This window comes from Cydia fagiglandana, chromosome 3 (assembly GCF_963556715.1).
Source record: "Cydia fagiglandana chromosome 3, ilCydFagi1.1, whole genome shotgun sequence".
Lineage (NCBI taxonomy): Eukaryota > Metazoa > Arthropoda > Insecta > Lepidoptera > Tortricidae > Cydia > Cydia fagiglandana.
Window position 1 is genome coordinate 14,062,518 of NC_085934.1, and position 1,117,683 is coordinate 15,180,200.

General features: G+C 37.7%; 44 protein-coding genes, 3 long non-coding RNA genes and 4 other non-coding genes across 76 annotated transcripts; 23 read left to right on the forward strand and 28 right to left on the reverse strand.

Moving 5' to 3' along the window:
* Positions 1–12,764: 12,764 nt before the first annotated feature.
* Positions 12,765–45,886, forward strand: LOC134680170 (cuticlin-4). The gene is made up of 3 exons (XM_063539245.1): positions 12,765–12,815; positions 33,884–33,957; positions 43,842–45,886. Exons 2-3 carry the CDS (start codon positions 33,910–33,912, stop codon positions 45,546–45,548), a joined length of 1,755 nt encoding a protein of 584 aa, XP_063395315.1. The 5' UTR covers positions 12,765–12,815; positions 33,884–33,909; the 3' UTR covers positions 45,549–45,886.
* Positions 45,887–49,249: 3,363 nt separating this feature from the next.
* On the reverse strand, positions 49,250–50,518 carry LOC134680138 (uncharacterized). Its single transcript, XR_010100431.1, has 3 exons — positions 50,347–50,518; positions 49,888–50,064; positions 49,250–49,478 (listed from the first exon to the last, which is right to left on the reverse strand). It is a non-coding gene; the product is annotated as an uncharacterized LOC134680138 (long non-coding RNA).
* Positions 50,519–50,526: 8 nt separating this feature from the next.
* On the reverse strand, positions 50,527–61,581 carry LOC134680315 (proteoglycan 4-like; the record flags this gene model as incomplete). The annotated part of the gene is made up of 8 exons (XM_063539422.1): positions 61,295–61,581; positions 60,797–60,961; positions 59,712–59,843; positions 58,765–58,905; positions 57,879–57,989; positions 51,816–51,908; positions 50,962–51,075; positions 50,527–50,886 (listed from the first exon to the last, which is right to left on the reverse strand). Coding segments are annotated over exons 1-8 (1,266 nt in total), but the record flags the coding sequence as incomplete, so codon positions are not given.
* A 914-nt stretch (positions 61,582–62,495) lies between these two features.
* Positions 62,496–63,194, forward strand: LOC134680544 (uncharacterized). The gene has a single exon (XM_063539659.1). The coding sequence runs from the start codon at positions 62,557–62,559 to the stop codon at positions 63,190–63,192; it is 636 nt and encodes a 211-aa protein (XP_063395729.1). The 5' UTR covers positions 62,496–62,556; the 3' UTR covers positions 63,193–63,194.
* A 191-nt stretch (positions 63,195–63,385) lies between these two features.
* Positions 63,386–70,209, reverse strand: LOC134680139 (E3 ubiquitin-protein ligase MSL2). The gene is made up of 4 exons (XM_063539188.1): positions 69,321–70,209; positions 68,781–68,990; positions 67,941–68,109; positions 63,386–67,102 (listed from the first exon to the last, which is right to left on the reverse strand). Exons 1-4 carry the CDS (start codon positions 70,050–70,052, stop codon positions 66,912–66,914), a joined length of 1,302 nt encoding a protein of 433 aa, XP_063395258.1. The 5' UTR covers positions 70,053–70,209; the 3' UTR covers positions 63,386–66,911.
* Positions 70,210–70,968: 759 nt separating this feature from the next.
* LOC134680148 (uncharacterized) lies at positions 70,969–99,690 on the forward strand. Its single transcript, XM_063539209.1, has 5 exons — positions 70,969–71,208; positions 91,813–92,011; positions 93,986–94,550; positions 96,611–96,687; positions 97,405–99,690. The coding sequence occupies exons 1-5, from the start codon at positions 71,201–71,203 to the stop codon at positions 97,615–97,617; spliced, it is 1,062 nt and encodes a 353-aa protein (XP_063395279.1). The 5' UTR covers positions 70,969–71,200; the 3' UTR covers positions 97,618–99,690.
* A 305-nt stretch (positions 99,691–99,995) lies between these two features.
* On the reverse strand, positions 99,996–106,405 carry LOC134680140 (regulator of nonsense transcripts 3B). The gene is made up of 6 exons (XM_063539189.1): positions 106,171–106,405; positions 105,858–106,071; positions 105,363–105,551; positions 104,100–104,248; positions 100,768–101,514; positions 99,996–100,423 (listed from the first exon to the last, which is right to left on the reverse strand). The coding sequence occupies exons 1-6, from the start codon at positions 106,276–106,278 to the stop codon at positions 100,298–100,300; spliced, it is 1,533 nt and encodes a 510-aa protein (XP_063395259.1). The 5' UTR covers positions 106,279–106,405; the 3' UTR covers positions 99,996–100,297.
* Positions 106,406–110,439: 4,034 nt separating this feature from the next.
* Positions 110,440–111,524, forward strand: LOC134680143 (small ribosomal subunit protein bS1m). The gene is made up of 2 exons (XM_063539200.1): positions 110,440–110,820; positions 110,908–111,524. Exons 1-2 carry the CDS (start codon positions 110,578–110,580, stop codon positions 111,193–111,195), a joined length of 531 nt encoding a protein of 176 aa, XP_063395270.1. The 5' UTR covers positions 110,440–110,577; the 3' UTR covers positions 111,196–111,524.
* Positions 111,525–111,888: 364 nt separating this feature from the next.
* On the reverse strand, positions 111,889–129,816 carry LOC134680141 (glutaminase liver isoform, mitochondrial). 9 transcript variants are annotated; one of them, XM_063539191.1, is made up of 10 exons: positions 129,583–129,816; positions 118,338–118,390; positions 117,492–117,527; positions 116,114–116,210; positions 115,644–116,004; positions 114,575–114,727; positions 114,191–114,471; positions 113,765–114,073; positions 113,522–113,676; positions 111,889–112,761 (listed from the first exon to the last, which is right to left on the reverse strand). In XM_063539191.1, the coding sequence occupies exons 1-10, from the start codon at positions 129,739–129,741 to the stop codon at positions 112,407–112,409; spliced, it is 1,959 nt and encodes a 652-aa protein (XP_063395261.1). In that variant the 5' UTR covers positions 129,742–129,816; the 3' UTR covers positions 111,889–112,406. The 9 variants fall into 9 exon arrangements, with proteins under 9 accessions (XP_063395261.1, XP_063395260.1, XP_063395267.1 ...); XM_063539190.1 differs by having other exon boundaries at positions 117,492–117,533; positions 129,583–129,815; XM_063539197.1 differs by lacking the exon at positions 129,583–129,816 and adding an exon at positions 118,620–118,955.
* A 2,079-nt stretch (positions 129,817–131,895) lies between these two features.
* LOC134680144 (cytochrome P450 4C1-like) lies at positions 131,896–152,221 on the reverse strand. Its single transcript, XM_063539201.1, has 9 exons — positions 151,979–152,221; positions 151,615–151,724; positions 151,047–151,137; positions 137,254–137,436; positions 136,238–136,632; positions 135,997–136,065; positions 135,299–135,467; positions 134,852–135,034; positions 131,896–132,071 (listed from the first exon to the last, which is right to left on the reverse strand). Exons 1-9 carry the CDS (start codon positions 152,193–152,195, stop codon positions 131,896–131,898), a joined length of 1,593 nt encoding a protein of 530 aa, XP_063395271.1. The 5' UTR covers positions 152,196–152,221.
* A 1,569-nt stretch (positions 152,222–153,790) lies between these two features.
* LOC134680145 (cytochrome P450 4C1-like) lies at positions 153,791–163,236 on the reverse strand. The gene is made up of 9 exons (XM_063539202.1): positions 163,028–163,236; positions 162,823–162,932; positions 162,416–162,506; positions 162,041–162,226; positions 157,896–158,290; positions 157,740–157,808; positions 156,893–157,061; positions 154,421–154,600; positions 153,791–153,971 (listed from the first exon to the last, which is right to left on the reverse strand). The coding sequence occupies exons 1-9, from the start codon at positions 163,170–163,172 to the stop codon at positions 153,808–153,810; spliced, it is 1,509 nt and encodes a 502-aa protein (XP_063395272.1). The 5' UTR covers positions 163,173–163,236; the 3' UTR covers positions 153,791–153,807.
* Positions 163,237–165,959: 2,723 nt separating this feature from the next.
* Positions 165,960–169,642, forward strand: LOC134680149 (uncharacterized). 2 transcript variants are annotated; one of them, XM_063539210.1, is made up of 3 exons: positions 165,960–166,176; positions 168,179–168,393; positions 169,403–169,642. In XM_063539210.1, the coding sequence occupies exons 1-3, from the start codon at positions 166,135–166,137 to the stop codon at positions 169,599–169,601; spliced, it is 456 nt and encodes a 151-aa protein (XP_063395280.1). In that variant the 5' UTR covers positions 165,960–166,134; the 3' UTR covers positions 169,602–169,642. The 2 variants fall into 2 exon arrangements, with proteins under 2 accessions (XP_063395280.1, XP_063395281.1); XM_063539211.1 differs by having other exon boundaries at positions 168,182–168,393.
* Positions 169,643–171,172: 1,530 nt separating this feature from the next.
* LOC134680146 (myrosinase 1-like) lies at positions 171,173–179,735 on the forward strand. Of its 2 annotated transcripts, XM_063539205.1 has the most exons (10): positions 171,173–171,326; positions 172,416–172,504; positions 173,446–173,714; positions 174,002–174,406; positions 175,107–175,409; positions 176,523–176,657; positions 177,028–177,134; positions 177,937–178,072; positions 179,284–179,328; positions 179,437–179,735. In XM_063539205.1, the coding sequence occupies exons 1-9, from the start codon at positions 171,268–171,270 to the stop codon at positions 179,296–179,298; spliced, it is 1,518 nt and encodes a 505-aa protein (XP_063395275.1). In that variant the 5' UTR covers positions 171,173–171,267; the 3' UTR covers positions 179,299–179,328; positions 179,437–179,735. The 2 variants fall into 2 exon arrangements, with proteins under 2 accessions (XP_063395275.1, XP_063395274.1); XM_063539204.1 differs by lacking the exon at positions 179,284–179,328.
* On the reverse strand, positions 179,511–231,307 carry LOC134680147 (transcriptional coactivator yorkie). Of its 3 annotated transcripts, none has more exons than XM_063539207.1 (6): positions 230,698–231,307; positions 189,913–190,055; positions 185,709–185,843; positions 184,705–184,856; positions 184,032–184,322; positions 179,511–182,413 (listed from the first exon to the last, which is right to left on the reverse strand). In XM_063539207.1, exons 1-6 carry the CDS (start codon positions 231,168–231,170, stop codon positions 182,318–182,320), a joined length of 1,290 nt encoding a protein of 429 aa, XP_063395277.1. In that variant the 5' UTR covers positions 231,171–231,307; the 3' UTR covers positions 179,511–182,317. The 3 variants fall into 3 exon arrangements, with proteins under 3 accessions (XP_063395277.1, XP_063395276.1, XP_063395278.1); XM_063539206.1 differs by having other exon boundaries at positions 185,709–185,846; positions 230,698–231,306; XM_063539208.1 differs by lacking the exon at positions 185,709–185,843.
* An 8,435-nt stretch (positions 231,308–239,742) lies between these two features.
* LOC134680150 (zinc finger protein Gfi-1b-like) lies at positions 239,743–248,626 on the forward strand. 2 transcript variants are annotated; one of them, XM_063539213.1, is made up of 7 exons: positions 239,743–240,116; positions 240,758–241,410; positions 243,035–243,230; positions 246,221–246,349; positions 246,719–246,892; positions 247,435–247,583; positions 247,927–248,626. In XM_063539213.1, exons 1-7 carry the CDS (start codon positions 239,976–239,978, stop codon positions 247,934–247,936), a joined length of 1,452 nt encoding a protein of 483 aa, XP_063395283.1. In that variant the 5' UTR covers positions 239,743–239,975; the 3' UTR covers positions 247,937–248,626. The 2 variants fall into 2 exon arrangements, with proteins under 2 accessions (XP_063395283.1, XP_063395282.1); XM_063539212.1 differs by having other exon boundaries at positions 247,435–248,626.
* A 1,969-nt stretch (positions 248,627–250,595) lies between these two features.
* LOC134680169 (nicotinate phosphoribosyltransferase) lies at positions 250,596–267,813 on the forward strand. Of its 3 annotated transcripts, none has more exons than XM_063539240.1 (11): positions 250,601–250,784; positions 251,901–252,071; positions 252,716–252,842; positions 253,368–253,451; positions 257,556–257,683; positions 258,649–259,105; positions 261,368–261,633; positions 262,031–262,149; positions 264,029–264,190; positions 266,360–266,488; positions 266,968–267,692. In XM_063539240.1, exons 1-11 carry the CDS (start codon positions 250,712–250,714, stop codon positions 267,043–267,045), a joined length of 1,794 nt encoding a protein of 597 aa, XP_063395310.1. In that variant the 5' UTR covers positions 250,601–250,711; the 3' UTR covers positions 267,046–267,692. The 3 variants fall into 3 exon arrangements, with proteins under 3 accessions (XP_063395314.1, XP_063395310.1, XP_063395313.1); XM_063539243.1 differs by having other exon boundaries at positions 258,649–258,961; XM_063539244.1 differs by lacking the exon at positions 251,901–252,071 and having other exon boundaries at positions 250,596–250,784; positions 266,968–267,813.
* Positions 267,814–286,363: 18,550 nt separating this feature from the next.
* Positions 286,364–341,534, forward strand: LOC134680180 (adenylyl cyclase-associated protein 1). Its single transcript, XM_063539257.1, has 9 exons — positions 286,364–287,365; positions 302,656–302,894; positions 309,257–309,342; positions 309,563–309,945; positions 329,250–329,393; positions 330,888–331,060; positions 332,704–332,910; positions 338,838–338,981; positions 340,250–341,534. The coding sequence occupies exons 1-9, from the start codon at positions 286,591–286,593 to the stop codon at positions 340,334–340,336; spliced, it is 2,238 nt and encodes a 745-aa protein (XP_063395327.1). The 5' UTR covers positions 286,364–286,590; the 3' UTR covers positions 340,337–341,534.
* On the reverse strand, positions 334,766–338,175 carry LOC134680546 (uncharacterized). Its single transcript, XM_063539660.1, has 5 exons — positions 337,922–338,175; positions 337,205–337,421; positions 336,345–336,589; positions 335,767–335,973; positions 334,766–335,292 (listed from the first exon to the last, which is right to left on the reverse strand). The coding sequence occupies exons 1-5, from the start codon at positions 338,033–338,035 to the stop codon at positions 335,158–335,160; spliced, it is 918 nt and encodes a 305-aa protein (XP_063395730.1). The 5' UTR covers positions 338,036–338,175; the 3' UTR covers positions 334,766–335,157.
* A 63-nt stretch (positions 341,535–341,597) lies between the features above and the next one.
* On the reverse strand, positions 341,598–402,219 carry LOC134680164 (mucin-2-like). The gene is made up of 13 exons (XM_063539235.1): positions 401,986–402,219; positions 389,019–389,188; positions 360,938–361,124; positions 360,391–360,625; positions 357,631–360,299; positions 357,001–357,207; positions 356,450–356,614; positions 355,942–356,077; positions 354,833–355,030; positions 354,245–354,379; positions 353,390–353,673; positions 345,683–345,852; positions 341,598–342,390 (listed from the first exon to the last, which is right to left on the reverse strand). The coding sequence occupies exons 2-13, from the start codon at positions 389,130–389,132 to the stop codon at positions 342,025–342,027; spliced, it is 4,866 nt and encodes a 1,621-aa protein (XP_063395305.1). The 5' UTR covers positions 389,133–389,188; positions 401,986–402,219; the 3' UTR covers positions 341,598–342,024.
* Positions 350,723–350,796, reverse strand: Trnai-aau (transfer RNA isoleucine (anticodon AAU)). The gene has a single exon. It is a non-coding gene; the product is annotated as a tRNA-Ile (tRNA).
* Positions 364,294–364,365, reverse strand: Trnaq-cug (transfer RNA glutamine (anticodon CUG)). The gene has a single exon. It is a non-coding gene; the product is annotated as a tRNA-Gln (tRNA).
* A 5,325-nt stretch (positions 402,220–407,544) lies between the features above and the next one.
* On the reverse strand, positions 407,545–412,067 carry LOC134680547 (uncharacterized). Its single transcript, XM_063539661.1, has 4 exons — positions 411,919–412,067; positions 411,007–411,205; positions 409,239–409,439; positions 407,545–407,790 (listed from the first exon to the last, which is right to left on the reverse strand). Exons 1-4 carry the CDS (start codon positions 412,065–412,067, stop codon positions 407,545–407,547), a joined length of 795 nt encoding a protein of 264 aa, XP_063395731.1.
* Positions 412,068–422,306: 10,239 nt separating this feature from the next.
* Positions 422,307–424,930, reverse strand: LOC134680548 (uncharacterized). Its single transcript, XM_063539662.1, has 2 exons — positions 423,846–424,930; positions 422,307–423,761 (listed from the first exon to the last, which is right to left on the reverse strand). The coding sequence occupies exons 1-2, from the start codon at positions 424,619–424,621 to the stop codon at positions 422,345–422,347; spliced, it is 2,193 nt and encodes a 730-aa protein (XP_063395732.1). The 5' UTR covers positions 424,622–424,930; the 3' UTR covers positions 422,307–422,344.
* A 1,955-nt stretch (positions 424,931–426,885) lies between these two features.
* Positions 426,886–465,193, reverse strand: LOC134680179 (uncharacterized). The gene is made up of 11 exons (XM_063539256.1): positions 464,939–465,193; positions 453,424–453,686; positions 444,866–445,020; positions 441,141–441,340; positions 439,955–440,480; positions 439,131–439,283; positions 435,618–435,814; positions 432,970–433,133; positions 430,004–430,207; positions 428,154–428,321; positions 426,886–427,425 (listed from the first exon to the last, which is right to left on the reverse strand). Exons 2-11 carry the CDS (start codon positions 453,518–453,520, stop codon positions 426,980–426,982), a joined length of 2,310 nt encoding a protein of 769 aa, XP_063395326.1. The 5' UTR covers positions 453,521–453,686; positions 464,939–465,193; the 3' UTR covers positions 426,886–426,979.
* Positions 465,194–470,707: 5,514 nt separating this feature from the next.
* LOC134680152 (nucleoside diphosphate kinase 7) lies at positions 470,708–476,691 on the reverse strand. The gene is made up of 7 exons (XM_063539214.1): positions 476,573–476,691; positions 476,201–476,481; positions 475,942–476,103; positions 474,845–475,043; positions 473,307–473,534; positions 472,349–472,462; positions 470,708–471,640 (listed from the first exon to the last, which is right to left on the reverse strand). Exons 1-7 carry the CDS (start codon positions 476,573–476,575, stop codon positions 471,500–471,502), a joined length of 1,128 nt encoding a protein of 375 aa, XP_063395284.1. The 5' UTR covers positions 476,576–476,691; the 3' UTR covers positions 470,708–471,499.
* Positions 476,692–477,299: 608 nt separating this feature from the next.
* LOC134680154 (nucleoside diphosphate kinase 7-like) lies at positions 477,300–486,882 on the forward strand. The gene is made up of 7 exons (XM_063539217.1): positions 477,300–477,412; positions 479,287–479,564; positions 481,694–481,855; positions 482,352–482,550; positions 483,146–483,391; positions 485,379–485,492; positions 486,667–486,882. Exons 1-7 carry the CDS (start codon positions 477,410–477,412, stop codon positions 486,814–486,816), a joined length of 1,152 nt encoding a protein of 383 aa, XP_063395287.1. The 5' UTR covers positions 477,300–477,409; the 3' UTR covers positions 486,817–486,882.
* A 43-nt stretch (positions 486,883–486,925) lies between these two features.
* LOC134680153 (ARL14 effector protein) lies at positions 486,926–488,105 on the reverse strand. Its single transcript, XM_063539215.1, has 3 exons — positions 487,889–488,105; positions 487,664–487,807; positions 486,926–487,197 (listed from the first exon to the last, which is right to left on the reverse strand). The coding sequence occupies exons 1-3, from the start codon at positions 487,966–487,968 to the stop codon at positions 487,116–487,118; spliced, it is 306 nt and encodes a 101-aa protein (XP_063395285.1). The 5' UTR covers positions 487,969–488,105; the 3' UTR covers positions 486,926–487,115.
* A 2,120-nt stretch (positions 488,106–490,225) lies between these two features.
* Positions 490,226–497,436, forward strand: LOC134680176 (DNA-directed RNA polymerases I, II, and III subunit RPABC4). The gene is made up of 3 exons (XM_063539254.1): positions 490,226–490,380; positions 490,474–490,566; positions 497,344–497,436. Exons 1-3 carry the CDS (start codon positions 490,317–490,319, stop codon positions 497,364–497,366), a joined length of 180 nt encoding a protein of 59 aa, XP_063395324.1. The 5' UTR covers positions 490,226–490,316; the 3' UTR covers positions 497,367–497,436.
* A 716-nt stretch (positions 497,437–498,152) lies between these two features.
* On the reverse strand, positions 498,153–509,235 carry LOC134680161 (uncharacterized). Of its 2 annotated transcripts, none has more exons than XM_063539231.1 (6): positions 508,856–509,235; positions 503,166–506,458; positions 502,905–503,072; positions 502,198–502,337; positions 501,754–501,947; positions 498,153–501,467 (listed from the first exon to the last, which is right to left on the reverse strand). In XM_063539231.1, the coding sequence occupies exons 2-6, from the start codon at positions 506,436–506,438 to the stop codon at positions 499,807–499,809; spliced, it is 5,436 nt and encodes a 1,811-aa protein (XP_063395301.1). In that variant the 5' UTR covers positions 506,439–506,458; positions 508,856–509,235; the 3' UTR covers positions 498,153–499,806. The 2 variants fall into 2 exon arrangements, with proteins under 2 accessions (XP_063395301.1, XP_063395300.1); XM_063539230.1 differs by having other exon boundaries at positions 502,087–502,337.
* Positions 509,236–526,008: 16,773 nt separating this feature from the next.
* LOC134680156 (proteasomal ubiquitin receptor ADRM1) lies at positions 526,009–539,582 on the reverse strand. The gene is made up of 5 exons (XM_063539221.1): positions 539,216–539,582; positions 538,880–539,097; positions 531,194–531,387; positions 530,326–530,567; positions 526,009–526,374 (listed from the first exon to the last, which is right to left on the reverse strand). Exons 1-5 carry the CDS (start codon positions 539,543–539,545, stop codon positions 526,129–526,131), a joined length of 1,230 nt encoding a protein of 409 aa, XP_063395291.1. The 5' UTR covers positions 539,546–539,582; the 3' UTR covers positions 526,009–526,128.
* Positions 539,583–539,932: 350 nt separating this feature from the next.
* On the forward strand, positions 539,933–555,101 carry LOC134680155 (tumor protein D54). 3 transcript variants are annotated; one of them, XM_063539220.1, is made up of 6 exons: positions 539,933–540,268; positions 545,907–546,073; positions 549,866–549,969; positions 550,371–550,430; positions 553,233–553,395; positions 553,728–555,101. In XM_063539220.1, the coding sequence occupies exons 1-6, from the start codon at positions 540,250–540,252 to the stop codon at positions 553,845–553,847; spliced, it is 633 nt and encodes a 210-aa protein (XP_063395290.1). In that variant the 5' UTR covers positions 539,933–540,249; the 3' UTR covers positions 553,848–555,101. The 3 variants fall into 3 exon arrangements, with proteins under 3 accessions (XP_063395290.1, XP_063395288.1, XP_063395289.1); XM_063539218.1 differs by lacking the exon at positions 539,933–540,268 and adding an exon at positions 544,109–544,810; XM_063539219.1 differs by lacking the exons at positions 539,933–540,268; positions 550,371–550,430 and adding an exon at positions 544,185–544,810.
* Positions 555,102–559,205: 4,104 nt separating this feature from the next.
* LOC134680157 (protein argonaute-2) lies at positions 559,206–583,440 on the reverse strand. 2 transcript variants are annotated; one of them, XM_063539223.1, is made up of 15 exons: positions 583,281–583,440; positions 582,783–583,120; positions 582,485–582,685; positions 581,657–581,900; positions 580,920–581,142; positions 580,090–580,335; positions 579,166–579,331; positions 577,961–578,082; positions 577,154–577,338; positions 573,895–574,061; positions 570,262–570,410; positions 569,153–569,330; positions 568,074–568,265; positions 567,510–567,698; positions 559,206–566,823 (listed from the first exon to the last, which is right to left on the reverse strand). In XM_063539223.1, exons 1-15 carry the CDS (start codon positions 583,297–583,299, stop codon positions 566,704–566,706), a joined length of 2,739 nt encoding a protein of 912 aa, XP_063395293.1. In that variant the 5' UTR covers positions 583,300–583,440; the 3' UTR covers positions 559,206–566,703. The 2 variants fall into 2 exon arrangements, with proteins under 2 accessions (XP_063395293.1, XP_063395292.1); XM_063539222.1 differs by having other exon boundaries at positions 570,235–570,410.
* A 382-nt stretch (positions 583,441–583,822) lies between these two features.
* LOC134680158 (large ribosomal subunit protein mL53) lies at positions 583,823–584,970 on the forward strand. Its single transcript, XM_063539224.1, has 3 exons — positions 583,823–584,027; positions 584,356–584,483; positions 584,567–584,970. Exons 1-3 carry the CDS (start codon positions 583,882–583,884, stop codon positions 584,725–584,727), a joined length of 435 nt encoding a protein of 144 aa, XP_063395294.1. The 5' UTR covers positions 583,823–583,881; the 3' UTR covers positions 584,728–584,970.
* A 420-nt stretch (positions 584,971–585,390) lies between these two features.
* On the reverse strand, positions 585,391–597,564 carry LOC134680174 (eukaryotic translation initiation factor 3 subunit E). The gene is made up of 9 exons (XM_063539251.1): positions 597,339–597,564; positions 596,804–596,920; positions 594,214–594,381; positions 593,621–593,743; positions 590,361–590,602; positions 589,668–589,802; positions 586,890–587,084; positions 585,795–586,029; positions 585,391–585,540 (listed from the first exon to the last, which is right to left on the reverse strand). The coding sequence occupies exons 1-9, from the start codon at positions 597,432–597,434 to the stop codon at positions 585,514–585,516; spliced, it is 1,338 nt and encodes a 445-aa protein (XP_063395321.1). The 5' UTR covers positions 597,435–597,564; the 3' UTR covers positions 585,391–585,513.
* On the forward strand, positions 591,081–592,847 carry LOC134680549 (zinc finger protein 473-like). The gene is made up of 3 exons (XM_063539664.1): positions 591,081–592,368; positions 592,451–592,619; positions 592,705–592,847. The coding sequence occupies exons 1-3, from the start codon at positions 591,305–591,307 to the stop codon at positions 592,792–592,794; spliced, it is 1,323 nt and encodes a 440-aa protein (XP_063395734.1). The 5' UTR covers positions 591,081–591,304; the 3' UTR covers positions 592,795–592,847.
* Positions 597,565–597,736: 172 nt separating the features above from the next.
* LOC134680162 (protein piccolo) lies at positions 597,737–617,810 on the forward strand. Its single transcript, XM_063539232.1, has 18 exons — positions 597,737–597,757; positions 597,844–598,178; positions 598,727–598,888; positions 602,353–604,180; positions 604,814–605,009; positions 605,358–605,603; positions 605,697–606,149; positions 606,430–606,765; positions 606,857–607,009; positions 607,096–607,220; positions 607,309–607,803; positions 607,888–608,174; positions 608,419–608,531; positions 609,191–609,399; positions 610,714–610,924; positions 615,077–615,278; positions 616,500–616,663; positions 617,552–617,810. Exons 2-18 carry the CDS (start codon positions 598,046–598,048, stop codon positions 617,750–617,752), a joined length of 5,514 nt encoding a protein of 1,837 aa, XP_063395302.1. The 5' UTR covers positions 597,737–597,757; positions 597,844–598,045; the 3' UTR covers positions 617,753–617,810.
* Positions 617,811–619,822: 2,012 nt separating this feature from the next.
* Positions 619,823–623,205, reverse strand: LOC134680181 (mitochondrial ribonuclease P protein 1 homolog). 2 transcript variants are annotated; one of them, XM_063539260.1, is made up of 5 exons: positions 622,891–623,205; positions 622,515–622,732; positions 621,661–621,809; positions 621,031–621,397; positions 619,823–620,210 (listed from the first exon to the last, which is right to left on the reverse strand). In XM_063539260.1, exons 1-5 carry the CDS (start codon positions 623,024–623,026, stop codon positions 619,845–619,847), a joined length of 1,236 nt encoding a protein of 411 aa, XP_063395330.1. In that variant the 5' UTR covers positions 623,027–623,205; the 3' UTR covers positions 619,823–619,844. The 2 variants fall into 2 exon arrangements, with proteins under 2 accessions (XP_063395330.1, XP_063395329.1); XM_063539259.1 differs by having other exon boundaries at positions 622,515–622,735; positions 622,891–623,204.
* A 1,580-nt stretch (positions 623,206–624,785) lies between these two features.
* LOC134680185 (peptidyl-prolyl cis-trans isomerase-like) lies at positions 624,786–630,100 on the forward strand. Of its 2 annotated transcripts, XM_063539265.1 has the most exons (3): positions 624,786–624,924; positions 625,003–625,568; positions 629,911–630,100. In XM_063539265.1, the coding sequence occupies exons 2-3, from the start codon at positions 625,004–625,006 to the stop codon at positions 629,949–629,951; spliced, it is 606 nt and encodes a 201-aa protein (XP_063395335.1). In that variant the 5' UTR covers positions 624,786–624,924; position 625,003; the 3' UTR covers positions 629,952–630,100. The 2 variants fall into 2 exon arrangements, with proteins under 2 accessions (XP_063395335.1, XP_063395336.1); XM_063539266.1 differs by lacking the exon at positions 629,911–630,100 and having other exon boundaries at positions 624,787–624,924; positions 625,003–625,723.
* LOC134680184 (solute carrier organic anion transporter family member 5A1-like) lies at positions 629,991–704,951 on the reverse strand. Its single transcript, XM_063539264.1, has 19 exons — positions 704,544–704,951; positions 682,127–682,174; positions 667,775–667,900; positions 662,891–663,061; positions 662,394–662,523; positions 661,738–661,954; positions 661,225–661,406; positions 659,435–659,576; positions 651,359–651,466; positions 650,034–650,267; positions 648,501–648,665; positions 639,276–639,477; positions 638,708–638,880; positions 637,553–637,781; positions 636,425–636,616; positions 635,935–636,083; positions 633,981–634,126; positions 633,381–633,602; positions 629,991–632,383 (listed from the first exon to the last, which is right to left on the reverse strand). Exons 3-19 carry the CDS (start codon positions 667,840–667,842, stop codon positions 632,159–632,161), a joined length of 2,955 nt encoding a protein of 984 aa, XP_063395334.1. The 5' UTR covers positions 667,843–667,900; positions 682,127–682,174; positions 704,544–704,951; the 3' UTR covers positions 629,991–632,158.
* Positions 642,319–647,783, forward strand: LOC134680182 (uncharacterized). Its single transcript, XM_063539261.1, has one exon. It carries the CDS (start codon positions 642,402–642,404, stop codon positions 647,640–647,642), a length of 5,241 nt encoding a protein of 1,746 aa, XP_063395331.1. The 5' UTR covers positions 642,319–642,401; the 3' UTR covers positions 647,643–647,783.
* A 432-nt stretch (positions 704,952–705,383) lies between the features above and the next one.
* Positions 705,384–705,455, forward strand: Trnap-ugg (transfer RNA proline (anticodon UGG)). Its single transcript has one exon. It is a non-coding gene; the product is annotated as a tRNA-Pro (tRNA).
* Positions 705,456–722,202: 16,747 nt separating this feature from the next.
* LOC134680183 (uncharacterized) lies at positions 722,203–728,933 on the forward strand. Of its 2 annotated transcripts, XM_063539262.1 has the most exons (4): positions 722,203–722,405; positions 724,015–724,159; positions 725,390–725,422; positions 728,451–728,933. In XM_063539262.1, the coding sequence occupies exons 1-4, from the start codon at positions 722,207–722,209 to the stop codon at positions 728,461–728,463; spliced, it is 390 nt and encodes a 129-aa protein (XP_063395332.1). In that variant the 5' UTR covers positions 722,203–722,206; the 3' UTR covers positions 728,464–728,933. The 2 variants fall into 2 exon arrangements, with proteins under 2 accessions (XP_063395332.1, XP_063395333.1); XM_063539263.1 differs by lacking the exon at positions 725,390–725,422.
* A 5,554-nt stretch (positions 728,934–734,487) lies between these two features.
* LOC134680550 (acanthoscurrin-2-like) lies at positions 734,488–742,473 on the forward strand. Its single transcript, XM_063539665.1, has 4 exons — positions 734,488–734,643; positions 735,789–735,978; positions 741,485–741,722; positions 742,337–742,473. The coding sequence occupies exons 2-4, from the start codon at positions 735,795–735,797 to the stop codon at positions 742,374–742,376; spliced, it is 462 nt and encodes a 153-aa protein (XP_063395735.1). The 5' UTR covers positions 734,488–734,643; positions 735,789–735,794; the 3' UTR covers positions 742,377–742,473.
* Positions 742,474–825,856: 83,383 nt separating this feature from the next.
* On the reverse strand, positions 825,857–830,326 carry LOC134680551 (uncharacterized). The gene is made up of 6 exons (XM_063539666.1): positions 830,111–830,326; positions 829,379–829,510; positions 828,685–828,898; positions 828,324–828,513; positions 827,285–827,410; positions 825,857–826,222 (listed from the first exon to the last, which is right to left on the reverse strand). The coding sequence occupies exons 1-5, from the start codon at positions 830,238–830,240 to the stop codon at positions 827,285–827,287; spliced, it is 792 nt and encodes a 263-aa protein (XP_063395736.1). The 5' UTR covers positions 830,241–830,326; the 3' UTR covers positions 825,857–826,222.
* Positions 830,327–834,902: 4,576 nt separating this feature from the next.
* On the forward strand, positions 834,903–835,466 carry LOC134680552 (uncharacterized). Its single transcript, XR_010100469.1, has 3 exons — positions 834,903–834,995; positions 835,073–835,164; positions 835,251–835,466. It is a non-coding gene; the product is annotated as an uncharacterized LOC134680552 (long non-coding RNA).
* Positions 835,467–871,098: 35,632 nt separating this feature from the next.
* On the forward strand, positions 871,099–871,731 carry LOC134680187 (uncharacterized). Its single transcript, XR_010100434.1, has 2 exons — positions 871,099–871,176; positions 871,314–871,731. It is a non-coding gene; the product is annotated as an uncharacterized LOC134680187 (long non-coding RNA).
* A 47,698-nt stretch (positions 871,732–919,429) lies between these two features.
* Positions 919,430–925,002, reverse strand: LOC134680553 (gamma-glutamylcyclotransferase-like). Its single transcript, XM_063539667.1, has 4 exons — positions 924,863–925,002; positions 921,827–921,960; positions 920,616–920,784; positions 919,430–919,592 (listed from the first exon to the last, which is right to left on the reverse strand). The coding sequence occupies exons 1-4, from the start codon at positions 924,980–924,982 to the stop codon at positions 919,437–919,439; spliced, it is 579 nt and encodes a 192-aa protein (XP_063395737.1). The 5' UTR covers positions 924,983–925,002; the 3' UTR covers positions 919,430–919,436.
* Positions 925,003–943,318: 18,316 nt separating this feature from the next.
* LOC134680188 (uncharacterized) lies at positions 943,319–984,871 on the reverse strand. 2 transcript variants are annotated; one of them, XR_010100435.1, is made up of 17 exons: positions 984,732–984,871; positions 982,275–982,433; positions 979,046–979,229; positions 975,386–975,541; positions 973,272–973,387; positions 971,377–971,551; positions 963,694–963,822; positions 963,396–963,538; positions 960,631–960,862; positions 959,472–959,743; positions 959,048–959,229; positions 958,568–958,750; positions 956,816–956,975; positions 956,212–956,336; positions 955,267–955,433; positions 954,667–954,820; positions 947,201–947,340 (listed from the first exon to the last, which is right to left on the reverse strand). XR_010100435.1 is itself a non-coding variant. In XM_063539267.1 (16 exons), the coding sequence occupies exons 1-16, from the start codon at positions 984,820–984,822 to the stop codon at positions 947,142–947,144; spliced, it is 2,673 nt and encodes an 890-aa protein (XP_063395337.1). In that variant the 5' UTR covers positions 984,823–984,871; the 3' UTR covers positions 943,319–947,141. The 2 variants fall into 2 exon arrangements, 1 of the variants encoding a protein (XP_063395337.1); XM_063539267.1 differs by lacking the exon at positions 954,667–954,820 and having other exon boundaries at positions 943,319–947,340.
* Positions 984,872–984,915: 44 nt separating this feature from the next.
* Positions 984,916–1,032,805, reverse strand: LOC134680189 (uncharacterized). 3 transcript variants are annotated; one of them, XM_063539270.1, is made up of 3 exons: positions 1,007,154–1,007,606; positions 1,003,934–1,004,074; positions 984,916–985,055 (listed from the first exon to the last, which is right to left on the reverse strand). In XM_063539270.1, exons 1-3 carry the CDS (start codon positions 1,007,499–1,007,501, stop codon positions 984,972–984,974), a joined length of 573 nt encoding a protein of 190 aa, XP_063395340.1. In that variant the 5' UTR covers positions 1,007,502–1,007,606; the 3' UTR covers positions 984,916–984,971. The 3 variants fall into 3 exon arrangements, 2 of the variants coding, with proteins under 2 accessions (XP_063395340.1, XP_063395338.1); XM_063539268.1 differs by lacking the exon at positions 984,916–985,055 and adding an exon at positions 988,543–988,714; XR_010100436.1 differs by lacking the exons at positions 984,916–985,055; positions 1,007,154–1,007,606 and adding an exon at positions 1,032,404–1,032,805 and having other exon boundaries at positions 1,003,942–1,004,074.
* Positions 1,021,545–1,021,617, reverse strand: Trnan-auu (transfer RNA asparagine (anticodon AUU)). Its single transcript has one exon. It is a non-coding gene; the product is annotated as a tRNA-Asn (tRNA).
* Positions 1,032,806–1,098,160: 65,355 nt separating the features above from the next.
* Positions 1,098,161–1,108,452, forward strand: LOC134680554 (N-acetylneuraminate lyase-like). Its single transcript, XM_063539668.1, has 7 exons — positions 1,098,161–1,098,217; positions 1,100,164–1,100,293; positions 1,100,478–1,100,623; positions 1,102,420–1,102,588; positions 1,107,172–1,107,317; positions 1,107,903–1,108,074; positions 1,108,235–1,108,452. The coding sequence occupies exons 1-7, from the start codon at positions 1,098,215–1,098,217 to the stop codon at positions 1,108,378–1,108,380; spliced, it is 912 nt and encodes a 303-aa protein (XP_063395738.1). The 5' UTR covers positions 1,098,161–1,098,214; the 3' UTR covers positions 1,108,381–1,108,452.
* Positions 1,108,453–1,117,683: the final 9,231 nt, after the last annotated feature.

A 1,117,683-nucleotide genomic window follows, 5' to 3' on the forward strand; every position in this document is an offset into this window, starting at 1 on the left:
ACCTTAATTGAATAAATATCTAATTCGATTTATTCATAACGAATATCTATATCAGCGTAATTAAATGTCAAACCCGACCGAGCACCGGCGCCCGGTGGTAGAAAGTTGCATAATTTTACTTTCACTTGTACAACCAAAATTATCTTTCGCGCGGATATCGCTGTTTGAAATGCATTTGCATTTACTCACCGTTTTTCACTACTATCGGCTTTTTGCACACATATTTTACGGGAATATGACACTTATTCAGTGGTTGGATAGGATTAGTACTGCTTGCCAGTAAAGGTTTGCCCGAAGACGCGACATGTGGTATAACAGCCGGTGGAAAGTAGGTCAGCCGTCACACACCTCGCATTTTATAGGTTTAGCTGCAGGGGTTACTTTTATTGCTTAGATATGTTTACTTGTGTGTGCTGAAATATTAGTAGTCACTAGCAATTTCTATTTGAATAGGTACCTAGTACTTAGTAGAAAATTATTGTTACTGGCTGTTTTATATGAGCGCGTTAATTATACTTAATATCCTCTCGTCATCATTTCCATATCACTGAGTAAGTGCCATAGAAAACATATCCCCTTATTCATAAACGTGCTACAAGCCTCAATTAGCTAATAATCGTTTGCCTTTATCTGTCATTTGGACTTATGTATTTGTCAGAAAGGGATAAAACATAATTTAACACAATCATGCCCGTAAAGTTTTATGAATAAGGGGGTTAGAGTTTACTAATGTACGTATACGACTAAATGCTTGTTAAATGCAAAGGTGCGGGCGTGTTTCCACCGTCATTTTTTGTGCATCACAAATTCCCCAAAAAGTAATACATACATGGGGTCGTACAGGAAGTCCGGACATCAGTGGGCTTCGGCAGACTTTCTTAACCAGCCACATGCTTCAGTCCAAACTGTCCAAAGTTACATTAAATTTAACTTTTGTTTATCATAAGCACCAGTCATGGCGTCAGATGGCTAGTTATACACATTCATAATAACACTGTACACAAATATTCATACATAAAATGTATATAATACAATATAGGTACATGTAGACTATAAAACGGTATACATGGTGTGTCTGACCATGGGGCTTTAAATCCAGGGCTTGATTTTACTCGCTAAAGTGAGCTACTTTTACTATGGGACCAATTCCCTAAAATCAGGGAAAATTTTTTGGCTTTTTCATAGAAAACGTCGACATCTGGCCCCAATTTCACCAGGGTGACAGGTGCGACAATTGTAAAACATCACTGTTGCTGACGTCACAGGCATCCATGGGCTACGGTTACCGCTTACCATCGGGCGGGCCGTATTCCTGTTTGCCACCATCATTGAATTATTAAAAAAAACTTTATTAAGTATATCGGAAAAAATAGATATTTCTCTTGCTAATTTTATGACAATTGTCACAAGAAACACTACAATTGTAACGAAATTCCGACATATAACTCATTTCCTGTCAAGATTCACCGACATTTCTACAAATATGTCGACTAGAAAAAATCATTCTTGTTTCACAACATAATTGTAATACATACAATTGTAGCAAAATGCCTGTCATGTTTGTAAGTATTTCTATAGAAAATATTTTATAAAATTGTAATATGTCACCTGTCGCTTGACAATTGTCGCTCGACATATGTCACTGACAATTGTATCCGTGGTGAAATTGGAGCCTGATCAGCCAAAATGTATGAAAAAGTAAAAAAATATTTCGGGATTTCGGGGTTGGTGCCATAATAAAAGTAGCTCAGTTTAGCGAGTAGAATCGAGCCCTGGATTAAAAGCCCCATGGTCAGACATACCCTGTATAAGGTACAAATAAACTCAAAACTTCAAGGTAAACGGTTTTACATCTGGTTGAGGTGCAAACGAAGGAGTACTTAAATGATTTTACGTCGAATAACTTTAACTGAGTAGGTAAATAGGTATTGTGTGAGATCTGCAGCATTTTGAAAATTAAGTAAAATCGAAAGCGAACTACAAATAAAAGTGTAGGTAGCTATGTAAGGTAGTGTTTTAGCTTAACCTTATCTTGGGCGGATGTGGTAAGTACAACAGGCGCATGCTATTACTGGAGTGGCGGTGTTGCGAAACCCACGTTCTGGCGGGCTTCCCATTCCATTGTTAGGATGCATTTGGGTTTTGTAAGTGGACGTCACGCACTGCGACCTGCCATCTTGAGGGATTGTTTATGGGTTGTGCAACTTGCAACGCAACGCATCTTGCAAAAGATAACAATTTAATTTCAGTTGAAGTTGCTGGTTGCATGTAATGTCGATTTTGAGTTTATACAAAAAGTTGTCATGCGACTGGTTATCTTCAAGTAGACTGTACTTGTATTGTATTGTACAGTTGCCTCCAGAAACTCGCGAACTAAATTGACATGAGTTTGACAAATAAAATGATACCAGGAATAGCAAAGAAAAAATAGTCAGGGGTATATGTCGATAAAATGATATCGATAAGTAAGATGCACCTACTACCCATGTGATAATTATAAAGGGGTCACAAACGATTTCGATTTGTATGAATGTGACGAGAAAAGTGGTTGATTCGATTGTAAGATTGTGACGTTACCAATCAAATCAAGAGGTGCGGATGTGAAACTAACAAATTTCAATGTTAAGACGAAACAGGACCTGAGTTTTAAATATTTTAGGTAAATATACCCATCTCGCTAACGGAAGCGGCTCCTAAACTAGTGCGATAAGGACAAGGCGAAAAATCCTGCGTAAAAATCTCAAAAATCGAGGTTTCGTACTCGACTGTTTCCTCCAAAACTTAACCAGTCATTACCAAATTTGTAAATCTAAATGATTATGAAATTTTCTGTGCCAAACCGTTTTGCTTTTTTGGCTAATTGATATCAGTTTTGAATACTACGCCTCTCATTGCGGCATAGTCAATGAGCCCATTTTGGCCATTTTTGAAAGGCTCTAGCGCCTTAAAAAAACAAAAATATCAAAAAAGTAAAACGGTCCGATAGATAGATATTGACAATATTAATCTGTGTTGAAAAAATCATTGCTCTAGCATCAAAACCCACGGAGAAAACAGTCGAGTATACGTTTGTATGGAGAGATGACCACTCCTGTTGGCTCTTAATATGCAGGTTTGGGGGCAAGTTGTTTATATCAAGAGCTCGCGGTTGTCACCATAAATCTAAAATTGGTGATTTAATTTTATACAATGTGACCGGTTGATGAGATTGAACGATAATTAAAGTTAGACCAAGAAAAGTCTGCAGCGATTTTGATAGCCCACGCAGTGCAACTGTTATTTATACCTCATAATTTCATAGAATTTTGACGTTTAAAATAATACTTGCACTGCGTGGGCTATTAAAATCGATGCAGACTTTTTTTGGTCTAATTGTATTTAAATTCTGACCTAATTGTCAACTTGAATGTCCAGTTTCCAACGTCCCTAACGTTTTAATTTTTACGTCCACACCACACAAAATAAATGAGAAATCTTATCTTATTTAGCCGTCTGGGCGAATATATAAATAAGGCTATTTGTATTTTGAGCCAAGATCACGGTTTTTATGTTATCACCTACAACTTGTTACTCTAGCTGTAAGTTTTCCTAACAAATGAAATAAAATAAATATAATAAAATATTTATATAATTAACTACAATATGTTTATCCAATATCCTTGTATCTATTACTATAAAATTGGACAATTATCGAAATACCAAGTAACATTTGTAAAATTATTTAAATTACTTAAATATACTTAAAGATACTTTTTAATTGACCGCGCAACAGTAGCGCCGCTAGCGGTGAATTCTCGCGATATTCTCTAATCCAAACTTTTTTGAAAATATCGATATGAACAGCACTGGCCAAACTGTGGTATCATTTGTGCACATTGACCTGTCAATTTAGTTCGCGAGTTTCTGGAGGCAACCTTATTTTGGGCGATTTTCCGCAACTCGACGTCTTGCGCCTATTTTGCGTGATAGGGGGTGGACTAGTCTTGCCAGCCCAGCTCCTCGAGGAATCCTATCAAACCTTTGATGTTGAGTAGGACCTCGGGGAGGTCACTCGGGGATCCGAGATGTTTTGCCCTGTATGGGGCCAATCCGCTGCATTCCAACACCACGTGAGAGGCTGTTTCTTCTTCCTCCATGCATCCACGGCATAGGGGACTGTCTGTGACACCTGTTATAAAAAGATGTTTGTTAAAAAGTCCATGACCTGTTATGACACTGGTTACCATACTCAGTCGAACCTTTCCTAGTTGAAGGAGCGCCCTTGTGAGCTTACCGTTCATGCTAGGCATGGCTTGCTTGGCCTGTCTGCATCCAGTTTGGTTTAGCCAGTGTTCTGTGTGTAGTCTCCCTGTACGTGCCAGCAGCATTGAGCGTACATTACTAAACGGTATCGGGAGGATCGGTTCCGGGCCAATCGCCCCCGCACCCGATCCTTGTCTGGCGAGCTCGTCCGCGGCGTCGTTACCTCGGGATCCACTGTGTCCTTTGATCCATTGTAAGGTGATCTTATTGTTCTGACATACCTCCATTAGTCGTTCGTGGCATTCGTGTATAAGTTTGGATGTGACTATATGGCTTTTTAGGGCCATTAAGACTGCTCTGCTGTCGGAGAGTATGCGGATGGAGGATCCTACTACCTTCCTTGCAGTGATGGCAGCCGCCGCGTTAATGATGCCCATGCACTCAGCCTGGAATACCGAGTTGTGGGCTCCTAGCGGAGTGGTGATTGACATGTTCAGGTCTTCTGAAAAGGTTCCAGAGCCTGATCCGCTGTCTGTTTTGGACCCATCAGGACTGTACTTGAACCAGTACATATATTTTATCGGATGAAACAACACGCAAATATTATACATTATATATCACTCTATGGATACGTGAAAATCGCATGAAAATCCGTTCAGTAGTTTTTGAGTTAGTTTAGTTTTTTCGAGAACATACAGATAGAGGCGACAGCGACTTTGTTTTATAAGGTGTACCTTGTGATATCTAGAACTAACTCAGATCTTAGTTATAAAAGTAATACTGACTTTTTAAATTAGCCAGTTCAAAAAGTGATTTTTTTAGAGTACTAACTTGAAAAAAAAAACATTTTTGTGGGTACCTAGTCCCACAGACCTAAACGTGCCGTTCGGATGACAACTGGAGCTGCATTACCGTTGCAACAATTTCAGCCGCGGCCTTGATGCAGGCGCTGTCACTGGGCCCGATTTGGATTTTGAAATAGACATCTATTAGATATCTTTGAGACATCACCAAGATACGATAACGATATATTTAAGATCTAACCTGTCAAATTTGACATTTGCGCGATTCTGGAGATACTCTTGAACGATTTCCACAGGATCTGACTTAGAGATCCAATTCACTTCTAATAGATTATGCCCGAATTGCGCTGCAAAAGAAAACTAGTTGATATCTAAACTATAACGTATCTAGAATGGATCTAGTACGTGTCGTCTCTTGTCGTTCTAAATATCTTGAAGTTCGAATACGGCAGGTTGTCAAGTGTCAATATATTTGCTGCCTTTATATCTATAGGTACTGCCACGATTAGAACGTTTAATCCATCACTTTTTTTTTCAAGGAAATTGACGGTAATGTAACCTCAGTAGCCATCCGAACTTCACCTTTACTAACGACTTTAAGACGAAACAGGAGCTGCATTTTAAATATTTTAGATAAATATACCTGTCTCGCTAACGGAAGCGGCACCTAAAAGTAGTGCGATAAGGACAAGGCGAAAAATCCTGCGTAAAAATCTCAAAAATCGAAGTTTCGTACTCCTCTGTTTCCTCCTCCAAAACTTAACCAATCGTAACCAATTTTGGAAATCTAAATGACTATGAAATTATCTGTGTCGGACCGTTTTGCTTTTTTGGCTAATTGATATCAGTTTTGAACGCCACGCCTCTCATTGCGGCATAGTCAATTAGGCCATTTTGGCCATTTTTGAAGGGCTCTAGCGCCTTAAAAAACAAAAATATCAAAAAAAGCAAAACGGTCCGACACAGATATTGACAATAGTAATCTGTGTTGAAAAAACCATTGCTCTAGCTCCAAAAACCACGGAGGAAAACGAGGAGTACTGTTTGTATGGAGAAATAATGACCACTCCTGTTGGCTCTTAAAAAAACATATTGAAACGAGGGATGTATAAACACTGTGAACATTATAGTTTGGGTGTACCTCGGAAACTCTCAAAGATCAATGTTATGATAATGCCAAAATGGTAATTCGAGAAGCCGTTGTCGAGAAAGTTAAGGTCATCTCGAAAATTATTTCATTGAGGATTTGCTGAAATGTATCGTGTTGACGCGAAAATAAATTCGCAAATCATTGATTTGTAATTTTATGAGACAGCTACTCGACACGTTAAATCAAACTACGTGAGTAGGGGAGGTAGGGGACCATTGGGCAGTGGGGAGGCTCGGGCACCCCCTTGTAAATCGCCCTGATTAAAAGCATTTGACATCACATAATGTCTAGAAGTATACAATATTGTAAACTCGCGAGACTAAAGCTACTTACATAGGTAGGCGATAATAAGCACCTAAATATTATATTTTTTTCTTTTATGACCTTATGACTGATATTAACATCACAATTCTAAGTCACAAACACCAATTTAAACCAGGATATTTGGTATTTGCATTATGCGAAGATCATTGTAATGTTATACGCAAATTCCATATTGTACATATATTCGCTATATTGATTTAACTAAATTAAGCGAGAAAGTAAACAACGGGATTGAGGTCGAATTTATTTTTATTTAGATAGCGGGTACTTCAAGCCGGCTTGTACGAAAATATTTTTATAGGGTCACTTTTACTCACTCGTTCATTTTAGTTGGTATACGTAATACATTATAACTTATTGATTGTCACTTTCTCTCTTAGCGTGATGCAGCTGATAAACCTGAGGCCTGACAAGCCGTAAAATTACCTTAAAGGTTATCTGAATATGTTATGGGGTTTCTGGTCCGTCGGTTTTTATCTTACTTTTTATCTTTCAATAAAGTTTATACCAAAATCAAAATATGTTGTATTTTGCCAAAGTAATGGAAACTATTTATACAACAAGTACCTTTTACATTTAGGTAGTTATACTTATAGAGCATGTGTTTTTAAAAGAAGGTCTAAATAAGCTTAATTAATTTAATAAGAGTATCTTTAAAAGTGGGTTTCACAACTTATCACAACTTTTGAAATACAATCTATTTGTTTGTTAATTGTAAAAAGTTCGTTTTCCATAGTAAATCTGAAAATATAATCAAAACATTTAATAAATAATATACTCCGCCTTTATTGCTGCTTTATACAATTGTTATATTTACACAACATTCAACTAAATATATGTAGTTTTAATGGTTCATTTCTTATGTATGATTGTTATTATGAATTACAAAAAATTAATGTTAGGCATTGTACCAAAACATTTCTTCACAGTTCACCAGCAACACATCACACGTACGGTTGTAAAGTAGATTGAATGTTTACGAGATATTTTCGAATGTAACGGAAACCCCGCGGTGAAAGCATTAATGAGCATGTCCAGTTTATAATTTCCGCTAAGACGAGTTAAATCTTAAAAAACTCGCACCGCAAATTGGCCGCCTATTATTTTGTTTAATCAAGAAGCGTGTTTTGTTTATAATGGAGATAACATTTTATAGGAAGCCCTTTGAATGGAAGGGCTTTGATTTATAGCTTTATTAGTAGTAAATAATATAGTGAATAAAATACGTTCGATCAGTGAACTGCCTGAGGGCCTAGCCGAGATGTCAATCGTAATAAACACCAAACGAAAAGGAAAAAAATAGAGATGCACCGGTTACTGTCCGGTATCCGGCCTAACGGGCCATTATTTTACTATCCGGCTGGTTACCGGATAGTGGCCTACGTCGTTCCCTCATGACTGAGGATAGTGACCAACAACAGGGCTGCCCTCTGCATATAACCAAATAGATATATTTTTTACATATAACCAAAATAAAGATTAATATTCTTATTATATTCAATAAACAATAATATTCCGGGCAAGCACCACACAATTTAAGCCAGAGGCATCTCCGTCGGCACTGACTCGGCATGATGGGCGCGCCTCGCAGAGGAAAGCGAGTCAGTGTGTCAGCCGAGTAGAGGCGCTCCTTCAATAACACCTTATTAACGCACACCCTCTGCAAATTATCCCATTGTTGTCACTATACCACATGTCATGCTATACCTGTATCTGAATGGCACTTGATTAAGATCTTCCATTGCGTATTTAAATATTTGTTGTTTATTTTTGTTTGTAATAAAACGAAAGACCCGCGGCGTATAACTTTATGGTTACCATGGAGGTCGCAATAATAAATCGTATCATTCGTTTAGCTTAAGAAACTGGATCAGTCTCTCGTATTGAATAAATAAATATCAAGATTATCTTGTATACAGAGTGGCATAGGAAGCGGGTTAGTTAGCACTGGTTCCGTCGCTCCTGTCGACATAAACAGCACTTAATTGAGCCAGCGCATACATTGGAGTGAAAAATATCGCTTTAAGTGAACGACGGACGTATTTACGACCATTGAGTGAAAACAAGTTAATCCTATACCGACAGCCCTGCGAGCGATTCCATTCCACCATTTAGGAGTAGGTGCTTTATAATAATATCAGTAATGATGCTGATCGACTTGATTGTAAGGTGTTGATAGATACCTATTAGGTTGAGAGATATTATTGAAGAGCGCAGTTTTGTCGGCGACTGCTTGGACTTCTTGACCACGGGACTTCGACTAACAGATGTACGGACACATGGTATCTTGTCACGATAAGTCATGATTCTGTCGGTGAGAATTAGATAACTGGATAATCCTAAGGTTTTTATAATGTCCAGATCATGAAATGATGATTTCTTTATTATTACATAATTACAAGATGTAAAAGCAACTTGCTTTCTGTTACAGATTATCGTTTCGCCAATCTTTAACAAAATTAATGTTGGATTTCAGTCTTGCTTAATTACCTGCCATGATTTTCAACATTTCCGTCTTGTAAAAGTAGAGCCATGTTGTATCGGACGCTTGATCTCGCCAAAACGAGCAAGACCAAGTTTTATCTTAATTACTGAGTTGACAATAAGGTGTGAAATGAGTGTTGTCGGAACTATCTGCGATGGCATCGCGGTATTGTCTCGGAGGCACCATTCGGAAGTGGAGCTTTCTTTTCTTTTGCTTGGGAAATAAGTCAAGCAATATTATCTGCTGTGGGTAAACACGGTCAAGTGCGTTGAGGTTCGCTAGATATCATCTGCAATATACAGAAAAATCTACGTGAAATCATATATTGGAAACGGAAGAATCCATTTAAGGAAAATATTGAACTTCATGGCAAATTTTCAGTAGTCATCCGTCAAGTTGAAATTCGAGATAGTAGATGTCGCCTTAAATATAGAAATTGACGTAACATTTTATCAGTGGTCTTATGGAGCATACACGACGGAATGCGGTTGTGCGAAGAACGGTCAACTTTCCACTGATGATTGTTTTGATCAACTCGACATGCCCGCTGGCGCCGTTAAAATGTGTATTTGGCTGTAATCGATTTATCACATAGCCATTAATTTTAACACCGAAATATTAAACTAAATTATGTACTATAATAGTTATAACTTATAAATTAATTTAAGTTTGTATGAAAGTTGTTACTGACCCGGAAAAACAAAAATTGTTTTATGAAGCTGTGGAACCTAGCAAAGCACCTAGGTACGGCATAAATTGATTTTGGTGGGTGTAGTTCCGGTATCTAAATATCTGATCCTTCCATGAGGTGAAATAATTACATAATTAGAATTGTACGTTGAATTAATATTAGTGTATAAATTGAAATCATTAATAGTTCACATTGTTATGTTTCAAGCCCCAGTTTGATGTGGTTTTAATAATGGTATAAAGTACAAGCCCTTAGAATGTCGTTATGTGTCAATCTACTTTTGGTACTTCCTGTTCACTGGCATAACAAGAGAAAGTGTCACTGTATATCACTCTAACTACGTTATTGGCGAGTGATAAAGAGATTGTCGCGTGTAAACAAGCCGCGCCCGCATGCTGCGCCCGCGTTGATTTAGCCGCACAGCTCTCCCAGCTTTGCCGATAGCGCCCTCATCAGCTCCCAATCACGACGCAGTCATCCGGGGAAAATTAACGATTTCACTTTTGTTGCACTCAACTCGTCTATTGGCGACACTTGAAAGCTACACACACGTCGAGAAACGTTTGTGAACTTATTCTCTGTGTGGTTAAGACCAGTCATACGTCAAGCTCGACAGACGCTATCACTCACAAATGTATCCACATTCCGTTCCAAAGATGGCTCTTGTGCGAACTAGGCCGGCCTGCACTAAAGGGAAAAGTGTACACTAAGGCTCTTAAATATATACACGCGAGATTGTAATACTTAAAAGAAATACTTAATCGCATTATGAGTAATATCTTCAAACTCATAATAAGTTATAAGAAACTGAAAGTATTAATTAGTCTAAAATGCATTGTAGACATCATGCGTGTGTACATTTTATGAATATTTTAGCGTCGGATAGGAGAAAGTATCTCAAATTATTGTGATCCAATTATGATGCGAAGTTTGTGTCACGGTGTATGAGTTTACTCCACAGCAGAACGACGAAGTGTAGTAATTATGTTGAGCTGTAAGCACCAGCCGCATAGTAATAAGAACTTAGTTTTTCAATCGTCAAAACGTGAAAAGTTTCAATTATCATAAAAAAAAGAAGGTAAGACGGGGAAGTTTATCATAGTTTATTTTGCTCGGGGCACAACAAACAGTATGGGGATTCCACATAAGTGATAGTCTTTACTTTGCCTAAAAAACTTTATGTCTGTATATATTTTTTTACACGAATGGTTATTTAGTAAATGAGAATGAGTGCCTATGAATTTAATATCAAGATAACGTTTGCTTGTATTACGAGACCAGTTCTCAATATATCTCTCAGTAATTTATAACGAAGTGACAAGTAGTTAAGATATCAGTGATCAACTTTGTAGCTACGTATCTCCACAGAGCTATTCGGCTTTTTATCGGCTCTAGATCGGCCTGAATGGGTATCGCGCCGGTATAACTAGTCAGCGCGACAGACGTAGGGCTTACTAAGCCGAACTAGTGCATTATTTATGGGTACGATTTCTCGCAGATCGTCTCGAGATTTCACCACTTTCATCTTGCATTACGAGTGTACACGAGCTACCGTCCAGGTTTCGAGCAATTCACAATCTTACATCCACCTAATCCGGACTTAATTATCGCTGGTTCGTATAAATACATACTTGATTTACATTTGGAGTTCAACTAGGTCGTCCTACATTTTCATGGTTATAGTTATAGCCCCAGTGCTCGTAATAAAATGCATGCATAATTGAAGAATAATTATGATTGGTTTTTAATCATGCCATTATTAGACTCTGTCATAAATATACCATACTTATGATAAATGTTTGTGTTTGAGCATATAAATAAGATAGTTATAGGCTGTCATGCTATTCGGCACGTTTAATTTCAATAACAAATAATCAAGATCCATGTAGAACGTAAATAAATGAATGTATGTACTTAGAAGAACAAAGTGGTGCTGATGGGTAGTGTAACAAAAGGTTGTATAGAAGCCACCAACATAGAAACAATTATACCATCAACAAAAAATAACGGCCACGTTTTAAAACGTCTCTGTTCTCTAAACACACTTAAAAGATGTTAAGATTAGGCGTCGCTGGCAGTAAAATTTTCATTATCTTAAATAACTTTCACTTGTAGTTTCCGCAATTATGCAGAGCGGCAGCGCGGGGAGGCTTATCAGGAAAACGCATTGTCTGCGGCCCCATTGTTCCAAGGACGATTTCACTATTCTGCGCGACACCTCTGTCGCATTACTACGGTTACTTAATATAACTTATCTATTATGACACATCAACTTGCGAAACAATAGTTGGCATGGGGGACGCGAATCAGGATATATCCGGCTATTTGTATGACTCTACTTATTACCTTGACAATTTGAAAGGTTAACTTTGTAAAGATCTTACACAATAACAGCTATAATTCAAGTAGGAAAATAAAAATAAAAGCCAGGCATTTGTTATCATTCCTTTTTCGCTTCGGTAGAATAAATGCATTACCTACTTGTTGATACAAACAAGTAACTATTTAAACATTTTAATCCGTCAAGATACTCATAAATCATAATTCTATTAAACAATTAGGCAGGTACATGTAGTTTCACTAATATATAATGGTTGACTTGAAGCCAATCGCGTAGGTATATACAGGTAACAAATACATAATTGTATTTAGGCTTATAAAGAGTAGGCACTATGCCAATAAACTGTAGGTAAGTATATGTTATCGATGTCATACTATTGGCGAGTACGTGTCGACAATGCAGAGGCTGTAATGAGGACGATGTTGTTTTGTTTTAATCATGTACCGTAGAAAAGAGGGAGAGTAGGTTACGCGAAGTACCATCACCATGACCAATTGTATTGTGGTGATGTTTTTGTCACTTTAATAATTCTTGTATAGTAATATGACTTATATTATGTTTATTATTAAATGTATGTGATTTGTAAATCATATAAGGCCGAGCCAAGATTAATGTACCGACCGGTTAATTACATAGACATGGACATAGAATTTTTTTAATTAACACTACATTGAAAAATATTTATTATTTAAGATCTGTTAATTAAGATCTGTGTTTCTGTTACAGGTTATAGAGCTCACGGGACATCACAAATATATGCCGCTAAGATAAGCAACTTTGTAAGTACTTATTATTAATGTATTAGTATTTTATTTATTTTATTAGTAATAAATTACTACTCATTGGTGCATAAATAACCTGAGATAAGGGCAATGTGGCTGATTCTGTCATATTCCAATGTGGCTATTCCGTCCACTAGCGTTTTTCTCGAACAACGAACAAAATTGATATTTTCATCGGCAAAGCAACGATTGCTTTTAGTTTCAGCAATCAAATGCAAATAGTTGTTTTTTTACGAATTAAAATCAAAGAAATATACGCTCGTGGATTACGAAAATTTTAACTATGTAAATTGTATTGTATTGTACTTAATTCGTACACATATAAGCGTATGCGCTAACACACTTTCATGCATTAACTTAAATAGAAATGGCTTAATTGTGGTAAGGTAACACAATGGAATCAATTAACACAATAGAACTAATTACAGGTGCTCAACTATGTAAACATTTTTTGCAAGTCACTGGAATAGTTCCTATGACGGAATTAGCCACTGACCTTACTTAGAAAGCAACACCGGTCGCAAATTGGTGAAAATATTATAAGTTAGAATTTTATGAAATTACTTACATAACATTGTCGTTTAGCATGTAACGTTGTGTAAGTGTGGAACGGAAGGCAGCCATTAGATTGATATACCTGGTTTGCTCGGTTAATTATTCTTACCGAAATGTGTATCGGCTTTCTCCGCGATCTGTGGGTTACGCAACGCGGCGGCGGCGCCCGCGCAGCGCGAGTGAAAGTACCGAAGGACCATGACCTTCCCAGCCTCCGCTTTGTTTTTGCTACATGATACATTACATTACATTTTGTACGAGTTTGATACGACTACGACACTTTGTGTAACATTAACATATGTTATTCAAATTTTATCCGTTACCTTTTAGTGTAGTTTGTGTTTAGTGATAAGTAGTTAGTGTTTATCTATATTATAAGACTTTAAATTATTCGCTTTTTAAAATATATTTAATTTCTTATTTTCACAATGATAAGCAGACATCGTAAATTTTATAGCATTTTCGGTGCAGCGGAGTGGTGTTAACGGGATCAACAATTTCAACTCTAATGATTAATTAGCGTTAATTAGGTTAATATTAACCTTAATTTACCATTTCAGTTGGAATTATCTATACCAATTCCGTTAACACCACTCCGCTGCACCAAAAATGCTATAAAATTTACGATGTCTGATGATAAGGTTAGATGAGGATAAGCTTAGGAGGTGTAGGGTGCTCGGCAGAAATTATAAAATTAACCTTTACCATTGAGTAATAGTCATTGGATTAACCCAAATTAAATCTCTTTTTGTCCCTAATTACCAATCTTGGTGCTACAAAAAATGACCCAAATTATCTCTTCCGGAACCCTACGTTAAGTTAAGATAATTAAGATAAAATCTGTCAACCGGCTGAAGCATACTTTAGTTATAATATGTTGTTGGTCGCCGCGATACAGGCCGCGTAGCCAAAATGCCAATCGCTTACGCTCCGTAGCGATCGAAACGCAACTGTCACTGTCGGACTAATATGGAAGAGTGATAGAGAGACACAAAGCGTTTCGTTGTCGAAGCGATAGCGATTGTAACCTTGGCTAGGCCGGCAGGCGTGACTAGTGCGGTTATCAATTTCGAGTGCTTATGCTTAATAAATATTTTTTCATTATTTTATCTAGTAAATATGAACTTTTATTTGGCGTGGAATTTTGTTTTACTCAACCAAACAATTTAATACAACGGAAAATTTGAAAAAAGCTCAATGATCACATAAGTGCATCCTTGAGCCACAAATGTATGGGTCAAACAGATCACTGTGTTACGTTCTTTCCTGTGGACATACACAAAGTTAAGGGCTATAAAGGTTAATTTTCTTATTTAACCCTAACCCACGTAAAAAGGTCCTCCTTTTATTTACAGAACTATGATAAAATCATTACTTACATGCCCACAAGCTGTTAACTATTACCCACAGGGGAGAAAAATGTACAGTTCGCGCGAACACGCTAGTTTTCCCTCCTGTGGGCAATAGTTAACAGCTTGTGGGCATGTAAGTAATGATTTTATCATAGTTCTGTAAATAAAAGGAGGACCTTTTTACGTGGATAAGGGTAAAATAAGAAAATTAATCTTTATAGCTCTTAACTTTGTGTATGTCCACAGGAAAGAACGTAACACAGTGATCTGTTTGACCCGTATGTGTCATTGCAGTCCGATAACCATTTGGTACCATAATAAATAAAAATAGGGTATTGACAAAGAAGGGTACAAGATATTATAACAACAGTAAGAAACATGCTGTCAGTCACGATGCGTAACTACTTCTTGTTTCGTGATCATTCAACTCTGACGCAATTGATGTTCGATTCTCATCATCGTATTTGATGATCAATTGATCAGTTAAAGCGTGAACTCGTGTAGGCATCTCTGGTTTCAATCGGGAAAATTAGAGAGAAAGCCGTGAATAGGCGTTTGATGACTGAATCTTCCTTAAAGACTTCGGCACACCAAAAGCTGGTATACAGTATACCGTATACTACAGCGCCTTTTTGTATAAATCGGTATAATATCCTTGTTATACAGAACTTTGTTTCGTAGGAAATAGATGATACTTTTAGATGGATCTATAAGGGCTTTAAGCATTTCCATACCTTTACTCGTAATGAATCTTTATCGGCATTTTTTTATTTAGTTGTAGTTTCTTCATTTTTCTCAGATAACATTTTTTGTCCCATACCTACCTACATATTTGGATTTCGTGTTTATTCTGACCAGAATGACGAGCTCTTCAAATCTACCAATTTTTATCAAAACCTGTCAAAAATTTGTGAAAGCACAGTTTTTAGTTCCAAGGTTGAACTGTCTAATTTGGATTTAGTCTTTCAACTTCAGCACTTTTTGCCACTCTCTGAATCAAAAAGTTTCCTTATAAGAAGCACATGTCTTGAAAAGCATGAACAATATACGGCTGATATCGTCCGGCGGACTGTTAATCAGTGGGCCCATTGATACGTCAATTAATAGATCTAGTAACTATATGGATTAGATATGTCAGTGTCAAATGTGACGGTTCTTCAAACAAATACTTTTGACACTGACACATCTAATCCATATCGTTTCTAGATCTATTAATTAATGTATCTTAAAGTGCGAATCCGGCAGTAAATCTGAGAATATTTATCGCGTTCAATCCGAGCTGATCGCGTCGGCGCTGCGTCTCAAAAGCGCCGCATCCGTATTTAGTACGCCGATGGCTTAATCGGTATCCGCATTGTAGTCCACGTGGCTTGGCGCATCAATTATCTCACGTTTGTTGCGCAACGAGGGAGCGACGCCCTCGTCCTTGGGACAGTGGGCCGACTTTCTCTTCCGCCGCGAACGCAGCCGCCATGAAGCCTTGGATTCCGGGGGTCATGAACAATAGATCCCGGATTTTGTTAGTTATAGATCGACGAGATAAGGAGGAGCAATTAGTTATGCCGACGGAATTGTAAAAGGAATTGTCAGCTGCTTATTATCAATAAGCAGGCGCTTTAAAAATACCAAGATGTATTAACTTTTCTGGATACCTAATCTTTATTAAATATAAGTATGATAATTTTTAAGAAAAAAAAACCGACTTCCATGGGGGCCGATGAAAGATTATTGTAGATGGTACACTATGTAGAAAAGGAGGTAAAACCACCCACTTTTTTACTAGCATTTCGCTTCTGTATAATGGCTCCTCTACAGGATGGGCCAACGCCGGCCACTCCAAGGGACGCAGCCATGCACTATCACTTGCTCCCTCTAACGCATAAATGCGTCCCTTGGAGTGGCCGGCGTTGGCCCACCGTGAAGAGGAGCCATGAGGGTCGTAGTTCTAGCCTAACCTAACCCCCTCCTCAGTTCGAACCTAATCAAACCCACTTTTCAAGTAGCATTTCGTTTCTGTAAGGCTCGCAGTTCTAACCTAACCTAATCCTTGTTCGGTTCTGTGAGGATCGCAGTTCAAACCTAACCTAACCCACTTAATGGCGCATGCCGTGCGGTGTACGGGGGTTTAAGCGGGAGGGGCTAGTAAGATTGGCATCATCGTACTTTAGACCTACATTAATTTTATGGTAGGTAATCATAGTTGTTTATTTAGTTAAGGTATCATAGTGGTTTTCTGGGTCAAGGTCCGGGTCCGAGTCCGGGTCAGAGTCCGGGTCCGTGTCCGGGTCCGAGACCGGGTCCGAGTCCGGATCCGAGTCCGGGTCCGAGTCCGGTTCCGAGTCCGGGTCCGAATCCGGATCCGAGTCCAGGTCCGGGTCCGAACCGGATCCGGGTATGAGTCCGAGTCCGGGTCCCAGTCCAAGTCAAAATCGAAATTCGTAATCACCAAACGTGTACCATGCGTCATTGAAGAGTTCTGTTCTGGTCATCATCAGCAGTTCCACTTCATCAAATGCGACAGTTTTGAATGTAAATGCTTGATTTTATGATGACAATACAAAAAAATCTATACGTATGCCTTTAATATTTGAGGAGTTCCCTCGATTCCTTATGGATCCCATCATCAGAACTCGAGCTTGACAAAAATGTTGCTTAAAAACTTAACTTGCTTAACGAACATAACGAAAAGGAAAAATCGCCAAACGTGAACTATGCGTCGTTGAAGAGTTCTGTTCTGATCATCATCAGCAGTTCCACTTCATCAAATGCAACAGTTTTTAATGAAAATGCTTGATTTTCTGATGTAAATACAAAAATCTCTATACGCATGCCTTTAAGATTTGAGGAGTTCCCTTGATTCCTCATGGATCCCATCATCAGAACTCGAGCTTGACAAAAATGTGGCTTAAAAACTTAACTTGCTTAACAAACATAACGACGAGGACAAATCGCCAACCGTGAACTATGCGTCGTTGAAGAGTTCTGTTCTGATCATCATCAGCAGTTCCACTTCATCAAATGCAACAGTTTTTAATGAAAATGCTTGATTTTCTGATGTAAATACAAAAATCTCTATACGCATGCCTTTAAGATTTGAGGAGTTCCCTTGATTCCTCATGGATCCCATCATCAGAACTCGAGCTTGACAAAAATGTGGCTTAAAAATTTAACTTGCTTAACAAACATATAGGCCGGTCATATTTGACACAAAAAATTGCTAAATTCGCAAGCTAACGGCTAGTTCTGATTTTTTAATATGCTGTTAGGATCACTGCCAGCATTGTAAATCCAAGTTTGCAGTTTCGAAAGACCTGTGCTAACTTTGCACCACTCGAAAAACCGCGAAATTTTCATACTTTTTTTTCTATTCTCAATATAGCTCCTAAACTATTCATTTTTTATCAAAAACGTCTATGAAGAAACTAAAGTTAACTAAAATTGCTACAATTTAAGACCAGAATCAAATCTGTAACTTCAATACTTACCGAGATACTGCTCTGCAAAAATGGGCAATTTTATTCAGTATAGCGAAATTTTAAGTATTGTTCAATTTTCGACCCCGAAATCAGGGAAAATATTCATTTTATGGGTAAAATAATAAAACGATGTTCTAGAAAATGTAATCACCTTTAATTTAAGCAAAGAACGACATCTCTACACCATACCGTTTATCTTATCTTGTTTTCGGGGGCCCTTGCCTTGTTACCCCCTAGAGAAGATCCGTCAACTACTCAATAGCTTTTCCCACCATATCCATGTGTCGGATGATGGAGCTCATGGGTAGCGTTTTAAAGTCCTTTGGTTCCAGATACCGTTTAATACTCACAAATCATAAAATGGGAAAACTGCTTTTTTCGCATATTTGCTATGTTTAGTTAGCTCCACCCCCCACGGCATTGTTCACAGAAGAGGGTTCATTGTTCTACTCAGCTTTCACTCCGCTACCTCAGAGCATCTCAGTAGGAGCCGACATGTTTGTTGTGGTAGATGGGTGTTTCTTACTGCACAAGGTGATATGGCATCGTAACAACTCCGTGAGGAATATCGTTGCAGGGTACGTCAGCTTCACCTACAATCATTTCAGACGGAACGTTGCTCTGGTCTTTGACAGATATCCTGAGGATGGAGCAGAGAATAACACAAAAACTGCCGAACGCGCAAGGCGCTATGGTTCTCTGCAGTGTAACGAAATCGTCTTTCAAGAGTCAACCATAATAAAAATAGCCCAGGAGAAGTAATTGACTAACGACAGCAACAAGCGGCGACTGATTGCCCTGATATGCTCCGCCCTCCAAAGCCAGGGAATTGAGACAAAGCAGGCAGTCGAGGATGCTGACTGTGGCATCGTCAAGGCGGCACTTGACAAGAGCACCTCTTTTAAATCAGTGCTAATCATTGGCCAGGATGTGTTGTCCTTCTAGATGGGTTCGGTTGTGAAAGAATGTTTATTTCCAGAAAAGTGGCAGTGGTGGCTCTGGCCCCATACAATATTCCTCAACCTCATTTAATCGCGGAGATTTGGAAGTTCCCCCAGGATTCGAGTTGTTTCTCCCCGCCTTCACTGGGTGTGATACTACCTCTGCCCTTTTCTGGCATGTGGAGAACAAACTGTGGAGCGCCATTAAGAAGAACGTTGAGCTTATCATCATAGCTGAAGTATTCCTGCAACCTAATGCAGCCTACCCAGCCATCGCAGATGCCGGAGCAAAATGCCTAGTAACTTTATATGGAGGGGACTACACAAAAGATACGCTCCATGCTCCTTAGCTTACGCTGCAAAAAAAAATATAAAAACAGCCGCCTTCGCTAAGGTTGACTTGGCCCGTTTGCCTCCAACGGAAGATGGTGCAACATTCCATGCTTACCGAACTTACCACCAAATTCAGAAGTGGTTGGGGGTGGAAAACGATGCAACTCAATGGGGATGGGAAAAGACCAAACAGGGGCTCATTCCAATAAAAATTACGAGTGAAGTAGTGGCACCTCCCTTCCTTCTGAAATTTTGCGGGTACAAGAAAGGCTGTAGCGGAGGCGGCTGTATCTGCATAAAAGCAGCAGGCCTTAAATGCTCAGAGTTATGCAAACTTTGCTCCGGTGTCTCTTGTCATAACGTCGCCATGCTTGAAATCGCAGAAGAAATTGAAGACGACGTCGATATGCCTATTTTTCAGACTAAATTATTTCAAAATGAACAGCTGTAACTTAATGTTATTTTTGATAACTTTTAAATATGTTTAATAAATATTTATAATTCAGATTACCCTCAAACCATTGAGAGAACTAAACAGAGCAAATTTGCGAAAAACGCAGTTTTCCCACTTTTTGGATTTTTAAGATTAGTGAGTAAACGGTACAATCAAGATATATCATTGTTTGCTTAATATTAAAGGTAATTACATTTGCTACAACATCGTTTTATTAAATTACCCGTAAAATAAGTATTTTTTTTATGATTTCGGGGTCGAAAACTGCCCGAATGTTAAAATTTCACTATACTGGATAAAATTGCCCATTTTTGTAGAGCGGTATCTCGGTAAGTATTGAACTTACAAAATTGATTTTAGTCTCAAATTGTAGCAATTTTAGTTAACTTTAGTTAGTTCATAGACCTCTTTGATAAAAAATGCATAGTTTAGGACTTATATTGAGAATACCAAAAAAAGTACGAAAATTTCGCGGTTTTTTGAGTGGTGCAAAATTAGCACAGGTCTTTCGAAGCTGCAAACTTGGATTTACAATGCTGGTAGTGATCCTAACAACATATTAAAAAATCAGAACTAGCCGTTAGCTTGCGAATTTAATGTTCGATATGACTGGCCTAATAACGAAGAGGACAAATCGCCAACCGTGAACTATGCGTCATTGAAGAGTTCCGTTCTGATCATCATCAGCAGTTCCACTTCATCAAATGTCACTTTTTTGGATGTATATGCTTGATTCGTTGATAAAAAACCAAAAATCACTATGTGTATGCCTTTAAGATTTGAGGAGTTCCCTCGATTCCTCATGGATCCCATCATCAGAACTGGATTTTGACAAAAACGGGACCAATCTGTATGCATATACATTCAATCAAAAAAAGAATTTTCAAAATCGGTCCAGTAATGACGGAGTTATGGAGTAACAAACATAAAAAAAAATAAAAAAAAAATAAAAAAAATAAAAAAAATAAAAAAAAACATACAACCGAATTGAGAACCTCCTTCTTTGAGATTTGGAAGTCGGTTAAAAATGATCAGTGTTAAGAATCTAAGGATTAATAAAGATAAAAATCTAATGAATTATGCAATTGTAAAAGCTAGTTTAAAACTAATTTTAAATAAATTAAAAAATCAATAAGGCCGTGTTTAAAGTCAAATATCTGGGAGACCGAGCTTCGCTCGGAAAACATGGCCACACTCAATAATGCGTGTTTTCTCAGTAATACAGTAAAATTATACATTTTGCGTTTGCGTCAAATCCGGTAGTTCTGATTTTTTGCAGGCTTGTTTATGATGTTGGCCCAATGAATAATCCAAGTTTGTGACCTCGAGCGCCGAACGCAACTTTGTCAAAAATCGAATAAACCGCAATTTTTTTTAGATTTGGGCGATTGTAACCCTAAAGTACTAGTTTTTGGTAGTAACTTCCTGGTAGTAACTTATTCATTGGGCCAACATTATAAACAATTCTGCAAAAAATCAGAACTACCGGATTTGACGCAAAAGAGCCAGGTTACAAAATTCGACAAATTTACTGGATTACAGAGATAAGACCCAGATTTTTCACCCCCGAAAACCCCCATATATAGCAATTTTTTTCAAATCGTTAGAGGAGTTTCCTAGATCTCTGAAATATAATTATATATAAATAAATATACAAGAATTGCTCGTTTAAAGGCTTAAAGGTACAAGATTACCTACTTATCCATAAAAGTGTAGGCATAGGCAAGTGATTCGCGAAAGCCCGGATAGGTAACGGATTCACACGTCAAGACATTATCCATGCACGGCGGGCCCGACCCGACTCCCGCACTGGGTCACCGGCGCAAGCGCATGGATTCTGGACAGACAAATATTTATGTGCTCATTCCGTTTACTAAGTGGGTTCCGTTTTCCTTTTCAACCTTTGGAGCTTTTCAAGAAGAAAGATCTACTGCGCAATTGATAGAGAATATTAAAGGCTAATAAAGAGAGACTCAAAGATGTATCTATAGAAAAAAATATCATCAATCGATAAATAATTTCCAGCCTGCTGGGAATTAATTCCTGGAAAAAAACAACGGGTTGCACTCCGGGAGTGCCGGCAGAAGTGAAAACTCAATGACATTGTAACAGTTTTTCGATCAGGTCACGTGTCCATCTTACGTCTTACGAATCTTACGGTAACGTGACCTGTCTCGAGTTTATCGTTTTTTCCCCATCACAAAAAGGGCACAGCGCCGCTAAAGAAGTTTTCACTTCAAAAATTTAATTTGACTGGCCTGAATGTAGAGTAAAATCTAACAGCTACCACCACGCGCTGTATGGGAGACAGGCTAGAGTTCACATTTATTTTTATATCGTCTTAATACTTTCTTCTAGTAAAACGCGAATAAACAGGGTACGGTAATTTCTAACATAAATTGTTAATTTAAAATTAATCTAAATATGTTGATGCTGTTGGAATTTCTGTAATAAAGTATCTCTGCTCTGCTTAATTAACTTTAAAATGTAAGAAAGCTTGCAAAGCAAGAATGATTATTGAAATTGCGCGACAGCCCAGCTTAATGATTATCATGTCTAATAAGTGTCGCAGGGCCGAGTTATGCGATACGGGTATCGGTTGCCGAGGAAAGTTACGGAGCCTAGGAAGGTTTTTCTCTGTGGAAGTTCCGGTTGGGAATGGAAGCCCGGAACGCCCACGCTGCGCGAGAGCCTGTGGTGAGAAAATGTCGTAGAATTGCTCTTTTTGCTGCTTTTTTTGAGTATGTGTCTACAGACAAATAATTATGTTTATGACCGGAACTTCTTACGTCCGTCGTATATGGTGGAAATTCGGTACGGTACGGTTCTTAACGAACTGCATTGCAAAACAAAAACCTTCTATTTAATTTGATCACGTATAAACTACTAAAAACGTATCCCGGTGTCTGCAACCTTGCAAATTATATTAGACTCGCTTTCCGGTTTCCGATTAAAGTACTTAGTTGACATTTTGCACGTCTACTTTTCTCCGATGACGCTGCAAATGATATGGTACAATTCAAATGGTCTAAACATCTTTAGATGGCGATGGACTCTGAGGGTGGCCGTACGTACTCTGTAATAAAACAACGCAACCTACTTGTTTTTTAACTTGTTCATTTTGGGTAAGTTAAGTACAGTGCATAGATCCTGCTCGTATTCTTATATCGATAATGAGTGCAGTGCGTATAGCCCTACTTGCCTTTTGATCCACTGCCACAAGTTTATGTAAATGAAGCAATTTTCTCAGAAAACCGGGCCAATTTCTTCGAGATACGGAAGTTTCTCGACTTACACGCATAAAGCTGACATCGGCGCCTGATTGCATCCGAGTTAATTCAACGGCGACCTGCCGGGCGACTCGATGAGTCAATTAGAAATATAAATCGTAGGAATTCTCGAAATTCAGGCCAACATTGACGCGCCGCGTGCCACACATTGAATAAATGAATAGGTAAATTTTGAGAACAATATCTGTTTTGTTAAAATGTGGTACATTCTACGACGGTTACGTAGACGGTATAGTTTTAGGAGCGACAAGGAAATTTATAAAATATATCTACCTAGTAATCATCAAGTTTCATTTGTTTTAATTGTCTTGCATTTTCATGAGATCATGAACTCCTCCTAGTTCTAAGAACTTTGAAGATATCTAATGCTAAATGTTTATAGGTTTATTTATTTCTTTACTTATTTAAACTTTATTGCACAAAAAAAAATTACAAATGGCGGACTTAATGCCCGAAGGCATTCTCTAAATAGGTACCTACCAGTTAACCCTCGGGCCGAACACAGATCAAGCAGTAATAGAGGTTTATACCAAAGGTAGGATCAAACTTATCCATAGGATAAGTCGGAGCTAATTTGGAGTATTTTTCTTCAAAGCCCAAAAGGCGCCTAAGTTATTTTTTTAATCAAGTTCTATGAATGCCGCGACCTACACTAGCTAACGTTTCAAGTATTAAACCAGGCGGCGTAGCACGGTCGCGTTTTTATCCCTTGTCACCATGCCTGTCACGTTCTAACAAGTATGTTAGTGCGAAAGGGACACGCATAGTGATAGTCGATAAAAATGGAACCGTGCTGCGCCCGCAGCACTATCAAATAAAAGTAAAACTCAAAACGATTCGACGCTCTACTTGCGCCGACCGGATTCAACTTCGTCATCAAACGGTCGTATTTATTATCTATGTTTTGATATCATAATTTTTGAATAGTTGGTCAGATCTTTTCAAGTCTATTAAACGGCTACTTTCTCCCTTTTGTTTCTGTGGTATGTTTATTGGAATGTATAATTTAGTTAGATATCAAGTTACCTACCTACGATAAATAAAACACTATCATATCGACGATCATACGGTCTGTTAACTTTATATCACAGAAGAATAAAAATGTTGATTTTATAGGCTTATGCGTTTCTTTTATTGTTAAATACCTATGGTTTCTTATATTTATAGTTGTTGAACGAAATATTATTTTTTGTCAAATGTTGAAACAGGAAAGTGAGACATACAAAACAAAAACAACGAATGTTGTTTTGGGTTCTATAGTCAGTTTCAGGCCACTCTCAGCTTCCTTTCATTCATAATGTGTCCATGAAATATTGGAGCTCACTGTACCTCTCGTATACCTACGGTTCACGCAAAATTTCACGCTACAGCAACATTTTCTTACCTAGGTATTTTATTTAAAGTTTGGTAGTCTAGTTCCTCTTAAGGGCTGATAGACGGCGCGTGAACTCGTATGCGATTTTAGTTACATTGAGGATTATTGGTTGCATCCAATTCAGCCGACCAATCAAACACCGCAATGTAAGGAAACTCGCATGCGAGTTCTCGCACCGTCTTAATCAGCCTTAAGAGAGATATAACGAGGCGTGCGTGACAGCTTCGTGGTTCATTGAGTCTTGAGGCCTGCTGGAGCTGATGTGCGTATCTGGCGCGCACAGATCAAGTACAGGCTGTCTAGCACGAGATGCATTCTCACGCACGACTCCGTACATCAAGCGCGACTTCAAGTATGGACTCGCGCGCAAGAACGTAATACTAGACCGCACAGATCGGCACAGCGATACGCCGGGACTTGACGCGCCAGCAGGTTCATAAGCCAAACAATGCTTGTCATATTCAAATACTTAACCTCGATTGGGGTTAGATATTTAGAAAGGTGTTAAATATTAAAGCCGGCGAAACATAAAATGAATAGCTCCCGTACAATCTCTAATTTTACATGTCGCACAAAAGATTGTTTCTCTCGTAATTTTAAATATCTGGGAGACCGAGCTTTGCTCGGAAAACATATAAAAACTCATTTTCCCAGAGATTGTATTAAAATTGCCTTGAATTGTTTCAATTTAATTCACAAATAACTATGCACTTCTATTACGAGTTAGTACCTATGCAAAATTAAGACTAAGTTAGTAATTATCGTTTAAAATACTCTCGTTTTTGTGTACTGTAGCTATAATCTAGTTAAGATCGCGTCACAGCTTTTTCACCCGGTTACCGCATTGTTAAGTAGTCGGCCAAGAAGGTCAAGTCTCGTGATGCAATAAATGAAATATCGGCTAATTGTAACAAGTCGCCGGCTCGCGCCGATAGTGCCCGTGCCCGCTCAATTGCCTGCACAATTGCGCGGGTAACGAAAGTTTCCGGATTTCGTACGCCTCCAATGCCAAGTGCTGCGAAGAAAGCAAGCTGGCCAGCTTCCTCGACGCACCATCTCAAATACTGTCATCTCCCTCCTCCAAGCTAGGAGGCTGCAAGCGAGAACGAGACTATATATGCTTAAAAGAGAAAGTGGGCCATGTTACGTTTCTCGGTACCATTAACACGGGCATTGAACGTAAACGTCAACGAATAGAATCTCTATGCTAGACTGAAATAAGTCCTATTAGGCAGAATTTGAGTGTATTTTAGTCTATGTCATAGTTTGCCTGCGGGCTAGGATGGCGTCGCGTCGAGGCTCGTTCAGCTGCCATTGATACTGCATGGAGCGGCAGAAATGTGCAGATTTCGGAGAGCAACGAACTGGCGGGCGGGAGGTGAAAGTGTTGCGTGGCGTAACCTTGAGCCCAGGCTGCTCTTCATCGAATCATCTAATAGATATTTACGTCACTACATTGTGCGAATTTACAATATGGGGTATGATGCAGGATTATCCAAATTGGTAGTACGTAGGCAATGACGAAAAGTGAAATGATAAGATTATTGTGCAATTTCCACATACTTCGTATTCCTAATTTAATTACATAAGCCGTTTTTTTGTTTGTAGTTTATGATACCTGTAGATACCAAACAATATTTTACTCGAACCCTAAGATGCATATTTACACCGAAGTAGATATAGAGGAATTTTCTCTAATAGTTTTTTCAATCAAAAAATCAAATCATTTTAAGTACTTAAAACAAAATAATAACTTACATAATATTTCAATATTTGTACAATTATTAACATTTTAAATTCTACTTTATATTCAAACAAAAGAGAAAGAAGTGATTAGCTTACAGTTCATGTATGTGTGTGTGCGTGTGTGTGTGTGTGTGTGTGTGTGTGTGTGTGTGTTTGTGTGTGTGTGTGAGTGTGTGTGTATTGTCAGTTACTATCGTACTCATCATCCTAATAGAATTTCTGTTTCGTCGTATTTTTTAGCCAATTTATTAGGGCTATTTTACATTCATACCAAGGTAAACAGTAGATACCTATTAATTTTTTCGTTTATCATATTATAAAGGTGTATTGATAATGCCTGATATTGTCTTCTTTCAAATTTAGATTTACAGATCACTGGAGGGATAACATTTTGATTTTGATTTGATTTGACCTGTAAATTAGTACTTACATGAGAACGTGAACATTGACCCAATAAGTGAAAACGATTTGTTTCTGTGAATTGAATAAACGCACAATGAAACACAATAACAAAAGAACCATCAATAGATACTTGATAGTCTTTTTCTTTGACATCGAAAGCTAGTCAACTACAATGTAAATAGCATTACATAGATAGCTTGTTTTACTTGCACATATAATTACACTATATGTAGGTAGTTATCTTTTTTCATGACATTTCTGACTAGCAAAAAAGCTTACAATATAATACAAAACTGTTGTATTACCTTCCAATAATTTGACAAGATAATCACCTCGAGCTTCATTAGTGAAGTCATTAATGCAAAGCTCAATTTCTATCATACTGTTTGCCAAAATACTCACGTCAACGAGTTAAATCTCCTACAATGTTAATATTTATTTACTAATCGTTACGCTATATTGCGCGCTTGGCAGTGCTGGGTTATTTAATGGGAGCATAATTACCGAGTGTTTAGACTTGCATCTGCCAAGTCACTTTCGGCTCTGATTAACGACTCGGGTACTCGACTGCTGGGACTTTTAATTGGCTGGTAACGAGCTGAAAGTTTTTCTAAATTAATGTATGGGAATGCCAGAGAAGGTTTTCTCATTTATTCTTTCGACGGTCGTTAGAAAGTGAGCGTGATGCGAATGTACACAAAACGTGGTTTCTTTGCGAATCTGCGTGCCCTTCATTGCATAGATTAGGATCTTAGACATGTGCGCAATTAGTAGTAGAAAACGGTATATCTTCATGTAATCAAGGACTGATGTTTTATTGTGCTAGTAGATTTATTAAACAAAAGGATAGAGTTAGATCGAATTAGAGACTAGTTATTTATAGGCATGGGGATCAAAATAAGGAAGATTACCTACTTATCAAGTTTTATTAAAAAGTACGGAACGATGATAATTTAAGTACTTATATACTTGTAGTTCTATTGGTTACGTGGGTGCTATAATAATCATAATCAGTTACCTCTCTCGGCTATGCTAAAGTAATTATTTACGAACGGAAGCATTTGAAATACCTTATAATATAATTGGTCTTAAGCTACTTCATTTGATAAAATAAGTTATATACGTTTTTCTTAAGCCTGTCATTTAAATATAAAACATCAATATATTCCATTCGTCACAAAACTTTGCGTGGGTCTAAAATTAACTGACACACCCATAGTAATAATTGAGATTTCAATGAACGGATGTATTACGTAAGATCATTCATTACAGGCAGGCCGTAATGTAGACGTCGTGGTTCCTTTTTTGGGTACTAATGGCAGAGACCATTAATAATAGTGAGTAAAATTCGTCACACGGCAATATTTCCTCTTTTAAGCACGCATGCATCAATGTACCGTGAGATTTATGTGAATCTTTCATTCTTCGGAATTATAAAATTATGTCACTTTGTCCACGGGATTCATTTAGGGTTAGGGTATAAAAAAGTTGTACTGTAGGTAACTACATTAAATTTAATTTAAATTTTGTCCATCTTATACATATTATGTTCATAATGTAACCTACCTATGGAAAAATATTGACAAGGTCAACCCGAATAAAAATTAAATTTGATCATCGAATTTAAGCGAAACAATCACACTTTTTCCTATTTTTAAAAGGTTTAATTCTTTACAGTCGTGATCACACACCTTACTAATGAGGTTTAACCCTCTTTAACTATAACATCACTTGGATTATGAAGAAAGTAAATTGTCATAGGTACTTGAGCAAACTACTTGAGTGAGATAGATACTACTTATTTTTCAAACGTAACCAGATTCTGATGAGATTTAATTTGACACTTGACGAAATGTTCTAATTGTGGGGTGACCATGTCGTAAATAACTTAAATTTTTCAACATTTAAAAACGTTTATCAGTTTTATCCCACTAATAATGCTACCAAGCAGTGGCTTATCATCATCTACTAAATGTGTAGGGGTTGGTGGTTGATCTTGCTCCCGTCACCTAAATAACTCTGTAATCTGAATTAAGCTGTTTTAATGGGTCCAACGAAATTTTAACTTATTAGCAAGTAGGTATGGCTATTTGTTGCGCTTGTAACACGCCATATACGAGTACAATCATATGTATAAAACATATTTTATATAGAAATGGTGCACTTCACTACTCTGCGGCGGATGCACATTGCTTGCTACAGTCGCTACCACTACTATTTTCTTAGGAATCTGCAAATTTGTTAATTATACGGGTAGTAGCCGTAGCAAGAGAAATGCCGTTGGAGTCCAGCTATTTCTGTATAACCGGTACTCTGATAAGTCGGACGGAACATATCTACATCGGAACTGATGACGCAGATGATAACACGCACCATGTGTACCAATAATGGGTAATTTTAAAACTGGACATCAGATAAAAACACTAATTTCTCGCGATGTTTGCGAATACATAATGAAAACTTGGTCCAGATTTCAGATCGACAGACCAAGATAAATGCAACCACTGTAGAATAACTAAACGTAAGGAGTTTAGCAGCATTGTTTCGAGCAGGGAACTTATCAAATCTTACAAGTTCACATATACAGTATAACTATTTATGTATTTTTATCAACAATTCAATTAGGTATTTCTATTAAAAAAGGTGGCATTTGATGCAAGCTAGAACGATACTCCTCAATGACTTTTGTTTCATTTACAAGTAAAGCATAATGAAAAGCAAATGGAATACCTCTTCAACAAATATTTTACTTCATAAGTAATTGCAATTGTTTGGGCAACGCGCACAGTATAAGTACATCTGCTCCTTCCATGTCCAAGGAAGGAGCAGATGTATACTGTGCGCTTTGACCTAAACCTAAAAAAGACGGCACGGTCTGGCCTCATCGTTTACCGAATTACCGGTGACCCACCGGATCGCGGGTATATATGGGTGGAACCTGTCGGAACTACGCGGGGTTGTGGCGGGGTGTAGATGATAAGATACGCGGAGCGTGCCGCGGTTGCACGCGTAATTGCTTTACGTGACTTGGCTTTCTCGCCCACTTCGTTATGCTGTTAGACGCTTTTGGACATCGCATCGTCTTAAATGCAATGGAGCATCATAAATAAAATATGATCTTTAGAAACGTGATTCATTTAGTTCCATTGAGGCGCGTAGGAAAAAGGCGTGTCTAAAGTGTAACAATGTACCACTTTCAAGGTCTTAATTTTAGGTTAAAGGTACCTAATACCCATGCCCATAGTACCTAAATGAAATCTTTACTTTTCAAGACCTACAAATTTGATTTACTGTTATTGTTTTACATTCAAAATGTCAAACAGGCTATTAAATATTTTTTATTAGACCTAGTGAGTCTTATGATATGAGAAGTAAATAACTAGCGAAGATATGGCAAGATGAAATGGCGCAATAAATGTCAGAATGCCATGCAGTATGGCTATGTGATTAAATATTTTATAGACTGTCACAGTTAACGGTGAGTAATTGCAGCGTGGCAAATATATCATTTAATTGAAATTATTGCAAAAACCGCATCATGCATGATGTTGACGTTGTCGTTAGCATAAAATTGCAGATAACCGTTAATAGAAAACGAAAGTGACTAACAAAGTTTCGATTCACGTCAGTTTTTGTCGATCATCTCGTGTGAAACCTGCACACTGGTTTACCTATGTCTAGTCTAGGTGTGTTTAGCACTGCTAAGATTTCATTCTAGCACAGTTCAAATTTAATTTTCAATGTATAACTGACGGCCGGTTTTTGATTTTGACTTGACTGAAACCTTTGATTTATTTAATTTAAATTAAGTAAGTTTTAGACAAAATATGAAAATACTTCATAATTTCTTAGCTAATTGTCTTTTTTGCGACTCTACCCAGGTGGTTGGAAGTGTAACTATAGGCTAATTGTTTTAATACATGAGTATTTTTTTTAAATACTTTACATAAAAAGTCAGAAATCATAAATAAAATACCTAATAAACAGACATCGTACATTTTCCAGCATTTTATGTACGATGTCTGCTAATAAATGAGAAATGCAACAATCCAAAGGAAGTATTTTGTTGGTTCTGTATTTTTTTTACGTAACATAACGAAATATTTATTTACCTATGCACCTACAATCGGTAAAGTCAAGTTCAGCCATTATAATTGAAGTGTATTAAGTATTCTGAAGGAGCTCCGGTTATTATTATTATTTATAACTTTCTTTTTGCATGCAATCCTCTTCAAATACTCTGAGAAAGAGACTAAAAAGAGTGACATTCGATTAGACGAATTGAAGCGGTTAAATGTAGGTAATATGTTTTTGATAGTCAGAACATTAATCGATATTTCTGTTTCAACTATGTATGTATACATATAAGAGCTCTTTCTTAATTTTTATTTTCGCTGGGAATTGATTTTTAGCTCTATTGCTTGAAAAAGAAGAAACATAATTATATAACTCATCGTTAAACGTATTTAAATATCTAAAATTATTTTTATGATATTTTAATTTAGCTTATTATGATATTTTAATTTAGCTTAAACAGTTTTAACTTGCTAACGTCTTCAGCGATTTTTAAACGTCAACGTCGTAATTAATAATTGAGTAGGTACTTGAGTAGTTAGTCAGAAATGTTATGAAAATTTAGTGCAGCTTTCACCAGTACGATGACGTTGATCAATGAGTATAAATCAGACAATAACCTCTAGATTTTTATATCCACATCGGATCAGCCCGACCAGTATAAATTTGACCAAAGATCATGAATGCCTGTTACAAAACTTGAAGTCAACTTATACTAGGTCGGGCGTAGACAATAAAGACAAGATGATTTGTAAATAAGATAGCTGCTCGTCTAGTCAACGACTGATGTCTATACTGGCAGAATCATTAGAGATTTTAGTTATAGGTACGTACGTAGATGTAGGTAGCCCGCAGCAACAACCATTTAGTAGGATTTAAAGAAGCGCTTAATTGAGCAAGCCGGCACCTGCTATCGAGTCTACCAAAAGAGTCGCATAAATTGGTTCATAAATTGGTCTACTAGATACTAGATCAGTGAATATAATACAAACATTATGATTGATTATTTGAAAACAATTATCTGATAATGCTCAACTCATCAATCAGTTAAATAATTGGTTCCGTTATCGAAATTTATACTAATCTACATGATGCGTGTGAATATGTGAATTGAATACCTACTCGTTAAAAATGTTTAAAATTAATTAACTACAATGAATAGTAATGCGCTTAACATTTATGAGAAAAAATACTTCCAGCTTTATAACTAAATTTTTTTTTTCTTAAAATATATAAATATTAAAGAATGTTATGTGATAAATAACTCTGTATTTTTATGAGCACCTGTTATAAAGAAGAAGAAGTATCAACATCCTAATTATGACAGTTCCTTAACTTGTATTTTTTAAAATATTTTTTATGTAATTATTATTGATTTTGCCATTATTTGTTTCAAATTTTTATTTTAGATATATTTGAAATTTGTAAGAATGCACAAAAGAAATATCAAACAGGTAGGTAGTCAACAACAGCCGCAGAGAAGGGCGTGTTGCGGTGGTCGCACTCTAAGATATCTGAGTACCTATACTATTATCATGTACTACTTATGGTTATGATTTTGGTTGGGCGCTGGCCCACATTGGTCGCCTTTCTTGCCGAAGCGCCTAATTGAGCACGCCGGCACCTGCTATCGACTCTATTATTATAATATCGCCGCAGATTAGAAGAAAATAGAAAATGCCCGAGGGCCCGCTTTCTTGCAGTAACTGGTGCTGCAGCCTAGTTACACTTCCAACCACCTGGGTAGAGCCACAAAAACACAAATAGACAATCCTCGTCGTATTAAGACTCTTGATTCGGATGCCTAATGACTAATAATTTTGCGCAACATTTCTTACGCGTCTCCGTTACGGCTTGGACATCGGTTCGTTTTTGCACCGCACATGCATATTATTCAATTAGTAAATAATCTAGAAAGTTAGACATTAAACATATGTGTTACTAACGAATGGTAGGTAGTCGTTATCTTTTAAATTGGTTAGTATAATTATTAGTGGTAAAATTGGTAGCTTGTTGTAATGTCATATCGTGTAAGAGCATGTGTGTTCACGTTGGTTGTCTCATATCAAGAGATGAGACTTTCTAACAGGCGATCGAGTGTCTGGGGTGAAATCGGCACGCCTCGCGACAACATTATAGTCGAGCTGTACAAGGACTGCTAGCACTCATGGGAAAATGCTTTCCCCAAAACCTGATTGCTGGCAGTTTACAAAAACTTGACTGCTGGTGCAGGCAAAGAGGAATTGCTTATCTGCAACAGCGAGAGATCTTTGGGTTGTAATTGTAAATCTGCGATAAATCTTAAATAAATATTAAGGGACATCTTACACAGATCATTGAAAAATAATTCATTTGTTATCTTAGCACGTATCTCTAAAAATATTTATATTACCGACGTAAGAAAGCAAAAGCAAAAAATACGTTACACACGTTTCACACCATTCCTATATGTATTTGCTAAGGTCAGTCCTAGGATAAGTATTGAAAAGCATTATGAAATTGATGAATAATTGATTTCATATGAATTTTGGTAGGTAACGTAAAAAAACACGGTGACGCTCTTGTCTCGATCAGTATTTACATATTTATGTTAAAAAGTTTGTTATTTTTAGAATAAAAATGTAGTAAACCTTTAAGAAATTGTCATCAACGCCAAGCTACAAATTGTATGTAAACAACCCGTATAACATATCAAGTCGTGACGTGTGGGGCACGAAATGTACTGACTTTATATCAAGTCAATGGCGGCGTCCAGTGTCTATTATTATTATATTATACAAACTCGCCCACGCAACCCCGTGAACCTATCATGCAAATAATTGCGACCTTGCACAAGGTGAAGGCCGCTGCCGCAACGGGAGCGGCCGCCCAGAGAAACATGCAGGCAGTGCATCCGGCGGGCTGCACTCGGTCAGTGGGTCACCCCCCCTCGTGGTGGCAGTGGCAGCTGGAGGGGCTAGCGGGCGGGCTCCAGTCGATGCCGGCATGGTAGCGCGCGCGCTCCGCTAGCGCCCCCGGCGACATGTCCGCCATAGGATAGTGCTTGAACGTGTTTCGTTGGTTGCAGGCGCTGAACGCCCCTGGACTGAGACTATGAAGAGGACCAGGTTACTGCTCGCTATCGCGACGCTCCTATTACAGGTTAGTGTTTCATTTATTTTGTTTACATAAAATCGCAAAACGGTGTTTTTTGAATAGTTTTTAATTTCTCGTGAAATATTTATTGTAGATTGGTAACAACTTTAAAAATTTAATTCAATAATTATAGTGGTAAATAATGGGTACCTATTAATTATATTAAAATAGAGACAAAAAGCTCTAATTAACTAATTGTAGGTAGGTAATTTCGCGGAGTACAGTTTTGACCAAAATGTTCTCTTGTTCAAGATTTTTATACTTTTATTAATGTAGATTAAAGTTAATCTTTGTGAAAAATCTACCTAAAGTTTAATTTTGCCATGTATCCAAACATACTTTCTATCTCTATACGTAATGGATAGAGAAGTTTTAAATTTTAGAAACCTACTCGTTATAATCTCCATAATAACGGAAGACCCGCTTTCAATAAATCATGTTCAGCACAACTTTAATACGATTTTCTAAAAAGCCCAGTGAGCAATGTCCAGAAGCCATCAAGCGGTCTATCAAAGCACGCTCCTGCGTATACCGTTCAGTCCAATATGCTTGCGGGATAATGGAGCAACATAACCGTCCACTAACGTTTCTTCACACTTGAAACAGCGCCGATATCATTCCTGACTGCGATTTTGTAGGAAAACTCCGCCGTTCTTAGATTTCCAAAATTATGATCAAAAATGTTTGGGCTTAGCTTTAGTGAAAATCTGGACACAACTCATTGTTGAGTTCAGAGTGTATTTGCATATCTTGGAGCTGTCTCTCTTTCTGTATTGTGCTTTTATTTTTGACATTAATAAAACCGAAGCAATTAAGTTTTGTGCCATAGAGAGTGTATCAAAGGAAAATTATGCAATTACTAGTTTAAAAAAAGTAGTCAGTCATATGGTATTTAAAAAAGTCATAGGCATCAGATGTTCTCTTCTTAAAATGTGTATTTGGCAAAATTCGCAGGATGATTGTTTTATATCCAAGGTCTTTAAAGATTATAATTTATAAAGAAATGGTTCGGATGTCTTGATTTAGTTTCAGTATCAATATCATTAAGTTTCGATACCGTTTATAAAATATTGATGCTAGACTCTTCATTACGTTACTTTAAAACAAAGCAAGTGTCTGACTGATCGTACACCTATTACTGTTAGCACTTCTGGTGGTCCTCGATGCACTTTGCGCGGCGTGTGCGCAGATCGAGTAGGAGGTATTCCAATTGCCTAACGACGGATGGAAACCTCGAGATCCGTACTATAACCTATGAATACTTTAGAGCGAACTTAAACTCTTCTTCTTCCTTCCCTTATCCCACCTATGTGGGGTCGGGTCTCCTTGTCAATTTTCGCCAGAGTGGTCGGTTCTGGGTTGTCTGTTCTTCTATGTTCAGGTTCTTCAGGTCGTTTCTAATATTGGACCACCTTGTGGATTTTGGCCTGCCTCTTCCTCTAGGGCGAACTTAAACTGGTGGTACAAATTGCTAGCACTCGCTAGGCGGTTGTAATACCAGGCATGTTCTAGGCATGGTTGCATTATTCAGCTTTTTCCGCTCGCGATCTCAACAAGTGGGCTAATGATTCCGTTAGCACATCCACAAAACGACGGACCATTGGATGCTACGAGTAACTGCATAGCCCGTAATTTATTATTGCTGGATGGAACGTGTTAAAACTGTATTATATGTTAAAAGATATTAATTGATCGACTTGATTCGGTATTTTCTGTGGAGACTTACAAATAATATAATTTTTAATACAGTTGCTCAAAAAGTGCTACTTTACGTAGCTGTTTAGCGTGCGGAAAGTTGGTTATCTCGAACTAGTGCTTTTTACTTTTCAATTTTTTTTAAATTTATACTTGTTCCAATTCACGACTGTATTGATGAGTGTTAATATTAGTTTCCTTTAAACGTCGTAATCAGCATAAAAACCTACCGTTAATGTAAGAATACGAAAAATATTACATATTTCATATTTAATTACTTACCTCTTCATCATTATAACACGTTTATTTTTTTAATATTCAATATTGAAAATTCCGTTCTTAATAAGTTGACTGAATGGAACGGAATAGCTGCCAAACGCCCATAGATATAATATACTTAAAGACGACGTCTAACCGAGCTGTCACTGTTACCACTTTTGTTTAGTGTACGATTAACAATGTTTTTCTTATTTTTTCGCAACTGTATTAAAAAACGTCGTTCGATACACGTGCGGAAATGTCATTCTTCACTCGTCCCGAGTCTTGCCACTCGCCTGCGGCTCGTGGCAAGATATCTCGGTACTCGTGAAGTAATGACATACCTTCCGCACTAGCATCGAAATGTACTATGATGAAACCTTTAATTCAACGAACACAAAATATTAAAAAGGTACTCAATCATTTATAAATCTCATTTTCATTCCAGCTAAGTTGTGCTTGTAAAAATCCGAAAAAGGTATATAAGACATATTGTATTTAGTTCGGTAGGTACAGTAGGTACATCCCGGGTTTATCAATGAAAAAACTATTACTTAGATAGGTTGTCCATCGCCATTCAACGTGGTAACGCGGCTAGTGTGATGGGTACCTTTGCGCCAAAACACCACACGGGATAACCGCTATCTCGAAAAATACGCGGTCGCGGACAAAAGTAAATGGTAGAGTACGACATTTGCATAAGACCGCTTCACGCGCTCGCTGAAATGCATTGAGTCGTTGACCGCCAAAACGTATTTTTCAATGATCACTTTCACTAGTTTCGCGGCTTTGTACGTAAATGACGTAAGCCGTCGTGCGGGCGATTTCATTTTTGACTGCAGTCCATTATAATACGGGTTGGGAAGTCGGTGATGTCGTTAGCCGATCGTAATAGCAAAAAGGTAACTATTACGTTTACCGGCGTCGTGCTCGGGTCATCAAGCGATTCACTTCATTCATTTATTTACCGACAACAAGTTAATTTTCAGTAGGTAGTTATTTATTATTCGAGTTTTTTATATTGCTTAGGCCCACTTGCATCATTCCACTAACCCTTTTAAACGGTTAAACCTGGGGTTGCCATGGTCACTAGTGCAATTTGGCACTGGGTTAACCGGTTAATCCCGGGTTAGTGAGATGGCGCAAGCGGGCCTTAGTAACTTATAAATGTGTCTACGCCTGAAGTAAATATACGGTTAAATCCAATGTATTATTTTAGGAGATATAAGACCTCTTCCTTATTTATGTATTAAAATAACATAGGTTAATAAATAACTACTTATTATTCGCTTCGAATTGGTTAATGAACACTCGCTTATCTTTTCTGAAAGTTGAAATAAAGTAAACAGTGTAAACACATAACACTGACAATAAGTAAACTAAAAGAACATTTTGCAACTTCGCGATAGAAAGCAATTTGTCATGGAAAGTGCAAACGGATGATCACTTTCGTTTGTCGGTGTATTTCAGCAATCCATAATATCACAATAGCCTATTAGGTGCTTTGATTGATCTACTGGCCGTACAAAAGATGCTGAATTATGCGGTAGTTTGTTTCAAATTCATCTGTCAAAATGATTATGATACATTGGTCATGCGCTCAAAATGCATAACAATTGGAGATACAGGTACTAGATAATGGAGCTCTCTATTAATCAATCATGCTTAAAAACCAATTGTAACAAACAATATGTAACACAGCGTGAAGCAAGTCTACTTTGCAAGTGACCGATTGTCGTTGATGTCTTGTGTATGAAGGCTGGAAGCGCGTGAGGATGATAAACACTTAGATTAAACCGATTCGTTGCGTGTTCCATTTTCGAAAACTTTTAGCTGTGGAGCGGAATAATCATTTCATGACACGGCAGCCATGCCATGCGCCATAGAATATGATGACACTCCTCCCGTGTCATACGCCACACGTAAAAAACATTCAGGACACGGCAGGCGTGTCATCAGGCCCGAATCGGTTAAAATGTAATTTAAAATTAATAATGAAAAGGAATGTTTCCTGTGTTTAAACTAAATCTTGTCATTGTTTTGTAATTTATTCATTTTATGTGTAAATATTGTGTCTTCTTTTGTATGATGTACCTATTGTCCTTTTTGTTAAACTAAATTATTTCATACCATGGACGAAGTAAAGCACCAGATAAGTAATTATTAGAAAACGTAGAGAGCAGTTATTTTTCACACTATTTCTAATCTAATACCTACCTTTAAACGAGCATTTTTTGTATATTTATTTATATAGTATATATATTTCGGGGATCTCGGAAACGGCTCTAACGAAACGATTTCGATGAAATTTGGTATATGGGGGTTTTCGGGGCCGAAAAATCGAACTAGCTAGGTCTTATCGCTGGGAAAACGCGCATTTTTGAGTTTCTATATGTTTTCCGAGCAAAGCTCAGTCTCCCAGATATTTTATAATAAATCGGATTCAACTAAAAAAGTACGTAGGCGATTTGACCGTGACATCACTTGCACTCTCAAATAGTCCTATGTCTTTAGTATCTAAATACAAGTTAGGTATCAATAGGTCAAAATGAATATGTTGCAAGTGTTACAAGCAAATCCCAACCAATACAAGTACCTCTCAAACGAATGCTTTCACGCCGCGGGCCGCAGCAGGGAAAGTACTCACGACCGGCCCTACGAAGGTTCAAGTTCATGTTCAGTGCGCACGGGCATGATAATGTGCGGTTACAAATCTCAATTACCACGATAACTCTGGCGTACTTTTACGACCAGTTTTCGGCAAAGACGTTCTATCACTGCATCAATCTCACCAATTAAGCACATAATACATCATGTAAAATATTTACATCGCTCGTTTAGCTTTGATTTTATGATTTTAATTATTATCTACGGTGCTCATAATTTATGAGTAGGAACGTTTTAATTTCGTTGGAAAGCGCTTTGCCTCGCGGCGTAAGGCTAAGGCCTTTTACGAGTATGTACATGGCGTTCGCGAGGTGGTCTGTTTAATAGTATCGTATCGTATCGTATATAAGGTAGTCGTACCTATCATCATCATCATCATCATCCTCCTAGCCGTTTTCGGCTACAGCGACTGCTATGCTACAGCTGAGAGTGTCGCTGGTGCGCTCTCAGGTGACTGACGTAGCCAATCCTTGCAGCAAATGTGCCTATACCACCCGTATCGTACCTATACTAAATATCTCAAAACAGTTTTCACATTAACACTGATCATTGTTTTTTTTTTAATTAAAATATTAAAACTTTCACATACACGGCTGTCATGTCATGTACAGTAAGCTGCAAGGATAACTTTTTACGCATTGTGCATTATTTGGCAACCATATTATGATCTAATAAAGCGCTACGATTTCTCAGTACATTTTTACCACTAATACAAGTATGGTTTTGAATATTCCAATTCAAAGCGTTCTCAAACTTTACTTACAACGTATACGTAATCGGCCAAAGCTAGAGTCGACCACCTTAAAGGCGCATTTTGTTTGAAGCGGGAACATCTGCCCGAGGCTCTTCAGCTTTCGTCCACCAATGAAATTTGGGGGCGGACCACTAGAATTTCTCTTGAAGTTTTTTGTAAAAAAAATGTGTATGGGTATCGGTCATCTGTTTGAAATGCAACGTCTGGTCATGTCCTTTAGGACCCCAGCAGGTAAACGCAGTTATTCGATGCTTGATTGTCCAACGAAAAACCCCCACGCTATAGTGAACGTCTCTAATATTTTGGAGCCCTGGACTAGTACCAACTGTTGGAACAGGAAGCTCAAAATATGTTAGTCCCCGTATGGTGTTGATAGCTTTGTAGACTAGGAAATAAGTATAACGCCACTCCAAAGATGCGCAAAAGGACACTTGTAAACTACTTTTAATATTACCGACCATATTCCAATACAATCGAGCATCAGTTTAGGCGACAATAGTTGAACGCTCTTACTGATTTAACTATAAAGTCGAGTTCATTTAGGGTCCATATTGGGTAGCATAATAATTGATTGTCCTAATGTAATGTTACGCATAAAACTCATTTCGCATAATTGTTATTGTGCTGGAAATATTAACATTTCTGAAAAATTATAACACAAACCTAACCTAACCTAACCTACCCTATTCTATACAACCTATGCAAAATATTTTGGAAAATACTTCCTGTTTCAGCTGGAGAAAAAATATGCAAAAAGAGATTTATGCGTGGCATTGCATTATGACAATCAATTATTATGCGATGAGATAGGATCCCGTTCATTTATATTTAACCAGTTTGTCCGCGCAGATATTTTTCGACCGCATTAAATTACTACTCGAACGTAAATTATAACTGATATTGTTTTACATTCTCAAAGCTAAATAGCCGACAAGTCAATAAAACATTTGTTGTGCATCGGGTGCCGCGACGGTTGAGCATGCTACATCGTTTTCAAATGCAGTCCAAGATATTTGACCAGTAACTCTAAATTTTTAATATAAACGTAACGAGCCTAACAATACGGTACAATTTACAATGGATAGGAAATCGAAAGGAGTAGCTTTTTTATACTATAAGTAAACCACCAAGAAACATCTGGCTACACTCACTTAAAATTGAATGCATTCTAATGAATGACCCAACTCAAATTCCTAACCTCGCAGTTTCGGTTCTAAAATTAAATCTTTTGACGACTGGCCTTTTTTCTGATTGTGAACAATGACAGTTACTTAACAAAAAAAGGATCTTTGTTTCTCATTGGTCAACAAATTAGGGGCGGGTCAACTCCAAAATCAACGTTTGCAAGCGACACTGTTTTGAAACTGGTCGACTCTGGCTTTGGCTGATAGTACATTGTGTGTCACAATATAATACCAATCCGAACGCACCATCACTCAACTAAGTGCTATGCGGATATTTAAAAGAATCAGGCCGCGTAGCCAAGATGCCAATCGCTTACGCTCCGTAGCGATCGAAACGCAACTGTCACTGTCACACTAATATGGAAGAGTGATAGAGAGACATAATACTTTTCGTTGTCGAAGCGATAGCGATTGTAACCTTGGCTAGGCCGGCAGTATGCCATCGCATCTGTCGGACGCACCTGAAACACTTCCCACGTCCTCTGCTCGGGAAATTAGGTGTATTACGCGAACAATGTTAGCCATGCGGGTCGACGAGCAGTGAGAACTATTCAAAAGTTACTAGCATGACATCTAGAAATAGGTCATACAGAACTTTTAGTTCGTGTAAATGGGATATAGGCTAAAATTTTGAGAGGTAGCTTGATATTTCTAAGCTGATAGTTAAGGACTGGTTATATGGCTTAAGACGAAACAGGAGCTAATTTAAATATTTTAGGTAAATATACCCGTCTCGCTAACGGAAGCGGCACCTAAAAGTAGTGCGATAAGGACAAGCCGAAAAATCCTGCGTAAAAATCTCAAAAATCGAGGTTTCGTACTCCTCTGTTTCCTCCTCCAAAACTTAACCAATCGTAACCAAATTTGGAAATCTAAATGATTATGAAATTATCTGTGTCGGACCGTTTTAATTTTTTGGCTAATTGATATCAGTTTTGAATGTCACGCCTCTCATTGCGGCATTGTCAATTATCACAGACACAGATATTGACAATATTAATCTGTGTTGAAAAAATCATTGCTATAGCTTCAAAAACCACGGAGGAAAACGAGGAGTACGTTTGTATGGAGAAATGACCATTCCTGTTGGCTCTTAAATACAGGCCAAGTAATAACACGAGTAGTGAAGCTTAAGTAATAGCCATCATACTTTACAATCAGATACCTACTACGTTTGTACGGTGTCGTTTTCATGTTTTCAACCCTGCCACCCGTATACAATAAGTATATAGTGGTAAGTAATAATTAACAGAAAAACATAGATATTTGAGTTCTTTTTTTCTTTACGATCCACGACTTTTTCTGGATAATTAGGTTTTTAACGGTCCATGAACGAAAAAAAAATCGGTGTCAACTCCGTTTAACTCGATTTGATGTATCGATTCATTTTATCAGTGTCAAGCAAAAATGCGCGAAGTTATGTTGGTACCTATCCGACTGTTATGGCATCGACCTTGTTAGGACTCGCAACGGCTGTGAACACAAACAAAATCCGGTCGTATGATTTTGAGAAAATCTTGTTTGTTTGAGCAACTTTCTTCGCTACATACAAATATTTGTGGTAAGAATATTGCTGTATGCTGTTGTTGAATGACTTCATTGCATAAAATAGTCTTTTATCTTATAATACTTCTAGAATTAGAATGTAACTCATTAGCAGTGACAACATTAAAATAATATTTAAATAAGTAGTAGGTAGAAAAGTTGCGACAAATCAACAACAACAATAAAGATTTTTACTGCAATAGCCACATATTTATCATTTGGCATATCTGACTGTACAATAGCACCACAAGACTATATAAGCAGTTAAGACTGTGCTGTGGTGTGGCTAATCTAATACTAAAAACATTTAATGAGGTTATAAAGAAATATAACGTGAACCTACACAAAATTCCGTTTCCCACAAACAGCTAATGAGCCAAACCCTGATATCTAAAGGTTGAATCATATAAATACCTGCCGCTATTTGCCAAATGAAGCTCACGTTTGGGGGAAGCGGATGTGGTTTGCGGCGGATCTCGTACTTTCACCTGCGCGGCGGCGCTGCTCGGCGCGTCGCCGCGCGCGCACCTGTCCCGCGCGAGCCCACTAATTACTCCCATCTATTGCGATTAACATGATAACTGCTCTCATGCTACACGGGTTTATCTAAGATAAATAATTATTCAGATTAAATGCGTTAAGAGATATTGTGGCAAAGCTAACGATTACTAATATAAAATCATGATTTGCTATAAAAATGGAAGACTATAAATATAAAGTCTATATAATAAATGACGATATTCAATCATACATTTTTATGTCGTTCTCAATAATAACGCTTTACAGTTAGAACTTCAGCCTAAGTGTTACTTTAAAAGTAACCGGCTATAAATTATATATCATTTTTATCAACATACTCTTGTTGATCCTTTTTTACAACATTTTGATAATTGATAGCGTAATTACGAGTTACGAGATGTTAATTGCATCATAAGCTCTTAGGTACTAGTTAATAATCCATTTAAGTGATACTTCACTTGTGATAGTCACACAGCGCGGGCACTAAATATCCGACAACCTTCGATCGGAAGTGAAAGCCCTTAAATATTATGAGCCTGTACTTGAGGGCTGTCAAAGAAAGCTCTAGTTGTTAAAGAGCCGCGCATGTTTTATAGGTCCGGTGTTTTCTTCCGCAACTGACAATCTCGATCATGCAGTAGGCAATTTCTAACCGGTTTAGAAAACGCGAGCGTACGCATCGCCCGCGCCCAGCCGCCGCCAGCGCTGGTAGCTATTCTTGTGCGCCGGTCAAGCCAGCACCCAGCTCTCGCCCCATATACATCTCCACTTCCACATACTAGAATTAAGGCCTTAAAACGCTTAATGCAACCTAGAGCCTGTTCTCTCGAAATAGAAAAGCTAGTCGAAACCTACAGCCTCAGCTGTGTCCTGTTAAACAGTAACTCCGTTGCATAAAAATTCTTAGAATGACAATATAGCTTCTTGCAGCTGCAAACAGGAGCTCAAACGTGGAACAATACGGCAAATATCGTGAAAGCATCTTCGGAACTCATCTAAGTAGTATGATTGCTTTGATTAATATTATAATTGGTCCCGCGAGCTATCCATCAGTGTAGAAAGTCGGAAAGAACGCCGTCGCTCGCGGGACGAGCGCCCGCGCACGCGTCGCGTGGCGCAACTAGACTGCGACGACAACGCGCCCGCGGAATGTGCTCTGCCAATGCAATTACCACAATCAAACCATATAAAACTACTCCTCATTTATTTTATATAAGTATTGTTTTTAGAAACGTAAATTTAACACTTTCAATTTCTCTTAATTTCAGGATGCAAGATGCGAAACAGCGGTGGACTCTGCCTCATTGCCGCTGGAGCACCGCGCGGGCGGTGGCTATGGCCCGCCTCTACCCCCGTCACACTCAGACGACCCGTGGCCCTTAGCGACGCCGGATAGCCCCAAGATCAAACATTTGCAAGTGCAGTGCGAAAAAACCCACATGCGCGTTAATATTGAGTTCGATCGTCCATTCTACGGGATGATTTTCTCTAAAGGTTTTTATAGCGACCCTAGTTGTATGCATCTAAAACCTGGCACAGGACACCTCAGTGCCACGTTTGAAATCTTCTTGAACAGCTGTGGCATGTCTAGTTCTGCAAACCATAATGTTGCTACTTACGGAAGTCCGACTCCGAGCGGATCCTACGTTGAAAATACGATCATTGTCCAGTACGATCCCTATGTCCAAGAAGTTTGGGATCAGGCAAGAAAATTACGATGCACCTGGTATGACTTCTATGAAAAAGCAGTCACATTCAGACCCTTCCAAGTGGATATGTTGCACGCAGTCACGGCGAACTTTCTTGGCGACAACCTGCAGTGCTGGATGCAGATACAAGTCGGCAAAGGACCCTGGGCTTCCGAAGTGTCAGGCATAGTGAAAATAGGACAAACGATGACGATGGTGCTGGCAATAAAAGACGACGAAAACAAATTCGACATGCTTGTACGAAACTGTGTCGCGCACGACGGCAAGCGAGCACCTATACAACTTGTAGATCAATACGGCTGCGTAGTGAGACCTAAAATAATGAGCAAATTCCAAAAAATAAAGAACTTTGGACCGTCAGCATCAGTCGTATCCTTCGCGTACTTCCAAGCATTTAAATTCCCAGATTCAATGAACGTACACTTCCAGTGTGTCATCCAGGTATGTAGGTACAACTGCCCTGAACCTAAATGTGGTGGTCTTGGAGCTGATTATGGTGTACCACTACTAGGTGGCAACTCTCTCAGCGCTGGGGAATACGGAGCGCCAAACTCGCCTCATGCTGAATATGGACCTCCACCACCGTCGCCGCACGGCGAGTACGGAGTACCCCCGGCGTTCCCCGACCCACGACACCCCGCAGACGCAACCGGCTCCTTCTCAGAAAAACGTGACGATGCTGTTCCACCCCCTCAGGCACAAGTCTCCTCTACACCTAATGCACCTAGCCCATCTTCCCCTGCGCCGTCGCGAGATGAAGACGAAGTGAATCTACCACCCCCGCCACCACCGGGCCGTCGCGGCGTATACAACACAGTCAAGAGGAAAGACGAGGCCCATGGTAATCTCGCAACTCTAGGGGGACGACCACGATCAGTAGAAGATTTGCCAGAAAGATTGGCGGGCGCGAGGCGGCGGAGAGAAACATCAACGCATTCACGCATTTACAAGCGTGACGCTCAAGAAATGACAGATGTAAACACTAGTCGTACAATTCAGGTTGTAGCACCGGGTGACGTTAATTTCGCATTGAATAACGCAGCGGGTAACGAAACAGTAGTTATTCAATCTCCCGCGAGCGATCCGGAGACGATCTGTATGTCGGTTCCGTCGTTTGTGGCGGGGCTGGTGATGTTGCTGCTGGTGTTGGTGGTGGCGTCGCTGGTGGCCGCCTTCCTGTTCGTGCGCGTGCGCGCGCTAGATCGGAAGGGCGCGCACGGCGCCGCCGCGTACTACGAGACGGATTACGTGAAGCACGCCAACTAGGTGGTCAGTGTGTCGGTGTGTGTGTGACGCGAGGACGTTCCATAAACTCTTCTCGGATCCAAAGAGCGTGCGTGCTTCGGCCCCGGCCGGACGGCGCCGCGGCTGTCGCGGTCGCGATCGAAGCCCGGTGACGTGTGACTTATTTATTTAGTTATTTAATGAGCGTGATGTCTTTGTTCGCCTGTTTTGTAAATTATTTTATTCGTGTGAAACGCACTCTGTACTGCCTTATACCTATAGTCGATACGTCTGTTGTAATTTTGTAAAGAGTCGTAAGTAAGGAAAATAGGTAGTCCTTAAGTTGTATACCAATTAAAGTGTCGTGTGGAAAGTTAAAATTTGTTTCACATTTTACTAAACGTTCATTGCACCTACCCTGTACCCCGTTCAATGGCGCCAACAAAAACTAAAGGAGCCCACAGATTACCAGATCGCCAGACGATATCGATATCAGCCTGTCAGTTAAACCAAAGAGAATATATTGTAATAGAGAGGTAAAGTCTAAGAAAAAAACGTGCCCCTTAGTTTGACAACCAAAACAGATGGCGCTGTACTCCGCCATATATTTTGCGGTCACTTAATTGTCAAACGTCAACTTTTGACAATCAGAGTTACCGCAAAATGTATGGAGCTGTACAGCGCCATCTCGTTTACCTGTCAAATTCGAAGCACAAAATTGTCTTAGATTTTACCCATCTTACTCAATCAATATATCTTTGGTTAAACGTAACACAACAACAACACAGTTCCGAACAACTGACAAGCTAATATCGTCCGGCGAACTGGTAATCTGTGGATTCCTTAAGTCAAATAAAAACTAGAAAATCTTTAGGGCCTACGCTATGATGGTAGGTCTTTTGAAGTCTCACTTTCAAGCAACAGGAGTCAACAAGAACCATTTTTTGATTAAGTAAATATTTTCGGAAGTAATCGCTTCGAAAATTAAAAATAAAATAAAATAATTATTAAGATAGGAACTTGAAACTTTGTAAATAGGTACTTTATAGTCTTTATAGAATAGAAAACTAATTTCAGCGTTTTTGAAAATTCATCCCCCAAGGTGGTGAAAAAGGGGTTGAAAGTGAAAAAAAAATTAATTCTGGAAAAAAATCCACGAGAACGAAGTCATAGGCAACAGCCAGTACTTAATATGCAAAAGCAAGCTCGGAATAAATACCTAACAATGGCCCCTCTGCAAAAGATCGCGGCTGCCGGTCAAGGAAGTTATATATAATTTTTAAGAAAAAAAAACTGACTTCTATGGGGCCCGGTGAAAGATTATGGTAGATGGTGCACTATGTAGAAAAGGAGGTAAAACCAGTACTTTCTAGTAGCATTTCGTTTCCGTAAGGGTCGTAGTTCTAGCCTAACCTAACCCACACTTCTCTGATAGCAGTTCGGTTCTGTGAGGATCGCAGTTCGAACCTAATCAGACCCACTTTTCTAGTAGCATTTCGTTTCTGTAAGGCTCGCAGTTCTAACCAAACCTAACCCACTTTTGTTCGATTCTGTGAGGATCGCAGTTCAAACCTAACCTAACCCACTTAACGGCGCATGCGGTGCGGTGTACGGGGGTTTGAGCGGGAGGGGTTTGGCATCATCATACTTTATACCTACATTTTATGGTAGGTAATCATAGCGGTTTATTTAGTTTAGGTATCATAGTGGTTTTCCGGGTCAAGGTCCAGATCTCTGAGTCCGGGTCCGAGTCCCGGTCCGAGTCCGGGTCCGGGTCCGAGTCCGGGTCCGAGTCCGCGTCCGAGTCCGGGTCCAGGTCCGAGTCCGAGTCCGAGCCCAGGTCCGGGTCCGAACCGGATCCGGGTACGAGTCCGGGTCCCAGTCTAAGTTAAAATCGAAATTCGAAATCACCAAACGTGTACTATGCGTCGTTGAAGAGTTCTGTTCTGATCATCATCAGCAGTTCCACTTCACCAAATGCGACAGTTTTTAATGTAAATGCTTGATTTTCTGATGAAAATACAAGAATCTCTATACGCATGCCTTTAAAATTTGAGGAGTTCCCTCGATTCCTTATGGATCTCATCATTAGAACTCGAGCTTGACAGAAATGTGGCTTAAAAACTAAACTTGCTTAGCACACATAACGAAGAGGACAAATCGCCAAACGTGAACTATGTGTCGTTGAAGAGTTCCATTCTGATCATCATCAGCAGTTCCACTTCATCAAATGCGACAGTTTTTACTGAAAATGCTTGATTTTCTGATGAAAATACAAGAATCTCTATACGCATGCCTTTAAAATTTGAGGAGTTCCCTCGATTCCTTATGGATCTCATCATTAGAACTCGAGCTTGACAGAAATGTGGCTTAAAAACTAAACTTGCTTAACAAACATAACGAAGAGGACAAATCGCCAAACGTGAACTATATGTCGTTGAAGAGTTCCATTCTGATCATCATCAGCAGTTCCACTTCATCAAATGCGACAGTTTTTACTGAAAATGCTTGATTTTCTGATGAAAATACAAGAATCTCTATACGCATGCCTTTAAGATTTGAGGAGTTCCCTTGATTCCTCATGGATCCCATCATCAGAACTCATGCTTGACAAAAATGTGGCTTAAAAACTTAACTTGCTTAACAAACATAACGAAGAGGACAAATCGCCAAACGTGAACTATGCGTCGTTGAAGAGTTCCGTTCTGATCATCATCAGCAGTTCCACTTCATCAAATGTCACGTTTTTGAATGTATATGCTTGATTTGTTGATAAAAACACAAAAATCACCATATGTATGCCTTTAAGATTTGAGGAGTTCCGTCGATTCCTCATAGATCCCATCATCAGAACTGGATTTTGACAAAAACGGGACCAATCTGTATGCATATACATACAATCAAAAAAATAATTTTCAAAATCGGTCCAGTAATGACGGAGATATGGAGTAACAAACATAAAAAAAATAAAAAAAATAAAAAATAAAATAAAAAAAAAAACATACAACCGAATTGATAACCTCCTCCTTTGGGATTTGGAAGTCGGTTAAAAACTAGTTGTTATTTACTCCGAGTGCAAGAGAGACGGGGTATGCTAATTCCGCGACCTACGACTTGACAGGTAGCCATGATAGCCGCGGTATCCTTGATCTCATGTCAATAACCAACAAAACAGCTCGATGATTTAATATTTGTGATGCAGCATGTCCGTGCCAACTACAATAAGTACCTACCTATAAAATGTAACGTATCTGAAAACGTGCGTGGATATAATGGAGCAAAAGTGTGAGAAATGAAATAGATACATTGTGTTAAATAAGTATCACACAAAGAAATACAATAATGGAGTTCCCGCGTTTTAGTTAAAATATAGTTCGCGTCACCGACGCCAGTCAGAAGACTGACAGATCTATAATTGTATTTAATTTCAGTGTTTAATGAAATACGGGGAGTAGATTATTTAATTTATTACATATTTTACATGTATTATTAATAATATTTTAGAATACTTAAGAACAAAATAAAATTGAATATAAATACTATAGGTAAGCACCTTCCCGGTTTATATTTTCTTTTTAAACAAACGTGATTCTGTTGCGCACCTTTAGGTACTATCGGTATAAGTACGAATAGGTAGGTACGACTTTAATGGACCTATACGAACACAACGTGTGGAGAATTGGTGTACCTGGTCTACAAGTTAAACTTTGTGTCTAATTTACGGACACCAATAATAAAATTGATTAGTTTGGACACTATGTAGGGTTACAGATAGACAAACTTGCTTAATTACAGCCACCCTTTAGTACACGAACCTTACTTCCACGGCATTTTCTTCGGTGTGGATTTTATTATTTCTTTCCGAGACCCCACCAAACCCAATGCTGATGGTTGCGAATTCTGTCGGCATGGAGTCTCATACAGCACTCTCAATCTCTCGTCATACTTATGTCCTATTAAATCTACTAAATCCTGGAACAAATAACGAATACCTACCTGTAATTAATTCCTATAAGACATTGACTACACTTTTACTGCATGAATCGACCGTATCTACAATCGATTTTCACGTCCACACGGCTTAATAAAGGAGGACCCCTTCCTCCTGTATTCCTTCCTTCTTCGTCCTTGGAAACCTGGTTCCAAGAATTGGTGAAGATACAAAATTTCACGAAATCAGATTTTGAAACTCAAAGAGAGAACTGATCTTAAAGATATGTTTATTACAAAGGAGTAAGGTGCAAAAGTGTAACGTGAGGTGGCGAAATGCGTAACATATATCTTTGACGTCGACTGTATGTACACTGTTCTTACTCAATATAGCAAAAATAAAAAATAATAACATAGTCGTGCTAATTATGAGTAAATAATGCTTAGCTACCTTAGAGAATAACGACCTATTATCTTCCAATAGCAATTGGTTTTCCTTTTGAATGGAGGTACTCCTGCTGGATTTTGTATCATGAAGCGACGGTGTGGGCTCCTTTATTGGTGATAGTGGTGGTTTTGTTTCATTTTGGGATCTCGTATATTCCTTAAGAACTCGACGGAACCACGTCTGCGGAAACATAAACCTGAATCAATAGGTATTTGACTCTACAAAAATTTATTTTTATTTTATTTATTTATTTATTAACATAAAAGTATACAGCTTATACAGATACAATGTCCCACAAAACAGTTTACACGGTTTGACTGTGGGATCGTGCAGTCTCTGCAGATCATGACGTGGTTAGCATACTTTTGAGTAATTTTTTGAGAAAAATCGTCATAATCACTAACGACCGGTCACTCAAATATTAGTATGATAAACGATAATCATTACATGATAAGTAGGTACCTCGTCAATAGAAGGTGCCGGTGTTAAAGGTCTTGAGACAGGATGACTTTCTCGTGGCAATGCAATAGGATGTTTGGGGGGCGCGAGACATTTATCGCGGAGCGGAGGTGGTAATAAACGAGCACCAGGAAGCGAGAAAGGAGACTTTTTCCTAAAACGAGATGGACATATCGCAGTCGAAAATTTCGAGGCAGAAGAGGAATGTTCAGCAACCAGAGACGGTGCTATGTCGCCGGCTGGTGAGATGCTTGTGGCATAGAAGGGTAAGTCGGTGAAAACACAATCTCGCGTGGGAAATTTATGTGGGAATTTAAATTCGGGCGCGGGAAAATTAGCAGCCTTGTTGTTAGAAGGCGGTTTCGATGGAGTAAACTTAGCAACAGGAAGTTGAGGGATGGGGATAATTTGGGCCTTAGCTAAGGCGCAGGCGGTGCAACACGGACGCGCAACACGCTTTAGAGGTGGGACTGATGCTGAAGAAATCTGCGTCTTTCTGTGTGTTCTCGCACGTTTTCTTCTTTTTCGATTGCTCCTCGCTTTCTAAAAAAATATTTAAGTTAGCATTAATCATGGTTGAACATCCATCATTCGAGTTTCTGTATATACTATCCATACCTTTTTTTGATTATTCGGGACATTTTGTGGATATAATGTAATAGACTGTGATGGTGAAGGTAAAGGCGTAAGCACCCTCCGGCCACGTGGTCGCATCCCCATATCTTCCAGCATCTATAAATAATATGCAATTGTTTATCCACTACCTAAAGGTTGACTTGAAGAGATCGCTGTCTGTTGTTTACCTCTGTCTTCGTGTACATTTATTCTGAGAATGTACAATAAAGAGGATTTGTATTGTATTGTTTATGTACCTATATTATTATGTAATTATCATACACACAATTTGTCCAAAAAGATAGTAGGTACTAATTAATTATATAGTTTCAACGAATTCTTATGGTCCTCTTCATCTTATCTTAATCCAAACTACTAGACCTTTCAATCAGTTCAAATATTTAAACAGAATAAAAAAATCGGTTATTAGATCAAGAAACTCTAAAAAGACAACATACAATTTAATCAATGGAATTGAAGGGATGTTTACAAAAACAACATAACTGACTACACTGGTTGACACCTGAAACGATTAACAATATTCTTAAAAAAGTGTCAACCGCTCTAAGCAGTTAGGTACCTATGTTGTTTTTGTAAACATCCCTTCAATTAAGAAAATCTTCTTTTGGAAAAATCCGATTAAAGTTGAGTAGGTACTACCTATTTAATCCCGTGCTACTTTTTGAAAATGAACTTAGGAGACTGCATCTAACACAAGTATGATAATGTAAAAATAACTAACTAGATAGGAAGTAAATTATTCCCGTTGAAGGAATGTCACTAACCTAACCTAACAGATCATTTCTATTTGATACTAGCTATAAATAAATATGCCTGTAATTTGGTAAATACCATACCCGTTTCGATGAATTTGGCACGGTCCGTTGATGGGTTTTGCCGGTTTGTGTCGGCGGTGGCGGTCTCTGCAGGGGCGTTTTCTGAATGAGAGGCTGCTTCCACTAGACACCGATTAATCCAAAAGAGCCGTATGAAATTACAAAGATATGGAGCATTCCATGAAATTGTCTACCGTCTGTCCCGTACAAACGCGAATTTCTGAACATTTGCAAGTATAAGAGTTTCCTTTTCTATGACAAATGATCAAAAATATGCACAGAAAAATAATCACCTGCTTTAAATGCCGAGAAAAAAAGTCACAACACAGGAAATAAAATGCGTTTGTACGGGACAGCCCGTGGAATGCTCCATATTTATAAACTAATAAGAAGAAGTACCTACCATAAAATTAAGCCCATACATAGGTATAGAGGTATCGTCTTGGGTTGTCCCATTCGTTTTTCGTCAAGTTCTTAAATTAGTTCTATTCTGCTTTCGTCACGCATTCTACATTGAAAGCCACGGACGATTGTGACGAATGTAGAATGGGTGACGAAAGCTGAATAGGACTAATTTAATAACTTGACGAATAACTAATGGGATGACCCAAGACGATACCGGTATAGATAATAGTACTTACTTACTGCTGTAGCGCAACGGCCTGGTGGATTTTGGCCTCCGACACCAAAGACAGCCGCTACTCTGTCCAAAACCGTTTTTTGTCCAGTCGACAGTCGAGAGTAAATTCCCTTATTGCTTAAACGCCTTAGGGTGGCCTTAATTAAATATAATTTTTAAGAAAAAAAAACGACTTCTATGGGGGCCGGTGAAAAGATCATTGTCGATGGTGCGCTATGTAGAAAAGGAGGTAAAACCACCCACTTTTCTACTAGCATTTCGCTTCTGTAAGGGTCTTAGTTCTAGCCTAACCCAGTCCACTCCTCTGATAGCAGTTTGGTTCTGTGAGGATCGCAGTTCGAACCTAATCAAACCCACTTTTCAAGTAGCATTTCGTTTCTGTAAGGCTCGCAGTTCTAACCTAACCTAACCCTTGTTTGGTTCTGTGAGGATCGCAGTTCAAACCTAACCTAACCCACTTAACGGCACATGCGGTGCGGTGTATGGGGGTTTGAGCGGGTGGGGCTAGTAAGATGGGCATCATCCTACATTTTATGGTAGGTAATCATAGTGGTTTATTTAGTTAAGGTATCATAGTGGTTTTCTGGGTCAAGGTCCGGGTCTGAGTCCGGGTCCGAGTCCGGGTCCGGGTCCGAGTCCGAGTCCGGGTCCGGGTCCGGGTCCGAGTCCGAGTCCGTGTCCGAGTCCGTGTCCGAGTCCGGGTCCGAGTCCGAGTCCGGGTCCGATTCCGGGTCCGAGTCCAGATCCGAATCCGGGTCTGACTCCAGGTCCGGGTCCGGGTCCGGATCCGGACCGGATCCGGGTATGAGTCCGGTTTTGGGTCCGAGTCCGGGTCCGAGTCCGTGTCCGAGTCCGGGTCCGAGTTCGGGTCCGAGTCCGGGCCCAAATCCGGGTCCGATCTGGGTCCGAGTCCGGGTCCAAGTCCGGGTCCGAATCCGGGTCCGAGTCCAGGTCCGGGTCCGGGTCCGAGTCCAGATCCGGGTCCGGGTCCGAATCGGATCCGGGTATGAGTCCGGTTCTGGGTCCGATTCCGGGTCGCAGTCCAAGTCAAAATCGAAATTCGAAATCACCAAACGTGTACTATGCGCCGTTGAAGAGTTCTGTTCTGGTCATCATCAGCTGTTCCACTTCATCAAATGCGACAGTTTTTAATGTAAATGCTTGAGTTTATAATGAAAATACAAAAAAATCTATACTTATGCCTTTAATATTTGAGGAGATCCCTCGATTCGTTATGGATCCCATCATCAGAACTTGAGCTTGACAAAAATGTGGCTTAAAAACTTAACTTGCTTAACAAACATAATGAAGAGGAAAAATCACCAAACGTGTACTATGCGTCGTTGAAGAGTTCTGTTCTGATCATCATCAGCAGTTCCACTTCATCAAATGCGACAGTTTTTAATGAAAATGCTTGATTTTCTGATGAAAATACCAAAATCTCTATACGCATGCCTTTAAGATTTGAGGAGTTCCCTCGATTCCTCATGGATCCCAACATCAGAACTCGAGCTTGACAAAAATGTGGCTTAAAATCTTAACTTGCTTAATAAACATAATAACGAAGACGACAAATCGCCAAACGTGAACTATGCGTCGTTGAAGAGTTCCGTTCTGATCATCATCAGCAGTTCCACTTCATCAAATGTCACTTTATTGGATGTATATGCTTCATTTGTTGATAAAAACCCAAAAATCATTATATGTATGCCTTAAAGATTTGAGGAGTTGCCTCGATTCCTCATGGATCCCATCATCAGAACTGGGCTTTGACAAAAACGGGACCAATCTGTATGCATATACATACAATCAAAAAAATAATTTTCAAAATCGGTCCAGTAATGACGGAGATATGGAGTAACAAACATAAAAAATAAAAAAAATTAAAATAAAAAAAAACATACAACCGAATTGATAACCTCCTTCTTTGAGATTTGGAAGTCGGTTAAAAATTTAGGTAGTATCGCTCGCAAACGTTTCTGCTTGATAAAATAAATGTGACGTCCCACGGGCAAAGGTACCTTATGGCGGGTATGGAGTTATGCATACCCCAGTAATCTACAATAAATAAGCTATCGATAACACAAAAGATCAACCTTCTAAGTTGCGTAGTTACAGAGATATGATTTTTTGAAAATAATGTTGTGAAATGAGCAACTTTACGATAGAGAAGTTTTAAGTTTAGCCGCCTAAAAAACTATGTTCCTGAAGTAAGTTACATAGTTGACTACAAATAATAATACCTTATATATCTGAGATTAAAAAAATGTTGCGACTTGTTCTGTAATGCAAATAGAAACCTTTGATATCGACTGATTTATGTGTATACTAACCAATCTCTTGAAAATAAAGTTTTATTTCATTTTCACGATTGATTGCAATGAGCTCTCAAGATTTAAATTGTATCTATTAGAAAACGACACTGAGAGACAGTTTAAGCAAAAAACAATACCGATTTAGAGGTGAAAATGTATTTTCTGACTTTTTCATATAAAATCAGAAAATTGAATATTTTTACTTTTAATGTAACACACAATCAATTTTTCTGAGCACATATGAAATAAATTCTGTCATTCAAATGAAATAAATCCTAAAACCCCAACTAAATACTATATTTAACCCCTTATGCCACTTTAAACTTATATAACAATTACAGTATTTGCTCCATACATTTACGAAAAGGTACCTTATGGAAATAAATCTAATAATACATCACTACAAAACATCAATCACATTGAAGTTTATCTTTTATGAATAGAAAATATTAATTTACATTAAACTGCCACAAATTTAATTAGTTCTTCGTCATAATAATCTTAAAAAAGACCAATAATTTGTATGTAATGAAAAGGTACCTTGTGGTTAAGTTACATGATGAGGCATGATGATGATGGAACAGTTAGGATAAACTAATAATATTTTGGGGTAAAGATGGTATAAATCGTCTATTTCTTATCAATAATATATTTTGGTTGCCATTGAAGACAAGCGGCATTGAGGTTCAATGACCTCAGATATTCCATAAGGTAATGCGTCGGGTATTGGCATTTTTCAGCAAACCAATGGCTGATTTATTGCATGCGACCAAACTAAATGAAGATTATACTAGTTAAGAAAGACTTGACGAGAGTAACTTTGGTATAATAGCAGGCTACTTGGATTTGTAATGTCGGTCGATGTACGGTTATAATATTTGCTAGGCGCCCCAACCAGAACTGAAATTATCAAATTAGTTTTGCAGAATGCTAATACAGTTCTCTACCAAACTTCTTTTCCCGTATTGACTAGTTTTTTTGGGAATTTTCAATCTTTTTTCCATAATGTACCTTTTCGACTAAACTCTGAGACGACATTACTAGGCTTATAACTAACTTATAACAAAAATAAAAACAGGTAAACAAACGTTACGCATTAAGGTTTCAGATCACACAATAAAAAAAAATTGAGCATTTTTTCACCTCTTTACAAAACATTTCATATCTCCGAAACTAGAAACCCTCATAAGGTACCTTTTCCCGTGGAACGTCACAAATAGTTTCAATAATACGTAGTACTATTTTTAACCGACTTCCATTTCATAGAAGGAGAAGGTTCTGTATTCGGTTGTGGCTATTTTTTTTTTTTTTTCTATGTACGTTCACCGATTACTCCGACATCCGTAGTCCGATTTGAGTAATTCTTTTTTTGTTTGAAAGGAGCTACCTCCGAGTTGGTCCCATTTTAATTTGGTTCTGTTCTGATGATGGGATCCATGAGGAATTGAGGGAACTCCTCAATTTTTAAAGGCACATGCATGGTGATTTGGGTATTTTCTTAAGCAACTCGAGCATTTTCTCCCGAAAACCATCACTTTGATGAAGTAGACCTGATGATGATGATTGTTTTGATGATAATGATGATGATTTTTAAATGCAGTATGTTCAGCGATTACTCCGGCACCTGTGATCCGATTTGAGTAATTCTTTTTTTGTTTGGAAGGAGTTGCCCCCAAGGTGTTTCCGTATTATTTTTGGTTCTGGTCTGATGATGGAATCCATGAGGAATTGAGGGAACTCCTCAGTTTTTAAAGGCACGTGTAAAGTGATTTCGGTGTTTTCTAAAGTAACTCGAGCATTTGCTTCCGAACACCGCCAATTTGACGTAGTGCAAGTGTAGCCTTACCACGAGTTTGACATTGACATATTCGCTAAGTTAGCGACACTAACGTCTTCGTAACTTACTTTCACCTCGCTCGCACTAATATGCCAGTACGAGTGAGATGCAAAGAAAGTAAGTTACACACACGCGCTAGCGAATAAATGAATGTCAAACTCTTGGTAAGCTGGTAAGGCTACTGATCGGGGGTTAGGGTTAGGAGTTAAGGGGTCGGGGATTAAGGGGTCGGGTAATGGTGGTTGAAGGGCGGCTGGTTCAGGGCCGAAGGGTACATGGATCAGGGGTTGATACGCTATGAGGTTGAGTGATCGGGGGGGTTGAGGGATTGGGTCAGTGGCGGGGCGGAGGATGGATTTAGTGTAGTGACAGGAATTATAATTTCCCAGACGGACTCGAGAAAATTCCAGATTACATATTTATTAAAGTAAATACACGAATTTAGTGTTAATCATGATGTTGTTTTTCATTCACGCGTCGCGCTATTAACAATGCGTTAAAACTAAAAATGGAAAAATAAAAACTTTTTACAAAAAAAAGAAAACCGACTTCAAAAAGGATGAAATAAAATATTATCCTTTTTAAGTCTATGCGTTACCAACTGATATGTTTGAAGTCGGTGCCAAGCCAAGTAGTAAAGAATACCCGTCAAAAATAATCAGCTTTATGACTATAAATCCCATTAGAAGTGTACCATTAGAACTATTATAAATGTGTAAGTAATTCTGTCTGCCTCTTTGTCGCCTTTTTATGGCTAAACAATTGAACCGCTTTAGGTGAAATTTGGCAAGAACGTAAATTCTTTGAATTGTTTTATATTTTGAAATGTAGTCCTCTGAATAAGGGACGGGAAATAACTTCAGTTCCAATCCCACGCTTGCGTGCCGACAAACATACGGTACGGACTGTGCCAAGAAGATCGATCGTGATCGTGTGTTCTGAGGTGTGTTCTTAGGTACAGTCGACGTCAAAGAAAGGTATTATACACTTTTGCACCTTACTCCTTTGTAATAAGACGAGAAGTGTAAACATATTTTTAACGTCGACTGTACCTACAGAAAGTACGTTCATTGTAAGGCAATCCAACGTACATCCTTATCGAATCGCACTAAAATAATGGTATGCTTCAAAAGTTGGCTTGGCACCGACTTCAAACATATCAGTTGGTAACGCATAGACTTAAAAAGGATAATATTTTATTTCATCCTTTTTGAAGTCGGTTTTCTTTTTTTTGTAAAAAGTTTTTATTGTATTTATGTAAGTATACTAGGTAAGGTACCTGCACTGCTTACCTGTTTTGATAACTCGTGTACGTTCAATGGGTTTTTAGCGAGTGTGCTTGGTGAGTGTTCACGGGCGGTGACTCTCCGAGCGGGTGGCTGCATCTTCTTATCTTCGGGCAACTAAAATATGGAATATTCAAGTACCTACAGTTATAAACAGAAGTAGCTAGCGAGGTGTCCACAATAATCTGAACACAATTAACTTTATTGTTAAAATAATAGCACTCAATTTATTCAATTAAACTAGGTATGCTTTGCAAGTTCAATCAAAATCACGTTACGACTAGAAAGTTGTCGCTTCAAGGCCTGGCGATTGCTACGGCGTAGCACTACCATATTTGCTTAGAAGCGCCTGAATAAAGTGAATAAGTAAGGTGGCTATGTAATCCGCTGGCCTTACAATGCGAGTTGACGTTTTTTTACTAGCTATTATGAAACACCATATATAGCAGCATATGCAGGTACGTTTTTATGTGGTTATGAATTCTATAATAAAGGAATAACGGATGGATTTTTCATCAATAACCAACTGAGCTACGGTGCTCGCCGCCCTCTGGTTCATACACACGCCTCGGCGGGGTGGCGCCCAGCGACATCTGCCGAAAGACTGTTCCATTTTAACGGGTGCCGTTAGTCTCAAGTTACATTGAGAATTTATCAGAAACACTGGTAGGCTTTCCTAGTTCAGTTAGTCAAGAGCGATTGGACGATTTCCAAAGGTCGCGGGTTTGAACCTGCAACCATTCCTTGACTTGAGTCCTGCGAGAATCTGTAGATTTCTCCATTTTTCCTTGAATATAAAATTTGTAGTATCGCTGTCTTCGAACGATACTACAAATTAATGCTTCTGTCTATCTGCTTTCTGATTGGTGTTGTGGTTATGTACAAAACGTACCTGCAATAATTTACGAAGATCGGTCGGACTTGTCGGGTAGGTTCGCAAGGGCGGCTTCGGACACGGCGCTTTCGATAGTTTCGATGCCTCGGGCCGCGTTGGCGAGTAGGCTCTGGAGATCGCCGCCGGCCGACGGCGAGTCTAAAACTCGTCATTATTAGGTGGGTGTCAACTTAATAACGACCATAATTTTGAACTAAGTACATGAAAGCGAATGATTCAGTTAGTTCGAGTAGCTCGGATCGCACGCGATACGTAAGTACGTCCACACTTAATACTTACTTTCGGCGCGATTCGGGAAATGAATTAGATATTCATTAGATATGAAACCATTGCCCCGGCTGAATATTGGAGCTGCGTTAATAATAGCGTAAGCGCCAGCCGCCATAAGGTACCTTTTGCCGTGGTACGTCACATATCTTTACTATTTCATATCTAGTGAATGTCTAATTCATTTCCCGAATCGCGCCGTTTATCACTTGTAAGCAAAACAAATTTACTAAAATCATTTGATTTTTCAGCGCGGGAACGCTGCTGGTATTTTGGGAACATTTGTGCCGGGTACTTACCGGATTAGGATATACTTACGTTTAAGTATAGCTTTACGTTTATAGTTTAAATTGGTCATTACAAAACACATAATAATATGTGTTTTGTAATGACCAATTTCGTTTTAAATTTGAAGATGCGTGTTACGGATGACGTATGTAAAAATAATCATTTTATTTTGACGAAACCTGAGGTGGATGAGCTATCTGTATGAGGAAGCCTGCGCTGTGGATCTGAAAGTACCTATGCTGTTATTATTATGTTGTTTTTTTGGGTTTATTAATTATTTTTATTGTTAGATTATTTGTAGTAGGTATCTCCGAGTGATACCACAAATTTTCGCTACTGTCTATCTGCTTGATTGATTTTGTGGTTAATTGGCTATGTAAAAATAGTACCTGCGGTAAATTATGAAGATTGGTCGGACTTGTTGGGCAGGTTCGCAAGGGCGGCTTGGGACACGGCGATTTTGATGCCCCGGGCCGCGTTGGCGAGTAGGCCCTGGAGATCGCCGCCGCCCGACGGCGAGTCTAAAATTCCTCATTATTAGGTGTCAAAAAGCGCTCTTAGAGGCTAACGACCATAATTTTGAACTACATGAGAGCGAATGATCCAGCTATAATCTGTATCTTTAGGTATTTAAATAAAAGTAAACAAAATATACCCTCAAATGGCTCCTAAACCTAGTTGAGGGTAGATGAAAACATTACATGATCAAATAATGTAGGTTAAATTCAGGTTGGTTGATTAACCAATAAATGTTATAACTACCCGAAAATCTACAAATGATTTGTTTACTTTTATTAAATACCTAAAGATACAGAGTATAATTCATGGAAAATAACAAGTTACAACCACAATCCTTAGCTGAACTCCTACGCAAAGCCCCAGCGGATTTATACTGCTCAGCGCTATTAACGATTACGAATATACCTATTAATGTTAGCAGTGACTAAAGCATTGCTAAACTATTTCGTGACCATAGAGATTTTTCCATTCATAAAGATACTATAGTTCCATAGTTATTACAATACGCACCAATATGGCATCTGTCAATATCTGAATTTTGTGTCATTATTCAGACTCGGAATTTCTGAATAAATTCCGCCTGTGTGTGATGCGCCTTAAAATCCCTCAACTAAACGACATATATTTCCTAAGATGAGAGCTTAAACACATGAATATATTACGGGTGTTCAAGGTGACAAGTTTAAGCAGTTCGCTGCTTATCACTTGCCGCAGACTGATGAGTATTAATATATCGTCACTACTTTGAAAAAATCTCGTATCTCGCACTCAAAAGTTAAAACGCAGTAACTCTGTATGCATCCCATATAGGTACATAGTTACCACATTTTTGTTTCAATTGACAGAACAAGATGCGAGTTTGTTTCAAAAGTAGTTACGATATGCCAGATATTGGAACATTCATCAATTTCAAGAGTGGTGGTGGTCGTCACGGACGGAGCAAGTAGGCCCGTACATCAGAGGCAGCACCTGGGTCTAGTTGGGCGCGGCCGTCCCTCCGGGGCTCCCTCGCCGGCTCCAGCTCACTGTACCCGTCCTCGTTTAGGGCTCCACCCGTGTGGAGCTTCAACTTGTTCTTCACTAGGTGCGGTTTTATCTCCTCGAACCAAACGTCACAAAGCTGAAAGACAAACAGAAGGCATCAGTATTTTAAGAATATTTTGTGACAGATGTTGAACTACAATTACTTACTTACGCTCAAATAGGTAGGTACTTAAGTACTTGCTTTTTGTCAGGTGATCAAACCCAAAGAAAAAACTCATCTAAATATTACGATAACGTAGAAAAATCAACAAAAGGAACATTTTTCTCTTTTTACCGGAAGTCATTTTTAAAGACATGTAGGTAATTATTCCCCTTCCTCTTATCCTCAAAACAACAAAGCGCCTGATACTTCTTTTGTAGCAATCACTTTCAGAAGCATTATTGACATAATTGCTGTTTTAACACTTACCCCTAATAGAGCATTTTCCAAATCGTAGCGGATATGTCTCGGTATTTTAGGCGTGTCCTTTTCCCTAACATTGTTGGTCACATAATCGACTGGGGCCTTTCTCGACTGTTCACTTGTCTTCGACGGGCGACGGTTCCGCGTCTGGGGCATCGCACTGATCAAAATGCCAACCGTCGAGAGGCAAAAATTAACAACATACACGCACTCGAACGGAACAATAGTTACTTTCTTAATAATACATGATTAAATTCCTATAAAAACAAAGTGTCAATACGGCACCTTCATATGTTTTCGTTTTTTTTTGTAATTTCTGACAAGTTTGCACAGATTAAGCGATGCACGATGTTTGAGTATTGAAAACTTTTTACATTCGCACTTAACTACATATAATCATATATGGAATTATAGTCGCACCAAACAAAGTCTGCAGCGGATTTGATAGCCCACGCAGTGTAAGTGTTATATATAAGTACGTCATAATTTCATAGAGGTTTGACATTTAAAATGACACTTGCACTGCGTGGGCTATCAAAATCGCTGCAGACTTTTTACGGTGTGACTATAGTAGGTACATTATAATACGATAAGTACTAAAAGTAGGAAATTCGCAACGAGTGGCGATAAATTGAAACACGACCCAAGGGAGAGTTTTAAACCGATACGAATTGCGAATTACCATTTCGCACATATAGCTATTGTACAACGTTTTACAGTACATAATGGCCCTATAATTTTTTGTCATAGGTACGCATAGTCCTTAATCCTGCCCTAGGGCGGTAAAGTAGCACCATATGTACCTACTGTAAAAATAGATGCCTCATCATGTCATCAAAATCATAAATAAATAGTGGGTAGGTATAAAAGTTTTTTTGTAAAGGCTTGTCCAGACGGGATTATATTATAAAATATACCGATTTGATCAGAAAAGAAATTGGCGTCAATGTCCAATTTAATCACCAAAATTTAGATGGATGGTGATATTAGATCCCTCTAAATTAAAAAAAAATGCCCCTATACGAAAATACTAAGCGTCACAAATTGGTATTCTTGCATCGTTGCGTTGCGTGGAAATCGAGCCAAACTGCCTGTTGCGCCCGCACCACCCGATTTGATCAAAAAATTTAGTCAGATTGTCGAAATAAATTTCCCGTTTGGACTGGCCTTAAAAGTTTTCTGTGAAGCGGTAGTTCTAAATTATATTGACAGAGGCGTCGTTGTGGGTGGCGCTTGGGTATTAATTTTATTTCGACCAAGCAAATAAAATGAATGCACGAAACTGGAAAACAGCCGTGTGCGCCAGCGGATCTATTTTACTAGGTGGAGTTGCGATTAAACTTTTAAAAATTAGCAACGTGTTCAGCAGCAGAAGAAACCACGATGTTCCCGTCAACGAAGTGTTGCTGTACGGAGCCAACGATGAAGTGCAGACGAAGCAAATTGGTCTGAACAACCTGTTCTGTATTTATTACGTGATAGTGCACGCAAACTGCTCAATCGATGTGTGCTTGCCCGATCTAGAGAGTGAAACTATAGCGAAGTGTCTCATCGGAGCACAGAAGAACAAAGTGAAGGTTCGCCTTATAGTGCATAGCAACAGAGATTTTGATATGCCGAAGCTGATTAAACATGGGATAGAAGTGAAGATTATTACGTCAAGATCAAGGGAGCCTTTAGAACACGAATATATTTTGGTGGACGCCGACGCAGAGACGAGAGGAGCTGTGGCGGTTATGGGATCACTGGACTACGAGACGGCGCGGGTCAACTGCAACAGAGACGCAACTCTGCTCACCTCCGAACCATCTGTCGTTAAGTCTTTGAAGAGGGAGTTTGACAGAGTATGGAATTCCACTGACAGTGAAAACATTCCTAAAAGCACTACCACAGAAACATATTGAACTAAAGACCTCTATAGAATTATTCATGTTCATTGGTGTAGAAATGTGTACCTACCTATTCTTATTATACTCGTATTTATTATAGGCACTGTTGTTAAATAGTAAATCTGTTTTATGTTATCTTGTTAAGGAATATAAAAGGTGTGGAAACAATTTATACATATTAATTAGATTATAAATAAAAAGTCAGAGCTTAACACAAAATATTTAGATTTTATTTTATTTCCCTAATGACGAGATAATAATGGTAAGAAAATGTGAAAATTATTGAGAATATCATCACTATCTCTACATCATTTTCTTTGTACTTGAGTGCTGTATTAGCCTATTACATCATAATATACCTTATCCGATTTCCAACATTGATATATCAGGACCTACTGGATTTTAAGCTTGAAATTTATCATTTACAGCAGTGTAATATATACATGTTATGCGAAGTATGCGACATTTTACAAATTTGGTTTATACAACAATTAAAACCTATTGCATTAAATTAATAAAAAAAATACATTTCTTATTCGAGGTTGGATCACATTCTCACCTTTCCAATATTTGCGCAATATAATAAAATCACCTACTACCGACCTGTAGAACTACTTGGAAACCAAAGAAGTATGCATACCTACTTGGATTTGAAGAATGCTAAGCTTTTGAGTCCAATAATTTTATACATTACATAACGGTAAAAACACTTTCTATAAATTTTACGATTGTTGGTAGAAGAAAGCAGAGTGGATAGTCAGTTCCAAGCAGCCCCCAGGGTTTCAAATAGTCCTATAAATAAGAGCCGCTAACGTTTGTATAGTATACAAGAAATAACCTAATTTAGGGACGTCACAACTAATAAGTGCACAAAGATAATATGTCAATGTTGAAAACATTATTTGCAACTTTTATAGCTAGTGACGCATTATCACAGTTCCTATAATACGGTGCATCAAACCAAAAGACGTCGTGCACTTTGGTCTCAGGCATGGAAAGGCCGGCTAGTCCAGCTACGTATCAAAAAAAATATCAGAATCAAGTACCTACATCGCACATTAAGAAACAAAAGCAGCAAGAACAACAGACTTTACTACCTATTACAATAGCTAGCATTTATAATTCAGTTGTGAGACTTTCCACATATTACCTAGATTTGTATTTATTTTAATTTGACGTCGTTAAACAAGCTACCTATAGAATGTAACGAGCGCGAGCACTTTCCTGCAGGTTCTTTTACCTATACCACAGTAAAAATATATTTTTTAATTACATTGACATGTAGCTCGTAGAATTGCCATTTAATGAGACGATGGCTACTCATTGAGTTATTATTACTTGGTATAGAGAAGCCATATATCATATCAATCAATGAAAGTGTCGCAAACGAACCAGAAGGCGAGGGGAGTTGGCGTGAACCACGCAACCAAAACGTCGTAAGCGACATTGAAGTTCAAGGCGCTTACGTTTTGGTCCCCCGCTGCCATAGTTGTTGCCGGCCGGCAACAACTCATGGTGCTAAATACTGATTGGCTGTGCCGGTTTTATACGTAGTAATAATAGTTCAGTATGGCTACTCCAATTTTATGACAGACCATTAAATGGTCAAGCCTACAATCTGGGCTACGATAAAAACATAGGTGCAGATAATATCATAAGATTGTATATAGACAAAATGATCTGAAGATGTATAGTGTAACCCAATTTCCATTTTCTTTTTCAATTAAAACTGGTGCAATACAATCATTTTCTATTCGATGATGAACTTTAGCTTAGGTATCTACTGCATAGCAGCTACACATCACATACAAACGTAGGAAAATTATGTTTTAAGGTTCCATAATACCTACGTAAGAAACTTTGAAAAAGCTATTGAAAATAATCTATAGATTTCTAATAAAAGTAATAAAAGAATCTTCTATTGCAAATAGAATTTAAAACTAAGTAGTCATACATTTACATGTATAAATGAAATACCTCATTTCCATAGTCGATTTTGTAAATAAGTATTGCGTCCCATCATAGGACTGAATTAATTATCAGTGCGTTATCCAACCTATAAGACTCCTGTAAGTTAGATTGTGTGTACAGTCAAGTTTAAAAATATGGGTGCACTCATCATACTCTAAAATATGTCCCATAGCTCTTATGTCAGCGAATTAATGACTATGGGACATATTTTTGAATAAGTTGTATGCACCCATATTTTAACACTTGACTGAACCCCGATATAGTACCAATCCGGCAATTATTAGCACAAGTGCCTAAAATGCTCAATTGCATATAAAATAAGTCCACGGAAATGAGTAGCTTACGTTTATAAAGATACCAAAAGTTGAATTCACTATAATATTCGATATATTGTAAAAATCTTTGATTTATGGAATACATTAGTAAATTCATTGTGAAATATTACGAAATTTAATAAGAGCCGAAGTTTACATAAAAACTTACACACAATCAATGCAACACCTAAAGCTGGTTATACCAAACAGGGTGACTACTTACACATAATTATTTACAACTTACTCGTGGAACTAAAGATTCGCTTAGTTAGATACTATAGGTACAGATTTAATTGAAATTGGCAGCATCTTTGTATTTACATTACTAACAAATGTGGTCCAGCGAGAACAAGTATTTGCAACAATTGTTTTAATGTATCTTTATGATTTGTGTAAATTTTCACTTACTAAAATGAGTTAACTCACTGTTGTACCATTTTGGTATCCTCTCGTATCAAGAGTAAGAAAAAGTGGATACGAGTAAACTGATTACAACGCGAACGTGTATATCATGAGATTACTGTGTTATTTTAATATAAGTACTTATACTTTTTATGACTTAAAGCAGTTAAAGTTAAAAATGGTTTCACTCACTTTTTAATATCGATCAGTTAAAGTTACTTCTATTCACTCTTCTCAATCTACATAAAATTATTTTATGACGTAATTGTCTTGGCATAATAAAATATGTATATGTCGTGGAATAACCATTATGAAATAAATTAATATGATGTTTTTACGATTTTCCACATTACTTATTTCTAATTTCAGTTGATAGCATTAAAGAACTATTGCAAATAATCTGCCAAACCGGACACACTATTTAAATACATACGATACAAATTAAATCAAAAGTAGCAGAATATTTTCAGTTCGTTTTCTCTGAATTTAATTTCACACCAACATTACAATTTAGTCGGACTGAACGAGTGTCTCCCCTATAAACTTATTTTCAATTGTCGTCTTATTTCATTAAAAAATACATAATTACGCCACGTATATCGCGTTATTGCCGTTCTGTGTGCCTACAGACATGCATTGCGAGCCATGTCACGGACATCTGGGAGAAGAAGTCAAGAAGTACTTGCACTGCTGACATAGTTCATTTATACATGTCTTATACTAAAACACACATATTAACTTCAAGATGCAACATAACTATGTATTTTACAATGTAATTATTTTGTTATATTTTTAAGGAAACACTAAAATATGGTACATGCTGGAGTTCAAAAGTTGTTTTTAAATAATGACAAGAACTGTATACGAAAAACTTTGCCTATTATTGATGTCCTTCATTTATTAATGCCAATAAATCTGCACCTTCAATCACCAGCCCCAGACGCTGGCGAGCAACGCGACCATCACAAACTCCGAGACGAGCAGCAAGCGTCTAACCGCGCACATAAGGGAGAGCAACTCCTAATCGCACTCGGCGGACAGCGGATGTCATACGTCGACCTCGACGTCGCTGTTGGTATCTAGCGCGGGCTCGGAGCGCGGCGACTCGTGGCTGTCGGGCGAGATGGCGTAGTCGGGCGGCGAGCTGGCATCGTCGCCGTCCGACGCTGGAAGCTCCTCGTCCATCATTATCGTCGCCGGCAACGATGCTGACACTTCTTGCAATTGACTTGTGTATACTGGAATAATTAAGTTATGGTCGTGTTATATTGCTAGACCAACAATCTTAGCTTTTAAGAATAGGTAGGTATAGATAGATAGGGATAGATCAGAGCGCGTATCCTCAGATACTTCGGACATGTGACGCGATGTGGAGAGCAGGCCATGGAGAGACTAGTTATCCAGGGACGGGGGGTCAAGGGCTGTAGGTCAAGAGGATGTTCCCCAATGTGTTGGATGGATCAGATAAAAGCCCTTACCAACACCCCACTTAACACATGTGCCAGAGAAGCATCTGCCAGGGAGAACTGGCGTAGAATCGTTCGTCGTTCAACGTGAGTCGTGTTCTGCCAAGAGTAATTCGACGGAAAAGAGAGGTATAGATAACGATAAGTACCAAAAAATACGTAACATAACATTAGGGGTAAAAGACTGTGATTTCTAGAATAAGCTATATAGGATACCGAAGTTTCACAGCATGGGTTATTTTAATAAATGAGCTAAATGAATATTTATATATTTGTTAAAAGTAGGAAGTCGTTCCCACATTTTATAAAAAAAACTGCAATGGTAATAGGTATTTGCAAACTAGTCTAATTTTAACCTCGTAAGGCCATACAATTGTTTATAATCTAATCTTGAACCTTATTGTATAAGTAAATTGGGATGAATTTGGTTTATTTAAAAAAGCAATAAAAACAAAAGAAATGCTACTTTACTTGGTTCACAAAAGGTTCCAGTTAGATTGAAAAGAGTAAATTGTAATGTACATTGAGCCTCACCAGTTTAATTAAATTTCTAATTATGTACGTGCATTGTGCAATTATTAAGGCTTACTCATTTTTATTTGCAACATACCCTTAATATTAGATGGTTTGAGGTCCGTATTGAAGTTGAGGCTCTCCTCCATGGCTTCCATCGTGAGGGTGTCGGGGTCCAGACTGTCCATGGAGCCAGAGCAGGAGGGGGAGCTGTCCGAGTTCATGTTCAACTGCAGCGTGTCTAACTGAGGTATGTGTGGTCGGACCTGAAATTCATACAATTAATTTAGTTACCATCCTTCCTTTGTACCTCGTTTTACGCAAAATAAGGCACAGTGGATGCCCATTTGCGGAAAATGCCCAGCAAAGAAAAATTACATTCCATAAACTAGGGATCACTAGGGATATTTTTTTTTGTGGCTGGAGCTCTTTTGAAACATTTATTGATTATTTTGCCTTTATGGAATAGCTTGCCAGTTTCATTGTTAGGTAAATATTTGCTGAACAGCCTTTGGCATTTTTTTTTTCTGGCTATCCTTGTCCTTTGGCAGCAGCAGACACAATAATAATGTACCAAGTTAAACTATCTAAATGTCAGTAAGTAAGGGATCAACTTGAATAATTGAACCCTTCTATAAGAGAAAGAGTATTAATTTTGTCCTGACGAAGTGATGAGTAAAGGCTTATAATATATGTTGTTGTTGTTGTTGTCATATGGCGCCCCAGAGGTGCAAAGGGCCTTCCCATAAAAACTATAATTCCATAAAAACCAAACCCCCTTGCCACTTTTTGCATTAAGTACAACATTATATTATGAGTTAAGTATGACCTTATCTTGTATGATTGCTTGTTAGATCAAGGTCCATCAAACAAGTCACCAACACACCAGCGCAAAATTACAAACATAAAAAGCAAAATCAACATTAGCAAAGATTACCTTCATCCCATCTGGCCTATGCGGGTTCCGGCAACCTTTACACTTGCACTCCGTGCATGGCTTGCTCTCCACATAGCATGGACACCGCTGTCCGCAGCATGTTAGTTTGCCAGGCGTGGCTGTTGCATTGCCACATCTGCAACCTTTCCGTTTGCTACTTGCTGAGCTACGGGTGCGGTTTGAGGGCTTCTTAAATCCTAATTGATTTGACTGCAATGATAGAGATGAAGTTTTTATAAATATAGCAAAAATTTACACACTTTAATTAATACTTCAATTGTACTAAACATTGGGATAACAAAAGCGCAAAACATCATGTTCCTGACAAAATACAATAAAATGACTAAAAAAAAATTGTCAAAATTTATTTTTACAGTAAAAATTTGATGTTTATCATAAAGATTGCAATAAAAGCAAGGTCAGTACATAAAAGATAAAGTTATAAGGAAAGGAATCCAATAACTAGGTACACAAGATATACCAACAAATAAAACAACTAAATAAAAATGTTCAATAAAGATAACATATTTGTTTATTTACCTTGCTTTCCCTAGGGGCAGGTTCACTTGGTGAAGATGAATCAGTTTCATCAACTGCTTTTCTCTTAATAGTAATTTTATTGCCAGAGCCAGCATACATTACAGAGTAAAGGGGGGAGCCATTGGACATTGCTCTGGAATTAGGGGAATCTTTACTGGAGGATCTGGTTTCTGTGCTACTTGATGTGGAGGCTGCCTGTGTTTGTGTGGAAGCAGAGTTTGTGTAGACACAGGGAAGGATACTGTAGGCGGACTTGGACAGGCCCGCCGTGCTCTTGTAGTCATCGGCAAAACCCGCGCCCTCCTGTATCAAGTCGATAAGCCCCGAACTCGCTACCGTGCCCCCGTTCACGCCTGCCGCCACCTCGTCCTCCTCCAACAGACTCTTGTAAACGTCCGTACCCATAAAATATTCACACAACTTCTTGTAACACTGTAGCAGAATCCGTAACTGCAAATTTTCTGCATAATTGTCGTAATCCTTACACCAACTACAAGACGGTTTTAATTTCTTTCTCCCGCCTTTACACTTTTTACACACGTGATGCTGACACCCCGAACTGGTCGGCGTGTAAGGTTCTTTAAGCAAATTACCGCAAACTGTACAGGACAAAGATTGCCGCAAGTATGGAACTAAACGAAATAAATCCGTCCACGAAGACTTATCCGCCGCGTCGGCTAGTATTATGAGACGGCACGTAGAAACGTATAAACTGGTAGCATTCATCTTCATTTATTGTGTTATTGAGGTAATAAGCAAAAACAAATAAAGAGAATTGATTGTTTACAACGAAAATTCTAACACAGGTTGTACAGTGCCGAGCGATGCGCTTCTGTGATGTCTAATTTGACAGCGGAATGACATTTGGCAGATAGCAATCTATTTGAGCTTAATAGAATGACGCTGATAATTAAAACGCACAAAAAAAATTATATAAAAATTTAAATATTTTTACACATACAAAAAAACAATTGTTTTTTATACCCAAGTAGATAACATACAAACAACGTTAAGTTTATTTTAGGCCTCCCACTAACAATCGGCGTTTTATAAAGGATACGGAATAGTGTTAATTATTGACCTTCTTCAATAATGTCCGACCATAACTCTGGCAAACCCACTTTGTCAGTAGGAAAAGGCGCGAAATTCAAATTTTCTATGGGAGTACAGCCCTTCGCGCCCACCTTGTTACCTTCTATAAAATCTAACCAAGAACACTTTAATCACAAGTCAGAGACCTGTACCTATACGTAGGTACCTACATAAAATAAGAACTGTAATTTCGATGATTTGCTTCTTATTGTACCTATTTCTTCGGTAGGTACTAATAGGTACTTACCTTACTCAAGTCTTCCTAAGTAAAAAACCAATTGCCTATTGGCGGTTAGTTGTAAAGATCGATTACGATTACTAAATTATGCTCATTAGCGACGTGAACAATTCTCATAAAATACGTTTCTTATCATACTGTTGACACCAAATCAAAACAAAGATGTCATTACTTATCGAGCGCAGGAACTCTAATAAACACAATTGTTTAACCAATCGGGGCATTTAGATATGACTGTCTATTCGGTATCTGCCCCAAATGAGTGAATACTTATAGTGTTTATTGTCTCACGAGTTTGGTCGCGCGTTAGCGGTTAGTCTGATAAAAGATACGGCAGCAGTATCAGTCGCTCTGCCGAGTATAGTACACCTCCGTGCCTTGGTAACTCCAAGAGCATGGACTAATTGAATCAATTGAGCGAGTCCCTCCGCCTGTGCTGATTGCGCTCGGGACTGCGAGCGTGCCTTCCAGTGTTGTGCTCAATGTGATATTTTTGTGCCATTGCAGTGCTTTGAAATTAGTGAAGTTTCGAAAGAGTGAGGGGTTCATAATGTACAGGTAATTTGTTTAAGAAATATATCATTCACCAGATCAGAGTTTGGCCGGGATTTTGTTTTGTTAAACGGGATTCATGTGTAGGTAACTGTTGTGCAATACTACCATTGGTTGAGAAGTTCTCCTTAATTTCGCCATCTTCTTCCAAACGTAGAGTGAAAATTGTCTACGTGAGGAATGGTCTAAACTTGATAACAGATTTGATTACATATGAAAGCATTCTTAGGTACCAATCTACTCACTACCTAGTGCCTCATAAGCTGGCTAGCTGTCTAAGTTTTTATGTACCTACACTTCGAAATTCTGAAATACCTATTTCAGTACCTATATACATAACAGCTCTTCTATTTAATTCATTTAAATTAGGGTAAATTAGGCAGCGGTATTCATTTTTTTTAAACAACCGCGGTTTAACTTGTTGACAGGACAGGGTAGGTACCTATTTATCAGGTATGTTAGTATAAGAAAGTTTGCTGCCACCGACGAACCATTAAGTTAAGGCTCATAGAATGTTATTGTACCTACCTATCTAAATACGTTACGTGACATCATCTATTTCTTCGATGCGGCGAACTTTCAATCCACTACACTCACGAGCAATAGAATGACCCGTTTTCGTAGCTCTACAGTGCTACGGACTTATAACATAAGGAGCGCAAATAGCAATCAACCTATATTTTCCATTTATTGTACAGTCACCTGCAATAACATGTTACACTTTGAAGGCTGCAAAAATATGTGATACGCTGTTTATGGCTCTACAAATGAGATCGTGTCACATATTTTTGCGGCGTTTGAAGAGTAACATATTATTGCAGGTGATTGTACAGTTGATGTTCAAGATATGTTTAAACATACATTTCTCGCCTACTACGACCAATGGAGGCAATAGTGTTAACATATCTTTTCTCAAAAATGGACGGCAAAGTCGACTTTGCCGTCTAAAAAATAGGTCGCGAAGCGCGTAGTTTATGGTCAGTCAAAAATTAAAAAGTTAAAAACATTGCAGTCTCGATTTTGGGACTGCAATGTTCCATACAAATTCCATTATTTGTCGAGTTCCAAACTTTTTAAAAGTTGAAATGGCCATATGAAATGAAGGCACAGGCCCATTAAACAGCCAAACAGATTATTAGTACCGCGACTATTTAGCTGTCTCAAATAGGTTGGCGTATTTTCGGCAGAAAAATACACTTCTATTTTTTAATTAAAAAAATAAAAAGGCGGCAAGGGCTTTTTTCTGTGAAAATGTATACGTAAGAAAGTTGCTTTTGTATAATATTTCTGTGATATTTATATTTCTTGCACCATTTTTGAGAAAAGCACTATATATGACTCGGCTGGAAGGCTACTTGCTGGCTTCGGATTCAATTAAACGGACTCCCAAGGTCGTCCGTTTAAAACGAATCCTCAGCCTGCAAGTAGCTACTTCCGAGCCTCGACAATAATGTACTATTGACGTCGACTGTACTCCTGGTACGGTCAGCCAAGAAAGTCTTGGAGGATATAACCAACGGAGACGCCATGTCTAAAATTTTCGGTACAAAATAGTCTGCCGTTTTTTGCGGGGGAGGGGCACATCAAATGTATAGGTACGTCATGTCAGATAAACGTCAGTCCATACATATGGTTGACATGTAGTTGACCATTGGCCGCCTTTTTTCGACAGAGGGGAACGCCTGTTAATGGCGGCTCCATTGTTAATTACTCCGAGAAGAAAGTGGTCTACCACTTTTAGAACCTATCATCTGATTCATAGAGTTCTTGGCTGACTATACATAAACTGGTAAATTGCTGACCCCACAGTTTAATATTATTTTAACTCCCAATATTTAGGCATAGGTACCTCGTCGTTCCTTAATGATAGCAATTATTAAAATGGTTGTTAATGTAGTCGCGTACTAAGAATCGATTATAACCTACCTATTTAACTAACTGTAGTTTTAGCCGACAAGCAAGCTAGAGGACCCTCGCCAAATTATGGATTTTTAATTATATACTTAGTAGGTATTAATTACTTTATTTAGAACGGAGAGAACTCTTTCCTTGATGAAAATCTATTCCAATTTTGATATTTTACTAGGTTAGGTATAGTCAGCCAAGAAAGTGGTCTACCGCTATTCGAGTCTATCATCTGATTGATAGAGTCGAAAAGTGGTAGACCACTTTCTTGGCTGACCGTACTCTCCCATTGTTAGTGTTCCGTACAAAACTTTGTTTACGGAACACTTATGGGATCACTTCGGTCTTGCAAATCAGTTAAATACGTTTTTCTCAGAGACCGTTTGACATAGATACCTAAAATTTGGAACAGTTATAGCAATTACCACCACTCATATTGTAAATAAGTCAAAACTGCATATTTCTTATTAAAGGGGGAAATTTAGGGGGTTGAGAGGGGTAGGCTGAAACTTTTTTCATTTGTAAGAATCGTGTGGGGTACCATTAGAAAGCTTGCAAAAAATTGAGTCGATGGACTGATTTTGACTTCATTTTAGACTGCAATAGTTTCGTCAAAAAATGCATTTAAAGTTGCAAGTTTTCATACAAAATTTTTCACCTCTGTCCTGGCGATTTTCGCGAAAACTATAGCTAACAGGCAGCTGACCAGTCAATACCCAACTTAAAGAAGCATGGAGACGGCGGGAAAATTATCAGCTTAACTTTATCTTTATTAGTTTTTCAACTGCAGCTTGACCTTTGGTTGCTTAGGGCTAGCTAACTGATGCTTACACTGGTCAATTCATATTAGGCGAGAAACATCCTTAGTTAAAACTTTGGCATTGAAATTTATGACTTATGTCTTTGACACAAAGTTTAATTCTGCTTGCTTATTTTTGTGGGATATTTAATTTTATCTCAATAGCCTACTATAAGTATGAGAGAGATCTACAAAATACGACCTTATTATATTGCAAATAAGTTTCAATTTCGAACGGGCTTTCCAACCAATGGACTCAAAAATCTGAAAATATTCAAATTAAGAATTCCGTTCTTGACTGTCGTTGTGTTTTTTTTTTCCACAATAGGACACATAGAGTTAGTAAGGCGTATAGAGATAATGAAGTTATTTAATATTTATGAACAGCTTTGGCCTCATGTATAGATTTTATTGAGAGTATCTGATTCGTCGAAACAATATACACAATATTCCTTTTCATTAAGTACCTACATTTTACATTTCTGTATTAATTGTATAATTATAATATCTATTAATTATATTCAGTACTTATGTATATTTTATAACGGATCGGTGAGCAACAAGATTCAGGGCTATAACCGCGAAAATAGAAGTTCGCAAATTGCGAGCATTTTTCTCTTGTCACTCTAATTACGCCTTCATTGGAGTAAAAGAGAAAGATCCCCGCAAATTGCGAATTTCGGTTTTCTTTCGCGGTAGCCCCTCAGTCCTGTTACGAGAAAATCATTTTGGAAGACATTAAAGTATATGACAGTTAAATATCACAGTTTTTAGAAACAAAGGTAAAATTGACGAAATATTTAAAGTAAGCTGATCTTGTTTTTTAGCAGTTCTAAATAATATTAAAGTCTATATATATGGCATAGAACTAGAAACAAAATCAAATAAAAAATAATAATGAGTTCTAAATTCAAATTGAAGGAGTATACATTTAAGGTATTATACCAAGTTTTGTAGGCCAAGCGCGCACCACGATATTAATTTTTGCGACACGATTTTAGAATCGCTCTGTAATATATCGCAGAAAATTCACTGCGCGCACTGCGATGAAAAAGTCGACGATTTGTTCATTCTCAACATGGATTTCGTACCAGTCGCTTGTCATGAAACGTGTCTTTAATATGCGATTGCTGTATGACTTTGAGCATTTATAACACAAAGGTGATCCCCGTCTATTTCCATAATTAAATGGTCAACATCTAGCGTCTCATTTTGAGACTCCATTGGAGATGCAGGTGCCGAGATGTTGGGGTTTGGAGAGCGAAATGCCGACTGAAGTCCGGCCGGGGTGCGATTTTATTATCATAGTGCGCGCGGGGCCATACAACTCCGCATGCTGCAATTCACTTTGCGACAATCGCGTCGCGAACAATCGCGGAAAAATGTGACAAATCACAATTTTAAAATCGCTGCGATTTTTTTGTCGCATATGCGCGCACTAACATATAAACACATACGTTGCATTTCTGCGACAAAATTATCGCAGGACAAAAAATCGTGGTGCGCGCTTGGCCTTACTCTAAATTATTATAATACATCAAGCATTCGCGAGATGCTCGACTTCGTTATTCAAACATAAAGCAATAGTACAAGAATCTAACTAAATGCAAAGGCCGAAGGAGCGATTCGAAGATCCGAAGCGTCCGACAGACGCGCGCCTCCCGTAACTTTTCCAAGTATTTTTAAGTACAAGTGTCTAAGTCGCAAGATCCAAAGGCTGAAATCGCATTGGGCCTAAAGCCCGAAGCATCCAGGAGGTCAGTTCTAAACACAGGTAATTAATACAAGTGTCTAAATGCGAAGGCCGGAGGCCGAGCTCCGCGTAGGGCCGAAGGCCAGAAGCCTGCAAGATGTCAGTGGTTAAACACAGAACTGACAGCCTGGACGCTTCGGGCCTTCGGCCCTACGCGGAGCTCGGCCTTCGCATTTAGATACTTATACTATTGTTCTGTGTTTAAGTACTAACATCCTGGACGCTTCGGGCCTTTGGCCCTACGCGGAGCTCGGCCTTCGGCTTTCGCATTTAGACACTTGTACTATTGTTCTGTGTTAAAGCACTGACATCCTGGACGCTTCGGGCCTTCGGGCTACGCGGAGGTCGGCCTTTGGCCTTCACATTCAGACACTTGTATTTACTATTGCTCTGTGCTAAAGCGATGACATTTTGCTAAAGCTCGGCCTTCGGCCTTCGCACTTAGACACTTTGTACTATTGTTCTGTGGGTGTAGTTGAATACGGTATCCTAAAAACAGGCAAACAACCTCTGTAAAATGTAACGATGCGAGCGGTACGGCTACCATCAGTTTGGCATTGACATAAAACGCTACCGTGGGCGTGAACGTAATTTACTTTCTATGCATCTCGCTCGTACTGACATATTAGTGCGAAAGAGATATACCTATAGGAAGTAAATTACGTTCACGATATCGTTTATGTCAATGCCAAACTGATGGTAGCCGTACGGAACACTAAATGCCTCGAGCTATCTCGGACTTGGCCAAATTATTCATTGTATATATCTCGAAAACATATCAAAATGCAGAATCTCTATGAGTGCTAACTAATAGAGGTTTTGATCAATGTTATTCAAACCGTGGGTCGGGGGCCGTGTGTTGCAGCAGATGGTTTGATAAGCCTCCGAAAAATAGAAAAAAAATGCAGGTTAACCTTAAACCTGTAGTCCATGGGGTAGTTTTTTTCTGGATATCTGAGCCCAACTAGATACCCAAGACTTATTAATATTGACAATTGATATAAAATAGAAAATGTTAAATTAGGTAAGTATTTATTCCTTATTCGTTTGAGCATAGTTCGGATCTTCTTCCTCGCGTTACCCCAGCATTTTGCCATATGCTCATGGGAGCCTGGGTTCTGCTTGACAACTAATCCCAAGAATTGACGTAGGCACTAGTTTTAACGAAAACGACTGCCATCTGACCTTCCAACCCAGAGGGGAAACTAAGTCTAATTAGTAGGATAGCCCGGTTTCCTCACGATGTTTTACACTTATATGTATATCCTCACGATGTTCACCGAAAAGGGGTCATCCATTAATTACGTCACACGAATTTCAAGGTTTTTTGACCCCTCCCCCCCCCTTGTCACACTTGGTCACATTTGGCAAACCCCTCCCCCCCTGGTGTGACGTCACATTTTTTCAACGAAATCGGCAAATCTAATTAAGTATTATTATTTTTTTGTAAAAATATTAGTAAATTTATAACCCAAAACTGATTATGAAAAAAAATTAAAGTAATAAAAACGATTATCGTTCCAAAAACTTGTTTTTGAACTGTACAGTAAATAAAATTATTAAAATAGAATTTTGGTTACTGATGAAGTTAAAGTGACGTCACAAAGTTTGTGACTCCCCTCTCCCCCTTGTCACAACATGTCACATTTTCTTGACCCCCCCCCCTAAACGTGTGATGTAATTAATGGATGACCCCAAAGCGACTATCAAATGATAATTGTTACATACAGTTAATTCCGAAAAACTCATTTACTATGTATGACCACCAGCGCTCCTAGCTCGTATCAGGCCGCGTAGCCAAGATGCCAATCGCTTACGCTCCGTAGCGATCGAAACGCAACTGTCACTGTCGCGCTAATATGGAAGAGCGATAGAGAGACATAATGCTTTTCGTTATCGAAGCGATAGCGATTGTAACCTTGGCTAGGCCGGCAGCATAGTTAGTACTAATTTTTTTGTATCACGTTATTTATTTCCTTAGGAATACATACACTTGATATCACAATTTTTAAAGCATTGATTCATACAAATAAAATATGAATCAAATAATCTTATCAGCGAATTCATAGATAAATAAATTAGGTGTAAAATGTATGAATATGGCCCGGCGAATATTTCGGTCCGCTGCTATTAAATAAGTCTGTGGCAATCCAACGGGGAAACGTCCTGGGGACGATGAACAGGCAACTTTAGGTTTTTAATGTGTAATATTTATCTTGTAAATTTAGTTTCAATTTAAATAAAATGAGAATTAAAACTAAATTACTTTTTCATGGCCAATTACATAGGCAGGACGAAGGTATTGTATTGTACCTAAAATAATTCTTAATACCTAGGTATTTTTTAACCATGTTAAATGTTCCAATTTTAAACTGTTGTGAGACATACTAAATGTATTAACGTCAGTTGTTTACGCCACAAAGCGTCGCTTTATTATAATTGTGATATCATGATATGGTTAATATTGATGTAAGCACCAAGTGCACTAAGGTCCCTTTTTACATGGGACTACACATATCTAAAGGATAGATCTATCGTATTTCGATTAGTCTCATCGAGATGGGCGCGGGCGCATCATAAAGATCAATCAGACAATTGGGGCCGCTACGCATGATGCACAGCTTAGGTTCACCCATCTATTCACTCGGCATTTCATCGTCATGTGCCGCCTTTAACTTGACTCAGAGATCTTTGACAACTATTCGTAATCGGGGATCTTTTAGACTGGTTCGACTGGGGCAATGTGCTCGGTAAGCACTCTGAATAGCGGCGCAGGAGTGGATCCGACAATGCGCAGCTTCCGTCTGATTGGTTCAGTAACCCATTCCAGAATACCAGGGTGTGTCATTTTCTAGCATTTTCTGTTTTCTATCTGGATATCGCTACATTTTTGTCCGTTTTCGATCACGACTATTTAATTTATATTAATATTATAAATCATTAATTATTTTATTATAAAGTATTATTTCTTGGCAGTAAACTAATAGAACTAATAGAAGCAATAAAGCTTAGACTAAAACACTAACTCGGAGTTAACCATTAACACAGAGTTAAATTTTATATTTTACTGGTAAGTCCGGGTTTAACCAGTTAACCCCGAGTTAGTGGCTAACCTGGATGGCGCAAGTGGCCCTAAGTATTTAAATTAGGGCTTTCTACCCTAGTTTGCGCTTTTCCGGCTGTATTCTGAAAAGAGGCTAAAGCATAATTAAAACAGTACTTTTAAACAGATTTTACTGTTTAATTGGGCATTTGAAACAAGGGAAAATAATAATAAAGTAGGAAGAAAGTAGGTACACAATAGAATTTCATGCCTTAGACAGACGACAAGTAACTTCATACTGTGTCCCTAATGTCCCTATTATCAAATGGGTACCTACTTGATAAGACAAAGAAACATACTCAGATAAACATTATTGTTCTGATAGTTCCAAGTACTTCTGTCGCAAAATTATCATAGAAGTAATTGGTCAAGATCCACCAATTAAACTGGATTAAATTGACCTTAACAATTAACCGACGACTGAGACAGTCCCTGGAAGTCTTAGTAATATTACCGGCAAAGGATTACTCAGAGTTCAATTTAAATATCCTTGAATATTGCGATTATTTTGGAGATTACTACGACAACTTTGATAAGAACTAGTAGGATTTAGTTTAACTACCAATCGGTTTCACAATTGAAGGCTAGATATGAGAAAACACAAAAATAAGTTAGATGACAAATGAAGATAACACCTAGGTACCTATTAATACGGCCCCGACACTATCATGGATACTGACATTACTTTGACGGAATGACGTTTTTAGTGATAGTGTAGGGAGTGTCATGAAGGAATGACGGCAAGTAATGAAGCTTATTTTAATAATTTCCGTCAGTATTGGAGTTAAATGTCAAAGTAATGATACTAGAAATGACATTATACTGACAGTGAATTGGTTAGAATGATGGAATCAGAAATGACAGAAAGAATGATGGACGATAATGAAGTTATTAAACATTTTTAATATTTTTGAAGAAATGTCAAAATAATGACATTATACTGATAGTGAGTGGAGCGCATCATAATTAATTATTACTCTTTATTTATGTCTGTAACAAGGAAATTTAAGTTTAAGAAAACCTGACTGACTGACTGACTGACTGACTGAAATAATATGCAAGGCTCGGAAAGATGCCAGACATTCTGAAAACATATTATAACCCTGTTCCGTACAAAAGAGACTTATCTCAACGATTAAATATGCCCCAATGACGTCCATAGACTGTAAACGAACTCATATTTGGGTCCTAAATTATGGTTAGATATGTTTTCAAAATGATGAACGTTTTTCCGAGCTTTGCATTAGGTAGTCACAATTATTACATTAAGATTAAGGTCCGTCAAATCGGAAAACAGACTTACATACATCATTCGGAAATACCTTGATCAAATGATCATTAACCGGGTAGGTAAGTATGTAATAGCAGGCGTGTCTCACTCCGCGATTTCGTCGCTTTGCTACAGGTAGCTAAAAGTGCATCCGTTCGGCCCCAATTTTGGGGTTCGCCATAAGCCGCGCGTGGCGCTGTCGCCACCTAGCGGCCATATCTGTGCTGATCGTAACAGACGCGTTTTGTTAGAGAGTGAGTCTTCTGTACTTAGTACTATTATTTATTCTGTGGTAATAGTTAATAGCTAACTTTCACATCTCACCGGTGATTTACCTACAGGCAATTTTCTAAAAGAGACAGTTATATTATATTGATTATCTTGGGCTGTCATCAATACTGGTCGAATTTGATTAAATGACCTTCTGTATGTAATGTTTAAAATCTAGATTAGATTAGAGATAATTCAGTGTCCTCAGTTAAACATGAAGTAAAGATAGGTACCTACATGAATCATCCTGCTGCCCTAATAGCATTTTCTTGTAGGGATTTTGTTGGGCCTTTGTTTACGTATTAGTTGGGCAACCGTTATATTTGGCCGTACGATTTGCTGGAGGGCCCTCGACAAAGGCCCTCCCGAAGATTCCCAACAGTGGGCCATAAGAGTAATTTTTTCGTTGGGCCTATTTAAATAAATCATACAATTATTCAACGGTGGTGGTTTTGGTTGGGCCGTGGTTGGGCCTATACACATTTGTTTGATGGTTGGTTAATTGTTACATTTGGCCGTACGATTTGCTGGAGGGCCCTCGACAAAGGCCCTCCCGAAGATTCCCAACAGAGGGCCATTAGAGTAATTTTTTCGTTGGGCCTATTTAAATAAATCATACAATTATTCAACGGTGGTGGTTTTGGTTGGGCCGTGGTTAGGCCTATACACATTTGTTTGATGGTTGGTTAATTGTTACATTTGGCCGTATGGCTTGCTATAGGGCCAACTGCAAAAAAATAAAAAAGGGCAATTTTTTCGTTGTTCTTCTGTTTGCAAATTCAACAATTACCCAACGGCAAGTCAGGTAGGTCGGTAGGTAGTCACCAGGTTGAAGGCCCAACACAGCTTGTCCCACAAAGGGCCAACATTGTAACTTTAACGTTGGGCCTTGTGTTGGATTCTTACAATACTACCGTAGGTAAATAGTTGTGTAATTTATAGTGTGCCTACAGTCTAATTATGTAATGGGCTTTTGTTTACGAGTCCTACAGTTACCCTACGTTAAGTAAGTTGTTGTGTAATACGACGTTGGGCCTTTGCTGATAAATATTACAATTACACTACGGTAGGCATTGGTTGTATCCACATGAAGGCCCTAGGCAGCAGTTGTTGTTAATCTTCTCTGTATCGTTCCAATTTTAGTATATGTAGCAAGCTTCGGCAGAAGCAAGTACACTTACTATACACTCTAATTTGTATATATACTAACCGCACTTCGAAACTTCGTAAGCGAGATTTATGTTTTTTGAGATTTAAATTGAGAAAATGTTGGTAAAATACAATTTTTTAAATTTATATATATATTTCATAGTTATAGCTATTAGATTTATAAGTTACTTTTAAAAAATATTATGATTATATCCGGAACAATCGAGAAAATAACTATAACTTCGATGTTTGGAGACAGTAACGCCATCTAGTGACGCCACAAGCAAACTCAACTGGTATTGTTGGGCATCAGTACCAAAGCCAATGTTGGTAAATGCGATATTTGTGCTCACTGGGCCAACGAATGTTATCGTTGTTTAGCCACCGGTACCAAAATACACAAAGGCCCATTGTTAGGCGTCAGTGCCACAGCCAATGTTGGTAAATACGATATTTGTCATCATTGGGCCATCGGATGATATCGTTGATTAGCCAACGTTACCAATATAAACAAAGGCCCATTGTTGGGCATCAGTGCCACAGCCAATGTTGGTAAATGCGATTTTTGTCATCATTGGGCCATCGGATGATATCGTTGATTAGCCAACGTTACCAAAATACACAAAGGCCCATTGTTGGGCATCAGTGCTACAGCCAATGTTGGTAAATGCAATATTTGTCGTCCTTGGGCCATCGGATGATATCGTTGATTAGCCAACGTTACCAAAATAAACAAAGGCCCATTGTTGGGCATCAGTGCCACAGCCAATGTTGGTAAATGCGATATTTGTCATCATTGGGCCATCGGATGATATCGTTGATTAGCCAACGTTACCAAAATACACAAAGGCCCATTGTTGGCCATCAATGCTACAGTCAATGTTGGTAAATGCGATATTTGTCGTCATTGGGCCATCGGATGATATCGTTGATTAGCCAACGTTACCAAAATAAACAAAGGCCCATTGTTGGGCATCAGTGCCACAGCCAATGTTAGTAAATGCGATTTTTGTCATCATTGGGCCATCGGATGATATCGTTGATTAGCCAACGTTACCAAAATACACAAAGGCCCATTGTTGGGCATCAATGCTACAGCCAATGTTGGTAAATGCGATATTTGTCGTCATTGGGCCATCGGATGATATCGTCGATTAGCCAACGTTACCAAAATAAACAAAGGCCCATTGTTGGGCATCAGTGCCACAGCCAATGTTGGTAAATGCGATATTTGTCATCATTGGGCCATCGGATGATATCGTTGATTAGCCAACGTTACCAAAATAAACAAAGGCCCATTGTTGGGCATCAGTGCCACAGCCAATGTTAGTAAATGCGATTTTTGTCATCATTGGGCCATCGGATGATATCGTTGATTAGCCAACGTTACCAAAATACACAAAGGCCCATTGTTGGGCATCAATGCTACAGCCAATGTTGGTAAATGCGATATTTGTCGTCATTGGGCCATCGGATGATATCGTCGATTAGCCAACGTTACCAAAATAAACAAAGGCCCATTGTTGGGCATCAGTGCCACAGCCAATGTTGGTAAATACGATATATGTCATCATTGGGCCAACGAATATTATCGTTGTTTAGCCAACGGTACCAAAATACACAAAGGCCCATTGTTGGGCATCTGTGCCACAGCGAATATTGGTAAATGCGATGGTGGGCCAATACAAAATTAATGTTGGCTACGGAACGAACCTCATCCCAACGTTTTCCCTACCGTTGGCACCGTGGGCCCCAACGAAAATGCTACTAGGGTGCCGAAATCGCTGTCTAAGTCCCACTTTATCACTTCAAACAATCCTTATCCTTACGTACTGAAGTATGTACATCTTTGTAAAGTACTTAATTTAACACGTTTTTTAACACATCGTTGCAATATTAGGCCACGGTCAAGTGATTGATCTAAATAAGGCAATTTTATCGGAAACGACAGTGACAGTGATAAACAAATATTTACAATTACTTAAACGTTAATAAAACTTAATTGAATAGTATCCTATTTTCACTCATAACGGCTCTACAATTTGGAGCTTACTCGTAGGCTAAGAATAGATCGACTCTACCTACCTATCCAATTGATTTAATTATTTTTGACGGAGGAGGAGGTGGAGGAGGGAAATTCGTTTTGACCCATTTTACTTAAGTACAAAGGCATTAAATACCACCTATAATATAGTCTACCAGGGATGTAACGGATGTGATTTTATCGGAACCGAAAACGGAAACAGATGTTTTCAATTTAGTTTAACGGAACCGAAAACGGAAACGGAACCGAAAACGGAACCGGAACCAGAACCGGAGCCTGAGTAATAGGTGGACGAGATGTGAAGGGTAGGTCTATTAAAAACAAAAATTCCAAATATTACCTATAGTTCGTTTTTTTTTAGCATTAGAAAGAACTCCACAGAAGCAAGCGTGCAGTTTTTATCAGGCTCTTTAATTGTTAATAATTATTGAATTATCTAATGTAGCATGGTCAATACATACAATTTACTTCAAATTATTACCGCTAAAAGTGCCGGATTTGGAACCACAAGCTTACTTCTGCGAAATTCTTTCTAATGCTAAAAAAACGGAACATAATCAGCCTTTTTTATGCAATAAAAAATACTTTGACCTTTTAGATGTTATAACCCCACTAACTTCATCAAAATAGTTCCAAATTGACTTGATTTCGGCTTCATGTGCGTTTTTCTACACACTAACATTCACCACACACACTACACACATTCAGTAGTCAGTACACAACATAACACATAACCTACGATTTTAATTTTTATAACACGAATAAAACAAAGTATACAAACAAACAACAAATTAGCGTAGCACGTGGCAAGCGGGGCGATGAGCGAATGACTGGTATGAACCTGTTTGTTTTTGATGTACGTCGCCGCCGCGCGAAGCATTGACATCCGTTATAACTTCCGTTTCATTCATAACGGAAACGGAACAGAAACGGATGTGTAATACTAAACGGAAGTTCCGCCTTAACGGAAACGGAACCGGAGCTCCGTAACATCCCTGTAGTCTACGAACATTTTTGTGATAAAATGTAGGTACCTACGCCAAGGAAACCTTATATTGGTATACCTGTTCCGAACTTTGCCAGTCGTCCAGCTATTTTCTGATACCTTCCTACTTGCAACCGGAAATTTTGCGTAAAAAATAGGACACATTATATCATGGTGTTCGGCATTGAGTGCATATGTACTTCGATATAAATCTAGGCTGTAAAACCATAATGCAACTGTCGTCAACAACAACAAAGCAAGTGTCAGTGCGGAGAAGCGACGGGGACAGCTATAAGTATTCACAAAAGGACACTTGTCTATCATCATGGAAGCATATACCACATAAACCAGACCCTTAGATGTGCAGGACCCGTATGTAAACGTAGATTGAAATAACTGGTCCTCTTGCAGCGCAGCGAAGAACTGGCTCGTTTTGACATTTGTACTGGTCACGAGGATGCCACTCATTACCCCACACCACATTATTATTGCATTACTTAAACCCTCTAATTTGATATTAATTTCGCGGCCATTATTTTCATTATCTCTGCTGACATAACATTAAGAATAACTAAGCTATTTCACAATGTCACCGCTCAACGTGACGGAAAATTATAGGTGCGGCGAGTAATACCTACGCACCGTGAATGATATTTTTCAGGGAACTGTTTCCGTCTCTCTGTTATTGGTCATCATTCATCAAAATGCTGTTGACAAAATTTAGGCAGATGCGTACATTATCTCTGTGAATCATAATTTCGGGATTTGTTAGATTTAGGAAGAACATTAGAGCATGGACTTATAAGATGGACTGCATTGTCACTTTTTTTGCCATACTAAATTGAACTTTATCACCGAGCTAGAAAGACGTTCGTACCAGACTAGAGAAAACGGTCCACTTGAGATAGCAAAGGTGGGTCGCGGTGTCTCACTCGCACGTGTTGCCAATATTAAAAATATACCATTGTGGTAGTATTTATATCAATATACTACTCAAATTAAATAACTTCTTATATTATTTAAATGCTATATTCAGAGTAAGGTTCTGATATCTTTTAAGAAATTTGTAAATAAGTATGATGTCAATATTATTACCTGATTTAACCAAGCATGTGGACAACAAAAAAAAACCTTTTATTTTGGTGTGGTAGACATTGTACAAACTTTGAATGTTAATTGGTATCCCTATCGTCATGACATGTTATCAAAACACGTGAATGCAAAATTTCCTAAAAATGGTGAATAAATGTTGCGTTAAAGGTTGTGGGAGTGAAAGAATTTCTAATTGTGGAATATTGTTTCACCAGGAAGCCACAATTATTACATTTTGCGATAAAAATACAAGACAACATTGTCAAACTCATTAGGGTGACTATGATGTCGGCACGATGAGAATCAGTGTTACACAATTTTTATTAGGTACTTAAGTAAGTTTATATAAATAGGTATGTATTTATTTCGGCATGTTTAAATTGGTGAAATGAGAGCCAATACAGAATAAATAATTGCCAAAATTGAAATCCAAAGTCCTTAAACATTACAGACACATTTATGCATTGTTATAATAATAATAAACACATTGATAATAAAAGAAAAATAGAACTTTATCGTAATTTACTGACTTTTGGGACGATACCAGAAACGTTACTGGGAATTTACCCTCTTTGGAAAATTTACTAAGAACGGCACATCACTAATTTCTTTACATTTCACGACTCTTCTCTTTTCGCACAGGTGGCCTAGCACCGTGAACACCGAAGTTCGAAAATTACGGGCATCTTTCTCTTTTACTCCTATAAAGGAGTAATTACAGTAACAGAGAAAGATGCTCGCAATTTGCAAACTTCGATGTCTATGGTCCAGTGACAAGCGTCCTAGTTAAAAACGATAGCAAGCGGGCGTAGTGGACCCACGCGACCCTCAGGCAGTTACGAATTTGCCCTAAGACCGAGTAGGCCCGGGCCTAGGGCGGCCAGATATTTTGGGCGGCAGTCTATATGATGGGTGCTGAGAAAGGGGGGGCGGCTAGAGCTTGCTATGTTGGGCTTGGGGCCTAAGGCGGCAAATACTGTATGTAATTCCTCCACTGTCCTGAGAGCCGACCCCGTTGCGTCTTTGTCGCACTTGTAAATTCGTACGTAAGTGTGACAGAGAGGCAACACGTCGAACATGGTTCACAGTAGACCCTCTGCTTCTGTCAGCATATTTGTCTCTCTATCTCTCTCACTCATACCTGTGTTCTTGACAGACGTTACGGCGGACCACCTTCCTGACGATCGACCATGTTCGTGATCCAGTACCTACGCCTACTAGTAACAGCTTTTCGTCTTCACTTGGTCCCTCAATACTGAGGATCGTGACATCATATCCTTCTGTTGAAGACCAGGTTCCTCCATAGGGTTCTCTTCCTCGCCAAGCGCATGGCCTCGTGCAGTTTTAATTGCATAGGTGCCGTAATGTGAACACACCATTTAGAACAACTAAATTAAGTACCTAAGGTTGTGTGAAGCGTTTTACAGAAGAGAAAAAACTATATCCATCCCTTTTTAGGCGAAAAGACAGTATGATTTCTATTACTAATATAACTATGCACGATTAGTCATAGTCATAGTCATAGCATTTTATTCATAAACAATACAGGATTGTGTTTGAAAATACATTTTACACATAAACTTAAAACTAAACAAAAACAAGTAAATCAACACTTGAGACTAAACAATATCGAACACTTCATCTACAGTATAAAAACACCCTCTCAATAAAAACAGTTTTAATTTGTGTTTAAAGATATTACTTTCTGATATTGTTTTAAGTTCTACAGGAAGTTTGTTAAACAATTTAACGGCCTGGTGTCTTACACAGTGTTCCTCTATTTTTGATGATGGACGGAAATTAACTTTTATATTTTTTGTGCGCGACGCTTTACGCAACTCCTGTTCCTCATCAGTTTCAAATCTTGAGCTATGTTTAACGAGATCCGTGAGTAATAAGAGCACATAAAGACTAGGCACCGTAAGGATGCCAAGTTTTTCAAAATATTGCCTGCAAGACGTCCTTTGTGGGATGCGAAACATGATTCTAATCGCTCTTTTTTGAGCGATTAGAGCTCTATTGATGTTATATTGGAAGCTGTTTCCCCATAACATAATACTGTACCTCAACTTGGACTCAATCAGGGCATGATAAACTATTTTAAGATGTTCTATATTAATTTCATCTCTAAGCGTTCTCAGGGCATAGCATGCTGAACTAACTGCGTTCTCAATACCATCCAGCTCTTGTGTCCAGTTTAATTTGGAATCAAGACGTATACCCAGAAATTTTACAGCATCAACTATTGCTATAGATGTTCCATTCATAACGATTTGAAGCTCGTCATTTTTCTTAGAGTTTTGTTTGAACAGAATTATTTGGGATTTATCGGTATTTAGGCATAAATTATTAAATGTAAACCATTCATAAAAGGAAGATAATGCAAGATTGATTAATTCATTGAGCTCTACTAAGTTTTTAGCGTGTACAACAGCATTAGTATCATCAGCATACATTATTAAATTACAGTTTGGTACTACATTAGATATAAATTTAACAAGATCATTTGTAAATATAATAAAAAGTACAGGGCCTAAAATGGACCCCTGCGGGACTGATGAAAGATCCTGGTAAACTATATATTTAAATGTTATACTAATATCCCACATACATAAGACGTATGGTCACCCTAATTAGAAAGAGATACAACGGCCCACCTTGACTATCTCATGTGGACACACTTTTTGGCCAATGTCCGCCATCCAGTTATGTTTAATGTCCATGCATTAGAGACATGATCAGTCATACTTTTATACTTTGACATTCGAAATGCTACTCGTAGCATGCGGGCATAACCAATTCACCAGTGTTACCAACTGCCAAAAAATATTGAAATGCACCGGAACTGAATGGTACAATAGTCTGTTTGAGATCCTGATAACGGTAAAAAATAAAGATACTACTCCTAAAAACACGTGTGATACCTCATTAGATTCGTCATGATGTCTAGAAAAATGTATTCGAAGCGTGAATTAGCACACAAAAAATATCAAAAGTTATAAACAAAAAAAGGGAAGAAAAAGTAGTTATTTTTTATTTCCCCAATATCTCAAAAAGTATTAATATTTAAGAAACCAAAATGAATATTATAAAAGAGGAGGACATTTCCAATCAAACATTCCAGACTTGCAGAACTGTATCTCCATTATTAATACCTTTTATCCAACGCTGAACACAGCCCTCCGCGCCTCATTTTCGAGAAACGCGCGCGGCGTGTAATAACGATTACGTAACATTAAATATAATTTTAAAGGTATTAAATTTAATATTCATTGAAAAATTTTAAAAAATATGGTGTATTTAAAACATGTCAACACATGTAATACTTGTAGAAATATATCTTAAAGTTATTTTTTCAACAAGTTAGGCAATTGTAAATTAGCAAAATATCTTTATTTTTCACCGTTTTCAGGATCTCGAACAGACTGCAAGTGGTGTGTAAAAATTAGCTTAGTAAACCTTAGGTAACCTAATATGCGTGTTACGAATTTCAAATTTGGAATGTCTATTCGAAGTATCTGAACACTTTACTACAAGAAGGGCTTTAATTTAACTTTTGTTTATGTTACCATGTTGAAACATTTCTGGGGTATCTATGGGTATTGACCAGATCGACAAAACCGGTATATGTAAAGCGCAAGATAAACTGGCAAACGGGATAAAGGTTTCGTTGTTAAGAGTAAGCTATCAGCCAATTGGAGAATTGGACCATTCATAAAATAATACATTCGTGGAAATTATCAATATTATCGTATATACACCTTATTTAGATTTAGATACCTATAGGTATTATTTCATTTTGCCAGTCCTTCGTTTAAGCTCGAAAAATTTCTAGTTATTAATTCATGTGTGATTTCGCTGCACCTATTTGTAGTACATGTAGGTAAAAACTAATAATAGTGGTTACAAATATTTCTTACTTCTTAAATGTTTACGACTACGAGTCTGAAACGCACCTTATTTAAATGATAAACAACTACCTATAATAGAATATATTATCACTCTTATCAGTTCTTGTGAAAGAAAAATCTAATCTCATCCTACTTATATTTTTGACCCCCATTTACACGTCGTGTAGGTACCTATAGTACCTACTTATATTTAACATCGTGTATGACGAAAAAGTAACAGTGTTATGAAGTGTTCTAAATAACTTGTACCTACCTAGGAAAATAATAGGTCAGCCTATGGGTCTTCTCGCATACCTATAGTTAGTAGGTGTAGTGAAAAGGCTTAATCCCTAATTCCCTACCAATATTATATTAATAGGCCTTTTCATCTGTGTCAGATGTTTTAAGCAGCATCCCGGTAACGACACTTGCGTTCGTGGCTGTATAGCCCTATGCGGGAGAGGATCCCTCGTCCACACACGCGGCAGGTGTATGCTCCCCCAGATGGGTGGGGGTTGGAGGCCTGCTCGTGGCGCCTCAAGCGTTTTTCTTTTAAAGAGGAAAACCAGGCATCGTCGTGCTTGAATTGGCCATCATGAACAACACGTCGCCACATAGGTCGATCTTCGGCCAGTCTCTGCCATTGGTTGCATGAGATATTAAAGGCAACCATATCACGCTTGACACAATCTTTGTAGCGCAGCATTGGTCGTCCGACCGGTCTTTTTGCATTTGCAATCTCTCCTAGTAGGATTTGACGTGGTAAACGAGTCCGTTCCATTCGGTACACATGCCCAAGCCACCTCAGTCGTCTCTTCTTTAGTATGGCTGTGATACTAGGGAGCTGTGCATCGCTTAGAACAGACTCGTTTGTCACGCGATCCTTCCATGTGATGCCGAGTATGCTCCGCAGACAGCGCATGTGGAAGGTGTTCAGCCGGCGTTCTTGTTTTGCGTAAGTAGTCCAGGATTCCGCTCCGTACAGAAGTGTGCTTAGGACACATGCTTGGTAAATAAGCATTTTCGTTTTTACCGTGAGATGTTTGTTGTCCCAAGCCCTTGCACGGAGTCTCCCGAACGTACTGGCTGCTCTGCCGATGCGGGAGTCGATCTCCGCGTCAAGCGAGAGATTGCTCGACACAAGCGAGCCAAGGTAACAAAACTTGCTGACCACCTCGAGAGGTGCGCCGTTAAGTACGATCCTTGGCTGGGCTGAACATCCTTGCGCTAGTATGACGGTTTTCTTGGCGTTAATGGACATGGAAAAGAGATTGCAGGCTTTTGTAAATTGGTCCATGATTGTCTGCAACTGAGACTGACTGTGAGCGACGAACGCGGCATCGTCAGCAAAGAGAAGGCTGTCTACAAACAAGTCCTCTCTATGGCGTTTGGACTTGAGCCTCGTTAAGTTATACATCTGACCGTCGGATCTTATGTACAGGTGTATTCCCTGTAGGTCGTCTCCAAAAGCAACCTTCAAGAGTACAGAAAAGAATATTCCGAAGAGAGTAGGTGCCAATACACAACCACAAATGATTTCATATTTTCTATTATGTCTATTTATTCTGAATTATGATGAAGCTAGGCTTTCTACAAAATATGTTAAGATTATTAAGTAGGTATATACTATCTTTCACATGTTCCCGCGATATATTAACAAGGACAATGATGCGTTCAATGAGTCAAGTTTTACCGAGTACTCGTGTAGGGTCACATATGATAACCCTAGCCAAGAACGCATCTGTGTAGATATGGGTGCGTTACTGTGGGGTGTAGAGTACTGTGGAGTGCGAACCTACGACCTCCGTCTTACTGATAAAATAGGTACCTACCTACTTACCTCTTTTAAATATAGAGAGGTGTCAATAATAATCCATGAACAATTCTATTTAAATGATGGAATATAACGATGACAATTACAGCCTAGATTATTGTACTGAGGATGACTGAAGTAGCATGACAAATACGAACGTTTCCGAGAAAATACGATGGAAAACAATTATGCATACTATATCGAAGATTAAGATATGGTATAGGAGGTGAATGAAGGGAATTATTTTAAATAAAGAACTAGATTAAAATATAGCAGCAGCGTCAATAATAATGCGTATTTTTTAACAGATGAATAATAATAGGGCAACCATTAATCATGCATTAAAATGGCAATTAAACCCACGTACCCATCATAATTAAACTAATTTGGAAGAAAAAAATAAACATAAGTTATTTTCAGAACCTTTGAATTTCTTCGTGGATGTATGCAAACCCTCTCATGCTTGAGAGGAGGCAGGTGCCCAGCAGTGAGACGAATATAGGGCAAATTATTTATTTTTTTTATTTTTATTTTCAGAACAACCTGCACTTTTCTGACGTTGGCTGCCTTGTTGCACTTCGAGGCAATAGCAACAGATACCAGCGTCGAGATCCAAGAGCTGAACGGGCTGGTGCAGCCGAAGCGATGTTCTTACGAGTACGCACACGGCTACTATGGGGCCTCCTGCGCCAACTTGGAGTTGGACAGTGTACCCAACCTTAAAGGAAGCATAGAGGTAAAGCAGTCTTAATCCCCTTACAGCCAGTTACCGTTGAACAGTACCGTCTTTCCCATAAGCCCGCACACAGGGCCCGTGCCCAGGGCCCCCATCCTCAGGGGGCCCCGAAGGACAGTGAGTAACAGTATATTTGATTACCCATTAGACGTGCGCGCCGCCGCGGCGCGCCGCCGCCATAAGGAGTCAGCGCGCCGCCGCCGCCGCCGGTAGTTTAAAATTCGCGCCGAGACAAAGCCCGCAAGAGTACAAATTTAAAATCAATGGACATAAAGCCTGTGCGACGTGCCTAGCTTTAGCGTTCCGACTGTTCCGTTTTTTTTTAATTAATTGCTTGGTTTATTTTAATCCTTAAATCGATAACGTCCACTATAATGGACATCCCAAGAAAAAAATATGCACCAAATATTAAAGCATAGCGTTACTTTCCTCTGGTAGCGTACTTACACTACCAGGAAACTACTACTACTACTAATACTACTTGAATGATATGTTATTTTTAAGTATGAGTATATAAGAAAATATTGGAAACCAGTGTGAACATAATCTTTTTGTCAAAGTCCTACAGAACGCAGAACTTGCAAGGAAGCATCCTACAGACTGACATTTTACCCATATTTCGTTGTTTTTTTTAATATGACAGTATTAAGCAGCGCTAAAATAAAACGTGTAATAGGTTACTAACTGGTCTGTTTATTATCATGAAAATGTTTTTTGTTTATGGGTAAAAACAAGTGCAAAAAGTGTAATGTCCAGTATTTTGCCCGTTGTAATCGACAACACGGCACTTTTGCTAAATCTAATATGTTAGACGTTGCCAAGTATGCGAAGAGTAAAATTATTAAATTTTCTGGTAGTTTTTGTGGTAAATAAATTAAATAGAGGGATGTTAGGTGTTTCAAAACATCTTAAAAAGTCATTACTTGCCGTATTACGTAATGAACCAAATAGATAAAAAAATATTTTTATGTATTTTTTCCCTGTGGATTAGGAAAATTTTGATAAAAGTGCATGCATTATTGTAAAAACCATTGCTTAGATGTTACTGCTTCCTAGGATAACCCGCTGTTTGATTTAATGTTAAATAACTGACGTTAATGACTGGTAAAATTTTACCACCTACGAGCTATAAATTTATTCCAAAAATATGAAAATAATAGATTTTACTTCAATTCATTACATAAGTTAACATTATCAGTAAGTGTATTTCTAATTAAAAAATGCAATTATTCTATATTTATTTTAAAAAACATGAATTGGACTACAAAAAAACCTTATGCACATAAAGTAGGTAGTCCATACTCGGCAACGTCCTAAATACTGGACGTCTTTTCATTAAACGGCGTATCTTTTTATTTACACCGATCCTGGCAACGTCCAACATACTGACATATGTTTTTTTCATGATATTTCTACAATAAACCAAAAAAAAACGTAGTAACGCAGTTTTTTTGAGATTTTTCCCGTGTCGATTTAAGAGTTAATCTTGGTTTCTCATTATACGTATATTGAAAATTTGAAAATCCCACGCCGCCGGCGTTACGCCGCCGCCGTGGATTTTTTCGTGGCGCGCCGCCGCCCGATTTTTTTCGACCGGCGCGCACGTCTATTACCCATAATAAGGAGAAGATCATAGTAGAAAAATGTTAGTTTAATTAGCCTTCTTTACTTTCCAAAAGGGCTCCAGATTCTCGTATTTTTGTCGAATCTAAATTTTTCATTTCCAAAAAGAAAGTGGACACAGGAGTGTTTCCTTAATTTTCCTGAAATTTCCGAGATTTTTTCCAAGTTTTTGGAAACTCTCAGTAATTATTTTTCTCGTACAAATTCATCAACGTAAGTTGTTTAAAATGTTTAAAAAAATATGCCTAATACCTACCTACACTTAAAATGCGCACTTAAAATATACTGTGAAGGTGTTCTTTTAATAACTACTTACAACATCTGAGATCTTAACGCGTATTTTTGTTGCAGGTCATTGACTTCAAAGGAAACAGAATAGGGCTACTAAAAAAAGAGACATTCGCCGAGTATACAGGCCTAATATTGCTCTACCTCCCTGATAACTACATGTTTGGCATCGAAGAAAATGCTCTTTCCACATTAACTTCTTTAGTGAGCCTGGATTTATCAGGCAACAGGATCCAAACACTACCAAACTCTATTTTCCAACTACCCTCGTTAAAAAAATTACAGCTTAACGGTAATCCGTTGATGCAAATGGATGGACAGTTTAATGCTCTCTCTAGGCCAATAAAAGCACCTTTGCAATACCTAGACATGTCCGGCTGTTCGCTATCAAAAATATGGAACTGGGGTATCGTACCTCAACTAACTTTCTACAATATTTCCCACAACCCTCTCACAGATTTGGAGGTGTTTCACTTCGTGGACATGTGTAAACTGATGAAGGTTGATTTGACGAAGTCTGTCGACAGAGTAAGACTGTGTGACCTGAAACCGACAATCGCGTGGCTGAAACGGAAACGTGTAGACTACTTACTTTTGGACGACTCGCATGTGAGACTGGCGTCTTTAGGTTGGTATGAGGTTTAATTATTTATAAATAGATTAAGTTATCAGGTGACCAAAAAAGTTCGTGCGGTTTTAGGCGGCGCTCACTATAGAGACATGTTTGAACTTGTTGCGATTCCTAGCGCCTAATATTTAGTGTCAATATAACATGCACGGACTCGTCAGTATATTGATGCGCTCTATTTTGTTAACACGCTGTTCATAAGTAAATTATTTTTGTCTAAAATGTCAGTTAATACTAATGTGATTCGGGCTTGTTTGCTCTACGAATTTAAACTCGGCACCAAGGCTGCAGAGGCATCTCGTAAAATATGTACGGCATTCGGTGAAGATGCAGTATCAGAACGTACTGCACAAAAGTGGTTTAAAAAGTTCTTGCCTGGTGACGAGTCGCTTGAAGATTTACCTCGTTCGGGAAGACCCTCTGTTATTGACAATCAAGAATTACGGGCTGCCATTGAAAACGACACTAAGTTAACTTGCCAGGAACTTTCGCAAATGTTTGGTGTTAGTCATGAAACAATTCGTTTGCACTTACATCAGTTAGGTAAATCTTGGAAGTTAAGTAAATGGGTCCCTCATGAATTATCCTTGGAGGATATAACCAACGGAGACGCCATGTCTAAAATTTTCGGTACAAAATAGTCTGCCGTTTTTTGCGGGGGAGGGGCACATCAAATGTATAGGTACGTCATGTCAGATAAACGTCAGTCCATACATATGGTTGACATGAGGTTGACCATTGGCCGCCTATTTTCGACAGAGGGGAACGCCTGTTAATGGCGGCTCCATTGTTAATTACTCCGAGTGAATTATCGGATGAACACAGGTGTCATCGAGTATCAGTTTGTTCAGCATTGCTTTCGCGCTATAAAACTGAGCCGTTTTTGGACAGTCTGCTTACAGCTGATGAAAAATGGATTATGTACAATAATACAAAACGAACCCATCATTGGTTGTCCCCAAACCAACCAGTACCACATGTACCGAAGACGCCAATTCATTGCCGGAAGATCATGCTTTGTGTATGGTGGACTGCTGCTGGTATAGTACACTACGAGTTTTTTCCCGAGGGTCAAACTATTACTGCTAAACTCTACTCGATGCAGCTTGAGCAAGTACACAAATCGTTACTTCAGAAGCAGCCTGGACTAGTTAACCGGAATAAAGTAATATTTTTGCAAGATAACGCTAGGCCACACGTTGCCAAGCTCACTCTGGAAAAAAATAATGATTTAAAATGGGAGTTACTACCCCACCCTCCGTATTCTCCGGATATGTCTCCAATGGATTTTCACCTTTTCTTGGCTTTAGATAATCATGTGATAGATAAAAAATTTCGAAATCAAGTTGAGATCGAAGAGGAGGTTGCCAATTTTTTCGCTTCAAAAAATAAAAGCTTTTACAAGGACGGGATGTATAAACTTGTATCTCGTTGGGAAAGAGTTCTAGAATGCGAGGGTGCTTATATAAATGAATAAATTGTTTTATAAATAAATCTACAAGACTTTGATTTTTACCATAAAAACCGCACGAACTTTTTTGGTCACCTGATAGTTTATAAGTAGAGCACAGTTAGTCAACTTACAATCAAATAAAGTACCTTAGCTACTACCTTTCTCGAGTGGAGACCGCGCATCGGCAAACGTAGCGTAGGACGCCCTCAGACTAGATGGAGCGATGACCTTCGCAAGGCGGCTGGCAAGAGCTGGATCAGAGTCGCCGCAAATCGTGCTCAATGGCGTGCAATAGGAGAGGCCTATGTCCAGCAGTGGACGAGAGTAGGCTGATGATGATGATGATGAGCTACTTCCTTTACATAGTTAAACCAAACTGTATGTCATAGTAGTTATACTCTATTGCCAGTAATACCTACACTCCTCTTACGTAAATTTGTAAACTCATCTTACCTACTCCGTTTTAAAGATCTCGCTTGGTGTTTCGGTGCAGTTGAACACACATGCCCTCATTTTTACAACTTATCGAGAAAGAATTGTTTAACTATGCCGAGACCTAGATAGATACATTTGTTTATAATGTTTACGCATTGAATTTTAATTACAGAGTTCGCGTCGTGTCCTGAGAGCGCCATTTCGAATGATCTCAACCATACACATAACCTGTGTCTGGCAGCTTACAGAGTAAGTTTATATATATTTCTTCTTTTGTTTTGTGTTTGTATTTATAATTTTATTAAGGTTGTTTCCGCTGTAGAGTAGGAATTGGACAAAGGTAGATTCGGGTGATTACAAATCACTCCCGAATGTCGGGTAGTTCCAAAAACGGATTTCTAACACGAGCGGCGGATTATGGGTGATTATCGAAATCAGGACCTAAACCTAATCTAAATGAAATTCTCCCCAAAAAAACTATCAAACAACCAACATATTATATCATAATCTAAATATCAATGTATATACACAAGTGGCCTAACCAGCGGGCGCAGCACGGTTCCATTTTTATCGACTTTCACTATGCGCGTCCCTTTCGCACTGACATAATTGTTAGAACGTGACAGGTATGGTGACAAGGGATAAAAACGCCGCCGTTAGCGTTAGCGAACGAAACGCTAATGTCTCTCTCTTTGGTCTTCTGACTTACTTGCGCCCATTCTATACCCAATTAAGGCCGAGCCACACCGGCTTGCGTGTGCGTGATGTGCGTGTGTGCGTGCGCTAAAATGTTGGAGCCGCACACGCACACGTCACGCAAGCGGTGTGCCGTCTCTCATAAGGATCTGTATCCTACAACGCCGCACGCGCACGTGAACGTCAGGCACACGCAGCCGGTGTGCACAGGCCTTTAATGTATTGCTATTACCTTAGAACATATTATTATGTTAATCATTTTATATCCAGGAGCCAGTCCCCGAGTCGCGGCCAGCCCGACGCACGTGGGCAAAGCTGTGCGGCGGCCTCGCGGGCTTCCTGGTGGGATTCATGCTGCTGCTGTACGTGTTCCACCGCTACAACGTGGCCAAGACCAAGCGGGCCAGCGAGAAGAAGCCCCTGCCCAAACAGGGCGACAAGCGTGCGTCTGAGTTGCTTTTAAATGATGCCTCGTCCGCCTAATTGGTGCCATCCACTGTCGCGCCAGCCAATCGCCAATCGTGGCAGTATCAGTAGAATGTAACTAAGAGCTGTTTCAGACAGACGGTTTCCGCAAACAAAATCCTCGTGTGAAAGTTATACTATATTAGCACCTATACTACTAAAACGGGATCCTGCAAAAAACCGTACCCGCAACAAACTGAACGTCAGTGGGAAACAGCTCTTAAGGATACAAATTCATCTTTTACCTTAAAAATATGGACAATGATCCTGGGACCAAACCCCACGCGAGGGCAGCTACTGGATATTTAATGAGTGAGAAGAAAACAAGTGTCAATAGTTTTACTCCTAGCTGTTTTCTAACTGTGTATTGCCAGGATTGGCTGTTCAAATTCTAGCATAGATAGGTACAGGTTCATGATCACGAAATCGTATAACGTTGGAAGGAGCACGATACGTACTAATAATTAAGTAGGCACCTAGTGCTGCATTTACGTATGAATTCTGGAAATAATATTTTTATATTTGATGTTATGAATGATTAGGTATATTGATTGTGCAAGAGTAATAATTAGGTATATCAATTAAGTAAGTACACTAGGTGGCGCTTAAAGCGTGATTTAAGCAAATTTGAATTTTGAAAGTATCCATCGAATTTGTTTAAATCTAGGTACTTCTAAATTGAAAATGTCGTTTCTAAACAAGATAATACTTGTACGAGTAGGATCTACCGAATTTTCTATACTAAAACAAAGTACCTACAGGATGTCCCAGAATTCGACGTCAAGCCGTAAACGGATGATAGACCAAGTCATAACAGTTATCATAAAAATACAAAAAAAATCCAACTCTTGTTCTTTAAAAATTATGGTCACTTTAAAAATTCACAAAAAAATCCACATCCTGTAATTATTCAAGATTACACAATAATAAAAAAATTAGAATAAATTATGGAATTTGTAGTAACAAGAGTTAAAGAACCATTACAGGGTGTGGATTTTTTAGTGAATTTTTAAAGTGACCATGATTTTTAAAAAACATGAGTTGGATTACGGCTTGACGTCGAATTCTGGGACATCCTGTATACCAAAATTACCAAATGCTGTAGTGTAGTCTTAGGTAAGTAAGTGCCATTGTCATTATTTAATTAATAATTATCTATCAATCCGTTACCATTCACAATTTAAATTTAAAGGCCTAATGTAGAAGGCTTTAAGTCTGATTAGTGTAACAAAGCATTTAATAAAGACAGAAAACAAAACAATACATATTACCACTATATTACCTTCTAAATAATTATGTACTAACAATACATGTTGTACCAGAGGGTAAAGCTCTGTTTTCCTAGGATAGCGGTGCCGTCATATAGCGGCCGTCCCCCTCGGAGTAATTAACAATGGAGACGCCATGTCTAAAATTTTCGGTACAAAATAGTCTGCCGTTTTTTGCGGGGGAGAGGGGCACATCAAATGTATAGGTACGTCATGACGTACCGTCTGACGTTTATCTGACATGTCAGATAAACGTCAGTCCATACATATGGTTGACATGTGGTTGACCATTGGCCGCCTATTTTCGACAGAGGGGAACGCCTGTTAATGGCGGCTCCATTGTTAATTACTCCGAGCCGTCCCCATACAAAATACTACTACATCCATATTTAGCTGTATTATTTTGTATGGAAACGGCCGCTATATGACGGCACCGCTATCCTAAGAAACCAAAGCTTTGTCCAGTTTTTTTAGAAGACGTTAGGGATTCGTTTTGCCAAAGATGTTTTGTAGGATAATACTGTTATATTATAAATAATTTTTTTATAAAAAATTGTAAAAAGTAACGTACATAACATATATCCATATTAACCCATTCTTAAGGAATAGATGCTTTCTGTATTTTTAGTCTTCCTATATTATTAAGTAGATTATAATTATGAAGGCAAATAACTCTACCGGCTTTTAATTTTGCTGGGAACTTAGTGGAGACTTGAGAGATAGAACACAAATTCATTAACTAACTTCTAAAGTTTTTGTTATTTTGCAATGATAGATATAACACTGTGATACAGTTACTTATTTTAATAAAAAATAAAAATTATACATGTGTTGTCTTTTAATCGACCCAGAAATATGTAATTGTAGAGGTGATCAGAGGGATTATTTAAATGTGTGTGATGTCATCATCATCATCATCTCAGCCATACGACGTCCACTGCTGAACATAGGCCTCCCCCTTATCCGTGGTCCTTATCCTCCGTGTGTGATATACAAAGTGTGTATAAATGTCGTTTTAGAATATGGTCGGTATATTAAAAGAAACACATAATGAGAAAGCAAGTAGGAAACCAGACCCTGGCAAAAGCCGGGATAACGCTAGGTAGAAGATTAAAAGAAACACGTATGCCATCAAAAAAACATTTATTATTAAATGAAATTAAACTGAACTAAATAGTTAAATGGTCACAAAATTAAAATATAAACATTCGATTCCTTGCTGATTGCATCGAAATTTCTCGAAGTCATTTCCATCACGTAAAATAATGTAATCGAATGTTTTAACATCAACTATAAGTAAGTCGCAAACATTGTCCCCCGGTTGGCAAGTCCAAGCCTCCTCTTCCACTTCAGCAAGGTCGTCCCTTGAATGCCAGCCTAGGGTTAATTTCGTTGAGTGTTATCCAGATTTGGGGAAATTTTCAATGGTCTCAAGTGTCTTTTTTCTCACTATCGTTTACGGATTTTGCTGCTGGCTGGGTTTCCTTTTCCTTTGCCAGCCGTTGTTTGCTAAATTTACCCATGCCAGGCTGATAAATGACGCGACTTGGGCGATCCTGAAAAAAGACCATCATGAGATGCATGCAATCGCAGTGATTTATACAATCTATTAGTTAAAATCTAAAATTAGTTTTAAGTGTCCCTTATTAACTTTCACGACTGGTCAAGTACTCTAGTAACTAATACTCCTCATTTTAAAATATGAGTTAGGTAAATTAATATTAAAATCCCGGACGATGGAAAATAAAATCCCGGTTTGCTAAGTCACTTAGACCCCTCTAATTTTTTTATAAAGTCCAATAAAAAATATTCCAGCAAGTATCAAACAGGTGATCATTTGATCAACAATCTTATTAAACCCATCTAAATTAAAAGTTTAGACAGTAATTTACAAACTTACCTTATTTCGAATGCGTCTCTCGGTACGCCGGTCGGTACTTTCGCTTTTCTCCTTTTCTTCAGACCCCTCTCTGTCTGTCGATTTGCCCCTGTCGTCCAACGAATTCTGTCGCTTCAAAACAGAATCATCATTATTTAGTCCTTCACCAGAATCCAAGCTGCTTCTCCTAACCTTTGCTACAGCTGTAGGTTCGTCATTCTTGCTACACTCGTCAGTAGCTTCTTCTGAATCCTTGCGAGGTTTTACCTCTTCCAATTTAGTCTTCTTCTCCATCCCATCTATTATCCTGGTCAAATCATCCGTTTTGACTTGTGGCAACTGTGTAAATGGTTTGATATCATCATGATTCAGTGATCTATATTTACCATCTGATAGAGAGCTTTTTCCAGTAAATGATTGTTTATCTGCCTTGATAGTTTCAGTTGGCTTAGTCCTTTCTTTGCGGGTGTCACTATATTTTTTACTCTTCTGTTCTTTGACACCATCTTTAGGCTTGATAGGTTTATCAATTTTGCTTTTATCTGATTCATCATCGTCATCATCTTTTTTGTCGGAATCGTGTCTTTTCTTCTTGTCTGTGGCAAGACCCATTCCAGATTTACGCTGTTCCCTAAAGGTTTTAGATTCATAGACAGTTCCCTCCTTATTGTCTGGTTTGCTTTGTTCTTCTCTAGGTTTAGACGATTTGTCTTTTTCCCACTCTCTAGGTTTGATCTTCTTAATTTCATTCTCGCCAGAGTCATCTTCCTATAAAAGAAAACAGGAATGAAAATAATTTGTGCAATTGCAAAATTTATTATGTTAAACTAAATGATATGGTTACGACATGAGACTAAAATAATGATAATTAAATTATCAAATCATGTGGAACTTACATGGTATATGGTATGCACATACAAATTCAGCTATGCAATAAATAATGAAAAACTAGAACAAATAAAATGTTAAATAAACCAATGAAAACCTTTAAACATGTATCACCACCACTCTTTGAACTACCTTCTTGTAACTCCTTTTTATCACAATATTTACTAGAGGTCAAAGTAAAAGTATTATGGGTTTTCATAGACAAGGCAGGAAAATGGCTATCCCAGTCCGAGTCCGTACTAATAAATTCATCAGAACCTTGGGACTTTTTTAATTCTGTTTTAGCTGGTGCACATTTCACTTTAGATTTATGGTAGATTCTTTGCTCGCCAAACCAAAACTGGTGGTTAGGTTTGTCATAATAGTCACAATTATATTGAAATCCTTCATCTTCTGATAAATCACCAGGTGTCTAAAGAAAAAGTACAGTTATTTTTATATCCGCTATATTTATATTGCGTGTACATGTATCAATTACATCTTGTTTGCAGAGTGTTTGTAATTAACGGTTTAAGTTTAAAGCTGTTCGGACCAGGGCCCAGTTTTATAAAGTTACAAGTTACAGGTTACAAGAGTACAGGCTACAGGCACCTGTAATGCACTGTGAACGGCTACAGGTGTTTTATAAATACACATAAATAATTACAGTTGTAAAGAACCACGGTCAATCTCGATTACATGTGAAATCTACAGGTGTGAAGGACATCACTATTTAAAAAAAAAACGTGTGTCATAGATACTCGGTTCTCTACTAAATTATGTGTTTTTGTTTGCTGTAAAATATTGATTACTGGAAAAATGGCCAGAAATGAAGGAAAAATCGAGTGGTTGAGAGCGGCGTTCCATGCCAAGGATATACTTTTTGGGCCGTTTTCAGATTCAGATTAAGTTAGATTTAATGAAATATTTACGTAATAAGTAAATAACATGTAAATAAGTACTCTTTCACATTCTTACATTAAAATGTATCGTTTCGGTAGCGGCTCAAAGATAAATACGGTGTGTATCGAAAATTATGAATAGTACACTTTACCATAATGTGAATGCACTATACTTAAATAAAGAGACGAATGCTAATAAATCAACGACAAATATCGGCAATAATCCCTTACCATTTCCTAGTAGATAAAATAAAACGAATCGTCAATAAAATCAATATCAAACATATTGTCACTTTATTTCCTATTTACTATATATTTCAGATACATTAACAAAAACTGATAAGGTGCATGGAAAAGTATGCATGCCCTGGCACAATCGTTGGCGTTGGTGCTTAACAATAAAGAGTAAAGTTTAAAATCTCTCAGAAAACGAGTCTACAAGTAACTGCTGTTGTGCTGTTACAGGACTCAAGACGTATGTAAGTTTTTGTTACAAGTGTACCAATCTACACTTGTAATTTACAATATTTTTATAAAACGCTTGTTCGATTATGAGTTTAAAACTATAAAACTCCCGTATTTTCGTCTATGGTTGAGCTACAGGCACTTGTACCTGTAACCTGTAAAATTGTAACACAGTACTTTTATAAAACGCAAATTGTAAAAAACGGAGCAAGTGTTGCCAGTAAACGCCTGTAAACTTGTAACTTGTAACTTTATAAAACTGGGCCCAGGTGCTTAACATGTCATTATTCTAAAAACAATATTTCTTTGTTTTTAAAATATTGACAAAATGATACAACATTATGAACAATATTAAAAACGGAAGCAGCAACTGGCAGCCAATAAAAAGTAAATAACAAGCAGGAATTTATCAAGTCCATTTAGGCCAATTGACTGCATAAAATGTCATGAATGGTAAATGCTATTAATAATTATGGAACAATCATCATGAGAATAACTAAACATTTATAATATAATTCGTTCAAGAATGCAGTAAAATCATCACTGTACGCTAGCCTAGCCACGCCCGTAACCAATCAAATTGTTCCTAATTAAAGGCCAGTGTACCGTCGTCACGCAAGCGGCGTGTGTGCGTAGCTCCATTTTAGCGCACGCGCACATACACGTCCACGCACATACAGCCAGTGTGATCTGGCCTTTAGAAAGTCAAATTCACAATGACCAGTTGAAGGCATAAATATATTATATGGGTTAGAATTATTTCCTTTATTAGGTTTGGCTCTATAATAAAAGTTGTTTAGGGAGACAGAGACCTCTATAAACCATATTGTGTCTGAATTCTGTAGACCAAGTTAGGCTATCTACAAATACATAGATCTGGTTAACAAGCCTTCCACAAAGGTCCAGTACTTTTATGAGCGGAAAACAAGCCTATCAAGAGAAAGCGCCGCTTTAGAGAAAAAATTTAACACTTATATCATGTCACGACAGGCGTGCCTTACGCCATAGAGTAGAGTATGATGGCACGCCAGTTTTGTCATACGCCACACGTTAAAAACATTGATGACACGCCTGTCGTGCCATACGCACCGAAACGGTTAAATGAATAAATGGTTGTACCTTGATGGCCGGCTCTTTAGTTTTCCTCTCGATCCTCATCTTGCGCTTGTCGTTCTCGCGGCGGCGGCGCTCGTCGCGCCCGCGCTTGTCCTGCTTGCGCGCCGCCAGATACTCCAACAGCGGAGTTGATTGAACTTTCTTATCATTGCCTACAATCAAATAATTAAGTATAACTTTTTATGACAGTCAAATGTTAATTAACAGGTGTTCCTTTCCTACCATAGATACAAGTAACATAGATACGAGTATTAAGTGATACGTCATTTTATTTTTTGACCATAATTGGCGAATGTTGGCACATTCGCGAACCACTTGCGAAATGGTTGTTTGCATTTCATAGCAAGATAAATAAAGCAAAATGGAACAAATATAAAATTCATTAGCAAAATATGCAGCAATGTGGAAATGCACTATTAAAGAGTCTCCTAAGTCAGTAAGTAGTATGTAGGTACCTAGAGAGACTTTGTATGTTTGTCATGGAGAAAGTATATGAATATTTTCTCAGTGTTTAGTTTAAGTATATCTATACATATATTGTTATCTAAAACAACACAAGCCATATTAAAGTGCAGGACTGACATTTATTCCCATAACATTTATTTGCTTATCATGGGCATAAGTTTGTCTGTGTGGAATGAATGATGATTCATAAAACCGGGCAAGTGCGAGTCGGACTCGCGCACGAAGGGTTCCGTACCATAATGCAAAAAAAAAAAACGGTCACCCATGACCACTGACCACTCCCGACGTTGCTTAACTTTGGTCAAAAATCACGTTTGTTGTATGGGAGCCCCATTTAAATCTTTATTTTATTCTGTTTTTAGTATTTGTTGTTATAGCGGCAACAGAAATACATCATCTGTGAAAATTTCAACTGTCTAGCTATCACGGTTCGTGAGATACAGCCTGGTGACAGACGGACGGACGGACGGACAGCGAAGACTTAGTAATAGGGTCCCGTTTTACCCTTTGGGTACGGAACCCTAAAAATCACTGTAAGGTGGGCAACAATAACCCAACCCACTTTAACACAGACTGATTATTGGAGCAAAATTGAAATAAAATATATACTTATAAATAAAAGATGTTCTCTATGGAAAAAGTTGTTTTGTTTACAGATACAGTATTGTTTACTCAACTGTTATGTGTATGAGAGCCTGTCAAGCCAGCCTTTTAGCAAAGATTATCTCACAAGAGCATTTTTTGTTACATTTTCACTCCTTAATGAATATTTACTGGCTCAAGAAAATGTTAGATTCTTACCATCGCTAATAGGATATGAATATTCTAGTTTCGGCTGGTTTTCTACCTCTGGCTCCTTAGTCAAGCTCTCCAAAAACTCTTGGTATATTGGGTCACTCTCTATGGTACCACATTTTGGGTCCTTCTTTTTCTTTTTCTTTGGAATTCTCTGAAATGGAGCATACTCAACTATTCCAACATACTCCATACCTGAAAATTAAACATTTTAGTTAATTTTCTTATCACAATCACATACGGATGAAACACTTTTAGTAACTAAATAGACAGTTATGTAAATAAAATAAAATTAATGTGACATTCTCAGGCAGAAAGTAGAACATGCCAGGTTGACAACAAGGAAGAACTTGCATTGCATCTTTATTTATTTATTTAAGACGGTTGTATCTTTATGATAGTTAACAAAGTAATACTTTGCCTAAACGAAATACACAAATTATGTAAGTTGAAATATGAACTATTATAAATACCATGTGGATAATAATATACATTACCAACCTCTATCATCAACAAAGACATATTCATCAAATTTATCCCTAAACAGATAAATATCTTCAATATTAACGAAGTTTATATAAGCTCTGGAATAAACATTATTGCCCAACGACGGATCTGGCTTAGCAAAGTAGAAATGGTCGTGTTCCGGTATGGGCGACACTTGTTCTAGAAACTGTTCTTCGGTCATCGTTGGAGGCAATCGGCGAAGGATAATCTGCAATTGAATTAAAGCGTTACAAACCCTATTTTTCCTTTCATTAAGCAGATGGTAAAATGTTTACATTAAACACAAATATGGTCCAAAAAAATGTACTTTGGTTAGGGGCCGTTGTGATCTGGTTTTCTTGTCCTTAGATTTATTAATAAATGTTTTGCTGCCTGTCTCAGCCTGCGCGTCCTTAACATGTTGATCCTCGGTCATTGTTTACGTTTTATTCACGTGTTTATTTTAAAGTTTCATCATTTTGTAATAGTGCTCGAATCGAGTTGAATCGACGCAAGTCAATTTTTTAGTGACTTTTGTGACGTTTCGTTTGTCGTTGTGACGTTTATGACTTATGAAACATGAAGGTGGCAACACTTTTTGTATGAGTTGCCAGCTTATTATTTCCTTGAATGGTCGGCAAACAAACTATAGTCTGGCAACACAACTTGTCAGTCAGTAAGAACCATAGACATAATATATATATAGACGGTGTCTCAGCGAGCTGTCACTGTTGCCACTTTTGTTTAGTGTACGATTAACAATGAGGCCCACGTTGCTGTAGCCATGTCGATAAAGTCATATCGATAAACTATCGACATTTCTTGCAATTTTAATTTTACTTCAAAGGCTTAACGATACCTAAAATGACCAAAAACGCTTTTATTCTTTATTGTGGTTATCAGATCACAATTTTATAGTCACGCCCCAGCAGGGAACCAAGGGAAAGTTCAGATATTTAATTAAAATACATAAATACCTCCTAAAATAGGTGTTCCGCAATAATTGAATTATATTATTATATTATAATATATTCATTATCCATTAGCATTTCAATTATGTTTATGTTTAACGAAGATATTGAAGCTTCAATTAATCGCTATTTCGTTCCGCTGTGTAGCGTTTATCGATATATAACATGATTAAAATCGACTTTTTACATCCCTAAAAGAGCACACATATACGCTTTTACGCACACATACACAGCCCGGGCGCATCAAGAAAGGCAACACTTGATTTGAAGTCCACCTTGTCAACAGTATGGTTGTCCTTTTTTGACAAACGGCATTTTAAAAGAGCGAGGAGAGAGAAATGATACTAGTTGCTGCGTCGTGAAAGAGAACAGAAAAGGTTGGGCCCTTGGTAAGAACCAGGAAAACCATAGACTTATAATATATAAAGACGGTGTCTCAGCGAGCTGTCACTGTTGCCACTTTTGTTTAGTGTACGATTAACAATGAGGCCCACGTTGCTGTAGCCATGTCGATAAAGGCATATCGATAAACTATCGACATTTCTTGCAATTTTAATTTTACTTCAAAGGCTTAACGATACCTAAAATGACCAAAAACGCTTTTATTCTTTATTGCGGTTATCAGATCACAATTTTATAGTCACGCCCCAGCAGGGAACCAAGGGAAAGTTGAGATATTTAATTATAAAAAATAAGTTCAAAAACTAAAACCCGACTACTGCAAATCGCGCTCTAAAAAGTATGAAACAAGATAGAATTATTATCTAAAAATTATCGAACAGGAAATATTATAAATGTTACCATTTTTTTTAGTAAAAAATACAACGTAATATAATTTACTATTTTTTTAAATATATTTACAGAGATTCAGAGGATCGCCGTGGTCGTATGCCACGATTATAAGCTTTAAGGTAAAGTGGTTTCGGGTTTTAGTTTTTGAACTTATTTTTTATTTAATTAATTTTGGGGTCATGATTTCGTTACTAACTATTTGAAGTCACTTGATATTACTTTTGCGAGGGCGTCCGCAGTACAGAAATGCATGAAGGGTGCCGCATATATCGGGCTACGCCCGACTCCTTTGGTATAAAGGCGCCCGTCTTTGGAACGCGTACGTCGGGCTACGCCCGACTCTTTCAGCATGAGGTCGCCTTCGGCGCCCGGCTTTGGAACGCGTACGTCGGGCTACGCCCGACTCTTTTGGTATGAGGGCGCCGAAGGCGCCCGGCTTTGGAACGCGTACAGCGAGCATCGTACATCGGGCTGCGCCCGACTCTTTTAGTATTAGGGCGTCTTCGGCGCCCGGCTTTGGAACGCGTACGTCGGGCTAGGCCCGACACTTTTAGTATGAGGGCGCCGAAGGCGCCCGGCTTTGGAACGCCTACAGCGAACCTCGTACGTCAGGCTGCGCCGCCCGATTCTTTTAGTGTGAGGGCGCCGAAGGCGCCCGGCTTTGGAACGCGTACGTCGGGCTACGCCCGACTCTTTTAGTATGAGGGCGCCAAAGGCGCCCTGCAATGGAACGCGTACGTCGGGCTAGGCCCGACACTTTTAGTATGAGGGCGCCTTCGGCGCCCGGCTTTGGAACGCGTACGTCGGGCTACGCCCGACTCTTTTAGTATGAGGGCGCCAATGGCGCCCTGCATTGGAACGCGTCCGTCGGGCTAGGCCCGACACTTTTAGTATGAGGGCGCCTTCGGCGCCCGGCTTTGGAACGCGTACAGCGAGCCTCGTACGTCGGGCTGCGCCCGACTCTTCTAGTATGAGGGCGCCTTCGACGCCCGGCTTTGGAACGCGTTTGTCGGGCTACGCCCGACCCTTTAGTATGAGGCCGCCAAAGGCGCCCGGCATTGGAACGCGTGCGTCGGGCTAGGCCCGACTCTTTTACCATGAGGGCGCCGAAGGCGCCCGGCTTTGGAACGCGTACAGCGAGCCTCGTACGTCGGGCTACGCCCGACTCTTTTAGTATGAGGGCGCCTTCGGCGCCCGGCTTTGGAACGCGTTCGTCGGGCTACGCCCGACCCTTTATTATGAGGGCGCCCGGCTTTGGAACGCGTACAGCGAGCCTCGTACGTCGGGCTGCGCCCGACTCTTTTAGTATGAGGGCGCCAAAGGCTTTGGAACGCGTACAGCGTGTCTCGTACGTCGGGCTACGCCCGACTCTTATAGTACGCTTTGCAACGCCTACAGCGAACTTCGTACGTACAGCGTGCCTCGTACGTCTCTTGTAGGGCTGTTTCCTACATTTTGGCTGATCTGGACTTCTATACCTATTCACTTAATAAAATATTGCAGATCATTAAAAAACACCATGTATATAGTGGCCAAACAAATTTATTTTGTCAGAAACCTTCTTGTATCGCCTTAATCGGCTAATACGCGGATAGAATCCAAAGCGCTTGTAGATTCGTAGTTCGAATTACCTACCCGATAAATTAATGTTTTATCGGGTTCATGTAAGCAAAGCCGGGTGCAAAAGCTAACAATATGTATATATTTGAAATGTGCTAATTGAGCTCTTTCAAATGATATACAACACGTCATCATTACTTATTTTTATTTTTTTGGTTCGTGACTTTATGACCTCTAGAGGGCACCGTGTTCATTTTTTTGTGACGTCATATAGCCTATAACCAGCGGACGCTTAAGACGATTCGAATGACATATCGTTTGTCAAATTATAATGCGTACTTTAGGAGTTCTGAGGGAACAAATGAACATACATACATACATACCCACATACATACCGGTCAAAATCATAACCCTCCTTTTGCGTTGCCGTAGTCGGGTAAAAATACATAAATACCTCCTAAAATAGGTGTTCCGCAATAATTGAATTATATTATTATATTATAATATATTCATTATCCATTAGCATTTCAATTATGTTTATGTTTAACGAAGATATTGCAGCTTCAATTAATCGCTATTTCGTTCCGCTGTGTAGCGTTTATCGATATATAACATGATTAAAATCGACTTTTGAAGAAAAGAGCACACATATACGCTTTTACGCACACATACACAGCCTGGGCGCATCAAGAAAGGCAACATTTGATTTGAAGTCCACCTTGTCAACAGTATGGTTGTCCTTTTTTGACAAACGGCATTTTAAAAGAGCGAGGAGAGAGAAATGATACTAGTTGCTGCGTCGTGAAAGAGAACAGAAAACGTTGGGCCCTTGAGGAAAACTATACTCATCCTTTTCTTTTGGGTGCTAGTACTAGTGTGAGACAAAGATGATTCTGTCTGTCTCTGGTTGAAATGAAACAGTCCTTTGACAAACTATAGAATAACAGCGCCCTCTTGACAATGATCATATATAGTCAGTCAAACAGGTTTGTCAGTAGAAAAAGGCGCGAAATTCTAATTTCCTTTGGGACGATAACCCTTCGCGCCTACATATATTATTATTTAAAATCTGCCGCTCTTCTTTACTGACGGAAACTGCATGACGGAGTGACGGACTGATAATAATAACGACGAACTACTGATAATGACGGAGTATAAATAGTGTAATGATGCTGCGTGCGGCGTGTGCAAGAGTTTTTTTACTCAGATCAGGCAAAAGATGCTTCCATCCAGAGAAGTTAAAAGTAATTAGTGTCAGTGTCAGTCAGTTCTTGGTCTCAGTTCTGTCACTGTCAGTGTTATTCCACTCGGAATTGCAGGTTATAATTGCATTTAAAAAAATATTTTTTGGGTTTTTATTTGCTTGAATAATAATACAGACAAGTTGAATACGTGCTACATCAGCTACAGAAATGTTTGGTTTGGCCAGATTGACAAGAAATTGGAAACACTCAAACTTACTGACCCGACGCTCCAGATTATTTAGCACTATCGACTCAAAAAATGTCGAGCTTAATCAGGAGAAAATACCTGATATTCCCGAGAAAGGTGGTTTTGCTAAGGCGTTTGAAAAACAGTCGCAAATTCTAGATACACAGGAACCTGCAGTCAACCACTCATTGCCATCTCTGCTAAGGAATTCTAAGTTTATGGATGTAAGTTATGAATTCATTTGAAACGTTAATATTAAGCTTCTGTTTTTCCGTGTTATTAGTTTGAATTTTTTTTTCTTTTTGTTTCAGTTAGGAGATCCCTCTGGCAAAGTGGTCATAGGCAAAATATTTCACGTTGTGGAAGATGATTTATACATTGACTTTGGTTGGAAATTCCACTGTGTGTGTACCCGCCCTACGAATAGAGGTGACGAATACGTACGGGGAGCGAGAGTAAGGCTTCAGATAAAGGACTTGGAGCTATCATCTCGGTTCCTCGGATCAAGCACAGACCTCACACTGCTGGAAGCTGACTGCAAGCTGCTAGGTTTAGTTTCTACGCCCTTACGAGCTGCAGTAACTGAGAAACAGCAGTGAGGTAAGTAATCATCACAGGCTTAGAACCAAGAACTATTGTGTATTTATCTGTTTCCAAACTGTATGATGTATTTAATGAGAAATTAATGTAGTGTTTATTTCTTATGTTGTAGCAGTTTAAGGAGTTTAAAAAAAGATTGTTGCTTGTTTAAAGAAGAATGCTAAACTTTTTGAATTCATTACTTGTTTTTTAATAAATTCATTAGTAATATCCAAAATTAGTATACACATCTATCAAGGCTCTGTTATTGGCTGTAAGTCTGTGTGGTTTACTTATTCTGTAAATATAGTGTAGATAATTTTTACTTGTACTTATAATAAATGTAATTTTTCATGGTATATTGCATAATTCAAATTTGATAAGTACCCTGATACAATCCTGTTCCTCATGAGTTTCAAATCCTATGGATAACTTTTGTAACTATCGATGGCTAGCTAGGTGCATCATTATAGCTTTGTCTGAAAGCTAGAGGGATATATCTAATTAGAGATATGACAATTGATATCGGTATATTAAAAATAAAAGGAGTACAGGGCTCAAGAATAATCACGTTTTTGCCATATTGTGTGTTGTTTCTAGATAACTAATTACAAGCCACAAGCCTAAAAAATAAACATGTCAAAATAAATATCATTAGGGCCATTATGGGGGGTTAAATAAAAAATCTGTACAATACTTTAAATAAAAATAAGTTGTCAATTTGTTAAACTCAACAATTTATTTAATTGACATTACATATTTGGACAACATTGAATGACACAGAGAACAATAAAATAACTTCATAAATTTAATTGCTCTAAACTATCTACCATAACTATAAATTATTGTCTTAATATATTTTACTTATGCTATGGTATAGATACTACAAAGTTTAGTTTGTAAATTTCTTTTTATCTAATTTTCTAATTAATATGAAATCTGTCAGAGTACCTCTTAAATGTAAACAGCTTTACAACTGTAAATGGAATGTTTTATATTTCAATATAATTTTGTAAATATTCCTATACACATTTTGCGTCTGTTGATCCTAAAGTTTTTTGCCCTATATAATCGAGGCAGCTTTCAAAATAAAAATGCATTTACGAAACTGCATCATACAACGGTTTTACTTATAATTACTTTTTTTTAAATAGTTAGCATAATCCCTTGGCTATAATATCCTTTATATTCGTGAGATCGTCGGCAATCGCAATAAGGTATTGAGATCCTTTTACTGTGCTTTATCGCCGTTTCTGGAGACGATCTCCTGAATGCTCGGGTCTTTGACGGCATCGTTGGCATCTGGATGGGCTTCGAGGATCTCTGCGACGGAGGCTCCGGGGGTCTCCTTGCCCTTGGGGTTCGCGCGCTCCCATTCTTTAAGGTACTGGACGACGGCGGCGTGGCCGAAGGTCTCCGCCTCGTTGAGAGGGCGGCTGCCCCAGCGGTCGCGAGGGTCGTGGTTCACATTGCACTGCGCCAATAGGAAGTCTACGCAAGCCAGGTGGCCCTCCGCGGCGGCGAGATGGAGCGCCGTGCGACCGTCGTAGTCGGACAGCGTCATGTCCATGCCGGAGAGGTGATGCCTAAAAAACAAAATAGATAATTGCATGTTAATGCTCTATTTTTTTGTAAGCAGTTTAATTTGCTTTGTGAAGTAATAAGTATCTTTATGAATTTCTACTTTTTATAGAGGTGAGCTCTTTAAATCAATCTGCCTTTTTCATTTCTACTCTTGCAACAAAAGCGGTAATTCTGTGAATGACTTCAATGAATACTCTTGCGGTTAAATTTCAAAAGCGTTTTCTACAACAGATGAACTGTATCTACGTTTTCTAAAACTTTCCTTGATCAGTTTCGCCACACTTCGTGATAAACACGGCCAAAAAAATAAAAGCAAAAGAATTCCGGTCCTTTCAAAGGGTTCAGTTTAATCTTCTAATTTTGATGTATAAAATGATAACTAAATTTTTGGCAACAATTCAACGACAAGCAAATATGAGTGGCATGATAGTCCGATGAGAAGGGCTCATTTTCGATTGAAATGTAATACAGCAAAAATATGTAAAATCTATAAATGATGTGCCAATTACTTTCACGAAATATCTAAATAACAATGATAACGACCGATGGCCAATGGTTAAGCTTTTCGTGTAGGTACATATACCAAGTTCGATGCCGTGCATCATAAATAGGTTAAGTTGAAGATCCCGCCGACTCAGATGGGTCAGACCCTGACTCCTCGGACGAACTACAGGCAAATGTTACAAGGAATGTAGTACTTCTTTGTGATTTTTTTAGTAAGACAATAATACAGAATAATTCAGATCGGTTTTGAATTATTACCTCCTGAGTGCACTTAGGTCCCCGCTGGCAGCTGAGAATAGAAGGTTAACAATACTGAGACCAGTAGTTTCAAATTTGTAGCGCCTAGGATCCTTTTTGTGGCTCGCATAGCGGATATTGTCGTATTTGTGGAAGTTGAAACGTTCTATCAATTGCTGAAAGAAAATGATAAACATTGAAAAGATCTTCCAATATGATTTGCATTGCATGCTTCATAATCAAAAGAAAAAAGTGCTGACGTACATCACAGAACTGAAGTCCTCTGCAGCTGTTGCCCAGAGGGTCAAGTGGTGGTGACCAGGTGCAGATTCCCATAACATTGGGCACAACTATGAGCATAGCCCCTGACACTCCTGACTTTGCCGGCAGGCCCACTTTGAAAGCAAACTGGCCCGAGTAGTCGTACATGCCACAACTGTGCATGAGGGACAACACGTTGCGGACGGAGTCTGGCCGTAGGACCTTCTCGTCAGTTATAGGGCAGATGCCACCGTTTGCTAATGTCGCCGCCATGATGGACATTATGTCGCAGTTGGCCTCCATAGAGCAGCACTGAAACAGATGTACATAATACTTGACTAATTACCGAGAACTATTTTGAGCGTAGCGGATGTAAGATAAGCGCATTTGAGTGTTGTCGTGAGGCAATAGTTGTGCCAGTATACCGACCTGAAAATAGAAGTCCATGCATTCGCGCAGATTTGTTTTCTCCGGATAACATTTGTGCTCGCGCATGTAGAAGCCGAGCGCATAGTTGCGATCGGCAGCCTCGCGCTCCGACAGAAATACTGCGTTGTTAAAGCCTAAGGGCTCGTTACCCGAGAGCCTACTGAAGAACGACATTACATAATCGAACTTCTCAGCGAGGGTCATCTCTGGTTTGTCCAATTGCTTCAGTAGAGAGCATACTAATATTGCGCCAGCGTTGATCATAGGGTTATGAGGTTTCACTGTAAACAAAGTACAAATAAATAGTCGTGTCGTGATTTGTTTATTCATCTATTAATATGATTGGATCGGCAAATAAGCGTAGGTGTAAATTGTTGTACGTACTGTTGTAGTCTAAGACGAGCTCATTGAAGTTGCGGCCGCTTGGTTCCGTGCCAACGTACTTGTGTACCACGTCGGGGCCCAGCGTCTCGAGCGCCATGGCGTATGTGAGCGGCTTGCTGCACGACTGAAGCGTGAATGGCACCGCCACGTCACCTAGATAAAATTAGAGAGCATTATTTCATTTCATCGAATCCGGGAAAACAAGAGTTGCCAAATGACAATATTACTGAATAAAAAATATTTGGCAACAACTTCAATTAATTAGATCTGATCTAGATCTAAATGTGATGTTATAAAGCACTTTTTGGAAGTCAGATAAAGAGAAATTTCGATAGACCCACATCATTTAGATGGGATTCAAACCCTTTAGCCGGTTTCTAAACCAAAGTGTTAAGAAAACGGAAATATCCAACGGAATATTAAATCTTCTTTCGAAACTTCAGTAATACCTACTTAGTTGATATGGAATGCCCACATCCCTGAAGTTCCATTTCGCTCGAACGACCATATAGTTAAACGACCACGTACAGGGAATGCCCACTGTTTCTTTTCAAAAAACATTTTCTTCCCTTCCTTCCTACGGTTTTTTTCCCAAATTGTAATGACGGATGTCACACTAAAGGTTCGATAAGTAGCTTCAAATGCCCGAAATAGGAGCCCCGCGTCTAGTTAAGTTGTGAAGGAAATGTTTTTTGTAAAGAAACAGTGGGCATTCCAAGCCATTCCATAGAAGTGGACTAAGGTGCATTCGGGTAATACCGAATGTCAGATAATTCCGAAATTCAGATGAAAATCACCCTAAATTCCATCATAATAAAAGTCTCTTTTCGGAATTATCCGATAGTTTTTGACATTCGGAATTACCCGACTAAACCTTAACAAGGAAATGTAACAAGTTTTGAAAGAAGTTTTAATATTCCGTTTTCGGTAGGAGCTTCTAAAACAGACTTATCTTTCTTTTTAGGAAACCCGGTTTCGAAAAAAGATTAATATTTCCGTTTTCTTAACTGGTTTCAAAGGCGGCCGAAGGGGTTTCAAATGGTGGATGGCGGTACAAACGAATCAATACCTATAGAAAATCTTTGACCGTCAATAGTGCAAACGCTGATTCCCCAATTTTCCGTGCTCGCCCGAGCCAGCTGAGGTATGTAACTAGCCACTTTGCCATCTGTATTACTCTTAGCCGCCCAGTACATTTCTTCTATGTCCTTGATAAAATCTTGGAAATCCGGAATCACAAATTGGCTACGAAATGCTCTCGTTATGAGAACTATATTTGGCGCTATAACTTCTTTGAATGTTTTCCTGTCCAATTTAAGTGTTTCGGGAGAACCTCCTTCGTAGTTTGATTCTTTATGGGCTTTGTACAAGTTGTGCATAACTTCCTTAACGCGTGGATCATTCTTTCTAATACCGGTTGTTCTCAAGGCCTGCAAGAAGAATTGTAGTTTATTTAATTTGTTATAGGGAGTTACATAGAATTTTCTAAAGAAAAGATGGTAGGTAAAAGTAGGAAGCGAATTAAGAGAATATACTCACGGCCAAAAACTTTCCAACGGGAAGGAGGCCTGTATCTTCATTCTTGAACATATCAAACAAGACATCATCTGCGTTTTTATGTGATCCCTCTGCTACCCTGTACAACAAATAAAACAATATTTATACTGAATCGTGTGATAGCAAAAAAAAAGCTAGTCTACCTACTAATTGTGCAAACAACAATACAAAGGAAAGTGACGGTGGGCGTAAACATCTGCCAAAACAGCTCTAATGTGGGGTCTTATGAATTTGGCAAATACCACGGTTGTGTATTTGAAAGTGCTCGACAACAGACCGTCACGCGCGAGCTCGTTTTAGGTTTGACGTCAGTGGTAGGTGTGGCTCACACGTAGGAACCAACTCCTTATTTTTAGTTGTTTGCCTATTCTAGAATCTTGATGCCACATCTATCACATGTGACGTAGAATAAATAAAAAATAAAAATGTACCTACTATGCAAACACATATAGAAAAACACAAATTTAGCTGAAAATCACATGCATAATACCTAGGTACACTTGTAGTTTGTATATGAACGATTTTTAACAAACTTGGTATGTTTTGAAAATTAGTTTTTATTCTCCTTTTAAAAATGTGACTGAAAGGTAATGATGTAATACATTTTTAGAATCGGCTCAAAAAGCCCTTTGACTTAATTCCACAAACGATAGGTTTCTGAACAACATATTTTTCCCATAGGTAGGTACAAAAAAAGATGACGTCATAATTCCCTTCAATTTTTTTTTGGGTGCTTCGGGTCAAATTGATTCAAATGGTCTAAATATCAAACGTACCGATTTAAATACCTTTAACACCATTTTACTGAATTTCGGGGTGTACCGCTAACACTATTACTCTATCAAACCAAAGCAGAAAAGTTCATCTGCCATTAGCTCTACTACTTAGGTATATATAGTTTGTCAAAGAACTGTCTCATTTTAAACATAGACAGAAAATCACACTTTGTCTTACACTAGTACTAGCACCCAAAAGAAAAGGATGAGTATAATTTTCTTGTTCTTATTTACTGACAAATTCGGTTTGACCAACTATAGTACCGATATGATAACAGTCTTAATGATTGGAATAGGTTAGACTACTATCACCCGCGCCTGCCAACCGATCATTAACAGCCTTTCATTTTCACATGGCTATAATTAAAATAATTTAGTAAATGGCTTAAAATCTCTTGAAAATTGAAAAGTAGTGCAGACAATTGAATCGAAGCGCTGAAGATGGTTTGCACACTGGGCAGTTGTAAATTACATGATGCTGGGATGACATAAAACATTATACAAAAAATTATTCAATCGTTAAATCAAACCAGCCTACACAAGCATGCTAACTCAAACACTCAGGATGCCGGGTTTGTACTCACGACGAGGAATCGAGGTTATGCACGAACGAATACTGTCTGCTCCTTGCATGAAAACAATACAACACCTTAAGTAAATTGTTAGTAGGTATATAGACACACTTACGACATTCATTGGTACTTTAAACATGCTATCTAAATATTTATCTATTCTACGTGCATTTGCACTTCTGGTGTAGCGAACATAGATAGTCACAAATTTGAGACTTACTTTCCTAGACAATAGTTGACTGTATAGGGAAATAGTTGAATGTCATCAATCATCTTTGTTAAAGATATCAAACTATAATTAATTTCGGGATTATCAATATCATCTAGAAATATAAAAGTAACCTTTATTAAGTAAATATCAATTAAAACACTAGATGAAAAACTCAACAGAATAATCATAGTTATTGACAACAGTATCTTGAAATGAATTTTACACATACCTAAGTATTTGTGTATTTTTCATTAGTTTTAGTCAAAATTATTTTTATTATGACAAGCTGCTAGGCTAGTCTTGAATTATTAGATTTACGAAACTTCCAGGTTATTTTCTATTTACGTAACCGCCTGCTGTGCGAGTAATTGGTATAAAATGTCAGGGGTGAATTGAAGCTCTCGTGGCGCCGGCCAGTTCAATACAGATCAATAGGAGTTGATGTGGGTCATTACAAACAATTTATTCCCAATAACTGTCGAGATGTACGTAATTTGTGGAGTGCTACGCTTTGCTTATTTACAACACCCAATGCAGTTATGGTGCGACACGTGCGCTGCTGGATGAGAACATTGAGAACATATTAGTGTTCTACCGTCTATAATTGTTTGACCGTGACCTTTCGCTTAAAATTAACTGTAACTTACCTCATATCTATAGATTGAGCCGCATAAAAATTGGGTGCAGAGTTTCGCCATTTCTGCAACAATTTAAGCAAGTCTTAAATATATGTGCTAAAAGCCAAAAAGTTATAAAACAAAAGATGATTATCCCGACCACCATGGTAATGAAAGTTTTACCGATTCTTATGACTGATGGATCCCAGTGACCTGATACGATAGTGATACCTGACAGTGATACGATATGGAAGCGTTTAAAGCAAAGGGGACACTCACAGCGGGTCTGTCTATAATGTAGACGGGTATTACTTGACTGTATTCGCGGTAGCATCCACATGAGCGCTGGAGAAGAGGCCTCGCCGCGGCCGCAAGCCGGCGGAGCGGGCGGCTGCTCATGGTGACGAACGGGGAAGGACAGGACAGCCCTAAACCACCAACCAGTCTATAAGTGTTCGCACTGGCGCCGTACCGCGACGCCCTAACGCGCAAGCGCCAACTGACAGAGGCAACGGCGGGCTGTCGTCTCGCTATCAGATCTTGTTTACCTGTGACGTGTCGTAGGTATTACCTGCGTGTCACGTTCATTATCACTATGTACGTTATCTTCAGATTTATAATGCAGAACGAAATTAGACGTAACGTAACTCATTTCTGGATTTGTCATGATTATTACGAATCTTATCAGGAGCACCTGCGCTTTTACCTAAACACACAAACGTCTAGACTTCGAATATTTTAGTAGAATATTTTACTTACCTACTCACCACAAACAGAGAGAATCATTTGTCTATTTATGCCATAGAGAAAACTATAGGTAATCAGTTGTAAGTACTTTGTTCCTTCAAGTTTTTTCTTATGTTCATACTAGATTTCGATTCAGATGAAATCCCGTAATACCTATTATGGTGCCATTTGACTAGATATAGGTTTTCTTCATAAAAACTTTGGACTATTTGTTTACTTCAAACTGAAATAGATGTCATATACCTACCTACTAAAGAAAAAACTACGAAACTCCTCCAGTGGTTGGAGGTTGGAATTTCAGTCTAGAGTTATATATAAGTATAATATTAAGGTAGGTAATGTGACTATGTACTTTAAAAAACACAACCCAAAATTAATACATATTTGATAAAGTACCTAATTTGATTTGTGCACAAAAAGTTATTCGCTATGAGCCTATGACTTTTAAAATCTGGTCTCTGGAGATATCTACATTTGCGTACTTAACATCGCAAAATTGCATGGCCACCTTTTGAATGAATGAATTCATAATACATATTATATCTATGCAATTTTGCAGGTCGCTGTGCATATGTTACCTCCATAAAACCCTAGACATCACATAATTTTATTATTGGCAATGATTGAACGCTGTTGTAAGCTGTGACTAATTTTTACCGCTGTGCCATATTTGCTTGTTTCTTTTTCTATTTTTGACGTAGTAGCAAGACCATGACGACCATAATTATTAGTATTATTAGTTTATAATTTACGTACGAGTATATTGTACGTAGGTACGTATAGGACACTCGAGAAGGACAACCAAAAAATTAAATCTCAGCTACAGCAGCTTCAGTCATATATCACAGAATTCTCAAAAACACAGGTAACTGAACATAGTGAAAACAGTACAGAAGTAAATGAAATCCCATTGCCGGCTCCATCTATACTACAGGACGACAGCTCTACTAGATCAAAAAGCAAACTTTGCATTATTAGCTCTAATAACTCTAATAAAATACTGTCGATTGCTGATATCCTGCCAGAAACATACGAAATTTGTCATTACCTTACCCCAGGTGTTGGGATCAGGCACTTAATAAAAAATTTAGATAAGAAACTTACTGGCTATACGATGCATGACCAATGTCTTATTTTCATAGGTGAACATGATTTCAAGACATCTCAAAACTATAGTAAGTTGATTGAATATATTAGAAATGAAATTATGAAATGTAACTATACAAATGTAATATTGTGTGTGCCAACTTTTAATTGCGGTCAATTTTCGAACATGTTTAATAGAAGAGTGGAGCTATTCAATAACTTACTGTACTTAGATGTGACAAAGTACGAATATGCCTATGTATTAGATAGTAATCTCAACCTTAGTTACGACTCTCAAATGTTCTCAAAACATAGTGGACACATAAATAATCATGGAATGAAAATTATTTTTTATGATATAGCAAATTATTTAGCAATTTTACAACAAAACCAGGCATTTTTTCGTTGATACCAGCACTGACATCATTCAAACCATGAATACAATACCTGACCACTGTGAAATCACTCATAGAAATAGGAATCTACAGTTGTACTTGAACAGTCTAGATATAAAAGACCATTCTTTAAAGATATTGCATCAAAATATCGCGGGATTGATTAATAAAACTGATACTATCATCTTGTCTCTAGAGCAACTTCAGGACTGTGGATATGGTCCAGACGTGGCCTGTTTTACAGAACATTTTATGCTAAAAGAAGAAAGCAAATTATTTTTTCTTAACAATTATGTACTAGGTTCTATTTTTTCGCGACAAAACCGCAGAGGAGGTGCAGCGATTTATCTCAAACGAGGAATTGCTTTCCAGGAACTAACTGAAATAAGTGACATTTCTGTAGAGCTTTATTTCGAATGTTGCGCAGTAGAATTGACTAACACGAATATAATAATTATGTGTGTGTATAGAGTACCTAATTCTGATTTACATACTTTCATTGAACGATTGGAACTCGCCTTAGCTATATTGACAAGTAAAAAACGAAAACAAATAATTCTCTGTGGCGATTTCAACATTAACATATTGAAAATAGACAAATCTGTAACTTTGTTTGAAAATACTCTTGCGAACTATAACCTAAAATTACAGATAAAAATTCCAACTCGTCCGTGTAGCGGAACTTGTTTGGACAATTTTGCAGTCAACATACCTGGGACGAAAACGTGCTCTCTAGATCTAGGCTTGTCAGATCATAGTACCATAATTCTAAACTGTCCTTTAAAAAAGAAATGCTTGCATTCGTTTTGGTATACAAAAAAAAGGGAGTATTCAACTGCTAATCTAGAAAAATTTAATAATTATCTTCTAAGCCTCAGTTTTACGGATGTCTACAAAAGCATGAATCCAAATGAGGCATATAATAACTTTAAAGAATTATTTACACTATTATACGACCAATGTTTTCCGTATAAACGGATCAAGCTGTTTTTCAAAAATAAACCACGATGGATTTCTAAAGGTATCAAGATATCCTGTAAAAAAAAACGGGAAATGCTGTGGAACTATAGATCCAATCCAAGTGCTTCGAATAAGACAGAGCTGCAAGCGTATTCTTATAAACTGAAAAAGATAATTCAACTTACACAAAAATTACAAAATAGACACCACATACAAAAATCAAATAACAAAAATCGTGCTGCTTGGCAAATAATTAATAATAAGAATGAAAACCAACCTATAGAATCAATACATAAAATTGTTAACAAAAACAATGAAATGCTTACAGATCCCATCACTATTGCGAATGCGTTCAACGATTTCTATATAGGCGAGACTAATGTTGATCAAAACCGCCTACCTAAAACTGATGAGAAATTACCGACAAATACCCTTAATACAATTTTTTTACATCCTGTGACACCTATCGACATTATTAGAATAATAAAAACATTGAAAAATACTAGAAGTACCGGGATCGACGAGATTACAACAAATGTGATAAAATACTGTGCTGAGGCAATATCGTATCCTTTAGCATTTATTTGTAACCAAATGCTTGAAAAAGGGATATTCCCAGATAACTTAAAAATCGCGGTAGTGAAGCCGCTATTCAAAAAAAATGACAAAGAGCAGCTAGAGAATTATAGACCTATAGCTTTATTATCCATCTTCTCTAAAATAGCTGAAAAAATCATTTATGAACGGTTTTATAATTTTCTAGAACGAGAACAAATACTTGTACAAGAGCAAAATGGATTTCGAAAAAAAAAATCGACGACCACAGCCATCTACGAATTGATAAAAACTGCCACTCATTATGTCGACAAAGGGGTGCCGATTTGTGCGATATATATGGATCTATCGAAAGCATTCGATTTCGTCGACCATAACCGTTTGCTGAAAAAGTTAGAACGGTACGGAATCCGAGGTAACGCCCTAGACTTACTAAATTCATATTTAAGTAATAGAATGCAGTGTACTGAAATAAAAAGGCTATGTCCTGAGACAAAAGAAGAAACTGCTTACTATTCTAAATTAACACCTTTGATTCGTGGGGTTCCACAAGGGAGCATCCTAGGCCCGTTGCTTTTCTTAGTTTATATAAACGACTTGCCAACACACGTTCAACATCCCATGATACTATTCGCAGATGACAGCACAGTTTTAATAAAATCAAACGACCCGACTACATATGAATCTGACATAAACAATACACTTAAGACTATCATCAACTGGCTGGAAACGAACAGACTAAAAATAAACATTGATAAAACAAAAATTATGCAATTTCATCAATCAAAATCAAAACCATTACATCTTGACGTAAAATATAATGATCATAATGTTGAACACACAGACGTAACTAAGTTTCTAGGCATTGACATAGATAATCATATAAGCTGGAAAACGCATACCTTAACGTTATGTAAGCGATTAAATAGTTTTGTATTTGCCCTTAAAAGAATCGCTAAAATTTCGGATCGAAAAACTGCGTTATTAGCCTATCATGGATATGTTGGATCAATTCTTCGTTATGGTATGGTTTTCTGGGGCAACTCTACAAACAAAAAACTAGTTTTCGGTGCTCAAAAAAATTGTGTTCGCGCCATCTGTGGTGTAAAACGAACTGAAAGCTGTAGACCTTATTTCAAAGATCTTAATATAATGTCAATGACCGGTCTTTATATTTATGAAGTGTCAGTTTTTGTTAAATCAAACCCCGATTTATTCCCATTAGTATCAGAAAACTCCAGGAACAGGCGTTTCAAGTACAAAATTAACCCAGTAGCTGGCAAAACTGCGTTATTGCGAAACGGCATACTGGGTATGGCCTCTAAAGTATATAATCATTTACCAGAAGAGTTAAAAGAGTTACACCTAAATCTATTTAAAAGAAAATTAAAGGCAGAGCTAATTGAAAAAACATATTATAAAATAGAACATTTTTTTAATGATAAATTTTAATGTAATCCTATTTAAAATAATAATTCAATAATGTATTATAACGACATGTAAGATGGAAGTCTATTTTGTATTAACTCTCTTCCTGTTTCATTATTTTTTTTTTTGACTATATAACATTATGCCTAATTATTTTTATTACTTATTTAAATCAGTAATAATATGCATGCACTAGATTAAGTAGTTAACTAGGTTAAACATACTCTAATTTTCACATGCCTAACGGCCGAATGTATTAAGGTTCAATATCATTATTGTAACATCTCATGTACCATATGTTCTTGTGAATAAATGACAATTCAATTCAATTCAATTCAATTCAATTCAATTCAATATATTTGATGCGACTTATTTTTCAAAAGCGATTTTTAATAAAAAGTCACGTCAAGACTGTTTACCATTTTTCTCATGCTTAAAAAACGAGGTAGGTATAGTAGGTACCTATACTTAAATGCAGACAAAAGGTGACGGCTTCTTACTTACTTTAGAAACTGCTGCTGTCGTGTAGGTAGGTATTTAGGTTTATTAAGCAAATACTGACAGGTAGACGACTATAGCTTGGTATTTTGGCATATCAGATAGTACCTAATTATAATAATTCTACGTCACTACATGTTACACTTTATTGTGGGTGGTGCTATTATTTTTCGGAAATCTTATTTTTAAGTTGCGATTTCTCCTTCGGCCGCGTACGCACTCGGAGCTTCGTAACCAGTTGCGAACGAAAACTTTTTCGGGTTTGCACGAAACCGGTTGCGATCAAAAACTGTTTTTTCTACTCGGGTACTTTTATCTGTCATTTACATAGTCACGAAAGAACATATAAGGGCATACATTATTAATACTCCTTAAAAGTCTATAGTCTATTGCCCAAAAAAGCACTTGTGTCGTTTTAGAGACATTACGATACGGTAAGCTAGTGCAGGGTAGCAGGTGCCACATACCGGTACATTGCTACCAACGTGACAAACGATTGAATGCATACGGTTTTTATTAAAAAATAAACAAATTTGTACTGAGTTCATTGCTACCAACATAATAAAAAAATACTTTTATACCCTACAGCACCACCCTGGTGCGGTGCGGTAGTGTGTAACGGCTTTAAAAAAAACATAACCATAGACATTACTCGTTTGTTTCTCGATTCCCGCCTTTCCCGGTAATTTCTTGTTCTTTGAGTACTTTGCGTTACTATTTGTTTTGCGTTCATAAAAAGTGTTGAAAATGGACAAAGAGGAGTACATTGTTTCTACACCTGAAGAAATATCCGCTGCAGCACAAGCAGCGACCTAAAATTTGTTGCCTAAGTACTAAATCTCAGCACCTATACGACAAATCTTATGAGAAGTGCATGGCGTGGAGATTGGAGCACAAAACTTCGTTATTCTCTGAAAACGTCTTTGGTGTATTTTAAAAGACTAATTGGAAGCACCGGATCAGATCTATCTTTTAAGCAAGGTTGGTATATGTTATAAAAATTTTTGATACACATTTTTAGGGTACACAGTACAACGAGTTATATTTATGTACATTTTATATTTTTGCATTGAAACTGAATATTATTTAATTCTCCTTTTTCTTGTTACAGGTTGCAGTAATATTTGTTATTATGGGTGCTTGTCGCAGACAAGAGCTATATACATGTAGTAATACCTACTATCCAAAATTTAATAAATAAAATTTTGTTTATATTTTTTTGTATTTTATTTAATATTGCCTACTCATAGAAAAAGCATTGTATGCAACGTTGTATAAGTAGTCAAAAAATGCTCATGGCGTATTTATTAACAATGTTCGCCTTCGGCTCACATTGTTACCCACGCCACTCACGTTTTTTGACCCCTCTTATAAAACTGTTGCATAAAATACTATTTCTTCTTATACGTAACGTAAGAACGTAACCCTAATTACGATCAAACAATATCATGATTTTTTTTTACCTTTAGACGTAGGCATTTTTTTTTTATTTGATTTATTTAACGGAACTCTGTTGCCCTTAAACTAATAACGCATAGACAGATAGTCTCCATACGGCTAACCTGCCAAAAGTGAAGCCGAAACACGATCGATGTGTGCGTGGAACGCTCGTGTTTTACGCTCAGCAAACACACACATATATATACAAAATATGTTGCCAGTATTCATTGACTTCTCTCAAAGTAGGGGAATTTTAACAACATCACACTTGGTTATTAATAATTTGGAAGTGTGTAGATTCGATTTTGTAGCAAAAGCTTTTTGTTTATTTTGGGATTTGATGCATTTCTGTACTTTGTGAAATAAGGATTAAATAAATAGCTGATAAGTTTTTACTATTTTTATTTATTTAACGAATGTGCATAAAATAATAAGAATAAATTTAAATAGGACAGAGCATATTCGACTGTGTTTAGTCCGTTTCCAATGTTTCCATGTTGCGTCATTCCGATTTAGTCTATTTTTTTCCTTCCATCTCGCAGACAGAAGTAGATCAGTCAGAAAACTAAAACGAACATGACACAAAATAAAAATAAGAAAAAAGTAAATACTTACCTAAATAATTAACTTAATTATAATTTTCTATAATCATACAATGAAATTTAATTGAGCGTATTTATTTTAGAATGTAGACGTCATGTCCCATTTCGAGGAAAAAATATTCACTACACTGGCAAGATTTAGTAGAAATGGCGGCTGACGAAAATTTGGATTTTTGTATTTACGATTATGTAAAAATATCACATTAAACTCGATACTTACGCGTGAAATGTAATATCAAGCGGTTTGTTTTTATTATATGATGTGTTGTGACACCCATTCACTGTACAAACAACCATCTTTCCTGTAGTTTTTGATTTTTAAACGGGAGGTGTACACAAACCGATTTGACTTTGAGTACTGCGAGGGCCGTTCGAATACGATGATGCGAGTGTGACGTGACGTCGCACTTGAAATGGCTTCACTGGCGGTGTACGAATTAGGAATCTATGCTTTATAAATCTATGCTGTTGCCCATATTTACATGTAGAATCTACTGAAACTCTGTCGCCCATATTTAAGTGTTCATCTACATTGTAGATGAACACTTTATAGTAAGTAATATGACCAGACATAGAAGTGAAGTTTTTGTTCCAAAAAAAAGTGATTGACAAAATTAAATATCGATATCTCTGTTACCTTAACGTTATACTTAGATATTTATTACATTTTATTAGAAGATACAGTCCCCGTAGACAACATGCCAATCGCTAACGCTCTGTAGCGAACGAAAAGCAACTGTCGCTGTCAGTGTCACACTAATATGGAAGAGTGATAGAGAGACACAAAGCGATTCGAAGGCGAAGCGTAAGCGATTGTCTCCTTGGCTAGGCCGCCTGATACGAAGCTACCGCGAAATACACAATACGTTCCATATCTACTTCTCTTTTGATATAGGTATTAGTAGTTTTCTATTCTTATGGCACTGTATACCTACTACAGTTTACGTTTTAATTTTTAAGTGCTAAATGTATGTACTCTTAATTAATGAAGAAATTATGTACCGCTTTGTAATTTGTTTGCATTATTGAAATTTCTCGGTCATTTACCTACACCAAGTAGAAATTATACACTTTTTAAATAAATATACCTAAAGATAATATCGATAACAGATTTATCGATGTTTCATTTTGTCAAACACTCGTTGTTGCCATAAAAACATCTACCTATGTCTGTACGGCTAGCTACCATCAGTTTGGCATTGACATAAACGATATCGTGAACGTAATTTACTTTCTATGCATCTGCCTCGTACTGATATATTAGTGTGTAAAAGAGATATATAGAATAGTAGTTTATGTGACTGCTACATAATGAAAGGCATTAAAATACGAGTGTGGGTTTAAGAAACGAACGAAGTGAGTTTCTTAAAAGGATCACACGAGTGTTTTAATGCCTAATTATGTACAGTTACATACACTACTTTATCTACACACATATTATTACCTTCTATTATATATTCACTAACTTCATATTTCAACCGACATCCATCGTTGCTGTCTGACTTAACTCGCAGATTTGAGAGGTGGCGGCTCCTAAATATCTTTTTATCACTCATTTTACACGATACTTTTGCTTAAAGTTTGTTTAAAAACAACTATCAAATCAATTTTATAACCTAAAACTAATTAAAAGATGAAACTGTAAGTCAAATGGCGGTAAATGAAAACTTTTTTTCACAAATGTCACGCATCCGTAGTTTTTTTTAATTCATAGACAAAAGAATGAAGTCCCTATTCTCATGCCACTCGAGATCAAATGTCGTACGGTTTATATTAAAAAAATATACCGAATTGACGTTTCGTATCGATAATTGTTTTAATATCTATGGATACTAGAATAGACGCCCACTTGAGTTTTGACAGCTGTTCCAAATTTAAAACTCATAACCTTACAAAAATCTGTAAAGTTATAACTTTAAAGTACAAATTTTACCTACTACCACAGATAAGAAAGTTCTCATAGTAAAATTGGTTGTGATAATGCTGGTCATTTCCTACGGTTTCTGAATGCATTTTAGAGCAGTAATGATATGTGCGTAGATAAAGTAAATTACGTTCGCGATCAAGGCCTGTTCACTTCCTAAGAAAGTTATGTCCCCAAATAATTGCGCATGTGTGCGCCTGAAGCTTCTATGCGTGCGTTGGCCTCTGAGAAAAAGTTGCGAGTAATAAAAATAAAAAAATTTTTCTACAGCAACATTGCTCCCAACTCTGATTTAAATTATCACGAATTTTATACATAATTAATCATAAAACGGGACTTAAAACGCTTAAAACTTAATTACTTACACGCGATTAAGTTTTATAATGAATATTTGCTTCCAAAACTGTCTTTATCAATGTTCATAAAATATATGGAGGGTAGGTACGTCTACCCACCATAATAAAAAAATATATTTGTCAATGACTCTGTCCAACTGCTGTGGTTAAAGTTCATAACGAACATTTTATTTATTAAATCTTTAAATAATAAATACAACGTAGCGGTACAACCACTTAAGACTGTAAGTCTGTACCTACATAGATTACAGCAATGCACATAGATAATGTGCTAAATGCGGAGCAACGGCTGTTGAAGCCGCCAGAGTGAAATTTATACAGCTTTAGTGGGTTCAGAAGGAACCGAGTCATAACGCATCTGGAAAGCGTATTAATTAACCGTGAAGAAATGTATGAATACAAGTTAGAAATCTGTGTAAAATACCGTGTGTAAAGTGTAGTGTATCTGTGTGTAAAGTGTAATAGGTAGGCATGCCTAATGTTATTTGTATAATACTGAAAACTTTGTGAATGCGCTTTATTAATGTCTATTTTTATTAAGTTGTCAGGGTTTAATTTTCAGTGTATATTTCTATATGTAAAACATAATACAATGTTAGAAACATAAATATGCATTTTATTTAAATCAATAGATAATACCACAAACAAGGGGTAATATTTGCATCTTTCATATATTTCGTGATATGAAGATAACAAATATGTTTATCAACATAATTACTATATACCTATAATACCAATACCCGCCAGGCTAAACCGGTTGTTAACTTTAGTTCCATTGGTACACATCGAGGGCGCCAGTAGTATAAACGTATAAACGGTTGGGGACATTTTTTTGTATGGAGTTACCGTTCTTCTCCTAGTGAGTATTATATTCTTTGTTCGCGATAGCGTTTATGTCAATGCCAAACTGATGGTAACCGTACTGAATATGACAAATGACTAGCCACTTAAAAGCTACTACAAACCCTCGCAAGTAAGTTAAAATTAATACATATTTCCATTTGGGAACTTCTACGGATTTACAGATGCACTAAACTAAAACACTAATTTATTAGTAGAGTACCTAAGTACTTACTGAATAACGTTTTCTAATATCTGTACCTAATTAAACAAAACTGCCTACAGAAAGGAACTTACAAGTTTTACGCTGAAAAAATGATTCATGATTTACGTTCAAGAGAGCATCAATGTTTTTAAATAATTTAGTAGATAGGTAATAAGTGTTCGAACAAGCGTTATCAAAGTGGAAATTGACATGAAGGCAAAGTGAAACAGAATAATCACCTCAAAATCATTCCCATAATCCATAACGAAGTCGTCGTAACCACCGCCGGATAAAGTCCGCATAACAATATGAACAGCCCGATGACGGACGGGGGCGAGCTCCCGAGGCAACCGATGCCAACCGCGTATTCGCACGACACACTCGCGAAACTGAGACATAATTCTCTCCTGCTTGTCGTATATAAATACTTGTACTACCGGGAGTAGTGTCACTGGCTGTGAACCGCATTATATTTAGTTCCACGGCCCCGATGGGTTGCGACAGCGGTGTCATAGAAAAATCTCATTCAAAATCTTCGCTTCGCTTTGTCATCATTCATGCAGGGCAAATAAGACAGATCCCACGCTGCAGCTACAATCCTGAAAAGCCCGTTAGTCTAGTCACTAGAAGGATTTGCATCGAGATGGCTTCTGTAGTTCTTCAATGGCTGCTTCATGCCTCTACAAACGCTTTTCGCTACACGGTGGGAAAGCTAAACAGGCTACGGGGCGTAGCATCTTGCAGCATGTTATTGAAGTTCGAACTTACCAGTGGTGTGGAACAAAAGGTCTCAAATAAATAATATCTTGCAAACGGTTACGGATATGATCTGCCAGCTGTCACATACAATGAAAACGGGTCATTTTCTATGGATATTTCTTGCCAATGTAAAAAAAACTACATTATTCTACAAAAATACCTTAGCGAAACCGTAGTCATAAAGGAATACGGCAGAGTGGTTTTAACCTTTGGGTTTTCATATTTAGTAGCCTTTGAGTAGCCCGTTTAGAGCCTAGGTTTTACAATAAGTACCTACTCTAGTTATAGTTTCTTATAATAAGGTTTGGGTTCGAAGCCATCATACCCGTTTAAATATATACCTATTTGTATAATTATATTTTTTTTTAATACTTTAATTTAGAGAGTAGCGTAAAGGAAGAGGAAGTAAACTATTGTTCGGATTTCGATCTGGAATAGCTTCTTATCTTTCGTATCTTAAAGTTCGAATCAGGCCAGAGGTAGATAGTATCGGTGGGGGTTTATCCTCGAGAATTGTTACAATTTGGCTTCAAGCAAAAAACCTTGCAGGTTTTAACAGAATAACTTCAAAAATTAGACATGTCTGATCGCTGACACACGTAAATTAATATAGTGTAAGCTTGCAAATAAAAGCATTTAATTACTTAATTCATTAGGCACTTTATTAATTTACCTACAAACCCCGTATTATTTCATTACAATTCTTAATCAAATGTTTTTTATTTCTAAATGTCATATTGTTATTAACTTATATGTAAGTATTTCTAAAGTCCAGTGTTGTCATGTCCCACTGTTGAACAAAAGCAAATGTCTTTCTTCCGCCACCACTCGTTTGGTACATCTTGCTCCCTCCAGTCGCTACAAAATGCGTTGAGGACGTCCCGCCATAAATTTAAATGCCTATAGTTAGTATTTTTTAGCATTAGAAATAAGATAAACAATCTTGATGTGTCTTTTAATTGAAAAACACATTTTTAAAATAAGTTACTTAAAGCAAATATGTAACAATTATTGAATCGAATACCATCATTTATATTCTTCTGCTTTCATAAGTAATAGACTAATAGTTACTGATTAATAAAAATCGTTTTCCAATAAAAGATATGCAAGATCGCTTACCTTCTTTAGAGTTCTTTCTAATGCTAAAAAAACCGGCCAAGTGCGAGTTGGACTCGCGTTCCAAGGGTTCCGTACATTACTAAATTTATAACAATGTATTTTTTTAAACGCGAGTGAATTGCCTTTAAAAAACCCGTAGGGGTAGGATCAAAAAATAAGTAATTAGTCCGACTCACGCTTGACTGCATATTTCTAATAGGTTTCCCTGTCATCTATAGGTAAAGACCTATTTTATGTATTTTTTTCAAAATTTTAGACCCAGTAGTTTCGGAGATAAAGGGGGGGAATGGTAATTTTTTGCCTATTTTCTTCAATTACTTCTAAACTGTTTATTCTAAAATTATAAAAAATATATATTTGAGATTCTCATGATGAGCTCTTTTATTTGATATGTAACACGATATAGTTTAATAAACTTTATTTTTTATATTTCTCATTTACCCCCAAAAAGTGGCCCCTATGTTTAAAATTCATTTGTTTACGTTACATGTCCGTCTTTGGGTCACAATCTTACATATGTGTACCAAATTTCAACTTAATTGGTCCAGTAGTTCCGGAGAAAATCGGCTGTGACAGACGGACAGACAGACAGACAGACAGACGCACGAGTGATCCTATAAGGGTTCCGTTTTTTTCCTTTTGAGGTACGGAACCCTAAAAATTAACTATAGGTATCACTGTGTCGCGGCAGAGTTCCTTTTCGTAAAGTTGACGTAGACGGGACCCTTGTTCCTCAACACGAGGTCCCCGATGAAGCTCAGGTCCTCCGGTCGGGTGACCGGCTGCAACTCGAACTTCCGCAACACTTCCGCTAGCACTAATTTCATCTCGAGCAGTGCAAACTTTTGACCTGTAAAGTTAAGTCCTTATTCGCATAAATAAATAAATATTACTAAGTATCGGTGCTAAAAGCAAATGTCTCAACACCAAAAGTTAGTAACGTTAGAAAATGGCAGGTAAGAGGTTAACAGTAACGAACTTCAGCGCTAAGAATGGCGTGTATTGTAGGTACCTGATTAGAGTACGTCTAAGCTAACTCTGCACCGATTTCAACGTGACATTTCCACTATGTCACGCCATATTTTTATAGGAATAGTCGTTTCGCAAATCCACAATCTGTCACTGCAACCAGTCTGCAAAATTTGCTACTCTCGACTCTATATTGATATAAAACATACCTACTTTTCACCGATTCTTCGACTAACGAATCCAACGTATGATGAATTAGTGTATGTAAATTACCCATATTTCGTCAACTAGATTAATATTTAACGTTTTTTTCGGTCAGAAGTAGGTATTAATCTACATATGTACCTAGATATGTAGATTGTAATGTTGGTAATGTACATTTCATTACCTACGTGTTTTGTTTTTTCGTAAATATATTCATTATTCATTTGGACGAAGAATACCAGATATAAACTCTGTCAAGCTATTTACGTCAGTAGAAAAGAGCGGCAAATTAAAAAAAATGTAGGCGCGAAGGGTTATCCTCCCATAGAAAATTTGAATTTCGCGCCTTTTCTAATGACAAACTTGCTTGACCAGCTATACCTATTTTTAACCGACTTCCATTTCATAGAAGGAGGAGGTTCTGTATTCGGTTGTGGCTATTTTTTTATTTTTTTTTCTATGTACGTTCACCGATTACTCCGACATCCGTAGTCCGATTTGAGTAATTCTTTTTTTGTTTGAAAGGAGCTACCTTCGAGTTGGTCCCATTTTAATTTGGTTCTGTTCTGATGATGGGATCCATGAGGAATTGAGGGAACTCCTCAATTTTTAAAGGCACATGCATGGTGATTTGGGTGTTTTCTTAAGCAACTCGAGCATTTTCTCCCGAAAACCACCACTTTGATGAAGTAGACCTGATGATGATGATTGTTTTGATGATAATGATGATGATTTATTAAATTGAACATACTACGTTCAGCGATTACTCCGGCACCTGTGATCCGATTTGAGTAATTCTTTTTTTGTTTGGAAGGAGTTGCCTCCAAGGTGTTTCCGTATTATTTTTGGTTCTGGTCTGATGATGGAATCCATGAGGAATTGAGGGAACTCCTCAGTTTTTAAAGGCACGTGTAAAGTGATTTCTATGTTTTCTAAAGTAACTCGAGTATTTGCTTCCGAACACCGCCAATTTGATGTAGTGCAAGTGTAGCCTTATCACGAGTTTGACATTGACATATTCGCTAAGTTAGCGACGCTAACGTCTTCGTAACTTACTTTTTATGCATCTCGCTCGCACTAATATGCCAGTACGAGCGAGATGCAAAGAAAGTAAGTTACACACACGCTAGCGAATAAATCAATGTCAAACTCTTGGTAAGCTGGTAAGGCTACTGATCGGGAGTTAGGGTTAGGAGTTAAGGGGTCGAGTAATGGTGGTCGAAGGGGTGCTGGTTCAGGGCCGAGGGGTACATGGATCAGGGGTTGATACGCTATGAGGTTGAGTGATCGGGGGGGGGGGGGGGAGGAGGGTTTGAGGGATTGGGTCAGTGGCGGTGCGGAGGATGGATTTAGTGTAGTGACAGGAATTATAATTTTCCAGACGGCCCGGCCTCGGGAAAATTCCAGATTACATATTTATTAAAGTAGATACACGAATTTAGTGTTAATCATGATGTTGTTTTTCATTCACGCGTCACGCTATTAACAATGCGTTAAAACTAAAAATGGAAAAATAAAAACTTTTTACAAAAAAAAGAAAACCGACTTCAAAAAGGATGAAATAAAATATTATCCTTTTTAAGTCTATGCGTTACCAACTGATATGTTTGAAGTCGGTGCCAAGCCAAGTAGTAAATAATACCCGTCAAAAATAATCAGCTTTATGACTATAAATCCCATTAGAACTGTACCATTAGAACTATTATAAATGTGTAAGTAATTCTGTCTACCTCTTTGTCGCCTTTTCATGGCTAAACAACTGAACCGCTTTAGGTGAAATTTGGCAAGAACATAAATTCCTTGAATTGTTTTATATTTTGAAATGTAGTCCCCTGAATAAGGGACGGGAAATAACTTCAGTCCTAATCCCACGCTTGCGTGCCGACAAACATGGTACGGACTGTGCCAAGAAGGTTTGATCGTGTGTTCTGAGGTGTGTTCTTAGGTACAGTCGACGTCAAAGATATGTATTATACACTTTTGCACCTTACTCCTTTGTAATAAGACGAAAAGTGTAAACATATTTTTAACGTCGACTGTACCTACAGAAAGTACGTTCATTGTAAGGCAATCCAACGTACATCCTTATCGAATCGCACCAAAATCATGGTATGCTTCAAAAGTTGGCTTGGCACCGACTTCAAACATATCAGTTGGTAACGCATAGACTTAAAAAGGATAATATTTTATTTCATCCTTTTTGAAGTCGGTTTTCTTTTTTTTGTAAAAAGTTTTTATATCAATTTATAAATGAGACGGTATAAAACACTTTTAGTGTAAACCCTGTAAGTAATCGAATCTTCTAAATTTATAGGTAGGATGACTCAGAGAATGCCGTTATTGTACCTATGTTTTGGTTTTTGTGCTATTGTATTGTCATTCATAATTTTATCAAATAAAGAAAATAATGTTCTAATTGGTGGAAACTTAAATAATATCCAGTAGGTATTTATTTACCTATACAGTTCCTAGGTCCTGCGCTAAAGGGTATGTAGGCGTACGGGTGCCTCCGGGCGCAATGTTCGGGCAAGAATCGGTCGGGGTCGAACCGGGATGGGTCCGGGTAGAGGTCCTCGCGATGGTGCAGGTCGTAGATGGAGATGTGGCATGCCACTCCAGCGGGGACATCGTATTTATTGCCTGGAAATGTTATTTTGTAAATTAGAGCGACCGAAAATTCAGACACTAAGTCTATAATGTAGTTAGGTACGTTTCAAAATGGTTTCATTCAAAGTTATAAGTTTAAAGGTTACAAACAAATTGTAAGGGTCCGTCTAAGCTAACTCTGCACAGACTATGACGTGACAAAGTGTGTTATTGCCAGTAGGTAAAAACGTATAATTTTCCTAGAAATTTTACATTTATGGTTGCACTTCCACAATTTTAAGTAATTTATGAACTTACTCAACTTAACATCTTCAGTCAATTTACGGCTAATAAAATGCACGGGAGGATAGATCCGTAGCGATTCCTTGATGCAGCGGTCTAGGTACGGCAAGTTGTTAATATCCTCCATGGTAATAGCGCGGTCGGATTCGCCAAATAAGTCTTTAATTTCTGCTACAATTTTGTTCTGAAAAATAATGTTAATACCGTCTCAAATTTTATGGTTTCAGTAGGTAATACTTTAATTAATAAGGTGTTAATTAATCAACGTTTAGAAATTGATATGTCGGCGGCCGATCGTAAGATCAGGCAGATCGTAATGTTCCTGTGTAATGTTTTGACCTTGTTTTGACGATAGTCACATTAAACCAATATATAGGCAGGATAGGTTCGTTAGGTTGCTTCAGATGCCCGAAGGGCAAACTGCCCAGAAATAGGAGCCCCGCGTAGCGGGTCTCCGTCGACTCAGAGAACGAGTCAAAGATTTTCACGTTTCACGATATGCCTGATCTTACGATCGGCCGCCGACAGATACACTGTTAGACAAAAATAAAGGTGTTTTACTTAATGATTAGAAGATGATTTTTTTTGATGATTATAGAGCTGACAATCTTTGCTCTCGTTTCCCGAGCGTGTGTTAGTAAAAAGTTGTTCATTATGACTTATATTGTCACTTTTATCAGACCGTTTAACACACCGTGTTTAAAAGTAGGTACCTGTATGTCCCTATTATTAGCTAGCGCCACCATGCAAAATGTCAATCCCGAAGCAGTCGTGTCGTGGCCCTGTAAAGGAGTTTAGTTTTAAATCCATGTAAATTGATAAGGAGTTTTAACATCCATCTATCGGCGGTAAAATTCGTAGAGTTAGATAATAAGTCCATAGTTATAATTGTAACCTGTAATATTTTTATGTATGTTATAGGTATTTATATGTACGTAATTTATGTTTTCTTACCTCAAACATGAATGTATCGACTTCTTCTTGTATGCCTGCATTATCAATCAGTCTATCTTTTTCAGCAGATATTAATAAATCTAGCATTGCTACTTTTTTCTTCTTCCTCATAAAAATATCGTCATATTCTTCGGCGTCCTTTATTGTATCTGAATTTATATTATTTTCAAGCATCAACTTTCTTTGGTCTATGACAGTTTTAGTAAAATTTCTAACTATTTTCAAAAGGTTTTTCTGCTCTCTGCCTAACGACGTGAGATTAAAAATAAAGTCTGAAAACAAATATATCCTCGCAAAACGTCTGCTGAAAATATTACCGATTCTGTATATCGTGTCTTTGTAAGATCTGGCGGCATTGGTATCCTGTTCATTTAATTGCGTCCCCATCGCGGTTTCTGTAAAAAAGTTCGGGCGCATTAATATTTGCCGACTTTTTGACAGCTGAATATAAACAAGTTAATAATAAATATGTAAATAAATGCTGGTGGCTTTTTATTAATATGTTTATATGGATTGCATATTATTTATGTATTGACATATTTATTTATAATTTAATTGTGTTTATATTATACAGTATTTTGTAACAGGTTATGCACTATTATATACAGCTTCAGGTTTTCCTTCCCGTAGTAGCAATAAAATTACTAATATAGATCGTAGCTTTTTAATAGAGCCCGGCGGCTAATCCTATTGTCTATTGTTAAGTAAAACCGCACGTGCTACTTACCTGCAAGTAAGGGTCATAATTATTCTATTTGGCACCTGAGCGCGGGCTAGTCCAACGCTCAAAAAACCAGTGTAGGTGAGCTCTCCGATAACGCGCCTTTGTTACGCATCTCGATGACACATTTTAGACTGGTTCTGTAGTGTTTGACTCGCCGGCACTCAGTAACCGAAGTGAACCTCCATACTTTTTATGCAGGTGGTTATGGCACGTGGCACGAGCGGTTTTACTTAACAATAGACAATAGGATTAGCTTGGGCTCTATTAGAAACCTACGAACTATACTACGTACCACAAATGGAACTAAGTGTGAACTCGGATATGATGGGCACGACGTCGACGGGCCGCTCCGAAGCCGCCTCCAGAACAGCCAAGAGTCTCTGCGCGTTCTCCTGCAGAATCACGCTGAACTGCCGTAGTATATTAAAGTGAAAGGTGGGCGTCAGGATTTTACGGCGAGTTTGCCATTTTTCACCTGCAGAGTAAATAATCAAATAGAATAGAAAATATATTTAGCTTAAAAGTCTTAAAACGTTACACATAAAGAAGACCGGCCAAGTGCGAGTCTGACTCGCCGAAATTTACAAAAACTTTTTTATATTTTTGTTACGAATTTATATTTTTCAGATTTTTCCCTGTTATGTACTTGTCAGTAGTTATAAGACAATATTACTTGCCAAATTTTATAGTTCTAGAATCTAGGTCAACGGAAAGTACCCTATGATCCATATCAGCAGCCATAGAATTGACTAGACACCGACGCTCGATATACGTTAGTGTGGGGTGGCCCTTACCGTAATGAATACGATACAACTACACTCAGCATGTGCTTTTTCATGCTAGCTGGTAGATTGGCTTTTTCATGCTAATTTTCAGTTGCTCGTCATATGTACTTAAAACTATTAATTTGGGTTGCCAAAATTTGTAATGTATAATTTTACATTTTACGACAAAACAGGAGCTGAGTTTTAAATATTTTAGGTAAATATACCCGTCTCGCTAACGGAAACGGCTCCTAAAACTAGTATAAGGACAAGGCGAAAAATCCTGCGTACTAATTTCAAAAATCGAGGGTTCGTACTCGACTGTTTCCTCCTTCAAAACTTAACCAATCGTAGCCAAATTTGGAAATCTAAATCATTATGAAATTATCTGTGTCGGACCGTTTTGCTTTTTTGGCTAATTGATAGCAGTTTTGAATACTACGCCTCTCATTGCGGCGTCAATGAGGACATATTGGCCATTTTGGAAGGGCTCTAGCGCCTTAAAAAAAACAAAAATATCACAAAAAAGCAAAACGGTCCGACATAGATATTGACAATATTAATATGTGTTGAAAAAATCACTGCTCTAGCATCAAAACTCACGGAGGAAACAGTCGAGTACGTTTGTATGGAGAAATGACCACTCCTGTTGGCTCTTAACATTATTTACTCGTATCGTAATACCAGTACCTTGAACCTATATAATAGTTTAATCGCGTCTGCCCTGCATGACTTAAGATAAGAAACGTACGTATAGACCAGCGGTGGAACAAAAATGGGTTTTGATAACATTAAAGTTTTTTCTTTTTTGATATGTTATTGTAAGCATGTTAAATAACATTCATGTAAAAAGTTAGAAAATTTTAGGTGGAGCGTTCGGCCATATTGAAAATTTTAATTTTTGCTAAATAACTATGTAAATATAAAATTAAAGTTACAAAAAACTTTAACATATTCAATAACACTTTAATTTATTCACACTATTCGGTTTTTAGAAATCTGGAACAGCTGCTTTCTGGTGAACGTAAAAACAGGAATTATTATGAAAATACAGAATTAGAGTAGCTGATATTGCAAAATTACGATATTATCTATCAACTTAGTATACATGTAAAAAGTTAGAAATGTAGACAATGTGCGTGTCTAGATATTGATTTCTCGTTAAGCAGTATAGCCAATATTGAATTAAAGTTTGTAGAGTTAATATTACACGGTCATAATAAAGATCTTACTTCTCACACAAAAGATTAGAAATATAAAATCACGGCGACACTAAATACTGATACGTAAGTATGCATTCCGAGCTTATATTAAGTTACATTTCAAACGCGCGGCGTTTGCGCGCGCCGCGCTGTGCGCCGTGGCAGGAGGCAGCGATCGACGGTCGCGGGCTAGCGGTTAGCGCGGTGCCCTTAAAAATACGCAAAGCGTTTATAAAATTATTATCAATGGTAAATAGTTATTTTACACAGTACACTAATGGAAACTTACCTTCCCTTATTTATTTCTATATGTACTAGGGATTGCCCGCGGTTTCGTTTACGTAGAATTCGTTATCGTGTTAAGTACAGAAATAATAGATACATTTGAAAATTATTTTAGGTGCATTGTCATACAGATAACTACCCTTGTTAAAGTATTCTTCAAATTCAATACACAGGTGTCATTTCAATATAATTTTGCGTAATTTGGCGCTTTTAGGTTATAAATGACTAGCGACATATATTTTTTAAGAGCGATCATCTCCGATAATATTTACTTTATCATAAAATCAATTTCAAACTGACGTTATTCAATATTTATCATTTTAAAGTCAATATTACCAACCAACTGATCCAATTTACCTACGGTAACAACTCAAAATTTGCATCAAATTAAATGCCACTTTTCTTATCCGTTACGAACAATCAAGAGGGCCTTTACGAGCTGATGTGGTGAAAATTTTATTTAACCTTCGTCCCTTGAAACCTTCACTACGCTCAAGGTTCAACTTTACGAACCACTAACTACGCTCGTGGTTCAATTTTAGAATGTTTGAATTTGTGAATGCCTCGAACAGCCAAACTGTGGAATGAACTGTCCGATACGACCTTCAAACCTTCAAAGACCCCCATCTTAAAGGTCGGCAACGCGCTTGCAACCCTTCTGGTGTTGCGGTGTCCATGGGCGGCGGTAATCGCTAACCACCAGATGATCCGTCTGCTCGTTTGCCTCCTATTTAATAAAAAAAAATGTTTCGCTTGTTTGGGTATCAATATTAGCACGAGCGGTTAATCAACAACTTTTCCCCTTGTAAAACAAATAAATAAGGTAGATGAGGTGCAGGCATATGAGGCCCGGCGGGTAACAAGGCCCAGCATTCAAAAATAGCAGTTGCTCCCTATTATTCCCAATTATTCTGAATTTGTACTTGTTGCTAAGAAGGCCCACTGTCAGTGCAGGTAAAAAGGTCTAGTCCCTGGCCTTATTGAACGTATGAGATGAAATATTAGATTAAAATATTTTAAGATAATTTTCAATATTTTTAATCTCTTATTAATAAGGTCGATTTGAAGAAACTTCTATGAAATTATGACTTATAAATAACACTTGCACTGCGTGGGCTGTCAAAATTGCTGCAGACTTTTCTTGGTCTAACTCTAATAATTTTTCACTTGCTTTATTGACCTAAAGACGTTTTAAAGAATCAAAAAGTCTAATAACATTGAGGCACTTATACTTTTTAAAGGCAGTAACTAATTACAAGTGACTTTTTTTTGTTAATACATAGGTAGGTATTTACGATCATCATCATATATTTAAGAGTATGACTCTTGTCGGTGGAGCAAATTCCATGTTTGGCGGTCCTCCGCCTTCTCTTTGACAGCCCGATACGACACGACTTTGATCTTTTCCTTTATTTGATCCATGTACGCTCTCCTTGGTCTTCCCCTCTTCCTGTTTGCTTCAACTTTCCCTTCTATGATATTTTTGATAAATTCGTCGTGTCGTATCAGGTGCCCAAGCATCCTTCCTCTTCTATTGTCTATAGTTCTTAACAAACTCCTCCTCTCTCCTACTACATAGGCCACACTGAATGTTTTGCACTACTGGCCACTGGTAAACATTTAAATTATGAATTGTATATTTAAAAAAAATACAGGCTTTTGATTATGGAATGTGACAAATGTTGGCGACAAATCGATCGTCTTTTGTTTTTAATGGCTTGTCAAAGTAAGTCAGTGCGTTGAACGTGGCTTTAACGCGAAAATATTTTTAGAGCTATGATTTTGTTATGATTTTAAAAGTTCGCTTACTCCGCAAGAGTGTAGTGCTTGCCTTCAAAATGCTTTTGGGATTGAAGCACCACATCTGAGCATCGTGAGGCGTTGGTATGGTGAATTTAGTAGAGACAGTATTATTCTAGATAATGATTTTCGTGAAGGTCGACCGTCCACGGCGATCATTCAAGGAAACGTGGCTACTGTGAGACGACTCATTGAAGAAAACCCACGAATCACCTATGACGAAATTTGAGGACAATTAGGGATAGGTATGAAACAAATACAAAAGATTTTACAAGAATATTTAAAAGTCGGGAAGCCTTGTTGTCTTTGGATTCCTCACGAATTAACTTCAGTCCAAAAACAGGTACTTTTTGACTGGTGCCGAGAAATGCTGCGTAAGTACAAGCAAGAAAGTTCAAATGCTGTATATAACATCGTTAGAGGAGATGAAATCTGGATTTACTGCTACGATCCGGAAAAAAGGCATTAGTCCAGTCAATGGGTCTTTCGAAGGTGACAGGAGGCCCATAGAAGTTCAACAAGCCAAAAGCGTTGCCAAACATTTTGATCGTCTGTTTTTTTTAAACGCGACTTTTTTGTACCGTACTTTTAAATAATAAAAGAACGTTAAATACTGAGTAGTACACTACCATTTGTGTGCCCGCAGTCATTGAAAAAGACCGCGAGAGACGACCGAGAAGCTGCATCCTCCTGCGTCATAATAATGCGTCCACCGATACCGCAATAAAGGCAAAAACATTTTTTAATTACGAAAACGTGGAAAATGTCTCTTATACGGATTATAATCCAGACATTGCACCCTGTGACTTCTATCTATTTCCCAAAATTAAGGATTTAATTTGGGGTTTGACATTTAAGACCCCGGATAAGGCAGTTACTACGTTTCATCACCACGTCGAAAACATGCAGTCAAGTGATTGGGCCTCATGCTTCCAAAAATGGTCTGAGCGAGTGAATATGTGCATAGAATGTAAAGGGAAACATTTTGAGAAGCAATAAATGTATTATTATGGTTATAAATGATTTTATTCAAAAGTTACGCAAAACTTTCAGTGCGGCCCTCGTATGCGTAAAACCTCTTCGTTAGTTTTCTTTTCTTTTACGATAGAATTGCGAAAAATAGATATTTTGCAACGAGTGACGAATTTTAAAACACGGTCAAAGGGAGTGTTTTAACGTGCTTAAAGATAAGATAAAGATAAAAAATAGTTTATTCAAGTAGGCATATTACAATGCGCTTATGAACGTCAAATAAACCTTTACCGGCTCCAACCGTACACCTCTGCCCCGAGAAGATTTAAATCCCCCCTCAATTGGAGGAGGGTATCCCAATCTGGGACCGGCAACAAACTCGGCGGGACACATCTTTTCAAAACATTATTACATCTTATAATTAACATGCATTACGAGTAATTAAGAAAGATACAATTTAAATTACTATAGAATTCATGCAATTATACTCAGTGAGTACATAACTTTATAGAATTTGATATAAAAAATAAACATATATGTACATGAAATCACAAATACGTAGCTCTTACAGAAAACATATCAAATCTTACAAAAGGAAAAGAAATTAAAATCAATAAAAGAAATGAGAATACATATTATATGAATCTGACTGATTGTTATGAGATGCTTTCATACAATTTGATGTGCTTTCTTACCTGAGCTGAGTCACCTTTAACTCTACACATAATACAATATTTTTAATTGCTACTTGTCGTTGTTACAGTTTCTGGTTTGGACCATGCATGTTTGTCTGTCAAGTAGTCCTCGACTCTGTAATAAGCCTTCAACATCAATGACTTTTTTAAGTAATTCTTAAGAGCTGGAAAGGGTAATCTTAAAGCATCCTCAGGTAACTTGTTATAAAAATGAATGCATTGCCCAACGAATGACTTCTGTACTTTACGAACACGAAACTTTCTGATAGCAAGCTTATTTTTATTTCTAGTATTATAGTTATGGACATCAGAATTCTTAGTGAAGGAGTCTAGATTCTTAACAACATAAATAATACTATCATATATGTATTGGGAAGCTACAGTTAAAATATTAATTTCTTTAAAAAGTTCTCTTAATGATTCACGCACCCTTAAATTATATATAGAACGAATGGCTCTCTTTTGTAAGACAAATATAGTCTGTATGTCAGCTGCTTTGCCCCAAACCAGAATACCATATGACATTACACTATGAAAATAACTATAATAAACAAGGCGAGCTGTCTCAACATTAGTCAATTGTCTAATTCTCCTCACAGCGTAAGCGGCCGAACTTAATTTGTTTGCTAGTGTTCTTATATGAGGACTCCATTGTAGATTTTTGTCCAATGTTAAACCAAGAAACAGTGCTTTATCTACCATATCTAAGCATTCATTATTCAAAAGTATCTTAGTATCGACCGGTTTAACATTCGGCAAAGAAAATCGAATGCATTTAGTTTTCTTAGCATTAAGAAGCAAATTGTTCATAGTAAACCAGTTTAGTACATTAACGAGTGTGCTGTTAATTACACTGTAATCGGTAGATTTACGATCAACCTTAAAAAGTAATGATGTGTCATCAGCAAAAAGAACAATTTCACAAAGATTTTCTACTACACATGGCAAATCATTTATATAAACCAAAAACAGGAATGGACCCAAAATAGAACCTTGTGGCACTCCTAATTGGACTACAGTTTACAACAACTGTTTGTGTTCTGTTGCTAAGGTAAGAAGACATAAAGTTTAGGGCATTTACTGACAGACCATAGTGTTCTAATTTCAAAAAGAGCGTTCCATGATCCACACAATCAAATGCTTTAGAAAGATCACAAAATATGCCAATTGCATCACAAGAATTTTCCCAAATATCATAAATATGTTTAATAAGTACCGAAGCAGCATCGGTCGTGGAACGGCCCTTTGTGAAACCAAACTGATTGCTTGTAAGTAAAGTATGTCTGTTGAAGTGACCAAGTAGATCATTTAACATTAACTTTTCAAAAACTTTACTTAGTACAGGAAGTATTGATATTGGACGGTAATTAGCCATATCACTCGAATCACCCGATTTAAAAAGAGGTATGACTTTGCTATATTTCATAAGATCTGGAAAGACGCCTTGTGAAATTGAAATATTATAAATTACGGCTAAGTAAGGCGCTATTACGTCCAACACATGACTAATGACTCTAACAGATGTTCCCCCATAAGTCTTCCGTTTTCTTTAAATTGAGTGACTTGAATGTTTTAACAATAATTGCTGAATCTACTAGACTAAACTCAAAGTTAATATTACATTTCTTAACATTAGCACAAAGTAAGGAATGAGCTCGAGACGAAGATGAATGTAGACATTTCGTGGTATTAATAGCTATTTTAGAAAAATAATCTTCGAATGCCGAGGCAACATCGTTGTTTGACATGGTCAGTTGTTTATCCGAGACAATGTTGACTTGACAATCGCGTGATTTACATTTACCAGCTTCCCTATTTATAATATTCCATGTTGTCTTCACTTTGTTGTCCGACACTTTCAGTTTAGAACTTGTATAGTTTGCTTTGGCTGTTAAACACACTCTCTTGAAGATTTTTGAGTAGTTCCTCACATAGTCCAGGAAATCTGTATTTTTGTTCAGCTCTCTCTCACCATAAAGTTCATAAAGCCTTTTTCTACTTTTATAAATGCCTGCAGTAGCCCATTCACTAAACTTTGTTCTAGTTTTTGACCCACTAATAGTTTTCATACTGAAATTTTGATTAAAATGATAAAGAATTACGTTAAAAACAACTTCATACAAATTATTACAGTTGTAATGTGAAAATGGTAACATACAGAGACTTTTTTGAATTTCATTTTTGAATAATTCCAAGCGACTACTAGTAATGGGTCTATATGTTATTGTTTGTGGAGTATCATGAATATCGCTTAAGAAAACAGCCCTTTGACCACTATGATCAGAATAAAAACAGTTAAATATTTGCTTATCTATACATTCACAATTACAAAATATATTATCCAGACATGTTGCACTAGTTACACCTACCCGAGTAGGTTCAAGAAACAAGTTAAATAAATTGAATGATTTAAACAAACACAGCATTTTAACAGTATTACTAGAGGACTCGAGCAAGTTAACATTAAAATCTCCACAGACTATAACATGTTTTTGGCCCTTACATACTAATTTCAGCACTTTCAAATGTGCTGAAGTCAGCTGATGGTGGTCTGTAAACACATACAATAATATATTTTTCTAATTCTACACAGGATATTTCGATAATTCTTTCTATGGAATAATTTACAATATCTTTACGCTCTTTAGATTATCGCTCTTATTATAGCACCGGTCGTAATGTAGCACCAGATGTACTGTAAAAATTATGTTAAAAGATAATACTTACTGTTACGAATAAATATTTTTACTGTAAAAAATATCCCACCAAACACATTTTCATGTAAATTTTGTTGCTAAGACGAAACCATAAGACTCGCACTGTCAAAAAGTTGTCAGATCTCTTGTCGAGCCAAGCTTCAAACTCTACAAGCCCTAACTTCACTAACTCTACACCTTAGTCAAAATATGTGGCTTGGCTGTTTCGCTACCGCCACATGGGCATAAGGTGAAAAATTTATTAAATTCATTATTTTAGGGTTCCGTACCTCAAAAGGAAAAATACTGAACCCTTATAGGATCACTCGTGTGTCTGGCTGTCCGTCTGTCACAGCCTATTTGCTCCGCAACTACTGCACCAATAAGTTGAAATTTGGTATACACATGTAAGTCTCTAGCCCAAGGACATACACGTAAAGTAAATAATAGAAATTCAAATAAAGGGGTCACTTTTGAGATGAATGATAAATAGAAGAAAAAAAAACTATATCTTGTTATAATTAATATAAGAGAATTAGAATATGAATTAATATAAGAGAATTTTGTTAGAATTTTAGTATAAGATAGATATGTATATTGTCATGTTATTTTCTAGAACTCCCCATCGGCATACAAACCTCCTCAAGGTTTTGCCCACGATGGGTCTTGTAATAATAATGTACTTTATTTAGCTTATTGTTCAATAAATTAAAAATATATATATATATATATATATATCAAACGAAGGGGCTCATTGTAAGAATCTCAGATATATTTTTTCATAATTTTAAAATAAATAGTTTAGAAGTTATTTAAGAAAATACGCAAAAAATGACCATTCCCCCCTCCCCCCTTATCTCCGAAACTACTGGGTCTAAAATTATGAAAAAAATACACATATTAGCTCTCTTCCTATAGATGACAGGAAAACCTATTAGAAATGTGCAGTCAAGCGTGAGTCGGACTTAAGTACCTAGTTTTCCGATACCTACGGGTTTTTTAAAGACTACTCACTTTTCTCTTAAAAAAATATATTGTTAAAAATTGTGTAATGTACAGACCCTTGGAACGCGAGTGCGACTCGCATTTGGGCGGTTTTTGTATTATACTTACATACAATAGTTCTTGTAGAAACGAAACGGCCAAGCCACACACTTTTGGTGTAGAGCTAGTAAAGTTAGAGGGCTTGTAGAGTTAGAAGCTTGGCAAGAGATCTGATAACTTTTTGACAGTGCGAGCCTTATGGTTTCGTTTGGGCAACATTGTACATCAAAATGTTTTTGATGGGATTTCACTTCTTTTTGTAAGTTGTTTATGACAATCTTCCATCCCCTAATTTAAAGGGTTGGGGGTGATTTACTATTTAAAATCCTGAAATAAGTATCTGGGGGCATCTGTTACACAATGTACTTCTTACTGATTCCCCATATAACCCTTCACCCCGTAAGGGTAAACTTTGGGGTTGAAATCTGCCTTCACCCCGTAAGGGTAAACTTTGAGGTTGAAATCTATTCTATATCCTTCCCCATGACAATACCTATCTACATACCAAATTTCAACTAAATCGGTTCAGCGATTATTGATTTCCCATACAAAATTAAACCCCATCTTCATCCCCTTAGGGATAAATTTTTTTTTAATTTATTTGTTGTTTGTGTACTAAAACTATCTTACATACCAAATTTCAGAGGACTTCAGGAAGTACCCGGTATTGATGATCATCAAGTGAGTGAGTCAGTGACGAAATCGAAGTTTTTAGATATGAATAAAATCTAAAGTATAAGAGCTATGCAATTGATATGCTTAATAAGTCCGAGAACTTTGTTTATCTGGTATAATCCAACCCCAAGTTATGAGGGTTCCAAAAAACGACGAAGCGCTTCGAGAAAAGGTAGATAGTGCCCTTGCGATTTTCTCGTCTTGGCGGGGGCACTGCCATGCCCCCAGATGTTAAAAGATGAGACTACTGTAACTAATAAAGATTTATGTTTAGTTACCTACTATTTTCGCGTAAACTAGACAATTTTTATATCTTTAGTTATTAAGACCCAAAATAATTATTTTCACTTATTATAAATAAATCCTCCTGTTATGAAGTATCAAATATTGTTATTTGTATATGTATAAGTCTTAAGTTAAAAACAATAAAATCTGTTATTACCTACTGTCAAAATGATTATTTTTTGCGGGATTAAGTAATACACTGGTAGTGTTCAATAAGGCCCATAATAGGACTTTTATAAAAGGTATATTTTCCAAGAGTATCGTAATATTTTTATAACTATTTTGGTATAATGAAGAAACTTAAATAAATGAGAATAGTAGATTGTTAACCAAGGGTGGAAAGGCACCCATTCCTGTCGAGGTAGTTTGGCGCTCGAACGCAGTGAGAGCGCCAATAGTCCGAGACAGAAATGGTGCCTTTTACCCGAGTTAAACACTCTACTTTTCATACCGAATGCGAGGAAACCAAACAAAACAAGGCAATTTCGCAAACTCAGTAATGGAAGTACCTAATAGATCTAGGGCCATGATTTATTTTCCTTAGGACTTGCTTGCAATCGGAGACTTTACAGGTGTGATTAATAACCCCTAGCGAAAATCATTTAGATTGCAATATTTACGAAAACACACATTTTTTACAAACTGCAGTAATTTTTAAATGATTTGTTCATTATAGTATGAAAATCAGCGGGATTGCCTCTTACTTTTTAATTTTATACTTTTTCGTTCTAAAAGCCGCAACAGACTACCGGACCGCACCGCGACCTTGGTGCGCCGCACCACGTAATAACATAATAAAAGTATTTTAAATATTAAATAACAATTTAATTAATAATATAAGTAATTTTTTTCTTGTATTTTATTTTATTTTCATGAATATAGTGCGAAATATCTTTAAAAATCAATTTAATATCGTACAAACGTTTAACTGTGGCTGTATAAGATTCTGCCTTTGCCCATTTACGCAAGTGTAAGGTTTAAAAAAATATGTTTGGTGTATTCCTTTTGGTTCCCGCCTTATGAAATCGAGTAAATAGAAATCAACGAAGTAAATCAAGAATAATTTGTTTTTAACAATTCACTCATATCATTTTTTATAAAAAAAGGATCAACGTGGGATTAATAAAATTAAACAATTACCAATTGTTCCAGGCGAGGAACTAAAGACACTATTTTTCCATTTTGTTTCCACCCAGTTGTTCGTGGGACGGGGACGCTGAGGAGTACACCACTTTTCTGCACTAGAGCATAAACGTATCACTTTCTGCGCACCTTTTAGAACAACAACGACCCACTTTCAGAGCATGAGATATGAAAACCTATTTGAGTGAGTTTTTCATACTTCATATCCTGTTTATTAAAAAAAAACCATTTTAATTTAAGGTGGGCTGTATATAGGCATATAACATTCATCCCCTTAGGGATAATTTTTTTTTGAATTTATTTGTTGTTTGTGTACTAAAACTATCTTACATACCAAATTTTAGCTTCTTAGAGGACTTCAGGAAGTACCCGGTATTGATGATCATCAAGTGAGTGAGTCAGTGACGAAATCGAAGTTTTTAGATATGAATAAAATCTAAAGTATAAGAGCTATGCAATTGATATGCTTAATAAGTCCGAGAACTTTGTTTATCTGGTATAATCCAACCCCAAGTTATGAGGGTTCCAAAAAACGACGAAGCGCTTCGAGAAAAGGTAGATAGTGCCCTTGCGCTTTTCTCGTCTTGGCGGGGGCACTGCCGTGCCCCCAGATGTTAAAAGATGAGACTACTGTAACTAATAAAGATTTATGTTTAGTTACCTACTATTTTCGCGTAAACTAGACAATTTTTATATCTTTAGTTATTAAGACCCAAAATAATTATTTTCACTTATTATAAATAAATCCTCCTGTTATGAAGTATCAAATATTGTTATTTGTATATGTATAAGTCTTAAGTTAAAAACAATAAAATCTGTTATTACCTACTGTCAAAATGATTATTTTTTGCGGGATTAAGTAATACACTGGTAGTGTTCAATAAGGCCCATAATAGGACTTTTATAAAAGGTATATTTTCCAAGAGTATCGTAATATTTTTATAACTATTTTGGTATAATGAAGAAACTTAAATAAATGAGAAACCTATTTGAGTGAGTTTTTCATACTTCATATCCTGTTTATTAAAAAAAAACCATTTTAATTTAAGGTGGGCTGTATATAGGCATATACGGCCCACACGGAATATACAATAAGGTAAGTGAGGCCACTTACCTTATTGTATATTCAGGATGTATACCGTGTAATATTGATCAGTTGGTTTATAATATACATATTATGATATTGACGTTGAATAGGACAGGACATGACAATAGGAACCAGAAATAGGTATAGTTGGTCAAACCAATTTGTCAGTAAATAAAAACAAAAAACTATATTCATCCTTTTCTTTTGGGTGCTAGTACTAGTGTAAGTCAAAGATAGTATGATGATTCTCCCTGTCTATGTTTGAAATGAGACAGTCCTTTGACAAACTATGTATAGTAAAAAATAGTTGTGAATATCTTGTACATTTTTATTACAATATTAGTCAAGATAATGAAATATAGCTGGTCAAGCAAATCTTGTCACTAAAAAAAGGCGCGAAATTCAAATTTTCTATGGAACGATATCCCTTCGCACCTACATTTTTCAAATTTGCCGCCTCTTTCTACTGACAAGATCTGATTGACCAGCTGTAGGTATTTTTACTTAATAAGATATTTTAATTTCACGTAATGTCCGCATCTAATTTATATATGTGCACGGTAAACAAACAAATGAATGATAAGAAAAGACAGACAGTGTTACTGAGCGGGAGGTGGGGCGAGGGGCGAGGTATAGGTAGGCTATGATAGGCTCTCGAGCGCCGCGCCGGCGACTGACGGACCAGCGCGGCGTATGTATGAATTTCGCGCCTTTTTAACTAGATTTTACTATTACAATGCAAGCTACACACAGAAATTTCTTACTTTCCATAATATGGCTGCGTATATTATTTTATAGTAATAGACTTATTTTTACAGACTCTAATTCAATATTAGATCTTATAGGACAAAAAACGTATATTAATTCTAAAGCATATATCTTATTCTTCTAGCTTTTTAGCTTGCCTATTAACTTATAAATTTAGATATGTTGTTGTGGATTTATTAAACTTTAATTCAATATCGACAAAATAATAAGCTAATTGTAGTTTGACAAAGAAGCACGTTAAAAAAATTTCTAATAATTTTACATTATAAAGCGTCATACATATTATAAACAATGGAACTTAAACATTGCACTTTAATTCAATATTAAAAAATCATTACTAAAAATATATAAATACCTAATTTATATCTAACGCTCGTTCTAACTTTTCATCATATATAGCATATATGCTTAAAAATATGTCCTATATCAGATAAGTATCACTTTTTCAACTTTAGAATTATCAAAACTTTTAGTGCAAAAATCCGGTCCCACTATTGAGCTAGTAGGGTGTATTCGGGTAATACCGAATGTCGGATACTTAATTCCGAAATTCTGATGAAAATCACCCTTAATTCCATCATAATAAAAGTCTGTTTTCGGAATTATCCGACAGTTTTCGACATTCGGAATTACCCGAGTAAACCTTACTATGAAAATGTATAAATTTACCTTTACTTAGCAGCAACCCTTCCTGTAGCCATTGTTTCAATAAATTATATACAATGCTTTTTTCACTATGTTTCATTGTTGACATAATTATCTGCAAACAAGTTCTAAGTAAAATACTGGAGCATCGGTTCAAATAATACACTAATTACTAAAATACCTAAGTAAGTATACATAATATATACGTAATACGAGTATTAAGTATAGTAATAAATACAAATTTAAGAAATATTTCCCTTTTTAGGGTTTCGTACCAACCCCTTACGCACCGGCTGTCCGTCCGTCCGTTGTGCATTCCGAAACAATTTTATTTTTGTACAGGAACATAAATGTATGAAGGTAAATTTATGTAAATTAACAAAAACATTTTCCAAATTTAACCACCTTCACGGGTGCTTATTATAGTTGAAATTTCTATGAGATTACACTAAAGACACCTTCTTTCAAATAAAACAAAAATTGTTCACATTAAAAATATTTAGCCCTAACAACCCAACATATCTGTGAATACATACCGCAACTTTACATTTAGATAAAGATTTCGATATTTAAATTTTTATTAATTAATTACCTCTATATCTTCTGGATTATAGATGGTCACTGCCCCTAAAGGGTAACACCAAAATCTGTAAAGTCCATGAAATCTCTTTGCAAAGTCTCGCCCTAAGTCCATTAATTTATCTGTAAAGCAAAGAATAATGATTTAAGCAGTGCATAACTTTATTAGTGATCTATAAACTGTGTACAGATGTAGTGCATAATTTATTGTGTATTTTCCTTCGTATTTTCACGGAAACGTGCGAAAGTTTCATGCTATTTCAGTCAGTCTTGATACAAAAAGTACTGGGGTTGACTGAAGTAGCATGAAAAATACGAACGTTTCCGAGAAAATACGAAGGAAAACTATTATGCACTACATCTGTATGTATACACACCTGGTGGAACTATAATTTCAAGCGCGTTTCCAATTATAAATGCATCCTTCGGGCCTGGTATTTTTCTTAGCGCCCTTGCTACACTATTGTAATTAAAAAACACATGAATGGCGCACAGTAAAATCGCAGTCGATAATAAATAAATTAACATTTTAGACGAGTCCTCCAGCCGCGGCTCACAATTAACTAAATCAGAATGTTCATGTGTTGTTATCATGTTGTGATCGTTATTCCGGTGAATAGCGATAGTAATGTGTATGTAGACATTCACCGTCCTTAAAATACATACATACCGAACTGATTATTATATTCTTAGCATTATGAAACTATTGATTCTGATTCTTACCGTGATACCGTGTAAAATCAATTTTGTGTGTGTGTTTTGTGTGTGTGTGTGAATTTTGTGAAGGACCTTAGCTACAGACGTAGTGCATAAGCTTTTACAATCGTATTTTCACGGAAACGCACGAATGTGTTATGCCATTTCAGTCAGTAAATTACTGAGGTTGACTGAAGTAGCATGACAAATACGAAAGTTTCTGAGAAAATACAATGGCAATAGTTATTTCTATTACAATGGGGTAAATTTATTGTTTAATCTCTCGTACTAATATTAATATCCAGGCAAGCGAAAGACACGAGCGTATACAGCGAGTGGTTCGAAAAGTGGAATCTTGAGCGTCGCGAAGGTTTCAAGGTACCTACGTAGGTTAAACAAACTTTGCTCCCGAGTGAAACAGAATTATTTTTCAGCACACTAACGCCAGGAAAATACTAACTGTAAAACATGACGAATCAAATAGGCATAGGCCAATCGAATTAGATCCAAACCAAGCGTTTTGAAGAATTAAATTTTCAGTAAGCTGGAAATCCTTTTTATTATACCCTCATTTGGTCCTAAATTCGTGTAGTCCTATAGATTGTGTTGTGTAATCCCAGGATGTGTGCATAAGTTTTAGGAGCCTAACATGACCTAACATATTTTTTCCTTGAATGCCAAACCATTTTCGATGTAGAAAGAACCCACCATCAAATTGAGACAATTAATTTTTTTCAATTGGCTATTTTATTTTATGTTAGGTATCTATCGAAAGAAAATAAAATTCTAAGGTATAATTACTTGTTTTTAATTTCATTTGATTAATTTATTACACATTTTTAAATAATACAACTGCGTTCAATAATAAGTACATCTAACTCAGTTTTTATCTTAACATTGTATAACGTCGGTTGGCATAAGTATTTATACCGGGTGTGGCCTGTAATATGAGCAAAAAATTTAACTGTAGGCTGTACTCCTCATACTGACCAACATTTGTTCAGCGACTTTTGAAAATAACTTGTACTTCGATTTTTAATACACTTTAAAGGTTATTCAAAGACGCAATGTATTGCGAATTTTGTTATGTTTAAGGCTTGACAAGCAACGTCAATCACAATGATATGGCGTGGCGATGGTGTCCATTAAAGAAAATATTTATTTTGTATGAAAAATAGGGAGTCTAAATACTTCATAATTTTTAAAAGTTGTTGAACAAAAGTGTCACCATTTGAGGAGTACAATCTATGTTTTAATTTTTTGCTCATGTTACAGGCCACACCCGGTATAATAGTGCCTAGTTATAAAGTTAATAATTATGAATGTTGTTATTCGTCAAATTCGTTTTATTTTCACAGGCGTTATGGAATGCTTAAGAATTAAGTCTAATATCAATCAATCTTATTTATTTAAACTTTATTGCACAGTATAAAAATATACAGTAACAAAAGGCGGACTTAGTGCTACACGGCGGCATTCTCTACCAGTCAATCAATCATTAAGGATGAAGTCAAGGATGTCTATTTTCAAATTTAACATAGATCGGATTAACTGGACGTAATATGAAGTCAGTGATGAACACGATATTCTGAGGAGTGGACACTGGCAGCAGCCTGTAGTTTCTCAGTATTGCGGATAAAGCGTACTTCATCTCATTCATCGCGAACTTTTGACCTGAAACAGAATTAATATCTTTTTTTACGTAAATGTAAACGTAATTTTTTTTCTTTCTGATAGTTTATTTTATTTTTTGTAATTTTTATATATTGTGACCTTTTTTGCCACTTTTGTGTTATTTATAGTCAGGATCGCGAGCCCTTTTCATCCTTATAGGAGAAAAAAAAGTGTCCTAAAATTTCCATATATTTTTCAAACCTACAAAGTACCGCAATATAAAGTATATGGGGAAATGGTAACACAATAGGAAAAAAACTCTGGGACATTTTTTTATCCCATTAGGACCGAAAGAACTCGTGATTCAGAGTGGAAATAACACAAAAGTGGCAAAAAAGGTCACGATATATAAAAATGGAAAAAAATAAAAGAAACACTCTTCTGGACTTTACTGGCAAAATGAGGCAAAACTGCGTTTTTGCCGCTGATGTATGAACGCAGGCGCTTACCTATGCAGTTTCTGGGTCCAGCGCTGAAAGGGATGAAGGCGTAGGGATGCCACGTGGGGGGCTGCAGGAACCGCTCGGGCCGGAACTCCAGCGCCTCCACGAACTGGTCGCTCCGCCGCTGCAGCTCCCACAGTAGAATCGCGCAGTCCGAGCCCGCCGGCACTTCGATTCCGCCAGTATCTGTGGAGTGTGGACAATGTCCAGTTTTAAGCCTGACTCACAAGGCACTGTACCTACAGTGTTAACGACTTTCTCAACTTTCTGACAAGACACTTCCGTGAAATGTTTCGCAGCTTTATTCTCGAAAAGTATCGCTTGCATAATTTTGACTGTTATCATAATTGTTTCTTGGATACCTGTGCCGAACGGACCTAGCGTATTTCTAAAACTCCCAATTTAATTAATTTCAACTGTACTTATGGTTACATCCGGCAGAAAGTATGAAACTACACTTACAACTTTGTTTGTACTTACCATCACGCTCCGTGATTGTTCCGCCATTTTGGGTCCTAATAGTTAAATTGGTTGTTCATTACTAACGCTTTAGAAATTTCAATTTAGCAAGAACCCTAAATGGCATAACCTCGGAGTAATTACTAATTAACAATTACTCCGAGGGCATAACAATCCCGTGTGGTGACTACTTCTATAGCATGAGTAGGCTAGTGGCTAAAAAATAACTGCATTCCTGTTGCCAAGGAGGTTTTGGGATTATACTAAGCAACTTTTACAATGGAACCAACCCCGAACGCGTAAAAAAATTTGCTGTGTCATACATTTTGCCTGGTCCATTTTCTATGGGAGGGTACATTTTTTTTCGGGATTTTGAGGTTGGTCCTATAGTAAAAGTTGCTCAGTTTATACTGTATTCCCAGGATTATTCCCGAAACCTCCCTGGCAACGGGAATGTAGTTATTTTTTTTTGCCACCGTGTATATCTACTGGTACTGAACTAATAATAGCCCTTACAATACAATAGGTATAATTTCTCTCAGTCGCCAAGTCATATAGGTTGTTACGTACTACCTCTAGTACCTACTACGTACCTACCTACCTACCTAGGTACCTGACTACCTGTCTGTGTCTACCGAATAGTGTTGGACGTTGGACGACCAAACAGATTAAAGGTGGTTATCTGTAGTAAATATTTGCATCGCATATATACAAGTTTAAATCTTATCAACGACGTATTAATGTCACAGAGGTTAATGATCTTACTGCTTATGTCAGTATAATGTAGGTATTATTGATCGTTATCAACGTGCTGTATTGGTAGCAAAGTATGGTTGACAAAAAAAAACAAATACATTTGAATATTCACTTTTATTATTAACTAGAACACCTCTAGATATAACTCTTTACGATAAGTACAAAACCTTTTCCGCCCTAATATATTTTTTAATAATGTACGTCAAATGACATTAAATGTCATAAAAGTACAAATATAGTTGTGTGCAATATTTTAAAGACTTAAGTTAACCTTCCTGAGACTTCTGTTAACGTAGAAAGGTCATTTTCCTATTTAAAATGGATTTTTTCCAATCGATGTGAACGACTGACAGCCAAATCTGTTGAACAAATTTTACTCATTTATTCAGTATAATTTGAATAAAAGTGATTATAAATAGGTATATAAATCTCATAATTTGTGAAATAAGTATATAACTTTTAAAATACTTGCGTATTCGTTTTTATGTCAACCATACTTTGCTACCAATACAGCACGTTGATAACGATCACTAATATTTTACATGTATTATACAACCTTAAATCCATTTCACGTTTTCAGTCATTCTTAAAGATCATTCTGCAAAACGATAAAATATAATTTAATTAAATACCCCCAACGATGTGAAGCTTCCAAAACTTTAAAATAAAATAAAAAAAAAAACACTTTAAGTCCAGGTTGTTGACTGCATATATATTATATGTATTTAACTGGAAAGACTGGTATTTTTTTAAGGTCCGTTAATTTCAATATTGTGAAAGGTTCCAACATGAACAACTATAGTTCGTTTTTTTTAGCATTAGAAAGAACTTGCAAGAAGGTAAGCGATCTTGACATGTCTTTTAATTGAAAAACGCTTTTTAAAATACAAAAACTATTACATATGAAAGCAGAAGAATATATATAGATTCATAATTTTTACATATTTGCCGTAACTTATTTTTAAAATGTGTTTTTCAATTAAAAGACACATCAAGATTGTTTACCTAATTTCTAATGCTAAAAAAAACGAACTATACCTAATGAAGAAAACGTAAGTTACTTTTACAGTACCTACACATTACGACACCAGGTGCTATAATAAGCACATTACATTACTACGTCGAAAATATAAAGGGCCATGTACTGCAAAACGTTGCACGAATTGTACGATACATGTGCGAATAGGTAATTCGCAAAGCGAATTTCCTACTTTTAGAACTTGTATCGTAATGTTGCTATTACAACATTTTATGTTTGCTTACTCAATTTTAAAGGCTGATCGAGCTTCCTCATAATGAAGTGCACCGGGGGATAAAGCCGCAGCGACTCCTTAATGCAACATTCCAGATATTTCATTTGGGACGAATCCGACATCGTTGCTTGTTGCTCAGGAGTTTTCAATATTTGATTGCATTCTTCAAAAGCTTTATCCTGAATAAATGAAGATAATTAATTCACTTGTAAAAGTATACAATTATGTAGCTTCTTCCTTTGAGGAAAATATTGTAAGGAAACTAGAGTATTTTTTCCTCTAAAAGTTTGCAGTTGCTTTTGTTAAAAAAATCAAGCGGGTTTTTTATTATGTCGTGTTTTTAGGTACCTACTTATACCTACTACTAGGCAATTTTTCTTAGCTACCTACGAGATACTTCCTTATTTTCGGATTCAGAAAATTGGGAGCAAATCAAATATTTTGTTTTTAAGGAGTGCGTATTTTTGTATTTTTTTCGTAAATAATTATTTTTGCTCAAATACTTAAGGTGCAAGAAGTCATTCGAAAAGATTTCTAAGTCGACCCTATGTAGGTCAAGAAAGCATTGAAAGTATGTGTTTACTAGGCACCTTTATGGTTAGATAATATTTAGGTTCTGATTATGAATTTCACTGCTCTGCTCTGCTCACATGCAATTTTATTAATGCACTCGCTAGTTAACTTTAAATTAAATTTGTCACTGCGCTCACTAGTATAATAAGTCTATATTTATAAGTGCATGTTTCTCATTTAAGTGAATGACTGTTATTCTTTTTGAGAAATAAAAAAATATATATCTTTAAACCGAATTTCGTAATATCCGCTTATAGAACTACCACTTATTATTAGGTAGGTACCTGTGCATCCGTATAACAGGCCAATAACATCAAAGTAAACTGAAGAGCTGTTGCGGTAGTATCATGGCCCTAAAAATAAGTAAAACAAAATATAAATGCTGCTTTCTTTGTATGATTTTAAGACGAAAAATCTTTTATTTCTTGTTATACTCGTACCTCAAACATGAACGTGTCTACTTCCTCTCCAATTCCATTTGCATCAATAATACCATCTCTTTCGGCCTGCAGTAAAAGATCGAGCATCGCTAGTCTTTTTTTACCCGCCACGTTTATTTCTTGCTCATCGCTGTCATTCGCTACTTCGAGAAGCATATTTTTGAATTGATTAGACTCTCTCCTTTTATCGATGACGCTGTCTCTGAAGGAGCGCATCAAGTCCAGGATCTTCTGCTGCTTGCGTCCGAGCCGAGTCCACGGGAAGATAAGGTCGGGATACAGCCACACTCTCTGTGCTCTGTGTACGGCATACACTCCTAGTTTTATGATAGCGTCCTTGTAGGTGCGCCCGGCGCTGCTGCTCTCACTATCCAACTTGGTTCCCATTGCAGTTTCTAAAATGAACCAACAAGATAAATCAATAAAGACCAAGAATACAAGACTTTCCTGTTACTCATAAACTTTACCCGCCATCAAAAACTCCAAAATAGACGAACTCCAATTTAAACGAAGTTACAGTCCATTTTTTTTAGCATTAGAAAGAACTTCGCAGAAGTAAGCCTGTGGTTCCAAATCCAGCACTTTTAGCGGTAATAATTTGAAGTAAATTATATGTATTGACCATGCTACATTAGATAATTCAATAATTATCGAACGAGCGAGCGAAGCGAAGCGAAGTTCTTACATTCGACTTCGGACACGCGGCCGGCTAGCGGCACGTCCCGGCATTTCGATGTTTTTAAGCTGAACTGTCAGAAGATAGATTGATACTCAAGAACTTAAGTAAATTTGTCCTAATTTAAATGAAATTGGGTAAACTTGTAGTTGAGGGCAGTAAATTTTAGTCATTAAATTATGAGCAGGCTTTATCAACAGGTTATTAAGCTAGAAGAGCTTAAAATGCTAAAAAGCTATTTGTGAGGGGTCATGCATTTCTGGTCATCTTTTTTGTAAGAAAGTATGGTCGAGTTTGGTATCAAATGAAAGCGCTCGGCTTGCACTTTTATAATATCGTCTTTAAATTTACCATTTTGGAATAATTAGCAAGATAAAAATAAACATAGTATAGGTATTTGACATTTGGCAAGAAACTATGGAAGGTAGAGGTTCTACACTCCATAGGTACAAGAAACAATACGGCTTACCACAGATACAGTTTATTTTAATCTCTATGGTGAATCAGTTATAGGCTCCACAGAGCTTACAATTATAGTTTGTCAAAGGACTGTCTCGTTTCAAACACAGACAGAGATAATGATACTATTTATGTCTTACACCAGTACTAGGTAGCACCCGAAAGAAAAGGACGATAGATTTTTTGTTCTTATTTACTGACAAATTTGACAGATTCCGAAAATGATGACCATTTTGGATTCCAAAATGGCGGCCGTGCACTATGTTATAAAAGTCGTCATATATGTCGTTTTATAGGTTTTAGGGGGCGCAGATTTCGAAAATGATGACCATTTTGGAATCCAACATGGCGGCCATGCACTATGTCATAAAAGTCGTCATGGATGTAGTTTTATAGGTTATAGGGGGCCCCGATTTCAAAAATGATGACCTTTTTGAATTCCAAAATGGCGGCCATGCACTATGTCATAAAAGTCGTCATGGATGTCGTTTTATAGGTTTTGGAGGGCGCAGATTTCGAAAATGATGACCATTTTAGATTGCAAAATGGCGGCCATGCATTATGTCATAAAAGTCATCATGGGTGTCGTTTTATAGGTTTTAGGGGGCACAGATTTCGAAAATGATGACCATTTTGGATTCCAAAATGGCGGCCATGCACTATGTCATAAAAGTCGTCATGGATGTCGTTTTACAGGTTTTGGGGGGCGCAGATTTCGAAAATGATGACCATTTTGGATTCCAAAATGGCGGCCATGCACTATGTCATAAAAGTCGTCATGGATGTCGTTTTACAGGTTTTGGGGGGCGCAGATTTCGAAAATGATGACCATTTTGGATTCCAAAATGGCGGCCATGCACTATGTCATAAAAGTCGTCATGGATGTCGTTTTACAGGTTTTGGGGGGCGCAGATTTCGAAAATGATGATTATTTTGGAATCCAAGATGGCGGCCATGCACTACGTCATAAAAGTCGTCATGGATATCGTTTTATAGGTTTTAGGGGGCGCAGATTTCGAAAATGATGACCATTTTGGATTCCAAAATGGCGGCCATACACTATGTCATAAAAGTCGTCATGGATGTCGTTTTATAGGTTTTAGGGGGCCCCGATTTCGAAAATGATGACCATTTTGGATTCCAAAATGGCGGCCATGCACTATGTTATAGAAGTCGTCGTATATGTCATTTTATAGGTTTTAGGGGGCCCCGATTTCGAAAATGATGACCTTTTTGTATTCCAAAATGGCGGCCATGCACTATGTCATAAAAGTCGTCATGGATGTCGGCACAGATTTCGAAAACGATGACCATTTTGGATTCCAAAATGGCGGCCATGCACTATGTCATAAAAGTCGTCATGGATGTCGTTTTACAGGTTTTGGGGGGCGCAGATTTCGAAAATGATGACCATTTTGGATTGGAAAATGGCGGCCATGCACTATGTCATAAAAGTCGTCATGGGTGTCGTTTTATAGGTTTTAGGGGGCACAGATTTCGAAAATGATGACCATTTTGGATTCCAAAATGGCGGCCATGCACTATGTCATAAAAGTCGTCATGGATGTCGTTTTACAGGTTTTGGGGGGCGCAGATTTCGAAAATGATGACCATTTTGGATTCCAAAATGGCGGCCATGCACTATGTCATAAAAGTCGTCATGGATGTCGTTTTACAGGTTTTGTGGGGCGCAGATTTCGAAAATGATGATTATTTTGGAATCCAAGATGGCGGCCATGCACTATGTCATAAAAGTCGTCATGGATATCGTTTTATAGGTTTTAGGGGGCGCAGATTTCGAAAATGATGACCATTTTGGATTCCAAAATGGCGGCCATACACTATGTCATAAAAGTCGTCATGGATGTCGTTTTATAGGTTTTAGGGGGCCCCGATTTCGAAAATGATGACCATTTTGGATTCCAAAATGGCGGCCATGCACTATGTTATAGAAGTCGTCGTATATGTCATTTTATAGGTTTTAGGGGGCCCCGATTTCGAAAATGATGACATTTTTGAATTCCAAAATGGCGGCCATGCACTATGTCATAAAAGTCGTCATGGATGTCGGCACAGATTTCGAAAACGATGACCATTTTGGATTGCAAAATGGCGGCCATGCACTATATCATAAAAGTCGTCATGGATGTCACTTTGTAGGTTTTAGGGGGCCCTGATTTCGAAAATGATGATCATATTAGAATCCAAAATGATGGCCATGGAGTATGTCATAAAAGTCGTCATGGATGTCGTTTTATTGGTCATGATCATCATTTTCGAAATCTACACACCTGTTTCAAATAAGGTATAGGTAGATGCATCCTAGTAAGTCAACAACAACTATATCTAGTATCGAATTGTACTTTGCCCGTCTCGGACTAAGTAGCACTGCATTCAATTGATCTTTTTGGCGAACCGCGAGTTCACAGTTCGGGGCGAACTACTAGTTAACAATTAAAGAGCCTGATAAAAACTGCACGCTTGCTTCTGTGGAGTTCTTTCTAATGCTAAAAAAAGGAACTATAGAAAAAAAAATACAGAGGTGTAGGTACACTAAACAAATGTTAATAAAAATAAGTATTACTTATCTCGCCATAAATCGTTTTATACCTATTTTTTCGGAAAAGCAAACTTATCTAGTTTAGTTTTATTTATACATATAGGCTACACATTAAAATGTGTCTTATTTGAACCTTAATAAGGTCTAGGTATCTTACCTTAAGGAAGAACGTAGAGATAATTGTCAGATAATAAAATGTGCAGCTGCTTGATTAATTATATATATGAGTTTTGTTTTTTTCCTCGCAAGTGTGTTCAAAAACTGTATGAAACACGTGTGCATTAGTCATTACACACATTCGCTTCCAGCTTGCGCGCACAAATTGCAAAATAACACCTCGCGTGTAATTTTGGCTAATGACCAACGTAGCAACAATTAAACGCTAATTTATAATCTAGTCAAACTCAAACTCAATTAATCTACTAGATTTTTGGCTACTGTACGACTTACCACATATTGAGTGCAGCGTGAATTCAGTAATAAAGGTGGAAACATTTGTTTTATCTTTGTCGACCTCGGTAGCAAGTTGTTTTACCAATTTTCGTGAGTTTTCTGCTAGTATCGTATTAAAATGGCGTAGAATGTTGAAATGAAAAGTCGGCGTCAGAATTTTCCGGCGCTGTTGCCATTTTTCTCCTGTAACATAGGTACCTTTCATGTACAGGCAGAGATAACTGACCCCCTCAAATAGAAACATGTTTGCATGGGGGGTCAGTTATCTCAGCAGCTTACTGTACATGTCACTCTTGTTTTGAGATAAGCGTGTATACAATATACATAGGTATAGTTACTTAATCAAAAAATACAAAAGACGAATAAGTTTACCATCGCTCAACAGCAGCCCTTCCTTCAGCCATGGCTCTATAAATCCATAAAGAAAACCTTTTTTGTTGTATTTCGTGCCAGATATAAGCGCCTATAAAAACAAAAACAAAACGTTTAAAAATGTAGAAAACAGCTGGTAGAGCATCATAATATTTTTATAATTATCTTCTACTTTGTTTTATCTTTTATGTGTAAACTTGTTTATGTGCAATGCAATAATGTGACATACATAACATTTGGGTTATCTATCATATCCACCACGAGAAGTAATTTTAAAGCAGCAAATAATACAAAGTTTGACAAATCAAAGCGCGAAGTCAGATACAATACGTAAATATGTTACGGTATTTATTTTTATTAAGTGTTATATAATAGATCCAATATAGTTATATTGGATGGAAACGCACCTCGGTATCCTCAGGATTGCAGATCACAATAAATTTCCTGGATGCAAGTTTGATTTTAAAAAACTGCTTATACTGACTGCCCAGCTTCCTAAAGTAATAAAACAGTGTAACTGAAAGAAAAAGATACTAAATAGGTACAAAAAGAAAAAAACATAATTAACAAAACACTAAAATGCTAATACATCAACCAGTAACCAGTACACACCAGGGTCCATCAAAAAGTCCAAAGCATTTTCAACAATATAAAGTCCCGGCGGGCCTGGAATTTTCTCAAACTGTTCATCGCTTCGTATCCACTTATTAACATAATATAAGGCAACTGCCAGTCCCACTAAATACAAGTACACCATCACTACTTATTATAATATTTATAATGTACTGTCTCGTCGCGCTCCGATCTTACAATACATCCTTTGCCGGGAAGGACCGGCTGATATAAACACATGCAACTCGATTAGATTCTCGTACTTTGCACGTGGCACGCGGCCCTTAATAATGCTTATTATTATTATTTTTTATCTACCATCAAAGAATTGTTGTCACTTCATTGCATACCACGTCGTTGCTTATAGACTATATATAGATATTTTCTATTAACTTACGATACCTAATAAACTGAAAAGAATGGAACATCGGTATTTTTACACAACACGAACATTTGTTTACACTAAAAATGCATGTTGACTCTGTTTCTACGTGGGTAAAATATATATATCTGAATTGAAGTTGTCATTTGCGCACCAATTTTCTGGTTCGAATAATGGAATCTTGAGCGTTGCGAGGGTTTCAAAGCACGAGGGTTAAACAAAATTTGCCCCCGAGTGAACCCGAAGCAAATATTAAATGTAAAATATCAAACAAAATCAAACCATATCAAATCCAAATAAATGTTATTATATATTTATCATCCAAAATCATCATTTAAAAGTCAATTCTACCAGCAAACATAAGAAAACAACTCATAATTTGCATTTAATTACTTTGCCTCACATGTGAATAAAATGTAACTTTGCTATTAGTTTTCGAAGTGCAAAGTAAGCCTTTCCGAGCTGGTGTGGTGAAAAATATATTATGATCTGAAAAGAAATATAGTATTATTGTTCCTATGTAAATTGTGAGATGATGACTAGGTAAATGCAGTGAGTCTGCGATCAATTCACTTAGCAATCATTATACTTAGTCATTTATAGAGGTTAATTATGGCAGTCGGCAATTATGTAGGTACCTGTAAGCTTTTATAAACTGCCTGACATGCTATAAAGTTAAAGTACTCACTGTGTAATGTCTTTATTACGCCGTTAAAGACAGTTTTTATATTATGGTATTATTATAATTTCCGGGGGATATTTTCAGTAGCAAAATTACAATAATACTTATAGGCGGTTATTTATACGAGCATTTTTTCTATGGTGTAATATTAAATGTTATATTTATATGGGTACAGAATATAATACACACACAAATGCAAGCCGTCACATAAATTAACCTCATAATATGTACCTGTATAACTGGTTTTTTGTTTGTGTGACATGTAATAAATGATTCTATGGTTCTAATTAAATAAAGATATTAACCCGCGCAACATCCGATGCGCCAATCAAAGGTGCAAATATCACTCTGGCTGTGTTGCCGCGTTGGATTGCAATGGGCAGCCTCTGCACCAGGAACGACCCGGAGCGTGGGTCAAGGACCCGTTCTCGCAGGTAGATAATAAAATATGGTATCATGTACCCATCATCTCATGGCTGCAATACGGCCATGTAGAAAAACAAAGTGATTTTTGAGATTCAGCAGGTCTTACGCAGGTAAATATAAAAAAAAAATGTTATGTGACAACCTTTTACAAATCCACTTAGCATGGTAAGTTCAATAAGATATAGATGTTCGACCTTAACTAAAAAAAAAATCACCAAAACTAATTTTGATATGTGGCCATATTGCACTATGTATCTGTAACGTAACATTCACGATAAGTATGGATATACAATAATCCCACAGCAAATATAACTCTTTTTAAATCACCCGTATATACACGGTGTAACATGAGTAAACCGAATAATTTTAACAGCGTATTCCTGATCAATGATCATATTTAGAGACAAAAATGTCCTATAAACTTTTTTGAAATTCGCCTAGTTTCAGAGATATTATTAATTTAAAAAAAAAACAAGTTTTTATTGTTACATAGTGTAAAAGGCCTTTTTGATGGTGATGTTGCTGCTATGGGACGTAGTCTAAATATCCTTATTGATAGATGTCAAAAAGTGACAAGTAACACTTTGAAAAAAGTAGGTTTTACGAAAAAAAAATGTAAAAATCAATTTTAAGTGACAAGTTTACCAATAACATTTATTTTTTATGTACAAATACATTCAAAAAATTGAAAAAACAAAACAAGAAAAAAAATTATTTTTGGCAAAATTGACCTAAACTCATTACATTTTTTACTTCTTTTGACCTCAGAAATGCGTGGTTAAAATTATTCGGTTTCTTTATGTTACACCGTGTATGTGTCATCATCACAAGAAACAATAACAAGGCAAGGAGCTAACTGAATCCTCCAAAACAAACCTTGCCTCCGTCCCAAATAAAAAATGGTTTATAATGGTTCAAGTAATGTCCGTTGTCCATGGCCTGGCGCAATCTGGTCTTTATCACTTGTTTATTTATATATGTATTATATTATAAGTATGTTTTGATTATGCGAAGATACGTTTATGCACTGTTTTTATACGACAAAGTACGGTCAAGGAACCCATATATCTTAATTGTGATTACTGTACAGGACCATTTATAAGTCTGCCTCATTTTGTAGCTACTCACGGGAGCATGCACCAAGCCGTGATGTGTTGACGGAAGAAATGGGGGACTTTTACCTAACAGTGAAAAACAAAATACCTAAGCTACCTATCTAATAATAATAAGGATTTGTGAACGATTTTTTACGATTTCGGACTTAGAGTTTATAAGGATAATTTGGTGTACAATAAATAATTCAAGTTCGCAACGGTGGATAATAGGGTGGCCAGACGTACTGTTTATTATATATAGAGTCTATGCAGAATTTCTATACAGACTCTATAAATTATTTTGTATATTATACATACATAATCAAAACTTCTTAAACTCAAAATCTGGTTGGTTTCATCTGTAGGTACTTAAGTGACAATGACATTCAGCATGTGCAAAATGTCACAACACAAAAGTGCCTTTAAATAAAATACAGTTTCTTAACAACCATCCCTCCATGTGAAATAAATAATATGAAGACCCGGGGCAAGGAGCAAGCTGAGTCCCCCCAATATACAGAACATGAGACCATACCTCCAGGATAACAAAATATTAATGATTCAAGTAAAGTTCATCACCTGTTCAGTTTGTTGTTTTATCACTTTATATGTATAAGTAAACATTTAATATAATAACCCGAACATTTATAATATTACCATAACCAACCTAAACATATGTTCTTGGGTCCTGACTCCTAAATGTACAACATGTGTACAATATTACCTAAGTGCACACTTTACTCCACCGACAAGAGCAAAGCTCTTAAGTTTAGGACTTGTGCACAAATCACGCGAGGTTCGATGGGGGAGGGGGGGTATAAGAAACCTCACGTGTATTTTTCTACACTGAACGAATCTAAGAAATTAAAACCTACCACATGAGTAGATACTTTCGGGGCGATTCGGGAAATGAATTGGAGATTCACTAGATATGAAATAGTAAAGATATGTGACGTTCCACGGCAAAAGGTACCATTGCCCCGCCTGAATATTGGACCGGCGTTTATAATAGCGTAAGCGCCGACCGCTATAAGGTACCTTTTGCCGTGGAACGTCACATATCTTTACTATTTCATATCTTGTGAATCTCTAATTCATTTCCCGAATCGCGCCGTTTTTCTCGGTTTCGTTAAACATAAATCTTCACTCTGCACTTAAAAATAGGGAACCTATTTAACGAAAATAGAAAAATAAACAAGATTGTCTATGTATAATACTATTTATCTTAAAATTAGGTCGAATGAAAAAAATACACGTGAAGTTGTGTGGGGGGAGGGGGGTAGCCAAAAACCTCACCAAATATCACCAAGGGGGATGGGGGTCAAAAAGTAGCTGAAAACACCTCGCGTGATTTGTGCACAACCCCTTATGATCATGATGATTATGATGCAAACTCTGGGAGAGTTTGCTGAAGGGGCGCTGTTTTATTTTTGAGGTACATACATACATGTACCTACCTATTTATTAATAGGTAGGTATAGTTATTAACATTAAGGACAGGGATCAGTTGAGAAATTATTTCTCAGCGAACCATCCATAAATCAACTCACAAATAACTAAATAAATAATTATTTTTATGACCTTTATAAAAATCACGTATTCGTCTTTTCACAAAAGGAAAAAAACCGGGCAAGTGCGAGTCGGACTCGCGCACGAAGGGTTCCGTACCATAAAGCAAAAAAAAATGGAAAAAAATGCAAAAAGAAAACGGTCACCCATCCAAGTACTGACCACGCCCGACATTGCTTAACTTTGGTCAGAAATCACGTTGGCTGTATGGGAGCCCCACTTAAATCTTTATTTTATTCGGTTTTTAGTATTTGTTGTTATAGCGGCAACAGAAATACATCATCTGTGAAAATTTCAACTGTCTAGCTATCACGGTTCGTGAGATATAGCCTGGTGACAGACAGACGGACAGACGGACGGACGGACGGACGGACAGCGAAGTCTTAGTAATAGGGTCCCGTTTTACCCTTTGGGTACGGAACCCTAACGCTACGTCTTACGTAGGCGAACAACGCGCGAACGCGGCGCGGCGCGGCGAGGCGAAAGCGGCCGCCGCCGCGCCGCGCCGCGCCGCGCCGCCTGACATTCGCGTGCAAATCGCGCCGCACCGCGTTCGCAACGAGATCGCTTACGTAGGACACTTCTATGGGCATCAAAGGATTGATTTCGCCGCGCCGCGCCGCGCCGCGTTCGCGCGTTGTTCGCCTACGTAAGACGTAGCGTAAAAAGGAAAACCAAATTAAGGTAGCTTCGTGTTGTCTACAGATTCTACAGATATGTTTTCTACGGGTCGGGTATAATTGTTATTGTGCTGGAAATATTAACATTTCTGAGAAATTATGACACAAACCTAACCTTACCTACCCTATTCTACACAACCTATGCAAAATATTTTCGTAAATACTTTCTGTTTCAGCTGGAGAAAAAATATGCAAAAAGAGTTTTATGCGTAACATTACATTATGACAATCAATTATTATGCGACGAGATAGGATCCCGTTTTCTACCAATACCACTGGTGAATATGTAGTGAATTCAAATACCTGTGTTTATTTCAGCAGCTGCGTTCCGCGTCGAGGCTGGGCCGCCTGCGCCTGCTTGCGGGGGAGTTGGCCTCCGACGTATGTGCGATGTGGCGCTACGGCGCGCCTTTTCCCACCTTCCTCAAAATCATTGGCACGCTCGTCATGTGCCTACTGTTCTTGTTGCCTATTCTCTACCCGCTCTTTGTGATTATGATCACATACTATACATTTGAAGGACTATTTCTCAGGTATTTTCTCGGTAGTGTCATTCTTATTTTAGTTATGAAGTAATTCGAATCTAAATTATGCTGGAGTCACACTGGGTTATCTACCGCATGAAAATAATGTCGGTTAAAATCCGGCCAATTCAGATTTTGATTCAGAGGCCGCATTAAATGAATGACCCATAGTAATTACCTACGACATTTCATGTTATTGAACATATAATCATATATACATACATAAGTACTTATGTATTAGGTAATCTAATACATAAGTACTTATGTATGTACAGGCTTATTAATTAGGCTGGTACAGGGTACACTGTGATTAATAGGGTTAGAACAATAAAATAGGAGATAATAAGCGTGTACACAATTATAAAGTAGGTACGAAATACCGTACCTTAATTTATAACGATTATTCTGATCGTCTCAAAAGTAACTGATTGAATAGTAAAAGTAAACGCCGTTGGATACGTCAACAAAAGGCACGTAACGACAAACGACAACAACGATTCGTAAGATTTTATTACATCGTTATTTAGTATGTTACCTACACGTGAAGAATATTTTGCCATTCCTACTTTTGTGTTTGTGCCTGGCTAGTGGCTTATACAAATGTATATCTTCATTTGAATTCTATGTGTACTTGTGTAGTTAGGTATGTGTAGATTTGTGCGTCTGAATTGGTCTGCATACTGTTAAGTTTGACCTAACATTTTTTCCAAACGATTCGTTTCGCATTATTTATATTATTATGTTCCATATTTCATGAAAGTAGGTAGGACATATACCTATATTTAATCAACTCTTAAATTTGTAATAGCGCATACAGATTTGGTGAGGCATGATATTTGGGTAAAATAAACCCCTGCATTTATTTATTTTATATTTATATATTTTCGTTTGGGTGTCTACTAACAAAAGGGATGCGACTCTATCTTTACATTTTTTTCTATTGAAAGGTTAACGGTTCTCGAAAAAAAATCTTGTTTCATCAAACAAAATACTTAACACCAGGTGTAATTTTTGTCAGTTGGTGGCTGGTGCAACCGTGGCGGTTCACAGTATCGGCAATCGGACAGCGCGCGCTGGGGCTGGTGTTCCGCGTGCAACGTGTGCGCGAAGTGTGGAAGGTGCGCGACGTGCTCACGCGCGCCATCCTGCTCGCACACTCCCTCGCCACATCCATCGACTACCTCTGCGTCATGCAGGGGCTCCTCGACGAGGCGTAGACCGACTGCAGCTCACGAGACATGTAAAATGGCCGCCAGGCGCGCACTACTACTCCTGCTGCTGCTACTAGTGCTGCTGGCACACTCGTTCTATACCTCCGTGTTATCCCTGCGTCATGCAGGGGCCTAGTCGAGGCCTAGGCCGACCGTAACTCACGTGAATGTAGAAGGTGCGCAAGTTGCTCCTGCTCGCCATCCTGCTCGCGCAATGCCCTCGCGAGGGGCCTCGTCCGTCATTAACTTTACTTCTTTGTAAAATAGAAGATAAATAGACGTAAGACGGACATTGATAAGCCAAATTATTTCAAGCCAGTATGATATAGTTACATGGGACTTTGAAGGACTAATAGTGAATAAGCAGATTACAATACAATTACTTAAAGTTCTTACCTAATCCGCTGAACCAAATACTACACTCAACTAAATGCATGCAATGGTAAATCAAAATGTATTTAAACATAAAATCACAAAAGTCGGTTTTGATTTTTTAATAAAACTAGTGTTAAGTTAAGATTGAATAGAATTCCGCTCTAATCATTTTAATAAAACCAAGCACTAAGCACCTGTTTGCATAGATGTACCTACTTAACATTTAGTTTTGATGTACAGGGTGTCCCAGAAATCGATGTCAAGCCTTAAACGGATGATAGACCAAGTCATAACAGTTATCATAAAAATACAAAAAAAAATCCAACTCATGTTCTTTAAAAATTATGGTCACTTTAAAAATTCACTAAAAAATCCACACCCTGTAATGGTTCTTTAACTCTTGTTACTACAAATTCCATAATTTATTCTAATTTTTTTATTATTGTGTAATCTTGAATAATTACAGGTTGTGGATTTTTTAGTGAATTTTTAAAATGACCATAATTTTTAAAGAACATGAGTTGCATTATTTTTTTTTTATGATAACTGTTATGACTTGGTCTATCATCCGTTTACGGCTTGACGTCGAATTCTGGGACACCCTGTATGGTGTCCTCTCACTGCCGCGTTATTGAATTTTATTTGATATAATAAGTACGTACCTATAGACATATATATAGGCACGGTCAGTACATTAGAAGCAAAGAGGGCTATTGCCAAAGTAAATTTTGTAGTCACGGTACATTTACTGCCATCTATCGACACACGATTAAAACTTAAAATAAAATAATTTATAAATTAATCAAAATATGTTTACGGAGAAATGATTTTTAATTTTTATTGTTCCATACTAACCCATGTTCTTTCACTGATATGTGTTAAAATTGTTAAATATCAAACGCCATCTAGCCGAGAATAAGCCAAAGGTGAGTGCGCCATCTATTCGAGAATGGCTTTTTCTTGATTTCCGAAGCACGTTTTTTTCTTAGACTTTATTTATCTTATACGGAGTTATATATATGTCTGGTAGAAGTTAGCAGCATTTCCTGGCTGTATGATAATATAATGGTTATCCGTTTACGTACCTACTTACCCATAAAAACAACTTATTATCACCAACTAGGTACTCAGAACCGACCTGATAATTCGCATGGGGTTCAACACTTTGATAATATTGACGTTATCTGTGTAAGATGCTTTAAGATAATGTGACACTTAAGATACCGTTACCTTTCCGCCTCGGAGAAGAACTTTGGTGACCACGTCTCGCCTCGCAGTAACACGCCGGGGTCTGTCAATGCCACACGAAGCCATGGCGTTGACATCAATATTCGGAGTATTGGCGCTCTGTCACTTGTGAGTATTAAATAATTAATGTTTTCAAATCCCTTCCTACTTATTCAGTGTGTAATTATCGTACATTGCATAAAGCTGCAGTTAACGCGTGTTACTCACGAAATAACGCAAACAAGTTCTTATCGGTAGAGATCGATCATTGGTCGATTTGAACCCCGATTACCTAGATGTTAGCTACCGAGAAATTATGGCTGCGCATGCGACTAGGTACTATATTTATAAACTCACAAAGACAGTTAATTATAAATAAACAGACCAGCATGTAATATTTTTGTAGACCGTATGTTATGTGTATTTAATTCAAATCAAATATCGCACAATAGGAGCGCCTAGCTACCCATCCTTAATAGCGCGTGATTCTTTTATGGATGAGTTGATTATGTAGATGTATAATAAGTACTTGGGTGTACTTTTATTACGATTGGGATTCTTTTAGATTCCTATTTAAAATATGTCCCATAGTTCTTAATTCGCTGCCATAAGAGCTATGGGGCCTATGGGACATATTTTTGAGATGATATGTGCACCCATATTTTTACAGTTGACTGTACCTTATCTTGGTTAATTCATAGTTTATTTTAAGAAATAATTCGTTAGATATTATATTATCACATCAAGCCATATCTGTGCGTGCAGTCCGCTAAATCAAAACAAGGATATGATTTCGCATAGATGGGTATCATATCGGCCTAAGTTTAATGGTTGCTAAATGGACACATTTAAACACGGGACACGGATGCATTGTCACTATTATCAGAATGTATCATACAAGTGATATCAACCAATTACCTACCTAGATGATATTATAGAGTTTGCAACATAGAATTTTTTTTTTATTGTATTATTCCGCGGTTTTCGCTTTGCTGATGAGATGGGGCCGTGCGCCTTAAGAGGCTATCATATATGCTCCTCCGCAACGACCTCCAAAATCATGAAAATATTTACTATTTCATACATTAAGGCTTATCAGATGTTTATTCATAATTATTATTATTAATCTGAACTTCGAGGGAGCGCTTTCCTTACCCCTTTACCAAAAAGTTATCATTTAATTCTGAGTAAAATATAATCAATTTATGTCTGCTATAGAGGAGCAGCGCACACCAAATTCCCGGATGGGTTCACGTTTGGCGTGGCCACAGCGGCTCACCAGATTGAAGGCGCATGGAATGTTAGCGGTGAGAAAATATACTACTTAAAGCTGTTTCTCACTGACGTCCAGTTTTTTGCGGGTACGGTTTTTTGCAGGATCCAGTTTTCTGTAGTATGCATGCAGGATCTCGCAAACAGAATCCTCGTGTGAACGTTACTATATTATTAAAACGGAGTCCTGCAGAAAAACTGGACGTTAGTGGGAAAAAGCTCTTACTGTACAAATTCGCACCGGATAACTAAGTAACGTACCTATGTCATTTAGGTACTTAACATCGATTGCCAGATGTCATTGTGCACATAACACATAAAGCACTTAATCAATAATAAATGTATCTACAGTGTTCATATTATTGATAATGATAACCAGTTCAAAATCCACTTTTATCTCATACACTTGTTGGCTATTTACTGCTTAATCCACGTCTCGGTGACAGTCAAGTTCCAAAACGATTAGTTAATATAGTTGTTATTCCTTAAATAACTTAAGTACATTTAATATTTATCTCCTAGATAGGTATTGAATGTTCAGTTCTGATAAATAAGTATATGGAACTATTCCGGAAACAAAGCTGTTATTAACAAAAAATAATTTAGAAGTTGAAGTCATTAAACGTGCACGGCTCTATTAGCTGCATCAATGTAGCACGTATCGCTGCACTTGTTCCCTGAAATAATGTACGATTATATAGTTAAATTACCAATATTAATAATTAAAATATCATTCACTTTTTCTACAATAGTCTCAATGCCTGCTGAGACCGGTTCATGGGTGTCTATTGTTGCGCCTGTGAACGGGTTCCAGCAGGCATTCTATATGACATTAAAGCTCTCCAAGGGAGCCTCTACGTGTTGGATCTATATCCCCACGCAAGCCTATCAAAACCAGGATTTATAGGCCCGTGAATTCCAAAGAGATACAAAAAATATCATCAACATTTTGATGCATGTCCATGCACTTGTCCAGGCAAGTCGGAGAACGTGTGGGACCGGCTATCACACACCCGGCCGGATATGATCGCGGACGGGACCAACGGCGACATCGCCTGCGACTCCTACCACCGCTACCTCGAGGATGTGGAGGAGCTGGCGTACCTCGGCGTGGACTTCTACCGCTTCTCCCTGTCCTGGGCTCGTATCCTGCCCACCGGCCGCGTCGACCACATCAATGAGGATGGCGTGCGGTACTACAATGATCTTCTGGACGCTTTGGCACAGAAGAATATCGAGCCATTGGTAATTTATAGGTTATTTATGTACAGGTTACTTTTTATTTAACGCAGACCTGGGCCTGAGACGGGTCGAATATGGCGACGCGTCCTGGGATAATATGAATTTGTAGCGCTTTCACTGGCGTAGTCGCATTTTTTATGTTTCTATGGATGTCGCGCCAAGTGCTAACTGCAAAAGCCGTTAAATTGAATCCAGTAATAGAAAGGTATCTATTAGAATGGGTACCTATCGTTAAAATGTAACTAAGGAAACTTGTACGAATCAACCCAAAATGTGCTTTTCTTACACAGGTAACATTATTCCACTGGGACCTCCCCCAAACCCTCCAAGACCTCGGCGGCTGGGCCAACCCCAAAATGATTGACTATTTCCGCGACTACGCCGACGTGTGCTTCAGGCTGTTCGGCGGCAAGATCAAGTCCTGGATCACCTTCAACGAGCCCTACGAAATCTGCGAAGATGCGTACGGAGACGAAAAGAAGGCCCCTGCCATCGACAGCCACGGCGTCGGCTGCTATCTCTGCAGTGACACACTTCTCAAGGCTCACGCTGAAGCGTACCACCTGTACAACGAAACGTACAGGCCTGTGCAAGACGGAAGGATAATGATCTCCATCAACTCTATTTGGTACGAGCCAATCGATCCGGAGAACGCGGAACTTGTTGCGCTTGCTGAAGTAGCCAATCAGTTTAAAGTAAGTAAATATGTACTTAATGTACTAATTCATACACAGAGCTAAAGGGTGTAGTCGAAAAGATCTGCTAAGATCATTGACTTAATATGGCTATATATGGTATCACACACATGCTAATGTAGGCCTATTATAAAGACGAAACACATGTGGCTGCACTAATACATCAGGTCCCTGCACTTTGTCCTGTTCAAGCCTTGTTAATGCATTTGTTTTTGAAAACTCTAAAATCCATTTTCATTGTGAGCCAGTTGCTCTTTTAAACTATAGGTAGGTAGGTAGGTACCTATACTTATTCATTGACCATAATAAGGTAAAAAGAAGGTTCGTATTCCTGTTACATCAAGTTACCGAATGAACGTTCCTTCATCAACTGCACTTTTGGATATTTTCTGATGCAGTAAGAAACCTTAGGTTCACGGCCAGTGGCGTAGCTAGGATCGGTGGCACCCGGTGCGGAAATTGTGGGTGTCACCCCAAAATTCAATCAAAATTATAAAATATATTTAAAAAGAGTAATTGTAATTTTTGCAGGATTTACTCCATCACTTTCATTTTACGATTTTTTATAGGTGGCACTACTGATGTTCACGGTCGGGTGTCACCCCTAAATGGGTGACACCCGGAGCGGACTGCCCCCGCCGCCCCCCCCTAGCTACGCCACTGGGTACACCAGCTCAATATGTTGTTCTTGTGTTTACAGTTTGGCTGGTTCGCCCACCCCATCTTCACAGTAGAAGGCGGCTACCCTGCTGTAATGGTTAACAACGTAGCTCGACAAAGCGACGCCGAAGGCTTGCCGAAGTCTCGCTTGGAACAATTCGACGACTACTGGATCAACAGGATCAAGGGAACTTCGGATTTCCTCGGCATCAACCACTACACGACTCATATCATAACGGCAGCGGGCGTGGACCCCATCGCCAAGTCGCCTTCTTGGCTGAAGGATATCGGAGCAGTTACTACTATGGAAGTAGGAGAAGACTCTGCTTCGGAATGGCTTAGGGTAAAATCAGTTTGAAATGAACTTTCTAAGTTCTTGTTACTCCTCAATTCAATATGAGTAGGTACTAATGTCGGACCTGATTATTAGCATAAATCGCTCTTAAAAACATTGTATACCTATTTTATTGTTTAGTTATTTGTGATGACTGTGATCTGTGATAAATATAATAAATAAATAAATAATAAATAAATATTATAGGACATTCTTACACAGATTGACCGAGCCCCACAGTAAGCTCAAGAAGGCTTGTGTTGTGGGTACTCAGACAACGATATTATATATAATCTAAAAATACTTATACTGGGTCAAGCAAATCTTGTCAGTAGCAAACGGCGGCAAATTTGAAAAATCGCGGGTTAGCAACACTTGTGTTCGAATAATTCGAAAATCGCGTGTCATCTGTGTTTTATCTGTGGAATGTGGATCGCGAATGACAGCCATCATCTTTGTTTACATTCTGAATCGATTCTATTTCAAGAGATATTTCTGCTGTGTCACCATTAAATACCAATATATTAAATAAAATTGTGCTTAATCAAAGATAAGGTGCCTACAATGCCTACAGTTCCAACTGATAAATCTAATAAAATATTAAAATCCAATAGGACATCTATCTGCTGAAGCAATGATTTTATTCATTACATTCTTGTTTAACGGCATATTCCACTTCTAATTTTATTTTGAGATCTTCAAATTCACCACACACCGCTTTTAAATTGTCCGTCCATACCATTTAAAAACAATTTCAAACATTTTTAATAGAGAATCCACGAGTGACAATTTGAATTGACGTACGTAACAGGGCGCGCTCAGCGGAAAAAAAAGTTTTGTTTCGATGTACATTGTACATTGCTGCTTTTCTTAGCGCAATACTACTCTTTGAGTGTTGCCCTACTTTAGTTTGCTTTACATTGCTACTGACAAGATTTGCTTGACGCACTTATAAACACATATAGAAAACAACCATGACTCAGGAACAAATATCTGTGTCATCACACAAATAAATGCCCTTACTGGGATTCTAACCCAGGACCATCGGCTTCACAGGCAGGGTCACTACCCACTAGGCCCGACCGGTCGTCAAATATAAAGGTACATATACCTATATTACAGGTGGTCCCTAAAGGCTTCGCCAATCTGCTTCGCTGGTGCAAGAGCAGCTACAACGACCCACCGATCTACATTACGGAGAATGGTTTCTCAGACCGCGGCACTTTGGAAGACTACGGTCGCATCAAGTATTTCAATGTGAGTTTATCTTACTAATAAATCTGAGTGTTAAGTGTTGTATCATTTGCGTCTTAAAAGTTAAAGATACAGAAACTCTAGGTATACTTAGTCGTTTTTGGGTGAATCAACTTTTAGAACACAGTGACAACACTGAACAATCTTGACGTGTCTATTTATTGAAAAACGCTTTTCAAAAATCAGTAGGTACCTACCTAACTATTACTTAAGCAAGGAAAAGAATGTAAATGATCGAACGTATTATTTCAATTTTTTCAATAAAAAGACACATCCAGATCGCTTACGATTCTAATGCTAAAAAAAACGAAGATTTGGTATAAAGTAAATGGAAATTTGAATGTAATTTGTACAAAGTTTGATCTCTGTTTAGGATTATCTGTCAGCAATATTGGAAGTAATGTACGAGGATGGTGTCAAGGTGTTGGGCTACACAGCTTGGACCCTGATGGACAACTTTGAATGGCGTGCTGGATTCTCGTAAGTCTCATATACCTATTTCAAGCCGTGATGACCTGATGACGGAACTGGAATACGCAGTAATGCACTTAATCTTAGATTAACGTACCTACAGTCAGCAGCAGAAGATGCTATTATTTCTCAGTAGGTTGCAGTACTTGCAGTACATCTATGTACAGTCAGCGGCAGAAGTTGCTAAGCGGGCCAGGTGTTTAAAATGATATTGACGCGACTTTATTGTTACGAGAATAAGAGCGCGTCAAGGTAATTTTGAATACCTCGCCCGCTTAGCATCTTCTGCTGCTGACTGTACATAGATGTATTGCAACCTACTGAGAAATAATAGTACGTTACCATTAGGTATCTAATATTCAAGTAAATAGGCAAATGATACTTAATAAGGGGATTGTTCAGATATTTGTGAACACCTTGGCCGCCCCCATATATCTGATGATGGCGATTGTACTGCTAAAAGTTATTTCTGTATCTGATAAGAGAATGTAAGCTACGGATAAAAGTAATAAAAGTGCATCTGCCCTACTCATAAAACCTTACTTAGAAAACACGTCTTTTATAATTTCCAGACCATTACCAAATATAATAAATATTTCAAAATTACGTGCATCCTTATCTGGTTCCTGGGCTATAACCGCGAAAATCGAAGTTCGCAAATTGCGGGCATTTTTCTCTGTCACTCTAATTGCACCCTCATTGGAGTGGGAGAGAAAGATCCCCGCAATTTGCGAATTTCAGTTTTCGCGGTAGCCCCTCTGTTTTGTTTACTTTGTTATAAAAAAATAAACCGCATGTTTCAATTTTGTAGGGAGCGTTTCGGTTTCTACTACGTGGACATCACAGATCCGGCGCGGCCGCGGACGCCTAAACTATCGGTGGAATACTACCGCCAGCTCACCGCCACACGCGAGCTCCCGCAGGACGACCGCTTCAAGGACCCCGCTGTAAGCCTTGCTCGTTCACACTCTCATCTATAATGCCCACTGTGTGACGGTTTGGTTTGTGTCGGTGGAGTAGGTACTATTGCCAGTTCACCGCCTCAAAACCTTCGATCTCCTGCCGTATTCGAACTTCAAGATATTCACAAGAGACGACACGTACTAGATCCATTCAAGATACGTTATAGTTTAGATATCAACTAGTTCTCTTTTGCAGCGCAATTCGGGCAACCAATATCACTTTTACGTTAGATAGAGTAAGATATCTATTAGATGTGAATTGGATCTCTAAGTTATATCCTGTGGAAATCGTTCAAGAGTATCCCCAGAATCGCGCAAATGTCAAATTTGACAGGTTAGATCTTAAACATATCGTTATCGTATCTTGGTGATGTCTAAAAGATGTCTAATAGATGTCTATTTCAAAATCCGAATCGGACCTATCTTCGTAAACCCTGCTTTTCCAAAAAATCCTCTACTACTTATAATAAAATAGAATGGTATGTTATGTAGTACCTACATTTGAAGTAGGTACTCGCTACGCTCGTGGTTCAATTTTGGAATCTTTCGCTTGTTGGGTATCAATATTAGCACGACAGGCTAATCAAAAACTTTGCTCTTTTGTAAAACAAATGATTATTATAATACCCTTGCCACAGAATAAATAATAGTACTAAGTACAGAATACTCACTCTCTTACTAACAAAACGCGTCTGTTACGATGAGGACAGATATGGCCGCTAGGTGGCGACAGCGCCACGCGCGGCTTATGGCTAGCCACCAAAATTGGTGTGAAACGGATGTACTTGTAGCTACCTGTTGCAAAGCGACGAAATCGCGGAGTGAGCCACGCCTGCCCTTACCCACTGTGCACGACCGTTTGATTTAAATAAATAGAAACTTGATCGATTTCTTAGATTTCAATGAAAAATCAATTGTTTTCGGGCTGAATTTATTACTACTTGTTCACATCACCCTGTGACGTCGCCGTCGGGCGTTTTGGGTGCCCCGAGAAAACCAACTTTGTTTCAGATTTTTTCTTAATTGTAGGTATTTATAGGTAGTCCTATATCATATATTGGTTTAATTCATACGAATAAGACCATAAATTAAAAGTGAAATCAGGCACCATTAATGATTCAATGCTTTTAAAGCGAAGGTACTTTATTTATTTATGTAAATATGTGTATGTATTAAGTTTTACTATATTTCCACAGACGCGGATGGGCTGATAAATCCTTGGGTGACTTTTTGTAATATAAGTATGTATAAATTATATTTGTAATATATATAAATATTGAAATTTATTTGTAAGCATTGAAATAATTTTAATGTCAAACATTAATTCATACTGTTTTGTTGTTTCGCAGGTTTTCAAAACCGAGTTATAGGACTCCCACACTTCACATCTACAACTAGTCAGTCGCAAATAAAAGAATTAATATGTATTAAAACAAATATTTATTTAATTCATATAAGAATATCTAATTATCTACAATGAAATTATTGTAAATTAATTTTCTAACCATAAATTTCATTGTCGTAACATAGATACACGAAACATAACTTACTACAATGAAAACTCGCATCCGCGGTCAGCCAGTAAGAGATATGTATTAAAATTATGACGGCTACATCTACTTAAGAAATAAACGATTATGAAATATAATATTGTTCTGAATATTATTCTGTGTACAATAAAAGCGGGGACCGTTAGCTGTATGGAATGTTTTTGTGGCTCCGGCATGTAATGAGCGCCGCCGGGTCCCGGACGAGCACATACAGAATAACTATAGTAGACGTTGATTGAAACATACAGTAGCTCGGTCATAACCGATATAATTCTGCAGTCATAACTGCAGAATTATAAAAGACCATACGTCCAAGTCTCTAAAACATGCGGCGCCGTGCGGCACCATCTTGTTCAGCGTCCAAAGCCGGTAGTTCGGTTTTCCTAGGATATAGGTGCCGTCATATAGCGGCCGTCTCCATACTAAATAATACGGCTAAATATGGATGTCGTAGTATTTGTATGGAGACGGCCGCTATATGACGGCACCGCTATCCTAGGAAACCAGAGCATAAGCCACGATTTATTTTGTGACATCTACTATAAGTTACTTTGTGTGTGTTGGTCTTGGTTATTAAAGACGGACGCGACGGGCGGCAGTTCGCAGAGTCATGCGGGCGCCAGCCACGAACAAACATTGCAACACTTAGGTAATGGAAGACACATGAACGCGAGAGTGGCATGTGGTAGACCTACCCTTTATCTCACGAAATTTAAAAGCTACAGAACAATTTAAAAACGTTACCTAATGGATCAAAATGTTATACTATATATTTTCTAAAATGTATTCGAGTAACTTATAAAATTTCACGAGACAGTCAGATAGTCTACACATGTATGATTCCACCGGCACGCAATAGTAAGTGTTGATGTGTGTTCAAACATTGCACACGTACCTAAATATCTGTGAGATGACAGTCGTATTTGACATCGTGTCTAGCGCCAGCATTACAATATAATCGACACTGTCAATTGTTTTACTTTGCTCTGTCGAAGTGATTATAATGTAAGAATTTGTATAGCGAATACAGAATAATGAACCGAAGAATATGAGCATAGATAATGTGGGGCGCGAGTTTACAGAACACGACATACTTAACCTTTTCAGAGCCATATCTAATACCGAGTCTCTATGACTCTATAATGTACTGACTGTTTTCCTGATATGTCTCGCCTCTGGCCGCGAAAAGGCTAAATACGGCGATCCACAGAACACAAAATTAAATGTACCATAAACCCAGCACCGTTACGTCTACTTACAATACTTACACAGATGCTTATAGAAACCGAAGATTACATTAAGTCTTATAAGATTAATAATAGTACGTCACTAATATGGCAAAGTTTTCAATGTAGCGTTTCATATTAAAGTCCTAATTTATTGTCGCACTTTCAATCGAGTTAGGTATATTAAATTTCATAAAAAAAATCTAAAGACTAGGTGGGCTAAAACACAATTTTTCCGTTCTGACCAAACTTCACTCGAAGGAGATAGAAAAATAATTATAATAGAAGACGATAATACTTAAGTATGTAGCGGTAAATGATAATCTTTCAACGATGATAATTGGATCGGCACAGAGTGGATGCGTATTGCGTTCGCGGTCCACTGTAGACCATCCAGCACCGACACATGACGAGGCACTGACAGCGCGGCCGACCCGTCCCGGCCGCTCTTCATTTATTCCCTAATGTTAATTAGCTAGCTGCACCCATACACATAGATTAAATTCTAAACAAATTTAATTTATAAAAGTGTATATTGAAATTTAGCCAGCGATCCTTATCTAATCTACGATTAAGCTATATAACTATAGATACTTATGCGTACCTATTTATAATCTCGATAAAATACACAAGGACGGTGTAAGTAGGTAGGCGAAACGAGATAATTCCCACTATAAGTAGATCTGTCCGATTTCATGACGTCGACGTCACCTCAAAAACTGCACGTGTAAATATTTTTATTTTACCTAATACATACCACAATAAATATATTTTTAATAAAGGCACAACAAGGCACTGTTCCATCGAGATGTTATCACAATTTTATTAATCAAAATCGATTAAACTTTATTCAGTTTATTTATACCTACTTAGTCAAAAAAAGGATAGGATTTCCATTAGTCTTAAAGCTAAAGATTATTGGAAACCTAGCTTACTATTAGTATTGCAACACTGCTACTTTCGGCGAAGAAAGAAGGCTTGCATCGAAACTACGAGTCAATAGAGTCCTCAGCCGCGCGCGAGCACTATACGAGTGACGAGGCATTACATAGTGACTAGCCATTATTACAGTCATGGCCTACCACTTAAGGTTACCTACTTGGCAATTACCATAGCTCTACATTTTGCACTTAACCAAAATGGACACTACACAGTATACATTATATAATACTTAACGCAGAAGTCGAAATCAAAATAAGCAACGCCGAATGCCCTTTCACTGTTAAGTATACATGTAGTACAGCGATTATACAGAGCGTAATTCTATCTCGTTTGAATAAATGCAGAGACTTCAAAAAAAAAAACAATACTGTATTACTTACACGTGATAGTCATACCGGGCTATACCGTACCAACATAACCATAGTCACACGACATAAACACTTCATACACTCGCAACTAGTAAATGTCTGCAATGTACACGATATACATTTGGTATCGGGTCCCCGCCGACCCTAGAGCCAGGTGAGCACGTTGTCCGGCTTGTTGGGCGTCGAGTTGATGAGCGACTGCACGTCGTCCAGCAATATGTCCGCCGTGAATTCTCCCATCTGTAATTGCAGTTTGGTTATATCAGTAAAATGAATCACTAAATATATACGGATAAATAATGAGAGAATTATAACGAATCATTATATACCACTCAATTTAATCCAATTGCCACTATCGGCTACCTTTTTAATGTTTTCCATGTTTTTATTGGAGATAAAAAAACTTAAATAATTGGGGCAGATTTGACAGTACGAGTAGACTTACAACCGCGTATTTTTAAAGAGGGTAGGTACGTACGTATAGCAAGCTGCACGATTTTATGGACACATTATGAATGAAATCATTCACAAAAAGGCCATGCAATTTTGCGGCTGGGTATACATTAATTCTACCATAAGGCCAGATGGGGTAAGAGAATAGTACATTATTGCAGAGGCCGGGAAAGGGCAATTCGTGGATGAGTTTCGATTTTGTCAAAGAAGACGAATCCACGAATAGCTATTCCTGCCGAGGCATATATAGTGCTTTTCTCCAAACATGCGAGGAAATAAGGTAAAATAATAATTATTTAAGCATCAAGCATCACTAAAATCGAACCTTCATGTCAAAAATGTCAAAAACAAATTCCCTCTTTAATTGATTTTTAAAAGTTAAAGGCACAAACTTATTCTGCCATTCAGTACCGTTCAATATTCATTCATTCAATATAATTGTGCAATATAGTTGGTCAACCCAGTGTGTCAATCAGTGAACCAGCAAAACTATACCCATCCTTTTCTTTTGGGTGCTAGTACTAGTGTAAGACAAAAATAGTATGATTCTCTCTGTCTATGTTTGAAATAAGAAACTCCTTTGACAAACTATATAAGCTTTATGAAAACGGATGAGACCCTTAAAAAATATAAAAATTATCTTTGATTTTATTAAGCAGTATTCGCACGATCATACACGAGTAACGGTCTTATACACGCTTGCTCGTGTCTTGATCGGGTCGTGTAGACGCGGCTCGCGGCTATAATAATTGGCTGTTTGCGTTTTATATTTTTAAAAAGTAAAATCACTACAGTAATAAGTCATTACTGTCGTGTTTTTTTACTTCCCATCCGCTAAAACAGGACAGCGATAGTTTGATTTTTTTAAATTAGAGTTTGGCAATAACGAAGAACTTCACGTACTATTTTTGCTACAATAAGGTGAACATTTCCGAGCATATTGGAGAAAACATAGTTTATTTTCTTCGGGGCAAGAGAAACAGTAGGAGGATTTTCTACAAGTCGCTGGCCCAATATTACTGGGTTCTATGTTACATTTTCAAGATAAGTAGTTGAAATTCGACTTAATGTCACTATGACAATGTTCAAATTTCAGTTCGATAAAAGTGAAACATAGAACCCTGTAATATTGGGCCAGCGAAGTATTTCTCTTGATGAGAATCTAACCACAGAATAAATAATAGTACTAGGTACAGAAGACTCACTCTCTAACAAAACGCGTCTGTCACGATCAGCACAGATATGGCCGCTAGGTGGCGACAGCGCCACGCGCGGCTTATGGCAAACCCCAAAATTGGGGTCGAGCGGATGTACTTTTAGCTACCTGTAGCAAAGCGACGAAATGGCGGAGTGAGCCACGCCTGATCTAACTAAGATTATTCGATAATATATTGTCGGGGCGTACCTGTAAAGTATTGAGGTCATCCGTGGAGTCGAGGTTGTCGGCGAGCGTGATGTCGGTGTCGAGGCTGGCGCCGGCCTCGCTGCTGCAGTCCATGCGGTCGTCCATGGCCAGGAAGTCCTCGGGCGCGTACGACGGCACCGCCATGCCGAGCCCGCTGTCCGCCGACTCCTGCCGCTGGTGCTCGCTCAGCCCCGACAGGAACGGGTCCAGCGCCGGCTCGCCCGCCGCGCTCACGCTCGACGTCAGCGAGGACACGATGGAGGACGACGCTTGCCGCGCCATCAGCTCTTGCTGGAAGGTTTGTGAACGTGTGCTGAATACGTTGCAATTGATGGTTTACAAGATTGATACAAATCAAAGTTTGTAAAAATATGCTGAATAATATTGATATCCGGTATACAAAGACGTTATTTGTAATCTATCATACTATTTGTTTTTATGTTCTTCTTCTACACGATGATATCTGGAGTAATTAAGTATGCTATAGGTATAATATCCTTCCCCGGGCCCAAACTATCTTCATACCAAACTTCCTCTATATATATGGTTAACTTAACTGTCAACAACCTATGGTATAAACGGTTTAAACCGCTAAAGATACTTTTGCATTTATATTAGTAGGGATAGCTATCCCTACCAGGCATGCCTCGGCCATGGAACGCGTAATTGGTACCTGTAATCTGATCTCATGCTGGCGCTGCTTGAGCCGCTCCCGCTCGAGCTGTAGCGACTGGAGCCGCATCTTCTGCTGCAGCGTGGCGTTGTTGACCCAGCCGCCGCCCGCCGCGCCCGCGCCCGCCGCCGGCGTGCGCTGCAGGTGCTGGGCTGGAAACAAACAGACGGACTTTTAGGGCTCATTTCGACTATTCTTGACGATGCGGGAACTCGTATGAGTTTCATTACATTGCGGTTTTTGATCGGTCGGTTGAATTAGACGTAATCAACAGTCCGCAATGTAACTAAAATCGCATGCGAGTTCGCGCGCCGACTAAATCAGCCCTTACTTAAATGGAAAAAATCATCGCCTTGAACGAGCGAGAATGGAACTTGCTGATTTAGCAGATTCTTAGCTCAGCTATGCTGGCATTAAATTCAACGGACATATAGAGAGATGTCATCGGGCATGGACAGTATAGAAACAAATAAAAAGGAAGTAACCAAAGGTAGCTGTGGTTTTTAAGACTGAGACTAACTGGATTTTTATAGCGAGAACATGACCTTCAGTTGTTTTCATTTTGCAATAAAAATTTTATATGGGGAAACTTGAAACAATAGGTAAATAAGAAGTCCACTTTCGTCGACGAATTAGTACCTAGAGCCTAGAAGAAATTAGTAAAAGGATAGAGTCTGACCACACTAACTCGCCAATCACTGCAAACTAAAGGTGACAGTCCATTTCCAACGACAGCTGCACTACTGTTCATTTTACTATTATGAAAATTGACAATAACACCGACGCGTTCAGTACCAGTAGTGCAGCTGCGGTCAGAAATGGAATGTTACAATTAGGGTGGTAAAACTCTAGCTTATTGTGCTATGGTTAACTGTGAACAATCTTGCTCGTAAAAACTTACACTATATTCGACTAACACCAGACAGTAATGAAACCTGCTTACGTTTATCAATATCATTGCACGCTAACAACTTAAGTACACGGCAAATGGAAGATCAACTTACGTATTCTAGGATCGAACCAGGAAGTAGTGCGGGCGGCATGATTGATGAAGTAGATCTCGCCCTCAGGCGTCGCCGCCTGCTCCCAGCCGTCGGGCAGCGGTCCCAGGTCTGTCGTGCTACTACTTGTACTCTTCGCTGCTGAAATCAATCAGACGTACTCAATCAGTGAATATCAAAAATACATGAATGATCCTCTCAACAGCGACTAGTTGCAAGGTAGAGATATAGTCTAAGACGTACGCGCACGTGATCGGTAATCAGGTGGACGCCGGGAAGGTCGCGAGCTCGTTCCAAGAAAACAACGGCGCCAGACGAACGCCCGCGCAGCTCCGCTGGCGCACTCGCCAAGTGAATCAGCCACACACAATACTAGGTAGACTACCTCATGTAGACTGCGCGTTATGAAGCGCTTATGAACGCCACACATCACAGGCGCTCTAAAACCCTTAAAATACTACCTACGCCTAGAGCAGCATAACTCATTTACCTAAAGTGTAAGGCCTGAGTGGACGCTCGAGTTGAGCGTGCAGCGGGGCGTGCGACGTGCATGTTAAAAAAATGCAAACGTATAGGGGTTAGGAAATGCAAATCGGTTATTTTCGGTTATTTTTTGTATGGAAATAATCGGTTATTAACCGAAACCGCGGTTATTCCCATACAAAAAATAACCGATTTGCATTCCCTAATAGGAGCAGCCTTAGTGCACGCTGCTCAAATCACTTGTGAGCCCGACGCCACGCTGCAAGCCCCGCTGAACGCTCCGCTTTGAGCGTCCACTCAGGCCTTACACTTTATCTTACTAGGGTAATGGAACCTCTAGTAATTCACACCTGTACAGTTCTTAAGCGTGGATGTGAAAAGTGGAAAGGTGGTGGTGCTAGTGGTCGAAGGTGGAAGCCGTTCCTTGCGCTCTCGTGCGCGGTGAGTTTGAGTCGTCTTTTATGCTACATCTATTCGAGTGATCTGTGCAATACAACGTGCCGCAGTAGTCCGGTTGGACACCTCATCTTGCAAAGGTATACACTCATTCATAGTTCGGCGCACTGGACACAGTGGACATAAAGTGTCACCATTTATTAATAGACCAAGCTGTTCTGATTTACATGCGTGTTATAAATACAGAGGGATATGTATTAATAACGGGATGAGTCCGCCACTAAAATTATCTGCCTATCCTTATGGGTTTACCCTGGCCGGGTTTTCTTGTATTGTTTTTGTTTGTCACCAATTATTTTTATTCTGCCGTGCGTTTAAAGGTAAAACCATAAATACTAGAGCCAGCGCAGTTAATATGTGTGATTCTGACGCAAGCAAACATAAAGGCCTAAACAGTTAAAGTGGTAGGAAATCGAAGGTGCATCACAACATCGAGTATGTTCTTTTTCAATTTTAATTTGCCCTCCATAATGGCCCCCAAGTTAGTTCACGAGAATTGAATGAATATTGAATTCACCTTGCCCGGTTTCTTAGTTAGTTCATATTTTTTGATTTATGTACTTGTCAGTTTTTGGAACACGGATTTACATTGTTCTTATTGTGCCTGATGAACATTTAGTTACAGAGCACAGTGTAAAAAGTAAGACTGTACATAGTACTTATTAATTTCTTCGAATGTGTGATGATCGACGTTGTTTCTAGAGGTTCATCATATCAATATGCCCAATGTCGGGTTTCTGTTTTACTTCTTAACTAATTTGACCATATATCTCGTTTTAAGTTAGTAATAATGCATCTATTTTAAGTGCTACTATTTTAAGTTAGTAATAATGACAATGAGTTAAGTATTGTTCAATAAATAAAAAGCGAGTTAGATTGTTCTGTTAACCATATTGATATACAATAAACTATAAACCATTCAATCAACAATATAATTAAATTAAATTAAAATTTCTTTTTTAAAGACGACATAGTATGGACCATTAATGGGTTAGTTAATAATAGTAGTTATCTATATTAATTTGCTTTTGTACTTCCTTAGATGAAATATTTAGGTAGGATAACCTACCTAATTATCCCATTATTATTTAATTCTGAAAACGTATTTTCTGTGACTATATATTTTTAGAGAATGTGTAATTATTAGTATTAGTAAATTATATACCTACATTACCTACACATTCTCTAATGAGGATATCATATCTTATTTTCAAGAAATATTATGCGTTCACGTCTAAAATATGCAAAGTATAAACATAGGGTAGGGTTCAGTACTATCGCGACTTCGATTAGAAAGGAATCCGCAATGAAAACACTTTATTTGTGTTGAGAGACGATCTAGTTAGATAGATAGTTTGTGGAGATGAGGTAATAGGAGAGATAAGGCAAGACGGAGCACCGGCTCGGCTGACACTTGCTCGGCGCGGCGGCGCCACGGGCAAACACGGCAGCGGCCACGAACGTGACTACAGCACGTACCGAACTGTAGCTACCACAGGAATGCGTAAATAAGTGTGTGCGTACGTACACGTGACGAGACGCCCTAAACAGGCTGACTCAAACTTAACGTACCTATACTAACAAAATGCATCTCTTTTCAAAATTATAAACCACTTTGGTTGAGGGACAAAGAAGATAGTGGTGACATTGTGGACGCGGTTCGCGGTTGATGTGTCGCAACGCGCAAGCGCTGAAAGCCGCTAGCGCCTGCCGACCGCGCCCGCGCCGCCGGTCGGTCGCCTCTCAACACGGACACCGATGTATTTTCCGAACACCTTTCATCGCTCGTCTCACATCGACCGACGGAAACAACGCGTTAATACCCGTCATAAAATCAGTTTTAGAATCCAGGTTATTTACTTGTTTTTATTTCAGTTCCATGATAATTTTAAACGCGGCTCTGTGGCCAATTAGATCACGTGAAAACGAGATCAAGAGAAACGTTCGCTTTTGTTAGACTTGTAAACTACCTACGTAAAAACATAAAACCGAGAAACTCATGTTAGTATAGTGGCCTGAACGTTTCATTGTTGCAGGAAGCTTTGAATTGCTAAGAAATGGACTAGTTGTCAAACTGTTCGGTTATAATAAAAGTCTAAAATAAATAAGGTGCCGTACTTACTCTCTGTCAGCCAAAGTGAAATTTAAAAAAGTTATTAAACTTTTTTAAAGTAACCGAAAAAAAAAGAATCCAGTTGTTCCTTGAGAAGGTACTACTTGTACATCCTCACGTTACAGCCGTCACGATCACCATTATTCACGGTGAAAGGCAAATAGATGAAAATCCAGGCTACAATAATTTATCTTCACAGTTCCTATCTAACTCTAAACCTCGAAAAACCATATAAAAAAGGCTTAAGAAAAGCAGAGACATATCCAGATCTTCCTATACGGGTTAACAGCTATCGTGAGAAATTTTTCGCTCTGCTTACTTATACTTACCTATAAAAACGTTTAAAACAGCAACGTTTAACTCGAATAAACCCTAGTTAGGTTTATTCCAGTTAAACGTATCTATAAGTGCCATAACTATAGAATATACCATAGTGCCATAGAATAAAACTGGAGGACATTAGAAAGAGAACAAAAAAAAACCGGGCAAGTGCGAGTCGGACTCGCGCACGAAGGGTTCCGTACCATAATGCAAAAAAAAACGGAAAAAATGCAAAAAAAAAACGGTCACCCATCCAAGTACTGACCCCGCCCGACGTTGCTTAACTTCGGTCAAAAATCACGTTTGTTGTATGGGAGCCCCATTTAAATCTTTATTTTATACTGTTTTTAGTATTTGTTGTTATAGCGGCAACAGAAATACATCATCTGTGAAAATTTCAACTGTCTAGCTATCACGGTTCGTGAGATATAGCCTGGTGACAGACAGACGGACGGACGGACAGCGAAGTCTTAGTAATAGGGTCCCGTTTTACCCTTTGGGTACGGAACCTTAAAAAACTAAAGTGGAAGTGGACCGGCCACATGCTCTGAATAAAAGAGAAAAATGGTCAAAAGACATCACAACATGGTACCCAAGAGACGGAAAAAGGAATGATGGTAGACAAAAAATTAGATGGAAAGACGAGTTCAGGAAGGTGACTGGAGCCTTGTGGAGAAGACAGGCTCTGGACAGGGACGCGTGGAGGAATATGGGAGAGGCCTATGCCAAGGGCAACCAGACAAAACGTCTGCAGAGAAAGGCTAGCAGTAAGCAGTAAGTAAGTAAATAAATGCCATAACTAAGTATGCTGTAGCTGTAAATAACGTAAGTTACCTGGTGCTGGCGCGGCGGGCACTGTCTGCGCTGCCGGCGTCGCGAGGAGGGTTTCTGCGCTCTGGTGCTGAACGCCCGCGGTGACGCTCTGCGCCGCCAAGGACTTTCGAGGGTCCTCCCATGTTGTCGTCTTTGTTATGTGACTGGAGAAGAACAGAAGATTTCGTTAGAAATCTAACAGTAACCATTTATGTGAGCAACTTTGGGGGACAAGTCAAATGGATTTCAAAGTCGCCGCCTAGTCTTTCTAAGATGGCATATCTATAGTCGAGAAATTGGGAAAGGGCCCGCCGTCGCCTAAGGGTTCTTGGCGTTAACCGCGATAGCTGAAGACGCGGGTTCGTATCCGGCCTTCGCCACTGGAGGGCTTCGTCTCTTTTTCTTTAAATACATATATGTATTTTGACGACCGGTCTGGCCTAGTGGGTAGTGACTCTGCCTGCGAAGCCGATGGTCCTGGGTTCGAATCCCAGTAAGGGCATTTAGGGCTTCGCACGGATCAACAAATTGAACACATAAACCTTCCTCAAGAATCACTCTATTTAATAGGTGAAAACCGCATGAAAATCCGTTCAGTAGTTTTTGTTTATCGCGAACATACAAACACACAGACAGACGCGGCGGGGGACTTTGTTTTATAAGATGTAGTGATATGAGTTTGCTTGAAAGCTCCTAAAAAATTTGTCAATCGTTATCGTTATTCGTCTCTCCTTACGTTACCTATCGCGTTTTCTCAGCAGAGATTACCTAATTACAGGTACACATTGAGAGGGTGTCAAGTGAGCCGGTGTTGTGGGGCAATTGATAAGTTTCAACTATCTATAACCTCCTCCTTTTTTGAAGTCGGTTAAAAAGAACCTCTAGGGACCTACGCGTGTCTAGAAGATCTATGAGTCTAGAAAGCCATCAGTCATGTTTGGGTTTCTTTCTATCCTGTGTTACATCGTGACGTCCAAACTTCCAAGCTGATATTGGAAAATTGTCATCTCTCTCATTCGTTAAAATTAAAAATTATTTACGCACAAAGGAAGTTATTTACGCAAAAACTGTAAATTCCCCACTTTTTTGAAGCGATCTTTTCCATGGATACATAAACACAGCAGAATTTTTTTTCTCTCTATAATATGTATATATAAATATGTATCTTATTATCAATAGTAGAATAAAATGGTAGACAACATTTTTTCATACAATGTACCTACTAAACCTACCGCCGCATGCACTAAACATTTCTGAAACAACTTGCATAACGCTCGCTAAAAAGGTAACGTCTACTTTTGTCGAAGAGTCGTGTCTAACTCTAGTCGTACCTAACACTCAAAACTTATACATAACGTAGGAACTTAAAATACTGACATCGACCGAGTAATATTTGCTTAGTTAAGTACATAGGGCCTAAAAGTTAACGTATTAAATCAAATGAATAGGTAGCGGGTATGAAAACGTTATTGTTGCGAATATTTCCACTTAGCTAGTGGATGAGTGGATGTGGCCAATTCGGCAAACCGGACGCGAACGCGACCCAGTAAAGGCAGAGGCATCGTGATGAGGTATGAATGTTTTACTTTCTTTGCGCCGCGGAAAGTAGGCACTTGTTGTGTTCAAGTTCATGGGGACTCATGGCTCTGACTAGGGACAAGCTAGGTAGGCAGGTCTAGGTTCTTCGTTTTAAAACCATAATATCAATTGAATGTTTAATAGTTAACAAGAGATCTTGATATAATATCGTTATCGTTATTTTAACAATCCACAACGCCTCAACGTATAGGTACGACACAGGCTTGGCGGTAGCTATTTTCTTACTACTCGTACAATTAGGTTGTTTTACCTAACTTTTATATTTGACAGGATGTTAAATAAGCACAGAATTAAATCAGATTAGGTACCAGTTATGCAATATAAGGTCTTTAATACAGAAAAACGGAAAAATCTATGAGATTTTGAAAATACCTACGTATTTTATTTTAAGTAAGTACATATTTAAGGACAAAAGAAATAAAAACAAAATATAAGAAGTATATACCTATATACATATAGTTTAATAAAAACGTAATAAATAAAGAATTGCTTTGGAAAGTGTGTACTTACCGTACACCGTGTACCGGTCGCAAATCAATTTGAACGGTTTGGTAATGAACTTGGCCGATATCGTTATCAGCTGTTGCCAACTGTTTCCCGTTACTTACCAGACACATAACTCCAAATATGCAGGTAGGTACTACTCAAAGCTTGAATAATTAATATTCTTGAATAATAAACTTTTGTTACTTACTTACAAAAATCAAATAGGTACTTATTTGATAAAAAAATATATAATTAATAAAAATTTACAAATAAACGTTAATTATTTTACTTGTGAAATTGGGCACTCAGCACAATCAGTGGCTTAGATTCACGCGACTACATGTAGATCCACAGCGTTGATTTTTAAATAGTTATCCATGTTACACCGAGAGAAAAGTACAACAAAAATACACTTAGAATTACAAAAATAAACTTAATCCGGGGACAAGGAGAGTTAACTAATAGGAACAAATTGACTTTTGCAATTTCTATTAGTTCTTGCAATTTATATTATCTGTTTGTTGAAATTATATTTGGGATTACTGAGCTGTTTGTAGAAATAAATAAACTTTACAGAAATAGTGAAACGTCCATAATTATTACTAAAACTTCATTTTTTCCCCCAGTACAGAACTGTTTTTTAATTCCTGGTGATGATTTTTCTCTCAGTGTATCCTACGTGTTATTTTAATTGTTCTATTAACCTATGAAAAAGATCATTTGTATTATGTATAATTATTTATTGAACGCAAGTAATAGTTGATATTAAAGTTAGTTGTTGTGCAGCATGCAAGTTTCACGTGTGTTCTTCATAATTCCCATCTGCCTGCCATAAAAGGTTACCCATTGGTAAGGTGATAACGCGTGCAGGTGGTGGGGCACAGGTGTAACGTGGCTTTGGCGCATCGGCATAAACAATTATATATCATAGTAGATATACCTAACAATTATACACACAATTACAACTGATAAACACAATTTACTGGCTGTAGATTGTATATTAAATGTCCGTTAGAGTATTTTTTGTATCATTTTGTTTTTCAAAGTCTCACCTAAGTAATAACTACAATGCGTTGTATTAAACATGACCAAAATAATTCTTCACTAGTGTACTGTGTACCATCGCACACACTGTTAACTATGATATCCGTTTGTAAACCTTATTACAAAAGGCATAAGGTCTATCGAATCTGTAACGTCTTCTACATATATATTGGAAAATGTGCCTGAAGTCTTTGATGTCCAATGGCTAAGCTTCGAGACCAACTAGTCCAAAGTTACCTACTGCTAAGAGCTTTTTTGACCAAACAAGACTACTCTCAAATTATATTAGGGTTGTCCTAATGTTTTTATTTACATATATATCTAGTTCAACTCTACATGTCCCAGTGGTCAGCTGTACCTAATATTTGCAGCACGGTTCACGTCACTTATCACGGCGAGGAGGAAATCCTCCTGGAAATTTTCAATGCTTGCGTGGGTCCTGGGCCTACTGTTTAATAGTTAAAAGTACCCTTTCTACGCGGAAACATTACAAAAATATTAATTGAGTATTCATTATTTATTTTCATATTGTCAATTCACTTACGAGTACGTTCCGAATGGTGTGTAATCCAACACATAACATGTGATCCGATGTCAATTTTCCTGACAAAGGCTTACGTAAGTAAAGCCAATTCTGTTAGTTACGGAAGAATATAGGTATTACCCATTTGTAGTAGTGATGGTGTCTATGTAAAAGTACAATGCCAACTTACATAAGTTATAATTATTTTGTCTTGTTTGTTCCGATGCTACATACATATACACCGTGTTTTTTTATTTCTGTTAATTTCAAGGGTGCATTCCTGAGCTTAAATCAAATAAATAACTTTCTCAAAGACACCGAAATTGTAATTAACTGCATTTTGGAAATAATCAATTTTTTTCTATAAGGCCTCTACAAGTGTTGCCACTTGCGTTAGGGCCAGTTTACATATTGATACCTAGTATGTATGTACTATTATTTATTCTGTGATATTGATTAGTGTTTAGAATGAGTTCATACAGTTGCTACTAAACTTAAGTGCAATCTCGGTCGATCGATGTTCCAATCCAAATGACATTGATATGTCACAGATTTCAATTGTTTGGTTGAGTTAAATGTAATGCCCGTATTACAACAACGCTATATATTTAATTACTTTTTAAACTTATTTATATTTTTCAAAAAAAGCAAAAAAAAAATTTTTTTTTTAATTAGTTACTTATGCCAAAATGCCATTTAGTTCTCTTAAACGTACTTAACCATACCCCGAAGTTAACGGAATTCAATAAAAACACGGTGTATACATATACGTGTATAGGTAAGGGCCTCCCCACATCTGGCGTCTTTCGAGCGTCGGCGTCTACAATTCTATGGCCGACGTCGACGCAACGTCGACGCAGCGTCGACGCAACTGCGCAGCGACGTCATTTTCCATAGCGCTGGACCGACGCCGACAGACGCCGACGCTCGAAAGACGCCAGATGTGGGGGGCCCTAATGTGTAAGATTGTCAGGAGTTTACATAAATTACTTAGGTAACAGTTGGACAACGAACACGACACGTACCTGTTTGCAGATAAATGAATCAAAAATATCATCCTATTTTAGATAAATTTTATTTTCCCTGCTTAAACATTTTAAAATAAAACAATTTTCACTCATAATTTAAACGGAACTTAACCGCGTACACGTTTTATGTTTTTTTAAATGTTTTCACACAGAAATCATGAATTGTAGTCACACAGAACAAACATTACTCAATGTCCAAGATTTGTAAATTGTAAAATACAGAAAAAAAAGCTAAATGAACTTAGCAAACATATAACGACATAGGTACCTACACAGTGGCGGATTTGTCTTAAGGCCAAGTAGGCCCGGGCCTAGGGCGGCAAGACATTATTAATAGCGGCGGCTAATTATGACAAAAAATTCGCTGATGATAACAAGAAATAACTCAAAATGTAGTCAATATGTTGGGTGCTGAGAATGAGGCGGCTACATGCCTTGGGGGCAAAGACTGCAAATCCCCCACTGTACCTACATAGAACACGATGCAGTGCAGCCGTACAAATACATACAAATTAGTTCTCTTCAACTCATTCATTTAAGTATACATGCGGCAATGCGGGTGCGCGTCCATTGATTTGATTTGTAATGGTCTTATTCACTTCAGGAAAAATTATACAATTGTACTTGGGAAATCAAAACTGGTCCGGCGATGTTGTGTGTAAGAAAGCTAATCCAGAATAATAATGTTCAATTAAAGCGATCAAGTCATATTAGGTATCTATCTGATACATTCACAACTTAGGAGGGCAATGGTAAAGCCATATCATTATCGTTTGCCTGAAGTACAACCAACACAGGCTTCGCATTAGTACATATTGCCATTCAGCAAGGGAATGCTGCCAGCATCTTTGGCATAATGCCGCGGGGCCCTTATTTAGATTAGTTAAGTTTCTAATTGATTGGTACACAGGCTTTACTTCAAGATTTGTAACAAAACTACGCGAAATGGAGACTTTACTTATGCTGGACAGTCTGCTCTCGAGTAACGAGGGGAATATCGGCCAAGACGTATGTAATTACATCGGCCCGAACCACGACATCACTAACATTAAATGCATCACAATATTGAGACGGTTGTATATGGAGATGTATGTGCATCTCTGTCGCTCAGTGCAATGACTACGTCGCGCGTCGTCACAAACTTAGCAAGCTGCAGCGCCTTGATGGTAAAACAATGTATCTTGATTCTTGACTTACAGCGTTTGAGATTTTCGTCGTCCGCTCAAATGCTTAACTTTAATTATTTTACCAGATAACTTATTTAATAGGAAACATTCGTTCGCTCCATAGTAATAGGTAAATTACAACATTATACCTATTGATCAGAAGAACAAAGTACGAAATTTAACATATCCTTATCAGAGATAACCTAACCTTTAAGTCATTAAGAGGGAAACAATAATAAGATATATACTTACTTATAGAAATATAGTACTTATTTATAGATCCAGTCAAAATATTATGCAGATAAACATTAAAATATCATACTGCAAGGTCTGCAAGTAAGGCTACGGAGTATACGGAGCCTAACAAAGTCGCTAGTTTTGACAAATAACTGCATCTGTGAAAATAAAATACTAAATTCTATAAAATATAACATAGGTATACAGTATTTAAACAGACTTTTATAAAAATACAACTAAATTGTTTACAAATACAATTTTACTATTCCACCTACACAAGTTAGTTATATGTTATATTTATAACCTGTCTTACGTAACCAGCCATGATGAGACGTAAATAAATGTATTCTATTCTATTCTAAATGTATATAAGTAGGTACTTAGGTACATAGTTCGTATAGCCTATGGAAAAATTAAACTTAACAAAATACATTGAAATCGGATGAACTGTTATCACGAAAGAACTGTTTTGGGGATTGGTGAAAAGCGTCTGTTTTTCAGATACAGTGTTTTGTTGCAACACGGCAGAGCGGCGGAGATGGCTCGGGTTGCATAACACCGCTAACTGCGCGGCTTCGCAGTTTGTACACAATCGCATTATTTACTCACACCCTTCGCAAAACACGTAATCGGGTTCCTTGGAAACACATTGAAACAGGTACTTCAGGGTATTACATGGCTTCTGGACTACTGTAGATCTCACTTTAAACTTTTATGAATGTGAACTTTTGTATGGCTTTTATTAGGTAGGTACATCAAGCTTTACATCGTGCCCAACTGAAGGGACTGATAAAACCCGCAGTACGAAGCCGGGGCGGGTCTAGGTTAAATAGTAATACTGAAACAAGAGCTTACTTTTGCGTCGTGTTGTCCTTCTTATAGGCATTAACTAGTATAGGTACCTAATAGAAATTGCTTTGGAAATTGTTCTCGAACTGAGCCACCGATGCTGAAAGCAGTCGGTCCTAGTTACCTAACCACTAACTCACAATATGCATGTAAACTTTTTCCTCAGTCAACGGCCACTCTGGTCTGGAGCCCACGTAAACCCTGACCGCAACGAAGTACCTACGCTTCGTAGAAGAGGGCCTACCGCGAACCACGTTCGACGTGTTGTTTCCCTGTCACACGTACGTACGAATTTACAAGTGTGACAGAGAAGCAACACGCGGTTCGTAGGCCCTCAGAATGGCTGGTTATTATGACGAATCCGACGAAACGCCTCGTGCTTCAATTAATCAGAAAATAACGTTGGCACAGTTCCTCCTTCTCGACGTAATGTTAACGTTAAAATAATCAAAATAGCGAGTAGCACACCCATTCAGCTAGCGGAGCCGAGCATGCATTATCTATGTGTAGGTAATGTTAGGTAATGAGTCAGGAACGTAATTATACCATGGCAACGAAGATCTTACGTTTGTTATTAGAAGTAGGTAAGCATTTCATGTATTTTTGTTACTTCGTTAAAAAAATAGTGCTAGTGCACAAAAACGAATCCTTCGGTAGAAATATTATGGTTTTAAAATAAACAAATAACCGACCAAGTGCGTGTCGGGCCTCTCATAATGAAGGGTCCCGTACAATCATACGATATAATTAGCCATACCAGCAAAAGGCGTATTTTTCCGGCATTTACGCCCTTTTAATAAAAAGTCGTTCAAAGAATTTTCGTGGAAAGTAGTTATTTATTAAGCTTTTTTGCATATTTTGTACCAAACCTAAACACCACCAATTTTAATTATAACAATTAAAGGAAAAACCTAGGAAAAATAAACCATAACATGTTTCAGTTTTACTGAAGCTACGCAAAAATAACCATGGTACCTACCTACGCTAAAAAAAATTAAATAACAACATTAACTCTCCCCGAGTTTTCCTCGTAATCACAAATCGGTTAGACACGTCCATTGTATGGTAACCACTGACGTCTAAGAGAGAAAACTACATTAAATAATGCTGTTTTCAGCGACAACCCGCAATTATTAGTATTCTAACACTAAACATGACACGTCGTACCTTGAGTACATCCCCAGCGTTTTATTCAACAAACGAAAAGGTAACAAATGAAACTAATCGACGATTCTCAGGACCACCTAGGCACCTATTTAAGGTTATATTACCTGTAGCTACTGGTCTGCTTAAGTGCAGTCATTGGCATCCACATAAGCAGACTCCCAACTGGGTTGGCCAAGGAAAAGATTTATACTTAACCACATTTGTCTTTAGATACGGGTAAATGAAAAGGCTTTGGCTTTTTTTTGTAATTTTTCTGTTGCTACGTCTGTGATCGCAAAGAACTTTATAGAGCTGGCAGACGAGGAAAATACGGGCGGCATAATCTGCATTAAGTAGCCTACTGGCGGCAAAATTCTAAACCCGCCACTGGTGCTGAAAGAGGTGTAGGTACTCGTATTTGAGCTATACTGGTGGTGATGGTATATAACGGTGCAGTTTATAATTTGACACATGCTTTGATCTTATCAATCAAGATGTTAGGCAAAATAACATTAATTTAATTACATCGATCCGATTAATCTCCGATCCGTCGTTCCTAAGATGGCGCTGGTGGTCGCCGGAAACGCGTCATGTCGGACGCACATCCTGTGGCTGGTGCGCAATCTTCCCGCTTTTACACTTCACTTGTAGCCTGTAGGTACAGGCGGCATCAGATATATCGGAGCGTCCAAGGTGTTCACAATATCTGAACACGCACTCTAACGCCTTGACAATAGAGGCGTGTTCAGATATTTGTGAGCTTCGTGGCCGCTTCAATATATCTGATGGCGACTGTACCAGTATACCAGTATAGTTAAATGTGGGTACTGCAGTAGCAAAACAATGAGCAACTGGCATCCTTCAAAATAAATCAGCACTGGGTTCTGGGGAGTTGATTACGTAACCACTGATTGCTTACTGTAATATTAAACCCAAAAATGACGTTACATCGCTTATCTTATCAAGCAGTAAAAATTCACATGATACTATTAGATAGTAATTAAAAGGTACTTTATCTATTTAAATTATCGATGTTACATGTATTATGTATTGCTACATTTTCCTTATTACAATCATTTTTACTAATTGTTTCTACGTGCATAAGTTACATTGAAGTTTAAATTACAGGTTTGTATTAAAAATGATACATTGACAATTTGCTACTTAAAATTAAATTAATATTAATGAGATATGATAATGATATGATAGATAGATATGATCCATGACAACTGCAGCAATTTATGAAGACACTATAACAATAAAATTTTAATACTTGCATTATCACAATGATTATAAATAAACATATGTTAGTTTAGTGCGTCGCGCACTTGGAATAAGTACCTACGTTAGCAAAGTAATGGATAACTGTACCAATTCTGGGCATGACTCATTCATTCACATGTCCGCTTGCCTAGACGCAATGCTAGAGTATTATTTGTTTATTTAATGGTACGAACGCAAAACCAGGGATTCAATGAAATAACGTAGAGTAACTTTTGCTGTCTCTATGTTACATTATTAAACAAGTACGTAAATACATTATTCATCTTTATAGAAGTGCTATCTTACATGGACAGTGTTTGTATCAGATTTTTGATACATATTCACATTGTTATTCAACTTTCGGCGAGAAACGACAAAGTAATATGAAAATACAGTAGGTACCTAGAGTTAGACCAAGAAAAGTCTGCAGCGATTTTGATGGCCCACGCAGAGCGAGTGTTATTTTAAACGTCAAACGTCTATGAAATTATGCCGTATAAATAACACTTGCACTGTGTGGGCTATCAAAATCGCTGCAGACTTTTCTTGGTCTAACTCTACCAAGAACTATAACCTAAAATTTATAGGTTTTAGTCCCAGGTAGCTTGATAATTTTTTTAATTAAAAATTGAAGTGTTGGGATGTTAAAGATTATAGGTACTCTTACATATTTGTATTGTCTCAAAAAAGGAAATTTAACCCGACGAGGTTAAATGACATAGGTATTTTCTATGCAAGCGACACTTCCTCGCTTCCTTGGGAGTAGGTTTTGCAGCAAGAACAACATGGCGGAGACGGCGTTCTAATTTTGAATCTCGGACGAGTCGGCGCTCGCGTACGTAAATAAACGTACACACGAATAATAATCAGTAGGTAATACTATACACGTAGCTATTCAGTCGACTAAACACTACTCCCATACAAAATCAAAACACCGTGTCGATTGTTAGGGTTCGTGTATAGAAGCCTTAATTTGATTGTTATTTTCAATAAAAAAACATGGAAACACCGTTTCAACATAGACAATTTCGGTCTATATTGAAATGGCGGGTAAATACTTATCGAGGATTGGTCGATGAAATGCGCGGTACGCCATACGCCATTATACCATAGACAGCCGTCTATGGCGCGAAAATACTGATCGGTGATTGGTGGAAATTTTGACAGGTGATTAGTGATTGGAAGGGGGAAGGGAGCAACGATGGGGAACCGGGCCAGTTGCGACATTCTAGTGTTGGTCGTGGAAGTAGGAACAACCTTGTAATAATACCTAAGCTAGATTAATGGAAGAGAAATAATAAAAGTATTTAATCTCAAGTCTGAGTTTACTAGTAACCTCCAAATCGACGATACCCGAGTTAGCAGTAGTTCGAGTGAGTGGTATTTATATTTCAGAAGTTGGAAAACGCAACCAAAACGTAAGTACACACCCACAATTTTTATTTTTAACGTATCACGGTATAATTTTGCAGCTATTAGTTTTAGAAATACAGTTGTGTGATTAATTTCGTTACGATTATCTGGGTTCAAATTTCGTTAGTGTTTTCGATAGTGCTGTAGTTTTCGAGACATTAACTTCATCGCTATAAGACTTCTACGTACGTAGAATAAATTTACCTGACGTGTTATACAACAGGTACATACAACCGTTAAAAGCAGTGTTCGACTATCCTGTGCCGTAACCCATAGTTTTCATGAACATTCATTACAAAAGTGGTTTTGTTACTTAGCATCCTAATTGTTCTTAATTTTCGGGTAGACGTCACAACATGTGTTAACTAGGAAACCTACCTACCTACCTACTGTTTTCTCGAGTTCGTTAAATAGCATTCAATAGAAATAAGTGTTGCTGTTTACATTTCTGTATTCTTCAAGAATAAGTTTCCAATAGAAACGTAACAATTTTTTTATGCAAAGGTTTCATTTTATTTAATTAAGCTTGTGATATCTTGGTGCTCCAGTACTATTAAACATGTTCTTCACGCTTCGAACCTATTTAAATATCAATTGGTACTTGTTTTCTTTGCATCATGCTTACTCATCTCTTAAGTCCTATAGTTTTCTGGTAGTGCAAGCCATAATGCATCTATTTGCCTATTAGTACATTCCTGTGGTTTGTTATGTAGCTCCTATATCTATTTTCTTATTAAATAAATAAAAACAGTTGACATCAATGCTATTAGTGGTGGTAGTTACTACGAATTATTCTAATACCTTCGTCTTGAGTTTCAGGCACCATGTCTTCACCGGAACCTCCTGATCGGGGTTCTAGACGAAGGCTTCAGACCCCAAATGACGTGGAATCAAATGAAGCCAGAGAAGCCACGCGAAGTCGAAGTCCCAGTCCTACGTGTCATCCTCGTCGAGAATCTGGCAGCATGCGATGTCACATGCTGGAAATGGAGCTGAAGAGAGAAAGAGCAAGACTTCGGGAAGCTGAAGGCCGGCGTCGTTCTTCAAGACGTAACTGCGACAGAAGATCAACGAGTCGGAGGCACCGCAGCCGGTCTCCACCTGGTCGGCACCACACCTTACCACACGCTGAGCTACGTGTCACAAGCCAAGCTGAGCAGCAGGTGGAACAGCACGCTGAGCATCGGCCTGAGAGACGGGCCAAGCGACCAGCCGAGCATCGTGACGACGCTGGACGATATGAAAGGTCACGTAGCCCTTCTTTTTCCAAAAAGGATTTAGTTGATATAATTTTGCAATTAAGGGGTGGTCTTACATCCCAACCACCTGCACAGCCCGCACAACAGCCTTTACAGAAAATAGACCACAAAAACATCTTACCTGGCTTTGACCCTTCAACCAAAAATCAACGTATGGATATTTGGTTGAAGAAGGTTAATGAATGCGCTGCTGTGTATGGTTGGGATGAGAGGACTACCACGCATTTCGCCATGCAGAAATTGCAAGGTCTGGCCAAGACGTGGTACGAAAGCCTAAATACGATTCTCTTTAGTTGGCAAGAGTGGCAAGCAAAGTTGCTGGACGCGTTTCCTTGTGACCAAAACTATGGCCAGATCTTGGAAGACATGCTCAAAAGAAAAAGCAAGTTTAATGAACCCATAGAAGTATATTATTACGAAAAACTGAGTCTAGTTAACCAGTGTGACATAGTAGGGAAACGCGCCGCGGATTGCATAATACATGGAATCACGGATCGAACGCTTAGGTCTGGTGCTTTAGCGTTGCGCTGTACTCACCCGGATCAATTACTGCCTTTTCTGATCAGTTATAAAGAATCGAGTCAAATTAGTTCTGATCGTTACCATGTCAGAAATAGAACCATGGGTAATACTTTTGTCGGGGGAAATAGTACAGCTCAACCTAAACCTGGCCCTAAGCCGGGGCAACAATCGGGTTGCTATAATTGCAAGGAACCTGGTCATAGTTACCTTTACTGTACTAAACCCATCATTAAATGTACAAAATGCAACAGGATAGGCCATACAGCGGAAAAGTGCTTTACTAAGAATAGCGTCCCTGGCGATAAATCGACTAGTTCTAACACTACCGTACCAAAGGTCATGAAAAATAATCTTGTTGACTCTGATGTTACCTCTAGACCCAGTTCTAAGTATTTCAAGGATGTAGTAGTGCAGGGTAGGACTCTTAAGGCATTTATAGATTTTGGTAGCCAGCTCACCTTGATTAGGGAATCTACGGTAAAGGAGTTGGGTATATCGCACGACCATATTCCAACACTAATGAAGGGTTTCGGTAATGGCCTAACTATGTCGTTGGGTAGCCTGACACTTGATCTCTCGGTTGACGGGGTAGGAGCCACTGTTAGTTTCAGAGCTGTCGACGACGAATTGTTGGATAGGCCCATTTTGGTAGGGCAGTCTTACACGGAGCAGGCTCACATAACAGTATACAAGGATGCCAACAAACTGCAGTTTTTCAATATTACAAATGAATTCACCTGCGTTGATGTAGTTGAAGACGACGAATCATTGTTGCGGTACCACACTTTCAGCGTTGTGCAGCTTCATGGTGCAGCTTCAGTTAGGGTCGGGACAAAAACAGCATTCGATGGCGATGTCCTAGTGAAGCAGTCTATAGCCGGTAGACCTAACGAGACATACATTGTAAGTGGCGGTCTTTATCATCCTGTTAAGGGGAGCATATATGTATTGGTAATGCCGTGCGCAAATTCTTGTCGAATTCTGCCAAATGTTGTGTTTTGTCGTGCAGAACGCGTGCATATGGTTAAGCAAGTTGCCCAGGTCCCCACAGATACAGGTGTCGAGACAGAGTTTGATGTAAAGCAGGTCCGGATAGGCGACGGAGTGTCTTCCGATGATAGAGATAAATTGTTAGACTTACTGAAGAAATATAGGCATTGTTTTGCTTCTTCTCTTGCTAGTCTAGGTTGCACCAACGCTGCTGAGATGAGTATTGAATTGAACAGTCAACGTCCGGTCGTCCCATCACGAATAGGGCATGCTCCCGGGAATTCCCGAGACTGATTTTTCTCGAGAATTCCCGGGAACGGGCACTTTCAGCCAGTATCGGAACTGGAGACAAAATTCCCGGGAAAATATCGAAATTTCGGGAATTTATAAATGTTATGTTATATCGATTTATGTCTAATTGCGAATTGGCTACAAGCCGAAATTATGTTGTACATATATATATATATATATATATATATACCTTTTTTTTTTCTAATACAATACTTTGTTCAACAGAGCAATGGTATATGGGTACGTTTTATTCGACTGGTTACATTTGTAACCGATTAAGATCCAGTTTAAGTGACAGAGTTTAGATGCGATCAGTTATTTAACCTCATATTACCAGCAAATGAGAGCTAGAGGAACAGCCACACGAATGGAACGTCAGTGTCATCTGTCCAGTCCACAAAAAAGGCTCGAAAAAGAGATGCTCAAACTATTGAGGTATCGCTTTACTCACTACAACGTACAAAGTTTTGTCCATCGTACTGCTCAAGAGGCTGGATCCATATTCCGAAAGAATCCTTGGGGATTACCAATGTGGTTTCCACAGAAACCGCAGCACGACGGACCAGATTTTCTTGCTCAAAGAGATTATGAAGAAGAAGTGGAAGTACGCCCAAAGCGTTCACTCTTTGTTTGTGGACTTCACTAAGGCCTATGACAGCATAGATAGGGACGCTCTGTATGCCATTCTTGTAAATTTTAATATCCCTAGAAAACTAGTAGTACAGCAACAAAAGAGAGTAGGATGCGTGTTAGGGTAGGCGGTGAGCTGACCGAGGAATTCAAGGTGATGACCGGTCTAAAGCAGGGAGATGCCTTATCACTCGTGCTCTTCAACTTAGCCCTTGAACATATTGTCCGAAAAGTTCCGTTGGACATAGGGCTGGAATTGAGCGGCAAGCACAAAGTGATAGGGTACGCGGAAGACCTGGCTTTATTAGGGGAAAGCCGCAAAGAAGTAGTACAGGCAGCCAGTGTCTTGGAGCGAGAGGCCCCTAGGATAGGTCACAGGATTAACCAGTCAAAAACTGAATACATGAAGCGCTACAAAAATACACGAGTTCAGCGCGGAAGTCTCCATGTTGGGGGTAGGAGGAGATCAATATTCGCATCTAAAACGCCATGCGATGCAGTGCAGCCCTCCATAAAGTGTTGATGTCCAGGCTTCTCAGCAGAAATACTAAGTTAAGGATATATAAGACCGTTATCCGACCAATTCTTATGTATGGGTGCGAGGCCTGAACACTAACACAAAAAGAGGAAAATCAGCTCCTGGTAGCGGAAAGAAAGATCTTTCGTAAGATCCTGGGACCTATCAAGAGAGACAACGGCACGTGGAGGATACGGGAGAACGCCGAAATTGAGGAGTAGGTGGCCGGACCCAATATCATCGGCGAAACGAAATCCCACAGACTTCGCTGGTTCGGTCACCTATTAAGAATGGGAGAGGATCGGGCTGCCAAGAGGGCGTACCTGGAAATACCGACTGGTGGCCGCCCGGTAGGTCGGCCCAGGTACCACTGGGGAGATAGTGTGGAAGCAGATCTGCGTCAGCTTTAAGCCGATAATTGGCAGGAAACGGCGCAGGATCGGAAAAAGTGGCGTGCTTTCGTTTCGGAGGCCAAGACCCTCTTTGGGTTGATGAGCCGTATCAGTTAGTTGATTCTTACAAAACGTCTGAATTTTAATATTGACATGAAAGATAGGTATATTTTAGTTGAAATATCAACCGTTAAGTTTGATTTAGTTTAAAAACTAATCGAAATATTAATTAATCATTTGGTTATAATAATTTCAATCAAAATGTTAACTTTTTTAATTTTCCCGAAATTTCCCGATTTCCCGGGATTTCTCGGAACTGGTCCTGACTCAATCCCGGGAAATTTGAAACCTTTCCCGAGACTGATATTGCATGCACTAATCACGAACGAGAAAAGGTGCGCTCAATGGTAGGAGAGATGCTAGAGGCTGGCATAGTCAGAGAGTCTGTGTCCGACTACGCGAGTCCCATTCTTCTTGTTCGAAAGAAAGATGGATCTCTTCGGTTATGTGTCGACTATCGAATGTTGAACTCGGTGACTGTGAAAGAAAGATACCCTATGCCCATTATCGAGGACGAGATAGCTCGCCTCGCTGGGCAGTCTTGGTTTATCACTCTCGACCTCGCTTCTGGGTATTACCAAGTTCCCATTTCAGAGCACAGCAAACACTTCACCTCGTTTGTTACCCCGGACGGTCAATACGAGTTTAATCGCATGCCGTTCGGGCTAGCAAATGCTCCTGCTGTCTTCCAGCGCATGATCAATTCAATACTAGGATCGGCCCGATTTGGTAAGGCGACAGCATACATCGACGATATTCTCATTAATGGTCAAAGCCCCGCGGAATGCTTAGAGCGCCTCGAAGACGTGTTGAAGGCTGTCGAAAGCGCGAACCTTACTCTCAATATGTCGAAATGTCACTTTTTGCGTCAGGAGATTGATTATTTGGGGTATGAGGTTAGTGCTAGAGGAGTTAAGCCAGGTGAAAAGAAAATCTTGAGCGTGTCTAAGTTTCCCCGACCTGAGAACGTTCACAACGTACGTCAATTTCTAGGGTTGGCGGGTTATTTTCGGAAGTTCGTTAGGGATTTCGCTCAGATATCATTGCCGCTCAGCAAACTGCTAAAGAAGGATTCTATTTGGGAGTGGGGAGACAGTCAGGAAGAGGCGTTCGAAAATCTGAAGGCAAGGTTAGTTGAAAGGCCCATACTCTCTATTTACGACCCGGCAGCCGAGACGGAGCTACACACGGACGCTAGGTGTCGGGGGCATACTTCTGCAACGATCCTCAGATAACGATCCCTTTCACCCCGTTGCTTATTTCAGCCGTCAAACTTCTCCAGAAGAGAAGAATTTCCACTCATATGAGTTGGAAACTCTGGCAGTGGTATGCGCTCTTCGTAAATTCAGGGTCTACTTGTTAGGGCGAAAATTCAAGATTGTTACAGACTGTAGTGCCTTGCGGTCGACGTTCTCGAAAAGGGATCTTATCCCTCGGATAGCGCGCTGGTGGTTGACACTACAGGAGTTCGACTGTTCCGTCGAATATAGAGCTGGCACGAAAATGGGACATGTAGATGCTCTTTCTCGTAACCCAATTGCGGAACCGTCAGATATTCTTGTGGATCAATTTCCAATCGTAATGTCCATCAGCGAAGAGGACTGGCTGCATACTCTTCAGTTAGGTGATTCGGAGTTAAATAGGATAAGGGCAATTTTGAGTGACGGGGTGGACGAAAAGGGTTTGCGATATATAAAGGACAATTATGTCATAAAGGAAAACAAGCTATACCGTTATTTGGGTGGTGATAAGGAAGAAGTTAGATGGGTTGTACCGAAGGGTGCGAGGTGGCAACTTTGTCGATTAAACCACGACGAAATTGGTCATTTTGGGGTAGAAAAGACCTTGGAGAGAATCAGAAAAAGTTATTGGTTCCCCAAGATGACCAAATTCGTTAGGAAGTACGTCAACTCTTGCATTGAGTGTGCGTACGGAAGGAACAATGTAAGTACTCGCGAGGGTTTACTTCACCCTATCGAAAAAGTGGAAGTACCCTTCCACACGCTACATGTTGACCACCTTGGACCCTTCGTCAAATCCAATAAAGGCTACACCCATTTGCTTGTTGTTGTGGATAGCTTCACAAAATTCTGTTTTTTGAAGCCTGTTCGAAATACTAACACACAGAATACAATCAAAGCCTTAGAAGATATATTTTGCACGTTTAGGAACCCTGACCGTCTTATTAGCGATCGCGGCAGTTGTTACACCTCTCGCGCCTTTGAGCGTTTTTGCCTTGACAAAGGTATTAAGCACATCCTAAATGCGGTAGCTAGCCCCCGATCAAACGGTCAAGTCGAGAGGTATAACCGCACCGTGCTCGACTCTTTGAGGTCGCTGAGTGTGAAGTTTGGCGAAAAGAACTGGGATAGCCACCTGGGGAAAGTTCAGTGGGGCCTCAATAACACTATTCAAAAGACTATTGGGCGAGCACCTTCAGAGGTAATGTTTGGTCCGGGTATGAATAGTGAGGTGAACCCCGCGTTGAACATAATCACTCGTGATACCAGAGATGATAGGGATGTATCCGATATTCGTAGCGAAGTAAAAGCTAGGATAGATGCAGAACAGGATAAACAAAAAAAAATATTATGACAAAGGTAGGAGACCAGCTCGCTTGTACAAAGTAGGAGACCTTGTCAAAATAACTAAGACATGTTTTAACAACGACGGTCAGAGTAAAAAACTTATGCCATCATTCATAGGGCCTTACCGTATTATTAAGGATTTAGGTATGGATAGATACACGGTTGCTCCCGTGCCAGGGCTGTCATGTACAGAAAATCGACGACCTACGACGGTTGCTGCGGACCGTATAAAACCTTGGATCAGTATTGCTGCCCTCGAGGTAAATGACGATGATTCGGACTCTAATAGCAACAGTAATGATGATGATGATAATATTCGAGACTAATGTCATAAGTCGATTATAAATATGTATTGTCATTTGTATTCCAACATAGTACAAGTAGCATGTAACTACAGGATGATTAATGTTGTTTCAGACCACGACGATTGACTCGTGTTTCGATGCTGCGAAAGTCCTCCCGCACCTTTAGGAGTATTCGATCGGCTCCTAAGGTCAACGGCGAGGCAACTCGATCAAGTCCTTCCGCGCCCGTCACGAGTAATCGATCGGCTTGTGGGGCCAACGGTAAGGCAACCCGATAATCGATCGTTCGGGGTTTTAGTTGGTTTTTCGTTATTCGATCGGACGAAAACCAAGGTTCTTAAAGTGGATACCCATAATCGATCGTTGGGTACTCCACTAGTTTTGCAAGCTACTGCTAATCGATCGGCAGTAAGTCTTAAGTGATTTTTCGAAAGTTGCTTTTTCTATTGATCATGAAATTGTATGAATGATTTGCTCGATTAACTATACAACATATTTTGATTTGTAAGCTAGTCGATTTGTCATCGAGACATGTTATTGGCATTTATGGTCACTGACTAATGTATTTAATCTTCAATCAAGTAAATTTATCTATGAAATAAAACAATTATTTAATATATTTTTACTCAATCAGTTCGTTGACTATCGGGGCTCGAAATATCAGAATGTGATTAAATTCATAGGTATTCATAAATGTAATCTAGCCAAATTGTTTTATTTCATATGAAAGCCATTTTTGCCATTATTGATAGTTTGATCTGATTATTCGAATTCATAAGTACATGTCGTGATACGCGAGTTGAGTTTGAGATTTATAAAACTGTAAAAGTAATTAAAAACGAGTGTAATATAATATAGTTGTTGGTTCTTTGACAACTTGAATTGAATACTATTTAATTGATTTTAAATATATATAATTTGTATGTAAAAGTAAGATTAAAAATATTCAATACTAGTAGTTGCTAGTGTTGTTACTTAACAATACTAACAAATACGTACCTACCTAAACTTTATGATGTGAAGTTTGTGCAACTGGTCAAGATCCCGATTGTTAGGGTTTCCACCTGGGAACGTGTTCCGGGACGGAACCGTCATCAGGATGGTCGATTGTTAGGGTTCGTGTATAGAAGCCTTAATTTGATTGTTATTTTCAATAAAAAAACATGGAAACACCGTTTCAACATAGACAATTTCGGTCTATATTGAAATGGCGGGTAAATACTTATCGAGGATTGGTCGATGAAATGCGCGGTACGCCATACGCCATTATACCATAGACAGCCGTCTATGGCGCGAAAATACTGATCGGTGATTGGTGGAAATTTTGACAGGTGATTAGTGATTGGAAGGGGGAAGGGAGCAACGATGGGGAACCGGGCCAGTTGCGACATTCTAGTGTTGGTCGTGGAAGTAGGAACAACCTTGTAATAATACCTAAGCTAGATTAATGGAAGAGAAATAATAAAAGTATTTAATCTCAAGTCTGAGTTTACTAGTAACCTCCAAATCGACGATACCCGAGTTAGCAGTAGTTCGAGTGAGTGGTATTTATACGATACAGAACATTATTGGATGAAGTAAAAAGTTTTCAAATTTAATTTAAACGGTTGAGGGCCTACCTTTACATCCATCCTTCAAACAGAAAGCAGCTTCTAAGCTGATAGCAAAGACTGAGCAAGTGATATTTAAATGTCATAATTTCATTTCAATTCAGAAGTTTGATGTTTAAAATAACACTTGCACAGCAGTATGGGCTACCAAAATGGCTGCCAACTTAGCTTGGTCTAAGTCTATCTAATTAGAGCATTGTAAAAGGATGCACATTACCCATTTTATCCTATCTATCTGTTGTTTTAAAACCAGGATGCTTATAAAAATCAGCTTATTTAAGTGTTAGCTAATTAAGCTGAATATTGAAAGTAAACATCAGTCTCACTGCACCACACGTAAATTTTAGACACAGTAGAGTACATTTCAGACTCAATGTCCATATTTCGTCTTACTAAACATTACCAAAATCTATTTCTCAGGTATCTAATAGGGTAACGTTTTGCGCCTGACTGCAGTGCAAAAATGCACCGCCTTCCAATCCGCGGCACAGAATAAACCATAGTACTAGGTACAGAAGACTCGCTCTCTAACAAAACCACGCTTATGGCAAACCCCAAAATTGGGGCCGAACGGATGTACTTTTAGCTACCTGTAGCAAAGCGACGAAATCGCGGAGTGAGACACGCCTGTCCGCGGTTATTAATTTTATTGCGTTTGTGAACTTACAAACACCTTCCTTACATTACACATGAGTATGACCTACATATGTTTGACCCTTAATCAGCCCTTAACTCTAATGTCCCTAATCACATTACACGCTTATAAAACTCTGCGCAGGTTAAGCAGGTATAGTTCAAATTTTTTAGGCTGACCGTTTAAGACTACGGGGGCTCATAGTTCTAAACGGTCAGCTTAAAAAATTTCAACTATAATATAAGTTCTGGACTTCTGGAAATACTGGAACATTTAAACTAGACGATTTCTAAATTTTATACACATATACCTACTGAGTACTTACAGGAAGTCACAAATCTCTAGGACATTCGGTCTCATTACGACAAGTATGTATTATGCATACTAGATAATGGTGGTCACGATAGCAATACATGCATTGCGGACTAGGGAAACTGGCTGTAGGTAGCTGGGGTAATATTCAATTGCTTACTGAGTGACGGTGAGTACTCCAAAGAACCAGAAATACGCTCTCCATCAACTACCCATAGTTCTAATGGATGTCGATGCGGTAGTACTATTAGTTATTCTGTGGTCGAGGTTGCAGTTACAAAGATCCGAGTAGTCTATATAAGATATTGGAATACACGGCCTGCCTACATACAGCCTGACGTCGCCGGGCGCTGCGCCCGCGCCACCGGTCGGCCTTGCCGCCCTCCCGTACCCAGAGGTTAACAACGTGTTTTTTCTCATTGAACTTTAGAAAGTAACTAGATCTGATTCGTGTTGTATTGATATACAACACCGAACAAATACGCATTAGGAATGTATGACAATTAGTGTTTCAACACTCGAGATTTTAAAGGAGTTGATAATTTTTTATCTGTGCCTAATACGATTTTTTTTTTCAAAGTTTAAAGTGGTCCTACACACGGTGGTCAAAAATAAGTGCATTCCCGTTGCCTGGGAGGTTGTGGGATTGAGCAACTTTTACTATGGGACCAACCACGAATCCCGAAAAAAAAATTTACCCTCCCATAGAAAACCGACCAGCCAAAATATATATGGTCACATTTTTTTAAATAAAATATATATATATTATAGACGGCGAGTTAATACTTATAAGAGTGGAACGGGATAATGTTTATGCCTAGACCTTATTTAATACGATTGACTCATAATAGTGTAAAATCGTAAAGTCACGTCGACTTTGTTCATTGATGAAAAAGCAATGTAGCAAATAATCGTAAAATATAGAATAGTTCGAGTCGTGACACTAAACTTAAGAAACTAAATATAGCCAAATAGTTAGTAGTAAAAGATCGCTATAGACACGTATCCGGGTCGTCGGCACTGCGTCTTATCGATGACTCTTTCAAAACTGCCAGCGATTCCCAGAACGAAGACATTGCCAACGCATAATAAAATTTAGGACTGGTTTGGAGGTCGTTTGACTATTATAAAAAACAAAAATACCACTAGATTATACTCAAAACGAGTTATATCCAGTTGTTTTCGAATTCATGATAATATACCTACTCGTATCTAAGTAGAGATACGACTATCGATATGAATCAGTAGTGGTAAATAATCTACAATATTGGTCTCGTCCTGGAAACTGCTTGAAAAGAAAGAAAGTAGTGTGAAAACTGCCATAAATTATATGTAACTCCTAAAATACAATACAACAATAAATGTTCATGAATATAAATTTTAGCAACCGTATGTACGAGAGAAATCTGTGTAGGAAGGAAAATGCGTCAATCTCATGCGAGTAACGGAAGCCACCACGATTGCGCGGTCAACCGTCAATGGGTTCTTGCTTTGAGTAAACCTAATATATCTTGTCAAAAATAACAAATACCTAAAGGAAGAAATGTTAATATGTTCATCAATGATTAATCATCATTGTCAGGAAGTAGCGTTACCTAGCCATGTTTTGTTTAAGGTGGACCGTTTTACTTAAATGTACGTAGTTGCAATAAGGTTAAGGATGAAGAAATTTCCAGCTATTCAAACTATGAAGCTATCTATCTAATCTGCTGTACCTACGATTCAAATACAATTCTAATAATACCTACATACGTCTGAAACAGTATTGTGTAGTTATTAAGTGTGGCTGAGTCAGAAGGCGTCATGTGATGGGAGTTGGTGCCCTATAATTAGATGTTAATGAGAGAAAAAGGTCCCGCGTACGTTTGCCTGGTGCCTCTGCTAAGCTTAAACCTTAGGAGCTCCTCCAACTTATAACGGGTTATTTTAAACATTAAATTAAGTAAAATATACCTACAAATGAAAGGAACTGAGTACAAACAGTACAAATCTAGTAATTGAAAAAGATTTTGGAAAGGGCCAACTCTACATCGAGTAGAGGCTAAACGCAGAATCCTAACAGAAATAGCTTGTACGGAACAACTACAACTAGTGAATTCGCAATCGAGGATTTGACACGAATAGCCAAACACAGCAGTGGCAGTTAGGTCCCGACTGCCATTCCCGCTATCCGAACATATCGCGTTCGACAAACCATTACGAATGTGATCTTTTTAACAGTAACAAATAAAGGTGATCAGAGATCAAATTTATTCTGGTTTGTTGGAGGCAAAGAGAATAACAGGCCCGGATAGAGCGCCCATTTGCCAGCAGGAAGTGCTAATGGCAGCGGACACTTGCCGTGCCGCTGAATCCGAACCGGAAGGAGGCCGGAACCAAACAGTTAACATATACCCGACATGTGACCAAACAGTGTGTTCAAATTATAATAAAAGCAATAGAGTGAAGTAATTAATGGAATGATAACATTAAAAACTGAAACTCGTCGCAGAGCTCGAAATAAACAATAATGCATAATTTCTTGTGTCGACAAACATTTACAATTTAGTTAAGACGTCATTTTCGGATCTTTTCTTAGTTAGTAGTAGGCAGTTATTTTCAAAGACTATAGTTTGCTTACTGATGTCATGTCTTAGTGATAGGTACCTATTGACAGAGCAGCCATACAACTCTCAAGATTCTACCCTAATAACAGCTTCCTACGACGCTTTCTGGAATGAGAGATTATTCTTAACATTGTTGGTCGGCATCGTCCAAACACCACAAAATTTTACAAAAACATGGTAATCGCTTGATGGTACACTAGTCACACTACATTATCTTGACGATTAAAGGTCGGCAGTAAGGTACCTTTAGCAGGCTCCAAATATTTCCTCACTTTCAGTTTCCCAAGATTAAAAAAAAATACGAGTATATCAATTAGAGCAAACAACAATTTTGGCCTTTGTAAATAAAACAAATACATAACTTAATTAATACGCTGCCGTAAGAACCTTTGATCTGTCTTATTACGTGGTGCAACAGACACAGTCATGAGAAAATAGCGCGGCGCTATGCTACTGTCCTGTAGGAGCTCGGACTTTGGACCCGATTGTGTTTGTACTCATCCCGGTCGCTCCCACAGGCGCCGCCTACCTGCATCCTGCTCTCCCTTGCTGGATCGTCATCACATAACTGCTCGATTAATGTCGAAGATGTCGGTTTTTGCTTCCACCTGACACGCTTCACTTTTTTCCTATGCCTACCTAATAATCTCTAGATGCAAGGAAGGGGTCCTTTGGAGGGATAACCGATTTTATTTTTTCTATTATTTAAACTAGAAGAGCCACGAATATTCGACTTCTATTTGGTGCTCGAGCTATCCGGCAATGTTTTTAGATCCGCAATTCCGCCGAATACAGAATATTTACTGAATGTCATTCTTTTTACCACACACAGATCTTTCTTTATAATTTCTTGTTTAGTCGAACATTCGGTGTTTCGGAAGTAAACATGGTCGAATATTTGGTATTCGGGGAAAGTACAAGTACACAAAGTACAAGTAAACTATTCGTGGCATCTCTAAGAGCCGATACAGACGGACTGCAACCCGACCGCAATTTGTATGGGAAGAGCACGTTGACTCTACGCCAACTTACAACCTCGGCGTGCAGTTTCCCACGTGGGACCACTATCTAGATAGAAATAAATAAGTCACTGTTTTGAAAATAACAAGAACACATATTTTTAATTGATAATCAAAGAATAATATACATAAGTCAGTTCTGACTTGGATACAAAATTGGCTTAGCGGCATGCGTTCGCAGGCGGAGGTAAGCCGAGCCAACCAAAGAGGTTCGCCACACCCATACAAGTTGCAGTAGGGTCTGTCCGTCTGTACTTGGTCTGTACCGTCCCTAAATTAAAGGTTCGACGGTATGACAACCGATGAATTTATGGCACAGGAAGTTTATCTCGCATATACATAATAATTATGTATATTCGTGATATTATTTTGCTGACACGCAGCCTGCTCGAGGCTATCAGCTTTGGTACCTGGCAGCTAAATGGTTCTAGGGTCCTTGAACTCTCGTTTAAGTTCATCCTCCCCTACATCAACCCGCCAGGTAGACGTGGATTAAATATTATTACCTATATCTGGGGAGCCGGCGATGCTAAATATCATAAACTCGAGCGTCGTAGAGACCTATTGGAGTCGAAAGATGAGATGACAGGAAGAAATATAAAATGGGTTCCGTAGTTAACATTCTGTCAGAATAGGCTAAGCTGCGACTTCGCAGCACAAGAAGAGAAGAAGTTTCACAATAACTCAAAAACGGCTGGACCGATCATGCATGGTCGCCTTAATGAGTAGTTTTCATTGAAATTATTTGACAAGCTTTTGTTTTACGAATTTTTCAAATTTTTGAACTTTGGAAATTTTTGGTTCTTTCTGTACGATTATTTCCGAAAATGTTAACTTTATCAATAAATGATTGTTAAAGACCCGTATTAATTTTTTTTAAAGAGCTATCCAACGATAACCCGCAGCCATTAGGTTAAGCGGAAAGAAAATTTTTTTTAAATAATTTTGTACGGGAGGTAAATGAAAATATTTTTTTGCAGGTTTAGTGTACCGTTCTGGCGCCATGCATGACTTATGTATCCATGCCAAATCGCAGTTTTCTAGCACTAACGATCACGGAGCAAAGCCGCGGACGGACAGATTGTCGGACAAGGTGAAACTATTAAGAATTCCTAGTTATACGGAACCCTAATAAATCCGTTTTGGCCACCAACCACCGGATCAACATAGACGGCTGAAAGTGGGTAAGGTAGACTCCACGGGGTAGTAACTTAGTAAGATATCAATATCATTCATATCTTTCTGACGCGCTCGAGTCACAAAATCCCGTCTTGGGCTCCCCAACCACAACTATTAGGTATTGTAATTATTAAACACTATGTGTTCTTGAATAAATATCTAAAATTAATTTAGAATAAAATCATGATGAAAGAGAAGTACCTAAGTATATTAAGATTTAAAGGGCACACTTTTATTGATATCATAATATTCATAATCGTGATATAAAATATCAATTCAGAAAGCTCTACTCTTTAGCTTAGTTGCTATGTATTTCATAAGTTGTTAAACACGTTGTATTGTATACCGCATGACATTATTCATTACCTAATCAAAGACCATGGTTGCGAAATGCTGGGAACGCAGGCGGAGCACCCGCCTCTGAATCGCAAAATGTCAGATGATTTACTTTCGCCCTACAACGATTGTTTTAATCAAGGCCGTGACACCAGATTGCGATAGACAAACGATGAGATTGACATCGGTAAACCTCGAACTGTCAGGAATTCAAAAACCACTAAACTCTACCTGACGAAAGCTCAACGACTACAGATGTAGCACATAATTGTATTCCTTCGTATTTTCTCGGAAACGTTCGTACCTAGGTATTTGTCGTGCTGCTTCAGTCAACCTCAGTATTTTTTGTATAGAATCTGACTGAAATAGCAAAGACACGTTCGTACGTTTCCGTGAAAATACGAAGGAAAATAATTATTAGACATCGTACATTTTCCAGCATTTTTGGTGCAGCGGAGTGGTGTTAACGGAATTGGTATAATTAATTTCAACCCTAATGATTAATTAGCGTTAATTACGTTAATATTACCCTTAATTTACCATTTCAGTTGAAATTATCTATACCAATTCCGTTAACACCACTCTGCTGCACCAAAAATGCTGGAAAATGTACGATCATTGATAATTATGCACTACATCTGTACGCACATTTTACTAAATGACTAGTTAATCTGTTTTTTCAGCTTTTGGGTTACTGAATACTAAATATTTGTAGCCATAACAAGAAACTCATTTATTTCAACATGATAGTCTATATATTATCATACAATAAACCGGCCTAATAGTGCGAGTCGGACTCGCGCACGAAGAAGGGTTCCGTACCATTATGCAAAAATCGGCAAAAAAATCACGTTTGTTGTACGAGAGTCCCACTTCAATATTTATTATATTCTGTAGCAAACTTTGAGACTCACATCGTCTTTGTTATTGCTGGCAAACCCATGGATCGGGCAACGCAGTCCCGGCTATAGCAGGTTACTGATACTGAATGATCAGCCCTGGCAGAGTATTCCCTTAGCTTGTGTACCTATAGAGGGCAGACTAGTCGAATGCTCAGGTTAACCAGATAAACTGTGACCTCAAGATCCGTAACAATCATGTGCGTTCAGAGGAGACCTATGGTGCACTTTTGTTGGTTCGCGTGAGCATTCGATCGCCTGCGCTCCGATAGCGATTGGATAACAACCCTGGTTCCGAGAAACGCGGCGAGCCCGCTCAAAGGCTGGGGCGGAGTCGAGAAAAAAATCAATCCCTTTGTTACTAACAACTCAGGTGTACACCGAAATAAAATGAAACAAGTCCGACACGAACTGGCAGTGCCCAGGGCGGCGCTAAGCGCACTGCACTTATCGATATCAGCTGCAGTAAATCTTTTTGTGACGTTTCACTAACACCATGGTGTTTTATTACGATTTCATTTTGAACACAAGCGTTGATATGAGGAATCTTATTGCAATGTCACTGCTGAATATACAGGTGATTTCACGTCAATCCGAGTACTGGAATGGAATTATCGGGTGTAATCGACTCGGAAGTATGGTCACAGACTTTAAATTGTTGATCCATTTATGGTTCAAGCTAATTTGGTTGTCAATACTAACGGTATGAAATGTCCAATTTAAAGTGAACCCTAAATGGCTCAACAAAGTCCATGACTGTACATGTAGTACTTACATATAGTAACTTATAAGTCAATAACTAGTTTGTTGCAAAATGAATTAATGCATGATTGATCATAAATGTCATAATCATAAAATCACATATTGACTACATATTTATAGTACATACCTAATTGTGTACACTACTTATAGTTTGAACAATAAATAAAGTCCAAAATAAAATGAAAACCTTAGAACAAGTCGACACTTCTTTATCGCCCATATGAGTAGGTACATGACGTGATAAATGATGATGTCGACGTACAATAATGAAACTAGTTTTTTAACCATCGACACGAAAGCGTACTTACGTCCTAGCGAAGGATGAGGATGCTATTACAGGGGCGCGGGAGGCGAGCTATCGCTTCCAAGAAGTTGGAACACCGCAGACGCAGCCTCCCGTATAGGGTTACCGATCTCGATTGACTATGGATTTATACAATTGGAAAATAATAATAGAACTGAATATGAACGTAATTATCAAAATCATTTACAGGTACATCACATTATGCAACGCAGACACACACACATCACATTATGACATTATGCAAGTTGGATTAACTAAAATTAGGTAGGAACCGATATCAAAACCTCTAAATGATCAATCAATGCGTAAATCGGCTATCAAAATACGGATGTCGGCAGTTGCCTTAAGAATACAGAGTAGCTGTTGATGTATCATATGGATGGATTGATCGTCCTTAAAATTTAACATTGTGATAAATGTTGATACGGGTTATTGGTAACCCTGCGGCCAGGCCAGCCGCGGCAACATCAGACGATGCGCGCTCGTTAACGACTCCCGAGGTGAAAAACGAATGGCGAATGCACTTTAAACAGACTCAATTAAATTTTAACAAAAATGTAGCTTATTTTATCGAGATTGAAGAGTTTAGAAATTATACAATTATTTTATTATAGGGAGAGGCACTTGTAGAGGTATGAAGATATGTAACTGATTTACATAATTAACTGAGGAGGAAGTGATGAAGGAGGATAATGGATATGAAGTACATATGAGTAAATACATAAAAAATTATTAAAACGAATACTTTAAGCGGTGGTGGACCTCGAGATCCAGACCTAATAAAAATCATTTAAAAAAGATATACATCATAATTATACGGGTAGGTACTACGAGTACGTAGAGTGATAGTGCGTAAAGTAGTGTGTGAATAACAAAGTAGTCATAACATACAGAAAATATCATTGAAACTTTCAGTAGCTCTGTTTTTAATTAAGTACCATCTCTCTTAGCCATTACGCACTATGAGGTCTTGGTAGAATCAATTGTTACAGGTTATGAAAGGATCCCTAACCTAACCTCGCGTAATCGTGGCGTCGTCGGGTCGCCACCGTGCCGAAATAACGTGTTCAATGGGCAGCGTGCGGCGGCGCGGGGGCGGCGGCGGCGTCGCCGCGCTCGCGCCAAAATTAGACGTAAACACGAGGCGCCGGCGCGCGCCGCTCTGACCCTCCACTACGAGCGCACAACAAGACTGAAGACAGAGATCGACTAAACTGGTGTTTATTCCATACAAAAGAAATCACAATCAAAGACCACTTCAACTCTTTCATTCTCCCAAAATACAAAAAATGAAACAATGTTTCATTCATATTACTGAAACTAACTAGTGTATCGGTTGGATAAAATTGAGCCAATTTAGGCATAAACACGAGGCGCCGGCGCATACGGGGGCTGCGGCGCTTCGATTCTCTTTTTTATCCATATAAAATAGAAAACGTAGGTAGGTACCTATATCCGCCTTTTATTTCGTCCTATTTCAACAAGGAAGTACTTATACTAATGAAAAAATGATATTTGATTAGATATGTGTTCATAGTTTTTGAGGAGTTTCCCGTTTATTATTTGTGGTTTCCAATACTCGTATCAAGTCGCATATTAAAAAATATTGCGTACCATTACCGTAAAATGGGGTGAGTTGGGTGAAATTTGACTTTCAAACCTCGATAAAAATTTATTTTTACATGTGAAAACTGAATGGTGTATATAATAAGTGGTTCGGACGTTTGTATTTTATTTTGGGTAGTTCCATTTCATAACTTTGACGATAAAGAGGAAAACCCACCTCACCACGTAGTGCCTCGTATTTGGGGTGAGAGGGTTTTTCATACAAAGGTGATTTTGGAAGATTGTTGGATCGATTTTTTTTATTATGCGTATTACTATAGCCCCATTTTAAATTAGAATACATTATTTTTGTAGCAGTAGCCTTAAAATCCCTTCTCACCCCCTCTCAAACCTTCTCTCCCCATTCGTAACCCAACTCTCCCCGCGAAACCTACTCACCCCGTTTTACGGTAATTAATGTATTATGTGTGAAGTCACTGTTTCGAAGAAATGAGAGCAGTTGAGAAACGACGTTGATATTTTGGTCCATAATTATCAAAAAAGATAACACGGCTGGTTAGTAGAACCACTTCTTTATTCTGTGTAGCACTTTATATCATCAAAATTACCCATTAGACCTCTAATCAACTAAGTAACCTTTAAATCCCCTCAGAATGACTACAGTAGTAAGTGTAGTCATTGTGATCAGTGTCTGGAAGTCTCCGTTCATGTAAAATATATTTGGTATTTTACATAAAAACTAATTTTATCTTTTTGATAGTGGACCTGTCATAAAGATAAGAATCTGGAAACTCTGATAGATTCCTAATTTAATTTATCCTATTGTTAAATATTCAATTCGCTGCTGTTGCATAGTGAAAAGAAATCACCAATCCCCTAAGCCTGAACCATGCGTGACTCGCAGTAAGATTTTTTAGTGAAATGTAGGTATGCAAATTTAACATAGAATTTAATATGTATTGCCATTAGTACATGTAGCTGGTACTACGCACTATGTTGATAAATTGATAAAAAAAACACCACATACGTAGATATATATACATGTAAACAGTTTAATTTATCAATATTCTATAAAGAAAGGCGTACCTACGTTAGTGACCACCTAACAAACATCGTACCGCGCTGCGATATCGTATGGTATGAGTAATAGGGCTTGTGTCATGGCGTAGGTATAATGAGAATACAGTATGAGCTAAGTTAAGTGCACCTAGATTATTGCACAGTTGCCACTAAACCTAGACAAGATGGCAAACGAAAAGCGCAAGCCTTATAATTGAAATTAGTATGTAATCAAATCTTACATGACAATTTATACCCATTTCTAGTGGTCGTATTCATTTGATATAAAATATAATAAGTTTGCCTATTCAATGAGAATGCAGTAATAGGCTTAATAAAAAAGGCTTTCTGTTAAAAAACGCATAAAACAGTTAGTGTCAATAAAGTACCCACTAAGATTAATTAAGGGAAGGGTTGTTACTTAGAATAAGAACACCATGACAACACGAAGTACTTGCGCATATTTGCGCCAATATATTCTAGGGAATGACGCGGCCAGCAGGCCCTAAGGCGCCTGTAAATGTATGTCTACACTTAACCCCTTTTGATCCTACAATTAAGCATACAGCGACACTCTCGGTACGCCATTCCTGTGTGTGTTGACAAGTCGAAATTTAATCTGTATGTAGCTGTAAATACAGCCTATAAAATGAGACATAAACAAAAAGTTCGTTAAGTAAGCTACCTATTTATATAGAATCTAAGGAATTAATAAGTAATAACAAGTGGACTTTATCATATACATATTAGTGTCGTGTTTTTCTAGCTACTAAAACGTTAGTATAAAAAAAAACAAGTACTGAATTTAATTTGTGTATATGTGTGTTAATCAAAAATCTAATATAAGGTACTGTGTCTCTAAACTTTATAGGTTTTGTTCAACACAATGTAATCAAACTGGTGCAACCTTTGGATATAGGTACCGTAAAACGGGGTGATTAGGTTTCGCGGGGAGCGTTGGGTTATGAATGGGGAGAGAAGGTTTGAGAGGGGGGTGAGAAGCGATTTTAAGGCTACTGCTACAAAAATAATGTATTCCAATTTAAAATGGGGCTATAGTAATACGCATAATAAAAAAAATCGATCCAACAATCTTCCAAAATCACCGTTGTATGAAAAACCCTCTCACCCCAAATACGAGGCACTACGGGGTGAGGTGGGTTTTCCTCTTTATCGTCAAAGTTATGAAATGGAACTACCCAAAATAAAATACAAACGTCCGAACCACTTATTATACACCATTCAGTTTTCACATGTAAAAATAAAATTTTATCGAGGTTTGAAAGTCAAATTTCACCCAACTCACCCCATTTTACGGTGTTGTAATAAAAATAGCTACGCTACAGAGGTTATAACCTGGCTGACCTATAGGTAAGGATCGTGTTATACGTATTTTATAAGGTCATAGCAAGAAATGTAAACTAACTGAACTTAAACATAAAACCATATTGTTCCCAGATAATGTGATTGTCGGAGATTCTCAAGTAAACAATAACTATGAAAGTTGTTTCTGAAGACGGTCCTTTGTACTACTATAACAGTACCACGTAGAGGTGGTTCAACCGGTGTGGTCTGGATGAATGCTCCGTCTCTCTCTTTATCGTGGCAATGCGCTGACCACGGCACATAATATTAAAGCACATTAATACCGATGACACAGGCCGACGAGACCCATCTGTGTCTACAAGAGAGTATAGTGCACACACAGCGAACAAAGATCTGCCCTTGAAAACGCCGCGGCTATAAGTCTACAGTTTGTGAATGTTATACTTAACACAGTAGATTATAAATGCATTCAGTAAATTATGTTTCAAATATTGAAACAATTTCAAGTTGTTTTAAGTGTTTCAGTCACAAGAAAGAAGTAACACAAGAGTTCTCGAAACTTCACTCTCGATCCCAAGTCTGACATTTTTACAATTTATCTCAACGTTTGAATGGTTACACACTATTGATTTCAAGTTAAAAAATCTTTCCCAAAATTAAAACATATAAATTATGTTCTTAACGTCAAAGCGACTTCTACACCATAGCCAATTCGCTCGTTTGCCTCATATCATATATCATTTAGAAAAATCTGATAAATATAAAAAATCATTTTCGTAGTAAAATGATTAGCTGTCCAACATCAGATAAATTTCCCAAAATGATCAACTGTCCCAACATTGGATCGATTTCTCGGGCCATCCCCGTCGTGCTAAGTTTCTGATCGGCGATAGACGCCGTCTAGGAGCCAACATCCAGTAATCAGAGCGTGGAAACTGAGGTACTTTGTTATTGTGGCTGTACTGTTGGAATATCAACTCTATCACTAAACAATAAGGTTTATTTTCAATTTATTGTTAGTGTAACAACATAAGGATGTAGATGTCGCAGGGAGATTTTAACTTGATTCGTGAAGAGAGTACCTTAGGCAGTTCCTGCAAAATATGTTTGCATTGATTTACTATGTAATAATTCCTTGCCCAAGTCGTGTACTTACCTACTAATGCATCGGATATATAATATATTAACTATAGTAAGTATTTTTTATGATATAGGAGGCAAATGAGCAGACGAGTCGGCTGATGGTAAGCTATTACCGTCGCCCATGGACACCCATGAGGAATTGTAACTGCATTTCCAGAATTAAAGATGAAAGAACGCTCTTTTAATTTAATTGATTTTGAATTACCGATACCGGAAGAATATAGATATACCTCAATAACTGCGAAGAAACTCCTCGGAATGCTCAATCTCAATGCGGCGCTGGTTATGCTCATAATCATAATTTTTCTTTGGAACCCACTAGATAGCAGTCAGAACGCAATTCCCGATGTCGGCTGGTGATGAATGAGACAACCCGTAAATATGATTTTTAGGGTTCCGTACCCAAAGGGTAAAACGGGACCCTATTACTAAGACTCTGCTGTCCGTCCGTCCGTCTGTCACCAGGCTGTAGGTATCTCACGAACCGTGATAGATAGACAGTTGAAATTTTCACAGATGATGTATTTCTGTTGCCGCTATAACAACAAACACTAAAAACAGAAAATAAAGATTAAAGTGGGGCTCCCATACAACAAACGTGATTTTTGACCGAAGTTAAGCAACGTCAGGCGGGGTCAGTACTTAGATGGGTGACAGTTTTTTTTTGCCTATTTTTGCATTATGGACATTATGGTACGGAACCCTTCGTACGCGAGTCCGACTCGCACTTGCCCGGTTTTTTTTAAATTATTTTACTTAAGAAGATATGTATGTCATACATCATATGCATAAGTTAAACCCCCTTTATAAGTATTCGCAATACGACACTACAATATGTATTATATGTGTTATAGTATTATAATGTACTATATATTATAAAAACTTGCAATGTATCGTTAACAATGAATGAACAGTTTATTTGTTGCACAATCGGTACGATTAATGTGCAAATTAATTAATGTAATGCTCAGCTTGACGCAATACTTGTAATAGAGCAGTATCAAAATAATGCCTGCCGTTTGCGCTTGCGCATGTCCGTCTCCGGTTCCACCCCCGGGAGTCCCCGAACACAATCCGGCATTAAGTTGAAGTACAGGCGTAGTGTTATATGCAGGCGTATTCTGATTTTAATAGCAGGTTATGAATTAGATCTGCATTAGTTATTGATATGAACTGTCCGTGTCAAAAATGACCTATTTACAAATTTGACTTTCACTGGTTTCCTCGATATGTGTTTTATAATAAACTAGTACACAAAGTGTGTTTTGATTTTAACGTGGAATACTTTATACTGAATACATAGTCAATACATACATGTTAAGAAACCTCATACATAAGCTAAACAAGAAGCTATAGAAAATAATAGTTAAAGAAAAAGTAATTTTGTTATCTGACACCAAATAATATTACAAACAAATAACAGCTGCCTCTTAGTCGAATCAATCCTTTCCGCTAACTAAGAGAAAGTAAGCACATTATTTTGTTCTAAAACGAAAATAGTATTCGCAGAGTGCCGTTAGCCTCAGCTACCTGTCGCGACGTCGCTCACGGGCCTCACGCCTGACTTCTCAGAAGGCGTACAGCGATAGTGGACTGTATTTTAATGTTATCGCTGTGAACGCACTCCACTCGGCGATAAGTCCACTTGTTGTGCTGTGTGCATGCATGTGACTCCGCGCTTTACTCAGAAGCTGTCGTGAGGTTTTAGCTAATTAGGCTCGCCTTTTCTAAATTAACGACTGTTGCGCATACTCTCTTTACTTTCTATGAATCCTGACAACTCAGTCCATGATTAGTATTACCTGGTGCATATGTTGTTCATTATGATCTAACTGGTTCTAATGAGTGGCTACAGTTAACGTTTGTAATTAGCTAAATACAAATACACAGCTGTATGATCAACGTGAGCTAGCTATAGCGCCAGTTGAATATAATCTACAATACGCTATATTAAGTATACATATGAAGTGGTTCGAATCGAACCGGACTGCTAGACAAGCCGCTCGGTTGGCTCTAACGAGTACAGGCCGCGAACGGCCTTGCCAAAGACGTCCGAGCGAGAGGCTATTCCTTTCTCCATACAAACATGTACCCGGCCTACCTGCCACATGCGCAACTGTCGGGCCAAAGATACTTTACCGTTAATGCGCAGCAGTTTTAATTAACATAAGTTCCATTAATCGTTTTAATTTCAGATTATTTAACACGTTCTCAGGACTTTTTGTGTCTAAATAAACCCCAGTTGAATGAACTCTTGAGACTATAAGGATTTCGTGAGACAACGAACGTTACTTGATTGATGTACCAGGAGAAAACGACACTAATAATGAAATACCTATTGAAGTTGCTTAAACAGTCTCTACGTCGCATATAAACTTCAATATTCCTATGATACCTATATTGTATGTTGTAGAAGAAGACAAACAAGCAGCTTACAAAAGCAGGTACAACTTACACTCGACTTTTTTTCTGAGCCGTTTAACATTATTTTGTATTCCATGCAAGAAGTTCCTCTGTTTAAGAATTCAAAGGACATCGCCATAAAAGGATATATTGCATGAAGTACAATCAGCAGTCAGTGTCCATTTCATTTAAATTTGTGATCATCGAAAAACATGTAGAATTTTTTCGTATGCTACCTGGTTATCAATATTTCTTCAATAAAGGATAAGCTAAACAAAAGAATTATTGAACATTTTATATCCAGTAGTAACAACAAAATGGAGAAAAATAAGCTGAATAAGTATGTCGCTATTGCCTCCTTATTGGTATGTAAGGTATTGCGAGGTTCAAATGAGAAGTTAACTGTCAAGCAGACATTTTGTTTGGCGTCCCGTTCGTAAAATCGTGTGCTAGCGTTGAATGCAAAACAAAATAACGGAATGACAAATAATGTTCTTAGAAGGACCGCAGGACCGCAAACTACCTTCCTTACATTTGTATTGTAGTTTAGATTGTTGGTAGGTACCTAAAATAAAGACTTGACTATACACTTGACATGAATGGTTGACATGAACCGCCTACATATAAACTGTTATGGCAAACATACCTAACATATTAAAAAGGTAAATTTAATGCTACAGTATTAGGATTTTCAGATCAGCAGTTGGTCCTAATCGCAATTAGATAGAACGCTCCTAATGGATTGAATACAACGTCGATAAAAGTGAAAATTGGTACGAAGAAAAGTGAGAAGCAGTTCAGGATTCGTCCAATACCTGGGTGCTACCCGTTCTGCTGAAGTTACTGGCGCCGCATTGGGCGTCCGCCAAGGCAATTTGCATCGCTACCCGCTTCGGAACATCGCCAAGTCTAGCCGAACAAAACCACTGAGAATTACCACTCCATTCCAATAATAATTAAAGCAAATATTTCTCAGGCGAGACGCACGCCGACGGACGTTATGGAGCTTATAAAGCATCGCCTCGGCCCGCAATTAAGAAACGATGCGCACCACGGCTGTTTATTTACTGACGCGGAAGAAACGCCCCGCTTGCAATGGCCCATCGCGAGCTCCTCGCAGTCGCAGCGTCAGGCGCACGACTGCCGCCGGTCTAAATTAAATATCTTTGATATTCAAAATATCAATATTTTCAGGGAGCTTATGAAGTGCGTTGGCGCAATTTACTTGCGGGTCTTCCGCGTTGGCAACCCGGCAGTACGCTAACGAACCGACGCGAGGTATTAATCATGGGCGCCCAGTGCGAGTGAGCAACACTGTTTCGCGACTTTCATGTAATTGGTTTAGTGTTTTAGTACCCACCACTTCATAATTTTAGATATATTGAATCAAAATAAAATACCTCAGTAATAATTAAATAATAAAGGTCCAAAATAAAACTAAAATAACCCACCCTGAAACGTATACCCGGCTCAAAAGTCCCCATTATTCCCGCTGGACAGCAATAGTGACTTGCTGGACCAGATACTACCCAGAGCAAGGATCACAGTCCCTCTCGCGCAAACGACGCCCTAAGTCTCTAAAAAAGACGAGCCTCTGAACCCCAAGGCCCTGTCTCAATAGCCATCGGAACAAAGTCGTAAGCTGATTCTAACGCGGAGTATATCGCCTTCATCTTCATCTTTCTCGCGTTCTTTTTTGTCATGGAATCCGCTTGGCAACTAATCCCAAGAATTGACGTAGGCACTAGTTTTTACGAAAGCAACTGCCATCTAACCTTCCAAACAAGAGGTTAAACTAGGCCATATTGGGATTAGTCCGGTTTCTTCATGATATTTTTCTTCACGGAAAAGCGACTGGACTGGCAAATATGAAATGGTATTTCGTACATAAGAAAAGAAAAACTCTTTGGTACGAGCCGGGGCTTGAACCAGCGACCTCCGGATTAAAAGTAGAACGCTCTTACCACTAGGCCACCAGCGCTTCATAAAAGTTACTTTCATTTTATAAAATCAAACTATAAAGTGGCTTTGAGGATGTTATCAATTCGGTTGTATGATTTTTATTGACAAGAGTATCTATTAGCAAGAATTAAAATAATTTTGTACTTCAAGAAACATCTATGCATGATCTACTGCAAAAATTTGAAAACTACAGATTTTTTTTCTGTGGCCATATTTAGACGGCAAGTTTGTACTTAGTAAGAAATGGCAGTTTAACTTTTTCTCCACTAGGAGTAAATTTATAGTTTGTCAAAGGACTGTCTCATTTCATAGACAGAGAGAATCATACTATCTTTATCTTACACTAGTACTAGCACCCAAAAGAAAAGGATGAGTATCTTTTCCTGGTTCTTACTGACTGACAAATTGGTTTGACCAACTATAATTTGCCTATAAACAGGATTCCGGATAGCAGGTAACATACTTATGAATTGAGTAGGCGCATGTTGTATTTTCTCCATCTGTCTGATCGTTTTATACATTGTATGTTCTCATCGGCTCATTACATTTACGCCTTACTAGAATCAATCTTTAATATGTATGTGCGTATGTAAATATGTAACCATTACTAATTACACGCCTATTCCAGGAGGCTATCACCACGCTATCGTCTATCAATGACATCAAGCACCATTCGGTTTCTAGATATGTACTAAACTAATCCTAGAGAGATTAAAGATATGTTCAATTTCTAGATGATCTAATCTAATGAATTACCATCTCCGAAGTCTTTGCAACATAAGTGAATTATGAGTAAATGTTTTATGTTGGTACCTAACTGATCTTGGAACTAGGATGCCAGTCTTTATACCAGCCACTGAGCCAGCAGTTGCTGAGGATGTAACCAAGAATATGTCAGAGAAAAATATATCACGAAATATCTGAATTTATCCCTAGAGTTCACGCTCTTAATATTTGACAAATTCAGCTCGTGTTTGGTGCTCCTAACTTTCTAATAAATACATTACGATTGTTTTCCATAATTTTTTAGTGTAGAAGTAGGTAAATAGTAAGAGTGAAGAGTGAATCATCATTTAATGTTATCACTTCATTTGTTATTATACGAGCTCTACAACCCTACGATCGCGATAAGATAGCATTATCAATATTATCATGGTGAGGGGATAAACCCTTTTGTCCTTACGCGAAGTTGAATGTTATCAATCATATCAAAAGCAGGGACATGAGACAAGTAATTACTAATTACACACTAAGTGTGAGAGCATAATATTTTGGAACTTTGTACGAATTATTATTTTGCATGTTTACCCATCAGCCCATCCATCACCGGTCAAGTGCGTGGCAATGGCAGTAATTATGATAATTTTCACAAGGTCTAATTTAGGTCATAATGTGTTTGTTAAGTTTGTTTGTTAGTTAGGTAAGTGGCTTAGGTCAAATCTTGCTTCATGCAAGATTCCCAACGTCCGATTAAGCTGAAATTTAGTAGGTAGATACATTCGCTAAAACGGAGGACCTACCGTGAACCACGTTCGACGTGTTGCCTCCCTGTGACACCTACGTACGAAGTACGAATTTACAAGTGCGACAAAGCATGACACACTCTAAATTTGTGACCCCACCATACAAGATTTTCACAGTCATAACATAATCATTTTACTTTTAAAATCGATGTAATTCCAACGAGGTAGTTAATGTATAAAGTTTCACAGTGGGTCAGGAATCAAGTGGTTCGATAGTAAGTAGGTACATTACGTATCTAACTTAGATGACAAAGCAATGTTTTGGTACCATCGAGCTTGTAAGGTGTCGAATTGTCACTATAGCTATTGAAAGAAAAGTACAGTGGGCGATAAAAATTTAAATTTTGCTAAAAAAACTTATTGGATTGTAACTTTTAACTCCATTATTAATTTAGAGTACCGTAAACCGTGGTTTGTCTTTTACAAACTGCAAAGGCTATCATAGTTGAAGTACTATTTTGCCTCCGTCGTGCGTTGTGCATGTGCAATATGCCGACAGGTGGGGGTGACAGTGGAGGTTTATTTACTGAGCTCAGTCGGTATCATTAGAGATACCATACCACTTGTAACGAATAGCATGGTATATAGGAGTAACCTTTTTAATTAATGTTATGTATGAGTGGCTTGCAGTGATAGCCAGTCTCATAGAGTAGTTTGTTGACGCAACTTCTTCTTCCTCGCGTTATCCCGGCATTTTGCCACGGCTCATGGCAGCCTGGGGTCCGCTTGACAACTAATCCCAAGAATTGGAGTAGGTAGGCACTAGTTTTTACGAAAGCGACTGCCATCTGACCTCCAAACCCAGAGGGAAAACTAGGCCTTATTGGGATTAGTCAGATTTCCTCACGATATTTCCTTCATCGAAAAGCAACTGGTAAAATATCAAATGATATTTCGAACATAAGTTCCGAAAAACTCATTGGTACGAGCCGGGATTTGAACCCGCGACCTCCGGATTGAAAGTCGCACGCTCTCCACCAGCGCTTCAGTTTCAGTTTGTTGAAGAAACTATAATCTAAAATTCTGAATTTATGACCAGTAGGTTGGCAGAACAACAACAACCGACTCAAAAACGCATATTATGATCTACCCTCATTTGATTAATTGATAATTTGCCGCACAGAAAGAAAAAATGTAGGTACATATGTAGTGCATAATTGTTTTCCATCGTATTTTCTCGGAAACGTTCGTACCTGTTTGTCATGCTACTTCAGACAACTTCAGTACTTTTTATACGTACCAAAACTGACTGAAATAGCAAGACACGTTAGTACGTTTCCGTGAAAATACGATGGAAAATAATTATGCACACCATCTGTAGTTAGTACCTAAAATAAACGTGGAAAAACAAAGTTATCAACATACACCTTTCAAATCAACACCGCCAAGGTGAAAATGTCATTTACTATTTACCAAGCTCTAGATAAACCGTATGAAATGAGATCATATAGGATATACATAGATATCCGGGATGGATAACGGGTGCCGCTGTACCTAATACTAGGAGCATTCATAAAAAAAACTTATTCCACAAATACAAACCAGGTGCTTCGGAGTGAACGAACCATAATCTAAAGTTTAATGACCATATGGCTGATTATACGTGGAAACTATGTCAAAGAGGCAAGCAAACAAGGGTATTCAACGGTGATAAGTGTCGAGTTTCCATCGAAGCCAACAATACATTAGTTAGTACATTTATATATAACTAAAAATAAAATAAATGTTCTAAAAAGTACGTTACCATAGGGATAGTTTTTAAATTGCGCATGTAGGTATGTCAGTCAGCTTCTTGTTATTGACAACAAAGTCAATCCTTTCATCTGAGAAAGACGCAAATAACAAAAAAACTTACTTGAGATAGTATATCTGTCCTTCAGGAGTGCGCGCCTGTTCCCATCCAGATGGCAGAGGGCCTAGTTCATCCGGGATGTGTGAGCCGACGTCATATGATCTTTGTTTTGAATGCTGGTGGTGTAGAGGGGGTTGTTGAGTCTGTTGGCCGGCCGCATACGTCTGTTGGAGGCTCGCTGGCGACGAGTGCGCCCTAGAGTGCGACACTGGTGTCGCTCCTGTCGCCGACGACGACCCGAACGCCGAGTCGGCCGAGTTCTCTCGCGAGTGAGACACAGACGGTGACTTGGAACCGGTCGACGGCGGGTTAAAGAACGACTTTGGAAGCTGTCGCATACGCAGAGGCACCTGTAGCGGTCGTTTCGAGTCTGGTTTAAGCACTGTGTCAAACAATGACTGTAGAACTGAGTCCGAATCCTGGTCCACGCGCAGGACCAGGTTCGATTTCTGTTCACTATCAGAGTTTAGAGCCATGGTGTGTGCCGGAACGAATGTGTATCGAAACCGACTTGGCCCACCGTTGTGACACAACACTAGCACGCGAACGGGTCGGCGGAGCGCCACCCGACGTACTTGTGGATTAGCGCTCGCTGCGCGACTGACGCACGCTCGGGCGCCCCCTGCCCCGCGCCTCCTGCCCACGCGCACCCGCACCGCACCGCGCCGCCGCCTGCGCAACCCGCAGACCGGTCTTTGAGAACGATGCCCCGCACCCCCCTTTGCTTGTCTACCTTCTTGGTTACCTTACTATCCTCTTTGCTTGCATGCAATGCAATGCCATTTTGTAATTCTGCATTTTAATCACTGCTGCTAAAGCCTTCGCTTCCTTCAGCGCGTGTCTAATAACTATCTACGTATCTCTCTAATCTCGCTACAATAAAGATAACAGGGACGACGTTAAAGTAAATTAGTTTTCAAAGTATTATAGGTGTAAGTAAAAAGTGTTAACACTTATTATACATAGGTAAACGAAATTATAACAGCATCAAAAGTTGCCAGGCTAAATGTCTACATCCTCGTTTTTAGGGTTCCGTACCCAAAGGGTAAAACGGGACCCTATTACTAAGACTTCGCTGTCCGTCCGTCCGTCCGTCCGTCTGTCACCAGGCTGTATCTCACGAACCGTTTTTCTGTTGCCGCTATAAGAACAAATACTAAAAACAGAATAAAATAAAGATTTAAATGGGGCTCCCATACAACAAACGTGACTTTTGACCAAAGTTAAGCAACGTCGGGAGTGGTCAGTACTTGGATGGGTGATCGTTTTTTTTTTTGTTTTTTTTTTGCATTATGGTACGGAACCCTTCGTGCGTGAGTCCGACTCGCATTTGCCCGGTTTTTTATAGTTATCACGTGTGTGGTAAAATACAAATAGGCAACAAAAGAAAACGAACTCGGACGAGTGAATAGTATACGTATGTATGGTATGGTATGTTTAGAGCAGTGGTTCCCAAAGTTGACTGGGCTCCGACCAGCCTAATAAAAAATACCAAAAACGGGACCCACCTCTTGACCATCTTTAATAGGGAGCATGAAATGTACCGGCGGTTAACCCGATCGGTAGGCATGTCGTAGGCCTCACTCAGATTTCGCTCGCGACCCATAGTTTGGAAAAAGGCTGGTTAAGCAGAGAAATTAAGTACCTATCGGTACGTAACGCTACGTCTTACGTAGGCGAACAACGCGCGAACGCGGCGCGGCGCGGCGCGGCGAAATCAATCCTTTGATGCCCATAGAAGTGTCCTACGTAAGCGATCTCGTTGCGAACGCGGTGCGGCGCGATTTGCACGCGAATGTCAGGCGGCGCGGCGCGGCGCGGCGCGGCGGCGGCCGCTTTCGCCTCGCCGCGCCGCGCCGCGTTCGCGCGTTGTTCGCCTACGTAAGACGTAGCGTAAGGGTTGGTAGGATATACCAGATCTTACACGATACACTATACGACTTATATACATAAGTGGGAAATGTGACTATCGTTAAATTAAGTTACCGATGTAGTTAAAATATGTAAAAGTAAGTCGTCGTGCAATACTTTACACCGACCCCCTCTTGTCATCAAACCATGTTAAACCTTATGAAACTCCTCCGCCCCCTAAAGCTATCATGATAAAGTGATCAAATTAGCAAGATGGTTTCAAGCAGTCGAAAACACTTAGAAACCTTACACCATGGACATATATATTACTATGCCTTACACATATTTACCTACCTAGATTTGCGCATGCATATATATACTTAGGTATGAAGTTAGAGTAGCTAAGAAATGTAATTTATTTACCATCAGGCCATCATGTGACAAAAAAAGCACCTTTTAATAAACTCTTAAAAATGTGTATAGTTACCTACCTCATGCATACTTATTACTGAAGCTTCAGCAATTTTTAAAACTATAGGTAATTATTGAAAATCAAAGCTAAAGCAATGTAGTAAAAGACAGTAGTATTATTTTAATTAATAGATTCGTCGTAGATAGTCGTAACGATTGTTTGAATTAAAAAAAATTAAGACATGAACATATAAAATTATAACCTACCTTTTTCGAAATACCAGTACAGAAGTATTTAATGTACGAATAGGTATGCAGAATGTTCGTTTTGTTGATGTTGGGCTAGTAAATAACAAGCACATTATAAAAATAACATTATTATTTAAACCACCGACAAACGGACAAACTTCTGAAACTACGTCACTGGAAAAAAAATCTAACTGAGGGTACGTTCGAAAAGCATTATTATGATAGAGTCTGGCTACTGAAATTTTACACAAATGTTTGGCGGGAAATTCAAAAAATCTTGGACTGGTCACACTTTGTGTAGTAGGAATAATTGTTTTGATACTAGACAATATTTTTGATTTTCTGTGCACAAATAAGGTACCTAAGGAAATAAGTTAAATAAACGTTTACGTGCACTCAAAGTCAGCTCACATAAATTCTACCACTATATAAAGTACAGTCAACGACAAACACATATGTTTACGTTCCAATATTTAGATTTTATGGATATTTTTCAGAAATTTTAATTTATCCGTTTCTTTATACACTTGTCCTGTTTATGAGATTCAGGCATTAATAAATTCACGTCCTTAATCAAAGTAATAGGCAAATGTTAGAACTAGTACTTAAAGTATCAAAATATTTATATAGCACCAACCTCCTAATTTGTTTACATTTGGTTAGGACTTGTAAACATTGCAGTTTTTCGTTATACAACGCTACACGTCGACATCGCACATTGTCGTAATAATTTACGAGCTTAAATAATAGTTTGCAAACCTCACTCAGTATAGAAATTATTAATATTATTTAAAATAAACCCCTTATAAACCGCAAACAATTTGAATGAATGACATAAATTGACAACTGACTTTTAGCTTTTTTTTAATCATAGACAATTGGTGATACAACAACGAAATATCTGTCACCAATTTTTGGCTAGCCAGACTCTATAATCACAATTTTTGTTTAATAATTTTATAAACCATAATTGAAATACGGCTAACAATTATTTACAGTCATGCAACTAAGTTATTTAAAATTATAACTTATTCCTAGCTTCAGCTGTGTTGTTTTTGTTCCTTTCTGTTAAGAGTCGGCTATAAAAACGCGCCGCGCCGCGTTCGCGCGTTGTTCGCCTACGTAAGACGTAGCGTAAGGGTTGGTAGGATATACCAGATCTTACACGATACACTATACGACTTATATACATAAGTGGGAAATGTGACTATCGTTAAATTAAGTTACCGATGTAGTTAAAATATGTAAAAGTAAGTCGTCGTGCAATACTTTACACCGACCCCCTCTTGTCATCAAACCATGTTAAACCTTATGAAACTCCTCCGCCCCCTAAAGCTATCATGATAAAGTGATCAAATTAGCAAGATGGTTTCAAGCAGTCGAAAACACTTAGAAACCTTACACCATGGACATATATATTACTATGCCTTACACATATTTACCTACCTAGATTTGCGCATGCATATATATACTTAGGTATGAAGTTAGAGTAGCTAAGAAATGTAATTTATTTACCATCAGGCCATCATGTGACAAAAAAAGCACCTTTTAATAAACTCTTAAAAATGTGTATAGTTACCTACCTCATGCATACTTATTACTGAAGCTTCAGCAATTTTTAAAACTATAGGTAATTATTGAAAATCAAAGCTAAAGCAATGTAGTAAAAGACAGTAGTATTATTTTAATTAATAGATTCGTCGTAGATAGTCGTAACGATTGTTTGAATTAAAAAAAATTAAGACATGAACATATAAAATTATAACCTACCTTTTTCGAAATACCAGTACAGAAGTATTTAATGTACGAATAGGTATGCAGAATGTTCGTTTTGTTGATGTTGGGCTAGTAAATAACAAGCACATTATAAAAATAACATTATTATTTAAACCACCGACAAACGGACAAACTTCTGAAACTACGTCACTGGAAAAAAAATCTAACTGAGGGTACGTTCGAAAAGCATTATTATGATAGAGTCTGGCTACTGAAATTTTACACAAATGTTTGGCGGGAAATTCAAAAAATCTTGGACTGGTCACACTTTGTGTAGTAGGAATAATTGTTTTGATACTAGACAATATTTTTGATTTTCTGTGCACAAATAAGGTACCTAAGGAAATAAGTTAAATAAACGTTTACGTGCACTCAAAGTCAGCTCACATAAATTCTACCACTATATAAAGTACAGTCAACGACAAACACATATGTTTACGTTCCAATATTTAGATTTTATGGATATTTTTCAGAAATTTTAATTTATCCGTTTCTTTATACACTTGTCCTGTTTATGAGATTCAGGCATTAATAAATTCACGTCCTTAATCAAAGTAATAGGCAAATGTTAGAACTAGTACTTAAAGTATCAAAATATTTATATAGCACCAACCTCCTAATTTGTTTACATTTGGTTAGGACTTGTAAACATTGCAGTTTTTCGTTATACAACGCTACACGTCGACATCGCACATTGTCGTAATAATTTACGAGCTTAAATAATAGTTTGCAAACCTCACTCAGTATAGAAATTATTAATATTATTTAAAATAAACCCCTTATAAACCGCAAACAATTTGAATGAATGACATAAATTGACAACTGACTTTTAGCTTTTTTTTAATCATAGACAATTGGTGATACAACAACGAAATATCTGTCACCAATTTTTGGCTAGCCAGACTCTATAATCACAATTTTTGTTTAATAATTTTATAAACCATAATTGAAATACGGCTAACAATTATTTACAGTCATGCAACTAAGTTATTTAAAATTATAACTTATTCCTAGCTTCAGCTGTGTTGTTTTTGTTCCTTTCTGTTAAGAGTCGGCTATAAAAATAATCTCATGATTTCTGAACGTCGCTTAAAAAAACTTTGGAGATACGTTTCAAAACAAATACTTTACGAAATTTTTACTGCAGAAATGCTGCAGAATCAAATAAAAACTTCGTCTGCAAACAAAACTGCAAACTATGGAAGGCTGCAAACGATTGCGATTTGATCGATCCGTTGTATTCATTGCGGTGCTTAAGCCCCCTCCACACTCGTGCGCGAATCGCGGCGCGAAGCCGCGAACGAGAGTGTGAATTTGGTGTGGAGTCGTGTTCACAAGCCCGCTCCACACTCGTGCGCAAATCGCGCAGCCGCGAACGTGAGTGTGGAGTCGATTTCGCAGATCTGCGATCTCACGCTCGGAGTAATTAACAATGGTGCCGCCATTAACAGGCGTTCCCCTCTGTCGAAAATAGGCGGCCAATGGTCAACCATATATATGGACTGACGTTTATCTGACATGACGTACCTATACATTTGATGTGCCCCTCCCCCGCAAAAAACGGCAGATTATTTTGTACCGAAAATTTTAGATATGGCGTCTCCGTTGGTTATATCCTCTAACATCTCACGTGTAGCCCCCTCCAGACTATGCGCGTGAATCGCGGGCGAAGCCGCGAACGCGAGTGTGGAGTCGATTTCGCTGTCTGCGAAAATCGACGCCACACTCGCGTTCGCGGCTTCGCGCCGCGATTCGCGCACGAGTGTGGAGGAGGCTTGTGGACGGGCCACAGATCTGGGCTATAACCGCGAAAATCGAATTTCGCAATTGCGGGCATTTTTCTCTGTCACTCTAATTACGCCTTCATTGGAGTAAAAGAAAAAGATCCCCACAATTTGCGAATTGCAATTTGGTTTTCGCGGTAGCCCCTTTGCGAAATCGACTCCACACTCGCGTTCGCGGCTGTAAAAATCATTCTGTTATAATTTTTGTCCATTTTGTTCTGCTTTCCCCTGTGTTGTGTTGTCCTGTCCATCGCCATTTTAGCTGCCTTACTTTCTTAAGTACTTATGTCTTCTATCTTCAGCCCCCTCCAGACTATGCGCGTGAATCGCGGGCGAAGCCGCGAACGCAAGTGTGGCGTCGATTTCGCAGATTGTTCACGCCTTCGCGCCTTGTTCTTCGTTTGTTGTCGGTATTTCGGCCCGCGTCAAAAGCCCCCTCCAGACTATGCGCGTGAATCGCGGGCGAAGCCGCGAACCCAAGTGTGGAGTCGATTTCGCTGTCTGCGAAAATCGACGCCACACTCGCGTTCGCGGCTTCGCGCCGCGATTCGCGCACGAGTGTGGAGGAGGCTAAAGGAGACGCGAAGCGCGAACTTGCAAGACTCCACATTACACAATATTTTGGCTCCTCTGTGGCAAGATAAATATGAATTATATTATGATTATATTATATTAAGCAGCTATATTTTACGGTTTTACAATAAAACAAAATGGAAAAACAGCTAAATCACGTATGATGCCATAGATAACTAACAGTTAAACTCGATCAGCTGATGCTTTTCCGCCATATTGCCGCAAACCAAACTGCGAAATCGCCATGAAGTGTGCGAGTGTGGAGTCATCAGAGATGTGACTTATTTGAAATACTTGTATTTAAAATGCAAATACAAAATGCAAAATACCTATTTTGTATTTTGTATTTAAATACCTTTTGAAGAAAACTATTTTGTATTTTATTTGAAATAGTTTTTGGGACCTATTTTCTATTTTCAAAATACAAAATACCTTATAGTAGGCAGGTAAGGAGTTACAATTTCTTCTTATGTTACAATCCTGGCAACTCTCTCATTCTTTTAACATGGAACTGTTGAATCTGTTTAGTAACGTCGCACATGACCACAAGTGTAGCAAGTGGTTAAAAAAGTGGAATCTTGAGTGTTGCGAGGGTTTCAAGGCACGAGAGGAGGACAAATTTTTCTGCCCTGGTGAAACACAAACGATACGTTTTCATCACACTAAAGAGAGGCATTATACTAGCTGTAAAACATTACAAATTAATGCTTTAAAAGTTGGCCGTTAAAAACCATCATCCATACCTACATCCTACTGGTTAATATGAGCAAACAACTAGAAATTTGCACTTTAGATAGAGGATTGATTTCAAAGAATAAAGATAGTCTTTTCAACTCGGAAATTCCGAGTAATGCTTTTTAATTCAGACTAGGTATTTACTACTCAGAGTACCTTTTATCGCAAAGTATTTGTATTTTAAAAAGTATTTTGAAAATACCTATTTCGTATTTTGTATTTAAATACAAATTCAAAAACTATTTTGTATTTTATCCTAATGTATGGCTGTGAGGCCTGGTCCCTAACACTAAAAGAAGAAGGTCAGCTCCTGGTAGCAGAGAGAAAAGTTTTTCGCAAGATCCTGGGACCTATTCAGAGAGATGACGGCACCTGGAGGATCCGGAAAAATGCCGAGATCGAGGAGTTAGTGGCCGAACCCAATATCATCGGCGAAACGAAAGCGCACAGACTTCGCTGGTTCGGTCACCTACTCAGAATGGGAGAGGATCGGGCTGTCAAGAAGGCGTTCTTGGGACGACCGACTGGTAGCCGTCCAGTGGGTCGGCCCAGGTATCGCTGGGAAGACAGTGTGGCGGCGGATCTGCTTCAGCTTCGCGTCAGTAACTGGCAGGAAGTTGCGCAGGATCGGGACAGGTGGCACGCTCTCGTTTCGGAGGCCAAGATTCTCTTTGGATCGCTGAGCCAAAATAGTTAGTTAGTTTAGTTAGTTTTGTATTTTGCATTTGAAATAGTATTATCAAGGAAGTATTTGTATTTTGTATTTAAATACTTTTTATAAAGTATTTTTCACATCTCTGGGAGTCATACGTCAACTTCGCGATATGTTCGCTCCGCGACGTCGCGCCGCGATTCACGCACATAGTCTGGACGGGGCTTTCCTGATAGATCTAATCTAAGTCCTCTGCCACAGAATAAATAATAGTACTAAGTACAGAAGACTCACTCTCTAACAAAACGCGTCTGTCACGCTCAGCACAGATATGGCCGCTAGGTGGCGACAGCGCCACGCGCGGCTTATGGCAAACCCCAAAATTGGGGCCGAACGGATGTACTTTTAGTTACCTGTAGCAAAGCGACGAAATCGCGGAGTGAGACACGCCTGCCTCTGCTCGTTTGCGGTCTATTAGCCTGAACCTGGTCCTAGCAAAATTTTATTTAATAAGTATTAAATATTGTAATCGTTTGAAAAATTCGTGAAATGATATAGCCGGTCAAGCAAATCCTGTCAGTAAAAAAAGGCGCGAAATTTAAATTTTCTATGGGACGATATCCCTCCGCGCCTACATTTTTCAAATTTGCCGCCTTTTTCTACTGACCGGATCTGCTTGACCAAGTATACGTCCAAAATCTGATAGTCACTTTCAATCATTTGTCTCACTCTAAACTATTGCATCTCACTATGTTGATTTAATATAGTGGGTCAAGCAAATCGTGTCAATAGAAAAAGGCGCGAAATTCAAATTGTCTATGGGCTGATAACCCTTCACGCCATCTTCACGCCTACATTTTTTAAATTTGCCGCCGTTTTCTACTGACAAGATTTACTTGACAAACAATAAATCGCAACGTCTTTGGCGGTGATTAGCAGTTTTGGAGCATAACCTGGTTTGACATTTGACAGTTACTAAATTGACAGCTGTCGACAGTGACAGTAGCAATAGTAGCATGGTCGCAAACAAACGAAAACAAGGGCCCGCTTCGAGTTTGCGCGGTGTCGTTTTGCTGTTATAGTAGTTTGAAAATGTCAATAATAGCGATAATGAAGTATACAAAACTCAACATCGCTATCTCTCAACGCGCATGCGTCTTTACGCATTGGGATATAACGTGGAAAAATCATTACAGTGCATGGAAAGCCCTGCATAGCTCAGCCATTCGCTCGACATTTTGGCGTAAAAGATGGCCTTAAGCTTGCACGAAAGCTTTGAAAGGTGTTGTCGACTATGTGCGGAGGAGCAAGAAGTGACTATAATGATATTCAGCGCAGAAGCCGAAGCTATGCTTCTGCAGAACAAATTGAACAAGTACTTGTTAATTGAGGTAAGTTTTGTGAATTTAGCTGGCTGAAACTGTTGTTGCATTGGAATTAAGAGAAAATTACTAATACTACTCTTTGAGAAAATGGTATTGTTCATTAAAAAAAACCAGCCAGTCACCAGAAATACTTAATTTTGAAATTTGATGTATGTATTATATTATTTTGTATCTAGGTACCACTGCTCTATAACTTTCTTACTGGTGAACTTGTAGAAATTTCTGAGATAACCAAATATTCATTTACACCTATAATTAATGCCTTTTCTGTGATTATTAGTACCACTCATAATAAGGCCTACATGAGGTCAATTGATCCTATGCCCCATTGAAAGTGTTAAAGTTAAATACTTGATCTATTTTATTGTACATATTATTATTTTTGCTGTGACCAATCTTTGTATCAATATCATGATAAGATTATTGTGCTATAAAAATTAAGAAAATTTGCCCACACAATAATTACTCTGGGTTCTACAAGGCTATTTATGCCATATAAGTAATATATCTTTTACCTTTCTTTCTTTCTCTATCAGCGGTTTAAGTGTAAAGAGTAACAGAGTTACTTTTGCATTTTTAATATTATATTTAGTAGGAATTAACAAAACAATTAGCAAGAATTTTCTTTAAGAATGTTTGTTTCACAGGTAGATGAGGAAGACAAACTCCCTAAAAATATCTGCATCAGATGCTGTTCTAAATTGCAAACTGTCTGTGAGTTTATTGACACAGCCCGCAAGGCGCAGGAGGTGCTGCTCAACCAGAGCATCATACTTGACCAGTTCGACCCCCCCAGCTCCCAGAATTGTATGGTGCAACCTATAACTGAAATAAAATCAGAAGTTGAATACTCCGATGATGAAAACCCTATCACTGAAATGGAAATTAGTGTTGATCCGATGATGATTCTTCAGAATTCAGACAGTTTATTGTCTCCTAATATAGAAGAGAGTACAGAAGATAAATGTAATGATCAAGAAGAAGATATAACACACCTGCACAGTGTGGACGGTGAGAATGTGACTATCAAATTAATAAAAAAAGGTGATGCACATGCAGACCAGTCGGCACCAGGATTAAAGAAAAAGAAAATTAAACCTTTCCCATGTATTACATGCAAAAGAAGTTTTTACACAGAGTTGGCATTGAAGAATCATTCATGGATACATTTCAATGAGGAGAGGGTCAACAAGAAATTTAAATGTGGCACTTGTGAGGAGAGCTTTGACTACAAGTGTGATTTAATTGTGCATTTGAAGAAACACAGAACAAACGGGATGTGCACAATATGTGGGAGATGGTAAGTGCCTAAATAAATTACCTCGTTGGGCCCAATGTCACAGATTATATAATAGTTCTTACAAACAGATACTTTTCTCTCAAACAAAACGCAAATACCTACCGTTTTGATACCTACACAAAAATACAATGGAGTGACCTTCAACGCGCCGCTCCCCGCACCGCGCGCACCGGCACAGCACAACGCTAGGGTTGCTGACGCTTAGAAATGATAGATAAATAAATACCTACTTAAACAGCGGAGTGAAATAAAAGGAAAGCTAAATCTTAAATTATACCTAATATTCCGATTATGCGTGTTTGCGAAATAGTCATTTTAAAAGGTCATATGTCCCTGCAGTAACCGCAGTGTTTACGCCGTTTTATAAACCGCGCAATAATCCCAGCAAAAATTATTTTAAAACTTCGTGTAATTTAAAACCAGATAGAGATTAATGTTACACAATAAAGAAAAATAATATAAACCCCATGAATACAAGTAATTAATTATAAGTTAACCAGAGCAAAAATGAGTAAGTAGGCACTTTCCGGTGTAAAGTTAACTTACTGTCGTTAAACTAAACATTTACCAAAATAAATTAAAAATATGCTACCTATTTCAAATAGATAGATATTTAAAACTATACATAATAAACATTACATTTTTAATTAAAGAAATTCAATAGTAGGTAGGTACCTACTACGTACGTAGCTTGTAACTATCGTAAAAAATTACAGTGCGGTGCGGCGCGCGGTGACGTGCGTACGTGAGCGCGTGTGGCAACCAACTGGCTTGCTTTTCTACCGTGAACGGGAGCGGATTCGTAGGTATTAAACCGAGCTCGCGCGGAGAGTTCCATAGGCCTGCCAATGTGCTTTATAATGTAAAGTGTTTCAATCTAATTTGAACCTTTCAAAAGCTACATAAGGCAGCATTTCTTTTGTTTCATTGTTTTCTGAAAGAACGAAAGTCACCCTAATCTCCTATACTGCCCTCCTAACAATAAGTGCAATAACTCATATTAAATTATCATTAAATAATATACCTTGTTCTCATACAATATACCATTCAAGGGACTGAGATTTCAAAATTAGTTATTGCACTTATCGTTAGGAGGGCAGTATACAACAAGGTTCAAATTAAAGATAGGAGTAACTTTGCATGGTGGGCCTTACAAAGATAAGACGGAGATGCCTAAATACTTTTGACAGAGTCATGTTAAACTAAGCTCTTTTTGGTCAGAGGTTATGTGCTCATCATGTTCCTCGCATTGTCCCGGATTTTTGCCACGGCTCATGGGAGCCTGGGGTCCACTTGGTAACAAATTACAAGAATTGGTGTAGGCACTAGTTTTCGCGAAAGCCATGCCAGCTGAACTTCTAACCCAGAGGGTAAACTATCTCTTATTGGGATAGGTTTGGCTTCCTCATGATGTTTTACTTCACCCGCGAGCCCGCGACCTCCTTTTTGAAAATCGCACGTCCTTATCTAGCATAAGTTGCGTTCTCGCGCGCGAGTCCATACTTGAAGTCGCACTTGATGTATGGAGTCGCGTGAGCGCGATTATGCGACTCATGCTAGACCGTCAGAGGTCAACTGCTATGTAATGTAAATGTAGTATGTATTAAAAATATCTTTTCCTCAGTTTCAGAACAGAAAGAACTTTAGCAGCCCACATGACTGTGCACATGGCGTCTAGTAAAGCATACACTTGTAAAGTATGCGGAAGGTCATACAATACACGGAGTAACTTGAAAACACACAGCATCACGCATAGCAGCGAGAGGCCATATCATTGTCACCTCTGTAAGAAAAGTTTCAAGAGAAATCAGGATTTAAAGGTAAAACAATCATTCTAGCATCTTAAGATCTAATAGGATCATTTTATTTTATTTTTTATTTTTTATTTTATTTTATTGATAAAAATGTTTACATGACATTACAGTTAAACCAATGCGTCACGAAACTTAGACTAAAAACAATAACAATAAGTACTTATAAAAGCAACAATTATTTTAACAACAACAATAATAGCACATTACATTTGACAAATTATATTGGAACAGTTGAGCACCTAGCATCCATCGCCTCACAGAATCTCAAGCATTCTCTATACACTGCCGTCCATCGCCAAGCAAATAGGTCGCACTCAGGTGTCGATGCCAGGAGCGCATTGAGTAGTGAGAGGGCGCGGGGCAGCGGCGAGTTCCTGCGCGATACGGTGCGCGCCGGCGGCACGGCCAATAGGTCGCGTTGTCGTGGTCTGAGGGCCATCCTCGGGACGTCCGGAACAAACAGACGCACGAGACCAGAGACAACTTCGGGACAGTCCGACTCACCACGCAAGGCTCGGCATGCCGTGACTAAAAGTTGGTGATTCCGTCTGACCTCCAAGGAGTTGTACCCGAGGGAGCCGAGAAGATACTTTGTCGGATACAGGTACGGATAGAATCCGAATATTTTTTTATTAAGGAACCTTAGAAACGCTTTCTGAACTTTCTCAAGCAGCAAAGCATACGTCGATTCGTAGGGGTTCCATATGATCGACGAAGTCTCTAGCTTACTCCTTACTAGACCATTGTAAACCATTTTTATGGCCACCGGGTCATGAAAATCACGGAGGTTTCGGATTACGAAACCCAGCCTTTGAAAGGAACTCTTGGCAAGAGAAAAAATATGTTCGTGAAACGTCAGCCGTGCGTCGAACACTACGCCCAGATCCTTGACGGCAAAGACACGTTTTATCGGCTCCGAACCTAGTGTATAATGCTCATGTATAGCGGAACGAGATCGGCTAAATGTACATACAGAACACTTGACTGGGTTAAAATGAAGTTTATTCTGCATACTCCACCGAAACACCAAGTCGATGTCCTCTTGTAACGTCTCACAATCAGTTCTTTGCTCTATCCTGTATACTAGCTTTAAATCATCAGCATACAAGAGACATTGAGCCGCCCGAAGAACCGATTTGAGATCGTTAATCATGATACCGAAAAACAAGGGCCCCAAGATGGAGCCTTGACTGACGCCAGACCGGGTATGGTAAGGAGTCGAGACAAAACAACCATGTCGGACGAATTGCTGCCGATCGCGCAGATAGTTGGCAAAAAAGGTTAGTAACTTGGGAGAGAAACCAATTTCATCAAGTTTCCTAAGCAGAACATCGTTATCCACGCGATCGAAAGCCTTCGAAAAATCGAAATAGATGACATCCACCTGAGTACCTCTGTCAAGATGTTGAGAAAGGTTGTCAGTTAGTATCAACAGATTCGTGTTGACCGAACGACTAGGCCGAAAGCCATGCTGCGCGTCACACAAAAAGGGCCGAACCTGTGAAGATAGAGTCCGGTGAAGTATGGACTCAAACAGCTTGCCTAGGGTGGGAAGAACGGCTATGGGTCTGTAATTCTCAACGACGGAAGTGTCACTCGCCTTCGGGATCGGCCTCACTCTAGACACCTTCCAACATCGAGGATATGACCCAGAAGAGAGCGCCAGGTTAAAAATATATTGTATCGGAATCTTTAGAAACTCCGCACAACCCTTTACAATATACGCTGGTAGGTTATCAGGTCCAACGGAGCTATTGGCCTTTAGGCGTTTTATCCCAGCTTCAACTTCCTGCAACGTTATTGATTTGATATCAATGCAGTTGGCGTTAGGTTTCCGATCGGCATTTTCTAACAAGTTTGGATCGAGAAGCGGAATGTCAGGTAGAAAAACGTCTGAGAAATAGTTAGCGAACGCGCTCGCTACCTCCTTACCAACAAATTCTTCGTCTTTAGACTTAACTCGGGAAACAAAACCACCATTTGTCTTGAGACTGCCTACGTGCTGCCAGAAAGCGCGAGGATTGACTTTAATAGTACTTTAATCATGAATTAACTTCAATAAAATTTAAATAATTTTTAACTGAAACAGAGTTGTGTTTGTTTTGTTTTCACTCACGTATTTTAAGTCGAAAACGCTCGACAAGTTTCACTTCATACCGAGGAGTGTCATCAGGAGAGCAGCTGACATTGACGGTGACGGTTTCATTCTTATTTTCCTACACCACTGCAAGGCATTGATTCAAACACTAGAGGTTTAAATATTGAAAAAAAAAATTAACTATTCTACAGCATGTGTACTAACAAAACATACAGTTACACCAACTTTTATTTAACGCTACTTTCTCATAAATACCCAAAAACCTGAAAAAGGTTTAATTATGTATAATAATTTCATTATACATAATTAAACCTTTCCCGAATGAAGGTTGAGGGAGGCGATGGCTGAGATACGCGTCATACTCGTGAACGGGTGCTGTTTGTGGAGACTGGTCTGTTAAGCTAACACGAGCTATTATACTTAGTAACTTTTATTAATTAATTACAGTGAGACGCCTCATTCTGTTCTCGTATGTTTCTTTTCTTTTAATGAATGTATTAATTATACAGGATATTGACTCTTGGAGACCTTATACATCTCTAAGGATAACTTGATAAACTATATAATCTTATAGTTCTGACACCTAGAGACATTTACACCTCTAAATATTATAGATTTTTTTTGTGTGTTTTTTTATCTGTATTTTGTATGTAATTCGACATTAAGAGACCATATACATCTCTTAGTAATTGTAATACGTTAGATTGAATTGTTAGTTTTATTTTATAAAATTGTTGATGTTATTATTTTTGCTTTTATGTAAATTCAATGTTGACGTGTAAAAGTGCCCTTGTGGCCTATTTGCTGAATAAATGTTGATGTTTGATGTTTGATGTTTGATTGATTTGTTATTTTTAAATTTGAAAGAGAGGTTTTATAAAATCCTATTTAATTACAGTTCCACATCAATCAACACACTGGAGCTAAGCCATACAAATGTCCATTTTGTGATAAAAGCTTTGCAAGCTCCGGGAACTGCTACTCTCATAGAAGTCGGATGCATCCTGGTCGTCGCGTCGATGCTAAGGTTGGTATAGTCCTTTACGTATGATTGTTTGCTTTAAAAAGTTCCCAAAGTATGTACATTATATCTATAAAAATTCAGTTAATAAATAAAGTTATTCTAATGCTTATTTAGGCCGAGGTCTGAACGACTTTATATGCGGTGGCTTTACACTGTATCATTTGCTGCAATAAAAATAGCATAATAGCACAATAGATGCTTCTCATATTTTGATTTGTCGACCGCATTATGTTAATATAATATATATAGCACCCTTTATCTACATATCTAGAACTTGTCTTGTTTGTAAATTGCGTCATAAAATAGTGGTAAAAATTGGCGAATAAATATGACTTGGGTAAAATAAAGTAAACTTGTATATATAAATTGCAGGTCCGGAGACGCATGGCAGCGTCCCGCGAGAGCCCCTTGGCGCGCGACGCCGCGCTGCACCCGCGCCCCATCGCGCCCAAGCCGGCGCCCGCGCAGCTCACCTCGGTCAAGGGCATCTTCAAGTACCAGTGCAGCCTCTGCAACCATAGCTTTATGAGGAGAGACAATTACACTGTATGTATTCAATGCATTTTAAATCATTTCAGACATCACGTTTCATAGTAACGTTTACTGTTTAAGACCCACAGAATCGAAATCTAAATAGAAATAGTGTTAGTTTTATTTTTCAAAACGTCCAGGTTCGATTCCCGAGCTGAGTAGACATTTTTTTTAAATGTATGAATGTAGTTTTTCTTGTTACTAAAATCGATGACATGGTTCCTAAGCAGAGATCGTCGTATGTCTTATAATTTTAGATTTTCCCATACTGACCGATCTAAATAGGCCACCCTGTGTATGTTGATGTTAAGGTAAATTAACTGTCGCCTGTGGATTTTGCGGACCGATACGACCTTCAAGAAAGACGCACTTACAACCCCTCTGGTGTTGTGGGTATATTTTATTTGTTACGAATAAATATAACATTGATGCATCAAGGAGGTTTATTTACTGCTAGTGCTAATGGCGCCCCCTTAATATTCCCTATAATTGTCAAGTAGGTATCAAACACCAAATGTATCAACAGCAAAGAGTTTATATGTGTTAATTTGTTCCAGTACCACATGTATCAGCATACGGGTGAAAAGCCATTCCAATGCACGTTCTGCCAGGACACGTTTGTGACGAGAAGAGGACTGCTACTGCATCACGACAAGGAGCATCCGGGTAGCAATCGGCCCCTTGCGCTACTGTCCAAGAATGTGCTGTTAAAGTAATACTAGTATTAGGAAGCGCTGGTGGCCTAGCGGTAAGAGCGTGCGACTTTCAATCTGGAGGTCGCGGGTTTAAACCCCGGCTCGTACCAATGAGTTTTTCGGAACTTATGTACGAAATATCATTTGATATTTGCCAGTCGCTTTTCGGTGAAGGAAAACATCGTGAGGAAACCGGACTAATCCCAATAAGGCCTAGTTTCCCCTCTGGGCTGGAAGGTCAGATGGCAGTCGCTTTCGTAAAAACTAGTGCCTACGTCAAATCATGGGATTAGTTGTCAAGCGGACCCCAGGCTCCCATTAGCCGTGGCAAAATGCCGGGATAACGCGAGGAAGAAGAAAGTAATACTAGTAGTCGATAAACAAGAGGCGCCCCTTGTCTATGTAGAAGCAACACTTTGGTATTGTCTGTAGATTTGTAAGTGGACCCGGGTCGCTAATCCTCTGTCTATTGTTAAGTAAAACCGTACTGAGTGCTGGCGAGTCGAACCAGTCTAAAATGTGTCATCGAGATGCGTAACGAAGGCGCGTTATCGAAGAGCGCACCTATACTGGTTTTTTCGCGTTGTACTAGCCTGCGCTTAGGTGCCAATTAGAATTATTAAGACCCTTTTTTGCAGGTAAGTAGCAAGTGTGGTTTTACTTAACAACAGACAAAGGATGGGGTCTGTTACGAGTCTACTATAACCTATACAGACTACGATCTATAGACCTTTACAACTTGAGTTAAGGCTACATAATGGTCTGCCGACCGTTACGTTACTTAAATTCAGTTGTTGAATATCAATTATATGAATTTTGACGAAAATTCCTTGAAGTCACTATATAGATGAGAGGCTCTTCTTATTTTTTTACCTAACATTTAAGTGTATTGAAACAGTATTAGCTTTATTCCTTAATACATGTTCCATTCGGGTCAGAGTTGGTAGTATTTGAATTTATATATGTGATTCAACACTACACTGCAATACAAAGATTAGTCCTTTAATTGCATGCTAGTCATTGGAAAGCTTGACAATTTCGAGTTCCCACTGGTTCCCACTGGTAAAAAATATCAGTTCTATTTATGTTAGTACTGATACGGATTAAGTAGTTGATAATATAGAACAGGTTTTTTACAATTGCAATTATAACATCTAAGCAGCCGCTAGTGCTGGGCTGCCAGTACATAAATCTTGATTATACGATCCAGTGCCCGCAATTATACGAAATTCGTTTGCATTATACGAGTACAAAGTTAAAAAAAAAAACGATTAATTTTAAATCGAAATAATTTTTTAAAAGCTGGCGAATTTCGGTTTCTCTATTTCTTATTCGGATCTTTCTATTTTACTCCAAAAAAGGCGTAATAAGAGTGACAGAGAACGATGCCCGCAATTTGCGAACTTAAAATTTCGCGGTTATAGCCCACGTTGACGTGTATTTAAGTAGTTGCCGTTCCATTAAATCGCATAAACAGTATTGGCACACTGTTTTTTAAAGCATGTCAGTAGTATGACATCGGTGTTTTTTTCGTATCCAATTATACCGACTGACCAACTATACGTAATGGATACGAAAAAAATTCGATTATACGAATTTCGTAGCCAATTAGAATTGGCAGCTGGCAGCCCTGCGCTAGTGCCACAACATATCACAACATACTTGTATTGTAAGGTTCCAGCCAAGAACCAAATACTTGTAGTCTAAAAAAACGTTACAAACTAGTCTAGCAAACCAATGTGACAGTAGTATAAGGTCGCCATTCAAAAATTCATAGGGAAGTTTCCCTATGAAATCCCTCACTCTCTCATGAAGCAAAATGTGAAACAAAATACACATTGGACAGGTGGAATACCAACCTAAAACTATGTTAGCAGATCGTGTATACCTAGTTAAATAAACCCGGATAACAATAGTCTGGGAGCCCTCACAATCCACATAAGTCACCTAGCTGAGAATGAATATAATTAAGTATGTACAGTTGTACATTTGTTTATTGCTTTGCTGTTGATATTGTGAGCCAAGGCAAAACAACGCAGTAACGTGTAGGAAAGTACGTCCATGAATAACCTGTGAAACTATGATTAATTTAAATAATAAGGTAAATAAGTACAATATTTTAAGTAACGAAATTTAAAAATAAAATACAAACAATTTTAGTGTTTTATATTTGAGAACCTTGACCTATTGAAGATACCTAAAATAAAATGTTCGTTATATAATTACTCTACATATATGTACACCTACGTATATACTACTACTCTCATAATTATAAGTAATGTAATACTAAGGCTTGTTCACGAAAAAAAGTAGCCACCTAAAGTTGAGCCTTCATAGATATACAGAAACTTTTTACAAAGCTAATAACTACCATTAAGCTACGACACCTACAGCCCGTGCGACGATACAATACAAATAATACAATCATGGTAATTACTTAATGTAGGTACTTACTAAGTTCCTAAATTTATCAATGAAATTAAAATGGTACGTTTTAAAAATATATCAACATTAGGTACCTAGCTTTGGTCATTGCATTAGTTACATGTAATTAGAAATGAATAGAATCAGTTAATTGTTTAATAGTGTGCAAGGTGCAAGTCAAGCAGGTAGTCTAATCAGTCAGTATAGGAAGTTTGTGACAACAGTGACCTTTCAAACGACCTCTAAACTCCATATCGATGACATCAGAGTCGTGAGACGTTCTTTTTAAACGCTTCGCTGTTCGTAAACATGTAGTGTGTTGGGAATGTATTGAAAAGTATAGTGGTGATTTTTATTATTTAAATTGGTCACATAACATTTACAATTGCTTATTCCAATTCAAAATTGATTTTAGTAAGTCCATCAGTGAAAAATCTCTTGTTTTTGATAATATTTAAAAATAATTTCGCTGTCAACACTATCGGAAACGTGTTCGAAGAAAACAAAATTCGAAAAACGGCTCATCGTGTAGTCAATAGAAAATAAATGCGCATGCGTATATTTTCCGTCAAATAGTGTTTGGCGCGCTGGCTGATAAGCACAGGCGGTTGATCACGATGAAATTATTTTTTTTAGTTGCACGACAGATATCTTACATTCCTCACGTGCCTGAGCGGTTTAATTTAATCTTCTTCATTTGCAAGTTGTAACGAAAATGAGTAGTGTCGAATTGGCCAATAATAGAAGAATGGCACGACAAAATGGGATCGTCCAACCTTTACTTACTGGTAAGTTAAATAAAACTGAATACATATATTGGAGCGAATTTTAAATGTCAATGATTAAAGTTTCTATGTACTAATAACTTCCTTCATATACTTTGTAAATAACACAATAACAGGAGTTTTGTTAATTTATCTAGGTTAGAAATAATGTTATTGCGAACATTACAATTTATTTATTTTAGCATCTATTTAATACACTTTCATCTATATTACGTCGACGAAACTTGTTTATTTATTCTCTCTTAGGTAAGATTCCTAAATACTAACTGTAGATGTGATTGCAAACATGATATTCCAAAAATTATGAAACGTTTTGAAATACTATTACGATTTTAATTGTTTTGGCTGAATTTTTTTTCATAATTTCAAGTGATGCTAAGAATTATCTTCAGAGAGGTAATTTAGTAAATCAGTAAAAACAATACAATAAAAGTGGTGCAATAATATTCTTAAAGGCATCTACAACCATTGAAAGATCTAAGTAATATACCAGTAACAGGACTAGGTATAATGCTTACATAATTAAAGTTTTTTTAAACATTATTTCACAAATCAGATAATTTTAAAGCTGATTGAGGTAACCTTTATAAATGTACCAAATTTTAATAAAAAAAATAGAGTTAAATGTTCTGTGTTTGTGCAGTATACAAGATGTTAGTGAAAATGCTAATTAATATATTAGGTTAGTTATTTAATTCTGTTTTAATTATATTCATATTTTTTACAGGTTTAAATTTATTCAAAGTATGTCGAGTATGTTTTGGGGTTTGGTTTGATGAATGACTTTGTGTTTCAATGTTAAATAAATAAAGAACTAATTACTTATATTATATACTTACTTATATACATTTTACAAGGTTGTTTCTTCATTGTGTACCATTTGTGTACCTTTGAAAGTTAATTTAATTTTTTAAGTTATCTTGTGACCAGACATTTGTCAAGAAAATGTGCCTCTGATGTCACACATTACCTGTGGTATCCACCGTCTACTAGAGATGTAATGAGAGTTATAAAAATTTAAAGCTGTTGGTACCAAATTTCTTATGTGTTTGTGTGTTTATTGTATAATTTTATTACCATAAACACTTTGCATTACAAAAAGTATTATGATTGTTCTAGATCTTTACCAAATCACCATGGCCTACGCTTACTGGAAGTCCGACAAAATAAATGATGTGGCAGTATTTGATTTGTTCTTCCGCAATAATCCATTCCAAGGAGAATTTACCATATTTGCTGGACTTGAGGAGTGTCTCAAGTTTTTGGAGAATTTTCATTATTCTGACAGTGGTATGTATAGCCTCAAGCTGCCCAATGGTCATTAGGATGTACACTCTGTGTATTCGATGGAATGCCAACCTTCATAAAACAAAATCAAGTAGCATCTCATTTGTCTAGTAAAATTTTTGAACAAATGGAATTTTATCCTAATTAAAATACAAGTAGATTCAAACTTCCTTAGCAATCATTTTGTATGGTGGGCGGCCTGAGGATAGTTTTTTACTTGATAAAGTCAGATACACTTACCTTGCAAACTTGCACTTGTCTTGTTTTTATATTTCATACACAATTAATATTGTTCATGAATAAATAATAAATGAATGAATGAATGAACATTGGAGTATCAAGGTGCCATTGCCATTTACCAATATCTTGACATGTGTTTGAGTGCATGTTTGTACCTGGATCTGAACCTTCTTCAGTGCAGATACCAAGGCGAATGTATTTCCGGATCAGTGTATGGTGTAGAAAGATGACCTAATAATTTTATTATTGTCAACTACCCAAACTTAAATTTTATTTTAAGTTTGGTAAATTTATATTAAAATACACTTATGAATTTAAAACAATAACCTAATGATAGTAGCTGTTTTGACCAAAATTTGTTGGCTCGATCATTGTTTTGTTTGTTTACAAAAATATATTTTTTGCAGATATTGAATATTTGATGGCGACTCTCCCTGAAAATATTGAGCCAGAGTTTTATGCATATTTGAGGGATCTAACATGCAAGGATATCAAGTTGAGTGCTATTGAAGAAGGATCTGTAGTGTTCCCAAGGTTTGTTTTAAAGGAAAATTATTTACCATTTTTATTATGTACTGCCTTTTTAAGGGGCCCACTGATTAACAGTCCGCCGGACGGTATCGGCCTGTCAGTTGTTCGGAACTGTCAAAATTTTGTTCTAACTGACATGCCGATACCATCCGACAGACTGTTAATCAGTGGGCCCCTTTAGACCACTGATGAAATGAGGGTGATGTTACACATGTGTCTATCTCTCTGTACCACCTACAATCCCAAACAGCATTTTGTTGTTTTTTTATTTATTTAATTGGTGATTTAATTTTATTGTAAGTGTTGTTAAAGTAGTCTGAACAGAGGTTTTTAAGTATTTACCAATTCATATTACTAACATTCAATATTTGTAGGGTTTAAAAATTAAAAATATTTACTTTAATTCTATTCCTTATAATTTATTTTTTCACACCAAAATGTCACAACTGCTAAATATTATTTTCTAAATCTTTTTTTTGTTGAGGGATTTTTAATAAACAGTTTTTAAACTTGTATTTCATTTTGCAGAGTGCCCCTATTAAGAGTTGAAGGACCTCTAATTATTGCCCAGCTGTTGGAGACGACCTTATTAACCCTGGTTAACTTTGCAAGGTAAGTCATTTATTCAATTCAGTCTTAAAATCCATTACAGAGTTAAACTTACGAGTATGTTTTTTTTATCAACTATAGGACGATTGAAAGTACGTAAAATTCGAGGACATACCAGTGTCAATAAGACTCATACATCATCATCATCATAATATCAATATCACTTTCTTGTTGCCCACTTTTGAGCATATGCCTGTATTCTTATCCTGGTTTACCTACTATACCTATTTACATATATTTTTATAAAAAGCTTGACTTTTAGTGAGATAATTATTTATACGTACTTATCTGCAAATGCTTCATGCCTATTAATGAACGGGGTGTTTTTTCAACCCTTGAAGAAATTTAACGAGGCGAATATATTAAATGTACTTAGGTACAGTATAGTCAGGTAGTGGCACGTGCTGTTTTACGAGTACTTAAAAATAGACAAATCATTCAATTCAAAACATTCGGGGCCAGCTACAAATCGAACGATCGTACTGAGAAGCTTAGAAAATTAGCCAATATGTATGAAATAGCTAATATTTCTCTTCATTTTGGGTTGGTCCCATAGTAAAAGTTACTTAGTATGATCTATAGCTATATATTCACCTCATATTAAAATATGGCTAGGGTTGAAAAAACACCCTGTATGGCCAGGATATATGACTTGTATCTTATGGCTCCTCTACACGATGGGCCAACGCCGGCTACTCCTAGGGACGCATTTATGCGTTAGAGGGAGCAAGTGATATTGCTATCTCATTCTACCGCATGGCTGATGCGTCCCTTGGAGTGGCCGGCGTTGGCCCATCGTGTAGAGGAGCCATTATAATGGAGAGTCGAGCGGAGGATGAATGCCTAGGATACAAACAATCTGTTATCATTATCAACAAAGCCTACATTGTAAATACATAGGTATGTTATGAATACCTATAGTCGTAATTAGGGTTGCGATGCGACTGCCACTTTTTATCAGTTGTCAGGCTTGGTTAGGTTAGATAATTACAGAGATCAGAGTAGGCACTCCAACTCTTGGTTAAATAACAATTGTGGGTATAGGTATAGGTACAGTTTATAACGTCCGTTTTTCCGTATAATGTGGGTCGGGGGAAAGAACCATTGCGTCAAAAGAGACCGAGTCCGATTTGATGACCCTAAAACTCTTTTCCAGAGGAGTTCCAGGAAGAAAGACAAAACATTTTTTATTCAAGTATGTAGGTAGGCATAGCCATAAACGAGCGTTTCATTAATTTTTACCATTTTTATATATTGTAACCTTGTTTGTCATTTTTGTGTTATTTCTAGTCAGGATTGCGAGCCCTTTTCATCCTTATAGGAGAAAAAAAGTGTCTTAAAATTTCCATAGGTACATTTTTCAAACTTTCCTTTTTGTTACCGCCTTACTAAGTATATGGGAACAAAATAGGAAAAGACTAGGACATTTTTCTATCCCATTAGGATCGAAAGAGCTCGTGATTCTGAGTAGAAATAACACAAAAGTGGCAAAAAAGGTCACAATATATAAAAATGGCAAAAAATAAAAGAAACGCTCACAGTCGCAAGAATTGGCACTGGTACTATTTTTACGAAATTCACGAAAAACAAATACGTAATACGACGAATAGTACCTACAGTCAATAATATCCAGAAGTTGAGCTCTCCATTTACTATACAATTATATTCTTTGGCTCTATGGATGAGAGCCATGCACCCATCATTTCATAATCGAAACAGTTTATTCTGACCTGCGATCACACATAGTTGTTACAAATTTCATTTACCCACTATCCAGAACTCTGGAACCTACGGGGTTTCTTTTATAGAGCGCCCTCACATAAGATTAGCTACCTACCTGCAATATATTTTTTCCAAGGCTATTTCAAAGCCAAACACCGATAATCAGACAAAGTAATTGCTTAGTACTTTACTACCAACTTACTTATTAACCAGTACAGACTAACGCGCATTGTACAATGTTTTAATAGTACCAATTCAATGATCATTAAATGTTATCATTGTTATCAATCTCCAAGTCGTTATACATATGGATCACGCAATAATGTCCTCAGTCATGGTTTACATCCCATCTACTTACTAATCGGCTACGTCACTACAAGATATATTAAACGTTTGTAAATTATCTAATCATATATTATCATCATATCTTATAGTACACTGTTTAGATGTTTTAATCTGTCCTTGAAAAGATTTCAGTTGTTTTATGCATAGCGCAGCGCAGTACTACAATAAATTCTGCAAATACCCCTGTTTTTTGGGCCCTTTCGTACGCAGTATTTCATCCAGACGGGCTTGAAATCAAAGGAGTGACGCAATAACGTTGGGGTACTACAATCGCACCAACTCCTAATATTATACCTTATAGTCCTTATACCTATTCAGATTCATATTTATTTCTATAATTTATGGGTTAATTAATTGAATCAAAGTTACCCTTGAGGCTAAACGGTATAGTTGCATTGCTTGATATAAGTAAATAACTAAAGTGTCGTAGGTACATAACAAGAGAGCAACATGTATTGTATTGTACTAATAAATAGGTATCTAAGTCATTTGAACAGCTATGAACCAATTTCTAGGACATAGAGCAGATAACAATCGATTGAAATAGGCTGAGTAGAGTAAGTAGAGTTAGCTGGGACAGGTAACCCAATACCTAACTGGGTTCTTTCTATATTTTTTAGTTACCTAAAAGAAGAGGTCCCTAATGAGCTGAACCGCACACATTACTTCTCAATCAGATTATAGTTAATATCTGGGAGACCGAGCTTTGCTCAGAAAACATAAAAACTCAAAAATGCACGTTTTCCCAGATATAAGACCTAATAGCTATATCGATTTATCGCCCCCGAAAACCCCCATATAACAAATTTCATGGAAATCGTTACAAATATAAATAAATAAACAAGAATTGCTCGCTTAAAGGTATTAGATCTGCTGCATTATTAACCATTGCTGAATTGTTAATTGATGTTGCATGAAAAAATCCATTTTACTCATTTGTATTTTTTTTACTTATAATTATGTACAACTACTGAACCATATGTCTTAGTTAACTACTAATATCAAGAACCTAATACTGCACCTACTATGCATTTTCTCAGACTAACTTAACCATTCTAAATCAGAAGCGAGCAAAAAGATGTCATTGTCTGGATAGGTACTGTCAGTTTGCAATCAACTTTTGTTTTATGGACGTCGTGCAACTACGGTAGAGCTCTGTTGGATATTTAATTATCTAGTACTTACTTTTAGCACACAAAGTCATAACGATAAAAAAACTCTTAAATAATTTGTGTGTTTTTTAACTACTATAACCACGTAAGCCATAACCACGTAAGAGGTGGTTTTGGTTGATGTAATGCACAACCGGATATTAATCTCCGTAGCTTTCCTTAATTTTCGGGAATGAAACCTACGTTACAACTTTTGATTTTATTTTGATATCGCTAGCATAGTTATTCAAAAGAATAAAGTTATTTGTGTAAAACATGTACGCCTATAGGCGCCATAGCAAGAAAAACGTAGGTATACGTAGTTCATGAATTAGGTATATACGTTTTTCTTTCATTTTATGAAAGTAATGGTTTAGAAGAACTGGACGTGTCCCTATGAAAATTAGATACAAGGATAAATATCATGCCAGCAGTAGGTATAGGTACATTTATTTCTTCTGTAGGCAGACAATAGATAGTCAATATTTCAATATTTTGTACCGACCTTCTTTAGTCACTTTAGTGGACTTGCGTAGTAGACGGGTAATTAATAATTATGTTGTGAGTAAACAGGGGCGCAATCAGTTTGGCCCCTAGTCCTAGGTCATGACTTTCACCATTTTCAATAACTTGTAATATTTATAACTAGATTAGACTGGTCAGACAGATTAGAACGAATGTTCAAATATGTATTTCCATAAGTATACATTTTTGGCCTACCCCAAGGATCTCTGCAACGACCGATCGAACGATGTCACCCTTCAATGACATTTTGCCCCTTTCCTCGTTTTGACCAAAGCGTCTGTGAATGTACCGACTTGAGCATCTACCTACTATGTGATATTTAGAAAAATGTATAAACTCAGTTGATAATTTTGTATATTTCCAGCTTGATGGCGACAAATGCCGCTCGGTATCGGATGGTGGCCGGGAAAAATGTTTCTTTACTGGAATTCGGACTAAGAAGAGCGCAAGGCCCCGACGGAGGGTTATCCGCTTCTAAATATGCATATATCGGTCAGTGAATCACTTCTTTTTATTCCACCTTTGTGGTAAACAAACAACAAGGGTACGGGTAGCCAGACGGTGACCGACCGTCATAGCAGGACGGTAGAGTCGATAGATGACTTCGGACAAAAGTCCACTGTTGATACTGATAGTTAACGGTCATTTCGGTCAGTGAAAAGGACACTTTTATTGTTAAAATGCCTGGCTATCATTGCGAATAATTACTATTATGTACATTGAACGTTAATTGTGAAGAGCACTATCGGAAATTAAACGAAAAACTACCTTTTCCAAAGGAGATTGTTAGGTGTATAATGGCGTAGATTAACTTGCTTTATTATACATATTATTGATTATATTAGCGTGTTTCCGCACCGTCGGCGGGCGGTGCCAGGCACCGCGCGGGCCACCTTGTGCGATACCTTACCTACCCCTCTTTGGTTCGAAGAAGCCTCAAATATCGAATAGACTTCGCAACTGTTAATCTCTTTAATCATGCAAGTTTCAAGGGCAAGAACACTTTTCGTATTACTCATGTCAAACTTTAATCGACTTTAACAGTATTTCTTTAGAAATTTAGCCTAGGTAAAAGGCACTAAGTTTCATGTTTTTGCAATGATTAAAGTTCAAACACGAACATAACTGCTAGCTGAGCCGTCTGTTGACATGCAACAATCTTAAAGATAAACTATCTAATGTTTACATCATTTGCAATAAATTATACTGTCTTTCTAGCTAGTCTGTTAAGTTAAAGACTCATTGTGAATATAATGTAGCTTCAAGTAGGTAAATCGCTAGAGTCACAGACGTTATCTGATGATATTTCGCAACAGAAACTAGTACCTCTAAAAGAAGAGCCGAACTGTGAGATACATACACGTACGTCACTCGAATATCCGAGTATTTAAGAAATCAGGTGCAGTAAGTATTGACCGTATGATTTATGATGAAAATAACAATGTCATTATTTTCAGGTGGTTTTGACGGCACCAGCAACGTACTGGCTGGCAAGATGTTCAACATCCCCGTGAAAGGGACGCACGCCCACTCATTCGTGACGTCATTCAGCACTCTATCCGACGTTTCCTCAGTTGTACTGCGTCACGCAGACACAGACAAACAGTGCAATCTGCTAGATCTCGCCACGGAATGGCGTAAACGCGTTTCACCGATCATGGACGTGTCCACAGAAGAGGCGAGCGACGGTGAACTAGCCGCCCTCATATCCTATGCCCTTGCCTTTCCGTCAGGATTTCTGGCTTTAGTGGATACGTATGATGTCAAGAGGTATAACTTTCAAGGCTTCCCGTCACGACACAGGCAGCATATGAATGGGCATTCTGGCTACAATAGCAACTGTGGATCCAATGGTTCTAGAATACAAAACTCACATAGTACATATGGATATAGCACGGTCGAACGCACACTGAGGTAAAGATGCAAATAGAAAAACTCATATTGACATTTGGTGTCTCATATCAAACTTGTAATTTTTGTTTTGCATTGTTTGTTCTGTCATGATTTTATATAAGTTTTGTGGTCTTAAAATACCTATAAGTTGTATTATGTTGTTTATGCCGGCCTGGGGCCAGGACTCGCCACATTCATTTTACATTTATGTACCTACTCATTGGGTTGGGCATGACACACACGGGGCGAATCAAGCGCTTCGACTGCGTATGAAACCGGAGGTTCGTAACTAGTTGCGATTTATGGCTTTTTCTATTTAAGGATCTGCTTACCTATTTCAAAAACCCAGTTTATGCAATAATGGATCCTTATTGCGTAAACTTGGTTATTAATGTAGTAACTGAACTGGTATTACAGAATTAAACCCATCGCAAAAGATGGTTACTGGTAACTCTAAGAGTGCCTGTCACCACCTAATAAATCTAACCTGTAGGCCTACGCGATAGACTACCTCCTCTCTGATAAAGTAAGAAAAAGACGGGTAGTCTATTTCGCGGGCAAGATACGGTTGCGCTGCTCCTGTGCTAAGCTTACTGTGTCGATAAGAATTACGAAAAATACCTCACATTTGGTTCAGTGCGATGAAATAAAATAATCGTTCGCAACTGGTTTCGTGCGCGGCCGAAACGGACCTAAGCACACCTAACATCACGGGTCTTCCAGCTCATCGACTCTACTTACAATCCGAGCCGTAGTTACGAGTTTTATTTCGCTTTTTCAGTGAAGCGTATACGGACGGCGCTTCATGTTCAAACCGAATGTAAATAAAGAGAACACCGACGAGGACTTTACATTTTGCTTCAGTGTGACGTATTGGTCCAGATAACACTAGGGCAGTTGTAGTCATTGGGCACAGTTGCATTGTATAGGGATATGCACACGATCACAGTAATCTACTTTTATAATTGCATGTAGATATTCTGGTATTTCATCTGACACATTTATATTAGAAGCGTTTATTTTTAGTTTGTCAGTTATAAATAGCAGTTATTTCATAGATATTTAGTTACAAAATATTTAACAATAAGTACCTAGATGAAGTAATTTGTAATTTTATAAGTTACCTATTTTAGATAATATCTCCGCTAAAGTAGTTTTGGAATAGGTTAAAGGCATCTTGTAAAAAGAACGGGCGGACACATTGACAGCATTTTTCTTTGTATACTTTAAATGTTAATATTAAAAAGGTGAGTTTTTATTCCGGCGAAACCAGGCAAGTAAATTGAAATTACTTACTAACGTCGATAAAGTAGGTGATATGTTGTGTCGCGAAGCTTTATGGAAATTTTAACGCTTTTCCCATGGGGAACTATTGACACTTTCAGCGCCAAGGGCACGTGCGAAATGCCTAGTGAATTCTTGCTGAGGAAGGTGTTAAGATAATGCATGCGTCGATTATTCAGTAATGGGGTAACTACACAAGTTTTGATTTAATATATATTAGATAACTCATGTTTAAAGCCAAAGAAGTCTCACGCGAATTTCATACTTAACATTTTTAGCTTTGTTACCTACGGTTTATATTTCATTAACTATTTGGGTTTCTTTTGTGTTTGTGGCGATGACACCTAAGGGCGTAATTACACTGAATCGATTTCCGCATGAAATTATCGTCAGAACGGGGCTTTTAGCATCTTGCTGAATGCATATGTCGAGTCAGTGTATACAAGCCCTAAAATCACAAATAGGTAGTCTTTCATATAAAATACGAAGTAAATGTAAATATAACTTGGTTTCCATTTGATTTGCATGACACTCTTATATGATACATATCGTAATTTTATTGCAACAATGATCGTGATAAGAAGTTTACGATAGTTTAACATGTCACATTCAACGGCGCTATGTAAAGTCATAAAATATGTTGTCAATGTGTGCCACCCGGGCTAACTCAATAGTTGATTTCCACCCTGTAGTAATACCTTTTGAGCGTCAAGCGTGCAATGCCCTAATCACAAACAGAAATATACCAACATTAAAAAATTATTTGTATGTAAGAAAAATTAAACAAGATTAAAATAAATAGGATATCTCACGGGCATGCGTAGAAAAATGATAATGTATATTATTCTGGCCAAGTGTCTGAAAAATGGTTTCTTTAACGTAATTAAAACTCATTGGCGCTCAAAAGGTTAAGACAGAATCGCACGAACTAGTCAAATATCGGGATCAGCGGGTTGAAGTTGATTGTAAATATTTTAGAGCAAATATTTTCTTCAACAGGAGTGGACTTCTAAACTTCTGTGCCGTGGCACTAGCGCTAAACGATTGCGGGTACCGCGCGGTCGGTATCCGCATAGACAGCGGGGACTTGGCATACCTCTCCGTGCTAGCCCGGGACACGTTTGCCAAGGTCGGCGAAGCGCTCAAGTTGCCATGGTTCTCCACGCTAACTATCGTAGCTTCTAATGATATAAATGAGGATACTATACTGAGTCTTAATGAGCAAGGTCACAAAATCGACTGTTTCGGCATTGGAACGCATTTGGGTAAGGTTAATTTTGTGTATGGGACTATGTTATGTACAATACAATCATCTTAAAATCTTTACGCAGCGTATTACATAGGCGAATAACGCGCGAACGCGAAGCGATACGGCGCGGGGTGAATCAATCTTTTGAAAATACCTATAGAAGTGTCCTGTGGGCGATCTCGTTGCGAACACGAACGCCTTGGGCCCGCCGCGCCGCGTCGCGTTCGAGAGTTATTCGCCTACGTAAAACGCAGCGTTAAATAACAAACTTGACTGGCTTTAATCACATTTTTGATGAATATGTCGAATCAAACTAGTATTTATTGATACCCGGTCTAGAATCAGTCCTATAATTCGTACAGGTATTTTATCATGAAGATAATACGTATTGATGATGTCGTTTCTGTTTACAGTGACTTGTCAACGCCAGCCCGCACTCGGCTGCGTCTACAAACTGGTGGAAATCAATGGTCAGCCAAGAATTAAGCTGAGTCAAGATGTAGGCAAAGTTACCATTCCGGGTCACAAAGAGGTAAATTATTGTTTTAATAATCTGTAAACTACGTGTATGTGAGGTGTGCAATAAAGAGTATTGTATTGTATTGTATCTGTACTACTAAGCAAGCAAAATCATTTTAGGATTTGAAAAATGGCTCCAGCAGTTTCGACGTAACTATGAATTTACGGAAATATACTGAAAACAATAAGACATTGGATTCATTGTGACTTAACAGAATGCGTAGGTACTTATAAGTACTAACTGATTTGATTACTTGGTTCATTATCACTCACTTTTTGTGATAAATAGTTTTGTCTTTTTAAACGACGGTTGGCCGCCTAGTCAATTCACTGAAAACATTTCATTATACTATATAGGTGTTTTATAGACTCTAACACTAACCTTGAACTTACTGAGTCATACATGCAATTTAGTATTACCTATCTATATCTATACCTATGGTGATGTAATGCTAGCTAGGTAACGATAGCTTACAAAGACATGGATGTCACGGATAGAATGACATTTGATAGGTTTTGCCTTTTGCGGTTGTTGTATAGGTAACTGCGAGGTTTATTTATTTATTTAAACTTTATTGCACAAAAGAAAACTTATCGTACAAAAGAAAACTTATCGTACAAAAGGCGGACTTAATGCCAAAAGCAGTCTCTACCAGTCAATCTTAAGGCAAAGCGGAGAGATTGTGGGCGGTCCTACTAATCACTAAAGCTAATCTAAAATCTAACACACCTACATATATACATTATGAGGTTATGTTAGTAGGTATGTACCTAGAGTACCTACCTAATTATGGTATCTATAGATTTTACAAACGACTGCCTAAAATAGGACTATTGCGAGTCTTTAACCGACTATATGTACATATATGTATATCTACTTATTTCTTGTGTTATACATAGGTACCAGATTTCGGTCATTTTATTTTACTAATCGGTGTTCCTCTATTAATTTTGTACCAGTTGGATATCTATCAAAATGCAGTATAGTTATTACAATAATGCAGCTTAGTTTAATACACAGTTTTTTTTTATTGGCGCAATTTCCCACGGATTAAATAAATTAGTACGGTAAACGGTACTTAACCGAAGCCGTTCACGCCTATTATATTCATATTTATTTACTGATTGTAGGTTTTTCGCTAGTTTAGTCTCATTATTCTCATTAAAGAATTATCTAGACTAGTACTTATCTGCAATTGTATTGTAAGTGAACACTTGCGAATATTGTTGAACTACCGGTTAGTCGTATCTTTGACCTCAATAATCTATACGCTCCGACGTCACACACAGACCTTGTAACCGATAAATTATTCCATATTTAATCGTTATCTCGTAAGTTCATGGCCAAGCTGGGAGTTTATTTGATGAACATTTATCAATAATAAAAAAGTTCATATGAACTAGGCTAACAAACTGTTCAATAGAGAAACGTCTAACAAAATGTTGAATAGATTAACAAAAAAAAGTAAATGATTTAGGTGTCCCTACATGATACCTACCTACATACCTACACTACGTTTCTGCTGAATCAGATTCGCTAGGTACGAGTAGGTATATATTATAATAGATAGCCTTTCCCTTTCTCAAACTTTTCTGGAAATAAGTATAGTTTACCTTTTTCTTTCACAACAAACAGTTATTAGTTATTTTATTACCACTTACAACAAATACAATTTGGGCACCAGTTTCATTACTTTCATTAGTTACATGGCGGTTGTTGATCGGTCAGTTAAATTTGAAATAACTAACAGTCCGCAATGTAACTTAAATCGCATACGAGTTCGCGCGCCGTCCAAATCAGCCCTAACGGTTGGCGATTGTAGCTCTACACCGTAAAAAACTAGTATTACCAAAAGTAGAATGTTTGATAAATTGTTTCGGATGATCAACAGGCATACAGACTGTTCGGAGCGGACGGGCACGCGCTCATCGATCTCCTCCAGCGCTCCTCGGAGCCTCCGCCCGCGGTCGGGCAGAAGGTGCTTTGCCGGCATCCCTTCCAGGAGTCCAAGCGGGCCTACGTCATACCGAGCAAAGTGGAACATCTTTATAAGGTACGCTGTACTGTCATACACCATCATAACTAGACCCATGGACCTTTTCTAGCGCTCCTCGGAGCCTCCGCCCGCGGTCGGCCAGAAGGTACTCTGCCAGCAACATCTTTATAAGGTATGCTATTGTGATTTGAGGTGTGACTTAACTAGAGGATCCAGAGGCTTTGATTCAGCACTTCGTAATCTTCATATAGGTATATTCTTTCCGACGGCGATCGAGGTACTTCTTTCAGGAGTCCTATAAGCCTACGACACACTAAGTGCAAACTAAGTAGAACATATTTATCTTTATATGGTACGTTTTTACTGTAACTTTAGTCTGCTGATTAGCAAATTCAAGTGCATTTAAAATATTTAAATGTTAATATGTTTCTTGATTATGTTGGTTCAACGCACAATCAATCTTGGTTCAATAAGGCCTAGTTTACCATCTGGGTTGGAAGGTCAGATGGCAGTCGCTTTCGTAAAAACTAGTGCCTACGTCATCATGGGATTAGTTGTCAAGCGGACCCCAGGCTCCTATGAGCCGTGGCAAAATGCCGGGACAACGCGAGGAAGAAGAAGTTGGTTCAACGCACATTATTTCTCTAACTATAGGTACTGTAACTTCAAGTAACTTAAACCTCAGGGGAATTTGACTTTGTTTACTCTTGTCGTCTCTTATACTGTAAGTACATTATTATTATTAATTACTGGCAACTGTCAGGCAATGAACTCGTAATTTTCAAGTGAATACAATTTCCTATATTTATCTTAGTTGGTACTTATTTGTTATTGTAAACATAACGATAAGCAGACAATGTACTTTTAGTTTGTTTCTTATTTAAGGTTATTGCAGTATGTTTAATTGATTATGGAAGTGAACATCGTAAATAACAGTTCCATTTTTAAGTCGGCCATTTCATTACTGCTTTTCAATATGATGGGATCTGATGTCACAAGTAAACCTGGAATTAGAATAGTAAATGTTATGAGGCAATCTTGTTCTTTATTCTTTAAATAAATACAAGTATAAGTTTACAGCTCTAGATATTCCAAAACACTTATACTCTTAATACACAGTCATAACTATTTCTAGGATCTTTATTTAACTTTACATATGTAGAGGTTTAAAAAAGGCCTGAAACTATACTAATCTACATAGGTACTCGTAGAGTTAAAAAAAACTACTTCGTAAATCCTGATACTATACTAATTTACATAGGTTGAGTTTAAAAACTTCCTGATATTATGTTGTGAATTCGGCCACTTGTCTGCGAACATGTCTGGGGTTTGGACTGTAGCTAAGAAGTTATTTAGTAATTCTATTGCTCGGTACGTGGGTGCGTTCGAACCGTGATAGCACTGCGAACATTTGGATATGCGAATAGGTTTCTGGCTCTACATGCGCTTCGCCCTACTGCAGCTATGTAGTTGTCAGGTGTAAAAATACACCCAGTGTAACCAGTAAAATCGATAAGGCTTATTATACTAGAAGTCGATATAAATACTACACACATAAGGAAACAACCATAACTCAGGAACAAATATTCGTGCAAATCATAAAAATAAATGCTCTTACCGGTTATTGAACAAATAGACCCTCTAAAATGGTTACATCAATGAACTAGAATCCGTCCTACCGTGAGCTTTCACTACCTGATTGTGGATTTAGGCATTTAGCTGTCTGGAATATGTATTATTTGTTTAAAGTTATTGCACGAAATATATACAACAATGTACAAATGGCGTACTTAATGCCAAATTGCATTATCTACCACTCAACTATAGGGCCAAACAGAGATACCTACAATTGGTGAAGAGAGAAAAATATATTGAGTGATTTAAAAAAGAAAAGCAAACTATACTTATAAACTACTTACATAAATAAATAAACTACCACATATTTATAAAATACATACTATAAATATAATAATGATATTAATATAATTTTGGACACGGCGCGTATAGTACGTCGGTTCCTCACTCTGCGGCCCTGACCACCGGCAGCTTGGCCCTGCCCCGCTGCCGGCGGCACCCTAGGTTAGGTTTTTTATAATGTGTTTATATGTATTTTTTATTGTTTTGTAAGTGTTTTTATATTTTGCTTTTATATTCATATTATAAATAACCTAACTTAAGACCAAAAATTAATAAAGAGAATATTAATGTAAGATATTATGATTCCAGGTGTGCTGGAAAGACGGCAGGATCTGCTACCCGCCGAAGCCGTTGTCCGAGGTACGCCAGCGCGTGCAGTCGTCTCTGCGGACGCTCAGACAGGACATCAAGCGGAATTTGAACCCTACCCCATACAAGGTAAAGCTCATTTTTACACAAAATTGATCGAATGGTTCAAAATAAATTAGAGTTTTCCGAAAAGTATTCGTCATACACCAAATAGTTCTTAGTCAGTTTAACTCGAAACATGGCGCTGATAAATCACGAATTGTGTTGAATAAGTAGAATAGTACATATGTACTATTCTGTGAGTGTGATGACAATGAGAATAATTTATTGAGAAAACCTTATTGCTAACAAGGCATAATTGCTTATTGTTATTTCCTTATTGCTTATTGTAGTTTAAGTATAATATATACTACACGTTTTGCTTATAATGTTTACATCATTTGATAAAGTGATAGAATAACGGGTTAATTTATCTTTATAGGCACATGCCTTTTGATATGCTATCAGGCTATCACTTACCACTATAACTGCTTGAATTATAGGTATATTGTATAAGTTTTTACACAATATTACGCAAGACACTTACCGCGAATGTTTGTAATCGTCAGGTGGCGGTGAGCGATGACCTCTACAACTTCATTCACGACTTGTGGCTACAGAACGCGCCCATCGGCGAACTCTCCTGAAATTAGCACTTCTCTTACCCACTCATAATCACTAATGTTGCATGTTTGCTTTCCTAAAATTGGCCATTTGGTAAGCTAACAGCTTGATTTTTCGTGCGGCCATTAGAGCACTAGTAAAAAAGAAGATTTTATTAACACCACAACTCCTACCGTCGCGTCTTCTGGTTCGCAGAACAGTTAACTCTGTTTCTCACGTTATTGCGTACAAAAGGTAGAAGCGCTGGTAGATGAGGGGTTGATAATAATTATATGTACTTAGCATAAGATCACTATTGTATTTATTAATCAAGAGATACTAGTCACAAGTAAAATTAGTCAAAATTCAAAATCAAAGAAACCTTACAATATGTTTAAAACATAAATATAATAACAATCAACCAGTGTATTTATAAGCAATCTACAAAACACTTTTACACGATTTGTTATTTTTTTATGGATGGTAAGCATAAGGATAGTCATGAGAATATTTGCTAACAGATATAATATATGCTTTAGATCGTAAGTAGTAATAATACCACGAAAAATTAAGTACATTAATGTAATATTATGGATTACAGCCCAGTGAAAGATTTAAAACCCAGTAGTCATTTGTAGGGTATAACAGTACTCTGACTTTTGAGTGTTTATTTTTCCAATTTAGAGGAACACAATGTACAAAACATGTATTTATGTATACTTTATATTTTATTCCATATAGTTATGTAGGTTACTCCTTTTTAAAAATAGTGAGTAAATCACTAAATGCTGATTATAACATATTTTTTTACTACACTTTTTTTATATGTTCACAATTATGTAGGTCACAACCCACTATGTTTTTTTCGTACGTGCGGCATACGTACGAGTTATGTGTACTTTATGAAGTGCATTAATTGTATTGATTAATCACGAAATACATTTTACATATTTTTCAACTGCAAGTATATATTGTATGATTGCGAAATGTGCTTATCTTATACCTCTACTTACATATATTTTACATTATTGATGGAATTTAGTAAGTAGGATGCTAAATATACATGGACTCAAAATGTCACCCTAAACATGAATTCATGTGAGATATCTAGGACCATGATGCATACATCTTTATGTACTTCTAAATGGACAAATAATTTAAATTGTTGATTTATACCACATAATAAAAAATTGTATTTCAAACACACCGTCTAATAAAACCGATATTTGGCAACCACTGAGTGATATACCACTTGCCATACCTTTGTGATAAGTATATAGTGCAAAGCTTGTTTCATTTTTTTTTAATTAAACGAATAATTTGTTTGCTCTGTTTACAATTAATTGACATTTTATTGAACACTTAATGTAAATTTAATAGTCAATCAATGTGAGTACTTATACGTATTTTTTCCATTTACAACGAAATTAATTTAATTTTCTGCTGTAATTTAGACTAAAAAGTAAATTTAGATAATTTACAACAAAATTCAAATTGTCAGGCCCCAAATTAATAATTATTGTTATGAATCTAATAAGATAACATTAATTACTTTTACTATGATACAAAAAATTCCAGATAACATATTATCGCAGGTGACTGTACCTATGGGTGGTATTCCATCTGTCCAATGTGTATTTGCATCTCACATCTTGCTTAATGAGAGATTAAGACGCAATGCACATTGGACAACGAAATTGGCCACGTGGAATACAACCCTATAGTAATTAACGTATAAGTAGTGGTGACACCACATGCTACAATTCAAAATTATATCTAGTTTCTTATGATGTCACTTAAACTATAAAGGAATGGAACAAATGCGTAAAATAGTTAATCGGTATTTCCAATGTATGAACACTATCAGATGTATGAATACTGTCAGATAAGTAAATAACAAGGACATGGGCCCGTTTCTCAAAAGCTTGTAACTTGTAATACAAGTGAAAGTCCCTTTCTTTCGTTCGTTTTTTTGGCATTAGAAAAAAGGTAAACAATCTTGACGTGACTTTTTATTAAAAAAAAGCACTTGAAAAATAATTCACGGCAAATATGTAATGGCTCCTCTACAATGTGGCCAGCGCCGGCCACTCCAAGGGACGCAGCCATGCGGTAGCATGAGATAGCAATATCACTTGCTCCCTCTAACGCATAAATGCGTCCCTTGGAGTGGCCGGCGCTGGCCCATCGTGTAGAGGAGCCATAACAATTATGAATCATTAACTATTATTTACATTATTTTGCTTTCCTAAGTAATAGTTATTGATTACCTATTAAAAAGCGTTCAATTAAAAGACGTCAAGATCACATAGTCTTTTTCTAATGCTAAAAAAACAACTATACGAGCTACCAGCTTTTGAGAAACGGGCTCCAGGTGGTATCAATATACAGTTGCCATCTTCATTACCTAATGCAGCGGTCGGCAACCTGCGGCCCGCGGGCCGCATGCGGCTCGTGAAACTGTCATTTGCGGCCCGAGTGCCGCCTTGGCTATTTTGTATGTAATAGTGACAAACGACAATGTCTCATAAAGTCATAAATATTAACAAAGTACGGCCCGCGTCACCTCCGTTAACTACTATGTGGCCCTTGGCTGCTAAAAGGTTGCCGACCGCTGACCTAATGCATGATGAAGTGATGATGACAAACAGTGTCACAATGACGTGGCTCTCATAACGTTTATAGATGGCGTTACAAACGTTAAAAATACGTACAAAATATACATGTGACTGAGGTTTCTGTGAGACGCTACATAGATCATCACAACTGACGGGCTCCGGTTTTTGCAACGGTTCGTTGCGACTTCCATACTTGAAGTCGCAACGCGCGCGAGAACGCAACTCATGCTAGCCGGTCTGAGGAACCCAAGTTTTAACTAGGACAAAAATTTAAATATCACGTGAGTTACCGTTATAAAAATATTTGAACACAACTTTGTATATACAGATTAACAGCCTTTAATGTCTTTATTAATTACTTGTCTCTTCTTATTTGTATGTACCACGGCAATAAAATAATGCACTGGCCTATATCAAGAACATAATTTCTGTGCCTTCAAACAAAGCATTATAATGTAAGTGATCAATGCACACATTTTTATGAATAATTGTAAGCTATAAATGTTGTAATAGAGATATCTATTTAGTTTTGTTAAATATATAATAGTATGATTTTATTATGTTTGTGTTTTAATTAACTACCTCATCTAATCAACTCATAGCGCAATACCGTAAATTAATGAAAGAAATACCGAGGAAAGTATAAGTATAAATAATAAGTAACTTTAAAGATTATTTATTTCTGGTACACAGCACAGCATAACAAACATAGCAGATATGTTTCATCCCTACTGTGTTGCTGACTATACTAGTTTTCGTTACTAGAAACACAGAATAAATAATAGTACTAAGTACAGAAGACTCACTCTCTAACAAAACTTCTCTAACGCATTTAATACCGTTGACCATGACATTCTCCTTGCCTTGCTCAAACATATGAGAGTCTCTGATATAGCCCTTCACTGGTTGGCTGCCTACTTGCGGGGGCGCCAGCAGGCAGTCCGAGTTGACCGGTCTTTGTCTGACTGGTCTGATCTGGCGACTGGCGTGCCCCAAGGAGGTATTTTATCCCCACTTCTTTTTTCCACCTTTATTAATTTTATTACACCTAACCTTCGCTGTTCCTACCATCTGTATGCTGACGACTTGCAACTCTACGACCAGTGCTCCGTGACTGACCTCCCAACTTGCATTGATAAACTTAACCTGGACCTTTTTCATATCCAGAAGTGGTCTGAGAGGTTCGGCCTGTTTGTAAATCCGTCAAAGTGCCAGGCTATTGTTATAGGTAGTTCCAAGCAACTTGAAAAACTAGACTTGGATGCACTTGCACCTGTAAGCTTTAACGGCTCCCCAATAACATTTAGTCAGAGCGTTAAAGACTTGCTGGGCGTTCTTTTCGATAACACCTTGAGTTGGAGAGCACAGGTTACTGAAATCAGTCGTAAGGTCATGGGCTCCCTTCATTATCTGAACAGACTGAAACACTTCTTACCGGTCAAAACTAAAGTTGCATTAGTTAACGCCCTTTTACTACCCATTATTGACTATGGTGATGTCTGTTATCCGGACTTAAACGAAGAGCTTCTTGATAAATTGGATCGCCTGCTTAATAACTGCATTCGCTTCATTTTCTGCCTCCGCAAATATGATCACGTTTCTTCTTTTCGCTCTCAGCTTGGCTGGCTTCCCATCCGACAACGTCGCAACATTCGCTTGCTTTCCACTCTTTTTTCTGTGCTTAATGATCCACTCTCTCCGGAATACCTCAAATCCTTCTTTCAATACTACGGCGTTTCTCGCGTCCGCCAACTTCGCTCTTCTGGCAATATGTCTCTGTCCATCCCTCCTCACCGAACCGGGTTCATGTCGAATTCGTTCACTGTGCAGGTGGCGCGTCTTTGGAACGGACTTCCTTTTAACATAAAAAATGCGCCTAATAAGTTCGCTTTCAAAAAATCCGTACGTGCTTTCTTTGCTAGCAGAATGAAAAAATCTTAGTGTATTACTAGTAGTTCGCCCCGAACTGTGAACTCGCGGTTCGCCAAAAATATCAATTGAATGCAGTGCAGATGGGCATTTCGTAATTGATTCCTGATTCCACTATTACTCGAAATTACTTTGTAATCTGATTACCGATTCCCAGATTACTTTGTAATCTAACAACACCGAATTACTAAGTACCTACAATTCCATTTGAGGAATCTAAGCGAATCCTAGGTCTATGGTACTACTACTATCAAAAGTACATTTCGATAATAGATATAGATGTTGTTGACTTACTAGGTACCTTGTTTGTAATACAGGAGTGCAGATTTCGAAAATGATGACCATGACCAATAAAACGACACCCATGACGACTTTTATGACATATATAGTGCATGGCCGCTATTTTGGAATCCAAAATGGTCATCATTTTCGAAATCTGCACCCCCTAAAACCTATAAAACGACACCCATGGCGACTTTTATGACATAGTGCATGGCCGCCATTTTGGATTCCAAAATGGTCATGATTTTCGAAATCTGCACCCCCTAAAACCTATAAATCGACACCCATGACGACTTTTATGGCATAGTGCATGGCCGCCATTTTGGAATCCAAAATGGTCATCATTTTCGAAATCTGCGCCCCCTAAAACCTATAAAACGACACCCATGACGACTTATGACATAGTGCATGGCCGCCATTTTGGAATCCAAAATGGTCATCATTTTCGAAATCTGCGCCCCCTAAAACCTATAAAACGACACCCATGACGACTTTTATGACATAGTGCATGGCCGCCATTTTAGAATCCAAAATGGTCATCATTTTCGAAATCTGCGCCCCCTAAAACCTATAAAACGACACCCATGACGACTTTTATGACATAGTGCATGGCCGCCATTTTAGAATCCAAAATGGTCATCATTTTCGAAATCTGCGCCCCCCGAAACCTATAAAAGGACATCCATAACGACTATTATGACATAGTGCATGGCCGCTATTTTGGAATCCAAAATGGTCATCATTTTCGAAATCTACGCCCCCTAAAACCTATAAAACGACACCCATGATGACTTTTATGACATAGTGCATGGCCGCCATTTTGGAATCAAAAATGGTCATCATTTTCGAAATCTGCGCCCCCTAAAACCTATAAAACGACACCCATGACGACTATTATGACATAGTGCATGGCCGCTATTTTGGAATCCAAAATGGTCATCATTTTCGAAATCTGCGCCCCCAAAAACCTATAAAACGACATCCATGACGACTTTTATGACATAATGCATGGCCGCCATCTTGGATTTCAAAATTGTCATCATTTTTGAAAAAAATCTTAAATAAAAAAAAACAATGTTATAAATGTGTAACAAACCGAGCACTTTCATTTGATACCAAACTCGACCATACTTTCTTGCAATTAAAATGACCAGAATAGCAAGACCCCTCACAAATGGCTTTTTAGCATTTTAAGGTCTTCTAGCTCAATAACCTCTTGTTCGAGCCTGCTCAAAAATTAATGACTAAAATATAATGCCCTCAACTACACGTTTACCCAATTTTATTGAAATTAGAATAAATTTACTTAGGTTCTTGAGTATCAAACTATCTTCTGACAGTTCAGCTTAAAAACATCGAAATGCCGGGACGTGCCGCTAGCCAGCCGCGTGATCCAAGTCGAATGTAAGAACTTCGCTTCGCTTCGCTCGCTCGTTCGATTAGTTTCATAATATGTTTCGTCGTTATTTATTTATATATTTATATATATATATATATATATATATATATATATATATATATATATATATATATATATATATATATATATATATATATATGTATATGTATATTATAGTATATGTGTACAGTATATTTGTATAGGTAATTAATATGTTATACGTAATTTATTGTTCGTTTTTGCTGTTGTAATTATAGCACCGCTCACAATCTCTCTGCTTAGCCTTAAGGTTGACTGGTAGAAAATGCCTTATGGCATTAAGTCCGCCTTTTGTACTATAAGATTTTTCTTTTGTGCAATAAAGATTAAATAAATAAATAAATAAACGCGTCTGTCACGATCAGCAGAGATATGGCCGCTAGGTGGCGACAGCGCCACGCGCGGCTTATGGCAAACCCCAAAATTGGGGTCGAACGGATGTACTTTTAGCTACCTGTAGCAAAGCGACGAAATCGCGGAGTGAGCGACGCCTGCTAGAAATTGTAATAAGTACAAAGAAGAGTGAGTAAAGTTTTACATGCAAAACTTCTACTCGCTCTAATTTCTTTGTATAACAACTTTTAAAAAAAGCGATGTGTTGAATGTTGTAATCAGTTCCGTTTTTCCTTTTGTGCTACAGAATGAAAGAATTTGTAGAACCCTCTTTTTATTAATAGTATTTATGACAAGTTACATCTCAATAAGCGAGAAAATATCTACTAGGAAATAAAAAAATATTACTGTTTTTTTTTCCACAAATAATGGCTTTTAAAAGTTGAATCATGGGCAGCGTCAACAAGCGTCTGCGCTGCGAAACGTATCGGAACGGAACGCCGAACGGCAAACGAAACGGTATCTGACAACTAACCTCAAGACTGATTTTTTATCGTTTTATATACTTACGCGAATTTAGTGGTTTTCACCTCATATAAGCTGATAGCAGAGACCGGTGACGCGTAAGTGTTTTCTAAATCATATAGTTTACTTATTTTACCCAAATTTTCGTTGCGTTTACTTACCGTTACGTGTAACTCTACTGTGCATTTACCGATTTGTTCTATATTCTAGTACTCAAACCACAACCAGTGTTAACCATTTGTAGTCTTTTTTAAATTAAAATTCGTTTTGTTTATATTGTATTGCCTAATAGTGTTTCACTCGGTAACTTCAAAATTTTTACGTCTAAAGCTTATTGAAATGTTAGCCCGAGCGCTAACACTGTAGTACAATGAACTTCGTATTAACATAAATAAAACTACAATTTTACTTTTCTGTCGACAATTTCCTGTCTTTGTGCAGCTAGTTATGGGAATTATTAGGTATTCAATATTACTTAATGCCAAATATATTTATAATTGATTACTATAAAATTGTTTATAGTTAACCATATCGGTTTATTCTTTGTTATGCTATATTTTTGTGCTATTTAGTTGAATGAATTTGGATTTTATTTTTATGCAGTGAATTACTCATAAATATATCAACAAAATGTTTACAATTTAACATTAAAGGTATGTGACAGTATGTCTGAAGTATAAACATAACTTCAAGTATTTTAATATTTCCTTGAGTAGGTCTATCTACCACCAGAGATATATATAACTCCGTATAAGATAAATAAAGTCTAAGAAAAAAACGTGCCTCGGATGTCAAGCAAAAGTCACTGTCGAATAGATGGCGCCATATACCTTTGGCCTATTGTCGTTTAGATGGCGTTGGCGACACCGTTTGATATTTAACAATTTTAACACGTATCAGTGAAAGAACATGGGACAATAAAAATTAATAATCATATATCCGTAAACATATTTTAATTCATTTATACATTTTCAATTTTATTTTAAGTTTTAATCGTGTGTCGATAGATGGCAGTAAATGTACCGTGACTACAAAATTTACTTTGACAGGACCCCTCTATACTATCTATTCTTTTTGCTACCACAGACAAAACAATAACAGTGCAATCTATAGAGATACGATTGTCAAAGTAAATTATGTATGTAGCGACTGTAAATTTACTGCTATCATTTGACAGAACATAAAACTGTTAGAACGCCATTTGATTTTAATTATTATTCTTTCACTGATATGTGTTAACTTGTTAAATATTAATATTAACGATATTGTCTACTCAAGAGTAGGCTGAAGGACATGGTGCCATCACTCGGAAAGATTGCACCGTACCTTTGGCCTACAGTCGAGTAGATGGCGTTAATATTAATATTTAATTAGTTAACACATATCAGTGCAGGAATAAGGATCAAAGTCAAATGGCATTCTAACAGTTTTATGTTCTGTCAAATAATGGCAGTAAATTTACAGTGTGGCAGACAGCATAATTTACTTTGACAAGCCGTCTCTATACACTCTATTCTCTATGCCCAGAGTAATGATTTATTTGAGATATATGAGCATAACTTTCTAAATATTACAAATAAAATTATTTAAAGTCACAAGTTTCTTGAATTTTTAGGGTTCCGTACCCAAAAGGTAAAACGGGACCCTATTACTAAGACTTCGCTGTCCGTCTGTCCGTCCGTCCGTCTGTCACCAAGCTGTATCTCACGAACCGCGATAGCTAGACAGTTGAAATTTTCACAGATGATGTATTTCTGTTGCCGCTATAACAACAAATACTAAAAACAGAATAAAATAAAGATTTAAATGGGGCTCCCACACAACAAACGTGATTTTTGACCAAAGTTAAGCAACGTCGGGCGTGGTCAGTACTTGGATGGGTGACCGTTTTTATTTTTGTTTATTTTTGTTTTTTTTTTTTTGTATTATGGTACGGAACCCTTCGTGCGCGAGTCCGACTCGCACTTGCCCGGTTTTTCCAAATTTTGTAACACTTTAAAACATTACCTGCCCATAAAAATATGACACTTCACTTAAAAATGACAGAAAAGAGTTCCTCCATTCATTAGCTTTTTAACCAAGTATATTTTACTCTAAATGTTTTTAAATTAATAATAGTCATGACAGAATAGGGAGAGGGCTTGACTTATCGTACCTGAGGGGCTACCGCGAAAACCGAAATTCACAAATTGCGGGGATTTTTCTCTGTCACTCTAATTACGCCGTCATTGGAGTAAAAGAGAAAGATCCCCGCAATTTGCGAACTTCGATTTTCGCGGTTATAGCCCTGACCCTTCATTGGTTTGTTTGTGTCACTTTTTCTTCATGGGTGTTGTTTGTCTTTGGTATCTTATCTTCTCGAGGTAGAGGTCACGGTAGATTGTATTGTCTGCAATTATATTTATTTAAACTTTATTGCACAATAAAAATAGGTACAAATGGCGGACTTAATGCCTTAAGGCATTCTCTACCAATCAATTTATTTTATTTAGTTCATTTCATAATGAAATGAAACTGACAATAATGATTCTTGTCAGTTTTGGTGAAGCGCGATCTCTGCCTTCCAGTCTTTATATTATTATATTTGGTAGGTATTTAAGTTTTTGCAAGTAACGCTGCCATGCGTTGGTCGAAACACGTGTGCATCGGACCGTATCTATGTCTGTGTCTCATCTCATTTGACTGTATTTTTAGAGATTCTGTCTGTTTTTAATAGGACTAAGCATAAGATAATGATTTATACAATAACATCTTGTAGTTAAAACTTCTAGCCAAGCCCTGGAAAGTTGGAACTTAACGATTTATGTTGTCTACAAACTTGCAGCGAAACGCGAGACGGAGCTTTGTGCTCCGCAATTTCTACATTCGAAATTCAACAAATAATGATTAACAATTTCGAAAATAGCAAAGATCTACGAATAATACCGTACACGGCGGGAAGAAGTTGATATCTAGTCTGTTCGAGATCCTGAAAACGGTGAAAAATAAAGATAAAGCTCCTAAAAATACGTGTGGTACCTCATTAGATTCGTCATGATGTCTAGAAAAATGTATTCGAAGCGTGTATTAGCACACAAAAAATATCAAAACTTATAAGCAAAAAAAGGGAGAAAAAAGTAAATACAGTGGATTTCGGATATAACGACGATGAAGGGACCACCGAAATTTCGTCGTTATATCCGGAAGTCGTTATAGGCAAAGGTAAAAAGATAAAGACATATTGTATTGATTTAAATCCGAAACGTTAGTACCATCGTTCATACTGTTAACTGTGCATCCGTGGACCTTATGCCTTTTGTAATAAGGTCCACCGATGTACAGTTAGGAGTGTTGCTGTCTGTACGTTTCGAACGAGTGAATCTAAATAGTTAATATCTACCGATAAACAAAAGGTCACCACATTTGCTAACCATCTGTCGATGTAAACAAAAGATAAGAAAGTAAAGCTCTATTGTCCTTTGACGACCGACTCCGGTCGCAATATCTGCATGGGATTTCTAAGAACTTGTTACAAATGATTCATTAAAAACCGTCGCTAAACCCGAATTCGGCGCTACACCCGAAGTTGCTATATCCACATGAATCTTGTACTAAAATATGCTTTAAATTCATTGGACTTGGATTTTACGTCACTATAGCCGAATGGTCGCTACAACCAAGGTCGTAATAAATGAAATCCACTGTATTTTTTATTTCCCCAATATCTCAAAAAGTATTCATATTTAAGAAACGAAAATTCATATTAGTAAAGAGAAAGATATTTCCAATAAAACATTCCATACTTGCAGACCTGTATCTCCATTATTTATACTTTTAATTCACCGCTGAACACAGCCCTCCACGCTCCATTTTCGGGAAACGCGCGCGACGTGAAAAAGCGGTAACGTAACATTAAAATATAATTTTAAAGGTATTAAATATTCATTGAAAAATTTAAAAAAAATACGGTGTATTAAAAACACAGCAACAAATGTACTTCTTGTAGAAATTTATCTTAAAATTATTATTTCAACAAGTTAGGCGAGAGTTAGGCAATTGTTAATTAACAAAATTTTCTCAAACTTCCTGCTTTATTGAAAACGAAAAAAAATGTATAAATAACTATCGTAAAATTTTGTCGCTTTGTAGAGCCCTTCTCATATAAATGTTTAATATCTTTATAGTCTTTTTGTTTGTTCCCCACCAAAAATTTAGTATGGTTTATGGTAAACATGGCAACAAATAACCCGACCGAATTACGTAGATGGTTTTTGGTATGTTGTCAGGAATGTTAAAACGTGTTTTTAATTTTGTCGCTTTGCGTATGTTTTGTCCCTCACGGAGGCACGCGTATAGCTCATGTAATACTAGGTCTATGAAACCGGCTCTAAGACAAGTGTACACGCTTGTAGAGGCCTTATAGGAAAAAAAAAATTGATTATCTCCGAAATGGAGTTAATTAGAATATCGGTGTCTTTGAGAAACTTACTTGATTTAAGCTCAGGAATGCACTCTTGAAATTAACGGAAATCGAAAAAAACACGGTGTATAAAGCATATGGCGTTTGGATGAAATTATGTGAATTATTTTTATTTCTGTTCGCAAGTCTAAGTATAGGCGACACGTAGAGTGATCACAATCAATTGGCGAGGAATAGTGAGTATGTATGTAGGTAATGTTTTCATTTGCGCCCAGCGGCGCTTCATTATCCGCAGACGCCGAATGCTCAACTAGAGCGATTGCGTTTAGTGTTGTGCCTAAGTGCCACTTGCACCATATCACTAAGCCGGGATTAACCGGTTAAACCCGGAGTTACCATAGTTACCAGTACAATTTGACAACTCCGGGATAGTGGGAGGGTGCAACTGGCGCTTAGGGTGCTATTCCACCTGTCCAATTTCTTGGCGAACTTGATCTTAGAAATCGTACAGGCTATAACAAAATGAAACTAACCTCAAATTTTGCCTTTGCACTTCTTAGTTCTATTCAACATAAAATAATAGGTAACTGTAATGATACTAATGATATGGAGTGAGGGGGCAGGTAGAGGAGCCTCACGGGGATGATGGGAATGAAAGTCAGGATCCAGAGCGATGAGGGGTATTTAATATTTAAATAAAAAGGCACCTGTAACAATACAGGTTACGTGTTAACAGATAGGTATGTATAAAAATACTTTCGTAATTCAGAAGGTTAGAAATCAAATAACTTACAATATGTGCCTTGGTGATGATGTAGGTATATATCTGGAAGGTGTGCAGGGCCACAAAACGAGCACTATACTGAACTGCACGCACTTATGAATTATTACGTTTACTAATAAAAATCACACTTAAACGGTCGTGTTTAGAAACTTGGGAAGTACAGTCCGTTAGATAAAATGATGTTTATCGATCAAAGTATGTGATCGAACTGAAAATAAAAATCATTGAATGGAATTTGGAATAGGATTTGAATTTCAAAAAGGAATTTAGAATTTGTATGGTGCCAGAAATAGTATGAAGGTCGATAGTGTAACGCTTCGTTACACGCACCGTTACAATCATCATAATTATATTTGTAAAACTACTGTTGATATTTATATTCACCTGACTTTCGAATGAATTGATGCGAATCATTATTTTTGTTTCTGTTCTCAAGTTTGTAGGCGCCACGAGGAGTGATTAAAAGCAATTGTAGAGGATTACTAAGGATGTAATACACACGCTGCCAACTTGCGCCCAGGGGCTCAATTCCGGAGCGATTGCGTTTAGTGCTTTGGTCCGGGACCATTCCTGTTCTTGGGATTAATCTCCAAGGCAATGATAACCGTTTTTGGTGATCGAACTGATCGATGTTCTACTTCGCATGTGTATATTTTTAAACAAAAGGGAACGGAACAATACAGAAAACTTAAAAAAAAAAATATCTCTACACAGCAACGAATGACAGCAATTAGCCTTCCTCAGCCAGAAAAAGCTTTACAGTATGATAAAGTATCAATAAATAAAAAGTATTGTATAAATTTCCAAAGAATAATAATAATAGTATTTAAGTAAATACCTAAAGCCTTAAATCGTTAATATCTTTTTACGGAAAATTGCTCCGTTTAAACTTTCTTCTCCGGACATGTTCATGTAACGTATTGCAACAATATATGAAATATCAAAAAAAAAATCCCCGCAGAAATACCAATATTAACAAAATATAATTTTTTGGCGTGACTTGGACCGGAAAATTGCTCAGTCTAATTTTTTCACTGGAATGCCATTTTATTGCCGATTTATACATACAAATTGAAAATCTAAAAAATTTACCATGTAACTATACTTTTTTTCAGAAATTGCCTTTTTACTCGCTGTGGAAAATTTCTCTATCCATTTTATTTATTGAATTAAGTTCACAGTTTTCTTTCCATTCAACTATAAAAACATCCAAAAAAATAACGAGCGTATTCAAAACTAAACATATCGGGAGCAGTGTATAGGGAGCGGGGTGTACAAGGGATGACAGTTCTTTTGGATATTTTGGATTTAAGTATATACGTGACTACTTAGTATATATTTAAAAAGAAATCAGGCTGAGAAATTTTCCACTCTCAGTTTTTTATAGTTCTAAAATACATAAACTTGAGTATGCATTTTTTTTTGGATTTTCTTACCCACTACGCCAAATTATATTCTAAGATCATATAAGAAGGAAAAAATTGCAGAGCAATTTTCCGATGAAAGTGAGCGCCAAAAAAGGAATTATCGTAAAAAAAAATTTCTCATGTTTGACAAAAGTTTTAGATTTTTTTCTAGTATCACATACTGATACAAATAACTTATTTGGTAAAATAATTTTGGACGGAGGAATTACTCGGTTCAATATATAAACAGATTTGTATTTTTACGTATAAATACCTAACTTAGGATTGGTTTTTTTTTTTGGATATTTATATGTTAGTTTCGGCTCATACTATACAATAACCAAGCAAAATTTCATCGACTGAGAAATTAATGCATGGGTCTCCATACAACAACTTGCTTCGTTTACTACACTAAATTATTTATAAAATATATGATTTGTAAAACTACTTTTGACATTTTTAATTAATTTTTTACTTGCTTACAATTAACAAATGTTAGCGGAAATAGTAAAAACAGAAATTCACTTTTCTGTTCATTTAAGATGATCAAAATTACTGAACGTTAACGTACCTGACTATATCATACCAAGTTTTTATACCAATCACTTTTACGTTTTCTATCTGCCGTATTCGAACTTCAAGATATTCACAAGAGACGACACGTACTAGATACGTTATAGTTTAGATATCAACTAGTTCTCTTTTGCAGCGCAATTCGGGCAACCATAATGTCACTTTTACGTTAGATAGAGTAAGATATCTATTAGATGTGAATTGGATCTCTAAGTCATATTCATATCCTGTGGAAATCGTTCAAGAGTATCTCCAGAATCGCGCAAATGTCAAATTTGACAGGTTAGATCTTAAACATATCGTTATCGTATCTTGGTGATGTCTAAAAAATATCTAATAGATATCTATTTCAAAATCCGAATCGAGCCCCTAGGCTTAGACCCGCACATGGGGTGAAATTATCAGATTTTCAGCACTGGGGTCTCTACGGTTATGGAATAAATCCAGATATTGTCTATTGCACCTGTTTTTTTTACATGGAAAATGCAGGCAATATCTGAATTTATTAGTGTCCGACCGAAGGTTCGGTTTCGGTTTCGGTTTCGGCCAGTTTCGGCCAAAAAATCATGTTTCGGCCGTAGTTTCGGTTTCGGCCAAAATACGGCCGAACCTTTCGGCCGGGCCGAAACTTACGAAATGGTACTTCGGACAAAGACCAAAAGTTGGGGAATAAGTAGGACAACAATATTAATATCTAGGTACATATACTGATTCATGTATAGGTGGTATAGGTACATAATTTAATTGGTTTATTATAAAACACAATTCCACTAGTGAGGGCGCCACTGGACGGTCGACTCAGTCTTAAGAGGCTGTCAATACCTATAACGCGCACACTGTCTAATTGTATCGGAGTGAATGAGATAGCACTGTCGCACGTAGCCGTTGGCCGAGTATTCGCTCGGCCCGAGTCGAACGATGTCTTTTTCGCTCTTATTCAATCACTTATTCAGTCATTTTCCTATCTACCTCTAATGACAAATTTTAAGCGAGGCTAAAGGTTACGCTCAACTAGTGCTGCAAAGTTGATTTTCTCAATAGTTAATATTTTGCGAGGCTGAACAGCTGACTATTGATTAAAACGAAGAAAAAACCCTTAAAAGTGCCCCCAGTACAGTTTTTCATACGAATGCTCAACCTTAGCCACACTTTTTACCTCAATTTACCATTGGTTTGTGTTCCACATGTCCTCTACTTCAGCTTAGCCTTTGGCATCGCTGCGCCATGCTCAGCCTGCGGTCTCGCTTTTTAATACAATGGACATTGGTTGGAGTCTGTGCTCAACTACTTATTTTGAAGCCTGAAGCACGGCTTTGACTTCGCATGAAAGTTCGCCTCACTGGGGCACTTCGGACTTTTAGGCCCAGGTGAAGATCGGTACCTAGCCTTGTAGGTCAGGAAATGAATGCTCAAAAAACGTTGTAGAGGGAAATGCTAGGAACACAATTTTTGACTCCGTAACTTTGTTTAGACTAGTTAGGAGGTAAACATATCAAAAGTCCCCGGCTGTAGCCCCGGTGCTGCGGGGTAGAGGGGGGTAAGAAGGTCGAATTTTTCGGTTTTTCATTGATATCTTGGAAACTTTGCATCTTAGCGACATGACTACTAAGACAAACCGAAAGCTCATAAAATTAGTTACAAGTTTTATCCAGTCAAGTTTTTCGATATCTTGAATAGTTTTTGAGATAGACGCTCTTGAAAGTTTATTTAGGGATTTTAATGTTATCTTGATATCTACATCAGTGATGCTGTTAGGCCATGTTTGGCATCATTTTCGTATAAATCGGGGGTGCTGAATTCATTTATGGTATCACATTGACACTATTCCGAAGTAAAAACAAAATTAAAAAAAAATATATTTTTTAAAATCCCTCTTCACGCTTAAACCGCTGAACCAATTTCGTTGAAATTTGGTACAGAAATAGTTTCAGTCTCGACACAGGACATAGGATGGTTTTTATAACCAAAAGCATCTTTTGAGGATGTGAAAAGTGGGGTGGAAGTTTGTATGGGGAGTCAGTAACCGCTGAACCGGTTTAGGTGAAATTTAGGATGGTATACATCTGTGATTTAGATGAAAATGATACCTAACATAACTTCAAACCTTACCTTAAGCATTATGAACCTCAGGAATTCAGTTTCGTCGATGAAGTTGAATTCCCCCCATACTCCATTTCACAACTTTAAAGGATGATTATTGAGATAAAAAGTATCTTATGTCCTGTCTTGGGACTCGAAATATCTGTATACCAAATTACAATTAAATCGGTTGAGCGGTTTAAGCGTGAAGAGGAATTTAAAAAAAAAGTTATTTGTTTAAAGTTTATATGTTTTTTCTTAGAAATGGTGTCAATGTGATACCAAAAATGAATTCAGCATCCCCGATTTATACGAAAATGATACCAAACACGGCCTAGCAGCTTCACTAATGTAGATATCAAGATAAAATTTAAAGCACTAAATTAACTTTCAAGAGCGGATATCTCAAAAACTATTCAAGATATCGAAAAACTTGACTGAATAAAACTTGTAACAATTTTTATCAGCTTTTGGTTTGTCTCAGTAGTCATGTCGCTAAGACGCATAGTTTCCAAGATATTAGTGAAAAACCGAAAAATGAGACCTTCTTTCCCCCCTCTCCCCCCCAGCACCGGGGCTACGGCCGGGGACTTTTGATATGTTCACCTCCTAACTAGTCCAAACAAAGTTACGGAGTCAAAAATTGTGTTCCTAGCATTTCCCTCTATAACTTCTTATTTCTTGGCCTATTGCGATATTATTAACTTAAATTTCGCGCTCGCTGCGCTCGCGTTTTTCGTTGACCCTGTATCTACATGTTAGCTTGACTGGTGAATGAATAGAGTTACACCAAGAAAATTCTGCAATGATTTTGATAGCATACGCAGTGCAACTAGTGCAAATGTTATTTATACGTCTTATTTCATAGAAGTTTTGACGTTTAAAATAACACTTGCATTGCGTGTGTTATCAAAATCGTTGCAGAATTATCTTGGTCTAACTCTTGTAATTTTCTTAAAAAACTGCTTAAGTAACATACATTTCAAGGACTTTAGGTGTTGACAGCCCCATAATATGTGTGTAAAAGCGGTTTTATGACATTTTTTCAACGATTCTAACAAGTCTACAAAAGTTTCGGTTTCGGTTTCGGTTTCGGCCGAAACTAGAGCCAAAGCCGAACATTCGGTTTCGGTTTCGGTTTCGGCAAAAAAACATGTTTCGGTCGGACACTAGAATTTATTTCGTGACCATAGAGATCTTGGTGCTGAATTTCTGATAATTTCATTAGGCCATGTGTGATGTACCTATACATTAATACTGGTCTAGTGGGTCTACTTGAGGCAATGATCGCTAAAGGTTTGTGAATATCAGCCCTTTATATTGTCAATAGTCATCTTGCCATTACATCCACTGCCACGCCTCAGCATTCTAAATAGCTACTGCACTTTTCTATACATGTGTAGATACGATACGTTTATTCATGTTATAGGTATTTGATACGTTTTCCTGGCTTACCTATACAGAATTGTGCTTCGACCTCTATCACAACAGCGTTCAATTATAACAGTGATGATGAATTAATAGGTATACACGGTGGATAAAAATTGTAATGAAAATAGAAGGACGGAAAATGTGACAAGAAACAAGTGGATAAATAATGATGCCAATCATTCATATAGATTAGAACAACTTACGACCTGAACTTATTATTCTCATAAAATACCTCGAAAACGAGAGAGCGGCGGTAACAGTAATATTTCCCAGGGAGCCTATTTTCTTTCCCGACAATGCAGGAGATGGGGAAAATGTAATTTTCTTTTTGCCCTGCATTTAACACGTTCGGTCCTCTGTATGAAATGTCACCCTGTGGGAGAAATTCTAGTTTCCAATCCCATTTTGCCTCCGGATTTCGGTTAAAGAATAATATATCATTATTTCCTGGGCCTAATTAAATTTTCGGTTTAGTCACAGAATTAAGGGACTAAAATACGAGAGTGATATCGTTCAAAGTTTTGGTTGGCATCATCATCATCGCGATCGCCAAGTAAAAACTAGACAACTCTATTAATATTATGATACTTACCAAAGAACCAAATAAATACTGTTTATTTCGTTTTGAATTATTGCGAAACCACATATTATGTAAACAAGGTAAGTACGTAATGTTAAATTTGTAAAATCACGGCCCCTTTTTGCTACGAGAGCAACACAATGTTATTACATATTATCTTTCGACTGTAATTTCATACATAATATTTTATCACGTGATATCTTTGTGAGATATGTAGGTACCTTAGAGCATTTAGTAACTGGAGACGTCATGGCTGTCATTTTCTGTACAAAACAGGCCGCGTAGCCAAGATGCCGATCGCTTACGCTCCGTAGCGATCGAAACGCAACTGTCACTGTCGCACTAATATGGAAGTGTGATAGAGAGACTTAATGGTTTTCGTTGTAGCGAAAGTAACCTAAGAAGCGATAGCGATTGTAACCTTGGCTTAGGCCGGCTGTCTGCCGATTTTTGCGGGGGAGAGGACGTCAAAAATCTTGCTATTTCTATATGATTTGTACGTAATGTTCAAATAGCCATGTCAGTCCACACAAAAGTTTGCACAATTGTGCAATGTCTTCGGCAGAGGGGTAAGCTCATAAAGGCGACTTCAGTTATTAAATGCTCTAAGGTACCTAAGTAGATTCGGAGTCACGTCTGCATTTTGTTAGCTTTTGGGTAGTTGCAAGTTACGAGTATGTACACTCGAAATGTGTGCCTGTGCGTAAGGTGTACGTACTTTTGTGTGGGTTTTGTGGGGTAGAGTGCTGCTACTCAAGTCACAAACCATTTTGGCTCGACTAGGGGCTTATTCCTAGTGTAACTTGATACCGAGATTCGTAGTAGCTTTGTGTAAAAAGGGGTTAGACTTATGCTGGTTCGTCTTTATTGAAGCAGTCGGTGTTTATGGGTAAGAAGGCTGGGGTCCCTCGGGTTGCGCGGGACGGCGCGGGTGGCTGATGCGCCCGGTCGCGGCGCATCGGCCCTGCGTCAGTCCGCCAGTCGCCCGCCGCCGAGCGCTCGGCCGGCCGCCGACAAAACAACACCCTCTATATTAACTACTTACTTACATCGTGCGGAAAAAGCTGAAATCACTGGCTAATTAGATTATTTATAAGTATTTACACGGATTAAGAAAATATTACTATATTGTTATGTTTGACTATTTTAATAGATCGTCTCTGTTTGTTGAAAATAAGTTCTTTAAAAATTGTTACTGTTTATATTTTAATTATGTTTAAAAGTTGCTGTGCGCGACCAAAAAAGATACCCAAAAGTAAATCAAAACCCGAAAAGATAGACACGATGTCTGAATTCGAAGTTGCCGATGCAAACCAAAAGTTGGGGGAGGAAGTTAGTGAGTCGAAAGATGAGGCTGTGCCAAAACCTTGTAACGATAAAATCGTACAAGAAAAAGTTACCCCAGATGCTCCTGAAAAAGATATATGTATTCCTGAGAGTACAAATGACGTAAGTGAGATGGAAATATCTGATAAAGTTGACACAAATCCAGGCGATGATTCCACTGATGATGTCATCAATGATGATATTTTGGCCCAAGTGTATAAAAGGGAATTAATGAAAAAAAGATATTCGGTGGATATCAAGAAAAGCCGTATGGATTTCAAAAGGTTCTCGGTTGATTACCGTCGAGATACGGCTACGTTAGAGGAATTGGCGCGCCTTGAGCAAAAATTAGCACAGACGAATTTTGATATGCGGCCTGGCGGCCGATGTAAGTCTACTGGAATACTTAAAACGAGTGTTAGCACCGGAAGTGGGGACCACAAGTCTTTTCAAGAGCCAAGCTCTGACGACGACGACGTCTTTGAAAAAGGTATACCTGAGTCTACCGAGGGGCCGACTGAGCCTCCTGCGACGCCAGTGGGGCGGGACGAACTGGCTATGCGGAGACACCGATTCTTCTCCGACCTGGTGTGCGCCGCGCGCGCAGCCGTCGAGCACCGCGTTCGTTTCGACCCCCTCGGGCCTGTAGTTGCTGAACCCGGTGAGTTGGTTGTCAAGTACACATGTTCTTGCTCCACGGATTCTTTACCGACGACAGATTGCCGTGCCAGCACCCCTGACAAAGCGATATGAAGATAAAAGGAAAGTGGGTTAATGATTTTCTCGCTGCTCAGAAACTTCTAAGCGGGGTATTGTAAATTTGTACTCTGTGCATATATCTAATATGTTCCTGTGAAGTACAAGATTATTTCATTGGTTTTGCGGCGACTACTTTATTATTGATATATACCTGGTGTGGCCTGTAATATGAACAAAAAATTTAACTGTAGGCTGTACTCCTCATACTGACCAACATTTGTTCAGCGACGTTTAAAAATAACTTATGGTTTGATTTTTAAAACACTTTAAAGTTTCTTCTAAGAAGCAATGTATTGCGAATTTTGTTATGTTTAAGGCATGACAAGCAACGTCAATCACAATAATATCTATGTTTTAATTATTTGCTCATGTTACAGGCCACACCCGGTATTTAAAAGTACTGATAAAACATGCTTCTATGTCAACTTTACCGCAATTAATGTTTATAAACTACAATCATTTAACAGAAACAAAACATAATAAACTAGCGTCTGTTAAAATTCAGCAACGTATTTATTAAATTAAATTATTATTGCCCAAAACCAACCCCTTACCCCCGCCCTCTAATATCCGATATCAATCTTTCCAGAAATAGGTGTGAATATGTTGATGTCTTACATAAGATCGTTTTGTTTTCTTAGGAGATGTTTGTCAGTAATAACTTTTGGGGTGGGAGAAAAATCAATGGTCTTGGCCGGTGCCCAACAAAACTATAGGTACTTTAATGCCTCTATTCAAGTTCCACCATTCCAAAGGCGAGCCTCGCGAACCGGCACCTACTTGTAGGATTTAAATATATTTCAATTTCTATATATATTTTTTATCGTCAACACCAAACCCACTTTTTATCTGGTCCACGATTATCATAATCCCTATGAGAATTATTCAGCAGTCGTGACGTAAAATTTTTCTGACGTTGGCGAAAAAATTTTGTTTTTTTGCGTAAAATGTTCCTTAATCTAATCCAAGTGTTTAGGGGTTTACCTTATTTAAATGCCAGCAATGGCATCAATAAATGTAAATAAAAGAGTACCACTGGTAATTGAAGAGTGAAAACTCTCACGTGGACGGATAGTCGGATAATTTGAAGTCAATATTATACATATTTAATTTGAGGCAATAATTAGATTAATTAGTATGTATCTTGTTTATAATTTCCAATTAAGGCTTTACATCTAAAGCCATGTCATCATAAAAAAATAAACTTTACTATAAGTCGATCTTCGTGGCAAGGTACTCGTGGAATTCGTACTTTTTTGTTGATTTTTGAACAAATATTACATTTGGTCGTGTTTTAATTTATCAGTTTTATCACTACACGTTTCCTGCTTTCTGGCATTTCCTCTAGTTAGAGGAAAATAAATTCTGTAGGCCGATTCGGTGTGATTTTAAGACAACACGTGAAATGGCGCAATTGACTTCTAAGTGGTGGAGGTAACAAATTAACAATACAAAATACAATTTTATGGGAAAACTTAATATTTCATAAACTTTTATAAAACGAACATTTAACGTCGCTAGCGGCAAAAACAAACAGAACAAGTAATTAATCTGAGTGCATATTACCGAGTTCAGACTTTATAAAGCAGCTTGTTTACCGTTACTCACGTGCGGATATACTAGCTTACAATTTACATCGGTTTCCATCAGTTGGCCTGATAATATATAACGTGCCTGCATTTAGCGTCTACTAGGCAAATCTAAATTTTATTTTATAATTGAAATTCAATTCGATAATCAGACCGTTCGGCATCCGCGTTGCGCTCTAAGTAAACTAAGTAGAGCGAGTGATCGCGAGTGCCCTCTCAAAATGTTATCGATTGTACATTTAAGAATGAGTTTGGCTGAGGTTTGTTTTCTTGCTTAGTTTAAAGAAGATGTAAACATATTAATCTGTAACTGTACCTACTTGCCACATGGAATGCCTCCTTCAATTTATTACTGCCTATTAAAGACATCACATGTTTGTTGTTAATAAAATTGTACTCTTAATTATTTGGTACCGACTCCGCCTTTTGAACGTAATTGAATGTTGTTCACAAGCTGCCCACAGTTTAAAGAAGTGAAGTTAATAATAAATATTATAAATGTGCAGCTGGCTTTATTTACTAATAACGCTATATTAGTAAACCAAAGAGTTATGGCTGTGCATCGGCACCATATTTTATGGTAATTAAGAAGCCGTACAACACGTGCTGTCAAATGCAAAACACAAATGCTTAAACTTCCCGCATCTTATACAATCAATGAATCTTTAAAGTAAACATTTGGACTTTGTTAGAGTCTGACCAAGAAAAGTCTACAGCGGATTTGATAGCCCACGCAGTGCAAGTGTCATTTATATGTCATAAGTTTGACGTTGAAAATAACACTTGCGCTGTGTGGACTATCAAATCCGCTGCAGACTTTTCTTGGTCTGACTCTATTAATGAAACGGTTTTATAATCTAGTTAGTTACTCGAAAAGAAATAGGCACAATTAATCAAGTTCTATGTGGATAGAGGGTGTCATCTAGTACTTATAGTCCGTTTTTTTTAGCATTAGAAAGAATTTCGCAGAAGTAAGCTTGTAGTTCCAAATCCGGCACTTTTAGCGGTAATAATTTGAAGTAAATTATATGTATTGACCATGCTACATTAGATAATTCAATAATTATTAACAATTAAAGAGCCTGATAATAACTGCACGCTTGCTTCTGTGGAGTTCTTTCTAATGCTAAAAAAAACGAACTATAGCTTGAATCAGTAAGACTGACGAAGGCTCAAGATGATTAATAAGATGATGAACGACGCCTATAAAATAGGAGAGAGAAGAAATACGCAGATTTTGTTTCTACCAAATTTTCGGCTGCTAAATAATAAATCAGCACGACATAGATTTGGGTTTCCTCGAAAATACTTTGGCTTATTTAAATGTACCATTCCGATGAAGATGTTATATTTAGTACCTTTACTGAATATTTTTAACGAAAATTACATTTTTGTATAAGAAATAAGAATTTCGTTTGAGGAAAACTTGCTCATAGGCTTGAGAAATCGGGCAAACAATGTTATTACATCATTTTATATTGTTTCAGCCATTTAATATTTAAGAAAATCCGTGCTTATTTGATTTACCACCATGTTCATGGCTTTATGTGGAATTATTCATTAACGAAGAATACCAAATGGCCTTGAACTTATTGAGTTTATAAATTAACTTGGTAAACTAATCTTCACCGACAAGGATTCTGAAGCCGTGCTTTAGGTTAAACTACATGGCTCTTATCTCATGCGCACACCTGCCGCAAATTGCTTTAATTGCATATTTTTATCTTAACTTTGGGTGGACGGACTTTATTTAGGCATATAGAGTTTTCAAAAATAAATATTGAAAACCTGATTCTTTCACATCTGGACGTTCTTGGGCTCATTCTACTCAGAATTATTTCTGAAAACGCCTATGAGGCTTATGTCTGAATAGGACTGGAGTGTTAAAACATGCGCGTTGCCGATATAAATATTGTACCCTTCTTTGAAAACTCCTATATCGTATACTCGTATACGCTATATCGTGTATACTCGTATAGTCTCTCGGGAAAACCGGTTCACTGATGAAACTTCTCTGAAAGAACCCTAATAATATATGACATTTCAGTTTGACGACACACCGATGATATGGAACATCAAAGTAAAGAAATAAATTAGGTATAAAGGAATATATTATACAAGGAAGCTTTTTATCTTCTTTTGAGTATCTACTAAATACCATTTGTGATGCATACCCTACCCATATACGAGACAGGATCGATACCTGTATATAAAAGGGTGGGAATCATAAGAGCGGCCTATTCTTCGGTTGTAAATGTGAAGGCATTTTGCTGGAGAGCCCTCATGTATTAATCATGATATATTGGTTGTTGCTGACAGCTCAATTACATTTTTCGTTTTCTCTACTTTTGTCTGCATACATCTGCGAAGAAATTCGAAGGTGTATGTGAAGTCTCCAATCCGCATTGGGCTAGCGTGGGGACAATAGCCCATCAAACCCTCTCGTGCTTTAGGGGAGGCCTGAGGGGCTACCGCGAAAACCGTTTTTGCAAATTGCGGGGATCTTTCTCTTTTACTCCAATGAAGGCGTAATTAGAGTGACAGAGAAAAATGGCCGCAATTTGCGAACTTCGATTTTCGCGGTTATAGCCCTGTGCCCGGCAGTGGGACGTATATAGGCTAAATTATTATTATTATTTGTATGTCTTTTCCATATCTCGGGACCATGGGGTCCCGGACCTTTGGGAGGCGTAAGTGGGACCGATGCCAACAGCGCAGAGGCCCTTTAAGACACTTTAATCTAAAAGCAAGGGATACACGTGGCGGATACCATCCCCGAACGCACAATGTGATACATCCGGAGATGGTCCCCGCTAGGTGCAAAGACTATTGCAGTGCAGCACTTTTATGCTGCGATGGGAACTAAGGTCATGGGCTATAGATTTGAAAGTTGGATGGACTGGATAATGGGCTATGGGAGAGACTAGCGGACACCTGCCGTGACAATCAGTCTCAAAATTGTGTAAGACAGGTGGTGACTCGCCTACTCATTTAGTGGGTCCTACAACGGCCGCACGCACAGTGCGGCAATAGGGCAACACTTCGGAGCGGCTGTAAGGTTGTCGAGAGGTGAGTCTGCGGTAGCCAGATCCCGGTGATCCGTTCAGCAGGCCGCCGGCGTTATGACATTTTACACTTCCAACCCGCTCTTGCGACTCCACTCTGGCCGGCCAATCAAGGCATGCACAGAGGCGAGGGCCAGATGACAGGGCCCTCTGGAATAGGGGTCCGCGGTGTCGCCACTCACCGTCAGCTCGCCACAAGCTGCCCCCGCGGGGTTATTATTATTATTATTTGTTTTTTGTAGACTCGTATATTGTCACTTGGAAGAACGCGCGACGTTGGTAGAGTCAGCTCGGTACCTAATGACTGTCATTATATTTGACCTAACAACCAAAGTTTGCAACATAGTTATATAAAAACAACCCCAGCTCCCAAGAGCCGTGGCAAAATGCCGGGATAACGCGAGAAAGAAGAGGTATATAAAAACAACTTCTAAAAGTAAATACATATATCATAGAAAAGTTTAATATTTACTTAAGTAAAGGTACTTAAGTGACCAACATATTCCCAGCTGCTTACGCTGTAGACGAAATAAACTATGTTATTACCCGTAGGGACAAGGGTACGGTAAAGTTCACTCAAAATGGCTTTTACGTTAATAAAAAAATGTTACGACTTACGCGTTTTCTTTTCCAATAAAAACCTCCCCATCAAAACATTAGTGCTGAAAGTTTCTACATAAATTGTTTTTAGTGAAACGAGCTATACCTACGATAAAAGCAACTAAATTCTTAGATATAGCGTTGAGTTTCTCTTCTATAAACTACTGGAAAAACACAAACGTAGTAACTTTTGTGTTTTTTTATAAAATGTCTGTAGAATTTAGTACTCATACTTAATTCATTTCACGGAACATCAATTTGCACGTCAACACTAAATGTCGTTTTAGAAACTTTTGACGCTTTAGCCATTGAACCCATGTAAATAATTTCCAAATATTAACTAGCCAGATAACTGATGAGGGCCAAACTTTTCGCTTGTAACTTATCTCGCCTAAATATGCGTAAATTATACAGATTTCACATTTAAATAAGTTACCTATTTGATAAGGTAATCACTTGATCATTTACTGTGCCGGTTTTCCTTTGTCACTCGCGTAATGGTTTTCTTGGAAAGTTATAATGAGGTTCATGGGTCTTTTTTCTCATCTGGAATCTTATCTTTCCACACTGTATACATAAACAAGAATTGCTCGTTTAATGGTATTAGATATATTAATATATTATACTATTTGACTAAGTTTCTGTCCGTATTCTCATAACGGTGTATTTGCCTTATTGATTCTCAGCCAATCTCATTTCTTATGCAGCCGATATGGCTCATACTGATTATTACGTGTCCTACGTCACCACCGCATGAGTCACCGGCATGTTTCGAGCGAGTACAGTACGGAGTGACGAAGTGCCGGCAGCCGGTCTCCGTTGACTATCACGGCATCCGCTCGGCGACTACACTCCAGCTAGTGTTCGCAGTCGCACGCGCATCGCTAGTGATTATATCAGAAAAACAAACCGCCAGTGTTCTAATATTGTGCTGTGACTGTGCCATTTATTCGGATTTGCAATAAACGGTAAGAAATAAGAAGCTTATTGGTCATAAACATAACGTCCGTTTTTTGTGTTAATTTCTGCATCATTGTAGAGATAACGGTCCTCCAGAGCCTAATGTTATAAATAAGGAACATATACGGCTTAAAATACACTCGTTATTTTCCTGTTGGTTGCTGTAATGGCTGTCCATTTAACCGTGTAACTGCGGTTTAATACTTGTTTATGACTTTGTTTGTTATAGACATGGGATGGTCCGATAATTCAGGGCGGTAACGCCGGTAGCGTGACGTTTGCGAGCTTTGGCACTGTTTTCAGCCACCCAGCACCGATATTATTTATGTGCATGATTTCATATATTATGAGTGATGGATTAGCATTATCACTACTTTAGACAGCTGTATATGGGGTAACAATATAATATTATATTATTACCTTTTGGCTGCAATTAATTACATCAGGGATTTATTTAAATCCCTGATGTAATTTTATAATACTACTATGTTTATATTTTATAGTATATATTGTATAGTTCTACGAAATTAAGAACCACCGTAGTTTTCTTTGCATAACTTACTACAAGTCTTACACTGAAAAATACTACCATATTTTATCTAAAGTTTGAAATATACAATCCATGTGGAATAAATACTGTCGAGTTTATCCAAGATGAGCATATTTTATTCCTTAATCTTGTTTGTTTTAATCTTAATTTAATGCTCATAATTAGATTATTTATTCTTTTTTTTACAAGACCATGAATAAATACATAGGTATTATTGTAGCTTAAATTAAATTTCTCACCTGGCTCGCACTCGCACTGCTAATAGGAAAATTTAAGTATTTACTTATACTCGTAACAGTATTATCAGCACTTTACTTTGCCATTCTCTTTTCATTGAGACAAGTCCAAAGTTAATTGGGACTTATTAAAATTGCGAATTTCCTCGAGCTACTGCAACAAAGCACACTGCTATTTTCTTCTTTCTTAAGTTCTTTCTATCTTCATTACATGCAATTTAAATTGTGAATGTACTGTTTACTTTGCCTATTTCATTATTAATTTGGTGGTTTGTTATATGTACAGTCGACGTCAAATATATGTTTACATTTTTCGCCTTATTACAAAGGAGTAAGGTGCAAAAGTGTAAACATATCTTTGACGTCGACTGTACCTAACAGTAGCTACACAATATGTACTTATTATGTAGTGTCTATGTTAATTCCTATATATAATTTACTGCTGACATACGTACCCCAGGAGCTTATCTATATAATTACTGATGATATTGCTTATTCAAGAATCCAATGACTGTGGGCTTTAAGAACTTGACCGCATCATTTCATCTAGTTTTAGATGCAAGGTCGGGAACATGTGAATGAAGTTGATGACTGATGAATCACATATCACATTGCACACCCTCGCCAAAATATTATCCACGTAAATTGGACATAATGACAACCAATGATATAAATAGCACTATCATCTATTCTCTGTCATTAGTATTGTCTTGATACAAAGAGTGTGTTCTGTGATTAAGCTTAGGTAAGCGTGTTCCTTAAAAAAAGACTGGTGTTTATGTGCTTGTTTGAAATTTTCCGAGCGTGGCAAAGGGCTCTTTTAAAGGGGGTAAAAAAAAGTTATTGTTAGGGTTGATACTTCGTAGGCAAATAACGTTATTACAAAAATATGTTAAATAGAGTATGAAACGTTTCGAATACTTTACTTCTAACGGAAAATGAGTTATTTTCCTTTTGTGTTAAACGTTGCCATTGTAGTGTACGAATACGAACTGGATACGGTTGGGTGACCAACGGCTCTAGTTTACAGGATCTCATTCTGTTGGCTATTGTTGGTGTAAGTATCCACTGATGTGTAAATTTTCTATACAGTATTGGTGTACTACTGTAACAATGTTAACATAATTTCATTTACTGTCATTTATGTATGTTTTTCTTTAAATGTAACCAGCGTAGTTACTTGTTAGTTTTATTGGCCTTAAGGCATAAGTTTCAACATATCATATAGGTAACATAGAAATGGTATGAGTTAAGACTAGATAACCTGTTTTGTACCGTTTTCCAACTTTCTTTTATACTTTATCCATCAATTCATCATACCACACCTGAGCGAATTAAATAACGAATGCTATCATCGTTCGCTGAGAAAACTTTTGACAGGTTTTAAGTATAAAGTAGAGAAAGGGTTTAATTGTTTGTTGTTTGTTGCGCCCTGCGGCATTGAAAACGGGCGTTATTTCTAGCAATTCTAGCTGTCATATATTAAAGACCGCTTTAGAGTCACATTTGTGGGCCGGCTTGAATGCTTTATTCTGACCTGGCACGGATCCCATCTCATGCGTAAATATAAACGTGAATACTGAAAAGCAACATTGAAAACATTCATGTTCCAGTGTGCTTCGTTTTTTACGTACCATCTGCATAAATTGATACAAACCACTATACATACATAAACGTTTCTATTATGTTACGTCATTGAAAACTTACTGATTTTATGTATACCTAAATGTACTCGTACAAAGTGTCAGTAACATGTGATAATGTCAATTAATCTTCATATTTTTATCTTTTTAAAAATATAGTCAGGTAAAACAGCGTTTGAATGTTGAAAAGTAACTTTCATTTTAGGTAAGGTATTCATAGAGTAATTAAAATTTCTGTTGTTAGAGTAAATACTTAACGGGTTTAAACTTTTGCCGCAAATTTTCCAACTGGAAGTCGTTAAAAATGTACAGAAGGGTGCGCTTCTTAAAAGGTGTCTGTTGTCCCAGTACTTTAACGTATATGGAACAGGCTAAGAGGCTCTTACTCATTTGCATGGCCTTGCTAACACTCAGCCTGCCGCCATAACCGCGGCCTCCTCAAGAGCTACCGCCTGCAGCTTGTTAGTCGACCGCCGGTTTACAAATTGCCAGTATATTTTAAAGCCACGTTTGATAAGCAAATGTAACACATATTGCATATTCAGTTTGCACATTTTGTCAATTTGTATTACGTCATAATTCGCAATTAGATTCGGGGCCGCGAGTAGGGATTTACGCATTCATGTTTAAGAAGTAGTAAAATAAAATGCCGCGCCGACCCCGAAAGTTAATGGGAGAGAGAATGACGTTGATGATGACTAAATCTCGCCATAAAGAAAGATGGAAGGAGAAGTATAAGTATATTATGTATCTATCTTTCTGGGTGTGACATTAGGCAGGCGAGACCGGGACTATTAAAAACAGGTACCTACCTATTGCTCAAAATTATTGAAAGTAGTGGTTATCGTCCTTAATAGTCTTAATACCCAAAACAAGAGTGCTTACGAATTATCGTATCGTATTAGCGTCGTAGTATGATTAAACACGTTAACACGTTAACGTTGAGAGCGTTACCTACCCTACCTAACATGGACAACCTTACATATATGGCCAACCTCAAATACCGGTACACGGCATACACAATGACATCGGCATGATCGGCACATGTTATCTACAAACTGTGAACCCTCAATCCCGCATGTGTGTATGTATAGCTTTTGTTAAACTGCAAATGAAGTACACGAGTCTCTGCTTTTTCTTTAACTTAACTCCATTAAATTCTTTAATAATACTTCTTAGGTAACTCAAAATTAAAACCGTTTGCGCTACTTTATCTTTTAATTATCTAAACAAAACCATTGGGCGTGGCTTTTCTTTCAACTTTTCCATGGTAGTAAAGCTTTTAACACAAAGGTCCTTTCTATTAAGTTCATTTTAAATAAAAAATACAGCGATGTTTAACTACGAGATAAAGTTAACCTAGCTATATGTACTTTCGCTTATACGATGTGCGGTTTACCGTCGAGCTACGGTTACTATTTAGCGCTTTGTGGTCGCTGGGCCAGTGAAATTATTCAACCCACTGGGTGTCATTTAATGATGCAGCAGGGTCGTCGCTCGCCTATTATACTTATTCTGCTTCGAGAGATTTATACTAGCATTCGTGAATTCAGTAGGTAGGTACCCTATTATGAAGGTATTTAATACTCTTAATAGTACCTTCAAAATACACAGAATATATATCTATTTCGAACTCGATCTTAAGAGAATACAAGTGCATATAAGAGTTTAATATTACTATCTTCAGAAAGTCAATTTTCCTTTTAATCTTACAAAATGAAAATCTGCTTTAGAATATGATCACACGACTCGAATTTCTACGACGGTGTTTAACACCCAGTATAAACGAACAACGTGGCTATATCGACATATCTACATTGAGATTTCTGGCAGCGCTCTTCTGGATTAATCGCTTGGATACGACGACTTTTTCCCTATTCGTTGATAAGTCGCATTTCCTGCCTCTCTGGCATTTTGAATTGATGTACGATTTATTTTGTACGGTCGTTTCTATCTCTATTGTTAGTAGGAATAGATTATGTATTGAGGTTACGTTTAAAATAGTCCACTCAACTGGAATCTAAATTTAAACGTTACTCATCAGCTGACTGAGAATTTGTTATGATTATAGAGTGCAAGGTCTGCCCTCCTAGTGAGTTTATGTTGTTGGAGACTGTTTTAAAATGTATAGGTATGCCTCCGGCCCCTGAACACAGCTCGTATACTCGTAGCAACGTACGTACGTGAGGTCACGTTTTTAATTCCGAGATTAAAAAAGTCAATGAATAAATTATAATCTCTTTCATACAGCCCCGTATTCATTGCTCTTGAGACTGACTGGAACGAAACCAAACAGTAGTCTGTTATTTGCACTTATTTGGCTCCGTTAATGGGTTACTCGTGTAACTAGATAGCACACCTTAATTAAATTAAGTACCAATTAAGAGATGTACTCGTACTTCCGCTATGTTAAGATATTTGAGGCGACACGTGAAAGTCGGGTCGTTTCTGCTAGGTTCAGGCAAACCGCTGTGTGCAGTATCCTATTACCTAATTATACATACATACATATTCCTAGTAGAGTACTGAACTTCCATGTGCGTGAACTTCCAGTCCGTGTACTCAATTATGGTCTTAAATTTCTGTTAGTCAACTACATAAGTCGAGTAATTTTATAATTTGTTAGTTCTAGAGTCATCATGAAACCCTTATATTTTCTGTGGCTCAGCTCAGTGACCATTAGCACTAGAAAGCGGTATTTTGGCATGGATATTTAGATATGCTAATCACACTGACAAGGAGCAATATAAATGAAATACTTTTATTTGCAATTTCCATACGAAGTAACCTAGCCTAGATTATCTATTAGCCTAGATAATCGATAATTGGTTATGCACTTGACTGTTACGGATTAACAACTAAAACTAATTTAAACAAGTTAGAATGTATGCAAGTTAGATTCCTGAAACTGTTAGTTAATAATAAAACTAGAGATAAAAATAAAAAAGACTATAGAAATTTGTTTAAAATATGTAATATTCTTCCGGTGAGCCTTAAGCATAAATATTTAATTTTGTACAACAATCATGGCAGTCGAGAGCATACCCATTTACACCATAACGCTGTTTGTGGAACCAGGTCGGTGTCTGCGGGCAAGTTTGTTGTGCCGAGGGTTACTAATTACTACGGCGATAAATGTCTCCACAAACGCCTTCCCTACATACTCAACAGCCTGCCCTCTGAATTCAGACAGGAAGCCAATAAAGTAATATTTGGTAAAAAGCTGCGTAGTTACCTCGTAAATCGCGTATAGCAATTGATGACATTATTACTAATGATAGATGTTAACTTTTTTTCTAATATAAGAGAGTAGAGACTGCACGATCCCACAGTCAAACCGTGTAAACTGTTTTGTGGGACACTGTAATTGTATAAGATGTATATTTTTATGTTAATAAATAAATAAATAAAATAATACTAATTAGTTCTTGAGTGTTTAAAAGCGCTAGCTGATAACTGTACGATCAGACTAGTTTAGCAGGTAGATTACATGGATGAGTGAAAGAACTCTTTTACATTTTAATCACCATTAGTGAGTCATTAACACCAGCACTCGGAATTGTTATTCGAGACGACAAGAATTATAGAACAGAATAGTCTAATTTAATTTCTTAACGCTTAGCTTAATACGTATCATTCAAAACACATTAGCTCTATTGCTGTGGAGTAGTTAATGTGAAGAACAACTCTTATTTATATTTAACTGCCATTAGGTTATTGACTCCTTTGTGTAAGTAATAATAATTGCATCTGCCAAATATTTTTGTTATCATAATAGGACTGGCTTGATTCCTGACATGCTGGTATGACTATATACATAGTATTTTATACATAGTAAAGTAAACCACAGTCGAACGTTTAGGAAACTAAAAAAATAAGGAAAATAGAGTTTCCATATTCCGATCTAAACGGTCTTGTTGAATGATTATACTTAACATAACATAATAAATATTTTATCTCGACTTAGCAATTTAACTTGATTAAAATTGTAAAGTGTCAGCGATTAAATTAAGGATCGTCGAAAAGGGTCAAGGGCTAGGTACCGCGTAATGTGACTTGTGAGGCACAAGCCAAGGGCACAAAGGCTCTTGTATGAATTAACACGTCGTTGAGCCACTCTCAGCACAGAAAACTTTGTTATCTACATTTAACGAAGAAAACCTTTTCAATTCTAAAGGTCTACGAGATGTCCTTTCTAAGTAGATTATTTCTGCACGAGTAGCTGTTTCTGTAATTTTACTCGTTAGGTATTTGATGTTTGAACGATTGATGTTCAATTTGGATTCGGATATATTAGAAAGATGAAAGCTGCCTTCTTATTATATTTCAATATCGTTAACATACTTCTCCAAATGTCGAATGAAAGTTCAACAATATTATCAACACATAACGACCATTTAATAAAATACTATTTTCCAAAATAAACATGTAATTTATTTCGACATGTTGTTATCTCTATAACTCATGATAATGACTTACTGGTAAATTTTTTATCAATCCTATCTTTTGTGAATTGCCGATAATAGCCAGCAAGCAACCAATCATATCTTTCAAAGTCATGTTCACAGATGACTTTTACAAGTTCTACACTTCATATTCGTAGAAGTGGCCGAGTTCTGCAGGTGTAATTGCGTCTTTGTAATTTGCGTACCAGTAAAGTTCTTTGTGAGTGAACAATGTCGGAGGGTGAAGGACCTAGTATACAAAGAAATATGAGACATTTAATAGAAATATTTGAAGCACGGAACAATATCTCCGGGGAAGACGATGTCGCGGATACTGTCAATACAATATTAGATGATATGATTGGTATGTTTTGATTTATATATTTGTAGGAATTTGTAAGTAACAATCAGTGTAGGTATTCATTGTTATTAATTTATATACCTACGTATGTTATGTAATTTTTGTATAACATAATTATATTAATTATGCATAAAGTCCCCATAAAGTATTATTTACTCTGCCGTGAAAAAGACAGTTAACATATTTACCTACTATTAGGCGGTGTATCTATTGTTTTAAGTTATAGTTTAGTAAGTTTAGTTTGGGTGCAAATACCTAGTTTCTTTTAGAAATATTACAAATTGATACCGATATTCCTATTTTGGTGTACGGTCGTGATTTTATTCAGGTATCTGTGTTTGACATTCTCTTATGTTTTATCATCGTAGTTCTGTTATTTTATTTTGCATTATAGCCACCTGTAAGGAATATACTTTATCCACATTAATAATGAGAATAATGTTCTCGCTCGGTTGACCTCATTTCCGAGACCCCCCCTTAGTGCTCATAAAAGTACATGGTGTTCAACTGTTCAAGCAAACTTTTACACGTCTTATAAAGGTAACATCTATTACACCAGAAAGTTGTACACTTATTACATATTACATATGTTGATTTACTTTGATATATATTCATTTATCACAGGTATTCATCTGTGAACAAATATACATTTGACTGTGTCATCGTAATGTCGTCCCGTTTTCTTATAGTTAGTTCGTTTTTTTAGCATTAGAAAGAACTTGGAAGAAGGTAAGCGATTTTGGCATGTCTTTTAATTGAAAAACGCTTATTAAAAATCAGTAACTATCATTTATGAAAGCAGAAGAATATAAATGATCGTATTAGATTCATAATTGTTACATATTTGCCGTAACTTATTTTTAAAATGTGTTTTTCAATTAAAAGACACATCAAGATTGTTTACCTTATTTCTAATGTTAAAAAAAAAGAACTATAGATAGAATTGAAAGGGACTCACTTGTCACTTTCTAATTTCTACAATTTTTTGTCGGTCTATACACTGTCTATTTAGAGTCTAATAGATATTTAAGTACTTGGGCTCGGTTAGTGCCATCTTACGCGATTGTGTGTGAGTCACGCACGATGTGATGATAAAGCTATTGAGTCATCGACAAGAAGAACACGCCCATAAACAATAAACACTATACTAAATCTTTTTAATCGTTAGCAATTATGATTCCTGATTATGTTTAATGACCTCCTATCACTACATACGTGTTGTAATTGGGACACTAAGTGAAAATATAAAAGTATATATAGAAGATACAGCGATACTGCCTAAGAAATAAATTATCTATATTTTGTGGCAACAATTTGTGTATGATTAAAGTAAATAATCGTTATTTTTAATGAGGATCGGTTCAATTTAGTTCAGAAATCTTTTTATTATAGGAACTCAAGGAAACAGAAATGGAGCAGGATAAGTTCCTTAATCCTCCTACACACGTAATGCCCTTATGAGAGTTATGAGTTATGAGATAAAACTATCCAATCAAATCACTACACCTTATAAAACAAAGTCCCCTGCCGCGTCTGTCTGTTTGTATGTTTGTTCGCGATATACTCAAAAAGTCCGGATTTTCATGCGGTTTCGACCTATCAATTGAGTGATTCTTGAGGAAGGTTTAGTATGTAATTTGCCAACCCATACGAATCCGGATTTTAATACGGGGCGGGTCTCTAGTGCTAAATAAAATAGCGTGGCACGTAGATAACTTTATTAATGGCATCGTTTTTTAACAGGCGGTGAATCCGAGGCAACAGCTGCAACCTACAGCCCCGCAGCAGACCTCGAGGCTTTGATCGAGCGGCTGGAGCGAGTGACCTCGCGTCTGGAACGCCTGCCGCAGCTGCTGCCGCGCTCGCCGCCCGCCACCCCCGCGACCCCGGCGTCGCCCGCCCCCTCCCCCGCCCAGCAGGACGAGCCTGAACTCGTCGTTACCGACAATATGAGTATCAGCGGGTTTCAGGACATTATACAAGTATGTAATGCCACTAAACGCTTCTGAGAATATTCTAGATTTTTCATCAAGCGTAATACCTACCGTATGTAAAATGTCTACATCCATATATTTCACTCCACTTAGACTGTAATATCAATATAAAAATCTTAGATGAGAATTGTTACAAGTAAATATGTATGTATAAGGATTGGAACAACAAGAACAAGTCTCAACGTCAGCCTATTGTACGTTAGATTTAACCGGGCCGTAATGAAGAAAGGTTTTTTTTTTAGTTATTATCCATATATTTGCCTAATGGCTTCAAATAGCGATTTCATCACAAATCTATGTGCCTATACAAAGAATTTCGAGTAAATTTTTGCAAATTGATTGTAATTTATAATTAGTATGAGGCCAAGACTCATTTTGGGTCGCTGCGCCATTAAGGTGGTTCGCTTTTCATACAAAATTCAATCAAAGCTCATTAAGTAACTACACACTATTAGTACACAAATATTTTCGCATTTATCTTCTTTCGAATATTCGTTTGCGCGAAATTAACAGGAAAACAATGTTTCATACAGAAATCATGCAAAAATCATAGTTAACTTTTCATCAATTTTACGTATGTGTGTGTCACAAATGTCGTGTACAGATACATTTGCGACGTTGCCATTCCATTTCCGACGTTGCCGGGCTGACCACGGCTCGAATTTGGAGTGCCGTCATGTTTAGTGCAATTTTGTTGACACTGATATTTGACAGGTAGTTAATTGACCTAAGCGAGAAGTTCGTCAGCTTAGCTAAGAACTATCATGGCGTGTTATGCAAACAGTCGCTTTTTTGCTTGCAAACGGAAGATTCCCGGTTCGATCCCCAGTCATTGTATGCTGGAACATAACTTTTTGTATTTTTGTTACACCTAAATTTCGTATTGTTTTTTTATTTTTATTTAATTTTTCTTATTATCATAAATCGATTATTAAGTATGGGCTACACGTATTGTTTTATTTTTACAAAGATAATTAGTAATTATACTCTACCTAATCTCTCTGATTTTTACAATCAGGACATCTTCACTGCAATAAAAACCGGGCAAGTGCGAGTCGGACTCGCGCACGAAAGGTTCCGTGCCATAATGCAAAAAAAAAAACAAAAAAAAGCAAAAAAAAAACGGTCACCCATCCAAGTACTGACCACTCCCGACGTTGCTTAACTTTGGTCAAAAATCACGTTTGTTGTATGGGAGCCCCATTCAAATCTTTATTTTATTCTGTTTTTAGTATTTGTTGTTATAGCGGCAACAGAAATACATCATCTGTGAAAATTTCAACTGTCTATTACGGACTATTACGGTTCGTGAGATACAGCCTGGTGACAGACGGACGGACGGACGGACGGACGGACGGACGGACGGACGGACAGCGAAGTCTTAGTAATAGGGTCCCGTTTTACCCTTTGGGTACGGAACCCTAAAAAGTAGTGTATAAAATTTCCTGTGGTTAAAAATAATGGATTTTGTCTATGAATGAAAAACACAATTATTACTATAGTTTGTTTTTTTTAGCATTAGAAATAAGGTAAACAATCTTGACGTGTCTTTTAATTGAAAAACACATTTTAAAAATTAGTTACGGCAAATATGTAACAATTATAAATCTAATACGATCATTTATATTCTTCTGCTTTCATAAGTAATCGTTTTTGATTTTTAAAAAACCTGATAACACTGAGTATGTGGGGGAAGCGCTGCTGGCCTAGCCGAAAGCAATTCGGAGGTCACGGGTTCTAACCCCGGTTCGTACCAATGATTTTTCGAACTTTTGTACGAAATAGCATTTGATACCTACCTATTTACACCCCGATACCTATTTTTCGGTGAAAGAAAACAATGTGAGGAAACCGGACTAATCCAAATAAGTTTACTCTCTGGGTTGGAAGGTCAGGGCAGTCGCTTTCGTAAAAACTAGTGCGCATGCCAATTCTGGGATTAGTTGCCAAGCGGAGATTGAATATCTGGGAGACCGACCAAAGCTTAGAAAACATAAAAACTCAAAAATGCGCGTTTTCTCATAGACCTAGCTAAGAGATCAAACCCCTTATAGCAAATTTCATCGAAATCGTTAGAGCCGTTTCTGATACCATCCAAATATGTATATAAATAAATAATTATATATATAATAATTGCTCGTTTAAAGGTAAGATAACACAAAGGAGAAACGAAAAGAAATTACCTACTCGCACCAGTCTTGAACCCCAATCCTCTTGCACGTATTTCCACGAACATACCGTTACGCTATTGCAACATACTTACGTTGTGTGAAATTGTCTACTACAAGGATCACGGAAACACTGTTTGCATGTGTGAGTAATAGTAGGAAAAAGCGTGACAGCAACACTCCGTCGAATTAAAAAGGTGGTTTTTGCACAATGAAGTATTCAATGTTTATTCTAATAGTTCAATATTTACTTAAAAAGTGCGCGAAACATACTTTTAAGTATACAAATACCAAGACCATTTCACAAAAAAATAAAATCTGAAATTTTGCAAAAGTGGTGCCATCTAGCGAGAGTTAAGTTTTGAGTAACCTAGGCGAACCACCTTAAGTATATGTACTTGTACACCGTACGGTACGTCTACTGATGGTACCGCTCGTAATCTCGGAAGTATGTCATAATTCACCAGGGCCTTTATCCTGAGCATAATATTTACCTACCTACTTTATTATACCCACTATGACATGACAAAGCTTATCCGTAACCTTCTAGTTCACAAAACATGAATATGTTTATTTAATTCATGAATGTCATGGCCTTTCTATGTCGGGAATAGGTACACAAAATTTCCCTTGTTTATAGCTATAATACTTTGATCCTATATAATATTAAAGAGAGATAACTCTCGTCTGCTAGAAAATGCCAATGTAAAATCCCGAGCCATTCAGCTGCAAAGTTGCCTCTAACAAATTATGTAGGAGCGAGCATTGAAGAGCGGTACGAGTAAGTACTCGTTAAATATTTAGCAATACCTCAGGACCGCAAACATAGCTCAATGATTCAATCGAAATGAAGCTTAAAATTCGGTGATACATTTTATTGAGTGAGCTCTCCTCGATGCGGTGTTCGGATGATTGAGTAGTGGAATTAATCTCAGCCCTGTTATGACAGCGATAGGCGTCGCCACGCTTGCAGGGAGTATCTTGGGCTTGCCAATATCCGTAGCTAAGCTGAAATTAATTATCCTTGTTAAGGAACTGGTCAAATATCCATTTATATAGTTCGGGTGCTAAAGTTGACGTAAGTGCCTTGTAGTTACGCTTTTATTGTAATATGAATTAGTAGGATGGTGAAGAACGCAGCAAGCAACAGACACCCATGAGGCTGGGTCTGTGCACACTGAATTGTTGAATGTTTTCCATAATTCTAGTTCCAAAATTAAGCTGCCCTCCTAAGCTAAGAAGTGGTATTTGCATAAAATTTTCATTGAAAATACGTCCTTTTAGCTTAGGAGGGCAGTAAGTGTCTCTAGCAGAGATCAATAACATCGAAATAAGGGTTACCCGGTCTAGAACGCAAAATGACTAGTGTGTTGTTTTGCCTAAATCGCAATTAGTCTACATCGCAAACGGTCTAGAACGCAATATGCCCACTTTTTATATCACTACATTTTACTTAGGTAGGTTAGGTTCGTTAGGTATCTTCAAATGGCCGAAGGCCAAACAGCAAAGAACAGGAGCCCCGCGGAAGCGGGGCTCCGTCGACATCGCTATAAAGTTAAGATAAAACGGAAAAAATAATTCGGGCATTTTGCGTTCTAGACCGTTTGCGATGTAGACTAATTGCTATTTAGGCAAAACAACACACTAGTAATTTTGCGTTATAGACCATTTGCGGATAACCCCGAAATAAATCAGCGGAGTAAGTAAATTTAGATTCGATCGAGGATAATTTTTATTGAGTGAGCTATCAACGCTGCGGTTGTCGAACGATTGAATTGAGCAATTAGACCCGGCGCGGCGGCTCGGGCGATAGGCATCGATTGCAGGAAGTTCTGGGGCTCTTCCGAATCCGTAGCAGGCTCCGGCTTGAAAATGTAAGTTGTCGTTTTGATTAAGAACATGTCAATAAATTAATTTTCCTATCCTTGATTTAACGTATACTGAATCATAAATATTATACTCACCTAAATGAATTATCATTAAATACTTTTAAGAGTTTTATGTCTTGTCTTGTCGCAACACGCCTATAATATTAATTTCCTATGTTCTGGTTACATAGAAAGGCAATATGTATGGTATATTTTCGCATTAACATTAATGAAACGTATTTAACGTCACTTAGTTATAATTTACAGCTGAATGCTAATTGCTAATTTGGAAACCAGCGCAAGGTAACATTGAAAGCTCGTTCAAAAGATCTTTTATGATATTGAACTTGAATGAACTCTATACAATTTCAGCTAAATAAACCGGTTTTTCACTGTGTTGCAAATTTCTTGTTTTTTTTGCGCTTTCACTCGTTAGTCGTAATTTTTGTGTTGCTGAACACAAAGTAAATTAAAATTGTTCTGCATCGGCTCTAGCTTTTCCTTATAATTAATTATCTTTAAAGATAATTAGGATAGGCAGGTACGCCGTAAGTTCGATGTACAAACGATATACAATTCGCCAAAAATGTGCAAATTACGTTAGAATTTGTAAGTTGTGTTTACATCACCGCTGTTCAAAAAACGTTGACGTAGCAAAATATAGGACAAAAACGTCTCTGCGTATTTGCTGCGTCAAGTTCCGGACGACGGACCTTAAATTAAAAACTTAATGAAAATAGCCGCAGGTAAGAGGACATTTTCCTGTCATGTCATTTAAAGTCAAGATCACTTAAATTAATAAATTTCGTCGTTGATAAGGATTTATGTAAAGCTGTTCCATTACTTTGGTTATAAATTGTTCTAACGATTGTCATCGAGTTTAATTGTAAGTAGCTGTAACGAACGAGGCTTTAAGTGATTTGACACAGATTAGCCGCACCTGATCCCAAAATGTGGTTTCCGTTTCCTTTAACTTGCTGAGCGAGATTATAACCATGGATTATAACGGCGGTTCCGGTGTCGTAGCTGCTACTTTAATGGTGACTTTAGTCACACGAAGCTCAAAAACTACTAACAACACATACCCCTAATACATACCTACCTTGTGTATTAATCATCGCCTTTCTTAATACGATTTCTAGGTATCTTTAAAGCAATACGAACGAGAATTTCATTAGGCGCAATGTTCCCACAGATGTGGTTACAGTATTTAACTGGCATTTTTCCTCAATGATTTCCTCTTCAACGCTTTCAATGGTGAAGCGCTTAGAAAATTAAGATCTTTAATCCATTAAAACACGCTGAAAGGTAAAGCTCCTTACAATATCAAAAAAATACTGAAAACGGGCAGTTACCTTCAATCGGACCCGGGTATGTCCTTAAACTGCGTCCAGGACCCGGGTATGTCCTTAAACCACGTCCAAGACCACCGGTGGACGGGCAGCAGCGTCCCTCAAATTCGGTGTAAGTACTCGACTGCGATCGCCAACCCGCCTGCCAAGCGTGGCGATTATGGCATTCACCCCCCAAAAAAGGGGGAGGCCTATGTTCAGCAGTGGACGTCTTATGGCTGAGATGATGATGATGATGACCTTCAATCGATGTTATCTCAAGATACTCGTATATCTGCGTTGGTATCGATCTATACGAATAATGTAAGGGGTGTCCGGGAGCTTGAACCTTGACTTGAATTTTAATCGGAATTTCACGCTATTAACACTCACGTCTTACTTACTCGTGTCTCGTATCTGCTTACACAGCCTTACTTTTGACGAAAACTCGAAATATAAATAAATGAATATTTGGGGACAATCTTACACAGATAGACCTAGCCCCAAAATAAGTAAGGCTTACAATACAAGTACTATACATTTTTATTTTTTCTGAAATGTCTACGTGAAATGGTGTAAGTCTATCAAACTCCCCCACTTATTACAGCGTCTTAAGTATTTTCATTTTGTCAAGTCATGTCCACACTTGGGAATTTCGGGAGCGAAATGAAATGACGGGTAGGGAGTTCCTATATCGATAAACTCAATTATCGTTGCTTTTCCCTTGTGGCTGTTCTAAGCTATATTTTTTTTACATACTTACCTATACACAATTAGGTATATTAAAAGTATGAAAATAAAACAAAATATTTATTAAGTTTTGTTATTCATTTTAAAATGATATTTTCAAGTTCGCTCATCATTGTTATTTTCTTCAGCGTGATGGTCCGAATTTTAAATATGTTTGATTTAGACGACCGTTGCCCGAAGGTCAACATAGTAGTATTATACCAGCTTTCATAATATATTCTCTATTGACGCAGGGTCCGCTCCGGACGTATTTGGAGCTGTCCAAAAAGATCGGCGGAGATGTCGCCATTCACGCCGACCTCGTCGGAAATGCTTTCCAGTAAGTAATTATCTGTATTAATTATAATTAATTGAATATGGTGTATTATCTTGTATCTTACATAAACACAAATCAAGGCAAATTTAATTACTCCAAGTTCCAAATTCAAACAATAACTTTGACATTGTTGTTTTAGAGACTTTGATCATCTACCTACTAAACAACAACTCTTCAAAGTCCATCAAAGTTGTAGCATTTTTAACGCGTAATTTGTTTCCAGGGCTCAAATGCGCTACATTCAGCTAGCGGGCTCCCGCAGCAAACCATCGCAGAGCGAAGAGATGCAACTGCTGGCTCCAACCAGCGAACAGATTTCTGCCATCCAAGCATACCGTGAAAAGAACCGCGCCTCGAAGCTGTTCAACCACCTCTCGGCCATCTCGGAGAGCATTCCCGCTCTGGGTTGGGTGGCGATCGTGCCCACGCCGGCGCCCTACGTGAAGGAGATGAACGACGCCGGGCAGTTCTACACGAATCGCGTGCTCAAAGAGTGGAAGGACAAGGATCAGAAGCACGTGGAGTGGTGCCGCGCCTGGGTGCAGCTGCTATCCGAGCTGCAGGCCTACGTCAAACAGTACCACACCACGGGGCTTGTTTGGTCGGGTAAGTTAAATGCTATATATATTACAGTTTAGAACGAAACGATATCTTAATTGAGGAGTTTAATCGTGCCTATAAGTTACAGACTATCACACATCGCTGCCATTTTCTAGGTATCTATGTAATGTAGAATTCCTTCCTGAATATGAGTAAGATTCCCATGAATATTTATAGTACTGACGGCGAGGGTTCCTTATTGTCAATATTGTCATATGTCCCAAGCGGATCCGCGTGTTGTGATAGGACGTAGGTATCCCTACTATTATAAAAATAGATCGGCAATATATTTTTCAAGAGAAGCGTAATATTATATAATTTATCAGAAATTAACAAGACAACTACCATTAGCTACCTATATACAAATAATATATGAGGGTAGACATAGGCCTCAGCGTTAAGGTTTAATCGTCCTATTATGATCGCGCTTATCCACTCTTACCATCTTCGCAGAGTTACACAAAAGCTGTTGTGATATCTTGATGTCCCATTCGTTGTGTGCCGCACGATCGAATTCCGATAGTGTTGGTACTTAAATACAGATACGTAAGTTCAATATCGTAAAGACTTGAGTTTACTATCTTTCAGCGTAGCCTTATATTGTAACTGTAAGTAATAGTAGGTCTAGTAAGTTTGTTTTCTTTATAAAAAAATGTTTATACCTTTTAAATGTAATTTATAGGATAATTTTATTTATTATCTGCCCATCTGTCACATGTGGTCTACTCAAAAACTGTTTAAAACAAACGTAGCTATTTGGAATATAGCTACATATAAGTATGCAGTAATAATTTACCTAGCTTAGATATTAGGCGCACTTGCACCATTTAACTAACCCGGGTTAACCGGTTAAACCTCGAGTTACCGTGATTACCAGTACAATTTGACACTGGGTTAACGGTTTAACGGCTTAACCCCGGGTTAGTGGGATAGTGCAAGTGGGCCTAATGTAGTCGAGAATGCTTTTTGTTTTAGACTCCAGATTCCAATTTCAAATATTGTATCACTAATTTTGTTAATTAGCCGCAGCACAGAATAAATAATAGTACTTACTAGGTACAGAAGACTCACTCCCTAACAAAACGCGTCTGTTACGATCACCACAGATATGGCCGCTAGCTGGCGACAGCGCCACGCGCGGCTTATGGCAAACCTCAAAATTGGGGCCGAACGGATGTAATTTTAGCTGCCTGTAGCAAAGCGACGAAATCGCGGAGTGAGCCACGCCTGGCCGCAGTGAAATATTCACATGAGAAGTATTGCGTCGTGGCTTTCTTTATACGTTATTAATATTGGATACAGTGCAACGGTGACGATACGACTGCTAATTTATTATTCAGTGGACAATCGTTGGTTTGTAGAGGCCGCACAATTTGCTAGCCTCTAGCTATTGATCCGTTAATACAAAAGCATTTGTTTCATTTCGCGAAACTAAACAATTACTACATTTTTATGTAGCCCATTGCCCTCGTAAAATTTGCTGTAATTATTCTCGAACCCACCCCTGTTTCCTCCTATAATTTAATTATTTGAAACGATAGCTTTTGCGGTCGCTTGGTGTACTTTTCTCTCCGTAGCCAAATTAACTTTTCCCTCTGACCCCATCTAAAATAAATTGTCCGCTATAATAATTTTTAATAGAAAGTTTGTAGACACAGCGATATCGAATGAAAGTTAATAATTTAATTCGATATCGCTTCAAAGTCTGTCGTATTAGTTTAAAACAAGTTGATTGAAAACAAATTACATACCGGGTGTGGCCTGTAATATGAGCAAAAAATTTTACTGTAGGCTGTACTCCTCATACTGATCAACATTTGTTCAGCGACTTTTGAAAATAACTTGTAGTTTGATTTTTAATACACTTTAAAGGTTATTCAAAGACGCAATGTATTGCGAATTTTGTTATGTTTAAGGCTTGACAAGCAACGTCAATCACAATAATATGGCGTGGCGATAGCGTCCATTGAATATAATATTTATTTTGTATGAAAAAAAGGGAGTCTAAATACTTCATAATTTTTAAAAGTTGTTGATCAAAAGTGTCACCGTTTGAGGAGTACAATCTATGTTTTAATTATTTGCTCATGTTACAGGCCACACCCGGTATAATATGTGTAGGTAGGTATGTTAGTCTCGTGTGTTCTCTGTATGTGCTGAAATACCTCTAAATTTAAAGCAGCATCGCGTTTAAAGGGCGGGCGTAACGTTACCGGCTCGAGTACTCTCTCGAGTAAACAAGGTCGATATACAGTCGCTAGACATATTTAATTACCGAAGAAACATGGTAAATTGAAATTTATATCCTTCATGTATCTAAATACACAGCTATAGAGTCAGACCAAGAAAAGTCTACAACGATTTTGATATCCCACTCAGTGCAAGTGTCATTTTAAACGTCAAACTTCTATGAAATTATGACGTGTGAATAGCACTTGCACTGTGTGGGCTACCAAAATCGCTGCAGACTTTTCTCGGTCTATCTATAGTTAAAATGGCTTGTAAGTTTGTACAACATTTTTGTTAACCATGCTTCCCACCTAGAAATATGCGGCAGTATACACACAACCTACCGGCAGTTTAGTAGCGTTATCGCATGTATACACACTGTAAAATTAATTACCTACCATAATTAATAACCTAATGTATGCTTGTAGCGTCGGGCGAGGCGTTATTATTAGTCCGATTAAGAAGGAAATTCTATTATACAGTTTCTAGCTGCGGCATTCGGCATGACTACATGAATTTCAGATTTGTGTAGATTGTTTGAGTCATTTCTTCCAGCAGGGCTATGATGGTTATGTCACCGTATCATTAATCATTTAATGCATGATATGACGACTATCTGATAAATGATATAATTCGGTAAAAAGTCGCGAGGATAACGTATAAGTGGCTAGCCCCACGCAATACCACATGGCCGGTGCGTGGGGCGTGGATATTGTATATAATGTTATACATTTATAATTATATCTCATCCCCATTATACATTTCGGACTCATTACATTTCGTACATACCTACTTAGTACGAATTTATACGTTCATTTATACTATTTAATTTATATAACGTTATATTTCGTTCATATAACGTTATTCAAAGCTAACTCTACCAGAGTTAGAACAATACTTATTTATATATTTCTTCCCTTGACATAACGTTCATATTTACGTACTTAGGTACATACGTACCGTACAGTACATTTATTAATTCCATTAAGGAATTATCTTATGATATTTTGTAGTAATCCTACATTCCATACGGCATTATTTTGTTGAATAAATTTCAACAATCGTACTCTTTGTAGGTACACATTATTGTAGATATTATATTTAGATTCATTAATATTCAGCGGGTGGTTACTGATTAATAAGCCTTAATACTAATGGAGAGCGATTTAATGAGTACGTCCTCTACTTAAAGGAGTACTCTATTGAAACTTATTTTGGTTAAACAATTAACCAAAATTTTATAAGATGATGTATGAATGACCTTTGGTATGCATGTTTAAATCGCCTCTCTTGTATGATAAACATTGTATATAACATCCCCACCTTCTAAATTTATCACTCATACCCATATTCATTACATTATATTTACATTACGGAAAAATCCTTTGGCCATAAGCCCCAGGATTTTCCCTTCCAGGGCGACCCCGGTAGTGTAACGGTGCGTGTAACGAAGCGTTACACTATCGACCTTCATACTATTTCTGGCACCATACAAATTCTAAATTCCTTTTTGAAATTCAAATCCTATTCCAAATTCCATTCAATGATTTTTATTTTCAGTTCGATCACATACTTTGATCGATAAACATCATTTTATCTAACGGACTGTACTTCCCAAGTTTCTAAACACGACCGTTTAAGTGTGATTTTTATTAGTAAACGTAATAATTCATAAGTGCGTGCAGTTCAGTATAGTGCTCGTTTTGTGGCCCTGCACACCTTCCAGATATATATCTACATCACCACCAAGGCACATATTGTAAGTTATTTGATTTCTAACCTTCTGAATTACGAAAGTATTTTTATACATACCTATCTGTTAACACGTAACCTGTATTGTTACAGGTGCCTTTTTATTTAAATATTAAATACCCCTCATCGCTCTGGATCCTGACTTTCATTCCCATCATCCCCGTGAGGCTCCTCTACCCACCTGCCTGCCCCCTCACACTGGCGCCACCAACGTGATCGAATCCAGAACACCCCTACGACGAACCTACCCACCCACCCTACGACGCAGAGCAGCCCTTCTCTTCGTGCCTCCTCCGCTACGCTCGTGCTCCTACACCACGCCGACGCCTACTACTTTTGACGACATTTTTTTTTTTTTTATCAATTTTATATATCTTGTAATAGTTAGCATAAGATCTTTTCCAAATTCTAAAAGGTTATAGTCGACCCAACTCAAATTTTCGCACTATCTCTTGGCCTAACATCATTTTATTTAATTTTCTATTTTACAACCAACCTTTTATCTAATCCTCAACCGTTTAACCAAAATTCCCCCCTTAAATAACCAATTACATATACATCTATCATCATTCATCATCTTATACCAATTTATCTATATCTATTTTCTAATCCCTATTATGCCAGCGTCCTACGCTTTTTGTCGCGCCACGTAACAAAACTCTTAACATAGTGATTACACAAAACATCTATCACATACAATTACACAATCCAAGATTTCCACTGAAATCTCACAAATTGGTTTCAATCCTAAGTGTTTTTAAAACTCCTTGGAGTCACTGAAGTGCGAACTAATCCTGACTTACGGCAGTACTGTTGGAGATAATCCGATAGCTTATCCTTCACCCGATTAAATAAATATACACAACTAAGCCTAATATCACAATAAACTTCTCCTTTCGATTCAATAAAAAATAAAATTTAATAACTACATATTTTATTTATATTGATAACATCAATTATTCTCTTCGTGATAGGTATCCACTTTAATAAACAATGAATCCAGCACTATTAAATAAACCTGAACTCATCTATGAGCTCAAACTCAGGAACATTCAGTTCCCAGCCACCGCGCAGGCTGATGATTTAAGACAGCTCCTCACTCCAAATTTATTCGCGGACCCGTGTTCGAATCTCTCCAGCCCATATGATCTTGAACAGGATATCACCGAAATTAGCAGATGCCTCACAATAGTTTCTTCTCAGCTACAGCTTGCGACCACCAACCAAGCGAAGCACGATAGAATAGCGGTTTTCTTATTTCATTTATATAACAGAATAGAACGTCTCCATATTACCACTGAATTATCTCCAGAAATTATTGACAACTATTCGAAAATATGCGAATTTTTGTCAAAATGTCAAACAAAATTTAACATGTCACAACCGTCAACAACAACGTCAACTTACGCGTCAGCAACCTCTTTGATAGATGATTCCACAAATTTAGACCTACTTGCTCGAAAATTAACCAACCTCTCTGAAGCAAAACCAAGCGATTTTAAAAAATTCAACTATAAAGGCGATAGTTGCCCTTATGATTTTATTCGAAACATCGAAGAGTTTGCAATTGCGCGTAACATTGACGACAAACGCTTACACAAATATATATACGATTTTTTATCAGGCACTCCTTTAGATTGGTATAGGTCAAAGAAAACAACCCTTACAGATTGGAAATCATTTAAAACCCACTTCTTAAAAGATTTCGAATTGCATGACCATGACCACAACTTACTACAAAATATACATTCCCGTAAACAAAAACAACATGAACGAATAATAATGTATTTTTCAGCCATGGAAGCCCTCTTTTCCAAATTACATGAACCCCTTTCTGAAAAACAAAAAATAGATATCCTCCGTAGAAACATGAGCCCTTATTACAGTTCCAGATTAGTTCCTACAGATGTTACGTCTATAGACACATTATTCCAATCGTGCAAATGGTACGAAAGCTGTAATACTACCTCTACTTATAGCTCTAGCAACTATACCAACATTCAACAAGATTCTAACCATACCCCCCCTTCCCAACCGTATATACCACCATTCCCATTTAATAAACCGGTCCATACTGTAACAGCACCACCTTCTACGTTACGTTACTCCTGTCCGCGTTGCAGAACAAACGATCATTCTTTAGATATTTGTACAAGTAAAAATATAGTATGCTTCCGCTGTGGCAAACAAAATGTCACTTTTGCAAAATGTACAGTTTGCCATAAATTTCCAAAAAACGCATAAAGGAGAAAAGTAACTTAAATAAAACTACTGCTACAGAATGGAACCAATGGTTAGATACCATTAAATTATTTATGTCATCATACAATACTACATCAGCACTTTTCACTCAAGATCCATACGATGAACGACCTTATGTCAACATCCAGACAAATAATTTAACTTTATGTGGCCTCTTAGACAGTGGCAGTGCTTTAACTATTTTCGGAAATAATTCCCATAAAATTCTCTTATCCCACAATTTTACCATAAATTACGACCATAAAGTCGTAGGCTCTGTAGCCGACGGCTACCCTATATACTCTATTGGTACAATTCAACTACCAATTTCGTACAAAAATATTGTGGCTATTATTACCGCTCATGTTATCCCTACTGTAAAGCAACCCTTGATTCTAGGCACAAATTTTTGGAGAAAATTCAATATAGCTCCCCACATATTACCTGACATAACGTCATATTCTGATAAACATATAGATACCCTAGTTATTTCCACCTGCGACCAACACATCACTAATTATGACAACCTTTCTGAAACTCAACAGTTAATTTCAGATACTATTATTGAAAAATTTAAAAATATTTCAACAGAAACCAAACCCTTAGGACGAACCCACCTCATTGAACATCACATAGATACCGGTGACCATCCACCAATCAAACAGCGATGCTATAGGCTTTCTCCAGAGAAACAAAAAGCTTTATGCAAAGAAGTTGATGAAATGCTAAAGCTTAATGTTATCGAACCCTGTGAAAGCCCATGGCTAAACCCTGTCATAATAACTCCTAAAAAAGATGGAACGTGGCGTTTTTGCATCGACAGCCGTAAACTAAATTCGATTACGCGCAAAGATGCCTACAAACTCCCACTCATTTCTGACATTTTAGATAATCTAAAAAATGCTAAATATCTATCATCGATAGACATAGCAAAAGCATTTTGGGAAATACCCCTACGCCCTTCTGATAGACCTAAAACTAGTTTCCATGTACCCTCAAAAGGCATGTACATGTTTCGCGTAATGCCTTTTGGATTGACTAATGCCCCTGCTACCCAACAACGCTTTATGGATGCGTTATTCCCTTCTGAAAACCTTGATAACTCAGTATTTACCTACTTAGATGATATTATCATCATAAGTAATACTTTCGATGAACACATCACTTTACTTAATAAAGTTTACCAAAGGCTAGTACAAGCCAACATTACTATAAACTTCCCCAAGTGTTCATTTTTCAAAAAAGAACTTAAATATCTTGGTTACATAGTTAATGAACACGGCTTTCAAACAGATCCTGACAAGGTTAAGGCAATACTTAACATCCCACCTCCCACAACTCCTCGAGAAGTTAAAAAATTCCTAGGTACAGCAAGTTGGTATAGACGCTTTATCCCTGATTTCAGCACAAAGGTTGCACCACTAACTAAACTTACCTCCACTTCCAAAAAAGCACCACCATTTAAATGGACATCACTAGAAGACAATGCCTTTAAATCCATTAAAGAAGCTCTAGTCTCTACCCCTGTTCTTGCTTGCCCAGACTTCTCAAAACCCTTCGCAGTCCACTGTGATGCATCCAGCTTCGGCATCGGTGCCATGCTGACCCAAGAATTTGATGGCGTTGAGAAACCCATTGCTTATATGAGCAAATCCCTAACTGGTCCCCAAAGAAATTACTCAATTACAGAAAGAGAACTCTTAAGTGTCTTACTAGCCCTAGAACATTGGCGTTGCTATCTTGACAACGGCTTAAAGTTCACAATCTACACAGACCATTCCGCATTACAATGGTTTCTCCATCTAGATAATCCAACCGGACGTCTAGCCCGCTGGAGTATTCGTCTATCTACATTTAACTTCGAAATTAAACATAAACGTGGTAAAGATCATCTAATCCCTGACGCTTTATCACGCTTACCTTCAGTAGACGTTATTAACTACAATAGTTCTAATACCAATGACGACTGGTATAATAATATCTACGCTAAATGCAGTTCTAACCCCAACACCACTCCAGATTACATAATACATAATAATAAATTATACCGATACTCAAAAACCCCTTCGTTACTCCAATCTGAGTATAATTGGAAAGAAGTTATCCCACTAGAGTACAGAATACCCATTATCACAGAAAATCATTCCACCCCAACTTGCGCTCATTTCGGAACATTTAAAACATACAATAAAGTTAAATTGAAATATTTTTGGCCAGGAATGTACAAAGATATTTCAAATTTTATTGCCAAATGCGAGACTTGCTTAGCTTGCAAACACCAAACCCAACTAAAACTTGGCCTAATGGGTAAACCTAAGCAATGCTCTCGACCCTTTCAATGCATTTCAATAGATTTGATCGGCCCCTTGCCTACTACACTAAAACACAACAGATTCATCTTTGTCGTTACTTGCTGTTTTTCAAAATACTGCCTCCTCTTTGCGATTAAACGTGCTACGTCATCAGTAATCGTTCATATTCTAGAAAACCTAGTTTTCCTAGTGTACGGAATCCCACAGACCATAATTCTTGACCATGGTCCTCAATTCGTTAGTCAAGAGACAACGGATTTATTCCACTCCTATCAGATCCCAAAAATACACTATTGCGCAATTAAATGCGCCCAACCAAATCCCGTGGAGAGATATAATAAAGTTGTTACCACAGCAATATCCTCATTCATACAGGATGACCACAGGAATTGGGATATCAACCTACATAAGATACAATTTGCTATTAATACTTCCGTAAATGAAACAACAAATTATACTCCTTCTTTCCTTGTATTTGGTCGCGAATTAGTCACATGTGGATCAGCATACGATAAATCTGATCTCACAGATGATATTATATTCGCGCCCAGAGACGAATACGCTGATAATCTTGGTCTTCTTCAGCCTGTCTTCTCCGAAGTACAAGCCCGTCTTTGGAGAGCACACCAAACCAATTCTTCATCGTATAATAAACATCACCAACATTTCGAATTCAACGAAAATGACATCGTCTGGAAACGAAATTACGCAATTAGTAATTCTCCTAAACACTATTCTGCTAAACTTGCACCCAAGTTTATTAAATGTTCTATCCTAAAAAAAATATCACCCTTAGTATATGTCCTACAAGACATGTCCGGCAAAATGCTCGGACGATGGCATATTAGAGACCTTAAACCTCTCCCCAAAATTCTAAAATAAATAATATACTGTTTTTCCTTAATTAGATTCTTATTTGGCTCAAACTTAGCTACTTTTCTCCTAAGCTCCTAACTTGTAAAATATTGTATATAATGTTATACATTTATAATTATATCTCATCCCCATTATACATTTCGGACTCATTACATTTCGTACATACCTACTTAGTACGAATTTATACGTTCATTTATACTATTTAATTTATATAACGTTATATTACGTTCATATAACGTTATTCAAAGCTAACTCTACCAGAGTTAGAACAATACTTATTTATATATTTCTTCCCTTGACATAACGTTCATATTTACGTACTTAGGTACATACGTACCGTACAGTACATTTATTAATTCCATTAAGGAATTATCTTATGATATTTTGTAGTAATCCTACATTCCATACGGCATTATTTTGTTGAATAAATTTCAACAATCGTACTCTTTCTAGGTACACATTATTGTAAATATTATATTTAGATTCATTACTATTCAGCGGGTGGTTACTGATTAATAAGCCTTAATACTAATGGAGAGCGATTTAATGAGTACGTCCTCTACTTAAAGGAGTACTCTATTGAAACTTATTTTGGTTAAACAATTAACCAAAATTTTATAAGATGATGTATGAATGACCTTTGGTATGCATGTTTAAATCGCCTCTCTTGTATGATAAACATTGTATATAACATCCCCACCTTCTAAATTTATCACTCATACCCATATTCATTACATTATATTTACATTACGGAAAAATCCTTTGGCCATAAGCCCCAGGATTTTCCCTTCCAGGGCGACCCCGGTAGTGTAACGGTGCGTGTAACGAAGCGTTACACTATCGACCTTCATACTATTTCTGGCACCATACAAATTCTAAATTCCTTTTTGAAATTCAAATCCTATTCCAAATTCCATTCAATGATTTTTATTTTCAGTTCGATCACATACTTTGATCGATAAACATCATTTTATCTAACGGACTGTACTTCCCAAGTTTCTAAACACGACCGTTTAAGTGTGATTTTTATTAGTAAACGTAATAATTCATAAGTGCGTGCAGTTCAGTATAGTGCTCGTTTTGTGGCCCTGCACACCTTCCAGATATATATCTACATCACCACCAAGGCACATATTGTAAGTTATTTGATTTCTAACCTTCTGAATTACGAAAGTATTTTTATACATACCTATCTGTTAACACGTAACCTGTATTGTTACAGGTGCCTTTTTATTTAAATATTAAATACCCCTCATCGCTCTGGATCCTGACTTTCATTCCCATCATCCCCGTGAGGCTCCTCTACCCACCTGCCTGCCCCCTCACAATGATAGCGTGATATGTTTTGAGGTTTATAAAAATCAATTTTAAACTCGATGACTTAAGGTGTATATTAAAGAAAAGATGGTTAAATCACATTCTACCACTTATCCACATATGTCATTGAGAGTTAAAACTTATCCATGATTTGAGCTTTTGAAAAATCTATTCTGAACAAGTTTACATAAAGCGTATTTTAATTAATAGTTCGCGAGGATAACGTATATGTGACTAATGATAGCGTGACATGTTGTGAGGTTTTGAAAAATCATATTTATACTCGATGACTTAAGGTGTATTTTAAAGAAAAGGTGGTTAAACCACATTCTACCGCTTATCTAGATATGTCATTGACAGTTAAATTTATCTATAGTTTGAGCTTTTGAAAAATCAATTCTAAACAAGTTTACTTAAAGCGTATTTTAATGAATAGTTGGCTAAATGACATGCCGCACACACCACTTATGCACATGTGGCATTGATAGTTAAAAGTTATTGGATGGTTTAAGATTTTGAAATATAAATTCTAATTGAGTTTATATAAGGTTTTTTTTTAAAGTGAATCTTTTATTCCATCGCCTCAAATTTAACCGTCTTTATCATGTCGCAAAATCTACTTTATTTCTAGTACTTAGAATTCATAGTCTTTGAAATAAGCTTATACATTATCGGACTAAAGTAGACTCGGCTACAATACTTAATTCACGATTGCTGTTATTTGCTTGTAATGTCATACAAAATTTTAAGGACAGTAGTCGACCTTATTAACCTAAAATACGGTGATCTGTCAAAATCAAATAAATAATTCTGCCGTACTTATTAAAAGAGCAGTAACTCATTTTGAAATCTCTTTCAGCTGTAGAACATATTGTACAAGTACAAAGTATCCAATTGAATGACACTTCAAAATGAGTTAGAGTCGGACCAAGAAAAGTCTGCAGCGGATTTGATAGCCCACGCAGTGCAAGTGTTATTTATACGTCATAATCATAATTTCATAGAAGTTTGACGTTTAAAATAACACTTGCACTGCGTGGGCTATCAAATCCGCTGCAGACTTTTCTTGGTCTGACTCTACTGCTCTTATTATAAGCACGGCCGAATTGTACAATCACCCACACTGTTAACAGCACATCGGTGGACTTTATGCCTTTTGAAATAAGGTCTACCGATGTACCTACAGTTAGGAATGTTGCAGTTTAGAAAAAAAAATCGTTTAATTTGAAAATAAAACATAACCTATTCGCTGGGTGCGATATGACAGCGGGCTTTGAAATGTCACATGGCTGGCTGTCAACGAAGAGAACAAATAATTTCAATGAGATATTGTAATTTACATATATATTCTATTCGAACAGGTAAATCTAACATTTCCCCTCTAAAATGGCATAAATGGCACAATCAATAAATTTCAGGTAGTACACTCACACGGACTTCCTCATGGCCGACTTTACGAGAAGTAAAGAAATAAAAATCGAATAACGCATTTCATATAAGTAACTAATATCTGGGAGACCGAGCTATGCTCGGAAAACATATAAAAACCTAGCTAGATCAATTTTTCGCCCCCGAAAACCCCCATATAACAAATTTCATCGAAATCGTTTGAGCCGTTTCCGAGATACTTACATATAAATAAATAAATATCCAAGAATTGCTCGTTTAAAGGTATTAGATATGACTGTAGTGTCGTTAATAATGCAGACTTTTCGTGTTTTTCCAAAAGGATAATAATAAGTTTTGGCTTAACATGTGCAAGATGTACCTAAAAGAAATCAAATGTGAAGATCATAAGATTCATAAGAGCCACACCATTGAAGCTCATGTACCTAATTCGTCAAACTTCAGTGACAAAAGTCCTTGAATGTAAGCGGTTTTTTCTGTTTTTTCAATCTTTGACGTAGTACATACATAATATTATGATCCATTAAAGTAAAGAAATAATTTACTTTTTACAGATTGATTCTAGTCGTTATGTTACGAGTGGAAAATGTGATTGTGTGTACATCTACTACTAAGAAAACTTCCCGAAAACCAGTAAAGAGCAGCAATTGGGCAGACCTAGTGCCAGACAGTTCGCCAAAGAAAATAACTCAAAAGGGAAATACCTACTTTGAAGAAATGTATGCACCTGCAAAGAAAATTAGGTGTAATCCTTTGCCGTTACATGTTGGAATTGAAGGGAGAGTCAGCATTAAAGTTAATAATGGAAGCTGGTCCTGGTGCTTTATTTATTATTATTACTTTAAATACACAGATACGTAGGTAAACCTCGCTAGTAAAAAGTGACAGTTGGTCTGCCGAAAGTTTCTTTTTGGGCCACGGTGCGCGTTGTGATCGATTCGTGGATCTCCGACCCAGCGAATAATATGTATAGTCATCAGCAATAGTATCTTACACAACTAGGGCCGCAACAATATATGACGCGCTCTTATTGCGCTCCAAATAAGAACGTGTCACATATTTTTGCGGCCCTAGTTGTGTAAGATACTATTGCTGATGACTGTACCTCTTCTAGTAATAAGTAAAACTAAATGACTTAACAAATACAATATTACCCCCCACTCTGATTATACCCCGGACGTAATGTGCCAAAAATACTAGCGGCATTACCTCGCTAAATGGCCAGTGATATTTGTTGGACAAGGAATTAACCAGAGCGAGGGTCACAGCCCCTTTCCCGTAAGCGTCACCTTATACTAGCCCTATATGTTGCGGCAGAAGCAAATATCGTCAGTCATCGCCTCCCGCTTAATACTTTGACTGAGATGATAGTTTCTTAGATGTTATCGTGAATTAAAAAATTGTCAGCCGGTTGTATCGCTGTGGAAAGACCGTCAGTTGATCACATGAAATTGTATTTTTTTTTTCAATCATCGCCTCCTGATACTTTGCCAGATGATAGTTTAGATGCTATTATAAATAAAAAAAACCGGGCAAGTGCGAGTCGGACTCGCGCACGAAGGGATCCGTACCATAATGCAAAAAAAAACGGTCACCCATCCAAGTACTGACCCCGCCCGACGTTGCTTAACTTCGGTCAAAAATCACGTTTATGGGAGCCCCACTTAAATCTTTATTTTATTCTGTTTTTAGTATTTGTTGTTATAGCGGCAACAGAAATACATCATCTGTGAAAATTTCAACTGTCTAGCTGTCACGGTTCGTGAGATACAGGCTAGTGACAGACGGACGGACGGACGGACGGACAGCAGAGTCTTAGTAATAGGGTCCCGTTTTACCCTTTGGGTACGGAACCCTAAAAACGGTCAGCCGGTTGTATATGTATAGCGGTGGAAAGACCGTCAGTTATTTGCATAAACATGTAAATATACGGGCCTACCATTTCATGCCTTAAAGGGGTGGAATTTTGTATGGGGACTTAACAACAACTGCACAACAAACATTGTCAATAGGAACTGTCCCGCCCGCGCGGTGCAGGACCGGCGCTGGTGCAGAATTTAGTCGAAATTTGGTATGGAGATAGTTTGAGTCCCGGGGAAGGACAAAGGGTAGTTTTCATTCAAGAAATCACCCTTTAAGGGGGTGAAAAGGGGGGTTGAAGTTTGTATGGGGAATCAACAAAACGCAGGTTGAATAAAATATTTAATAGCTACGTACCTAAATTAATAATTCCACGCTGACGAAGCACAGTGTTTCGTCTAGAACAAGCTAGGTGGACAAAATTATTTTTTTGTGTTTTTGGGTAGTATTATGGTTAGTATTGCTTAATTAAATATAATTTACTAAAAATTTTAAAATACCATGAAAAAAAGCAAAAAAATAAAAATAAAATATATATTTAAATTAATTATATATTTTTTTGCAAATAAATTATTAACACAATAATAAACAAAATTTTACAGTTCATTAGATACATTATTTTCATAGTATTTACTTTAAAATATACAAAAAAAATAAAAATGTAATATAGAAAATTAATTAAAACTTAACTTATTATTAATAATTAATCTGTTAATTATTAATAACTTATAATCTGTTCTAACTCATGTATTATATCAGAATAATAATTGTTTTGCGTAAGTTTTTTAAAGTTCTTCTGAAGGATATAACACGCTTGTACCTTTTGCATTGGGCAAATAATGATATGATGAATATTTATGATAATCACCCTTCATTGACCACATTTTAGTCTGCTTGTAAGTTTGTATTTGTCGATTTTGACTCAATATAATATGCTAATGCCTCAGTAACACTTAGCTGCCTAGAATTCATTGAAGTACCTACTGCTGTCATAAGAACAAGACTACGTTGGCTTAAGTGGACTTTCTCTAATATTTTTTAACATTTTTGCCGTGTTCTATTTTCTGTCGATCACGAATCAATCGGGATTTCGGCAGCAGTTAAAATATAGGTACGTAATTGTACCAGATCTTTAACTCAGCGTTTTTTCCGTTTCAAAAGGGGAACTTTTGAAGTTTAATTTGGGTCTTCCTGCAGGATTAACATTTTCAGACGACGTTGATGCACTTGGTCTAGTTATGTACACTCGTAATTCTATATTTTGGCCATCCATACCACTTTTAAACTTTTCCACAAATTGCTTCTTTAAATCTTGACGCACTATTCCACTTGGTATTCAGTTTTGATGAATAACTGGTTAAAATATTTTTTAACCGTCTCTCAGACTCTTCTTTGAAATCTCGTAACTCATATTTTACCAATATAAACTGATAAAGGTGGAAATTTTCGTCGTTTTTCCCCTTATTTGTCCATTCTTCAAAAACCCCTTCCTTAAAATAGAGAAAACGTGTTCTGCAAAAAAAATGAAAAAAAAATGTTATGCAAATTTATGCAAAATGAAATATACACCATCATAAAATAGAATTATGCAAGTAAATAATATCAAAAATCTAGACCGGTGTCAAGCGGTGTCAAGTATTTGCTAGTCTATCAAAGTTCTAAAATGAAGAAAAAATCACCACGTTTTTAAGTGCATATTTATTGCTCTATACGAGCATTATTACAACTGATATGAACATGTTTTTATGAAAAATATAAAGTGCTTACCTTCAGTTATAAGATCTATTACCAAACCTTTTCATAAAATAACGTTTTACTTGTAAGAGATGTCGTTGAACGCATCACAAAATTGCAACTGATTAAATTGTGCAATTGCACTTACCTCATTAGCTGACTTCTGCACCCTATGGCTCATAAAATTAGAAAGTTAGACATAATCTATTAATGGGTTTGGGGGTTTCAACATGTTGTTTATCATATCTAATGACTCATTAGAGATAATTTGATAACGACTTTTGTCCACCTAGCTTGTTCTAGACGAAACACTGTGCGAAGTCGCGGGCAAAAGCTAGTATTATAAAGGCGAAAGTGTGTGTGTCAGTCTGTCTGTTACCTCTTCACGCTTAAGCCGCTGAATCGATTTAGTAAATTTGGTATAGAGATAGTTTGACTCCCGGGGAAGGATATATATTAGGATAGTTTTTATGTCGGAAATTATCAAAGGAAGGAAGGAAAAAATCAAAGGGGGGTGGAATTGAAAGAGTTAATGAATTATCTATTAATTGAAGTAAGTGAAAAAGAGATAACATGGGGGTGGAAGTTTGTATGGAAAATAAATAAAAAGCAACTTTTAACTTCTCCAACTTTATCTTCCTAACCTTCTTCAACTTCTCCAACATCTTCATCTTGTTGAACTTCAATTTCTTCAACTTAAACTTTTCCAACTTATTTAACTTCTTCAACTTCTAATTCTCCAACTTATTTAACTTCTTCAACTTCAAATTCTCCAACTTCTTCAAGTTTTTCAACTTCGACTTCTCCAACTTCTCTAACTTCTTCAACTTCAACTATTCCTACTTCTTCTCCATGGTCTTGTCCAGTTCCTCTTTAGTAACTACCGTCAGCCAGTAGATGCAGTGATAGTGATGTTAGAACCTAAAACAAAGAGTTGTAAGTTGGTATGTCGTTATTAGATAAGGTGACAATAATGATTTGAGGAATAGTGCAACATAATACGAGTATCTTTACTTTAAAATGTGCCGGCAATCCATCGCCATGTTGAGGCTTGAGGTCAGCGTCGAGTTTGGCACACAAATAGAGTGCCAATTCTTTGCGCACTCTACACGGCGTCCCACGGCGATGCCACATGGAGGGAAAGTACCTTAAATATCATAGATAGCATATTTTGCTGAAAGAAGACTTCATTTTATTTTTAAAACTTAGTAAAGTTGCATTCATACTTTTTTAATTTTATTTGAAAAAAAATGTATGGAAAAAAAATATCGCGTCATTGGAGGAAAAGTACCTTAATTATTGTAAATGAACATCTTACTGAAAGAAGACATTATTTCGATTTAAAAAAACAAGTTGAATTGCATTTTAAATAATTTCATGGTTAAACCGGGAATCGAACCCGCTACACGAGAAAAAAAAATACCTTGTAGCGATCTTTGTCATACCGATCGAAAGGCTTCAATGTGAGAATTATTTTTTTGCCAAATAAAATAACATAGTGTTGGAAACAAAAGGAAGACCATTAAGCTACAGGGTATTTTTTTTTCTCGTGTAGCGGGTTCGATTCCCGGTTTAACCATGAAATTATTTAAAATGCAATTCAACTTATTTTTTTCAATCGAAATAATGTCTTCTTTCAGTAAGATGTTCATTTACAACAATTAAGGTACTTTTCCTTCAATGACGCGATATTTTTTTTACATAAAATTTATAAAAAAAAAAGTATGAATGCAATTTAACTAAGTTTTAAAAATAAAATGAAGTCTTCTTTCAGCAAAATATGCTATCTATGATATTTAAGGTACTTTCCCTCCATGTGGCATCGCCGTGGGACGCCCTGTATATATGTGCCGAAACTCCTCGCTGGGCATATCAAATGGATTGCAGTAGTCCATAATGGCCCGTCGTTGGAGTTATCTACTTATTTATGTTATTTTTCTTCGATAGCAGCAGCTGCCAAGAAGAAATGATATTATTATCTTGCCATCCCTACAAATAATGTACGTATTGATAATGTTATATGTAAATTCAAATTTAAGAAAAAAAAACAGATACTTACCTACTGATATTTTAACTTCAAGAAATTGCATTTTTTACCACTTATATACCACAAGAACATTTATGACTTATGAGTGAAGTGCAAACAATTTGTACATAGTTAAGCACCTGTAATTAGTCCAAAGTTAATTGATTCCATTGTGTTACCACAGTTAAGCCATTTCTAATTAAGTTAGATGCATGAAAGTGTGTTAGCGAATGCTATAGACTTATATGTGTACGATTTAAGTACAATAAAATACAAACAATACAATTTACATAGTTAATTTTCGTAACACAAATGAATCAATTAAGTTAAGACTAATCACAGCTTCTTAACGGCGCTTATCGTGACCCAGTGAGCACTACGACAAATTAATCAAAGGCTAGCCGTCAAAAATCGACTATATGTCTAATTATCCAACAATCGTAGCCATTTACCGTGTATTGTTGTCTAAGTGGACAAAACGGTATGAATGTTATAAAACTGTATAAATCTAGACAAGTGGCATTTATATCATTTAACTTATCCACTTATCCACTAAGTTTAAGTTGGAAATGTAGACAAATGACATATTATCCAACGACCATGTTATGCAGTTAATCATTTAACGACTATCGCTGTCAAAAGTGGAAAAGACGATAAATCAATAAAAACTGGATAAAATGTCAGTTTTATCATCATTTATACAGTCATATCATTTATCCAGTCGACCATCATAGCCCTACAGATCGAGAAATGGCAAGCTCAACTGTTGATATTGTATCGAGTACACGCAGTCACGGTCCGCTTGGATCCGTATAAAAATGCCATTACACGTTGATAGCACAGTAAGCTCCATTTGTGCTAAAATATAACGGACCCGGTCATTCAAGCGCTTAGATTATGTTATGTTGCCGCCTCTATCGAGCAAATGGGGCTCGATTTGTTTGTAAAAGTGATTATTTAGTTGTTTTTCTTCGGAAGTCCGTCAGATTCTGGGTGCTTGTAGACAAATTCAATGTAGACAAAAACCAATTAAAAGTATATGTGCCAAAAACAGCCTACAGCGAGCTGCATTATCTAATACCTTTAAACGAGCAGTTCTTGTTTATATATTTATATGTCTATTTATATATGTACATATACATATATATATTTCGGGGGTCTCGGAAACGGCTCTAACGATTTCTATGAAATTTGCTATATGAGGGTTTTCGGAGGCGATAAATCGATCTAGCTAGGTCTTATCTCTGGGAAAACGCGCATTTTTGAGTTTTTATATGTTTTCCGAACTAAGCGCGGTCTCCCAGATATAGAACCATTATTGTAGCCAGAGCCTATAGTTTTTTTAGCATTAGAAATAAGGTAAACAATCTTGATGTGTCTTTTAACAATAAGTTACGGCAAATATGTATTAATTATGAATCTAATACGATCATTTATATTGTTCCGCTTTCATAAGTAATAGTTACTGATTTTTGAAATGCGTTTTTCACTTAAAAGACACAAATGAATAATGCTAAAAAAAACGAAGTATAATATGACATGTATTGTTGATACAGGCAAGGGTGGCGCGCCGCCGCCGCCGCCCGGGGGCATGCCGCCGCCGCCGCCCTCGCTGCCCGCGGCAGACTTCTCCAACCTGTCCGTGGACGACCGCAGCGCGCTCTTCGCCGAGATCAACCAGGGCGAGAACATCACTAGCAGTCAGTATTTGTAACCTTTAACCTACTATACCACATCACTAATAAACCCACACAATTAAACCCACAAAACGCTTTCCCCCAAGGTGACCTTGCTAGATTTAAACCGTGTAGGCGGTGGTTTTCCACCAAAATACATTGCGCCCCGACCAAGTTTAGAGTGACCTTGGACCGCCAGATACTTAGGATGCCGTTTTTTACCCTTATGGTACGGAACTCTAAAAATGACAATTTCTGTAAATTTAACGTTCTAAAGCAATTTTAGACAATAACACAGCACCGGCACGAGCTGAATGATGTCACTGAATAATGAACGTGGTGTATGTATTATACGATTGCCTCTCTGAAATGTCAACGCTTTTAAGCAACGGAAAATGAAATTCGGGAAATACACGCATGATATATCAAAAATGGACGCGCTCTGGTACGATGCACGAATTTGTTTGATATTGCTGAACATTTTGCATTTAATCATGACGATATATTTACTTACGCAATTTGTATATAACTACGAGTGATATAAGAGTGTCAAAAAAAGTATAATAGATTATATAAGTTATTAGTCGTGTGTTTTGAACAATTATGAAACAAGTATTACATATTTCTAGAACAATCCAAAGTCCAATTGTATAATCTAAATCGAGAACATTAAAAAAATCTTCGTAAATGATGCGACCGATGTTACGTGTATAGTGTATAGGCCACCAAGTTTTTTCGTTAGCCAGCGCGGGTCCAATTCTGGTATTTCACGGCAGTTGTTAATAATTGTTACATCAAAGGAAACTTAGTTTTCTCTGTCGTTGAGCAACTCGCTCCCAGATTGTCTCGGGAACGGGCCGCGTGTGTTGTTTTGTTATTAACTTCTTTCTTACACTTTGTTGCTAAAGTAGAAATGTTTGGAATTAGTCTTTGATCACTTGTTCTGCTACGTTGTTACGCACATTAATTTTGCTACGTTTCGCAATCTAATAATACACATCTTGTATCGGATACGGACATAATGTAATGAGTTTTTGAATACATTCTCAGAACTTGGAGTGTAGGGTCTATTTTTTTGGCTTTGTATTCTATTTATTTTTAAGGTTATATTTCTTATACTCTTATACCCCCTTATTTATAGACGTCTGCTAAAGTTAACAAGCCGATAATTTATTCGATATTTATTGGACGATTAAATTTCCATCACACCAATACGTCGGAAAGGGACAAACGATTATTATCGGCTTGTCGACTTTAGTAGACGTTTATGAATAAGGGGGTAAATATATCTTTTAAAGTTTTCCAACCCACAGTAAAAAAATGTGATGTACAATCACATAAAATTGCGGGTCACTTCTGGATGAGATTAGCTTAGGACCGGGACAAGTGGCATACTAGAAGAGGGGCCTATGCTCAGCAGTGGGCGATAAAGGGCTGATATGATGATGATGATGATGATGATGATGATGTACAATCGAAATTTTGTAGCTTGTATAGTTAACGTACTGGTTGGTTCAGGCCTTCGCAAGGTGACATCGGACATGCAGACGCACAAGAACCCCTCGCTGCGGCAGGGCCCGGCGCCGTTCAAGGCGGCGTCGCACGCGCCCAGCAAGGCGCTGCCCCAGCCCGGCGCCGGCGCGATCGACAAGCCGCCCGTCTTCGCGCGCGACGGCAAGAAGTGGCTCATTGTGAGTATCATACACACTGTTAACTTGGTTATTATCCAATCCATGGAAATCATGCAAGTGTGTGTAATTTTCACTTATAATCATTTATATAATCATCAGGTGAAATTGCACAATTAGAATAGGGAATATTAGGCAAAGCTCTGCGTAGGTGGCACTACTAGCACATACAGTAAACAAACCTCATTGACATCATCAATGACACATCATGCGTCACTAGGTCAATCACATGGCCTACCGTGAAACACGACAATCGAAAGTTGTTTCTGCCTCTTTATCACTCGTGCTTATTCGATCGATAGAGAGGCAGATAAAGAAATTTCGATTTTCGCGTTTCGCGGTAGGCCACCTGTAAACAAACCGCCTTGATGAATCAATGTCATAGTGGAAACTTATCAAAAAATTGTTTAAGGCCTATGTATAAGTTACTCTATGGTTTACTAAACAAATTAGTGCTGCACTCTGGCGGCAGAACATTGCAGTAATACTTCCTATTGGGTCTAAAATGGTACATCACCTAAATTATGACCTAATAAATGGTGTAAAGGTCCACAAAAAATAGTTTGAAACCCCCATTAGTCAATCGATTGTGGTCAATTGACGAGTTAGGTATGTTCTAATTAAAAAATCGGGCAAGTGCGAGTCGGACTCGCGCACGAAGGGTTCCGTACCATAATGCAAAAAAAAAAAAAAACAAAAAAAAGCAAAAAGAAAACGGTCACCCATCCAAGTACTGACCCCTCCCGACGTTGCTTAACTTTGGTCAAAAATCACGTTTGTTGTATGGGAGCCCCATTTAAATCTTTATTTTATTCTGTTTTTAGTATTTGTTGTTATAGCGGCAACAGAAATACATCATCTGTGAAAATTTCAACTGTCTAGCTATCACGGTTCGTGAGATACAGCCTGGTGACAGACGGACGGACGGACGGACGGACGGACGGACGGACGGACGGACGGACAGCGAAGTCTTAGTAATAGGGTCCCGTTTTACCCTTTGGGTACGGAACCCTAAAAATGAATCTCAATTGATGTCTATATTGCGTCCTAGAGCTTAAATATGGAATTTCATCTTACTCCAAACTAGAGCAGCTCAGCTAGATTATTACCCACTCAGAGAAAACCGCAGCCCTTTATACGTAGGGTTTAATTAGTAGGTCTCATCGTATCAGGTAGGTCGCGCACTCGACGGCATTTCACGTAAGGTGGAGTTCAATAGAAAAGGAAAATAATGTAAACAAAGCAATTCACCTTCGTTTGTTCGTAATTTGCCTTTTCTATTAAACTTCACTTTACGTACCTACATATACTTTTCTTTTGTATTTATGTTGGCATCATAAGGCTCGTGAAAATATGCCTTTTATTGTTGGCTCCCAACTTTTATAAACTTTTAAAATTTCCCTTATTTATTGAACCCTTTCCATCCAAAACTGTCTCGCCCTCATGTGATTCAGTCATTTCAGGGAAAGGAGATAATCACGTGGCATTACCAATCGGCATGCGTTCTCAATATCATGCTAGCTTGAAGTGCTCACAACATACATTCACTTCAACTATATATTGTGTGGGTACACATAGGAAGAAATTAAGTTGAAGAATGTAAGCAAATCAAGTTATTAAAGCGTCCTTTCAACTTGTTCGAACAGGAATACCAGAAGGGCAACCCCAACCTGGTAGTGGAGAACGCGGAGATGAACAACGTTGTGTACATGTTCCGGTGCCGCGACTCGGCGCTCACGGTGCGCGGAAAAGTGAACGGCGTCGTGCTCGACTCGTGCACCAAGTGCGCCGTCGTGTTCGACAATCTCGTCTCCAGCGTCGAGTTCGTCAACTGCCAGTCCGTGCAGATGCAGGTCAGTGAACACTCACGGTGCGCGGCAAATTGAACGGCGTCGTGCTCGACTCGTGCACCAAGTGCGCCGTCGTGTTCGACAACCTCGTGTCCAGCGTCGAGTTCGTCAACTGCCAGTCCGTGCAGATGCAGGTCAGTGAACACTCACGGTGCGCGGCAAATTGAACGGCGTCGTGCTCGACTCGTTTACCAAGTGCGCCGTCTTGTTCGACAACCTCGGCTCCAGCGTCGAGTTCGTCAACTGCCAGTCCGTGCAGATGCAGGTCAGTGAACACTCACGGTGCGCGGCAAAGTGAACGGCGTCGTGCTCGACTCGTGCACCAAGTGCGCCGTCGTGTTCGACAACCTCGTCTCCAGCGTCGAGTTCGTCAACTGCCAGTCCGTGCAGATGCAGGTCAGTGAACACTCACGGTGCGCGGCAAAGTGAACGGCGTCGTGCTCGACTCGTGCACCAAGTGCGCCGTCGTGTTCGACAACCTCGTCTCCAGCATCGAGTTCGTCAACTGCCAGTCCGTGCAGATGCAGGTCAGTGAACACCGCTACAGATAATAGTCTCGTTTTGGGACCAAAAATGTTCGAAAAGACTAATTTAAATACATAAAGGCGACTACACCTTTAACGGCTGCAGAATTACTTATATATTTCCTATTATAATAGGCAGAAATAGGATAAAATTACAAACCGTAACAAATAGGATATGAGGTTATTCCATTAACTTTTGGAGCAATATTTCTTGAATAATAGCTATTTAAGTCAGACATTCATTTGCCGCGCAAACATACGAATATTCTAAATAGGAACAGTTAAGTTAAAGATATATTTTTTTATATACTTACCTATTTACATCCAGCTTTATGTATCAATATCATGTGTGGGTGTGTCGATGCCATCATGCCAGGCACACCCACAATTATAAATATCGAGCTGACACGTAATTAGAACCTTCAAAAATATTAATTGAATTTGATCGCGTTATGACTCTTGGGAGTTTTTTAAATTACATTGTTTTGCGTATGTTACCATATTAACCTAGTTTAGTAAAATTATGTTTCATAAAACAATGTATTTTTCTGTAATTTTAACAATGCACTGGTTAAAAATGTGAACCAGCAGCATGTCAAGATGTTGGAGTGAAATCTTAGCCTGCAGATTGCACAAACACTAATGAGTTATTTCGTGGCGAGGTCAGGTAGTGTGTTAGTGCTGATGCTGATATGACCAGAAGTCTTGTCAGCACTAATGATGCCGCCCCATTTTCATTCTTGTGAAGATTATAATATGGCGCCCAAAGAAATGTAAAACTTGAATATATTTTTAAACACTCTTTAATTCGTTCATCGCACAGGTAGGTTCTTCGAACACAGACCATAAAGTGGTTCCTATTCAAATATTCACGGACTCGCATATATGTCTATGCCGCTTTTATGGGCCACAGGCCTGAATTAAAGGAACACTTAATTTATTTAGATTAGACATGTGTAAATGTTTTCCTTGATAAAACTAAATGAAAATGAGATGAGTCTAGTGCAGGGGTCGCCAATCCTTTTAACCCTGAAGATCACTGCCAGGCCTTTGGCTCTTCGCCTTCCTTTTCGCGGGGCAAAATCAAAAGTTCGCGGGCTGTAGTTTACGAGGCTTTTTAATAGGATTTAGTGCAAATAAAATAGGGTATAAAGAAAAACATTAATCAATTTTAATGCGGCAAAAATTAAACCGCGAGGAAATCGTTATCGGAATCGTTGTGGTCGAGAGTGAGGTCTTGCAAGGCGAGCAGCTGGCTGCTCGTCTCCTCGACCAGGCGCGGCAGCGGCGCGCGTTCGCACCGCCTCGACTCTTGTTCTTCATACACCGACCTTTCCGCCTCCTAGATATTATACTATGGTTAGTTTGATTATTACAGATGTGAAAATCTAGAACATTTCAAAGTACGTATTGGGTGAAGCGTTATTCAGGTTATTCTGCATCTTTCTACCAATAGACACATTTTGGTAGTGAGCGTTTTGGATTGAAGGCACGTTAGAGGGGCGTTCATTAAGCTTTAAGATTGGTTTTAAATTGTAAATTCTGATAAAATCTTACACCTATCGATTTTTAAGACCGTGAAAGTATTGTTTTCAAGCAGTAGACAAAGCAGACAAGACGTCAAAGATATGTTTACATTTCTCGCCTTATTACAAAGGGGTAAGGTGCAAAAGTGTAAACATATTTTTGACGTCGACTGTACAAGTAGGTTACTATCGACTATAAGTTAAACGTGTTGTCTACCTAGAAGCCTCGTCAGGGCAGTTTGCCACAAAACAATATTTACCTCGTAGCAGTTTCCGTAATATTTATCGTTGTACACGTGGCACGGGTAATCTGTACATTCGGTTATTTCAGGCTCCTGAAACAATACACATTTATTTACAAACAATTTGCTTACGAAACTTATCTATGTTGCTTGTTCAAAATATGCTAGAAATGTGTAGCTTGGGTACTGAACTGCGCTACACAGGTGTTGCCACGATGAACTGCTAACGCAAAATTTCCTGTTCGATTTTATCCATAGTTAATGATAAATCCTACAGGTATTTATGCTCGTGCTGACCTGCTAATAGTTAGTTCACATAAGGCCCGGGATGCCGCCGGTTGGGGTAACACCTGTACGCGAGTACCGTTCCCGACATAAAAATAAATTTTCCGGGTTCTACTTGTACCCAATAGTAGTGTTTATAAGACCTGGGGTGGTCACTGTCAGGGTTATACCTATGGACGGCACTGCCGTTGTCGGTCGTGCTGCCGCGACGTTAGATGTATGTCCTTCGACGTGTGACCCCGACCCCGCCATGGCAACAAGTGGTGTCTGGTTGTACTGTACCCGAAAGTGGTTCTTGTAAGGTCCAGGATGGTCCCAGTCCCGGCTGTCCTCGTCGATGGCGGTGTCGGAGTCGGAGTCGAGCGGCCGCGAGCCGCTGATGTCCTCCGACGTTTCGTCGCGGTCTTGCCGCAGTATGTATTGGTGGTCCTTCATTACCAAGTTGAGTGCCTTTTGCCAGCTCTCCAACAACTTCTTGATGTTTGCCATCTGAAATATAATTAAATATTACAGTATCATTTTTTTACCACGCGGCCCGTATTATAAATAATATCTGGAAGACCGAGCTTTACTCGGAAAACATAAAAACTTAAAAATGCGCGTTTTCCTAGATAGGACCTAGATCGATTTTTGGCCCCCGAAAACCCCGAGTATATAGCTTATAGCAAGAGATCGTTAGAGTCGTTTCCGAGATTCCCGAAATATATAAACAAAAATTGCTCGTTTAAAGATAGAATATCGTTTTTCATAAAAGCAAGCTTAAAGCCGATGCTACTTTGTGGAAAATAGCGTCAAACTTAGAAATCAGACGAAGCTTTAGATTTTGAGGTTTTCTATTCGTTAATCTCGGAAACATTTACCTTTTTCTTTAACAGAGCGTGTCTGCTACTTCGACGGATTCGTTTCTGCTTAATGTAGTGCTTGAGATACGCAACTTTGTAGACGTTGGTCACTTCAATGATTTTGATCCGACAATCCTTCTCAACTTCCGCTTGGCTCACCGACGAGTATTCGCTCTTCGCGGAGGTGGGCTCCTCTCTAGGGTCATCACCGCTCTCGTTGGTTCTGTCTGCTAATCCATTCTTATCGAATGCCAGGAGTTCCACTGAGTAACAGTTTGTTGTATCATCATAGTGTCTGTAGGCCTAAAAGTCACGATCGAGAATTGCAAGTTTAAAGCATTAAAGTAGTAAATGTAGTAATAAATCCCGTTAAACACAAGTCATATTATTCATAAACGCACGAAAAGCCTCAATTAGTTAATTTATATTTTATTCAAATGATAATTAAGACAAACGATTATTATCTGGTTGAGGGTTGTAGTACGTGGGTTTTTTTTGACTGATGGATTTTTTACTACTTTAATGCTTTGAACTCGATCGAGACTTTTAAGCTCAGCCGAGGCTTGTAACATTAACTAAAGTCTATTTCTTTATTCGGTAGACTAAAATGACATTTTATACTATGAAATGACATTTTATGTTCATACTAGGAAATGTCATTTTAGTCTACCGTTTAAAAAATAGACTTTATTTCGCTTTATCACCGTGAGAAATAAACTAATAACTCCGACTAAGAATTGGACGCTTTCTAATATTTATTTGTTATTATTTATCGTCATCCAAATTACAAGTTTAGTATAGGTAGTTTGAGAGAAGGTCGGTTAACATTTTATCGGGCGGTTGTTAGTTGAAAAGTTTCACAAAACAACATAAGTTACTCAAGTTAAAATCTTGATCGCTGTTGAAATGTCCCAAGGAGCTAGGCCTCTCAATGGCGAAGGTGTCCAGTAGCTTGCGCAGCGCGTCGTCGCCGGCGACGAGCGAGTGAACGCGCGCGCGCATGTCGCGCAGGCGCGTCGCCTCGCGCTGCTGCAGCGCCAGCAGCTCCGTGCACTCCGTCTCGCGGACCACCTGCTTCGTCTTCACCATCGCGATCTGTTCAGTTTATTGCAGCGGCGCTTTAAAATAATCTCGGTATCCGCTAGTACATTTTTTTTAAATTTATTGTTTTATAAAAATACATACATAAACAATAACAAAAATTTCGCCAAACTGTACAACAGTTTGTTGGCAATTTATGAAACCCTTCTAAAAGCTTCGGAGGAAACTTTGGCAGCTTATCAGTTATAACGTATATGATCTATTTTGTACGCCATTATTTTTTTATCTTGTGTGTTCGGGGGGACGCGACGCCTGGACGCTTTAGTAAAAAAACTAAAATACAGGTTAAGAGCTGCAGCTGCTACTGGTCGCGAATGGACAAACTTAGTGTAAAGAACCTAGAGAAAAACTTTTTTTTGTCAGATTGGATGTCCTTATACCTAAAGCACAATCCCAAAAATAACATTGTTCATCGTGATTTCGAACTTATATAATTACATTCCTAGCCTAGAGTGAGTGAGTATGAGTGCATACTTAGTTACAGAACATTATACCTCTAAAATTAAATCTTCGAGTTCTACTTGTTTTGTCTTCAGACGGTCTCTCGAAGTACGGTACACATTGCTCACAAACTTGTACAGATATACTCCGGATGGTAAATATTTCATGCTAAACACTAACTGCAATATAATAGGTAAAATTAAATTACTGAAGTCGTTGCATCCAAATGGTTATGCGCTACATATTTATCTAAGTGAAATAAGAAACTTACCGCGTTGAAAATAGTTAACTTTATATAAAATTTGTAGAAGGATGTAATACAAAATTGTAAAAAGGGTATTCCGTAGTGATTTAGTACATGGTCCCAGTAGTTGTCATGTGCGGTCGGGGGCGGCTGCGGCAACGGCCGCTTGTTGTTGAACAGCCTGCTACTGTACACCGCGAGCAACACTGACACGACCATTATTACTAAACGTTTCGTGATTATCATCACTTTAATCCGTTTCTTATCCATGCATATCAATTATTAACGTGAAAGTGGAAAAATACAAATGTAAACAATATCGTCTGAAACTTTAAATGGGTGACAATGACATGACACTGTCACGTCACAACTTCTGTGCACAGTTCTATCTTTGAATTGTTAATTAAATGTCAATAGTATCTGAAAAGTCTCGATATGGTTGTTTATTATTTAACTAGGCATGATTGTTGACTTCTAACTTCATTGTTATTTTTGTTCATATTTTATGTTGTTTCTGCAAGTTTCTGTATTTCACAAAGGCGAATTGACGTCAACTGCTACGTTATTATTCCCACTCACGATGCATTAATGAATGGTACATCACTTAACAATATCCCATTCATGATGCATTAATGAATGGTACATCATTCATATAATTAGAATCGTGTTGATTGTTTGTACAGTAATGAATGATGGTGTATTAATAAAATGTTGTTGATCGGCAGGTACTGGGCAAGGTGCCGACCATCTCCGTGGACAAGACGGATGGGTGCCAGATCTACCTCTCCAAGGACGCGCTCGACGTCGAGATCGTCAGCTCCAAGTCCTCCGAGATGAACGTGCTAGTGCCCAAGGGCAACGGCGACTACGTAAGTGAACGATCTTTTCCCGGATCTATATCTGAATCCCTAAAGTCTTTTCTCCTATCTTTGCATTCCCTAAACCATAACCATATAAAACCATAGTTTGTCATAATGATCAGTTGTCCTAACACTAAAAACCCTAATTTTGGTTTCCCTAATTATTGATTACTTATCCTAATGTTATTAAGCATATTTTCTTGTTTGCGAGGGTCGCAGTTCTAACCCTAACCTAACCTACTTTTGTGGCAGCAAGTTCTAAAACCTTTTAAAGAACCATTTTTCAGAACCTTACATTTATGGAAAATAATCGTTATGACAATTGATCGTTAGGGCATGTGCCCATTAGGACAAACCAGTTAGGGCAAGTGACTTTAGGACAAACGTTGTTAGAGATTCAGAATGACACTCTCTTTTCCTTGGGGCCTTACCATAATGTCCTTACTGCGATCCTAAAGCTGAATTGTTAAAGGACGGAGCTATATAAGTCGCATAACTCCGTCCCTTAGCAATTCAGTTTAGGTCCTAAACAGAATCTCAATAAGGACATCACAGTAAGGCCCCTGATTCCTTATAAATTACTTCATTAAAAGGGAGGTTCTTTCTGTTTTCCTTGTGCGATTAATTTTTATTTGCGAAACTTTTATAACTTTCTTTTTATTAGGTACCTAATTGCTAAAGTGCTTTCACATGATAGACCTTGAACTCGTCATACACGTGTTGAAAACTGCTGACATGTGATCGACGTATTTCAAACATTAAGGGCCAGTTGCACCAACCACATTTGACAGACTGATCAACGTCAGCCGGCGCGCTATAACTATGAAAGTTTCCATACATAAAAATTTAGCGAACTCTTTAACGATACGAACAGTTTGGTGCAACCGACCCTAACTCATCTGAGACTGATAATTTGTGTAATATCTTCCAAGCAAGCTTGTCACTTTATTTTTTTTACTTGAAATTGTAAGTTACTATTATAACTTTCAAAGCCTTACGAAACCTACACTCATGGACAAATTAAGAGGAACGAAAAAAAAAGTTTAATCACTGGATTACAGCACTCCTCTTTCATGAGTAGGTATATAGATTAACATGTAAGTATAGGTACCTACTTCGTATCTGAGGAGAGCTTAAACTGTCGTGTGCCGCAATTATTGTTTTCAAATATGTAGTTTCATCGTACGCGGATCCGCCGTAAAGGACCAATTAGGTAATTTAGTTAAACGGTATTGAAATTTGTGGAACTGATAACTGACGGAAATATTTTGTTGCAGACGGAGTGGCCCGTCCCGGAGCAGTTCAAGACGGTGGTGACCAAGAGCGGCGGGCTGTCCACCACGCCCGTCGAGAGCAAGGGCTAAGCCCGCCGCGGCCCGGGAACATTTCCACCACACCCCGCAACCGGGCTCACGGCCTTGCTCTCCGGTTGACGCCATTTGATTCTCTTTACCTTACAATATGACGCTGTAGGCAGCGCAAAGCATCAACTAGAGACCGAGGCCTAAAAGTCGTGGCAAATGACCGTTACTGCAAACGGTGATGATTATTTCAAATGTTTATTATTTTTTGACATCTCGTTTTTGTGAAATCACATTTTTCCGTAGTGTTTTTTATTACTCTAGTTTTTTATTTATATCAATTAATAAATCCTATTTTTAGTATTATTCAATTTATATAAATTTGCATTTTAATTTATTCGGTTTAGTGTCGCCCCTGACGTACAAGTGCCACGGCTTGGACTACTCGTTTGCGGGGTTTGATTACCATACACTATTAGTGCGCTCAAAGCCGGGTCTATCAACTACCCGTTCATTTTGTTTATTAACATAATTACTTTGCACGGTCTAGTTGTAACTTCTAACACACTAGAGTTCGTATCGAAATTGTATCCAAAGCACAAAATGTTCTCGGGCACTTGATTTTTTACGTGTCCAATCTGATTTTGCCAATGTGAATTCGTTCTCCCCTCATTTCCTAGTATTTAAATGTATATCTTACGTGACGTAGCAATCATTGTAACTCAAGTATTTACTGGCCTTTTGAGATGTATCAGAATGATGTTCCTTGCTATATATTTTTTATTAAAGAATCAGTCATGTGTAAGGCGAGGGAGTACCGCTTGGTACGGGATTTAGTTAAGTTAGATAAGGCGTGTGACTGTATCGAGTTTGGAGTTAGGAATGCTTTTATTGGTCTCGACATTTGCTGACACTAGCAGTGATTCTATAACCCCGACTTGTCTCGCAAAATGCTAAAATTTACTTATCAACGTTTGAGTAATCGAGTTATCTCGAGCGGTTTACTGAGATTTTCTAATTTGAGACGATTATAATTTATTGGTATTATAATTTTGAATTTCTTTCGAGTAAGTATTATATAAATGTAGGCAATAATGAATCAGTATAATTATATTCCGTTTTATTATGAATGTGACATTGCTATTAAGAATACTATTGATAATGCCATCATTTTGAACATATGAATAATGATAATTTGTAATACAAACGTTTGCATTTTGTTAATTTATTTGTCGAGAGATTAAACTAAGTTTTAAGGAAATGTGTATTTATTTTTTAAATCTTCCTATAATTAATCCTAAAAGCAAATAAAACAAAAAAGTACTTATAGTGATTTCAAATAATAGATCTTTATTCCAGGCATGGTTTACATCGTCCATTTGAATGGTGACGTCGTTATTCAAACGGAAAAGGTCATCCATGAATTTCAAATAAATACTTTTAAATTTAAGCTGTCACGAAGTGGTTAACAAAACAACAGTTCGGGTACAAAATAATACTAATATCTATATTTACAAAGCGTACTCGCGTTCTAAATAAATATGGCATAGTCAAAGATATCAGCAGAGATTTGAGACGGGAAACACGGACTGAACTTAGTCGTAAACTAATCGGGTCTTTACATAAACCTAATTGACATTTTTTAAAATGTACACTACGTTTACTTAAGTATAATTAACATATCAGTCGCATTTAAGAAAGTAACTACATAGTACTGGCTTATAAAGTAGCTAGATCGGGCTAATCTAGTGTCAATCGGGATCGAGCGCGCTGGAGTTGAGTCTGCTGCTGGCGCACTGCCACTCGTCGCTGCCGTCCGAGCACTCGAGGAAGCCGTTGCAGACGCTCGAGGGCGGCAGGCACTCGCCGAGCGGGCAGCGGTGCCCCCGGCACGTCTCCAGCTTCATGGACCTCCGGTTCTCGGCCGCTTCCAAGTCGTAGTAGAAGTCCTCGGAGTCGGTGTCGGTGGTGGTGTCGTTGAGCTGGTGCGCCGCGATGACGCCGTCGATCCAGTCGATGTAGTGCGACACCTTCGTGTACACGCCGGGCCGGTTGGCGCGCGCGCACCCGTACCCGTTGCTCGTCACTCCGTAGATGTACCATTTGTTATCCGCTTCCTGAAATGTACGATCAGTTTTAATTTTCGCTTGGTGAAACATCAACAACGAGCTGTACTAGACGTATACATGGATTGCCAGCTGAACTATAGACGGATCTACACGGCTCAATACATGTAACGAGTACATATCAACACTATTGTGTGGTAACTGGCTGTCAATCTTTTACAGTTCAATATGTAGTAATGTAATTTCCGCGAAATACCTATCCTACAACCTACAATACAACACCCAAGGGATGCCGTCTAGTTTTGTTGTTAAACTTCCCACAATAAATTAATCAACATATCAAATTCCGTAGTCTGTAAGTACTTATTCATATTCAAATTGACGGAGTTGGGGAAGAAATAAATAAGTTTGCTTTTGTCATTATAATAATAATAACCTCTATCAAAAACTTCGTCCTCGCACGGAGAAAATTGAAATTCGTTTTCCTTATTAAAAAGTTTACGGTTCCCAAGCCCTCAATCGGCTCACTGGCAATTAAATTAACATATATTTTGCGATTTCGTTTAGATACTTTTTTGGGAACATCTGGCGAATTAGCCTGCAGCTTAATTGTTTATTAAACGAGAGTTTTATCCGTGAAACTGGAAATAAACTTGGTTGATAATGGTACGTTTCACGGTTATTTTAATTTAAATGGAAAACTCCTTTCATCGGGTAGGTACCTGGTTGTTTTCAACTTCCTTGAATTCCGTAATACCAGGATACAAAGGAACCTCTCTATATCACGCATTTCTACCGTTTGCATCCGTCCTTTTGACAAAGCGGCACGTGGGGGAATTTGGAAATGAAATAATTTGGCCTACATACGAGGGGCGGCTGAATAGTAATCTCCTTGGTCAAAAAAATATTAAAATATGTTACTGGTTGCAATGCAATTTTATTCGTTATTTATTCTTTTTTCAAATTTTGTGCACCGTGCAGTGATCAAATTCTTAACAAAAGAAGGAAATACGCCCTCGCATATCCGAGAGCGTATGTTGCGTGTGTTTGGTGATTCGTGCCCTTCAGAATTCACTATAAAATTTTGGTCCAAGCAATTTAAAATTGGTCGTGAAAGCTTGGAGGATGACCCCCGTAGTGGAAGGCCGATTTTTGCGGTTACGGAGGAAAATGTAGCCAAAGTAAAAAAAATAATTCTAGAAGACCGACGGGTGAAGCAGTGGGAGATAGCCCGAGATGTGGGCATAAGTAAAGAGAGAGTTAATGAAATAATTCATACACATTTGAACATGTCTAAGGTGAGTGCGCGCTGGGTCCCCAGAATGTTAACGCCTTTTGACATGGACAGACGGGTGAAATGTTGTAAGGACTTTTTGAACATGAGTCGGGGGAAAGAAGAAGAAATTATGTCAAAAGTAGTGACGTGTGATGAGACCTGGATCACACAGTGGGACCCAGAAAGTAAGCAAGAGTCTTTACAATGGAAGTTCAAAGACGAGAAGCCTCCTAGGAAGTTTAAAGTTCGACCGTCAGCTGGCAAACTTATGGCTACGGTGTTCTGGGATATAGAAGGAATATTAATGATTGATTATTTACCAAAAAGAACTACCATGAATGCCGAATATTATTCTAACCTGCTACGCCAGTTAAGGGATGCAATAAAAGAAAAAAGGAGAGGCAAATTAAGCAAAGGAATTTTGATGTTACACGATAACGCACCTGTCCATACTGCCCGCACAACGCAGCTGGTTATGAAAGAATTAGGCTTCGGTACCATTGACCACCCACCGTATAGTCCAGACCTAGCCCCCTGCGACTATTTTCTCTTCCGAAATCTGAAGAAAGACCTCCGAGGTAGAAAATTTTCTACTGATGATGAGATGAAGGCTGCTGTAACGGACTTTTTTGACGACAAACCAAAAGATTTTTTTTTTCATGGGTTAATGTCATTATTTGACAAATGTAATAAGTGCATTTCCCTCGAAGGGGACTACATAGAAAAATAAAATAAAACTGGACACTACAGTCTTTTATTTCATACTTAGGTAGATTACTATTCAGCCGCCCCTCGTACTTAACTAATATGGCAGTTTTCTCATAAAATCTGAATTAGACAAGTGCAAAGAGGTACGCGAAATTTAGACGCGTTGGTGGTCTGTTTTGGCAATCACTGGCCAAATTAAACCGTAGAGTGTAACACTTCGTAAGTTTATAGCGTTAATTATTTAGCGGTTTATATATATGTAAGTAGCTAAAGAGAAGGCAGAGGACCGCCAAACATGGAAATTGCTCCACCGACAAGAGTCATACTCTTAAATATATATGATGATGATGATGATGTAGCTACATAGGTATCTACGCTGTCCGAAAGCATGAAAGGATCGTGTAATTTAACGATTACTACAGGCTTTATATGTATGACCTGTCCAGCATACAACGTGTTTCGATACCTACCTAACAATGTACCTAACCATGCGTGTTTCGGATCGTTAGGGTCTCCCCTGATATATCGACGCGCATTCGGCAAAAGCCGATAGGAAAAAGCTTTATGTCCACGCAATAAGAGCGAAAAAGCCGTCGACGCGTCGGCAGGCGCCGGCCGATGCGAGCCGAGCCGAACGACGACTTTTTCGCTCTTATTGCGTGGACATAAAGCTTTTTCCTATCGGCTTTTGCCGAATGCGCGTCGATATATCAGGGGAGACCCTTACACAACCAACGTATCTAACACATAACACATAATGTTCGAATACGCCAGGAGCGCGATGCCATAGAATAAATCTAAATTATGTAAAAGGTACCCACTCGTTACACTGGCGCCCAACGTGGACGTCCTCACTACCTACTTTCTTTAGTTAAATAGTACCTAACACGCGTATTCGGGAAACGAGATAATCACAAGATCTAGAAACGATATAGAGATCAACTAGATTTACATTAGATATCGACTAGATGTGACTTGGCTAAGACATAAGTTATGCAAAACAAAAGATATGCAGGCCTATTCGGATTTCGAAATAATCACAAGATCTAGAGACGATTTAGAGATCAACCAGATCTACATTAGATATCGACTAGATGTGACTTGGATATCTAAGTCATATCTTGTCGAAATCGTTCAAGAGGACCTCCAGAATCTCTGAAACGTCAAATTTGACATATCTATCTTACAAATATCTTTAAATTATCCATATCGTAACTTGTTGACGTCTAGTAGAGATCTAATTTATTTTCGAAATCGAACCGCAAGTCTCAGGATTCTTCTATTTTGATGTAAGTAGATACCCAATGTAGGTACCTACCTATGAAAGCAATAAATGAGTGATCGTGATATATATGGCACCTGGCACATGAGCGGGCCGCCGGAGTCGCCGAGGCAGGCGTCGCGGCCGCCGCGCTCGTAGCCGGCGCAGAACATGTCGTCGGTGACGCGGTAGAGCGGCAGCGCGGCCGTGCGCCGCCGGCACTCCGCCGTCGAGATCACCGGCAGCTCCACCTCTTGCAGGGTGTCCGCTGGAACAATACATACAGATATTATAATACTTAATAATTTCTTATCTTTTGCACCTAACTCCGACTTGTTTGCCGACGAAAGTCATTAAACTTTTTAAAGATTTTTTACGTTTTTGCGAATAAAACATGCAATAGGTAGCTCGCTTTATTATTACTTAGGTACTTAATTTTACAGTGCATTGGTGTTAGCTGTAATGCTGTAAAATTTGATTTCAATAAATATCAATATCAATACGTTTGTTATTACTAAATTCGACATTGTGTAATAGGTAGGTACCTACTTAATTTAGGTATTCTTCATCATCATTTTAGACGGAGTTTTTCGTAGGAAACTTAATCGTCAAATGCTTAACACTGAATTGCGACCCCTGGTTAACTGAGCATAAATAATTGTATGCAGGCTCTAGAATAACCTTTCAGGGAATAATGTCGAATTAATTAACAATCACCAACAGAGTGTACTTTTTCTTAAAACAAATGCGTGCAACAATCAAAGTTACCTATACTGTAGAGGTAACCCAACTAGAGTTTGTTCGGAAATAGAAGAGTTGTGAAATGTATTGGGCCCCATAAATTCCACGACTCTTCTATTTCCACACAGACTCTAATCTATTTAACATGTATGGGATTTTACCAATCATGATTTTCAAGAGCCAAATACCTTACACCTAGGGTTTTTCAAGTGAACATTATACAGACAAAATGGGTAATAAACGAGCCTACAGAAAGCACAGAAAGATATATTGGTCGATTCCCATTTGTAGAAAGAGTACAAATGGGGTAATAAATATCTAATAAGTAATTCGCCTTTTATACGCCAACACCTTAGGTACCAACGAACGAAGTATCGGGATCCGAAAAACGTGCGGGATTACGGCTCATTTCGACCCGCATAGATATTATATGTGTAGAAGTGCTAAACGTACGTACCTTTATGTACCTACCTATTTATGAATAATATGATATAACTGCAGTTATGTATGTGTACATGTTATATATTAGTGATATCACTACAGATAAGATTAGGTACGCTAAAAGAGCCAGCACGTAGCACGTAATTATAAATATTATAATATTCAATACGTAATGGTCTAACTAAGAGGTAGCTACGGAAAAAGGTTTGCAATTTATAGAGCACCGAAATCCCTCTAATTAGTGTGCCACTTACCAGTTGCATTCCCTTGATCTCTTCGATATAGGTATGGTCGTGGCGACTAAGCCTACTAATAGCTCATTAATTTAAGGGGGGGTGGGTTACATTCGCGAGAACGTAAACAAATATCTATTTTTCTTAGTTATGAATAAGAGTAATTGAACAATAAATAAATCTAATATCTATATAAATCTATATAGATTTATATTATAAGATAAAATCTTTAATCGATATTTATTTATTTATAAGGCAGATACAAACGTTAAAAATAAAAATAAACTAACTTATCTATAAAATAAACCTAAATTAAAACTAAAAACTAAAACTAAATAAAATAAAATATAATTAAAAAATGTCTAGGAAATTGGGCCCCTTTGGCATGGTGCCGAGGACGCTGGCAGCATTTCCTCGCTGTATTGCTAAGCTAATACGTTGAGCGAGAAAGCTGCCAGCTCTTCGGTCACCAGTGAAGTCTTTAAGCCTTTTTGTGAGCTCTTTAAAAAGCTGTACAGCATTAGGACCCCACGGGCCAAGGGTCTCAACCCCAAATGGCATAAAAATATACTCGGGGCCGAGACCCCTGTACTTCTGGGATTTTAGCTTTTCGGCCGCTTTAGCCGCCGCACCTGCTTGGTTACTGGTTCCCGTCAGGTGGGAAGGGGCCAGAGTGTCTACGCAGGTAGCGTCCCACACTAGCACCCTTCCCAAACCCCAAGGAACCAGGGACATGCCGTCCGGTCTCTTGCCGTCGTCTCTCGCTATGCCAGTTGGCTCCAGTAGAGCTGGCACATTGACGGATGCAAGAGACCGGCGGATTATGTCATTCAGTGCGGCGTGTCTTGAGAGGCGGCCAGCACTTTTTTGGCAGGATAGCCCGTGGTGTCCTAATTCGTCGACTTCACTGCCGCAGGGGCACCTGTGTGGAGCACAAACGCGGACTCCAAGCCGAAGACAGGTCGCGATGCGGAGAGTGTCCGGCGTGAGGAAGGTTCCGGTGTTCGGTGAAGGATAAGCCCGGAGCCAATCACCGGACTCCCTCGACGCCGAAGCCAGTAGTCTGGCCCGTTCGCGGCCTGTGCTACGGCTTAGGAGGGAATTCACTGAAATTTGGCACATAATGTCATCCCAGCTCCTTTGGCAATTTGGAAGAGTCGGGAAATCCTTGTTCGGGCAAGCACTTGACCAAGCTTTCTTGGCTTCGTCCAAGCCCGCAGTCTCATAGTTTGAGGGGAGTCCCCGTAGGATTTTACCTATGAGACTTGCGGAGCTGTGGACTGAAGACAAAAAAGCTGGCAAGGATACACTAGAAATTTTTCTGATCCCTAGCCCACCATGACGGATGGGTAGGGATGCTTGGGTCCAGGAATGGTCGCTGAGCTGAATGTTGAGAATGGATTCCAAAGTAGACTTAATAAGGTCATCTAAAGGTAAAATAATATTTTCGAATTTCCAAATAGGGCTGCAGCGAATGGCGTATGTTAATTTAGGGACAAAAAGGCAGAATTTAAGAATTGTAATTGCGTAGTGAGGACTTATTTCAAGAAGGCGGTTTGATAAGTTTGTAAATTTGGAAATTGAATTTTGTATATAGTTTGGAAAAGATTCTTCGAAAATAGGAGACCCTAGGAGGCAAAGTGTCTCGTTGTTAACTTTTTTTATGTTTGGGGTTAGGGTGTTGAAGTTTTGTTCAATATTGTTGTGGTTAGGGATGGAATTTGGAATGTACAGTTCGCATTTGGTAAAATTTATTTCAAGGCCGATGTTCCTAAATTCGGTCTTGATTGTGGACAGGTCGGAAGTGACAATATCTACGTCACCTCCTAGGGTTCCATCATCTAGGTACCACACGTTAAATTTAGAATTTAGTTTTTTGATGATAGGGTTAATTGCCAAAGAGAATATTGCCGGCCCGAGCGGGTCACCCTGCTGACAGCCAACTTCTGAAGAAAGCACGTTCTGGCGATATAATAATTTTGTAGGATCTGCGTAGGATAGAAGGAGATAGTTGTAAATTTCGGGTATGTTATGTTTTGTTTCTGTCAGCAGGGTGTCTCTGTTTACAGAATTGAAGGCATTTTTAACATCAATTTTGATCAACACCTCGGACGTAGTGTTAGAGAGGTAAGTGCGCAGGGAGTGTACGGCTGCTTCGCACCCCCCTTTGGTGCCAAATCCTAGTTGTATTGGTTCGAAATGAGGTTTTAATTTAGATATTATATGCCGGACTGCTAATTTGGATGCGAGACGCCGAAGTGTTGTACCAACGGCTATGGGTCTCACCCCTCCATCTTTCTTGTTTAGAGCGATAAGGTTGGCGCCGAAAAGAATGGGGACTATATCAGGGTTAATGTTTCCGGTATACATTTTATTAATTAATTTTGTTATGGAATTTAGTAGCTGTTCACCAGCATCGCCTGTTGAATGTGAAATGAGGTCTTTCAGATGTTGGGGTGTGATTCCGTCTAACCCGGCTGCAGATCCATTTTTAAAAGAAATAATGGCCTCGAGGGTTTCTTTACTATTGATTTGAAGACATACCTGGCTAGCCGTTGGTGGATCGAGAAAATATGGGGTTGAAGGAGCTGGAGGGTGTTTAGTCTGTAAGGCCTGAAGGGTGTCTGGATTGTCTGGCGACAGCGACTCGCTTGAAAAAAGGAGACGGGCTGCACCTTTTAAGTCTCCGTCGCTAATTTTGTTTTCAATATACTTTCGCCGGTTAAATAGTCCCGGGCTCCTTTGGGTGTTTGCTGTGGATGGCGGAAATGTTTGATTAGAGCAGTTGTCTTTAATTTTTTGGGTAAGTGAGGTGTTAGTGTCGTCTTCATTAACGTGAAGCGTGCGGTATGAGAACAGGAATAGATTGTGCCAGTCATCGATGCTATTGTTTTGTACGCATGAATCAATAAGTTTGGAAAGATGGGTTGCAACTGTGATTCTGGCGCCACGCGGGACTCTTTTAACTAATGGGAGACTATGTTTTAAGTTACTAAGATGAAGATGGAAAGGAACTGTTGGATTGCTAGTGGTCGATGGTACGGGGGCGGAAGTGGTGGGGCTATTAGGAGAGATATTTTGAGTGAGGCAATTTCTGTGTGATTTCGTAAAATGTATATTAAGCCCTCTTACGGATTTAAAACTTTTAGTACAAAGGCTGCATGTGTAGTTTGCCGAAGTGCTGTCGCCAGGTTGGGTTGAAGATTGCATCCACACTTATAAATAAATAACTTACTTAGAATGAAAAACTACCTATACAAAAACAACAGTAAATAAGTTAAAAAATTTGACACTGTCACTAAGGGCAGTTTGACTTGCGAGCTGTGACGGGATGTGCGCAGAGATGTTGCGTTGAAGTTGCACGGTGCAAGAACTTGACAAGGCGCAGGCGTATGTTTGATGTTGACTTGGCAACGCGCGCCGTCGGACCAATAGCGTGGAGCACATATGTATACAAAGGGGTTTCAATAATGGCGACCTTTCAAAATGCTTTTAGGCGAGAAGACAGCTCAATCATATGAGCGACTGCGTTCTTACTTCCTGCTGCAAACACTTGTATGTGTGAGTCACAAGTAAAGAAAACGTTTCTGACTAGAATTATACGCCCAACATTTTTTGTTGTATTTTTATAATGTGCTTTTTATCAGCTGATGTTTGTCAAGTCTGACGTTTTTTTTTTTTCTTTAATTATATATAATATATTTAATATAATAAAAATAGAATTGGCCCATGAGGGGATCGAACCCGCGACCTTCGCGTTATTAGCACGACGCTCTAACCAACTGAGCTAATGGGCCGGTGCGCATTGTGTCGAAATTACAGTAGTTAAAGTTTCAATTAAATAAATAAACCAACAATATGTATGTCGGCGGCCGATCGTAAGATCGCAGATCGTAATGTGTAATGTTTTGACGATAGTCACATTAAACTAATATATCGGCAGAATAGGTTCGTTAGGTTGCTTCAGATGCCCGAAGGGCTAACTGCCCAGAAATAGGAGCCCCGCGTAGCGGAGCTCCGTCGACTCAGGGAACGAGTCAAAGATTTTAACGTTTCACGATATGCCTAGGAATTTCACGATATGCCTGATCTTACGATCGGCCGCCGACATGTACCTATAGTAGATGTGTCGTGTTTTTTTTAAAGTTGCTTCGTTCAGGACAAAAACTAGTTAGCTCATCTTTTTAGTGTTCCGTACAAAACTTTGTCTATCACACGCGGTCATTCAACTTTTAACCACATCGTAGTCAGCCATAATAAAATAGGCAAGTATAGGTACTTACTTAGGTACCAAATTTCTCACCGACCATCTCAATTAGGCGCTATATTTCGCATGTACATACATTTTATGGGGAAAATTAATCGGGCACTGTTATTTATTAGTACCTACTTATGGCACCGTAGTCATTACGAATAAATAAAGACCAAAAATGTCAGTCAGATTAATAATTTTAATACGTAGGTACAGTTTTAGTACAATTTTTTTTTGACGTTGGTTTATTTGAAAATCATTTATGTATCGCCTAGATCGTCCTTCTCAGGTAAGATAATAACGTATTGGTACAACGACGATTTTACCGTAAAACGGGGTCACTACACATCGCTTTTCTTTGATTTTATCTGAATTTGGTGGGAAAGAATTTATTTCACAATTCAACAACTAACCAAGACTCGAAAAATTATGTTATAGTTTTTACTTTTATCTTTAGGATTATTAGTAAAAATCGTCGTTGTTGTTGAAAATAGTGCCATTCCACCCCGTTTTACGGTAGGTACGTAAGGATGGGTCGGTGGTGTATTAGGTACCTAATACAGTACCTACGTGATTAAATAAAATCGTCCCCTTTGACAGCCAAAGATTAACTGACGCGCGCGCGACTACAGTCAGTCCAACATCAACCTACATTTCAGGCAACTGAGGCAACACATCATTACATTATCTAATGTATTTTTCAATAGCAAAAAAAAAAGCGGCCAAGTGCGAGTCGGAATCGCCCATGAAGGGTTCCGTAACAGCAAGTAACACAATAAAATTGCGGTTTACGGTTTATGACGTATAAAAAAAAACTACTTACCAAATCTTGTTCAAACCAATTTTCGGTGAAAGTTTGCATGGTAATGTACATCATATATTTTTTTTAGTTTTATCATACTCTTATTATAGAACTTACAGGGGGGGGGGGGGGGACACACATTTTACAACTTTGGAAGTGTCTCTCGCGCAAACTATTCAGTTTAGAAGAAAATGATATTAGAAACCTCGATATCATTTTTGAAGAACTATCCATAGATAACCCACATGTATGGGTTTGATGAAAAAAAAATTTTTGAGTTTCAGTTCTATGTATGGGGAACCCTAAAAATTTATTGTTTTTTTTCTATTTTTGTATGAAAATCTTAATGCGGTTCACAGAATACATCTACTTACCAAGTTTCAACAGTATAGTGCTTATAGTTTCGGAACAAAGTGGCTGTGACATACGGACGGACAGACAGACAGACAGACAGACAGACAGACAGACATGACGAATCTATAAGGGTTCCGTTTTTTGCCATTTGGCTACGGACCCCTAAAAAGAAGAACACAAAACAAACACATAAAGATGTGAGGCTGAAATGGTCTCCACTCAGCAGTGCATTCAAATACTCACTTGGTCGGTATGGAACTCTTTATTATGGTCCTATGGTCCGAAATTATTTTTATAAATATAGGTATGTACCTATCCAGTCCTTATCTGAACAAAATCTGTGACTAGGTACGTATATCTTGGTCACCTGTGATCGTTAGTAACCTGTTGACGCTGTGGCTTTTGGGTCGACTGCCGACCCTAAATTATTCTGCATAGGACGCCCCGTGGCCGTGTTTTCCTGTTTGATTTACATTAAACCCTGACCTTGAACTCAAGTAACTTATTAAATACGTCTCATGTTAAATTACAAAGGCGGTACCTAAGTAAATATCAGCTAAATTGGTACGTGCCTGCTTTTAACAAGAAAAACATTCGTAAGAAAAGCTTTACTTAGGTAAGTACATACAGTGATTATTTTGCAAGAGCCTTAAGTACATATTATTATTCGTCCGTTTTGTGGTTTGTCGTTCCCTGTAGGGTAATTCGCCAGTAACTGGCCACTTTTAGTAACTGGCCGCCCTAAACTAATAATGAATTCTATTCACAAGTATAAGGCTTCAATAACTGGCCAGCTTTCAATAACTGGTCACTTAATACTAAAAAGAATTTGACTTGTTTTTGTACCATATATATGAATAAAGTTGTAAGTATATTAAAAAAAAATAGGTGAATAGAATTCATTTTTGGTTCGGGGTGGCCAGTTAGGTACTGGGCGTATTACCCTATAGTGATGTAGGGGACATAAGTAAGTGTGACTCACGAAAGACGCGCTCGTGCTCGTAGAGCTGCCCCCAGCCGAGCACGGTGCAGTGCTGGCGGGCGGGCGGCGCGCGGCGCGGCGGCGGCAGGCAGGCGGGGCGCAGGCGCGCGTGCAGCGGCAGGCGCGCCACGCGCAGCAGCGCGATGTCGTTGCGGAAGCCGCGCGCCGCGTAGCGCGGGTGCAGCTCCACGCGCAGCACGCGCGCCGCGCGCTCCCACGGCCCGCGCGGCCACGCGCCGCGCCGCAGCGCGCCCAGCCGCGCCACCCAGTGCGCCTCCGTTGCCCTGCATACACCGATTACACTTAAACACTGTGCGCCGCTTTGTTTCGTGAAAATTATCAAACGCACACGGTTGACATTAGGCATTAAGGGCATTTTCATTTAAATTGTACTTTAACATATTCGGCGCCAAGAACCCGACTGTCGAGTACACTGTTCGTAACGACTATACGCGCTCTATACGGCAAAGACGGGGCTACGCGCTATGGGCGTAACCTGTAGCACTTAGTGGCAATGAATGTGTTAAAGCGCGACTTAAGTCGTGTTTCAGTAACGTCTAACCGTTACACTCCTGAAAAAATGTATGGGATTTGACATTGACCGTCAGTTTTGTAATAATTGCTAATCGGCCGTTAAAGGTGCGCAGTTAAATGTAAATCCCGTTAAGTACACATTATTTTTGTATTCGTGCAAAAAAGGTTAAAAAGATTTATATGTAACATCGGAGGAAGTGACTGACCAACATATACTATATGAAAACATACTTAGTTGTGGCTCAAGTACTGTCACAAGTGACAACACATCACTAGTCACAGGTCACACTTGTGATAAATCATATAAGTAGATAAACTCACTGATAGAAGCAATGGCTGGCGGAGAGCAGCCACTCGGCAGTGATGAGCGTGGCGCCGCACTGGAAGTCGCCGTCGCGGTAGAGCGCGGCCTGCCACGGCCACGCGCCCGCCGCCGCGCCGCCGCCGCCCACCACCCTGCCCCAACGCACGCGACTGTTAGTGCAAATTATAACTTGTTCCTATTGGTTTCCACCCCAGTCCGAAAGGAACAGAAAGGAATGTTTTCTCATCTGTTTCTATATTTGGGTCCTTTTCACTGTCACTAGTACCATTTGTAGAGTATATATCTGTAGTTATACTGGCTACCGTTCCTCAAACCTTTACGAGACATCGAGATACCCAACATCTCTCTTGACCAGTTACCCGCTTTACAAAGTTATCGCCTGAGAGAAACTTGGTCATTAAAAACTGTTGCTGGTTAACGGTCTATAAGTGGAAACAAATAGGAAAATTTAAATCTAATTTTAATTGAAGTTTTTTTTAAGCTTCCATAATTGTTATATTGTGACAAACAATAATTATGAATGCCGGAGTGATAAGGTAAGAATCAGTAACGAAATTAAATTCCAAATATCGGCATCAGCTTACCTGGGCTGCTGGGCGTCAGCGTGCGGTCGCACGCCGCATTCGAGCGCGCCGCAGCGCACGCGCAGCGCGCGGCGCTTCTTGCACGAGGCGCGCCGGAACGTGAGCCGTGCGTCGCGCGCGCGCGCGTCGTGCCACACCTCCCAGTAGCCCGCGCGCGCCGCGCGGCCCTCGCGAGCCTCGCGCGCGTACCCCACGGACCTGTCACATCCATGTTAGTCAGCGGGAGTTCACTCAATCCGAGATGTTCAAATTACTTCCAATTCTACAATCATCATTATCAAATCCAATATCATGTGTTTTCAGACAACACAAGTTTCGAACTGTGTTACCGGTTCAGTAAGGATTCGTAATCTCACATCCTTCGGCTAACGTCCACGCTAGCGATAATTTCCAGCAGTGTCCGCCGCAGACCGTGCCTAGTCTTTCAAGCCGAGAAAAATTAATATGTGTAACTGGAAAGTTAGACTGCTGGCTGACGTCGGGCAGCTACAGCGTGCTGTGCGGTTCCTGCACGGCCTTCTCCTCTACCACAGCAGGCCCACGCGTCACGTGACCTGCAGACTATAGCGGTACTGACTGGAAGGTCATGGCGCGGCAGACGGCGCGGCCGAGGTCGGGCAGCTGCAGCGTGCTGTGCGCCTCGTGCACGGCCTCCCCTCACCATAGCAGGCCCACACGTCACGTGACCTGCAGACTATAGAGGTACTGACTGGAAGGTCATGGCGCGGCAGACGGCGCGGCCAAGGTCGGGCAGCTGCAGCGTGCTGTGCGCCTCGTGCACGGCCTCCCCTCACCATAGCAGGCCCACACGTCACGTGACCTGCAGACTATAGCGGTACTGACTGGAAGGTAATGGCGCGGCACACGGCGCGGCCGAGGTCGGGCAGCTACAGCGTGCTGTGCGCCTCGTGCACGGCCTCCCCTCACCATAGCAGGCCCACACGTCACGTGACCTGCAGACTATAGCGGTACTGACTGGAAGGTCATGGCGCGGCAGACGGCGCGGCCGAGGTCGGGCAGCTGCAGCGTGCTGTGCGCCTCGTGCACGGCCTCCCCTCACCATAGCAGGCCCACACGTCACGTGACCTGCAGACTATAGCGGTACTGACTGGAAGGTCATGGCGCGGCAGACGGCGCGGCCGAGGTCGGGCAGCTGCAGCGTGCTGTGCGCCTCGTGCACGGCCTCCTCGAAGCTCTCCACGCACAGCCGGCCCCACACGCCGCGCTTGCGCACCATCACGTATCCTGCAGTAAATATTTTATTGTAGGCAGAAATCAACACTAGATTTCAAGTCCCTACATAAGTTAACTGGTGTTGCCACTATAACAAAGTGTAATAACGGTACAATCTTTAGGTTTGGTATATCGGAGCGACATAAAAATCTGAGCCTTGAAAATAGAGGAGTGTTACGATATTTTTGAGCACCTTGGCCGCTCCCATAAATCTGATGGCGACTTTACAGTCAAAAGCAGAAAGTGATAAACAGCCGAGGTGTTCAAAAGGAACTGAAGAAAACAATGAATGAAAAACAATTATTTTTAAGAGAATAAGAGTGTGTGCGAGTCATTTTTAGCCTTAGCTACTTCTGCTGCTGACATTTAGTATTTCGTCCGTACCTTCCTCGTTGTAGGGCACGACCTCGTTGTCGACCTGGTCGGCGAGCGCCACGCAGCTCTTCTCGTCGTCGCCGAGCGGGCAGTCGGGCACGCCGTCGCACACGCGCAGCTGCTCCACGCACTGCTTCGCGTTCGCACACACGTACTGGTCTTCGCTACACCATTCTGTAAGTAAAACCCGAGTTAGTACAATTAGCACAATACACTCGATCACGAACACTGTTTCACGTAGTTACTTACATAGTCCTGCAAGATTATTTGAAAAATCTCATGTAAAGACCAATATTTCGAGACACTAGCTTTTAACCTGCTGAGAAATTTTCTTTGCTGCTAACATCACCTGAGAAGATCATCAACATCATGAGCGAGTATTGTATGATTCTGCAGGATTATTTGTAAGATCCTATTGTAAGGTTTTACTTATAGGAACTTGTTTCGAAATACCTACTTAATCTTCTGGAAGATTTTCTTTGGTGATCCAGCATTCGATATGAGTCAAACGTCCGAGCATCGTCCCACGAGTAGAGAAATACGAGTGAAATCGTTCTTACCGCATCTGTTCTCATCAGAGTAATCCCAGCAGTCGACGACGCCGTCGCAGATCTTGGCGTCAGCAAAGTCTGCACGCAAGTAGTCGGCACAGGAGCAGGCGCGCTCGTCCTCGCCGTCCGCGCAGTCCAGCAGGCGGTTGCATCGCGACGTCAGAGGCAGGCACGCGCCGCTCGAGCAGCGGAACGACGTGCTGTTGTCGCATTCCTCTGGTAATGCAATCAAATCTTTGTCAAAACTGTTGCTCCAATTTGGAACATTACTCACGTGCAAGGCTCAAATTGTATGGTAGGTAGGTGTGCTTTATCAACATAATGGAATGAGGGCTGACATTCTCTAACTTTTTGAGTACCTACCTAACGTCGATTAACATCAGATTTTGGGAAATTAATACAGTTAGGACAAAATTGAGATTTTTATTTAAAAACCATTATATTTATGCATATCGATCCCATTTCTATTCGTAAGGTTCTTCGAGACCAACCTATGATAATACACTTTTTTTTGTACAGCATAGGCAGACAGAGGAATTGGATTTTTTAAGATATAAATGGGACAGACTCATGAAACACGTCCAGTTAGGAAAGGCCAAGCCAGAAACAGCTAAATTACAGAGAAATAAATAATCATACCTGTTTTAACGGCGTCTTTTGTTATTTCTTTCTCTAAATATAATTTGTTGAAGTTATTTTCGGGAACAGGCTTTTCTATGATGTTTACTTCTTGTTTAGAAGGTGGAATTTTACTGAATGTCTTAGTTAAAATTTTGAATCCCGCCTGATTTAGAGTGTAACTAGATGGTATAGCTTTGGTGGAGATTACTCCACCTGGAGTTCGAAATAAAGTCTTATTCTGAGCATCGGAAATAGTCGCCAAATTCGCTAGTTGTTTTAGTTTATCGATAGTAAGGGTGTTTGTTTGATTAGTGGGTATTTCCAAAACGACATCGGGTTCCAAGGCCAGTTCGTATGCTGGAAGATCTAGAGTTTTATTCGCCTGTTTACTACTAACACTTCCAGTAACATGGTATGAAACTCTATACGTGCCTTCTGGTACGTATGTGCCATTTTCCTTCTTAAATTGAATAGAACCTACTCCCAATTCATCACTCGCTTTAGGAAATCGGTTACTGCCAGTGACCATGTCCGGTGAACTGGCGACAGGTATACTGTCACTGACTTTTGTTAGCATATCCTCTTCGTCGGATTTGACTTCTTCGTCCTTAGATATCAATTCAAGTTTCGGTGTCACGTAATCGTATTTATCATTTATACTCCGTTTTGTAGTTTTCTCCGTAACAACCGTCTGAGATCTTATGTTGCTACGAAAAAAATTACGCTCATTTTCCTTGTTCGGAGATTGAACCCGTATTAACGGCCTCGGTCGTAGAGGTCGGTTTACGCCAAGATTAGATTTGGCGGGTAGTAGAGTAATCACTCGTGTTGTTGTTGTTTCGACTTCATCCTCGGGTACAAGTTCAACTGATCCAGTCATTTTAATGTGAGTCTGGCGCTCTTCATTTTCAGATTCATCCATTTCTTTTACAGGTTTTTCAGTCGTGCTTTGTGTGTATCGTTTTATAATTTCTGTCAGATTTTTAAGAATTGATACTTTTCCCGAGAACTTTGGTGTTGTGTTTGGAAATGGAGCGTCATTTTTAGTAATAATAGCTTGCAACGTATCATTGTAATATTTCTCCGGTGAGTGTTTATTGAATGTGCCATTATCATTGGTTGAGGTATTTACCAATTCCCAGGTATGATGAGGGGTCTCTGTGCTTGGTATAATCGAAACTTTGTTATTTGGTCGTCTCGTGGAGTTTTCTGTTTCGTCGTGACCATCAGCTGCTTTCGTAGTACTGCTAGATGACATGTCTCTAGAGGACATAGTTGACATGGTGCTTGTTGAAGTCGAAGTGGTAGTCGTTGTTGAAGTACTGCTTGTAGTGACATCTTGTTTCTTAAGAATTGACGCGCCTTCTATTGAGACTTTTTCAGTGCTGTTATCTTGTTGCTCAAATTGTACCACGTTTAGTGTAACAGACGTTGTTTTTTCCTTAGGAGGCCTTTCCACTGGTTTTCCATCATCTTCGTCGTCTCCACTTGTTTCTTCTGATTCCACTACTGTGCTGATTTTATCGACAGGAATGGGATGAGCTTTCGGAAAACTAGATCCTAATGTTTCCATATTTTTCAATGGTGGCGCAAACGTAGGAAGGGTAAAACTCGTATAAACAGGACTTGGTACGTAAACTTCTGCACCTAAATTAGGATCGACACTTATTAGGCCTGGGGGCTTATATGTAACTTTCTCTCTATTTTTTACTGGAGGTATAGGACTTAAAAAACTTTCTAGAATCGATGAATCTTCTACTACTTCAGCGACACCTATCCTGTCTTCGGCATTGTGTTCAATGGGTTCTATAGGTTGCTCCTCGGTTACCACAGGCACGTTGCTGGTGGACTCGTAGTAAGGCCTGGTGATTGGCCGCCACGGTTCATTATCAACAACATGTGGTACAGTAAAAAGGGTATCGATTTTAGGGACATCTTTGTATTGATTTTCATTAGTAAGGAGATCCAGTAATATTTGCGAAACATTATTCGTGTTTATCTCGAGAGGTGTAGATGGTGTGGTAATGGAAGATGGCGCCGCCGAACTCCTCGTAGTGCTTTCGGTATCTGTTTGTGGAGTAGGATCCGTTTTTGGTTTTACATTCAAGGTAGACATAATCGTAAATGGTCGCGCCTTTGGTGTACTTGTAGGAACTCTTCTTGTTGTGGATGGTCTAAATGTAGACGGTCTAATGAAGGGAGGTTTCGTCGAGGGTGCTTTAGACGTAGTTGTTGCTTTAGTTGTAGTCGTTGTCTTAATATTTGGTTTTTCATCGTTTCTTGGCGGACTAGAGTTTTGTTTATTTTCAGTAATATCAGCTTCAGTCTTTGTGATTTGGAAAGTGCCTTGAACTACAGGCAAATTTTCTGTGTCAATGTCTGGCTCATCGGGATCTTTCTTTTTATTGGGTATACTTGGTTTCAATGTGGTTTTACGGACAACTCCTACTCTCGTTTGCAGAGTCTTATCTTTACTACTAAGCGGAGGAGGCGATTTTGAACTACTTATTGCCATGGTATCATTCAAAGCCTCCTTGACGTAAGATTCAGATTGGTATGTGTGGGTTAGATCCCTCTTTATAACTATGCTAGACGTATCTATTTTAATTTGTCCAAAAGCTGGATTCTTCGAATTCAAGTCTTGAATCAAAATATTTTTCAGCGTTTCTTCTATATTTGAGACAGAACTGAAAAAAAAGAAATCAGAGTTTAAAAATGGGGTTGCATTAGGGCTTGAAATTAAACAGTAACTAGGTTGAAATTGGTAAACTTCTGTACCTTGGTATTTTTCTTCTGTCAAGGTAGAGTCTGAAGTGCACGTCGAGCCGGCGGTCGCCGAAGCCGGTGACGAGGGCGCCGGCGAAGGCCTGGCGCAGCGGGGACGGCGCGGCGTACGCCTGCCGCAGCGCGGCGCCGTAGCGGCGCTGCCGCTCGCGCCACGCGGGGCTGCCCGCCGCGCCTCCGTACACGTCGCCGCGAGTCACGCGTAGCGTGCCCTCGAACGACATTATAGCTGAAATAATACATAATTATATGAAACTATGTGTGAGTAACAGAAATGCAATAGTTTTAGGAAGAACTATATTGCGACGTCCGATTTAGATCCTATCCAATTAATCTCTTATATTGCTCCGGTAACCGAATTGGCACTTTATTAAAGTATAAGTCCACCGGCAAACCCCGTCATCACCCTGATATTGACTTTAGGAGGAGTTGAGCTAAGTGGTAATAAGTAAAGGCGTTCAATCAGAATCAAAACTTGACCCTTAACTTTCACCTGGGTAGCCTACGCATTCTAGCTAGCTTAGTATTGTTTATTACTCACGTTCTCCGTTGTCAGGCCTCAAGGCCCCCATGTAGAAGGCCAGCGCCGCGACGGCGAGCACCGCCACGGCCGCCAGCAGCGCCCCGCCCACTAACGCCGCCGAGCACAACTTTCCGCTCCCGCCGCGGGACCCGCTGCCGCTGCCGAGCCCGCGCCCGTACCCTCCGCCCGCGAACCGGTATTCACTCTGTTAACAACATCAGAAAGTTTAGAGACGTTTGAAAATATTTTGAAAAGCATGTGGAAGGAAGGCAATTGCCGCTTCTTATTTCCACTAGTTAGGTTCTTATTCGAACTGAAGCGCTGGTGGCCTAGCGGTGAGACTGGTGAGAGCGTGCAACTTGCAATCTGGAGATCGCGGGTTCAAACCCCGGCTCGTACCAATGAGTTTTTCAGAACTTATGTACGAAGTATCATTTGATATTTACCAGTCGCTTTTTGGTGAATGAAAACATCGTGAGGAAACCGGACTAATCCCAATAAGGCCTCGTTTACCCTCTGGGTTGGAAGGTCAAATGGCAGTCGCTTTCGTAAAAACTAGTGCCTACGTCAAATCATGGGATTAGTTGTCAAGCGGACCCCATGGCTCTCATGAGCCGTGGCGAAATGCCGGGATAACGCGAGGAAGAAGAAGAGAAGGTTCTTATTCCAACTTGGTGGTAATAAGTTGATACCCCTGGTAATACTGGGATTTTTTTCCCATCTGTCCCCGGTGGTGGCAACTGAGAAAAAATATCCCAGAAGGGCCCGGCAGAGGTAAATGTCGCCGTGTGAAATCTTAGCTAAAGTGGACGCCGTCCACACCGTTCTTCTTTTAAACCACGTCACGTAGCAAATAAGTAGGTACCTACCGTAGGTATATAATTAATACGTATTTCCTTTTCAAAAGTGAAAAATTGGTGTGAATATTAGATGTGAAATACTTCAGTGCAAAAGGCATGACATACATAAGTTAAGTATTGCCTTGCCTTGACACAATGTTGAAATCATTGGGCATTTGTTGGACATCATGTGCGCTGGGAACTGCCCACGGGCAACGCCAAATAACCCACACCTTTTACCTTCCGTCAATTTATTCCGCGTGACTCGTATATCAAAACCGATGAAACACAAATGTAATCGATGTAATATCTTGGTTCCTAAGCGGTGCTTAGACAGGTGAAGTGTATTTAGGAAATGTGAGACTTTACGAAGTGTGAAACCCCTACCCGCTGGTATGGGTGATAATACAAAAATTAAGGCTCAAATTATACAGCCTAGCGCACTAAAATGGTACTTATAATGAATTTATGAAGAGGAGTTAGCTAGCACGCAATGCGAAAATAAAAATATAATATAAACGTGCTTGGTTTTAGCTAATTGTACGCATTTATATAACATTGCCTATTGATTTAGTACAGGCGTTAGTTTTCTTCTGAGTAGAAGCAAAATAAAAATAACAAAAATAAACTTCATTTTTAAAAGTTGAACCTCAAAACAGCCGAGAGCAAAACAGATTATGACGACGGATAAGACACCGACATATTTTGGCAATAAACTCAGCCTTCGACATCAATCTATAATTAACACGTATGTTTCAAAATTTTACGCAAAGGTAGCACGTCATTTTGAAGAACATGAACAGAATTTTGATGAGGTAAAATTTTTGGCTAGAGGTTTTTATGGTCCCAGTAATTATACCGTGGAAGCGGCGGCCATTACAAAAGGGTTGGCATATTTACAAACGCAAGAATGAAGAAAGTCCTACTTGGAGAAATGATCCACAAACAAGGCGGAGTAATTTCTTCTTGTGAAGTATGCTTTGTAGAAAAGTAAAAACGCGCTAAATGTTTTTTTATCCCTGAGTTACAAAGAAGAAGGATTAAATGATGACGAAATTAAGGCTGTGTTTTTGTTCTTGTAGATAGGTGTACCTACAAATCATATGTGGTTTCACGGCAAACGTCATAATTTAGTACTTAATATTAAGTAAAGTAAAGTACGAGGTCGGTCACCTACGCGCTGGACAGACCTGATAAAATCTGCGACACAAACCACCATAGTCCAATGTTCCCGTAACGCCGAAGACCGTGGCAAATGGAGGCACATTGCGAGGGCTGCGTTATCCACAATAGATACGTCTCATCATACAACCACGACCACTCTGTCAAGAGTGAACGACTGAGGAGGAGGATTAAGTAAAGATAAAACGTAGTTTATTGACGGGCTTCCTTGGAAGGATGCAATCGTGGAAGAAATTGGCTATTTGGTAATAACTATTGATTGCTATAACATGCCATTAACCTACTCAAAATATCTAGTATTATTTAATCGAGGTTAACATTCTAGTGTAGACAGGTACCTATTTAATTTTAGTCCTTTAACCCTTTAGGCCCACTTTGTACCGTCCCACTAACCCGGGGTTAAGCGGTTAAACCGTTAACCCAGTGTCAAATTGTACTGGTAGCCATGGTAACTCCAGGTTTAACCGGTTAACCACGGGTTAGTTTAATGGTGCAAGTGGCGCTTACCAGGGTTGCCACACGCCACTTCAAACATAAGGTGTTCTATTTTCGATCAGTAAGACTTACATTCAATAGCCTTCCCGCGTAGCCAACATGCCAATCGCTGACGCTCCGTAGCGATCGAAAAGCAATTGTCACTGTCGCACCAATGTGGAAGAGTGATAGAGAGACACAATGCGTTTCGTTGTCGAAGCGATAGCGATTGACACCTTGGCTAGGCCGGCTGGTATCTGAAGGGTTAAGTGAAATGTTTACTCTCTTTGTCCACATAGCTACCTACTTAATTTTTTAACACTACACTACAGAATTGCAGATATAGTATAGGTACAGTCAGCAGCAATAGTTGCTAAGCGGGCGAGGTGTCAAAATTACCTTGACGCGCTTACTATTGCTGCTGACTGTACCTAAACATACTCGTCTCGTAAGTCGTAGATTCTAATTAGTATCATGTCAGATTTTATATCTTTAAACTCCAAAGGATTTGTTATCCAATCGCTTCGATTCAGTCGAACACCGCAATTATAATTATTACTTATTTAATTTAGCGACTACTGGCACATCCGCTGCCGCAGCCGACGAGAGTAATTACCTCTTTATATGACGAGTTGCGCAATGAGGCCGTTGAACCCGACCAATTACAAGCGTATTTAATTGCTTACAACAATTAAGTCTTACTTACTAAACTGACAATTTGTTCTTCAAATAAAAGTATGCGATTTTCGTAAAACCTGTTCAAAACATTTTTTTTAATTTCTCTTTCATATATGTACCTACCTACGATACAAATATTATAATAATCAATTTGGTTAAATAATAAATAAACTAAAATACAAAACAGAAAAAGCAAAATGAAGGTTCCACCGAGATTTGAACTCGGATCGCTGGATTCAGAGTCCAGAGTGCTAACCATTACACCATGGAACCGTTGAGCAAGCGTGCGAATTTAGCCTTCAGATTATCTCACCTCTATGCGATCCTTTGATTATTATTCTGTTATTGTTATTATGGTAATATAACACTGCCACCAAACTGGGTTAGTTAGTGGCTTTGATTTTGTAAAAAAACCGGACTGCGAGTCGGACTCGCCCACCGAGGGTTTCGTACTTTTTCGTATTTGTTGTTATAGCGGCACCAGAAATACATGATCTGTGAAAATTTCAACTGCCTAGCTATCACGGTTCGTGAGATACAGCCTAGTGACGGACGGACGGACGGACAGCGGAGTCAGTAATAGGGTCCCGTTTTATTCTTTGGGTACGGAACCCTAAAAAACATGACGATAAACAGGAACAATAAAGTTAATAAACGAAGTCGTATTTAGGTAGGTATTAAATAAAAAAAAATTGGATTAATGATTTTAATGGGGATAAATAAATAAGCAGCAATTGGAACTTTTTATCGTCTATATTTCTATAAGATTTGAGGATACTTTTAAATTGAACCAAAAAAAAAAATTCCAAATCACAAAGTCCTGAGCGAAAAAGCAGTCGAATTGAACTTCTTGCTTTTTTGAAGTCGGTTAGAAATTGATTTGTGACGTCCCACGGTCAAAGGTACCTTATAGCGGGTATGGAGTTATGCATACCCCAGTAATCTACGATAAATAAGCTATCGATAACACAAAAGATCAACCTCCTAAGTTGCGTAGTTACAGATATGATTTTTTGAAAATAATGTTGTGAAATGAGCAACTTTACGATAGAGAAGTTTTAAGTTTAGCCGCCTAAAAAACTATGTTCCTGAAGTAAGTTACATAGTTGACTACAAATAATAATACCTTATATATCTGAGATTAAAAAAATGTTGCGACTTGTTCCGTAATGCAAATAGAAACCTTTGATATCGACTGATTTATGTGTATACTAACCAGTCTCTTGAAAATAAAGTTTTATTTCATTTTCACGATTGATTGCAATGAGCTCTCAAGATTTAAATGTTATCTATTAGAAAACGACACTGATAGACAGTTTAAGCAAAAAACAATACCGATTTAGAGGTGAAAATGTATTTTCTGACTTTTTCATATAAAATCAGAAAATTGAATATTTTTACTTTTAATGTAACACACAATCAATTTTTCTGAGCACATATGAAAGAAATTCTGTCATTCAAATGAAATAAATCCTAAAACCCCAACTAAATACCATAACCCCTTAACCCCTTATGCCACTTTAAACTTACATAACAATAACAGTATTTGCTCCATACATTTACGAAAAGGTACCTTATGGAAATAAATCTAATAATACATCACTACAAAACATCAATCACATTGAAGCTTTTATCTTTTATGAATAGAAAATATTAATTTACATTAAACTGCCACAAATTTAATTGGTTCTTCGTCATAATAATCTTAAAAAAGACCAATAATTTGTATGTAATGAAAAGGTACCTTGTGGTTAAGTTACATGATGAGGCATGATGATGATGGAACAGTTAGGATAAACTAATAATATTTTGGGGTAAAGATGTTATAAATCGTCTATTTCTTATCAATAATATATTTTGGTTGCCATTGAAGACAAGCGGCATTGAGGTTCAATGACCTTAGATATTCCATAAGGTAATGCGTCGGGTATTGGCATTTTTCAGCAAACCAATGGCTGATGTATTGCATGCGACCAAACCAAATGAAGATTATTCTAGTTAAGAAAGACTTGACGAGAGTAACTTTAGTATAATAGCAGGCTACTTGGATTTATAATGTCGGTCGATGTACGGTTATAATATTTGCTAGGCGCCCCAACCAGAACTGAAATTATCAAATTAGTTTTGCAGAATGCTAATACAGTTCTCTACCAAACTTCTTTTCCCGTATTGACTAGTTTTTTTGGAAATTTTCAACCTTTTTTCCATAAGGTACCTTTTTACTAAACTCTGAGACGACGTTACTAGGCTTATAACTAACTTATAACAAAAATAAAAACAGGTAAACAAACGTTACGCATTAAGGTTTGAGATCACACAATAAAAAAAAATTTAGCATTTTTTCACCTCTTTACAAAACATTTCATAACTCCGAAACTAGAAACCCTCATAAGGTACCTTTTCCCGTGAAACGTCACATTTATTTTATATTTCTTACCCTACATTACAATCAGTTACCTACATTTGGTGGATAATTTTTCCGGCGCTATTAGTAGTAGGTACTTATAATAAATTATCATATTTATCTGTGGAAGACGGCACGGCGACCGTGGACCCATTCCTACGTGACTGCGGTAATCACGAGCTTGTACCTAGACGGCACATATAGGTAGTGTACCTACATAATATGCTCCATGCAATGGCTTACCATCAATGCCTGTATCTCTTTGACAAAAGAGACGAGTTAATGTTAAGAACTGAACTGATACGTAATATCTATTTCATAATTTTCATAATGTATATTGTCATAATCTCATAATCCTACACCTATATAAATCGTGTCACCTCTTAAATAGATACCTATAACGCCATCTAAAAATGAGTTCCAGAGAGATTTGTAAGTCCTAGTAATCTGCAGCGGTCATACAACAATTAAAATAGGTACCTACGAGTACCTATATCACAAATTGTACCTACGAACGACTTTAGTAAAGTTGGCTCAGCGCACTACAATTAATGACCCATCGACAAATATGCCGCCAACGTCCAACAGTGACGACGAGGGACGCAACTATGCGAATATATTGAATTTAGATAACCAGTACGTAGGTACATATATGATGATCGTTCTTGACTATGTGGCAGTGATAAAAACGGTGTCCGACGCTTTCAAACTGTCGGTTTTAATAATCGACGGTTGTTTTATCACGTGAAATAAGGCATCCATCATACGCCTGCGGTCTTCATAATTGTTGGTAATGTCTTTGTTAGTAGCACTTAAGGTACGTGTAATCGAGTTCCAGCTAGCACTAAGAACTTAGTGTATACTTAGTGCAGTGTTTAGCACTCGTACTAATTTCACGCCTACTTACCCCGCGATGACCGACAAACGTTCGTCCGACTTATTGTCGTTGTCGTTACAAGGTTTGCAAATTAAAAGATGCCAGCATTAGGTCGCTATTATAGTAGGTACTCGTACGTGTGAAGTAGGTCTTTCGAACCATTGTTTAAGTCTATCATCATTTTTCATGTAGCTAAAACAACTGTAAAAAACTAAAAACTATTAACTAAAACTAAAAACTATTGTAAAAAACTTACAAAATAAATCGAATCGCTAATTAGTTTGCTGTGGGATATTTAAAGCTGCGTTACGTTAACGATCCCGTTACATGCGTTTAGTGCCACCCGCCCTAGAGGTAGAAATCCTGATTGAAATATTGCACACATAGGTATTTATGTAACTTACCTGTAGTATGGCTTAATATTTGCAGTTTAATTAAATGTTTTAGAAAATTTATCACAATTTTAACGATTAAAACTATTTGATATGTCTCAATCAAGATATGCCTGTTTACACTTTTGGACCTTATTTACTCCCAGTGGCGGATTTGCCCTAGGGCGGCAAGATATTACGGGCGGCAAATTGTGAAAAAAAAAAATTCGCTGATGACAACAATGAATAACTCAAAATGTATTCAATATGATGGGTGCTGAGAAAGGGGCGGCTACAGGGCCTGGGGCCTAGGGCGGCAAAGACTGCAATTCCGCCACTGTTTACTGCTTTAACCTTTAACTTTTAAACAATTAATACATATTTGACATCGACTGTACTTAGACGTCAGTCCCGCTTTCCGACCTGTGTCTCTCTCTTCTATTCAGATAAGCCAAACGCGACGGGCAACTTGCCAACAAGATATATATATGTACCTACTGGTTATCGTAAGCTATTTATGTAATTTGATACCTAATCTACGACTCCATTAAACTGATTTTTATGTGTTTATTTTAATACATTGTTACGCGTAATTATTAATTAGGGAATCAGTAACTGTTCAGTGATAATATTAGTTACCAAAGATAGGGAAAGCTGGAAGATACTCCACCGACAAGAGAATAACTCTTCAGTATGAAGACTATGAAGTTCAGAATGAAGGTACCTACATATTTCATTACCACTTTAAAAACAGGAAAATAGGAACTGGTCTATTTTTTGTAAGTAATAAAACGTTCTGGGGGCCTGTATGACTTGTTAAGATGATAGGTAATAAAAATAAGAGTCCGGTTCCCATATTAACTAACGCAAATTAAAGTGGACATGGTATTTAGCCATGTCACGACTCAAAAGACCCGGAGAGACCCTCGAATTGGATTACTGTAACATTTAAATCAGGACCACATTTATTACATTTTAATGATTTACAAAACGCAACGTACATCTGGTCGCACCATTGCCTATTAGCCACTTTATGAATGAATTTCATTCATAAGGGTCATAATGGTCAGCTCAGCAATTTTGCAGCTCGATATACAAAACTACATAAACGCGTGAAGTCTCGCTAAAGACAGTACCTACTTAACTATAATTACCGTTCTTTCAATTGTACTCTTGTGTAAGCGCGGTAAATAGAAAATTCAGGATCAGCTTTTCCCATTAGACACCCTACACGTTCCTCATCCTCCCACGAATGCCTCAAAGGTAAATTTACATATTGGAGTCCACTTGTAGGAATCTTGGTATAGGTAGCTGTTCGATATCAGTGACCGACAAGGCGCACCTCGTTGCATAGATAGAAGTCTATTTACGAACGCTTCGACCGACAAATTATAACTGTGATGGAGCTTTCTTCTAACTGGAAGGCTTAGGCAAATAAATAATTAATTTACTACCTACATATCTATTGTATAAGTTTGGCAAAAAATTCATTTTTGGTGGTTTGATGTAACATAGGTTCATGCTTATATAAACATATGGTCGAATTGATAACCTCCTTCTTTCTTGAAGTCGGTAAAAAATAAGAATAGCCGTGAATTTCAGCTGCTATGCGAAATCACAAGAGTTTTAATACCTCTAACACCTAACAAATCCACGATAATCAAGCCTATGACGATACCAAAATACTTTTTAAGGGTTGCAGCCAAGGTCATGATCACGTAAGATATTTCACCCAACCAACATTCTAAAGCCAAATGAATTCCATTCAAAACAGATGATCGTGAACTAGAATATCCAGTTTTATAGATGAATAATAACACACTGGCCCTCGGTGATTATTACTATGCAATTACCCTTACGGCATCTATTTCAAGATGCACATACATAAGTGGGCTGCCCTGCATGGTGCATGGAGGAGACCGGGCGACCTTGCGCGGGTGCGACCTCACAACCCTGAGGTGCGCCCGTGCCCGCCTAACCGATGCTGACGGTGACTGATCACCGATATATCATCGTCGGATTATTGCCACATATATGTGTCCGTCATACTGACGTACGACCTACATCTCAATCAACAGTAATCTTCTGAAGTAAATTTATTGTTAAACAAAATGAAGGTACCTACCTAAGTACTTGTCAGCGTTGATTTTTATCACTTCGGTAACTACATAATTTATTATATTTTATCACTTTAAGACATATATTTTTAAAAGTTAAAAATAAAATCCTCCCTTGCGTTTTAAATTAAAATGACAGAACAAACGTTTGCCCGTGCGCCGGTGGCCGAAAAAATCAAGAACGCCCACCTCAATTAGAAGATTGATTAAAACCATCAATGAACAATGCGACGTATGCGTGCTGTGCTGGTCAGTTTTAGGCAATTAATCAATATTTGTTGAGATAATTGCCGGGCAAGGTTCCTCACTCGCGGTGTGCGGGTCATGGCTGCATGACGCTAATAGTTTAAACACGGGAACTAATTTGTTACTCATGGTAACATTGATGAGGATGCGCTGAGAGGACGCCATACCGACAGACGTATCTTCATCTGTCGATACGATCGTGAGTTTTAATAATTACGCTTGATTACTGACTTAACAATGATAAGCTTATTATCTGTGTATTATTAATTATTAGCGACTGCGATTGTATAATGCTGGAATCATAATAATGCCCGCATAATGGGCTGCGTACTGCGCATTAGTAATCGTCAGTGTCCTCGTTGACGTTTAATTTACCTCATTCTCCTTGTTTTAATGGTTGGTAATTACGTAACAAGTATCTCGGTAACAACGGCCTGAGATTTGCACCCACTTGTTCACAACGATCAGACGGACAGGCAGACATCACCGGGGGCTCGCGGCAGATTGTTGGTAATAAAGCTTATTATCTGCCTATTGTACACACAATGCAGGAAGACTTTTTTGTTAGAAATCCTTCAATGTTGGCACCGCTGCAATTACGAAGACACTTTAAAACAAGAAGTTTCAACTAAGTGGGTTGTTTACCATAATTAAGTAGAATTATATATACAATTAATTGTATTTGAAATTGAAAATCTGCCGCTGGACAACGTGGTAGGTGTCCAAAGTGTGGATTGAAGTATTTGAGAATTAAGAGATGTGTTGCTTATGCATAGTTAATACAAAATCCGTTTTACTAATTAACTTTTATAAAAAAAATACTATCTGATACACTAGCAATTTGCAGTGTTTTTATAACAAACAAAAACAAAATACACCGGCCAGCGGCGTGCTGTGAGGAACATGAATCATGGCATTCATGGCGGCCCAAGGATCTCGCAATAAAGACTGTAATCTCGGCGTAATAGCTCGCGTCCGTGAATATAGCCTACATACCATCAAACAAGGTGACAAAAAATCTTGACATGTGAACACCAACGTCTCTAATAAATCATAAAAAATCACAACTGGCGTAGAGGCTTTGAACTGTATCAAGGCTAATCTCTACATTTACAAATTGAGTTTCAAGCTATAGGAAGCGACTGATTAAAATAAAAAATGTTTATTAATAAATATTGAATCACGTATGAAACCATAATTGAATTCTAACGAACGAGCTTACTCTTGTTTCATTCGTTTGATACAGTAAAAAATACTTTTTGCAGATTGGATTTTTTGGCATATTTTTGTATAAGTACCATACCATTAGTACCATTTTATACTCGTGATGCATCAGATAATCTGTATAAATTGTAGATGTGATGATACTAATGATAAACACCACAATAATGCGCGCCAGTTATTTATTGAGTATCCGTGAACAATGATCCTTCCGGCCGATTTCGACCATGGCGACCACTTCGACTCCTAGTTCGCTCGGCGCTCGTGCGCCCGAATATGGCTGACATAGCCGATCTTGGAGGTGAACCTCCGCGCACATTGAGGGCACGTGAGAACACCAGCCACATAGTGGTAGTGAATGGAAGCAGGCTGGCGCGCTCTCAGGTCATCGCGTTTAGCGTCGAGGTCAACTTTACGTTGCTCCTCGAAACCATGCACTTTGTCATGGACCAGCCTGCGCCACTCAGGACGTTGTGCTGCCAAACCTTCCCACTGAGAGGGCTCGATGTCGCATCTTTTCATGTGTCGTTTCTGAACATCTTTGTATCGGAGGAGTTGTCCGCCAAGTTTCCGCTTACCTTCCTCTAGTTCAGAAAAAAAGATGCGCTTCGCCACTCTCTCCTCCGCCATACGCGATACGTGACCGCACCACCGAAGCTGTCGACGCATTAGGTAAGCCTCTATTCCACCGACCTTGGCTCGTCGCAGAACTTCGGTATTTCGCACAATTTGCGCCGTGAACAATATAGTAAACAGTAATACACCAGCATTTTATAGGAGTGAAATATCGATGAAGTGTGGGACCATAGATTGCTAGATGACTAAGCGCATGGCTGTGCTGAGATGTCAATGACTGATTGATGTCTGTTGCCAATGTGTGTTACCTAGGGAGTCCGGAAATTCCAGAAGGAATTGATGAAACTCCATAAAATAGGTATTATTGGCAAATGATATTTGAAGTAGGTACCACAGGTACCATATCCTCTCGTAAACTTTGACGTTCGAATCGGAACGCTGAAAGTTGGTTTGAACATTGTTAAAGCTAGCTCAATCGAAACAGTAAAAATATCAACTGTTTTATATTACTGTTATAGAATTAAATAGTTATGGAAGTTTTTTCGGACCCAAAAAGATATTCAATAGCTATGGAAGTCAATGCACAATGCGGATGCGATCTAAGTATGGAATGTGTGGCTGAAGATAGCGCTGATTGCAGCGGCGACGCGCAGATAGAGTGGCATTCCTCCGACACATTACCAATCACTTCACTTTTATGGACAACAACCGCGCCGACGCGGCTCATCATCTCGATTAGATTAACTTAAAATACCGCCTGATGGCAGAAATGTATCAAAGGCTATTTCTTTTCAACGTGCGTGATTGCTTATTGCGTCACACCGACGCCACATATGTCATCCTCGATGTAGGTGCTATCCCTATGCGATACATGATGTGTAAAAGGGACAGAGTCGTCTAACAGCATGGTAGCACGGCTGATGTCGAATCACCGGTCACGAGTGTGTCGCCTAACGGTCCGACACGAGTGACGCTGCGTGATACGATTAACACTAACGAATGTGCCAAACTAACGAGGAAAACGAACTACAGACCGACTGATACTCTATGTAAAATGTATGCACCTATCTAGCTATTTCCTTCAATATCTAAATACCTACCGATAATATTTTAGATAATGTACTTTATAGGAGAACTATCGTTCTTCGTATCGTATCGTAATTATAGATGTATGAGCATATGGTATTCTCTTTAGTTTCCGGGCAAGAGAGGGGCTGCCGTCGAGATATATACTTACGCCCTGCCTATGCGCAGTCCTATCGGATGTATTACTGAACAACCTATCGTTATTGCTTAGAAAATGTTTAGCCTTAGTTGATTATGAGACAGAATTAAAATACCTAGTATTAGTTAATATGAAAATTAATAACTCTACCTGACCCAACTACGTCTGTCGTTGGACACCACTTGTCTTTATCAATTTATATAAATATTTCAACATGTTTAATAAAACTACACTGATACAAATTACACATAAACGACAAAATAGCATACCTACTATATATATATACAATTAGGGAATGCAATCCCGCATGAGGAATTCAATCCCAGTATTTAGCGCGATTGTCATTCTCTACCTAATGCATTTCTCTACGACAAACTATCTGTTAAAAGTGTTGACACCTACAGTGAATTGTGATATCGGCTGTGCGTTTTAACGGTTACATTTTCCGCCTCTGCTTAGTGCTTATCCCGTAAATGGAGATCATAGGGTCGATTTTTGAATTCTGAGCGCTCGATTTTGTTACTCGAGAATGTGTGGAAAACGGCGAATAACAAAGTATAACAATTTTTGAAATATGAGCAATTATGTATTGACCACTACCTATAGACCGGTAGGTATTGACCACTCGTTTACAATTCTATTAGTAGAATTTAAATGCTTAGTAGTGGAGATATAATGAAGTACACCTTACAACATGTTACTTATTAACAATGACTATCTCTTCAACTTTCTCCTGCAGTCTTCTTATTATGGTTACTGTGAGACACCCACGCACGAATCACGTCCCAAACGTGATTATAAACCTCATTATACTTATAGGTTGTTTAGAGGCGAGTGGACCGTGACCACGGCTGTGGGTCAAGGACTCGGTCATTTACCCTGTGCCGAAGCCGTCTGCCCGTTGAATTACTTCTTTTTTGGGCCCTCTTTATGGAGATTTTGTGAATTCATTACTTGGAACTACAATGCGAGTGTAAAATGGACACGGTAGCCTTAATTGATTGGATTGATTTTGTGAATCCTTGTGAAACTATTTTATGTAAAAAAAATGGAAGTCACTTTTAACTCATCAAAACTCAAATATGAGGGATAAAAAAGATTTGTAAGTATATCGAGGTCGAATCCGTCTAATTGGTAAAGCAGACTAAAATGATAAAGCGGTGCTTCACTATTAACGTCTTATTTTCACAGGAGTTTTACGTTTATGAGGGCACTTCCACATTGTCACTGCTAAGCTAGGCAAACACTACCTAAGAGTATCCTCGATTCAACGACAATTAATGTTGTACCTGGTATTTTACACAAAAACCCATAGTAAGTAATACCTAACCAATGTTAGCAAATTATTAGTGTGTAACTACATGGTAACAACTACTTAGGTATGAGGTTCTACATGGGCTGGAACTCATTACTTCTCGACTCTATCGTTTCCACAATAGGCTAAAGCCTCCGTTGAAATGCCTCCTCCGGATGTGTGAAATACGTGAGCGTTATTATACCTCGCGGATGCGTTTCGCTAAAGGAAACGATTTCCGATAAAGCGCCATATCAAGCGACAAAATAAATGTCTTGAATTCTGAAAATTGAGGTCATGATCACGGCCGAATTTCTCATGGGTGGCGTCATTTCGGTGTGGGTCTCATTTCAAAACATGTAGGAATTGAAAATATGTTACGACTACTTGTTAACGCTTTTCTTGAATTTGGTGAAAGTAAAGGAAATGTTTTTATATTTTATTTGTAAAGCCTATACCTACCTACCCACTCTTAAAAAATATTATAAAAATTATTTCGTCATCAAGATTATTTATTTAATAATCATTATCATGTATGCGTACCTATTAAATAATTTAATCGTGTAGTTAACGATTAAACTTTTAAATTGTTTAATTCGTAAAGCACGTCTTCGTTATCAATTAAACCCTTCAATTAAAAACCAATCATAAATCAAAGCCTCTGATATTATTCCGATGAGGTGTATCTAGTAATAAAAATGTTAACCCCGTGATTACTCACAATAACGACTGTATTGAATTGCACGTGCACAACCGGAGGGCAGCTCCTCACCATAAGATAATCATTTGTATTACCATTTAAGTCTAATTAATCGGTATCGCATTGTTTAAGAATTATGTATAATTACATAGTCTTCTCACAACTTGTCTAGGAGGTAATCTCAGCAACCTTGATAGCTGCTTTGTGCCTACCACTATTATGGTTATATGCATGATCCCATAATAAGCGTATCATCTGTTACATATGCCAGTACCAGCAGCTGTCTTATATAATCTTATAGATTAATTTTTTTTTCTTCGTAGTTACTTGTTTCGGTTTGTACTTAACTCAAATTGAGAAAGTTATTCGAAATAAAATGAAAACATTTGCTCTATAGTCTTCTCACAATGAACATGTTAAAAATTTAAAGCATTTGCGCAAATGTTGCAATTAAGTACATTACTGGCATAGTTTCGTAGGTACTTTAAAGCTTCGCATTAAACTTTAACAGATAAAGATCGAGGATAATAATTATAAATTAACATACTTAGTTACGTTCCACAATAACGGTGAAGTCTTGTGTGAACAGATTTTTGCTGTAATTTTCTCTAGATCCATCGCAGTACGATATTTTTAACCGAATTCCTAATCCCAAAGGTTATCAATTCGGTTGTACCTATCTTATTTTTTATAAAAAAAACCCGGAGAATAGAGAAGAAAAACTTATCACTTATGTAAAAACAATAGGTATCTACAAAAAAATGTAGGTACAATCTGTATGTACTCAGTTCAATTTCAACATAATTTGTGGTAAGTAGGTACGTGTATTCAATGTATGTGTATAATGTATACATATAACTTTAATATAATAATAACATTACAAAAGGTTTGAGGAACGGTCAAAAATCAGCATGACGGAGAGTGACCGCGTCGGCGAGCAACGAACTCCGCTCGGCGCCGGAATTTGCCTATGTTTATCACTTTTGTGGACCGTCGCGAAAACTCTGTCGTGCCTCCGATTATCCTCGTGGCTTCTTTCCCGCAATGACGACCTAAAACTTTGTATATAACAGAGATGCGGTAAATTCTCCGTATTTATTGATATACGTATGTAGATATTAGAATTAGATTTGTATTGAGAATATTTGTTGTGTATAATTTTTACCCAATCCGCTCTATAACTTGAACAACTACCATACTTGTTGTTAATTTTCAGCGTAAGAGGATGCAATTATGAACCCAAATCCTTACAAATAAAACCACGATTGAAATTTATTTACTTATTGCATTGTAGCAAAACACTTTCTTTTACTTTCTACCGCAAATGAAATAAACAGTAGGTATCACGAAACCATCTGGAAAATATATTTTTTGTTACCCCAACAGCCGAGGAGAAAGGTGAACGCCTGGACCCAGTGACCTACTCGCGGAGTCTACTTTCCTTACATGAAGTCTATTGTCTCATTCCTAAGTACCTATCATATTTTGTAAATTATAAATATTCGCTGATAAGATACTAAACAAATAACTCGTATTATCATAAATTATCCTTGGACATTATGTTAATACTATATATCGCTCAATCAATTGGTTTTTTTTAACCCTCCCTTATTAAAATTAATATAAACTGACTAAGAAAACATCTTTATTAAATATGAGAAGAAAATATTATTTAGAAATCTGGGACGAAGTTTTCTTGGCATGCCTAGATTGCCTAGAATATCTTAGTTTAACATCGTAAGAGTTGGCTTACAGTTTAATGCTGTGGAGATGAAGGTTTTAATTAGAGTCCAGTCGAGCCCCGCGGTATAAATAGCCGGGATGCTGCAGGACAGGTTGTCAGGTAGTCCTAGTTACACCAGGCTTGGCTTGAAATAAAACTAATAAGCTTAAGTAAACTTCGGCTGGAGGCGTAAATAAATAAAGACTATTCGGAGTTTCAACAATACTGGCAAGTTCAAGTTTTATTTCATAAGTATAGTGTATAGTTCATTTTCATAGTATCAGTAGAGGTTAGCTTCAACAAATGGAGGTGAAAAATATGGCGCCGACGTAGAGACAATTAGGTTTTACTGGCGACCTAAGTACAATTAATGTGACATAAAGATCTCAGGTTTTCGTTTTACAACTTGAGGCCAGTTGTGTTACGGACTTCTATTACAAATTTTAGGCCATTCTCACAACTGCAGACATATTTCCAGAGAATGACCGTTGTAAAACGTACGGTTATACTTAACATAGACACTTCTAATGGTTTTTTGATGCTGATGAAACATATGTGTCTTGTGATTTTCATTCCTGTTTTAATTGAAAACTTTAATAACAGACTTCAAAAAAGTAAAGGTTCTTTTTTTGTATGTTTTCTGATTTCTCGAAGGCTGGACCGATTCGGACATTCCTTTTTTTAGGATTTTAAAATTTACAGTCGATTGACTTTGATTGTCTTTACATCAGAATTTGATGATGGGATCCTTGAGAAATTAAGGAAACTCCTAAAAATTATAGGAATATCTACCGATAAACATTTGGGTATTTTTATAGTAACTCGTGCTTTGTTCACAGACAGCCTTGGTGAAGATCACATACCTACCTAATTATGGCACGTTATAAAGTTTCGAGAAATAGTTTCTTTTTTTGTTAAAAGTACTTATGTATGTATAAGCACAGTTTAATATAGCCGATATGATATTAAAGATAATGACTTCATTTACTTACCCATGACATAGGTGCCTACTAAACTGATACCCTACTATGATGGACGAAATTTTTGAACTTAAGTTTTCTTTGACTGTAACTATAATAGATTTTATAAATAAACTACTGACAAGACGACATAATGATTTATTTTGCAAGGTACACAGGTACGTTATCTAAGTATTTATATTTACCTTATATAAAAGTAACTGTAACAACCTGTTTGTATAAATGGGTTTATTCTGTTAGCATTCAGTGTCGTTCAGTGATTCAAATTACACGCTTAAAGTGTGGGCGGTTTACGAGAATGTGTTGACCCGATTCGCGGTGCTCTTGCTAGGCCGGTCTGGGATTCTATTTCCGTCGCTTACAGAGCACTCACCTCAGGCAACACCTGTATACGTGTGAGCTTGATATCCGTATCAGCAATGCGTTATCGAAGATCAAACTTACGCAAATCCCGCCGATGTGAGTGCTTGGCAAGCAGTACGAGGACTGCGCGGACGCCGGCTATTGCACTGAAGATCGCACCGGCCCAAGTGCAAGGCGAACCTCTCCACGTAACTCCGCGTTACGACAACTAAATGCCGACACGATTTATACTTTTTACACGTTTTTTGCGCTCAACATGGCTTGAGCTTGCTGATATTTAAACGGAATATTGTGCTCCTTTTACGTAATCTTGCTCTAGTGTAATCCAATTGTGTGAAATAGTGTTAATTAATTTAATTATGTATCTTTAACAACTAAATAAATGCAAGTGAGTGAAGTGAATGTGAGTAAATAAGAAGAATTATACGCAATGTTGTCACAAAATTAAAACTTTTCTTGTTTCTTAATCACATACACACAGAACGTAACATTTAAAGTCGCTTCTGCGACTAATATATATTTTACATTTCTTCTACCTAGCGTTATCCCGGCCCTTGCCAGGGTCCGTCGTGTGAGACGTACCTATATTTTACTAACTATAAATAAGCAAATATTATAAATAAGCATAAAAAGATTTGGTACATATAAATACTTTAAAAGTACTTAGCTATTTGTATTCTATACCGGGTGTGGCCTGTAATATGAGCAAAAATTAAACTGTAGGCTGTACTCCTCATACTGATCAACATTTGTTCAGCGACTTTTAAAAATAACTTGTGGTTTGATTTTTATTATACTTTAAAGTTTATTCTAAGAAGCAATGTATTGCGAATTCTGTTATGTTTACGGCGTGACAAGCAACGTCAAACACAATGATATGGCGTGGTGATGGCGTCCATTGAAGATAATATTTATTTTGTATGAAAAATAGGGAGTCTAAATACTTCATAATTTTTAAAAGTTGTTGAACAAAAGTGTCACCGTTTGAGGAGTACAATCTATGTTTTAATAATTTTCTCGTGTTACATGCCACACCCGGTACATACTATTATAAAGAAGACCGAGATACGTACCTACGAGTACTTATTCCATTCTTTTTTGGGTAAAAAAATATCAATATTGTTGTTGGATGCAAATTTAAAAATTATCCGAGTCGTGACGATTTACAGGGTTCGAAAAGAAAAAGGCAACATGCATAAATCGGAATGAATGTGCACGGTGCAGTCGGTGCACGTTTCGCTGGCGATTCAATATAGATAAGTATTGGGGATGTAACTTAAAGTTTAAACGAACGTGTGTTTATCTCGTTTTCTCTATTCGAACATGGGTGTTCCGAGCGAGCTGAATACCAACGGCAAAAACCTTGAGCCTGGTGATTTAATAATGCTTGCCATGTCTGCGGATGACGGTTCCCACATAGGTGGAATTAGCAGACAAAATTAATGTCCCACGACGGTCGGGGCCTGCGCTTCAAGGAACAGGTTTATGAATTCAGCATCTTTTAATTCGCTGCCAAATCGACTAACTTCAATTAGACATGTTTTTTCAATAAGTGAACATTAAATTCAACATTTGTCGACTATTTTCAATAGTCCACCATAGTAAATTAATATATAAAATATATTTTGGTATATTTCTTAATTTATTATGGTGTTTCGGATGTTTCAATTCAAACTGATTTTGCATGATCTTTATCCGCCTTAAATTAAATTTTGCAAAGCATGTCACATTCACATCTGATAAATAAACAACAACATACGTGCTATGAAAATAAATGAGGAAATGAAAACTCTGGTTTAGTAAGAGACGCTATTCATGCCATAAACATCTTTAATTTAAATACCTATCTGTGCTTGCGATGTGGGTTAGGTCAGGTCATCGCGTCATTTGTTTTGATAAACGGTTACCGTGCGACCACCAGATGCATCAGCTTTTACACTGATCTGTAGTTTAACACAGGGTTTCATAGTACAACATACATATAATTATAATGGCAGTAACATATCGCTTAACAGAAGTTAATACCTAAACTTACAAATGATAATACGTGAGAGCCATTTGTATAGGAAATTCTTTAGAAGTTAAGATCATTGACACAAAAATACCGCTTAGAGGTAACCGTTGTGCGACTCCTGACCCCTCCGCTCCGCTCCGCCATCAGCCTTTCGGACAATGGGCGTGCGATTTTTTTCACAATGCTTGTATATACTAACCCTATCAGTAAGTAACTATACCTCTTAAAAGTTTCCTCGTTATTACTTATAGCAAATGAGAAATTTACGATCGTGAGCGCTGAATCAGACTGTCAATAAAGACCAACCTATTCAAATTAGAGGTATACCTATTCATTAAAACAAAGAGTGTCTCGGACAAAATACTTTCTCTAAATAAGCGAATTCTTTTACTATCTAAGTGGGTTAAATTGTTAAAGAAAAGCCCCTCGACGGTGAACCTCAATTGTTATTAAATTAGCCGAAAAGGAAAAAGGTCAAATTTATATCTCACCCTCTGAATACAGTGACTTGTTTTTTCGGTTTTACGAGTAAATTCTGTTTACTGTTTTTATTTTCGTACGATTATGTTATTTCCTTAATGCGGTATTTTTAAATTAAGTAGGTACCTATTGAGATTTAGAAAACAATGATGTTTTATTGATCTTGCAGCATATTTAGTTACCTACTTATTTAAATTACAGTCCTGTGACGAAAATAATGAATAAAAAAATAAATTTGAACAAAATTTTACACTTTATGTTTATTTAGTTCAAATTACAATAAAATTACAACTTATAATAAAAATCTGACAAACAAACATTGCAGCAAAGTTCTAACAATTTAATTTTCAAGGGCCTACATATTAAAAACAACAACAAACGTTTGTATATTTGTTTTACAATCAAGCTTAAACTCTGAATTTGAATGCTGAAACGAATATGAATGAGTTTGCACAGACTGAAATAAGGAAATATATTTAATATCCCCAAAATGTTTTGCCTAAAATGATTACGATAAAATTGGGTTGAAAGAAAATATGAGAGAGTGAGTTAGTAGCATTTGGTGGTGAGAGGACGGTGAGGGCGGCTGACCAGTTTAATGACTTCATGCGGGCAGTCTATTGTAAATTATAGTTAGCAAATCAGCTTGACCATAAAATATCAGTACCAGTACTTCCCGTTCCCGCTGAAGATAAAAAATATTGCTTATTAATAAATTACTAACCAACATTTTTTGCCAATCTTGTACACATTGTACGTTGAGGATAATCGCAATTCGCGAGTGTGGATAAATTGAATCTATTATGGTAGCCAGTAGTTACAGCCGAATATAATTATTGTTAATCTTCATGAAGCGATTACATAATACATAAACTATCTTTAGTAGCGCGTGTCTTCACGGTCAGACGAGCGCGGTGCTCGATACACCGATATCGGTGTTCGTGGTGGCTGCGCACACGACTAAGGAGGTAATTAAGTGAACTCACGGAAGTCCATTCATCATTATTCATTAGCAGCATCACTTAGCCCGAGCCACGTTTCCTGGGTTTTTCAGAAGCAAAGCAGATGAGTTCACGCGTGCCGCGCGGCTGCGCTCGGCGGCGCACGCTCTGCCATATTCATACGAGCGACCGAAGCGCATCTTACATCACTTATTTTATTGTTACACCCTCTCGTTACACCTACATACACCAGGTACATCGTTAACATAATTCGCGGAATCATCGTTCAACGCGCTCTACGATCTTATTAACATAAGTCTAACGGTGCTGTACTGTTTGTGCATTCCAGGCAATCATAAATCGATATGTTAGTGTCTAATATCATTAACATATAGAGTCGCGTATTTACCTAGAATTGATTTTAAATATATGCCTTTATGGAGAATCAGCGATCAAAGTATCAGCGCTGATGTCGGCGGCCGATCGTAAGATCAGGCATATCGTGAATCCTGAAAATCTTTGACTCGTTCTCTGACTCGACGGAGCCCCTATTTCTGGGCAGTTTGCCCTTCGGGCATCTGAAGCAACCTAACGAACATATCCTACCTATAGGGTAAAAGCACCAGTAGTCAGCCTTATAATCAAATTTCTATGTTCAAGATCGTATAATTTGCACACTTATGGACCAATAGGTATTATCAATGTTTTTTCTGTTCAAGAATTTAATAAAGTTTAATTTTTGTAAAGAATAAAACTTAATTGAATTCAACTTTTGGAAATATTTAATTAAATATAATAAAAGGGCGTTTTTGCCAGTAATCATCCCCCTGTATACCAATACACAGCCTTTAGGTACCCAGTGCCCAGCCATCCCATTCTAATGGCTGATAAGTGGGTTCGAATAGAGTGAACTTATCGTCCTGTGGTCAGCCACAGGCTGACTACTGGGTATTTAATGTATTTCAATCAAATAAATTCATAATAACGTAATTTTTAAAGGGGCTTGATTTAACGACTTACACTTCATTTTAAAATAATAACAAATCCTAAATCCTGTGGTCAGCCTCCCCCGGCTGACTTCTGGGTTTACGACCTTTTTAAAATTACTGCTTCAAACCCAGTAGTCAGCCAGGGGAGGCTGACTATTGGATTTTGTACAAAAAAGTAGTTTCCAATAGTCAGCCGCCATAAAAATGTTACTTCTACATGGATTAATATTAGGGTGGTTCACCTTTGTATGGGAAAAATTCAAACTCTAGCTAGAAGAAGCGGCACCCTCTCATTTTGTTACACTTGTTCTGTTGACTAAATATGCCAAGTTTTGTAATCTTATCTCAACTACAAGGGGGTGCTCAAACACTTTGAAATTTTTCAAAGTTGTATGAAATTCAAAAAAATCAAGTTATTATTTTTTTGAGTTTTATGTACGTAGTAGTTTTCACATTATTTGAAAGTGTGATTTAAAAGTTATTTGGTGAAAAACCATTTTTATTTCTATTTTTAATGATTTTTTTAGGTGAAATTTTAAAAATCTTACTTTTGAAAAATTATATAAAATAGAAATAAAAATGTTTTTCTACTTAAAAACTTATAAATCATATGTGCAAATAATGTGAAAACAGATACTTAAATAAAATTCTGAATAATAAATACTTGTTTTTTTTTGTTTTCATACAACATACAAAATTTTCAAAGTGGTTGAGCACCCCCTTGTAGTTGAGATAAAATTACGAAACTTGGTATATTTTATCAGCATAATAAGTGTAACAAAATAAGGGGGTGGCCCGTCGGAAAATAAAAAAAAATGTTTTTTGAACCACCCTAATTAATATTAATCTTTTACGTTTTTCAGATAGTTTAGGTATTAATTAGGTGAAGCAGTCCATATTCTTCTATCGTCTTATCAAAATACCATGTGATATTGCAAAAAAAATGGCGCATATCTTTCATGTCAGAAGACACCACCACTTTGAAATTTTTTTGTGGAATATCGTAGAGTATTCGTTTAAAAATTAAGGTATTTTTCAATGAATAGCTTATCAATCTATAATATTACCTAGTTTTGACATGGAAATTTGAAAAACTTTATTATTTACAGCCAAAAATAGGCAAGGAAGGCTGACTACTGGTGCATGGCTGAGCACTGGTGCCTTAACCCTACTATATTGGTTAAATGTGACTATTGTCCAAACATTACACAGAAACATTACGATCTGCCTGATCTTATGATCGGCCACCAAAACTGATCACCGTCAGGCGTCAAGGCACGTTAAGGAATAGTGGACTGGAACAAGAGCGGTGAACACGCCGCGCCGGGAGCGACACCACTGTCGGATAATGACTGCTCAAATTGCGGCGATGTAGATCACTAGAGCATGAGATCAGTCACTTGTTTTATTTTTTTTACTTAATCGATTCTCGATGAGTTATGGCCACCTCACCTCGATTGCATCGGAAACCACCGCAAGCAATTTTTGTCGTAGGTAATCTAACAACGTCTCAAATAAATGAAAAATTTTGGTGAATAATATTGACACCTCTAACATAGATAAGGTTGAAAAGTTGCTTAATGTGAATAATGTGGGATAGATAAAAAACAAGTGAATATACCTTTGCCGTTATATTTTGACAGCGACTAGCCAGAAGAAACACAACAAGGTCCGGCCCACTGTCACAATTTACAGTATTTAAATGAAGTTTGATAGATAGGCCTCTATTGCTAGGTGTATTTATATACAAAGAGAGAAAGTATCAGAACAATACTAACGTATTTTTTTAAAACAAATAACATAAGTCAAATGAGCTTGTGTGTTTTCATCGTCGCTGGAGTGTTAAACACACAACAATTATCGTCTAATTCGTAAATTATATAAATATAGCTATTTAAAATAAAAAAGAGCATGACTAAACATAGCTTGTCTCAATGAATAGTGTAACAGGATATTATAATTCAAGATATTGAAATGAAGAATGCAGAGGTGATTTGATACCGTGGAGATCAAGCAAAATAACGGTCGGCGGCGAGTGAACGACACCGTGCGATCTGCGCCGGCGCATCTCATCGATAAGCGTATTGATTCAATAAACTTATACCAGTTATCGATTTATTGATAACATTTTATACATACATTGATTAATGAGGTGTAGAACAAAACTACTCGAGCTCGACCAACGCGTCGTTAAATAACTTAATTATAATGCAGGCTGTCTACGCGTTGTTGTATGGATGGAGGTAGTTTTGCAGTTTTATTATCTACGTAAACACTACATGTCAGTTTTTATTAATTAATTGTGATTAATAATGATCGTTTAAGTTTTTTACCAGTATGCAAAAATAATAGGCTTAGCTAAACTATGTATAGCTATGTATGCAAGAAAGGGGCCTTGACCCGCGCTCCGTGTTTTTCCTGGTGCAAAGGCTGTCCATCGCAATTCAACGCGGTAACGCAGCGAGTGTGATGGGCACCTTTGCGCCGGGGGTAGCGAGGGGAGGCCTCTTTGAGTAGTTTTTATATTCCTTATTTTATTTTAGATATAATTAGGTTTGTTAGTTTTAATTTAGTATTATTTATAGATGTATTTAGTTCATAAGTTATTTATTTGTTTTTCTACTGTCTTTTTCCTATGAAATAAATTATCTTTGTATGGATTGTATAGTATGTATTACTAGAATAAATATGTATTTTATACATTCTCAAACTTCAACCTCTGTTAGGTACTGAAGCCTTTCCAGGATTTGAACGTCACCAACAGTTTCCTATACTTTCGTGTAGAAAAAAAAATCCTATTAATTAAAGTATGCACTAGATCATATGTGACGTTCCACGGTAAAAGGTACCTTATGGCGGATGGCGCTTACGTCGTATAGCGCCGCAATAATATTGGAGCGACGTTAATAATAGCGTAAGCGCCAACCGCCATAAGGTACCTTTACCCGTGGGACGTCACATATTCTTGTGTAAATTTTAAAATTGCATAGCCAGTTCAAAAATTGCACATAACATCAAACATGCTAGCGTGTAGGTTTGCTTATATCTATGTATACTATGGTATGTATGTACAGTCACCGGCAATAATATGTTACATTTTGAAGGCCGCAAAAATATGTGACACGTTCTTACGGCTCTACAAATAAGATCGTGTCAGATATTTTTGCAGCCTTCATAGTGTAACATATTACTGCAGGTGACTGTACAGTTCAAACATTCAATAAATAGGTGAAGGCAATATGATATTAGTTTGTAAAATTAACATGTATAGGTACATTGTATACTAGGAACAAACTTCCGTCAGTTATTGTTATTATAAACGATTTACACGTTAGGAGTATGTATGTACGTTTCATTTTCCGTCCTCCCTTTCGTGTCTTCCCCGAAAACATGTTTTATTGTACATCTTTATTACAAGTACATACCTACAATCACGAACTACTTAAAAATGAAGATACTACTATTTTTCAACAGCGACAGCTGTGCATTTATACATAAATATAATGCGTGATTTACGGGTTTGTATGAACAAGGTAACGTGTTTTGACGTCCTATTCATTGTGGGAGGATTATACAGCCGCCGTCACTTATGTTGATGAGGCTGTTCAATAAAGTATACAGTATTAAAAAAAAAAATTATAGCTCAAGCACAGGGAAAAAGAATGAAACCACAGTGCAAAAGGAAATCGATTCCCAAAGGTTCCATACCATTTCATAATTTTTAGGGTTCCATACCTGCCCGAGACGACGGACAAATGTGACCCTAATATTATGTAGTCCGTCTGTCTGTCAAGCTATCTCAAGAACCATAATAAGGAGACGGAAGTTTCTCAGGGTACGTTTTTTCTTGCCGCTATAATAACCATATACCTAATAAAAAATACTATAGTGTCATAAATATGTTAATATGGTAGATAAGCAAAACATGTGGTTTTTACGAGCAATATCGGCCAGCAAGCTCTATCACTCTTCAGATTCATCAAGTCGTAGCTTTAAAAAATAAACTTACCTATCCTTCGTACCGTATTGTCTTATACCTATAGGACTTTTAGGTGCATAATTATATTTGTGTAAGAAAAGTAAAATGAATCAAAAGAATACTCAAACGCATTAATAGAATTTGGAGCGCACATTAAAATATGTTTGACAAGGGACTTAAGAAAAATAAGTTTGATTAGATTTTTATGAAGCCAAGAGAGGTTAACAAAAGACCCGAGAAGCCCTTTTATACAAATTCATCATAAGAATCGCGCCTTTTTACCCAGAAATTATGCACAGAATACAATAGCCATTCTCGCAGAATTTATGCCCTGCAATTACTTATAATACGAAGCGTCCAGTTAATTAAAATTAAGTACATGTTTAACTTGCGTTTCACACGAAATAGTGTTATTATTATTACCTAACTATATAACTATACATATATGTTTTAATTATCCTAATGCTCCCGAAAAACAAGTTTATTAAGCTCTTTAGGTTCCTCAATTCCTCATCAATGCGTCGTTCTGTAGTTTGCTGCAGGTATTTAAATAATACAACTGAATTGGTATCAATTTCCACCGGCTTAGCTAATAACATACAAATGAGCAAGTTATCCTAGAGGCATTTAAAAAAGCAGACCAAAGGCAAAATGCATTCTTGCCACGGCCCCGGCCCATCTATGCATAACGATCTATTTATTAAATATAGTATATATATAATAAATAGATAGAATAGTATATATATAATCGATAGTGACTGTATATATAAGTATATAATATACATGTAAAAAAATTGGTAGATCATATTGAAGTGGTAAAGGTACAGAGTAATATTATTTTAAGCTATATATTTATTATTATTACTCTATATGGGTGCCTACGCTGTATACGCTAATTAAGTATATATTGACGCTAAATCACAAAATAAAAACATTTATTTAATGCAAAAAAAAAGTAATGCTATAATGACTCACTTTTAATCAATAGCCTTCCTAAAAGCGCGAAAGATTCACGCTTGATATAATTTCCCAACGCCTATATCAAAACTCTTACTCTATTAAAATGTTATTGAACGATTTGATACCATTTTAACGATCATTGTCGGGTACCGTTGACCGCGTAACGGGAACGGCCCACCGGCCCTACTTAAGCCGCGTGAAGCGCTCCGATCAACTGATATAATTCCTAAATTATACGGACGCTCCCAAGATCGCTTCATTCATAAACCAGAGAGAAAATGATAAAGACTGCTTACCGCTACACAAAGCATTTTTTTCTTCTTAGTGAACCTTCGTTGCTCTATATATTTTTTACTCATGCACTTCTCTTTGTCCATTAAATGTCTGCTAGCTAAGCTAGTGATACCTAATCTAAATGATAACTTTCTAGACAAAGACCGTTTTATTCTTGTAGAGATATTTTTTATTCAGCCAATGTAAGTTAAAAGTATCGAAATTAATCAATAACCTACAAACCTAAATAAAATATTCTGTTCAAAAAGGTCATTTTATTTATCATTTCGATTCATTTTGTGTGTTTTCTGCTGTCTTTGACAAAATATTGTATGCAACGGTATTATATAGGTATATAATTCATTTTTAAGAACCCTTAATGGTATCGGCCTGTCAGTTGTTCGGAACCGTCAAAACTTTGTTCTAACTGACAGGCCGATACCGTCCGGCGGACTGTTAATCAGTGGGCCCCTTTATGTAGGTACCTGTCGCAAAATACTAATTCTGACCATTACAACTTCTTACCAAGTACAAGATTTGTATTATGTGATATAACAGTATTCTTTTCATTACTTTCTGACCTAAATAAAGGTTGTCTATGAACTTTGCGAACAATGCCTTCCGACTATCGTGGAAAATGTTCAGTTATACGCGTATATCTACGTACGCATTTGACGGTTATCTTTGAACGAAATCGCTTATAAATGACTCCGTGATAATTTCTACGTATTTAATTTGTTTACAGTTTAACCTATCAAGTTATCATAGGTAATCAAATGGATAGCTACATTAATCTAGATAAAATATGTGTCGAAGAAGATATTAGGAGTAATCTAGTAAAATGCGCGTAGATAGATGACTAAGATGACACTTATCATTAACCGAAAAACCTTAACCTACCTATTTACTTCAGATACCTGTACAAGGCCTAAAATTCTAAACACTAAAACTTTCCGACTCACGGCTTGAAAGAAGAACTTGAGACGACTCAAACATGAAAGACGTAAAACAGTATACATAATAGGTATATATGTAGTAAAGTCTGCGACTACTTTTACCTGACCAAAATCGATGAGCAAAGCTTTGCGAATTTTGCGATAGGAATAAATTCCTTTTGCAGTTCGCGTACATTTACGCTCGTAGCTTACTCGCGCTAAGAGCATTAGTGTTAAGAAAAATACATCAAAAAATACCTGAGGGCGCAGCGTGGTGGGTCTAGAGTACATGTCATGCTGGTAGAAGCTGGTGGGCGAGAGTGGCGGCCGGTACTTCTTGTGGCCGTAGCCCATTGTGTCCATCGTGTGCATCCTGTATGTGCTCTTCACATCTGTGGTTCCTCACTCGCCAGTTGACAACATTGTAACTGTAACAACAGAAGTAAAGATAACTCCTTTATTCGTAAAACTTACTTGACCTCTTTCTAACAAACACAAGTGTCAATGGACAAACGGCTTGCTAGATTTGACAGACGTTTACGAATAACGCTATATGGTCGTCTTCGTATTGGATGAGCATCCGCATAATGCTTCGGTATTTGAGCAGTACAACGACGTATACGTACATAACCGGCTCGACCGTATATACAAACTGTACTCAAGCTTAACAACACTTTCAAGTACCAACGCAAACGTATAAAAGCCGAATCAGTGATAATAAAAAGTTGTTGCCTCATTTAAGAATGTAGGCGTCTTCGATAGTGCACTCAGCAGGTGGCAATATTAGTATACATTACATACAATAGGCAGTTGGCAGACTTAGCGGTACTGTAAATAAATAGTACTTAATAATATTTCTGTTTAAGGCCTATTTATTGGATTTCTGATGTGGAACCTCTCGACTACGGCAAAATCAAAAGGAAGGTTGATTAATGGTTATATATGTATCAAGTTATCTTTTGGATGCGTGTTCTACTGCTGAACTCTAACAAAAGTAAACTACTGAAACAATTCTGATTTTTCATTTTCACCCGACTACGCATAATTTCAGCAGTCTATGTTTGTGCGTTCACAATAGCTTCAATTCAAATCAAAACTACTGACCCGATATTTATGAATGAGATGTCAATTGATATAATTTTACGATTCGTGAGACATACGACACATTTCTAACTGATTTAAAATATGAGAAGGATTTCTTATGAAAAACATAGTCGGATTGAAAATTTTCTAACGTTCTGGTTATTAATACCGACATTTAGTAATTAATTTAATATTGTTGTTTTATATGCCACCTTTGGCAGTAGTTATATTTTTGAGGCGTTTGGGGTCGAAACGCTGGGGCCGTGGGGCCCAAGCGCGCGCCGTATATACAGGGCCTTAGCGGAGCGGCTTATAGATGCCGCAGGGGACCAGAGGGCTGGCCAGTATTTTGCTCAACGCATAAGTATTGCCATACAACGTGGCAATGCGGCCAGCCTTCTGGGCACACTGCCCATCGGCAGTGACTTGGGGGACGTTTTTTATTTATAGGCTTTTTATTTTAAGTTTATTTAGTTTAGAGATAGTTCGTATTATTATTTGTAGGCTAATTTAATGTTTTATATTTACTTAATAGTTTTATAGTTGAAAATGATTTGAATATTAAGGGTATTAGGTACTCACCGAATCTATTAGCTACTTTAAATTTTTAATGGTGATATAAAAATCTAGAGCAAATTATCGACTGCTTAGGTCCACTTGCACCATCCCACTAACCCGGGGTTAAGCAGTTAAACCTAATAACCTAATGTCAAATTGTACTGGTAACCATGGTAACTCCAGGTTTAACCGGTTATCCCCGGGTTAGTAGAATGGTGCAAGTGGGCCAATGAATTAGAGCTAGTTATTTCTACTTTCTTACCTTATAGTCCTCGTACACGTACATTCAAGCATCATACGCATTACCAGTGGCGGATTTCCCATAAGGCACAGTAGGCCCGGGCCTAGGGCGGCAAGATATTAGGGGCGGCAAATGGAGCCCTTGAGCCAGGGGAAGAGAGAGGTCTCCGAAACTGCCGGACCAATTAAGTTGAAATTTGGCACACATCACACATATGACTGTAAGTTTGTGACCCAGAGATGGACGTGTAACGTAAATAATAGTACATTGTACAACATGGGGCGTAAGTTGAATATTGCAAACGAGAGTAAGTTAAATCGCGACGGCTTGCCGGAGCGATTTATAGGCTCGAGTTTGCAATATTATTACGCCCCGAGATACACACAATGTTTTTCATCACACTTGCGATACAAAAAATAAGTTTAAAGACAAAAAACTGTTAATTATGGCACTAGAAACTTCATAACTCCCTAGGGAAAACGAATTTTCTATAACTCCCGCTACGCCTACGTGCAATTCCACATTTACTGAGCGAGTGTGATGAAAATGAATTTTAAATATGGCCTCCATATTTTGGGGGGTAAATGAGAAAATTTAAAAATTAAGTTTTTCAAACTATATCGTGTTATATATCAAATCAAAGAGCTCATTGTAAGAATCTCAGATTTTTTTTATAATTTTAGGATAAATAGTTTAGCAGTTATTCAAGAAAATAGTTTTTAATGTTTATTGTAGGTACATGAAAGTCAATGTTATTGGTAAAACTGTCACTTAAAATGAATAAGTATTTGTTTATTTTTTTCATAAAACCTATGTTCCTATGATCATGTCACAAGGACGTATAGTTTCTAAGATATAATAAGCGAAAAACCGAAAAATGTGACCTTCAAACCAAACCCCCCAACTTTTGATATGTTCACCTCCTAACGAGTCCAAAAAAGTTACTAAGTAAAAAATGTGTCCCAAGCATTTCCCTCTATAATATATCTTTCCGTTGCCTGATCTAAATGTAGTCAATATGATGGGTGCTGATGCTGAGAAAGGGGCGGCTACAAGGCTTGGGGCCTAGGGCGGCAAAGACTGCAAATCCGCCACTGCGCATTACATAAACTAAGTCCATATTGTTTCCTTCATATTAAAACTAGGATTATGCGTATTTACGATCCTATTGTTATTGTGTATTGATTTTTGAAAAGGAATAATGTCCCGGGTGTGCACTTGCTGCACAGCGACGGGCTGCGATGTGAACTGCATAAATAAACACCCTCTACCATTACAAAACCCCTCAGTTATATATACCTACACATTCTAATCTATGACCACTTTAATGTTAAGATTATTAAATAATAAAATACGTATAGTCCCAGTCTACCCTTTGCGAAATGTCCTTGAAAATAAATTAAGTAATCGCCGGAAATTCACCGCGAAAATGTTAATATTTTTTTAATAAAAAAAAGTTTGCAAAAGGAATAAAAAGTTTCGATTTAAATTCCTGGATATACTATCCGGTTTTGACAGAAAACATGGCGAAAATGCCATTAAAGAACGGAAGAAGAAAATTATTTTAGTTTTTTTTTGACTTATGACAACCTTTAAGCGGCCAGTATTTTATGTTACTTTGTTAAGACGACTTTACACTACCGTACCGACACCGTACCAGACTACCTGATTTAATGAAAAGTTTAGTTTAGGAATCCAAAACAAGAATAGGTACATACTTAGATGAAAAAAAAAATATAGACAATATTTTTAAAGCAATTATGGCTGTTGTAACGTAAATAACGACTCATCTCATATATTCATATTTATAATTACTTAACAGCTCATTCAACTTTTTGGTGGTATTCAGTTGTTGTCGTCTATATTCTAATACAGTTCAGTGCAAAGAACTAAAGTGCGGTTATTCAAATGAGCCTATAAGTTTCCGATAAAAATAATACATTAAGCAGACGTTTCATTTAATGATACCAGTTTTTGTTGGAGCGGTCGCTAGAGTAACGGGATCGAGCCTCGGGTACACTTTTAATCCTATATCCGTGTCTTTCTACACTTGTGTTTAGATAAGAACCGGCTCCGGGCCTTCTGTTAGGGGGTCATGGGATATAACAATTCGTTTTGACCGGTCAAACACCCCGTGCATCTATCAGCTGTGCCCATACCTTAATTGTGTTGATGAAGAGCGGAAAATGAGGTATGTGTTATTATTTAACAATAAGAACAATTAGATAATTATATAACAGCAGAAGTATGAAGCACTTAGAAGCCTATCCTAGCCTAGCCTAGCCAGCCCTACCTGAGAAACTAGTCCTGGGAACAAATCTCGGTACGGTTATATATATAGGTACATATACATAGAATACATACTTATGTAAAGGAATGCCACCATGTTTGTTACCAAATTCTTAATAATTTTAGTTCTTAATATAGTTTATTGAAATAGAAATAGTTTATTCGTGGCAAAGAAATAAATACATTGTGGTAGGTGTCTATGTATACAATTTAAATTAAGAATATACTTACCTATTTAACTTCTAAGTTATCCGTCCTACACTACACTTAGGTTAGGTCGCAAAAAGCACGTAGGTATTACTTGTTCGTAAAAAGAGGCCAATTTTCATATTCAAGATTGCACCAGCTTTGTGTTAGGTATATTTTTCTTAAAAATGTAAGGTGCATTGCATAGTATAGGTAAGTTAGATACTTACTATCGTAATAATATTCAAAGTGTCTTGAATTTTCGCGTATCCAAGTTTTACTGTTATGTGAGTCGTTTATTTTATTAAATATACATACACGGTGTAACATGAGGAAACTGAATAATTTTAACCACGCATTTCTGAGGTCAAAAGAAGTAAAAAATGTAATGAGTTTAGGTCAATTTCGCCATAAGAAAATTTATTTTTGTTTTGTTTTTGCCATTTTTTGAATGTATTTGTACATAAAAAATAAATGTTATTGGTAAACTTATCACTTAAAATTGATATTTACATTTTTTTTTTCGTTGAAACTACTTTTTGCAAAGTGTTACTTGTCACTTTTTGACATCTATCAATAAGGATATTTAGACTACGTCCCATAGCAGCAACATCACAATCAAAAAGGCCTTTTACACTATGTAACAATAAAAACTTGTTTTTTTTTAAATTAATAATATCTCTGAAACTAGGCGAATATCAAAAAAGTTTATAGGACATTTTTGTCTCTAAATATGATCAGGAATACGCTGTTAAAATTATTCGGTTTACTCATGTTACACCGTGTATATGAATTGAAATATATGTGAATTGGTTCCCAAAATGGCTTTATCGATTTTGGTGAAATTCACTTATCGAACAAATTAGATTTCATGTCCCTCGCTTTCTCGGTCGCGCAGATTATATTTTAGTTTCAAATGCCATGCCTCCTTTCCTTTCCTCCCACGTCCATTGGCATAATCACAAACAATGCATTAAAAACATGACTTCCATAAGTATATCATCTCTTGTGAATTACTCAGTGACATCATGAACTATTTATGCCACTTGTCTAAAGTCCTGACAGTTCACACACTTTTTGTCTCTTAACCGTGATATTGTCATATATTATCTACCGTGTTTTGTTTTTGCCTGATGAGGCATGAGCAGATATTGAATACTCATTGACAATACGAAGCCTGTGACCTCAGCTCAGGGCCAGCCGTTGCAAACGCCTAGAGACCGAGCGATGAATAGGTTTTTTACCATCCCATGGTATGATACTTATGATACAATTTTCGTGTTCTTATTTTTTCTCAACCGCAAAAACATTTGGCGTGTAAAACTTAATTGATGATTTATATCGGGAAGTGGATGTTTTAGTCATCGTATTCCAATCAGCAGTCTCCTTTTTATTAACAGGATAGTGGACCTCAATTTCCTCAGTCAATTTGCGGCTCTTGTATGACAGCTTATGACTCTACCTTTCTGTGTCGATTTAAGCAGAAATATCTCTGTGAGAAAGTTACAATATAACAGCAGGAATACTTTTGCAAAGTTATGTTCTAGTTTACAATAGGTATCTAACGTAAACAGTTTCCAGAGGCCGTCACACGAGTTACGCGTCGTTAACACGTAGAGCACGTTGCCTCACCTGGAGGCCTTGCCGGTGCATCGCAGTTACCTGTTACAGTTGACTCACAGACCATGAGCACCGTGGGAAATAATTGCTGCTTATCAGTAAGGTTCTGCGTTTACATGTTTCGAGCTTTATTGTTATGTTACATCTTGTCTACAGCTCGGTTACATGTTCTTATTGCTATTGGTTGTGAGATAGAGTTAAAAATTTTAAAACATGTCGACATTTGGTAAAATCTCAAGCCTTTAAGGCTAAAGCTTACGAGGATAAATAAGGGATTTAGAGATACCGAGACACATGGCGCTGTTATCTATAAGAAATCATATTAGCCAGCCACGAAAGCTGAAGAAGGAAGGACGTTGGTTTAAATCCAGCTTCAGTCATTTCATTATCTATCGCATTTAATTCCTGTAGCTAAGATGTACTAGCATAAGATAAGCAACACCAACGCACGACGAGCTATTTATTTCAGTTACTTAGGAAACAGAAATAACTATTTAATTTATTGATTTGAGTGGTATATGTGAAGCCTCCTTAGGTGTACCTAATGGCTTTTTAGGGTTCCGTACCCAAATGGCAAAAAACGGAACCCTTATGGATTCGTCATGTCTGTCTGTCCGTGTATGTCACAGCCACTTTTTTCCGAAACTATAAGAACTATTTATACTGTTGAAACTTGGTAAGTAGATGTATTCTGTGAACCGCATTAAGATTTTCACACAAAAATAGAAAAAAAGCAATACATTTTGGGGGTTCCCCATACTTAGAACTGAAACTCGAAAATTTTTTTTTCATCAAACCCATATGTGTCTATCTATGGATAGGTCTTCAAAAATGATATTGAGGTTTCTCATATATTTTTGTCTAAACTGAATAGTTTGCTCGAGAGACACTTCCAAAGTGGTAAAATGTGTCCCCCCCCCCTGTAACTTCTAAAATAAGAGAATGATGAAACTAAAAAAATATATGATGAATTACCATGCAAACTTCCACCGAAAATTGGTTTGAACGAGATCTAGTAAGTAGTTTTTTTAATACGTCATAAATCGTAAACCGCAATTTTATTATGTTACTTGCTGCTACGGAACCCTTCATGGGCGAGTCCAACTCGCACTTGGCCGCTTTTTTACTCGTATTTTACAAGTTTTTATTTAGTTTCACCTGTTCCAATGAAGCTAAAAATTTACTTTGTATACCTACATAATATGTGTGTGTTGGTAGACAATGCAATACCATCTAGGTGATCTGATAATGGACTGGAAGTGGCCATATGAAATTATAGGAACTCTGTGATTAAAAAACGCAACCTAATTGTGTTTGGAGTTTTTAGGATTGTGGAAAGAAAAGTTATAGCCAACGATAAAACTTGTACCAAAATTATTTTTACAGTACATATGGTCCTTTTTTCCCGCACTAGTGCGTAAAATAGCACTTTTCGTACGATGTCAAAAGTTTAAAGGGCCATATGTACTGTAAAACGTTGTACGATACACGTGCGTATAGGGAAATTCCTCTTTTCCGCGTAAATAACTATTTTGTCAAGAACTTTTTTAATGATTGGTAGATTCGACTGGCATATTTGATATTATTGGCAGATCTAATAAGCAGATGCGATCTACCTAGCTCTACTTTCCAATACAAAACTAATAGCTTCTCTCAAAAACTCAATTCCATAAGTATCTATAAAATAATATAAATAATAGGTAAGGCATGACTCGCCACGGGCCATATAGCCAGCAATTATTCTACCGTTAAATCTTTCCAGTTTTGTGAGCAAATCTTCGTGATTCGCTTACTCTCAACCAATTGCTTTTAAAAAACCCTGCAGAGCGTAGCAAAAATAACAAGTAAACCCAACAAGCTCGAGTAATTAATAAAAACAGTTATCATGCAACTACCGCGAAATGGAATTGAATTTTTCACCCATAACAGCAAAATACTCACCGTAGAACAGCAAAAAATCTGTTTTGTTTACCTATTTAAAATTCATTAATTTAATGTTTCGTCCTTAGTGACATTGTCCGCGTACTCCATACCTAACATTGTATAGGCGGATAAATATTTGCGTTGTTCCGGATTGTCTCATACCGTCATCAGAAGTATGTGAGAATTGCGTCGGTAATCGGTACCTATTGGTAAACAAACCCGCAAAGTTCAACGTTTCCGAGTTGCACCGCGGTTCTCTGCAGGCAGCCTGCCCAATGTCAATGTCACCTTTCCACTCCGGCGCACGTGGCCGCTGCGCCCGCGCGGCTCGAGCGCCACTTGCAGTCACAGTTCAAGGATCCATGTAGATTCACACCGCAGGTTATTTGAGCAAATTGACTAAGTATCTGTCGATTTTACGCTTTATGATTTATGTTCCAGCTTCCTCAATGATGAATAAGGTTGAAACGTCATCATATAGCATATCTTTACATAATAATTAAAATAAATTTTTTAATAATATAATGCTACAAGTCGTGCTCGAGGTATTAAGTAACATGAGGTAATTTTGAACTAAACAGTCAGCATCAAAATAAGCGCATTCTCTGATAGTTTCACATAATAAGAGATAAAGTATAAATACATAACATTACATTTATATTTGATATCTGATATTTGTTTACACGTACCGATATTATTATGTACCTACAATTTGGATTTAAGCAAAGCTTTGGTGCATAGTGACATAATGAGTATAATGACCTTTTTATAGTTTTTATGACAACGACCTTATTGTTTGGTGCAGGTCTTTTAAGCGATATCTGTTTATAAATGCATAATAATAGAGTTAAATGCGTATAAAAAGTTGTACTGCTTGCTATGTACAATTTAGGAAGCTTCGCTTTGTTGTACTTGACTCCGACTACACTGTTGTACCTATAATGTACTTACTACTGTTGTGATGGACTACTTCCCTCAATACCTACAAAATCTGTTTGGCAGTCTGTCAACAAGCAGGTTTAGTCCTAAAATGTCCTAAATCCTTAATAGGCGTGTTAGTAAATCTGGGTGAGATAACGTTAAAGTCGGAATTCGGCCGAGTACGGTACACGCTCGTGCGACGCGCAACGCAAAACTAACGCGTACAGACAGCGAAGATAACAATAGAGCTAATTGCTTTAATATTGTACTATAGAGGCGTCTTAGACAATCACTGCTTAAGTAAGTACACGGGCTAATGACAAAAAACATTTTGATTGTGAATACGTATTCATTGTGAGTCATTACAGATTTTAATTACTGTTCGACAACAGAACATATGTAGTAGGTATGCCGCGTGGGAGCTCTGCGTCTTGTGTTCAATCATCATCTCGTCATATTTATAGGTTTGTTTCATTGATCTATTTATGCAAAATTAATTACGCATTAGTATCACAACTACAAGGTCTACAACTTTACTACTGCGTAGAGTAGATACTTTATCTACAAAGTGTGTAGTGTCTGACATAATCATGATTACCTAAACTTTAAATAATATATCAATAACCAGATAGGTATTAAATAATCTAAACAACGTAACTAATATATAGAATTAGCCTCAAGTTGCTAACTATTACGCTTCCTCGAAATATTCAACGATTATCTCAATCAAGCGTCGTATAAAAAACAAATAAATTACATAATTTTAATACTTAAAACCCATCTTAGATCATAACACCGCGAAGTAGCCGTTGTTCGTGTGTTTGCATGCGTTTCCTGCTGGCGAGACGATGATTGCGAGGTTCGTGTCACGCGCGTCCTCCGGTGAAGAGCCAGGGTGGATCCGTGAGGTGCACTGGCCTCGGGGTGACGTCATTCCACCAATTATTCGTTTACCTGCCTTTGTTATCAATAGGAAGAACAATTTCATAGATAAAAGATTATATTTAAACACCATATTGTTCTTTAAACGATTCGAGCTAAATTGCAGCAAATTTAACTTGGCGATAATAGGTACTGATATCAGTATTGTTTCTCATTTCTATTTCTACCTATGAATATGGTCAACATCATTGGTTAGCCTAAAAGTAACGATGGAAATAAATTATTTTCTCATAAGATGGTGTGAAAAGCAGTATGTGTCAGATGGTCGCAAAATTATTTCCACCTTGGGCGTTAACACCCCTAACCACCCTAAGCACGCTCAAGATTCAAAGTACGACCTCGCCGTAAAAATGTCATTTTGCTCCCTTGTGGCACAATCTACTATTTTATGGAGATATGTTTTACAAAATATTTTTAGTGGTCACATGAGAACCTACCTTTAAATAACCTAACCGTATTTTTTGAAAATAGTTCCATAAACAGTTCCATAGACTATTTTCAAAAAATAATGACATCATTTCTGGGATGCGGAACACTTAATTTGAAGATAACACATCTAAAGCGGGATGAGATGAATCTCAGTAGGTAAACGCATTTGCTGTTATCTTAAAAGCATCCGAGTAACCTGTGCGCGTCAAATTTCATGTTCTGGAGGCAAGCATTAAATTGGCAGTGTTAGATACGCTATTGCGGATCACGACTTCAATTTTTTATCCTGACGGAGGAGTAACCTCTGTATAAGTTACTTCACAATTACTTAAATACAAGGTGAATTCGGGTAATTTCGAAAGGAAAACACTTTTATAGTGATTTATTACAACGATTTTCGGAATTACCCATTTCCGAAATTACCAGAATTCCCGTTGTTTAATATGATAAAATTACTTCATGATATATGACAAAATTGTTTCAGTTCCTAAAAGCATGATACGTATTAGATACGTAGACACGCGCTAATATGCATATTAGCTTAAATATGCAGTTTGCGATGGCATATCTATATCTTAGCCCACATTACTCATTTAACAGTTGAGTTACGATAAATAAAATGTTTACATTTATGCCACATACGCTGTCAACCCTTGAAGTTCCATGTAAACATGATTGCATTTTACTTTAACCCTTTATAGGGCAACGGTCTCAAAAACACTGTAACACCATCTTTTCTGGGGGCACGGTAGTGCCCCCGCCAAGTCGAGCAAAACGAAGGCGTACGGCCGTACCATCCTTTTCCCGAAGCGATTCAGGCGATTGTATATTTTCTTGTACTGATCTTTTGGAGTATAGAATGGCGATGAGGTTTGAATTGAGGATTGTTTTCGTTAAAGGGTTAAATGGTTAATGTCGTAGTCTCCTAAAGAGTTTATTTAATATCAACATAATAAATCATATGACCGGTTTTACTATTACAAGCTATTGAAAAAGTAGTTTTTATTTTGTAAAAACTGCCTTTAATTTGAATTCATATTGCGAATCTTAAGGTCATAAGTCATAACTCGTCATTGATTACAAAATATGACATAACATCACGATTTAATGCTAGTATGCGCGAATGCTAACATGGGAGCTATGAGATAATGCTTATTACCCCGCATGCATTACCCGCGGCTGGGTAAGTGTGTCACCGGGGTCCCGCTAGGTGCACGCACTGCCTCGACTTCACATTATTGCCGACTTGCCGGGTACACTGTCATGGGTGTTCAGTGGATGTGAACATGTGTGTTATTATCTGGCTACACTTGCAATTTTCGCATATCGATTTGACATCTGTCTAATTATTTTAATGAAACGGGATTTTATCGTGTAAACTTTTATTTATTTATTTATGTGTTGGACCTGTAATTACGAACTTGAACGCATACGAGTGATTTTGTGTAACTGTAAGTAATGCTGTATTGAAATAAAATTCGAAATATAAGCAAAAATTTAAATAAACAACTTGTTTCCTAATAAGTAGGTACGAAATAATATCAAGATACTTATAGTAATCTTTGGTTCGTCAATAAAATTGCAATTTAAAATTTTGTTAAGTTAATAACTTTGTAATTTCAAACATTGATATTATGTTGTACGGCAAAAGCTTGTTACAGTTATTACTGAAAAGCTCAGCATCAGCATGGAAATTATACTTTACATGACTTTACATTACACAAAGTGGTTGTTGTCACTTACTAGACTGAGCGTAAGTAGGTATTTTATACCTTATTATGTTTCTAAAGTGTTTACCAAAAATAAGTATGCTACTTTAATTATAATAGTTTGAGTTAGGCACTTGGATTCCAATTACACAATCAACAACTCTTATTGGTATCCTATCTGTAAGTGAGACCGTGATGCTGTTATGTTATGCTCATTCGCACTACTATGACGTCTCCACTATGCTATGTCAATTTAACATTCGAAGTTTTACAGCTACGTTTGAATACGTATAGGTACACGCATCGCCGTCGGTGCTTAATCAACCTGTTCGTTAAAACGTAACGGGATGTTCTTGGTGCTCAAACTTTCTTAAAACGCATGTGACAGTGTTACTCTTATGTACTTATGCAGATATACGAGTTTTCAGAACTACGTATCAACTTCGACATTTTGACATGGCTCGTGTTTTCGAAGCTTTTAAGCGGTCCAGACACTCGGTAAGATAATACATAATGACGTTATTATTGACAGTTTGGTTATATAAATTGCCAATAAAAAGGAAAATGTTACAGAAGTGCCAATATTTTCATATATTATCTGATATCGTTACAGTTACTTACATTGCAATTTACCTATTTATGTACTTGTAACCGTCTACAGGTCTCGAATGAAAAACAAACACAGGAAATGAAAATGCTGGCACTTTTAAATATATACATGATTGTTGTTATGTATGCGTGACATCTCTACTCTTCTCTACACCGTGCATTACCTATCATCCTACATAATAACCAAGTTTCAGTCTTCATTATGTTCCTTATGTATTATGGAGATAAAAAGAAATGATGACTATTCGTTGCAGAATTTTAGTAATGATAAGACAATAGTTCAAAATTTTTCAAATATGGAAAACACTGATACGAGTAAATATGCTGCTGATAAATGATAACGGACTTGCATAATTTTGGAATACCTGCCTGCATAAAGGCAGTCTCGTGACTCAGTACTCGACACTATCCACTTTACAAAACCGTTATCTCGCTAAAATGTGTTAACTTATTAATAACACCATCATACTTGTATTTAGATGTTTGGTCTTTCAGGTTCCATATATAATTATATACGAGTTCTTACCTACTTCAATTTCAGCGCCCAGTTCATTGGGTAATGCTCGTTGATGTCTTTTGCATGCGAAATTATAACTGTGTTTCAGTAGTTGACTTTCAATGATTGAATTATACTTATGGTCTAAAAATAAGTATGAAAAGTGTTTAATTTATGGTTATAAATGTCATAATATAATGCTCAATTAAAAATGTTTACCTTTGTATTCACGTAAAAGCACAGCACCCCACGTTTACCGCAATTTCATTCAAACGTAACGTCTCAACCAATCACTTCACTCTAACAGTTCCGTTACCGACTCGTAAAAAAATCGTGATTTAATTAAATAGTTTTCAGTCAGAAAATAATAGTCCTGTTCGGATATCGAATCTGGGACATCTGCGCATAGAACCGCGCAGCCGCGCACCACTACGGACTCGTTCGATGTGCGCCCGAGTTGCACTTGAGCGTTGAACTGGCGTGACAACCCTGCCCAAGCAAGAAGGCTTTCCGCTCGCAAAAGCGTTACGTAAACTCGTTGTCTTCAAATTACGTCGGTTTATCCGATACACCTATATAGAAGTAAAGTAATTGTAGCGCAATAGATGAATGCGGGCAATGGACAGCAAACCGCAAAAGCAGTTCGGAAACTGTGCTGTGGTCGCCGGCGGCGCGAGATAGCTTAATTGATCGTTCGATGATCGCTATCTTCTAAACATACGGTTACCGTGCTGCTTCTACTCGTAACCGAAGAATTTGCCTTGTTATTTATATTGTGTATGACAGAGGTTGTCATCCATCGCTTTTAGTTCCCAAAATCCCAACCACGCACATAGTCTAATCAATCTGTTACTATAGTATAGTTGTGGTTGGTAGCACAGTCTCCATTATAATATTTGATGACATGGCAATAGATTATTGTTGATGGAAAGATGACATCTCATCTCCAAATAGCTTTGGAGTAGAGGACTATAAAAGCAATCGATTTGAACCCATTTATTTTCCAGGAGAACAAAATTTAGGTTGCATATGCAGTAAATTCTGTAGTACTAATCTTAGATTTTTCTAAAGACTGTTTTGATTGGTTATCAATGTATGGGGCCAAATTTAGGTAATTACTGCGAAACCATTAATTACCGTGACACCCTATGTTAGGTATTGTTATCTTAATCATGGTTTCAAAATTAACCGACAATTTTTTTTTCAAGAAAGAAGATCTTAAAATGTTGTCCCCGTCTGGTCTATCGCGAAATAGTTTAAAATACCTATTATCGACGACGAAGAACAAAAATATATACTTAATATATAAATAATTAAGGCTCTCTACACATCCGGAACTTCCCAAAATCGCAACAACAGAATTTTCCTGCTAAAATAACATGAGCCGTTTATCATTGGAAAAATAAAAATTGTTTAAAAAGTTAACTAAATGTTTTAAACAAAACACTACGCACTTACCTAGTTTAGATTAGTCAGTTAATAGTAACTTCATTATTTTAGATTTATTATCTTCCATATAGACAGTAATAATTGTACCTAATTGGTTTAGGTTATTTGATGTTTTTCTTTGAACAACACGTATTTTACAATAGGTGCAAAAAGGTAGTAAAACAATAAAATTCACACCATATACCTGCCTATATATTATACAAATGAAGTAGGTACATATAACTGCAAGAGTAATGAAACCCGTTCGCATTATGTTGAAATTTCCATACATAGTGACCCGTTTTTATTGCTCTTGAGGTCTTTGGATCCATAAAATTACTATAACCCTTGACGCGAACACAAAAGTAATAAAAAATATAAACAACACTAAGACCACTTACAATACTTACATGTAGCTAGGTATAGGTAATAATTATGATTGTGCGGGTATAGAATTATAGCTTGCTGTCGATGCAGGAGGGAGCATAGCCGTAATGGCGACGTCCTGTGCATATCCTAGAGCCTGCGCCTGCGCGGCCGCCGGGCGTCGAACCCGGGACCCCGCGGCCGCTAAGCTGCGCGCATACCGACACATCTCGATTACAAAAGCTAATTCATCACTTAATTTTGTCACGTAATTCCGGGATTTGGTCAGTTATATTATAACATTTGTAGACATTCATAGTTAACTATAAATCTCTATAATTTTATTTATTGTGAAAATTTCCGTGAACTTTTCTAACATGTTGAATTTTTTTCTAAACTTCTAGGCAATAATTCCCATTGCCTGTTTCAAAGTATTAAAATCATGAAAGAAAGGGAATTGCACTATACGTGTAAAGAGGAGGGATAATTTGGAATCTTGAAAATAATAATAGGTTCCTGAAAATAGTATATCTCTTCTTCGAGCTTTGAAAACATTATTTATTTTACGCTTGCTTTGTAAAGAAATGCACTATCCCGTTCTTATCATTTTTGATGTAGGTACATAATATGTAAGTACCTTACTTATTATTCAAACTTAAAACAGTCCCTAATGCAGTACTCCCATCTAAACTGCAACACGTAATTCAAGACCAAAAAAAGTAAGACAATGTTGCCACTGAAATAATTTGTTTGTAAATTAGTAAATTCCTTTTGATAAATAATCACGCTATGATAATTCATTTATTAGTACCTAATTTTATTCCTACGATTTAAAAAAATACTTTTATTTACTTATTTTTACATAAATACAAGACGCGCTAGTAAAAAGTGGCAACATTTTCTTACTTTTTTTGGTCTTGAATTACGTTTTGCAGTATAAATCTGTAGCGATCTCGTGCGATTTTTCACGCCGGAGAAAAGGTGGGAATAGAAATAATTAATTTCGAGTCCATACAATTGCACATGTTACTGAATTGACTTAAGGAATATAATTATAACATAATGCAGCAGTGTGAAATCCACTTTACAAGTAAGGTTTAGCCGTTAAACCACGGCTAAACCTTTATTTCCTATAGCAAAAGGCAATGCGGGCGTTACATCACATAAAAGTCACGGCTACAGGAAACCCATATTTTACTCCGAAGGAACAAACTCACCGCATGTTTCTTTTTCTAATAATTTATGTTGTAAACCTGCACAGTACATTTCATCAAAGTTACACGGGAAATAAAAGTAAGCAAATTTCTAACACGAGGTGGTAGTATAATTTTAATTTTCTTTGATATTTTTTTGGGTTCGTATCGCCAAAAGTACAATATTAAAAAAATTAGAGTAGGTAATATTAAAAAAAAAACATAATCTATTAAAAACAAACCGCATTGAACACCTTATTGATATAAATTACTTATAATAATAATAAACTTACACGTTGTAGGTATTAGCGAAAACCTCATCGCCTTCTGATTTTCAACAGTGCGAGCCGGGCTGTGCTGCTGCTGAGCCCTCCAGAGTGGGCCTCTAGCGCAGCGATCTTGAGACAGATGAGATAGAGACAGAGACTAGTTAGATGAGAGAAAAACAATAAATGGCAATCTGTCTATATGATTAAATTACCATACCTAGCCAGATATACACTACAGGCTGATTATTTTCCGATTTTAGGGTTTATCTCATAGCTAAATTTGTGTAGTGTGAGTTACATATTATTATTTCTTGCAATTAGACTAAAGCTGGCCAAAACAAAATCACACTGTATTTAAAGTACGTTTATTTACATAGATAGGTAAGCAAATTAATAGGAGACACAGTTAGGTACTCTGTAAAGTAGGTATTAAAACATTTGAGACACGTTGCCTCTTAGGTAATTACATAACTATTTCTATGTGATTATCTTAAGGGCTGATGCTCACCTTTAAAAATCATATTTGAAATATTTATTCATACATTTTGAGGAAAAATAATTGCACATAGGAGAAAGTTGAGAAAATAACTTTATTGAACGTAGAAATGTCCCTTTAATGTAAATAAAAGTCTTGTCAAATGACCTCTACTTAAATATATCATCTATAGTTTTTCACTCACCATGCGGCATAAAGAGCACAAGGTGCTTACATGGGATTTTTTTAAACTGAAATTTAGTAAATTATAAATACTTAGTAATTTTATAAGTTTAATTTTCCTACTTATTTTATATTATTATGATCAACATTTAGGCCCGATTCAAAAAGAACTTGAAGAGATATATTACCTCTCAGTAAGATAGGTAGTAATTAATATAATTATCATTTCAAACAAATGTACATATAAATTGATATATTCTTATTAATATAAAACTATTAAGTTCTGTCAAATCACGCCTACATATACGTATATGTACTACATATACTTATCGCATTTAACTCGTCGTTATTTTATCAGGCATCAACAGTATAAACTATATACCTATATGAAAACCTAGCAACTAAAATTGAGCAATTTGGGAAAAGTTTACTATGAATAAAAAATCCTGGCTATTTTCCCACTAAATAAATACTTTAGGCCTGATTCAATAACAACTTACAAGTACAATAGTAGCATGATCGACGTACCTACCTAAAACTATATTCTTAATACATCCCTTAATATAAACCCTAAAATTTTAAGTTCTGTCAAATCACGCCTATGTACATATACGTATCGTTTTTTACCTTTTTAACTTATCACTAGATATTACGGGCAAAATAAGCCTAAATATGGCCATTTGGCGGCAAAATATGTACATCTATTTAAAAGTAGTTTATGACCTTTATCTTGGCACTAGAAATGAGGATTTGCCGAGTCCTAGAAAAATTTAGGCGTCCTAACCCCTTTTCGGGGGGGTATGTGCAAGGAGTTCATTTAAAAACAATCACATTTCACAAACTAGGCAATTGAGGTGTCATTTTCGTGTATTTTTTTGCGCTGAATCAAATGAGACCACACCCACATTTATAGGATCAGTATTTTCTGAGATATGTTATTTTTTGTTGAAAAAATGACAAAAAGATATTTCAAGGCTAAAGCACGATTTAATGGCTACAATATACTTAATATAAACTATAATTATGTTATTAACAGAGCTCGGATAGGGTGAGCTATTTGCCTTATAATTTGACATGTCTTATGTCATATATAAGGCAAATAGCTCACCCTATCCGAGCTCTGGTTATTAATATTACGCTTATTTTTCATCTTTCTAATCATCACCAATATCGTCGTCTATGTCTACAGGGGCCACACCTTTGTTCGAGTCCGGGTTGGAGCAAGAAAACCTCACTTGCCTAATTTGTCTAATGTAATTGTTTTTAAATGAACCCCCAGCACATACACCCCCGGAAAGGGGTTAGGACGCCTAAATTTTTCTAGGACTCCGCAGATCCTCATTTCTAGTGCCAAAATAAAGGTCATAAACAAAATTTCATGGATGTACATATTTTGCCGCCAAAATATGCTACCTACTTTTACCATACTAAGGGGCTATTCATAAAGTACGTCATTTCAATTTAGGGGGGGGGGGGGTCTGGGCATCGGATGACGGTAGCATGAAGTAGGAGGAAATGAGGTCATTTGAAGCATGATTTTTGGATGATTGTAGGGGAGGGGGGATCAAAAATCGTCAAAAATCGATGACGTAATTTATGGACAGCCCCTAAAAGAATAATTACTTACATAAAACCTGTAAGTTCAAAGCCGTCGTTGTAAAGATTCAGATCAACTGTACCTAGTTTTTAAGTTTTTAGTTGCAGAGTTTAACTTGTACTTCTATGAACTCGCATCATGCGAGTACTTAACCCTATATAAAGCTAAGAATATTATTTACAATGATTACAGCAACCACGTTCTTCCTCCAGTTGCTTTTGACTACATATATATTGACTGGGTGTTACTGTCAGAATACGATTATTGTTATTCTTGCTCATAATGTGTTGAAATAGCATCTAAAATGAACTGGAAGGTCCTTGGATTTATCCAACTTAGACCAGAGGGTAGCTCCCAAGACTCCATCGAATCCAAACTCCTGGCTTGTCTTCCCACTGTCCGCTCCAGGAAATAATCATCGTATTCCCGGTCATAGTCCGGAATAATAGGGTTGAATTTCGCATAGTAAATGGCAGAGAAGCACGCGTACAATAGAAGAGCAGCGGTGAAAAGCTGGAAACAAAAAAGGCACCTCTTAATGTTTTCTTCTATACAAAACTTTACATAAAAAGTAACAAAAGCCTTCGAGGATGCAGTAGTTTGCTGCCGTGTCCGAGTATTACGATAAATATGACCTCCTAACACGAAGCAAAAACAATGTCACAGAACAATCAAACAGATGACAAATTGCTCGAGTCTATTAGGACGGCTCACAGTGACCTTACGAATAATATACGTCAGATTGTTTTAAAACCGAAGCAGTTCAGACTATGGATATGAATAATCACACGAAGAAAAAGAGGTATACATATCCGTATAGTATAGGTACTCGTGTTGCGACATTTTCAGTACCTTATATTACATAAATGTTGCAACGCCGTCAGTTCCCTACTTAAAATTCTACGGAAAACTCAGTGCAAACATTGCTACGACTTAAACAAAATTAGTTGGTAAGATAGTCTATGTTAAATATAGCATAGGCAAGGTTTCCGCCGCAGAATCCTTGGCGGCCAGCGCCGCACCGATGCTTGACGAGTGACGGCCGTCCCATGCCGGACAAACATCAAAACTATGTCAATGTTATGACTACACGCCGTTCCTCGTTACCTTTTTGCCCGGCACGTAACTACGTAGGTAATCGTCATTTTTTCACACAAAGTAATTAACAATAATATTTTCTCGCTACGTTGCGCTACGGTGATCTTGAGGTCGAAACGATGACTAAATATAATATAAGCTAGTTCATTCAAATTTAAAACCTTAATAACATGTATTCCATCTGTATTGTCTAACTTTTTTATTACACGAAGGGGCAGCCAAGCTAATTTAAAAAATACATATAAATAAATATTATAGGACATTCTTTCTTACACAGATTGACTAAGTCCCACAGTAAGCTCAAGAAGGCTTGTGTTGTGGGTACTCAGAAAACGATATATATAATATACAAATACTTAGATACATAGAAAACACCCATGACTCAGGAACAAATATCTGTATCATCATACAAATAAGTGCCCTTATTACTGGGATTCGAACCCAGGACCATCGGCTTCGCAGGCAGGGTTACTACCCACTAGGCCAGACCGGTCGTCATATAGGTTCGTATATAAATATAAAAAAAATACTATGGTAATATATATTTTTTCCATTCCTATTGAATAGATATGCGTCCAGCCGGTGTATTATGGATGGCTTTATCCATCTTTATTCACGTGTTAAAATAACTCACTTTTTAACACCATGGGATAGAAGTGACGGACACCGTTTTATCACGCTGTCACGTAGACAAGAACGACCATCATATCCGTATAGGTCATCCCAACATCTCCGCCTGGGCCTGCTAGCTCCTCCCCCATCTTGCGGCACCCACACCGTGGCTATATGGCCCACCTCTGTGGGTGCCTGCAGATATGACCAGCCCAGTAATGTAAACTTAATGTAATAATTTATTGTCTCACCTGGAAGACACTCCAGAACTTGAAGGAGCCCTCGTTGATGATCCAGTCGTAGTAGCCGGCCCAGGGGTCTGTGTACCGACCCTGCTTCATGGGTTTGGGGGTGGTGGTCGTGGTCGTCTCGTAGTGGTGATGTTCGTCGTAGTAGTCTTCAAAGCCGCGCCCGCTCTCATTGGATGTCACATTTACTTTTCTCCGTCGTTGCTGGAATTATTAAAGTTAGGGCTATAATATTGTTCACAATAGCTTGGATATGTTGAAAGCTGTCATCTCCGTACAATTGATATTTATATTATAACATTTATAACCCTAAAACCATCTTAAAACGCAAAATTGTATAAACATGCTGTCACCGAACCTATTAAGCTATTTGAAAAATACTATAACTTTTCCGAGAATTGCGAGTTAGCATAAAAGGCAGTGTTAAGGATGTCTATGGTAAGATGACAGAGAATGACAGAGAATTACTTTCGCAAATACGATCTTATGAAATTTTTAGTACTAAAATTCATGTCTAATGCGAGCATCCTATTGTTTCAAAATTACGCCTACGTAACATATCTTAACTTTAGACAAGTTTCTTCATCAAACTTTGCTCGTTTATTCAATGTAGGCGTTTGTTCTTTGTGTGAAAATGGAAAACAGACACAGGCTACATCGGATGTTTGTTTTCGTAGACACATACGAGTATAATACCCCTGTTGACGCCCTGATGTCTCCTGATTAAAAAAATCGTTGGTTAACCAATCACTCCAATGTAATGCATAATGTATGATTTTTCTTGACCATTTTGGATTTGAACTTCACAAACGTTATATATTTGAAGTAGGTATGTTGAAATAAGACAATATTATGATATGCGCGTAGGTCATGTACACCCAGCCGATAACTATTGCGAGCTACTTTCTGTCACGAATCAGTCTCAAAAATCCCGTTGACCATTTCAGTGTACACGTAGTCAACTAGTTAACAGTGGTGTGTCAACGATAGGCTGTCGCGATGAATTCCACAAACAGGGGCTGAAGCATTTAGCGCCGGCGCCCGGTCACCCAGTTCAGCGACACCGTTAGTGACCCAGTTTGGGGACCATGTGGCTGAAATACTTTACATGTAAATACTGGAACTAGTTCAATTTAGGAGTAGATAGATACAGAGGGGCTAGTTCAAATATAATTGAGAATTTGTATTTTGTAGTTGTTACTGTTTTACATTCACAAATAGCATACATTCGGCCCAATTCGAACTCTAAGATACGTCAATTAATAGATCTAGAAACGATATGGATTAGATGCGTAACGTTTAATCAAACAAAAACGTCACTTTTCACACTGACACATCTAATCCATATCGTTTTTAAATCTATTAATTGATGTATCTTAAAGTTCGAATCGGGCAGGTAGTCAGGTTATCAGAATTGTACCCTTTTTGCGCACACCATCCGGGTAGGCCGGTAGGGTTACCAGATGACAGGAATTTTCCTGACATGTCAGGAATTTCGGCCTTTTGTCAGGAATGGGGACGGAACACGAAAAATTCATGGTGGCCATCGCTAACGGCTACAACCTCCTCCACCCCGCCCCCCTCCCATCGTCGTCGTCATCAAAAATATTAATGTCAGGAAAAATATTCGGAAATCAGGAATTTCGTCAGGAAATTCTAAATTTGTATCTGGTAACCCTACATCCGGGGCAGTACGCAATGCTATGCCAAATACCTACCTATTATTCCTGTTAGGCTAGCAGGGGACGAAGTCAGGGGGGGTAAAACTTACCATTAGAGCCGTGTTATTCTTGGGCTTGGCAAGCGCGCGCTGCTTGTTGATATTGCGCACAACATCCAAGGCAGTGCGTAGTGCCGTCAATATGAACTCCGAGGACGCCATGCCGCCCGAGCCGACCACGGTGCCGCCCGGGGGATCCGCGGGGGGAGATGAGGTTAAGTCGTCAGGGTCGTAACGGTCGTATGAAGATCTGGAAATTTACATATTTTTATCCTCCTGAGGTCCAAGGTCCTACCTATGGTACCTCTTCAGTTCGATGAAATTTAAATCCTATTCAATTGGAACAGAGTCGCTTTTGCTTTGTTTCGATCAATTTTCCAACATCGAAAAGTCAACTCTATTTCCTACACTGCAGGTTCAAATCTCAGTGGCAAATTTTGGATCTTTTAGATATCCTCATATTATTGCGGAAAATTAAATTATTTGCGATTCACTTCCAACAGCGAAAAAAAAACAATTTATCACTTTTCACATGATTACTGATTAGTGTAGATGATTTTTTTCAGGTCAGATTATTTAATGTATGTGAACGGGAACAAACACTAAGCGCCACTTGCACCATCCCACTAACCCGGGATTAACCGGTTAAACCGGTAATCCAGTGTCAAATTGTACTGGTAACCATGGTACCTCCAGGTTTAACCGATTAACGCCCGGGTTAGAGAATGGTGCAAGTGGCCCTAAATGTATCTAAAATCTACCTATTTTACTGTGAGAGTCACACATGGTACCTATTGACTAACATTACACTTTGCTTCCACAAGTGCCACAACATATCGAAATAACATTTCCCATCAATCAGTCTTTATGACATTTTGCAAGAGATGAAAATATTTTGATTTTTTTTATTTAAAATTTCACATTCTATATTTCATATAAATAACAATAACAAATTGTACTCACCGCAAAGGTATGTATTTGTACTTCGTGTAGGGCGGGGTGTGCGGCGTAGCGCTGTCATAGCGCGCGGCGCCCACGCCGGCCGCCCAAAGCGCCAGCGCCGCGGCCGCCCACATGATTATACTCGGTACAATCAACGCTTTACGCACCATTTTCTTTATAATCACTACTTGAAACTCTTAAAAAATTACGAAATACTAATTTAAATTAGAACACCAATCAGGTTTTATGCCGTGTACTTTACTAACTTTTACTTTTTTTACCCAGGATGTGTTCGGAAGTAAGTTCGGGGACCGACTGACTGGTTTGAAATGTCGCGCTCCGGTTAGGCACGGAAAGAGTTTCTGAAATATGAATTCAGCAAACAGTGAAAACGTGTTGCTCTCAAGTGGTGCTTATTTAATTTACAAGTTTGACAGCGACCCAGGTAGGTACATTATAACATTAACATGAAATGTTAGTTGCTCTAAACTTTAAGATCATTGTTATGTTGAGCGTTAGGTATATTAAATATACGAAATTCCGCGTATGAAGTACGTTCTATTAATGAAATTATTTCCTAAAGAGCGAAAAATTAATATTAACAAAACAAGTAGGTAAAATCTTAATACAGATCATTAAAATTTGTAGTATATTTTAGTTATTCGAAAGCATCATTTTTTGTCATTTTTGACATGTAATCAGGCAAAAGCATTATTTTATTAAATTATGGCATCTTCAGAGTTTTTAAGTAATTTAAAGGGCGACGGTCGCAGTTTTAATACAGATCAATATGAGTAAAACCGTCGTCGACATGCGTCAATTATCGCCAGTAATAGTAATAATTAACGATGGGCACGGCGCGGCGCTGCCCGTGTGACCCGCCGTGGCCCGCCTAGGATCTGTTCCATTTTGCGCCTAGTAACTCTTGCTCCACTTTATGCCTACTTGGAAATCCGTTCAATTTATAAAGAAGAACTAAACTGTTAGTTATCGCCGTTTAGAGTTAAGAGGTGGCCGAAATTGGGCCTATTAGGCATGGCAAGTGATGGGGCACGCATTACTTAGTTTAAGTACTTCATTGTGGACTTTTTAAAGCTACATAATTTAAAAAAGGTGTAGAAATGTATAAAAAATACTTTCCAAATAGGATAAGTACCTATTGGAAACAAAAAACCGTGGTTATTCTTATACTTACTGTACATACACACTTGTCTATACCTACTCATACATCCAAAACTAGTGATCAAATTGTATCATTATGTTTGATTATAAAATTGTATACGAGCTAGACTAAATTGCCTTTAGTTAAATAGTATAATCTATAACGCAAACACCTTAATTAAATTTATGTTTTAATTGTTTCTGGAGCACCATCCATCCTATTTAATTACCTTTTTCAATTCACTCTTCTCATCTATAAGCTGGTCCATATGTCCAATTAATTGATCGTAAATACATCATCATCATTAATTAAAGTTAATTTATTGATTACTTATATCTATCCCATACCATAATGTCTATCTCAATTAAAGGTTTCGTTATAGGCATAGGCCTGGAGAATTTATTATCACGTCCAATCTAATAATGTCATGTTTACATTATAAGTTAGGTCACGGAGAAAGTCTTTGGTGTTTTGTAATAACACTAACAATTTTTTTTTTCTAATTGAGTAATTGATTTGAGTCAAACGGTCCTCGCTAGAGATACGGGCGGCCGTTTACACTAACAATTTGTTCCTAATTCGTGTACCTACCTCAAGCTTACTCATGTACAGTTGCCTTCCCATGAAGCCGTTGGTCCCGGGTCAAAGTTGCTAAAAGCAGGAAGAAATATAAGAAGCATAGCTTGGACCTGGTGATCCGACCCTTGCCCCTCCCTTTTTGGGGGGTAGGCATGGTAGGATCTCGAGCTACCTGGCCAAATCAGCTTTGTTTGACCTTAGGAACAATCGTGCCAAGCTGCATCGCCTGAGACAAAAGTGCATACTCACTGCACTTACCATACAATTACAATTTAAAAAGAAATTTTTTTGAAAAGTTTTATTTCGGAAACTGGATTATTCATATTTTGTTTGGTCATTACACGGTCAACCTAACACGCTCCTTCTCGCTTTGCTCGTCGTCGCACCTATCTGTTGACTCTAGCAGAACACAGTGGTAAATATTGAAATTAGTAATTAATAATTGGCCAAGCACGAAGTCAAGACTACGGTGTTCAGAGCACCGTACGACACATCCCTAGGTGGTTTTAAGTTTGGATACTAATACAGTGGAAACTGGATAAGTGGAACCTGGGTTAGTGGAAAACCTCTTTAAGTGAACCGAAGTTCTCGGTTCCGGTCCCTTGGCAATGAATTACCTCTAGAAGTGGAATTTTGGGACCTCTATAAGCGGAATCCATTTTTTCGAAAATTTCTTATTTTTACCTCTGTAACTGGAAGCAGTCGTCTTCAAAACCTCTATGAGTGGAATAGCTCGGCGTTATAAAATTTGTATTTTTAATAAACCGTCACAAACAAAGTACCCTGAGTTTGTTTCGTTAACATATATGGTTCCTGTTTAAACTACGTATTTTGTATGAGTACAATACTGGTTGCTCTTGCATAAATAAATATTAAGTAGGAGTGATATTTTTTAAGAATAATATTTTTTTAATATTGTTTATGTTTTTGAAATTTTGAAAATTGTACACGATTATTTACACTTTTACAGTATTGCTTTTTTTAAAGTCAGGATTACATACCTATTTTTTGTTAATACATACATATCTGCATACATATTTAATAAAAGATGATTATTTAAGTCTTGATCTTCTAGTTGGCCATACTATACGTGACCTCTATAAGCGACATTACTAATATCCAGAACCTCTGTTAGCGAGAGCCTCTGTAAGTGAGAAATCGTTTTATTTGAACCTGGTTAAGTGGAAAACTGGATAAATGGAAAACCTGGATAAGCGGAACTATACAGCCGGTCCCTTGCGATTCCACTTATCCAGTTTCCACTGTACTAATTTATCCCATAAGTACATTTTATTGACTAGGAAATAAGAAGGTAATGTCTGGGAGCTCTGGGACCTTGGAGTTTGGACTTTTATTAAAGTCCTCTGGGCTAGTATAGGTAATGTAGAAGTTACAAAGCTTCTACCTTAGATAATATTTTTTAGAGATTAAAGATTTTATTTACCACCTTGTCGGGTTGATTGTATATCCATACCAAATTACAGCTTTCTAACACTAACAATCAACCTCATCTTGGAGGTGAAATAAGGAAAAATCGTAAGTCCCATTTCGGCCAACCGAAATCAAGAACGTTTATATAATATAGGCCTAATACCGTTTATCTAAAACGTTTGGTGAAGGCACATTTCTAGTAGAAACAAATTATTATGAATTTCTCTGTAATTTGTACAAACCATTTCGTAAACTGACATTCCGCTAAACTGTTGTTTTTACATCTTACTAGCATCCATTTTAACATATTGAAGTATGATATTCTTCCACTTGTCTGAACATTTTCATTATTATTGATTCTTTTTTTGTGAGAATGGCTTTTTCTGCCACGGCACTTTGCCAATTATTGATTTTTTCAAACACCAAAATAGTTGACAATTTAATATACGTCAGAGTTGACAGGCAACTTCGAGCATGAAAAACTAAATCCGTCAAAAATACTGGGTATACATACAACCTCATAATCTTTGATATAGTCGCAAATTGTTGTATTTTAAACTTGTAGACTGGGCAGGCACGACTCAAAAAGGAATAATATTACAATTAAGTCTGTGATTCGGCATTTCTCGGTTTTTGACGTTAGGCTTGCTTCTGACTCAAAATATAATTAATGTAAAGTATTAATCAATTTGCTCATGTTTCATATAAGTCACAGAAATAAGTACCTAATAATAAATGTCTAACTTTAGTACAAGTAGGGTAACTGCGTCAGGTTGCCGTCCAGTACCTGTTTCCGTCCACTTGGCGGAGTTGCTACAAAGAATTGCGTATAATTTGAATATAAACCTAATTTACCGGACAATTTTGGACTTATTATACATCAGTTTTTAAAAGCAAAAATATTTTAGTAGAACTGGAATTCATGAGTACCAAATCTTAACTGACATTTTTGTCACTCAAACAAGTTTGATCAAGATCGGCTTACTTTATATTTCGTCAACTTTACCTTTGTTTCCAAAAACTGTGAATTGTGAATTTTAATTTTTTTTCGTCACAGAACAGTATCTAGTTGCTGCTCTCGCCGATCGGTTCAAAAATATACATACTTTATACAATTAATACATAAATGTAATGGTACTTAATGAAAAGGAATATAGTAACAGCACCAGTCATGGGACATTTAAGAGGAAATTTGGAGTATTTATGATATTTCCCTTATACATCTAAATGGTCTACCGCTTAGCGTGTTAAAAGATGAAAGTCCTATCCGTCCTTCATGTTTTAGGCGTGTTGTATCAAAGATACTGCAATTAGTTTCCACATATTTAAGAAATTAACACTATGCTTTTTTTCTCCAGTCATGGACACCAAAGTTCCAGTAATGGGCCCCCGGTAATGGACGTGGATCCAGTAATGGGCCCCCTATAATGGACATTGCTCTATCAGTATAAAATATTGAAATGGGGAATACATTACGGCAAAATAAAACAATTTTTGGTATAAGCTTTTATCGCTGAATGTATTTTTCTTTCCACAGCCAATTATTATTGTATTAGATCCATCGAGACAATTCTAATATACCCTAACACAATTACTTAGGGTTTAATGCGATAAAGTTCCCATGGCCACCTCCTGTCTCCATCATCAGATCAGGTCCATGTTATCATAATATTGCATTATCATCCGATTTGCGTACTTAATTACGTACTTACACAAAATTTCAACTGAATCGGAAATCGAAAAGTGGCTCAAATTCAACTACCAAGATTGGACCCACACTAACTAACAGGGCAAGTTAAATAAAAGTTTGGAAAAACGATATTAATTTATCCGATGTCCGAGAAAACCTCCTGATTGACATATTTCTTAACTACATTTTATTTCTGTATTGTTTAAACATGAAATTATGGCATAGCAAGCATCATTCTATCATTTGTCCCATCATAGGAGGTACGCAGTTTTACAGCTCCTATAATGGGATTGGGCCAAATACCACTATTTTTTTACATCTGTGGAGTCACAACATAGTGTGTTGTATACCTTATTTCAGGGTAAATGCAATTAACAAAACACATTCTAGTTTACATCAAGTATTAATTAATTAAAATTTAATAAATTAACTCACCTCTCTTAGCGAAGTTGTTAAGAATTCGTAGTGGTATTTTTTTTCAGTGACACGACAACTTTTAGGTTGACGCCAATTTCTTAAAAAACAACCAAATTTAATAAAACTTCAAACTGAAACAGCTCTAGGACTCTTATTTATGATAATATACAGCCAGTGTTTATAAACTACTTTTAGATACTTATTTTAGAGGAATTATGTTTTTTTGTCCCATTACTGGTTCCACGTCCATTATAGGGTCCACTACTATAGGTACTGTTTCGACGAATCAGATGCTCTCAGTAAAATCTATAGGTAGATGACGCCATCGCTGTTAATAAATATTGAATGACTTTATTATCTCTATTCGCTTTACTAACTCTATGTGCTCTAATGTGAAAAAAAAACACAACGACAGTGAAGAACGGAATTCTTAATTTAAATTTGAACTGATAAACTCCAATAATAAATATGATTCTTACTGAGCACACTGCGATAGTCCATTGGTTGGAAAGCCCGTTCGAAATTTAAACAATTTGCTTTATAATAAGGTTGCATTTTGCAGATCTTTTACTCTCTCATACTTATAGTAGGCTATTCAGAAAAAAAATGAAATATCTCACAAAAGTAAGTAAGTAGAATTAAACTTTGTATCAAAGACATAAGTCATAAATTTCAATGTCAAAGTTTTAAGTAAGGATCTTTCTAACTAAAACTACTTCTTAATATGAATGACCAGTGTAAGCATCAGTTAGCTAGCCCTAAGCAACCAAAGATCAGGCTGCAGTTTAAAAACTAATAAAGTTAGAGTTAACCTGATAATTTTCCCGCCGTCTCCTTACTCGTTTTAGTTGGATATTGACTGGTCAGCTGCCTGTTAGCTATAGTTTTCCCGAAAATCGCCAGGACAGAGGTGAAAATTTTTGTATGAAAACTTGCAACTTTAAATGCATTTTTTATCGAAACTATTGCATTCTAAAATGAAGTCAAAATCAGTCCATCGACTCAATTTTTTGCAAGCTTTCTAATGGTACCTCACACGATTCTTACAATTGAAAATAAAATTCAGCCTACCCCTCTTAACCCCTAAATTTCCCCCTAAAATCAGAAATAAGCAGTTTCGACTTATTCACAGTGTTAGTGATGGTACTTGCCATAACTATTAAATTTCAGGTACCTACATCAAACGGTCTTTGAGAAAAACCCATTTAACCGTTTTGCAAGACCGAAGTGATCCCATAAGAGCACCGTGAACAAAGTTTTGTACGGTGCTCTAATAAAGATCTAATGGTATAATGGCCATTAGGCGTTTCATGACTAGAAATTTCGACTATAAGTGTACTGATCATTATGTATTGGTAAATTAATTTGATGTGTTTTGTGTAAAAAGTGACCAATATTCATTAAATTTAACTGCTTTGGTGTTAAAATACTACTTAAAGCTGAAACGACATGCTCAGTTATGACTATAGTTGATTTCGCTCAGGACCACTTCGACATTTTCCTAAAATTGGCACTTTCCTATCTTGTCTCTTTTTTGACTTGCCGTTTTCTTACCTGGTCTCTTTCCCAAACTTGTCTCTTTCCTAACTTGTCTCTTTCCTAACTCGTCTCTTTTTAACTTGTCCATTTTTAGGGTTCCGTAGCCAAATGGCAAAAAACGGAACCCTTATGGATTCGTCATGTCTACTTTTTTCTGAAACTATGAGAACTATACTGTTGAAACTTGGTAAGTAGATGTATTCTGTGAACCGCATTAAGATTTTCACAGAAAAATAGAAAAAAAAAACAATAAATTTTGGGGGTTCCCCATACTTAGAACTGAAACTCAAATTTCCTTTTCATCAAACCCATACGTGTGGGGTATCTATCTACCACTTTGGAAGTGTCTCTCGCGCAAACTATTCAGTTTAGAAAAAAATGATATTAGAAACCTCAATATCATTTTATGAATACCTGTCCATAGATACCCCACACGTATGGGTTTGATGACAAAAAAAATTTAAGATTCAGTTTTAAGTATGGGGAACCCCCAAAATTTATTGGTTTTTTTTTCAATTTTTGTGTGAAATCTTAATGCGGTTCACAAAATACATCTACTTACCAAGTTTCAACAGTATAGTTCTTATAGTTTGGAAAAAGTGGCTGTGACATACAGACGGACAGACGGACAGGCAGACAGACAGACAGACAGACAGACATTACGAATCCATAAGGGTTCCGTTTTTTGCCATTTGGCTACGGAACCCTAAAAATGGACAAGTTAAAAAGAGACGAGTTAGGAAAGAGACAAGTTTGGGAAAGAGACCAGGTAAGAAAATGGCAAGTTAAAAAAGAGACAAGATAGGAAAGTGCCAAGTTTAGGAAAATGTCGAAGTCGTCCTGAGCGGTTGATTTACTTAGGTGTGAACAACTAGTCTCAACTAGTATTATTTTAGTCGCCAACTTATCACTTTAACGCTACGTCTTACGTAGGCGAACAACGCGCGAACGCGGCGCGGCGCGGCGCGGCGAAATCAATCCTTTGATGCCCATAGAAGTGTCCTACGTAAGCGATCTCGTTGCGAACGCGGTGCGGCGCGATTTGCACGCGAATGTCAGGCGGCGCGGCGCGGCGCGGCGCGGCGGCGGCCGCTTTCGCCGCGCCGCGCCGCGCCGCGTTCGCGCGTTGTTCGCCTACGTAAGACGTAGCGTTAGTTCCCTATTATTTTTTGGGTGGCTTGATTTTGCTGCCAGTTTTTTTAATAATACGTAGGTTGTTCCATAAGTCTTGCAAAACTGTAACTTCTTATTAAGCTTTTTCAAAATAAAAACCATCACTGTTAATACACTTATATATGCGTTCAAACCATGTATCAAACATGATCTTCCACCGCTCCTCTGTGACAGTGGCGCAGGCTTCATCCCATGCACTCACTAGCTCGTCATCAGTTGCAAACCGTCGTCCTTTTAACTAGCTTTTGATCAGCGGGAAGAGACCAAAATCGCACGGTGCTAGGTCGGGGCTATAAGAAGGGTGGTCCAGCACAGTAAGCCCAGATTGCTCCAATCGCTCGATGACCAGGAGCGTTATCATGGTGGAAGTGCCAACTGCCGAGATGAGGGACCCAGAGAGAACATAACTTTTTAACTTTTAGGTCTTGGTGTAAAATTGAATTAAGTGTTGATTCACTAATGTGGAGAATCTCCTCAATCTGTCTGCACGTAATTCGCCTATTAATAGTTATCAGTTTTCTAACAGTGTCTATGTTTTCTTGGGTCCTGCTTGTAATGGGTCGTCCCGGTCTTTCGTCGTCGTCTAAATTATAGTTGCCTCTTTGAAATTCCTTGTACCACCTGAATACGGTAGAAAGGGAAGGGCACTCTTTACCAAAGGCACCGAACATTTCCTCGTGGCACTCTTGGTAAGATAATCCACGTTCGAAATTATAATAGAAAATCACTCTGTACTCGCGGTTACCGGCAAAAGCCATTTTCACAATTGTTTCGATCTATTTAACGAATATCACTGCTGGATGGCTCAACAAACACATCATGTAAGAACTTGTAATTAGTGACAGATAACCATACGCTCAGGCATACATGTCAAAGCTTATTAGATTCCTTCCATTGCAAGACTTATGGAACAGCCTACGTATGATGCTTATATTTGAGGCTAATATATATTTTTTGGAGCTAAAATATTAATGCACAGCCAAATTATATTATTATATGCCCAATGAAAGTTCCTGTTTAATATTTTAGTTGCCCGGTTAATAATAAGCCTTATTCATTGGGCCAATATCATAAACAAGTCTGCAAAAAATCAGAACTACCGAATTTAACGCAAACGCTAAATGTATAAAATTACTGTATTACAATATCAATTAAATGAATAACAGTGATATCTTAAACTAGTTCATTTTTTAAGCGCTAATATTTTCTATTAGGATCATAAATATCATAATACAACTGCTTAGCTTAGCTAATTAATAGTCATCTTATGAATATTCATTCAATATTGTACAACTGTTGTATTAAACAAATTAATTGATTTAATCTCGTGTAGGTACTTAATTTCGATTAGAGATTGTGCACAAATCACGCGAGGTTCGATGGGGGAGGGGAGGTCACGAAAAAATCACGATAGATCACGTTGGGGGAGGGGGGTATAAGAAAACCTCACGTGTATTTTTCTACAGTGAACGAAAGGAAGAAAAAAAACCTACCACATGAGTAGATACTTTTTCTCGGTTTCGTTAAACATAAATCTTCACTCTGCACTTCAAAATAGCGAGTCTATTTAACGAAAATATAAAAATAAACAAGATTTACTATATACAATACTATTTATCTTAAAATGAGGTCTTATGAAAATAATTCAAAAAAATACACGTGAGGTTGTGTGGGGGGAGGGGGGGTAGCCGAAAACCTCACCAAATATCACCAAGGGGGAGGGGGGGTCAAAAAGTAGCCTAAAATACCTCGCGTGATTTGTGCACAACCCCTTATCAGTTAAAGTGTTTGCGGCTGTCTTAGAAAAAATATTGTGAGTAACGATACAATTACCTACCTAATTAATTACAATTACCTTGGTCTTAAAATGTTTGGGCCTGTATTTACAAAACTCGACTTTGTCTCGTTTGGTAACTTCGGTTAGGCCCTTGGATTTTAAGAACTCTACCTATATTATAGTTACATACCTGTTGCACAAAATACTAATAAGGCACAGCTTGTTTTATTGCTATTATCTAGTCTTAACATTTATGTAAGTTTTAAAATTAGGAATTTAATGATTTCGGGATATGTATTAAGGTGTGTGTTTTTGTTAGGTTATTTTTGTATAACTTGGCAGAAGAACTTCCGTGCTCTAAATAAGCTAGAGTAAGAAGTTAGGATAGGACACGTAGGTGTAAATAAAATAAATTATTACAAGTTTTAAGTAACTCATTTTATTGAGCAATATAAAATGACATAACTTAATATTCGACACTCTCGGTCTCTCCATTCATTTAATTTCGTTCACGTTGTGACAATGAACTATACTCAAACATTTTACCTTTTCTCACAATTGAATATGTCCAGTTCACAACAAATTTATAACTTAACAATATTAATATTACTTACACACTAATATCCATGACTCACATCACCTAGTATTGCGATATACTCGTTGGCACTTGTAATTACATTTATTCTTGTTTTATTCCTTTGTTCATATATTTTTCAGCAGCTTTTCCGATGGCGGCCATGACTCTTCCAGTAATCTCGTGAAGATTTTCATTTGACAGATCCCATGAATCTACAGAACGCTTTGAAAAGAAACTGGCTGTTTGATCGTTTGGTCTAAAGCTGTTAGGGTATACTATCTTGTGCCGTAAGACTGCCTTGATAATTAATGCTCCTACATAAGATATGAAGTAGACGCTAAAATAAAGCGGCAAGTAATACAGCTTTTTACCCAAGTAATAATAACTGTATCTGTTGACACGAGGCATCTCCGTCGTCGTTGTAGTTGTTGTGGTTGTGGGGTGATGATGATGATGATGGTAGAAGTCGTGATCATCAAAGTCGTGGTGATATTTGAAATCCCCAGGGAAGTCATGGGGAAATCCATGATCGTCAGAAGGAGGACCAGAATTGTCCATATCGGGCGCTGGAGGCGGAGGCATCATTCCCATATCATTTCCTTTCATGTCATCTCCTCCTTTCATGTCGTCGCCGCCTTTGCTATCATCGTTGCCATGATATTTATTAAAGATTAGCTCGGGATAGTCAGGTCCTTCATACGAAGGCGGTCCGTGGTGGCCGTAGCTTGGACTCGGTGGAAGTTCGTCGCTGGGGGGAGCCTGAGGCTCGGGTTTTTTATAATGGTAACCGTGGAACTGTGGTTTATCCATTACGGGTGAATCATCTAATGGCATCCCTGGTTTATCATACGAGTATCCCTTAAATGGTTTTGATAAAGGTGGCAAAGTCGGTAAAAAAGGTTTAGCAGGGGGTGAAGGTGGTTTGTATCGGTAGCCTACATCCATAGGTGGACTATCAGAATCGCCATCATCACTCGGTGAGTCGTATGCCGGTGTGTCCACTGGAGGTTGATACTTTGGAGGTGAAGGTTTAGGAACTGATGGGGGTAGTGGAGGACTTGGGGCGGCAGGAGGAGCCGATGCAGGATTCATATCAACGGAAGCAAAAGGTGGAAATGATTCGTAGCTGTCGGGGGCAGGGAAATTGTCGCCAGTAGATGGTGGTGGAGGAGGAGGCACCAAGTTTGCAACTGATTTCACAGGTGGAGAATAGGCGCTAGAATCTTGTTTTGTATTTATTTTGCCAAATCTAGAGGGTGGCACATACGATTGCGCAGGGTTGTAACGATCGATGGGCTGGCGTGTCGGCATAACGTCTTGGGTTTCTCCTCGAACTGGATTTGTTATTTCATGAAAGTTATCCAAATTCGTAAACATGCCATTATTGGTTTTCTTCTTGTTTGCAAATGAGTTTTTTACTTGGAAGGGTTTTAAATTAATGTAGGGAAAACGAACGTTAGGTTCAGTACGAATTGCCCTAGATTCATTCTCAGCTCCGTTTCCAGGATTTGTGCCAAATCTGCGAACAATCGAAACGATATTAGTATTAACATATTTATTAAGGTGTACGAAAAATTATTACCTAAAAGTTTTTCCAACTTACCCAGGTAAAGCAAAGTTGTCATCGATCATGTCTTCGTTTTTAGTTTTATCCTCTTTTTGGGTTTCCTCCTGGGAAATCATAGTCTTTGTATTTGTTTTATCATTCTCAGCATCAACAGGCACTTTTTCCCACTGTCCAGCAAATTGATTATGCTTTTCACTATCAATCACATGCCAGATATCCTCTACATTATTCAACTTTGGGGCAGCGGTTGTGGTAGAGATCGTGGTGGACGCCGCAGTGGGTGTTGGAATGAATACTGGGGCGGCGTTGTTGTTGCCGTACAGATTATTATAATGAGCAAAATAATCAGTCATATCAGGAGTGCTCGCTTTCAATTTGTCTTCGTCATGTGTATGACTGTCCGGTACAACATAATTTACTTGTGGTGTCTGCTCCGGCACGTCGTCTGGCACATATATCGGCTTATTTGTGGTCGTAGATGTCTTGGATTGTATTTTTTCTTTCGCCAAAAGGTTCCTCAATGATTTCCTATAGTTGTCTCCATTATGAGATTCGAATTCGGCAAATATCAAATCCGGCGTTTCCACTTTGGGCGTAGTGGTCGTTGTGGTACTCGAAGCGTTTTGGGGTGAATCCATCCTCCTCATCCAGTTGTGGTAATAGAAGGGCGCCGATCTTCCCTCGTCGATCTTCAGGGCGGCCGGCGTGCGAGGCGAGGGACTCACTACGTACACCAGGGGACCGGGTAAATTTAACGAATGTACATGATATAAGCACACTATAAAACTAAAATATACCGCAGTAGCAGCCATTTTGTTTTATTTCTTCATCTACCACAATTTTACTACCGATCCGTCCGGACGCCAAATGAGAAATGATTTAAGAAGAGGACACTGCGCGGTACCATATTCACCGTAGTGATAAGCCGAGAGTAAAATTGTGATAATTTTTTACGGTACCCTGGAATGTGGAGCACCGCGCCTAAGGCACGATCCCGATGACCACAGGCAGCGTTATGATTTACACTATTAGCAAGACAATTGATGTCACGAACAAGTGAGGTCGAGACGAAGAAAGTGTCACAAGCTTAAACACAAATATAGGATCCTTTCTACCATCACATTAAACACATATTTACATAGGTATATAATAACATAGATACTTAGCAATTAATTTGTTTTAAATAAACAAGTTATACTTAGAATTATCTATTCAAGATTTATTTACTTACGTTTAACGGATATTAAGATGGATTTACCATTTCCCCTTCATTTCCCTTCGGTTTAACTAGAAGTAATAGGTGTTACTATCGCGAGCTTAGAGTATTCGCTCATGCCAACTCATGCGTAGGAATTTATATGGTATTAAATAAAATAAATGTAAATGATTCAATCATTATTAAAATACAATAATAGTACATTACTACAGAGGCCGGGACGAAAGGGGTTGCCGGCCGAAGACATATAGACGGCCGAGCGAAGCGAGGCCGAATAGGTCTGAGCGCGGGCAACCCCATTTCCCGCCGAGGTATGTATAGTGCTTTTCTCAAACATGCAATGAAATAAATAAAATAAAAAATCCACGAAACCCAAGTTTTATTTATAGAAAAAACTAAAAGTAAACTACACCCAAAATATAACCAACACGTACCTATATCATTATCACGCGTATGTTTTACACGAGTCGTGTATTTTTACTACCCGTATATTTTCATGTATCTTTGATTTTTTCGCCTTGTATCCGTCTGACTATCGTTTTCGTCACATAAGTTTACATAGCCTTTCATGTTGATATCATGTTTCACATACATCGTTGCTTTATACATGGAGTAAATAAGTATAATTTCCACAGTGTTGACGAATTTGTAGTTACATTAATTTAAAATATGCCACAAAACTGTTTGTAATAAACTGTAAGCCATTTTTCTTAGTTTCTCAAATAATAAAATTGCCATAAGCATTAAGCAACCATATACATACTTCGTCTTTAACTTGGCGGCAGAGGCAGCAAGTTATTTAAAATCAATTCTGCTTACGCTGCCAATTCCAACACCTACGATTACAATTAATTTAATTATTTCGTCGGAACTCATATTAAAGTAAAAAAATCAACAACGCACCATAAATCCAATAAAACAGAATGAAAATTTTTCAACTTTACCTCCATAACAATTAAAAAAAAATAACTACGCGTGTTTGAGTAGACCTTTTTACCGCTAACGTTTAGATGAAATATTTTAAATGTTTTTATTTGTGTAGTTAAATTTATAATATAAAACTATTAAATTTGGTTAATAATGTATTATTTATTAAGTTCATGTTGATTTTATACAAATAAAACTGCAATTTATAGCAAACATTGTTTTTTGTTTTTTTTTTATAGGCGTAGTGGCAGTGTCATTACGAACCATAAAGCCAATACTGCCTCTAGTTTTTTTTTAATGGATGAATGCCACGATGCTGTGTCACAAATATCTGTGAAATGAAAATTAAAAAAGAGGACTTTGCCGGCCTAGGCCTGCAAGATTTGTATGAAATTCCATTAAATACCTTTTGTCCTAGCCGCACCTGAAACGTCATACTTCGCAGCCTATTATAAGGAACATAACATCAATATTTCATTGCATGTTTGAGAAAAACCAGTTATTAGTTAGTTAATGAACTATAAATCTAAATTTACACAATTTGTACAGTCAGCTGCAGAAGTAGCTAAGCGGGCGAGGTGTTCAAAATTACGTTGACACGCTGTTATTCTCTTAACAATAAAGTCGCGTCAAGATCATTTTGAGCACCTGGCCCGCTTAGCAACTACTGCTGACTGACTGTACCTATTGCATGTAGAATATGAAAAACATTCCCAATTCCACATTTTTTATTACTTACCTATTGTAGGCAGGTACTATCTCGCTTCAAGAGATCTAAATCTTTTCTATACTTGAAAGCACTCAAAACAATCGTTTTTATTGCTACTAGTAGCTTAGCCCATAGGTAAAATAGGCAATCTAATATCAATTCGATAGTGATTCCATGCTTAAGACCAGAGGTAAGACATACAAAGTTTTGAATAAAAGACGCAATAATAATTAAATTAAAATAATTTATTATATACATTAAAATAAAATCTCTTAAAACAATTTTATAGGTTCATTTATCCTACATAAAATCTCATGATTATCCTATTTTACTGTCATTTTTCTTTACATTTGCATTACTCGAAATGGTTTCCGTTTCGGTATAGGCTGGGTTTTCCACTCCAGAGTCGCTACCGCCATCTGTGTTGTCGGGCGGTAAATTAATCTTCTGATCGCCGGACACTTTAGGCGTGTCGTTCGTTACATTCGCAGACGCAGTAACATCAGTTTTGCCAGCGCCATCTAGTACCGCTTTTCCTTTATCCGCTTCTAAGTTAGTTTCACGATTTTCCACGTCGGCTATAGCGGGCTTTTTCTTACAGAGGTCGTTTTCGTCGCCCATGGCACTCTTTCCGATGTAGAACTTGTTGAACAAGAAATAAATGCATCCGGTGACAAATGTGGCGCACGCGAATATTTGGTACGTCGGCCTCGTGCCGAAGAACTTCATGAGATAACCACCGATAAGACTTCCGGCTCCTTTACCTGTATAGAAAGAAAACTGTATTACAATGGTATAATGGTATGGCATATTATTAACTACCCACCCGCCGGCTTCGCACGGGTTACACAAAACCCACAAATTATACACCTAAACCTGCCTCAAGAATCACTCTATTGATAGGTATAGGTAAACTTGGTTTTATAAGGTGTACTTCGTTTAGTACGAATTGCTATTTCAAACCAATTCCGATAAATTAACTGAGGTTGTTGATACGAAGTTATTATGTCCAGCAACGGACTGGTTGAAGGCTTGGCTACACGAAGCTGATTTGAATTATGTAGGTAATTAAGTAAACATCTAATATGTAAGCTAATAGTTTTAGTCTAAAAACTCAGCTACTTTCGACTGGAAAATCACCGCGCAACTTGTTTACCAACTTCTTGAGATAACTGGTACATCTATTTACACACAAAATTATATTAATATTAAGTATATTTGCACACAAATTATACTTTATTTATAGTGTTCCATTATTTTCCAGACATAACCAGACACTGAGTGTGTCGTATAATTTGCTACAGTACCTAAGTTGTGAATATGCATAAACGCCATAGAGGTCCTATCGTTCGTGACTTGAGTTATCGGTTATCGGTCACGGCCATAGTGAACGTCGACGATGGCGTCACCGACTCCTGTGCGTCGAACACCGGGTGTAGGTTGTAGACAAGCGAGCACCCTGTTATAGCTATATGGTGAAGTGCAGACGCACCGACGCCGTAGTAGATGCCGCCCAGCAGCCCCTGCACGGAGGTGTCAGTGGTGGTGGACGACAGCCGCGCGGCGTACGTCACGGCCGCGGTGAACGACAGCGATGACGTCACCGACTCCAGCGCCTCGAACACGAGGCACAGCCACGGGTTGTAGATCAGCGAGTAACCTGAAAATATTAGGAAACCAATTAGGAATCAACACCATAATGGTCAGCCAGCGTATTATGGATAGCTTTATCCATCTTTATCCACGTGATAAAATAACTGTCACTGTTTAACACCGTGGGATGGAAAGTGACGGACACCGTTTTATCACGCTGTCACGTAGACAAGAACGACCATCATATCCGTACAGGTATGTATTTAATTGCATATTTGTTTGTTTACTTGTATACCTACCTAACATAAATTAATAATTATGGACCTACATTGAATTAAACTTAACGTTACTCTACCTACCTACACCTTTAATGTTATACTTTTATGTATATATAGCTGGATTACACATTAGTGGAGCAGGTGGTGGTCACAAAAATTTTGTTTACTTTGTCTGAGGTCAAGGAGAATTATAATCATTAGGTATCTACTACATCAAGTATTTAGGTACCTACTCAGATCGCCAATTCAATCATATGTTTTCTCGTACAGTTATGTTATCAGTAGATTAATTTCAAATGTTGCATGAGTAAAATTTCTAACGCTCACAACTAGTGATGTACCGACTATTGATTTGGCCGACTAGCCGACTAGCCGACTAATCGGCGCTTGGGTGGCCGATTAGTCGGCCGACTAGTCGGCTAGTCGGCCAGATCATTAGTTTCGTCTAAGCTCGGTTCAGATGCACTTAAAAATAGCGCTATTCATCAAACTATAAATAGAATTAGACCAAGAAAAGTCTACAGCAATTTTGATAGCCCACACAGTGCAAGTGTTATTTGAAACGTCAAACTTGTATGAAATTATGACGTATAAATAACACTTGCATCGCGTGGGCTATCAAAATCACTACAAACTTTTCTTGGTCTAACTCTAGTAATGCTGAAAAATAAAATAAATGAAAAAATCCTAAAGCTATATTTTATACGACAACCAAACACTCGGACAAGAAAGCGACCAAGCGATTCAAACAAGTTTTCGTAAGCACCCTAAATAGGAATTTGGGTAAAATAGGTGAAAAGCTTATGGTTAATATTTGCTGTTTATTTCTTCTTGCCCTGTTTTTCTGTCACTTATAAAGTGCCGACTAATCGGCCATTTTTGCCGACTAGTCGCCGACTAATCGCCGACTACAAAGAGGCCGGATAGTCGGCTTTCCCAACTAGTCGGCGACTAGTCGGTACATCCCTACTCACAACCCGATGATACCTACTCGTGTCCTGGTGGTACCATCACTTACTTACTTTATTAATCTGAGTAACCCTGTTCCTATTAAAAGAGAACAGCTCCATTACAATCAATCCCTATTGATTGTAATGGAGCTGTTCTCAGGCATACCAAAACAAAAATCCTACTTTTCAACAGATGTACCCACTTACACATTCTACGTAAATATAAATATGTGTACTTACTTATATGTTTGACGACCGGTCTGGCCTAATAGTGGGTAGTGACCCTGCCTATTAAGCCGATGGTCTCGGGTTCGAATCCTAGTAAGGGCATTTATTTGTATGATGATACAGATATTTGTCCCTGAGGCATGGTTGTTTAAGTTTTTATATATTATATATATCGTTGTCTGAGTACCCACAACACAAGCTTTCTTGAGCTTACCGTGGGGCTCAGTCAATTTGTGTAAAAAAAATGTCCTATACTTAATATTTATTTATTTATTCTGAAAAGTCGAACTTACCGAGCAACCTGATAGCGTAGAAGACGAATCCTATAAACAGCACATTAGCGTGTCCGAGGCGATGGATGATGGGCCCGGACAGCACCAGGAGCGGCAGACCGGCCACGCCGCCCACGGTGATGGTGATGCCCATGAGAGAGCGCGACGCGCCCAGGTCCTGGAGCAGCCAGAAGAGGAAGCTCTCGATGTAGCCCCATGCGGTGCCTGCAAATTCAAATAAATACATTATTATGGCATCATTTCCCAAACTATGAGCGACTATGGAGTAGGCCCTGAAACTACTAGGGCACCTCAGCGTAACCAATAATATTTTATGCCCCTTTTTAAGACGGCCACGAGGTGGGTCTCGAATTTGGCAGTGTATTGTTAGGTGGGTCGGAGGCGAGCCCAGTCAATTTTAGGAACATACCTATTATATAGAACAATTTTGGACAGATCGGCCTAATCCTACAAAAGCTCGATACCTAAGGCTTTTGTATTTAGGTACTAGACGACGGTATACCTATCATATAATGTATAGGTAGTTTATATAAGTATAAATACTTATGCTAGACTTTCACCATTCTCGTAAAAATGTGATGCACGATTTCATATAGGTAATCTGCATAGATAACACATTGCTAAAAATAAATGTGAAATACCAATAGAGAATTATTCATATATCTATGTAATACAATATCATTGCCACTGATACAAGTTCCAGTAGGTAGGTTAGGTACACATTTAATATTGAGATTTCATCAGCGTAATATTTCGTTTTAAACTTTAATTTTATTTTTAGGTCATGGGCGGCCAATATGCATGATGACTTCTTGTATAGTGAGTTCATAGTTACATATACTTACTATATATGCATAGATACATTAGATACCTTGTAGTTTCAATGAACTGACGGTCAGTCCTGTCGGCGATACTGATAGCTAAGTATATATATTATATTATGTACCTAGTCAACATACAGAAAGGCCATTGTGCATAAAATAGGTACGATTAGGTATGTTGTACAGACGTAGATAGGTGTAATATATATGTTTTAACGGTAGCATACGTGGAATAACATATAGGTATAGTCAGCATCAAAAAAGCGTATCAGACTAAAAAGTATCTACATACTTACTGCGTCCAAACCATTATAATGTTAACAAAAATAGATAATATGCTTCTTTATATAGATTTATAGAACAATAAAATTAGACTATTACAGATAGGTATTTTTAAACGCGAAGTGTCGAGATATATTTATATGTATTTTGAAAATTATTCGAGGGTAGCAGATAATTTTGGTGCGTTATTTTATTTCATACGCTACTATTGATATTGCACTGTACTGTACTGTACATATATAATATATTTTTATATATTATTCCTCTAACATGTTGCAACCCAATGACTTGACTCATTTACATAAAAATTGTTCTTATTAATAATTAAGTCTTAATTAATTATTCACAGATCTCATTAAAGTGAAAAGATGTGAAATGCTGCTCCGGACCGAGGAAAGAAGCGCGATTTAGCATAGAAACTTAGGCACATGAAGGTAGCTAGGTGTGTGGACCACATATATTATTTTGCTATGTTTTTGTACGATAAGTATATAAATATGACTTAGTGTACAAACTACGAGTATAACTACTATAATCTCTTACTTCAACTTGGTAGGTACATAGTTTGAAACGGGAAACGGAACCAACGTGTAACAAAATCATAAATTATGCGGGTGCCCGCGTATACTATCACACTTATTTACCTAACAAATATTTTCACAAACATAACCTACTTTTCACTGAAAGGTTTGCTAAGTTATCCCTAAGTTAGTAATCGATTAGTAAGTTCCCTAAATCGATTACTACACATTATTTTATTTCATTGCTTTCATGTAGTATTTAACTGTTTCCGAATAGGATACATACTTACTAATACTCTAATCGATTACTTAATTTCAAATTTTAATTAATTAGTTTATTTGTATGTACCTATACCCAGTAAGTATGTGTAATTAAAACTTCATTTCTTTGCCTCAATAAAAAACAAGGTTCAGGACTGGGCTTGGGATCCGTCTATTACCAACCTGTCAACCGGACATTTCAGATGGACGTTCACTAACAGCACATACGTTTTCGTGTCAGTAAAAATTCTCATCCCTATAATTTTAATACGTCAGCGTCAGCAACATATTGACGTGTGTTAATAGTACATTATTGTCGAGGCTCGGAAGTAGCTACTTGCAGGCTGAGGATTCGTTTTAAACGGACGACCTTGGGAGTCCGTTTAATTGAATCCGAAGCCAGCAAGTATAGCCTTCCAGCCGAGTCATATATAGTGCTTTTCTCAAAAATGGTGCAAGAAATATAAATATCATAGAAATATTTTACAAAAGCAACGTTCGTACATATATATTTTGACAAAAAAAAAGCCCTTCCCGCCTTTTTACTTTTTTTAATAAAAAAAAAGGGGATTTTTCTACCAAAAATACGCCAACCTATTTGAGACATCTAAATAGTCGCGGTACTAATCATCTGTTTGGCTGTTTAATGGACCTGTGCCTTCATTTGATATGGTCATTTCAACTTTTAAAAAGTTTGGAACTCGACAAATAATGGAATTTGTATGCAACATTGCAGTCCCAAAATCGAGGCTGCAATGTTTTTATCTTTTTAATTTTTGACTGACCATAAACTACGCGCTTCGCGTCCTATTTTTTAGACGGCAAAGTCGACTTTGCCGTTCATTTTTGAGAAAAAGTATTAATCATATCTTTAAAACTTACTTAAACATCATCTACTTAATCTATAAAAAACATATTATATCTACCTACTCATAATAAAAAACAACCAAAATTATAAAGCTAGCGATCCAACCAACCATCTCACGAAGTTGACAACATCGAGGATGTTCTATATGAACATATTTGAAGAGTTGGTGTGCAAGTTGCTTCATCTTAAGGTCGATAGAAACAAATGCCTTACCCATGATAAAGCAAGCTATGAAGAGCGCCACGATCTCAATATTCCGGAACACGGATATGACGTCCTCGAGAAGGTTCTGCGCGGGCTGCTTGAACTCCAGGTCGATGCTCAGCATCAGCGCCCCAGACAACACCTTCAGCACCGCATACAGGTAGAATGCGGGCCTGGGAACAAACCACTTCATTTACGCCCACTTACACCATCCCACCGCAGGATTTAGCGGTTAAACCAATGTCAAAATGTACTGGTAACCTTGGTAACTCCAGGTTTAACCGATTAACCCCGGGTTAGTGGAATGGTGCAAGTGGGGCTTAATATACTTTAGTAACAATCTGTCTAAAGGCGCGGGATTCCACCCGTGTGCGGCACAAGCATAATTCAGTACAAAAATGCTTGCGTCACACAGTGCCGCACACTGGTTGGATCCTGCCTTTCCTTTAGGCTTAAACTCTAAGCCGGCTCGATTCGGAAAATTAATTAGATTTCTTCTAGACTTCAACAAGTTATGATATGGATAATTTAAAGATACTTATTTGTAAGATAGATATGTCAAATTTGACGTTTCCGCGGTTCTGGAGGTCCTCTTGAACGATTTCGACAAGTTAGGCATGACTTAGATATCCAAGTCACATCTAGTCGATATCTAATGTAGATCTAGTTGATCTCTAAATCGTCTCTAATATATCTTTTGATTATCTCGAATCTCGAAATCCGAATAGGCCTGTAAAGCCTTCTACTGACGAGCCTTCCAACAGTCCAAATAGCGTGTCTGCAATCCAAAATCGGTCCGTGGATGTCAAAAACGTACAATGTTTAAGAGCCAACAGGAGTGGTCATTTCTCCATACAAACGTACTCCTCTTTTTCCTCCGTGGTTTTTGAAGGTAGAGCAATGATTTGATTTTTTCAACACAGATTAATATTGTCAATATCTGTGTCGGACGGTTTTGCTTTTTTTGATATTTTTGTTTTTTAAGGCGCTTGAGCCCTTCAAAAATGGCCAAAATGGCCTAATTGACTATGCCGCAATGAGAGGCGTGGCATTCAAAACTGATATCAATTAGCCAAAAAAGCAAAACGGTCCGACACAGATAATTTCATAATCATTTAGATTTCCAAATTTAGTTACGATTGGTTAAGTTTTGGAGGAGGAAACAGAGGAGTAGGAATCCTCGATTTTTGAGATTTTTACGCAGGATTTTTCGCCTTGTCCTTATCGCACTACTTTTAGGTGCCGCTTCCGTTAGCGAGACGGGTGTATTTACCTGAAATATTTAAAACTCAGCTCCAGTTTCGTCTTAATATTAGGATGCCGTCCATTTGGATGAATCCATTGTAACCGCATCCATTTGGAAGGCTCGTCAGTGGCCTGCTTAAGTCTACAACGATTTGGCAGCGGCAGTGCAGCGGCACTAAAGACGTTATAATTTCATGGGAATTATCAATATAATGCGTTTAGTATCGCAGTGAGTATTTGATAAGTAAATAATTTATTAAAACATATTAACGGATTGGCAAGTGAGGTGCATATTATGGGCTAAGACTAATTCACACAGATATTGCAATTCAGTATGATCTTGAATAAGTCAATGTTGAAACCATCAGTAACTAATTGAATCCAAGACCGGTTGTAAATGTTACCTAAATATAAATATCGCATGACCAATCCTGCATGACGTTTTTAGGTAGCATATATAGGTAAAGTAGATATGCTGACATTTAATACTTAAATAGGTAAGTAATATGTTACGGCCACTGGTTGTCTATAATTACATGATATAACTACGAATACACCTAAGTATGCTATACTTTAGTAAAATTGCTTGATTTTTGAAAGAACGCAGTTTGCAATTTTAAGTCGAAAAAGAATGCTAATAAATAGAACAGCAGAGAGAAGAAAGGTATAGATTTTAAAACCACGGAATGAATTAACTCCATTAAGTACTTTACAAGTCTCAATTTGTTAATTTGTCCTAATAATCCGTGCCGTGTCCATTCCCATAATTTACCCTCTCTGACAAATACCTATGTAAGTTATAATATATAATGACAGATTAAGATTTAAGAAAATGATTAATAACAATAATAATTAATTGAGGCTTGTTGCGCGTTAATGAATAACCGTAAACAAATATGAATTTCGGGGCATGCGATTGTTGTCTGCATGGCACACTAAAACATACTTATGTTAACAGACCGTTTTATATTACACGGACTGATCTGGCGCTTGTCTGCAATAGTTACCTGAAATCGGTGTAGACCTTGCCACGACTGGCGTAGTCGATGAGCATCCCGAACAGCGGCGAGGAGATCATGCCGCCGACGCTGCCGTACACCCGCTGCAGCCCGAAGTCGGCGGTGCTAGTCTACGATAGTTACCTAAAGTCGATTTAGCCCTTGCCGCGACTGGCGTAGTCGATGAGCATCCCGGACAGCGGCGAGGAGATCATGCCGCCGATGCTGCCGTACACCCGCTGCAGCCCGTAGTCGGCGGTGCTAGTCTACGATAGTTACCTAAAGTCGGTGTAGCCCTTGCCGCGACTGGCGTAGTCGATGAGCATCCCGGACAGCGGCGACGAGATCATGCCGCCGATGCTGCCGTACACCCGCTGCAGCCCGTAGTCGGCGGTGCTAGTCTACGATAGTTACCTAAAGTCGGTGTAGCCCTTGCCGCGACTGGCGTAGTCGATGAGCATCCCGGACAGCGGCGACGAGATCATGCCGCCGATGCTGCCGTACACCCGCTGCAGCCCGTAGTCGGCGCGCTGCTCGCGCACGATGGCGATCACTGCGCCTTCGAACATCGCAAACGCCGTGCCTCCTATGATCCCAATAGATACGCGAACCTGTGGATGTGATATATATATAATCAACATTTATTTTCTACAACAAAGCCTTAAAGGCTCTTACATCAGCCTTACCCCCCAAACCCATTGAGCACCAGATACGTCAACTGACGCACGTGGCTGCAGCCCAATGTCTACCTACCTTAGTGCGTGGCGTTTAAACTGCAAGTTTAATTATTAAGTAAGAAGTAAGGCGAATAAAATTACATAACACAAGAGCGATTAAAGGATGACTCACGCTAGATCGAGCCGTGCCCGGGACGTGCCGTCCGACATGTCATTTTCTATGACGGCTGATCGGTGATCACGTGTTGCTTTCCATAGAAAACGAAGCGCCGGTAGCTCCGGCCCGGCCCCGGCCTGGTCTTGAGTGAGTCATCCTTAACTGTCTGCTTATGATGATGATGGTATCTACATAGGTATCTCAGTTATATAAAGAAACAAAATTATAAATTGTTGTTTCGGGAAAACAGTTCTATTTATAAACATCGGATAAGTAGGTACCTAACTACAAAAAATTTAATTTATACCTATATCTATGTATAGTGAAAGCAGAAGAATATAAATGATCGTATTTAGATTCATAATTGTTAGATATTTGCCGTGGCTTATTTTTAAAACGTGTTTTACAATTAAAAGACCCATCAAGATTGTTTACCTTATTTCTAATGCTTAAAAATCGAACTATATGTGGCTAATAAATACCTACTAACCCCCTTATTCATAAACGTCTACTAAAGTTGGCAAGCCACTAATAATCGTTTGTCCCTTTCTATCATACCAATACGTCGGAAAGGGACAAACGATTATTATCGGCTTGTCAACTTTAGTATACGTTTATGAATAAGGGGGTTAATACCTATTAACATGTTATGTTCGCTTTAGATACTTCTTGTCGTGATCATAATTACTTACGCTACAATGCGGACATCTTAATCTGAGAAACATGATCATACTCAAGAAGTAATTAAAGTAGTTACCTAGTGACATAATAATGCGATGTGCAAGTTACTATTGTTAACTAGTACTTAAGTATGACAATGGAAGTTAGAACTTAGATTAGTAAACTTTGTGTTTACCATCTTGAGGCTACAAGTACCTAGTTAAATACCTAGTACTCCTGCAACGGGGACAAGGCCGGTTTTGGTCGGTATTCGCAGCTCCGCTCCATCGCGAAACGTGACTTATGTAATATCTTAATGCTCAAGCTTAGTTATTATGCACGTAAGCGCTTCAGACAACTACGATCTTATTCCGATATAGAGAAGACCGTTGCACTTGGACAATAGATATGAGATTTAATACTTTCTCTTCGGATGATTGTTATGTAAATCTTCACATTCGTTTGCCGTCACAACCGATGTGTTAGTTCAATAACATTTTAATGATGAGATAGGTAATATGGCTTCGAATCCAGTACAAGAGCATTTATTTGTATATTTATCACGAAGATTTGTTCCTGACTTTAAGGATGTTTTCTTGTATCTAAGTATGTATTTTCTTTTGTAGGTTTGTCGTCGTGCGTATGTAGGTACGCATGGAGTAAGCTTTGCCTAGTTTGGAGTTAACTAGATTAGTAAGATTATCCCCAAATATTATATAGGTAACGTGCTTTTAATGAATGTATACTATTCTTCATTTTACAGACGTACTGTAACTGCAACTTCCTAACTTTTAGGTATATCGAGCTGACTACGTTAGTTACCTTTATGTAAGTACATATACATACTTGCGTTCCGAATATACGCTGATAGTTAAAGACTTTCAGCGTGATTTGTGTTTTGGGTTACCTAATCTACATTTAAATAAAAAAACATTTATTTAAATAAATAAAAAAAACACGCACGAACAAAAATTCGCACAAAAGTAATAAACAAAACACTCGATAATAAACAAATAAATAGGAAAATGCAAACAAGAAATGATGTTGAGGAAACATATAAAGTAAAGGTAGCTGTATGACCATGTAGCAAGTGGGCCACAACGGGGCGCAGGGTCTTGGAACAAGATCGGTGGCAATGGGTCGGGCGCTCGCACCGTATCAAGTTCGCCATTACCCAGTTAGAGCCGATTAGCCGACAATCTTCCCATCAGCGGTTCCGTCGCTCAATATGCATGCTACCTAGCTCGCCACGTGCTCAAATTAATATACGCTGAGCTTGGAGGGAACACATTCCCACACTCTCCGTACAAAATGCAGGTGACACTTTAGTGAACTTCATGGTGGCATAATACCTACTCGTACCTACCTAAGTAATCTTATCACTGACCCCTTTGTAAGTACAAGTATCGGAGAAATAAATAAGCCTAGAGTGCCCACTCCATAGATATAAACATATAGGTATAGATATAAGATTTAGCGAGCTTTACAAAAACTTGTTTGTAATAAAATTTGAGCTTAATACTTATAAATTAACCGAGTTTCAAACTTATAGGTAAATAGTGCGTTTTTCCATACCTCCCATAAATAATAAATAAATAATAAATAATAAAGCCATTTATTCCATATTTCACATAAAAAAGGATAATTACAATTATAATGTGTTGTTGTTATAGTTGTTAGTTTCTTTTTCCATATAGTTAATGTTAGTGTGGTTAGTTTGTAAGTTTGTTTGAAATATGGACCCCTTATTGGGTAAAGGCCTCCTCCATCTTATGCCATGTTTCCCTGTCTTTGCCTTTATTCATCCAGTCGCTTCCTGCTATGTCTTTTATGTCATCAGCCCACCGTCTTTTTGGTTTTCCAATTTTTCTTTTCCCTGTTGGCCCCTTCCATTGTGTGGTTGTTTTGGTCCATCTTTTATCTGTGTAACGTGAGATGTGGCCTGCCCATTTCCACTTTAGTGTGAGTGCATGTTTAAGCGCGTCAGTAATCTTTGTTCTATTTCTTATGTCTTGGCTTTTTACCTTTTCTATTTTTCTAATATGTAGCATACTTCGTTCCATTGCCCGCTGAGTGCATTTAATTTTTTGCTTTACGGTATCTGTGTACACCCAAGTCTGGCACCCGTACAGTAGACAAGGCAGAAGGCAGGTATCAAATACCGTTTTTTTCATGTGCAGGTTGTAATTCCCTTTCAGAATTTCTTTTAGGGACCAGAATCTATTCCAAGTAACGTTTATTCTTCGTGTGACTTACCTATACCTCCCATAGAAGTTATAATTTATTAAGGAAACTGATGTATATAAAGTTAGCACTCTAAGCTTACAAACTTATTTCTCTATGATACAAGGTCCCATATAAAGGTCTACGTCACTAAACCATGAATAAAACATAGTACACTATTAAGTAATAACCATATCGATCATAACTTACAGCGAGGTACGCCCAGAAGGTGAACGCGGGGTCGATATCCTTCTGCTGCTGCGTGTTCTCGCACAGGCTGGAGCGCGGCGCAGCGGCCGCGCACGCCGCCGCGCAGCGCTGGAAACGCAACGCGCCCGCGCGGACCCATACCCCGCTCGAGCCCTGTGCCAACATAACAGTAAGTAGGTACACTTAACAACAACTTCACAAAACTGTTTCTAGTAATGTTAAACTCTTGATTTTAAAAAAATCTTAGTTCAAGCACAGCTTGCGCCTGATATTAGAGTAGTAAAAATGCTCTACGAAAAAAGTACTAAACAGTGTAAAATTATGTATATTGAAGGTATGAAACACAATCTGCTGTAGAATGTATTAAGAATACGTAACATACTCGTAAGTACTATGCAGTGAAATGAGGTTGACGACCTTTAGCAATAACGATACATAAAACAAACTGATCCTGTCTGTCTGTCTGTCTGTGGTATCCTTAGCTCTCCAGCGTTCTCAACAACTTTTTTACGTGAAAGCGAGTTTTCTTGCGATGGTCTTAGCTAATATATATGTTTCATAGAAATCGGTTAAGCAGTTTGAAGAGTATCAAATCTTTTCCAAAATAATGTAAGGCATTTTTAGGATAAAGTGGATTTTGACGGCATTGTAGCATAGAGGTTTTAAATATTTAATTGCATAGTTATATTATTCAAATTATTTTGGAACAATGCTAAGTAACAAACAAATACAAAAAGTAGAGTTAAATTAAGAATATCCTCTTCTATTCAAAGTGGTTTAACAATGAAATGGAAAAAAACATAAAACAAAGCCATACAAATTACCTTACTCAAACTGTCAATACACGTCGTACTCTCAATACCACTGACATCTTTTACGAATTCTGATTGACTCTCCCAAGCTGTAATCGCGTTAACAGTGTATTTCCTCGCGTCTTGTTCAGCCTGCTCGCCGTCGTGTGATATCCTGATTCGAAAATGACTCTCGTCGTTTACTTCCTTCTGTTCTGACGCAAAACTATCCCAGGCGAAATAGCATGAGGCATTCAGCGAGTCATGGGTACATTCCATTTTATAGAGCTGTGGCGCTGGGAAGAATATCTGGTCAGGTGGAACCAAAGTCGCAGTTGTATTAAATAAGGGATCATTGGTTAATATTCTTGCTGTGCTCTTGTCCTTTTTAGGCGCCATTGGCTTGAGGAACGAGGACACCGTGTGCCGGTAGATGAGCTGCTGCGAGCTGACGGGCGACTGCAGCTGTATGACGTACGAGTGCATGTGTATCATCTCGTCAGTTTGGTTTTTTATCATTTCAGATGGGAGATCACATACAAAACCGCACGAAAGGGTCCTATAAAACAGAGAGGGTTTATTTACATTGTTATTTAAACTGATCCCCGTTAATAATAGGATACAATACAAGTATCTCTGTGAGATAGGTTGAAGCCCCAGCCTTCAAGAAACTTCAATCATGTCTACATAATTGTACTAGTAATACACGTCATTATTGTGACCTACTTGAGAGAGGTAGGTATTATACTTGATTGCTCTATAAATCGAAAATAGATGTCAATATATATTACAGACACAGATATTGGTACAGACCTCTGGTGCCTAAGGCTGGTTTTTAACCAATACGTCTTCAGACTCGGGATACGATATCTATTTTCGATCTATAATTTAATACAGTGAAACCAAAATAAGTTTCTCCATATTCATTGCTCAAGATGTAACTCTACTACAGTTGTATTAAGCGTCATTACAGCTTGCATCGGCTTAATGATCCTCGTCAGCATCCTTGGTTTTGGTACAATACCTCAAGAACCTGTTTTAGATTTAAGCTAAGTTATTAATTTCTTTTGGTAATACCACCGTATATGTATATCTTTTTTGTAAATAAATGATTAAAAAAATAGATATAAATATGAACTAAAGAAATAGTGGCCCATGTCTATGCCCTTATAATTAAATTAGCCTCTGCCCCTAGTGCCCTAACTTCGTCAGCACTCACGTGAGGTTAACGTCGTAGGCGTACGGGTGCAGCGGGCGGCAGGGGTGGTCGTGCACGTGCCGCAGCCGCAGCGCGTCGCTGTCGCAGCTCGCCAGCAGCTCCACGGCGGGCGGGAACGTCACCGTGATGCGCCCCACCGGCACCGCCAGCAACAGCAGCGCCGACGCGCCGCCCAGCGCCGACGATAACGCCAACAACAGCTAAATGAAATGAAAAATATATTACTGAGACTCTAAACTAAAGAGTACTTATATAGTGGCTATTAGTGCTTAAACATTATTTCAGGGTGCCGGGTCAGAACAGATTCAGATTCTGATTAGATTTTTCTGTACCCAAAACTTTTAGAACACTGTGGAAATGTCCGATAAATTTTACACATTTTATTTTTAACTTACCTAACCTATAGGAATAGAAAATATATTTTTCACCACACCAGCTCGGAAAGGCTTACTTTGCGCTTTAAAAACTGATAGCAAAGTTGCATTTTATTCATATGTGAGGCAAAGTAATCAAATGCAAATTCTGAGTTGTTATCTTATGTTTCCTGGGTGAATTGACTTTTAAATGATGATTTGGGATGATAAATATTTAATAACATTCATTTGGATTTGATTTGGTTTGATTGTGTTTGATATTTTACATTTAATATTTGCTTCGGGTTGGTGTGGTGAAAATTTTTGTGTTTCACTCGGGGGCAAATTTTGTTTAACCCTCGTGCCTTGAAACCCTCGCAACGCTCAAGATTCCATTTCTCGAACCACTCGCTACGCTCGTGGTTCAATTATGGAATCTTTCGCATGCTCGGGTATCAATATTAGCACGAGCGGTTAAACAACAACTTTGCCCCCTTGTAAAACAAATAACTATTTTTTATTTTTCTGTGTGTTATGCCTTGTTTCTATAACTATTCCCACCCTACGTAAAATGAAACTAAGTAGTGAAATTTTTCCATATCCCCAACGAGCACAGATTTTATTCTTAGGGCACTAAGGTCCAAAAAGTCGTATTACCTACTGACTTGTATAACACAAAAAGGTAAATGCGTGATACATAATTAGCAGACTCGACAACAACATAAAGATGCACATTGTTCATAAATAAATACCTACTCCTGTCTTCATAGAAGCCTAGCGGCGCCATGACATGTTCACAGGCGGAAAACTGCTTTGATAAGATCATTAGTCGTCATCATGACAGCGTAATGTATATTTAAGTTGTTGACTATAGTTGGTAGGGTCTTGACTTTTTTATTTATCTACTTATGTATCTAAATATCACAACAACGACTTGCAAAATAGTGTGTTAAATTGATGTTACGGCATCTAAGTAGATGCTTTGTACTTTGTCTCCCTAGCTTATCCGCTATCTGTGAGTCCCATTAGTTAAATATATTTTTGCACGCTATTATATATACCTATGTTTAAAAATCATCACCAAGAAAGAGCATGATGCGTATATTCTTATGTTTATACTAATTTTGATAAGCGTTAATAATAGTTATTTGTTTTACAAGGGGGCAAAGTTGTTGTTTAACCGCTCGTGCTAATATTGACACCCGAGCAAGCGAAAGATTCCAAAATTGGATTGGAAAAAGATTCGAAAAATGGAATCCTGAGCGTTGCGAGGGTTTCAAAGCACGAGGGCTAAACAAAATTTGCCCCCGAGTGAAACACAACAATTTTCACCACACCAACCCGAAACAAATATTAAATGAAAAATATCAAACAAAATCAAATCCAAATGAATGTTATTAAATATGTATCATCCAAAATCATCATTTAAAAGTCAATTCTACCAGCAAACATAAGAAAACAACTCAAAATTTGCATTTGATTACTTTGCCTCACATGTGATTAAAATGCAACTTTGCTATCCGTTTTTGAAGTGCAAAGTAAGCCTTTCCGAGCTGGTGTGGTGAAAACGTATTTGTCCTGTTTATTTGTCAAATGAAACGGTTTTGTACTATATTCGTGACTAAGTAAATAAAAGTATACCGTATTATGTTCGGTTTGTATTTGTATGGTAGCGTGCTTCTTCCGGGCGACAAGTCAATATGCTATTCATAAACCGCTCCGTTCTTCTCCGATGTAACATGAGTCAGATATTTGCAAGATTTGCACGTGAATTAAAGTTCAAATGTATACTGGTCTGCCTGTGGGAAAACGGTTGGCGAGTGTTTTGAATGGCCAATGACGCACGCGACTCCGGCGCGCACAATGGCCGAATCCACAATGCAAGGTAAAGGTTATTGTATCCCAAAGCGATCCCTATGTACCATAACGACCCCATAAATTACCTACGTTTTCAATATCATTCATTCAATGCTACCACACATCTATATTTGACCTCCACAAAAAGCCGGTTATATATCCGTTTCACCATACCGATATTTACTTTAAAGCCTTCCAATCAGTTGGCTACTTAGTAAACTACAACAGTTTTAGCATTTCTATTAAACGCGCCTCATATCAATCTTACTTAATGATACGGCACTCAAGTAATTTCCATTTAATAGCGTAAACGTTCCTAATTATAGTTTTCCCGTTTACTTTAGTGGTTCCTATTCTTATGTAACAACTGTTTTACCATTGATGCAATTTTGTAATTACTAACAAAGTAATGCTTTTCTATTCTATTAGTGCATATTTCATTTGAATTAGTGCATTTGGATCTAAGCCAGAACTCTTGATGTACGTAACGTACATCGTACCAACGTCACTTTTTACCAAGTTACTCTGCAAGTTATAAAATTCAAGATTTCTTAGATATTAGGTACGTAATGATTACTATGCTTCAGATAACTCATACTGGTAACTGGTCACGGTGACATTCAGTCAGTGTCCAAACGTCTTCAATCATTGAAAATACATACTTATCTCTCAATGAGCTTAACTCAAAAAGTAACTATAGTAACTACATAAATTAGCATTGGCCCTTTTAGCAACTAATTATTTTGGCCGTCGAATATATTATACACATAGTTATATACGTATATAATATATTCACATTGTTCACAATGGTTACGCGGTTTTCTAATTAGTTTGAGTGTTAAGTACCTATTTTCAATTTAACCAAAACCATATTGTATTGAAAATGGGGCTAATTATGTGTCTAGGTAATCTTCTCTCTTACTAGGTAGTAGTTGGTGATCTGCTGCTGAGCGATATGTCGGTTTCGGTAATTACTTTAAAATAAGACGCGTATAATGACACGCTTTAAATTATATCGCGATCCCAAAGTTCGAACAATTTAAATAGCGATCGTGGTCAATGGTTATAGTCTGTATCTTTAGGTATTTATATAAAAGTTGAGGGTAGATGAAAACATATGATCAAATTATGGAGGTTAATGTAAGGTTGTTCAGTAACAGATCCAAACAACCACCTGTATTTGACACTGAGGTTGCCTATCTTGTCCGCCAGCATGCCGGCGAGCGGCGGCAGCACGATGGCCACGACGGGCGTCACGGCCGACATGATGGCGGTCTCCTCTACGTTGATGCCCAGCTCCCCGTCAGTCATGGGTACATCACGAACAGAGCTACAAGTATACGGACTGACCCTGAAGTTGCCTATCTTGTCCGCCAGCATGCCGGCGAGCGGCGGCAGCACGATGGCCACGACGGGCGTCACGGCCGACATGATGGCGGTCTCCTCCACGTTGATGCCCAGCTCCCCGTCAGATATGGGAACAGCACGAACAGAGATACAAGTATAAGGACTGACCCTGAAGTTGCCTATCTTGTCCGCCAGCATGCCGGCGAGCGGGGGCAGCACGATGGCCACGACGGGCGTCACGGCGGACATGATGGCGGTCTCCTCCACGTTGATGCCCAGCTCGCGCATGTGGATTGTCAGGTACGGGTACAGCACGAACAGTGCTATAAGAAAAAGAGAGTTCATTCTCTTACTTTAATTTTGTACCTAATAACTAATAAGTTAAAACCTCGAGGAAAACTCCAAAAGGTTCGTGTCTTTGTTGTTTTGTTCGCCTAAAAATTACACAGAATTAAAAAGTAAGTTTACTCCCACTGGTCATCAGGTACAAAATGCAGAGGTAAATAAGTAGATACATATTATACTTTTCATTCTTCGAATTGATAACAAATATGAAAAGAGCCATTAAGGTGGATATCTAGGGATGGGATGCCGATTATCAGCCAAAAGATGGCGTCACTGTGCACGAATTGTGGATTTTCACTATTTCTCCCAAAATACAAAGTTTCATAAGATGTGTTGATATGTGCGAAAACTATAAAAAATACTACATCTAAATCGAGACATGTTCAACTCAACATTGTCTCATTTCGTTATTACCGGAATCCAACTGCAAAATATTGCAATTTCTTGCATTCACGCACACTTACGTACTTAAAGTCACCTTAAAGTCAGTGTCAAATGTCAGCACATTCGTAATGTTACAGTAAAGTAACCTAGAGGGCGCAGCGGATGAAATGTTTATTGTTGAAAAAAGATTGGAAATTAAATAATAAATTCTTGTTTGAGCAACGATTAAGAATTACAACGCATTCAGAAGCAACTAATGTTTTCGACCATCAAATGTCATGTGCTCGTGGCACCCGTAGCCTCTATTTTGAAAAAAATCAGATTGTAGCTAAGATACATGGTTCAAACCCCGACAATGCCAGTTTTTTTTTATTTTATAATTTTAGCATTCTCTTTTGAATTATTTTAAGCGTATGTTATTCTTCGAAACTAAACTTACGTGAGTAAAATATTTTCAGTATTTTAATTATTTTTTAATAATATTATGGGAAGATTTATAAAAGTATTTTTATTTTCCGATTTCAAAGGATATAAATAATGATTAAAATAATTAAAAAAAAGTCATGCATGAGGCTAATTAGGATCGCAGAATAGGTATATAAGAAGTCAACTATCGACGAAGTATAGCTGGTCAAGCAGATCTTGTCAGTAGAAAAAGGCGGCAAATTTGAAAAATGTAGGCGCGAAGGGATATCGTTCATAGAACATTTGAATTTCGCGCCTTTTTAGGGTTCCGTACCCAAAGGGTAAAACGGGACCCTATTACTAAGACTTCGCTGTCCGTCCGTCCGTCCGTCCGTCCGTCCGTCCGTCTGTCACCAGGCTGTATCTCACGAACCGTGATAGCTAGACAGTTGAAATTTTCACAGATGATGTATTTCTGTTGCCGCTATAACAACAAATACTAAAAACAGAATAAAATAAAGATTTAAATGGGGCTCCCATACAACAAACGTGATTTTTGACCAAAGTTAAGCAACGTCGGGAGTGGTCAGTAGGTACTTGGATGGGTGACCGTTTTTTTTTTGCTTTTTTTTTTGTTTTTTTTGCATTATGGTACGGAACCCTTCGTGCGCGAGTCCGACTCGCACTTGCCCGGTTTTTTTACTGACAAGATTTGCTTGACCAGGTATAAAATAAGTTTCCAAAATTTTATTGAAATGATATACCTACATGAAATAATCAAATACAACACATTTACTTAAAATAACTTTTAAAATAAGGCATATAAAATTTCCAAAAAGATGAAACAAAATAAATAAATAAATACAAAAAGAAATGAGTCTTCGAGTTCGTGGTTTGAACCCTGTCATGCTGTTCAACTTGTTAGACTTATACTCAGTAGCTAAAAGCCACTAGACCATTTGACCATAGTAGACCCGGGCGAAAAATGCCTTCTTATTTAAGTAACCCATTACTGTCAAAAATATCAAGTTTGAATTGATTTGAAATATAATTTTTCATTGTCGAGTTATTGACATCCAAACGTTGCGAGCATGTTGTACTTTAAACCACTTGGCAACGTCGCACGGGGAATTCTTCTGAAAATGTATGTCCTTTTATATTTTGATATTTATGGATATATGAGGATTCTTCTACTTATGTTGCAAATTGATTAAATTATCGAGAGAAAAATGCTAATGCAAAGAAAACAAGAAATATCCGTTTCATTTCTCATGCTATTGATTCGGTTAAATTGTGTTCTAATGTATGGGGAAGACAAACTAATTATAGCCAGCCTTTTATGAATGTAGTATGATACCATAGGGTATGGTGCTTTACGCACACTAGCGTCCCTTCCCCTCCCCCTGACGCAACCCCCCCTTTTTGCATGAAATATGTCCCGGTACACAGTTTTTTACATTTTTTGAGGAAAGAATATATTTTAGGAAAAAAGTGTCAATGAAAGAAATAATCCTTAATAAATTCTTAATAAAAAAGGTCATATTCATTTTTTTTATATCATGCACCTAATTCATGTATTAGCTTGTCAAAATTCGAAATAACATAGTTTTTACTTAGGGTTCGAAACTCATTTATTATACACGGTGTAACATGAGGAAACCGAATAATTTTAACAGCGTATTCCTGATCACATTTAGAGACAAAAATGTCCTATAAACTTTTTTGAAATTCGCCTAGTTTCAGAGTTAATACCAATAAAAAAAAAACAAGTTTCTATTGTTACATCCAATCCGCATTGGGCTAGCGTGGGGACTATAGCCCAAGCCCTCTCGCGCATGAGAGGAGGCCTGTGCTCAGCAGTGGGACGTATATAGGCTGAAATGATGATGATTGTTACATAGTTCAAAACGCCTTTTTGATGGCGATGTTGTTACTATGGGATTTAGTCTAAATATCCTTATTGATATGTCAAAAAGTGACAATTAAGTAACACGTTGCAAAAACTATGTTTACCGAAAAAAAAGTAAAAATCCATGTTAACTGACAAGTTTACCAATAACATTTACTTTTTATGTACATACATATATACTCAAAAAATTAAAAAATTGCGGCCAAGTGCGAGTCGGACTCGCGTTCCAAGGATTCCGTATATTACACAATTTTTAACAATGTATTTTTTATTTTATTTATTTATTTATTTAGATATTTAATTCAGGGAACAAGGCCCATATTACAAATACCTTACAGACTAACATACATATGTATTTTATAAACTTAAAACTAAACATTATTTATGCGAAACGTGAGTGAAATCTTTAAAAAATCCGTAGGAGTCGGATCAAAAACTGTAATTAAGTCCGACTCACGCTTGACTGTACATTTCTAATAGGTTTTCCTGTCATCATAGACCTATTTTATGTATTTTTTCAAAATTTTAAACCTAGTAGTTTCGAAGATAAAGGGGGAGGGGGGAATAGTCATTTTTTGCCTATTTTCTTGAATAACTTCTAAAGTGTTTATTCGAAAATTATAAAAAATATATATTTGAGATCCTTACAATAAGCTCTTTCATTTGATATGTAACATGATATAGTTTGAAATTTTTTATTTTTTAATTTTTTCATTTACCCCCAAAAAGTGGCCCCCATGTTTAAAATTCATTTGTTTACAAACTTACATATGTGTACCAGATTACAACTTGATTGGTCCAGTAGTTCCGGAGAAAATCGGCTGTGACAGACGGACAGACAGACAGACGCACGAGTGATCCTATAAGGGTTCCGTTTTTTCCTTTTGAAGTACGGAACCCTAAAAACAATAAAAAAAATTGTTTTCGGCGAAATTGACCTAAACTCATACAAACATTTTTTCCTTCTTTTAATTTGACCTCAGAAATAAAATCTTTCGCATTTCTTGAGGACACCTTGTATAATAAGTGTTATAAAATGAATATATAACCTTTTTTACTAAGAATTTAATAAGGAACTATTTCTTTCATTGACACTTTTATCCTAAAATGTATACATGAGGTCAAAAAAAGGAAAAGATGTAATATGTTTAGGTCAATTTCGCCAAAAAAAAAATTTTTTTTGGTTTTTTTTTTAATTTTATGAATGAATTTGTATATAAAAATTGTCACTTAAAATGGTTTTTTTTTTCGTAAAACTTAGTTTTTGTAAAGTGTTACTTGTCACTTTTTGACATATCAATAAGGATATTTAGACTAAATCCCATAGTAGCAACATCGCCATCAAAAAGGCGTTTTGAACTATGTAACAATAGAAACTTGTTTTTTTTTTATTGGTATTAACTCTGAAACTAGGCGAATTTCAAAAAAGTTTATAGGACATTTTTGTCTCTAAATGTGATCAGGAATACGCTGCTAAAATTATTCAGTTTCCTCATGTTACACCGTGTATAATAAATGAGTTTCGAACCCTAAGTAAAAACTATGTTATTTCGAATTTTGACAAGCTAATACATGAATTAGGTGCATGATATAAAAAAAATGAATATGACCTTTTTTATTAAGAATTTATTAAGGATTATTTCTTTCATTGACACTTTTTTTCCTAAAATGTATACTTTCCTCAAAAAATGTAAAAAACTGTGAACCGGGACATATTTCATGCAAAAAGGGTGGGTTGCGTCAGGGGGAGGGGAAGGGACGCTAGTGTGCGTAAAGCACCATACCCTAAGGTATCATACTACATTCATAAAAGGCTGGCTATAATTAGTTTTTCAAAAAGCACAATTTGACCGAATATATGAAAGAGGGTCATTGTTGTTGTAAAAGGTGTGCAGGAAATGATACGTTTCTGCACTAGAGCAGTTTAGGTTCCAATTACAAGTACGATTTTATTATTCTTTTTACAATAAGCAATTGAAATTTGGGTATAAATGGATTTGTTATACAATTTCCATTCTGATATTTGACTCCCCATTCCATAAATTACTTTTGGCCAAATTGTTAATTGAAAATACCTACTCTCAAAAATACCTACTCTCAAAAATACCTACTATAAAAATGTATTTAAAAAAACACATGCATTTTACTTTCCTCGTATGCGAAATGAAAAGTAGAGTGTTTTAACTCGGGTGAAAGGCAGCATTTTTGAAAAAAAACCAGGCAAGTGCGAGTCGGACTCGCGCACGAAGGGTTCCGTACTATAATGCAAAAAAAAACAAAAAAAAAAGCAAAAAAAAAACGGTCACCCATCCAAGTACTGACCACTCCCGACGTTGCTTAACTTTGGTCAAAAATCACGTTTGTTGTATGGGAGCCCCAATTAAATCTTTATTTTATTCTGTTTTTAGTATTTGTTGTTATAGCGGCAACAGAAATACATCATCTGTGAAAATTTCAACTGTCTAGCTATCACGGTTCGTGAGATACAGCCTGGTGACAGACAGACGGACGGACAGCGAAGTCTTAGTAATAGGGTCCCGTTTTACCCTTTGGGTACGGAACCCTAAAAGTATCATCTACTAATGTTATTGTTATGCACAAGCAGAAGATATTATAGAATCTTGTTTATTTACAAGAAGATGACATTTTTCTCCACATACCTATAGTAACAGCACCAGTCATGGGACATTTAAGAAGAAATTTGGAGTATTTATGATATTTCCCTTATACATGTAACTGGTCTACCGCTTAGCGTGTTAAAAGATGAAAGTCCTATCCGTCTTTCATGTTTTAGGCGTGTTGTATCAAAGATATTGCAATGAGTTTCCACATACTTAACAAATTAAAACTATGTTTTTTTCTTCTCCAGTCATGGACACCAAAGCTCCAGTAATGGGCCCCCAGTAATGGACGTGGATCCAGTAATGGGCCCCCTATAATGGACATTGCTCTATCAGTATAAAATATTGAAATGGGGTATAAGTTATGGCAAAAAAATCAATTTTTGGTATAAGCTTTTATCGATGAATGTATTTTTCTTTCCACAGCCAATTATTATTGTATTAGATCCATCGAGACAATTCTAATATACCTAACACAATTAGTTAGGGTTTATTTCGATAAAATTCCCATGGCCACCTCCTGTCTCCATCATAAGATCAGGTCGATGTTATCATATATAATATTGCATTATCATCAGATTTGCATACTTAATTACGTACTTACAAAAAAATTCAATTGTATCGGAAATCGAAAAGTGGCTCAAATTCAGTTACCAAAATTTGACCCACACAAACTAACAGGGCAAGTTAAATAAAAGTTTGGAAAAACGATATTAATTTATGCGAAGTCCGAGAATACCTCCTGGTTGACGTATTTCGTAACTACATTTTACTTCTGTATTGTTTAAACATGAAATTATGCCATGGCAAGCATTATAATGTCAATTGTCCCATTATAGGAGGCATGCAGTTTTACAGCTCCTATAATGGGATTGGGCCAAATACCACTATTTTTTTTACATCTGTGGAGTCACAACATAGTGTGTTGTATACATTATCTCATGGTAAATGCAATTAACAAAACACATTCTAGTTTTCATCGAGTATTAATTAATTAAAATTTAATAAATTAACTCACCTCTCTTAGCGAAGTTGTTAAGAATTCGTAGTGGTATTTTTTTTCAGTGACACGACAACTTTTGGGTTGACGCCAATTTCTTAAAAAATAACCAAATTTAATGAAACTTTAAATTGAAACAGCTCTAAGACTCATATTTATGATAATATACAGACAGTGTTTATAAACTATTTTTAGATACTTATTTTAGAGGATTTGTGGTTTTTTGTCCCATAACTGGTTCCACGTCCATTATAGGGTCCACTACTATATATATTTTTGAGAAAAATATAGCTAGGTATTTTAGTTTAAAAATCATTGTTACAATAAATATAGGCTTTTCCAGAGAACATTTACCGAAACGAAAGCAGAATTCACAAGGGTTTTCGGTGGACGACCGTAACGCGAATGATTGTTTGGACTGACCTTTCTATAAATATATTAATGTATTTTATTGTGTAATAATCATAATAATTATTAAGTTATATTAAATCTGGGAATGAAATTATATCAGAAAGGAGATTCTTAAATGAGTAGGTATACTCGTAACATGCTTTGTGCATTAAATATACCTCCCTCTATTGAGTGAAAATAAAACAAAATACACAGGTAATCTGTGTTGCGGTTTTAAAGTGCCATCTGTTACACCTTTGACAAATTAAAAATGATTACTTGTCAAATGAAGTCGCCATGTTAGAATTACACCGATACTATAAGCATCACTCACACAAACAAGCAATGAGGCAAAATTTTACCAATATTCAAAGGCTTTTTTCTTAATAATTTTAATCAAAATCTAGTATTTTTTTACGTTCTGCGAAGACAGAAATATATATACTACCCAAACATTACATATACAAGTGAAGAAACCCTATATAATAGGAGCTAGGGTGCCAAGAAAGTTGTATGAAAATCGAGCAAGGAGAACCACCTTTAATTAAAAATCTTTCGAATAAGAGTCAGTTATGCAGGAATTTTTGGAGATGTATTTATAGATAAATGTAGAGACAAACATTGGCCACTAACGATGTCTAAACTCGAAGATATTAATAAAAAAGCTTCCGGATTCGAGACTCATAGAGGTCAAGTTAATGTTAATGTTTAATGAATCATACATGTTTACCTACTAGCTATTCTGTTCAGTGGAAGTAAAAGATTAAAAATATTTAACAAAACTTGTATTACGAAGCTGTAAATAATAGCTGTCGATGATGTGTTTTTATTGGTAAAAGTTATCTTGCGGGTTCTGCAACAGTGCATACTTGAAACACCTGTTATTGAAATACAGAGTGTCCTAAAAAGCATTCAACAAGGAACAATTTTATTGAGAGATATGGTATCAATTGGTAATGTCAATATACATATAATGTAGTATATTGTGTCATATCGGATATTTGAACGATTAGTTAATGAACTGATCGCTTATTGCATAAGCTTAACTGCGGGAGTTCAGCAGAGTACCTACCTACAGTTACAGAGATGATGATAAACGTTCACAAAGTTATAAAATGGATTTTCTTTTCCAATACGCCTACGCTCCTGTAGACGAAAGTCAAATACCACGGAATTGAGACATGTGTTAGACAATTAAATGTTCTAATGTTATAGCTTATAGGTAGGTACATAAATTATAACCAAAAAGTATTATGCAATGGACACAAAATAAGTTAATGTCTTGATAAGACTGTGTTCTTTTAACCGAAGGACTTCTTCTCACTTTAGTTTCATAAATGAGAGCCCAAATTGTACATTTATTCCTTGAACACGACTTGACTTATACGATGCTAGTACAATAAATAATAAAGTCAGCAGTAGAGAATTTCATTAAACCTAAATTTTCACAGTTTCCTTCGATGCTAATAAATAAAATCTATAAGACCAACATGAACAAGGTTAGGGTACTAAAAAGCCAAACACAGGTTTTCCCCTTTATGTAGGTAGATACGAAGATACGAACACAATAACATAACATACCTATATTAAAATGTCCTATATTTGACTTCCTGTACGTATAGTTAATATGTAATACTTAGCTACGGTTGTAACGGCTGTTTAAAATACTCACTTGAAGCGTGAACGAAAAATAATATCTTGAGAGGTATCAATTTCTTTTGTTTGAGATCGTCGGTGATCCGTTTGAAAAACGAGCGTATAAACTTCATGTTGAAATATTGAACGATTATATTTTGAACGGAAATGTGTCGTAGATCTTATTTCCACAGGAGGCGCGCCTCCTCCGTGGGGTAGTTCTTCGTCAACCGACGTCCCTCATGTAAGCTCGATCTGTTGTGGTCGTACATTAAAGCAGATTTCACGCAGTTTGAGAACCTGAAACAATGAAAAGTTTATTATTTTCTTCACTATTATAATTAAACAATAGAGCGCAATTAACTTATACCGAACCCAATATGCTCTGTTTTATATGTATTATTTGCAAACTGCATATCTTAATTTAATTCAGAACGTAAATGTTTAATTAATAACAGATAGGTATTTTACAATGCAATAAGAATAAAATTTATAAATTTATACACACGTCACACATGAGGAGCAATATAAATATACGTACAAATAGATAGAGCTGTTAGGTAACAATAACAAGCAGTTTAATTTTACTTTTTCATATTTAACTCTATAGTCAGACCTAACCTGTCCCTGCTTGCACCATTACACTAACTAACCACACCATTCAAACACACGCCTGCACTAACCACGGACGCAAATAATTTTCCTTAGCTCTACTAAGGGCTCCTTGCGCCATCCAAGGTTAGCCCACACAGGGTTAATCGGTTAAACCCAGAGTTACCAGTACAAGTTAACGGTTAACTCCGAGTCAGTAGCTAACCTGTGGCAAACGGTTTTGGCGTCAGCCTGATGCTGAAAATGGCCGCCCACATGGGTGAGACTTCAGCGCTGTTTTCAGCCAGAACCAGACTCCCTACGCACCTCCACAATTACCTATACACCGTGTTTTTATTGAATTCCGTTAACTTCGGAGTATGGTTAAGTACGTTTAAGAGAACTAAATGGCATAGTTAATTTTGGAAACAAAAAAAATTTTTTTGTTTTTTTTTTTTGAATTTTTTTTTGTTTAAAAAGTAATTAAATGTAGCATATAGCGTTGTTGTAACACGGGCATTACATTTAACTCAACCAAACAATTGAAATCTGTGACATATGAATGTCATTTCATACATCAGTCGACCGAGATTGTATTTAAGTTTAGTAGCAAATGTATGAACTCATTCTAAACACTAATCAATATGTAAATCGGCCCTAAGGCAAGTGTAGACGCTTGTAGAGGCATTATAGGAAAAAAATAAATTATTGATTATCTCCGAAATGGACTTGACTGACTGTCTGGTGTCTTTGTGAAAGTTACTTGATTTAAGCTCAGGAATGCACCCTTGAAATTAACGGAAATCAAAAAAAACACGGTGTATATGTACCTATATGTAAACCGCGTTTTAACATTAACTTACAATAAATTAAAACGAAAGAGAGGAAAAGATGTGGTCCTAAGGTACCTATGGCCTGTCCGATTTCTAAGGTCAAGTTGGCCATACAATTAGGTACTATGGCGTACTTGATCTTAGCAAAACGGACAGACTTATACATTAATAAACGTCCTAGACCTAAAATGCTAAATATTGCCCAATAAGTAGATATAACAAATGAAATGAAATATACAAAAGCCTTTCTTACGACATAATTTGCTAGTTGGGAAGATAACACACTACTATCGCCTCTTTTGACAATGATTAAAGTTTAAAGATGACATTTTACTGAGCAAGTACTGAGACAGTGACGAGTGACGAGCACTCGGATGTCTACGTGAGTATCCTGGCTACAAATATTTAGTTATCAATCGTTGCTCGATGGAGTCAAATTGCTGATTTGCTGTAAAAAGTACAATAGGTTACAATTCTTACGTGACATGCGATGTTTATAAATTAGACACCCTTCGCTTTATCCAAATTAATATGTATTTACATCTTTCCTATAGACATATACCCAAAAGTTAAGGGCTATAATTTTTCTTATTTAATCCTTATCCACATGAAAAGGTACTTCTTTTATTTGGATATAAGTATGCTAAAATCATTACCTACATGGCTACGAGTACAAGCTGTTAACTACGAGCCCCGATGCATATGTTTTCGTCTAGTGAGACCATTTTTTGAGGTTCTCGCGTTTGTTCAATAATAATGTTTTTGTTTAAAAATTACTAATATTTAATGCTTATACTAATGTTATTTAATTTTATATGGTAATACTCTGCAATAACTAAATCCAAATACAAGAAATGCCGTTTGTACTGAAAGAAAAAAAATAATATATTTTTTATTTTTTTATTGACGGGTAGAGGGCTATTACTAGGGAAAGCAATAGGGCTCTGCCAATGTACTGACAATTTTGTTTCATGCCCATGCATGCAGCAGTGCTGTAGGAGAGGACAATATGATTTAGACAACGTTTTTGAAAAGTCCTTTTTTTCAGCAATAAAAGTCTCATGCAATTTTATTATACGATCAAAATACTAAAATACTACATTAAGCATTGCTATTATGGTTCCCATTACTAGGTCATTTTATGTTCATGTGTAAAATTTATTAAAATAAACAAAATTGTTGCGTGAAACTAGACGAAATAATTTGCATCGAGGCTCGTATTGTCCACAGGAGAGAACACTGTACACCAAGGAGTACCTTTTCATGTGGATAAAGGTTAAATAAGTAACATTTATAGCCCTTAACTTGTATGTCTACAGGAAAGACGTGAACACGGTTTGTGTGACCCATTTGTTTTTAATCAGCTCTAAATAATGGGTATTAGCACTATTAGCTTCGAAAATCAGTAGAATTGATTTATACAGAAATTTATTGGTTTATTAGAAAACAGAAAACACAATTCCCCCAATGAGGGCGCCGCTGGACGGACGATGCAGTCTTAATAACTAAAAAAATACTTAATTTCATTTAAAACAATATAAAATCCCTTAAATATAAAAAAAATCCCTTGAGAGTTATAACGATTGTTACCACGTTACTCCCTTCGTGAAAATGTACCCTTTACTTGCAAGTGTGATAAATATTGCTTTTATGTTTATGGCCCTGTAATTGCGATAATGAAGGCAAATTTTGTCACAAAATGGACATCCGACGTGTTTTGATTAACCTTCGTCAAATCTGATGGTATAATCAAGGTGCACCAGTGCGTGAATGACGCTGTTTTTGATATGACTGCGTCTCATTTTATGATTTCACGGTTAGGTATATCATAGGTTGTATACGATGTACAAAGATAATTAAGTTTTGAACAAATCTATTTCTGGAGAGCGCTGGTGGCCTAGCAGTAAGAGCGTGCGACTTGCAATCCGGAGGTCGCAGGTTCAAACCCCGGCTCGTACCAATGAGTTTTTCGGAACTTATGTACGAAATATCATTTGATATTTACCAGTCGCTTTTCGGTGAAGGAAAACATCGTGAGGAAACCTGCATACATCTGCGAAGAAATTCTAAGGTGTATGTGAAGTCCCCAATCCGCATTGGGCTAGCGTGGGGACTATAGCCCAAGCCCTCTCTCGCTCGAGAGGAGGCCTGTGCCCAGCAGTGGGACGTATATGTATAGGCTGAGATGATGATGATGATGATGATGATTTCTGGACACCATCCGCCAAATTCGCGCCAATTTATTTATTTAATCGTAGGTATGGCAATTATATATACATTGAGGGCATTTAGACTGTAGCCTTGAGGTTGCCAAGCCAAGCAACCAACCAAGGCCGGTGTCACGGTGTTCAGGTCCTTTGCAGGCGCAGGGTAGAGTGGAGTGTGCAGCGTTGGAAGATATGTTCAGTGGTCTGCTCTTCCTCTCCCTCCGCATTCGCAAAGCAGGGAAGCGTTCGCGCCAATATATGCATGACATGACTAACATTAGCTATCTGACAGTTTACAGCTATCAAACGGTATGAAGGGTCATCCCATGAAAGTTCACATTTTTCCCACGCCGTGTGTTATCAACGTTTGTGTTCCCCCACCACGTACTTCGCTCATAGCCATTACCAAATTCACCGCTGAACTACGGTCGCAGCGCTACGACGTAGCCGATATCACGTAGGCGTTATGTAGCGAAAATGCTTTGCAGAGGCAAAACGACAACGTGTCGTGATTAGCGCATAAGACGAAACAGGAGCTGAGTTTTAAATATTTTAGGTAAATATACCCGTCTCGCTAACTGAAGCGGCACCTAAAAGTAGTGCGATAAGAACAAGGCGAAAAATCCTGCGTAAAAATCTCAAAAATCGAGGTTTCGTACTCCTCTGTTTCCTCCTCCAAAACTTAACCAATCGTAACCAAATTTGGAAATCTAAATGATTATGAAATTATCTGTGTCGGATCGTTTTGCTTTTTTGGCTAATTGATATCAGTTTTGAATGCCACGCCTCTCATTGCGGCATAGTCAATTAGGCCATTTTGGCCATTATTGAAGGGCTCTAGCGCCTTAAAAAACAAAAATATCAAAAAAAGCAAAACGGTCCGACACAGATATTGACAATATTAATCTGTGTTGAAAAAATCATTGCTATAGCTTCAAAAACCACGGAGGAAAACGAGGAGTACGTTTGTATGGAGAAATTACCACTCCTGTTGGCTCATAATGATCAAGAACGTATTCTTAGTGATATTTGCGAAAATGAGTTCGTGACTTATACTCATTAATTAACGCATTCACTGCCAGGGGGCGTGGCCTAGGAACAAACTTGTATGACGGTGAACGCACATGTGCGTTGTGGGCAGTGAATGTGTTAAGTACATAAAACTAGCTACTACGAATTTTTTTTTCAAAGTCGGCGACATTGTGTAATACATACATACTTACATAGATACAAGTAGGGATCGTGTTTTTTTTGTTGTTTCAAAAATGTATATCCTCCAAATACACGAGTAAGTCACTGTGTGAGGTCTGAATAAAAAAAATACTTTTTATTCGAAACCCATGTATCTTACAGGTTGATAGTGTATTGTTAGGTAGGTATAGAGTGTAGATAATCGAAATCATTTGTACCTAACAATCAGTGCCGGATTTACCACTAGGCTGAGTAGGCTGAAGCCTAGGGCGGCAGATTTTAGGGGGCGGCAAATTTGGGTAAAAAAAATATTTTATTTGTTGTTCAGATAGGGTTGACCAGAATTTTACCGCTCCCCTATTTATTTGTAAAATTAGAATAACAGGCTTTATTTGTCGATTTTGCCGCCCTCTGTCCTGTCCAGACCCTTTATATTGAGACAGATAAACGGCCGGTTGGACAACATAGTGATCCTATATGGATTCCGTTTTGAAGCTTGGAACCCTAAAAATGTACCATGTTCTATCAAATTGCGCTATTTCTACCGAAAGAATTTCGCGCTCGCTACGCTCGCGTTGTTATTTAGAAACATTATTGATGGGCCACAAATAAAGCTGGGCAAAGGTCTCCCCCCTCTTCTCCCACCCGTCTCAAAAAGGAGTCTAAGTTATCCTGCCATCGCCAACGAGGTCTACCGGTTCCCCGGTTTGACTCGTGGGGCACTCACTCTGTGGTTAACTTTGCCCACAAGTTGTTCGGCATGCGGCAGACATAACCAGTCCAGTCCCACTTTAGCTTGGCCGCTTTTCGAGCTACATCTATTATCTGAGTTTTGGAGCGCAGCGTGGTGTTCCGGATGCGATCCCTTAGTTTCACACCTAATATGCTGCGCTCCATAACTCTCTGGCAAACCCCGAGTTTGGACTTCTGAGCTTCCGTCAAAAACCAAGCCTGAGCACCATAAGTGAGGACTGACAGTAACACTTAAATATATACCATTTTCTATCAAATTACGCTATTTCTACCGAAAAAATTTCGCGCTCGCTACGCTCGCGTTTTTATTTAGGAACATTTTTTGTGGCCCATCAATATAAGCCATTTGTACGAGTATAGCATAGCCCCTCGAGCATACTCGATGCCAGACCCGACCAAACTCCTTAGCTATATCCAGCCTGACTGCCAATACCTCACCTTGATTCTCATTGGCCAAAACCCAGCGGTACCCACCGGTCGCCGATCAGACAAATATAACGACAAAAACGGCTCATATAAATCTGTATCTAGAATAGTGACACCACCTTAAATGCATTTTAATATGACTATGGTGCGATTGGTGCGTTGTACTATTAAATTATAAGTGTTATAAATATCTATGATAAAGTTAAAGTAACATCGATAACAGACATGTCGATATTTCATTTTGGCTACAAATATAATGACCACCAAAAAATACTTTGGTACCCTAAATAAAAAAATCATGCTTACCAAAAAAAATTACTGAACACCGAAAAAATAAGGCCAAAAATTACAAATGTACCACCATTTTAATTACGACTGCACTTCAAATTGTATTCGAATACCAAATATATTGAATGATTACCAAAAATCATTAATGATCACCAAATCTTGAAGACCAAATAAATGCGATATTTTCACCTAAATAAACCACTATGATACCAAAAAATTTATACATATTACCAAATAAAGTAAAATGATGCCAAAATTACTAGCCCTCCCGCTCAACCCCCGTACCCCGCACCGCATAACTTAGGTAGGCATACTGAAATGCTACTAGAAAAGTATGTTAGGTTAGGTTTGTACTGCTATCAGTTAAGTGGGCTAGGTTAACACTGCGACCCTTACAGAAACGAATTGCTACTAGAAAAGTGGGTTAGGTTAGGTTTGAACTGCGACCCTTACAGAAAAGAAATGCTACTAGAAAAGTGGGTTAGGTTAGGTTTGAACTGCGACCCTTACAGAAACGAAATGCTACTAGAAAAGTGGGTTAGGTTAGGTTTGAACTGTGACCCTTACAGAAACGAAATGCTACTAGAAAAGTGGATTAGGTTAGGTTTGAACTCCGACCCACACAGAAACGAAATTCTACTAGAAAAGTGGGTTAGGTTAGGTTTGAACTGCGACCCTTCCAGATAAGAAATGCTACTAGAAAAGTGGGTTAGGTTAGGTTTGAACTGCGAACCTTACAGAAACGAAATGTTACTAGAAAAGTGGGTTAGGTTAGGTTTGAACTGCAACCCATACAGAAACGAAATGCTACTAGAAAATTTTGCTTTGCTTTAAAAATTTGGTTATAATTTTACATTAAAATGGAGTTCTAATTTTGTACCACCATTTTAATTACGACTGCACTTCAAATTGTATTCGAATACCAAATATATTGAATGATTACCAAAAATCATTAATGATCACCAAATCTTGAAGACCAAATAAATGCGATATTTTCACCTAAATAAACCACTATGATACCAAAAAATTTATACATATTACCAAATAAAGTAAAATGATGCCAAAATTACTAGCCCTCCCGCTCAACCCCCGTACCCCGCACCGCATAACTTAGGTAGGCATACTGAAATGCTACTAGAAAAGTATGTTAGGTTAGGTTTGTACTGCTATCAGTTAAGTGGGCTAGGTTAACACTGCGACCCTTACAGAAACGAATTGCTACTAGAAAAGTGGGTTAGGTTAGGTTTGAACTGCGACCCTTACAGAAAAGAAATGCTACTAGAAAAGTGGGTTAGGTTAGGTTTGAACTGCGACCCTTACAGAAACGAAATGCTACTAGAAAAGTGGGTTAGGTTAGGTTTGAACTGTGACCCTTACAGAAACGAAATGCTACTAGAAAAGTGGATTAGGTTAGGTTTGAACTCCGACCCACACAGAAACGAAATTCTACTAGAAAAGTGGGTTAGGTTAGGTTTGAACTGCGACCCTTCCAGATAAGAAATGCTACTAGAAAAGTGGGTTAGGTTAGGTTTGAACTGCGAACCTTACAGAAACGAAATGTTACTAGAAAAGTGGGTTAGGTTAGGTTTGAACTGCAACCCATACAGAAACGAAATGCTACTAGAAAATTTTGCTTTGCTTTAAAAATTTGGTTATAATTTTACATTAAAATGGAGTTCTAATTTTGGTGGTCATTTACTATTTTTGGGTTTACAATGATTATTTTGGTGTCATTTTATTTAATAGGATAGCACGATGTAAAAATTTGGTTATCAATTGACATTAAATTGGGGTTTGAAATTTGGTAATTATTTACAATTTTTGGGTTAATAATGATTAATTTGGTGTCATTTCCTTTAATAGAATAGTAAAATGTATTAAAATTGGTAATCATTTCACATTAAAATGGTGTTATAATTTTGGTGATCATTCATTATTTTAGGGTGTTACCACCACCAAGTAGATTTTTTTGGTATTAAATTTTATTAAATCTGGTGATCAGTTAAATAGCAGCCTTTCATTTTGTCAATCACATTATTTTGCCAAATTAACTTCTATGTCTGGCTATAAGCGAGGTGGATAGGGGCGGCAAAATCGGCATAGCCTACGGGCGGCAAATGTCTAAATCCGGCACTGCTAACAATATTATTAAGAAATCATGAACTGCCCAGATTTAAATAGGAACATTGAGAGTTATAATTTTAATGGTGCATTTGGTCACACAAATGAGTTACGAACAATAGGCAGGCACAATGGTATCAACAGCTCATAACAATCTGCTCCTATATGTGTACGAACACGCATGTCCGCGGGCGAGACGCTCGCTGAACCGCGATTCCTTTAGGCGACATACTCGATCAAACATATAGCACAGTAGGCAGACAGTAGGTAGTCGACTTGACCTGCCAATTCTAATAGAAATCATGAACCAAAACGAATAAGTTAATCGTCATCTAAATGTCTCCATTTGACTTGAGAAACTGGTGTCATGGTCACAAACACATAAATCGATATAGATAAATGTGTTAGTTTCAGATATATTTCATATAATACATAATCTTTCGCTTCGTTCAGGAATTAATGTACGCCCACGGCTATCACGCCGTAAATATGTCATTTTGCTCCCTTGGAACACAATCTACTATTTTACATAATTGTTTATCTTCAACTACGAGTACCTACTTACCTACTGCTTAATTCAAAACCGAGACAGACACCGGCCTACGAGTAGGTCACAATGACAACCTAAGAACTTAAATAAATATTTTCTTCTGATAAGGTTGGTTTCGCCAATATTTTTCTTTTCTTGTACGGTGTTTGATATTTGAATATGTATAAGTAGGTAAATATATATATTTATTTACAATGTTTATATTATCTTTATGTATACCTTATCTACGTAATTTTTACTTACCTAAGTGTTAAAACATGCTTGGAGACTAAGACGTGCCTGAATGTAGAGTCGGGAGAAGTAATCTCTACAAATTATTAAGTAGTCACATTGTTCGCTATTAGGTATATCTGACACCTGCGACTGTAATCAAGTAACTATGTATATGAGTAGGTACAGTCGGTGCTAAATACGATGTTTATACTGTTGCTCGTTATTCCATTCAAACAACGAGATTTAGTAAAACTTTTGATTAAACAAGCTTTCAATGTCCGTTAAAAATTATTAACCTAATCTAACCCACGTCGTAAAATGAATCGATTTCGATTGGCAAACATTTGCTCAGTATTAGTCACTATAATCACTTAGTTATATAGTATTAGTAGATTTGATTTGTACGAGTCTCTCTCTCTCTCTCTCTCTATTGCATTTCCGTTAGCATATATTCCCTGGTATTATGTAGCCATGTCCGAGCTCACTGTTTATAAATTCAAATAGTATTAAGAGTTAGTCATACATATATATTTCCCGTGTAAGTGAAATGTAATTTCTTATGAGAAATAAACCGATATGCCTCGAGTTGGTGTAGTGAAATTTTTTGTGTTTCACTCGGTAGCAAAGTTTGTTTAACCCTCGTGCCTTTCAAGATTCCACTTTTCAAACATTTTTTAAAGTAGGTAGGTAACCTGTAAGAACTCCGTTTTGATCAACCATAAATCTAAATTTAAAGTACGTTTGTGTCGTCTAAGGACTCCAAAATCACTCACTAATCTGACGAATTGATTTCACATAATATACAAATGAAAAATTATTGTCAAATAACTAAGGCAAAGGCCTAAGCCCGGCTAATAAGTACTTAATATTGCAATAAGTAACTTGATTCACCGTCTAGCCAGGTGTAGTGTGTAAATCTTAAGCAATAACAAATTTACATTTCTAAACAATTTCCCTACGTCCTACGTGTACCTAAGCTATTTATAGTTTCCAGCATAGCATTCCTACATTTCTCTTAATTTAGAACCTAAGTCCTAGCAGACCGGTTGGTCTAGGAGCCTGCTGTGTAACTGTGAAGCAAGTGGGTTCAAATCTGTCCTCTACTTACATTACGAGCAGTTTATGAAGGTATGTATCTAGTTAATTGGTATGTGTTATGTATACTTATGTATGGTTAAGGCAATTTAAGGTACCTATACAACGTATATAAATGTATGTAAAGTTAGACACTGTTCTCTTGTATAGGTACCTAATATTGATCAAGAACCGATACGGAGGGTTTTTAAAAACTTCTAACTTACCTACATAAATACTTTAAACTTATAACGTTTATGTGCGGTTATTATGTGTACTTAAGTTTGTTAATTATGATTCGGTCTTTTGTATGTCTACCTACAAAAAAATCATTTTTATGATTTGCCGACAGATGGCGCTGTACACAATTATACTTAGTACCTATAATTCTCTTCGTGTTTATAGTTGCAGGATATACCTAATTGAAAGTTTGTTGACGCACCGCACTTGACCGATTTTTTTGTAGGGTGAGAGCCAAGTACAGGCTGAGAGCAATTAAGATTTCCAAAAGCAAAGGAGTTTATATAATTATAAGAAAAAAAAAATATTCAATAACAAAACTTATACAAACTATTATTAAAATTAAGTATAGACTAAATAAATTAAAACTAAAACTAATAAAATAAATAAATAAAACTTACCCACCTACCTTAGATCCCCCAGATCTGTCCCCTGCGGAAGTGTGCCCATAAGGCTGGCTACTTATTATTTATTTAATTACTAGCCTCCGCCCGCTACTATTCCGTCTCTGCCTATAAGTGGTTAAACTGCCCCCATCCCTCACCCTCAGTACCCTTGATTTACATAAGTATACTATTATACCATACCATGGTACATTTTCACTTACCTACATATTTTGTAAAGCTTAAAATAAAGTAGGGGAAGCTGTTCTACGTGGGACAGTTTTTTCTTTTATGATGTTTAGAAAAAAACTAAAGGCTGCAGAATTACCTATTGTTTATCCGAAGATCATAAGATACCTACATTAATAAACTATCTAATACGATATAAAATTTAAAGATTGGTTTATTTATTTGGATGGGATAAGTTGACCAAAAAAAAGGGGAAAGTGTCCAAGGAACACCACCCCTGATGTACTCTGGCCATTTCCTGTTGTACCTCGAACACGATCATTTTAATTACTGAATTTATAATATAATCATAGAAATAATATTTATTATGTATGTAATCACAGATATTCTTAGCATATTTACGCCATTCAATAGATTTTTCTAGTATTGCTTGATTTTAATAGTACTGGACGTAAATAGTTGTTGGTAAACTTACTATGGAATAACAACTTACCGTAGTTTAAAATTAGGAAACCTTATCATACAACCACGCGATAACTATTTTCACACTGAAGGAAATGTTCTGAAACTTCCTTCACAAACAACTCGAGGATTTCTGCATGGATTCATAAATGTTGAGATTTATTTAACATGGTTTTGGTTATTGTTTTTTTTTTGTTAAGAAACTTAAATAGATTTCGTATAGCGAACGTCGCGGGCGCGGCGTTTTTCGCGTTGAGTTGCGCGCGTGCGCGGTTGGAAAGTTTGCACAGCACTAGCGACGCTAGCGCTGCTGCGAGGAGGCTCCCCTCTCGCGCAAGAAGACTATTCTAACTAACAAATTGCAGGCGAGCAGTTGCCTCAGCATAAGTATAATTTCCAATTGTCTATCGTTGTTAGGGATATCATGGTTACACTTATAGTGGTTACTCTGACACTAATAGTCGGTAGACGTAGGGCAGCACAGCGCCGCGACGTCGACTCTTGCGCCCATTTATCATAACATCAACAACGGATCCAAGCCTCTTAACGCAGTGAAAGGTTGCTTTGCTTTTCTATGCAGGTAAACGTGAGGTAGGTTCTTTAGTAGGCACTAACTTGCAAAGCCTGTTATGTTTTCAATTTCTCAGGACTGACATAAGTAGCCATACATTTTTAGTCTTATCTACTTATTTAGTACCTCTAGCTGCTACGTCATATTTATATACGTATTCTGTGTGTTGTAGTCGTCTTTAACATTGGGTAAGGGCACCATATAAAGCATAGATAAGCACCCATTGAATAGTTGTAGGTATGCAAAGTTTTATGGCAGCAGTAAGATTGTCTACGACCTACGTTATGACAGGCAGTTGTAGGTAATTGCAATTTGTAACCAAGGTGCGTATAGACACACAATACGAGTAGGTACACCCACTCTATGTGCGACTAAATAGACCAAAAAAATAAAATTAACCTGTAGGTATCGTAGCGTATCGTCTGTAGGTACATGTCAGTTTATTCCTATTAGGTAGGTGGTGGAAGTAAATTATTATACCATCAAAAAACACTTGCTAGGTGGCGCTACGGTTCAAGCCAACTAACCAAGAAGTATAAATTGTATACATAATACTTTACCATGATTTAGTATATCATAGCATTTGATCTTGTAGAATGTAGAGCCATAGAGAAATGTAGAGCTCATGAACCCCGGACATGCTTTTGTACAGTCAAGAGTAAGGTACTATGTCAAATAGGTAATGGTTGTTTTGTAGGTAAGTAGGTACTCCACATCCACAATCGAAATAAATAATTTTTGATCTACAGTTTCTTGAAAACAAATAGATGGCCTGTGCCACTGATTCTCGGCAAGTTTGGGGTCTAGGCATGACCAACAATATACTTACTAAAAGTTGGCAGTTACCGGCTCCGAACTATGTTCCCATAAGGGAGAGGACTCTACTAGGAATAACATCTTTGGGCCGGCGAGTGTGCAAAGAGGATACTCTGCGCTGCGTCACATATATATATACTTTATATGTATCTATTACCAAGTGAATTATGAACATGCTCACACAACACGACTACAAAAGATCAATCATGGAGCAATGCCAGCGAATTGCGAGCGTCGGTCATCTTATGAGGCAGAACTGGGCTGGTTATGTGACTGAGTGGTTTTTAAACAGTCAAACAATCTATGGACCCGCCGTTGTGAAAAATTTCCAAAAACTGAACCGACAAAAGAACATCCATTTGTTTAATCATCGAGCCTGCATTACTAAAATCTGTTGAGAAATTTGCGGCATGTAAAGGAGAACACCCGGACATACTGCTGCTGCAAGCTGAAATGGAGGCTTTCGCTGACGCTCGGTTAATTAACAAAGGTAAAGTTTATAGATTCGGTTTATTTTATAATACACAGGACCATAAATGAAGTGAACTCGGTTTTAACGGTAGGTATTGTACCTACGTTAGTCTGCAGTGCATATTAATATGTATACACTCAGAAAGTGCTATATTTTGTGATTTTTGTGGGTCAACATAGGCGCAGAATGTTTCAAAACGACAAGTGTAATAGCCATAGGTTCGCCAGTAAAACAAAACAAGTATATAGGTACTTTCAAGCAATCCTTGTTGGCGAGCGATGCCGGAACGGCAAGGCGATGGCGCCTGCGTCACATCCCGTTATTATGGAAATGGTCCAGCCGGCCTAGCCAAGGTTACAATCGCTATCGCTTCGACAACGAAAAGCATTATGTCTCTCTATCACTCTTCCATATTAGTGCGACAGTGACAGTTGCGTTTCGATCGCTACGGAGCGTAAGCGATCGTTATCTTGGCTACGCGGCCTGACAGTGGTGACGTCCGAACGGCTAATAAAGGTGTCACTGCAATATGGTGGCGTTCCTTACCTACTTAAATACCTACTGGTGCTTAATTTATTGATGGGCATACCTTATGCCATGAACAACTAAAAACTACATTGCTTTTTCTTAAAAATATCTAAAGTATAGAAATTTGTTCTGACTAATACCAACTAATGTTATAGGTACCTAAGTACCTCAATATTGGATTCTTTACACGCGAAAAATTCTTCGTCTTTACTGTGAGAATCCCTCGTAGTTTAGAGTTGCTAAAATGCGAAAACAAGTACCTTCGCTTTGCCATACTTTGCACCTCATCAGTTAGAGGATTATATCTAGCTATTACCCATAATATAGGAAAGGAGGGGAGGCCTTTGCCCAGCAGTGGGACACTAAACTAGGCTAAAAAAAGGGATTTTGGCGCGTGTTTTGAAAATACCATGAAGTCAATGTGTGTTGTTGTCTTCAATAAGGTATTTTATCCTCACTGAGATCAACCAAAACATGGAAACCTACAGTCAATTTGACTGCGGTACCATTTAGTAGGTACCTTACCATATTGACAACGAGATCTCTAGTGGCTTTCGTTAACCATTGATTGCCACGTGACAATAAAGTACCTAGGAAATGGTACCGTAAAATGGGGTGAGTTGGGTGAAATTTGACTTTCAAACCTCGATAAAATTTTATTTTTACATGTGAAAACTGAATGGTGTATATAATAAGTGGTTCGGACGTTTGTATTTTATTTTGGGTAGTTCCATTTCATAACTTTGACGATAAAGAGGAAAACCCACCTCACCCCGTAGTGCCTCGTATTTGGGGTGAGAGGGTTTTTCATACAAAGGTGATTTTGGAAGATTGTTGGATCGATTTTTTTTTATTATGCGTATTACTATAGCCCCATTTTAAATTGGAATACATTATTTTTGTAGCAGTAGCCTTAAAATCCCTTCTCACCCCCCTCCCAAACCTTCTCTCCCCATTCATAACCCACCTCTCCCCGCGAAACCTACTCACCCCGTTTTACGGTACAGAAATGAAATCCCATGGCTGTACCTATATTATATCCCAGATCAGTATAATTGCTAGTCCTATTGTACCTTGTACCTTAATACTGATGTGAGAAAAAGTATCTAGTAATTTGAGCTTCATTATTGACAAAATTTCATTTGTCCTCTCTATGCGCCTGAAATTATTATAAGAGCATTTTTAGTACGCAATTATAATATACATACTTCAAGTGGGAACAGTTTGCGGACGATCGCTATTTCAAATATTGGAAAAGGTTGAAGTAGATACGATTAAGCTGCCACCACTGCCAGTCACCAGCGGGACACGATTCCCGCGAGTGCGCTATCAATAGGTAGGTACTCGCCTCAATTTATATTATTTATATCGCGCCATATAGTCTGTTCAAGATCCTGAAAACGGTGAAAAATAAAGATAAAGCTCCTAAAAATACGTGTGATACCTCATTAGATTCGTCATGATGTCTAGAAAAATGTATTCGAAGCGTGTATTAGCACACAAGAAATATCAAAAGTTATAAGCAAAAAAATTTAGAAAAAAGTAAATATTTTTTATTTCCCCAATATCTCAAAAAGTATTCATATTTAAGAAACGAAAATTCATATTATTAAAGAGGAGGATATTTCCAATAAAACATTCCATACTTGCAGAACTGTAGCTCCATTATTTATACTTTTTATTCAACGCTGAACACAGCCCTTCGCGCCTCATTTCGGGAAACGCGCGCGACGTGAAAACGCGGTTACGTAACATTAAATATAATTTTAAAGGTATTCATTGAAAAAAAAAAATACGGTGTATTAAAAACATAGCAACAAATGTACTTCTTGTAGAAATTTATCTTAAAATTATTTTTTCAACAAGTTAGGCAATTGTTAATTAACAATTTTTTCTCATACTTACTTTTTTTACTTACTAAACTTTTTTTTTTTAATTCCTCTTCTCGCTACTGCTGAACCAATTTAGTTAAAATTTGGTACAGAGATAGTTTGAGTCCCAAGAAATAACATAGCATACTTTTAATCTCAAAAATCCATCTTATTTAGTTTATATTTATATTTAAATTTATTAAGTAAATTCGGTTAAAATAAAAATTATTTCCATCTCAAAAATCATCCCTTAAGGGTGTGAAAAGGGAGGAGGAAATTTGTATGGGGATTCAATAACCGCTGAACCGATTTAGATAAAATTTGGTATAGAGATAGTTTGAGTCCCGGGGAAGAACATAGGATAGTTTTTATTCCAAAAAAAATACCTTAAAAATGAAAGGTAAGGTGTAGGATTGTATGAGAGATCAATAAACGCTGAACCGATTTCGATGAAACCTATGTCTACATCTTTGATTTAGGTAGTTGAATATGATACTAAACTTGACTTGGAACCTAAACTTAAAGAATTATTAACCTCAGACGTTGCAGACGCTTAAAAACCCCCCCCACCCCCACCTGCATCAAAAATCTGGGTGGCTCCACTTCTTAAATCCTTCCTTGGGTCCTAAGGACCAATCCTGCCAAAGGAAATCTCTTGTTCATGCAACGCCGTGGTTGACCTTTTTATGCTCTGAGCACAATCAACTACTAGCCTTGTTCATAAACAATGGTGTCAAACCTTTAAAGCCTGACCAGGAATATTGCGCCATGTTGCAGAATTCCACTGCAACTAATTGTTTCATACTTTACTGAACTGTCACCCTATACAATGAGAATAAAAGCGCCCTCTTGACATTACTGGTCAGGCTTTATAGTTCGTTTTTTTAGCATTAGAAATAAGGTAAACAATCTTGATGTGTCTTTTAATTGAAAAACACATTTTAAAAATATGTAACAATTATGATTAGAATACGATTATTTATATTCTTCTGCTTTCGTAAGTAATACCTAGTTATGGATTTTTAATAATCGTTTTTCAATTAAAAGACATGTCAAGATCGCTTACAACCCAGCAAAAAAGAGTAGAAATTAAAAAGTAGCAACACTGTAGTGTCGTTCCGTTCTCTCATATAAATTGATTTGAAAGGGATGAAACTACAGTGTTGGCACTTTTTAATATCTACTCTTCTTTGCCAGGCTGTATCTTCTTTCAAGTTCTTTCTAATGCTAAAAAAACGAACTATACATACCTAAATATTTTGGGATAATCTTAATTGATCTTAAATTAATACTTGTCAACGTATATAACAGTCACTATTTAAGTACACGAAACCACGAGAAAGATGTTTATCACATGCATCGCCCTACAGTATTTCACTTTTATTACATTTATAACCCGTAAAAAAATCCGTCAAACCATTTAACACTTTAGTATAGGAACTTAAAAAACTCGATTTCTTCTTCATTAGTCGGGCTAGTACCTTCAGGTCAATGTGTGCATTGGATAATGCCAGGCGGCATTTAATAATAATAAATAGACAATATTGGTAAATTCCATGTATATTTCAACAGTTCATTCAGTGCACAAATAAAAAACCAGTCAATACCGACACTCAAATCAATTAAAATCGCGTTATTCAACATTAGAAACTCCCGAAAACATTGCAGCTCACTCACTCGGTGCCATTATAAAAGTTTAAGTAAACCGTAACTAAGCGTATTTTATGAGGTTGTACAGATGACTAAAATAATAAACATGCAAAGTCGGTGATATGGCGCTACACTTTTAAGATTTCAAATATATTCGGGTAATTCCTACTACTTCCAAATGTCGGCTATTTCTAAAAATCACCCATAATTCCATTATATTAGAGTCCATTTCTGGAATTACCCGATATTCTGAACTTTTCGGTAATTTACAAACAATGGCGATTCTATCTCTATTTCAATCTACTTTAAGACTTTAGTGCCTTTGCTAAAACAGAAGTCAATATTAGCTAACGCTCTAGAATCGGCGGTATTATAAATATAAATCAGTACAAGTTATTTTTTAGGCTCCAAGTTTCGTTGTTATTACCATTGTCCATTTTCGGGGCTAGCTCTTACTCTAGGTACTAATTAGACAACAAAATATTCCAGTGAAATTGCAATGGGTTTGGAAGTAAATAGTTCCCCAAATCTGTAGTCTAATTACATATTTGTTTCCATGGATATGCCATATCCAAAGGCATTGTTTTTTATCGATTGCAGCGCCATCGAGCTTCAAGCTGTACGCGTTATAAATGTTGAGTTTACATGTATATTAGTGTAGTAATCTATGAAGGCAGTCTTTATTCAGAAGTCCAGGATCTTGAAGAAGTACTCGACCTCGAGCAGGCCGTCCTCGGGCAGGTCGCTGCAGTGCACGCCGTTCTGCACCTTGGTCACGCCGAGCTTGGCACGGAGGGTGTGCGGCCGGAGCAACCGAGCGATTTCCTGACAATTATTCATTTCAATTACTTGCAATACATAGACTAGGAATTCTCTAGACGAAGCTTAGAGCAACTATTTCATGAAACCGATGCTGCCAAAAATATAGGGGTGCGGGGGACATATTTGTGGCAGAGGGGGTAGCGCTACTATGCTTAGTCTGGAGGATGTCTTGTCTGTGTTGCAATACGACGAAATATACGACATTACTTACACGAACAGTTTGGGAAGCATTATTTACAGTAGTTATTAGACATGTCAAAAACATTATTTTACGGAAGTCAGAAGTGTAATATACTTTCATTATTTACATTCAAATAGTAACATTGCCAATGAAAGCTGTGGGCTTGAAAATGTCATTTCTGTCAAGTAATATAGAACGCTGTGACTTGCGTGAGTATTGTCACCATGGACAAATCAAACAAAACCGATAATGTCTATGCAAAAGCCACCAATATTCAGGCTTTTGCTTACGGCGTCACTAACATTTTCATCTCAGTTCTATCCATTTTAATGGGCGCTTAAAACTCTGGTTCCTTGCTGGTTCGGGTCGGGTTCCACAGCGCCATGTATTGAACAGAAATTAAGTCATTTTGAACTACATATATGAAACAGGTCTCTGTTCCATCCATTTTGTTCAGCAAACCTCTGTTCATAATAACTCATGTTCTGTTCAATCAATAAAAAAATCAAGTAATAAAAATTTTAAATTACCGGATCGGAAGGGCCGACCAATTTCCGAAACTCCACAGCTGTGTTGACGGACTTATCCTTCGCTTGCAGCTCCATAGCCACACACGCCCCGCTCGACAACTCCTCCATCATGCCCTGCAAAACGGAAAATATGTATGTATGTCGGAGCGTGACTCCACGAGGACGTATTGCAGCATTTGCAGCGTTAAAGTTCATAGTTTTTTTTAGACGCCTGTATAAAATCGATTAGCAATGTTTGGCTACGTATTACTTAGTTGTAACGAAATTCATAATGTTACGTACAGAGTAACGCCGTCTATTGGCGTGTTGTTGAAGTAAGATGACATGTAGAAGACTTTGGAACGTCAAATAGTTACACTTGGGTGAAGTTCGGTACGAGGTGGCAGTTTTGTCGTTATGTTAGTAGGCTGGTCAAGCAGGTGAGCCAACTTGACTTTGAGGCGGGAGGCGGTTCGGACCGCGCTAGAGATCGGACTATACTAATTTAGTACTGTGAAGGAATACATCGAGGTACTGCGCCCACCCGCCATCATACATCCCTTTCCGTTATGTAGGTAATGTATTTTAATTCCACTAGATATTGCCAAATTCACTCATTCGATGGAATTCAAACATATTATTACAGACGAAGCCCGCGTCGGCGAGTGTCATGAGCGCTGCGCTGGGCTTGTAATATTACCTTATACTCAGGCACGATGCCCTTGAAGGCCTCATAGAACTCAGCAGCGTTAACCATCTCAACGATGAGCATATTGAGAGCGCAGACCTCGAAACCGGCTTCGGCGATGGTCTCGAGCGCTGCGTTGGACTCGTAATATTACCTTATACTCAGGCACGATGCTCTTGTAGACCTAATAGAACTCAGCAGCGTTAACCATCTCAACGATGAGCGAGAGCGGAGATCTCGAAGCCGGTGTCGGCGATGGTCTCGAAGGCGGCGCCGAGCTTGTAATATTACCTTATACTCAGGCACAATGCCCTTGTAGACCTCATAGAACTCCGCAGCGTTAACCATCTCAACGATGAGCATATTTAGAGCGGATATCTCGAAGCCGGCGTCAGCGATGGTCTCGATGGCGGCGCCGAGCTTGCCCTCGCGCACGGCGTGCGGCTTCACCACGCACAGCGTGCAGTTGGACAGCGTGGCCGTGAGCCGCAGGCGCCCGCTGAAGAAATATTCTGTGTCCTAAAACATACATTTTAAATGAGGTTGGCCAGTTGAAGGGTTTTGGAGATGGCTCCAGGATAGGCTTACCTGTAAGTCTTAAGAAGTGTGACATTTTTGTGTTTTTTTTTTTATTTGTATAGCCTGGATGCTTTGGATAGCTCCTCAAGCCACACTAGAGAGTCTAGAGACAGGTATAACCTATTGAAACTTGGATTTATACAGGATTACTTTTTTACCAGTACAATAAATCAACATACGTAATTGTTGCCAAAAATAAAAAATACTAGCATTCTTTGTTACTACTATTTGGGAACAAAAAAACAAAAATACCAATGCCCGAACTTATCCGCTAAAGTACTAGAAAATGTGGATGCCTTACGCATCAATTAGCAAACGCACGAACTGGCAACTGTTTGTTTACATCATCGCGCGCGATTTAGCGAGCGGCGGCGGCGCACGTATTGACATAAAAAAATACTACTTGATCCCAATTCTTCCTTCATACTTGCATGGTATTAGGACCGTCAAAATGAAGATGTTGCTTTGTGTGAAGTATGACAAAAGGTCTCGAAATCTGATAAAATTACGAAGTAAGTCTGCAACATTTTTCATTGAGGCGTATTTAAAAAATTGGAATCAACTACAATGATTGAAATCTACCCTACATACCTAATTAATGGAGTCCATTTATCGTACTAATTCACATCCGCTGAGCTGCCACTGTATTTTCACCACTAAGAAAGTAACTACGAACCATTTCGTAGTACTCGCGGTTTGTAAACATCGCTAATCGTGTCGCGCGCGTAACTTTCGACTGTAGGGTAGGAATAGAAACTGCGTGCGTGCACTCACGAAGGACGATTCGCGCGGACTAGTCTATCTTATCGGTCAAAGGGTTGCACCTTGCATTCGCAGTTTCCCGGATGCTTTGTTGTCAAATCGTGCGCCGCCGGCCGCTCGCCCCGCCCCGCCCCTTTTACGTCATACCGTTGACACCTTGTAATTAGTGCAACCAGAAGTTACTAAATTGGTGAAGGATAAATTAATTGATGCGAAATAAAAAAAAATATATTTTTTATTTGTGCAATGTGATCTATTATCGATACCAATGATGTGGTAAAATTTATTGTACCGGTAAAAAAGTAACCCTGTATTTTTTTCTCATTGTCAGTAATTGACTCAAAAGTAATATCTACTGCAGTGTCTCTTCCATAGAATATAAAGTATTCATAGATAAATAGCTACTCGCATACCAAAACAGTGTGTACTCTGGTGACAAATTATTGTGTAAGAGCTCTTCTAAATATAAGTTTAATATAATCATATACCTCTAAAGCATGTTCTGGAGTTGGTGATGCATACACACAGTTTCTCACAGCATCAGATCCATAGAGGGCTCTTACAGTACCAGGAGCAGCCTTCAGGGGGTCCTCGTCGCCCAGGCATTCATGACATGCTGCCACTGCATTGTTCCCCACTAACTCCAAACCTATTACTAGTTGCCCTTCCAAATAATCCAGTTGAAATCTGAAATAAGTTTTTGGCAAAAATTTCATTTTTTGTACAAGCTTTTATCACTGACTGTACTTTTCTTACGACAGACAACTAATACTCATCGAGACAATTCTAAAAACCCCTAACACAATTAGGTTGCGTTGTTTCATCACAGAGTTCCTATGGCCACCTCCTGTCTCCATCATCAGATCAGCTCAATGGTACCATAATATTGCATTGTCATCCGATTTATACATGCATGCAAAATTTCAGCTCAATTGGAAACCGGGAAGTGGATCAAATTTAACTTGCAAGATTTGATTACAGACAGACAGACGGACAGTCAATGGTCAGGTGAAACTAAATAAAAGCTTGTAAAAACAAATGACCCTAACAATTTCTCATTGCTAGTCCTAGGTGACCCTATATTGACCTTTGCAATATTGTCACCCTTGTAGCCTAACCGGAGAGATACACCCCTAAATAAAAATTAATTCACCCCAAAAAAATAGCAACTAACTTATGTTATGGTACAACCATGAAAATAAAAATAACTTAAAAAGTATTATGTTAATACCACATGTGGCAGTCTCATTAAAATTAAGTCTGTAAGTTTTCTCTTTTTATATACCCATTTAGTTTTCCAAAGACTCAACTCTCAAAATGAGAAGAGCCAGAAGAGGCCTGCTTTGTACAGCAGTATGTATTGTTAGTTACAGGCTCTGAAGTCTGAATGAGTAAGTAAATTTCCAGAAATATAGTATGGACCGGGTTATGATTGATTTGCTACTATAACCTCGATCTAACATCCAGTAATAACAACATACTTATACTTTAACACATTCATTGCCGACGTGTTAAGATTAAATAGTTTTGTGGCGCGAATTCGCGTCGTCGGTAATTAATGGGTTAAGAACTTCATAAAACTTACGCGTATGTAGGATCCGTAAGCAAATGTCTATAGATAAAACTTATGTCATTGGCAGTAAGGCGAGCTTTTTTCATTTTAGAAATGCGTAGTCCATGACCATTCAATTGCGTGACAATTTTTCCAGCAATGTTAGTCGGTATAGGTTTGATCATAGCAAATGTCCTGGAACAGTAATGAGTATTTATTTGTTGGATAATAGTACCAATTGGACAATATGAAGAGGATGGTATATAACAAGATTTCAGAGAGATATACTTACACTTCCATATCTATTTGTAATTTTTTTCTGGTATATTCGCAAGCGAAATCTACTATTTTAATAAGGCGTCCTAAAATTAAGAGAGTACCACCAATACAAAACTTATCCAAACTAATACCATTTACTTTTACCCTTCGAACAAAGGTTTTACGATTTTTCAGATCAAACATTTCTACGGTATCGTCGTACGGATAATAAAATACATTATATCGTCGTGTTACGCTGGCTTGGCTATCGTACCATTCGCCGACGAACGAATATTTGTCTTGGTAGGCCCCTTCCTGCAAGCAGAACAAAAAGTCCATTCCATGGAAAAGTAATCCACATTATACACATTCAAACTTAAACATTATTATAAAAACGAGTAATCACCATTATTTATTGAGAAATAAAATTCATATCTAAAGTGAACTTTTAATACAAATTTAATATAAATAAACGATAGCAGCTTGTAAACATTAGCAATACCGTTCCGTCTTCAAAAACAAACTCTTGACACATGCTGACATTGACACCATTGACACTGCTAATATTGCCATTGCAGAAAATATCAAGTAATATATAATTGTCAAGGCGTGCCACACTATCGGATCAAATGACGCAATTTTTTAAAGATATATAGACTGTCAAACATGTTTGTCAGTAGAAAAGGCGCGAAATCAAATTTTTCTATGCGATGATAATGATAACTCCTCGCGCCTACCTTTTTTTAATTTGCCGCTCTTTTCTACTGACGGAAATGGCTCGACAGAGTATAGAAGGCAAACGAGCAGACGGACTCTGTCGCACTCGCAAATTCGTAAAGGCCCCAGTACACAATGGGCCATCGCCGGCCATCCCAAGGGACGCATTTATGCGTTAGAGGGAGCAAGTGATATTGCTATCTCATTCTACCGCATGGCTGCTTACCTTGTAGTGGCCGGCAATGACCCATTGTGTACTGGGGCCTTTACAACACGTCGAACGGTGGTTCGCGGTAGGGTCTCTAAATTATAAACCCGTAAAAGATATAACCAAAAGCGAGATAAATATTATATTACTCTTTGATCCAAAGGTTGAACTCGTTGAACTATGAAGATAAAACAACAATGCCAAACTTGTCATAGTGACGTAAACTGTTAACATTTCCTAATATTAATTCCTTGTTGTAAAATATTATGTATCGCCTGTCTGCTTGAAATAATAGGAAAGCGTGTGTACCTTTATAAAATGGTACGATTTCATGTTAAATCCTAAAGGCCATGTTTGTGTAGGCACTTTACGTGAAAGATGTTGTGTGTTGGGATCAGAAGAGTTTCAACCACGTTTCAACATCAACAACATAGAATATTAAAGGCCTGTGCACACCGGCTGCGTGTGCGTGACGTGCATGTGCGCGTGCGGCGTTGTAGTATACAGAGCACCTACCGCGAACCACGTTCGATGAGTTGCCTCTCTGTCGCACTTGTAAATTTGTACGTCAGTGTGACAGGGAGACAACGTGGTTCGCGGTAGATCCTCAAGGCCCCAGTACACAATGGGCCATCGCCGGCCACTCCAAGAAACGCATTTATACATTAGAGGGAGCGAGTGATATTGTTATCTCATTCTACCGCATGGCTGCGTCCCTTGGAGTGGCCGGCGATGGCCCATCGTGTAGAGGAGCCATTACGTGTGCGTGTGCGGCTCCAACATTTTACCGCACACGCACGTGCACGTTACGCACACGCAAGCCGGTGTGCACAGGCATTAAAAGCTCATTTTCACATCTCCTATTCGGAAAAGAGCTTTTTTGTGCCCTGTTACGAGGGATCAAAATGGCACTTTTCCCTTCCTTGGCACTATTTTGCGTACTATTTTTTTAGCTTAAGCAGGCGTGTCTCACTCCGCGATTTCGTCGCTTTGCTACAGGTAGCTAAAAGTACATCCGTTCGACCCCAATTTTGGGGTTTGCCATAAGCCGCGCGTGGCGCTGTCGCCACCTAGCGGCCATATCTGTGCTGATCGTAACAGACGCGTTTAGAGAGTGAGTCTTCTGTACCTAGTACTATTATTTATTCTGTGGCTTAAGTAAGTAATATTTTGACTCATACCTAATAATTTCCCAGCAGAAAGCAGTAGGTATGTGCCACATGGTATCAAAATTATTTTCACCTTGGGCGTTAACACTTGAATTTCTCATACATTCAGGATTCAACGTTATGTCACGGTACTTTACCTATGAGTAGTACAAAAAATGCTAAATATGGTCCAAAACTAACTCGAACATCTTCGCTCATGTAGGTTATTTGAATTTCGAAATTATGAGGCATAACATTTTCACAAAAGGAAAACTCAGGCAAACCCAAAATAGGCAGGTTGGGAGTATAATTTAATTCTTTGTGTGATATTACCATACAGTAATATAATACATATAAGTAAAGAAAGAGTGGTTACTCCATACATCAGTTTTCTGACCAAAACGCGCGTTATTTCCTAGTCGACATCTAGCGTCACGTAGCGGAATATGAATAATAGCTCTATATAGGTGTCTTCTTCCTCGCGTTATCCCGGCATTTTGCCACGGCTCGCATAGGAGCCTGGGATCCGCTTGACATCTAATCCCATGATTTGACGAAGGCACTATTAGTTGTTACGAAAGCGACTGCCATCAGTGCCATCTGACCTTCCAACCCAGAGGGGAAACTAGGTCTTATTGGGATTAGTCCAGTTTCCTCACGATGTTTTCCTTCACCGAAAAGCGACTAGTAAATATCAAATGATATTTCGTACATAGTTAAGTTCCGAAAAACTCATTGGTACGAGCCGGGGTTTGAACCCGCGACCTCCGGATTGCAAGTCGCACGCTCTTACCGCTAGGCCACCAGCGCTTCAATAGCTCTATATAGGTGTATCATCATATATATCGGTGCACAACCTACAGAAATACAATTGCAAATCGATGTCTTTGTAAAACACCCGCATTTGCTCATGTTTAGGTACCATCGCCCACACTGTTAACTGTACATCGGTGGATCACATGCTTTTTGTAATAAAGTCCACCGATGTACAGTTAGGAGTGTTGCTGTTTGTACGACTCTTCAGTAGATAATCGGTTTTACTTTTAGGTTTTCGACTACTTTGATAAATATATTTTTCTATGTGAAATGTACGACGAGGAATCAGACACGATGGTGGAATTAGTCCTTAACTTCTATCCTTTTGATAATTCCGTTCAAGTTATTGATCCTCAAAAGGGCAAAAACCTACTTCGTCGAGTCCAACTGCCGACGCTAACAATGGAGATGCTTCAAATAGGCAATATTGTCAACATATTTTCTAAACTGATTCTTATAAAGGATTGCGCTCCCATCACGAAGCGAACTTTGTTCAATAAAATGGAGAGGTACTTGCTCCTACAGTGATTTACAAACTATGTATGTATTAACTATTTTTTAAGTTGCTGGAGTGGAGAGGCATCGTTTCATGTAAATTGAGAGCTGTTTTTCCAAAAGTAGGTAGTTAATGGTTGCATAGGGCATTGAGAGATCTTTACTTTTTTCGCATTTTCAAGAAAAGGCCGGAGTTTAGCTTGAGCTCATTCGTCCTGTTTTGTACGGTCGGGTTACTTTGGCCCTAGAGGACAACTTTAACCCTTGGGATAAACACGGTGCAAGTTTTATTACCTATTGCACATTTGTTCGTCTTAGTAAAACACTGGTAAGATTTAGCAAACCGGACGGTTTTTGTATTCCGCGTTTTAATATTTCTTCAACCCTATAGAACCTAAGGGACCCTTCCAATGTGGTTTTTATTTCACTTTTGGGTTAAAGTAATCCAACCTTACTAAGCTTAGTAGATTTTTTTTATAATATAGTTTCTTACACAAATTGACTTAAGCCCCACGGTAAGCTCAAGAAGGCTTGTGTTGTGTTGTGGGTACTCAGACAACGATATAGTACTAATATATAAATACTTAAATACATAGAAAACAACCAAGACTCAGGAACAAATATCTGTATCATCATACAAATAAATGCCCTTACCAGGATTCGAACCCGGGACCATCGGCTTCATAGGCAGGGTCACTATTGTCACTAATACCCACTATACACGGTGTAACATGAGAAAACCGAATAATTTTAACCACGCATTTCTGAGGTCAAAAGTAGTAAAAAATGTAATGAGTTTAGGGTCATTCCATAAGAAACGCTACCGCAAAGGGTTGAAAAATGAAAACTGGTTTAAGAAGTCAAAACTAACCTATTTCCATAGAAAACATCCCGAACATGAATGTCACAAAAAAAACCGAAAAAAAATGTTTTTTTATGGTAGCTCCTGTACAAAAAAAATATTTTTAATTTTTTTTTGCATTTCATCCTGTGATGTGGGGTGTCGTTGGATAGATCTTTCGAAATGAATAGCTGTCACCATCAACAAGTTTTTGATTAAGTGAATATTTTCGGAAATATTCGCATCTAAAGAAAAATAATTATGATATCTTCGAGAAACAGTTTTTATTGTTAAGATAATGTATTTTAAAATAATTCAGCATTTATTACTTATATTTTTAATCGAATTTATTAAAAAGACAATAATTTCAATAAAATGAGCCATAATTTCGTATAAATCTGTCTTAATTTCGTACTCGTAACACCCGAAACGAACCATGAGTAACACCCGAAACAGGTAATTTATTTTATTAAAATTAAATAAGAAGTGATACTAAGTGTGACTTCAGTGTTTCGGTAGACTATAGTAACTATTATTACTTCACATAAATAAAACTGGAGCTTACTTGATAAAATTCGCTTAATTATGCATTTTGGTACTGATGGTCAGAAGGTATAAGCCAATTCGCGTAACGCCCGAAACAGCTACTTTTTAGTGATTATCTAGTTATTTCTCTTATACTTTAATAATGTGCGTACAGGAAAGGAAAATATTATCAAAGTAGTAGATGAATCAATAGTTATAACCTCCTAGTTCCTGTTACAATATCGAATAAAACCTTATTTTATGAGTTCAAGTGTAACACCCGAAACGGTGGAATGACCCTTTAGGTAAATTTCTCCAAAAAAAAATTTTTTTTTTGTTTTGTTTTTTTAATTTTTTGAATGTATTTGTACATAAAAAATAAATGTTATTGGTAAACTTGTCACTTAAAATTGATTTTTACATTTTTTTTTCGTAGAACCTACTTTTTGCAAAGTGTTACTTGTCACTTTTTGACATCTATCAATATGGATACTTAGACTACGTCCCATAGCAGCAACATCACCATCAAAAAGGCCTTTTACACTATGTTACAATAAAAACTTGTTTTTTTTTTTAATTAATAATATCTCTGAAACTAGGCGAATATCAAAAAAGTTTATAGGACATTTTTGTCTCTAAATATGATCAGGAATACGCTGTTAAAATTATTCGGTTTACTCATGTTACACCGTGTAGGTATTATAGGCCAGACCGGTCGTCAAAGATATATTATGATATATTTATATTATATATCTACTATAATTTATTTTCCCTCAGTACATTCGCTTTGATCAAGCCCGGCCCTCCGAGTGATCACGGAAAAATACTGACATTTATAATGAAAAAAGGCTTTAGAATCGTTCGCATGAAAAATGCCAAAGTTAGTAAAGAGTTAGCCATGGAACTTTACCAAAACTGCGCCGGAAGCGACATGCTACCGTAAGTAGACATAAACAATTTTTCTAACAGGCTATTATTACAATGTGTCATTTATAATACTTATTTTCTTCGGAATACCTACCTAGATAAATCTTACTTAGTGAAAGCGAATATATAAGAACTCTTCACTTCCCAAAATGAGAATTCTGAAAAATTACTGCGCCTCCTATCTCGAAGCCATGCTGCTTCTCGGTTTTCCTTCTGTTGATTCGAATTTCGGGCACATGCACCTCCACCATATATTATTGTTATAGCGATATCTGAGGGCCTACTGCAAATGTGCGCAAATTGCGGGAATCTTTTACTCCAATTAAGGTGTGATTAAGAGTGGTAGAGAAAGATTCCCGCAATTTGAGAACTTCGGTGTTGGCGGTAGATCGATCCTCTGTGGTACCCAACGGAGCACCCGCTTGGGGGCGCCCCAGGTATACTCTATTCTATTTTTCATCCATTACCTATCTCAAGATGGCTAAAGCCTACATTATTTTGTTTACAGCATCATAATAGACTACATTACATCCGGCGAGGTAGTGGGTTTAGAGCTGGTTGCTCCGGAGGCTGTGAAACACTTTCGGGCTTGCTTGGGTGCTACGGATCCAAAAAAAGCCTCGCCCGGAACTCTGCGACACCTTTACGGTCAAAATACTCTAAGGAATGTAGCACACGGCTGCAATACTAGGGAAGAAGCAGCAAAGGCTAGTGCGATTTGTATTGTAAGAACTTGGTCCAGTAGCCTGTCGTAGAAATAAATAAAAAATACCACTCACGTAACCCGAACCCATCTAAATAAATATAACAGATAGGGACCCACGCTCGCCTTATTATTTGCAGAAAAATGTAGGTTTTACCTGTACTCTGTACTCAATCATGTAGCATTTGCCTCCCTCTTGCATGTCATCGAATTAAGCTCTCTTATATATGCTTGACCACGGATCCGCATATGTACGAGTACCTACGTGGAAATTAAAAAATATATATTATAAAGCCTAAATGAGGGCAAAGTTATTGTTTAACTCCTCGTCCTTATATTGATACTCGAGCAAACGAAAGATTCCCAAATGGAATCACAAGCCTAGCGAGTCGTTTGAAAAGTGGAATCTTGAACGTTGCGAAGGTTTCAAGGCACGAAATTTTGCTACCGAGTGAAACACAAAGCTCGTAACCGGTGTGGTGAAGAAGTTTTAATATCATCTTAATGAACGAAGGAACTCTACTGTTAAAAAACCTGTAGGAAACAGTTACCCACTCGATAGTCAATCCTCTTTTACCCGGCGCTTCTTGTAATTACAGATAATAGATTGGTTCTTCGGCCAAGAAAACAATACTCTTAAAGTACCCTATCAAGCAACTCTCAAAGATTGCACATGCTGTGTCATTAAACCTCATGTGTTGATCGATGGCCATCTAGGAAATGTTATCGATCGAATCAGTACCTCGGATAGCTTTTATATTTCTGCAATGGCGATGTTTTCAGTGAAGATTCATGATGCAAAAGAGTTCTATGAAATATACAAAGGAGTCGTGCCTGAATATGAGGTGCGTTAGAGTATATTTTCAACTCTGCCCCAATAGGTACCTATTGTAGGTACAGTCAGCATCAATAGAGGATGCATTGACGTATATTTAACTACTAGCTGTTGCCCGCGACTTCGTCCGCGTGGACTCTTATCTTGAACATTTTACATCTTGAGTACCTATAATTTTCATCGATGCAAACTTTATAATACAAACTTTAAATATAATGTTAATGCCCTTTTACCAAGTTTGAAATTCCTAGCTTGAAAGCTTGAAAAAAAATGTTTGATATTCATACAAACTTTCAATTCCTTTTGCACCACGTTAGGGGATGAATTTTCAAAAACGCTGAAATTAGTTTTCTTGTAATTTAATTTAATACCTTTTTGCAAAGTTTCAAGTTCCTAGCTTAAAATAAAATTTGCACCCGAAGACGAACTTTCATCCCCCTTTTAACCCCCTTAGGGGTTGAATTTCCAAACACGTTGTAATCACTTTTTTTGTAATCAGCTATTACGCCTTTCTAAGAAGTTTCAAAGCATTTGTAGTGGATTCAAATTTTCAACCCCTTTTTAACCCTGTTAGGGGATGAATTTTACAAGACGCTGAAATTACTTTTCCTGTCTTTTAATAATATCACCAAATACAAAGATTCAAGTCCCGCGTTCGAAAATTTTTTTGATATCCATACAAACTTTCAACCCCTTTTTCACCACCTTAGGGGTTGAATTTTCAAAAACGCTGAAATCAGTTTTCTTATATTTGAATGTAATACCCTTTTGCAAAGTTTCAAGTTGCTAGCTTAAATTAAAATTTGCACCCCAAGACGAACTTTCATCCCCTTTTTAACCCCCTTAGGGGTTGAATTTCCAAAAACGTTGCAATCACTTTTTTTGTAATCAGCTATTACGCCTTTCTAAGAAGTTTCAAAGCATTTGTAGTGGATTCAAATTTTCAACCCCTTTTTAACCCTGTTAGGGGATGAATTTTACAAAACGCTGAAATTACTTTTCCTGTCTTCTAATAATATCCCCAAAATACAAAGATTCAAGTCCCGCGTTCGAAAAATTTTTTGATATCCATACAAACTTTCAACCCCTTTTTCACCACCTTAGGGGTTGAATTTTCAAAAACGCTGAAATTAGTTTTCTTGTATTTTAATGATATATCTTTTTACGAAGTTTCAAATTCCTGGCTTAAAATAAAACTTGAACCCCATACAAACTTTCATCCCCTTTTTAACCCTCTTAGGGGTTGAATTTCTCAAAATCGCTTCTTATCTCTTGTACACTTTATAAATGTAATCTAGTGTACAAATTTCAAATTTCTATCTTTTGTAGTTTCGGCTCTGCGTTGATGAATCAGTCAGTCAGTCAGGACACTTGCATTTATATACAGGGCGTCCCACGGCGATGCCACATGGAGGGAAAGTACCTTAAATATCATAGATAGCATATTTTGCTGAAAGAAGACTTCATTTTATTTTTAAAACTTAGTAAAGTTGCATTCATACCTTTTTAATTTTTTTTGAAAAAAAAATGTATGGAAAAAAATTATCGCGTCATTGGAGGAAAAGTACCTTAATTATTGTAAATGAACATCTTACTGAAAGAAGACATTATTTCGATTTAAAAAAACAAGTTGAATTGCATTTTAAATAATTTCATGGTTAAACCGGGAATCGAACCCGCTACACGAGAAAAAAAAATACCTTGTAGCTTTGTCATACCGAGCGAAAGGCTTCAATGACGCGATAATTTTTTTCCATACATTTTTTTTCAAAAAAGATTAAAAAAGTATGAATGCAACTTTACTAAGTTTTAAAAATAAAATGAAGTCTTCTTTCAGCAAAATATGCTATCTATGATATTTAAGGTACTTTCCCTCCATGTGGCATCGCCGTGGGACGCCCTGTATATAGATGGAATGCGAAAAAATAGACAAATGTGATTGTACCTACATAATCCTACTTAATGTCTTATTTATTCGCCACATATTACATTTCCAGGACATGTGCATTCATCTCACAGAAGGTAAATGCGTTGTTTTAGAAGTGAAGTGTAACAAACCAAACATGAACGTTGTTCAAGAATTCAGGAAGTTTTGCGGACCGCGAGACCCGGTATAACTTTACTTAACTATTCTGCATATATAAAGTTTTTCAACAATTATCAAAACCTTAAAATCTCCATCCAACGTTATCAGCAGCATGAAAAACCAGGCGTGGCTCACTCCGCGATTTCGTCGCTTTGCTACAGGTAGCTAAAAGTACATCCGTTCGGCCCCAATTTTGGGGTTTGCCATAAGCCGCGCGTGGCGCTGTCGCCACCTAGCGGCCATATCTGTGCTGATCGTAACAGACGCGTTTTGTTAGGGAGCGAGTCTTCTGTACCTAGTACTATTATTTATTCTGTACTAAAACTACAATATTATTTACTCGAGTGCCGAAAGAGGGCACACACCACACAATAATAGATATACATACATAGATACGAATTAAAATGTCGTTGAAAGATTGTCTATACACGTCTGTTATTGAGTGTCCTTTTCTCATGGTGCAATCTAACTATTCCTACCCATTGCGGCAACTTAGAACATTACTCTTACTTCTCTACTTAGAAAACTCACTAATTACTGCCACACGTTTATAGCCATAGTGAGCCATATTAATACCTGAATAAGGTTGATTTTTGTTTAATATTTTTTTTGCCATTATACCTCGTTTTTTTTAGCATTAGAAAAAAGGTAAACAATCTTGATGTGTCTTTTAATTGAAAAACACATTTTAAAAATAAGTTACGGCAAACCTGTAACAATTATTATGAATCTAATACGATCATTGATATTCTTCTGCTTTCATAAGTAATAGTTTATGATTTTTAAAAAGCGTTTTTCAATTAAAAGACATGTCAAGATCGCTTACCTTCTTGCAACTTCTTTCTAATGCTAAAAAAAAACGAACTATAGTGTGTTTTAATTGTCACCTGGGGGCTATTCATAAATTACGTCATTTCGAATTAGGGGGAGGGGGGTCTGGACATCGGATGATGGTAGCATGACGTAGGAGGAAATGGGGCCATTCGAAACATGATTTTTGGATGACATTAGGGGAGGGGGTCAAAAATCGATGACGTAATTTATGGACAGCCCCCTGACGAAATGTTAAATGGATTAGTAAAAAAACATAACCCTCCTTTTGCTTTGCTGTAGTCGGGTAAAAAAACAGTAATAAGAATAATAGTTTAATTTTACATAAATACCATACCTATATACATATATTATCTCTGGTGATGCAGGACCTGTGTCGCCAGCTGTACCCGGACTCCCTAAGAGCTCTGTATGGGAAAAATTCTGTGCTCAACGCTGTACACTGCACTGACTTGGACGAGGATGCAGAGTTGGAAGTGGAATACTTTTTCAAACTCTTGGCCAATGTGAAGGACTGATTAGCAACATGATATTTATGGCGATACTTATGGTATTAGTAATATATGCTTGTTTGTTTCCTGTCATAGTCTTATTAAATAAAATATACATTTATAAAAGAAAAAACTGTTTTATTTTATAGAATTTTATTTTTTATGTTTAATACTTAGTCTTACATACAAAGAAGATGGCAAATTTTCAAAATTAAATTTTCTGTTGATTTACTTCCAACCAAAATGAATTAAGAACTCACACCATATTGGTCATAGATTAAACTTCTCACAATTACCAAACACTACAAATATTCTTATTCAGGAATTTATTTGTGTTTGTATTCATTTTTAATAATGGCATCATTGCCCTCTATCTCAATCCTGTCATACATCCATTTTCGATTTATCCTAAAAAAAAAATCTGGATTAAGCAAACTGATCACATTTCTACAAAACAAACTTTTATAGAGCTAGACCAAGAGAAGTCTGCACCGATTTTGATAGCCCATGCAGTGCATTATTTAAACATGATAATTTCATACAAGCTCGACATTGATGATTTAAAGTGTCCGAAACAAATAGAATTCTAGTTAAAATATTTAAAACAGTATTGTGTGAATGCACTGGCGCGAAGGCAAGATGTTTCTGACCCTCTCACTCTCGACTACCACAATTTTATTGTAATGACACACCTGTAATGGCTCCTCTACACGATGGCCCAGCGCTGGCCACTCCAAGGCACGCATTTATGCTTTAGAGGGAGCAAGTGATATTGCTATCTCATTCTACCGCATGGCTGCGTCCCTTGGAGTACCTAGCCGGGGTTGGCCCATCGTGTAGAGGAGCTATAAGCTTTTTCTTAGTTAGTTATTACCTGCATTCGTGGCCACATTTACAAGAACTGCATTTCGGACATGGGAAGTGACAGCCAGGGCACTTTTCGTCCAAACAATCACATAGATCTTTACCTGTGGCCGCTATTTCACCATGTTCGTTATATATTGATTTACTTTTACGACTGAAATTACAAAACACGAATTAGATTTGAGTTTTATGTCTAATAATTAAATCAACGGTATCAGGACAGTGATCCACATACTTTCCAAAATAGTTTTTACGGTTCAGCTTACGACGTTCACGCTCAGATGTTACTGGGTCAAAGTTGTCTAGAAAATGCATTTTTCCGGTCTTCTTAGTAGCACTAATGTTTGCTGTTTACAGATTATACTTTTTAAATGTTAGTAAAATTCAGGCCCTGATCTTTTCAAGTTTTCACTCTCAAGTTTTCAGCTCTGCTTTCAGCTTATGACTTTGACACTTTGCCATTTTTTTTTTAACAATTATGGCCTGGAGACACTTTGCCCCAGTGAATTGACATATTTCACACACCATTCACACCATAGACTTATAATATATAAAGACGTAGTCTCAGCGAGCTGTCACTGTTGCCACTTTTGTTTAGTGTACGATTAACAATGCGGCCCACGTTGCTGTAGCCATGTCGATAAAGTCATATCGATAAACTATCGACATTTCTTGCAATTTTAATTTAACTTCAAAGGCTTAACGATACCTAAAATGACCAAAAACGCTTTTATTCTTTATTGTGGTTGTCAGATCACAATTTTATAGTCACGCCCCAGCAGGGAACCAAGGGAAAGTTCAGATATTTAATTAAAATACATAAATACCTCCTAAAATAGGTTTCCGCAATAATTGAATTATATTATTATATTATAATATATTCATTATCCATTAGCATTTCAATTATGTTTATGTTTAACGAAGATATTGAAGCTTCAATTAATCGCTATTTCGTTCCGCTGTGTAGCGTTTATCGATATATAACATGATTAAAATCGACTTTTCACATCCCTAAAAGAGCACACATATACGCTTTTACGCACACATACACAGCCTGGGCGCATCAAGAAAGGCAACACTTGATTTGAAGTCCACCTTGTCAACTGTTATGGTTGTCCTTTTTTGACAAACGGCATTTTTAAAAGAGCGAGGAGAGAGAAATGATACTAGTTGCTGCGCCTTGAAAGAGAACAGAAAAGGTTGGGCCCTTGATTCACACGAGTGAGTTCATAAAACTGTAACAGACTACCGCACCGCACCGCGACCGTGGTGCGCCGCACCCATAACTGAGAGCGAGTGAGATATCGCACCAAGGTCGCCGTGCGATGCAGTAGTCTGTTACGGTTATAGAATTTTTTTCTATAGATGTGCTATACGCGTGCCCTCGTAAGGGACGGAACTTGGACGGTACCTACGCAATACATTTTTTATTATACCTATGCCATTAACGTCTCGAATGGTCTCCAAGTTTTGTTGGATCGTGTGATACATTCTAATATATTTTTCCACCTAGCAACAATTTTCGGTATAATCAGGGGTGCGAACATAGACATAATATATATATAGACGTAGTCTCAGCGAGCTGTCACTGTTGCCACTTTTGTTTAGTGTACGATTAACAATGAGGCCCACGTTGCTGTAGCCATGTCGATAAAGTCATATCAATAAACTATCGACATTTCTTGCAATTTTAATTTTACTTCAAAGGCTTAACGATACCTAAAATGACCAAAAACGCTTTTATTCTTTATTGTGGTTATCAGATCACAATTTTATAGTCACGCCCCAGCAGGGAACCAAGGGAAAGTTCAGATATTTAATTAAAATACATAAATACCTCCTAAAATAGGTGTTCCGCAATAATTGAATTATATTATTATATTATAATATATTCATTATCCATTAGCATTTCAATAATGTTTATGTTTAACGAAGATATTGAAGCTTCAATTAATCGCTATTTCGTTCCGCTGTGTAGCGTTTATCGATATATAACATGATTAAAATCGACTTTTCACATCCCTAAAAGAGCACACATATACGCTTTTACGCACACATACACAGGGTGGGCGCATCAAGAAAGGCAACACTTGATTTGAAGTCCGCCTTGTCAACAGTATGGTTGTCCTTTTTTGACAAACGGCATTTTAAAAGAGCGAGGTGAGAGAAATGATACTAGTTGCTGCGTCGTGAAAGAGAACAGAAAAGGTTGGGCCCTTGGGTGCGAAGCTCCTGACTTCGGCCAAACTCGGCTCCGCTCGGCTCAGCATTGCTCCGAGCAATTATTAGGGTTGGCACCACTTGACTTCCTTTTGCGTGCACGACCACAGATAAGATAATCACTTGAATTTTGACAACCCTAATTAGCCGAAAGGGATAGTGCCATGTATTAGAAAGGGATAGCATGATTCGACCCTGAACCGCTGTCAAACTTCGGTTTTGTAGGAAGCTTCCTTTCTGTACGGTAGTACTATTATTTATTCTGTGGTATAATGTCACTTGACTGACTTGACATACATTTTCAATAAAATTTTTCATTTTCTTGTTTGCCTTTCTTGCATGAGGCATGTGCTTAGAATAACGATTAGAACATCTCCGATATCACTTACTTTTGTAAGTTAACTAATTGGATTCAATCACATTATTATTAATTACTAATCATCATGGCAGACACATCTAACAAAGAACAGTCTGTTACCAAAGTTCCAATGATATATGTTTGTGGAGGTAGAGTTTTGTAAACATTTTTACTCTAATAAATATTAATAATAATTATTGTACAAAGATTCATTAATACCGTCTCGTTTTTTTTGTTTTCAGAATGCCATAGAGAGAACGAAATTAAACCAAGAGATCCTATCAGATGTCGAGAATGCGGATATCGAATTATGTACAAGAAGAGGACTAAAAGATGTATCCTTTTTCTATAATCTTGATTTACTCTAACTAAGCCTTATTTATAGTTTTAACTAAGTAAGTACTAAACCACTAACTTCATACTCATTGTGGTTTAGGTTTTAAGAGTGTGTATTCCCATTATGTTTCCGCCAGGCACATGGGAATAGTTGCATACATATAAATCATTCCTTCGTCCCCGCCTCGTGTATGGCAGAGGTCACGTGGGGTGGGGACAAATGGGAAAACACCTTTAAAAGTTATCATTTTTTAGATTTCACATTATGTGGATTTCAGAGAAAAGTTAATAACACTGGGTACATTTTATTCTCATGAATGTCAATTTTAAAACAAGACATTTTCTTTACTAATGCACAATGCTTTTTTAAATGTAGTGTAAACTATATAGCGACACTCAAGGGACCAGACTTTATTTGATGCTATATAGAGTTTTCATTATAGAGAGAGAAATTAATATTAAAGTTAAGCAACTATAGCCTACAAATTTCGTCGTTATAGGGAGTAAATTATTATATGGGGTTTACACCTATCAAACCTTGTCACTTCGTTTAAAACAATAGCAAAATATTAACTTAACCCTTTAGCCATTAAGCCCATTAACAAAAGCTCTCACAGTACTGGTTTGTGTTTGTGGATTTTATTGATACCCTAGCTTTGCCAATGCCATATTTATTTTGCGTTTTATTACCCTTTGTTTGCTATAATTGGACATAGCCTACATTCTGATTGTTGTGAAGTTTATTATTGCATGTTATATAAAAAAGTTGCGTCAGTCAAAAGATTAAGTTAGGTGAGGATCTTAATTCGAAAACAAACAAAAGCACAATTTAAGGAAATCCTATGTTAAAAGTAATTCCAAGATTTTTTACGCACTGCTTGAGTTTATTTACATGATTTAGCCATATTAAAATAAGGCCACTGAAAGTAACACATTAATATTGTATCTAAGACATTGGTTACACGCTAATTCTGGCGTCAGTTCAGTCCATCATTCTGGTCAGAATGACGGGAGAATTATCGTGTAACACGCGGACTGATGGACTAATGGTCTGGACTGATGAAAATTTAAATATTTTGATAATATTCGTCTGTCCGTTTTGAATGACAGAAAACTGATAGGAGACTGATTGTGTAACTTCTTTGTGTCATTCTCGCGTCAGTCACCGTCCATGCAACAATGGAATGATGGACGGAACTGACGCCAGAATTAGCGTGTTAGTCTAGACCGATCGTCTAACCGTGTCCATTTTCCATCATTATGGCATCAGTCAAAACTCGAGTGGAATGATGGACTGAACTGACGCCAGAATTAGCGTGTAGCGATGTCTAAAGTAGTTAACATGTTATTTATGCCTTTATAAGGCAGAGGGAATATATTTCCCACCTGATTTTGAACTTTATTTCAAAGTGATAGAGTTCAATTTTGCATAATTCCTGACACCCTTATGCCTTATAAAGGGTTATACTCTGGTTATACTAATTTTTAGGGTTCCTATTTCAAAGTGATAGAGTTCATATTTCCATAATTTTGACACCCTTATGCCTTATAAAGGGTTATACTAATTTTTAGGGTTCCGTACCCAAAGTATAAAAACGGGACCTCATTACTAACACTCCGCTATCCGTCTGTCTGACTATCACCAGGCTGTATCTCCTGAACCAAGATATTTTACTTACTATAAGCTTAACAGGTAAAAGAGGATCTTGTATCAGCTACGAGAGAACACCATTCTTTCCTGTTGTGCTTAGTCAGCTTGTAGTAGTTACTTCACTCAGTGCTTGCTTGAACTTACTTTCAAGTTGGTTGGCTGTGTCATTTGTTTCATTGGCCATCTAACTCAAAATAGGTTATCATACGTTCAACACAAAATTGATACCTCTACTATTTTTCCAATGACACAATTAGCTAGCCTTACTATAGTTATGTTTTATTACAAATTGAAACTTAAAATAAGCTTACTGTTTGGGTAACCCTAACTTAATTGCATGTTTTTCCGCAATATTTTTTTAACAAATTAAACTGCTATTGCTATGGTGCTGACTGTGATGTGTGGTTACAATTTACTGGCGTGCAAATTATTGGTTGTGGTAAGTTTGTTCCTTAATTTTTTTTATTGTACAGTCAAGGAATTTAAATTCCAACCCATTTCGTACTTTGTCACAGTGACAATCAATATGAAAGCCGCTAGAGAGTCTAGAGACCTCATACGGTTGTCACTGTGACAAAGTACGAAATGGGTCGGAATTTAAATTCCTTGACTGTACATGACATACACAAAAGTATTTTTTATATTTCCCTGTGATGAGGTATTTTCTTTCTTTCGATTACCTGAATTTGATGGTCATGGTCCCAATAATCTCACAATTTTAATCTACTTGAATAGCCCACTCTGTACTAATAATAATACACTTAGGCCCATTTGCACCATTCTACTAACCCGAGGTTAACCGGTTAAACCTGGAGTTACTATGGTTACCAGTACAATTTGACACTAGGTTAAATGTCTAACCGCTTAACCCTGCGATATTGGGATGGTGCAAGTGGGCCTTAACTGATCATTGGTGGCACTTATATGTCATTTGGGGTCATCCATTAATTACATCACACGTTTTTTTAGGTCAAGAAAATGCGACAGGGGGAGGGGGCAGTCACAAACTTTGTGACGTCATTTTAAGTTATTTAATTCGCTGTACAGTTAAGTAACACGTTTTTGGATGGATAATAATTTTTATTCGTTAATTTTCTTTCCTAATCAGTTTTGGGTTATACAATTACAAATATTTCTTTTTTCAAAAATATTTTGACGAAATATGAATAATAGGTACAACCTACTCAATTGGATTTGCTGATTTCGTTGAAAAAATGTGACATCACACCAGGGGGGAGGGGTTTGCCAAATGTGAGAATGAGGGGGGAGGGGTAAAACCGATCAGACCCATTAGTCTAACATCGTTCTTACTCAAAACGATGGAAAGAATCATTGATCAGCACATTAGAGCGAAATACCTGGTGGAGAGACCACTAAGCGTAAACCAACATGCTTACCAAAAGGTAAAATCTACGGAGACTGCCCTACTCGACCTGGTTGACAAGGTGCAAAAAACCCTAGAGGAAAAGCAAACCGCTCTATGTGCGTTCCTTGATGTTGAAGGTGCTTTCGACAACACGCCCACAGAGACCATACTCAATGGTATGACATCAAAGGGAGTAGACGAAATCACCACCAGATGGGTACATAGCATGCTCTCGAACAGAGTAGCCACTTTGACCATGAATAATATAGAGCATGCATTTTATACCACTAGAGGGTGCCCACAAGGAGGCGTTCTATCCCCACTATTATGGACCCTAGCAGTGGACCAACTTCTTGCAATCATGTCAGGCCAAGACTTTGACACACAAGGATATGCCGACGACCTTGTAGTTATCGTCAAAGGCCCTTGCCTCAGCACCATATCCAACCTAATGCAAGGAGCTCTAAACACAATATTCAAATGGTGTAAAGAAAATGACTTGTCCATTAATCCGAGCAAGACTGTAATAGTACCATTCACAAGGAAACGGAAGCTCGATAAACTAATAAAACCAAGACTTAATGGACAAATAATACCGTTCTCGGATGAGGTCAAGTATCTAGGGGTCACTTTTGACCAAAAGTTAACTTGGAACCCTCACCTGAGAAACACTATGCAAAAAGCAAAAATGGCCATGTGGTCATGCTGTCGAATGGCAGGAGCAAGATGGGGCTTAAGACCCAAAATTGCTATGTGGTTATACACAGCGGTAGTGAGGCCAATTGTCACCTACGCCTCCGCAGTCTGGTGTAACAAAACCAACCAAAAGACAGCAATAGACACTCTAAACAGCCTGCAACGCACGGCTTGTTTAACAGCAACAGGCGCCTTCTCCTCGACACCGGGAGCGGCCCTAGATGCACTGCTAGACATCATACCACTCCACCTGCAGGTGCAAAAGGAGGCCAAGCAGTGCGTCTACAGAATATGCACGCTAAACAGGCCAAAATGGCGCTCTCAGGCATTAGCCAATCTAAAGGCCTGGGTTTTTGCAAATAGAACCCTTAGCATGCCCACTGATGACACGCACACCGAATGTCATCTCACCAAACTGTACACAGTAGAAATACCTCCTAGAGACAAATGGATTAACAACCAAATGTACGTCGAAGAGGGAAGCCACGTTTGGTATACAGATGGTTCCAAAAAAGGCAATGATGTAGGATGTGGGATCTATGGTGAGAGACCTAAGCTCAGAGCTAGCGTCAGCATGGGCACACAGGCCTCAATCTTCCAGGCAGAAGTCTTCGCCATCAACAAATGTGCGGAGATCAACCTGGATAGAAACCTAAGACACCAGCATATCTACATCAACTCAGACAGCCAGGCTGCTCTGCTGGCACTAGAATCCCTTGAGTCAAACTCAAAACTAGTCCAGAACTGTAAAACAAACCTAAATGCACTGGCTAACTCCAACAAGGTCACACTTAGATGGGTACCAGGGCACTCCGACATTAACGGAAACGAAGAAGCGGACGAACTTGCTAGAAAGGGCGCAGACACACCCCTGGTCGGCCCAGAACCGTTCTGTGGAATCACAAAACGGGATGCATATTCTCTGCTCAGCAAGTTAGAAAAAACGAGAGCAACCGAGTGGTGGAAGTTCGTTAAAGGACAAGAACACTCGAAAGCTCTAATCAAAGGGTTCAACAGCAGAACTGCTAAAGAGCTTTTAGGACTCAAAAGGCACAAAACCTGCGCGGTGACCAGAATACTGACTGGACACTGTAAGTTGAATAAACATATGTTTCAAATTGGGAAGAAACAAGATGCGACATGCAGGTTCTGTCAGGAGTCAGAGGAGACTGCAATGCACATTCTCTGCTCTTGTGGACCACTAATGTCAAAAAGAAGTACCTACCTAGGGCGACACGTAGTGCAACCCTATGAGGTACAGAACATTACGGCCCAAAGAATCTGGAACTTTCTGGATGCAACGGGCATTAGTAATGAACTTTAAAGGGCCGTCACAATAGATCAATGCTGGTCGATGCGACACTCAAAGGCCCACAACACCACAATAATAATAAAAAAATAAAACCGATGAAAAAAGTGTGATGTAATTAATGGATGACCTCTTTAGCTAAATCAAAAGTCCAAAACAGATGTTACAGTCGTAAGACGGGTACAACATCTCATAGTAGGTACACACAAATTAACTTGTTGACGACAAAAAAAAATGTTTTATTTATTTATTTAAACGTTATTGCACACATTTACGAAAAAGAGCAGGAATGGAGGACTTAAGGCATTATCTATTCTACTAGTCAACCATTGGATTGGACTGGTAGAACTTTGACGTTTAAAGTAACACTTGCACCGTCTGGGCTATCAAATTCGCTGCCAACTTAGCTTGGTCTAACTCTATCTCTAATCACTTTGTAACTGTGAATTGTTTACAGCATTGCATGTTCACTGCTTGCTTTACTGTATTAACTAAACTGAAGCAATTGCAATTACTTACATATTAACGCTTATTCGAAAACCGTATATTTAAGGGCTATTTTGCAGTGTTGGCCGAACGTTAATGCAATTGACCATTAAAAATTAACCATTGAAAAGGTTAATTGCCATTAGCCATTAACCATTGAAGGAAAATTAATTATCAATTGCATTGAACATCAATTTGCATTAATGTTAATTTATTACGAACCACTAACAATTAAAAAGAATTAATGGTTATTGCTTTACAAACCATTAAAAACTAAAACAATTTTTAATGAAAATTAAACATGTGATTGATAATTAACAATTAACAAGAATAAATATCGTAATTTTATAAAGACGTCCAAGGGATCAAAGGTCTAGTGCAGCGGTCGGCAACCTGCGGCCCGCGGGCCGCATGCGGCTCGTGAACCTATCACTTGCGGCCCGAGTGCCGCCTTGGCTATTTTGTATGTAATAGTGACAAACGACAATGTCTCATAAAGTCATAAATATTAACAAAGTACGGCCCGCGTCACCATTTATTTTGTTTATTTTATTTATTTTGTTTATTTTGTTTACTTTGTTTACTTTGTTTACTTTGTTTACTTTGTTTATTTTGTTTATTTTATTTATTTTATGAGCACCCATTTTAACTAACAATAATGGGTGTATTCCCATTTGTCCCCACGGGGAACATATAGGAAATATATGTGCAGTTTGCATATAAATTATTCCCATTTTTCCCCACTTTATTGGTGTGGGGACAAATGGGAACACATCATTATCCGATATTTTCCCATTTGTTCCCGCCTGGAGCAGACGGAATAAGCGCTTCATATAAATGAATAAATCCCATTTGTCCCCGTTTCCCATTTGTCTCCAACTCACATATGACAGGGACAAATAAAAATACACCAATAATGAGTGTATTCCCATTTAATAGTTTCAAGCAAAATTAACATTAATTATTAGTTTATGAAAAAAATATTTAATTCCATTAAACGTTAATGCAATTGAGAGTAATTCTAATTAATTTTTTGAAACTTTAATGCCATTAAATAGGCAATTAGATTGACAATCAATGTAATTAAACGTCTCAAGATTCAATTCTAACTAACTTTAATTAAATTGATGCGTAATGCAATTGATTAATTGCGGAATTAATGGTTAATGCAATTGATTAATTGTTAATTAGAATTAACCATTACGGCCAACACTGCTATTTTGCATGTATCTATTTGATTCCACTATTGTCCTTAATCAAGTTTACAGTGGTCGTATTCGATGCACGGTGAAGCTGAAGATTTACGAGTTCTACGATTTTACTTACCTACTCACTATTAATGAATAAATAATATTCTAGTATTTTGTATTTTTTCTTGCGTAACCCAACCTTACCCAGGATAATGGTCAGTGTTTTCTAGAGCTATAAAACCTGTCTATTCCAAACGCAATACTAGAGTCTGCGCGGAAAGAGAAGAGTCGTGGAATGTATGGAGCCCAATATATTTCACGACTCTTCTCCTTCGAAACAGACTAGACCCGGGTTTCTCACTGCGGACTGAAAGTCTGAAACGGCCGCAAAACGGACATTCGAAGTGGTAAAACTTTTTTTAAAAGCTTTTATTTAGTTTCTCCTGCCTCGTTGTCTGTCTGTAATCAAATCTTGCAAGTTAGGTTTGACCCACTTCCTTCCCGGTTTCCGACGAAGCTGCATATAAATGTAAGTCGGGTGACAATGCAGTGTTATGGTACCATCGAGCTGATCTGATGATGGAGATAGGAGGTAGCCTATAGAAACTCTTTTGTTTTATCACAGAAACTCCTGCAGACAAGCTATCCTTCATTGAATAGACGGATTAGATTCGTTACATTTGACAAAACGGTGGGGTTTGAAGAAAAATGACGCATGCTTAGGAATCTTAGGATCGGTTTCACCAAACAATCTGTCACATTTAAAACGTTCGCTTTCTTAAATGTTTTTGTAAGTAGCTTTATAGTTTTGCTGAGTGACGTCGATAAGCCCATGTAGTGTCGTTCGTGTTAACTGTCCCTTTATTATGATAAAAAAAATGCACGTGAATATGGATTTCGTTTATTTTACATTTCCTGACTTTTGACTGTTTCTTTAAAATACCTAAGTGTACAAAAAACTAGTGGCACATGCCACCTTAAAGGTGTACTTAACTTAATTGTAATAATAATTATAGTTACATGCTAGTAAAGTCTACACCAATAGTTGGTGTTCGCTAAAAACCTTTATGTATATGCTGCCAAGGTTCATGCTTTTCACCGACTTTTGGAGCGGACCCAATCATCTAACTGTCTACGTAAGTGACATAAATGTTAACTTCGCGAGTTTAACAAGTACAACGTAATGAAAACAACAAAATGGGACTTGATGTTCCCCATTATGCCCGCACATGAGATATTTCTCATCGATGCCACAAAATAAACTTTCGACTTTAGCGTCAGTCTTTAGGGTGTTATACGTTCATTTCACTCACTCGACCGACGGTTGCAGTTCCGTCAAGATTGCAAATACACCTAAGCTCGTAACTTATTTATATAATTATGTAACGACTTAATACCAACGTATTACGTAGTTTATCATCCCTCACATAATTTTACTTTATTAACCATAGGTATTTGTATTCTTGACTGCAAACTTCACTTGCCATTATGCAAAATGTTGGAATTAACTCGTTAAGTATTATAGGTATTGTACAATAGAAAATTAAACCGTAACTCTTGCTTAAGAAAAATATAAAGATTACTTCAGTTATCCAATTAAATAAATCCATTGTCACTTAACGGTAGGTATATTTTTTGATCACGGGTGTTGCCGTTGAAGTAAATTAGCAATAGGTACGAACCTTTGAATTGGCTTTGCCACTAGCATATAATAATATAAGTGTTTCGAACAGATTGCTAAATCTGGCCGATAACGTCTCCAAGATATGATCAAGTACAATAAGTAATAAATACGTAATATTTACAAAAGGAGTAGCTTATATTTGTAGATGTAAAGTTAATTTACGCTCGTCAATTTTCACTCAAGTGAAGAGTAACTAGTAACAAATATCTAGCACAAGTACTATTTTTGATATGGAAGACTCTTCAAGGATTGTTACAATGTATATCTAAATTTCGTTTATGGAAGATGATATGCCAATCGTTTTTACATATAAACGTTTTTGGAAGTAGAAGTTAATAACTGTAAATACATAGTGGTATATATTTTATAAAAATACATACAAAACAATATGGTACCTACTTATCAGGTAATATCGATGACTATATTATTTTAAGATTTTTAATATGTTTTCTGATATTTTAATCGTTACTTATATATGGACCGCAAAATGTCTGTTGTATTTAAATTACAGATGTAACTATTCATTTATGATTTCAGTTTTCCGTTAAGTTTCATGGCCACGAGACAAGTCTTGCTGTGTTGTGTACGTAAAATACCTACTACTACAAATACGCAAGCCTTACAAAAGAAGCAATTTTAACAACATTAGACATTTCAATTTGAGATTTTTTACAATATTAACATAGAAACAAATTACAAATATATATAAGTATTTAAAGCGTATTATCTCGTTTTCATACCGTACGTGTCTGAGTCAAACCCCATTACGAATAATTACATCTTAAATTAATAACAAAATTGCACATTAAATAACCTACTTAATATAATTTTGGCACTAATTATCTGTGGCACTAAAATTAACTCCTTTCTTTGTCTAGCTCGTCACTATGCTCAATAGTTTTCATTTCACTATCTCTTTCACTGTCACACGCGTTGTCCGCGGGAGGGGGCGGCGGCTCCTCGTCCTCGGAGCCGTCGTGCGCGGCGGCCGCGCCCGGCTCGCGGTACTCCAGCTTGCTGGGGTCCTTCTCGTGCAGCTTGCGCGCCAGCGTCTGCAGGCTGGCCAGGGAGCTCGCGCAGTCCGTCGTGTCTATGTCCGTTAAACTGACGCCCGCTCGCTCGATCTCCGTAAACGTGCCAAAAGGCAGCTTGAATAAGCACTCCAGCCGCATCACGTGCATTTTACTCCTGAGATGTTTCGCTAAATGTCCGTGTATTCTGAATGCTATGTTGCAATCCGAACACCGGAAAGGTCTAGGATTTAAGGACGTCGCCGCTCCGAATGTCGAAGTCATCGACACTTTATTGTGATGCGACCCTGATCGTTCGTGTTTCTGTAGATGTCCTCGAGTTCGAAAACTAACGGCGCATGCGCTACATCTGAATGGTCTTTCCATATAATGAATATTTAGATGCAACCTCAGTTGTGAAGGTTTCGTGAAAGTTTTATTACAGAAGTCACATACTCTTCGCCCGTCCTCCATAAGCCTCCCTGGCGAATAGGACGAAGACCCTTCGAATTCTTTTCCCTTGGTTACTTTAAATGCTACACCGCCTGCTCCGATAACTACTTTTCTGGCAATAGGGTCATGATCTAAGGCTGGCAGTTTTATATCATCACTATTATTTATTTCGTCCCTATCTTCCATGCTCCCTTTCGCGTTAGTGAAATCATTGTCTTGTTGATTCTGATTGTTGTCATCATAGGTCTTGATAAGGTTTATGCGAGCATGTTTCAGATATTCTGACACAACATGTTTAGCATTCTCTGCATTACTACTACTAGGTGTACGAGTTCTTTTCGGCTCTATAACCAAATTATTTAAGGATGTAGAATCAGTACCGACAGTAATGTTGTCTTCTTTTGGAACATTCGGCGAATTGGTTGAACTATCGTTGTCGCCCACTATCGAGAGCTTAGGCGTGCTAATAGTAATTTGCGGTGATGAGATAGGCGTATTTACGGAGTTTTTAGTCGTTGTCACGTTTCTAATGTTGATGTTCCCATTGTCACTTTCGGTCAAAACATTTTTTTCCAATTCTATTTTCTTTAGTTTATTTAAGCTGCTTGTTAGCTGACTCTGCTTAATTTTAGAATCTTGGAGGGCTCTTTCCGTTAAATATGTATGAAGCATTGGTTCCCCATTCGACCAATTAGTTTGATTATGAGGAAGCTTTGCTGTATTTGACGCTAATGATGCTAGGACACTAGATTCTCTAGCTGTTGGTATTTCAGGAATGTTAGAAGCAACTTTCACATCATTTTTACTTAGGTCCATTGGTTCATTGTCGACGTCCGTTCGTGAATCTACCGACGTGCTTCTGGAGATACTAAAATGTTCAGGACTTAATTCCGTTGTAGTGCTTTCTAGGCCAGTGGGGGTGTAGGGGTACGTGGACGGCCTGGCACTAGTGATGAGCCCGGGTGTCGCTGAAGTCGCCGGCCGACTACCTCCCAAAGAGAGTAAACAATGAGCGGCTTCATGTTCTGGCAAACGGGACTTGCACACTTCGGTATCTGAAAATAGTAAGTAATAAACATAAATTTAAAAGTTTACATTACGGATAAAAAAATTGTACGGTAGGTATAGTTTATGAAACTTGTCTTCTAGCTATTTAAACATTTATGTAGGTATTTTTCTCTTGGTCAAAAAAATTACAAACTCTATATTAATTAATTTAAATATTAATTTTAACAAAACCATTACAAAACCTTGCCATATATATTGACAGTACATAAAATCTGTTCTATATTTTACTGAAACTTGCGATAGGTACTAATTAATTATATTTTATATACATACCGCTGGATTCAGTTTCTCCCTCGTTCCCTTCATCGCCGTCAGAATCTGAATCGTCGTCTGTTTCTCCGGAGCCCGGCGCCATCTCCCCGCCGTCCACGTCGTTGCCTTCGTTGGGATTGATACCCAATTCGCAACACTTTTTGAAATGAGCTTTGCTCTTCATATGCTTAGTGAGGTTTCCCTTTGTTTTGAAGCTGAAAATTGAATTGAATTTCAGTTTTTTGTTTTGTATTTTTTATATGTGGGCAATATTAACGTACTGATTTTATGATAAAAGATGCTTGCGAAACCGCGTGTAAAGAAAAATATGTAAGTCTCTAACAAGGAAATTACCTGAAGGCACAATGTACACAAGTGTATGGGCGCACATCAGTATGAGTTCTTATATGTTTCTTCAACATGGACGGTTTCTTGCAACGAATACCACATTCTGAGCAAACATACCGCCCTCTGCCGCGGCCGCGTACATAAGTGTATTCTTCGTTACTTTCAAATCCTCCCGCCAATTCTTTTTTGGGGGTAATAGAACTCTCGGTAATTAATAATTTATCTTCTGTTTTCTTAGAGTCCAACACCAGGGACGACTGGAAACAATATTCGTAATTTAAATGAAGTTGATTATAAATTATAATAATCACAATAAAAAACGAAATACACGAATAGAATGAAATGGAATACCGCATTTCATAATATTATTTTGCTGACTGGTGGCGTACCTATACATACACCATAGTGCCACTTTGGAGCACATTAAGCGTCCATTTACCACATTGTCCACGAGTGGCCAAAAATTAAGTACATAAGAGATGCTCTGGACTTAAGGCATAATACTACTTTCTAACTTAAGCTAAGCGAAATGCAGCCCCTTGGGAAAATAATCTAGATATTAATTTGTAAAGCGACCATGAATTGTATTATTGCCATACTACTAAATAAATAAAGGGCGTTATATTTTATAAGTAAAAACTTTGAAATATATTTTATATACAAACGAAACCTTTTGATTTTAATTTAAATCAATTATTAACTATCAAACAAAATATGACCTAAAAAGTCAGTCGTTGTATTGAAAGAGTCCGTTATATTTTTTCGTAAGCTAAGTACCTCTACCTACATTTAAAAATATATTAGTTCATAATGATGTTTCATACCTGTTTGCTATCTTTAGTAATTTTATTCCATTGCGACGAGTGCGTTAATATGAGATCCTGTTTGAGCACAGAGCTAGCCACGTTTTGCGGTCGATGCCGTGAGTCATAAAGAGACATGGCAGACGAGGCTGACAGTCCTAGCGGGTCTGGCGTAAGCTCTGATAATAACTGTAAACAATAATGCATTTATTTTATCACAAATTAATCTGTATCGTAAACTTGCAATATAGGTACAGTCATTGAAATAAGTTTCATAATTACCTGCCAATTACTGTACATAGATAGGAAATGTTGATTAGGAACATAAGTCGGCTGTGGCCGGTTTATAGTGCAATAAAACACTTTTGTTGAGCATTTCAGCCCCAAATATGTATAGGCATTCCCATTTAGATATAGTTGCCCATACGCTTTAGCAGGGCGTGGTGTTTCAGGAGAAACTAATGGCATAGTGTTTGCGTTGGGAGTGATGCCATGATGTCTTTTAGGTGTAAATGTACCAGGCTTTAATGGCAGCGTTGAAGGCCTTAAAAACTTGGGTTTTCGGTCTTCTGCTATAGATTTTGTAGTCACGTTCTTCTGAAAGTATGCCGTCTCTGATCTTTCATTGTGAGCAGAAGAAACTACCATCTCCTGGGCATTAGTATTTTTCTGGACTTCGGCCGAACTTGGAATTTGATTGTTGAATATTTCTGCTTTCGTGATAAGACTTTCAAAATTAAAATTTCTAATCTCGTTCTGCGATTTTATTTCACCACTTCGAGGGCTATTTAGTTTGTCAGAGTATTTTGGTTTCACTGATAAAAAGTTCATCATGGGAGTTTTTGGAACTCCTTCAAAGTTTCTTTTTACAGCTACGTCCTGTTTTGTGGACATATTTTTAATATTGGTTATTATTTTCGGAGCAACGTTAGGTTCATCTACATTCCTTATATTTATTATTGGCACCGAAACGACATATTGAGACGCATCAGCATTATACTGTTTCGGTGTAACTTTGTCGGCTTCTGGATTTAATGGTCTGCAGTTAGGACTTCTCATGCCAAGCATAGTTTCATTTTTATTAATTTCATATTTAGAAGACGCAATGCCTTTGGCAGCCTGACCATTGACACATAGTAAATTGCCGTGAACATTGTCGACCGTTGACAGCTTTGAAGTTTCTAAGGGACTAAAGTAATCGTTTGCATTTTTAGAGAGTGTTGCAACATTTGTACCAGGAGTGGTTGGGCCTGGTATTCCTGGAACGTGTGGTATTAATTTCCCTCCATGCAGGATTGTCGTAGCACCGTTAGGAGATGTTGATGGGCTTAGAGGTGGTAAGGTCAAAGGATTAAATGCTGTAATAGCACTAAATGGTGGGAATTGGAAATGTGTCATATCATGAATGTTTGGTAAGTTACTAGATACGTTCGTTGATACTGCTATTCTTGGCGTTTGAGGCTTTGGAGTCCCAATTATTTCTTTTGGTGTTGGAGGATTATGCACAATCGTTCCACCTGAATGTAATTCCGATCTTACTACAACGCTGCTAGCTTCCATGTCGACACACAATTTTGAAGGTGACAAATTTGGATGAATCAGTATAGGAGACAATTGGCTTTTACTTGGTTCAATGCGTAAGGTAGTCGTGCTACCAGAATGGTGGACTATTTTGACTTCTCCTCCAAACATTTGCAGCGATGTTGAATTATGCCTTCCTAATTGTGATAGCTCATCCATAGTCCGTAATGTTGCAGCATTTGCTTCAATACATCTTATTTTTGATTGATTATACAAATCAGTTAATCTCGGAGAAGTATTATCAGATATTCTACTACCATATGGGTCAGAACTGCTATCCATTCTTCTTTTTGGACTGGCTACCATTGGTTTAACTTTAACATTTTCCATTTTTTTGTTGTAGTCATATGGTACTCTTGCATCAACAAGCCTTGTATTTCCTAAAAGAGGGCCCGGTGACGGTAATGGAGCAGCGATGTCATTTGATTCAGGTTTAACAATTACCAAATTATCGGGTTTGATTTTAAGCGGGGGTGAGTTATTAAAAACGGCCAGTTTTGGGGAAGAATTAGAGGGTGTTTCTGGCAGCCGAACGTTGACTGAATTGCTTCTTACGTACACATTTTCAGGTCTGCCAGTCTTTACTTCTTTTTGGGCACTATTGATTAGACTGTTAGAGAAGTTTCCTTTACAGTAATATAATCTATGTATTTCCAGGTTTTCAGCACTTTTGTAAACTATTTGACAGAGCGGACAAATATATAGAAGTGCCGGCCCATCGTTTATTTCTTCCGTTACCGAAATAAGTCCATTTCCTTTTGTTTTTAATAAAAGATCCTTTATAATAGATCCTTCGGGGTTTAAAGGGTGTTTCTGGTGGTCTGATTGAGAAAAGCTCTCTGAATGAGATCTTTTCCGAAAAACATTATCAATTTCATTAGAATGTTTCGTCAAGTTAAGTGGTGATGGCTCTGTTTTTATTTCATGCTCGTTCATAAATTGTTTACTTTCTGCTATTTGTTTAATTTTACCATATTTCTTTTGTAAAGGCGTTTCAATGACATCAACAATAGCTTCATTGTTTGATATAATTTTAGAGATATGTTCCGTAAGAAAATCGGCATTCGGTGACATTGTCTTTTTCAATTTATCTTTTTCGTCTGTTTCTTGATAAGATGAAGCTACTCGAAATTTGGGCTTATATATTGTTTTTAATTTACTAGTATCACCCTCTCGCATATCTACGCCAGATGGGGGAGTAATTCGGTCGTTGGTCAACTCTGGAGAAGAAATTTCATAAGATCTTGAGTTTTCAAGCCGAGTATTAGACACATCAGTTCCAGAATCAGAAACTGTAGAAGGTGGTAAAGAAGTGTCGCTCTCAGATCCGCCCGATATATCGTCATCATTAATTGTAGCAGCCACGTCAGCTCCCCGCAATCTCAAAGCGTGAGTCCGCGATCTTCTATGTTTATAAAGGTTTGATTTCGTTTTAAACGCAAACCCGCAAGGTACACAAGGGTAAGGTCTCTCGTTAGTATGCGCTCTGATATGTTTTTGAAGAACTGAAGGCTTGGCACAAGATAATTTACAGTATGGGCATACATATCGCCCACCTGTTCCTCCACTCTGAACGTCTCTAAAATCATTTTCAAGGTTCTCAGTCTTGTTTGAAAATTCATCATTGCAACTGGTCTTACCAGATACTTGATCAAAATTATTTACATCACATAACCTACTATTTTTTTCATCACTAATATTAATTTGTACATCTTTAGAGTTCTGATTATTTTGCGATCCTTTTATCTTCTCTATTTCGGGATGAGCTGCTTGAATGCTCCCATTAGTAATATAACTATTACGAGCCGTCTCTTCTACGACGATATCATTATGTCTAGCGTCCCCGACCATTGCATTGTTAACAGGAAACACTGCAATGGTCGATGCCATTTTCTTAAATTTCTTATGGAGATAACTGTGGTCATTGTTGTTGGTAAAGTTATTATCCAAACGTTTTTCTTGAGTGAGAGGCATCGTACCCGCGAACCTTGTACCTGAAAATATGAGAAAAAACTTAAATTAACACCTGTGTTGACTGATGTAACCATACAAATACAAAACTTTATCATTGAATAATAATGTTCAATACAATTGAATTCACCATGTAAAAACATTCCTGAAAAGTAAACACATTTAGACTAATTCTTTATAGAATCGTCAACACAACAGAGTGTTGCGGTGAACGAGTTGACGCAACGCGCATGTGCCGGGCTATTTCTATTGGTGTGCGGCGTGACATCATCGTGACGTAGCCACATCTTATGCTAACGGATGAGGATATCCCCGCCGAACATTGCTTGTTACTTTCTGCTATCCGTCTTTATATTTTTAAATCGTGTGATTAACAAAACAAAACTCAGTTACCCGCTTCATTAGAAATTTAAAATTTAACGCTGACTTACTACCGTAAATTATTATTATTATCTATTTCAAGGTTAAACATGGACGTCGTACACTTTTGTTTAGGAACAGCGAATGAAAATACTAATCACAAAAAATTGTTTAAGTTTACGACATTGTGACTCAGTAACCTTAGCTATTGCAAATATGACGAGATTTGTTAGGTACGCAACTTTTAAATTAAGACGAAAAGTCTAGATAGATTAACTTTTGCGAATATATTATTTATTCATAACTCAATTATAGTATTTATTCATAACTCAAGAACATGAAGTACCTAATGCAGAAGGAACGGTGGCAACCGACCTCGCATTGCTCTCACACCTCACCGAGTCAAGTCGTTTGTGGACTGCGTTTGTGCGTTCTCAGAAGGCGTTACAATTTCTGAGAACCGGAGACAAGCAAGCCGCTCCACTCGTTTAAGTTAAGAACGAGCTAGCGAATAAATGTTACGGAGCCTACGCACTAACACACACAAGCGCTTGAACCGGAGTTTCTCAGTAGTGTTTGGTACAGTACATTTCGCTATAACTAGTAATACCTGGTACCTAATGTATACCGAGGTATCATTTATGTTTTGATTTTAATAAATTTAATCTATATAAATGTTTTACAATGATGCTAAAGGTCTCCCAATATGATTTTATATCTATTTAAGTATCTAATAACTAGCCACGACTCAGTTAAATGTTGTTTATGAGTGGGTCCACCTGTATCGTAACGTAAACGCAACAATGCAATGCAACATGTCGTAGCGAATGTACATTGAGAGTAGAGAGTCAAGCGAAGGCAGAGGCAGTTGGGCCCGGTGGGGCGCGGGCGGCGGCTCAGCACACTAGTGTTGTAATGAGACAAAGGAATCCCGGCGGTCGGCTGCCGCCCGCCGGCCTGGCGCCACGCCAGGCGGCCCTGGCGACGTTTGTGTCGGCCGTCAGCCTGCATTGCCCCTACCTATCCAATCCCAATCGGCAAGAAGGTACGCCTTGCCAGCCAGTAAACCCGTTTTACATGACGATTCGTATTTGTTTAAATGAGATTTTAATCATTGAAAGTTGGCGATTAGAATTTTTTACGTAAGTAATTTAACTGTTTCAATTCAAGTTATCGTTATTGAATTAATGGAACCGAACGTTTTTTTATGTTACTTCATAAACATAGACTAACTTCAACGTACATAATTTGTTGTAGCTTTTGGGAGTTCGTCATCAATTTATAGACACGGCAATTGATTGCCCATGTTGTTTATTTTTATATTTAATACTTATTTACCTAATATAACAACTAGCCCAGTCCGGCACGAGATACATAATCAACATTCTATCTAACTTCATCATGTTAGACCTATTAAATGCCGCGGCTTGCCAGTAGGTAGTAATAAAAGCCACTACTACACAATGATGTGACTTGTTGCTCACTGTTAGTGTTCATACTGTTGTGATTATGTTTACATACCTATTATACATGCGTCATCGCGATCACTCTCTAGTTATCAACCTGCCCTAAGTATTCTTTTTAATGTAACCACGACTGTCTCATTTATTGGGACAATTTTCTATTCAATCATGTGTTGCTATCTTTGCGCGCGTCCATGTGTTTGAAAGGGATGACACTACACAATACGCATTTTACTATCTTTCAAGCACGTTGAAAACTAACGCAATACGAATCGTGCTAATGTAAGTAGGGGCGAATGTTATAATAAGTCATATTTGAAATGAGAAATAAATGTATTACCTATAAACTTTCCAATTTGACCTTTCCAAATATTTCAGTTAAAATATATTGCCGAAACAACTGCTTGCTATGATTACACCTTAATTAATAGAACTCATTCAATTACCTACAATGCCGTAATTCATTTATTTTACACTGAACATGCTGTGAGGTCATACAATGCTGATAATAACAAGTACATAATATAATAATATGTAATGTATCGTAGGTATACATCACACTTCTGCGATAGACGGATTACTCTAAAAGGCACTTACCGCGGAATAGTCAATTAGTCCACCATCATACGTCTGCTGTTCTGATATCATTTGTTTACGCCTCCAGAACAAATGTCAACAAGTCCGATAGGCTGCATTTCACCCGCGCACAAGTGAATCATCGTTAATAACTGCGCGACGGTCCACGCCACGCTCACACACACATACACCTGTGATAACACACTCGCTTCACTTGTTCCTCGAAACGGACGCCACTTTCTTTTTTGCGAATATATATCGTCGTGTGAGTAATTATAAAATTTGTCTACAAATCGTAATTTGCAGTCTGCTGATCGTGGATCAGGCCCGAGCAACACACCGCTCTGACGCGGGCGCGGATGACTGACTGTTCGGGCAACCCAACTGTTTGTCGTTCGTTTCGTCGTCGTGCTCGCACCGCCCCCCTTCGCCCGCGACCGCCCCGCGCACCGAACGGACTTGCCTGCGCTCGCTCTGGGAGTAGTGATTCATGTCGCGTTTATCTATCTCTCTCCTTCAACATAACCGGATCGGTCGTTCTTCGTAATCTATTTATACATACGTATCTATACTTTGTAAACTACGCTATAACATTGCGTTGCGACTTGCGATTACAGTAGCAGTTAACTTCAATAAAATTACCATGAAGCCGTTTCGAGAGAGAGCATAGCGCGAATTGGTTTATCATTAAATATGTATTAAAGCGTAGAATGTACATACCTATTGTTATTGTTACTTTATAATGAATGCTAATAAACTAACTGGGCAAATTATACGAGCAACAATTAAATGACGTACACTTTATTGACACGTGGTCAGATCGAATAACATGTGAGGGTTAGTGTTCGGCCTGGATTGTAATAATAAGAACCTAATGTTGATCTGCTGAAGTGGCACGGGTGGGCGCCTGATTGATTGCGGAACTAATAATTACTATTACCCATCCATCGGCTGCGCTGCCCGAGCTGGTGTAATTTTCATGCAGCACTGATTTCGTAACGGTTGCGCTCGACTAGAACGGGTATTGGCTCCGCGGTTCGTACGTTCTCCAATTTACGAAAGGAAAGACAACATAGCCTTCCAGTCCGTCCCATTAAAGGTCAATAAATAAATAACTGAATGTGAAGCGATGTGATCACACTGATCACTGAGTAAGATATTAGTCAAACATTTTTTTTGAATAATAAAGAAGTTGATATGTCTTAACGCTGGCATTTTCCTATATTTAACTTGTATCTCTTGAACTTGCTATCAGTGAGACCTCTTTATCAAATTTCTGTGCTGACTATACTCTACATACCTATAAAATAAACTACTTGAAGATAAACAAGCCAAGTTGGCGTCATTTTGGATATGAATCTATGTGCTCATGCGAGGCTGATAAGATTCAGCGGAGAAACTTGAGTGCTCAGGCGCCCGCGATCGGCCGACTGTATAAATACATTATTTGCAATGATAATTGGTAGGCGCTATCAACGAGCGGAGGCGATGACGCATGCGCGCGCCGATACCAGCCGTGTGATTGCGCCGTGGACGACTTGGTCAGGAAACGAGCGATACCACCGCCACAACGCCGTATTTGTGTCATTTATTACAATAACTATATGTATATGCTTGTGGCAGATGCATATCTAAAGTAAACTTGACGAATGCTCTTACTCTTAACCTGCATAAAGCTATTCCTATATCCTTATAGTATTTTTTTCGCCTCCTCAGTTGACTTTACTATTGATTACCTCGTAGGAACTTAGGAAGTAACAGCACAATTTTTTGGTCTTCTCTGAGAGCTATGTAACTACCTCGGTCTTAATACCTACCTTGCTCTCCAAAATACCTACCTTGTCTTATCAGGCGCCCAACCTTGCCCTCTCAAATTTTGTATTGCTTTGAACAACTCATCAAAACCTTCTTTCTGTTCGGCTATTTATTACTTATTCCTCTGAAAATACCACGAAAGCATCTAGTGTCTTCCTGTCTCAGAATCGACAGTTCACTCTCTTACTATATCTTGTCTTGACCAAGCGTTTTTAGCTTTCTTGAAAATTCGTTTCTATCCTAAAAATATGTGCTGGAGATGTGTTATTATTTTGTTAATATTTATTGTGTTAATATTTCCTGTAGACCGAAAAATGTCACGTGATCACTTCCATACGTTTTTATAGGTCATTGTCACTAGGCTAGGCCTTCCCTTATTCCCTTATCTGATATCTCATAGCACCTTTACCTCGTAAAATCTACTTACGGAAAAATTATGCGGTTTTGACGATAAATTATTCGTACTTACTAGGTACCTACTGGTAAACTTTTGACCACAAAACTTTAGGATTTAACCAAATAGGTTAGGACTGATCGCATCTGGAACATTACGATGCGCTCTAAAACCCGTATTGTCGACGTTGGCAAAAAAACCGCCAGGATCAAATGGGTCTGGACCGGCCACGTCTATATCGCATGCATCGGATAGGTGGGACTTAGCCACCAAATTGATGCCGGTAGAAAAGCGTGGTGGACGGGATAGGATATGCCCCGGAGATGGCGAGAAGACATTGAACCTTCCTTTACAATTGACCGGAACAAAATCGGGAGTTATAGAGAACAAGGCCTCTCACCTCCAGAACCACTAGGGGACAGGCAGGGTAAAGACCCAGCAGTGGGACACTCAAATAGGCTAGAAGTACATACTCGTACTTTACATTAAGTATTAATTTTACTATCCTTGATCAAACAATAAATATTTATGATTATTGTGATTGTGTCAGCAGATTCAAATATATTTTTAAGTAATTTAAAGAGGCATATTCAAATCGCCTTCCCGCGAAAATTTGTGTGATAATAATTATTGATGAATTATAGTTTGGCAAGAGCCGCTTATCGGTAAAAGCATACTGTTAAATAATCAATAAATACAAACATCCATTATTCAGGAACAAAATATTCAGTGATTCTACTTCCTATCATTAATACAAAATCAATTTAAACTTTGTTTAACGCGTCAACCAAACAGATTTTCAAAAGATTTATCTTTGTAGGGCGAAGATACACCGTATACAGGCTGGTATACAGGCGGCACGCGAGCGCGGGGGCGCAAGCACTTGTTGCGTGCGTTGTTTGGCCGGCGCGGCACGGCGCGCGCTGGCGGTCTCGTCTGCTCGCTGCCGAGTGCCGACGTCAGCGTCACTGTGGAGTGGCCTTGAGCCACGCGGCACGGCCAGGGGATCTGCTTGTTTGTGGACGTACACGATACTTTGCTGTCAATTCGCAATTTGTATTAATGCCAAACTCGCTAGACTCGTATAATATATCTTTGACAATTTGTGTCGTGTCGTTCTTTACTATTAATAATAATACTTAATGGCACGGTTCGATGATGTTCTGCCAAAGACGCCAAAGTCAATATACTAAGTACATACACAAGTAGGTATGTTGCAATTCATAAAAATAATCAATCGTTAGATATACATATCGCTACCTAATCAAATGGGTACCTATCATTGAGTAAAGTTGCCATCAGATATATCGGACGAGGTACTCAAAAATATCTGAACACGCACTCTAGCGTTTTCACAATAGAAGGCGTGTTCAAATATTTGTGAGCACCTTGGCTGCACCGATATATCTGATGGCGACTGTATCTACCTATACATAATAAAGACTAGCCTAGGTTAGGGTTGCCATAAGTGTGGGGGCTCAGACCGGGACATTTAAAGAAAACCGGCCAAGTGCGAGTCGGACTCGCCTTCCAAGGGTTCCGTATATTACACAATTTTCAACAATGTATATTTTGATGTGAAACGTGAGTGAAATGTTTAAAAAAGACCCGTAAGGGACGATCAAAAACTAAGTAATAAGTCCGACGCACGCTTGACTGCATACTTCTAATAGGTTTTTCTGTCATCTATAGGTAAGGAACTATTTAGTATTTTTTTTTAATTTTTGGTAGTTTCGGAGATAAAGAGGGGAAGTGGTCATTTTTTGTCTATTTACTTAAATTACTTCTAAACTATTAATCTTAAAATTATTAATAAAATATATTTGAGATTCCCACAGCTCTATCACTTGATATGTAACACCATATAGTTTGCAAAACTTTGTTTATTAACTGTCTCATTTATCAATAAGTGCCCCCTATGTTTAAAATTCATTTTATTTACGTTACATGTCCGTCTTCGGGTTATAGATTGACATAATATATGTGTACCAAATTTCAACTTAACTGTCACAAATAATGTAGGTACCTAAATGAAAACGCGAGCGAAGCGAGCGCGAAATTTTTTCGAGATAATAGTAGGTAGATTTTTAGGATTTCGTACTTCAAAAGGAAAAATAAACGGAGCCCATATAGGATCACTTTGTTGCCCGTCCGGCCGTCTGTCTGTCTCAATTCCCCCTACTAAATAACTATGATTTATAAACCGGGACAATTTGCTTATGGGCCGGGACACCGGGACATCATGCTTCAAACCAGGACATGTCCCGGCGTACCGGGACGTATGGCAACCCTAGCTCAGGTTGACATGCCAACAAAAAAATATCGAATAAAAACTTTCTCCTTTTTTTTGGAACTCGGTTAAGTTAAAATATAAGTAGGTAGGATGTAAAGCTACATATAAGATTAGAATAATAATTGTGAAGGAGAGATAAGTACCTACGCAAAATGTTACGTTTTCTTTTTGGAGATCATATTTACAAGAATGGGTCACATCACATTGCCGCCGCCAGCCGCCGACTTTCAACTCTTCTAAGGTATTACTGCTACCGTAGTTTTTTTTTCTAATTCTCTACTTAATACCTACTAGTGCCACTAGTCAAACTTAGAACATACATATACTTAACTAGTTTTATATTTACTGACGTTTTATTGTAATTATTAAGTACTAAGTGACCTGGCTGCAATGATGTCATGTCGTATACCTGACGTAGGTAGGTACCTAATTACATTATCATCAGGATTTATAATACAAGCTAAAAAACTTCGATATGGACGATATATTATAAGTTACATAAATTCATATAGAACATTCATATGTCTTATCTCATTGTACATATAAGTATATAAATAATAAATATAAAACACAAATTGGTCCGGTCGGGCGCCGCGGAGTCGCGTGGGCGGGAAACCCGTCGTTGTGTAGTTAGAAGCTTTATTAGACCCGCACCTCGCCTCGCCCACCCGAAAAAAGAACTTATTTCAGAATCATAACGATTTTTAAACATAATTAAATTATGCGTCGTTTCACGAACGTTTCCTATTACTCAAAAGTTGACCATGCTAAACGATTGCACAAATATGCAATGACGCGTAGGTGTTGGTAAAAGGCTCGGAGTAAGCAAACTTGGCAAACAGTGCCGTTGCAGCATTGTGGCCGTGTTGCGTCCCTCCCCGCCGCTCCGCCCCGCCCGCCACCCGCGCGGGCTTCCCTCGCAACCGGGTCATCGGGCGGACCGCGCCTCGGACACTTCACAACCGCGCTCCTGCTGCTATTCATGACGCTTCTACATTCGACGACAGGTGGACCAGTGTATGGACACCACCTCCGATAACGCTCAGTTGTTACGAACCTCCGGGTGTAGTTATACGAGTCAAGTCGCGACGAAAGGTTTTATGAATAGATAGGCAGCTTAGGCTTTCTACACGATCAACAAAACTGTGTAACGCCTCTAGATTAGTAACACATATCCAATTCTATGTATAAAATAATGTATAACGTGCCATAAAATATAAGACAAGTTTAAGCGTAAAAAGGATTAGTTAGTATAGTAACAGAATTTTGGCTATGTGCCCCCCTTGTTTACAAAGTCAACTTACATCCTACAATATTCCATACTATATACACCTATGTATGTATTTACAAGTATATATACAATACAATTATCGAGCTCATTTTTGGGATAATAATAAAATACTTAAATAACAAAATCTAACCTGATACATTTATGGTAATATGTCTACATTGCATATTCTTTGACTAGACAACAAAAAACAAGAGGTTACAGAAAACTATAAACGCGGTCTGCTGTCTTAATTAGTCTAATCCAAACGGTAGCCGAATTAAATAGTAGTATTAATTCTTGTTTAAAAAAGCTATCTATATGTTACTACGCACAAAGAAGAACTTGCGTTAAAATAGTGTACATAAAATCGTTCCATTCCACTCACCCAAGTTTATTAATTAAACAAAAAACTACTGGCATGACATGCCTACCTATACGAGTATGTGTCCGTATATGTATATATAAGCATTATATGTTTGAAGAGAATGGCGTCATTCTCCGCGAATTCTGGCGTTCGCATATTTCAACGACCGAAATACGCCAGATGTATGGATATGCGACAACAATATTCGTGAGTCAGCCCAAACCGGGTACCACTTGACCAAACAAAATGTTTATTCATTGTTGCGCGAACCGACGGGCGCGAGTCTTTCATCGCTGACGTAGGCGTGATTTGCATTTACGTACCTCCTGTTTTTTATAAACTTCTGCATACTTACCTATTATATAAAATTAGTCAGGTAAGTAACAATCAGCACACTTAAACATGAACACACCTATTTTTTATTAATCTTAACATATTTTTCTTCGTCTTGTGAGCGCAACTAGAATATTATGACAACGTCCTGAGGGCTTCAATATTGATTGCCAATTATATTTATATCCGAAATATACTTGGCACGCTTTTGCCTGCCAGTTAAGATTCTGCTCGTTTGCGAGTTCCACCAGTCATTTACGTGGGTACCTATTTGGGATCGACTCTTGGACATTTGCCAGTTTCAAGAGGTGTTCCCGCTTCCGAATTGCATTCTTACTCCTACGTAAATAACAAATTAAAAGAAAGAAATTTAAATAGGTTCATATCTACTCTTCCTACGTATATCGTTGTATATTGAGTCTGGCAATAAAATTTAAAGATTTATACGACGGATTTCTATAATAAATACTTAGGTAAGTATGTATAGTCGTTCTAATAAAGACTAACATCATAGATAACACACTTTTGCATGCCAAAAGGGCAACTTTGCGTATCTAGTTTTTTCATATACTGATAGGACCCAGCTATGATAATTGATAACAGCTATCACAAAGATATAACACAAAAAAGCAAAGCTCACCAGATAAATGAAAAGTAGGTACGCTGGGCTAAAATTGTTATTATTGTATTACGCAATGAGGTAGGTTATATGTGTTCATTCAGTTACGTTATTGTGGAAACTACAATAACAATGCCGAATAGTCATCGTATTGTATAGTTTTAACAGACGTGGGTACACGATATCATCGAAGTGACAAATAGGCGTCTCATCAATCTCATCATTTATCATAGTGACTAAGTAATCTAACAGATAACTTAATAAAATGCCTATGCCCACACCTTAATCTGACCAATTTAATGTATGCGATTCTAATTTTGCGTGAAACATGAGTTATACGCGGCTGGATTGGATGCACCCCATATAGCATTCTTATTCTTATAGGCATTGTTACAAAATTACACCATTATACCTTTTTTGAAATCTATCACTTTTCTCGACTTTTATGTACGAATCGTAAGGTAATGAGTTTTTCCATATTCCCTAATCCACTTAAATGCCAGGTTAACATCATTGTAGTTACGCCGTTAATTAACATTGAAATGGTTTAATTTATTAACAACACCTATATTTTAATATTTGGCTTCGCCCTTAGTTTAGCTGCTCCCTACAGGTTCTATTCATATGAAGGGCAGTCTACTGAATGAAATCAATTAAACCTTGTGCCTTAAATAGTTACAATAAGAAGCCCGAAGGGGTTCTTAATGTATGTACCTACCTATATATGTTGCAAACTACTTTCAGCTATTTTACTGCCCATGTGAACATTATTTTCGAGTAAAAAAAGAGGCACGCCATTACTTTCCTAACTAAATATGTACGTACATTTAAATTATTAAGATCACCACGTAAATAGGATCAAATGGCTCTTATCCAAAAAATAATGTCTTGTCAGTCAAGAGAGAAACTTGCCTGCTATATATATTTCACCTACGTTATCATTCCTACGCAACTTGGCAGGTGCAGGGTGCTGAGAATATTTCGCGATTATTTTTGAAAAACTCGTTGAGCTACACCACACGCACCAAATTAGCAAAATGTTTTGTTTATCAAGTGTGCTCCTATAAGTAATAACATCTGAAAATCAAGATCTGATAGACCCTAAAACCGTCGTTTTACTCTTGGAAGACAGATCCGTATTAATTATTTCCGGATTATAAAGCGGATTCCTAAATAGTGGTATTATTATTATTGGACGCGTTGTTGTTGCTCGAGGATTGTCTTCTCGGAATATCCCCGCCGCGCCGAGCAGCCGAGCACGCGCCGCCGCCGGCCCGGCGCGACAGTCTATACTTCACTTTTTCACATTTACGATTTCGATATTTCCGAGAATACCACGCTAGCGCCCTCTTTCTTATTATAAGTTTTTATACGTTTATTTTTAGCATAGGAAAAAATAACGATCTTGTTATTTTTATTTTATGAAATACAAAGCTTCCGTCAGAATTTTAATTTTATAGACATGTTTTTATAGCTATGTTATGGCCAGCACCTTCCGTCTCCGTCATCAGATCAACTTGATGGTACCATAATATTGCATTGTCACCCGACTTACCTATATGTTAGTAGGTATGCAAATTTCAGCGTCTTTGGAAACCAGGAAGTGGGTCAAATTTATCTTGCTAGATTTGACCCGTACAAACATAAACATACATAGTTACAATTACATAAGTACCTACTTACATTGCAAGTTAAATGAAAGCTTGTACTCGTAATATAAAATAAATACTTACTTACGAATTTAAAGAACAAAGGTTCTCCCTAAAATTCTTACTACGTCGAGTCTGTTTCCCTAACTATGTAGTACAAAACAATTGCGACACTCTGGCGCCGCCCACCCGACGCGAGCATGTGTTGCCATGGTAACCAATTGAGCCTGTTGCTGGACAGCAGGAGCATTTCATTATTAATTGTAAAAACATACTAGGTGTATGTGTACTTACCTACACATTTACGACCATAGCTATCCGTTCTAGGTAATTTCGAAAAAAATTGTGATCCATGGTCAAAAAGAAGGCAAGCAATATCCAGCAAGATTCTAACAGAAAATGTTTCCACAATACTAATGAGCGCAAAAAATAAACTGATAACTGGACTTCGTTTTGGGCAAATCTCTGATCTAAAGGTCTGATATATCCTGGTACCCGGTAACGTTAAGATGAGGGGAAGTACCTACTGCAAGAGAAAATGTAGAGCAAGGACTTAATTGAGTTAGGTTAGGTTATCCATTTGACTTGATGGGGCGCTCTGATGATTAGGGCATTCGTGTCATGCAGATTGAGAAAAAAGAACTAACTTACGTAGATCGAATGATAATCGCTCACGAAACCCACAGGGGAAGTGGATTTTCTTCATGTGGGGTAGAGCCAATAAATAAATAAATTCAATGAGGGTCACCCGCCATTGTATTCCCGCTGACCTTTGCGACACTTACATAATTATATTCTATACGACAATAGTAGGACGTTTGCACGTATCATGACATTGTCACGAATCGTTTCAGTGATAACATAAATTAAAAGGTATGTTACAAACGGGAAATAAAAAGAACACTCCAAAAAATAGAGGGTTTGCGGTGAGGACATGACAAAAACTCGTTGCTCTAAAATGAGATAGTTACTTACATTACATTGGTCTGGAATCTAAAGCGCTACAGTAAACATGAACTCTTTGAACTTGGTGTGTCTGTGTTGCAAACGACTAAACCAGTAGGCTCGGCTCAGGCATCAAGGGAGCTAAATGCACCTGCCCAAGTGCCGACGCCCTGGCGGCGACGCGCGCTCCGTTGCACAAACGTCCGAACATAATAACCTTGTTGTTATTTACGGTAAGCGAGTAAATAAACCGCGCGCTCGCCAAAAGGGACTGGGGAACTAAATCGCAGACATACCTGTGTGCTTAAATAATCAAAACATCGAGATTATGATTGTTCTCAGGCCCATTATTCATTAATTTATGGTTTAACATTTAACTCAAATGTAGCTTAACTTTTTTTTTATTAAAACTGCAAGTGTTCTAGATCACTAGTCAGATAGTCACTTAACCAAAAGTCGATTTAGGAATATGACAGTAAGTTGTTTTAATTTGAAGAGTGGAGAAATAATCAAGATTCAAACTCAACCCGGGTAAAACTGATGCGGCGAATTGAAACGCAATAAGAAATTTCACGACTAAAAAAAAATTTCAATTAAATGTTATGTGAGTGTAGTGAATTATGATGAATGGAAGTTGAATGCAATGGCTCGGCTCGCTCGGCACCTGAGACGCGCGGAGAGTCGCCACTTGGCTGAACTGCGTATTGGCAAAAAAATGTCTCGCTGATGACCAGAACCCAGTACAACCTGAACTGCATTCATAATAACGTAATAAGTCGCAGGTGAGAATTACCACTGGTTCACCTGTAGCGTGGGGATTAGTAAGCGTTTTGTGAATAGCAACCCTGAAACCCGCGGGACCGGTCGTACGGCATCGCTTTTTGTTCCCTGACCCTGTATTCTCATTCCATGTCGAGCACAGAAGATTGCTCGTCTTTGAAGAACCACAGAAGCGTGATATCCGGGTACACTTAGTAGTTACGGATTTCCAGATCACACTTATACTGGTTATACTGAATTGAGGGTCCGCTTGTGTTAGCAAGCGGCGGGATTACACGGCCATGTTGCCGACTAACCAACCGCCTCGCCCGGACCCACTAATGAGAGTTCTTCGCTGAATGGAAATTGTTCATTACAATCCTAATTGCTGCAATTATTATACGTCCAATACGTCCATGGCTTCCACATGGAATACGCATTTGCAATATTAAGTCAAATTTGCCCTGTAGGTGGCATGTTCTCAAAACAATTCGCCTTTATCCAATACAGAGAGACATATAAATGATTGATAGTTTTCTAAAAGCCGTAAAGGTAAAGCAAATTCTTATAAAAATTCCATGTCCACTATTGTAGGCTTAAGACAATCATAAATGTCATATAATCACCAAAACTATATCGAGCCTAATATCATCAATAAGGTTGCGTAACTTGAGTAAGCGCCTAAGTGGCTTTGTTTTATTACTTATTATGTTTTATTCTAATGGTCATCGTCTAGTATTTAAATAGTTTGATGGTACGGACATTCATAGATTGTATTGCCATCGAAGTAGCGTATTAAATATCTATACTAAATTCTAGCTTAACCCGGACCCGGGATGAAGTTAAATTTAACATTTCCGCTTTTATTCAATCAAGAACCGTAGGTAGTAAGGTTTCAAAATTACATAATATTAAATCCTACCTTATTAATTACGGCAATGCACATTTTTAAGAGAAAATATCTTGCATGTATACTGGGTCAAGCAAATCTTGTCAGTAGCAAACGGCGGCAAATTTGAAAAATCGCGGGTTAGCAACACTGTGTTCGAATAATTCGAAAATCGCGTGTCATCTGTGTTTTATCTGTGGAATGTGGACCGCGAATGACAGCCTTCATCTTTGTTTACATTCTGAATCGATTCTATTTCAAGAGATATTTCTGCTGGTAAATACCAATATATTAAATAAGATTATGGTTAATCAAAGCTAAGGTGCCTACAATGCCTACAGTGCCAACTGAGAAATCTAATAAAATATTGAAATCCAGTAGGACATCTACCTGCTGAAACAATGTTTTTATTCATATATTCTTGTTTAACGGCATAATCCACTTTTAATTTTATTTTGAAATCTTCAAATTAGTTAATATTTTTATCAACATCACACACCGCTTTTAAATTGTCCATCTATACCTATTAATAACAATTTCAAACATTTTCAATAGAGAAATCCGCGAGTGACAATTTGAATTGACGTACGTAATAGGGCGCGCTCAGCGGAAAAAAAAGTTTAGATCCGATGTAAATTGTACATTGCTGCTTTTCTTAGCGCAATACTACTCTTTGAGTGTTGCCCTACTTTAGTTTGCTTTACATTGCTACTGACAAGATTTGCTTGACGCACTATAGTATTTAATTAACTTGTATGAGTATCGTAACATCGTAAGCAACAGGTGCGCCGTGCGCTACAAAGTCTAGGGTAGGTAGTTAGACTGCATTTTTTTTCTAATCTAATTAATAAATTTAGTTTTAGTTTAATTAAGTACCTAGTACATTCAATGTAAAAATATCGAAAGGTACGACTTGGGTACCTATTACAACTTAATATTTGGGTTGTAATGTTTTGGTAGATTGGTCGCTTCGATGTCTCTACCCTTGACTAGATAGGTACGTACCTATTTAGTCTATAATTATGTGGCATAATTAGGGTTATTTTAGTACTCTTAGCCCTCGTACATTATTGTAAGCCAAGTCTACCTTGCCTACGAGTAACATAGGTACCTATAGGTAGGAGTAACTTCTGGTACTTATATTATGCAGATGTCGGCGGACGCTCGTAAGCCGAGGTATCTCTAAGGGCTGATTTAGACGGCGCGCCAACTCGCATGCGATTTTAGTTGCGGACTGTGGATTACGTCCAATTCAACCGACCAATCAAAACCCGCAATGGTATGAAACTCGCATGCGAGTTCTCGCATCGTCTAAATCGGGCTTAAGTAGGTAGTGAATAGTGATATAGTGATAATGACAACAGTGCCACTAGTGCCAGCGACTTTTATGACCCCAGCTCGCAGACATTCTGTAGCCTTCTCTCGACTGCCATTGACAGCACATTCTCGCATTTATTACGTTTAAACTTTATATGGAAAAGTAACGTATGTATAAACGTAGATAAGTATATCTCATAGCATTAACCGTATGTACTACCCACAGAGTGAGTATAATAAGTTTTTCTTCATAATTAAGTAAGTGTCCTCTCGCTCTCTGTCGCTCCTCATATCGAATGAAACCTGTAAGAATGAGTTGTTTTATTTTACAGGATGTAGGTAGTAGTTATATTTCAATCACGTCGTGTCGCATAATTGAATAGGCGACGAATGATAGGATTGATAGACATAGCACAACGGGTGCGTTCATATTGCGGATCGCGGCCATTTGCGGCAGCAAAAGCGCGGGCGACGCGCATGACCTCGAGCGCGCAGGGCGCGGGGCGCGGCGCGGGGGACGTTGGGGAATCCTTCTGGCGCCAGACCGGCATCGGGCGTCTACCCGCACCCCACTCTCCTCTCGCCCGCACCGGCCCACTCGAAATAGATGCACGGTGATTTACGCCTCAGGCGTATGAATAAATATGTTGCCTGCCTACCTCAGGTCGCCGCAACATTGGCACGTCCGCCCGCCCCCGCCGCGCCGCATACCGAGCCATCTCATTCGAGCTCGGCGCACCGGGCTCACATCACCGCCGCACCTTGCCACACAATACGGTCAACTTTCATTTTAAACAACCTAATGCGAGCCATTTGAACCTTCACGATATGTTCACGATTGAGTATTATACAATTCGCTTCTAGTTTATGAGTGGTGCCAGGTACGGCAAACACATTCTAAAAAATTGCAGCATTGATTTAAATAGATGTACCATAACTTAGATAAACACTAAGGAAACCAATAAAGTACCTAGTTTTCATCACACTTGTCGAAAATATGTTATTTCATGCAGGTGAACTAAAGGATCAATGCCTAAAAAATTAAAATATATAGTGTCCTAGAACAGAAAAGGTTGATCCTTCCCAGCAGGGAAGTGCCACTTTAAACCCTCCCAGCAGGGAAGAAAAAGAGCCCTCTTTTTCGAATTGGTGAAAAATAAATTGAACTAATGTCACCACTGCTGTGAAATGATATCACAGGCGAAGTTTTCTCGAGGAACTATTATTACTTACAAAGAGGTTCTTCAGAAAGGGAAACTACATTCAGGATTTCAAAGGGCCGGAAAGGCGTATACATGACACTTCTAGAGTTGCGAGCATCAGTAGGCTATGGTGACCGCTTACCACTATTTACTAGTTTGCTCTGACTTGACATAAGATTATTGCCTTTTGAATCATTATGTATTTTAAGAGCATATACGAATGATAATACGTTGGCAGTATATTCTATCCGAATGTTATCAGTGTTATTACTTATTATCAATTTAATGTTATACGTTTAGGTACGTACTTTGATCCACGATTGCCTACCGTCATCTTCGACTCCTGATAACAGTGATAACTCAATCGTGTTTAAATCAAATATATTAATTTACAAAAATCGGGGTTACTGTTGCATATGCATGCATGTATTGCAATACAATCGAGAAAATGTAAGTGCATGGCTACACTACACCAAGGTAAAATTATAGTTACGAAACTTTAACCAATAGGTAGCGCGACTATACCTATGGTTTAAAAGTTATCCAATGTATCCCTCTCTCCCCTATCCAAATGGTTGACGAATTTTTGTACTTATTTTTAACATTCTGGAAGATTCGCTGATTCGTTCATTAATTTAATAAGCGATAAACGCACATTAAGTAGGTATTTAGGTAGGTTCATTTTTAACCTACTTCATAAAAAGGAGGTTTTCAATTGGTTGGTATCGGATTTTTTTTTATGTGAATAGGTATGTTAAGTAGTCTCGAATACTGTTAGAAAGGGTATTTCTAACTGGTCCCGTTTTCATCAAATGCAATGTCTGATAAGGGATTTCAGAAGATATCGAGGAAACTCTAATTTTATAGACTACCTAAATATACTCTCTCCTCTCTTAGTGATTTCAGTATTTTTAGTAGAAGAGTACCATATGGAGACCCATACAATTATGGATTTATCTATAATTAATTACATAGGTACACACTGCAGGAGAAACAGCTTCTACTTTCTAATATGTATTACCTAAAAGATAGGTAAGGATACTTTCAACATTTTCTAAAGTTAATCGTTAATGAAAGTAGATAAATAAAAATAAGTCACCAATTTTTCGGGACAGCCCTTGTATTGTATAAATATTATAAAAACAAATAGGATCAACGAGATACTTACTTAGATAAGCTTAGTTGATAGAGTTATCACAATAGTAGAAAGTGCGTCATAGATGGATAACGAAGGATTCGGCTTTCCCTATCTTTTAAATCTCCACTACCAAGAATTAAAGATAGGTATACGTATAAACACGTATTATTTTCTTTTCTTTATATGCCTACACAGATATGGATACTAATCAAACAATGTGTCATGTAGATGTATTGTTTGCAACGATTTTAAATATTATAATACGCGCCTCAGCGAAATGAAACGGACTTATTTTTGCTTTACTTTTTATAAACGATATCGAATTATCGATCCACGGGGCCCTGCGTTTTTTCTCACCCTGTATGTCACACTGATGCGGTCGGAAGCGTTAAGGATGTAATAACCGCCTAATGGAAACATCAAGCTCCGATGATGAAGAATTAAAGACTAAAAGTGGGTAATATAGGAATTATGCAAATAACCAACGCAACCTCATTTATTTGGGCTTGTTTTGTTGAATTTAAGATACGTCGAACAAAGGTCCGCTTTGCCGAATTTACCTACCTATGCTGGAGTCTGGACCATACTCGTACTGGATGGTGGAGCTTTTTTTGTATTTACCTGCCTTATCTAGTATAAGGTAATAATGATAATGATCACGGGTATGTATGTGTAAATAAGCACAATCTTTGAAGCTGCTCGTAACCCGCGCAGGTAGATGGTCTTTATTCAGTCTTCTTACGACCAGAGGGGCTACCGCGAAAACCGAAATCCGCAAATTGCGGGGATCTTTCTCTTTTACTCCAATGAAGGCGTAATTAGAGTGACAGAGAAAAATGCCCGCAATTTGCGAACTTCGATGTTCGCGGTTATAGGCCTGGTCGTAATGCCGGCTACATACGTAACGATAAATCGTTGCGATAAAACTGTGCAGTCCGACTGTGCAATTCAAAATCGAAGCGTGTGTATGACAAATCGTTACGATAATCGACAACGATTTGTCATACACACGGTTCGATCGAAGTTCGCAAATTGCGGGCATTTTTCTCTGTCACTCTAATTACGCCTTCATTGGAGTAAAAGAGAAAGATCCCCGCAATTTGCGAATTTCGGTTTTCGCGGTAGCCCCTCTGTAACAAACGTCACAATCGAAAGGTCGATACGATACAAACACATATAAATAAAAATTACTCATTACGTCCCTTCGATAAAATGAATTGGTTGATAATCAGTTCAGTCAGCGATTAAACCCTTAGGGTCGGTTGCACCAAACTGTTACGAACGTTAAAGAGTTCGCTAAATTTTTATGTATGGAAAGTTTCATAGTAAAGGCGCGGGGCGCGCCGGCTGACGATGATCAGTCTGTCAAATGTGGTTGGTGCAACTGGCACTTAGACTAGGTACCAAAGACGATAACAGACGCGGGCGGCTACAGTCCAATATCAGCCTTCGACCCTTCGTGCATTTCGACAAGGTTTACGATGACGATAGGAGTGCCGTTCGAAAGGTTAAAGCTTGTATAAAGAATATTATGACAAATTAGCGTAAAATCTAATACCTGCTCTGCTCCCCCACTGGATAATTGTACTCCAACAGTTTTTAAATTTATATAAAAACTACGTATATCAAAACCTCATTTAAGTGTTCAAGCCGTAACAGACTACCGCACCGCGAGCTTGGTGCGGTCAAAATATCTTTCTCGCTCTAACTTATAGCTGCGTCCCTAACGCACATACAGCGACCTTACACACTATCGATACATGCGCCGCACTGCACCAAGGTCGCGGTGCGTTGCGGTATTAAGCCCGCTCCACACTCGTGCGCGAATTGCGGCGCGAAGCCGCGAACGCGAGTCGGAGTCGATTTCGCATATCAGCGAACTAGACTCCACACTCGCGTTCGCGGCTTCGCCCGCGCTTCACGCGCATAGTCTGGAGGGGGCTTTATGTTACGGCTTTTACAACATAAATAAGGACCCTAAGAACGACGAACTTCGTACATTCATACATAAACCCGCCTGTTCCTATCTCTAATGCACGCGCATAATTGTGTCGCTTGGTAAATCCATTCGACCCTCACATCTATCATCTATCCTATTACCTTTTCTTAACACCTAAATTGCATAATGACAGATGGATTTACCCGAATTTGAAGTTAAGCGACTCAATTATCTTAATAAAAACATGATTTATTGAATAGCCATTCTTTTATTTTCGAAAGCGACAAGTGAACATCAAATTAAAACTAAATACTATACGCAGTTCAACCGAAAGTAAATAATTTGCAGCACACATCACATTCTACGAATCAATCTAGCGACATGCCGGCGTCGCCATCTTTTTTGTCAGTATTCTTATCCTCTTTCGGCTTTTCCTCGGTCTTCTCATCAGATTTGGAGTCTGAAGAGGCGGAGGAGTTGTTCTCGAGGGCGCGAAAGAAGGCCTGCATGTCGCCGGTGTTGGCGGCCGAGGCGACCTCCGGCGAGAGACCGAACTGCGTCATCACGGGGCCCATCTGGCCCGAGTTCAGAGCTGAAGAGAACTGGTTCGCCGCCTGCAATCACATCGGGGTTATAAAGACTTATTCGGGCGGGGAATCAATCTAATCCTAAGCAACCCGGAGCTAATTTGGCTTAACTTTTCTTTGAGATATGTATGATAAAGGTCCTTAATTATATCAAAATATACAAATCGTTAATCGGTGGGAATCGAGGGTAGTGTAGGTTTTACAAAATGGATGCGTACAATGTAGGAGAGTATATTTGCAGGTACACTTGTGTACCTACATTTTAACATTTTTAGAATTGATACTTGCTTACAATGGAAAAGTAAATAACAGCTATTTGTTCAAGGAAGCGTCTCGATGTCACATTTTGACACTAATTAAGTTACAAGGTTGTGTATAGAGTGTTAGCAAAGATTCATTGATTGTCTAAGATATGTAAAACCTGCGAAAAAAACAGTGCCCTCGGATTTGTCAGCTCAAGAATATGGCGATGTACGGTGCCATGTGATTTGTGGTATCTGAATTATTGTCAAACGTTAAGTTTTGACAGCCAAATTTACCGCTTAATATAAGGAACCGTACATCGCCATCTACATTAGCGATCAAATTCGGAGCACGAATTTGTTTTAGATTTTATTCATCAATGAATCTTTAGTGTTAGAATCATACTGATTTATCATTATTTTAAACTTTCGTTCGCTTGTACAAAGCGATAAAACGGATTAATAATAATGTAGTAGCAGATAAGAAATTTTATTACAACACTTCACATTTTGCGCACGCCGGCCATGTTCTGATGTAGATTATACATCATTAACAACATTCAACAACAACACAAATTCAAGTACAATTTTGCATCGACTTCAGGAACTTTGTTATCTGCTTATCAACTACTTTTTGCGTTGGTGGTAAGTGATATTAAGAAATTTTATTATGATTACCAATTAAACATAAGAAATTAAACAACCCAGTGACTTTAGGCAAATATGCAATGAAGCCACATCAAAACCACCACCACACCAGACTCCATATATGAGCACGAATTAGTAGGAAGGTAAGGCAAGTAAAATACGCAAAAGGAAACATAATGGAGTAATCATCACACCGTAGGAAAGTTACGTGTTTCTGACGCACTTTGTTCAATAGGGATATCCTAACGCTCTGACGTTCAAGAAATAATGTCAAGTGAGCAAGTAGGTACTGCAATAAATACGTCATCACGTCGAGACCACTTGAAATAAAGGTAATCTGCCTCAATCGCGTCATTACAGGTCGTTATTATAGAAATATAAAACCGGCCAAGAGAATGTCGGGCCATGTTCAGGAGCTATTGCTGCTAGTGGGTAACAAACAAAAGGGAGTAGCTTCGCAGCATTTACTGAACCTATTGTATGTATGTACAGTTGCCTCCAGAAACTCGCGAACTAAATTGACATGAGTTTGACAAATAAAATGATACCAGGAATAGCAAAGAAAAAATAGGCAGGGGTATATGTCGATAAAATGATATCGATAAGTAAGATGCACTTACTACCCATGTGATAATTATAAAGGGGTCACAAACGATTTCGATTTGAATGAATGTGACGAGTAAAGTGGGTGGTTTGATTGTAAGATTGTGTCGTTACCAATTAAATCAGGAGGTGCGGATGTGAAACTGACAAATTTCAATGTTAAGACGAAACAGGAGCTGATTTTTAAATATTTTAGGTAAATATACCCATCTCGCTAACGGAAGCATCTCAAAAATCGAGGTTTCGTACTCGACTGTTTCCTCCTCCAAAACTTAACCAATCTTAACCAAATTTGGAAATCTAAATGATTATGAAATTATCTATGCCGGACCGTTTTGCTTTTTTGGCTAATTTATATCAGTTTTGAATACTACGCCTCTCATTGCGGCATAGTCAATGAGGCCATTATGGCCATTTTCGAAAGGCTCTAGCGCCTTAAAAAACAAAAATATCAAAAAAGCAAAACGGTCCGACACAGCTATTGACAATATTAAACTGTATTGAAAAAATCATTGCTCTAGCATCAAAACCCACGGAGGAAACAGTCGAGTACGTTTGTATGGAGATAGGACCACTCCTGTTGGCTCTTAATATGCAGGTTTGGGGGCAAGTTGTTTATATTGATATAGAGCTCGCGGTTGTCGCCATAAATCTAAAATTGGTGATATAATTTTATACAATGTGACCGGTAGATGAGATTGATCGATAATTAAAGTTAGACCAAGTAAAGTCTGCAGCGATTTTGATAGCCCACGCAGTGCAACTTTTATTTAATATGTCATAATTTCATAGAATTTTGACGTTTAAAATAATACTTGCACTGCGTGGGCTATTAAAATCGCTGCAGATTTTTTTGGTCTAACTGCATTTAGAATCTGACCCAATTGTCAACTTGAATGTCCAGTTTAGGGACTGGTCTTCTTTACAATCGAAACAATAGGGATCACCGAGACGATTTAATTTTTACGTCCACACCATACAAAATAAATGAGAAATCTTATCTTATTTCCCCGTCTGGGTCGGCCTTATTTGTATTTTGAGCCAAAATCACTGTTTCTATGTTATTACCTACAACTTGTTACTCTAGCTGTAAGGTTTCCTAACAAATAAAATAAATATAATAAAATAACTAGTGAAAAAGGGTACAAGTCTCACGCAGCTTAGGAGTAAAAGGGCACAGGTGTTACTTGGAACTTATACCCATTTACAACCGCGCTGCCCGAGACTTATACCTTTTTTCACTAGGGACACAGATTTATTTAATTACCTACAATATGTTTATCCAATATCCTTGTATCGATTACTATAAAATTGCACAATTTTCGAAATACCAAGTAACATTTGTAAAATAATTTAAATTACTTAAAGATACATTTTAACTGACCCCGCAACAGTAGCGCCGCTAGCGGTGAATTCTCGCGATATTCTCTAATTCAAACTTTTTTGAAAATATCGATATGAACAGCACTGGCCAAACTGTGGTATCATTTGTGCACATTGAGCTGTCAATTTAGTTCGCGAGATTCTGGAGGCAACTTTATGTCTTCTTAGAAAGAAGGGAAAACTGCGAAATACAAAAACGGGCGGATAGAGGGATTGACGTGATGAAAGTATAAATCCTATTGACTACGAAACGCTAAATAAAAAGATTAAAGGGACTTAGCCAGGAGTCTCTTTGTTTTTAGTGTTCCGTACAAAACTTTATGGGAACACTTATGGGATCACTTCGGTCTTGTTTTGCTTTATAATAATCACCATATCCAACATTGTCAATATGGGGGTGGGAATAATAATTACATAATATATTGATATGAGTTATATTAATGTGTGACATGCATGATGAGTTCAGAGTATTAGGTAAGCATATTGTGAGAAAGTTGTTATGTTAATTTGTCACTAGTAAATACTTAATTCTCCTCAAGTACGTTAATGATTATAAATTTGAACTTTTTGCGTTTCTAATTATTATATATGTACAGAGAAACATAAATAAAATATGCAACCATATTAAACTTCTTTATGTCCACACTGCTTTTTTACTACAATGTCTACAATACTTTCAATACATCTCTTCACTCTTCATAATTTAATTTAAAAATGTACTTATCTTTCGATTATCATGCTGAAAGCATTATTAGTCCAGTGAGAAATATACACACAGATGTACTTATTGATTTACTAAGCTCGAGAGCAATAAAAGTGAGTCATTTTGTATGGGATTTTCATAAAAAGTGGCTCATTTTCGTCGCTCTTGAGTGTGTGTTGACGTTTAATTAGGATGAAGTTACGCGTTAATGATATCGAAACGAGTCCGCTTTAAAACGAAACGGTAAAATTAAAATAAACAAAACGAAAAACCCTAAACCCGAGAACAAATTAGTAAACAAAGAGACAGAACCGAACCGCATGCAAGGAAAGCGTCACCGAGTCAGTGTCGCGACGGGCCCCGGGGGGCATGGGCATGGGCATGGGCATGGGGGTTCACCTGCGCGAACTGCGGGGAGAGCAGGGTGGTCCTTACATCGTCCTGCGCCTGGTGCGGCAGGTGCGGCTGCAGGCGCGCGGCGTGCGGCGGCGCGGCGGCGGCCGCCAGCACGTCGGGCTCGGCCAGCGCCGCCGCCAGGTCCACGCGCGGCGCCGTCGCGGCACCCGCCGTCGCCGCGCCCTCCGGCGCCGTGCCCAGACCAGAAAAGTAACGTTGCAAATCGGACAAGAATATTTGGCCACCTGCAAGGCGAAACCGTGATAGGGTGAGGTACGGCCGCCGCGCATAACAACCGTACGTTAAGAGTATTAGAAAACTTTAAATTTACCTCATAATCTCACGCGTGAGTTTTTCACGATAGAACTAGTTTTCTAACACAACGAATGGTTATTATGCGTGACGTCAAAATTATGCAGCAGATGTTGGGAAAGTTTATGATCTAGGTATGGAGTATGGACATTATCACAAAAAATGAAATTATAAAATTGTGTGTTGTTGGCTACAAATCAATTTTTTACTTACTATGTATTCTCTAGTAATTTGTTACGAAAATACAATTGTAAGATGTTCTACAACTTTACAAATTTAATACAAAAATCACAATAAAATCATTGCATTTCAATGAGTCGCAGGATAGGAAAACAACATCACCGATACGCCTCATGTCTTCACTAAGAAATGTTTATGGTTCATGAGTAAATTTAGTGGAGAATGCTTCGTTTAGACTTCAGAGCGCCTACCGCAAACATCGAAAACCTGAATCTGGGTCTCTATAGCTTCCGCCCGTTCGAGCGACAGAGGCAGATAACGTTTCGATTTACGTTATTTGCGGTAGGCAGGCCCGTGGTCGATCGAGCTAGATACTCACTACGGGGCTGCGCGCCGGTGGCGGGAGTGGCGGCGGCGGGGGCGGCGGCGGCGGCGGTGTTGGGCGGCGTGCCGGGCGCCGAGTCGCGCGGGCGGGCGGGCGCGCGCGGCGCCTCCTGGCGCGCGGCGCTGCCCCCGCGCGAGCTGCTGCCGCTGCCTGAGCGCGACCCGCCTGTGCCGCTGCCGCTGTTGTTCCTACACGAACACAATACTTAGGGCCGGTTGCACCAAACTGTTCGTATCGTTAAAGAGTTCGCTAAATTTTTATGTATGGAAAGTTTCATAGTAAAGCGCCGGGGCGCGCCGGCTGACGTTGATCAGTCTGTCATATGTGGTTGGTGCAACTGGTCCTTACTATTCACAAAAAAAGATAATCACACACCTAACACCTCATTTAGATAGATAGTATACTGCTATATTCTAGTAAAGCTTTTAGAAATATTGTAATCAAAATACAACAAAAAAAAAATTGATAGAAATAGTAGAAAGCCTTTGGACTGATCTAAGAGTCTTTGACATCTATACCGCTTTTCTGGTCATAGTAGAACCGCAAATTGTGTAAATATTTAAAAATGTCCCATCAATCTGAATGTTCCGAAACTGTTTCATTTGTACTTCATCAGTATAACCAGGGATATATATAACTCCGTATAAGATAAAGTCTAAAAAAAACACGTGCCTCGGAAATCAAGAAAAAGTCATTCTCGAATAGATGGCGCACACACCTTTGGCCTATTCTCGGCTAGATGGCGTTGACGACACCGTTTGATATTTAACAATCGTGTGTCAACAGATGGCAGTAAATGTACCGTGACTACAAAATTTACTTTGGCAATAGCCCTCTATACTATCTATTCTCTTTGGGGTCATCCATTAATTACGTCGCACGAATTTCTAGGTTTTTTGACCCCTCCCCCCCTCCTTGTTACACTTGGTCACATTTGGCAAACCCCTCCCCCCTAGTGTGACGTCACATTTTTTCTACGAAATCGCCAAATCGAATTAAGTAAGTACCTAAGTATTATTAATATTTCATCAAAATATTTTTGACGATATAAATATTAGTAATTTTATAACCCAAAACTGCTTAGGAAAGAAAATTAAACGAATAAAAAGGATTATCGTTTTAAAAACTTGTTATTTAAATATACAGTGAATAAAATAATTTAAATAAATTTTCGGTTACTGATGAAGTTAAAGTGACGTCACAAAGATTGTGTCTCCCCCCTCCCCCATGTCACAACATGTCACATTTCCTCGACCCCCTCCCTCCCCCTAAACGTGTGAGGTAATTAATGGATAACCCCTTTGGTATAACCAATAATTGTTTTATATTTCTGTATATACATATATACAGTGTAAACTCTTTATAACGTCTCTCGATTTAACGACAAACTCCTTAAAACGTCGAAATTGCTTGACTTTGGTTGGTTTACCTTGATTTCTATACAGTAATACACTCTATACAGCGTCACGCTCACTCTATTTAACGACAACAATACGTACACCGGTCAAATCTTACAATAAAAAAACAATGCGTGATGTAGTTCTGTATTTTTTGTATATTGTTTATAGTCATAGGAGGAATGTGAGACTATGTTTTGCAAGCAAAAAAAAGTTGTGCTCCCTGCGTAATTTGCAAAAAACTGCAAAAATTTCGCAGTTTTTTCACTTTTATTAAAAAATTATGGGTTTTTGGTCAAAACTTGCTATGTAATGTTAAAAGAACATTAAATTTGGAACAATTTAAGCCCATTTACAGCGCCGCATGTTAAATAGTTCATGAGATATGGAACTTTAAAAAAAGGGTATTTTTTTCCTTGGAATGAAATTTTTAGTTTTTCCTATATTTCAGGACAAATATCAGCACAACCGCTCATGCTATGAGATATATTGCGATGAATAAAGTTGTAGCAAACTTAATTACTTTTCATTTACGTGCATGAAAGGGTCAGTAAATTCTACAGTTCAATAGTTATCGTAAAAAAATGAAATTGCTATAATGAGGAAGGCAACTAATGTATTGTTTTTAAGGCATTGTCAAAATCCGTACAAAAGGCAGTACCATCGCCGAGAGTGCCATCTACGATTAACTTTTACCGGCCTTCTCGGATAGCAGCCGAGCGATGTTAGAGATAAACCATTTTTAAAATGCACTCCCCTCAAGCACTTCATTCATTCAGTAATGAAATCAAGATGCAAACTGTAGTTTGGCTTGTTTTTAGGCTCCACTTTTTGGTCTTAGCCATCGATTGTAGTCCACGATACCGATTCTTATTTAAAAATTAGTTCTGGTTTTCACCTTGTTTTGATACGACCTTGACGGTGATTGGCGTGGTGTTGACGAAACGCACCGGAATCACTGAAAGTCGTGTCAATAGATAACTAGCTGTCGCTTTTTAGTGCTCTTGAGTGTACTGTGAGTCGTGTTAATACAAGATCACGATAATATCCTATATCGAATATAACCACAACAAATGGATACATCAGAATCAGCTACCATTACCCACTCTAGGTATACGTTTGTGTTATAATCTACGGGTTTTAACTAGCAATATCCTATTACTACGAGTCTTAACTACATACACAGGTGTATAGATTGACAAACCAAATCGGGAATAGAAGAAGAACTAAACGAAACACGTAGTATGTACTAGTTTTTATTCAGTAAGGTATAGATAAGTGTGTGTTAACATGATGCATGATCTGCCAAGCCGGGCAGATTGCATACATTTGTTAGTTACTTTCTGGCAATGAGATATTCTTTTGGCATAATTAGTTAAACATGTTAACATTGAGATATATTTGGTTACGAATTACACATACCTTATACATATCATACCTTAGTATTATACCAAATAATTTACAAAATTTTAGTTATAGGTACTTAAATATCCAATTTGTAATTCAAAAACTTCAATATGTATTTGCCGTATTTTCTATTGACAAATTAGTCCAATTATTTTTATTTTTAATTGGTCCAGACTATAAATTCATTTGTACAGTAAATACTGAATTAGTTATTTATAGTCACAACCCGTGGATTGACAACTCACTGAGCAGTAGCTCCACATACATTTAGCCTTAACAGCCATTAGGAAAGAATTTGCAATATTACGTGTAAATACGGTAAACTACTGAAGAAGTTATAATATACTGGTAACTTGACAAGACTGAGTCACATACATGCCTATAGCACAAACATATACTTAGCGTGGGTAATGGTAGCAGATTCTGATGTATCAATTTGTTGTGGTTATGATATTATCGTAATCTTGTATTAACACGACTCACAGTACACTCAAGAGCGCGAAAAAGCGACAGCTAGATATCTAATGACACAACTTCCAGTGATTCTGGTGCGTTTCGCCAACACCACGCCAATCACCGTGAACTATCGTCCAGGTCGTATCAAAACAAGATCAAAACCAGAACTAATTCTTAAATAAGAATCGGTATCGTGGACTACAATCAATGGCCACGACCAAAAAGTGCAGCCTAAAAACAAGCCAAACTACAGTTTGTATCTTGATTTCATTACTGAATGAATGAAGTGCTTAAGAGGGGAGTGCATTTTAAAAATGGCTGATCTCTAACATCGCTCTGCTGGTATCGGAGAAGGCCGGTAAAACCTCATCGTAGATGGCACTCTCGACGATGGTACTGCCTTTTGTACGGATTTTAACAATACATTAGTTGCCTTCCTCATTATAGCAATTTCATTTTTTTACGATAATTAGAGAAGTGTAGAACTTACTGACCCTTTCTTGCACTTAAATCAAAGGTAATTAAATTTGCTACAACTTTATTCATCGCAATATATCTCATAGCATGAGCGGTTGTGCCGATATTTGTCCTGAAATATAGGAAAAGCTAAAAATTTCATTCTAAGGAAAAAAATACCCTTTTTTTAAAGTTCCATATCTCATGAACTATTTAACATGCGGCGCTGTACACGGGCTTAAATTGTTCCAAATTTAATGTTTTTTTAACATTACATAGCAAGTTTTGACCAAAAATCCATAGTTTATTAATAAAAGTGCAAAAACTGAAAAATCACCGAAATGTTTGCAGTTTTTTGCAAATTACGCAGGGAGCACAACTTTTTTTTGCTTGCAAAACATAGTTTCACATTCCTCCAAGGACTCCAAACAATATACAAAAAAATATAGAACTACATCACGCATTGTTTTTTTAGGAGATTTTTTTGTAAGATTTGACTGGTCTAACGGCATAAAACATTATTAAGAAGTACTTTCTATGTTGCCGAAATTGATAAAAACTGCAGCTGTGTACGTTTTTTTAACCGACTTCCAAAACCCAAAGGAGGAGGTTATCAATTCGGTTGTATGTTTTTTTTTATTTTTTTTTTTATTTTTTTTATTTTTTATGTTTGTTACTCCATATCTCCGTCATTACTGGACCGATTTTGAAAATTCTTTTTTTGATTGTATGTATATGCATACAGATTGGTCCCGTTTTTATCAAAACCCAGTTCTGATGATGGGATCCATGAGGAATCGAGGGAAGTCCTCAAATCTTAAAGGCATACATATAGCGATTTTTGGGTTTTTATCAACAAATTAAGCATATACATCCAAAAAAGTGACATTTGATGAAGTGGAACTGCTGATGATGATCAGAACGGAACTCTTCAACGACGCATAGTTCATGTTTGGCGATTTGCCCTCTTCGTTATGTTTGTTAAGCAAGTTAAGTTTTTAAGCCACATTTTTGTCAAGCCTGAGTTCTGATGATGGGATCCATGAGGAATCGAGGGAAGTCCTCAAATTTTAAAGGCATGCGTATAGAGATTTTTGTATTTTCATCAGAAAATCAAGCATTTTCATTAAAAACTGTCGCATTTGATGAAGTGGAACTGCTGATGATGATCAGAACGGAACTCTTCAACGACGCATGGTTCACGTCAGGCGATTTGTCCTCTTCGTTACGTTTGTTAAGCAAGTTTAGTTTTAAAGACACATTTCTGTCAAGCTCGAGTTCTGATGATGGGATCCATAAGGGAATCGAGGGAACTCCTCAAATTGTAAAGGCATGCGTATAGAGATTTTTGTATTTTCATCAGAAAATCAAGCATTTTCATTAAAAACTGTCGCATTTGATGAAGTGGAACTGCTGATGATGATCAGAACGGAACTCTTCAACGACGCATAGTTCACGTTAGGCGATTTGTCCTCTTCGTTATGTTTGCTAAGCAAGTTTAGTTTTAAAGCCACATTTCTGTCAAGCTCGAGTTCTGATGATGGGATCCATAAGGAATCGAGGGAACTCCTCAAATCTTAAAGGCATACGTATAGAATTTTCTGTATTTTCATCATAAAATCAAGCATTTATATTAAAAACTGTCGCATTTGATGAAGTGGAACTGCTGATGATGATCAGAACAGAACTCTTCAACGACGCATAGTAGGTACACGTTTGGTGATTTCGAATTTCGATTTTGACTTGGACTGGGACCCGGACTCGTATCCGGATCCGGTTCGGATCCGGACCTGGACTCGGACTCGGACTCGGACCCGGACTCGGACCCGGACTCGGACCCGGACCCGCACTCGGACCGGGACTCGGACCCGGACTCGGACTCAGAGACCCAGACCTTGACCCGGAAAACCACTATGATACCTAAACTAAATAAACCGCTATGATTATTACCTACCATAAAATGTAGGTATAAAGTATGATGATGCCAAACCCCTTCCGCTCAAACCCCCGTACAACGCACCGCATGCGCCATTAAGTGGGTTAGGTTAGGTTTGAACTGCGATCCTCACAGAACCGGACAAAAGTGGGTTAGGTTTGGTTAGAACTGCGAGCCTTACAGAAACAAAATGCTACTAGAAAAGTGAGTTTAATTTAGGTTCGAACTGCGATCCTCACAGAACCGAACTGCTATCAGAGAAGTGGGTTAGGTTAGGTTAGGTTAGAACTACGACCGTTACGGAAACGAAATGCTACTAGAAAGTACTGGTTTTACCTCCTTTTCTAACTACATAGTGCACCATCTACCATAATCTGTCACTGGGCCCCATAGAAGTCGGTTTTTTTTTCTTAAAAATTATTGTTTGCTGTTTTGTTGTTTTATTATCTAGCACGTGTTTACTTCGACTGACGTACCGGTGATTCTTTTCTTTTGTTTTTGTATGATCAACTTGCACATGTTTACCTCGGTCACTAGACTTTTGACAAGATTTTACACGTTATAAATTAATAGGCGTGTTATTTGTATGAAATGAATGTTCTCCTTGTGCAAAATGTGTCATAAGTATATTATAAACAGATATATTAGAATATTTAGAATAGTAAGATGACCTTTTTATTTCCCTCCATTTAACAACCACTCTCTATAACGTCGAAAAATGCGCAGTCCCTTCAGTGTCGTTATATAGAGTTTACACTGTATATTATTATATGTATATGTCTAATAAGAAACTAACTAGTCACAGACTATTATCACCAAACAAAAGTAGGTACCTATTTCCACTCAATGGATTCTTGATGACAATTTAACCTTTCAGGTTAAAAGCTATCTCCTTTGATAAGAAACAGATGCTCTTGAATGAGGGTATGGTAATTGACACCTACATGTAAGAATGGTAATAAAGCTTATTTCACACAGGAAGTTGAACAGATAATTTTTTTTTTGTACAAAGGAAAACACTCGGCATACAGAACATAAACTATTTTCTATGAGGATCACAAGACAACCTATGGGCTAAGTAGTTCGTTTGTGTGTTTGTAACATTAGAAAGACTATGTGCTCTTGACGAGTCTTAATTGAAAAATGCTTTTAAAAATAACTATTACTTATGAAAGCAAAGGAATATAAATAATATGAGTCGTAATAGTTACATATTTGCCGTAACTTACTTTACAAGCGTTTTTCAATAAAAAGTCATATCAATATTGTTTACCTTTTTTCTAATGCTAAAAAAGCGAACTATAGAAATATTAGAAATGTAAACAAAGTGGCATCCTAGGGGCTGTCCATAAATTACGTCATCGATTTTTGACCCCCACCCCCCTAAAATCATCCAAAACTCATGCTTGATTGAACTCCCCTATTTCCTCCTAAGTCATGCTACTATCATCCGATGTCCAGACCCCCTCTCTAATTTGAAATGACGTAATTTATGAATAGCCCCCTACTTATAATACTAGTGTTATGACATACCCATTTTGATACTTTCATTCCCCTGATTCATCTAGGATACTCTAGATATATACTCTTCATCTTAGCACTCTCCTATTTGCATCTTAAAGATACCTAATAATCTCTATGACCTTCTTAAAACTAAGGATTTCCATTTCATTATTAACACATTCAATACCACTAAGTGCTACGGGTTACGCTCGTAGCGCGTAGCCACGGTTTCGTCGTATGTAGCGCGTAGTCGCTACGAACAGTGTACCCAACAGTCAGTCAGTCAGTTGAATGTGTTAACAAATAGTGAGATCTTAATCCAGCTTTGATACATTGTCAGTAACTAAAACTAACCTAGAAGAGGCCTATGCCAAAAGACACACTAAACAGTGGGACTTTTTGTAGTTTACAAAAAATGATAATATCAATTTAATAACTGTTGTACCCAGGGATCGGAAATAAATGCCTAATATAGAAGTAAAACTAACGTATTTTAGAGTAGGCCAAGGCCAATAAAGGACTTACCCCATAGTTCCAAGAAGAGAGGACAATCCACCAATTTGTCCGACCCCTCCAAATAGCTGCATGAGCTGTTGCTGGGACATGTTATTGAGCAGGTTCTGCAGCTCGCCATCCTGTGCGCCGCCGCCACTGCCACCGCCGCGTCCGCCAGATGTTGGCGGGTTGTTCAGTGCCTCATTGATGCGACGGCATAGCTCTTCATCCTTATCTGTCTTAGGCTCCTGAAAAATTGTCAAATAAAGTTATTATTTATTACTTAGCTTTACAATATATTACGTTTAACGCCAAAATCCAAACTTTAATATTATAATCCAAAAGTATGGTAGCAATTGTACTCACCTGCATCCAAAAGAAATACTTCTTCGAAAATGACTTGAATTTCAAAACATACACTCGGCCCGTAGTGCATTCATTGACTCTTGCAAATTCGCAATCATCAGGGAAGATCAGGAGATCATCTTCTACTTCCCCAGTAGTACGGTCCTTCCAGCAGAAATGCATCAATGAGTCCTCACCCTGGTAAACGTATAGCAGGCCCTTCCTTTTGTCTGGGTGAACCATCCGACCTTTAAGCGTCATTCTACCGGCACGGAACTCTACAAGATGCTTATTTCCTCCAGAGCTCCCTCCAAGAGCCGATGTGTTACCAAACAATGCAGTTGCAGACATGGTGCTACAAAAATGAATATCAATAATATAGTTTTAAGAATTGCCTTCATAAACTAACAATTAAAATTAAGTTAAGACTTACAAGTAATGTTCACTTGCGTTTTATATTCAAAAACAAACTTAATTCGAGGAAGAATGATACGACAAAATTTCACTTTGGTAAAAGATGCGTGTTGCGTATCTTATGTCAACTGTCATCATATTAATTCGTTTTTAAACTTCAAATGGTAGTATTTTGGCCATTTTTCTGATATGGTATGGTAGTCATTAATTGAAGAATTGTTGGAAAGTGTGAAACGCCGTAAACGCAGAGATGTCATGTAAAAAAATTACAACGATTCATCTATGATTCATCTCCATCTGTCATATCTTGATCTGTCAAGTTGATTTGTTTGAGTGGTAGTGGTACCATCGCCATCTTGTGTATTTTATCGTTATCACTGAAAATTGTACGTGGACCGCGGTGCACTGCACGCAAGACTTGGGTTACAAGTTGAGGTTGTGTAAATTAATCGAAGTCAAGTTCGATTGCGCACGACAGCAAATCAAGCTTTCTGTGGATTGTGATTTTTTTTAACGTAGACACTTGTTAAAATATTGACCAATTCTACAATTTCTATTGCTGTCGTATTCTGAATTCGCCTATGTGAATAGTTCTACAACATCAAGCAAGACTGACGAGATAGCAGCACTTTCCAAGCAAAATGAGCGGAGTTCAGACAGGTACGTAACCATTAATATAAATCATACACTTTATTTGGTTCTCGGTTCTTAAGCATGGAATGATGTTACCGGCGTAAGTTTTCATTTACAATAGCGAAACAATATTTGCCTTCCTGTTTAGTATATTTGAAATACAGTCTACATATACAAGCATTGAAGAGGTATTGTAATGTAGGCTAGTCTAATTAGATTAAGTTTTAGTTAGACTGTCAGATTCGGTATTTATTGCTAAAATAACAAATATAATAAAAGCGATATTTTTTCACAACATCAAAAGTTAACAAAGGATGTATGTGGTTATGACTCATTGATACAGATCAAATTTTTTATAATATTTTGTGGACACCAGTGATGTGCAAATATGGTAATCATACAAGCTTTCATTGAGTGTCACCTGTCCCATTGTTGTGTGTGTAATTTTATTTATTTATCTCATATATATTGCACATAGGAAAACATTGTACAAACATTTACCAGTCAACTTTTATAATCAAATCTATCAAGCTAAATTAGATCTACTTCCTATTATTTCATATATGTAAGTCGGGTGATATTACGGTACCAGCAAGCAATGTGATGATAGAGACTGGATGTGGCCGTAGGATCTCAGGAAACAATGCAACCTCATTGTGTTTAGTTTTGATAAAATTGTTTTGATGAGTTATAGTTGACTTGACTGTTGAAAGAAAATTACAGTCAGTGAAAATCTTTACAAAGCCTTATTAAATACACTGAACTTTCAATGTCTGCTCATTGGAATAAGATTGATAATGGTTTGTAATACTTAGTACAATATATTAGATTTTTATAAAAAAGATTTAAATAGCTGAATACATGTATGTTCCTAATATCTTTATTTACTACTGGTTGCACGGCATGCTGCTCATGTGTTTACAAATTTATACTTCAAGCTCATGACTCATCAACTAACAACACACAATATAGCAATTAACTGAAACACCCCACAAAATAGCCATTTTCCTCTGTGCAATTCTATTCAAGTAAATAGATTCAAAAGTATATGTGCAGACAACATGCAAAAGGCCTATAATCTTATTTTCTAACAACTAAAATATAGATAGAGCATTCAATTCAATAGAGCATCATTTTTTAAAACTAACATGGAGCTAATGTTTTTTATAAATTTTTTAGTAAAACGTAATCAGAGGATGTTGATTAAACCTCTTTTTGCACCCATAAAATTATGTTGCCTAAAGTGTTAGCAATATTAATATGAGATACTCATCTCTATGAATTTAGAATATTTTCTATTAATTTTAACAAATAATTGAGGCGCCTTTGAGTAAGATAAAATACCAACCCCACATGGCTTGGCTTAGCTTGGTTAGGTTTAGGCGAGGCATGTCTACCAAGATCAAGCATTTTTGGGTAACAATCGCCTCACAAGCTTGCACATCTATAAGTTTTGCTTTTTAAAGTATCATGTGAAATTAAGAAATCCATCCATATCTATATGTTACTCCCAAATAAATTCTTAAAAGGTAGAGAAAGGTACACCAAGCAAAGTTGGCAGCGATTTACTCTACATACATTTTCAAAATATTTAAATTTACATATTACAAATTCTTAGTTGTTACCTAAATCTGATATGATTTACACTGCCACTGCCATGGTTGGCCGTCTGGCGTGTGTGCTCGTTGCGCATTCTTATCGGGGAAAAGAGGAAGCATATTTTTATTTTAAAATATTTCATAAAATGATATTGAAGTATGAATTGGAGGCATAACAATACATTTTTGTGCTTTTGTTTACATAATGAATTACAAGTGTCCATTGTACAAGCAGTGTATTTCAACCTTTTATTATATGTTTCTTTGTTCTTTGTATTTACTTAACCTTTATTTTTTTGTTTTTAGGGTTCCGTACCCAAAGGGTAAAACGGGACCCTATTACTAAGACTTCGCTGTCCGTCCGTCCGTCCGTCTGTCACCAGGCTGTATCTCACGAACCGTGATAGCTAGACAGTTGAAATTTTTACAGATGATGTATTTCTGTTGCCGCTATAACAACAAATTCCAAAAGCAGAATAAAATAAAGATTTAAGTGGGGCTCCCATACAACAAACGTGATTTTTGACCAAAGTTAAGCAACGTCGGGCGGGGTCAGTACTTGGATGGGTGACCGTTTTTTTTGTGCCGTTTTTTGCATTATGGTACGGAACCCTTCGTGCGCGTGTCCGACTCGCACTTGCCCGGTTTTTATGGTACATTTGTAAGTTAAGGGAACTCCCGAAATCTTACAGTTTTTAAAATTTTCATTAGATGTCCATTTTTGATTAGAGCACCATTAAAGAAATTCTCATATCTTATAGGCATAAATACAGCATTTTTTGGTTTTTCATCGCCAAATCCCGCATTTGTAAAAACCGACTTTACAAAACAGATTAACATGCTATATTCTATATCTATTATCCGCATTGGAGGCTGCCGATCCATCGAGCGACCTATCAACGAAAGGTGATTTTTCGAGAGCAAATGAACACGAGAGCTTTTCCTATCAAGAGATTCCGACAAAATCCCATCATCAGATCCTGGCGTGATGACAATAAGACCATCCGTGACGTCTCGTTTGGCGATTCATTTCATTTCCTTCCCTAGACGGCCTTTAACATTGGATGATCGCTAGTTACGTTTATGCACGAACCTGTGGTAGTAATTAGTGAGTCTTGTTTGTCTAACTGACGATTTGTACTACGCGTCAAAAGTAAAAACAGACCTGCGTCTATATAGGTATAGGTACCTATTTAGGTATAGGTACCTGTATTAGAAAACTTGGACTTATAGATTTTTTTTAACGAGAACTGTAGAAAATGTAGAGATCGATCTCTATTTGGGAAAGTATGCGTACTTTTAGTACGTCGTTTCATCCGCTACTATTAATGCTGACTCGTGTAACCCAACATCATGTTTAGGGAGAGTGACTGATGGGCATTACCATGATAGATGATAGGTATAGGGTGAATGTAGGTAGGCAATTATAATCCAAAGGTCAGATTTTCTTGTAATTTCTCGTTGTACAATTTTCATCCCTCAGATGATCAATTAACAAGCCATCCTCACTTATTCGTTATTACCGTTATTTAATTAAAATACCTCGAGCTAAATACAAATAGATAAATTAGAACATTCCACGCTCCTCTCAAGAGCTGTCCTGAAATTATTACGTTGAGCAATGGCAGCAATGCAAAACGCAATTACTTTCTGTTTGTTGCACAGCAAGCGAATGCCGAAATACGAACAGAAAATAGACGAGTCGTACCGACTGATGTGGCAAGCAAGATTGCTTATTTTTTCAGTTCGTGGTTTGGGTACCTAGTTTTTATTATCTTTCTAACTGGTGCTAGATTAAAGCAAAAAACTTTAGCTACATTGTCGGTCCAGGTCTACATACGTGTTTAATGTAATTGGGTCCATTGAACTCAAACTCTTTATGGTGTATTAAAAATAAGCAGTTACGTGCTAGTTAAGTTAGGAGTCTCTGACACGAAGCTGTTACAAATCCCCACCCGACGCGCTGCATGACTCACTATCATACAAACTAGTCGTGTAATAGGTACCTATTCTGTTTTTTATTCTCAGTTAGAGTAGCAAAAATGACGTAACAAAAAGATGGTCCAGCCAGCCAGCGCTCTGGGCCCGGCCGCCGCTCGCTCGAGGCACTGTCAATAAACTTTGGCCGCGCAAGGTGAGCTCGAATCGTGTCTGTTGTTTTGTTCGTGTTCGTACTCGGCCAGAAAACATTAAGCGCGCTCTCTGCTGCCACGTGACATATTTACAACATATGTCGAACTAACATAAAATAGGTTAAAAATACTGCTTTACGCGTCAGAGGTCAAGATCATTTAATATAATATTCCAAGTTTGGAGCTCATGCGGCCGCCGGTGAAAGTGGCGAATACGAGCACTCGGGCAGCGGCGCGAGACGGACGCGGGCGTGCTAGCGGGCCCGACGTGGCGGAAGTGAATTGAAAAATATCTCGCCTGTGGTTACAATACGGGTCGCATATGTTGCGTTCGCGGCGAGCGCATCGCGAATATAGTGACATGAAGTTACCGTAAATAAACGCTCCGTGTACTAAGTGTCAACTCGATCGTGTTTTGTTTTTATTATCAAACATGTTAAATAGTAGCGACGGACGTAATAGATAAGAAATAGTGATGGCTAGCAGCGGAGGAGTCGAGCCGGCGAGCTTGGAGTACATGGAGGATCCTTACTTCTTGCCGCCGGACGACGACTCGACGCCTAGCTTCGATGTGGCCGTGGACGAGCTGGATGAGCTGGAGGAGCGCGCCTGGCCCCAGGACGACCTGGACGCCTCCTGGCGCGCGCTCCCGGACCTCGCAGATGCAGCACTGTGCATTGAAACAGAATTCTACATGGACAATCGGCGCAGAAGGGTCCGCATATTCAAAAAGAAAATGCGCGAAGTTAGAGTCACCTTTCAAGATTTATCTAAGCCATATCTTGCCAAAGTGTCCAGCCACACGAATTATAAAAAGTTTTTAGGTATCACACCTGGAGGTCAGTAAACGTTAAATAAACAACACATTCACCCACAGGTGTTTGCGGCAAATTGTAAACCATTGTTAGGTATAAAACAAATACCTATATTCTCGATAACAGGTATTTAAATGAGTATTTGCGCTTTTGTGCCTTCAATAGTGCACGTAACATGTAATTTTAGCGCAAAATTCGATTAAAAATACGATAGCGCACCTCAACATTATGCTAATAACACTCATTAAGTACTCGCTAGACTTGAACGCATATGTTTGTGCATTGATACTTTTAGTTTTTAGTAGGCACCGTAAACTGGGGTTACTTTGATTCGTGAAGTAACCTTAATCAACGATTTTTAACTATGAGGAGTTGTTTTCTGAACACTCTTGTCATGCATTTCTGTTAAGGTCGCCAACCACATCATAACATTTTTAAGTTTGCGTTCAAAAATCAACTGCCTATTCCTCAAAAATCGATGATCAAGGTTACCCCACTAATCAAAGTAACGTAAAGTATAAGTAAGTAAAGAATAAAGTCGCACATATTAACAAAAGTGCGGCCCGCTTCAACTTCCTTAACTACTTTGTGGCCCTTGGATGCTAAAAGGTTGCCGACCGCTGCTATAGAGAATAAGAATACTAATATTAAAATTTTTGCTTATATTTAAACAGTTTCGGAAGTTTTTGTATTTCATCTTTTTTTTTCATATTCTAATATTCATTTGAACGACAATTGTTAGAGTACTTAAAACGTAACTCACGCACAACTAGTAAAAAATGACAATGAACTTGTTTTCTTCTTTGACGCCACGCTTAGATGAACATGCAAATCGCTGCTATAGAATTGTGTCATTTGAAATTTATCGTGTGTAAGTTAGAGGTTTTCTAATTGAATGCGCGAAACATTATGCAAATATCACTGTTGACGTCATGCAACGTTACCGTAGATATTTTTTGTCATTTTTGTTTTATCTTCAATTGAAGCTAACTACCATTCTTTTAGCTAACTAGAATTTTATGACCGTTCTTAGTTATATACGTACTTACGCGGAGCCTTGCGAGGCTGGTTGAAGTCTACAAACTATAAATAGTCTTGACAAGAATGTGGTTTGTTCCAGCTGAAGAAGTGATCCCCGGCGCGGGCGCCGGCGGCGACACGCAGACACCCGACGAGCTCGCGGGTCTCACGCCCGAGCAGGCGGAGCAGCTCCGCGCGGAGTGGAGTCGTGAGCTCGCGCGCGTCGACGATGAGATCGCCACCCTGCGCACCGTGCTCAACAGCAAGGTAATCTATACGTGAATTTACGCGGAGTGTAGGTTCACGTTCGCGTGGATCGATAACGAGGCGACTTGACAGTTGACACCGTCCGTCGACCGCGACAGTTGCACAGAGGCACGGCAAGCTGCTCCATGGCAAGAGGAGTTGGAGACAGCATGGGTCGATGACTTACCCTGGATACTCGATAGCTAACAGAGACAGGCTAAGCCGAGTGGTCCTGCGAGCACGTGCTCCTTGACGACGTGGTGCCTCGCTTATGAGATAAGGCCCACGTCTCACATCATCTTAAACCCTTTTAAGAAATCTGCCTCGTTTACAACAATGAAGGTTGCTTATTCCATACCTATCCATGTGATGAAAGTTTCAAATTTCATAGATACCATCTGTAGACGACATTAAGCTTTAGGTTCTGAAGTTTAGTGCTTACGATACACATCGACAATTTATACGAAAAGTAAAGCCTGACAACAGTTTATTTGACCCTCGCCATTTTGCGGATGCGGTAGAATGAAACAGCAATATCACTTCCTCCCTCTAACGCATAAATGCGTCCCATGGAGTGGCCGGCGATGGCCCATTGTGTACTGGGGCTAGATATGAGCGCCGATAGGCATTTAGTCGGCGGCGGCGCGCCGGTCAAAATCGGTCGGCGGCGGCGGCGAATCGGCGGCGTGGCCTTGAAACACCTTTGATTAACGAAAAAAGAATACAAACCAAAATTTTACCGAAAATACATGTTTTGCTGCAAGAAAGTTATAAAATAAGTGCATTTTTCAATTTCAAGCAAAATTTATTGAATAAAGGTACGAAAGTTTTTTATATAGTATAAACGATATCGTGCAGCATCAGAGGCGGTCTTAATCTTGGCGAGGCTCTGGCCGGCCGTCCGGACGATCTTTGCGTGGCCCTTATCTTTTGTGCTAGTAAAAAGTAGCGGATTGACTGTATCAGGGAAACGTCTGGTCGACAGTCCAAAGTGCCGAAGTAAGGAAAACCAAGCTCCGTCATTAACCAATATCAACCCAACAAACCGATTTACGTCAAAAAGTGAGGCCCACGGCCGAGCTCCACCTAACATCGAAGACCTGTTTCCGACGCCTTCCCATGCGTGGCCAGATGCTGAGCTGCAGGTAAGCTTACAGCTTAGAATCGAACGCCAAGTGTGAGCTTGGCTGACGGCCGAATGTGCGGAGCGCCGACTACGGCGCGCTTCTGTGCGAGGCCGAAGGCCAAGCTGTAAGAGAGCAGAGCTTGGAATTGAACTATTGGTCCAGTGTAAAGCAAGTCCAAAGGCCGATTAAGACCGAGGCCATAGTGTTAAAGACCTGGAGCTTTCCTGCAGGTGCATTTGTGCGAGGCCAAAGGCAGTGGAGCTAAGATCGGAGAAGAACCAATGACCAAGCATTTTAAAAGCGAGGCCGAAAATTAGGCTCCAAACAGGGCCGAAAACTTGAAGGTTCAGATAGCGGCTTACTTCTATGCGAGCGATGCGAGGGCAAAGCTTGAAATTTGAACAATGGCCAAGCTAAATGAGACCCGATTCCGTGTCCGATGCCTTCCGTGCACAGCCAACGGCCACCGTTGGGCGTGAAAGCACTTAATTTAATATCTGAAATTAACCCCCTTTTACACCTTTTAAAGACATTCAACCATTCTTGCAATGGTTAAATTAGCGGTGAATGACGATTGAGCTAGCCAGCTGGCAAAATTAGTCATTTCGTTGCCCTAACACTAGTAACGTGGTTACCAAACAGAAAAGTTTAAATTTACCATCGATATTTTTGAATTATATGGACCTAAAATGCCTTTTGAATGTCTATAAGCTATTCAGACTGGCCCCGTTAAAGATCTAAACTAGATAAAATATATATTATCTGATTCTGAAAGTAGTAGTACCTATCAAGGTCACGCCGATGCCACGCCGATAGCGCAGCGTCGGCGGCGGCGGCGCGAAAATTTTGTCGGCGGCGGCGGCGCGCCGGCGCGGCGCTCATATCTAACTGGGGCCTTAAACAAATAGAAAATATCTACGAATATATTCAAATATAAACGGTTTTATTACAAAAATGCCAAAAAAATATTCCAAAGATTCGAAAAAAATTGTAGTGAATGCAATCAAATACTTACGGCTTAAAAAACAAGACCGAAGTGATCCCATAAGTGTTCCGTAAACAAAGTTTTGTACGGAACACTAAAAAGAAGGATTACATAGCATTCCAATAAACAATGTTTTAAAGTTGGTTGTTGACATGACCGGTATTGACGTTTTATAGTGCGGTTGTATTGAACTGGTTATCGTATCGTATAGAAAGTAACTCAAGAAAATTGGAGCAATTGCTGTGACCATGTTAAAATACGGAACACTAAAAATTGAAGACGATTATAGGAATAAAGGTCCTATAATCGAATTGGAGACTGAACGTTTTATAATCGAGGTTGGTGGTCCTGAAAGCGACACAACATCTGATGAAAATAAGACTTCGTCAGAGTCATAAAACGAAGGATATATAAATATTGAATATTTAGAATCAGATTTTGACGAATAGGTACATTCTTCGAGCAACACGGAAGGGAGGCGGCATTCGCACTATTTCCCCTCTGCCGAGGTACAAGATTAGCGCGTCAATAAAATCTAGCGCGGGTAATAAAACTAGTTGCAGTTGGATTTTTCACTAGACTGAGTCCAGACGCGCGCGTGAACACTGCTGCACAAAAATGCCTGTTTGCTCGGTTTTTTCTTATAAAAAGAGGTCGGGGACATCAAATTTACAAAAAGAAAGTGTTACATTTCACATGTAATATTTTTTTTTTACATATCATACGTTTAATTACATTTAAATACAATTATTATATTTTAGTCTCAAGTAATTGTTGGATTTATCGATTTTGCTCGCTCAGTACAAATTGCGGATCGGTCGAGCGACAAATCCGACTTCTCATCTCTCAGAATACAATGACATACTTCAAAGAAAATGTGTTAGTGTGCGTGTTGTGACACTAGTCACTCGTCCGTACACAAAAAGAGATCGAGGTTTGCAAGATTTGTCTTTGACGTGTGTCATTTTCTATGTATTTGTGTCGTCATTACAGAGGGCCTACCGCAAACCACGTTCGACGTGTTGCCTCCCTGTCACACTTACGTATGAATTTACAAGTGCCATAGAGAGGCAACACGTCGAACGTGGTTCGCGGTAGGGCCTTTGATTGGATTTTGTATGTAAGTGTGTGAGAAGTGCGACTGTGTGCACCTTCCCCCCGCGAAAAATGGCAGAATGATTTGTACGGTGAGATATCGCTTGGGCCCCTCCCTTCCGACGTGTCGGAAGCCGGTGTTGCTCGAAGGGTACATTGAAAGAACCGAATTCTCTGTAAGTAATGTTTCTGACATTATACGAGTATCAACATGAAGCCAATGCCCACTACCCCAACTATACATGACGTACGCACATTATTGCCATACGTAAGCTGTTTGCAGCGACACTATCTCAGGGTTAAATAAACTGTTGTCAGGCTCACAATTACTTTTTGATGTCGGAAAGTCGTGATTTCTCTTGAATATCTGGTTCCTTTTATAGCGGTTTTAACGGATTCATAATGGTTCACATTAAGATCTTTCTTTTTTTGAATAAAGAGTGTTCAAGTTGGCAAATCCAGCAATGCGGTTTTTGTCATTAGGAAGCAATTATAAAAAGACAACCGGCAATCGAAACAGATGGTTTTTTTTATTGGGAACGTCATTTTATTTAATACCAATAAAGTTTATTTAGCACCAATAAAATTCCAATGCAATATTTTCAGATGCGTCAAAGCTCCGAACTTAAAAGAAAGCTCGGCATCACAGTGTGGAAGGAGATTACTGAAGACGTCAATCAAGGTTTTAAAAATGTGAAGGAAAGCCAAGTGTAAGTAGCCTGTAGGTCTAGCCAAGGTTACAATCGCTATCGCTTCGACAACGAAAAGCTTTATGTCTCTCTATCGCTCTTCCATATTAGTGCGACAGCGACAGTTGCGTTTCGATCGCTACGGAGCGTGAGCGATTGGCATCTTGGCTACGCGGCCTGTATTATAAGATTTCAACGTAAACATCGTCAGGTGCATTGCATTAAGTACATTACATTGTCAATTTTCAATGTTAAAACAATTCTTGAGGGTTAGAGCATAAACATGCATTAGTGAAGCTTGGGTGCATTGCTCGCTTTTTGTTTTGCTTTGTATACTAGTACATATATATAATTATGCAAGTAGAAAATGTGGCGGTGTTTTAAAATCTTCTTTTATTCACTTTTGGTTTGTTGCACAACAGCTATCAATCAATAGAAACTCGCGTGGCAGCGCTTACTCAAGCTGTGACCGAAGCACCAATGTAAGTACATTGTAATGTCTTACAATGGGGTTGGCGACTGTCAAAGGTTTGCATAGATGGCGCCATCATAGCTTGCCCCTTTTTCTATGAGATTTGGCTTAAAGGGCTGGCATCCAGGGTATTAAAAAAACAAAAATTTGACATAATTCTAGGGATTGACGGGGCAAGCTATGATGGCGCCATCTGCTAAAAACTTCCACCGGCCAACCCCATTAGGGCTGATTTAGACGGCGCGTGAGCTCGCATGCGACTTTAGTTACATTGCGGACTTGGTTACGTCCAATTTAACTAACCGATCAAAACCGGCAATGTAATGAAAACCGCATGCGAGTTCTCGCATCGTCTAAATGAGCCCTTAGGGTAAACAATCCCGTCGTTTGTAAGACGTAACGTAACGACAAAAGAGGTTACAATTTGACTGAACATAGTCAACATGTGTATCTTTTTATTGGCGATAATAAATTGTTTGCCCTACTTAGTAGAATGGTTTACACATTTTTTTTGTTATGGTTAGCGGTGAGAACGCTTTTTAGAGGTACTTAGATGGTTAAACTGTAGTGATTTGGCATGGTTTTTGAGTAATAAATAACTGTTCTAACCCAAAAGAACTTGTATTCTACTAGATATGTTAATTAACTATTGTAATGTTGACATTCGTTTGATGTATTCGCTATTAGTAAGTACAATGTGTAAAATGAGTTACTAACGAGCATTTATTTACTTAACGAGTAAACTAATTTGTGGTGTCTTTATTAAAATTGGTCATTATTTAATGTGAATGTAAGTAAGTAATAGTCACTGTTTATAAACTGGAAAACAGGTAAAAATATTTGGTAAGAAATAAAACGAAAATATTGATCTTTGGACAAGAATCTCTTATGATTTTCTTTGCGTGATTCATGATATGAATGTTAATTATATTGCAGTGACTGTTATCAGATCAATAGTCATTTTTATCACTGCCATTAGGCTTTAGGTACCAAGCACGCAAGCGCCTGCCATAGTCATCTTTTATTGAAAACAGTTTCTATCACATTCATTTTCAAGAGTACTGATGAATCACAGGTTGACACAGTTACCTTTCCTTCCAATATAATGTCGGATAACAGTTGATAGTATACATCTATGTATCGCAATATTTTGAATGAAGTCATCGATTTTATTGTAATCTCACGTTATCATTTTTGTTAAGTTTATTCACACTTAAGTCAATGTGTGTTATCAGACATCCTTTGCCATGATCAGTTTAACGCCTAGAATAGACAAGATTAAATAAAAGTAGAATAGAAGGATATCAACAATACATTAATCATTTCGATATAGCTTCCGTTAAAGTAATAATCGTTATTGTTGCCACAGCTGAAGCGTGCTCCATATTAAAACCAAAACTGTCGTCTAAGAAATACCGTTACAATACTACTCTAATGATAAGGACTGTATCGTTTATTATAAATACAGATAAAACCTGGTCTAACTGTTGACGTGTGTATTATTTTGTATTACTATGTTCTTAAGGTATAATCTGGGGGTATTTTTAAGACATATCTGATATAAGAATGTTTTACATTTATTTTATTTTAGGGACTTTATGATGATTTTAATACCTTCTAGCAAATGTAATTCGGACAAGCCTATCGAGCTTAATTTGAGACTATTTCACCGATTCCTTAGTACGATTTAAAGAAACAAAAGGTTAATATGCTGCCAAAATATGCCATCTAAGTGTCCTTTTCATGATTGCTCAATTGAACATCCACAGAATAAATGTGGTGTATTTTATCTTTACATGAAAACGACTTTTTATGCAACATTTTGGATTCCCGTCAATTTCTGACGCCAGGGAAATGACGGAAACAGCTAAAAGAATCTACCGAAATCCAAAGCCTAACGGACATTCATGGCGTTGAACCATGGCTAGAACAGGTCGATAGAAACGCTCCATGATGGTTATATTGTATACCAAAGTCGGGGTTGTCGTAAGTAACATGCCATATTTTCAAAAAGGCCACCAAGCACAGATCCAAAACTTTTTTTCCAACTAAAAGAAATGATTAGACTATGCCCAGATGTTTCGCTTTACGAATCATATGTAATTGCTGTTTACATAGTACGATTTTTTTTGTGTAATACTTATCTTGTTCGCAAACCGTAAATTTTCTTGTAGTATTTGTCCGAAATCGTTGTAGTTACTCGGGAGGATTGGGTAAATATTGTCCAAACCATATGCTTTACGTGATCTCCCAGGACGAAATGTTACTTATTATTAAAGCACTAATTAAACTATATGTGTAATTTTTTAATAAAAACATAATACCAGAAAAAACGGCTAAGTAAAGTTGTATTTATAATAAACGATACAGTCCTTATACATATTACTTAAATATACCTATTTTTTTAAATCATTTATTTACAAATAATATACGTATTATGTTATGATAACTATTAAATTTGCACCGTACTTCATGTGCAAGCTGGACACCGGCATAATTTTTAAAATACAACATATCCCTATTACTTACGCCTTACACAACTTCTTAGGGTCGGTGGGTTCATATAAGAACCTTTCATCACATAGGTAAACTCTGATTTCCCATATTAAGTTTCCGTGACACAAATGTACCGTGACATCTTAGCTTAGCGCAGACTTATTTCTTGTTCTTCTTAGTCGTTTCACTCTTGGCAAAGTGGTCAAGGTTATCATTTCAGCAATTGGTGACAGGCCGCCATTCTTCACTAATGGCTGCCTTTGTGGTGCATTCGGGTGCCGAGCCAACTATTTACCAATGTGTTTTTAATCCGCAGATACCAAAAAACGGAATCTGTGATAAAATCGACGGCGGAGAAGACCACGTCGATCCTGGGAGGCATCACCGCCGGCGTGTCCACCAAGCTCGGCCAGATGCGCAACTCCGAGTCCTTCCGCTCCATCGAGGAGCGCGTCGGCTCCGCCTACGAGAACGTTAAGGTAAGACGAAGACAACAACAAATATTTTCAACTCGCATGTAACCCAATGTAGCACTTTACAGCACTCTGATGTGTAATCCACTAAAGGAATCTTCCTTCGATCTCGACCCACAGCGAAAAAAAGAACACAAATTTGACGGTCGATGTAGATGACTTTATACCGTTCCGTACACTACATCGCGATGCTAACATTTGACAATCTAGCTGCTACAAAATAAAGGTGCCCAACTAAGAAAATCCCGGCTCTCATCATATATGCCGACGACAAGTTAGCCCTCAAACGGAACGCACGCTCCGACAGAACTCTTTCAAGTGTTTATTCGTACTTACAGGGCAAGGTGGCGTCCCGGTCGAACTCGACGCAGAGCTTCGACGAGGCGCTGCGCGACGCCAGCCGCGCGGCCAGCGGCGCCACCTCGCCCACCATCCCCGAGCACAAGCCGCTGCCCTAGTGCGGCGCGCACACACCGGACACCAGGGCTCCACTACCGACCCACTCCACAGGCGATTCACTACGGGCCAGTCGCACCGACCACTAATAGTGGATCGACGTCCCTCGGCGGTCAACTATGATGATATTTCTTATACGATACAATTTTGAGAACACTTTAATGGGTGTTAAGACAGACGGCTCGTGCGACCGACCCTAACTCGACCTCATACTGCAACATGCACGGAATGTTGAAGAGTGTAAACGCATGCTCGACAGTTTTGGATTCTTTTGGTCCTAGCGCTATAATTACTGCCTCGGCCCCTGAGTTACGGAAGCGTTTATCATTCATACACCAGTACTTGATCTAAGCAAGTGTGATTGGATTTTGCAACTAGTTGACACTCGGGGTAGTCCGGACACGCTTCCCGTAATCATTCTTAAAATGCTTGCACTTTAAGTTAAAACTTCATTGGCTTTATGACGTATTGAGTATTTTATGATAGTTTGCAATCGTGTCTAATATTTATACATTATTTATTATGTGTCGCAGCTGGTTGGGCGGTAGCGTTGTGGCGAAACTACAATATTCTGATTTGATACCTTAATTCGAACCCCATTATTACTTTTGTTATGTTATTTATATTAGAATTAATGTACTTAATGGGGGATCAGTGTTACGCTACGAGGTATCCTATTAAAGAGATATATGTCGATTACTATTTAATTTCGTTCGTATTCTTTTAGCCCATGACTAATAGTTTTATCACTGTTTAGGAAATAATATCAGTTAGAACGTTTGTTTCGCCAATAATTTAGTAGGTCCCTTCTAGATGTTTCCTCCTTACAAGTTTATGTCAGATTTAATCACAATTGAGCATATGCATGTAATTGTAGTGAGTGTACGTTGGATTCTTCAAGACTGCCTGATGGCCTCTAATCACTTTACCTAAAGGGTACTTTATTATATACTTGTGTCTAAAATGCATTCCACGAAAGTTACTCATTTATAGTGTCTATTTAATGTTTTTAATGTTAAATTTGTGGTGAGACGAAGATAAATTCAATAAACGTTGGTACGCTATGAACGATTGATTACAATAGTATAATATGCCTGTTGAAGGACAACAAGACCTCACCGACGTCCTTAGGTCCAGTTGATAACTAAAACTAATATAATATTTTTGTAAGATGCTTAGCTTTCCTTTACTTATAAAATATTTTCACTATTTACATCAAATACCTTAAGAATGGTAAATAAAATTTATGTATAAAAGCCCAGATGTTTTAATTATTTAACCACATGCATTTGACCTTTCGTTGGTAATTCATCATTTATTTATTTAACCTTTATTGCAAAAGGCGGACTTAATGCCATAAGGCATTCTCTACCAGTCATCATGACCATGATGGACTCGGACAATAGGGTATATTCCTACTAGTCAAATCAGTTACTTTTTTAGAACTGTCAAAACGATTTGATAATATGCACGGAAGAAAGAATGAGCGCGCCGCGCTCTGACGGGAAACGGCATGTGCCTGGATTAGTATGAGAACCTATGTCGCCAAAACGCTGTCACAAAAATTGGCCATATTTTCTTATTTCGAAAGGGATTACGAGCCCTTGCCCATCACAGTAATTTGAACTTTACAGTCAAGAAAATTATGTCGAAATTGCACTACGATTTTTATTTTTTTGTAAAAATACACAAATCATTGACAAATTGTCATTTATGCTCTATCCCTTTTACACTTGCATGGCTTTTCCAAGAGTGAATGCGATAGGATAAAATATTCGACTATGAGATTGAGACATGCGATAGGGATGTGCATGATTCGGTGTGATATCGATAAACGCTTATTTATGATCAATGTACACGTAAACTATTCAGTTTTTTTATACATATGTATTACTATATTTTCGACGATTAGGTACCTAGGTACTTACTTTTTAACCTTTTGGCCGCCGGACCTAGTCCGCAAAGACGCTCACTCACACGCCAGAGCAAATTTTAAGTAAACAACTAATAAAAAGTTTAGGGATTGCAAATAGTGATATCGATATTTACAATATTATGGTAAAAATCTTTTTAATTTAGCTTTGTTCTTATCCTGTTTTAATTTCATTCCAAATTGCCAAAATTAAACATATGTTTTACACCCGAAAATGTTTAAAATATAGGGATTTAACATAAAAAACAACCACTAAACAATGTCGATTCAAGACGTGATATCGCCGCACTAGGCTGTACGAGAAGTCTTTTATACAAGACAACGGCGCCCATGGACTGCCCGCAATGCAGACCGACAAGGACTGTTTCCGCGCGGATCAAGTAATAATAGTCTCTAGGTCAACGGCGTAAGCGCTTGTCGGTACGTAAACTTTATTGGCGTAACGTTAAAGCTGCGCATCATGTGTCGATAAAGTCAATATACCGGAACTGTTTTAGTGAAAATTACACGTGGGTTGAATTTTTAATGAGTGAAGATATTATTCCGGAATTAGAATCTATCATTATAATTTCAGTTTGGTTTACATTAATCTATAGGTAAACTCTTATCAAAAAAACGTTCAACGACTTGTTACAAAAAAATTACACATTAACTTCAATGTTATAACAATAAAAGTAAAGTCTGATAAACAGGTATGTCCCACACTTGTGCGAAGCGGTCGCTGCGGTGTATCCCTTCCCACTAAGCTATAAAATAACATCAATTATTTTTTTTATTTATCTCTTCTGCAATTAAATAGTCCACAATCTACAATGGCAAATTTACTTGTCTGACTCTACTTTATAGAGCTAAAGAAGCTACCTGAACTTTAAATATAGTTATGCCTATCTGACTTTCGTTCTACGTATTCTAGTAAGTAGTTACCTACTATTCGTTGAAAAAAATTGGCGATTAACAAGTGTTCAAATACTTAGATAAAATCATATTTCTGACTTTATATTTACTTTAAAAATTCCCATATCGAGTTAACATTCCCATCCCTAGCTGTCTTTTATACAAGACAACGGCGACGAGGAACATGAAAAATGTTGAAAATTGGAGCAATTTTTTTAAATGCCTTATTATAAAAGAAGGGATTTATATAGCGGCTTAAAAAGCAAATAAATGAAAAAACAAAGACCTTAAATATGAACACGAGTGTAAATGAAATTGCAATTTTTATTATTTTCACATTAACTCAGTGGTTGAATTTGTGTCTTGTATACAAGACGACGGCGCCAGCGTATCGTTCTATCGTTGTCTTCTATACCGGACAACGGCGGTCAAAGGGTTAATAATGAAATCTCGTATTGAAAGTAATCACGCCACCAACCACGCATATAACTGTAAGCGAGTAGGTATATACTAAAAACTGTTACTCTTTAGCACACCCCAGAACAATATTGCTTTGTAATGACGCGAAATAATAACCTGCTAGCCAATTAGTGTTAACCCGTTGTGTACTTATAGTTTTTTTTAATTAAATCAAATTTCTTACCCTCCCACCGCGATGCGTGTGTGCGTGCGTGAAAAATACGCGAGATGCGTATTTTTTACCTGCAATTAACATTCTCACTAGATGCGTGCGTAAAAAATACGCAAGTAAGTGTAAGTGTAGTTAATAAGTGTTCACAATACTTATTAACTAGCACGCTATTATTTTAAGGCAAAACAAAGCAATAATGTTGTGTCATACATCAATATGAATCTCCGATATAAGCTCGTATGCGAAATTATTAAAAAATGCTAATTATAAACAATGGAAATATTAACAATATTTTTTGCACTTAGACGGTTATCAACTTATCGCAATAATGCGGATAGAAATACCGCTCTGATGTACGAGCGAGATAGCACTATGCACGTTTTTACCGGAGCATGGTGTGTAGTCGCATCCAATGTGAAGAACGCTTCAAGATTTGTGCAAGCTTGTGGAGCGGGCTTTAGACTGGCCAGCAAATACCCGGCAGTAAAATTATGTGACAGCTTAAAACTGACACCTTACCTACTCGTATTTAATAGAGAAAATTGACAAATATGTATGGCTACTAGATACTATACTATAAGAAAAACTTAAAATCAAATAATCCATTGAATTGCAATAAATAAGTATGAACATATTTTGTACCTACATAATATAAAATGTGCATAGGCGACGACTTTTTTGATATGATCATCCAGAGGCAAAACAAAAATAAATTATTAAGAACATGTATGAACATAAACAAACCGAACTGTGTATATACATATATACGAACATCGACATCGATAACTTTTTTGATATGGTCCTCGCACTGTGGGCGAATAGCGCACCCGTACATGACTTTTACGCTAAGTAGATATCAACCTTATCTCTTTTACATAAATCTGATTTTTGTACTAAACAATCCAAAAATCCTTGCGGAAATCGAAAATGTAAAAAATATTGAAATATTACATAAAATAATACTTACCGATCGATGATATGAAATGCCTCCATATGTAATATTTTTTGTCCCGCTAGTGTTTTTACACTCCAAAACGGAGCAGCACGGCATATTCGTAATTATTTCTAATTTTTACTGGAATCGTTTTCACATCTGACATGTCAAAAGCGCCATGCTGAACTGTCACACGACTGACAATAGTCTGTGCTGAAAGTGTATGCAGCTAACCACAATCTTGCCACACGCTATAGACATACGTTTCACTTCTATTACTTCTTTGTTTTGTGATAATATGGAATTTATATGAAACATTACATCGTGGTGTCACGGTCAATTCACCTACTTTTTATACTTCTATCCGATTTATTAAATAGAACTTGTGTTTAAAAATAACTTTTATCTGGTGCTTTATTTCATGCATGGTGTAAAATCATTTATTTTAAATACAGTATAATACCCTATTGTCTCTCCTGTTTCCGAACGACAGGAGTATGTCCCCGCCGGGCACATATGGGAATAAAGGTGCTTTAAGTATATAAATAATTCCCATTTGTCCCCGCCTCATGTATGGCGACGGTCATGTGGAGCGAGGATGATGGGAATACACTTTAAGGTGGTTCGCTTTCCATGCAAAAAACAATTGCGTTATATTAAATTTACTTTCAAATGTTTATTTGAGCTAAAATTATATAAAAACTTTTTTTATACAGAAATCACGCAAAAAACGTTATTTTGGTATTGGATTGATAACAACTAAATCGTTTTTTGCATGATTTCTGTATAAAACATAGTTATACTATCAATTTAGCGCAAATAAACATTTGGAAGTAGACAGATGCGCACATATTTAAACATATAGTAATAGTGTATAATTACTTAATATAACGCAATTGTTATTTGTATGGAAAGCAAACCACCTTAAACTTCATGATAATCATGATTGAGAATTAAAACTTCAAATGTAATAAACAGATTGTATTACAACCCATACACATATCTCGCAATTCATTAACTGTATTATTACATTACTGCTACGTTAATGTTATAATTACATCCACAGAAATACGATCAATATATGACATTCATAATTATGACTAATAAAGTAGATACTTTTGATTCACTTATTTATTGCATTTTTTACCGGAGATTGTTTTGCACTGTCATTATACAATACAAGGTTTACATTACACGTTTTATGCTACTAAATCCTGTCCACTTTCTTATCTATATAAACCAGAATCTGTAAAAATATAAATACTACATATATTAATATTAACTACTTTACTTTGATCCAGTGAAAGGGTTTTTAGTTTTGTCACATTTAATATTAATTAAAAGAAATAATAGTCCTTGGTAAGTTTCTTTGTATGTAAGAAGAAAATTGCCTCCATTCAAAATAATAAGAAATAAGAATAACTCTGCCATCCTACATTGACCCTTTTATGTAGGATTTCCACCGACCGGCTGGAGTCGGGCCGCGCCGGAGCGCATTTTTAATGTGACTAAACCATACATTATGTATGGCAGAAGCGATGGAGTCCGTCCGGAGCCGGTCGCGTCCGCGAGGAGCCGACCGGATCGCGGTCGTACAAATGTGACATGCGACGCCGACTCCGCCCGTTCGGTGGGAATCGTACCTACTTTAAAACCGCGAATCTACTCTATGCTTATTGTTTACCTACAGTGGTAGTAGTGGTATTTATAATCAGAGTGAACAAACAGAAGTTTAAAAAAAAAATATTGTAAAAATATAAAATAACAGAATCAAGGACTTGAAGCTAATACAACTACGCGCGATATTTTTTCTATATCATCATATGGAGCATCCTGCTAGAACAAAGCCCAAGTGTGAAAAATGCGGAATCAGATCGGCTAACATTTTCTGATGGCAGAATTATTCAAATGGAAAATAACATTTAATTTAAACAGTGGTTTACCAATAAAGAAAGGCAGAAAGTGCAGACTACGACTACATACATTTACATTATTTTTGGAGTTATCGTTGCATTCTACATTGTTTTAATCCCGTATCTTAAAGGCCTAATAAACATGTGTATTAGCATTTTAGTTTACATTATTCCATGGATTATATGTATAGGTACCTATATAGGATATCATTCTAAGGCAATTAATGAGACGCTCGGATTTTACTATTGCTAAGTTTTTTTAAATACTTCAACTAAGGCAATTTAGTCGTTCTACGTTACGAGTAGTACTCTGTTGCTAACAAGTGGGCAAATGCTTTATCAATTTTATCATACCTAAATTGAATGTTGAGTCAATATGTAACATTTAATTACAAAACAGTGGACTTAATGGGGTTGGCCGGTCAAAGTATTTAGCAGATGGCGCCAGCATAGGTTGCCCTGTCAATCCCCAGAATTGTGTCAATTTTTTTTTAATGCCCTGGATGCCAGCCCTTTAAGCCACATCTTATAGAAAAAGGGGCAAGCTATGATGGCGCCATCTATGCAAACCTTTGACAGTTGCCAACCCCATTGTGTGCATTAACATTCAGGTTCCAAATTTAGTTAACAATCAGGCGGAAAAATAATTGATGCCACTTTAGGTATATATAACAATAGGACTTATGAGAAAAAAGCAAGAGTGTGTGATTGATGTATGTAGACAATTAATATCTAGACTTAGCCTAATAAAATGGAAATACGACGATTTTACCTTGAATTGACTAAACTCGACAAAGATACCGGCTTAAACATGTTAAATATAAAGGACGATCTTTGTACGCGGATTGAGCGCTACTATTACAATATTCGCCACAGCTAACCATAACTCCATGAAATTACCCTGCACGAAGAAATCTGAAGACTAATCTAAGATAAAAGATAACACTTTAGGTACTATGTGGACTATACATGGAAAACATTCGTGTCAGAAACATGTAGGTCCAGTATTAGATATGGTGTGTCAAATACATATAACATAATCTTAGTCATATAATATAAAAATAGCAACATATGCGAAAACAGTTGCGAGCGCTCAATATTTTTGTAAATAATTATATCAGGTTGTTACCCAAAAGATCTGACAAATTCATTCACAGCAATTATGAAATCATATTTAGGTATTAATTTACACGGAAAGACAAATACCAAGTACTTACTCAAAAATACTAGGTTTCTTTTATAGGTAGAAACAAATTTCGTTTTATTTGCTAGTGGTCGGGAAAAGTATTAATTGTTTTCCATTCCAGAAGGGTCCTTATGCTTCAAGCACAAGTAAATAGGTGGTAAATTTAATTTTTGTTACTTTTGGCGATAATAGAACTAAATTTAATGCGAGAATTTTATAAAAAAATTCTATGTACCGCTCGCGTCGAATGTCGCGTAATATATTTGTAGTCATTTTTTAGGGTTCCGTACCCAAAGGGTAAAACGGGACCCTATTACTAAGACTTCGCTGTCCGTCCGTCCGTCCGTCCGTCTGTCACCAGGCTGTATCTCACGAACCGTGATAGCTAGACAGTTGAAATTTTCACAGATGATGTATTTCTGTTGCCGCTATAACAACAAATACTAAAAACAGAATAAAATAAATAAATAAAGATTTAAATGGGGCTCCCATACAACAAACGTGATTTTTGACCAAAGTTAGCAACGTCGGGAGTGGTCAGTACTTGGATGGATGACCGTTTTTTTTTGCTTTTTTTTTTTTTTTGCATTGTGGTACGGAACCCTTCGTGCGCGAGTCCGACTCGCACTTGCCCGGTTTTTTAAAGTTTAGTTTAGCACATTAAATTATTTAGATATGTTAACATTTAAATAATAAAAATACGGTAAGATATATATCTTCTATTATTTTATTAATTTAGTTCACCCAAAAGAGACTCGAAGGAACTGTCATATGGACCATCATTCGACGCGATAGGTATATAAAACATTTGTGTAAGTACTAGGAAGGTTACTAATTTTCTTTTAGGAAGATATTTACAGGAAGAGTGAGAGAGATAAGATACATCCCATGTTATCTCTCCTACTCTTCAGTGTAACTGTAATTACTAAGTCATAATTTATCGGAGACTTTTAAACCAGAAATTTAAAGTATACATCCTAAACGTGTGAAGGCCCGCAACTTACTCGCGTGCCTCTTAAAAAGTCTACAGGATTCCTATCGGAATACCTTAAATCAATTTATTTAAACGAAATGGAAAAAAAAATCATGAAATTAAACTGTTATATTAGTACGGTAGTACTATTAGTTATTCTGCGATATTAGCAATGGATATTGATTGAGTATAAATTACACAATTGCAAGAAATTTTCTAAAGGATCTCGACAGAATATATGCAAAAAAAATCGGTATCTATAAGATAACCTGATTCCTAAAATCCTTTTAAGAGTTCAAATACATTTAAGAGCCATAAGTTACTATGATCGATATTAGATATCCGCAAAATAAAAATAAGATAGAAAAAAGCTTATAACTAAAAAGGCGGTATAACAACCTTATTTTTTGGCCTCGAGGGGGATTGCGGTTTTGTTGGGAGCTATATCTTAACATTTACGTGTATAATATAGATGTTCGAGCGCCTACTGCTAACATACTTAAATAATAAAACTCAGCTCCTCGCGGTCTGCTTTTAAATATTTAGGTAAGTACCTAATTCAACATCAAGTTTTTGGTTAAAGAACTTTCATCGCGTATATAAACTACACTTCGTAGAATAATTAACAATATTGCTAAATCCTAATAGTAAAATAAAAAGAGGGCATCTTGAGCCAGATTTAAGTAGTGATTCTATCAATGCTCGTTTGATAAAACTGGATATGTTAACTTAAAGCAATAATATTTCAATCATTGTCATAATTAAAATTAGTTCGGCCGACATTTTAAAATTAATAATCTTAATCTAATGTTTATATTAACTCGAAGCTCAAAACGACGGGTACAATGATCTGATAAGTTAAAACATTCTTACACTATACCTTAAACGAGTTACCCTCAGATGGTTTATTAGGGTCTCTATTGTTTCCCAAAAAGTTATAAGTCATAATGTACTGTTTGTCCGCATTTTCGTTAGTCATAATTTGTTTGGTTCAGAAACGCGTAACTTTTCAGGATGGCCATAAAACAAACCTACCCCAACCCATCTATAGGATCACCTTACGAAAATCCTGAAACGTTCACGGTTTCAGTTTTAGGACTAATAATAATATGACAAACAATACATTAGTCATGACTTCAAACTTCATGTCAAACAAAGAGACCCCATTTTTTATTAGCGTTATTATATGATTCTTATTACAACTTTCGAAAATAGTTCATTATCTATTAAGAATAATATTTGACAGCGATTGCGGCACGATACAAGTAAAGGTCTTTTAACGCAGTTTGAAGTGCACTTACGTCTAATAATGATTATTTCCCTTGTTTAGATTCATAATTAAATTTATAATAACTTATTATAATATTTCTAATTGATGAATATTGAATCGAGAGTGCAAATACCCCTACACTAGACATTTGGCAGGCATTTAAGTAACAAGAATAGCACAGCAGCTTTCCCATGAAAAACAATCGTAAAATGCTAGCAATTATAACATCCAGCGACGATAATGTAGGCGCGGTTCCACAATAGCCGATAGGATGTCTGAACTGAACCCACATAATATTCCATAGATCGAAACTACTTAAAAAAAACCTCGTATCTCGCACTGCTACTCGAAGTTAAAACGCAGTAATTCTGTATGCATCCCATACATAGTTACTACATTTTTCTTTTGATTGGCAGAACAAGATACGAGGTTTTTTCAAAGTAGTCACGACATATTATATAGGCCTTCGATACGATTATTGCAGGGCAATATATGTGAAACAGCCCTGACACGTTCGCGTATCGTCACCGATATTGCTGCAGTCACAAAACAAGCGAAGAACTTGTTTAAACGTCATATAAAAATAACGCGAGATGCCATTTCCACAACATAGTTTGCTACTTAAGACTAAATAAAATAGAAAGAGGCTCGCAATGAGTAGAACTTATGATTCGATATAACTTTTTTGGAAATACACGGTGTAACATGAGGAAACCGAATAATTTTAACCACGCATTTCTGAGGTCAAAAGAAGTAAAAAATGTAATATGAGTTATATGAGTTTAGGTCAATTTCGCCAAAAAAAATTTTTTATTGTTTTTTTTTTTTTTTAATTTTTTGAATGTATTTGTACATAAAAAATAAATGTTATTGGTAAACTTGTCTCTTAAAATTGAATTTTACATTTTTTTTTCGTAAAACCTATTTTTTGCAAAGTGTTACTTGTCACTTTTTGACATCTATCAATAAGGATATTTAGACTACATCCCATAGTAGCAACATCACCATCAAAAAGGCCTTTTACACTATGTAACAAAAAAACTTGTTTTTTTTTAAATTAATAATATCTCAGAAACTAGGCGAATTTCAAAAAAGTTTACAGGACATTTTTGTCTCTAAATATGATCAGGAATACGCTGTTAAAATTATTCGGTTTCCTCATGTTACACCGTGTATACTTGGATACGATTTAACTTACTTTATTTGGACAGCGCGACACTATTGCGTGGGAGATTGAGATCGAATAAACGTAAGCCAGAGCATACTATTGATAACAGCTGCAATAATATGCAAAAAACTTAAAAACATGATGACATGTATATATGTTAACTGCCATATTTTCAGCAACAATTGTATTTTACTACAAGTGTAGTAAGATATCATGGTAACATAGATATTATTTTGACCAAAAATAAAAGGAATGGGTCTCTTTCCCATTCGATCTTACAAAAAAGAGGCAGATTCGGAGGGGAGAAGGGAGAATTGCTTTAAGAATGAACCGAGATTCAGATAAAATGAATTTGTGACCAATTAAAAGGGGTGATCAATATCTAAATAAGGCTTATTACTTTGTATACAGCAGATACATATGAAACGCAAGTAGCGCGCGTAAACTTACACGCCTGCCTCTATACCCGACAATAATACTAATACTTATTGACTGAAAACAGTTCACACTGAACTCGAGAATTGCCTTGTTAAGGATTTCACTATTGAGCATCTAAGGTCAAAATGACCTTCAAATGGCCATTAATTCTGGGTGCTTAGTATTAAACCACGTCACCCAAATTCACAGTGAAATTTCTAATATTGAAACATAACACATTACTTATATTATTATTACTTAGAGTACTGATTCCATTGAAAGTGATACGACACATATAGTTGTTTGGTTACATTAAGGCTGATTAAAATTATCTAGTTACACCGTTCTTAAAGGCACACAATAACTGCAAAGAGAAACGATTTGTGGATAAACCAATAAATGTACAAAAATAGCTGATATGGGCACCGGCTGCCTGGATCCTGGATCACACCTCGACCAGTTAACATTGCACTGCTAGCCACTGCACGTGTACAGTCGCCATCAGATATATCGGAGCGGCCAAGGTGTTCACAATATCTGAACAAGCACTCTAACGCCCTGACAATAGAGGCGTGTTCAGATATTTGTGAGCGCCTTGGGCGCTCCGATATATCTGATGGCTACTGTACGGTCGACGCCAAACATTTATGCCAAAATATGTCCCTCCTCGTCGCCCCCGTACCGCGCAGGCGAGGACTCAGTTAAGCGGTCGGTCTATAATTACATTAATTACCATCACAAGGTCATAGCTATAGTGAACCACATTAGAACTGAAATAAGATTGATTTTTGTTTAATATTTTTTTAGTAATAAGTGATTTATGCTTGTCACTTGATCTGAAAAAAAAAAGATGCAAAAGAGTAAACATGTTTGACGTCGATTGTACGACCACATCCAGCTCACCATTATATAATCTATTTAATATAACCTAGGGTGTCTACTTCAGCATTTACATTAAGACCTTATTTATGTTTAGCAACATCATAGTTGGCTTTACGTTGAGAAGGGCACACTAATATAATGAAGAACAATGAAAAGGGAACATTCTCTATGGAAATTCTCTACAATGTGCCCCGTTTTCATTGCTCTTGAGTGTAGCCTCACGTCACGTGACCCTTATGTATGCCTTATAACTCCCATAAAGTACATAATATTTCTTTCGACATTTCACGTAATCTAATTATAAATAAATCGCGTCCAAATCTGCCGAAAAATATTACGGGTCGATATATTATATTTTTGTCACTTTTCGATTCGCTGATTGGTCATATTAAAGCAACTTAATCGAGGAGCTCGACTGGCACTCGAGCCCACAGCGGCGCACTGTCATACGCGCGTTCGGAACATCGCGGGTCCGACCCGTACTTCATCTACTGTGCATAGCGTACGCCGCAGCGGGTTTCCGCCTTAATGCGAGGTGAGCCTATACATTTTTCCATTTGACTTTAAATGAATGTCATCAGTGTAAGTGTCGCTATAGGCCTGGGCCCACCTCACCTTAACCCTAGTATGCAGGCCGTGGCGGGGTGCGGGGCGTGCCTAGGCGAAGTACATGACCTTCTTGGTGACGGCGTGCACGGTGATGGCGCGCGCCATGGCGCCGGGCGTGCGGTCCTCGCTGCAGGCGGACTGGTGCGACCCTTCTCCCGAGTCGTGCTCCTGTAATAAACAAAACAGACTTGTTATTCATAGGTTTTTAGACCGCGGCGTGTAATTTATAAATCCAAAAATTTTAAGTCATGTGAGACACCGTACATACCGCAACTTATGGCACAAGTTATATCATCAGGAACCAATCAGTGCCGATATCACATCTAACGCCACTGCCATTGGTCAAGAATGTTACTAAAGAGGCAATAAAAACCCTACCTAGGCATTCGCTTTCACCTCACTACTCCATGCAAAAATATTGCAATTTAATTACATATTATTTTTTTATGTACACTTGTAAAAATTTGTCATTAAAAGTACCACAGAGTTGACTACTCCATTAATGCTACTGAATCGGATCCAAAAAGCTTCCAAAGCTGAGTAAACAGCGCTAAAACAAAATCATGTAATTAAAACATATGTATCTTAATGTGCAATATTATGGTCTGTGCGGAAAGAGAAGAGTCGTAGTTCGTTTTGGTTACCTTACCATACGTATCCCGTACATAACGTTAAGTTTGCGAATTACTGACGGCTCTGTCTGCGTTTTCTCTAAAACCAGGCCTAAATAATTAAGCTTGTGCTTAACGACGTCACTCGTGCAGCAGCATAAATAATGACATGAATTTTACTAGTACGAGTACTTCCTTCAGTCAGAGAGAGTACGTACATTACACGTTCTCTGGTAATCCTACCTTCTCGACGAGATGGTAGCGGGCGCGGAAGGCGACGAGGTGCGCGTAGTAGGCGGGCGCGGGGATGGACACGGAGCGCGTGCAGCGCACGTACGTGTGGCACAGCTGGTACGTCAGGCACTGCAGCTCGTCCGACCCGAAGTGGTTGTCGTCCCACAGCACGTGGTAGTGGGACGGCCGCGACGTGCCCTGTACAACCAAACCAAATAAATTAACATCGGATAATAGTGTGGGTTTCTATAAACCCACGAATATCGTAGGAATTGTAAAGCAAACTCAAATTTGAAGTTCGATGGAGTGCAAGGATGAGTGAATCTTTTCATCTCCACAACCCGCAGCGTAGATTAGGTGTGCATGCTCCCACATTCGACAAGCCCGTGTTCAAACCATGGCGTTCTTTAGTATTGCCAGCATTGTTTTTGTTAAGCAAATTAGCTGTCCATAGTAACTTTTACACATGAACAAAAGAGCTTCAATTGATCTTTTAAAACTGTTGCATTTAATAGGTCTTGTTAAAGTTGTGGCGGGGATATTGCCCGCCTTGCCCGGCCGTTGACCTCGTACCTGAATGCCCTGGTGCGAGCAGAGATAGAAGTCGAACTCGGTGGGGTGCGTGATGCCGAGGTCGACGGTGGTGCCTGCGGGGATGTTGCCCGACTTGCCGGACTGCTCCTTCTTGTCGGCGCAGAACAGCCGCGTGTGATGCCGCTTCTGGACCACGATGAATGTGATGCCCGGCTTGTATTCCGCCTCCAGCTGCGCATAGACAAATATTTAAGTGGAATTGCTTTTAGAGAGTTCGATCAGTGAGAGTGGGGCAACCAACTAGCGAAGCTATTTAAAAATTTTATGTTTGTGGCTTGACTCTCTCGACTCTAGACAGATACTGATTACTTGATCAACTATAACAAAAAAACTTAATAAATGAATGCAGGAGAATGTTGAGTGCAGTCCCTATCCGATATTTCGATTTTTTACCGGCGCACCTTCTCTGCCTTGAGCTACTCGTATAGCTAGTGATCTCCGCCTTCATGCCAGTCGTGGATTGTCGTTACGCGTTAATTTTTATCTTGATTGGGACGTCTCTTATTTTGCTGCAGAACCTAATATCTGCTCCCAGGAGATGCCATAGCACCTATGTTCACCTTCATGAATGTATATAAGAACATATTAAAAAGAAGTGGGCCCAATAAACTGCCCTGCGGAACCCTAAAATGTACTGGTAGAGTTACTTACTTACGTCCATCTCATCTATCACCAAAAGTTTTAGGTTCTGTAAGATGGCTTCTGAACCAGCCCATTATATTTTTTTCAAATCACCTGTCGGCTTTCAAGTTTGTTAAATAATATCCTGAGCTCACCTGTAATCAAACGCTTTGGCCAGATCCAGTAAATGTCCACTGTAATATTGATTGAGATTGTAGAACATGATCAGCTCCTGCACCAAGCTGCTCCAGCTGTCTGTGACGTGACCTCGACTCGTGCTGCAGCACGTGTATGAACTGCCCCTCGGAGATGCCGTCGCGGTACATGATGATGCGGTGCGGCTTGAAACCGCCCGTGCTCTTGTAGAACATGATCAACAGCTCCTGCACCATGCTGCTCCAGCTGTCTGCGACGTCATCTCGACCTACAACACCCACCTTAATGCACGCCTCGCGCACTGCGGTCAGCTCGTGCTGCAGCACGTGTATGAACTGCCCCTCGGAGATGCCGTCGCGGTACATGATGATGCGGTGCGGCTTGAAACCGCCCGTGCTTTTGTAGAACATGATCAACAGCTCCTGCACCATGCTGCTCATCTCGTGAACTATCTCTTGTCTGCAATTTGACCTTGACATGCATAAGTCGTACACGGGAGGAGTACTACAACAGCTGATGGCAAGCGAATTCGATTATGATAAGTAATGATATATATTGATGATAAATACTGATGAATGGTAATAATTCCGATTTTGTCGCGAATTTTAAATGCCAATAATTTTCTATCGGTCAAATTGTGATAAAGTCGATTCTTTCTGTTTTAATTAGGTAAATCTTTTTCTTGTGAGATATTTTTTCATTGTACTCATTTTGAACGGGTTGTTTTAGTTTAATAAAAATATACCAAAACCAAACCAATTCAATATCTAGTATATTTTTTATTTTGTTACTGTTGCTAGAGATAGACCAAGCAAAACAAACAATAATTTATTTGCAAAAAAGTGACTGTGCAAGTGTTATTTAAACGTCATAATTTCAAAGAAGTTTAACATTTAAAATAACACTTCAAACACTTGCATAATCTGGGCTATCAAAATCGCTGCCAAGCTTGGTCTAACTCGGTAACTCGGTGGTATTTGAAAGGTCAAACAGGAGCATAATTTTATTCAAAGCAGTAAAAGTTTGTAATTGGAATAATCTTGAGATAATTGTCTTAAATATAGCAGTACTTTTATATAGCATGCATTTTTCTGACAGTATAAATTCTGTATAAAATAAAATGAACAAAATATTAACTAATCTAAGAAAGAAAGGACTTCGTGTTCCGGTTAAACCAGATAAAGCGAGGCGAATTTAAAAACCAATGTAACTACAATCGTAATAAAATTTTAAAAAGCCACAAGCGTTCCGCTCATCGGTACCGTGTGAAATATACATAATAGTCCATCAAAAGCCATAAGCGAAAAAACCCGGGCTTGGCGGGTTAACGCGTTAGCCGGCCAGGCCCGGGGTTTAAGCTTACGATTCCCGATCTTCGTAATTGAATGACCTGTGTTGCTGCACGCGCACCGTGGCGGCGTACCGCGAGGGGTGCGCGTCCATGCTGCCGACCACCGCCGCGATCGAGGGCTTCTTGTTGTCGCCCGCCGGCGGGTGCGTCACGTCCACGCCCAGGAAGATCACCGGCTCGTTGAATACCTACACAAAGTCAAATACACGGTGTAACATGAGGAAACCGAATAACTTTAACCACGCATTTCTGAGGTCAAAGGAAGGAAAAATAGTAATATGAGTTTAGGCCAATTTCGCAAAAAAAAATTTTTTGGTATGTTTTTTAAATTTTTTTAATGTATTTGTACATAAAAAATAAATGTTATTGGTAAACTTGTCACTTAAAATTGATTTTTACATTTTTTTTTCGTAATACCTACTTTTTGCAAAGTGTTACTTGTCACTTTTTGACATCTATCAATAAGGATATTTAGACTACGTCCCATAGCAGCAACATCACCATCAAAAAGGCCTTTTACACTAGGTAACAATAAAAACTTGTTTTTTTTTTAAATTAATATTATCTCTGAAACCAAAGAGCATATAATCACTACGTTTTAAGAGTCGGCACTCTCGAACAATCCTCGAACCGAATTATGAACGTACATATCCCAACACACCAAATACAGGCTTAAAGATCTCGCATCCAGGCCATCATTGTTAAAAAAAGAAAAACCACACAATACTACCAACACAAAAAAAAACAACGCTAGGGCTCGACACTTCCAGTACCTACTGTTTATCGATATCGATAAATGTGCGATACGTGCTGCTGTATTTACCTACTGTACTACCTATTAATAAAATAAAAGAACATTATATATATATAAACAATTTTATTTTACATGATAAAAATAACATAGTTTATTATTCAAGTAGGCATATTACAATATGCTGAATTCGCGCGCATTCTTTTTTAATCTGGTCCCTTTTTATTGAAGGCACTGGATGGAGAATGATTTCCACAAATGAACTTGTTTCCATTCAGCTTTTGAATAGGTAAATAAATACGCCAAATCCTCATTTCCTTTTCCTCAGCTTTGCCCATAATCGACATCTGAAATAAAGAGATTATCGATAAAATTGGTCGTACACTATTCGTGTCATAGGTTACTTAGTTTTTTACTTAAAAATACTTTATTCACAAAATATTTTCGTTTTAATCATGGATTGTACATGACTAAAACTAATTAAATTAGTAACTGTTAACGACTCAAAGTAAAAAATGAAAATATTGCATACAAACATCAGTTTACCGACCTGTTCGGATCAAGTTGGAAATTTGGCCAAAAATGCGTCAGTAGTTAGTCTTCTTACACACCCACTACAAACTTCACATTTCCTTAAAGATTTGGCCCCCATTTAAATAACAGCTAAAGTTATTTTACCAATTACAATAAAAAATAACCACGTATTTCCACGTTCACGACAATTCAAATGACGTTTGACGTTTTACTACCAATCATACCAACCTAAAGAAAAGTAAGTATAATACGTCTATGTTAAAAACAAGTATGGTATGTGCCACCAAAATGCAACAGCAGTCATTTTAATTCGATAAGATTATTTCTATGCCTCAATGTTGGTAACAAGGGCTTTCATAATTTATCAAAGTATGGAGTGTCGATGGGCTGTCTGAAACTAGGCGAATCGCAAAAAAGTTTATAGGACATTTTTGTCTCTAAATATGATCAGGAATACGCTGTTAAAATTATTCGGTTTTCTCATGTTACACCGTGTATACTTTATTCATGTATGCCTAGCAACAACCACTTATGAACGTTTTACATAATATATTATCTTAAGCTCGTTATCAGATCAATTTATTGACGTGTGTTGTGATCTATTATTCCATAGTTCCACATGCACGCACTCTGCGTTCGCAGTTCTAGCACAGAATAAATAATAGTACTAGGTACAGAAGACTCACTCTGTAACAAAACGCGTCTGTCACGATCAGCACAGATATGGCCGCTAGGTGGAGACAGCGCCACGCGCGGCTTATGGCAAACTCCAAAATTGGGGTCGAACGGATGGAGTTTTAGCTACCTGTAGCAAAGCGACGAAATCGCGGAGTGAGCCACGCCTGGTTCTAGCTCTAACACAGAATTTCACTCTCGCAGTGGCGAGTCCAGAGGGCTGTAATAATGGGACGGGTAATAACCCGTTCGTTTCAAGTTGGCCGTCGGCGACCGTTAAATAATATTCGTCACAGGTACGAAAATAGTACTGTCGACAAAAAATATTTCGCACGTAGTTAACGTAGCTTATTTTTTAATGTTTTTCATTTCCATAATATTTGTGATTGTATTAAATGTAAGTAAAATTTAATAAAATTAGTTGTACTGTCTACGTCAAAGATATATTAACACTTTTGCACCTTACTCCTTTGTAATAAGGCGAAAAGTGTAAACATATTTATTAAGTTCGCCATTTGTACATTATTTTTATGTTTTGTGCAATAAAGTTTAAATAAATAAATATTTTGACGTCGACTTTACAGCTGTGGTAGACGGGTGGATAAGGCGTCAGAGGGGGTGGAGCGGGGAATCCGGCCGGAAGGGAACAGCAAACTTGAAGCGAACGTACTTGTGGTAAAATAAAGTCCGTGCAATCTATATTTCCGTACACGGCGGGAAGAAGTTGATATCTCTCGGGAAAAAATAGAAGAAATTTGAACCTTATGCAATTTACTTTTAAGTTCAAATTTCTTCGGTAGAATATCTCGAGTTATCAAGTTCTCGCCGTGTACGGATTTATTATGAAAGGTTCAAGGTCGTGTGCAAATATTAACTGACTTTAACTTTCCTCTTAGATAAAGTCCATTGCGTTATATCGCAGTGTGAGTACGAAAGGAAATTAGATTAGAGGAAATCGTGACGTTCTTTTAATAGCCTATTCATCAATTAAAATGTTTTTCTTAGTTTGGTTAAGTATCCAGATTTTTTTTATGGCAAGCGACTGTAGTATGATAAAACCTTTTTTTGTCTGCCAAGAAATAAATAAATATATTTCAACTGGTTGCGAAATATAAACTGCGATGGAGGCAGAAACGGCATAAACGAGGTCAAGTTAACCACCTCATTTATTTTAGCATTACAAAGAAGGTAAGCGATCTTGATATATCTTTTAATTGAAAAACGCTTTTTAAAAATCATTAACTATTACTTATGAAAGCAGAAGAATATAAATTATCGTAGGTATTAGATTTATAATTGTTACATATTTGCCGTGACTTATTTTTAAAACGTGTTTTTCAATAAAAAGACACATCAACATTGTTTACCTTATTTCCAATGCTAAAAAAACGAACTATAAACTTCTATGTTCATAATATATTTATTCTAGTTATTATACTGCAAAACGTAATTCATGACCAAAAAAAAGTAAGACAATGTTGCCACTGCAATAATTTGTTTGTAAAATAGTAAATTCCTTTTGATAAATAATCACGCTAAAATAATTTATTCATTAGTAATTTTACTCTTACTAATTAAAAAAGTACTTTTATTTAATTATTTGTACATAAATACAAGACGCGCTAGTAAAAAAGTGGCAACCGTTCTTACTTTTTTTTTGGTCTTGAATTACGTTTTGCAGTATAGACGGTATGACGGTAATAGCCCGTTACCTTAGGGCGCAGCGACGGCACTAGGATGGAGTTGATGCCGCCCAGCTTGACGTTGATCTTGAGGCAGAGGTTGCTGAGGGTCTGCGGCGACGTCTTGTTCACGTTCTTGGCCTGCACGCACTGAGTCGCCATGCCGAGCACTGTGTCGCCGACACGCTTTACTTCCGCTATGGACATGAATTTGTTTATTAATGAAAACAATTACAGATTTGAATGATTCCCTGTTAGTTTCATTAGACTCTATTAATAAATTTAAGTATTATGTAAAGCGTAAACTTATTTCTAAAGCTTATTATACCACACAATACTACATGAATGATAATACAACGTGAGATTAATTGTTATTCGAAATGATTATTTATTTATCTATATATATAAATGCAAGTGTCCTGACTGACTGATTCATCAACGCAGAGGCGAAACTACAAAAGCCAGAAAGTTGAAATTTGCACACCAGATTGCATTTATAAAGTGTACAAGAGATAAGAAGCGATTTTGAGAAATTCAACCCCTAAGGGGGTTAAAAAGGGGATGAAAGTTTGTATGGGGTTAAAGTTTTCTTTTAAGCTAGGAATTTGAAACTTCGTAAAAAGATATATTATTAAAATATAAGAAAACTAATTTCAGCGTTTTTGAAAATTCATCCCCTAAGGTAGTGAAAAAGGGGTTGAAAGTTTGTATGGATATAAAAAAAAATTTCAAATGGTGGACTTGAATCTTTGTATTTAGGGATATTATTAGAAGACAGGAAAAGTAATTTCAGCGTTTTGTAAAATTCATCCCCTAACAGGGTTAAAAAGGGGTTGAAATTTTTAATCCATTACAAATGCTTTGAAACTTCGTAGAAAGGCATATTAGCCGATTACAAAAATAGTGATTGCAACGTTTTTGGAAATTCAACCCCTAAGGGGGTTAAAAAGGGGATGAAAGTTCGTCTTCGGGTGCAAATTTTATTTTAAGCTAGGAACTTGAAACTTTGTTAAAAAGTATCAAATTCAAATACAAGAAAACTAATTTCAGCGTTTTAGAAAATTCATCCCCCAAGGTGGTGAAAAAGGGGTTGAAAGTTTGTATGGATATCAAAAATTTTTTCGAGCACGGGACTTAAATCTTTGTATTTGGGGATATTATTAGAGGAAAATAAAAGTAATTTCAGCGTTTTGTAAAATTCATCCCCTAACAGGGTTAAAAAGGGGATGAAAGTTTGTATGGGGTTAAAGTTTTCTTTTGAGCTAGGAATTTGAAACTTCGTTAAAAGATATATTATTAAAATACAAGAAAACTAATTTCAGCGTTTTTGAAAATTCATCCATTAAGGTGGTGAAAAAGGGGTTAATAGTTTGTATGGATATCAAACATTTTTTCGAGTGTGGGACTTGAATCTTTGTATTTAGGGATATTATTAGAAGACAAGAGAAGTAATTTCAGCGTTTTGTAAAATTCATCCCCTAACAGGGTTAAAAAGGGATTGAAAGTTAGAATCCATTACAAATGCTTTGAAACTTCTTAGAAAGACATAATAGCCGATTACGAAAAGAAGTAATTGCAACGTTTTTGGAAATTCAACTCCTAAGGGGGTTAAAAAGGAGATGAAAGTTCGTCTTGGGGTGTAAATTTAATTTTATGCTATGAACTTGAGCTTTTTGCAAAAAAGGTATTAAATTAAAAAAAACATGAAAACTAATTCAAGCATTTTTGAATGTTATCCCCCAAGGTGGTGAGAAAAGGGTTGAAAGTTTGTATGGAGATCAGATATTTTGTGAGTGCGGAACTTGAATCTTTGCATAAGGGCATAGGTACCTATTATGAGAATACAAGAAAAGTAATTTCAGCAACTTCATACAGCTTGCTAAAAAAGGAAAGTACTTAATTTCAACATTGCTTGGATATGAAAATTATAGGTACTAAAGATGTTGAAGATAAGATTCCACGCGGACGAAGTCGCGGGCAACAGCTAGTTAGGTATATTTGATTACTGATGAGGAAATGGATATTCCGATGTAATACTATCTACTTGTTTTGTTGTTTTTTTTTTTGACAAGAAGATTTTATTCTAGAAATTCTAGACTAGTATTTTTTATACAATTGTTTTTAAATGTTTGACGATCCTATTGTGAAATTCTTAGTGTTAAATTTGATCTGTATAATAATCTAATGTTATTATGGAATAATATTAACATTAATAAATTGCTCTGATAATTAGATTAAGATTAATTACAATTCATAAGAGCTTGTTGCTAGGCCTACAGGAATAAAGTATATTTTGAATTTGAAAAATTTGAATTTTGAAAATTTGAATTTGAAAGACTTATATTGACCGGGATATGAACCGTGATTACCTTTTGTACGTAATATCGGGAGCTCGAAATCAATACAAAAGGTTATTACGGTTCATATCTCGGTCGATATAACTCTAGTAAATAATTATTTCTTATCTATTAAGGTCATTACTATATGAAGAAGAGAAAGTTATCAGCAAATACAAAATTCCTGTATGTTATTTATTTGGCCTTTTCACCTGCTTATGGTAAAAGGCGACTAAAATGCTCTCAATTGTTTTTTTCGTCTTATTTTGTTGAGAATAAAATGCCAAAAAGGCGTGTAGTCTTGAGGCAAGTGGATTTGAGCAAAAGGTGGTGCAAAAAAGTTTCTTGCCCCATTTTTCTCCAGATATACAATGATAAGTGCATTAACCCATTTGGCGTTATATAGGTCTAATGTTTTTAAAATTAAGTATATCTCTTTTAACAAGAAGTCTCGGTCAGTTGTGTTGCGCACATAGGTATAGACAAATATTGTAAGAATAGAGTGCTCACTCCATACATTCATTACTTTTGATACCAAAACGACTATTATTTTCGCAGTCGCAGTAGCAGTACCGATAATTCCGCTAGATGTCGACTACGAAAATAATAGTCGCTTTGGTACTAAAACTGATGTATGCTGGAGTGAGCGCTATGTTTTTTTTTCTCTATGGCAGGGGTCTCCAAGCCCCGGCCCGCGGGCCAAATCCGGCCCGTGACGCGTCCAATCCAGCCCGCCGACACGTAAAGCGAGTGCCCACTGTCCGGCCCGTGGGAGCCAGGCTCCAGGGGTTCAGCATTCATTGGAGAGTGGAACTGTTCCTAACACCCAGCCAGACACCCGACCCAACCGACGGTGGCCCGCGCGAAAGTTTCTGAGGCGCAATTCGGCCCTCGGGTAAAAAAGTTTGGAGACCTATGGTATTGTGAAGGGATGATGTAAGAATGTGTTGTACCGTAAACGGGCGTCTTCCCGGGCAGCACGACGACCACAAGCTGCAGCTGCACGAACGTGGACTTGAGGTATTTGAACATGGGCTCCACCTGGTCGGGCCCCGTCGCGTACTTGCAGAAGCACGGCTGCCCGATGATCGGCATGCCCGCGTCGTTTGAGATCTTTTGCAGTTGCTGGGTGAAGTTTCTGAACGAATAATTTGTTAATTGAATGGTGTTGGAAATAGGAGAGCGGTCGGAATCGGGTGAGGATTTAACATTTTGAACGCCACAGACGGCAATTGACGTCAACGCAAAATCGTGACGACGCCAAAGACGGCATATGACGTCGATCGTTTTTTGATGAAAATCAACTGAAAAACACCTCACTTTTAGGTTGGCATTATTTATTCACATAACTAAATTTTATCCCCGTGGCGTCAGGGGCACGGCAAATGGATGCGCCGTTTGGTGTTCAAAAGGTTAAAAAGATGTGTTTAACTTAAGAGATTAAAAGTGCTCAGTACGTACCACGGAGGTATGATTAATGAGTTCTACAATCAAAAAACTCCAAAAATCAAAACGAGATGACTCATGAGATGAGATACTTCGCTTTCTGTATCTATACAGAAAGCGCTTACGCCGCGGCATTGTATTTATTTATATCGGAGCATCGTTAATAATGGTATAAGCGCCATCGACAATAAGGTCCCTTTTCAAAGACAAAGTCACATATGTATACTTTTATGTTGAGTAGGTACACATCGAACGACCAAGTTTAGACCGTCCCGATCAATGTGAATCGTACATAACACAATCGTAATACGTACTTGAGCGCGTCCTCGCGCACGGTCCGCTGCGGCGCGAAGCAGGCGATAGCCCACACGCGGATCTCCACGCCCATGAAGAACTGCTTGCCGCGCATGTCCCACACGCCCTGGTTGGGCAGCGCCTGCTAAACAGGAACGAACGCACACCAGTTAGCCAACATGAACATTTAAATTAAAGGAAAAGAAAACCCTAGAAAAATTCTATCGATTATCCTTCGACCTACAACTCAAATCTGTTTACTAAATTAATGCTGATAATTATAGTTGTTTAATTTTTCGAACAAATGAAATTAAACCCAATTCAAAATACAACTAGATTAAAAATTTCTTTGCTGTAATTCTGGCGGCACATGTGGCTAGACATAATTCTGTCATTGTCGTATAGGGGCATTCCACGAGACTGTCGCTTACATAACGCTTTTGCCTTGTATGGCAGCTACCTCAATAAAATACGTGAATCTCGAGAATATACTGCCAATTTGTTAGCCAAGTCATGAAATATTACCTGACCCAATATCGCTTACTCAGCATTTCCAGAAGTATTAGAAGAAATGCGTTATGTAAGCGACAGTCTCGTGGAATGCTCCTATATCGGATTGGTCGTTGTCGATCGCTGGCACCAGACACCATGTAAATACCTATGGCATAGTCACGTTTCCGAGTCAAAGATAATCATGAAATCAATATCTCAAATAAGCGGTAATGTCAGCAAAAAAGTTACTAAGCAACAAAGTATTTAAAAATACACATGCAGGTGCTCATTTGACTATGTCCTGTACAGTCGCCATCAGATATATCGCAGCGGTTAAGGCGCTCACAAATATCTGAACACGCCTCTATTGTCAGGGCGTTAGAGTGCGTGTTCAGATATTGTGAACACCTTGGCCGCTCCGATATATCTGATGGCGACTGTACATGCTAAGTGTTCATCTCCTTTCCCTATCTCTGTAGTACAGTAACGCCTCACCCTGGGGAAACGCTGCACTACTGCTTGCACGCTCGACGATGACGCCGACCGCCGTACATTGGTTTTAACCAACACAGTCGAACAGTACAGTCAGCAGCAGAAGTTGCTGAGCGGGCGAGGTGTTCAAAGTGAGCTTGACGCGACTTTACTGTTAAGAGAATAAGAGCGTGTCCATGTAATTTTAAACACCTCGCCCGCTTAGCAAATACTGCTGCTAACTTTACAGTGTCGCACGCACCTGTCCGCCGAGCGACGAGACGCGGCCGCCGTACTGCAGCTTGGGCGGCGGCAGCACGCGCCCGCGCACCTCCATCATGTTGTTGGAGATGGTCAGCCCGAACTCCTTCACGTACAGGTCCGTGTTGAAGTTCGCGCGCCGCACTAAGTTGTTGATTTCACGCTCCCTGTATACGTGTAAAGAATTCCATTTAGTTTAAACAACTATCGAATCGACTAACCTCTGGAGCTTATAACTTAACCCTTTACCCATTTGACATTCCTTTCTAGTCATTCGATATCGAACCGTAATTCATAATGTAGAGATACGTTTTTGTTTTAAGTATGATGGCAAGTATGTTGCCGCTATACGGACTAAAGGGTTTACAACGCGTGATCCCCACATATTATACATAAACCGCTTTCTAAGATGTCTTCCATGATGCGAAGTCTTTGGACGAGTATATGTATGGAATTTTGTATATGTAATATTTTATTATGTATGTAATTTGTGTACAAAATCCGTAATTGGTATGCACAAGGTAGAAAATGATAGCGTATATACGAAGTTAATAGAGCGCTTTTTGAAATAGGTACGCATTTTTTTGCACTCAGTGCAACAGTTTTGGCGAATTTAAGTATCATTTTAGCCAAATATGTTCTGATGAATTTCTTATTTCTGATATTTATGCTGCATACCCATTGATTCCAGCGAAGGCGCCGGCTATTTTTAGATAATACTTATGAGTGATCTAACTAAGCTATTCCTGAAATCACAGGTTTAAAACTTGACGAGGATATTCATTAATTTACATAAAAACATAATTGTTAAAGTGTTTGTAAATTTCGCAACAGTTTTATTTCCTGGTAATGTTATCAATAGTAATAATGTTAATTTCCTTTTAATCTTTTCCTTAACAATGCCAAAAATTTCCTCAAAACATACCTATCGGGTGCCGAGCGGGCCGTGGCTTTGATCATGGTAGATGTCTGCATGTCCGTCAGTTTCTTGATACATCTCTGTCCGGGGACAATGTTGCACACCTCCAGGGGCAAGTATGTGTGTTTGTGCTCCTGTCCGACTTGCAGGCAGGGTAAATGTGGATATCTTAACTTCATTTTGTATTTGTCTAGGAAATATTTCGCGACTGTACATTCAACTGTTTGTCCATTCTCTAGTTGCAATGGGAATCTGTGAAAATGAGGAGAACGAAGAAATTTAAATCTAGATTACAAGTAAATAAAAGCAAAATAAATGTAAGAGCACATAGATAGATGCGATATGCAAACCCCAATAAATATTGCTAAAAATAAATATTATATAAATAATAGTATATTCCTCATAGATAAAGCAATAAGTTAAAAATAAAATTTATTTAAACTTCACAGAGTTTGATTGTAAGTCACTGATATTTATTTCAGCTTAATTAAATACCAACAAGTTTATGTTACAGTGGAGCCATATAGCATACCAGTGACAATTATCATATGATAGTGTCATCATTAATCAAAAAATTAAAATAATGTAAAAATAATTATTTATTTATAATTGTCCATCATATGCTTATTTTACTAAGCTCATTAGAGTCATTATAGTAATTAACTAGTCAAGACACTCCAGGATAATAGCTGCAACTATTATTGCTACAGAGGGTACAGATTCTTATCAGAGAAACTATAAACATAATCAATATATTTCGTTATTTATTCTATAGGACAGAAAAATGCCACATTTTTGGTGATAAAACTGTGAGGAAAAGCTTGATATATACTTACGATTGCATTTGTGCGGGCCGCCGCGTTACATTGCATACGCGGTATTTCCTCTTCATGGTGCCACAGTGAGTGATCTCGATTTTCAAACCCTTTATTTCTTTTGTGAATTTCACTCTTTGTGAATCAGTCAATGGTTTTCTTTGGTCATTAATATCTCGAATGTCTAATACTTCACACATAAACTCTATGACAGGCTGGGCCTTGTAAAATGCAGTGGCAGATACTGAAAACAAATATTCAATTATAGTTCATTTATTACTTAACTACTAAACTTTAATGGCTCAACAATTTTTTTTTCTGTTGTTTGTTTGGTAAGGAAAGTGGTGCAACGTTGCCTTATTAGGCTTATTTAGCTAAAACATTTGCTATAAAAATTTGTATTTGTAGATTAGTTCAGAATCATGAATTAAAACATATAGCCATTTGCAGTGGCGGATTTGCAGTCTGCCGCCCTAGGCCCCAGGCCCTGTAGCCGCCCCTTTCAAGGCACCCATAATATTGACTACATTTTGAGTTATTTCTTGTTACCATCAGCGAATTTTTTGTCACAATTTGCCGCGCCTAAATATCTTGCCAACCTAGGCCCGGGCCTACTGTGCCTTAGGGCAAATCCGCCACTGGCCATTTGAATAACCTATCACTAAAGTTCTAAGATGTGAAGTATTACAAAATATTAGTTGATAAACAAAAGTAATAAATATGTAGTTCATAAACAAAATATTAGCCAAGTTTCTCACCATCAATATTAAGCATCATTTTCCATTGGCTTGGTCTCACTGACTGATGGAAACCAAACCAGACTTCTCGGCCACCACCCAGAGGATGATAATAGCCTTCTGGAGATGAAAAGAATGAGCGCCCGACTGGGGTGTACATCATTGACGGCAGGTGCCTCATTACTACATCCAATGCTAAAATGGCATCATATGGTATCTGTCTTGTTCGACCTTCTAAAGCCTCTTCTAATGCAAACAATGAAACCTGAAATAAATAATATTATTTATTTATTTATTATTATTTATTATTTGTGAAGCAGGCAGGCACTTGAAATAACTGATAATGCCTGTATCCAGAGTTGCGTTGTGCTTATCTAGTTTATTCTTAAACTCATTGACACTTTGGGCCGATACTACATGTTGCTAAAGAAGTGTCTATGAGGATTATTGTAGGACCTGCGAGACACTAGCTTATACTGATGACCTCTCAGACGGTTGTTATTATTGCGTTCTAGCATCTTATGGAAATCTTTGAGGTCATAGTGTTGGGTTAGTATTTTATATGTCTCAATCAGATCTCCACACTCTCTAATAGTGACATTATTAACTTATATCATCACACTGAACTCATGTAGCAGCTCACATCATTCAACAACAAGGAACAAGAATTTAGCAACTAGGTTAACATATTAGGATAGATAAAGTATGCATGTTTTCATTACCAACTTATTGAAAAAAAAAATTCATTATTTGCAATTCTATTATCAGAAAATCATTAGAAGATTAACAATCATGGATAAAATAAATATACCAATCAGAAATAAAAGTAATATATGAAATGACAATTACCTGAGCTACCCATTTGATTGTCACACGAAAAACTCTGTCCTTGCCTTCTCCAGGCAAGATGACTTCCAGTTCTACTCTGTCATTGCCAATCGGCAGAGGATCTCTTGTGTACAGGTTATTCCTGCCATCGAACACTGGTTTGAGGGCACCAAATATCTTATTATAACAATGAACCATAGTCTCTACAATTTCTCTATTCACCTAAAAGAACACATTTTGTTTTGATTACAACATTGTTTACATAATATTTCAATTAATCTCAAGATATCAGAAATCATTGAATTGGCTGATATATTACCTTTCGTGGACACTTATCTGGTTGTATATTAACATCATAGTGATGCACATATCCTCTCGGCATGGATATTTGAAAGTGATTTGCTCTAAGCATGATGGGCCTCCCCTCGTGGCCGAGATTGGGACGCCGCGGGCATGTGAGCACGGGCAGGTCGGGCGGCGGCGCGGCCACGGGCGACACGAGCGCCATGGTGCCCGCGCCCGGCGCCACGGCGGCGCCCGGCGTGCCCGTGGTGGCCGCCGTGCTGGCGGCCCCGGGCGCCGTGCCCGTCGTCCCCGCCGCCGTGCTCACCCCTCCCGACACACCCACTGCACCACCACTCGTTTCCCCCGCTGGAGCTACACCAAATAATTCAAATTTGAACACCATTCACCAAAGATACACAATTATAATATGCAAAGGTTTATGCTACATAATGGTAATATTTAGGGCAATCAAACAAAGGACGTGCTTCGTTACAAGCTTAAGAAACGATCACTTAAACATGTGTATACTAACGTTGACCAACGGGGTACATCTTGTTTACTGATTAAATTAACGAAAAGTGTAAAATGAACAAATATACAAGCTCCTCGTGCTGAATTTGCTATAATGTGATCAATTAACGATGTGGATAATGTCTGCTACAAATTGACGTCTCTGCGTTGATTTGACAATTACTCGACCATAGAGCAAATGTCTTGCATTGTCTTTGATGCTCGATGTTAAGGTACCTGTATACGAAACAATTTAGATTTCTATCGATTATTTTTGACATTATGACCAGCGGTCCGGTCGATCCGGTCCAAAATCCGGTCGTGTGAAAGAGTTGGCGTTTACGGAGATACATGTTCATATCAATAACATCTAATTACATACGGTTTTGATTTCCAAATAGCTATTAAAATAGTACTAATTAATTGAAACATATCTTTTTAAATGTTTAACGATAATTTTGGTAATATTAATAATTATTTTTGAGGGCACTTTCGCAATGTTATTATTTTTTTAAATCAGGGATTTCGTCAATTAGCTATCTTCATAAACAAACTTCAGTATTTATAGCTAGGTTAGAATATAAATATATATTTTCTTCCTGAAAATTCGAAAGATCTATAATATGTCGATTCCTTTCAGTGGAACATTGCGAAGGTCTGGAGGAGTAGTTTCTGCAATCGGAAAACAGTTAAGAGCTGTGAATTTGAAAGCTGCGAAAAGAATTACTGTTAAATTCGACCCTTTTGGTAACAACGTTACAGAAACAAGGTACATAGTTATTATGTAGACCTAAAATGTTTCACAGTACCTAATTGTTTATATTTTTTAATGTAACTTGTCGTATACACTTTTAGCATTTGAATTGTTTTATGTACTTGATAAACTCTGTGGCACCTTATTGACCTTATCCACACAAGAGAGTAAAAGATGTTTTAACCTATTTATTTGGTCTAATTTCGACGCATTTCGTTTGAGCAATATTTATTACCTATTATCTCATAATAGTCATAGTTTACCATTAACTTACTATATAGATGTGTGTTCATTGTATATCTTGCTAATAGAACCATCATACAATTATAATTTAAATTTTCAGAAACTTCCTGCACTATATAAGTTCGCCAAAAATCGCCATAACAAATCCTAATTGTGCTCTGAAAACAGATATTGTATGTGACCGCAGCGAGCCTACTGTAGATATCATCCTTACACCTTCAATAGCTGGTGAGATGAGAAATATATTAATACATTTTAGTTGCAACTAAATTGTATATCACAAATAATGTAAAAATTAATTTTAATTTCAGAAACTGCCAATTACAAAAAAGTAACTCTGAAGAGTGGTAACTTAACTTGTCTGGAGCTGCTACAGTTATTAAATAAACATATTTCGGCGCTAGCACCCATAGAGCAACCCGTCTCAACAATCCAGACCAAATCTGAAAAGAAAAAGACTAAGAAGAAGTGATAAGAGATGGGCCGCAACACCAAAGGAGGGTTCCTTCAGGTAGTGGAGGAGTTCTATAGTCACATACCGGCATTCACAGATGTGTTCTCTGAGGACACATTCTATGTGTTTGTTGTATTCTTTGTCATCTCAACAATCTTGGTTGCCTTTATTCTTTCTCGATTTGTTACAATTAAACCAGTGGATTAGTTAGCTTAATATTTAATGTACAAAAATGTTTAAATAAATATATAATTAATCAATATTTGTTTATAGTTATTTTTTGGTAATGTAAAAAACCCTCTCCTTTCTTGAAAAGAGCATTTATAAATTATACAGATAAATTAGTTTATAATTTTTTTTTTCTTCATAAGGTAAAAGCATGATTTTTGGATGACTAGGGGAGGGGGGGTCGTCAAAAATCGATGACGTAATTTATGAACATGCCCTAAGCGTTTCAAGACTAGAATGTAAAAGCATGATTTTTGGATGACTTGGGGGGGGGGGGGGGGTCGTCAAAAATCGATGACGTAATTTATGAACATGCCCTAAGCGTTTCAAGACTAGAATGTTACCTCAATACCATTAATCTGAGTATTTCTGCCAGGTCCTGGTAGCAAGTGTCTGTGGTTGTTTATAAATATCTAGAATTTGACCAGTTAAATTAAATAAAACATTTAAATGATTGTAGTTAATAATAAGTATATTTAATACAAATCGCATTATACACATGAACCGTAGTAAACTTTTGTCCTGTAACCACCAATATCTGTAGAGGGCGTAGAGTGACTAAACAGTCTCCTTGACTTAGAATTCTTGGGCTCCCCAACGGATCTGTAAATAAATATAGCAATATTAGCAATCTTGAAATATTATGTATGATAATTTACAATATATACATATATCGTGAATATTGGAAGCAAGTGAATACCGTCACCAACAAAGATTCAAAAGTAAAGATAGGCCCATATAATGCCGACCAAACATGTGCAAAAACGCGATTTGCGCACCAACGAATTGCCCCACTTTGTAGGCGCCCGTCTTTACGAAGTAATATATCACTCATATGTCAAGGTGACATAACTTACATCTTGATTGCGGGCTTTATGTTTGCGTTCGACGAGCGAGGTGAGCGCCTCGGAGCGCACGGCGAGCGAGTCGATGCGCTCGACGAGCTGCTGGTACGGGGACAGCGGCTGCGCGCCCATCACCACGTGGCCCAGCTTCGAGTCGATCTTGGCGTCCAGCCGCGCGTTGCGGATCAGGTTCACGATCCAGCATTCGGCCTCGTCCGGCTGCATGTTCAGGTTTTCAGCCAACATTCTAGAGAAATATAATTAATTATATCTTGGTAAAATTATTTACAGAGCGCGACTGCAGAATATACCTAAAAAAAATGTGGGCGACAATCGAAATGGAATCGGTTTACAAAGAATTTTAATACCAAGACCAAGTGTACCCTTTTGAGACTTTAAGAGATTGAAGTGTCTTTCAAAGGTGCTGTTTGTGGAGACTGGTCTGTTTAAGCTAACACGAGCTATTATACTTAGTAACTTAATTTTTATTAATTAATTACAGTGAGACGCCTCATTCTGTTCTCGTATGTTTCTTTTCTATTAATGAATGTATTAATTATACAGGATATTGACTCTTGGAGACCCTATACACCTCTAAGGATAACTTGATAAACTATATAATCTTATAGTTCTGACACCTAGAGACATTTACACCTCTAAATATTATAGATTTTTTTGTGTTTTTTTATCTGTATTTTGTATGTAATTCGACATTAAGAGACCATATACATCTCTTAGTAATTGTAATACGTTAGATTGAATTGTTAGTTCTATTTTATAAAATTGTTGATGTTATTATTTTTGCTTTTATGTAAATTCAATGTTGACGTGTAAAAGTGCCCTTGTGGCCTATTTGCTGAATAAATGTTGATATTTGATATTTGAAAGATTCAGTTTTGTTTGCCTACGTGTCTCACTTCAGCTGGGCAAAAGTTATCCCTCTTTTTCTCCATTCGACATCTCTTGCGTCCAAATCGTCCCGCCATTTTTTTACTTTATCTATGATGAACAAGACAGGACCATTTTGAGCCATTGAGTAGCCATTTTTGCCGCAGGCCTTTTTGTAGGATTTTACCATTTGACATAAATAATGAAATATAAATTTACCCAATGCTGATGACTTGATGGATGCGACAGAAGGTCTCGAAGATCATGAGACGCGCGTTCTCCACAAACTCCTCGAGGCAGGCGATCAGGAAGAAGTCGGTCAACAGTACGGCTTGGCATTGATTTAATTTCCGGCGCGCCGCCTCGAAGTCAAAGTTCACGTACAGATGTTCAATGAACTCTGTGATCGGGTCCCTGTGACAAACATTTTAATGTAAGTAATTGAATCTAATTTGTTTCCACTTACGCTACCACTAGTACTAGTAGACTTCCGCATTGTGTTTAAAGAGTTAAAATAAAATTATAATTTATTTTGAGTAGTAAATAAACATCGGCCCTTCATGGTTTGAATCCATAATAAAATTAGTACACATGTAGTGCATAATTGTTTAACATCGTTTTTTAGGGTTCCGTACCCAAAGGGTAAAACGGGACCCTATTACTAAGACTTCGCTGTCCGTCCGTCCGTCTGTCACCAGGCTGTATCTCACGAACCGTAATAGCTAGACAGTTGAAATTTTCACAGATGATGTATTTCTGTTGCCGCTATAACAACAAATACTAAAAACAGAATAAAATAAAGATTTAAATGGGGCTCCCATATAACAAACGTGATTTTTGACCAAAGTTAAGCAACGTCGGGAGTGGTCAGTATACTTGGATGGGTGACCGTTTTCTTTTTGCTTTTTTTTTGTTTTTTTTTTGCATTATGGTACGGAACCCTTCGTGCGCGAGTCCGACTCGCACTTGCCCGGTTTTTTTTACGGAAACGTAGGAACATGTTTTGCTATTTCAGCCAGTCTCGGTACAAAAAGTACTAAGATAGGCTGAAGTAGCATGACACATACGAACATTTCCGAGAAAATACGATGGAAAACAATTATGCACTACTTACATCTGTACCTACTCGAAATTTCCATTGGGAACTATTTGATGGTCCTTTTTATCGTGTTTTTATCTTCTCACTCATTAAAATTTCCATAGATAGCACTGACTTAATATTAGAAATAGACACACAGAGCGGAACAAAAACGTCAACAAATGTGGAGCAGAATGACATTTCGCACCAATTGCATTGATGATAAAAACGCTTACGTAAATTTTGAGTCAAGATAAATGTTTCGTACGGAAAAGAACTTACTGCCGTAAGCATTAAGTGTCAAATTTGCAAACATAAGTACCAACAATGTTAAAACTTTTAATGCGATGGCATGAAACGTCATGTGACCATTGTATTTACGTCAAACTAAAATAATGAACGAATGGAGTCGCTTTGGTATACTTTAATATAATTTTACAGAAAAATCAAAATGAGAAATAAAACTTTATATTCTTCCTTAAACTATCGCGGTTATTATATACTTATAATGTGTAATAAGTTATTACACATTATAACTAACGTACACGGGTTCTTGGCATGGTTTAATTTTATCGGGAGCTCCGTGGGCTTTTAGGGTTTCGTGTGTCAGTCAAGCGTGAGTCGGACTTAATGTACGGAACCCTTGGAACGCGAGTCCGACTCGCACTTGGCCGGTTTTTTTAAAAGTATTTAACTAAACTACATACCTACATCTTAAAATTTTAATTGCCTTGAAATAAATTCAACTTATTAAATAACTGTCTTTTAGGTTTAGCATTTGCAGTTAGACGATGTAGGCCCTTATTGGCCGTGTATATCTCGGAAACAGGGAAATGGGCCGAACACACAAGTGCCGTTTTGTATGGCTTAAAAAGTGCATCACCCCTATCTCTTGCTATAATAGCAGTCCACTCTGCACGTCGCATAGGTTTTCTTGGAAATCTTGAATTTAAACATAATAATATTCCTTACGAATTCTATATAAAAATAAAAAAATATATAGACCTCACATCGACTCATTAGATTTTTGTTCCTTGACAGGGATTCTTTGGTACTAACAAAATAATTTATTCAAAACCATGAAATTACTACCAGATTACATAAATTCTGTGATGCTATCAAAAGAACTAACCGAAAGAAATATATTCCATCCTTTTTCCTTTTTTTATCGTTGTTATTTTTGCATATTTTTACTGCACATTTCGTCATTGTTGACAACTTCACATATGAGCGTTCCAAACAAGACTAAATGAAAAAGTAACGCGTGATCTGTTTTAACGTTACTTTTGCGGGGCCATTTTTTGCGGCTGATTGGGTATCCAGTTCTTATTCTATATCAATGATAGATAGACAAAGGGATACTGAAGCAAGTAAAAAGAACTGCCAGTAGATGGCGCTGCAAGTCCCCGAAAGCACAGAATAAATAATAGTACTAAGTACAGAAGACTCACTCTCTAACAAAACGCGTCTGTTACGATCAACACAGATATGGCCGCTAGGTGGTGACAGCGGCACGCGCGGCTTATGGCAAACCCTAAAATCGGGGCCGAACGGATGTACTTTTAGCTACCTGTAGCAAAGCGACGAAATTGCGGAGTGAGACACGCCTGCCGAAAGCTCGTACATAATGCAGTAAGGGCCCCCCCACATCTAGCGTCTTTCGAGTGTCGGCGTCTGGTCAGCGCTATGGTAAATAACGTCGCTGCGCAGTTGCGTCGACGCTGCGTCGACGTTGCGTCGAGCAGTGGCCATAGAATTGTGGACGCCGACGCTCGAAAGACGCCAGATGTGGGGGAGGGGGGCCTAACTGGGTTGAAATGCTACAACGCGTTGTATTCCCTTGCAATGCAATCCATTTAGAACATAAGTAAGTTTGTTTAACTATGATAATTGTATATTAGTTGTACATTAAAAATTACCTGTACGTGTATGCTTCCTGTTGGATTACTTTTACAAGATCTTTGAGGGCGTTCCTTCGCGACCTGTTGATGATGACGGCAGTGGCCAAGTACCGCAGGATGTGCGGGCACATCGTCTGGATAGCGTTCAAGTACCTGCAAATAATATACAAGGTCACTAATGTTATAAATACGATTTTTTTATGATTAGGACTAGGAGGAAGATCTCTATGATGATATGACAGCCCTTAGCCTGGTCCTAGAGAAATATAGTAAGAATAGAGTGCTCACTCCATACATCAGTTTTGGTACCAAAACGACTATTATTTTCGCAGTCGACATCTAGCGTCGAGTAGCGGTTATCAGTACCGCTACTCGATACTAGATGTCTCTCGTGTGGCGACTCTCGAAAATTGTATTGAAGAACAATTTACAACTAATATTAGAAGCAGAAAGAGGTGAAAATAGAGTTCCGGTTGATACGTGTATAATATTAGCTAAAAACTGTTGAGCATTAGACTTTTCGGTTGCCGCTACATATATTGCCAAGTAGCAGTTCTGATAATTCCGCTACTCGATGCTAGATGTCGACTACGAACTACGAAAATAATAGTCGTTTTGGTACCAGAACTGATGTATGGAGTGAGCACTATGGCCTGGTTAGTAAAGCCGTGATCAGACGCTGCCGCGGCTCCTGCTTGGAGGTATACTTACAGTGGCTTGTACAGGAACATCTCTATGATGAGGTCGCGACCTTTGACGTGGTTGAAGAAGACGAACAGCGACCAGTGGACCAGCCACGTGCGCTGCTGCAACGCCTGCATGTTGGTGGCGGCGGCGCCGGCCGCGCCGTTGTCGATGAACTCGCGCAGCTTGGTGAGGTCGTCCAGCGCGCCGTCCCAGTTCTGCACGAGGATCTCGCTGGCCAACTTGCCCCATAATACTGACAGGTAGTTCTGAGACAATAAAGAAAGTGCCATGAATAAACATTGCACACCAATTAGGGGCTATTCATAAATTACGTCATTTCAAATTAGGGGGGGGGGCTGGACATCGGATGACGGTAGCATGAAGTAGGAGGAAATGGGATCATTTAAGCATGATTTTTGGATGATTGTGTGTGGGGGGAGGGGGGGCAAAAATCGTCAAAAATCGATGACGTAATTTATGGACAGCCCCTTAGATTTTTGGAAAATGAGGAAAATATACTGTCCTACAAAGTTTTATACCCTCACGCTAGGGCTCCAGGAAGTGGCCAGGTATCTGCATTTGTCCAGGTAAAGCTCTAGCGTATCACTGTGTGCGATTGGTCACGTCATGTACGTAATGTCTGATTTACGCTGTGGCTAAGTAGCCAACACTTTACCTTTGACTCAGTAATGTAATATGTGATCATTCTGTCGATGTATTTCCATTTATTAATTTAATATAATAGCATTTCGCAAGCATGAGCATGAGCAAAAGTATATGTTCGGTCCCTATTTAGCATACTTAAATAAATCCTTAGCTTAAATCTTTAAATATTTAACATCAATATTTTGATCAAAGAGTTTGGTATCATTCAGTTAGGAAATAGTTATAATACAAACTTTTTGCCAGCCTATTTTTAAAAAGAATTAATCAACTGTCTGTCAAAATGTATCGACACATTCGCAAAGATGTCAGCTAAACTTGTAGTTGAGAGATTTGAGACAGACGATAATTTTAAATATTTGAACGTTACGATCGATGGTGAAAATGAGGAAACGAGATTCAGCGACTGGTTGGAAGGCAATACTCATAATTCGAGAAAAGCAACAGAGAAATCATCTCATTTGGTGGTGAAAATTGTGTCAGGGCCAGAATATGAACATTTAAATCTTGATTCCTGTGCGACACAGGTCAATGAGACGGAAATTAATAATGTTGATACTACATCTGTTTCTGGATCACAATACTTGCAGAGTCATGAAACTGACCAGATTGATAGCCAGAACTTTTTAAATATGCAGCAGAGTATAAAACAAACGTTCAAAAATCCCAATGCGTTACCAAATATTTATGTCAATAAACACTTATATGATCACAATAATACGGGTGCAAGTTTCGAAAGTACTATTTGTCCATTAGAATACAGTCTGGCGAGAGTAAAGGAGAACAACGCACGCATAATGGAAAACATCCATATGTTGAATAGAGCCTTGAACTATACGAAAAAGAAGGAAAGCCTAGATGTGAGCTGCTCGAAACCCGTTCGATCGTATACGTGTAGCACGTGCGGGAAATGCTTCGTGTACGAAACTGGCCTGAGGAGGCACTACTCTACGCGACATGCGATATTAGACATTCAGCCTCGGTGGCAGGTAGTGTGGACATGCATAGAATGCTTTCAAGTGTGGCCGCGACAGGACGTGGCCATGCAACACGCGACGCGCTGCTGCCAAGCGAACAGTCTGGATTGTGTTCGTGAAATCAAGACATCATCGCTCTTACAATGCGAATTCTGTGAAAAAGTTTTCACAAGCATTCCCCGACTACTGCGGCACGCGAAAACGCACACGACCGCCAGCAACTACGCCTGCAATGCTTGCGAAGTGGCTTTTTCCTGTTACAAAACTGCAGAAGTACATTGGCTGTCATGTCCATGGTTGCAAACTTGCTACAATTTTCATTTGGGCAAACTATTGCTCTGCAATGCCTGTGACCGCAAGTTTAGGAACTATGAGCATTTGTATAACCACAGGTGAGGGTGGTTCGCACACAAATCTCAACGGATTCATATTAGTAGGTCATAATCATAATTTCGTAATATATCTTTGTTTCAGGTACAAAGCGGAACATTTCATAACCAAAACACACCAAAACCACATCAATGCTCTTGGCATATTAGTGTATCAATGTGAACTGTGTGGCCTATGGTTTCCCTCAGTAGCTCTTCTTCTGAACCATAGAAACCAGTACCATCCTCGCTATGATAACACCGTGGCCACAGGTGTAAGTATACTTTTAGATATGTCATATTATTTGTTAGGCATTGTACTTACCTATGTTATATAATGTATACGATTGTTATTTACAGGATGTGAGCTACACAGAAAATCATGCCTATAGTGTGACCAGTGAAAATGATATTCAAGAATTTGAAGTCCTTAAAGATCAACAATACTAGTTTGATGTTGAAGTTTGCATATATGTAGTAAGATTAGTTTTTGTTTTGCTTGGTAAAGTAATAAATTAAAATTTATATAATAATATCTATTATTTTTCTTTGTTATACCAGGGGTGCGAAACTCCTCCCTTCGTGCAAACTCGGCTCCGTTCAGCTCAGCATTTCTCCAAGCAATTATTAGGGTTGGCACATCTTGACTTTCCCTTTGCGTGCAAGACCACAGATAAGATAATGGCTTGAATTTTGACAACCCTGAATAGCCGAAAGGGAGAGTGCCATATATTAGAACGGGACAGCACGATTCGACCCTGAACCGCTGTAAAACTTCGGTTTTGTAGGAAGTTTCCTTTCTGTATGGTAGTACTATTATTTATTCTGTGGTTATACTTTTTAGGTTCACTGACTATTAAAAAGTAAAATTGGCATTGGCATACAATGAAGATGAAGGAGAAGCATCAAAAATGATCAGCCATTCTTATTATTAGGTTGGATACAGAAGTAGTAATTTCTAAAATTAAATGGAAGATAGAATTTTGACGAGCGGTCTGGCCTAGTTAGGGTAGTGACCCTGCATGTGAAGCCGATGGTCCTGGGTTCGAATCCCGGTAAGGGCATTTATTTGTGTGATGTACACAGATAGTATTTGTTCCTGGGTCATGGATGTTTTCTATGTATTCAAGTATTTATAAATATGTATTTATTATATATATCGTTGTCTAAGTACCCACAACACAAGCCTTATTGAGCTTACTGTGGGACTTAGTCAATTTGTGTAATAATATCCTATAATATTTATTTATTTATTTATAGATTTACAATTTCTTACCTTATCAGTGGGCGACATGACTAGCTGACAGAAGTACAAGTAAGAGGCTGATTCCACATAGTTACCACACTCATAGCGGTATTTGGCAAGCTGGTACATGCTGTCAATCATCTGAATTTTGAACTGGAAAAGAGATATTTCAATATTATCATTTGTTACATAGTGATTATCAAAAATTATTATCCTGAGTTTACAGTTCATATGTGTGTGGTGGTGAGCGGAAAGAGAGGAAGTCTCAGATGAGCTGTATACAGTAGAAAAAAAAACATTCTTAAAAAAAGAAAGAAGAGAAGATGACAAAAATTTGGTCAGGATTTTTATATTTTTTATCATACACAGACAAGAGGTTAATCAAAAACATTTTTGCACAACAAAGGAGTACTACTTCGGAGTTTGTGAAGCCTCTATAAAGAGTTTGTGGAATGTGTTCGTAAAAAATAAAATATGCACACAACAAATATGAAGTCACCGTTTTCTGTTTTCTTTACAACAAACAGGATCCATCATGAAAAATATTTAAAAACACTGCACTATGTAAAACTCAGTTGTGCCAAACCTATTGATACATTACAAACAAAAGGAAAATGACAAACCTCAAACTCCTTATTTGTAGTTAGATAGTTTATGAGAGTTTTGGGGTCCCTCATGGTTTCCACTGTCTTCATGACATCATCTCTCTGCATCAATCTCAGCACTGGCTCCACTGCATCTTGCAGCTCTTGAAGTTGTGACAGCACTACACCTCTGCGGGACTTGATCTCCTAAAAAAGAAAAAAGGTAACATTTTATAAAATAAATACTCAACCCAGTGGGGAGACATTCCTCCTTTCAGGCAAACTTGGCTGCATTCGAGTCAGCATTGTTCCGAGCAATTATTAGGGTTGGCACCACTTGATGTCCTTTTGCGTGCACAACCACAGATAAAATAGACTTGAATTTTGACAACCTTAAATAGCCGAAAGGGATAGAGCCATACATTAGAAAGGGATAGCATGATTCGTCCCTGAATCACGGTCAAACTTCGGTTTTGTAGGAAGTGTCCTTTCTGTATGGTAGTACTATTATTTATTCTGTGCTCAAGCTCTGTTAATATGAAAATAGCAGCCACTATTCTCAAAATGTGGTTAGCAGTCTTCTCAAATGATCTGCTAATAAACTTAGACTAATAAAATGACAACCTGCTAGTTTTCAATATCTTAACCTTTTCACCACCATGTCAAAAATTGCATGTGAACAACCCATATGACATATCAAGTTGTGGCATGTGGGACACTAAATGTACTAACTTTATATTATCAAGTCAATGATTTCTATTATATGTTAACGACCTTCCTGACATCACACATCATAAATGTATTTTATTCGCCGATGACATTTCAATTATAGTATCAAGTAATCAATCAGAAACTCAAGCAAATCACGAATTTGACATAAATAGTGCAATAGAATGTGTAGTAAAGTGGCTTGAAGGAAACAATCTCCAAGTTAATTTGGAAAAAACAACGTATTTACGTTTTAATTAGGGATGTACCGACTAGTCGCCGACTAGTCGGGAAAGCCGACTATCCGGCCACATTTGTAGTCGGCGATTAGTCGGCGACTAGTCGGCAAAAATGGCCGATTAGTCGGCACTTTATTAATGAAATAATACCATATGTTTTATGTTTATTTTACTAAAATACCTTATCAGGATGCATACGAAAACTTTTGTTCATATAAATAATTGACCGTTTGATCGTTATCGTATGTCGGTAGGCTGGTGTTTTCCTCTTCAGGTCGATCTCAACTGATTCTCGTGTAATTTCATGTGCAAGTTCGACAGTTAATTATTTTGATTGTTATTTAGTTTTTTTTTTAATGGTAGAACCATGAGGAACTGTTATTGCAAAATTTAGAGACAGACAGGGCTCGTGAGGGCTAGACGTTGCTCGTGAAGACGCTGACCACAGGGAATAGGTTCTTAACTGGCGACTTCATACGGAAATAGAGCCTTGGAAATACCTCCTACAAGCTGTACTGACGGTCTGCTCAGGATCGTAGAATAAAAGAACTAAAGACTGAAATTGAACGAGGATTCTTGTGATAGGTCTTTGAACCTGTAGAGAACACCTTTTAGCTAAGCTAATATGATGAATAGCTCAACAAAAGGAGCAAAACTATTGTTTTTCACCTGAACTTATACGAAACTAATGATCTGGCCGACTAGTCGGCCGACTAATCGGCCATTCGAGCGCCGATTAGTCGGCTAGTCGGCCAAATCAATAGTCGGTACATCACTAGTTTTAATCAATCTAGTCAATCTATAATTATAAGCTACAATGGACATTTATTACAAGAACGTGACATAGTAAAATTTTTAGGAATACATTTAGATAATAAGCTAAACTGGAATGGACATATTGAGACTGTATGCGCAAGACTGAATAGATTTGTTTTTGTCCTTAATAGATTGCATAGAACATCTGATCACAGAACTGCCATGGCTGCCTATTACGGATATGTCGAATCAATTCTCAGATATGGACTCACGGTCTGGGGTAATGGGATAGATATTATAAGAGTACTGCGATCCCAAAAAAAATGTATTCGTGCAATCTGTGGTATTAGCCCTCTCGAGTCATGTAGGCCGATGTTTCTCAAGCTTAAAGTCCTGCCATTTCCTTGCCTGTATGTTTTTGAAGTAGCCAAATTTGTTAAACAACACCCTGAATTATTTATTACAGCTAGTGACATATACCCTAGAAATACTAGAAATGGTGAACAACTTGTAGTTGGAATGCAAAAAAAAAACTGCTATTTTTAACAAAAACTGCCCTGCTATGTGTGTAGAAATATTTAATAAGTTGCCATCTGACATTAAATGCTTGCCAATGAATAAATTTAAGAAAACCCTACATGAGTGGCTGTTAAATAAAATGTTTTATTCACTTCACGATTATTTCAATGATATATTGTAGTACATAATGTATATAATGTAATAAATACTTAGCTTAAGAAATACAACAAATATTTGCATGCTGTTTGTGGACGGTTGAATTAGGAGGAACTTTATGTATATATAACAACTGTAATCTGACCCTATTCACGCAAATAAATAATTTATGATTTATGATTTTATGATTATGATTAATGGTCATGAAAAGGTTAAGTTTATATGTTCAGATATACTTGAATGAATCTTACCTCTGGTGTTTCCTCATCTGGATAGAGCATTCTCCTGATGTCTATGACATAGTCAATCATGTTGGTTTTGCTCAAGATCTCCAATTTAGCTTGCAGTAGCTCTGATTGATCATAGGTCTGAAATAGATATAACAAGGGATGTCCAACATTTTATTACGAAATGAAAGTGATATATGCAGGATAATGTTTTGTTTTGTAATGAAATGATTTATGCACAATCTGACTCTAAACACAAATCTGTACATTCCTTGTATATTTTGTTTGTAATAGTAAGCACTTGATTGTATACTATAAATATTACACATTCATAAGTTACAATGGCAAAATTAAGGGATCTCTTCCAACGGAGATAAAACATTATAGTAAGTATTCAAAGAATAAAACTCATTGTTGTTGCAATATCATGGTTAGTCCACTGTTGTTTGTTTTTGTTCCTCTCTGAGAATTAAGAATACAGGACAAATGCTATATAATTTTACATGATAAATATTTTTCGATGTAAACTTCTGAAGCTGTTTTGGTGACGACAACCAACCTCTTTAGCAGCCAAGAATTCCAGTAAGGGAAACACAAGGTGACGGTCTAAATATTGACCTATCTTGAAAGTCAAGTCAAACTTTGAATAACTCATGATGAACTCTTTCACTTTTACTAAGTTTTAAACCTTCACTTCTTATAAAAGTAAATCCAACAACACTTCTTTTAGCCTGTTGAAGTTAAGAGGTCTTGGATAACCTCAAAGTTGCTTGGCTGACGAACGAAAAGCTGCGTTCAAAAAAAATTTAATGTGTAAAAGTATTGCCAGCTGAAAATATAACGTTTAGAACGTACCCGTACGATGAGTGACGAATGTTGGAGAGTGTAAGCACGTCTTTACCATAGACAAAGATCGATAATATTTATTTGTTATCTGTCATATGCCAAAAAAAATAGAGGCGAGGCGACTCTTGCGAGGTTATAATTTAATTTGTTTTTCTTATTACGTACGTAATGACAGTACCTATAGGCATCTAAAATTTCTAATTTCTTTAAATTTACAGCTGAGATACAATTTTATACATCGTAAGGACAATTAATCGTGCAAAAGCTTTGTGACTCGCGAGCCTTGCTGTGGATTGATTTCAAAATGGCGTCAAGCGCGTTGCTTGCTAGAATGCGTCATTTATAGAAGCGGTGCATGTGTATTTCTACAATGGTTTAAAAATAGAGGACTTGCATAAGTTGCATGGATTACAATGAAAAATGTCGAATACAGTGATAACGAACTACACGGACCTAAATGGGCCTTCCACGAAGGCTGATAGTTCTGTTGTTGTTATTGTAAACAAGGATGGATCTCTTTCTGTGGATCAAAACTTACTTGGAACTTTAATGGGTACGTGTTTAATAATATCAGTGTTTAATTAGTGTGCTTTTGTTTTCAATTCGTGTAAAAGGTGGCCTTTTATGCGCCGTACTCGCTAACAAACAGTACGACACCCAAGCGACGCTCGCCGTGACGCTTCTCATTTACCCAACGAATTTTTAAAACATTTAAGTTATATTTTATATTCGTATGCTTATCTGTTTGACTTTATCATGTTTTAATGTTTTACAAGCATAAAAATCGATTTCTTATCGGAATTCCTCAAATAATCCCTGTTGAATTACTATGTTAAATAAAAAGTATTTTGAGAAGTTACAGCGATATTTTACGAGATGTGACTATTGTCATTAAATTTTTCTCTTGTCTCCTTTTCTTTTATCAATAGAACTACGATTTTACATCGTAAATAGTCAATAATTACACTCAATTACTCAACGCAGTTTTGGCGCCAATTTTTTGCCTACCGTTTATAATATTGTTTACTTTATTAATATTATTACTAATGGTAACGCATGCATTAATACTCAATTTTAATTGAATTCCGCATATATCTTAAGGAACGGATGGAGCACAAGCTGCTGGAATAAGTGTGGTTCGGGTAGGACATGAAGGCAAGCCTGATGATGCCACTGACTCTGAGGGAGAGGATGACAAAATACCACACGTAACACTTTCAGTTGACAGTTATTATGATGAGCCTAATAGCATCATAAAGTATGGTAAGTACTTAACAAATTCAGAAATGTATGTATTTTTCTCTTTCTCTGTGTAGCTTAAAATTGAAAGGGAAGACGGGGTTGCCATACTGGGTAGCGGTACTAGGCGGGGTCTGGGGCCCGCAGTGTTGCCAGATGGTCACAAAAGTCACATTTTTCGTGACTTTTCGCCTTCTCGTGTGACACGTGCGTGACTTACGATCTTGAGGCAATTTTTGTGACTTTTTAAGCTAGTCGAATTTTGGACAAGTTTAGTTCTGCAATTCGTATTATTTAGGAACGGAGTGAACGCACTAGCGATGTTACGATTCGACTTCACAAATCGGTTCAAACCGATTTAGGTCTGAAGTCGACTAATTCGACGTGAGTGTTCCGTAAATCGACTTAAGATACGTTCACCCGCTCTAAACGCATCCTTTCATATTTGTTGATGCGTCACTTTCATTTGACATATTGAGGATTAAAATGTAAGCAAATCGATTTCAAACCACGAAGAAAAATGTTGCCATGCACATTGCCGCCATTATTGAGTCGAGTCGAAACTTGGTATCTACAGGTAAAGTAAAATGAAACTTATTGTTTTTGTTGTAAGGTTCAATTTCGCATGTGCTTAAAGCGATTGATTTGGCGGTATACTTGGATCGGTTTGGCAGTTTTGCGCCGCGTCGATTTGCTAACTCAACGATTCGCGGCAATGACACGAAATCGCACGAGACCACACGCTCTTTCCTGCTTGCTCGTATAGTGCTTTCCCGTTTTAGCTTTAGAAATTATAAAATTGTGATTTACCGCGCAATAAAACTAAAAAAAATATTACAAAACTTTTAAGTCAAAATTTTTGCTGTCGATCGGATCGAACAAAGCGTAAAATTGACAATTCAATTTCCTCAACTCAAAGACTACGGAGCGGTTTGAACTACTGATACTTAAAAAGTAGAAGTTAAATCGACTTGGCCAAATCGGTTTGCAAACCGATTTGGGTTTAAATCGGAGTCGACTAATTCGGTTTGAAATTTTTTCGATTTGGCCCATCACTAGAACGCACCCAAGTTGACACTTGCACTGATAGAGTCTGTGCGGAAAGAGAAGAGTCGTGGCAGAAACGGGAACTAACATTTTAAATTTTATATGGCAATCAAACCTTTGACACCTGTCTTGTAAAAAGTAAACAAACTTCTGTCATTGTATATTTTTATTAACAAAAACCGCAAGTTTTATGTATAAAATATTTTCAAAACACGATGAAACCGTACATAAAACCACAAGAAAAATTATATTTAACATTGTTCGGTTTTGTCAGCGGGAAGAAAACGGCTAAAAACCGACTATCGACTTACAAAAAGTCGCGGAACGTGTTTCCTCTATTCGCGGGTATTGATGTTGTATTTAATATCAAGTAATTACCTATTTAATAAGCCCCCTAAGTAACTTGTCTCCAGTACATAATCGGTAAGTATATTCATTCAAAATATATTAATTTTCATAAATATGCAGGTCATTCATGATCTTTAAAATAACTGACAAATAGTCTTGATACTTGCCATTTTATGCATATTTATATGTAATTATTTTTTCAGGATTGTTTAAAAATACCTACGGTATCTCCAATAAAAGACCGCTAAGTGATATGCAAGAATTCGTAATCTACGTGCCGGATTCAAGCACATCCAGTTCCTCACATCAGTCCCTGATTGTTCTGAAGCTAGCTCAAACATAAGTGACATTGAATATTTTAATTCAGACGTCGATTACAAAGAATAAAACCTTTTCATAAAAATATTTCTTTATTTGTAAGTTCGTTTACTAGGTTCTGTTAGTTACGAAATTATAAGTAGGTATTTCATATTTAGCAGACTTTTCGGCGAAGTAAAATATCGTGAGATGAGAGAACCGGACATATCCCAATAAGGCCTACCTACTTATGCACTATTTTTATTCATATTCATATTTATTATTAATAATGTACACATACATTACAAGTCAAGTTTACAATGGGTGAAATATATCCCAGATAGTAAAATTACAGTTCTAATGCCCAATTTCTACCCGATCTACCCTGTTTTGTATTAAGATAACTGTTGGACTGCACAGATTAGGTAGTACATAAATGAGACTCTATCTTGTTTGGTACTAAAATTACAGTTGTATTGGGCAGATTCTTAACTAGTTTTAGCAGTTTTGTCAATCGCACTGTCACTTTTTAGTATCTGAAACATAAAAACAAAAGTGTGTTTTAAAAAGAAAACTAGTGCCTGCGCTAAATCAGAGGATTGAGTTGACGAGCCGACACCACCACCAGTGGCCTATTTTATAAAGCTACAAGTTACAATTTACAAGCGGAAGTCTCTTTCTAACCATATGTGATAGAGCGAGACTTTCGCTTGTAAATTGTAAGTTGTAGCTTTATAAAATAGGCCACAGGCTCCGTTTAGTAAGCCGTGGTAAAAAACCGGAACAAAAGGGATACAAGTATCATGACCTTTAGTGTCGTACTATAATCACGTGACCAGTGTTGTCAGCATAGCAAAAACCATAAAATAGCACTGGCGCGCCCTCAAATCCCACGACTCTTCTCTTTCCGCACAGACTCTACCTTGACGTTACATCCACCATTTTTAATAATTTCTTTTAGTTTGTACTTATCCAATTCGTCGACCGTAGGTTCAATTCAATTTTTCTTTGTCTGTTATTGCAAAAAAAAACTGCGGTCGGCTATTTCTTTTTCCCCACACCAGCTGGGGCTCATTTCTCAAAAGCTTGTAACTTGTAATATAAGTGGAAGTCCCTTTCTAACATATGCTGTCAAAAAGTGACATCCGCTTGTATTACAAGTTACAAGCTTCAAGCGCCCTCCAGACTATGCGCGTGAATCGCGGGCGAAGCCGCGAACGCGAGTGTGGAGTCTAGTTCGCTGATATGCGAAATCGACTCCAGACTCGCGTTCGCGGCTTCGCGCCGCGATTCGCGCACGAGTGTGGAGCGGGCTTTTGAGAAACGGGCCCCTGGTACAGGCTCTCTTGATTGTTCAAAACCTAATAAGAAAGTTGCATTTTATCCACATGTGAGGCAAAGTAATCAAACGCAAATTTTGAGTTGTTTTCTTATGTTTGCTGGTAGAATTAATTATTTTTTGTGTTAAATGATATAAATGTGTTAAATTAGTGCTATCAAAAAGAATAATCATATAAGATTAGTAGAATTTTTGTGAAATATATTATTTTCTGAATTTCTTCTAACAAAATCGATTACCTACCCATACAATACAATAATATAAAAATGTAACTTAAGCAGCAAAAACGTGACTTTTAGGGAAACGAAACGTAACTTATGACTCCAGAGCCCTGGCAACACTGGGGGCCCGCTCATATTTCGCCGTAACATATCCTATTTTGAATGTTATTGGGAAATTGCACATATTTGTATTTTATTTATTTACTGCACTAATTTAAATCCTTTTCTACTTACAGATAGTGGAGCTGAAATGTTGCAATCATTGAGAATAGAAACAAGAGAGAATAGTCTGATTGGCTTTCATAATGATCATTGTTACACATCACTCACATCTCCGAGCCAGTCTCTTCCACAGAGAACTGACAGCTTTGCCAGCTATGATGATCCCGTTATTGAGATCACACATACTCCACCTCCAAAACCAGTCCCAAGTGCAAAGAAAATCACAATATTGGAACAACAAATCATACCCAAAGGCAGAAAAATTGCTATAAATCCTCAGGAAGGTATTATCTTGAAGGGAAATGATGTATTAACAAAACCATTGCCAGTCTTGACTAAATCAAAATATGCCACTGAACCGGATAAGAGTACATCGAGTCAGCCTAAAAGTGAGGAAGAAAATGAGTCATCATCGGCTAGCTCTTCTGCCGATGCAATTTCTGACAGAGACTCTGATTCAGACTATAAAGATACAAAAGACAGGTCTGGACCTCCCAAGTTGCGTAAAACAAAATTAAAACCTCGAATTCTAAAGAGTGCCCAAGCCGCTAAAGCCAAAGTTAGCCCTAAAGTGGCTGCCAGATTGAAGTCTAACAAAAGTCTTGTTAAACGAGAAATTAAAGAAAAAATCATAAGTAAAAGTGTACCAGAAAAGAAGCAAATTTCTTCAGATAATGTATTACAGAAGGAGAGTCCTGTTGCTGTACCAAAACTCAACCTTAGTGGCCATGAACTCAGCAGAGTTGTAGTGAAACCGTCTTTGAAACCAATCAAAAAGGAAAAGAAAACACCTGCTCACGTTTCCGCCTTACTAACTGACATGACGTCACTGTTCTCCACACCTGATGTGATTAGAAGGGTTTCAACTGAAAATAAACCACCTACTATAGGTGAGAAGGAACAAGTTGTCGGAGTCAAGAAACCGGACCCTGCTAAACCGCAGGAGGGAGAAGAGAAGCCATCAGATGTTGTCAAAACTCTTGGAGCCATTGATAAAGCTAAAAGTGTCGTTCCACAGAAAACATATTCGAAACAGAAAGATAAGGCGATCAATCCCACTGATAAAGTATCTAAAGGCTACGATCTCATTCCACAAATCGACGATGCCAGTCTAGCGCAGATATTCCAAGATACTCCCGTTACAACTTTAAATAAAACTCAGCCCACTATTTCAACAATTCACACTATGAACAGTCCAAGTCTAGCCGGCCCGCTATCTCCCACTCTGGACCTACTCGGGGCCCTGCCGTCCGAGGAGGAAGGTTTGAGCGAGGACTTCCTGATGCACGTGGCCCAGCTGGTGGAGAGTTCGGAGAACCTCCAGGAGGTCCTGGACAAACAGGTCCTCGGCAAGGTGGACCCGGGCCCGGCCGCCACCGCGGCGACGGCGCCGGCCGCCCGGCCTCCGACGCCCCAAACGCCCGCATCGAGGAGTCTCCTATACCGGCAAACGCCACCGAAAGCGGTAAAGACCCTGCCGCCGCAAAAGAATCCGATCGAGATAGTGAGACGCGACGGTCGCGTTATCACATTGCCGCCGATAGAGGCGCCCGCCACGAGGTCATCGAAACGGAAGAGTCAAATGACGAGCCAGGAGGCCGCGCCCGCCGCCGCCGCGGAGCCCGCGCCGCCGCCCGCGCCGGCGCCGCTCGCACCAGCAGCGGCCGCGCCGCCCGCGCTCGCGCCCGAGCCGGCGCCGGCGCCGGCGCCCGCGTCCAAGGCGTACGTCAACAAGAAGCTGCCCGCCAAGAAGCCGGACCCGGCCGCGCCGCCGCCCGTTGTTCCGGACAAAATATTCACGGAATCTCAGGAGAGCTGGAACTCGGAAGATGATCCTTATAGGTATATGAAACACTGTACGAAACGAGAGGCCTTATTCATAAAGTTTTATACCATTATAAAAATATGCTATCATTCATAAAAGTCCGATTATATTCTCGTATCGATACAGTACAATATCAATACTCTTTCCTGCCCACCTCCATAAAATAAACCAATTTATACAAAAAAAAACAGTAACGCGAGCAGAGGTAAATAACCTTTGATCGACCTCGTATCCCACAAATTTCTCCATAATTACCTGCAACGAATTATCCCTAACCTCATTACTTACGTTTTTAATATCCATTCTTTACAATCTCAATAATATGTAAAATATTGTTTAACCGACTATCGCTATTTGAGATGTGTTATTCCAGTTCTTTGATTTCCTTATCATTTGAAGGAGGTTTTATGCAAATACAATCTGAAAGTCTGACATTGGTCTGACATAATCGATACATGAACCTCTTTGTTGTTTATAAATGACAACCTTTTTTTTTAAATCTTAACACGGGAAATACGTCAAGTACACGTGTTTGGGATATCCTTTATCGAAACATTTTATAAATTTCACGATATGAATAGGGCCGGAAATAATATTGATAAATTAAAGTCGAATTCTTTGCGTGATTACTTAAATTGTGCTTTTTTTAGATTGTGGTGTATATGTAAACAGCCCCACAACAATCGCTTCATGATATGTTGCGACAGCTGCGAGGACTGGTTCCATGGCAAATGTGTTAACATTACCAAAGCGATGGGTCAGCAGATGGAAGAAGATGGCATAGAATGGAGATGTCCCAACTGTGTGAAAAAGACTAAACCTACTCCTAAAACTATCACAAATAAAGTGAGTAAAGTCAATTTTGCCTATTGCATATCAAGTTTTTCTCATCTTCATGTTATACTTTTATAAGCCAAGATACAACATAGGTACAGTTACTTAAAAAGTATGTTTTTTTAAGAAATGTTGATGCTCAATGTTACTAACAAACTTAGGAGAATATCCTGTCAAAATTTTCAAAACAACAATAATGCTGGAATATATTGAAAATAAAAGTTGATTGACTACTATATATTTTATATAGTTTAGCACAAAATCTTGAGCTTAATGTCTTTAAAAGTTTTGACAAATTAGCACTTTTAAACCTATTTGTTTTTGTCCTCATCATGATTGCTGACTTTTATTCTATTTTAGATGACAATTCAAAAGAAGCAAGAAGTTGATACTGATCAATCACCACCTCTTCTGGTGTCGCCACCTGCGAGCAAAGCCGTGTCGTCAAAGACGAGTTGCATTGTATGTAAGAAGCCTGCTCGCGCCAGCAGCATTTACTGCAGCGACGCGTGTATTCTGAAGCACGCTCAAGACTCGTTGGGAAATCAAACACCAGGGAAACCAGACGGGAACAGAGATCATGATAAAACAAAATCAGATTCCAGAGTAAGCACTGTTTAATACTATCCTGTAATTTGGAATCACCCTATATAATCAATACATGGTAAGCAATTTTTATTTTCTATTTAATCATTTCAGGTAATTGTGTATGAAAGGAAGTCCGGCAGGGTACTCGCTGGACCGAATGCTCCCACACCTGAGAACTTGAAAATTTGGCTACAAAAGAATCCCACTTTTGAAGTGGTACGGCCTGGAACTCTCAGTTCTATTAAACCGAATGTAATGAAGAAGAAAGCAGCATCAGCAACAAAGGAACCAAGCAAAATACAAACAACACTTAATTTTGAACGAATTCCTAAAAAACCAGGGCTGCAAGTTCATAAAGAACTCAAAGAGATTCCTCCTAAACTAATGTACGCAAGAGATGAGCCGAAAACTCTGACGTCACCCAAAACTCCAGTGACGCCGAAATCACAGCAGCCGCAGTTCCCTGACACTCCAAGAGCCAGTACTTCAGGCCTAAGAACTCTGGCTGAACCCAGGAAACTCGTTCGCACGGCTAACCGGTCAGCAAGCGAAAAAGCAACTAAGGTAAGATTTTTTATTGCATTAGTTAACTTTTTGACTGCCTTCTAAACGTTATCATATCACGTCGCTATAAATAACAGCATGACAAATCACGAGAACTAAGTGTCCTTGGCCATCAAAGGTTTAAATTAGTATTCAGTCTGATAAAGTAAGAACTTACGCTCGTAAAACATTTTATTTGTGTACGGAAGATATTGTTCCATGCCTTATACGTAACGGCAATAACCTTGATCGTGTTTGCACGTTGATTATAACTCTGCACGCTCATAATATTACGTTACAGGCACCATCAGTCTCGCCGGCCGCTGCGCGCAAAAAGGACACGCCGCCCGACACTAAAAACAAAATGAAGTCCGCGGAGCCGATCCGAGATAACGTGAGGAAAGCCTTGCAAGAACAAATGACTGTCCGCATGGCGGAGAACACAGGGCCCAAGTTTAGTGAAGACGAGATTAAACAGTTCGCGTACGACACAGAGTACGAACTGCACGAGTTGTTCCGGGACGTCGGCATGAAGTACAAGGCGAAGTACAGGTCGCTAATGTTCAACATTAAAGATCGGAAAAATCTTTCGCTGTGGCAGAAAATCTGTGATAAAACTATAACACCTAAACAATTGGTATGTATTCTTTTATTCTCTTTATTTTCTTTTATTCTCATGATGATGAAGTTGATTAGTATCTGCATGTTTTAATTCTTCCGTATTTTAGGTACGATTGTCGCCAGAGGAACTAGCTAGTCAGGAGTTGGCACAATGGAGAGACAAGGAAGCTAAATATCAGTTGGAGTTAATAAAGAAATCGGAACTGGATCTATTGGCTGCCAGTAAAACATATGTTCTTAAGACACATAAGGGTGAAGAGGTAACATACTTATTATATACATACCTACTTTATTATTGTCGATGCAGTGAATTACATTTTTGGTATACATTTTTTTTTTATTCTAGGTAATGGAGACAAAAGAATCTGTTTCCACCGAGTTGGACCCGAACGTGCCAGTAGAAGATTTGGTCTCTGCTCTGAATGACTCAACAGCTACTGAAGAACCGTCAAAAGACAACTCCTCTGAAACGTAAGTGTCGTTACACTATAGAGTGTATATTATAATTGCCTACTTTGATGTACTTACGGAATATTAATCAGTCTTCCTTCCGTTCTAGCGCCGAAAGTCCTGTGAAAACCGAATCTAAAAAGCATAGTAGTAAGAAAAGCGCAAAAGATTCTACCCATTCCAAAAAAAGTAGTCGAGAATCAAAACGAGACTCTGAAAGCAGAAAATCACGATCGTCAAGAAGAAAGTCGGACGGGAAAGATAAAGGTGAAAGGCATACGCGTAGATCGGAAAAAAGAACGAGGGCCGCCTCCAAAGAGAGATCGAGGCGAGACTCTTCCAAAGAGAAAGACACCGAGCGCAGTAGGCGAAGATCGCGGTCGAGAACCAAGTCTAAAAAGCGGTCGAAGTCTCGAGAACATTCCAGGTCGGTCTCCCAGAGTCGAGACGAGTCGCGCTCGCGCCGCCACTCGCGCCGCTCCAAGTCCAAGGAGCCCTCGCGGCGCCGGAACAGCTCGCGGTCCAAGCACAGGACCAGCACCGACGACAAGGCCAAACATCGCTCTAGATCTCAAGAAGTGGTTTACACTAAGAGCAAAAATGAGTGAGTATTATTATTTTGCTGTTTAGTCGCCGTATAGTATATTGATTAACGACTATGTTTTGATCATCATTTACTTTCCTGTAGATCTACAGATTCCGATTCATTGGAGAGGCCAAAGTCTGCGATGCTGAAGGAAGCGCATCCCGAATATGACCCACACGAGCCCATGATCACTTCCGCCTTCTCCGAAGAGGACCTGAGGAAATCCCGGGACGATGTGTACGAGGATAGCTATAATAAGAATGAGATCGGAGAATACGGCAACACGGATTACGACCCGACGAAAACTTTCGCGGTGGATGCTAGTTTATTGCCCGGTACCACTTTCGCCTCACCAAAACCTAGTACTGAAAATCTGGAGAAAGTTGCAGGTAATATAACAAATATCTTGTTCGTTTATGGGCCAATCAGCTTGTTTTTTGTTACGATTGTTACATTTACTTCTTGTTGGATTAGCAGATAGCCGATAGAAAGAGTTTTAAATTTACCCAAGCCTGCGATGAAATACGATATAACGGCTTCTATTTATAAGTGACCCAGGCGACGTAACCATGGCAACGTTTTTGGCAAAAAAGTTTTATCACCTTTTGTTTATAAAAGTAGTATCTATTGCAGAGGCGGAGAGCGACCAGGAGCCCAGCAGCACGGTGGAGCACTCGTCGGCGCCGGTGTGGAACGGCTGCATCAACATGGTGGACGTGGCGCGCTTCTACGTCGCCGCACATGAGGTCTGTCTACATACTACTTTGTACCTACTCACAGTACTTAGTAATAAGTTTGAGGCAAAAATTTCATTTTTGGTACAAGCTTTTATCGCTGACTGTACTGTTCTTTCCACAGACAACTAATACTCATCGAGACCATTCTAACAACCCCAACACACAATTAGGTTTCGTTGTTTTATCACAGAGTTCTTATGGCGTCCACCTGTCTCCATCATCAGATCAGCTCGATAGTACCATAATATTGCATTGTCACCCGACTTACATATATGTATGCAAATTTTCAGCTTCATTGGAAGTCGGAAAATGGGTCAAAATCTTGCAAGATTTGACCCGTACAAACATAGTTACATATTTACATAGGTACATTGCAAGTTAAATAAAAGCTTGTAAAAATAATGCAAAATGTCCGAAAGTGCAAAAGAGACATATAACGGGCTGGCTGGGCACTCGAAGTGATTTTGATTTGTCTATCAATCGAGGCGTGGTTGAGGCTTAAATATTTGTGAAGAAGCACACGCCTTCTCTAGTCGTATTGAATTGAATTTGGTATGATCTTGATACCTTTTATTGCACTCGACGCGTCAAAGGTCTATCTAAGGGCTATATTTGGAATACAAACATTAGTAAGTGAAAATTTAAAATTAAAAAAAAAATGTTTATAGGTATCCGGAACAGCCGCGGATATAGAGGAAGATCTCAGCACGGAATTGGATATCGTGGGCAGGATAAACCCCGACACGGTGTGGGACTACATCAGCAAGATGAAGAGAGCTAGCAATAAAGACATAATCATATTAAAGTTGCAGGCTGCCAACGACGAAGAAAAAATGCAGTATATAGCTCTATACAGCTATCTCAGTAGTAGGAATAGGTGTGTCTTTATTTACCTTACCTTACCTTACCTTGATCCATAAAAAACCATACAAGCGAATTGATAACCTCCTTCTTTGAGATTTGGAAGTCGGTTAAAAACCGCATCGGTCGATTTCACTTTGTGTTATTTTAAAATCACATATGGCTCTGGCGAGAATTTTTTTACATGTATTGTACAATAGGCTACATTCCTACTAGTCAAATCAGCTTCTTTTTTAGAACTGTCAAAACGATTTTCTAATATGGAATTTATATGAAAACTAATGTAGTGACGTCACGGTAAACTCACCTACTTTTTATATTTCAATCCGATATATTAAATACAAATTGTGTTTAAAAATAGCTGCTATCTATGTTTTTCTAATAATTATCTGGTGCTTTATTTCGTGCACGGTTTGAAATAATTTATTTTAAGTACAGGAAACATCCCTATACAGCACGACATCATTTTCATACGTTCAAATCAGACTGGTTAGGGTGGCATTCCACCTGCCATTGCGTTTCACTCCCTCATTCAGCAAAAATGTGAGACGCAATACACATTGAACAAAGAAGACTGGATATGTGGAATACCACCCTAACAAATAATAATCGTACAGTCGCCGTTGAAAATATTTTTACACTTTTGCACCTTACCCCTTTGTGATAAGGTGAAAAATGTAATCATATCTTTAACCTCGACTGTAAAAAAATCACATAGTGAAATTGATCCGATTGCGCCGATAACAAATTTAAAACTACGTCGAAGCAAAACAAATGGTATGAAAGTAGCTTCAAACATGCAGTTAGGCATTTCAATTAAAACCAAAAATATGCTTTGCTAATACGCTCTCTTTGCTTGTCTTGAGTAACGCCTGATTTTATTCACTGTTAGGCATTTATTTTGTGGTTTTCCGGAACACTACCTTATTCAATAGCAGACAAACACCGTCCTTACAAAGCGGCGTGGAAGTAAGGGTTAGTTCCCGATTCGTCGGATTCTCGTATATTCGGATTGTGGCGTACTAGAGTAAATTCGGCAAAACAGGAATCTGGCGAAACGAATCCGGCGAATCGGTATCTAACCGGTATCGTCTTGGGTCGTTAATTCCATTCGTTTTCGTCAAGTTCTTAAATTAGTCCTATTCTGCTTTCGTCACTCATTCTTCATTCGTCACAATCGTCGGTGGCTTTCAATGTAGAATGAGTGACGAAAGCAGAATAGGACTAATTTAAGAACTTGACGAAAAACGAATGGGACGACCCAAGACGATACCATCTAATAAACCGAAGTAAGTTGTAGTAGAGAGGATTGAGAGCGGTGTGGTTGCAGGCTGGGCGTGGTGCGCGTGCTGAACACGACGCTGGTGAAGGACTTCTACATCGTGCCGCTGCCGGCGCACACGGCGCTGCCGGCCGTGCTGCTGCCGCTGGACGGGCCGGGGCTGGGCGAGGTGCGCACGCACCTGCTCGTCGCCATCGTCATCCGCCAGCGCAAGAAGCGCCCCGCCGCGCAGCCGCCCCACGCGCCGCCGCCCAACAAGGTACGTCACACCATATAGAACCGACAGTTAAACATGTAAATACGAAGACGATAAATATATATTACATTTTGCAGAGTGGTTTCATTGCTTTATATGACCCTATTTATTTATTTATATTTTGTGTGTTTTCCCATATGTGATAATGTTTTAAAATGTTAGGTTTTTTGTAAATTATACTCATTCTCTTTAAATGATAAAGCTAGGTAATTTATTTAGAGCTCAAATGCGTGTGAATTTGTGTGAGTTTGACGACAAATATAAGTGAGATTTTGTCTAGTGGTTTCATTGCTGTATACTTACCCTACTTATTTATCTAGTGTCCCGGGCTATAACCGAGAAAATCGAAGTTCGCAATCTTTCTGTCACTCTAATTAAGCCTTCATTGGAGTAAAAGAGAAAGAAAATCGGTTTTCGCGGTAGCCCCTATGAAATATAATAACGTTCATCGAGTCATAATCATAAACAATCTCCACTTATAGAATTAGCATGATGAATGAATACCTACTTAATAGGTACTTAATTGCATGGAATTCTAAGATTGCTCTGCGATACATCACACTCACAAAGAATTACATCTGTTCATAACCAATTAGCAGTAGGCATGACATTTGAAAAAATCCTACCATTCACGATTCACCAATTTTAAGAAACAAAAATTGATATCGAGTGTTTTGATGACATGGACTTGCTAATGAACGATTTTGTAATTGAGCGCATCTGCGTTATACTTACCCTACTTATTTATCTAGTGTCCCGGGCTATAACCGAGAAAATCGAAGTTCGCAATCTTTCTGTCACTCTAATTAAGCCTTCATTGGAGTAAAAGAGAAAGAAAATCGGTTTTCGCGGTAGCCCCTATGAAATATAATAACGTTCATCCATGGACATATATATTACTTCGTAAGGACGCGGCTAACGAGCACTAAAAAGGGGGCCGCTACATGGGTGTGATATTTGCATTTATCACACCCCGGCGCTCAGTCGTGTGGCGAATTGCGCAGTAGAAAGTTGTCACGCAGCATAACACAAAAATGCCTTATTGCGTTGTAAAAGGGTGCAAAAACCATTATAGGAAGTATAAGAAAAAAAATGGGATCTCATATCATCGGTAAGTAATTTCCAATTAGGTTTATTTATTGCTTAAAACCAATTTTAAACGATAATTTTATTTCATTCTCACGAGCAACTAATGTTCGCTCGTACGTCATAGCGCTAATGCATTAACCTTGTAAGGACGTCATTTCTCTTTGGAAGTTATTATGAAGTAGAAATGCATACTGCGTGATTTGTATAGGTAAATTTACTTAAATATGATTAGTTGATTACCTACCGGATATAATTACCGAAATTAAAGTACCTATTGTCTGTCTTACAGAGTTTGTTCCCGTTTCTTTTACATAATTATTACAAACATTCGAAATAACAAGATCAAGTATTTGTTATTGTTTTATTCGTTGACTTAGGTACCTAGTATATTAATTCTTGTCAGGTTAAAGTTTTTAATTAACTGTAGGTAAAACTCAAAAAAAATTAACAGGTGAGCGCTAGAAACAAAGCGCGCATTTTCAAACACCGATTAATTCACATCGCTGTATTTAATACTTTCCATTACCTACTTATATTTTTGCATCATATTTGTGGACAGGTGGCACGCTCTCGTTTCGGAGGCCAAGATTCTCTTTGGATCACTGAGCCAAAATAGTTAGTTTGTATTGCTGTTTCCTTCTTTTTTACTCTACCTGTTTTGCAAGCAAGAAACTAACAGAAATAGTTGTTCGCCGCATTTTACTCGCGAAAGCTCGGGAGGTACTTATCGAACTGTACTGCTGTAGCTAGTAGCTCGGCCAACTTGTCGACCTTGACAGAGCCGGCTTACACAGGGCGGCACACCGCACTGCGCGAATGTTTAAAATATTGCATTGCCACCTGAGACGATAATGACATCACGAAATAACGTAGAAGAACGGAAACTTATAAGGATAAGTTCGCCCATTTTAATACAATAAATATGTTAACTAAATCATTTATTACGAGAATCATAAGTAATACATAGGCAAAGGGTTAGGTTAAGACATATGTAGGTAGGGTAGAAAAGGGGTTTCAGTCGATGTGTGGAAGGGCGGCACCGTCGTCGAACCCAAGCCACCAGGCGGGGGACTTAAACCGGTGGCGTGTGCCTCGGATGCACATGGTGGTGGCACGTATAACGGCGTTACTGATCCTGCATCTCAGCCAGCCCAGTACAGTACTTAGAGATCGGTTCCAACGTTGAGATATGGTTTCTGCCATATGTTTTATAACGGAGGACATTTGGGGTGCATAGACGCTGTCAACAGATGTTACAAGTGGTGTGAAAGTTGCATGTCGCATTTCACAGGCCGTGGAATATTTTCTCTGTTTTTCGTCTTCAGCTGATTTTAGTACAGATGTCACGGGTCTTGAGAGGTAAGAAGGAGCGTCAGTGTCGACGACACGGATATCAAACAACGCCAACAAATACAACAAATAATTTTGATTAACCATAAACTTAATCGACGCTCTTCTGATATAAACCGCGAATAAACTTAACAAGCCTTGTACGCCCGTACAAAGTTATCGCGAGAGTCGAGCTCACGTAGTTGTACGCAGTGTGTAACAGATGGCGCTTTTTTGCTGACATGAAGATCGCAACGGGCAATTCATATGCATGCGCTCATCCATAGTTTATATCTATGCGTTCATCGAGTCATAATCATAAACAATCTCCACTTATGGAATTAGCATGATGAATGAATACCTACTTAATAGGTACTTAATTGCATGGAATTCTAAGATTGCTCTGCGATACATCACACTCACAAAGAATTACATCTGTTCATAACCAATTAGCAGTAGGCATGACATTTGAAAAAATCCTACCATTCACGATTCACCAATTTTAAGAAACAAAAATTGATATCGAGTGTTTTGATGACATGGACTTGCTAATGAACGATTTTGTAATTGAGCGCATCTGCGCTGCGTTATGACTTATGAGTCAGCTTTCCTTAACGCTTCCGTGTCATGATTTATGTTTTTATTAGTGGTACCTTGATAAACATGTACGTTCACACAACAACTATTAGTAGGTAGTTATTTTATTTGGTTAAATGCGTTTTCGTTTAACCATTTTATTTTATGTTCATCATTGCACACGCATATACCTACTAATATAGGATAGGCTTAAGGCTAGTATGTTGAAGTAGTTCAATATATTATTCACCTACCCTCAGAGGGTTTCCAAAAATTCACTATCAGTGGATCAACAGACTTTGGTTACTGTATTTATATTCAAAAGTTAAAAAAAATATAGACCGAAGAGTTTTTGTGGAGTCTGAAAGGAAGTGTATTTGTGCTTGTATAACTACAGTTACTAAAAAGGCGGTGAAAATAAACCTTGATAACAATTTATAGGGTAGGTTTAATATATTAACGAAAGTTTTTTTGTATCCATTTATTTATTTATTAAATACTTATTGACGAACTGCTAGTATTTTTTACCATCTATTTTCTAAAATTAATAAGATGTTTTGGGAAAACTAATTTTGAAAATAGCAAATATCTACTGAACTAGAAGCAATACTAAGCAACAATAAGCAAGATGCCCTGGTAAGCGTTGCATTGAAGTAGCGTAATTCTTAGGTACTTACTAAAATGTTTGAAATGCGTCTGATTTTATAGATATTCGCTATTTTTAAGATTATTACGCTTCTGAAGTTACGAGTCTGGAAGAGTCTGAGGGTCAGATATTAACGATAAAATTGTATGTCTTAAGCTGCAATATTTTTTTTTTGTTATGTGATCACTGATTTTTATTGTTATTATTATCCTAAGATACCGGCTATCGGCGTACCGGCAGATTATTTTTTTAATCGAATAAGGTGGCAAACATACTCGTAGTCCGCGTCATCACTCATCAGGCATCGTAAACTATGGACGCCGGCAACTCCGTAACTTCGTAATCCTGTAGACAGTATCTAGCCAGAATATTATCTAAGTTCTCCCATTATTATGGTAAATTAAGGATCGGAAACAATATTATGTAACATCAATTTATACCCTTTTTTACACAGTTAAACTATTTTATTCTATAGAATATCTAGATGGTAATTGTTTAATATATTATGTTCGCAGCAAGTCCGGCGCTCGTCGCGCAAGCGGTCGTACACGCCGCCGGTGCTGGCGGCGGCGGCGGCGGCGGCGGCGGCGGCAGGGGCGGCGGGCACGTCGTACACGCCGCCCGCGTCGCCGCGCCGCCGCGCGCTGCCGCTGCCCGCCGCCTACACCTCGCCCAAGCTCTCCACCTCCGTCAAGGACAAGATAGCCGCCACACTAGGTGAGCTATGTACTAGTATAACCAAAATTGAAATAAAGTGCAAAATCAGGTGGGAAATATATTCCCTCTGCCTTATAAAGGCTTAAGGCCTGTGCACACCGGGTTGCGCGTGCGTGACGTGCACGTGCGCGTGCGCTAAAATGTTGGAGCCGCACACGTCACGCAAGCGGTGTGCCGTCTCTCATAAGGATCTGTGTACTACAACGCCGCGCGCGCACGTGCACGTCACGCACACGTAGCCGGTGTGCACAGGCCTTTACAGGGCAGTAAACAATAAAGTTTGCCAATTACATTATTTATTTATTTAACCTTTCGGTACAAAGACAGTAGGCACAATGCCTTAAGGCTTGGCCATACACAGAGCGCGACGCAGCGCCGCGTCCACGCCGCGCGACCGCGGCACATGCTAACAGGTTACCGACGTCAAACAGACTGCGTCCCGCCGGTATCACGCCCCGCTTCTGTCGCGCCCCGCGCCGCGCGGCTCCTTGCGTCCGCGCGGCGCGTGCGCAGCGCTGCGCCGAGCGAACGCGGCGGCCCGCCGCGTCGCGCAAGGTCACATCAGTAGGATCGGACGTTAGGCAGCGAGCGGTGCGCCGCGTTCCCGCGCGGCCGCGCCGCGTGCACGCGCGCCTTGAGGGCGTGTTGAGAGCGTGAGGCCGGCGCGATCGGCGCGCGCCCTGTTTGACCAGGCATCACGCGGCGCTGCGTCGCGCTCTGTGTGTGGCCAAGCCTTTAGGCATTCTCTATTACCAGTCAACCATTCAATCAAACATAATACAAATACAGAAAATGACGGAAACAGGATATAGCAATCAAACTGTGGCACTTGATTAACTCGATACGCCAGCCTACCTTGTTCATTTTGTGCATAGCGAAGCCTGCGCTGCAGAAGTTGCATCCAGCCCCTAGCTTCCCATAGGTTAGTCGGCAAGGAAAAATTAAGTTTAAATCTAATATTTGTTCCTGAGTCATGGGTGTTTTCTATGTGTATAAGTGTGTATTTATCTATACATATAAGTATGTGTATCGTCACCTAGCACCCAATAGCACAAGCTTTGCTTAGTTTGGGGCTAGGTTGATCTGTGTAAGATATCCCTAATAAAAAAAATAACCCAAGTTTTTGGCTAGAAAATTTAATCCCCAGAAAAATGCGGGTTATTTAGCCTGCTAATTACTCTTCATTGCAATAGATTTAACGTAAATGTTTGTTTTGTTCAGCGTCAGCGGACGACGAGGAGGCGTACAGCCCCGGCTCGTCCACCAGCAGCGGCAGCGGGCCCTCGTCGCTGCGCTGCAAGATGGAGGAGCTCAACCGCCAGATCGAGGAGCAGAAGCAGCAGATACGGAAGATGACGCAGGCGGACTCCTCCGCCGCCGGCGAGGTAAACATACACACTGTTGCACTTGTACGGGTTGCCATGACAACACACTGTAACTACACCTTATAAAACAAAGTCTCCCACCGCCTCTGTGATTGTATGTTTGTTCGCGATAAACTCAAAAACTACTGAACGGATATTCGTGCGGTTTTCACCTATCAGTAGAGTGATTCTTGAGGAATGTTTAGGTGTATAATTTGTTAACCCGTGCGAAGCCGGGGCGGGTCGCTAATATTATATCTAGAGATGCCACGAATATTCGGCAACTATTCGGTATTCGGCCACTTTGCCGAATATTCGGTATTCGGCCGAATGTTGCCTACTATTCGGCCGAATACCGAATATCTGTTGCATCTACCTAAAAAGAAAAAATTCACAAGAAAATAACTAAAACCTAGGTATATTTAATATTTAAAATGTTTTCTTGGAAAGTGGTTAAATACGAAGGCACGTTTTTGAGCATTAGTTGATTCCAAAATATTTTATTTTTATCATGGGTCTGATTTGATTGACGCTAATTACATTCATTAATTCTGTTCAACATAAAAAATATATCTTAGCAAACGTTGTGCTTTGTTGGCGAACAGTTTTCGTAATAATTGTGACTCAAAATGTTCGCATATCATGCCGAATATTCGGTATTCGGCCGAGAGGGAGGCCGAATATTCGGTATTCGGCCAAGTCCACTATTCGGGGCATCTCTAATTATATCCATGCCTCTATTGTATTTGTAACTACACTTTTCGATACCTATTTTACCGTACTCCACATGTTACGTTGTTATTATTTTAACATTGGCATTTATTATTTCATTTTGGGACTGAAATCTTTAGGCCCTTTGTACTTAATTTTTTTTTAATAATTATTACAAGTAATGTGTTGTTATTCCAGGACGAGGCGTACTCGCCGTCGCGGCCGATGACGCCGCCGGACGCGGGTGCGGGTACGGGTGCGGGCGTGGTGCCGCTGGCCGACATCGCGCTGCCGTCCAACCTGCAGGAGATCCTCGCCACCATCAAGCAGCGCTCCGAGCCCGCCGCCGCCGCCACTACCGCCGACGTCGACATGCGACTGCCCCAGCAACTACCTTAGCCACCGGACCCGATAAAACTTACCGGAACTTAGATATATATGTACGCACGCCACGTCAGCAGGCTTCACCTGGCGCGTCAAAGACCGATCGGATAACTTACTTTAATTTCGTCGGGTGACAAGCAAAAGTCACTAAGTACTATCAAAAAATTAAAGTAACAATGTACTTTATTACACTTGTAACACGGTTTATTGTCCAATAATTTCAATGGTGTTAGTTAGTGACTTTTGCTTGTCACCAGACGATTTGACCACTCAAATTGCTCTGTCAACTGTTGAGTTGCACTACACCGCGTTAAAGCCCCATTTAGACGTGTCAAGAACTTGCATGCGATTTTCGATACGTTGCGATTCATTATACTCTGTAGTTAGCAATGTATTGAATATTGCTTGCACGTTCTAGAATAATCTAAATGGGGCTTAAGTTTGCGACTCTTCGTACATTGTTGTGATTTCTTAATTATAATTATCGAGTAGTACGTGGCCCCCGATATAATAGACGGTGCGATTATTTTGTGAAAGGACATTGCGTCAATCTAGAGCTAGACTAAAATCAGATTGTATAGTTTTTTTAAGAACCCATGGAGAATCATTCGGAAATGATATGTATTTTTTTTACGAAAGTGTTTGCGTTTATTTAGGACAATGTTGAGGCGTTAAATCTGTGTTATTTGACTTATTTCGGCATTGAAATTGTTAATTCGCGGTGAATAAATTTACTGTTTTTAATGAACTTTTAACTTAAGAGATAATACTATGATCTATAGTTAACTATAATGAACACGTTGAAACAGTCTTCTGCCATTGGTGTAGTTATAATGCTGATTGTTTTACAGTAGGATGTAGTACAAGATTATTTATAAATAAATAGTGGTAGGGTACATCGCCAATTACTAGCCACCCCCCAATTACTGGCCACTTAATTTGATTTCTATTTATAGGTGAACAAAGTTCATTTTAGTATATAAGGTACGAAAATCCAATTATTAGCCAGTTTTCAATTACTGGCCACCTATTCCAAAAATGAATTCTATTTACAGATAAATAAAACTCATTTTCAGTATAAGGAAAATGGCCAGTAACTGAAATTTATCCACAACCCACTCGTTCAATAACTGGCCGCCTCTTACAAAAATGAGTTCTATTCACCTATACACAGAATTCATTTTAGTATAGGTGGCCAGTAATTGAAAACTGGCTAATAATTGGCGATGTACCCTATATAATTGCAGAGCGTAATTTACTTATTTTGTACTTTTAGAGAGAGGAATGTATAAATGATTATGGTTTTATCCGCCTGCGTCGCGACGAGAGTCAATCTACTGTGTAGTGGTTATGTTGAGAGTATGTTATGTGTATATTTCTACTTTTGTAGACTAATTTAGACTTACTTTTTTATTACTTCAATGTACTAGTTATTATTTTAAATGTAAAACACGAAAATGCATGCATGCTTAGCATGCAATCTTTTTGAGAATCTATGTGTGCAATAGATTGTATAAGAATGGTCAATGTTTGTATTGATTCAATAATATTAAGTGTCTATCACAATCTATACTTCAGTGATCAACATCAGACTGTAAATAGTTTAAACCTATAGTTATGAAATCTTTTAATGCTGTGTACAAAATTAAACTTATATGGCACATTAGACTCCAAATATTGTTTTATTTTATATATTACTTACCCTTCAATCCCTCACAAATAGTTACATTTGGATTCATTACTATTGTTTCTTGAATTGTTTCTATTTAAATTTATACATGGTTGACCAGACTTTTCTTAGGAAAAGCCGACATACTCTGTGATTATTTACTATCAAAGTCTCTCTTACACATATTTCATGCTACTCGAATCCAAGTTTTCTATACATAAAATCCAAATGAAGGTTACATTTTAGTGATTCAAAATCAATCATCACATTTTACGAAATTCTTTTATAATTTGAACTTTAAATCGGAATACTAAGGTTGAAATTCTAATGACATGATGAAATTTGACCCCCACAAATTGGTAAGCTCAGGAAGGCTTGGACTTTGGTCCATATTAATGAAAAAAAAAACAAAGTAATACTTTCTATATACTCCTATAATTATATATTGTCATCATCATACAATGACTTTTTTGATCGTTTCCTCTTTTCATTAAATGAGTCTTGAAGCTCTTCAGAATGAAGTCTTAAATTCTTGAACACGTGTTTTCTCAGTGCTGGGGTGCGTTTTAACTTGTTTTCCATGGCTACCACTTTAGTTTCCATTAGCTTTCGCCTTGGGACGTGTCTTAATGCATATTCCCAGTCTCCAGTAGTTTTTAGATCTAATAGTATTGGTACCATGTGGTTTATGTTCAGGTTCTTTTTTGAACCTGGGGCCCATTCTAGATACCTGTCAAGAGGCAGTTTTGCCATTTTGATTCCATCTCTCTTAGCTTTAGCCAGGGACAGGGGCTCATTATTTACCTGTAATAAATGTACACATGTTAGTTGCATAATATATCTGTTTTGTTATTTGTATAAGTTACATTAACAGTATGTTTTTTCTGTCTTAGGGGTCATCCATTAATTACGTCACACGTTTAGGGGGAGGGAGGGGGTCAAGAAAATGTGACATATTGTGACATGGGGGAGGGGGGAGACACAAACTTTGTGACGTCACTTTAACTTCATCAATAACCGAAAATTTATTTAAATTATTTTATTCGCTGTACATTTAAATAACAAGTTTTTAAAACGAAAATAGTTTTTAATCGTTTCATTTTCTTTCCTAAGTAGTTTTGGGTTATAAAATTACTAATATTTATATCGTCAAAAATATTTTGATAAAATATTAATAATACTTAGGTACTAACTTAATTCGATTTGGCGATTTCGTAGAAAAAATGTGACGTCACACTAGGGGGGGAGGGGTTTGCCAAATGTGACCAAGTGTGACAAGGGGGGGGGGGAGGGGTCAAAAAACCTAGAAATTGGTGTGACGTAATTAATGGATGACCCCTTATTAGTCAATAATAAATAATATAAATACAATATTATTCTAGAAATATCTGAAATATATTAAATACTTATTACATAGAAATCTCACTTCTATGATCTTGTCTTATCACTTGAAGTAAAGGGTTCTTATTTTACTTGAAATATAATTATGCTATTATTATGGTCAAGGGCTTCTAACAGTAAGATTGTGTGATACAGTAGTAGTTATATTAATAAGTAGAGTTTGCATAAAACAGACTGCTCTAAATTATAAATACCAATACTTTTCTAATAATTTTGGACATACCTTATCCACCATACAACCAACAATATAAATGGCGTCATGGTCATACTCTGTCAATTCATTTCGACAATGTGGAGTGAGGTAAACTAATTTCTCTTTTGGGAACACATCCAAGTAACTTTCTGTGTGTATATTCAGAGGTATCCACGGCTCTTCAAGTGAAGGTATATTCTTTACTAGTTGTTTATAGAAGTGTCCTTTTAAATTCACATTACACATGTGCACATCAAATGGGTCTTTATGTATTCTATTGTCACCGAAGACAAAGGTCATTTGTTTAGCAGCATTTACTGCTTCTCTGTATATCATGTTGTTCTCATATGAGCAGTCTATTACCACTTTTTGACCATGCGTTATAGCTTGCAAAGCTCTGAAATAAAAGCATAAATTGTATAAGAATGCACCACAAAACTAGACAACTTGTAGAACAAAATTTTCTATGGCAATGGTCAATAACATGGTGCCAACTTATATATTCAACCTTTAATTTTGTACTGACAAAAATACTTTACAGGTACACTATCTTATACCCTCTTTTTGTATTTTTACTTAAGCAGAAAATTGATAATATTGAGGTTTGAACTCATGACCTTCCATGATTTTTACCCTTTAAGGGTTATAAATTATATTCACCTGTAGTTATCAAAGTTGTTCATGGACTGGTCCCGAATACGCAAGAACAATGATTGGTGTTGAATTCCATATAACATATCATCAGGAAATTCTCTAGTATCTTCAGGTTCTGATTCCAAAAATGCTTGTTTTCTAGCTTCTTTTTTTGCCTGTTAAAACATGCACATATTATAATGATTAGGTATGTATTCCAGTCCAAATGCTTTAAAATTTATAAAAACATTGACTTAGCCATTTAGTATATTGTATTTTATTTATTTATTTGTTGAATATGGGTTTACAAAGGTGTACAATAACATATTAATTAGTTCAACAATACCCTTCTTGGTGTAGCAGTAAAAGTTATTAATATGGTTTGTAATAACACCACGAAAGAAAAGCATTAACCCTTTGAACGCCAGACAGTGCGCGAATATGCTGTGCCCCGAACGCCAGGCAATCGTGATTATTTAAGCGAAATTGAACTTTACAGAGTCTCGCGTAAATCCCTATTGAATTGGCGAAGCTGACGGCTGTAGCCGTCATTGGCGCCCTTGGCAAGACTTTCCGATGACGTCCACAGCCGTTTGTAGCAGTCAATGGGTTAAGTGGGCTATAAGGCCCCCCCCCACATCTGGCGTCTTTCGAGCGTCGGCGTCTGTCGGCGTCGGTCCAGCGCTATGGAAAATGACGTCGCTGCGCAGTTGCGTCGACGCTGCGTCGACGTCGGCCATAGAATTGTAGACGCCGACGCTCGAAAGACGCCAGATGTGGGGGGGCCCTAATGTAGAGCATCCAGTAAGACATAATACATGAGCTTCAATATGGTGTACAATATTTTTTTATCATGAAAATATCCCTTTTTCAACACTTACTTTTTGGTTTTCCTTAGCTCTTTCAGTTTTAAACAGATACAAAAGGTATGAATGTCTCTGATTTCTACTAGGTAGTTCCATGAGATGTTTCCAGTGGTGGCTCCGCAGCTGGTCCGGTGCTTGTCGGCCGTCTTGCCGCATCACTTCCACCTCTAACATGAGAATACGCAATTTCCTTTCAATCTCTTCATCACCTTTGCATATTTCGTGAATAATGTCTTCTGTGAACAATTTTATTATTTTGTAATCAAATGAATACCTATACTCTTGGGTGCGGGGATTATTTTTTTCAAGTAGTTTCCTCGTATGCGGATCCTCATTCCCAGCTACCTATAAAGAATGTCATAGAAGGTGAATACTAGATTCATGGTCTTACCAGAGTAGTCCTCTGACTGCTGCGACAATTGACTGGCTGGTCGGAAGAATGTTTGCTTGATGTGAACAACATTTTTAGGATTCAGTTGTCGGATAGGTTGCCGCATATGATGTAAAATTGACCTTATACAGTACATTCTAAAAAGTTCTACGTCTTCTTTTTTTATTTATCTGTTATTACGGGACACATTTAATTAGACTGATAACGACGCTAAAAAATGTATCTCACGTCATAAACAACAATAACGTTTTAATGTATTTTAATTATTAAAATTTATATAAATAAACATTAACTACACGGCAAATACTTGACGAACTATAATCAAAGCGAGCTGTCAAAATTTTGAGGTTATTTTTATTTTTAAAGCCATTCCAGACGGGCGTACTTTGGTCTAGTCCTAGTCTCAGTCCTATTGAACCGTCTGTAATCCAACGTTAAGTAATTAGTAAGGGCGAGAAAAATAAATCCCATCAAAAACATAAATCTGAAATGAAAGTCAAGTTCAATGTAATAATAATAATTATAACACACTACCGCACCGCATCAAGGTCGCGATGCGGTGCGGTAGTGTGTTAAGGCTTTCAATATATTATTTGCTAATGGCTCCTCTACACGATGGGCCAGCGCCGGCCACTCCAAGGGACGCAGCCATGCGGTAGAATGAAATAGCAATATCACTTGCTCCCTCTAACGCATAAATGCGTCCCTTGGTGCACAAAACAGATAAGTACAGAAGTCAATCACATGTATGTACTTTACTTTTCATACCTACGCTCGGTGGTCGCTCTAGGGTTGCGATTGTTGCGAACTATGACTTATGCACAAAAAACTATCGTGATAGTGGCAGTAGTGGCACTGGTATCTATAGTATCGTATCTCGTATCTAGTTGTTTGATTTATTGTTGAGGATGAAACGGGAACAATGGAAATATAAATTAATAATAACATTAATAACTCAAATAGGTATTTTAATCTTAATGTCATTGTTATATTACAAATTTGCCAAAGAAAATATCTTGCGATGATTTCGAGATTGGCGAAATGCACGATTATTATATTTTAAAGTGTAATAAATTCACATTCTCATGTACAATGTAATAAATTCGCATACGCATTCTCTCTGAAACCACTGGTAGCTTAAAAAACGACAATTCACCGTTTAATGTTGAATTTAAACAACCGTCCACTGTACAGTTATAATAACTTTTTGTTTTGTTTCTCCATTATTGCACAAAAAAGATCACAGACGCGTCTCAAGCGGATAGCACTCGCGCTCGCAGTGGTCCCAACCGGTCCGAGATATCGTGTCCGTGAGCAGTGTCTATGTGTGCGTTGCTCGAGCGCGCTTTGTATCTATAGTTGGTCAAGCAGATCTTGACAGTAGAAAAAGGCGGCAAATTTGAAAAATGTAGGCGCGAAGGGTTACCGTCTCATAGAAAATTTGAATTTCGCGCCTTTTTCTACTGACAAGATTTGCTTGACCGTCTATAGATTGATTTCTGTACCTATCTGTTTTGTGCTTGGTGTGTGTATCCCTTGAGTGGCCGGCGTTGGCCCATCGTGTAGAGGAGCCATAAGATTTAGTTTATTGCTAGTGTATAGCTAGTGTCCTATAAGATGGTCAAACAAATCTTGTCAGTAGAAAAAGGCGCGAAATTCAAAATTTCTATGGGATTATCTCCTTTCACGCCTACTTTTTTCAAATTTGCCGCCTTTTTCTACTGACAAGATCTGCTTGACTCAGTATATATTTATTATACTAGACATATACTAGATAAAAACTAGCCTATAGGGAAATCCTGAATTTTAATTTCATGATGAAAGAGGGGCATGATCATTTTATTCGAATTTTAATTTTTATCAGTTTGTTTGACATTTGGTGCTGCAGTTACTGTTACTTCACTTGTCATTCTGTCAGTTTAAGCGTGATTGGAGGAGGATTTAGGTTAGGTCATATTATAATTTTTCAAATTTGATATCGCTAGCAGAGTTTGGTGCTATTATTTTTGTTTCCCGAACATCAACGTGTTCAAGGTAAAAACATTCATGGTGAACATGATACTATACCACCAACGAATTACAATATGTTAAATGATTATTTATTAATTTCAGGATGTCGGTCGCGACTATGTTACGGCGCTCTATTATAAACGGCACAGTGTATTCAGCTGCTGCTCTGCGTTATGCCTCAACTCAACAGGAAAAGAAGGTTTTCTTTGATATCACTGCGGACGGCGAGCCTCTTGGCCGAATTGTGATGAAACTTCATACTGAAGAGGTGCCGAAAACGGCAGAAAACTTTAGAGCACTTTGCACAGGAGAAAAGGGATTCGGCTACAAAGGTTCTTCGTTTCACAGAATTATTCCCAGTTTTATGTGCCAAGGCGGCGATTTTACTAACCATAATGGTACTGGTGGCAAATCCATTTACGGCCGCACGTTCAAGGACGAGAACTTCAAGCTGAAGCACACCGGCCCCGGAATCCTGTCCATGGCTAACGCCGGCCCCGATACTAATGGTTCTCAGTTCTTTATCACAACTGCCGCCACTCCCTGGCTGGACCGCAGGCATGTTGTTTTTGGTGCTGTAGTTGAAGGGATGGATACTGTGCAAAAAATGGAAAAGTTGGGCTCCAAGGGTGGGCAAGTATCCAAGAAGGTTGTTATCAATGAATGTGGTGAGTTAGATTAAGTGTTACAGTTCAAAATAGTCATGATGGCATTTGTTATATTAATAGTCTAGAATAAGTATACTGTTGTAAAGTAAAATGTAGATCTTGTAGAATATTGTTTTTTATTACCAGTATTTAGACATTTATATTTTATTATGCAGACCTTTAGTTTTTCACCCTTAGCCCACCATTTAGTCCATCCTTGTCCTCCATAACAATTAGATTTAGATTCCATTACTCTTCACAACATTAACCTTACAACTTGTTGGTGTCCCATCCAGCCAGAGTAGAATCCACTTGGCCCCTTATATTTAATTTATTTTGCTAGAGGTCTCTGTTGAATTTGGCTCCTTGCAGGCCTCTCAAACCGATACTTGCACTGTTGTCAAGAAGTAGATGTTTAGAATTTGTATTTTCCTCTAATTAGCAACCATTATACCAATACCTCTTTATTCAGAACCTATGAATAGTTTAACAGGAACTGGGAGTGCAGATGTTTGTGTTCTTAACCTTTTTGCGTCAAGCCCACATTAGTAAAAAAATGTGACGTTCCACGGGAAAAGGTACCTTATGAGGGTTTCTAGTTTCGGAGATATGAAATGTTTTGTAAAGAGGTGAAAAAATGCTCAATTTTTTTTTATTGTGTGATCTGAAACCTTAATGCGTAACGTTTGTTTACGTGTTTTTATTTTTGTTATAAGTTAGTTATAAGCCTAGTAATGTCGTCTCAGAGTTTAGTCGAAAAGGTACCTTATGGAAAAAAGATTGAAAATTCCCAAAAAAACTAGTCCATACGGGAAAAGAAGTTTGGTAGAGAACTGTATTAGCATTCTGCAAAACTAATTTGATAATTTCAGTTCTGGTTGGGGCGCCTAGCAAATATTATAACCGTACATCGACCGATATTACAAATCCAAGTAGCCTGCTATTATACCAAAGTTACTCTCGTCAAGTCTTTCTTAACTAGTATAATCTTCATTATACTAGTTAAGAAAGACTTGACGAGACTTGAGATATAAAGAGTATAAAGAGTTTAACAAACCACTATATATAGGCTTCATAGATTACAGCAAAGCTTTCGACACTATCAGTCATAACGCTATATGGGAAGCTCTAAAACTAGCTCAGGTTAACACAAAATATATCAACATACTAAAGAACATATATAAAAACAACACCAGCAGAGTAAAGTTAGACAGAAGAGGGCAAGCAATAAAAATAGAACGGGGTGTGCGGCAAGGTGACCCACTCTCACCTAAGCTCTTCATCGCAGTGCTAGAAGGAGTCTTCCGGAAGCTTGGTTGGGAAAAGAATGGAATAAGGATAAACGATCAACACCTAAGTCACCTAAGATTCGCTGACGACATAGTGCTATTTTCAGAAACTGCCACAAGCCTAGAAACCATGATGAGAACACTAACTGAACAAAGCAGCAAAGTAGGACTTGAAATGAACACTAATAAAACAAAAGTGATGACCAACAGTTATGAAAAGCCTATAATCATTGGTAACGAGACAATAGAGTACGTAAATAACTATATATATTTAGGCAAACAGGTATCATTTTCGAAAACCAGCAACGAAGAAGAGGTTATCAGAAGATCAACTATAACCTGGAAGAAGTACTGGTCTCTGAAAGAAGTTATGAAGGGAGACTACAGCATGACATTAAAAAAGGTGGTGAGTGACACCTGTCTCCTGCCATGTCTAGTCTATGGTTCACAAACATGGGTATACACCAACAAACTCAACAAAGTGAAGGAAAAAATAAGAACTACGCAGAGAGCTATGGAGAGAAGTATGATGGGGCTGCGGAAAATATACAAAATACGACACACAAGAATCAGAGAAAAAACCAAGGTAACCGACGCTCTTACCCATGCTCTCAAGCTTAAGTGGAACTGGGCTGGCCATGTAGCTCGCATGACAGACAAAAGGTGGACCATACAAACCACAAAATGGAAGGGACCACACGGAAAACGTCCCCCCGGCAGGCCGAAGAAACGCTGGTCCGAAGACATTACCCAAATAGCCGGAAAACACTGGATGGAGACAGGAGAAGACAGAGAAAGTTGGAAAAAACTGGAGGAGGCCTTCACCCAGAGAGGGATCCATATAAACAAATAAAAAATAAATAATAAATAAATAAATTAAAAAAAATAAATAATAATAATTAAAAAAAAAAAATAGTTCTAAAAATACAAAGCCATACTAAAAAAGAATATGGAATATATAAGGCTATAATAATAATAATAATAAGCCCGCAGGGCAGCTTGTGGCGAGCTGTTGGGGAGTAACGACCCCACGGACCCGAGTGCTCCCGAGAGTCGGTCAGGGTCTCCGTCTCCGGCGTGTCTTCGTCGGTCGGAGTGGACCCCAAGGGGACCCGCAGGACTCTCAGCTCTGGCTTGCCTTCATTGGCCGTCCAGAGAGGAGTCGTTAGAGCTATATGCTCCAGGGGTGGAAGTGAAACATGCATAAGACGCGAGTTGGCACAGTGGCTGTTATAACAGCCACTGGGTAGAAAGCGGCGCACACCTCTCGACACCCCTGAGCCGCTTACACCAGTGTTGCTCCTGGTCGTCTTTACGACGACAGTTTCAGGGGCCCACCTAGTTAGTGGCAAGTCACCGCCTGCCTCGATAACGTGTAGAAGCATTGTTATGGCAGGTGTCCGGACCTCTCGGCAATAGCCCAATCTTTTGACCAGCCAAACTTCAACACCATAACCGGCACTCTTCTCCACTGCATTTACAATAGCTCCTATGCCGGCTGGGACCGATTTACGGGTATCTATTTGTACCCGTGAATGGGTTCTAGCTGGTGTATTACATAACATCAAACTTGTCTTAAAGGGCCTCTGTGCTGTTGGCTTTGGCCCCACGCATGCCTCCCAAAGGTCCGGGACCCCATGGTCCCGAGATATGGAAAGACATACAAATAATAATAATAATAATAATCTTCATTTAGTTTGGTCGCATGCAATAAATCAGCCATTGGTTTGCTGAAAAATGCCAATACCCGACGCATTACCTTATGGAATATCTGAGGTCATTGAACCTCAATGCCGCTTGTCTTCAATGGCAACCAAAATATATTATTGATAAGAAATAGACGATTTATACCATCTTTACCCCAAAATATTATTAGTTTATCCTAACTGTTCCATCATCATCATGTCTCATCATGTAACTTAACCACAAGGTACCTTTTCATTACATACAAATTATTGGTCTTTTTTAAGATTATTATGACGAAGAACTAATTAAATTTGTGGCAGTTTAATGTAAATTAATATTTTCTATTCATAAAAGATAAACTTCAATGTGATTGATGTTTTGTAGTGATGTATTATTAGATTTATTTCCATAAGGTACCTTTTCGTAAATGTATGGAGCAAATACTGTAATTGTTATGTAAGTTTAAAGTGGCATAAGGGGTTAAATATAGTATTTAGTTGGGGTTTTAGGATTTATTTCATTTGAATGACAGAATTTCTTTCATATGTGCTCAGAAAAATTGATTGTGTGTTACATTAAAAGTAAAAATATTCAATTTTCTGATTTTATATGAAAAAGTCAGAAAATACATTTTCACCTCTAAATCGGTATTGTTTTTTGCTTAAACTGTCTCTCAGTGTCGTTTTCTAATAGATACAATTTAAATCTTGAGAGCTCATTGCAATCAATCGTGAAAATGAAATAAAACTTTATTTTCAAGAGATTGGTTAGTATACACATAAATCAGTCGATATCAAAGGTTTCTATTTGCATTACAGAACAAGTCGCAACATCTTTTTAATCTCAGATATATAAGGTATTATTATTTGTAGTCAACTATGTAACTTACTTCAGGAACATAGTTTTTTAGGCGGCTAAACTTAAAACTTCTCTATCGTAAAGTTGCTCATTTCACAACATTATTTTCAAAAAATCATATCTCTGTAACTACGCAACTTAGAAGGTTGATCTTTTGTGTCATCGATAGCTTATTTATTGTTAGCTAGATTACTGGGGTATGCATAACTCCATACCCGCCATAAGGTACCTTTGCCCGTGGGACGTCACAAATAATGCTTACATAAAATGTTGTGCTAGTAAATGTAGATTTATTTTTAATAAATTTAGCTACTAAAGGCCACTTTCACCATTCCTCTAACCCGGGGTTAACCGGTTAAATATGGAGTTACCATGGTTACCAGTACAATTTGTCACTGGATTAACAGTTTAACCTCGGATTAGTGGAACGGTGCAAGTGGCGCTTAGGAGCACATGCAGTAAAAAGTATCTTTTGTTTGAGTTTTGTTGAGTTTTGTTGAGTAATAAATGAACTCTATTCTTTTCATCAGGAGAGATTGAAGAAGAGATTGCTTTGGAGAAGGCTCAGTGATCTGTCTAAGACATCTAAGAATTTAAAATAAACAAGATATTAAAATAAGTATGCAATTTTATTATTCACTAAATGCAACAAATTAGTTTTGGAGTTGCTATCTTCAACCATTTCCTTCCAAGATTCAGATAACAACTTTACAAATACAACTAAGTCAGTATCAAGTCTTAACATCTATTGTAATAAGGCATTTTTAGATAAAACACTCTCTTTCATATCAAACTATTTATCTCTTTTAACAAATATATTACATGGATGACTTACTAATTTCCTTTGTCTTTTCTGCCATAAATATATATTGCTTTAAAATACTTGTTCCATAATAAAATAATACTCTACCATAATAATTGATTACTTATTACAACACATCAGCCCAAGAATTGACATTTTTTTAACTCACAAAAGAAATTTTGTAGAACATAATTATATTTCAAGTCTAAATAAGATTTGTTATCATATAAAATTTACAGGAAGTGAGCCATGAAAAAACTACTTTAAAACATTAAAATAACATTATCTAAATATAAAAATAATATTTACAACTTAAATATTAAAAAAATAAACAAATGTACATCAAGTTATAAAACCAAAATTATAACCAGCAGTCATCACCATCTTGAGATCATAATAAATAAATATAAAATTGACATATACATATCTTTTTACATACCTTTATTATATAGCTTGTGATTGGTGCCTATCTCAATGAAAATGTTGAAAAGGGTTTTTTTACACATTTAAGGGAATTTAGGGAATGTAATTATGTCAGTTTAGTAAAATATTGTGCTTTACAATTTTAAAAGAAAGGTAGTGTTTATTATTTGTGCAAGCAGAAGTCTCAATTATAGAAGAAGGCAGGATAGATTTTATTTGTACAAAAGCTGTATGCCAGCAATCAAAAGAGAACTTGAACTTTCAGTCATGTGGCACTTTGTGATTTGTATGTAATATTTTGATTTAAAAAATCAACAAAATGGCAGTTTTGCGTGGGCATGTCACAACAGAAATTAGATGGTCTAAAGCACAATCATGCTAATTGCAATAATTATTTAATAAAAGTTGCAAACAAATGTTTGTTGTGCAAAAGTAAAGTTATAAAATAATTAGGAATAAAAACGTAATTAATATGATTGAGCACTAAGCCATCTATCAAGTGCCATATTATTTAATTTTAGTCTTCTCATATTTTAGAAAAGTAATATGTTGATTAAATTAAGTACAAAATATATCTAAATGGTCTGTAAATAGTGCATTGCATTAACGCATAAAATAATATTTACAATTTAACATATCAATTCAATAAAGTATTCTTAATGTGTAAGATTTTAAAGTGAATGCACTTGTATCTGTTACGCAGCTCATTGACAAGAATACGTCTGAAGTACTTCTTATTTTTATCAACAATAATCTATGAACAAGGTCGTTAATTAAAACTATTAAGCCAAGGATTCATTAGGGGACAAATGTCGGCGACATCAAAAAAAAAACAGCGTCTTGGCATAATTTTGCCTTGCATATGGTGTCATGACGCGAGATATCGCTCAACATTTGTTTTCAAGCTACTGAATCCATGGCTTTATAAGAATAGCTACGGTGAAAACCCGAGTGTAAATATACTGAGTATTTATATCTAACACAAGCACATGGGGAAAGTTTATATCGCAGTCCAAATTTACCATTCTTATAGGGGTTTTATTTATTAACCTATATGATATCGACGCCTACCGTAACACTTAATGAGTTTACATTAAAAGGCTACCATTTGTTAAGAGTTGAGAATGTGTACAATAAAACTGCGGTATATCCTCTTTAAATTTCATTCGCAGCGGCTCCAGATCGATCGAGTTCATAATAGTTTTATGGGGGTTTTCTACAGACTAGAGATAGATCTCTTTAAAGCGTCGTAACTACATAGATATGATCCAAATCACTCATTCAGTACTATCGCTACTATTCGACAGGATACGAGCTCGAGCGGAGCCCAAATTTCACTAAATATCACTATACGCTCGGAAGCGGGACCACAGAAAATTTCACTTCGTCTAACGCGCTCACATCCGTCGAAAGACATTTTCTGCTGAAGGGAACAACTACCGCTAGAAGTAAATATAGTTTTTTTTTAAATATAATATCTACGACAGAAAACAGCTTTCAGATCTGCGGGCACGTCAGGCGAAATGAGTTTTCGGTGGATAAATATGTCCCTCTCAGACGCAGGGGTCGTGCGGCGGGCGGGGCAGGGACGGAGCGAGCTGGTCGACGCTGCGGCCCTTCTGCAGCTGCAGGCTGAGCTCGTGCGGCTCCAGCGTGATGTGGTGCGACGACGTGCGCTTGTGCCGCCCTCCCCCTCCCACTCCGCCCGGCGGCCGCAGGTCGCGGGACCCGGTGCGTCGGTGCCGCAGCGCGCCCGCCTCCAGCAACCGCTTGCTCTCCTTCAACAATAATCATTCACATTTAATTTACTTAGGGTCGGTTGCACCAAACTGTTCGTATCGTTAAAGAGTTTGCTAAAAATTTATGTATGGAAAGTTTCATAGTAAAGCGGCGGGGCGCGCCGGCTGACGTTGATCAGTCTGTCAAATGTGGTTGGTGCAACTGGCCCTTAGGGTCGGTTGCACCAAACTGTTCGTATCGTTAAAGAGTTTGCTAAAAATTTATGTATGGAAAGTTTCATAGTAAAGCGGCGGGGCGCGCCGGCTGACGTTGATCAGTCTGTCAAATGTGGTTGGTGCAACTGGCCCTTATTGACGAGACCAAGCCTGAGAGTGCCATTATAAACGTTATATTTGCATAGTACTTTAATATTGGTACTGACTTTGCCGTGCGTGTCGTGACGTTGACGATTAACGTTATATTTTCATAGTAGTTTACTATTAACGTTTCACGCTCTGTCCATGCAAAGTTAGCTCTGTCCGTGGCCTGTAAAACCTAAGTTCCTTATTATATAACGCCAAAAGTAAAAATTCTCATTAGGTATCTACATTAAGGGTCACTTGCACCATTTCACAGCGGTTAAACCGTTAACTATCCTCTCCCCCCTATCGAAGATTAATTGCCGGCCCAATGGACTGCCGTATTCGAACTTCAAGATATTTACAAGAGACGACACGTACTAGATCCATTCTAGATACGTTATAGTTTAGATATCAACTAGTTCTCTTTTGCATCGCAATTCGGGCAACCAATGTCATTTTTACGTTAGATAGAGTAAGATATCTATTAGATGTGAATTGGATCTCTAAGTCATATCCTGTGGAAATCGTTCAAGAGTATCTCCAGAATCGCGCAAATGTCAAATTTGACAGGTCAGGTGTCAAATTGTACTGGTAACCATGATAACTCCAGGTTTAACTGGTTAACCCTATGGGATGGTGCAAATGGCCCTAAGTCAACTAGTAAATCGAGTCAAGAAAACACAGTAGCATTTACCTCGTCGCCACACAAATGTGGCGCCAGCGGCAGCACGCTGAGGTCTAGGTTCTCGACGCTCTTGAGCGCGAGCTGCTTGAGCTGGTCGAGGCTGAGGTCGCGCGAGCCGGAGCGCGAGTGCGACTTGTAGTTGGTGTTCTCCAGCTGGATGGTCTTGGAGTCGTTGCGGAGGTGCCGCGAGGCCACCAGCACGCGGGAGCTCTTGCGAGCTGTTTGCGATTCCTGTGAGTAGATGTAAGTAATTAATTCTCTGAGTTACAGTAAAATATCTGAGGCTTGTTTCGTGTAAAATGTACGATAAAGATATTTCGGACACGCCACCACATATGTATCCGCGAGGTCCGCCAGAGAGAAAAGTGTCCCAATGTGGGCCGTAATATGAGGTTAATGAATAAAAAGAAAGTGTATAATATGTGTGTAGATGAAGCAGTGCAGTGTATGTAACTGTACATAATTAGGCATTAAAACACTCGTGTGATTCTATTATGAAACTCACTTCGCTCGTTTTATAACCCCACACTCGAGTTTTAATGCCTTTCATTATGTAGCAGTCACATAATAATTACGATAAAATCCAGAAGTATAATTAGTGACAGATACCTGCGAGTACTGCGAGTCGGTGCGCTGGATGGAGGGTCTCGGGTCGGCGTCGGCCTCGAGCGGCGACGTGGCCGCCGAGCTCAGCCCCGACGTCAGGCCCGACCGGAACCCGCTCGCGTTGTCCGCCGACGGCAACTCTTCGAATACTGAAATTAACGGTACAAGTTAGGCTAGAAAAGTCTGCAACAATTTTGATAGCACACGCAGTGCACGTGTTATTTATACCAAGATAAGTGGTCTAATTCTAAATTATCATGACGTTACGTTATTATCATGACTAGGACATAGATTTTGAGATAAAATCTGGTAGAAGTAATGAGAGTAACCAGGAATATGATAGGTGATTCAGTGCAGCGAACCGCAAATCAATGAATTCATACATAAAGTGGCCATGAAATATTGCGGCTGGGTGTACCATTAGCGAGTCTTGTTAGGCCTGCAGTAGACTATATCCGTCGAATCAATCCCACTAAAAATTGTGTCTCCCCGGTATTATAGAAAAAATCGTCTGCAATTATGCAATGCTTGCAAACTTCGTGAAGTCACTGGAAACAACGTACCGATGTTCCCATATACATATGTAGTACATCCGAAATTTTAGTATGGCCACAGGATTAACAATAGTACTAAACTGAAAATCGTAGTACTGAAAATCAAGACCAAATAAAGTAAGACAATGTTGCCACTTTTTACTAGCGCGTCTTGTATTTATGTAAAAATAAGTAAATAAAAGTATTTTTTTAAATCGTAGGAGTAAAATTACCAATAAATAAATTATCTTAGCGTGTTTATTTATATCAAGGAATTTACTATTTTACAAACAAATTATTGCAGTGGCAACATTGTCTTACTTTTTTTGGTCTTGAATTACGATTTTCAGTTTATATACAGAAGATTCACTCTCTAACAAAACGCGTCTGTTACGATTAGGGCAGATATGACCGCTAGGTGGCACTAGGGCCGCACACACGCATCTAGTAGGTTAGGTAAGGACTGTATCGTTTATTATAAATACAACTTTACTTAGCCGTTTTTTCTGGTATTATGTTTTTATTAAAAAATTACACATATAGTTTAATTAGTGCTTTAATAATAAGTAACATTTCGTCCTGGGAGATCACGTAAAGCATATGGTTTGGACAATATTTACCCAATCCTCCCGAGTAACTACAACGATTTCGGACAAATACTACAAGAAAATTTACGGTTTGCGAACAAGATAAGTATTACACAAAAAAAATCGTACTATGTAAACAGCAATTACATATGATTCGTAAAGCGAAACATCTGGGCATAGTCTAATCATTTCTTTTAGTTGGAAAAAAGTTTTGGATCTGTGCTTGGTGGCCTTTTTGAAAATATGGCATGTTACTTACGACAACCCCGACTTTGGTATACAATATAACCATCATGGAGCGTTTCTATCGACCTGTTCTAGCCATGGTTCAACGCCATGAATGTCCGTTAGGCTTTGGATTTCGGTAGATTCTTTTAGCTGTTTCCGTCATTTCCCTGGCGTCAGAAATTGACGGGAATCCAAAATGTTGCATAAAATGTCGTTTTCATGTAAAGATAAAATACACCACATTTATTCTGTGGATGTTCAATTGAGCAATCATGAAAAGGACACTTAGATGGCATATTTTGGCAGCATATTAACCTTTTGTTTCTTTAAATCGTACTAAGGAATCGGTGAAATAGTCTCAAATTAAGCTCGATAGGCTTGTCCGAATTACATTTGCTAGAAGGTATTAAAATCATCATAAAGTCCCTAAAATAAAATAAATGTAAAACATTCTTATATCAGATATGTCTTAAAAATACCCCCAGATTATACCTTAAGAACATAGTAATACAAAATAATACACACGTCAACAGTTAGACCAGGTTTTATCTGTATTTATAATAAACGATACAGTCCTTATGTAGTATGTCGGTATGGGTAGGTAGTTACGTTTGTCGAGGCTGATGATGGAGCCGGCCAGGTCGCGCGCGTCGACGGGCGGCGCATGCTCGAGGTGGCGGCGCCGGCGCACCAGCCACCAGTCCGCCAGGAAGATGCCCAGGGCCACGATCTTGATGCCGCCGCAGAGACCCACGTATCTGTTACACAATTTATGCTTTACAATGTGAACTTGCACTATATAAAACGTATGTGAACAAAATCCTGCCTCCTGTTATTTGGAGTGCAGTGTCAGTCTAGTTTCGGTTTCCAACCTAGGCCATAAGGTAGCAGCAAGGGCGTCACTAGCCGGGAGCGGGGGGTAGCTGACACCAAATATTACATAGAAAGTATGCCCCACAAAAAAGTGGATATCGCCGAAGGCCAGTCCATCTTCTGGCGGCGTTCTTGGGGGGGGGGGATTTTTATTGTACATTCGTCTTAATCGCTATAGACGTGTAGCCTGAATATAATTATCAAACAGCCTAAATAAAACACGTACCTGAAACGAAACTGTTCTATATCGTAGAGCAAGCAGCGGCCGCCCGTCTCGCCGCTGCAGGACTTGTTCCACAGGATGCAGGTGGAGTCGATGAGGTTCCCGAACACGATAGGCGCGGGGATGTAGCCGAACAGCCGGAAGATCACGAACTGCATGCCGAGCGCGAACGAACGCTCCTCTTCACTCACAGACCTGGAAAAGAGGACATTATTACCGACTATAGACCGACCCCTTAAATGAGTCCTTGCTTCATTTCATTCATTTTGTGGCGGTGGGTGGGCCAGTGTACGCCTGCCGCCCAGACCTTCCCCGCCGCCCTTAGTCGTCCTACCCCGTCGCCCCCGTACCGCGCAGGCGAGGACTCATTTAAGCGGTCGATCTATAACGCCAGTCACAATTCATGTACGAAGACCGAGTAACAGTAGGACAATCTTCCGCGTCCTCAAACTTCATATGCAAACTACGATACATGTATCTTTACAATGTGCTTTAATAATGCTTTCGCAAAAATAGGGTTGTGTCACGTCGCTTTTGAATTTAATATCACCAATCGCAATAGGCGACAGTTTCGAACAACTAACTTGCTGATATCGTCCGGAGAACTGATAATTTGTGGACCCCTTTACAGAATTTTTACGTTTGACGGGTCAGACAATCGTGGCATTTGACATTTTAACAGTCATCTCATCTCGCCCTTCCTTCTTCGCAAGATCGAGATGAGATGACTGTTAAAATGTCAAATGCCACGATTGTCTGACCCGTCAAACGTAAAAATTCTGTAAAGGGGTCTACAAATTATCAGTTCGCCGGACGATATCAGCAAGTTAGTTGTTCGAAACTGTCGCCTATTGCGATTAACTGACAGGCTGATATCGTCCGGCGAATTGTCAATCTGTGGGTCTCTTAACCCTTTACCAGAGTAAGGGATATATATTTCCCACATACGGCCCTTCAAATATGTGTTCTATTTTCGATGAGTAAGACTGACATTCGGTTGTCATTTTTGAAATATCAACCTGGTAAAGGGTCAATGTTGGGTTTTTCTAATTGGAGAGAAGCGTACGGTCAATTAATTGGTGATCGGAGTAACCACTTCGTAGCATAATAGCTCCTTTTCGAAACACTTACCGGAGCACGATCATGAGCAGCGGCATCTGCGTGACGGCCACGACGAAGGTCATGAAGAAGAGCAGCACGAGGAAGGGGAAGATGGTGTTGCAGGGCGGGTTGCAGGCGCCGGCGGTGGCCACGGGCACCACGGTCACCTCGCTGTACTCGCGCGCGCCCGCCGCCGTGAGCGCGGCCGCCGACGCGCCGCTCAGCACGCCCGCCATGCCGGGCGCGTTGCCCGCCACGCCTAAACACAACATTACTTATATTATTACGGAACCCTAAAAACGAGCTCAGTTATCGCAAACCCGAGCATGGGTTTCGTCATTGGTTGGCATTGGCTAAAGCGACTTAATAAGTACGCCAAAATATAGAGAAAATACTTTAGGCCTTTAAGTAGGCAATTTATGTGTACTGGATGCTCTAAACTCGAAACCGGACATCTCTCTATTTGAGGGACTCGTTATCAGCAGCAGTTCGATAATCGTTGAAAATTGTTAAGGCCGATTTAGACGGCGCGCGAACTCGCATGCGATTTTAGTTACATTGCGGGCTGTTTGTTACGTCCAAATTCAACTGACCGATCAAAAACCGCAATGTAATGATACTCGCATGCAAGTTCTCGCATCGTCTAAATAGGACTTTAACGTTTACAATGTCCCTATTGTAAACGTGGCACGCTCTCGTTTAGGAGGCCAAAATTCTCTTTGGATCGTTGAGTCAAAATACTAAACTAACGTTACCGTAACCTATTTATGGAAGACGGTGGGTCCACTTACAAGCACAGTTGGCGAAGTTGGACCGCGAGGAGAAGGAGTCCGAGCAGCCCGCGTGGCAAGGCGAGAAGTACGTGAGCCCGTTGTTGCCGCACACCGGCTCCATGTCGGTCTCCGTGCACAGGCAGTTGAAGTTGCACGCCGCCGTCAGGTTCACCTTGAACGGCTCCAGGTTACTACAAGACGGTGGGTCCACTTACAGGCACAGTTGGCGAAGTTGGACCGTGAGGAGAAGGAGTCCGAGCAGCCCGCGTGGCAAGGCGAGAAGTACGTGAGCCCGTTGTTGCCGCACACCGGCTCCATGTCGGTCTCCGTGCACAGGCAGTTGAAGTTGCACGCCGCCGTCAGGTTCACCTTGAACAGCTCCAGGTTACTACAAGACGGTGGGTCCACTTACAGGCACAGTTGGCGAAGTTGGACCGCGAGGAGAAGGAGTCCGAGCAGCCCGCGTGGCAAGGCGAGAAGTACGTGAGCCCGTTGTTGCCGCACACCGGCTCCATGTCGGTCTCCGTGCACAGGCAGTTGAAGTTGCACGCCGCCGTCAGGTTCACCTTGAACGGCTCCAGGTTACTGCAAGCACAAATACACGTGTATTTAGTAAAACATAAAATAATTACAATTTTCTGAAACAGTGCGGGCTAGGAAGTTATCTGCCAAATTAGCGATAAAGGTTTAAGAAGATGAAGATTAGGTATTCCATCTATCCAATTTCTTTGTCCAATGTGAATTGCGTCTCACTATATCATTAAGCAAAATGTGAGATGAAAATACGCATTGGACAGATATAATACCATCCTAAGTAACAACTAGGGCAGGGGTCGGCAAACCACGGCTCACGAATCGCATGCAGCTTTAAGTTAGATCACTAAAAACAACATTTGCGACTCTGAGATTCCTACTACAGCGCTAGTTCTTATTCTTATAAGTTTCCTGACCCCTGAACTAGGGTATCGACGCTAACTCACCTGGCATTCGTATACGGAATAGTAGTCCCGGCCATCTGGATGTTATCGCAGCCGAGGAAGAACAGCAGCGCGTAGCAAGAGAGGCAGATGGTGTTGGAGATCAGTACGAACTGAACGGCGCCCTTGGGCCGCAGTTCGAGCCGCTTCAGCAGGCAGCCGCCCATGAAGATACCGATGCATGCTCCGGGGATGGCAATGGATCCTGCAAAAAAAATCGTTTTAAAATCTTGTTCTTCTGATAACAGAAAAAAAGATACATGCGTTTTTGTGCGTTCATATAATTCAATAAGATGCAAAGGTGCAGCCTGCTCTCATTCAACACCGGTTTGTGACTTCACAAATTCACATTCACATACTCCTTAGAATTTAATCGCGGAAGTAGCTGCGTAGTTACCGCCACGATTTCGTCCTTCACCGAAAATGTCAAAAGATTTTCTATTTAAGTTCCAAAAAAGTGTATTGTGTAAGCGTGTTGTATTGGTAATAGCCAGGGTCTGAATCCACGCTCTCTGGATTAAAGTCGGACGCCTAAACTTCTCAGCCATTACTGTTTGAGGCATTGGCTACGTAATTTATAAGTTCTTTAATGTTGAAACCTGAGTGTATTGGAACCTAACATTAGTTTAGAAATGTAAAAGTACGTAACTATACATATGTGTTGGGACCGAATACCGATCATCAATCAATAAACATCAATGAAAGTCACTAGGACATGGGTACTGAATAATTGACTTGTCACGTAGCAACAGAAGTATTTACCTAAACCTGGTTTCAATACTTCGTTTTAGTTGGACAGAAATAGACTTAGGAAGCAAGTATCTATTCTTTGGCATAACCCGGCAAACTTACTACGTCAATAAACAAACATGATTCAAAATAGACATAGGAATGATGGACGTTTAGGAATCTAACACGGTCAATCAAATGTGTTACATGTTTGAATGTTCCGCGATTAAAAACTAGAACTGACCCCATAAAGGAATCTGAATGATTAATGTATTCCTTGCTCTGAAGAGCGGCACAATGACGCATTAACAATGGTTAAAATTATAGTCTTATCTAAGTAGGTATTCTTTGCTGTTACTAAGGAGCAATTTCCGTAATATTGTAATTGTTAATCGGAGACTTATTGATCGAGGAACCAATTTAAACAACAGGCCTTGACATGCTTGATAGATAGTTCATATAAAGCACAAGGATTTGGGGCTAACTGCGGCGTCTTATCGTATCGTGACAGCAAAGTTACGCCAAGGTAAAATGCACATATACCTAAAACTTACCCAATAGTTCTAGTTTATTGTTAATTTATTGGTTGTATCAAAATTAGCGTGCGTATACGTATAAAAGCTTAATACTATATATTAAAGTGGGATGAAATTCAGATTTATGTTTTTTATTGATATTTATTCAAAGAACTATTATCGTCCATGGATAAAACAGCATGTGTTTCTTTGCAGCAGTATTTATTTACAATGCAGCGCGGTCAATGGTTTATGTTTATTTAATCAGAATTAGATCGTCGACCAACAAACAACTCTGACCGTATTGCAGAACGTGTTTTTTATAGTACACTGGTTTTGGCGGGTGTTAACGCCTAGCATGTGTTTGTGTGAACGATTGATGCACTCACACACGCATACGTCAAAGAACCTGCCCTATCGACGCGAGCCGACTGCTTTACCGACCGCGCCGCGTCCTTCACTCGTCCTCAAGCCACGAAAACGAAAACGTGCTACTTTCTTATACAATTTTATTTTTACTGGTTATTAAACCATTTTTATATTTTTTAAAAGTAGTAGCCTTCATTTCTACTCCCGTCAAATCATCCCAGCAATAAGTACCGGCGTTCACATTTTTGGACCTACGAACTCGGATATTGCACCAGCGACGAACAAAGAACAAAGGAAATACTTCGCTGCGTGATTTGGCTGTTACTACGTGCAAGTTTTCAAACATCGGATTCATCAAAACTAGGACGAGTCATCCGATTTTATACACATCAACGACTTCTACGTGGCTTCAAGATATTTTATAGACGAGGACAAATATTGGGAGAAGAAATCTGAGAGTGAGAGTTCGGAGACAAAGGAATCGACGGCGCCGACACAGGAAACATTAGCTAAGTTCTATTGAGATTGGCAAACCGTAAGTTCGTTCCGATTGTTCGTTCCGAAATCACTAATTTCCAACACAATCCTTCATTTGTGTATTTGCTTCCGTTATTTTGTGTTGTCGTTACAAACGTATTGCACGTTCCTTGCAAATCCTTCATTTTGCATAAAATTCATAATTATTACTTATTTTCAACGTTAACGTTTCCTAATAACGTTAACAGTTATTTCTTAATAACGCTCACAAATCCGTTATTTTGTGTTGCCGTTAAAAACGTAGTGCACGTTATTCGCAAATCCTTTATTTTGCAAATCATTCAAACTTATACATACTTAAATACGTTAACGATCCGTTATTCTGTTAACGAGTTATTTCACGTAATTGCACTTAGCAACAAATTATCATATCTACATTCTCATCATAAACAGGTTAATTCTGTTATCAGTGCAATCACTTCATTTACGCCTTGTGCATTATTGCTCATATTTTCCTCATTGTTAAACAAAGGTTGGAATTACACCTTTTGTTCATTTATAATTATAAAGATAATAAATTGCATTTCAGAGTGTTCTAGTTTTTTGGCATTACTTCGTTGTGAGTGCGAACTGTGTATAACTACGTACTTAGATAGTGTTATTTCACGTGTTCCAGTGCATTCCGATATCGGTGCTGTTTGGCTGGCGCCTCGCTTGGCCAGCCCGGACACCGCTCGCTCGCTGCTAGCTGTTGCTACCTACGCGCTTGCACCGCTTGGCTTTTTGCAGTTTTTACGCGCACCCTCACTTCGCTGCTTTTGTGCTGATTTAAGTAATCGTTTCAAATCTTTATTTTTTATCTTCATCGCATTGCAAATAATTTGGTTGTTGTTTTTTCTAGCAACTCATTTCATCGCATTGGTTCGTAATAAATATACATTATTTTATAAAATAAGCAATCAGTGCCAAGTTATAGTTACATCTATAGTACCTACTCAAATTAATTCATTCCTTTGCCTTTTAATTTATATATTTTAAAATGGTTGACAATAAACCTTTGATTAGAAGGCGTGCCTCATTAAAAGCTAAGCTTACGCTATTTGAAAGCCACCTAACAACTGTCGAAAGTTGTGATCGCTTGAGTAGACTACAACTTACAGAATTAAACGACCGATTGTCTAAAATCGAAGAAATTTATTCTGAATTTGACTCCGTTCAGTGTGATATAGAGAATGAATTGGAAATTCCAGATGAGCAGTATAAAGAACGCGATGCTTTCGAGAGCAAGTACTTCGGGCTCGTCGCGCGCGCACGCGAGCTGCTGTCGGCGGCCGCGCCGGCGCCGGCGCCGGGCGCCTCTGCGGGCAGCGACCGCTCGGAGACAGGTTCTTGTGTGACTGCGATTGGAGGTGGGACAAAACTTAAACTTCCTACTATAGATATGCCTAGCTTCTCGGGCCATTATCATGACTGGCTGGAGTTCCGTGACACATTTAGTAGTCTCATACATTCAAATAACTCAATTCCAAACATTAATAAATTTCATTACCTGCGCGCCGCACTGAAGGGCAGTGCCGCGGTAATAATTCAATCTTTGGATTTTTCCAGCGATAATTATACATTAGCTTGGGAATTACTTTGCGATCGTTATAATAACAAAAGGTCTTTAGTGAACAATCATATTCAGGCAATTTTTAACATAGAACAATTGTCAAAAGAATCGTCTAGATCAATAAGAAACCTTATTGACACGATAAATAAAAACTTAAGAGCACTCAAATCACTTGATCTCCCTACTGAGCATTGGGATGTACTTATAATTCAAATAATTTCAAGCAAATTAGATACAACTACTCATCATAAATGGGAATCCTATAGGAATAAACTAAAGGAGCTTCCTACACTTAAAATGTTTAACGATTTCCTTAAAGATCGGGCTGACTTACTAGAATCTACAGAAATGTCTAATAAAAAACGTAGGTCTAGCGACACTACGCACAATCGACAGAAGGCGTTGACAGCTACTACATATTCCCCTACTACTTCTCGCAAGTATGCTTGTCCGTTCTGTAATGACGATCACGCACTGTACCTATGTCAAAAGTTCAAATCATTAAAATTACAAGCTCGCGTTGATAAAGCTAAAGCACTCAAGGTTTGCTTGAACTGTTTACGCGTGGGTCACAATGAAAAAACGTGTAGGCTGAACCCCTGTCGCACATGTGGAGTACAGCGCAATAGTTTATTGCACGAACATACAACTCCTGCATCTTCGCCTTCGTCAAATGACGTCGCGCTGCATTCTTTGCCGCAGCCTGACGATGAAGAACAATTTTCTAGTCCAGTTCAAGAAATTTCAATGTCAGCCGTACAAAATGATAGAATGCTACTGTCAACGGTCTTAATTCAAGTGACAGACCACAGTGGTCAAAAACACACAATACGAGCGTTACTCGATAATGGTTCGACCGCGAGTTATATTACTGAAAGTTTACGCGCTAAACTAAACTTACCTACTTCTTCAGCTCCGACAACCGTCGAAGGTTTAAATTATCAAACATCAAATTTGTCAAAGTCTTGTGACGTACTTATGTCGTCATTAATCAATGATTATCAGTTAAAGGTGCCCTGCTATGTGGCATCGCGTATAACCCAACCGTTGCCAGTGTCTCGAATTGACCGTACAACGTTAAACATACCGCCACACATTAGGTTGGCAGATCCCACATTTGATGTGCCTGCTCCAGTAGACATGTTACTTTCATTAGGAATATTTTGGTCAGTACTTGGTACTCATAAAATTCCATTAGGTAAAAACAAACCAACTTTATGGGAAACCAAATTGGGTTATTTAGTTACAGTTCCAACAGAACAATACTCACCATCGAATTTAAATACAGTCCATTGCAACCATAACATTAATTTACACTTACAACATTATGATAAACAATTAAATGATCAACTTTCTCAATTCTTTGAATTAGAATCAGTCGCAACGCGTAAACAAATTTCCAAAGAAGAGCAGGAATGTGAACAGAGTTTTATAAATAATACAACTCGGCTTCCTGACGGTCGTTTTGAAGTGACGATTCCATTAAAGGAGACGCCTGAAAAACTAGGCGACTCTTATGAAAGAGCTCTGTCCAGGTTCATCTCTTTGGAGCGTAGATTCAAACGTGAACCACATTTTAAAGAACAATATTGTAAATTCATTAAGGAATATATTGCATTAAATCACATGTCATTAAATGAGAACCCCGAAAATGACACTCAGTCATATTTATTTGCCCACCATGGAATTTTACGTGAATCTTTATCTACGAAATTAAGAGTCGTATTTGATGGATCTATGGCAACGACATCTGGCGTATACTTCAATCAAATTCAATTGATCGGTCCGACAGTTCAAGACGACCTTATAAGCATACTTATAAGAATGCGCCAGCATAAGTTCATTGTTACCGCAGATGTTGAAAAAATGTATCGAATGATCAATGTTACCCCATCTCAACATTCGCTTCAACAAATTTTATGGCGTTTTGAACCCTATGAGCAATTACAACAATATAAACTACATACAGTTACCTACGGTACGGCGTCAGCTCCCTTTCTCGCGACAAGGTGCTTGACACAGTTAGGTATTGAATGTCCCGACAAGAAGGTCTCAGAAGTCATCCAACATGACTTCTATGTTGACGATTTAATCACTGGGGCATCCTCTGAATCTGATCTCATTAATATTTGCAAGGGTGTAATGACTCAATTAGAAACTGGTCAATTTCATCTACGTAAATTCAATTCAAACAGTGCTCATATTGTTACCGAAATAATCGGTAAAAGTAATGGTGACGAATTACTTAATTTATGTGACAATGAATATTCAAAAACGTTAGGCTTACTCTGGTCTTCTAAGGAAGACAACTTATTATTTTCAGTTAATCTTGTCGAAAATAACAACGTTACCAAACGTACAATACTTTCAATGATGTCACAAATCTTTGATCCATTAGGTCTAGTTAACCCATGCGTGCTTTTAGCGAAAACAATTCTTCAGAAGCTATGGGCCGCAAAGATCTCGTGGGACGAGCCTGTGCCGTCAGACATATCAATTCTATGGTCTAAATTCGTATCGTCACTACGTACCATAAATAATATTCGTATTCCTCGATGTGTCGTGATCGACAGTCCTTTATCAATAGAACTTCATACGTACAGCGATGCATCTACACAAGCTTACGCCGCCTGCGTTTATTTACGTAGCGTTAATAATAATAATGTATCTGTCCATTTAGTGGCAGCAAAAAGTAAAGTTTCTCCGTTGAAACCTGTGCTGACTGTACCGAAACTCGAATTAGCCGGGGCGCTTTTAGCTGTACGGCTAGCAAATAAAGTGAAATCAGCACTTAGATTAAAAATCACTAGTTGCACCTACTGGTGCGATTCCACAATTGTTCTCGGTTGGATTCGTTCACCTAAAGCTCATCAGCTAAAACCATTTGTGTTTAATCGAGTTAGCGAGATATGTGACTCAACTGACCCAAGTGATTGGCGCTATGTGCCTACAAAATGTAACCCTGCCGATATAGGTTCTCGCGGGGCAGACGCCAATCAATTGGAAAATTGCAACTTATGGTGGTCAGGGCCACCCTATCTACTTCAAGACGAACATTCTTGGCCTAAACAGCCATTACATTTACAAGATTCTGATTTACCAGAGTTCAAGGTCATATGCAACTTAAATGCAAGTCATACTGATCACACATCGTATTTTACTGAGTTTATGAAGCGATTTTCTAATTTCGGTAAGCTGCAACGTATAATCGCATACGTTCATCGGTTTATTTACAATTGTCGTAACCCACAAAACAAATATACTGGTTACATAAAAATAAATGAACTAAATTTATCTTTAAATTCAATGTGCAGATTCGTTCAGCTTGAAGTTTTTAGCTCGGAATATGACTTATTAAAAAATAAAAAACAATTGTCTGCCAATAATAAATTGCTACAATTGAATCCATTTTACAACACAACTGATAAACTGTTACGAGTAGGTGGCAGACTCTGTAACTCATTTTATGATTATGACACTAAACACCCAATATTGCTAGATTCAAAGCATCATTTAGCCACACTAATAGTTAGACACTATCATACAATGTTTTTACATGCACCTCCGCAACTATTACTTGCGATCTTGCGTCACAAATTCTGGTTGATCAATGGTCGAAACCTTGCCAGAAAAATAGTTGAAAATTGCATTAGATGTCGTCGTTATGCAGGCAAGAGTATTCAACCTATAATGGGCAATCTTCCTTCGCCACGTCTGCATACTGACTATGTATTTGCTAATACCGCGTGTGATTACGCCGGACCAATCATGATACTGAACCGAAGAGGCCGAGGCAGCAGACTGATAAAGTCGTATCTGTGCATATTTGTTTGTCTAGCCGTAAAAGCGGTTCACATAGAACTTGTCACCGATCTAAGTAGTAACACTTTCCTCGCAGCACTAGATCGATTCATTGCCCGCAGAGGAAAGCCTCAAAACATTTTCTCAGACAATGGGACTTGCTTTACAGGCGCATGTAATGAGTTGTCTAAATTTTTAAAATCAAATACTAACTATATCAGCTCAAAAGCATCTGAGATGTTCATAAACTTTAAATTTTCACCAGCATATAGTCCACACTTTAATGGATTAGCCGAGGGTTCCGTAAAATCTGTTAAATACCACTTAAAAAGGGTCTTAGGTTTAGCCCACTTAACGTACGAAGATTTAAATTCAGTTCTCACTTGCATCGAGGCTACCCTTAATTCTAGGCCTCTCACTCCATTATCATCCGACCCTTCAGACCTTACCGCGCTTACCCCCGCTCACTTCTTAATCGGACGAACGCTAACGATGTTGCCTTCTCCTCAGAGCTCTGACCCTGCGGCGATACCTACTCTCTCACGATATATGAGGATTCAACAATTGAAAGCCCATTTCTGGTCCCGATATTATACAGAGTACATTACAGAGCTCCAGAAACGACAGAAATGGCGCAAACAAGGACAGCAACTCCAGCTAGGAGAAATGGTGCTGGTGAAAGATGACCGGCTGCCTCCCAACCGATGGCTGCTGGGGCGCGTGACGCGCCTCTACCCCGGCTCCGACGGCGTGACCCGCGTAGCCGACGTCAACACCACTTCGGGAACTCTTCGACGAGCTTTCAACCGACTGTGCCCTCTACCAGTCATGGACACGAACTTCGTTCCTGGGGCCGCAACATGTTAACGCCTAGCATGTGTTTGTGTGAACGATTGATGCACTCACACACGCATACGTCAAAGAACCTGCCCTATCGACGCGAGCTGACTGCTTTACCGACCGCGCCGCGTCCTTCACTCGTCCTCAAGCCACGAAAACGAAAACGTGCTACTTTCTTATACAATTTTATTTTTACTGGTTATTAAACCATTTTTATATTTTTTAAAAGTAGTAGCCTTCATTTCTACTCCCGTCAAATCATCCCAGCAATAAGTACCGGCGTTCACAGCGGGCGTATACGTCAGTGTGTAGTTTGGATGTAAAACGTTGCCATGAGAAATATCTACAAATCAAACTCCACAGGCTACAAGGCATTTTATTCCGTGCACCAGGTACTCGGTCAGGAGACCTAAAGGCACATATAATTGTTCTGGACTCTCTCTAAGCATTTCGGCACGACGAACCCGGACACTACCATAAGCTCCATGCAAGCGCCGAGGCATGGCACCAAGTACACCGGGTTATTGACCACGGGTCTAGTTGTAATGGACTCACCCGTGAAAACACTGGCCTGACTCTTGCCGAGACTAAACTGCGTCTCCAAGTATTTCGGCAGGAACACGACGAACCCGGACACGATCATGAACTCCATGCAGGCGCCGAGGCACGTCACAACGTACACCGGGTTATTAAGCACTGGTCTAGTTGTAATGGACTCACCCGTGAAAACACTGGCCTGACTCTTGCCGAGACTAAACTGCGTCTCCAAGTATTTCGGCAGGAACACGACGAACCCGGACACGATCATGAACTCCATGCAGGCGCCGAGGCACGTCACAACGTACACCGGGTTATTGAGCACTGATCTAGTTGTAATGAACTCACCCGTGAAAACACTGGCCTGACTCTTGCCGAGACTGAACTGCGTCTCCAAGTATTTCGGCAGGAACACGACGAACCCGGACACGATCATAAGCTCCATGCAAGCGCCGAGGCACGTCACAACGTACACTGGGTTCTTGAGCAGTCTCCACATAGATACCGGGATATCTGAAATACAATGTCAAGGATGAAATTTACAACATACTGCTATTAATTGGAAAAACAACAAATGAGATAAAGAAGGCGGTAAGTACAGTTATGTGACGTCAGTTCTAAATGTAAACTATGTATTATGTTTTGATATCGTAAACCCAGTGCGACGGCCGGGTTTTTTTATAACCTATCCGTCCGCTGTTTTGTAACTGCTTAAATTAGCGACAAATAAAACTATGTAGGTAATTTTACGACAGCAAACCATTCCGTCCATTTTATACTATATGAAGACATATACACAAGAAATTGTGCTATATGTATATCTCCACTCCACTGTCTCAAGACAATCGAATTGTTTGTTAGTAATCTCAGAGGAGCCGATGCATTTGTTTGCTTAGACGAGCTATTCTAGGATGCGTGAGCAATCACTGTTTGTAAACATTATTGAAACCGAACAACATCAATTAGTGAATGTTTCATTCATTTTGTCATGAGATGATCCATGTTATGGTGAATTATAAATAGAATTTCTTTATTTTAATTATACTTTCACAAGATTCTTTTTGGCTTTCGCCATGTTGCGGTTTCTTAGTGCTACTAATTTATTTTTCTCAAAAATGGACGGCAAAGTCGACCTTGCCGTCTAAAAAATAGGTCGCGAAGCGCGTAGTTTATGGTCAGTCAAAATTTAAAAAGTTAAAAACATTGCAGTCTCGATTTTGGGACTGCAATGTTGCATACAAATTCCATTATTTGTCGTGTTCCATACTTTTTAAAAGTTCTAATGGCCATATCAAATAAAGGCACCGGCCCATTAAACAGCCAAACAGATGATAAGTACAGCGACTATTTAGCTGTCTCAAATAGGTTGGCGTATTTTTGGCAGAAAAATACACTTCTATTTTTTTATTAAAAAAATAAAAAGGCGGCAAGGGCTTTTTTCTGTGAAAATATATACGTAAGAACGTTGCTTTTGTAAAATATTTCTATGATATTTATGTTTCTTGCACCATTTTTGAGAAAAGCACTATATATGACTCGGCTGGAAGGCTACTTGCTGGCTTCGGATTCAATTAAACGGACTCCCAAAGTCGTCCGTTTAAAACGAATCCTCAGCCTGCAAGTAGCTACTTCCGAGCCTCGACAATAATGTACTATTACTGGCAAGGAGACTCTTTGACATCAGACGTTGAAAGTTATGGAATGTCACCAATTAAAACAAGAATAATAGATTTCGTCCCAAAACGCGAAAAAGAAAAAAAATGGATACATTAAAACATTTACATCTGTAAAAGAACAATAAACAATGTTTAAAGCTATTATGATTTAAGAATTCGAATTACCTGAGCAAGATGATAAACATTATGACTCTGACCAACCTACCTTTTATATCCTTGCCATAGCCCGTGTCCTTTATATCGGATGGCGGTTTCACCGGAGGCTTAGCGGTCCCCGAGCCGCTAGCCGCGGCCGCTTTCTCCACTAGTCTGATCTTCTCTTTCTCTCGCACCAGCACCTTGGGGAACGAGAAGAAAGGGACGGCGACCAGTATCAGCAGGAAGCCGCAGAGCAGGAAGCCGCCCCACCACATGCCGACCCAGCGGTGGTCGTATTGATCTAAAAATAATTAATTCCACATTGAATTCCAGTTTAGAAGTCTGCAATCAGCAAAACACTTGCATCGAGCCGTAAGATCTAAGCAATTGTAAAGAGAAATATTTTTTTGTCACGTATTGAGTTTAAGTACAATGGGTTTAGTTGAAATGTAAAGAATGGAATGGTACATCTTCATCATCATCATAATGTCCTGGCCGGTTTCGACCACGGCGACTGGGGACAATCTTACACGGATCAACCTAGCCCCAAACTAAGCAAAGCTTGTACTATGGGTACTAGGCGACGATATAATATACTTATATATATTATTGAGTCATTTACTTAACCTCATATCCATAAACTTAGCAAATCTCAGTTCAATTTTGTCACTAACAAACAAGTGTCTGACTGGCAGATAGGGACAAACGATTATCAACGGCGTGTTAGATGTCACAGATGTTTAAGAATAACGCTATTACATTACATTACCTACAATTTAATTGGGTTGCAAAATTTCTACCTATCACACTAATAAAATTGAACATGTGGTAAGTAACTACCCTATTGGATCATAACAGTTAATCTGATAAGATTTTATCCAGTCAAATTATTCAATTATACAGCAACACAACACATACGGTTAGCCAATATTGCCGCGTAATTTAAATTGATAGGTTCCACTTTCTCATCGTATTATGTACATCGTAGCAATCTTATCGTAAATCAAACTGAAAGCAGGTTTATAATACGTTACAAAATTATTAAAACCATTAGTTAAATCTTCCGTGACTAAAAATCGGAATAAAAATAATTTCTTTTCACGCAACCAAACACATACACAGGCCACGCAAATATTTTTCTTCATAGTGTTTTCATTTGATAATTGAACCTGTGCCTACTTAGCATATAAAATTGTATACGTACAATGTACCTACGTATGTACTTTATGCCGTTATTCAGAAACGTCCTAAAAACCTATTATCCATTAAAGCGACATTTAGTTTGTTATTTTTAAATTATTGAGGTTTGTAGGTTATGAATAAATGTTGAACTTTACAACATTTGCATAAAATATTCAAGAGTATAGTATCGCTATTCTAACTATATCTTACCTATTTCTATAATTTGTCCCGAAAATGAATCCATGTGAAAGGAGAGCAGATAGGCGCCGAGCAGAAATCCCAACACGGGTCCGAAGGCAGCCATACTGTACATGCACCCTGCAAGGAATAAGTAGCGTTAAATAAAAATACATGATTCATCATCACATCACTTGGTCATCATAAAGCGTGTTATTTCACGCAGCTTTAGCGGGAGTTATCGGTTTATGTGTCATTACCAATTTTGTGATATGATAAGACGACACCACAGTACCATACGCTTTATATTTAGGTATATATAATATGGTTTTATGGCATTACGGCTCCCATACTTGCTATTTCGACTAGAGCCCTTGTTTGGATACAGTACTCGCCACATTGTTATTCCGTCAACGAAAAAACGATGTACCTATACATAATTATGTATTATGAACTCATAAACAAAACTTTTCCATAGGGTATTATACTGTATTTAAAATAAATTATCTTACACCATGCATGAAATAAAGCACCAGATAATTATTAGAAAAACACAGATAAAAGTAATTTTTAAACACAAGTTCTATTTAATAAATCGGATAGAAGTATAAAAAGTAGGTGAATTGACCGTGACGTCACGATGTAATGTTTCATATAAAATTCCATATTATCAAATCGTTTTGACAGTTCTAAAAAAGTAACTGATTTGACTAGTAGGAAAATACCCTATTCTTTTAAGTTCGGTAAACAAGGCAAAGTTCAATAAAAATAACTTTGTATGTTTGTTTAATAAATTATTCCCTTTCCTGGTAAAACAGCAATAAAACTGTCATACATATGTACATACTTTTCAATTTAACCGTGTGTCTAATTATTATAAAATTGCGTCATTGCATAATAGCGTAAACAAGTTCCAAATCATTGAAGCAGGTGCTCTGAAAGGAAACCGCCGCGGCGAATGCACAAAACGAAGCTTATGAAGCAAAGCCGGCGGCATCGAGGAAGCGTGTATGCAGCTAGCCAGCTACATTCTTCACGAAACATTTCTTCTCGGCTGTAAACTAGTGTCTACTATGACTAGACCTATACATCCGTTGCTAAGAAGATCATGCTTATGCTGGTAAGCCTGAGATTATGCGGTAAATGAGCGATTTGAACAGCCCAGCGTTACGATTCGCTTGTAGACATTACGGCTGAAACTAGGTCAGTGTTGGTCGCCGTTGCGGCAGGCTTTGGTAACAAATATCTATGACTGATGGGCCGAGCCCGGGCGTCGCGTGAGCGCGCCGCTGCATTCACCCATTTTGTTATTTCACCGAGGACCTTGAACTTCGGGCTAGATTTGAATATTGCAGTTTTATGGATTTTATTTGGAGTCGTAGGTTCTTGGTACTTATTGTGGTGACATTTAAGAAATAGATAGGTAGGTATCCACTCGAAGAAATGAACGTGTTCTGAGCGAGGTGAAGGTTTGTTTAAGATTGAGAATGTACAGGTCTACCTATCTATATTTTTTATTTTGCATTTTGTAAAGGTAAACCTTTCTTTTAAATTACTTAAGTATTGTAGCTTTTTGTAATCTTCTTCTCCATGACTAAAGTCAAAAAGTTATTTAAAGTATTCTGTCTCCGAAAGGACCTTCATACTGGGAAGTATAACATTTCATCTCGACTGCAGAGGCTTAAACTTGAAAGCTTTAAGCCGGGGTCGGCGGGCTCTAGGTGGACTCAGCTTTTCTAAATGCCAAGTTGAACAACAAAAGTACCTACGTAGGTACTCTTTCAAAGTTTACATAATTACTTTTTAAAATGTTGTATTCAAGATTTTGAGAACTATACATAAAGTGAATTGAAAAAAAGATAAGACCATTTCTTTGAAGCTTTCACTTAAATAAAATAAAAAATTGCACTAAAAATATTTGTATGGGAGGGTTGGTTAGCTTAATCGTGATATTACGAGTATAAATACTACATAGATAGAATTCTACAGAACAACAACGCAAATAGCCTAATAGATCTTAGCCGCACCCTGTCCTCGACGCTAGGAATGTTTTTCAAAGTAATAGCTTCAGACATCGCGTGTTCGGCTTCTAGTTTTCACTTCATATTCCATTCACATAGCAATTAGGTAGGTCTGCTCTAAACAAGTCCGAAAGGTCCTTTGAATAATTACTTTTATAATATAAATGACCCTTGTGAACGTCTAAGAATAGGTAAGTGTCCTTCACATTAAAAGTGGGGCGGAAAGGAAACGGGAATGGATCATTCCAGACGGTTCAAGCGTCTCTTGAGTCCGCCGCACCTGTAGGGCCTTATTAAAACCCTTCGCTTCGGTGCTATTGCAAAGCCGCAATACATCGACAAAGTAAAACTCGATTTCGGTTACATATGAATACGATTACGGAGCCAGATTGGTTTTAGACTGGGATTGAGAGAGCAATATGCATACCTATTCCAAACAATATGATAAGGACAGTTGGTTCAAATGCGCCCTTGTGACTATAGTTCGTTTTTTTAGCGTTAGAAATAAGGTAAACAATCTTGATGTGTCTTTTTATTGAAAAACACGTTTTAAAAATAAGTCACGGCAAATATGTAACAATTATGAATCTAATACAATCATTTATATTCTTCTGCTTTCATAAGTAATAGTTACTGATTTTTAAAAAGCGTTTTTCAATTAAAAGACATGTCAAGATCGCTTACCTTCTTTCAAGTTCTTTCTATTGCTAAAAAACGAACTATAAGTCAACATTGTCAATTGACATGATAATTACAGATGAATAAAAGCATTTAACATTTTGCGGATAAAGTTCATTTCATAATAACACAATCGAATAGAAAGACCCATTATAAATAAAGTAATAATTGTATATACCAATTACACATCGGGGACCAAATCTTAAATAAAGATCACGAAATAGCTACAGCCTTCGAAAAGTTCTTTACAGAAATTCCAGTAACAACAACTCGGCTCTTAAATTCATCTTCTGCAGTTGCTGAAACTCTGCTTAAAGAAAATATAACTGAATGCAGCTCTACTTGTAAATTTAATTATGTCTCACCATCGGATATATGTAAAGCCTTTAAATCACTTAATATGAAAAAGTCAATGGACATTGATGGATTATCTGTATACATCATTAACTCAATTATAGATTATATTGCTCCATATTTGTCACAAATATTTAATAACTGTATCGAAAGTGGCCAGTTTCCTGATCAGTTGAAGTGCAGTAAAGTCATACCTTTGTTCAAAGCGGGAAGTCATTCTGACCCTACAAATTACAGACCAGTCTCAATTCTTCCGACTTTGAGCAAAATATTTGAAAAACTAATACTACATCAGTTACAAAATTATTTCTATCGTAATAATTTAATGCATAGCACACAATTTGGATTTACTCGCGGTCGTTCAACAACAGATGCAGGTGTTCAACTTATAAAACATATTTTTGATGCTTGGGAGGGGTCACAGGATGCGCTAGGCGTTTTCTGTGACTTATCCAAAGCATTCGACTGTGTACATCATGACACCCTGATCAGGAAGCTACGCCACTATGGAATTAGAGGTCTGGAACTTAAGCTTCTGGAATCATATTTAAGTGATAGAACTCAGAGGGTGATTGTAAATGGTGGGTGTCCCGCAAGGTTCAATTTTGGGCCCTTTTCTATTTCTCGTATATATTAACGATTTGCCACACCTAGTACGCAACAAACATGACCTTGTACTGTTTGCTGATGACACCTCGTTAGTATTCAAAATTTACAGACAGCAAACAAATTATGATGACGTTAATGCTGCTGTAACTAGTGTTGTGGATTGGTTTACTGCTAATAATCTTCTCTTGAATGGAAAGAAAACTAAGTGTGTGAAATTTGTACTGCCTAATGTTAAACCGGTAGTTTCGAATATCAAAATTAAAGATGAACCATTTGATTTTGAAGATTCGACTGTCTTCTTGGGTATGAGTTTGGATGCCAAACTCCAGTGGGGATCTCATATCCGTAAATTGTCTAATCGGCTCAGTTCGGCCTCATTTGCAGTAAAAAAAATTAGAGCCCTGACTGATGTGGACACGGCTCGACTGGTCTACTTTAGCTATTTCCACAGCGTAATGTCATACGGCATCCTTTTATGGGGGCACGCTGCAGATGCTAATTGTGTCTTTATATTGCAAAAACGGGCGATTAGAGCTATTTATAATTTGGGAAGTAGGGTCTCCCTAAGAGACAAATTTGGAGAATTAGGCATTTTGACATTTGCGTCGCAATACATTTATGAAAATCTATTATATGTGCAGAAAAATAAACACCTGTTTAAGAAATATTGCGACATACACGACAGAAATACAAGAAACAAAAATAAACTTGTACCTACTATAACTAGACTTCATAAAATAAGTAAGTCTTTCATTGGCCGATGTGTTCGTTTTTACAGTAAAATTCCTTTAGATATTCAAATTTTGCCATTATATAAATTTAAATCGGTCATCAAACGAAAGTTGTGTAAAAAGGGATATTATAAAATATCAGACTATTTAGAAGACGTTAACCCTTGGAGTTAATAAGTATCTGTGTACCTATAGTGTAACATAGATAATGTAAATAATGTTATTTAATTTTATTAAATGTTAATTTAAGTAAATGTTACTGTTTGACGTCATAAAGCGATTGTAAAATCCTATTATGAAAATAAATGATATGATATGATATGATATCAACTTGTACAACGATTACAAAGTCCTAAGTTAATAATAATTTAACTATAAATTATACGCTAATAAATATTAATAAGAATAATATGCTGTTTCATTTATATTCAGTATAAATATTCAAGCTGCCACCGCACCGCCTAACTTTGGCCTACTACTCGGTAGGTACCTAGTTTGTGTTCTTATACTTTTTCCTTAAAATTAATTAACTTTTGCTTTACGAGAACATTGTGTTGTTGATAAAATATAATAGAGGTTAAAAATAATACTTACATTGACCATAGTTAGTATTTTATCGATTTTAAATTATTTATTTATTGCGTTGTCTTTATCTAGTCCAGAAAGTCGATTTTTGCGTTAAACTTTGTTTTTATAGATTTAATGTGCCATTTTACCAAGTCAGTGTTTCAATAACTGTAAAATTGTATTATAAAATGAAATGACACTTACTAACAAAGAGCAACTCTAAGTTAAAATGGTAAAGTATTTAAAATTTAAAAGCCCCATAATATCACAAATGCCTTGTCCCTAATTGAATATATTTTCAGAAAATCGCAAATAAATGGGTGGATCAGTTTTAAAGGTACTTGTCGGGACAATCATTTCTAAATGATTGAGTCAGACCGTAAAAAGTCTGCAGCGATTTTGATACCCCACGCAGTGCAAGTGTCATTTTAAACGTCAACTTACTTACTTACTCCTCTGCCGCAGCGACCCAAAGTGTGTCTTGGCCTCCAACACGACTGCTCGCCACTGATCCCTGTCTTGTGACGTTTCTCGCCAGTTCTCAACCCTAGATTTATTTATCAAAAAGTAGATTTGTTTTCAAAAGTGAGTAATGCTAGATGGTTCCGCTGTTATTTACGTAAAGGCCTAAGTGTGTTCCGGCGAGCTGATGGCAGTGGTGGGTAGGTCAAGGGCGCGCGTGAAGTTTGTTAGTCACGGCCGAGGGGAGCGTCATTCGCGACATGACATATTGCACCTCACCTGCCTAGCCTACAATATTTGGCATTTATTTGACGATTAACAGTATTTTAATGTATACCTACATTATCTACTGATTAATGTATATTTCCAAGGTCTTGACAGATGACAGGATTTGACGCTTAAATTACGCCACCGATTGAACGTTAGGTCAACTCAATCAGTAATGCTTATAATTATGTAGGAGAATTAGGTACAAGGTAGATGTTTAATATCTTCATATACCTTGTTACTGCTGCACACACGCCATTATTTAAGCTTGGCGTAAAAGCTTAACGACTATTGAACTACTGATGTCATGATGTGGTACGGTTACGAGTACATAATGTATATAGTATAGTCAACTTGCGGAAAAAAAATCATCATCATTGAACCTATCAATCAGGTAAGTATTGGACTTCGTAAGAATAAGACATGCATTTAATTACATTCGACAGACAGACGTCTGGTTTTTATTTCTCCATAGAGCCGATGGAGATATCGTATAAATACAGATAAAATAATTGTATACAACAATATAGACAAGAATATCACGTGCGGGTTCAACAGCCTTCATTTATTAAATGTATCCTGCAGTTTTATGAGTTACGACGCCCCACATCCATGATTCAGCGGTAGCTTTAAGTAACGACCGACCCAGCGAGAATTCAAGATTTGATGTACACACTTTGAGTTGGGTACGTCTTGTGATATTAGTTTTTCTTCCAGCAATTATGACTTAACCGATTTCCAAAGAATGATGGAGATCCTATATTCGACTGTTTTCCTACTTTCTCTTCTATTACTGTAACGTCACGTCAGGGCACGAGGCAATGGAACTCTAAAAATGTTATATAATTACACATCATGTCGATTCGGAACATTTTAAGTGAGCCATGTGTGTATTTATATTTACTTTATTTCTTTTGATTACTAATGTAGGTAATAATAATAACCTACTGTATTGTTTATTTAGTAGAGCTATAAGCTGTGTTATACGTATAAAACCCAGTAACATAAACAATAGACACTAACTCTTCAATAGCAAATTGAATTTGCAAGTCTAATTCATACAAAACAAATGCAATATAGGGAGTAGGTACCTATAACCTGAATAGTTCCTTACTTACATATTATTTTAGTACTTTGGCAAGTCAGAACAATACTGCGTCAGTTTCACTGCGGCAAAATTAGTTTAAGTGGCAATGTAATAAAGTAATAAACCAATTTGGCAGGTGCTTGTTTTATACCTATTGCCATTATGGGTTCGTGTGGGACGTGAAAGTAATATTAATAGTGCTAAAACAAACAAAGATCTTCGTTTAAAAGAGATAATTTAATAAATATTATCTACGGATTCGAATATACTGACCGAGCGCGATTAAGAGATTTATGCACTTCGGGGCGAGATAGGATACTTAGAATTAATAAAGCAAATCTGGCCACAAGGTTCGACGAACTTCTTTATATCTGCTAGTAAATGGCAGAGCAGTGTGGTTATACGAGCGCACGGCACTAGTCAAGGCATGACTATAAAGCCGTGGAAGATAGTGCCACCTCCCTAAGGTCGAAAGGAACAGAAGGTCAACGATTTATAGCAGTGGATAAATGGCGAAGTTCGCTGTAATTTGTTCGCGAACTGCGATTTATACGGAGTAACATGAGGTACGGCGCACTCCGAACTAGCCCGAACTCGTATTTACAACACGGTCAAAGTATTCGGACAACTCGTTCGTAATGTAATATGTAGGATGAACGCGACGCAATGACGTTATGAAACCAGGTGTACAGAATCAGATATTTTGGTCTCTGACCTGTTTGTCTGCAATGTACTTAAAACGTTGCTTGGTCAATGTTTGTAGAGGACAAAAGATTTTATGATGTGAAAGTTACACTAACATCTCTACCGAGCATATATTATTAGGTATACATAAGCGTGTAAAGGAGAATATATACAAGGATATAACAATATTTTCAAGTTGGATATTAGATCTAGATCTCCCATTTAATTACCCAATCCCTAAAATTAACTAATGCCTAGCGACACTCTACTACTATTAAGGTTTAGGATTACCTAGATAATTAGCTGTGTTGACGATAGTAATACATCAAGCGGCAATCGAAATTCGAAACCACTCATATCGGCAAACCATCGAGAGTGAGGGAGCTGCGCTAATCGAAGTCAAGAGCATCGTTGAAGACAGGAAGGAATGCGAGTTATAGAAGTATTTCTGATGGACAACGTACCTATATACATACTGTATGACTCTGGTCGCACGTTGTCGTCGAAGTAGGTGGTGCCGAGCGTGAGAAGCGGCGACCTGCCGCACCCTAGCAGCAGCTGCGCCACCACGAACACCATCACCGGCAGGAATGTGCTCGGTGAACTCTGTTTACAATGTTTATTGAAGTATTTCTGATGGACAGCGTACCTATATACATGCTGGATGACTCTGGTCGCACGTGGTCGTCGACGTAGGTGGTGCCGAGCGTGAGCAGCGGCGACCCGCCGCACCCCAGCAGCAGCTGCGCCACCACGAACACCATCACCGGCAGGAATGTGCTCGGTGAACTCTGTTTACAATGTTTGTTGAAGTATTTCTGATGGACAACGTACCTATATACATGCTGGATGACTCTGGTCGCACGTGGTCGTCGACGTAGGTGGTGCCGAGCGTGAGCAGCGGCGACCCGCCGCCCCCCAGCAGCAGCTGCGCCACCACGAACACCATCACCGGCAGGAATGTGCTCGGTGAACTCTGTTTACAATATTTATTGAAGTATTTCTGATGGACAACGTACCTATATACATGCTGGATGACTCTGGTCGCACGTGGTCGTCGACGTACGTGGTGCCGAGCGTGAGCAGCGGCGACCCGCCGCCCCCCAGCAGCAGCTGCGCCACCACGAACACCATCACCGGCAGGAATGTGCTCGGTGAACTCTGTTTACAATATTTATTGAAGTATTTCTGATGGACAACGTACCTATATACATGCTGGATGACTCTGGTCGCACGTGGTCGTCGACATAGGTGGTGCCGAGCGTGAGCAGCGGCGACCCGCCGCACCCCAGCAGCAGCTGCGCCACCACGAATACCATCACCGGCAGAAATGTGCTCGGTGAACTCTGTTTACAATATTTATTGGTGAGTTCCTCAACAATATAGTTTGAAGATTTTTAACCCGACTGTTACAGGACACTAAATATACAGGGTGGCCAAAAAATAAGTGCATTCCCGTTGCTACCAAGGTTTTGGCATTATACTGAGCAACTTTTACTGTGAGACCACCCCGAAATCACGAAAAATATTTGACTGTTTCATTCATTTTGGCTGATCCATTTTCTATGGACCCGGGTATGTCCTTAAACTACGTCCAAGACCACCGGTGGACGGGCAGCAGCGTCCCTCAAATTCGGTGTACTCGACTGCGATCGCCAACCCGCCTGCCAAGCGTGGCGATTATGGCATTCACCCCCCCAAAGGGGGAGGCCTATGTTCAGCAGTGGACGTCTTATGGCTGAGATGATGATGATGATGATTTTCTATGGGAGGGTAAAACTTTTTTCGCGTTTTCGTGGCTGGTCCCACAGTAAAAGTTGCTCAGTGTAATCCCAAAACCTCTCTGGTAACGGGAATGCACTTATTTTTTAGCCACCATGAATATTGGATAGTGGTGCCCGTTATTTATATTTGATTTCTTATTTAAAAGATAGGTAGGCGGCTTTGCCGCGCCATATACCCAATGTCACTTCCTAAATTGAGACAAATCTATCGATTCCTATAAGGCCGAGGTGCCTAATCTAATAAATGTAGGTATTTTCTTATTTTACTTTCTCTTCCTTGACAGTCCGATCCTATTTAGAAAAGTTGTTTCGTTTTTGGTTAACGATTATGACTGAGTTTACTATTTAAGTACTTACGAGAACAATTACAGGAATGAGTTTGTTAAATAGAATTAATGCACTGTTTTGAAATAAAGGGGCTCATACCTCGTACTAAGGGGCATACTGAAAGTTTCTGGATTCTGATATATGAGACGACTTATTTTTTCTAAATGGCAAGTTTCAGAAATTTTCTGAACGCCCTAAGTATTAGTAGTTCGCCACACGATATCAGCCTGTCAGTTATTAAAAGGTTCCGAAAAACTGACAGGCTGATATTGTCCGGCGAACTGGTCATCTGTAGGACCCTTAAGAGCAACGTAAGTATAGTTCTTACCTTAATACAATTTTCTGGCCTCAAGTTATTAGGAGACAGGCCTTGGGCTAGAATATTCTTCTCCGGTGGCCGGTAACAAATATTATCGGCTGATTTATTGTTTACTGTCATTTCGCTATTAATTTCTGCTATGAAGTGAGGCACCACGAATACTAATGAACCGATGCCCATTATTACCGCACCTACAAAAAAACGTAAATAAATGAAAGATCGACTGTGATCAGGAATAAGGGTTCCGTTTTTTCTTTTTGAGGTACGGAACCCTAAAACACTGCATTATACTTGTGAAACTATAGGTAAAGATATGCGTTTCAGTTATTTTATACGACACTTATTTATATATACTTTCAAAACAGAACCAGTGCCGAAATACATTACCAGCCTTGGTAGGTTGAACGATACTATTGAATTGACATATCTTATAAAGAAATTGACAATAAAAACAGACCGTTGCCAGCTACGCCTTATTGGCGATAAGAGTCAATAGGATAATGGTTTCAAAGAATTCCTTACCGACTGCGATCCAAACAGGAATGTGCCGCCGACTGCCGAGATACGACACGAAGATTACGGTAATAACGTTGCCGATCTCGTAGCTGCTCGCGATGAGCCCCGAGAGGCTCGACGGGATCTCGAACCGTTTCTCGATCGTCGTGATCACGGAGTTTATGTAGCCGGAGCTTAGGGCTTGTTGTAGCGTCACGAGGATCGAGAGGAAAAATACAAATACCTGCAAATGGAACATTATTTAAAAACAGCCTTATAGCAGCTTGGCAATCTTGGCATGTCTGCGGGTATAGTTGACTAATAGCAGTATGTAACTTATCAAACAGTCGTTGCGTTGTGATCGATCTTAAACATATCAGTTGACTAAGTAGGCACATTGCTTGAAAGAACTGTTTATATCTACTTACATACTAATTTCGACGAGTTTTTCGAGTTAAAGTCAAGAGTCAAGAAAATAGGTATAAATAAGATTTCGGCTGTTTTCAATATGAAATAATGAAAGTTTGTACGTTACACATTTCTACCTATGTATAATAAGTCTTGTTTAATACTTTGATAAAATTTAGGACTCCCGATAACTTGTTTTACAGAGAATACGAACGAATTAAACTTCGAAGTGCTTTAACCTCTTACAATATTCAAGTTTCGTAAAAAAAACTTACTTTAATACTAGAAAATCTCTGAATGAATAGCGGTCTCCATGACAAGATACCGCAGTCGCGCGCATCATGAGGAATGTCCAATATCTCTGGGAATAACTGGTGAGGCTTCTCTCTTTCTCTCTCGCGTTCTCTGTAAAGAAACCACATGTTCAACACACAGCATTTCCAAAGAACCTTGCAAGGAGCTCTGTTATTGAAGATTCCTTATTACCTATTAATAATGTGTAATACCGTGCGGTTGTATGCCTACCTGCTTTGATTTTGGCATAGAAGGAGACTGGTAGAAATAAGTTAAAACGGCACTTGAATATTTGTTTGGCACACGGCGTATCCGTATACACGTTATACATCAAAGCCGAGTGCATGTGAGCCTTCAGTGTCGTTATCTTCTCAGACATTAATGGTTACCCAATTATAAAAATATTGAGATCAATGTCTGCTTTGTAACATGTAGAGCTTTGAAATAGGGTAAAAGAATGTTTGAAGTGCGTACATACCTGTCGCATATGCCGGCCGAGGGGTTCCGGCTGTGGCACTTGACGGGGTCCCGCGGCGGGTGCGCGGGGGGCAGGGGGTGCGCCGCGCTCGTCCCGGGCCCGGCGTCCTCGGCCTCCGCACCACCTGACTCCGCGTAGAGTCCCGTCATTGCGTACATTGACTCTTGCCTCCTGAACAAACAGTAAGTAAACGTTAATATACGCATTTTGGCTTGTGTACCATTATTATTTGGACGCTTCCATACTTATAAAACAATGAGCCATCATCATGTTTTGTAATGGTCTTTAATTCCTTATTCGTACCTACTTGAGTCTCAGGGTTGCATTTTATCAGCCTTCGTTTGGTCCTAAAATAGAAGTACCAAAAAATAGTAAATAGTTGACATTATATTTGCAATAAAGTTTAAATTTATGTAAACTGACATTATATGTTATAGCTGTTTTATGACACACTACTCGTAACAGTTTTTATTGTTCATAACACTCAATTTCGAAGTGATTGTAACATATAAAACATGTATTACAATACACATTCATATTTAACTGTACCTAATGGTGGAAAGTAGGTAGATAACTAGGAAAGTAGGAAGCTTCGGTTAATCATCGCGTATATCAAACAATTGCATAGTCGAAGTATGTACACATGTTTCGCCTTAATACAGTGGCATACGGTGCAAAACTGTAAACACATCGAATCATTTCCTCAACATGCTCCGTATTAAAAACGGAGTAAACACAAATGGAGGTTCTAATGATGCATTTAAGCCCCGCGGAGATGAGTAAAAGTACCTGTGTATCAAACAACGTAGTTGATCCGCTGTTTTTTCCGTCATTGTCAATGAACGAGCAGCTTCAACAACAAAAGATAACGAGATGCGAACGAATACAATTTATTGTAACAACGAACACTCGCAATTGGACACTCTTATTTACACAGGTTTTATACTTTTGGAGCACATAATTGAGCGTTCTTTACAAACTTAGTACTTGTCCGGAAGGCGTATCGCGCGTGCTCGAGGAGCGTACCTACTAAACATGCCAGAATGAGTAAAGCTCGTGTGTTGTTGTCTGAAGTGATATCGCCCGATTAAGATGTGAATGTGGGCCAGGTGTCGCAAAGATACGGCGATGAGTTATCGGGTAAGAGGCCGGTGGCTCGATGCTGCGGTGACACACGTGGCGGTGGCGACACGTATATCGTGTTACAATGTAAGTAGGCTTATTCTTAAATATCCACGTTTTAAGGATGCATTGTTAACATTTTGACTTTTTTCGGCTCCTCCACAAATATTAAGAACAAAATTAAGATATTACCTTTGGCAAGGCAATCAAATGAAAAAAGGCTTGTTGCTGCATGGTACCTATACTTAGTTAAATTTTACCTGTTTAACTAAGCATTACCTACACATGATTATTATTAGTCATGACTTCTTAACCTTAGTCATATCAGTAGGTATAAGTAGCACACATATGAATATTATGTAATCGGCTCTCTAATAAATTGTTAAAGGTGCGACCAATATACCTATGTATGCCCCAATAAAACAATGAGCTTTTCTTGCTGAAGCGCGGGCGTGGTTGAAGGAGTGTTATAAAACATTTTTAATGTACAATGCGAGTATGTTTCGTAAAACTTCAAGAAAAATGAGTCAGTAGCTCCTAAAAGCAATATCTAATCTATTCCTGGACAGATATATGTTGTTGACACTTAGATATACATATTAGACATACACAGATTAGATAATTCAATTGTAACCCTATACTGAGCCATCAATTGATTTGATGACAATGGTGACTCACGGTGTAGCATCAACCGTAATAGGTATACGATAAAATGTTCACGTGGAAACAACGTATATTTATTACTTTCGCAGTAAGCATATCTGCAGTCAAGCACTTCAAATCTCATAAAATTATATAGGTGTACATACCTACCAAATACAGTAGAATCCGTTTATTATGACTCCGCTTATACTGACCAACCGCTTACTATGACGTAATTACTGTGCGAAGTTTGGTTTTCATATAAAATTCTTAGTGACAAATTCGGATAAGCTGACTTCGCTTATAGTGACAAATCGCTTACTATGACCGAAAAATCCCATTTTCATGAAATTATGTCCGGTTATACTGACACTTATGCTGGTTTTTGTGGCCGTCACCACGTCTTTCCCTGCGAGGACGTTTGGTGCGTTCGTGGCGTGTAAGGTATTTTAGTTTTGATCATCAGTGACATGTTGATATTTGTTACAAGTTTAATAAAACTTATTTCTCACAAAAGAATTTGAGATTAATTTGGAAAACATAACAAAAATAATAAGTTGTACAACTATGTTTTATATGACATCCGCTTAGTATGACGTGTTTGTCACTTCCCTTCGATGTCATTATAAGCGGATTCTACTGTATATTTATAATGAAACTAGCTTCTGCCCGCAATTTCCTCAGCGGGGAATGATGATGATGATTGAGATACATATGTAAATAAGCGGCAGTAAGTAGATATGTATTTATTGTCCACGTCATTACCGCTTTGCGCTCACCTATATTCCAGGCGAGTCCGAAATTACGTTTGGAAAGCTCGGTACCGAGGTAAACGCCCGTGTGGAATTTGTCAGCAGGCAATTGATGGTGTCACTATCTCGTCTTCGTGAGTATTACCTTGCTTCCCAAAATACATTTCAAAGATGAATAAGATTCATTGCATCACGGCAACAATATTTGTTAGATAATCAGAGGGCAGAATATACCCACAGCTATATACGGAAGCTACAGTTCATAAGTTTTTACACTTATTTTATGACTAATAATTATTTTTCAATGAGAATGAGGCCCCATGCATGAACAGTAACATTTGTGATGTCATAGCATTTGATTACAAAATGTATATCTTAAAATCATAAAAAGTGGCCAATTTGTCTCTTTAGTTTTAAGACTAAAAGCAAAGACCTTCGATTCCATACACGAGTGTAGAAAAACGGTATATGTATGTAGGTATGTTGGAACTTTAACCGTGAAATGAAACCTAATCAATTAGACACAGTTAACGTTTAGCAACAGCATAAAACATGTTCTACGGAGTATATAATATAATATTTAACGAAATCAGCATAAATATGAGCGTTAAGCTCGAACGCGCCTGTTATGATACTTATGATATATTATATGTGATAAACGATTATAGGTGTTCTACGGGGTGGGGCCTGAAATAGGGCCAAAAAGCCATATGCTGATTTATCTATTTGTGTCGCTGCCACCCAGACAGACAGATATATTTTATTTAGTTAAATTAAGGGTTTATATTGAACGGTGGGATTTTTCTACTCCAGTACTCTATTGTTTATTAAATGACTGCCAGTGAGATCGAAATCAAATTCATATTAGTAGCGTGGCGCGCAGTGTTCTTAGGGATATACATACAATATTATGCAAATGATGTTTTTTATTTTTCTGATTTCTAGATCTACACACCAATATTCATTTTATTTCTAACTTTATATAGGTACTTGGGGCTGTCTTAGAAAAAAATATTGTGTGCAACAGTACATAATTAGGTCTTAAGATTCTCGGGCCTGTCTTTACAAAACTCAACTTCATTTCGTTTAGTAACTTCGGCTCTTGAATTTTAAGACCCCTTATTACGTACCTGTTGCAATATACTAATATTATTTTTGCCGTGGAACGTCACATATCTTTACTATTTCATATCTAGTGTATCTCTAATTCATTTCCCGAATCGCACCATAAGCTGAATATAGCGCGGCGTTTTAAACTGATAACAATTACGACATAAAATAGACAAAAAATACATACTTAACTAACTTTTAACGGATGTCCCTTGAAAAATATGATGTCAAGCGGAAACTGAAACTTAGAGCACCTCATTTGGCCCCATGTATAGGTATTGCAAACAGTAGGTTCATCAAATCAAAATAATGCCTGAAGTGTTCGAATATGAACATTTTAATTTATTTGTTAGTTAAAGGCTGGAATTCTGTGTTGGTATTCGTAAATTATCTAAAAATATAAGGTCGACAACAAGGTCAGATAACAGAAATACTGTCCGCTGTAAAATCGCTGAAGTCAGGAAACCGTTAAACATTATCAGAGACCAGATGTCGATGTCAAGATTAACGAGATGACGGTCCTGGGTTATTCACAAGCGTTTAGCGAGCCCTTCACCTGGGACGAAACCAGTGGGAGTGTGTTCTACATATCGGATTTGTCCTATAGGAATCCCAAGGTCTATTAGTTAGACTGGAGACTAGCTCTGCTCACAGTCGAGACAATAGGTTTTGTATAGGTATTAAAAAGATGTTATTAGGAGCTTACCTACTTGGTTATTAGTTATACAAAACGCATAAAAGGTCCACCGATGGACAGTTTAAGAGTGTTGCTGTTACGAGTATACCTACATAAGTAGTAGGTACCTAAATAATGACCGGAAACAAGTATACCTAATTAACCAATCAATCAAGTAACACAAAAAAAGGGTTATATAAACTTGCAAAACAAATAAATTGAAACATAGTACCTAACGAGTAAGGAAATCAGTAAAATATCACAATAAAACTGTCAACATTCCGACGATTAGGCATGCCATGCCGATTACTGATAATACAATATATTCAAGTGTAGGGCAATTTATATACAATAGAATAACAAAAACAACGTTAAGCGATTTTCGGATAATCAAACGAAAAATAAAGCTCTCGCATCTCACGAGGGAACAATCTTATGATTATATTAGGAGATATTTGATTTTGTAACAGGCCAATCTAAATATGCATTAACCTTTAAAATTAGACTTAACTTTCAAGGCTACCTAAGGTGATCGCTGGTGCCCCATAAATCCTCTATCGATGTACAAAATGTCTGACAGACCTGTGGCCCTTCCTGTGCTGCGGCGCGGCGTTGGCGCCGCCCGCGCTCTGTGCTCGCTCGTCCGTCATGCTGGTGTCCCGCGGGGCTCACCGCGTGCCCATTACCGACTGTGATCAACTGCTCCACCTGTACGACAAAAACAATCATTATAACCATAAAATAGTCTCATTTTTTAGCGTGTTTTGGTGCTATTCAAAGAATGGGTTAAAAGGAAGGAAACTATAATTACCTACCTATTCATTATGCTTTAATACCTAAGTATATAATTACTCTCAGCAAATTCATAATAAATGTCGGTTTTATTGAATTGATTGACGATTAAATCTCGTACATTGATAACATTTAATAACGAGGATTATGAACTAAAACGTCTAAAATAACGTATGTAGATATTACAATAAATTGAATATATCGGTATCACGCAATTTACAATTCTTATAGACGGATGTATAATCCATTTACATGATGTGTTATATGTGTATTGTGTACAATGTGTACCGTATATTACATATTTACACATTGCACATTTAATGTAGATTTCATGCTAATAGACGGGGCGACCTGGAGTTATTTGCAGGTATACCAACCGACCGACCCGGACCACTAATACGTCATTTTTGTTAACGATATCCAACTTTCACAAAGAAACATAAAAAAGCGATTTCGCGAGCTTGAATTGTAATTACATCTCATAATTATTTAATGTAATGTGAATATGAGACTTGGCCTTATCTTTACAATAATATGTTTACTTAACCTATGGCGTCATACGTACGAGGCAATGGCAATCACTAATCCAATAACGTGTAGGTGTAGGTTACTAGGTAATGATCCTCCCTCTCCTTGACCTACTTACTCCCGTCATTTCCGTCATTCTTAACAATTCAGTTTCCACCAGCTCCTTTCCTTCACTTTGGAAGGACGCCTGTATCGTTCCTATACCTAAAACGTCTAATCCTTCTTCATTTTCTGATTACCGTCCCATCTCAATTCTCCCTTTCCTGTCCAAAGTTCTTGAGCGTCTCGTTCACCAACAGCTTACCTCGTACCTTAATACTCATGATCTTTTAAATCCCTTACAGTCTGGCTTCCGTTCTGGTCATAGTACGGCTACTGCACTCGTGAAGATCACTGACGACATCCGGGCGGGGATGAACGATCAAAAGTTAACGGTGTTAACGCTGCTAGATTTTAGCAATGCGTTCAATACCGTTGATTTTGATGTTCTCCTCGGAACACTACGCTGTCTTAATATATCTCCTGCGGTAGTCGGATGGTTTCGTAGTTACTTGAGTGGTCGTCGGCAGCGCATAAAGGTGGATGATTGTCTTTCTTCTTGGTCCAACACGTTGGCTGGCGTTCCGCAAGGTGGCGTGCTGTCTCCTTTGTTGTTCTCTATATTTATAAATTCAATTACTTCTAACCTAACTTCACATTATCACCTTTATGCCGACGATCTTCAGATTTACTCACAGGGCGTTATTGGCGAACTCACGTCTGTTATCCGTAAAGTGAATAGCGACTTAGACAAAATCTCGAATTGGAGTCGCAGTTTTGGCCTAAAAGTAAATCCGTCAAAGACACAGACTATTATAATAGGTAGCCCAAAACTGCTTCCCAGAATTGATTTTAACAACCTCTCACCTATTTACTTTAATGGCGTTTTGATTCCCTACTCGCAGAAGGTAAAAAACCTTGGCATCATTATGGATAGGACCTTATCGTGGGGACCTCAGGTGGGCGAAGTCAGCAGGAAGATGTTCGCGGCAGTTGCTTCCCTCAGGAGATTACGAAACTTCCTTCCCATTCCTACTAGAATTGCCCTTGCACAAACTCTTCTTCTCCCTATTCTGGATTACGCTGACGTTGCTTATCTCGATCTCACTGAGGAGCAACTTAATAAGCTTGAGCGTATCCAAAACATCTGCATACGGTTTATATTTGGGCTCCGCAAATATGACCATGTCTCCCACTTCCGGTCGCAGCTCAAATGGCTCCCTATTCGCCTACGTCGTAACTCCCACGTTTTGTCACTTCTGTATTCCATTCTTTTTAACCCCGCAACTCCCCGCTATCTTAAAAACCGTTTCAGCTATCTCCGTTCGGTTAGGTCCTCCCAGAATTTGCTTCTTTCTGTCCCGTCATCCTCGTCTAAATTCTATACAATTTCTTTCACTTTTCAATCTGTACGACTATGGAATTCTCTGCCTGCAGACTTAAGGTGCGCCCAGTCTCCTTATTCTTTCAAGAGACTCGTTAAAGTTCACTTTTTATCTGCTCCGTAATACTTTTACCGCTTCCTTTTCCCTATAGCTGGCATTTTTACGTATATTTATATATATATATATATATATATATATATATATATATATATATATATATATGTGTATATGTATATAATTTTATGTATGTATAATATGTGTATTTATATAAATTTTATTTTATTTTTATTTGTATGTCTTTTATACTGTTTTGTATTGTGTTTTTTCTGTGCTAAAATTCTTATATTGAATTTGAAACACCTACTGACATGACATAAATTTATTAATTTCCGCTACCTAAAGGTTGTCTGGAAGAGATCGCTTTTTAGCGATAAGACCGCCTGTTGTTTAACCTCTTCTTCCTGTATTATTTGTATTGTTTTCTGTAATGAGGTGTGCAATAAAGAGTATTTGTATTGTATTGTATTGTAGTCTAGGTACACAATACGTATGTAAATTGAGTAAGTACACGTTCACAAATCGAAGCAGTATCCCTTATCGATATACATTGCTTGCAGTAAAGACGTCATTATACGACCTATACGTATTAATTCAACACTGGGCACGCGTGACCTCCATCTGCGGAGATGGCTTTCGGAGAATTGTGTTGTGGAACTTTATGCTCAGTAAACAAATATAGGTGCGTCATTCGAACTGGCAGAGTCGGGTTCTGTGCGATAATTGACCGCCTCTAGCCTAATCGGTAGTGACCCTGCCTACGAAGCAGGAGGATAGAGTTCGAATCCCGGTAAGGACAATTATTTGTGTATTTGCTTAGGGGCAAGCTCGGTTTGTGTAAGATTTGTCCCCAAATATTTGTATTTATATATTTTACTTATAAGTATAGCGCTTGGTAAAACAGTGTTTTGCTCATAGATAAAAAGTCTGCCAGCCATATTAAAGATAAATATATTGATTTCTGTATAAACTAACTACAGTGTGACACCCACAGCGAAATGCTATACATGGAAGTATTCTGTCCGCTCAATTATGACCCAACGCAAACTACCCCGCGATAGGCGGTACTTACAAACTGCTCGATTGGCAATCTCAGTACGACCGAGATGACAGTCAGTGACAAATGGCTAAATTGATTTATAAAAACAACGTTTTTTTGTAATTAAAAATATATTCATGTGTCGTGAAGTGGTGCAGAAGTTATTTTAGTTCATACCAAGGACAGTGGAATCACTTTTCACTTGTAGTAAACAGATAACTTCAGTAGAATTTGGAAAAAACATGACGATTTGTTTTCAATACTACCGTGCTAAGCTAAAACGTAACAACTGCATACGACTTTCATAACAACATACGACTTTTTAAATTGCGAAGATAATAGGGATGGTGTTATGCTAAATGAAGTAGACTATTTTATTAACTTGTGTTTGGTTTAGGTATTTTCTATATAATTATAAATGTAGTAATAAATTCCTTCTTACAGATTTGTATTTTCCTTTTTTATTTCATGAGATGGAGCTATAAAAAAACTACCTAGTTATTAACTCACATTATAGACGGGTCTAACGCGAATTATATTCAATTACCTTTATTCAAACTTTTCCATACACTTTTCGTCGGGTAGATGCACAAATCTCTGTTTTGACATTTTGCTGGGACAATCAGTCAGCCGCGACCACGACCAGTGAAACCTGTGTCGAAACGTCGGTAAATAAAGGTAATTGAATATAATTCGCGTTAGACCCGTCTATAATGTGAGTTAATATGTATTCAAAACGCGAAAGTTTAAAATATTATACCTAGTTATTTCAAATTAATAATCAAATTTGGTATTGTCATTTTACATTACTTTCCATTCAGATTCCCACAAGATGCTATTCGCAGAGAACTATGGAAAAAGCTGTCCAATTAGAGAGACATGAAATTGAGTGGATGCCTGGCAAGATATCTAGAATATGTTCTATTCATGAGATATAACCCGTGAGATAATCATACCCGGTCTCCTATATGTAGATACATTTTTCCTATCATGCTTTCACTGAATTAATTTAACAAATACACATATTATCTGAAAATGTTGATCATTTGAATCCACCCTCAACTGTCACATTTATGTATGTTCTCTCTCAAGCCATTTCCGCCAGTAGAAAAGAGCGGCAAACATATTAACTCACATTATAGACGGGTCTAACGCGAATTATATTCAATTACCTTGATTTACCGACGTAAATCAGTTTCATTTCGTATAATGTGAGTTAATATGTGTTCAAAACGCGAAAGTTTAAAATATTATAAGAGCGGCAAATTTAGAAAATGTAAGCGCGCGAACGGCTGTGGTCCTATACAAAATTTTAATTTTGCACCTTTTTCTACTGACAAACTTGCTTGACCGGCTATATACATATAAAATATTCTGAACTGAAAGTGGGGATTTATTGTGACTCCGCCTGTTCAAATATTTTTGACCCGATTCGTGTACCCATGTAAATTTTGCAGACTGTATAGCCAGTCCTATTTCTAAGATCAAGTTCGCCATACATTTACTATGGCGTACTTGATCTTAGAAAAACGGACAGACTATACCTGAACGTGACTTCGCACTGCCCTGCAGATTGATAATAAAATATACAAAATACTTATTATAGCGGAATACATTTATACAACAATGATATATTTACTTATGTTGAGTTAGTCTGTCATGTCATAACAACATTTTAACTAGTTATCTTTTAATCTGCATTAAATTATTATACGTGAATTATTTGACTGGTTCTTCACTGTATGGCATAAACCTATCCCTGTCCAAGTCATATTCTAATTAGTGATGTACCGACTATTGATTTGGCCGACTAGCCGACTAGCCGACTAATCGGCGCTCGAATGGCCGATTAGTCGGCCGACTAGTCGGCTAGTCGGCCAGATCATTAGTTTCGTATAAGTTCAGGTGAAAAACAATAGTTTTGCTCTTTTGGTTGCGCTATTCATATATTAGCTTGGCTAAAAGGTGTTCTCTACAGGTTCAAAGACCTATCACAAGAATCCTCGTTCAATTTCTGTCTTTCTTTTATTTTGCGATCCTGAGCAGACCGTCAGTAGATACAACTTGTAGGAGGTATTTCCAAGGCTCTATTTCTCGTACGTAGTCGCCACTTAAGAACCTATCCCCTGTGGTCAGCGTCTTTACGAGCAACGTGCCCTGTTTATAAGTCTCTAAATTTTGCAATAACATTAATAGTTCCCCATGGCTCCACCATTAAAAAAAAACTGAATTATAATAAAGTCCTTTAAGTATAGAACTTGGCCATGAAATTACACGAGAATCAGGTGAGATCGACCTGTAGAGGAAAACACCAGCCCCCACCATACGATACCTAACGATCAAACGGTCAATTATATGTATGAACAAAAGTTTTCACACCCTGAAATATTGACTGTTGGTTTCTTTTTTTCTGTTTTTCTTTGACTAATAAAGTGCCGACTAATCGGCCATTTTTGCCGACTAGTCGCCGACTAATGGCCGACTACAAATGTGGCCGGATAGTCGGCTTTCCCGACTAGTCGGCGACTAGTCGGTACATCCCTAATTCTAATCAAATATGAACCGCGAACTCTCAGCGGCCAGTACGTACAGCAAGAAGGTTATTAGCGGATTAATGTCGCTGATTGGTAGTTATTGACATTATATGCATTTCATCTACACTTAGCTATGTACCATTAGTGTAATAAAGATGACTATTATTTCGTTTACCAGCTTTGATTACAGGCTCTGTAAACGCGTCGTCTTATTTGAATGTAGGCGTAATTGTGTATGTGTGCTAATTTGGCCCGAGAATTTGAACGGTAATGTTCCTAAAGGCGGTATCCTTAGTTATATATGATCGCAGGACACCCACGACCGCTGTGGCGCTGTCTGAAGAGATTACTTTCGAAGAATTGTGTTATAATTATAATATAAAGCAGTGAAGTGAACCATTATGGCTGTGTCATGCGAACTGCGGTCGCATAATGATTTGAACACAGCGCTTATTAAAACAGCATCCCTTGTATTGTAGTGCCTGTTAGGACAACAACATTCATATCCAACCTAGACCGAAACAAGTATTTAGTTCTGTATAGCGACCTCTTTGCGATATTCCTTGAATGTTGCATGTGTATGGGAGCAGTCTACAATTTATATGACACAGGACATCACGATTCGTTACAGTTGCGTTTACTTTGATAATTTGTACATAATTGCTGAAAATGTTGTTTGTATAGTACAATAAAGCAATGAATTAAAATAAAACTGATATAAAACAGAGCACGCGATAAAGGCCCGCTTCAGTTTAAATAATAATGAGTGAAGATTGTGTCACTTATAATAACTTTTAAGTATGTGATATGATAAAGCTAGTCATAATCACAGGTAAGGTAGCTATTTAACCACGGGTGTAAATGCATCATCTCTAGAAATAAAAGTATGTGTACTCAGAAAGAGTTAACGTTACGAATGCTAGCCAGGTAGGTCTCTGATACAAGTGCCTCTACTCTACCCGCACCCTAGTATTTGTAGTTTAGTTCTAGAGTAGGTGTACGGTACATGCCCCATATTAGCTTTCATTACTACGACTGACCTTTTGTTGATTAGATACTCGCTACATCAGCAACCCAGATACTAGCTGAATAGAATCTCACAATAGATTCCTATTAACGTATGCGGAGTGAAATTTGGACAAAGTTCAATATTATTTGAAATAAAAAAAATACCATCCTTTTTTTAAATAATTATGTTTTTATAATAATGTATATATCAAGGCTTAGTGTAAAAAATAGGTTACTCCCATGCGAGATGCTTTACGGCAGTTCTGTGGTACTTTGTCCATCGCTGTCGAAAACACAGATGTCGGCATTTTATTCAGCTCCGATTTTATTTTTCGAATCAAACTCTGTAGATTTTTTGGACGAAAATTATTGCAATATACTCGCCTCTTTAGATTTGCCCAAAAATCTTCTATAGGGCGAAGTTGCGGAACATTAGGTGGATTTGATGTCTTCGGTACGTATGGGATGTTTAACTCCGCCATTTTGCAAAGGGTTTTTTTGGAATAATGGCTTGAGGCTAAGTCTGGCCAAAATACTCCATTTTCTCCTCTATGACTCGTATTTATGAAATCCCGCACTAATGGCAAACAACGCTCTATGTAGCGGTCGGCGTTCACAGCTAAACCTGACTCAAAGAATACAGGCTTAGGCATTCCGCGTCGACTGATGGCAAGCATAGCAAAACTTTTTTAGGAAATTTTGTATGCTCAACATATTTCACGTTCTCATCGGTTGGACCATTGGTGTTCTCAAAATAGTAATTGCCTTGCCACTCGTTTCCATCTAACGTGAAATATGACTCGTCATCCATAACGCAAGTGACATTGTTTTTAGCGTAAAATATTTCTTTGACTAATTTACACAACCGTACTTTCTGAGTGATTTCTTGGTTTTCAGAGACAGTGGGCTTAACTTTTCTACATCGCTTATCAATGCCCATGTCTTTAAGATATTTTTTAACAGTTTTGCCGTCAGTTTTAAATTTTCTTCCGAGCTCTCTATAAGATTGTGCGACACGGCCGGCCGTAATTTTCTTTAATCGAGCTCTCTCAGAAACCTTGCTCAAGCTGGAATAGTTTCCAGAACCAGGCTTTCTGGCAGTGGTTTTCATCAAGGCAAAGGACGCCAGAATATTGTAAATAGTGCTTCGACTCTCACCCATTTGCACAAAATGTTCCACCACCTTTGATTTCGGCCATAGGGGATGGCTACTATAAAAATTACATACTGTTTGACGACGGCGTTCTTGTTGATTTACCATAATTACAAAATTAAACAACCAATCTTTATGAGACTTACCAAACTGATTGACAGATATATTGGCTTTACATTGACAACACATATTTTTTATTTAGATTTTTGTGTTTTTATATTTTATATAACAAACTTTGACCAAATTTCACTCCGCATACGTTATCTCTACTTTGAAACGAGGGCTTTCAAATTACTAAATTATGGTCACATGAATCTATGGCCAACATTTTGTTTTTGTTTCGTTAACTATCCACCATGAATTCTGAATCAACAATGCGGGTTGAAAAGGTACCTGCGTGTAGACGGGTTTTAGTAACGGTCGATGAGCGTGGTCAAAGTTTCGCGAATTACATGAAGCAATGACCGCATAACATTTAAGGTGTGTATGTCGATTAAATATTTACCCGTTAACGTTATGAATAGTGATGGTAAACTGCGAAGCAAAATGTAAAAACTGTATTGTACACAAAAATAAATTACCAATGGGGAAATTTATGCCTAGGTATAACATGACTGATCGCTTTGAGCAAAAGTGCCAAAGTTGCTTTACAATTAAAATATTATTTATAGTTAGCATGACAGGTAGAGGTTAAATGTTTTAATTACAACACAACATTGTTTCATATAATTGTAATTTTAAAGCTGTCAAAGTAGCCACATTATTTTTAATAAAATTCCCTAATATGTGGATCACAGAATACCATAAAAATAATACCATATAACCTATGTTGCTATAATATAACCTAAGCATCTAATCTAATAACTACAATTGATAAAATTAGAACGGGTGAACGACAGTGGGGGGTCAATCATGTGTAAACTCTGTAGGCAGATTTAGTCCATGACTATAATGCGAACCCACGCAGCGTCAGAAGTCTATATTGGTTATTGAGTTACATTTTATATTATCTTGAGAGCTTTCAGATTATGGAGAGAGAAAATGGAATGATAAAAATAGAACGAGCCTTAATATTTATAGAATATTAGGTTATTTATTTTAGCGTTCAGATTTATTACACGACTGCCCACACAATAAGAGTGTAGTGTGAGCGTTCACGTTTTTATGTATATATGTCTTTTTTTAGCAATATCTTTCGACTGATCTTTTTCTTACGTAGTCTCGAGTAAATATACAATAGTTATTTGTTTTACAAGGGGACAAAGTTGTTGTTTAACCGCTCGTGCTAATATTGATACCCGAGCAAGCGAAAGATTCCAAAATTGAACCACGAGCGTAGCGAGTGGTTCGAAAAATGGAATCTTGAGCGTTGCGAGGGTTTTAAAGCACGAGGGTTAAACAAAATTTGCCCCCGAGTGAAACACAAAATTTTTCACCACACCAACCCGAGGCAAATATTAAATGTAAAATATCAAACAAAATCAAATCCAAATGAATGTTATTAAATATTTATCATCCATAATCATCATTTAAAAGTCAATTCTACCAGCCAACATAAGAAAACAACTCAAAATTTGCATTTGATTACTTTGCCTCCCATGTGAATAAAATGCAACTTTGCTATCAGTTCTTGAAGTGCAAAGTAAGCCTTTCCGAGCTGGTGTGGTGAAAATTATATTTTTCTAAGCGTATGTTTTACCCCACATGTGTACAAGAATAGTTCACTTGGTTACAAATGTAAACAAATTATAAAGAGTCGTAACGACAGATGATGGTATCATGCCATTCCGTACAGCGTGACGATAATGTGCCCCAACATAGCTGTCGACTGCAGCACTTGTTTTACACCTTGCCTAGTATAGGTACTAGAAGTCATGTCATGCTCCTATAATAACGGGACTAAATTGCATGTTCCAGGGCATTTTTTGCACGTACAAGGTACGAAGTAGAACGAACGTTAGCAACATGTGTGAATGATGCTACGTTGTTGGTGACAGGGTAATCATAACATTTATTGAACATAACGAAACTTTAAAGTCGGACGTTATATCGGTTATATTATGTTCACATTTACCAAGACGTTTCTGTCCTGTCACAATAACAATGGCCTCAAGTGATATTGATAAGTTCCACAGATAACTTTATGAACTGAATTTACTTTAAAAGTAAGAATATCGGCGTAAACATTAAGTGGCCATTAGGATAGGGCTGTAACAATTATAATTGACAAAACATCCGTTCCCTCGTAGACCTGCAACATTACGTAACCTTGCAGAGTAGATCTGTTGCCAAAATTTCACTCCCGCACATTTTGCTCAGGCAGAATAGCGAACTCCGCTGCGGACTAAACGTGACTAGGGAAACTATTAAATCGTTTAGCTCATAATGTTTGCTGCTTATCTTAATATGTATAACTGGTTAATTAAACAACGAAAGCGGCTTAATTATTTTATGACGGGTGCCTACGTTGTTTCTAGTTCAATGCTGGCTGTAATGCAATTTTTAATGCTAGCTATAAATACTATCAAATAGCCGCCACGTACTACATGGCAACAATTTAGTAAAAGCGTATAATAAAGTCACATCCTTTGGTAAATATACTAGACGTCAGACGTCTGGCTGCCCATATTTGAGCAACGTAAAACATGTCAAATAATAATATCGCTTTGTTGCTGTAATGACTTGAAAAATCTAAGCATAGATCAAAGCAGAATGTAAAGGTGACTTAATACATATAATGCAAACCAAACACTTTCAGTAATTATCACATTAGGTAGGTATCTTTGCTATTATGCGATGCATAAATGAGACGATTCGGATTCTGATTCTATTGACAGTGGTTTTTATTTACTGATTGTAATGAAATAAAATTATAAGACATTGAATGAAAGGAAGGATATATTTGCCTTGACCGTGTTAATTAAGGATAGACACCAGTTAGATCATAATCTATAACTATTGTGATTTTAAGACGCGAGGAAGAAGAACTTGATAGAGCGTGCTGTTGGTCGATCAAACAGGACATTAAAGGCGTACCTAGTCGTTAGGCTGACAACGTCTGTTAGATTAGTAAATGCGAAGCCAAGATTTATGTGAAACAGGGTGTGCGTTCAAGGTTAACGTAGGCATTAACCATGCGTGCGGTCGATACTTTCTACGTCTTTACTAGATTTACTAGTTTCTTCATTCTGACATTACGACAGTCAATTCATTCGCCATTAAAAGCATAACGCTTGTTGCGTGTTTCCAATCAGTTAGGTTCTGCGATTTCAGATGCGATTGCGTCGCCGTTGCGTCACGTTTGGCGTTTCGGAATCGGCGCATCTGTGGTATTGTCTTACTTGCGTTTGGGATTTTAGCAAAATTAACGTGAGCTCTTGATCTCGTTAAATCTATGGAATATCCGCTTCTAAATATACAACTCAACAACTAGCATTGGTTTAAACCATAATGGTGGCACAAGGATATTAGTAATAGAATATGTTTGTGGTCCGATGATGTCATAACGAAAATATATAGCAAAATTAGGATGTAATGCTTTTACCGACGAATAGCCAAATAAACAACCATCATAAAAAGTAGGGCATTCAACAATTTCAGAGTTTAATCTGTACAATCTTGTTTAAACCAAAGCGAGCAAGAAAGAGTTCGCAACGTACCAAAAACGTAAGGTCACCTAAACATTCAAATTTGTCCTTAATACATTGTTTCAAAAAGTGTGGCAGTACGCGTCCGCACCGCGGCCTCCGTCACGGAGGGAAAGGCATGAGGCCGCGAGTGGGCGACGCTGCCCGCAGCTTAGGATCGATCCAAACACCACATTTCAATATCAACCTCACTAACAGGATCTTCACAATCAATATTAACATCAAGGTCAGACTGGCTAAGCTGTTATTAACGTTTGTTCGGGTGATCTAATCATATTTACGAGTAGGTAATGTCTGATTTAGATTTAAAGCTTTTGGTGATCTTCTAAGATTTAAAACTCCGTTAATACCGATTGCATATGGCTCAACAATGCGTACCTAAATGCTTAGCATAGTGCTTAAGTAATCTTCTTTAGTGTGCGATAATGACTGTGATAAAGCTCCAAAAAGAAAAGTAGAACGTTGCGGTCGTTTTATAGTAGACGGTAGCGTAGTTTAGGAAAATTCTAGTTCAAGTACTACATATCAGTCGCATGCAACTAAAACTTTCACCCCGCCCTTGAAAACCATTTGGATTTATGACCAACCGACGGATTCGTTAGTATGTAAGCTTCAAAATACTTTCTTGCGCCAAAATAAAGTGTCGTATTTATAAAATCTCTAGTTAAGAGGAATCTTTAGTTTAGGTACCAACTACAAATCAGCAGAAAAGTTAGGTAACGGTTAGCATTCACCGATTGCTTAACGTCAAAACGTCATGCTTTGTTTTTAAACTTGTCTCAACTATGATCTCCATCAGCATAAATGAGGACTAAAAACTCCATTGACTTGAAGCAACGGGTGTTCCACTGACTTCTGCCACTGTTTACTCAGGAAACAAACAATGACAATACTGACAGCTTAGAGACCTCACGTATCGTTTTATAATCTATCTTCACGGTCTTTAGTTTGGGAAACAGTGCACTAGCACTAGATCAATAAACTGAGTGGTCACGATCTCACGACTATAAATAACAAGCAAGAGACAGGAAGCAAGATGGCTGACGTAAACAAAACTGTATCTAAAGTTACCTTCCTACTGCTGCCCAAGAGCAGTCGACGTGTGTTCTGTTTATCGAGAACCGGGTGAAGGACAGCCATTGTTATGTGAGCAGATAATCAAATAATTGCAAAAACAAGCTACCGAATAGTATATTATTAAATGAGCTTACAACATTCACACTTAATTAACTAGTAAAAAAAAGAAAAGGAAATAAGCAGGAAGTTGCTAAAGTAAGGCAGGTAATTCAATATTAGTACATATTAGCCAGTCTTTTGTTTCAATTTAATGTGCATATAGAAATTAAAGAAGTGAATGCCGCATGTGTGGACTAATGTCAGTCGGAGACTGGACGAATACAGATCGGGCAGGACCGGTTCAGTCGCAGCCGCACAAGCGTGAATCATTAGCTAGTCGGTCAACGTTAACTGCACGTGTTGTGTGCGCGTTATATTGAAACGTCCACGGATTTATATCACTGCCGCATACACACGAATACCCGATTGCAAACCAGTATTAAAATAAAGAGGTAACAAGATACTTAGTCGGACAGCAATGAGTAATCATTAAAAAATACCTATGTCTGATTCTTTATGAGCAGCTAAATGAAGCAGTATCATTAAACATTGCGTGAGAATGATATACCGTGTCAGTTTATTGTTTTCCGATATCGCTAAGAGCAACAGCTCAATCGAAAGAAGGTAGGATGAACCACCCTGGAATGACCCATACATGACAGCAGGGCCGCAATTTCACGGGTATGCAGCGGCAGTCTCGAAAAAGCTAACACGGGAATATTTGTAGAGAATTCCTGTATACGTTCAAACGGTTCAAACAAGCTTAGGAGCAGTAACTTGGAAGCGCTAAGAATCTTCTACTCTTACAAGTCTATTCACATCAATGACCATTTGACCGTCTATTTAATTATAAACGAAACGTGATAAAATCCGTACCGTGTTATTGTCTAAAAATGAGATATGTACAAATACAAAGATATAAGAATAACAATGACCAGCTATCCTTATCACCTTTAAGATGAGATTCTACTTTCATTAAAGAATTTTCAGTGACGCGGGTGGAAAGCGAACTATAAATAGCTAATGGCAAAGCTCTGGAGTGTTTGTCCCTCCACGTCCCTGTAAGTGCTCTATTGTTTGCACACAGCTCCAGCAGACTGAGCGGCGCGCGAGATAATCGTTCCTGGGATAACCCGAGGACTAAGATGAATGGAGGGAAGCGACGACAGCGGAAGTCATATAGACATATATTCATACTCCCCGATCTTGTCCAAAAATAGCTATCAGGCGGCATCGGCAATTGGTACCCGAGAACGTTTAACAACGCAAACTTGTCAACAGTTGACCTATCCAAGTATATCTATGACAGATTGGATCCAAGGTAATTCTGGACGACCTCTCCGCCCCGCCGCTAAGCCATGATGTGTTGTCACGGGCGTCACGGCCGAATGTATCGCTGCAGCTAATCAACACATGATTGCATGCACCACGTTGCAACTGACGCCGCCGTGTTTGAAACGGGAACGAGGTCGATACCCTGTGGTCCGGGATTTTAATGTAACAATCAGGTCTTTGAAGCAATGCTTGCGCCTAAGATCATAAAACATGTCGCGTGAGGAATCATAAAAATGACTTACAACACCTGCCTTAAAAATGACTTACGACATATTTACATAGAAATATGGTAGGCACATACCTTTACGACAACGACTTGTATTTCAGGTTCAGGCTGTCATTGCAAAACCTGGAAGAAATGAAAAACAAACTTTAAACTTGATGTACCTATTAGTTCGTTAAAAGTTGATCCCATCAAAAACATAAATGTAAAAAAGGAGAGCCAAGTTCAATACAAAAATTATGCTTGGCTGTGGGGTTCGCCGCAAAAAGAATGGAGATTTAAATGAGTGCCAAGTTCTATGCAAAATCCAAATATGTATTTATAGGAACAAAATAACATTATAAACAAGTATTAAACTCTATTTCTTTGCTTTATTGGATACCTATAACAATTGCTGTTATTTAAAAAAAATGTGAGATCTTAAAGTAGGTTAGATTTGACTTGGCCAGTTTTCATTACATCAGTCATTTTATAAAGTTATTCAACATATATATTTTGTAATTCTGATAAAAACTGGCCAAGCCAAATCTAACCTACTTTAAGATCTCACATTTTTTTTAAATAACAGCAATTGTTATAGGTATCCAATAAAGCAAAGAAATAGAGTTTAATACTTGTTTATAATGTTATTTTGTTCCTATAAATACATATTTGGATTTTGCATAGAACTTGGCACTCATTTAAATCTCCATTCTTTTTGCGGCGAACCCCACAGCCAAGCATAATTTTTGTATTGAACTTGGCTCTCCTTTTTTACATTTATGTTTTTGATGGGATATCAATACTTTTTGTAAAGAAAACTAGGCAGGTATTGAGATTTAATGTTTTTTCTTGTGTTTCCGCTGCATGTTTTTTACTTCTGTTCTTTGTATTAATTATGTGGTGCCGCGCGCCGCCAACGACACACCGTTGGCCGGTTGTTTAGCGCGTATTTACAGGTTTTTTGTATGGGGACCCCCCCTATTTTTTAACTTTTTTTATTTTTAGATTTTTTCCTACGCTTACACACAATTACCGAGCTGGATTCCAAATTTCATCCTTCTAGGTCATCTGGAAGTAGGTTAGGTTTAGGTACTATATGTCAGTCACAATAAAAAAGAAATTTGTATGGGAACCCCCCCTATTAATTAACTTTTTTTTGTTTTTAGATTTTTTCCTACGCTTACACACAATAACCGAGCTGGATTCCAAATTTCATCCTTCTAGGTCATCTGGAAGTAGGTTAGGTTTAGGTACTTATATGTCAGTCACAATAAAAAATGGTTTTTTTGTATGGGAAATAGGGGTATTTTATAACTTTTTTAAATTTTTAGATTTTTTCCTACGCTTTCACACAATAACTGAGCTGGATTCCAAATTTCATCCTTCTAGGTCATCTGGAAGTAGGTTAGGTTTAGGTACTTATATGTCAGTCACAATAAAAAATGTTTTTTTTCTATGGGGACCCCCCCTATTTTATAACTTTTTTTAATTTTTAGATTTTTTCCTACGCTTTCACACAATAACTGAGCTGGATTCCAAATTTCATCCTTCTAGGTCATCTGGAAGTAGGTTAGGTTTAGGTACTATAGGTATGTCAGTCAGTCTTAAAATTTACGACTTTTTGACCTTCATATCTTTATAACCGTTTGAGCTAGCTTCATGAAATTTGGGCTTCTAGATGTCCTTATGGATATAATTATACACACGTAGTTTTATGTGTTTACGTTAAAGATGTTTTGAGTTATAGAAGGGTCAAAAGTGGCACCAAGTGGTTCGTGTAATATTACACTTGGCGCTGGCTAGCCAGTTCCTTTGCTTGAACTTGGCTTGACACGCTGCCGCGTGTCTAGATGAGCTTGCACAGTCTGTGCTATCAAAATCGCTGTCGATTTAAGCTTGGTCTGACTCTACACCCAGTTTCAAACCCGAAATGGAGTTAGAATTGGAGATATGATGTAAATCCATCATATCTCCAATTATATTCTATAAAAAAATGATACAGTTTTAGTACAAGCTAAATTAAATCGGGGCGGTTGGTTTTGAACACTATAAGTTCAGTCAGGCCAAGTGCGCCCATGGGACATCTGTCCCTTTTCGACGATTAGGTACAAGTATGGACATATTTATAATTAATGTGTACATTACAAATTGTGCATTTTGTGGAATTGAGTTACAGTAGGTACATACTAACTACATAATACTAGACTATTGGTGCAATCAGACTGATAAATCTTGCAGATGTAGAACAATGAGTAATAAATCGGGTAAAGTTCCTGACCCGTGTCGCCATCAGAATCAAATATGGGCCACTGGGTACACTACGCCACGTCACTGTAAATCGATAAGACCCATCTGTACTCCTAATACAAGTCGGTCCACATCTCTAATAAATAACACTGACTCTAGTAAAAGGTATTTTTGTGAATCCCAAGAAAGAGAACGCGTCTTGTTGTTTTTTTTTTCTTCATAGTTGGAGCTAGAGCAACTAGAGACACATTATTTATTAATTAGGTATTAGAATCTCCTATCCTCCAGTATTTCGAATGATCCTACATAATTGCGTAAAGGGTAACTATGGTCCCTGTGATCTGAAACGGTCAACGGCGAGTTTTGACTGTCAAGAGTGATAATTGTAAAAGAATAAAATTGTGATAGAGCTGGGAATCGCATTTATCCACCTACTATTATCTACAAAATTATGTGTGAGTAACTGAGTATATTCTTCGCCCAAGTGAAACTTTAACTATGTTAGGTCACACAATACAATTTAGTATTTTATTAGTATAATTATTTCCAGGTTATTAAAATTGTAGTTCACATCTAGTAGTACGTACCTACCACTCACTTGACTCCCGTAAAGTGCCTCGCAGTTATCGCCGTTCAAACAAACACTACGTGTAAACATTTGCCGTGACGCCTAAACGTAACAAGCTTATCGCTTTAGATTCCATTATCACAGACAAACAAACTACAAGTATGTCATGTTTGGTGGACATTTACCACAAGAAGACTGTCAAAATATTGTTAATAAGTGTTTCAAGTACCATCACGCTCCGCGATTGTTGCGCCATTTAGGGTCCTAGCTAAATTGGTTGTTCAATACTTACGCTATAGAATTTCCAATTTAGCAAGAACCCTAAATGGCATAACAATCCCGTGCGGTGGCTGTACATACTTGATGAATGACAAAATAATTATTCAATCGTGACCGGGTTGAATGTCAAATTAAAATTAAACAGAAAAACATTTTCACACCATCTGTAGTAGCCTTGTTTATCTACGTTTGTATTGAGGTTTTTACCTGGTCATTGTTGCTCAACATAAACTTTTTCATTTAGTTTTAATTTATTAGACAATAACAGTCTAGGCTTTTATAAACATATACTTCTGCTGCTGATATCACCTCATACATCATCACACGCACACATTGTCCTGTTAAAGATAAAAAGAATCTCGCCTAAATTACTTGAGAGACTACACAAATATCTTAGTGGAGACTGTTCAGATATGTACTTTAGTTTTGCAATAAACATATGAACCGACTACAAAAATAAGGCATTCTACTTAACTTCCGGTGACACTATTAAATATACTCTCACACATCTCACACATGACATGAGGATGTCGAAGACTGCGCAAAGTGGAGAAGATTGAGCAGGAAAGCGGACCCTGGCGCTAGGCCGGGAAACGCTAGGTTGAAGAAGAAGAAGACTATGTATTAAATATACTCGTATATAGGTCTGTACTGCTAAGAATTCGTGTGATATACAGCGTACGAGTCACTATGTACTGCCACTACTAGTAGGTACTAAGGTACTGCCAGTACTAAGGTGCCATGAAATAAAATTTGAGTAATGTTTGCGAAAACGTTCATCCAAAATTTCCAATTGAGAGGAAATCAATTTCCGCCGATCGGCTAAAATAGCTTGAATAAAAAAAGAAAGTTCGCGATTTCTCGCTTTGGATTATCTAATTTACTGTTTCAATATCGGGTTTGCCCTCGTTTTATAGCAAGATAGCGATGGCATTTTTTGTGGCTTTTGTGCGGCAAGCAGCATACAAACAACATAATAACTGCTGGAAGGATCAAAAGCGTTTATGTTTTACTAGGTAGGTACATATTACTATGGCAGCGGTTCCCAAACCAAACTTTTTTGGTGGCGGAACCCTTTTGGAAAGCGAAATATTTGACGGAGCCCCAAATTAAAAATTTTCGTTCGTCACTATGGACCAGATATACCTATAGAAGTGCTGGTTTTTTTCTTATTATACAAGTATTTTCGCGGAGCTCCAACAGAGGCTTTGCGGAACCCTAGGGTTCCGCGGAACACACTTTGAGAATAGCTGAGCTATGGGAATGAGGCTAAAGGGGCCCACAGATTACCAGTTCGCCGGACGATATCAGTCTGTCAGTTGTTCGGAGCTGTCAAATTTTGCGTTTCACTGACAGGTCGATATCGTTCAGCGGACTGGTAATCAGTGGGCCCCTTTAGGGACAAACCACAGTGGAGACAAATATTTTGTGTATAGACAGGGCGGCTACAGCCTGCCGCCGCGGGAGCCGCAGAGGTGAGCGACCGACTCGCCGGTCATCGGCGCACACGCAGTAAACTCTGATTCATCTGCGCTAGCGCAGATGGATTGCGCAATTATTACTTCTATTTGATGACCTCATTGGTCTCACTTTGTCCATATAATGTATAAGTAATTTTGGTATATATGGTAATGACCTAATGACATTCGACCTTGATGCATAGAAATCTACGGAAAAGGGTAAAAGTTCAAATTCGTTACTTTTTTATAGAGGCAAAAACGTTTGACGAATGGCAATAAAATGCTTGTAAGCATTCCTTTCGAAGTCCAAATAATAAGATTTTTTTATGACTTATGACCCAATAACTCATATCTTTTTCTTCAGTTTATACTGTTTTATAATTTATAATATAAGAGCAACTCAAGATAAAACATAGTTTTTGTACAATCATCATTATTATATCTTCGTTATTCTTCGACTTGGATATGAAGAAATAGTACAGTTTTTGGGTCTCGGCAATCCTTCACCTGGATTGTAAAATGAATACATAATTTGTTTTAAGATTGCATGCTAAAAGTAATATATTATGTAATATTATCCACTTTACTAACGCAAAATCTCTTCCATTACCGAATACTCTTCGTAAGAAAATAAACAGATTGCTTTTAGGTAACTAGATTAAACGCAAGCAATCAAGCTAAATTAAAATACTATAAAATTGCAAAACGGATCAGAAAAGAAACGTAAGCCATTTTTTGTGAGTAATGAAATGAAAGCAGGTACGTGCGGTTGTGCAATATTAAATAGTGGCTAGGTCTATCAGTTAATGGCAAACTCAGTTAAGCCAATGACGTGACGTGGGTACCAGGTGCTTACATACTCGTAAGCTCTATTGTTGTATTATCTAACACATATTTACATCTCATATACGTATGTACAGTGTGTTTAAACATACATAAATTATAATGTAACTTGATTCTAATATCTCCTATCCACGTGTTACCGTATATATATACAATTTGTCCAACCTACACGTGGTTTACGATTATTGATCATGTCTAAAATTATTCACGTCGTTCTAATATTTAAGATATCAGGAGCCAGTAGGAAGATTACAGAATTGTGTTATTACTGGAATGTAAAGCCTGACCAGTATTATATGATCATTGTCAAGAGTCTCAAGAGGACGCTGGTATTCTCATTATATACATACATATACTCGTAGACTACATATATATGTACTACTGTAGGCTGACAGTTCAGTACACATAGTATGAAAAATTTCCGCAACATGGCGCGTGATATATATGTATATTCCTGGGCAGGCTTTAGAGCGATTTGTGCAAGTAAACGTTAAAAATAATCAAGGGGCCCGCTGCCCACGGATTACCAGTTTGCCGGACGATATAAGCCTGTCAGTTGTTCGGAACTGTCACCTTTTGCGATTAACTGACAGGCTGATTTGGTCCGGCAAACTGGTAATCTGTGAGCCCCTTAAGTTAATGAGACAATTATGTATAGAGTAACAGCACGTGCGTAACTAAATCCGTTCTACGTAATACGAGTACGTGGTAATAGTCGAGCAGTGAATTAGCTTTATTTAACTAGTTTACGTATGACGTCTGCTTGTTTATGCACGAGTATGGCAACCGTCACAAGTGTTCCCTTCGTCGAGTGGGCTTGAGCAAATGTGTAGCCTAATTAGAATGCTAGCCGTGATCCCAGTTCGTCCTGCACTTTCTAGTAGTAGGAACAATGGAATTCTGGCGCATTGTGAAAGGAGGCTTCTGATGCTTGAAATAATGTCGCATTTGCAGTGCCTCGCTCTGGGTACATTAGAGAATGGGTAAAACGAGCCAGACAAAGGATGTTTGGAAAGCGACTACTGAATTTTTTTGGTACCATACCGGGGTAAACAAGAGATGTCTGGATGCTGATAGTACGTGAGTAAAAGATGCCGTGATGCCATATTAATAAATAGCTAGTGATGCCATATTATTAATACATTTAAATTCTGAATCTACTAGTAGGTACCTTTTTCGTGTAAATTAACTTTAGTTTGAAACAATTGAATTTGTATGCACAAGGAAACCGGACCCAATCATTTACATAGCTTTATGGTAAAAAAATCACTTTAAATTGACACATATTGTTGGGTTATCGGTACGAATGGCGTAATATTGGTTCATTTAATAGAGGTCAAACGGGTGCTGATAAGCGGGTTCGCGAGGCGATGACCTCGGCGAATTGTCGCAGTGCGCTGCTGTTTTCGCTTCCTCGGTACCTATTTTATACCACCAAGGTAGTAGGTAGACAGTATGCCATTAATAGGTACCATAATGAGCGGTATACAATCACATTTATTAATCACTAGCGACCCGCCTGGCTTCGAACGGCTTAGCAAATTATACACCTAAACCTTCCTCAAGAATTACTCTATTGATAGGTGAAAACTGCATGAAAATCCTGTCAGTAGTTTTTGAGTTTATCACGAACATACAAATGCACTAACAGACAGACACGGCGGGAGACTTAGTTTTATAAGGTGTAGTGATTTAACTTTTGACGGTCACACACCAATGCAAGTTTGTATTCCGATATGCCTGACAGGGATGCCAACTTAGTGGTTTTACCACTAAATTTAGGGGGAAATAAACCAGCTAGGGGTTTTTTTAGGGGCTAAATATTTTTAGTGGTTTTTTTAGGGTTTTTTTTTTAGAGTAGAAAAGTGCGGCAAATTTGAAAAAAATGTAGGCGCGAAGGGATATCGTCTCATGGAAAATTTGAATTTCGCGCCGTTTTCTACTGACAAGATTTTCTTGACCATCTATGTATAACGTTCATATGTATGATCATCAAAATGTCGAACCGGTTGAAAATCATAATAATGTTCTAAATTTGGAAAATCTATAATAATTTCTTTTATTTTTTATTTAGTGGGTTTTCCAAAAGAATAGTACAGTTTTAGGGGTTTTTAAGTTGCGCTCAGGGGTAAAAAAAATTGGAGTTGGCAACCCTGATGCCTGACTGCACAGATGAACTTTCCAGAACATGTCCTGTGCCAAGAAAAGGTTGCTACGTACTTCATGGCCAGGGGCCTCGCACTCCCGGTCCTGTAATTCTGCCATTGTTTGCGGAGGCCGCCGGAGCCGCACTGGGATTTGTTCAATTTGATTGCGGGGATGTTTACGTTCGCATCACAATTACCAGACGCTCAACCTTCACGTGTTTGTATAAGCGAGAAAAGGATCTTAACGATTTCTGTCTTACCGAGCAGAAAAACCAATTGGACTGTAACTCACTAAGCAAGATCAGTATGTCTTGTGTTGTGGGTATTACACATCCATAACTCAGGATCAAATAAATGCTCTTACTAGGATTCGAACCCGGGAGCTCGTGCTTCGTAGGCAGGATTACAGACTAACCTCAAAAATTACAAAAATAAATCAATTCCATGGTCACGTAGGTTGACAAAATAATTGTCTAAACATTGAACTGTGGAAATGGATAACCCGCTATACAGCAAGGTCACGGTAAGGTTAGTTATTGCAGCATATCTCTACCTATCACTGCATAGAAAATTTATTCGCAAATTCCCACCTCTCCTGTAAAGTAGAATGAACTATGGTCGAGATAGTTCATATGCAGTTAGCTTAAATCCCTATTTAATATATTAAATGCAAAAGAACCCTGTCTGTCTGTTTGTTACCTCTTTACGCAGAACCGATATAGATGAAATTTGGTATGGAGACAGTTTGAGGCTCGAGGCCTTCCTCGGGCCGCAAACTATCCTATGTCCTTACACAGACGAAGTCGCGGGCAGTAGCTAATTATAAAATAAAAGTAACCACTGATATCTTAAATTTCTAGCAGCAGGGTTTACTTTTCCCTACGGTTGGCTGTACCACAAGGGTCGAATATGACACCTTGCTAGGTTACAAGTACAACACCCCCACCCACAGGTGCTTTCGCCCCTTGTATGGAATCAATTGCGAAGTTCATCCTTTCAAGTAAATTGAAATACAAATGTTTGCAAACGTTAATGCTCTAGCAGTTATTCACAAATCTTACGGATCATTTCGCTATTGGCAACCCAGTATAATTTTGAACTTCGATTATGCAGCCGTTACTCACCCAAGGATCAAATTATACTAGATGTAACCAGTCGAATACAAAATGTTTTATGAATAAATAGGCTAGCCATAACATACAGCATTTGCATATTTATTATGTACACAATGTAAATATCATAACGTAAGGGGTGGATAGTCTAGTCTGCAATGTCACGCAACCTAAATACTGATTGACAGGTGTTTAAAGGTCACAAATATGCTGTAAGAAAAGTCCATCCACCCCTGATACTCTCTATATTAAATAGCAGAAAGTTTATAAGGCCTAAATATTTTATTCGGGTTGGTAACAACTTCTTTAGCAGTGTTTCCCTGAAATATATGACCATAATCAATAAATGTTATTTTTTAACAACAGCGTTCAATGCGTTCATCCATACGACACTCAAGTTTTGTTGCATGGATATCGATGTCTAGAAATCGACCATGTGACGAGCTTTAAAAAAACTGAGTAAATGCCTCCTGAGTTGACCGTTGTAGCCACTATATAATATGCGGCTACGACCTTGCAAGGTCGCAGCGGCTACCCTAACCTAACAGCATACATTTATTAAAATACTGATTTGAATCGTTCGAATTAACTTAACTGCGGTATTTCGTGTTGTTGACGTAAAATTAATAGGTTTATCATTGCTGTTTATGTTTACGTTATGGTTTTCTCGATTACTGGAATTGATAGATGAGATATTAATATTTAAGTACCTATGTATGAAGTTGTGGTATAATTTTATTTATAAATATGGTACTTGTGTGTATAAAAAATTGTGCACCTATGTAATAAGAATATAAATAAATAAATACATATCGAAAGAAAAAGAAAATTAAGTTCCACTTAATTTATAATATCATGTTTGTATATCTGAAATCAACCTCAGTAATTATTATTTTTTACCAAACATCCTCAATTAACCTCAATCAACCTATGCCATTACATGATTGCTATTACGATAAAACTGTATTTAGGTGATATTCCGTCGAAATTCATAAAAAAGGATGCTCGGTCAATTAAATCCAATATTTATTTATATAGATAGAGGTTAGGTTTCGACGTTGTTCCCTCATGCAGGTAATAACGTGTGTAAAACTTTCCAGTTTTTATATTTGCACAATTTATAATCATAGGTTTCATTCCTGTCTGTCCATAACTTAGTTAATTGTTTAGGGCCATACATTTATGCTATGGTAATTTTCATTTCCGTCGTTACATTCCATAAATAGCTTTGTACCTAAACAGCCTATTTCTTGATGAGAGGTACAAGTAAATAAAAATCTCTGCATACCATTTAGGGTCTCATTCCACATTCCATCAGTGTCCCTTACTTAATTGCATACTGTTGTGCTATTTCTGAAAATAAATGTTAAACAACTAATTTGTTTACGCTGTCCTATCAAAACCACAACCCATGAAAAATCTATGTAGTCAAACAAACAATGAAATTAACATTTTCAAGTGTTAGTTAGTCTTTCAAAGCCATTTTCTTTCTTTTCTTTCAATTCGTTTTTTTTGCTTTGTATTTTAGGTTAGGTAAGCCTATAGTATATTTTTGCTGTCGGTTAAATAAGCACCTTTTCTAAAGAATTTGACGCTTGTTAAGTTGGTGCCAACAGCTTAAGCGGCCTACAGACGGGATCGGGATATGATCGTACATTTACCACCCTTGCTTTTGGCTCATGCGTCAAAACCTACCTTTTGGACACAAATTCTTTTCTGCGTAGGTTTGTAACCCGCTAATAAATCTAGTAGGGAGGAGGTTGCATTAAAATTCCCACTACGACTACTCTGAGCAACTTTCTTCATCTTTTAGTAAAATTAATGCTCTCTGAACCTACGCTTAGATAAGAGAGACTATTGCAATGAGGAGCGCTGGTGGCCTAGCGGTAAGAGCGTGCGGCTTGCAATCCGGAGGTCGCGGGTTCAAACCCCGGCTCGTACCAATGAGTTTTTCGGAACTTATGTACGAAATATCATTTGATATTTACCAGTCGCTTTTCGGTGATGGAAAACATCGTGAGGAAACCTGCATACATCTGCGAAGAAATTCAAAGGTGTATGTGAAGTCCCCAATCCGCATTGGGCTAGCGTGGGGACTATAGCCCAAGCCCTCTCGCGCTCGAGAGGAGGCCTGTGCCCAGCAGTGGGACGTATATAGGCTGAGATGATGATGATGATGATTGCAATGCTATTGTGTATAAGTACTATATATCTAAGTGGAACTACGTCTCCCAAGCTTCAATTTAACAAAGTGCTGCTGCAACAAAATAAAGTGGTGTTATAATTCAATCAACTGTTGTATGTTCCGGTTTTTGCAGGGTTACCAACTCCAATTTTTTTTTACCTCTGAGCTCAACTTAAAAACCCCTAAAACTGTACTATTATTTTGGAAAACCCACTAAATAAAAAATAAAAGAAATTATTATAGATTTTCCAAATTTAGAACATTATTATGATTTTCAACCGGTTGGACATTTTAATGATCATACATATGAACGTTATACATAGATGGTCAAGAAAATCTTGTCAGTAGAAAAAGGCGCGAAATTCAAATTTTATATGAGACGATATCCCTTCGCGGCTTCATTTTTTCAAATTTGCCGCACTTTCCTACTCTAAAAAAAACCCTAAAAAACCACTAAAAATATTTAGCCCCTAAAAAAACCCCTAGCTGGTTTATTTCCCCCTAAATTTAGTGGTAAAACCACTAAGTTGGCATCCCTGGGTTTTTGCGACCCTATTAGACAACAAACAGCTCCGCATTCGGTATCGCTGTCCTTGTCGAACCCATTGTATGTCAAAGCATGCATTGAATGGATGACGTGACGTTATTTCAGATTTCTGACACGGATACGCGATGTTTTACCTCATTAATCATTGTTTGCATGAATATGAATACAAAACCTTAGGAAAGAATCGCAGATATTCTGAAATGAGGCGAAATGGGCTATGTGGAAGTTATGGTATGGTGCCACTTACAGTGACATGGAATAACCCCACTACTAAAACCCAGTTATAAGTTTTTATTCAAAACTATGCCAGGGCGCCTAGTCAAGATGACAATCGTACACAACAAACGCTATACGAAAAGTAAAAATCTATCGGCATGACAGATATGCTACGAAAAGTCACGTGACAATGTTCAATGTTCATACATTTAACTTGTCTAGCAGAGTTGGGCGTAATCAATTCCTTTTGGAATTAAATTACACATTACATTACAGTAATCATGATTCCTTAGTAATCGATTCCTTTGGTAATCGAAATTACTGGAATCAAATCCGCTGATTACTTGCGTAATTGATTCCTTTGGAATTGAATATATCTAAGTACAAGTGTAATCGTGATTCCTTCGTAATCAATTACTCCAGTAATCTGATTATGTAATATTGTTCAGACTAAATTACATTACTCGGTGTCAATATACCTTTGATCGTTCTTCTCCCAGCCATAAATACACTTTTTGTGTGAAACTGTATCATATATGTTTTCGGGGGAGCAGATTTCGGAAATGATGACAGTTTTGGAATCCGACATGTCTGCCGTGCACTTTGACATAAAAGTCGTCATGGGTGCCGTTTTATAGGTTTCAGGGAGTGCAGAATTCGAAAATTATGACAGTTTTGGAATCCGACATGTCTGCCGTGCACTTTGACATAAAAGTCGTCATGGGTGTCGTTTTATAGGTTTCAGGGAGTGCCGGTTTCGAAAATGATGACAGTTTTGGAATCCGACATGTCTGCCGTGCACTTTGACATAAAAGTCGTCATGGGTGTCGTTTTATAGGTTTCAGGGAGTGCCGGTTTCGAAAATGATGACAGTTTTGGAATCCGACATGTCTGCCATGCACTTTGACATAAAAGTCGTCATGGGTGTCGTTTTATAGGTTTCAGGGAGTGCCGGTGTCGAAAATAATGACAGTTTTGGAATCCGACATGTCTGCCGTGCACTTTGACATAAAAGTCGTCATGGGTGTCGTTTTATAGGTTTCAGGGAGTGCAGAATTCGAAAATGATGACAGTTTTGGAATCCGACATGTCTGCCGTGCAATTTGACATAAAAGTCGTCATGGGTGTCGTTTTATAGGTTTTAGGGAGTGCAGAATTCGAAAATGATGACAGTTTTGGAATCCGACATGTCTGCCGTGCACTTTGACATAAAAGTCGTCATGGGTGTCGTTTTATAGGTTTCAGGGAGTGGCGGTTTCGAAAATTATGACAGTTTTGGAATCCGACATGTCTGCCGTGCACTTTGACATAAAAGTCGTCATGGGTGTCGTTTTATAGGTTTCAGGGAGTGCCAGTTTCGAAAATGATGACAGTTTTGGAATCCGACATGTCTGCCGTGCACTTTGAGATAAAAGTCGTCATGGGTATCGTTTTATAGGTTTCAGGGAGTGCCGGTTTCGAAAATGATAACAGTTTTGGAATCCGACATGTCTGCCGTGCAATTTGACATAAAAGTCGTCATGGGTGTCGTTTTATAGGTTTTAGGGAGTGCAGAATTCGAAAATGATGACAGTTTTGGAATTGGACATGTCTGCCGTGCACTTTGACATAAAAGTCGTCATGGGTGTCTTTTTACAGGTTTCATAGTGCAGAATTCGAAAATGATGACAGTTTTGGAATCCAACATATCTGCCATGCACTTTGACATAAAAGTAATGCAGTTGACTTATAAACGGATACCCATAACAACTTTTATGTCAAAGTGCATGGCAGACATGTAAAATTCTAAAACTGTCATCATTTTCGAATTCTGCACTCCCTGAAACCTATAAAACGACATCCATTACGACTTTTATGTCAAAGTGCATGGCAGACATGTCGGATTCCAAAACTGTTATCATTTTCGAAACCGGCACTCCCTGAAACCTATAAAACGACACCCATGACGACTTTTATGTCAAAGTGAATGGCAGACATGTCGGATTCCAAAACTGACATCATTTTCGACACCAGCACTCCCTGAAACCTATAAAACGACACCCATGACGACTTTTATGTCAAAGTGCACGGCAGACATGTCGGATTCCAAAACTGTCATCATTTTCGAAACCGGCACTCCCTGAAACCTATAAAACGACACCCATGACGACTTTTATATCAAAGTGCACGGCAGACATGTCGGATTCCAAAACTGTCATCATTTTCGAATCCGGCACTCCCTGAAACCTATAAAACGACACCCATGACGACTTTTATGTCAAAGTGCACGGCAGACATGTCGGATTCCAAAACTGTCATCATTTTCGAATTCTGCACTCCCTAAAACCTATAAAACGACACCCATGACGACTTTTATCTCAAAGCGCACGGCAGACATGTCGGATTCCAAAACTGTCATCATTTTCAAATTCTGCACTCCCTGAAACCTATAAAACGACACCCATGACGACTTTTATGTCAAAGTGCATGGCAGACATGTCGGATTCCAAAACTGTCATCATTTTCGAAACCGGCACTCCCTGAAACCTATAAAACGACACCCATGACGACTTTTATGTCAAAGTGCACGGCAGACATGTCGGATTCCAAAACTGTCATCATTTTCGAAACCGGCTCTCCCTGAAACCTATAAAACGACACCCATGACGACTTTTATGTCAAAGTGCATGGCAGACATGTCGGATTCCAAAACTGTCATCATTTTCGAATTCTGCACTCCCTGAAACCTTTAAAACGATACCCATGACGACTTTTATGTCAAAATGCACGGCAGGCATGTCGGATTCCAAATTTGTCATCATTTTCGAAACCGGCACTCCCTGAAACCTATAAAACGACACCCATGACGACTTTTATGTCAAAGTGCACGGCAGACATGTCGGATTCCAAAACTGTCATCATTTTCGAATCCGGCACTCCCTGAAACCTATAAAACGACACCCATGACGACTTTTATGTCAAAGTGCACGGCAGACATGTCGGATTCCAAAACTGTCATCATTTTCGAATTCTGCACTCCCTAAAACCTATAAAACGACACCCATGACGACTTTTATCTCAAAGCGCACGGCAGACATGTCGGATTCCAAAACTGTCATCATTTTCAAATTCTGCACTCCCTGAAACCTATAAAACGACACCCATGACGACTTTTATGTCAAAGTGCATGGCAGACATGTCGGATTCCAAAACTGTCATCATTTTCGAAACCGGCACTCCCTGAAACCTATAAAACGACACCCATGACGACTTTTATGTCAAAGTGCACGGCAGACATGTCGGATTCCAAAACTGTCATCATTTTCGAAACCGGCTCTCCCTGAAACCTATAAAACGACACCCATGACGACTTTTATGTCAAAGTGCATGGCAGACATGTCAGATTCCAAAACTGTCATCATTTTCGAATTCTGCACTCCCTGAAACCTATAAAACGACACCCATGACGACTTTTATGTCAAATTGCACGGCAGACATGTCGGATTCCAAAACTGTCATCATTTTCGAATTCTGCACTCCCTGAAACCTATAAAACGACACCCATGACGACTTTTATGTCAAAGTGCACGGCAAACATGTTGGATTCCAAAACTGTCATCATTTTCGAAATCTGCTCACCTGATTCAAATAAGGTGCATTTATATCTAGTCAGCCAACATCAACAATATCTATACATATCTACTATCGAAATGTACTTTTGATAGTAGAAGTACGAAATGTAATCTGAAAGGAATCAAGTAATGCATTCCTGTAATGAGGAATCGACATTGATTCCAATTACTAGGAATTGTAATATTAGAAAAACTGATTCCTGATTCCTCAAATGGAATTGTACTTAGTAATTTGGTATTGTAGATTACAAAGTAATCTGGGAATCGGTAATCTGATTACAAAGTAATTTCGAGTAATCGTGGAATCAGGAATCAATTACGAAATGCCCATCTCTGTTGTCTAGCACATTTCTTGTTACTATAGATAGCCCATCCGTCATATCAGAGCAGAGTATCTATAAACAAGATCAGCGAGGCAGATAATGTAGAGTTACCTCCGCGATTAAGATCGATCCACGTTGAAGCGGTATACCGTTGTTTATGGCGAGCCCTTAACTAACTGCTTCCTCCGCTGGACGGGGACCGGAGACCTACTTACTTAACAAACAGTAAGTTCAGTTGCGACAGTCGCTCATCTAACGAAACTTGATGAATAAATTAACATTCATCTGAAATTAATTGCAGTGTTGTAATGACGAGTTACTTAGTTTAGTAGGTAGTTATTATGTCATATGTCTTTTTAATTCTTAATATTTTTTAAACATCAAGTTGGTTTTGTTTTAAACTACTGATCAATATTTATTCAGCTTTCTAAGTCTGTATGGACTGTAAATATTTATTATGATCATATCTAATAGTGTTTGGACATCTTTAGCCGTATTCGTGGAAGTATAAATATAATTGTAATATTTTTCAGTGACGCTTACATTTTAGTTTCGGTCTAAAGTGTCTTGACAAATTAACTTATATCTTTAAGATCATAACAAGTAAAACCGATCCCACATACTTCTATAGAGGAATACCTATTAGCGGTTTAATTCAAGGTATAGGTATTATTGCCAATAACACAATAAAATTGCACAAGCGGAACTCGTGATCGAACGTCTTTCACTGCCGCGCAGGCCATTCTGCTGCGTTAACAATGTTATCCGCACGGATCACTTCGTTCAAACCGACCTTGTTATTTACTTTCATTATATGGAGCAGAGTGAGCATTGTACGATTGGTTACGGAACAGAAATAGCAAGGCTTTCAAACCTAGGTTTATGTCTAGTTATTTTGTTTTAATAACTGTTCGAAAAAGTTAAAGGCTTGCTACACGGTCGCCGACAAGCCTTCTAACCGTCTGACCTTGGTCTGTCCTTGGTCAGTTTTGGTCAAATTTTGTTGGTAACAACTGTCTACACGGTCCGGGACCGGCCAAGGCCACGCGGTCTGGGGGCTTGTCGGCGACCGTGTAGCAAGCCTTTTAAGGTCATAGGATAGCACATTCGTTAATCTTCCGAGTGTCAAAGATGCAAATCACACAGAGGGAATACTGCGTGGTCCTGAGGGTAGGCTAGGTCATGCAGTATGGAAGACGTTGAAAATATATTATGTATATATATATTGTGTATCTAACACTTGTGCATTGATACATCTCTACAAATATGTTTTACGCTTTTTTCTAGCTTTCAGCTAGCTTAAAATAGTAGATTGTACAACAAGGGCATAAAGTGACCCATCTGCACCCGAGGCAATTTAGGCGAGGGTAAAAATGGACATTTATGCCCTTGTTGTACACTCTGCTTTTCACTTCGATTGCGAGGAAAATAAATTATATTTTTCACGGCAATTTATAACACGAAATTGTCGTAAAGCGAAAGAACATAATACATAACCAATTCCCGCCAACTAACTTTTTTTTTTAATTTTCAAGATGTGATTTCAGACGCTTGGTTTTCTGCCAAGTCAAACATTTCGGAGCATTTTTGAACGATAATCGACTCCTATTTTATGTGATTTACTAAATTTAATGACAGAAAATACGGATTTCTAATAAATTGTAGCAAAAATAAAATAATATAACAAGTTTTGTCATCTACACAATTTTATTGCTCAGTAAAATTGTGCAATATGTTTTAACTGTTTGGCTGTTGAGACCGATTACCTACCTTAGTCTTAGAAGAAAAGTTTACTTTTATGCTCTAGAGCATAAAATGCGATTTTATGTCGTCTACGCACGACATAAAGGTGCACTTTTTGAGCATGAGAAGTGAAATATAAATTATGGAAGTTTTAAGACGCTGTAGTAGTAGTAACTGCAAGCCACTACTAAAGCTACTCTACCTCTACCTAGACAGTAATACCCGGCAGGAACATAGTGCTGCTCTCGAGTTGCACCGACCGTCAGACGAGGCGGCAACGAGCGCGTTTGCGCAACCAGCTTGCGCCAGGGCGCGGCCCCGGTTCGGACGTGGGCCTCTCTACTTTATGGGCATTTATCTGAGCCGTTCTAAGCCACTTTGACGTTTATCTAGGGCTACTGACGTAAAGATGCAACATGCAACTAGTTAGTCCTTGTTGACAACAAATACAGTGGTATATTCTTGCCCGAAATACCTAAAAAAAGTTTCCAGTAGATGTACGCTCATATGTACTTCGTTTTGGACCCTTTAATCCTTGACATTTAGCCATTTCCTCATTACGTGTCGGATTACTGGTGATGCGCAGGTAAGGACGATGATTCGGTTGATGAATTGAGTAATTGAATCCTCGGCAACAAGGCGTTGTTTTATTTATTACAGTATTACACTACAATGACGGCAAAATTACGCGATAATATTTACCTGCCGCCAGGAGCACAACAACATTTCGTTTTCGTCGCAACATTAACATGAAGTTATTTAGCCGTGACGGGATGGGAACAACAGTAGGTATTTGATTAATTGTTTACCTACTACGTATAGCAAAGAGCGCATAGTTGGCAAGCGCTGTGCATTCTGCGCCGGCGGCAGAGGCGGAAGCGCTTTACTGACCCACATGCTCTTCTGCTTAGCGTGCGCAGTCATATGCTTCGAAATCGAATCATTTTAGGTTAAAATTTACATATGCGAGCATGCATTCCAAGTTCGTAATGCGTGTGAATCACGTGTAAGAACGCGCATTGGTTATATCCGTATTCTGTCTAGTCTGTCGGTCGGAGTTATTGTTTGATTTCTGAAGTTCAAAACGTTTGCAATAATGTTGAGATTTAGGCGATTAAGCAAAACAAGTTTCTGATGATATGTCACTATGCAATGGATAGAGCAACTTTGTCTAATTGATAAATTAGCGAGAGAGCGACGATCCGTCATAATATAGCTAATGCCATAAACGTGACTATACTTACATAATAAATTATGTACTTACCGAGAAATGTAAAAATATTACCAATAATTACGCGTGTAAAAAGTTTTGGCGAGTGTGAATCAGAAAAAAATCTAGTCTTGTTTATTTTTGGCTCATCCCAAAGATTCCAAGCATCATTTCCATCCTCTTGTTTAAATACTTACTAATAATAACCGTTATAAGAAGATACATTTCCTAAACAATGCAATATTTTATTTCGATGAAAGGGTTTGCAGACCCGCTCCCGTCTTTGTCGAGGGGCGATCCGATTATTGGGTGCAAATTGATTAAAATAGGTGCGATGACAGATGATAGAGGGCGGCCTATCTTAACAGGTGGGGGAACACAGAGTGAAGATTTACTCGATAACTTTGTTTCATTTTGATATTCAATTAATCTGTAATAGGGTGTCACGTTCTGGAGGGTTCAAAAGCCCAAAGATAGACCTTAAAAGCTACCATTTGAACCCCATGTGGCTTCAGCGAAAATTATTGGTTCGGAGAATATTGACAAGGGCAGGGCCGTAATTATATCGAATACCAAATCTTATCCAGTTCCAGTCTATTTACCTGTATTAATTCAAATACCTAATAAGAGTAGCCCCTGAATGAGATGATGGGATTGATATTTAGGTGTAGGTATTTATAAAAAAATCTTGAGCCAAGTTTTGTTTCATTTTACAAATGGACTTTATAGGTAACAACTTAATGCTTTAACGAATTATTCATCAAGCAATCCGGAAAAGATAAAAGGGAAGTCGCAGAAGGAAACTTCGGCCGTATACAAAAAATGTAGGCAGGGACAGATGTTTTGAATTAAGCAAATAAATCACCTTTTTACCCGCGTTCCGAACAATGGTTAATGGTAAAACCCTTCAGCCACTTTCACTTACATTAAAATATCCCCCCTGAATAATGTGTGAAGAAGAAAGATGTTGTAAATGTTAATTAGGTTTATCCACAGACAGATGTGCAAGTCCTCGCAAATCTCAGAGAAAGATCAAAGAATACTTTCAATTCGGAAAATTTCGCTTCTCACAAAAAAATGTGAGAAGCTTCCAAAATTTTTCCATGTGGGAATTTCGTATTTTGGAAATTGCGACGGAACGCGATAAATAATATATAGCTACAGCAATAATATATACAGTACTTAAACTACTTATATAAATATACTAAGGTGTATTCGGGTAATACCGAATGTCGGATAATTCCGAAATTCAGATGAAAATCACCCTTAATACCATCATAATAAAAGTCTCTTTTCGGAATTATCCGACAGTTTTCGACATTCGGAATTACCCGAGCAAACCTTATGTATATTCAAATAGTCTTACAGGTATGTTAGGTTTAAGTAAAATAAACATGAATTAGTTTTAGTCCCAAAAATCAGATAGGTAGTTAGGTACTTAATAACTTAGTTCTAGGTAATGAGCCTAGGTACCTGAGATAAGTGGTAGATACCACATACCATATAGGTAGTACCTATATGGTATGGTGGTGGTATGTCTGTGGTGGTGGTGGTGGTAGTGGTAGGATCGTAATAAGATATTGCATTGTGGTCAACTAATCAAGTAGTTTAGCCATTTCAATGAATTAATGTTGTAACCTTGACAAGTAAAGGTGCAATGTACGCGGAAGATATGCTCGTGACGTGCATGACATAAGCACTGGAATTACTTATATAAAAAAAATTAAATTCAAATTATGTATGTACCTACCTGTATCTTGAACTAGTTGACTTCAACATGCTTAATTAGGTAATATCATTAGAGATTACACAAACTTATACAAATTCAGCTTAAGACGAAAATGGAGGACCCGCGCGAAATGTAGTCCTCACTCTAATTGGTCACACGTACCTACATGTTTAAATATATTTAATAATAATAGCCCACAAGAGAACAAATGCGGGATTAAGAAATCTTGTTGCCCAAGAAATTTCTACACCATGGTGCCCCCTTCCTTCTGAAGTCATCTATGATTCTATGATAATAAATTGATTCCTAAGGTTTTGGCATCCCTATGGATTTGGTGTCTGAATCAAGTGCCAAACTATGCACTACAGTACAACCCATTAATCCGGCACTAATGCTGACACAAGAGCTGGATTACTGGAAGTAGAGCAAATCTACATAATATTTGGTGTATTTTAGTGCCTATGTAGTAAAACTACATTTAAAAATTTGTAATATGCAAAGAAAATTCTACTATTAACTGGAACTTTGCTAATAATAAAGAGATTGAAGAGCGAAAATGGAAGTGGACATACCTAGTGAATTAGGACATATAATGAAATGCACCCCAATTTTGGTACTGGATAACATGGTAAACCAGACCACCAAAGCGCTGGATTATTGAGATTTCACTGCACTTGGTCAATCAGGCAAAACATGGATGATATTTCGATTAGTTGACATTATCCCACAGTCGAAATTGTCCCGCTGCACCTTATCACATTTCCCATACAGTGAAATTTTACCAAATATTTTTATAGATTTTAATCAATAACAGATGGTTAAGCATGAATAAAGTTATTCTGGTCCAAAGCCAAAATGCTACAAGCAATTTGCCTAGGACTATGCATTGTAAATGCTAAGTGAGCCAGGTAAAACTAGTTTAAAAAAATAGCATTAACAGTATAAAAAAAAAAACAATGTAGTCATTCAAGCTGTAGGTTAGATATCAAAAGTGTGTTGCTCCTGAATGTTATACCTAAGTAGGTATGTGTTAGGTATTAAAAAACATACTGTTACATAAATTTCCCTGGGGTGGCTTGTATTCTTGTCAATATAGTGAGTAGCTAGCTATATAAACATTCATTGCAATACTGATAAGCTCACACACTAACAATTCATTGTTTGGTTCTAAATAGGAAGCTGCTCTACTTTCACACTTTCCTAGATTATTTTATAAAATGAATGCATGTTTTGCGTTTATTGGGACATACATTCATAAACATTGATGAAATGTCGAGTCAACAATTCAACATCATAGCACAAAACAGATAGTACAGAAATCAATCTACATACAAAGCACGCTCGAGCAACGCACACATAGACACTGCTCACGGACACGATATCTCGGACCGGTTGGGACCACTGCGAGCGCGAGTGCCATCCGCTTGAGACACGCGTCTGTGAACATTCTTGTGCAATAATGGAGAAAGAAAACAAAAAGTTATTATAACTGTACAGTGGACGGTTGTTAAAATTCAACATTAAACGGTGAAGTGTCGTTTTTTAAGCTACCAGTGGTTTCAGCGAGAATACGAATGCGAATTTATTACATTGTACATGAGAATGCGTATTTATTATACTTTAAATTATAATAATCGTGCATTTCGCCTATCTCGAAATCATCGCAGGATATTTTCTGTTTGTAATATAACAATGACATTAAAATTAAAATACCTATTTGAGTTATTAATGTTATTACTAATTTATATTTCCATTCTTCCCGTTTCATCCTCAACAAGAAATCAAACAACTAGATACGAGATACGATACGATAGATACGAATGCCACTACCACAATAGTTTTTTGTGCATAAGTCATAGTTCGCAACAATCGCAACCCTAGAGCGACCGCCGAGCGTAGGTATGAAAAGTAAAGTACATACATGTGATTGACTTCTGTTCCTATCTGTTTTGTGATCATAGTCAGTCAGCGCAGAATTTTCCTTTTCCAAAACAAGACGAATCAGCTGTGATTGCCAAACACGGGCAGAGAACGAAAATAACAAAATCAATACCCACGTGATGGCGTGTTACCGTTTTTTACTTGCTCCCGTAATTATATAAACCTGTTTCACCCGTTATCTTGCTCCTTTTTGTTTTTCACAAGCTAGACAGACAGCGCAAAATTTTCTGATCCCGAAATAAATGCAACAGCAAAATGCTTGCACATTTTAAAGAACATTTTCAGCGTTAAACGGGGTTCATAATGCAATGAAAATGTCGCAATTTAGGTGGAATAAGAGGTTTTTACTCACGTTATATGCTGTAAATGGACTCCTGGTGAAATGAGCACAGAACAATGATGAGGACTCCAGTGTTTCCTTTGTGAGAGAAAGGCAAGGAACGTCACACAAAATCTGTAAATGCACTGTATTAATAATTCTTCAATCCGATTTTCACAAACACAGGTAATAAAGAAGAATAAACAAATCAAGGTTCACTTGTCAATATAATTTGTCAACAAAATATTTAGAACGAATCGACTCAAAACACTCGCACAAGCGAGTATAAAATTCTACTGGTGGAGGTGGCGTTTCGTAAGTTTTGGTTGGCTGGCTTGTAGAATATTGTCAGCGGTGTGAAGTTATCCGAGAACCGTAAACACCAATCTATCAGCTGATTTAGCAAAACTAGTGCCATCTCTGTTTTAGGTAAATACCGAATGATGCTTAACACAAATCACAGATGGCTAGCTGGAACACTAGCTCGGTGGCACTAGTAAGTGATCTGATTTACTGCATATAGGTGGCGCTGATTTACAAACAGGCAAAAGGTATGAACTACTTGATTCTAATCTAGACACCAAGATGGCGCTGTACTTTCCTGGACTGAAAATGTCCACAGTAAATATTTTTTAGTACTTATAAATAGCTTTAGGTTGTAAAGTGAAAATATTATTGATTTTGCAATGATCATTCAATCATCATTAATTAATTGACCATTGATTTTTGAGTTTAATTTTCAAAGAATGAAAATCTGTATAAATTGTATGACATATTTTATATTTATATCAATTTATATGTACAGATATTGTGTTAAATAACTATCAAATGTAACTACGTTACTGATACTATATTTCGTCCAGGTGAATATGTGGCCTCTTGGTCTAGGGGTATGATTCCTGCTTTGGGTGCAGGAGGTCCCGGGTTCAAATCCCGGAGGGGCCCACTTTTTTGTGTTTTTGGAATAAAGAACTACATACGGTAAGGGTACCTGTAAATTCCCCTGCCAATTTTTAGTACTTATATTTAGTAGATTATCGATAGACAACGTTTAGCCGAATATCGTTTCGCAGAGTGGTTTATTCGACCACGACCAAATTTTATGTCTCTATCGTTCTTGAATAGTGTTGTATGCCCTGGTTTAATGTTTTACTCTTTCCAGAATAATTAAAAACCGGTAAGTGCACGCTAATGCAGCGTCAATATAAATTTGCAAATGGGTAATAAATAAAGAGAGAGAGAAGAGAGCGAGTTCATTAGGTGTCCAGGGAATCCATTCCCATAAGCCTTTATACATTATAATAAATCAGATCGATTTTCGATCACGTTTTTTTAGGTAGCTGACACAATATCATGTTTTCTACTATGCAATCCTAATAATTACTTAGACATAAATAGGTAAATATTTCAGTCGCTAAATGGATAGTACAAAAGACATCGATGACTTTTGTTCTATCCTTTGGTTTTGTCGTTTTGATTTTACCTATCAAAACTTTTACCAATAATTGAAGTATGTGTTTATTTTAATTAAATATATTACATACTTATATATTTTACACCTTAGCATCTTAACTACCGAGCCGATTTTGGTCCTTGTTTTTTAAAGCCAAGGTCCCAAATAGGCTACTGATTAATCAATATCCAAAGAGGTTGTGATTGTTGTGAATTTTAAACTGTAGATATAGAATTTAGAATCTCTTCGCTGGGTTAAAGTTTTTGTTTTGTACTACATACTACCAGAGATGTGAAAAATACTTTATAAAAAGTATTTAAATACACAATACAAATACTTCCTTGATAATACTATTTCAAATGCAAAATACAAAATATGTTTTGAATTTGTATTTAAATACAAAATACGAAATAGGTATTTTCAAAATATTTTTTTAAAAATACAAATACTTTGCGATAAAAGGTACTCTGAGTAGTGAATACCTAGTCTGAATTAAAAAGTATTACTCGGAATTTCCGAGTTGAAAAGACTCTCTTTATTCTTTGAAATCAATCCTCTATCTAAAGTGCAAATTTTTAGTTGTTTGCTCATATTAACCGGTAGGATGTATGGATGATGGTTCTTAACGGCCAACTTTTAAAGGATTAATTTGTAATGTTTTACAGCTAGTATAATGCCTCTCGTTAGTATAATGAAAACGTCTCGTTTGTGTTTCACCAGGGCAGAAAAGATTGTTCTGCTCTCGTGCCTTGAAACCCTCGCAACACTCAAGATTCCACTTTTTTAACCACTCGCTACGCTTGTGGTCATGTGCGACGTTACTAAACAGATTCAACAGTTCCATGTTAAAAGAATCAGAAGAGATTGTAACTCCTACCTACATTACCTACCTACTATAAAGTATTTTGTATTTTGAAAATAGAAAATAGGTCCCGAAAACTATTTCAAATAAAATACAAAATAGTTTTCAACAAAAGGTATTTAAATACAAAATAGTTTTCTTCAAAAGGTATTTAAATACAAAATACAAAATAGGTATTTTGCATTTTGTATTTGCATTTTAAATACAAGTATTTCAAATAAGTCACATCTCTGCATATTACATAGTAGTTCCTGTATCAGTGTTGCGCTACTTTCGTTACGCGTTCACCTACTTACTTTATCTACGCACATATCATTACTGCTCTAAAATGCATTCAGAAACCGTAGGAAATGACCAGCATTATCACAACCAATTTTACTATGAGAACTTTCTTATCTGTGGTAGTAGGTAAAATTTGTACTTTAAAGTTATAAGGTAAACCAGAACTTTGGGAGTATTGTCAAGAGGGCGCTCGTTTTGATTTTTATATAGCAACAATTTGTATAGTGGGGACAATAGAAATTGGCAGATGATTTTTGTTTTATTCCGACAACTTTAATAAGTGCGAAGTTTGATAAGTGCGAAGTTTGATGTTAAGATATTTCTTCGGTTTTTACGCTTAAATGGCTGACTCGATTTAGATAAAATGAATAGCGTAAAGTCAATAAGTAACGCAAGAGTTATAAGTAAGAATTTATATAGATAATTTTACAAATTAAATTATTTAACGTACTAAATATGTTCTAAATCAAATTATTACAAGACATCAACTAAATCGTGACGACCTGACTATAGTGACATTTGTCCATAAGTTTGAAACTTACCCGTCAATTCAGATGCTAATTTCGTTATGTTTTCTAATGGAAGAAATTCCTCTCCCGCACGTTTTTTTTTCAATTTAAATAACTATATACACTATTTACAACTTTTTTCTCTGTAAAATCTAAAACTTTCGGCATAATTATTGCAGTCTAATAATAATTCACACGAAACTAGACAAAGCAATGTTTACATTGTCAATATTGACAACTATCATAGAGGGTAGATGTTGTCTATTATTAAAATTGTTGCCATTGCTAGAAATTAGTACCAACAAATTGCCGTAACATGGCGCACCCTCAATAGATCCTGGTTCACAGATTTTTGTAAGGTTATGAGTTTTAAATTTGGAACAGCTGTCAAAACTCAAGTGAGTGTCTATTCTAGTATCCATAGATATTAAAACAATTATCGATACGAAACGTCAATTCGGTATATTTTTTTAATATAAACCGTACGACATTTGATGTCGAGTGGCATGAGAATAGGGACTTCATTCTTTTGTCTATTAACTAAAAAAAACTACGGATGCGTGACATTTGTGAAAAAAAGTTTTCATTTACCGCCATTTGACTTACAGTTTCATCTTTTAATTACTTTTAGGTTATAATATTGATTTGATAGTTGTTTTTAAACAAACTTTAAGCAAAAGTATCGTGTAAAATGAGTGATAAAAAGATATTTAGGAGCCGCCACCTCTCAAATCTGCGAGTTAAGTCAGACAGCAACGATGGATGTCGGTTGAAATATGAGGTTAGTGAATATATAATAGAAGGTAATAATATGTGTGTAGATAAAGTAGTGTATGTAACTGTACATAATTAGGCATTAAAACACTCGTGTGATCCTTTTAAGAAACTCACTTCGTTCGTTTCTTAAACCCACACTCGTATTTTAATGCCTTTCATTATGTAGCAGTCACATAAACTACTATAAACTAATTCGGCGTTCACACGTTTGTGACTACGAGTATTACATTTGCAGTTTTACGTGCCCAAATTACGCATACGGTAGTATTTCACCGTTGTCAACGTAAGTTCTAATTTGTAAAACAGGAACGTGTGCCTCAGCTCGTATTCCAAACTACCGTCTACACGGGTTACCATTGTTAGCAAAGCCACGAAATTGTGGCACACTTGAAAGCCCGAATGGCATTTACAGGCAGACTTTTATCGCTGGTCCCGCGCGTGTTGTTCTGGTGGCTCTCCCACTGATTACATTATATAATAGAACAGATACACCACTCTCATAGATAACGTTAATTAGTATCATTAATTAACTATTTACCTGTTTGATTAGTATCGTTAGTTATTATTTAATAACTACTCCATCACTTTGGTAAGTGGTAGTAAAATAAACTTTAATTAGGGTGCTCAAATTATTGTTTACTGCATCGCGATTGCGTGCTAGAATTACCTAATCTATGAACGGTTTTTCTAGGAGATACCTACCTTTACTTTTCCAGATTCCCCTCTATTGCTTTTGGATTTTCCATTCTTCAATCTGCTTAACCCATATATGCCCAGAACTAGTCTTTGCTCTAGACTCCTGAAGGTTACAGGCTCACTCTTTTACAAATTGTAATGTGTAGGAGCGAGTTTTATTCAGTGGGTCGCAAACGACCCAACGGGAATATATTGGTTAAATACGAGATTCTTTTTAAAACAACGTGGCATGTCTGGTCTTCTAGAACTATTACGCAATCTACGCCTCTACCATCGCCTTATTCGCAGTTCCAGCGTGCAGCACACGTTCCACAGTTTGCTAAACGCTAACTACAAATAGACTTATATCATTTCAGCCACGCAATCGCTGACGGGTAATTATAAATTACATACAAGCGCACACGCAGACCAGGTATCTTGTTAACACAATCGCTTAAAAAAGCCAACGCGTTCGGCGCTCAGGAAAACCAGTACAACTATCATGAGCGATATGTACATAGTTCTTACGGATCTTAAGTTACATTGGTGTGTCTCATTGTTCAAACGGCCTGGGTTTTGTAAGAAATGGGAATCCATCGCCAGGAGCGCCCAAGTAGGAAGCGCCGCGTGCGTTGCGTTACTTCATCAAAACAACATGCTAATCAATCAACTGCAAATATTGTGTAACTGATATTGTTTACATAGGTAAGGTTGAGGAAAAGTTGAGGAAACTTGCGCCCCTGATGTAAAGTTAACGCGAAAGATGCGTATCGGCCTCGGAGAGCACTTAACGACTTCAAAGTTTATTCGCTAACGTTATATAGGTAACGCTTATTCGCCAAAATAAGCGGATTCTGCTGCAGTCATGCTAGCCGGTATCCATCATGAATCACAGTCAATTAATTACATTACAATTTTGTTTAACATCAAGGAAAACCCAGTTACCTATTGTGAGGGTAATTCATTCACATCAATTAATTACTCGTTATCAAACACGTTTGAAGTTTAGGTAGTAGAAACTACTATTACTACTACTTCTCGACCTTCACGTACAGTCGCCATCAGATATATCGGAGCGGCCAATGTGTTCACAATATCTGAACATGCACTCTAACGCCCTGACAATAGTTAGAGGCGTGTTAAGATATTTGTGAGCACCTTGGCCGCTCCGATATATCTGATGGCGACTGTACTAGTAGATTACTTTCTTGGGACGTCACTGTGGTTGGGCATTTCCTGGGGACCCGTTTTCAACAACCGAACAGACACGACTTTATGTCATCATTTACTGGGGACATCACGTTAGAGCTATTATTAAGTTATTATTAGGAATGAGCAAAACTACTGGGGCGGTTGATAAGAAGTTATTAAGGCCAACCACGGTCTGGTTAAAGGGTTTGGCTACAAGAAGCCGATTTGTATTTAATTCTGATATGTAAAGATGTTTTAAATAAACTAGTTTGAGTCCCAAAACTCGGCAACCTTCTACTAGAAAATTACCGCACATCATTTTTCCTGAACCAGAAAGTTAAGTCACTATTGTAAAAACTAGTGTAGGTATTCTGCCAATTCTTCGCTCCGGGCTCAAATTATTGTACAGAATTAGGAATTAGCATCGTTAGGCTATTTATTCTTGTTTTTTTGGATGTTCTACTGCTATATTAATTTAACATTTATTTTCTGTTGTACTATAACGTAATCCTGCATCATATTACTTATAACAGTATAATTTTAGTACAGTACAGATGCAATATAATTATCATTTTCTTAGATCAGGGATATACTTGGCTATCCTATGAATATTTTACTTGATAGCTCTTGGTTTCTGAAATAGAAGCTTACGACTTATGACGGAGGACTGGCAGACAGATGGTTGAATATTGTATGCTTTGAATGTCAAAGCTTCTAATAGTTACTAGGTAAATAATTATACGATTTCGTTACTATTACTAGACCATTTCATGATGGTCTACCATGTTTCACCTATTTTAGGTGTAGTAAACATGTATATTATTATTATCACAAACAATATAAGTAGGCTACCAAAATATTAAGAACTGCAGACAAATACTTCGTCTATAATAATTTCAGCCTAAATATATACGTCCCACTGCTGGGCACAGGCCTCCTCTCATGCAAGAGATGGCTTGGGCTATAGTCCCCATCCCCACGCTAGCCCAATGCGGATAGTTATGTTATGTTATCGTCTAATGTTAATATAAATTAAACTGCGCTGAATATAATTACCCTACTTTTAAGCACCTTGAACGATACAGAATGGATATATATGGCGTATTTATTTATGACTAAGCACGAACAAGAACAGTTAACTGCTTAAGGTGAAGGTTCTTTTGCCAAATTACACGGCTTTACAACTTATTTTCCTTATTCTTAACTCAGTAGCTGTCCCATCACATCCCATAAATAAAATTGTAGGATAGGTATATTAAAGTACGCCGTGATGCTCAGCTCGGTGTAACTTTTACTTGCTAATTATTGTTTCCAGGTATTTATCGGCATTCGATGCTAGCACAGTTCTTGCAATTTTTTACTCACAATGAGAAATATAAACCGCATAGCGTCGGCCTAAGTCGCAAAACCTCGGAACTCCTCCGGGGGAGTTACGAGGTTTACGACTTAGATCGACGGTATCTCTTTTTTTTTACAAATTTTCAATTGAATCTATTCGATCTGCTTAGTGCTTATCTGTTTACTAAAACTGTCTAGTGTGACACTATTAGTGTCTACTTACGGCGCGGCGCATTAAATGCTGTAGGAATTAAAGTGACATTCGGATTCTAACTCTGTCTGTCACCTCTTCACGCTTAATTCGACGTACTTACTACTTAATAAAGTGTTGGGCACCCTCCCAAAGGCACCAAATATTTATAGGTATTTTAAATTTTTAGTTTTAGTTATTTTAATTGTACACTGAGAGAAAAGGATAACAAAAACACACTTAGAATTACAAAAATAAACTTAATCCGGGGACAAGGAGAGTCAACTAATAGGAACAAATTGACTTTTGCAATTTCTATTAGTTCTTGCAATTTCTATTATTTGTTTGTTGAAATTAGATTTAGGATTACTTACTGAGCTGTTTGTAGAAATAAATAAACTTTACAGAAATAGTGAAACGTCTATAATTATTACTAAACTTTATTTTTTCCCCCAGTACAGAACTGTTTTTTAATTCCTGGTTTAGTTTACTAATGATTTTTCTCTCAGTGTAGTTAGTTTTAGTTTTATATTCCTGTTTATGTCTTTTTAATGTTTATTTAGTAATTTAAAATGTAATTTAATATTATGAGAATAAAGTTATGTCATATATGTGGAATCGTCTTGGGTCGTCCCATTCGTTTTTCGTCAAGTTCTTAAATTAGTCCTATTCTGCTTTCGTCACTCATTCTACATTCGTCACAATCGTCAGTGGCTTTCAATGTAGAATGAGTGACGAAAGCAGAATAGGACTAATTTAAGAACTTGACGAAAAACGAATGGGACGACCCAAGACGATAATACCATATATGTTTTTAAAATGACGTAAGGAGTATACTAACAATAAACTTTATTAGTGTATACAGGAGTATACTTACATGTACCGATTTATTATAAGTACATACATTAGGCGTGGAGATAGTTTAAGGCCCCGCGAAGGATATCCGGTCACCTTAGCTTAGAATATTAGTTTTAATCGATCATTCCACGCAGACGAGGTCGCAGACAGAAAGCTAGTAAGTTCTATTTAATAAATGGGAATTTTCAAGACGATCATATACTAATTTTCATACAAAGCTTCCATTAATATATCAGATGTTAGCCGTTACTTTTACCGGTTCGCACAATACCAGTTTACTTCTAAAACTTCCATGCTCCACAGTTATTTATAGGGGGCCACTCAGTGTTCAACGCGTAAACATTTTCGTATTTGAGACTATTTTCGCTAGTTTTACACTTAATATATTTTACGAATAGCTTTGTAGTTTTTATTTTTAATTAATTTTAGATATATTTAAGTTATTTTTTGTATGATTGTATGTATACCATTAACCTTATGATATGAAGTATTAAAATAAATATTTATTATTTACGAATGTTTACGAATGGTAATGGATGTCTAGAAAAAATGGGATAAGTATGTACCTACAAGCATTTCATCGGTAGCAAGTAGATACCATTTTAGGGCAACTGATGGTCAATTTAAAATTAAGTGTTTATAAAAAGCGTCTGTCGATCGTTTCCAGTGCCATAGCTTCCATTTGTGGCATCAAGGAAATCTGATTGTGTGGTCCTCCTTTCTCGGCCTTGGCATAGAATAACTAATAGTATTTACTACCGCATTGGACCAACCAACTATAGTAACTATTTTTCAAACTTGATGGGTAGGGTGTCATCTCCATAAGGGCTTGTGTACAAATCACGCGAGGTTCGATAGGGGGTAGGGGGAGTCACGAAAAATCACGATAGATCACGTTGGGGGAGGGGGGTATAAGGTAGAAATACACGTGAGGTTTCTCTCACGTGTATTTTTCTACAGTGAACGAAACTATGAAAAAAAACACATGAGTAGATACTTTTTTTTCGAAAAATAGCGAGTCTATTTAAAGTAAATAGAAAAATAAACAAGATTTTCTATATACGATAAAATTTTTCTTAAAATTATGTCGAACGAAAAAAAATTCAAAAAAATACATGTGAGGTTGTGTGGGGGGAGGGGGGTAGCCAAAAACCTCACCAAATATCACCAGGGGGAGGGGGGGTCAAAAAGTAGCCGAAAACACCTCGCGCGATTTGTGCACAAACCCATGTATAACCTAAAAACGCCCAATCTCGCAAAATTGTCACCTGTCAGCGAGTTTGAAAAATACTCTTCTTCCTTCTTCCTCGAGTTATCCCAGCATTTTGCCACGGCTCACATAGGAGCCTGGGGTCCGCTTGACAACTAATCCCATGATTTGACGTAGGCACTAGTTTTTACGAAAGCGACTGCCATCTGACCTTCCAACCCAGATGGGAAACTAGGCCTTATTGGGATTAGTCCGGTTTCCTCACGATGTTTTCCTTCACCGAAAAGCGACTAGTAAATATGAAATGATATTTCGTACATAAGTTCCGAAAAACTCATTGGTACGAGCCGGGGTTTGAACCCGCGACCTCCGGATTGCAAGTCGCACGCTCTTACCGCTAGGCCACCAGCGCGTTTAAAAAATACTAAAAACTAAAAAGCTCGTTTGCAGCTAGAAGTTTGTTGAAGAATGATCTCTTTTACTTATTATTTTCCTATTTAGTGATCCCTTTTTAGGGTTTCGTAATCACCTAGAAAGAAACCCTTATAGTTTCGCCAGGTCAATGGATACATAAATTATACATTGCAATAACTGAACGGTAAAATAAAAAGTAAAAAACATTTTTTTTGATTTTTTTTTCGCTTTGTCCCGATAGTGTGGGGTATTGTTGGATAGGTCTTTCAAAACGAATATGGGTCTCCTAAAACCATTTTTTGACACAGTTAATATTTTCGGAAATATGCGCTCCGGAAGAAAAAAAATATGTGTCCCCTCCCTCTAACTTTAGAACCACGGGTCCAAAAAATATGAAAAAAATTGTGAAACAAGAGCTTCATAAATACTTTCAATGAAAACTATAGCGAAGATGATCGGTCTAGTTGTTTATGAGTTATTGCAAAAAATCTTCTTTTCTTTGTAAAAAGACGTAATGTATAAAGCGCTGCAAAGGTACTCCCTTACGCTACGTCTTACGTAGGCGAGCAACGCGCGAACGCGGCGCGGCGCGGCGCGGCGAAATCAATCCTTTGATGCCCATAGAAGTGTCCTACGTAAGCGATCTCGTTGCGAACGCGGTGCGGCGCGATTTGCACGCGAATGTCAGGCGGCGCGGCGCGGCGCGGCGCGGCGGCGGCCGCTTTCGCCGCGCCGCGCCGCGCCGCGTTCGCGCGTTGTTCGCCTACGTAAGACGTAGCGTTATGATACTTACCTACTAATAGCCCCCGTTTGGCCTATTTTGACAGAATGGTAACTACGAAACCCTACACTGAGCATGGCACGACATGCTCTTGGCCGATTTTTTATAATGATGGAATAAGAACGTTTTCAATATATGTATACGCGATTTTATAAGTGCGGGAATAAGGCCTCAAACTCAACCAAATATCTGTCGTATTTTAACGCTAACTCAGAGATAAATCTTAGGCTTGGTTATTTATATTAGTTATCAAGTACATATGTAATCTATTTGGACATAGTTACTGAAAGCTCCTGTATTTCCAATTGTGATCATCTTGTAAGTAGTAGGTTATTATTTTTCATTTTCTTGTTTATATGATAGTTATGGTCAAAATTGTAAAGGTTGACTGGTAGAGAATGCCTTATGGCATTAAGTTCGCCTTTTGTACAGTGTATTTCCTTATGTGCAATAAAGATTAAATAAATAAATAAATAAATAAAATTGCTGAGCACCCATTAGATTTTTAGTTCGTTAGAGATAATGGGTGTCTAAGTGTAAGTACATTTTTATTTCCAAACGTATGAATAATTTATTTGAGTATATCGATAGGTTGGCAAGACATATGGATGAGTTTGAGTCTTCAAAGGTTAAGCATAACTACAATATTGTTAGTATACAATGTTATGTAGATACATTAACTAGTTACATAGTTTAGTTGCGTGAGTATGATGAAATGCTCCTTCGTAGTGGCATAAATGAAATCTTGGAAGTTTTTTTCTCCAATGAAAAAGATAACGTAACTAACGAGTATTGATTGGTGTGGTATTGTACTGATTCGTACGCAGTCGCTTCCACAAAAGCGTGTGCGAGGAATGAAACACAGTCGCAGATTAAATTGGAATTAGATTAAACCAAGTCGATATATTTTGTTAGGTACTTATTGTATTGTATTGTAGTACGGGGGAATTTCCGCAACTCGACGTCCTGCGCCTATTTTGCGTGATATGGGGTGGGCTAGTCCTGCCAGCCGTGCAGCCCAGCTCCTCGAGGAATCCCACCAAACCTTTGATGTTGAGTAGGACCTCCAGTAGTGATTCCAACACCACGTGAGAGGCTGTTTCTTCCTTCTCCATGCATCCACGGCATAGGGGACTGTCTGTGACACCTTTTATAAAAGATGTTTGTTAAAAAGTCCATGACCTGTTATGAGACTGGTTACCATTCTCAGTTAGGTTTTGTTAAAGTTGCCTCCAGAATCTCGCGAACTAAATTGACAGGTCAATGTGCACAAATGATACCACAGTTTGGCCAGTGCTGTTCATATCGATATTTTCAAAAAAAGTTTGAATTAGAGAATATCGCAAGAATTCACCGCTAGCGGCGCTACTGTTGCGCGGTCAGTTAAAAAAGTTATTTTACAAATGTTACTTGGTACATATTTCGAAAATTGTGCAATTTTATAGTAATATATACAAGGATATTGGATACACATATTGTAGGTAATTAAATAAATATTTTATTATATTTATTTTATTTTATTTGTTAGGAAAACTTACAGCTAGAGTAGAGTAGAGTAGTAGGTGATAACATAGAAACAGTGATTTTGGCTCAAAATACAAAAAAAAGGCCGACCCAGACGGGGAAATAAGATAAGATAAGATTTCTCGTTTAATTTGTGTGGTGTGGACGTAAAATTAAAATCGTCTCGGTGATCCCTATTGCTTCGATTGTAATTATTGTAAAGAAGACCAGTCCCTAAACTGGACATTCAAGTTGACAATTAGGTCAGAATTTAAATACAGTTAGACCAAAAAAAGTCTGCAGCAATATTGATAGCCCACGCAGTGCAAGTATTATTTTAAACGTCAAACTTCTAATGGAAATATGCCGTATTCAATAACAGTTGCACTGCGTGGGCTATCAAAATCGCTGCAGACTTTTCTTGGTGTAACTTTAATTATCGATCAGTCTCACCTTCCGGCCATATTGTATAAAATAAATCACCAATTTAAGATTTATGGCGACAACCGCGAGCTCTTGATATAAACAACTTGCCCCCAAACCTGCATACTACGATTGAAATTTGTCAGTTTCGCATCCGCACCTCCTGATTTGATTGGTAACGTCATAATCTTACAATCGAATCAACCACTTTTCTCGTCACATTCATACAAATCGAAATCGTTTGTGACCCCTTTATAATTATGACATGGATGGGTAGTAAGTGCAATATCTTACGTATCGATATCATTTTATCGACATATACCCCTGACTATTTTTTCTTTGCTATTCCTGGTATCATTTTATTTGTCAAACTCATGTCAGTTTAGTTCGCGAGTTTCTGGAGGCAACCTTAGGTAGGTATGAATAGACGTCATTTATCGTAATTAGCCGTAAAACCCAAACGTTCCTAATAACTCGCGTGATAGAATTTTACGGTAAGTTGGAGTGCGTAATGATGAACTTGTTTAGGTGCTTGGTTTTTTTTTACTATTTCTATAAGTACCTATAATATAATATTAGACAGAACTCAGAACAAGTAAGCATGAAGTTTTTTAAGGCAAGTTATGCGGTAAATTTATTATAATTAAAACATTAATAGTTGAGTTTATTCACGGATTGAGTAACGTGAACTTGAATAACATAGACTTGATACGATCTTGATATAATTACTTTTGTTATTATTTTAGTAGTTTCGCTAATTTTAGAAACATTTTGAAAGGTTACCTACTCGCTTATAATCAGGACCCACGTCGAAAAAGACAAAAAGAGTCAATGAATATACGATTCTATGTCGCAAGCAGCTATTACGGAGAGCGAATCGAATTAGGGAATAAATAAAATAAAATATTTTGCATTAAATTTCTTTTTGTTTTTGAAAGAACAATATAATAATACTTATACTTACTTATGTGTTATGACGATATTATATTATGATATATATAATAACCAATTCGAACCTTTTACCGGAGTCGGAAAGGCTCATTTCAACACATCGCCAACAACGGAGGCTATAAACTTAGTTGATTCATCAGTTGAACAAGTTCACAGAAGGTTGTTTGAATAGAATTAACGACTTTTGGTAAGAATGTGTTATCTTGAATGTTACTCGTATTTACTTTTGGCATTGTTGCTTAATGTGTACCGTCGGTTTTGGTTCCTTGGTAATATTTTCACCCAGTAAATTCTTTAAGTTGTATATTTTAAATTCTGATAAACGCTTACAAACAGTAAACTTTACAATATAATATAATGTATAACAAATTTACAATATAATGTATAAGTGCACTCATAAGTTTTTTTTATTCATAAATAGTGTAGATTGTATTGTAGGTACTGTGCTGGCCATTAACAATTGTTTTTCCTTTAGTATTGTTTTTAGGATACCGTAGCCAAAATGGCATAAACGGAACACGGAACACATCTAGTTTCGTCCGTCTATCTCCTTCCGTCTGTGTGTACGACTGTACGTCACATCCATCTATTTTAAATACTCTTAGGTATATATATTTAAATTAAATAAAATTTTACGCTTTCTAGTCTTCAGAATAGGTATCCAAATTGCAGATGCTTTGTTAGCTATTTAGGCGGTTTATTTCGAGTGTACACAACCTACAAAGCTTCAGATTATGGTCAATATTTGAACATGTCTCGACACACATTACGAGTATGTATCTTCTCCTTCAAATGGGAATTCGTTGGTTTTCTTGATTATCGGTCTATCTCACTTAATTGACCGTCATTGCCAGATAAATTATACGGTTTATTGATATTTCGGATGATGTGAAAAGATAAATTTAATCTGACCAGTATGCCTTAATATGGTATCTTATTGGCTCGATATTTACGAGGAAGCTGCAATTATAAAGCATTAAAAAAATTTAATGGAGAGGATGATTGAGTTGAGTTTTTTAAATGTCATAGGTATCACATCACGTCACGTAAGTGACCGTCAACACAGTTAAAAGAAAAAGAAGAAAGTAATAGTTTCAAGGTGATAACTCCAATTTATCATCTTTAATTTAATTCTAACTATAATAATAATTCTAACCAAGTATTCTGCCCGGGGACAGATGATAAACGACGCTTTAATAATCCGAAAATGGTCTGGTGAATGTGATTGAGCGTACAGACAATGAATGGATGAGTTATCTGCGTCCACAGGCGTCACAATACCGTGTCCAGCGCTTCCTTGAACTCGACGTAACGCGAGTGGCTTCGTGCTCACTCTGCCATAAGCAATTAAGCATGCATCGCCCATGCGCCCTCCCCTCGGGCTTCGCTTTTGCAGTCTATATAAGAATTCGACACCGATTCCTTGTCATCTGTGTGTCTGTGACTGCAGTGCTGTGTTGTGTACCAGGCAAACAAACAAGCCAAGGTAGTAACTATTAAGAAGCCCTCGCTAAGTTTAGCAGAAAAAAGTGTTTAACGTTTTCATTGTTTGGGAACCAAACTCTATAGAATAGGCTACTAATCAAATGTGTATTTGATTTAGTGTATTATTATATAATTTACCTTTAAATTGATGGCAGTATTATAACCAAGGTCGATGTGATAGCTATCTTCATGGGTCATTGCATCATAATCGACGTCGACCTCGTGTTTGTTTGTCGTAGTCCGCGTAGTTTTCGTGTATTAGGTTACCTTACGTAGGTATTGGCGAGACGCTGGTACCTACATTTGTATTGGTGCTGATAGAAAATGTTTCCTCGCGCCACCCGCAACCGGATCGCCAAGGAGATGGCTAGGAAATGTTCAACGAAAACCAAATAGAAATGTCTCAATTTCCGGAGGTATGCTTCCTTGCAGCGTTCTTTTTATCTGAAAGTATTTACGTTCGTTCGAACATTTTATGGATTTAAAAAATTCGATTCTGATATCATTGGAAAACGTTTTGGTTAAAAATATTTTTATAGCAATACTGTGATGAATATTTTGCGGGTGTTTACAACCTAATAAGAGCGCTTGGGTAAAATGTATAATATTAAGAGTTTTAAGTTACGCGGTTGAAAGATAAATTTAACAAAAGATTAGGAAAAGTTAGCATATTTCGGTGAACCAGATAGACATTCATAGACAAGATTTAAAGGATAAAGTTTCATCATTATAATAATTAGCCTCATACGTAAGTCTTTAGCGACTTTGATTAAGATTGTCATGATGTTGAACGTGCTTAGAATAGCAAATCGTAAGATGATAAGGAGATATTCGTCAGAATTTGCCGCCTGTAAATTGTGTAAGAGCGTGTCGGGCCATGCTTAGTGTAGGGTTCTGTCGTATGTCGTTACCTATCTTACACAACTTGTTGTGGATACTATAAGTATAACGCGCAAAACTGTCCTTTTACTAAGAAGGGACAACTTTTTATGCCTTTTTGTAGTTATGCCATATTTCATAAGCTTACACGAAATCTTACGCACCCAGTTAATATGCGTGGTTAAGTCAGCATTACATTGTAGTAGGTAATTAATTAGTTAACGCCAATCATAACAATCAGACGTAACTTACTCGCAGAAATCGCTTCAATGGATCAGCCGTAACCGTAATCAGGGCTGTCTATTCGTACTTTAATAATCTCGCCTCTTGTTGTTTATAGGTACTTACCAACATATCTGGTTTGCACAAAATATAGAATATACTTACGACATACGAGGGGCAAATGAAAAGTTTTAGGATAGAGAAAACTGTAGTTATTAGACTTAGTTAAGATTTTTTTTGTTATATGATCTCCATGTGGTCCATCTAAGAATTTTCAGCGTTGCCTATGGATTTTTAATAATTTTTTTGAAGTTGGTATATTTTTAAATAAAGTTTCCATAGGGCTTCTACTGTTAACGCTGTGGAATTTGTTAAAGCTTTCGGATTACCCGCAAACCTTCTATGTCGGTAGAGGGACTCTACACGCACACACGGATATTAATTTTTTTTTTTAATAAATAAAACTAAATAAATATTTGGGGACAATCTTATTCAGATCGACCTAGCCCCAAACTAAACAAAGCTTGTACTATGAATACTAGGCGACGATATACATGTATTTACGTATCCAGATAAAAATACATAAAAAACACTCATGACTCAGGAACAAATATTTGTATTCATCACACAAATAAATACCCTTACCGGGATTAGAATCCGGGACCATCCCGGTCCGACAGACCGGTGCTTCATAGGCAGGGTCACTACTCACTAGGACAGTCCGGTCGCTATATTACATTATAATTTTCTAAGCTGTCCGGGGCTAACCCTGATGTTATGCCAGCCCTAGCCGTAATGGCCATTATACGTGTTTCCAGAAATTGGACAAATCCAGTCGACCACGATCATCGCTTTTCCGTACAAAGTATACGACGCTATTATGTACATACGATACGTGTGTACAAAGGTTTTGTGTGTTGACTTCAGACAAACCATCAACACATTCAGCCGTATTCGAACAATGAGATACGTCAAATACTAGATATTGAAACGATATCGATTAGATATGTCAGTGTCAAACAAGTGTCAAAAGTGACGTTTTTGTTTGAAGAAATGTCGATTTTGACACTTGTTTGACACTGACATATTTAATCCGGATATCGTTTCAATATCTAGTATTTGACGTATCTCATTGTTCGAATACGGCTGATTGTCACTTTCATTTAAGGAAAGTAGTGATTGTTTTTCTAAATGTTAAGTTAGTGTTTTCTATAACTTTATGCTATAATTCTAAAGACGATCATAGGAATAATTTAGCAAAAATTTTGTTTTAATATTTTTCTTTTAAATACGAAAAAATAATTAGTTCTTAATTAAATTTGGTAATAGAGGTAGGTACCTCTACCTAGGTAAAGAGCAAATGAAAATGAAGAAACTTCCCAACTTAAATTTTCTTCTTACTGATATTGCATTGGCAAACGAAAGACTCTCATAATCATTATACCTGCAATCTGCACTCAGAGTGTACACACAATTTTGCAGAAAACTGTTCTAAAATTAACATCTCTTTGTTTTAAAGAAATAGTACAATGCAATCGAATATATAAACTTATATTTATAGTTCTAATAGAATCTATAAATACCATGTAACATAAATAAAAGTCTACAAATAAGGGCTCAAATTTATGCGCAACTAAAATAATATTTGCACGACCAAATTACAAAACCTTTGTACGTTTCCAGAACCAGAGAAATGCAGTCGTCCACGATCATCGTTCTCGCGTGCCTGGTGGCGGTGGTGGTGGCGGGGGCCCACTACGAGCGATACCCGGCAGTGGAGGCGCTCCAAGAACCCGGACAGCTCCATGAGGCTCTTTACGACACCCCCGAGCTCGAGAGGAGCCACAGGACTAAGAGGGGCCTTTTACTCTTGAAGAAGAAATTGCTGCTTGGTATGAAATTTAAATCTATCTATCTATTCTATCAAAGATCTATTCTATCAAAATCGCAGACTTTTCTTGGTCTAACTCTAAATGTAACATCTCTGTACGTACTCGTAGTGTTTGTTGTGTTCCTGATTGAGTCAGAAAAGGTTGCCGAGCTGCTAAGCAGGCGTTGAGACCTTGTAGAATCTTTGATGGCCAACCACGAACGTATAAAAAATTTGCAAAGAATTCATAGGTCACCGTGACCGTGCACTAACATAATTATATTTGCTTAAAATATTGTGGCGTATGATTGAAATCATTTAGGCAAATATTTATAAATAAAAAGTTAGACTGTATTTGTAAAAGACATAATAGATGAATGCATATCTTTTAAAGATTCTTTTTCAGACTGGCAAAGGTAGTAATAGAATAATTAGGTAGGTAAGGAGGATAGTAAGATCAAATATAATACGTAATTAATTCCTAGAGCTCGGCTTTCACTACATCTGGAATTTAATATTAAATCAAAGAGACGTCAGAGAATTTAGGGCACACATGACAGGACACACAATATCTCAGTGTAAACAAATTCAAGGTTACAGTAACCCAATCTGCTAAATCCGTATTGACCTATAATCTTAAGGCAAATATCGTTGTTGAGTTTATGTTTACGCTCTTCGAATACGTAATAGCTGTTCTATATATACGTGTATAAATATTGTCCTTGTCAATATGGGGACATTATAAATTGCCATCGAATACTATTTCGCAAATTTACCTTACCTTGTGTCATTGGTTATCACTAGGTATTAACTTATTTACATTAATGGCAGCTTAAATCTAAAATAGGCCCTTGGGGCATTGTACCAAGGATGCTGATATTACTTGGTATTAACATTTAACATAATATCAAGGTGAAATCCGGTAAATGAACATTTTGTGTATGGGTCAATGCCATTTAGCACATCTCAATGTATGTATTTGGTTTACGTAATGTTTGTGTGGGAACCCATTGTCACTTAGCGTTTATTCATTTTCCAATACCTACGTCCGGATAATTCTTTTCAATAGAATAATCATAGGTTCATCCGTGAGACTGTTGACTGCAATAATAATTAAGTAATAATTAATTTGTTGAGTACCTACCTATTTAATTCGGCTGTCACCTGCTTCATATTGCTTACCTATTGCTTGAAAGTGTTACCAAATGTTAATTACCAAATTTATTATAACTACCTAACACAATTTGCATATGATATCTACTTTTATACTCGTTAAAATAAAATTAAATAACATAGGTATAGCAACATTAGCAACGAAATATTTAAGGCGGCGCATAGTTACATGTAAATCAGTTACCACTCAGTAAAAGTAAAGTCGCACTCAGCTAATTTTAAATAACTTGCTAGCCTTATAGCTTAGGTGGGTAGGTACTCCAGTTACTTATCTCTACCTATATAACACATCAACTAGAAATTTAAGTCTTCCTTTGCTCTCATACTATTTAGTTTTACGGCAGTTTTACATTAGCGTCTGTCATCTGACATCTCAACAAGTTAAGAGAATAACGTCAGTGGTACTGTCTGCTTTATCTTTTAGATATCAATCTTATTGTGATATTGCGATCTTTCAGGCGCCCTAGGGCTGAAGGCGGCCAAGATCGGCGCGGTCGGCGCGGGAGTCGCCGGGGCCATCGCGCTCAAGAGCAAAAAGTCAGTACCGACCACCGTCAGCGTCGTCAGCGCTGCTCAACACGGCCATTCGTATTCGTATAACAGGTGATTGGTCCTAACAAGCATCGCTAGCGCCTAATACAATAACAACTCATCCAGAAGAATTCTACTTAGTTTTTCGACAGCTCGTTTTTTGATATTGCTCACCCATACCAACTTCTAGAAGACTCTCACGAAAATGTAAAAGCGTTTTTATCGCTGATAGTCCACTTCATTCGGCCCAAGTATTCCTTAATAGTCTTAATGCCCAAAGTCAAGCCTAATAAATTAATAATACATGCCCAGTGGGTTTCAGTTATGTAAATTAGAATCTAATTTTATATATGTTTTTACTACCTACTATCGTTATTCAAAAATGGAAGGCTAAATTATTTTGAACAGAAAAGCATAACTGTTTGCCGTCAATATTAAGATATTGATGGCAAATCATCAGTTGTCTTGAATTTATGCCACGGCTCTTACTTGGGAAGCCTGGGCGCTGAGATACCTGGGTAAGTTAGCATATTATTGTCATATCATCACGAGCTGTCATAAGATAAGTCGAATTTACTTCCAGGCTTCACATATTTTACTTTGAATATCACAGTTCATCATGACTCGACGATACATAACATAACAAACATGTCCTAAGACAATTTTGCGCTGTCATTCATAGCTTAAAAAAGCAATTATCATTTCATGCTTCGAGCTTTAGCGTTAGAAAATGTTAATCCAAATGGAACGAGTTTGATCAAAAAATTATTTGATGGAATTTTAAGTTCTAAGTCAGTTATTGTTTGTTCAACTTTTGTAAATTACGCCTAGAATTATCATAATAAATTTCAAAGGTAAACTAGCAAATGGTTGACGATAGCTTGAAAAACATTATATTTTCCAATAAAACCGCGATAAACTATGAAAATAGATCGTCTATATAAAATAATATGTGCACACTCATGTACTAAATACATAATTTAAATTATTATTATATCTACAGCTACACGCTAACTCCCAGGTCATTAAAGCCCTCTGAACCACCAACAATATGATAACCTAACAGAATCGTTAGAAATATGATAGGTAACATAGGACACGAAATACCGCTCCATACTTATGACAGTTATGACCACAAAACAACCGCAACGACCGTATACTCAGAGATTCTATTATATATCATTTATTAAATATATTTACTAGTTGTAGTAATTGATCTTAAAAAGTTGTCTTTACTTACCATTTAATTAAGAAGATGAATAATTAGAATTAATTGTATTAAATAGCTAATCAATTTTCCAGCCATGCTCCCTCATATGATGTAGAAGTACATAGGTGAGTGCAGTGGCAAAGTGCCTTATTTTATCCACGTAGTTAGCCTTCTGAGCTTAATGCACTTACCCTGTGAACACCTGCATGAACGCTAATACGATTTTTAAAATTGGTTTAACGTTCACATCCGCCGGGGTCTGACTGTCGAAGAGATTATGTACTAATTTGAACTCTATCTCTTTGCACGATATTCGAATCTAGTTTTGTTCTTCTAAGCACTGCTAGTAACTGTAAGTGTTAACAAGTTGTTAATGAGGTCTTAGCCTACACGACTGTTGTTTGAGAATTTAAGACCTTACATAATGGTGAATTACGGTTGCAACTTGCAGTTAAAAGGGAATTTAGAAAAATATAAACCTCTTTTTTTGTTATTTTAATTAAAAAGACCTTGGCTGATGCAACATCGAGATCTACCTTGAAAATGACTTGCGGCGCGATTCGGGAAATGAATTAGAGATTCACTAGATATGAAATAGTAAAGAGATGTGACGTTCCACGGAAAAAGGTACCTTATGGCGGCCACAAGCCGCAATAATATTATTGGAGCGGCGTTAATAATAGCTTAAGCGCCAACCGCCATAACGTACCTTTTGCCGTGGAACGTCACATATCTTTACTATTTCATATCTAGTGAATCTCTAATTCATTTCCCGAATCGCGCCGTCAGTCTTCGTATATTTTTATACATGCATTTGATCTCTTTGACCTATGCTAGAGAATCTAATGAAGTAATTGTTACATTGAATGTCATGCAAATTTTGTAACCATTACAATCGCCGGAGGCGTTTATTATCCAAAGGTGTAAGAGGCCGACGGTATTTATTAAAAAATACATTAATAATGTATGTTTTCACACGGTGTTGTCTTTTAAAGCTCAGATACTGATAAGGTACTTAAATGCTTTTGAAAATCTCGTTTGATACGAGTATTGTATTCGCGTATATTAAACATAACACGTGTGTAAATATAAACAGGCTTATGCAGTTTCTGTTTCAAAGCAAATAATATTTTTTACATTGAAGACAAAACTACGTTTGGACAATGGACATAAACACTTACTATACAATAGCGGTATTGGGATAAAAAAATAAGTAAGCTCAATACATAGATAAAAACCCAGCTTCAACCTTATTATAAAATAAGGTTGAAGCGGGCTTTGCGAAAAATTGTCTCTAATAAGATTTAAGCGACTAGGTATTAATATACTGAAGCGAGTTTACCATAGCTCCCATACAAGTTATTATTAAGTAGTAAGGATAATCACAAATGGAATGAGTACTTTAAGCTTAGGTACCTACTTATTTATCTATGGTATTGGTTAAAATGACACCTGAACAAGTAAAATGTACCAGCTTTTCTGTATAGCACTAAATACCTTGGATAATCTCATCTTATATCATTTATTATGTATCGTATGGCATTATACACCGTGTATTTAAATATTAACATGCATAATCATAACATAATTTAAAATTTAGCATTCCGTAAGTAGTCGATAGCGTCGCTCGTGAGGTCTTTGAAATCCACGGGTGACCCGTCATACTTGGTTATGGATGGGGCATTCGAATGTCGGTGCGACTCGGATGTATCGGCGATCATTACTGTTTCTGGATTATTCATGACTAATATTAAAACTAATGTGTGCGTTTCGTAACACGTAACATTAATAAAAATCATAAGCTTATTTTAGTCTTGTCATCAATTGGTAAAGTATTGAGATAAAATTAGAACGATGATATCATCTGTCTTTTCTGGAAGCTTATTTCAGTGTTTAGTGTGAAATATGCTGTTTATTATCTCGGCTCCAGGCGAGTAGTCTATTGTCTGGGCCGCGCAATTCTCCAGGATGAATAAATATTCCTTTTTACACTTTATTATCTACAAGAATTCAGGAGCGGACAGTTATTACTACCAAGGTTTCCGAACAAAAAAATCCTTGTACCTAAGTATCTTAGAGAAGTTATTACCAGCCTAAATCCGAATTGTTTATAAATCATGGCGTATCATTTAAAGTATGTATACCTAATGTCTTTTTTTATTCAGAGCTACTTCTCGATTTAACCTATATTAAATGGTAGAGATATACTTATTGCATTGTAGTAGGTCATCTTAGCGATTATCCTTGTTGCATTATTACATCCTTATTAGCTACTACTTCGAATTATAGAGTCTAGAAATATAAAAAGCATTCTTTAAAAATACTTTAATACTCAGGTACATAAAGTCATACATTTGAATGTTCAAGTAAGTTTTTATACATGTTAGGTCAATTGATGGGATGAGTAAAAATATCACCCTAATGTTCGCGGTAGTTCGGTAATAATGCAAAAATTAAGAGAAATTAATTACAAGTCGTCTATAATTCCCGTACGTGACTCTTATACAAAATAGGAGTAAATATATGTTTTATTTCAAGATGTCTGGTGGGACACTCGTGGGCATTGGAGTATTTGTTTTATTTGTGTATTCGACCGGTTTTATATTGAATGCCCATTATTTAAATATTATATCACGAGGTGATACTCGTATATGAATATTTAGCAACTCAGCTTACAACTGGCAGTTTTGATTAGGTAAAACCCAATTTTTATAGCTTGGTACAAAAGAATGCGGATTCCAACATGTTCTTATCAACATGTTCTTATCATAAATAAAATACCTGTATCAAACCTATTAATGAAACGTCACTGAAGTTTGGGCTTCCCAGTTCAATATGAGGCTTTATAAAAGGGTTATTTTTCAGGTTTGATAAATTACATATTTAGGAGCATATAAAGTGCACTAGTGTTTCCTATCATATTATTTTACGATTAGTAGTGTAGGTTAGTGTAGGTTTTTACGATATTCACAGCACCAATACTAGCCAAATAAATGTTGAACGATGTTTTTCTTTTATTACCCAGCTATATTTTATTTTATACCTACTATAAAATCCGTATTCGGGTTACAGATTTTCTATGTATATATTTTATATTTTTGTTTTACTTAATTTAACTGTAACACTACTTAGTTTATTTTTTTTGTTCCGCAGCTGGTCTGGTTAGTCGCGCCGTGTGAGTTTTCTGATGTCGCCTCAAGCGTACTCCAGAAAAACGAGAAGAGCATCACTTAAGTATTTGCTAAGATTGTGTACATTTTGTTTTGTTGGTTGGAAATTTATTATTTTCAATGAGTATTAAGTTTTGTCGCGGAATTGTAGCAGTGCTTTAAAGTTGAAACTTGATTGTATCATAAGCAACGTAACGAAAATTCGGTAAAATTTCGCTTCTTGCTCATTGTACAATTCATTGTTGTGAGAAAGTATCGTTGAAATGTTATTTCTGCCATATTATCTGAAAATAAGTTTTAAATTTTGTAAGCTGGTCGGACAGACTGACACGAACTTATCACCAGGCTATACATAATTGTTTGTAATTAGTTAGAATTTTGAGCGTTTTCTATAATATTTATAGTAAAACGCTGAGCTTCTTGTAAATTAGTGTTAGAATTAGTTTGTATAAATAATTTCATTATATTTGTTGGTTTTATTTTATACTTACCTAGTTATAAAAACTCCTAACTTAAAAAAAAGTATAAAAAAGGAGTATTGGAAAACAAAAACTGACATAATAAGTCATTTATATGCTTCAGATTATATGCCACTATACAGAGAGTGTTTTTTTTATTAAATTATGTTAACTTTGGCGTATGGCTAAGTACATTTAAAGAAACTAAATTGCATGGCCAATTTTCGAAAAAATGATTTTTAATTTGTTTAAAGCAAGTCTTAGTATCTTCAACCTACTTTGTCATAAATAATTGTCCTACTTTAATATATTATTTATAATGTCGGTTCCAACATCGAACAATGCAACATAAATATGCAATTATCCAGGTAGGTAATTTCCATTTGATATATGTACCTATTTCATTCGACAAAATGAAGTGGCTTCCAATAATTTCCCTTTTATTAAATTATTCGTATCACAACGCATTGTTGAATGGAAGTTAAAAAAAAATATATAGCAATATATAACTGTTTTAAACTTATTCATATAATAATGCCATGTTATTTTGTGATATAAGTATTTATAAAGTTATAAGGTTACTAAATATCTAACTACTTCCTTATTTTTTCCAAATGATTAAATAATGAGATAATCATAATGTTGATGACAACAACTTCACTTATGGATTACAAATGCAAACAGGTTTTGTTAAAAAATGCCAATTCATTTATTACATTAACATCATTTTGAAGAATTTTTGACTAGCATTGATGAATAGACAGTTGGCCACTACAAAAAAGAACTCCATATAGGAGTAATGTTTGTAAGATGTAGTTAAAGTGTAACCGATATAGATAAAATAAAATAAATTTATTCTTCACAGGGGCCAAATATACCTTGTTATCAAGACAAGTCACAGGGGCCAAATATATTACATATAACCAGAAACAAAAAAAAAAAAACATAGAACTTGAAAATATCTTGATCTTACTTACTTACTAAATATTCTTTATTGTACGCCGCAATATAAGAAAATACAGCTACTCAAGTAACCATAATACCACACAATTATGCCATAATAAATAAAAGTTATGATAACGCTATTTGGACGTTTTGTATTATTCTTAACAGAAATAAAAGTTGTGTTAAATGCTCTGAAAATAGAAGGTACAACATTCTAGTCAGAATGAAATACCCGCGCACTCGCGCAGTACCGTTTCGAAGCACCAACAAGTTTGAAAAGAGTCGTGTAATCTTGGGAAGCACTCACTGAAATGCCTCAGGGGTTACCTCGTAGTAGTTTAGCGAAAGAGTTTTTTCTTACCTCTGTTCACTTCGACCCTAGCCATAGCAAAGCACTATTTGCTAGTATATTCGACAAAAAAGTCCAAGCTAAACAGACCGTTGGACTTCTTGCTCCAGACAAAAAAATATGGTTGTCTGTAAAGTCGGTTTACGAACGATAATTTTGCGTGATAACGCCATAAGAAAACATTGATGCAAATTTGCATACCTACTTTTATTTATGAATTGGATTGGATTTTTATCACTGAATTATGATTATTTTTTATAATACAAAGAAGGAGGTAATTCAATGTAATCTGTAATGAGATTTGTCCACAACGTGACAAATTTTCTTGCATGCTACCGGTGTTCATCGATTTATAAGACGTTATCACGTCAAAAAACTTACATACATCTTTGAGATTACTTAAGAAATTATTTTAAGTTTTTGATACTGATACGAGTATAAAAGGCGTCAAATGTTTTAATTATACTTTCTTTACTCTTTGGTTTTAATGTAGGTATAGGTATGCATATGACACCGTAAGATTGTGCACCCGTTAGTTTATAATATAATCTAACGTAGGTTAGGTTAGGTTAGATTGTAATCTTCCTACCGTCAGTTTATAATTTAACTAGCGATATTATAAACTGACGAGTGTTTACAATTTTACGGTGACATATATATAATTGTATACATATTGGTTGGCTTGGATGGTGGTTTAATATACATCCCACCAAAATCATAAATGTGAAAGAATGCCAAGTTCATTAACGGTTTGATTAATATAATAAAATAATGTGACTATTCTTATTTTATTATATTAATGAGATATACATATGACTGGATTTCTTTCAAAGCCCCTTAAACCGCAGCTCCAAAGTTTGTTCGAAATGGGTCGTGTAACCACGGCCAGTGTGTCGCCTTTTTTGCTTTGGAACTTGGCTGATAAACTGCTTTTTTTTAAAGTGATTACACAGTTTGGTCGACACAGTACCCAGCGACTGCTTTTGGTGTGAAGAGATTGGTGTCGTGGCCGAAAGGGCCACGTTACCACTGATAAACTGCCATGTGTCTAGGTCAGAATAAAAACAAATAAGTAAGCCGACCCAGCAAATAAGACCACAATGCGATTCACATTAAAAATTTTGAAGATGTCCATTTGAATTCTATTTTAGGTATAATTAATTAATTATGTTTAAAATCTCGTGTCGATCTATTTATAATAACTACTTACGATTGATAATATTACCTACGTACAGGTGATGATATCACCGGGACGAGAAAAGTTATATTAAGTAATTCACATTATCACGTGAAATTACACATATATTGGCAAGTTGTCGTGTCAATTAGAACATTATGGAATCATTGTCAGGCTTACTCCATGTAAAGAGAGGTCGCCTTTTTAGGATTCTCTAGTCAACAAGGAATCCTCATAATTTGGCAATACCTGTCTGTGTGACTAGCGGATACCTAGTCCGTAATTGTGTGATTGATGTCTGACTGACAAAGAGGAAAATAAAATCTTAAATTTTTAGGGTACCAATAGGTATATGTGACGTTCTACGGCAAAAGGTACCTTATGGCGGCTGGCGCTTACGTCGCATAGCGCCGCAATAATATTGGAGCGGCGTTAATAATAGCGTAAGCGCCAACCGCCATAAGGTACCTTTTCCCGTGGGACGTCACATATTAATGTAGGTTGGTAGTAACATTTACAGTGGGGACGAAATTTTATTTGGCATCTAACCCGGCACGGTGTCGAAGTGTTGGGTATGCTTTTTAAAAATAGTAGGGTCTTCAAAAACTATTTTCTTCGACTCCAACTAGCAGACAGAAAACCTCACATATAAGTACCAGAGTACCTAAACTGATAGCGTATATATATACGACGATATTGTATTTTTAATAAAGGTACCGATATTGTCAACAATAACTATAAAAAAATGACCGTCTATAAAATCATAAAGCGTAAGTGAGTGTCTCATAAGTCGTATAAAAAAGAGATACATCAAACATCTTGTGATACGATCGTTTTCATTGATGAAGTATAATGCTCTCGTCATCGGTTTTTAATCAGTGAAAAGGGCATCTACCCAATAAGGTAAGTGGCAATTTATCGTCTGTCTTGATGGAATGCGGAAGTTTTTGTCCAATTTTACCGAATTGGCCCTTGCGACGAGACCCGCGCAAGTGGTCGCGACATTGACTAAACCTGCTGTCTACCCATCCGCCTCGCTGTGACAGGTCATTCACTTTATTGCTTGTGAGGTGAGAATAGGATCCGCCGGCATGTTGCGAGGTATCATCCGACTTTTTAAATATAAGCTCTACATGGCGACTAAATGGCGAGTAGGTACCTAATCTTTAAATAGTCATATTTGCACAAATATGGTTATGCATTTATAAAACAAATATTATGTAATAATTTTACACCAATTAATAAAGTCGTTAACTAGACAACAATAAAAAATACGAAATACGTAGTTACATATGACATAATGTGTATTGCGATATTTTCTGCTACGCGAGCTACAAGTATGGTTTTGTCATAACATAAGCTGTCAAAAATATCGAAAATATCTCACCCTAGCGATGTATCATTTAACATTGACACCTGACATCCGGCGCGAGACGTCATACTTATCACCCTCATTACTTTTACGGGGTTCAATCTCACATTATATCTCACAGGCAGTTAGTTTTATGATATATCAACGAGTATACAGCATTATTGACTGACAAATGTATTTTGAAGTGCTTCAACTGAGTGATTTATGTTTTAAATATCTGAGTTAGACTTCTGTAGTTTTTAGGTTGACCTATGCCAAGAACATATATAGGATTTTTTTTTAACGATGATATAAGTTGTCGGTTAGATGGCATTGGTTTTGCATAAATAGGATATTTTTATTATATTTCGAAGTGTAGTAGTATTAAAATCTGTTGACCTATGTATCATGAGCTCATGAGCAAATTTCGTATGCCTACCTCGCCACGAGGTATACGCGAAAAGGAAATTACGGCGCGTGTCTCGCCATATTTTTACCGTGTCATGGTGACATTGGTCAAATTGAGACATGACTAAAATCAATACAAGAATTATGTAGGTAGGTACAAGTTTTTAATAGGAATAAGGAACAAATTAGCGTTATTATAATTAGCTTTATACATATTGTTTATTGTTTATTGTCATTTATTGCATACATGTACATTGATGCATAGAAATACATGATGTTAAATACAATGTTAGGAAGCGTACATGTTACCCTGTGAGGGTGTTACAATATGATTGTAGCTGTCTTACATTTACTTAAACACACTATTTATGAAACACATAACAGATGTAAGTTATATGTGGTAAATGACGTCTTTTAGGTACTTAATTGCCCTGTAGTAGACTTGAAATGCAATTAAAAGTAAGAATAAAAGCAGACCCTGCTTGTAACGGTTCTTGATACTTTCAAAAAGGAAGAATGACTAGGTAAGTAGTGTAGTATTGACTAAAGACAACAAATGGTCTTTCAGATATCATAAAAACTGGACAAGTGCGAGTCGGATTTGTTGTTATAGCGGCAACAGAAATACATCATCTGTGAAAATTTAAACTGTTCGTGATATACAGCCTGGTGACAGACGGACGGACGTACGGACGGACGGACAGCGGAGTCTTAGTAATAGGGTCCCGTTTTACCCTTTGGGTACGGAACCCTAAAATTAACAATTATTTGACTGTTTGACCCAAAGCTTCGACTGCATTGCTTGTTTGTATATCAGTGACTGAAATGCCTCAGCACGAATATCATGGTCGCATTTTTATCATCTGTCATGTCATGCGTCACTTTCGCACTTTCATACTTGTTCGAACGTGACATGCATAGTGACAGATAATAAAAAGGCGACCATTTAGCCTTGCTGGGGTATCCTCGTAGTCAGGCTTATCGAAAATTTGTTAGGTACAGCAATTGCAATTCTCGCTAAATATCACTTAATGCAAAATGTGTATTGATCACACAGAGCTTATTAATGTAGTCTAGCATGCACGTTTTGCATAATAGTTTTATTGAAACAAACTATACAAGAGTTAGTTGTAAAGCCACCTCAAACAGCTGAAACTAGCTTTTGATTAATACCTGTGGCGATGCCGCATGCGAAGCAAGTTCCGAGTTGGGAACTATGCCCGTCAACAATATCATGTTTGTAATAGCGCCTAATGAATATTGGACATTGGATTCCACCTGGCTTATTATAGTTATTATCATGACTGTGGCTTCTTGTTGATATATTGGTATTCGGCTAGGTGGGGCGATGCGGTGACATATCTTTCGCAGGACAACGATCCGTAATGTGTGGTCGCCGGGTCGTCCTATATAAGACGGAGGTAGGATCTCACTGGGCAGAACATTTGTACCGGTTTGAGTGTGTGCTAGTCGCAGATTTTGAAACAGGTGCGTCAAATTAATTTCTAATATTTTTAAGTTAACTTAGTGTACCAATTTTGCAGTTAGTACGGTTTCAACATTTCCATGGCAATTGTGTACCAATCTTGTAACGGAAAGTTATCATGGAAAGATCTCGTAAACTACACTATATTCTACGGAGATTATATTTTACTATATTTATTCTTATCTAGTGAAATTCTTAACTACTTCTGCCATGTAACATGACTGTGAGTATCACACAAATTTTATATTCGTGTTTAATATTGATGGCTTACCGGGATGCGAACTCAGAGCCGCTAACTTCGTAAAGGGTCTAACTAGGCTACGAAGGCCGTTGGTATCGTAGAGGAGAGGCCTAAAGCAGGCAAGCTAATGGAAAAGGGCTTCCTAAAAGTGACGTTTGTGTTTTAAGAAATGTTTTGTTAAGTTAAAATCAGGCTGTAAGTTTATTTCCGATTTTTAAAACGAATATGATCCCATTGATTGAAGATAATATTGTCTCTTTTTGTACCTACCTAATATTATATTATTAAAAATATAAAAAACATGCCCCAAAACCCACTTTGTTTAAACACCCACGATTAAAAACGTTTGAAAAATTAAGTTCGAGACTTTAGTTGTGTATCTAATTGTGACGTTATCTATAAAAGGGACCTTATTGTCGATGGCGCTTACGCCATTATTAAGATTGCTCCGATATAAATACAATGCCGCGCGACGCTGTGCGGCGTAAGCGCCATCGACAATAAGGTCCCTTTTCATAGATAATGCCTCAATTATCATAAAAAATATGTTTTTAACAAGGGTTCAAGGTATAACAAGGGTATATCTAAGGGAATTGACGAGATTTGGCCTAAACCACGTATTTTAATTAAAATATATTAAAATTTAAAACACGCAGAAAATCACCAGTATTCTCATTGTATTTTGGGGTTAAATAGTACCAAAATAACTAGTTTTAACAACATTAGGCTCTGACTATATTCTACAAAATTGGTCGTACGTAAAAAAAATTGAGGTATTGGTAGTAAGGGAGGAAGAATAAGCTATAATAGGGATACTCATAGGTATAGGTTGGTTGAAGTTTTAACAGACTTTGTAGGTATCATACAGATTGTAGGTTTGACCAATATACGAGTATGTTATTGCAGATCACAATGAAAGTGTGCACAGTAGCGTTCGGAGTGCTGGTGGCGTGCGCGGCCGCGATCGCGCTGGAGCCCAGCCCACTGATCCGAGCCCTGCAGCCCGTGGAGGCCGAGGAGCCCAGGCAGCTCGTGCCCGTCTACATCCAGCCCACCGACGTGCAGGGACCCAGGCAGAAGAGATCCCTACTTCTTGGTAATTACCAGACATAGGAATCCGCGGGACAAATTGGGAATTAAGACTTTAATGTTTGGCACTTATGGTACCAATTACAACAATATTTAGGCTGTTTTGAAACGATTAGGCAATAGGTAATTACTAATTACCTACCTACTAGTGGCGGCGCGTCTAGATTGTTCGTAAGCTGTAGCTAAGTTGCACTTCCTTTTTTTCATACGTTTAAAGAAAATGGCCCAAGAGCCTGTATCAGACAAGCCGATAGGAATCGAGTTCTATGGACGCTCCGCCACTGCTACCTACTTTATACAGATCTGCTGATGAGCTATTATGAGTGCTATGACAGGCCTGTGAAATGCAGCGGGAAGTGTTATACGATTAGCGTTAAGCATTTGAAGAAGGCACATTACTTACTCCTAAAGAGCACATATCTCATACATATCTCACATATTTTAAGTCAAAATTCGCTCGACGATGTTTCACTCCCTACCCGTACCTACGTGTACCTGTGTAATTTAATATGTCCGTGTCCGGAAGTTTAGTCACGCATTTTGTAATTAAAACAAACGTTTGCTGAAACGAACACCAAAAAAAAAAAGATTTAAGGAAACGGTTAACGAATAGTCGTTAACTTCGGGCGTAAGCACAGACTGCACGGAAACTATTTTTTTTTCAAAAGTCGGAACTAAATACAACTAATCTAATAAATGTTAAATAGCCCCTGGTGTTCTATGCAAGATGAGCTATTAGAAAACATAGATAAACCAAAAATTATGTTATTAAATTATTATTATTATTATGTCTTTTCCATATCTCGGGACCATGGGGTCCCGGACCTTTGGGAGGCGTACGTGGGGCCGAAGCCAACAGCGCAGAGGCCCTTTAAGACACTTTAATCTAAAAGCAAGGGATACACGTGGCGGATACCATCCCCGAACGCACAATGTGATACATCAAGAGATGGTCCCCGCCAGGTGCAAAGACTATTGCAGTGCAGCACTTTTGTGCTGCGATGGGAACTAAGGTCATGGGCTATAGATTTGAAAGTTGGATGGACTGGATAATGGGCTATGGGAGAGACTAGCGGACACCTGCCGTGACAATCAGTCTCAAAATTGTATAAGACAGGTGGTGACTCGCCAACTCATTGAGTGGGCCCCGCAATGGCCGCACGCACAGTGCGACAACAGGGCAACACTTTGGAGCGGCTGTGAAGTTGTCGAGAGGTGAGTCTGCGGTAGCCAGATCCCGGTAATCCGTTCAAGGGCCGCCGGCGTTATGACATTTTACACTTCCAACCTGGAGCATAGGTCCCGCTCTTGCGACTCCACTCTGGCCGGCCAATCAAGGCAAGCACAGAGGCGAGGGCCAGATGACAGGGCCCTCTGGAATAGGGGTCCGCGGTGTCGCCACTCACCGTCAGCTCGCCACAAGCTGCCCCCGCGGGGTTATTATTATTTGTATCTCCTTTCTGGATTTCACGGGCCTATAAATCCCGGTCTTTTGATAGGCTTGCGTGGGGATACAGATCCAACACGTAGAGGCCCTTTGGAGAGCTTTAATGTCATGTAGAACGCCTGCTGGAACCCGTTCACAGGCGCAACAATAGACACCCATGAACCGGTCGCAGCAGGCATTGGGACTATTGTAGAAAAAGTGAACAGTATTCCGGTCTATGGATTGATGTTTGGGTGGACAATGAGACTGGGCTATTGTAAAAGAGGTCCGGACACCTGACATAACAATGTTAACACCGTCATCGAGGCAGGCGGTGACTCGCCGCTGACTAGATGGGCCCCTGAAACTGCCGTCGCGAAGACGACCAGGAGCAACATCGGTGTGAGCGGCTCAGGGGTGTCGAGAGGTGTGCGCCGCTTTCTACCCAGTGACTGTTAACAGCCACTGTGCCAACTCGCGTCTTATGCATCTTTCACTTCCACCCCTGGAGCATATAGCTCTAGCGACTCCTCTCTGGACGGCCAATGAAGGCAAGCCAGAGCTGAGAGTCCTGCGGGTCCCCTTGGGGTCCACTCCGACCGACGAAGACACGCCGGAGACGGAGACCCTGACCGACTCTCGGGAGCACTCGGGTCCGTGGGGTCGTTACTCCCCAACAGCTCGCCACAAGCTGCCCTGCGGGCTTATTATTATTATTATTATTAATTATTATTATTATTTATGTGAAATATTGGTTTATTTAAAACCAATATTTCACATGTTAAACTTTATGACTTTACGTAGGTATAACCGAGGTGCAAACCATAATAGCCTCAGTAATTATAATTGAAAAGGCTGCAAGCATATACATATTATTTTATTTATGTACAAACAAACTTAGCCAGGGTTACATGTTAGCGTATAAATTAATCGGCATATACACATAGGGTATTAACGGTATGAAACAAAAAATATCCGTAAGCATAATTGTTTATGCCGCTAAATGGGGAGGAAACCTTGCACAAGCCGACGTAAAAAACTGGGTAATTTATACGGCTGAAATTTTATAAACTAACATAACTCTTTAATTCATAAAACAAACTGAACTCTAAACCGTTATACAAATAAAGGACTGCCAAGAGATTATCAAAGCTGGCACAGAGAGAGCTACCATTTTTATATGATCCAAATATAATTAGATTACCTAATATGTATTACGCTCGATAGAGGCTAATGTAGAGACTCTACCTATCTAAATTTATTAAGATATAAATGTAAATCGCTTAATAATTTATTGTACCTAGTAACCTCAAAGAACGTGATTTAGTGGGGAAAATAGGTGCTCAAACACAAGAAAAATATAATTATACCTTAACCTAACCTTAAAATAACCCAATATCTCATTACAATTTCTTGTCTCTTACCTGAAAATAAAAATCATATTTTTTTAAGGATACACATAATTTTTAACAATCGGTCCCAAAACTCCCAAACGTTTACCAATCAACACTATCTCTAAGCAAAGTATACACGGTGTAACATGAGTAAACCGAATAATTTTAACAGCGTATTCCTGATGACATTTAGAGACAAAAATGTCCTATAAACTTTTTTTAATAAACGCCTAGTTTCAGAGATAATATTAATTTAAAAATAAACAAGTTTTTGTTGTTACATAATGTAAAATGCCTTTTTGATGGTAATGTTGCTGCTATGGGACGCAGTCTAAATATCCTTATTGATAGATGTCAAAAAGTGACAAGTAACACTTTGCAAAAAGAAGGTTTTACGAAAAAAAATGTAAAAATCAATTTTAAGTAACAAGTTTACCAACAACATTTATTTTTTATGTAAAAATACATAAGAAAATTGAAAAAACAAAACAAAAAAATATTTTGTTTTTGGCGAATTTGACCTAAACTCATATTACATTTTTTCCTTCTTTTGACCCCAGAAATGCGTGGTTAAAATTATTCGGTTTCCTCATGTTACACCGTGTATATCGTCAATTGTTCATAAGTGCATTGTAATATGCCGAGGTACTAGAATAATAAACTATATTTTCACCACACCAGCTCAGAAAGGCTTACTTTGCACTTCAAAAACGAATAGCAAAGTTGCATTTTATCCACATGTGAGGCAAAGTAATCAAATGCAAATTTTGAGTCGTTTTCTTATGTTTGCTGGTAGAATTGACTTTTAAATGATGATTTTGGATGATAAATATTTAATAACATTCATTTGGATTTGATTTGATTTGATTTGAACTCCAACAAAAATTTATTACATTAATACAATCATAAGTACAAAGTAAGTAGTATGCAAAGGGTTAGGTAATACATATGTGGGTAGGGTAGAAAAGTGGTTTCAATCGATGTGTGGAAGGGCGGCACCGTCGTCGAACCCAAGCCACCCGGCGGTCGACTTAAAACGGTGGCGTGTGCCTCGGATACACATGCTGGTGGCGCGTATAACGGCGATACTGATCCTACATCTCAGCCAGCCCAGTATGGTGCTTAGAGAACGGTTCCACCGTTGAGATATGGTTTCTGCCATATGTTTTATAAAGGAGGACATTTGGGGTGCATAGACGCTGTCAACAGATGTTACAAGTGGGGTGAACGTTGCATGTCGCATTTCACAGGCCGTGGAATATTTTCTCTGCTTTTCGTCTTCAGCTGATTTTAGTACAGATGTGACGGGTCGTGAGAGGTAAGAAGGAGCGTCAGTGTCGACGACACGGATATCAAACAACGCCTCCCTCTGCGCATCCCAAACGCCACGACAAGATAGATCTGCACGTAGGCCGCAGTCATTTTCCGAGATTATTGGTTCTTTTGTTACGTTGCCCCACGCGTGTTGACAAAGTTTGATTTGATTTTGTTTGACATTTTACATTTAATATTTGTTTCGGGTTGGTATGGTGAAAAATTTTGTGTTTTACTCGGGGGAAAATTTTGTTTAACCCTCGTGCTTTAAAACCCTCGCAACGCTCAAGATTCTCGTGATTCAATTTTGGAATCTTTCGCTTGCTCGGGTATTAATATTAGCACGAGCGGTTAAACAACGACTTTGCCCCCTTGTAAAACAAATAACTATTGTCGCATGTACGTAAAAACGTTCATTTAGTATTTAGAATAGGTTTGCCGCTTGGGATTTGGCGACATTGATATGCGGGCCTGCGACATTCCACGCGGATACATTACGTGGGATCACGGATCCCGGGAGGACGACTTACTTTCTACCCCCAGAGATTGATGGTAGATTGTTTTATCTAGTGGGAATATAGATGAGCTAATCAGAGCGTGTGCGTGTTTATTGACTATGAAATATGCTAATTTGGCATGGTTCGGTCGCATAATGTGCCAGACGCTTTCAGCCTTAAACTTGGTATTTAGATAATGGAGATTGAATATGTTAATTTGAAGCCGTTAGATTAAAGTAATATGTAGCTACTCTATAGTTTTAATTTATACTAAGTAAAATGAAAATAAATTACTCGTCGAAAGCTGTATAGTTAAAATGGTTATATACGGAACGTCGGAATGGATGGAAGCTCGTCAGTTATTTAACGCTTCTAAAATTTCAATATCAAAAATTCACTGCGGATCGACACAAAGGTTTAGTAATTTAGCAAAAAGGGAGGAACTATGTAACAATTTGCGTTAAAAAAGCCTTTCCTGTTGTAGGATGTAGCATGTCATAATTACAGTCATTTATAGTTAAAACTTTAGTATGTTTTGATGTAAGTAAGTAGGTATATAATTTTTAAGTCTTCTCTAGCAGATAAAAACTTCCATATATATTAAACAAAAAAAAACCGTAGTAAACAAAACAAAAGTTCCTACCTACTGTTTGATGAAATTGTGAAATTGTGAAAACTATTGTGTGAAAACTCAATCCTCGGCACCATGTTTGAGGGGCCAAACTTTTTAGACATATTTTAGTTTTATTTAGTATGTATTAGTTTTTAATTTTTATTTAGTTTGCGTTGGTTGATTATAATTGGTTGAATATCCCATCTGCCTTTTGTATTTTGTGTTCGAGTTGTGCAAATAAATAAATTATTGTGTATTTGTGGGCGCAGGAGCTGCCGGTCTCGGAGGTCTCGCCGTCCTCGGCGCCGGCGCCCTCGGCGTGGGTCTGATTGGCGCTAAGGCTGGTTTGGTCGGTGGCGCTCTTGCGGCCGGTGCACTCCAGGGCAGAGGCTTCGGCGGCGGCTATGGCTATGGCGGTGGTTACGGCGGCTACCACTATGGAGGCGGTTATGGCGGCAGCTACGGAGGCGGCTATGGCGGATACGGCGGTGGCTATGGTGGCTACAGGTGAGTAAATTTTTTTTTTGTAATAGTCAGCAAACGAGCAGACGAGCCGCCTGATGGGAAGCGGTCATCGTCGCCCATGGACATAAGCAACACCACAGGAACCACACAATTAGCAGTTTTGTAATTATTTTATATTGTCTATTTTGCTTGTTCAAATATGACATTATGTAAATATCCCACGAGTCCGCATATTATACTTATCCACCGGCCACCGCCTTGCGTGCCGCAGCGTTATTCGGTAGTTTTTACAATTTAGTCTACCATCTGACCAAGCAACTCCAATGGAAAAATAGGCCTTATGGTAACATTCCATTTCTAACTGCAGCTGCACTACCGGTACGGAACGCGTCGCTGTCATTGTCAATTTCCATAGTAAAATCAACAGTAATGCAGCTGTCGTTGGAAATGGACTGTCACCTTTAGGTTACTTTGGTTGGATTGCGACGCCTGCAGCGTTGTTTTAGTCGTTTGCATGTTTCCCACTGCAACAATGCTGCAGCAGCAATGTTGCATTAGCAAAACTGCTGCAGTGGCAATCCGAATAATCTTTCTTGCTTTCCTTTTGTTTTTTATTTGTTTGTTTCACCGGCATAATAATATTTCTATTATTACAGGTCCTACCCCACATACGTCGTCGAAGAAAGTTGGTGCTGATTGCTTCACAGCAATGGTTGTGTTATTGTTCAAAGACTTTGTTATTTTAAGTGAAGTGGACTAGGTATTATGTAAAATTCAGTGCGTGATATATGAAATACAAACCTACGAGTACAGTATTGTGTATTGATATGGTCAACGAAAAATACCAGTAGGTAGCGTAACCCGCCATGCAGCAACAGGCCACCGGCCAATGACTAGTCATTCTAAACTAATTATGAATTTATTCATCTAAAAACAGAATTCATTTTAGTTAGCTAGCCACCTTATACTAAATCTCTGCAGACTTTTCTTGGTCTAACTCAATGTATATCATGTACGTACAATACATTTCAGGTTAGACACTTGTCTACCCTGCGTGTTAACGAGTGATTTTTTCGGAAATGCGCACTTTTCGTTTGTTCGGAAAGATTTCCAGGATAATATTTTCGATGCAAGCGATTCGGTCATGTATCATGGACGTGCTGCGAGCGTTTATACTGGCTATGTTCTACTACTTACCGAGCCAAAGCGTGCGTAGTTTTTGCTAAGACTAGGTAAAACTGACCTTAAGATCCGTAAGAACTCTACGTGGTCAGGGATTACATTGATGCTGGTCCATCTACTGCAAGTTCTGAGTTGTGCTTGATCAATGGGAACAACGGTTGCGCGGGTGGATGAGCGCGGCTGGCATCGAAACAGCATTAACGGAGATGGATGGGATCGGCCCACGCCATCGCCTCTTTAATCTCGCACAAAAGAGATGTACGATGCACACCCAGCCCGCTGATGATCGCTCTCGAGAGATCACTTCGCGCCGGTTGACAGTGCCGCGCTGTCAGCCGCTCCAACGACCCTTTATTTATTTTGGCTATTCAATTACATATATATGAGGGAATTATGGTTTATTTATGTAAACGTCCTTGTTGCCTTTATACTCGTACCTCAAGTATTAGATGACGCGATTGACGCGCTATTTATGCCTGTGAATGAAAAAAATCAAACAGACAGCAACAGTCAGTCACAGAAAGTCTCATATATTCACGGAGTCGTAATTCAAATAATAAGAACCAACGAAAATATGGTATTGTTTCACTTTTCACAGTATAACCCTCCGTATAAGTATGTAATTCGTCTGGTATAACATTTAAAAAGATTTGGACTAGTTGGATTTATGTCCTGTGGTGTTTCTTGCACTGGAAGAGCAGATTTATGACTGAAAACATTTGTGCCTCTGCCATTTGTAAACTTGCTAGTGAAGGACAAAAGTTTTATTACATCGGGCGGGCATAATAGTGAGGATGTTAAGTGCAACAACCTTTTTTTGTTTGATTAAAGCATGAAACTTGGCACAGCAGTTCCTTATATCAAAATAAGCCGATTTAGATCGGTAGCCCGAAGGACCCCCCCCTCTGGGGCCAGGGAGGGTGGGTCAAAGAACCGCTCCGCCCGGCTTCATTCTAAAAAATCTAACAGGCCCCGTTTAGCTAATAGGTCATATTTGGTATCAATTTCGGATAAATCAATAACGTAGAATTCATTTCTGTTATTAAAAAAATGCAATTTGTCGAACAAAATTAAAAAAAAACAAAAATTATCTAATTTTTCAAGTGTAATTTTTATGTTTTATTTGGTGTCAAAATTAAACTGCCTGGGTTTTCTACATACAAAAAATATGACAATAAAGCCTATTTAATGCAGATTTTAAAAACATAACTTTTATTTACCTTTATTAAAAGAAAATTGCATAAATAAACTTATACCGTCTCCCGCCGGTGAATATCTTTTTACCGACATCGGCATCGTTATAGACAACATCCGAATTACACACTCTGGAGACCAATTAAATGCATTGTTTATTGTTGTAGATCCTATTATAAAGATAGAAAAGCGTACATATATTATTATTTATGTGTCGTTCAGTGAAAAAAGGGACCTAGGAAAAAATTATCACAGAGCCTCGCGTTTGTATAGAAGCATACTCGTATTTAATTAGTGCCAACCACTCCAAGGACTTCATGGTCGCTGTTCTCAATGAATAAGAAGTAAACTGTAAGTATATATGTCAGTTTCAATCATATTCTGGCCACAGTAGGGTTGTCAGAACAGTTTGGAAACAGTCATTTGCTTTTTGCTTCCATTCCCAAGAAGACAGACTGAGCGTTGAGGGGGCTTTTGACACAGCAACCTTCGAGGCCGTAGAGGAAAGTCTGAAGAGTGAGGGCATCTGACCGGCAATAGCGCAATGGATAGGGAAAATGCTAAAAGGTAGATCCATTACGGCGGAGCTGGGAGGAGTAACAAAGACGATTAGTCCAAGAAGAGGGTTCCCACAAAGGGGATGCCTGTCCCCGTCCCCCCTGATGTGGTGCCCACTTCTAAACTCAATGGTAAAAGAGCTCAACAGAGGAGGCATGTACATGCGGGCTTACTCTGATGATGGATTGCTGTTAGAGAGAGGAATGGTTGTCACTGCGATAAGAGATATAATGATAAGAGGTCTCAGACAGGTACCGAGATGGTGTAGAGAGAGAGGGTTGGATCTCAATCCATCGAAAACAAAGCTGGTACTATTCACTAATAGAAGAACAAAGGAGATGAAACCCATAAAGATACAAGGTATAGAACTAGACATGGTGGAGGAGTTGAAATATCTGGGCGTTACTTTACACAGTAAACTCAGGTACTAAACTCACATCAAGGAGCAGACGGCTAAAGCTATAAGAACACTGTTCCAATGCAAAAGGGCAGTAGGAAAGAACTGGGGACTGAAGCCAGGAATGACCCACTGGATCTACAAGGCGATAATACTACCCAGGGTGCTATATGGAGCCGTGACATGGTGGTATAGAGCACATATTAAAGAAAACCAAAGAGACCTAAGACCTAACCAAAGTCCAGAGATTAGCGTGCCTCATGATGACGGGGGCTATGAGAATGACCCCGACACACGCAATGGAGGTAATGCTAGGCTTGAAGCCACTCTGGATTGAGGTAGAGAAAAGAGCCACCGAACAGTGGTACAGAATGAAAGCATGCAACGAATGGAGAGGAAGCTGCGTAGACAAGAGGCACTATCAAAACTTGAAATGCCAATAATGACCTTATAAAGAGGCAGGAGATATTTGACAAGAAATATAGAATACACATAGGAGACAGAGATAACTGGAAGGTGGAAGTGGGACACCCGAAGACCATCTGCTTCACGGATGGCTCAAGAAGAAGCTCGATGAAACTAGCAGGAGCGGGCATAGTGATCCTCAAACTGGGAGAGAATCAGTACCACTGGGTAGATATGCTAGCGTTTCCAAGCCGAGGTATGTGCTATAACGCGCTGCGCAAGCATAATCAAGAAGAGCGTAAAACAAGAGGGCGCTGTCGTAATATACACAGACAGCCAGGCAGCACTAAACGCACTAAAGAAAATATCAGTTACCTCCTCTCTCGTGAGAGAATGTCGAGAGGAGCTCAACTTGATAGGCAAGCAAAGAAGTGTCACGGTGGCATGGGTTCCAGGACACCAGGGAGTAACGGGAAATGAGAAAGCTGACGAGCTGGCGAGGATAAGGGTGGAGACGGAATTCATATGTCCGGAACCGGCTCTGCCTATGTCAGCGGATGTCACGAAGGGAGTCATAGAGAAGGTAAAAGAGATGGAAGCACAGAGAGAATGGGAAGAAGAGACTGGATGCAGACAGTCGAAGATGATGATCAAAGGTATAGACCACAGGAGAACCAGGTATCTTCTGAAACTAGGTAAGAGCAGTCTGAGACTATTGACAGGTATCATTACAGGTCACAATACTCTCAACAGACACCTCAAGATAATGGAAATTAGTAGAGACGCCTCCTATCCACATTGTGGTAAGGAGGAGACTAGCTTACACTTACTAGCAGAATGTACTATGTACGCGGCACCGCGATATAATACATTCGGTAGAGACACACTAAAAGAAAACGAAGTAAAGGACGTCAAACTCAAAGATGTCCTTTTATTCTGCAGGAAAACAAGAAGATTTGAGGAGAATAGTGTGGGAATGCCGCCGGGACAGTAACCTGAAGCTCCAACTCCAGGGAACTGGGCTGAATGAACGCGACAAGCGATCGACAGCCCGCCTGCTTCTGACCGGGCGTCCCTACACTACATCTACTTCTACATGTATAAGTTAGTCTATGAATTTACTAGAGTCGGTAGTGCTGCACTCTGGCGGCAGAACATTGCAGTAATATCCCATATTGAGAACAGCGACCATGGAGTCCATGGAGTGGTTGGCACTATCTAAATACGAGTATGCTTCTATACAAACGCGAGGCTCTGTGATAATTTGTTCCAAGGTCCCTTTTTTCACTGAACGACACATAAAAAAATATTTGTACGCTTTTCTATCTTTATAATAGGATAAATAAATAAATAAATAATAAATAAATATTATGGGACATTCTTACACAGATTGACTAAGTCCCACAGTAAGCTCAAGAAGGCTTGTGTTGTGGGTACTCAGACAATGATATATATAATATACAAATACTTAAATACATAGAAGGATCTACAACAATAAACAATACTTTTAATCGGTCTCCAGAGTGTGTACTTCGGATGTTGTCTATATCGATGCCGATGTCAGTAAAAAGATATTCACCGGCGCGAGACGATATAAGTTTTTTTTATGCGATTTCCTCTAAATAAAGGTATGTAAAAGTTATGTTTTTAAAATTTGCATTAAATAGGCTTTATCATCATATTTTTTTAATGTAGAAAAACCAGCCAGTTTAATTTTGACAATAAATAAGAATCAAAAATTACACTTGAAAAATTAGATACTATGAGTTTTTTTTTAATTTTTTCTACAAATCGCTAAATTTTTTTACCAGAAATGAATTCTACGTTATTGATTTATCCGAAATTGATACCAAATATGACCTATTAGCTAAACGGGGCCTGTTAGAATTTTAAGAATGAAGCCGGGCGGAGCGGTACTTTGCCCCCCCCCTCTCGGGCCCCAGAGGGGAGGCTCCTTCGGGCTACCGATCGAAATCGGCTTGTTTTGATATAAGGAACAACTGTGCCAAGTTTCATGCTTTAATCAAGAAAAAAAAGGTTCGACCTTTTTTTGTCACTTAGAACCCTAACTATAACACTGGAGATTGATTTTAGAAGTCTAGATTTTTAGAGTTACTCATTTAGGAGTCTAAGTATACTGAAAGAAATATACCATTTGTGAAATTAATCATTTAAAAATAGGTCAATAATGTCAATATAATATCTGCCAATAATGAATGGGAAAATATGTACTATTCGGGAAGTCAGAAATTTCGTGTTAAAGACGAATTGAAGATAAAAGACCCTCAGGGGCTTCATTAGAAAAATCAAGATTTAATACTCACAGTAGGTACTCGGCCTCGCACAGAAGCGGCTTTTTGTGTAAAAATGTAAATTTAAAAAACCTTTTTTACTTTACTTTGTACTTACTTTAAGTACTTACCTAGCTATTAACATTTTTGAGCATATTGAAAACAATTGAGTATTCGGGGGGCTAGTATTTAATCATTAAAAGTTTTAGAATGATTGTTTGAGTTTGTGAGTTTGTAAACATGGCCTACATTTCTCGAGATATTTAAATGTAAAATCGTCTTCGGAATAAGCGAGTAAGTACTCTCTTTCAATGCGGACTAAGTGGATGGAGCTAATCTAGCGGGACAAGGCAGTATTGTCTACATTATTGTATCACTAGAACGGTATTGTAAAATAAACGGTTATGATTATAGATGTCGGCGGCCGATCGTAAGATCAGGCATATCGTGAAATTCCTAGGCATATCGTGAAACGTGAAAATCTTTGACTCATTCCCTGAGTCGACGGGGCTCCTATTTCTGGGCAGTTTGCCCTTCGGTTCGGGCATCTGAGGCAACCTAACGAACCTATCCTGCCTATATACTGGTTTAATGTGACTATCGTCAAAACATTACTCAGGAACATTACTATATGCCTGATCTTACGATCGGCCGCTGACATAGACACCATAAATATTATCAAATGTGTCTGATGGGTCCTTTTGCACATGGAGCATAAAAGGATTCTTTAGGCATGGAACACCACAAATTTCAGGAGAAATAAAACAATAAAGCTTATTGTTTTTCTTTTAGAGGTAAGTAACATTTTTAATATAACATCTTCTGTCTTAAGTCTGAAAAGCGAGTTATTATATTCCCTTAATAATACGTAATACTTTATTCCGTCCATCAAACGGCTTTACGAGTCGTCGCCGCTGAAGCGAAGTGTGTCGACGATGAGAATGATTCACGAATATCGTCAAGACGTCAGAACCACTCGATGTGGAAAATTTCGTGTACCTATTGTTGACTATAGTATCACATTAATGTAAGAATGTATACCTTTTAGGTATTATAGGTGTAATGGAAACTATCGCGGTATTTTGTATTTAAATATAGTTACTCAATATCTGTACTTATTTATTCCCTAATCCATTCGGTGTAGAACCAAAGTTTGTATATTGAAGTAGACCAGCTATGCTCAATAGTGCGCTACAAAATGCTGAAAATGATGACGATGGTAGACAGACGAGATGATGATGAGAGTAATACGGTCCCGGTTGACACTCATGCGGGTACAGAATTCTAATTTGTGACATTTTTATTATTAACCTTGGCTACAAGCCAAATCCTGTTAGGTACTTATATAACATACGGCTCGATTCGGGAAACGAATTAGAGATTCACTAGATATTAAATAGTAAAGATATGTGACGTTCCACGGCAAAAGGTACCATTGCCCCGGCTGAATATTGGAGCGGCGTTAATAATAGCGTAAGCGCCAGCCGCCATAAGGTAACTTTTGCCGTGGAACGTCACATATCTTTATACATATTTCATATCTAGTGAATCTCTAATTCATTTCCCGAATCGCGCCTATATTCTGTGTTAATACTAATAAATATCTATATATCCACTAATAATACTCCATCTGCGTTTGCCTCATTGTTCCGCTCAGTACGTCCGGATGACAAGTAAATTTCCTCCGGCGAAAATGGCTCTATTAATCTACCCGATCAATTGCGTCAGATAAGACTGTTCCGTCATTATTGAGCAGTTAATTAATCTCTGCCAATGTCCCGTTTACAGGTTTGTTCCCCGGGTAATATTAACCACTTTTGCTTACAATTCGTTTTCAAAGGCGGGGGCTTGAACGTCGTCATAAAACATTTACTAGTTGTTTTACTTACGGTGCAAGCCGGCAGATTACAGGATATTATTATACTCCACGTTGATTACCGCCAGATAAAGTGTTCTTACAGGGTCGATAAAAACTCGCACGGTCATGGTTTGCTTTTATAATATTTAGAACCGGAGGTAGGTATTTGAACTTTTTACATCTCATATCACACATATCTGTCCGTCCGACTGTATGTCCGTGGCTTTGCTCCATGATCATTAGTGCCAGAAAGCTTTAATTTGCCATGGAAAGTGGGGAACGTCACATACTTAATAAATAATTTTCATTCACGGCAGGGGTGACTCTTCTCGTAGCAGTTGATCGTAGGCATCGTAGCGCGTAGATATTTCCCGCTAACGTCTGTCGATATCATGTTGGTATTTATGAAACGATTTGCAAAAGCCAATAACACGCGCTAATTCGAATAACTGTTTCACTCGAAGAACACTGCAGATTAGGCTTCGACGTCACAAGAATAAACTGAAAGTAAATTATATATCAGGCTTTACTGATTATAATATGTTTGACCTTGTCTTTTGAATGTATTTTAGTAAATTTGATTCTGTGCAATTTTTTATACTGGAAAATAGCTTTCCGAGATTTAATTATTATTTATTTACCCTAACTAAACTATTTGTTAAAGGTAATAAACCTGCGATGTAAACTTTTCAAATAAAACCAATGAGTCCGCTTGTTTACGTACTTTGTTGTTCCGCCCTTTCTTCGTCTAAATCAAACTTCGTACTGTTCTTTTAGTAATTTGCGGTCGTTTGTTCGGGCTGTTTTCTTTATTGGGGTTTGGGAATTTTGTTGTTTTGAGATTCTTACAAAAACCAAGGTTTATGATTCCGATATTAATAGAGACCGAACTTTGCACAGACTTGAACAGAGCAAAGTAGGGAGTGTCAATACAAACGTTAATAATGCAGTTTTAGCTTGGTCCTATTCTTGTTCCTATATACCAATACCCTATATCACAATAAGTTCAGTGTAATGTAAACTGTAAACTCTCGGCCTGGGTGGCTACCACCAATTTGGCACTGGCAGGCGCTGTCAAGAACGTATCTTAGTAATTTCTATGCATCTGTCTCGTGCTCGTATATTAGTGCGAGCGAGATGTACGTAGCAAGTAAATTACGATGGCGTTAGCGTACATGTCAGTCTCATGGTACGGGTACAGGGATTAAAAAAACTACGCGATGAGGCTAAGACGATGTTTGCCTATACTAATTATACAACAGTAACACTCCTAACTGTACCTCGGTTGATTATATTACAAAAGATATAAGGTCCACCGACATACAGTTAACAGTGTGGGCGATGGTACCGGTTACAAATTCATAAAATATTGCTGTAGGTACTGTCGTGTTGAAAATAGGCAAGAAGCGTAATTGAATTCCCTTTATGTGCACGAATTTAATATTCATTGTAATACAGTGGTTTGTCTCGCGGGAAACGGTGTACTGTAAAATTATGCAAAAGTAGGTATGTATTAGCGATACCGAGCACGCGTTTTAATTAAGTATCAATGTCAATGGTTGCTTTAAATAGGCTTCGCATAAACGTTTATGATTAAAGTGATTTTCTTATTTTAACAAAACTCCACTAAGGCGCGTTGGGGTGAGATAAAATGGTTTTAGATGAGACAAGCAGTGCTGCATTGGAATCACCGTAAAATAAATACAAAGGTGTGTTGAAAAATGTTCCATGAAGCAAAAGTGTATACCCACTTTATGAATGTATTTCATCGTCGGTCTTAGTTAATTCGCCCTTTAACGAGGACAATGTTACGGGAATAGACTAGTTTTGTATAAAATTACGAGTACACAAATGGTGGCTTTCATCGCCCATGACTATACATTTTCTTGCCCGTCATTAGTCCTACGTCATTAAGTACTAGAATAACCTGTCTGACAGCGACTGCCGTTCTAAATTTAAATAACTACCAGAAGGCTGTAAAGGTGGCAAACCTTTAGAGAATCTTCCGATAAAGAAGGAAAAACTGTTTTCATCATACTTGCTCGAAAAATAACTTATTTCATGCAGGTGTACTCAAGGACAAATAGCTCTACTATGAGTTCCGTGAATGACAGTGAGAAGTGAAGATAGTGAGAAAGTTAAGGAAAATGTATGGAGTAATTGTACAGTGCCTCTACCGGTCACGTAAAGAACTAAAAATTTCAATTTGTACCATGAGTTACAAACGTTTTTACGCGAGTTTTCCATACTTGCCTAACTTCACACCTAAAACGCTCTCTTTCTAATTATATAATGAAATCTGAGCCAGAATTATTCTGCGTAAATACTTTACGCGAGTAAACGTGACAGATGTTATGGAAAAATACGTGCGTTTCCAACGTGACATTTCTGTCAACTTGTAAACACAACAAATACGCAGATTTTTCACGAATATCAATGCAATTTTCAACGTAATATGTATAAATTTATAACAGTATGTGAACTTCAAGCAAAACTTTAAGGGATAAATCAATTAATAGTTCGATAAAAGGCTGATTTAGTACAAAGGTAATGAGTTATACTTGACATCATATTTTCCTATTTCTACTGCTACATTTGCGAAAATCACATTGCTTACGAGCAGTTTTTGGTTTTAGGCAAGAAGCTGATTGAAAACAACATTTCCATGAAAACCCGGATTGCATCATGTATGCATGTAGAAGTTACATATGTATTAAGAATTAAGGCTCAATACAAGGAGCGGTACATAGACATGTTGCTGTTTTTGTTGCTGGGTGCACATAACACATAGTAAGAATAAGACATACCGCAAGACCTATTATAATATTTACACAAGAATTGCTACGTATTTTATTAAGTATTATTATCACAAATAAAATAAAACATACAAATGTTCTGTGGGTTTATTTATTTTTCTTTACTAAGTAAGTATTATTTTATTTTCCGTTGTTCAAATTATTGTGTTTGGTACCTAGGTAATCGTTTTTCATGTCAACTTGGTAACAGGAAATATAAAACTTTCTTCAAAAACTTTTGCTGGTGGTTCTGAATCTGAAAATTTAAATAAGATTTAAACACATTTATTGCCAAAAACCCGCTGCGTGGGTTCATTTTGTATTGGAAATGGGGCGCTTGGCACTGAAATATACTCGAGATCATATAGGTACTATAAAATTAAAATCGCTATTAAGGTCATACGTAGGGTCTGTGCGGAAAGAGAAGAGTCGTAGGTATAATGTATGGGCTCCCCTAAATTTCACGACTTTTCTCTTTCCGGACACTCTATTATATAGATAATGTTACTTAGCAGTAGGAGACGGCCGCTGTCATGATGCGGACTGAAGCGGACCATTATAATACATACCTATTTTAATATTTTAAGATTTCTTCTCATGTGTGTATTATTTTCATCATAGGTAATAAATATGTAGCCAAAAGTAGCCTGTATAATCGCGCCGTATACTTTGCTTCCTATTTTTTAACACGCAATGTCATAATTTTAACTCGATTATTAATGATGTTTACGTAATTATCATATTTTGCAATTTTTGTCTTGAATACAATTATATTTTAATTTATACATTGTTTACTAACATTGATGTGTTTATTATTTTCGTAACTATGGCAACGTCAAATCTTTAAAAAATTGTAGAATGAAGGTTGAGTCAGTAACAAAGTGACAAAACTGGTCTTAGAGCATTTAATAACTGGAGTGGCCATTGAGTGCTTACTGTTAGGATTTAGGATTAGGGTTCCAAGCAGGAAAGAAAAGCTTGTTTTAACACCATATTGGTAATGTTTATTAATCTCAAGCAAGACTACATAGTAATGGCGTCTCATACGAGAAGAAAGAACACCTACATTTGTTTTATATTGACAACCGAATAAATCAAATATCATAGTCGTAGTAGTCTCGTAGGTATACTCTTTATTTTTTTCCTGACATTATTACTTACCCCTCTGCCGAAAAACTTGCACAATTGTGCAAACTTTTGTATGGACTGACATGGCTATTTGTACGTTACGTACAAATCATGTAGAAATAGCAATACCTTTGACGTCCCCTCCCCCGCAAAAATCGGCAGACTGTTTTGTAAAGAAAATGACAGCGATGACATCGCCCTTCTAAATGCTCTTAGTGGATGGTAGAGGTAAGGAATACAATCTCCATGTAATTAATAATGAAAAAGTGTCCGTCAAAAACCTTAAGAGGGAAGTATACTACGTAATCGTCCATACAAAAAGAGAAAACGTTTTTCCACTTGTAAATACGAGTATCTTCCATTCCCCATGATTTTTAGTACGGTATTGATACAACGAAAAACTAGGTTTATGGGTTTTCTTTTTTTCGCTACTCTGGAGAGATTTAGAAAAATTATAATAGCTGACAGCGTGCCCAGTTTTTGCAAATATTCTCCCATAAAGGAGTTTTCTCATAAAGTCATAAAGGATTCTCCTTACCTCTACCCTCCATATTCACGGCTACCATCAGTATATGTAACATTACTTTCTGTGCATCTCACTTGCACTAATATGCGAGAGCGAGATGCATAGATAGTAAATTACGTAGACGTGAGAAAATGTGTCAATTTTGTTATTTAGTTCTTTAGGTGAATCCTAGAGGCGCTGTATAAAACTCCGATAACTCTTGCTCTGTTTTTTAGTATACTTAGAAAGGGACAGCATCGTTTGGAGTGGAGTGAAGTTAGGTACATAAGACCGTAAAGAAACGTAAAACGTGACTCACGGCACGTTTATTCACTGAAAGTAAGTGAAAAATACTCTGCCAACTGATAGTAGAGCTAAAAGGCCCATATTGTTCCCACGGAGAGTCATGGATTGTGAAAAAAAGCTATAACTCCCTAGGGAGTTAAATAAGCTTTCTTTTTTGCAATGGGGACAAACCATTACCATGTGCATGTCTTTTTAATTTGCTAAGTTGTGTCGCCAGTTGCTCGTATGTGTGATTAAACAAGTTGTGCTAGGTACTGATTCACAGAAGACCCGCTAAAGGCTTTTAACTATTTCAGCACTGTCGTTGACGTTAATGAAGTTTCGGAGTCAAGTTTCACTCACCTTTTGTCTGCAACTTTTATGTGCTTTTGTTTAAGCAGTTCCATTATTCTTGCTTAAAGTTATCGAAAATTGAACAAGTCCAAGATAAAATCCATTTTATCATATTGATTATTGGTTTTCTGAAATTTTAAACACTAGTCGTCGATACTCCCAAATGACCTTTTCGTGTTTCATAGATTGATTTGTATTTTATGCATGAAAAAACGATTTACCTACCAGTACTGCTGTTTTTGTATGAATTCATACGCTCTTGCGAATTTCATTCCAATTTAGATGGTCTCTGCTCTGATTATTGGATTATTTTGGGTATCTCTGAGGGAGGCCGTTCGTCGACCTTGTCAGGTTTCAATATGTCCTCATTTAATTATTTTGTGTAAGTAAACCAATTTTATGGTACATAAGTTCGCTTAAACGATTTCTGTGAAATGTAGGCAGATATTTTTCTACCTATACCCAAGTGCCATTTAGTTTAGTTAACAACAATTTATAATAGACAACAAATATAAAAAAAACATGTTTTATTAAGTCGTGATTTTTTGTCTTTCCATAATTATGACCAAGTCTATATTCCACTGATGAGTACAGGCCGTCGCTTTCAGGTATTAAGGTAAATAGTTCTTACATCTTTCAAGCACATACGCGTAACTATGTATAGGTACTACGTGAATACGATAGCAGCTATCATTCATCATATGCACATTGAAGTGATCATGTTTATTCAAAATATATTCACTCTTTTCAATCATACATCGACATAGATCGCAGCGCCTCACTCGGAAACTTGGGGAAATTTCATTACGGTATTCAATAAGCAATATAAGCATTCACTTCATCGATGCACTATATACTAGAGATGCCACGAATATTCGGCAACTATTCGGTATTCGGCCTATTCGGCCACTTTGCCGAATATTCGGTACTCGGCCGAATGTTGCCTACTATTCGGCCGAATACCGAATATCTGTTGCACCTACCTAAAAAGAAAAACAACTCAAAAAAATAACCAAAAAATAGGTATATTTCATATTTAAAACGATTTCTTGGAAAGTAGTTAAATACGAAGGCACGTTTTTGAGCATTTGTTGATTACAAAATATTTTATTTTTATCATGGGTCTGATTTGATTGACTCTAACTACATTCATTAATTCTGTTCAACATAAAAATATATCTTAGAAAACGTTGTGCTTTGTTGGCGAAAAGTTTTCATAATAATTATTACTCAAAAGGTTCGCATGTCATGCCGAATATTCGGTCGCCGAATATTCGGTATTCGGCCGAGAGAGGGGCCGAATATTAGGTATTCGGTATTCGGCCAAATTCACTATTCGGGGCATCTCTACTATATACATTTAGGGATATAAACGATGCACTGATATATGACACGTAGCACCCACATATACGCTCTAGGTACCTGTTATGTATTGTAGGTCATATTGCCCAAACGAACAGTAAGGTATAATTAGACAATTCAGAAACATATTTAATCAAATTAGGTACCCAATTCATTATATTGAATAATTTTACGGTTTAGACTCACTTGTTTCAATGCTTGTTTCTTGTTGTTATTCAATGTTAGTATGTCTCAAAACAACATAAATTCAATTATTTATAATGTATTTTAATGTCTACCATGTTATTCTCATTGTAGTAGTTTCATCGTGTTATTTTTACGTATCTCCGAGCAAGTACCGATCTAGTATGTACTTACGGGAATTGAGTGAGAATTATGATTTACGGCCCGATTCGAACTTTTAGGATACGTCAATTAATAAATCTAGAGACGATATGGATTAGACATGTCAGCGTCAAACGTGACGTTTCTTCAAACATAAACGACACTTTTGACAGTGATACATCTAATCCATATCATTTCTTATAGATCTATTAATTGACGTATCTTAAAGTTAGAATAGGGCAGTTTATATTTCTGCTGCATAGCCTTGTGTCAGCTAAGCGGTATGCCTTTTTTTCTAAGCTGTTGTTACTGTCGTGTGGCACTTGCAGGCAAGTAATCGTCTGACACGAACTCAGTATTATAAAAAAATACACCGTTTTAAATTGTAAAAGTTTTTGTTATTTCTACTCCAAATCACAAGGTCTTTCGATCCTAGTAAGTAGGGCATGCAGTACCGGTCCCGGAACCAAGAATTTCATTTCCCGGTTCTGGGCATGGCCGGAACCGGGATTCCCGGTTCTTCCCGGTTCCCAAGGCACCTTTTAATTACTTTTAAGCAATTGTTTGTGTTAGCGTACAATCTTTATGAATGACTTATTTTCATATAAATAATTGCATAAGAATTGATAAATGACTTATTTTATTATAATTATTATAAACCAACACTTATTGGCGTTCCAACCTATTTTACGAAAATAACCGGCACTCTTTGCCCCCGCCTGGGCCGAGCCACACGGCTGTAGCGTAGTCGATGCACTCAGCACTATGACGGCACGGCCTGCCTGCACGAAAGCCTATTTTATTAGGTTAGTTTGTCGGGTTATTTGGGTCCCCCGTTTCATAGCACCATTATTAAATGTAATATAATGTCCCGAGCTAAAGCACTAAAACATTACTACTATTGAAATGGAAATAAATAGTCATATGATGAGAACCGGGAAGTACCGGTACCGGGTCTTCAGTACCGGTTCTTTTGACACTATAAAATTCCCGGGAATTCCCGGGAATTTGAGAACCGGGAATTCCCGGGAGCATGCCCTACTAGTAAGTGTTAAAAGATTTTTTCTCTCTCGTTACTAACTTACTTAGACTTTCTTATGATGGTAAAACTGTTAACGAAAATACAAAAAAAAAATGTGTACAGGTTTGTAAAACATACCAGCATAACTCCAGTTAATAGGACAAAGGTATTTATCTTAATCAGTACAATTTTGAAATTATACGTTCAAGTCTTTTACACTGCCAATTAGCTAAGGTTTTTATTCGTTTTAATTTTTACTTTCCCGCCACTAGGTAACAACCAGTCAACTTTCGAGCCAATCAAACTTATGATGTCATTCGCTCTTGATATTGTATGTGGAGCCGTTGACATGTTAAATATTGATTGTTATTTTAATTACCCATCTTTATAATAAATAAGTACGTAATGAAAATAATTTTGGAACCTTACAAAATAACTAATCTGTGATTTTTATGGATAACTCACGCTAGACGGGGCTGTGCCCGGACCGAAGAGTCCGACATGTCATTTTCTATGACGGCTGATCGGTGGTCACGTGGTGCTTTCACTGCTTTCCATATAAACGAAGCGCCAGAAGCTCCGGTCCGGCCCGGTCAGGTCTAGTGTGAGTCATCCTTTATTGTAACAATTATTAAAATGACGGATTTAATGGCTTATTTCTATCCGTTGACTCACTTTCCTTCGTTAAGCACTGTGAATGTACGGCATGTCCTCACAGTTCCGATGCCGCCCAGAGCCGTGTTCCATAGTGCAGAGCGAGCGACATTATTGCGATATTTACGACCTGTCTATAGCAGTTGGTGGTGCGCTGCCGCCAATGAAAATACGAATTCCATTTAAAAGCACGTAATTGGACGTCGCGGTGGTATTTTAAGGCCAATATAATTTTATTTTACCTTGAGCTTTTAACGTATTTATATTAGGAATCTTGAACGATTTTAAATTACAACCTATGAATAATTTTCAACTAACCGTCTATTGTACACGTTCTACTCTCTACTGTAGAGGTAATAATATTATGGTTATCAAATAAGTAAATAGTGATGGCACGCTGCCATCTCGATGACTTTCTTGTACCTACTTGGTGTTTGGAAATTAGCTGAATTCGTCAACCTAACTAATGAAACCTAAATTTCGATTACGTTATAGTTATAGGGATGTATTGATTTATAGTGTACGCACGCAAAATAATTAATGAAGTTGAAGGAATTAAACTCCCTAACTGTATATAATTTTAATCGAAATCGTTAATTTATTTAGTACTTAACTCATTCAACGTCCAATGTTGCTTATTCGTTTAGTATTCGAAGCAAGCACGTAACAAGTACCTACAACTTATTGCCAAGCCATCATTTATACCGTAACATTATGTGGTTGAGCATTCGTGTATTTTATGGACTCCTATAACGCGGTAGTAGACTGGCATATGTAATGTGCCTGTAATGCGCCTCTCACGGCAGCGGCAGGCGCCGCACGAACTACGGTAAGATGTTCTTTATGGGTATTTAAGAGCTCCACGTCGCATATTTTGAACTGCCGTTTAAGAGGTTTTCTTTCATCGAGTTTCCAAAAAAACTACTTGTGATGTAAAGTTGCAAACTAGTGGGAATTAAAGCTTATTTATAGACTGCATAAACATGCCTCATTCTTAATAATAATAGACTCAACATACATGTAAACAAAACTATATAATTGTAGTATTATTTTTTGGGGATGATGATTGGTATCAATATTATTATTATAAAGCTGGTCAAGCAAATCTTGTCAGTAAAAAAAGGCGCGAAATTCAAATTTTCTATGGGACGATAACCCATCGCGCCTACATTTTTCAAATTTGCCGCCTTTTTCTACTGACAAGATCTGCTTGACCAAGTATATAAGTACGTATAAACTTCAATTTAACCTGTCTACCTAGGTTCGAGTATAAGTGCGTTAGGGTTGTATAAAATTATATAGAGAACAGAAATTTCATTGTCTGCCCATTTGCTCGTAAAATGCATATAAGAAAATCGCAGGAAACTTGAGGACTTGGATTTGAATACGATTCCAATAAACTTTGGTGGCAAATATTTACATACGGACAGGTCCGTCAAATATGTCTTCTGACTACTAAATAAGGACATTTTCTTACACAAATTGACTAAGCCCCACGGTAAGCTCAAGAAGGCTTGTGTTGTGGGTCAGACAACGATATATACATATAATATATAAATACTTAAATACATAGAAAACAACTATGACTCAGGAACAAATATCTGTATCATCATACAAATAAATGGCCTTACCAGGATTCGAACCCGTGACCATCGGCTTCATAGGCAGGGTCACTCCCTACCCTACCAGGCCAGACCGGTCGTCAATACTCTCAAGGACTTTTTAGGGTTTCGTAGTCAACTAGACGCCTTTATATTTAAATATTTTAAAAAATGTAGGCAAACATCTACAAAGACTGGGAACTCGTAGTTATGTTACGTTCTGTGTGTAGTCTACGATGTTATGTATCCACACGACAACATAAGCTACTTATGAAGATCAAAAGTATAACTTGCAAAGGGAATCTGCGATTTCTCATCGTGAATGCATTGGGGGTGTGTGGCGGGTGACGATCGACACTTTACGTACCTAGCTGAAAGAGCAACCAGCGGAAAGCTATAAAAGATGGCGATAAAAGTGGAAAAACAACAATCGATTATTGATTTCTAGTGTTAACGGAAATATTTATTTTCATCACACTTGATCGAGAAAGATCTTATTTCATGCAGGTGTGTTGATCGTTTAGGCTTATGTTCCCGCGGGAGTTATGGATTGTTATGGACATGAGACATGAAAATATGGAGGACGAATAAAAAAAAAAACAAAAAAAAAAATAACGAAATTTAGAAATCACAATTTCATAAAGTCATCGCTGTTTCCAATAAGTTGCTAATATTTTAGAACACACATCTAAGGAAACCCTTTTCTTGCGTAGTAAGTATGGAAAAGACATTTACTTGTAGGCTAGAGAAAAAGCGCAGAGGTAGGCCTCTGGGGCGCAATAGCGTAAGCAGCCTTAACGAGTTGAGAGGAGAAAGTTCCCGCCCGCCCAGAAATATAGCAAACTTCAGCGCAGCGGTCCGGTAAACCGTAATTTCCCGGGCCTTCTGATATCCCCCCACTCACCTATACCCGCATTACAACTTTTGTTCTATATCAGTTCAGAGACTTAGCGCAATATCTAAAATTGAATAGTGCTTACCTATATAACCCTATAATATAATCATTCATCAACTCTTGTACGCCGTTTTCACGTAAGTTTGTACCTACTTTATGCACAATTAGCATTTAATCAGATTGACTTTAAAATTGGTAACAATATGCAAATCCAACTGATAATGCAAAGCAAAATAAATACAATTTCGTTTTACAATGTACAATACTTTCAATGCCTACCTACTATACCTACTAATTGCTGGCAAGCATCAACGAAGCTTTGTGAAAAGATGAAAATAAAATGTTTCTTTGTTCTTCGTGGAGTTTCATCTTGGTAGCCTTGAGACGGAATAACGGGGCTTCTTTTAACGTTTATTCATTCATAGGTAAATTAACCTCTTTTATTAAGAAATCAAATTACTTACAGAAAAATTACCTTTATTTTCGAAATATACGAAAATAATAATTATAGGTATTTACCTACCGACAAACTTTATGTATACAAAGGCAACTACCGTATTCGAACTTCAAGATAATCACAAGAGACGACACGTACTAGATCCATTCCAGATACGTTATAGTTTAGATATAACTAGTTCTCTTTGCAGCTCTACGCAGCGCAATTCGGGCAACCAATGTCACTTTTACGTTAGATAGAGTAAGATATCTATTAGATATGAATTAGATCTCTAAGTCATATCCTGTGGAAATCGTTCAAGAGTATCTCCAGAATCACGCATATGTCAAATTTGACAGGTTAGATCTTAAACATATCGTTATCGTATCTTGGTGATGTCTATTTCATAATCCGAATCGGGCCCCAAGTTTTAAGAAAACACCTGTTTGCGTACATCTTCATTATGAAATAGTCATTATTTTTTGCAAGGTCCCCCGTGTCAGGGAGTCCAGGCTCGGCCGAGAGCGATCCATCAAATCAAAGTTGATCTCTGTTCAATTTATGAAATACGATAGTTTGTCTTTTGTGGCATCCGTTATCATAATCATTAATAAAAAACTAAAACAACAGTGATATTACAATATAATGTGTAGGTAAGTAAATAGAAAGCTTCTATTGATGTGTCAGTTTTTGCTTTGGCTAATGGACGACTGGTAGAAAATATCTCTAGACATCATACGCCGTTTGTACATGTTTCATTTATATATAGTGTAATATAGCAGGCGAAGCATTACTCTAGTCAACAGTCTGATGTACCTAGATGCAAAGCATCATCATTAAATTATGGAGGCAATGCATAGGCTACACTTTGGCAGGTTGGTCGCTGAAGTTTGCCCCGATGAGCTGAGTCGGAGCTAAAAGTTGGCACATCAATATGCAGGGGCGCCTGGCTTGTGGCCAATCTAGGATACGCCAATTGAATGTTTTGGCCGCTTTAGGTCCTACACGTCCGCGATACAAAAGTTATGACAACTTTATTGAAGTACCCTCAATACGGATTCATTCTCGGTTGTATCAATAAAAGGGGTGAGGACAGATGTGGTGGCACAACATCGAACATTTGCTGTGTAGTGCAGTTATGTGCTTATTTTTTTTATTGTAATGAAATAAAATATTTGTTTTTTAAGTTCTCGTCAAATCAAAGCGGGAGCGGAGCGGGGATAGGCCATTTTATTGAAAGTTGTATCTACACTAGTTTTTTTAGATTTGGGAAATCTTATGTTAGTTCTACTCAAAGTCACGAGGTGTTTCGATCCTAATAGGAGATTTTTTTACCAAAATTTCAACTATTTTTCTTTCTTCCATTCAGTTAATCGTCGTACTAAAGTCTATGAAAAACTACAACAAATTGGAAATGAAAATCTTAGGACTCTTTATTTGGAATATGTTATTGTTAATTCCATTTCCTATAGTAGAACATGCTATGCAAAAAATGTATTTATAAGACGTGTTTGTAAACTTTTTAATGAAAATGAATAATTTTTAAGAAAAAAAACCGACTTCTATGGGGCCCGGTGAAAGATTATGGTAGATGGTGCACTATGTAGAAAAGGAGGTAAAACCAGTACTTTCTAGTAGCATTTCGTTTCCGTAAGGGTCGTAGTTCTAGCCTAACCTAACCCACTTCTCTGATTGCAGTTCGGTTCTGTGAGGATCGTAGTTCGAACCTAATCAAACCCACTTTTATAGTAGCATTTCGTTTCTGTAAAGCCCGCAGTTCTAACCAAACCTAACCCACTTTTGTTTGGTCTGTGAGGATCGCAGTTCAAACCTAACCTAACCTACTTAACGGCGCATGCCGTGCGGTGTACGGGGGTTTGAGCGGGAGGAGTTTGGCATCATCATAATATATACCTACATTCCCAAGTAGCATGGAAGTGTCGGCAACATCAATATAGCAGCCAATTAAGAACTTAGAGTGATTTAAGGGACGTATAAGAGTGTCAGAAAAGATTTAAGCTGTATAAAAGGTACTTTACAGACATTATACAGCTCAAGCTGTATAAAATCATTATAAAGGATTCTGCGGAAGCATGGGGTGCTTTATCAGAATATAAAAAATCTACTATAAAACTAAAAGTGTTGTGAGAGACTACAAGCTAATTATATCGTAAAAGCTGTATACAGGCTGTATTGTAGTAACACTTGGCACTTTTAGCTGTACAAAAGTATCTGTCAACTCCGTTTTAAAACATTAAGTGTTGTGAAACACTACAAGCTAATTTTATCGTAAAAGCTGTATACAGGCTGTATTGTAGTATCACTTGGCACTTGTAGCTGTACAAATGTATCTGTCAACCCCGTTTTAAAGCTATTTCTTATGGCGTAATCTTACTCTCCTATAAGAATAGTAGTTGTATAACTTCTGTCTGTAAGGGTATTATAAAACCAAATGAATAAATGGCAGCTATAGTACAGCTTTTTTCTGTATTACTGATAGAGTCGCTTATAACAATCTTTTGGCGTAATTTTACACTCGTATAAGTATAGTAGTGTAATAATGATTTCTGAAAATAAGTGTATTATAAAACTAAAGGAATATATGATAGTTACAATACAGGTTTTTTATTTGTTATACGGATCTCTAAAGAGAATTATAACTTATGTACGGAGAACCGAAATACAGCCAAACGAATACAAATATTCTATTATAAAGCTGTTTTAATTACAAAAGCTGTAAAATACACTCCATTTATTACACAGCACAGCTACTAAGATTATAATGCTCTCCAAGTATCCTGTAGGCTGTTTAAAAATTGTCGCCATTTTACAATAAAAAAAAAACGTATTTGTAAATATAATTAAAGAAATACTTGCAAATATTTAGCAGACTAACGCCGTGTTATGATTACCAGCTAAAATAAATTGTTTAGCCTTAGAATTAATATTTATAAATATTTTTGATACTCTAACCTTAAAAACAAACAGTAACTTTACCGATTTTTGATATTTTCCTTATGGTTTCTCTTTGTTATTTTGCAGGCGCGTAAATATTTTGCCAGAAAAGATACACAGGTTCACAATAAATAATAATCCGCACTTACCAATAATGTAATATTCCATTCAAGTCCTGTATAATATTTACTTTTACCATCCACTATAACACTTTATTGTCGCCATTACTAGCTATATTACGAATTAACAAGATTAAGACATTTTAGTTTCGTAAATGATTATTATTCTCTTGTAATTCTTTCTTATAACTCATTTAAAACTTATATTCTTATATCGTACTTATAAGAGATTATCTGTAGTGTTAAGGTTTCCTGTTACACCGAAATATAGCTGTAATGCAGCTATTATGCAGCTTATGTATTGCTTATACAGCTACTCTACAGCTCTAATAACGCCAAAGGCTGTATAATTTGGGCCCTTTTTTTACTTATAAGGGCTGTATAAGCGCTTATACAGCCTTTGTACAGCCTAACTGTACAGCTTATAGTATACAAATAAACTTTAATACAGCTTATATACAGCTTGCAATGCTACTTGGGTTTTATGGTAGGTAATCATAGCGGTTTATTTAGTTTAGGTATCATAGTGATTTTCCGGGTCAAGGTCCAGGTCTCTGAGTCCGAGTCCGGGTCCGAGTCCGGGTCCGAGTCCGGGTTCGAGTTCGGGTCCGAGTCCGGGTCCGAGTCCGGGTCCAAGTCCGGGTCCGAGTCCGGGTCCGAGTCCGGGTCCGAGTCCAGGTCCGGTTCCGAACCGGATCCGGGTACGAGTCCGAGTCCCAGTTCAAGTCAAAATCGAAATTCGAAATCACCAAACGTGTACTATGCGTCGTTGAAGAGTTCTGTTCTGATCATCATCAGCAGTTCCACTTCATCAAATGCGACAGTTTTTAATGTAAATGCTTGATGTTATGATGAAAATACAGAAAATTCTATACGTATGCCTTTAAGATTTGAGGAGTTCCCTCGATTCCTTATGGATCCCATCATCAGAACTCGAGCTTGACAAAAATGTTGCTTAAAAACTTAACTTGCTTAACAAACATAAGGAAGAGGACAAATCACCAAACGTGAACTATGCGTCGTTGAAGAGTTCTGTTCTGGTCATCATCAGCAGTTCCACTTCATCAAATGCGACAGTTTTTAATGTAAATGCTTGATTTTATGATGAAAATACAGAAAATTCTATACGTATGCCTTTAAGATTTGAGGAGTTCCCTCGATTCCTTATGGATCCCATCATCAGAATTCGAGCTTGACAGAAATGTGGCTTAAAAACTAAACTTGCTTAACAAACATAACGAAGAGGACAAATCGCCAAACGTGAACTATGCGTCGTTGAAGAGTTCCGTTCTGATAATCATCAGCAGTTCCACTCCATCAAATGCGACAGTTTTGAATGAAAATGCTTGATTTTCTGATGAAAATACAAAAACCTCTATACGCATGCCTTTAAAATTTGAGGAGTTCCCTCGATTTCTCATGGATCCCATCATCAGAACTCAAGCTTGACAAAAATGTTGCTTAAAAACTTAACTTGCTTAACAAACATAAGGAAGAGGACAAATCGCCAAAGGTGAACTATGCGTCGTTGAAGAGTTCCGTTTTGATCATCATCAGCAGTTCCACTTCATAAAATGTCACGTTTTTTAATGTATATGCTTGATTTGTTGATAAAAACACAAAAATCACTACATGTATGCCTTTAAGATTTGAGGAGTTCCATCGATTCCTCATGGATCCCATCATCAGAACTGGATTTTGACAAAAACGGGACCAATCTGTATGCATATACATGCAATCAAAAAAAGATTTTTTAAAATCGGTCCAGTAATGACGGAGATATGGAGTAACACACATAAAAAAAAAAAAACATACAACCGAATTGATAACCTCCTCCTTTGGGATTTGGAAGTCGGTTAAAAATTTAGATTTGTTAACTGTTCCATAAATTCACTGAAACGTGCTTTTCGGTAGTTAATTATGTAATTTTTTCATTACTTATCTCTCTTTCCGGTAATTTCACCACTACTCATTAATATTCACTCTGACTCTCGTGAGTATACTTATACGTTCATACTGATCTGGTACCTTATGTTTCTGTTGCTTTATTTTACAGACTGCAATTACATGTAATAAGGAAACTCCAGGTCTTCATTTAAGAAATGTTTTTGTAAACCTATTTGTAAACGACTGTTTGTTTCTTAAATAAACAAATAAAAAATAAAAAAAAATCTATTCTATTAATACTTTCTCAAAATCATGTGCAACTTTTATTACGCTTTTTGTTAACCTAAATTGCAATGCAAAGTTATTCGAACCATTGCGTTTTGCGTTTAATGTTTACTTACACAACTGCCAGTTACCGGAACTTAGGCGGCACATTATTGGCTATTAATTTGTCGTTTAATAATATTTTCTCAAACATGCAATGAAATATTGATGTTATGTTCCTTATAATAGGCTGCGAAGTATGACGTTTTAGGTTCGGCTAGGACAAGAGGTATTTAATGGAATTTCATACAAATCTTGCAGGCCTAGGCCGGCAAAGTCCTCTTTTTTAATTTCCATTTCACAGATATTTGTGACACAGCATCGTGGCATTCAGCCATTAAAAAAAAACTAGAGGCAGTATTTGCTTTATGGTTCGTAATGACACTCTGCCACTACGCCTATAAAAAAAAAAACAAAAAACAATGTTTGCTACAATTTGCAGTTTTATTTGTATAAAATCAACATGAACTTAATAAATAATACATTATTAATCAAATTCTGTAATTTAAAATTATAAATTTAACTACACAAATAAATACATTTAAAATATTTCATCTAAACGTTAGCGGTAAAAAGGTCTACTCAAACACGCGTAGTTATTTTTTTAAATTGTTATGGAGGCAAAGTTGAAATATTTTCATTCTGTATTTATGTTTTATTGGATTTATGGTGCGTTGTTGATTTTTTTTACTTTAATATGAGTCCCGACAAAATAATGAAATTTATTTTAATTGTAATCGTAGGAGTTGGAATTGGCAGCGTAACCAGAATTGATTTTAAATAACTTGCTGCGTCTGCCGCCAAGTCAAAGACGAAGTATCTATATGGTTGCTTATGGCAATTTTATTATTTTAGAATCTAAGAAAAATGGCTTACAGTTTATTAGAAACAGTTTTGTGGCATATTTTAAAGAAATGAAAGTAACTACAAAATCGTGAACACTGTGGAAATTATACTTATTTTCTCCATGCATAAAGCAACGATGTATGTGAAACATGATATCAACATGAAAGACTATGTAAACTTATGTGACGAAAACGACAGTCAGACGGATACAAGGCGAAAAAATCAAAGATACATGAAAATATACGGGTAGTAAAAATACACGACTCGTGTAAAACATACGCGTGATTAGCAATGCACGCACGAGAACTTTCCAAAGTTGCGAAACTTTCCACATGAGAAATTCTCGGTAACTTCTGAGAATGTTCTCGAGAACGAGAATTTATTTATTTATCGTAGTTTATACCATGAATATTCACGATAGTTTAGGTGTAGTCCTTACCCCCAGAAAATTCCGACTTTTGGTCGTCCGCTTCCGGTCACAAAAATGTATGACGGCCCGGCCAAACGGTCAGACTTAGGTGGGGGGTGCTCGAGCAAATGTCATAGAGGGACCCTAGCAGTTTTTGATGCCGCCATTTTTTTTCAATATGGCCGACTTTTTTTTAAACTTTTTTAATTTTGTCCTAGCGCGCTGAAATTTGGGTCACGGAATCTCGGAGACCCGTAGATACTTATGAAAAATTTTTTTTTGGAAAAATGCTACAATTGCGGGAAAAATGGCCACTTTTATTTTGTATGGCAACTTTTAAACGGTGCGTGATAGGTGGGGGGTGCTCGACCAAATGTCATAGAGGGCCCCGAGGCAAAACAATCTGCATTAAAAAAAAAACAAAATGGCCGACTTTTTTTTTTAATTTTTTTCAAGTTGATCCGTGCGCGCTGAGATTTGGCATGGCGGTAGATAGAGGCCACTAGATTCTAATGAAACAAAAAAAAAATTTGGAAAAATTGTCGAAAGTCTAAATGTTCTCTGATATACAGTGAGAATTTAAGCAACTTATTGGTAAATTTATTACATCAACAAAATAGCTAACTGTAATAGACAATAATATATGCACAATAACATTTAGTTTTGAGTTATGCCTATTTAAACTTTATTTCAAGTATATTCTCTTGTTTAAACAATAATTTCCATGTTGCAGGAATGTTCTGAGAACATTCTCGAGAACGTTTCCGCTTTTTGGGAATGTTCTGCAATTTGTACATTGTACGCGGCGTGATAAAGATATAGGTACGTGTTTAGTTATATTTTGGGTGTAGTTTACTTTTAGTTTTTTCTATAAATAAAACTTGGGTTTCGTGGATTTTTTATTTTATTTATTTCATTGCATGTTTGAGAAAAGCACTATACATACCTCGGCGGGAAATGGGGTTGCCCGCGCTCAGACCTATCCGGCCTCGCTTCGCTCGGCCGTCTATATGTCTTCGGCCGGCAACCCCTTTTGTCCCGGCCTCTGTAGTAATGTACTATAATTGCCTACATTCCAGTATTAATAATATTGAGTCGGAATTTGCAGCATATTTGATCGACGTGAGCTGTATTATGTAGTTAATTGATTTTGGGGATTATGATGTATTACCTAACCTAACATGATTTAGGTAAACGAGTACAGCCCAGCTTTTACTGTTTTGCGAAGGATCATTATTAATAACAAAGTACATAATATGTATATCACGTCACGCATGTCACGGCAAGATGTGCTAGCCATGTAGGTGTATAAGAATAAGAATAAATTTATTGTGATTAAGAATACAGTACCTACATGCACAAGAGGTGCCCGGTAAGCCCTAAACTAGGCTGAGCCTGTATCTTGGGACTTACCAAAACGTGTATGTAACATTTATGATAAATTAAATCTAGATAACTTACGCTACGTCTTACGTAGGCGAACACCGCGAACGCGGCGCGGCGCGGCGCGGCGAAATCAATCCTTTGATGCCCATAGAAGTGTCCTACGTAAGCGATCTCGTTGCGAACGCGGTGCGGCGCGATTTGCACGCGAATGTCAGGCGGCGCGGCGCGGCGCGGCGGCGGCCGCTTTCGCCGCGCCGCGCCGCGCCGCGTTCGCGCGTTGTTCGCCTACGTAAGACGTAGCGTTAAACATTATGTGTGAAAGTGGGGTTGCGTCAATATATGCGTCACGCTCATACAAATGTTTCAGCTATCTAATGCGAGTACAAGAATTCGTTTTCGATATAATTCCGCCGCGTCAAATGCACGTTATAGAGAAAATGCCCCTGGACCGCGCGGGGCGGCGCAGCGCAGCGGCTAGGCACTTTGTTTCAGCTCTCCTAAATGAAACTAGTTTGTATGCTGGTGAAGTTTTTCATAAACTGTTTCAGGCTCAAACCGCGCCAGGCGTCATTGCGAGGAAAAAGTGCAATTAGTATAAGAAGAATGGAAATGAAATCGTTTTGTTCTACTTCATTTATTTAAAGGCAGCGACTGCTCATTCATAACCTCGTATTATAACGATAATGCGCCCGTAACTCTTTTAGTAGTTTAAAGCAAGAGATATAAAGGTACCAACGTTAATAGTTCTAACACCAATTTTTGTGACGTTCTCAAGCAAAAGGTACCACGTAGTCGCTTACCATAATGCCGAAATTTGCTCGTATCTTTATACGAAAGACCTATCAGAGCGTCCTTATAGCAGGCGACAATGAGGTACCTTTTGCGTGAAAGCGTCACATTTATAGAATTGTCCATAATTAAGCAAGTTTTGATTTGTTTTGTCTAGAGTTTCGGACATATGGTCATACCTACGCGAATAAACGAACGCTTGCTAAAGCTTTAAATAATAAACTTATTTGCGATTTAGTAAAAGCAATTTTTCTCCAAATGGTATTGCTATCTCTATGTGAAAACTACAGACTAATGGACACGTGATAATGGCAATCGATATTTGTGAAACAATGTTAAAGTTAAATCATAATCATAACTTAAATACCAACGTTCTCGTCGGGCTTAAGTACCCACCCTACAGATATTAGGGAAAGAGAAATAACTCCCGGTAGGTAGTTCGGTAAGTATTAACGACCAATTGTGTTTTCGAATAGGCATTCCATGTCATCTTCTCTTGAATCACGTTCGCACATTATATAAGGAGGTATATAAGAGAAATTCAATTAGCCCGCGCCTGTTTGAGCATCAGGGTGCGTAGACAACGTGCCAATCGTTTACGATCCGTAACGAATAAAACGTAACTGTCTCCGTTGCACTAATATGGAAGAGTGATAGAGAGAGATGAGAGGCACGTTGGCTAGGTAAGAGCAGTGATCGGCGACGGCGACGGTGTGGGCCGCCTTGCAGGGTACAAGGGACTATGTAATACATTTTATATGGAACCACCGACAGCCTCCTTGAGTTGGAGACAATGATTAAAAAGGTGGGTTCATTACACTGTACGTATACTTATACTTTGGCAAAAAAAAAAATAGAAAAATATAATATAGATGTTGATTAAAAGTTAATACACTATTCAAATAAAATAAAACATAGACGAAATGTCCTAAAAACTATCATTATACTGTTGTTGGTGTACTTATTTAAAGTTCTCACGTGTATTACGTTTAATAAATTGACTACACCGTTTTCTATGATCAATTTTGCTGATAAAGCCTTCCAACACGTTTATCCATTTAAGCTGAAATTCAAAACTGTCATTAGCTTCGTTAGGCGTCTATCTAAAATTCAATCAATAGTTAAGCCCCGCTTGATGTGGACTTTAAGTTCGTTATGTTGTTTGTCTTGCCTATCCCTTCGGAAATGTATCTAAACTACAAATTCCAAACACATTTATATCGAACCTAAATGTATATATTAGCTATTTACAAGGCATGAGACGTACACGTTAAAAGATAATTGCAAGAGAGACTGATAGAGCAGTAAATGAACATACGTTACCTATACCCAAGTGTATTAATGAGTAGTGAATAGTGGAATGGTACGATTACGAATGGTAACGATTACCCGTTATTTCCTGTATATAAATAGTGTAGTGTACAAATCAATATCTCTTTAAAAATAAATTTTTGACTCACTGCCCAATGCAAACTTTAAGATACGTCAATTAATAGATCTATAAACGATATGGATTAGATGAGTCAGTGTCAATATTGACGTTTTTGTTTGATGAATCTTCACATTTGACACTGACATATCTAATCCATATCGTTTCTAGATCTATTAATTGACGTATCTTAAAGTTCGAATCGGGTCGTCAAAATCGCAAAATGGGTAAAATCAGTCTGCGTTATACTGTGTTATATTTTTATTAAGGTCTGTTCCCGTCGTAGATTTTTAGAGTCTCGTAAATTGACTAGGGGCCCGATTTGGATTATGAAATAGACATCTATTAGACATCTTTTAGACATCACCAAGATACGATAACGATATGTTTAAGACAGGGCTCGGAAACCGTTCTCATTTGTCAAACCGGTTTCGTTCATTCGCCCGGGAACGAAAAGGATTTCGTTTCCGTTTGCAGTTACCGGTTAAAGAACTGTTCTTTTGAGATAACGGTTTATGCTATATACGTTCTCATTTCGTTCTCAAGGAACGAAATTAACCGGTTAAATAAAAAAAATCGAAGCGAGATAGAACGAGTAAGTATTGCTATCTCTTTCACGTATGACAACGAATTTAACCGAGAGTCTCCGAAAGCCAAGAGTAACCGGTATTATATCGTTCCCTGCGAACCATAAAGTTCCGTTCCCTCTTCTTACCGGTTAGGAGAGAGAACGTAATTTGTTAGTTCGCGTTCCATCAATTAACCGGATTTTTAGTGAACGAATTAATATAACGGTTTTGGAACGATATTAACAGGTATTTCAATACCGGTTCCGAGCCCTGGTTTAAGATCTAACCTGTCAAATTTGACATTTGCGCGATTCTGGAGATACTCTTGAACGATTTCCACAGGATATGACTAACGTAAAAGTGACATTGGTTTCCCGAATTGCGCTGCAAAAGAGAACTAGTTGATATCTTAACTATAACGTATCTAGAATGGATCTAGTACGTATCGTCTCTTGTCAATATCTTGAAGTTTGAATACGGCAGTTTGAATGTATGGGGCCCAATACATTCCACGACTTTTCTTTCCGAACAGATTCTATAAGATAATTAACTCTTATAAGTAGATCCGCCGACACGCAAATAATGTGATTCGATATCTCCATCGAGGAGGTTCTATGACCTTTATTACAGGACAGTAAATTTATTATTTATTCGGTGCGAGAGGTTCTTTCGTAAATGATATTTATTAGGGGGAAGTCTTTTGGGATTACATGATAACGTTTCACTTTTATTAGTACGGTTTTGGTCAGCCTTAACATTACACAAGTGCGTGAGGCCAAATGGTTCGAGCAACAAGTCACCCGGGATCCGGGATCAACCGTAGTTACAGGATTTACATGGAAACACGTAGAACAATGTTGTGTTGCTCAGGAGTATTAGAGTTTGTATTTCCCAAAGGGTATCTAGAATGTATTTGGATTTGCATGTTTGACGTGAAATCTACCTGCCTCGGTCGGTGTGTCATCGCCTCATTGGCATTTAAATTGCCTATAGCTTCGGCGTATTTCGGAAACTTGTATTTATAATTAAAAGATTATATCTAACGTTTTAAGTGCCGGTAAAGATAATTGAAATATATATTATATAGGTCAATATTTTAGGAAAATAAAAAAATCTAATGGAGTGATATTTACTTATTAGTAGATAGAAGTTATTATAATACTTAGGTATTAGGTATATAAAATTAGTTAAAGTAACTATGTACCTAATAACTTGTATAAAAGTTGTGAGACAAAATCTATCTAATCAAGAAGAGAAGCAATTGATTAATTACTATATAATGTAAGAGTACGTGATACATAATTTGAGGGACACGGAACAAGCCACCAGGGAGGCTCAGCTCAGGTCGGCGCGGCACGGTATTGATCCGGTTTATTTGTGGACTGCTGCATTCTGCCACCGAGCGGGTCGTCTGCTTTCTCACATTAGCAGACTACATTTTTGGCCACTGAAACCAGTTGTTAACCACAATACAATAACTCAATGTACCTACCTACGCGCTATCTTTGACAGGGTTAGCCTTAAGGATTACTCTGCTAGACCGGGCCGGGGCCAGGCTGGAGCTTCCGGCGCTTCGTTTTCTATGGAAAGCACCACGTGATCATCGATTAGCTGGCATAGAAATTGGCATGTTGGATGTAAAAGTGGTTAAGAGGGGGTGTAAAGCAAGGAAATTAGAAAGGAACAAAGGATATGGCGCGCTGCGTATAATCTGCGAAGATTTGGCGATCGCGCAGATTTAAAGATTTATCTCAATAACTGTGAAAGTTTTGCTTCTCAAATCACTCAACTATACATTATTTTATATTAAAGTTATATTGCGGTAGTATTATGCAGGATCATACAATTTAAAATAAACGAAAGTTTAAACATGTTTTCTTGATTTCGAGTTAATTTTAACCTAGGCGGTTTTGGCTGGAGTCGTATGTTTCCATTCGATTTGTTTCATGGCCTTTGCCTCTATTAAAACGTGTAGGTACAATTCAATATAAAAAAAACTACAATTTTTCTTTATCTCTCACTTCCCCAAACTGTAAATGAATCGAAATCTACAAATACTTTAACTTCATCAATTAATTTTATACGAATACATTTTAAATTTACTTGTATATGTACGTTTCGTTAGGAACAACGATAACTGAAGGTAACTGAAGATACAAGTACATATAGCAATCTTAGGCTAGATAGGTATTTGCGTCAGATAATTAGATAATTATCTGACGCAAATCAGTCATCGTTAAAATACCTTCGTTAGGTTGATGTTAAGATTTACGGTTTTATTCAATCCAGCGGCCCGCTAAATTATGGGGAGCCGAGATCCATTAAGTGCTTAAGTGCCTTTGGAGCACGAAATTGGGGATGATAATGGAAATGGGTTCCTCACTATGTTAATATGGGACTTTACACCGCACCCACCAATTCTCGGGTTGTTTGCAATATGCAAGTGCTAAGTTCATAATTTAAATGGCCGCCTCCGTATAATATAGGTATCTAATGTGAATCCTGCTTTATGTAATGAGCTTTTCATGCAATTGGACAATAAACGGGATCCCCGGTGAGCGAAATGTCCTGATAGCGCGAGATTAAATGATACGCAAATGTAAATTGGATGTTATTATAAAACCGTTTGTTATCCGCACGCATCACGCCCCGGAGCGTCAGAAAGTAATAGTTGCGGTGCCATTTATCACCCGAGTTTCATAACGGATCCCCTCTATGCCATGGTACTATAATAATTTATTGGTTTGGGCCTACTAATCCGATAGAAATGGAAATAACCGCTCTCATTCGTAACTTTGGCACAATAAAGAAGTTTCAAGTCCTTGAGGCTGGGAGTACAAATGGGATAAGTTTAAGAAAGCAATCGGCCTTATATGGTCGTTATGGACCACTATGTAGTCGCGGGCGTGAAAGCCATTGGAAAGTTTCCTCTATTGCTTCATTTGATATCACACTTGTCATAATAGTTGTTTTTAAATGTTGGAATTTCAGTATAGTTTGAAGTTTGTAATATTTAGTAAAACTTTGTAAAATGATAATAAAAAATCTCTGAATAATATTTCTATACTGTAGGTGGTAGTTCCGATAGTGGTAAACATTGGGGGACAAGGAAGACTAAACCTCGTGTAAAGTCAAACTGCGGTGAGCTCCGGCGCGGCGGAGGAGGTCGCTGGAAACAAAATTAATTACGAAATAGTCGAGGAAACTTTTGGGTTAGCGTCGCGCCGCTGTTGGAATAATTGTTGCTAATTGAGTTCCGTCTACTCGATGTGCCGAATGGGTACTTAGACAGTATCCCTTATCATCTTGTAATAGTATGTACCTTTTGATATACATATGTGGATTTGCATCATCCCTTATGCTTCATGTGTAATAAGGACCATTCTATCAAAATTGTTGGTGTAATTTAAGATAAACTGGTCGTAATTGCACTTAAAGCATAAGGCTGTGATCGAAGCCCACATGCATATTATATCTTTTATAGTCGAATAAAACAAAACCCTTACTGCGACAAGCCTTTGCAAACCAGTCCAGAATTCTTCTAAACTCTAAATTTTTTTATGGCACTTGAAGAAAATAAGGTTATTAAGTAATTGAATTTAAACTGTTGTGAGACATACTAACATTGAACAAGACTAAAAAATTTACAACACAAAAACAAATACAAAAAAAAACAAGTGAGTCTCAACCGTGAAATTATTCAAAAATACCTAAGGTTACATAAGTAGGTATTTCAGGTTAAATTGCATATAAATACTTTAAAATTTTGGCACTGTAGATCTTAACGAGTAATCGACTTGAAACGTTGAAACACAATACTGCTCAACGTCGTTCTAATGAGTATTTACTTATTTAACAATAATAAACAAATGTAGGAAGCGCAACATGAGGTTTGCCCTTTTTTCGTATACCTATCTATTATAAATCATCTAATTGATATAGCAAACTAGCTCATTATATATAAATATGTGATTGTCAGATGATTGTAGATTTTGAGCGTGCGTGAAATTTTAATTTTGACATGGGGTACTCAAGCAAATTGCGAAACAAATTGAAGCGAAATGGTTTTGTAGGAAATATGTTCACGTCTGCGGGGGTGACACTGGCTCAGCTAACGAGTCTCCTTCTAATTGCTTCTCGGGTTCCACCTGTATGCCTTTGTTTGCATATTTATTCGTATTATCTTATGATATTATTCGTAAATCTGTCTACATAATGTTTTATTACAATGCTGTTAAAATTTGTCCTTATCTGTCACATGTTCATCTTCCATCTCTTAAATGAAATATTTTTAATCTCATTGACTAGTATTACACAAAATCGGTATAATATTCATGGTCATATCTATAAATTTCACTAATCAAATATTTAGCTATAGGTACGAGTATTTGAAATCTTTATTAGGTACCCTTTATCAATTATGGTTGTATGCCGAATCGGCTTTTAGTTCTCATATAATATATATATATATAATAAATAAATAAATAATAAAATATCTTTATTTCGAAGAACACAGGCTTCATAGTTGTTAGTAACACAGTGAAATGAAAACAAATAAACTAAACTTAAAGCTAGAGGTTAGTATTAGGAATAAGTACATAATTAATTATCAATAAGGGCTAGTTGCCACCGCTTTAATTTGCCCAATCCAATATGCGAGAATTGGGCTATCATATTTGTCAGCAATGACATTCAGAATACTGTTGGGACTGCTTCTAACTCGACCTAGCAGAGATGCTATTTTCTTGCGCATGATTGCCGTAAAACCGTCTGTTCTAGCTTCGCAAAACATGCCAGATGCACTACATCTACTAGGTAAGCCCAACAGCATTCTGAATGCATTGTTGTACTGCACTTTTAATGCATTGTAGGCTCGTTTTGTATAGTTAACCCACAAGCCGCTCGAGTAAAAGGATTGGCAATATGCTCTAAAGAGCGTTACCTTGACATTACTGGAGCATCGAGCAAACCTGCGGGCCAACATATTTCCCCGAACTGCCAATGCCCTGCGTTCTCGTTCAATATCCTGGTCATCCTTGAGATCATTGGTGATAATATGACCAAGATATTTAAACTTGTCCACATATGCCAGAGTCATGCCATTAAGAATAACAGGCTGTGCGTGGTAAAGCTTGATTTTTCTTGCCTTAAAAACCATGACTTCACTTTTCTTAGTATTGTATTCGAGGCCATGGGATTTGGCAAACGTCTCGCAAATACTCAGCAACTTTGCGAGCGCGCCGACAGCCGGCGCCAGCAGCACCATATCATCTGCGTAACTGATGTTATTGGCAGACACGCCATCAATGTAACATCCCGCATGGATACTGCTGAGGCCCGCTATCAGCTCATTTACATAGAGGCTGAACAATTTGGGAGACGTTATTCCACCTTGCCTTACCCCACACTCCAGCCTGTATTCCCCCGACAGAGTATCAGCCCACCTCACCTGGTATATATATAGAGATATTATTTTTCCGTTTACATAAAATACCAACGTTTATTTAATTGCAAATGTGATGAAAAACATTGTGTACCTAGTTACGAAACGTAAAGTCGTAAAATCTTCTCATTTCTATTGGTCCTTGAGTAACAATTTTGGCTATATCGTTCTTAATTGGACATTCATAATATACTTACAGAGCGGAATATACCGTACAATAGTGTTAGCGAATAGCCTTCACATTCACAGGACACGTGGGACTTTCTCAGGCTCCTAGTCTAGTGCTAATGCAATGTGTCTAGGGAATGCTTTCATTACTAGTGGTAATGTAGGAGCGAGAATTATATGATAATACTTCGAGTAGGTAATTGCAATACTAAATAATGATTTACAAATTTGTATCAATGTTAACTGTTAACACGTAATTCATGGTGACAAATCTTGATAAACGTGGTCGCTAGATTTCAAAAATGCTTTAAATATTTAGGTCTTTTCTGACCAAATTACATTGACTAAATATAGTCATTCACTAAATTTCTATGTCAGTACATAATCATATTCTGCTTGCCTTTATTAGATGCTGCATTTTTATGGCTTAGCTTAAGTGTGATGAAAACAGTTTTTCTACGTTGCGGTTTTATTTTTTTTGACGTGAAAGCGTGGGCTGGGGAATGCTGAAAATAGCGAGAAACTTGCACGAATACTATTTTGCAGCAAGATCTATGCGAGGTTAGCCACGTAATCTCCTTTAGAAGGTGCTTTAACGGGTCCTCGTACCTTCCATATATAAGAGTAATTTCATTAGTCCTCGTCCAACGACGTAATTTTCTAATTAGATTGCACGTGGTTCCTGGGACAGGGGACGGCCTTTGAAAACAAACATTTGAACTGTGAACAGGCTATTATTTGAGCAATTCTGAAGACGTCGCTCAGTTTTAAAATACTATTTACTTTGTTAAGAAGGAAAATACTGGCATTATGTATGCATGTATTCAGTAACTTTGTAAGAACTAAAAGACTTGGAAATCAGAAACTTGCTGAAGGTGACTTACGAGTAAAGCACAGTTCGAAACGGTCTTTGAAGCGCCTAGTTAAATAATATTCAAGCAAGCTTTTCCTGAAGTGTTTTTTTTTGAAGTGAGGTATAATTTTATCTGGATAAGTATCTAGTTATTAACTTGGAAGGTACCTATACACTTACTTCTGCTCGAAGCTGCAAAATCTCGTTTCTGCACACAGCGAGGTGTTAAAGTGGTAAGCTGTTGGGCGGGTATTCATTTAAGTTTGTTGTTTGCAGTTAAGCTGCGCTCTTTGGTTTTTTTAACTTTGTTTCCATTCCACACTCCCGTTTCTGTAGAAATTAAACTTATTTTGGATTCTAATTAGTAGTGTAAAGAGTTTGTAAACTTATATATGTAATCCAGTTATGTGCATTTTTTAAACCTTTGTCGTAATAATAATTATGAGTAAATTAACTGATATTGTGACATCACATCGATTTGAATTTTAGATCTAAGAACATGGTGTTACGAGAAAAAAATAGGCATTCTAAGATTCAAGAATTCTGACTTAATTTCGTTCTGATTTCTAAGAATTTTGGTAAATGGGTATAACGAAATTAAGGTACAATGCAACTAAGGCACGGGGATTGCCAATTATAAAAACGGATAAAAGCTAAAGAGATAATTTTAATACGAGATATAGGTACATAATTTTTATAAATAGGTATTTTAATGCAATTCGAAGAATCCTTTTAACATTTTGAAAATATAACTGATTGTCAGACCCGTTCCCTTTTTATGGCATTAACTATCTACCTATAATGTTAATGAGGATTCAACTAGACTACCGAACCTCTTTATGCAAATACTCTAGTGAGGAGGAAATATAATTTCCGTTTTGCCGTTATAAAATAAGCGACGATCCAAATAAATGCCGTCCAAATTAAAACGGGAATAGAAATCTTACGTTCAAGATTTTTTATTTTTCAGGAATTTTCCTTAGCGCGCGCTCGGGGCACAATTAAATATTAAACCCTCGCAGGTATTTTGCATAATATTGGGCTATTACAGGGATTGGCTGGAAAGCAAAAATATAAAAGTAAACAACGTCAGCCCGTTTGGGCAGGTGGTGGCGCGCCCCGTTGATGCAAGTAAGCCGATTTGTATCTTGGAGTATGAGGTTCTTTTTTAACCGACTTCCAAATCCCAAAGGAGGAGGTTATCAATTCGGTTGTATGTTTATTTTTTTTATTTTTTTTATTTTTTATTTTATTTTTTATGTTTGTTACTCCATATCTCCGTCATTACTGGACCGATTTTGAAAATTATTTTTTTGATTGTATGTATATGCATACAGATTGGTCCCGTTTTTGTCAAAATCCAGTTCTGATGATGGGATCCATGAGGAATCGACGGAACTCCTCAAATCTTAAAGGCATACATATGGTGATTTTTGTGTTTTTATCAACAAATCGAGCATATACATTCAAAAACATGACATTTGATGAAGTGGAACTGCTGATGATGATCAGAACGGAACTCTTCAACGACGCATAGTTCACCTTTGGCGAGTTGTCCTCTTCGTTATGTTTGTTAAGCAAGTTAAGTTTTTAAGCCACATTTCTGTCAAGCTCGAGTTCTGATGATGGGATCCATAAGGAATCGAGGGAACTCCTCAAATTTTAAAGGCATGCGTATAGAGATTTTTGTATTTTCATCAGAAAATCAAGCATTTTCATTAAAAACTGTCGCATTTGATGAAGTGGAACTGCTGATGATGATCAGAACGGAACTCTTCAACGACGCATAGTTCACGTTTGGCGATTTGTCCTCTTCGTTATGTTTGTTAAGCAAGTTAAGTTTTTAAGCCACATTCTGTCAAGCTCGAGTTCTGATGATGGGATCCATAAGGAATCGAGGGAACTCCTCAAATTTTAAAGGCATGCGTATAGAGATTTTTGTATTTTCATCAGAAAATCAAGCATTTTCATTAAAAACTGTCGCATTTGATGAAGTGGAACTGCTGATGATGATCAGAACGGAACTCTTCAACGACGCATAGTTCACGTTTGGCGATTTGTCCTCTTCGTTATGTTTGTTAAGCAAGTTAAGTTTTTAAGCCACATTTCTGTCAAGCTCGAGTTCTGATGATGGGATCCATAAGGAATCGAGGGAACTCCTCAAATTTTAAAGGCATGCGTATAGAGATTTTTGTATTTTCATCAGAAAATCAAGCATTTTCATTAAAAACTGTCGCATTTGATGAAGTGGAACTGCTGATGATGATCAGAACGGAACTCTTCAACGACGCATAGTTCACCTTTGGCGATTTGTCCTTTTCGTTATGTTTGTTAAGCAAGTTAAGTTTTTAAGCCACATTTCTGTCAAGCTCGAGTTCTGATGATGGGATCCATAAGGAATCGAGGGAACTCCTCAAATTTTAAAGGCATGCGTATAGAGATTTTTGTATTTTCATCAGAAAATCAAGCATTTTCATTAAAAACTGTCGCATTTGATGAAGTGGAACTGCTGATGATGATCAGAACGGAACTCTTCAACGACGCATAGTTCACCTTTGGCGATTTGTCCTCTTCGTTATGTTTGTTAAGCAAGTTAAGTTTTTAAGCCACAATTTTATCAAGCTTGAGTTCTGATGATGGGATCCATGAGAAATCGAGGGAACTCCTCAAATTTTAAAGGCATGCGTATAGAGATTTTTGTATTTTCATCAGAAAATCAAGCATTTTCATTAAAAACTGTCGCATTTGATGAAGTGGAACTGCTGATGATGATCAGAACGGAACTCTTCAACGACGCATAGTTCACGTTTGGCGATTTGTCCTCTTCGTTATGTTTGTTAAGCAAGTTTAGTTTTTAAGCCACATTTCTGTCAAGCTCGAGTTCTGATGATGGGATCCATGAGGAATCAAGGGAACTCCTCAAATCTGAAAGGCATGCGTATAGAGATTTTTGTATTTACATCAGAAAATCAAGCATTTTCATTAAAAACTGTCGCATTTGATGAAGTGGAACTGCTGATGATGATCAAAACAGAACTTTTCAACGACGCATAGTTCACGTTTGGCGATTTGTCCTCTTCGTTATGTTCGTTAAGCAAGTTAAGTTTTTAAGCCACACTTTTGTCAAGCTCGAGTTCTGATGATGGGATCCATAAGGAATCGAGGGAACTCCTCAAATCTTAAAGGCATACGTATATAATTTTTTGTATTTTCATCATAAAATCAAGCATTTACATTAAAAACTGTCGCATTTGACGAAGTGGAACTGCTGATGATGATCAGAACAGAACTCTTCAACGACGCATAGTACATGTTTGGTGATTTCGAATTTCGATTTTGACTTGGACTGGGACCCGGACTCATACCCGGATCCGGTTCGGACCCGGACTCGGACTCGGACTCGGACCCGGACTCGGACCCGGACTCGGACCCGGACTCGGACCCGGACTCGGACCCGGACCCGGACTTGGACCGGGACTCGGACCCGGACTCTGACTCAGAGACCCGGACCTTGACCCGGAAAACCACTATGATACCTAAACTAAATAAACCACTATGATTACCTACCATAAAATGTGGGTATGATGATGCCAAACCCCTCCCGCTCAAACTCCCGTACACCGCACCGCATGCGCCGTTAAGTGGATTAGGTTAGGTTTGAACTGCGATCCTCACAGAACCGAACAAAAGTGGGTTAGGTTCGGTTAGAACTGCGAGTCTTACAGAAACGAAATGCTACTAGAAAAGTGGGTTTGATTAGGTTCGAACTGCGATCCTTACAGAACCGAACTGCTATCAGAGAAGTGGGTTAGGTTAGGCTAGATAACTACGACCCTTAGAGCCCCCCCACATCTGGCGTCTTTCGAGCGTCTGCGTCTACAATTCTATGGCCGACGTCGACGCAACGTCGACGCAACTGCGCAGCGACGTCATTTTCCATAGCGTTGGACCGACGCCGACAGACGCCGACGCTCGAAAGACGCCAGATGTGGGGGGGCCTTACGGAAACGAAATGCTACTAGAAAGTAGGTACTGGTTTTACCTCCTTTTCTACATAGTGCACCATCTACCATAATCTTTCACCGGGCCCCATAGAAGTCGGTTTTTTTTTCTTAAAAATTATTATATAACTAAGCTAACCACGACTTCGTTCGTAATTATATTGTTTCTTTTAGTTCTATATGAATATTGTGCATCAAAGACATCTAGACCCTCACTCAAAAAAATATCGATAATCATTCCGTGTAATATTTATTTTCCAAAAATATTTATTGTTTGTAATTATTTAAATAATCGTTTCGGTTACCAACTTTGTAATCGGCTATTAGGGTAATTCACCAGTAACAGGCCACTGTCAGTAATTGGTCACCATAAACTAAAAATGAATTCTATTCACCTATAAACAGAATTCATTTTAGTACCTATAATGTTTCAATAACTGGCCGCCTTAGAGTGACATTCCATTTCCAACTGCAGCTGCAATACTGTTCATTTTACTATGGAAATTGACAATGACAGCGACGCGTTTCCATAGTAAAATGAACAGTATTGCAGCTGCAGTTGGAAATGGAATGTCACTCTTATACTAAAATGAATTTTGTTTATAGGTGAATCATTCATCATAATTTTTACTTTAGGGTGGCCAAACTAACAGTGGCCAGTAATTGAAGAATAAAGTTTTTTGTAACAGTCATAGTCTCGAGCGACTTAATTTCTCGTTTACTCACGAAATGGTTACCCAATCGTCTAAGTGGGGCCGAAGCAGCTGAAGAAAGTTTGTAAACAAGGACAATAGTATTAATAATTTGGCGAAGTCCTCGAGAGCTCTCGGTAGTAGCCGAGGAGCACGCGCGAAAGTTCCCGGGTCCCCGGCGCAGGCGTCCCGAAGAGAAATCTCCTCGGAAGTGGACTAGATTTATGGCAGCAGTTAGCGTGACGCAGGTATTTTTACGCGCGCCAAGCGACGGAAAACTGACCGATACTTCCACACATTTCTTCTCGATGTTTGTTTTTGCGGCCTTGGCGTTTAATCGCGGTGAGATTTACTGTTAACATGAGAATACTTGGGTTGCGAACGTATTTTGTTCTTAAGTAAGAGAGTAGAGCTTTGTTCTAAATAAACGTGTACCTAGGTATATTTGTATACATGTGTTATTTCTTTGTGAAATTATTTAATACGAGCTTGCTAATATTTTACGGTTTTAATTTGAACATTACAGCTGAAATAATCTCGACTGTCTTCTTAGAATGTTTACGAATTTAAAAAGGCTGGCACCGCATGTGTTATTTACATTAATAGGTTACGTGTGTGTCTGGTGATACGTAAGTAGGTACGCTTATTTACTGACGACATGGTATAAAACATTATGTTTAAATTGTGGACAAATATGATCTACAAATACATGCAGGTACTTTAATACCTACTATCCTACTAACAATAATCGATATAAGGGTAGGGTGAGCCTTCTAAAGGCTATTCGTGTTAAATAGACGAAGTAAGTACAGTATAAAAAAGGATTATTTGATCCGTGGAAGTTTTCCGGGTTGAAGTTACATCCCGACGAGAGGGTTTGCTGCCCTCTTAATAAATCTAGAGATCAAGGTATTTCATATAATATGTAGAGATTTATGAGAGTGTAAATCATTGATGTGATAAAATTCATCACCCACTTGTTAACATGTATGAAATATATATGTATATGTATGTAATAAATGAGTACTAGGAGGCATCCATAAATCAAAAGATTACATAGGAATAGGACTAAATATAATAAGCTAGGTACTCAGATTCCATATAAAAAAGCTTTTATTTGTATATTTTAGAATATTTCACTGGGCCTATAATACAGGGTTCTATGTTTCACTTTTATCGAACTAAAATTTGAATATTGTTATACTTAGGGGCTCAAATTTAGTCGAATTTCAACTATCTTGAAAACATAATATAGAACCGTGTAATAAACCTTTATTGGGCCAGCGATTTCTCACTTGTCATATTCGGATCATAGTAAGTATAAACAACCTCTTGCAATGTTGCTTATTTTCCTGACTGTACATGTAATTTATTTATTTATCTTTACGACAACAATGCCAGAAGAAAATTTATACTAATTTTCTGGGGCCTTCGCATTTCGTACATGCTGATGCAAGATTAGGTACCAACAAACATTTACAACAGAAACAATCAAACGAGGAAGTCGTAATAAAAACCTGCAACCTAATACGAGTAGGTAGTATTATAGGTAGGCCTACTTTAAAGCCCACGGTACCATTAATGCACAGTGCACACGTTTGTAGCATTCTCAGCTAGTTCGTATATCACGTGTAAGTCAACAATAGGGCGCTGAGGGCGCGCCCCGGGGCTCCGCAATGAGTGCTTGTCACTCCGCAGATCATGAGTGCGTACCTAGACCTACACTACCTACTGTGTACCTACCATAGAGGTAGGATTTACTAAAGAGGAAAAAGTGAGGAAAGCGAGATATCTTTAAATAAACACTTTTGTGAAAATTAGATTAACCCACAACAGATTATTTTATGTGACAGATTAATGATGGTTTTATTACGTCACTTCCGTAGGAGAGTGACGTTGTTTTCAAGCGATGTTGTTGCAAGTGCGGTCGGGTTGACAATTCGAACGAACATTTCTGCATTGTAAGCCAATATGTACGAGTAAGTATAGGGACATGGTCAATTCATAGCACCGTGCACCTTGTTCAAAAGTCATTGTAAAGTTCTACAATTTATTTAAAATATAATTAGAGTACCGTTATACGGCCTATCCTAATGTATGGCTGTGAGGCCTGGTCCCTAACACTAAAAGAAGAAGGTCAGCTCCTGGTAGCAGAGAGAAAAGTTTTTCGCAAGATCCTGGGACCTATTCAGACAGATGACGGCACCTGGAGGATCCGGAAAAATGCCGAGATCGAGGAGTTAGTGGCCGAACCCAATATCATCGGCGAAACGAAAGCGCACAGACTTCGCTGGTTCGGTCACCTACTCAGAATGGGAGAGGATCGGGCTGTCAAGAAGGCGTTCTTGGGACGACCGACTGGTAGCCGTCCAGTGGGTCGGCCCAGGTATCGCTGGGAAGACAGTGTGGCGGCGGATCTGCTTCAGCTTCGCGTCAGTAACTGGCAGGAAGTTGCGCAGGATCGGGACAGGTGGCACGCTCTCGTTTCGGAGGCCAAGATTCTCTTTGGATCGCTGAGCCAAAATAGTTAGTTAGTTAGTATAATTAGATAATATCCATTTATAAGACAAAAAGAAGATTATCTAAGCAGTCAAACATTATTCCTTCTATTTCTTTCAACGAAGCTACTGTTAGATACGATTTTTATCTCGCCAGGACCAGTAATAGTTTACAAGCTGTATAGTATATTCGATCTGTGGTACCTACATAGTTTACAGTACTTACACGTCACGTCACGGCTGTGTCCGTACACGCATGTCATTGCCCTACGTCTCTAGTGGAAGTCGAGTAGCAAATAACCTCGAGCCGTCCACACACCAAAACTTGTGAATACAACTGCATTACTGCAACTTTGTCAAAATAAAATGGAATGGGAGACTTTTTATAGGCCTCTACCGGCGTATTATGGATAGCTTTATCCATCTTTATCCACGTGATAAAATAACTATCATTGTTTAACACCGTGTGGGATATAAAGTGATGGACATCGTTATATCACGCTGTCACGTAGACAAGAACGACCATCATATCCGTACTGCCGGCCTAGCCAAGGTTACAATCGCTATCGCTTCGATAACGAAAAGCATTATGTATCTCTATCACTCTTCCATATGAGTGTGACAGTGACAGTTGCGTTTCGATCGCTACGGAGCGATAGCGATTAGCATCTTGGCTACGCGGCCTGGGCGGCTTGACATGTTATTGACCTATACTAAGTTAAAAAATTAATCAATTAATATTTTATTCTTTATTTGGGGTACCTTTCCCTAATTCTAGTATTAAAATTGACTTATTTTAATTTACCTACATTTAAAAATAGTCTAGGAATAAAAATCAATATTTTAAAATATGTACCTAATACTGTTATAGTACCCTCGATATGTAAACTTTATGCATATTATGCATATATCTGTCATTACTTCTTTATATCGTTTGTATTTTTTCTACGTTAATATGCACTAATAACAATTACTAAAATAAATTAGATAACCTTTTCCCAATACGAAACCAGTAGGTATCTCAATATTTTAATTAAAAATCCATTTTGTGTCTCCATTGTAGTTCCCGGTACAAATATATCCATTTGGTCAATGAGATTATAACACAACAGGCGTCTCGTTTGCAGGGTTTCTGAGAACGTTGATGAGGTTTGCAGTCCCCGAGAATGTGTCGTATGATGCAATTTCCCTGTCACGGGTTTACCCGTCGGCCCCTTGGCCCTAATCCTACCTGCAGGTATACCTATAGCACAGAATAACTAATAGTACTACCGTACTTATAGGTAATTCACCGTGGACAACTGTCAGCGCATTTTAAATTAATAATTCTTGTCTTAATATTCGTTCTATTCACCTCTCTTTTAAAATATAGGAGTATATATGAGTCCATCACACAAATAAATGCCCTTACTGGGATTCGAACCCATGGATCATCGGCTTCACAGGCAGAGTCACTATTACCGACTAGGCCAGACCTGTCGTCAAAAGATCATTATATCAAAAGACAATCCGTTTTGAGGAAATAATTTCCAGCAAGCTGGAAACCGTTTTAATATTCAAGTGCATTTTTCAAATAAAAACTGAATGAGACAAAATGAGTGTTTAATACACTCTGTGCCAAAGACACTGACGGAGCTTTGCCGCAGTCGCCCTTTTTGATTTTCGACTATCCGAGATTGTACACCCATACACAAACCCAGTTATGTGTACCTACTATGTGTAGACCAGGTATAATTTTCAACTCCATTTCTCATTGCAAAAGCCTGCCGAATTTTTCTTACCATTTGAAGTTCGCAGCGAACTCGTTAAGAAAGTTCCCGCAGGAGGGCAGTTGTCGCCGTCGGCTCTTTTATGTCGGGAACATTAATTCGTCGTGTTTGAGATAGTCGTGTAGCTGCCTCTAATTGGCCCGCGTCAGATTGTAGCATCTCGTTAGTTATATTACGTATGTCGCCGGATTCCAGTATTGTCTTAAGGGATGTACGGTACAGTTAGCAGCAGAAGTTGCTAAGCGGGCGAGGTGTTCAAAATTACATTGACACGCTCTTATTCTCTTAACAGTAAAGTCGCGTCAAGCTCATTTTGAACTCTTCGCCCGCTTAGCAACTTCTGCTGCTGACTGTACGAGTCTGGTATAGAAATACATGGATCACTGTTTATTTAAACTTGTGATAGGTATTTGTTTTCACACATACCTACAGGGTGGTTCATGAGATGTAAGCGAACCAACCTTCCACACCTTGGATCGTTTACCATCGTATTTAAGTGACTCTGGTGACATTCAATTTGACGCAAATGAAGCAAATATGTACCTAGTATCGACATTTTGCTGAAAGTTTTCTAATTGTAGAGTGTCGTAACATTTAACACTTTTTGCTTTCATATGGTGTTGAAAACCGGCCAAGTGTGTCGGATTACGCATATGGCGGGTTCCGTTTACAAAAGATACCTCAAGTCTCCTGAAATACTCCGTATTAACCATCATACTGTTTTATAAACACTCGATCGTTACATTGACTTAGCTAGAGTTAGACCAAGATAAGTCTGCAACGATTACGCAGTGCAAGTGTTATTTATACGTCATAATGTCATAGAAGTTTGACGTTTAAAATAACAATTGCACTGCGTGTGCTATCAATATCGTTGCAGACCTTTCTTGGTTGAACTCATACGTAAGGCTCGAACTCATACGTAACGGCAAGGGCGTTTTCAAACTGTTAAATCACGTCTGCTTTGTCTTGTCACTTCAAAGTTATCATAGGTAATCAATCAAACATAAACAGCAGTACTAATCACTTAGTTACATATGAATCATCTTGTCATTTAAATTATGCATAGCAATTTGGATAAATGTCTTTCATCTTAGCTATACAAGCAACATACGACACAACGTGCAATACGTCTCATATTTCTATATATTATTATATAAGTACATAAGGAAAAGGGAGGGCTTTCATTTCTTGTTAATTTCTCCAGTATCAAATATAATTACTATATTATGAAGATGTCGATGCTTGACATCGTAATTATTACGAGATTCTAATTACACAGACCTTTTGGATCTTCGCGTTCCAATGTAATTTATTTTCAACATCCACTTAAGTAAATGTGCTCTTCAAAATGAATTAAGCTAGGCATAGGTAGTTTGTTACCAAAATCGTCTCGGAAGCTTAGGCGGCGTATTTACCTAAACAGGTGTAAAATGGATGGTTATGCGGCGGAATTACCATAATGTTTGTTGTCGAAATATTCGCTCGCCGAAACGGAATATGTAATGAGCGGGCCGAGCGGGAGCAGATTGGTTTCCATTGCTTGCGTCGAGGACGAGGGAGTTGAACGATAAGTGGAACTAGTGTAACCGTGAGCTCGAGTTCTGTAACCACTGTGGGTAATCAGAGAGCGCAACTATAATGATTGGCATGAGGTCTCGACTTACCGGCAGTGTTTTTGGTTAGCGGTTGCGAATAGCAACCCAGCAGATTTCGCACGACTATGCCGCTTCATGTTCTTTAAAGGTAATCCAGTAATTTTATGCAGCGATAAATTTAATTTGTACTTTGTTTGCGGGGTGGCATAAAGCCTACTGCGTTTTGAGTATAAAAGTTTTAAAGAGCGAAGTGAAATTCAGCATTAAGAGCCTCCTGCGAATAGAGATAAGAGAATAGCTACTCAGCTTAAAATAGGCATAGGTACTTTAAAACGTTAAGGTTAGGTACCGCTTACTTAGTGTTTAATAGTTATTATATTAATTACAGTTGTCAATCTAACTATTGCCGAGTCGTTACAAAGTCTGGCTATTTACAGCGCTGGTTTGTATTGTTATTCGAACATACATAAATAGCATCTATCTAAAGTATTAGCGATGACGTATGACTTACGGCGAGATTCGGGAAATGAATTAGAGAATAACTAGATACGATATAGTAAAGATATGTGACGTCCCATTGGTAAAGATACCTTATGGCGGTTGGTGATTATTAACGCCGCTCCAATATTATGTGCTATGCGACGTAAGCGCCAGCCGCCATAAGGTAACTTTTGCCGTGGAACGACACATATCTTTACTATGTCATATCTATAGTGAATCTCTAATTCATTTCCCGAATCGCGCCGTTAGGGAGTTATTAAACTACTTTTTCGACAATGCGAAATTGTTTGAAAGCCGGAAGAAAAAGCTCACACGACGCATAATAACAAAAAAAAAAGAGCCACTACCTTCTATGACATTGAAGTCGGTTAAAAAAATATGACATACGCTATGTGTCGTTACACAACCCGATACCGATCGATTGTGTTCAGATTCAAATTGTTGGTCCTGTATTCTCATTGGTTATGCGAGCGTGGGTGTTCCGATATCGAGTTCTGGGGCGAAGCAGGATAACGTGATCTCAGAACTATAACATTAACAACTAGGCCAAAAGTTTAGTCACAGAGCGAGCTTGATATTGGTCGGCTGAGCTTTCGTCTAATAAACATTGCCATCATTTTAACTACCATATTTGTTCTAAGTTACAACTTCTAACTAGGGTAATGACGTAATTATTTCTAGGCCTCAATAGATATTATAATTATAACATATAGTAAGGTTAAAACTGCCACCCCATACAAACAAATATCTAGCAAAAGTGGGTTAGGTTAGGATAAAACTGCGATCCCGCGTTCATGTTATTGATTGCTTAAAGTATTACGTTAAATTAAAATATAATCTAATAAAAGCAAAGTATAAAAAAATTACATTAAAAATGTAATGACACTTATATACAATGGCATTATGGCAAGTGTGTGATTGTTTTATTTAACATCACACACCATGTTTTGTTAGTCTTAAGTAGATTTCAAGTCCATTAGTTTATGACTTCCCTAAAGGCAGTATATTTGGCAGAGTGATAATGAACACACCTCGAGGTCGCAAGAGTAGTGCCGATACGGTGCTGGCTGCTCTCCAGCGTTTGTGGAGCGCGCTTTCGCGATGTCAGCCTATTTCATATGTAATTGGTAGTGTCGCATACGGCCACAAAGCTCAAAGGCAATACAATCATTTGCCGTGTGTCTTCTTAGTAACCAAGGAACAAAAGATGGGACCAAGACTACTTTTTCCTAAGACAGCAATTTGTTTCAGATGAGCCCGCAAAGGTTTGACTTTGGTCTACACACAGTTTAAACCGGCTTGCACAGGTTAATATAGTCTGTAGCGAAACGCTACTGGCTGTTTGTGAAAAAATAAAATGCATATTTACGATTATTTTGAATTCAAATTTTGATGGAATGTTCGAAAAAGAAAACTTCAAATGTGTTTTTTGGCAGATGATTTGTGGATTCGGTGTCAAAAAGTCGTTGGCGATCCGGGTTTTTTTCCTTAAACTAGATTTTTACAACGTTTACCCAGTTTAATAATTAATTCGAGGTGTTGAATGTGTGCGTAAATCGACGAGAGGAAAGGCTCCTCGTAGACAGCCGGCCACCTAAGCCGTGCATGAATCGGCGTCCGGAAAGGAGAGGCTCCCCGTGAACTGCTGGCCACCAAGGCCGTGCGTAGGTCAGCGCTAAGCACTGGTGGAGTGAAGGAACCTCATCGTTATCGCCCGCTCTGCTGCCATACGCGCTCGCCAGGAAGCGAGTGGCTTACCTCGTCGGCCTGCTCGAAGGCAATATCTTGTGCGCCATCCCTGCTGAACAAGTAAAGTTTCCTACCGGCTACCGCACCCTTGCGTGTGCCCCCATATTTGTCCCATTTACCTTTTTCCCCCCCTGTACCTCAAGACGGAAATATTTGTAATTTTTAGCGTTGTTTTTTCCAATTCTAATTTTTATAACCAACTAATTATTCGTTCAGTATTTTTATGCCATATTTTTGTTTCGCCATTTGTTAATATCTGTGATCCGCATACCTCTTCTTCTTTTTCCTACGATTCCTCAAAATTCAAAAAGCCTCGCTTGACGGGCGGTATTAAAAAACGGTTTAAAATTTAGGTATCATTCGTCAACTTATCATCATCCATTCATCCACATCATCGTCCATTATATTCGCTTCATAAAACATTTTTTTTTCCTTTCAGCTAAATTTTCTACCGTCTTCTTTCTTTTAACCTATCTTATTTTCCACCTATGCGGAACGCAGTCAATAGTTTAAATCGATCGAAATAGCGTTTAGTTGAGTTTGTGGAAATAAAATTTTATATACAGTGTGTATAAGTAAGTGTAAGGCTCATAAAAGTGTACATCTGGAGCATAGCACTGTACGGAAGCGAAACGTGGACAATGACGCAACGTGATAGGAAGAGGCTGGAGGCTTTCGAGATGTGGTGCTGGCGTCGAATGGCAAAGATCAGTTGGACTGAAAAGAAAACTAACGAAGAGGTTTTACGCATAGTAGGAGAGAGGAGGAGTTTGTTAAGAACAATAGACAATAGAAGAGGAAGGATGCTTGGGCACCTGATACGACACGACGAATTCATCAAAAATATCATAGAAGGGAAAGTTGAAGCAAACAGGAAGAGGGGAAGACCAAGGAGAGCGTACATGGATCAAATAAAGGAAAAGATCAACGTCGTGTCGTATCGGGCTGTCAAAGAGAAGGCGGAGGACCGCCAAACATGGAAATTGCTCCACCGACAAGAGTCATACTCTTAAATATATGATGATGATGATGATGATACAGTGTGTAACTTTTGTTTGATAAGTGTGTAAAATTATACGTAATCGGCAAGATAAAATTGTTTTACTGCAAGTCACAATCGGAAGAAAGCATGAAAATTTACATGCACGTAGAAACAACCCAAGTGGGTATTTCAGAAGGGACTTTTTTCTGAAGTGAGGTTGACCCCCGTACCCTATATATTAATTAGATTTTCCAATACCTATAAGCAATGGGAACAACAGGCTAGTGGTGTATAATACCTTAGCCTTGGTGGACACTATTAGGTAAACTGAGAAGGACACGCGACCAGCCTGAATGTTCGATTGTCTAAGCTAACCCTTAAATTGGCAACGGGACAGAGGAGTCACATAACCTTTGCTCGTCTTTTGCATTTTTTTTTAAACAGGATCAGTAGTACTATTGAGCTCCGAGGAGGCTTGACCTCACGACCTTCCACATTCTTTGCCAATTTAAGGGAAACGAAGGATTTACTGATTTATCTGGCTAAGTGTAGTTACCGAAATGAAGTTTAGACCGTTTGTCTAATGTCTGTACGTCGAGACAACGCGTGTTTAGTAATGCAAAAAGTGAGCGAGCGTATACAACCAATATTTCGTTTCCGACACAGAGAGTCTTCGAGAATAATGGCGTTAGGAATGAGCTCGTTGAGTGAACAAGGGAAAGTTACCTATTTATGTTTCCTTAAAACAAAGTGATCGTCTCAATTTCTTGATGAACATTCACAGTATCGATGTTATTTAATCCTAACCCGATGTAGAGTATCGAACAGCGGGGCGGGAAGAAAGGCAATAAAACGCCTATTTATTTGAAAGCCAACAAGGCTCGCAGTAATGAAATTCCTCGCGAAATATTAACGCATTTTTTCCAACAAAGAGGTGATGTATTATCGGCGCTATGTACCGACCGAGGCAACATTTTAGTATTGAATCAATGACGCAGCTTTTTAATATCGCTAGCGGCTCTGTTAAACTCTTCCTGCCGCTTTAGGTAAGGGGTCATCCATTAATTACGTCACACGAATTTCTAGGTTTTTTGACCCCTCCCCCCTCCTTGTCACACTTGGTCACATTTGGCAAACCCCTCCCCCCCTAGTGTGACGTCACATTTTTTCTACGAAATCGCCAAATCGAATTAAGTAAGTACCTAAGTATTATTAATATTTTATCAAAATATTTTTGACGATATAAATATTAGTAATTTTATAACCCAAAACTGCTTAGAAAAGAAAATTAAACGAATAAAAACAATTATCGTTTTAAAAACTTGTCATTTAAATGTACAACGAATAAAATAATTTAAATAAATTTTCGGTTACAGATGAAGTTAAAGTGACGTCACAAAGTTTGTGTCTCCCCCCTCCCCCATGTCACAATCTGTCACATTTTCTTGACCCCCTCCCTCCCCCTAAACGTGTGATGTAATTAATGGATGACCCCTAAGTAGGTACATTACGTCACAATATTATATTTTTTCGGCATCTTACGGTATTTAGATTGAAACAGCTATTTTGTTCTGTTAATAATATACAAGGCCGAGAGAAAATAGATAGATTAATGTGATGTGTAGGTGAACCAGTAGGCGTGACGCGGGCGGCGCATGCAAAAACGCTAAAACATCGAATAGACTGAAATCCGATAAAAATTGTAAACAACAAACCATTTTGTAAATAAATCTACGCCGTTTATTCATCGCAATCCCTACAAATTACGTGGGCTGTAACTGGCATCGAAACAATCACAGCCGATGATCCGGCCCGTGTTATGCAAATCTGGGCTTTGCTTCTAACAATTGATGCCTACTAGCGCCATCTGCCGACGGTATATAAACATTGTTATGTACTGTAGGAATATCAATCGGTGACTGGATTGGCGATTTAGATGATTAGTCCAGACGTCGGGTGGTGAGTACGTAGCTAAAGCTCAAGCAGCATTCAGATTTTCTAAATCTTTTATTTATTTCAAATCATTCAAGGCAAGGACTGATCGTCAGTAGAAGAAGACTAAACTAAACCATACTGTGAAACGATCTGCTCGTGAAAGGCGTCCGAATTGATCTACTTATCCAAATACTTCAAATGAAAAAAAACAACAATGGCGATTAGAAAGATGGAAAGTATAGGTACTCTTTATTAGAACACTAGACGGGCCCGCAGCTCCGCTCGCGTAAATGAAATAAAGAGTTCGTCTTATGTTTAGTTAAATACCGACATTATTATGTATTCAACCCTGCCATGGTTTAAAACTGTGATAGGGATTTCTTATTTGTAGCCGTTATTTGGATAACTCAATTCGCAAATTTGTCAAAAAATGATGTGATTTGATAAAAGGCAAGATTGTATTTTTTCATCTACACGTATTTATTTAAAACTTGTTTCAAGATAAAATTATTATTTGTTCTTATAAGCCTGGTTGCAAAAACGTTCATTAGATTATTTTCACCTTAAGACGAATATGGACGACCCTTAAATTACCTTTTCATACAAATAGGTAGTCTAGTCCTCTCGGTCTTGCGATAGCTCTCGCCAGTCGCCATGGCCGAGGTTGCGCAGGTCTTGAGCAACTACGTCGTTTCAGCGGTTCCTAGGACGTCCACTCGGGGGTCTCCCATTTTGTTGTCCCAAGTACCTGCGCTCTCTTCACGGCACGATCCTCTCCCATTCTCTCTAAGTGTCCGAGCCGCCACTGAATTTAGCCGCTTTTGTCTCTCAATATTTCGCCACTATATCGGACCACATCCTTATTTCTATGGCAACAAAATTATATTACGATATTTGGCTGACTGCTGACTGTATATTTGCTTATTTTTATCAGGTCGCTCAATAATATCTGAACATGCACTTTAATCTACCTACATAACTTACTATCAACTTTGTATTTTTAGCCCATCTCAGCATTCTTAGCCCGTTCCCCGGACGAATGGCAATGTTTGCCGAAGCCGTGAAAGTCAATCTGAATAATATAACTCAAAAATAAATTTAAAACAACAAAATACAAATTGATAACAATAATATAGTAATTACTTTGATTGATAAGAATGATTAAGTCATATATGACATAAATCACTCGTATGGGCTCTATAGACTAAGGTTGAGGTTGACAGCACTTTTTATTTTACTTCGTGTAAAAAAACTCAGAAATACCTGTATACCAATATGACAAACATAATTTAGGTTACTTTAACTTACGGATAATTTGATCTAGGCTGTAGCACCGCCAAACGAAAACAACCGAGAGTTGCCGAAAATGGGCGAATATCGTAAAATCAAGATTGTTATGAAAATTTCTTTTACTTATTGTAAATTAAATACGCATAGAAAGCGATAGTTTTTATATTCTAGTTTTATTCCCATATGTAGATAATAGATTTTTCTCAAACATGCAATGAAATATTGATGTTATGTTCCTTATAATAGGCTGCGAAGTATGACGTTTCAGGTTCGGCTAGGAGAAGAGGTATTTAATGGAATTTCATACAAATCTTGCATACCTAGGCCGGCAAAGTCCTCTTTTTTAATTTCCATTTCACAGATATTTGTGACACAGCATCGTGGCATTCAGCCATTAAAAAAAAACTAGAGGCAGTATTTGCTTTATGGTTCGTAATGACACTCTGCCACTACGCCTATATAAAAAACAAAAAACAATGTTTGCTACAATTTGCAGTTTTATTTGTATAAAATCAACATGAACTTAATAAATAATACATTATTAACCAAATTCTGTAATTTTAAATTTAGCTACACAAATAAATACATTTAAAATATTTCATCTAAACGTTAGCGGTAAAAAGGTCTACTCAAACACGCGTAGTTATTTTTTTAAATTGTTATGGAGGCAAAGTTGAAAAATTTTCATTCTGTATTTCTGTTTTATTGGATTTATGTTGCGTTGTTGATTTTTTTACTTTAATATGAGTCCCGACAAAATAATGAAATTAATTTTAATTGTAATCGTAGGAGTTGGAATTGGCAGCGTAACCAGAATTTATTTTAAATAACTTGCTGCCTCTGCCGCCAAGTCAAAGACGAAGTATCTATATGGTTGCTTATGGCAATTTTATTATTTTAGAATCTAAGAAAAATGGCTTACAGTTTATTAGAAACAGTTTTGTGGCATATTTTAAAGAAATACAAATTGATAACAATAATATAGTAATTACTTTGATTGATAAGAATGATTAAGTCATATATGACATAAATCACTCGTATGGGCTCTATAGACTAAGGTTGAGGTTGACAGCACTTTTTATTTTACTTCGTGTAAAAAAACTCAGAAATACCTGTATACCAATATGACAAACATAATTTAGGTTACTTTAACTTACGGATAATTTGATCTAGGCTGTAGCACCGCCAAACGAAAACAACCGAGAGTTGCCGAAAATGGGCGAATATCGTAAAATCAAGATTGTTATGAAAATTTCTTTTACTTATTGTAAATTAAATACGCATAGAAAGCGATAGTTTTTATATTCTAGTTTTATTCCCATATGTAGATAATAGATTTTTCTCAAACATGCAATGAAATATTGATGTTATGTTCCTTATAATAGGCTGCGAAGTATGACGTTTCAGGTTCGGCTAGGAGAAGAGGTATTTAATGGAATTTCATACAAATCTTGCATACCTAGGCCGGCAAAGTCCTCTTTTTTAATTTCCATTTCACAGATATTTGTGACACAGCATCGTGGCATTCAGCCATTAAAAAAAAACTAGAGGCAGTATTTGCTTTATGGTTCGTAATGACACTCTGCCACTACGCCTATATAAAAAACAAAAAACAATGTTTGCTACAATTTGCAGTTTTATTTGTATAAAATCAACATGAACTTAATAAATAATACATTATTAACCAAATTCTGTAATTTTAAATTTAGCTACACAAATAAATACATTTAAAATATTTCATCTAAACGTTAGCGGTAAAAAGGTCTACTCAAACACGCGTAGTTATTTTTTTAAATTGTTATGGAGGCAAAGTTGAAAAATTTTCATTCTGTATTTCTGTTTTATTGGATTTATGTTGCGTTGTTGATTTTTTTACTTTAATATGAGTCCCGACAAAATAATGAAATTAATTTTAATTGTAATCGTAGGAGTTGGAATTGGCAGCGTAACCAGAATTTATTTTAAATAACTTGCTGCCTCTGCCGCCAAGTCAAAGACGAAGTATCTATATGGTTGCTTATGGCAATTTTATTATTTTAGAATCTAAGAAAAATGGCTTACAGTTTATTAGAAACAGTTTTGTGGCATATTTTAAAGAAATGAAAGTAACTATAAATTCGTGAACACTGTGGAAATTATACTTATTTAATCCATGCATAAAGCAACGATGTATGTGAAACATGATATCAACATGAAAGACTATGTAAACTTATGTGACGAAAACGACAGTCAGACGGATACAAGGCGAAAAAATCAGAGATACATGAAAATATACGGGTAGTAAAAATACACGACTCGTGTAAAACATACGCGTGATAAAGATATAGGTACGTGTTAGTTATATTTTGGGTGTAGTTTACTTTTAGTTTTTTCTATAAATAAAACTGTTTCTAATAAACTGTAAGCCATTTTTCTTAGATTCTAAAATAATAAAATTGCCATAAGCAACCATATAGATACTTCGTCTTTGACTTGGCGGCAGAGGCAGCAAGTTATTTAAAATAAATTCTGGTTACGCTGCCAATTCCAACTCCTACGATTACAATTAAAATTAATTTCATTATTTTGTCGGGACTCATATTAAAGTAAAAAAATCAACAACGCAACATAAATCCAATAAAACAGAAATACAGAATGAAAATTTTTCAACTTTGCCTCCATAACAATTTAAAAAAATAACTACGCGTGTTTGAGTAGACCTTTTTACCGCTAACGTTTAGATGAAATATTTTAAATGTATTTATTTGTGTAGCTAAATTTAAAATTACAGAATTTGGTTAATAATGTATTATTTATTAAGTTCATGTTGATTTTATACAAATAAAACTGCAAATTGTAGCAAACATTGTTTTTTGTTTTTTATATAGGCGTAGTGGCAGAGTGTCATTACGAACCATAAAGCAAATACTGCCTCTAGTTTTTTTTTAATGGCTGAATGCCACGATGCTGTGTCACAAATATCTGTGAAATGGAAATTAAAAAAGAGGACTTTGCCGGCCTAGGTATGCAAGATTTGTATGAAATTCCATTAAATACCTCTTCTCCTAGCCGAACCTGAAACGTCATACTTCGCAGCCTATTATAAGGAACATAACATCAATATTTCATTGCATGTTTGAGAAAAATCTATTATCTACATATGGGAATAAAACTAGAATATAAAAACTATCGCTTTCTATGCGTATTTAATTTACAATAAGTAAAAGAAATTTTCATAACAATCTTGATTTTACGTTTCTAATAAACTGTAAGCCATTTTTCTTAGATTCTAAAATAATAAAATTGCCATAAGCAACCATATAGATACTTCGTCTTTGACTTGGCGGCAGAGGCAGCAAGTTATTTAAAATAAATTCTGGTTACGCTGCCAATTCCAACTCCTACGATTACAATTAAAATTAATTTCATTATTTTGTCGGGACTCATATTAAAGTAAAAAAATCAACAACGCAACATAAATCCAATAAAACAGAAATACAGAATGAAAATTTTTCAACTTTGCCTCCATAACAATTTAAAAAAATAACTACGCGTGTTTGAGTAGACCTTTTTACCGCTAACGTTTAGATGAAATATTTTAAATGTATTTATTTGTGTAGCTAAATTTAAAATTACAGAATTTGGTTAATAATGTATTATTTATTAAGTTCATGTTGATTTTATACAAATAAAACTGCAAATTGTAGCAAACATTGTTTTTTGTTTTTTATATAGGCGTAGTGGCAGAGTGTCATTACGAACCATAAAGCAAATACTGCCTCTAGTTTTTTTTTAATGGCTGAATGCCACGATGCTGTGTCACAAATATCTGTGAAATGGAAATTAAAAAAGAGGACTTTGCCGGCCTAGGTATGCAAGATTTGTATGAAATTCCATTAAATACCTCTTCTCCTAGCCGAACCTGAAACGTCATACTTCGCAGCCTATTATAAGGAACATAACATCAATATTTCATTGCATGTTTGAGAAAAATCTATTATCTACATATGGGAATAAAACTAGAATATAAAAACTATCGCTTTCTATGCGTATTTAATTTACAATAAGTAAAAGAAATTTTCATAACAATCTTGATTTTACGATATTCGCCCATTTTCGGCAACTCTCGGTTGTTTTCGTTTGGCGGTGCTACAGCCTAGATCAAATTATCCGTAAGTTAAAGTAACCTAAATTATGTTTGTCATATTGGTATACAGGTATTTCTGAGTTTTTTTACACGAAGTAAAATAAAAAGTGCTGTCAACCTCAACCTTAGTCTATAGAGCCCATACGAGTGATTTATGTCATATATGACTTAATCATTCTTATCAATCAAAGTAATTACTATATTATTGTTATCAATTTGTATTTCTTTAAAATATGCCACAAAACTGTTTCTAATAAACTGTAAGCCATTTTTCTTAGATTCTAAAATAATAAAATTGCCATAAGCAACCATATAGATACTTCGTCTTTGACTTGGCGGCAGAGGCAGCAAGTTATTTAAAATAAATTCTGGTTACGCTGCCAATTCCAACTCCTACGATTACAATTAAAATTAATTTCATTATTTTGTCGGGACTCATATTAAAGTAAAAAAATCAACAACGCAACATAAATCCAATAAAACAGAAATACAGAATGAAAATTTTTCAACTTTGCCTCCATAACAATTTAAAAAAATAACTACGCGTGTTTGAGTAGACCTTTTTACCGCTAACGTTTAGATGAAATATTTTAAATGTATTTATTTGTGTAGCTAAATTTAAAATTACAGAATTTGGTTAATAATGTATTATTTATTAAGTTCATGTTGATTTTATACAAATAAAACTGCAAATTGTAGCAAACATTGTTTTTTGTTTTTTATATAGGCGTAGTGGCAGAGTGTCATTACGAACCATAAAGCAAATACTGCCTCTAGTTTTTTTTTAATGGCTGAATGCCACGATGCTGTGTCACAAATATCTGTGAAATGGAAATTAAAAAAGAGGACTTTGCCGGCCTAGGTATGCAAGATTTGTATGAAATTCCATTAAATACCTCTTCTCCTAGCCGAACCTGAAACGTCATACTTCGCAGCCTATTATAAGGAACATAACATCAATATTTCATTGCATGTTTGAGAAAAATCTATTATCTACATATGGGAATAAAACTAGAATATAAAAACTATCGCTTTCTATGCGTATTTAATTTACAATAAGTAAAAGAAATTTTCATAACAATCTTGATTTTACGATATTCGCCCATTTTCGGCAACTCTCGGTTGTTTTCGTTTGGCGGTGCTACAGCCTAGATCAAATTATCCGTAAGTTAAAGTAACCTAAATTATGTTTGTCATATTGGTATACAGGTATTTCTGAGTTTTTTTACACGAAGTAAAATAAAAAGTGCTGTCAACCTCAACCTTAGTCTATAGAGCCCATACGAGTGATTTATGTCATATATGACTTAATCATTCTTATCAATCAAAGTAATTACTATATTATTGTTATCAATTTGTATTTTGTTGTTTTAAATTTATTTTTGAGTTATATTATTCAGATTGACTTTCACGGCTTCGGCAAACATTGCCATTCGTCCGGGGAACGGGCTAAGAATGCTGAGATGGGCTACCTCTCTAGGTATGAGATCACTCTGACCCACGCTTAATAGTATTTTTTATCACCCATTTATCAACAGTTTTGTATAATAAACTATATATTTTCTTAAACGTTATAAGTGTAGTTTTACGACTGTATTTGTTGTTTTCAGATTCCTGCTACACTTAAAAAAAATTGGTAATTATGAAAAAATCAAAAATACGTTTTTAATCTTTTCTACTTTACGCTTTTTAGTGTTCAGTACAAAACTTTGTTTACTGAACACTTATGGGATCACTTCGGTCTTGCAAATCAGTTAAATACGTTTTTCTCAGAGACCGTTTGACATAGATACCTAAAATTTGGAACAGTTATAGCAATTACCACCACTCATATTGTAAATAAGTCAAAACTGCTTATTTCTTATTTTTTGTTAGAAAGTGCTACTAAGCATACTATTAAGCGTGGGTCAGAGTGATCTCAATACAAAATATTATGAATGTGGGAAAGTTACTTATAATTTGTTCTACAATCGTTTATTTTTCCTGTTTTTCGTAAATAACTCGTAAACGGTAGTCCACAGCAAAAAAATATCTTTTACGTAAAAAATCTGTTTCAGATTTCTTATAAAATCAGTGCTACTTTTTTTCGCTACCATCAATATTAAAAAAAAATATTGAAGGGAGAAAATAAATACTTAGGTCCCCTTTTTTAGTAATTCGTAAATAACTCGTAAATGATGGCCAATAGCAAAAAATGTTTTATTACATGAATAATTTACATAAAATTTCCTACAAAAAAGGTTATTCAAACTTTTTCGCTAGGGTCAATATTTAAAAAGAGGACCTTAGAATTTATTTTCTCTCTTTAATATCGTTTTTAATATTGACCCTAGCGAAAAAGTTTAAATAACCTTTTTTGTAGGAAATTTTATGTAAATTATTCACGTAATAAAAAAAATTGTGCTATTGGCCATCGTTTCCATAATTCAATATTCAAAACGATACAATCCAAATGTAACAGTGTCGCCTTAAGCGATGAACTTCTAAACTGCCAATACCAACTAGACCGGACAGTAGAAGAATTGAGTCATCGCTCCGATGAACTAGAAAAATTAGAATTAAAGTTGAAAAACTTAAATAATAGAGACGAACTGTCAAGTAAAGCGTTACAGGAATACATAGCCTTCATGAATAATGTTCTAGAACCGGGGAGCGGCTACACTCTGCGTATGGACTCGCCGCGGCCCCCGCCCCGCCCCGCCACGCCGGACTCACCCGCGCTGCGCGCCGCCCTGGCCGCGCCGGGCTCGCCCGCGCTGCGCGCCCTGTTCGCGTCGCGCGCCGCCCGCGCGCCCGAGCTGCGCGGCGACTCCGAGCCCGCCCCTCGCGTCGCGGATCCGGCGCCCCTGCCGCCATAGTCACCGCCGAGCCGAGCCGAGCAGATTCCATCGGGGCCGGGCCGAGCCGAGCCGACTCCATCGCTGCCGTGCCTCGTCGAACCGGCCCCTTCACCGCCGAGCCTTGTCAAGCTGGCTCTGTCGCTGCTGACCTACGTCGAGCCTGCGCCATCCCCGCCGAGCCCTGTCTCGCCAGCTCCATCGCCGCCAGGCCTCCCCTCGCCAGCACCAGCGCCGCCCCGCCTCGGGTCTGGGGCGGCCCCGCCGCGACCGCAGCGCCGCCCGCGCGCCGCCGGCCGCCGCACGCTGCTGTACTCGGACGAGGTGGGCGCCGGCCTGGGCGTGCTGCTGGCGCAGCGCTTGTCGCAGGGCGTCGTCAACCATTGTCACCCGGGCGCCTCTGTCGATCGTTTAATCGAATCTATTTCTGCGGGCGAGTTTGACCGCGACTCGACGCTTGTAGTTTTATTAGGAAATAGTTTAGACTGTACTAAGCGAGATATCTTAAAATTATCCGCTACGCTGTCGGCGATTGACCGGGGAGAGGTTGCTAAAATAATTATCTGTGCGCTCCCTTATAGAATGTCGAGCAAGGTAAATAAGAGGGTATTTCATTACAATTCTTTATTGTATAACCTTTCCTTGTACAGTAGTACGATTTCGTATTTTGATACGAATAAATTTATAGAAGATTTTGTTATGCCCCATAAGAGGACCTACCTACCGCGAAGATGTCTTGTAGAGTGTGCTAACCTGTTAGCATATAATATTGAAGACCCCGTCGTGGCTAGCACGGCGTCTAATAACCTTAAGTCGCGTAGTATTTTACGCCTTGGTAGCGTAGGGTTTGAGATGGAGCCGCCTGGTGATTTGAATTTAAACTAATCGCTACGACAACGTGTGCACCAGCCGGCTCCGTTCATATTGATCACTGTGATGCTAGTATGTTTAGTAAAACCAATTTATTGAACTTAGTTCATCAAAATATCCAAGGATTTACCTGTAAGGAACACGAAATTGATTTGTTTATACAGTACTCTAATATTGACATTCTCTGTATAACTGAGCACTGGCTTAAAGGTCATGAATTTATGTTTAATTTCAATAATCATAGTATAGTAAGTTCATTTTTTAGGAGATCTTGCAATCGCGGCGGGTCATTGATAATGGTAAAACATAATTTAAAAAGTAAGGAGCGTAAAGACATTGTTGACATGTCTGTGGAACGCCTTATAGAACTTTCTTGTGTTGAATTGGAACAATTTATAATTATATGCGTGTACAGGCCCCCATCGGCAGACTATAACTTATTCGAATCGGTCATAGATGAAGTACTTAGTAGTGTTTTTGGAAGTCACAAAAATATAATTGTATGTGGTGATTTCAATATTAATTTGCTAGAAAATTCGCCATTATGTGGAAGGTTACTAAATACTTATAATCCTTCAATTTAGTCAATTTATTTTGTGAACCCACTCGAGTCACAGCAACCAGTGCTACATGTATAGATAACATCTTTAGTAATAATGACGCGATTAGTAAATCTGTTATTAACAACCTAAGTTCTGACCACTGTGGACTAAAAGCTTCTTTCAGCGGGAAAACTGAAGAAATTCCTCAAGACACTTTGTGTAGGCCGATTTCCGAAAGTCGCCTAGGTTTATTCAATCGTAATATTACTAAACAATTATGTTGTCTTTCATGTACCCAGGAAAACCCTGACTGTTTGAGTTCCGAGTTGTTTAATTGTATTAAAAAGGAATTTGATGCCTGTTTCATTCAGAAAAAGGTGCAAGGCAAGGCTAAGACTAAATTTAGCGACTGGGCTACACCGGATATTCACGAGAAAAGACGCCGGCTCTACGACTTATATGATTTAAAGGCAACTGATAAAAGACCGGAATTTCTGGAGTACGTCAAAAATTATTCTAAATCTTTTAAAATGTTGTGTGTCGCCGCTAAAGCCGATTATTTGTCGAAAAAGATCCTAAATTCCAGCGATAAAGTCAAAACTGTATGGCAAGTTATCAGTAATGAAACTGGAAAACGTAAAGCGTTCCACAGACATGTCAACAATGTCTTTACGCTCCTTACTTTTTAAATTATGTTTTACCATTATCAATGACCCGCCGCGATTGCAAGATCTCCTAAAAAATGAACTTACTATACTATGATTATTGAAATTAAACATAAATTCATGACCTTTAAGCCAGTGCTCAGTTATACAGAGAATGTCAATATTAGAGTACTGTATAAACAAATCAATTTCGTGTTCCTTACAGGTAAATCCTTGGATATTTTGATGAACTAAGTTCAATAAATTGGTTTTACTAAACATACTAGCATCACAGTGATCAATATGAACGGAGCCGGCTGGTGCACACGTTGTCGTAGCGATTAGTTTAAATTCAAATCACCAGGCGGCTCCATCTCAAACCCTACGCTACCAAGGCGTAAAATACTACGCGACTTAAGGTTATTAGACGCCGTGCTAGCCACGACGGGGTCTTCAATATTATATGCTAACAGGTTAGCACACTCTACAAGACATCTTCGCGGTAGGTAGGTCCTCTTATGGGGCATAACAAAATCTTCTATAAATTTATTCGTATCAAAATACGAAATCGTACTACTGTACAAGGAAAGGTTATACAATAAAGAATTGTAATGAAATACCCTCTTATTTACCTTGCTCGACATTCTATAAGGGAGCGCACAGATAATTATTTTAGCAACCTCTCCCCGGTCAATCGCCGACAGCGTAGCGGATAATTTTAAGATATCTCGCTTAGTACAGTCTAAACTATTTCCTAATAAAACTACAAGCGTCGAGTCGCGGTCAAACTCGCCCGCAGAAATAGATTCGATTAAACGATCGACAGAGGCGCCCGGGTGACAATGGTTGACGACGCCCTGCGACAAGCGCTGCGCCAGCAGCACGCCCAGGCCGGCGCCCACCTCGTCCGAGTACAGCAGCGTGCGGCGGCCGGCGGCGCGCGGGCGGCGCTGCGGTCGCGGCGGGGCCGCCCCAGACCCGAGGCGGGGCGGCGCTGGTGCTGGCGAGGGGAGGCCTGGCGGCGATGGAGCTGGCGAGACAGGGCTCGGCGGGGATGGCGCAGGCTCGACGTAGGTCAGCAGCGACAGAGCCAGCTTGACAAGGCTCGGCGGTGAAGGGGCCGGTTCGACGAGGCACGGCAGCGATGGAGTCGGCTCGGCTCGGCCCGGCCCCGATGGAATCTGCTCGGCTCGGCTCGGCGGTGACTATGGCGGCAGGGGCGCCGGATCCGCGACGCGAGGGGCGGGCTCGGAGTCGCCGCGCAGCTCGGGCGCGCGGGCGGCGCGCGACGCGAACAGGGCGCGCAGCGCGGGCGAGCCCGGCGCGGCCAGGGCGGCGCGCAGCGCGGGTGAGTCCGGCGTGGCGGGGCGGGGCGGGGGCCGCGGCGAGTCCATACGCAGAGTGTAGCCGCTCCCCGGTTCTAGAACATTATTCATGAAGGCTATGTATTCCTGTAACGCTTTACTTGACAGTTCGTCTCTATTATTTAAGTTTTTCAACTTTAATTCTAATTTTTCTAGTTCATCGGAGCGATGACTCAATTCTTCTACTGTCCGGTCTAGTTGGTATTGGCAGTTTAGAAGTTCATCGCTTAAGGCGACACTGTTACATTTGGATTGTATCGTTTTGAATATTGAATTATGGAAACGATGGCCAATAGCACAATTTTTTTTATTACGTGAATAATTTACATAAAATTTCCTACAAAAAAGGTTATTTAAACTTTTTCGCTAGGGTCAATATTAAAAACGATATTAAAGAGAGAAAATAAATTCTAAGGTCCTCTTTTTAAATATTGACCCTAGCGAAAAAGTTTGAATAACCTTTTTTGTAGGAAATTTTATGTAAATTATTCATGTAATAAAACATTTTTTGCTATTGGCCATCATTTACGAGTTATTTACGAATTACTAAAAAAGGGGACCTAAGTATTTATTTTCTCCCTTCAATATTTTTTTTTAATATTGATGGTAGCGAAAAAAAGTAGCACTGATTTTATAAGAAATCTGAAACAGATTTTTTACGTAAAAGATATTTTTTTGCTGTGGACTACCGTTTACGAGTTATTTACGAAAAACAGGAAAAATAAACGATTGTAGAACAAATTATAAGTAACTTTCCCACATTCATAATATTTTGTATTGAGATCACTCTGACCCACGCTTAATAGTATTTTTTATCACCCATTTATCAACAGTTTTGTATAATAAACTATATATTTTCTTAAACGTTATAAGTGTAGTTTTACGACTGTATTTGTTGTTTTCAGATTCCTGCTACACTTAAAAAAAATTGGTAATTATGAAAAAATCAAAAATACGTTTTTAATCTTTTCTACTTTACGCTTTTTAGTGTTCAGTACAAAACTTTGTTTACTGAACACTTATGGGATCACTTCGGTCTTGCAAATCAGTTAAATACGTTTTTCTCAGAGACCGTTTGACATAGATACCTAAAATTTGGAACAGTTATAGCAATTACCACCACTCATATTGTAAATAAGTCAAAACTGCTTATTTCTTATTTTTTGTTAGAAAGTGCATTGTTTTTGTTCCAAAACAAGATTCCTCATCCTCAATTTATCCGAAAATGATATATTACATGCCCTAATAGGTATAGTTTTAGAGAAATATTGCTCCAAGTGAAGCGCGGCAGCGTCGAACTTCCCCCCTCCCCCCCACTAAATGAGAGGTGGCTCTCTTCTGCTCCCAGTCTGTATCTGCTCAAGACCAGCTAACAATCAACTGTGCCAAGTTTCAGCGCATAGTCTCAAAGTGCAAGGTCCCCATACAACGGTGTGCAGTAACAAACCAGCTAATTGTATATGTAAACGCCGCGTTAGGTATCGAATTCAGAAGTCATCGTCAGGGTCGCATACGATAAGGGTGTGACGTCGAACCCATTAACACGTACTAATAAGCTGTCAGCTGGATTACCATATGAATCGTATGGTCGCAAACTCGCAACTAAAACTTATGTAGTTTTGCTTGGCCTACATTTACTAGGATTTTCTATTACATAATGTAGGTACTTTAAATGAAAATATCTTGGCACAAAAATTCGGATGTGTGACTAGGCAAATACTGTGGATATTACTGGTTTATTAATCTTATGTTTCTCTCAAAGACGGCGCAATCGTAGCATAATACTATTTGTCAAGCGTTCATAGGCTTATTCGGTGGCGGGATATCAACAAGCTATTTGCATTTCTCATTTTCGCCCCTCTTCTGCCACTCCCTTGAGAACAAAACCGACACCAGAGAATGTTTTTCTATTTTACATGACGGCGTGCGAGATGAATGTGGGAATCATCTCCATATTCATTGTGAAAACAAACTATCGATAATTGTAAAACCATGCAGTGCAATGCGTGCTACCTACATGAAAATGCTTTTGCTTAAATATTATCTCATTAGTTTAATTACTTACCTGTAAGGCAACTGGTTGCTGTAAATCAGCATAACTGATACAGAGCACATATCCTACTGTTTTAGGATGAGGTATTCGCAGTGGGGAGACTCCATTCGGCTCAGCATTGCTCCGAGCAATTATTAGGGTTGGCACAACTTGACGTCCTTTTGCGTGCACGGCCACAGATAAATAAATAAATATATTTTTTTATTTAGAAAAACATAGTTATAGTTAGTTATAGTTTAACATTAGGTTAATAATATCTTATAAAGTATAATCGAATAAGTAAGTATCTTATAAGATAAAGACTTGAATTTTGACAACCCGAAATAGCCGAAAAGGATAGTGCCATACATTAGAAAGGGATAGCATGATTCGTCTTTGAATCGCTGTCAAACTTCGGTTTTGTAGGAAGTGTCCTTTCCGTACAGTACCAGTATATAAAATATTAAAAGAATAATTCTCAGACAAAACATGGCCGCTGTTTATTAAGTGCTTTGCAATATTGGACGGAAACAGTTTTCGAGAGGAACACTTTTGGCGGTGGTTTGTTACGTTTATTTGCTTACATAACATAGGTATACGTATTTATTTTCGCAACAGGAGGTAACATTAATTGCATAAAAAAGTACTCATGTTTTAACGAGTTAGCATTAGCACTCGTTATTAATTCGCAAATTAGAAATGTAATATTTATGTTTTAATTAATATTCATTTCCGCAAAGTAACGCCTGGTTCTATTCATTATTTATTACTATATAAGTAACTATTTCAATTTATAATAGTACTAGGTACTGTACGGAAAGGACACTTCCTACAAAACCGAAGTTTGACAGCGATTCAAAGACGAATCATGCTATCCCTTTCTAATGTATGGCACTATCCTTTTCGGCTATTTCGGGTTGTCAAAATTCAAGTCTTTATCTTATAAGATACTTACTTATTCGATTATACTTTATAAGATATTATTAACCTAATGTTAAACTATAACTAACTATAACTATGTTTTTCTAAATAAAAAAATATATTTATTTATTTATCTGTGGCCGTGCACGCAAAAGGACGTCAAGTTGTGCCAACCCTAATAATTGCTCGGAGCAATGCTGAGCCGAATGGAGTCTCCCCACTGCGAATACCTCATCCTAAAACAGTAGGATATGTGCTCTGTATCAGTTATGCTGATTTACAGCAACCAGTTGCCTTACAGGTAAGTAATTAAACTAATGAGATAATATTTAAGCAAAAGCATTTTCATGTAGGTAGCACGCATTGCACTGCATGGTTTTACAATTATCGATAGTTTGTTTTCACAATGAATATGGAGATGATTCCCACATTCATCTCGCACGCCGTCATGTAAAATAGAAAAACATTCTCTGGTGTCGGTTTTGTTCTCAAGGGAGTGGCAGAAGAGGGGCGAAAATGAGAAATGCAAATAGCTTGTTGATATCCCGCCACCGAATAAGCCTATGAACGCTTGACAAATAGTATTATGCTACGATTGCGCCGTCTTTGAGAGAAACATAAGATTAATAAACCAGTAATATCCACAGTATTTGCCTAGTCACACATCCGAATTTTTGTGCCAAGATATTTTCATTTAAAGTACCTACATTATGTAATAGAAAATCCTAGTAAATGTAGGCCAAGCAAAACTACATAAGTTTTAGTTGCGAGTTTGCGACCATACGATTCATATGGTAATCCAGCTGACAGCTTATTAGTACGTGTTAATGGGTTCGACGTCACACCCTTATCGTATGCGACCCTGACGATGACTTCTGAATTCGATACCTAACGCGGCGTTTACATATACAATTAGCTGGTTTGTTACTGCACACCGTTGTATGGGGACCTTGCACTTTGAGACTATGCGCTGAAACTTGGCACAGTTGATTGTTAGCTGGTCTTGAGCAGATACAGACTGGGAGCAGAAGAGAGCCACCTCTCATTTAGTGGGGGGGAGGGGGGAAGTTCGACGCTGCCGCGCTTCACTTGGAGCAATATTTCTCTAAAACTATACCTATTAGGGCATGTAATATATCATTTTCGGATAAATTGAGGATGAGGAATCTTGTTTTGGAACAAAAACAATGCACTTTCTAACAAAAAATAAGAAATAAGCAGTTTTGACTTATTTACAATATGAGTGGTGGTAATTGCTATAACTGTTCCAAATTTTAGGTATCTATGTCAAACGGTCTCTGAGAAAAACGTATTTAACTGATTTGCAAGACCGAAGTGATCCCATAAGTGTTCAGTAAACAAAGTTTTGTACTGAACACTAAAAAGCGTAAAGTAGAAAAGATTAAAAACGTATTTTTGATTTTTTCATAATTACCAATTTTTTTTAAGTGTAGCAGGAATCTGAAAACAACAAATACAGTCGTAAAACTACACTTATAACGTTTAAGAAAATATATAGTTTATTATACAAAACTGTTGATAAATGGGTGATAAAAAATACTATTAAGCGTGGGTCAGAGTGATCTCAATACAAAATATTATGAATGTGGGAAAGTTACTTATAATTTGTTCTACAATCGTTTATTTTTCCTGTTTTTCGTAAATAACTCGTAAACGGTAGTCCACAGCAAAAAAATATCTTTTACGTAAAAAATCTGTTTCAGATTTCTTATAAAATCAGTGCTACTTTTTTTCGCTACCATCAATATTAAAAAAAAATATTGAAGGGAGAAAATAAATACTTAGGTCCCCTTTTTTAGTAATTCGTAAATAACTCGTAAATGATGGCCAATAGCAAAAAATGTTTTATTACATGAATAATTTACATAAAATTTCCTACAAAAAAGGTTATTCAAACTTTTTCGCTAGGGTCAATATTTAAAAAGAGGACCTTAGAATTTATTTTCTCTCTTTAATATCGTTTTTAATATTGACCCTAGCGAAAAAGTTTAAATAACCTTTTTTGTAGGAAATTTTATGTAAATTATTCACGTAATAAAAAAAATTGTGCTATTGGCCATCGTTTCCATAATTCAATATTCAAAACGATACAATCCAAATGTAACAGTGTCGCCTTAAGCGATGAACTTCTAAACTGCCAATACCAACTAGACCGGACAGTAGAAGAATTGAGTCATCGCTCCGATGAACTAGAAAAATTAGAATTAAAGTTGAAAAACTTAAATAATAGAGACGAACTGTCAAGTAAAGCGTTACAGGAATACATAGCCTTCATGAATAATGTTCTAGAACCGGGGAGCGGCTACACTCTGCGTATGGACTCGCCGCGGCCCCCGCCCCGCCCCGCCACGCCGGACTCACCCGCGCTGCGCGCCGCCCTGGCCGCGCCGGGCTCGCCCGCGCTGCGCGCCCTGTTCGCGTCGCGCGCCGCCCGCGCGCCCGAGCTGCGCGGCGACTCCGAGCCCGCCCCTCGCGTCGCGGATCCGGCGCCCCTGCCGCCATAGTCACCGCCGAGCCGAGCCGAGCAGATTCCATCGGGGCCGGGCCGAGCCGAGCCGACTCCATCGCTGCCGTGCCTCGTCGAACCGGCCCCTTCACCGCCGAGCCTTGTCAAGCTGGCTCTGTCGCTGCTGACCTACGTCGAGCCTGCGCCATCCCCGCCGAGCCCTGTCTCGCCAGCTCCATCGCCGCCAGGCCTCCCCTCGCCAGCACCAGCGCCGCCCCGCCTCGGGTCTGGGGCGGCCCCGCCGCGACCGCAGCGCCGCCCGCGCGCCGCCGGCCGCCGCACGCTGCTGTACTCGGACGAGGTGGGCGCCGGCCTGGGCGTGCTGCTGGCGCAGCGCTTGTCGCAGGGCGTCGTCAACCATTGTCACCCGGGCGCCTCTGTCGATCGTTTAATCGAATCTATTTCTGCGGGCGAGTTTGACCGCGACTCGACGCTTGTAGTTTTATTAGGAAATAGTTTAGACTGTACTAAGCGAGATATCTTAAAATTATCCGCTACGCTGTCGGCGATTGACCGGGGAGAGGTTGCTAAAATAATTATCTGTGCGCTCCCTTATAGAATGTCGAGCAAGGTAAATAAGAGGGTATTTCATTACAATTCTTTATTGTATAACCTTTCCTTGTACAGTAGTACGATTTCGTATTTTGATACGAATAAATTTATAGAAGATTTTGTTATGCCCCATAAGAGGACCTACCTACCGCGAAGATGTCTTGTAGAGTGTGCTAACCTGTTAGCATATAATATTGAAGACCCCGTCGTGGCTAGCACGGCGTCTAATAACCTTAAGTCGCGTAGTATTTTACGCCTTGGTAGCGTAGGGTTTGAGATGGAGCCGCCTGGTGATTTGAATTTAAACTAATCGCTACGACAACGTGTGCACCAGCCGGCTCCGTTCATATTGATCACTGTGATGCTAGTATGTTTAGTAAAACCAATTTATTGAACTTAGTTCATCAAAATATCCAAGGATTTACCTGTAAGGAACACGAAATTGATTTGTTTATACAGTACTCTAATATTGACATTCTCTGTATAACTGAGCACTGGCTTAAAGGTCATGAATTTATGTTTAATTTCAATAATCATAGTATAGTAAGTTCATTTTTTAGGAGATCTTGCAATCGCGGCGGGTCATTGATAATGGTAAAACATAATTTAAAAAGTAAGGAGCGTAAAGACATTGTTGACATGTCTGTGGAACGCCTTATAGAACTTTCTTGTGTTGAATTGGAACAATTTATAATTATATGCGTGTACAGGCCCCCATCGGCAGACTATAACTTATTCGAATCGGTCATAGATGAAGTACTTAGTAGTGTTTTTGGAAGTCACAAAAATATAATTGTATGTGGTGATTTCAATATTAATTTGCTAGAAAATTCGCCATTATGTGGAAGGTTACTAAATACTTATAATCCTTCAATTTAGTCAATTTATTTTGTGAACCCACTCGAGTCACAGCAACCAGTGCTACATGTATAGATAACATCTTTAGTAATAATGACGCGATTAGTAAATCTGTTATTAACAACCTAAGTTCTGACCACTGTGGACTAAAAGCTTCTTTCAGCGGGAAAACTGAAGAAATTCCTCAAGACACTTTGTGTAGGCCGATTTCCGAAAGTCGCCTAGGTTTATTCAATCGTAATATTACTAAACAATTATGTTGTCTTTCATGTACCCAGGAAAACCCTGACTGTTTGAGTTCCGAGTTGTTTAATTGTATTAAAAAGGAATTTGATGCCTGTTTCATTCAGAAAAAGGTGCAAGGCAAGGCTAAGACTAAATTTAGCGACTGGGCTACACCGGATATTCACGAGAAAAGACGCCGGCTCTACGACTTATATGATTTAAAGGCAACTGATAAAAGACCGGAATTTCTGGAGTACGTCAAAAATTATTCTAAATCTTTTAAAATGTTGTGTGTCGCCGCTAAAGCCGATTATTTGTCGAAAAAGATCCTAAATTCCAGCGATAAAGTCAAAACTGTATGGCAAGTTATCAGTAATGAAACTGGAAAACGTAAACTGAAGGATCCGCACTACAACCTACGAATTGCTGACACTTTAGTAAGTTCCGACCGTGAAGTGGCAGATCATTTTGAGCGGTTTTTCTCGAATATTAATTGAGTTATTCTATGTAATCAATGTATGGGAAAATGAAACAAATTAATATAGTTTTCAAACCTGTGTGACGTGATACATCTAGGTGTACTGTTTAAAATTCACCACTCTCCCCCCCCCCCTCCACCTGATGCTCGACCCCCCCCCCCACCTTGAAATGTGTCCCCGTTGGTAGTTTTTTGGCATTCTCACGAAAACTATAATAGATATCAAAAAAGTGTCAAGGACAGAATTAATCCTCATTAAATTTAGAACAAAAATGGTCTTTTCGGAGAACTGGACCCTTTCGGAGAAGCAACATTGGGCGAACCGTTCTTTTGGCCTTCTGTAGACTCTTCCTCTTCGGTCACATCCATTCAAGCATATTCTGCACACGTCCGAGAAGAGAACTGGGGTCCATTGCTCAATGGTCCAGTCCATATGATTTTCTGCAAACTCTCTTCGGGCTGTACGGTGTCGCGCCAGCAATCTGGGCCCCGTTGCAGGCCTCCTACGTGTCAAGTTCGCTTTCTTAAGTCTTCTTCTTATTGTCCACTCACTGGCAGCCACTCCACGTATCTCACGCAGACGCTGCTGGATGGCAACGCTTGTCAGGTGTCGATCTCGGAGAGATGTTGTGACAATGAAGCGGTCGTCCCTCTCTGATGTACACTTTTTGCGGCCGCTTCTTGGTCTTGAAGTAAAGGATCCAGTCCGTTGGAACCTCTGGTAAACTCTGCAAACTGTAGATTGACTTAAATTCAGCGTGGCAGCTACTGAACGTTGGCTACGCCCCTCTTGCAGGAGCTGAGCTGGACGACTTGGCGGACTTCAGCTTCAGTGGTTTCCATTTTTCACAGGTCTTCTTTACGGGAAAATATGCGGATATGTGTACCGGTCAACTTCTGATAAGTGACTGATAACAACCCCTCCCCTACCCCCGTTTTATAGGGGTCAAGGGCAACTCGTGCGCGTGATAACACGAAACCACTCACAAATCGGGAAAATGCCGATAATTTGAAAAATACTGGGCCGTTTTCCATGTTTTTTAACTTTTCGTAAAGCTAAAACTTCAAGGGACATGATCCCATTAAAATAATTGATCAAAATTAATCGGTTTACAAAATTATTGGGTGCAGTTGAAAAAAATTTGTATTTCTGTGTTTACCTGTGACTTCGTAACGCCGAAACGGATGAACCGATTTTGATGTAGTTTCTTTTGTTTGATAGCTGGCTTCACTGCGGTGATTTTTTAGGTATATTTTATTAAAATCGGTCTAGCCGTTTTGAAGATATTCTGCATTTCGTCATACTAGTATGGTTATTTTGTTATTTTAAGGTTATACAAGTACTTATAGCTTGAATACCGTCCAACTTATAATAAAACACATAAGACCATTTTTGTTCTAAATTTAATGAGGATTAATTCTGTCCTTGACACTTTTTTGATATCTATTATAGTTTTCGTGAGAATGCCAAAAAACTACCAACGGGGACACATTTCAAGGTGGGGGGGGGGGGGGGGGTCGAGCGTCAGGTGGAGGGGGGGGGGGGGAGAGTGGTGCATTTTAAACAGTACACCTAGACGTATCACGTCACACAGGTTTGAAAACTATATTAATTTGTTTGTCTGAAAACATATAATGACTGTATTATATCCCGGTAGAAACAACAAGATCCCTTAATTCATCGCCAGACGTCGCTGAAGAAATTTTGAAGACAAATGTGGCAGAATGTACAGAAATCTTCAAATTTTCGTATGTCTCATCGAATATAGTTCTTAAGACTTTTAGGTCTTTAAATTTAAAGAAAACAGAAGATCTTTGGGGCCTGTCTGTCAAAGTATTAGATTCCATCATTGAGTCAATTACACCATACTTAGCTGAGATTTTCAACATTTCAACAGATGCATTGATGCTGGAATTTTTCCAGATATTATGAAACATAGCAAAATTATCCCTCTGTTTAAATCAGGAACGAGAACAAATCCCACGAACTTTAGACCGATTTCAATACTACCGGCATTAAGCAAAGTGTTCGAGAAACTTATTCTGAATCAACTATTGTCACATTTCAACAGAAACAAACTGCTTGACAGCAATCAATTTGGTTTCACCAAAGGTCGATCAACTACTGACGCCGGTGCGGTACTTCTAAAACACATCTTTGATGCTTGGGAAAAAGCTCAAGATGCTGTTGGAATTTTCTGTGATCTGTCAAAGGCATTTGATTGCGTTGATCACGAAAATTTAAAGAGAAAATTAAGCCGCTATGGGATAAAAGCTAGTGCCCTTGACCTGGTCTCATCGTACCTTTCGGATAGAACTCAGCGAGTAGTTATTAATGGAACTCAATCGGCGGGGTCCCCGGTAGCCCTCGGAGTGCCTCAAGGTTCCATTCTTGGTCCCTTCCTGTTCTTGGTATACATTAATGACTTACCAAAAGTTGTGCAAGATAGACATGATATAGTGTTATTTGCAGATGACACTTCCCTTATATTTAAAGTGGACAGAAAGGAAAATAGCTTCGAGAGCATTAATGACGCGCTATCTACCATTGTAAACTGGTTTACGGCAAACAATTTGCTTTTGAACGCCAAGAAAACCAAATGCATCAAGTTTACGCTACCTAACGTCAAGCAGGTAAATAACAGCAAGATTAAAATAAAAGGTGATACGCTGGAATTTGAGGACCGAACTGTTTTCCTGGGAGTCACTCTAGACTCCAAACTGCAATGGCATGCACATATAGGCACTCTAGCCGGAAAACTTAGTTCAGCAGCCTATGCAGTGAGGAGAATCAAACAGCTGACAAACGTAGAGACGGCCAGGCTGGTATACTTTAGTTACTTCCATAGTGTTATGTCTTATGGAATTCTGTTGTGGGGAAAAGCGGCAGATATTCAGACAATATTTGTGCTGCAAAAACGAGCTGTACGTTCCATCTATGGACTGGGCGCTCGAGTATCCCTAAGAGAGAAATTCAAAGAAGTTAACATTCTTACCGTTGCATCTCAATACATACTAGAGAATATTATGTATGTTCGGAAAAACATCCACGAATTCAAGGTTAACAGTGATATCCATAACTATAACACTAGAAACAAACATAAACTTGCTGTGCCCGCCCACCGCCTCCGTAAGGTTAGTACGTCTTTCGTCGGGAACTGTACACGTTTTTATAACAAAGTCCCCACTGATGTAGTGAATTTACCACTTCATAAATTTAAGTCGCACATTAAGCACTCCTTGTTACGTAAGGCGTACTACACTGTAAATGATTTTATAAACGATAGAGATGCTTTTAAGCCGGTAGCTTGATTTCATTAGTATAATAAGAATTAAATAAATATTGTTTTTTTTTTACATTGTGAATTAAATATGCTAGTGTCCAGTAGAATTGACACATGAGACAATGATGTTCTCGCTTGATTATATTGTTTAATTTAATTTTAGTTTTGGACACTTGGAGACCTTATACATCTCTAAGTACATATTTATTTATTTGATTTTTATTTATTTATTTGATTTTTATTTTTGATTGTACATACTTACCTATATTTTTAATGTTTCTGACACTTAGAGACCTTTACATCTCTAAGTCAACTTAGGCTAGTAATTATGTGAAGCTATATTACTGTCTTTTTATGTAACATATGAGCACAAAATGCCGTGTCTTACAGCTACATGTTATTACTATTTTAATATTAATATAGGCCGGTAGCTTGAACATGTCATGCTCGCTTAAAAGTCTTTGCTTACGGTGGCGTTGTTGATCGTGTCGCCACTTTCCCGAATGAAGGTTGAGGGAGGCGATGGCTGAGATACGCGTCAGACTCGTGAACGGGTGCTGTTTGTGGAGACTGGTCTGTTAAGCTAACAATTTTGTATGTAATTCGACATTAAGAGACCATATACATCTCTTAGTAATTGTAATACGTTAGATTGAATTGTTAGTTTTAATTTATAAAATTGTTGATGTTATTATTTTTGCTTTTATGTAAATTCAATGTTGACGTGTAAAAGTGCCCTTGTGGCCTATTTGCTGAATAAATGTTGATGTTTTGATGTTTTGATGTTTACGAGTTATTTACGAATGACTAAAAACATTACAATTTATTTTCTCCCTTCAATTTTTTTTTAAGTACTCATCCTAGCGAAAAAAAGTAGCACTTATTTTATAAGAAATCTGAAACAGATTATTTACGTAAAAGATATTTTTTTGCTGTAAGCTACCGTTTACGAGTTATTTATGAAAAACTAAAAAAAATTAACGATTGTAGAACAAGTTTTAAGTAACTTTCCCACCTTAATAATATTTTGTATTGAGATCACTCTGACCCACACTAAATATTATTTTTTATGTCCCATTTATCAATAGTTTTGTATAATAAACCATATATTTTCTTAAACGTAATAAGTGTAGCTTTACAACTATATTTTTGTTTTCAGATTCCTGCTACACTTTAAAAAAAATTTGGTAATTATGAAAAATTCAAAAATACGTTTTTTAGTCTTTTCTACTTTATGCTTTTTTTTTGTTAGAAAGTGCATTATTTTTATTCCAAAACTAGATTCCTGAGAACTAGATTCCTTAATTTATCCGAAAATGATATATCACATGCCCTAATAGGTATAGTTTTAGAGAAATGTTGCTCCAAGTGAAGCGCGGCGGCGTCGAACTTCCCCCCCTCCCCCCCACTAAATCAGACGTGCTTCTCGATGTCTACCGGTCTGTTTCTGCTCAAGACCAGCTAAGAATCAACTGTGCCAAGTTTGAGCGCATAGTCACAAAGTGCAAGGTGTCGTGCACTAACAAACCAGGTAAATGCTAACGTACTATAGACAAGATGGATGGTAAATGAACATTTAATCAGGATAACTTGATACAGTATGAATTATCTCGTGTTTTTTTCGGGCTCCGTTAAGAGCGGTTTACAGCACGTGCCAAATCAACGATGTCGTTTCAAAAAGCAACTACCGTGGTAGTTTTAAGATTGAAATTCATGTGACAGCTCATTCAGAGAACAATCACGGTGGTCTCGTTTTTGTCAATGAATTTGAACTGAATTAGAATGGTAAATTTTCCTTTTAAACGGGCTTGTTCCCGTTACTTATGTCTTGGCTATTGGCAGTAAGCAGTGTAACTTCATAAAGAAAACAATACCTTTTGTTTAACGGATTACGGCCTGAGTCTGAAAAAAGCACCCGAGATAATTCATACAATAATCCACATCAATGTCTGGAGAAATGAAATAATTAAATTAAATTGGTAAAAGACATCTCAATTGAGATTCATCGCTTCCTTTAATTAGAGAAAAAGATAATACTTTGCCCAGGGACAGGTATAGGCGGTATAGCGACCTAATAGGCGGCCGGGATGATATTTCAAAACTAAACAAAGATATCGTAGCCTCTTTTGTTCTTTCAGGAGAACAAAGCTCTAATGACCCCTTCACCGACGGCCACTCCTTTGTTATCTGAGCCCTCCTCCCCGAATGTCGAAGAAGATTAATTACTGTCATGCAAATGGATATAACTAATTTAGCTCTTAAAAATGTCATGTTTATAGCCTATTTATTAAGGAGGTTGAGTGTAATTTAAGCCTTGTAATTTAAGGGTTTTGAATCAGGCTTTGACTGAAATTGGGAAATTAAGCCACTGTGTACTATATTTCAAACGGTTCTGTTAAATACCTACCTACTTATTTAGATTTTGACAGACAACATTCATCCTAAACAGTCGAAAGGTTCTTAAGGGAAGGACCTTAACCTCCTGAGTTCTTGTCATTATCGCAGTTTGAGAATTTGGAACCATGGAATATAAGCCATTTTAATTCGAAATTCCATTTGGATTTAAACCTTTGTAAAGGCCTCAGGGACTCACAGGGACAGAAAAACTTAAAAAATGTTTAAAAAATATTTTTATTATTGGGTCCCTAAAAAGGTGAAAATGGGGTTGAAGGTTTTTGATGAATTTTCCTGCATGGATAAAGTCGGTGCGCGTGTGGATGAATGAAACTACGCCAAGATAATTCAATTTGTTGCGGTTTTTTTTTGCTTTTTATCTAAGTGCACAAATGTAAGCGATGTTTTAATGCAACATTTTGGCGCGCTGGTCAGCTGTGTGGTCACTCTACACTAGTCAGCTGTGGTAAGTACCATTTCAGGAAACGATTGTTCAATAGACTTCGAGTACAGAGTACAACAACGCGTTTCGTGCAATGTTAAGGCTACCGTGGTTATTTATAGATTTAATTTTAGTTTAGAGAGAGCTTAAATTTTATATTTGTCATGTTATTATTTTAATGAAATGGGTTGATACCTAAATAATATTTTTATTTTATTTATCAATAATAATTGAAGCGATGAACGTTTCAGGAAAATTCTCTGAAACATGCGAGTCCTTGTTAATTGGATAGGTTATTCCGTTTTGTCCAGGACGCCCATAATATATACTTAAATCTAAATTATTACTTTATTAATTGGCTTGCTTATTTTAAGATAATTCAGCCATTGACAACTTTTGTATTTTTTTGTAATATAAATATGGTGTAAGTAAATATTGACTGAATGTTAACTTAACAATCCGTTGAAAAGTAGATCAGCTACTGAACACTCGGACTGAACATCTTACTGACATGCCAATTCGAACGTACCCTGAAATCAAACTGATATCTAAATGATGCGTATTGCTCGTACTTGTCTGTACATGTATTGGCGCGAGCGAGACGCACGATATCGCGGGGAGCTGGAATATTGAAAACTGTAATTATATTTACAAGTAGGTAGCCTATTTAATTAAAAGATTTTCAGTTAAGCCAATTTCAAAAATTATGAAATGACAAATTTTTGATTATAACCTGTGGTCTTATAGAAAATCGAGGCCAAAAATGTGCTTAGGCTTACAGAAAGTTTGATGAATCTGATAGACACATAGCTTGGCCGTAGCCACCCACTGAAGTGGGTTACCTGCTTTATAGGAATAACATACCCATGAGAATCATATAAATTGACACCCGGATCAGATTTCCACGCGCATCGCGCAAATTAGGTACATCTAGTATAGGTATATACGAATTGTCGTAGAGAGTAACGCGTGTATTAAGGGCCCCCCACATCTGGCGTCTTTCGAGCGTCGGCGTCTACAATTCTATGGCCGACGTCGACGCAACGTCGACGCAGCGTCGACGCAACTGCGCAGCGACGTCATTTTCCATAGCGCTGGACCGACGCCGACAGACGACGACGCTCGAAAGACGCCAGATGTGGGGGGGGCCTTAGTTGAGCTTAACTAAATCAGTATATTGACGTGGAAAATTAAACGCTTGTAGGTATTTAACTTACATAAACGAGTTCATAAAGTTAAATTGCGTTAACCGAATGGCAAACCATCGAAGTGCAAAGTTGGTTTTAGCATTAGGAGGTTTCCTTTCATCTCAAACGTAGATAGTTTAAAGTTTCGCGTGTAATAACTAAACATTGCGGCATTTATATGGCGGCGCGGGAAACTATTATGTTTGGGAAGCAAACTTATGACGAATACCGAACAGCTATATAGGATCTGAAGATAGGCTAAACAAAACATATCGCATTCACTGCCAACGTTTTCGTAGCGTTTCGTAACGTTTTCGTAGCCTGTCAGTTAAAATTGACAGTTCTGAATAACTGACAGGCTGATCTTCCGTCGAACTGGTAACCTGTGGCTCCCTTTGCCTCTTTTGGGTCTACTGATGGGTATCAGGTATACGTCATGGAGGTGAATTTTGATTGTAATAACAGGCGAACTAATAATCTGTGAGCCTTTTTAGGCCTTGAATGGGGAAAAAAAAACAGGTTATCAAAGTCCGTCTCATTCACGTGGTAGTTACAGTACATGTTGTGTCAGTCGTTTATAAATCGCATCCTCAGTTGAGATAAGTATTAACGCATTAATCAAAATTTTACCATGAACTATTGATAGTGTTCGTTATGTCATTCAGCAGTGCCACAGTCTATAGTTAAAACAGTAGTCATTCGATGAAGCCGTCTGGACAGGACAATCGTGCGGGGTGCGAGGGGCGGGTCGCGCGCCCGGCCTACAAAAATCGCCTTTGTTAGTAGCTCGGTACTACTTATAGGGCTAGCGTGTCTTATTTGACTGTGCAGTATTTGACTTAACGGGCTCTGTTAAGTCTGAGACAACCCTACTGTGTTACGGGGTCGGCATTTACGCAAACATAAAAGGCCGGGAAAGGTCGGTTCACTGTTACTTTTTACACTGTGGCAGTGCTATGTAATGTATAAAGAGTAAGTGTAATGGTCATCCTTGTTTCACCAATGGCTATTTAGACATGATCCATTATAAATACGCGAGACAGCTGCGGTGTCTTGGGAAGGCTCTAGCGGTGGGAGGTGATTATACACACCGCTGGCACGGGTTTAATTTAACGCCATTTACTCGCGCCCACCGAGGAGATGCTCGCCGTTTGACGGCCAATTATGACGGGAAGGATTCGCTAGCGAAACAGAGCACTTACATATGCTTGAAGCAAATTCCCCTGTTACTTATCTCACTGAAACGAAGACGAGTTCTCTTTATTACATTAAGGAACTCGATGAATGCCCTCGGTAAAATATAATCGATGAGTGAGGTACGAATACGAGGAAAAACGGTTTTTATTGGCTAGATATGAAGACGGAGTGCGATAATTGATCAAATCTGTTGAGTGAGCGTCCAAATTATGAATGTAAATTTTAAGAAAATCGAGAGCAAACTAGGAATAAATCGTAGTATCAGTAGGCTTGACACGGGAGTGTCGTGAGAATATCTCGCTCGCGTGATAGACTCGTCCCCATAGACAAAACATCCTCCAGACTGAGCATAGTCATAGCTATCCCCTCTGCCACGCATACGGTAATTTTCTCGATGTCCGAGTCGAAAGTGTCTTTGTGTGACGTCCGTGTCTTTGATCGGACCAATTACGGCACGGGACTTCGCTCACCTCATCCCGCGCACCCCCGCATTTACGGTTTGAGTTTTAGCGAGAGCTGGTTTTCAGTTTACAGATTTAAAGACTTCCATGCTGGTAAAGGTTAGTTTTAGAACTAAAATCATAGGTAACGCCGAAGCTCACGGACACGTAGGTACGGAACATGAATGGAAACTTTTCATTGTACAGGCAGCGTCTAATATATTGTAGGCGGCAGCCAAAGTGGCCAAAAGTTCGTCACACCGCACTAAATACATATATGGTGTAACGAACTATTTCACCACTTTTGCAGCTATAATATATTTAATGCTGACTGTTATGTACAAGGTCGCTCTGAAAATGGATGCAAACAAACGTGGTTTTCAATCAATGTTTGAGTTGCCTTCTCAAATACGAAACGGGAGCTATCACTTGAGCAACGTAAACCTAATCATCGAAAACCAACAGTCAGTCGTGTCGGTGCGGCGGCCATATCCAGGCGTAGTCACAACGATGTGTTTAACTTAACGATTTGCTCTCCTGTTGAGATTCTTACTGCTGGTTGGTCACTGTTCTGTCCTAGATTATAGATTTAATTAAAACATGATTATAGTTTACTCCTAAGCAAACTAAGTTTTACGGGTTGGTAACTCAAAAGTAAAGTACTATAAGTTAGCTAATATACCTACATAAAGTCAGACCAAGAAAAGTCTGTAACGATTTTGATAGCATACGCAATGCCAGTGTTATTTATACGTCATCGTGTCATAGAAGTTTGTAACAAGCTTTGCTTTGTTTGGGGCTAGGTTGATCTGTGTAAGATGTCCCCTATTATTTACCTGTTTATTTATTAAAACAGAAGTACTGCTTGCATTCGGTAAAAGATATGCCAGATCATGCAGGGCTAGGTTTCATCGTGTATAGTTTCTAATGATATACAAATTTGCGAAACTATGATTCATACACCTTACCCGCGAATTTGATTTATAAGTAATTTATTTAATACCAGTGGATATTTAATAAACCTTAGTTAAAAGCGGAAAGCAATATCTATTAGAAATTAAGCAGGTATTTTAATAATTTGTAACGCCTAAGGAATTCGAATTTGACTGTTTCGTTTATCTTATAAAACAAATCGTTTCTGTACTCGTTTGTTATTTTCTCGATAACTGGCCTTTAAGAGTTCACGAGGCAGGCAAATATGAATAAGTACCAAAAAAAAAACGTCCTTACAAAGTTCTACATTTCTTACCTATAACAAAATGGACAAAGTGGCGACAACAATATGAAATGCATGAAAAAATATGAAAGTTTATAAGTGCCTCGGTATCCGCGGCAGGCGAGTGGCTCGCTGTGTCACAGCACCACGACCCCCTTGCATACAAATCAGACCAGTGGCTGACTTTGAATAAAACTTTTATAAATTAACTTTGATCGCATTTTAATGCGCGCTCGCGCGGCGGCATTGTGTGTCGTCGAGGTGCCTCGGACATTAAGATTACTTTTGATCCAGGCACGCCTCTCGTTTACCTAGTATAAATAGAAATCAATTTAAAGTTCAGTGGACCCTTACAGTCTCTTTTCTTACAACTTTATTTATTATATTTTATACTTAAATCAATTTTATGAAATGATTTCTTGTGTAGAAAAAGAGAAGATAAACATTCTATTAAGTTTTTGTAGGAGCCCTACATTTTTTGACTATTCATGCTCATGAAAGAAACAGAAACTGACGTAAGTAAATGAAAAACCTAATATTTTAAGCTTTTTCAATTTTACCGCAAATTACGAGTATTCATGGAAAATATTTCATCAGTAGTTGATGATTTTAGTCATTCGTAGAATACTAATTACATATACGAAATAGGGTAATTCGCCAGTCTGGCCGCACTAAACTAAAAATGAATTCTATTCACCTATAAACTGAATTCATTTTAGTATAAGGCGGCTATAGTTATTGGAGGCTGGCCAGTTATTGAAACGTTATACTAAAATTAATTGCGTTTATAGGTAAATATAATTAATTTTGGGGGCCAATTACTAACAGTGGCCAGTTACTGGCGAATTACCCTATGTATTATTAAGTTGATATTTCTGTGCTAATGACACTGAATATTAAAAATGACAGGTTACATTTTGATCATTTATTACATTTATTTAAAATCTATATATTATACAGGTTGATTTCGGGGTCGTGGAGCAAGAGAGCCAGACATCATACAGAATCCAAAGATGAGCCTAATGATGTTGTTAATTATTGTTTATCACCAATAATGATGATTATTTTCCAGATGACCAACAGGAAAAAACATTTTTGCATACAATTTGGTGACCCTACTCAATGTGACGTCTTGTCGCTTTCTATACAGCGTATGTCAAAAGTCATAGGGTGTCCATAATTACTTAGTATAACATTAATTTTACTTGAAAAATAAGAATAATTAAAGCAATTCTCTTTTAATCAAATACTAGTTACCATAATGATAATGTGGATCATTTACAGAAAAAGTGGTTCTGGATCCCGACCCAGAAATCATCCTGTATAATTAAAAAAAATACCTATATCAAAAATATTAATCTAAATACTCGTATATATTAACAAAAATAATAACTAAATCATAATGAGTGTATCCATTACATTCATTAAATTGTAGAAAGGAATTCTACGCGTTGGTTTCGCTCCAATGCTCGACGCACAATTGTTTCGTGTACGGGAAAAATAGAAGTTAAAATATATAAAAACAAATAATAATTGGAAACTAACAATAATGTAAAATAACTAATATTATACACATATGAAGCTGGCATTGACATAGATATCTAGGGACATGCCCTACGGACAATAATAATGAGGCATGACAGGGGCCAGTACAGCGGTGTGACACCGGTACAACACGATTGGTTGATAATTTCGCGTCACGCGCGCGATTGGTTGATGAGTTCGCAACACGCGCGCTATTGGTCGCAACTAGTTGCGTTAGACTGCACGATTGGCTGGAATTCGTGAGTCACACCGCTAAACTAGTACCATTTTTAGTGCCCGTAAGGCCAGTCCATGGCTGCTGGAGTTATGGATTACAGTTATGATATTAGCAATGTTTATGTATAAATATTTTCATCACACTTGCTCGAAAAGATCTTATTCCATGCAGGTATTCTGAAGGGTAAAGGTCTATATTGTTCCCTAGGGAATTATATATTAGTTATTTTAATCTGTCACTAATTCATACGAACCAAAGACCAAAGGTTGTAAGTAAAAATACTCTGTTTAAACTCAAGGTATAAATAAGGGAGCTTTACTTTTAAAATACTTACGATCATAATTTAATATTTTTTTTCATGTTTCATCATCATCATCTCAGCCATAAGACGTCCACTGCTGAACATAGGCCTCCCCCTTGGACCTCCATACGTGCCGGTTGGAAGCGACCCGCATCCAGCGTCTTCATGTTTAGAAATATTTAATCTGAATAGCCGTTTAAAATATTTTTACACAATTTTCAATCGTGGCTGATCGAATGCCCAAGGTCTGTGCCTTCGATGCCTAACCTGTCAAGAAATGACCATGGCGGACGAATGTTTGAAATGTCACCGTATTTAATAGAGTTAGCCCAAGACAAGTCTGCAACAATTTTGATAGCACACGCAGTGCAAGTGTTATTTTAAACGCCTAACTTCTATGAAATATGACGCACCTATAAAAATGGTTGTAGGCTTTTCTTGGTCTAACTTTAATTATTTGGCTTAAAATATAGTTTTATTCTTCGCAAGTGTGATGAAAAACATTGTGTGTAACTCCGGGGGTATGAAAAGTAACGCCCGGTATTATGATCCGTCCAGATTTAGCGAATGTGGCACGTTCGCGCTCTCTGCGTACACGTTTGCGCACTAATTAGTGCAACACATGCACGACTAGCCTAAAGCGCACAATCTCAGATCAACGTGCGGGCGGCGCTTAATCGGGACGGATTAACCTCTTGTGTGCCGCGATCATTTTTTTTTCAAATAGTTTCCTCGTACGTGAATCTGCATTCCATACGAGTGCAAGCCTCATGCAGATAGTTAGGTACTTACGCCGCCACCAACGCGATATGTCTCAGCACCATACGCTCTCTGGAGTGCCCGTATGCTTCAGGTTGTGGGTTTCCTACCCATCGCATCGGGCGATCGTTGGTATGTTTACCGATCCTGTGAAAATATGAGTATTTTTATGCTTTGAATAACCAATTTCATCGGAATAAGTTATATTATGCCATTTTCACTAACACAATGTTATACCATTTGATAAACGCGTTATAAACCGCTGACATATAATCCCACGGCGTTTAGTCATATTATCAGTCTGCGTAGTGCGTTCCCATCTGATATATTTACTATATAATTATGAAACATTAAAAATAAATTTGGAGTATTTTTGATATCGCTAGGCCCTATTCCTCTGCAACTGCAATTCGTTTCAACATAGTTAATAAATTAAAACAATGTTTTTTTCTACATTCATGTACAATACGGCGCATTTTCTTTTAAAACAAACCGAAATTAAAGAAACGTCAAACTTAAGTAGCTCTATTACTTAATATTCCATAGAGTTAGACCAAGAAAATTCTGTTCCGATTTTGATAGTTTACGTATTGCAAGTGTCATTTATACGTCATAATTTCATAGAGGTTTGACGTTTAAAATAACACTTGCACTGCGTGTGCTATCAAAATCGTTGCAGACATACTTTGGTCTAACTCTACTTATTTTACAGGATTTATTGTTTACTGTTTAGGTATGATTGTTGCCATGTCCATTTACCCTGAAACCTTGTTGGTAGAAATGGAGTGAAACTAATACTTACGTTAATAATATATGACCTAAGAAACCTTCACGGTGACTTGTTTACGCCTTTACTTACCTACTTGATATTGTGTACTTCGTAATAAATAAAATGTGTTGGGATATAACTACACCGTGTTTTTTTGGTTTTCCGTTAATTTCAAGGGTGCATTCCTGAGCTTAAATCAAGTAACATTCTCAAAGACACCGATATTCTAATTAACTCCATTTCGGAGATAATCAATATTTTATTTTTTTCCTATAAGGCCTCTACAAGCGTGTACACTTGCCTTAGGGCCGGTTTACATAATGCTGCGTTTGAAAAAAAAAAATTTTTTTTTATATTAACTATGCCATTTAGTTCTCTTAAACGTACTTAACCATTCCCCGAAGTTAACGGAATTCAATAAAAACATGGTGTATAATTACCTATGTTGCTGTGTTGACAACGAGATCTAGTTTGGAGGGCTTGAGGTGTGCCGGGAACTCTCCCAAATACGGAGAATGGCGAATGCCAAATGAAGGTGCCGGAGCCGTCTTCTTCCGCACCATGAACTTTGTGGAAACAAAAGTATAAAATTATAACTTATAATGAAGTAAAGGCGTAGAGCTAATTAAATAATTATTTACGCATACGACTTTCATAACAACATACGACTTTTTAAATTGCGAGGATAATAGGGATGGTGTTATGCTAAATGAAGTAGACTATTTTATTAACTTGTGTTTGGTTTAGGTATTTTCTATATATGTAATTATAAATGTAGTAATAAATTCCTTCTTACAGATTTGTATTTTCCTTTTTTATTTCATGAGATGGAGCTATAAAAAAACTACCTAGTTATTTCAAATTAATAATCAAATTTGGTATTGTCATTTTACATTACTTTCCATTCAGTTTAAGAGAATCAACAGGTCAGCCAATGAACTACGAACCTAGAGTACATTATTATGATAACAAGGACAAAATCATAACAGGGCATTTTAGCAAAAGGCGAAAACATAAACACACGAGCGATCGATCACAGAGGGATTGTGGCTCGTCTCGGCACAAATATTTATAACTCGTGATGGATTTGTACCAGAGCGTATTAAGGTGCCAATGAAAGGGTCATTATTAGTTTAGTAATGTTTTTTAATCGATCGAATTATAATTTCAGGAAAATGTGGGTCCGTTTTAACGCTTCGAATACTAAGAGTCAAGCGACAAATGAACTAGACCCGACTTGTGGTTTATATTCAATGTGTACATATATTTTTAACACCATAAAATCCGATAGAACCTATACACTTTTATTCTCGTTTAAATTTTCTTTTATAACCAAAACGTAAAATGATTCGATCCCTTCCGTCATGAAACCCTACAAAGTATTTACATAAGGGTGACCCTAAACATTGCATCACCTATTCGCGGTTTTACCGTTTCCGAGGGTTCATATTATAAACATAGGTAAGCAATGTAAATTACCTTTTTCTCGCAGTAGTTGTTGGGTGGAGGGCAGACGGGCGGTGGCTCAGGCCGGAACGGGTGGCCGAAAGAATAGGCTGGTTGATTCTTTTGATGGTAAGTGAAGTTAGGATCGTGTGCCCCTGGCCCGGGCTTGAAATCAGCAGTAAGATTTCTCGCTGCATAGCCAAAAGAATACGCTGGGGGCTTTCTGTAACAATGTAGAATAAGTTACCATTGTAATTATTGGGAAGTTTTTCGGAGAGGAAATTATTAGGGAAGATTTTTTTCTTTGTATGTCGCGTTTATCACCAGTCGACCTAAAAAAGTAGGAATAATATGTAGATGTAAATTATCTCGAAAGTTCTAAACATAAACTTACTTGAGCGGTACATAAGGCCAGTACATATTAGGCGGGCACGTCCACATATCCCACGCCTCGTACGCGGGCTGCGCGGGCGGCTGGCACGTATACGCGGGCGCGCGCTTGGAGCGCACGTCGCCGGGCGTGTGCGCACCCGGGCCCGGTTTGAGTGTGCGGTCCTCTATAGGCTCGAGTTTTGGACCCACTACTCCACCGGGGATTCTTGAAATACCTGTGATTGAAAACAGTGTTTTTCAATAACATACATTTTAAGAAACCCAAGTTGTAAAGCGAACCCGCAAATTTTTAATACAAGGATAAAAGTTGCGTAGAAAAATAAGCAAATACATTTTACGATTTATCTTGACGTTTTTCCTTTATTCTTTTCATGAAATACATAGTTCGTTGGATAACAAAGCGAACAAATTTAGATTTCCACGAAAACGCGTATATAACAGACAACTTTGTTAAAATTTCGTAAAAGGATAATTAAGTAAAGCGATGACAGTTGTTTAAGGGCGTAATATTTTGCCCTTTTTTACTTTTATTTAAAAGGAAAATCTTTTCAAGCATGATTACGCCCCGAGAGTTTGAGAAACCTGTAAAAATACGTAAACTTTTGCGTAATTTTGATAATAAAGAAGGCGCGCTGTGAGTAGTTAAACTTGTGAATTCGACTCGAATTACTGGACAATTTGATATTGAAGGTTACCTTTTTTTGTATACCCTCGTACGTTGAAAACTGGTGCGGTAGGACGGGCGGCGGGCTTGAGCACGTTGACCGGTATTGCCAGTCCGAACGAATATGCTGGCGCGCGCTTGATGTGCCCGTGGCCTTTACCACCTGTAGTTACCAATCAATAAAATTATCAATATTTTTAACATTCACAAACTTTTCCTGCTTCCTATTCTTTGGGGTTGGGAAAATTTCACAATCTTTTGGGATTTTAATGTTTCGTATAAGCTTAATGTTAATGTAGAACATAACTAAAGTAAACTGTACATAGTACATAAATGGTCATCATCATCATCTCAGCCATAACACGTCCACTGCTGAACATAGGCCTCCCCCTGGACCTCCATTCGTACCGGTTGGAAGCGACCCGCATCCAGCGTCTTCCAACAACAACAACATAAATGGTATTTTGACGAAAACTTACAGCATTATAAACAAATAGACAACGCTGGCTAATGTGAAAAACGCTTATCGAAATTCTATGAAAACCGTCTGAAATGAGGAAGGGGCAGAATTCTAAAGTTTAAGTAGGTAGTTTCTAGGTCAAGTGAGGTATCGTGTGCATTACCTATTTAAGTAAATACTTATTTTTTTCAGCGAAACCATTTAGAGAGGGTATATCATCTCCGAACCTCAATCAGTTTACTAAGAAACGATTAATTTCAAAAGGAAAAATAAGCAGTAATAAAAACCAGTAGGTAATCTTACAATATAGCTCGGGCACCTCATATTGTTGCGGGCCGGGTACCGGTGCGTCTCCGGAGTCCCCTCGCCGTGTGGTGGGCTTAGCTGGCAACTGCTTCACTAACTTTGCCCTACACTCCCAGCCCCACGGCATTACAAATTATTTGATAAAACTTACGATAACAATAAGATGAGAAAACAATATGAACAAAATTATTTACGAAATAATATTACAGACTGACAAACAAAATTGACATAAACTTGACAAATATTTTAGTTCATATTTATAAAGAGGTACCTACTTACAGGATGAATCAGTAATATTTAGTTTAAATAATTTTGGTTTGCGGCTTTGATAGATATTATGTATTTGTTTTATTGTAATTGTTGACATGTATATATATATGTAATATCATTTATTTGCATAACGTAATTAAAGAGTGACTTAATATATTTAAATATATAGAGGTACGACAGTACAAATACTAAAATTAATTAATAACTATTTAGCTTAAATCTAAAATAGGCTCTTGAGGCATCATGCCAGGGATGCTGGCGGCATTTCCTCGCTGTATCACAATAATACGTTGTGCGAGGAAGCCGTAAATATTTACATAGTGACTTTTCTGTCTATGTACTGATTTTCTATTCCGCACCAATTGTAAGTTTCTGTTTGGCCCAATGCTTAACTGATAGAGAATGTCTCATGGCATTAAGTTCTCCATTTGTACTTTCTTGTATTGTGCTATAAAAAGGTAAAATAAATAAAATAAATATTGCAGTATTTCATGAATGCAATTTTATTGACTTTATTTTTATTGACTTTGCGCGCAATTGCTCTTTTACTTAACACTAGACACTATACTGTCTAAACGACACTATCACTCACTTGAATTTTTAGTCGCTATTGGCGACATGTTTCGAGCCCGTCGGGGGTCCTTCCTCAGGCTCGAGTGCTCATATCGCGGCGGCTGCACTTCGCGCTCACTGCACGATCCCTCCATTCCCCTTTCGGTCGCGTTTTAATTTATCGCCACTCGTTGCGAATTTCCTATTTTTCGCACTTGAATCATAACTTTTTACAAATAAGTTTGACAGGTCGGTGCTTTAGGTGGGTGGGACAAAAGCGTCTTAAGTTGGTATTTCACCTGTCCAATGTGCATTGCGTCTCACTCTCTCATTAAGCAAAATGTGAGACGCAAATATACATTTGACCAATTATGGGACGGATGGAATACCAGCCTTAGACTAACGGCGCTATTCGGGAAATTAATTAGAGATTCACTAGATATGAAATATAGGGTAAACCCTCCAGTGAATGAACACCCCCCAGTGAATGAACAAAAACACGTTTTTTGTCTAAAATAAGAAATATAGCAATTTCTTCCACTTGTCTTATTTTTTTTCCTATTAACAACTCTATTTTCTATGCAATGACAACCCGTAATAAATTTATTTTCGCCCAGTTAGGATGTGACTGGCGTTTGAAGTTTACGTATTTCTGGATTTGAAGTTTTGTATGGAAATATTAGATCCCAGATAAGAACAGTGTACGTTTGGAGCACAATATGAAGTGCTTATTTAATCTTTACCAGTACAAAGTTTAGTTATTTGGTTAGATTAAGAGTTGAACCTTCTATTTATGTACACTTTGTCGGCGTATTATGCGATTAAGTCTTTATTTTTTACAGTTCCATTACTGGCTCATCAAATGTTCTGAAACCAGTAAATGAACAGTGTGTTCATTTACTGGTGTAGCGTAGATTTCATTTTTTTCCCAAATGTATATGTAAACGCAATCGTATTGAGCTTGTTTTTTGTGATTCTGCATAGAAAACGATTCTGATTCATTTAGCCAGTATTGGAACAAACCAAATAAGAAATATAGCAATTTCTTCCACTTGTCTTATTTTTTTTCCTATTAACAACTCTATTTTCTATGCAATGACAACCCGTAATAAATTTATTTTCGCCCAGTTAGGATGTGACTGGCGTTTGAAGTTTACGTATTTCTGGATTTGAAGTTTTGTATGGAAATATTAGATCCCAGATAAGAACAGTGTACGTTTGGAGCACAATATGAAGTGCTTATTTAATCTTTACCAGTACAAAGTTTAGTTATTTGGTTAGATTAAGAGTTGAACCTTCTATTTATGTACACTTTGTCGGCGTATTATGCGATTAAGTCTTTATTTTTTATAGTTCCATTACTGGCTCATCAAATGTTCTGAAACCAGTAAATGAACAGTGTGTTCATTTACTGGTGTAGCGTAGATTTCATTTTTTTCCCAAATGTATATGTAAACGCAATCGTATTGAGCTTGTTTTTTGTGATTCTGCATAGAAAACGATTCTGATTCATTTAGCCAGTATTGGAACAAACCAAATTTGTAGTAAAGAAATTTTATTTTATTTTTTATTGATTAGAGATAAATCACAATTACATAATATTTTGATCCAAGAGCATCGTTAAACCAGAATGGTTTGTCTCGATACTCTATTCCGCAGTACTTAAATAATTAAATATACAATAGACACTTAAAACACATCTAATTCGTAAACAGCATAATGAATATAAATATATATGTGACGTTCCATGGCAAAAGGTACCATTGCCCCGGGTGAATATTGGAGCGGCGTTAATAGTAGCGTAAGCGCCAGCCGCCATAAGGTACCTTTTGCCGTGAAACGTCACATATCTTTACTATTTCATATCTAGTGAATCTCTAATACATTTGCCGAATCGAGCCGATAGACACCTCTTGATACCTAACAACCAATAAAACAGGTAGGTATAGGTACATAACGAAAAGCAATAGAGCAAATAAAAACTGGTGGAGTATTTCAACGGTGGAGGAAATTGAGCTGCACCGGATATCGTCGCACCGGAACGACGTGCGACGGAGCAATGGCTTCCGGCCGAGGTGGGCGTTCATTATTCCTCCATTCTCTCACATTTCAATTTTATATTAAGTTGTTTGTTTTAAATCGTATATCGTTACGTAGTTTCCTGCCCGGTCTGATTAATTGCAATTACGTGTTGGTTAAATTGCGCCGTTCAATTTTATTATTATTGGGGTCCCAGCGCGCATAAGTTGTTCGCAGAAATCGCGAAGCGTCTTGTTGACGTAACTGGTGACCGAAGAGCTGGCGGCTACCTCGCACAACGTATCAGTATTGCGATACAGTGGGGAAATGCCGCCAGCATCCTTGGTACAATGCCTCAGGGGCCTGTTTTAGATTTAAGCTAGTTATTAATTTCGTTTAGTTGTACCACTGTATATATATTGTATGTAAATAGATGATTTACAAAAAATATTATTATTAATTGAACAGAAATAAGAGCAGTTAAAGGATGACTCACGCTAGACCGGGCCGGAGCTTCCGGCGCTTAGTTGTCTATGGAGAGAACCACGTGGTCAACGATCAGCCGTCATAGAAAATTACATGTCGGACACTTCGGCCTGGGCCCGGCCCGGTCTAGCGTGAGTAGGGTTGCCATATGGAAGAATTAAATGTCCTGATAAAAATCCTGACATCACCCTAAAAATCCGGACATTTCTTGTAGCAGAGATTTGGCGTAGCTTGAACGACGCCCCGGCGGCGCGCTGCTCTCTGCGGTGTACTGTATCGTGGATCTACTTTTCCCTTTCCCTTCGCCCGATCCCGTAGCCCCCTTCCCGGGCGCGCATTTCATTTTTATAAGGTCATTCCTAAAAATCCGGACACATGCCAAGTCCGGCCGCAATCCGGACAAAGGGTCAAAAATCCGGACATGTCCGGACAAATCAGGGGGCCGATTTTTGAATTTCGATCGCTCGATTTCTTCACTCGAAAATCGATGGAAAACGGCGAAATGCTAATTTTTGAGATACGAGCGATAAAAATTTGGAATCTAGTGGTATTGATCACTCGATTTCAATTCTATTAGTAGAATTTAAATGCCTAGTAGTGGAGATATTAATTAACGAAATACACGAAATCGAGTGGTCGAAATTCAAAAATCGGCCCCCTGGACGTATGGCAACCCTAAGCGTGAGTCATCCTTAAAGTCAGTTAGTGAAATTAAATGAAGAAGTTTATTATAAGCCTGAATAAGCCTGTTCTGTATATATTTTATTATACCTATCAAAGTTGCCATCTTTGCCACATAAAGTTACAAAACACACAAACAGTAATAACTAATAAGTAGGTAAACAACATGGCGACAAACGTAATGTAAAAAAATAGAAATTGACATACCTACTAAGTATGTTGAGTGGGGTATAATTTTACAAAGAGTTACAATTTTTTTTTTCATTAATCTTTTTTGAGCAAGACTTATCATTTAAGATCTATAACGATTTAATGTTTACTTAGCCATTGCGTTCGGATTTATTTATTGTTGCATTTTACCTTTTACTTTGTTCTGCATAAGTAGTGTAACAACAAAATTTTAATTCTTCATTTTTTTTTCAATATTGAACAATATGTGACCCTGACCCATATTCGTTTGATACCCTTAACGCCATCTAGCGAGCTCAGTCGATAACAACATGGTCCGGGTTGCTAGATTAAAAATAATTTCGGTGCCTTCCTACATTTTTGGTTTTTTTAATCGCAGGTCGTTGTAAATTAAAATTGTCTTCAAATATTTTTTTTATTCGTCGGCGCGTTGTATTCAATATTATTCTAAGCAAACTAAATAGGAAAGAAAGCGTTTTTTTTTGTCAAGTCATGTGGTGTTCGGCCGAGCCCCGTTCGGACTCTGGTAACCCCGTCGTTTGATCTGTCACCGATGGCTCGCCACGTAGCTAGCCGTTCTTTTTGGATTTGGAAGAGATCGTAGCAAGGTGGTTCGTTTCCTTTGCCCAGCGGCCTGGTGCTGTCTGATGGCTTCTACCTATATCGCGGTTTAAGCCGCCTAATCGTAAGTAGCTAGTCGATTCCTTAATTGTTTTGGATGGATTTGTTAGTGCAGTGCTGATTGTTTTTATATTATTGCAGCTCGTTGGATGTGAATCGTCCTGGAAATTGAAGCCCCGGGTGCATTGAAATTATGCAAGTCCTTTCCTACGCCCGCTTATTGTCTGCCCCGGGTAAGCAGCGACCTACTCGCAGTCCAGTATATTTATTCGATTCTGTGGATGTCTGTTCCGTTACTTAGTAGTTTTATAAATTTCAGGGTTTCAAGATTTACCGTCTTTATTACAAGTTTACGGGGTGGCCTCAAGATGCCAGCTTCTACAAGCCGAGCTACCAGTGGCAAGGAGCTGTGCCAGGCATTTCCATACTTCCACGCAGAGGTTCCTGGCCAACGTGGCGGTTGTATTGTTTACGGTCTTTCGAAGTTTTGGAGGTTAGATCGACCCTTTATTTAATATTTATTACTGAACCAGAGATGCTGGTTCTGGCGCCCCCTTACCCTTACCCTTACTCTTACCCTTACCCATCCCCTACCCTTACATCATACCCTTAGTAACTTTTAAGTTTGTCCGTCAGTAGGCCGCTTCTACCAAAACATTTTAAAAAAGAGTTCGCTATACCCATAACTGTTCCCTCAACACTTAAATAAGAGTCTGATGCTCATGTTATTTAGATAAGAGCTAGTTTACCTTAAGTTCCTGTCATTAAGGCCCTTAAGGCTCTCCGGGTTAGTTTTGAAATTATTTAAATAAATGTTTTATTCATATTGTCTAGTTTCCTTAATTAATTAAGAAAATATTCCATATTAGTACCCCTAAATAATAGTTGTTTCAGCGGCAGCCCACGTGGGGCAATGTTAGCGAACCTCTTTGGTCACAGTGTGTTAGCTAAAGGGAGTTTTATTTTTGGTAGAAACGGTGCTGCTTGTATTCTTGTATTGTGTTCAGGATAACCGATTATTACCTTTTTTTAATTTAAAATTTAACTATAATTACATAACCGTGTAAGTTAATACTGTTACCACATGTGAGCATACTTTTATAGGTTAGGTCATGTACAGGTGTGTGGAGTTACTTATCTATTACTTGCGTTATACTGTTTAGTACTGTGTAAAGATTATTAATTAAATTGCAACTAGTGGAATAGTGTGTGGAATGTTAAACGTAAGTTAACTTTTACTTTAATTAAAAAAAAAAAATACAAAGGTGTAATGTTAGTGGACAGTTCTGTACCAAGCTGTAAGACTTGTGTTCTTTCAATTTAAGTTTTTTATTCTTCCTCGGTGGGAGGTTACTGTATTTGTACTTAGTTGACGGTACACCTGTTTAAAATGTAACGATATTTTATTAATTATAAATGTTGAGTTGTAAAAAGTTTGAGGGAGCAAATTTGGAAGTTATAGTGAAGTACAGTCAGCAGGTGTTTTCAATTATTAAATTTATTACAGGATGTTTGGAGTTGAAGTTAAAAGTTGAAGTTTAAAATAAATAAAATTAATATTAAATAGTTTCTTGACGTGGTTGGGTACAGTCAGTCACAATTATTGTTGTTGACTTACGTTTTTTTTTAAATAACTTACCGATATTCAAATAGCCGTTTACCTTTAAGGTCGAATCTTATTGTAGTAGTTTCCACAATTGTTTCGTACGGGAGTTATGTTTATTACCTACTTTTCCTTATCTATTGTCTCGACTTAAATCGAGTTTTTTCCTTATTGTTGTTATTTTAGGTGAAGTAAATATTTACTTATTAGTTAATTATCGGTGATTGCGCGTTTTTTTTGTTGATGTTCGGTAGGAGTTTTTTTTATGGTTGCGTGCAGGAGTTTTGTTTACGTATTACTTTCTTTCGATCGTGTCTGAGCAAACGTAACTCAGGCACGTGGTTTGTTTGTTGTTGGGGGGCGAAGAGGACGATTTAAAGACTCTTCGCGTGTTTTACCGGGGTGCTGGCGTTTTAAACCAGTATTCCAATCGGCACTGGCTGGTCGGGTTCTGGCGGACTTTAAACCGTCAGGCTCTTAATAGCAGTGCCATCTTCTTTGTTAACGCTTTGCGGTATGACTTAAATCATATGCGTGAACGTTAATGTTGATGTTAGGGGGTTGTTATGTGGTACACGCCTTAAAGCGTTGTCCGCAAACATCGGATTTTTTTTGTCAGACTGACAGACTTGCATTGCCTGAAATGGAGCCTGTACAGTCGACTTCCTTGTGTGTCTCGTGTTGTTTCGAACGTTACCGTCTGCCTGTCGTTTAGACACAGCTGGTCAATGTATCATGTGTTGTGTTATTGTCTGATTTCCGCGTTCAGACCTGTGACGTCTGACAGTCACGGCCTGATATGCGCGCTAGGTATATTTGAATTAGTTGTATTAGTTGTAGTAGCAGTCACCGATCTTAGTTAGTAAATTTCACTTGGCTATATGCCGTCTTCCGCTGTATCTCTTGGACGCATAACCCGCGGCTTGGGCCGTTCGTTATGCCACCAAGAAATATACGCGATGCGACGTTTCGTGGTAATGTAGCTTAGAGCTTTACTTGCGTACGTCAAGTCTTTATAAAGTAAGTCTTGTTTAGTGCGTGGGTTCGATTTTTTTTTGTTAGTTAGTTTTTTTTACCGGTAGGTAATTGTCTAGGTACTTTCCGCGGGTGGTTTTGCGAGCTGGGGACCAGCTCAAAATTTTGCCGTAGTCAAAATTTTCTTCGGGAAGGGGAGCACTGTAACAACAAAATTTTAATTCTTCATTTTTTTTTCAATATTGAACAGTATGTGACCCTGACCCATATTCGTTTGATACCCTTAACGCCATCTAGCGAGCTCAGTCGATAACAACATGGTCCGGGTTGCTAGATTAAAAATAATTTCGGTGCCTTCCTACATTTTTGGTTTTTTTAATCGCAGGTCGTTGTAAATTAAAATTGTCTTCAAATATTTTTTTTATTCGTCGGCGCGTTGTATTCAATATTATTCTAAGCAAACTAAATAGGAAAGAAAGCGTTTTTTTTTGTCAAGTCATGTGGTGTTCGGCCGAGCCCCGTTCGGACTCTGGTAACCCCGTCGTTTGATCTGTCACCGATGGCTCGCCACGTAGCTAGCCGTTCTTTTTGGATTTGGAAGAGATCGTAGCAAGGTGGTTCGTTTCCTTTGCCCAGCGGCCTGGTGCTGTCTGATGGCTTCTACCTATATCGCGGTTTAAGCCGCCTAATCGTAAGTAGCTAGTCGATTCCTTAATTGTTTTGGATGGATTTGTTAGTGCAGTGCTGATTGTTTTTATATTATTGCAGCTCGATGGATGTGAATCGTCCTGGAAATTGAAGCCCCGGGTGCATTGAAATTATGCAAGTCCTTTCCTACGCCCGCTTATTGTCTGCCCCGGGTAAGCAGCGACCTACTCGCAGTCCAGTATATTTATTCGATTCTGTGAATGTCTGTTCCGTTACTTAGTAGTTTTATAAATTTCAGGGTTTCAAGATTTACCGTCTTTATTACTAGTTTACGGGGTGGCCTCAAGATGCCAGCTTCTACAAGCCGAGCTACCAGTGGCAAGGAGCTGTGCCAGGCATTTCCATACTTCCACGCAGAGGTTCCTGGGCAACGTGGCGGTTGTATTGTTTACGGTCTTTCGAAGTTTTGGAGGTTAGATCGACCCTTTATTTAATATTTATTACTGAACCAGAGATGCTGGTTCTGGCGCCCCCTTACCCTTACCCTTACTCTTACCCTTACCCATCCCCTACCCTTACATCATACCCTTAGTAACTTTTAAGTTTGTCCGTCAGTAGGCCGCTTCTACCAAAACATTTTAAAAAAGAGTTCTCTATACCCATAACTGTTCCCTCAACACTTAAATAAGAGTCTGATGCTCATGTTATTTAGATAAGAGCTAGTTTACCTTAAGTTCCTGTCATTAAGGCCCTTAAGGCTCTCCGGGTTAGTTTTGAAATTATTTAAATAAATGTTTTATTCATATTGTCTAGTTTCCTTAATTAATTAAGAAAATATTCCATATTAGTACCCCTAAATAATAGTTGTTTCAGTAGGTATGCATTTATAGTTTCACATTATACCCGATTGTAACGCTCCAGCTAGGTATTAATTTTAATTAAGTACTAATAAAGTTTGGGACGGATCCTACTGAAATATTAAATGTAGGGCAGTATAAATATGGTGGCCGGCGGCGAGGGCGGGCATCCATTATTCAGCCGGCGCGGGACATGCGCCGCTGGCTTAATAGATTGCACCATGAAATCTTCAGCGCGTACATCAATGTGTTCGTCCCTTAATAAAAGTGGGAACAAAAGGTGTTGATGCGTAATTTGTGTTTGTAATATATCTTATACGCATTGATATAGAGAAATCCGTGCGTTTGAGAATAATTGAGAACAATTGTTCACAATATTTTACAAACAAACACTAAGTACTGTACTTGATTTTAAAAGCAAATTAAGGATGACTCACGTTAGACCGGACCGTGGCCGGGCCGGAGCTTCCGGCGCTTACTTTTCTATGACATGACAGGCGGTCACGTGATGCTTTCCATAGAAAATGATGCGCTGGAAGCCCCGGCCCGGACCCGATCCGGTCTAACGTGAGTCATCATTTAAGGAAACCCGGCAGCGTATTGAATTAGTTAAGTAAGAATGTTTGCTTAACTGACCAACGTTTAATCGTTTTAGATTCTACATGGTCATTCAAAATGAAAAATGTTCAAAGGAACCTAAATGTAAATTTTCAAATACTTATAAACTGATATCCAGTCATCGGCAAAGTCAGTGCCACACGGGGTTAATGACCTCAATCATTATGCTAATACGGATATGCCTCGGGAATCCCGGGATTCGTGTTGTATTACGTTCCACTACAATGTTTCTAATTTTAATACACTAAAGCCCACTTGCAACATTCCACTATCCCGGGGTTAAGCGGTTAAACCGTTAACCCAGTGTCGAATTGTACTGGTAACCATGGCAACTCCAGGTTTAAGCGGTTAACCCCGGGTTGGTGGAATGGTGCAAGTGACGCTAATGACATTAATTTATATTACAGTATAAAAAATAACCTTCCTGTGCTTTAACGAAAACATGGAAAAAAGTAGTAATAGTCGAATTGGTCGAGTCGTTCTCGTGTTTAGTGCTTAGCAACATTTGGCGATTCAATATATTTATATAGATTTACTTACGAAAACTCCTTAATTTAAATAAAACTCCTTAATTTAAAGTACGATATGAGATGCTGAGATGAATTTAATTTGCATCTTTGTTCGAATAACAAGTAACTGTTTGACTTGATTGTTGAGCAGTACTCATAAATCAACAAAGGAGATGAGAATAATGTATAAATAAGCGATTATCAACTCTGAAATAATTTCCGGCACTAAAACTCACAAATTTCCTTTAAGAAATATATCGATTTAAAATTTGCCATAATAAACAGGGATAAATTATTGAGCCCTTAATGTATTTTTTCCTGTTGTTTCTAAATAAGCTATGAATCACATAAACGACGCAGCGTTATTCGAGTTATTTGTAGGTGTATTCGGTACACGTGTGGAATACGAAAGTGGTGGAATGCTGTACACGTAATTAATTTCGTGATGTCGAGATCCACTGTTGATATCTCTTGATCTCTTTCAGCGCCGGCGCTAAGCCTTTGCTATCATTGGCCGACACTCGTTCACGACTAGAAGCATTTGTGGATATACGTTAATTAACAATCATTCATTGCTACACATCTTTCTTATATGTAGGTTCCTACTAATATACACGAACACACACTTTACCTATAACAAGTCATTAAATAATGTTTTAAATTGATAGTATGCGTTTTTCCTTGCTACAATTAATTTACGTAAAGTGCCTTGATGAAAACTAGAATAAACGACTCTTCCAACATATATGTTTCGGATATACTAAACAAATGCAACATCCTTATGTTACGTTAGTAATATCATATAATTTTTAAGAAAAAAAAACCGACTTCTATGGGCCCCGGTGAAAGATTATGGTAGATGGTGCACTATGTAGAAAAGGAGGTAAAACCAGTACCTACTTTCTAGTAGCATTTCGTTTCCGTAAGGGTCGTAGTTATCTAGCCTAACCTAACCCACTTCTCTGATAGCAGTTCGGTTCTGTGAGGATCGCAGTTCGAACCTAATCAAACCCACTTTTCTAGTAGCATTTCGTTTCTGTAAGACTCGCAGTTCTAACCAAACCTAACCCACTTTTGTTCGGTTCTGTGAGGATCGCAGTTCAAACCTAACCTAACCCACTTAACGGCGCATGCGGTGCGGTGTACGGGAGTTTGAGCGGGAGGGGTTTGGCATCATCATACCCACATTTTATGGTAGGTAATCATAGTGGTTTATTTAGTTTAGGTATCATAGTGGTTTTCCGGGTCAAGGTCCGGGTCTCTGAGTCAGAGTCCGGGTCCGAGTCCCGGTCCAAGTCCGGGTCCGGGTCCGAGTCCGGGTCCGAGTCCGGGTCCGAGTCCGGGTCCGAGTCCGGGTCCGAGTCCGGGTCCGAGTCAGAGTCCGAGTCCGGGTCCGAACCGGATCCGGGTATGAGTCCGGGTCCCAGTCCAAGTCAAAATCGAAATCACCAAACATGTACTATGCGTCGTTGAAGATTTCTGTTCTGATCATCATCAGCAGTTCCACTTCATCAAATGCGACAGTTTTTAATGTAAATGCTTGATTTTATGATGAAAATACAAAAAATTCTATACGTATGCCTTTAAGATTTGAGGAGTTCCCTCGATTCCTTATGGATCCCATCATCAGAACTCGAGCTTGACAGAAATGTGGCTTAAAAACTAAACTTGCTTAACAAACATAACGAAGAGGACAAATCGCCAAACGTGAACTATGCGTCGTTGAAGAGTTCCGTTCTGATCATCATCAGCAGTTCCACTTCATCAAATGCGACAGTTTTTAATGAAAATGCTTGATTTTCTGATGAAAATACAAAAATCTCTATACGCATGCCTTTAAAATTTGAGGAGTTCCCTCGATTTCTCATGGATCCCATCATCAGAACTCAAGCTTGATAAAATTGTGGCTTAAAAACTTAACTTGCTTAACAAACATAACGAAGAGGACAAATCGCCAAAGGTGAACTATGCGTCGTTGAAGAGTTCCGTTCTGATCATCATCAGCAGTTCCACTTCATCAAATGTCACGTTTTTGAATGTATATGCTTGATTTGTTGATAAAAACACAAAAATCACCATATGTATGCCTTTAAGATTTGAGGAGTTCCGTCGATTCCTCATGGATCCCATCATCAGAACTGGATTTTGACAAAAACGGGACCAATCTGTATGCATATACATACAATCAAAAAAATAATTTTCAAAATCGGTCCAGTAATGACGGAGATATAGAGTAACAAACATAAAAAATAAAAAAATAAATAAAAAAAATAAAAAAAATAAAAAACATACAACCGAATTGATAACCTCCTCCTTTGGGATTTGGAAGTCGGTTAAAAATACAATCTTTGTGAAAACGAAAATAGTGAAAACCAGTATTAACTATTGAGAACGTATTTGCCTAATTAGAATTAACTTTGATTACAATTATTATTGCAATTAGTAGTATTAGTATAAATAGAGACGTTATTACGTTCTAGTCCATTCTACTCGTAACTCTGATACATTATTCTTAAATCTAGAAAAGTTACCGTTAAATACAAAATTATAATCCTAAAAAGGTTCTAACATTTTATACCTATGAGTAGATGGGGTATAATAAAATGCTTCGTTGCCTTCGGGAAGGGATTTGGTTCACTAAACTTTATTACATCTTTTGTTAAAGTAATAGGCGCAAAAGTATATTCTTGATTTTGGGAAATATTTAACGTAAAAAAATATTTAAATCTTGTTTATCAATTAAAACGCTTTCAAGAATGGAACGTTCAAACCTAAAGAATTTATGAATCCCTCGGGAATGTTTAGAATAGGCTACAAATAAGTTTTAAAAAAGGCCCGATCTCGAAAAAAATTTAATGTCGAGACGAAACAATAATGCAGAGTATTCGAGTTGAAAATCAATGGAAAGGGTCCTCTCACTCCGGCATAAGCTCTTTGAAAAAAAGTTCCCAGTTTGAATTGACTTTCCCTGTTCGGGGCTGAAGTTTTGGTATGCCTCAGTTGGTCGTATCGCGGGTGACCCATTTCAAATGTCATTGTTAAGTCGACATGGAGTCTCCTCCACGTATACACCTTCGCACAAAAGTCACTTGCAAACTTTACTGTTACACTGTATAAATTCCGAACCTCTTGAATTGTTAAAATCGTATCTAAGTAACTACGAGTAACGTATCTCTATTTATTTATCAACAGTATTATTTTCTCAGGCCCGTAGGATAGTTTATTATATATACATAATCAGACCGCTTATTTTCTTATGAAATGAAATGAAATGAAATGAAATATATTTAATAACAATTGTTACATGTCGAGGTAGGTACAATGTTGACAATACCATAGTGTAAAAAATAACATTTAATTTAATTTATTGAATAATATTTTAATAATTATATAAGCCAATAAATAGCTAACGAATATAATTAATCCAATTAGCTACAGTTTATTCGCATTGTATGTCCATTATTTTCTTGTTTATTTGAATATCTTAATATGTATGTCATAACAATATTATCTAATTTTAAACAATTAATCAACAATCGACAGGCTAAATAGGGAGAGAAATTTTCAATCATTACATAATAGTGTGTTTCTTTAATATTGCAACTCTGTGTTTGAAATATGTCATGAGATGCATTTTCTTAAGATTATAACTTGTCTTTTTTAGGGTTCCGTATCTCAAAAGGAAAAAACGGAACCCTTATAGGATCACTCGTGCGTCTGTCTGTCTGTCTGTCTGTCCGTCTGTCACAGCTTATTTTCTCCGAAACTACTGGACCAATTAAGTTGAAATTTGGTACACATATGTAAGTTTGGGACCCAAAGACGGACATGTAACGTAAACAAATGAATTTTAACCATGGGGGCCAGTTTTGGGGGGTAAATGAGAAAATTAAAAAATAAAGTTTTTCAAACTATATCATGTTACATATCAAATGAAAGAGCTCAATGTGAGAATCTCAAATATATTTTTTTTATAATTTTAGAATAAACAGTTTAGAAGTAATTCAAGAAAATAGGCAAAAAATTACCATTCCCTCGTGTTACAGGCCACACCCGGTATATTTATTTTTAATTTATTCACTGATGTCTCTTTGCTCTAATAGCAAACTAAACAATGTGAGAAACCTGAAGCTCACAAATAAATTATCCAAGATCTATGAATACACAAGGGATCTCACCGAGATGAACAATCAAGCTATTCATAAGTTTGATTGATTCTAATTTCTTAATATACTTACAAAATGGCTTATTTCAGTGTTTTTAGGGTTCCGTACCTCAAAAGGAAAAAACGGAACCCTTATAGGATCACTCGTGCGTCTGTCTGTCCGTCCGTCTGTCACAGCCAATTTGCTCCGAAACTACTGGACCAATTAAGTTGAAATTTGGTACACATATGTAAGTCTGTGACCCAAAGACGAATATGTAACGTCAACAAATGAATTTTAAACATAAGGGCTACTTTTGGGGGGTAAAAGATAAAATTTAAAAACAAAGTTTTGCAAACTATGTCGTGTTACATATCAAACGAAAGAGCTCATTGTGAGAATCTCAAATATATTTTTTTTATAAATTTAAAATAAAAAATTTAGAAGTTATTCAAGAAATAAGACAAAAAATGACCATTCCCCCCCCCCCCCCTCTATCTCCGAAACTACAGGGTCTAAAACTTTGAAAAAATTACTCATAATAGTCCTTTACCTAACGATGACAGGAAAACCTGTTAGAAATCTACAGTCAAGCGTGAGTCAGATTTAAGAACAAAAATTCGGTTTAGGTTTTTTAGGGATACAGCCGCAATGGTTTAAGTGAAACGTGATGTAGACAGCTATTTGCGAAGGCCCTAGGCCGATATCCGCATAAGGCCGAAGGCCCGAAGCGTCCCGAAGAGGCGTGCCATTCCGACTCACGCTTGAAGCTAACTTCAAGCATGAGTCGGAATGACGACAAAAAATGCGACTATAGTTAGACCGTAAAAAGTCTGCAGCGATTTTGATAGCCCACGCAGTGCAAGTGTCATATTAAACGTCAAACTTCTATGAAATTATGACGTATTAATAACACTTACACTGCGTGGGCTATCATATCCGCTGCAGACTTTTATTGGTGTGAGTGTGACTATAGGCTGTATCTGGCACACGGCCGTATTGGTACAAGTGTAGTACTGATTGATTAGGTTACTATTGTTACGTGTTTTAAAAAGCACTAAACAGGGTGGCCAAAAATTAACTAAGTGAATTCCCGTTGCCAACGTGCAACCCCGAAATTGCGAGGAAAAATTTGGCTGTTTCATACATTTTGGCTGGTCCGTTTTCTACGGGAGGATACATTTTTTTTCGCGATTTCGGGGTTGGGGTCCCATAGTAAAAGTTGTAAAGCTCAGTATAATCCGAAAAGCTCCCCGGCTACGGGAATGCACTTATTTTTTGGCCACCCTGTAGTATTATCTCTCTTCGGCCTTTTAAAACACTTGCGAAAGTTGTAGGAAACGTGACTCGTCGGACGCTCCGAGCTATCAGCCCTAGGCGGAGCTCGGTCTTCAGTCTTCGCATTTGGACACCTTGTACTACTGTTCGGCATTTAATCTTCCTATCTAAGCTACTTTGCATAGTTGCAGAGATAATATAAGCCACCACGCCAGAAAACTTCATGTTACATCTGGTTTTTGATTGACCCATTCAGGTTTTTCAAGACGTTTCACTCACGTCACGTTTGATGTACAAAAAAAAATTGTTGAAAATTGTGTGATGTACGGAACCCTTGAAACGCGAGTCCGAACTCGCACTTGACCAGTTTTTTTTTTACGTCTTAGTGAGAATCAGGCGGATTTAAGCATTTTAAATAACATCTTGGTGGACATAATCATACTTACAGTTGATACGGTTTTCGTATAGCTCATGGTCGCTCGCAACTTCCGTAAACAATATGGCCAAATATATATGGCGTTTCCAATTTAAACTGTTGTAAGACATACTAACATTGAATAATTTTACGGTTTAGACTCACTTGTATTGACGCTGTTTTACCATAAAATTATTCAATATGGCGTTTTTAAGAGATTTTAGATGGGGGTCCCTTTGTTTCCCATAAAGTTTTAAGTCATAATGTATTGTTTGTCATATTATCGTTAGTCATAAAACTGAAACCGTTGACTTTTCAGGCTTTTCGTAAGGTTATTCTGTAGATAGGTTAGGTTAGGTTAGGTTTGTTTTATGGCAATCCTGAAAAATTCCGCGTTTCTGAGAAAAACCAATTATGACTAACGAAAATTCGGACAAACAATACATTATGACTTAAAACTATTTGGGAAACAATAGAGACCCTTTTAGATGATATTAGTGGACAACCTCTTCTCCATACAAACGTAGCTTTTATTTTCCTCTCTGTTAATATACATCAAATTGTATAAAAATATTTTCTGTAACGTTGGTAACCGGAGAGGACAATGACGACTGCGTTTGCAAATTCAAATCCAATGTGCCGTTGATAATAGTTTCAGCAAAGTTTTATGACTAAAGTTAGTAGGTACCCTGGACGGTCGTATGGGTATGGTAGGTGTTCTATTTTTTGAAGAACTCCATTGAACCATATCGACGGATTTATTTGATTGAGTTATCTATTATTTATTTGGTGTGAAATAAGAAAATTAACCTATATTACATCTTATTCTAATAGTAATATGCATGGTCATCAGACCATGGTCTAAGATTTTCAAGGGAACCAATAAGAGAAAAACACAATTAATAAGTAGTGTCAAATTCAAGTATCTCTGAAATGGCCATTTCGAAAAATCGACGTTAAAGTTTAAAACAAAGAACTTACTAAAATTATGCTCCGGTTTTGATTTTTTTATATAATACGAATAAGAAGTACAAGACCCACCGACAAGACGTATTTAAAACTAAAATTGTATTTATATGAATTAATTATGCCAAATAAAAAAATATGGATGGACTAAAATTGCATGTAACTACCTGCCTACTACCGTGCTACTACCTATCGAAAGTTACCGCAGATTGGCAAACCTCGAGCGTGTCGGGCTTGTTAAGCTTATTTCTGGTAACTATAAGATATAAGATACGGGAATTAGGCATAAATAAGTAGTTAAAACCGGAGTATTTGAAAATTAAGGCAAAGAATAATGAAATCTTTACACTATTTTAAATCGATTTAGCCCGGTTAACCCAAACTACTGTATCTCAAGATAGGCAAACCTATGCTCAGTTGTAATTAGTAGATAGAGATAGTTATGCCAACTGTTACAAAGTAATTGATAATTATACCTGGCGATAAGCCGGAGGTTAATGAAGGTGCTGGCACGGCACGGTGTTTTGTCGTACAGTCGGCGTTGAATATCACGGTGCGGAATAACTAAAATCAGAATGGGTTCTTACTATCTCACGCTTAAGACATTATTTAGGAATGAAGAAGGACGTTATCGTGCGGGTTTTTATACCTACTGAACTTAAAATACAACCTAAAATACGCTTTTTCGCTTTTTGTTTCCCAATAAAATAAATTAAAACATCTCAAAAACGCATGTCCCAAAAATGGTTTATTTCTCTAAGCGCCCCTTGCACCATTCCTCTAACCTGGGATTAAGCGGTTAAACCGTTAACCTATTGTCAAATTGTACTGGTAACCATGGTTACCCCAAATTTAACCGACTAAGCCCGGGTTAGTGAATGGTGCAAGTGGCCCTAAGGGCCATTTGCGCCATCCCACTAATCCCGGCGTTAAGCGGTTAGATCGTTCACTCAGTGTCAAATTGTACTGGTAACCATGGTAATTCTAGGTTAAACCGGTTAACCCTGGGTTAGTGGAATGTTTCAAGTGGCGCTAAGTTAATATAAATATTTTTTCTAATTTAAGTTTTATAACATTTCTCTGACTAATCTAAGAAACGCGTGTGTATTAATTTCTACTATAATATATCACTTAAAATGATCGGCCTCCAACACAAAACCTTGTAATTAAGCAGCGTTTACTGTACAACTGTCTGTAGTTACCGTGCAGGTCTTACGGTAGGTAATCCCTCTATTAATATTCATTGTCACTGAAGCATCATGGTTTCACCGAACAGCTCCTTGAATATTTTGCCGAGTTACGGAGCTGCTTGGTATTTTAATGTATATATATAATTGAAATAGGTAACATGTGTCTTATTTATGTGAAGCTGTATGAAATATTCGATACACGTATCTACTAAATATATTAATGTAAAATATCGAGGTTTTTTGATGGTTCATATACATGGATACATACCTATTCAAAGAGAATTTGAAATATAGGAATATTGTCAAAGTAAAATATGTAGACCGTGCATTTACTGCCTACTTACCTTTCGACACAAATAATCAACACTTTTAGAACGCTAGAAGATATGTATTAAATTTCTTAAATGTCAAAAAGTATCGCCATCTACTAGAGAGTAGGCCAAAGGTATGGGCGCCATCGCTCGAAAAGATGGCGAAAGTATTATATGTCCTAGGTTTAGCCGATTTCACGGTAAAGTAGGGGCTATTGTCTATATGTAAATATAGGTATAGCAATTTATTAGCTTTATGTTTATCAGTAGGATCCATGAAATAGTGAATTATTATTGAATGCATCGTTAATTCCGCGGCGCGATATTTCGGCCCTGCTTTAAATATTCAAAATGGTAAAACAATACGTGTAATCGAGACTATTCACGTGTGAAATCCGTTTGTTTGTATGATAGAGATACGCTTTCAAAATGGACAGAATACACTTCACTACAAGGAGGAACAATGTTAACGTTGAATATTCGATTTTGTTCTGCCCTTAAGGACTTAAAAGAAATGTTAGAAATGAATGACAGGTGCTTTGTTTAACACCGCACTCTCTAATATTATGGCCAATATACAGGGTGGAAAGATAAGTCGGGCCCTGGAGGGAAACTACCTTAAATCCTTAAGCTGGCTCATTTTACTTAAAGGAGACATTCCATTATTTTTAAAAAGAAACAAAACTGCATTCAAAGATTTTTTTCTTTTTTTCTTCAATTTTGCTTGTCTAAAAAAATCTTGAGTACTAAATATTAGATTTTATGGATATTTTGTACGACAGACGAGTGTAAGACCTAATGTTTCTTGGAGAACTGTTATCATTAACATTAACTGTAGTATAATAAAATTGCGAGTTTTTATTTTTTGGAAATTTTTAGTCGGTTCGGGTCCCAGGCGAGGCGAGCGAGTTTTAGAAAATCTTTGAATGCACTTTTGTTTCTTTTTAAAAATAAAGGAATGTCTCCTTTAAGTAAAATGAGCCAGCTTAAGGATTTAAGGTAGTTTCCCTCCAGGGCCCGACTTTTTCCATTGATGACATGATGATGATGATGACATGATGACATGACATTTTGGCGTTTTATTTTGTATTAGAAATTATACTTAATATGTAAATTCTCCATCAGTCATATTTGATTTTTTTTCCATAAAGAACAATCACTAAAAATAACTATAGATGGTCAAGCAAATCTTGTCAGTAGAAAAAGGCGCGAAATTCAAATTTTCTATGAGACGCTATCCCTTCGCGCCTACATTTTTCAAATTTGCCGCCTTTTTCTACTGACAAGATCTGCTTCACCAAGTATAACATTAAATAACAATAACTTTAATAGACATACATTTTAAGGTTTGCTTTAATTACGATTACAGAAACTTTCTTCTTTCAACCTTTTTATTTGGTACCCAGTTTCGGGAAACGATTATCAGATTAAATAGTTGCAAAGTTGTTGTTTAACCACTCGCGCAAGCGAAATATTCCAAAATAGAACCACGAGCGTACAGAGAGACTGCTTCATGACTGGTTAGGAACAGAGGAAGGAGTTGAACATAGACCGACGAAGGCACCAGAGCTCTTTCTGGAATTACATGGGCAAATCATAGGCGAGATAGGCCATTCGTGTTTTAGGTGATTCAATTCAATAAATTCTAATATGTTTATCTGAAATTTATAAAAAGTAATCGTTACACGTGTATTGGTATATTTAAAGAAAACACCCCAGAGGTAGATTTAATTAAATTTTAATTTGTGATGTTTTTCAGTAGGTATTTTCCTCGCGTTGGTGTAGTGAAGGATGTTGTTTTTTACTCGGTAGGATACTTAGTAGGTGCCTTGATACCCTCGCTACGCTCAAGACTCCACTTTTTTAATTACCTACTCGCTACGCTTGTGATTCAATTTTGGAATCTTTCGCTTGCCCGAGGTAAATTCACAGCCAACGTTTTCGTAGCACTAAGCTCGTAGCCGATCTCAGCGTTTTCTTGCTTTGCGCTTTTCCGCTGTCGAAAGCGACTCAGGCCCCGTAGACAACATGCCAATCGCTAACGCTCCGCAGCGAACGAAACGCAACTGTCACTGTCACGCTAATATGGCAGAGTGATAGAGAGACACAAAGCGATTCGATAGCGAAGCGATTGTCACCTTGGCTAGGCCGCCTGAACAGAGCGGCGCTGAGTTCCCGTCACTCAATATGTTAAACAACAACTTTGCCCCCTTGTAAAACAATATAGGTATTGTTTATTCGTTAGCTAAAACAACTGCTAATGAGCCAATACGATTGCAATTTGATGGCAATACACAACATTTCCACTGGAAAATAAATGTTTTGATGTAAATATGTTTTAGGAAATGGAGGGCGTAGCCTTAATCCGGCACTCGACGTGGGTCAGGTGAAAATATATTTTTATCATTTACATACGGCTGCCATGGCCGTCAATAGAATAGAAAATTTTATATCCTTGCATTCATCCTTCGTCCCTTTTTATGTGCATATATACGTTACGGATGAATACTCGTACTATTTCCGACGACATTGCAATACTATAGAGACCGTGCGTGTTGGAGGATCTGCCGTCTCGTGACCTACTTAAATCGAAAGCGAAAACAATTCACGCTTTTAAGCAGGTGCTGCCCCCTACACTTCACGCTGGCTCTATTTCGCATGGGTCTGCCATCTAATGGCTTAAATCTAGAAATCGAAACTTGAGATAAGGATTCGTGCCAATAAGTACGGGGCTTCCCGGCGCAATTCGGGAAATGAATTAGAGATTCATTAGACATGAAATAGTAAAGATATGTGACGTTCCAGGGCAAAAGGTACCATTACCCCGGCTGAATATTGGAGCGGCGTTAATAATAGCGTAAACGCCAACCGCCATAAGGTACCTTTTGCCGTGGAACGTCACATGTCTTTACTATTTCATGTCTAATGAACCTCTAATATCACGGTGACACGCCGTGTACGATAAGCGTGGCGTTCAAATGACTTGCTTCCAATATTAAAGGACGATTCATTGATTGTACCCATTTCACTTGTCCTCAGGTTATTCTTCGTACGTGTGTGTTTATGTAAGCAAGCCGGGGAAGGATTTGCTTTGTCGGTCGTAAATCCATTGGGCGAGTCCGCTTATTTGATTACGCGGAGCCTTGCTGGCCGAGATGCATAGACTACCCCACAAAGACTTCGCTTTAAGGATGACTCACGCTAGACCGGGCCGTGGTCGGGCCGGAGCTTCCGGAGCTTCGTTTTCTATGGAAATCATAACATGATCATCGGGGCTCGGGTGTGGCACGGTGCGGGCCCGGCCCGCTCATAGCCCTGACGTCCCGGTGCCTCCTGACAACCCGGAGACTAAATTTTCTTTTGAAGCGTTTCCATAGACTGGCAGTCACGACACGATACGCTGGTTTCAATCCAAAAGGCGTCAAAATTAAAACGTTTATCTTATCCCGTACACTTATCACTTATCGTTTGTCTTATCACTTTGTTCCTTATCCCGTAGGATGTATGAGTTTCAAAAAAAAAAGTTTACAGTTTTTATTCCATGTATTTGTAGTTTTTTTTTATTAAAAATTACTTGTAAAATAGTTATTACGTTGACACATCATTTATATCAGTTTTATGTTGCAGCAGCCTACTTACCGAGTTGATAATATGTGTATACTTTACAAGAGTATTGGGCCTATTAGACTCGTGGAAGTGTAAGGAGTTGACGTGCCATTATGACTACTTTTGCGGTTAGTGTTGATTTCACTGCGGTAGTGACACTGCCGAACTTTTACAAAACGACAGACATACTAAATTAGTACCTACGAGAGCACCAAGGAGTGCCGAGTCATCCGATATGAACCGTCTAATAGGTAAGTGATCTGTACGGAGACATAACCAGGTTTATTGCCTTCTTTGTATAACTAGCTTCACTCAGAACCACAAATGAGATAGGTTGATCCACTTTATAGCCCCCTTATAATTATCATAATGTTCATTCATAATTCATTTCCAAGGCGTTATTTGGTTCACGTCGAAAACAGCGACGTTATCAACGTAAAGAAGGTGCCAAGGCCATGTTATCCTGTTTGTTAATATAAATTACTGTATTAGGTACTTAAGACTAAGTATACATATATGTATTAATTTTGTATCTCATGTAGGTATGATATCCAGTTGCTTGTACATCGTACAAGCAAATGTAAATTATGAATGCGAGGTAAATAATAAATATAAAACTACGATAGGTAGTCTTTGTTTTAAGACTTATTGTACCAACATATGCATGTTGGTTGTGATCCTGCCAATAAAGTTGGAGATCTGTTATAAATATGTGTTCCTATAAGTAATTAAGTAGGTCGAACGATCGTACTATTGTTGTTTTGTATTAGGTACACACAATACCTACATGAAAAGTATATTATTTTTGTTTCTTACATAAAATTACATAGGTAGTTAAGTAAAAAGGGTCATAGTTACTCGTTTACTGCATGACAGGCGATTCCCTATTACCAATACCTATAATTTTCCATATACTATGCAGTTGCTAAGTAATGAATGAGATATTCTTGTAAATGTTACAGACAGAGGAAGATCTACGAGTATAAACATTGAACCTGTCGCTTGTACAACTTAATTGAAATTGAATCCTGCTCGGCAATTGAACAGAGTCGTATGTTCTCCATTTACTAACTGTTGATATTGAGCAGCGGAATGTTTTAAGTAGTTAAGTATTTCTGTATAACTATAATTCAATGTTTTGAATAATATTAGTGTCTAAAATGTTTAAAATTACATAACTCTCACCTACATCCTTTACTAGGATGACTCACGTTAGACCGGGCCGTGTCTGGGCCGGAGCTCCCGGCGCATAGTTTTCTATGGAAAGCATCACGTGATCGCCTGTCATGTCATAGAAAAGTAAGCTCCGGAAGCTCCGGCCCGGACACGGCCCGATCTAACGTGAGTCATCCATAAACATGGAAGTCCAGAACACGCTACTATATTGATCGGTTCCTATATGGAAATGGAAACATATTACTTATACATTAATTGAGCTGGAGGCCATCGAATTATTCAGATTTTCTCCTTGTTTTGTATCTTAGTCGGTAAAGGTAAAAACCTCCTGTTGATTAGGTAACTATATAATCTCACATCGTTAGATCGATATATTCGGTTACCAGTTAGCGAATCCTATTCTAGGGAGTTGGTGATTAGTTAGAATAAACCCAAAAAGCCTCTCCTACGGAAAAACAATAAAGTTCAAAGTAAAAAGACCCGGCCAATGAACCCGTATTAATTAGGTACCTACACACCGCTGAAATTTGTCTACTTCAGGTGTAGGTCTAAATGCATAAATGCAGTGGACAAACGGTCAAATGTCGAGTCGCATTTATTTCCCGAGTCTGTGTCGGTGTGGGGCAGAGCTAAATAGATTTGGTTTCTCGTATTGATCCGGGCTATTCGTAGCTTCGGCCTAGACGGCCTGAAAAAGGTTCATGCCCGATAACCCCTCGGTTAATTTAATTATCGCTAGTGATTATTCATAGTGTTAGGTACAGTGGTATAGTGTTATCGGAAAAAAGTTTATTGGAAGAATGACTTACCTATCTATTTTAGTTCTAACTCTAACTTTATAATAGTTACAATAGGTATCTAAATGTAGTTCACCACACAAATAATATTATAAATGTAGTTGACTTTGTATGTGTGTTAATTTCGCATTTATCTATAATGTGTGTTATAGTTGAAACTAGCTTTCGTAAAAACTAGTGCCTACGTCAAATCGTGGGATTAGTTGTCAAGCGCACCCCAGGCTCTCATGAGCCGTGGCGAAATGCCGGGATAACGCGAGGAAGAAGAAGAAGAAGAAGAATGTGTGTTATAGTTGAATTTTTTTAAGGTAACCGTTTAGGACTATGAGAACTCATAGTTCTAAACGGCCAGCCTAAAAAAAATTAACTCTACTCGTACCTCTTCACGTTAAACCGCTGAACCGCATTATTAGGTACCCCACTGCTATTTTTGACTGCACGATGTTCATGTATTGTGTGAGTGGCTAGGAAAGTCACATAAATGGGGTCCCTTTGTTTCCCATAAAGTTTTAAGTCATAATGTATTGTTTGCCATATTATCGTTAGTCATAAAACTGAAACCGTTAACTTTTCAGGATTTTCGTAAGGTTATGCTGTAGATGGGTTAGGTTAGGTTAGGTTTGTTTTATGGCAATCCTGAAAAGTTACGCGTTTCTGAGAAAAACCAATTATGACTAACGAAAATTCGGACAAACAATACATTATGACTTAAAACTATTTGGGAAACAATAGAGACCCCACATAAATTCAGCGCTAATATCCGAGCGGGCAGGTGTCGCTGCCGAAGGGGAGTTTTCTGCAATCCACTCGAATGTAAGTGCTTAACAGTGGCTCCATTCGGACTTTGTAGAGTTAAAAATGAGAGTTCATATACCATCGAGTTTTTGACATTAGATAAATTAAGTTCAAAACACAGTTTTTCTTTTGGTAAGAGTTAGGGCAAGGGGGCGGGGGGCTAGTCAAGATGACAACAGTTTGCAGAAAACGAAACGCTAAAATGAGAAATGATAGCGTTTCGTTTGGTGTTCTGCAAACGATTGTCATCTTGGTGATCTTGCCTAGGCCCCCAGATTTCACTAGAACGTCTTATTATCCAAATTATGATTGCTTAAATCACGTGAACATAACCAATACCGGATCTGAAGCAGTCACGCAATTATCGCTATTATTGTTCTCTGCAAAATTACGTTAATTAGTAAGCTGATCTGTGCAATTTTAATTAATTAATGCTACGACATCAATATATAAATGTTTATCAATCGTAAAATCGTCGTACCTACCTACCGACTCAACACCCCTTAAATTGGAGCAGAATAATTTTGGGTCTGCAGGGCTATTAAAACCGACGGATCCATAATTTTTAGGTCGCTCGTGTCACAGTTTACGGCCAATGTTATGGCCGCGCTGAAACTGCGGAATTTTGTATTTATTCCTAATATTAATTCACCTCTTGAATACAGATAAATGTATTGGTTCCATCGTTACACCATGTCCTAGCACTGTGATTTTAAAATCATGGTAAAATATTTAGTGAAATTCTCTAAAATACAAACGTAATACAGGGTGTTTGGTACACCGTTTGCCCAATTAAAACGGCAGATAGATTGAGTAATTTGCTATCTTCTCAGGCCTAGAAATGTTTAATTTGGCGCACTTTTTTTTCACTTCTAGGCCAGTTTTTCGTAAATTTCAAATTTTTACTTGCGCAGTAGTAAAAAAAACCATGGACAATTTTGTTTTTCTAGGCATGAGAAGATAGCAAATGACTCAACCTATCTCCCGTTTTAATTTGGCAAACGATGTACCAAACACCCTGTATAAGACGATATGTTACCTATATTATTGTACAGATATGTGTCTATTTTATAGATAGCAGAAACTAGACGGTTGCCAAGAATTTAGCAAGTAAAACAAGCAGCTGAAGCAGCTCGTACGTCCTATGTGATTCTCATCTAAGTGCTTCGAGAGACAGTCGCAAGATTAAAGGAAACGTGCAGTGCAGCCATGCCCGTGACATAAACAATATAAATAAGACTTCCTTTCCTACGAAGATGTTTCATAAAAATTGTATTAAGGCATTGTAATATTTCAAGTACCTACTTCCTTGATACGCTGGGACGTCACTGGTTTAAATTTATTCGATTTCTAACTGACGTAAATTTCACCAAGCAGGGGTAGCCCAGCTTTAATGCTAAAAAATTACTCGGAGCGCAGTGAAGGTAAAATTAATGCATCCGTCCGAGAGCGGGTCGCAGGTGACACGACTGTTCTAGCCAACTGATGTGTCTCACAAATGGAAGCTAGGCAAATGAACGAAAATAGATAAGATGAAGTTACATCTCAGCATTATGGTAGTATTGCTAGTAAGTAATTTAAATACAGAAATCTAGTTAAATAAATAGTTAATTCATAAATTTGTTTTTAATTACTCGATTATTATTTAATAAATTTATGACTGGCTTATTAAAGTTGTATCGAAATCGAGCACAACAAAAAATACAGAAAAATTCTGTCTACCTAAAATTCTACCCACCAACGCACCTAACTAATGTCCCTGAACAAATTCTATCACCCGAACTACCGAATTCCTCCAAGTTTACGACAGTTTTTTTGTTTAGTTCTGTTTATTTTCCTTGTCGCCGACATCGTCATTACGAGGAAATTTTCTGTCTCTTTTTATCAAATTAACTTTACTCGACTTAGGTCGGTACCCACACTGTAAACTATACATCGGTAGACCTTATGCATTTTGTAATAAGGTCCACCGATGTACAGTTAGTGTTGCTGTTTGTGAACAAACAAGTGAATTTTAGGTCCACAATTCTGTGATATATCTTTTACAATTCATATATTTCACCTTCGGTTGTATAATATACTCAAGGTGGCGCGCCTAAAACTCTTCCCCGTCTGATTTGAATTTAAAATACTTTCGCTTCTCAGAGAACAATGAGATGTTCATCATTTTCCCTAGCGGCTCAGACTTCTATCCATCATGGAGCTATCAAAACCCGCCGCACTGCGCCCGCCTTTACTCGCAATCTAACACTCTCGTGCCATATTATGATGAGGTTCGTCACTTTATACACTCTGAATACCATTGTTATTTATTTGACGCTTGATGGGTATTTTGCTGTTACATTTAACACGTAGGGAAATTTGAGTAACAGCTTTGTGAAAATACTTTAATAAGTGTAAACCTTAGTAAATCCTTATAAATATTACTCGAAGTAAATATGTCGAGAAATATATTTTGTGGTATTTATAAAAAACCACACACCACACACACATACACACACACACAGCCACACGACTCCGCTGGCTTGGTCACCCGGAGAGGATGGGGGAGGATCGTGCTGTGAGAAGAGCGTATGTGGGGCACCCGGGCGGAAAACGTCCGTCTGGGCGTCCCAGATACCGCTGGAGTGACGAAGCCCAAAAAGACCTGTCCGCCCTCGGAATACCCAACTGGCGTGAAGTGGCGCAAAATAGGGCAGAATGGCGCTCTCTTGTGTCAGAGGCCAAGATCCTCTTTGGGTCACTGAGCCAGTGATGTATGTATGTATAAAAAATGGAGGAGTTCGAATTTCAGTGAATGAAATTTGGTGTCTTGTATTTATGGTTTATCTCAAAGCCAGTATACAGACAGCAGCCTCAGTAGACAGTTTATTTTTGAACCAAATCCAGTACCTAAATGGCCCGTTATTTTGTTAGCTGTAAAGTAAAACCTCCTTGGTATACTTTTTTCGCGGGTATTTGTAGCGTCTATTTTGCGAAGGACGGCGCGGGCTGGCTTGTTGTTGCCGGCTTAGTCAAATGCCCCGTTATTTATGACTGGGCTGTTTATTGATTTAGCGACTTCATACCCGCGGAGGGTTTTTAGGACATATTACATACTCGTATACTTATGACTTTGTGTTTTTAAGAGTTCCGTATCATAAAAGGTACCTTATGGTATAACTCTGTCACGCTGTCTGACTTGTTCGTTTTGAACTATTTATGCTACAGGTTTGAAATTTATGTACCTACCTATTATAAATATAACTACTCATGTTTCAATTATCATTCTCTATTAGACATGCATTAAAAGTAATTTACAAGTTTTTAAGATTGTTTAATATTCTGTGTATTTTTAACTGTAATGTATATATGTACATATGTACCTAGTATTAGATCTCGTGATATGAATATCATCTTGACTATAAATTATCTATCAACAACAAAGCTCTGTTACGAATTTATTGTATGTAAATGTTGGTCTTATTTAGGGTTAAAATCCAGTCAGAACTTTGTACCTCCAATATTAATGATTATTCATTGACTGTAACTTGTTTTGTTAGCTAAAATAATTTTAAAAAAGCACTAATCATTAACATATAGTATGTTACCTATTCAAATAAGAAGATCATTAATATGATAGGTATTTAAAATAAGTTTTTGCACGCCAAGCAAATTATAATAACGACGCAGACGAGAACCTCTAATTTTCCTTAAAACGGCCAACTTCAAAGGCTTAAGGCAGTTTGAGGAGCTTGATGCTGTATAATCCGAGGGAATCTCACAAAGGCAGAGGTTGCGAAAAACTACGCCGCTATTAATATTTTTATATCAAGCCTTTTCCCGCGGTGGTCATAATTTCCCCAACATCCCCGGCGGTTATTGCGACATAATAACGCAGGTTATGGCCGGCACCGCTTTACGGGTTTATTATTGTTACCGGTCTATTCAAGAATAATAGATGTACCTACTTAAACAGAACAATATTTTAAGATATATTGAATGGATGACGGATGAAAGACGCTTCAAGTTTCATCGTCATCATTGGCCTGTCACATCAATAAGATGATGGTTTAAGCGGCGTCTATATTAAGAGTGCGGCACTTCTGCAAATGACTATTAAGTCCATTGCGAGAGCGGCAGCCGCGACCGCATAGCTGGCAGGAGAATGTTCATGAGATAGGTACAGCCTGGTGACAGACGGACGGCCGGATAGCGGAGTCTTAGGAATAGAGTCCCGTTTTACCCTTTGGGTACGGAACCCTAAAAAACGATCACTAAGATAAATTAAATATAATATATATGAACTAGCGACCCGCTCCGGCTTCGCACGGGTTGACAAATTATACACTTAAACGTTTTAAACCTTCCTCAAGAATCACTCTATTGATAAGTGAAAACGGCATAAAAATACCTTAAGTAGTTTTTAAGTTTATCGCGAACAAACATACAAACACACAGTATGTAATATTTTTGTAATTTCGCAGAAACAGTAAAACTTATATTGTACAAATAACTACTTGCCGAGTTACGGCAAAGTTTTTACTCAGACACAGACGGTTCCCTTCTACCGAAGGTACGTTTGGACGCCTTCAATTCCAGTTCAATTAACCGCGGTGATTATGCTAATATACCAGGCAATTGCTTCCACGTTGGTACCGCAGCGTTGTAATTAAAGTTCATCAGGCAGTCGCGGCGCGTCTTCAGCCCTCCGGTATATCGGTGTGGCAACGGTGTAGTCTGCGAGACAGAGACCTGGGCCATTGCCGTCTGGTATCTACGAGTACTTTGTTCTCCTTGTAAAGCATAGGTTAAACAAACTCTAATTTTCACATGCCTAACGGCCGAATGTATTAAGGTTCAGTATCATTATTGTAACATCTCATGTACCATATGTTCTTGTGAATAAATGACAATTTAATTCAATTCATACTATGTTGCGCAGTGGGCCTATACAAGATGACAACCGTACATCGAGAAATGCCAAACGAATACCTAGTACAGATTAGCTTAAAAAATCTCTCGTGCATAAAATGTATTTATTTACATTAAGTAGGTACTTACCAGTGGCGGCGCGTGAAACATATCCATAGGCAAGCCGGGGCTAATTTGGCTTACATATTTCCTTTACAACTCTGCTCAAACGTCCAAAAACAGGCAAGGCGGTGGGAATCGCCTTTTATGGACGCGCCGCCACTGGTACTTACATTAACAATAAGTAGGTACTTAATGTAAATAAAAATATTTTAAGCACGAGAGATTTTTTCCTCCTTCGTCCGTCTTTGGGTAACTTACGTAAGTGTACAAATATAAACCTAATTGGTTTAGTAGTTTCGGAGAAAATTGACTGTGACAGACGGACAGACAGACACACGTATCATTCCTTAAAAATGGCCATGGATATTCGCACCTTCGCTCTTATCGGCACTCCTTGGCGATACCTGTTTGCGAGTAGAGCTGCGTTGGTCTAACTATCCTCATAAATCGTCCAAGTGGCGAAGCGGTTGGAGATTTTGTAGCAAGTCTTTAGAGAGCACTCGTGGGAACGGTTCAGTTGAATATTTCCTGTGCATTAAGACACAACGTTACACTTTGGGAATTTTTCTGCTCGGGAACCGACGACGTTGAAATATGCGGGATAACGGATTCTTGAAAATGCAGGTTGTATTCTAAACTCTTTCCCTTTATACCAGTGTACCTACAGGTAAACTCAAATCTTGTAAACAATATAAATCTACCTACTACTTACGTGAGATGCTGAATTGTGCTAAGATAAACGCTAATTGGATAGGAGGAAATCCAAAATATCAACATTGCACCAGTTGTTGAGGTAAAGTTAACGTGATTGGGATGCTAGGTAGCATCCCGTACAAGATAATATTATTCCCTCAACAATTATGGAATCATATCAAATTTCCCACGAACGTAGATAAACATACGAAGTTAGCTTCAGTGCATATGTTCTCGCAATAACATGAACAATCGCAAATTCGTCTCGCGGCTGCAGCATTGTGCATCTAATTCGGAGTCGCTAAAGTCTTTACTACAATCGTCTTATCCCCTGTTGCACACTAAGGTGAAGTAGGATAGCGCTAGCTAATGGCATGATTTGACTTCCGTCGAATGGTTTGAATAGGTCGGCTGGCACCGAGCATCGAGTCGGGAATATTGTCTCAAGACAACGAGCTTCATAATGAGACGCGGCCCGGCAAATTGCTGGCTCAGCCCACCCTCTACCCGGCTCAGGGGAAATTAAAACCGTTTATTTAGAGGCACCCAGACATACATCAACGAAGGAAATGCGCTTATAATCAGTGTATGAAGACTAATGAAGTAATTATTGTAGGGGTAGGCCCGCAGTTCTAATTAGTCCCTTCATCTCTAAGGATTCCGCTTTCGTTTGAGGAAATATTAATGTCAATTTTGGGACATTGTATTAATTAAGATAACAAGAGGAGTTCCTAATAATAGGCTTCTAACTAGTCGTCTCTATAGCTATATATATATCTATAATAGTACATATCCAATACATCATCATGAACAATAAAAATATGAAGACGTGTAATAATAGTCTTGCACACTCTTGACGAGGGTGAATGAGCAATTCATTTGGCTGACAGTAAAGCTCGAAGTTTGGAAATATGTATATAATATTGATTTACAATAATTTGTTGATATCTCTCATCTATGCAACATACAACAAACGTAGTTTATTTAGTTTCGTTCATTACTTTTCTATACTTATTTTTTTTTATGTATGTGTAACTAATTATGATTATTACATAAGTAATTAAATAGGTAAGTACCTACCCTACCTTATTTTTTATTCATTTACGGTCCGAAAGTTAAAAAGCATACTTATAATAAATTTAATTTATTTAATTCATCATTAATTCAGTAATGGTTAGTTAAAGCTAGCTTAATAAAGTTTGTACTAACTTATACTTACGTGCAAGAATAACAATAGATGAGAAAAAACAACAGAAGAGATGTAAAATAAGTATAATTATATTTTAATTAGCAAATAAGAGGTGGCATTAACGAGAGGAGCGAACTTTTACCGCGTTGGCACCACATCCATCACGGCGGTTACGCGGCAAATCGCTGACAATATCGATTCCGCCAAGAAAAATATATTTATGGCACTTTCCAGCTAACTTACTACATTAATCCTGTGTTTATGTTACATTAAGGTGCAGTAGGTTCAGAAAACGGAGTTTTTAATAATTAATAACCGCGTAGGGCTTTTTTGATTCACAATACGGCTGCCATAAATTTATTGCAATCTTGAGGCATTTCTCGAGGGGCTGTAATCTGTATCGATTCTAATCCTGAGTGACTTTCGCGCGATAGAAAAAAATCACTAACATAGGTCTAAAATGAAGAAACGAGCGCTTATTCTCGGTGTGATATGTGGTTTTTAAAAGCATACTCGTATTGCCCGGCTAAATGACTGTCTTAAGCTATTTACAGAAGTCCACGGATACTTGTATATACTCAATCTGTATTGATAGTGATACCTCTTTTGACCAAAGAGGTATCACTAATCTACAATATTACCTAATATTCCTTTGGCTAATTAACTTATTTTATACTCTTCGTTTCCAATACCTACGACGAAATGGAAAGTTTCAACGTCAGTCACCATTTTGAGAGCGATAAATTGGACGCAAAATGAGGAAGGCCAGAAAAGTCGCAGCCGTGTCGCCTTACAATCTGCACTCAATCACTCAATACGTGCACCCGGTGGCGACAGTGAGCGATTTACGTGGTCGGTGGTGATTAATATGGATCTCATCGCGCTTGCCGAAAAACAATGCACACATCCTCACCTTCTCAATAGGCCGTTTTGCATTTAACGAGGTATTAACCTGGGAGACTGAGCTTTGCTCGGGAAACATATAAAAACTCAAAAACGCGCGTTTTCCCAGAGATAAGATTTAACTAGATCGATTTTTCGCTCCTTAAAACCCCCATATACTAAATTTCATCAAAATCGTTAGAGCCGTTTCCGAGATCTCCCAAATAAGTACATATATATATAAATAAATAAATAAAGAATTGCTCGTTTAAATCTCCTCAGATATAAACGTTTTCTACGGTCCAACTATTTGCATCTGACGACTTGGGACCTGGCGACTGCATAGGCATAAATCTAACTCTCTCATACGACCTGTTAAACATTGCCAGACCACAAACCACCTCTATTGCCAGAATTATTAAGGCCTCGTTGGTTCAGGTTCATCTGAGCGAGATGTCTGCGTGCCCGGGATCACGGATACCACGTTACTGAATTTGAAATTTTCGTAAGTTTTAACAAACAACAAAAACCGGGCAAGTGCGAGTCGGACTCGCGCACGAAGGGTTCCGTACCATAATGCAAAAAAAAAAACGGTCACCCATCCAAGTACTGACCTCTCCCGACGTTGCTTAACTTTGGTCAAAAATCACGTTTGTTGTATGGGAGCCCCATTTAAATCTTTATTTTATTCTGTTTTTAGTATTTGTTGTTATAGCGGCAACAGAAATACATCATCTGTGAAAATTTCAACTCTCTAGCTATCACGGTTCGTGAGATACAGCCTGGTGACAGACGGACGGACGGACGGACGGACGGACGGACAACGAAGTCTTAGTAATAGGGTCCCGTTTTACCCTTTGGGTACGGAACCCTAAAAATAGTTATTCCGATCAAAAATAAAATTGCACATTTTTAGAAGCAAAATAAAATTAATATTTATCGTTTTTGTGTAAAAATTGTTGCAAATTTTTAAGGTAAGAGACATGTATTTTTTCTATCAAAAATAATTTGACACTGTTCGTAAGACTGACAGGTTAAACATATGCTGGCACCATCTGTAAATAAAATACTTCATCCTCTCTGTAACTTCAAATTGCAAGAGCAAGAGCTGATATCTCAGTTTCCTGACCAATCGGCGACGATTAATTTGAGATTTAATGAGATGAGATGGTCAGTCAACACGTTGCTATTATACTCGTAGTATCTAATGAAGGAAATTATCAACATTATTTTTTATGTTGATCCTGACTAATTAGTGCCAAGTAATCAATGATTCAAAAACATAATAATAAGTACATATATAATGAATAAAATAGTACATATATGTCACCATCCCCCGTGATGAGAATCTCGTGTAGGCCGTGGAGGACAAGTCCAGCAAGTACCTACACTTAGCTCACGAGATTACCGCCATATGGGATGTTGACTCGACGATCATTGTTTCGATAGTCGTGTCAGCGAACGTTCTCATTGCAAAGAGTCTCGACCAACACCCAGATAGACTCTCGCTGGGTGGTTGGATCAAGGGTCAGATGCAAAAGGCGGTGATCTTGGACACGGCGCGGATAGTCCGCTGATTCCTCTCTCTGCAGTCCTAACCACCGGCAGCTTGGGCATTGCCCCGCTGCCGGCGGCACCCTAGGTTAGATTTTTTATAATGTTTTAACTTATACAAACTATTATTAAAATTAAGTATAGACTAAATAAATTAAAACTAAAACTAATGTTTTTATATGTATTTTTTATTGTTTTCTAAGTGTTTTAATATTTTACTTTTAAATTCATATTATAAAATTAATAACATAACATGGATAACAATATAGTCGTTTTCGCCATAAATAACATCTACGTATCCACCATATTACGTACTAAAAATAGAACTGTATTGCTATACAAAAAATGTCAACAAAGAAGTATCCAATTCATAAAATACAGTTACAATATCCAACTCAATGTTACTTAGTCGGATTGTCAGGCCACAGCTTGTTTATGATACGCTTCGCAATAATAAGGTATCAACAGATAGATACAAATAATATGAAATTATTCTGTCTGCGTTTCCAATAAAAAGTTATTCTCTAAGAAATTGGCTTGTTACTTTGTTTTCTGAATTTTCAAATGATTTTCAGTACTCTATCCGGTCGTTCGTAATAATGAGATAGATGGGATGGTTTTTACAAGGCAAAAACATTTCGAATGTGTTGTAAATTTTTATTATACTACGTCTATTCAATTACACAAACGGGTCTACCGCGATATAACTACGACCACAGCTGGTCTTTTCGTGACCACAGCTGGTGCAACTCAGCTGAAACGTCGGAATTAAAGGTAAAAACAATGAAATTATATCGCGGTAGACCCGTTTGTGTAATTGAATATGTGTACAAAACGCGAGAGTTTAAAGTGTTATACTACGTCTGTGGCAAACAAGCATATGGCTCGCCTGATGGTAAGCAGTCCCCGTAGCCTATGGACGCTTGCAACTCCAGAGGTGCAACTCCAACACTATATGATTTAACCGGCGCTACAATATATGTAACTGATTCTCCCCTTAAAAATAGGTTAAAATCGAAATGCAAGATATTTTTTTTCTTTGTTTGTTGGTTAGGTACTTATCTTATCTTTCCAATTCAATGATATATGTCAGAGTCAAACAATCACGCCGAATGACCCCGGAGATAAATGCGACGTGCCTCCTCCGGACGACGTTTTTCACTCTCCCTTCAATTTACCTGCTGAGTTCATCTTGAATAATTCTGTGCCTCCAGTGTAAAAGGGTTAAACTCGAGTTTGTCCAAATTACAAATTTTGCCAGTACGAGGTTTATTACATGAAACTACATCTTTTGTGCTGACACCCACGGCCCTACGACTTCTAATTGCTGAGATATCGATTGTGCAAAAGGGTTTAAGTTTCCCAAAAATCTTAACCATTATGTTCAAAACGATTTATTTTTATATAATCTCGTTTAAAAAATTGGTACTTAAGAATCGTGTTACGAACAATAGTTAAAGTAAAGTTTAATCTTAATGAATAAACTACATTTCAAGAAACATTCGGTGTAAAGAAATCAAAATTCACTTAGATCTATTTCAACTACCGAGTCTAGTTCGTGAATGACGGTAAAACTTAAGTTTTTTTATTATTCACAAACATTTTTTAAGACGTCATGATGTGTAAAGGGGTATAAATAATTTACTTTGACCGTTTTTCACCATCTAGTTTCGCTAAATTGAGTTAATGATTATGGTTAATGTTCACTTAGATTCCTTTCCATATAATTTTTTTTTGTTGGTCAATGTTGTGCAAAACGGTGGAAGTCAAATATCAAAAAGAAAGTCCTTTAGAAGAAAAGACATCTAAAAGGCTGATTATGAAATAATTGTGCAACAAAAACAAAAAATAAAAAAACAAAGATGGGGAAGTAAGACAAACAAGTACAACTGCCCTGTTGTCAGTACAACACCACTACAGTACAACAGTACAACATTACTCTGTTCAGTAACCATTCACAATTTCAACAGAGTAATTAAATATATTAAGTCATTCTTTAATTACAATAATATTATTCTCTTTGGTTTGTTTTTTGTACCATCAATCTAAAAAAAATGCAATATTTAGTTCCCAAAATGGTTTCTTTACACAACACAAAAGTTCAAAAAGATTTTAGCAACACTAGAGAAAGTGCAGCTTAACCTTTTCACACATTCATTATTTTTGTGAAAAGGGATATAGGTTGTTTTTGAAAGCCAATATTTCCGTTACTTTCACATAAGTCAGGTTAATTTAAATGACAAGTTATAATTCATGACTTAAACTATCTAAACTAAAAACAAAAACCTAATTTTTTTAGAAACAATGCAGAGAAAACACGGTTTGAAACGTTTTTCGGCCATACTGAAAAATTACATTTTTTGAGTTTAACCCTTTTACACTGGAGGCACAGAATTTATATCTACACTTCGCTACGCTACTAGTTATATCAGTGCTTATGCATGTTATGCAGAGGGAATAGAGCTCACAATCGGGTGATATAACGCTCCCTTAAGAAAATATAAAGGCAATCATTTTAATATCTACCAGGAATCTCATGCGGATTTCTCACTAAGCGCATTGTTATGTTGCTGCTCAGACATTTTCGTTTTAAACACTTTTTGAAATAAAGCGACTTTTGAATATGTACTAAAAAAGAATGAATGTGTCTAAGTCAATTAGTTTGGTACTTAGTTATTATATAAAGGTATATTATGACTAATTTGTCGCCAATGCTTTAATTGTCTTTGTAGTGTTTTTATATTAATTTTTACATAAGTACCTACATAGTGAACGAGAGTAACGGCTCGATTCTGAAAATGAATTAGATCTCTACTAGACATCAACAAGTTACGATATGGATAATTTAAAGATATTTGTAGGATAGATATGTCAAATTTGACGTTTCCGCGATTCTGGAGGTCCTCTTGAACGATTTCGACAAGATATGACTTAGATATCCAAGTCACATCTAGTCGATATCTAATGTAAATCGTTGATCTCTATATCGTCTCTAGATCTTGTGATTATTTCGTTTCCCGAATACGCGTATAAGAAAGAAACACGGATCGAAAATTTGATAATTCTCCTCTCTGACCCTCTTTAATATTATAAATGAATACCTTTCTACAAGTCTATTCTAGAGTTGTGTGAGAAATTATATAAATCAATGACATATATCGTCGGATTATCATGTAACACCTGTGGGTATTTAACTTATTCAATCAGTTAATGCCAGCTGTATGCCAATCGACCCCATATTGTTCTTTGATTGATTTATATTGCCTGTTCACGGCAAATATTTTTTTCATCGCGATCGTTATTTGTCTCCCTTGTCATTCGAGTGAACGACTGCCTTCATCTAATTACGCACCTCACTTAGCAGATAAACAAATTGCTGTTTTAAAAAGTACCAGCTACTGTTTTCTATTAAGTTTTTTATTGCCTATTTCAATTTCCATTTGCATTCTTTTTCTCTTTCGTTTCGTTCCGTCGGTCTTCAGAAAAATGTTTCCTATTATTATTTTTCTATATTTTATATTTTAACTCTTCTATTTATAGTCCTAGTTGTGATGCTATAAAAAACGCAAGTAGGTAATTCTATTTACCCTTATAGTGCCAGTCATAGACAACGACAAAAACCTTTAAGTTCCAGCGAGTCCAGGGTTTTTGACTTTTCGTACATTTTGTATAGGTAAGTAGTAACTTTACTGTCGCTGCGATAACGCATCCGTGGGACGTGGGACTCGAGGGGTGTACCTATGTAATTTCAATTGTGTTTATGCTACACAGAAGGTTTTAAAAAGTGATTTTAACTTTGAATTCGTTTTAATTACTGATTCCATTATTCCAGCATTCATTAAACCTTGAAACTTTTAATGGGAAGGCGTACGCGAAATACACGAAATATATTATATAAGCGTAGGTAAGTGACGTTAACAATGAATAAGTTGGTATTACGGCGGTTCAAGGTACCGCGCTGCAGTGCTCAGCGTGTTCAAATTGAATTTCTAAGTTATTCCTCAACTTGTGAAGGCACGAATGAAGTGAGGTTGTTCTAAGTTGTTGTTTCTCGAGTCAGGACTCGATGATTAGACGTTTGCGTCGATTAACGATATACGAGAATTTATCTGTGAATGCATCTTACTCATGCGACTAGTCATTAACCGTTACATTACCTACATTACATTACAGGTCTTTGGTAGAAACTTCATTCTTAAACAGTTAACAACACCGCCGTGTCACGCTCAACTCATGTAACTATAAAACATGAGTTTCGAGATAATTACGTTTAAAATTTTAATGATTCAAATTTTGTTATCGTTAACGATACTTTAAAAAAAATATTTTATAATGTAAATGTAGGAAATGTGGGTGCATGTGATTTTTTCGTATAATTAAATACTTTTCATTTTATTCGAGAAATGGAATTCCGCATGACCAACTCTTCTATATTATTTTGGTTACACGACGGCATGTAAGTTAAGTTACATGACATACGCGTGACTTATTTTCTATGCATTTGAAAAACTATTGTAGGTACATGATTCATCGGTCAGTCATGCGTAACTCCGGTAACTTAAAAACAATGGTGATATTTTGGCAAGGTTTTGGTTGTGCCAGTCAAGCATATATCATGAAACTCAGGCTTATATGTTTTTCTCAGTAAATGGTTAGAATTTTCAAAATTTTCTTTTAGTAGATATATATTTAACAGTTTTAAAGAAGACTTACACTGGTTATGCGTAACTCATGTAACTTAAGTTAACGGAGTTGCGCGTGACACGGCAGAATCAGTAATTTAAAATTTTAATACATTATCAGCTCACTTCTGAGGCACCATTCTATTCAAGAAATAGACCAGAAGAGTACGTAAAATAAACATTAACTTCGACATATTTAAGACGATTTTCGTTAGACGTTCCAAATGTCGAGCAATACCTATACTTAAATGATGTTAATACACAAGATATCTGCTCGTTTAAGTACATGTAAGATGTAGGTTGAAGGGTGATGTACACAAGTAATGGAATGTGCTGAAGGTCGTATCTCGGGACCATACGTCAAGGGTGCGGGGTGCCGGGCTAAAATTAACTCGTTCATTGTGTAGGCATGTCTCGACGTCTCGTATCCGTACTGATGACAGTGATGACATTCCGGAAGACTATGCAGGTAGGCCGATGCCTTGGCTTAAAACTTACGTTCAATAAAAAAATTAATTACAGTGTCCTTTTATCTAAACTAACCGGTAATTACTTCATATAATCTTTTTAAAATGGAAATTTAGGTTTGCAAATATTTTTTTTGTTAACATATTTATTTGGGTTAGAATGTGGCTTCAGTGTACATTGACATTGGTTACGATCTTCAGTCATGAGGTACCTAACGACGAAGAAGATGAAAAGAGTAGGTATCTTGGTTGCAATAAAATACAAAATCTTAATATTTAATGAAAATTAATAACCCTTTAAGTTTTTTGTAGTTTATATTATAAGTTTTAAAATTTATAATTTACTGTTTATATGCTGTGTAATATCTCGTTTAGAAATAAATGCGTCAATATAAGTAAAAATAACCCTCTGAACCCAGGCATCCATGTGAAGACTTCAGGTACCTACTTGTAATAATTAATCACCCATCCTTGTGTCGGTATTGTGCCGCTCACCGTGCTCCGTATGCACTAACACGCCCTCAGCCCTCCCCGTACATTCATTAACTTCCACAGCAAATGCGAGCATCATAGCACTGTCTAAAATAGCTCCAGCTCTAACTTTATCAAATTATTTACTACGAAACAGCAAGTTAAACAAGATTCCACACTTCCATGTTTACGGGCAGTGTGCTGTCCGCTAGCAATTAATGTAACGTTCTATTAGAGTCAGCAACTTGTGTCGTATTAGTTAAAGTTTACACGATTTCCGACAGCTAGAAGATCCAATTAGCAATATCATCCGGTCTGAGTGTAACGAGGCCGGAGTGGCAATAAGCGACGGCGGTACAGTTAACATACTGCAAATTGCTGTAAAATTTACTTAAACTCCTTGTTACATCTGAGATAGGACGCGCACTGGAGATTAAGCGAATCCTTAAGGACTGTTGGAGTATATACTCAGGTAAATCGTTTATCAGAATGTATAATCTAAGAATACAATTGGCAGTGTCCAAAACTACGCAATAGTTATGAGTAGGTAACTAAATAAATTGTAAACGGGGAGTATATTTATTTACGACATAAAACGAAACAAGATCAAAAACTTTTGCATAAAATTGTTTTAAAATAAAAACAACCTTGTTAAATATGTGAATTCTTTGCCAGCCAGTATATATGACCAATGAGCAGAAATGTTATGTTATTCTAATCAGGGATGTTGCGGATATTCGCATCCGCATCCGCGGCACATCCGCATTATTTTCAACATCCGCATCTGCATCCGCATCCGCATAAAATCGATGTGGAGCATGATGCGGATGTCGACCAAGTCGGTAACAGGTACGTGTGTGCAGGTAAGTGCTAGGTAATTTCGTCATTGTATATAACGAAATCGTCTAGATCCCGAAAAGTCGGCCAAGTTACTGTTTATTGAATAAAATGCATCTATATTCTTGCTCAAATACTAAACGTTTCATTTTTTTATTTTTCAAATAAAAAATGCTAAAAATGTAATATTAAACGTTTCTTAAGTACCAAATCTTGACATCCCCATCCGCATTCGCATCCGCGGATGTGAGGCTTTAAATATCCGCATCCTCATCCGCGGATGGCAAAAAATCTGCATCCGCAACATCCCTGGGCCCGTAGCCAAATTACATTCGCTCCGTATCGATTCGATCTCTACGTTCGCGAGCGACTGGTCGATAATGTTTATAATAACCTAGCCAAGAGGCAATCTTTTTAGTTATCGCATATTCGACGGGCCAAGTCGATAAAAATTAATTTTAGTCTGTGGTTCTCGTTCAAAACTGTCAAGAAACGTCATCTGTCAGCTGTCAAGAGTGTCAAGTGAACAGCGAATCTAATTTTGGAGAAAATAATTGTTTTATCGGTAAGCAAATGAAATATTTTGGCATTTGTTTAACTTAGTTAATTACAATTTCGTGATAAAATAACTCTATATAGTGTAATAGTTGAAGAGTACGTTGTTAATTGCATATAATTTTGACCTAAGTTTAACAATTTCAGACAGCCGTCGTCACCGCAGCCCCAATCAAGGCGGCGGCGCAGCCAGAGCGGGCAAGAGCGGGCTCCGCGGGCTCTTCTTCCACGCTGAGAAGTCCTCGCCAAGTTGGCACGAACAGTCAAAGCTGCCGCTGCAATGACGCCTTCATGGCAGTTACCAGTGCTAAGGACGTGCACTGCTGGCTTACTTGACCAGAAGAGACAATACTTTAAGTGTTAGTAATGATTCAAACCGTGAAGTGAAATTGTGAACAGGTTTGCCCGAATCAGTGTAACCTCAGTGAACTCATTTACTTCATAGACTTCAAACATTTTCGAAATTAACAAAAGTCAAGCGAACATTGAATACATAGATGTTATGCATTAGATAAGATAAAAGCTGCCTGTGAAACCAAAACTAATAAATCATATTATTACTTAATATTATTTTTTAATTCCCTACCATCTTTGCTTTGAATGGAAATTTGGGAAGGGAATCTCACCCGCTAAGCTACTGGCTATTCATATTTAACCTTTTGTATGCTCCTGTCAACAATTTGTAATTTATATATCAATCATAATTAAATAAAATAAAATAAATAAATAAATATTGGGGACATCTTACACAGATCAACCTAGCCCCAAACTAAGCAAAGCTTGTACTATGGGTGCTAGGCAACGACACATACTTATATAGATAAATACATACTTATATACATAGAAAACACCCATGACTCAGGAACAAATATTAGTGTTCACCACACAAATAAATGCCCTTACTGGGATTCGAACCCAGGACCATCGGCTTAGCAGGCAGGGTCACTACCCACTAGGTCAGACCGGTCGTCAAAATTAATGCATTTTTTAAAGTTGAATATAGGTAAGTACATGGGAGCAGATCTGCTCCTAAACATACCAAAGGGTAACCACCATAAATAAATGAAACAATGATTGGGTTAAAAGTTAATTTATTTTATTGGAAATCTATTAATGAAAGATACAGCAGGTATTTTTTGCCGGCAGCATGAAATCAGTAGCCAAGCATTCTTTTCTTGTTTATACATATATTATGTAGTGTTTTAAAATAGTAAAACAACACTCAATATATTTTTGTGGTTGTACATGTGTCATAGTTTCTTCCCTTGACCCTGGCTTTGGAGCACCATAAATATGTCAAGGCTGCAATGAATATCTAAGTCACCTGAAACAAAATGAATGCTTAGTTTTTCAAAAAACTCTGTAACATTTGGTTATAATATTTATCTATTCTCTACCAGTCATATGACAAAAAAAAACTAAATGTTTTGTGTAAGTACATATATTTTTATATAGTGTGTAGGTACAGTCAGCTGCAGAGAAAAGGTACCACCGCTACATAGAAGTTTGTATGCAGGAGTGGTACCATTTCTCTGCAGCTGACTGTACCTGCGCCTGCCAAAAGAAGTCATATACAATATGTTTCATAATATGAAAAGTTTCATTAATATGGTTGATAATTTATATGCATAACAACAGCCGGTCTGGCCTAGTGGGTAGTGACTAGTGACCCTGCCGGTTAATCTGATATTAATCCTGAGTTTGAATCCCCGGTAAGGAAATTTGTTTGTGTAATGAGCACAGATATTTTGTACCTGAGTCATGGGTGTTGTCTATGTATTTAAGTATAGTTTGTCAAAGGACTGTCTCATTTCAAACAAAGACAGAGAGAATCATACTAGCTTTGTCATATACTAGTACTAGCACCCAAAAGTATGAGTATAGTTTTCCTGGTTCTTACTGAGTGACAAATTGGTTTGACCATCTATATATAGTTATCTAAGTACCCTAAGTACCCACAACACAAGTCTTCTTGAGCTTACTGTACAGTTCGACAAGAAATTGTAGAAATCAAAAAGTAGCAACACTGTAGTCTCGTCTCTTTCAAATCAATTTAAGAAAATGGGATGACACTACAATATTGCTAGTTGTTAGTGACCTTGCCTATGAAGGTTATGGTTTTGCTTCCCGGGAAGGGCATTTATTTGTGTGAAGAACATTTGTTCCCGAGTCTTTATCTATATTTGTAAAGCCTTTACCTATATACCTTTGCCTTTACACATTCAATTCACTTTCCTATTGAAAAACAAGTGCTTGCCTGTGTGCATATGGGTACCAAATTTAATCTACACCGTTCATCGGTTTATATTTGAAGACGTAACAGGAACACATAAGAAGTTATTTTAGCATCAATTACATATTTTATATACTTATTAGGTATGTGGGGATAAGTTATTGGCTCACTCTTACCTTTGTAGGGGCGTTGTTTCGTGTTGCATTTGTGGGTGCATAATCCATTTTTCCATGACACTGTCAATATAGATAGGTAGATATTCAGCGCCTCGGTCACATTGGATCCTTTGGGTGAAATGCTGCGTACGGCCCACTATCCTTTGATCTGACCCCGTAGCGTAAAGCCACCAGCCACCAGCTAAGGGCAGTCCTTTCCTAAGCAGTTCCAATAGGCGATTTTTCAGACGGCGCCTGCGTCTAAGCGAGACTTCCGCGTTGTTCGCCGCCCACAATAATGTTAAAGTATGCTTTTTACTACAAATTCTAATTTACAAACACTATTATACGGCATTTTCTTGTGCTTCGATAAGTTATCTGCAAGGGGATAGCTCTCGCTACGTATCGACACCTAGGAGGCGATAACGATTCGATTTCGCATGTCAAAAGTGTCACTCGGCTAGGCAATGTATGACAGATATCGAATTCCAGTAACGAAAGTTTTGCGTTTCGTTACAACATTGCAACTTGGCTAACATTTTTGTATTCGTTAATATTTTTCGACAAACTCATCTACGGTACCTGTCATTCCCATACATTTTTTATCGATTCGTTAGCGATATCTTTTTTCGAAATGCGTTTTGGCTAGGCCCCCTGATTCCAATTAGTAACATCTTTCTTTATTAAGATTATATAGGTTTTTAAACACAACCTTTCTTGATATTTTTATGATTAGGTCAATTTGTGTAAAACTGCCCCATTCATTTAAGTGTTTACAATTAAAAGAAATTACAATTAGACGGAGCAATTATTTGAGCTAATACAATCGCTCACACGAAATGGTTTTCCTGGAAATTATTCCAGCGCACCAAAGGATCTGAAGGCTCAATTGAATCCCTTGCTTCAGTTCATATTAGGGTGGAATTCCATCTGTCCAATATATTGGTCCAATGTGTATTGCGTCTCACATTTTGCTTAATGAGAGAATGAGATGCAATAACATTGGACAAAGAAATTGGACACGTAGGATTCCACCCTAAGGCAAAGAGATCATTTGCCTAGGGCGACACACAATTGCCCGCCGGTTGTAATTGGTCGGCTTTCAAGTCCAAAGACCGAAATACAATCAATTATTGTATCTACTCAAGTATGTCACATTAGACCGGGCACAGTTTACTTAGTTATAAGTTATAAGCCACGGAGCATTTTCTTATTACTAAAAATATCTTTATGGTTACATATCCTAACTGATTCAGGCTTGTTAAGTTTTATGAATAAGGCGGAAAGAATAATTAACCATCTAATCATTAATCAAGAAGTTTTTTAAGTTACACTTACACTTAATCATGACCCCATGATTAATTTTAAAAATTTTACCGTGCAGCAATGTACTGCAAACGTCACGAGACATAACATTACATAACACATACATATACAAGCTTTTTATAGTACCTGTTAGCAAGCTTTGACATTTACTTAAAAAAGCTCGTATCTCGTAACTTGCGTATATGTTGCTTTACGTTACGGGACGATTTGTTGTATTTTCTCTGTATCTAAATACCTATACTTCTAAGGACCTATGCTCTCCGCCCGTGTTGTATTTATATACACATAGTAGATCAAACAAGAAAATGGGCCTAACTATCCAATAAAAAAACCGGGTAAGTGCGAGTCGGACTCGCGCACGAAGGGTTCCGTACCATAATGCAAAAAAAAAACAAAAAAAAAACGGTCACCCATCCAAGTACTGACCACTCCCGACGTTGCTTAACTTTGGTCAAAAATCACGTTAGATTGTATGGGAGCCCCATTTAAATCTTTATTTTATTCTGTTTTTAGTATTTGTTGTTATAGCGGCAACAGAAATACATCATCTGTGAAAATTTCAACTGTCTAGCTATCACGGTTCGTGAGATACAGCCTGGTGACAGACGGACGGACGGACAGCGAAGTCTTAGTAATAGGGTCCCGTTTTACCCTTTGGGTACGGAACCCTAAAAAGCTGAGTACAAACACTCATAAAATTGGTCTGCTCATAATTCCCAGCGCGTCAGAGCGTTAATTGCTTCTAGTAAATTAGTAACAACCTGTCAGCGAAGTTGAAAATCGTTCCCCTGTTAACGAAAGCATTTAGAGTTAACGTTAACACCCCACACTGATTACCTAAATGTCACAAAATTATCGAGGGTTATTTTGGCTAATTAATAATTTAGAACAGGTATTTTAAGTTAGATAAACCAAGTTTAATCAGTAGATAAAATTAGCTTATGTAGCCGACTTTTCCAATAATGTATTTTAAATAAATTTTCGAAATAAAATTAATGAACTCGAATAAAGTCCGAGATAAAAAGGACAAATCCAATCCGAGACCGGTAATTATTGGCAGTCGTAAATCAAATATAAATGGCACCATTTTCGTTGTGGTTTGTACGGAAACACTAAAAGGCCTTGGGCAATGCCGCTAAATGAAGATTTGTGGCCGGCAATAAAATACCATTGTGTTGTGCGTCCCATGGACACTTAGATTGGGCGATAGATACCTATACGAGTATGTGAAAATAGTCGAAACAAATGACAAATGAGGATCTTGTACGTATTACTTGCAATTCAGCGAGGTAATGCTGCCAGCGTCTACGGGACCTTGCCGAGGGGTGATTTTTTATTGTAGTTTAGGTTTAGGGATGTTTTATTTTTATTAATTTAGAATAGTTAGGTTCTTTTAGTTTATAAGTTTTTATACAATATTTATATTTATTTGTTTAATGTTTCAATTTAATACATTCCATATATACATCTTATTACTTGAATTTTCTAATATTTTCTCCATAATTTACTATTGCTTAATTCTATTTCTAATATTTCTTTCTACTACTTAAATATATATAAATATTAGAAAGAAATCATTAGGAGTTCCTATTTGTGGTATATTTTTTTTTATAAATCCACGTCTTTTCTTCGTCCTCCTAGTGAAGCCAAACTAGAGTTAAACCAAGCTAAGTTGGCAGCGATTTTGACATCCCAGCTTGGGCAGCGACTTGACTGTGCAAGTGTTATTTAAATGTCATGATTTCATAGAAGATTGAGAGAAGACTAACTCTAATTATTCAGATGCTTAAGTACTTATATGACTCGTCACAATGAAAGCTATGAAGTGAATACCATGTGGCCACAGTTATTTTGAAGGAATACTAAATTCACGAAAACTAGCGCAGATTTTATGTGGAAATCATTCAAGGAAATGTCACAGCGCCTCATTGATACTACAGGTGACCGGAGGGCTGGCAGCTACCTCGGCCAGAGGATAAGCCTGGCCATCCAAAAAGGTAACGCTGCCTTCTGGGCACCACAACGTAGCGAATGTGACCCGGGAAGCATTATTATAAGTTTAGTTTAAGTTTTGTTATACCTATTTAAGTTTTAATTATAACGTTTAGTTTCTTGTTTTCATTTTGTTTGTTATTAATAAATATACTAATAACAATCATACAGGGTGGAGTTTTTAAGTGAGACACTGAGGGCCGTTACCTGATCCCGTGGCGTGTTGCTAGGCTTCAGCTCTTATAATTTGATTATTTTTGTACGGTAACTGCGTCACTTTAAGACTGAGTCAAATAGGCCTCTAGAGCTTTGATTTATTCGTGAAATTATTTCTGGGAAAAATATTTAATGGTACTTGGAAAACGAGAGTGATATGTCAATGCCCAATAAAAATGGTTCATAACTTAATATCTTCTAAGAATTCAAATATAATAAAAATCAAGAAGCAATAATAAGGAGGTCTCCCTTTATAATCGCGAGTGAATAGCGTTGTTGCGCTATTTATAAAGCAAACAAAACAGGAAGTCGTACAATTTTATGTGGATAGTCGTCTGTTCTTCCAGAGAGAAAACAGGAACCCCTATTCATTGGTGTAAGAATATTTACCTACTAAACTTTAATTAGAATTATTAAAATAGTGTTTGTGAGCGTTTCTTTTATTTTGAGCCATTTTTATATATCGTGACCTTTTTTGCCACTGTTGTGTTGCTCAGAATTACGAGCTCTTTCGATCCTAATGAGATAAAAAATGTCCTACAGTTTTTTTTCGTATTGTGTTGCCATTTACCCATATACTTTGTATGGCGATAACAAAAAGGAAAGTGCGAAAAATTAGGACACTATTTTTCTCCTTTAATGGTAACATTCCATTTCTAACCGCAGCTGCACTACCGGTACTGAACGCGTCGCTGTCATTGTCAATTCCATAGTAAAATGAACAGTAATGCAGCTGTCGTTGGAAATGGACTGTCACCTTGGATGAAAAGGACTCGTGATTCTGACGAGAAATAACACAAAACTGGCAAAAAGGTCACAATATATAAACATGGCAAAAAAAAAAACGCTCTTGTCTCACTTCGAACAAATGAATTTACGAGTACATGATCATTGATTAGTTAATAATGTTTTGCTAGTTTTATGCCTTCGGTTTGAAAAAACCATTTAGTATTTAAAAGTAAAACACAAATTTCAATTATTTCAATTTAAAATGAAATGTTTTACGGTAAGTACTTATAAAAAGAGTCATAATTCCATTGTGCCTATAATAATTTATTAATTTGGCTAACATTTTCATTTCCCAATGGAAACCTATTTCCATTTTCAAGAGTTAATAATCGGGAGCAATCGCGGCAAGCGCAGAGTGGAGGCAAATGGCAACGATGCAGCCTGAAATTAGTCTCTTTAATGGTTCCGTTATGAATTTTCCATTACGTGTGTTGTCAACAAAGCCGCATATGAACGCTTTTCAGATGCGGATATATCAGTGAGCGAGACAATGCAAACGCGGCGTCGACACTGATAGTTAAAAACTCATAGGTATTGTGGGATTACTGATGGATAACATTAAAGTACCGCCGTACCTACCCTGCACCCACAGACAAAACGTCCTGAGCCTGAAGACTGAGCATAGTCGCGCTACCCCCTCTGCCACGCATACGGTAATTTTACTCCATGTTCGAGTCGAAAGCGTCTTTGTGTGACGTCCGTGTCTTTGAACGGACCAATCACGGCAGGGACTTCGCTCACCTCGTCCCGCGCACCCCCGCGTGTTTGGCATCATCGGTTGCATGAAATAATTGCTCTAAACTCGGTCTAGAGGATTCCTACCTTAGTCTATGCCTGCACCAAACCACCTGTCATTCCTGTCAACGTAATCTAGTTCGTTAAATATTTCTTGCGTATACGAGATCATTAATGTTTGAGAATTTTATACCTTTAAACGAGCAATTCTTGTATGAATATGGAAGAGTTGAATATAAATTGAAGGTGTCCATTAGTATTGCGCAATTGACATTTTGTTATAATTTGTCATAAGTGTATGGAAAAAATTAAGGGGTAGGTAGTACACCTATTATGATGTATGATCGAAAGTGTTAATCTCGGAGTAATTAACAACGGAGACGCCATGTCTAAAATTTTCGGTACAAAATAGTCTGCCGTTTTTTGCGGGGGAGGGGCACATCAAATGTATAGGTACGTCATGTCAGATAAACGTCAGTCCATACATATGGTTGACCATTGGCCGCCTATTTTCGACAGAGGGGAATGCCTGTTAATGGCGGCTCCATTGTTAATTACTCCGAGGTGTTAATAGTAACTTTTTAATTGCTCGTTTTTGAAATCGCTCTCTGACATACTTTTCAACACACTTAATGACGCGTCAGCTTGTGTATGAAATTAAAAAATGTTAAGTATATTTTGTGTGCACAGACCAATGCGTGTCTGCATTATGTAGGCACCTAAAGGTAGATAGGAAACCTGTAAATACCTACAAGCCCAAATTTATCGTTAGCTGACAACATTCAATTACCGTTCCGTATTGAATGTTGATCATTGAATAACGAAAGTTCATACAACCGGAATACTTTTCAAGTATATAAATCAACATATAAAAATTAACTTTTATCGAGGTTTGAACTTCGGATTTGTCCCAACCCAACTCACCTCATTTACGGTAATTTAAGGGTGCTCTGCGGATTGCTGAAGGAAATATTTCAAAGTAATTGGTTGTTGGACAGCAATTTGAAGCTTAACAAGACGTTATCAAAATTCTAAAATGTCTTACATACTTATACATTCCATAAGTATTTAATTTCCTCACCCAACAAGTATCACCCATCTTAGTTGTGCCGATCCCGGGCCGCCCCACCCAACTAAATCAATTATGAGCCGCAATTACCTCAGTAATTACATGCTTTGACAGCTCCTGACGGCAGTCACCATGTGCCTACGTCTAGCGCATTTCACTGTCTCGGGAGCTAATTTAATTTGGCCCATGCAACGTCAGGTAGGTAAATATGTCTACCTGCCTATCAGTTTCAGTATTGTGCCTCTAGTGGCAGATAAAAACACATGTAACCGATTATTTTCGCTTGAAATGTTTTCTTTGTTCTTACTACTTTGAAATACTTAGACAAGAAAAAAATAAGCGAAGAAAATGTTGGTGTTTTGGCTACAGTCTGTCAGACTAGAATATAATATATACCTACTTACAAATTTTAACTTTCTTTCATCATCATCATCATTTCAGCCATAAGTCGTCCACTGCTGAACATAGGCCTCCCCCTTGGATCTCCATACGTGCCGGTTGGAAGCGACCGGCATCCAGCGTCTTCCGGCGACCTTAGCAAGGTCGTCTGTGCATCTTGTGGGTGGACGTCCTACGCTGCGCTTGCTAGTCCGTGGTCTCCACTCGAGCACTTTTCGACCCCATCGGCCAACTACTTTCTTTACTCAGTCCGTATAATATAACATTTAGTGTCCCGTTTGAGCTAGTAAATCAGAACATTTATTCCTTTGACTAGGCAATTGAAGTTAGTAGGTATTTGTGATTTGAGTGAGTCTCAGTTTGCTGTCTGAGAACAATAGAAGTTTGTGTAGTCGAGCTTGGTTATCCAACACGGAGCGATTCTCGGATAGGGCGTAGGTAGTTCAACCAGTTTTGCAATAAATTACGTTCCATACATATTTGTTTTATCGTACTACATATAAAAAAACCAAGTAAAATAAGTCCCCCACGGTCGTCTGTCTGTCTATAGACCTAGTCTGTACACCTAAACCACTCTATTGATAGGAGAAAATCGTGTGAAAATCCGCTCAGTAGTTTTTGAGTTGTTTTACACGATGTAGTGAATGTACCTACCTTATGTAGGTACCTTAGAGTTATATTATCTAAGGCAGGTATAAAATTACTCCTACAAAAACAGTACCTATAATGACTAGAGCACTTTTTATTTAACTGTATCCATATCCACATCACTTAATATTGGCTCATCGTCTACTACTTACAAGAATATTAACGACTTAGAAAATACAAAAGAGTATTTCAATAAGCTCGTCAAATCAAAATCCATTTTTCGAAGTCTCAGTGGAGCGCTTGTTATGTGCGAACCGGGGACAACAGGATATTGAACTTCTTACGCCTTTGTACGGATTCACTCAAATTTAACCGCTTTGTGGCAAACCATTCTAATCATTATGTACCTATACATGTGCCTCTGTAAATATCCCGCACTACAAATTGTAGGCGGCGAACAAAGGTTTAGTTTATACTGCCACTACGTAAGTTGTAGGGTATGAGGATTGAGGAAATGGAATATAAGTACATATGTATGGACGTCGCGTATTGTATAAACTGTTTATTAAAGTGTATTGTCTCTTGTTTAGCTTTAGTGTTAGCATTCGTATCAAAATTTTGTATTTTAGGCTGATTGTACAGTCATAAGCAATAGTATCTTACATAACTAGGGCCGCAAAAATATGTGACACGTTCTTATTTGGAACGCAATAAGAGCGCGTCATATATTTTTGCGGCCCTAGTTGTGTATGATACTATTGCTGATGACTGTCCAATAATGTAGGTACTAGTATACGTTAAGGACTTTTAAATATATACGTAGATTTAACCTTGCCACAGTCTGCGCACAATTTCTGAGACAATTTCGATTAAGTATGACTCATGTTAGACCGGACCGGAACTTCCGGAGCATCGTTTTCCATGGAAAGCATCACGTGATCGCCTGTCATGTCAGAGAAAAGTAAGCGCTGTAAGCTCCGGCCTGGACACGGCCCGGTCTAACGTGAGTCATCCTTTATTGGTGAGTCCTGGTCTCCTTTCGTACTTCGTACGGGATGCATTGCACATCTTTTGATCTTGTTCACCAATATATTCTCAGAGTTTGTGCATATAGCACACTCGCACACACACAGCCGTTCATCAGCAATGTAGACAAACTTTTGAATGCGTTCTATTTTAATAATAACTTTTTGGATTCCACATGGCGCTAAGTACAATGTCCTGTCATAATAATTGTAATTTAACGTGTACGTTTTTATTATTTCACGAGGGTCCCAGCTGAACGATGTCGCACGTGACTCGCGACAACATCATCTAACTTAGCCCATAAACACTCTGGACGTCGCGTTGCCACTTGCAGCCATTACTTACTGTTGCAAATGTATTTGAAAGCATTCTTGTTCCAAAAGGTTTTACAAACTTTAATGCTACATTGTGACTACAATATGATTAGGTAAAATAAGTTTAGCATTCGGTTTTTGTCTGCATCGTCTAATTTTTAATGCATACTAAATAAGATTGTGGTGTGAAGTGTCGTGACGAAATCAAATTTCCCGAAATACCGAAAAATCCCGAATTTTCACCTAAGCAACGATACCTTGTGAAATAAATGAACACAGGTTTTTTTCGTGACACGTATAAATAATTTATTTTTAAGGCCATATACATTTTTTCGGAAATATTTCATCTTGAATTATTATTAAACATTTTTAGATATTGTCAAGGGCTAATAAATTATTTATATAAAGTATTCAATGTAAATTGTAGTTATAAACATACATGACAAAAAACATACAACTAAGGCTTACAAATAAAAATTAAAACTATAAATTTAAGAAAACAAACCATTGTAGTATATTGTGAAATAATGCCGTTAAGGCAGGTTTGTGTGATATACGTGCCTTTTCGAAACCTGCTTTATAAGGTAAATACAAACATGTAAACAACGCCGTAATATAATTTCAAGTGTCATTAAATCGTGTAATTTTCAGTTCCAATCTGTTCGATTAATGCTGAAGCAAATACTTTAGATAACAACACTGTAAAAGTGTCCTCTTTTGAAGTGGTCTACTTTATGTTAATTACACATTTATTACATAAAAAGTATACACTCCGTTTAATTACCTACATTACACGCATATCATTACATGTAGTTATTATTATCATAAATAATCGTACCTACATGAAGTACTACGATCATTAACACTCGTGGATTAAAAAAAAACATTTGTGTTTCACAAGCTATTATTAGATTTTCAGTTACCTACTTACTTATTTAGGATGATAGTAAAACTTTTTCAGTAACGTATTGCTGAAAACTAAAAACCGGCATTTTACGAAATCAGAAATAAATGTTACCAACTATAAAATCAAACCACAGGATTTTTTTCAATAGCGTAGTAGAGGAGCGAGAGAATGATTCAAGTTAGTTCGTTAGTAGTGTAGGGCTGTAGGGCCCTGCAGGCGGTGTGCAACTGTGCAGGCCTTTGATGTCGCCAAGGGTAGCGGGTACTTGGCCTTATTACCTAATTATGTATATGTATTTTTCACCGACACGGAAACTTTCCTACAAGCTAAAACCTACTGACCTGTAACACTGCAACAGTGATATAATTTTTTCTATTATATATGGTATGTATTTTGCTCAAGTTGCTATAAACATTTGTAACTTGAAGAACATTATGACAATTCAATATTATTATGGTTTGGCTAGCGTATGTAAGTACATAAATATTCATACAATGTTTCCGAAATAATTTTGCCGTTCGCACGATGTCATATGCACGGTCAGGAAACTAGTTTTGGAAAATGTTTTTTGTCACATGAGCATACGTTAGTTCACAAGTTTGTTCTTGAAATGGGTTTGTGTATTGCTAACAATTATTGTAAAAATACCGTTGGTTTTCATTTATTACCCTTTCTTTTCATCAGATTTCGAAAAAAAATCGTTTATTTTTCCTATTCTGTACAATATAAGCGCAATTTCAATGTATATCCTATATAGATTTTCCTATACAATTTTCGAGTTACGAAAACAGAATGTAACCTTTTTTGGAACCGCCTTATACATATCGACCAGTGGCGGCGCGTCCATAAAAGCCGATTCCCATCGGCTTGCCTGTTGTTGGACGTTTGAGCAGAGTTGTAAAGGAAATATGTAAGCCAAATTATCCCCGGCTTGCCTATGGATATGTTTGACGCGCCGCCACTGATATCGACGAAAACTAATAATGTATCTATGTGTACCCCTTATTTAATAAAGGTGTCAAAAACGTTATTACAAATAAATACATATTTGCAGAGATATATATAATTCCGTATAAGATAAATAAAGCCTAAGAAAAAAACGTGCCTCGGAAATCAAGAAAAAGTCATTATCGAATAGATGGCGCCATTACCTTTGGCCTATTCTTGGCTAGATGACGTTGACGACACCGTTTGATATTTAACAATTTTAACACTAGTGACACACACATCAGTGAAAGAACATGGGTCAGTATGGAACAATAAAAATTAATAATCATTTATCCGTAAACATATTTTGATTAATTTATACATTTTCAATTTTATTTTAAGTTTTAATCGTGTGTCGATAGATGGCAGTAAATGTACCGTGACTACAAAATTTACTTTGGCAATAGCCCTCTATACTATCTATTCTCTTTGATATTGGATACTACTAAATAGTGGGATTAAAAACGTACCTACATACATCGCTTATTTATTTTATTTAACTGGTCTCTGCCGTTGCCGTTATAAAAAAATATTATAATAATATATAATTATAAGAGAGTGTAGAATTGTAGATATGTATATTTATTTATATCACTTAAGGCTGAAACTGAGGTAGTATTAAATTAACTACTATGTTGGCTATGCAATCAAACCCAAAAGAGAACTTTCAGTTAGTTTGAGTTGTTTAACATTGAGCTTTAAGCCAGTAATCAGGTGGCAGATTGACCAATATTTGGGCATTTGATTAACTGGCGATTCCTAAAGGCAGTTTGAAACAACTTTCGGTCACCAGTTTGCTTTGACGGAATTAGGAAACACGGAGGAGAGAAGGGTCACCGAAACTAAGTAAGGCATTTAAACTTCAAGCTAAAGATCTTCATGTAGTTTTTAGGGTTCCGTACCCAAAGGGTAAAAACCGGGCAAATGCGAGTCGGACTTGCGCACGAAGGGTTCCGTACCATAATGCAAAAAAAAAACAAAAAAAAAAGCAAAAAAAAAACGGTCACCCATCCAAGTACCTACTGACCACTCCCGACGTTGCTTAACTTTGGTCAAAAATCACGTTTGTTGTATGGGAGCCCCATTTAAATCTTTATTTTATTCTGTTTTTAGTATTTGTTGTTATAGCGGCAACAGAAATACATCATCTGTGAAAATTTCAACTGTCTAGCTATCACGGTTCGTGAGATACAGCCTGGTGACAGACGGACGGACGGACGGACGGACGGACCGACGGACGGACGGACGGACAGCGAAGTCTTAGTAATAGGGTCCCGTTTTACCCTTTGGGTACGGAACCCTAAAAACGGGACCCTATTACTAAGACTCCACTGTCCGCCTGTCTGTCTGTCAGTTGAAATGTTCACAGGATGTATTTCTGTTGCCGCTATAACAACAACTACTAAAAAGTACGAAGCTCTCGCGGTGGGCGAGTTCGACTCGCACCTATTAAATTTTTTTCTATTTTTTTGTGTCACCGCGAATACTGTAAAGGGTTTGAAACGTCGGCAAGTATTTTGAAAATTCATTTTACTTGATATAATTCGTCAAAATAGTTTTACTTCATGAGTATTCTAAGTCAATAACATTATTTTTTATTAATTTTTAACTCTTGTATATAGTATTTTGTTAGTGTTCACGCTAATATGGAACATTCATTTGAGTAGGTAAGTCGATTTCAAGTATCACTCAGAAACTTTCAAATGATTTGGTTGAGTAGTTTCGTTTCATACTAATGAGAATAGCGATTCAGTGCTTCGATCAATCATTCTAGCCATAAATATTTTATGGATCCATACCAAGTAGTCTTATCAACGCTACGAGAAAACCTATTTTCTCATAGCCAGATAAATTACTGCGTGCATGTTTATTGTATGTTAGCCTGCGAAGCGAGCCTAAAAGAATAATAAAGGCAACATACGGCCAAACGTTGGTCCAATATTCCCAATTCTTATAGAGATTCGCCTTCAAGCGAGCCAGTTTAATAGTGATCTTTAATTTTGTATATACATATGTATAGTTCGTTTTTTTTAGCATTAGAAAGAACTTGAAAGAAGGTAAGCGATCTTGACATGTCTTTTAATTGAAAAACGCTTTTTTATAATCAGTAACTATTACTTATAAAATTATATAAATGATCGTATTAGATTCATAATTGTTACATATTTGCCGTAACTTATTTTTAAAATGTGTTTTTCAATTAAAAGACACATCAAGATTGTTTACCTTATTTCTAATGCTAAAAAACGAACTATATTTTAAGTAGCTTGTGTTGTCGATTACACTATGTAAATGTTTCTAATGTATATACACGGTGGACAGGGGAGAAGGGAAGAGAAAAATATGTTGTGCTGACCTCACATAACGTGGGATAAGGGCAGGGAAAGAAGAAGATACACGGTGGCAAAAAATAAGTGCATTCCCCTTGCCAGGGCGGTTTTGGGATTATATTGGCAACTTTTACTATGGGGCTAACCCAAAAATCGCAGTAGCGGTGAGGCTACTGGCTAAATGGGGTTATGGCGGTGAATTTCCTTCATACTTGTTCGTCTCAGGCGAAGTTGAAGGTGTCCTATGAGAATCACAGGCCTGCACACGACTAGAGGAATTTGCAAGCGGAGAGAAGTTAACAATTTCATTTTTATAGGTGAATAACCCAGGATATTGCAGACGTTTCTAATTTCCGCCAGCCGCCCTCCGCGTACTAGGCTGAGTTATTATGAATTTTACAGTAAATATTTTCCCTGCCGCATCTAAATTCATGAGGACAGCTCGTGCATATGTGATAAAAATTTTAAACACAAATTCTCAGTCAAGGGCATTTTTATCAATGTCAAAAGATTTTTCTGTCTCACCTATTAAGAAAAGTTTATTTAAACGTATCGATAATGTGTAGGTTTAGGTACCTTCACAGAGAATTGACAATATAACAAACTATAATTTATATACTTATATTTACAGAGACTGTTTACAAATAAATGAATTATCTGGTAAAGTTACAATATACGTTAATTACATTTCAGTTCTGTGGTAAGTTTATTACGTCGTAGTGATATTGAACTTGTTACTATGTGATTATTACGCTACAAAATTTAATTAATTGAAACATATTTTAATTTCGAAGATCGAATCACGCTCATGCGAACTAAATTTACAACATTTACACAAATTAAATATAGTAGAAAGAAATGACTTTCGATACTTATTCTGAACTTTAGTGTTAATGTTTTGTAATAAAATAAACATAATAGTTTAAATGGGTAGGTACATACCTCTATTTTATATACGAGTACCTACCTACCGATGTTGGAGATATTTCTTTCGTTCTGCTTCTGTCATCTTAACTAGCAAAGTGATGAAATCTTAACTATTTTATTTAAAACATAGCAGAAACATTGATTAATGATTAAAAATGACTTAGGTTATTGAAATATTTTCTTTTAAATAAATAATAAATAAAACATTCGCATGTTGCACAAATGCAATTTGAAGCTTATTAAAGCATAATAACCAATAATAAAAATTACCAATAAGAAAAAGCGCTGGTGGCCTAGCGGTGAGAGCGTGCGACTTGCAATCTGAAGGTCGCGGGTTCAAACCCCGGCTCGTACCAATGAGTTTTTCGGAACTTATGTACGAAATATCATTTGATATTGACCAGTCGCTTTTCGGTGAAGGAAAACATCGTGAGGAAACCGGACTAACAATCCCAATAAGGCCTAGTTTACCCTCTGGGTTGGAAGGTCAGGTGGCAGTCGCTTTCGTAAAAACTACTGCCTACGTCAAATCATGGGATTAGTTGTCAAGCGGACCCCAGCACAGGGCGGACACGCCATACATCGAAAATCATTTGCGTTTATATGTGTGCATGGCACGTCTGTACACGCGTCATTGTGTGAGTAAGTGGCTTAGGGCTGACTCGTGCGGCGCGCGGGGAAGGCGAAGCCGAGGCTTGCCGAGGCCGGCCGAAGGACACGACGAGCGGCCCACTGCGTTGCATAATTCGACCGAAATACGTAAAAAAACAAAATATAGGTTTATGTTTTATTTCGCTCCAATAGTTGAATTGGCTTTGTCAGTTTATAGTCCTGCACGTACTTGGACTTTCAACACGCCATTATTAAATGTACCTTATTGTTTTGATGCCTATTGATTATGTTATATAACATACATAATTAATTCTTAAATTCTTAAAATTAAATTAAAAATCAAACGCGAATGTCCCGCGACCAACAAGTTCTTTTTTGTGAAAAGAGTGTTTAACTAAAAATAAAACATTTACGAGGAATATCTGTGTAGAAGGTCTAGTTACCTTAGGTACTTTAAATATTAAATGTTGGCTTAACATTCACAAATTCAACGAACGGGTTTTAATTCATATGATATTATTATTTTTACGCAAAAGTATAGCCTTATTTACTGATACACATTTCGTCTCTTCGGAAAACTATATTATTATTCATTTCTACAATAAGTAGGTACCCGTACATCGCAGAATACACCGTGAACGTTGCGTCATCGCGTCGCGTCGCGGCGTCGCTAGCCAAACTGAGCGTATGTCAGGAGTCCGTCAGAACTCAGTCGCGGGGCGAGGTAATCCGAGTCGGGGCGGGGCGGTGCGTGTCCGTTCTGTATGATAATACTATTACTTATTCTGTGCCCCAGGCTCTCATGAGCCGTGGCGAAATGCCGGGATAACGCGAGGAAGAAGAACCAATAATAAAAATTACGAACATTAATTTTACTATTTTTCAGTTATGATCTAGAATTCGAAGTAAAATCGACCTTCAGCCTTCACTGGTTTGTTAAACGGATGAAAATAACATTTTATCAAATAATATACGTTCCTGAGCATATTATTAATAGGGTTGCCCTTAAAAACATGTCCTTATTTTCGGTATTTATATTTGTTGTTATCTATTTGATTTACATTAATATCAAAGATTTAATGAGCAAAAGTACCTATTATACTTTTCAGAATAATCATGGATGGTCCATTTTATTGTTACTCCTCACCACAAACTACTATGTTTACATTGTAAATAGGTAGGTATTTACAATGGACTCCAAAGAGGAATGTACTCCAATTTAAATCTTTTATTGACTTTTATTATTTTTGATAAAATTGGAAATAGCACGTTTGGGCGCCATACGTGATTTTATCATTTACTCAGCCGGAATTAATCGAATGGGACTCGGAATCGCGCTCCCGATACCGTGTGGACTCTCGCACAAACAAACCTGAAAATCCGGTAATAATCAGATTCACAGTTAAATACCTTTCAGTTTGAATTTATTTTGGCTATGCTAGCGTAAATCATCGAGGACAGAGCTCAGTTTACTCAAAACTGAGCTCCGTCTTTGATGATTTTAGTGACAAAATTCAGCAAAATCTGTCCAGAGATCCGTTTATTTCGTTCAATAATATCTCCACTACTTGGCATTTGAATTCTAATAATAGAATTGAAAACGAGTAGTCAATATCACTAGATTCCCAATTTCTAATATTTCTACACGTATTTCAAAAATTAGCATTTCGCCGTTTTCCACCGATTTTCGAGTGAACTAAATAAAGATGTCAGTTCCCAGAACTTAACCTGAATAATTGTGATTGTTTATGATATGTTTTTTGAGTTACTGTGAATATGAATATTTAAAATAGGTAGTTATTTATTGAACAAAACTGTTGTGATTGATCGTAGAACACGATACGACGTTTTGATAATGAATTCGCCGAATTTCCAAATAGATATACATATCGTTTATTTTAACATAGGTAATTTTGTCTAGACAAATTATTCGGTTCTACAAATAAGTACGTGCTTACGAGTAAAACATAGTAGTAAACAAAGTATTACAGCGGCTGTTATAATTGTAAAACTACCCATGAAAAAACTTCTTCAAATTCCTGGAGTGATTTAATGAGGCTCCATTTAAGATTATACGATAAAATCTTAGCAACGCTTTCAGTAAACAGTTGCTCCTCATATACGACAGAGTGCACACATTATATAATAATTCTCCGGAGAGCGTAGCACAAACAATTTAATCTGTTTCTATTAACGATCTCAATTAGAGAGTCGGAGTAGCAATTACCAGCTAATGGATCCGCGCTGAGATTTCAGTAACCCACGATTAAAATAATGAACCCTCCTTGTCCCCCACGTCGGGTATCCATTTAAAATGTTATCTGCGATCCGTAGCACTCCCGAAACATTATTGCGGGCCTAAAACATTTTGATAAATGTGTAACAATGTGCACATTTCATTAAAAAAGAAAGTCGCATTATCACGCAATAAATTTAGGTTCTTATTGCATACCTATATGAAATTATTTTAATCCAGCTCCGTTTGAGAAATATGATATAATACAAACATAGAGATGGTATTTTATCTCATTATAGTACCACATTATTTTACGTTTACTGTTTGGATTTTATTTTATCAGATAGAACATTAATTTACCAAATACAGTGAAACCTGGTTAATTGGCACCTGGATAAATGGAAAACCTCAATAATTGCAACCAAAAGTCCGGTCCCGGTCCCTTGAGACCAAAAGGCCTCTATAATTGAAATTTTGGAACCTCTACATATAATTGCAATTTAGATTTTAGTGCTTTTCGTAATTTTGCCTCTGTAATTGACCACATCGCAACTAAAACCTCTATAATTGACATTGTGCTAAAAAACCGTTATTTTTGCTCTTCTTTTTACCTCCATTATTGAAACGAGTCTTACTTATTACCTCTGTAATTAAAATAATGTAGTTGTAGACAGCAGAAACAATATTTTAATAGCAATGATCATTTTATTTATATCTTTATCCCGAATTCAATTTATTTATTGGGTATCTATCACAGTGTAGTAGGTGAAATACTTTTGATTAAATCAAAAACAAAGTATAATTTTTATATTCTAATAAAACTTTCTTCTACAATTCAAGGGATTTTTTTAACCCAAATGATTAATAAGAAAATAAAGTAGTAATTAATGTAGTGTAAAAGTGCAAGTATAGACATAAGCAATATATAGACCAAAAACCCAGACCATAAGCGTGTAAATCTACTTTCAAAGGTTATTTGCACCTCTTTTTTTTTTTTTTTTTTTTTTATTATGCATGGGTTTACTCATGGCCACAGACTAGCCGAGGCGTAGACGTGGCCTACGATGGAGCGAGCCTCCATAAAAGAAATTTGTCAGAACGCAACCTCTATTAATGAGAACCTCTATAATTGACACAATTATTTTTTGAACCTCGTTAATTGACACGACCTGCTTAAATGAAAAACCTGGTTAATTGACAAAAAATAGCCGGTCCCTTGAGATTGCAATTATCCAGGTTCCACTGCTCTCATTTTAAATGTGCAATAAGTAATCAGAGGAAGTATTTTAGTACTTCTTTTTTACAGCGTAATATATTAATATCAATATCTGAGTAATGAGCCTGATATTAATACAATGTATTTAAATATGTTATATGAAATGCGTTGTTGTCTTAAAAACTCCATTCCATTACCGTGTGAATGGTCCATTACGCCGCAGAAGCTCACTGATCTGATGATTCGATGCTTTCGGCAAGAGGCGTCGTTAGCAAAGTGGATAGTGCGAGATGCGTTTAGTTATGCATCATTAGGCTCGGTATCGGGCAGTGCTAAGTCGCATATTTCACGTCCGCCTTGCCGGCTCCGGTAGATCAATTCTGTATTGGAAATTTAACGTACTGTTATTAGATTAGAATCATATTGGCTCGTGTCATCCTACTCCTGCCAACACATGTAATAGGGCGTGCAGTTGCTTTGATTACGTTGGAATTATATTAGCATACCTATATACTTTAGATTATGAGAAACAGAATCTTGTCCCGGCCCGACACACGGCTCCAAGGGCCTATGAGCGAGTAACATAGGTACGTTCATGAATAATTTGGACGGTGCTATCTTGAATGTAGATGGATCGTGTTTGTTACATAGGTTAGTCCACCATTTCCATAAAGACAGTAGACATGCAGGTATAGTTAGCAGCAGAAGAATTGCTAAGCGGGAGAGGCGAATAAGAGCGTGTCAAGGTCATTTTGAACACATCGTCCGCTTAGCAACTGCTGCTGCTAACTGTACTACAGTATTATTTGTCAAACGAACGGTCGACATATGTACATATTATATGTATGTATTGGGAAAATAAAAATATTTTTGACATTGTATTTATAAAATGTGGCTCAAGAGTTTCGAGACTACGATGAAACTTATAAGATAAACTTTCTCAGATATCCACATACAAACATATATTATGTAGACCGTTAAGATCTTAACCCTTCTATATAAATTGCCATAAATTTCCCTGAGCCTAAGAAGGTTCGTTATTTTTTGTATTTCTTATTTTTAATATGACTTGCAGTTTAGTGTATGATACTAACAAACTTGGGCGTAAAATTTGAACCCATTCACACTTTAAAAATTAGTTGAAGTAGAGGTACAGTCAACGGTAAAAATATGGGTGTAGACAACTTACTCAGAAATATGTCCCATAGTTCTTAATTCACTGACATAAGAGTTATGGAACATATTTTTGAAATGATTTGTACACCCATATTTTACCGTTGACTGTACCTACCTTAAATACAACCACAACCGTGGCATGTAATGTGCAATTGGAGTTCAATCTTAAATAAATACTAGCGACCAGCTCCAGCTTCGCACGGTTTAACAAATTATACACCTGAACCTTCCTCAAGAACATAGTGATATTGATATTTGAAAACCGCATGAAAATCCGCGCATGAGCATAACGTGATCAGTATTTTTTGAGTTTATCGCGAACATACAAACACTAACAGACAGACGCGGCGGGGGACTTTGTTTCATAAGGTGTGGTGATTATTACAAATATATTTGTTGGTAATTACTATATGCTTATAAGGGGATTTCTATTGATGACAAATACGAATTCATACTAGTGATAGAAATGAAACCGCTATATTTGGTGTATATTGGTGTATCCAGCGAGAGTGTGTAAATTGGCATTGCGGTATTTTGTTGGCTATCGTTCAATTAACGTATTTGGAATTACTCTCCGTTTTCTGGCGTAATAATAGGCACGGCATTTATGAGCATTTCATTTTGAGGGTAAACGAACAATACATACATACACTTGCACCGTATCAGAACTAAAGGCAAAGAAAGAGACCCATACTTGTTTAGGTCATACTGAGCAACTTTTAGGTACTATGGGACCAACCCCGAAAACTCGGAAAAAAATTGGATGTTTCAAATATTTTGCTGGTCTTATGTTGAAATTTCCTATGGGAGAGTCTTTTTTTTTCTGCGTTTTCGGGGTTGGTCCCATAATAAAAGTTGCTCAGTATGACCTAAACATTAATCGGTCTCTTTCTTTGCCTTTAGTTCTGATACAGTGTACTGTATTCTTCGTTTGCTCACTAAATGAAATGCTCATAAATGCCGTGCCCATTATTACGCCAGAAAATGGAGAGAAATTCCAAAATCCAATTCCTTGGTAAAGGTTGCTCAGTATGACCTAAACATTAATGTGTCTCTTCCTTTGCCTTTCGTTCTGATACATACTGTATAAGTAAGTAGTAAAAGCAAAGTTATAAATGGACAGTAGTTCAATTACTGTAATTTAAGCAACAAAGTCTGAGAATTGTCCGTGACATGGTGGTGATCGCGATGTTAATTGTCTCGAGTTGGCATTTATAGCGGCCATCGGAAATTCAATTATGTCCTTTAGCCGGCCACATTATGACGCGGCACCTTCGTCACCGCCTCGACATTGTTGTGGGTAAATGGCGCCTTGGGAAGGCTTAATCCTTCGCCTTACTTGGGCACCTACAGGTATTTCCATAAGTGGTAAGTGAAGTAAATTGTGTTAGCGTGCTTTAGTTTGAAGGTCAATATTACTTCAATATAAATGTCTTCTCATGCTGTGCTTGTTTATCGTGAAGAAAAGAAATTCAAGTTTTTCTTTTTTTTTTTGCTTTCAACATTTGTATCGTCTTCTTTTAAAATGTGAATTTGATTTTAGTTATTTATTATTTAGCATTGTGATACAGCGAGGAAAATCCGCCAGCATCCTTTGTACCTCAAGGGCCTATTTTAGATTTAAGCAAATTATTAAGTTATTTAATAATACGACTGTATATGTATATCTTGTTGGTAAATAAATAATTCTTAATATACCTACTATAATAATTAATATGCATTATTCCATGTATCAAACAGCCAATACCTATTACACACGAACAATAAATAAATAAATTAGAAGCGGACAAAGTGGCTGTAAAGTGATAAATTGTGGAACAAATTTAATTAAAATTTCCATTACGACAGTGGCTAACTAGAGGCGAAAATATTCGGTTAGCAAACTGGATTAGTGAATAATAATTACCCATGAACAAATGTAAGGGGTCTTAACTACGATGAAGGCTTAGGGTGACTTTGTACTGGTTGTAATTTAAATAATTATGACCTTTTGCTGTTGTTTACTATACAAGTTACCCAGGGTGCGGTGAGTTGTGTAACAATGTTTTAAAATAATGTTATTTTATTTTAAGGTATGCAGTTGTTTTGCGTTGACGTTATAAGTAACATGAAATATTATGGACGTTACGGTTATCTACCTACTATGGAAATATTTACTGAGTATTTCACATTATTACTATTCATAACTCAAAAGTTGAAAGTCATGGAACTCTAATAATTTCTGGCACTTCTATCATGCTTACAATAAGTAAAATAAGTAACGTTTAATACCCATAAGTAGCCTTACCATGAGCTTGTCACTGACATGAGACTGACATATTTGCTAACCTGTGCGTACCTAACTTACTTTCTATGGATTTCGCTCGAACTGGCAGAACTGAACTGGCTAGAGCAAGCGGATGTATAGAAAGTAAGTTACGCAGACGTTAGTGAATATGTCAGTATCTTGTCAGTGACAAGCTTGTGGTAGTGATATTCACAACACAATCATTGCTTAATTTTAAATAAAATAACACAGACAGGGCGCAAACAAACAGTCTTTTATTTTTTACAAAAGGGTTATTGAAAAAGCTGTGAATTTCTTAGAAACATTTAATTTTAGAATGTTTCGATGCTTAAGATAGAAACCTGTTTTCATTGTTATTGACAGTATTTATATATTTGCACGCGCTCATTTTTAGAGCTCCGTACAAAACTTTGTGCACGGAGCTCTTATGGGATCACTTCGGTCTTGCAAATCGGATAAATGCGTTTTTTTAAATTATTATTCAATAAGTTGTTTGTTGTTTTTTTTTAATTAAATGTCATTTTTATAGCTTACCAAAAACATTATATTACAATTTCAAGACTTTCAATTACATTTTTTTAATTAATATTACATACTAGGCAACAAAAGGAACAAATTGAAAATACTTATTTCAAGAGCTACGAAGGTAGTAGAGTTGGATGGCTAAATGGAAAGTTGCCAAACTGCGAGAACTTCCTAGCAATTTCGTCCTTCGTACCTTGTCCTACAACAAATCAAAACTTTTCTGTGCTGTTTTGTGTATCAGAAATGTGGAATGTTTCACAGATCTCTAGTTAATTAATTGCTTCGCTACGCGCTTACCGGATGCCGTTAAAACGAGTTCAGCTTTTAGTTGTTTGGGATTTCAATCGGCTTTTATTATTTTGCTTTTACATAAACGGAACGGGTATACAATTTTAGACAGTGTATAAATTTGAATATTATAAAATGGTTAATTTTGTTATAACGTGCACACTACACACGAATTTAACTTGTGGTATCAGCATTAAATCAATAGTAGGTAATTATAGTCCCTACGCTAATAATTATAATATTATTAATTGTAAAATAACCAGTCTCTCTGAAATTGACTATTCTACCCACGATATTCTGCACGGAGCAGCAGCAGGTAGTAGGTACAACATATTATAATTATGATCTTAAATGTATCTGATCGAGCTTAAATGTATATGATTTATTGTCATCACAATATATTTTTATAGGACAAAAAATGGGGTACCTTTTAACTATCACTATATGGTAATTTGTAAATAAATGGTCATATTAACAGCAAATCGCATATAACATCTAAAATTTAATTATATTTACTGCTTTGCCGAAAACTTTATACCTATCCTTTGGTACACAGCTTAAAACGTATGGTAATGCTCCGGATTAAGCTATGGAAATTCTAATACCTAAGTGGCGGAATGTATTCGGAATTATTCATTCGGGCCAATTCGAGCAGTTTGTGAGGCGGTCGGAGATTTATGTCCCCCAACTTTACCTAAGTAACGTACGGCCACGACGGCATTCCATGGGTATAAATCAAACGATTCTATCCCTCACTCGGTGGCGCACAGGCGCCCTCTGAACGTATTCGGACACAAAAATTGTATATAACTCTAATATAACCAGCAGTTCGCCCCGAACTGAGAACTCGCGGTTCGCCAAAAAGTTAGATCAATTGAATGCACTGTCTGTGGAGCCCTTAGACATCTAGACATAGATATTAAAATAGTGGTTAATATGTGGTAAGCCGTAATCTTTCTTCAAATACCTACCTATGTTATGTTTATTTAATTTTTTATTTTGTTTTTATAAATCTTGCCAATTATTTTAATACCATAAATTAGAAAACAATATTATAAATGTGTAAACCGAGCGTTTTCATGTGATACCAAACTAGCGACCAGAATAGCAAGACCCCTCATAAATTGTTTTTGGGCCTTCTAGACTCCATTACCCCTTGATTGAGCCTGCTCATAAATAATTTAATGACTAAAATGACTGCCAGCATCTACGGCACCATTCCGCAGGATAGTTTGTAATTATTTATTTTTAGATTAGTTTTATTTATTTTTAGATTTAGTTTTTAAGTTTTGTAGGTTAGTTATTTAATTATGTTTTAAGTATCATTTTTGTTCATAATATGTTTACATATTGAATAAATATTTAATAAAATTTAGATGACTAAAATATCGTCACTACTTTTAAAAAATCTCGTATCTGAAAATCCTCAAGTTTCTAGGAGGAACAATAAACATTCTGTAAATTAACTATTGCGATTGATCAAAAAAGTTCTTGTTAGTTTCATGAGATACTTTGATAGCCAGTCATTAATTTCACAAATATTCGAATAACTCAATCAAACATTTTTTTATAAAATTTACAGTTATTCGTAAGATACAAGATTTTTGTTTTAGTATTGACTGAAAGTTGTTAAGTTACGATAATTATAATGCCTTCATCTACACGATTACCGTATTTCATTTAAATTAGAAAGAACAAATTTACTTCAGTTATTGTTCATCAAACTATCTTCAGCTTAAAAACATTGAAATGCCGGGACGTGTCCCTAGCCAGCCGTGTGTTCCAAGTTGAATGTAAGAACTTCGCTTCTCTCGCTCGTTCGAAGAACTTCGCTTCTCTCGCTCGTTTGAAGAACTTCGCTTCGCTCGCTCGTTCGTATATCATGCGCTCGTACGATTGCGGTGCTAAGGGTAAGCTAAATAACCCAACAATATGTTATAAAATTTATAACATATTGTTGGGTTATTTTGCATATTTAGATACCTACGTCTAATGCACAATTCCGAATGATATCCTTCCTACTTGAACCCCTCACAATACATTAGGGAATTAAAAAGGTTTTAAAGCAAATAATGAAACCAGTAAATTGCTCATGGGAATCCATGATTTTATTGAAAGGTCCACGGTCAATAATGTTGACTCGTACCTTATAATATTATTCCAAGCTCATTGAATTGCTAATAGATTCCAATTAAATGTTTCAACTAAACCTATTTTGTGAAGCGTTCTTAATTTATAAATGGAGTTATATAAGGGTACTTGAACCAAATGCTAATTCTTTTTCACCTGATATATTTCCCGTGTACCGAGTAGCAGGTACCGAGTAGTATTAGGACTATTGTTACGTGCTCATATCTATTCGTATATGATCATAAAACATTTAGAATTTAGGATTTGTAATTTAAAATATACTAGCACTAACATAATATCAATTAAATTCTAAGGTGTGTGGTAATTAATTACAAAACATTTTAGATATAAAATACACAATTCAAAAATTTTGATTATTGCAAAAAAAAAACTATTAAAACACTTATCAATTAAAACTTTACGTAAAATAAGTAAGTAATTGTATCGGATTCTTAAATTTTAGAACGTCGTAGTATCAATATCTGACACTGAGATTTCTATCACGTGGGTATATTTTTAAAATCTGATAAAATAGTAGTTATATCTTGTTAAATGTGTTAGGCTGATAGCTTGGTTTGAGTTAAAAATTGGTAACCTGAAGGTTTAATTAACACATACAACTGATAAATACCTCGTCTATTTTAAATGCTGGTCGAAAATAGAGGAAAACACAAAACATAGTTGTGCAAATTTAATTTGATTCGTTTGTGGAATAAAACCTCAAAGGATAATAAACACACGAAATGTTTTATGAGATCAACGTATTGGGCACGTGGTGGGTTGTATTTTACAGAAGAATAATGAACTTAATGAAGATTGGTGGCCAGCAGGTAAAGTCTGTATTTCCTTAAGTCGTTATTTCTCACAGAAAAGTTAATTAAAATAAATCTTTTCAGGTCACGGATTTGGGGCATAAAACTCGAAAAAGTAAAAGCCTTTTAAAATTAGACACTGCAGCTAATGTATTACATTTTTTTAATAAAATGGATATGACTGTTAAAAAACGTTCCTTTTTAAATAATTAAAAGCTTAATATTTGTAAACTAGCTTAAGCTTATTAGCTTTCTCGATTTATATAGAGTGGAATATTGTCGTCAATTAGGTCATAAATGCAGCTTACTTGTCTGTTTTCAACCCTAAATCATACAATAAGTGAAAGTATTTCTCTCGCTATGCCGTAATCCCACAAAGGATAAGCAAGTACCTACTGTTCGCCCTTAGAGTTGGTCAATGCGCCTAGCCTTTAGGATAGATCATTTGGCAGTGTTGCCAACTTGGCATAAATGATGCCTGATCTGGCATATTTTCACTTGCTTTGGCACCAAAATTTTCCATTTAGCATCTGGCATATTTATATTATTTATTTATTTTTTATTTATTTATTTATTTATTATTTAATATGCGCCATCGCCTAATGTGGTTCATTTTCGTATGAATTTTGACTTTTATGGACGGATGGACGTCGACGGACTATATAAAGTTGGTGAAGCAGATCTTATCAGTAGGAAAAGGCGGCAAATTTGAAAAATGTATATGTTTTTTAAGTATCTAATTTCAAGTTGACATTTTAGCATTTTTCTTACCATATATCAAAAATCTTTGGAATAATTTTGGCATAATCTAGACATTAGTCTGGCATTTTTTTTAAATCCGAGTTGGCAACACTGTCATTTGGGAAGGCTACCGCCGTGGCCGTGTAGTCTAGTGGCCATGACTTTAGCCGCAAAAGCTGAACGCTGGTTCGATTCCGGCCTCCTTCATTGTGTCACTTTGAAGTACCATACTCGTATAGTGTGGAACATGAAATAATAATCTAGGTGGGTCAAAAACAAAACTGTGTTCGCGTCTTTCCTGTAGACATACACAAGAGTTAAGGACTATTAAGGTTAATTTTCTTATTTAACCCTTATCCACGTGAAAAGGTCCTCCTTTTATTTAGAGAACTATGATAAAATCATTACTTACATGCCCACAAGCTGTTAACTATTGCCCACAGGAGAGAAAACTAGCGTGTTCGCGCGAACTGTACATTTTCCTTAACTCTTGTGTATGTCTACAGGAAAGACGCGAACACAGTTTTGTTTTTGACCCAGGTCTTATTGTAAATATTTTTAATACAACACAGTAGGCAGGAAATTATCGTGTTAGCCTTATTTTATTACTGTTATGTATAATAAGAAACGTTTTGTTAGTTTCCGCTCAATTAACAGTGAGTATTATGTTACCGCAAAATCAGTAGAATTTCGCTAAAATCACAAGCTGCACTGCGCCTGTTCTTGTCGCGCTATAGAGTAAACGTCGAAGCCAAACGTTGTTAGTCTCTTGTTCAGTCGAAATTAAATTAGATCTTTCACTAAAGCGAAAATAATATTTATTTGTAGATGTCTGTTTGGCCTTATGGTTGACTGGTAGAGAATGCCATTTGGCATTAAGTCCGCCATTTGTACATTTTTGTATATACTTTGTGCAATGAAGTTTAAATAAATAAATAAATAAATATAACCAAATTAATACTATAGCCACTTACTTACAAAATACTGTGTAAGTAAGTGGCTATAGTATGTGTATGTGGGGGTTGAGGTTTTGTCTTTCAGAGTCAAGTAAAAAGATACCTAAGTCATTTACGTACATATACATACAAGATAATATAGACTGGTACTACTAATTGAAATTAATAAGTAATAACTACCTTAAATCTAAGTAGGCCTTTTAGACATTGTAATACCAAGGATGCTGGCAGCTGGGTCAAGCAAAAATCATTTCTAATATTCCGGTGTACCTACTAACCAACTCAAAATATTGTTTTTGAAGTGAAAACTTCTTTAGCGGCACTGTGCACTTTTTATGATGGGGAAAAATGTTAAACTCGCGACAGGTCATGTGACCGTAAGATTCGTAAGACGGACACGTGATCTAATCGAAAAATTTTTACAATGTCATTGAGTTTCTATATTCGCACCAATAAAAGTTTGCAGCGGATTTGATAGCCCACACAGTGTAAGTGTTATTTATACGTCATAATTTCATAGAAGTTTGACGTTTAAAATGACACTGGCACTGCGTGGGCTATCAAAATCGCTGCAGACTTTTTACGGTCTAACTTTACTTCTGCCTTCCAACAAAAGAGTGAACGGAGTGCGAGCCGTTGTTTTTTTATCTAGATCTAGATAGGTATTCCTAATGTAAATAAAAGATTTAAAAAAAAGATAGGTAATAAAATGGTAAATGTCCTTAAGATACATATCTGCGGTTAAAAGTATAAGTTGGTAACATTTACATTACCTCAATATACTATGCCGTCTTTACAGGTTGAAACAATGGTGTTTATTGCTGCTCATAAAATACCTACGGCGTGTGTTTCATACTAGCAAGGTCACGCGTGAGGCGCCCTCACTCTCGGCTAATGAGGAAGGGCGAACATCTCCGAATATTATCGCCGGCCATCTTACACAAAATGAAACCAGTAAATGGTATACCACAGTTTAGGGACATAACTTACATTAACCAAATGTAGGCCAATCGAAAAGTAAATAATGAATTTGACTTTGTGAACTTTTGTTTGGTCATTCCAATATTTTTGCGTTAACAATTAGCGAACTTCTTATAGGTACGCGTTTATAAAACTCCCCCCAATAAATAAAACCTGTAATATTATATACTAGCTTCTGCCCCCCCCCCCCCCCCCCAACTTCATCTGCGTGGAATGATGATGATTATTATAAAAACTACCCTATGTCCTTTTCCGGGCTTCAAACTATCTGCCCGATTCGGACTTTAATTAATATATCTAGAGACGATATGGATTAGATATGTCAGTGTCAAAAGTGATAGAAACGATATCGATTAGATGTGCCAATCCATAACGTATCTAGATCTATTTATGGACGTATCTTAAAGTTTGAATCGGGCCGTATATTCATACCAAATTTCATCTAAATCGGTTCAGTATAGTATAAGAATGAAGAGGTAACAGATAGACAGATAAAGCTGCTTTCGCATTTATAATATTAAACAGTAGGGATTATATTGATTTATCAGAATTACTGCTCAATTTATAGCGGTTTACGCAGTTTTGTAATTAAGTATTGTATTTATTTAATTTCACGGACCACTCGTGTGGTAATAACATAAATGCGCATGTAATAGTAGTTTATGTGACTGCTACATAATGAAAGGCATTAAAATACGAGTGTGGGTTTATGAAACGAATGAAATGAGTTTCATAATAGTATCACACGAGTGTTTTAATGCCTAATTATGTACAGTTACATACACTGCTTTATCTACACACATATTATAAACTTTCTATGATATATTCACTAACTTCATATTACAGCCGACTTTGCTCTCTGGCGGAACTCGCGGATATGAGATGGCGTTTCCGAAATATCTTTATCGCACATTTTACACGAAACTTTTGTTATAGTTCCTTTAAAAACAACAAAACAAATTATATTTTACTTATAACGTCATCTCAACTGATATTAGAATGGGGGTCAAATCAAATTGCTTTTTTTTTCAGAGATGTTCGAAATTTGAAATGCATTACCAAATCGATTTTGATATAGTAATGAAGCTATTACCACATTTTCACAGATAAAAAATTTGCTGCAACAAAACAGTTTATCGTAATGTGGGCCATTATTTACGAATTTTGAAGGCATCATAGACAGTTTATGATATGTGTGTAGATAAAATAACATTTCAGTACAGTAGTTGTTGCCAAATCCATTATTGTCCAGTGGACAGAGTACAAAGAAAGCAATACGGGCAGTGCTGTGTCGTAATGGATTTTCGTTTCTTGGACACAATACAGTCGGCTAGATTTAGATCGGAGATTTTCCATTTGTCACGATACTTTGGTATGATGATGCCAGTTTCTGCAACAGGAGTTAGGGAGGTGTGCGCTGCATGAATACGGTCCAACAAGTAGAGCGTTTAAATAAGATATAGCTTTAAAATAAAATTGGTATGGTTTATAAAAAAACAGTATACCTACATATCAACGAGTATGCATAAATACTTGGTCATATCAAATCGAACATTTACATTTACATCGATTTGCAAACTATCAGGTTTATTCCATTCCATGTACGGACAAGTACGAGGGAAATGAACTCTGAATGATATGACAATTTAGATTTCATTCTGATATCAGTGTACGTTCGAATTGGCCTGCATGTGTTATACAAACCAACAATGTTGTAATCACACACCACATACTACGAGTATACAAGCAAAACAACAACAATACATTTTCTTTTCAGCTAGTTAGTGCTGGTGACCCCACTGCTGGTGGTGGCCCCACGTTGGGCGCCAGTGTGAGGGGGCAGATGAAGGAGCCTCACCGGGATGATGGTAAATCAAAGGCAGGATCCAGGACGAGTGGGTAATTATTAATTTAAATAAAAAGGCACTTGTAACAATACAGGTTTCGTGTTAACAGATATGTATAAAAAACACTTTCGTAATTTACTTAGAAGGTTAGAAGTTACTATAACTTACAATATGTGCCTTGATGATGATGTAGATATTTGGAAATTGCGCAGGGCCACTAAAAGAGCACTATAGTTTTGCACAGCACTTATATATTTTACGTTTCACTAAATAAAATAATACTAGATAGGCTTTAGGCCGTATTTAGAAACCTTAAGGGGTACAGTCTGTTAGAATAAATTATGTTTATCGATCGAAGTATTGGATCGAACTGAAAATAAAAACCATTGAATGGAATTTGAAGTAGGATTTGAATTTGAAAAGGGAATTTAGAATTTGTATGGTGCCTGAAATAGTATGAAGGTTGGTAAGTGTAACGTTTCGTTATACGCACTGTTACAATATACATCGTATATTATAATAATAATACGGCGTATATAATTATCTTTCGTTTGCCAACTAAGGTAGTTATTTCAACTTTTGAGGTCTAATCTCGCGGGTCTTTAACGCTTAAGTAAACTCAGAGCACTGATGGAAAAACTTCTGCCGAAGTGGGTTTACGTGCCCGGTGTGCTAAGCAGACCCGCGTATTGAGATATTATGTAACGTGAAATCAATTTAATCTGGGTGTTCATTCAATAAAATATAAGTAAATGTTCATTAATCATTCCATTTAATTAGGGTGTATTTGTTGTATGTTTAATTTGTAGGTGTAAGGTAAACCGGGGTTAATTTAACCGATTCTGAAATGATCGCTTATAAATTTTAATCCAACGTTACCTTTTTTAACGTTATCTTGTTTAAATTGTACCTATACTTAAAGGCTCGGATATTTTAAGGTTAATGTGCTAAATATTTTTGATATAACATTCATGGGGCTAAATGTTATGTACATTATTTAAATTGATACATTGTGTCTATATTGATCCGGATATGGATTGGGGTCAATTGTAACAGACAAAATAATAAATTTATGAATTTTATAGTTATTTATAACGTTTTAAAATTAAATGGCCCATCGAATCATAAATTAGTCTAAAATACAGGGGGCCGATTTTTGAATTTCGACCGCTCGATTTCGTGTATTTCATTAAATAATATCTCCACTACTAGGCATTTAAATTCTACTAATAGAATTGAAAACGAGTGGTCTATACCAATAGATTACAAATTTCTATCACTCGTATTTCAAAAATTAGCATTTCGCCGTTTTCCACCGTTTTTCGAGTGACGAAATCGAGCGATCAAAATTCAAAAATCGGCCCCCAGTTCAATAAATATGTATGTTACTAAACGTACGTATATGTTTTACCGTGATATAATTGTACTACCGAGTACCGGGTAGTCTATCATATTTTTATAAAAAATTACAGTGTACACCACACTGCACAGTGAAGGTGTACGCTACATTGTTCTAGTATAATGTCTCCGCCATCTTATTTATGAGGTCCGTCGTAAAACGGTCGTATTTATTCATATACATGTTTATGTTCATTGTGTGACTAACATAAATGAAGATAACGTTTGACGGTGTAGCTGTCCATATAAATTTGTCTGGCTAAAATGACCGCCGGCTTACTTAGGTATGAGAATCTAAGGGCCGTAAATTCGTCGGTTATAACTTTTGCTAATTTGTATTATAAATATGGAAAATTTCATAGTTCGCTACTGATTGCCGTATATCAGTCCAATTGGTGGTGGTTGGTGCAATTAGCACTAATTGTGATAAATTATAAAGTATTAACTGAGAAAACTAACGAGAATTATTATTTCTCACTAATGAATCTTAACGAGGTCGATTTCTGATCTTTGTAATTCCTATAATGTGTGGGTAACAATACCTCATTACTTGATTAGTAGAATTCAATAAACCAACGAACGTGGGATTAATTGTGATTCGAGATGATTAATTATTTATTAGGTATATTTGATTAATGTCGAGGAAATGAATATTCCAATGTTTGTAGGTTCTTCTTTTGTTAAGTATGTTTTTTTTTGGACATTTAGATTTTTCCCTTAGAAACTTTTTAAACCGGTATTTTTATACTTTTTTATGTTTAACGATATTTTTGTGAAAATCTTAGTATTTAATTTGATCTGTATAATAATCCAATATTATTATGGAATAATAATATATTAACATCAATAAATTGCTCTGATAATTAGCTTAAGCTAATATATAATGTAATACGTACAATTCATAAGTGTTTGTTGCGAGGGCTACATGAATAATGTAAGTATATTTGAACAAAAGAACAATTTGTCGAATACTTGAATAACGCCACTTGTATCAATTATCTGCTGTTACTGAAGAAATGGAGCAAAATAGACGTAAAATATAAATGTCTGTGTTTACTGAAAAATGAGTTGCCTCTTGTTGCGCAGTCTAAGGCCGGCAATGGCGGTCTACGCAGCGCAAACTAACAAATTGCAGTCTCAGCCCCTGTCCCGCAACAGTATTTCCAAGTAAATGTCTCGAAAAGAAGCTTGGAAATGTTCCGCAGACGTCAAACTTTGTCCGCACAATTTATCGTCGATATTTCGCGGCGCGGCTGTCAAATTATATATTTAAAGATCCTTCGCGTCACCGACCAACATGCCGCTATTTTCTCGGAGACATTTTCTGTTTTAACTTTCGGCTCTTCCTTGATATTGGGGAAATAATCAATCATTTAACTTGCGGCTCTATACAATTTGGGATAATTCCTTCATATTTATCAAATCCTATTTTGTCTTTGAATATTTACTAAAATTTCGTAGACAATGTGACTTGACATTATATTTGATTTTTTGATAACGTACATAGGTCATACAGGCCATAAAACTCAATAAAGGAGGCTATTTTAATAAATTGCACAACGGGACTTAATCGCGTATTTAAGTTTTAAGATTTACTGACCAGGACCACTCCGAGACCACGGAACACCACCACCACCACCACGGGGACAACGCCGTCCTCGAAACGTCGGAGGTAAATTTTAAAACTTAAATACGCGATTATATCCCGTTTTGCAATTTAATCATGTTTAATAATCGTGAATGTTTAAATCAGTATTTTAATAAAGTCCATAATCAGGTAAACCGTAAACGTTCAAAATGTAACTTTTATTAATATTAAAATTTGTGTCGAAAGATGGCTATAAATGTACTGACTACATAATTTACTTTGACAATATTCCTCTATTACAAATTCTCTTTGTAGCTACATAGTTAGTCATTTCGGACACCAAAATGGGGACAATGTACCAATCCAATACCAATTTGTTGAGAATTTTTATTTTCCCAGGTTATTGGCATGGGCCAACATGTATATGAATACATGTGACCTATGTCATTATTTCTGAACTGTGTGTGAAATGCCACAATGATAGCGATAGTAACCGCTTCCTAGCCCTCTTCACCAACCAAGGACTCCCGCGGGACATGCGCAAGAAGGAAATCAGCTCCCACAATTTTTATTAATTGTGGGAGCTGATTTCCCAGCTCCCTCAATATAAAACTAAAACTAACTACAATTAAAATAACTAAAACTAAAAATTAAAAATCTTCTTCTTTCCTTGCCTTTATCCCTATTCGGGGTCGGCCCCCCTAATACATTGTCGCCATAGTTGGCGGTTTTGCGTCGTTTCTGGGTTTATTCCCAACGTCTTCATATCGTTGGCAACGGTTCTGATCCAGGTGGCGGGAGGGCGTCCTCTGCCTCGTCTACCCTCTTCGATGGCCATTACTTTACGGGTCGAATGTTGTTCGTCACGCCGCATAACGTGCCCGTACCATCGCAGCCGTGTTTCCCTCAATTTAGAGGCTACATCAACAACTTTGAAGGAACCCCGGATATACTCGTTCCTCACTTTGTCCATGCGTGTGACTCCTCCGGCCCATCGGAAAACTAAAAATTAAAAATACCTATCAAAATTTGGTGCCTTAGTTTTGTAGCTGATATTTACAATTTTATTTAGACACCTTATGAAACGTTAATATAAATAAATAGGTACCTCCATCAAAGAACATATATATTCATTAAGGTGAATATTTTATTGGAATGTATCTAAATGTTTAAGTTGAGACGTATTTTTATAAGTTAACAAATTATTCATAACTTAGGTACTTAAATATTCAAGACGGTTCACTCAATGCCACAACTGTGCAAATAAGTCGCGCTGTTAGTGTATAAAAAAAAATAAAATAAATACAGAGGGCAGAAATGTAAAGTAACTACTTATTAAGTATTATTTCAGCCCTATTAACAAGCTCTGAACTTAATCCGTGTATGTTTGTACCTATCACTTATTTGGTCATATTTATATTAGTAAAAGCTATTTACATAATCCTTGAAATACAAAAACAAGCGCGCAATAACATATATGGCATTTATATTGCCTACAAAGCTGTTAATAAAATTGACGTAAATCATCGTTTATACTTGTACAATACATGTGAGAAAGTAATAAGCAATGAAGTACCTAATAAGAACATTGCCTTTGCCAATAAACATTCTTTCATGATCATTACGAGCGTTTTATGCCCAAGAGTTTTAATATTCGCAGTTCCTAATGGAACACAGAAATTCATTCGAGATGTCGAGTCACGGAGGCGTTGGTAGTTTCCTCTGTTTAACATAATAGGTTTGTTGGAAAGAATTCGTTTATGCAGAAAGGACCGCAAAACAATAATAAGCGACCGCTTTTTATTTTCCCGATAAAACCGCCTTTGGAAAACTATTCATGCTACTCTATGAACCTTTTATTTACGACACCTTAAAACAGTTACTGTGGGTAAAGGAGAAGGAAACCACTCAATTACTCTCATATTGTACCCGATCGAATCAGACTTATTTCCTGTAGACGAAGTTTGTGGATGGCTTTATTTAACGCTTGGAAGGGTTGAAGGTGTGAATTAACTTATTAATGTGATTTCCACGTGTTTTCCTTCGGTTGTCGGGGAATATTCCTGGGAGAGGCGCGACGCGTGCTTTACGCGAATCAGAAGTGGATTCGACAGAATTCCCTGCGAAAATTCCCCTACGAGATCAGAATATCAATTGCTTTCTGCCCAATTTTCTCCCAAATTGCTACGGAATATTGTACCGTGGAATATATAATATTTGAATAACGTCATACACATTCGAATACCTACCGAAAAAAGTAAAGTGAAAGAGAACCGCTGTAACAGGTGTCATTGATTTTGTTTACTTATAGTTTCATAAATCTTTGAGGACACAGGGTGTTTCCTATTGGTAAATGAATTTTGCAGAACAATGACTACAGTAAGCAAATATCACACAAACATTTATTTTCCTCCTGAAATACCTACTGGAGTAAAATGTACTATTTACCAACTATTAAAATTGATTTATCTTTGTCTTTGCTCAACTATAAATTAGTAAGCATTATTTTTTATTAGGTGGTAGTAGTAGTAGTAGTAGTAGTAGTAATCACTTTATTGTACACAACACAGATTTACAAAAATAAATTACAGTAATGGAAGTACAAAGGCGAACTTATCCCTATAAGGGATCTCTTCCAGCTAACCTTCGATTAGATGAGAGGAAAACTCCAGTCAGGTCAGATAGACAAACTTACGGGATGTACAGTAATATTTAGAAAAAGTAAACTAACGTATTGTCAACTCATAAAATACATAAATAATATTATCGAATAAAATACATACTAGCATACATACATACAATACAATATGTATATATATATACAAGTTTAAAGTAGAAATAAAGGTTAGTACTTAACCAGATCACGCTGATTGGAAAGCAAAAGCTTCTTCAGATTAGCCTTGAGTGACGCCACAGACTGGGACCGCTTGAGCGACAGGGGCAACTCGTTCCACAACTTCACAGCGCGCACCGTAAAAGAATTTGCATATGTTCGCGGTATAGGTATTATATTTTTGTGTACTTTTATTTTGTTTAACCTTTCTGTGTTGTATCTAGCAATGCACGCACGAGAACTTTCCAAAGTTGCGAAACTTTCCACATGAGAAATTCTCGGTTACTTCTGAGAATGTTCTCGAGAACGAGAATTTATTTATTTATCGTGGTTTATACCATGAATATTCACGATAGTTTAGGTGTAGTCCTTACCCCCAGAAAATTCCGACTTTTGGTCGTCCGCTTCCGCTCAGAAAAATGTATGACGGCCCGGCCAAACGGTCAGACTTAGGTCCGGTAGCTCGACCAAATGCCATAGAGGGAACCCGACAGATTTTGACGCCGCCATTTTTTTTCAATATGGCCGACTTTTTTTTTAAACTTTTTTAATTTTGTCCTAGCGCGCTGAAATTTTGGTCACGGAATCTCGGGGTCCCTTAGATACCTATAAAAATTTTTTTTTTGGAAAAATGCTACAATTACGGGAAAACTGGCCACTTTTATTTTGTATGGCAACTTTTGAACGGTGCGTGATAGGTGGGGGGTGCTCGACCAAATGTCATAGAGGGCCCCAAGACAAAACAAACTGCACTAAAAAAAATCAAAATGGCCGACTTTTTTTTTTTTTTTTTTCAATTTGGTCCGAGCGCGCTGAGATTTGGCATGGCGGGAGATAGAAACCTCTAGATTCTAATGAAACAAAAAAATCATTTTGGAAAAAATTGTCGAAAGTCGAAATGTTCTCTGATATACAGTGAGAATTTAAGCAACTTATTGGTAAATTTATCACATCAACAAAATAGCTAACTGTAATAGACAATAATATATGCATAATAACATTTAGTTTTAAGTTATGCCTATTTAAACTTCATTTCAAGTATATTCTCTTGTTTAAACAATAATTTCCATGTTGCAGGAATGTTCTGAGAACATTCTCGAGAACGTTTCCGCTTTTTGGGAATGTTCTGCAATTTGTACATTGCTAGTTGTATCTGATCTGTTTACCATTGTTAATTTGACTCGTTGGGGTAAAATTGATTTATGATTGTTTTGAATTTTTGGTTTTTTGTATATTTAGTAAGTATAGTTTACAAAGTGTTAAATTCATATTGCGTGCTCAAGCTTACTGCACTAATGCAGGCGTAAATAAGAAAATAAAACTGGCGTGGCCATAAGCAGAAAATTCCCGAGTGTTAATTGGAGTTCCGTGACAATTCCACGAAACCCGTCTGCCTCTATAGCGCATCAACATTATGGCTACAGTGTTCTAGTTAGCAAAACTTATTTATTCAACAATGTTTAATTATACAGTTTGCAAATTATTATGATTTTGCTAGACATTATTTCCTTCGATATCACGGGCCTATAATCCCGGTTTTTTTATAGACTTGCGTGGGGACACAGATCCAACACGTAGAGGCCCCTTTGAGAGCTTTAATGTAATGTAGAACGCCTGCTGGAACCCGTTCACAGGTGCAACAATAGACACCCATGAACCGGTCTCAGCAGGCATTGGGACTATTGTAGCAAAAGTGAATAGTATACCGGTCTATGGATTGAAGTTTGGGTGGACAGACATTATTTTATTATTAACAGTTTTTATTACATGTTTTTGTTAAATTTTTGTTCTTTAAGCGTCCTGAATGAATGTTATTCTATTATATTCTAACCCCCTTATTTATAAACGTTAACTAAAGTTAACAAGCCGATAATAATCGTTTGTCCCTTTCCATCATACCAATGCGTCGGAAAGTGACAAACGATCATTATCGGCTTGTCAACTTTAGTAACCGTTTATGAATAAGGGGGTAAATCTTTAGTATCGTAGCTCGACCTAAGAAGCTATTTACAAAAAGCTACGCATCAATATGACCTTTTTGTTCTATATAATAATAAATTAAAATGGCATAAACTAATATAACGTTTATTTATAAATTTGTATATCATCATCATCATAATTAGGAATATGTGATAGAGCTCAGTCGGGTTATTGGACCCCATTGTGTATACCTAATTCAAGGGAATTGACTTGCGAGTGGCTCACGGCCCAATCCCGCCGAGATTGACGTTTGGCTTGGCTCATTCATCGTTAATTAGTATTTACCGTCGACATTTACTCGGCTCGATTCGGAAAATGAATTAGAGATTCACTAGATGTGAAATAGTAAAGTTACGTGACGTTCCACGGCAAAAGGTACCTTGGCAAAAGGCTTATGGCGGCTGGTGCTTACGTCGCATAGCACCGCAATAATATTGGAGCGACGTTAATAATAGCGTAAGCGATAACCGTCATAAGGTACCTTTACCCGTGGGACGTCATATATCTTTACTATATATTGTATCTAGTTAATCTCTTATTCATTTCCCGAATCGCGCTATCTATCTAGTTGAGTTGTGCCTGGAGGACTTGGATGTAATGACGCTATAAACGCTATTATCGTGAAACTTGTTAAGCTTAAGGCTATTTAGTATTTATTAACTTATTGGTAAGCGGAAGTTTTCTGTTGTTCTTTTCTTTGTACTTTGCTCAAGTATAAATTAGTAAGCATTCTTTTTTATTAGGTATTACATTTTAGTTCTTTTATTTTGTTTAACCTTTCTATGTTGTATCTGACTGGGGCCAAATTCGACATGTACAACTGTCAGATTTCGCATCCACGTCAAATCAACAGTTGATTTTATTGCATACTGAGTGTTGATTCCATCAACGGTGGATAATATCATTTGGTACAGCCAAAACTCCACTCTAAACTAAGGGTGGTTCGGTTTGGTTTGCTTGTCACCCTAACTGTGGATTGTTAATGTCAAATTTTGACATTGTACGTATTCGAGAACTTATGATTTTTCCCACATCAACGGGAGATCAACACGATATGTCAAACGTCGCTTGTCGAATAGGGGTCCTGTTTAACATTGTTAATTTTACTCGTTGGGGTGAAAATAGTGAAAAAAGACAGGGGTAATTTTATAAAGTAAAAAAAAATATGTATAGCATTTTATTTTTCTAGTATTTAAAATTATTAATCGATTGCTAAACTTTGACTTCATAACCTCGATTTGTTTTCAAACCTGCTTTGCTTAAGGATGACTCACGCTAGACCGAGCCGGAGCCGGGCCTGAGCTTCCACCGCGTGATCACCGATCAGCCGCCATAGGAAATTATATGTCGGACGCCTCGGCCCGGGCTCGGCCCGGTTTAGCGTGAGTCATCGTTTCCTCTCCAATATTAGGAAAAATGTGGTCATAAATATTTTTATCACGCATCTATCCTTATCTAATTCAACATAACAATTAAACGCCTAGTAGCAAAAATACCTACGCCAATTCCTCTACAAGAACAAACTAACTAATTACTACGACTACGAGATTAAATTAAAGAATATCTGGGAGACGAGAGAAAACATAAATGCGCGTTTTCTTAGAGATAAGGCCCGGCCTAACTATAGGTCGATTTTTCGCCCTCGGAAATCCCCATATAGCAAATTCCATCAAAATCAATAGATCCGTTTCCGAGATACGCGGAATATATATTAAATACATGTAATAAATATGTTTTATTGAATAAATATTATCTTATCTTATAATAATAATATAATAATTCAGCTTATATACGTCCCACTGCTGGGCACAGGCCTCCTCTCGAGCGCGACAGGGCTTGGGCTATAGTCCCCACGCTAGCCCAATGCGGATTGGGAACTTCACATACACCTTTGAATTTCTTCGCAGATGTATGCAGGTTTCCTCACGATGTTTTCTTTCACCGCGCGAAAAGCGACTGGTAAATATCAAATGATATTTCGTACATAAGTTCCGAAAAACTCATTGGTACGAGCCGGGGTTTGAACACGCCACCTCCGGATTGCAAGTTGCACGCTCTTACCGCTATAAGCAACCAGCACTCTTGTCTCTTATCTTATCTTATCTTATCTATATATATACATATATAAGAATTGCTCGTTTAAAGGTATACGATAAGTATTAACATTGTTTATATCCAAATACGAAGAAGGAATCGAGTTATAGAGAGTAAGTTTATCAAGGAATGCTGCAAGTTGTCAAGCTGCCGGCAGCGCGCTGAGTGCTGCATCCGAGTGTCCACTTTATGCCGAGCGCCGTAAGCTGGGATATCCACTTAACGTCCTCCCCGCCAAGTTATGTTTGCTTTAAATCTCGGAAGCCACCTCCACGCACCCTTTCGCAAGAAAAATCTGTTCAAGTAAATGTTACTCTGTTTCACGGGTACCGTTTTATTACACCTTTATACGTGCAGTACTAACGTCAAGGTAAGATATGAGCTTACTCTAACTAGGTACTTAGGTATGCTCTGCAAAACTGATTTCTCTTGCTCTACGAATGTAGTTTCAAGAAATTACATTCTTATTTTGTATCCAGCGCGATTTTCGACGCGCTACAGAGTTAGTATAGGATATTTGTTTTTTAATCAGATTAAACACTTGTTCTGACATGAGATTTATGGAATGTGTTGTTAACAATCATTTAAAAATATTTCGCTATTTCTGACATTTTGCGTCGACAACTTTGCTAATCTAATGATTGCAAAAAAATGGTTCGAATCGAAACTGTCACCAGAAGGTTTTTGATTACTTATTGGACTTATTGCATTTTTGTCAGCAATTATAATGAAATATTAATATGTATTTTCTTTGTCTTGTATCTCTATATTTGGTTTTAAAACATTAAGTTTGGATATAAACCTTTTTTATATTGATAAAATTTCTAAAGTTATATGGCTTAAAAATTGAGGTTTTAATATTTCCTACTATTCTAAGATTTTGCCAAAAGTATTTTATGTGAAGTTCCTGCAATGTCGCTCTGGGTCAGTAATGAAATTCTTGGACATGAATATTGAATGAAATATAAAATGAACGTAAAAGCATAAAACGCACGGAATTGCAGTAGTTTCTCATGTAAAATTATTGAGGTTATATTTATTTAATACTCGTAATATTGCTACGGATAAAAAGTTTTAATTTGCGGCTTCGCCTTACGCCGGTAATTATGAATGGCTTTTATTTAATAAGGATAATAGGAATAATAATAATTATAATGATGTCAGTTCAACGAGACAAGATAAAATCACCTACTTAATTTACGAAGCTTTGCAAATTTTGAACCAATAATTAGCTATAGTAAACTGACACTTATTAAAGTACATATTATGTATATAATCTTGATTTATATGTTGACCTTGCCTTGGATTTTTTTCTCTAAAACTCATTTTAATTTGATTATGAAATAATAATTCTTACACATAGATACATAAAAAAGTATGTAAGGTACTTTTGAGAAATATGTAGTAGTAGGTAGCTGTTAATTTTTGTACGAGTTTACGCAGTGCTAGTGTTATTTATTTGAGTTTTACGTTTAAAATAACACTTGCACTGCGTGTGCTGTCAAAATCGTTGCAGGCTTGTCTTGGTCTATGTAACTCTATTATAAAAACCAATATTGATAATGATTAAATATTAATAATAATTATTATATAATTATTAATATTAAATATTAATGGCAATACATGTTATTGAATTTTAAAATATGTATTATAAAGTAAACGTTTTTGCTGCCGGTTACTCTACGACTCTTTCGATCCCAAATCGGGCCTTCCTGGTGGGCGCTACGGCGTAGCACAGCAAAATACGCGCGCGGTGTAAAAGAGTTACGTGTAGTGATCCAAAAGACTCGAGCCTTTTAGCTCTTTTTTTAGGGCTCGCACTGAGAGAAAAGTACAACAAAAACACACTTAGAATTACAAAAATAAACTTAATCCGGGGCAAGGAGAGTTAACTAATAGGAACAAATTGACTTTTGCAATTTCTATTAGTTCTTACAATTTCTATTATCTGTTTGTTGAAATTATATTTGGGATTACTGAGCTGTTTGTAGAAATAAATAAACTTTACAGAAATAGTGAAACGTCCATAATTATTACTAAAACTTTATTTTTTCCCCCAGTACAGAACTGTTTTTTAATTCCTGGTGATGATTTTTCTCTCAGTGTGCCTCATCTCTTGACGCCTAAAAGGCTAAAGCCTATTTGTATTTAATTCGTTAAATAGGATTTTAGCCTTTTAAGGGGCCCACTGATTAACAGTCCGCCGGACGGTATCGGCCTGCCAGTTAGAACAAAATTTTGACTGTTATGAACAACTGACAGGCCGATACCGACCGGCGGACTGTTAATCAGTGGGCCCCTTTAGTCGTGAAGAGATGAGGCGAGCCCTAAAAAAAGAGCTACAAGGCTCGAGTCTTTTGGATCACTAGTTACGTGGCTACAGTAATAAAGGCACAATAAATTTCGCCTTTAAATTCGATCTTAAATGTCTACCGGCGGTATAAATGACGTAATTTACATGACGTTTAATTTCCCAATAGGATCGTGAAGTACGGACCAAGTTTACAATTTGTTTTTAATTCTGTGAAATTAATTTAGAATCTGTCGAGATTGCAAATATAATAAGGGCACGACCGAAAATGTCTTGGGATTTAATCAAAGAGCTTGGGGTAAATATCAATTAATTCTTATCTAAATTTAGTGAATTATACGAGTCTAGGTACTATTGTCATTGTTTGAAATTCATTTGTTAACAGAAAATTTAAAAGCATATTAAAAGCTACTTTATATTTTATGGACGCAGAAAGTAAAAAGGAATATTTTAAAAGCACTTACGTCCTTTCCCAACAGGGGCTGATTTGCAAAAACGGCTTTTCAAAAGCGGCTTAACCGAGCATGCTCAGAATTATGCTTTAGTTCTATATTTGTTGGCTACGTTGTTCAGAAATTACTTAAATAGTACAAAAGGAACACATTTTTTTTTGGATTTTTCGAGCAAAGAGACTTGTCATTTAACATAGTATTACTAGAGGCAGGTAGGTAGGCTTTTGTTTTAATACCACTTGATGACGTGATTGATTATGTATCCCTACGCCAAATTGCCACTTTCTAATGTGAACACTAAGCTAAGCTACGGATACGCAGATAAAATGTACAGACGATGCATGGCGAAATTTATATACTACAGAGCCCTAAAAAACGAATGACTTTTATATCCTTGGTGGATATAAAAACTGCAGGTAATTCACACTTTAATGAAGTTTAATGTATTCCACATTTAACGCAATAATCAGTTTGGTCTCGCGGCAGTCTTGGGATTCCAGTATCAAGCCCAACGGTATAAAGTTGGTGCAGGTTTTTGTATATGAACTACGTTAAAATTTTGGGAAACTGATAGCATATACTAGAGGCCAATTTGAATAGTCAGTTAATTTGGATGAACAGTACACAGTTTAGTAGTTAAACAAGTGGTTACCGTTGTGTTCAGAGATATCTCCAACGTTTCACTTCTATCAAAATAAATTAGAAAATTACAAAAAAAATTGCTCTCTAATAAAGCGAAAATACTTACCGTATTTAGCCGGGTTATATTTTACGTAAGTGGATCGACCTCGGCACGGTGTAGCGTGAGCACCCTTTAACTTACACCGACTTAAATGAAACGAACGCCAAGATATCGTCTGTTCAAAAGACAATTTATGTAGCAGCAATTAAACGAGGCTAGATCTTCTTAAATTGCTGGAACTTCGTAATTGTATTCCGTCCTTAATAAGGAGTACCGTCTTACCTCGTAAATATAAAGCGTTTAATCTCGTTTAATTTTCTTGTTTACAAAGACTGGCAAAGACGTAGGTACTGGTTTCAAGGCTTTTGACAACAGGCGTAAACAACGGTCTTAATGATTGCTGCAGCAATAAATAAAATACTTGGTTAGCGGTATTGTCCTGTAGGGTAAACGTGCCAATTTTAATAAAATACAAATTTGATCTATGAAAACAGTGTGAATAAGGTATGTGGGTTACGCTATATTAAATAATGATTATTTGCGTTTCTGAGTAGCGATATTGTTTTGTGCATCGTTGAACAGTTTTTTTACCAGATTTTTTTTCATGAGATAGGTCGGAACGGAACAACTAATCCTGTCCCGATGTCTCTGAGTCAGTTTGGGCCAAGTAGCAGGTCTTCTTGAGGTAAGGTTGGCTTCCTTGAGTCTTCGCCGAACTGTTGGAGTGCTAACAGGCACAACCCGGTTCCGCATCAGGTTTCGCTGGATGGCAACAGCGGTACGGTGGCGATTACGAAGACTGGAGGTGACGATGAAGCGGTCTTCCCTCTCCGTTGTGCACCGCTGACGGCCAGATCCTTGTTTCCGTTTCAAGGTTCCAAATCGACGAAACCGACGGTAAACTCTGGAGACAGTAGACTGGCTTAAATTCAGCTGCTCAACAACAGAACGCTGCGAGAATCCTCGATTCACCAAGGCGACGACTTCGGCGGCTTCAGCTTCGGTGGTATCCATTTTTCCAAGGTGATTCCGGTGAAAGATTGCGAGGAGATGTGCACTGGTCAACTTCTGATAAGCGACTGATAAGAAACAACCGGTTACACCGGTTTTTATTGGTCTCAAGGGGGCACAACTCGAGCATATCATAACCATGCAAAATGCCATTTTGTACAAAAACTGCAATAACCTAAAAACTAGGCAAGCGAGATCGTTGTCTTTTACTGTTTTTTGTAGCTGAATAAATTCGTAATAAAACTGCATTCAAAGTTTTACTAAAATATTTTCCGCTTTCCGGAAAAACGACCAAAAGTAAAAAATGTTGCTTGAGTCGATTTTTTTGATCGCGAGTGCATGTCAACATTAGGTCACAGGACTTGATGAGATCAAATTCTAGTTATCTAGTTTCAGAAGCAACGCGTGGTTAAAGCACATCACCGCCTGCGGCGTGGCAACGTTAGCATACAAAATCCGCTGATGGTTTGCGTTCAATTTTGCGCGAATACAGAATGGTTCAGGTGCAGTGTTCGAGTATAGCTAGTGAGCTGTGCTAGTGAGTCTCGTCTCTCCTTGTATGGCGCGGTTCGCTTCTACCTATAAAATCCCTAACAGTAACCTATCAAACATTGAGCACCTACATATGCAGGCACGGTACATATCGGCGAATCTGGCGAGTTCGTTTACATTTATTCGCTTACTGTTGAGTAATTTTAAAACCCACATTTTTGTGTGCCCATTTAACAGAAAACAATGTATTGTTCATGATTCAAGAGACCAACTCACCATCTGCGTGAAGTGACACTCCACTGCATTGAAGTGTTACCGAGCCGACCCTCGTCGTTCCGTGCGTAGTAGCCATAAAGCGTGACAACTTGATTTGATTTGTCACACGCGATCGTTGCATGCTTCTATTATAGTGGCATATGGATAGAAAGAGATAGCTACGTCTACGGCGACGGGCAGCCAGACTAGCGTCTAGCGACGGTACTCCAACCGTGAAATTGTAAGGTTTCATCTAGAACAGTCTACCGTTAAATTATAAACGGTTAAGATTTGAAACAGCAAAATATTGCATGGGAATAAATTATATGAAAGTAAATTGTATGCCGTGCATACCATCACAGGCACATATAATATTTAAGATTTTTTTTTAGTATAAGTACCTACTGTTTAATCTCCATGCCGGCATGCTCTTTCTAAGGATATATCCTAGTAGTTAAAAAATAGTGACTTTTTCTAGAATAAATAGTGACTTACGAGTACGTTAAAATACATTCATGGCAACATTTTAAATGGGCACCCAAATAAATTTTCTAAATAGACCATGCAATAATTTCTGATTTAATTTTAAGAGAAAATGGGAAAGGAAAATGAGGACTACATTTGTAATGGAAAGGTGATTTCGCGCCGTAGTCCACTTTCGTCTTAACAGACAATAAGCCGTACAGACGGTCTGTTTGCTTTTGTTTGAAAATATGGTGAATTGAGTCGAGGGCAGGCAGTATCATCAACTTACAAGTTTTAGTTAAATTAAATAACAAAATTAAATAATTATTTTTTCTCAAAAATGGACGGCAAAGTCGACTTTGCCGTCTAAAAAATTGGTCGCGAAGCGCGTAGTTTATGGTCAGACAAAAATTAAAAAGTTAAAAACATTGCAGTCTCGATTTTGGGACTGCAATGTTGCATACAAATTCCATTATTTGTCGAGTTCCAAACTTTTTAAAAGTTGAAATTACCATATCAAATGAAGGCACAGGCCCATTAAACAGCCAAACAGATGAATAGTACCGCGACTATTTAGATGTCTCAAATAGGTTGGCGTATTTTTGGCAGAAAAATACACTCCTATTTTTTTATTAAAAAAAATAAAAAGGCGGCAAGGGTTTTTTTCTGTCAAAATATATATGTAAGAACGTTGCTTTTGTAAAATATTTCTATGATATTTATATTTCTTGCACCATTTTTGAGAAAAGCACTATATATGACTCGGCTGAAAGGCTACTTGCTGGCTTCGGATTCAATTAAACGGACTCCCAAGGTCGTCCGTTTAAAACGAATCCTCAGCCTGCAAGTAGCTACTTCCGAGCCTCGACAATAATGTACTATATCATCATCATCATATTATTTTATATATTAGTCAAATTTGTAGACTTTTTTATTTACTAGCGTTACCGTTCCAAGAGTCTTAGGCATGTCCTTTGGTGCCTTTTTATTGTTTGTTGGAAAAGTCTTCAGGTAATTCACATAGCGAGCAGGTAGCCTGCTTTCAATCGCACCGAGAATGATCACCTAAAAATATACAAGAGCAGTTAAATATGTATGTATATACCTAATATATATTGTGCTTGCCCAAAAGAAAATGAGCTGCGGTGGCCTAGCGGCAGGAGCGACTTTCAATCTGGAGGTCACGGGTTCGAACCCCCGCTCGTACCAATGAGTATTGTATTGTAGTTCGGGCGATTATCCGCAACTCGACGTCTTGCGCCTATTTCGCGTGATAGGGGGTGGGCTAATCCTGCCAGTCCAGCTTTACGAGGAATCCTATCAAACCATGACTAGTTTTTCGGAACTTATGTACCTTTGTACGAAATATCATTTGATATTTACCAGTCGCTTTTCGATGAAGGAATAAAGCATCGTGAGGGAACCGGACTAATCCCAAAAAGGCCTAGTCTGTAGCCTCTGGGTTGGAAGGTCAAATGGCAGTCGCTCTCATAAAGACTAGTGCCTACACCAATTTTTGGGATTGCTTGTCAAGCGGACCCCAGGCTCTCATGAGCCGTGGCAAAATGCCGGGATAACGCGAGGAAGATGATGATTTTGGGCTTAGCCTATAACAGTTTCCACGATGATTGAAAACTTCGCGACTCTTAATACCTACTTTGAATTTCACCGCAAATAACATTTCGAGCCTCCTTGAGCCTATTACGACAACCTCCGGATTAGAAGCCGCATACCTCAAGTTAACTAGTAAGGTGGTGGTACTAGTGCTCGATGCAGGCCCATTACATGCCATTTTGAAACTTAAATCATTGTCAATAGAGGTGACAGCAGGGGTCATTGGGCATTAACATGTCGAGCACTAGTACCACCGCCTTATCGGCTCGGCCACGACATTGAGCGACTTGCGACGGCGGCAGCGACAACCATAGGTGCATGGGCACGTAAGGTTCGATCGCTGTGTTGGTATGGTTATCGCTCCCGCCGTCGCAAGTCGCTCAATGTCGTGGCCGAGCCGTATCAGGTGAACTTTTCGGCTCAGGCCGGTGGAGTGAAAAAAGTTAACCTGATAAAAGCTCATCTTTTCTATACCTTCATGTATGTATCGGACGGGCGCCTGATTTCGGGGAGATCTTGTTCTGGGGGTAGCTTCGGAGGGTTGTGGGTTAGGATGTAAGTGCGAGCTACTATCTCATATCCGTCACTTCTCGCCACCGTCACGTTCTTAGCAAAGTAGTACTTGCGGTCCACACCTTCTTGCCTGAACATAATATTTACTTGGGGTATACAGAAAATTCCTGAACTGTCCACTTAGAAAAAATAAGTCGTCTGATATATCAGAATCCAGAAACTTTCAGTATAGCCCACGTACTATTAATCCTCTTCCATAGGATACCTAACTTTTTTGTATAAGTATGTAGGCAGATAATATGTTTTAAAGATCGGGTCGGGGCCGGGTCGGGAGCTTCCGGCGCTTTGTTTTCTATGGAAAGCACGACGTGATCACCGATCAGCTGTCATAGAAAATGACGAGTCGGCCGCCTCGGCCCGGGCTCGGGCCGGTCTAGCTTGAGTCATCCTTTAATCGTCCGGATCGTAGGCAGAGAAAAATGTGCAGGCGAGGGGTCGGAATCCGGGACCATGGACGAACCGCTTTTGTCTTAAGTATACCTAAATAATAAATATTACTTTTTACAAAAAAATGTATACTACAAGCTTTTATTGCTGACTGTACTTTTCTTTTAAGAAGCAACTAATTAAGTAATTACTCATCGAGTCAACTGTAACGAGCTTAAATACAATTAGTTTTATCGCAGAGCTATGGCTACCTCCTGTGTCCATCATCAGATCAGCTCCATTGTACCATAATATTCCGTCTAGGCCGTCCAAAGTCGCGAGAGCTCCGTTCTCGGGGGTAAATGTAGCAATTTTAGATCAAGATGCGAAGAAAAGAAATCAATTTTCGTTACATTATGGTTCGTTGTTACAGTTTTTACTACTAAAACTTTGTTCGCGGAACACTTATGGGATCACTTCGGTCTTGCAAACCAATTAAATGCCGTAAACTCAGGATACTTCAACCCAAAGTAGGGTAACTTTGACCCACATGAATACCTTATTTAAAAGGGTCCAATAAAAAACATTAAAACGTCAAAGGTTAGCTAAAACCAACCTCATGTCATATTTCCATAATTGCAATAATATGGCCTGGACCGAGTAAATCCCAATGGCCAAAATTACCCTCCAGGGTTAAAGTAACCCGACTTTACGGTGCGTTTTTTAATATTATAATGGCAAGTTACTTGTCTAGATATTTCATTTTGTCAATATCTATCAACCAGAGATCGCCCCAAACAGTGGCGTTGGTGTCCGGTACAATGGTCGACACGGCTCCGTTCCATGCCGCATGCTGCATGCCGAAATCCAGCCTGTAGTCCTGCGAAAATCATCTAATAAACATTGACTCAAATACTATTAGAAGTATTAGAACAAATTAAATTATTTTCAGAAAATATTTTAATTTGTTTTTTATTTCAAGAAGAAACACATCAACCTACTATATAAATTATAAACTAATAGTACATTACTACAGAGGCCGGGACGAAAGGGGTTGCCGGCCGAAGACATATAGACGGCCGAGCGAAGCGAGGCCGGATAGGTCTGAGCGCGGGCAACCCCATTTCCCGCCGAGGTATGTATAGTGCTTTTCTCAATCATGCAATGAAATAAATAAAATAAAAAATCCACGAAACCCAAGTTTTATTTATAGGAAAAACTAAAAGTAAACTACACCCAAAATATAACCAACACGTACCTAGGTACAGTGAAACCTGGATAAGTGAGATCTCAAGGGACGAGCAAATTTGTCTCACTTAAAGAGGTTTTCCACTTACCCAGGCTCCCAGTTAGCCAGGTACAGATAAATTTCTGTCTCATTTACAGAGGTTTCCATTAATAGAGGTGAGAAGAGAGTATATTTCAGTTATAGAGGTGGTTAATAAGGTATTTAATTTAGTTTTAAAGATATTAATTACTAAATTAATATCTTTAAAACTAAATAAGGTAAAATAATCCTTGACCCAAATTATGTTTTAAGCCTGTTTAAATATTTCTTTGAATTTATTTTGAATGATTCTCCAATGGATAGATATATCAAAATTAAATTAAATTTGATACGGACTTAATTGCGTATTAAAAATTTAATAAATGAAAATTATTTTTTTCTTGTTACTTATCAAAATTTCAGCTTTCGTTTCGGTAGTTTTAGCTACTTAGATAAATTAACTAAATCAAAGTTTGAAGTTGTTTAGACACAATTAGGCAAATGCGGAATTTGTGGATAGACTAAAAGTTAGTATTAAGAATACGGAAATCGTTCAATGAAGTCCAAGTTAGAGAGGTCATAGATTGACGTTATCTCAGATACAGAAGTCAATCCCCTATAAAATTCTAAAAAATAATTAGGAAAATGTAATCTTATAAATATAGTCTCAGTAAAAAAGGTAAAATACACTCTCCGTCTCACTTATAGAGGTAAATGTGACTATAAAATCACAACAACGAATCCCAGTTATAGAGGTTCGTTTTTTCTCAGTAACAGAGGTAATTCAGTGCTAAAGTGTCGGGACCGCACCATGAGTCCCAGCTATAGAGGTTTCTCACTTATCCAGGTCCCACTTAACCAGGTTTCACTGTATATCATTATCACGCGTATGTTTTACACGAGTCGTGTATTTTTACTACCCGTATATTTTCATGAATCTTTGATTTTTTCGCCTTGTATCCGTCTGACTGTCATTTTCGTCACTTAAGTTTACATAGTCTTTCATGTTGATATCATGTTTCACATACATCGTTGCTTTATGCATGGAGTAAATAAGTATAATTTCCACAGTGTTGACGAATTTGTAGTTACGTTCGTTTAAAATATGCCACAAAACTGTTTCTAATAAACTGTAAGCCATTTTTCTTAGTTTCTCAAATAATAAAATTGCCATAAGCAACCATTAAACATACTTCGTCTTTGACTTGGCGGCAGAGGCAGCAAGTTATTTAAAATCAATTCTGCTTACGCTGCCAATTCCAACACCTACGATTACAATTAATACTAATTTCATTATTTCGTCGGAACTCATATTAAAGTCTAAAAATCAACAATGCACCATAAATCTAATAAAACAGAATGAATATTTTTCAACTTTACCTCCATAACAATTTAAAAAATATAACTACGCGTGTTTGAGTAGACCTTTTTACCGCTAACGTTTAAATAAATAAATATTTTAAATGTTTTTATTTGTGTAGTTAAATTTATAATTTAAAATTATAGAATGTATTATTCATTAAGTTCATGTTGATTTTATACAAATAAAACTGCAAATTATAGCAAACATTGTTTTTTGTTTTTTTTTTATAGGCGTAATGGCAGAGTGTCATTACGAACCATAAAGCAAACACTGCCTCTAGTTTTTTTAATGGATGAATGCCACGATGCTGTGTCACAAATATCTGTGAAATGAAAATTAAAAAAGAGGACTTTGCCGGCCTAGGCCTGCAAGATGTGTATGAAATTCCATTAACGACCTTTTGTCCTAGCCGCACCTGAAACGTCATACTTCGCAGCCTATTATAAGGAACATAACATCAATATTTCATTGCATGTTTGAGAAAAATAAATATCAGATACTAAGACAAAGTGACCCAGGCCTCCAGTGCCCCAGGCTGGAAACTAACCAGCGTCCTCTGCTATCGCAGCAGGTGCCTGTGCCATTCGGCCACTGGACTGCCCTGGGCTGGGGCACTGGAGGCCTTGGTCACTTTTTCTTAGTATATGACATTTATTTCACTTTATTGACTCAAATGTCGGACATACTTACTTACCGATAGATATTTTTATTGATTGTCACGGTATACTAAGTACATACATAAAATAATTAATTAGTAGAGATAATCTGAAAGATCTTTAAGTATATTTTATAAGTATATAGTAAATACAGTCTTGCTCGATGTTTTTTTTAATAAATAGCTGTGATTGCACTGGTTATTTTCCGGCCCTGAAGGATGATGATCACATTGATGCGGTTCCAAATGCGGCGCCCGTATGATAAATGTAAAATCATAATACAGAGCACTTATCGCTCAAAATAGTATATAATAAGTCAGACAGACGGATATAAACTATTCAGATATTCATCTTCAACTAATATTTACCTACCTGTATAATTATTATAACGTCTATGTTGAAAACTCATATTTCATACTTTTTTTAAAATCTAATATCATACTTGCCTATATATAATAATATATAAGTAATTGTTACATTTCTTATTATTCCTTACCGGCAATTTGGCGGGACCATAATACACGGCCGAAGGATTCTTAATGTGAATCCTATTACTAAGCAGGTTGCTGCCGTAGGCAAAATAGAAAAATACCTCCATTCCTGTAACCTGACACATGTGGATATGAATTAAAATTATGGTATGTCACGTTTTATGGTACTTGATTTAACACGTACGTAATAATTTTATAGCGAAAGTAACAGAAATCAATTTTATGCACATTAATCTAAACCCTGTTCTTCACGGTTATCAGACAGCGATCTAAAACTCAATTATAAAGGATATGCCGTTTTGTTTTATGTCATGATTTAATTAAAACTCAAGGCTGAGTTTGACTGTGGGGTCGACCGTTTCTAGTAAAATTAGGTGTAATTTTACATAGCGCCAAGCATAGGCACCTAGTTTTTCTCAACCGACCAACGAAGCAGCAGCTGATGTTCGCGATGCTTCATGATTCATGATACATCTCTTTTAAGTAGTTTACGCACACGCCCTGAGTTACTGGTTTACTGAATTTGTACCTGATCTCTATTATAATTAATTACTACCTATACCTACATATGATGGATTGATGTTTTAGTTTAGTATATCAATACTCTAGCGACCCGCCCCGGTTTTGCACGGGGTAACATGATACATCACCTAAACCTTCCTCAAGAATCACTCGTTGATAGGTGAAGTCGTTTTTGAGTTAACCGCGAACTAATACACAAACAGACAGACGCGGCGGGGGACTATGTTTTATAGGTGTAGTGATTTGTACGATTGTATTGATGTTGTTGCTAAGTTTACCTTGTCGAAACGATTAATATACCTACGAACATTTAAGTCGACCCAAAATAGATAAAGTACTGTAGCCCCTTTGAACAGCCGCTCACACGCTGCAGCGAGCTGTAAAATGGCCGTGTATAGTGTAACCGACCTTATGTAATAAAACTTCAATAACACATTAAAATTTTATCGCAATGGTATACCTATAAATTATGTCGGTATTTTTATTATATAATATTTTTGGCAAGGCCCCTGTTTCATTTAATGCGTAGTGGATGCAGTAGATAATTTATAAGTAAGTAAGTAATATATTATACTTTAAGTGCCTACTCATATACTGTCATAAATTAGACATGATGGGTTGGTTTTAAAATTAATTACTAACATATTTCATTTTAATATGCTGATTACAGAAAAACGATCAGATATCACGACCGCAAAGTTGATGCGACAAACAGCAATTTACGCGTACTCGTAGTTTGTTTAATTAATAACGCAATCTGAATTTGATAATTAATATTCATGTAATAACAACCACCCATATACCATTGACTTAACATTCTCTGGCCCATTTAGTATCTAATCATGTTTTAAGCCATCCTATTAAAAACAATAATAGGTACAGGCATACGTTTACAGATGTAGATTTCAATTGTGTGACCTTGTGCAATATAATAACAGAGATTTATCTCAATAGGGCTAGTAATAAATTCTTTCACCATTCAAATGACCTAAATACATTCCTTCTAGGTAACTTGAATTAGTAAAGTATTCAAGTAATAAATCTAGATTCAGTTTATTAATTCATCAAATACAAATCAAAGTCAATCTTAAAATCTACTTAAATAATTTACATGCAATTTCCTAACTTAAAATCTAAACATATTACTAATATAGTATCCTATCCATCCTATTTAGATTAGTTTATTAAAATGTCATGTAAGTTTTACTAATAATTTACATACCTACTGATATCACATACCTATATATCTAAATATTTTCACTATATAAATTAGCGACCTTCCCCGGCTTCGCACGAGTAAATCTTAACAAATTATATACTTAAACCTTCCTCAAAAATTACTCTATTGATAGGTGAAAACCGCATGAAAATCCGTTCAGTAGTTTTTGAATTTATCGCGAATATACAAACAGACAGACGCGGCGAGGGACTTTGCTTTATAAGATGTAGTGATGGGTGTGTCCTGACGGACTCATCAACATATAGAGCATAGAGTCGAACTTAACATAGAGTAGAAACTACAAAAGCTAGAAAGTTGAAAATACAACATCAGACTAACTTATAGCAGCGATTTTGAGTTTAACCTCTAAGGGGGTTGTATCATTTGAGGGTACGAAGTCAAATGATTACCTAAATGCTACTTTAATTAGTGTTAATTTTTTTATGAGTTCGACATACAGTATGTATCAGAACAAAAGGCAAAGAAAGATACCCGTTAATGTTTAGGTCATACTGAGCAACTTTTACTATGGGACCAACTCCGAAAACGCGGAAAAATGGATATTTCATACATTTCGCTGGTCTGATGTTGAAATTTCCTATGGGAGAGTCAATTTTTGTTCTGCGTTTTCGGGGTTGGTCCCATAATAAAAGTTGCTCACTATGACCTAAACATTAATGGGTCTCTTTCTTTGCCTTTCGTTCTAATACATACTGTATATTTAGGTGACCTATATTATGTATTTTAGTACATAGGTATATGTATGTGCTCCCTGTAGCGAGCTACCTTATTGGTCAACTGCAAAGTCCGATTGAGGTTAAGCAATACTCAGTCTCAGCTGCACAGTCTTTTGATGCCCAACCCAGCGAGAATTTCGCATCAATTATCGGACATTCGGACACATGCCTTTGAGGATAAGATGTTGCAATGTATGTGTACTCGTCCAGAATTCTGTCACGTTGTACCTAGGTACATCATGATAGGTATCAGGTATCAGTGTAGAGAGAGGAAATAGCAGTTTATTGAAGATGACATGATGATGTGACGTGAGTTTGTGCAGTACTCGGCGATAAATATAGTGATTCAGGAAACGTGAGCAGGATCAACCCTAGGCATTCAGTAAACGATAAGCTACTGTTCGTGCCAGTATTAGTGAGCTTAACGGATTTTTTTTAGTGTTGAAATAAATAAAGTCTTTTAATTATTTAAGACGTGCATATACGACCCTACAATTAGAAAACTCTCCGTCAAGTTTGCTTTATTCATGCGAAATTGTTTTGCATCGCCATCGTTGTATGGTTTTATATATTTTTATTGATAGGACGTTGTAGAGTGACCATGATTGTAGACATGTAAATCTTTCAGTACTTAACAACAAATAAAACAGGAAACATGTTTGGTTGTTTTACTTAAATGCTGTAGTTAACGTTCCATTACATTATTTGCAGAGGCTCATGTATCATCATGTGCCTATAGCGTGTCACAAAACACAAACGTTGCATAAACGTAGCCCGGTTGTTACCATATGGTAGCGCCGTTACCCTCTGACACTTTCACAAAGGTTTTACGAGTATCTAGAGAACAACAATCTTAATTTAAAATGTCCAGTCCCCCGATACATTTGTCATGACCAAAATGTTACCGATAACTTGGTAAACGGTCTTTAGGTAAAGTTGAATTGGCACCTGACAAAAGTGCCATGTGTCATGTCCATAAGTGATAGCGGGCCGATACGAGTACGTGCTATGGGCACTTCAGCGTGAACTGCTAACGCCTCTAGATTTATGACTGCGACGTGAAGGTACAGTCAATAAATCTGGATTGCCACCGGTTTCACGGCCTGCACAGACTGCAGGTTATGCGGAAGGTCAAAAATTAAGCGCGGCTCGATATCAATTTATTCCTGCAATATCCAGTTAGTCGGCTCGATTCGGGAAATGAATTAGAGACTCACTAGATATGAAATAGTAATGATATGTGACGTTCCACTGCAAAAGGTACCTTATGGCGGCTGGCGCCGCGATTCGGGAAATGAATTAATATTCACTAGATATGTAATAGTGAAGATATGTGACGTTCCACAGAAAAAGGTACCTTATGGCGGCCGGCGCTTACGTCTCATAGCGCCGCAATAATATTGGAGCGGCGTTAATAATGGCGTATGTAAGCGCCAACCGGCATAAGGTACCTTTACCCGTGTGACGTCACATATCTTTACTTTATCGTTTCTAGTTAATCTCTAATTTATTTCCCGAATCGCGCCGAGTAAGTCTAACTATCAACAAAAGTAACAAAACAGCGTGATCTAAGCTATACCCGGATAAGACCGGACTATTTTTTGGCGAATTGGAAGGACGTCTCAAAAACATACCTAGGTACATTTCAAGAACTAGGTGGGTCAATTTTCAAATAGGCATTTTTTGCTGTCCCGCGGCTAAAACTCGAAGTCCATAGGACTAAAAGACTGGGTATGTATATATTTTCATTCAGTGTATTATAAGCTTTAAAAATCATGCACAACTGTACCAAAAATATTATTTGGTCCTGACAAAATCGCATTTGAAGTTCCAAAAACGGCGAAATTTGCCGTTTTTCGCGTGTCCCAGTGGAGGCATCGCGCAATAAAAAAAATCATAACTTTGGATGTAGGCAACGTATTATAAACAACATTGTATTTCTATAAAGAGCATTTTCTAGAGAATTGATTTAATCATATTGATAAATTAATGCGTTATTTAATAAAACAAGGGAAGCCTTTTTATCGCTGTCCCGCGCGGCACCTGTTTTGTTATGACTTAAATATACCCCCTATAATTTTTTTTGTCTATTGAATAACGGTTAGATTAAATTTACAACGCAATAGTGCGCCTAGTTGGGCATCGATTGACATCAAATGTAAACCCGGAAACAGTTTAATTTATTTAAAAACAGATAAAAATCTCTTTCGATATATTTTGGTACGACTACAACGACATTTGTATGGACGCTGAATACGTTGGTACATAGTTGGAATAAAAATGTTTCTTTTATAATAATAGTTGCAAATATAGTGTTAAAATATATAGTAAAATAAATAAGTGAATCTGTTGTATTGTGTAGGAAATATCGCTAAAAATATTATTGGCGACATGTCGTGACATTTGTATGGCGACATTTATATGGCTATTTTGACCGTATAAATGTCGATTGTGGCATACAAATGTCGACATAGTGCCATACAGATGTCGAGAAGGTGTTATACATATGTCGCCAGGGTCTTATAAATGCAACAAAAATAATAAATAGTGGCATATACATGTTGATACTGCCATATAATGTCGAAAAAATGCCGTATACATGTCAAAAACGCCTTACAAATGGCTAAATAGTGTCATACAAATGTCGATCTTTAAACGTCCATATCTAGCTAACTATAAAAAGTACAGAGGTGCCTCCTACAGTATATTTTTTGTTGTTAAGAACCCTTCCTAAAACGATGATTATAAATCAGATTTTTCAAAAATAAAAAATTGCCATACAAATGTCGAAAAAACACCCTCTTCAAAAATTGACCCAGGTACATTTGTAAGTGTCAAATTGTAACAATTGTACCTTAGCATAATTTTCTAATTAAAATAATAGGCAAAACTTTGGGACATGTATTTACCTACAAAGACACTAATTATCAGTGTTGTCGTTTAATTAACAGTAAGCGGTTTAATTATATTCCGTTCATACACTCTTGCATTCACAGGAATTTTAAGACCCGTTCATGTTATTTGCACTTGAGATGTGTTACAACATGAACGATACGAGAACAATTTTTGCTTGCCGCGTGCCAGACAAAGGAGAAAAGGATCAGATCCCTTTGTAGTTTAACGAGCTGATGAAGTCCATACGTCCCGCGCACCTATTTCCCGTCCCGTCTGCGATTGCACCCGTTTGTATCAGTGTACTACTCTTATTATTTGCTCGAGAGATACCGTACTTCGAACGAATAGAAGCGCGATTGGATTCGTTTCGCGTGGGAAAATATATAGCTAAATAAAAAGAGTGTAACATTTTTTTAAACCCTTTTGAAAACTAATCTAAGTTCGCACTGGCATCACCAAAGCTGGCTTTAATCTAATCAAACGAAGCCTAAAAAAGCCTTCTACCTCTTGAATGTGGGCTGGACTATCAGCAGCTATCGTATTCCCATATACGTATTCGTATACCCATTCGTACTCCAGCGAAACTGAAATTGCCTTATAGCTCTATCTCGCCTGCACCAGCGATTTTTTGTAAGAATAAAAAGGGATAGATCGGGATCGTGGATAGGCTTTAATAGCATGGCATCGCGCTGGCCGGATGAAATCGCGGCGGGCTCACGCCGCGCGCCCATTAGATGGGCAATTTGTTTGGCTACTGCCGGGCAAAGCCTTTAATCTCGCGTCGCACTTCGCTGCCCTGCTCGACCACGCATCCCATCGAAGTTATTTGCGTTTCCAATGTAAATTCCAAATATAAATAAGTGAGGATTGCCAATTATACACAAGTGAGCAGGCAGATTTTTCTGCATGTTTTGAATTATGCGAGTGAAGTTGATTATTTAATCTACGAATGAACTCGAAGCTAAATTAGATTGCAAGTGTTGGGGCCGACAAATGGCTCAAACGTTTTTTCATTCAGTGACATTCATAAAATTGCTCCGTGCATATTTCATCGCTCACAAAGCTCAAGCAAAAAGAATACTGAGAGTCAGCAATGTATATACTATTAAGCTTTGTTGGAAGTGGCCATCCGTCTAAAATATGAAGGCAATTTGAAATGATATGGGTTGAGTTCGGTATTTTGTTAAATTCAGGTATTAGAATTTTTTGTGACATTTTATGATACTTGGTAAGAAATGAATCACGAGCGTTGTACCAAAATCGTAAAAAAGGAATAAAGTTTAAGGTGCGACGCTGATTGTCTTCCTGTCACTTTGCTAAATATCTTGGGAACTACTTACGATATCGATTTAAAATATTGAATAGTTACAAAAAAGGCTGTAAAATGTTGGTAGTATCTAGTAGGTAATATTTAGTTTTATAGTTGCCCAATATCACAGTAAATGGAGATGTCATTAGCTAAATTTGGTAGTCAAGTGAATTATTTCAAATTTCAATACAATTGTAGAATAGTAAGTAAACACTATTTTTGGGCGGAATCTTTCGTGCACGAGTCATATTCGCACTTAACTGGTTTTTCGTATGAAAATATCGAACCAATTAGTTAAATGCGAAACCAATTATTCGATGATCGCAAGTTAATTCCCAAACGGAAAACTGATGTAGCGAGACTAGCGAGGCACATACTGGTTATTATCATCGCAATCCAATCGCATGACTTCAAGAGAACAATTTTAAGTGTAACTACAAGAGCCATATTAATAATTCGTGCCCAGAGATCTCACTTAAATTGGTTATCTCCAACGAAGTATTTGGTAAGCGTTATAAATTTATAAACGCCCAGGTCAGGTGCATTCGCCTGAGGGCGTTCTCTTGCGCCCGATTGTGCGGCAAAATCGCCGCGCTATTGCCACCAAAATCAACTTTGTTTTACGCTGCCGTATTTTACCTATTTTTATTTTCTCTCTTAGTAATACTTAAACGCATTGAATTCCTCAACTCTTATGTAATTTTAAAGAGAGGCAAATGAAAGTCATATTGATTCAGTGAAAATACACGCATAAAGTAAAAAAGAATTGAAAGAGTTGAACATTGGACGGTAAATGTAAGGGAGTATGGTATTATGATAATTATAAATAAGTATCTATTATAATTATAGGAGTCTAGTTAATACACTCAATATCAATTAAAATGTTATTATCCATGCAAAGGGCTATTATTTCAGAGTAAAATGTAGATAATCCGGCTGGTAATGTGATATTGTCAGCAAAAATTAACTTGTTACCTAACTGTCATGGAATAACCGAGTCAACTGAATAATGGGTTCTACCAGCGATTATCTGGGAATATGCTGAGGTCGGTCCATCACGATTGAATGTCTTAACTCTTATTTAAAACATTGCTTTCATTGTCACAGTCTTCGTTACCTTCAATTAACAAATTCACTCGTAAAAGTTCTCCGTTGCAAACATCAATTAAGTAAGAGAAGGAGCAATAAATAAATAATTGTTACGCCTGAGAAGTAAATGTTTGTGAAATAAAACATGGAAATCACTTTTCATACGTGTATTATCATAGAAACACAATTTATTTGCAGCCGTACAACATGCGATGGCCATGATTGTTTGAGAAGGACGTTAAAGAAAAAAAGTGTTGCCAGGACAGTTTGGCCATAGACAAAATAAAATTAAATCTTTATGTTTTGTTCGTGAACATAGTTGGGGCGGCCAATGCCCAGAAAAATTAAAACTTAAAAATTGCACCATAACAATATGCTTTAAAAATACCTTAATTAGTTAACATTAATTGGTAAAGGACAGAGCTTCCTATATGAGCGTACAAATATCTTTCCTGATCCAGCCATTTTTATTTCAGCTACCCTAACTCTATCATCAGCTCCCGGTATTACTTTTACTATTCTTGCCATAGGCCATTCAAGTGGAGCCGTATTTTCTGCCCTTACAATAACGAGGTCACCCTCTTTCAAATTCGGCTCTACATGGTGCCATTTTGGGCGATTTTGTAGTTGGGTGAGGTAATCCTTTGACCATAACTTCCAAAAGTCTTGTTTTAATTTCTCTACAATTTTCCAAAAAATCTATTTACATTTACATTGGTATGATCAACTTCCGGAAGGCTTGTCAAACACCTATAAGGAAATGCCCAGGTGTTAAATATCTGTAATCGCTGGTCTCCGCACTTATTGGCAACAAAGGCCTAGAATTTAACACCGCTTCAACCTGAGTGATCACTGTATACAATTCCTCAAAGGTAAGTATTACATTTCCAACTACCCTTTTTAGGTGATATTTAAGGCTTTTGACACTTGCCTCCCACAGACCTCCAAACTCAGGAGAGTAACTGGGAATGAACTTAAATTGTATATAGTTGTTGCAGCAAAAACTGACAACCTTTTGTCGGTGAGCCTCTGTGGAAGTCAAGTCATAAAGCTCTTTTAATTTATTTGAAGCTCCTTTAAATGTCTTGGCATTGTCTGAAAATATTTGTTTAGGAACTCCTCGCCTAGCTATAAACCTTTTGAGGCATGCCAAGAATGCTTCTGTAGTTAAGTCACTTACTAATTCTGCATGTACTGCTTTGGTAGCAAAACAGACAAAGATAGCTATATAAGATTTGGTTATTAATGGTTTTCTGATCCTGCCTACCTTCAGGTTAAATGGTCCGCAGAAGTCTACTCCAGTAACTTCAAAGGGGCGTGCAGCTGTTACTCTTTGAGCAGGTAAGGAACCCATTAATTGCTTAGCAGCTGCAGCTTTCAGTTGAAAACATTTGACACATTTTAATAGTACATTTTTAACTTGTCTGATGCCATTTACTATGGAGTATTTTTGGCTTAATGAACTTAGCACTAGTTTGGCACCAGCATGTAATAATCTTAAGTGTTCCCTATGTATGAGTAAGCGGGTAATGTGGCAAGCTTTTGGCATTATAATAGGATGCATTTTGTCATATGAAATATTACTTGCATTTTGTAACCTGCCACCAGTTCTAAGAATGAAATTTTGATCTAGGAAGGGGTGTAAGCCACTTAAACCAGTCTTGATTGGAATGTCTTTCAATAAACAGTCAATTTCTTTTGAAAAGAAGTGTCTTTGTGTTTGTCTTATTATGACAATCATAGAATTATTTAAGTCTTTTGGTGTTAGAGCACCAGTAATTTTTTCAGAGGGTTTTTTACAATTATTGCAAAAGCGGAGCATATAGGCTACAACGCGTTGAAGTTTATTGATATCTGAATATTTATTTAATAAATCTATGCAGTCTTTATTATTATCATTATCTTGGTTAATTTGTACTAACACAGTCTTTATTGGTAACTCATATTTAGTAGGACACGTTTTTATATCAAAATTTGGATCCAATAAACATGGTGGCCCATGAAACCACAAGGCCTGAGATTTTAGTTTCTCTGGAGACAGCCCTCGAGATAAAAAGTCTGCGGGGTTCTCTGAAGTTTTGACATAACTCCACATAGCGGATCCTGTTAACGTATGTATTTGTTTTACCCTGTTATATATGTATGTATTACCTTTAGGTGGATTATTGATCCATGCAAGAACAATTTGAGAGTCACTAAACAATATTGTGTTGTGCTCAAATCGAGAACTTAATGTTTTGCTGACCTTGTGCACCAATTTAGCTAATAGCAAGGCAGCATTTGCCTCAAGCTGTGGAATAGTAAGTACCTTACCGAGGGGTGCAACTCGAGATTTGGAGCACAGTAGATCTACACTGACTTTATTATTTTTATCTGTTACTCTTAGATATAAGCAACAACCATAGGCTTTAAATGAGGCATCTGAGTATCCTATCAGTTCTACTTTTGCAATATCTTTTACATTTAAACATCTTTTTATTTCTATTTTATCCATGTCATTTAACTGTTTTAGATATTTTTTCCAGGTGTCAAGCTGCTGCTCAGGTAAGACAGAGTCCCAAGAAACCTTTAAAGCCCATAGTTCCTGCATGAAGATTTTGGCCGACACAATGATTGGATTAATTAAACCCAGCGGATCAAAAATTCTTCCAATAAAGCTTAGAATAGTTCTTTTAGTTTTTAATTTATTCTCATCTTCTTGTGGGCTTTCAAATGTAAATGAATCATTATTTATATCATATTTAACCCCCAAGGTTTTTATCACATTATCTTTATTAACACGTTCGCGGACGCTCAGTCACACCAATTGGACACCTAAATTTTGTATGGAAATATTGGGACTGTTATAGCATTCCTGTCACTACAAATATATCTTTTAGGTTTGTATATGACGCGTAATGCTATGCAAGGCGAATGCTATGCAATCCGCGTCAATATGAAGTATATTTTTTATACGCTATGTGACAACAAATGCTATACAATTCGGATGCATAAGCATGTCTGTCACATGACGTAGTCAAGATGGGATTTTATATGACATCGCATGTTATAGCATTCATACATCGTGCTCGATGGACTTGATGGCTGAGACTTCTGACTTCCTAAGGGCGCGATTTTGCTCTAAAGACTCATTTGCTGACCTCTTCGAACAATTTTCTTCTTCTGTTTTGTTCCCTCTTTGCTTATCATTGTAATATTGAGTCCATCTCATACATGCCCCATGCCAAGCACGTTCGATGTTCATTCGACCTCAAATTATGTGATACTACCTACAAATTATGCGTTGGAGACCGGCTCTAATCTAAAGGCCCAGTCATGGATCTCATAGCATGTTGTAGAGAGTCGAGTTGCAATGTTGAGCTCTCTTAAAATGAGAGGTTTGTTCTTCTAGCTGTCCAAGGTATACGCAGCATTTTACGCCAACACTACTTATCAAAAGTGTCAATATGTACCGCATTACACTTTTTCAGTTCCCTGTAACGCACCGCCGCGTTAAGTTCTGGACGTAAAGCGTCCACCACTTTTCCTGCCAAGCGATGATTCACCCAACTTTATATTCTTTTTCGGATGCATCTGCACCAAATAGAAGGCATGAAATATACACAGAATGATACCACAAATGCGTGTCATAAGGTGCTTACCTTGTGGGAGGTGATCATCGAGCGCCAACAGGCTATAATTCACAATTATATGACCAAAACTATGACTAGTAACGTAATTATTTCAATAATAGGTATACACATTCATGCCTCACTTTTTCACATTAATCGTTATCAAAATTTTACTGTAGTATAATTAACAGCAAGTAAACACGTTTGTTTATTAAAACACAATGAAAAACTTAAAGAAATTGTAAGAAAAACATTAATTACGATTTTATAAAAATACGTCAAAATCGCTATCGCGCACGTAATTGACCCAAATTACATGTGTCCACTCCCAGACGCACCTGCCGGGCTACTAAGGGAGCTGCCATACAAAGACGAATGCTATAGCATCCGCGTCACAGAAAGGGGGGGCAATTTGGAGACGTCACAGGATAATTTTTAACTTCGATAAAACTATGTAATATGGCAGTACGCATTATTTGACTCTGGTGACTGGTAGAGGAAAAGTTGATGAATAATATTATACTGTGGTTAAGCGGATTGATAAGCATCTCAACGAAGAAATTTAAAAAGAATAACGGATGCAATAGCAGGCGCGTCACCAGGAGGAGTACAAAAACGGATGCTATGCAATCCGCGTCCGCGAACGTGTTAAGATCCAAATGATCAAAATATTTTTGTTCCGCAGGTATATCTGAAAGTACCTCATCAATATTTGAGCACCATTTGTGCAATTTAAATCCGCCTAATTCTAATAGAGATATAAGCTCTTTTTTCAGGTATTTTAGAGAGTCTACATCATCAGCACCGCCGATAACATCGTCAACGTAAGTATTTTGCCTTATAGCCTTTGCCGCCAAGGGATATTCCTTTTCGTACCTAGATGCAAGCTCTATCAAGCAGCGTGTGCTCAAGAATGTAGATGATTTTAACCCGTAAGTAACTGTCTGCAGCTGCAAGCACTGAATAGGCTCAGACAGACTGTCACGCCAGAGTATGTTTTGTAAGCTTTTTTGCTCATCATTTATAAAAATGTTTCTAAACATTTTTGCAATGTCGCATATTAACGTATATAGATACGTGCGTGAAAGAACTAGTATATCGAAAAGTTCATTTTGGACCACTGGGCCATTCAGCATGACATCATTTAATGATTTATTATTTTTTGTATTCATGCTACCATTATATACTACTCTTAACTTTGTAGTTTTACTAGCTTCATTTAACACACCATGATGTGAAAGAAAGTAGACAGCACCATTATATATGTCATAGTCATTTATATCTACAATCTTGGCATGCCCCAATTCCAGGTATTCTTTTATAAATTTTTTATATTTTTCGAAGTAATGTGGATTGCTTTTAAACTTTCTTTCCAAACATAGGAATCTTTGCAGGGCAGCAGAGAAGGAATCGCCGAGTTCAAGTTCACTCATAGGAGCACTCAAGGGTAAGTCCACTTGGAATTGATTATTTTCTAATTTTACTGTTTTCTTAAATATCTCCTCCGCTTTTATAAACTCACTAGATTGCTTATTTTTGTCAATATTTATTGCAGGTTCTCCAGGAATTTTCTCGGAGAGCCAAAATTGTTCCATGATATTTTCTAATTCATTATTTCTGTTTCCACAGGCAACAAAATTTGATACCAGAGTGGCATTTGAGATGCGGCATGAAGATTTCAAGCAATCCACTTTACCTCCCACAACATATCCAAATACAGTGTTTTGCAATGTTGGTCCATTTTCCAACTGTATCATACCATCTAGGAGCCCACTAAAGTATATGTCTGCACTCAAAAGTATATCTATCTCCGATGGCTCATTGAAATTCACATCTGCCATTTGAATATTTTGCGGGATTTTTATGTTTGCGACATCTACAGGATGTTGTGGCAATTGTTCAGTTATTTCGTCAAGTAAATAGCACTTGACTTCGCAATTCACATTGTGTACGCATGAATAAACTTTTACATCAAAATATTTTTGCATTTTATTTGTTTGCTTATTAATGCCAGTAATGTCTGAATTTTCAGTTTTAGCCTTTAAGTTCAATTTATCAGCTAACTTTTTTGTAATAAAAGAAGCCTGGGAGCAGCAATCGAGGAGTCCCTTTACAATATGCTCATGACCATTTGTGTCATAAAGCTTGACCTTTATAGAAGGTAACAAGATGTTTACACATTTTTTAATATTTGAATGGCAACTGACCATTGGTTCAGCAGCTGTGCTTGAAGATTTGTCTTCATGTAACAGGGTATTGTGCCCTTCTTTACAAACTTTGCATTTAAAATTAAATTTACAATCATTTTTATGTTGTTTCAGGCACACATTACACAAATTGTTTGATTTTACAAATTCTAGCCTATCTTTCACAGGTGCCAATTGAAATTTTGCGCATCCATATAGAGGATGCTGTTGTTTGTTACAATATGCACAAGGACTGTTATAGCTGCCTGTGGCTACATTTACAACTTTGTTATTGCTATTTGGTTTGTATTGAAACTTAGCTTCTTGAATAGTATTTTTCTCCGGTGGCTGTCTTCCAGCGCCATAGCACGCTTTTCCAAAAAGGCTATAAATTCAGCCATAGTTGGCATTTGATCCGGGTCCACACGGTCTAAATGATACGCGCGGTTGGTATATGGATCCAACTTTCTCGTTAAAATGGATATTAACAGCATATCCCAGTCCTTGATGGGCTGCTGCAAATTTTTCAGTGCATATAATTGCTGTTGTATTTGGGAAATAAAAGCCCTAATATTTGCAGCAGTCCCTTTTTGCATAGAAGGCATATCTAAAAGCACAGCAATATGGTTGCTGATAAGGCGTGGTTTGTTATCAAACCGTTTTTTCAGTAATTCCATCGCCTCATGGTATGATTCGTTTACAATGGGTAAGTTTACTATAATGCCTAAGGCATCCTCAGTCACATACTTTCTTAGGTAGAATAACTTTTGAACATCAGACAGTGTTTGGTTTTTATCAAATACCGCACAAAAGAGGTCCATGAAAGGTTTGAATTTTGTGAAATCCTTTCCACTGAAGTAAGGGATATCTATATTAGGTATCTTAGAGCTGTGAGAAGTCTGTGGATTTTGTGACTGCTCACTCTGTGGAGGTTTCAAAGCTTTCATGGCCCTGTCTAAAAGACCTACAATTTTAAAGTATCTGTTCTCCATGACCGAAACGTCTTCACTATCACTTTCATCAATAACTAATATGTCTATATTCACTGATTCGTAAGTTTTAAATGTACTTACAATACTTTCTTTTCTAGCTTGTAACTCGCCTTCAGTGGCGGTGTTGCAGTCACTAGCAAACGTTTCCGCTCTTGTGATGGCACCCTTAAGCGCACTCCGCTTAGCTTTCAATCGTTTTAGTTGTTCCTCCATTGCAGCTTTCTCCTCTGGAGTTATTTTGAAATAACAAACAATCTAAATTCTATAAATAGCCTCTTCGACGATGTCAATCGCACGTCATTCTGACATTTGTGTCATCCGTCCAGTCTGACGTTTTCTCACTGTTGCCAACTTGAAGCACGAAGAGCTGTCATTGAACGTCACTGCCAAGATCGCCGATTTTGAACCGAGGCGGGAACGAGCCGCGGAGAATGGCCGCCGACTTCCCGGAAATGGTCTCGAAGTTTCGTAATTTTCGTATGGACAAAGTATGGATATAGCCGTACTTGTAACAATTTATTGTTTAAATCACTGTTATTCACTAGGGGAATGCTTCACGGGCCGAAACGAAACACAGGCGGAGACGAAAATTATAGATTTTCTGACAAATACTATCACGCCCGGCACTTTACTTGCACACGCGAATTGTAAAATATTGTTGATAAACTTCACTGATTTATTGTTTTTTACGAAGGACCACGTTCCATGTTGTGAAATAAAACATGGAAATCACTTTTCATACGTGTATTATCATAGAAACACAATTTATTTGCAGCCGTACAACATGCGATGGCCATGATTGTTTGAGAAGGACGTTAAAGAAAAAAAGTGTTGCCAGGACAGTTTGGCCATAGACAAAATAAAATTAAATCTTTATGTTTTGTTCGTGAACAAATATGTAGGTCACACTGAACAACTTTTACTATGAGGTCAACCCCGAAATCACGCAAAAAAATCAGCTGTCCCATAGAAAACATTGACATTTGATTCACAAAAATGTAGACGGCAGCCAGCCTTATTGCTAATACATTCAGGTAGGCAGTGTTTTTATAATTTTGGCACTTTGTCCGTGTCAATATTGAATACCTTGACAGTACATTTCGGAAATCATGTCTAAAAATATATAAAATAATAGTTTTATCCAACTATGGCAAACCAAAACGAATTTAATGGATTTTTTTTAATAGACTACCCTTGGTAGTTTTTAGGGTTCCGTACCCAAAGGGTAAAACGGGACCCTATTACTAAGACTCTGCTGTACGTCCGTCTGTCACCAAGCTGTATCTCACGAACCGTGATAGATTTCTGTTGCCGCTATAACAACAAATACTAAAAACAGAATAAAATAAAGATTTAAGTGGGGCTCCCATACAACAAACGTGATTTTTGACCGAAGTTAAGCAACGTCGGGCGGGGTCAGTACTTGGATAGGTGACCGTTGTTTTTTGCCTTTTTTTGCATTATGCCCGACTCGCACTTGCCCGGTTTTATTTGTAATATATTCAGACTGATGAGATCATCACGTCAATCAAATCGGAAGCTGTTCTTTTATTTAACTTTTGCTAGTGTCTCGTGAATTGGCAGAATGATGTCAAGAACGGCTATGGATTAAACACTGGAATGTTTTATGAACATAAACTGTTTTCATCCATTCAAGAACGATGACCATTTATCAAAATAATTTGCACAATCGTCGGGCAGTATCACAGAATGACAAATATTATGTTGCGCTCAGAGCGAGCAATTTATAAAACAAACTGATGAAGCGAAACTTTACATGAACTGTATTTTTGTGTAAATATGTCAGTTTAGTCATTTAAAATATGGCGACAAGGAACAATAACGGCAAAGTGGCCGAGGATACAGTACCCGTCATTATTCTTGAGTTGAGTTCAGCTGCTGGCACCAACTTCCACTCTAAGAACTTTCACTTGGAAGTGATATAGGTAGGTACAGTTCTAACCTTGCTTGGAATTTTGTTAGGTTGTTGTTTGTTACCGTCAGACTGTGACGGACTGTCAAAACAGGTCTGCCAAACAAATAACTTGGTAATTTAAATAACCTATAATAAATCAAAACAATTACATAATTTGACTATGACAACAAGGACGAAATGACAAGCAAAGTAGGTAAGTACCTATCTTTTGTTTGAGCATTTCATTTTAATAATTATCTTAAACTTTAGATAAATTTTCTTCTATAAAGGCAATTATAACAACTTCTGATTATTCCTTTGTTTGAATTTCGATCATTTCTTTGCGAATTTCACCGCAGCCAAACTTCCCGAAGATCATTAAGGTATTAGAGAAAATATGGAATTTATGTTAATCCTCTGCCGAGCTTGGCTTTTGGTGAAGCTACACGTTCGATGTTTAAAACTCCCAATTAAAGGATTTTAACGATCTGCATATTTAAGAAGGAAATAAAATGTTGCTTTAATCAGGATTTGTTTAATTGTTAAGTTGGCGTCGGGGGCGGCGGGACGAGTTCGGGTCGAGCAGGATTTGAATATTTGCCGTGCCCGCATGTAAGTAGTTTAAATTGCGTTTCCTTTGAGAGAGGCACAAAAGACGTCAGCGGCGTGGATGCGAGGAACTTCAGCCAGACGAAGGCCGCGCCAATAGTCTTTTTCAGTGCACAAGTTTCCAAGCGGCGCAGCGGTGACGACAATCAAAAGCGTCAAAGTAGGCTGCCGACTTGAGGAAATTGTATTTGAATGCACAGGTTCTGCTGCCTCTAGTTAGCCCATTGTTATATCTCTTCGATATATATGTGCGAGAAATCTTGAATAGGTAGCAGACCTTTTTAAATTAAATATAAGTAGGTCAGCTTTTGGCATCGTCACTTGTCTCTTATTGAAATAAGTTTTAAACAGTTTTAAACTGAAGCTCTCTCTGAAACCATATTTGGTATCAAATTTAAAGTAAGTTTCTAGCGAATGGTTGTGATCCGACTAGCTATATACATATATGAATTATGTACGAATATGAGTAAAATCACGGCATTGAAATTCAGGATATTTATATAATTATTATAGAAATAGAGGAATAACTGAGTTAAATAATCAGTAAATTTATGCTTTATTTATTGAAGCTATAATTATATTATTCTTAAATTGTTTAACAAGTAATAAGTCGAAAATAGGTAGTACACTTTCGCAAAAGAACGAAAAATGGTTTGGATGCGGAGATCTATAGTAAAAACTAAGTTTCCTCGTAGAAACCGCAAAGCGAAGTATCGGAAGTTAAAAAGCGGCAGAGGCGAGTATTTCCAATGAAAAGTTTAACCGTCCTCCTGGAATGACAGAGCTTCAAACTTGACGTAGCAAGTAGCTATATAGCTACTCTATAATTTTGTTAGACCCTAAGTGGTTTTACATCGAAGACATAATAATAGCAATAGGGGACAGGAATTAGGTCGCCATGAATGTCCCCAATTATTTTGTTTGTTTGTTATTTGATTTTTGTTCCCAATTTTGTTTGTTGCGCATTTTCTTTGTAAACAATCTCAGCTGCCAAAGCGTGTGCGTGGGATTTTATGAGTCGATTTTTATTTGGTTGTCATTTTTTTTTATTTGTGTAAAATTTGCCTGGGTGAAGAGCTTCTCATTCTGGGCGGAACAAATACCAAATCCCAACTTAGTAGAAAAAAAATCTGATGATTTAATTTTAAAAAAAGTCAAATTTTCTCGTAACTCAGTGGAAGATCTTTTAGGACATTGCGCTAAAATTGCGTTTTTCTCTTCTATCCACCAAATTTTATCCAAATCTGAATAAATAACTGACAAAAAAAAACAATTACAAATCAGCCCATATCGAGTTTAATACCACCGCCGCGTATACGCGTACTAAATTTAATATGTGGTGCGTGGGTTTGAAAAGGGATGAAATAATACAAATAATGCGTTCAGTTTATCTATTTCGGTGTAACAAACGTTTTTATTAATAGGTACCACGGAATCGTCTAATAAGATTAGAGCTTCGTTAGTTATTATCCGAATTAACTATTTACATCTACTGGTCTAAATTAAACATATTTAATCGATAGTTTGAGTCAGCCGCACATTTGCTATTAAAAACAATGACTAAGAACACTGAACAACGGCGTAGTTTACATAAACATTACTAAGGGGTAGAGACAAGGCTCAATAGGGGATCGAACTGTTGTAAAATTAATATCTTGCTTGACTTGGCGGTGGCTTTGCCATGCCTAGATTATTTTTCAATAAACAATTAATTAAATACTTGAAGATACATAGATTAAAACGAAGTTCTACTTATTATATTCAATATAAATAAATTGGGCTGTTTGAACATTTTAAAAATATTCCAATTTGACTTGTCAGTTCAATCTCCTATTAATTAGGTTTTAGTAAAATAAAACTAGTATAATAATCTAAGTACAGTCAACATCAAATTGTTTCTGTGATTTTGTCTGTTGTTTTTATTTTTAGTTTATATGGCTATAGTTCGTTTTTTTTAGCATTAGAAAGAACTCCACAGAAGCAAGCGTGCAGTTTTTATCAGGATCTTTAATTGTTAAGAACTATTGAATTATCTAATGTAGCATGGACAATATGGTAAATTTACTTCAAATTGGCTTCATGCATGAAGTTTAAATTTCATTCAAATATTTTTTATTCGGATGATTGTTACTATTATATCATGTTACAAATGCATTTCCGTTATTAAATTATCATTGAATTGTTTAAAATAATAAATAAAAAGTACAAAAATTTGCCCGCGAAAAGCTAGTGAACGAAACGCAACGCCATTGGTCGAAACGTCACGTGACGTCACTCGTTGAGTTTAGTGTCATTTTATTTACGCATTGCATGTGACCCCATATTAGATCCAATACACTGCATGTGATATTTCTGAAAACATGAATAATAAAGATATCTTTTATTTATAATTTTTATAACCATGAAACTTTGTAAGTATCTGAACGGTTAGTGCTGTCATCTAATTTGTCATTGTCATGCGCACGGGATACTCAAAGCGCGCTATTTCAATTTTATCAATGCAAAATAACCAAACAACAAAGCGGTGGAAATTTAAGTGAAATAGAAAATATAAGTATTTATCAAATAAAACGACGCCACCGAGACGATGACGGACAGCGGGTTTGTCAAAGCGCAATCGGACAATCTACAACACATATGTAGATGCTTTCATGATGTCTGCATATTTCGCCAACAATAAAAATTTCGTTTCCACTGAGATGAAAGGAAAGAAAGCTAAAAGGTAAATAATATAATGAATTTTACTATGTGTGTGTGTAAAGCTCAAAGTGATAGCAAATGTATAGTTACCATAATAAATAACCTATAAACTGTGTATGTATATTTTGCTTTGAAAACGCAAAGGACGAGTAACGTTTTATGACAATTATGACCATGTATGTATCAACATTGTTGTAATTTTACAACAATGAAAAGTAGTTTTGGGGTTTAGTTTTCCTCTTTTCATAAGTTTACACCATCGTTTGCGTACTTTCGCATCTCTTGGCACGTCAAAAAATGTTTTCTCGGGTGCATTCATGGTAGTGTTTCTACACATTGGTACTAAACAATACCTATTAGAAGTATAAAATGTTTTTTTAGGTTTTTCCATGTTATTAACAACAATACAACGAATAAACACAGAAAGAGCGGAGTTGCTTGCATAAGTTTCATATAGAACAGTAAATAATAACAAACGTCAGTTAGTTCACGATCCAACGCGTGACGTCATCGCGTCATCAAGAATTCGCGCCAAAAATTATGAGCGTTTCAACCGCTCAAAATATTTCAACATTTTAAATATTTTTTAATAAAATAATGGGAAACTTTATAAAAGAATTTTTATATTTTCCGGTGTTCAAACGATGTAAATAATGATTTGAAAAATTAAAATAAAATCACGCATGGGGCTAATTATTACCGCTAAAAGTGCCGGATTTGGAACCACAAGCTTACTTCTGCGAAGTTCTTTCTAATGCTAAAAGAAACGGACTGTAGTGGCTTTCAAGGTAAGACTGCCAGCGTTCTACTATCACGGCTATAATTTATCTCAATGCTGACGGTACATAGTTCACCTTTAAATCAACTTAAGCGCAATTGCAAGCAATAAATAAAACTATTAATTGCCTCTGCACCAAAGTAAATGCTCGCGTAAATGCCCTTATCAAAGCTTAAAGTCCATTAAACTATTGCGGACATTTCATAAAGTTAAATAAGCTGCGTTTAAGCTACAGAAATATTTTGTAAGCAGAGACTTCCGATATCAACTGAATTTCTACAAGTTCAATGGACTTCATAGAGGTGCATTCAGATAAAAAATATGATTTTATAACCAATTAGTCTTATTCACTCACACTCACCGATCAGGTGCAAAGGGGATGCACTGAACAATAGCATTACTATTTTTTTTTATCTGAATACGTCGTCTGCTCTAGCCTAGTCAGTACAGTTCTTGAGCTGATCACACTTATAATTTCTAGGTTTCTATACGACTGAGATTTTGTATAAAGACTGTCAGTCTCGGTTACTTTTGTGTAGTATCTAATGACTTTATGTGCAATGAACTAAGAATGTTCATGCTTTAACAAGTTTTGGCTACGTATTTTATAAACTTCTGTGCATAATACAAAGGTATTTAGAATAATTGAGTTTTACTCTGCAATGAATAAACAGTAAACACGTGCCGGTTTTTTTTCAACCAAGTATTATTATTTAACTATATTATATAGTTAAAGCCTTATAACATGTTAAAACAAGCTAAAACAGACCTATTTCAACTACGTTATGTTCCAGAAATGTTAAGTTTGCTCTTGATTTAATAGGTATAAGCTACCTAGGTAGGTACATACCTATTTTAATTCGTCGAATTTATGCAAAATCACAATAAAACTGGATAATTCTGCAGCGCCTAAGCTAACAAAGCCCGACACAAAACTAAGTTAGCTGTTTGGTTTGACTAACATAATATCAACAAATATCATAATTGACATCGAGACGTACATACATACATTAAAGACTAATATTTTAAACAAACAATTTAACGATTGAACATGTATTGTGTTGGACACTAAACCTTCTAAAATTATAAATTCTTACCATCGTCTTACGTTTTATTAATGAACTTGATGTGATGTTTGTATTTACAGTGACAAAATAAAAATAAATATAGCGGTTATTTAAAATGTTCAGTGTGTTCCCCTAACTACTTTAATACATCGATTTGCAATGTGTTCTCTTAAACAAGTAATACCAACTTTGATCGTAAGGGGCCCACTGATTAACAGTCCACCGGACGGTATCGGCCTGTCAGTTTTGTCTTGTCAGCAGTCAATTTTGACAGTTCCGAACAACTGCCAGGCCGATACCGTGCGGCGGACTGTTAATCAGTGGGCCCCTTACAGTTGATTAAAATAAAAGCAACTAGAAGTACTGAAAAATAAAAAGAGCAAACAATAACGATTCACTAACGTAACATGAAATACGATCACCCTGTGTTTATGAACAAAAAAGCCTTTATTTACCAGTATAATTCTCAAACATCTGTTATAGCATCAGATATCCATTCAATATCAAATCTACGAAACTGAAGACTATACGATACACCTAAGTAAAGATGTCTTCTCACCGCACTCAATTCCCATCGTTCGCACGGCTTCAAAAAAATTAAATTTCAATAAGTAAATATGCAAAACAGCCACCGAGATTCACTGAATAATTTAAATCACACAGTCACTGGGCGGAAAGTTTGAGCGTTGACGTAGAGGACCGCGGAGAGTAGAAGACGGTGTAAATGAGTGGTGATTTCACTGGCCGAGGCGGCCAGCGCGGGCGTAGGCGCGCCCAGGCGCGTGTTAGCGCGTACCACCTGCGAGCGCCACCGAATTGTGTACAGCGGCTGCTGCCGTGACAACGCCACGAGTCTGGGGACAAAATTATTGCTTATATTTTACTGACACCGTGCCCTTGTGGCCTTGTGGCATATTCGTCACACGTACGCTTTAGCTATGCCACGGATCTTGTTAACTCAAGTGACTAATGAGTAATGGTTGTACGTAAAATGTGTGTATTTATTAGGTACTTATAGTAACAGCACCAGTCATGGGACATTTAAGAGGAAATTTGGAGTATTTATGATATTTCCCATAAACATGTAAATGGTCTACCGCTTAGCGTGTTAAAATATGAAAGTCCTATCCGTCTTTCATGTTTTAGGCGTGTTGTATCAAAGATACTGCAATTAGTTTCCACATATTTAACAAATTAAAACTATGCTTTTTTTCTCCAGTCATGGACACCAACATTCCAGTAATGGGCCCCCGGTAATGGACGTGGATCCAGTAATGGGCCCCCTATAATGGACATTGCACTATCAGTATAAAATATTGAAATGGGGAATAAATTACGGCAAAATAAAACAATTTTTGGTATAAGCTTTTATCGCTGAATGTATTTTTCTTTCCACAGCCAATTATTATTGTATTAGATCCATCGAGACAATTCTATTATACCCTAACACACTTAGTTAGGGTTTAATGCGATAAAGTTCCCATGACCACCTCCTGTCTCCATCGTCAGATCAGGTCCATGTTATCATAATATTGCATTATCATCCGATTTGCATACTTAATTACGTACTTACACAAAATTTCAACTGAATCGGAAATCGAAAAGTGGCTCAAATTCAGCTACCAAGATTGGACCCACACTAACTAACAGGGCAAGTTAAATAAAAGTTTGGAAAAATGATATTAATTTATCCGAAGTCCGAGAATACCTCCTGATTGACATATTTCTTAACTACATTTTATTTCTGTATTGTTTAAACATGAAATTATGGCATAGCAAGCATCATTCTGTCATTTGTCCCATCATAGGAGGTACGCAGTTTTACAGCTCCTATAATGGGATTGGGCCAAATACCACTATTTTTTACATCTGTGGAGTCACACCATAGTGTGTTGTATACCTTATCTCATGGTAAATGCAATTAACAAAACACATTCTAGTTTTCATCAAGTATTAATTAATTAAAATTTAATAAATTAACTCACCTCTCTTAGCGAAGTTGTTAAGAATTCGTAGTGGTATTTTTTTTCAGTGACACGACAACTTTTAGGTTAGCGCCAATTTCTTAAAAAACAACCAAATTTAATAAAACTTCAAACTGAAACAGCTCTAGGACTCTTATTTATGATAATATACAGCCAGTGTTTATAAACTACTTTTAGATACTTATTTTAGAGGAATTATGTTTTTTTGTCCCATTACTGGTTCCACGTCCATTATAGGGTTTACTACTATAGGTACGCTCATTTTTACTGAAGCTAAGTTTTCTAACATTTTTTTATGTTGATTCTTAAATGAACCATTATGTAAACAATTGATTATAATTACATATTATAAATAAATATAATAAATAAAAAAGCCCATTTATTCCATAACCAAAAAATTAATTAATTAAAATCTATTTTTTTTTTTTTTTATATTTTGTACACTTAAACTTATATATATATATAATTTTTTTTAAATTATATAATTTGGTTAGGACCCCTCACGGGTAAAGGCCTCCTCCAGTTCTTGCCATCTTTTTCTGTCTTGTGCAGTATTGGGCCAGTCCTTATCTATGTCACGAAGTTCATCTGACCACCTGGCGTTTGGTTTGCCGTGTCTTCTTTTGCCGTCTGGTCCTTTCCACAGCGTGGCCACTTTAGTCCATCTTTTGGTGTGCATTCTAGCTACATGGCCGGCCCATTTCCATTTGGATTTTAAACTGTATTCTAACGCATCTATTATTTTTGTCTTTGCTCTAATATCACTATGTCTTATCTTATCCTTTAGTTTTATTTTCAGAATATTCCGTTCGATAGCCCTTTGGCAGCTTCTAATTTTGTTTTTGGCTTCTTCGGTGTATTTCCATGTTTGACTGCCGTATGTCATAGTTGGGAGTAGGCAAGAGTCTATTACTACCTTTTTCAATTTAAGTGGGAGACTGCTTTTTAGAACTTCTTTCTTACTCCAAAACATATTCCAAGTTTTCTTGATTCTTCGATCTACCTCTTCTAAGTTGTTTGATGCGTTAAAAGATATTTGTTTACCTAAGTACACGAAGCTTTTTACGTATTCAATTTCTGAGTTTTCTATGATAACGGGTGTTTCCTTGAAGTTTGTCATCAATTTTGTTTTTTGTACATTAAGTTCCAGGCCAATTTGTTTGCTAGCTGTACTTAGTGATGAGATCATGTACTGCAAATTTCTTGCTGTTTCGGCAACTAGCACGATGTCGTCAGCGAAGCAGAGATGTGTAAGTTCCTGTAGTGACATTCTTATGCCTCTGTTATTCCAATTTAAGCTTTTAGTCAATTGTTCTAGGACGATTATAAATAGAGTCGGAGAGAGCGGGTCCCCCTGCCGTACTCCTCTCTCTATTTTTATTTCAGGACCGGTATTTTCAAGCTTGACTCTACTTTTGCAATTTTCATAGATGTTTTTAATAATTTCTATGTATGTAGGGTGGACTTTTGCTGCAGTCATAGAGTTCCATATTGCTTCGTGGTCGATAGAGTCAAAAGCTTTTTGATAATCAATAAAGCCAAGGTAGAGTGGTCTCCTGAATTCTGAGTATTTTTCTATGAGTTGCTCTACTACCTGCAGGTGGTCGATTGTACTGAAACCTTTTCTGAAACCTGCCTGCTCTACACCAAGATAGGCCTCTACTTGTGGTGTTATTCTTGACTGTACTCCTGCTGAAAAAAGTTTATAAAGACTGGACATTAAGCTTATTGGGCGATAATTAGAAATTTCAGTAGGGTCTCCTTTTTTGTAGATAATAGTTATGTTTGATTCAGTCCATTCCTGTGGTACTTTTTTTGTATGTAGTATCTTATTAAAAATCATAGATAAGGGTGTGAGTATGAATGGACAGCTAGCCTTTAATAAATCATTTGTTATACCGTCTGGTCCAGGACTTTTCCTTGTTTTCAGTTTATTTATTAGCTGAAGTATTTCCTTATCATCGAAGCTTTTGATTGGACTATGGTGTGTTTCTATTTCGTTGTTTTCAGGAGTATCCGGTTTATTTTCCATGAGGGTTGATTGTCTTTTCTTGTATAGATTTTTATAGAATTGAGTTGCAATTTCCTGTATGTCTTGTCTATTTACTGTATCGGTAGAGTTGGACTTTAATTTCGATATCCAATTTTTGCTTTTATTAAGCTCTTTGTATGCTCTCTTCATGCTTCCCGATGTTGATAGGTGTTTTTCTAGTGTTAATATTCTATGTTGATTATATTCTTGTTTAATGTTTTTGTTTACTTTTTTATATAGCCTTTTCAGTGTTGTTTTGTCTTCTTTCGTAAGTGGTTTTTTATTTTGCAAGTCATGTCTGCGTTTTATTAACTGTTTAGTCTCAATTGATATTATGGACGACTTTTCTTTACTGTTTTTAGTTGTAGAGCTTGTTACGCTCGATAATATACATTTTGTTATTTTTTCATATAATTCTTGGGTTGTCTCTTCCATAGTACTGTTTATTATTTCTTCTATGTTTTCTTGTAATCTCTTTTTGTACCGAATACTTTCTTCTTCGTTTTTAAAAACATGTGGCAGGGGTTTTTGAAATTTTCTTCGAATAAATTTTTGTTTTGATACCATCACTGTAGCGCGTAGAAGACGGTGGTCCGACGGGAATTTCGGTGTCAAGACTTCAAAGTTTCTAATAGTTTTCGAATGAGTAGTTAATATATAATCTATCTCATTTTTAGTATTTTTGTCCGGCGATATCCATGTCCATCGTTGTTTTAAGTTTTTATGGAATAAGGTGTTAACTATCGTAAGTTTGTTTTCTGTGGCGAACTGTATTAGTCTGTGTCCTCTCTTGTTTCTTATTCCTGACCCGTAGTTTCCTGTGATGAAGTTCTCTTCTTTTTTCGGTGTACCAATAATCGCATTAAAATCTCCAATAATAAATAGTTTTTTCTCCGAAATCAATTGCGCTTTCTCGATAGTATGGTAAAAGGTTTCAATGTCTTCATCAGGAGAGGCACTAGTGGGCGCGTGTACTTGTATAATAGACATTGTTTCGTGTTCAAATTGTAAATTTAGTACAGCGACTCTCTCAGAGAGTCCCACAAAACTTATTATGTTTGTTTTGTACTTTTTCCGTAACAGAAAGCCGACTCCTAGGTGGCCCTGTGTTTCGCCGTAATAGCAAAATATATGTGTTTCATCTTCTTCTATACTGTAGCCTTGCCTTCTAATTTCTGATAGTCCAATTATATCGTAATTAATTGTTTCAATAGCATTTTTAAATTCTAACATTTTTTCTGTTGATGCTAATGTTCTTGTGTTGTAGGTGCAAATTAATAAACAGTTCTCTTGTTTTGTATTTCTTTTTAAAGCTGGAGGGTTGTGGTCTGATGATCCCGCGGTGACCAGCCGTATTGGGACCGGGTTGTTGTTTTGATTGATATATACTTGTGATGACGTTGTAGTTATAGGGTTGGAGGGGGCCTCTAATCTTCATGACTCTTCATTTCGTACTACGTAGGACATCATGGAGTTTTGTGAAGTTTTATATTTTTTGTGAGTTTGTGTTGTTTGTTTTTCTCTACCTATACTGGTTTCCTGATTAAATACGTTTGGTGGGGTCTGGGGGGATAGAAGTCTTTTATTATTAGTTGTTTCGTTTTTGTTTTGTTTTACTATAAGCCTGTCGTAGCGTATGTAGGCTATATTTCCTTTCTCTGTCTCTTTTTGTTGTTGTTGTTTAAGTTCTTCTCTGATTTTTAATATATTAGGCGGGAATTCTTCTTTCAAATAGATTTTTGTTCCATTTAGTTTATTTTTATTTTGAAGTACTTTTATTTTTTTACCAAGTGTTGTGAATACTACAGATATTGGTCTGCAGTGCGAACTTTTCCTGCCCATTCTCCTTACGGATTGAAGTTCGGAATCTTGTATATGTACTGTTATCGTCTTATTTATTATGTCTAGTATTTTGTCCTGTAACTGAAAGTACGATTTTTCGTTTTCTTCGACTCCGTAGAATATAAGGTTTCGCTGTACACTGTTTTTTTCTATCATGTAAAGTCTTTTTTCTTGGTTTTCTATTTTTAATCGTAGGTTTCCTAGATCGTCGTTCAGTTGTTCGAATTTTTGATCCATGTGGCCTGTTATAGATGCGGTTATTTTGACTTCCATTTGGTTAATTTGCGAAACTTGTTCATTTAATTTTGTAAATTTTTGATTCATATCCTTTTTTATTTCCATAAGTAACTTATGCAGCTCTCCCATGTCGTCGTTTTTGGCGCTAGTGCTTCCCTCTGTCATGTTTTCTTTGTACTACTAAGATCGCGAGATTGTATTGACGTTAGCTTCGAGCTTGGATCGTTGTCAGCTGTGCGAGGTCTTGTTGTAGTCCAAACGATAGATTGTAGATGGCGCTTAGATCAAAAATTTGCGTATTCGTTGGCAAGGAGGGTTGTCTGTTAAAATAACGGTTCTTTTGTTTCTCGTAAAGTTAGGTTATTTTTGTAGTTCACTTTTCTTTCTTACGGTTTTTTAAATGTTTTTTGTATTGTTGTTTGTCACTTTTGTCCGCTTTTGCTAGAACTTCACTTTCATATATAGTTTAAACACAAACAAAAGCGAAAACTGTTTGTATCACTGGGTTGTTGTTTTTAATGTTTTTGGTCCCTTCCCGGTCGATTTTTTCACTGTCCACATTTTACACTGCACACTTTCACTTATTCTTCAAAATGAAATTGCTTTTACAGTGTTCAGATTACTGCATATAATTTTTCTTGGTATTTATTTACGGAGCCGATGTTTATGTTAGGACACTAGCGCCCTCTCTCTTTTTACATATTATAAATAAATAAATATTATAGGACATTTTTACGACCGGTCTGGCCTCGTGGGTAGTGACCCTGCCTATGAAGCCGATGGTCCCGGGTTCGAATCCTGGTAAGGGCATTTATTTGTATGATGATACAGATATTTGTTCCTGAGTCATGGTTGTTTTCTATGTATTTAAGTATTTATATATTACATATATCGTTGTTTGAGTACCCACAACACAAGCCTTCTTGAGCTTACCGTGGGGCTTAGCCAATTTGTGTAAAAATGTCGTATAATATTTATTATTTATTTATTTATTTTACACAAATTGACCAAGCCCCACACCGTGTTTTTTTTTATTTCCGTTAATTGAAAGGGTGCATTCCCGAGCTTAAATCAAGTAACTTTCTTAAAGACACCGATATTCTAATTAACTCCATTTTGGAGATAATCAATAATTTATTTTTTTCCTATGTAGGTGTAGATACACTTGCCTTAGGGCCGGTTTACATATTGATTAGTGTTTAGAATGAGTTCATACATTTGCTATTAAACTTAAATACGGTCTCGGTCGATCTTAGAGGATATAACCAATGGAGACGCCATGTCTAAAATTGTCACAACAACGTTATATGCTAAATTTAATTACATTTTAAACTTAAAAAAAATATTTTTTTTTAATTAACTATGCCATTTAGTTCTCTTAAACGTGCTTAACCATACCCTGGAGTTAACGGAATTCAATAACAACACGGTGTATAATAATATATTATCATCTGTTATGCACGTACCTAAAACAAAATTAATGTTTTTTGGGATCATCTGAAGCTGTCAGAAATAAATACAAATAGTTTAAATAAAATTACTGGCAGGTACGAGTATCTCTGAAATTGTATCTGAACAAACTAGTAATTAATAATAACCGCATGCTATAAAGTAGGTATCTACTTATCAAGGTAAGAAAAACTGGACAAACTTGTAAAAAATATTTGACTTCCATTAATAATTTTCATGAAACGATGAACATAGCTGTTATTCATCAAACACTCGTAGCAAAAAAGTAATCACAGTAAGAGCCTACACTACATTTATTGTTTTACAGCTTTGAAAGGCTATACAATATTTTTGACACGAATAGGCTCATCGACCGGGCTTGTTTTTACACATCGTTCTGTGGGATTTACGAGTGGGAACGACATTTGGGAAGCACGCCACGTCGCCGCTTACGGCCACTATCAAATATGCACAAAGAGAAAACCTTTGTACCAAGGAAGTGTACAAAAGTACCCTGGGTGCTTTCACGAATTTGGCACGTCTGCCGTGTATTAAGGCCGAGGTCCGTTCCTAAATAACCTAGCAAATGGCCGACTTGAAAAGTGTTTCTCTATCTTTAGTAAATTGTTTACAACGTACTAAAAGCCTCTTCCAAAGATTTCTTTTACTTCGCCAGGTTTTTTTGTGGTCCCCCAATATCTACGTGCTCTAAATATTTGGACATTTGGACAGTAAATTACTTGTGGTTAAGCTGGTTTACATTTTCTCAATGACGTATTTTTAAGGATCCTGAAAAAATGTTTAACATGGCAGTGTGATTATTTGATGTTTTCTAATTCATATAACAATTATAAAATTATAACGCGTCCAAGTTGAAAAAGTGTAAACGAACATTAAATATTAAGAAATATATTCGGGTGGCTCAAAATTTAAAAATCAATAGCGTGCGCGAAAATACAACATTTTCTGTGTCGTAAATAAACAAAACATGGCTAAATGCGGACTGCTTCGAAGCTCCTCGACTCAATGTATCTGTGACACATCACCGCGTCTATTGAGGTGCCCTGCATGCCCGCATCTGCTCCGCTTCTCGGAGCTGGATCTGAAGGACGCGACAGCCAGAGCTGTCACTACCGCTACCTACTGGGCATATCCCTTGTATGTAAAAATGGAACTTCGACACGAGAAGAAGTGGTCGTATGTGGAAGGTAACAAAAGTGACGTAAATACGTTACCTTATGACGACAGTGTTCTGTTTATAGGGCAGCGAATAGGTGTGGTTCTTGTAGCGCGCGCAGAAGGTGAAGAGCCGGTCTCCGGCCGCCGCCGCCAGCCCCGCCTCGCCAGCACCTGCGCCGGCCCACTCGTGCAGGGTGATGTTCCACGACCCACACGACTTGTCCTAAAGTACGCATATTGGCATTAATACAGTAGTTGCGTAAGGCCCACTTACACCTTTCCACTAACCCGGGGTTAACCAGTTAAACCTAGAGTTACCATGGTTACCAGTACAATTTGACACTAGATTAACGGTCTAACCGCTTAACCCCGGGTTAGTGTGATGGTGCAAGTCGGCCTAAGTATTGCAATCTCTATAAAATTAGATGCTAATGACGTCAAAATATCTATGCATTTATAAAAAAAAACTAGTTTAACTTTGAATTTGATACTTGATTTTTTTAATTGTGTACGAAACAGCCAGCTTATACGTTTGCTAATAACAAGTGTACTTCCCTTTGGGTCAAATACTTTTCGCCAAATCTCAATTGCCAACAAGCTTTGATCATTAACTTTGTAACATGCAAATATGAACAATAATACCTAATAATTTCGACTTTTCTGTAGACATTCAACTGTTTATTCTCAAAGAAACGAGTCTTCCGCATCCAATCATATACAATCAGTCGGAGAGTATCTAAGCTTTGATTAATCTTGGGGCCTCAATGACTAGTAGGTATATCTAAGACGAACTCATCAATGCAAATGTGTGATTATGTGAGGGCACAGTCTGTTTTTGCATATGCAGATGTTGGCTTAGACCCTAACGTTCCGACTAAATACCAACTTATATGAAGTTAAATTATGGGTTATACACATTTAATATTGTATTTGTATATTTATAAATTACTCAGGGAACACAACATGAATAAGTATGTGAAAAACATCGTAGGTATACATACCTGTTCTGAGGATATATCAATGTAGAGTTGTCTTTCAACATTTGAGTCCAACACCCAAGTGCATTGTTGGTAAAAGAACTCGTTTAGGCTGCCCGTTACCGGCACATTTCGTGAAGATATTTCACCTATAGCAAGAAAAACAAAATAAGACAACGTTGTAAAGAAAACCGAGACCTTTTAACAGGCAACAGTGTTTATGGGCAGAATAATCAAATGAAAGAGCACGCAATGAGTCGCCGCAATAGCTACGTCGTAATTGAAACTTTACGACCTTGTTCAAGGATTTTTTCGATTCAGTGTCACCCCAGGCGACGTGAATCTGGGTCGTGCCATGTAATTTTCTCGGACACGCCCCGCGCCGCCGAGAACAATATCCAACGCATTTTCCAAAACCCCGACGCGTGTCGAATGTCAAATTGAACTGTTTGTTTTTCGCTTTATGCGATTGGGGCGTCCGGAATTCATTGGAGATAAATTGCAGATTATCTCTTACTTCCCACGAGAATTTTAATCGAATTATCCGGTATTACGTTTTCATCAGCTATGCAGATTATTAAACGGACTATGAGACTGATATATGTGCGAAAATAATATCAATGCTTACCAGAATGCGTCGTGAAGGTGCGCTGTCCGCACATGGCGTCGTCGTTAAAGCTGTAGGCGGCAGCGTAGTCGAAGCCTCGGCTCGCAAACGTGTAGTGTGCTACCGAGTACTCGAGACGCAGGCTCGTCCAGCTGCGCACGACCACCGGCAGCCACGCCGCCTGCCAACCACATCGTCGTGTAAACGATGATTCATTACACGTAATTATGCCACGTGCATTTAGGAATCGACGTGACTAATGACCTTAGGGAACGATGACTGTGGTCACGGTGTAGGTGTGTAGTAAATACGTGCACGGAGTATTGACGTATTGTACTGTAACTGTCTACGCAATACGCGTACGGACCATACGGTGGCGGGTGCTAAGTAATTGAATTTTCAGGAACGAGAATCCGGCCGGTCGCCCCGGGCGTCGCCCGGCCACTAATAACAAGGGCGGAAGGATGACACGCCGCCAGTTAGGCCATGTTTTATGACCACCGGGACGAGGGCAGGCGTCAGTCCCTGATATTCTCGAAAATTTTGCAACAATGTGTCTTTGTGGCAATTTTGGTGCAAACGTCGCCAACGCGACGCTTGATAGGGGTAGAGCGCTGCGAATAATTAAATTACGTGTTCGCTGGTCGGGCGGTAGTGCAGTGCATGCAAAAGTTTGAACCGCATAACCACTTCATGTATGTCTCCAATTAAGATACTGTCGCGGAAAAAACTCAATTACGATGCGCTTGTTTTTCGTCCGAGACATATTATGATTCCTTTTACTGCGCGGAAAAAAATGAATGAATAAGTACCTATAAATTATCAGTCGGGACATCCAAACAGCCATAAACAACAAAGAAAACTAAACAAAAGGGCGAGTATTTAGTTGCGAGGCTTGAGTGGTAGGTAAAAGCACTTCTCAGACCCGTGTATCTTGTACAGTGTTATACACAACACTGAAAAGACTTTCACGTGCTTAGTTGCTCCCCTCTACTCAAGTAATTTATATTATTACGTTCGCTAAAGTTGAGAAATAAGACGAACGAAGTTAGCAATCAGTTAATTGCTATTCGATTACAGACTGAAACTTCGGACCGAGCAAATTGGTAAAGTCAAAGGAATGTACACCGAATTTAACAAAAAAAAGAATCAGATAATAAACTGTAACAAGAGGTATTGCGGCGGATAAACTTCTAGATACAAATGAACTGATTTGGTATAAAATATTATATGTAGTTTACCTACAAGGGATTCTCTTTTGCGGACAGTGCCCAACAATATCTATCTACGCGTTGATATATTATGTCGTTATATATGTATGTATACTCGTACTTAATCGCATACATTTTAATTAATTTAAAATAAGAATGCACTCAAAGTTTGCCTCTCACTGTGCCTTATCAGGTAGTGTTACCTATTAGTAGCTACTATTCAGAACGAGCTGACTGTGACCAAACATATTATATATCATTCATCATTGCTATTGGTACAAACAAGATTTACAGGCCAATTCGAACGTACCTATTATACCTACTGATGTCATTCAAATATCATGCCTTTAACTCGGACTTTTCCGTACATGTATTGGCGCGGACGCACGATAACTAATTAATATCATTGTATGTACGTTCGAATTAGTCTGTTGTACATAAATGAACGCTTGCAACTCCAGCAGGGTTACCTACATGCGGGTTTGCGGGATATAAGGATTAAATGTGTCGACAAGTACCTACCTCGGTTTTTGGGCTAATTATTGAAGTTTGGCTGCCCTACCTGAAAGTCACCACACAAACAGGACAGGTGCGTGCCATCGCCTGCTACGAGCGCGACGTGGTCATGGTAGTGCAGAGGGGTCGCAGCCCGGCACTCGCACCCGGCGTCGCCGCACGCCGTACGGCAGCCCGCCGCGCCCGACCCGGCTGGCTCGGCGCTCCACATGCGTTCCAACCGCTGAATCTGCACGGCAAATGAAAAATTAAATTACACTGTGATCGACCTCGGGTCAACAGTGTGATACACCTGCATTTTGTTTCAATATTGGGTCAAATAATATAGTAAAATATTATACCGGCATGATATTTTTTTGTTTTTATTTATTTTTATTTGTACCGCTGCTGTATCACTGTATTCGTTCACCCTAAATATATCGGGTGTCAATAAAACGACTGCGTTAGTAATTCAATACTATGCACGCTGCCTTTATACCGCGTCTTCGTGTTCTTCAGTGTAAGTAAGTGTAATTATTATACTTGCCTCGATGGTGACGCTTTGGTTAGCCGCCGGTATGAACCGGTGCGTGCACACCAGCCGCTCCTCGAGGTTCCAGAACACGTGGTGGTGTGTTGGTGCAGCCACGCCGCCGTGTGCTGGCGCCGCCAGCCCGTAATGCGTGGCCGTGCATGTGGCGTCCGGGGACGCAGTACCCTCGTGTTGCTCTGCACAAGAATGTTGTGTGTTGGTTTTCTATTACGTAACGATTTTTTTATATCAGATAAACTGAGCACATATAAACATTTCCTACAGAATAATACTCGCAAATATTGTTTTATTACCTTGGTTAAAATCACTCAAACGAGAGATAGTAGGTTGTTATTTTGGTATTCGATACCAAATCTTTGTAAGAAATTATTAAAGTAAGCACACAGATACTAGATGCTGCACTCAACGAAATACTAACCGTCATGAAACGCAAAAGCGCCATCAAGGAATTCTTCGTCATCAGCGCTCTGCGAAGTCGCGCGTCGCACCAAAATGGTCAAGTTAGCACCCTTGGATATCACTGCCTGCCGCACCAGGAACCTCCCAGACGGGTCCCTCGCTTCTCTCACGGCCGGACCACACACTCTCAGCAGCGTCCGGTCCGCTCTGTCTGACCGCTCGCCCCTCTCTCTCGAGGGAAACTCGTGAAGTCCTTCAAAGATCTCAATATGAGATCTACAACTTTGTAACCTGATTGCAAAAGAAAGTTGCGTTTCTTATAGTGAGAATAAGTCTTCAAGTTCTGTGTTTACGACCTTACTAAGCAGCTAACGAGATCACGTGAAGTCTTTGAAAGTTTAATCGATGTAATGAACCGTGAGTCTTACTTTCAACGTTGAGCAAATAGCTTATGTATATAAGACGTCTTGCTAAATGCCCGGGGAAAGAACGTTAATGTGCTCATTTAATTTATTGTAGCACTTTTCTAATAACGTAGATTATAAAATGTTTTTGTTAAGTTCTATTTTTATAATTATTATATAGGAACGTTTTCGGACTACGTTTATAAGATATCAACCAATGAAGGGGTATTCATAATACCTGTTGGCTTGCCTATTTTAGAACAATGGAGAGGATATTCAATAAAAGTATAACCTAAATTAGCTTCGGGTGGCCGAAAGGCTACGTGTTACGTGCCGCCACTGTTGAAAACATATTGATCAATCAATTATTTATACTTAGTTATAAAAACACGAAGGATTTCCTTAAATGCTAATGCTAATAAGTATTGAGTTGTTAAATTTAATCAGCATGTTTTTGCGCCTTAGGGAGGTGCCTCGCAAAATCTACCAGACGGATCTGCTTAGCTAATACTACATTAATTTTAGTACATCGTCACTGGTGAATTTCGATAGATGCTGCTAGGCGCCTCCTTACGGCGCATATGAGGATATGGTGGAAATATTCGTTGTCGTCGAGCAACTCTCGGTAGCTCAGTTGGCAGAACGATGGCTAGTGATCCAGAGCCGTGAATTCGAGTCTTGCCTGAGACAGTGAATTTTTCGACTTTTCATTTATTTCTAAGCTTTGTAGACGTTTCTGCTTAATACAAAATTAATTTAGTAGGTAATACAAACCTTAAATTATAATTAAACAATGTAACTTGCACGACGTCAGTCGGCGTGCCCAGCAGATGTATGGCGCACTGCGCGCGCCACGCGGACGCCCTCGTGTCGAAGTGTCCGGAGCGCGCGCCGCCGGGCCCGTAGCCGCGCACGCGCGCTCCGCACCCGACGCGCCCGCCGGCGCCCACGCCGCTCGAGATCTCATTTGCCACGGAATTGCTGTCCAAATCTAACAATCTATCTTCTGTAACATAAACAAGAAACACGTACTATAGGTATACATATACAGGGTGTTACTGACCATCGGGCTCGCTAAACTGAGCTACTTTTATTATGGCACCAACCCCGAAATCCCGAAATTTTTTTTTACGTTTTCATACATTTTGTCTGATCAGATGTCGACGTTTTCTATGGAAAAGCCAAAAAATTTTCCCCGATTTTAGGGTTGGTCTCATAGTAAAAGTAGCTCAGTTTAGCGAGTAAAATCAGGCCCTGGAATTAAAGCCCTATGGTCGGACACATACTGTAAATGATAATTGATTATGAAACAAATATTTCTATCTCTATGACACTGACAATCACGGTCTGTAAACTGGCGTTCAAAAGTGCATGGAGATGTTTCAATCGATAATATTAAGGCATTACGGTCGACATATATCCATTCACTTTTGAACGCCACTGTACATAGGTAGGTAACCTTTTGACGGCGTTGTATACCATGACGTGAACATACCTAAAATTATAGACATCATTTGGTCCTGCAGTGCATCTGTCTATGTGAAAACTTATTTTACTACGAAACAAGCAACTTTTTTCGTAATTATGGGAAATAAATGCAATCGAAATGTATGTCCCGATGTCATGCAAAACGTAGGTACTACGTATTTTACATAATGTTATTTTAAAATTTTAAAACTACATTAATTTAACTAAATTAAAACCTATTTTCTTTAAATTAATTTTCTGTTTATCAGTTATACAAGCGCCAACGTTTATTTTAATAATGTAAAAAAGCAGCAATATAAAGAAATTTCAACGTATTTTTAAATGAAACCTTCTACATGTATAGTCAGCCAAGAAAGTGGTTTACCACTTTTCGACTCTATCATCTGATTGATAGAGTCGAAAAGTGGTAAACCACTTTCTTGGCTGACCGTACAAATATGTCTGCTAAAGCAAAGTGCAATTCCTTCAAGAGTATGTTCATAATTCAAATACATATGTGAGATCATGCGATGTGAATTTATCTTATACCTACTTGTATATTTATTGCCGAACCTGAAACACTCTAACTAACTTATCGTATCCTACTCACTTGAGAATTGAATCCTATTCGATACTTTATTATTGCATTACGGAATTGTGTGAATATGAGGAATAATTTTACATGGGAGGTACAAGTAAAGGTATGATCACGTCTTTGAATAGCGTCAAATTGTCATGTTCACGAGAATGAATCTTGAAAATGAGTAAAATAATTAAACATTTTAAGGTGCTACTGTCACAGTAATAAATCCGGGTGCGTACGGCTAACGAATACCTACTACGAGCAGTTAGTCCTTACCAAAAAAAAACAATAAAAAAAATAGGTTACTTAATCCTCGACAACGTATTGTTTTATTATCATTCGAAAGCTATGTAAAGTATGAATGACAACGTTACCGGAGATGATTTGGTGTTTGAGGGGTACGTATACAGATGTAGTGCATAATTTTCCATCGTATTTTCACGGGAACATACGAACGAGTCTTGCTATTTCACTGCACGATTCGGGAAATGATTTAGAGATTAACTAGATATGAAATAGTAGAGATATGTGACGTTCCACGGCAAAAGGTACCTTATGGCGGCTGGCGTTTACGCTATTATTTATTAACGCCGCAATATCCAGCCGGGGCAATGGTACCTATTGACGACACATATCTCACTAGTGAAGCTCTAATTCATTTCCCGAATCGCGCCGTCAGTCTCGGTACAAAAATTACTGAGGTTAACTGAAGTAGCATAACAAATACAAACGTTTCCAAGAAAATACGATGGAATACAATTATGCACTGTGTCTGTAACTTTGATTGAGCTAACTTTTATTCAGGGACAATTTGAGTAATAATATAACGACAAAGCATTAAACGTATGCAAATGTATTTCACTCGAGAATTAAATTACATTCAACATTTTCAATAACGCGTGCGTACTCGTATTGAATAACAGCTGATTCATAAATAAATGAATAAAACTGAACAAATTAACTGGTACTTACCTAATGAAGTTTCTTTGACGTTTTTTGAATATAAAATACGTTGAGTTAATTTTTTCTGATCGTAATATTAATTAAAATGCACATGACAGGAATACAATTTTACGTTTTTTTTTAAATCCATATGAAGTTAATAAATCCATTAAGTTTTATTCAAATGTTGAATTCCCCTTCTAAACTGTAAGACCGTGGGATTAAACACTACAGATTTTTAAAGTAATGTTTCCAAGTCGTTTCTGCAATTTCGCAATGTCGTCAATTCTTATTATTTATTAAAATGGCCATTGTTTTTTGTTAATAGTTTATAAATTAATAATCAGCTTGGTTAGGTACCCACAGTCACCTACCCCTACTAACTAACTACAAAAAGTCCCCTTTTATGTCCGTTAATTGTGTCGTATTGGCAATTAAATACAAAAATGTATTTGATTAGAGAACCCTATTATAATGGGGTATGGTAAAAAATATCCAAGAGTCTTGGATATTTTATTTTGAATACAACTTAGGTATCTATACAAACCGTGCGACGTATGATGCGTGAGCGCAGCCAACGGCGGCGAGGCAACAACAGTGGGCGGCGGCGCGCTGCCGTCCACCCCCTCCGTGAACTCCACTCGAGCGATGAACCCATTGTAGTCGTACGGTGGCACCAGCGGTCCTGAACTAAACGTCACACAATTTTTAACCACAGTTCCGACGTCGCGTTCCCCTCTAATTAAATTAAAAGCAAGTCTACATTGAGGTTAGTGCAATTAATTTAAAAGCTGACGTCGGAAGTAGAATTATTTCAATCAGCTAGATTGCCAACGAGGACTTACTTGAATTCTAGTAATAGGTTTGGTCCGGGTTGCTCCAAAGTAGCGCTTCTCTCCGAGCAAAGCGTCGCCAGCAAAGGAGCGGAGGGCGAGTTGCCAGCTCGAAGCGTTAGGTAATCCGTGGCGCAGTGACTGCAAATAATTATAGCTGTGAAACATCCCCTACTTAAAATAAATTAAATTTAAAATATCACTATATAACTGCGGACTACGCGGTGCCTTTTAGAATTAAGTACGAGGCTTGACGCTGCAGTTTGCATGCTTTGGGATAACGCTTAGTGCAAAGTTGGCACTGTTAAAATTGTAGCTCTTATTTTAATCATTTAGCACGTAGTTTATTTTGCTCATAAGTCATAAGTCTGTTATCTTTAAAGCGGAAGCTGCGCAGTGTCTCTAAAAGTGTTTTATGAGTAAATGCATTAGTTACGCTTTTTGTATTTTTGACCAAGTAAAATGTTTTGAATAACTAGGTACCTACTTATTTAAATATAACAATACACGGTGTAACATGAGGAAACCGAATAATTTTAACCACGCATTTCTGAGGTCAAAAGAAGTAAAAAATGTAATATGAGTTTAGGTCATTACGCCAAAAAAAAATTCTTTTTGTTTTGTTTTTTCAATTTTTTGAATGTATTTGTACATAAAAAATAAATGTTATTGGTAAACTTGTCACTTAAAATTGATTTTTACATTTTTTTTTTCGTAGAACCTACTTTTTGCAAAGTGTTACTTGTCACTTTTTGACATCTATCAATAAGGATATTTAGACTACGTCCCATAGCAGCAACATCACCATCAAAAAGGCCTTTAACACTATGTAATAATAAAAACTTGTTTTTTTTTTAATTAATAATATCTCTGAAACTAGGCGAATTTCAAAAAAGTTTATAGGACATTTTTGTCTCTAAATATGATCAGGAATACGCTGTTAAAATTATTCGGTTTACTCATGTTACACCGTGTATTTTACATTTATGAAGTTTTCTTTAAATTATGTAACTGTAAAAAATATTCATTTTATTGGAATATTTTAGTATAAATTAATGCAAAGTACATATGCTTCATAGTATATTCTAAAATTGCCAGGTTTGCGGGTGTTAACAACACATCGAAAAACGCAGCGTCATCTAACTCCCAACGGTGGCACTCGCTGCTACGGCAGTGCTTTTAGTCGCCGTAGCATTTATCTACAAGATAACAGAACACTGTTTTCTTTGGCGAGTTTAAAGGCTGTGTTTGCTATTAATCTAAGAGCACAGAGCGGCCTCCGTGTGTATTAGTATGTGGGAAAACGTATTGCACCGAGATAGCGGTTTTATTTCTCTTCTCTGTTTTCTTTTGAGCATAAACGTGTTGTAGGTGAGCGGTACCTTTTGCATGCTTAAAGGATTTATTGCTAAAAAAGACATTCAACTAGAAGTTCAGCTTTATTGTTTATGGTATATATTCCTTTCATTTTATGTAATCAGGGAGGATAGAGTTATATATATCTTTGATGTATCATAGCCTCGTTGGTTATATTTATGGCATTAAAACGACCGAAACCTATACCTTATCATCATTTAGTTGATAATTTACCCATATAACAAGATCTGACGAACAATTTATTTACACAAACACAACTGCAGTCAGTCGAGTATCTGTTTAGCTTGCGCTAGCTGGCTGGAACGAAGTTTCATCCCCCTACAAATGCAAGTTAGCATTTCCGATGAGACAACAGGGAACACATTAGTGTAAGCCGGGATATCGCAATCAAGTGTACGCTGAGCGCGGTATGCATGCTAATAATAGGGAAGTTTTCTACCTCCGGTTCTAATTTACCACAGATTTGGCTTGGGTAGGGTAAAGACCGAAACAAGTGCGTAAAGTTAATTGAAGTGCCCTGTACTAAGGATTACAAGGGTACTCGATAGATACCATTGTTATTCATGAAATGTACGTAATGGCAATATAAGTGTGTAACGCTATTAAGTACTTTGAATTTGAATTTAGGATATTGAAACTATAGGTACCTAGGAATAAAAAAATACTACTCTGAAATATGAGTTGTCCCTTAATACAGCTTATATAGATTGTATTAATCAATAAATATCAATTTGTCAGTTTAAATATAGGTAACTACAATGCTAAAATCTACTTATCTCGCGAAATAGGCTCAAGTCGTCGAGTTGCGGAAAATCGCCCGAACTACAATACAATACTACAGTACAATCACCGTGGATTAAATAACAGGACCCGTTCTTTGCCTTCTATATTTCCTAGAAAACTTTTAGCGTGTATTTTGTTACTCGTGCCTCGAAAACGGAGTGCAGGATTAAATTATCCGAGTCTAAATTATCACGGGTTCCGCTGTGAAAGAAATGGAGGTGAAAAATCTGCCCGTTAATTTCAGTCAGTGCTGTGCCGTTTGTAGGGAATATTCCCCAGGGGCACTTTGGATAACGTTAATGTAACAAGCTTCAAGATTTCCTTAAAAGCTGAAATAATTGCATTTTAATATGACTAATAAAATACGTTTAGTTGCAGGCAGCATCCGTTGGTGTATCCCTTGCATTTAATTATATTCATGTTAACTTGTACAAGCTATAGTTCGTTTTTTTTAGCATTAGAAATAAGATAAACAATCTTGATGTGTCTTTTAAGTGAAAAACACATTTTATAAATAAGTTACGGCAAATATGTAACAGTTACGAATCTAATACGATCATTTATATTCTTCTGCTTTCATAAGTAATCGTTTTTGATTTTTAAAAAGCGTTTTCCAATTAAAAGACGTGTTAAGATCGCTTACCTTCTTGCAAGTTCTTTCTAATGCTAAAAAAAACGAACTATAGTCACGGTAGAAAAAAAAAACAGAATCAGTTCCAACTTGGACACCAGCCGTATTCGAACAATGAGATACGTCAAATACTAGATGTTGAAACGATATGGATTAGATATGTCAATGTCAAACAAGTGTCAAAATTGACATTTCTTTAAACAAAAACGTCACTTTTGACACTTGTTTGACACTGACATATCTATTCCATATCGTTTCAATATCTAGTATTTGACGTATCTCATTGTTCGAATACGGCTGTGTTTTGAAGATTTGTCATGACATGATTATGGTCACGGTCACGACCGTGATACTTAAGGAAGGGACGAAGCAATTAGCAAACATGAAGGATAATGTAATTACCTACCTATTACCAAAGTATGAGTAGGTAAAGTATGACAATTACAGAAATGATTTATCCGGGAATATATTCATAAAACAATCCCTTAATCCGGGTCATTGTCCCTATTATAAAAGTGTGTAAAACAAAAAAACATTATCGTATACAAAATACATATAGGTATTTTAAGAACAAAATAAACAAGATTCTTTAGATTCCTAATGAGAGAAGTTTAGGAACATTCCCGGTAATAGAGAAGTATTCCCGCGGTAACTACCAGTCACACGCAAACCCACAGGCGTGGAAGTGAGATAGAACGCCGGACGCTTATTAACAGTAACGATTGTTCGCAAGCCTTTCAAAACGCGCAGTGGATTTCATACGGGTGCTTGATAAAAATACATCCGGGAGCGGGGAAGTGAATAAAACTCTGCTGGCATTTATAACTTTGCTGCCTATTATTAATTCATAGCAGCTTGTTTATCAAAGGAAGTGGCTGTATATTAAAACCGGTTATTGTTTTATGATTTTTCCCACACTTATTTTGTTAGTGATGAAAAAAATGTTTACAGTTTTCACTTTTCCCTGTATTATCTTAATATTGTCATGCAAATTAAAAAAGGAAAGATAATGATAAACCGAGACTTGATTTGAAATATCCTCATAACAAAGGTCGGGGTGTATGTCAAATTACAATATTTTTTTAATTATTATAGTTATTATATCGTTATTTTTAAGGTTGCTACGCTCTTACATTCATAAGGTTCATGTTTGTCCCAGAAATGTAGGATGTAACGCATTGAAACTAACAACATGATGCAATAAATATACAGAATAGGTACTGAATACGATTAATATGCCTACGCAGAGTATGTACAGGAAGTCATTCACTCAGTTTTATTTACATGCATTCAGCGGTATAATATACACGGTGTAACATGAGGAAACCGAATAATTTTAACCACGCATTTCTGAGGTCAAAAGAAGTAAAAAATGTAATATGAGTTTAGGTCAAATTCGCCAAAAAAAAAAGTTTTCTGTTTTGTTTTTTTTCAATTTTTTGAATGTATTTGTACATAAAAAATAAATGTATTGGTAAACTTGTCACTTAAAATTGATTTTTACATTTTTTTTTCGTAGAACCTACTTTTTTCAAAGTGTTACTTGTCACTTTTTGACATCTATCAATAAGGATATTTAGACTACGTCCCATAGCAGCAACATCACCATCAAAAAGGCCTTTTACACTATGTAACAATAAAAACTTGTTTTTTTTTTAAATTATTAATATCTCTGAAACTAGGCGAATTTCAAAAAAGTTTATAGGACATTTTTGTCTCTAAATATGATCAGAAATACGCTGTTAAAATTATTCGGTTTACTCATGTTACACCGTATATATAGGTAGTTTGTCACAATCACTCATTGTTTTGCGGGCGACGCGGACGAAACACAAATTTGACAACCCTGAGAGCCGAAGAAAAAACTATGGACCTGATTCGGATTTTGAAATAGTTATCTATTAGATATCTTTTAGACATCACCAAGATACTATAACGATATATTTAAGATCTAACCTGTCAAATTTGACATTTGCGCGATTCTGGAGATACTCTTGAACGATTTCCACAGAATATGACTTAGAGATCTAATTCACATCTAATAGATATCTTACTCTATCTAACGTAAAAGTGACATTGGTTGCCCGAATTGCGCTGCAAAAGAGAACTAGTTGATATTTAAACTATAACGTATCTAGAATGGATCTAGTATGTGTCGTCTCTTGTGAATATCTTGAAGTTCGAATACGGCAGTATGTTACGGGGTAGGTGGAAGGAAGCCTCGCTTCACGCGGTTATTAGGATAGGTAGGGCAAACCATTCGGTGATACGTAGTTATTCAAGCCATTCGGTGATACGTAGTTATTCGGTGATAGTCAGTTTTATTGTCTTTTAGCCGAGTTACCCCGGTATTTTTTTTGCTTAAAACAATGTTTAAGAGATACCATGGATGTGACTAATGTGGTGTAATATGGTTTCAAGTAATATAATTACCAGGTAACGCGGCGGATAATACACATTAAAACTGACTATCACCGGATAACCAAGTATCACCGAATGGCCAAGGTATGCCCTATATAACGCAACGCTGGTACCAGGGACGACAATATTTATTATTGGAAATAAAAGGCACCCGCAATCCAGGCATGATGTTATCTCTCCGATGCAGTTACACGTATAAAGCACTTTCTTAAAGTATCTACTTAAATATTAAAACTTACAATCTTACGGCGCGATTCGGGAAATGAATTAGAGACTCACTAGATATGAAATAGTAAAGATATGTGACGTTCCACTGCAAAAGGTACCTTATGGCGGCTGGATATTGGAGCGGCGTTAATAATAGCGTAAGCGCCAACCGCCATGAGGTACCTTTACCCGTGGGACGTCACATATCATTACTATGTCGTATCTAGTTAATCTCTAATAAATAATATAAATTCATTTCCCAAATCGCGCCGTTGGCCTCTATGCCTTTAACATGTAAGGCAGTCTACAAATGTGCTATAGGTATATGGGTTATGGTACACTATTTCACTGCACTTATATTTATTATTGTATAAATGTTTTGTTCAAGATTACAAAATAATTTCAGGAAATGATGTAAGAAAATAATGATGTAAGGGACCTACCTATTTATCGATCGAAGTTTTAGATCGAATTCAGAAAATCAAAACCAGCGAAAGCGATGGCAATAGAAAGATTGAAATTATGAAATATAGAATATTGAATATGCCAGAAATAACTAATAGAAAAGTTGATAGTTTAACGTTCCGTTTTCTTATTACAAAATGTTCAAGTCTAATTACGATGCGATATATACATACCGACCTATTCAAACGAAATAATATGCTAATAATGGTACATACAAATTTACATAACATAAGCATTCAGTACGAACTACTGCGTACGAATACAAGGAACTCAACGAACATACTCGTAGGTTCTGCTCCGCCTGCGGGGCTGAAATTCAGTTGATCACGGTCCGTTAATCGGTGTTGGTTAGTGCGATTGTCCGAGAAAACGCCAGTTCCTGTATCTATCGCTTACAGAGCGAAGGCGATTTGGCGCTCAAGGCAATCTCCGTAACTGTGACCTCAAGGTTCGTAGAAATTGCGCGTATTCGGAGAGCGTATTATATTGAATTGCTTAAACGTTCGACTCGCTAGTGCGCGGTAATCCACTGGAATGAAATGCCGGGAGATAGCCAACTCCGCTTCATTAGCTTCGGCAATAATGGCTACACCGTCGACCGCGTGTTAGCTTAGTGTGATTAGGTAACGATTAGGAACGTTGTTTTAACCGGATTCCAAAAACGAGCACAGGCGACAACAACGTAAGCGATTTTCACCTTGAATAGGCCGGCAGGTGAGAAATAGTTATCATCTGAAATAGTTATAAAACAAGCAACGCTATTTATGTAGGTTTCTCAAAAACTTCGGTACTCTGGCACTTGCTGTAAATAAAAAATTAAATCTAAATAAATAGATTGATGGATTATGTATTGTAATGCATTTGAAAATGTAGTACCTACATTTTCCTCAGTGCAAATCCATCTAGTCGATCGTTAAATAATACACAGCAGAGCTTAAAAGAGTGCAGCTCACGTGTTTTTGATGTGAAATGAAAAAGCCAGAGCAAAAACTAAGAGTGATTTTTTTTCATTAATAAACTTAGATACTTTTCTTAGGTTTTCCACATCACGCTAATGGGTATTACATCTTAAAACAGCAGAATATGGTTTTATTATCAAATTATAAACTACGCCGCTCGCCAAATACTGCCAAGCAGTTTCATAGTGCTGTGAAACTGATTTAATTTATTTCAGTTTAATTGTATTTTCAACTGTACCTTATTTTTTGTAGGTAAATAAAAAACTTCATTTTAAACTTATTGTGGCCCATTGTGTTTACAAAGTTTCACAACAATGATTGCAATTAACAATAACAATACCTACCTACTAAATAATAAACAAAAAATTCAATAGCATTTGAATATCGTCATGCATACGTTTACGTTTACGCGTAACTACTTTCAAGGGCTGATTTCAATACTGCGCAACACGTCACCACTGTGTGTAAGGGCTGCATTAGATGGTGCGCGAACTCGCATGCGATTTTATTAGTTACATTGCGGATTGTTGGTTACGTCCAATTCAACCGACCGATCAAAAACCGCAATGTTATGAAACTCGCGTGCCAGGTCTCGCATCGTCTAAATGAGCCATAAGGCGCACGATGTCGCCAGACACGTCGAGCGAAGTCCGGCAACACTTCACATAACATCGCGAACGAGGCATGTCGTGGACATTTGTCGCCTAGTGTAGGTATTCCTGGGTTTAATAATAGATATGTGACGCTAAACTTGCTAGCATGTGCCGCTGTAGAAACTAGCCACACGAATGATTATTTTTCCTTGAATCCGATACATAACTACTTACTTAATTATTTCATGATAATACTCACTTTCTGGGCAGCAAAATGGATGTGAAGATGATTTTGACCCTGGTGTTGACGGAGTTGGTGGCGAAGAGGTAGCGACACCGGCGGTGCGGCGGGTATAGACCCGGGTAGCCCGGGCTCGCCAGCACGCACGGGCTGGGCCCGCGGCACGATACATCTTGGTACAGCCAGTCGCAATCTATGTCAATAAAACAACAATAGGTATAAGTACTTTATATGATTAACATTGGGAGCCGGGCGCCCCATTTCCAGTACAAAATGAACACACATACGGTCATACGTGTTCTTAGCAGTGAATGTGTTAATGTCGCAATTGTCGCTAAATTATGTTTTTCAACAACATCTAAAACAAAATTTGGGAGTAAAACTGTAACTAGATGTATAAACTAAATAAACTAGGTAACTAGGTATTTATCGGTTGAATAAAATAAACACCGAAATAGATTGTTCAGCAAATTTTGCCTATTTCATTCGATTCATAATAAAACACTCGCGCTCAAAATAATACAAGCAGAGAGATCAGAAATATCAAACATTTCTGTCAGCCCAATTTAGCGACAGAAAAGTCACGTAATATATAATTTATAAGTGAGTTCGATGTGATATCCTGCTGATATTTGGACACATAATATTTATAAACAGAAAGTGACAAGGGTCGCACCTACGTCCGGCACACGCAACGCGCGTTCAGTTCAAAGCATTTATGTATTGATAAAAAGTAGACAAGTTTGTCAGAATATTTCAACTGAATTTATAATAACCGTTTAAAGGAACTCCCGAAATACATTTAAGTAAATTAAAATAATAAAACGAAGTCTAAAGATGCTTATCATAACTTTGCAATCATTAAAGCACTTGTAAAAGATGAATATCATAAAGCAAAGTTTATGCAGGTTAAGGAAAAGCTAAATGGAGTGGGAGTGCAATGGAATTAAATGGATCTGAACGACTTCAAGGAGGGAGTTGAGCGTCGCTTCTGCTCAAGTTTTGTAGTGGTGCGTACTTTCAATACATATTCTTTTTGTAATCTTCAAGGCGCTCGTTTTAGAAAAGAATGCGTACGATTTACTATTACTTTAAAATACTTTCAAAAAGGCATTTCAGCGAAATAGGGATATCATCATCATCATTTCAGCCTATATACCGTCCCACTGCTGAGCACAGGCCTCCTCTCATGCGCGAGAGAGCTTGGGCTATAGTCCCCACGCTAGCCCAATGCGGATTGGGGACTTCACATACACCTTTGAATTTCTTCGCAGATGTATGCAGGTTTCCTCACGATGTTTTTCCTTCACCGAAAAGCTAGTGGTAAATATCAAATGATATTTCGTACATAAGTTCCGAAAAACTCATTGGTACGAGCCAGGATTTGAACCCGCGACCTCCGGATTGAAAGTCAGGCGTCATATCCACTCGGCCACCACTGCTGCTATAGGGATATGTATAGATACTAATACATGCTAACATGATCCAGTTTAATGTGACCAATGTTTATGACCGTTTAACCTTTAGCCGCCACGTCAATGAAGTAATAAAGTACCAATGTAAGTGTAGCATACCTACGGATAAGCGTGGATGTGGCCTTCACGAATTAACACATTCATTGCCACTAAGTGCTACGGTTTACGCTCGTAGCGTGTAGCCATGGTTTCGCCGTATGTAGAGCGTAGTCGCCACGAACAGTGTACCCAACAGTCGGGTTCTTGGCCCTGAATGTGTTAAGGCTTGCTTATGCATTGATTAGTGCGTTACAAGTTCGTACATTTCCTACTTGCGTTTAGTAGGTACGAGTAGCAACTATATGAACTTACAATAATCACTAAATTAATATGTAGACAGACCCAAAAGTGTAGGCCAGCCACACTTAGGTGTATACTAAGTATAAAGATAAAGCAGACCTGTAAGCGGGATCCTGGAACCGCCGCTCGGATGGAAGCCAACGCCTTGCGTGTTGCTGAGAGAAGTGAAGCTGAAGAACGCTAGGAACTGTGACCGGTCCGTCGTCTCCGTTATCCTGTCGGAATGGGACTACAGTCAAATATTTTCTGTAAACAATTTCATATAATCAAAGTACGCTATTTACGTATCTTGTGCAAGAACCTATAAGAACCGAAGTTGTTATCAAATAGTTACTTTTACTTGTTTCAAACTACTAACAGTTGCATCAGAGCATCCCGACTTTAGGTGTATCCTAGACTTTGCAATCGAAGTTTTACTCTGCCAGCCGCGCAGCCCTCCGTAAAATCTACAATTACACGAAAGAAACCTCGGCAAAGCATTGAAAGTTAAAATTACGAGTAAACAACGTGATCATTGTTGCGGTTGGCAGTTAAACTGCATAAATCACGGCCGCAATGCTGGGAACTGCAAAGTGACGGCACTTGCTCAATTACCGCCCTAACGTATTACCGCAGTCGCAAATCGGGTCGGAAATGGAATTACGCGCGTCTCAAGCCATAAACTGACATCAGCGACCACAGTGCTACTCGTACATTGCTGGTACGGGTCGGCATGGCTTTGCGAGCGCCGGGACCGCAATTCCGAACAGAGCATTACCGGTTCCGTTGTGACGACCTTTTGTCCCACTGACTACCGGAACATGCGTTTCCGAAACGAACTGCAAATGCAGATAAATTTTGAAGCGCTCCAACCATTACGCCTCGCAATAATGCCGGCTAAGTACCTAGGAGTATTATTTATTACGGGTTCGGACGAGCCACTGGTTTGAGTGGGTACCACGTGGGTACCTAAGTATTATGAAATTTATGAATATATAGTATGCACATCTAATACCTTTAAACGAGCAATTCTTGTTTATTTATATATTTCGGGGATCTCGGAAACGGCTCTAATGATTTCGAAATTTGCAATATGAGGGTTTTCGGGGGCGATAAAACGATCTAGATCTTATCCCTGGGAAAACGCGCATTTTTGAGTTATATTATGTTTTCCGAGAAAATCTCGGTCTCCCAGATATTGTATATTCCTAGCGACCCGCCCCAGATTCACACGGGTTAGACAAAAGTTAACAAATTATACACCTAAACCTTTCTCAATATAGGTGAAAAACGCATGCAAATCCGTTTAGTAGTTTTTGAGTTCATCGCGAACATGCATACACACAAACAGACAAATGCGCGGGGGACTTGGTTTTATAAGGTATACCTAGTGATTAGCTACATTAGCAGAACATTTTTCGAATTAATTTTAATTAAATATACTTATTATAAAATATCAAGATTCCCTGTAATTGCTAGGAGGTACTTTATTAAAATTACATTCTCGCCGGATAGGATGCTCCACCGGGACCGATAATTTGATAAGGATCAGGTTAAGAGAAAGCTTTTCCAAACCACTTGGTAGGACATGTAGCGATACTCAGATTTAGAAAGAGAACCTAATTTGACATTGCGGGCACTTATTTATTAAGATTACTGAGTGGTAGTATAGAATATCTACTTTCTATGAGTTCATTTTCATGGTGAAATGCTCAAAATGGTACCTATAATCCCCAAAAGGATGGAATTGCTGTTATTTTTCTTTTATGTACTTAATTATATACCTATCTTTATATGTTGTAATTCAACATCACGTTTTAGATTTGCAGACTAGTGATTATAATGTCATTAAAATGTATCTTAATATCGAGTAACAAAGCATCACCCTCGTAAAAATATAACATGAATTTCACATTTCTCTTAGAGTTTACTCGTCGTGCACCATCAGTGTATTTTGCGGGAGGAATGTAGCGCTCGTTGGCACTTCAGGTCCTATCTGGGCAGCCGTAGCTACGCCGTGGTCGGTGAACAGCATGACGAGCAAGGTGTAGCGCTCATTGGCCCCACAGGGGTCCTAATCTGGGTCGCGGCTCAGATCTTTAGACCCATACCTCAATTCCAAAGAGGAAGCGCCGTGGTCAGCGAGCAATACCTAAATTCCAAAGTGAAAGCGCTGTGGTCAGCGAACAATACCTAAATTCCAAAGAGGAAGCGCCGTGGTCAGCGAGCAATACCTAAATTCCAAAGTGGAAGCGCCGTGGTCAGCGAACAGCACGACGGGCGGGGTGTAGCGCTCATTGGCCCCGCAGAGGCGGGTCTCGGCCGGGCCGCCGGCGCCCGCAGCGCGCACCGCGCTCGCTCCGCTCAGCTGCAGCCAGCCGCCTTCGCAACTATGTAAAAATAGCAGACACATCTAGTTAGCTTTTCTGGGCATTTTTCGAAAGTCGATATTCATAAGAACCCAAATAACATTACATTGAGTGTGAACCCAAATAACAAACTTTCTGCCAATTAATTTAGTATCAAATAGACATTCGCGTTGCGTGAGTTTATCACGTATAGGTTTAACAATATAATGAAAAATATAAAAAATATATTACATATAATACTTATATAATAAATACCTACTTCAAATTCTTATCAAAAAAAATCATTGATTAAGTCTTAGGAAATATTCAAAAACTATGTTTAACCTATTACATAGTTATTTGATTTGATTAATTTTGATACATAGGTACAGAATACAATTGCTCTGCTTTTCCCTTCACACTGATAACATTTTTATTAAATCTGAATGGGAATCACAATAAGTTCGTTTATCCGTGTAAAATGTATGCAAGCAACAAATTGAATATGGCGGATATCCAATACCGCTTTATTTAGAAAAAACCTCCGAATATTGGCTTGCACTGACCCGAACAGTTCAAGTTCTGAATAATAATGAGGAATCCGTGCTCCAAATATATGGACGTATGGCGGGTAAGTTAGTCGGTCAGTCTAAATACCTATTCAATTTGACGGGACATTGATCACACTGCGTGCGTGTGACAGGCCCTGTCCCTTCACACTCGACTTTTTCCTATATCGGGTGGTCCCTGTTTGTGAAATTCTGGATAGTGGCAGTAGAATTATTGCCCATCTGATAAATAGTGAAGGAGCTCGTCCATGAATATAGGTCGGAAACATAAACACGGCAAAAAACGTGTCAAGTAAATAAATGTATATTATTTATATTACCGTCAAGTGGGGACAGGAGGAGTAACATTACTTATTAGATCAATGAATAGTATTCCTGAATTAAATATATGAACGTGACCGACAGCAGTGCACTTTTTACAATCTTCGAATCAGGATTTACTAGAAGTACTAGTACATTTACCTCATCTGTCCCCAGTTACCACACATGACTTATTTAGTACAGTCGCCATCAGATATATCGGAGCGGCAAAGGTGTTCACAATATCTGAACGCGCACTCTAATGCCTTGACAATAGATGCGTGTTCAGATATTTGTGAACACCTTGGCTGCTCCGATATATCTGATGGCGACTGTACGTGTCGAGGTACAATACAGTACGCGGCGCGCAGCTATAACTGACACTACTCATGCACTGTTAGTGCTTGAAAATGGATACCAAGTTAGTGGAAATTAAACTTTCGTGAGACATCTTTTAAACTGTTTAAGTGACAATGGATTCACTCACTTGAATTTAGCACGAAGTGCAATCGCCGCGAGCACTCGAGCCTAAAGAAGGACCCCCAACGGGCCCGAAACATGTCGCCAATAGCGACTAAAAATGAGTGAAACCGATGTCGTCTAAACAATTTACCAAGTTAGTGCTTGAAAATGGAGACCAAGGCTCTCCAAAACATGTCACGCGTGCGAACAATTGAACAATTTAATATATAGCTAATACCTACCTATATTCTGGGGATTTTCCGACCGCATTTTCACAGTAGGTAGTACTAGGTAGTTTTCTACTAAAAGGTATGCAAACCTCCTAATATAGCATTATTTTCTAAAATGGCGGTAATTTATCATGTCGTAAACTGATATTTGGGATATGGAAATACCTCTGAAAATTTACTAGATTATTTGGCAAACTGACCCGAAATATAATATCAAACTGTACGAGCGAGAACACCTACATGTAATAGGTACAATTACAGTATATACCATGTATAGGTACCTACTTCATTAATCGATTAAAATCGCTTTCATTTAGAATGTAACATTGCATAGTGGCTACAAAAGGCAAAATGAAACCATCAAGTAAACAACAAAAGTTCCATTTGTTATTATTGTTGTTCCTAGTAATAGTTAATATCCGACGGGTAACTCCGGCCCCGGTGAATACTCGTAGTTAAACTTGCTCAATGCATAAAAAAATGGCAAATTCCAATTTCAAACAGCGCGTCATAGGTGAGTCGTTTCTTTGTTTTGTGAGTGCGCCAAATTGGATGGAATCGAATGGTCTGTGTGTTCGGGATAAAAAGTTCAGTGTTTCTTGTTTACTGATAGAAAAAATTATACACAGATATCATGTGTCGTGGCTAAATAGCGTGGGTTTAATGGTATTTTGTTTTTTTTTATAATTTAATTATAATTGTTTATTTCAGAAAACAATCTATGAAATATTTCAAACTAAATTATTCTTTCAAATGATAATTTGTCATTACCGTGTATTAACGCCATACTAATGCAATGTCCATATCTCCGCAGATAAGTCTTACAGAAAGAGACCAAAACTATTTTCAACATCCTTGCATCCTAAACATTATATTAAATACCTAAAATAATAGTACATTTCGATGCTAGTGCGGAAGGTATGTCATTACTTCACGAGTACCGAGATATCTTGCCACGAGCCGCAGGCGAGTGGCAAGACTCGGGACGAGTGAAGAATGACATTTCCGCACGTGTATCGAACGACGTTTTTTAATACAGTTGCGAAAAAATAAGAAAAACATTGTTAATCGTACACTAAACAAAAGTGGTAACAGTGACAGCTCGGTTAGACGTCGTCTTTAAGTATATTATATCTATGGGCGTTTGGCAGCTATTCCGTTCCATTCAGTCAACTTATTAAGAACGGAATTTTCAATATTGAATATTAAAAAATAAACGTGTTATAATGATGAAGAGGTAAGTAATTAAATATGAAATATGTAATATTTTTCGTATTCTTACATTAACGGTAGGTTTTTATGCTGATTACGACGTTTAAAGGAAACTAATATTAACACTCATCAATAAGTAGTCGTGAATTGGAACAAGTATAAATTTAAAAAAATTGGAAAAGTAAAAAGCACTAGTTCGAGATAACCAACTTTCCGCACGCTAAACAGCTACGTAAAGTAGCACTTTTTGAGCAACTGTATTAAAAAGATTTTTTTTACTGTGGACTTGCCAATATACACTAAATCAACCTAACCCAGCCTAACCTACCCTGCTACGATTTTCACGTGGTCTGTCTGACTGTCAATCTCCTTTCAACCCCAGGAACCCAAATTAGAGGTTTTTTCGAAAACTACAAATTAATAATACTATCACGGCAATTTACGTATCTGTCGGGATACAGACAGATACGGAAATTGCCGCAATGTTGCAGTTGTATAAATAGTTTTCGTTTCCATTTTATGTGTTAGATATAGTTCTAGTATTTAATTAGTTTAGTGAACTAAAGCATAACTGCCTCGTCGTCGAACGGCGTACGCCTGGGTCACAACGGAAGAACAGCGCTGGCTTTGCCAGCTACATGCTGAGTTGTGACCCTTTTATGGCATTTTGCACTAAATGATATACATTGTATATTTGTCAACATGTTTTTGTCATCTGTGTTTGTTTGTCATAAATAAATGTTTATCTATTCTATTCTATTCTAATACCTTACCTGGTACCATTGAACCTTCCAACGGAAACAAGCCTGTAGAGCTGAATCTCCACTCGCTGGCCTGCGTCCGGCTGTAGAAAGTAGGAGCAGGCACCAGGGCCTTGGATGGAGGGCGATTTAATCTGCCCAAACGTCTTGCCGGATTTGGTCTTGAGGACGCGTGAGTCGATTGTGATGTTGCACACTGACAAAAAAGTACAAATTAGTAAGATGTCGTCAGCGCGCTTATTCAATGATTTATACCGGGTGTGGCCTGTAATATGAGCAAAAAATTAAACTGTAGGCTGTACTCCTCATACTGACCAACATTTGTTCAGCGACTTTTAAAAATAACTTGTGGTTTGATTTTTAATACACTTTAATGTTTATTCTAAGACGCAAGGTATTGCGAATTTTGTTATGTTTAAATGCGTGACAAGCAACGTCCATCACAATGATATGGCGTGGCGATGGCTTCCAATGAAGATAATATTTATTTTGTATGGAAAATTGTTCAACAACTTTTAAAAATATACTTCATAATTTTTAAAAGTTGTTGAACAAAAGTGTTACCATTTGAGGAGTACAATCTATTTTTTAATTATTTGCTCGTGTTACAGGCCACACCCGGTAGTTTCCTATTCATTAACATTTACTAATAATAAATTGCTGGTGGCACCCTAGGTTAGGTTTTTTATAATGTGCTTATATGTATTTTTTATTGTCTTTTACGTGTTTTTACATTTTACTTCTATATTCATATTATAAATGACCTAGCCTAAGAAGAAAAATAAATATTCATATTCATATTCATATTCTTTATTTGTATTAATCATACATTGAATTAATGATAATTATTTAATAATATGAGTCTCTCCTATTTATTTTATTAAGAGTTTATATCTTATCCTCTACATTAAATCACATTTGTTACAAAACATGTCTGCGCAGCGGTGTGAGAGCTTGAATCCCACAAGAACAACACTGGAATGCTTTGATATTGGCCAAGGGTTAATAATGGACCGTTATTCAAGGAAAAGGTAAACATTGCGCGAACCGGACCTCGCAATCCACTGGGTATCCGGCTACAAACAGCGGTCCGTTTTTAAACTGTCGTTTATTTAATTTATTTGCATTGATATAAATAAGCAATTCGAAAAAGTCTCATTCGCGATTCTATTTCGCGTGTACAGTCAGCAGCAGAAGTAGCTAAGCGGGCGATGTGTCAAAATGATCTTGACGCGACTTTATTGTTAAGAAAATAAGAGCGTTTCAATTGTAATTTTGAACACTCGCCCGCTTAGCAACTTCTGCTGCTGACTGTACCACGCCTTCTCTCATCGAAATTCGACGGCACGTAATTGGAAATTAAATCAACTTTTCGTTCACCAAGCGTCGTATTCATTAGGTTTATCTTTGTGATTTGTCAATAAAATTGAACTCTTCATTTCATCGTATTGGAAAACTTAGTCGTGGCTTAGTCGTATAGCGGAAGCAGTTATAAAGTTGACCCAAAAATTTTTTATAAGCTATGAGCTTCATCACATATGTTCCTTGAGTAATTCTAAGCATTTCAAGCCTGGGAGCCAATAAGAAATGTGTGTCTACTCGGATTTGTAATGGATTCAAACTTTCAACCCCTTTTTAACCCTGTTAGGGGATGAATTTTACAAAACGCTGAAATTACTTTTCCTGTCTTTTAATAATATCCCCAAATACAAAGATTCAAGTCCCGCGTTCGAAAATTTTTTTGATATCCATACAAACTTACAACTCCTTTTTCACCACCTTAGGGGATGAATTTTCAAAAACGCTGAAATTAGTTTTCTTGTATTTTAATAATATATCGTTTTACGAAGTTTCAAATTCCTAGCTTAAAATAAAACTTGAACCCCATACAAACTTTCATCCCCTTTTTAACCCCCTTAGGGGTTGAATTTCTCAAAATCGCTTCTTATCTCTTGTACACTTTATAAATGTAATCTAGTGTGCAAATTTCAACTTTCTATCTTTTGTAGTTTCGGCTCCGCGTAGCAAAAATCTCCAACCAAATTTTTCACCTTTTTACGTTTTTCTTGTAAAATTACTATGAAATTGAAAAAACAAATATCAGCAATGAATTCTACGTCTTTGGTTTATACGAAAATGATACCAAACTTGCCCTAGTACCCACCAGGATCAGAGTAGATTTTTTTTAAAGATGACGGATGGCGGCCGTCTTTGTACCCCACCCTCCCCCCCCCCCTTCAGGCTAGAAATGCTTAGAATTACTCAAATATCAGATGTGATGAAGCTCATAGCTTAATAAAAAATTTTTGGGTCATGTATGGCAGCGTTACATAACTGACTCCAGTAGTACATTCGTTCTAAAGGGCAAATAAGCTTCTTAATATATTTTTTTTGCCTTTTTTTGTGTATTGTTTGATGAAGAACGAATATGTTGAAATTTTGACAGATATACTAACCAAGTTTAAAACTAAGCTGAGAAGTTTTCTTTTAGTAGTTACTACAAGTATAAATAAGCTCGCACAAATCTTTACCATTAAAGCGTCGCTTAAAACAATGATACAATTGCTAATTGGGTTCAGCACCAACAAGTTGTCGGAACACTGTATAGTAAAGTTATGAATAATACAACTTGCGCGGTTCGCAGCCTGCCTTATTTCGCCGGGTACAAAGGATTAGACTAAATTATTAAAATCAAACTTTGCGGAGGTACTATCCGTGTTTTACGGTTCAAAAGTCAAATCCCGTGCTGTCAAGGACGCGTCGGGTCTTCTCGATTGTGCCGGTACGGAAACCGACCATTAAAGTGACGTAAGCGATTTCCAGGTCATCAATTTTAGGCGTGATAAGTCGAAAGTGCAAGAGTGGACGGGAAGATTAAAAGTGGGTGTCTGGGTTTTATTATAATTTTGTATTAGCATTTATGAATATCGTGCTGAAACTGCAAGAACTTTCGATAAGCCGAACGAAATTAGGATTTTGGATGATGATGCATTATTTTTCTTTTGTAATAGTCTAATCGTTGAACGAGACACATTATAGGATATTATGGGACGGAACCAAAAGTTGTCTCACTTTCGAAACTGAAATATCAGTACTTTAACAGTATCATATTGGCATCAGTCTAAAACTAGAATTGGCCTGTAGGATGTGCTGGTTAGTTTTAGTTGTCAACTAGTAAAAAACACTTGATGACGAACGTGCACGCTGAGAACTTGCGTTTCGTGGCCTAAGGTTCACTTACTGTTGGCACAGTACTGTTCCAGGCCGCACTGCGCGCAGCGCGCCGGCGCCACGTCGCCGCACGGGCACGCGCCGTCGCGCACGCAGCATGCGCAGTCCCCGTCTGCGCCCGACGGGCACGCGCAGCCCTTCGGTGATTGCGTCCATAGGTCCACTTGGCCTGTCGTACAAAATGTTAAAATTAAGACTATGTTTGCGTCCCCTGTAAATTTAACCTGTCATATTTCGGCCAGTTTTTGAAAGAACCGGCCAAGTGCGTGTCGAGCCAAGCATAATGGAAGGTTCCGTACATTAATACCTAATAAAAAGCCATAACAGCAAAAAAGGTAGGAAGGTAGTATCTTCCAGGCCCTAGGCCATACATCCTTTTAATAAGTTTTTCACATTATTTCCAACTTTGAAAGAGATTATTTTATAAAGTAGGTACCTATATTATTGACTTCATTAAACAACTTTTCTATAAACCCCTACCTATCAAACTGTTGATATTTTGAGATAAATGGCTGTGACAGACGGGCGGATGGACATAATAATATGGACGGACATACAAACAGAAAAAAATCTATCTAATAGGGTTCTCTTTTTGCCTTTCTGGCTGTGGAATCCTAAAAATGTCTTTAGAAGGAAGTTGAATACTTACTCTAGTTCACTTATTGCGGACACGGGATTGTATCGAAACGAAATGAAATATTTATTTCGTAAATAAACTAGCTGCATGCTAACACGCCTTGGGTGGGTATTTCCTGTGTTACAGAACCCAGTAAGATACCAAACTGGAATAACATGCATTCGTATAGGAAATTCAAGCCAGCCATAAGTTCAACCAGCAGCCATGAGTTCAATATAGCGACATACAACATACAACTAAAATTCCCGTGGGAGCAGAAATATTGATGTATCTCTTTGTTACCCGACTACAGAATGGTTATGATTTCAGCAATAAATATAACTACAAATATTCATTAGATTTTTTTTTCATATCCGGTACGACAAACTTTTTCTTTGCTTTTCACAACGGAGAAAATATAAAAAAGGCGGCCAAGTGCGAGTCGGACTCGCCCATGAAGGGTTCCATAACAGCAAGTAACATAATAAAATTTATGTAGTTTATGACGTATTAAAAAAAAACTACTTACCAAATCTTGTTCAAACCAATTTTCGGTGGAAGTTTGCATGGTAATGTACATCATATATTTTTTTTAGTTTTATCATACTCTTATTTTAGAAGTTACAGGGGGGGGGACACATTTTACCACTTTGGAAGTGTCTCTCGCGTAAACTATTCAGTTTAGAAGAAAATGATATTAGAAACCTCAATATCATTTTTGAAGACCTATCCATAGATACCCCACACGTATGGGTTTGACGAAAAAAAAATTTTTGAATTTCAGTTCTATGTATGGGGAACCCTAAAAATTTATTGTTTTTTTTTCTATATTTGTATGAAAATCTTAATGCGGTTCACAGAATACATCTATTTACCAAGTTTCAACAGTATAGTGCTTATAGTTTTGGAACAAAGTGGCTGTGACATACGGACGGACAGACAGACAGACAGACAGACAGACATGACGAATCTATAAGGGTTCCGTTTTTTGCCATTTGGCTACGGAACCCTAAAAAGGGTAGTCAGGTTAGATATAGTTTTTAGGGTTCATAACCAAGAAGGTAAAAAGAAATCGTTTTGGTGCGACTCTTGCTGTCCGTCCGCCTGTATCTGTCTTATTGCTAAAGTGGTTAAATAGTTCGTTACAACATATATGTATTATATTTAGTACAGTGTCACGATCTATTTGGCCACATTGACTGCTAAAATATATTTTGACGCTGACTGTACACAACTGCACTTAGTATACTCATAAATTTTTCGTGTTTATAGTTGCATGTTGCATAAGATAGGTAATAAAAGATGCGAGTAAAAGCAAACTTATTAGAACACTAGATTTTCATGCTATTGAGCTACAAAACTATTAAGCTGGAAACAATGTAATGGGCACGTCCGTCAACTGCGAATGCCTGACGCGGCTTGTTGGTATGTGAATGACCAAAAAATACTAAACTGTAGCTTTCCAATCCAGTTATGATTCTATTTATTTCCCATTACAATGTATTTGGTTAAAAGCTACTTTATACTTTTTCAGAATTGAAAAACCATAAGGAAGGTTTATGATGATTATGAGTTTAGTAATCTAATATACTTATACCTACACATTGCGAGTCAATTTCGATGAATATACATACTTGTGTATGGGTTCAGTAACAAAAGTTATATTTCTAACAGACAGATTGAAGAGGTACATGTAGTACCTCTCGTTCTACATCATCGTTCGTTTTTCTTGTATGTACAAGAAGAACGGTAGTTCTAAACGTAATAATTTTCGTTGATGCTTTGGCTCCCAAACACTCGTATGTCTGGCAAATCTTTTATTTAGAAATAGAATAGGTATTAGGTACTTACTGGTGGCGTCAAGAAAGATGGGAGTCCACGCGATCTGCGCAAAAGCAGTGACGCAAGCGGCCAGGAGCAGCAGCGAGAGAGCCAGCTGCATGGTGCGCGCGAGTCACCACCCCTCCCCCCCACCGCCGTCTTCGCATTTGACACACTGACACCCTCACACACAGACACGAGCCGAAACACCGATCCGCTTCATTACACAAAATAACTCTAAAGTTGTTTTTATTGTTATTTCTCAACGCCCTAGTTTATTGCGGTTTTATTGCGAATCCTCGCAATCTTCGTTTTTCCATTTGATTGCACTGCGGGTTTAGGACGCCGTGTTGTCTGTAACAAAAATTTAAGAATCAGGTCAAAGAGATCACGGAAATAGTGGTTGGATAAAAAAAACTGAGAATTTTACTACTCCTACAAATCTGCTAGTTAGATAGATGAATCATTTTTTTTAATATTCTATCAGCCAGGCGACAATAATAGCGTAGTTTGTTAGAAGAAATTTATATACCTATTTTTTCTACTACGTTCTACATGGTTCTGCTATAAAAATACTATGCTGCTATAAATGTTTGGTACATTTAAATACCCCAAGGGTTGTAATAGTGACCCGGGCAACCGTAACCATGACAACGAGTGATAAGACTTTGCTTCACCCAGCTGAACATTTTATTATATTTCATTTAATGAATTGAATAAGTACTTGCAGTCAGTAGAACCGTAAGAAACTTACCGCTGCTGAATAACTAGAACATTATTAACTTGGAAACAGCTATTTTTAAATAATTGTGTTCACTCGTGAAAACTGAAACTTAACGCAAAAGGGTTGTTTCCTATAGATTTTTTACCCTTTGTTCCACCCAGACAACCAAGTTTGATAACTGGTTAACTAGACGCACTATGTCTTCCGCGGAGATAACCAGTTATGTGAGTGGAAGTCTAATTCCATTTTCTTAACCGAATTTAGCTACTAGTTGTCTAGGGGGAAAGTATCTTTCCGCAAAGAAAACTAGTTGTCTGAGTGGAATTGTTGTTCCACGTTCGTAACCGAGTGTGGTAAGGTAGTTGCCCAGGGGGAACGTACTTTCCGCGTAAAAAAATGGTTAACAACATGGACTAATATGTCCTTGAACGTAACCGAGAACAAACCAAAACCTATACTTAGCTAAAGATACATGTGGCATATAGGAACATATCGATGCTATATCTCCGCGGAAGAAATAGTGCTTCTGGTTAACCAGTTATCAAACTTGGTTGTCTGGGTGGAACAAAGGATTTTTACGAGTAAGTATTGCTATCTCTTTCGCGTATGACAACAAGTTTAACCGAGAGTCTCCGAAAGCCAAGAGTAACCGATATTATATCGTTCCCTGCGAACCATAGAGTTCCGTTCCCTCTTCTTACCGGTTAGGAGAGAGAACGTAATTTGTTAGTTCACGTTCCATCAATTAACCGGTTTTTTTATGAACGAAATAATGTAACGGTTTTGGAACGATATTAACAGATACCGGTTCCGAGCCCTGTACTTAGACTCTAAGTATACGAGCTTACGCGCGCGTACGCTTACAATAGTATAAAACACTAGTCTGAAATGGCCCAAAATCTTTAGCGAAACATACGGAAAAACAAGACCAAGCCCGTTTATAACGGTTTTAAATGTTTTAGCTGTAAAATCAACAAAAACTCATTAAATTGTCCTGCAGGTCAATTCGAACGTACACTAACGTCAGAATGATATTTTAATAATGTTATTAAGGGTCCGATTCGGATTATGAAATAGACAACTATTAGACATCTTTTCGATATCACCAAGATACGATAACGATATGTTTAAGATCTTGCGCGATTCTGGAGATCACTGGAGATACTCTTGAACGATTTCCACAGGATATGACGATATGACTTAGAGATCCAATTCACATCTAATAGATATCTTACTCTATCTAAGTAGAAGTGACATTGGTTGCCCGAATTGCACTGCAAAAGAGGACTAGTTGATATCTAAACTATAACGTAGGTATCTAGAATGGATCTAGTACGTGTCGTCTCTTGTGAATATCTTGAAGTTCGAATACGGCAGTAATTCTCGTGCGTCTGGCCCGCGCCAATACATGTCCGTACATGTATTGGAACGGGCGAGACGCACTGGCGAGACTTGTCCGTGACAAATACGACCGGTTAGATCCCGATTCGCCGGATCCATGTTTCGCCAGAATTACTTTAGTAGGTACGTTATACAATCCGAATATAACGAGAAACCTGAGAATCGGGAACTAGCCCTGCTTTCATTGTGACGTCACTGTTTTAGTTTCTCACACTAACGGCCCGATTCGAACTTTAAGATACGTCAATTAATCGATCTAGAAACGATATGGATTAAGATGTCTATTGTCTGTCAAATGTGACGTTTCTTGAAACAAAAACGTATTGACGCTTCATAAAAGAGTCGCGTCGGACCACGCTGAGTTTACATGCCAAGTGCTACGTAAGGTACTTCTGGCATTGTGGCTGTTAAAATTAGTCCTATCTACATAGATGTATACATCTCAATCTACAGGCTGCCCTGCGAATCGTGTCCCAAGACTCCCAAGCTACTGCTTTATTCTGTATATATGGCTAGAATTTTGCTTATTAAATAATAAACTATACCAGTTTTATTTCATTTCAAAGTAGTTTAACTATTTTTATTGCCAGTAAGTTTTTTTCTATTCTTTTGTGATACTACTCGCATTGGCATGCCTATAAGATGATAAATCTCATCAAAGGAAAGAAATTTTATTCTAGGAGCTTAGTTTATTTATTGTATAGGTACTTACATGAGTATAAGTTCCTAGTACGAAATTCAAATTTTACTGTTTTATTCCTATCTTTCTTCATCTCGTTTATTATGCGTTTCAATAAAGGAAAATTCAACATCAAATTAATGTAATGGCGAATAAGACTGGATAATATAACAACAAACACTGTCATAAATAACTACAATTATCTTACAAAACAATGACAAAAACAGTAAACAAAAACAAAATTTAACTGGTGTATAAATTAATCTTTCAATTACTTTTACATTAACTGTAATTTTCTATTTGAATATTAAGATATTAGATACTTAAATGGAATTTACAGAGTATTTATAAACTACCTATGGTTTTACATCAAGTTTTATTTTACAACTTTTGCATTATTATTCATTATTTCTCCTTGGAATATAACTGCGCTTAATCTTAAATGCAATTACTGTCCATGCTGTTACCCGAAACATAACAATAATTATTAAAATTTTAGGAATTGCGTTCATCGGGGTAAATACGCTTTTTTAAAGTACAAATTCAATATAATTGTAGGTGTACATAAGACGATTTTTTTCCCATTAATTTGATTTCTCTGTAGTGAATTGTAACATCCGTTTCTATAAAACAGCGCATTTAATCCAATTGAACGAAATCGTCTCAGTTATTATATCACTTTAATCACGGTAAATAACAAGGGTAAATAACAAAGAAGAATACATCGTGAGAGATTCTATTATGTATTCTTGAGCTTAACTTAGACCATTTAGTAACTAGAGACGCCTTATCTGACATTTTCTGTACAAAACAGTCTGTTAATTTTTGAGGGGGATGGGTATGTCAAATGTATGGCTATTTGTTCGTTACAAACAATGAACAGGGTGTCAGATAAACGTCAGTCCATACAAAATTTTGCACAATTGTGCAAGGTTTTCAGCAGAGGGGTAAGCTCTTTAAGGCGACTCCGGTTTATAATTGCTCTAAGGTACCTACATAATGTGTGGAGTGAATAATCTTCTACCTTATTTATTTTAGTATTTAACAAGGATTGTAGCTGGAGTAATAGTAACAATTCTGCGGTACTGCTGGCACTGACATCACAGGGCGGGCGGTCACTCCGGGAGGGTACTCCATGCAGTATTGAGAATGTGCAGATGGCGGGGCGAACTTGTTTTTCTGGTGTTCGAAATGAAAACAACAGTTACCCTGATAAAGAAAAAAACAAAATATATTGATTTAAAAATAATATTTCGATTGCCGCTTAACAAGGGGGCTGTACATTTTGTTGGCACAGTTAGGGATAAAAAAGAAGTAGTCGTGGATAGTATTGCTATTAGAATAGAGCGCGTGTATGAAATTTTGACAATGGCCACGAAATGTATTAAATATTGTTGTTTTGCGTTAAATACTTGCATTGCAATTTGCAATGCATCGCTAACGAAAATGTTTTGTCTTGTTTTTTTTTTGCATTTTTTTAGATTAATCAGACGTTTGAGTGTTCGTCACTGTCCCAGTACGTCATCTCTAGGGAATGCAAATCGGTTATTTTCGGTTATTTTTTGTATGGAAATAATCGGTTATTAACCGAAACCGCAAATTAAGCAGTGGTGGCCGAGTGGATATGACGCCTGACTTTCAATCCGGAGGTCGCGGGTTCAAATCCTGGCTCGTACCAATGAGTTTTTCGGAACTTATGTCTTATATATGAACGTATATCATTTGATATTTACCACTAGCTTTTCGGTGAAGGAAAACATCGTGAGGAAACCTACATACATCTGCGAAGAAATTCAAAGGTGTATGTGAAGTCCCCAATCCGCATTGGGCTAGCGTGGGGACTATAGCCCAAGCCCTCTCGCGCATGAGAGGAGGCCTGTGCTCAGCAGTGGGACGTATATAGGCTGAAATGATGATGATGATGATGATGAACCGAAACCGCGGTTATTTCCATACAAAAAATAACCGATTTGCATTCCCTAGTCATCTCACTAAAGGCATTGTTGCATTCATAGGGCATTAGCATGTCGAGCACTACTAGTACCTTATAATAAGATACCTTATAATAAGATAAGGTATTCGAGTCAAACCCTACCAATTTTACATTAGTCTGAACTACAAAACACAGAGCCGTCAATCTTCTTATTTACATAAGTGACTAACTTCCTTAAGTTAGACTCCGAGAATTAATTAACTTCCCAGGTAAAAATCTTACTGTGAAATTCCTGGCTAAAACTTTTCGTAATTCCAGTTAATACGGCGCTTTCTGTTAATTACCTACTGGGCTTAGACCGAAAAGTTGAAAAGTTCAGATGTCCTTATAGTACCTACTTATCCCGGTATTTATTTTTAAAACATATCAACGTATATAAATTATAAAAAAACAGTTTTGTCTAGGTATTACTTTAGGTTTACTTTTATTTAAATACCTATCTAAGATACAGAGTATAGGCGATGATGCCGACGGTCAGCGTGATATTAAAGGGGCATACAGATTACCAGTTCACCGGACGATATCAGCCTGCTAGTAGTTCGGAGATGTCAAATTTTGCGTTTAACTGACAGGCCGATATCGTCCGGCGGACTGGTAATCAGTGGGCTCCTTAAAACTAGCATAAAATGCTTTCTGAAGACAATGGCGTGGACCACATCAATGCCGATCATCAGCGCGAATTCGTTCTCAGATACTGAAACGCTCACTAAAGGCAAAGGCGTGCGAGCAGCAGACAGCCTGCAGTCAGCGCTCACCTGACAGCTATATTTTAAAATGCTCCCTGGACATTATACATGATTATTGGCCTGCCAATGTTGACGGTCAGCGTGTCAACGAAACCAGCTTTATTTGACAAACAATCAGGTTCGTGTTAACCCTTAAAACGTTTCTGTCACTTTTTAGTGTTCCGTACAAAACTTTGTTTACGGAACACTTATGGGATCACTTCGGTCTTGCAAATCAGTTAAATACGTTTTTCTCAGAGACCGTTTGACATAGATACCTAAAATTTGGAACAGTTATAGCAATTACCACCACTCATATTGTAAATAAGTCAAAACTGCTTATTTCTTATTAAAGGGGGAAATTTAGGGGGTTGAGAGGGGTAGGCTGAAACTTTTTTCATTTGTAAGAATCGTGTGGGGTACCATTAGAAAGCTTGCAAAAAATTGAGTCGATGGACTGATTTTGACTTCATTTTAGACTGCAATAGTTTCGTCAAAAAATGCATTTAAAGTTGCAAGTTTTCATACAAAAATTTTCACCTCTGTCCTGGCGATTTTCGCGAAAACTATAGCTAACAGGCAGCTGACCAGTCAATACCCAACTTAAAGAAGCATGGAGACGGCGGGAAAATTATCAGCTTAACTTTATCTTTATTTGTTTTTCAACTGCAGCTTGACCTTTGGTTGCTTAGGGCTAGCTAACTGATGCTTACACTGGTCAATTCATATTTAGCGAGAAACATCCTTAGTTAAAACTTTGGCATTGAAATTTATGACTTATGTCTTTGACACAAAGTTTAATCCTGCTTGCTTATTTTTGTGGGATATTTAATTTTATCTCAATAGCCTACTATAAGTATGAGAGGCATCTACAAAATACGACCTTATTATATTGCAAATAAGTTTCAATTTCGAACGGGCTTTCCAACCAATGGACTAGGCATCTCAAAAATCTGAAAAATTCAAATTAAGAATTCCGTTCTTGACTGTCGTTGTGTTTTTTTTTTCCACAATAGCACACATAGAGTTAGTAAGGCGTATAGAGATAATAAAGTCATTTAATATTTATGAACAGCTTTGGCCTCATGTATAGATTTTATTGAGAGTATCTGATTCGTCGAAACAATATACACAATATTCCTTTTCATTAAGTACCATTACATGTCTGTATTAATTGTATAATTATAATATCTATTAATTATATTCAGTACTTATGTATATTTTTTAACGGATCGGTGAGAAACAAGATTCAGGGCTATAACCGCGAAAATAGAAGTTCGCAAATTGCGAGCATTTTTCTCTGTCACTCTAATTACGCCTTCATTGGAGTAAAAGAGAAAGATCCCCGCAAATTGCGAATTTCGGTTTTCGCGGTAGCCCCTCAGTCCTGTTACGAGAAAATAATTTTGGAAGACATTAATAGTATATGACAGTTAAATATCACAGTTTTTAGAAACAAAGGTAAAATTGACGAAATATTTAAAGTAAGCCGATCTTGTTTTTTAGCAGTTCTAAATAATATTAAAGTCTATATAGGGTACATCGCCAATTACTAGCCACCCCCCAATTACTGGCCACTTAATTTGATTTCTATTTATAGGTGAACAAAGTTCATTTTAGTATATAAGGTACGAAAATCCAATTATTAGCCAGTTTTCAATTACTGGCCACCTATTCCAAAAATGAATTCTATTTACAGATAAATAAAACTCATTTTCAGTATAAGGAAAATGGCCAGTAACTGAAATTTATCCACAACCCACTCGTTCAATAACTGGCCGCCTCTTACAAAAATGAGTTCTATTCACCTATACACAGAATTCATTTTAGTATAGGTGGCCAGTAATTGAAAACTGGCTAATAATTGGCGATGTACCCTATATGGCATAAAAAAATAATGAGTTCTAAATTCAAATTGAAGGAGTATACATTTAAGGTAATTAGTTCTAAATTCAAATTGAAGGAGTATACATGTAAGGTATTATAGGCCAAGCGCGCACCACGATTTTAATTTTTGCGACACGATTTTAGAATCGCGCTGTAATATAGCGCAGAAAATTCACTGCGCGCACTGTGATGAAAAACTCGACGATTTGTTCATTCTCAACATGGATTTCGTACCAGTCGCTTGTCATGAAACGTGTCTTTAATATGCGATTGCTGTATGACTTTGAGCATTTATAACACAAAGGTGATCCCCGTCTATTTCCATAATTAAATGGTCAACATCTATAGCGTCTCATTTTGAGACTCCATTGGAGATGCAGGTGCCGAGATGTTGGGGTTTGGAGAGCGAAATGCCGACTGAGGTCCGGCCGGGGTGCGATTTTATTATCATAGTGCGCGCGGGGCCATACAACTCCGCATGCTGCAATTCACTTTGCGACAATCGCGTCGCGAACAATCGCGGAAAAATGTGACAAATCACAATTTTAAAATCGCAGCGATTTTTTTGTCGCATATGCGCGCACTAACATATAAACACATACGTTGCATTTCTGCGACAAAATTATCGCAGGACAAAAAATCGTGGTGCGCGCTTGGCCTTACTCTAAATTATTATAATACATCAAGCATTCGCGAGATGCTCGACTTCGGTACTCAAACACAAAGCAATAGTACAGTCAGCATCAGATATACCTGAGCGGGCAAGGTGTCCAAGAAAACATATACACTTCAATCGTCACAAAAATAAGGACATCTAAGTTGTCATTTTAGCATAGGCTTTCAGTTCGTCACATATATCTTAACTTCTGAGTTTTTCTTTAACACTTACACCCTTATTTAATCACAATGACAATAACGGTTAGAAACTCAGTGGTAACTGAGCACTCAAATTCAAGCTGCTGTCATTAATACCTACACGCACTGCCAGTCAGCAGCCAGGGTGCCACCATTTGCTAAGCAGTTGTTATTTCAATGGTAACTAAGCATCAAAATTTTATCTGTTTAACTTTTAAAAAAATACTGTAGCAGCTACGAATTGACACCTCCTTTCTTAAAGAAGTATTTTATCGTCAAGTGTCAAACTTAGACAATAAATAAGTAGGTTTTACGAGAATGATAGGTTTTTTATTTTAACTGTCATAGTCGGCCGTTCTTCCAAATCGTAGAGCATATTATATGTTAATATATTCATTTAGCCCGCTTATTGTACTAAAATATACTATATAAGTAGTACTAAAATACGAGGCTCCGAATCGATCAAAGAACGAAGGAGAAAATAAGAGAATTGAAACTTAACACGTTCTCTGTCCTAATCGGACATGTAAACCTTATGGCTTTGTAATAGAGGCTAGCCGTTAAAACCATCACTGCCATGCATATACACCTACGTAATATGCTAACTGTTGACCATAGGAATGACGAATTTTGTTTTTACAACTTAGCAGAGAGGATAGAGTATACGGAGTTATATACAGTATGTATCAGAACGAAAGGCCAAGAAAGAGACCCATTAATGTTTAGGTCATACTGAGCAACTTTTACTATGGGACCAACCCCGAAACCCCGGAAATAAAATTACTCTCCCATAGAAAATTTCAACATCAGACCAGCAAAATGTATGAAACTTCCAAGTATTTTTCCGCGTTTTCGGGGTTGGTCCCATAGTAAAAGTTGTTCAGTATGACCTAAACATTAATGGGTCTCTTTCTTGGCCTTTCGTTCTGATACATACTGTATATCTTTGAACTTATTGTTAGTATAACCAGTATAACCTAGCAGTAAACATCAAATGGCATTCCGCACAGGAGTAATCTAAGGAACGCTTACTGCGGGTTCAAACCTACAACGTCCTGTTAGAAAGTCGTACATACTCTACATGTGACATATCTTCAAAAAACATATAAACGTATGCGAAATTAATATAAAACCACAAATTAAGTAATAATAGAAATGAAACCCAAAAAAAAAGCTGTAATCTCTAGGTGCATCCGACTGAGATTTGAACCCGCGGTCTCTGCTTTGAAAAGCAAACGCCTTAGTAACAAGACCACAACGTGCCTTGACAATTGGCTCTAAATTCGGCTTCACTCATTCGTTTTGATGATTCTATTAAATAAAAGAAATAGTTTGCAGTAAGCTGACTGACAGGCCCTTGTCAATGGTTGAAGGGCAAAACGTGAGATAGATGTATGTGATGACAAGACTGTACTGCTTTCGATGATTGTCAAAACGCTTTACCTGAAATTAGCATAGCTATTATTCATTCAATATACGACCATACATGTATGCTTTAAACGTCTATTTTCCATATTGTTCAGATATATTTGACACGTTGACCGCTTAGATACCAATGGTTTTTTGACAGCTAAGGTATCAATGATTTGTTGTAAGTGTAGAAATTAATAAATAGTGACTGTTAAGATATTTGTGACATGTTGAGCGCTCACAAGTAAATGCTACCATGACAGTCAACAACTTTTTGACAGTTTAAACGTTTACCTCGCTTTGAGCACCTGGAGTGTATAGCGACTTCTGCTGCTGACTGTACAAGAATCTAACTAAATGCAAAGGCCGAAGGAGCGATTCGAAGATCCGAAGCGTCCGACAGACGCGCGCCTCCCGTAACTTTTCCAAGTATTTTTAAGTACAAGTGTCTAAGTCGCAAGATCCAAAGGCTGAAGTCGCATTGGGCCGAAAGCCCGAAGCATCCAGGAGGTCAGTTCTAAACACAGGTAATTAATACAAGTGTCTAAATGCGAAGGCCGGAGGCCCGAAGCCTGCAAGATGTCAGTGGTTAAACACAGAACTGACAGCCTGGACGCTTCGGGCCTTCGGCCCTACGCGGAGCTCGGGCTTCGGCCTTCGCATTTAGATACTTATACTATTGTTCTGTGTGTACTAATATCCTAGACGCTTCGGGCCTTCGGCCCTACGCGGAGCTCGGCCTTCGGCTTTCGCATTTAGACACTTGTACTATTGCTCTGTGCTAAAGCGATGACATTTTGCTAAAGCTCGGCCTTCGGCCTTCGCACTTAGACACTTTGTACTATTATTCTTTGTGTGTAGTTGAATACGGTATCCTAAAAACAGGTAAACAACCTCTGTAAAATGTAACGATGCGAGCGGTACGGCTACCATCAGTTTGGCATTAAAATAAACGCTACCGTGAACGTAATTTACTTTCTATGCATCTCGCTCGTACTGACATATTAGTGCGAAAGAGATATACCTATAGGAAGTAAATTACGTTCACGATATCGTTTATGTCAATGCCAAACTGATGGTAGTGTACCCTCCCCCTCTATATATCTAAATAAATAAATATCCCCTTAATAAACTACTCGTAATATTTGGCCTCGTAATCGTCTAGTTAACAGTTAGGACCCCTCGAAGTGGACCGCGGAAACCTAGATCCTTTAATGAGTAATGCTTATTTTGGACTCTGTTCTATTTTATTATTACCTAGTTCATAAAATAGAGATTTTATTACCGATAATATTTTTTATTATGTTATTAAAGAACATTTTCAGGAATATTTTATTAAGTTATTGTCGCAGCATATTCAACGTGTTCTAAGGTAAAATATAAATGGTATTGCTAAAAATATTAGAATGGTATGGTATGCAGTATATAAAATATTAAGAAAGTTATATATTCTTGATAAAATGAGTTTAAAAATTTTGTTGGTAAAAACCTGCCACGCCTATTAAGCCTCCGGGATAACATATAAGTAGCATTCCTGGGATAAGCCCAATTACACCCTAACTTTACAAGATTATAATTAACTACCAGCTTCTTGCGAAGATGCTACTCATACGTTCGATGCAGGATTGGGAGCTCTTAGTCCAGTCAACAAGGTTAGTCGGAACACCTACCCTAACTTGTTAGCCAGACGGGCTTTTACCAACACTTCGGAACTTATGCGTATCTAGATGACTATGAGGAGAAGTGCCAAGTATTCATCAGTCATCAAAATTATTTTTTTTTACATTCAAAAGCTGAGGGATATTAATCCCATTTCCATTCCCCAAACTAAAATATAAGCTGCATTTCTGGTCTCTTAGTAGTATAAACGAAGTACTAAATTTATTATGAAACTGAAAACGAACTATGAATATCAAAATGAGTATTATTCCACTCAAAGTATCCTCTGGTTTACTCTTGTCTGCCAAAGGTCCCCTAAAACAGCTATTCTTTGATATTCCATCTCAGAATAGACTGCATTTCCTAGCAACACAATTTGATATTTTAGAATTTGTTTTATAAATACCTTAGAAACCTGATTATGTTACTCAGTACTTCATCTCTACTCCAGACGACCAGAATTTTAATAGATAAAATTTGAATAAGATGGAGAATACCCTTTTACCCAGATAGTTCATTAGCAGTAATAGTTAACTCCACATAATTTTATAATGAAGAAACCATATTCGAAGGTTTTAAACGAGGAGAAATATCAACCGTTTCAATCTTAGACCCTAAATCTCTAAAAAAACCCTAATTCCCTAGTAATAGTGTGCGATTCTACCCTATTAATCCTATCCTCAGTCCCTACTCTAGTATAACCAAAGCACAGTTCGTACTTACCATTGACCCTGGTACTTTGGAATATACGCAAGTGTGTCCCTATTAGATATAAGCTAAGCATTCGGCGAGTGACTCCGAGATTGCAACCTAACAACTCGTATTATTGCCCCCCCCCGAGGCATTTGGTACAAAGACCGGGAGGCAACTCGGGTAGGACAGGTCCCTATTATGTATATAATTGGTATAAATAAATATATTTAAAATACAAAGCCTTCGAATACTGTAGATTTCAAGCAAGCCCAGGTTACCCCGGATGGCGCACACGTGACGCCCTTGCTATTCATCTACAGCTGGACATCGAAAAGCTAGGGAGGGAGACGTTTTAAGTCTGCTATGTTGATAAAAAGCAGACCCCAAGACAACCCTCATCTTGGAACAAAATAGACCTCCTTCCATCCGCTGTTTGTCACCGTTAGGATAGCAGATGAAAGGCTAGACTAAACTGTATGTCTAGGCACTGATTTGGTTTTGAATCATATGAAATAATAAAAATTAGGAGTTCTCAGATATAAGTCAAATAAACACTTTCCAAACAACTACATTTCTATTGAAAACTCCTATAGAAAACTATTAGCAAAGTGGACACACTCTATCCAATGATATCTAAGTTCAAACATAACAGAAACACATATTTCCGCCATGCCAAAACAAAGACACAATTCCAAGTTCTACTCTATGAGATTTGGGACTTGCGTCTTAATCTCGATAAAGCTAAGCACTTAGAAAAATGGACAGAGCTTCCCCACTCTCACCAATAATCTCCGCGTACTATACAAAAACCAAAGTCAGTTGTCGGTCCGGACGCTAGTGAAAGACTAACTCGCGTCCTTCCCCATCAATCCTTTTATACTATTACCCATGTCGTCACTGAAGACAACCCATTGTTCTCGGACATTCCATCTGTCGTCAGTGAAGACAAAATTGACCTTGGCGAGCGCAACCCATTGACCTCAGACATTCCTTTTGTCGTCAGTGAAGACAAAATTGACCTTGGCGAGTGCAACCCATTGTCCTCAGACATTCCATTTGTCGTCAGTGAAGACAAACCATCGTCCCATATTATACCCACTTACTTTACCGAAACATAAGTCTTACATACTTTACTTAAAGCTTATTTTTGGTTGGATAATTTAATAAAGCCGTTTAATGCCGATTCTTGACATGCTTCGCATGTAGTCCCTATGCCTTATACTTTAAGATTTACTCTTGATTAACCATGATGATTTTAATCTGAGACACCTATGAATCTCTTACGTAACTACTTAAACCTTATATCCTACATGTTAAGGTCCATATTCTAATAATAAAATGCTGATGAGGGTAGTTTTAAATTGTATTTACGCACGCGCAAGCACAACGAAAAGTACGTTTGAGTCAACATTTTTCCCTTTATGATTCCAAATATTGCGTTCATACTAAAGTATTTCATGTTTACCTTTATAATAATGTTTTTTAAACATATATAAGAAAATAATTATTTAATTATTGAAACCTTTTATCTACCTCACGCTTTTTGAGTTTTACGGTTTAAAACAATACCTAAATGGCTCCTCGCCCATACCTGTCAAAGTCAACGTAAACAACCTTTCTTACTGTCAAATGTTTTCGTAAACAAATCCTTGTCGTTATTTTGTTTTTACTAAGTTAATTAACAATTAATCTAATTGTGGATACATGTGATAAAGATTAGACTATGAAATCAAGTGCTTCGAGTTACCATTTTTAGAAATTTCAATGAAAATCAGGAACGTAAACGCACGACCGGCAAGGAAGCTCCCGGAAGCTTTTCTTCACCGCTAAAATGTAAGTTTTATATTGAGAAATGAGCTTAATACTATGTAATAGGCATATGGCCAGTCACAGTAGCCGTACGGAACACTAAATGCCTCGAGCTATCTCGGGCTTGGCCAAATTATTTAGTACAGGTATTAAATGTGGCGCCAAGTTTAAAGAAAAGGAAGTACGTTAAAGAAAGTGCGAGAATTGTACTTTTTTTCCTAGTTTAAGACAATATCAGACACAATTCGGTTTATGCGCAGGCGGCAGTTGAAATTTGAAATTCGCTGAATTTGCGACGGAGTGTGTTCCTGACGCTATAGAATATAAAGTAAATAGCCAAAGTGTTTTCTTTGCGTTGATATTATTACTAGATGAGTTAGACATAGTTATTTTATATAAAGCTCATTAAATCATAGATTAATTGTAAGTCAAAAATTGCGAAATATATCTTGTCCCATTTTTGTGACATTGTCGATAGTATTGGTAACACAGTACCATTTAGCACGTCCTAAAAAACGGACAGTGCCGGATTGTGCGGAGACAAGATTGTGACAGAAAACGGACATTGCCATACTTAGGGTATATACTTTTTTTTCATTTATCGTGGTTTTATAGGCTTTTGTTGCGTTGGGGTTATGTTTTACATAAGTATATGTATAATTTTTTTTATATTTTAGTCTCCACCTTGTGGTTCCACCATCTGACTCAGAAGAGTGAGATAACAAAAAGGACGACGATGACGAAATTTTACTAGAGGTAGATTGTACATCTGCCTTGCCCCAATCTGACTCTTTTTCAGCCAGGTCACTGTTTACGAGGATGTCAAATATGATGGACAAATATATGTTCATTTACGAACACGCGTGCTTTTATTCTCATTGTCATGCTATTAAAGTTTAGTGCGCCTCATTATGAATGGCACTATCTGTATGAAGTCTAACGTAGTCCTTGTGGGAAAAAAGTTGTTCATAATACTCGACCTGATGACCTAAACACGATCTTTCCTCTAGTACTCCATCTACAAAACTTAATTCCTCGCCATTAAATGCATAACTCGCTTCAGTATCCAAATTATTGGCACGTCTTGAGTTGTCCTACGGTTAAAACCTATTTCAAGTCGATGATGAAGATGCTACAGTTCCTGAGGCCTGTAAAATGTAATTTCTACAAAATTCAGGAGAGTAAATAGCTAATTTCGAATCTAGTCTTTCATATGTCGGGCAGACGAAGCAAAGCTTTTCTCCTAGGGTACAAGAACATATTATTATAGCTGATGATGTCAAGCACCGCCAACTAAAACCTGCGGTCTGGGAGCATGACATGGATAAGACCCTGGTTCTCGCCAAGGAGGAGCCATATATTCCCAGAATGTTGCCAGAGGCCATTGAGACTGAAAAATATCTAAACTTTTACAGAAACTACAGCTATTCTATACCACCAGCTTAGGTTCCAGATAGTCCGGGTAAAAAGGAAACAAGCAAGACATAGAACTGTGAGACCATAGTGATAAATGGTGTGGTCATTTAAGTAAAGTAATATTACTTACAATAATTGTAATGTGTAACTAGCTGTATGAGCCTATTCTATGTATACGTAGCTTTAAAATGTATATTTTTGTTTAATATATCTGTACGTGGGTCGTTTTACACATCAACACTAGAAGTAAATATGGTATTATTATGTTTCCCATAAGATTTTTCTTCTCAATAATATAATTAAACATTTCTTCCAAACATTCACTAGTGTATTATTGAAATAATTTTAAATTTTCCTGCCCTGTAATTCGTTAATAATTTTTATTTTATAAACTGTATAACGGCATTGTCCGTTTTTTTGGACAACCTTGGGAGCAATCGATATATAAGGTTCGTGGCAATGTCCGTTTTAACGGACGTCCTGAAAACCCGACTTTCAGAATGCTTTTAATTTTTTTTTCTTAAATATAGTACTTTTTTACTCATTACTATCCCCAAAAACATTCCACGTGATAGGTGGCTACATTATTTAATGTCTTGCCATGTTAAGGGGCGAATTCTTTCTCAGATACTGAAACGCTCACTAAAGGCAAAGGCGTGCGAGCAGCAGACAGCCTGCAGTCAGCGCTCACCTGACAGCTATATTTTAAAATGCTCCCTGGACATTATACATGATTATTGGCCTGCCAATGTTGACGGTCAGCGTGTCAACGAAACCAGCTTTATTTGACAAACAATCAGGTTCGTGTTAATAAGATTCTGCTGCGCGGCCATACTGCTGCATTCTACTAATTAGAATTGCGAAAACAATGACTTTTAGATGTACGAGTAGGTAGGTAGAATGACGCTCTAAACTTTGCATACAATTCTCGATGCACTCGCGTGGCAATTAGTGAACTTGAGTCAAAGTTTGAACGCTGTCAACATGGTTTAAACTCATACAAGGTACGAGTTTATATGAAAGTGCTAACTGATGTTACCAGAAAGTGCATCCTCTGCTGAAGTGATCGAGTTATCCGCACCCACCATGGTACTCCCAGAGACAAAGAGTCAAAGTTTTAAACTGGCTAATAGTATAATGTATAAGATTTATATTCGACGACAACCTAAATTCAATATAAGCATCAGTGCTTCGTGCTTCCACATATTGAATAAAGCCAGTCCTCCTATAGTATGTTAACTATTTGTCGCATTGTCAAAAGTATAAAAATATGATTAACTAGCAACCCGCCCCGGCTTCGCGCGGTTTACACAAAACCTTAACAAACACACTTAAACCTTTCTCAAGAATCACTCTATTGATAGGTGAAAACCGCATGAAAATTCGTTCAATAGTTTTTGAGTTTATCGCGAATATACATAAATACAGACAGACAGACGCGGCGGGGGACATTGTTTTATAAGGTGTAATAAAGAGTGACCCTGCTGATAGTGATAACAGACTAACAAGTCATCGGAGCGATGAGAAATTTTTTGTGACACAAAATTACTCAAGACTTAAGTAGAAAAGGAATTACTAGGACCAATCTCGCAGATCGGTGGTTAACGAAACATAAACGAATATAAATTCCAATCCCAACCTCGCCTAATTCACAAAACATTTCATCTCAACTGAGAGGTCGTCTCTAGTCTCTACTGTCCTTATGAAGAATTTATATAGCTTCAAATTATTATGATTATGTGGGGTAAGAGAACCATAGTTCTTTTTTGCTTGAGGCAAGACAAAACAGTATGAGGAATCCCCACAAGTGTTGGTCTTGCCCCTATGTTTGTCTTACCCCATCTAACCTGAACTTAAATTAGGTAGGTACTTCTACGATGTAAAAATTTGTTTCGTGTACGCGAAAGATAAACTTTATCTATGTGCCTTATTACGTTGTGCTGGCCATCGATTATTTGTGTTTTCAACCAAAAGGATTTGAAATCATCTTTTATTATGAAAATGGCGCCTTATTGACAACTGACACTAAGTAAGTAGGTAACTACCCTTTTGGTTGAGAATGGAATGTTTTTGGGTAGACGAAAGAAGTATTATTGAATCGGATTATCATTAAAATATATCGCAGTTATATTAACTCTCCCTCTTTTATTCAAGTTTTTTAATAAAAGCCGGATTTTAATATTATTTGAGGTTTCGGTTTGATTCGGTCCACCTTAGTTTTTTGAGCGTAGCTGTAATGAAATTGGATTTCACCTCGGCGTCGGCGTCACAGGCGTTCATTTGGCTTTTTGCTTTCGCTTTGAAAGGATATTGCGTGGGAATTTATTCAGATGGCGATTTTCCACGCTTCAAACTTTTATTGGTATCGAATTTTACTGAATATTCAATTTATGGCCATTTGTTTCTTTGAAATAAAATTTTGAATGTACTTAAGTATTATATAAACAACAAAATGTTGTGCCCATTTTTGTTATATTTTTATTTACCTCGATTCCAAGCCATTATTAATTTAAGCACGATAAATACAAAATAATTCAAAAAAGTTCACGTATTTGTACACCCAGAGTTCAAATTACACGCAGATTTCCACAGATTTCATTTTTACAGAAGCACATTCGGTTAACCTACAACTAATCCGCTAAATCAAATTGATGTTCAGTGTAACCATTATAATTTTAACCACACCAGCTCGTAAAGGCTCTTTTGACTGTACAAAAACTGAAAAGAAAGTTACCTTTTATCCACATGTGTGGCAAAGTAAATTAAAATTTCATGCAAGTTTTGATTTGTTTCCGTAGGTAAGTATGTTGACTGGTGAAATTAACTTTTAAATGACGAATTTGAATGATAAATATTTAACAACGTTTATTTGGATTTGATTTTTATAATGTTTTACATTTAGTATTTTTCGTCGCGATGGTGTGGTGAAAATTTTTGTGTTTCACTCGGTGGTCATTTTTATAACCCTTGTACTCGTACCTACCTCGCAACGCTCAAGATTCCACTTTTCGAACCACTCGCTTGGCTTGTGGTTCAGTTTAGGAATCGCACAAGCGGTTAATCAACGACTTGGCCCTCTTGTAAAACAAATAACTTACTCTATATTACTATTGCCACGACGATACAAGTGATTGAGAAGTCCGATTGTCAAATAGGTATGCCGATGGTACGGATATGGGTCATTCCATCTGAAATCGACAGATTGGAATTAAAAAGTGTGCTGCATGAACTCCGATTTTAATAAAAAAATTGAGGATATCCGTTGTGTACCAGAAGTGCTACGAGTAAGCCACATCGATTTTTTTCCAAGCAGTGTCCATCTAAATTTAAGAACTTAGTCAAATTCATACTTGCAAATAATAGGCTAAAACTTTTTATTTAGAATAGGTATAATATGATATATGATAACGTTAATATGATATAAATAGAAGATATTATTCTACGAGCATGAAATTTATTTAACAATATAAGAAGGGCAAGTAGTTAATATTTTATAAAAAAGTTACCTTTGATGATGTGCAACAGGGTTACCACAGAAAATGATTAAAAATCGCAAAAATTGAGCGGAAGCGTCAACATTTTAGATAGCCATCATTTTGTTTTTTTGTAGATGGTTATAGTTTTTTTTTGTAATACAATATAAAATGCTCATTTCATACTTAATCGAATAAAGCAGCATATTACCTATTCTAAATCAAAAGTGAGAGCAAATTATGTGTAAGCAGGAATTTGACCAGATCTTTTCCTTCGAATAGGCACTGCTCGGAAATCAAAAGATAAAAATAAATGGTGGTGGCTTATCTTTTCTTACACCATAAGGATAGTTCTATTTTTTTTTTATTCGAATTAAAAATCACACGGCGCACCCCATTTGTCGATTTCAGATGGAATGGCCGATATCTGGTGTAATATGCAATTAATGCTTTTTGTCTTAAACGTGCTACCGATGCAGGAATTATGTGTCAATGATTTAGAATTTACCTCCTCATCTTCCCTAATGTAACGTGATTCCTGGTGGTCAGGGTCGCGAACGAACCGGCTCTCTTCGTAGGGCTTCTTGCGCGGGCGCTTGCCGACTGCCACTTCGCAGGCGCGCCGCATCAGCACCGTCGGTTGGTTAGCCTGCAACAAAAGAAATCAATGTTTATAAACAATTTTATACCTAACTCCGTTGCACAGACAAAACATCCTCCAGACTGAGCATAGTCGCGCTACCCCTTCTGCCACGCATACGGTAATTTTACGCCATGTTCGAGTCGAAAGTGTCTTTGTGTGACGTCCGTGTCTTTGAACGGACCAATCACGGCTCGGGACTTCGCTCACCTCGTCCTGCGCACCCCCGCATTTTTGGCATCATCGGTTGCATGAAATAATTGCTCTAAACTCGGTCTAGAGGATTCCTAGTCTATGCCCCGTCGTAACCTCGTTGCATCTTATACAAAACCACGTTTGGCAAAACATGAAAACGTTTACCAAGTACCTACACAGAATTGCAACAAAAATAATAAATTTAGACCATGATAAATCTGCGAAGATTTTGATAGCACACGCAGTGTGTTACTTATACGTCATAATGCATAGATGGTTGACGTTGCAGACTTATCTTAACTCTAACATAAACTCTAAATTTAGCGCAAAAAGCCTTCTCAGATATCTGATGAGACTTGATACGTATTGTTTGTTCTAAAGCGGGGTTTTCGTCATAAATTAAATAAGGCTACAGTGGGCAAAGTATATTAAAAGCAAAAATAAATTTGGAAATCAGTTCATTATTTACCGAACCGTCTAGTATACAGATAAACATAATGGAATCAAGTCCGACGAGTCCTTTTTTTAGGACTCGGTTACCGGCTTAAGGACAAATAATCAAGGGTTTTAACAATATCGTTTATTAAAGGTGTCAAACAAGCATTAACTCCGGGGAAACCCGAATTCATGGAATGACTACCGAATGGAAGGGAACCGGTATGAGTGTCCTTTCAAGTAGAAACCTAGCAATAGTTTATTTTACTTCATACCTTGTTTTATTTAAATTATTGAATAACTTTACTGTAACTTATAACAACAAACGAGGATTCAAAGGCAGCGTACATTGTCATTGTCAATCATCTAGTACATCTTCAAGAGAAACTTTTATGGGTTTTTGCAGAACACGGCAGCAAAGCGAGGCTTTTCTGTCGCAGACAGGCACTGCCGCCGGATCACAGACTTTAATCTTGGGGTCGAGGTGGCATTCGAGCTCTACATCGCGTGGACAGCGCCGGAGGAAGTTGGTTGCGCCTTGAATCTTCCCGTGCTCCTGGTCCTGCATGCCGTTGCGCTTGAATGCAGTTACGGGAAGCCTGTTCACCTGCAACCCAGACACTCCCGTTTAGACTCACTTGTGTACGCAAAATAATTCACAGACTTGCTGACACAAACAAATAAAAAAAGAGCAAGCACACATTATTAAAATGTGTTATTTAATTTAATGAGCATGATGAATCTACCGGCCACAGTTTTATCTTTTTTTATTTAGTTTTTTATCTTATGCTCGCTATGGTTGCACAATGTAACCCAATATTAACTGATCCATGGTAATGCTCACTCGTCTTGTTTTTGCGAATAAGTTTCCATACATTAGAAAAAATCTGCTATGTTGTACCACTTGCAGCGATGGTTGACATCTTATGGGTCGAGTAATAAAAATAACAGTGTAGTAAAAATCATACTCTGATTATATTTCTTGTAGACACAAATAAATTCCACGCTAGAATCTACGCACCAACAGGATCATTGTTGCTTGGCTTTTTTTACATGCAGCTTCTTCATCGGTTTGATGGCAATTGGTCTAGGATAGTCGCCACACCAAGCATCGTGCCAACATTTTCTGATGTATGCAATGCCACCGCCTTCTATGACATTTTGATCTTGGAGGCCATTCCTTTTCAATGCAGATGATGGCAGGGGATAAACCTGCCAAAGGTCGTCTGGGTCGTAATTTGAATATATGTATACTTTTCTTGTAACTTTACTACTCATTATGTAAGAGATTTATTTCCTCTTTTTAATAGGCAGCATTTCTTGGGTTATTTTATGGTAATGTATTTTTAGCGGTGTAACAGCTGTGTATACTGTAGGTTCGATCGCTCCCTCACCAGCACACAGAAACCTAATTGCACCTCTGTATCCATGGATTTGATCCTGAATTCCGTTTCGCATGTACGCCGTCTTAGGTAGGCTTCCGTGACGGGTAGGAACATACCGTTCCTGGAACCAACCACAAAGTAGGTAAGTGAATAGTAAAAATAAAAGATTTGTAGTTGGTTTCAGTGTACGGTTAAACAAAAAGGAAAGAAATCGCAAAAAGGTCCGTTTTAAACAGGTTACCCTAGCGAGATTTGTCAGTTCATAAAATATAACAGTCATATTTCATATATTATTTATCTTTTCTAAAGGTTTATTTTTTTATATGATTGTTTATTATGTTCTAGTTCAGTTTCCGTGATTGTTTTCAGTCACAACATTAATACTGAACTAAAACCGAATTAAATATTGAACCTATCTTGATTTGAATTTAAATAAGTGCTACTTGTAAATTATAATGGGCAATATTATATAAGGTAATTTAGTAATAAATTATTACTATGTAACAATATAAATAAAATAACTTGCTATTCTTAGTACTTAATCTACCTACTTACTCGATAAATAGTTTTTCACCACACCAGCTGGTAAAGGCTTTCTTTGTATGTACTTCAAAAATCTATAAGAAAGTAGCATTTTATCCACATGTGGGGCAAGATAATTTAAAATTGCAAATTTTGAGTTGTTTACTCAAAATTTAAATTTTGAATAACGTTCATTTGGATTTGATTTGGTTCGATTTTATTTGATGTTTTACAGTTAAATTATTTGTATTTGTAAGTAGTATTTTCCTCGTGTTGGTGTGGTCAAAATTGTTGTGTTTCACTCGGTGGCAAAATTTGTTTAACCATTGTGCCTTGGAACAGTTGGAACCCTCGCAACGCTCAAGATTCCACTTTTCGAACAACTTTGGAATCTTTCACTTGCTCAGATATCAACATTAGGACGAGCGGTTAAACAACAACATGGGCAAAGTTGCTGTTTAGTAACTATTACTTCATGAACTATTTTTCAATGTTAACTGGAACCAATACCTACAAAAATAATCAAAGCATAACAGTTTTGTTTTACTTACAATGCGTCCGTCTTCATATCGATAGCATGGCATAATGTACTTTGTCTTCGTCGGTTTACACTCACGATGCGACTCGCAAGGCTCGCAACACAGCGACCGAGGCGACGGCGACGGCGAGCGAACGATGTAGCAGTCCTGATGATTGTTAGGCGGTGAACATGGTTCATATTCGGCCTTAATACAGTGTCTATGACAGTGCTTCGGTTTTGGGGGTTTGTCACAGCAATAATATGTTTTAGTGCACGCTGGAAGACAAGGGTGGTAGGGGGGATTATCAATACATCTCGGAGCGACCAGCATTGGTCGCACTGAATCTGCACCACATTCCTCCAAGCAACAAATTTCCATTTTTAAAGTTTTATCCTTAGTAGGTTAAACTTAAACTTAAAAATTTAGTTCATTACAAAAATATCACAGTAAATTTATAATCGTTTTCCAAAAGAACCCTCTACTACTAATTGTCAATTTTGAAAAGATTCGGCAGCGATTTAAAAGTTATTCATTACCTACCAGTATTCTGCTAATATATGATTTAAACCTCAATGGAGTAGATTTGCATTGACAGTGGCATTTTTTTGGCAAGTGACAGTTTCAAGGAATATTATCGTTGTTGTGCTTGTGCGGCGCGAAAACCACGCAAAAACCGCGATTTGGGTGCAGTGAATTGAGATGGTGGTGTATTTGAAAGATTTCCACCTGCTACAGCGCTTAGGTACGCGACATTATAAACAATGTCTGTCTGTGCGCTTGTCTATCAGTTCTATCACGTTCGTTGCTCATACATAGCCATCTCCCGAGCTACAAAGGCGCAAGTTGACTGGGACGGCATGGAAACGGCGACATTTAAGGTTTCCAATTCATTTACTTTATTTGTTATGATCTGAAAGCATTCGAGAAAAAATATGTCATTTATCCAGAAAAGAGATTCACTCGTAAAAGTTAGTTCTCGATCTCAGTTGCCGTTTGTGGTATTAAAGTATTAAGCAGCCCATCGACACCCCATACTTTGATAAATTATGAAAGCCCTTGTTACCAACATTGAGGCATAGAAATAATCTTATCGAATTAAAATGACTGCTGTTGCATTTTGGTGGCACATACCATACTTGCTTTTAACATAGACGTATTATACTTACTTTTCTTTAGGTTGGTATGATTGGTAGTAAAACGTCAAACGTCATTTGAATTGTCGTGAACGTGGAAATACGTGGTTATTTTTTATTGTAATTGGTAAAATAACTTTAGCTGTTATTTAAATGGGGGCCAAATCTTTAAGGAAATGTGAAGTTTGTAGTGGGTGTGTAAGAAGACTAACTACTGACGCATTTTTGGCCAAATTTCCAACTTGATCCGAACAGGTCGGTAAACTGATGTTGGTATGCAATATTTTCATTTTTTACTTTGAGTCGTTAACAGTTACTAATTTAATTAGTTTTAGTCATGTACAATCCATGATTAAAACGAAAATATTTTGTGAATAAAGTATTTTTAAGTAAAAAACTAAGTAACCTATGACACGAATAGTGTACGACCAATTTTATCGATAATCTCTTTATTTCAGATGTCGATTATGGGCAAAGCTGAGGAAAAGGAAATGAGGATTTGGCGTATTTATTTACCTATTCAAAAGCTGAATGGAAACAAGTTCATTTGTGGAAATCATTCTCCATCCAGTGCCTTCAATAAAAAGGGACCAGATTAAAAAAGAATGCGCGCAAATTCAGCATATTGTAATATGCCTACTTGAATAATAAACTATGTTATTTTTATCATGTAAAATAAAATTGTTTATATATATATATATAATGTTCTTTTATTTTATTAATAGGTAGTACAGTAGGTAAATACAGCAGCACGTATCTCACATTTATCGATATCGATAAACAGTAGGTACTGGAAGTGTCGAGCCCTAGCGTTGTTTTTTTTTGTGTTGGTAGTATTGTGTGGTTTTTCTTTTTTTAACAATTATGGCCTGGATGCGAGATCTTTAAGCCTGTATTTGGTGTGTTGGGATATGTACGTTCATAATTCGGTTCGAGGATTGTTCGAGAGTGCCGACTCTTAAAACGTAGTGATTATATGCTCTTTGGTATTAAGGCCAGTTGCATCAACCACAATTAACAGACAGATCAACGTCAATCAGCAAAGAACTATGACACTTTCCATACAATAAAATTTAACGACCGCTAAAACGGTGACTGACGGTTTGGTGCAACCGATCCTTAGTATCAGACCAGTTACCAACTCTGATCACTCTCATTACAGATCTGTTTATTCTTCAAGGATGACAATAATCCATAACAAATCATATTGCATGGCCATACAGTCAGCTGCAGAAGTTGCTAAGCGGGCGAGGTGTTCAAAATTATCTTGACGCGACTCGCCCGCTAAGCAACTTCTGCTGCTGACTGTATATATACGTTAATTGCGTTGCAGGTATGTCACTGCACCCTTAGCTTAGCCATACCAGAGAATATTTAATCTTACCGATTCAATATCAAGCACTTATCCCCCATTCCGTAAAGTTTCACGGTCCCGAGAACACACATTAGTCGCCGTGCTATCGCCAACAAAACGGAGCAAAATCCTAAAGCAAAGCTTTTGCCAGCGTCGCAAACATTTGCAGCCGCCTCCTTGTCGCCGGCAACTCGAAAATGCAATTTTCCCAATGCAAATCGAACGCTCCAGACAGATTTAATGCCTTTTACTTGCCGATTCCGTTCATCACTTCCGTAGAGAATTGAAGATGACCACCTCCCAAGGGAATCCATCGAGATCCGCATTTGCTCAAGTATTTGACGATAGATCGGCGCTTAACTTAATATTCTCGGTAAAGGAAATGGATTTAGTTTCAAAATTTGAAAATCAGTTACTTAGCTAAGACATCGTTCATCAAATCGAATGCTTTTAGTAAGTATGTGTTTTGAGACGAGACTTAATAAAACCGTAGTGTTTCTCTAGAGTCTAGATCTTAGTTCATAATTTATATTAAATTTATACCTTATTCCCATACAATCTCTCACACAATTGAATGAGATTTCAAAATTAGTTGTACCTATAGTTTTATTTGTATAAGGCAAATGAAAATAAATAAATATACATATAAATCGAAAAGTGCTCGAGTGGAGACCACGGACTAGCAAGCGCAGCGTAGGACGTCCACCCACAAGATGGACAGACGATCTTGTTAAGGTCGCCGGAAGACGCTGGATGCGGGTCGCTTCCAACCGGCACGTATGGAGGTCCAAGGGGGAGGCCTATGTTCAGCAGTGGACGTCTTATGGCTGAGATGATGATGATGATGATGATGACATATAAATTAAAATGTTGGCTAAAACAAAAAGTGCATTAGACAGAGACAAGAGGCGGGAATGAGGGGAAGCCTTTGCCCAGCAGTGGGACACACTAACAGGCTAAAGAACAATAATAACACAAAAAGTAAATATGAAAATACCGGAAAGACTATTTTGCAAAAAAAATTTATTTGAGGTTATTTACCACCTCTATCGTTTCATAAAAGTTGCTGCACGTTTTATTGGTATAGCAAATCTCAGGCGCAAACATTTTAGTCAGCAAAATGGTGAACTCTCATGCACTCGTGCAGTTTGCTCGCCCATTGTCACACTGCACGCTACCTAAGGGGGGATCTGCACTTGTAACATACCGTGCCGTGTTAGGTACGTTATTGAGTGGACTGCATTATGTAAGAGAACATTTGCCTCGACGAGTTATGCCGCGGTATAGAAGTTGAGACACGATGTTTGGTGTGTAAATTCCAAAATCATCAATTTCTTAAATATTTTGCACCTAATAATAATATATCATTTACTTACTTCTTATGTATGTAGGTAACTCACGCAGAGATGTTATTATACCTACTCGCAATAATCACTCCAAAATATCATGTTCGCTAAGATATTTCTGCTGTTGATTGTACCTAAATAGGTTTACTTACTTTAAAATAATCTGATTGCATTTTATTTTCCCACAGTTCTTTTCTTTCTGCACGTTGTATATTATGATTCAAATCTTGTAACACAAATTTGAACTAGTTTGCGGTGTCTGATTGTTGATTGATCACTAACTCTGTGATAATAAGGCATGAATTATATTTCCTCCAAAATTATATATCTCGGAAACAGTAAGACAAAGACAATCCAATCACTATAACGTCAATCCATCCTGCCAAGCAAGATCAGAGATAAGAGACGTTTACAAACGCCCTCAGTAATATTATCAGAAGAAAAGACGATTACTTCCAATCGACTTAATCCTTTCAGACTGAACTGTGGTGTATTCGATACCCTTATACCTCAGATATTTCCACTCAACTGAAGCACCAGAATACTGTACAAGAGATAAATACCTTTAACGGTCCAAGCGCTCTAAGTAGGCAATTGTCCGTATAGTTAGTTTGCATTCTGAAATTAATTTATCTGAATAGTCGTATACACAAATATTCGGTATAATATAATATTGTCAAAGTAGATTAGTCAGTAGATTTGCCAGTGATTTTTTTTTACTTTTAGAACGTCATTTGAATTTGATGCTTATGTTTTCACTGATATGTGTTAAGTTTGTTAAATGTCGAAAAGTATCCCCATCTACTCGACGATAGGCCAAAGGTATGGTGCCATCTTTTCGAGCAATGGCGAAAGTTTACTATATTATTTTTTGACACATTTAACCATAACCTATTTACCCACCATAAAAATCATAAAATTAACCCGACTGCGATTTTTTTCAATACCTATTATTCCTCATAGTTTTGAACCTGTCAAACAGACCGCAAAACCCGAATTATTTGCCACCACACATACATCTGTCCTTATTCCATAATTTACATAAAGAGTATCATTTCAATGAGTTATGTAAATGAAAAAAAAGGAAAACTCTATGAATGTACATTTATTTATTTATGAAAGCTTTTGTCAAAGGCGCGCGGGTTCATCCGGGTGATTCATGACCTATTCCATAAAAGGGTCCGTACGTAGGTACCTATATGAAGAGTTGTTGTAATAAATTCTTCCGTTTGTATTGAGAACATGGGAAACTGTTGACGGACTCATGCACCCTGCTCGATTGCGATAAGGGAGAGATTTGAACTAACTCCATTTAGCACAACGCATTGAGCAATGAATTATATCCGCGCACGGTAGATTAACTGCGTGAATTATTTGTTGATACTCGATACACGATGATAGGTTTAAAAGAAAATTAAACTTAGATATACCCAGTTATTTACCACATTTGTGGTATCATTATCAAACGACTGCCTAATCACCGCACTTTATAAAAAAGGTCCCCCGCCGCGACTGTCTGTTTGTGTTTGTATGTTTGTTCGCGATAAACTGAAAAAGTACTTCCATGCGGTTTTCACTTATCTATAGAGTAATTCTTCAGGAAAGTTTAGATGTAGGTATACTTCTATGAATATCACCAATCCCGTTGTCTAAGCAGCAATGCATAAATCGTCTGCAATAGACGGAAAGGCCTGTGATGATTATCTGAAAGTTTGAATGAAATATTCACATTTAAAAGGCAACACGACCGCCTTTTATTTCAGTCTGCAATTAAATTAGGCATTAACGTAGATTTGCAACACCACGAAAGCCAAAATATGGAAATAAAATAAAATACTTACGTGAAACACGAGCCCAATTTGTCGGAAAAGCCTATACCGCCATAATATTCAATACATATACGCAAGAGCGTATTAGGGTCTACATATACAGTTTTGTTATGTAGGTTTACGATCATATGACACCAAAAATAGGGAGGAAATGTATAAAATACGACGGATATGGAAAACGATATCCACGGTATTGTAACGAGGGATGTCATTTGTCAATAGGGGTGAGATTTAGTGTTCCTTTTATAACTCGTCGTCCCCGCGACGATGGATCGCGTCGCCGTAATAACCTGAATAACCTGAGACTTTATGCAGCGACCCCGCGTAGATATAACGAACTATTCAAAAGGAAATGACACCTCAGATTTTATGAAAGCGCCATATATTTCCGCTCGGAGTTGCACTGGCGCGGGGCTGTTTAAGTCCGCCATTAGACTACCTAAACGCGCCGTTATCACCGGATTTCCATATATACAGTAAAGCAAATTTATATTACTTTCATGTACCGTAAAATCAGGTAACTTTAGTCCACAACTTACAACTATGGTTCAAATTCAAGTACCAGTAAAATATGTATGTATAAGTTTTTTTTTTTCAATTTATGTTAAGTATAATTATATTATACTCATATTATAGAAAAAGTATTAACGTATCTAAGGTCCAGCATAAATGTAACGGGTACATATCATAAAGGCTCGTTAAGGTGAGGTATGCCCGGGGAAAATTTTCAGATCCTGTCAAATTACCCCATTTCACACACAAGCACACGTCACGCACACTACCTCACTTTACCGGGACAGGTCAGTGACCCATCCTGTTTTTTTAAGTTAAGTCGTCTTAACCACTAGCCTCCTTTGAGGAGGAGAAACTCTAAAAAAGTTCCATTGAAAGAAGGAAGACAAAACAATATATTTTCTCTTGCTCTCCTTGTCTGTTCATGTCACATGTGACGTACTTAAATATAAATTAACTAAATAATCGAATTCATTAGATACTCGAACTAAATAAACCGAATAAATACAGAAGTCGTCAAATGAAAAACGTTATTTAGGTACTACTCTAATCAATAGGGCTTTCGATAAGGCACAAATCAATTCAATGACTATGTCATTAAAATCATATGTGTATTCCGATGATGTTATTATTATATAACTTACCTTAGCTTAGCTTCAATTTGTATATATTTAGTTATACTACCTAGCTACTAAGCAAAATTTGCATGCTTCTTCAAGTGAAATGTAGGGGGGAGCGGGGACAAAGGTAACTGCGGGTGGAAAGTAACTATTGCTCTGTAGGTTTATCTAATAGACAAAATACCACTCCGCTGCTATTAAGTGATAGACAGTGGTGCCCTCCTCACTCAGTCAGCACATTCAGTCGAAACGCCACCACGCCGCGGCGCCACGTGCTATTAGGTTGTGTGAGAGGACGCAACGTGATTTTTCGAATCAAAAGTCCGTTTTTTGACTTTTAGTTATTTGATGTTTATGTTGTATTAAAATTCATACATTTTCTGAATATTTGCATATCCCCTAGAGTGGCATTGTCTGGCTAGGTGTCTATGGTGGCGGGGAGCCGGGAGACGGACAGATATAACAAGCCGTTGAATGGCGGCGCCTCAGATTTAACGGTGGCTTGAGGTTGAGTGGTGCGGCCAATTTAGAAAAATATACGTCAAGTGGCGGGGCCTCCATGGGTGGTCATCGCGAATTTGGCGTGTGTTAGAATTATGACCATTTCTCAAAAAATATGTATGAATGATATTAACTATGTATCATTGAATTCAGCATAAAATAGCTTATTTGATTGTATACCAATGAATTTCATTATATTTATTTGAATTATGCTGGACTTGATCAAATCTCATATTACCATTTTTTTTTTCTTTCATGTATAAAAATATGTATAATTAGGAAATAAAACAATTGATTGAAAAAAAAGCAGTCTTTATGACAAAAAATTACATTTAACACGATTCACACAGTTTATTTCACTTTTTATCACTGCGTATTCCATTTGTATACCTTTGTAAGAACAATGTTTTTTAGCAAATAAATTTCTGGTTTCTGAATGTTCGCGGCTTGACGGTCGGCGCGTAATGGACGAGGTCTGGTGGGGCGTGAACATCACGCGATTTCTAAAAAACATTATTTTACGCGGGAATTCAACCTTTAAGGAATACCATCCTTGTTTAATGAAGAATGCATCTTGCAAAAGTGAGCAAACAATGCATAGTTTTAACGGTTTTATTTTAGGCGCAAAATACGGCGTCACACAGAGGCCGGGAGACGGTCTCTGCCACACACGGGCTTGTTGTGACGGAACCGTCTCCCGGTTCACCGCTAATTGGGGACTGTCTGGCTACCGGCCTCTGCCACGCAGGGGCATGTTTTAAAAATGGCCGCGCCATTTTTCCTACCGTTCAACCGGAGGCCCTGCCACCCAAAGAGATATTGATTAGATTGATTGCAATTTATTTTTCTTGCACACGTTGCGTTTCAAATTCAAAGATATCTTTCATGTTTTCAGAAAAATGCGGTCGGGTACAAAAGTAACAAAGCCATACAAAAGTAATATTTACATCCCATACAATATACCTATTGGATCTATGCCATATTAGTAAACGATGTATGCCATATTTGTAAGTGAAAAAACTCTGACCCTGAATTATCTGATTAGAAAACATGTTTATAAGACAATAAATTGATCTCATCACTTGAAATAAAAACAATTTCTAACGAGGAATTAATATTGATTTGAAATTATTTAAGAAAATAGGCAAAAAATGACCGCCCCATCTTCGATAATATTAGGTCTAAAATTTTGACAAAAAAAATACAAAACCTTCTACCTCTAGATGACAGGAAAACCTATTAGAAATCTAGAGTCAAGCGTGAGTCGGACTTAAGAAAAAAAACGCGGTTGGGCTGTTTTAGGGACACAGCCGTAATGGTTTACGTGAAACTAGCTGTGGACAGCTTTTTCGAAAGCCGATGGCCGAGCTACGCGTAGGGCCGTAGGCCCAAGCATCCCTTAGAGGCTTTTTAAAACGCACGGCCGAAGGCCGAGTTGCGGGAGGTTAGTGCTCAAACACAGAACAATTATAGTTCAATTGTCTGAATGCGAAGGTCGAAAGCCCTGAAGGCCCGGAGCCTCCGACAAGTGCATGCTCCCCTGAAAGGAGATTGTCGATTTTGTTCTATCTTTTGCTAAGCGATTGGGCCCAATACCTACAGATTACTGGAAAAACGCGTAAGAAGTCTGCAACTAAGCGTGAGCCGGTCTTGATAATAAGAATTGTGGATAAGCTCTGTCAGGGCCACAACCGCAATTGTTTACGTGAAACGTAGTGCGGACAGCTAGTGCGAAGGTTGATGGCCAAGCTCTGCGTTGGGCCGAAGGCCTGACGCATCCGAGAGAGGTGCACCTCCACGCAAGGTCGAAGCATGACCTTTAGGAGGTTAGTGCTCAAACAGAACAAATAATTGGTTTAAGTACGAGTAGCTAAGTGAGAAGGCTGAACTGCCGTATATCGCGACCATCGAATTTCGCAAATTGCGGGGATTTTTCTTTTACACCAATGAAACCGTAGGTAATTAGAGTGACAGAGAGAAATGCCAGCAATTTGCGAACTTCGAGCTTCGATTTCGCGGTTATAGCCCTGTTATCTTGAATTAACAGAGATACGCCTAACAATGAAAAAAAATGTAGGCACTATGCTTAACATAATACTTGAACAAAAAAAAATGGGTAACTAACTATCCTAAGATAGCCAGCTGTGTGTGGACAAATTGAATAAACAGTTGAATGTACTTAAGAACTTCGCTTTGCTCGCTCGTTCAAAAATGTGTGCAGTACGGAACCCTTGGGACGCGAGTTCGACTCGCACTTGACCGGTTTTTATTTTGATTTGATAATTTTGATTAGTCATATTATATTAAATTACAGCCTACTGTGTCTTGTTACTTTTGACCCACAACGTGTTACTTTCTGCACGCCAACGGGGTCATTAGTAACAAAAGACGGTTTTTTTTAAAACAAAATACATAATTATAATGTTAGTCAAGACGTTAATGTACAGAACATGCACTGACGTTATATATGACTACATTAAACTCATCAAAATAATAAGGGTTAACCAGAAACTAAGGTCAAAGTACAAAGTGTTACGTTTCTCCCCACTCTACCCTACGCATCCAAAATTACTGTCCACCTATGTTCATCACTATATTTTTTGCAAATAAATACATGGTTATCTTTATCAATAAATTAAGTCCTGGCAGGGTGGAAATTTCATTTTGGCGGATTCTTTCTCTCTGCATCTGACTGTACCTACAGCTATTACGGCAATTTTTTGGTAAACTTACGGTTATATGTTCAGACTCTGAATCTCTATAGTTATTTAAGACGAAAATATTTAAGATATATAGACATACCTCTGGTCCTTGAACTACGTCCAAAGAGAGGTATGGGAATGGGAACTGAGAATGACATCTCGCTTTGTATGGTAGGGCACAGCACAGCGGATGTCATTCCAGATCTAGAGCGGAGCTCAACCTTACAGAAATCTGCAGCTAAATAACACTAGCACTAGACCCTACTCATAGTGTCCTTCCTGCCGGTGAGTATAATTGCCAGTTATCAACGAGGGGTGCGGAGTTGCAGCATGGAGTTGCAGGCGTCCAAAGGCTACGAAGATTGCTTATCATCAGACGGGCCGTATGTTTGTTTGTCAGCGACGAGGTATAAAAAATAAAATTAAATATGCACAGAATATCATTGAATTAAAAACTTTGTTTTATTTTATAGTAAATTAGTATAACACTCGATACATAGACAATCACAATCCGCCGCAGCGGTTTTGGGCTGTAAGCCTCGTAGGCCAGTAGGTATATCTCGGCCTCACAAACCGCAAAAACTCGCTAGGACTGAGGCTAGACCATAGCCGTTTATTTATTCTTGATTTCATGAAGGTTTGCAGAACAGCACGTAATCGCATTATACATCTATCTCAGACGGACCTCACAGCGACAAAATAGGTGTACCACTGCACGATTTTCAAGTAGTACACGAAATATTTACATAATGTTCCGTATTAATAGGTAATATTTGAAGATCAAAAGTTCTCTAACATAAATACAAGATCACAACATTGTCATCACAGTTCATTGACGTTGACGTACAAAAGTACGTCAAATAGGTATGCAATATTAATACCAGCACAATGAAAATTAATTCCAATCAGTAAGTATGAGTCTTCAAACTTTTTTCATTCTAAGCCGGGTTTCAAGGAGAAAATTACTTAAATGATATTGGAATCGTATTGTTTTAAGATAGTTTACTGCGTTTTTCAACCATTATGCCCCAACAAATCAAATCTAAGATGAGACTCGAGCTCCATGTGATGATAATTATTTACCCTGTTTTTTTAAATACTATTTGTCTACTGGATTTGGCAGACCACGTCGGCGATGGCGAGACGAGTTAGACTCCTTTTTAAAGGAATGGCCAGAGACTGCACAGGATCGGGAAGACTGGAAAAAGTGGGGGGAGGCCTTTGCCCAGCAGTGGGACATTATAGGCTCCCAATATTTGTCTACTGGTATACTTTTTCGTATATGTATATGATTTAATGTCAAAATAAATGCCAAAACCAACTGTCATTTGAATTAAATTCGCGATACGTGTGCTTTGATCCGAGCCCAGCGGGCATCTGATCAAAGAAGTTGCGTGCACGGAACCGCTGATATCATATTTTCGAACTTATTTATTGAATGTGAAATAAAAAAAAAAGTAATCCTGGTAGTCGCTCAAGCATACAATTGCGCGTCATTAGAAGCAGTTTTCATATTTTTATCTTTTGTGCATAAATTGTTACGAATCTTTAAAGTCCGTTTTAGACCTATGTTCGTGATCGATTTCTATCGAGCAAAAGTCAAAAACTTAGGATTCTAATCCCTGAAGTCACTAGAAAAAGCCCTCAAGTTTGCTAATTGAATGTATGGCAGCAGTATTGTGATCCAAAAAAGAGCTACGGCTTTTAAAAAACTCCGTTTTCTGAACTCATTGCACCTTAAGAATCAACGTTAAAAACTGGACCATAGTTGTACATAAGGAATATAGTTACTCATTTTACGGTACCTATACGAATTTATTACATATTTTTTTAGTGGAGTAACTAGAGGTTTGTGAAATAGCAAAATAGTAATAAAATCAACCTGCCATTCAATATAAATCTTTTTCGTAATAAACCTTAAATTGACATAAAAAAGTAAGAATATGGAATACATACGCGTAGCTCATCCATTATGATGTATTAAACAAAAAAATGTGTTTCATTATGTACTTCTTTTAAGAGCCAACAGGAGTGGTCATTTCTCCATACAAACGTACTCGACTGTTTCCTCCGTGGGTTTTGATGCTAGAGCAATGTTTTTTTCAACACAGATTAATATTGTCAATATCTGTGTCGGACCGTTTTGCTTTTTTTGATATTTTTGTTTCTTAAGACGCTAGAGCCCTTAAAAAATGGCCAAAATGGCTTTTTTTTTTTATTATTATTATGAATGGGCTTACTCATGGCCACAGACTAGCCGAGGCGTAGACGTGGCCTGCGATGGAGCGAGCTCGCCCAGAAGGTGCCTGTTCACTCTTGATTTGAAGGTTGCCGGGTTATAAGAACACGGAAATATAGACGCCGGCAAGGAATTCCATTCCTTGGCAGTGCGCATAAGGAAAGTAGAAGCAAAGCCTAATTGACTATGCCGCAATGAGAGGCGTAGTATTCAAAACTGATATCAATTAGCCAAAAAAGCAAAACGGTCCGACACAGATTATGAAATTATTATATAATAATTATATATCATTAAGATTTCCAAAGTTTGGTTAGGATTGGTTAAGTTTTGGAGGAGGAAACAGTCGAGTGCGAGACCTCGATTTTTGAGATTTTTACGCGGGATTTTTCGCCTTGTTCTTATCGCACTAGTTTTAGCAGCCGCTTCCATTAGCGAGACGGGTATATTTACCTAAAATAAAACTCAGCTCCTGTTTCGTCTTAATAACTTGCTATTACAAAATGTGATTAAAGGGGGGTGTAACAGAAAACTGTTACAAGTCTTAAATAATACAGCCTCCTGTTCTAGTCGGTAGTGATCCAGATTAGTGTAATATATAGTCCTATAATAAAAAAAGATTCGCATCAATCTTACTGGATAGCAAGAGTCTCATATTGTTAGTCACCAAGTCATTAAACAAGTGGCTGAGAATAATGAAATCTCAACTTGAAAAGCTATTTTGTCTGGATCGTAACTTTAAATTACAGTTTCTCCGAATTGTGAAACACTGAAGCATATCTCAAAATCAACATTAAATTTCAAGTATACCGACAGTTCCTACAAACACCTCAACTTCTGAAAATATCAATAAATAAGGGGCATCCCCTATTGAACCCGCGCACAATGTGACAAGAAACTTTAAATTGACGATTTCGCAAAGTGAGGTCGCAGTAAATTGTTTCTAGTCGGCGCGGCGCTGTGGATATTTACAAACTTTATAATGTGACATTTCCCCCAGCGATCCCGTGATCATAATTTTACGATGACAACTCAACTTCATGTTTGTTGAAAATTTTGCAAGTCAAAACTAATTTAGTTTGAATTGTGTGAAATTCTCCTCCTACTCTCTCCTCCTCCTTCCTCTACTTAGAGCCTTTTAAGGGCCGCACTTAGGTGTCACGGACTGGCACCCTCATGTATCAGGCGTCTCCTAGTTTTAATAACAGGTTATACATCTGATCTATTTCATTCAAATAATAATTAGGAATGATTTCCCTTTAGTCTCAGCAAATAAAAAGAATGATATTTAAGTACAACGAAAGCATTAAATTAATAAAATACTAATGATGCGACCGCGACTATATTCGGATAAATAAATTCAGCTACAGCTCAGATATTTATAAATGTAATTAGCTAACGTATTTTTAATTAAGGAAACTGTAGGTTAAATTTTGTATTACTGTATATTTCTGTTTAACTGTAGATGTATACAATCGTTTGTTTCTTAATAAAAAAATAAAAGCCTTGTCTACAAACGTAAAGTGATTATATAGTAGGTATAAAATATAGAGGTGTTAGAGTCTTTCGGTCACGTCGCAACCCCTTACAAAGTCTAATGAAGTGTCATCAACAACGTTAATTAAAGTAATTTCCTGTAAACAGCATAATCATCTACAGGTACAATAAAACAGGAAAAGAAAACAATCTATTTGTATGCGTTGCCGGGCCCTTTGATGTCGAAAAAGCGAAAGTTCAAACCAGAAGATTTATGCTTCCCGGGAATAAAATGTTCCCCTTTTATTTAGTAAGTGAATATTTTGTAATGGCGTTTGATCAAAAGAAAAATTGTTTTTATGCTCACAACCAAAATATGTTAAGCGAGTGAAATGTTTTCGATTATTTCGACATGTTTTGACACGACGTGCAGAGAGGATAAATCAGAAGTAAAACATCGAATATTGTGATAAAAAAATTACATTCAACGATAAAAACCTCACATGCTGTCGGGACCTGACCCGGAAAATCTGTACAATACGTAAATATTTTTATGCAACGTGAAAATAGATAGTCCAAACAAAAACAAATTGAGCTCTCACTTATATTCTGCGTTTCTTTCTTACTATTTCTGAATTTAATTTTTATCAAGCAAATACGTCTACAAACAGTGCTATTAAGCTTGGAATAAATTTTAAAGTGGAAAATTACTGCCTTGAGTGAGACTTGAACTCACAGCCTCTGGATCAATACTCCAGCGCTCTGCCATCTGAGCCGCCAAGACCTCATCCATAGCCAAGACAAAGATAGAGAAAGAATGAGTTCAAGTCTCAACCAATACAGTAATTTTTCCACTTTTGAATTTGTTATTTTTTTTCTTCTTGTTGTGTTTTTTATGTTCACTCAGTATTTAAAGTACCTATTACTCCTTTATTCATGAAAAATTACAAGCCTTGTTTAGCCAATTTCTGTTTTATCATTTTCTTACAAATACATACGATTAATAGCCAATTAAGGCTTGCAGCGCATTTATATAACACCACAAACATCAGTTTGTCTTGACCAAACGATGGCACGATTTTGGGAAAGCTTTTTGATCAATGCGTAGGTCAAAAGACGTCGTCGTGAGCAACAGATGTCATACGTATTCCAAATTCTAACTTAAGTATGACATTGATATCCAGGCTAATTAGAACGTGCACCTAACATCAAACCGATACTTGAATCATATTGGAATCATATCATCAGGTACCTTCAGGCAAAGTCTCTTTCAAAAATAAAAATACTTCATCAAATCAGATCAAATCCTAGTTCGTGCCGGAGGCTTTTTGTAGCTCGATTTGGCAAATACATCCGACCTAAGAGTGTCGAAGTTGAACTACCAACATAAAATATTGGCATGTCACCAAAATTGGGAGACGGTTAAAACCAATCGATTCTGTAGAATAACATTTCAGTTTGACCTTATTCATGGATATAAATATGATTGGTTGGCACCTATAAGTACCACGATTGAATAGAAATTGGTAAAAGTGTAAACAAATCAATTTACCTTTATAGCCAATTGAAAGCGTTCCAATAAGGGGTGATGTCTTACATTCAATGAGGGTTGGCTGGTTTTTTTTTACATTTTAATAATGATGAAATGCTTTTGTTAAAATCATGTTTCTGACCTGACCTTGAAGGTCATTGTCAAATACTCTGACGACCATGAAATTCTCGAATCTTTTCCTACGCATTTTCACTGAAGCGATACGAAAAACTAGGGTTAACTAGGGAAAACGCGTTTTCAGTAAAAACTGGTTTTACAGTAACATAGTTAGGTACATATTTAAACAATGAAACTTTATATTATGTTAGATTATACATGTAAGTATGTATAATGTCAAATATTTACTAAGTCTATGAATTCTATCATACTTGGTTACTTTATTTCTATTAGTGTTTACTAACAGGCCAATTCCAGTTTTAGTTATTCGAAACAGGAGCAGAGTTTTAAATATTTTAGCGGCTCCTTAAACCAGTGTGATAACTGATAAGGATAAGGCGAAAAATACTTCGTAAAAATTTCAAAAATCGAGGTTTCGTACTCGACTGTTTCCTCCTCCAAAACTTAACCAATTGTAACCTAATTTGGAAATCTAAATGATTATGAAATTATGTGTGTCGGACCGTTTTGCTTTTTTGGCTAATTGATATCAGTTTTGAATACTACGCCTCTCATTGCGGCATAGTCAATGAGGCCCTTTTGGCCATTTTTGAAGGGCATTAAAAAACAAAAATATCAAAAAAAGCAAAACGGTCCGACACAGATATAGACAATATTAATCTGTGTTGAAAAATTCATTGCTCTAGCATCAAAACCCACGGAGGAAACAGTCGAGTACGTTTGAATGGAGAAATGGCCACTCCTGTTGGCTCTTAAAGTGACATTATTGGTTGAAGAAAAGTTACTTTTGATACTGACAGATTAGCATCAAATTGGAAACAGAATAACTAAAACTTACATAGGTAGTCTGTAAAGTTTATTACCCATAGATAATGCAATCGGTTATTCTATTGGTATATTTGGCTATTTTATTTTATGGCAAATTGTTACCATGCCCTAATATCTGATGTATAAGAGCATGAACGGAGGTTAGTAAAACAAATTAAAACATGCTTAAAAGACATAACAAATATATTTAACAAAATTAAAAATACCCATTCAATTTCACACATAAATCGGTAAATTCCAATTTAAGGTCGCAGCGCGATGTACAAAGTATCCGAATTTGAATTGGCAACTTCATCCCATACATATTCAGTTTGAGGAAGCGACGCAGTGCGCAAAACTTTTGGCACTCTCGCTTGCATACAAAAAATGAAAGTGCTTCACTATGCGACAAATGAAATGGTGAATTTAGCCGAGCGGAACGCTGGCTGACCTACATCAGTCTTCATGTTGTAAACTAAGTCCTACACGGCTGTTGTGTAATGATGCCCTAATTGTTATGTGACAACGTTGGTAACAATGTGGCCGCTACGTCATTAAGGAGGGTTGTTGTATCTTACCCAAATGTTAGGAAGTTACATATTTACTCATAGCTAACCTGTTGATTTCATATTCTTACGTAGGTAATAGGCACGGGACTTTTCAGAAAATAGTGTAGGTACCATGTAGCACGCTACGCTACAGCTTTTAAGAAATTTTAACTACTCACGCTAATTGGGTAGGTACAGTCAACTGTAAGAATATGGGTACATTAATCATCTCAAAAATATGTCCAATAGCTCTTATGACAGCAAATTAAGAACTATGGGACATATTTTTGAATAATTTGACTACACCCATGTTTTTACAGTTGACTGTACACTGATTTCTTAAATCTCCCTTACATTCAATATGCTATTATGATTTCAGACAGAAGGAATCTACACTCATCTATATTAGATGATTCCTAATTACATCTTTTTGTCAATAACTCCAGAAACATTAAAGATACTAGGCGGGCCCGCGGCTCCGCTCGAGTAAATGAAATAAAGAGTTTGTCTTATGTTTAGTTAAATACTGACATTATTATGTATTCAACCCTGCCAGGGTTTATAACTGTGATAAGGATTTCTTATTTGTCAAGTAGGTAGGTAGCCGTTATTAACCGACTTCCAAATCCCAAAGGAGGAGGTTATCAATTCGGTTGTATGTTTTTTTTTTTTTTTTTTTTTTATTTTTTTTATTTTTTTTTTTTTTATGTTTGTTACTCCATATCTCCGTCATTACTGGACCGATTTTGAAAATTTTTTTTTTGATTGAATGTATATGTATACAGATTGGTCCCGTTTCTGTCAAAACCCAGTTCTGATGATGGGTTCCATGAGGAATCGAGGGAACTCCTCAAATCTTAAAGGCATACATATAGTGATTTTTGGGTTTTTATCATCAAATCAAGCATATACATCCAAAAAAGTGACATTTGATGAAGTGGAACTGCTGATGATGATCAGAACGGAACTCCTCAACGACGCATAGTTCACGGTTGGCGATTTGTCCTCTTCGTTATGTTTGTTAAGCAAGTTCAGTTTTTAAGCTACATTTTTGTCAAGCTCGAGTTCTGATGATGGGATCCATGAGGAATCGAGAGAACTCCTCAAATCTTAAAGGCATACGTATAGAGATTTTTGTAATTACATAAAAAAATCAAGCATTTTCATTAAAAACTGTCGCATTTGATGAAGTGGAACTGCCGTAGATGATCAGAACAGAACTCTTCAACGACGCATAGTTCACGTTTCGCGATTTATCCTCTTCGTTATGTTTGTTAAGCAAGTTAAGTTTTTAATGTACATTTTTGTCAAGCTCGAGTTCTGATGATGGGATCCATAAGGAATCGAGGGAACTCCTCAAATATTAAAGGCATGCGTATAGAGATTTTTGTATTTACATCAGAAAATTAAGCATTTTCATTAAAAACTGTAGCATTTGATGAAGTGGAACTGCTGATGATGATCAGAACAGAACTCTTCAACGACGCATAGTTCACGTTTGGCGATTTTTCCTCTTCGTTATGTTTGTTAAGCAAGTTAAGTTTTTAAGCCACATTTTTGTCAAGCTCGAGTTCTGATGATGGGATCCATAAGGAATCGAGGGAACTCCTCAAATATTAAAGGCATACGCATAGATTTTTTTGTATTTTCATCATAAAATCAAGCATTTACATTAAAAACTGTCGCATTAGATGAAATGGAACTGCTGATGATGACCAGAATAGAACTCTTCAACAACGCATAGTACACATTTGGTGATTACCAATTTCGATTTTGACTTGGACTGGGTCCCGGACTCGGACCCAGAACCGGACTCATACCCGGATCCGGTTCGGACCCGGACCGGATCCGGTTCGGACCCGGACCGGATCCGGTTCGGACCAGGACCGGACCTGGACTCGGACCCGGGCTCGGACCCGGACTCGGACCCGGACTCAGACCCGGACTCGGACCCGGACCTTGACCCGGAAAACCACTATGATACCTTAACTAAATAAACCACTATGATTACCTACCATAAAATGTGTAAGTATATAAGTATGATGATGCCAATCTTACTAGCCCCTCCCGCTTAAACCCCCGTACACCGCACCGCATGCGCCGTTAAGTGGGTTAGGTTAGGTTTGAACTGCGATCCTCACAGAACCGAACTGCTATCAGAGAAGTGGGTTAGGTTAGGCTAGAACTACGACCCTTACAGAAGCGAAATGCTAGTAGAAAAGTGGGTGGTTTTACCTCCTTTTCTACATAGTGTACCATCTACAATACCTATACCATCTACAATAATCTTTCACCGGCCCCCATAGAAGTCGGTTTTTTTTTCTTAAAAATTATTTGGATAACTTAATTCGAAAATTTCTTATAACGTACGTAGGTATTTATTTAAAACTTGTTTTAACATAAAATTATTACTTATTGTTGTAAGCCTAATTGCAAAAACGTTCATTAGATTACTTATTTTCTGCTTTAAGCCACGAATATGGACGACCACCACCCATAAATCGCCTTTTCATACAAACGTAGGTAGTCCCCATTTCCCTTTCTGGATCTTAACATTACTACGGCTAAGGTGACGCAACGATCCAAAGGACTCACCTGGCCTCCGATACCAGATCACGTCATGTTTCTTGCGATCTTGCGATAGCTCTCGCCATCGGGCGTCTCCTATTTTTAACCGACTTCCAAATCCCAAAGGAGGAGGTTATCAATTCGGTTGTATGTTTTTTATTTTTTTTATTTTTTTTATTTTTTTTATTTTTTTTATTTTTTTTATTTTTTATGTTTGTTACTCCATATCTCCGTCATTACTGGACCGATTTTGAAAATTATTTTTTTGATTGAATGTATATGCATACAGATTGGTCCCGTTTCTGTCAAAACCCAGTTCTGATGATGGGTTCCATGAGGAATCGAGGGATCTCCTCAAATCTTAAAGGCATACATATAGTGATTTTTGGGTTTTTATCATCAAATCAAGCATATACATCCAAAAGAGTGACATTTGATGAAGTGGAACTGCTGATGATGATCAGAACGGAACTCCTCAACGACGCATAGTTCACGGTTGGCGATTTGTCCTCTTCGTTATGTTTGTTAAGGAAGTTCAGTTTTTTATGCACATTCTTGTCAAGCTCGAGTTCTGATGATGGGATCCATGAGGAATCGAGAGAACTCCTCAAATCTTAAAGGCATGCGTATAGAGATTTTTGTATTTACATCAGAAAATTAAGCATTTTCATTAAAAACTGTCGCATTTGATGAAGTGGAACTGCTGATGATGATCAGAACAGAACTCTTCAACGACGCATAGTTCACGTTTCGAGATTTTTCCTCTTCGTTATGTTTGTTAAGCAAGTTAAGTTTTTAATGCACATTTTTGTCAAGCTCGAGTTCTGATGATGGGATCCATGAGGAATCGAGAGAACTCCTCAAATCTTAAAGGCATGCGTATAGAGATTTTTGTATTTACCTCAGAAAATTAAGCATTTTCATTAAAAACTGTCGCATTTAATGAAGTGGAACTGCTGATGATGATCAGAACGGAACTCCTCAACGACGCATAGTTCACGGTTGGCGATTTGTCCTCTTCGTTATGTTTGTTAAGCAAGTTCAGTTTTTAATGCACATTTTTGTCAAGCTCGAGTTCTGATGATGGGATCCATGAGGAATCGAGAGAACTCCTCAAATCTTAAAGGCATGCGTATAGAGATTTTTGTATTTACCTCAGAAAATTAAGCATTTTCATTAAATCTGTCGCATTTAATGAAGTGGAACTGCTGATGATGATCAGAACAGAACTCTTCAACGACGCGGAGTTCACGTTTGCCGATTTTTCCTCTTCGTTATGTTTGTTAAGCAAGTTAAGTTTTTAAGCCACATTTTTGTCAAGCTCGAGTTCTGATGATGGGATCCATAAGGAATCGAGGGAACTCCTCAAATATTAAAGGCATACGCATAGATTTTTTTGTATTTTCATCATAAAATCAAGCATTTACATTAAAAACTGTCGCATTTGATGAAATGGAACTGCTGATGATGACCAGAATAGAACTCTTCAACAACGCATAGTACACATTTGGTGATTACGAATTTCGATTTTGACTTGGACTGGGTCCCGGACTCGGACCCAGAACCGGACTCATACCCGGATCCGGTTCGGACCCGGACCCGGACCTGGACTCGAATCCGGGCTCGGACCCGGACTTGGACCCGGACTCAGACCCGAACTCGGACCCGGACCTTGACCCGGAAAACCACTATGATACCTTAACTAAATAAACCACTATGATTACCTACCATAAAATGTGTAAGTATATAAGTATGATGATGCCAATCTTACTAGCCCCTCCCGCTTAAACCCCCGTACACCGCACCGCATGCGCCGTTAAGTGGGTTAGGTTAGGTTTGAACTGCGATCCTCACAGAACCGAACTGCTATCAGAGAAGTGGGTTAGGTTAGGCTAGAACTACGACCCTTACGCTACGTCTTACGTAGGCGAACAACGCGCGAACGCGGCGCGGCGCGGCGCGGCGAAAGCGGCCGCCGCCGCGCCGCGCCGCGCCGCGCCGCCTGACATTCGCGTCCAAATCGCGCCGCACCGCGTTCGCAACGAGATCGCTTACGTAGGACACTTCTATGGGCATCAAAGGATTGATTTCGCCGCGCCGCGCCGCGCCGCGTTCGCGCGTTGTTCGCCTACGTAAGACGTAGCGTTACAGAAGCGAAATGCTAGTAGAAAAGTGGGTGGTTTTACCTCCTTTTCTACATAGTGTACCATCTACAATAATCTTTCACCGGCCCCCATAGAAGTCGGTTTTTTTTTCTTAAAAATTATGTTGTCCCAAATACGCTCGTCTCCGATTCTACAACTTTGTATTTTTGGCTCATCTCGGCAGACCTTTCCCTGGACGAATGACAATGTTTGCCGAAGCCATGAAAATCAATCTGAATAATAATAACTCATAAAGAAAATTAAAACAATAAAATACAAATTATTAACACGATAATCATACGATAATATTAATTTGAGTCATAAATGGCATAATTCACTCGTATGGGCTATGGTCTAAGGTTGAGGTTGGCAGCACTTTTTATTTGACTTCGTGTAAAAAAACTCAGAAATACCTGTATACCAACATGAAAAACATAATTTAGTTTACTTTAACTTACGGATTATTTGGTCTAATCTGTAGCACCGCCAAACGAAAGCATCCGAGAGTTGCCGAGAAATGGTCGAAGTCCTAAAATGAAGATTGTTATGAAAATTTCTTTTCCTTATTGTAAATTAAATACGCATCGGAAGCGATAGCTTTTCTGCTCTAGTTATATTCCCATATGTAGATAATTGATTTGAACAGGTTTTTCTTATCATACGTGCGTCGTATTCGAGAAACTTGTCAAAAACTTTTTTAGAAATTTGTAAGGCGCCATCTCGCTTCTTCCCTCGTTTTTTATCCCGTTCTGGTTTTTCAATTTTATATATATATATGAATGATGATAAGTAAATAATAATTAAAAAAAAACATTTTACTGTTCAAAACCTTAACCAAACAATATTACCATTTGACAATGTACTTATAATACACGTGTATAATAATGCACGGTAGAATTGTGACACAAAATGTTACAAATGGGGTAGTTTTTTGATGTAGATAAAAACGTTAGTGCCCATAACTCGATCGTCACTGAGTAGATAAGGCCGAAAATTGCAAAAACATTCATGAATACAAATATTATTTCCCAGAGTATAATTTCGACGCGCTTCCAAACATTTCAACATTTTTATCACTCGAGCGAAGCAAGGGGTGCTAACAAAAGATAATGCATCTTACTGTCAAGTGGTCCGTGCGTCGTGTGAATAATCCTCTCCATTGTAGTCATTTGACAGAGTCCCTCGCCTGACGGAGGGCTCTTGACTCTTCTGCGGAGACTGAGACACGCTGAAAGCTCCTAGCCAATTATATTTGAAATTCATTTCGAACGACTGCCGCCTAACCAAGCATTGTTTGTGTTTAAATCTTGGAAGATCTATTTAGGTATGTATAGATAGGCATACATCAGATTGTAACGTCCAAAGTGATTAAGTATTTTGGAACACGTCCTTATTTCTTTGTTAACAAAGATGTGTTTTGATACATTTGGCCATCTTGGCTCTCACTATAGATCTATTTGTTACTGACTGTACCTATTGCCGCTAGTAGGTCCGAAATCCACAGCTATTTTATGTTTACAGGTATGACAGATACGAATCATTGTATATGTTGCAGTCAAAAGTGTGAACTGGTCAAAAGAACTTTTAACCGACAAAAACAGGCAAAACTGCTTTTGACTGAGCATGTTGGTCAAAAGTAGTTTTACCTGAAAATCATACCTATTTCTGGCAGCAGTTTCGTTTTTAGGGCGTAGCAAAAAAAATAACCCTAACCTACCTATCTCTGGTAACAGTTTCGTTTTTTGGGCATAGCAAAAAAAAAAATAACCCTAACCTACCTATCTCTGCGAGTACTTTTGACTGATAGTAACAGTCACAATTACTATTAACCAATGATTTTCAGGAAAAACTACTTTTGACCAACATGCTCAGTCAAAAGCAGTTTTGCCTGTTTTTGTCGGTTAAAAGTTCTTTTGACCAGGTCACACTTTTGACTGCGACATATATAATGTAGATGATCATGATGAAAGAAGCGGTTTTGCATTCAATTTATTATAAGTACGTAAAAAATGCATAGAATATCATTTAATACATATTTATTACTAGCTTTTCAGTGAAGGAAAACATCGCGAGGAAACCTGGATAGGTACATATGCGAAAAAATTCCAAAAATATTGAAGTCCCCACATTAAGCCAGCGTGGAGACTATAATCTAAGCCCTCTCGCGCATGTAAGGAGTCCCGTGCCCAATAGTGGGACGTACGAGTATATAGCCTGAATTATTATTATTTGTATGTCTAAGCCATATATTGGGATCCGGTCCCGGACCTTTGGGAGCCGTGCGCGGGGCCGAATCAAACAGCGCAGAGGACCTTCAAGACAAATGAATCTAAAATCATTATCATTATTATCATTAACTGACCTTGCAGGTAAAGATCGGATAATAATAATCCGACCTTTACCCATCTAAAATACAACAGTGATTGTCAAACTTTGATTTTTTATGACTGCAATAACTCTGTTTTTATCGTAATTATTTCTTTCCTTTATTTTTATTCGTGGACGGTAATTCAAAACGAAGAGATTTTAGCAGTATACGTATGTATGTATGTAGCTATATATGTATGAATGTATTACACAGATTTACCAAATTTTCGTATATGGGTCAAGATCGGATGCAAAAATACAAAGTTTTAAACATTTGATGAGAACTTTTCAGTTTCCAGTTATTGGTGGCTGTAATTCATACACGTTGGAGGAGGTTAAACATCGGATGTACTCTTTTAGATACAGTATTATCTGAGCATTAGAAGCGGTTTTTTTTTCGCCATCCGATGTTATCCCGGGATGACAAATTCATCGTTGCCCTCGAATAAAAATATGTCTCATCTTTACACTCGTATAAAACTGAAACCGTTGAACATTGATGGTTGCCAATATTCAGGCTTAAACTTCGGTTATTATTTAACGATTTGCGCCATATTTCTAGAGCTGATGCGTACTGACATCGAGGAAAAAATATATTTCGCGAGGTCTCCCAATTAGTCCCAAATCCGTCCGGCATTACCCCAACGTACCTTACACAATCGGGCCCGCCGACACCCAAAGCATCCGGCCCGCGGGAGCCAGGCTCCAGGGGTTCAGCTCTAACAGCAGCAACCAGATACAACCCTATCTCCTTACTTCTACCCTTCATAGCATGTATATTGTTGACCCTATAAATCGTAATTAATTAATTTACCACTTTATTTCATTCTCAAAGTATACGAGTACGTGAAAATCTCTTAGGGTCGGTTACACCAAACCGTCTATTATCGTATGGTAAGTTTCATATGTATATGTATATATTTTATATATGTTTAATATGTATATATGTTAAATATATTTATATATTTGCCAGTATGTTTTGTGAAACATCTAACATTATTTTTATTACTCACAGAGAGGTAGACGGTATATACTTAAGACCAGACAATATATGTACCCAGTACTAGTTATAATGGCATGTTCTTTATACTTATGGAATCCTTACTGCTGTTAATAATGTTGTTTTGATGTTGACATGGAAAAAATGGGTTGTGAAGACGAGCTTCCTTAAAATTTGCTATGAATGAACGTTTGCGTGACAACATATTATGTCGTTTGGTATAAATTGTAATTTGCGAAAAAAATATCACGAACGTAAGCCGCTTTCGATTGAGCCGAGGGGAACACGTGCCTGATATTTTTCGTTATGACAAACAATCATTTTTTTCCTTTTTGCCTATTTACTACGACTTACTTCGTAAGACTCCTTCATGTAGGTATCCAAACAGGAAAAAAATAAATATTTTTATGAGAGGTTTACTGATATGTATTATAGTTTAAATTTAATTCTTATAAGCAAATATTTACCTAGTACAGTCTTGACCGGCCGGTTCATGTATAAACAATGTCCGATGCAAAAATCTCAAATAAAATCACGTACGATTTCACCCACTTATGATTACTTACTCACTGTTAATTAATTTAAAGATCACTGCGACTCCTAACGTTAGAACACAAGAAGCACTGAAAAGTTCATTAAAATTCGGCAGGTGTTTGTAGGAAGTAATCGGGTTACGATGGCGAGTTTTACCGGAGCGCGCGCGGAAGGCGCGAGGCGGCGGGCGGTCCCAGTCGCGCCGCACGAGACTATGCCAACTCCGGCTGGCGGGCACACACCGCGCATGCCTCCATCACAATAAGCCAAAGTTCACACGGACTGCTGAAGAGCTTGCTCGATCCGTGAAACGAATTTATCTGTATGCAACAACCCTCTCTAAGACTGATTACGCAACGACTGTTTATACTAATGCCACGGTATCCGACCGTATACATTGTTTGTTTTTATAGGATCGAGGCATGTGTAGTCGAGCCCTAAGATGCCCAGCCTTTTAACTATTCATGAACGGTTGGTCCTATGTTTGCCGAGCCGATAACCAACTGCCTGATAGCTTCCTTATCGTATTTTTAGAGCCGACCGCCTTCTACTTCGACAGTTAACCGCCGCACCCCATGCAATACCTTAAACCTACTCTGCCCTTTTACTTTTATTTAAATGGTAATCAATCGTTTTCGTTTTTATCTCTTGTAACAAGAAGCGTGATTTATTATTTCATCATCATCATCTCAGCCATAAGACGTCCACTGCTGAACATAGGCCTCCCCCTTGGACCTCCATTCGTACTGGTTGGAAGCGACCCCCATCCAGCGTCTTCCGGCGGCCTTAACAAGGTCGTCTGTCCATTTTGTGGGAGGACGTCCTACGCTGCGCTTGCTAGTCCGTGGTCTCCACTCGAGCACTTTTCGACCCCATCGGCCATCTTTATTATTTATAATCTGTAAACTTTTTCATTTTTAACTATAATTTATTACCTACTTTAGTTATATGACAGAAAAACAATGCAATATTATCATTTAGGAATAAGTTCAAGCGTAATATTTCCAAAAAAAAATTGCTCTTGAAATAGGTCCCAATAAGTATGTCGTGATGTTTAGTAGTGGTAATTTGTTTTAAGACATAAGTACATCAATTACATAATTCTTAATGACCTGTAGTGGGCTAGTTCTAGTAAAAGGAAAAAAAGTATTGTACGCCTCTCCATAGAAGTTTTTATGCAACTACATTTTTGATGTCCCTGCAGTTAATCTTCTCAATTCGGAACCGGGACTTTTAAAATGCGTATATCTAGAGATAGATTCAATACAAATTCTTAGTAAATAAGAATTTAAATATTTTTAATTGCTTATATTTATTCGGTATTGTAACACGTCCCAGATGGAAAACAAACAACGCCCTGTGATTGGTTTGGATCAATCTTTTTCAATCAATGTGTAGTAGGTGTGACGCGCACAGATAGGTATTGCGTTTGCCCTCTCATTGTACTGAAACGTGTTTTGAATTAAGTGGGCGCGGGAAGGTTGGGCTTTATTCTGTAATGCTCATTTTACGTATAAAAATGATATCGAAAACATATTGTCTCACATAAGATGGGCTATTATTGCTGCCATTTATGCGGGTTCTTGCATGTCAAACATTTTAATAAGGCACCAGCAATAATTTTTGTGTTAAATACCAAGCCAAGATTAATCTTAATTCGCTACACGTTCAACACAATATTTAATAATAGCAGTCAATCGTCTAAACAACTATTATTATATTATCAACAGTAAATTAACTGAACATAAGTCGTAAATATGGGCCGGTGGGGTGCGGTGGCAAACGGCGGGTTTCTACTGATTGCCGCTATTTCCAGCGTCACTTTTGTTGCCGCTGCTGCCTCTCGATTCATTTGTTTTCTCTAACCTTCGCGTTCCGACCCAAAGGGCCCGAGTAACTTTATAAAAATACTGTATGAGTGCGGGATACGGGAATGGGGGCTACTGCCGGAATTCCCAAGCATATAATTTGGGCTTGGCGAAATTGTATTCGACGAGAGATGTACATTAGACTCTTATGTTACCTTAGTACTCGCCCGTGTAACATTAATTATGGCATGAAACAAATTAATTTGACTGTTGGTTCATAATTTTCCGCATATCTAATCATCTAACTTGTAATGTAATATTTTCGGATCATAAAAAGTAAATGAATTTATAAACTTACGCTTTCGAGCTCCGATTTGCTGTTTCGTATTATCGCTCGTCTCATTTTTTATACCTATTTCTTATTTCATTACATAATTCGGCACTCTTCTTTACTCTTAGATAAACTTCGAATTGTGATTTTTTTTTACATTTTCCTTCATAACTATATAATTAATTATTATACCTATTTTAAATAACTTGATATAATAACTTGACTTTGAAATTTGCAGTGATTTAAAAATACACTCTCAATGTGTCTGGATTAGCCTTTTCCATAACTATAACTGTTCCAAATTTCTAATCCATAGCGTAAGTAGTTTTCGAGATATTTAGCGACGTGACAGTCCGGCAAATTCGCACCAAAAGATTTTCATTGTACCTTTTTGCTATGGAACCCTAAAACACTCCTTTTATTAAATAATAGAGTTTCCAACTGGTAGTTAGTCGGGTGAGTTTGCAATGTTTTGTAAGGGTTTCCTGAGTAAATTGAGCGAGGGACACGATCGTAACGGCTAACCGATATTGTGAAGAAGAAATACGTCAATGGGAACCACAAAAACCGCCGAAGGAGCGGACGAGCGACCTAATTAATGGGCCTCGACCCCGGCCAGATTAGCCCTCACATAAAACCTTTCTGTCAATGACATACGCTGCCTAACCTCTTTATTCTACATGTATTTCTCAATTATGGCGGTTTGTTAAGGTTTTAACCCTTTATTAGGCTGACATTCAAAAATGACAACCGAATGTCAGTCTTAAGGGGCCCACTGATTAACAATCCGCCGGACGGTATCGGCCTGTCAGTTATGCCGACCACTGACTAACAGGCCGCCGGACGATATCGGCCCGTCAGTTAGAACAAAAATTTGACAGTTCCGAACAACTGACCGGCCGATGTCGTCCGGCGGACTGTTAGTCAGTGGTCGGCTTTAGAACAAAATTTTAACAGTTCCGAACAACTGTCAGGCCTATACCGTCCGGCGGACTGTTAATCAGTGAACCCCATTAGGTACTCATTGAAAATTAATAAATTTTTAGAATTGATTGAATTGGCAGCAAACAATCCTAATTCCTATAGCTGTGTAGGAAATAAAGTGTTAATTATTTTGTATTTTGCTCCTGTGACAACATATGTAAGTACCTAATTTTCCTGGCAGCGTATATAAATACCAAATTCAATTATAAAAAAAAATCCACAATGCATCTTGTTTACTACTAAACATATCCAAATGTTGGTTGAATATGTCGTTTAATAAAATACAAGTTGTTGTAATATATTATTCGTCGACTTTGGAAGCCGGTGATATCTTTATGAACGCCACGTTAAAAATATTGTGTCCTCGTGACAAATATGAATTTTAAATTCACCGACAAATTTTAACAATGTCTCCAAATATTTCGTACGTTTGATGTTGAATTCGAAATTCTTAGAGTGTGCTGAGGAATGTCCCTCGCATTCAAACAGGATTCGTAGTCGCTGCGAATGTATGAAAATTTACTTTGATTTCGTGGTTGCATTCGACGAGTTGCTTTGTGTTTCTTCTTAAGCGAACATCATTCCTACCTACATTATAAAATTAATAAACAATACTGCTAATTTTTGAGATTAGAAGTAGTACATATGTATGTACTTATTGTGGTTGTTAAAAATTAAAAAACCGGCCAAGTGCGAGTCGGACTCGCGTTTCTAGGGTTCCTTACATAAGTCCTACTCAAGCTCGACTGCACATTTCTAAAAGGTTTCCTATCATCTATCTATAGGTAAAGAACTATTTTGTGTATTTTTTTTTCAAAATTTTAGACTCAGTAGTTTCGGAGATAAAGAGGGGGAGGGGAATGATAATTTTTTGGCTATTTTCTTAAATAACTTCGAACCTATGTATTTAAAAAATATAACAAAGTTTTGTACGGAACACTAAAAAAAACATGTCTGTCTTTGGGTCACTGATTTACATATGTGTCCCAAATTTCAACTTAATTGGTTCAGTAGTTTCCGAGAAGAATAGCCTGTGACAGACGCACGAGTGATCCTATAAGGGTTCCGTTTTTTCCTTTTGAAGTACGGAACCCTAAAAAGCAACTTAATTCGTTTTTCTATGTCGTGTTTAGGGTTCCGTACCCAAAGGGTAATAAAAGCGGCCAAGTGCGAGTCGGACTCGCCCATTAAGGGTTCCGTAGCAGCAAGTAACATAATAAAATTGCGGTTTACGATTTATGACGTATTAAAAAAAAACTACTTACTAGATCTCTTTCAAACCAATTTTCGGTGGAAGTTTGTATGGTAATGTACATCATATATTTTTTTAGTTTTATAATTCTCTTATTTTAGAAGTTACAGGGGAGGCGGGGACACACATTTTACCACTTTGGCAGTCTCTCGCGCAAACTATTCAGTTTAGAAAAAAATGTATTAGAAACCTCAATATCATTTTTGAAGACCTATCCATAGATACCCCACACGTATGGGTTTGATAAAAAAAAATTTGAGTTTCAGTTCTAATTAAGTATGGGGGACCCTCAAAATTTATCGTTTTTTTTCTATTTTTATGTGAAAATCTTAATGCGGTCCACATAATACATCTACTTACACAAGTTTCAACAGTACAGCTCATACAGTTTCGGAAAAAAGTGACTGTGACATACACAGACACGGACAGACGGACATACATAATTACATATACATGACGAATCTATAAGGGTTCCGTTTTTTACCATTTGGCTACGGAACCCTAAAAACGAGGCCCTAACTAATACTAAGACTCCGCTGTCCGTCCGTCCGTCTGTCTGTCCGTCCGTCTGTCTGTCTGCCACCAGGCTGTATCTCATGAACCGTGATAGTTAATGCAGTTGAAATTTTCATTGATAATGTATAAATTAATTTAAAAGTGGAAAAATTACTGTCTTGAGTGAGACTTGAACTCACGGTCTCTGACACGCACTTGGCCGGGTTTTTTTAAATCGTGGAAGTCTTAAATAATACCCAAAGTACTTGTTATTTTCACGTCTTTCATTATACTAATTATTCTATTTCAATTCATGCAGACGCGTGCTCAGAACCGGAGTTCGTCAAAATTAGATCATTAGACGCCCAAGCCCGCCCCTCACCTTCGACCTTTGTAACTAATCGAACAAAATTATCAGTTAAACGAATACATTACGAGTTGGGTGAACTTTTGAACGCAGTTATTTAGGAGGCACGCGAAAATGGTAATTGGGAGCAGTTAGCTTAACGATAGGGCTCAGGGAAGTAAAAAGTTTCCTAGTTATTATCGTGTGTCGGCAGCCTGCCCATCAGTTAACTACTTAAGTGTTAGGAGCAATGAATACTACTATAATGAAACGGATAATCGCTTGGCCAGGCAAACTTACTCTGAAATATCTTAGTTTAAGTTGAGCCGTTTAAACTGGAATCGTTTGAACGAGAAGAATTAAGATACCTACCTTCAAAAGAAGAAAAGTATATTGGTAGACTATTGATTCTTTTGCATTATTTTTCGTCGGTTTTGCAGATAAACACGCTTTGATAGAATAACATTGTTCGAAATACGCTGATATACGCTGAAATGATAATACCATTGCATAAACAATTATACAGGTTTAATGTGTGTGTGTGTATTTGTGTGTGGTGTGTCTTTTAACATCGTATTTTCACGGAAACGCACAAACGTGTTATGCTATTTCAGTCAGTCTCAGTACAAAAGTAATGAGGCTGACTGAAGTAGCATGACAAATATGAACGTTTCCGAGAAAATACTATGGTAAAGGACAAAATAGCTAATTTTATGATACATACTTACACTCGAGAGCAATCGAAATAAGTTATTAAATGGAAATTTACAAAATACAGACTCTTTTGTTAGTATACTGAAGTGGCGTACTCTAAGATTTTTTTACTTATAATTCACATGATGTAGGTACAGACAGAAGCGTAGGTGGATATTTTGGTTATGAAGCAAAGCGCCGGGCGAAGCTTCTCGAATACAAAATTTCACTTGTGTTATAATACTAATAATACAAAGGTTATTGATTTATATTTCCATGCCAAATTGCAGTTTTCTAGCGCTAACTATCACAAAGCAAAGCGTCGGAGAGACAGACAGACGGGCATGGCGAAACTATAAGGGTTCCCAATTGACAACGTAACCCTAAAAAGCGCTACGACTTTTCAAAAACTTGTTCTCTGAGCCTACTACACCTTCATTAAAAATGAAAACATGTATTGTCTGTTTCCTAAATTAATTTAAAACCGGGCAAGTGCGAGTCTGACTCGCGCACGAAGGGTTCCGTACCATAAAGCAAAAAAAAAAACAAAAAAACAAAAAAAAAAACGGTCACCCATCCAAGTACTGACCCCTCCCGACGTTGCTTAACTTTGGTCAAAAATCACGTTTGTTGTATGGGAGCCCCATTTAAAACTTTATTTTATTCTGTTTTTAGTATTTGTTGTTATAGCGGCAACAGAAATACATCATCTGTGAAAATTTCAACTGTCTAGCTATCACGGTTCGTGAGATACAGCCTGGTGACAGACGGACGGACGGACGGACGGACAGCGAAGTCTTAGTAATAGGGTCCCGTTTTACCCTTTGGGTACGGAACCCTAAAAAGTAAGTTCTAGCTTCAAGCAGCAGAGAGAACGTAGAAGTTTCAAACATATTCCAAAGGTGATGGGAAACAATTGACTAACTATCAGATAACTTGGCAAATTTGCTCGTAGCGCAAACGATGTAATTTAATGTCGTCGACTAACTATAACTCGGGTAACTCAGCGATTTCAGCTATAATAATTGATTTGACGACCGGTCTGGCCTAATGGGTAGTGACCCTGCCTGCGAAGCCGATGGTCCTGGGTTCGAATCCCAGTAAGGGCATTTATTTGTATGATGATATGATACAGATATTTGTTCCTACGTCGTGGGTGTTTTCTATGTATTTAAGTATTTGTATATTATATATATCGTTGTCTGAGTACCCACAACACAAGCCTTCTTGAGCTTACTGTGGGACTTAGTCAATCTGTGTAAGAATGTCCTATAATATTTATTTATTTATTTATTTATAATAGGTATTTTCGTCAAACATGATAATTAATTTATTAACTCCCCTCCTTTCAATTAAAAAAATAATAATACATAAACTCTTCGCCCAGTTTATCGAGATTTTAATTTGTAGCTATCTGGTATTCCACGGACTTTAACAAAGTGAGCTGATTATTTCACAAGGTTTCACGTGTAATGAGTGACAATACCTCATTATTACGACAAGATTAATTAGTCTGAATGTTAAAAGGATCAGTTGAGTTAAATTCAATGTATTTAAATATGCATTACATATAGGTATTAAGTTTAACAATTTGTAAGTGCATAACAATTTATTTGTGTATTGTTAATGAAAATATCTATTTTTTGTTTTCTAATACTAAAAACAGTAAACATTGGTTTTTCTACTCGTCGACTATAATTCTTGAATTAAGATTTCTTATACCAAACTGCAATTGGGTATTTTTAATGTATGGGCTCCCAACTCAACTATTATATTCATATCGATACAGTTTAGTCAACTATAATGAAATTGCCCAATCACAGCTCGCCGCGATCAAGAGGACGAAACAAAACCATAGCTCAAATTAATTATTTATTTTAGGTTGTATAGTAGAAACAATTGGTTCATAAGTCAGAAACGCGCATGTGACACCCTTAATATAGCAACATCCATAGACTACGAAAACTACTTAGTGTGGCTTGTTAGTCTCCATAAGCTACGGTGCCCAAAATCGAGAAAACAACTGTCTAAAAATTGCCTGCCTTGCCAGGGCCTCATGAGTTACGAGAAGGTGTCGTTAACCAACCCGCCATGGAGCGCGGGCGCGGCGGCCGGGGCGCGTATTAGTATGATGAAGCCGATGAAGGTATCGCGGGTGCGTATCTTAGCTGTATACTTTTGGTTTGGTTTGTTTGTATGATTCTACTAGTTTAAAGTATTATTTTCGTTGACTCGTAGAAAAAGTATTGTATACAATAGTGATATAATCAAGCTTTTCAATCTCGTACCTTACTTAGGCAACTCAGCAAGCTTCGTTGCCTAAACATGGTACTCAACCGAAAAACTCTCTATTATATCACGAATGTATAAAATACTATTTACATTACATACCTGTACTATGACATAATATTGGCATATTAAAACAGGGACCGAATAAGTACCAGTATGTTTTGTCACACAAATTAAGCGGTATTAAATTTCGGTATCTAAGTTGTTTATGTATATTTTTGCGCTTAATTTAGAAAAATCTGATCAATCATTAGCCTTACCTAAATACTACTCTATAATATCAAAGAAATAATGTGAAAGTTATGAGATATTTTGGTTTTTATTTATACCGGTAACGGTCCCTGTATTAAAATACCATTTCTTCTTCTTCCTCGTCGTTATCCTTACAGCTGAGGGTCGTGACCACCATAAGTAGCTCTATCTATAAGAAGTCTTCAGGCTGCTGTGTTCTGAGCCTGATAAAGTGCGTACTGTGTGCCACTATTAATTGCCTCCAAGAGAGGATCCGTCCATCGAGTTGGAGCTCTGCCTCCATCTCCATTCCATTAATAAGTAATAATTATTTAATGCAAATTCCATTTATCATTAAATAATTACTACCAAAAATTAATTTAGCTCGCAACAATTCAAATCGGTGAAACAGAAAACAGAACAAAACCAAGTAAATCACGAATCCAAAACTTTAATAAACTCGCCTCTTTGTAACAAAACGGTAATTCTTGACTCATTACAATAGACTGTCGCTGCCGTGGCACTTAAGCTTAATCATACGCTATTAGGGGGTTTTTTGAATAAAAAGGAGAGGAAATTACGTTTTTGCGTGAAAAGAGTGCCTTTACAATCTTAATGTGCCTTTATTCATTACGCTGAAAACTAAATTACATTTATAATTTGAATAATGACATAATTGTTATGAAAAAAATTAACATTTAGTTGAAGGGACATTTGACGACGTTTATCTTGAGGGCATTTATAGAGTATACATATTTATTTTGGTACAGTTAGCTGAGAGAGAGAATTTTACCCACTGCCTACTATTAAAGGAAATAATTTATTTTCAATGGGATATTACCTACTTAATCTAATGTCATTCATAGAACAGTACAAATTTTCATTTATGTAAATAGTATTATTTAGTAGAATGGGAATGAACAGTATCATCTAAAAAGTAATCCAGATGCTCCTGATGAAATTTCGATCAGATAATTCGCTTTAAACAACCTATTTTACCGTTTATAATATTATTTACGAGAGTCGTTGACGGCACATGGCGCCCACAAAATAATGTAGATAACAGCGCTTAAATTGCGATTGAGTAAATCAGTATATACCTATATACCACGCGCGGCCTTTAAATATTTTGTTTATGATGGTTAATCGTCATTTCACTTCGAAATCCGCTGTAATGAGTGCCACTCAAACTTAACAAGGGCAGTTAAAAAACACGAAACGTGAAAATAATGACCATTTTCAAGTATTCAAGCACGAGTATTTATGCAAGTCGATTGTTGTTTATTCATTACGTACACTACTATTTCCATTTTGTTGAATATAATTATTAACATTAACAAGTTTCGCAACTGTCGATTTAGACACATTTAAATGATGGATGAGCTTGTCTTGCAGAAGTTTAGTTGTTGACATTATCTTGCACCTTCGCACCTAGACGTAAATGACGAATTGTGTTGACTTACCTAAGGTATTATGTTTTAGGAAACACACTAAACTATTTTGTGATTACCAACCTTTTTATTTGTGTTACTTCAAGTAGAAATACTAGGTATATGTACGAAAGAAAAAATACCAAGACCTCCAATGCCCAAGGCTGGATGGCCGAAGTGATAGAAGCATCTGCCGCGAATGCAGAGGACGCTGGTTCGATCCCAGTCCTGAGTACTGGAGGCCTTGGTCACTTTTTCTTTCTTATATGACATCTATTTCGTTTTATGACTTTCCTTGGTTATGACCATCATTTCAAATTAGGGGGGGGGTCTGGACATCGGATGACGGTAGCATGAAGTAGGAGGAAATGGGGTCATTTAAAGCATGATTTTTGTATGATTATAGGGGGGGGGGTCAAAAATCGTCAAAAATCGATGACGTAATTTATGGACAGCCCCTAAGAAGGCAAATTTGATATTTATCAATTTAACGCAGATAACTTATGTTGAATATATAAAATAATATTTTTTATTGGGTGTAAAATCTACTTACTACGAATATAAAACCATTTGGCAACAGACCTAAAATGTGCGAGGTCAACGGCTATAGAATATAAATCTAATCTAAAACCGATTCCATTCTACATTCGTAGGACACTCGTAATTCTTTCAATACCACTTGCGAGATATAATAAATTGGGATACCATAGAACGTAAAGGATGTCCCGATATTCCACCCAGAGCCCATTAACATGACACATTAACCGACGCGGTGTCTGACCGCTGAATTAACGTTTTCTGAACTGGCAGCCTAGCCAAAGTGACGATCGTTTGCGCTTCGCCATCGTATCGCTTTGTGACTCTCTATCGCTCTTCCATATTAATGTGACAGTGACAGTTGCGTTTTGTTCGTTACGTAGCGTTAGGGATAGGGAATCGGTTATTAACCGAAACCGCGGTTATTTCCATACAAAAAATAACCGATTTGCATTCCCTAGTTAGGGATAAGCATGTTGTCTACGGGTCCTGGGTATGAGGGCAGACTGCTGTCAGAAAATGTAGATAATCAAGCCTGTTAGAGTGGATCGCCAGTTTCGCAAATTTCAGTTGTTTGGTTAGGTGATGCCGGATAAGTAACGATATGTCAATATGACTTCGTGTAACAGGCCAATTCGATTAGATCATGTTAATTATTTATATTGCTCGTATTCGCGGGCGAGACGCACGATAACATGATTCAAATGTAAATTCTGATGTCAGTGTACGTACGAATTAGCGTGTAAGTTTGTAGCACTGCATTTTAATAATAAAAATTCAGTAGATAAACGTAGGTCAAACACATTTGCCAAAAAGCAACGTTATGCTAAATGCGATACTCTGTAAGATTGCAAGATCGTATACAATATACACAGTATATCATTTTACGCAAATATGGCTTACATTCCATTTCTGAAATGGCCTTCTTTCATGACCCTTAGCGATGCCATATTATAGTCTCCACTCTGGTTCAATGCAGGATGACGGTTTATAATAGATATTACCTTTGAATTTATTTTGAGAAGCGTGTTGGTGGCCATAATGATGTTTATCGAATGTGGTTTTTAGGGTTCCGTACCCAAAGGGTAAAACGGGACCCTATTACTAAGACTTCGCTGTCCATCCGTCCGTCCGTCTGTCACCAGGCTGTATCTCACAAACCGTGATAGCTAGACAGTTGAAATTTTCACAGATGATGTATTTCTGTTGCCGCTATAACAACAAATACTAAAAACAGAATAAAATAAAGATTTAAGTGGGGCTCCCATACAGCAAACGTGATTTTTGACCAAAGTTAAGCAACGTCGGGCGTGGTCAGTACTTGGATGGGTGACCGTTTTCTTTTTGCATTTTTTTCCGTTTTTTTTTTGCTTTATGGTACGGAACCCTTCGTGCGCGTGTCCGCTCGCACTTGCCCGGTTTTTTCAATAAATGTCCTTATACTGTCAAAAAATTTATTAATCAACAATTACCTTTAAATAATTAGGCCAGGCGCGAGGCGGTTTACGGCTCGATTCGGAAAATGAATTAGATTTCTACTAGACTTCAACAAGTTACGATACGGATAATTTAAAGATATTTGTAAGATAGATATGTCAAATTTGACGTTTCCGCGATTCTGGAGGTCCTCTTGAACGATTTCGACAAGTTATGACTTAGATATCCAAGTCACGTCTAGTCGATATCTAATGTAGATCTAGTTGATCTCTAAATCATCTCAAGATCTTGTGATTATCTCAAAATCCGAATAGGTCTAATCTGATTTTAGTGACAGGTTATGAATTTGATTTCAATTCTATCCATATTTGAAGTGCTACGCCGTAGCCCGTCTGTAGCTTCTTTCTATACGCGTGTCCTAAAAAAGGGCTGGCAATACATACTTGTATGTATACTAACTACATGCTACTACGTACTCGTATTGCATCATTTGCGAGGATTTGATTTAAGATTTAGTATAATTTCGATGACAACTGTTTTTAGCACTGGAATTTGGCATTGAAACTTGTTACTTTTTTGCATTCACATTAACTTACCTACTTGCAAGTTCTAAACACTATTAATTAGTTTCAATGGATATTTTTCTTCTGAGCGATCGATGTTGGGCACCGAATGTTTCCAACTTCATCTGCGTAGAACTTTCAACCTTTGTCCTTCTCCTTCCTTCAACATTGAAATATTTAAACGACCACCATACAACACCACACTACATACCACAAATTGATGCATATCAATTTGACCCATATTGATCTGTAGTGACCTCGGAGTAATTAACAATGGAGCCGCCATTAACAGGCGTTCCCCTCTGTCGAAAATAGGCGGCCAATGGTCAACCACATGTCAACCATATGTATGGACTGACGTTTGTCTGACATGACGTACCTATACATTTGATGTGCCCCTCCCCCGCAAAAAACGGCAGACTATTTTGTACCGAAAATTTTAGACATGGCGTCTCCATTGGTTATATCCCCTAAGGTACACAAAGTCGCTACGACACAAATCGTGTGATACTTGGGCGCTCCACGGGATATATATTGAAAATTTCAAAGTCAAACTCAATCTTCAACGGTTTAAGATTGTAACGCTACGTCTTACGTAGGCGAACAACGCGCGAACGCGGCGCGGCGCGGCGCGGCGAAATCAATCCTTTGATGCCCATAGAAGTGTCCTACGTAAGCGATCTCGTTGCGAACGCGGTGCGGCGCGATTTGCACGCGAATGTCAGGCGGCGCGGCGCGGCGCGGCGCGGCGGCGGCCGCTTTCGCCGCGCCGCGCCGCGCCGCGTTCGCGCGTTGTTCGCCTACGTAAGACGTAGCGTTAGACTTGACTATGCGTTGTTTGACTAAATCTAAATAGGTATAGTCAGCCAAGAAAGTGGTTTACCACTTTTCGACTCTATAATCTGATTGATAGAGTCGAAAAGTCGTAGACCACTTTCTTGGCTGACTGTAAGGGAGAGCGGGGTTAAACGTGCCGATTTTCATAAAATACAAATTTGATCTATGAATGTGAGTATGAGTGTGAATAAGGTATGTGGGTTGCGCTATATTAAATAATGATTATTTGCGTTTCTGAGTAGCGATATTATTTTGTGCATCGTTAAACAGTTTTTTTACCAGATTTTTTTTTATGAGATAGGTCGGAACGGAACAACTAACCCCGCTATGGGGCGGGTTGTTCCGTTGCTAAAATTTATAACTTATCCGTCAAATATTTAAATCTCAGTTCACACACGCTAAAAGAGTATTTTGCAGGTCGTCGAAATATATGATAATTTGTTGTGTACTATCAACAGATAGTAAAAAAAATCCAAAGCAAAAATGTGATTATCCGTGGGGTTCGTTGTGCCCTCGTTTTTGATTTATTTTCCATAACTACTATTCTACTATAATGGAAGCAACGAAAACGGCTCCTGCAAACGCATAGTGGTCTGACTTTTTGCGACAAACATCAAACGAATCGCTCCATGGTTTACTTGCGTTCCTATTCCCATCGGATCAACTTACCTCCGGCACGTTTAACCCCGCTCTCCCCTACCTAATGGAACTGCATCCTACCTATGTTTAGATAAAACTCAGCGAAACGCGTATTTCAAATAAATGTTGTGACCCGAATCCTAAGCCAACTGCCGAAGGTATAACGACTATTTGCTTTATAACCATTAAAATATATCCATCTGGAGCAGTTTGGAAAAAATACTCTGGAAATATTTGCTGTACGTGCCCGTTAAGTTTTATTGTAGATCCGAACGCTCGAAAACCAATTGCAAAGGCATTATTGCTTAATGCAAAGTTGTTTTTCAGTTTGCTTAATAATAAATATGGTGTTAAAACATGCGGTAATATGATAGAGCTAATATAATTTTTATTTATTTGAGTTGTAAGTCCGAATTTCAATAAGTATTGGTCATACCATGAAAAATGGGCAAAACAAACACAATAAAGTATAAAAAAAAAAAAACAATTTCGAAGATACCTATTATGTTGACCAAAATGTAAAGATCTACTTTACTGTATCCCGTGCTTGTCATTTTTCGAGTGGCTTTCTGCGAAACTTCGTGATGAGGAAAACATAGGATTTTTCATAAGATTATTTATTAGATTATAATGGAACAATCTTCTTCTTCCTCGCGTTATCCCGACATTTTGCCACGGCTCATAGGAGCGAGCTTCGAGAATGAACTTCCAACCCAGAGGGGAAACTAGGCCTTATTGGGATTAGTCCGGTTTCCTCACGATGTTTTCCTTCACCGAAAAGTGACTGGACTGGCAAATATAAAATGGTATTTCGTACATAAGTTCCGAAACCTCATTGGTACGAGCCGGGGTTTGAACCCGTGATCTCCGGATTGAAAGTCGCACGCTCTTACTGCTAGGCCACCAGCGCTTCATATTATGGAACAATTCAGGCTAAAAAATTAAAAATAGCCAGTTTTACTAAATCTTAAAACATAAGGTATTTTATATATGTATGTATAAGGTATAAGAAATTGCATGTGTCTCTTTTCTGAAGTATTTTTCATTTTCGCATATAGACGAATATCTAATACCTTTTATGAAACTTCGTTGTTTTAGCCACCTACGTCTTTAACAAAACCTTGAATATCAAAGGAAACCTCAATGGGTACCGAACTGCTGGGTATTATGTAAATATTTATTTGAATAGGAACAAGTAACTGAGTCCCTTTTGTTTCGGGCAGAGGTGATGACCGCAGCGTGAAACTATAGTTCGTTTTTTTTAGCATTAGAAAGAACTTCGCAGAAGTAAGCTTGTGGTTCCAAATCCGGCACGTTTAGCGGTAATAATTTGAAGTAAATTATATGTATTGACCATGCTACATTAGATAATTCAATAATTATTAACAATTAAAGAGCCTGATAAAAACTGCACGCTTGCTTCTGTGGAGTTCTTTTTAATGCTAAAAAAACGAACTATAAGTTTACTGTCGATGTTAGGTACTACAAGGCTGTATTTAGAAAATATAATATAAATATGTTTCAAGTTCAATATGATTGAACGTGGCACACTCAAATACATGAGCTAGGACCACATTGAGCCAACATTTATTTAGATACATCAATGCGGAATCGAGAATAAGGCCCCAATATTGCTCTGATTAACCCCAGAGGGCAATAATATACACCAGTGGTTAAACGCACAATTCCATTTCCAATTCGGCCTTTATCACTAGGTAAGCCAAACTACGTGCTTTGATATCTGAAATCACCAACAATTCGCCTGGGTGGTGATTCCCAACATTATAATTCATGGGCATCCTGCCATTTATTTATTTAGGTCCCATCATTTCGTGGTTCTTTACATGCCACAATCGAGCTGATCTAAAGAGCCAGCAGATGCGTGAGTAGTAATCTTCAAAAGCTAATTAATAGTAGACACGTCGGGATTGGATTCATATGATACGTTTTGACGAATGCAATCCCTTAGGGGCTTTAAGTACCTACAGTTAAAAATATGTATTTAAAGTATTTTTTAAATATTTTTGTATGGAGTTTATTACACTGTACACTGAGAGAAAAATCATCACCAGGAATTAAAAAACAGTTCTTGGGGGAAAAAATGAAGTTTTAGTAATAATTATGGACGTTTCACTATTTCTGTAAAGTTTATTTATTTGTACAAACAGCTCAGTAATCCCAAATATAATTTCAACAAAAAGATAATAGAAATTACAAGAACTAATAGAAATTGCAAAAGACAATTTATTCCTATTAGTTGACTCTCCTAGTCCCCGGATTAAGTTTATTTTTGTAATTCTAAGTGTGTTTTTGCTGTACTGTATAATGGTGTGTTTTTAATATGTTCGAATAAAATAATTTTTACATTGTGGCCTTTCCGTCATTGATGTCAATGTGCAAGCATCAGCTACGACGGCTCCATACACCGCAATTATAATCAACCAGGAGCGCATAAATCGGTAGCAAGTCTCACCGCACAAAGCGAGCCACTGTGACAGCCACATTCGCTTATCTTAATTGCCTGCGCTGATAGCATCCATCTGAGATTTATCCGCGAACTGCAGGCGGACCGAGAGGTAAAAAGTTTAACGATACCGCATTGGCGATTCGGTTTTCGTTTTGTGGGTAATTATCAATACGTTTCTCGGCATTTTAGAGACATTAATGATTTGTATTCTTTTACCGCAAAAGGAAAGTAGAAACTGCTAATAATAGTGAAAGCTGAATATTTCCATGCTCATTTCATACTCGTACACGTTCGTTGATCAATTAAGTTCGTGCGAAACTGTGTTTTTTAGGGTTCCGTACCCAAAGGGTAAAACGGGACCCTATTACTAAGACTTCGCTGTCCGTCCGTCCGTCCGTCCGTCCGTCCGTCTGTCACCAGGCTGTATCTCACGAACCGTGATAGCTAAACAGTTGAAATTTTCACAGATGATGTATTTTTGTTGCCGCTATAACAACAAATACTAAAAACAGAATAAAATAAAGATTTAAATGGGGCTCCCATACAACAAACGTGATTTTTGACCAAAGTTAAGCAACGTCGGGAGGGGTCAGTACTTGGATGGGTGACCGTTATCTTTTTGCTTTTTTTTGTTTTTTTTTTTGCATTATGGTACGGAACCCTTCGTGCGCGAGTCCGACTGGCACTTGCCCGGTTTTTTTTCAATATTCATTGAAGCTGAAAAAATCCAGAATAATAATAATATGATTAAGCATTAATCTGTTCATATTTGTTTATAAATGTGACGCAAAATGATACGGTGAAACTTTCTAGTGATATTATTTCTACTGGTGGAAAATTATATTGTTGTAATGTGCTTTCAGATTGACTTACCCCTATATCGATAACCTAGCTTCATATTCAAATGCGACTTTATGTTTTACAATCTCATAATTAAAAGCACGGATAAATGTTGCTTAGGGCCGATTTTTGGGAGCGTGACCGCTTTAATTTAATTGGTAACTTCGTGTCTTGATAGGTACCTTGACATACTTGCCTTGAAAATTATCAGTGATACCTAGTAGGAACTAAGCCGAGCTAGAAACATTTGTCTTCATTACACAAAGCCTAATCGTCATAGAATAGAATTATTTAGTTACACTACGGGTTTAGAAGGTCAAATAATACTTACAGGTAGTCTAGTTCACAAAAATATTGTATACGGTTTCTTTTTAGGATTAAACCGATAAAACGCTAAAACCTTTTTTTTAGAATTTAGCGAATAGATTATAATAGTGGAACATGAGTGGAACATTGACCTACTAAAACGATTTATACATTAATGAAAACTCGACAGAGTACCTATCACATGAATTTTGCTATAATAAAATTGTGTACCAGCGGCCATATTAAAAACAGGGAAGTTGTTTTCGAAGACTGTAAATTATTAAGTATGTAAATATAGTGTCATTCCGTTTTTAGTACTTGTTCGATAAATGAAGGATTCCGAAATAAATACTTTACTTGCCTGATAAAATTACACTCCACTCACCACGTGTACCTAATCTACTAAAAATATCTTTCTAGGCTAATTTAGTGTACTGTTTTTCAATGGAATGCCATTTAATACCTGTTTTATAAAAAATCAAGTAAAATCAGTGACCCTACCTACGAATTATCCCCCAAAAGTAGTCTATCTACTCTATCTGTAGGTACAGTCATGGACTTTAATTGTTGAGCCATTTAGGTTTCACTTTATATTGGACATTCATACCGTTAGTATTGAAAACCAAATTAGCTTGAACCCTAAATGGATCAAAATGAAAATCTGTGACCTTACAACGAGGCATTACGGCAAAGGTTTTCTAAATGCTTACAGAACACAGATATTCCTTATAAAAATTAATTACAGGGAAGTATACTAGTAAACATATAAGTCCCCCAACCTGAGCGCAGTTTTTCACCACCGCGGCCAGCATTAATGCTTAGGTAGTACTTTCATATACTTAGGTGGGGCATTTGGGGCAAGGGCCGCTTTACCTGGGCGGTAAAGTAATATATTAAAAATTAAAGACTCTCAGCCTTTTGTTAGCAAATTATACGTAATAATCTAAGCTGCGGATCCCTTCTTTTACGCCCTTGCGCGTCCGCTCTAACCTCTACGCATAAAAGGAAAGTCAGCAGTTTTTGATGAATGGCGCCGACTTTCTTATGCTAATATTAGTATGATAAATAACACATCCGATGGTTTTTACGCGTAGGTGATTGAGGATATTTTTACGAGAAGCTTAAATTTAAGTTTTATCTCACAAATCATTTTCCCGAAAAACAAAATAATGTGTTCATTCTGTGTAAAGTTAATTTGAAAGTAATGCACTGTATGCGATGTGATATAAATTAAATATTATATAAAGGATTATTACAAATAATTTGTTTGTCTGATAGCCTTGCTTAAATATTCATCGGATATTGCCGAACGTTAAATATGAACACTAAATATGAAATTATGGACGATAAACATGAGAATCGGTTATTGTTAACATTTAATGCAGCCCTAAAATATTATGATACAATCGACACGTTAAACATTCATTTTCCGTTCGATGCTATTATTTAGCCAGACCGTCGACATAACATCGATAAAATTGGCCATTTAGGAAATTGCCAAGTTTTTCACGGTTTCTCTTTTATTCTCTAAACAAGAAATGTGTGCCAAAAGAGTTTGTTACCAATTTTACTTTTGTTTTTAGGTTGGCGGCGAACCGGGAAACATTTAATGGGAAGTTTTCTTTTCGTTTTTTATACAAAACAAAACAGGGTCGCCATTTCACATTGTTTTTGTCAGCGTGCGAATATTATAAAGTTCACAATATTTCTGTTTTAATTTTGTACGGGACAAGTAATGTATTTTATCTACTCGTCGACTATAATTCTTGAATTAAGATTTCATATACCAAACTTCAATTGGGTATTTTTAATGTGTGGGCTCCCAACTCAACTATAATATTCATTACGATACAGTTTAGTCAACTATAATGAAATTGACCAATCACAGCTCTCCGCGATCAACAGGACGAAACAAAAGCATAGCTCAAATTAATTATTTATTTTAGGTTGTATAGTAGAAACAATTGGTTCATAAGTCAGAAACGAGCATGTGACACCCTTAAAATAGCAACATCCAATACATCCATAGACTACGAAAACCACTTAGTGTTGCTTGTTAGTCTCCATAGGCTACGGTGGCCAAAATCGAGAAAACAACTGTCTAAAAATTGAATTTAGCGCGGAGCAAGTACCAGGGCCTCATGAGTTACGAGAAGGTGTCGTTGACCAACGCGCCGGGCGCGGCGGCGGGGGCGCGTACCAGTATTAAGGTATCGCGGCTGCTTGCGTATCTTAGCTGTGAATACTTTTGGTTTGATTTGTTTGTATGATTCTACTAGTTTAAAGTATTATTTTTTTTGGCTCGTAGATAAAGTATTGTATACAATAGTGATATAATCAAGCTTTTCAATCTCGTACCTAACTTAGGCAACTCAGCAAGCTTCGTTGCCTAAACACGGTACTCGACTGAAAAGCTCTCTATTATATCACGATTGTATAAAATACTATTTAAAGGCATGAAAACTTTTCAACGTAGGTTTTTATATTGTTGCTATAACACAATTTGTCGTAAAAACTACTTTATTTAGTCTCCAGTAGATTACATTAAAATAATGCTAAATTTGAAAGTATCATGTTTTATATAAATAAGATAACAACGGGGACAACAACAAGATTGCGTCGTCATATCTCTCCCGGGCATGCCAGAGAGGGTACGCAATGCGGTTTTGAGCGTTTGTAACTAATGAATGAAAACCTGTCTCCGAGGCCTCCGACTGTACTGCTTAGGACTCAATAAATTATGTTTACAACGGAACTCAAGATCGAGCGGAGGCGCCGTCATAATTATTTACTAACTCGGAGCGGGTTAGAATAATTATGTGCTTAGGAAGTGTAATTAAATTCGGTTCTGTTGAGCTAAAAGCTCCATTTTGTTAAGGTTTTGATTCCCATCAACAAAGCGACCGCCGTCGCCCGCAAATTGCAGCCTCATTGTTTGCCACAAACAAACATTCGCGAGCGTCGTTTCCTTCCCCCACAAAGGATCTCCTACGGTAAGCAAATCATTTTCATTTGTTTTTATTGTAAACTTCTCATACATTCGTTAGTTCCCGGGGTTAATGATGCAGTTGAGAAAGGGTTATAAATCTACCTAGGTACGAACGTTGTCGAGTTTCTTTACTGCTCAAATGTACGGGAATACACAGCAATCGGTAGGATAATTTGACGATTACTTGCGTTTCCTTAAATTACTTGAATAATAATGAGATTACTGCATATTATTATTTATACCTACTTATAGAACTTTTGTTTTTATTCATGCGTCATGCATACAATTTCGTAATACCAGTGTAAACTATATGGCCAGGTCGCTTGTAAATAATACTATTTATTCACTTGCCGCAGCTCCCATTGTTCTCCGTGCGCTCAGATATTTATTTTGCCTCGAGCTACGATTGACGGGCTGATTTGTAAATATCAATCATATGGGATATGTATGCGAAGGCACTCGATTGCTTCATTGCTCCAAAACTTCAGGTTGAGTACAAGTAGGCACTCCAGTCTGATATCACTTGACATAATTTAATCCGTCTTGAATCAATTATATTTGAGATATGTAATAGATATGTTAGAAATGAAAAAAAGAAACAGAAATATTTATCTTTATGATTAGTTGTTGAATTAAAAGAAAATATTTTTTTTATTAGAAGAATTTCGGTATCTGTTCCCGAAGCCTTACGTAAGTACATACTTACTTCCCTGACAACCTGAAATGTGGGACGTATCGCCATGTCGTTCCAGTTTTTCGCGCGCAGAGCACGTACGCCTTACTCCTTTGTCCTATCAAATGGTATCCTCTCGAGATGTTCAAGTTCTCAACAACTCTACTTTTCTTCTCGCAGGCTTGATTCATCTGATGGGCATTTTCACTTAACTGTGCACCTTTAACGGCCGGTTAGCAATCGTTACATTACAACTATTTTCAAGTAAAGATAATTTAAATACGCGATAAAACTATGCCGGCTCTAACCATACACACGCTACTCTACGAACGCTGTAAAGAGTGTAAAGGGTTCGAAACGTCGGGATGAATTCAATATGCGCGATATAATTCGTTTCAATAGTTTTATTTCATGAGTAACTATCGCGGAAACGAGGCGGTAACCGATGACAATATTAATTTACATTCCTATAAAAAATTACAATCAGTCATTAACCCTTAACATGGCAAGACATGAAATAATGTATCCACCTATCTCGTGGAATGTTTTTGGGGATAGTAATGAGTAAAAAATACTATATTTAAGAGAAAAAAAAAGAAAAACATTCTGAAAGTAGGGTTTTCAGGACGTCCGTTAAAACGGACATTGCCACGAACCTTATAGATTGATTGCTCCCAAGGTTGTCCTAAAAAACGGACAACGCCGTTATACAGTTTAAGAATATAAAAATTATAAAAAACTTACAGGGCATGAAAATTGAAAATTATTTCAATAACACACTAGTAAATGTTTGGAAAAAATGCTTAATTAGAATATCAAGAAGAAAAAACTTATGAGAAATATAATAATACTATATTTACTTCTAGTGTTGATGTGCAAAATGACCCACGTACAGATATATTAAACAAAAAATATACATTTTAAAGCTGCGTATACGTGCAAAATAGGTTCATAAAGCTTGTTACACATTGCAATTGTTGTAAGTAATATTACTTTACTTAAATGGCCACACCATTTAACACTATGGTCTCACAGTTCTATGTCTTGCTTGTTTCCTTATTACCCGGACTATCTGGAGCCAAAGCTGGTAGTAGAGAATAGCTGTAGTTTCTGTAAAAGTTTACATATTTTTAAGTCTCAATGGCCTCTCGCAACATTCTGGGAATATATGTCTCCTCCTTGGCGAGAACCAGAGCCTTATCCATGTCATGCTCTCAGACCGCAGACTTTAGTTGGCAGTGCTTGACATCCTATGTTCTTGTACCCGAGTAGAAATGCTTTGCTTCATCTGCCCCACATATGAAAGACTAGATTCGAAATTGGCCATTAACTCTCTTGAATTTTGTAGAGATTACATTTTACAGGTCTCAGGAATTGTAACATGTTCTTCATCGACTTGAAATAGGTTTTAACCGTAGGACATTTCAAGACGTGCCAATAATTTGGATACTGAAGCGAGTTATGCGTTTAATGGCGAGGAATTAAGTTTTGTAGATGGGGTACTAGAGGACAGGCCGTGTTTAGGTCATCAGGTTGAGTCATTATTATTATTAACAACTTTTTTCCCACAAGGACTACGTTAGACTTCTAAATTATATTTAAATACAGATAGTGCCATTCATGATGAGGCACACTAAACTTTAATAGCATGGCAATAAGAATAAAAGCACGCGTGTTCGTAAATGAACCGATTTATATTTGAAATCCTCGTAGAAAGTGACCTGACTGAAAAAGAGTCAAATTGGGGCAAGGCAGATATACAATCTGTCTCTAGTAAAATTTTGTCATTGTCGTCTTTTTTGTTATCTCTCTCCTCTGAGTCAGGTGGTGGAACCACCACAGTTAAAATACAAAAAATGTATACATATACTTATGTATAACAAAACTCCAACGCAACAATAGCCTATAAAATGACGATAAATGAAAAAAAAGTATATACCCTATGTATGGCAATGTCCGTTTTCTGTCACAATCTTGTCTCCGCACCAGTCGGCACTGTCCGTTTTTTAGGACGTGCTAAATGGTACTTTGTTACCAGTACTATCGACAATGTCACAAAAATGGGACAAGATATATTTCGCAATTTATGACTTAGAATTAATCTATGATTTAATAAGCTTTGTATAAAAGTAACAATGTTTAACTCACCTAGTAATAATATCAATACAAAGAAAACACTTTGGCTATTTACTGTATATTCTATGACGCCAGGAACACACTCTGTCGCAAATTCAGCAAATTTCAAATTACAACTGCGGCCTGCGCATAAACTGAATTTTGTCTGATAATGCCCTAAACTAGAAAAAAAAGTTTAATTCTCGTACTTTCTTCAACGTACTTCCTTTTCTAGCCCGCACTTAGTGTTTAAACTTGGCGCCACATTTAGTACCTGTACTAAAAAAGTGACAGAAACGTTTTAAGGGTTAAAATGAATTCGATAAATATTCTCCTATTGGCTTTTATAAAATGTTGATGGGGCGGAGGAAAAGAAAAAAGAAATAAAACAGTTTTGATGTTGTTATTCTGGACAATCACTTCTTTCGAAGCCCATCATAAGCGATCATAATAGTCCCTAATCCAACTGTTAGTTAATACTTCCAGACACAACAGTTCCATAGAACCATTCACCCGGTCAGCATCCAATTTGTGCAAACTGAACATAAGTTTGTAATGTTTTGTAATGGTCGGCGTTAGGTTAGGGCTAGCATACATACTGAGAAAGCTATCACTGCAAATATTTGCGGATGTTTGCGAGTGTAATGTGCTCGAACAATGTTAATTAAGCCCCAACGCAGGCAACCGACGGGTATCGGCTATCGACTAGTCCGAGACTAGTAAAGCGATGGTGTAAGGGTAAAACTCGGTAAAATGTGTGATGAACAATTCAAGGGGGTCGAAACAAATTGGCATTTTTGTTTAAACCCGCCCAGCATTCTTACTAAATACCTAATAAGCGGGGCCTAATCAGTCTATTCACGTATATTTTTACTTGTATTCATCAATCAGGATAACCTGAGATTTCGAATACGTCGTGACTATAAGTACCGACATTAGTACACGTGGTTATGTCTTAGGTAAGGTCCGAGAAAATGACCTTCAAAAAATATTATGAGGCTGATAAGTGCAGACACAATGTGTAAGTACATTAATATTATTATTTTAGCAGCTATTATTCCACCGAAAATCTAGTCGTAACGAAAATGGCATTTGTGCACAAGTTCCAAGAAAAGTTTTAAGCGCATCGAATTTCGAGCTCACGACCTACAATTTCAAATTCCCACGCTCGCACAGATTTGAATGACATATAGTAATTTGCGGGAGGCGCATTACGTTGGTCGATTAGTTAAACCATTGATCATTTTTAGACCTGACAGGGCGTTATAAACGGTTAACCGCCCGTCTTCAGTCTCGGCTCGTCCTGGTAGTATTCCATTGAATGCGAGAGCTCTTGTTGGATTTTCGAGTGAACTAGTGTTACATGATCTTGAGATCCGTATCTCCTGCACTTAATCGCAATCATATCTACGCTGGTCCGCCCGTGTTTGATCCGTATGTAAGCGGTTAGAATAGAGTCTACTTATGCACCAAACGTCCTTTATATCGAAGATTAGTCATGTGCCAACGGGAGCTGCCAATAGAAAATAAAGGTTAAGTACCTAGATTAATTATATTACTAAACTAATTAAACTTTCACTATTCGGAGTTCGGAGAAGATACCACCACCGAGACCGCGGGAACAATGTTATGCCGTGCTCGAAATGTAATTATACGTACGCTTATACGCGACTAGCTGTTTCCCGCGACTTCGTCCGCGTGGAATCTTATCTTCTTTATTTTACATCTTTAGTACCTATAATTTTCATATCCAAGCAATGTTGAAATTAAGTACTTTTCTTTTTTAGCAAGTTGTATGAAGTTTTAAGTCAAGTGGATTTTGATGTTGGTTGCTGAAATTACTTTTATTGTATTCTCATAATAGGTACCTATGCCCTTATACAAAGATTCAAGTTCCGCATTCCTCACTCACAAAATATCTGATCTCCATACAAACTTTCAACCCCTTTCTCACCACCTTGGGGGATGATTTTCAAAAATGCTTGAATTAGTTTTCATGTTTTTTAATTTATTACCTTTTTTTCCAAAAAGTTAAAGTTCCTAGCTTATAATTAAAATTACACCCCAAGACGAATTTTCATCCCTTTTTTAGCCCCCTTAGGGATTGAATATACAAAATCGTTGCAATTACTTTTTTTTGTAATCGGCTATTATGTCTTTCTAAGAAGTTTCAAAGCATTTGTAATGGATTCAAACTTTGAACCCCATTTTAACCCCCTTAGAGGTTGAATTTCCAAAAACGTTGCAATTACTTTTTTTTGTAATCGGCTATTATATGCCTTTCTAAGAATTTTCAAAGCATTTGTAATGGATTTAAACTTTGAAACCCATTTTAACCCTGTTAGGGGATGAATTTTACAAGACGCTGAAATTATTTGTATTGTCTTCTAATAGTATCCCCAAGGCCCAAATACAAAGATGCAAGTCCCGCGCTCGAAAAAATGTTTGATATCCATACAAACTTTCAACCCCTTTTTCACCACCTTAGGGGATGAATTTTCATAAACGCTGAAATGAGTTTTCTTGTATTTTAATTTAAAACGTTTTTACAAAAGTTTCAAGTTCCTTGCTTAAAATAAAATTTGCACCCGCAGACGAACTTCCATCCCCTTTTTAACCCCCTTAGGGGTTGAAATTCCAAAAATGTTGCAGTCACTTTTTTTTGTAATCGGCTATTATGCCTTTATAAGAAGTTTCAAAACCATTTGTAATGGATTCAAACTTTCAACCCCTTTTTAACCCTGTTAGGGGATGAATTTTACAAAACGCTGAAATTACTTTTCCTGTCTTCTAATAATATCCCTAAATATAAAGATTCAAGTCCCACACTCGAAAAAATGTTTGATAACCATACAAACTTTCAACCCCTTTTTCACCACCTTAGGGGTTAAATTTTCAAAAACGCTGAAATTAGTTTTCTTGTATTTTAATAATATATCTTTTAACGAAGTTTCAAATTCGTGGCTCAAAAGAAAACTTTAACCCCATACAAACTTTCATCCCCTTTTTAACCCTGTTAGGGGATGAATTTTACAAAACGCTGAATTTACTTTTATTCTCTTCTAATAATATCCCCAAATACAAAGATTCAAGTCCCGCGCTCGAAAATTTTTTTTGGTATCCATACAAACTTTCAACCCCTTTTTCACCACCTTGGGGGATGAATTTTCTAAAACGCTGAAATTTGTTTTCTTGTATTTGAATATGATACTTTTTTACAATGTTTCAAGTTCCTAACTTAAAATAAAATTTGCACCCGAAGACGAACTTTCATCCCCTTTTTAACCCCCTTAGGGGTTGAATTTCCAAAAACGTTGCAATCACTTTTTTTTTAATCGGCTATTATGCCTTTCTACGAAGTTTCAAAGCATTTGTAATGAATTAATATTTTTAACCCCTTTTTAACCCTGGTAGGGACGAATTTTACAAAACGCTGAAATTACTTTTCCTGTCTTCTAATAATATCCCTAAATACAAAGTCCACCAATTGATATTTTTTTTGATATCCATACAAACTTTCAACCCCTTTTTCACCACCTTAGGGGATGAATTTTCAAAAACGCTGAGATAGTTTTCTTGTATTTTAATAATATATCTATTTACGAAGTTTCAAATTCGTAGCTCAAAAGAAAACTTTAACCCCATACAAACTTTCATCCCCTTTTTAACCCTGTTAGGGGATGAATTTTACAAAACGCTGAATTTACTTTTATTGTCTTCTAATAATATCCCCAAATACAAAGATTCAAGTCCCGCGCTCGAAAATTTTTTTTGATATCCATACAAACTTTCAACCCCTTTTTCACCACCTTGGGGGATGAATTTTCTAAAACGCTGAAATTTGTTTTCTTGTATTTGAATATGATACTTTTTTACAATGTTTCAAGTTCCTAACTTAAAATAAAATTTGCACCCGAAGACGAACTTTCATCCCCTTTTTAACCCCCTTAGGGGTTGAATTTCCAAAAACGTTGCAATCACTTTTTTTGTAATCGGCTATTATGCCTTTCTACGAAGTTTCAAAGCATTTGTAATGAATTAATATTTTTAACCCCTTTTTAACCCTGGTAGGGGATGAATTTTACAAAACGCTGAAATTACTTTTCCTGTCTTCTAATAATATCCCTAAATACAAAGTCCACCAATTGATATTTTTTTTGATATCCATACAAACTTTCAACCCCTTTTTCACCACCTTAGGGGATGAATTTTCAAAAACGCTGAGATAGTTTTCTTGTATTTTAATAATATATCTATTTACGAAGTTTCAAATTCCTAGCTTAAAAGAAAACTTTAACCCCATACAAACTTTCATCCCCTTTTCTCAAAATCGCTTCTTATCTCTTGTACACTTTATAAATGCAATCTGGTGTGCAAAATTCAACTTTCTGGCTTTTGTAGTTTCGGCTCTGCGTTGATGAATCAGTCAGTCAGTCAGGACACTTGCATTTATATATATAGATAGATAGATAGGTCCGTTTTCATAAATAATAATTCATTTATTTTGCTTGAGATTATATTATAAAACATTTAGCATTTAGAATATCTGCTCAATGTTCAATGGTAAATAACTCAAATAATCTTTCACCCTTCTATGTTTCCGTATTTTGTTTTAAAAATACAATATTGAGTCTAGATACTAGCATACTAATGTGCCTATAGGTACCTAGGTAGTATGTATGTCTTGACTACATATGCCGCTTGGTTATAACTGTTAGAAAGTTTAAGTACCACAGGCGAGTGTAATTTCGTGACCGATAGTTACCAAATATGTTCACTTGGAAGCTTCGTTCTAACATAAATGAACTACAATTTCGCAAAATAGACGTAGTTACAGGATTGTTACAGTTCCTGCACAAATAGGCAAACAGTTTAAGAGGCCTATTCTGGTTTCACAACTCGTTATATTTATTATACGACTATGAAACGACTCGTAGATACATTTCTCGCGCACCAGTACGTACGTATCGTGTGACAGTTTTTTTTTTTTATTATTATGCATGGGTTTACTCATGGCCACAGACTAGCCGAGGCGTAGACGTGGCCTACGATGGAGCGAGCTCGCCCAGAAGGTGCCTGTTCACTCTTGATTTGAAGGTTGCCGGGTTATAAGAGCACGGAAATATAGACGCCGGCAAGGAATTCCATTCCTTGGCAGTGCGCATAAGGAAAGTAGAAGCAAAGCGCTTAGTGCGAATTGGCGGAATATCTACCAAATAAGGATGGAAACCGGCCGTGCGTCTAAAAGTCCGATGGTAGAATGGGGACGGTGGAATGAGCTCGTGTAGCTCTTGGGCACACTCCCCGAAGTGCAACCTGTAGAATACCGACAGGCTGGCGACTTTCCGCCGATGGGCCAAAGTCTGAAGCTTAGCCGTTAGCTTCTTGTCGCCAATCATCCTCCTGGCTCTGCGCTCCACTGAGTCCAAAGCGGCGAGTTGGTATTTAGCTAAGCCATCCCACAGGTGGCTGCAATACTCCATACACGACCGGACTTGAGCTTTGTAAAGTGTTAGAAGCTGTCCAGGTGTGAAGTATCGCTTCACCTTATTTAGGACGCCCAGCTTTCTGGCCGCAGTTTGTGCTTTAGACTCAATGAAGCTGCCGAAGCCGAGGACTGAACTCAGCTCCATGCCGAGGAGTTCCAGGCTGTCGGTAATAGGTACAGATGCACCCCGGAAAGAAGGAGTCAGGTCGAATGGACTCCGTTTAGCGGAAAATAGACACGCCTGCGTTTTGGAGGCATTGAACGTGACCAGATTGTCATCACCCCACTGGGAAACGAGACTAAGGGTCAAGTTCATTCGCTCAACCATGGCCTTTCTCTGTGAACGTATATCCTCCCTGCTGTCCCTTGCACTAGCCAAATATCTCTCAACAACCGTACTGTCATCTGCATAACCTACAATGCTGGGTTGCAGCATGTCGTTAATGTGGAGCAGGAAAAGGGTTGCGGAGAGAACAGACCCCTGAGGAACACCGGCGTCAATGGCCATGAGGTCCGAAGAGCAGCCATCAATAACTACTCTGATCGACCGTTCACTCAAGAAATCAGATAGCCAGCTACAAAAATCAGCAGGGATGCCGTAAGCAGGAAGCTTGCTAAGGAGACTTGCGTGCCAAACCCTGTCAAAGGCCTTCGAGATGTCCAGTGAAACAGCAAGCGCTTCACCGTTCCTCTCGATGGCCTCGCCGCAGCAGTGCGTGACATACGCTAAAAGATCCCCAGTAGACCGACCTCGGCGAAAGCCATATTGACGGTCACTGAGCAGATCATTTGCTTCGAGGTAGGCCAGCAGTTTGCCGTTAAGTACCCTTTCCATGACTTTACAGAGCATGGAGGTAATGGCGATTGGTCGGTAATTGCAGGGATCAGCACGACTACCCTTCTTGGGTACTGGCTGCACGTTTGCAAGCTTCCAGGATTTCGGCACCGTTCTTGTTTGGAGAGAGAGGCGGTACAGGCGTGTCAGTACAGGAGACAACTCAGGCGCACACTGCTTTAGTACACGTGCAGGTATACCGTCTGGTCCATTGGCCTTATTCACGTCAAGATTCAGCAGAGCTCGGCGTACCTCTTTTTGATGTATAGCAATTCTCTGCATAGAGGAACTGCAATGAGGTAGCGTAGGTGGAAGTTTTGAGCCTGCATCTAGACGTGAATTGCTCGCAAACAGAGAAGCAAACAAGTTAGCTTTCTCTGTCGCGGAGTGGGCCAGTGTCCCATCAGGTTTCTGCAGAGGTGGCAATGTGGGTCGGCAGAAGTTGGATTCGACCGCTTTCGACAGGGACCAGAACCGCTTGCTACCAGGAGGGTAGGAGGCGAGTTTGGCCCCTATTCGACTGACGTGGTCGAATCGAGCCTTTCGAAGCACCCGTTTGCAGGACTTGGCAGCTGAGTTAAAGGCTTTTTTCTTCGCGCGAACCCTCTGTGCTCCAGCTTTGGTATCGCGGGCTAGTACCCAAGCCTGGTATGCAGACTGCTTAAGAGCCTCGGCTCGAGCACAGTCCGAATTGTACCATGCTCGGGTCTTGTGATCGAGCGATAGGTCGGAGAACGGAATGAAATATTCCATTCCCTGCCGAATCACATCCGCAACAGCCTCAGCAGAACACGAGGGGTCACCCGAAGAAAAACAGACCTGCTGCCAGGGGAAAGACGCAAAGAAATGCCGCATCTCATCCCAGTCCGCTGACTCGTATCGCCATACTCTCCTCGTGCCAGTACAGTAAAATTATATAAAAAATATATTATTATGTTGTCCCTGTCACACAATGTTATATAACGTTATATAACAGCCAATGTGGGACATTATACATAGATGTATTTAAGGGCTCTTTAATACTACATAACACAATAATCTTCAAATAATGTATGTATTTACTAGAGTATAACAGAGTTGTATATAGTCTCTATAATAGTTCATAGAATTCTAAATCTGAACACTGTTCGTTTGACTGCGGAAACGCAGAACCGTTAACACGAATAGCATACATACATATAATCACGCCTATTTCCCACACACACGAACACACACGAATAGCAATTTAATGAAAATTAGGTAATGACTAATCACCACCTTACCAAACAATAATTTAACGAACGTCTTTATCTAAACTTAGAATGGTCCCGTGCCTTCACGAATAATACAGGGCTTAGTGTCGCTAAAACACCACTTTGATTATTGCTAAACAATGACTCAAACAGTGCTAATCGGTTATTTGATACTCCATCAGCGGACGTTGACCTCTGAAAAGCAGACAGTTAAATTGCTTGCGGTTCACCCTAAGTGTCGATCTAAACGAGTATCATCCGAAAGGGGCGGGTAGTTGTTGTTTTTACCCCTCCCGGCCTCCGATTTTGGGTTTCCTTCTCCGTCAGAATGTTAGATATGCCTGCCTCGTGCTGATAAAGGATTACAACGTATTATATGCGGCTTATTGAGTATTTTCCTAACAATTTACATAAGTCAACAAATAATAAGACCCTCGTCTTACTCAAATGAGATTTGGAATTGATCTTTTGGTTGGGTTGATTTCTTATTTATACGTTGCGTATTTAGGTGTCCTACTTGACTGTACATCGGTGGACCTTATTAATATGTATAACGGGTACGTACTTATGTCACTTGCTAGGAGAATGTGAATAGTTCGTAATATTTGGCACTACACACGTGTTTGTGTCATCAACTGTTGGGTGTAAGTATATGTAGGTAGGTACCTAGTTGAACTGTTTGTATTAATAAGGCGGGTATTTGATGACATCATTACTTACTATTATATTGTCTCTTCTTATATTGTCTCATTATTTGCACACTATTTTAGACGCCTAGTAACATGCGTAACCAAATATTAAGAATTCTGGTTACCATGTCTTGCTGAACTATGTTTATTTGTTTAATCTTTACCCGTTTCACGAATCACTGATAGTGTCAACACTGACATATATGTACGCTATACGCAGTGGCGGATTTGCCCTAAGGCCCAGCAGGCCCGGGCCTAGGGCGGCAAAAAATTAGGGGCGGCAAATTGTGACATAAAATTTGGCTGATGATAACAAGAAATAATTTAAAATGTAGTCAGTATGATGGGTGCTGCGAAAGGGGCGGCTATAGGGCCTGGGGCCTAGGGCGGCAAAGACTGCAAATCCGTCACTGGCTATACGCTTACGTCTATAATAGACTTTCTATACATCTCGTTCGCACTAATATGCAAGTACGAGCGAGATGCATATAAAGTTACGTTTACGCTACCGTTTATGTCAGTGCCAAACTGATGGTAGCCTGTACCTACTTATAATCATTACGGATATTGAAAAAAGAAGCTGTCAATTTGGAATCGGAATTATTTTTTCGTATTCGTCATGCTTATCATCTTCAGCGGCTTGTTCGAAAATAATACCTAAGTAGGTACCTTATATTTTTACACACCTTTGTAACCGGTACCGTTTGCATTTGGACTACGAAGTACATACATAGTAGTATTTTAAACAGAACTCTTTTTAAATTTCATTCGATAGCGTGACGAGCGTTCGCGTTTGCGTTGGCTATTTTTGTATGGCACTTTAAACAGCCCGCCAAGCGGGACGTTTTGGAAACTAAAAATCTCATACAAACTTACCCTTAACGCAAACGTGGAAGTACGTCACGTCATGTTATCGAATGAAAATTACACTAGGAGTACAGAAAAGGTTTCTAAAAATACAATGTAAAATATATTTTTGGTAAATGCAAAAAAAACGTAGCAGATACTCTTGGTTCAGAGCCTCTGTATCCAGTTATAAATAACAATATTGATCGATCCCCACGAACGGCGTCTCTTAATTATAAGCATTTATATCCACAATGTACTCTAAGTGCTCCAGTGACTAATGAACAAAATAATTGGATTCCGTAATTCGACGGAATTTTGTAATTTAAATAAATTGGCTTAGATATTTCGTCGCCATTTGGATTACACTTGTACAGTCAAAGCTGGTAACATTGATAACCTTTCAAATAACAGTAAGCAATTTTGGGGTTAGTAGGATGTAGATCTACATCCCATATAACCATTCCAGTCGCAGAATCATCAAAGTGGTAACTAAATGTCAGATGTGTCGTAACAGAGTCCACACAATGTGTCTAGAATTGTTTCGAAACAAAGTGTCGTCGCCGTGTGTACACTTTTCCGTAACAAGGTGTCGACACATTTGTGTGCACTTTGCGTGCGGTTTGCGACTAAATCTGACAGCAAATTTGTGACAGCAAATGTCAATATAAAATACCTCTTGAAAACCAAGGTTTGTCAAACTACAATTAGTGTCTCGTGTGCTTGTAATTCTAGTAAGTCATCATGGGCGATGCGAATGATAAAAATCGACCAAAACCATATAAACACCCAACACCCGTCAACCTTTTACAGAAAAGTTTTTAAAGAAATGCAATACGCTACTAGGTCAGGCAACGAATGCTCAATAAAGTTGTAGAGGGAAATGCTCGGAACACAATTTTTGACTCCTTAACTTGGTTTGGACAAGTTAGGAGGTGAACATATCAAAAGTCCTCGGCCGTAGCCCTTGAGCGGGGGGTGAGAGGGGGCTTTGAAGGTCCCATTTTCCGGTTTTTCGATTATATCTCGGAAACTATGTATCTTAGCGACATGGCCACTTATACAAAATGAAAGTAAATTGAATTTGTTACAAGTTTATTTAGTCAATTTTTTCGATATGTTGAATAGTTTTTGAGATATCCGCTCTTGAAAGTTTATTTAGGGCTCTCAATGTTATCTTGATATATTACATCAGTGAAGGTGCTAGGCCGTGTATGGTATCGTTTTCGTATAAATCTAGGTTGCTGAATCCATTTAAGGTATCACATTGACACCATTCCACAAAATTAAAAAAAATCTTTTTAGGGTTCCGTTCCTCAAAAGCAAAAACGGAATTCTTATGGGATCACTCGTGCGTCTGAATACACAAAATAGTTCTTTACCTATAGATGACAGGAAAACCTATTAGAAATGTGCAGTCAAGCGCGAGTCGGACTTAATGTACGAATACGCGAGTCCGACTCGCACTTGGCCGGTTTTTTTTAAACTCCTCTTGACGCTTAACCGCTGAACCGATTTCGTTGAAATTTGGTATAGAAATAGTTTGCGTCCCGGAACAGGACATAGGATAGATATTATAACCAAAATCATCTTTTGAAGGTGTGAAAAGTGGCGTGGAAATTTGTACGGGAAATCAATAACCGCTGAACCGATTTACATTAAATTTGGGATGGTCTACATCTTTGATTTAGTTAAAAATGATAAAAAAAACATGACTTCAAACCTAAACTTAAACAGTATTAACTTCAAGAAGTCAATTCTGAATTCCCCTCTACACCTCATTTCACACCTTTAAAGGATGATTTTTGAGATAACTTATTATGTCCTGTCTCGGGACTCAAAATATATGTGTACTAAATTTAAATTAAAACTGTTCAGCAGTTTAAGCGTGAAGAGGAGTTTAAAAGAAAGTAAGTTTATATGTTTTTACTTTGGAATGGTGTCAATGTGATACCATAACTAAATTTGGTACTGCGAATTTATACGAAAACGATACCAAACATGGCCTCGTAGCTTTACTGTTGTAGGAGTCAAAATAAAATTGAGAGCCCTAAATTCTTATTACTTGACCAAACTTGTGTAGAAGGAAAAGGAAAAATAAAAGTCTTCGGCAGGAATATAAGACACAAATATAATATTTTTTTTTGCGTTACTATTTCAATCATCAAATATTTAAACATACCTTGATTATATTATTCTAGTGAGATCCTCATAGATAAACAAAAACATTTACTTAAAAAATTAAAAGGACAAAATGTCACGGAACTTGTGAGAGTAATATGTGAAAAATAAAAACTTTTATGACAAAAAAATCTGGACACAATTTAAGAAGCATCCAATTGCGTCGAGGAATCATCTGTATTTTTGCTTGTTTCATTACCTCCTCGCTTCTTTTTTTGTCCTTTGTATTCTGTAGCAATTTGTTAGATCTGAAAATAAAGATAACTTGCGTCGTCACGGATGTCGATTTATAGGTTTTAGGGAGTGCAGAATTCGAAAACGATGATCATTTTATAATCCAAGATGGCGGCTACGTATTTTGTCATAAAAGTCGTCATGAATATCGTTTTATAGATTTTAGGAAGTGCCGATTTCGAAAATGATGACCAGTTTGGAATCCAAGATGTGTGCCGTGCACTTTCTCATAAAAGTCGTCATGGATATCGTTTTATAGGTTTTAGGGAGTGCAGAATTCGAAAATGATGACTATTTTGGATTCCAAGATGTCTGCCTTGCACTTTGTCATATAAGCCGTGAGTAAATGATGACCACCCAACTAACATTAGGCGCTAAATTTAAGGGTTAGAAGAGATTTATATAAGCGCCTATTTACTCTTTAGGTGTAGTTAGTGCTCTAAAAATAGGAGTTATAGCCGGCTATAACCCCGTTTTAACCCCGGTTTGGGCACAAATTTTATCACCATAAGATTTATAACAGTGCTACAGTAGGGTTAGCGGATAAAAAAAGAGACATAAGAGCGGTATAGTGGAGCTACAATAGTGTTAATTAATTCTTTAGGAGCTATATGGGTTGCATATAGGTGACTACAAACTGTTGTAGTAGAAGAGCGCTAAAGTAGTGCTATAATAGCGTTGATTAACAACTTAGGATTTAAAAGGGTGCCAAATAAGCGACTACTAACTGTTTGAGTAGTAGTGTAGAGCTATATAGATGATACTTTCAGCTTTAGATGGTATATTAGCATTTAAAGTCAATATTTGTAACACTCAAGAAGGTAATTGCACATTTTTTCCTTAGCCCTGCCTGCTTTGGTTGCAGTAGATGTTTCCAATTTGTATTATTATTTGTAAGCTTGCACTGTGACAGCTTGAAGTGAAATGTAATGGCGGATAAATAAAAGCAAATAATTATTTTAGTTCACTGATGCCGGTGTTATCTGCGGATTTATGATGGCGAAATTAATTACACTGTCAATAACTATATGTATTACTAACAAAATTTTAAAGGGCCTCTGATCCTTTGCATATTTATCTGAATATAATATTTTTTAAATTGTGGTCCACCGTATTTAATTTTCGCAAAATTACACAATATACGTGAAGTCCGGTTTTAAATACAACAATACTAACATTATGTCTATATTGAGTAAAAGTATCGATTTTTATTAAGTATTTACGTTCTAATTAACAGTTTTTGTTTTGCTTATTGATTCATCGGTCATATTAACATGGCGCTATAGGCTTAGGTTGTAAATAAGACTCTAATAACACTATAAGATGTACTAAGGTATTGAATAACGCCCGTCTGCAACTACATGATCTATAAAAGTGACTCATAACTTCTCTTTTCGACTGTAAGTGAGACAAGAGAGCTAAGAAGCGATTGCGAGTAACGGAGCTATAAAAGAGTTTTTATCGCCTGTTTAGAACCTTAAGTGAAAATTGCAGCTGCTTATTACTCATATAGATGTTAAGGTGGTAGAATTCACTTTGAGCTATAACACTAGCTGCTTAAGATCCATTATAGCGGCCAAAACGGCTACTGTGGATCTTAAAGCTATACATGGACCTCTTAAAGACCTTGATGTCACCAGAGCCTGTAAGCTTAGAGTATATAGCTATTCTACAGCCGTTATATGTCTTTAGGTGATAAAATAAGTGCTAAGTGTCGCCTAATTGTTTGTTGGGCATGACCAACAAAACGACATCCATGTCGACTTTTAACATAGTGCATGGCCGCCATTTTGGATTCCAAAATGGTCATCATTTTCGAAATCAGGGCCCCCTAAAACCTATAAAACGACACCCATGACAACTTTTATGACATAGTGCATGGCCGCCATTTTGGATTCCAAAATGGTCATCATTTTCGAAATCAGGGCCCCCTAAAACCTATAAAACGACACCCAGGACAACTTTTATGACATAGTGCATGGCCGCCATTTTGGATTCCAAAATGGCCATCATTTTCGAAATCTGCGTCCCCTAAAACCTATAAAACGACATCCATGACGACTTTTATGACATAGTGCATGGCCGCCATCTTGGAATCCAAAATGGTCATCGTTTTCGAAATCTGTGCCCCCTAAAACCTATAAAACGACACCCATGACGACTTTTATGACATAGTGCATGGCCACCATTTTGGAATCCAAAATGGTCATCATTTTCTAAATCTGCGCCCCCCAAAACCTATAAAACGACACACATGACGACTTTTATGGCATAGTGCATGGCCGCCATTTTGGATTCCAAAAAGGTCATCATTTTCAAAATTGGGGCCCCCCTAAAACCTATAAAACGACATCTATGACAACTTTTATGACATAGTGCATGGCCGCCATTTTGGATTACAAAATGGTCATCATTTTCGAAATCTGCGCCCCCCAAAACCTATAAAAGGACACCCATGACGACTTTTATGACATAGTGCATGGCCGCCATTCTGGATTACAAAATGGTCATCATTTTCTAAATCGGGGCCCCCTAAAACCCATAAAACGACATCCATGACGACTTTTATGACATAGTGCATGGCCGCCATTTTGGAATCGAAAATGGTTATCCTTTTCGAAATCTGCGCCCCCCAAAACCTATAAAACGACACCCATGACGACTTTTATGACATAGTCCATGGCCGCCATTCTGGATTCCAAAATAGTCATCATTTTCGAAAGCGGGGCCCCCTACAACCTATAAAACGACATCCATGACGACTTTTATGACATAGTGCATGGCCGCCATCTTGGAATCCAAAATGGTCATCGTTTTCGAAATCTGCGCCCCCTAAAACCTATAAAACGACACCCATGACGACTTTTATGACATAGTGCATGGTCACCATTTCGGAATCCAAAATGGTCATCATTTTCGAAATCGGGGCCCCCTAAAACCTATAAAACGACACCCATGACGACTTTTATGACATAGTGCATGGCCGCCATTTTGGATTCCAAAATGGTCATCATTTTCAAAATTGGGGCCCCCTAAAACGTATAAAACGACATCCATGACGACTTTTATGACACAGTGCATGGCCGCCATTTGAGATTCCAAAATGGTCATCATTTTCGAAATCGGCACTCCCTAAAACCTATAAATCGACACCCATTTCGACTTTTATGACAAAGTGTTTGGCTACCATCTGCATGCAAGACATTTCTATTATTTTTACGTACAAAAATGGCCCCCTGTCAACTTCCAATTTATTCGATTAATGTTCAGATTAATTCAATTTCAATCTATGTTAGGTCGACTAAACTAATCGTGATTAAAATTTGAGGATTAACTTTTTTTATTCCATTAATTAGTCGAATAAACAGTTAATCTATTAAGTCCCATCTCTGACCACGGCATTTTTACACTTTGAGAATATCTGAAAACAAATGAACACAAGGAGCCATTTTGAAAATCCAGTAACTTTGTTATTACTTTTGACAGCGCGTGTCATGTGTCTACACAGAGTCGACACAAAGTCGAAACATTTGCGACTACTTTGTGACTGCAATATTTCTCAGCCTTAAACCATATTTATACATCATAATTAACAAGTTTCGTAGTATGTAAAGCGTTATTTCTGTTATTTAAGTATAGTATACGCATCGAAGTACTAAAAATGCATCAAATAACATATTTATGAACACAGGCACTGAGAAGTAAACAATTTCATTTCCGGCTAAACTAAAACAATTTGGTGGCGCGTTGATTATATTACACTTAGTTTATCAAATCACTCGAGCAGTTTAATTCCCCATAATAATTTAAGTCCTATTGTAATATAAATGCAAACAATATATAATTACGTCTTGTAATCCGTTTTAGAGATGGCGTATTAATGTCACTTATTTTTATTTAACTATTTTTCCATCTGACAGTTTCCATTTGACAGGAACAAAATGAACGAATGAACGAATGATTTTGGCATAAAGTAGTCGCAAACTAGTAACAATGTGTGCACACGGCGACCACACTTTATGTCACTTTGTGTCATGTGTCGACCCTTCCCCATTTCTGGTAACTGTGTCGACACGGCGACGACTCTGCGACTGGAATTGTGACCGAAACAGACGGTGTCGACACAAGATGTGTCTACACCGCGTCGTAACGGCGACTGGAAATGGTTGTATGGGATCTATCCTACTAACCCCGAAATTGCTACCTACGTATACTTAGTAAATAATTATGGAACAAATCTGTTTCGAATGTTTCTGGCTAAGATCATTGTGTAAGTTTTTGATACTAAAATAAACACTTTTACCTTTTTATTTATTTCATCTTCATCTTTCATCTCCAAATATCTTTTATAAATTGTCAGATAGAGCAATCTACCCGTATTAATAAATATTTTGAGCTAACTAACCGATATGGTACAAAATGCTTTTGGCATTAAGTCCGCCTTTTGTACGATAAGTTTTCTTTTGTGCAATAAAGTTTAAATAAATAAATATTACCTAGATTTTCTGAATTTAAAATTAAAAACCCACTTTCTAGGTTGAAACCTACAGTGTAGTTTGCCGAAAGCGATTAAAGATTGGCGCAGTTTTTCACCCTGATAGAGCTGTGAACTCAAATATATTGCTTTGTGGGTAATGGAACTGGCGCTTGTTTTTCTTTCTTTCCTTACTTAAAAATGTGTTTTCAATTCCGCTTCTTTTCATTTCACGTAACACTATAATTATAATATTATGAGTGTTGATTTTAGGTTAAACGGAATTACGTTTAAATCAAATAATTCCGAATAAATGCGAAACGGTATAAGTATAAGACTGTAATCATAGTCTAATCTAATCTAATCGATCTAAGAAAAACTTTGCATTCTACATATTTCAATTTTTATATTATTTCGTTTCTGTTCACTAGGTACTTATACTCTCAAAGTTCTATACTTTCTATTGACACTGTCAGGTCCACGTGAAATATTCTTAGGAAACGAAACGGAATAGGAGATTTAGAAGACTTAACGTACGAAACTAAAAAAGCGGGAAAAGCAAAATCAACAAGACTATGAGCTTTAAAGGGAGGCTAAATTCGTGAAATAGCTCCATCGAATTTTTGCTCCGATGGGAGAGTTGACACGTGGCATGGAGCGGCGGATGTTTTTTTGTTGCTGAAACAACGGCCGGTGCTGAGCGGCTAGCACTATATTGTACCAATATAGGTAATGCTAGCCAATAGACATATGGGGACATATTTACGAGGCCATCTGTTTGGTTAAAAACTATCTCCGTTACCACTGTTTAATTTATAACTTTATATTTCTTTCTCTTAAGTAGGTAATATTATAGATTTTTTTTGTGTGTGTGTTTTTTTTATCTGTATTTTGTATGTAATTCGACATTAAGAGACCATATACATCTCTTAGTAATTGTAATACGTTAGATTGAATTGTTAGTTTTATTTTATAAAATTGTTGATGTTATTATTTTTGCTTTTATGTAAATTCAATGTTGACGTGTAAAAGTGCCCTTGTGGCCTATTTGCTGAATAAATGTTGATATTTGATATTTGATTGGTATAGGTATTACAATTCAATTCAAGTCGATTTATTATTCATTTCGAATTTTATTTATTTATTACCTATTTATTACTCTTAGCTACAGCTTTTAATACCAGTATCCTATTTTATAAAGCTACAAGTTACAAATTACAAGCGGAAGTCTCTTTCTAACCCTATGTGTTAGAACGAGACTTCCGCTTGTAAATTGTAACTTGTAGCTTTATAAAATTAGGCCCAGCTCGCTAAGTTTAGGTCACTATTAATTTATATGTATGTAAATTCCAATTCACAAAGGTGATATTTTTGTATGTATATCACTAGACGGTTAAATTTATTATTAGAAACGTATTAATGAAAGTATGAAAAATTGGTGGACCTATCGTTAATATACATTAATATTTACCGTCGATCAAATTTATAAAACATAATCAATTAAATACCTTCATCTTCCAACAGTAACTTGTTCGCTTCATTTTTCGGATGAAAAATAAAAAAATTAAAAGTCAATTTATTCACTACAATGTACCTGTACCGGGAGAGGGTAAAGGCAACGGATATAAAGTAGAAATACCGTCGATATTTCTAATTGCCCTAGGGCGATGACGCTGGACGTTGGTGAAAGAAAACGGGTGAATGGTTCGGCACGGTAGAAGTTGCCTTTCAGTGTTTCAAGTCGGGAATAATGCCTAAATTTGGACAACGAACAGATTTCTGTACAGTCGACGTTTAAAAAGTAACGATAAGGTAAGTAATATTACTTTAAACTAACATTAAATCTCGCTTTTCCGCTCCTTTGTGCATTCGTTTTTCTCATTTATTCTTTTCTTACTTTTTGGTGTGCTTTTGTAGCACCGTTTGGTTTCTAGCACCATAGCGGATATAGATATATACTAACGATCGTTCTAGACATAGTGATTCACTGCATCACTTAAAGGATGTTACAAGCAAGTAAGAAAGTTATATGTCTACTTATATTATGAAGAGTCCAACAGTGTGGATATAATAGTCGTAATTGTCTAAATGACAGCGTGATTGAGATCCTACGTTTTTTAAGGAGCTCATACTTAAATACAATTCTCTTAATCTTTTTTTTTCTTAATTTATTTTTTCTTAGTAAGTGTAATTCTCTTTGAAAACTTGAAACATTTTAGGAAAAAATGTCTCTTGCCGTTTAATCTATCACATATTTAAATATATACAGATATTCAAAGTAATAATTTGTAAATAATTATGTTTTATGAAATGATGTTTGTTAGTAGGTATAATAAAATAATATTTAGTCAAACCATGTAACGACATTCTGAACAAAATTCTGCAAAACACAATTATTATTATTATGCAACTCTTCTGCTCTTCGTGAAACTGACTTATCTTGTAGGCAACAAAAATGATAGATTCCTCGCGGTAAGTTTAATTAAGTTGCTAATACTGAAACAAGTTACCAAAACTAGTTAGTAACTAAATAATTAAACTTGTGCCAAGTTATGACGATGTAAGCGAATGAATTCTCCGGAGAACTGGTCTTGTGGTCCCCTTTATTACCGGGTCACATCATAATCCATTTTTATTTAAGCACCTATGCGTCAGAGAGGGGGTAACATTATTATTTTTACACGACTGCCCAAACAAAAAGAGTGTATTGTTTTCAGCGTTCATGTTTGTATGTGTTTATTACGTGGCTTCTTTTAGATTAAATGTTGGTGGCCTAGCGGTAAGAGCGTGCAATCCGGAGGTCGCGGGTTCAAACCCCGGCTCGTACCAATGAGTTTTTCGGAACTTATGTACGAAATATGATTTGATATTTACCAGTCGCTTTTCGGTGAAGGAAAACATCGTAAGAAAACCGGACGAATCCCAATTGGAAGGTCAGATGGCGTCGCTTTCGTAATAACTAGTGCCTACGTCAATTCTTGGGATTAGTTGTCAAGTGGACCCCAGGCTCCCATGAGCCGTGGCAAAATGCCGGGATAACGCGAGGAAGAAGAGCCGTGGCTTCTTTTAGATGCTCTCGCGGTTTATAACTTTTTTCGTCTATAATTATTTCTATTACATTGTCTACATAAATTAATTAATATTTTTGTATTTGATCGATAACATACAAATATGTCCATGTCGAGCCCATATGACTGCAACCACTGCCTGTATTAAAACCCATGTAAGGTAAACGTCAACGTACTAGTGCTCAGCATGCTGCTGCCCAATAGATGACACCTTGCTGTCACCTCTATTGATAATGACTTAAGTTTCAAGATGACATGTAGGTACTGGGACCGCGTCGAGCACCACTACCTAACTACGTTTACCTTAAAACAAAATTAAAAGTAACTTTGATCACTTTAATCGATGTTCAATAACCCAATATGAAAGGCTGATTAGTTTAGATCACAAACATAATTATTTTAAAGAAAGATTAAAACATGATAAATTCTTGTTGCTTGTGCCGGTCGAGTTTATACGGGTGTAGTTGGGTGTATTTACATTTGTATTGTTTTTAAGGAACATGATCAGAGGCGTTCCTTCAGGGGGTAAAAAAGGGAGGTAGAATTTACTATTACGTACACAGTGCCGTGAGAAAAAGCTATAGTGTTATTATAAAAATCTACATGCATTACACATTTCATGTCGCCAGCGCACAATTTATTTACAAAAGTTATACAATGTATTAAGATGAGTGAGCCAAAGGAAGCAATTGTGCAAAGTTGTAGTAAGTTGTAACAAAGCGGGTGCCGTCGCAGGTGCTTCGCCGTTGTTTCACTACATTACACTACAATGGAGCCCTGTGGACACAATACTAGTGAATGTAATTGTTACAACCACACATTACACACTACTTCTAGCGGTTCTACTCTTAATTCACTTGAAGAAAGACATACAACTTCCACCATGGTTATAACCTTGCATCCGGTTACGCTTTCATCTCTAGGGGTACCAAAGGCAAGTTTGGTGGCTGACGTATATCAAAACCTAGTATGGGTTATTTTATTAAGGTTTATTAAGTTTCATGGTAGGAGTGGTTATTCAAACCCATGATTTCCGGTTTTACTTACTAGCTAGGCCACTAGCACTCTTAAGTACTTGTGAAATACGTGTAAGTTATTATTTTTTTTAATTTTTAACAAGCAGAAACGTCTGCGAACGATGTTACTAAGCTGATAATAAGTATAAAGTGGAAAAAATACTGTCCTGGGTGAGACTTGCACTCACGGCCTCTGGATTTATTCTAAGTTATTATTATTGATAGGTGCATTTGTTTTCTTTTAACTATTTTTCTTTAAAATGTTTGATAAAGAAAATCAACAATATAGTCTCTACCACCCTTGTATATATTTTTTTATTAACTCCGGAATATGCTATAAACCACCGAATTAAAATAATAAAGACGCAATGTTGAAAAAGCTAAAGCGAGCTTGGTGTAAGGAAAATACGTTATAAAAAAAATAATTTGCTATTCATAAATGATGGCGGTGATAAAAAAAAGGTTCATAACACAGAAAGGCTTCTTTATTCTCATCTGGGTCCCTGGGATATTTAAATCGGACGCCAAATTAAAGTAAACATTAATAGCGTTATACGTAAACGCGATACTGGCCTATGAATCGTTTGTCTTTATCTGTCATTTTGACTTATGTATTTGTAAGTAAGGAATACAAAATAATTTAAAGAAGAAATGTAATAACGATATGGATTACATGACATGTGTCATTGTCAAAGGTGAAGTTTTTGTTTGAAGAAAGAGAAACGTCACATTCGATTATGAAATATCTAATCCATATCGTTTCTAGATCTATTAATTGACGTATCTTAAAATTCGAATCGGGCCGTTAGCTAGGTATATTTGTGTACAACCTGAATTTGTATCCAACGTGCAACTAGATTTTCCAAACAGATTTTTCGCTTCTCATTACGGCCACAGCGTAGAAAAATTAAGGGGTTAGGTAATTATCTTGGAAAGTAATAAACGGATATAAAAAGTTTCTTATTAGATATTTCACTTAACATGGATGAAGGGGAAAGGGAAAAGTTATGATTATTACTCCTGATTTCAGTTTTTATGGCACTTTTAGTATAAGTACAAAACAAAGGTGCATCAATGTGTTATGCTTGGAGTACATGATATAATTAAGATATAAAACATCCAGGAAAATTAGGAGTCAGCCAAGAAAGTGGTCTAATTGATAGAGTCGAAAAGTGGTAGACCAGTTTCATGGCTGACCGTAGTACTACTTAAGTTTAAAATCCATTCCACGTCAGCTTCACCTTTTTCATTTATTACAGTCTCATCCATAAAAATCTTGAATAAAGACATAGCATGCATCAGGGCGTATATAGGTGTCTCATATAGTCGCGAATGCGCGATGCATGCCGTCGACAGTTCGCGACGAATGGACCGTAAACTCGCTGATCGGAGCTACGAGAGCCTTCAACAATCCTTTTATGCCCTGTAATACACGATCGAATGGATAAACGCGACGAAAAACGCTTTCATGACATTCTTTGTATCAGAACATCAAACACGAAGCACAATATCATATTGATGCAATGGTTTAAAGCCAATAACAAGTATCAAATAGATACGAGTATCTTGTGAACAAGTATCGGAAATTGAATTCATCTTTCACTCACGTGCATAAAGGTCTTCCGGGTCCCTATTGTTTCCCAAATAGTTTTAAGTCATAATGTATTGTATCATTTGTCCGAATTTTCGTTAGTCATAATTGGTTTTTCTCAGAAACGCGTAACTTTTCAAAATTGCCATGAAACAAACCTAACCTACCTTTAGAATAACTTTACGAAAATCCTGAGAAGTTAACAGTTTCAGTTTTATGACTAACGATAATATAGCCAACAATACATTATGACTTAAAAAATCTTCCATAGTATGTTGCAATTTATATTTTTTTATGTAAGTCGAGTCGAGTATGATACCTACATCGAGAAAACAGTTCTATTCAAGATACATTAACGGCTGGCTGAATATTATAAGGTAAATATTTAATTTACATTTTACATACTACGTTAATCACCCGATAAATATCAACAGTGCGTAAATAACTTCAAGCGTGTGTTTTGTCTTAAGGGGTCCACTGATTAACAGGCCGCCGGACGGTATCGACCTGTCAGTTAGAACAAAATTTTGACAGTTCCGAACAACTGACAAGCCGATACCGTCCGGCGGACTGTTAATCAGTGGGCCCCTTTACATATGAGGATTAAGTAGCATCCTAGCTAAGGAAAATGTCAACTTTGTACCATTAAAAGGATCAACAGGGCGTGAGCTTGCCACCTTGATTTTGCATATAAAATGAGCCAGACCGCAGGTAAGCAAGGAGTAAAGTTGACTGGCCAGTCGTTCCCCAATGTTTGCCCTAAATAAACCACAATTCTCTTTGAAAACTTAATTACAAGTCCGCCTCGACGACCAACTTGCCACGACAGCGTTGTTTCAACATTTTCTTAATGCTATTAACCGACTATTAAGAGGAGTGTCACTTAGCCCTCCCCCTCAGAAACCTAAATACGTGTGGCAACTCGCCGACTCCCGGCAGAACTTCGGCCTCTATTTGACTTGCTACCCCAGTAAATATTTCCGCTCTACTGTGGTCGGAGCCTCCCTATAAATATCTTATACATTCTTGATTGAGCATCTTAGGGGACCCGAACAACAAAACAGATAAATTAATAGGTACCCGTTGCATTCGCAAACCCTAATAAATATTATTTAGTAGAACGTTTATACCATCAGGAGTATTTCAGGCTTAATAATTAATTCAGTTAACTGTACTGAAATTTTCACTTGTGAAGTCTAATATAAACGTGTTAACTTGGCAGTTTAGTGTTTTATGCACCTAGCACAAACTAGATAAGATTAACAATCAGGAATTAAGCACAGTTAGTTGAATAGGAGCGCATGTCACGGGCCAACTCTGAAACGAAATTGAGTTCAGGGTGATTAGGGTTGCCGCGCCGATGTTGGGTTATATTTTAAACATGCTTGTACAAAATGATAATGACAGCCTTATTCGAACAATGAGATACGTCAAATACTAGATATTGAAACGATATGGATTGGATATGTCAGTGTCAAACAACTGTCAAAAGTGACCTTTTTGAAGAAACGTCAATTTTGACACTTGTTTGACACTGACATATCTAATCCATATCGTTTATAAATCTATTATTGACGTATCTTAAAGTTAGAATCGGGCCGTGAGTGCTTAGGAGTTAAGGGTAGCGAGATCTAGTTTATTGGAGGCAGGATAAAAGGGATAATAACACTAAAATATTATATAGAAAACATGGACTGTATTTAAATGGAATTCAGAAAGTGCAATGAAAGTGATAGCTTATTATACAGTCAACTAATGTGGTAGTGTGCAGTGAATGAAGAAAGATTGTTTTAGGAAATCTAGGATTGTCACGGAATACTGTTGATGGACATAAAAGGAAGTAATACCAGATGTAAAAGTTTTTCTTTATACATATGTACATACTACATAAATTGGTAAATATACGGCTTAATGACGTTAATACTAATGTAGTATAAATTATATAGTAAGGGCTCCAATAACCAAGAAAAAAATGCAAAATTTTTAAAACGAACATGAAGCTAAGTCATGAAACGCTAGCCAAAGAGGGTTAATCCGAGTAAGTGGTAGCCCTACCAAAACAAACCCGGTCACCGCGAGGGTCTGGATGAAATATGAATTGAAATATGAGCGTCTCCATTTCGTTACCTAGATCGTGTTTTAATCAAAAACCTTTCCAATGTAGGTGGATATTACCAAAATATTGCTACAGCAACTTACAGGCTAGTGTCAGTCCATGAAAGGTCTGCAGCGGATTTGATAGCCACGCAGTGCACGTGATATTGTAAACGTCAAACTTCTATGAAATTATGACGTATAAATGACACTTGCACTACGTGGGTTAGGTTAAAAAATAGATCTTGATTGAAAGTTATGGATCTGATCGGTCCGTGTCAAAGAGCCTTTTTTGGTTGAATTAAGTCACTTTTGAAACTGACATATCAGATACATATCTAATCAAGATCTAATCCTTAACCTGTTGTTAAAATCAGAATACGCTTGATAGTTTTGAAGTCAGGTGTAAGTTTAAATTGGCCTCTAAGTTTAATTACATTACCTACTAACATAATTATACTCATTTAATATTGTGTTCAATTACCGCGATAGTTAATACTCTTGAAATAAAACTATTATGGCTCCTCTACACGATGGGCCAACGCCGGCCACTCCAAGGGACGCAGCCATGCGGTAGAATGAGATAGCAATAGCACTTGCTCCCTCTAACGCATAAATGCGTGAGGAGCCATTAGAGTCTATGTGGAAAGAGAAGAGTCGTAGAATGTATTGGGTCCCATACATCCTCCCATCTCTTTCCGCACAGACTCTAAATGGATTATATGGCGTAAATTGAATTTAAAATGCATCCCGACGTTTCAAACCCTTTATTAGGGAGGAGTATTTCCGAATCTGATGGCTTTTCTCCACCACCATCATGGGACCCAGTACATCTAATAAATGGACGAGCAAGACATAGGCCTGTCAGACCATAATAATTATGATAGTGTTGAATGGTGTGGACTTTTAAGTAGGTATAGAAGGATTACTTAAAATAGTTGTAATGCTTTATGAGCGTATTTTGCATTGCATATCCAGTCCATTATTTGTTTCATCATTTTTGCTTACATTTACATTTGAACAAAAGCTATACCTATTTTTTTCTCAGTCTTCCGTTGACCACAAACGTCGAAATGTATTTTAAATTCATTATACCCGTTTAAATAGCTTCATTTCATATGCTCATTTAATCAAAGAAGGTGTCAAGAGTCAAGACCACCGAAATGAATGCAAATCCTTGCACTAAATAAATCATGGGAATGAGTTACTTATATTAATCTAAGTAAGTCGCAGCCCTAGCGAAACGAACGCGGCCACCGCGAGGCCGGCTCTGGAAGCGGCTTATTGAGTCATGAATGAATATCAATAAGCAACTCAATTTCGTTACCTCCAGAACCGTATTTTAATCAAAACCTTTTCCAATATAGAGGTATCAATGCAATATTTAATCCCCGCAATGAACAGTACGGGAAATGCAATTTAACAGTAGCCAATCACATGGCACAATAAATAATAAAATGCACCAGTATTGCAAATTCTTATTTGCAATAAATCCAATGAAATTCTTGTCATGCCGTCTCGTCTCCATAATATTGATCCGTCTCCTTAAATGACATTACATTCGTATTACTTTCATTCTACGTGGTGATTTTGAGCTGTTTGAAGATATGTACATACTTTTACAAGCTTTTATTTAACTTGTAATTTATGTAGGTAAATGTTTGGTTTGGGCCAAATCTTGCAAGTTAAGTTCCTGAAGAAATTGAGCTGATACTTCTCATATTTACACGTGGGTTAGTTGGGTAACAATGCTATATCATGGTAACATCGAACTAATCTAATGATTGACACGGGAGATGCCCATAGGAATGTCATAAAACAACGCAACCGTATTGTATTTGGGTTTGTTAGAAGTTGAAGAGTTATTAGTTGATAAAAATTCTGTCACTAAAATAAAGCATGTGTCAAAAATAAACATTTTGACAAAAAAGCTTATACTTTTTCAATAAAATGTGCTAAGTACCTACCATCTACCATCTACCATTCTACCATTCTACCATCGGACTTTTAGACGCACGGCCGGTTTCCATCCTTACATGGTAGATATTCCACCAATTCGCACGAAGCGCTTTGCTTCTACTTTCCTTATGCGCACTGCCAAGGAATGGAATTCCCTGCCGGCGTCTATATTTCCGTGTTCTTATAACCCGGCAACCTTCAAATCAAGAGTGAACAGGCACCTTCTGGGCGAGCTCGCTCCATCGTAGGCCACGTCTACGCCTCGGCTAGTCTGTGGCCATGAGTAAGCCCATTCATAATAAAAAAAAAAAAACCTACAACTACAGATATGCTCAAAAATACAATTTATACTACGTGGAAACAACGTGTTTGTTCGTGTGTTTAGTACATACGACATATATTATATATTAAAGCTATTACTCTATAACAACCGCTCTGTTTTCTTCACCTAAGGTGGCAGTCGGGTATTCACCTAGTTGGTGCCTTTTATTTTGCCCACAATGTTCGCTGTCTCGCTGTACCTATAGCGAGCGCCACAGCAAATTAAAACTTTTCTATTTAGAAGAAACATTGCCCCAACAGTGCCGTGTGGGAGTACGGACAGAACTAATAATGGGGTATCTCGTTGAAAACAACTATTGTTTTTGTTTTCTGTATATGTTTTGTCGATATCAAAGTTTGACGAAAATGACCTTTTGTATTAGACATGTGTTCAATGTGAACAACGTCCCTTTCAAACAAGAATAGGATAACTTGCCAACTATTTTGTAATGACATAAATGACATAATATCTATTTGATGGCAAATGTATAGACTAACTTTAATTAATAAAGCTGCTAGTCAAATGTTAAAAGCGAATTGTAGGTTACCTACTCAGATGCCCACCTGGGTCTCACTCTATTTCCAATAATATATGTTCATTTTTAAATCATGTCAAGTCTAAAGCATTTTTCACACACATTGCTCTGAATCCAGGGAAGATTAAAGGATTTATCAGAAAGCCTTGCGGATAAAGACGCGTTTCTATGGCTATAAGATTTTTCACCGTCGCAGACATAGAGGGAATTTTTTGCTACCTCATAAACATAGGCATAACGTTCTTATTATTCTGTGAACATGGAATCAAACCGTGAATCTCAAAACAAGGAATGCTCTATAAATATTGAATATTATTATTGAAGTCAAAGTTGTATGATACGAAATCAGTTATTTTCATACCTATATGAGTTGAATGTAGCCATAGGAGCAAGCACCAGCTCAAGTCAAGTGACAACAGCCTCATATATCTGTTAGGACAAAACTAGCCTTCAGGGTAAGCAGCGTGAAGTCGGCTAAGTGAGATAAATTGCTGTTTTAATTAATGCCCGCGTCGCCCGCTGGGGCGTTATTTCAATCGCGTACCGAATCGTACTCACCGACGAACTAATCCTTGCTCGCACTCTAGTTAAGCGTAGTTGATATGAATCCTAAGATCGCACTAACAGAGGATAGCTTGACCATTTGATTCGCTTGCACTCTGCAAACAATGGGAATACACGGCTTGGACGCCTGTGGCCGCTCCGGAAAATTCTCAAAGCCTAGAAGGCTTTAGCATGCAAATTGCCACCACGATATTGACCTGATACCTAGAACAGGTAATTCTGAAGTTAAATTAATGCCTACGTACTTGTATTGGACAAAGAATGTTTGTAACTGGGCTATCGATTTTTTCTTCATATCCTATTCAGTGCGAGTTATTTACCCTCTGTTGATTACCTGTGTCAAAAGGTCAACAGACAGATTAATGACATCCTGTATTTTTTTTCTATTTATTTAATTTACTTCAATTATTATTGTTTCTTTGTGTCATATAAGTACAAAATGTTCGCTTTGTATGGGTGACACTGGGTGACAGGAAACGTGTTCATTTAATTTTAATTAAAACGTTTTTGGCGCATTGCGGGAAACAAAGTCAGTAATTAGCGATCTTTTTTCATAATTATGAGTTGGTTAAGTAATTGCTGTTGTTATTTTCATGAAAAAACTCATTTCTTTTGAACGATCAAAGTGTAAGGTCAGTAAAAATTGTGAAATTTGAGTTAGGGATCTGGGGCACGTAATTTAAAAGTTAGGTAACCGCTACTCAGCATAATGTTTGGGAGATAGCTAAGTTTTAGTATTTAGTAGGGAACTTTACCGCCTCTATACTAACGCCGTAATCCCAGGATATCGGGTGGCTTTGAACTAAAGTGCATCTGCATGGGTTCGTCGATAGCCAAATCAATTCTGACTACTAATTAAAGTTTAATATTGACTGCCATTCTAATATACTATGCAATTAGTTATTAAAACTGGCGGTTCAGTGAACTGTAAACCTCGCTAACGCAAAAAAAAAATTAACGAACCTACGCCCACAAAATTTCACCAGAATTGATTGAAATGCGACCTGTAGGGGAGAATAACCGGTCAACCGGAAAGCATTTTTGCCCAAGCTGAAACAGAAACGCTTCACGGTTAATAAAATGTATAGCTCAACATGTTAATTATTTTCGTTATCAATTGTGTTTCAAACAAAAGGTTACCAGAAAGGCTTTCTTTATGGATGGAAAAAAACAGAGCCTAAGTTACTGATACTGCCAAAGCGAATGATAAAACTTGTAATTCGGATTCACAAAAACCAGCCATTTCCTTAAGTAATCATAATATACAGTGAACCATAGCCACCAGCAAATAAACTATACCGGGTGTGGCCTGTAATATGAGCAAAAAATTAAACCGTAAGCTGTAGTCCTCATATTGACCAATATTTGTTCAGCGACTTTTAAAAATTACTTGTGGTTTGATTTTTAATACACTTTAAAGTTTATTCTAAGACGCAATGTATTGCAAATTTTGTTATGTTTAAGGCGTGACAAGCAAGGTCAATCACAATGATAATTGCGTGGCGATGGCGACCATTGAAGATAATATTTATTTTGTATAAAAAATAGGGAGTCAAATATTTCATAATTTTTAAAAGTTGTTGAACAAAAGTGTCACCGTTTGAGGAGTAACCACAATCTATGTTTAAATTATTTGCTCATGTTACAGGCCACACCCGGTATAAGCTCTAAGTATAAAGAAAGACCCATTATCCCGAAGTAGGTAATTTCAATAAAAAAAGCTACAAGTCGCCAAACCGCAAGATTAAAGTCTTGGCGTGATCCCGACAAATTGGCCGGCTAATGAGATAGTGGGGACGCGAGCGAGATTAAGCCTAAATGAATCAAAGTTATCCTTCGCCCTTTACTCCCGCTAATGACTAACTCCCATAGACCCCGCTTTTTGAAGCAATATCCGGGAGAGTGAGCTTTGCTCGGAAAACATGGGTCAATTTTTGAAGAGGGTGTTTTTTCGACATTTGTATGGCAATTTTTTATTTTTGAAAAATCTGATTTATAATCATCGTTTTAGGAAGGGTTCTTAACAACAAAAAATATACTGTAGGAGGCACCTCTGTACTTTTTATAGTTAGCTAGATATGGACGTTTAAAGATCGACATTTGTATGACACTATTTAGCCATTTGTAAGGCGTTTTTGACATGTATACGGCATTTTTTCGACATTATATGGCAGTATCAACATGTATATGCCACTATTTATTATTTTTGTTGCATTTATAAGACCCTGGCGACATATGTATAACACCTTCTCGACATCTGTATGGCACTATGTCGACATTTGTATGCCACAATCGACATTTATACGGTCAAAATAGCCATATAAATGTCGCCATACAAATGTCACGACATGTCGCCAATAATATTTTTAGCGATATTTCCTACACAATACAACAGATTCACTTATTTATTTTACTATATATTTTAACACTATATTTGCAACTATTATTATAAAAGAAACATTTTTATTCCAACTATGTACCAACGTATTCAGCGTCCATACAAATGTCGTTGTAGTCGTACCAAAATATATCGAAAGAGATTTTTATCTGTTTTTAAATAAATTAAACTGTTTCCGGGTTTACATTTGATGTCAATCGATGCCCAACTAGGCGCACTATTGCGTTGTAAATTTAATCTAACCGTTATTCAATAGACAAAAAAAATTATAGGGGGTATATTTAAGTCATAACAAAACAGGTGCCGCGCGGGACAGCGATAAAAAGGCTTCCCTTGTTTTATTAAATAACGCATTAATTTATCAATATGATTAAATCAATTCTCTAGAAAATGCTCTTTATAGAAATACAATGTTGTTTATAATACGTTGCCTACATCCAAAGTTATGATTTTTTTTATTGCGCGATGCCTCCACTGGGACACGCGAAAAACGGCAAATTTCGCCGTTTTTGGAACTTCAAATGCGATTTTGTCAGGACCAAATAATATTTTTGGTACAGTTGTGCATGATTTTTAAAGCTTATAATACACTGAATGAAAATATATACATACCCAGTCTTTTAGTCCTATGGACTTCGAGTTTTAGCCGCGGGACAGCAAAAAATGCCTATTTGAAAATTGACCCACATATAGAAACTCAAAAATGCGCGTTTACCCAGAGATAAGACCTATTAGCTACAGTCGCCATCAGATATATCGGAGCGGCCAAGGTGTGACTGTACATCGATTCATCGCCCCCGAAAACCCCCATATAGAACATTTCATCGAAGTCATTGGAGCCGTTTTCGATCCCAGAAATATATAGAAATAAGCAAGAATTGCTCGTTTAAACGTTTTAGGTAGATATAGGTACGAAGTATCCCGGTCACAACATACCGGCCCGCTTTAAATCGTTTATTAGTTAAATTACTTTTTTATTTTATTAGTATGAGTACCTATCAGGACGACCTCCTAATAGTCTAGTCGGTAGTTACCCAGCCTATGAAACAGGAGCTCCCGGGTTATACATGCGGGATAGCTACCGCTAGGGGACCGTCCTGATATTCATACTAATAAAATAAAAGTGCTATAGGTATGTATATTTGTATCCACAACACAAGCCCTACTGGACTTACTGTGGGACTAGGTCGATCTGTGTATTTCTTCATTACTTATTAGTTTGAGAGTGGTACGTTAGTCCCCCGCGAGTAATCTCATATGCTACATCTAGTGGATAACTGGATAAGTCAACCGTGGCTTAAATGAATGAAAGTTATCCTTTCCCCTCACGCCCGCCGCCCGACGCATCCCAAGTATCCCAACTAAACGTCTGTCAACTCAACCGTATTTATCTAATCAAAGTGTTCTCGATAAAGTTTATGATGGAATGAGTTTGGTTTAGCTACTAGTATGTATGTATTATAATTTCTTCCGTGTTCTTATAACCCGGCAACCTTCAAATCAAGAATGAACAGGCACCTTCTGAGCGAGCTCCATCCATCCTAGGCCACGTCTACGCCTCGGCTAGTCTGTGGCCATGAGTAAGCCCACTCATAATAAAAAAAAATATATAAAAAAAATATATGTGATATACTAATAGCTGGTAAATTGTACAGAGCTTAGCTCCGCGTCCGGGAAACAGAAGTGTATAAATTAGGTATTACATAAGCTGTAATTAATACACATACCTATTTATACACTTCTGATTCCCGGACGCCATTGTTTTTACCTCGATGACTAGGCTAGGTCAAAAGAGTTGTGATATAGAGAGTTTGATATATGGTTCTAAAAAGTTTTTAAAAAGTACATTTTCCAAGTAATGTAGGTAGCTATAATTTACTGTCCCTCATGAACTCATTTCGTTAAGTTTCTAAATTACAATTGATAGGGTTCGTGTATAGCAGCCTTAATTTGATTGTTATTTTCAATAAAAAAAACATGGAAACACCGTTTCAACATAGACAATTTCGGTCTATATTGAAATGGCGGGTAAATACTTATCGAGGATTGGTCGATGAAATGCGCGGTACGCCATACGCCATTATACCATAGACAGCCGTCTATGGTGCGAAAATACTGATCGGTGATTGGTGGAAATTCTGACAGGTGATTAGTGATTGGAAGGGGGAAGGGAGCAACGATGGGGAACCGGGCCAGTTGCGACATTCTAGTGTTGGTCGTGGAAGTAGGAACAACCTTGTAATAATACCTAAGCTAGATTAATGGAAGAGAAATAATAAAAGTATTTAATCTCAAGTCTGAGTTTTCTAGTAACCTCCAAATCGACGATACCCGAGTTAGCAGTAGTTCGAGTGAGTGGTATTTATATTTCAGAAGTTGGAAAACGCAACCAAAACGTAAGTACACACCCACAATTTTTATTTTTAACGTATCACGGTATAATTTTGCACCCATTAGTTTTAGAAATACAGTTGTGTGATTAATTTCGTTACGATTATCTGGGTTCAAATTTCGTTAGTGTTTTCGATAGTGCTGTAGTTTTCGAGACATTAACTTCATCGCTATAAGACTTCTACGTACGTAGAATAAATTTACCTGACGTGTTATACAACAGGTACATACAACCGTTAATAGCAGTGTTCGACTATCCTGTGCCGTAACCCATAGTTTTCATGAACATTCATTACAAAAGTGGTTTTGTTACTTAGCATCCTAATTGTTCTTAATTTTCGGGTAGACGTCACAACATGTGTTAACTAGGAAACCTACCTACCTACCTACTGTTTTCTTGAGTTCGTTAAATAGCATTCAATAGAAATAAGTGTTGCTGTTTACATTTCTGTATTCTTCAAGAATAAGTTTAATTAGTTTCCAATAGAAACGTAACAATTTTTTATGCAAAGGTTTCATTTTATTTAACTAAGCTTGTGATATCTTGGTGCTCCAGTACTATTAAACATGTTCTTCACGCTTCGAACTTATTTAAATATCAATTGGTACTTGTTTTCTTTGCATCATGCTTACTCATCTCTTAAGTCCTATAGTTTTCTGGTAGTGCAAGCCATAATGCATCTATTTGCCTATTAGTACATTCCTGTGGTTTGTTATGTAGCTCCTATAACTATTTTCTTATTAAATAAATAAAAACAGTTGACATCAATGCTATTAGTGGTGGTAGTTACTACGAATTATTCTAATACCTTCGTTTTGAGTTTCAGGCACCATGTCTTCACCGGAACCTCCTGATCGGGGTTCTAGACGAAGGCTTCAGACCCCAAATGACGTGGAACCAAATGAAGCCAGAGAAGCCACGCGAAGTCGAAGTCCCAGTCCTACGTGTCATCCTCGTCGAGAATCTGGCAGCATGCGATGTCACATGCTGGAAATGGAGCTGAAGAGAGAAAGAACAAGACTTCGGGAAGCTGAAGGCCGGCGTCGTTCTTCAAGACGTAACTGCGACAGAAGATCAACGAGTCGGAGGCACCGCAGCCGGTCTCCACCTGGTCGGCACCACACCTTACCCCACGCTGAGCAACGTGTCACAAGCCAAGCTGAGCAGCAGGTGGAACAGCACGCTGAGCATCGGCCTGAGAGACGGGCCAAGCGACCAGCCGAGCATCGTGACGACGCTGGACGATATGAAAGGTCACGTAGCCCTTCTTTTTCCAAAAAGGATTTAGTTGATATAATTTTGCAATTAAGGGGTGGTCTTACATCCCAACCACCTGCACAGCCCGCACAACAGCCTTTACAGAAAATAGACCACAAAAACATCTTGCCTGGCTTTGACCCTTCAACCAAAAATCAACGTATGGATATTTGGTTGAAGAAGGTTAATGAATGCGCTGCTGTGTATGGTTGGGATGAGAGGACTACCACGCATTTCGCCATGCAGAAATTGCAAGGTCTGGCCAAGACGTGGTACGAAAGCCTAAATACGATTCTCTTTAGTTGGCAAGAGTGGCAAGCAAAGTTGCTGGACGCGTTTCCTTGTGACCAAAACTATGGCCAGATCTTGGAAGACATGCTCAAAAGAAAAAGCAAGTTTAATGAACCCATAGAAGTATATTATTACGAAAAACTGAGTCTAGTTAACCAGTGTGACATAGTAGGGAAACGCGCCGCGGATTGCATAATACATGGAATCACGGATCGAACGCTTAGGTCTGGTGCTTTAGCGTTGCGCTGTACTCACCCGGATCAATTACTGCCTTTTCTGATGAGTTACAAAGAATCGAGTCAAATTAGTTCAGATCGTTACCATGTCAGAAATAGAACCATGGGTAATACTTTTGTCGGGGGAAATAGTACAGCTCAACCTAAACCTGGCCCTAAGCCGGGGCAACAATCGGGTTGCTATAATTGCAAGGAACCTGGTCATAGTTACCTTTACTGTACTAAACCCATCATTAAATGTACAAAATGCAACAGGATAGGCCATACAGCGGAAAAGTGCTTTACTAAGAATAGCGTCCCTGTCGATAAATCGACTAGTTCTAACACTACCGTACCAAAGGTCATGAAAATTAATCTTGTTGACTCTGATGTTACCTCTAGACCCAGTTCTAAGTATTTCAAGGATGTAGTAGTGCAGGGTAGGACTCTTAAGGCATTTATAGATTTTGGTAGCCAGCTCACCTTGATTAGGGAATCTACGATAAAGGAGTTGGGTATATCGCACGACCATATTCCAACACTAATGAAGGGTTTCGGTAATGGCCTAACTATGTCGTTGGGTAGCCTGACACTTGATCTCTCGGTTGACGGGGTAGGAGCCACTGTTAGTTTCAGAGCTGTCGACGACGAATTGTTGGATAGGCCCATTTTGGTAGGGCAGTCTTACACGGAGCAGGCTCATATAACAGTATACAAGGATGCCAACAAACTGCAGTTTTTCAATATTACAAATGAATTCACCTGCGTTGATGTAGTTGAAGACGACGAATCATTGTTGCGGTACCACACTTTCAGCGTTGTGCAGCTTCATGGTGCAGCTTCAGTTAGGGTCGGGACAAAAACAGCATTCGATGGCGATGTCCTAGTGAAGCAGTCTATAGCCGGTAGACCTAACGAGACATACATTGTAAGTGGCGGTCTTTATCATCCTGTTAAGGGGAGCATATATGTATTGGTAATGCCGTGCGCAAATTCTTGTCAAATTCTGCCAAATGTTGTGTTTTGTCGTGCAGAACGCGTGCATATGGTTAAGCAAGTTGCCCAGGTCCCCACAGATACAGGTGTCGAGACAGAGTTTGATGTAAAGCAGGTCCGGATAGGCGACGGAGTGTCTTCCGATGATAGAGATAAATTGTTAGACTTACTGAAGAAATATAGGCATTGTTTTGCTTCTTCTCTTGCTAGTCTAGGTTGCACCAACGCTGCTGAGATGAGTATTGAATTGAACAGTCAACGTCCGGTCGTTTATCGTCCCTATAGGCTATCTCATCACGAACGAGAAAAGGTGCGCTCAATGGTAGGAGAGATGCTAGAGGCTGGCATAGTCAGAGAGTCTGTGTCCGACTACGCGAGTCCCATTCTTCTTGTTCGAAAGAAAGATGGATCTCTTCGGTTATGTGTCGACTATCGAATGTTGAACTCGGTGACTGTGAAAGAAAGATACCCTATGCCCATTATCGAGGACGAGATAGCTCGCCTCGCTGGGCAGTCTTGGTTTATCACTCTCGACCTCGCTTCTGGGTATTACCAAGTTCCCATTTCAGAGCACAGCAAACACTTCACCTCGTTTGTTACCCCCGACGGTCAATACGAGTTTAATCGCATGCCGTTCGGGCTAGCAAATGCTCCTGCTGTCTTTCAGCGCATGATCAATTCAATACTAGGATCGGCCCGATTTGGTAAGGCGACAGCATACATCGACGATATTCTCATTTATGGTCAAAGCCCCGCGGAATGCTTAGAGCGCCTCGAAGACGTGTTGAAGGCTGTCGAAAGCGCGAACCTTACTCTCAATATGTCGAAATGTCACTTTTTGCGTCAGGAGATTGATTATTTGGGGTATGAGGTTAGTGCTAGAGGAGTTAAGCCAGGTGAAAAGAAAATCTTGAGCGTGTCTAAGTTTCCCCGACCTGAGAACGTTCACAACGTACGTCAATTTCTAGGGTTGGCGGGTTATTTTCGGAAGTTCGTTAGGGATTTCGCTCAGATATCATTGCCGCTCAGCAAACTGCTAAAGAAGGATTCTATTTGGGAGTGGGGAGATAGTCAGGAAGAGGCGTTCGAAAATCTGAAGGCAAGGTTAGTTGAAAGGCCCATACTCTCTATTTACGACCCGGCAGCCGAGACGGAGCTACACACGGACGCTAGTAGGCTAGGTGTCGGGGGCATACTTCTGCAACGATCCTCAGATAACGATCCCTTTCACCCCGTTGCTTATTTCAGCCGTCAAACTTCTCCAGAAGAGAAGAATTTCCACTCATATGAGTTGGAAACTCTGGCAGTGGTATGCGCTCTTCGTAAATTCAGGGTCTACTTGTTAGGGCGAAAATTCAAGATTGTTACAGACTGTAGTGCCTTGCGGTCGACGTTCTCGAAAAGGGATCTTATCCCTCGGATAGCGCGCTGGTGGTTGACACTACAGGAGTTCGACTGTTCCGTCGAATATAGAGCTGGCACGAAAATGGGACACGTAGATGCTCTTTCTCGTAACCCAATTGCGGAACCGTCAGATATTCTTGTGGATCAATTTCCAATCGTAATGTCCATCAGCGAAGAGGACTGGCTGCATACTCTTCAGTTAGGTGATTCGGAGTTAAATAGGATAAGGGCAATTTTGAGTGACGGGGTGGACGAAAAGGGTTTGCGATATATAAAGGACAATTATGTCATAAAGGAAAACAAGCTATACCGTTATTTGGGTGGTGATAAGGAAGAAGTTAGATGGGTTGTACCGAAGGGTGCGAGGTGGCAACTTTGTCGATTAAACCACGACGAAATTGGTCATTTTGGGGTAGAAAAGACCTTGGAGAGAATCAGAAAAAGTTATTGGTTCCCCAAGATGACCAAATTCGTTAGGAAGTACGTCAACTCTTGCATTGAGTGTGCGTACGGAAGAAACAATGTAAGTACTCGCGAGGGTTTACTTCACCCTATCGAAAAAGTGGAAGTACCCTTCCACACGCTACATGTTGACCACCTTGGACCCTTCGTCAAATCCAATAAAGGCTACACCCATTTGCTTGTTGTTGTGGATAGCTTCACAAAATTCTGTTTTTTGAAGCCTGTTCGAAATACTAACACACAGAATACAATCAAAGCCTTAGAAGATATATTTTGCACGTTTAGGAACCCTGACCGTCTTATTAGCGATCGCGGCAGTTGTTACACCTCTCGCGCCTTTGAGCGTTTTTGCCTTGACAAAGGTATTAAGCACATCCTAAATGCGGTAGCTAGCCCCCGATCAAACGGTCAAGTCGAGAGGTATAACCGCACCGTGCTCGACTCTTTGAGGTCGCTGAGTGTGAAGTTTGGCGAAAAGAACTGGGATAGCCACCTGGGGAAAGTTCAGTGGGGCCTCAATAACACTATTCAAAAGACTATTGGGCGAGCACCTTCAGAGGTAATGTTTGGTCCGGGTATGAATAGTGAGGTGAACCCCGCGTTGAACATAATCACTCGTGATACCAGAGATGATAGGGATGTATCCGATATTCGTAGCGAAGTAAAAGCTAGGATAGATGCAGAACAGGATAAACAAAAAAAATATTATGACAAAGGTAGGAGACCAGCTCGCTTGTACAAAGTAGGAGACCTTGTCAAAATAACTAAGACATGTTTTAACAACGACGGTCAGAGTAAAAAACTTATGCCATCATTCATAGGGCCTTACCGTATTATTAAGGATTTAGGTATGGATAGATACACGGTTGCTCCCGTGCCAGGGCTGTCATGTACAGAAAATCGACGACCTACGACGGTTGCTGCGGACCGTATAAAACCTTGGATCAGTATTGCTGCCCTCGAGGTAAATGACGATGATTCGGACTCTAATAGTAACAGTAATGATGATGATGATAATATTCGAGACTAATGTCATAAGTCGATTATAAATATGTATTGTCATTTGTATTCCAACATAGTAAAAGTAGCATGTAACTACAGGATGATTAATGTTGTTTCAGACCACGACGATTGACTCGTGTTTCGATGCTGCGAAAGTCCTCCCGCACCTTTAGGAGTATTCGATCGGCTCCTAAGGTCAACGGCGAGGCAACTCGATCAAGTCCTTCCGCGCCCGTCACGAGTAATCGATCGGCTTGTGGGGCCAACGGTAAGGCAACCCGATAATCGATCGTTCGGGGTTTTAGTCGGTTTTTCGTTATTCGATCGGACGAAAACCAAGGTTCTTAAAGTGGATACCCATAATCGATCGTTGGGTACTCCACTAGTTTTGCAAGCTACTGCTAATCGATCGGCAGTAAGTCTTAAGTGATTTTTCGAAAGTTGCTTTTTCTATTGATCATGAAATTGTATGAATGATTTGCTCGATTATACAACATATTTTGATTTGTAAGCTAGTCGATTTATGTCATCGAGACATGTTATTGGCATTTATGGTCACTGACTAATGTATTTAATCTTCAATCAAGTAAATTTATCTATGAAATAAAACAATTATTTAATATATTTTTACTCAATCAGTTCGTTGACTATCGGGGCTCGAAATATCAGAATGTGATTAAATTCATAGGTATTCATAAATGTAATCTAGCCAAATTGTTTTATTTCATATGAAAGCCATTTTTGCCATTATTGATAGTTTTGATCTGATTATTCGAATTCATAAGTACATGATACGCGAGTTGAGTTTGAGATTTATAAAACTGTAAAAGTTATTTAAAACGAGTGTAATATAATATAGTTGTTGGTTCTTTGACAACTTGAATTGAATACTATTTAATTGATTTTAAATATATATAATTTGTATGTAGAAGTAAGATTAAAAATATTCAATTCTAGTAGTTGTTAGTGTTGTTACTTAACAATACTAACAAATACGTACCTACCTAAACTTTATGATGTGAAGTTTGTGCAACTGGTCAAGATCCCGATTGTTAGGGTTTCCACCTGGGAACGTGTTCCGGGACGGAACCGTCATCAGGATGGTCGATTGTTAGGGTTCGTGTATAGCAGCCTTAATTTGATTGTTATTTTCAATAAAAAAACATGGAAACACCGTTTCAACATAGACAATTTCGGTCTATATTGAAATGGCGGGTAAATACTTATCGAGGATTGGTCGATGAAATGCGCGGTACGCCATACGCCATTATACCATAGACAGCCGTCTATGGCGCGAAAATACTGATCGGTGATTGGTGGAAATTCTGACAGGTGATTAGTGATTGGAAGGGGGAAGGGAGCAACGATGGGGAACCGGGCCAGTTGCGACATTCTAGTGTTGGTCGTGGAAGTAGGAACAACCTTGTAATAATACCTAAGCTAGATTAATGGAAGAGAAATAATAAAAGTATTTAATCTCAAGTCTGAGTTTTCTAGTAACCTCCAAATCGACGATACCCGAGTTAGCAGTAGTTCGAGTGAGTGGTATTTATACAATATTTGATGATTAACCTCGGAAATTTCTCGACTTGAAAACTTTCCTGTGTAATTTTCCAAAAGATTCCAGATCACTTTTATTGCAGCATAAGGATGACTCATTCTAGACTAGGCCGAGGCCGGGCCGGAGATTCCGGCGCTTCGTTTTCTATGGACTTTGTCGGACGCCTCGGCCCGGGCCCGACCTAGTCTAGCGTGAATCATCCTTTATACAATAATTTGGGCATCCCCACCGTTAAATACTACCGTTCTCATCTTATTGTCCACTCTGCTATTTATCTCTGATGTGATAACATTGATAACCAACCATTTGTAATTTTTAGTGTTCCGTACAAAACTTTGTTTACGGAATACTTATGGGATCACTTCGGTCTTGTTTACTCTTAATTTCACACCATAATTTTACCTGATTTATTTATATTTAAACTTAATCATAATATATGAGTATGTTTTTTTGTGTGTAAAACAAATAGCTCCTGTATTTATTTAAGGATTACTGGCAATAGCTACATATTTACAAAAAATTAATTTTCCACGAACCTAATGACGCCATAGTCCCCAGGACACTGGCCCCATTTCCCCGCTGTATGGCTAATTTAAACCTTTGGGCAAAATATGACCCTGGTCGGAAGTCGTCAGTCCCCACCAAGTACACAGGAGAACGACCATTAATTGTGTTTGCCATCAGGGGCATGATTAGGGGCTAATATTGCGAATTAACTTGAAATGATCACGTACTCGCTACTCAGCTGAAATGAAAATGATCCCATTATATGCTATAACCTAATATTGTAATGACGCAGACAGGGGGCGTATTCAGATTTATATTTAAAAATTGGATACCGATACATTACTCGTATAGCGATTTTTGTTTTATTTTTATTTGTTGCGAGAAAGACGGACTTAGGACAAGGGCGGACCATATCAAGCTTGGGCCTTATTTGACACAAGAAAGTGACATAAGGTGGCGTGGCTACCACCGGCTATACTTTTTTGTGGTATTCAGCGATGTTACGGTTTAAATAGATAAGTAAAATATTTTTTATGGCACAATATTATTGCACGCCTCTGTAAAAAAAAAGTGCAGCTTCATGAAAAGTATTGACTGAATTACCCTCGAATTACCAATTCGCTGAATTAAATTTGAATACGGTTTACAGAATTTAGCAAATTGACAAAATTGAAATGAAATCAGAAATCATCAAAATAATTATGTACTTACTATATCACTTTCTGGCACGTTATCTAGTCAAATAGGGCCCAGGGGGCCTAGCCACGGACAGAATCGTTCGCAGAGAAAAGAAACGAAATCTGTCTCTATCGCACTAACCCAGAATACTGATAGAGAGACAATCGGCCGTATTCGAACAAATCAATGCTTCTAAGATATCGCATAACAGCGATACGATACCGATCTGTCACTGTCAAAAGTCACGTTGTGACACTGACAGGTCGGTATCGTATCGCTACGACATTTTAAAAGCATTGTTCGAATACGGCTGAATAGCGTATCGTTTCGTTTTATGCAACGATTGTCATTTTAACTAGGCCCCTGGTATCGTATTTAAAAATCCTGAACACGCATCCAGGTTTGCACGCATTGCGTTCCATACCACCGGCAAACAAAATGACAAACAAAGGGCCCACGGGTGAGGTTTAATAAAATGATAACAAGCACCCGCATGCATGCCGCTCGCATGTTTGCAATTACACCAAATTTTATGTGAACTCGATATTGCAGATTTCGTAAATAGTTGTGCTTGCACACAACATAAAAAGGTCATAATTATACTTACGGCGTTCTCTGAACAAAAAATTTCTTTAGCGATTCATAATTTTTAGGATTGTTATTTCTGTCTGTCTGTCTGTCCGTGTATGTCACAACCACTTTTTTCCGAAGATGTATTCTGTGAACCGCATTAAGATTTTCACACAAAAATATTTAAAAAAAAAACAATAAATTTAGGGGGTTCCCCTTCCCCATACTTAGAACTGAAACTCAATTTTTTTTCGTCAAACCCATACGTGTGGGGTATCTATGGATAGGTCTTGAGGCGGATTGAGGTTTCTAATATCATTTTTTAGTGTTCCGTACAAAACTTTGTTTACGGAACACTTATGGGATCACTTCGGTCTTGTTTCTAAACTGAATAGTTTGCGCAAGAGACACTTCCAAAGTGGTAAAATGTGTCCCCCCTTCGACCGAAAATTGGTTTGGACGAGATCTAGTAAGTAGTTTTTTTTTAATACGTCATAAATTTGCGGTTTACCGCAATTTTATTATGTTACTTGCTGCTACGGAACCCTTCATGGGCGAGTCCGACTCGCACTTGGCCGCTTTTTTAATTAGGCATATGATTTGAATCGGTCAAACGCTCCTTTGTTGCATGTGCATTAAAAAGATCCTTATCTTCAAATTCAAATCAACAAGAAAACACTAATATTACAGCTGCAGAGAGAGCTCAGAAAAGTGGCTGCGAAGTTGAAAGAAACCCGAAAAGCCCGTGAAACTGCCTAAAGCGTTAAATTCACAATGAGTGGTGGTTTGGCTGGCCGGTGGGCGCGTCTGATACCTGCCGCCCGTGCTTCGCAGAAACTTTAAAATTCAATGTTAATAACCGCACCCGTTGCCAACGTAAATTATGCCAGGTATGGTTAAAGCAATTTTAATAAGTAAATGAAGTTCCTTTATGATGAAACTACGTTAAATGTGAATATATATATTTAATATACTCGTAAATAGTATATATGTAGTCACTAGTTATATGTACCTACTTATTAAGTTCATATCTACACATTCTGATTATGAAACTCTCCATTCGAACATATCTTCCTATTATGTATTATATGACAAACAAATTATCGATATCTTATCAATATCCGATATTATTTCTGAAGCACGCTTACTTACGACCTATACAACGTAGGTACCTATAAACCTAGGTATCTATACAACGTAGGTACCTATACAACGGCCAAATAAAATAACTCATTTACCTAATAAGTGCCGTTGACATTGTTTAAGATCTTTTAATTAAATAATGAACTAACTTTAAACCTATACATACATAAAAGTATCATATCATACGCAAAAATCGCTAAAATAAGTACCTACTTAAATATCTCAATTACAAAAATGTTGAGGTATAGGTTAACATCTACGGCAAAACAAACAAAACAAAAATACGACCATTGATTATCAAAATTGTCACCCATCTCTTCACCCTTTTCATTGTACCGAATGGACCTTGACCTTGCAATTGTATTGCAAGCTACAATCTTAGATATATAAGTAATATGTTGCAATACACTTATCGTGCTCAGTTGATACGGAGGCGCGTCGCAATTCAGTCGTTTTGCTACTTGTTTCAAGAATCAAAATGGTAAGACTCATTCCAGTACACATAAGTCATTATTGTTATTTTAACGTTTTGTAGAACATGCTTTGCATTTTATATAGTTCGTTTTTTATTAGCATTAGAAAGAACTTGCAAGAAGGTAAGCGATCTTGACAATTCTTTTAATTGAAAAACGCTTTATAAAAATATAAAACTATTATTTATGAAAGCAGAAGAATATAAATGATCGTATTAGATTCATAATTGTTACATATTTGCCGTAACTTATTTTTAAAATGTGTTTTTCAATTAAAAGACACATCAAAATTGTTTACCTAATTTCTAATGCTAAAAAAACGAAGTATAAGTTAGGTCTGCCCTAACTGTGGGTCACTCCGCGATTTCGTCGCTTTGCTACAGGTAGCTAAAAGTACATCCGTTCGACCCCAATTTTGGGGTTTGCCATAAGCCGCGCGTGGCGCAGTCGCCACCTAGCGGCCATATCTGTGCTGGCCTCGTAGCCAAGATGCCAATCGCTTACGCTCCGTAGCGATCGAAACGCAACTGTCACTGTCACTTTAATATGGAAGAGTGATAGAGAGACATGATGCTTTTCGCTGTCGAAGCGATAGCGATCGTAACCTTGGCTAGGCCGGCTGATCGTGACAAACGCGTTTTGTTAGAGAGTGAGTCTTCTGTACCTAGTACTATTATTTATTCTGTGGTTAGGGTGGTATTCCACCTGTCCAATTTCTTTGTCCAATGTGTATTTTGTCTCCCATTTTGCTTAATGAGAGAGTGAGACGCAACGACATTGGATCAAGATAATGGACAGATGGAATAACCACCCTTAGATTTTGTGTATTTTTGCGCTCTGCTAGTTAATGTTTGATATTTAGGTGCGTTTTCAGTATAAATTCCATAGACGATCCTACATATTCTGTGATCACTAATATGTTTTGTCTTCTGTATTTTACTATCATAATAGGTACCTAATAGTATGTTTTGTTTGTTATTAATGAAAAGAAATAAATTCAGCACTGCCTCTCGCTACTGAATTTATCTAAGAGGAGCAGCATAACAACATATAAATTGAAGTAGTTACTCAATTGGCCAATTGACGTGTCGGTGTCGCTATGAGAAAGAAAACCGTACTTACTGTACGAAGAAAATTCAACCGTACAGTACAAAATTGATATGACCCCTGTCAGGGGTTATCAATTTTTATTATAATTAATCAGTGTAGACAGGGGCCTACATTGATAAATTATAATAAACGGAAAAAATCTAAATAAAACGCTTTAAGATCAATTTCTGAACTCGTTTGATGTGTCTGTGTTGAATCGTAGGATAGCATCAAAAACGTACCTCGTTAAGATTGTTTTATAGGTTGACACTTTGAAACTGAATTGATAAACATGCTTGATAGATTGTTATTTTTAGAAATGACGATAGCTTTGATATGACTACTGACTACCAACACGATATTATGATATAATAATATGTATAACACTCGCAAATATAAATATATGTATACAATTATCGCATGTGCCGATGTCTGAGCGACGTATGACGTAGACATTACGAGTATACTTAGGTCATACTGAAAATTCCTGGACTGGCCATTAGCAAAAATAAGTCGTCTCATATATCAGAACCTTTCAGTATGGCCCACGTATAGTCTACTACGCTAGCCTAAACACGCGCGAGGCTGTAATATTGAATTTCTACACATGTTAATCAGGCTCAAATGTCAAGAAAAAAATCACACGAAAACTAAAGTAGGTATATTTGCAAGGACAAACTCTAATCAAAACTTTTTTAAAGATGGATCGATAGAAAAAAAGTCAAGGGCTTTAGCCTATTTCGATTTAATACTTTTAGCACAAATAGAAATATGGAAGGTAATCCCCTTTTTTATCAACCTGGAAAAAGTAGCATTTTTATCGCTAAATAACTCCAATGAAATTTGTAGGACTCCTTTTTTTCAGGTGGCGTTAAATATGCGGGGGCTAGTGATGCCAGTGTTCACCTGCTTCAACAATAATTTTACTGTCAACTTTAACGCTATTCCTGCGTACGCGCAGTATGTCCTGCAGTCTGGCTATAAGTCAATCCTAGGCATGTACCTAAGTACCTATCCATGTTACGTTAATAACACTCGATGTCCAACACAAACTTGCTACTCGACTAAACAAAAGTAACCCGTTACCTAAAATGAGCACAGTTCCGGACTGTGGTAGCCGACATGCTTACCTTTTTATAACAAAAACCTATAAATTTTCTAAGCATTTTCTTTTTTTAGTCGGCGGCACGACAGGCGAACACATGACCATAAGTGTGGCCGACAGAAAAAAGGTGATAGACTCATGGTTGGCCGCAATCAAGCCCGCCGGTATACACGTCCAGGTCCAAGTCGGCGGGGCACCCATCGCCGACGTCCAGGAATTGGTAAGTCTCCTACAGTGCCGGAGCATTGCTTAATGGCTCCTCTACACGATGGGCCAGCACCGGCCACTCCAAGGGACGCCTTTATGCATTAGAGGGAGCAAGTGATATTGCTATCTCATTCTACCGCATGGCTGCGTCCCTTGGAGTGGCCGGCGCTGGCCCATCGTGTAGAGGAGCCATAAGCGTTGATCCTATAGCGCAAGTTCAGCCCATCTAAGAAACAGAATTCTAGTTTTAAGAAAGCATTGTAAACACTTTAAAGGAAATAAAAAATGTGATCAATAAGCAATCTAGAGGAACACCATAATCTCAGGAACCAACCGAATCTGATGGATGACCCCAGGTAGGTTGAGAAATGGCATGGCAATAAAATGTCTTAATCATAGATGTAAATGTTTAAATACATACTAAGAGGAAATCTCCGACGTAATACCACCTTCTCTGTTCTATTTCCACACTTCGAAGCGTCGAGAACGAATGTATTAGGGATCAAATTTATCAACTATGCTCCTATGAGTTATGATCTATTTATATCTTACTCCAGTGTAGGTACATTAGTATAGGTACTGTCAGCTCCGACTGCTACGAGAGCAGATATGCAGATTTACAAATGAAGGTGGGCCCGATTCTTTTAGACATCCCCAAGATACGATAACGATATGTTTAAGATCTAACCTGTCAAATTTGACATTTGCGCGATTCTGGAGATACTCTTGAACGATTTCCACAGGATATGACTTAGAGATCTAGTTCATATCTAATAGATATCTTACTCTATCTAACGTAAAAGTGAAACTGTAACGTATCTAAACTAAACGTGTCTAAATCTAAACTATAACGTATCTAGAATGGATCTAGTACGTGTCGTCTCTTGTGAATATCTTGAAGTTCGAATACGGCAGGGTCACTGTGTACCTAAGCTTTAATTCACTTGCTGAACAATGGAGGCTTTAATACTTCTCGGTGGATGTCGATGACAAAGGCACGTTTTACCGTCACGATAAAGGTGCCTAATGTATAAGATTATATGCAGAATTTCACCGTGGACGGTAACAGCATATTATGGACGCGAACTTTAATAAAAGGCCTTTTCATCTATGTCAGATATTTCATATCTGCTTATCATATTGTACAAATATATATAAATAATAAATTGTTGAAACCGGTTTACGGGTATCTATTTATTTATGTACCCGTGATGGGTTCCAGCAGGCGTTCTACACGACATCAAAGCTCTCCAAACGGCCTCTACGTGTTGGATCTATATCCCCACGCACGCCTTATAAATGACCGGGCTTAAAAACCCGAGAGTTTGTAACGCAGATACAAATATATTTAGTAATGTTGTGCATATACTTATAAAAATTCGACCTATGCCACTGTGGCCCTGTAGCCGAATGGCACAGGCACCTGTCGCGATAGCAGAGGACGCTGGTTCGATTCCAGCCTGGGGCACTGGAGGCCTTGTTCACTTTTTCTTAGTATATGCCATTTATATCAGTTTATATTGTAAAAAGTCTAACTTAAGTAGAATGTAGATGTCTAAAGAGTCTTTGTTTAATTTTGTCCCTTTCAAACAAATACAAATGTTAAAATGACGGATAAAGACAAATAATTATCAAGGGTTTGTTAGACTTAACAGGCGTTTACGACAAACTCCAAAAGTCTTTAGGTATACGTCTAACACAATCCATGAATCTACGTAACGTAGTAGTAGTGTGTGTAGTAATCTACGTAATGTAGTTCTTTACGTAACTTGTCTGACTTTTTTTGTACATAAACAAATTCTATTTCAGGCCAAATATTGTCAGTCAGTAGGCGTGGATTCTATCCTCACCATGCCGGAGCTATACTTCAAGCCCAAGAATGCGGACGAATTAGTCTCCTATGTAGCACTGGTCGCGCAGGCAGCGCCGAAGCTGCCTATACTCTATTACCACAATCCCCCCAGGAGCAGAGTTGAAGGTACGAGTACATAAGTTTCTCGATACTACAGCTACAGATTTTCGCTAAATACTTAATTCGTTAAATGCTTTAGAGTGTTTATGAAGTTCCCGGCTGATATCAGGTATACTTAGTAGGTACTTAGTTAGAGCATAAAAAATGATAGTTTGTATGTAATTAATAGTCAGTTCTCTCTATTTTGATGGAAAGACTGTCATTTGTAGAATATTACGCAAAAGCCAGGTGGAATAAATTGCACCAACTATATACCTATTTTTTCTTTAAAATATTTTGTTAGTAGGTACTTATAATTTGAAAAATATCCAAGCATTTCAAGAAATAGCTATTCATACATACGAGTACGTACACTCGAATAACAACTATTCTGCCTGTAGTCGAGTACCTATAGCACTTTCCAGCAACTTTGTCGGGGTTTAATTAAAACTACCTATTATTTAACTTAAGATGGAATTGAAATTCATTACAAGTTTTGGGACGGCAGGAAAACTTAGCTTTAATTTCTATTTGCACTCATAATTGCATGCCGTTATTGCGCTCCTCACGCTTTATAGCAAACAAAAACATCTACAGAAATGTTAACAACAACTTTATAAATAAATTAATAACTTAGGTATTTATAATAAACGAAAAACTAAAAACTGGAATGAATCTAATAAATAAATACATCTATAAAGTTAACGCCACGGCAGCTATTGTTGATAATCAAGTAAATATGTACATATAGTTACTTCTGCGCATCTGATTGTACAGTCTCAGTCAATTCCCAGTTAATTAGACTGGAGTCACAATATTATTAAGACGAAACGGGAGCTGAGCTAAAAGTCAATTTTGAGATTTCAAGCTGAATATACCCGTCGCTCTGACGGGGCGTAACCGCGGCGTGAGAGACTGTATTTGTATGTGTAATGCACGCACACAGACGCGTGCGGTGCGCCCGTACTCGCGCTGGCGCGCACCTCACTGATTGCAATTTGCATTGCCACTTTTTGTTACTGCTACTACTAAGTAGGGTAATTCGCCAGTAACTGGCCACTTTTAATAACTGGCCGCCCTAAACTAAAAATGAATCCTATTCACCTATAAACAGAATTCATTTTAGTATAAGGTTTCAATAACTTCAATAACTGGCCACTTTATACTAAAATTAATTCTATTTATAGGTGAATATAATTCATTTTTGGTTTGGGGTGGCCACTGACGAATTACCCTATTGCGATTCAACTTTTTTACTTACCCGGCTTACGTTTACGGAACTCGATATCGAATAGGGTAATTCGCCAGTAACTGGCTGCCCTAAACTAAAAATAAATTCTATTCACCTCTATACAGAATTCATTTTAGTAGGTAAGGTTTCAATAACTGGCCACCTTTACTAAAATGAATTCTATTTATAGGTGAATAGAATTCATTTTTGGTTTGGCGTGGCCAGTTACTAATAGTGGCCTGTTACTGGCGAATTACCCTATTTATGTACTTAGTGGTTAATACTAGTATCAAGTATTTTTTTTTTCAATAATGCTCAGAAACGAAGTATAGACATGACAAATATAAATATTAACGTCTTTGTAAGGCAAGATTGGACATTCTATAGAGTAAGTGTAAGTGTATGAAACAACCAATTCAGCTAGGACTAGGGAATGCTATCTAGATCTCGCAATTTCGAGATCTCGCTAGATCTCGCACGTATTTTCGAAATTTAACCTAGTTGACAGGAAATCTCGATATATGCAATCTCGGTCGAGATCTCGATTAATATATTCGAGATCTCGAACAAGACTGAAAGCGAAATACTTTGTTTTAAGTAATATATGACCTTAGATTCATGTTGTTCAGGCAGTGCTATTATGTGTCCGGCTTTAGCTCTATTATTGTTACGCAGTTTCTAAGTAAAGGTAAATAGTGGTTTAACATCGATAGCATTTCATAGAAGTAAAGTAAAAATTAAAATTGATTTTATGTTAAATATTTAATTTGTTGTTGTTATTTTCAAAATATAACATGAGGTACCTTAAATAAGTAGTATGTCGGCGGCATATCGTAAAATCGTAATCCTTGGCGTATCATGAAACGCTACCATTTCCTGATCTAATATTAACCCAGGCATATCACGATCTTCCTTATGAAAGAGACGGCAGATCTATCAGAGCAATGCATTCTTTGATATTCCTAGCTTCATAGCGGGCGCATTGTAAAATAATTGATCGAGAAATCATATACATATTTTCAGTGATTTTGTAAATGACTACAGTTATGACTACGGTTATTAGAAACCAATTATAGTATGTTTAATATTCTTTCTAATGGTATGCATCACAAATTGATCAGTAAAATAGAACCCGAGAAATAATGATCAGTTGAGGTCGGTCGCCCGCCATTTACGTGACGGAACAAAATTCATCATTACTATGTTATATGTATAATATCATACATCAATAAAACTTATGTTTTTGGAAAGCTAATGACATTTTTCGTATATTTTATACTAACATTAATTGCGGTAAAGTTTTAATTTATTGAGTCAGACGCATGTTTTGTCAGTACTTATGCCATCCATGCACGGTAAAAAATCATATATTTCAAATATTTTGTAAATGACTACAGTCATGACTACGGTTATTATAAAACAATAATTGCACGTTTAATACTCTTTCAAACGACATCTCACACGAACCGATCGGTCCCATAGGTCTAAAGACGTGAACAAATATCAATGCTGGTCGGCCGCCCACTTTTTCCTTCCTTTTTTTCGACACGTCCCCCCCCCCCCTCCATAAAATAAAAACCGGTTTATTCATATTCTGGAGACCACGAGGAACACGTCCATACCAGTTTTAGGTATTTAGAAGAGATGTCGACGAAAATCGTGAAGGAGACGACTTTTGTTTAATTCGCCTATAGACTATAGGAATATCAGAATATCACACCTTGAGGTTTGCGCAAAATGGCTGGTGTTCGCTAGGCAGATCATGAAATGTCGGCGTTTCATTATATTCCTAGGAATATCTCGATACGCCCGATTTTACGATGTCGATTATTGATTAAAATAACATAATATCATATCATAATATCATAGTCATATTTTTAGTTACTTTGTCAAATTCGATCTCGTCGAGATATTAATCTCGATCCCGAAAATCTGACTGTCGAGATTTCGAAACACCCAATCTCGATTCGGATTTTTCGTGCGAGATCTCGAATCGCCAATCTTGGTGCGAGATTGCATTCCCTAGCTAGGACCTTAAATTGCTCGACAATTACGGAGCGTGACTGTACCTAAAAAATTTGTAAACCCATAACCATGCAATATAGTACATTTCGATGCTAGTGCGGAAGGTATGTCATTACTTCACGAGTACCGAGATATCTTGCCACGAGCCGCAGGCGAGTGGCAAGACTCGGGACGAGTGAAGAATGACATTTCCGCACGTGTATCGAACGACGTTTTTTAATACAGTTGCGAAAAAATAAGAAAAACATTGTTAATCGTACACTAAACAAAAGTGGTAACAGTGACAGCTCGGTTAGACGTCGTCTTTAAGTATATTATATCTATGGGCGTTTGACAGCTATTCCGTTCCATTCAGTCAACTTATTAAGAACGGAATTTTCAATATTGAATATTAAAAAATAAACGTGTTATAATGACGAAGAGGTAAGTAATTAAATATGAAATATGTAATATTTTTCGTATTCTTACATTAACGGTAGGTTTTTATGCTGATTACGACGTTTAAAGGAAACTAATATTAACACTCATCAATAAGTAGTCTTGAATTGGAACAAGTATAAATTTAAAAAAATATGAAAAGTAAAAAGCACTAGTTCGAGATAACCAACTTTCCGCACGCTAAACAGCTACGTAAAGTAGCACTTTTTGAGCAACTGTATTAAAAAAATATTTTTGATTTTGATTTCTAATTTGAAATATTAGAATCAAAAAGTTCAAAATAGATTGTACCTATGTAACTACAAAAATGTGTTCCCTCTCAACGCAAAACCCCTTGTGTCTTAGGAGGATCTAGATATTTTCACACAAGACGGTTTATCGATAACTTCTTACATCACTAGATTATCGACATTAAATGTCGACTATTGCCCATCACTTTTCTGGCTGTGTACGTATTTAGAAACTTGACTCCGCCCCTAAAATTAGTGCGATAGGGACAACTGCAGCTGAGGGGAAAAATCCTGCGTAAAAATGACAAAAATCGAGGTTTCGTAGTCCTCTTTTTCCTCCTCCAAAACTTAACCAATCGTAACCAAATTTGGAAATCTAAATGATTATGAAATTATCTGTGTCGGACCGTTTTGCTTTTTTGGCTAATTGATATCAGTTTTGAATACCACGCCTCTCATTGCGGCATAGTCAATTAGGCCATTTTGGCCATTTTTGAAGGGCTCTAGCGCCTTAACAAACAAAAATATCAAAAAAAGCAAAACGGTCCGACACAGATATTGACAATATTAATCTATGTTGAAAAAATCATTGCTCTAGCTTCAAAAACCACGGAGGAAAACGAGGACTACGTTTGTATGGAGAAATGACCACTCCTGTTGGCTCTTAACATTTGACTTTTTTTCAGTAAACGCGCCAGAATTTGTAGCTAAGGCGACCGCTCGCATTCCTAATTTTAAAGGCATTAAGTATTCCCCGAGAGATTTGAGCGAGGCTGCTCAAGTGCTGAGGGTTCTGAAAGATGGACAAGAGATGTTCGTATCAGCCGATACCGTGAGTTTTTAATTCTTCATAGAGTTCAACTAAGCTGACACGGCGTACCTACAACATTACATTAGAGTACAGTCGCCATCAGATATATCGGAGCGGCCAAGGTACGTGCTCACAATCATCTGAACACGCCTCTATTGTCAGGGCGTTAGAGTGTGTGCTCAGATATTGTGAACACCTTGGCCGCTCCGATATATCTGATGGCGACTGTACCATCCACCTTTCCCTTCCATGAAATTAAAATCTAAGTGTAATAACATGGGTGCTCAAATCTTACTCAATAATATGTCCCATAGCTGTTGACGAATTAAGGACTAACCATGGGACATATTTGAGTTGTATGCACCCATATTTTTACACTTGACTGAGTAGGTTTACTCATAAAGATGTGATAAATTTTATAATACCTACTCTTATATTTATACCTACCTAAATCTACATAATACAAAACAAATTGTCCACTTCTACCTAGTTACTTTTAAAAAATATTCTAGCACTACTGCGGTTAAATAAATGAAAAAAAAAATTAAGCTGTGGATTTTCTTTAATCTTGAATACATAATACTATAAAGAATGTTTTTTTTCTAGCTATTAGCTCCAGCAGCGCTGCTCGGCGTGAAAAACTTCATGTGCATATCCTTCAACTTGTTCCCGAAGCTGGCAGAGGATATCATAGCTGCTGTGGAAGCCAGCGACGTCCCCAAAGCGCGCGCGCTGCAGGAGACTCTTAGCCTTGCGATAGAGGCCCATACAGCTGAGGGTACGTACCTATTAGAGCTTATCAACTTTGGCCGATCCGATATTACATGTAGATAACTCTCGGAGAAAGAGAGCTGCTAGAGAGTGCCCTAAATGGCATCAAGCCTTCAATAATAACTCGTTGATCAAATATTGAATACATTTCGTATCTCTCGTTATAGGTGAACTGGTGGCAGCGATTAAAGCTGGCATGGGGATCGTAACTGGCGTGAAAGTTGGCCCGCCATCTCAGGTCAATAAGCCGCTAGCCCCTGAAGCAAAAAAGCGGATCGAGGACAGACTCAGGGCGCTTAAACTAGTCAAATAGAATTGAGAGCAAAAACTGGAAACCGGAAAGCCCGACAGAATGCATCAGGCGTTAAATTTATAATGAGAGGATACTCGCTAGTTTTTGTATAAGTATATTTTTTTTATAATTAAAGGGTGTCTATATTTTGCACAATTTTATTTAGCTTCATCGCGTATATTTCTTATTTATTACCTATGCATTAATACATATACATATGTATATATATATATGTGCTTAAAATCTTGTAACTTAAATTCGAACCACTTCCCGGTGTCTGATTAAGCTAATATTGAATTTCGGCTCATTTGAAAGACCTCGAGAAGTACTTACCTACTTGATAGACATGCAAAGGGGAGAAAGTACAGTCGGCAATAAAAGTGTGTATCAAAAATATTTTTTGACGGTAATTTGTATATATAACGTTGTATACCGGCGTACTAAATTGATGCGTCAGGTAGCCCATGGAACAGCCTAATTAATATACTTTCACTACTTTCAATTTAGTCATGTTGAAAGATTGTAACTATTGTCAGTAGTTGCTTTTAAATTCTGGTAGAACGGCGACGTCCACGATACGCCATTACCTACTACCTGCGATAAACGAAATGCGACTGCATACTATCTCATACATTTAGGTCCCCTGCTCGATGGAGCCGGTAAAAAGTGCTGTCGGCGACTTTGGCGTAGACGTCCACGTCCACAATAAAACCAAGAAAGCAGATAAAACTAAAGCGACGTTTTTATACAGCCTGTATGATAGCTTTAATAGCGTCTTTAGTAATAATAACGTATTTAGGTGATATAGGTCGGTTCTGCGTTTTATAGATTTTCGATGATAGTCAAACGGTAACGACTTTGGTTGGCATAAAGCCAAAACCATGATTGCAAATTACGTACCCCGTACTAATAGGTACCTACACACTTTTAATTCAACATAAGGGGTGCATTATTATTTTCCATCGTTTTTTCACGGAAACGTACGAACGTGTCTTGCTATTTCAGTCATTAAATGTTGTATTTCAAACACTACATTTGTAACTAACTGTAGCCCCAAAAATATCGTGTGTATTTCCTTAAACTTCGGCGAGTTGGAGATGCAATTTCAGGAACAAAAGATTATTAAAGTTTTAATAACTATATAATTAAAGTTATAATACCTTATTGGCTTAATATACCGGCACCCATGCAATTTGTTCGAATACGTTTTAGATGGAAAAATGATGAAAACTGTTATTACAGTTTGACGAGCTAGCCTAGCTCGGTTCCACCATTCCTAATGTCCACTCATACGGACGTCAGTTTACGAGCTCGCTGACCCAATATTATGTACTTTTTACAGCCCCCGTCATCACACGGCTATGTTTTACGACAAATATCATTTTATAGCGCTACGAGCACCTCAACAGGATCTTATTACAGTTCGGGAAATAACAAAGTTGACGGTTGCTGCGAGACAGAGCATTCTGATCTTAAAAATAAGATACCTATTTGATATTACAGCTCTCCAAAGGGCCTCTACGTGTTTGATCCCCACGCAAGCCTATCAAGAGACCGGGATTTATAGGCCCGTGAAATAGGAGATACATATTGGAAATATTGGAAGAAAATTATATAAATTGTTGTTTTAAAATGTACAATGTACTTAAGTATTAAGAATTTTTTTAAATTATATGAGATTGCAAACTCAGAAAGCAAAGTATAAGTTACACAAGCGCTTCTATTAAACTAAAAATACTGAATGTATAAGGCTAAAACCACGTAATTATCCCAAGAGAAAGGGTAATATAAAGTTAGTGGCTTTTAACATGTTTAAGCGTTCAGCAAACTGCGGCTCGCTGGAACTTCAAATGTAAACTCCGTGTTAGAGTTATCGCACGCGAAACGAAGATAATGTGAATAATTTTCAAGTGGAATTTAATTAATCTTATAAAACTTAAATCCCTAAGAACAAAATTTATTGACCAAAAAAAACATAATAATAACAGCATAGATAATAATAGACAGCTCATCCACCTCAGATTTCGTCAAAATAAAATGTATATTTTCATATATGTCATCCGCAACATGCAACGTCAAATCTAAAAGGAAATTGGTCATTACAAAACACATACTAATAAGCCATAAACCTATATCCTAATCCGGTAAGTACCCGGCACAAACGTCCCCAAAATACCAGCGTCGTTCCCGCGCTGAATAGCCACCGATATTCGCTGGACCAGGTACGAACCAGACCTAGGATCGCAACCCCTATCCCGCAAGCGCTTTCCCAGGTCCCTCACAAAAAAAACTTAAATTCATGAATTGAGCACAAACCAAACAAAAATATGTACACTACAAAAGTACCTACAAGTAGAGCGGATTCTGATCTGAATAATTTATTAAAGCGCAGGAGGTTTTGTTTAGATATGCTGATAGTTAGTAACTCGAAGTCTTTCTGCGAGAGGCTTATCCGATGAACACTGTTCATTTCCGTCAATATTAAACATTGTATTTAGTAAAGTTTAGTAATAAAGTGGAACCTATCTATAGAAGGTATCTATGGTATGGTCCATTAATCGAATCAAAGTTCAACTACTTAGGTACATATGTATACATGTGTAGATGTTTCAAAGTTGCAAAGTCTGTGTTCCACAAACATTCGAGAAAGCGATTATCAACGTTAATAGCATAATATAAGTATGTATTTGGTGTTTATTTCAAAAACTATAAGTATGATACAATTTACAATGTAAAAAAAGCCAAAAAGTTGATTCCCATAAAAATTTCATGCTTAATTGTCGTCACAAAAGTCAAAACTGACTGCTAGTTAACTAGGGTAACTGCTATAGTTATTTGCCACTCGTAACAATAAGACTTTTATTTGAAATTTAACGGAGCCCCTGCCTACCTACCAGGCCCCAATTTCACATCGGTGACAGGTGCGACGAATTGTAAAATCACTATTGCTGACGTCACAGGCATCCATGAACTACGATTACCACTTACCATCGGGCGGGCCGTGTTCCTGTTTGCCACCATCATTGTATTATTTAAAAAAACTTTATTATATCAGAAAAAAACAGATATTTCTCCTGCGAAGTTTCTGACAATTGTCAAAGATTTAGAAGAATTGTAGGTAATTCTTGACAGGTAATGAGTTATATGTCGGAATTTCGTGACAATTGTAGTGTTTCTTGTGACAATTGTCATAAACTTAGCAAGAGAAATATCTGTTTTATACAATGATACAATGAATAATACAATGATGGTGGCAAACAGGAATACGGCCCGCCCGATGGTAAGCGGTAACCGTAGTTCATGGATGCCTGTGACGTCAGCAACAGTGATTTTACAATTCGTCGCACCTGTCACGTTGGTGAAACAGGGGCCAGGGGTGGCGGATGGCTACCGGGTTGGATTGGTTTAGCTTTACGTATACTACAACTGTGCCAAGTGAATTCATCCGATACCAAAATTTGCACGTCCCATACATTGGGTGACACTACTTAGGTAGGTATCAATTGATAGAGCTATGATCGTCTTTTACGAGTGCGTGACTACGGGGTATTTTTTAATAAAAGTCTATTATTATTATTAAAAATCTACATATCGTTGCTTATCATGAATAGTGACACAAAACAAAATGAAATGCCATTCGAGTTTAAATCTTACCAGTAAAAGATAGAATATTAAATGCAATAGCATTTCATTTTGAGTTGTGCCACTGTTAATGATAAGCGTCGATATAGCCGTGGACTTTTCTGGGCAGGTACATGAATATATATATACAGGGTGAAAAATAAATCGGGCCCTGGAGGGAAACTACCTTAAATCCTTAAGCTGGCTCATTTTACTTAAAGGAGACATTCCTTAATTTTTTAAAAGAAACAAAACTACATTCAAAGATTTTCTAAAACTCGCATACCTCGCCCGGTACTCGAACCGACTAAAAATTCCAAAACATGAAAAATCGCAATTTTATTCTACTAGTCGATACAGTTAATGTTAATGATAACATTTCTCCAAGAAACATTTGGTCTAACACTCGTCTGTCGAACAAAGTATCCATAAAATCTAATATTTAGCACTCAAGATTTTTTTAAGACTAGCCAAATTGAAGAAAAAAAGAAAAATACTTTGAATGCAGTTTTGTTTCTTTTTAAAAATAAAGGAATGTCTCCTTTAAGTAAAATGAGCCAGCTTAAGGATTTAAGGCAGTTTCCCTCCAGGGCCCGACTTATCTTTCCACCCTGTATATAGCCGCTGAATGTTCTGTAAACAGACTGAGGAAACATTTGAATAAGTTGGATGGGAACAAATCCTGTTTCCCTCGCTCCATAGTTTTAATATAATCCTGTAAGCACCATTTTCATTGTTTTTTATCGTAGCAAATTTCTATGTTGAGAAGGCTGTTTGGAATTTCTTGTTTATTTTTCGATATATCCCAATATTATGATATAATTGTGTAAACATTGAATCCCATCAAATAGAGATAAAAACCTGGGTGTATGTTAGCTTACATCTAGCCTTAAACACCTAAGTATCACGTATATTGACAAATAGAAGTCAGTAATTCAAGTTGCTCTTGCCTCTTTAAGCAGGCCACTGACGAGCCTTCCAAATGGATGCCGTTACAATGGATTCATCCAAATGGACGGCATCCTAATTAATATTAAACATTGTATGTTTTTGACATTCACGGACCGATTTTGGATTGCAGCCACGCTATTTGGACTGTTGGAAGGCTCGTCAGTGGCCACCTTTATGTGGCTTAAGGTGGCCACTGACGAGCCTTCCAACAGTCCGAATAGCGTGGCTGCAATCCAAAATCGGTCCGTGAATGTCAAAAACGTACAACGTTTAATATTAGGATGCCGTCCATTTGGATGAATCCATTGTAACGGCATCCATTTGGAAGGCTCGTCAGTGGCCTGCTTTATTGGAAGTTGGAAGTATAACACTTTAAGCTCTTGCGTTTTGTACACATATTTAGTTACACAAACGGGTCTGCCGCGATATAATTTAATTATTTTCACCTTATTAGGTATCTCATATTTCTGGATCATTTCCTTTATTCATATATATGGTAGAAAAACAAGTCAAATTAAATTCACCTTAAATTAACGTCGGGATTTAAGGTGAAAACAATGAAATTATATCGCGGTGGACCCTTCCTTATTTACATTTTTAGGGTTCCGTACCCAAAGGGTAAAACGGGATCCTATTACTAAGACTTCGCAGTCCGTCCGTCCGTCCGTCCGTCCGTCCGTCTGTCACCAGGCTGTATCTCACGAACTGTGATAGCTAGATAGTTGAAATTTTCACAGATGGTATTTCTGTTGCCGCTATAACAACAAATACTAAAAAACAGAATAAAATAAAGAATTAAATGGGGCTCCCATACAACAAACGTGATTTTTGACCAAAGTTAAGCAACGTCGGGAGTGGTCAGTACTTGGATGGGTGACCGTTTTTTTTTGCTTTTTTTTTGCGTATGGTACGGAACCCTTCGTGCGCGAGTCCGACTCGCACTTGCCCGGTTTTTTTACATCAAACATCTCGTTCGCTCGTTGACACCGCGGCCGCGGGGTTCGAGCAAGCAAACGCGGGATGTGAACATGGGGTTAGAGCGTTTAAAGGGGCCATTGGCCTTCGGGCTACATATTTTTATTATATTTGATACCAATGTAATATTTATTTGAACAATAAAGAAATTGGGTGAACACACTGGGTGTCGGGAACCCGTAGACGGTTTCCTCTACAAAGCGGAAGAACGCTGGGATCGGCAACGAGCATAGCGCTACGAAAACGTTGGCAGATGATGATTTTAAATGATAAATATTTAATAACGTTAATTTGGATTTGATTTGATGGTGAACATTTTTATGTTTCACTCGGTGGCAAAATTTGTTCAACTTTTGAAATCCTCGCAACACTCAAGATTCCACTTTTCGTATAGTTTTCATCAATTTTGAATTCTTTCGCTTGCTCGGGTATCGGGTATTACTACGAGCGGTTAAACCACAACTTTGCCTATGTGTTGTGCTTTTTATTGTATATCTAATAATGATCATTATTATTTATGACTATGTTAATGTAGTTGTAGGCGATGACATGTATTTCATAATTCCTAGTTGATAAATTCTATAAGCAGACTCCATCCTTTAACTACTCACTACTCACAGCCTGAAAGGAAGACACTTCCTCTATTTTAAGAACAGTTGAGAATTCCGTTAAACTAAATATAAGTACTAGTACGAATAAAGTTCCGAATAGAACCGAACACATAACTTAAGTCTTTAGCTCAACTGCACCTTTCGCGAGCAACTGCATTCGCGACGTTTGCCAAACCATTTCATAGTCTTAGTGTAGAATTGTATGAATTTGTATTCCCCGTGGGGATGTTCTGGAGACTGGTCCGGAATATTAACCGCGCACCGGGAGAAATAATGTGGAATAAACCGCCCGCGGCAGAACGTGCATGCAAGATGCACGGTTGACATGCACTTGATGTATTCACATCTTTCAGACACAAGCGATATTCTATTCCCGCTGTTCTAAGGTTTTCATCATTTATAGGGTTAATTTTTGTAAATCTAACATAGGTACCTAAAGGGTATTGACGATATCTATTTGCAAAAAGTAACCTTAACTGAAAATTATTGATAATTCGATGGAAAAAAATCATATATTGATAATTATTAGATTAATTTAGACTTAGAGATGAAAAATACGAGTATAACCCACGTCCATTGTTGGCATGAAGGTAGACTATTATGTGTAGGTAAGTATATAAAGAAAAAATCTCTAAACTAAAAAAATGACAGTTGACACTACTTACTTTCTATTTATTTATTGCACCTCGTGCATTAGAGTCACTCGTTACGCTCAAGATTTTATTCTTATATGTATACTTCTATCCCTACCTCGGGGTTTCAACACTCACAGCAAAAAAATACTTTGCTCTCTTGTTGCACAAATAACCTATATCACTCGAGCAGCACTTAAAATATGATTTCCAAGTACACCATTCAACTTACGTGGGCAATAAAATATGTTCTTGAGAAACAGCCACAGTAGCTAAGTATAGAACACCGCAACACCTCGTATGTCGTGAAAATTGTGAAGAAACAAACTATCCGGTCCATTAAATAAATTGCGCTGCTTTTGAGAGTTCCTACAAAGAGCATGTGGCGGAATGTCTTGCTAGACGCAAAGTTATGAACATGCGGAATTTCAATTCGTTATAAATGTTATAATTTACTGAGTGCTTTTATAAATATGTCTTATAATACTTCCAATGTTTAATAACAGGAACGGGTCCACCGCGATATAATTTCATTGTTTTCACCTTAAATCCCGACGTTAATTTAAGGTGAATTTAATTTGACTTGTTTTTGTACCATATATATGAATAAAGGAAATGATCCAGAAATATGAGATACCTAATAAGGTGAAAATAATTAAATTATATCGCGGCAGACCCGTTTGTGTAACTAAATATGTGTACAAAACGCAAGAGCTTAAAGTGTTATACTTCCAACTTCCAATAAAGCAGGCCACTGACGAGCCTTCCAAATGGATGCCGTTACAATGGATTCATCCAAATGGACGGCATCCTAATATTAAACGTTGTACGTTTTTGACATTCACGGACCGATTTTGGATTGCAGCCACGCTATTCGGACTGTTGGAAGGCTCGTCAGTGGCCACCTTAAGCCACATAAAGGTGGCCACTGACGAGCCTTCCAACAGTCCAAATAGCGTGGCTGCAATCCAAAATCGGTCCGTGAATGTCAAAAACGTACAACGTTTAATATTAGGATGCCGTCCATTTGGATGAATCCATTGTAACGGCATCCATTTGGAAGGCTCGTCAGTGGCCTGCTTTATTGGAAGTTGGAAGTATAACACTTTAAGCTCTTGCGTTTTGTACACATATTTAGTTACACAAACGGGTCTGCCGCGATATAATTTAATTATTTTCACCTTATTAGGTATCTCATATTTCTGGATCATTTCCTTTATTCATATATATGGTACAAAAACAAGTCAAATTAAATTCACCTTAAATTAACGTCGGGATTTAAGGTGAAAACAATGAAATTATATCGCGGTGGACCCGTTCCTGTTATTAAACATTGGAAGTATTATAAGACATATTTATAAAAGCACTCAGTAAATTATAACATTTATAACGAATTGAAATTCCGCATGTTCATAACTTTGCGTCTAGCAAGACATTCCGCCACATGCTCTTTGTAGGAACTCTCAAAAGCAGCGCAATTTATTTAATGGACCGGATAGTTTGTTTGCTCGAACCCTGCGGCCGCGGTGTCAACGAGCGAACGAGATGTTTGATGTAAAAAATGTAAATAAGAAAGGAAACGAAATTCAATCACGCAAAAATACGTCCTGAGATTAAACATTTATTCAAAATTAGGGGTACATACTGGCGTTAAGAGAGCGACATCATCATCATCATAACTTAAGAGCTTTGCTCTTGTCGGTGGAGCAATCGCCAAACATTTCTTTCTTGTGCCAGTCTTTTAATTTCCACATACGACGCATTGAAAAGACCAGACGAGAGAAAAAACAAGAGAAGAGAAAAGGCAAGAGAAGAAGGGAGGCCTAGAATCACTTATCTCAGCCAAATAAAAAGTAATGCGTCGTATTAAGAGAGCGAAAGCGGGAAAAAATAAAAGCCGTTTATTTTTTTTTTATCTACATTTTTACTTAAAAATAAATACATGTTTAGAATGAGCAACTATCAGTATTTTAACATGAGCTTTCGATGCTATCGATGTTTTTGTGGGTCATACACAGACTTTTCGAGTTCTCATCCCTGTGGGCATTCGTTAACATTGGGCTACTGGGCATATGATATGTAAGTGATGATCGCAGATAAGGATTCAATCAGAAAATTAGCCTTTAGCTTTGACTAAAACCCATTAATGAAGCTATTACGTAAATAAGCTTATTGTCTTGTCTTACCTACCTATATTAGCTAAGTCGAATTTACTTTGGATCGAGATAAACTATTTGCGATCATCCCCTGATAGCTGTATGTATAATTTAATAGCTTTAAACCATTTTTGAGTTTACTTGATAATAAAAAATCTTTAAGAAAGGAACTGCTATGTTATTTTATTCTAGCTAAGTACGGATGATAACATAGACACAACATCGCTGCTACATAAAATAACTTATTTTTCTCGATACTATCTTAGTTTCAGGATACAGCGTCGCTTATCCTACAGTCAGCAGCAGAAGTTGCTAAGCGGGCGAGTTGTTCAAAATTACCTTGACACGCTCTTATTCTCTTAACAATAAAGTCGCGTC

Bases quoted from the DNA above. Each gene is read 5' to 3' on its own strand.
- LOC134680143 (XM_063539200.1), top strand. From the start codon at position 110,578: ATGTTTGGTTTGGCCAGATTGACAAGAAATTGGAAACACTCAAACTTA. The intron at 110,821-110,907 runs GTAAGTTATGAA...TTTTTGTTTCAG, and splicing joins GGAATTCTAAGTTTATGGAT to TTAGGAGATCCCTCTGGCAA.
- LOC134680157 (XM_063539222.1), bottom strand. The intron at 580,336-580,919 runs GTAAGTATATAT...TCATTTTCACAG, and splicing joins CGGCCCGCACAAATGCAATC to ATTCCCATTGCAACTAGAGA. The intron at 577,339-577,960 runs GTACGTATTACG...TTATTCGTTCAG, and splicing joins GTGCGCGAGGACGCGCTCAA to AAACTTCACCCAGCAACTGC.
- LOC134680156 (XM_063539221.1), bottom strand. From the start codon at position 539,545: ATGTCTGCAACTGCATTGTTTGGTAACACATCGGCTCTTGGAGGGAGC. The intron at 539,098-539,215 runs GTGAGTACAATT...ACAATTTTTCAG, and splicing joins AGTATTTCTTTTGGATGCAG to GAGCCTAAGACAGATAAGGA. The intron at 526,375-530,325 runs GTGAACCCCCAT...ATGTGATTGCAG, and splicing joins TCTCCCCGCAGTTCGCGCAG to GCGGCGAACCAGTTCTCTTC.
- LOC134680544 (XM_063539659.1), top strand. From the start codon at position 62,557: ATGAATGCACGAAACTGGAAAACAGCCGTGTGCGCCAGCGGATCTATT.
- LOC134680147 (XM_063539206.1), bottom strand. From the start codon at position 231,170: ATGGCTCTAAACTCTGATAGTGAACAGAAATCGAACCTGGTCCTGCGC. The intron at 190,056-230,697 runs GTAAGTTTTTTT...GTTCTTCTCCAG, and splicing joins GGACAGATATACTATCTCAA to TCACATAACAAAGACGACAA. The intron at 185,847-189,912 runs GTAACTTACGTT...GATTGATTTCAG, and splicing joins GCCCGCCGCGCCAGCACCAG to CAGCGAAGAGTACAAGTAGT.
- LOC134680181 (XM_063539259.1), bottom strand. From the start codon at position 623,026: ATGTACTGTATAAGGTCAATTTTACATCATATGCGGCAACCTATCCGA. The intron at 622,736-622,890 runs GTAAGACCATGA...AATTGTTCACAG, and splicing joins GCAGTCAGAGGACTACTCTG to AAGACATTATTCACGAAATA. The intron at 621,810-622,514 runs GTAAGTGTTGAA...ATGTTTTAACAG, and splicing joins GAGCTAAGGAAAACCAAAAA to GCAAAAAAAGAAGCTAGAAA.
- LOC134680161 (XM_063539230.1), bottom strand. From the start codon at position 506,438: ATGCCTCTCACTCAAGAAAAACGTTTGGATAATAACTTTACCAACAAC. The intron at 503,073-503,165 runs GTAATTATGAAA...TATTGTTTACAG, and splicing joins CTATGTACAGTAATTGGCAG to TTATTATCAGAGCTTACGCC. The intron at 501,468-501,753 runs GTATGTATATAA...TACTATTTTCAG, and splicing joins GGGAGAAACTGAATCCAGCG to ATACCGAAGTGTGCAAGTCC.
- LOC134680146 (XM_063539204.1), top strand. From the start codon at position 171,268: ATGCCACACGAAGCCATGGCGTTGACATCAATATTCGGAGTATTGGCG. The intron at 172,505-173,445 runs GTGAGAAAATAT...GCACTTGTCCAG, and splicing joins AGGCGCATGGAATGTTAGCG to GCAAGTCGGAGAACGTGTGG. The intron at 176,658-177,027 runs GTGAGTTTATCT...ATCTCTGTTTAG, and splicing joins GTCGCATCAAGTATTTCAAT to GATTATCTGTCAGCAATATT.
- LOC134680140 (XM_063539189.1), bottom strand. From the start codon at position 106,278: ATGACCGAGGATCAACATGTTAAGGACGCGCAGGCTGAGACAGGCAGC. The intron at 101,515-104,099 runs GTACAACCATTT...TTTCTTTTATAG, and splicing joins CTAAAGAGCCGGCCATCAAG to GAAGATGACTCTGGCGAGAA. The intron at 100,424-100,767 runs GTAAGTTTGTAA...GTCTTTTTTCAG, and splicing joins AGAGACGCATTCGAAATAAG to GATCGCCCAAGTCGCGTCAT.
- LOC134680189 (XM_063539268.1), bottom strand. From the start codon at position 1,007,501: ATGGAAATTTGTTGCTTGGAGGAATGTGGTGCAGATTCAGTGCGACCA. The intron at 1,004,075-1,007,153 runs GTAAGTAAAACA...CTTTTGTTGCAG, and splicing joins GATATGAAGACGGACGCATT to GCTAACCAACCGACGGTGCT. The intron at 988,715-1,003,933 runs GTAAATTCTAAA...TTTCTTTATCAG, and splicing joins ACATTAGGGAAGATGAGGAG to GGTAACTGTTGTTTTCATTT.
- LOC134680546 (XM_063539660.1), bottom strand. From the start codon at position 338,035: ATGAAATATTTACCATCCGGAGTATATCTGTACAAGTTTGTGAGCAAT. The intron at 336,590-337,204 runs GTAACTTATGTT...ACTGTTACTCAG, and splicing joins CGATCAAGATTTTAACTTGA to TGGAACTCCTGGCATTCGAT. The intron at 335,974-336,344 runs GTAAATGTTTCC...ATTATATTTCAG, and splicing joins ACGCTCTGTTAAAGAAAAAG to ATGGCAAACATCAAGAAGTT.
- LOC134680162 (XM_063539232.1), top strand. From the start codon at position 598,046: ATGTCGAATACAGTGATAACGAACTACACGGACCTAAATGGGCCTTCC. The intron at 598,179-598,726 runs GTACGTGTTTAA...ATATATCTTAAG, and splicing joins CTTACTTGGAACTTTAATGG to GAACGGATGGAGCACAAGCT. The intron at 606,150-606,429 runs GTAAGATTTTTT...ATTACGTTACAG, and splicing joins CAAGCGAAAAAGCAACTAAG to GCACCATCAGTCTCGCCGGC.
- LOC134680554 (XM_063539668.1), top strand. The intron at 1,100,294-1,100,477 runs GCATGTACCTAA...TTCTTTTTTTAG, and splicing joins TGGCTATAAGTCAATCCTAG to TCGGCGGCACGACAGGCGAA. The intron at 1,107,318-1,107,902 runs GTGAGTTTTTAA...TTTTTTTTCTAG, and splicing joins TGTTCGTATCAGCCGATACC to CTATTAGCTCCAGCAGCGCT.
- LOC134680176 (XM_063539254.1), top strand. From the start codon at position 490,317: ATGGCAGACACATCTAACAAAGAACAGTCTGTTACCAAAGTTCCAATG. The intron at 490,381-490,473 runs GTAGAGTTTTGT...TTTTGTTTTCAG, and splicing joins AATGATATATGTTTGTGGAG to AATGCCATAGAGAGAACGAA. The intron at 490,567-497,343 runs GTATCCTTTTTC...TCAAGTTTACAG, and splicing joins CAAGAAGAGGACTAAAAGAT to TGGTCGTATTCGATGCACGG.
- LOC134680164 (XM_063539235.1), bottom strand. From the start codon at position 389,132: ATGCACACGATGGACACAATGGGCTACGGCCACAAGAAGTACCGGCCG. The intron at 360,626-360,937 runs GTGAGTAATAAA...GTATTATTTCAG, and splicing joins GAGGCCTGACAACGGAGAAC to CTATAATGTCGTTCGAGGGC. The intron at 353,674-354,244 runs GTGAGTTTATCT...CGGTGTATGCAG, and splicing joins GCCAGCCATTGCTTCTATCA to GGCAACGGAGGCGCACTGGG.
- LOC134680549 (XM_063539664.1), top strand. From the start codon at position 591,305: ATGTCAGCTAAACTTGTAGTTGAGAGATTTGAGACAGACGATAATTTT. The intron at 592,369-592,450 runs GTGAGGGTGGTT...TCTTTGTTTCAG, and splicing joins GAGCATTTGTATAACCACAG to GTACAAAGCGGAACATTTCA. The intron at 592,620-592,704 runs GTAAGTATACTT...TGTTATTTACAG, and splicing joins ATAACACCGTGGCCACAGGT to GATGTGAGCTACACAGAAAA.
- LOC134680182 (XM_063539261.1), top strand. From the start codon at position 642,402: ATGGTTGACAATAAACCTTTGATTAGAAGGCGTGCCTCATTAAAAGCT.
- LOC134680185 (XM_063539265.1), top strand. From the start codon at position 625,004: ATGTCGGTCGCGACTATGTTACGGCGCTCTATTATAAACGGCACAGTG. The intron at 625,569-629,910 runs GTGAGTTAGATT...TCTTTTCATCAG, and splicing joins GGTTGTTATCAATGAATGTG to GAGAGATTGAAGAAGAGATT.
- LOC134680158 (XM_063539224.1), top strand. From the start codon at position 583,882: ATGTCGATTCCTTTCAGTGGAACATTGCGAAGGTCTGGAGGAGTAGTT. The intron at 584,028-584,355 runs GTACATAGTTAT...TTAAATTTTCAG, and splicing joins AACAACGTTACAGAAACAAG to AAACTTCCTGCACTATATAA. The intron at 584,484-584,566 runs GTGAGATGAGAA...TTTTAATTTCAG, and splicing joins CCTTACACCTTCAATAGCTG to AAACTGCCAATTACAAAAAA.
- LOC134680154 (XM_063539217.1), top strand. The intron at 482,551-483,145 runs GCTAGTGCGATT...TTGTAATTACAG, and splicing joins CTAGGGAAGAAGCAGCAAAG to ATAATAGATTGGTTCTTCGG. The intron at 483,392-485,378 runs GTGCGTTAGAGT...TTACATTTCCAG, and splicing joins GAGTCGTGCCTGAATATGAG to GACATGTGCATTCATCTCAC.
- LOC134680141 (XM_063539190.1), bottom strand. From the start codon at position 129,741: ATGTCTCAGTTTCGCGAGTGTGTCGTGCGAATACGCGGTTGGCATCGG. The intron at 118,391-129,582 runs GTGATTATTCTG...AAATTGTTGCAG, and splicing joins ATTATGGGAATGATTTTGAG to AAATGGCGAAACTCTGCACC. The intron at 116,005-116,113 runs GTGAGTATATTC...TTCTTCTTGCAG, and splicing joins CCGTTGGAAAGTTTTTGGCC to GCCTTGAGAACAACCGGTAT.
- LOC134680155 (XM_063539218.1), top strand. From the start codon at position 544,447: ATGGCTAGCAGCGGAGGAGTCGAGCCGGCGAGCTTGGAGTACATGGAG. The intron at 546,074-549,865 runs GTAATCTATACG...CAATATTTTCAG, and splicing joins GCACCGTGCTCAACAGCAAG to ATGCGTCAAAGCTCCGAACT. The intron at 550,431-553,232 runs GTAAGTACATTG...TTTAATCCGCAG, and splicing joins GCTGTGACCGAAGCACCAAT to ATACCAAAAAACGGAATCTG.
- LOC134680174 (XM_063539251.1), bottom strand. From the start codon at position 597,434: ATGAGTTATTCAAAGTTTGACTTGACTTTCAAGATAGGTCAATATTTA. The intron at 590,603-593,620 runs GTAAGAAATTGT...TTATTGTCTCAG, and splicing joins TCATGTCGCCCACTGATAAG to AACTACCTGTCAGTATTATG. The intron at 587,085-589,667 runs GTAATTTTTAAT...TGTTTGTCACAG, and splicing joins CAGGAAGCATACACGTACAG to GGACCCGATCACAGAGTTCA.
- LOC134680551 (XM_063539666.1), bottom strand. From the start codon at position 830,240: ATGCCGTGGGGCTGGGAGTGTAGGGCAAAGTTAGTGAAGCAGTTGCCA. The intron at 829,511-830,110 runs GTAAGATTACCT...TGGTAACTACAG, and splicing joins TGAGGTGCCCGAGCTATATT to GTGGTAAAGGCCACGGGCAC. The intron at 828,514-828,684 runs GTAAGTTTATGT...ACATTGTTACAG, and splicing joins TGGCCTTATGTACCGCTCAA to AAAGCCCCCAGCGTATTCTT.
- LOC134680145 (XM_063539202.1), bottom strand. From the start codon at position 163,172: ATGGTGTACTTGTATTTAGTGGGACTGGCAGTTGCCTTATATTATGTT. The intron at 162,933-163,027 runs GTGTGTACTGGT...TTTTTCTTTCAG, and splicing joins GGACTTTTTGATGGACCCTG to TTACACTGTTTTATTACTTT. The intron at 154,601-156,892 runs GTAAGCAAACAT...CACACTCCACAG, and splicing joins CGATCAGCCTTTAAAATTGA to ATACTGGCGGAATCGAAGTG.
- LOC134680148 (XM_063539209.1), top strand. The intron at 94,551-96,610 runs GTTGGTATGAGG...TTTTAATTACAG, and splicing joins TGTGAGACTGGCGTCTTTAG to AGTTCGCGTCGTGTCCTGAG. The intron at 96,688-97,404 runs GTAAGTTTATAT...TTTTATATCCAG, and splicing joins TGTGTCTGGCAGCTTACAGA to GAGCCAGTCCCCGAGTCGCG.
- LOC134680184 (XM_063539264.1), bottom strand. From the start codon at position 667,842: ATGACGGACGAGCGAGCACAGAGCGCGGGCGGCGCCAACGCCGCGCCG. The intron at 651,467-659,434 runs GTACGCTGTCCA...TATTCCTTGCAG, and splicing joins GTCATCCAGCATGTATATAG to GGTGCATGTACAGTATGGCT. The intron at 648,666-650,033 runs GTAGGTTGGTCA...ATTGTATTTCAG, and splicing joins CTATGGCAAGGATATAAAAG to ATATCCCGGTATCTATGTGG.
- LOC134680149 (XM_063539210.1), top strand. From the start codon at position 166,135: ATGAGACCATACCTCCAGGATAACAAAATATTAATGATTCAA. The intron at 166,177-168,178 runs GTAAAGTTCATC...TGTTTATTTCAG, and splicing joins ACAAAATATTAATGATTCAA to CAGCTGCGTTCCGCGTCGAG. The intron at 168,394-169,402 runs GTATTTTCTCGG...AATTTTTGTCAG, and splicing joins TTTGAAGGACTATTTCTCAG to TTGGTGGCTGGTGCAACCGT.
- LOC134680188 (XM_063539267.1), bottom strand. From the start codon at position 984,822: ATGCAGCTGGCTCTCTCGCTGCTGCTCCTGGCCGCTTGCGTCACTGCT. The intron at 959,744-960,630 runs GTTTGTATTACC...TTTTGCAATCAG, and splicing joins TTGTTTAATTATAATTTAAG to GTTACAAAGTTGTAGATCTC. The intron at 958,751-959,047 runs GCAAGTATAATA...TTTGCCGTGCAG, and splicing joins ACCAAAGCGTCACCATCGAG to ATTCAGCGGTTGGAACGCAT.
- LOC134680169 (XM_063539240.1), top strand. From the start codon at position 250,712: ATGAGTAGTGTCGAATTGGCCAATAATAGAAGAATGGCACGACAAAAT. The intron at 259,106-261,367 runs GTAAAGATGCAA...TTTCTTCAACAG, and splicing joins ACGGTCGAACGCACACTGAG to GAGTGGACTTCTAAACTTCT. The intron at 266,489-266,967 runs GTAAAGCTCATT...TGTAATCGTCAG, and splicing joins TGAACCCTACCCCATACAAG to GTGGCGGTGAGCGATGACCT.
- LOC134680180 (XM_063539257.1), top strand. From the start codon at position 286,591: ATGTTTAAAAGTTGCTGTGCGCGACCAAAAAAGATACCCAAAAGTAAA. The intron at 302,895-309,256 runs GTATGTAATGCC...CTATTGACGCAG, and splicing joins GGTTTCAGGACATTATACAA to GGTCCGCTCCGGACGTATTT. The intron at 338,982-340,249 runs GTAAGTGAACGA...ATTTTGTTGCAG, and splicing joins CCAAGGGCAACGGCGACTAC to ACGGAGTGGCCCGTCCCGGA.
- LOC134680547 (XM_063539661.1), bottom strand. From the start codon at position 412,067: ATGGTGCGTAAAGCGTTGATTGTACCGAGTATAATCATGTGGGCGGCC. The intron at 411,206-411,918 runs GTGAGTACAATT...GTAAATTTCCAG, and splicing joins TACAAATACATACCTTTGCG to ATCTTCATACGACCGTTACG. The intron at 409,440-411,006 runs GTAAGTTTTACC...TAATAATTCCAG, and splicing joins AGAATAACACGGCTCTAATG to CAACGACGGAGAAAAGTAAA.
- LOC134680550 (XM_063539665.1), top strand. From the start codon at position 735,795: ATGAAAGTGTGCACAGTAGCGTTCGGAGTGCTGGTGGCGTGCGCGGCC. The intron at 735,979-741,484 runs GTAATTACCAGA...TTGTGGGCGCAG, and splicing joins GAAGAGATCCCTACTTCTTG to GAGCTGCCGGTCTCGGAGGT. The intron at 741,723-742,336 runs GTGAGTAAATTT...CTATTATTACAG, and splicing joins GGTGGCTATGGTGGCTACAG to GTCCTACCCCACATACGTCG.
- LOC134680150 (XM_063539212.1), top strand. From the start codon at position 239,976: ATGGCCTTAAGCTTGCACGAAAGCTTTGAAAGGTGTTGTCGACTATGT. The intron at 240,117-240,757 runs GTAAGTTTTGTG...TTTGTTTCACAG, and splicing joins ACAAGTACTTGTTAATTGAG to GTAGATGAGGAAGACAAACT. The intron at 243,231-246,220 runs GTAAAACAATCA...ATTTAATTACAG, and splicing joins AGAGAAATCAGGATTTAAAG to TTCCACATCAATCAACACAC.
- LOC134680183 (XM_063539262.1), top strand. From the start codon at position 722,207: ATGCAGTCGTCCACGATCATCGTTCTCGCGTGCCTGGTGGCGGTGGTG. The intron at 722,406-724,014 runs GTATGAAATTTA...GCGATCTTTCAG, and splicing joins GAAGAAGAAATTGCTGCTTG to GCGCCCTAGGGCTGAAGGCG. The intron at 724,160-725,389 runs GTGATTGGTCCT...TCAATTTTCCAG, and splicing joins CATTCGTATTCGTATAACAG to CCATGCTCCCTCATATGATG.
- LOC134680179 (XM_063539256.1), bottom strand. From the start codon at position 453,520: ATGAAGTTTATACGCTCGTTTTTCAAACGGATCACCGACGATCTCAAA. The intron at 445,021-453,423 runs GTGAGTATTTTA...TTTTTCTTATAG, and splicing joins ATTTTTCGTTCACGCTTCAA to CACTGTTCGTGCTGTACCCG. The intron at 441,341-444,865 runs GTCAGTCCTTAT...CATTTCATTTAG, and splicing joins ACAAGATAGGCAACTTCAGG to CTGTTGTTGGCGTTATCGTC.
- LOC134680170 (XM_063539245.1), top strand. From the start codon at position 33,910: ATGAAGAGGACCAGGTTACTGCTCGCTATCGCGACGCTCCTATTACAG. The intron at 33,958-43,841 runs GTTAGTGTTTCA...TCTTAATTTCAG, and splicing joins TCGCGACGCTCCTATTACAG to GATGCAAGATGCGAAACAGC.
- LOC134680548 (XM_063539662.1), bottom strand. From the start codon at position 424,621: ATGGCTGCTACTGCGGTATATTTTAGTTTTATAGTGTGCTTATATCAT. The intron at 423,762-423,845 runs GTAAGTTGGAAA...GATTGTTCGCAG, and splicing joins GACAACTTTGCTTTACCTGG to ATTTGGCACAAATCCTGGAA.
- LOC134680139 (XM_063539188.1), bottom strand. From the start codon at position 70,052: ATGAAGATGAATGCTACCAGTTTATACGTTTCTACGTGCCGTCTCATA. The intron at 68,991-69,320 runs GTAAATAAACAA...CTATCATTGCAG, and splicing joins CTGCCCCTAGGGAAAGCAAG to TCAAATCAATTAGGATTTAA. The intron at 68,110-68,780 runs GTAATCTTTGCT...TATGAATTTCAG, and splicing joins ATAGGCCAGATGGGATGAAG to GTCCGACCACACATACCTCA.
- LOC134680152 (XM_063539214.1), bottom strand. The intron at 476,104-476,200 runs GTAAGTATATCT...TTACTGTTCCAG, and splicing joins TTACAAATAGATATGGAAGT to GACATTTGCTATGATCAAAC. The intron at 473,535-474,844 runs GTATATGATTAT...TGTATGTTTTAG, and splicing joins CTCCAGAACATGCTTTAGAG to GACACAGAATATTTCTTCAG.
- LOC134680553 (XM_063539667.1), bottom strand. From the start codon at position 924,982: ATGTGTCAGGTTACAGGAATGGAGGTATTTTTCTATTTTGCCTACGGC. The intron at 921,961-924,862 runs GTAAGGAATAAT...TGATTTTCGCAG, and splicing joins ATGGTCCCGCCAAATTGCCG to GACTACAGGCTGGATTTCGG. The intron at 919,593-920,615 runs GTATAGAAAAGA...GTATATTTTTAG, and splicing joins CGTCCGATACATACATGAAG to GTGATCATTCTCGGTGCGAT.
- LOC134680144 (XM_063539201.1), bottom strand. From the start codon at position 152,195: ATGATAACAACACATGAACATTCTGATTTAGTTAATTGTGAGCCGCGG. The intron at 135,035-135,298 runs GTAAGTTCATAA...TAACATTTCCAG, and splicing joins GACTGAAGATGTTAAGTTGA to GCAATAAATACGATGTCCCC. The intron at 132,072-134,851 runs GTAAATAAATAC...TTAACTTTACAG, and splicing joins AGGACCTAGGAACTGTATAG to GTCAAAAGTTTGCACTGCTC.
- LOC134680153 (XM_063539215.1), bottom strand. From the start codon at position 487,968: ATGCATTTTCTAGACAACTTTGACCCAGTAACATCTGAGCGTGAACGT. The intron at 487,808-487,888 runs GTATGTGGATCA...TTGTAATTTCAG, and splicing joins CGTAAAAACTATTTTGGAAA to TCGTAAAAGTAAATCAATAT. The intron at 487,198-487,663 runs GTAATAACTAAC...TTTTTTTTTTAG, and splicing joins AAATGTGGCCACGAATGCAG to GATAAATCGAAAATGGATGT.